The sequence below is a fragment of the Ranitomeya imitator genome, chromosome 7 (assembly GCF_032444005.1).
Source record: "Ranitomeya imitator isolate aRanImi1 chromosome 7, aRanImi1.pri, whole genome shotgun sequence".
NCBI lineage: Eukaryota > Metazoa > Chordata > Amphibia > Anura > Dendrobatidae > Ranitomeya > Ranitomeya imitator.
In genome coordinates this window covers 141,514,873-142,668,305 of record NC_091288.1, presented here as the reverse complement: position 1 = coordinate 142,668,305, position 1,153,433 = coordinate 141,514,873, and the positions used below count along the sequence as shown (strand labels likewise).

The 1,153,433-nt window shown below is 44.5% G+C and overlaps 6 protein-coding genes and 2 long non-coding RNA genes across 18 annotated transcripts in view; 3 read left to right on the top strand and 5 right to left on the bottom strand.

The window, feature by feature from the left end:
* MOB4 (MOB family member 4, phocein) overlaps positions 1-32,959 on the top strand; it is a 184,005-nt gene extending 151,046 nt beyond the window's left edge. The window contains exons 7-8 of the mRNA XM_069733869.1: positions 433-544; positions 30,789-32,959. Coding sequence (XP_069589970.1) covers positions 433-544; positions 30,789-30,920 — 244 coding nt within the window. The 3' untranslated portion in view covers positions 30,921-32,959. The remainder of the gene's footprint in view (positions 1-432; positions 545-30,788) is intronic.
* A 24,408-nt stretch (positions 32,960-57,367) lies between these two features.
* Positions 57,368-174,353, bottom strand: OSGEPL1 (O-sialoglycoprotein endopeptidase like 1). Of its 3 annotated transcripts, none has more exons than XM_069733868.1 (8): positions 174,298-174,353; positions 153,789-154,004; positions 146,953-147,340; positions 137,597-137,801; positions 106,608-106,756; positions 98,379-98,509; positions 73,327-73,398; positions 57,368-57,494 (listed from the first exon to the last, which is right to left on the bottom strand). In XM_069733868.1, exons 2-8 carry the CDS (start codon positions 153,986-153,988, stop codon positions 57,416-57,418), a joined length of 1,224 nt encoding a protein of 407 aa, XP_069589969.1. In that variant the 5' UTR covers positions 153,989-154,004; positions 174,298-174,353; the 3' UTR covers positions 57,368-57,415. The 3 variants fall into 3 exon arrangements, with proteins under 3 accessions (XP_069589969.1, XP_069589967.1, XP_069589968.1); XM_069733866.1 differs by having other exon boundaries at positions 174,272-174,350; XM_069733867.1 differs by having other exon boundaries at positions 174,121-174,303.
* LOC138644935 (uncharacterized) lies at positions 62,000-151,592 on the top strand. Its single transcript, XR_011314690.1, has 3 exons — positions 62,000-62,099; positions 137,104-137,209; positions 151,456-151,592. It is a non-coding gene; the product is annotated as an uncharacterized lncRNA (long non-coding RNA).
* A 10,649-nt stretch (positions 174,354-185,002) lies between the features above and the next one.
* Positions 185,003-262,794, bottom strand: ORMDL1 (ORMDL sphingolipid biosynthesis regulator 1). 2 transcript variants are annotated; one of them, XM_069733865.1, is made up of 4 exons: positions 262,622-262,794; positions 248,709-248,889; positions 219,754-219,905; positions 185,003-191,413 (listed from the first exon to the last, which is right to left on the bottom strand). In XM_069733865.1, the coding sequence occupies exons 2-4, from the start codon at positions 248,880-248,882 to the stop codon at positions 191,278-191,280; spliced, it is 462 nt and encodes a 153-aa protein (XP_069589966.1). In that variant the 5' UTR covers positions 248,883-248,889; positions 262,622-262,794; the 3' UTR covers positions 185,003-191,277. The 2 variants fall into 2 exon arrangements, with proteins under 2 accessions (XP_069589966.1, XP_069589965.1); XM_069733864.1 differs by having other exon boundaries at positions 262,634-262,761.
* PMS1 (PMS1 homolog 1, mismatch repair system component) lies at positions 262,754-702,359 on the top strand. Of its 8 annotated transcripts, XM_069733856.1 has the most exons (15): positions 262,754-262,932; positions 271,326-271,417; positions 343,211-343,296; positions 343,585-343,727; positions 353,431-353,613; positions 369,489-369,591; positions 378,914-379,077; positions 560,793-560,909; positions 576,188-576,310; positions 578,766-578,903; positions 585,100-585,911; positions 613,809-614,285; positions 625,088-625,218; positions 667,401-667,558; positions 702,077-702,358. In XM_069733856.1, exons 1-15 carry the CDS (start codon positions 262,888-262,890, stop codon positions 702,242-702,244), a joined length of 2,940 nt encoding a protein of 979 aa, XP_069589957.1. In that variant the 5' UTR covers positions 262,754-262,887; the 3' UTR covers positions 702,245-702,358. The 8 variants fall into 8 exon arrangements, 7 of the variants coding, with proteins under 7 accessions (XP_069589957.1, XP_069589962.1, XP_069589958.1 ...); XM_069733861.1 differs by lacking the exon at positions 613,809-614,285 and having other exon boundaries at positions 702,077-702,359; XM_069733857.1 differs by lacking the exon at positions 576,188-576,310.
* LOC138644933 (uncharacterized) lies at positions 696,682-699,697 on the bottom strand. The gene is made up of 4 exons (XR_011314689.1): positions 699,659-699,697; positions 699,406-699,468; positions 698,920-699,051; positions 696,682-697,476 (listed from the first exon to the last, which is right to left on the bottom strand). It is a non-coding gene; the product is annotated as an uncharacterized lncRNA (long non-coding RNA).
* A 106,864-nt stretch (positions 702,360-809,223) lies between the features above and the next one.
* Positions 809,224-1,052,803, bottom strand: LOC138644929 (growth/differentiation factor 8-like). Its single transcript, XM_069733855.1, has 3 exons — positions 1,052,337-1,052,803; positions 923,760-924,124; positions 809,224-812,366 (listed from the first exon to the last, which is right to left on the bottom strand). Exons 1-3 carry the CDS (start codon positions 1,052,689-1,052,691, stop codon positions 811,989-811,991), a joined length of 1,098 nt encoding a protein of 365 aa, XP_069589956.1. The 5' UTR covers positions 1,052,692-1,052,803; the 3' UTR covers positions 809,224-811,988.
* Positions 1,052,804-1,105,243: 52,440 nt separating this feature from the next.
* On the bottom strand, positions 1,105,244-1,125,992 carry LOC138644928 (growth/differentiation factor 8-like). Its single transcript, XM_069733854.1, has 3 exons — positions 1,125,568-1,125,992; positions 1,118,730-1,119,097; positions 1,105,244-1,109,584 (listed from the first exon to the last, which is right to left on the bottom strand). Exons 1-3 carry the CDS (start codon positions 1,125,926-1,125,928, stop codon positions 1,109,204-1,109,206), a joined length of 1,110 nt encoding a protein of 369 aa, XP_069589955.1. The 5' UTR covers positions 1,125,929-1,125,992; the 3' UTR covers positions 1,105,244-1,109,203.
* Between the last annotated feature and the right edge of the window lie 27,441 nt (positions 1,125,993-1,153,433).

Genomic DNA, 1,153,433 nt, shown 5'->3' with positions numbered 1-1,153,433 from the left:
CACTATAATGGGACTGTAAGGCAGGGAATTTATACAGAAATATACCGGTACAAATGCTGGTAGTTTGGGGGCATGGGTGACCTTGTCAGGTTCAATTTCAAGGTTTACATTTATTTTTCATCTATTTTACTCCATGAGCTTTAAAAATTACAAGACTTAAAAGGTAACACACTGAAAACTCACCCTCCCCAGGTCCAGTGGTCCTTATTGATTGGCTAAAGTGGTGACCTCATATTCACAACACTCATTACCTTCAGCTATGCACTGGGCTTAGTGGCTCGTGCAGTCTGTGTTGGCAGAGCCACTGAGGTCAGTGATTAACTGCAGACTATAGACATGTTACCGCTGCAGCAGATCATCAGAGGATATTGATATTCAATTTCTATCTGAATGTACCAATTCTTTATATTAATAATAGATATATTTTTACAGGGTTAGCATAAAGGAATCTTCTGTGGCTAAACTAGGATCCGTATGCCGTAGAATCTATAGGATATTTTCTCATGCATATTTCCATCATCGCCAAACATTTGATGAATATGAGGTATGTATAGTATTTTTAAAGTATTGCATGATGTAGAAGAAAGCATTTTGCTTATTTTGATAGTTTTCATTAACAGATTTTAGCAGGATTTTAATTTTTCTCCTGTCTTTGAGCTGATGTCTAAGCAAACATTTTATAGCGCTACTGCTTTATTTTTAAGTGAATTTTTTTTCCCCCCTTTAAAATCTGTTAATCACCACCATAAAAAAGTTTAATCGGGGATTAAGGGGCCTTATTCCTCAGTGCCGCTTTTTCACAGTACTAAAAATTATGTAAATAGCATTACCCCTTACTGGTGAAAATGTAGCTGTGTATGGTCGCTGATACCCTTCTGCATCGGTCCTAAACACAATTCATTACTAGAGATGAGCAGATCAATTTATGTGACTCTGGTCCAGATTCCAGGTCCGTGGCCCTGACAAACGAGAGGCCCGCAAATCTTACATTTCGGTATCCCTGGTGCACCTTTTGATTAACAAGGGCTGGTGCAAGGTCATCTGTGCACCAAACCAGACCTGACAAATCAAATGTCTTGCCAGGGGCACCAGAAGGTAAGAGATTCACTGCCAGGTGCCTCAGTACAAAAAATGTTATTGAAAGATATATTGGCAGCTCTCAAAGTGCTGGAGTATGCATCTATTTAATATAAAATAATTCATATAGTAACAACATATCTGTGGATTTAAAGGAAACCTGTCAACAGGATTGTGTGCCGAGTAGCCTACAGACACTGTCAGGTTGGCACCGTTATACGGATTAAAATGTTACCTTTGTTGATGAAATCTAAGTTAATGAGATTCTCGGGCTCTGGGGCAGGTCTGTTGGGGGAGTGGGGGGTCTTAATGTGATTCTCTGATTAGATATTCACCAGTATGGCTTCTGATAGGTCACGGATCCCTCATGCCCCATTTTACATAATGAATATTATATATAATTTATTGAAAAATAAAATCACCTTCAGTATATATATATATATATATATATATATATATATATATATATATATATATATATATATATAATTCATTATGTAAAATTAAGGGCAGGTCAGCGAGGGATCAGTGACCAGTCATAAGCCATACAGATGAGTATGTAAGCATTGCACCACATGAAGACCCCCCCACCCCGGGCCTGACCCAAAGCACGAGAATCTCATAAACTGAAAATTAAAGATTAAACAACCACAAGATGGTTTTCATCATCCAAGGTATCATTGTAATCAGTATAACGGCACCAACTTGACACTGTCTGTAGGTTACTGAGCACAATCCTGCTGACAGGTTCCCTTTATGCATGAATTAACCCCTTCATGACCCAGCCTATTTTGACCTTAAAGACCTTGCCGTTTTTTGCAATTCTGACCAGTGTCCCTTTATGAGGTAATAACTCAGGAACGCTTCAATGGATCCTAGCGGTTCTGAGATTGTTTTTTCGTGACATATTGGGCTTCATGTTAGTGGTAAATTTAGGTCAATAAATTCTGTGTTTATTTGTGATAAAAACGGAAATTTGGCGAAAATTTTGAAAATTTCGCAATTTTCACATTTTGAATTTTTATTCTGTTAAACCAGAGAGGTATGTGACACAAAATAGTTAATAAATAACATTTCCCACACGTCTACTTTACATCAGCACAATTTTGGAAACAAAATTTTTTTTTGCTAGGAAGTTATAAGGGTTAAAATTTGACCAGGGATTTCTCATTTTTACAACGAAATTTACAAAACCATTTTTTTTAGGGACCACCTCACATTTGAAGTCAGTTTGAGGGGTCTATATGGCTGAAAATACCCAAAAATGACACCATTCTAAAAACTGCACCCCTCAAGGTGCACAAAACCACATTCCAGAAGTTTATTAACCCTTCAGGTGCTTCACAGCAGCAGAAGCAACATGGAAGGAAAAAATGAACATTTAACTTTTTAGTCACAAAAATGATTTTTCAGCAACAATTTTTGTATTTTCCCAATGGTAAAAGGAGAAACTGAACCACGAAAGTTGTTGTCCAATTTGTCCTGAGTACGCTGATACCTCATATGTGGGGGTAAACCACTGTTTGGGCGCACGGCAGGGCTTGGAAGGGAAGGAGCGCCATTTGACTTTTTGAATGAAAAATTGGCTGCACTCTTTAGCGGACACCATGTCAAGTTTGGAGAGCCCCCGTGTGCCTAAAAATTGGAGCTCCCCCACAAGTGACCCCATTTTGGAAACTAGACGCCCCAAGGAACTTATCTAGATGCATAGTGAGCCCTTTAAACCCCCAGCTGCTTCACAAATTGATCCGTAAAAATGAAAAAGTACTATTTTTTCACAAAAAAAATTCTTTTAGCCTCAATTTTTTCATTTTCACATGGACAACAGGATAAAATGGATCCTAAAATTTGTTTGGCAATTTCTCCTGAGCACACCGATACCTCACATGTGGGGGTAAACCACTGTTTGGGCACATGGTAAAGCTCGGAAGGGAAGGCGCGCCTTTTGACTTTTTGAATGGAAAATTAGCTCCATTTGTTAGCGGACACCATGTCGCATTTGGAGAGCCCCTGTGTGCCTATGCAATGGAGCTCCCCCACAAGTGACCCCATTTTGGAAACTAGACCCCCCAAGGAACTTATCTAGATGCATACTGAGCACTTTAAACCCCCAGGTGCTTCACAGAAGTTTATAATGCAGGGCCATGAAAATAAAAAATAATTTTTCTTTTCTCAAAAATGATTTTTTAGCCTAGAATTTCCTATTTTGCCAATGGTAATAGGAGAAATTGGACCACAAATGTTGTTGTCCAGTTTGTCCTGAGTACGCAGATACCCCATATGTGGGGGTAAACCACTGTTTGGGTGCACAGCAGGGCTCAGAAGGGAAGGCACGCCATTTGGCTTTTTAAATGGAAAATTAGCTCCAATCATTAGCGGACACCATGTCGCGTTTGGAGAGCCCCTGTGTGCCTAAACATTAGAGATCCCCCACAAATGACCCCATTTTGGAAACTAGACCCCCAAAGGAACTAATCTAGATGTGTGTTGAGCACTTTGAACCCTCAAGTGCTTCACAGAAGTTTATAACGCAGAGCCATGAAAAAAAAAAAAAAAATTCTTTTCTCAAAAATGATTTTTTAGCCCGCAATTTTTTATTTTCCCAAGGGTAACAGGAGAAATTTGACTCCAAAAGTTGTTGTCCAGTTTCTCCTGAGTACGCTGATACCCCATATGTGGGGGTAAACCACTGTTTAGGCACATGCTGGGGCTCGGAAGTGAAGTAGTGACGTTTTGAAATGCAGACTTTGATGGAATGCTCTGCGGGCGTCACGTTGCGTTTGCAGAGCCCCTGATGTGGCTAAACAGTAGAAACCCCCCACAAGTGACCCCATTTTGGAAACTAGACCCCACGAGGAACTTATCTAGATATGTGGTGAGCACTTTGAACCCCCAAGTGCTTCACACACGTTTACAACGCAGAGCCGTGAAAATAAAAAATCATTTTTCTTTCCTCAAAAATGATGTTTTAGCAAGCAATTTTTTATTTTCTCAAGGGTAACAGGAGAAATTGGACCCCAGTAATTGTTGCGCAGTTTGTCCTGAGTATGCTGGTACCCCATATGTGGGGGTAAACCACTGTTTGGGCACACGTCGGGGCTCGGAAGTGAGGGAGCACCATTTGACTTTTTGAATACAAGATTGGCTGGAATCAATGGTGGCGCCATGTTGCGTTTGGAGACCCCCTGATGTGCCTAAACAGTGGAAACCCCTCAATTCTAACTCCAACACTAACCCCCCCACACCCCTAACCCTAATCCCAACTGTAGCCATAACCCTAATCACAACCCTAACCCCAACACACCCGTAACCCCAACACAACCCTAACCCTAACCACAACCCTAATTCCAACCCAACCCTAAGGCTATGTGCCAACGTTGCGGATTCGTATGAGATTTTTCAGCACCATTTTTGAAATATCCGCGGGTAAAAGGCACTGCGTTTTACCTGCGGATTTACCGCGGATTTCCAGTGTTTTTTGTCCGGATTTCACCTGCGGATTCCTATTGAGGAACAGGTGTAAAACGCTGCGGAATCCGCACAAAGAATTGACATGCTGCGGAAAATACAACACAGCGTTCCCGCGCGGTATTTTCCGCACCATGGGCACAGCGGATTTTGCTTTCCATATGTTTACATGGTACTGTAAACCTGATGGAACACTGCTGCGAATCCGCAGCGGCCAATCCGCACCGTGTGCACATAGCCTAATTCTAAAGGTATGTCCACACGCTGCGGAAAACGATGCGGATCCGCAGCAGTTTCCCATGAGTTTACAGTTCAATGCAAACCTATGGGAAACAAAAATCGCTGTACACATGCTGCAGAAAAACTGCACGGAAACGCAGCGGTTTACATTCCGCAGCATGTCGCTTCTTTCTGCGGATTCCGCAGCGGTTTTACAACTGCTCAAATAGAAAATCGCTGTTGTAAAACCGCATTGAAATGCGCAGAAAAAACATGGTAAATCCGCCATAAATCCGCAGCGGTTTAGCACTGCGGATTTATCAAATCCGCAGCGGAAAAATCCGCAGAGGACCAGAATACTGTGCACATCCCGAACCCCAACCCTAGCCCTAACCCTAGCCCTAACCCTACTCCTAACCCTACCCCTAACCCTACCCCTAACCCTAACCCTACCCCTAACCCTAACCCTTACCCTACCCCTAGTTCTTACCCCAACCTTAGTGGAAAAAAAATATATATTTTTTTTTTTTTATTGTCCCTACCTATGGGGGTGACAAAGGGGGGGGGGGTCATTTACTTTTTTTTTATTTTGATCACTGAGATAGGTTATATCTCAGTGATCAAAATTCACTCTGGAACGAATCTGCCGGCCGGCAGATTCGGCGGGCGCACTGCACATGCGCCCGCCATTTTGGAAGATGGCGGCGCCCAGGAAAGAAGACGGACGGTCCCCGGGAGGCCAGGTAAGTATAAGGGGGGGGGGGGGGGGGGAGATCAGGGCACGGGGGGGGGGGGGGGGGGGGGGGCGTCGGAGCACGGGGGGGTGGATCGGAACACGGGGGGGGGGGGGCGGTGGATGGAGTGGGGGATCGCTGTGCGGGCGGGTGGATCGGAGCACGGGGGAGGGGGGGATCGGAGTGCGGGGGGGGTTTGATTGGAGCACGGGGGGTGTGATTGGAGCACGGGGGAGCGGGCAGGAGGACGGGGGAGCGGAGCACAGGACCGAGGGGAGCGGACCACAGATCGGGGGATGGGGGGTCGATCGGAGGGGTGGGGTGGGTGCACATTAGTGTGTCCAGCCATGGCCGATGATATTGCAGCATCGGCCATGGCTGGATTGTAATATTTCACCATTTTTTTAGGTGAAATATTACAAATCGCTCTGATTGGCAGTTTCACTTTCAACAGCCAATCAGAGCGATCGTAGCCACGGGGGGGTGAAGCCACCCCCCCTGGGCTAAACTACCACTCCCCCTGTCCCTGCAGATCGGATGAAATGGGAGTTAACCCTTTCACCCGATCTGCAGGGACGCGATCGTTCCATGACGCATATGCTGCGTCATGGGTCGGAATGGCACCGACTTTCATGACGCAGCGTATGCGTCAAAGGTCGGGAAGGGGTTAAATAACAATGAAATTTAACACTAATACGAAGTCCTCTTAGGCCGGCATCACACTCAGTGTAGGGAAATATGGTCTGTATTTTACAGGCGTAATTCGCAGAAATGATCCCAAAACAGTGATTGGTATGTCATCCGTAGGCATGGTGTGGCTGCGTATTTTGCGCATGTAAACCTCCGTATGTAATCCGTATGGCATCCGTACCTTGAGATTTTCTCGCCGGCTTGCAAAGATAGGAAAAGCCGGCAATTGAATTACCGGCTATTTGCCATCTCCTTCCCAAACCCGACATGATATGAGACATGGTTTACATACAGTAAACCATCTCATATCCCTTTTTTTTGCATATTCCTCACTGCTAATGTTAGTAGAGTCTGTGTTCAAAATTTGGGCGCTCTAGCTGTTAAAATAAAGGGTTAATTCACGAAAAAAAAAAAAAAAACTGGCGTGGGCTCCCGCTCAATTTTCTCTGCCAGAGTGGTAAAGCCAGTGACTGAGGGCAGATATTAATAGTATTAATAGCCTAGAGAGGGACCATGGTTATTCCCCCCCCCCCTACTCCGGCTAAAAACATCTCCCCTCAGCCACCCCAGAAAAGGCACATCTGTAACACTATTGCTATTGTAAGGTGACGTTAAGCCAGGTTAATAATGGAGAGGTGTCAATAAGACACCTATCCATTATTAATCCAATAGTAGTAAATGGTTAATAAAACACACACAAATTAAGAATAATGTATTTTATTGAAATAAAGACACAGGGTGTTGTAATCTGAGGAACGAATTGAAAGCAGGGGAACCTAGCATCGTAGACTTGCGGTGCTGCGCCCCCTGCTGGTATGAACTCTAGTGTGAGAAAATACTCAGAAAAATTCCTACGCTAGAGTTCATATGAGTTCATATGAGTTTATACCAGCAGGGGGCGCAGCACCGCAAGTCTACGATAGAGATTGCTAGATATATATACACATTTATTTTATCTATTCCATTCTAACCTGTCAGTGTGATTTTACTGTACACCGCACTGAATTGCCGGCTTTTCTATAGAACACCGCTGCGTATTTCTCGCAAGTCGCACTGATGGTCCGTGTGTAATCCGTATTTTTCTCGCACCCATAGACTTTCACTAGCAGATTTTTTGCGCAATACGCTGACAAACGCAGCATGCTGCGATTTTCTCAGCCCATAAAATACGGCTGAGAAATATACGGCAGATAGGAGCTGCCTCATAGAGAATCATTGGTCCATGTGCAGTGCATAGTTTCTGCGTCTCTCATACGTCCGTAAAACTCTCTAGTGTGACGCCGGCCTTATTGTACGCTTTTTGGTGGGTCGCCAGGAATAGGAAAATATATCAACCAACATTTCACTGATGTACCATCTAAAATACTTTGATACCCCTGGTAGCGGTATTCCATTACTTTAATGTCCTGGTGAAACCGCTCGCCTTGTTCATCGCTTACATCCCCAAGATTTTGAGGGAAGAAATCTAAATGTGAATGGAAAAAGTGCATTTTCAGAGGCATGCAGCATCCAAGACACTGTATGCATTTAGCAGTTCCTCAACACCTTGAACATATTCTGGAGATTTTTGTTTTTCTAAGAATTTTTCACAGATCCACTTGAAGCTTTTCTAAGATCTCAATTCCTTACCATTTAGAGTTCCTTCAAACACATCATCTCTCATAAGCTCTCTGATCTGATGACCAACAAATACTCCTTCCTTCAGTTTTGCTGGTGAAATGCTGGAGAATTTCTGTGCAATGTACTAGAACCCTTGTGAATTTGTTTTTGCCATGGCTTTCACAAAGTTTTTAATCAATCCCAACTTCATATGTAGTGGAGGAAGAAAGATTTTTGTTGGATCAACTAGAGGATTATGCTGAATATTGTCTCTACCTGGAGCATAGATGTTTCTCTGTCCCCAATGACGACGAACATAATGCTCTACTGTTTTTCTACTGTCCATAAACAAGAAGCAACAATATTTTGTGAAATCCCATTGCATTCCCATTAGCAGACTAATCACTTTCAGATCTCCACAGATATTCCATTGATGATGCTTCTATTGTATAGCGTCCAAAACAACTGCCATATTTTCATAACTTTCATTTAGGTGACATGAGTGAGCAATAGGGATTGATGATTTCATATTTCCATTGTGAAGCAACACTGCTTTCAAATTTCTCTGGGATGAGTCAATAAACACTTGCCAATCTGCAACAAACTGCTCTTGATTCAGTTCTTCAAAGAGGCCACTCACATTGTTACAGTACACCATTGGTCCATCAACTGTGAAAAATTGTGTTAGTGTTACTTCTGTTTCGGTAATAACACACTTTGACATCATCATGAAGAAGATTCTTCTGTTTCAACCTAGATGCAAGAAGTTCAGCTTTATCTTTTGACAATAAAAGGTCTCTGATGAGATCATTTAATTCATGTTGAGTAAAGCATTCTGGCTGCTCCATCAGGTACATACTCATCTTGACTTGAGGTCTCCATGTCTTCGCCAGTAGCTTCAGCTCCATAGTCTCCATATTCTACTTCTTCATTTTCATCTTATCCAGACAACGGTGGTACAGGAACTGGCAAAGTACCATCGTGTGGAACTGGCCCAATCGCAGATTCAAGTTCAGGGTAATTAATCTTATGTTTGTTCTTTGTAGAAAAGCCCTTTTAGTTTCACAAAACAAAAGTAGCAGTCATCACTGATTTTTGGATTCTCTCCAAATCATGGGAACAGCAAATGGCATAGTCACTGTCCTCATATTCAACCAGTCATGTAGACTATTTGAACAACTTGAGCATATCACATGAAGGGCCCAGCTTTAGTCTTGATCATCAAGTGGACACTTAACCCCTTCCCGACCTGTGACGCCACGTAGGCGTCATGAAAGTCTGTGCCAATCCGACCTGTGACGCCTATGTGGCGTCATGGAGGGATCGCGTCCCTGCAGATCGGGTGAAAGGGTTAACTCCAATTTCACCCGATCTGCAGGGACAGGGGGAGTGGTACTTCAGCCCCCGTGGCTACGATCTCTCTAATTAGATGTTTCACTTTCAACAGCCAATCAGAGCGATTTGTAATACTTCACCTATGAAAACTGGTGAAATATTACAATCCAGCCATGGCCGATGCTGCAATATTATCGGCCATGGCTGGAAACCCTGATCTGGTTTTATCACTGTGATAGGTTTTATCACAGTGATCAAAATAAAAAATAATAGTAAATGAACCCCCCACTTTATCACTCCCATAGGTAGGGACAATAATAAAATAAAGAAAATATATTTACTTTTATTTTTCCACTAGGGTTAGGGTTAGAATTAAGGTTAGAACTAGGGTTAGCGCTTGTTTCCACTTGCGAGAAACACGTCCGTATCTCGCATGTGAAAACCAAGCTCTGGCGCCGGCACTTGGGAGCGGAGCGTGCGGCCGCATAGCATCACATGCAGCCGCACTCTCAGCTCCCAAGTGCCGGCGCCAGAGCTTGGTTTTCACATGCGAGATACGGACGTGTTTCTCGCAAGTGGAAACAAGCCCTTATGGTTAGAATTAGGCTACGGTGCGGATTTGGCTGCGGATCCGCAGCGGATTGGCCACTGCGGATTCGTAGCAGTGTTCCATCAGGTTTACAGTACCATGTAAACCTATGGAAAACCAAATCCGCTGTGCCCATGGTGCGGAAAATACAGCGCGGAAACACTGCATTATATTTTCCGCAGCTTGTCAATTCTTTGTGCGGATTCCGCAGCCTTTTACACCTGTTCTTCAATAGGAATCCGCAGGTCAAATCCGCACAAAAAACACTGGAAATCCACGGTAAATCCGCAGGTAAAACAGTGCCTTTTACCTGCGGATTTTTCAAAAATGGTGCGGAAAAATCTCACACGAATCTGCAACGTGGGCACATAGCCTTAGGATTGGAATTAGCGATAGAGTTGGAAATAGGGTTAAAATTAGGCTTGTGGTTAGGGTTATGGTTAGGGATGTGTTGGGGTTAAAGTTGTGGTTAGGGTTGGGATTAGGGTTGGGAATAGGGTTCGGGATGTGTTGGGGTTAGGGTTGTGGTTAGGGGTGTGTTGGGGTTAGGGTTGTTATTAGGGTTATGGTCGAGTTGGGATTAGGGTTAGGGGTGTGTTGGGGTTAGTGTTGGAGTTAGAATTGAGGGGTTTCCACTGTGTAGGCACATCAGGGGTCTCCAAACGCAACATGGCGCCACCATTGATTCCAGCCAATCTTGCGTTCAAAAAGTCAAATGGGGCTCCCTCCCTTCCGAGCCCTTACGTGCGCCCAAACAGTGGTTTACTCCCACATATGGGGTACCAACATACTCAGGACAAACTGGGCAACAACTATTGGGGTCCAATTTCTCATGTTACCCTTGCGAAAATAAAAAAAATTGCTTGCTAAAACATAATTTTTGAGGAAAGAAAAATGATTTATTATTGTCACTGCTCTGCGTTGTAAACTTCTGTAAAGCACTTGGGGGTTCAAAGTGCTCACCACACAACTAGATAAGTTCCTTGGGGGGGTCTAGTTTCCAAAATGGGGTCACTTGTGGGGGGGGGGGTTTCTACTGTTTAGGCACATCAGGGGCTCTGCAAATGCAACGTGACGCCCGCAGACCATTCCATCAAAGTCTGCATTTCAAAACATCACTACTTCCCTTCTGAGCCCCGATGTGTGCCCAATCAGTGGTTTACCCCCACATATGGGGTATCAGCGTACTCAGGACAAACTGGGCAACAAATATTGGGGTCTACTTCTCCTGTTACCCTTGTGAAAATAAAAAAAATTGCTTACTAAAACATAGTTTTTGAGGAAAGAAAAATGATTTTTTATTTTCACAGCTCTGCGTTGTAAACTTCTGTGAAGCACTTGGGGGTGTAAAGTGGTTACCACACATCTAGATTAGTTCCATGGGAGGGCTAGTTTCCAAAATGGGGTCACATGTGAGGGAGCTCCAATGTTTAGGCACACAGGGGCTCTCCAAACACGACATGGTGTCCGATAACGATTGGAGCTAATTTTTCATTCAAAAAGTCAAATGGCGCTTCTTCCCTTCCACACCCTGCCGTGTGCCCAAACAGTGGTTTACCCCCACATGTCAGCTATCAGTGTACTCAGGAGAAATTGCCCAATACATTTTAGGATCCATTTTATCTTGCTGCCCATGTGGAAATGAACAAATTGAGGCTAAAAGAAATTTTTTGTGAAGAAAAAAAAAAGTACTTTTTCATTTTTACGGATCAAATTGTGAAGCACCTGGGGGTTCAAAGTGCTCACTATTCATCTAGATAAGTTCCTGGGGGGGGGGGTCTAGTTTCTAAAATGGGGTCACTCGTGGGGGAGCTCCAATGTTTAGGCACACAGGGGCTCTCCAAACGCGACATGATGTCCGCTAACGATTGGAGCTAATTTTTCATTCAAAAGTCAAATGGCGCTCCTTCCCTTCCGAGCCTTGCCGTGTGCACAAACAGTGGTTTGTTACCACATATGAGGTATCGGTGTACTCAGGAGAAATTGCCCAACACATTTTAGGATCCATTTTATCCTGTTGCCCATGTGAAAATGAAAAAATTGAAGCTAAAAGAAATTTTTTGTGAAAAAAAAAAAAAGGACTTTTTCATTTTTACGGATCAATTAGTGAAGCACCTGGGAGTTCAAAGTGCTCACTATGCATCTAGATAAGCTCCTTGGGGGGGTCTAGTTTCCAAAACGGGGTCACTTGTAGTGGAGCTCCAATGTTTAGGTACACAGGGGCTCTCCAAACGCGACATGGTGTTCTCTAAAGATTGGAGCCAATTTTTCATTGAAAAAGTCAAATGGCGCTCCTTCCCTTCCCCTGTCGTGCGCCCAAACAGTGGTTCCCCCCACATATAGGGTATCTGCATACTCAGGACAAATTGTACAATAATTTTCGGGGTCCAGTTACTCATTTTACCTTTGGGAAAATAAAAAAAATTGTTGCTAAAAGATCATTTTTGTGACTAAAAAGTTAAATGTTCATTTTTTCCTTCCATGTTGCTTCTGCTGCTGTGAAGCACCTGAAGGGTTAATAAACTTCTTGAATGTGGTTTTGTGCACCTTGAGGCGTGCAGTTTTTAGAATGTGTCACTTTTGGGTATTTTCAACCATATAGACCCCTCAAACTGACTTCAAATGTGAGGTGGTGTCTAAAAAAATGGTTTTGTAAATTTCATTGTAAAAATGAGAAATCACTGGTCAAATTTTAACCCTTATAACTTCCTAGTAAAAAAAAAATTTGTTTCCAAAATTGTGCTGATGTAAAGTAGACATGTGGCAAATGTTATTTATTAACTATTTTGTGTCACATAACTCTCTCGTTTAACAGAATAAAAATTCAAAATGTGAAAATTGCCAAATTTTCTTTTTTTTCGCAAATAAACGCAAAAGTTATCGACCTAAATTTACCCCTAACATGAAGCCCAATATGTCACGAAAAAACAATCTCAGAACCGCTAGGATCCGTTGAAGCGTTCCTGAGTTATTACCTCATAAAGGGACACTGGTCAGAATTGCAAACAACGGCCAGGTCATTAAGGTCAAAATTGGCTGGGTTATGAAGGGGTTAAAGTACATCTGGTACATCTTTTTTAATATTATGATTGATTGAACGTACTTGGCCTTTTGATGTAAAAGAACCACTCACGTAGCAGAATCTGTTCGGATGATTGATACACTGTCGGGGCATTTTTCTCCTTTAAATCAGATCAAACAGTAAAGTTCAGTTCATTGATGGTGACAAACTAAAAATAAAATGCGATGAGCTGACCGACTAAATGTAGATATTTCCCCAGAGATGAGAGGTAGCTTGTACTTAGAACTGATTTTACTGGAGGCAATCTGGTGGATACCTATATACAGTTGTGAGGTAAACAGGTCAGCCTGTTCCTTACAGAGGAACATTTGCACACAGGCAGTTTCTCACTGTGATATTTGCTGCTTTCAGATTCTCTCTCTGTGGAGACCCTCACTCAGTTACACCTCAGTGGCTGAGCTGTTTTCTTCCCTCTGAGGCGACTTGCCCTCCCAGAAAGCAGTGAAAATCCTCTCACAATGGCGGCTGTCCGCTGCCTACCTATCTCCCTGTGACAGGGCTCAGATCCCTGTAGAGGCATCTCTCCTGTCAGAGTCTCACGTACCAGTCCTTGCTGCCATCACCATCCTTTTCTGACTGACTCATATCTTACCGCCTCATAAGTTAGCCCCTCTTCATAACATCTGACTTTCCGAGAAGCAGTCATTGGTTGACTGCACTGTCAATACTCCTTCCCTTAGAACTTATTAAAACCTTTACTGATGTTGTCCCTGTAAGAAAATTCACAATTTAGTAAGAAAATCAAAGAAATGGGAACAACATAGGAAAAACACTTACATTGGAAATGCAGAAATAATGTAATAACAAAAAAAACTTCTATCTCAGAAACTTTATGTAATAGAGCAAAACTAAGCATATTTTTGGAATTGGCACATCAAGCTCAATAAAACAGACATATTACCTTTGCTGATGATTTTTTTTTTGTGTTGACCAGTGTAATGAGAACTTGGAAAAGATGGGCTTGTTTAACTTAGAAAAAAATAAGTAAATAGCTTTGTGGCCAATACATCGGACCGGCACATGATCTATTCCTTCCAAAGATCTTACAAAAGATCGGGGGGCACTCATAACGAGTGAAAGAAAGGTACAGCACCATGGAATCAATGGTGCTATATAAATAAATAATAATAATAATAAAGGTGATTCCGGCAGCTAAATAGGAAAAGGTTCTTTATACTTAGAGCAGTTAGACTCTGGAATGACCTTCCTCCCGCAAGAAGTAGTAATGGCAGATATAACCACATTTAACCCCTTAGTCACTGAGCTAATTTTGACCACCATGACCAAGGCAAATTTTTGAATTCTGACCAGAGTCACTTTATGTGGTTATAACTCTGGAACGCTTCAACGGATCCCACTGATTCAGAGATTGGGATGTACTTCATGATAGTGCTAATATTTCTTCGATGTAACTTGGCATTTATTTGTAAAAATATTGGAGATTTGGCAACAAATTTGAAAACTTTGCAAATGTTTTAACTTTTAATTCCTAGGCTCTTAAATCCGTTATTAGTGTTTGAAGAAGGAGAAAAAAAAGTTCAATAGGGTCTTATCCCAGACTAAGGATAGTATATTTCAATAAAACTGCTCACCTTGTTGGTGAGAAACACACGCTCAAATTGTCGGCTGCTGCAGATCCACGGGACGGTAACTGGCCGTATATTAAAATTTATTGGAGGTGTGTGGATATTTTCTGGGCTGCCGCAACAATATAATGTCATGACTTGATGAGGTAGTGATGGTGGTTTATTCAACGCGTTTCAGGGTCTCGATGACCCCTTCTTCAGGAAATGCCACACAGGAACCTCCAATACATCTTAAATCAGTTATGTCACACAAAATAGTTAATAAACAACATTTCCCACATGTCTACTATATATCAGCATAATTTTTGAAACACAATTTTTTTTTGTTTTGTTAGGAAGTTATAAGGGTTTTGTAGGGACCACATCACTTTCAAAGTGACTGGGGTACCTGTGTAACAGCACATACCCAAAAGTGACACCATTCTAAAAAGTGGAAACGTCCCCCCCTCCACACCCCCACCCTCAAAACCACATTCAATAAGTTTATTAACCCTCCTGGTGCTTTACAAGAGCTAAAGCAATGTGGAAGGAAAAAATGAACATTTAACTTTATTTCACAAAAATGTTACTTTAGCTCCAGATTTATTTTCACAAAGGTAATAGGTGAAAAGGGACCCTAAAATATGTTGTGCATTTTCTCCCGAGTACGCCAATACCCCACATGTGGGGGAAGTCCACTGTTTCAGAACACGGCAGGGCTTGGAAGGGAAGTAGCATCTTTGACTTTTTGAACGTAAAAACATCTGGAATCGAGAGCAGACGCCATTACGTGTTTGGAAAGCTCCTGATGTGTTTCCACAGTGTAACCCCCCACAAGTGACCTTATTTTGGAAACTAGACCACTTAAGGAACTTGTCTAGATGTGTCATAAGCACCTGGAACCCCCAAGTGCTTCACTTTCATAAGGTAGAGCTGTGAAAATTAAAATCACATTTTCCCACAAAAATGTATATTTAGCCCAAATTTTTTCTATTTTCACGAGGGTAACAGGAGAAACTGGACACAAAAATTTGTTTTGCAATTTCTCCTGAGTTCGCTGGTACCCCATATGTGGCGGAAAACCACTGTTTAGGCACAGGGCTAGGAAAGGAAGGAGGGTTTTGGAACCTGGACTTTGATGGACTGGTCTGCTGATGTTATGTCACGTTTGGAGAACCCCTGAAGGATTTTATCCAGGGGTGCAGTGAGCATTTTGAGCCCTTAGGTACTACAAAGAATGTGATACCATTAGGTAGTCATATTGAAATATTTTCTTTTTTTTTCTTCAAAAAATGTTGTTTTAGCCCCAAATTTCTAATTTTCAAAATGGATACTAGGAGAAAACTGACTCCAAAATTTGTTGCACAATTTGTCCCAAACTTTACTATACCCCATATGTGGTCAAAAACTTCTGTTTGGGCACATGGCAAGCTCGGAAAGGAAAGTGCGCTATTTGCGATAGATTGTGAATGCTATATCGCATTTGAAGAGCCCCTGGCATGTGAAAATAGCAGAACCCCCCACCCCACAAGTGACCCTATATTGGAAACTAGACCCCTCAAGGAATTCATCTAGTGGTGCAGTGAGTATTTTGAACCAATAGGTGCCTCACAGAATTTTGACATTGAGACTTGGAAATATGAGATTTTAGTCGTAAAAATGTAATTTTTGTATTTTTAAATTTGCTGGGTACACAAGGGTTAATATGTTAAACTAGACCCCGCAATTTCTCCCTAAAGTGGTGCTGCCCCATATGTTGTCAGAAATTACTGTTAGGCCACATGTCAGGGTAGAGAAGAAGGAAGCGCTATTTTGCTTTTGGAGCACAGATTTTGCTGAATATTTGTGGGAAGAGTTGCAGTTTTTTTGGTTCCTTTTGGGGTGCATAATGTTTGATTGCCTTTTATTAAAAATTTTCAGACACCGAATGAACAAAAAACAGCAATAACGTTATTTTTATTTTTTTTGCGCTGCTCACCGTGCAGTAAAAGTGATAACACATTTTTGTTCATTGGGTTGGTATGATTACAGCGATACCAGTTTTATATATACCGTATATTTTTTTACGATTTGCTATTTTTACACACTAAACAATTTTAGAAAAATGAATTTGTTTTTGCATTGTCCTATTCTAGAGCTGTAACTTTTTTGCTGATTAAGCCATATTAGTGCTTTTTTTTGCAGGATGGCTTAGTGTTTTCATTTGTATCATTTTTTTTGTATATGACTTTTTGATTGTTTTTTATTCATTTTTTTGTGAGTCACTGATGAAAAGTGACACTTTTGGCGTGTTTTCAGCATTTGCCAAACTGGATAAATAACGTGCCAGTTTTTTTTTTTTGTTTTTTTTTTAGAGCGGGTCGTTACGGACGTGGCTATATCAATTATGTGTCCTTTTTTTTGTTCATTAATATTTTATCAGAAACGCCGCTTTGTGAGTGGCAAAACAGATTTTAGTGAAAACAAAAGTGCACACATCACTGACAGCCTGTACGACCCAGCTTATTGCTGGTTCTCGCAGACCACCGTATCCAGGGGTCATCACATGACCTTGGGGTACCATGGTAACCATCAGGACCTACGATTTTCATTGTGGGGGTCTGATGGTTACTAAGGGGGTCTTGTAACAACTTAAATACCGCTGTCGCGATTGTCAGCGGTATTTAAGGTGTTAATCAGCCCCAATCGGTCTCAATATCGGTCAGGTCCAATATTGCAGGGTGTCAGCTGTCATGTACAGCTGACACCAGCGGGAATGTCGCTATTCTCTTATTAGTCAGCTCCGTAAAAAAGCGGCGCTGAGGAATAAGGCCCCTTCGTGACCTCCATTAAAAGGCATATCGGTGGTCATTAAGGGGTCAAGAAAGAGCTGGATGCTTTTCTCACAACAAACGGCATTGTGGGTCGAAATAATCTAGTGATGAAGGAAGGTTGAAATTTATGGACTTGTCTTTTTTTTTTTTTTTTATCTACATAGCTCTGTAACTCAATCCCTTTCTCAATGATTGTAATAAAAACTGGAAAGATAATGAGCACAATAGGGTTTTATCTGGGTTAAAATGGGGAAAAGAGGTAGCGAAGAATGCTCACCTGAACAAATTGTGATGGTCACAAGCCCTGCGTTGGCTTGAAAAGCTTTACTTCTGCAGGTCTACAAAGCGTATATCATATGGAAACTGGAGAAAGGTGGAGGTAAATCCACCCTGCCAAAGGTATAAGATCCCGTAAGAGACCATAGAAATGTAAATGCGTTTTTTATATATCAGTGCTTTTCGAAGTACACCTGCTTCATGGTTGCCGAACGCCTTCTCAGAAGCAACATGCTGAGACTCAACAGGGTGATCATGAAGCTTTTTAAAAAAAAAAAAAAAAAAAAGTCCGTTCATAATTAACCCTTCCCAACACTCTTTAGGAGCTGCATTCACGCAAAGAGAAGTATATATATGGCGCGGTTATTTCATGGTCACCACGCTGCATCACAGCAGGCCACGTTTTCTAAACAAACTTTTTGTACATCTGATTTTTCTATCCAGTTTTTTCTACTAAGTGTTTCCTCTAAATGTTAACTTTTTATCTTTTTCCTCAACTTTTTATAGTAAATAGTACCCTTTACATAAGCCCCACACAGTACATATGTAAAAGCACCATTTGTACTCCCATCCCCAGTGTTTTGAAAAATAAATTAAAATGGTCCATTTAGCAACTAGACGCTGTTCACCAGAGGAGGTATGCGCTTTCCTTTGACACTGATTCATCCGGTGAGGAAGATCCCACATTCCTCTATTATTCCTCTTTCTCATCTACTATATAATTGTCTAAGGGTCACTTCCGTCTTTCTGTCACGGTTATTCATTTGCTGATTGGTCTCGCCAGCTGCCTGTCATGGCTGCCGGGACCAATCAGCGACGGGCACAGTCCGGAAGAAAATGGCCGCTCCTTACTCCCCGCAGTCAGTGCCTGTCACCCGCATAGTCTCCTCCATCACAGCTAACAAAGGGTTAATGCCGGCTGTAACGGACCGCGTTATGCCACGGGTAACGCGCTCCGTTACCGCCGCAATTAACCCCGTGTGTCCCCAACTTTTTACTATTGACGCTGCCTATGCGGCATCAATAGTAAAAAATGTAATGTTAAAAATAATAATAAAAAAAAAAACCTGCTATACTCACCATCGGTAGTCCGCTGAGCCGCTCCCGCCATCTTCCGCTGCACTTTCCGGTGGCAAAGATGGTATGGCAGAAGGACCTGCCATGACGTCACGGTCATGTGACCGCTACGTCATCACAGGCCCTGCACGCCTGCGCTAAAAAGACCTGCCATGACGTCACGGTCATGTGACCGCGATGTCATCACAGGTCCTGCGCCCATACCAACGCTGGGACCGGAAGCTGCCGTGGACTACAAGGGGCCTTCGGAAAGGTGAGCATATGTTTCTTTTTTATTTTTTCACCTGTGACAAACCTGGCTGTACAATATACTACATAGCTGGGCAATATACTACGTGACTGGCCAATATACTACGTGGCTCTGTGCTGTATACTACTTCGCTGTGCAATATACTACGTGGCTCTGTGCTGTATACTACGTCACTGGGCAATATACTACGTGGCTCTGTGCTGTCTACTATGTTGCTGTGCGATCTACTACGTCACTGGGCAATATATTACATGTCTGGGCAATATACTACGTGTCTGGGCAATATACTACATCACTAGGCAATATATTACGTGTCTGGGCAATATACTAGATCAATGCGCAATATACTACGTGGCTGGACAATATACTACATCACTAGGCAATATATTACGTGGCTGGGCAATATACTACATAGCTGGGCAATATACTACGTCACTAGGCAATATACTACGTGACTGGGCAATATACTATGTGGCTGGACAATATACTACATCACTGGGCAATATACTACGTGGCTGGGAAATATACTATGTCACTGGGCACTATACTACGTGGCTAGGCAATATACTACGTGTGTGACTGGGTGTACGGCAGAGCAAGAAGGGGCAACAGGCCAAGGGATGATTCCACAGATTTATTATCAAGAACGCTGGAACAACACATGCAGGTAGATCTACAGAGTCCACAATTAGTCCAACGGAACAGGTTCGGGGCACCTCCCGATAATCCTTGTGCCAGCTAACAAAGCAATAGTCCACACGAGTCCAAAGGATCCCAAAACAATCTCACGAACGACGAGATATGTCCTCAGCTCAAGTCTCGCCATGTTCGCTTCCACAGTCCCAGATGGGCGTGGGGTCTTGCCTCAGCTAAGAATCCCCACTCCTTCTCCTTCAAGGATCAACTCACATCTGATCTCAAAATAAGAATGGATTGTCTGAGCTCCTGGGATCCGCCCATGAAGGGGGGTAGGGGTCACACCTTCTATTCAATGGTTGGGTCCACCAGAAGATTCTAGACTGGTGGGCTCCAAGTAGTCTATGTAGTATGTACATATGACTAGCCACCTGCTGTGAGGAAGAATGGCTATTCTTTCACTAGTGATGTTCACAAAGCTTAATTACATTATAGCTTAGGGCTGCAAGTATTGGGGGAAGGAGACATATTGTTACAGGTGAACTCCCAGCACGAGAAAATACATAAATTACAGCTAATAGAAACCAGAGAACAGTTACATACATCAAATGGCATATTATTCAAATACAGGACAGGGCAAAAGTACATATCATGACAATCCCTTCCCCTCTCAATTTGTGTACGTACTAGGGACCTCTACAGGTCGCTGGTTAAGTACACACAGGCAGAGCGTAACTTACATGTGGCTTCATGCAGCCACGAATTGGCATCGTAGCTCTCCCACATCATTGCCCAGGAGAACATCTGCAGGCAGACCACCCATCACCCCAACCACACATCGCCTGACCCCAAAACCAAAGTTCAGATCCACAGTGGCTGTGGGAATAGTCCTCCATTGTCCACCAGCCAGTTCAATGACAATCCCAGGTCCTCGATGGATTGCCTCAGGCCGAACCACTCGGGGATCAGCCAGTGTGAGGAAAGCCCCTGAGTCACAAAATCCAATAAGTCTCTGTCCATCCAGCATGACCTCCTGGAAGTGCTTACCTCTATGAGCAGAAGTCGTCATAGCTGCGGGTCGCACACCATAAACTCCTAGTGGTGCAACATGGGTGGGTGAGGCACTAGGCCAGTCCTCACGTAGTGGTGACACATCGTCTTCCATGGCACTTGGCTGTACATAATTAATAATACGACTGGGTACAGGATCAATCCTCATTTGAACAGCTGGGCAGGAGGCTTGCAGATGCCCCGGCTGCCCACATCGATAGCATCTGTGCTGGGTCTCACTCCATCCAAGGCGTCCTCTTGGGCGAGGGGTAAGGGAACCTGGAGGCCGGCCCCCACCTGAAGGTGCTGTAGGGTTTTGAGGACGACTCCTCCATGGGCTGGCTGGGCATGAGGCCTGCAGATGCCCCGGATGCCCACAACCATAACACCTGCGCTATGCTACTTCCTCTCCTCGTCGTATTCCAGAAAACGCATTAGAAGCAACTGGAGGCACATTTACACGGGTATCAGCATGAGGTGGTGGCTTAGAGGAACAGGGAACAATAGGGACAGAAGAACAGGGGCCACCGGTGTTGTGGAGCTGGTAGGCCTCTCTCCATCCTCAACAGAACCCTCCACTGAGGCTTGATGGTGAGAGCCTTATCAGCTAGAGCTGCAGCTTCCTCCACAGTGGCTGGTCTCCTCTCACGCACCCATTCCCGGATCTCAGCAGGGCACTTGAAGTAAAAGTGCTCTTTTAGGATAACCTGGAGGAAGGTCTCCCAGGTTAAGGCCTCCTCTCCCTCCAGCCAGCGATGACATATTTCTTTGAGTCTGTGGGCATACATCTTGAAAGACACTTCCTCATCACAGGCTAAAGTACGGAACTGAGTCCTGTAAGTGTCTGGGGTAACAGCATAATGTTCTATAATAGTCCGTTTAATCTCCGCATACTCACAGTTCCCCTGAGGGTCCATAGCTCTATAGGCTGCGACCGCTCCACCCTCTAAGAGCTCCACCAGATGTCGGACTCTGTCCCTTTCCGGGACTTCCATTAATCGACACTGATGCTCAAAGTCCTGGAAGAAGCCCTCAATGTCGCCTGCAGCCTCATTAAAGGGCTTGAAGTCTTTGCGGGACACTCTGGGGAGTTCCCTCATGGTGGGTGCTGGGGTTAGAGTCTGTCTGGATCTTCTAGCTGCTTCCAAAGCGATCTGCCTCTCCAGCAATGCCATCTCCTGAGCTCTGTCCTCGGCTCTGTGAATGGCCTCCCTCTCCTCGGCTCTGTGAATAGCCTCCCTCTCCCTCTCCTGAGCTCTGTGAATGGCCTCCCTCTTATCGTCTATGGTGGCCTCTTCTCCCAGCAATGCCAACTCCTCCTCGTACCACACAACCCACTGACTTTTTTGGGTATTTACCTCCGGCTGCAGTCTTTCCTCCATTTGTTGTGAGGATCCTTCCTCAGCGTCATCTTGCAGGCGAACTCCTTCCAAAGCCTCAATAAGCTGCTCCTTGGAGAGTCCCATAAAACGGATTCCTACTTCACGGGCCTTTGATTGTAGGCTCCCCAAAGTCCAGTTCTTGTACTCTGCGGTGTTGGTTCCCGATGTTGGGCCATTGTCCTCCATTCCTTCTGCTCTGATCCCACTGCTGCCACCAGTTTGTGATGGGGTGTACGGCAGAGCAAGAAGGGACAACAGGCCGAGGGATGATTCAACAGATTTATTATCAAGAACGCTGGAACAACACATGCAGGTAGATCTACAGAGTCCACAATTAGTCCAACGGAACAGATTCGGGGGCACCTCCCGATAATCCTTGTGCCAGCTAACAAAGCAATAGTCCACACGAGTCCAAGGGATCCCAAAACAATCTCGCGAACGACGAGATATGTCCTCGGCTCAAGTCTCGCCCCGTTCGCTTCCGCAGTCCCAGATGGGCGTGGGGTCTTGCCTCAGCTAAGAATCCCCACTCCTTCTCCTTCAAGGATCAACTCACATCTGATCTCAAAATAAGAATGGATTGTCTGAGCTCCTGGGATCTGCCCATGAAGGGGGGTAGGGGTCACACCTTCTATTCAATGGTTGGGTACACTACAAGATTCTAGACTGGTGGGCTCCAAGTAGTCTATGTAGTATGTACATATGACTAGCCACCTGCTGTGAGGAAGAATGGCTATTCTTTCACTAGTGATGTTCACAAAGCTTAATTACATTATAGCTTAGGGCTGCAAGTATTGGGGGAAGGAGACATATTGTTACAGGTGAACTCCCAGCACAAGAAAATACATAAATTACAGCTAATAGAAACCAGAGAACCGTTACATACATCAAATGGCATATTATTCAAATACAGGACAGGGCAAAAGTACATATCATGACAACGTGGACATGCACATTCTAGAATACCCGATGCGTTAGAATCGGGCCACCATCTAGTTAAATATACTTTGTCACGAAAAAACAATCTCAAAATCACTGGAATTTGTTGAAGTATTCCAGAGTTATTACCACATAAAGTGAGACTGGTCAGTTTTTTCAAAATTTGGCTCTGTCACTCCTCCAGACGTAGAGGATGCCCCCTTGTCCCTGTCTCAGGTCTATGATTGAAAAGATCATCAGAAAGGTCTTTGTACTGTCCCCTCATATACATTCAGATAAGATCACCCCTTAGCCTTCGTTTTTCCAAACTAAATAGCCCCAAGTGTAATAACCTATCTTGGTATTGCAGACCCCCCAGTCCTCTAATAACCTTGGTCGCTCTTCTCTGCACCCGCTCTAGTTCAGCTATGTCTTTCTTATACACCGGAGACCAGAACTGTGCACAGTATTCTAAGTGTGGTAGAACTAGTGACTTGTATAGAGGTAAAATTATGTTCTCCTCATGAGCATCTATGCCTCTCTTAATGCATCCCATTATTTTATTTGCCTTTGTAGCAGCTGCCTGACACTGGCCACTAAATGTGAGTTTGTCATCCACCCATATACCCAGGCCTTTTTCATTGACGGTTTTGCCCAGAGTTTTAGAATTAAGCACAGTTATACATCTTATTACTTCTACCCAAGTGCATGACCTTACATTTATCCCCATTAAAGCTCATTTGCCATTTATAATAATAATAATCTTTATTTTTATATAGCGCTAACATATTCCGCAGCGCTTTACAGGTTGCACACATTATCGTCGCTGTCCCTGATGGGGCTCACAATCTAAATTCCCTATCAGTATGTCTTTGGAATGTGGGAGGAAACCGGAGTACCCGGAGGAAACCCACGCAAACACGGAGAGAACATACAAACTCTTTGCAGATGTTGTCCAGGGTGGGATTAGAACCCAGGACTCCAGCGCTGCAAGGCTGCTGTGCTAACCACTGCGCCACCGTGCTCAGCCCAAGCTTCTAGTTTACATAAATCATCCTGTAATATAAAATTGTCCTTCTCTGTTTTGATTACCCTGCAGGGTTTAGTGTCATCTGCAAATATTGAAATTCTGCTCTGTATGCCCCCTACAAGGTCATTAATAAATATTAAAAAGAGGGCCCAATACTGACCCCTGTGGTACCCTACTGCTAACTGCGACCCAGTCAGAGTGTGCTCCATTAATAACCACCCTTTGTTTCCTATCCCTGAGCCAGCTCTCAACCCACTTACACATATTTTCCCTATCCCCATTATTCTTACGGAAAAGTCCATATACACTACGTCCACTGGGTTCCCTTGGTCCAATCCTAAACTCACCTCTTCATAGAAATTGATCAGATTAGTCTGACAGGAACGGTGCCTAGTAAACCCATGTTGATATTGGGTCATGAGGTTATTCCTCTTCAGATACTCCAGTATAGCATCCCTTAGAATACACTCCAGGATTTTACCCACAGTAGAGGTTAAGCTTGCTGGTTCACAATATGAACCAAGCACAGGAGAAATGCATGTTCTATCAAAGGGACTAACATTCTGTCCTACAAAACAGCTTGATAGGGCTCAGTTTTGTAGTGATATCGAGGAATTCTTCCGCAGATTGCGACACAAAGAATTCTTTCATAACCATGCAGATATCACATCACAAGACAATGTGACCGACAAAGCAAAAAGAAAAAGAGGACAAACTGGACCCCCCAACCTGGGCACAACCAAACGCTGGATCACTACATTGACTGTTTCCGTAAAAAAGTTAAATCTGACGTTTTGGACAGACACCATAAAGTACCACAAAATATCACTATGGAGGAAAGAAAAGCCATACAAGCCTTAAGAGACAATAACAATATCGTCATCAAACAGCTGACAAATGAGGAGCTGTAGTCATCATGAATACAACAGAGTACATCCAGTAAGCAAACAGACGACTCTTGGATATAAAATACTACACTCCACTTCAGTGAGATCCGACCAAAAAATACACAGAGGAACCAACACATATCATCAATGGATTTGATTCCACTTCATCCTCACTGCTGGAATTAATACAAGACAATCCCCAAACAGGTACCTTCTACATGTTGCCTAAAATACAAAAATAAGGTAATCCTGGGAGGCCTATCATCTCTGGTATTGAGACTTTAACTGAGAATATCTCAGGTTGGGTGGAGAACATTCTGAAACCCTTGGTGAGGCGCACACCCAGCTATATCCAGGACACCACGGATATTCTTTGCAAATTGTCAGCGCTGGGCCCACTTCCAGTGGACACAATACTAGCCACCATGTATGTAGAGTCTCTCTATTCCAACATTCCTCATGAGGATGGAATTGCAGCATGCAAATATTTCTTTCAAAAGAACAATCCAGCCACAGAACCAACACTGCAATTTATCAGGTTTGTGCTCCATCACAATTATTTTTCTTTTGGGAACATTTTATACCAACAGTGTATGGGCAGCGCCATGGGAAGCAAAATGTCCCCACATATGGGTATGTGTCCACGTTCAGGATTGCATCAGGATTTGGTCAGGATTTTATGTCAGTATTTGTAAGCCAAAACCAGGAGTGGAACAATTAGAGGAAAAGTATAATAGAAACATATGCACCACTTCTGTATTTATCAGCCATTCCTGGTTTTGTCTTACAAATACTGACATCAAATCCTGACCAAATCCTGATGCAATCCTGAACGTGGACACATACCCTTATTCTGTTAAACCTTTTGCATACTTCTGCTACATTGATGATCTGCTAATAATATGGACAGGCTCAAAAGATGATCTACTCACCTTCCACAATAACTTCAACAAGTACCACCCAATTATCAAGCTCTCCCTCAACGTTTCAAAGACCCAAATACATTTTCTGGACATGACCATGTACATCAAGGACAATGCCATACAGACATCCATTTACCACAAGCCCACCGGACGTCCAGCTCATCTTAGATGGAACAGCTTTCATCCAATACACACAAAAAATCCATCATCTACAGTCAAGTTCTGAGGTATATATTCGGATCTGTTCAGACAGCAAAGACAGGGAACTACAGCTGCGATCACTGAGGAATACATTCCTACAACAAGGATACCATCCACTGGTAATAGATGAGCAGATCCACATGGCTACAAGGATCCCAAGAAACAGCCTCCTGGATTACAAACTGGGAGAGGATAACAACAGAGTAGCTCTTGTGGTCACATTCAACCTCCACATGAGCATCCTAAGGGAAATTGGTGCTGATCTCCAACCTATATTCCATAGAGATCACAAATTGAAAGACATATTCCCAGAACTACCACTTCTCTCCTATAAACAGCCCCCTAACTTAAGGAATCTGCTTGTCAGAAGTGTCCTCTCGTCACCATCAGTGACTGGCACATTCCCCTGTAACAATAAAACATGCAAAACGTGTACCCACATATTACCAACAGATATAGTCCGTGTACCAAACACAAATCAGGACTATAAGGTCATCGGCTCCTTTTCTTGTACATCCTCCAACGTGGTGTACATGATACAATGTACAAGGTGCCCTGGAGGTATCTATATTGGGGAAACTATGAAAAGACTACAAACTAGGATGAATCTACACAGACACACAATCAGGAATGAAATGGACACACCGGTGGGAAAACATTTCTCTGGACCTGGACACAGTATGACAGATTTAAAAGTCTTAATACTAAAAGGTAATTTTAAGGACCACAGGGAAAGAAAAATTTGGGAATACAAACTAATGAATATGTTTAATTCGTTGACACTAGGACTCAATTCAACACCTGGATTTATGAGTCACTACATGGATACAATTCACCCCTCCACCTGACGGACTCCAGATAACTTAAGGTACTGTCACACTAGACGATATCGCTAGCGATCCGTGACGTTGCAGCGTCCTCGCTAGCGATATCGTCCAGTGTGACAGGCAGCAACGATCAGGCCCCTGCTGTGCTGTCGCTGGTCGGGGAAGAAAGTCCAGAACTTTATTTGGTCGCTGGACTCCCCGCAGACATCGCTGAATCGGCGTGTGTGACACCGATTCAGCGATGTCTTCACTGGTAACCAGGGTAAACATCGGGTAACTAAGCGCAGGGCCGCGCTTAGTAACCCGATGTTTACCCTGGTTACCAGCGTAAAAAAACAAACAGTACATACTTACATTCAGCTGTCTGTCCCTTGCCGTCTGGTTCCTGCACTGACTGCTGGCCGTAAAGTGAAAGCAGAGCACAGCCACAGCGGTGAGTCACCGCTGTGTGACTCACTGCTGTGCTGTGCTGTGCTTTCACTTTCACTTTACGGCCAGCAGTCAGTGCAGGAACCAGACGGCAAGGGACAGACAGCTGAATGTAAGTATGTACTGTTTGTTTTTTTACGCTGGTAACCAGGGTAAACATCGGGTTACTAAGCGCGGCCCTACGCTTAGTTACCCGATGTTTACCCTGGTTACCGGGGACCTCGGGATCGTTGGTCGCTGGAGAGCGGTCTGTGTGACAGCTCTCCAGCGACCAAACAGCGACGCTGCAGCGATCCGGATCGTTGTCGGTATCGCTGCAGCGTCGCTAAGTGTGAAGGTACCTTAAGAACATTATTCCCACTGCCTCTCCATTTGTAAGAAAATGCCCAATTTGATTACCTTGGCTAATCTGTGGACTCATCAAACTTCCCACCCCCTAACAAATGTCCTGCTGTACTATTCTTTAAATGTGCTTTTTTCTTATTAATCTATCTGTAATCTTGCCTGAAGAAGGAGCCACTGTGCTCTGAAAGCTTGCAAACATATTATTTTCTGGTTAGCCAATAAAGGTATCACTCCTAGAATACTTCTGTCATCATTGGGCAGAAAAATATTCACAAAATTTTTCTGGCTAACACGGTACCACAATACAATTTGTACATCATGAAGGATACATGAAAACTTATTATTTTCTGATCACTATTCCCCAAGTGACCCCCAACCCTTATATTTCATATGCGGTCTGGCCTGTTGTTTAATATTAGGTCTAGCAGTGCCCCCCTTCTTGTCGGGTCCTGAACTAGAATCTGGTTAACCCTTCTAACTTCCTAACAAAAAAAAAGTGTCAAAAATTGTGCTGATTTCGTGTGATCACTCCCTGATTTAAGGGCATACAAATGAAAAGTTAGAAAATTGTGACATTTTCAAAGTCTTCGCCAAATTTCTGATATTTTCACAAATGGAAATTGTATTGAACAAATTTTACTACTGTAATGAAGTACAGTATGTCACGAGAAAGCAGTCTCCGAATCTGTGGGATCCGTTGAAGCGACACTGGTCAGAATTGAAAAAGTAGGACTTGGTCAAGAAGGTGAAAATAGGCTTTGGGGTAAAGGGGTTAAAAACGGTATTTAAATCTCTATGGTCTCCCACTGCTTCTTATATTTTTGGCAGTGCACATTTACCTCCACCTTTCTCCAGGTTCCATGTAATTCTTTTCTCAATGGCATAGGGAAAAGGGATTGATTGACATTGGATTATCCTGCCTGAACTACTGTAACGCTCTATTAAACGTCCTCCCCCTCCCTCGATTTTTCCCTCTTCAGTCTATCCTTTAATGCAGCAGCCAGGGTCATCCATCTGGCTAATCTGTACTCTGACACGTCCGCTCTTCGCCAGTCATTACACTGGCTGCCCATTCATTATAAGATCCAATTCATACTGCTTGTTCTCACCCACAAAGCTCTCCACAGTATGGCACCCCCCTACATCTCCTCCCTCATTTCTGTTTATCGGCCTAACCGCTCGTTATGCTCTGCAAACTATTTTTGACAAACCTCTGCACTAATCTCGCTCCAAGACTTTTCCCGCGTTGCGCCAATCCTCTGGAATGCCCTACCCAAAGAATTAGGACTTTCCACAATTTGCACAGTTGTAGGCGCTACCTCAAAACACATCTGTGCAGAGCGGCCTATCATGTTCCCTAATCAGTCATTTTATGTGTAAGGCATTGAAATACTTGCAGCCGCACGCCCCATTCCTGAGTGCCGGCGGCAGTGCCGGGACTTGATGTTAGACTCGCATTGAACTCGCAAGTGTGACCTTGGCCTAAGTGTGTATATAACCCATTCAATATCTGAGAATAACCCTCCATCAAACTCCACCGCACCCAATAGCACCACAAATACTGGCTGGTGAGCAGCTCATGCAGCCTTTATCTATCCCCCACTCCCTCAAGATGGCTGGACCATCATTGTAAATACTCACCTGTACTTTGTGTCTCCCCCACCTCATTGTAGATTGTAAGCTCTTATGAGCAGGGTTGTCTTGTTTTGCTTTAACTATTGTATTAACTCTTATTGTTACTTATGACTGTTATGTATGAACTGTTAAACTGTAAAGAACTGCGGAATATAATAAAGATTTATTATTATTTATATCAAGATCTACAAAAAACAAGTTTCAGGTCTCCCAAAATGTAAAAAATAAATACATATTAGCCATTTAAAATGTAAAAAGAACCTACATATTCTATCCGAAACCCCATAATTATACTGACCTGGAGAATCCTGTTGAATGTTGTAAAAACGAAACCCAAAAGTGGCCGAATTTTTTTTTATTTTACACCACCAATTTTTTTTTTAATGTGTACTGTATATACTAGAGTATAAGCCGACCCCCCTAATTTTGCAACAAAAAACTGGGAAAACTTATTGACTCGAGTATAAGCCTAGGGTGGAAAATGCAGCAGCTACCGGTAAATGTCAAAAATAAAAATAGGTACCAATAAAAGTAAAATTAATTGAGACATCAGTAGGTTAAGTGTTTTTGAATATCTATATTGAATCAGGAACCCCATATAATGCTCCATACTGTTCATTATGGCCCCATAAGATGCTCCATACAAAATAGGCCCCATATAATGCTCCACACAGTTCGTTATGGCCCCATAAGATGCTCCATATACTAATATGCCCCATATAATGCTCCTTTCTGTTCTTTATGGCCCCATAGATGCTCCATGCAGTTCTTTATGGCCCCATAGATGCTCCATATAATGCTCCATGCATTTCTTTATGGCCCCATAGAAGCTCCATATAATGCTCCATGCAGTTCTTTATGGCCCCATAGACGCTCCATATAGCATTGTGCCACATGTAATGCTGCTGCTGCACTAAAAAAAAAAAAAATGACATACTCGCCTCTCGTCGCTGCCCGCTGCTCCTCAGCGTCCCGTCTCTCCGCACTGACTGTTCAGGCAGAGGGCGGCGCGCACACTCACTAATATGTCATCGCGCCCTCTGACCTGAACAGTCACTGCAGAGGACGCGGAAGACGGGGCGGCAGTGGAACGCGGAAAGGTGAATATGACATACTCGCCTGCTCCCAGCGCTCCTGACGCCATCCCTGCATGTCCCACATCTCCGGGAGCGGCAGCTTCTTCTTATAGTGAGCGGTCACGTGGTACCGCTCATTCATTACAGTAATGGGAGTGGAGTCCATATTCATAACTTTAATGAGCGGTACCAGTGACCGCTGAACAGGGGAAGAAGCTGCAGCGCCCAAAGACCGTGGGACATGCGGGGACCGCACCAGGAGCAGGTGAGTATTTGACAGGCGTCGCTCCCCCTCACCTGCCGACCCCCCCCCCCTGCCTTCCATGACTCGAGTATAAGCCGAGAGGGGCACTTAAAGCCCATTTTTTGGGGCTGAAAATCTCGGTTTATACTCGAGTATATACGGTAATTCATACTGTTCCCACAAAAATAAATCTTTATATGGCTACTTTTGCATTATCAATTAGCAGCTTTACTTTACAAAATGCAGAGACCGAGGACAGAGACATTTTGAAATTTTGAACTGGGCAGTACTGAATTGAAGTCAAAATATAATGCTCGATCGAGCAATTACCTACATATAACATTGAGTTAAATTGAACTGTGATGTTTTATTTTTTTATTATTTTTAAAGCATGATATTCTAATGGTTTTGCTCTTTTTATTTTTTTGCAGAATGAAACTTTCTTGTGCCATCGTTTCACCAAATTTGTTATGAAGTACAATTTGATGTCCAAAGATAATCTAATTGTTCCCATCTTGGAGGAAGAAGTTCAAAGACTGGTTGCTGGAGAAAGTGAAGCATAATTCCATGTGTAATATTCATTATGATTTTCTACATTTTGAAAATTAAATGGTTTTATTTTATAGAGGTTGTCTCATGAACAAAAGTGTTGTATAATTAAAAATGAAGATTTTCACAATTGGGTGTTTCTTTTTTTAAATGTTGCTTTTCAGATATAAACTAATAATGTTGCCACTGTTGTATCCTGTGTAAGGCTTGTCTGATCTTGTAGAGGTGCTTTATCTGCTGGTCAGCACATTTTTTGTATTATTCCATCACAATGAGCGAGGAAAGGTAAGTGAATTTTCCCTACTGATGCTGCTGGCAGGGGACATGTTTTTTTGCTCCTCTCTGCCTGTTCCTTTCATCTAAGTAGTGATGGTATTGTATGTGTTAGGCTACGTTCACACTAGCGTTGTGCGCCGCTGCGTCGGCGACGCGACGCACAACGCACCGAAAAACGCGTGCAAACGCACGCAAAAACGCTGCGTTTTTCGACGCGTGCGTCGTTTTTTGACAAATCGGACGCAAGAAAAATGCAACTTGTTGCGTTTTCTTGGTCCGACGCTAGCGTCAAAAAAGACGCACGTGTCGGAAAATGCAACAAGCAAAAACGCATGCGTCCCCCATGTTAAACATAGGGGCGCATGACGCGTGCGTCGCCGCTGCGTCGCCCGACGCTAGCGCGACGCACACTAGCCGAACGCTAGTGTGAATGTAGCCTTATAGCCAAGGACCTCTGGACTCTGCTCCATAAACTACACAAGTGCATAAGTACATATAACCTGTTTTAGTTTGTGATTGTCTACTGAGCTCTCCTGCTGGGTTTGACTTATGGAAGCCAGTTTAAAGGTCCTCTGATGTCTGATAATGTAGATGAGCAGGAAGGATTAAAAGGGAAAAAAAGAGTTTAGTACTGTTAGCCAGGTAAAAAAAAATGCTCGCAGTGTGAAAAACAAGATATCCTCGTAGTTATGATAACTTTTTAATGGCTAACAAAAATAAAATAATCTTTAGAGACATCTTAGTTCTCTTCCCCAGACATGGTATAACAAAGTTTCTGCAGAAACACAAATATATGCACAAAATAAAAAAAAAACAGGCATGATATAATAAATACACATTTAAATAAACAAATTGAGCTCATAGAATGAATTCTTAATTGGATTAGATTAGTGGTGTGAAAGTTTTATGGTCCCAATATCCAGTTAAGATCAGAGGCCTGTGCCCTCACTGTCTCTGCAGCACATTTCTCAGATTCTGCAATAAGGCATAAAGCAGGAAGGAGTAACAAATAGAATATCCTGTGCCAGCATCATCAGTACACAATATTCACTTGCGTCAGATCAATTCACACAGTACGAGCCGGCTAGTAGCTAAAGGGCCTATACGTGACCAGACGCAAGTCTTACACAAAATACAGTAGGGGCAGCATTATCCGTTTATCTGCACAGCAACACTTTATTAATGTATCCAATTGTCAAAGCGCCTAATTTTCCATTATTTATTGGACAGTGCTTTTGTACATGTGACAATCTCTTTAATGCAGAGGAAATTAGTTTTGGGAAAACTTGGCTTCAAATTACAAAGATTTGATTGCATTTTAGACCTTTAGCATGTATGGCTATAATAGCTCATTTTGTTCAATATAGTGTTTGTATATATTGTGCACAACCAATTTTAGATGCAGATCTCTTAATTGTGTTACCCACGGAGTAGAACAAATATTTTCATCTACTTAGCCAATGCAATAAAACTTAATCCAGAGTGATAGCCTGTGTAAAAGGCTATTAAATGTACCTCAAGGCACAGGTTCTAAAAGCATACCTAGATTAGGTTCTTATAGCAATCAAGTAAGTTTTTAATGATTGTATTGATCTGTGTTGCTGTTAAGTTTTGGGGATACTTTACATTCTCTTTTAAATTACACAAAGTAGATTTGTATTTGCATTACATGGTTGTATAACAATTGTGCATTATATGCAACACAATTTGAGTTTGCTGTTGTAAAATTTTATGAAAAGTTGAAAACTTCTCCATTAAAGTATTTCATTGCAAGAAATTTGTTAAATTGAATTTTTAATTTAATATATCTAATGAAGTTTAATTATACATTTATGACTTATTTTTCTAAGGAAGGGTTCAGATCAGTATATTTTTGGTTAGTGTGTAGTATGATTAGTGGTAGTTAATGCTGGTTCATATGAGCAATTTTCCATATTCTTTATAGAAAAATTGGCAGATTTTAGTGTAAATTTTTTTATTTTCGTGGATAAGTGTTGGCCTTACAGGCGCTGTCTGCAGATGTAATGTGTGCCCACGATTAGGAAGTAGCAGTGTTTTAGATGCAGTGTATTTTCGCTGCCTCCAAAACGTTGCATTCTCTTCACGCAGGTGAATCCGCATGTGTGCACTGAACCATGCGGATTTACATCCAATAAATTCTATTGTGAAAACTTCTGTTGCTAGCGTCTCCGCAAGACAAATTGTCATACTGCGGTTCTGAAAGACGCACCACATGTCAGTGTCCTTGGGTGATCCACAGTTGCACATGGACGCATAATGGACATGGGATTTGTAGAAACCCCATCCACTATGCCATAACATCTGTCCGCTGCGTAAATACACTGCGTCAAAACCGCAAATCCTGAACGCGAGACAGTATCCCAACCATCCTTAATTTGCATGAGCACATAAGCTAACCTCAACCAGAGAACTTGGTGAAGTATTTTACATCGGTATTTATAAGCCAAAATCAGGAACAATCAGAGGAAATGTAAAATAGAAACACGTCACCACTTCTGTATTTTATATTGACTCCTGGTTTTGGCTTACAAATACTGAGGTAGAAAAATTAGCAAATGAACTTGTCCATGTGGCCTAACACCTTCACTTCCATGTTTCATTACTAATAGTTACAAATAGATTCTTTTTAAAACTATTTACTATCTTCATGTTTTCTGTATATAAACTGTATCTAACATGTTCAGCTTCCTTTTAAAGGGAACCTGACACATACTGCCCAATTCATGGGCAGCCCGTATCAGACACTGGCTGCATAATTTCAGCCATATATGTTTAACTCCTGACATACTGCAAATTTTCAGAGAAAAACCGTTTAATAGTTGCCAAGGACTGAGCCACATGGGAGAATAGTCGTACAAGTAGGTCCCCGGTTGCTTTTGGAGTGACAAGTCTCGCTGAGTGTGTGTATTGGCAGAGACCAGTCGCACAGTGGGCGGTGAGAAGCCTCCAGAGACACACCTGTCCGAGTAGTCTCCCTTTTGGGTCTGTTTCCAGCGGCTATTTTCATGGTGGTCCCTGCGTTTTAACATGTCTTGCTGTGACACTCTGACACTTTCCAGTGACACATTCCATAGTAAAAACTGTCACTGAAACCCCAACTATCCATGTCCTGGGGGTACTTTTGAAGATAGAGAGGCATGAGTCTCCATCCTTACTATGCACTTGTTATACCCTGATTTGTCCCCTCCCGCATTTCCTCAGGCATGGGACAGAAATGTAATGTAAACAAGATGCAAAGACAAAACAGTGATAAAAAAAGTACTAACCAACTGTAAGGAGGAGGATCGGGACAGGGAAGAATAAACTAAATGGAACAGGGACCAAGAGACAAACAAACACACACATTACAGGAATACTTCTGCAACAACTCTACTCCAAAACACTTAGCTTTAGCACACAGCACAGGAAGACAAATTTTTCCCTGACAGGAACAAGAAGATCTGACCAGTTTATATAGGAAGAGATAATGACCAGCTCAGAATCAGCTGAAATGGAGCTGCATGTTTCTGTCCAGTATAGAAAGGGCCATTAACCTGTTCAGCACCAGAAGAAACAAAATCATTTTAATATGGGACACAAATAGCACCATCTCTAAAGAAGACCTGCAATTCATAACCTAACCATCTAACTCCAGGTCTTCCAGAGGGATTTGACATCCTTGTGACAGTAGCCCCACCCCCCTTCTACAAGGGACCACTGGATCCTTGGGACCAGGTTTATCCCAGATCTAGATTCTAGATGGACCGTGTGGAAGGACCGAATCCGTTTACTGGCATTAACCTCAGATGCTGGTACTCACATCCTCTCCTCAGGACCATACCCCTACCAGTGCACCAAGTATTGTAAAAGAGCGATGAACTATACAAGAATCCAAAATTCTTGCCAGCTGAAACTCCAAATTACCATCCACCATTATAAATGACGGCTCCACATATTTTTTGAGCAATGAATGACCTGTGGAAAACATTGTGGATTTTAAGAGTTGGAGAAAGCTCAAGGCAAAAAGCTACAGAGTTAATTACAGTGACCACTTTGTTTGGACCAATGTTCACTCATGGATCTAATTTCCAGGAATGAATTTTTCAGTTTAATATTTCTGGTAGACAACCCATACTAAATCATTCACACCCAGGTTCGGGCCTGACAACAGTTTATCAGCCTTGCGATTGTATCTGTCCCCCATGATCTTTAAGGTGTTCTGAACCCCTTGCCATAGAGATGAGTAATGAAAAGAATCGTTCCTCCCCAGGAAACCCTGGAGATCCCTACTTACTGAAGGTACAGAACTGAGGATGGAAGCCAAAAAATGACGATTTACTAGTGAACTCACTGCGATGATTGTTTAAGGCAAACTCAGTTAATGGTAGAAAAGATGACCAATCCCCCTGGTTACTGACACAAAACACCTGGGGTATGTCTCCAGACTTTGGTTAAGACATCCAGTCCGACCATTAGTATGAGGTTGAAACACTGAAGAAAATGATAAATGTATCCCTAGGGGAGCACAAAATGTCCTCCAGAATTTAGACACAAACTGTGTCCCCCGATCTGATACCACATAGAAGCTTCACGATCTTGTTGACAAACACCTGAGCCAGGAACTTAGCGTTAGGGAGAGCAGGTAAAGCAATGAAGTGCGCCATTTTACTGAACATATCCACCACAAATATTATAAGTCTTTCCAGAGGAGGAAGGAAGATCTGTGATAAAATCCATGGATAAATGTGTCCATGGCCAGTTTGGGATGGTTAATGGTAGAAGTGCCCCAGACAGACGAGTTTGCGGGGTCTTAGAATGAGCACAGACATTACAGGAAGACACAAAGTTGACTGCATCCTGATGCAACCTTGGCTATCAAAAACGACGAGAAAGGTCCAATGTTGCTTTACTACTTGGATGATTGGCGAGAGACAAGCTATGCTGTACCCCTAAAACTTTGAGACGCAGATGCAATGGTACAAATAATTTACTTGTAGGACAAGTAGGGGCATCCCCCTGAGCCTTCAATACCTCTCCCTCCAGCTCTGAACACACAGCACAGACGACCACCCCTTCCTGTAAAATAGGGACAAAGTCTTCCAAAAAAACCACCTCCACGGAAACTTCGAGACAAAGCATCAGCTTTAACGTTCTTAATTCCAGGATGGTAAGTGACAATAAAATTAAACCTTGTGAAAAACAAAGACCATCTAGCTTGTCTAGGATTAAGACGTTTAGTGGATTCGAGGTACAACAGATTTTTATGATCAATAATGACAGTGACAGGGTGGACTGCCCCTTCCAAAAAGTGACATTACTCCTCAAAAACCAACTTAAAGGGACACTGTCACCTGAATTTGGAGGGAACAATCTTCAGCCATGGAGGCGGGGTTTTGGGGTTTTTGATTCACCCTTTCCTTACCCGCTGGCTGCATGCTGGCTGCATCATTGGATTGAAGTTCATTCTCTGTCCTCCGTAGTACATGCCTGCACAAGGCAATCTTGCCTTGCGCAGGCGTGTACTATGGAGGACAGAGAATGAACTTCAATTCAATATTGCAGCCAGCGGGTAAGGAAAGGGTGAATCAAACACCCAAAAACCCCACCTCCATGGCTGAAGATTGTTCCCTCCAAATTCAGGTGACAGTGTCCCTTTAATTGCTAAAAGTTCTCTATTGCATACATCATAGTTCCTTTCAGCCGACGATAAATTTTTAGAGAAGGCACATTGATGCTGCTTACCAGGGGATGATCCTTGAGACAACACAGCCCCAACCCCCACCTCAGAAGCATTAGCCTCAAGAATAAATGGTTGGGAAACATTGAGTAGAATGAATAAAGGAGCAATGGAAAAGCATTTCTTCAAAGAAGAAAATGCTTGACTGGCACAGTCAGACCATTTTGAGAATTCCGTACCTTTCTTTGTCATGTTAGGCTGGTTTCACACTTGCGTTTCAAAACGCATGCGTTTAAAAAAAAAAACGCATGGTGAAAAAACGCATGTAAATGCTGCGTTTTTTTGACGCATGCGTTTTTGCATGTGGTGAAAAAAACGCGGCGTTTTGACGCGTTTACATACGTTTTTTCATGCGTTTGCATTTTTTAAACGCATGCTGAGAAATGTGTGACAGCTGCCAATCATCAAAATAAAGTAAAAAACCCACTATAAACAGAAATAGTTAGAGTTAGGGGTAGGGATCATAACCCTAACCCTAAAGGGATCCTAACCCTACCCCTAACCTTAAGCCTAAAGGGATCCTAACCCTAAAGGGATTAGGGGTAGGGTTAGGATCCCTTTAGGGTTAGGATCCCTTTAGGGGTAGGGTTAAGGTTAGGATCCCTTTAGGGTTAGGGTTAGGATCCCTTTATCACCTTTATCGTGGGGGGTGGCATACTAGTGTGTTTTCTGTTTTTTTTTTTAAATAAAAACGCATGCGTTTTTAACGCAAACAAACGCATGTGCTTAAAAACGCATGCGTTTACATAGACATCAATAGGTTTTTTTGCCGCGAAAAACGCATGCGTTTTTTTGCGGCAAAGAAAACGCCGCAAAAATTACTACATGTTGCATTTCTGCAAATGAACGCATTCAGAAAAAAACGCATGCGTTCATAAACGCGACCAAACGCGTATACAGAAAAATTTAATGTTAAAGATAGGGAAAAAAACGCATGCGTTTTTTTGCGGTAAAAACGCTGCAGATGAAAACGCAAGTGTGAAACCAGCCTTAGTGAGGAGTTTGACAATCGAAGATAAGATTTTAATAAACTTACGATAGTAGTTAGCAAACCCCCAAAAATGTTGCAACGATTTAAGATATTCTGGCAAATCCCATTCCAGAACTGCACGGACCTTATGCCGCAGACACTAGGAAACCCAGGAACTGAACCATATTGTCCAGCGAATACACATTTTCCTAATTTGGGGTACAGTTTATTATCCTGTAAAGGTACCGTCACATTAAGCGACGCTGCAGCGATCTAGACAATGATGCCGATCGCTGCAGCGTCGCTGTTTGGTCGCTGGAGAGCTGTCACACAGACAGCTCTCCAGCGACCAACGATCCCGAAGTCCCCAGGTAACCAGGGTAAACATCGGGTTACTAAGCGCAGGGCCGCTCTTGGTAACCCGATGTTTACCCTGGTTACCATTGTAAAACTAAAAAAAAAAAAACACTACATACTTACATTCCTGTCACGTCCCCGACGTCCGCTTCCCTGCACTGTGTAAGCGCTGGCCGGAAAGCAGAGCGGTGACGTCACCGCTGTGCTTTGCTTTACGGCTGGCCGGCGCTGACACTGGAGGACGCAGGGAAGCTGACGCTGAGGAACGTGACAGGAATGTAAGTACGTATGTAGTGTATTTTTTTTTTACTTTTACAATGGTAACCAGGGCAAACATCGGGTTACTAAGCGCAGCCCTGCGCTTAGTAACCCGATGTTTACCCTGGTTACCAGTGAAGACATCGCTGAATCGGCATCACACACGCCGATTCAGCGATGTCAGCGGGCGATCCAGCGACAAAATAAAGTTCTGGACTTTCCCCAGCGACCAACGATCTCCCAGCAGGGGCCTGATCGTTGGTCGCTGTCACGCATAATGATTTAGTTAACGATATCGTTGCTACGTCACAAAAAGCAACGATATCGTTAACGATATCGTTATGTGTGACGGTACCTTAATACCTACCACATGTGTTCCTGTAGAGATTTGAGATCAGATGAGTATTTTAAAATATGATCAAGATATGCCACTACAAATCTACCAACAAGGTGACTGAAAAGGTCGTTAACAAAATGTTGGAAACCGGGGGAGTTAGTCAAACCAAAGGGCCTGACAAGGTTTTTATAATGCCCTTCAGGATTGTTAAAAGCCGTCTTCCATTCATCCCAGAGGCGTATGTGGGGGAAGGCAGCCGGGGCATGTGCCTGGACACAGCCGGCAGGGGGTGCATTCTGCTGCCCCCAGACTGAGATTCAGCAATTCTCTGAGCTGGCTGTCAAGCTGACAGCCGGCACAGGTACTGCAGCACGCTGGCTCCCTGTGATCAATTGTACTTGCGTATTACAGATGTGCATACAATTGAAGCTCTGACCGCTGGTCAGCATGTTAGTTAGTGGAGCTGAAGACACCGAACATGGGGGGGGGGGGGGGGGGAATGATTTAAGGTACCGTCACACATAGCGACGCTGCAGCGATACCGACAACGATCCGGATCGCTGCAGCGTCGCTGTTTGGTCGCTGGAGAGCTGTCACACAGACAGCTCTCCAGCGACCAACGATCCCGAGGTCCCCGGTAACCAGGGTAAACATCGGGTAACTAAGCGCAGGGCCGCGCTTAGTAACCCGATGTTTACCCTGGTTACCATCCTAAAAAGTAAAAAAACAAACGCTACATACTTACCTACAGCCGTCTGTCCTCGGCGCTCTGCTTCTCTGGTCTGGCTGTGAGCGCCGGGCAGCCAGAAAGCAGAGCGGTGACGTCACCGCTCTGCATTCCGGCTGACCGACGCTCACAGCCAGAGCAGGAGGAGAGCAGAGCACAGCGCTGGAGGACAGACGGCTGTAGGTAAGTATGTAGTGTTTGTTTTTTTACTTTTAGGATGGTAACCAGGGTAAACATCGGGTTACTAAGCGCGGCCCTGCGCTTAGTTACCCGATGTTTACCCTGGTTACCAGCGAAGACATCGCTGAATCGGTGTCACACACGCCGATTCAGCGATGTCTACGGGGAGTCCAGCGACGAAATAAAGTTCTGGACTTTCTTCCCCGACCAGCGATCTCCTAGCAGGGGCCTTATCGCTGCTGCCTGTCACACTGGACGATATCGCTAGCGAGGACGCTGCAACGTCACGGATCGCTAGCGATATCGTCTAGTGTGACAGTACCTTTAAGGACAAGTTTGGGAGCAAGGAAAGGACAGATGCAGACATAATATGGGGAGTGGGAGAAATTTGAAGACACAATGTGAAGAGAAAAGTACGAGATGGGGATGAGTGCAGACAGTATTAGGAGTGAGGGGAAAATGTATGTGGTCATAGTATAAGGAGCAAGGGTCAGAGGAAGTCTGGCGACACAGTATGGGAAGTTGGAGGGATGTGAGAGGTTAAATGTATGAGGAGGGAGGATGAAACGTGGAGTCTATTGAGGGGAATAGTGCAAGGAGACAGTATGAGTATTTTCGGATGTTCCTTTGCACCCACGGGGACTTGCCAGTAGACGCTGGTCAGAACAAGGGTCGAGAAATACTTAGCTGTTCCTAACGCAGACAGGGATTCTTCAATCCTTGAGAGGGAGCTTGGTACAGGCATTCAGTCGTCGATAGTCCACAGAGAACCTCAACATCCCATCCATCCTGCGTACTAGTACAATGGGCGCAGCCCAGGGTCTTTGACTTTCCCATGTCACCCCATTTGCAAGTGTGACAGCAAATCTGATATATGTCAGGCGGGACCTGTAGATACCTTTCTCAGATGGGTGCTGTAGTTCCCGTAGGGATCTCGAGTTGAATGGCTGCAATGTGCTCAAAGTCGTTGTTGTGCTGAGTGAACACTCCTAGATACCGCAGTAATAGGTTATCAACCTGTCTCGCTTGTTCCGGAGTGAATTCTCTGTGGTTTGCTTCCATTTGTTCCAAAAAGTCGCTGCCAGTCTGGGCTCCACACCTATCTTCCCTCGTGTTGAGTGACGCTGATAGAATCCACAGATTTCTTTTCACAGGTGTCAGTTCAATGACATTGGACTTTGTGAGATCTTCTAGCAACACATACACTTGTTCTAGCTCTCTCCAGGGAGATAATTGTAAACCTGTCCCACTCAGGTTAATGCAGCGCATGTGTACTGTCAGGGATCTAACAGGGGCGTCGACTTCGCTCATCTGGGGGAGGGGAGAGAAGGGCCCAGCAGGGGTCGGCTCTCTGGCGCCACCACTTGCCCTCAGGTCAGTCAGGGAACTGCACCGAGGGCAAATAGTCGCCGGAAAGGCTTCCCTTATAGGTAAGAGTTAGTGAGGCGCTCCCAATGAGGGGGAATATATATCACCAGTTCAGGCTGGGGATATATAACTAAACCTCCTAGCCGTCACTGCCAGAGTTCCTCACTAAAACAATACGGTATTCTGCCACCAGTTCCTCATTTAAAATAAGCCCCGTCCGACAGCCGGCTTAGATCTGGTCAGGAATCAACCCTGGGGTAGCGCAGGCTCGGACTGGCCCATAGGGTAACAGGGGAATCCCCCGGTGGGCACCTGTGCAGAGCTGGGCTCCCAACCCCACTGTATGAGCAGAACTTAGCATAATTCAATTGATTCTGTACAGAAAAAGCAACATCTCATCATTCATTAATCAAACTACACAGTTTATTATTACATAGAGATATTGGTAAAGTTGTGAACGAGGGTAGTGTAATATTTGTATGCAGGTGGGCCTCCAAAGTCAGTGTTACAGGTGGGCCCTTGGCATCCCAGTCCGACTCTGGGGTAGCGTATGATATAACCAATGGACCGTACGGAAGTGGGGTGTTCGTGGATCGAGATAAAAGAGCAGCCCAAGATTAATTTTATATTTAATCGCCGAAGAGGCGCACTAGAAAATACAGCTATACATGCAAGAGCAAATATTTACAGTCAGGAGAGTAGTACAATGATAGGGTATAGATAGGTTGCAATTACCGTGTTATATATAAATTACCTAACAAGGTATGAAGTGACACATAAGAAAGTGAATATAAAATTTTTTTCTTTATTGAAACAATGTATTTTAAAAAACAAGAAACATAAAAAGACATGAAGATGGAAAAAACTGGGACCTCCAAAAAAATCAGGTTGTGACTCAAAAAGAGTAAGAATTTTTTAAGGATTTTTCCCCCTTTTTCATCCAATATGTCTGCACATATAAAGTATCCCGATAGGAAGGTTATATGGGCTTGCTAATATGGGTGGACACAAAAAAGTGTCTCCTTAGTCCCCTTTGCAGCCCTATCTCCTAACAGGGTAGAATTAACACAACAGAATGTAATTATTCCCTTTACATCAGAATATATATTTATAGGAACAACTTGAAAAATGGCACTTGTTCATATGCAAAAGAAAGGAAATCAATGCTATGGAATTCAAAAAATTATATATGTGCAGACATATTGGATGAAAAAGGGGGAAAAAATCCTTAAAAAATTCTTACTCTTTTTGTGTCACATCCGGATTTTTTTGGAGGTCCCAATTTTTTCCATCTTCTTGTCTTTTTATGTTTCATGTTTTTTTTAAAATACATTGTTTCAATAAAGAAAAAATTTTTATATTCACTTTATGTGTCACTTCGTACCTTGTTAGGTAATTTATATATGCATATATGACTGAAGTGCTAATTAGCTGCCTATTTAACTTTGGATTATGGGATTTATAATTACTGTGTTATGTAGCATGTGACCACAGGGAGGTGCTGATGGATCACAGGTCCAAATCTTAGTTACAGGCTTTCTGGGCTGCGTCAGCAGACGTAACCTCCGGCCATCAGAAAGCCACTGACCAAAATGAGGGGCTGCCTTATATCTCCTAGGCTGCTACCTCACACATCTGCTCCCACCCCCTGGGTGGTGCAGTCTCTCTCCACCCATGTTTGAGAATATTATTTTCTGCCTAGAACAATGTCTGGCCCATATCTTGGCGCCCGAAGCTTTGAATGGGGTGGTTGTACTGCCACTGGATTCTGCTGGATTTTATCTGCGCATGGAGACTAAATATGACTACCATATGTAATTACTGCTAGCTATGCTTTATATCTCCATGATCCAGAGTGCTACAGGTGGCTAATATGTGCACATGGGAAAAGGGATGCTGATTCAGAATATGTGCTTGGTTCATCACAGGCATATTGCATTATGTTATTATAGTAATTTCCCATATTCAATACCCCCTAGCTTTCCTTTCCCATGTGCTTGATCAGACAGAGGTTCAGGTTTCCACAGCTGCACAAAAGTTTGCACCCCCTTGTGTTAACAACTTCAAAAGAGCTTGTCCTAGCTTGTTTAATTAAAAGAAAACAAAGAGCCTGGGGAATCCCAAAGGTTCACATTTCAGGAGTGGAGGAGGGACCTAAAATCCAAAATGGATTCTCCCTTGTCCCTCACAGGTATGCATCATTGCTGGACTGCAGCTAAAGTACAGGTGATTAGCAATCCCAGAATAATTTCTTCCCTTTCTGTGGGCTCAATTTGCACTACTCCTTCCAACAACACATGGACCCGCACCGACATGGCGAGTATGGTTTATCCCACAAGTAGGATCAGCTTCTGGGGGTAGCATCACCTTTCCGAGGCACTGACAAGCGGTTTGTAGCTTTTAAATCTAACCAGTACTAACTGATGGAACACTTTTGCTTGCATAATGTCGGGTTACTCGTGCCCTGTTATTTCTGTGACTTCCATCAGCCAAGAATTCCCTTACTTCTTTCAGGACATTCAGGCCACAATGGGTCGTCGTCCTCCTGACCCTTTCACTAAAATGATTCCTTTTCTGCCCAGATCTTTTCTGCACACTCATATGGTAATCCACACTATTCCAACCAGCGGGATGGGCAACTAGTTGACATTCACCAATTGGATGGTTAGTTCTCTTCCAGAGTGAGCAACATCTGGGAAGTGGACTCAAAAGTATTTTTTTTGGCATAGTTGTCACGTGGGACCTGGTGTCCATCAAGCAGCTGATATGTTGTTCATTAAACTCAGCCCAATTAACAGGTCTTTCATGAACAATATCTTCAGAGCTGTCATTCCCTTTTTTCTGGGGTGTGGAGCCCCACAGTGCACTCCTCAACCATGGGGCATGCTAGTTTTATGGATGTCCTCTCCTTTCCTGATTTGGATAATTCCAGGAGATATGTCCTCATCCGCTGCGAGTCCAGCATGTTACACCATTCTCCTCTGATGGGTGGCGAGTTCTGAGCGGCTGAGTGCGGGGCGGAAGGTATTCCAGCTTCGATCTCTCTTCGTACCAGATCACAGGGCCAGACGTTGTGTTGCCAGTAGGGCTACCCCTATTATAACGTAGTTCTTCTCTGATATGACGAATCTCTTGTCGTAACTCATGGGCCCAATGAGGTTTCAAATTTGTTGATCCAAGGGCAATCACTACATGGTTTCGGAGCATTCTTGTGAGGACAGGGGCCTCTTGTCCTCGGATCCTTGCCTCTGCCCTGACCTTCTGGAAGCTCATATTGAGGTTAGAGTGCAGGCATTCTTTCAGAGCCTGCCAAAAGTAAGGGTCTCTCAGGCCGGCCACTAGCTGATCTTGTAGCACCTCATTTAATGGACCGAGCCCTTGGTATTCTTCCTGTGTCTTCTTGGTGATATGGGCCATCACTGCCTGCAGCGCGTTTGCATACTGGGCCACAGTCTCACCCTCCCCTTGGACCAGACGGATAGGCACATGTGTAGGATACCAAGGTCTATGGTATCACCGTGCATGTCTGTTAAGATTTTTATCACTATCTAGTGTCACAGTCCCTTGGCTGTCGATTCATCACGGTCTATCTCGCCTCTCCATCCAACGTCAATAGAACCAGCTTTGCCTTCAAGGCTGGGACCATGGGGTACATGCATAACATGCTCCTAAGTAGCCCCACCCAGTTCAACAATAGCAAATTGCTCCCTGTAAACTTAGGGAGGTTACTGAGCATAGGCCCCAGGGGAATGCTGTCCCTGGTTACTTACTGATCCCCCATTTCTGTGCTGGAATGTTGCATCCTGCTGATTATTTGATAAATGCAAACAAGTCACGGCATGTAACACGCATATATGAGCGAGTCCGGGATTTCGGCCTCAGCGTCCCCCTACACACGCGTCCTGCATGTCTTACTGGTTGGCGTCAAATTACTTCCACCTTGCCGCTCTGGCCTCTTATATCAGGGAATTGCATCATCAAGGCCACATGACCCGGTTCTCCATCTAGACTCTTCTTTCCTGAAACTCTTCCTGTTAGTTCTGCAGGGTTCTGATCGGGCAGTAGGTGGCAGCCTCTGGACATAAATGCAGTATAGCACTGACGAATGTCATTCCTTGCAGCACGCCATTTAACACTTGGATTGAGACAGGGATCTGGAGTCCTACACCTGCTTTTCTCCTATTGTGACTTGGGTCTTGAATGACAAGCCCTTATTCCGGTGATACTGCTCCTTGTTCACCAGTGCCAGCCTTTCCTATTTGTATAGTAGGGACATAGGTGGCTGTAGCATCAGTTGCTTGGCATGTGAGGCTTCTGTTACTCCCCTCTTACTTCACTCCATTGCCTGTTACCGAACACTACAGCAAGGAGTCACAAGAGCGGAATTCAGGTTTGCCCTACCAGTTAATGAAGGATGGAGAGTCATTTGGCATTCAGGTTATATGCAAATTGTCTCTTCAGAGAGGAAGAGGACTAGAACTCTAGTACCACCTATTGGAATTAGCAATCCTAACAGTCAATGTCGACCCTTTAACGAGCCTTGTCACATGACTTAGGATAATAGCCAAACCAAAATCTCAATTTGCAGACACTGTGTTTCGGGGTACTGCCCCTCATCAGTGCAAAGTGGAGATCTGGTTTGGCTGATTGAGAGCCAAGAAGTATTGTTTCTCCTTGCGGAGAGTGACATGATAAGCATGTCGAGGTGAGGAGACTTAAAGCCGCAATGCTCCTCTGGGAAATATGCAAATTGTCTCTTCAGAGAGGAAGAGGACTAGAATTCTAGTGCCACCTATTGGTTCAGGTTATATTAATTCTGAACTTATTTTGTGCGTGGTGCTGTGGTGTCATCTTGTAATGAATGTGAAAGTTGCAGCATTGCTATATTATAACACAGACTTGACCGTCTGAGATAACCTCAAGTACATTCACAAACTGTGGACACTTACATCAGTTCCAGTGACAATATGTTCTTATAACCAATACAATAATCCAAGGAAAGGGAATCAATAATTCTGAACTTAATTTGTTGCATAGTGCTCTGCTGCCATCTTGTGGTTACTTTCAAAATTGCTGCATTATCATGTAATACAGATTTTCTCCCACAGATAACAAGCACATTCACAAACTGTGGACACCTACATCAGTGCCAGTGACAATATGTTCTAATTACCATTACAATAATTAAAGCAAAGGGAGTCATTAATTCTGAACTTAAAGGGAATCTGTCACCCCAAAATTCGCCTATAAGCTAAGGCCACCGGCATCATGGGCTTATCTACAGCATTCTGTAATGCATTCTGTAAGGCTGTAGATAAGCCCCAGATGTAACCTGAAAGATAAGAAAAACAAGTTAGATTATACTCACCCAGGGGCGGTACCGATGCGGTCCGATCCCATGAGCGTCGCGGACCGGGTCCAGCGCCCCCCATCTTCATACGATGACGTCTTCTTCTTTGCTTCCTGCCGCGGCTCCTGTGCAGGCGTACTTTATCTGCCCTGTTAAGGGCAGAACAAAGTACTGCAGTGCGCAGGCGCCGGGAAAGGTCAGAGAGGCCCAGCGTACTTAAAGGGAACCTGTCACCTGAATTTGGCGGGACTGGTTTTGGGTCATATGGGCGGAGTTTTCGGGTGTTTGATTCACCCTTTCCTTACCCGCTGGCTGCATGCTGGCTGCAATATTGGATTGAAGTTCATTCTCTGTCCTCCATAGTACACGCCTGCGCAAGGCAAGATTGCTTTGCGCAGGCGTGTACTATGGAGGACAGAGAATGAACTTCAATCCAATATTGCAGCCAGCATGCAGCCAGCGGGTAAGGAAAGGGTGAATCAAACACCCGAAAACTCCGCCCATATGACCCAAAACCAGTCCCACCAAATTCAGGTGACAGAGTCCCTTTAACTTGTTCATAGGCTCTGCTGCCATCTTGTGGTAGTTGGGAAAATGTCAGCATTACCATCACATAATACAGATTTGCCCCACAGATAACCTCAAGTAGATTCACAAACAGTGGGCAACTAAATCAATGCCAGTGACATTATTTAGTGATGCGTGAGCGTGTTTTTCGAGCAAGCTCATGTTCGAATCAAGTATCTTCCGTGTGCTCCAAAAAAATGCTTGAGTTGCCGTGGCTGCATGTCTTGTGGCTGTTCGACAGCCGCAACACATGCAGTGATTGCCTAACAAACAGGCAATCACTCTGAATATTCAGAGTGGCACTGTAACCGCTCCCCTAGCTATGACTGGCAGCCGGCAGCAATGTACAGACAGTGTCAGTTTGTATACTCAGAGCGGTGACTGTACCAGCGCTGGTGACACCCCCATAACTCAATAATGAATGCTGGAGGGGAGAATAAAGATCATTTTCTCCCTGCTGGATTCGGTTGCGTGCAGGCGCCGGACAGCATAATAACGCTGTTAACCTGCAGATTAACCCCATATCTGCAGGTTAACAGCGTTATTCCTGGCGACAGGTTCCCTTTATTTTGCGCATTGTGCCCTGCTACCATCTTAGGTTGGTTTCACACGTCAGTGCCTCCAATACGTGTAGTGACAGTTTTTCACACGTACATGTCAGCATGTTTTCACGGACCATGTGTCCGTGTGCGAAACACGCAGAGCACTCACAAATACCCGGAGGACACCCGAGCGTGCTGAGGAAAACTCGAGCAACGAGTATACTCGCTCATCACTAGTGTCTAGACATGGCTTGACCCAAACTTTGAGGAAGTCTGGAGAGCATATTTGGTATGAGTTGAAGTTGGAGTGATATCACATTGGTGGCGTCTTTCAAGTGTGGTGATTTTGGACTATATTATGGCCCCCCGTGTGGACACAGAACGACTAGTAAGTCTTGTGGAGCAACATCCCGAACTTTGGGACACTTGATCCGAAGGATACCATGACAGGCTGGCGATAGAATGTGGTTGGTTGGCAGCAGAACAGCTCTACCCAAAACCTGGTTGGACCACATATTCACCTGCAAAGCAGGCAAAGTTTGGTAAATTACCCCATAGATGTTCCATTGGAAAAGTAAAATAGAAATAATTAAAAAAAAAAAAATAGTTTCCATTATGCTTTATATCTGTCATTTACGTGTCTAACCAACACACACATCTGATGTGTAGTTAGCCCTTGTAGGTCAAACCACATTATCATACACTGCTCAAAAAATAAAGGGAACACTAAAAACCCACATTCTAGATATCACTGAACAAAATATTCCAGTTGTAAATCTTTATTCAGTACATAGTGGAAAGTGTTGAGAATAAAACCTAAAATGATTAACGTAAATCACAACTAATATCCCACGGAGGTCTGGAGTTGGAATGATGCTCAAAATCAAAGTGGAAAATGAAGTTACAGGCTGATCCAACTTCAGTGGAAATGCCTCAAGACAAGGAAATGATGCTTAGTAGTGTGTGTGGCCTCCATGTGTCTGTATGACCTCCCTAAACGCCTGAGCATGCTCCTGCTCCTGATGAGGCGGCGGATGGTCTCCTGAGGGATCTCTTCCCAGACCTGGACTAAAGCATCCGCCAGCTCCTGGACAGTCTGTGGTGCAACTTGACATTGGTGGATGGTGCGAGACATGATGTCTCAGATGTGTTCAATCAGATTCAGGTCTGGGGAACACGTGGGCCAGTCCATAGCTTCAATGCCTTCATCTTGCAGGAACTGCTGACACACTCCAGCCACATGAGGTCTGGCATTGTCCTGCATTAGGAGGAACCCAGGGCCAACCGCACCAGCATATGGCTTCACAAGGGGTCTGAGGATCTCATCTCGGTACCTAATGGCAGTCAGGCTACCTCTGGCGAGCACTCGGAGGGCTGTGGGGCCCTCCAAAGAAATTCCATCCCACACCATTACTGACCCACTACCAAACCGGTCATTCTGAAGGATGTTGCAGGCAGCAGATCACTCTCCACGGCGTCTCCAGAATCTGTCACATGTGCTCAGTGTGAACCTGCTTTCATCTGTAATGAGCGCAGGGCACCAGTGGCAAATTTGCCAATCCTGGTGTTCTGTGGCAAATGCCAAGTGTCCTACATGGTGTTGGGCTGTGAGCACAACCCCCATCTGTGGGCGTCGGGCACTCAGACCATCCTCATGGAGTCGGTTTCTAACAGTTTGTGCAGACTCATGCACATTTGTGGCCTGCTGAAGGTCATTTTGCAGGGCTCTAGCAGTGCTCCTCCTGTTCCTCCTTGCACAAAGGCTGAGGTAGCAGTCCTGTTGCTGGGTTGTTGTCCTCCTATGGCCCCCCTCCACGTCTTCTGGTGCACTGACCTGTCTCCTGGTAGCGCCTCCAGCCTCTGGACACTACGCTGACAGACACAGCAAACCTTCTTGCCACAGCTCGCATTGATGTGCCATCCTGGATGAGCTGCACTACCTGAGCCACTTGTGTGGGTTGTAGAGTCCATCTCATGCTACGACGAGTGTGAAAGCACAACCAACATTCAAAAGTGACCAAAACATCAGCCAGAAACCATTGGTACTGAAATGTGGTCTGTGGTCTCCACCTGCAGGACCACTCCTTTATTGAGTGTGTCTTGATAATTGCCAATAATTTCCATCTGTTGTCTATTCCATTTGCACAACAGCATGTGAAATTGATTGTCAAACAGTGTTGCTTCCTGAGTGGACAGTCTGATTTCACAGAAGTTTGATATACTTGGAGTTATATTCTGTTGTTTAAGTGTTCCCTTTATTTTTTTGAGTAGTATATATATATATATATATATATATATATATATATATATATATATATATATATATATATATATACAGGTCCTTCTCAAAAAATTAGCATATAGTGTTAAATTTCATTATTTACCATAATGTAATGATTACAATTAAACTTTCATATATTATAGATTCATTATCCACCAACTGAAATTTGTCAGGTCTTTTATTGTTTTAATACTGATGATTTTGGCATACAACTCCTGATAACCCAAAAAACCTGTCTCAATAAATTAGCATATTTCACCCATCCAATCAAATAAAAGTGTTTTTTAATAACAAACAAAAAAACCAACAAATAATAATGTTCAGTTATGCACTCAATACTTGGTCGGGAATCCTTTGGCAGAAATGACTGCTTCAATGCGGCGTGGCATGGAGGCAATCAGCCTGTGACACTGCTGAGATGTTATGGAGGCCCAGGATGCTTCAATAGCGGCCTTAAGCTCATCCAGAGTGTTGGGTCTTGCGTCTCTCAACTTTCTCTTCACAATATCCCACAGATTCTCTATGGGGTTCAGGTCAGGAGAGTTGGCAGGCCAATTGAGCACAGTAATACCATGGTCAGTAAACCATTTACCAGTGGTTTTGGCACTGTGAGCAGGTGCCAGGTCGTGCTGAAAAATGAAATCTTCATCTCCATAATGCATTTCAGCCGATGGAAGCATGAAGTGCTCCAAAATCTCCTGATAGCTAGCTGCATTGACCCTGCCCTTGATGAAACACAGTGGACCAACACCAGCAGCTGACATGGCACCCCACACCATCACTGATTGTGGGTACTTGACACTGGACTTCAGGCATTTTGGCATTTCCTTCTCCCCAGTCTTCCTCCAGACTCTGGCACCTTGATTTCCGAATGACATGCAAAATTTGCTTTCATCAGAAAAAAGTACTTGGGACCACTTAGCAACAGTCCAGTGCTGCTTCTCTGTAGCCCAGGTCAGGCGCCTCTGCCGCTGTTTATGGTTCAAAAGTGGCTTTACCTGGGGAATGCGGCACCTGTAGCCCATTTCCTGCACACGCCTGTGCACGGTGGCTCTGGATGTTTCCACACCAGACTCAGTCCACTACTTCCTCAGGTTCCCCAAGGTCTGGAATCGGTCCTTCTCCACAATCTTCCTCAGGGTCCGGTCTCCTCTTCTCGTTGTACAGCGTTTTCTGCCACATTGTTTCCTTCCAACAGACTTACCATTGAGGTGCCTTGATACAGCACTCTGGGAACAGCCTATTTGTTGAGAAATTTCTTTCTGGGTCTTACCCTCTTGCTTGAGGGTGTCAATGATGGCCTTCTTGACATCTGTCAGGTCGCTAGTCTTACCCATGATGGGGGTTTTGAGTAATGAACCAGGCAGGGAGTTTATAAAAGCCTCAGGTATCTTTTGCATGTGTTTAGAGTTAATTAGTTGATTCAGAAGATTAGGGTAATAGGTCGTTTAGAGAACCTTTTCTTGATATGCTAATTTATTGAGACAGGTTTTTTGGGTTATCAGGAGTTGTATGCCAAAATCATCAGTATTAAAACAATAAAAGACCTGACAAATTTCAGTTGGTGGATAATGAATCTATAATATATGAAAGTTTAATTGTAATCATTACATTATGGTAAATAATGAAATTTAACACTATATGCTAATTTTTTGAGAAGGACCTGTATATAGCAAAAACTGTAGAAAAGAGTGGGCACTCGCCATCTGCTAATATTCAGTCTTTATTGTGCCAAATGCAGAAATAGCAGGGAGAAGCGTGATATAAAAAGACGATGATCATTTCGCGCTGCTGCGCTTCCTTGGGTCTTGATCAAGACCCGAGGAAGCGCAGCAGCGCGAAACGATCATCGTCTTTTTATATCACGCTTCTCCCTGCTATTTCTGCATTTGGCACAATAAAGACTGAATATTAGCAGATGGTGAGTGCCCACTTTTTTCTACAGTTTTTGCTATTTCATGGATTATATTTCTGTGGCAGCACCCAAGTTCTGCAAGTGGCATATACGCTGGATATCTGACACACACATGTACAGGTGTTTTCACTAGCGGTTGGTGCGGCAATCTGTTTTTCTTTTTGCTTTGAATATACATATATATAGTATATAACAAATACAAGTATTAAAAAAAATCTAGATGCCGCCTAGAAAACAGAACAGATGATGAGCTTTTCTTTATTTAACACATATTATATCGGTAATTTTCTATTGAAATAAAGAAGCCCTCCCAATAGATTTTAGATTAGCTTAACCTGTGTAAAGTAGTGTAAGGTTGTTTTCCCCTTCACGCCGCGCCCTTTTCCGTTTTTGCATTTCCGTTTTTCACTCGCCTTCTTCCCAGAGCCATAACTTTTTTATTTTTCCGTCAATATGGCCATGTGAGGGCTTGTTTTTTGCAGAACAAGTTGTACTTTTGAACAACAGCATTGATTGTACCATACTGTGTACTAGAAAACAGGAAAAAAAATTCCAAGTGCAGTGAAATTGCAAAAAAGTACAGTTCCACAACGGTTTTTTGGATTTTTTTTTTACCATGCTCACCAAATGCTAAAACTGACCTGCCATTATGATTCCCCAATCATTACGAGTTTGTTGATACAAAACATAGGTTCTTTTTTATTTAAGTGGTGAAAAAAATCCAACATGTGTTAAAAATAAAAATAAAAAAAATTGTCATTTTCTGATACCTGTAGTGTTTCCATTTTTTGTGATCTGGAGAGCTAACGTTTTTAATAATACCATTTTGGTGTGGATACGATCTTTTGCCCGTTAATGCATTTTAACGCAATGTTGTGGCGCTCACAAACATACCTAATTCTGGCTTTTTGACTTTTTTCGCTACACCATTTACTGATCAGATTAATTATTTTCATATCTTGATAGATCGGGCGATTCTGTACACGGCAATACCAAATATGTGTATTTTTTATTTTATTTTGAATGGGGATAATGGGGGGTGATTTAAACTTTTAGATTTTTTTACATTTTTTAAATCTTTTTAAAAACATTTTTTTTTTACTTTTCACTTGCCTCGATAGTCTCCATGGGAGACTAGAAGCTGCGATAATCTGATCACATCTCTGCTATACACAGGCGATGATCAGATAGTGAGTGATATTTCACCGAGCATAGATATAAAGTGTCACAAAACTCAATTACCGACAAAAAGCACTACAGGTCCTTCTCAAAAAATTAGCATATAGTGTTAAATTTCATTATTTACCATAATGTAATGATTACAATTAAACTTTCATATATTATAGATTCATTATCCACCAACTGAAATTTGTCAGGTCTTTTATTGTTTTAATACTGATGATTTTGGCATACAACTCCTGATAACCCAAAAAACCTGTCTCAATAAATTAGCATATTTCACCCATCCAATCAAATAAAAGTGTTTTTTAATAACAAACAAAAAACCATCAAATAATAATGTTCAGTTATGCACTCAATACTTGGTCGGGAATCCTTTGGCAGAAATGACTGCTTCAATGCGGCGTGGCATGGAGGCAATCAGCCTGTGACACTGCTGAGATGTTATGGAGGCCCAGGATGCTTCAATAGCGGCCTTAAGCTCATCCAGAGTGTTGGGTCTTGCGTCTCTCAACTTTCTCTTCACAATATCCCACAGATTCTCTATGGGGTTCAGGTCAGGAGAGTTGGCAGGCCAATTGAGCACAGTAATACCATGGTCAGTAAACCATTTACCAGTGGTTTTGGCACTGTGAGCAGGTGCCAGGTCGTGCTGAAAAATGAAATCTTCATCTCCATAAAGCATTTCAGCCGATGGAAGCATGAAGTGCTCCAAAATCTCCTGATAGCTAGCTGCATTGACCCTGCCCTTGATGAAACACAGTGGACCAACACCAGCAGCTGACATGGCACCCCACACCATCACTGACTGTGGGTACTTGACACTGGACTTCAGGCATTTTGGCATTTCCTTCTCCCCAGTCTTCCTCCAGACTCTGGCACCTTGATTTCCGAATGACATGCAAAATTTGCTTTCATCAGAAAAAAGTACTTGTGACCACTTAGCAACAGTCCAGTGCTGCTTCTCTGTAGCCCAGGTCAGGCGCCTCTGCCGCTGTTTATGGTTCAAAAGTGGCTTTACCTGGGGAATGCGGCACCTGTAGCCCATTTCCTGCACACGCCTGTGCACGGTGGCTCTGGATGTTTCCACACCAGACTCAGTCCACTGCTTCCTCAGGTTCCCCAAGGTCTGGAATCGGTCCTTCTCCACAATCTTCATCAGGGTCCGGTCTCCTCTTCTCGTTGTACAGCGTTTTCTGCCACATTGTTTCCTTCCAACAGACTTACCATTGAGGTGCCTTGATACAGCACTCTGGGAACAGCCTATTTGTTGAGAAATTTCTTTCTGGGTCTTACCCTCTTGCTTGAGGGTGTCAATGATGGCCTTCTTGACATCTGTCAGGTCGCTAGTCTTACCCATGATGGGGGTTTTGAGTAATGAACCAGGCAGGGAGTTTATAAAAGCCTCAGGTATCTTTTGCATGTGTTTAGAGTTAATTAGTTGATTCAGAAGATTAGGGTAATAGGTCGTTTAGAGAACCTTTTCTTGATATGCTAATTTATTGAGACAGGTTTTTTGGGTTATCAGGAGTTGTATGCCAAAATCATCAGTATTAAAACAATAAAAGACCTGACAAATTTCAGTTGGTGGATAATGAATCTATAATATATGAAAGTTTAATTGTAATCGTTACATTATGGTAAATAATGAAATTTAACACTATATGCTAATTTTTTGAGAAGGACCTGTATATACAAAAGGTAAACTTAATAAACTTAATAAAAGTCAACTTTTAATATATTATATGATAAAAAGACAACAAACACTTCACACATACGGCCATAAAACAATATCCATTGTTTGGCTGAAAGATACAGGGTGCACAATATCCCTGGCTTGTAAACTATTTGTACCCTACGTTGCTGCAGAGGTTGGCACCCTAAAACCTGCGCAGTGGCGCCCCCGCTCAATGTAGGCTCTCCCTAATTCGTCCTATTGGGCCCTGTCGTGAAAGAGAAGACAGAAATTCAAACAACAGACCATACAATTCAGACAGATACAATAAGTAGAATTGTCCACAATAGAAAGACAGCCGAACAATAATAATCAATATCATGTGCTCAGATATATTGCACACTTCCCATATTATTGCACATATTCCCATAAATATTATAATAATACACAATTGGGAATACAGCTGAATATAAATACATTGTTCCTAGGTTTGCTCTACCTGACTGAAGAGGTTGGCACCCTATGAACCTACGCAAATGGCGCCCCCGCTCGTCGTTGTCTTACCCCAATACGCCCTATAAGGCCCTAGTTTAGGGAAGAGCTCAGGGACATAAAAAAACGCATCAATGCAATATGCCCTGTGTCAAATATTAACACAAGTAGATATTAATATATCAAATCAGGTACCACCCGGTCAGGATTCACAGTGCAAGTGAATAGATTTACAGTGCAAATGAATAACAAATATTATGACAATTCCCTTATACAATACATGATATATCTTAGTTGGCATAAAGAGATATATAGGTCACAGCCATAAATTATTAAGCATGTTTATCTTGACGCGTTTCCCCCGAGGTCGGTTTATCAGGAGACATACTCAATATCAATTGAAAATCAGGCTGTTGGAGGTTTGCAGCTCTGGATGGATATCGTTCCCCACTGTAATCCAGGGCACACTCCTCTATTCCAGTGTGACCATCACCCTTCTGATTCATGATTCAGATAAGTCTTTTTTCAATTGATATTGAGTATGTCTCCTCAGGGAAATGTGTAGAGATAAACATGCTCAATAATTTATGGCTGTGACCTATATATCTCTTTATGCCAACTAAGATATATCATGTATTATATAAGGGAATTGTCATAATATTTGTTAATTATTCGTTTGCACTGTAAATCTATTCACTAGCACTGTGAATCCTGACCGGGTGGTATCTGATTTGATATATTAATATCTACTTGTGTTAATATTTGACACAGGGCATATTGCATTGATGCGTTTTTTTAATGTCCCTGAGCTCTTCCCTAAACTAGGACCTTATAGGGCGTATTTGTGTAAGACGCCGAGGAGCGGGGGCGCCATTTGCGTAGGTTCATAGGGTGCCAACCTCTTCAGTCAGGTAGAGCAAACTTATGAACAGTGTATTTGTATTCCCCATTGTGTATTATAATCTTTATGGGAATATGTGCAATAATATGGGAAGTGTGCAATATATCTGAGCACATGATATTGATTATTATTGTTCGGCTGTCTTTCTATTGTGGACAATTCTACTTATTATATCTGTCTGAATTGTATGGTCTGTTGTTTGAATGTCTGTCTTCTCTTTCACGACAGGGCCCAATAGGGTGAATTAGGGAGAGCCTACGTTGAGCGGGGGCGCCACTGCGCAGGTTTTAGGGTGCCAACCTCTGCGGCACCCTGTATCTATCAGTCAAACAATGAATATTGTTTTATGGCGGTATGTGTGATGTGTTTGTTGTCTTTTTACCATATATTAAAAGTTAATAAACGTAATAAAAATTAAGTTTACTTTTTGTGTATAGTGCTTTTTGTCGGTGATTATCACAGTGAGTGCTACCACAACCGTGAAGTCAGGGGGCCCACCAATGCCAGCCCCACTTACAGTCAAACGTGCTATTTTGGATACTCGTTTAGCTGAAATGTTTTGTGGCACCATGGAACCACCAGCTTCCAGTGCCGCAACAGCTATAGTGGCTGCCAGCCAGGCAGGCAGCTGAAGTCGGCGTGCCCATCGTGGGTGACACATGACGTTACTGCCAATCGCCACCTGGGCACCATATGGAGGAGGAAGATGACACTTCTTGCCACAGGAGCGAGGAAGGGTAAGAAGAATTGTTTATTTTCTTGTGCTTAAATGCGTTTTGTAGAATGCCAGGAAGGACAATATTATTACAGGAAGGGGCCCAAGACGGGGACATTATTAAAGGATAGGAACTAGAGTGGCGGACATCACTATAGGAGGTGGTCACTATATAAGGATAGGGTCCAGGAAAGGAGCTATTAATGTAAAATGGGTCCAGAATGCTGGGCATTATTACAGATAGGTCCCAGGATGAAAGACATTACAGGACATAGGACATTTCTACAGGATAGGGTGCATTACAGACTGGGGGCCAGGAAGAACTACATAATTAAAGAGGCCTACAGATCTGACCAACATGCTGGTGGGGGCCCATAGGACTCCAGTTACGCCACTGGACCTCTGCATGAGGCTGCAAGTCAGAATAGAAGTCACGTGTTCCAGAAGAGGACTGAAGCAGAGTTGGGAACTAAAGAATATATTGATTATATCACATCACGCACACATCTACACAGGTTTAGATAATAAAAATATTATTGGGGGTGCATCTATAAGAAAAACGTAAAAGTACAGTTGGATTGTTGCATTCACTGAAGAACTACATTTCTTGCTGACCAATTCAAATGGAACAAAATTGTTTTGATTTTTTATTTTGCCAATCAAAATGAACAATGATTAACATTTACTTCATATTTTTAAGAGAAGGCAACTTGATTGCAGCTTTCCGAACTTGTTCCGAGATGTCTTTTCCAAGCAAAGCTCTAAAAGAAAAAAAATATTTGGCCTTCATTAACATGCTTAAGATCAAATAATGAATGCGCTACACAGACATTTTTTTTGAGTGATGGCTTTTATAACACATCACAAGTAGAGATGGGTGGACCCCTGGATATTCAGATCCGGAGTGTTCGGCCAAAGTTATAAAAAAGTTTGGGTTTGCGTACCAGAACAGTATCCAGACCCCATTCACTTGAATCCCCTGAACATCAAGTGTTTGACACGCTGTCATTTGCATGACAGCTGTGGTTCCCATGCTGTGAAATGATAGCGTGAGCCGCAGCTGTGATCACTGGCGTTGGGCTGATTGGGACTGTGTGTGCAGATGTGTGTGTAGAGCACCCAATGTGTCTAAACTGTGGAAATCCCCCACAAGTGACCCCATTTTGGAAACCACACCACTGAAGGAATTTGTCTAGAGCAGTGGTCCCCAACCTTTCTGGCCTTGAGAGCCACATTCAGCTTAGAGAGAGGGTCGCGTGCCACATTCAGCACTGAGAGAGGGTCGCGAGCCACATCTAGCTCCCACCCCCTTCATAGTAGTGTCAACCAAAGCCCCCATTACAGGTATAATGATAACCAAAGCTTTTCCACAGAAATCACTCCAGAGCAGTACACTGAGATTCAGGGGTTCCCACAATACCCCCATTCAGTATTCTCCCAACACACTGTCACATCCAGCTTTGAGCACCTCCTCTAACAGGTAGTACAAACCTCCAGCGTACCATACCTAAAACATCCCTAAACCTTCAAGACCAGTAAATGTGCATCCAGATCTGCAATTCTGTGCAGGGCTACTCAAAGAACTCACCATTTTGAGATGTGGTCTTCATACCTGTTTGATAGACCTGGACCTAATGCATCAAGCTGGCAGACAGTCGCGAGCCACAATTCATGGGGCCACGAGCCACATGTGGCTCCCGAGCTACGGGTTGGGGAGCCCTGGTCTAGAGGCATAGTTTTATAGTAATGATTATGTTTTTAGTTTTACTGGTGTGTGAATTTATAATGTGGTGATATGTGTAAGATCTGCAGGTTACATCAGATTATAAAAGTGTGTTGTGTCAACAGGGTATAAACTAACTTATGGATGTGTGGTATGCTTTGAAGCAAACCTTAATGCAAAGAACAGATTTCTCAGGGCAGGTTTCACAATGGTAAATTGTGTCCTTTCGGATTCCCCTCTTGGAACATACTCTGTGATCGTCCTGTCCTCGCTGTTTGGGGAACCTGTCCTGGGAAATGTTGACCTGGGACAATATGGGCACTATCAGATTCAGAAGTACTGGGACCCTCACCTCCCCGAGTGCCAAACATTAGGGCCTTGATGACTTCCTCCTGAAAATGAAGGAAGGTCCCCCCGGTATTGCCTGCAGATCGGAACAGCACGAAAGCATTGTACATTGCCATCTGTACAATGTGCACGGACAATTTTTTGTACCATACGTAAGCTTTTCGCATGGCACTGTATGGTTTAAGGACTTGATCTGAGAGATCCACCCCCCCATGTACCGATTGTAATCCAAGATACAATCTGGCTTTCGGACTTGTGCTGTGGTCCCACGAACAGTGACAAGGGTGCTGTTGTCACGGTGTATGGTGGTCAGGATAAGGACATCCCTTTTGTCCTTATACTTGACCACCAGCATGTTGTCGCTGCTTTGGGCTCTGCTTTCCCCTTTTCTCAGCATTTGCCCAATTAGCGGCTTAGGGAGGCCTCGCTGATTTTTTCGCACGGTGCCACATGCAGCTGTACCTCTGGCAGAGAGGGTCTTGAAGAACGGGATGCTGGTGTAAAAGTTATCAATGTAGAGGTGATAACCCTTATCCAGCAGTGGGTGCAGCAATTCCCACATAATTTTCCCACTCATCCCCATGTCGGGGGGCGGGGGTTTATCAAGGGATTTATCTGGGTGCCCTTACTCTTGTAGACCATAAATCTCTGGGTGTACCCTGAGGTACTCTCGCACAGTTTGTACAGTTTTATTCCATACCTGGACCTCTTACTGGGCAGGTATTGTCGGAATTTTAGCCTCCCTTAGAAATGAACCAGAGATTCATCTATAGCGATGTCCCTCTGGGGTATGTATGCCTCAGCAAATTTTCTGCTGAAGTGTTCAACCACTGCCGTAATTTTATATAGACTATCAAAGTTTGGATTGTCTCGGGGAGGACACTGCGCATTATCACTATAAAGCAAAAATCTTTGGATCCCTTCAAATTGTGTCCTTTTCATGGCCATGATAAATACCGGTGTACTGTAGAGCAGGGGTGTCAAACTGCATTCCTCGAGGGCTGCAAACAGGTCTTGTTTTCAGGATTTCCTTGTACTGCACAGGTGATAATTTAATCACCAACTCATTATTTGTGTAGGTGATTAAATTATCACCTGTGCAGTACAAGTAAATCCTGAAAACATGACCTGTTCGCAGGTCTCGAGGAATGCAGTTTGACACCCCTGCTGTAGAGAATGTCAGTACTCCAGTATTGCCGAAGCTTTGGCTTTTTGATTATGCCCATATGCAGCACAATGCCCCAAAATGTCATAATCTCTGCTGCATTTACGGGGGTCCATCTAGCATATGATGACGAGGGATTTTGGGTGAAAAATTGCTGGGCATACAGGTTTGTCTGAGCCATCATAAGATTTATTATTTCATCACTGAAAAAGAATTTGAAGAAGTCAATTCCAGTGAGGCCAGCGGTGTCAAACTGGATTCCTGAGCTGCTGCTGAAATCCGGAATGTCGGGCTGAAAAGTTTCAGGGGGTGCAATCCATATAGGATCGATTGCTGCAGGAGTTGCCTGGGTCCTACAGCGCCTTGTTGGGGGTCCTTCCTCACCAGATGAGGAGGAGGAGGAGGAGGAATAGAGGAATGTGGGATCTTCCTCACTGCCTGAATCCTTGTTGGAGGCAAGGAAGGCATATGCCTCCTCTGGTGAATAGCATCTTCTTGACAAATGGGCATTTTTATCTCCAAACCCCGGGGATGTGTGTGTAAGGCTGCCGTCACACTAGCAGTATTTGGTCAGTATTTTACATCAGTATTTGTAGCCAAAACCAGGAGTGGAACAAATAGAGGAAAAGTATAACAGAAACATAAGCACCACTTCTGCATTTATCACCCACTCCTGGTTTTGGCTTACAAATACTGATGTAAAATACTGACCAAATACTGCTAGTGTGACGGCAGCCTAAGTGGTGCTTTTACACGTAATGTGTGAGGCTTGTGTATAGGGTACTATTTAGTATAAACAACAGAAAAAAGTAGAGAGATAAAATGTAGAAGAAAAATATGAAAAGAAAAATCAGATGTAAAAAAATAAGTTTGTATAAAAAAAAAAAATAGACGTTCACTACACTAATGCCCTCCATATAAATTTACCCAATGCAAATAATATCTATATTTTTTTTTTACAAAAGAAAAACTAACGTGACCAACAATGTGACGTACGGTCCCCTAAAGCACTCGCTAAAAATTTACTAGAAGCAACAAATTTTATTTTGCAAAAGAAAAACTAACGTCACCAACAATGTGACGTACGCTCTTATAATGCACTAGAAATTACCCGGCAATAGCAATTTTTTTTAAATAAAAAAAAACAACAAAACTACGCTACCTATAAAACTACGCTGTACAATTTTTTTTTCTTAGGGTTTGTTTTCACTTGCGAGGAACACGTCCGTGTCTCGCATGTGGAAACGAAGCTCTGGTGCCGGCACTCCAGAGCGGAGCGTGCAGCTCCATGTGTTGCTATGCAGCCGCACGCTCCGCTCCACAGTGCCGGCGCCAGAGCTTCGTTTCCACATGCGAGACACGGACGTGTTCCTCGAAAGTGAAAACAAGCCCTTAAAGTTGATCGGTCGTCACTAGCACTGTGACGCCGGCTATACTAACACTTTACTTCGCTACCACTAAAACTACGCTGTACAATTTTTTTACTCTAAAATAAGATCGGTCGTTACTAACACTGTGGCACTGGCTATACTAACACTCTACCTAGCTACCACTAAAACTACGCTGTACAATTTTTTTTTCTCTTAAACAAGATCGGTCCTCACTAATACTGTAACGTCAGCTACGCTACCTTGCTACCTCTAAAACTACGCTGTACTAACTAATATTAATTAATAGTAAATAATTTTATTATAATTTTATTAATATTTTAATAATAATTTTATTTACATAAAATCGGACGTCGCTTACAATGCGACGTCCGCTACGCTAACTAGCTAAAAAAGAAAAAGACCGGTGCCGCAGTCTCTGAACAGCAGCGATACTGATCAGAGCGCAGCGGACACAGGAAGAGCATGAATGCTCTGAGCAGGATGCCACGCACATGGAAAAAAGCACAAAAAAGTGCACTAAAAATTCAATTGGAAGGGGAGAGGAGGGGGCTACTGGAACAGGGATTGGGGGGACTGGGACAGGGAGGTGCTGCTGCTGTGATCACTGATGAGTCACACAGCAGACAGCACACAGCAGAGCACAGATTCATGCAGGATCTCAGCAGAGAAGGAAGCTGGAGCCGGAGGCAGGAGATCGCAGGGGGGGGATCACACTGGCCACCAATGAATCTTTTCTCAGGTAACACGGGGGGGTCTCACAATCGCTTTCAGAGACAAAGATGGTGTGCAGGGCGGTGAACGCTATTTTACATTAACCCCTTTGGTGCTGATTGGCTGAACAATAGTTTCTGGCCAATCAACACCAAAGGGGTTAATCAGGTGAGGTGATGTCGCGATCACCCCACCCATTGTGACGGCTGTGATTGGTGCTGTGTCACACAGCACTGATGACAGTGTGTCACACATGCTTCTTTTTTTTTTCCACTAATGTTATTGTCACATTGCTGTGATTGGCTGGTCAGAGTTCACCAGCCAATCACAGCAATCGGCGGGGGGGGGGGGGGGGGATAGCGGTGCAGCCCCCGTGGCGACGTGCAGTGATAGTCTGCTGTCCGGGATGCAGCGCGGTGATCGGAAATAGCAGTGCCGTACTAGTACTGTGGTTTGCGGGAAGGGGTTAAAGGTGCTATACTTGTTTATGTCTGAACCTATTTATTTATTGAGGGACACTGTGTGGATTAGCAACAATGCCTGTTTACCCTATCTATTAAATATGTTTAAGGAACTTCGGTTTGTTTGGTTTTGGAGGCATGTGGTGTTGTTTGTCAAGAATATGTACTGTACAAATGTTTAATGCATCTATTAACCGTACAGCTATCATTTAAGTCTTCCCCTCTTTATTTCTATTGGGGCTAATGCATCATTTAATACCCTCAACAATGATTATCACATGTAGCCATTTATATGTATTTCCATTGAGTCATCAAGTGTATTTCCCATTTATCAAGTGTTCAGTGTCAAATACTGACTATAAGGTGACTATTGCTTATTTTTGAGTTGGTCGAGGACTTAACCCCTTAGTGACGGAGCCAAATTTTTGAAATCTGATCAGTCTCTTTATGTGGTAATAACTCTGCAACGCTTCAACAAATCCCAGTGATTTTGAGATTGTTTTTCGTGACACATTATACTTTATGATAATGGTAAATTTAGGTCGATATGTTTTGTGTTTATTTATAAAAAATATCAGAAATTTGAGAAAAATGTAAAAAAATTAGCAATTTTCAGACTTATCCCTTTAATCCAGATAGTCATACCACAGCAAAACATTAATAAATAACATTTCCCACATGTCGGCTTTACATCAGCACAATTTCTAAAATGTTCTTTATTTCTTTTTTTAGCATTTTAGGAGGTTTAAAAATGTAGCAGTAATTTTTCATTTTTTCAAGGAAATTTACAAAATTTACTTTTTTAGGGACCTATCCATGTTTGAAGTGACTTTAGGGGTCCCATATATTGAGAAACCCCCAAAAGTTATACCATTTTAAAAACAGCACCCCCAGACATATTGAAAACTGCAGTCAGATAGTTTATTAACCCTTTAGCTGATTTTCAGGAATAAATGCAAAGTGGCATGATAGGAATGAAAATGTGTATTTTTACCACCTAAATGTCGCTAACTTCTGAACAGATTACTACAGTCGTCCGACTCTAAGGCCGCTATTTGGTCGTGATTTGCCATGGCAAACATCAGGACCACACAATCATGATCTGATGGCATAATTTGGAATAAAGAGGAAGCCCCCACACTCTGTTAACCATTTATATGATGTAGTCACTATTGACAGCAGCATCTAAGGGGTTAAACAGACTTGAACGGTGCAAACACTGATCATGGCAGATACAGCAAGTTGTCAGCTATAGTGTACAGCCGACAGCTGCTGGATTGTCACCTGTATGGGGAGGCTATTCTCTTATATCTCAGGCCAGTTAAAAGGCGTATTGGCGGTCATTAAGGGGTTAACATGTGTTTCTTAGGGGAACAGACATGATTATTGACCCTTTCTTTAGGTTATATTTTATTAGTAGTGCTTCATCACAGACTAGAGAATCCTATGGCTTTCATTAGGGACAGGTGAATGTGAGCGGGGAGCACCCTATACACAGGATGATGCCCCCATATCACTCTATACACAGTAGGATACCACCATATCAACCCAAGCACAGTGTGATGCCACCATAGCACTCTATACATAGTATGTTGGCTAGCCATACACAGTATACACAGTCCCCTATAAGGAGTATGATGCCCCCATACACAGTATGATCACCCATAGGCCCTCTATATGCAGTATGACGACCTATAGCCCCTTTATATACAGTATTATGCTCCACAGCACAATATACACAGTATGATGACACACATACACAGTATGACTGACAAAGATTATATTCACCTACTCCTGGTTCACCATCCACCACTCCATATAGTCTTGCGACTTGTCTAGCAATAGACTCCTACAGACTGTAGGCTGGAATTGACCTGCAGCATGCCGTATTAAGTGGTGGAGGAGGAAGCTGATGGCTTTCTGTTCTGATACAGCTGTTAACAGTTCACCAATATCAGATCAGTGGAGATCCAACACACAACACCCCCACCAATTATTGGTTCTTGGTGCTGTCCAGATGTTAGCAGTTCTGTTAGCTCTGTAGTGGAATCAAACGGGTACTGCAGGTCTACGCCCATTCATTTGGATATGGGCGGATGTGAAGTAGTCAAGGCCACTACATAGTAGACAGAGCTGTACTGTTGAGCTGCGCTACTGCCAACATTTGGGAGCTGCTGGCACCAAGAACAGATGCATGTCAACATAATTTTCAACTTATGCATACAAATGCATTTTTTTTCTCAAATGCATTTGTCTCATCAGCCACACATTTTTATTTTTCTGTCGAAGTAGCCATATGAGGGCTTGTTTTCGCAGGACGAGTTGCATTTTCAAATGTGATGAAATTGGCTAAAAAAAACCTTGCATTTTTTAAAATTTTTCTTTTACGAAATTCTTTGTGGAGCAAGAACGATATGGCAACATGAATCTTCAAATCAATACAAACATAGCAATTATATACAATTATAATAAATCAAACGTTTTTTTATTTCTCAGATATTATGGCGGTATCAGCTTGTAAAGTGTAGGTTTCAATTTCCCCTTCAACTAAGAGGTCCTTAATAGAGATTTGTCTCTTGAGGATTGTATTTTTTCCCTTACATGATGTTACCTACTCATAGGCTGGAAGCATCATGCAGGGAAAAATAAAAGATAACACTAGCTCCTCAACACCAGTCCACTAATGGAGCCCCGCATAAGGAGACTTCTACCACCATGTTTCACTGTGGGCACCATGTCACGGAGCCATATTTTATTGATGGCATAATGAATTCACAGATGTAGTGCTCTGTATTTAAAGAGAAGGTGTGCCCTTGGTAGAGGTGCACATTTCCAACTTTGCAATGATCAAAAAGACACATCTGTTGCATTCCCGAAGAATGGGGTGAAAGTGATTCAGTAACCAGGTATGTCTCCTGATCTGAACCCAGCCAAAACACCTATGGGGAATCCTGGAGACAAGTTGAGTATCACTATTCATAAAGCATACCGGCTCTAAAATAGGTCATTCCAGGCATAGAAGACTTGGTGGTGTTGTTACAAATCATAGAGGTCATATTAAATACTAGATGTAATAGTTTCTTTATGTGATGTGTATTTATTTTTCAATTACGGTAACTAATTTGAGTAAAACTGAAGGTTTTGTAAGGAAAGTTATATTATTAACCTGACTTTGATCTTGTGGGCTAAAAAATGTTCTATGAAACACAGTCTTGTCAAAATTTTGGAAATTGCTTCTGTATTCAGTGAGATATTAATATTCATAGGGCTTGTAATAATTTAAGCAGAGTACTGTATGTCATTACTTGTTAACCCCTTCACGCCGAAGCCCTATTTAGTTTTTCGCTCCCCTCCTTCCCAGAGCCATATCTTTTTTATTTTTCTGTCAATATGGCCATGTGAGGGATTATTTTTGCGGGAAGAGTTGTACTTTTGAACAACATCATTGGTTTTACCATGTCTTGAACTAGAAAACAGGAAAAAAATTCTAAGTGTGGTGAAATAGCAAAAAAAAGTGCAATCTCACACTTGTTTTTTGTTTGGCTTTTTTGCTAGGTTCACTAAATGCTGAAACTGACCTGCCACCATGATTCTCCAGGTCATTACGAGTTCATTGACACCAAAAATGTCCAGGTTATTTTTTTATATAAAATGTGAAAAAAAATTCCAAACTTTGCTAAAAAAAAAAAAAAAAAAAAAAATTGCGCAAATTTCCGATACCCGTAGCGTTTCCATTTTTCATGATCTGGGGTCAGGTGAGGGCTTATTTTTTGCATGCCGAGCTGACGTTTTTAATGATACCATTGTGGTGCAGATATGATCTTTTGATCGCCTGTTATTGCATTTTAATGCAATGTCACAGCGACCAAAAAAATGTAATTCTGGCATTTAGAATTTTTTTTCGCTACGCCGTTTAGCGATCAGGTTAATCCTTTTTTTTATTGATAGATCGGGCGATTCTGAACGCGGCGATACCAAATATGTGTATGTTTGATTTTTTTTGTTTTATTTTGAATGGGGCGAAGGGGGGTGATTTAAACTTTTATATATCTTTTATTTTTTTTTCATATTTTTTAAAACTTTTTTTTTAACTTTTGCCATGCTTGAATAGCCTCCATGGGAGGCTAGAAGCTGGCATAACCTGATTGGCTCAGCTACATAGGAGCGATGCTCAGATCGCTCCTATGTAGCTGAATTACTGCATTGCTATGAGCGCCGACCACAGGGTGGCGCTCACAGCAATCCGGCATCAACAACCATAGAGGTCTTTAAGAGACCTCTGGTTGTCATGCCGACGCATCGCTGACACCCGATCACGTGACGGGGTCAGCGATGCGCGCATTTCCGACCCGATGGCCGGAAGCGCTAGTTAAATGCCGCTGTCAGAGTTTGACAGCGGCATTTAACTAGTTAATAGCGGCGGGTGGATTGTGATTCCACTCGCCGCTATTGCGGGCACATATCAGCTGTACAAAACAGCTGTTGCGGCTTTGATGTGGGCTCAGCGCTGGAGCCCACATCAAAGGGGGAGACACGACATGCGCCGTACTAGTATGGCGCATGTCGTGAAGGTGTTAAACTGTTAAATTTCTCCTAAAACAATGATTTAATATATTTGTTCTAAATCAGATTTAGCTCTATTCTATTCTGGACCTGGTGGCAAATTTCTTCTAAAATATTCTTATCCATAGGTATGTTAGCTTTTAACTCATCTTACAGTCCCTACTTTAAAAATACAACACAGACCAAAAGTTTGGACACACCTTCTCATTTAAAGATTTTTCTGTATTTTCATGACTATGAAAATTGTACATTCACACTGAAGGCATCAAAACTATGAATTAACACATGTGGAACTATATACTTAGCAAAAAAGTGTGAAACAACTGACAATATGTCTTACATTCTAGGTTCTTCAAAGTAGCCACCTTTTGCTTTTATGACTGCTTTGCACACTCTTGGCATTCTCTTGATGAGCTTGAAGAGGTAGTCACCGGAAATGGTCTTCCAACAATCTTGACGGAGTTCCCAGAGATTCTTAGCACTTGTTGGCCCTTTTGCCTTCGCTCTGCGGTCCAGCTCACCCCAAACCATCTTGATTGGGTTCAGGTCCGATGACTGTGGAGGCCAGGTCATCTGGCGTAGCATCCCATTACTCTCCTTCTTGGTCAAATAGCCCTTACACCGCCTGTAGGTGTGTTTGGGTTCATTGTCCTGTTGAAAAATAAATGATGGTCCAACTAAACGCAAACCGCATGCAATAGCATGCCGCTGCAAGATGCTGTGGTAGCCATGCTGGTTCAGTATGCCTTCGATTTTGAATAAATCCCCAACAGTGTCGCCAGCAAAGCACCCCCAGACCATCACACTTCCTCCTCCGTGCTTCACGGTGGGAACCAGGCATGTAGAGTCCATCCGTTCACCTTTTCTGTGTCACAAAAAGACACGGTGGTTGGAAGCAAACATCTCAAATTTGGACTTATCAGACCAAAGCACAGATTTCCACTGGTCTAATGTCCATTCCTTGTGTTCTTTAGCCCAAACAAGTCTCTTCTGCTTGTTGCCTGTCCTTAGCAGTGGTTTCCTAGCAGCTATTTTACCATGAAGGCCTGCTGCACAAAGTCTTCTCTTAACACTTGTTGTAGAGATGTGTCTGCTGCTAGAACTCTGTGTGGCATTGACCTGGTCTCTAATCTGAGCTGCTGTTAATCTGCGATTTCTGAGGCTGGTGACTCGGATAAACTTATCCTCAGAAGCAGAGGTCACTCTTGGTCTTCCTTTCCTGGGGCGGTCCTCATGTGAGCCAGTTTCTTTGTAGCGCTTGATGGTTTTTGCCACTGCACTTGGGGACACTTTCAAAGTTTGCCCAATTTTTCGGACTGACTGACCTTCATTTCTTAAAATAATGATGGCCACTCGTTTTTCTTTACTTAGCTGCTTTTTTCTTGCCATAATACTAATTCTAACAGTCTATTCAGTAGGACTATCAGCTGTGTATCCACCAGACTTCTGCACAACACAACTGATGGTCCCAACACCATTTATAAAGCAAGAAATCACACTTCTTAAACCTGACAGGGCACACCTGTGAAGTGAAAACCATTTCTGGTGACTACCTCTTGAAGCTCATCAAGAGAATGCCAAGAGTGTGCAAAGCCGTCATCAAAGCAAAAGGTGGCTACTTTGAAGAACCTAAAATATAAGACATATTTTCAGTTGTTTCACTTTTTTGTTAAGTATATAATTCCACATGTGTTAATTCATAGTTTTGATGCCTTCAGTGTGAATTTACAATTTTCATAGTTATGAAAATACAGAATAATAATAAATAATAATAATCTTTAATTTTATATAGCGCTAACATATTCCGCAGCGCTTTACAGTTTGCACACATTATCATCACTGTCCCCGATGGGGCTCACAATCTAAATTCCCTATCAGTATGTCATTTTGCAGAAAAATCTTTAAATGAGAAGGTGTGTCCAAACTTTTGGTCTGTACGGTATATATATTGGAAATAATATGAATGTGTATTTTTTACTTTAAAAACTGTTAGTTTTTTTTATATCTCAAAAGTGTGAACATTTTTCTCGGTTAGATAAACAAGCAAAATATTCCGAAACTCCTGGCAGTGAAATGGTTAAATCACTTTAACAACTGTAGCTATTTTTTGTTATAATTCACTGTGCCTTTAACTTTTGTTTTTTTTTTCTGATTAGATGTGTTTTTTTCTTTGTATGTTTGCATTCTGTGCAAGCCGGGGTGTGGCCTCTCTCTACTGAGCTGGAAATTACATTTAAAGGCTTCCCTAGACTGGTGTCCACTGGTTGGGACCGGGTCCTTTCGTCCACCCTTATTCACACACTGAGGTCAACTCTGACACATGGTAAGGTTTTTAACACTAGTTAGTGCAGGACCGTTCCGAACAATGTCACCTTGTCGATGGTGGGATGACGTTTATGCTATTTTGATCAAAAACAGTATTACCAAGAACTCTGTGTTATTAAATGCACTTGTTTTTTTCTTATTTACTTACAGCAGGGTTTTTGCTCATTTTGTTTCTTGTAGGTATTCTATAGTTGGTAAATTGAAGTGAGAAAAATATAGGTAAAAATAAAATTAATGGGCTAAAATATAAAAATTGTCATGTGCATAAGCAAGAGGCACCACTAACCAAACAACACAATGAGGACCAAGGAGATCACCAAACAAGTCAGGGACAAAGTTGTTGAGAAGTACAAGTCAGGGTTGGATTATTAAAAAATAACCCCATGTCTGATGATGCCCCAAAGCAACATCAAATCTATTATCATCAAACGGAAAAAAACATGGCACCACAAGAAACCTGCCAAGAAAGGACTGCCCACCAAAACACTCAGCCCCGGCAAGAAGGGCATTAATCAGAGAGGCAGTGCAGAGGCCAAAGGAAACCCTAAAGGAGCTGCAGAGTTCTCAAGCAGTGACTGTATATGTCCATGCAACCACAATAAGTTGTACACTCCATAGAGGTGGCCTTTATGGAAGAGTGGCTAGAAAAAAGCCTTTACTTAAACATAAAAACTGTAAGGCTCGTTTTGAATTTGCCAAAAGACATGTGGGACATTACCCAAATGTATGGAGAATGGTGCTGTGGTCAGATGAAACCAAATTTGAACTTTTTGGCTACCAAGAAAAACCCTATGTCTGGCGCCAAACCAACACAGCTCATCACCCCAAGAACACCATTCCCACAGTGAAACGTGGTGGTGGCCGCATCATGCTGTGGGGAAGTTTTTCGGCAGCAGGGACAAAGAAAATGGTTTGAGTAGAGGGGAAGATGGATGGTGCAAAATACAGGGATATTCTTGAGAAAAACCTGTTTCAGTCTGTCAGTGATTTGAGACTGGGACTGAGGTTCACCTTCCAACAAAATAATGACCCAAAACATACTGCTAAAGCAACACTCAAGTGGTTTAAAGGGAAACGTGTCAATATTTTGGAATGGCTTAGACAAAGCGCAAAGCTCAATTCAATTGAGAATCTATACTCCGACTTCTAGATTGCTGCTCACCAGAGGAAACTAAATAACTTGAAGGATCTGGAGCAGTTTTGCCTTGAGGAATAAGCGAAAATCCTAGTGGAAGATGTATTATGTTCATAGAAACTTATCCAAAGTGAGTTGCAGCTGTTATTGCCGTAAAAGGAGGCTCTACAAAGTACTGACTTTAAGGGGGTGAATAGTTATGCACACTGAAATTTTCAGTTTTGTCCAATACGTTGTTTGCTCCACACAAAAAAGAAAACCAAATTTTCACTGTTGTAGGCATGTTATTTAGGTGAACTGATGCAAACCCTCAAAATAAAACCAGTGAAATTCCAGGTTTTGAGGTAGCAAAACATGAAAAATACCAAGGTATGAATACTTTCACAAGCTGTTGTAACCAATCCAGACTAAAAAAAACAGAATAATGAAAGAAGGGGAAGAGTGGCACCACTCGTTTTTGCAAAGGGAGCTACACTGGGTACGGAAAGTATTCAGACCCTTTTTCATTTTTCATTCTTTGTTTCATTGCAGCCATTTGGTAAATTTAAAAAAGTTATTTTTTTCTCATTAATGTACACTCTGCACCCCATCTTGATAAAAAAAAAACAGAAATGTAGTAATTTTTGCAAATTTATTAAAAAAGAAAAACTGAAATATCTGAATACTTTCCGTACCCACTGTAAATGGCACTAGAGATGTTGCTTCTCCACATACCTACCAGAACGAGTGCACAATCACCAGGTACAATGCAGCTGTCTAATATAATACTGCTGGACAAGTGCAGTATTTGTATTGTTGGAATCATTGGTACCATTCATTTCTCAAATTGAAAGTGAGTGGCACTATACAAACAATTTAACAGGGCTAAAGCAACGGCTTTTTGGTTCAGCAAAAGAAAAATTATAAGACAGATTTTTTTCCTTCAAATTTGAGAGTAAAATATGGAGGTGCATCTTATAATCCAAAGTGAGCTTACAGTGGGGTAGGGGGGCGGTGGTGGAATGGGGTGACAGAAGGCAGCAGCGGCAGGAGTGCGGCAATGCTGTGGTGCCTGGGCACTCATTAGATGTCAGCACTGGTGAGTGGAATCTCCTTTCCCATTCAGTTTTCTGCGGTGGTCTTTGGGAAAATGGAAGACGGAGGCGGTGCATACGCAGACTGAGATCTCGTGAGGCCGCCTCCCAGGTAAGCTATCATTATAATGGATTACAAGAAGCACCACCATTTTCTTTAAAACCATTTGTTTTCCTATTTTACACCCCAAATTTGTTATGCGTCTTATAATCTGCAAAATTCGGTACTTTAAAGTGCAATACGTTTGTAGAAAACAATACAAGAAATAAAATAAACACAATGAGCAAACAGCAGCTGGTGTATTTCTATGTTAGGCTATGTGCCCACGTTGCAGAGATGCTGCGGAATTGTCCGCAGCATTTCCACAACTCCCTGCCTCGGGTAGAACACATGCAGAATTCGCATGCGTTTTCCCACAAAGCACAAGCGTTTTTAGCTTGCAGAATGCTTGCGTTTTCCAAGTGATTGGAGGATCACTTGGAAAAGTGCTTGACAAGTGTGACCAACGTTTTACTATTGATGATGCCTATGCAGCATCAATAGTAAAAGATATAATGTGAAAAATAATAAAAAAAATAATAAATATGGTTATTCTCACCTTTCCGACGGCCCCCGATCTCCTCAGCAGCGCTCCCGGTACATTCCGCTCCCAGGGATGCTTTGCGCGAAGGACCTTTGAGACGTCACAGTTGAGTGACCGCGACATAATCGCAGTTGATTCGCGCAATGCGTCCCTGGGATCCGAAGCCGCCACGTGCACCGCTGAGAGGTGGGAGGACTCCGGGGGCCATCAGAAGGTAAGTATATCCCTATTTTAATTTTAATTTTTTTTTTTTACAGAAATATGGTACCCAAGGGCCTTGAGGAGAGTCTCCTCTCCTCCAGAACGGGGTACCATCCGCACATGAAGCGCTCACTTTACGCATGGTGGGCATAGCCACATGCGTAAAATGAGCATTTCAATGCAATCCTATGGCTGTGGAATCACTGTGATTCCGCAAAAATAATGAACATACTGCGGATTTTACCGCTATGCGAATCCGCAGCGGGAAAATCCACAGCATGGGCACAGCAACTGCGGAGTCCCATAGGATTGCATGGGAATGCGGTTTTTAAGCGTTTTTATGCCTTTTTCCGATGCGGCAAAACACACGGCAGAAACGCATAAAAAACGCAACGTGGGCACACAGCCTTATAGTTTGGGCACAGTACTTCATTTAAGTCCACAGGCTTATAGGTATTAGTGATTTTATTTTATGTTTAATAATCCTGCAAGGTTAGACATCAAACAACAGCCTTGTCCCATTGATAATAGATCTTAATTTGACACTGGAATTATTTGACTATTAACCAGAATTAACAAAGTAATAAGGAACAATTAACTTTGGTGTTAAAACTAAGCACACATTATGAAAAATAATACATTTGTTAATTAACAGAAAAGCTAATAATTAAAAGAGTCCTCAGTAGATGGTGCCTTTCAATGGCTAATGGAAAGCATGATGACTACTAACAACAAGCTTTGGAGACAACTTTGGTTTCTTCATGTCATAAAAAGACCAAAGTATCATCAGAAGATTGCTATGTGTCATTGTCTTTTGGGGCAGCCATTAAAAGTATCAACTACTGAGTACACTAAGTTTTTATCTTTTCTATATACGGGTTTACACAAACAAGTATAAGATTGGGATCATTACCTTGGTTCATAACGTATGTCATCTGTATTTTCACACACTCCAGCACCAATGCGCAGCCTCTCAATACCATTCCTAAGAAATAATGGTTTGTAAACTGTAGTAACAAAATTATTTTCAGTGCATTACCATATACAAGATCCCTGTGATCACGATAGAAAGGCTAAAATGATAAAGAGTAGGTATAAAATTGGATTTTAAAATGTGAAGCCTCGTCCAAGGTCTCAGTCACACATCTGTCTTTCCACGTTCGTGTCCTGTATTCTTCACAGATAGAACACATACCCATTATAATCTATGGTGCTAGTTACATGTCCAGGTTTTCTTACGAACCTTGTGTACATAAAAGCAATCATTGAGAAGTGTCAGTTATTGATCCTTGTAGGGGATCAAAATCACCCATGCATGTCTATGAAGGACCGCACGCGGATGGCAGCAATGTACAATCTATGTGCGTCCGCGAATAACATTGCATGTATAGAAGCTTGGTAATTTATTTATTTTTTGTAAAGGAAAATTACTAATGAAGCTGATGGTAAAAACTGACAGTGACCAAACTCTGATGGAACTCAGATCCAAAATACTGATGAACACAAGTGATGTGAAAACAGATGAGGAGAAATCACTGACGTCTGAATAAGGCCTAAGGGCCAAGGCTAATTTGGCCTTAAAGGGGTATTTCTAGCTCCTAGATTCTATTCCTTTATTAGTAAGTGTAAATGTGGAAAACAGAGCGCCCAATAGGGTGACATCCTATGGAGGGAGAGGAGGACAGTGCTGGTTATGCTCACCTGGTGGGGTTGTGAAAGGTGTGAAGATAAATAGCTGCTGCCCCGCGGCTGCGGAATCGGTCCTCCAGGAGATACTGGATCCAGTTGGATAAACACGCAGATGGGCTGCGCTGCTGGAGTGAATCAATTCTTCAGAAAGGATGATGAGGAAAAGGCTTTTTATTCACAACGCATTTCAACCCCGTACCAGCGTTTTTTTCTAGTGAACAAAACAAATGTCAACCAAATCAAACTGGTTTCTTTCTCTTGAAAGAGACGCCGGTATGGGGTTGAAATACGTTGTGAATTAAAGGCATTTTCCTCATCATCCTTTCCAAAGAATTGATTCACTCCAGCAGCGCAGCCCACCCACGTGGTTATCCAACTGGATCCAATATGTAGTAGGTGTAATAATAATAATATTAGCAAATACCACCAATTAGAAATGTAGAATAGTTCTCCTGATTTGCTATGTCGCTTACCACTAAAAGCTAATTAACTGTCACTATACGAGTGGTTGTAACCATGTATACATAAGCTACAGCAATGCCCTGCACATGGGGTAAGCGATATAACTAATCAGAAGAACTATACCTCATTTCTAATTGGAGGTATTGTTATTTTTATTAATAATAAACCTACTACATGTTTGGACAGGATCTTAGATATGGGAATACCCTTAGTGATCTTTTTTTTGTTTTTCATTGTTGCATTCCAGCAGGAGTTGAATTTTAGTGGCACTAAGGGTACCGTCACACAGTGGCATTTTGATCGCTACGACGGCACGATCCGTGACGCTCCAGCATCGTAACAACATCGCTCCAGCGTCGTAGACTGCTGTCACACTTTGCAATGCACGACGCTGGAGCGATAATTTCATGACGTATGTGCGATGTAGAAGCCGTTGGTTACTATGCGCACATCGTATACAATATCGTGCACACCTTTGTTACACCATGCGATCATGCCGCCACAGCGGGACACTAGACGACGAAAGAAAGTTTCAAACGATCTGCTACGACGTATGATTCTCAGCGGGGTCCCTGATCGCAGGAGCGTGTCAGACACAGCGAGATCGCTGGAACGTCACGGATATATCGCTGGAACGTCACGGATCGTGCCGTCGTAGCGATCAAAATGCCACTATGTGACGGTACCCTAACTTATTAGGAGGGGGGTGAGCTCTGCTTCTAGCTTCTCCCTCCTTTTGGCTACGTAGAATTGTATCCATAGCCATTGACATTTCCTACCTCAGTAATGGGAACCTCTGTCCTCACCGAATACACATTTATCTCAGAATTCAGAACTTTGATAATGACCGATCAATTCTGCCAGAGAAAGAAGCAATTTTCTCTGATAAGGTATATTACAAGGTTGCATATTTTCCTGTTTCCTATTGATTTATAAAATAAACATTAAAGCCATTGTTACTTTTTAAGGCAGCAGCAACAACTGAAGCCAACTGTAGTAAATTCCTGGCAAAGCATCAGAAAGAAGGAAACCCAGTGTTTGGTGCCACCCATGGCTTCCAGTGACCAGGCAGTCATTATCTGCAAAGGATTCTCTACAAAATATTACACATGAACATTTTATTTATGGTACATTAGTTACATTAGTCCAATTACTTTTGAGCCCATGAAATGAGGAGGCTTTGTAGAAAATGTAAAAAGGTGAATTCCAGTGAGAAGGTAGGGAAAATCCACAATTTATTAGTACAATTAAAAGTGAAGTATGTTCACAAAATCTAGTGGCACAATACCAATCAACGCATGTCAGCTTTGGAAAGCCTTTCCTTCCTTCACAGGAATTTCTTTTCTTTGTGGTTGAGACACTTCTCCCGTGAAATGATGGGCTGGTACAATATGCGCACCTTCAGTTCCAGAAGTACTGCGGCCCGCTCCTTCCTGATCTCCAAACATTATGGACTTGACCACTACCTTCTGGAACTGAAGGTATGTACCAGTCTGGCCTGCACAACGCAATAGCACGAAAGCGTTGTGTATTGCCATCTATATGATGTGCACAGCCAGCTTTTTGTACCACTCCTTGGCATTTCTCATGGCGCTGTACGACTGGAGGACTTGATTGGAGAGATCAACTACCTCATGTACTTGTTTTACCCCAGTACACAGTGTGGTTTGGGGGGCCTGTGTAGAGATACCCCATACTGTGCTTGGGGTTGCTGCCGTCACCATGTATGGTGGTGAAGAGAATGACATCCCTCTTGTCCTTATACTTAATCACCAGCATGTTGTCGCTACATTGGGCTCTGCTCTTAACCTTCCTGAGCAGCTGCCCAAATAGCGCCTTAGGGAGGCCTATCTGATTTTGCACACAGTGCGACAGTTGTTGCGCAGAGAAGTACTTGAAGATTGGGATGCTGCTATAAAAGTTATCTACGTAGAGATGACAACCTTGATCCAGCAGTGGGTGCACCAAATCCTATACAATTTATCCACTCACTCCCAGGACAGGGAGGCATTCAGAGGGTTCAATCCCGGAGTCCTTCCCTTCATAAACCTTAAACTTGCTGGTGTACCCCAAGGTACTCTCACACTGTTTGTACAGCTTAATTCCATAGCTAGCCCTCTTACTGGGCAGTACTGTTGGAATTTGAGCCTCGCCTCGAAATTTATTAAGGACTCATCATGCAGATGTCCCTTTGGGGCACGTACACCTCAGCAAACTTGTTGGTGAAGTGCTCAATGATCGGGCAAACTTGGAAAAGACAGTCAAAGTTGGGGTGATCTTGGGGAGGACACTGTGCATTATCATTATATTGTAAGATTTTTTGGGTGGCCTCAAAACATTTACGGGTCATTGCCATGCGGAACACTGGAGTGTTATACAAAACATCAACCCTCCAATGTTGCTGAAGTTCTGGTTTCTTCAGTATCAATTTAGTAAAAAATACAATTACAATGGTATATTTTAATTCTTTACTAACCCAATTCAGTAAAAAATAATGTAGTGGATGATGACTACCACAGTATACCTTTACTGTCCTTAATCTAATCATATCAACGAATCCAAATTATTATTTTTTATTCATTTTTCACAACAAAAAAAACAACACCCAGAGGCCGGTCAGTGATGTTCGCCACAAACCAGCAATCGACGGATGTAGAACGCACACACGGAGGTGGTGTAAGAAGGGGAAAAAAAAATTGGAAAAAAATTGCCAAAAAAGGAGCATGAGTGCTAATCAGTGGTGTACATCTGATAAACGGCTCGGCGGTGCAACGGAAGAGGGGTGGGGGAAATAGTAGCTGGAATTTTAATGCTAGCATTAACCCCTTAACCCCCAAGTTTGCATGCTAATGACTGGGCCAATTTTTACAATTCTGACCACTGTACCTTTATGAGGTTATAACTCTGGAACGCTTGCATGGATCCCGGTGATTCTGACACTGTTTTCTTGTGACATATTGTACTTCATGTTAGTGGTAAAATTTCATTGACATTACTTGTGTTTATTTTGTGAAAAAAACCACGGAAATTTGGCGAAAATGTAGAAAATTTTGCAATTTTCCAACATTGAATTTTCATGTCCTTAAATTATAGAGATATGTCACACAAAATACTTAATAAGTAACATTTCTCACATGTTTACTTTACATCAGCTCAATTTTGGAACCAACATTTTTTTTGTTAGGGAGTTATAAGGGTTAAAATTGACCAGCAATTTCTCATTTTTACACCACCATTTTTATTAGGGACCACATCACATTTCAAATCATTTTGAGGGGTCTATATAATAGAAAATAACCAAGTATGACACCATTCTAAAAACTGCACCCCTCAAGGTGCTCAAAATCAAATTCAACAAATTTATTAACCCTTCAGGTGTTTCACAGGAATTTTTGTAATGTTTAAAAAAAATTATTAACATTTAACTTTTTTTCACAAAAAATTTACTTCAGATCCAATTTGTTTTATTTTACCAAGGGTAACAGGAGAAATTGGACTCCAAAGTTGTTGTACAATTTGTCCTGAGTATGCCGATACCCCATATGTGGGGGTAAACCACTGTTTGAGCACATGGCAAAGCTCGGAAGGGAAGGAGTGCCGTTTGACTTTCCAATGCAAAATTGACTGGAATTGAGATAGGACGCCATGTCGCGTTTGGAGAGACTCTGATGTGCCTAAACAGTGAAACCCCCCACAAGTGATACCATTTTGGAAAGTAGACTCCATAAGTAACTTATCTAGATGTGTATTGAGCACTTTGAACCCCCAAGTGTTTCACTACAGTTTATAATGCAGAGCCATGAAAATAAAAAATCTCTTTTTTTCCACAAAAAATATATTTTAGCCCCCAGTTTTGTATTTTCCCAAGGGTAATAGGAGAAATTGGACCCCAAAAGTTGTTGTCCAATTTGTCCTGAGTACGCTGATACCCCACATGTGGGGGGAAATCACCGTTTGGGCGCACGGCAGAGCTCGGAAGGGAAGGAGTGCCGTTTGGAATGCAGAATTATATGGAATGGTCTGCGGGCATCACATTGCGTTTGCAGAGCCCCTGATGTACCTAAACAGTAGAAACCCCACAAGTGACCTCATATTGGAAACTAGACCCCCCAAAGGAACTTATATAGATGTGTTGTGAGAACTTTGAACCCTCAAGTGTTTCACTACAGTTTGTAACGCAGAGCCGTGAAAATAAATCATTTTCCCACAAAAATGATTTTTTTAGACCCTCACATTTTTATTTTCCCAAGGGTAACAAGAAAAATTGGACCCAAAAAGTTGTTATCCAATTTGTCCTGAGTTCGCTGATACCCCACATTTTGGGGTAAACCCCTGTTTCGGCGCACGGGGGAGCTCAAAAGGGAAGGAGCACTGTTTTACTTTTTCAACGCAGAATTGGCTGGAATTGAGATTGGAAGCCATGTCGCATTTGGAGAGCCCCTGATGTGCCAAAACAGTGAAATTCTAACACCAACCCTAATCCCAACACACCCCTTACCCTAATCCCAACCCTAACCATAACCCTAACCACACCCCTAACCCTAGTCCCAACCCTAACCACAAGCCTAACCCCAACACACCTCTAACCCTAATCCCAATCCTAACCACACCCCTAACCCCAACACGCCCCTAACCCTGACACACCCCTAACCCTAATCCTAACAGTAAATGTAATCCAAACCCTAACTTTAGTCCTAAACCTAACTGTAGCCCTAACCCTAATGGGAAAATAGAAATAAACACATTTTTTATTTTATCATTTTTTCCTAACTAAGGCGGTGATAAAGTGGGGTTTGATTTACTATTTATAGCGGGTTTTTATAGCGGGTTTTTATGTTTGGCAGCTGTCACACACTAAAAGACGCTTTTTATTGCAAAAAAGTTTTTGCATTGCCACTTTTTGAGAGCTATAATTTTTGCATATTTTGGTCCACAGAGTCATGTGAGGTCTTGGTTTTTGCGGGACGAGTTGACGTTTTTATTGGTACCATTTTTGGGCACATGACATTTTTTGATCGATTTTTATTCCAATTTTTGTTAGGCAGAATGAACAAAAACAAAACCAGCAATTCATGAATTTCATTGGGGGGGGTGGGGGTTTGTACCGTTCCACGTTTTGTAAAATTGATAAAGAAGTTTTATTCTTCGAGTCAGTATGATTACCTCATTTATATCTTTTTTATATTTTGGCGGTTTTATACAATAAAAACTATTTTATAGAAAAAATAATTATTTTTGCATCACTTTATTCTGAGGGCTATAACTCTTATTTTTTCTCTGATGACGCTGTATAGCGGCTCTTTTTTTGCGGGACAAGATGACGTTTTTAGCGGTACCATGTATATTTTTATCCGTCTTTGTGATCGCGTGTTATTCCACTTTTTGTTCGGCGGTATGATGATAAAGCATTGTTTGCCCTTTTTTTTTTTACAGTGTTCACTAAAGGGGTTAAATGGTTAAATAGTGGGACAGTTTTATAGGTCGGGTCGCTACGGACGCGGCGATACTAAATATGTGTACTTTTATTTATATATTTTTATTTACATAAAGAAATGTACAGTGCCTTGCAAAAGTATTCGGCCCCCTGGAACTTTTCAACCTTTTCCCACATATCATGCTTCAAACATAAAGATACCAAATGTAAATTTTTGGTGAAGAATCAACAACAAGTGGAACACAATTGTGAAGTTGAACGAAAGTAGTTATATTAAATTTTTGTGGAAATTCAAAAACTGAAAAGTGGGGCGTGCAATTCTATTCGGCCCCTTTAACTTAATACTTTGTTGCGCCACCTTTTGCTGCATTTACAGCTGCAAGTCGCTTGGGGTATGTCTCTATCAGTTTTGTACATCGAGAGACTGAAATTCTTGCCCATTCTTCCTTGGCAAACAGCTCGAGCTCAGTGAGGTTTGATGGAGATCGTTTGTGAACAGCAGTTTTCAGCTCTTTCCAGATTCTCGATTGGATTGTGGTCTGGACTTTGACTTGGCCATTCTAATTCCTGGATGTTTGTTTGTGAACCATTCCATGGTAGATTTTGCTTTACATTTGGGATCATTGTCTTGTTGGAAGACAAATCTTCATCCCAGTCTCAGGTCTTTTGTAGACTCCAACAGGTGTTCTTCAAGAATGGTCCTGTATTTGGCTCCATCCATCTTCCCATCAATTTTAGCCATCTTCCCTGTCCCTGATGAAGAAAAGCAGGCCCAAACCATGATGCTGCCACCACCATGTTTGACAGTGGGGATGGTGTGTTCAGGGTGATGAGCTGTGTTGCCTTTAGGCCAAACATATCATTTGGCATTGTTGCCAAAAACTTCGATTTTGGTTTCATCTGACCAGAACACCTTCTTCCACATGTTTGGCGTGTCTCCCATGTAGCTTGTTGCAAACTTTAAACAACACTTTTTATGGATATCTTTGAGAAATGGCTTTCTTCTTGCCACTCTTCCATAAAGGCCAGATTTGTGCAGTGTACGACTGATTGTTGTCCTATGGACAGACTGTCCCACCTCAGCTGTAGATCTCTGCAGTTCATCCAGAGTGATCATGGGCCTCTTGGCTGCATCTCTGATCAGTCTTCTCCTTGTTTGAGATGAAAGTTTAGAGGGATGACCTGTTGAGTTCCTTGGTCTTCATGATGCTCTTTGTGCTTTAAACAGAACCCTGAGATTATCACAGAGCAGGTGCATTTATACGGAGACTAAATTACACACAGGTGGATTATATTTATCATCATTAGGCTTTTAGGACAACATTGGATCACTCAGAGATCCACAATGAACTTCTGGATTGAGTTTGCTGCGCTGAAAGTAAATGGGCCGCCCCACTTTTCAGTCTTTGAATTTCCACAAAAATTTAAAATAACCAATAAATTTCGTTCAACTTCACAATTGTGTTCCACTTGTTGTTGAGTGTTCACCAAAAATTTACATTTGGTATCTTTATGTTTGAAGCATGGTATGTGGGAAAAGGTTGAAAAGTTCCAGGGGGCCGAATACTTTTGCAAGGCACTGTATTTATTAGAACAATATATTTTTTTCTTTATTTAGGATTTTTTTTTTTTACACATGTTAATATTTTTTTTTTTTACTTTGTCCCAGGGTGGAACATCATTGTATAGTGTCAGATCGCTGATCTGACACTTTGCAAAGCAATGTGAGATCAGCAATCTGACAGAGTGCAAGAGGCTTGTCGGAGCCTGCTCTCAGCAGGCACTTGCAAGCCACCTCCCTGCAGGACCCGGAAGGACCTCCGCGACCATCTTGGATCCGGGGCCTTCAGGGAGGAGGATGGATGAGATTCTCGGAACAACGCGATCACATCACGTTGTTCCGAGGGTCTCAGGGAAGCACTCAGGGAGCCCCCTCCCTGCGCGATGCTTCCCTATGCCACCGGAATGCTGCGATCATGTTTGATCGCAGTGTTCTGGGGGTTATAGTGCCAGATGTCAGCTGTAATAATCAGCTGACACCCGGCTGCGATCAGCCGCTTTCCCCCCCGTGAGTGCGGCTGATTGCCTAAGACGTACTATCCCGTCCCTGGGAATTAAGTTCCAGGTCACCTCGACGAGATAGTACGTCAGATGGCAGAAAGGGGTTAAAGATACGTCTAAGGTCATAAAAGGTTAATTAAACCTTAAAGTTTACAATTCAATTCGCACTGACGAGGGCCAACAGCCCGAAACACCGTGTCTGCGAATTGAGATATTGATTTGGCTTTTATCCTAAGTCATATTGCACGACTCGTTAAAGGGTTGATTGTGACTTGTAGGATCGCTACTTCCAACAGGTGGCGCTATAGAGTTTAAGTCCTCTTTTTCTCAGAAGAGGCAATTTGTATAATTCAATTGTACACCAGTTGTTTCATTTTAAATTAAAAAATAGTGGCATGCAGAGTCCAAATCCCAAAGATCACTGTCCAATATTTCTGGAGCTAACTGATAAATAGGGGGGTGAAATCCTGCTGACAGGTTCCCGATAAAATCTATAAAAATACAAATACCATATTTTTTGACTATAAGATGCAAAGAACCATAAGACGCACCTAGGTTTTAGCAAAGGAAAATAAATAAATAATTTGAAGGGAAAATTGTGGTTATGACTCATTTGTAAGGGGGGGAACCGGGGCTGCTGACACTGTTATGGGGGTAATGTTCCCCCAACCTGGGCCTCATCCTGGTATATATGTCTCCCATCCTGATACATATATGTGGCCCATCCTGATATATATGTCCCCCCATCATGGACCGATCCTGGTATATTTTTTCCCTGTCCTGATATATATGTCCCCCATTATGGACCCATCCTGGTATATATGTCCCCCCATCATGGTATATTTTTTCCCTGTCGTGATATATATGTCCCCCATTATGGGCCCATCCTGGTATATATGCCTCCCGTTATGCCGCACATAAAAAAAAAAAAATTATGCTACTCACCTTCCCTCTGCTCTTCAGGAGCGTGCGTCCTCTTCTGATGCCAGCAATTGAGTTTCGTGTGTAAGTGATGGGCAGCGCATGACATCACTGCCATGTGCCCCCAGTCACAACGAAAGCAGGAGCAGGGTTGCCGCTGCAAGTACACGGCTGTGGCAACCACAGTGAATATTCACTGCTCCCACAGCCATAATCCCACCCACCTCTCGGCACCAGCATTAAAGGGAACCTGTCACCCCGTTTTTTGAGATTGAGCTATAACTACTGTTAAATAGGGCCTGCGCTGTGCGTTACTATAGTGTATGTAGTGTACCCTGATTCCCCATGTATGCTGAGAAATACATTACCAAAGTCGCCGTTTTCGCCTGTCAATCAGGCTGGTCTGGTCAGGTGGGCGTGTTCACAGCGCTCTTTTCTTCCCCAGCTTTCCGTTGGTGGCGTAGTGGTGTGCACTCGGCTTTGGGAAAATGGCCGCCGCGATCTCTAATGCGCACGCGCGGCATCCCGCGGCCATTTTCCTGAAGCCCCGTGCAGCAGAGCACTCCATCTGCGCACGCGCGGCCCCAGGAAGATGGCCGCCCCCACCGATGCAAGGGATTACAGCGCAGATCGCGCGCTGTGTCTTCACGTGGACGCAGGGAAGTCGGAACTCTGGACATGCGCACACCACTACGCCACCAACGGAAAGCTGGGGAAGAAAAGAGCGCTGTGAACACGCCCACCTGACCAGACCAGCCTGATTGACAGGCGAAAACGGCGACTTTGGTAATGTATTTCTCAGCATACATGGGGAATCAGGGTACACTACATACACTATAGTAACGCACAGCGCAGGCCCTATTTAACAGTATTTATAGCTCAATCTCAAAAAACGGGGTGACAGGTTCCCTTTAATGATAGTTAATGACTGTGAAGAATTTTGCGATCACTGACCTCGGTGCTGACAGGTAGGCGGGATTAAGGGTTTGGGGAGTAGTAAATATTAATTTTCTTTAATAGCGGACACATGTGATCGTCCAAGCCACCTGCCTCCTGCAGTACTGACCCTGCTCCTGCTTCCTGTGACCTCGCTCTGCTGCCGACCCCCACAGAGAGCCAGGTATATTCGGACTATGAGATGCACCCCCATTTTCCTCCAAAGATTTTTTAGGGAAAAAGTGCATATTATAGTCCGAAAAATACGTCAATTTTATCTCATTATTAAAACTATGTGGAGCTAGAACATTTAAATCAAATATTAATTTGGTCTCTGTTTTGGACATTCAGAAGCTATTTACGTGTGTTGACAGACATTCTTATCATGCAGCTGCGTAATTAGGTAATACTGGTTTAGTTACTGGTTTAACCCCTTCAAGACCCAGCCTATTTTGACCTTAAAGACCTTGCCGTTTTTTGCAATTCTGACCAGTGTCCCTTTATGAGGTAATAACTCAGGAACGCTTCAACGGATCCTAGCGGTTCTGAGATTGTTTTTTCGTGACATATTGGGCTTCATGTTAGTGGTAAATTTAGGTCAATAAATTCTGCATTTATTTGTGATAAACACGGAAATTTGGCGAAAATTTTGAAAATTTCGCAATTTTCACATTTTGAATTTTTATTCTGTTAAACCAGAGAGATATGTGACACAAAATAGTTAATAAATAACATTTCCCACATGTTTACTTTACATCAGCACAATTTTGGAAACAAAATTTTTTTTTGTTAGGAAGTTATAAGGGTTAAAATTCGACCAGCGATTTGTCATTTTTACAACGAAATTTACAAAACCATTTTTTTTAGGGACCACCTCACATTTGAAGTCAGTTTGAGGGGTCTATATGGCTGAAAATACCCAAAAGTGACACCATTCTAAAAACTGCACCCCTCAAGGTACTCAAAACCACATTCAAGAAGTTTATTAACCCTTCAGGTGCTTCACAGCAGCAGAAGCAACATGGAAGGAAAAAATGAACATTTAACTTTTTAGTCACAAAAATTATCTTTTAGCAACAATTCTTTTATTTTCCCAATGGTAAAAGGAGAAACTGAACCACGAAAGTTGTTGTCCAATTTGTCCTGAGTACGCTGATACCTCATATGTGGGGGTAAACCACTGTTTTGGCGCACGGCAGGGCTTGGAAGGGAAGGAGCGCCATTTGACTTTTTGAATCAAAAATTGGCTCCACTCTTTAGCGGACACCATGTCACGTTTGGAGAGCCCCCGTGTGCCTAAAAATTGGAGCTCCCCCACAAGTGACCCCATTTTGGAAACTAGACGCCCCAAGGAACTTATCTAGATGCATAGTGAGCACTTTGAACCCCCAGGTGCTTCACAAATTGATCCGTAAAAATGAAAAAGTACTTTTTTTTCACAAAAAAATTCTTTTAGCCTCAATTTTTTCATTTTCACATGGGCAACAGGATAAAATGGATCCTAAAATGTGTTGGGCAATTTCTCCTGAGTACACCAATACCTCACATGTGGAGGTAAACCACTGTTTGGGCACATGGTAAGGCTCGGAAGGGAAGGAGCGCCATTTGACTTTTTGAATGAAAAATTATTTCCATCGTTAGCGGACACCATGTCGCGTTTGGATAGCTCCTGTGTGCCTAAACATTGGCGCTCCCCCACAAGTGACCCCATTTTGGAAACTAGACCCCCCAAGGAACTAATTTAGATGCCTAGTGAGCACTTTAAACCCTCAGGTGCTTCACAAATTGATCTGTAAAAATGAAAAAGTAATTTTTTTTCACAAAAAAATTCTTTTCGCCTCAATTTTTTCATTTTCACATGGGCAGTAGGATAAAATGGATCATAAAATTTGTTGGGCAATTTCTCCCGAGTACGCCGATGCCTCATATGTGGGGGTAAACCACTGTTTGGGCACTCGGCAGGGCTCGGAAGAGAAGGCGCGCCATTTGACTTTTTGAATGGAAAATTAGCTCCAATTGTTAGCGGACACCATGTCGCGTTTGGAGAGCCCCTGTGTGCCTAAACATTGGAGCTCCCGCACAAGTGACCCCATTTTGGAAACTAGACCCCCCAAGGAACTTATCTAGATGCATATTGAGCACTTTAAACCCCCAGGTGCTTCACAGAAGTTTATAACGCAGAGCCATGAAAATAAAAAATAATTTTTCTTTCCTCAAAAATGATTTTTTAGCCTGGAATTTCCTATTTTGCCAAGGATAATAGGAGAAATTGGACCCCAAATATTGTTGTCCAGTTTGTCCTGAGTACGCTGATACCCCATATGTGGGGGTAAACCACTGTTTGGGCGCACGGCAGGGCTCGGAAGGGATGGCACGCCATTTGGCTTTTTAAATGGAAAATTAGCTCCAATCATTAGCGGACACCATGTCACGTTTGGAGAGCCCCTGTGTGCCTAAACATTGGAGATCCCCCAGAAATGACACCATTTTAGAAACTAGACCCCCAAAGGAACTAATCTAGATGTGTGGTGAGGACTTTGAACCCCCAAGTGCTTCACAGAAGTTTATAACGCAGAGCCATGAAAATAAAAAAAAAAATTATTTTCTCAAAAATGATCTTTTAGCCTGCAATTTTTTATTTTCCCAAGGGTAACAGGAGAAATTTGACCCCAAAAGTTGTTGTCCAGTTTCTCCTGAGTACGCTGATACCCCATATGTGGGGGTAAATCACTGTTTGGGCACATGCCGGGGCTCGGAAGTGAAGTAGTGACGTTTTGAAATGCAGACTTTGATGGAATGCTCTGTGGGCGTCACGTTGCGTTTGCAGAGCCCCTGATGTGGCTTAACAGTAGAAACCCCCCACAAGTGACCCCATTTTGGAAACTAGACCCCCAAAGGAACTTATCTAGATGTGTGGTGAGCACTTTGAACCCCCAAGTGCTTCATAGAAGTTTATAATGCAGAGCCGTGAAAATAATAAATACGTTTTCTTTCCTCAAAAATAATTATTTAGCCCAGAATTTTTTAATTTTCCCAAGGGTAACAGGAGAAATTTGACCCCAATATTTGTTGTCCAGTTTCTCCTGAGTACGGTGATACCCCATATGTGGGGGTAAACTACTGTTTGGGCACATGCCGGGGCTCAGAAGGGAAGTAGTGACTTTTGAAATGCAGACTTTGATGGAATGGTCTGCGGGTGTCACGTTGTGTTTGCAGAGCCCCTGGTGTGCCTAAACAGTAGAAACCCCCCACAAGTGACCCCATTTTAGAAACTAGACCCCCCAAGGAACTTATCTAGATATGTGGTGAGCACTTTGAACCCCCCAAGTGCTTCACAGACGTTTACAACGCAGAGCCGTGAAAATAAAAAATCATTTTTCTTTCCTCAAAAATTATGTTTTAGCAAGCATTTTTTTTAGATTCACAAGGGTAACAGGAGAAATTGGACCCCAGTAATTGTTGCGCAGTTTGTCCTGAGTATGCTGGTACCCCATATGTGGGGGTAAACCACTGTTTGGGCACACGTCAGGGCTCGGAAGTGAGGGAGCACCATTTGACTTTTTGAATACGAGATTGGCTGGAATCAATGGTGGCGCCATGTTGCGTTTGGAGACCCCTGATGTGCCTAAACAGTGGTAACCCCTCAATTCTAACTCCAACACTAACCCCAACACACCCCTAACCCTAATCCCAACTGTAGCCATAATCCTAATCACAACCCTAACCCCAACACACCCCTAACCACAACACTAACCCCAACACACTACTAACCCTAACCACAACCCTAATTCCAACCCTAACCCTAAGGCTATGTGCCCACGTTGCGGATTCGTGTGAGATATTTCCGCACCATTTTTGAAAAATCTGCGGGTAAAAGGCACTGTGTTTTACCTGCGGATTTTCCGCGGATTTCCAGTGTTTTTTGTGCGGATTTCACCTGCGGATTCCTATTGAGGAACAGGTGTAAAACGCTGCGGAATCCGCACAAAGAATTGACATGCTGCGGAAAATACAACGCAGCGTTCCCGCGCGGTATTTTCCGCACCATGGGCACAGCGGATTTGGTTTTTCATATGTTTACATGGTACTGTAAACCTGATGGAACACTGCTGCGGATCCGCAGCCAAATCCGCACCGTGTGCACATAGCCTAATTCTAAAGGTATGTGCACACGCTGCGGAAAACGCTGCGGATCCGCAGCAGTTTCCCATGAGTTTACAGTTCAATGCAAACCTATGGGAAACAAAAATCGCTGTACACATGCTGCGGAAAAACTGCACGGAAACGCAGCGGTTTACATTCCGCAGCATGTCACTTCTTTGTGCGGATTCCGCAGCGGTTTTACAACTGCTCCAATAGAAAATCGCAATTGTAAAACCGCAGTGAAATGCGCAGAAAAAAACGCGGTAAATCCGCCATAAATCCGCAGCGGTTTAGCACTGCGGATTTATCAAATCCGCAGCGGAAAAATCCGCAGAGGACCAGAATACGTGTGCACATTCCTAACCCTAACCCTAACCCTAGCCCTAACCCTAGCCCTAACCCTACCCCTACCCCTAGCCCTAACCCTACCCCTAACCCTACCCCTAACCCTAGCCCTACCCCTAACCCTACCCCTAACCCTAACCCTACCCCTAACCCTAACCCTATTCTAACATTAGTGGAAAAAAAAAATTTCTTTATTTTTTTATTGTCCCTACCTATGGGGGTGACAAAGGGGGGGGGGGTCATTTATTATTTTTTTTATTTTGATCACTGAGATAGATTATATCTCAGTGATCAAAATGCACTTTGGAACGAATCTGCCGGCCGGCAGATTCGGCGGGCGCACTGCGTATGCGCCCGCCATTTTGGAAGATGGCGGCGCCCGGGAGAAGACGGACGGGACCACGGCTGGATCGGTAAGTATGATAGGGTGGGGGGGGGACCACGGGGGGGGGGAATCGGAGCACGGGGGGGGAATCGGAGCGCGGGAGGGGTGGAACGGAGCGCGGGGGGCGTGGAACGGAGCACGGGGGGGCTGGAATGGAGCACGGGGGGGTGGAACGGAGCACGGGGGGGTGGATCGGAGTGCAGGGGGGGTGATTGGAGCACGGGGGGGTGATTGGAGCACGGGGGGAGCGGACACGAGCACGGGGGGGAGCGAGCACTGGACGGAGGGGAGCCGGAGCAGTGTACCGGCCAGATCGGGGGGGTGGGGGGGCGATCGGAGGGGTGGGGTGGGGGCACACTAGTATTTCCAGCCATGGCCGATGATATTTCAGCATCGGCCATGGCTGGATTGTAATATTTCACCCGTTATAATGGGTGAAATATTACAAATCGCTCTGATTGGCAGTTTCACTTTCAACAGCCAATCAGAGCGATCGTAGCCACGAGGGGGTGAAGCCACCCCCCCTGGGCTAAACTACCACTCCCCCTGTCCCTGCAGATCGGGTGAAATGGGAGTTAACCCTTTCACCCGGTCTGCAGGGACGCGATCTTTCCATGACGCCGCATAGGCGTCATGGGTCGGATTGGCACCGACTTTCATGACGCCTACGTGGCGTCAAAGGTCGGGAAGGGGTTAAGCATTAAGCTTCATGTGCACACCTCTAGGATTTGCAGCAAACAATTTTGCTGCAAAAAATTATTTTTCTTTTGTGGATTTTTCCAAACTCATTAGTATGGGTGAAATCTGCAATAAAAACGCTAGAAGAATTGACTTGACATGCTGCAAATTTAAATCTGCAAAGAAAAAGAAGAATTCAGGAATCGCTTTCACTTTACTTGTACTAGGAAATCCTTCAGGCTTTCTAACAAAACTGAGCAGATAAAAAGGAAAACGTACACATACTCTTACATGTCACAATTTTTGCAACATATAGGACCTGCGTTATACTGTAACAAGGACTATGGGGAATACATTACACTATATGAGGGGGGCTGCATTATATTGTATGATGGGGCTACATTATCTTCCATGGGGGGTGGCTGCATTATACTTTGTGAGGGTGCTACATAACATTCTATGGGGGACTGCATTATTCTATATGAGGAGGGCTGCATTATATTGTATGGTGGGGCTACATTATATTCCATGGGGGGTGACTGCATTATACTTTGTAAGGGGGCTATATTATATTCTATGAGGGTACTGTATTATACTCTATTAGGGGACTACATTATAATCTATGGGGGGCCTGCATTATACAATATGCGGGGGATGCATTATATTCTATGGGGGCTGCATTATGCTATATTTGGGGGGCTGCATTATACTCTGTGAGGGGGGCTACATTATATTCTATAGGGGTCTGCATTATACCCTATGATGAGGCTGCATTATACTATATGAGGGGGGCTGCATTATAATCTATCGGACTATGGGCAGTGCATTATACTATATGTACTACATGGGACCTGCGTTATACTGTATTAAGGACAATGGGGAATACTTTATACTATATGAAGAACTGTGGGGTGCATTTTACTGTGGGAAATAAATTGTACTTCATGGAGTACTATGGGGGTGCATTATACTATATGGTGGACTGAGGAGAGTATTTTAATATATGGAGGACTATGAGGAGTGTATTATACTATATGGAGGACTATGGGGACTGTATTATACTATATGGAGGACTATGGAGCACATTATATTAAATGGTGGACTATGGGGAACATTATATTAGATGGAGGACTATGGGTGTGCATTATACAATATGGAGGACTGTGGTGCACATTATACTATATGGAGGACTGTGTGGTGCATTATACTATGTGGAGGACTATGAGGTATATTATACTAAACAAACAAAATGCTGCCTATTCTTCGAGAGATTGAATTGTTTATGCCGGAACAAAAATCATTGTTCTCAGTAGCACATGGCCTGGTGAAAACTTCAGATATGCTGCTGATCATATGATAACATGATACTGTATGGGGACAGATTGATCTAATAGTGATTGTTCTGTCTCCATTATTCGTCCTCAGCCGGTGGAAAGAGGCCAGGAAACAAGCGTCAAACGACTTCAATATTGTCGATCACACTTAGCGGCCTGAGCTCAGTCTATGTAAATACAACCGAAAATGTTTCTGCTTGATGTGCAATATGTCAGCATTTGGGGTCCCATTTTAAACTTTTGACCTGGGTCCCACTTTGCCTAAAAGAGACCGTGGTTTTGTCTAATATTTATTGTAAATGTAATCATGTAATCTGCAATATAAATATACAGCTCTGGCAACAATTAAGAGACCACTGCAAAATTTTAAGATTGACTGATTTTTCTCTTTATAGGTATATTTTTAAGTAAAATGTAAATTGTTCTTTTATTCGATAAACTACTGACAACAGGTCTCCGAAGCTCCAACAATACATTTTTTATTTATTTTCTGAAAATGAGAAATGGTCAAAATAACAAAAAAATGTACTGCTTGCAGACCTCAAATAATGCAAAAAAAAACCCCAAACAAGTTCATAATCATTCAGAAACAACAATAGTAATGTTTTAACTCAGGAAGGGTTCAGAAATCAATATTTTGTGGAATAACCATGATTTTTAAATCACAGCTTTCATGCATCTTGGCATGCTTTCCACCAGTCTTTCAAACTGCTTTTGGGTGACATGCTACTCCTGGTACAAAAATGTAAGCAGTTCTTCTTTATTTGATGGCTTATGACTGTCCTGCCCATTAATGTGCAGCAAGTTAATCATAATGTAGTATCAGTTGTCACCATTAGAGGTCATTAGGTACACATTTATCCTGTTCCTGTATTCAGGAGCGTTTCGCTTTAAGTCTGTCTTCTGACTAGAACCGCCCCCCCTGGTTTCCTGGGCAAGAGTAGCCATTTCCCCGGACCTTGAGTCTTACACACATGTTATTGGCTCTCTCTTCCTGCAGATCATTGCTCTTGATAAGCGGATTCCGGTGAGGCACAAATGTACTTACATGTGTGTGTTATGTTAGAACAGTTATGCAGCCACTGTGTGGCAGAGTGTGTAGTTAGGCATGTTGTGCTTTATTTCATATTGCTATTTCTCTGTATGCAGATAGATGTTGGCATTATATTACTTTATACGGGCAGACAGCCTGAACCTGCCGTAAGATAGCCATGATAACTGTGTATCTGCCTTATCCTGTGTTCAGTGTTAGCTCTCTAATCTCTGTTATTCATGTTATTGGATCCTGTAACATGCTGTAATGTGCCAAGTACTGATGCACTGTTAATTCCTTTGTAGTTTTTACCTGATCATCCATTATATCGAATATCTCACAATATCATCTACTATTGTTGTTCATCGTTCACCATCTCAATAAATATAGACTTAACCCCTTCATGACCCAGCCTATTTTGACCTTAATGACCTGGCCGTTTTTTGCAATTCTGACCAGTGTCCCTTTATGAGGTAATAACTCAGGAACGCTTCAACGGATCCTAGCGGTTCTGAGATTGTTTTTTCGTGACATATTGGGCTTCATGTTAGTGGTAAATTTAGGTCAATAAAGTCTGCGTTTATTTGTGATAAAAACGGAAATTTGGCGAAAATTTTTAAAATTTCACAATTTTCACATTTTGAATTTTTATTCTGTTAAACCAGAGAGTTATGTGACACAAAATAGTTAATAAATAACATTTCCCACATGTCTACTTTACATCAGCACAATTTTGGAAACAAAATTTTTTTTTGCTAGGAAGTTATAAGGGTTAAAATTTGACCAGCGATTTCTCATTTTTACAACGAAATTTACAAAACCATTTTTTTTAGGGACCACCTCACATTTGAAGTCAGTTTGAGGGGTCTATATGGCTGAAAATACCCAAAAGTGACACCATTCTAAAAAAACTGCACCCCTCAAGGTGCACAAAACCACATTCAAGAAGTTTATTAACCCTTCAGGTGCTTCACAGCAGCAGAAGCAACATGAAGGAAAAAATGAACATTTAACTTTTTAGTCACAAAAATGATCTTTTAGCAACAATTTTTTTATTTTCCCAATGGTAAAAGGAGAAACTGAACCACGAACGTTGTTGTCCAATTTGTCCTGAGTACGCTGATACCTCATATGTGGGGGTAAACCACTGTTTGGGCGCACGGCAGGGCTTGGAAGGGAAGGAGCGCCATTTGACTTTTCGAATGAAAAATTGGCTGCACTCTTTAGCGGACACTATGTCGTGTTTGGAGAGCCCCCGTGTGCCTAAAAATTGGAGCTCCCCCAAAAGTGACCCCATTTTGGAAACTAGATGCCCCAAGGAACTTATCTAGATGCATAGTGAGCACTTTAAACCCTCAGGTGCTTCACAAATTGATCCGTAAAAATGAAAAAGTACTTTTTTTTCACAAAAAATTTATTTTTGCCTTACTTTTTTCATTTTCACATAGACAATAGGATAAAATGGATCATAAAATTTGTTGGGCAATTTCTCCTGAGTACGCCGATACCTCACATGTGGGGGTAAACCACTGTTTGGGCACACGGCAGGGCTCGGAAGGGAAGGCGTGCCATTTGACTTTTTGAATGGAAAATTAACTCCAATTGCTAGCGGACACCATGTCGCGTTTGGAGAGCCCCTGTGTGCTTAAACATTGGAGCTCCCCCACAAGTGACCCCATTTTGGAAACAAGACCCCCCAAGGAGATTATCTAGATGCATATTGAGCACTTTAAACCCCCAGGTGCTTCACAGAAGTTTATAACGCAGAGCCATGAAAATAAAAAATAATTTTTCTTTCCTCAAAAATAATGTTTTAGCCTGGAATTTCCTATTTTGCCAAGGGTAATTGGAGAAATTGGACCCCAAATGTTGTTATCCAGTTTGTCCTGAGTACGCTGATACCCCATATGTGGGGGTAAACCACTGTTTTGGCGCACGGCAGGGCTCGGAAGGGAAGGCACGCCATTTGGCTTTTTAAATGGAAAATTAGTTCCAAATCATTAGCGGACACCATGTTGCGTTTGGAGAGCCCCTGTGTGCCTAAACATTGCAGATCCCCACAAATGATCCCATTTTGGAAACTAGACCCCCAAAGGAACTAATCTAGATGTGTGGTGAGCACTTTGAACCCCCAAGTGCTTCACAGAAGTTTATAACGCAGAACCATGAAAAAAAAAAAAAAAAAGTTATTTTCTCAAAAATGATTTTTTAGCCCGCAATTTTTTATTTTCCCAAGGGTAACAGGAGAAATTTGACCCCAAAAGTTGTTGTCCAGTTTCTCCTGAGTACGCTGATACCCCATATGTGGGGGTAAACCACTGTTTGGGCACACGTCGGGGTTTGGAAGGGAAGTAGTGATGTTTTGAAATGCAGACTTTGATGGAATGCTCTGTGGGCATCACGTTGCGTTTGCAGAGACCCTGATGTTGCTAAACAGTAGAAACCCCCCACAAGTGACCCCATTTTAGAAACTAGACCCCGAAAGGAACTTATCTAGATATGTGGTGAGCACTTTGAACCCCCAAGTGCTTCACAGATAATGCAGAGCCGTGAAAATAATAAATACGTTTTCTTTCCTCAAAAATAATTATTTAGCCCAGAATTTTTTATTTTCCCAAGGGTTATAGGAGATATTGGACCCCAAAAGTTGTTGTCCAGTTTCTCCTGAGTACGCTGATACCCCATGTGTGGGGGTAAACCACTGTTTGGGCACACGTCGGGGCTCAGAAGGGAAGTAGTGACTTTTGAAATGCAGACTTTGATGGAATGGTCTGCGGGCGTCACGTTGCGTTTGCAGAGCCCCTGGTGTGCCTAAACAGTAGAAACCCCCCCACAAGTGACTCCATTTTGGAAACTAGACCCCCCAAGGAACTTATCTAGATATGTGGTGAGCACTTTGAACCCCCAAGTGCTTCACAGACGTTTACAACGCAGAGCCGTGAAAATAAAAAATCATTTTTCTTTCCTCAAAAATTATGTTTTAGCAAGCAATTTTTTATTTTCACAAGGGTAACAGGAGAAATTGGACCCCAATAATTGTTGCGCAGTTTATCCTGAGTATGCTGGTACCCCATATGTGGGGGTAAACCACTGTTTGGGCACACGTCGGGGCTCGAAAGTCAGGGAGCACCATTTGACTTTTTGAATACAAGATTGGCTGGAATCAATGGTGGCGCCATGTTGCGTTTGGAGACCCCTGATGTGCCTAAACAGTGGAAACCCCTCAATTCTACCTCCAACACTAACCCCAACACACCCCTAACCCTAATCCCAACTGTAGCCATAACCCTAATCACAACCCTAACCACAACCCTAATTCCAACCCTAACCCTAAGACTATGTGCCCACGTTGCAGATTCGTGTGAGATTTTTCCGCACCATTATTGAAAAATCCGCAGATAAAAGGCGCTGCGTTTTACCTGTGGATTTACCGCGGATTTCCAGTGTTTTTTGTGCGGATTTCACCTGTGGATTCCTATTGAGGAACAGGTGTAAAACGCCGCGGAATCCGCACAAAGAATTGACATGCTAATACAACGCAGCGTTTCCGCGCAGTATTTTCCGCACCATGGGCACAGCGGATTTGGTTTTCCATAGGTTTACTTGGTACTGTAAACCTGATGGAACTCTGCTGCGAATCCGCAGCAGCCAATCCGCTGCGGATCCGCAGCCAAATCCGCACCGTGTGCACATAGCCTAATTCTAAAGGTATGTGCACACACTGCGGAAAACGCTGCGAATCCGCAGCAGTTTTCCATGAGTTTACAGTTCAATGTAAACCTATGGGAAACAAAAATCGCTGTACACATGCTGCGGAAAACCTGCACGGAAACGCAGGGGTTTACATTCCGCAGCATGTCACTTCTTTCTGCGGATTCCGCAGCGGTTTTACAACTGCTCCAATAGTAAACCGCAGTTGTAAAACCGCAGTGAAATGCGCAGAAAAACCGCGGTAAATCCGCGATAAATCCGCAGCGGTTTAGCACTGCGGATTTATCAAATCCGCTGCGGAAAAATCCGCAGAGGACCAGAATACGTGTGCACATACCGAAACCCTAACCCGGCCTAATCCCAACCTTAGTGGAAGAAAAAAAAAATTTCTTTATTTTATTATTGTCCCTACCTATGGGGGTGACAAAGATGGGGGGGGGGGTCATTTAGTTTTTTTTTTAATTTTGATCACTGTGAGGTTTTATCACAGTGATCAAAATGCACTTGAAACGAATCTGCCGGCCAGCAGATTCGGCGGCGCACTGCGCATGCGCCCGCCATTTTGGAAGATGTCGGCGCCCAGGAAAGAAGACGGACGGACCCCAGGAGGCTCGGTAAGTATGATGGGGTGGGGGGGGGAAACACGGGGGGGTGGATCGGAGCATGGGGTGTGGATCGCAGTGCGGGGGGGGTGGATCGCAGTGCGGAAGGGTGGATCGGAGTGCGGGGAGGTGGATCGGAGTGCGGGGAGGTGGATCGGAGTGCAGGGGGGTGGGATTGGAGCACGGGGGGAGCGGACAGGAGGACGGGGGAGCGGAGCACAGGACGGAAGGGAGGGGACCACAGATCGGAGGGCTGGGGGGGGCGATCGGTGGGGTGGGGGCACATCAGTGTTTCCAGCCATGGCCGATGATATTGCAGCATCGGCCATGGCTGGATTGTAATATTTCACCAGTTTTTTAGGTGAATTATTACAAATCGCTCTGATTGGCAGTTTCACTTTCAACAGCCAATCAGAGCGATCGTAGCCACGGGGGGAAGGGGTGGGGGAGGGGTTGGGGGGATTGGGTGAAGCCACCCCCCCTGGGTTAAAGTAGAACTCCTCCTGTCCCTGCAGGCCGGGTGAAATTGGAGTTAACCCTTTCACCCGGCCTGCAGGAGCCCAATCCGGTTATGACGCATATGCTACGTCACAGGTCGGAATGGCACAGGTTTTCATGACGCATACGGTGCGTCAAAGGTCGGGAAGGGGTTAAGAACCTATACAGTCTGTTTACTGAGGCAATGGATGAAGGTTTAGCCATATGCTAGAATCCACACAGCATCATACGTGGAGGAAGGCAGAACAGTGACTATCCATCTTCCTCTTGATTACATTCCAGAGGTTTTCAATGGGGTTCAGGTCTGGAGATTGGGCTGCCCATGACAGGAATTTCATGTGGTGGTCCTTCATCCACACCTTGACTGACCTAGCTGTGTGGCATGGCGCATTGTCCTGCTGGAAAAAAATAGTCCTCAGAGTTGGGGAACATTGCCTGAGCAAAAGGAATCAACAGTTTTTCCAGGATAACCTTGTATGCGGCTTGATTCATACGTCCTTCGCAAAGATTAAGGCTGGTTTCACACTTGCATAGGGCAGAGCTGCGGGCGGCTGCGGAGTTCCTCCGTCAAGCCCCGCCCACTGCCACACCTCTTCCATTCAGCTCCGCCTATGTCAGCATGCGTCCTGCGTACCTATCTTTAACATTGGGTACGCAGGGCATGTGAAAGTATATGTGGATGCCTCCGCATGCGTTGTTTTACCCACTGCGCCGACCGCAACAAAATGCAACATGTTGCGTTCGACGCAGTTCGATGCCATGTCAAAACAACTTTTCTTTTCAACTCCTTTGGCATGGTTAAAAGTTATTTTTTCATTCCTATTACTTTTGGGATATTACCAGCACTTGTTTTGCCATCCAGCTTGTTCTATTACAAGAGGATTGTGAACACCACAGCAGTGATTTTTATACTTTCCTTCGTTAAATAAGATTTGGTTCAGGTGATCACCTAATCAGAAGCACATTAAGTAGAATGAGGTGTACTCTGGTTGGAATTCTACTGACACTGGAATGGAATGGTTGTCAGACATGTAGAGAAGCTGATTTTTTATAAAACTGTACAGTGGTCTCTTAATTTTTGCCAGAGCTGTAGCTTTATTCTATGAATCATTGTTTCTGCATAATTAACATTTTTTTTATAGTTTACCATTTTAAAACAATATTAGTTTTAATTAATCAAATAATTATTTATTTTTGTAAGTGATTTTTTATACGTAGCTGTGAACGGCGGTACAGAAAACTAATTGGCGGATATGACTGACAAAGTGTGCAACTTGTGGTCATTTGCACAGTGGATGTGCAGGAGTTGCCTTCTATAGCATGCAGTAGACCAGAGAGTGCGTGAAATGATTTTTTTCCCCATTAGCCAGCAAGTAAACTGTTTATTAAGTAATTACTGGCCAGTGAGCTCCTCTGTACGATTCCTAGTAGGTAAAAACCCTGTAACAGAACTGTGTACCTTTGTCAAGCTGAAGCCACCAGGGTTCTCCATCAGCACCCTGTGACTGCTGACAGAGGCATCTAAGAAGTCAAACAACCAGCACTGGACCCTTCTTGAATGTCAATTGCTATATTGGGGTGTAGCTGGGCAACACTGATGCCCTTCTGTGAGTAAATCTAGATGGATCATGTGTGTCTAAACCTACCGTGCTTTTATATGTACTTGTACATCCAGATGTGGTTAGGTAGATGGTTAGGTAAATACATGAACATTTCCAACCCTGTTACCTTACCATGCAATCATAACACCGTTGTCTGTGCAGAGGTTTGGTGGAGGACACAACAAAGACATATCCAGATCATCTGTTAAATTTTGTAGAACTTTGCAAATATATTTATTGCTGGCAACCCCTCCAGATACAACCTAAAATAGGAACATACAGACAGTTATATAGCCTTACACTTTGGACAGCGATGAATATCAACTCAATCTATTTTAATTTATCTTTATTTCATCAGAAATGTATTTTCAAAAATTTCACTGGTTAGGATCAGCATGGCAGCTCGAAATGCACAAATGTAAAGTGTAATAATTTGATAAGATTTTAACTTGATAAAGTCTGGAAAATAATTGGTTTAGTCAAGCGCAGAATAATTTATTGGGTCAGTTCATACATGATTAGTTGACAGCATTTGTTTTATTGGATCTTATAATGACAATAGCCTGGGGATCACTGACCATAGTATAATCACTTTTCAGATGCAAGACGCATGAGTCAGCCATATATGAGCATTGCATTTGAAGACAGATAACCTTCCAAAGCTAAGAGCATCTCTACAGTGTATAGACTAGAGCTTCCTGTTCATAAATAAGAAACGTGAATTATTCACATGGATTACAACTAGAAACAGTAATCCATTTATTCCTATGGGGAGCAAAAACAAAAAAAAAATCTTAAGACAAATTAAAAAATGAACAATTTAAAAATGATAACCTAAAGATTGCTTACAACAAAAGGTAAAAAGCAAATTAAATGGAAAAAATAAAGAATTTGACCCTGATGTCACAGTCTACTTTGAACTTCAGGATGGAGCATTAGTTTTCAAATATTACTTGTGTCTGTTTGTGTAGTAAACAGAGATAACGAATTTGTTCAAAAAACGATCGTCAAACAAATTTGGCATGAATATGGCACATTCAGATTCGTGATTGGAAACATAAGCAAAATTTTATAAAAATTGGGGGAAAAAAAATCAGTAACAATTGGTAAAAAGCGCGGGAAAATATTTGCTTTGCCACAAAAGTATTTTCAGCATTTTGGCTCCAATAATGGTGGAGTATATTGAGCGTGTGGCACGTGTTTGATGAATGGAGGGGTTTGCAGAGTTCAGTGGCGCGGTGTGCTTGTAAACTGTAATTTCTTTTTTTTCAAACTTTATGTGTGCACATTGCGGCTAACCGATCAGGGCACAGGAAACGTCCACATTGTCCTGACACAACGGCTTATGTCACTGGCTGCTGAAATCACATGTCCCTCTCCATATAAAGAGCGGACATCTTGTTTTAGCACCATTTTGACACTAAGAGAGGCTGCTCCTGACACTAGCACTGTTAGCAGATAGATTAAGCATGCTTGAATTTGCTGTGTATATTGGCCAAAACTCGCCAATGCAAGTCAATGGATGCGAGAAAAAAAAAAAAATCACACAGCACTCATAGTTTTAGTTATTGGTTACTATTATCAATCCTATTTGACTGATCTGCTACTCACAGCGCTTACATTATAAACCCAGGTTTTTTGGGGGTTTCTTATATTTACCCCAATTGTAGGGATGCCGTATGCTGGTCCCCCAACACTGAGCTTTTTCCTCCTGATTTGGTCCCTTTTTAGGGCATACTAGGAATCGTCCAAATTTTGACATGTTCTGATTATTGATATCCCAGGGTGCATTGGATAAATATCTATTAGGTGCTATATTGCCTCAGGGTTATAAGATTTCATTGCACTTATTGTATGTATTGTATATGTATTACAGTGGGTTTGAGTGGTTGTTCTCACATGTTTTTACTTGTGTTTTAGGTTTTCTGTTTCTGTAATTATGGGTCAATAAAACTATTATATTTTATTATTTTGGGGTAGTGTGCATGCCTTACAGTAGTGCTTTTCTTCTTTTTGGCATCATTATTTGTTTTTACTACTGACTTTTGCATCTCCCTTGATTATCTTTGTATAGCAGTGCGCCTGGTTCCCTTATTAAAGGTAAAAGTTATAAGACTATCTCCAAGCAGCTTGATGTTCCTGTGACTTCACTTGCACATATTATTCAGAAATTCAAGATCCATGGGACTGTAACAAACCTCCCTGGACGTGGCCGCATGAGGAAAATTGATGACAAATCAAAGAGACGGATAATATGAATGTTAACAAAAGAGCCCAGAAAAACTTCAAAACAGATTAAAGGTGAACTTCAAGCTCAAGGAACATCAGTGTCAGATCGCACCACCCGTTGTTTTATGAGCCAAAGTGGACTTCATGGGAGACGACCAAGGAGGACACCATTGTTGAAAAAAAATAAAAAACCCAGACTGGAATTTGGCAAACTACATGTTGACAAGCCACAAAGCTTCTGAGAGAATGTCCTATGGACAGATGAGACAAAAATTGAACTTTTTGGCAAGGCACATCAGCTTTATGTTCACAGATGGAAAAATTAAGCATATCAAGAAAAGAACACTGTCCCTTCCTTGAAACATGGAGGAGGCTCTGTTATGCTCTGGGGCTGCTTTGCTGCATCTGGCACAGGGTGTCTAGAATCTGTGGAGGGTACAATGAAATCTCAAGACTATAAAGGGATTCTAGAGAGAAATGTGCTGTCCAGTGACAGAAAGCTTGGTCTCAGCCACAGGTCATGGGTCTTGCAACAGGATAATGACATAAAACGCACAGCTAAAAACACCCAAGAATGGCTAAGAGGAAAACATTGGACTATTCTGAAGTGGCCTTCTATGAGCCCTGACCTAAATCCTATTGAGCATCTTTGGAAAGAGCTGAAACATGCCGTCTGGAAAAGGCAACCTTCAAACACAAGACAACTGGAGCAGTTTGCTCTTGAGGAGTGGGCCAAAATAACTGTCGAGAGATGAAGAAGTCTCATTGACAGTTACATGAATCGCTTGATTGCAGTGATTGCCTCAAAAGGTTGTGCATCAAAATATTAAGTTATGGATACCATCATTTCTGTCCAGGCTTATTTCATGAATTTTTTATTTTTAAAAAAATTCTGTGGAAGCATGGTTGAAAAGCAATGTTTTGACTTTCATTTATTAATCTTCATAGATCTTTTCTTAATTATAACTTTTGTCAGATTCAAGTTATTTCTGTGACCATTGTGGGTTTTTCTGTCATTACACGAGGGGTACCAAGAATTTTGACCACTTGTGTATTTTTCTGGACTGTCTTCAACATAACTGTCATGCACCTGGATTCAAACCCTTGAGCCTGTGCTTTGTGGTCGGCTCCTGCGTCCACCGAGCCACAACAGATACACCTATTCTTTGCGTGTTTAGTTTTTCTTATCCTTACATCACCTTTTGTCTGCCCTATTTTCTGCTGGTGATTATTTGGCTGTACAGCGGTACTACTGTAGTTTAAGCCAGTCAGTGAAAGATCAGCTGCGGTTTATCTCTCCGCTGTTTTTGTTCTTTACCCTGCACCTATCTTCTATTTCTTCTAAGGAAGTAAGCGGCATATTCTCTAAAGGTACCTTCACACATAACGATATTGTTAACGATATCGTTGCTATTTGTGACGTAGCAACGATATCGTTAATGAAATCGTTCTGTGTGACAGCGACCAACGATCAGGCCCCTGCTGGGAGATCGTTGGTCGCTGAATAAAGTCCAGAACTTTATTTCGTCGCTGGACTCCCTGGAGACATCGCTGGATCGGCGTGTGTGACACCGATCCAGCGATGTCTTCACTGGTAACCAGGGTAAACATCGGGTAACTAAGCGCAGGGCCGCGCTTAGTAACCCGATGTTTACCCTGGTTACCATGCTAAAAGTAAAAAAAAACAAACACTAGATACTTACCTACCGCTGTCTGTCCTCCAGCGCTGTGCTCTGCTCTCCTCCTGTACTGTCTGTGAGCCGGAAAGCAGAGCGGTGACGTCACCGCTCTGCTTTCCGGCTCACAGCCAGTACAGGAGGAGAGCAGAGATGCAGAGCGCAGCGCTGGAGGACAGACAGCGGTAGGTAAGTATCTAGTGTTTGTTTTTTTTAACTTTAAGCATGGTATCCAGGGTAAACATCGGGTTACTAAGCGCGGCCCTGCGCTTAGTTACCCGATGTTTACCCTGGTTACCGGCATCGTTGGTCGCTGGAGAGCGGTCTGTGTGACAGCTCTCCAGCGACCAAACAGCGACGCTGCAGCGATCCGGATCGTTGTCGGTATCGCTGCAGCGTCGCTTAATGTGAAGGGGCCTTAACAGTACGTACTTAATCTTTTATTTTTTTATTTCATGGTTTGTTTTACTCACTCTGGTATCTCTATTTCAGTACACTTTCTCTTCTGTAGACAATTTGCTCCCTGCCAACCCTTTGGTTCTTTAGGAGGAACATGAAACATTCAACGGCATTTCAGGCAGCATAGGTCAGAGTTACCATCATCTAGTCTGTGGTTAGCGCTCTCTCTGCTTGACCAGGAACCACTAGGGACTGCACGGTGAGGATCTCTAGTGTGTACGGGAACCGGCAGGGTCAGCTGTAGATTTTCAGAGTGAGATTCTACACTATCATAACAGTAACTTTGCCACAAAAGCCCGTTCACATATTAGAGGTACTGGTGATTGTTTGGATAAAATTAGGGATGTTCACATGACTAAATACACCATTTTGGCTTCATTTGATGTAGTTTCTCTGTAAATAAGTACTCTCCAGGTCGGACATGGCTACTGAGTATACCTGACTTGCTTGAGTTTATATTGAGGAGGAAATATTTTCTCTTCAGTGATGATTACCTCCTGCAGCATCGGGGTTCTGCCATTGGGTCCAATGTGGCCCACACTTATGCTAACATCTACATGCTGGTATTCGAGGACAGGTATGTGTACAGTTCCTTCTTTGGCGTTATGTTCTGAGCTGGTGGCGCTATATTGACGACATCTTTTCTTGAAGGTACAAATTAATTACTTGCCTTTCAGGATGAAATTAATCATGTATTTTCAGAGCTACAGTTTACCCTGCCAAACTCTACGATGGAATTATAATTTCTGGACACTCTGGTCTATAAAGATGATGGTACTTTAAGCACTGATCTTTTTGTGAATCATACAGACTGAAATAGTTGTCTACATTTTAATGGTAATTACCCAAGTAGAATGGCTGAATCACTTAATGGAATCAAGTAGTGTTAAAAGGATAGCCTCATGTGATTTGAAGGTGGAAAAAGATTGGATGGTGTGTCAAAAATTTGTTTATAGGGGCTATCCTGCTTCTAAGATATCTGATCACAAAATAAGGGCACTGGAACTGAAACGAGAAGATCTCCTTATGGAAGTACATGTTAACTCCTTGTTTTTCTGTTTTTGGCTCCCCTTTCCAGAGACATAACTTTTTTATTTTTCTTTCAATATGGCCATGTGAGTGCTTGTTTTTTGAGGGACAAATTGTACTTTTTTAACAACACCATTGGTTTTGCCATATCGTGTACTGGAAAACAGGAAAAAAATTCAAAGTGCGATGAAATTGGAAAAAAAAGAGCAATTCCACAATTGTTTTTTTTATTTGCTTTTTTTAATAATGTTCCCTAAATGCTAAAACTGACCTGCCATTCTGATTATCCAGGTCATTACGAGTTTGTACATACTAAACATGTATAGGTTCTTTTTTATTTAAGTGGTAAAAAAAAAATTCCAAAGTTTCTAAAAAAAAAAAAGTCGCCATTTTCCGAGACCCGAAGCGTCTCCATTTTTCTTGATCTGGGGCTGGGTGAGGGATAAATTTTTGCACCCGAGCTGATGTTTTTATTGATACCATTTTGGTGCAGACTCAATGTTTTGATGACCCGTTATTACATTTTAATGCAATGTTGCGGTGACCAAAAAAAGTAGTTCTGGCATTTTGACTATTTTTCTTGTTACGTCGTTTACCGATCTGATTAATTATTTTTATATATTGATAGATCGGGTGATTCTGAACGCTGCAATACCATATATGTATATTTTTTCTTTATTTTTAATTTTATTTTGAATGGGGTGATTTAAACTTATTTTTTTTTTTTTATATTTTTTGTATTTTTAAAAACTTTTTTTTTACTTTTGACATGCTTCAATAGTCTCCATGGGAGAGTAGAAGCTGCTCTATGCATCAGAAATGCTCACTTGCTATGAGCGCCGACAGCTGGGCAGCGCTCATAGCAATCCAGCAATAACCACAGGAGTCTGCTGCAGAACCCGGGTTGTCATGCCAACCCTTTGGCGACCCGCGGTCATGTGACACAGGCACCAATGGGAGAGATTAGTGACGCACTTCCAGCACGATCACGTTAAATGCCGCTGTCAGAGATGGAAAGCGGCATTTAACATGTTAACAGCTGCGGGTGGATCACAATTTTACCCGTGGCTGTTAGGGGCACATGTCAGCTGTCCAAATCAGCTGATATGTGCTGGTAAAGTTGCAGGCTCAGTGCCGGAGCCAGCAACAAACTGGGGGATCCCACCTTGGACGTACCTATACATCCAAGGTGGTAAAGGGGTTAAAGAGGTGAACAAAAGGATCCCTTTTGTCTCCATTTATTGTCGCACTAATGAGTGGAAAGGAAGGATCTTGAAAAGACACTGGTTCTTGCTACATAGAGGAAATCATGTCTCCTATCATACAAACGAGGCAAAAATTTGAAAGACCAGTTGGTCGGACTTTGGATCTTCTACGGTGTCCACACAAACCTAACCTTAGCACCCCTAGGTTGGGAAATTTCCCATGTCTAGGGAATGCTTACTGAGGAAAATATGCTTACAGGGAAGCGTTATATTAACCCCTTTTACCCAAAGTCTGTTTTAAACTTCCTTCCTAACAATGCCAAATTTTTCAATTCTGATCAGTGTCACTTTATGTGGTAATAACTCTGGAATGATTGAACGGATCCCATTGATTCTGAATCCCACCATTGCTTTATAGGCCAATGGTGCCTTATGATGCTTACATACTGCAAGTCCTTTTGGTGATGGGCAGGAGTTCACACAGAGCTACCTGCTATGTACTCCGACTTCTGAAAACTTTCTATCAAATGCAGAAATAACATTTTCCATTTTCAGCTAATTGTACCACACTAGCTAGTCATCATTCTCCAAGTGCATCAATCAGCCTTGGATGTCTATGATATAGTTACTGGTTCACCCGTCCTTCCTTGGTGGGTACTAACCAGTGCATCCTGGGACTTTTCCCATCTCCAGGCATTTAGCTATTTCAATTTAGATCTTGTCAAAGTTAAGATTGTACACGTTTCCTGCTTTTACCTATTCAACCTCAAAAACTAAATGTTTCTGCCTAATATTTCTCAACCCTTAAGGCTACTTTCACATTTCCGTCGGTAGTCGCCCGTCACTAAGCGTCGGCGTGACGTACCGACGGAAGTGTGTGCTTTCACATTTCCGTCTGCAGTCCCTGGCAGGAAAGAGACAGAGAGTGAGATTTCCTGCCGGGCATGCGCAGATGGAAATACAGGATGCAACGCACAGAAAAACGTTCCCTTGAACGTTTTTCCTGACGACGGGCCACCAAAATCCGACGCAACCAGTGGACAACGGACGCAACGTGTGGCCATACGTCGCGATCTGTCGGCAATACAAGTGTATGGGGAAAAAAACGCATCCTGCGAGCAAATTTGCTGGATGCGTTTTCTTCCCAAAACGACACATTGTGACGGATACAAAACAACGGAGATGTGAAAGTAGTCTAAATGGTGCCATTGTAGTATTAGAAATTGTGTGTTGCTGATATAAATATTAGGATTAAAGAAAGATTTTGATGGAGTTTAGAATCTTTTGGACACTAAAGTTGGTGGCTGTCCTGCTCATCATAGACATCTAAACAAACAGCATCATAACATATATTATCGCCCACAGATGACAGTTCTAATGGTCCAAGATGCACAATAAACAATTCAGCAATAAAATGTAATGTAATGTTTAGGAATTTATGTCCAAAATAAATCTGTAGCATAAGTTATGCAAATAGAGTACAGACATCCCATAGATTCCTATGGAGTCTGTCAGGGTTCTATTAGGAGTTTGCTTTTACAATAGACAAAAATGTCCTGCAAAGTGTGCCCTTTTTTCCATTCTAAAATCGGACACTTAGTGGAACATAGATGGGTCACATAATACTCAATGATTCAGTTTACATCAGTTATGTAATAAAACTGTTTTAGACATGAATTACATCCTATAAGTGTCCATGGTAGATATAAACCTTTAGCATCACCATTTTGTTTGGTATACCCCAAAATAAAGAGAATTCTCACCAATGAAGCTTTTGAAGATGGTAAAAGTCTTTCTTGCTTGCAGAACAAAATAGCTCGTTGGGTACGCTTCACCAAGTGATGTGCAACAGAATGCTGAGCCGAAGCTGCAATGTCAGCTGCATTAGCAAGCAATGTTCCTTTTTGTATACCTGATGAATATTATTAATGAAAAAGAATATCAAAAGTGCTATTAAAAAATACAAATGCAGTAAATCATTTAGAATAAAAGGAAACACTCAGAAATGCATTATTACTTCAGTAATTGAACTACTCTACATTATTAAATGTCTGACCTTAGCAGTCACGTTCCTTAAGTTTTTTTTGTTTGTTTTCTTTTAAGCCTGGAATAAATCTTTGATACATTGCGTAGCAGACACAATTGATATACCGGGTTGTGAAGATTCAGCATAATTAGTATTTTAGTAATTTAATCTCTGCTCATTCTGGGCTCAGGAAACCACTTGGCGGTCTCACCCAATGACAGACAAGGATTTGACAGCTCTGTCAGAACCCCATCAAAGAGAATATCTAATATATAATTGCCTAGAATACTACTTCCTGCAATTTGTGCCAACGTCCGTGGCTTTGTCCGGAGCTAATGTCCGGAGCTAATGTCCGGAGCTAATGTCCGGAGATAAGTGACGTCAACAGTGTCCAGTGTCTGATTGGTTGCCGCCTGCTGCGAGCGACCAATCAGAAACGTGCCGTACTGTGACACACTCCGCCCGCCATTTTGGTGTGATTTTTGAATTTTTACCTCACAGCAAGTTTCTACTGCGTGGAGGCGGGCCCAGTGACGTTGCTCTTCAAGCTCCTGCCGAATTTCGTCAAAAAAATGATAATACCATTTGCCAAAACTATATATATTTAGTTGTGAAGTGGTTCAGTGACATTTTCACACCAATTTTGAACTTTTGTTTGGTGTTTTCTCCATATACTGCCTATTATTTTTGTTCTTTCTTACTATTATTTATTAATTGTATTATTCTTACATTTGAATAAATAAAGTATATATGGATTCTAGACTCCCGATTCTTTAGAATCGGGCTGCCATCTAGTTTAGATATATTTACATATGACAGATTTTATGGAGAAATGTCTGACACTTTCATATTCATTTGAATAATGTCTGCAAAAATGTATGCACATGCTGGAAATATCAGGTGCTAACATTTCTGCAATAAATTTGTCTTTTGTGCTTAGATCTAAACCTGTAGATGTACAATACATACAATATATCTTATAGCTGCCAATGCTATGTGAAAACAAATTGTAAGTATTCATGGTTGCCACATATTGGGTATCAGCTTACTCAGGAAAATGCCATTTATTAACTATTTTGTGTGACAGTCAGTGGCTTTGTTTTGAGCATGCAACGGTAAGTGATGTGAAACCGGATTGTTTTTGTGTTTCCAGCACATTAGGTGCTGAGAGGCTGGTACAGAGTTTAATGGGCCGGTTTTATGCAAGCACCCGCAGTGCGGGTAGGAGGGTGCTCACCGAACCCCTTTCCCTGCAGCTGTACGAGAACCTGCGGTGTGGTCATGATCATGTGACCAGTACATGTGATATATACCTGGACCTGTGGTTCAGTCTGGGTGTGTCGTGGGAGAGGAAGCACTCCCATGTAGCTCCAAATAGGAGCTGAGGACAGTGTGTGGTGTCTGCAGGTTGTAACCTGCAGAGAAAGGACTCCTTTGAACTTTGTTTGTTTTGTTTTACCTTTTTTTGTCATAAAGGCTTTGTTTGTTTTCATGAACACTGCGAAGGTTTATACTGTCTAAAATAAAGCAGCAGGTAAATATCTACTTGGACGGTTCCTGTGTCTACCTTTGTGAAGCAGCAGAGTAAGTCAACCCCTCACACATGATTCTCAGATTTAAGGGTATACAAATTAAGTCATAGCAAAGAAATTCTACCATTATCATGAAATACAAATTGCCATGAAAAAACAATCTCAGAATCAATGGGATCTGTGTCCAGAAGCATGAGCTAGTCACTACAACGTACTGGTCACTACAAAGACAGTTTACAATTTTCATTCAGCAACATCCACTGCTGCTCGTTCCTGAAAAACACCCATGGGGTCAAAATAGTTACTACACCTGTAGATAAATTCCCAAAGGGGTATAATTTCCAAAATGGGGTCTCTTGAGTGTAGCATTTGGATCTGGGAGTGCAGAGATTGCTGAATTTATTTTTTTTTTGTGGGGGGGGGGGGGGGGGAGAAGCAATTTCAATTGAGTTGAAGCTTTTATTGGAACAGTTTACATAACATTTAGGATAGCATTCATCCGGGGTTCTGCACTGAACACTTATTTTGGCGTTTGATTCTAAATCTCAGAGTGACGTGACAGATGAAACCACCGATGGATCCATTCACTATAATGTGGCAGCGGAGTTACTCTCGACTCTGTTCCTTCTATTCAGAAGTGCAGAAAAATAGGTTGACCATGCTTTTATGCATGCCTAAAAAGACAGACATTGCCGGATGACAGGTCCTACAGAGTCCACAGTGCCTCCATCTGCCTCATTATATGGAATCTTCCAACTGGGGTTCTGTCTGAATCATGTATTTCAGAGATTTACAAGAAAACCCAGGTGTAAGCGCTCAGCACAGAGCACAGGATGAATGTGAGCTGAGCCTTAGTGTAGTGATGAGCGAGTGTACTCGTTGCTCGGGTTTTCCCGAGCACGCTCGGGTGATCTGAATATTTATGACTGCTCAGAGATTAAGTTTTCATCGCCTCAGCAGCATGATTTACAGCTATTAGCCAGCTTGATTACATGTGGGGATTACCTAGCAACCAGGCAACCCCCACATGTACTCAGCCTGGCTAATAGCTGTAAATCATTCAGCTGCCGTGATGAAAACTTACTCTCCAAACACTAACAAATACTCGGAGGTCACCCGAGCAACGAGTACACTCGCTCATCACTACCTTAGTGCAATCTTTGGGAGGCAGAATGAACAAATCAACATCAGGTGAAGAATTGCTTTTACAAATTTTTACGCCATTCCTTGTGTGCTATAAGTGATTAGATTACTTTATTCTTCAGGTCGGTGCAATTACATTGATACCAGATTAATATCAGATTTTTGTTTGGCAGCTACCACACATTAAAATATGCTTTTTATTGCAAAAACTAGTATTGGTAACCCCATATTTAGGCAGCTATCATTTTTCCATATTTTGGCAGACAGAGTCACGTGACATCTTTTTGTAGGATGAGTTGACGTTTTTATTGACACCATTTTCGGGCGCATGATACTTTGATTGCTTTCTAGAAAAAATTTTGGGAGGCAGAATGAACAAAAAACAGCAATTCTGGAATTGTTTTTTTTTCTTTATGCCATTCTGTGTGTGGTAAAATTGATAAGGCAGCTTTATTCTTCAGGGCCCTACAATTACAGCGATACCAAATTATATAAAATTGTTTTTATGTTTTGGCACTTTTACACAATAAAAACTACCGTATTTTATAGAAAAAAATAATTATTTTTGCATTGCTTCTTTCTGAGAGCTATAACATTGTTATTTTTCTACTGATGGAGCTGTATGGTGGCTTGTTTTTTGCGGGACAAGATGTCTTTTCAGAGGTACTATTTTTATTTACATTCGTCTTTTTAATCGCATATTATTGCACTTTTTGTTAGGTGGTTTGATGATAAAGCATAGTTTATTCGGACTCCCATGACAGCACCATGAGAGAGGGGATCCACCCTTCAGGAACAGGAAACCTATAGATACAAAAGGGCGGCACCTCTCCCACGTATCTGTTGGTTTCCTGTTCCTGATGGGACGAAATCCTACAGATGAAGAGTCTCATGGATCCCAGGCCAGCCGGCCGGTTCAGGTAGGGGGGGTCTCCTACCTCGGCCAGTGCAGAGTTCCTGGAGACGCCACGGTGGTCCTGGCTGGGCTGCATGGCGGTGGCGTTCGCAGCAGGGAGCGGAGTCCGGAGGATGTCCGTCTCCATAGAAGCCAGCGCTGGGTAAGTATTCCCCCTGGTTCTTCTGCTCCGGCGGTGCACTGGTGCCAGAGGTGATGTGTGCGTAGCCGGGGCGTGATGGTGGGTGATGTCCGGGGCGCCACTGGCAGGCCGGGCATCCCGCGCTGCTCTGGACGCAAAGCATAGATGGGCCGCGGTGAAGTCGGAGCCAGCATGCACTTCTGTGTCACTGGGGTTGCTGCGCATGCGCAGTAAATCCAAGATGGCGGCGCCCGCCGAAATAGGACGCCGGACACTTGCACGCGTCCCTCTGGCCGGTCGGTGCACCTGTAGCGGCGGAGAGCCAAGTGGGGGAGGGGCGAGGCTGATCTTCTGACCAGAGGAGGGGATGTAACCAGGCTCCAGGGAAGGACCCATGCTTCTGGTCTCATTTTCTGTGCACAATGGAGAGTGATCAAGAGCAGCAGCCTCAGCTGCTGGAAGATGTGCGGAAGCCTAAGGAACAAGATGACAGACGGAGTGACCAGTCCTGTCGTAAGAGCTCTTCCAGACAGGGGTCAGGAGCATAGACTCTGAAACCCCCCCTCATATTCCAGTACCTATTTGCTGCAGGCAATGGTAAGTGATCTACGTGAATGTTCACTCAGTGATACGGTTCATCCTTATATTTTTTTTATCTAGGGGAAGAAGTGCACGGGTAAGGCTAGACACAAGGAATGCGCCCTGTGTGTTGTCCCCTTACCAGGTTCATGCCTGAAAAAATTATGTACCCCTTGTATCTAGCAGACGGTGAGGTCTCAGGAAGGGGAAGGGGTGGAGTGGCATTACATCTAGATAGACTATGTTGCTTTTACTATCCTCCCCCAGGGAGCAGAAGAATCTCCTAATATTACTGCAAGCCCGAAAGATATAGTCAGGGCAGAAGTAAGGGAATCTCTGAAGTCCCTGTCTCAAGATACAAAGACTCTGCTCGTTTTGCTTGCCCCTAGACTGAGTAGATAAACTGGTAAAAACGGTCAGGGGTACGATGGGCATAGCGGAACCCAAAATGCAGCTATCCATGCTGGATGTCATGTTTAGTGGGCTGGAACAGAGGAAGCGAAGGTCTTTCCCTTTAAATGAAAAGATCCAGGAGCTAATTTGCTGGGAATGGAAAGAGCCAAAGAAGAGGGGCTCTTTACCACTGGCTCTTAAGCGTAGATATCCTTTCAAGGATCCGGCAGTCAATACCTGGGACAAAGCCCTAAATTAGATGTAGCAGTAGCCAAAGCATCAAAAAGGGCCTCACTAACTTTTGAAGACATGGGGACCCTTAAAGATCCCCTAGACAGAAAGGCAGAGGCCTTCCTTAAGGGAACCTGGGAGATGGCCGGTTCCCTAAGACCATTGGTAGCAGCAACTTGTACGGCCACATCCATGATGGTCTGGCTGGACCAATTAGAGTCTCAGCTAAAAGAAGGGGCTACTAGAGATACAATTCTAGGTGGCCTGCCAGTGATTCAAGAAGCTGCAACTTTCCTATTGGATGCCTCAATTGACTCTGTTAGAATGGCGGCCAGAGAAGCAGGACTTTTCAACGCGGCCCGCAGAGCCTTGTTGCTTAAATGCTGGCCAGGGGACATCCAAACAAGATCAGAGCTCTGTACTATCCCGTGCAAAGGGGAGTATCTATTGATCCAACCCTGGATGAGTTGCTGGGGCAGGGGATGATAAGAAAAAGTTTCCAAATTTATCGTGTACGTCCTGCCGACGTCCTTTCAATAGAAGGAGGTTTGGTCAGGGAAGAAGATGCACATCATCACCCGCTAGAGACCATTTCAGATGGGAAGATAAACAAAGGAGAGGTACGGGCTTTATGTTCAGTCGCTCTTCAAGAAAGTGTAAGAAGCCCGACAAATGACTGGCAATTCCCGTGGGGGGAAGATTGTCGGCATCCCTTCTAGCATGGTTAGAGATCACAAATAGTAACTGGGTGCAAAACATAATAGCTAATGGACTCAAGCTTGAGTTCAGTTTTATTCCGAGGAATAGCTTTAAATTAACTCCTTTGCGCTCTTCCCCTCTTGAACAGACGGCATTGGAAACAGAGGTTTTGAATTTATGCCTTTAAAGCGCCCTGGTGGAGGTTCCGGAATCTGAGAGTGGTACAGGATTCTACTCTCCTCTGTTCCTCATTCAGAAACCTGATAGATCATTTAGAACCATTATTAATCTTCGTTCCCTAAATGAGTTTCTAATCAATTGAACCTTTAAGATGGAATCAGTTAGTTCATCAATAAAGATGTTGTTTGAAAATTGTTTCATGGCGGTCATGGATTTGAGAGACGCGTACTATCAAGTGCCTATCCATACAGATTTCCAGCAATTCCTAAGGGAGGCGGTGTCCATGAGGGGGTTAGTCCGCCATTTTCAGTTCACGGCGCTTCCCTTCGGTTTATCGGCTGCCCCTCGGGTATTCACAAAATTAGTTGCCGAAGTCATGGCTCATCTGCGGGAGTCAAATATTCTTATTGTCCCTTACTTAGATGATTTCCTGAGGTAATTCAGTAGATCATTGCCTGTCACAAACAGAAAAAACTAGGCCCAGGCTAGAGCATTTAGGCTGTATAATAAATTATGAGGAATCCCGATTGCAGCCTTTAAAAGTCCAGAATTTTCTAGGCCTACTGTTAGATTCTGAAACCCAACAATGTCGTCTACCGCCAGACATGTTAAATGACCCTCAGGCAGGCCATGTCCCTGTTAGGGTCCCTGACGTTATGTATCGCAGCCATCAGGTGGGCTCAGTTTCACACTAGACCACTACAGAAGGATGTCTTAGTTAATAATGGAGCCTTTGGGGGGTTCCAGCAGAGCCAAATATCATTGAGCCCGTTAACCATCACGTCTCTTAGGTGGTGGCTGGACAAGAACAAATTATCTTCAGGAGTTCCCTGGGTAACCCACAAAACCCGTGTAATAACCACGGATGCAAGCTCCTCGGGATGGGGGGGCCATATGGGTGACTTCGTGGTCCAAGGACAATGGGACTCCCGGGTGGGATCCTCGTCCAACCAGAGGGAGTTGTTGGCAATAGAAATGATCAGTTAAAAAGCTCCTCATATATCTACAGGGTCACCATGTCAAGATTCTTTCGGACAACCAAGTGGCGGTAGCCGATGTCAACCACCAAGGTGGAACACGTTCCGAGGCTCTGATGCAAGTAGCAGATCGCCTATTTCAAACAGCCGAAAAACATTTTCAATCTTTGACAGCGCTTCATATCAGTGGAAAGGAAAACATAAGAGCAGACTTTCTAAGCCACAATTCCCTAAGACAGGGAGAGTGGTCTTTGAACAGGGACATCTTCAATCAAACTGTCCGCAAATGGGGTCAACTGGAGGTAAACCTCTTTGCCAACAGGAGATTCTGTTCCCTGAATCCCAGGGAGAATCATCTGGTAGTGGAAGCATTCCTAACAAAATTGGACTTCTTCCTGGCTTACGCATTCCCACCATTAGCCCTGTTACCTCTAGTGGTGAGAAAAATCAGGGAAGACTGGGCAGGGGTCATACTAATTGCCCCATTTTGGCCCAAGAGGACCTGGCTCGTATGGCTCAGGACTATGTAGGCATGCGATCCCTGGGTACTTCCAGACCTTCCGGATCTGCTCTGCCAGGGGCCGATCAACCATCCACAAGTGACGGGACTTCATTTAACGGCGTGGAGTCTGAAAGGTAATTGTGGACAAATAGAGGCTTCTCCCCGAATTTAGTGGAAACCCTTCTGAAGAGTAGAAAACAAATCACAGCAAAGATCTATATTAGAACCTGGAGGTGATTCCTAGCCTCTTCTGAGTTTAGTGTTGAAGACGGGGTACCGATGCGACAGATCTTAGAATTTCTTCAGAAGGGTTTGGAATTAGGCCTTTCCACGAGTACACTAAAAGTGCAGGTCTCAGCCCTGGGGGCCTTATTTTCCTGTAATATTGCCAATATCTATTGGATTTCTAGATTTATTAAGGCCGCTGGGAGAGGCAAGTTGTATTTTAGAGGATTATTTTTATTATTGAACAACAACTATGTTCTCAATCAACCCAAAAGACTCAAAAATATCAAAGCTTAATATTTTTGGAAGTTGGAGTGTTTTTTTTTTTAAGATTTGTCTATCTTAGGAGGATATCTGTTTGTGCAGGTAACTATTACTGTGCAGAATTATTAGGCAACTTAAAAAAAACAAATGACATACTGTACTTTATGATAGATGTAAAATTTCTTTGATATGACTTGAGTTTATTTGTGAAAAAAAAAATGAAAATTTGGCAGAAATTTGGCAATTTTCAACCTTTTAATTTTTATGCCCTTAAATCAGAGAGTCATATCGCACAAAATAATTAATAAATAACATTTCCCACATGTCTACTTTACATCAGAACAATTTTGGAAACCTAACTTCTTAGGAAGTTATAAGGGATAAAAGTTGACCAGCGATTTCTCATTTTTACAACAAAATTTGCAAAACCATTTTTTATGGGACCATCGCACATTTGAAGTGACTTTGAGGGGTGTACATGACAGAAAATACCCCAAAATGACACCATTCTAAAAACTGCACCCCTCAAGGTACTCAAACCCACATTCAAGGAGTTTATTAACCCTGCAGGTGCTTCACAGGAATTTTTGGAATGTGGAAGAAAAAAAACAAACATTTACTTTTGTTTCACAAAAATTTTGCTTTAGACCTATTTTTTTTTTTTTTTACTTTCGCAAGGGTAACAGGAGAAAGTGGACCACACCTTTGTTGTGTAATTTCTCCTGAGCATGCTGATTTCCCCATATGTGGGGGGGATTTACTGTTCGGGCACACAGCAGGGCTCGGAAGGAAAGGAGCGCCATTTGACTTTTTGAAGGTAAAATATGCTGGAATAATTGGCGGATGCCCTGTTGCGTTTGGAGAGGTCCTGATGTGCCTAAACAGTGGAAACCCCCACAATTGACAACATTTTGCAAACCAGACCCCTTTGGGACCTTATCTAGATGTGTATTGAGCACCTTCAACCCCTAGATGCTTCACAGTTTATAATGTAGAGCCATGGAAATAAAAAAAAAATCACATTTTTCCCAAATAAATCTTTTTTAGCTCCATATTTTGCATTTTTCATAAGGGTAACAGGAGAAATTGCAACATACAATTTGTTGTGCAATTTCTCCTGAGTACTCTGATACCCCATATGTGGGTGAATACTACTGTTTGAGCATACGGCAAAGCTTGGAAGGGAAGGAGCGCAATTTGACTTTTTGAATGCAAAATTTGATGCAATAATTAGATGTCATGTCGCATTTGGAGAGCCCCTGATGTGTCTAAACAGTGAAAACCCACACAAATTGCACCATTTATAAAGTTTATAACGTTAAACTGTGAAAATAATTAAAAAAAAAATCATATTTTTCCCACAAAAATCTTTTCGCTACCAATTTTCTATTTTCACATGGGCAAAGGGAGAAAATGGACCCCAAAGTTTGGTGTGCAATTTCTCCTGAGTTCACCGATAGCCCATATGTGGTTGAAAACTACTTTTGAGGCACAGTGCAAAGCTCAGAAGGGAAGAAGCGCATTTTACAAATTAAACCGCTCAATGAATTCATCTTGGGGTGCAGTGATTATATTGACAGGTGTGTCACAGACTTTTATACCATTGGACAGTGAAGAAAAAATAATTTACATTTTTACCACCAAGATTGTGTGCTAGCCCCAAGTTTTATATTTTCACACTGGGAAATAAGGTAAAAATGGCACCAGAAATTATCCCACAATTTCTGCTGAATGTAGAAATACCCCATATGTGGCTGTACAGTACTGCTTAGCTATACGGAGTGACTCAGGAGGGACGGAGCGCTATTTGACTCCTGGAGCACAGACTAGTTTGCAGATTCCATATAAAGAGCCCCTAAGTACTAGAAAAGCAGAATCCCCCCTCAAGTAAACACATTTTGGAAATTATAACCCTTTGGGAATTTATCTACAGATGTAGTGACTATTTTGACCCCATGAGTGTTTTCAAGAAACAGGCAGCAGTGGATGTTGCAGAGTGAAAATTGCAAACTGTCGTTGTAGTTACCAGTAGACTGTAGTGACCAGTACGTTGCAGTCACCATTACATTATGCCCAGCTCATGCTTCTGGAGACACGCACCCGTAAATTAGGGGGGCTCTCATCAATACAGAAATGCCAAACATGTGGGCGATAAATGAGGTGTAGGCACACTGGGGCTCAGAAGGGAGGGGTGCATTTGGATTAGGGAGCAGAGAATTTGCTGAATTTCTTTTGGGGAGTGAGGAGCCATTTAGCTTTTCAAGAGCCTTTGTGCTACTAGTAACGTGGAAGCCTCCTATATTTCCAATAACAGATGACGGACCTGAGTGGGGACTTGCTTTTTTTTAAATTGAGTTGAAGCTTTTATTGGGAACATTTTACATAACGTTTGAGATCACATTTACCCAGCCCTCTACGCTGAACTCTTACTTTGGGGTTTCCATCTAAATCTCTGAGTGACATGATCGATGATACCCCTAAGGGATCCATTCACTATAATGAGGCAGCAGATTTACTCTGGACTCAGTCTGGCTTCTCTTCAGCGGTGTGGCGACGGCACTTTTATGCAATCCTAAAAAGGATCATCGGTCCTATGGCGTCCACAGTGCCTCCATCTGTCTCATTATAGGGGTTCTGTCTGAATCACTTATTTCAGAGATTTACATGGAAACCCTGGTGTAAGTACTCAGCGCAAAGCGCAGGAAAAATGTGTGTCAAGCCTTACTGTGACCTTTGGGAGGCAGAATGAAAAATCAACAGCATGTGAGGAATTGGTTTTATTTATTTTTTACGCCGTTCCTCGTGCGCTATAAGTGATTAGATGACATTCTTCGGGTCGGTGCGATTACAGCTATACCAGATATATATCGGGTTTTTATATTTGGCTGCTGTCACACACTAAAAGACGCTTTTTATTGCGAAAACTAGTTTTTGCATCACCATATTTTGAGAGCTATAGTTTTTTCATATTTCAGGCGACAGTCATGTGAGAGCTTGTTTATTGTGGGACGAGCTGATGTTTCTATTGGTACCATTTTCGGGCACATGACATTTTTTAATCACTTTCTGATTTTTGGGAGACAGAATGAACAAAAACCAGCAATTCAGAAATTGCTTTTTGGTTGTTTTTTATTATGCCGTTTTGCGTGTAGCAAAATTGGTAAGATCACTTTATTCTTCGGGTCAGTACGATTACAGCGATACCTCATTTATATTGGTTTTTTTATGCTTTGCGCTTTTACACAATAAAAGCTATTTTATAGAAAAAAAAAATTATTTTTGCATCGCTTCTTTCTGAGAGCTATACTTTTGTTATTTTTCTGCTGATGGAGCGGTATGGCAGCTTGTTTTTTTGTGGGACAGGATGACGTTTTTAGCGGTACTATTTTTATTTACATTTGTCTTTTTGATCGTGTTTTATTGCACTTTTTGTTCGCCGGTATGATAGAGCATTGCTTTTTGCCTCGTTTTATATTTATTTTTTATGGTGTTCATTGAAGGGGTTAACTAGTGGGACAGTTTTATAGAGCGGGTGGTTACGGATGTGGTGATACCAAATATGTGTACTTTTATTGTTTATACTTTTATTTACATAAATAAACGTATTTATTGGAAAAACATGTTTTTAAAATATTTGTACACTTTGTAATATTTTTTTTAACTTTTTTACATTGTCCCAGGATGGGACATTACTATATTACCTCAGATCGGTGATCTGACACTCTGCAGTGCAGAGTATCGGATCAGGATCTGACAGGCAGGGAAGGAGGCATGCCAGTGTCAGCTCTCATCAGGGACTCATAAGCCACCTTCCCCGCAGGATCCAGAAGGACCCCGTGGCGATCTTGGGACCGGGGGTCTCCATGGAGACCATCAGGACAATCCGATTGCATCTAAGTCGCTGTCACTACATTATATGCCTGCAATCGGTGTCTGCACCGATCGTGAACGTTGCTGCGGGGTGTCAGCTGTCGAATACAACTGACACCTGCACCCAATCACCACGGCGCTCAGTGTGAGGCTGCACGATCGGTGCGCCATATTAGTATTGCTGTTTGCGGGAACACATGGCCCGCAGAGCAGTACTAGTACGGCACATGTCGGGAAGGGCTAATCATATGAAATTAGAATTTCATAGATAGATTTGCTAGTTGTTATTCTTCCTAACTGAATACCTTACCATAAGAGATGGCATGACATAGTCATTTAAAAAAGCAATTTGCATGGATTGCTTTAAAGGGAATCCGTCACCCCCAGGACGTACAGTACAGTCCAAAAGTTTGGACACACTTTCTCATTTAAAGATTTTTCTGTATTTCCATGACTATGAAAATTGTAAATTCACACTGAAGGCATCAAAACTATGAAGTAACACATGTGTAATTATATACTTAACAAAAAAGTGTCAAAGAACTGAAAATATGTCTTATATTCTAGGTTCTTCAAAGTTTGCTTTGATGACTGCTTTGCACACTCTTGGCATTCTCTTGATGAGCTTCAAGAGGCAGTCACCGGGAATGGTTTTCACCTCACAAGTGTGCCCTGTCAGGTTTAATAAGTGGGATTTCTTGCCTTATAAATGGGGTTGGGACCATCAGTTGTGTTGTGCAGAAGTCTGGTTGATACACAGCTGATAGTCCTACTGAATAGACTGTTAGAATTTGTATTATGGCAAGAAAAAAGCAGCTAAGAAAAACGAGTGGCTATCATTACTTTAAGAAATGAAGGTCAGCCAGTCTGAAAAATTTGGAAAACTTTAAAAGTGTCCCCAAGTGCATTTGCAAAACCCATCATGCGCTACAAAGAAACTGGCTCACATGAGGACCGCCCCAGGAAAGGAAGACCAAGAGTCACCTCTGCTTCTGAGGATAAGTTTATCCGAGTCACCAGCCTCAGAAATCGCAGGTTAACAGCAGCTCAGATTAGAGACAATGTCAATGCCACACAGAGTTCTAGCAGCAGACACATCTCTACAACAACTGTTAAGAGTAGAGTTGAGCGACCTTGACCTTTTTAGAGTCGAGCAGGGTTTCGCGAAACCCGACTATCTCAAAAGTCGGGTCGAGTGAAATCGGCCGATTATGACGTAAAGTCGGGATCGACCGAAACACGAAACCCAATGCAAGTCAATGGGGCAGCATAGTCGGCAGTGAGTGGGGGCCAGGAAAACACCTAGAGTGCCCATTTTAATGTCAAAACCATCCATTCTTCTTAATGAAGCTTGTCAAGCGTAATTTACCTTATAATAATTGGAAGGCATTTGAAATTGGGGGTCATTTGGCTAAAGTTGTGGTGGGTAGGGCTGGTTCAAGTAATTAGTGGGCCCAGGAAATCTGGACCACGTCACGGCAGTGGAGCAGGGAGAGGTAAGTATTTCAACTTTGCAAGTGCTGTGAACCTGAGCAAGCAGGGGGGGCCCACTCGTTGGCATTGGCACTGGCACAGGGCCCCTCAAAGTACAGCGGTGTGTTTGCACGGCGGGGGCGCCTCCCACCGGCAGCAACACTTTTGCGTACTATGAGAGGCCCTGTGCCAGTGACGTCGCCAACTAGTATTCCTCCCCCCACCTGATGAAGGAACCTGCACTTTCATCTGCACCTTCCTCTTTGTCCCCGTGTAAGGTGGTATGGTATGCGGGAAGAGCAACCTGACTTTCAGCAGGGTCACAATGTTGTTGTGTAGCGTGCACGGGGAATGTTGCGTTATGAGTCAATGTACCAGCAGACTCATCTATCACTGGCTGGGCAATGGGCAGGATGAGGAGGAAACACAGATATAGGCCCAAAGAATAAAGGTGGCTAAATGCAGTTCAAAATTGGTAACACAGGAATAACCAGGGGGCATTGCAGTGGAGGACAACTGGAATGAGAGGCTGACACAGAGAGTAGGCCCAAATCAGTAAGTAGTCGAAATGCAGTTCAAAATTGGCAACCGTAGTAAACAGGCGGCACAGCTTTGTTCAGTGGAGGAGAACAGCAAGGAGTGGCAGCCACCGATAGTAGGCCCCAACCCAGCTAGTAGGCCAAATGCAGTCTAACATTAACAACTACTTAACGAGCGCCTGAAAACGGAATTTCAGGACAGGAAACCAGGAGAACAGCAAGGAGTGGCAGACACCGATAGTAGGCCCCAAACCAACTAGTACGCCAAATGCAGTTGTTCCGTTTAACCACAATTTAATGAGAGCCTGAAGATAGAAGTTCAGGAAAGGCAACCTGGAGAACACCTTGGAGTGGAACACACCATCTCTCTACACCCCATACCCAATTTGTAGGCCTAATGCAGTGTAGTTTCCAACAACTACTAAACAAGAGCATGAAGATCGAAGCATTGGCGAGGAAACCTGGGGAACACCTTGGAGTGGAACACACCATCTCTCTACACCCCATACCCAATTTGTAGGCCTAATGCAGTGTAGTTTCCAAGAACTACTAAACGAGAGCCGGAAGATCGAAGCTCAGGAAAGGCAACCTGGAGAACACCTTGGAGTGGAACACACCATCTCTCTCCACCCGATACCCATTTTGTAGGCCTAATGCAGTGTAGTTTTCTACAACTACTAAACGAGAGTCGGAAGACCGAAGCAATGGCAAGGAAACCTGGGGAACACCTTGGAGTGTAACACACCATCTCTCTCCACCCGATACCCATTTTGTAGGCCTAATGCAGTGTAGTTTTCTACAACTACTAAACGAGAGTCGGAAGACCGAAGCAATGGCAAGGAAACCTGGGGAACACCTTGGAGTGTAACACACCATCTCTCTACACCCCATACCCAATTTGTAGGCCTAATGCAGCCTACTTTCCGACAACTACTAAACGAGAGCATGAAGATCGAAGCTCAGGAAAGGCAACCTGGGGAACACCTTGGAGTGTAACAAACCCTCTCTCTACACCACGGAAGGGCTGATTCTTAGGAAGGAAGGCTGTCGGAAAGAAGCAGGGCGCGTCCGAGGGTGATTATATTCTTATTAGGTATATACTCACCCTCGGACGCGCCCTGCTTCTTTATTTTTAATGAATGTTTATTTGCAATGTGGTTTTGACTTACTCTATTTTTTTGTAAATAATGATTTTATTATTTTCATTGTTTTGCATCTTCTTGGCAATAATATAAAGAAGACGCGACAGGACAACACTCGGTGGATGCCATATCTGTGTTTTAAATTGAAAAAAACTTTCAGTTAACTACTTGCAGGAGAAAGTTATTGTAGCTGGTGGCCATTTTTAGTACTGTACCAGATTTTTGTTGTATGTGTTTGTTTTTAATGTTAAAATGTCTGCATTTGATATCTCTCCAGTATTTTATTTTTTATAAGCAAAATACTTATTTTTATATTTTCTGATGTTGGTTCAAGGGGTACACGTTCTCATACACTTTATGCAGTATTAGCCCTCTGTGTGGGTATCATGTTCTCATACACTTTATGCAGTATTAGCCCTCTGTGTCTGTACTGCTACATACTTAGGCAGTTAACTGGTTCATGCAGCTTTACATGAACACCTGAGCCTTACACTATAGCTGGTCCGAATAACTAAAGCAATTGTTACCATCCACCTCTCGTGTCTCCCCTTTTCCCCATAGTTTGTAAGCTTGCGAGCAGGGCCCTCATTCCTCCTGGTATCTGTTTTGAACTGTATTTCTGTTATGCTGTAATGTCAATTGTCTGTACAAGTCCCGTTTTGAACTGTATTTCTGTTATGCTGTAATGTCTATTGTCTGTACAAGTCCCCTCTATAATTTGTAAAGCGCTGCGGAATATGTTGGCGCTATATAAATAAAAATTATTATTATTATTATTATTACACGGGCAGCAGTAGACAGGTCAGTGGAGGCCTAGTGGAAGGAGGGACCGCAGACAGGCTTCGAAGCCCTAACATAATAAATTGGGCTGGCTGTAGGCAATTTAAAATTGGTTCCAGGGGAACACGGGCGGCAGTAGACAGGTCAGTGGAGGCCTAGTGGAAGGAGGGACCGCAGACAGGCTTCGAAGCCCTAACATAATAAATTGGGCTAGCTGTAGGCAATTTAAAATTGGTTCCAGGGGAACACGGGCGGCAGTAGACCGGTCAGTGGAGGCCTAGTGGAAGGAGGGACCGCAGACAGGCTTCGAAGCCCTAACATAATAAATTGGGCTGGCTGTAGGCAATTTAAAATTGGTTCCAGGGGAACACGGGCGGCAGTAGACAGGCCAGTGGAGGCCTAGTGGAAGGAGGAACCGCAGACAGGCTTCGAAGCCCTAACATAATAAATTGGGCTGGCTGTAGGCAATTTAAAATTGGTTCCAGGGGAACACGGGCAGCAGTAGACAGGTCAGTGGAGGCCTAGTGGAAGGAGTGACCGCAGACAGGCTTCGAAGGCCTAACATAAGAAAAATGTCAATACAATGGTATTGACAGTGCCAGGCATTGAAGGATGTCAGCGCATAGACTAAAAATTGGTGGAGCTGTGAGAGAAAATTTTGCAAGTCGTAGAGCACTGTTTGACCTGGGGGGGGGGAGACTGTCTTGTGGCCGGCGGTACAGGCCCAGGGCCCCTCATATTACAACGGTGTGTCTGACGTTGGGTGCGCACCACCACCGCCAGACACTTTATTGTACTATGAGGGACCTAGTGGCAGTGCCGTCGACCAAAAGCGGGCACACCCACCTCTTCAGACAAACAGTACTCTCACGGGTGCTGGCGCCAAGTGGCGATACCACGGCCCCGTGTGGGGACTTTGGCCATTTAGGGAGGTGTTAACATGTTGGATGCTGGACAATCAGGTGCTGCAAATTACGAGATTGGAAAAGTCGTTCAGAATAGTCCACAGGCAAGACCTTTACATAGGAAAGCTAGGTGTCAGCCGGGCAAGGTGGGGCAAAAGATTTCGAAATCCAGTTGTGGTTCATTTTAATGAAGGTTAGATCATCTACATTTTGGGTAGCCAGACGAGTCCTTTTTTCTGTTAGTATTGAACCTGTAGCACTGAATACTCTTTCTGATAGGACACTAGCTGCCGGGCAAGCAAGCTCCTGCAATGCATATTCTGCCAATTCTGGCCAGGTGTCTAATTTTGATGCCCAGTAATCAAATGGGAATGACGGTTGAGGGAGAACATCGATAAGGGATGAAAAATAGTTTGTAACCATACTGGACAAATGTTGTCTCCTGTCACTTTGAATTGATGCTGCAGTACCTGTCCCGTCTGCGGTCATAGCAAAATCACTTCACAACCTGGTCAGAAAACCCCTCTGGCCAACGCCACTTCTGATTTCTGCCCCTCTAACTCCTCTGGTCTGCTGGCCCCTGCAGCTCGTGTGAGAACGATCACGGGCGCTGTGTGCAGGGAATGCCAGAAGCAAACGGTCAACAAGAGTTGATTGTTTGGTTGCTAATATTAGTTCCAAGTTCTCATGTGGCATTATATTTTGCAATTTGCCTTTATAGCGAGGATCAAGGAGGCAGGCCAACCAGTAATCGTCATCGTTCATCATTTTAGTTATGCGTGTGTCCCTTTTGAGGATACGTAAGGCATAATCCGCCATGTGGGCCAAAGTTCCAGTTCTCAAATCTCCGGTTGTGCTTGGTTGAGGGGCAGTTTCAGGCAAATCCACGTCACTTGTGTCCCTCCAAAAACCAGAACCCGGCCTTGCCGCGCCACCAATTTCCAGTGGCCCCGGAAAAGCTTCCTCATTAAAAATATAATCATCCCCATCATCCTCCTCCTCCTCTTCGCCCGCTAACTCGTCCTGTACACTGCCCTGGCCAGACAATGGCTGACTGTCATCAAGGCTTTCCTCTTCCTCAGCTGCAGACGCCTGATCCTTTATGTGCGTCAAACTTTGCATCAGCAGACGCATTAGGGGGATGCTCATGCTTATTATGGCGTTGTCTGCACTAACCAGCCGTGTGCATTCCTCAAAACACTGAAGGACTTGACACATGTCTTGAATCTTCGACCACTGCACACCTGACAACTCCATGTCTGCCATCCTACTGCCTGCCCGTGTATGTGTATCCTCCCACAAAAACATAACAGCCCGCCTCTGTTCGCACAGTCTCTGAAGCATGTGCAGTGTTGAGTTCCACCTTGTTGCAACGTCTATGATTAGGCGATGCTGGGGAAGGTTCAAAGAACGCTGATAGGTCTGCATACGGCTGGAGTGTACGGGCGAACGGCGGATATGTGAGCAAAGTCCACGCACTTTGAGGAGCAGGTCGGATAACCCCGGATAACTTTTCAGGAAGCACTGCACCACCAGGTTTAAGGTGTGAGCCAGGCAAGGAATGTGTTTCAGTTGGGAAAGAGAGATGGCAGCCATGAAATTCCTTCCGTTATCACTCACTACCTTGCCTGCCTCAAGATCTACAGTGCCCAGCCACGACTGCGTTTCTTTCTGCAAGAACTCGGACAGAACTTCCGCGGTGTGTCTGTTGTCGCCCAAACACTTCATAGCCAATACAGCCTGCTGACGTTTGCCAGTAGCTGCCCCATAATGGGAGACCTGGTGTGCAACAGTGGCAGCTGCGGATGGAGTGGTTGTGCGACTGCGGTCTGTGGACGAGCTCTCGCTTCTGCAGGAGGACGAAGAGGAGGAGGAGGGGGTGCGAACGGCTACAGCCAACTGTTTCCTAGACCGTGAGCTAGGCAGAACTGTCCCAAACTTGCTGTCCCCTGTGGACCCTGCATCCACCACATTTACCCAGTGTGCCGTGATGGACACGTAACGTCCCTGGCCATGCCTACTGGTCCATGCATCTGTTGTCAGGTGCACCTTTGTGCTCACAGATTGCCTGAGTGCATGGACGATGCGCTCTTTAACATGCTGGTGGAGGGCTGGGATGGCTTTTCTGGAAAAAAAGTGTCGACTGGGTAGCTCATAGCGTGGTACAGCGTAGTCCATCAGGGCTTTGAAAGCTTCGCTTTCAACTAACCGGTAGGGCATCATCTCTAACGAGATTAGTCTAGCTATGTGGGCGTTCAAACGCTGTGTACGCGGATGCGAGGCTAAGTACTTCCTTTTTCTAACCATAGTCTCATGTAGGGTGAGCTGGACTGGAGAGCTGGAGATCGTGGAACTAGCGGGGGTGCCGGTGGACATGGCAGACTGAGAGACGGTGGGAGATGGTATTGTTGCCGCCGGTGCCCTAGATGCAGTGTTTCCTACTACGAAACTGGTGATTCCCTGACCCTGACTGCTTTGGCCTGGCAAAGAAACCTGCACAGATACTGCAGGTGGTGCGGTGTTGTGAATTCTGTGGCTGAGTTCACTTCTGTGGTCACAAGTGGTATTGCAGTCTCTGGGCTTCCTCCCTCAGGTGTTTTGGTGAGCTCGTTGGCTGCCTTGCTATTTAGCTCCACCTGAGTCTGTCTTCCTTGCTCCTTGTCAATGTTCCAGTGTTGGATCTGAGCTACTGCATCTTTCCTTGGGCCTGCTGCTCTGCTAGATAAGTGCTTCTAGTTTGTTTTCTGTTTTTTCTGTCCAGCTTGCTATTGTCTTTTGCTGGAAGCTCTGAGAAGCAGAGGGGTGCACCGCCGTGCTGTTAGTTCGGCACGGTGGGTCTTTTTGCCCCTTTGCGTGGTTTTCGTTTTAGGGTTTTTTGTAGACTGCATAGTTCTCTTTGCTATCCTCGCTCTGTCTAGAATATCGGGCCTCACTTTGCTGAATCTATTTCATTCCTACGTTTGTCTTTTCATCTTGCTAACAGTCATTATATGTGGGGGGCTGCCTATTCCTTTGGGGTATTTCTCTGAGGTAAGTCAGGCTTGTATTTCTATCTTCAGGCTAGTCAGCTCCTCAGGCAGTGCCGAGTTGCATAGGTAGTTGTTAGGCGCAATCCACTGCTGCTTATAGTTGTGTGAGGATAGATCAGGTACTGCAGTCTACAGAGATTCCACGTCTCAGAGCTCGTCCTATTGTTTTTGGTTATTGCCAGATTTCTGTATGTGCGCTGATTACTGCACGCTGTGTTGCCTGATTGCCAGCCATAACAGTGCGGAAAATGGTGGCCCTACACTGCCGGAAGGGATGTTGCGTTGCTGACTAGCTTCATTGGCCGAGGGTGCTACAACCTTAAGGGACGTTTGGTAGTTAGTCCAGGCTTGCAAATGCATGGTGGTTAAATGTCTATGCATGCAACTTGTATTGAGACTTTTCAGATTCTGTCCTCTGCTTAAGGTAGTTGAACATTTTTGACAGATGACTTTGCGCTGATCAATTGGATGTGCCAGACTGCACTCTTTCTAGCATCGGATACCTTTTCAGGCATTGCAGACTGAGCTTTAACCGGATGGCCACGCTGTCCTCCAACAGGTTTTGGCTTTGCCACGCGTTTTGGGCAAGATACGGGCCCGGCAGATGGAACCTGTTGCGATGTTGATGCCTGCTGCGGCCCCTCCTCCTCCGCTTCAGAACTGTTGCCGCCTGCACCCTGTTCCCCCAATGGCTGCCAATCGGGGTCAAGAACTGGGTCATCTATTACCTCTTCTTGTAGCTCGTGTGCAACTTCGTCTGTGTCACCGTGTCGGTCGGTGGTATAGCGTTCGTGATGGGGCAACATAGTCTCATCAGGGTCTGATTCTTGATCATTACCCTGCGAGGGCAATGTTGTGGTCTGAGTCAAAGGACCAGCATAGTAGTCTGGCTGTGGCTGTGCATCAGTGCACTCCATGTCAGATTCAACTTGTAATGGGCATGGACTGTTAACTGCTTCACTTTCTAAGCCAGGGACGGTATGTGTAAAGAGCTCCATGGAGTAACCCGTTGTGTCGCCTGCTGCATTCTTCTCTGTTGTTGTTTTTGCTGAAGAGGACAAGGAAGCGACTTGTCCCTGACCGTGAACATCCACTAACGACGCGCTGCTTTGACATTTACCAGTTTCACGAGAGGAGGCAAAAGAGCTAGAGGCTGAGTCAGCAAGATAAGCCAAAACTTGCTCTTGCTGCTCCGGCTTTAAAAGCGGTTTTCCTACTCCCAGAAAAGGGAGCGTTCGAGGCCTTGTGTAGCCAGACGACGAACCTGGCTCCACAGCTCCAGACTTAGGTGCAATATTTTTTTTCCCACGACCAGCTGATGCTCCACCACTACCACTACCCTCATTACCAGCTGACAATGAACGCCCCCGGCCACGACCTCTTCCACCAGACTTCCTCATTGTTTTAAAAACGTAAACAAACTAACGGTATTTGTTGCTGTCACACAAATTACACGGTGAGCTATAACTTCAGTATGATTTAGCTACCCCTTTACAGGTGAGACCACAACGAAAATCAGGCACAATGTTACACACTCTGTTGTTGGTGGCAACAAATGAGAGAGATGCCACACACGCAGGACTGTCACTGAAGCACAAATGTAAATATTAATCTCCCACTGATTTGATTTTTTTTTTTTTTTTCAGGGAGACTTTAGGAAAAAAAAATAATAGAATAAAATGATTTTTTCAGGAAGAATTTAGAAACCAAATAAAATAAAATGATTTTTTCAGGGAGAATTTAGAAAACAAATAAAACAAAAAAAGGCTTTCTATGGCCCACTGAGTGAGAGATGACGCACACAGGAGTCAGGAGTGGCACACAAGCCCAGAGGCCAATATTTATCTCCCACTGATTGATGTAGTGATTTTTTCAGGTAGATTTTGGAACCCAAATCAAGCTAAAAAAATAATAGGCTTTCTATGGCCCACAATTGGAGAGAGAGAGAGAGAGAGATGGCACACCCAGGAGTCAAGACTGGCACACAAGCAGAAAGGGCAATATTAATCTCCCACTGATTTTTTTTTTTTTTTTTTTTCAGGGAGACTTTAGGAAAAAAAAATAATAGAATAAAATGATTTTTTCAGGAAGAATTTAGAAACCAAATAAAATAAAATGATTTTTTCAGGGAGAATTTAGAAAACAAATAAAACAAAAAAAGGCTTTCTATGGCCCACTGAGTGAGAGATGACGCACACAGGAGTCAGGAGTGGCACACAAGCCCAGAGGCCAATATTTATCTCCCACTGATTGATGTAGTGATTTTTTCAGGTAGATTTTGGAACCCAAATCAAGCTGTAAAAATAATAGGCTTTCTATGGCCCACAATTGGAGAGAGAGAGAGATGGCACACCCAGGAGTCAAGACTGGCACACAAGCAGAAAGGGCAATATTAATCTCCCACTGATTTGTTTTTTTTTTTTTTTTCAGGGAGACTTTAGGAAAAAAAAATAATAGAATAAAATGATTTTTTCAGGAAGAATTTAGAAACCAAATAAAATAAAATGATTTTTTCAGGGAGAATTTAGAAAACAAATAAAACAAAAAAAGGCTTTCTATGGCCCACTGAGTGAGAGATGACGCACACAGGAGTCAGGAGTGGCACACAAGCCCAGAGGCCAATATTTATCTCCCACTGATTGATGTAGTGATTTTTTCAGGTAGATTTTGGAACCCAAATCAAGCTAAAAAAATAATAGGCTTTCTATGGCCCACAATTGGAGAGAGAGAGAGAGAGAGATGGCACACCCAGGAGTCAAGACTGGCACACAAGCAGAAAGGGCAATATTAATCTCCCACTGATTTTTTTTTTTTTTTTTTTCAGGGAGACTTTAGGAAAAAAAAATAATAGAATAAAATGATTTTTTCAGGAAGAATTTAGAAACCAAATAAAATAAAATGATTTTTTCAGGGAGAATTTAGAAAACAATTAAAACAAAAAAAGGCTTTCTATGGCCCACTGAGTGAGAGATGACGCACACAGGAGTCAGGAGTGGCACACAAGCCCAGAGGCCAATATTTATCTCCCACTTTTTTTTTTTTGTTCCAGGAAAAATTTATAAACCCAATAAAAAAAATAATAAATAGGCTTTCTATGGCCCACTATCTGAGAGAGAGAGAGAGATGGCACGCTTAGGACTGGCACACAAGCCCAAAGGCCAATATTAATCTCCCCTTTTTTTTTCAGGGAGAATTTATAAAACCAAAAAAAAATAAATAAATAGGCTTTCTATGGCCCACTATTTGTGAGAGAGATGGCACGCTCAGGACTGGCACACAAGCCCAGAGGCCAATATTAATCTCCCACTTTTTTTTTTTTTGTTCCAGGGAAAATTTATAAACCCAATAAAAAAAATAATAAATAGGCTTTCTATGGCCCACTATCTGAGAGAGAGAGATGGCACGCTTAGGACTGGCACACAAGCCCAAAGGCCAAAATGAATCTCCCACTGATTGATTTATTGATTTTTTCAGGTAGAATTTAGAACCCAAATAAAGCAAAAAAAAAAAAAAAAAGGGCTTTCTATGGCCCACTGAGTGAGTGATGATGCACACAGGAGTCAGGAGTGGCACACAAGCCCTGAGGCCAATATTTTTCTCCCACTGATTGATGTAGTGATTTTTTCAGGTAGATTTTAGAACCAAAATCAAGCAAAAAAATAAATAGGCTTTCTATGGCCCACTGACTGAGAGATGGCACACACAGGAGTCAAGAGTGGCACACAAGCCCTGAGGCCAATATTTTTCTCCCACTGATTGATGTAGTGATTTTTTCAGGTAGATTTTATAACCCAAATCAAGCAAAAAAATAAATAGGCTTTCTATGGTCCACTGAGTGAGAGATGGCACACACAGGGATGGCACTCTAGCAGAAATGTCAATCTTAACCCCTCTGTGACCTTAGACGTACTATCCCGTCGAGGTGCCCTGGGCTTATCTGACCCTGGACGGGATAGTACGTCATAGCCGATCGGCCGCGCTCACGGGGGGAGCGCGGCCGATCGCGGCCGGGTGTCAGCTGCTTATCGCAGCTGACATCCGGCACTATGTGCCAGGAGCAGTCACGGACCGCCCCCGGCACATTAACCCCTGGCACACCGCGATCAAAGATGATCGCGATGTGCCGGCGGTGCAGGGAAGCACCGCGCAGGGAGGGGGCTCCCTGCGGGCTTCCCTGAGCCCCCCGCAGCAACGCGATGTGATCGCGTTGCTGCGAGGGTCTCCTCACCTCCCTCCCTGCTCAAGCCCCGGATCCAAGATGGCCGCGGATCCGGGTCCTGCAGGGAGGGAGGTGGCTTCACAGAGCCTGCTTAGAGCAGGCACTGTGAAGGCTGCAGCGCTGCATGTCAGATCAGTGATCTGACAGAGTGCTGTGCAAACTGTCAGATCACTGATCTGTGATGTCCCCCCCTGGGACAAAGTAAAAAAGTTAAAAAAAAAATTTCCAAATGTGTAAAAAAAATAAAAAAAAATATTCCAAAATAATGAAAAAAAAAAAAAATATTATTCCCATAAATACATTTCTTCATCTAAATAAAAAAAAAAAACAATAAAAGTACACATATTTAGTATCGCCGCGTCCGTAACGACCCGACCTATAAAACTGTCCCACTAGTTAACCCCTTCAGTAAACACCGTAAGAAAAAAAAAAAAACGAGGCAAAAAACAACGCTTTATTATCATACCGCCGAACAAAAAGTGGAATAACACGCGATCAAAAGGACAGATATAAATAACCATGGTACCGCTGAAAGCGTCATATTGTCCCGCAAAAAAAGAGCCACCATACAGCATCATCAGCAAAAAAATAAAAAAGTTATAGTCCTGAGAATAAAGCGATGCAAAAATAATTATTTTTTCTGTAAAATAGTTTTTATCGTATAAAAGCACCAAACCATAAAAAAATGATATAAATGAGGTATCGCTGTAATCGTACTGACCCGAAGAATAAAACTGATTTATCAATTTTACCAAACGCGGAACGGTATAAACGCCTCCCCCAATAGAAATTCATGAATAGCTGGCTTTTGGTCATTCTTCCTCACAAAAATCGGAATAAAAAGCGATAAAAAAATGTCACGTGCCCAAAAATGTTTTCAATAAAAACGTCAACTCGTCCCGCAAAAAACAAGACCTCACATGACTCTGTGGACCAAAATATGGAAAAATTATAGCTCTCAAAATGTGGTATTGCAAAAAATATTTTTTGCAATAAAAAGGGTCTTTCAGTGTGTGACGGCTGCCAATCATAAAAATCCGCTAAAAAACTCGCTATAAAAGTAAATCAAACCCCCCTTCATCACCCCCTTAGTTAGGGAAAAATAAAAAAAAATGTATTTATTTCCATTTTCCCATTAGGGCTAGGGTTAGGGCTAGGGTTAGGGCTAGGGCTAGGGCTAGGGTTAGTGCTAGGGTTAGGGCTAGGGTTAGGGCTAGGGTTAGGGCTAGGGTTAGGGCTAGGGTTAGGGTTAGGGTTAGGGCTAGGGTTAGGGCTAGGGTTAGGGCTAGGGTTAGGGCTAGGGCTAGGGTTAGGGCTAGGGTTAGGGTTAGGGCTAGGGCTAGGGTTAGGGCTAGGGTTAGGGTTAGGGTTGGGGCTACAGTTAGGGTTGGGGCTAAAGTTAGGGTTAGGGTTTAGATTACATTTACAGTTGGGAATAGGGTTGGGATTAGGGGTGTGTCAGGGTTAGAGGTGTGGTTAGGGTTACCGTTGGAATTAGGGTTAGGGGTGTGTTTAGATTAGGGTTTCAGTTATAATTGGGGGGTTTCCACTGTTTCGGCACATCAGGGGCTCTCCAAACACGACATGGCGTCCGATCTCAATTCCAGCCAATTCTGCGTTGAAAAAGTAAAACAGTGCTTCTTCCCTTCCGAGCTCTCCTGTGTGCCCAAACAGGGGTTTACCCCAACATATGGGGTATCAGCGTACTCAGGACAAATTGGACAACAACTTTTGTGGACCAATTTCTCCTGTTACCCTTGGGAAAATACAAAACTGGGGGCTAAAAAATAATTTTTGTGGGAAAACAAAAAGATTTTTTATTTTCACGGCTCTGCGTTATAAACTGTAGTGAAACACTTGGGGGTTCAAAGTTCTCACAACACATCTAGATAAGTTCATTGAGGGGTCTAGTTTCCAATATGGGGTCACTTGTGGGGGGTTTCTACTGTTTAGGTACATTAGGGGCTCTGCAAACGCAATGTGACGCCTGCAGACCAATCCATCTAAGTCTGCATTCCAAATGATGCTCCTTCCCTTCCGAGCCCTCCCATGCGCCCAAACGGTGGTTCCCCCCCACATATCGGGTATCAGCGTACTCAGGACAAATTGGACAACAACATTTAGGGTCCAATTTCTCCTGCTAACCTTGGAAAAATACAAAACTGGGGGCTAAAATATAATTTTTGTGGAAAAAAAAATATTTTTTATTTGCATGGCTCTGCGTTATAAACTGTAGTGAAATACTTGGGGGTTCAAAGCTCTCACAACACATCAAGATGAGTTCCTTAGGGGGTCTACTTTCCAAAATGGTGTCATTTGTGGGGGGTTTCTACTGTTTAGGTACATTAGGGGCTCTGCAAACGCAATGTGACGCCTGCAGACCATTCCATCTAAGTCTGCATTCCAAATGGCGCTCCTTCCCTTCCGAACCCTCCCATGCGCCCAAACGGTGGTTCCCCCCCACATATGGGGTATCAGCGTACTCAGGACAAATTGGACAACAACCAATTTCTCCTGTTACCCTAGGGAAAATACAAAACTGGGGGCTAAAAAATAATTTTTGTGGGAAAAAAATTTTGTTTTATTTTTATGGCTCTGCATTATAAACTTCTGTGAAGCCCTTGGTGGGTCAAAGTGCTCACCACACATCCAGATAAGTTCCTTAGGGGGTCTACTTTCCAAAATGGTGTCACTTGTGGGGGGTTTCAATGTTTAGGCACATCAGTGGCTCTCCAAACGCAACATGGCGTCCCATCTCAATTCCTGTCAATTTTGCATTGAAAAGTCAAACGGCGCTCCTTCCCTTCCGAGCTCTCCCATGCGCCCAAACAGTGGTTTACTGCCACATATGGGGTATCAGCGTACTCGGGACAAATTGGACAACAACTTTTGAGGTCCAATTTCTTTTCTTACCCTTGGAAAAATAAAAAATTGGGGGCAAAAATATAATTTTTGTGAAAAAATATGATTTTTTATTTTTACGGTTCTGCATTATAAACTTCTGTGAAGCACTTGGTGGGTCAAAGTGCTCACCACACCTCTAAATAAGTTCCTTAGGGGGTCTACTTTCCAAAATGGTGTCACTTGTGGGGGGTTTCAATGTTTAGGCACATCAGTGGCTCTCCAAACGCAACATGGCGTCCCATCTCAATTTCTGTCAATTTTGCATTGAAAAGTCAAACTGCGCTCCTTCCCTTCCGAGCTCTCCCATGCGCCCAAACAGTGGTTTACTGCCACATATCGGGTATCAGCGTACTCAGGACAAATTGGACAACAACTTTTGAGGTCCAATTTCTTCTCTTACCCTTGGAAAAATAAAAAATTGGGGGCAAAAATATAATTTTTGTGAAAAAATATGATTTTTTATTTTTACGGTTCTGCATTATAAACTTCTGTGAAGCACTTGGTGCGTCAAAGTGCTCACCACACATCCAGATAAGTTCCTTAGGGGGTCTACTTTCCAAAATGGTGTCACTTGTGGGGGGTTTCAATGTTTAGGCACATCAGTGGCTCTCCAAACGCAACATGGCGTCCCATCTCAATTCCTGTCAATTTTGCATTGAAAAGTCAAATAGCGCTCCTTCCCTTCCGAGCTCTCCCATGCGCCCAAACAGTGGTTTACTGCCACATATGGGGTATCAGCGTACTCAGGACAAATTGGACAAAAACTTTTTGGGTCCAATTTCTCCTGTTACCCTTGGTAAAATAAAACAAATTGGAGCTGAAGTAAATTTTTTGTGTAAAAAAGTTAAATGTTCATTTTTATTTAAACATTCCAAAAATTCCTATTAAACACCTGAAGGGTTAATAAACTTCTTGAATGTGGTTTTGAGCACCTTGAGGGGTGCAGTTTTTAGAATGGTGTCACACTTGGGCATTTTCTATCATATAGACCCCTCAAAATGACTTCAAATGAGACGTGGTCCCTAAAAAAAAATGGTGTTGTAAAAATGAGAAATTGCTGGTCAACTTATAACTCCCTAACAAAAAAAAAAATTGGTTCCAAAATTATGCTGATGTAAAGGAGACATGTGGGAAATGTTACTTATTAAGTATTTTGTGTGACATATCTCTGTGATTTAATTGCATAAAAATTCAAAGTTTGAAAATTGCGAAATTTTCAAAATTTTCGCCAAATTTCCGTTTTTTTCACAAATAAACGCAGGTACTATCAAAGAAATTTTACCACTATCATGAAGTACAATATGTCATGAGAAAACAATGTCAGAATCACCAGGATCCGTTGAAGCGTTTCGGAGTTATAACCTCATAAAGGGACAGTGGTCAGAATTGTAAAAATTGGCCTGGTCATTAACGTGCAAACCACCCTTGGGGGTAAAGGGGTTAATCTCCCACAAAAAAAAAAAAAAAAAAAACAGGGAGTGTCCTTCAATTACTATCTCCCTGCAGTAATCTCAGCCAGGTATGGCAGGCAGCAATAAGGAGTGGACTGATGCACAAATTAAATAAAAAGTGTGTACAAACAAAAAAGATAGCTGTGCAGAAAGGAAGGAACAAGAGGATTTGTGCTTTGAAAAAAGCAGTTGGTTTGCACAGCGGCGTACACACAGCAATGCAGCTATCAGGGAGCCTTCTAGGGCAGCCCAATGAGCTACAGCGCTGAGGGGAAAAAAAAAAAAAAATGTAGCTTCCACTGTCCCTGCACACCGAAGGTGGTGTTGGGCAGTGGAAATCGCTACAGCACAAGCGGTTTGGTGGTTAATGGACCCTGCCTAACGCTATCCCTGCTTCTGACGAAGCGGCAGCAACCTCTCCCTAAGCTCAGATCAGCAGCAGTAACATGGCGGTCGGCGGGAACGCCCCTTTATAGCCCCTGTGACGCCGCAGACAGCAAGCCAATCACTGCAATGCCCTTCTCTAAGATGGTGGGGACCAGGACCTATGTCATCACGCTGCCCACACTCTGCGTTTACCTTCATTGGCTGAGAAATGGCGCTTTTCGCGTCATTGAAACGCAACTTTGGCGCGAAAGTCGCGTACCGCATGGCCGACCCCGCACAGGGGTCGGATCGGGTTTCATGAAACCCGACTTTGCCAAAAGTCGGCGACTTTTGAAAATGAACGACCCGTTTCGCTCAACCCTAGTTAAGAGGAGACTTTTTGCAGCAGGCCTTCATGGTAAAATAGCTGCTAGGAAACCACTGCTAAGGACAGGCAACAAGCAGAAGAGACTTGTTTGGGCTAAAGAACACAAGGAATGGACATTAGACCAGTGGAAATCTGTGCTTTGGTCTGATGAGTCCAAATTTGAGATCTTTGGTTCCAACCACCGTGTCTTTGTGCGACATAGAAAAGGTGAACGGATGGACTCTACATGCCTGGTTCCCACCGTGAAGCATGGAGGAGGAGGTGTGATGGTGTGGGGGTGCTTTGCTGGTGACACTGTTGGGGATTTATTCAAAATTGAAGGCATACTGAACCAGCATGCCTACCACAGCATCTTGCAGTGGCATGCTATTAGTTGGACCATCATTTATTTTTCAACAGGACAATGACCCCAAACACACCTCCAGGCTGTGTAAGGGCTATTTCAGCAAGAAGGAGAGTGATGTGGTGCTACGCCAGATGACCTGGCCTCCACAGTCACCAGACCTGAACCCAATCGAGATGGTTTGGGGTGAGCTGGACCGCAGAGTGAAGGCAAAAGGGCCAACAAGTGCTAAGCATCTCTGGGAACTCCTTCAAGATTGTTGGAAGACCATTTACGGTGACTACCTCTTGAAGCTCATCAAGAGAATGCCAAGAGTGTGCAAAGCAGTCATCAAAGTAAAAGGTGGCTACTTTGAAGTACCTAAAACATAAGACATATTGTCAGTTGTTTCACACTTTTTGTTAAGTATAAGTTAAGTATATAATTCCACATGTGTTAATTCATAGTTTTGATGCCTACAGTGTGAATTTACAATTTTCATAGTCAAGAAAATACAGAAAAATCTTTTAAATGAGAAGGTGTGTCTAAACTTTTGGTCTGTACAGTATATGACCTATTAATATGCATTCTCCAGTGTGATTGAGAGCTTTGGCGAACTGCTTCATCAATCCAAGTTTTATGTGTAAAGGGAGGAAAGACCATGTCCTTCCTATCCACAAGAGGATCATGGATGACATTCTTATCGCCAGATGCCAAACTCTGTCGATGAGGCCATTCAGTTTTCACCCAATGCTCTGCTGTAGCTCTACTGTCCAGTAGCACAGAAAACAAGGGTGTTATCATAACAAATGGGAATTATGCATGCTCAAAGAAAACAAAGATATTCTCACATTAATTGGGAGACTAAATGAAAACTAAATTTACCTTAGTGAACCATATAAACTGGCACTTTTCATACACTACTTATATTTATCATGGAATTCTTGAAGATCGGCTATATACCTGTAGCGCAAAAACGTGATGTGATAGAGAAATTATAAGATCAGATTTGAATTCAGCACCCTCAAATTAGTCTAAAACTGTTCTTAAAGTCCATGCCAGAAATTTTTTTTTTTTTTGCAGACCGGTATAATCTTATCAGCGTGCACACCGAAAGTCACTAGAGCGGAAGTCGCCGACACCTGCGCAAAAGATCGAAGAATGCAGCGACCGTAGAAGGGAAGATTAGGTATGCATTTCTGTAGGGTGCAGCCGATGGATTCCAGGGCCATAACGGACGTGCATGGGGGGGGGGGGGAGCGGGGTAGTATTATAATGAAGACCGAAGGCAGAGATTTCTAACAGCACAGCACGCCTCGGAGCCTGGAAGAAATCATTAACAAAGAAAGAATATAACATTTCTCAGCAACAATTCCATTAATATGAGGCATACAGGTAGCACTAGTGTAACATTTCTATTACCTGTATGCCCATATTAATAGTCATATACATCCCGGGGGGGTCACAGATTCCCTTTTAACTAGACAATTGAAACTGCTTAGGCACATTTGATATGGATTGGAACAAATGGGAGAAAAAAAACAAAACACAAAAATAAACACAAAACCAAATATACCTTCCTGATCCTCTAGTTTTTTAATAAGGTGATTATAATGGTTGCGCAATCCAGCAAAAGAAAAGCTGCAGTCTTGGTAATGTGCCATTGGAGGATTGTGGTTGATAAATCTCTTTTCGCCAAACTGAGCCAAGTACTCTATGGACTGTCCGCCACTCAATGAGGAACATTCAGCAAGTTGGGACAATGAGAGTCTTCTGGCCACCTAAAGAGAAATGGTACATAGATGTCAAAAGACATTTTTGTATTATTTCCACATAATTAAAGTTCAGGTCACATATGTCATTGTACTATACTATATTATTTAAATAAAATACAGCAGTAACAATTTAATGGACCACTCCAAAGTTTTGTTTTTATTGACTTTTCTGTTACCTAAAAGTGATGTGTATAAAATGTGTGCATTAAGTTGCTTACCCGTCGCTGTCCTCTACCATTTGCAGTTTCGCTCTGATTGTCTCCTGCATCAAGTGTCAACAATTGAGACATTTCAGCTCACTCTGCGTCTTTTGTGTTGGCAAGATGTTACTTTCTCAATGCAAGTCTGTGAAACTTAGAACAAGGCTTTCATAGGAAATGAAATAATGGCCAAAACCCTGAGCTGTGGTCAAATGATGCAGCACAGGACCAAAACAGCGTTGGAAATGGCAAAAGACAGTGACTATACACTACGCACATAGTACTGATTGGTATCAGTGGGGCAGTAAAATAAAACAAAAAATGCTGAAATGGTTCCTTTAAGTGGTTTTACCATAACAGTAAATACATTATGTGCAAAAGGTCTTGGAATAACAAACTTTTAAAATACAATTAATATTCAAAACTACATTTTTTCTATTGTAGGCTCTACTATATAGCCTGATTATTTTCTTATTATTTGCTGCTAATAGTCTATCAAGTAGCAGGGTTCTCCTGCACTGGTCGAGAATGCACAGATGTTTTCTGCAATATGGGTGCTACCTGGTTTGCTCACACAGGGTATTTTTTTTAACAGAAAACACCTTTGCATGTGTAAATGGGGTGGGAACGCGAATATGTTGTTCATCAATGCTCTACGACACTCGCGACCAAATATCGCCATCTGCTGACCACACCGAGTAAGGTGGAACTAGAAGATGGAGGAAGCGTTTTTGGAGAGATGAACTTGAAAGGGACACCAGGTCAGGTGGTAGCTGTGGCACAGTTATTTAAAAAAAAAAAAAAGTTCTGAGTGAGATGGCAGGTGGCACTAGAGTTGAGCGAATTTTTCAAAATTCTGTTGCGATTATAATCGGCGGCGAATATTGTTTTTGCAATATTCGCTGAAGGAAGCCGAATGTCATTGGAGTCAGTGGGAGTAAAAATGAACGAATATGTTCTGAAGCGATCATCAAACGTAAATTTGGCAAGAATGAGGTACGAATGTGGCAAGAATATGGCAAATTTAGATTCGGCGACCAATTCCAAACATACTCGCTCAACTCTAGTTGGCACCAACCAGTGAAAGAGGGAGGATGTGTGAGCGGTGGAACGCAGAAGCAGAGCGGCCGAAGAGTGGTTGGGGACTGAGACAAGCGGAACATCGTGGCTCCAGCACCGATGTCCAGACTACGACGATCAATACCAGGAGACAACAGTGTACTGGGCTGTTACTTTCAGCATAGACTACGGTACAGGGCACGGGTCTAGTTACAGGCACAGACAGAGTATTAACTGACTTTTTGCTGAGGACTTGCTGCCTAGCGGGAAATACCAGTAAATCCCGCTAGTGCCAGTATAGTAATCAGAGACAGGCATAACATAGTGAAAGACGCCCATGGAGTTAAACCCTACTAATATAAAATGTTGCTCACTCAAGAGATAGACAGAATAAGACACTGAACATGTTGAATGTTGTTATCACCGTTATTGCCAATATTGTGTGATTTGTTATCCTGTACCCGAACAACTGCCGGTTTCTGAGTGTTTCATCTCCGTGACTTTTTCACACATGCTTGACCTGTTCACACATGCTATCAGCATGCAACTACACAAACTATAGCTTTAGAAGAAAATAAGAAGGCAAGCAGTCAGGCTATATAGTCAGTAGCTTAGGAGTGTATTATGAGGTCCTGCAGCTGAGAGGCAATATGAGGTTCTGCAGCAGCTTAAGTGTGTATTAAAGGGAACCTCTCACCAGCAAAAACGCCATTAACTTGCAGATATGGGCTTAATCTGCAGGTTAATAGCGTTACTGACCTTCCTGGCGCCTGCACATAGCTGAACGTTGCGGGGAGAAAATTAACTTTATTTTCCCCTACAGCATTCAGTTTCAGTCACAGAGTCGGCACCAGCGCTGGTGCAGTCACGGCTCTGAGTATACAGAGCAGCAGCTGTAACTGCGCCCCCAAGCCCTGACTGACAGCCGGGTCTAATGTAGAGACAGGAGACAGTGTCAAATTGCAGTCGTGGCTTACTATACTCAGAGCGGTGACTGACCAGACTCCACCCCCAAGACTGAAACCAAATTCTGCCGGGGAGAATAAAGTACATTTTCTCACCACAGTGTTTGGCTACGTGCAGGCGCTGGGCAGTTTAGTAAGACTTTGAACCTGCAGATTAAACCCATATATGAAGGTAAATAGCGTTTTTGCTGGTGACAGGTTAAACTCCTTTCTGACATTGGGCATAATAGTACGCACATTTCAGACTCCCCGTTTTGTGTGGGCTCCAGCCCATGGCACAAGTATGAATCATGAAACAAGCCTACAACCTGCAGTAACCACCGATCGACCAAACCGCTGCATGACCAGCTCTACCCTCACCTACTGTATCCTCACCCATCCCTTGAAGATTGTGAGCCTTCGCGGGTAGTGTCCTCTCTCCTCCTGTACCAGTTATGACTTGTATTGTTTAAGATTATTGTACTTGTTATTATGTATACCCCTCCTTACATGTAAAGCGCCATGGAAAAAATGGCGCTATAACAATAAATAATAATAATAATAATGAAACATGTGAATCCGTCCTTTCTGCCATAAAATGACCCCACCCACATGTAGTAAACTATACACTACTGCAAATCTGTGGTCAGGAATCTGAACCTAAAATTGCAATCAAAACCTTAAATATCATTAAACTCCTATCTCCTTTTATTTTTTTTTTATTTCTCCTCATCTTGTTTTAGACCTTTCCCATCTATCCTGTTCCCTTCTTACCCACATTTTTTATTCCTGTACCTAACCTTAGATTTCTTTCCCTTCCTGACTTGTCCTTGCCTTGTTTCTTTATTGCTGTAAAAGTTATTTATCTCATAATGTTTAAAACATTTAAGCATGAAAAGGTTAGAGTAGCTTATTGCTGTGTATCCATAATGAATATAGCGCCTACAAATATGATACACAGCCAGATGTACGAAAAACAATATGTTAATTTATTAAATACATAATTAAAACACACAATTGCAAAATAATATGAAAAAACGGAAAAAGGGGTAAAAGAACCTCATGGAATGCATAAGCAGGGGTAGTTAAAAGTCAAGGTCAGCAAATGTCAAAGTGACTTTAGTGAAGCACAATGTGTGCACATGATAAATACATGATACATAATATATTGCTCAAATAAAATGCAAATACAGTAGTTTACATACAGTAGGTGTTAATTAAAGTGTTTATTAATGGGTCCAAAATGCCCACTAGTAAATATACACAATTGTTTGCACTAAAGCATATAAGAGCATCAGATAAATTGGCAAAGAGTGACCAAGGTAAGAAGATAAATACAACAGATGGTAACTGAGTGGAAGTGTACTGACCCACTGCTATTGCACCTGCCCAATGCGTGTTTCACTGATGGCTCAGTTCCCCGTTGCAGCCATCGATGAAACTCAAAAGGGCAGGTGTAATAGCAGTGGGTCAGTACACTTCCACACACTTACCATCTGTTGCATTTATCTTCTTATCTTGGTCACTCTTTGCCAATTTATCTGATGCTCTTATATGCTTTGGTGCAAACAATTGTGTATATTAACTCATGGCCATTTTGGCCCATTAGTCCCTTTACCACCGAGAGTGGTTTGCATGTTAATGACCGAGACAATTTTTACAATTCTGACCACTGGCCCTTTATGAGGTAATAACTCTGGAAAGCTTCAACAGATCCTGGTGATTCTGAGACTGTTTTTTTTGTGACATATTGTACTTAGTGGTAAAATTTCTTCAATATAACTTGTGTTTATTTGTGAAAAAACTGAAATTTGGTGAAAATTTGGAAAATTTTGCAATTTTCAAACTTTTAATTTGTATGCCCTTAAGTCAGAGAAATATGTCACACAAAACAGCTCATAAATAACATTTCCCACAAGTCTACTTTACCACAGCACATTTTTTTAAACATTTTCTTTTCTTTAGGAAGTTATAAGGGTTAAAAGTTGACCAGCGTGTTCTCATTTTTATAACAAATTTTACAAAACCATCTTTTTAGGGACCACACATCACATTTGAAGTCACTTTGAGGGGTTTATATGGCAGAAAATACCCAAACGTGACACCACTCTAAAAACTGCACCCCTCAAGCTGATTAAAGGGCCACTGTCACCCCCTCCAGCCGTTGTAAACTAAAAGAGCCACCTTGTGCAGCAGTAATGCTGCATTCTAACAAGGTGGCTCTTTTAGTTTTAGGTTCAAGTATACCCCATATAAAGCGTTTTTATACTTAGCCACAATTCCTGTCTCTAGCCAGGGAGGCGGGTCCTCACTCCCCAGCTCTAACCGCTCCTCTGCCGTCACTCCAATCTTCCTGCGCTGCCCCCTCAGCGCTGTGTACGTTTCAAAACCGGCGCCTGCACAGTGTACTGCTGTGCTGCGCAGACGCAGTAAGCTCTGGCCGTCTGACGTCCCAGCCAGGCTTGCAGACTGCGCCTGCGCGGGCATTGCGGCCAGCCACCTTTGGAATCCCCGCCCCACACTGTGCATAATGCATAACACAGTACGGGGCGGGGATTCCAAAGGTGGCTGGCCGCAATGCCCGCGCAGGCGCAGTCTGCAAGCCTGGCTGGGACGTCAGACGGCCAGAGCTTACTGCGTCTGCGCAGCACAGCAGTACACTGTGCAGGCACTGGTTTTGAAACGCACACAGCGCTGAGGGAGCGGCGCCGAAAGCGCAGGAAGATTGGAGTGACGGCACAGGAGCGGTTAGAGCTGGGGAGTGAGGACCCGCCTCCCTGGCTAGAGACAGGAATTGTGGCTAAGTATAAAAATGCTTTATTTGGGGTATACTTGAACCTAAAACTAAAAGAGCCACCTTGTTAGAATGCAGCATTACTGCTGCACAAGGTGGCTCTTTTAGTTTATAACAGCTGGAGGGGGGTGACAGTGGCCCTTTAAAACCACATTCAAGAAGTTTATTAGCCCCTCAGGTACTTCACAGGAATTAATGGAATGTGAAAAAAAAACATTTAACTTTTTTCACTAAAATGTAAATTTAGACTAATTTTTTTTATTTTCACAATTTTAACAGGAAAAAATAAACCCCAAAATTTGTAAAGCAATTTCTCCTGAACATGCCGATACCCAATATATGGGGAAAAACCCCTGTTTAGGCACACGGCAGAGCTCGGAAGAAAAGGAGCACCATTTGACATTTTCAACACAAAATTGGCTGGAACTGATGTCTGCCATGTCGCGTTTGGAGAGCCCCTGATATGCCTAAACAGTGGAAACCCCCCACAAGTGTCCCCATTTTGGAAACTAGACCCCCCAAGGAACTTATCTAGATGTGTGGTGAGCAGTTTGATCCCCCAAGTGTTTCACTAAAGTTTATAACGTAGAGCCGTGAAAAAAAAAAAACAACATAATTTTTCCACAAAAATGATTTTTTAGCCCCCAATTTTTTATTTTCCCAAGGGTAACTGGAGAAATTAGACCCCAACGTTGTTGTGCAATTTGTCCTGAGTACGCCGATATCCCATATGTGGGGGGACCCACTTTATGGGTGCATGGCAGAGCTCAGAAGTGAAGTAGTGACGTTTTGGAATGCAGACTTTGATGGAATGGTCTGCGGATGTCATGTCGCGTTAGCAGAGCCACAAATGTGCCTAAGCAGTAGAACCCCCCACAAGTGACCCAATTTTGGAAACTAGACCCCCCAAGGAACTTATTTAGATGTGCGTTAACAGTGGCAATGTCCAACAAGTGCCCCCTTTTTGGAGCAAATCTACTGTTTCCTGGTATGCAAATTATATATTGTAGTGGCATACGTGAGTTGTGCAAGTCAAAAATGAATTTAGTAGTGCATGGAGGTGTGGTACAGTCTGAAGCATTCTTCCATACACAGGTCAGGTTTATTGAGGCAGGTGTCGCATTGATAAATGGTGTCCTTGCGTACTCCCCTTTTGTAACACACTCCTTTTGCGACTTTCCTTTTTTCCACTTTGAGGGACCTTCCCCGGGAAATGTTGACCTGGTAAGATACGAGCATCTTCAGTTCTGGAAGTACTGCGGCCCACTCCTTCCTGATCTCCAAAGATTAAGGTCTTGATCACTCCCTCCTGGAACTGAAGGTACGACGTATCGGTCTGGCCTGCACATCGTGACAGCAGGAAAGCGTTGAGCATTGTCATCTGTACGATGTGCACAGCCAGCTTCTTGTACTACACCTTGGCCTTTCTCAAAGCACTGAACAGCTGGAGGAGTTGATCAAAGAGATGAACGCCCCCCATGTTTTTGTTGTATCCCAGTACACAGTCCAGTTTGCAGACCTGTGCAGAGGTACCTCGTACAGTGCCGAGGGTGCTACCATCACCATGTATTGTGGTCAAGAAGACATCTCTCTTGTCCTTGTACTTGACCACCAGAAGGTGGTGTCTACATTTGAAGAGTGGGATGCTGGAATAAAAGTTATCCGTGTAGAGGTGATAACCTCTATCCAGCATTGGGTGCACCAAATCACACACAATTTTCCCACTCACCCCCACAACAGGGGGCATTTAAGGGGTGCTGGCTTCTTCAGGATTCCCATGTGAGAAGGACCAGGCCCCAAAACTGCATCATTTCAACTGCGTCTACAAGAGACCAGTTAGAAAATGATGAATCGCGGTTTTGTGCCAAAAATTGATGGGCGTACAAATTAGTTTGGCCCACCATGATGCTAACAAAATCCTCAGAAAAAGACTTTGAAAAAGTCTATTTCTTTGAGGCCAGTGGTGTTAAACTTGATTCCTGATTGTGTCACAAAATCAGGAATCAGTGGTTCATAATTTTTTGGGGGCCAACATCCATACGGGGTCAGTAATGGGGGGTACTGGTTCATCTTCTGTCCTGGGACGTCTGCATGGCGGTTCAGCAGCACCTAAGAAGGAAGAGAACGACGAGGAAGAATCTGAAAAATAAAGAAATGTGGGATCCACTCCCTCGCTATCAGTGTTGGAGGCAAGGAAAGCATTTACCTCCTCCACTAAATAACGTTTTTGGGACGAACGGGACGCCTTTTTTATTTATGTGGTGATTGTGTCAGTACTTTATTTAGTTGTGTGTGTGTGTGACATAGTACTTGGTGTAAACTTTTTTGTTTGAAAAGATAAAGCTAAAAAAGCAGCAACCAGGGAGAAAAAAAGTCAGTGAAAAGAAAAGTGAAACAGCAGACACAAGCTTTGATGAATGAACTCTGCACTAATCAAAGCTCGACGGCTGCTGGATGTGCGCATGGAGGTGGCAAAAACGAAAAGTATGTAAAACAGCAGACACAAGCTCTGATGAGTGAACTACATCACTAATCAAAGCTCAGCAGCTGCTGGATGTGCATACAGAGGTGGCGAAAAGGGGGGTGAAAAAGAAAAGTATAAAACAGCAAGCACAGGTGCTGATCGGTGAATTGTGTCACCAATCAATGCTCAGCGGCTGTTGGATGTGCGCACGGAGGTGGCACAAAGGATGGGGGGATTGGGGTGGATGAGGTGAGATCAGGCAGGGATCAAAACACTAAGGGTGCGTGTCCACGGTCCGGATTGTCGGCACTTTAGACGGACCGGAAAACCTGCTCCGCTTAAATGCCGCAAGATAAACAGACATGCTACTATCTAAAAAGACATGCCGCATGTCTGTAAACACAGGGCAGCCGGATGTGTGTTCGCACGCAAAGTGGAGACGAGATTTCATAAAATCCTCTCCACTATGCTGTAACATCTGGGCGCTGCGGGTTGAACCCTGCGGCTGTACGCAGACTTCAATCCGCAGCTAATTCGGATGTAATCTGGCCAGTGGACACATACCCTTATAATTGTTGTCTCTCTTCTTTCTTGTCTTCTTTTTTCTATGTTCTTTGTTCTTCTTTCTTCAGCAGTGAGGGATTGTGGTGTCACAGGCTTCTGTGGTACCACAAGGCTCAGCACAGTGCAGATCGTGTAGCATGACCTCTCTGCAGAAATCCTCAGCTACTGTGAGGACCTGCAGTTCGGTCACAGAACGGTCACACCGCTGCTGTGCCCTGTCATTTTTGCAATCGATGATATCAATCACACCAATCAGAGCTGGCCCTGGGGACGCTGGCGATGCCAGGCACCAGCCTAGGATCAGAGTTCTTACAGCTCCGATCCTAGGAAGGTCACAGCCAAGTCACAGTGCGGTCTCACCGCGGCTGTGCCCTGAGATTGGCGCGATCGATGTAATCGTTGATTGTGGCAATAGAGTGGGTCCAGGCCATGCCTGGCGTTGCTAGGCAGCAGCCTATGATCGGTGCTTCTGGAGCACCGATCCTAGGCTAGCACATCAGTGTTTCAGGCAATCTGATTGCCTGAAATACTGAGAAATGCTGCGATTGGCTGTTCAGAATTGAGCAGCCAATCACAGAGATCATGGTTACGGGAGGGGGGCGACACCCCCCAGGATGATGACACCATCTACCAGGAGGTAAGATGGCACCAGAATTTTAATGCATTCACCGCGATTTCGGTCGCAGTATAACATTAAAAAAAATGACGTAATATTCCGTCCATAGTCAAATAGGCCCAGGTCACATGGACAAAACATTACGTCCAATATCACAAAGGGGTTAATAAGCACTTTAAAAAACACCTATGTAAACTATTTGCATTTTATTTGAGCAATACATTATGTATCATGTATTTATAATGTGCACGCATTGTGCTTCACCATAGTCACTTTGACATTTAATTACCCCTGCTTATGCACACCATGAGGTTCTTTTTAGTCCTTTTTCCGTTTTTTCATATTACCGTACTTTGTAATTGCATGTTTTAATTATGTATTTAATAAATTAATATATTGTTTTTCATACATTTGGCTGTGTATCATATTTGTAGGCTCTGTGTTTAAAACATTTGTCATCTGGAAACATTTAATAAAAAAATATTTGTAAGGTAAAATGAAAACAAATAAGAATACCTTGTCCAATACTTCACCTGGTGATTCATCCTGTGACTGTCCAAGTAACAAAAAGTCTGAAATACCATTAGCTACGGACAAGATGCAATGGCCTCCCGAAATTAAAAGCACCAAGAAAGGAAATTCCACTTGGTGCAATAATCGAATTGTTAATGCATGAGCTTCCATATGGTGGATTGGAATAAAGGGCTTGCTATAACGTTTCACCAAATTTAGGCTGTATGAAAGACCAACGCCAAGGCTTAACGCAAGGCCAGGCTTCACTGTTGTTGCAATGGCTGAAACCTCAGGTAGAGAGATGCCACTGGACAGAATGGCTTCATTAACAACTCTGTCAATATTATCTTTGTGAAGTTGCTGTGCCACACTTGGTATGATTCCACCAGTTCTGCAAAAGAGTTGTAATGACAAAAATAAAACACTTACAGAACAGAGAAACTTTATAAAAATGTATTTTCAGTAATACTAATTATGTAACAAGGTTTATCTACTTTATGACAATCTGTTTAATAAAAACATTACTAAAGGGTTAACCATACTTTCAAGTAACTTTTCCAAATTTTAGCTGACCTGTGTCTACATGATGAATAATACATTTTCTGGTGGCTATTTGGTATATCCTGCATTTTCATCATCAACATTATGTCCTTTATCTAAAACTGAATCTGTCAAAAACTGAACTCATGTTTCCTCCCTCCATTAACCTACCTACACTAAATATTGCCATTTCCGTGTGTGGTTCCGCCATTACTCCCCAGCAGCATGCCCGCTGTCTTGGGGACATATTTGATTCAGAGATTTCATTCACCACCTACATCCGATCACTTGCTCAGGTCACCTACACCTCAAAAACATCTCTGGAATTCAACCTTTTCTTACCTTTGACTCTACAAAAATGCTAATAGCTGCTATTATTCATTCTCATCTGGACTATTGCAGATGATGACAATGTATGTAAAGCAGCAGTGATGATAATGTATGTAAAGGGACAGTGATAATAATGCATGTAAAGCGCTGCGGAATAAGATAGCGTTAGATAAGCAAACCATAATAAATGATAAATTAAAAAAATTAAGCACGTTGAAGATGAAATGATCTCTAAAAGTGCTAAAGTTAACGATGGCACATTTCCTTTGTATTTTAAGCAAAGATATATTGTCACTACATTTGAAAAATTCCAAAAAGGAAAATGGGTCGATGCAAAGTTTGGGCACCCTGAGAGATGTGTGTGTCAGATAACTTTGACCAAGGTTTCAGACTTTAATTGGCCTGATAGGGTTCAGGCTTGTTCACTATCATTGTTAGGAATGGCCATGTGATGCAAATTTCCCAGCTTTATGAAAACCCAGCATCCTCTAAAAGTCTGCCAAAGAACAGCAGCCATGGGTTCTTCTAAACAGCTGCCCAGCACTCTGAAAATGAAAATGGTGCTGGCCCACAAAGAAGGGAAAGACTCTAAGGCAGGAGTGGGCAATTAATTTTGCCATGGGGCCGCATGAGAAATTGGGATGGTTTTAGATGGCCAGACTAATATAATTACCGTATTTTTCGGACTATAAGACGCACCCCAAATTTAAGGTGAAAATTGCAGAAAAAAAGATTTTTTATAAGATGGGGGTCCGTCTTATTGTCCGAATTTACAGTATCTTACCTGAGGGCTGGCGGTGGCAGAGCAGGGTCACAGGAGGCATGGTGTTGGCAGAGGTGGGGTGATGCGGTGTGGCGTGCACCTGAGCAGGGTCCCTTCCTGCTTAGGTGGGCGATGCCACGGCCTGATGTCCATGGGGGGTTGCAGCAGTGGTGTGCCGACGGCAGAGGTGCGGCGGCAGAGGTGCGGTATGGCGTGCGCAGGGTCCCTTCCACCGGTGAGGTGATGCAGCGGCCCGGAATGCAATGTGAGCAGCAGAGCCAGGTTGAATATGGGTGGCGGCGGCCATCTTCCCGAGGCCGCACATGCGCAGATGGAGTGCTCTGCTTCAAGGGGCTTCAGGAAAATGGTCGCGGGAGACCGCGCATGCGCAGATGGAGATCGTGGCGGCCATTTTCCTGAAGCCGAGATTTAAATCTGCAAACTCGGCTTCAGGAAAATGGCTGCCGCGATCTCCATCTGCGCACGTGCGGCCTACCGCGGCCATTTTCCTGAAGCCCCGTGAAGCAGAGCACTCCATTTGCGCACGCGAGGCCTTGGGAAGATGGCCGCCGCCACCGATAAACAGGTGATCAACCCAGTTCTGCTGCTCACATTGCACGTGACGTACAGGGCCGATGCGTATGAGCACGGGGACTTCACTCCAGCCGCCAGTGGTCCTCCTCAGAAGCGTCTGGCTGAGTGGTGCCGGGGGCCGCTGTCAGAAGTGACAGCTAGCTGGCGGGCCGTTTAAAATCATCAGGCGGGCCGCATCTTGCCCAGGTCTGCTCTAAGGAGATAGCAAAGCATTTTCAAGTTGCCCTTTCCACAGTTTGAAATGTAATTAAGAAATGACAGTTAACAGGAACAGCGGAGGTCAAGATAAGGTCTGGAAGACCAAACACAATTTCAATGAGACCTGCTCGTTGGATTGCTAGAAAGGCAATTCAGAATCCCAGCTTGACTGCAAAAGACCTTCAGAAATATTTAGCAGACTTTTGAGTTGTGGTACATTGATCTACTGTTCAGAGACACCTGCGCAAGTATGGCCTTCATTGAAGAATCATCAGAAGAAGGCCTCCCCTGTACTCTCACCATAAAATGCAGAATCAGAAGCATGCAAAAGAACATCTAAACAAGCCAGATGCATTTTGGAAACAAGTCCTGTGCACCAATGAAGTTAAAATAGAACTCTTTGGCCACAATGATCAAAGGTATGTGTGGAGAAAAATAAGGGAACAGAATTTTAGGAAAAAGAACATCTTGACAACCATTAAGAATAGGGGTGGATCAATCATGCTTTGGGGTTGGGTTGCAGCCAAGAGCACTGGGAACATTTCACGCGTAGAGCAAAGAATGGATTCAATGAAATTTCAACAAATTCTTGATTAAAACATAACACCATCAGTAAAAAAGCTGAAGTTGAAAAAGGATGGGTTCTACAAATGGATAATGATCCTAAATACATATCAAAATCCACAATACACTACCTCAAAAAGAGAAAGCTGAAAGTTTAACAATGGCCCTAAGAGTCCCCAGACCTGAACATCACTGAAAATCTGTGGCTGGAACAAAATAGCAGTGCATACAATAAGACCCAAGATTCTCACAGAATTGGAAGAATTTTCCAAGGAAGAATGGATGAAAATCCCTCAAACAAGAATTGAAAGACTCTTCTCTGGCTACTAAAAAAGTCTACATGCTGTGATAATTGCACAAGGCTGTGGTAGTTCGGCTCACTTGGCTGCACATGGAGGTAGTCACGGGAACACTGCAGCTTTAAACATGCACTTGGTTTATTAGACAAGGCATAAACCAAGTTGAAGCACAAAGTACACACGCCCTCTGGGCAAAACAGCAAAACCAAACAAATTGGTAGCACTAAATTTAGTTCCTGCATTAGTGGAGATCAGCCCATTCAGGGTTAGCAAGACACATGGTTCAGGCATAAACAAATACACAAACCACTTCTCTGGAGTGTTCCTCTCCAGCCACTCACACACTCCTCCTGCATTGGGGGCCAGCTACTTAAGCCCCAGACCATGTGACTCCTCCGCCCATATGATTGATCACATGACTGTGACACCACAGAGGTCCTGTCAGCAAACTGAAGGACGGTGCTGGCTCTGCAGGTGGAGCTATGGTGGACATCCTCCCACCCACTCTATGGATGTCTACATAAAACCAGCACATTATGCAACTTAGCTTAATCCTCACAGCACGTAGTGTTCTGGAGGAAAATACTCTGGGCTTTACATCACTGACGCCATTAAGGCTAGTGACACAAATCTCCCCTCCAGTACCTTACCAGTGACTTTGTCACAAGGCGTACTAACTTGCTACTAGGTATTAACCATGCAGGGTGCCCAAACTTTTCCATTGGCCCATTTTCCTTTTTTTGTAATTTTTAAAACTTAAAAAAATGATTTTGTCTAAAATATATAGGAAACTTGTCATTTTTAACTTTACCCCTTTAAGAGATCATTTCATCTTCAACTTGCTTATTGTTCACAATAACAAGGGGTGCCCAAAGTTTTACATGCCACTGTATAACTATTCCCATTTTGCCTTTACAACATTTTCTTCCAAATCTGGTCCCTTGTATCATCGGCTTACACCCCCCCATGCACTTAATACCCCTCTGTATCTGTACTGTACACCTACTGGCTGGTGACCAGTTCATGCAGTGCTAGGTGAATACCCTATTTATTATATTGATGGCTGGACCATACACGACAAGCATTTTTTATCATATACCTTTAGTATCTCCACTATTTCCTTATATTGTAAGCTTGTGAGCAGGGCTCTCACTTCTCTTGGTATCTGTTTAATGTGTTACTTTGTAATGTCTTTATTGTCTGTACATGTCTCCTCAGAAAGGAAAAGTGGTGTGAAATCATGAAATCACAGATGCACTGCTCTATATTGGAAGTGAAGATGCTACCATTACTCCACGTGTTTGGAAAACATGCACTTTTCCCAACATGACTATGATTCAAAACCCTCATCTAAGGCCACTGTGGCATTTCTGAAGAAGAAAAGGTGAAAGTGACTCAATGACCAAGTATGGTCGGAACTCAATATAACACCTATGAGGAAAACTGAAAAGATAAGTTGGGCATCACTCTCCATCCTGCATCCAGGAAATAAAATACGTTTTTCTTGAAGAATGCAAAAGATAAATGTTGCAATATATATCGCCAACTTGTTCATTCAATGCCTGGAAAACTTGGTGTTCTCCTTTAAAATTATAAATCTGGAATGCTTCAACGGATCCCACTGATATTGAGACAGTTTTTTATATACTGTACTTCATAATAGTGGTGTTATTTGTTTGATATGACTTGCGTTTCTTTGTGAAAATATCGGAAATTTGGTGAAAATGTAGAAAATTTTGCAATTTTCAAACTTTTAATTAAGAATTAAAATTAAAAAAAAAAAAAAAATAAAAAATTAATTTCAAGAATTAAATTAGAAAGTTAAGTTACACAAAATAGTTAATAAATAAAATTTCCAACGTTTAATTTACATCTGCAGAATTTTTCTTAACACTTTTTTTTTTTTGCTCAGAAGTTACAAGAGTTAAAATTTGGTCAGACATTTCTAATTTTTCCAACAAAATTTACTAAATCATTTTTTTAGGGGTCACATTACGATGGAAGCTGGTATAGATAACTGTATGCACTACTATATAGGGGTGCCTGGGTAGTATCCCACACTATAGGTATATAATAAGGAAACTTTGTATTACCCAGATTATTCTCATCATGTATGTCACACTGTTAGCCTAGTGGCTTGTATCATATTTGATTGCCTTATTTATAATACGGTTGAATCACCTCAGGTTTTCCTCGATGTATAACTATACTGTCTGACCACGCTTCCCCCGTCCCTATACATAATTGTTATTAACTTTTAGGGGTGTTACTTTCACCAATATAACTTGTCCTTTTCTCTTCTCCTCTAGAGTCAAATGTACTAATAATAAGGACATACTTCATCCTATATGGTTTCTCCACCCCCGGTACACTGTAATCTGTACCACAGGATCACATCTTCAAATATTTGTACGTGCGCTAGTTATCATCCGCTGCACCCATGGACCGCACTCTGTTACCCTGGATCTTATATCGCTATTTTGTCTGCCTCTGCCGTTATTGCCAGTATATGGTTCACGCCCCTTCTCACTGAACTGCATACACTATTTCCTCCGCTCCTGTGATAGCACCGCCCAGTATGGATCACAGACCACATGATCATCCACGTCACACAGCCTGCTGGAACGCACCTCCTGGAACGCACATCCATTAGCTTCCTGACCACCCGTTTGTGTATCCCCATTGGCTACCACAGGTACCCTTAGTCCCACCTCTTCCCCTTTTCTTTTTGCATGCAGCGCCTTTCTCTCCACAGACTAGCGGTGGACACCGTGTTCGCTAGCGTCACTGCTCTACACAGCGCTCTGCCTGACAACAGGTTAGTTCAATCACGGCCACTATGGACTTTATTTATCGCTATCCGGACTTTGCCTTAATTCTGTGCATCCATTTCTGCAGGCTCTAACACCGCCATACCTCACCTCTTATAAAAGTTTCTGGTATGTTACCTTTGATTGTCTCAGGTGTATAATAGTTATGAATATCTTAGACTTAACCCCATCATTTCCTTTTATAATAGATCTAGTGATCGTACTGAATACCACTGACGATTTTCAGCAGAGTTGATTTACCCTACACTGGTACGTGCTGCCGTATACTGTCGATTCATGACGTGTGCACATACCCTCAATGCACAAGCGTGGGATTTACTGGACGATTGCTGTGACATTGGGCAGTCCTAGCAATCAATCAGGCTGCGATGGGCATGAATAATTTGAAGTAGACCATGACTGGAAGATTAGAAAGGCCATCCGTTTGACTGAAAGACAAGGTGATGCAATTGCCTGAGAATAAAAAGTGTTTTTCACATTGCATCACTAACAAGACATTGGAGGCAGTTTAATATCGAAAAAGGATGTGACTGGTTCCTTATGAAGAACTCTTGTCCTTTACATTGTAAGCCCTCAAAGGCAGGACCTATATTCTTTTCTACCAGCTCATCACTCAGTAAACCTGTAATTACTGTACTCATTTTATATTATTAGGTATTTTACATTACCAAGAAGATATTTTCTATTCATTGTGTATATCATCTTTCCACATTTACTCACTTTAGATGGACTTCTTTCTGAGAGTGAACAGCCTCTCCCAGTATTTTACCATTTTCATCAACAACAGCGGCTCCAGTATCATCACAGCTTGTTTCTATTCCTAGAACCACTCTTTGGTAGTTCACTAAAGACAGAACAGAAAATGTTCGTTTTTTAAGCGTCCAATAGTTTTTGCAGAAATTGCAGAATGTTCTACTCATCTTTCAAAGTAAGATTCTGAAATAAAAAAAAACACATAAAACACTTTTTAGGTGGACAGTTTGTCTCAAACAGCAAGTTGCCAGCACTAAAGGAGCTAAAACTACCATTCCCTTGTTTCGGAGTATGCCTCGCCTGCACTAAATTGAGAGCCCGTCTCTGTTATATCTGTATACCTTTTGACAGACTGAAGCCGGGAAACAGAGCCAAAAAACCAACTTCAATTCCTGTAAAGTGTCTTAAAGGGAACCTGTAACATCTTAACAAACTATCAACCTGCAGATATTGGGGTTGATTCATCAAAGCTTTTCCATCAAAAACTGGTGTAAAATGGAAGCTGAGCAAACTATTGGCGACTTTTTGGCATTTTCACGTTAGCATGAATCCGCTCTGTTAAAATGGGCAGAGCTCAAATTCATCCAAAGATACTGGGTTTTGTACTCCAAAAATACTGCTCCACATTTCTGGCACAGTCACATGCCACCCAGAACACGCGCTGAATTCATTAAGTGGCATGTACTTCTTATTGAACTCGGCATCTTCTACTTCAGAAAGATTGGCGTAGTGCAAATATGCACTATTCCAGTCTTAAAAGGGTTCTCAAGGAATGTAATTAAATGGCCCAGTCACATCATTGAAATGTCGTCCTAGTTATCTGTCAGGACAGGCTACAGTCTGAATAAACACAACTTGCAAGACCTGTGTGGCAACTGACAGATTCATTGATCCATCTGTGAGCTGACGAGAAATGTGATAGAAGATTAAATATATCTTTTAGGCTGACTGAGCACAATTTTTTATCCCGGCTCACTCCTCTGCGCCTAGTAACAAGATATATTTCTTCTCCTGTCACACACTAATCCTCAGCTAACAGAGGTATGTGTGCTTACAATACAGCTCCTGCCAGTTGAGACACAGGACAGGAGCAGTGTTGCTTTAAACTACAGCCCATTCTGACATGGGCTGCTGTTTGAATTAGGTGACAGAGGCTATTTTATTAATTTCTTGAAAAACCCTGTTAATGAATCAATCCTATAGACTTAATCATCAGGTTAACAGCATTAGAAAGGATTTTGATCGCTTTACTGAGAACTTGGCTCCCAGAAGAAAAAGAACATGCTGCGGCACTTTGACCGACAGTTAGCTCTGCACTGATGCACTGCAGAGCTTACTGTTGCATCCACTGCTCACAGTGTTCGGAGTAGTGACTGCAGCTGTGCCAGCATGGTTGAATGACTTACAGGTGTTGCCCCATGAAAAAAGTACACTTTAGTCATTAGATCTTGGAATAATAATGACTTCCACAACTGGATGTGTTAAAAAAAAGTTTCTGTGCTGAGATAATCTTATACAGTGCCTTGCGAAAGTATTTGGCCCCCTGGAACTTTTCAACCTTTTCCCACATATCATGCTTCAAACAAAGATACCAAATGTAATTTTTTGGTGAAGAATCAACAAGTGGCACACAATTGTGAAGTTGAACAAAATTTATTGGTTATTTTAAATTTTTGTGGAAATTCAAAAACTGAAAAGTGGGGCGTGCAATATTATTCGGCCCTTAAACTTAATACTTTGTTGTGCCACCTTTTGCTGCGATTACAGCTGCAAGTCGCTTGGGGTATGTCTCCATCAGTTTTGTACATCAAGAGACTGAAATTCTTGCCCATTCTTCCTTGGCAAACAGCTCGAGCTCAGTGAGGTTTGATAGAGATCATTTGTGAACAGCAGTTTTCAGCTCTTTCCACAGATTCTCGATTGGATTGAGGTCTGGACTTTGACTTGGCCATTCTAACATCTGGATATGTTTGTGAACCATTCCATTGTAGATTTTGCTTTATGTTTGGGATCATTGTCTTGTTGGAAGACAAATCTCCGTCCCAGTCTCAGGTCTTTTGCAGACTCCAACAGGTTTTCTTCAAGATTGGTCCTTCCCATCAATTTTAACCATCTTCCTTGTCCCTGCTGAAGAAAAGCAGGCCCAAACTATGATGCTGCCACCACTATGTTTGACAGTGGGGATGGTGTGTTGAGGGTGATGAGCTGTGTTGCTTTTACGCTAAATATATCCTTTTGGCATTGTTACCAAAAAGTTCGATTTTGGTTTCATCTGACCAGAGCACCTTTTTCCACATGGTTGGTGTGTCTCCCAGGTGGCTTGTTGCAAACTTTAAACGGTAATTTTTATGGATACCTTTGAGAAATGGCTTTCTTCTTGCCACTCTTCCATAAAGGCCAGATTTGTGCAGTGTACGACTGATTGTTGTCCTATGGACAGACTGTCCTACCTCAGCTGTAGATCTCTGCAGTTCATCCAAAGTGATCATGGGCCTCTTGGCTGCATCTCTGATCAGTCTTCTCCTTGAGATGAAAGTTTAGAGGGACGGCCGGGTCTTGGTAGATTTGCAGTGGTATGATACTCCATTTCAGTATATACATAGTTATTAAGGTCGAAGGAAGACTATAAGTCCATCTAGTTCAACCCATAGCCTAACCTAACATGCCCTAACATGTTGATCCAGAGGAAGGCAAAAAAAACCCATGTGGCAAAGAGTAAGCTCCACATTGGGGAAAAAAATTCCTTCCCGACTCCACATACGGCAATCAGACTAGTTCCCTGGATCAACGCCCTATCAAGGAATCTAGTGTATATACCCTGTAACATTATACTTTTCCAGACAGGTATCCAGTCCCCTCTTAAATTTAAGTAATGAATCACTCATTACATCATACGGCAGAGAGTTCCATAGTCTCACTGCTCTTACAGTAAAGAATCCACGTCTGTTATTATGCTTAAACCTTTTTTCCTCCAAACGCAGAGGATGCCCCCTTGTCCCTGTTTCAGGTCTATGATTAAAAAGATCATCAGAAAGGTCTTTGTACTGTCCCCTCATATATTTATACATTAAAATAAGATCACCCCTTAGTCTTCGTTTTTCCAAACTAAATAGCCCCAAGTGTAATAACCTATCTTGGTATTGCAGACCCCCCAGTCCTCTAATAACCTTGGTCGCTCTTCTCTGCACCCGCTCTAGTTCAGCTATGTCGTTCTTATACACCGGAGACCAGAACTGTGCACAGTATTCTAAGTGTGGTCGAACTAGTGACTTGTATAGAGGTAAAATTATGTTCTCCTCATGAGCATCTATGCCTCTTTTAATGCATCCCATTATTTTATTTGCCTTTGCAGCAGCTGCCTGACACTGGCCACTGAATATGAGTTTGTCATCCACCCATACACCCAGGTCTTTTTCATTGACGGTTTTGCCCAGAGTTTTAGAATTAAGCACATAATTATACATCTTATTACTTCTACCCAAGTGCATAACCTTACATTTATCCCCATTAAAGCTCATTTGCCATTTATCAGCCCAAGCTTCTAGTTTACATAAATCATCCTGTAATTTAAAATTGTCCTCCTCTGTATTGATTACCCTGCAGAGTTTAGTGTCATCTGCAAATATTGAAATTCTACTCTGAATGCCCCCTACAAGGTCATTAATAAATATGTTAAAAAGAAGAGGGCCCAATACTGACCCCTGGTACCCCACTGCTAACCGCGACCCAGTCCGAGTGTGCTCCATTAATAACCACCCTTTGTTTCCTATCCCTGAGCCAGCTCTCAACCCACTTACACATATTTTCCCCTATCCCCATTATTCTCATTTTATGTATCAACCTTTTGTGTGGCACCGTATCAAAAGCTTTTGAAAAGTCCATATACACTACATCCACTGGGTTCCCTTGGTCCAATCCGAAACTTACCTCTTCATAGAAACTGATCAAATTAGTCTGACATGAACAGTCCCTAGTAAACCCGTGCTGATACTGGGTCATGAGGTTATTCCTCTTCAGATACTCCAGTATAGCATCCCTTAGAATGCCCTCCAGGATTTTACCCACAGTAGAGGTTAAGCTTACTGGCCGATAATTTCCGAGTTCAGTTTTTGTCCCCTTTTTGAATATTGGCACCACATTTGCTATACGCCAGTCCTGTGGTACAGACCCTGTTATTATGGAGTCTCTAAAGATTAAAAATAATGGTCTATCAATAACTGTACTTAATTCCTGCAGTACTCGAGGGTGTATACCATCCGGGCCCGGAGATTTGTCAATTTTAGTGATTTTTAGACGCCGCCGCACTTCCTGCTGGGTTAAGCCGTTGACATTTAATTGGGAATTTTTATCACTAGTTATTTTGTCTGACATGGGATTTTCTTGTGTAAATACTGATGAAAAAAAGTCATTTAGCATATTGGCTTTTTCCTCATCCTCATCCACCATTTCACCCAGACTATTTTAAGGGGGCCAACACTATAATTTTTTAGTTTCTTACTATTTATGTTAAAGAATATTTTAGGATTATTTTTACTCTCTCTGGCAATGAGTCTCTCTGTCTCAATCTTTGCTGCCTTGATTTGCTTTTTACAGAATTTATTTAATTTTTTGTATTTATTTAATGCCTCATCACTACCTACTTCCTTTAATTCTCTAAATGCTTTCTTTTTGTCACTTATTGCGCTCCTTACAGCTCTATTTAGCCATATTGGTTTCCTCCTATTTCTAGTATGTTTATTCCCATATGGTATATACTGTGCACAGGTCCTATCCAGGATGCTAATAAATGTCTCCCATTTTCTTTGTGTATTTTTGTGTCTCAGGATATCGTCCCAGTTAATTGCACCAAGATCATCTCTCATCCGTTGGAAATTTGCCCTCCTAAAATTTAGTGTCCTTGTAAGCCCTCTACCACAATTTTTATTAAAGGATACATGAAAACTTATTATTTTGTGATCACTATTCCCCAAGTGACCCCCAACCCTTATATTTGATATGCGGTCTGGCCTGTTGGTTAATATTAGGTCTAGCAGTGCCCCCCTTCTTGTTGGGTCCTGAACCAGTTGTGAAAGGTAATTGTCTCTCATAGTTGTCAAAAACCGATTACCTTTGCTGGAACTGCAGGTTTCTGTTCCCCAATCTATTTCAGGGTAGTTGAAGTCCCCCATAATAATGACTTCTCCTTGAGTTGCAGCTTCATCTATTTGCTTTACGAGGATATTCTCCATTGCTTCCATTATTTTTGGAGATTTATAACAAACCCCTATCAGTAATTTATTATTTTTTCCCCCTCCCCTTATCTCCACCCACAGGGATTCTACATTTTCATTAAATTCACCTATATTATCAGGCAGGATGGGTTTTTAGGACGATTTTACATACAGACACACCCCTCCCCCTCGCTTATCTGTACGGTCATTTCTGAACAGACTATAGCCCTGCAATTTAACAGCCCAGTCATGGCTCTCATCCAGCCACGTTTCGGATATCCCCACCATGTCATAATTATGCTCCAACAACATTAGTTCTAATTCGTCCATTTTGTTGGCGAGGCTTCTGGCATTAGTATACATGCACTTGATGTTCCTCTCTGTACCTCTATTCATTCTTAAATTATTAACTGTTCTAACCCCACCCCCCATGCCACCGCCACCCCCAACTTCCTTATTTGTGCCCAGGTCTCTGTCTGCACTGTCTTCCCCTCCTATAAATTGAATACCCTCCTGTTGTGAATTCTGTGGCCAAGCTCCCTCCTGTGGTCGTGAGTGGTACTGCGGCTGGTTCTGTCTATAAGCTTCCTTTGGTGGATGAGCGTGGTACTGCGGCTTCTGAGTTTCCTTCCTCAGGTGATGAGGTTAAGTCGTTAGGTGCTGCTCTATTTAACTCCACCTGGTGCTTTGATCCTGGCCTCCAGTCAATGTTCTAGTATTGGTCTTGCTTCCTCCTGGATCGTTCCTGTGGCCTGTCTATCCTGCATAAGCTAAGTTCTGCTTATGTTATTTTTGTTTGCTATATTTTCTGTCCAGCTTGCTATATTGGTTTTTCTTGCTTGCTGGAAGCTCTGAGACGCAGAGGGAGCACCTCCGTACCGTTAGTCGGTGCGGAGGGTCTTTTTGCCCCTCTGCGTGGTTGTTTGTAGGGTTTTGTGTTGACCGCAAAGATATCTTTCCTATCCTCGGTCTATTCAGTAAGTCGGGCCTCACTTTGCTAAATCTATTTAATCTCTGTGTTTGTATTTCATCTTTACTCACAGTCATTATATGTGGGGAGCTGCCTTTTCCTTTGGGGAATTTCTCTGAGGCAAGGTAGGCTTATTTTTCTATCTTCAGGGCTAGTTAGTTTCTCAGGCTGTGCCGAGTTGCATAGGGAGCGTTAGGCGCAATCCACGGCTACCTCTAGTGTGGTGTGATAGGATTAGGGATTGCGGTCAGCAAAGTTTCCACGTCTCAGAGCTCGTCCTATGTTTTTGGTAAATGTCAGGTCACTTTGTGTGCTCTGAACTTCAATGTCCATTGTGGTTCTGAATTACCTGTTCATAACAGTACTGGAGGCCCAAAGTACTAATGCTTCTCAATAGAGGGAAAAGAGAAGTTCTGAGACCATTTTTTTTTCTTTGCACTGTGTTCTGTCTTTCTTTTCCCCTATACATCAGGGTGGTTCAGAACACAGGTGTGGACATGGACATTCAGGGTCTGTCCTCTTTGATGGATAATCTCACTATAAGAGTACAGAACATTCAAGATTTAGTGGTTCCGAATCCTATGTTAGAACCTAAAATTCCTATTCCTGAGTTATTTTTTGGAGATAGAGCTAAGTTTTTGAATTTTAAAAATAATTGTAAACTATTTCTGGCTTTGAAACCCCGCTCCTCTGGTGACCCAGTTCAACAAGTTAAAATTATTATTTCTTTATTACGTGGCGACCCTCAAGACTGGGCATTTTCCCTTGCGCCAGGAGATCCTGCATTATGTAATATTGATGCTTTTTTTCTGGCGCTCGGATTGCTGTACGACGAACCTAATTCAGTGGATCAGGCAGAGAAAAATTTGCTGGCTCTGTGTCAGGGTCAGGATGAGATAGAGATTTATTGTCAGAAGTTTAGAAAGTGGTCCGTGCTCACTCAATGGAATGAATGTGCGCTGGCAGCTATTTTCAGAAAGGGTCTCTCTGAAGCCCTTAAGGATGTCATGGTGGGATTTCCTATGCCTGCTGGTCTGAATGAGTCTATGTCTTTGGCCATTCAGATCGGTCGACGCTTGCGCGAGCTTAAATCTGTGCACCATTTGGCGGTATTATCTGAGCATAAACCTGAGCCTATGCAGTGCGATAGGACTTTAACCAGAGCTGAAAGGCAAGAACACAGACGTCAGAATGGGCTGTGTTTCTACTGTGGTGATTCCACTCATGCTATCTCCGATTGTCCTAAGCGCACTAAGCGGTTCGCTAGGTCTGCCACCATTGGTACGGTACAGTCGAAATTTCTTTTGTCCGTTACTTTGATCTGCTCTTTGTCTTCCTATTCTGTCATGGCATTTGTGGATTCAGGCGCTGCCCTGAATTTAATGGACTTGGAGTATGCTAGGCGCTGTGGGTTTGTCTTGGAGCCCTTGCAGTGTCTTATTCCATTGAGAGAAATTGATGCTACGCCTTTGGCCAAGAATAAGCCTCAGTATTGGACCCAGCTGACCATGTGCATGGCTCCTGCGCACCAGGAGGATATTCACTTTCTGGTGTTGCATAATCTGCATGATGTGGTCGTGTTGGGGTTGCCATGGCTACAAGTCCATAACCCAGTATTAGATTGGAAATCAATGTCTGTGTCCAGCTGGGGTTGTCAGGGGGTACATGGTGATGTTCCATTTCTGTCTATCTCATCATCCACCCCTTCTGAGGTCCCAGAGTTCTTGTCTGATTACCGGGATGTATTCGATGAGCCCAAGTCCAATGCCCTACCTCCGCATAGGGATTGTGATTGTGCTATCGATTTGATTCCTGGTAGTAAGTTTCCTAAGGGTTGACTGTTTAATTTATCTGTACCTGAGCACGCCGCTATGCGGAGTTACGTGAAGGAGTCTTTGGAGAAGGGTCATATTCGCCCGCCATCGTCGCCATTGGGAGCGGGGTTCATTTTTGTGGCCAAGAAGGATGGTTCGCTGAGACCTTGTATTGATTACCGCCTTCTAAATAAAATTACGGTCAAATTTCAGTACCCCTTGCCGCTGCTGTCTGATTTGTTTGCTCGGATTAAGGGGGCTAGTTGGTTCACCAAGATAGATCTTCGTGGTGCGTATAATCTTGTGCGTATTAAACGGGGCGATGAATGGAAAACAGCATTTAATACGCCCGAAGGCCATTTTGAGTACCTGGTTATGCCATTCGGACTTTCTAATGCTCCATCAGTGTTTCAGTCCTTTATGCATGACATCTTCCGAGAGTACCTGGATAAATTCCTGATTGTATACTTGGATGATATTTTGGTCTTCTCGGATGATTGGGAGTCTCATGTGAAGCAGGTCAGAATGGTGTTCCAGGTCCTGCGTACAAATTCTTGTTTGTGAAGGGGTCAAAGTGTCTCTTTGGTGTTCAGAAGATTTCATTTTTGGGGTTCATTTTTTCTCCTTCTACTATCGAGATGGACCCTGTTAAAGTTCAGGCCATTTATGATTGGACTCAGCCTACATCTCTGAAAAGTCTGCAGAAGTTCCTGGGCTTTGCTAATTTTTATCATCGCTTCATCGCTAATTTTTCTAGCATTGCTAAACCATTGACTGATTTAACCAAGAAGGGTGCTGATGTGGTCAATTGGTCTTCTGCTGCTGTGGAAGCTTTTCAGGAGTTGAAGCGTCGTTTTTCTTCTGCCCCTGTGTTGTGCCAACCAGATGTTTCGCTTCCGTTCCAGGTCAAGGTTGATGCTTTCGAAATTGGAGCAGGGGCTGTTTTGTCGCAGAGAAGTTCTGATTGCTCGGTGATGAAACCATGCGCCTTCTTTTCCAGGAAATTTTCGCCTGCTGAGCGAAATTATGATGTTGGCAATCGAGAGTTGCTAGCCATGAAGTGGGCATTCGAGGAGTGGCGTCATTGGCTTGAAGGAGCTAAGCATCGCGTGGTGGTCTTGACTGATCACAAGAACTTGACTTATCTAGAGTCTGCCAAACGGTTGAATCCTAGACAGGCTTGTTGGTCGCTGTTTTTCTCCTGTTTTGACTTTGTGGTTTCGTACCTTCCGGGCTCTAAAAATGTGAAGGCGGATGCCCTGTCTAGGAGTTTTGTGCCCGATTCTCCGTGTTTGTCTGAGCCGGCGGGTATTCTCAAAGAGGGGGTAATTTTGTCTGCCATCTCCCCTGATTTGCGGCGGGTGCTGCAAAAATTTCAGGCTAATAGACCTGACCGTTGCCCAGCGGAGAAACTGTTTGTCCCTGATAAATGGACGAGTACAGTTATCTCTGAGGTTCATTGTTCGGTGTTGGCTGGTCATCCTGGAATCTTTGGTACCAGAGATTTGGTGGCTAGATCCTTTTGGTGGCCGTCTCTGTCACGGGATGTGCGTTCTTTTGTGCAGTCCTGTGGGATTTGTGCTCGGGCTAAGCCCTGCTGTTCTCGTGCCAGTAGGTTGCTTTTGCCCTTGCCGGTCCCGAAGAGGCCTTGGACACATATCTCTATGGATTTTATTTCGGATCTCACCATCTCTCAAAGAATGTCGGTCATTTGGGTGGTTTGTGATTGCTTCTCTAAGATGGTCCATTTGGTGCCCTTGTCTAAATTGCCTTCCTCCTCTGATTTGGTGCCATTGTTTTTCCAGCATGTGGTTCGTTTACATGGCATTCCAGAGAACATCGTTTCTGACAGAGGTTCCCAGTTTGTTTCGAGGTTTTGGCGAGCCTTTTGTGCTAGGATGGGCATTGATTTGTCTTTTTCCTCGGCTTTCCATCCTCAGACAAATGGCCAGACTGAACGAACCAATCAGACCTTGGAAACATATCTGAGATGTTTTGTTTCTGCTGATCAGGATGATTGGGTGTCCTTTTTGCCTTTGGCTGAGTTCGCCCTTAATAATCGGGCCAGCTCGGCTACTTTGGTTTCGCCATTTTTCTGCAATTCTGGGTTCCACCCTCGTTTCTCTTCAGGGCAGGTTGAGTCTTCGGACTGTCCTGGTGTGGATACTGTGGTGGATAGGTTGCAGCAGATTTGGACTCATGTAGTGGACAATCTGACTTTGTCCCAGGAGAAGGCTCAACGTTTCGCTAACCGCAGGCGCTGTGTGGGTCCCCGACTTTGTGTTGGGGATTTGGTTTGGTTGTCATCTCGTTATATTCTTATGAAGGTTTCCTCTCCTAAATTTAAGCCTCGTTTCATTGGTCCATATAGGATTTCTGAGGTTCTTAATCCTGTGTCTTTTCGTTTGACTCTTCCAGCTTCTTTTTCCATCCATAACGTGTTCCATAGGTCATTGTTGCGGAGATACGTGGCACCTGTGGTTCCATCTATTGATCCTCCTGCTCCGGTTTTGGTTGAAGGGGAATTGGAGTATATTGTGGAGAAGATTTTGGATTCTCGTGTTTCGAGACGGAAACTCCAGTATTTGGTTAAGTGGAAGGGTTATGGTCAGGAAGATAATTCCTGGGTCTTTGCCTCTGATGTCCATGCTGCCGATCTGGTTCGTGCCTTTCATGTGGCTCATCCTGGTCGGCCTGGGGGCTCTGGTGAGGGTTCGGTGACCCCTCCTCAAGGGGGGGGTACTGTTGTGAATTCTGTGGCCAAGCTCCCTCCTGTGGTCGTGAGTGGTACTGCGGCTGGTTCTGTCTATAAGCTTCCTTTGGTGGATGAGAGTGGTACTGCGGCTTCTGAGTTTCCTTCCTCAGGTGATGAGGTTAAGTCGTTAGGTGCTGCTCTATTTAACTCCACCTGGTGCTTTGATCCTGGCCTCCAGTCAATGTTCTAGTATTGGTCTTGCTTCCTCCTGGATCGTTCCTGTGGCCTGTCTATCCTGCATAAGCTAAGTTCTGCTTATGTTATTTTTGTTTGCTATATTTTCTGTCCAGCTTGCTATATTGGTTTTTCTTGCTTGCTGGAAGCTCTGAGACGCAGAGGGAGCACCTCCGTATCGTTAGTCGGTGCGGAGGAGGGTCTTTTTGCCCCTCTGCGTGGTTGTTTGTAGGTTTTTGTGTTGACCGCAAAGATATCTTTCCTATCCTCGGTCTATTCAGTAAGTCGGGCCTCACTTTGCTAAATCTATTTAATCTCTGTGTTTGTATTTCATCTTTACTCACAGTCATTATATGTGGGGGGCTGCCTTTTCCTTTGGGGAATTTCTCTGAGGCAAGGTATGCTTATTTTTCTATCTTCAGGGCTAGTTAGTTTCTCAGGCTGTGCCGAGTTGCATAGGGAGCGTTAGGCGCAATCCACGGCTACCTCTAGTGTGGTGTGATAGGATTAGGGATTGCGGTCAGCAGAGTTTCCACGTCTCAGAGCTCGTCTTATGTTTTTGGTAAATGTCAGGTCACTTTCACTTTGTGTGCTCTGAACTTCAATGTCCATTGTGGTTCTGAATTACCTGTTCATAACACTCTCCCCCCCAATTCCTAGTTTAAACACTCCTCCAACCTTCTAGCCATTTTCTCCCCCAACACAGCTGCACCTTCCCCATTGAGGTGCAGCCCGTCCCTAGCGTAGAGCCTGTAGCCAACTGAGAAGTCGGCCCAGTTCTGCAGGAACCCAAACCCCTCCTTCCTACACCAATTCTTGAGCCACTTATTAACCTCCCTAATCTCCCGTTGCCTCTCTGGCGTGGCACGTGGTACAGGCAGTATTTCGGAAAATACCACGTTGGAGGTCCTTGCTTTCAGCTTGCAGCCTAATTCCCTGAAATCATCTTTAAGGACCTTCCACCTACCTCTAACTTTGTCATTTGTGCCAATGTGCAGCATGACCGCTGGGTCCTCACCAGCCCCTCCCAGTAATCTGTCCACCCGATCAGCGATGTGTCAGACTCGAGCGCCAGGTAGGCAGCACACTGTTCGACGATCCCGGTCTTTGTGACAGATATGATCGCTTTCACAGTGCTCCTTGGGATGTTTTAAGTTTTGGAAATCATTTTGTATCCAAATCCGGCTTTAAACTTCTACACAACAGTATCTCGGACCTGCCTGTTATGTTCCTTGGTCTTCATGATGCTCTATGTGCTTCAAACAGAACCCTGAGACTATCACAGAGCAGGTGCATTTATACGGAGACTTGATTACACACAGGTGGATTATATTTATCATCATTAGGCATTTAGGACAACATTGGATCATTCAGAGATCCACAATGAACTTCTGGAGTGAGTTTGCTGCACTGAAAGTAAAGGGGCCGAATAATATTGCACGCCCCACTTTTCACTGTTTGAATTTTCACAAAAATTTAAAATAACCAATAAACTTCATTCAACTTCACAATTGTGTTCTACTTGTTGATTCTTCACCAAAAATTTACATGTCGTATCTTTATGTTTGAAGCATGATATGTGGGAAAAGGTTGAAAAGTTCCAGGGAGCCGAATACATTCCCAAGGCACTGTAAATGTGCTCCTGCTGTGTACAATGTAATGGCTGTGTCTGACTGTATAGAAACATTTTTTTAAACATTCAATTGTGGTAGTTATTAATCCAAGACGTATTGATGAAAAAATAAAGCTGGGGACTCCTATAAGGTATAGAGTTCATTTTCTCTTGGAATCTGCCCTTCCAGTACGGGATCCAGGCACCAATCTAATAATCTGCAAATTAACCCTATATCTGTAAGTTAATAGCGTTATGTGACACGACAGGATACCTTTAAAAGGAACCTGTCACCCCCCAGGCATTTTTAATTAAAAGAGCAACCTTGTGCAGCACTAATGCTGCATTCTGTCAAGGTGGCTCTTTTAGTTCGGGTCCCTGCAAACGCTGAAATAATCGCTTTTTTAATTTGTCCCTGATATCTTGAAATAGACCTGGGGGCATGTCTTTTCCCCCCGGACAGAAACGCCTCCGAGCCGTCACTCAATACTCTGCGTGCCGGGCTCCGCCTCCTCTGCCTTCAAGGTGTCTCTTTTAGTTAAAAACGCCTGGGGGGGGGGTGACAGGTTCCCTTTAATATCTTCGCTGTTAGAGATGGATTACATTTGATAACAGGTGTTGGACCGATGATTAGGCAGAATAAAGACACTTTAGATTGGCTGAAGTGCTCACGTGATGCAGCAGAGTGATAAAAGAGGCAGAAGACCCTGAGCCAACATTCCAGGAGCGCAACTGTACAAGAGGCGAGTACCAGCTCTTCTCAGGCATTTGAGATCTCTACAATATAACGAATCGCCCTTCACTAGTATACTGCATTAGTTTTAAAACAGTCTTTGAATTGTGTAGAAGATTTTAAAAGCATCACATAAAAATAATAATAAAGATAGAGATTTCCCAAGCATTTCCTAGCAGTCAGTGAAAACGTTTACTATATTATCAATGTATTAACCTTTATTTTTTTTTTTAAACTAACCAATTCACTTGAATGGAAAAGTTATTTCCGCAAAATGGACCAGCATAGGACGACTTTTGTTTTGTAGGCCATTGACCAACAAAAAAAAGCCCAACAGTAACTTGTCCCATAGAATGTGGGAAATTATGATCTGTGTGACCAGGACGTGGCTTTTACATTGTAAGTCAATGCTACGTCAGAACAATGCTTGACTTCCCGAATACAAAGCGCAGTGTGATCCAGAGAGTCTAAATCACTGTCATTTGACTCATGTCTAACCCCAAGTCCTATCCCTCCAGGGCAGCAGGAGGGGAGAAGATGCCAGGGACCGTGCAGAGTGGTAGAGTATACAGCCCAAGACCGGTGCTTCCAGGGCAGAGGGAAGCTACAGGTAACCGTGCAGAGCGGTAGAGTATACAGCAGCAGAAGGGAAGAAGCTACTGGGCACCATGCAGTGCGGTAGAGTATATACCCTAGACCTATCACTCCAGGGCAGCAGAAGGGAAGAAGCTGCTGGGGACCACGCAGTGCGGTAGAGAATACAGCACAAGACCAGTCATCCAGCACTGTGGGAGGGGAGAAAATGCCGGGTACTGTGCAGAGCGGTAGAGCATACAGCCTAAGACCAATCATTCTAGTGCTGCGGCAGGGGAGAAGATGCCGGGGACTGTGCAGAGCGGTATAGCACACAGCCCAAGATCTGTCCATCCAGGGCAGCAAGCGGGCAGAAACTTGGGGACCGTGCAGAGCGGTAGAGTATATACCCTAGACCTATCACTCCAGGGCAGTAGGAGGGAAGAAGCTGCTGGGGACCACGCAGTGCGGTAGAGAATACAGCACAAGACCAGTCATTCCAGCACTGCAGGAGGGGAGAAAATGCCGAGTACTGTGCAGAGCGGTAGAGCATACAGCCCAAGATCTGTCCATCCAGGGCAGCAAGCGGTCAGAAACTTGGGGACCGTGCAGAGCATATACCCTAGACCTATCACTCCAGGGCAGTAGGAGAAGGAGGAGGAGGCCGAGCGGAGAGGTAGAGTATACAGCCAAAGACCTGTCCCTCCAGCACAAAGGGAGGGGAGAAGATGCCTGGGACAGTGCAGAGCGGTAAAGCATACAGCCCAAGACATGTCCCTCTAGGGCAGCAGGAGGGAAGATGCCAGGGACAGTGCAGAGCGGTAGAGTATACAGCGCAAGATCTGTCCCTCCAGCGCAGAAGCTCTTGGGGACTGTGCAGAGCAGTAGAGTATACAGCCCAAGACCTGTTACTCCAATGGAGCGGGAGGGGAGAAGCTGTTGTGGACCGTGCAGAGCGGTCGAGTATACAGTCCAAGATCTTTCAATTCAAGGCAGCAGTAGGGGAGAAGATGACAGGGACCATGTAAAGTGGTAGAGTATACAGCCCAAGACCTGTCACTCCAGGGCAGCAGGAGGGGAGAAGATGTCGGGGACCGAGCAGAGTATACAGCCCAAGACATGTCACTCCAGGGCAGCGGGAGGGGAGAAGATGCCGGGGACAGCGCAGAGTATACAGCCTAAGTCCTGTCACTCCAGGGCAGCGGGAGGGGAGAAGATGCCGGGGACAGCGAAGAGTATACAGCCCAAGACCTGTCACTCCAGGGCAGCAGGAGGGGAGAAGATGCCGGGGACAGCGCAGAGTATACAGCCCAAGACCTGTCACTCCAGGGCAGCGGGAGGGGAGAAGATGCCGGGGACAGCGCAGAGTATACAGCCCAAGACCTGTCACTCCAAGGCAGCGGGAGGGGAGAAGATGCCGGGGACAGAGCAGAGTATACAGCCCAAGACCTGTCACTCCAGGGCAGCGGGAGGGGAGATGTCGGGGACAGCGCAGAGCATACAGCCTAAGACCTGTCACTCCAGGGCAGCGGGAGGGGAGAAGATGCCGGGGACAGCGCAGAGTATACAGCCCAAGACCTGTCACTCCAGGGCAGCGGGAGGGGAGAAGATGCCGGGGACAGTGCAGAGTATACAGCCCAAGACCTGTCACTCCAGGGCAGCGGGAGGGGAGAAGATGCCGGGGACAGCGCAGAGTATACAGCCTAAGACCTGTCACTCCAGGGCAGCGGGAGGGGAGATGTCGGGGACAGCGCAGAGTATACAGCCCAAGACCTGTCACTCCAGGGCAGCGGGAGGGGAGAAGATGCCGGGGACAGCGCAGAGTATACAGCCCAAAACCTGTCACTCCAGGGCAGTGGGAGGGGAGAAGATGTCGGGGACAGCGCAGAATATACAGCCCAAGACCTGTCACTCCAGGGCAGTGGGGAGAAGATGTCGGGGACAGCGCAGAGTATACAGCCCAAGACCTGTCACTCCAGGGCAGCAGGAGGGGAGAAGATGCCGGGGACAGCGCAGAGTATACAGCCCAAGACCTGTCACTCCAGGGCAGCAGGAGGGGAGAAGATGCCGGGGACAGCGCAGAGTATACAGCCCAAGACCTGTCACTCCAGGGCAGCGGGAGGGGAGAAGATGTCGGGGACAGCGCAGAGTATACAGCCCAAGACCTGTCACTCCAGGGCAGCGGGAGGGGAGAAGATGCCGGGGACAGCGCAGAGTATACAGCCCAAGACCTGTCACTCCAGGGCAGCGGGAGGGGAGAAGATGCCGGGGACAGCGCAGAGTATACAGCCCAAGACCTGTCACTCCAGGGCAGCGGGAGGGGAGAAGATGCCAGGGACAGCGCAGAGTATACAGCCCAAGACCTGTCACTCCAGGGCAGCGGGAGGGGAGATGTCGGGGACAGCGCAGAGTATACAGCCCAAGACCTGTCACTCCAGGGCAGCGGGAGGGGAGAGGATGCCGGGGACAGCGCAGAGTATACAGCCCAAGACCTGTCACTCCAGGGCAGTGGGAGGGGAGAAGATGTCGGAGACAGCGCAGAATATACAGCCCAAGACCTGTCACTCCAGGGCAGCGGGAGGGGAGAAGATGCCGGGGACAGCGCAGAGTATACAGCCCAAGACCTGTCACTCCAGGGCAGCTGGAGGGGAGAACATGCCGGGGACAGCGCAGAGTATACAGCCCAAGACCTGTCACTCCAGGGCAGCGGGAGGGGATAAGATGCCGGGGACAGCGCAGAGTATACAGCCCAAGACCTGTCACTCCAGGGCAGCAGGAGGGGACAAGATGCCGGGGACAGCGCAGAGTATACAGCCCAAGACCTGTCACTCCAGGGCAGTGGGAGGGGAGAAGATGTCGGGGACAGCGCAGAATATACAGCCCAAGACCTGTCACTCCAGGGCAGTGGGAGGGGATAAGATTCTGGAGACAGCGCAGAGTATACAGCCCAAGACCTGTCACTCCAGGGCAGAGGGAGGGGAGAAGATGTCGGGGACAGCGCAGAGTATACAGCCCAAGACTCCGCAGTGTATCAGAGTCATTCAGGCTCGGACTGGCCCATAGGGGTAACAGGGGAATCTCCCGGTGGGCACCTGTGCAGATCTGGGCTCCCAAACCCACTGTATGGGGCTGTACTTGGCATAATTATACCTGACTGAGTTCCTGGATTGGCCGCACGCATCTCACTGTGAGGTTTCCTATAAATTCTAGTTACCTGCAGATTAACCCTGTATGTGCAGGTAAATAGCGCTCCTGGAGGTGACGGATTCTGCGCAGCACCCTACCGCCTCCCCAGATGTGATCTCAGAACTCCCTTGACCTAGCAGAAGTCACAGCACCCCTCCCACTAATCACAGCACCCCTCCCACTAATCACAGCACCCCTCCCACTAATCACAGCTCTCCCACTAATCACAGCACCCCTCCCACTAATCACAGCACCCCTCCCACTAATCACAGCCCTCCCACTAATCACAGCTCTCCCACTAATCACAGCACCCCTCCCACTAATCACAGCACCCCTCCCACTAATCACAGCACCCCTCCCACTAATCACAGCACCCCTCCCACTAATCACAGCACCCCTCCCACTAATCACAGCTCTCCCACTAATCACAGCACCCCTCCCACTAATCACAGCACCCCTCCCACTAATCACAGCACCCCTCCCACTAATCACAGCTCTTCCACTAATCACAGCTCTCCCACTAATCACAGCACCCCTCCCACTAATCACAGCACCCCTCCCACTAATCACAGCTCTCCTCCCACTAATCACAGCTCTTCCACTAATCACAGCACCCCTCCCACTAATCACAGCACCCCTCCCACTAATCACAGCACCCCTCCCACTAATCACAGCACCCCTCCCACTAATCACAGCTCTTCCACTAATCACAGCTCTCCCACTAATCACAGCACCCCTCCCACTAATCACAGCACCCCTCCCACTAATCACAGCACCCCTCCCACTAATCACAGCTCTCCCACTAATCACAGCACCCCTCCCACTAATCACAGCTCTTCCACTAATCACAGCACCCCTCTCACTAATCACAGCACCCCTCCCACTAATCACAGCACCCCTCCCACTAATCACAGCACCCCTCCCACTAATCACAGCACCCCTCCCACTAATCACAGCTCTCCCACTAATCACAGCACCCCTCCCACTAATCACAGCACCCCTCCCACTAATCACAGCACCCCTCCCACTAATCACAGCACCCCTCCCACTAATCACAGCACCCCTCCCACTAATCACAGCTCTCCCACTAATCACAGCACCCCTCCCACTAATCACAGCACCCCTCCCACTAATCACAGCACCCCTCCCACTAATCACAGCTCTTCCACTAATCACAGCTCTCCCACTAATCACAGCACCCCTCCCACTAATCACAGCACCCCTCCCACTAATCACAGCTCTCCTCCCACTAATCACAGCTCTTCCACTAATCACAGCACCCCTCCCACTAATCACAGCACCCCTCCCACTAATCACAGCACCCCTCCCACTAATCACAGCACCCCTCCCACTAATCACAGCTCTTCCACTAATCACAGCTCTCCCACTAATCACAGCACCCCTCCCACTAATCACAGCACCCCTCCCACTAATCACAGCTCTCCTCCCACTAATCACAGCTCTTCCACTAATCACAGCACCCCTCCCACTAATCACAGCACCCCTCCCACTAATCACAGCACCCCTCCCACTAATCACAGCACCCCTCCCACTAATCACAGCACCCCTCCCACTAATCACAGCTCTTCCACTAATCACAGCACCCCTCCCACTAATCACAGCTCTCCCACTAATCACAGCACCCCTCCCACTAATCACAGCACCCCTCCCACTAATCACAGCACCCCTCCCACTAATCACAGCTCTCCCACTAATCACAGCACCCCTCCCACTAATCACAGCTCTTCCACTAATCACAGCACCCCTCTCACTAATCACAGCACCCCTCCCACTAATCACAGCACCCCTCCCACTAATCACAGCACCCCTCCCACTAATCACAGCACCCCTCCCACTAATCACAGCACCCCTCCCACTAATCACAGCTCTCCCACTAATCACAGCACCCCTCCCACTAATCACAGCACCCCTCCCACTAATCACAGCACCCCTCCCACTAATCACAGCACCCCTCCCACTAATCACAGCACCCCTCCCACTAATCACAGCTCTCCCACTAATCACAGCACCCCTCCCACTAATCACAGCACCCCTCCCACTAATCACAGCACCCCTCCCACTAATCACAGCTCTTCCACTAATCACAGCTCTCCCACTAATCACAGCACCCCTCCCACTAATCACAGCACCCCTCCCACTAATCACAGCACCCCTCCCACTAATCACAGCTCTCCTCCCACTAATCACAGCTCTTCCACTAATCACAGCACCCCTCCCACTAATCACAGCACCCCTCCCACTAATCACAGCTCTTCCACTAATCACAGCACCCCTCCCACTAATCACAGCTCTTCCACTAATCACAGCACCCCTCTCACTAATCACAGCACCCCTCCCACTAATCACAGCCCTCCCACTAATCACAGCACCCCTCTCACTAATCACAGCTCTCCCACTAATCACAGCACCCCTACCACTAATCACAGCACCCCTCTCACTAATCACAGCACCCCTCCCACTAATCACAGCTCTCCTCTCACTAATCACAGCACCCCTCCCACTAATCACAGCTCTCCTCTCACTAATCACAGCACCCCTCCCACTAATCACAGCTCTCCTCTCACTAATCACAGCTCTTCCACTAATCACAGCACCCCTCCCACTAATCACAGCTCTTCCACTAATCACAGCACCCCTCTCACTAATCACAGCACCCCTCCCACTAATCACAGCCCTCCCACTAATCACAGCACCCCTCTCACTAATCACAGCTCTCCCACTAATCACAGCACCCCTCCCACTAATCACAGCACCCCTCTCACTAATCACAACACCCCTCCCACTAATCACAGCTCTCCTCTCACTAATCACAGCACCCCTCCCACTAATCACAGCTCTCCTCTCACTAATCACAGCACCCCTCCCACTAATCACAGCACCCCTCCCACTAATCACAGCACCCCTCCCACTAATCACAGCTCTCCCACTAATCACAGCACCCCTCCCACTAATCACAGCACCCCTCCCACTAATCACAGCACCCCTCTCACTAATCACAGCACCCCTCCCACTAATCACAGCTCTCCCACTAATCACAGCACCCCTCCCACTAATCACAGCACCCCTCCCACTAATCACAGCACCCCTCCCACTAATCACAGCACCCCTCCCACTAATCACAGCTCTTCCACTAATCACAGCACCCCTCCCACTAATCACAGCACCCCTCCCACTAATCACAGCTCTCCCATGTGCACTTGCGCCCCCTGCCGGCAGTTCTGCCGTGCAGCGCCAAGCTCGGCCTCTGCTACCTCATGCCATTGGTTGCGGACAGGTCCGGTGCGGTACTTCCACCTAGCCCACGTGACACACTACTCTGCCACTCGCCGGTGCAGCGTCTTCGTCCTGGAACGCTAACATCCCAGTGACATTTATTAAAACGCTACTGAAAGTTACACGCACGTTCTATGCACGTTACGGTCCTGCACCTTGGCGTCGCTTCCCAGGATGTTGCACTTGCTAGTTCCTTCGAGCATGCGCATATCATACACTAGTCTCAGGAACAGAGCACGTCACCGTGCCTGCAGAACGCATGCGCATTACAGATGCCTATGACGTGAACGTGACGCTTGATGCCCTTAGAAGATGGTCGCTGTAGGACGCTCCAGCACTCGTATGGACAGGTTTATCGGAGCAGAACCAGCTGCCCCGTGTGACTGTGAGCACGAGCGCGCATGACCGAGCACAGTCCCGTCTGTGACATCACGGCCCCGCCTCCTGGGTTTGCACGGGGCTGCTTATTCCACAATTTATTATTTGCAACATATTTTTTTTACATCTATAATATAACGTTGGGAGCGTCACTCTGTCCGAAGCCTTTATAGCCGGCGCAGTCTGGGCCTCACAGAGTGGCGCTCCCAGGAGATCGCGGTATGCGTAAGCACTGAACGCACACCGCGGTCTCCACCGGAGAAGCAGGGACCGCCAGGAGGGTTAGGCGGTGTGTCCACGTGCAAACACGCAGCGTCCAGATGTTACAGCATAGTGGAGGGGATTTAATGAAATCCCGTCTCCACTATGCGTGGTAACACGCACGCGGCGGCCCTGCGACTACGGACATGCGGCGCATCTTTTAAGATCGCAGCATGTCCGTATATCTTGCGGCTGCACCACCGCAAGATATAGCACAGGGCCCCATGCGTGGGGTGCGATGATGCCGGATGTGTGCTATGAACACATCCGGCATCATCGCGTCCCAGATGGGGGCAGGGCTTACCGCAGAGCGGGATTGCCGCTCCGACTAAACCGCCGGCCATCCTGATCGTGGATACGCAGCCTAAGTATAAGCTACATTCACCTGTCCCTCGTTCCAGTGCTGCGTGCGGCTCCGTGTTCCGGGTCCTCTGACTGAACAGTCACAGCCAGAGGACCCGGAAGAAGCGGCACGCAGCGCTGGATCAGGGCCAGGTGAATATAGCAAGTGCTGGGGGGCCTGAGCTAGCGGCGACTCTGGCACCTGACCCCCACAGCGCGCCAGTGTCCCCGCCTGCTCAGGCCCCCCAGCACTCTGCGCCCAGAGACGATAGGGGAGTATGTTATTTTTTTTTTTTATATATCGCAGCAGCATACGGGGCATATATAATGGAGCATCTTATGGGGGCCATCAACATTTATGGAGCAGTGTACGGGGGCATATACTATGGAGCATCTTATGGGGGCCATCAACATTTATGGAGCAGTGTACGGGGGCATATATTATGGAGCATCTTATGGGGGCCATCAACATTTATGGAGCAGTATATGGGGCATATACTATGGAGCATCTTTTGGGGGCCATAAACCTTTATGGAGCAGTGTACGGGGCATATGGATGGGAGCAGCAAACTACAGAACGGTGGCGCAGGATGGGAGCAGCACATGACAGGATGTAGGCGCAGGATGGGACCAGCGCATGTCAGAATGGAGGCGCAGGATGGGACCAGCGCATGTCAGAATGGGGGCGCAGGATGGGAGCAGCACATGACAGAATGGGGGCGTAGGATGGGACCAGCGCATGTCAGAATGGGGGCGCAGGATGGGAGCAGCACATGACAGAATGGAGGCGCAGGATGGGACCAGCGCATGTCAGAATGGGGGCGCAGGATGGGAGCAGCACATGACAGAATGGGGGCGTAGGGTGGGTGCAGGACATGACAGGATGGGGACGCAGGATGGAGCAGCTCATGACAGGATGGGGAGGCAGGATGGGTGCAGCACATGACAGGATGGGGACGCAGGATGGAGCAGCACATGACAGGATGGGGACGCAGGATGGAGCAGCACATGACAGGATGGGGACGCAGGATGGAGCAGCACATGACAGGATGGGGACGCAGGATGGAGCAGCACATGACAGGATGGAGACCATATACCAAAATAAATGCTCGCCACCCGGGCGTAGAATGGGTTCAATAGCTATTCTACTATATAATTGTCTAAGGGTCACTTCTGTCTGTCTGTCCTTCTGTCTGTCACGGTTATTCATTCGCTGATTGGTCTCGCCAGCTGCCTGTCATGGCTGCTGCGACCAATCAGTGATGGGCACAGTCCGGAAGAAAATGGCCACTCCTTACTTCCCGCAGTCAGTGCCTGTACGTGGCTGGGCAATATACTACGTGACAGGGCAATATACTACGTGACAGGGCAATATACTACGTGGCAGGGCAATATACTACATCAATGGGCAATATACTAAGTGGCTGGGCAATATACTACGTGACAGGGCAATATACTACGTGGCAGGGCAATATACTACATCAATGGGCAATATACTAAGTGGCTGGGCAATATACTACGTGGACATGCATATTCTAGAATACCCGATGCGTTAGAATCGGGCCACCATCTAGTATAAATAATAATAATAAAGCAGAAATGATGACGGTGAGAAGATGCAGAGCGGGGCCTGGTGTGTAAACAGGTTGTTATTTCATCACTGGAGTGGTGCCAGTAACGTAAGCTCCTTACACTGACCACCCGCCGACGTAAGCTCCCCGCGCCTAAGCCTACACTGACCACCCACCGACGTAAGCTCACCGCGCCTAAGCCTACACTGACCACCCGCCGACGTAAGCTCCCCGCGCCTAAGCCTACACTGACCACCCGCCGACGTAAGCTCCCCGTGCCTAAGCCTACACTGACCACCCGCCGACGTAAGCTCCCAGCGCCTAAGTCTACACTGACCACCCGCCGACGTAAGCTCCCCGCGCCTAAGCCTACACTGACCACCCGCCATTCTCTGCTCTTCCTAGCGCCGCTCCGATCCTGCACCGCCATCTTGTGACCGCAACTTGTGACAGTGAGTCAGAGCTAACAGTCACAAGCAGGGCCCAGGGCTGCCACCAGGCATTTCAGGGCCCATACTGGCAAAACTTTTGTGCCCCCTTGGGACTCCACCCAGGCTACACTCCAGCTCCGCCTCCACAGCTCAAACCTTCCACAGTCCCACTACCCACTCTTGGAAAAACACTAATCAATAGTGATGAGCGAATATACTCGTTACTCGAGATTTCCCGAGCACACTCGGGTGTCCTCCGAGTATTTGTAAGTGCTCGGAGATTTCGTTTTCCTTGCAGCAGCTAAATGATTTACAGCTACTAGCCAGCTTGATTACATGTGGGGATTCCCTAGCAACCAGCCAACCCCCACATGTACTTATGCTGGCAGCTGTGGCGAAGAAAACAATCTCCGAGCACTAAAAAATACCCGGAGGACACCCGAGCGTGCTCGTGAAATCTCGAGTAACGAGTATATTCGCTCATCACTACTAATCACACATTGACACTTCCCATCAAACACCAGATCGCATACATAGGCATAGCCAGCAGCTTTTGTTTTGGTCATCAGATTTTTTTTTTTTAAATGCACAACAAGGTAGACTCTTTTGGGTAGGTCCTCCTCTACTGTAACCTATTAAAAACTTGTTAAAATATCCAATACTCTTTTTAGGTTTATTTTTCTTTATGGGAATGTGTCACATACATTTTTTTTTAAAATGACCAATATTATCACATGCAAGGGACAAATACCAGCACACCATGGCCAGACCACAGTGACTGAATAATTCCACATGCAAGGAACAAATACCGCCACACCATGACCAGACCACATATTACCACCACATAGAAACAGAATAATACCACATACAAGGAACAAATACCACCAGACCACATACTACCACCTCATAGTGACCAAATAATATCACATACAAGGGAGAAATACCGCCACACCATGACCAGATCACATTACCACCATGTAGTGACCTAATAATGCCACATGCAAGGCACAAATACCGCCCACACCATGACCAGATCACATATTACCACCACATAGTGACTGAACAATACCTTGTACAAGTGAGAAATAACCCCAGTGATCAGACCACATATTACTACCACAGTGACCGAATAATGCCACATACAAGAAACAAATACCACCAAACCGTGACCTGATCACATATTGCCACCCCATAATGACCAAATAATACCACATGCAAGGAACAAATACTGCTACACCATAACCAGACCACATATTACCACCACAGTGACTGAATAATACCACATACAAGAAACATACCACCAGACCACATACTACCACCTCAGAGTGACCAAATAATATCACATAGGAGAAATACCGCCACACCATGACGAGATCACATTACCACATGCAAGGCACAAATACCGCCCACACCATGACCAGATCGCATATTACCACGACAGTGACTCAATAATACCTTGTAAAAGTGAGAAATAACTCCACAGTAATCAGACCACATATTACTACCATAGTGACTGAATAATGCCACATACAAGAAACATACCACCACACCGTGACCAGACCACATATTGCCACCCCATAATGACCAAATAATAACACATACAAGGAACAAATACCGCCACACCATGACCTGACCACATATTACCACCCCATAATGACCGAATGATACCACATACAAGGAACAAATACCACCACACCGTGACCAGGCCACATAGTCACCCCATAATGACCAAATATCACATACAAGGAACAAATACCACCACACCATAAACAGATAATATATTACCACCACTTAGTGACTGAATAATACCACATACAAGCAAGAAATACCCTCACACCATGACCAGACCGCATATTACCACCACAGTGACCGAATACAATACTAATAATTAAAAAAACACAATATCAATACTACCGTAAGTGCCATTATACACAGGATCTATGTACATAGTATACAATGTATAGTGTAAGTGTACAAGTAATACATGGACTCACCAGTGACTTTATACACATGAACTCTGTATACAGATTGTGTATGTATATATGAGTTGTGTTCAAAAGATTATACTCCAGCAGAATTTTTGCTTTCTCTGTCTTTTTTCAGAGACTATGAATAACACCAAAACTTTTTCTCCACTCATGGTTAGTGCGTGGGTGAAGCCATTTATTGTCAAACTACTGTGTTTTCTCTTTGTAAATCATAATGACAACCTAAAACATGCAAATGACCCTGATCAAAAGTTCACATACCCTGGTGATTTTGGCCTGATAACATGCACATAAGTTGACACAAATGGGTTTGAAAGGCTACTAAAGGTAACATCCTCACCTGTGACCTGTTTGCTTGTAATCAGTGTGTGTGCATAAAAGATGAGAGTTTCTGGGATCCAGACAGACTCTTGCATCTTTCATCTAGCCACTGACATTTCTGGATTGTGAGTCATGGGGAAAGCAAAAGAATTGTCAACGGATCTACCCGAAAAGGTAGTTGAACTGTATATATGGATGGAAATGGATAAAAAAAATATATCCAACATTGCCCTCATGTGCTCGAAATTTTTTTTTCATGAAGCAGAGGGCCGGAGGATGGAGCAGGAGGGCCCTGGGGATGACAGAGGTACCGGGATGGGGGGGTTCATCATCATTTCTCTCAACTCTGACATGTAAATCATGTCAGGAGAGGGAGAATATTTTAATTGCGGACACACTTTTTTTTATTTCATTGCCGTTACTCATTGAACATTGGCATTCACATGATCAGGTAGCTGAAACCCCGTAGATTTTCAAACTCTGGGGGGTACCATACCCATATTCCTGATCACCATTTTAAAACTAAAATAAGAAAATAAGGCCTGTTAGCAGGCGCCATTTTAATGCGTATCAGCGGTCGTTAAGGGTTCACTCACACTGGCATATGTTCTCTCATTATGACAACTCAAACTCTGCAGAGTGTGATCGCATGAGAATTACAATACAGGTGAAGAGAAGATGAACGTTATTTGTAGGTCTTCTCCATTGTATGAGTGTATATTGGACTGTAATCATTGACAGTCTTGTATACGTACATGCGATCCAAATATCGGGGCAGTGCAGACCTGCAAATGTTTCCTCTTGCTCAATCGGCACGAGAAAATCACAGATTTTCCCTGCACTATAGAACACTGAGCCTACCGTGATGATGTTAAATGCCAGTTTCTCTTTTGTGTCTGCTGTAACATGATTTGTGAAAATTACCGAAGCTTTATACCAAATTTAATGCTTGATCACATTGACGAAAACATAATAGAATATTTAACCCCTTAGTGACAGAGCCAATTTGGTACTTAATGACCGAGCCAATTTTTGCAATTCTGACCACTGTCACTTTGAGGTTATAACTCTGGAACGCTTCAACGGATCCCGCTGATTCTGAGATTGTTTTTTCGTGACATATTGTACTTCATGTTAGTGGTAACATTTCTTCGATATTACTTGCGATTATTTATGAAAAAAACGGAAATATGGCGAAAATTTTTAAAATTTTGCAATTTTCAAACTTTGTATTTTTATGCCCTTAAATCAGAGAGATATGTCACGAAAAATAGTTAATAAATAACATTTCCCACATGTCTACTTTACATCAGCACAATTTTGGAAACAAAATTTTTTTTTGTTAGGGAGTTATAAGGGTTAAAAGTTGACCAGCAATTTCTCATTTTTACAACACCATTTTTTTTTAGGGACCACATCACATTTGAAGTCATTTTGAGGGGTCTATATGATAGAAAATAATGAAGTGTGACACCATTCTAAAAACTGCACCCCTCAAGGTTCTCAAAACCACATTCAAGAAGTTTATTAACCCTTTACGTGCTTCACAGGAACTGAAACAATGTGGAAGGAAAAAATGAACATTTAACTTTTTTTTGCAAACATCTTAATTCAGAACCATTTTTTTTTATTTTCACAAGTGTAAAAACAGAAATGTAACCATAAATTTTGTTATGCAATTTCTCCTGAATACGCCAATACCCCATATGTGGGGGTAAACCACTTTTTGGGCGCACCGCAGAACTTGGAAGTGAAGGAGCACCGTTTGACTTTTTCAATGCAGAATTGGCTGGAATTGAGATCGGACGCCATGTCACGTTTAGAGAGCCCCTGATGTGCCTAAACAGTGGAAACTCCCCACAAGTGACACCATTATGGAAACTAGACCCCTTAAGGAACTTATCTAGATGTGTGGTGAGCACTTTGAACCCCCAAGTGCTTCACAGAAGTTTATAACGTAGAGCCGTGAAAATAAAAAATCGCTTTTGTTTACACAAAAATGATCTTTTTGCCCACAAATTCTTATTTTCACAAGGTAACAGGAGAAATTAGACCACAAAAGTTGTTGTGCAATTTCTCCTGACTACGCTGATACCCAATATGTGGGGGTAAACCACTGTTAGGGCGCACCGCAGAGCTTGGAAGAGAAGGAGTGCCGTTTTACTTTTTCAATGTAGAATTCGCTGGAATTGAGATCGGACGCCATGTCGCGTTTGGAGAGCCCCTGATGTGCCTAAACAGTAGAAATCCCCCACAAGCGACCCCATTTTGGAAACTAGACCCCCCATGGAACTTATCTAGATGTGTGGTGAGAACCTTGAATGCCCAAGTGCTTCACAGAAGTTTATAATGCAGAGCCGTGAAAATAAAAAATATTTTTTTTTCCACAAAAAAGATTTTTTAGCCCCCAAGTTTTTATTTTCACAAGGGTAACAGGAGAAATTGGACTGCAATAGTTGTCCAATTTATCCCGAGTACGCTGATGCACCATATGTGGGGGTAAACCACTGTTTGGGTGCACGGCAGAGCGCGGAAGGGAAGGAGCGACTTTTTGGAATGCAGACTTTGATAGAATGGTCTGTGGGCATTATGTTGCGATTGCAGAGCCCCTGATGTACCTAAACTGTAGTAACCCCCCACAAGTGACCCCATTTTGGAAACTAGACCCCCCAAGGAACTTATCTAGATGTGTGGTGAGAACTTTGAATGCCCAAGTGCTTCACAGAAGTTTAGAATGCAGAGTCGTGAAAATAAAAAATATTTTTTTTTCACAAAAAAGATATTGTAGCCCCCAAGTTTTTATTTTCACAAGGGTAACAAGAGAAATTGGACCCCAGAAGTTGTTGTCCAATTTATCCCGAGTACGCTGATGCCCCATATGTGGGGGTAACCCACTGTTTGGGCGCACGGCAGAGCTCAGAAGGGAGGGAGCACCATTTGACTTTTTGAGCGCAAAATTGGCTGTCGTGTTTGGAGACCCCCTGATGTACCTAAACAGTGGAAACCCCCCAATTCTAGCTCCAACCCTAACCCCAACACACCCCTAATCCCAACCTGATCCATAATCCTAATCACTAACCCTAACCATAATCACAACCCTTACCCCAATACAACCCTAATGTCAACCCTAACCATAACCCTAATCAAAACCCTAAATCCAACACACCCCTAATCCTAATCTCAACCCTAACCTCAAACCTAACCCTAATCCCAATACACCCCTAATCACAACCCTAACCTTAACCCTAATCCCAAACCTAACCCTAATCCCAAGCGTAACCCTAATGCCAACCCTAACCCTAATACCAACCCTAATCCAAACCCTAACCCTAATCCCAGCTCTAACCCTAACTTTAGCCCCAACCCTAACCCTTAGGCTACTTTCACACTTGCGTCGTTTGGCATTCCGTCGCAATCCGTCGTTTTGGACAAGAAACGGATCCTGCAAATGTGCCCACAGGATGCGTTTTTTGCCCATAGACTTGTATTGCCGACGGATCGTGACGGATGGCCACACGTCGCGTCCGTCGTGCACTGGATCAGTTGTGTTTTGGCGGACCGTCGGCAAAAAAAAAACGTTCAATGAAACTTTTTTTGTACGTCGCATCCGCCATTTCTGACCGCGCATGCGTGGCCGTAACTCCGCCCCCTCCTCCCCAGGACATAGATTGGGCAGCGGATGCGTTGAAAAACTACAGCTGCTGCCCACGTTGTGCACAATTTTCACAACGTGCGTCGGTATGTCGGGCCGACGCATTGCGACGGCCCCGTACCGACGTAAGTGTGAAAGAAGCCTAACCCTAAATTTAGCCCCAACCCTAACCCTAAATTTAGCCCCAACCCTAGCCCTAACCCTAATTTAACCCTACCCCTAACCTAACCCTACCCCTAATTTTAGCCCCAACTGCTGTTCTCCTGCCGGCCGGCAGATGGAGACAGATGGCGGGCGCACTGGGCATGCGTCCGCCATGTTCTTCTGCCGGCGGCCAGGAGGAGCAGCAAGAGGATCCAGGGACACAGGTGAGTATTGTAGGGTCCCCGAATCCCCCTATTTCTCTGTCCTCTGATGTGCGATCATATCAGAGGACAGAGAATTACACTTTTTTTTTTTTTTTTTTTTTGCGGTCGCCGGTAAACAGTTAATTACCGGCGATCGCAAAACAGGGGTCGGTAAAACCGACCCCGATCATGCTCTTTGGGGTCTCGGCTACCCCCAGCAGCCGAGACCCCAAAGAGTCTACCGGTGCCGGCCGGCGGGCGCACTGCGCATGCACCCGCCATTTTGAAGATGGCGGCGCCCACTGGGAGACACGAGGAGCATCGGGGGAGCTAGGTGAGTATTGGGGGGCCACCTGGGAACCCTTTTCTCTGTCCTCCGATGTGCGATCACATCGGAGGACAGAGAAATTAAAAAGATCGCGTTTTTTTTTTTTTTGCGATCGCCGGTAAACGGTTAATTACCGGCGATCGCAAATGCGGGGTGGGTTAAAAAACCCCCGAATCATGTTCTCTGGGGTCTCGGCTACCCCCGGCAGCTGAGACCCCGGAGAAAATCGGCCTCTGGGGGGGCGCTATTGACTTTTTCCACAGCGCCGTTAATTAACGGCGCTGTGGTTTAAGTACCCTTAGCGGCCGCCGTTAAAAGGCGTATCGGCGGTCGCTAAGGGGTTAAAAGAAAAAAAGATAGTGTCTTCATTTAGCAAAAAATAAACCTGTTGCTGCTCCTCAAATGGGTAATTTTTGAACTACCACTTGTCAAATACTCATTTTCAAAAGCTTCTTCGGAGTTCAATGCCTATGCTATAACACTGGCATTTGGGAAGGATGTGTTCCAAGTATGGTAAATCTGGCTTTTCCCCTAACCCTTCTATATTTATAGACTCCCATTGGAAGCAATTTCTTACTTATGGGCCATAACTCAATAAATGGACAAATGCCAGTTGAAGATGTCCTGCATATTCTCCTTTAGGACCTGGGTCTTTCACACTGTTTTTCTTGTTCTCATATACCCAATGAAGATGTTTTTGTAATTGAAATATTGCTTATTTTAAAAATATATATGCCAAATCACTTCGCACTAAATTAGTGTGGGGTTTCACTGCTGTACTTTGTGCGTATTCTCAGTTTTCTTCTCATACACAAAAAAACAGACAGAATTTCATCAATGTTGGATTTGATTTTCATCAGCTTTTCTTCTGTGTCTTTTTTTCTTTTACTATTGGTCTCATTTTTGTGAAGAAAACAAAAATTGTAGGTTTTCTAAAAACTTTTCTACCAATCTGTCAGAGAAGAATAACGTGTACTGTTTTTTTTCAGACCTATTCACTTGAAAGGGTATCTTTGGTCCACAAATCTGACCAAATCAGGACATCTTTTACTTTTTCATTTTATGAAAACCATTGATCTGCAAAAATGAATAAAAACATATCGCCATGTTAATAGACAATGTGACATCAATAAAATAATCGGACGTGTGAATGGAGCCTTAGGCTGCAAATGAAAAGATGTCAGGTTTTCAATAGAGTCAATGACAAATACTGCAGATTGTAAGAAAACATAACATTAGCCTTCAAGTTGAATATTTTATTTGGTAAACTGAAAGGCAACGGAGAGAATGACTATATATAAAACTATCTGCTTAAAACAGTAATAATTAAAACATGATTTATGTCTACAAGTTGTGCAAATACAGTTTTCAAACAACTTCATTCTAGAAAAGGATATGTTAGAGGTTTCTCTAGAATTCTAAAAAAAATAAAAGGTTCATTCGTAAACAAAACAGGTCCAGAAGAATAGAAGGAGATCAACAATGCCTTCATGGCACAGATGATCCTCTTCGCTAATTAAGCCTTCTTTAAGGGCGATGGCAGACTCGGTGGCTTGCTGCACCAGTCCGACACTTTGCCAACGTGATGCTCAGTGACTACATCATTTGGTTAAAAAATTGTGCAGCCAATGTGCATCATGGTGGGAAGAGTTTCAGAGGCTTACAGCAGGTAATCTAACCCCCCTAATCTACCCAACCTTCAGCGTAAACTGTAAGGTCACATCAACATTTTAATTTTTAAACCCATCAAAATTAAAACGTGTCAGCAGCTGAAAAACGTCATCTTACGAGGCATTTCTATTGCTACAGCTGGTCATAAACTGCAGCAATGTGCAGGCAATTCAAAGACAACCTACCCTACAATCCGGTTACAAGAGATGTCTACATAAGCTTTCAATGGATGAGTACAGTTAAACTATTTTATTCTAAGTGACCAAATTACGACGTTATGGAATAAGACACAGATTGTCTGTACCGGCTTGTAGAGCGTACTCTTCGTTTTTATTGTGCTAATGTGTCCCGGTGTAAATCTACCCAAAACATTAATTGCCTGCGAAATGCAAGTTACAGCAACATAATTGCCAGGTCTAAACAGTATAACGAAGGACAGATAACTTGGTCATGTTTTATATAGACCTTGCGTTAACTAGTACCGTGTGTATGCAATAAAACTGTTGGCTTGATGGTATTTCCTATAAAGATGTTCGGGTATTATAACACAAGCAGCCATAGCTTTAAGTCAAGTTCTCACATGCATTTGTGTTGCCCACTCTATTGACAGCATGAAGCAGAGACTGGCTTACACTGAAAACCTTCAGCATTTTAGAGAAAAATATGGTTGAAAACAAGGGTACTCGTCACAGAGGCACGAGACCCTGCAAGGTTCTTCTCTCCGCTTGCTCAGCCTGACCAACAGCGGGCAGGGAGATGATTGCCGGGACAGCGTAAACGTATTCTAATGCAGGAGCTGATCTCCGATTTATGCTGCCCGTGGTTAGTGCAGCGTGAATCATCACAGGTTATCGAACTTATCACCACACTTTTTTCTACTGCAAATGGGGAAATTTGAAAGTAGCACACAGACCCAAATGTCAACAGCTGAAAATTGTGGCTATCCTTCCTACAATGAGAAACCAATATAAACCTACATACACACAGCTGGTAAACTAAGTATAGAACACGTCACCAATTTTCTGAGGAAATATATTTCTAAAAGATGCTATTGACATGAAATTCTCACTAGATATTGGTAACAACCCATCCAGCCCACACAGGCAAAGAAATCAAACCATGGATGTTTACTAAATTACACAGGGAAAAAGTACTGAACACAAAGAAAGAGGGGTGCAAAAAGCCATGGAAAGTCATGACACAGCTGAAATCTATGAGTAATTAAAAACGCAAACATGCCATTTAGAGAAAAATAATATCACCTGGTTCAACGGATGGCTTATAAGATGTCTTATCACGGTGCCACACAAGAAACATTTCATGATGATAGGTAAAATCAGTGAGCTGTCTCAAGAGCTTTACAACCTTATTGTTTCAGAACATACTGATACCATTGCTTACAGAAGAATTTCTAAACTACAGAAGCTTCAACTAAGAACTGTTGGAGCCATAGTCCAGAAGCGAAAGATCATTTCACCATAAACTGGCCAAGAAAAGGTGCGCAGCCCAACATTTTTAAGACAGAGGAGTGAAAAGAATTATCAGAAGGGTTGTCCATAAGCCAAGAACAACCTGTGGAGAGAGTCAGATAGACCTGGAATCAGCAGATACAATTGTTTCAAAGAAAACTAAGTAATGCACTCAACCTCTATGGCCTGTTTGCACGCTCATTCTGTCAGACTCCATTGCTGAAAAAAGCGTGTTTAAAGTTTGCTCAACAACATTTAGACAAGTATGTGAAATACTGGGAAAATATAGTTTGTCAGATGAGCCCAAAATTGAACTATTTGGATGCTGTAATACACACCATATTTGGACAAATGTACAGAAACATTCTTGATAAAAATCTGCCATCTACCAGGATGAAGATGAAATGAGGGTGGACATTTCAGCAAGACAATGATCCCAAACATAATTTCATAGAAGAACCATACTTCAGGATTTGAAGACAGTTTGTGTGTAAGAATGGGCAAAATCACACTTGAGCAATGCATGTAACTAGTTTCTCCATACACGAGGAGGAGTCTTGGAGCTGTCATCACCAACAAAGGCTTTTGTACAAAAAAGAAATTTCAGTTTAATACTTTTATACTTTTTCCTGGTGTCAGTTTTCAGTATTACACATACGGTAACTCAATTTATTGACACCTATTGTTTGATTAACTTGCTTTTGTGGAGCGGCAGAAGTGGTGGCTGTCACATCATACCTTCTCCCGGCGCGGTCTCTGCACAGGTGTGGAGCGCATATTCATTACATTAACACTAGAAGTCCTAGAGAGGGGTCATTTAACATTTCTACCTTTGGAACTCGAAATTTCTGGGACTTCTAGTGTTAATGAGCAGTACCATGTGAGCGCTGAACACAGGAACAAGCTGCCGATGCGCGCCGGAGATGATCGGAGAAGCAGGGACGTGCAGAGACCGTGTCAGGAGGGGGCGAGTATGACGGGGGAGGGTGAGCCATGCGATATTCATCTGTCCCCGTTCCACTGCCGGGCTGTCTTCTGCGTCCTCTGGCTGTGACGATCAGGCAGAGAGCGCGATGACGTGTTTAGTGCGTGCCGTCTGCCTGAACAGTCACAGCAAGAGGACCCGGAAGACACAGTGGTGCACAGCGGTGGAACGGGGCAGGTGAATGTCGCAAGTGCCATCGGACTGAGCCAGCGGCGACACCGGCATCTGGCCCCCATAGTGCGCCGGTGTCACCACCTGCTCAGGACACAGGCACCTGGCGCCCAGCGACGAGAGGTGAGTATCATTTTGTTTAATCGCAGCAGCATATATTCTATGGAGCATCTTATGGGGCCATTAACCTTTATGGAGCAGCATATGGGGCATATTATTCTATGGAGCATCTTATGGGGCCATCAACCTTTTATGGAGCATTATATGGGGCATATTATTCTATGGAGCATCTTATGGGGCCATTATTAACATTTGTGCAGCATTATATGAGGCATATTTTTTGTATGGAGCATCTTATGGGGCCCATCATGAACTTTATGGAGCATTATATGGGGTGTATTTTGTATTGAGCATCTTATGGGGCTCCTGATTCAATATGGATATTCAAAAACATTTAATCTACTGATGTCACAATTAATTTTACTTTTATTAGTATCTATTTTTATTTTTTAAATTTACAAGTAGCTGCTGCATTTCCCACCCTGGGCTTATACTTGAGTCATTAAGTTTTCCCAATTTTTTTTTGTGGCAAAATTAGGGGTTTCTGCTTATACTCGAGTACATATACATACACACCTATACCCTCGATTTATTTAAATCAAGACAAAGAGCATATTAAGAAAAAATCTTTAAGTAACATATGCTTTGCTTTATGGCTAAAAACCATCTTTAGATTAATCCATCCAATATTAGTAATACCAGTATAAAATATCCATTCATTTTAACCTGCAGCATGCACGTCCAGGAACCCACCACAGCCGACGCTCATTTCACAATAAAATACTTCGTCAACCGTTTTGAATATTTTTCTTGTTACATTATATTGATAGATTGGCCGATTCTGAATGCGGCAATAGAAAACGTGTATATTTGATTTTTTTTATGGTTTTATTTTGAATGGGGTGAAAGTGGGGTGATTTGATCTTTTATATTTTTAAAAAAAGTTTTTTTATACTTTTTTTTTCATCCTTTAATAGTCTCCATGGGAGACTAGAAGCTGCAGTACTTTCATCTCCTCTGCTACATACAGGCGATGATCAGATCGTCTATGTAGCAGAAATGCTCACTTGCTATGAGCGCTGACCACCGGGCGGCGCTAAGAGCAATTCGGCAATGACAACCATAGAGGTCTGCTGGAGATGGGATTTACAACGTGCTTCTGGTAAGCGCGACATAAATGCTGCTGTCAGAAATTGACAGCAGTATTTAACTAGTTAACAGCCGTGAGTGGATCACGGTTCCTCCCACAGCTGTTGTGAGCATATGTCAGTTGTATATATCAGCTGACATGTGCCCGGAAAGGTGCAGGCTCCGGGGATGAGGGAGTCCTATACCGTCGTACTATTACCCCCGATGTCGGAAAGGGGTTAAGGGGTACTCCATATAGCTGTATACTAGTGATGAGTGAATGCGGATAATGTGTTATCCGAGCATGCTCGGGTGTTCGGGAGTATCTTCAGCGTGCTCGGATAATATGTTCTAGCCCCTGCGACTGTATGATGAGCAATTCCCGCATGTGTTGCAGGCATCTAACAGACTCAAATCATGTAGCCGCACGGACTCGGACACATTATTCAAGAACACTGAAGATACTCGGATAACACCTTATCAGAGCATGTTTGCTCATCACTACTATATACATGTTGTGCTACATGGTCTACTACAATGATGTATAGGGATAGATTACCTCCTACCGCGATGGAGAGGTATATTAACAGCTCCCTTTACTATCAGTACCACACCTCTTGGATCACATTCATAAACATGTTAATGCGTACTATGTATATATATTTTCATATGTTATATTAATCTAGGGATTGGTCCTTGTAAACCAGTTTTATGTCTTTTTTTATTTGACATACTTGCATAGTGTCTATCGGTAATTTATGATACCATTTTCCAGGTATACCCACCCCTTTTTCCTATTTTTTACCTTTAAATATATGTATATGTACTTTTTTTACATTAATAATGATGTTCTTTTTAGCTATAAGGAAAAGCCTCTTTTCTTAGAGACTTGTATACATGAAGATACATAAAATATGTATATCACTCACACACTTCACTCCAGTTGGGAGAAAATCCGTCAGATGTTTTTCAATCAGTCTAATTTGTGACTGTCAGGAGTTATTTCTCTCATGATATACTAGTAAATAACTGATGCAATCCCATAGCATTGTTCATGCAGTACGCCTCGGAGTTGGGGTAGTACATGAAAAATGCAAGTAACGCTTACTTGTTTTTTTTTCTTAAAGGCAAGCTGACAAGATGGGAGACGACTACTTATTGCTACTCTTGATCAGGTTATTTTTTACAAATGCATCATGAATCAGACTCGTTTTGTACCGATTGCATTTCATCCTAATGATCACATCTTGTGGAACACTGGCTAGTAACATTATTGATTCAAAGCCAGTAGTGACACTATAAAATATTAAATAAAATAACACCGCACTTCCACATTCTTCATATAACAAGATACTATTGAAATTATGCCACTCGTTGTAGAACTATTCAATGCACTGTATGTGGATTCACAAATACAGAAAAATTAGCAAGCAAACTTACATTAAATTAAATTATAGTAGCACATAATCAAATACTCTGAAAACTGCAGAATGTCCTACAATGATTATGTATGCCAGCAGATGACTACAGAGGATACATGACAGCTGAAAGTATCAGCCACCAGGTAAAATAAAAACAAACAAAACCCCCCTCTAGTGCATATCGTTCCCAACACAGCATGCAGCCGACCACTATGTCAGCGAGTGAATGCTGTCGCTGGTTGCAAAATGGATCACGATACGTGTTCATTTATTATCATATGGCGCATGGTTTGTTCTTAACCATTGGCGTTTGCCGGATAATCATCCATTCTCAGGGTGCGATTACTTTCCACCTTTCTTGTCAGTCTTGTTTGTGCATTTCCAAACTTCGGGTCATAGCTGGGCCAGCCCAGCATGTAAAGGTTAATCTTTACGGAAGCCCGCCGGCGCTCACAGGATTCTGGGAGACGCTCCTTCTTTACCACAAGAAGAGTCAGAATTGTACTGTATAAATTGTAAAAATGGCTTCGCTGGCTATTCTTTCTTCCACCAGAAAGAGCCACAGCCAAGGATTTGTGCGCTCAAAATGACAGATTGTGCCGGGTTCCTGTTCAGTATTTATTGATGCCGAAGATCCGGACTCCATGCAGCTGCGGTAACTTGGGAATCAGGACACTGAGAAGGGACGCAGTATTGATGAAGAAATGTGTGGGATCATACTTTGTATAGAAACTCGTTAGGAAGTACCTGCAGTAAGAAAGAAGAAAAAAAATAGAAATTTAACAGGAAAACCTCGACATGGATAGCATAGATACTAGACTAGATTAATAGCCACTGGGGGGCCAAACGTCACAGACTGTACGGGCACCAGCGTAAAGGGAACTGATCTGGGTACAGTCACTAAAATGTTACCAAATGAGGGCTAACACCGACACCCCCGCTAAAAGGGGTGAACTGGGCCTTATTCTGATTTTAAGAGGTAGAGTGAACAGATGGATGAGTACAAGAATTACATTTATTTTATTTTTTTAAGCTTGAAGTATAAGTACTAAGATGGCTTTATTCCTCTAGTCAGTGCAATTATAGCAATACCACATTTTCTTTTATATTATGCTACATTTACAAATTATTTTTTTGCAATATTTTAACAGTCATAACTTTATTTTTCAAGCCAAAAGAACGGTACGAGTGCTTGTTTTTATGTAGGACAAGGTGATATTTTTGAACTTTTTACTTATCCCATTTTTTTGCATTTCAGTAAGAAGATCAAGCTACATGCTTGAAGATTTTATTTTTTTTTTAAGGTGTTCGCTATAAGGCTACGTTCACATTAGCGTTTTGCGTCGGGCGACGCAGCGGCGACGCATGCGTCATGCGCCCCTATATTTAACATGGGGGACGCATGGACATGCGTTGTGCAACGCATGCGTTTTTTTTGCCGCAAGCATCGGGGGCAGAAAACGCAACAAGTTGCATTTTTCTTGCGTCCAATTTTCGGCAAAAAAGGACGCATGCGTCGCAAAACGCAGCGTTTTTGCGTGCGTTTTTATTTGCGTTGTGTCACCGACGCAGCGGCGCACAACGCAAATGTGAACATAGCCTAAGCGATAGATCTTTTCCTCTCCCCTCTGTACCAGTTTGTCATTGTAAATTTGTTTACTGTAAACGATATCTATAACTCTGTACGTCACCCCTTCTCATGTACAGCACCATGGAATTAATGGTGCTATATAAATAAATAATAAGAAGAATTTTGTTAAAGTTTTATAGTTCGGATTGTTACAGTTACGATTATGTTCACATGTGTACTTTTTTGTTTTTACATAAATGCTGTAATAACATCGACAAAACATTGTGATATACCGTATATACTCGAGCATAAGCCGAGATTTTCAGCCCAAATTTTTGGGCTGAAAGTGCCCCTCTCGGCTTATACTCGAGTCAAGGTGGGTGGCAGGGTCGGCGGGTGAGGGGGAGAGGGCGCTGAGGTATACTTACCTAGTCCCAGCGATCCTGGCCCTGTCCCTGCCGTCCCACGGTCTTCGGTGCTGCAGTTCTTCCCCTCTTCAGCGGTCACGTGGGACCGCTCATTAGAAAAATGAATAGGCGGCTCCACCTCCCATAGGGGTGGAGCCGCATATTCATTTCTATAATCAGCGGTGCCGGTGACCGCTGATAGAGAAAGAGGCTGCGGCACCGAAGACCAGCTGTGACAGGCAGAGGGAGCGTCAGGATCGCTGGGACCAGGTAAGTATTTTATATTCACCTGTCCGCGTTCCAGCCGCCGGGCGTCGCTCCATCTTCCCGGCGTCTGCGCTCTGACTGTTCAGGTCAGAGGGCGCGATGACGCATATAGTGTGCGCGGCGCCCTCTGCCTGATCAGTCAGAGCAGAGACGCCGGGAAGATGGAGGCGCCGGGACCGGACACTGGGAGCTGCAAGCAAGAGAGGTGAGTATGTGTTTTTTTTTTTTATTGCAGCAGCAGCGGCGGCACAGATTTATGTGGAGCATCTATGGGACAAAATGAACGGTGCAGAGCATATATGGGGCACAGATATGGGGCAATGAACGGTGCAGAGCATATATGGGGCAAAGATATGGGGCAATAATGAACGGTGCAGAGCATATATGGGGCACAGATATGGGGCAATAATGAACGGTGCAGAGCATATATGGGGCAATAATGAACGGTGCAGAGCATATATGGGACACAGATATGGGGCAATAATGAACGGTGCAGAGCATATATGGGGCACAGATATGGGGCAATAATGAACGGTGCAGAGCATATATGGGGCACAGATATGGGGCAATAATGAACGGTGCAGAGCATATATGGGGCACAGATATGGGGCAATAATGAACGGTGCAGAGCATATATGGGGCACAGATATGGGGCAATAATGAACGGTGCAGAGCATATATGGGACACATATGGGGCAATAATGAACGGTGCAGAGCATATATGGGGCACAGATATGGGGCAATAATGAACGGTGCAGAGCATATATGGGGCACAGATATGGGGCAATAATGAACGGTGCAGAGCATATATGGGGCACAGCTATGGGACAAAATGAACGGTGCAGAGCACTATATGGGGCACAGCTATGGGACAAAATGAACGGTGCAGAGCACTATATGGCACAGCTATGGGGAAATAATGATCTATTTTTATTTTTGAAATTCACCGGTAAATGCTGCATTTCCACCCTAGGCTTATACTCGAGTCAATAAGTTTTCCCAGTTTTTTGTGGCAAAATTAGGGGGGTCGGCTTATACTCGGGTCGGCTTTTACTCGAGTATATACGGTATGTATATACGGTATATATATATATATATATATATATATATATATATATATATATATATATATATATATATATAATATATCTACTATATAATTGTCTAAGGGTCACTTCCGTCTGTCTGCCTTTCTGTCACAGATATTCATTGGTCACGGCCTCTGTCTGTCATGGAAATCCAAGTCGCTGATTGGTCGCGGCAAAACAGCCACGACCAATCAGCGTCGGGCACAGTCCGGCGGAAAAATGGCCGCTTCTTCCTCCCTGCAGTCAGTGCCCGGCGCCCGAATACTCCCCTCCAGTCACCGCTCACATAGGGTTAATGCCGGCGGTAACGGACCGCGTTATGCCGCGGATAACGCACTCCGTTACCGCTGCTATTAACTCGGTGTGTCCCCAACTTTTTACTATTGATGCTGCTTATGCGGCATCAATAGTAAAAAGATCTAATGTTAAAAATAATTTAAAAAAAAAAACAAAAAAACCTGCTATTCTCACCCTCCGTAGTCCAACGATGCGCTCGCGCCTGCCACCAGCTTCAGTTCCCAGAGATGCATTGCGAAATTACCCAGAAGACTTAGTGGTCTCATGAGACCGCTAAGTCATCTGCATAATTTCGCAATGCATCATGGGAACGGAAGATGGCGGCAGCCGCGCGCGCATATCGCTGGAGCTTCGCTGGATCCCAGGGGGTGTGTATATAACTATTTTTTATTTATTTATTTTTTAACAGGGATATGGTGCCCACACTGCTGTATACTACGTGGGCTGTGTTAGATACCGTTTGGCTGCTATATACTACATGGCCAGTGTTATACACTATGTGGGCTGTGTTCTATACTGCGTGGGCTGCATTATGTACTACATGGCTGCTATATACTACATGGGCAGTGTTATGTACTGCGTGGGCTGTGCTATATATTACGTGGCCAGTGTTATATACTGCGTGGGCTGTGTTATATACTGTTTGGGCTGTGTTATATACTGTTTGGCCACATATATTGCATGGCCTGTATTTACGCATCGGTTATTCTACAATATGTATATATCAGCCACATAGTATATAACACAGGCCACGTAGTATTTGTCTGCTATATACTACGTGGCTCCTATATCCTACGTGGCCTGTGCTATATACTATGTGGCTGCTATATGCATACATATTCTAGAACACCCGATGCGTTAGAATCGGGCCACCATCTAATTTTATTATATATATATATATATATATATATATATATATATATATATATATATATATATATATATCTCTATCTCACTGGTCTCCTGTACTGCAGCACATGTGAAACAGTACACTGCAGTGTAGGAGAGCTGTTAACTTTTACACTGACAATTGCACTGTCCTCCTTGCGTCAGGACCTAACAGGACACCGTAACTGTTGGACCTTGAGGCAATTACGTGACCTCATGGTTGCCAGGGAACCTTTCAGGACCCCTCAATTATGGGATAATGTGGTTAGCCATGTAGATGCCGATATTGCTACTGACAGCAGCATCTAGGAGTTTTAAAGGCCACAATAAGTGACAATACAAATCGTGACACACCTGAGAGCCGGCTCAGATCTTCTTAGTGACATCACTGTGAATATCAGAGCCAGAAAAGAAGGCTAATGCAGCCTGATTCCATGTAATTGGTACCGAGCGGGGATCACGGTGATTGGTTGGTCAGTTAGTCCAGGCGGCTAGCTGCGTGTCTCTGGTGTCCGGTACAGCAGTTTGCATTAAACTGCCTGTCACGATCCATGTTTGGATCTGTGGCAGATCTGGTTTCCTTCATATTAAAACCTTTTTTCCTTTCAGGTCATCAGGGGTTAATGCAGTTTTTCCCCGGTGGCCGCTGGTGTAATTGCATTGCAGCTTGCTCTGCTGTTGTGGGTGGTGACCACTCCCACCTTCCTTTAAAAGGTCACCTGGTGCATCAGCTGACTGTTGGTTATACAGGTCCTTTGGATACCAACCTTGCTGGAATAGGAGCTTGCTGACTGCTGTTGTTCTACAGCTGAATACTTATTCCTGGTGCCTTACTCTGCTGTGCGGTGCATTGCAGCAGAGAAAGCTAAGTGTGGTGTTATTGTTTCTTTGTCCCTTTGTTGTTTGTAACTTTCCCAGTGTTGTATTAGTGCAGCGGTGGGACCAGTGCTCTCACCTGCCAGTTCCCTACATAGGGATTAGAGCAGGGCAAGTGAGGGACTAGGTATCCTGGTCGGCGACGGGTTGAAAGAACCCGTATAGGGATGGTAGCAAGATCAGGGCACAGCCTCAGGTGAGTGCAGGAGGTGCCCATTCCCCGTTCCCTACCAACAGGGCCCACCGTTGTTAAAGTGTTCCCGGTGTACCCTTGTGTGTTTCGTCGTTTTGTGACCGACCACTTGCCAGGTCGTGTCGCACCAGGACAGTCACATCGTGACATTATAACCAACCCATTTTTTTTCTGGTGAGCTATGGCTCAAATGCAGGCCTTTGCCCAACTGCTTCAGACCCTCACTGACAAGTTTAAGGTGCTGCGTGGTGAGGTGGTGCAGCAGCTGCAGCAGTTGGTGGGGTTTTGGGCTTCGGCCCAGGTTCATGCTCAAACAGAGCCCAAGATATCTCTTCCTGACAGGTTCTCTGATGGGAGAGATACATTTTTGGTTTTTCAGGAAGCCTGTAAGCTATACTTTAGGCTCCGCCCTCGTTCATCAGGGAGTGAGGAACAGCGTGTGGGGATTATACTCTCCCTTCTTGAGGGTGATCCTCAATCCTGGGCTCTCCCTGCTGGCCGGTTCTCCATCTTTACGGTCGGTGGATGAGTTTTTTGCGGCTTTGGCGCTTGTGTATGGGGATCCTGATGGCGTCTCCCTGGCAGAATTGCGACTGCATAAAATCAAGCAGGGGGCTCGGCCGGCTGAGGAGTACTGCTCGGAGTTCAGGAGGTGGGCCACTGACACACAGTGGAATGACCCTGCCCTTAGGAGCCATTTTAGGCAGGGTCTGTCTTCAAGGTTGCAGGATACTCTTGTGCAGTATGTCGCCCCCAGGTCGTTGGAGGCCACCATGCCCCTTGCCATCCGGGTAGAGACGCTTGAGGGAGAGACATACACCTAATGTGCCTCCGGTAGTCCTTGCTAGGGAGGGGGACACACCTGAGCAGGTGGATGAACCCATGCAAGTGGGAGGAGTTGTTTCCCAAATGGGGTTGCCTGCGGTTCACCGTAGTGTGGGGGCATGTTTTTACTGTGGGCAGACTGGTCATTTTATCGGTGTCTGCCCAGCTCGCGCCAAAATACCTGTACCACCTAAGAAGCCGCGTCCCCCTGGTTGTGTGAGGGAGGCGACCAGGGAGTGTATATTTCCTCCATATCTTCTCCTCAGTGTAACCTGTCAGCTGAAGTAGTGGTTGGCGGGGTAACTGAGTGTATGGCGGGGTAACTGAGTGTATACCGGTGCTTGTGGAGCAGGTGTCAATCTGGTGGATGCTCATTTTGTCCAGACCCATGGCCTGAGGTGTAGAACACTAACTAAACCCCTTAGTGTCCAGGCCATTGACTCCGTACCACTCAGCCAGGGGTGGGTGACCCAAGTCGTGGATGATATACACCTGCGTATAGGGACTCGTCAGGAGTTCCTGTCGTGGTACGTCTTGGGGGGGAATGCCAACACCCATCGTTTTATGACTCACTTGGTTGAAAAAAAACAACCCGGTCATAGATTGGCGGTCAAGGGAAGTGGTCAGCTGGGATAAGTCGTATGAGGGCTGCTGCCCAGGGGCAACTGTCTCTGCCGTCCTTCTACAACCTACCCCTTCCTCTCCAGTGGGGCAGCAGAGATGCTGCCAGAGAGTAGGGGCAAGACTCTACCCTCACTACATACTAACCCGGTGTGTCAGAGACCTCTTAGGAGGAGGGGTCCGAGGAGGGTGGTGGATCCCTCTGAGCATAATGGGGGTGTGAGTTTGGTGACACAGGGGGATGCCTCTGTTGTCAAGTCCTTTAACCCCTTACCGGCATCGGACGTACTATACCGTCCGATGCCGGCTCCCCTGCTTTGATGCAGGGCTCCGCGGTGAGCCCGCACCAAAGCCGGGACATGTCAGCTGTTTTGAACAGCTGACATGTGCCCGTAATAGGTGCGGGCAGAATCGCGATCTGCCCGCACCTATTAACTAGTTAAATGCCGCTGTCAAACGCAGACAGCGGCATTTAACTACCGCTTCCGGCCGGGCGGCCGGAAATGACGTCATCGCCGACCCCCGTCACATGATCGGGGGTCGGCGATGCGTCTGGATGGTAACCATAGAGGTCCTAGAGACCTCTATGGTTACTGATCGCCCGTCGCTGTGAGCGCCACCCTGTGGTCGGCGCTCACAGCACACGTGCAAGTCTGCTACATAGCAGCGATCAGCAGATCGCTGCTATGTAGCAGAGGCGATCGTGCTGTGCCTGCTTCTAGCCTCCCATGGAGGCTATTGAAGCATGGCAAAAGTTAAAAAAAAAAGTTTAAAAAAATGTGAAAAAAATAAAAAAAACGTAAAAGTTTAAATCACCCCCCTTTCGCCCCAATCAAAATAAATCAATAAAAAAAATATCAAATCTACGCATATTTGGTATCGCCGCGCTCAGAATCGCCCGATCTATCAATTAAAAAAAAGTATTAACCTGATCGCTAAACAGCGTAGCGGGAAAAAAATTCGAAACGCCAGAATTACGTTTTTTTGGTCGCCGCGACATTGCATTAAAATGCAATAACGGGCGATCAAAAGAACGTATCTGCACCGAAATGCTATCATTAAAAACGTCATCTCGGCATGCAAAAAATAAGCCCTCAACCGACCCCAGATCATGAAAAATGGAGACGCTACGAGTATCGGAAAATGGCGCAATTTATTTATTTATTTATTTATTTTTAGCAAAGTTTGGAATTTTTTTTCACCACTTAGATACAAAATAACCTAGTCATGTTTGGTGTCTATGAACTCGTACTGACCTGGAGAATCATAATGGCAGGTCATTTTTAGCATTTAGTGAACCTAGCAAAAAAGCCAAACAAAAAACAAGTGTGTGATTGCACTTTTTTTGCAATTTCACCGCACTTGGAATTTTTTTCCCGTTTTCTAGTACACGACATGCTAAAACCAATGATGTCGTTCAAAAGTACAACTCGTCCCGCAAAAAATAAGCCCTCACATGGCCAAATTGACAGAAAAATAAAAAAGTTATGGCTCTGGGAAGGAGGGGAGCGAAAAATGAACACGGAAAAACGAAAAATCCCCCGGTCATGAAGGGGTTAAGAATTCACCATCTTGTGGCAGACGCATGCATGAAAACGTTCAGGTCCGAACCTGTGTGTAAATGAGTATGTATGGGTTTCCACCAAAGTCATCAGGTGGCAGTGTGCAACGGGGTCCTGGAGTTCCAGGGTGATTGGGCCATATCGGGTATCAGCCATTCTCAGCCCAGGGACTTATCAGTTGGAGTTACCCCCAGTTATGCATGTACACAACTCATTCCCCAGGTCGGCCCTCTGGAGGTTTGTGGCGCCTCCGGAGTCTTCGTTGGTGGCATTTTTCATCAGGCCACGTTTGCCATAAACCTGAGAGCCAGGTGACTGCCGAGGTGAACTTTGGTGGATCAAGGCATCCTCACCATAGGTTGTTATGTGGTGAGGTCCGGTGTTGAGTGTCCAGAGGCCGCTCATTAAAAGGGGGGTACTTTCACGATCCATGTTTGGATCTGTGGCAGATCTGGTTTCCTTCAGATTAAAACCTTTTTTCCTTTCAGGTCATCGGGGGTGCTACTTTCACACTAGCGTCGGAATCTCACCGTCGCAATGCGTCGGGGAGAGATTCCGACGCTAGCGTTTAACGCACTGCACAACGGAGGCAGCGGATGCATTTCTCCGGCGCATCCGCTGCCCCATTGTAAGGTGCGGGGAGGTGGGGGCGGAGTTCCGGCCGCGCATGCGCGGTCGGAAAAAGCGGTCCGTCAGGAGCAAAAAACGTTACATGTAGCGTTTTTTGCTCCCGACGGTCCGCCAAAGCACGACGCATCCGTCGCATAACGGATGCGACGTGTGGCAATCCGTCGCAATGCGTCGTCAATACAAGTCTATGGGGAAAAAACGCATCCTGCAAGCACTTTTGCAGGATGCGTTTTTTCTGCAAAACGACGCATTGTGACGGATTGCAGTTAACGCTAGTGTGAAAGTAGCCTTAATGCAGTTTTTCCCCGGTGGCCGCTGGTGTAATTGCATTGCAGCTTGTTCTGCTGATGTGGGTGGTGACCACTCCCACCTTCCTTTAAAAGGTCACCTGGTGCATCAGCTGACTGTTGGTTATACAGGTCCTTTGGATACCAACCTTGCTGGAATAGGAGCTTGCTGAGTGCTGTTCTACAGCTGAATACTTATTCCTGGTGCCTTACTCTGCTGTGCGGTGCATTGCAGCAGAGAAAGCTAAGTGTGGTGTTATTGTTTCTTTGTCCCTTTGTTGTTTGTAACTTTCCCAGTGTTGTATTAATGCAGTCGTGGGACCAGTGCTCGCACCTGCCAGCTCCCTACATAGGGATTAGAGCAGGGCAAGTGAGGGACTAGGTATCCTGGTCGGCGACGGGTTGAAAGAACCCGTATAGGGACGGTAGCAAGATCAGGGCACAGCCTCAGGTGAGTGCAGGAGGTGCCCATTCACCGTTCCCTACAGACAGAGCCCACCGTTGTTAAAGTGTCTCCGGTGTACCCTTGTGTGTTTCGCCGTTTTGTAACCAACCACTTGCCAGGTCGTGTCACACCAGGACAGTCACATCGTGAAACTGCCACTGTGCGTTTTCATGCGGGGATCATTTAAAGCAATCACAATCATGTATGTGATTTTGCATTAAGGAGTTAAAAAGAACATGGAGTTTTGGAAATGATAACATGGCTCACAGAGAGCCCTGATCACAGTATCGAATAAGTGTGGGATTACGTAAAGGAAAAAAAAAAAAAAAGGATGTGTACAAGCCTACATCCACAGAAGATCTGTCGTTAGTAGAGATGGGCGAACTCGAACAGTAAAGTTCGGGGTCCATACCGAACACCTACTATTCGGGCATGTCCACAGAAAACGGACTTCTCCAGGAAGTCCGTGTTACTGTTTGGGTTCGGCTGCCCAAACACCGGGTGTTTGTCGGGCTGTCATTTGCTTGGCAGCATGGCAAACATCGCTTCTCATCGGCGGTGAAATCATCCCCGCCGGTCAGAGAGCCGCGGTTTCCACGCTCTCAAATGACAGCGAGCGCGCTCAGCTGTGATTGGAGGTATATAGTTTAACTCCAGTCACTTGTTTCAGCTGTGGGTCACCATCCAACACCCACTGCCACTAATAACAGCGAGAACAGGAGCGGCTAAAGGGTGTATTCATTAGCCGCTCCTGCGCTGTAAATAAATAATAATAAAACAAACGCCGTGGGTTCCCCTGTTTTGATTAACAGCCAGGCAAAACTCACAGCTGGTGGCTGAAACCCTCTGCTGTCAGCTTCAAAAAGGCTGGTTATCAAGAGTAGAGGGGTCCCCATGCCATTTTTTTTTAAATATTTATTTACAGCGCAGGAGTGGCTAATGAATACACCCTTCAGCCGCTCCTGTTCTCGCTGTTATTAGAGGATTAGTAATGGATAGGTGTCTTATAGACGCCTTTCCATTACTAAGCCGTGGGCTTGATGTCACCTGACAATACAAAGGTGACATCAACCCCACAAATATGAACCCCACTTGCCACCGCTACAGGGCAAGTGGGAAGAGTCTAGCAAAGCGCCAGAATTGGATCATTTAATAGATGTGCCTTTTCTGGGCAGTTGCAGGCTGCTATTTTTAGGCTGGAGGGGGGGCCAATACCCATGGCCCCTTACCAGCCTGAGAATAAAAGCCCCCAGCTGTCTGCTTTAGTAAGGCTGGTTGTCAAAAATGAGGGGGACCCCACAAAGCTTTTTTTTTAAATTATTTAAATAATTAAAAAAACACAGCATGGGGACCCCTCTATTCTTGATAACCATCTTTGTTGAAGCTGAAGCTACTGAAGCTGACAGCTAAGGGTTGCAGCCCAAAGGAGTGAGTTTTGTCTGGCGGGCTATCATGTATTTTTTTTAAATTATTTATTTACAGCGCAGGAGCGGCTGTTGAATACACCCATCCTCCATTCCTGCTCTCATTGTTATTAGCGTAAGCAGATGTCGGATGATGCAATCAGTAGTCCCATCCGCTGACACCAGTGACTGGAGGTAAACTTTATACCTCCGATTACAACTGAGCGCTCACGCTATCTTTTGACAGTGTGGGAATCGCGGGTCTCTGACCGGCGGGGATGATTTCTCCGCTTATCAGAAGCGTTGTTGGCCGCACTGTCATGCATATGACATCGCGGCAAAAACTGGATGTTTGGGCCCCCATTCAAGTGAAAGGGGTCTGCGTACTGTTCTGGTACCCGAACAGCTTGTAACTGTTCGGCCGAACCCGATGGACCCAAACATCGAGAGGTCCGCCCATCTCTAGTGGTTAGTTCTTCAAGATGTTTTGAACAACCTTCCTACTGAGTGCAACTGTATGCAAGTGTACCTAGACGAATTGATGCTTTGATGCAATTTTGAAGGAAAAAGGGTGGACAGAAAATATTGATTTGATTTAAATTAATTTTTTGTTTATTCACTTTGCATTTTGTTAACCCCTTACGACCTTAGATATACCCAGTACATCATCGTTGATAAGTGCTCCCTGGGCTATGATGTACTGGTATGTAATGACAATTTTGTGCTCACAGCAGCTGTGTGCGCGATCTCCACCGGGTGTTCAGCTGACATCAAAGCTAACACCCGACTCTCACTGAAAGGAATGGAGCCAGCATTGCTCCAGGCAGTTAAACCCCATAAATTATGTGACTGATAACGATCAAAGCATTTAGAAGGCAGCAGAGGGAGGGAGCGAGCCTCATCTGCCCTCCAATTGGTGCCCCTGCAACAACATAGCAGGGGCCCGATCATTGCCATGGAGACCCAATGTCGTCAAATCCAGGTCAACAGGCTACGGCAAGCTCTTTAGACCGTGCGCAGAGCACGGTCTAATGCTAAGTTCACATTAGCGTTGCGCCGCTGTTGCGTCGGCGACGCAGCGGCGACGCGCCCCTATGTTTAACATAGGGGACGCGTGCGTCTTTTTGGTTGCGTTTTTCGCCACGTGCGTCGTTTCCGACGCTGGCGTCGGACGCACGAAAACGCTACAAGTTGCATTTTCTGTGCGTCCGATTTTGGTCAAAAACGACGCACGCGTCGCAAAACGCGCGCGTTTGCGCGCGTTTTTCGATGCGTCGCGCGTTGCGTCGCCGACGCAGGGCGGCGCAACGCTAGTGTGAACGTACCCTAAGGGGCTTGTGTCAGAGTAGAACAGACAGTTATAAGTCATTGCAATGCTCTAAATTAATTTTTTAAATATATATATATATATTATATATATATATATATATATATATATATATATATATATATATATATATATATATATATATATATATATATATAATATATATGTAATATATCAATGTATACCTCCTAACAACAAATCAAAAAGACATATAAATAAAAATGGTATCTCTGAAAATGTCATTTTGTCCAGCAAAAAACAAGCCGCCTTACAGCTCCATCAGCAAAAAAATAAAGTTATAGCTCTCGGAATAAAGCGGTGCAAAATTTATTATTTTTCTATAAAAGTGTATATTGTGTAAAAGCGCCAAAACATAAAAAAACATATACCCGAGTATAAGCCGACCCCCCTAATTTTGCCACAAAAAACTGGGAAAACTTATTGACTCGAGTATAAGCCTGGAGTAGGAAATGCAGCAGCTACCGGTGAATTTCAAAAATAAAAATAGATGCTCCATACCGTTCATTATTGCCCCATAGATGCTCCACATAAAGCTGTGCCATAAAGAATGCTCTGCACCGTTCATTATGGCTCCATAGATGCTCCATATAAAACTGTGCCATATAGAATGCTCTGCACCGTTTATATGGAGCATCTAGGGGCCATAATGAAGCTGTGCCATATATAATGCTCTGCTCCGTTCATTATTGCCCCTTAGATGCTCCACATAAAGCTGTGCCATATATAATTCTCTGCACCGTTCAGTATGGCCCCATAGATGCTCCTTATAAAGCTGTGCCATATATATTGCTCTGCACCATTGATTATAGCCCCATAGATGCTCCATATAAAGCTGTGCCATATATATTGCTCTGCACCGTTCATTATGGCCCCATAGATGCTCCATATAAAGCTGTGCCATATTTGCTCTGCACCGTTCATTATGGCCCCATAGATGCTCCTTATAAAGCTGTGCCATATAGAATGCTGCTGCTGCAATTAAAAAAAAAAAAAAAAAATCACATACTCACCTCTCTTCGCTCAGGACGCCGGCGATTTCAAGATTTACCTACTCCTCGTGCGGCTCCGCCAAAGGACGCTGGAGACGGAGCGGCGCCGGAGCGAGGAGCAGGTAAATATCGCACAGCGCTCCCCTCCCCGTATACTTACCTGCTCCCGGCGCGGTCCCTGCAGTCCCTGCTTCTCCCGGCGCTGCATCTTCTTCCTGTATTGAGCGGTCACAGTTACCGCTCATTTTCAGTCATGAATATGTGGCTCCACCCCTATGGGAGGTGGAGCCGCATATTCATGACTGTAATGAGCGGTACAATGTGACCGCTCAATACAGGAAGAAGATGCAGCGGTGGAAGAAGCAGGGACCGCGCCGGAGCAGGTAAGTAAGTATAACTAGACAGCCCCCGCTCCCCCTCCCCTGCCGACCCCCGGGCATGACTCAAGTGTAAGCCGAGAGGGGGACTTTCAGCCCCAAAAAATGGGCTGAAAATCTCGGCTTATACTCGAGTATATACGGTAAATGTGTTGTCGCTGTAATCGTACTGACGCAAAGAATAAAGCTGCCCTATAAATTTTATCATACGCAAAACTGCATAAAAAAACGAATTTCTGAATTGCCGTTTTTTGTTACTTCTGCGTCAAAAAAAATCGGAATCGAATGGGATGAAAAAAAGTCTTGTGCCCGAAAATGGTACCAATAAAAATTTCAACTCATCCCATAAAAAAAAAAACAAGCCCTCACAAGAACTCAGTGGGCCAAAATGTGAAAAAATTATACCTCTCAAAATGTTGCGATGTAAAAAAGTTTTTACACTAAAGACTCTTAGGCTACGTTCACATTTGCGTTGTGCGGTGTTGCGTCGGCGACGCAACGCACAACGCAAACAAAAACGCATGCAAAACGCATTGTTTTGTGACGCATGTGTCCTTTTTTGGCATGATTTTGGACGCAAAAAAATGCAACTTGCTGCGTCCTCTGCGCCCTGACGCTTGCGCCAAAAAAGACGCATGCGTCACAAAACGCAAGACAACGCATGTCCATGCGCCCCCATGTTAAATATAGGGGTGCGTGACGCATGCGTCGCCGCGGCTGCGCCCGACGCATCCCCGCAAAACGCTAATGTGAACGTAGCCTTAGTGTGTGACAGCAGCCAAACATAAAAACCCAATATAAATCTGGTATTTATGTAATTACACAGACCCAATGGAATAAAGTCGCCTAATCACTAAGGCTACTCTCACACTTGCGTCGGTACGGGCCTGTCGCTATGCGTCGGGCCGACGCACGTTGTGAAAATGAACAACGGGGGCAGCGGATGCAGTTTTTCAACGCATCCGATGCCCCATTGTAATGTCCGGGGAGGAGGGGGCGGAGTTTCGGCCGTGCATGCGCGGTCGAAAATGGCGGACGCGATGCACAAAAAAACGTTACATGTAACTTTTTTTGTGCCGACAATCCGCCAAAACACGACATCCGTCGCACAACGAATGCGACGTGTGGCCATAACGTCGCAATGCGTCGCTAATGCAAGGCTATGGAGAAAAAACGCATCCTGCGGGCAACTTTCCCCCAAAACGATGCACAAGTGTGAAAGTAGCCTTATACCGCATTAGGAACGGTGTAAAAAATAAATAAAACCAATTCTTCACCTGCTGGTTTTTCATTCTGCCTCTCAAAGATCACAGTCAGGCTCGGCTCACATGTATCCTGCGCTGAGCGCTTACACCGGGGTTTCCTTGTAAATCTCTGAAATACAGTGGGTACGGAAAGTATTTAGACCCCTTAATTTTTTTACTTTGTTTCATTGCGGCTATTTCGTAAATTCAATGAAGTTCATTTTGTCTCATTAATGTGCACTCTGCACCCCATCTTGACTGAAAAACAGAAATGTAGAAATGTTTGCAAATTATTAAAAAAGAAAAACTGAAATATCACATGGTCATAAGTATTCAGACGCTTTGCTCAGTATTGAGCAGAAGCACCCTTTTGAGCTAGTACAGTCATGAGTCTTCTTGGGAATGATGCAACAAGTTTTTCACACCTGGATCTGGGGATCCTCTGCCATTCTTCCTTGCAGATCCTCTCCAGTTCCGTCAGGTTGGATGGTGAACGCTGGTGGACAGCCATTTTCAGGTCTCTCCAGAGATGCTCAATTGGGTTTAGGTCAGGGCTCTGGCTGGACCAGTCAAGAATGGTAACAGAGTTGTTCTGAAGCCATTCCTTTGTTATTTTAGCTGTGCAGTTAGGGTCATTGTCTTGTTGGAAGATGAACCTTCAGCCAAGGTCCAGAGCACTATGGAAGAGGTTTTCATCCAGGATATCTCTATCCTTGGCTGCATTCAGGTTTCCTTCAATGGCAACCAGTCGTTCTGTCCCTGCAGCTGAAAAATACCCCCATAGCATGATGCTGCCACTCTATGTGGGTTTTAATATGTCTTGCACTGAGGAGAGGCTTCCGTTGGGCCAATGCAGTAAGGCTAGGGTCACATTGCGTTAGCGCTAGCGCTAAACGGATTGCACTAACGCAATGTTTTTAAAGGGCCGCGTTTCGGGGTCGCGTTAACGTCCCCGCTCTCGCAGATCCCCGATCTGCGAGAGCGGGGAACGGACCTCGGGCGCGCCGCGGACGCTGCAAGCAGCGTCTGAGGCGCGCTACAAAAGACCGGCGCGTCGCTAGCGCGTGCCGAAAATGACACGCGCTAGCAATGCGCTGGTACATTGCGGGCAATGGGAGCGCTAACGGACCCGTTGCATGGCGTTAATTTCGCCGTGCAACGCTGTCCGTTAGCGCTCTGACCAAAACGCAATGTGACCCCAGCCTAAGAGTTGACTTTGTGGAACTTTCTCCCATTTCCCTACTGCATATCAGGAGCTCAGCCACAGTGATCTTGGGGTTCTTCTTTACCTCTCTCACCAAGGCTCTTCTCCCATTATTGCTCAGTTTGGCTGGATGGCCAGGTCTAGGAAGACTTCTGGTGGTCTTAAACTTCTTCCATTTAAGGATTATGGAGGCAACTGTGCTCTTAGGAACCTTGAGTACTGCAGAAATTATTTTGTAATCTTGGCCAGATCTGTGCCTTGCCATAATTCTGTCTCTGAGCTCCTTGGCCAGTTCCTTTGATCTCATGATTTCTCATTTGATCTGACATGCACTGTGAGCTGTGAGGTCTTATATAAACAGGCTTCCAAATCAAGCCCAAATCAAGTCCTATCAGTTTAATTAAACACAGCTGGACTGAAATGAAGGAGTAGAACCATCTCAAAGAGGATCACAAGGAAATGGACAGCATGTGACTTAAATATAAGTGTCTGAGCAAAGGGTCTGAACACTCATGACCATGTGATATTTCAGTTTTTCTTTTTTAATAAATATACAAAAATTTCAACATTTCTGGATTTTTTTCAGTCAAGATGGGGTGCAGAGTGTACATTAATGAGAAAAAATGAACTTTTTTGAATTTACCAAATGGCTGCAATGAAACAAAGAGTGAAAAATTTAAAGGGGTCTGAATACCTTCTGTACCCACTGTACGTGATTTAGAAGGAATCCTCAGTGGAAGATTCCTTTTAATGAGGCAGATGGAGGCACTGTGGATGCTGTCTGGCCTATGATCCGGCTGTCTCAGTCTTTTTAGGCATGCATAGAAGTGGGGTCCACCACAGTTTTGTGCACTTTTGAAAAGGGCAGCAATGCTAAACACAGACCAGATGGAGTCCAGAGTAACTCTGCTGCCTCATAGTGAGTGACTCCATCGGGGGTTTCATCTGTCACATCACTCGGAGATTTATATAGAAAATTCAAAGTAAATGCTCAGCGTAGAGGGCAGAATAAATGTGATCCAAAATGTTTTTGTAAAATCAGAAAAAAGCAAGTCTCCACTCAGGCCCATTATCTGTTAAAAGAAATATAGGGGGCTTCCACGTTTGTGAGTACAATGGCTCTGGAAAATTGAAATAGCTCCTTGCCCCCTAAAAGAAATTCTGAAAATTCTGCACTCCCAAATACAAAATGACCCCACCTTCCTTCTGAGCCATGGAGGATTCTGTTCTTCCAGCACTTGGGGCATTTGGAGTCCGCAAACTATTCTAGGAAAATCTGCGCTCCATCCATCCTGAGTCTCGCCATTTGGCTAAGCAGTACTGTACAGCCACATATGTGTGACAAATTTTGGTGTGATTTTTACCCACTTTTGTGAGAATGTAAAATCTTGGGTGAAACCAAATTTTGGGTGGTAAAAGTGTAATTATTTTTTCTTTACTGTCCAATGGTATAAAATTCTGGAACAAACCTGTGGTGTCAATATGATCACTGCACCTGCATCTTAATTGCTGTTCTGCCCCCTCAGCAGCTCTCCCATTGTGTCATGGCACCCGCAAACCATAACAGCAAAATTTGCACTTTACTATTGTGCTCCTTCTCTTCTGAGTTCTGCACTGTGCCTGAAAAGTATTTCCCGATTACACGTAGGGTATTGGCGTACTTAAGAGAAATGTTTAAAATAGACTATGGTCCAATTTTTCCTATTAGCCCTTAGAATAAATAAAAACTTGGGGCTAAAACAACATTTTAGTGTTAAAAAGTGTTATTTTTTTCCTTCACCACCCAATGTTATGAAATTATGTGGTGTCAAAAAGTTAAACGGTGTTCCTTCCCTACTGACTCCTGCTGTGCATCCAAACAGAAGCTTTTCTCCCACATATGGGATATTGGTGTGCTAAGGAAAAATTGCACAACAGATTTTGAGGTCCATTTTTTCCCGGTTACTATTGTGAAAATAAAAAAAAAATGTGTCTAAAGTAAAAATGTTTGTGAAATAAAGTTAAATATTCATTTTTTTTCCTTCCACATTGCTTCAGTTCCTGTGCAGCACCTGAAGGGTTACTAAACTTCTTGAATGTGGTTTTGGGCACCTTGAAGGGTGCAGTTTTTAGAATGGTGACTATATGGGATATTTTCGATTATATAGACCCCTCAAAGTCAATTCAAATGTGATGTGGTCCCTATAAAAATAGTTTTGGAAATTTTGTTAGAAAAATGAGAAATCGCTGGTCAACTTTTAACCCTTCTAACTTCCTAACAAAAAAAATAATGTCCAAAAAATTGTGCTGATGTAAAGTATATGTGAGAAATGTTATTTATTAACTATGTTGTGTGATAACTCTTTGGTGTAAGTGCAAAAAATTGAAAGTTTGAAAATTGCAAACTTCTGATTTTTTCACATATAACACACAAGTCATATTGAACACATTTTAAAATTTGACCACTATCATGAAGTACAATATGTAATGAGAAAATCTCAGAATCACTTGGATCGATTCAAGCTTTACAGAGTTATTACCTCAAAGTGACACTGGTCAGAATTGTACAATTTGGCCTGGTCAGAATTGTACAATTTGGCCTGGTCATAAAGGTGAAAACAGGTATGGGTATAAAGAGGATCATTGAAAAAAATAAAACTTTTAAAGGGAACCTGTCACCCCCAAAATGGAAAGTGAGCTAAGCCCACTGGCATTAGGGGCTTATCTACAGCATTCTGTAAGGCTGTAGATAAGCCCCCGATGTTTTCTGAAAGATAAGAAAAAGAGGTTAGATTATACTCACCCAGGGGTGGTCCCGCTGCGGTCCGGGTCCGATGGGCATTGTGATCCGATCCCTTCCATCTTCATAGGATGATGTCCTCTTCTTGTCTTCACGCTCCGGCGCAGGCGTACTTTGTCTGTCCTGTTGAGGGCAGAGCAAAGTACTGCAGTGCGCAGGCTCTGGGCCTCTCTGACCTTTCCCGGCGCCTGCACACTGCAGTACTTTGCTCTACCCTCAACAGGACAGACAAAGTACGCCGGAGCCGCGGCATGAAGACAAGAAGAGGACATGATCGTAAGAAGATGGGAGGCCCCGGACCGCGACGCCCACCGCAGCGGGACCGCCCCGGGTGAGTATAATCTAACCTCTTTTTCTCATCTTTCAGGTTACATCAGGGGCTTATCTACAGCATTACAGAATGTTGTAGATAAGCCCCTGATGCCGGTGGGCTTAGCTCAACTTCCATTTTGGGGGTGACAGGTTCCCTTTAACAAGTCTGTTTGTGAATGCATTCTTACTTTGCAGCATTTCTAAAACAAACCTTTTGTACAGTACTGTAGCCATATTACTATATTTTATGTAGAAAAATATTTAGAATTGAGAGTCCTCAGTGGTTGATACATTCTCATTTTCAATACAAAGCTTTTTTTCCCCCCTTCAAACATTCCCCTTCAATCCCACCCCCCCCCCCCAACCCCACCCAACAAAGCAGCTCACCTTGCTTAGCACTTCCATCATTAGACAAATATACTATCTAATCCCTCGGCCAATAATATAAGCCACATTTAACATTACCATTAATTAGGAACCTTAATTAACTCTCCCTCTATAATACCCCTATCCCATAGCAATCCACGGAGACCACATTTTATTGAACATTTCGATTTTCCCTCTTTTTTTTTTTATAAAACCCCTTTTCCAGTGTCAGGCCCTGCTTCACATACTGGAGGAACTCTCCTCTTGACGGCGGTTCTTCCCTAATCCAATTTCGAGCTATCACCTTCCTAGCCATGTATAACAATCTGGCTATAGCTATCTTCAGGTTGTTATCCACTCCAATCTCATCCACACATCCCAACAAGCAGACAACTGGATCCCTTGGCACCTTACATCCATACGCACCTTCCATACGACTCAAAACTACCACCCAAAAAGCAGCCAGTCTCGGACACGTCCACATCATATGGAGTATATCAGCATCTGCAGTTTTACACCTCGGGCATTCAGAATCATCACGCAAACCAGCCTTATATAGCACCATCGGTGACTTATAAACCCTGTGTATCACATAGAGCTGTGACAGTCTATACGGTTCGCTCAGTGACTATCGTGGGACCCATTCTAGCACCGACTCCCAAGTCTCATTCTCCATTGGACCCAGATCCCTTTCCCACTTAGCTCTCGCCATTATTGGAAACCCCAATAGGAAAGTGTGCAACAGATCTTTATACAAAGTAGATATGACTCCCCCAGTAGTCCCTTCATTACACACATACTCCAGTACTATATCCCTCTGAATTCCAATACCTCCGTTTCTACTCTGAGCTCCAAAAGCATGGCTCATCTGCAAATACTGATACTCCCCTGCAGTTCCAAGACCAAATTCCGCCTGTAATTGGCAAAATGATTTCAATTCACCTCGCTCAATTATTTGATACACGTACTGAATCCCTTTGACCTGCCATTCTGTCAGTACCCCCAGTGCCTCAAACTCCTGTAAGTTGCTGTTATGCCATAGCGGCGAGAATCTAGTCAAATCCGTGACCCCCCGTATATGTCTCAGCCTACCCCACAGCCTGCGTATCAACAACAGTCGGGTATAATTTCCCCAGAGCCCCCAGGGATCCATCCTCCAAACATTGTACCACTGGCCTTCTTTTTGTCACCACTTCCATCAGCCGCTGTACCGCCCCAGATGACCCTTCATGCGCCCAGCCTTTTTAAATGCTGACTCTGGGCTGCAAGAAAATATATTTCAGGGTTAGGCAATGCCAATCCCCCATCTTCCTTGGGTCGCTGAAGTGTCTCCAGTTTGATACGCGGATGCTGTCTCCCCCATATCAAATTCCTGAACAGAGAGTTAATCTGTCTAAATCTCCCGCGTGGTATCCAAACTGGCGCATTATGAAGAATATACAGTATTTTTGGCATCAAAATCAGTTTAATAAGATTCACCCTACCTACCACAGATAAATGCAGTTTAAGCCAAGCATCTGCTTTCGCTTTAAGAACACCTAAGATTGGAGTCAGATTTCTATGTATATAGTCAGTAACAGGCATAGATACCCATATTCCAAGGTACTTAAATTGGCTAGTCACCTCCAGTCGCCCATCCTCCAGTGGCTCCCCACCATCATCATCCACCTTAAACAAGACAGACTTACTCCAGTTTATCCTAAGTCCCGACACCGATCCGAAACGCTCAATAATCCCAATGGCTCCCTCCAAGGACGTACCCGGGTCAGCCAGAAATAGCAGAATGTCATCCGCATACAACGCCACCCTTTCTTCAATCATCCCATATTTAAACCCAGTCACCTCATCAGACCGTCGAAGCTTAGCAGCCAGTGGTTCCACAGCCAGAGCAAACAAAAGAGGAGAGAGCGGACACCCCTGTCTCGTCCCTCTAGCCAGTTGTATGGTCCGTGATAACTCCCCATTTACCCTAACCCTAGCCATCGGCATCGAGTACATCAGTCGAATCCAGGATATGAACTGTGGTCCAAACCCCATACTCCGGAGCACCTGCCAGAGATATCCCCACTCCACACTATCAAACGCCTTATGAGCATCTAAAGATGCAATAACTCTCTGGCCACAGTTGTCGGATCTGAGTTGCAAATTCATATACAGCCTTCGTAAGTTGATCGCAGTGGGCCGATCAGGCATAAAGCCGGACTGGTCTGAGTGCACCAGGCCGGAAATAACACTTGTCAACCTCATCGCCAACACCTTAGCCAGAAGTTTAACGTCTGTAGTAAGCAAGGAGATTGGCCGATATGAATCCGGCTGTGTCGGATCCTTCCCCTCCTTAGGAATCACCACTATTATGGCCTCCCGCATAGATGCCGGTAGACGACCACCACTCCTAGCCTCCTCCAGAAGTACCCTTAATTTAGGGATCAACACTTCCCCAAAGTTTTTATAAATTTCAGCAGGAAATCCATCTACGCCAGGTGCCTTCCCATTAGCCATAGACTGCAGTGCCCGACCCAATTCCTCCTCCGTAATGGGAGCTTCCAAATCTTCTCTATCTATGTCCCTCAGCCTTGGGAGCTCCAATTCCTCAAGGAACGCCACCGTGTCCTCCACCGACCCATCTACCTGAGAGGAATATAGGTCCGCATAAAAATCCGCAAAAATGTCCAAAATCTCTGAAGTCTCAGAGACAACCACACCGCTCCCCGATACCAAAGAATGAACAAAGGAAGTGTTTCTCTGGGCAGAAGCCACCATCGATAGCAAATGACCCACAGATTCGCCCTCCTGGTAAAAAGCCAGATTCATGAATTCCCTCTTCCTTTCAGCCTTACCGAGCAATACCTCCTCCAACTGACTCTGAGCTGCCTTTAGCCTCCTACCAGCTTCCGGAGTACCCGCTATTACCATCTCATCCTCGGCTATCCTCAGCCCTTCAACCGCCAACCTCTCTGTCTCTCTCGATTTCCTCTTACACCTGCTAATATCCCTGAACAGCAGTCCCCTCAAGTATGCCTTCATGGCTTCCCACACAGTAAGAACATCTACACTTCCCTCGTTGATCTCAAAAAATTCCACCAACTCCTTCTTTATCTTTTCCAAGTCCATACTGTGTAGCCAATTAGGGTGAATCTTCCACTCCTTCCTGCTCCCGATCCGTGTCCCCACCGGCCGAAATTCCACCTCAACTGGACTATGGTCTGAAAGAGCCCTAGGCAAATATCTCACCTCCCCTACCATCGTGTCCAGTAAACAGTTACCCAGCGCCAAGTCAATCCTAGACAAAGTACCATGAGCTGGCGAGTAGCATGAGTACGTCCTTTCCCCAATATGTCTAACTCTCCATAAATCAATCATACCTACTTCCCGGACATAGGTCCCAAACGTAGTGATATGTCCCCCTGTTCTATTCTGGGGATTTTTGTTTTTGTCCCAAAAGTCATCACAGATATTATTAAGATCGCCAATAATTAGAGATGGTAACGGTCCCCAACGCTCTACCCTCTCCAGCACCTCTCTTATCATCTTACTCGAGTATGGGGGCGGAATATACATTGCCGCTATACACATCAACACTCCATTTATTTTACATTTCACCACCACATACTGACCATCTACATCCTCTTTTACCATTACCTCCTCATACTGCACCCCCGCAGGTATTAACACAGACACACCCCTAGAGTACGTCGAGAAAGTAGAATGATACGCCCTCTGTATCCAGCGTCTATTCAATACGTTCACCCTCTCCTGCACTAAATGTGTCTCCAGCAGAAATATCATTGAGACCTTCTGTTCTCGGACAAGCAAATTCCTTAGTTGATGTAGAAAGACATAAATCCATGTGTGTCAAAGGTTGTCTAGAGTTTATACTCCCAGATCCTTCTGTCTCTATAAGATTTGAAGTTACCTTTTAAAACCAGTAATTTAATGTCCATGATGCTGCGATCAGGGATACAAAAATGTTTGGCCACAGGTACATCCATTCTTTTTTGCTTTTATTGTGTGGCGATGAGAATTCATCCTTGTTCTAAGCTTTTGCCCCCGTCTCCCCTACAGACCCCCAGCTGGATATTTGGTACATATAATTAAGTACACCGCATTAGATGTGGATTCTCAACTCTAAATATTTTTCTTTCTACTGGCTAACACAGTACAAAAATATATATCTTTCCTGTATATTTCTTGTAGCATCTTATGATAAGAAAGGAATTGAGAGCAAAGGTTATCTTTTCACTGGAGATAGCGAGCTGAAGGGATGGGTAGGAAAATATTGGTGAAATGTCACTGTGAGCATAACATGGTAGGAGATCTGGTGTTTGGGCCATACTAGAGCCATCAATTTAACCCCTTCCCGACCTGTGACAGCGTATGCAACATGAAAGTCGGTGCCAATCCGACCTGTGACGTCCCTGCAGATCGGGTGAAAGGGTTAACTCCAATTTCACCCGATCTGCAGGGACAGGGGGAGTGGTACTTCAGCCCAGGGGTGGTGGCTTCGCCCACCGCCGTGGCTATTATCGCTCTGATTGGCTGTTGAAAGTGACGTTTCACTTTTAATCAGAGCAAACGTAATATTTCACCAATTAAAATTGGTGAAATATTACAATCCAGCCATGGCCGATGCTGCAATATCATCGACCATGGCTGGAAACCACGATCTGCCCCGCCACCAATCCACCGCCCCCGTCCTGTGCTCCGCTCCCCGCAGTCCGGTCTCACCCCCCCCCCCCGCTGTCCGATCCCACCCCCGCATACTTACCGACCTCCGGTGTCCCTCCCGATGTCCGTCCGTCTTCTGCATGGGCGCCGCCATCTTCCAAAATGGCGGGCGCATGCCCAGTGCACCCGCCGAATCTGCCGGCCGATTCATTCTAGGTACATTTTGATCGCTGTGATAGAACCTATCACAGCGATCAAAATAAAAAAAATTATAAATCAACCTCCCCCTTTATCACCCCCATAGGTAGGGACAATAATAAAAGAAAATATATTTACTTTTATTTTCCACTAGGGTTAGAACTAGGGTTAGGGCTAGAACTAGGGTTAGGGCTAGAACTAGGGTTAGGGCTAGAACTAGGGTTAGGGCTAGAACTAGGGTTAGGGTTAGAACTAGGGTTAGGGTTAGAACTAGGGTTAGGGCTAGAACTAGGGTTAGGGCTAGAACTAGGGTTAGGGCTAGAACTAGGGTTAGGGCTAGAACTAGGGTTAGGGTTAAAACTAGAGTTAGAACTAGTGTTAGGGTTAGAACTAGGGTTAGAACTAGGGTTAGGGTTAGAGCTAGGGTTAGAACTAGGGTTAGGGTTAGAACTAGGGTTAGAACTAGGGTTAGGGTTAGAACTAGGGTTAGGGTTAGAACTAGGGTTAGAATTAGGCTATGTTCACACGGTGCGGATTTGGGTGCGGATCCTCAGCAGATTGGCTGCTACGGATTCATAGCAGTTTTCCATCTCGCTTACAGTACCATGTAAACGTATGGAACACCAAATCCGCTGTGCCCATGGTGCGGAAAATACCGCGCGGAAACACTGCGTTGTATTTTCCGCAGCATGTCAATTCTTTGTGCGGATTCCGCAGCATTTTACACCTGTTCCTCAATAGGAATCCGTAGGTAAAATCCACACAAAAAACAATGGAAATCCACATTAAATGGATGGATTTTTCAAAAACTGTGCGGAAAAATCCTCACACGAATCCGCAACATGGGCACATAGCCTTAGGGTTGGAATTAGAGTTAGGGTTGGAAATAGGGTTAAGATTAGGGTTAGGGGTGTGTTGGGGTTAGGCTTGTGGTTAGGGTTATGGTCGGGATTAGAGGTGTGTTGGGGTTAGGGTTGTGGTTAGGGGTGTGTTGGGGTTAGGGATGTGATTAGGGTTATGGCTAGAGTTGGGATTAGGGTAGGGGTGTGTTGGGGTTAGTGTTGGAGTTAGAATTGAGGGGTTTCCACTGTTTAGGCACATCAGGGGTCTCCAAACGCAACATGGCGCCACCATTTTTTCTAGCAAATCTTGCGTTCAAAAAGTCAAATGGTGCTCCCTCCCTTCCGAGCCCCGACGTGTGCCCAAACAGTGGATTACCCAAACACATGGGGCATACGCGTGCTCAGGAAACATTACACAACAACTTTGGGAGTCTAATTTCTCCTGTTACCCTTGGGAAAATAACTACCGTATATACTCGAGTATAAGCCGACCCGAGTATAAGCAGACCCCCCCCCTCCTAATTTTGCCACAAAAAACTGGGAAAACTTATTGACTCGAGTATAAGCCTAGGGTAGGAAATGCAGCAGCTACCGGTGAATTTCAAAAATAAAAATAGATGCTCCATACCGTTCATTATTGCCCCATAAGATGCTCCATTCAAAGCTGTGCCACATATAATTCTCCATATCGTTCATTGTTGCCCCATAGATGCTCCATATAAAGCTGTGCCACATATAATGCTCTGCACCGTTCATTATGGCCCCATAGATGCTCCATATAAAGCTGTGCCATATATAATGCTCTGCACCGTTGATTATAGCCCCATAGATGCTCCATAGAAAGCTGTGCCCCATATAGAATGCTCTGCACCGTTCATTATGGCCCCATAGATGCTCCATGGAAAGCTGTGCCATATATAATGCTCTGCACCGTTGATTATAGCCCCATAGATGCTCCATAGAAAGCTGTGCCCCATATAGAATGCTCCCCGGCGCTGCATCTTATTCCTGTATTGAGCGGTCACAGATACCGCTCATTTACAGCAATGAATATGCGGCTCCACCCCTATGGGAGGTGGAGCCGCATATTCATTTCTGCAATGAGCGGTGCCATGTGACCACTCAGTACAGGAAGAAGCTGCAGGGCCGGGGAAGCCAGGGACTGCAGGGACCGCGCTGCAGCAGGTAAGTATAACTACACAGCCCCCGCTCCCCTGCCGACCTCCCGGTATATGACTCGAGTATAAGCCGAGAGGGGGACTTTCAGCCCAAAAAAATGGGCTGAAAATGTTGGCTTATACTCGAGTATATACGGTAAATGGGGGCTAAAAACGTATTTTTGTGCGAAAAAATGATTTTGTATTTGCACAGCTCTGCGTTATAAACTTCTCTGAAGCACTTTGGGGTTCAAAGTGCTCACCACACATCTAGATAAGTTCCTTGGGGGGTCTAGTTTCCCAAATGGGTTCTCTTGTGGGGGGTTCCTACTGTTTAGGCACATCAGGGGCTCTGCAAACACAACGTGACGCCTGCAGACCATTCCATCAAAGTCTGCATTCCAAAACGTCACTACTTCCCTTCCGAGCCCCGACATGTGCCCAAACAGTGGTTCCCCCCACATATAGGGTATCAGCGTACTCAGGACAAACTGGACAACAACTTTTGGGGTCCAATTTCTCCTGTTACCCTTGTAAAAATAAAAAATTGCGGGCTAAAAAATAATTTTTGAGGAAAGAAAAATTATTTTTTATTTTCACGGCTCTGCGTTATAAACTTCTGTGAAGCACTTGGGGGTTCAAAGTGCTCATCGCACATCTAGATTAGTTCCTTGGGAGGTCTAGTTTCCAAAATGGGGTCACTTGTGGGGGAGCTCAAATGTTTAGGCACACAGGGGCTTCTCCAAAGGCAACATGGTGACCGCTAACGATTGGAGCTAATTTTTCATTCAAAAAGTTAAATGGCGCTCCTTTCGTTCCGAGCCCTGCCGTGCGCCCAAACAGTGGTTTACCCCCCACATGTGAGGTATCAGTCTACTCAGGAGAAATTGCCAAACAAATTTTAGGATCCATTTTATCCTGTTGCCCAAGGGAAAATGAAAAAATTGAGGCTAAAAAAAAATTGTGTGTGAAAAAAAAGTACTTTTTCATTTTTTACAGATCAATTTATGAAGCTCCTGGGGGTTCAAAGTGCTCACTATGCATCTAGATAAACTCCTTGGGGGGGGGGGGGGGGTCTAGTTTCCAAAATGGGGTCACTTGTGGGGGAGCTCCAATATTTAGGCACACAGGGGCTCTCCAAACGCGACATGGTGTCCGCTAAAGATCGGAGCTAATTTTTCATTCAAATAGTCAAATGACGCTCCTTCCCTTCCGAGCCCTGCCGTGCCCCTAAACAGTTGCCCCCCCCCCCCCCCCACATATGGGGTATCGGCGTACTCAGGACAAATTGTACAATAACTTTTGGGGTCCAACTTCTCCTTTTACCCTTGGGCAAATAAAAAAATTGTTGCTAAAAGATCATTTTTGTGACTAAAAAGTGAAATGTTCATTTTTTTCCTTCCATGTTGCTTCTGCTGGTGTGAAGCACCTGAAGGGTTAATACATTTCTTGTATGTGGTTTTGAGCACCTTGAGGGGTGTAGTTTTTAGAATGGTGTCACTTTGTGGTATTTTCAGCCATATAGACCCCTCAAACTGACTTCAAATGTGAGGTGGTCCCTAAAAAAATGGTTTTGTAAATTTTGTTGTAAAAATGAGAAATCGCTGGTCAAATTTTAACCCTTATAACTTCCGAGCAAAAAAAAAAAATTGTTTCCAAAATTGTGCTGATGTAAAGTTAACATGTGGGTAATGTTATTTATTAACTATTTTATGTCATATAACTCTCTGGTTTAACAGAATAAAAATTCAAAATTTGAAAATAGCGAAATTTTCAACATGTGCCAAATTTCCATTTTTTTCACAAAAACACAAAAATTATCGACCGAAATTTACTACTAACATGAAACCCAATATGTCACAAAAAACAATATCAGAATCCCTAGGATCCTTTGAAGCGTTCCTGAGTTATTACCTCATAAAGGGACACTGGTCAGAATTGCAAAAAATAGCCAGGTCCTTAAGGTCAAAATAGGCTGGGTCATGCAGGGGTTAAATAATATAGGGAATGAAGTATGTGCTCTATTCTTGTATTCAGTCATTACAAAACTCCCATAAAAGTGAATGGGGGAAGTTGCATATGTGGGATCATCTCTGTATACAGTCATACGAACTTAAATTGGATAAAGTCAACAATATACGTATTTACAGCAAGGATGGGCAGTTAGCCGTAGATATACACTTCAACACAAAGAGTCCACACCAATACCTTCTAAAGACCCAGACTTCTTAAAAACACATAACTTACAGAATAATTGGAGATATTGTGAAGAATTTCCGTGATGCAGTGAATTGCACCCCATAATCTAGCTGTTCCCAGTGAGTTAGTAGCCGTGCTTTGCCCTGGTCTGGCGTTTCAAACGGTGTGCCTTTTACTGCATGTAAAAACACATACATTCCCTGTTAACGAAATAAGAGAGATGTTACAAATGCAATCAGGCAGTGAACAAATCAATAGAAAACACCTCAATGTGTGACATTATCACAAGTCTAACTAATCAAAACTCTTCCTACATGGTAATTCACTTGTAAAGATTTATCTATGTACAGTCATGGCCAAAGTTTTCGAGGCCGACACAAATTTTGGTTTTCATAAGAGTTTGCCCTATAGCAGACGTTGGCAAAGTGCGGCCCGCTGCCCGAGTCAGCCGTGGGGCTGGAAAAGAGGCCACAGGCTGCACCGTGCCTGCCCACTATCTGTCTCCATCTGCGCTGACTTCATTGGTGGAGTAGGGTCCTCCGGCCACTTCCTCTGCGAATCAGCGTGTGAAAAAGCTTCCTAACACCCGGCCCAGGGTCCTCTAGTCTCTGCCCTTGGTAAGTGCTTGTCTGAACGCATGGTGTTCTATTTTTGACCCAAGTTATTCTACATTTATACAGTTTTTGGGGGAGGCAAGCCAGACGGTGCTATACCTTATTGCACAAGCACTTTAGCGAAGGATCGATTCGTAGGCACAATTGGGCAGGTGCAATTAGTGGTTCCCTGGTATCCCTGTTCCCTTTCTGCATATGTCTCACTTTATATGCGTCTTTTCTGATGATTTGTGTATACAATGTTTATTTTTGTGAACTTTCAATAAAATATGGTCTTTTATTCATTGTACCTAAAAGCTCTAGTTTCTCCTTGCATATATACTTTATAGAGTGGGTAAACTTTTTGTGTATTTGAATGGGCTAACTATAGCCCTAGTTGCTGACAATAACATGTCAATGAGGTTTTTGTGGTTACAAGGCAGGAATAGCAGACTGTGACTGACACTAACCTGCACAGGAGCTGGTCTCCGGGTCACTTACAGGTGCTACACTTCTAACATCATTTGTCCCAAAAGATTACCATAGGAAGTTTTGGCACTATTAGTGGACAGATGGAGGTATGGGAATATATAAATGAAAACTAAAAAGATTGTAAATACCTGGATGGTTTGCAGATTAGCGCAGCAACAACACAGATGCTTCAAAAAAAATTTTTGTTTGCATTTATATATACTTCCAACCCCGATGCAAAGATATCCCATAGTAACTGGTTTGGGATGCTCATTAGCTCAGGGACACAAGTGCACAGTAAATAAAGAAGCCTTGGAAAAAATTATTAATTTATATATTTTATTGTATATCTGTAATTTATGTGATATGATTGGGCATCTTTGCAATATACACACAAATAGACATATACCGATTTTATCACACACTATATATAATACTGACGTAAGGTGTTCAAATATGAGATATGTGCACACATATACAAAAGACTTGTAACGATACATACGCTGGTAAATAATCCATTATAAAATAGCCATATTCATAATAATTATACTAAGTAGAGACTTATACATTTAAATATTAAAAAATTACAAACACAGAGTGGATGAAATAAGTATTGAACACGTCACTAATTTCTAAAATGTGCTATGGACAATAAATTCTCACCAGATGTCAGTAACAACCCATCGAGTCCACACAGCCAAAGAAATCAAACCATAGATTTCATAAACTTAGTTTTGCATAATATTGAGAAATGACACCGGGAAAAAGTATTAGACTGAAATTTCTTTAATACTTTGTACAAAAGCCTTTGTTGGTGATGACAGATTCAAGGCTCTTCCTGTATGGAGAAACTAGTCGCATGCATTGCTCAGGTGTGATTTTGGCCTATTCTTCCACACAAACAGACTTCAAATCCTGAAGGTCCTGTGGGCTCTTTATATGAACTATGAGATTCAGTTCCTTCAAAAAAAATTTCTATTGAATTAAGGTCAGGTGTTGTGAATTCTGTTGTCGGGCTCCCTCCTGTGGTCGTGAATGGTACTTCGGCTGGTTCTGTCCATGGACTTCCTCTGGTGGCTGTGGGTGTTTCTGAGTTTCCTTCCACAGGTGACGAGGCTAAGTCGTTAGTGGGCTGCTCTATTTAACTCCACTTAGATCTTTGCCCCATGCCAGCTGTCAATGTTGTACTATTGGTCTAGTTCGCTCCTGGATCGTTCTGTTACCTGTTTACTCCAGCAGAAGCTAAGTTCCTCTTTGCTATTTTCCTGTTTGCTATTTTTTCTGTCCAGCTTGCTATTGTGAATATTGCCTTGCTTGCTGGAAGCTCTGGGACGCAGAGGGGCGCCTCCGCACCGTGAGTCGGTGCGGAAGGTTTTTTTCCCTGCACTCTCTGCGTGGCTTTTTGTAGGTTTTTGTGCTGACCGCAAAGTGAGCTTTTCTATCCTCTGTCTGCCCAGTAAGTCGGGCCTCTCTTTGCTAAATCTATTTCATCTCTATGTTTGTGATTTCATCTTAACTCACAGTCATCATATGTGGGGGGCTGCCTTTTCCTTTGGGGAATTTCTCTGAGGCAAGGTAGGCTTTATTTTCCTTTCTTAGGGCTAGCTAGTTCTGAGGCTGTGACGAGTTGCATAGGGAGCGTTAGGAGCAATCCACGGCTATTTCTAGTGTGTGTGATAGGATTAGGGATTGCAGTCAGCAGAGTTTCCACTTCCCAGAGCTTGTCCCGTGTTTTTGTAGCTATCAGATCTTTCCGGGTGCTCTTGATCATCAGGTCCATTATTGTCCTAACCACCAGGTCATAACAGTCAGGTGATTGGAATGGCCATTCAAGCAGCTTTATTTTTTTTTCTGAAACCAATTGAGAGTTTCCTTGGCTGTGTGTTTGGGATCATTGTCTTGCTGAAATGTCCACCCTCGTTTCATCTTCATCATCTGATGGCAGCAGATTGTAAGGCTAGGTTCACACTAGCGTTGCGCCGCCCTGCGTCGGCGACGCAACGCGCGACGCACGTAAAAACGCGCACAAACGCGCGCAAAAACGCGCGCGTTTTGCGACGCGTGCGTCGTTTTTGACGAAAATCGGACGCACAGAAAATGCTACAATGTAGCGTTTTCTTGCGTCCGACGCTAGCGTCGGAAACGACGCACGTGGCGAAAAACGCCACCAAAACAACGCACGCGTCCCCTATGTTAAACATAGGGGCGCGTCGCCGCTGCGTCGCCGGCGCAACAGCGACGCACATTGGCGGAACGCCAATGTGAACGTAGCCTTATAAAGAATGTCTTGGTACAGTCGTCCATTCATCCTTCCTTCAATTATATGAAGTTTACCAGTGCCGTATGGTGAAAAACAGCCTCACACCATGATGTTCCCACATCCAAACATTACTGTTGGTTAGTTTTTTGGGGTGATATGCAGTGGTCTTTGGCCTCCAAACATGGTGTGTATTATGGCATCTTTAGAGTTTATTTTGGTCTCATCTGACAGACGATATTTTCCCAGTATTTCACAGGCTTGTCTAAATGCTGTTTAGCAAACGCACTTGAACATGCTTTTTATTCAGCAATGAATTCTTGCATGGTGAGCGTGCGTGCAGGCCATGGAGGTTAAGCGCATTATTTATAGTTTTCATTGAAACAATTGTATCTGATGATTCAAGGTCTTTCTACAGCTCTCCACAGGTGGCCATTGGCTCTTGTACAACTCTTCTGATAATTCTTTTTCCTCTGTCTGAAATCTTGTGGGGACCACCTGGTCTTGGCAGGTTTATGGTGAAATGATGTTCTTTCCACTTCTAGATTATGACCCCAACACTGCTCACCATCAGTATGTTTTGCAACAATAAGGTTAAGGTTGCTAAGATCTTGAGACAGCTCATTGGTTTTACCGATAATCAGATGTTTATTGTGTGGCACCTTGGTAATGAGACACCAGTTGAACCAGCTGATATTTTTCACTAAGGGGCAGGATTGCCTTCGAATTACTAATAAAATTTCAGCTGGTGTCATGACTTTCCAAGGCTTTTTTGCACCTCTTCATTGTTCAATACTTTTTCCCTGTGTTATTTCTCATTATTACACATAATTTATAGTTATATATGGTTTGATTTCCTTGCCTGTGTGGATTGGAAGGGTTGTTATCAACATCTGGTGAGAATTTCGTGTCAATAGCACCATTACAAATATAGTTACTTAGAAATTTGGTGACTTGTTCAATTCTAATGTCACTGGCTGAGTCTTGGAAAATGGCAACAAAGTTCTGAATAAGTGACTGAAAGGGTAGGTGCAGACAACCAACCACATGTTCTCCCTCTGGGAAAAAAAACAAACAAGGTGTTTTGGACTGCAAAAGCATGATTTTTGTTTTGAGGGTCAAGCTGTATTTTTCAGTGGCATCATTTTTAAGTGATTATTACATTTTATGAACTGATCTAGGTAGAAGGGCAGGAATTATAAAAATAAGTAATTGCGCTTTTTTGACACTTAATATTTTGCAACGTTTAATGTCCAATACAAATGAAATGTAAGACTTCTTTTGAGAGCCAGTGCGAATATGGCAATACAAATTGTCTCTCTCTTTTATCTTCTACAACATTTGCATAACAGATAATTAAAAAATGTGTTTATGTAGCCATATTCTGAGAACCATAACTTGTTTATTTTTTTCTTTATAAAAATATAGGGTTAACCCCTTAGCGACCGCCGATACGCCTTTTAACGGCGGCCGCTAAGGGTACTTAAACCACAGCACCGTTAATTAACGGCGCTGTGGAAAAAGTCAATAGCGCCCCCCAGAGGCCGATTTTCTCTGGGGTCTCGGCTGCCGAGGGTATCTGCCGGCCGGCAGGAGAACAGCAGTTGGGGCTAAAATTAGGGTTAGGGGTAGGGTTAGGGCTAGGGTTGGGGCTAAATTTAGGGTTAGGGTTGGGGCTAAATTTAGGGTTAGGGTTGGGGCTAAATTTAGGGTTAGGCTTCTTTCACACTTACGTCGGTACGGGGCCGTCGCAATGCGTCGGCCCGACATACCGACGCACGTTGTGAAAATTGTGCACAACGTGGGCAGCAGCTGTAGTTTTTCAACGCATCCGCTGCCCAATCTATGTCCTGGGGAGGAGGGGGCGGAGTTACGGCCACGCATGCGCGGTCAGAAATGGCGGATGCGACGTACAAAAAAACGTTTCATTGAACGTTTTTTTCTGCGGTTATTATGGTTAGGGTTAGTGATTAGGACTATGGATCAGGTTGGGATTAGGGTTAGGGGTGTGTTGGGGTTAGGGTTGGAGCTAGAATTGGGGGGTTTCCACTGTTTAGGTACATCAGGGGGTCTCCAAACACGACAGCCAATTTTGCGCTCAAAAAGTCAAATGGTGCTCCCTCCCTTCTGAGCTCTGCCGTGCGCCCAAACAGTGGGTTACCCCCACATATGGGGCATCAGCGTACTCGGGATAAATTGGACAACAACTTCTGGGGTCCAATTTCTCTTGTTACCCTTGTGAAAATAAAAACTTGGGGGCTACAAAATCTTTTATGTGAAAAAAAAAAAATATTTTTTATTTTCACGACTCTGCATTCTAAACTTCTGTGAAGCACTTGGGCATTCAAAGTTCTCACCACACATCTATATAAGTTCCTTGGGGGGTATAGTTTCCAAAATGGGGTCACTTGTGGGGGGTTACTACAGTTTAGGTACATCAGGGGCTCTGCAATCGCAACATAATGCCCACAGACCATTCTATCAAAGTCTGCATTCCAAAAAGGCGCTCCTTCCCTTCCGAGCTCTGCCGTGCGCCCAAACAGTGGTTTACCCCCACATATGGCGCATCAGCGTACTTGGGATAAATTGGACAACAACTTTTGGGGTCCAATTTCTCTTGTTACCCTTGTGAAAATAAAAACTTGGGGGCTAAAAAATCTTTGTGGAAAAAAAAAATATTTTTTATTTTCACGGCTCTGCATTATAAACTTCTGTGAAGCACTTGGGCATTCAAGGTTCTCACCACACATCTAGATAAGTTCCATGGGGGGGGTCTAGTTTCCAAAATGGGGTCACTTGTGGGGATTTCTACTGTTTAGGCACATCAGGGGCTCTCCAAACGCGACATGGCATCCGATCTCAATTCCAGCCAATTCTACATTGAAAAAGTAAAACGGCACTCCTTCTCTTCCAAGCTCTGCGGTGCACCCTAACAGTGGTTTACCCCCACATATTGGGTATCAGCGTACTCAGGAGAAATTGCACAACAACTTTGGTGGTCTAATTTCTCCTGTTACCCTTGTGAAAATAAAAATTTGTGGGCAAAAAGATCATTTTTGTAGAAAAAATGCGATTTTTTTTTTTTTTTTTTTTTCACGGCTCTACGTTATAAACTTCTGTGAAGCACATGGGGGTTCAAAGTGCTCGCCACACATCTAGAGAAGTTCCTTAAGGGGTCTAGTTTCCAAAATGGTGTCACTTGTGGGGGGTTTCCACTGTTTAGGCACATCAGGGGCTCTCCAAACGCGACATGGCGTCCAATCTCAATTCCAGCCAATTCTGCATTGAAAAAGTCAAACGGCGCTCCTTCACTTCTAAGTTCTGCGGTGCGCCCTAACAGTGGTTTACCCCCACATATGGGGTATTGGCGTATTCAGGAGAAATTGCATAACAAAATTTATGGTTACATTTCTGTTTTTACACTTGTGAAAATAAAAAAAATGGTTCTGAATTAAGATGTTTGCAAAAAAAAGTTAAATGTTCATTTTTTCCTTCCACATTGTTTCAGTTCCTGTGAAGCACGTAAAGGGTTAATAAACTTCTTGAATGTGGTTTTGAGAACCTTGAGGGGTGTAGTTTTTAGAATGGTGTCACACTTCATTATTTTCTATCATATAGACCCCTCAAAATGACTTCAAATGTGATGTGGTCCCTAAAAAAAAATGGTGTTGTAAAAATGAGAAATTGCTGGTCAACTTTTAACCCTTATAACTCCCTAACAAAAAAAAATTTTGTTTCCAAAATTGTGCTAATGTAAAGTAGACATGTGGGAAATGTTATTTATTAACTATTTTTCGTGACATATCTCTCTGATTTAAGGGCATAAAAATACAAAGTTTGAAAATTGCAAAATTTTAAAAATTTTCGCCATATTTCCGTTTTTTTCATAAATAATCGCAAGTAATATCGAAGATATGTTACCACTAACATGAAGTACAATATGTCACGAAAAAACAATCTCAGAATCAGCGGGATCCGTTGAAGCGTTCCAGAGTTATAACCTCATAAAGTGACAGTGGTCAGAATTGCAAAAATTGGCTCGGTCATTAAGTACCAAATTGGCTCTGTCACTAAGGGGTTAAGTTCCCATGATAAGTTTATGACACTGCTTATTTTCTCAGCAAAAAACGCAGCATCTAACAATTTGCAGAAAAGTGGAAGGTTTTAATACAAATCTCATGTTTGCAGTGTTTTTTTTTGTTTTTTTAAACGCAGAGTAAACTAATCTGCGGAGCGTGTATGAAGTCCACTTGTGACATGAGATGCGGAAATTTTGCAATTAAAAAAAAAAAACAAACACATGTAATCCGCACATGATTGTATCTGTGAAAAAAAATTAGCTTTATTTAAAACCTAGAGATTTATGTCCACTTCTGCGCTAAAGAAGATAAACTATAATAGAAAAGATGGCGGAAGTAAAGGCCATTTGTGGTGCCAATAACTAGAGAGTGTGTACATAAGAGCAGCTTCTCACCAACACAAAGTATTTGTTTGTGCTAAGTGTAGGCGCTATACTCGTAATAATACAGGTCTGTGGTGTTATTCCCACGATGAGGTAAAAATTAAAACAGAGGTAAAGAAGCAACATAAAAATAAGTGTGGCTATAAGTCAGGCTAATCTAAACAATCCTAGTTTATAGAACCTCCGCATAGCCAGTTCTGTTTTCTCTACCAGCAGCTATATATCCCCTAAACCTCTATCTCCCACACTTACGCGTAAGGCTACTTTCTCACTTGTGTTGTGTGACGTACGTCGCAATGTGTCGTTTTGGGGAAAAAACACATCCTGCAAAGTTGCCTGCAGGATGCGTTTTTTCACCATAGACTTGCATTAGCGACGTATGGCCACACGTTGCATCAGTCGTGCGATGGATGCGTCATGTTTTGGCGGACCGTCGGCACAAAAAAAGTTACATGTAACTTTTTTTGTGCTTCGCGTCCGCCATTTTTGACTGCGTATGCATGGCAGAAACTCCGCCCCCTCCTCCCCAGACATTACAATGGGGCAGCGGATGCGTTGAAAAACTGCATCCGCTGCCCCCGTTGTTCATTTTCACAACCTGCTCCGGTACGTCGGCCCGACGCATAGCGACAGGCCCGTACCGACGCAAGTGTGAAAGTAGCCTTAGTGGTCTTACCTATATTTTTATTTTTAGCACATGACATACCAAAAAGAGAAAACCTACAGCGTCAAAAGTGCGATAAAAACGCAAGTAATGAAAACCCCGCACTCAAACGTAATAAAACAAACAAAAAAACTAAAATGGCAAGTAACCCAATTTACATAATAGGTGCAGAAATACTCATCATAGAAAAGTAGCATTAGAGGGCTTGTTTTTTTTTTGTTTTTTTTATCATAAGACATTTTCCACTGGTATTTTGGTGAACTTAAAACCGTATACTTGAGTATAAGCCGAGATTTTCAGCCCATTTTTTTAGGCTGAAAGTGCCCCTCTCAGCTTATACTTGAGTCATTGTCCCAGGGGGTCAGCAGGGGAGAGGAAGGAGTCGGCGGCTGTCACATCATACTCACCCCCTCCTGGCACGGACTCTGCACTTCCCTGCTTCTCAGATGGTCTCCGGCGCCTGCAGCTATTCCTGTGTTCAGCTGTCACATGGTACCACTCAACGTAATGAATATACACGCGACTCCACTCCCATAGGCGTGGAGCGCATATTCATGGTGACCGCTCAGCACTGGAAGGAGCTACCGCCCTGAGACAACAGAGAAGTAGGGAAGTGCAGAGACTGCGCCAGGAGGGCGAGTCATGCGATATTCACCTGTCCCCGTTCCACCGCTGGGCTCTGTCTTCCGTGTCCTCCGGCTGTGATGTTCAGGTCAGAAGGAGTGATGACTTGTTTAGAGCACACCCTCTGCCTGAACAGTCACTGCAGAGAGACGGAAGACCCAGCAGAGGTGGAACGGGGACAGGTGAATATCGCAAGTCCTAGGGGCCTGAGCCAGCAGCGACACCGGCACCTGGCCCCCATAGTGCGCCAGTGTCCCTGCCTGCTCAGGACACCGGCACCTGGCCCCCAGCAACAAGAGGCGAGTATTTTATTTATTTTTTTTTAAATCGCAGCAGCATTATATGGAGCATATTATTCTATGGAGCATCTTATGGGGCCATCACTAACCTTTTGTGCAGCATTATATGCGGCATATTTTAATATGGAGCATCTTATGGGGCCATCATTAACCTTTGTGCAGAATTATATGGGGCGTATTTTGTATGGAGCATCTTATGGGGCCTCATCATGAACTGTATGCAGCATTATATGGGGCTCCTGATTCAATATGGATATTCAAAAACTTAACCTACTGATGTCTCAATTAATTTTACTTTTATTGGTATCTTATTTTTATTTTGGAAATTCACCGGTAGCTGCTGCATTTCCCACCCTGGGCGTATACTCGAGTCAATAAGTTTTCCCATCTTTTTGTGGCAAAATCAGGGGCCTCGGCTTATACTATATACGGTATACCAAGTATATACGGTATGTTTTTTTCATTAGGTTTTATTGGATGCAAAAAATTTACATTTTTCCCTAAACTCCAGTATATTTCTAAAGCTGTAGCAAAATGGTTTAAGGACAGCAAAGTGAAGGAGTGGTCATCCTAAAGCCCTGCCCTATAACCAATAAAAAAAAAATAAAAATGTATAGGCAGAAACAGAAAAGCATGCACAATCAAAACCTACAAACCTGACTCAGTTACACCAATTTTATCAAGAGAAATGGGTCAAAATTCCAGTAACTTACTGTGAAAAACTTGTGGATGGCTAGCTGAAAAATGTACCGTATATACTCGAGTATAGGCCGAGATTTTCAGCCCACTTTTTTGGGCTGAAAATCCCCCTCTCGGCTTATACTCGAGTCATACCCAGGGGTCGGCAGGGGAGGGGGAGCTGTCTAATTATACTCACCTGCTCCTGGCGCGGTCCCTGCTTCCCCGGCGCTGCAGCTTCTTCCTATAGTGAGCGGTCACACGGTACCGCTCATTATAGTAATGACTATGCGGCTCCACCTCCCATAGGGCGCCGGGGAACAGACGTGCAGTGACGGCGCCAGGAACAGGTGAGTATGATGGGGGCAGTGCGCGATATTCACCTGCTCCTCGTTCCACTGTCGGCGCTGCTGTGTCTTCCGCAGTGACGCTCAGGTCAGAGGGCGCGGTGACGCGATTAGTGCACGCCGCCCTCTTCCTGAACGTCGGTGCAGAGGATGAGGAAGACACAGCGGCGGTCGGCGGTGAAACGCGGAGCAGGTGACTATAGCAAGTGTCGGGGGCCGGAAAGGTGAGTATGTAATTTTTTTAATCGCAGCAACAGCATATGGGGCAAATATCTGTATAGGGCATCTGTATGTGGCCATGTGCAGCATGATTTGGGGGCAAATATCTGTATGGAGCATCTTATGGGGCCATAATCCACATTTGTGGAGCATTATACAGGGCAAATATCTGTATGGAGCATCTTATGGGGCAAATATCTGTATGGAGCATCTTATGGGGCCATGTGCAGCATTAAATGGGGCAATTATCTGTATGGAGCATCTTATTGGGCCATAATCCACATTTGTGGAGAATTATACGGGGCAAATGTCTGTATGGAGCATCTTATGGGGCCATAACCAGCATTTGTGCAGCATTATATGGGGCAAATTTTAATATGAAGAATCTTATGGGGCCCATCAAACTGTATGGGGCGTATTTTGTATGGAGCATCTTATGGAGCCCATCAAACTGTATGGGGCGTATTTTGTATGGAGCATCTTATGGAGCCCATCATAAACTGTATGGAGCATTATATGGGGCTCCTGATTCAATATGGATATTCAAAAACAGTTAAACTAAAGAAGTCTAAATTAATGTTCCTTTTATTGGTACCTATTTTTATTTTTGAAATTTACCAGTAGCTGCTGCATTTTCCACCCTAGGCTTACACTCGAGTCATTAAGTTTTCCCAGTTTTTTTGTGGTAAAATTAGGGGGGGGGGGTCAGCTTATACTCGAGTATATACGGTAATACCTAGAAATCCCTATTCATAAAGTGATTAAAAAAAAGGTTTACTCCGTTTTGTATTAATTGTTTATTTGCACACAATTTTTTAGAGACATTTAGAAACATACAATCTGCACACAAGAGATTAAAATACATAAAATAAATCAAAGAGGAGCAATCAAATTACAGACATGTTCTAACACACAAGTAAGAATGTTTTGTGTTTTGTGTTATGAACACGAAAACAGCAATTGAGAAACTTATGACCGGGTATAAGGAGTAAACACTATGACCCCAATGTATCTAAGTGTTTTCACCAGAAATCTGTCATAAACACTGATGAGTTGCAAAAGTTTTGCGACTTTTGGCATCTTCACACCAGATAAACCCAGGTCTGCCAAAATGGACATAGCTGGGGCAGGATGGGGGCATTAAGCCATAGCTCATCTAATTTATGGCAAGCTGCAGCATACCTTACAACAGATAACTTACTCCAGTCTCTGACTGAAGTAAGATTAGTGGTGAAGCACATGCCACGTTTCAGAGGAGCCTGATTTATTATGAGAAATATGGGTCATTCCATGTCAAGTTAACCAATGATTTTTACAACTATATTTTTAATTCTTTTGAAATTTTGTTATTTGGTAATAGTGTGTCAGAGAATGCAAAATGTGATGAAAAAAAGATTCTAGATTTTTTTTTTTTTATTGATTTTCAAAGTTCGGAAAAAGTGCGAATTTCGGTCTTGCCTGCCTTTATATTTCTCCCCATAACTCAGGCTAGAAAAAAAGATAGAGAAATAAAATAAACATCATTCTACTCAGAACTGTACAGGCTTTCACCAGATATGTCACAAGAGTATCTTTGATAATTTACCTATGCAAACGCAAGCGCAAAACTTTAAAACGCATTTCCAAAAAAAAACGTTTCCGTAATTTAAAAATTTCAAAAACTGCACATGTGCCTGCTATGCTCCTATCCACATCTGTACCAAAATACAAGTTGGGATCATATTTAAAAAAAATAAAAAAATTAAACTATAAGGCTACTTTCACACTAGCGTCGGAATCTCCCCGTCGCAATGCGTCGGGAAGAGATTCCGACGCTAGCGTTTAGCGCATTGCACAATGGGTGCAGCGGATGCATTTTTCCGGCGCATCCGCTGCCCCATTGTAAGGTGCGGGGAGGTGGGGGCGGAGTTCCGGCAGCGCATGCGCGGTGGGAAAAAGCGGTCCGTCAGGAGAAAAAAACGTTACATGTAGGGTTTTTTTCTCCAGACGGTCCGCAGAAGCACGACGCATCTGTCGCAAGACGGATGCGTAGTGTGGCAATCCGTCGCAAATGCGTCGTCAATAGAAGTCTATGGGGAAAAAACGCATCCTGCAAGCACTTTTGCAGGATGCGTTTTTTCTGCAAAACGACGCATTGTGACGGATTTAAAAAAACGCTAGTGTGAAAGTAGCCTTACTGTGCCAATTTGAAAATCTCGCATTCAGATCTGTTCAGCCTGTGGTCTAACAGTGTGGGGTCTGTATTTACCAAATAATCCATGATTGCTAGATATTACTGTATTATTTTATTATGTTACAGCTTAGAAGCAGAAGAGGACAGAGGAGAAGCTTTATTAGGGCTGAGAATGACCAGGGGTAGACGGTGACTGCAGAGCAGATGAACGGCCAGGAGCTCGAGCCTCCAGAGGCCGTATTCACACCAAATCTTATCACCCAGGAAACTCCTCAAATGGAGGGAGAAAAATATTCTTAACATCCAGTTCATGTATTGTACAAACCAGGACTACGAAGAGGAGGAGTTTGTGAAAACCTCGGTTACAGGAAGCAGAACCCATCACAAGGACTCAGCAATACCGGACTGTCATCCCATGTAGTGAAACAGAAATAAAAACAAGGGTTTTTTCATTCAGCAAAGAGGGTGACATCCATGACGTGGTAGAAGGCGGCACAAGATCAGCAATGGATGGCATAACTGGTGATGTGACCTGTGAATACGATTGGCACTGGTGGCGGCTACTGGACTCTCCAAAGATTGTGAAAATGAAGCAGTAGAAGTGACTTTTCTGCACTTTCTGGTCCAGCGCCGTCCTTTGTGTATCCAAGAAAACCAGACATTGTAAAAGTTAACAAAAATCAGATATTGACTCAGGTGGAGCCGAGCACCATGACAGGCCGCACATACTCTGAGACAGAAGGAAGCGGCCATTGCTAGTGAGCGCTGACATTTCACCCTCTAGAAGGGACACAGATGATAAAAGGCCAGTGTAAAAACCTACTATAAAACGAGGATTTAACTACTGGACTATTCTTCTTAAACACTTCATAAATGACATGTCTAGTGATATAATGGAAAAAAAAATTGTTCCATGTATAAATAGGTGGTAAAAATATTGGTTCTTTTAATCTGGTCTATATACATAATTGTCTAAGGGTCACTTCCGTCTGTCTGTCCTTCTGTCAGGGTTATTCATTCGCTGATTGGTCTCAGCAGCTGCCTGTCATGGCGAAGCCACAGTCCGATCAGTCCCTCCCCTACTCCCCTGCACTCACTGCCCGGCGCCCGCTCCATAATCCCCTCCACTCACCGCTCACACAGGGTTAATGGCAGCGGTAACTGCCCGCGGTGTAACGCATTCAGTTACCGCTGCCATTAACCCTGTGTGTCCCCAACTATTTACTATTGATGCTGCCTATGCAGCATCAATAGTAAAAATATGTCATGTTAAAAATAATTTTAAAAAAACCAAACCTGCTATACTCACCCTCCGCCGCCTTTCTTGCTCCTCGCCACGCTCCCGGGACCGCTCCATTGCAAGCACCAGCTTCCGGTCCCAGGGCTGGTGTGCGACAAGGACCTGCCCTGACGTCACGGTCATGTGACCGCGACGTCATCACAGGTCCTGCTCACACCAGCCCTGGGACCGGAAGCTGACGCTTGCAATGGAGCGGTCCCGGGAGCGTGGCGAGGAGCAAGAAAGGCGGCGGATGGTAAGTATAGCAGGACTTCAATGGGCCTTCGGAAGGTGAGTATATGTTTTTTTTTTTTAAGTCTCTATACAACGTGGCTCTGTGCTGGCCAATATACTACATGACTGGGCAATATACTACGTGGCTGGGCAATATACTACGTGGCTGGGCAATATACTATGTCAAGGGTGTCAAACTGCTTTCCTCGAGGGCTGCAAACAGGTCATGTTTTCAGGATTTCCTTGTACTGCACAGGTGATAATTTAATCACCTACACAAATAATGAGTTTGCTGCTATGTAACAGAGCCGATCGTGCTGCGCCTGCTTCTAGCCTCCATGGAGGCTATTGAAGCATGGCAAAAGTAAAAAAAAAAAAAAGTTAAAAAAAATGTGAAAAAAATAAAAAAAATAAAAGTTTAAATCACCCCCCTTTCGCCCCAATCAAAATAAATCAATTAAAAAAAAAAAAAAAAAAAAAAAAAAATCAAATCTACACATATTTGGTATCGCCGCGTTCAGAATCGCCCGATCTATCAATTAAAAAAAGCATTAACCTGATCGCTAAACGGCGTAGCGAGAAAAAATTTGAAACGCCAGAATTACGTTTTTTTGGTCGCCGCGACATTACATTAAAATGCAATAACGGGTGATCAAAAGAACGTATCTGCACCAAAATGCTATCATTAAAAACGTCATCTCGGCACGCAAAAAATAAGCCCTCCACCGACCCCAGATCACGAAAAATGGAGACGCTACGAGTATCGGAAAATTGGCGCAATTTTTTTTTTTTTAAGCAAAGTTTGGAATTTTTTTTCACCACTTAGACACCTAACATGACTAGGTTATTTTTTACCTATGAACTCGTACTGACCTGGAGAATCATAATGGCAGGTCAGTTTTAGCATTTAGTGAACCTAGCAAAAAAGCCAAACAAAAAACAAGTGTGGGACTGCACTTTTTTTGCAATTTCACCGCACTTGGAATTTTTTTTTCCAGTTTTCTAGTACACGACATGCTAAAACCAATGATGTCGTTCAAAAGTACAACTTGTCCCGCAAAAAACAAGCCCTCACATGGCCAAATTGACGGAAAAATAAAAAAAAATTATGGCTCTGGGAAGGAGGGGAGTGAAAAACGAACACGGAAAAATGAAAAATCCCAACGTCATAAAGGGGTTAATGCTAGCCCAAGATATGTTAAAAAAAATGTAAAGACATACCAGGCCAAAATCAGCACTTTCAAAACTTTAAAAAATCTGTAAAAAATTAACTTTTCATTTGTAATTAACTAAAGTTGTACTTCATAAAAACAAAAAAAAAAAATCTAAAGACGTCAGGTTTAAAAAATATTCATATTTGGATCACTTGATATGGAATGACCCATATGCCCCTTTACGAATCAGCAGTGTCTGACTTCAAATTGCCCCCTCATTAAAACTGGTGTGAACATCGACAGTCTTGATGACACCGGACCATTGACTTTTATTATTCGCTTCAGGCATTAAGGGTATGTGCACACGCTGCGGATTTTGCTGCGGATCCGCAGCGTTTCCGCAGCAGTTTCCCATGCATTTACAGTACCATGTAAAGCAATGGGAAATGAAATCCGCAGTGCATATGCTGCAGAAAAAACCACGCGGAAACGCAGCGGTTTATTTCCCGCAGTATGTCAATTCTTTGTACGGATTCCGCTGCGGGTTTGCACCTGCTTCAATAGAAATCTGCAGGTGAAAACCCGCAGAGGAAACCGCAAAAGAAACCGCGGTAAATCCGCAGCGGTTTTTCACTGCGGATTTAGCAAATCCGCTGCGGAAAATTACGCAATGGAAACGTGTGTGCACTTAGCCTAACAATTCTCAACCCAACTGTAACTGATAGGAAAATAGGCTTACAAAAATTAAATGGAAATGGGTAAACAAAAATCCTTCTGATAAGTGTTCTAAAAAAAAATTAAATAAAAAAAAATAAAATTCACAAAACTGCTCCAATTAGGGATGAAAACTATCTACCGTATATACTCAAGTATAAGCCGACCCGAGTATAAGCCGACCCCCCTAATTTTGCCACAAAAACGAATGACTCGAGAATAAGCCCTAGTATGGGAAATGCAGCAGCTACTAGTAAATTTCAAAAATAAAAATAGATACCAATAAAAGTAAAATTAATTGAGACATCAGTAGGTTACGTGTTTTTGAATATCCATATTGAATCAGGAGCCCCATATAATGCTCCATACAGTTTATGATGGGCTCCATAAGATGCTCCATATTAAAATATGCCCCATATAATGCTGCACAAATGCTGATTATGACCCCATAAAATGCTCCATACAGACATTTGCCCCATACAATGCTGCATAAATGTTGATTATGGACCCATAAGATGCTCCATACAGACATTTGCCCCATATAATGCTCCACAAATGCTGATTATGGCCCCATAAGATGCTCCATAGAGATATTTGCCCCATATAATGCTGCACATGGCCCCATAAGATACTCCATACAGATATTTGCCCCATAGGCTGTTGCTCAGATTTAAAAAACAAAAAACAAAACAAGATCACATACTCACCTCTCAGGCCCCCGGCACTTGCTATATTCACCGGTCCACTTTCCGACAGCCGCTGCTGTTTCTTCCCCATCCTCTGCACTGACGTTCAGGCAGAGGGTGGCGCACATACTAATCGCGTCACCGCGGCCTCTGACCTGAGCCTTAGTGAGACACAGCGGGGGCCATCGGTGGAACGGGGAGCAGGTGAATATCGCGCACTGCGTTATACTCGCCTGCTCCTGGCGCGGCGCAGTCCCGCCACTATGTCCCGAATATGCAGCTCCACCATAGGGGTGGAGCCGCATATTCATTACTGTAATGAGCGGTACCATGTAACCGCTCAAAACAGGAAGGACATGCCAGCACCTGGAGAACCAGGGATGTGCATGGAACGGGCCAGGAGCAGGTGAGTATTATTACACAGCTGCCCCTCCCCCTCCCCTGTCGACCCCTGGGTATGACTCGACGAGAAGCCGAGAGGGGCAATTTCAGCCTAAAAAAAATGGGCTGAAATTCTCGGCTTATACTCGAGCATATACGGTATCTATATGAACACATACTTGCACAGACCCTCCCAAAAAAGGAATAGAAAAATACATTATATTAGACATAACAGATGTCCGTACAACCAAAGTAATTACTGTAAATATAAGCAAAATATGTAAAGATAGTGTGAATCCAGTGTCAAATAACTATATAAACTTTTTCCTTCAGATATGGAATTAAAAAATGTATATTTAATATTTATAAAGGTGGAACAAAAAAAGAAAACGGGAAAATATGGTGGTAGGTATAATGAATAATAACCCATAAAATGTGGGATTAGAAAGACTCAAATGATACACAATATAGTGGTTACTGTTAGAAGGCAATAATATTGTATGATGGATGCAAGCCACGGATATATAGTGACAAAGAGGGAAGGGTTACTGACCCAAATTCATGCAAAAATAATTATTTTGTCTATAAAATAGTTTATATTGTGTGAAAGTGTCAAAACATAAAAAAAATATAAACTGCCTTATCAATTTTACCACACGGAACATAACATGGTGGCACCGTGGATGCCGTCTGACCTGTGATCCGGCGGTTTCCGTCTTTTTAAGATTGCATAAAAGTGCCATTGGCCACAGTTTTGTGCCCTTCTCAAAAAGAAGGACACCGCTGAACAAAGGCCAGACGCAGTTCAAACTAACTCTGCTGCCTCATTATAGTGAATGGATGCCTCGGTGATACATCAGAATCACGTCACTCAGAGATTTAGATGGAAGCCCCAAAGTAAGTGGTCAGAGTAGAGCGACAAATAAATGTGATCCCAAATGTTATGTAAAATGTTCCCTATAAAAGCTTCAACTCAATCCAAAAAAAAAGCAAGTCCTCACTTAGGTCTGTCATCTGTTAAGAGAAATATAAGGGGCTTCCTGGTAGTACAAAGGCTCTGGAAAAGTGAAATGGCTCCTCACCCTACAAAAGAAATTCAGCAAATTCTGCGCTCCCAAATCCAAATGCACCCTCCTGAGTAGAGTTGAGTGAATTTTTCAAAATTCGGTTCCAATAATGATCGGCGGCAAATATTGTTTTTGCAATATTCGCCGAACATCATTGGATTCAATGCAAGTTGAAATGAACCAGTATGTTTGGAACCGATCAAACAAAAATTCAGCACAAATCGGGTACCAATATAGCACAAATGTGTCAAATTAAGATTCTGCGAACGATTCTGAACATATTCGTTCAACTCTACTTCTGAACCCCACAGTGTACCTAAACCAAATATAGCATCCAAGTTTGGCATTGCTGAAGCAATGAGAGCCCGCCTAACTTACGGGTGCGTGTCTGCAACAGCACGGGCTGGGCATAACGTATTGGTCACTGCAACGTACTGGTCACTAAAGCGTGCTGGTCACTACAACGGCAGTTTGCAATTTACACTCGCCTACATTCATTGCTGCTTGTTTCTGGACAATACCCATGGAGTCAAAATAGTCACTACACCTGCAGACTATACCCCTTTGGGAATTTATTTCCAAAATGGGGCCACTGGAGAGGAGATTCTGCTCTCCTAGCAATTAAGAGCTCTGTATATCGAGACCAAAAACGGTGCTTTGAAAATCTGCGCTCCAGGAGTCAAATAGAGCTCTGTTACTCCCGAGTCACTCCTTACGGCCAAGTAGTACTGTACAGCCACAAATGGGGTATTGCCACGTTCAACAGAAATTGTGGGACAAATTAATTAAGGTGCCATTTTTACCCACTTATTGTAAAGTCTAGGGCTAAAACAAAATTTTGGTGGTAAAAATTTACTTATTTTTTCTTCACTTCCCAATGGTATAACATTCTGTGGTGTCAATATTATCACTGCACCCCTAGATGAACTCATTGAGTGGTGTAGTTTGTAAAATGGGGTCACTTATCGGGGGTTCTGCTGTTCTGGCACCTCATGGGCTCTCCCAGTGGGTCATGGCACCTGCAAATCATAACAGAAACTCTGGCCCTTCTTGCCTTCTGAGCTTTGCACTGTACCTGAAAAATATTTCCTGATTACATGTAGGGTATTGGCACACTCAGTTAAAAATGGACCTCTGTTGTCAAAAAACAATCTCTATTAGCCTTAGAAAAATTAAAAACTTGGGGCTCAAACAACATTTTAGTGATAAAAATGTAATTTATTTTTTCTTCACTGCTCAAAAGCATAAAATTCTGTGTAACACCTGTGGTGTTAAAGGGAATCTGTCTCCCCAAAATTCGCTTATAAGCTAAGGCCACCAGCATCAGAAGCTTTTCTACAGCATTCTGTAATGCTGTAGATAAGCCCCTGATATATCCTGAAAGATAAGAAATACAAGTTAATTATACTCCCCCAGGGGCGGTCCCGCTGCGGTCCGGTCCGATGGGCGTCGCAGTCCGGGTCCAGTGCCTCACATCTTCATACGATGACATCCTCTTCTTTGCTTCCTGCCGCGGCTCCTGTGCAGGCATACCTTTTCTGCCCTGTTGAGGGCAGAGCAAAGTACTGCAGTGCGCAGGCGCTGGGCCTCTCTGACCTTTCCCGGCGCCTGCACACTGCAGTACTTTGCTACACCTGCGCAGGAGCCGAGGCAGGAAGAAAAGAAAAGGACGTCATCGTATGAAGATGGGAGGTGCTGGAACCAGACCGCGATGCCCATCAGACTGGGCCGCACCGGGACCGCCCCTGGGTGAGTATAATCTGACTTGTTTTTCTTATCTTTCAGGTTACATCGGGGGCTTATTTACAGCATTACAGAAGGTGAATTTTGGGGTGACATTCCCTTTAATATGATCACTGCACCCCTAGATGAATTCATTGGGGAGGGTAGTTTGTAAAATAAGTTCACATATAGGGGGTTTCTGTTCTGGCACCTCAGGGGCTCTGCCAACGTGACATGGCACCATCAAACCATTCTGGGAAAATTTGGGGTCAAAATAACATTTTTGTGGGGAAAATGTGATTTTTTTTTTTTTTTTATTTTCACGGCTCAACGGTATAACTTTCTGTGAAGCATCTGGGAGTTCAAGGTGCTCACCACACATCTAAATACATTCCTTAAGGGATCTAGTTTCCAAAATGGAGCTACTTGTGGGCGATTTTCCATGTTTTGACACATCAGAAGCTCTCAAAACACGACATGGTGTCTGCCAATTGTTCCAGCAAATTTTGCATTCAAAAAGTCAAATGACGCTCCTTCCCTTCCAAGCTCTGTCGTGTGGTCAAACAGTGTTTTTTCCCTCATATGGAGTATTGGCATGCTCAAGAGAAATTACACAACAAATTTCGGGCTCCATTTTTTTTTTTACTGTTACCCTTGTCAAAATTTAATTTTTTTTTTTTTATCTTAAGTAAAATTTTTGTTAAAAAAAGTTAAACGTTCATTTCTTTTTCCACATTCCAAAAATTCCTGTGAATCACCTGAAAGGTTAATAAACTTCTTGAATGTGGTTTTTAGAATGGTGTCACTTGTGGATATCTTCTATCATAACGACCCCTCAAAGTGACTTCAAATGTGAGGTTGTTACCCCTCCCAAAAAAAAGTAAAAAAATATATGGAGTTGTGAAAATGGAGAAATCGCTGTTTAACTTTTAACCCTTATAACTTCCTAAAAATTTTTTAAAAATTGCTTCCGAAATTGTGCTGATGTAAAGTACACATGTGGGAAATGTTACTTAAGTATTTTGTGTGACATATCTCTGATTTAAGGGCATGAAAATTCAAATTTGGAAAATTGCGAAATTTTCAAAATTGTCGCCAAATTTCCATTTCTTCCTGGAAAACACAGGGACTGATGCGGATTCTGTGGTCAAACTTATGAAATTCATCCTCACCCACAATTACTTTGAATTTGACAACAAGATCTAACTACAGGAGACTGGCACAGCAATGAGAAGTAAAATTGCTCCACAGTATGCAAATATTTTCATGGACAAGCTTGAAAGTGACTTTTTTTCCTCATGTCCCATCAGGCCTTTGGCCTACCACCGCTACATTGATGACATTTTAATCATCTGGACGGAGTCTGAGCAACAGCTAAAGACGTTCCATGAACAGTTTAATCAATTTTATCCCACCATCAACTTGACACTCAACTACTCCTGTACTGAAATTAACTTTTTTGACACCATCATTAGGCTGCAGAACAATAAAATAGAGACATCTCTGTATCACAAGCCAATCGACTGTCCAACATACCTTAAATGGGACAGTTTCCATCCAAAACACATAAAAAAACTCCATTGTCTACAGCCAAGCCATCAGATACAATCGTATATGTTCCAACCCAATGGATAGGGATGAACACCTTGGTCGCCTCAGAAAGACCTTTTTGAACCAGGGCTACCATCCAAGAACAATTGAAAACCAGATTACAAGAGCCACCAGAATATCAAAGAATCACCTGCTACATTACAAAGCTAAAGAAGAAAATAACCGGGTATCTCTAGTAGTTACCTACAATCCAAATCTGGAGGTACTAAGGGGAGCTGCACAGAAATTACAACCTTTACTACAAAAAGATGTCGGCTTACAATCCATTTTCCCAGACCCTCCACCAGGGCTGTGGAGTCGGTAAGCCACAGTTGCGACTCCGACTCCTGGATTTGATCAGGTTCCGGCTCAGATTGCGGCTCCTTCATAAATGGCCAATTCGTAACAATTTACTGTTATCAAATATTAACATCGTGCTTATTCAGTTTCTCACCATCATATAAGTAATCAGACCACTTAGAGCAAAAACTATATTTATTAGAATACAATTAGAATATAGCAAATAACTTTTATAAACTTTTCTAAACTTTTATAAGTAAATATGCAATAAACACCATTATGCAGTTAAGAAGAAATCTATAAATTTGTCCTCAGAAAAAGTATTGCCTCTGTCAGATCCTCCTTCATGGATGCCCTCAAATCTGATCTAATTATTTTGAGGGCAGAGAACAACCTCTCTACACTAACTTGGTTTGGTGGCAAAGCAGTAACCACTCGGGCAACATCTCTGACAATGTCCGGATACAGAGGAATCGCTTGTTGCACTGTTATTTTTGATGAACGGTCAAATTTCTCAATTTCTTTTAGTGCACATGAAAAATTCTGCTGAAATGTACTGACTGTGTTCTTTGATGGGGATGACTCTTCTATGTGGGAACGCTTTGCACGGTCCTTGTGATCCAAATATTTTTCGAAATTAAATTCTTCATCAGTTGATGAGGGTGATGATGTGGCAGGATGACATCTTGTTCCTCCTGACTGTTCTGCAACCCTTTCATCCTTACTGCTATTTCAAACAGAGCTTCTTTTCCTTTAGTTAGCTGTTGATCATCTAGAAGAATCCGATGCATTGGGTCTACATAAACAGCTGCCAAAAGAATGTTATTTTGTAATAGTAGCTCCTCTCTCCGTTTCATTGATGTAGCAATGCCACTTGCAATTAACCCTCCTCTTTGGGACAGGCGAAACATCAGGTTCTTCCACTCCTTTAAAGGGAACCTGTCACCCCGAAAATCGCAGGTGAGGTAAGCCCACCGGCATCAGGGACTTATCTACAGCATTCTGTAATGCTGTAGATAAGCCCCCGATGTTACCTGAAAGAGGAGAAAAAGACATTAGATTATACTCACCCAGGGGCGGTCCCACTGCTGGTCCGGTCGGATGGGTGTCTCTGGTCCGCTGCGGCACCTCCCATCTTAATTCCAAGACGTCCTCTTCTGATCTTCAGCCACGGCTCCGTTGTACTTTGTCTGCCCTGTTGAGGGCAGAGCAAAGTACTGCAGTGCACAGGCGCCGGGCCTCTCTGACCTTTCCGGCGCCTGCGCACTGCAGTACTTTGCTCTGCCCTCAACAGGGCAGACAAAGTACGCCTGCGCTGAAGCTGAAGATCAGAAGAGGTAGTCTTGGAATGAAGATGGGAGGCGACGCAGCGGACAAGAGACACCCATCCGACCGGACCAGCAGCGGGACCGCCCCTGGGTGAGTATAATCTAACGTCTTTTTCTCCTCTTTCAGGTAACATCGGGGGCTTATCTACAGCATTACAGAATGCTGTAGACAAGCCCCTAATGCCGGTGGGCTTACCTCACCCGCGATTTTCGGGGTGACAGGTTCCCTTTAAGAAAATACCTGTAGTTAAGTCCTCTGCTTGTAATTTTTTAGTCACTGTAAATGGGTGCTCTAGCAATTTTTCCAGCTCAGTCACCTGATTCCACTGACTTTCATTTAGCGTCAGTTGAGGGTTAGTCATGTCTACAAGAAAGGTTTTCAGTTCAACCAAGCGCTGAATCATTAAGTACTGCCCCATTGTGCTTGATCAATAATTGCCCCTTTTCCAGCACGTCTCTTCAAAATTGAGTCAACTTTAGGGGTTCTGGCAACAGTAGCCAATTTTCTCACCTTGCCAATCAGTGCAGCAGCATGTCCTTCTTGCAGACTGTCTCTTATAGCCAGCTGTAGCGTATGCACAACACAGCGCATGTGATGAATGAAAGAACGTATTGACAGTTTCAACAAGATCATCTAAACCATCATGTTGCTGTTCATCTGAAGCAACTTCAGTATGCTCCTCAGTTACAATACTGTGTTCCTCTATTTCAAACATTTCTGTGTCTGTGGACCCAGAATGTTCTTCTAGCTGCTGGTCACCATCATTACTCTCATTCATTAGCTTAATAGTACTTATATTTGAAGCATTGTCAGTTACGACAGAAAGAACTTGCTCTTTTTTAAGTTCATAGTCTTTCAGAACCTTTTCCACCAAGACCTGGAGAAACTCACTGGTGTGATGAGCTTTGGCCAATGTCTTGGTAACTATTTCATTTTTGTCACAATCAACTCGGACATTGATGGCAAAATAGTTCATTCTGATGTGCAGGCATCCATTTTAAGAAACAGAAAGTGTCCCTTGAGAGTTTTTTTTAGTTCTTCCTTTTGTTTAAAAGCTTCTTCGATTACTAATTTTCTAATACTCTCTCTCCAGAGAAACACCAAGCTTGCGGGCCATTTCCCCATTCAGACACATAAAAGCTGGTCGTGAAAATAATGAAATAGGCACACTATCCTTTACAACAAGCTCTATGATCTGTTTTTTAAATGTATCTACGGTCATTGTCACAGTAACTTTGTCACTGACAAAATATCTTGCAACTGATGGCTGCAAAGTTCTCTGCTCCTTTGTTTGGCTGGAAGAGCTGGGCACTAGTTCATTGGTTTGGATGCCGTCTCTCTCATCCACTGCTTTCAGTACTTCTGGATGAAAGCGCTGTAAATGTCTCTTTAGATTAGAAGCTCTGGTAGGAGAATTTTAATCTTTGCCTGAATATGCACTGATCTTGGCTTCACAGCATGTTTTTATCTGGATCATTTGTCATACACTGACAGACAATGTTTTCCATCTTGAGTGATGGTGAAATTATCAAATACAGCTGATTTAATGTGACACTTCTTTGACATTCTCAGGTTTTTAATTCTGCATTCACAATCCAAATGACAATTGTTTTTCCTAAAAACAATTGTACAAAATTATTGCCAGGTTGTACAACTGATATAGTGGTCAGTAATACTGTTATTCCTCATGTACTCACAGTTAACTGATGCAAAGTTTGTTGAAAGGATAATACTTCTTAAGGCCCCTTCACATTAAGCGACGCTGCAGCGATACCGACAACGATCCGGATCGCTGCAGAATCGCTGTTTGGTCGCTGGAGAGCTGTCACACAGACAGCTCTCCAGCGACCAACGATCCCGAAGTCCCCGGGTAACCAGGGTAAACATCGGGTTACTAAGCGCACGGCCGCGCTTAGTAACCCGATGTTTACCCTGGTTACCAGCGTAAAAGTAAAAAAAAAAACAAACACTACATACTTACCTACCGCTGTCTGTCCCCGGCGCTCTGCTTCTCTGCACTCCTCCTGCACTGACTGAGCACAGCGGCCAGAAAGCAAAGCTGCTTTCCGGCTGACCGACGCTCACAGCCAGTACAGGAGGAGTGCAGAGAAGCTAAGCGCCGGGGACAGACAGCAGTAGGTAAATATGTACTGTTTGTTTTTTTTTACTTTTACGCTGGTAACCAGGGTAAACATCGGGTTACTAAGCAGGGGCCTGATCGTTGGTCGCTGTCACACATAACGATTTCCTTAACGATATCGTTGCTACGTCACAAAAAGCAACGATATCGTTAACGATATCGTTATGTGTGAAGGTACCTTTACAGTCTTCCTCTTCTGAGTAGCAGCTGTGAGATGCTTGGAAGACGCACACCAAACATCTAGTCTAGAGGAGGAGCTTTACTACTAAGAATTTGCAACACATTTTCACTTTCAGTTTCATACATTGTAAGTAGGGGGGTTAGGGCAGCATGAGGTTAACCAAGTGTAAAATTAGATAAGGGCAGTGGAGAACAGTGACACACAAGAAGTAAGAAATGTCTTTATCTCCAGCGGAAAAAAACGCATCATGTGCACAAAACATGCGGAATTCATTCTAAATGATGGGATGCTTATTGTATGCGTTTTTATAGCGTTTTTATCAGGAAAAACCGCAACGTGTGCACACAGCCTTAGTCTATGCCTGATGAAGTTGCCTGAGTAGTCTTGAAAGCTTGCAATTTGTTACCATCCTTTCAGTTAGCCATTAAAAAGGTATCAACCACTGAGGACTCAATTCTAAATTTTTTTTAGGCCACAACAGTCACTCTAGACTAGACCTCCCCTATCTCAAATGATCTGTTGAGATAGCAAAACTGGCTGCTCCATAGATCAAGGGTGTCAAACTGCATTCCTCGAGGGACTCAGACCATGCGTGTTTTCAAGATTTCCTTTGCATTACACAAGGTGCTGGAATCATTCTGTGCAGGTGATTAAATTATCACCTGTGCAATACAAGGAAATCCTGAAAACATGACCTGTTTGCCGCCCTCGAGGAATGGAGTTTGACACCCCTGCCATAGATGGTTTTCTTTGGTCAAGCCATTCTCCAGTGTATGGAGTACTTTGGGTCTGGTGGAGACTTAAATGACCAGCTCTGAAAAAGAGGAGTTGTACTTGGTGGATGTTCAGGAATTCATCTTGCCCTTTCTATGAGCCAGACAATGATTGGCATAAGAATCTGCCTCCAAAGCATATTTTAAATAAAGGGATCATTACCAACGTGAGACATATAATGACTGACAGTCTGCTGTCCTGAGCTACATGTCTCACACTGGTAATGCCCCCAATTATCTTAACAATCTCTGGAGTCAGATTCAAGTCTGGCCCATAGATCTTAACAGCCCAGTTACATATTAAGAAAAACATGAATTTCTCTAGAATATCAAGGTATCATTTTATTCAACTTTCTATGGCCTGCATGCTCATATAGACGGCTGAAGAGAGGTGATTCTGCTGACGGATTCCCTTTAACATACATGTACCAAACACAGCATAATGTTTAAAGGAAAAAGCACCCAGTAAGAAATGTGTAAGGCTGTGTGCACACGTTGCAGATTTTTCGCTATAAAAACGCGAAAAAAAACGCATACATTATGCATCCTATCATTTAGAATGCATTCCGCAGTTTTTGTGCACATGATGCGTTTTTTCCGTGAAAAAAAACACATCGCGGTAAAAAACGCAGCATGATCATTAATTTTGCGGATTTCCAACTATTTCATTGCCTTGGGAAATTTCTGGAAAAATCCGCAAAAAAAACACATGCGGATTTCTTGCAGAAAATGTTCTGTTTTGCTCAGGAAATTTCTGCAAGAAATCCTGAACGTGTGCACATAGCCTAACTAATGAGTTACAATGCATATTCATTAGGCATTGATTAAAAGGGGTTGTCCACTAATGGACAACCTATTTTTAAATGCTAATGTTTTCTAGATACAATAGAAACAGTCCCCTCTTAGATCTTCTCTGTTCCAGCAATGTCAGTGCTGTCTCTCCAGGCCGGCGGTAATGTGACATCATAATGTTAAGTGTCAGTTTTAGCCAATCAGTGGTTGAGCATTGGCTACAGTCTTTATACTTTCTTCAGATGTAACGGTTACAACATCTGCTGAATGGCTGTAAAGCTCATGTGTACTAAGGATGTCACCGCCAGGTGAAATGGCGCCGATATCACCCATCTGGGAGCCATGTATATGTAAAAATGCACCCAATTTATTAAGCTTGCCAATGCTGATGGATACATTAACTTTTTGGCAATGAGCTGCGTACTTTAGACCCATTATAATATACAGTCATTAGCTGTATAATGTGGAACTACTGAGGGGGCATATTCAGTTTGGGGTACAACAATTGGCAATTAAAAGGAATCTGTCACTCCCTTGGACATTTGTAACCTATTAATATGGGCATACATGCTATAGAATGGTTAAATTAGTCATGCCTGTATGCCCATATCTGCGGTCTTGTTGTGGAGAAATCGTCTTTTGTTTATGATAATGAGCCATTAAGTGAGGAGAGCACCATATCACTGCCCATGCCGGAGGTCACTGGAGAAGAGGCAGCAGTTAACTTAAAGGGGCGGAAACATCAAGAGCAATTGCAACATTGCAGGGCGCAGAATTCCAGGGCCACCACTACATGTCACAGGGCACTGTGATGCTGATAGGATGGTGCTGGTACACTAATGAAGACCGGAGGAAGGGATTTCTTCCAGACAAGAAATGCCCAAGAGCCTGGAAGAACTCATTACCATAAACGAATAAAAGGGGATTTCTCCACAAGACAGCAGATATGGGCATACAGAAATGACTATTTTAACCATTGCATGACCTGTATGACCATATTAATAGGTTACTTACGCCCAAGGGGGTGACAGTCAGATTCCCTTTAAATCTTTATTTACTACTAGCTATTGAACCCGTTCTATGCCCGGGTGGCGAGCATCTATATTGGTATATGGTCTCCATCCTGTCATGTGCTGCTCCATCCTGCGTCCCCATCCTGTCATGAGCTGCTGCCATCCTGTGCCCCCGTTCTGTCATGTGATGCTCCCATCCTGCGCCCCCGTTCTGTCATGTGCTGCTACCATCCTGCGCCACCATTGTATTATATGCCCCCCATAAGATGCTCCATTATATATGCCCCATACTCACCTGTCTATCCCGTTCCAGCGCTGCGCGCCGCCATCTTCCGGCTCCTCTGGCTGTGACTGTTCAGTCAGAGGGCGGCGCCGGCGCGCATTAAGCGCGTCATCGCGCCCTCTGAACTGGGAACGTCACAGCAGAGGAGCCGGGAGACGGAGCCGCACGCAGCGCTGGAACGGGGGACAGGTGAATATACTTACCCTCCTGGCGGTCCCTGACTCTCCGGTGGAGATCGTGGTGTGCGTTCAGTGTTTACGCATACCGCGATCTCCTGGGAGCGTCACTCTATGAGGCCCAGACTGCGCTGGCGCTTGCGCAGTCTAAAGAGGCTTCGGACAGAGTGACGCTCCCAGCGTTATATTATATATAGATACTGAACAATGATGATGATTACTGCTAAGTCTCATCTTGGGTTCCAAGTTTTAACATAATTTCTCAGGCTTCTTTGTGCACATGCCATGGTTATTTTTTGGGAGTTTGTAATGTGTCTTACTTGTGTCTGCACACGACACACGGAAGATCTCGGACTGAGAATTTTAAGAGAAATGGTCCAAACAAACGTATCAAGAACTCACCAAGTTGTGAATGACATTAGTCAAAGTCCAAGCAACGGGCACACTAAAGAAAGGAATGCTGAGGAGGACGATGTGTAGCATACCGACTCCCAGGGCGTACGTCAGCCACATTCCACGACTATTCATTACCCTCGTATTTGGGTTCACCTCACTGTGCGCTACACCCACATTCATTTTTGCTCTGTAAAAAAGGGGAGTCAAAAGAAAATTGGTAAATGTTCATGTTTTGTTATATAAGCACAATCATGCTATAACTGTGAAGATTTAGATTACTCAAATGTTCAAAAAGGATTAGTCCTCTTTTTCTCAGAAGAGGCAATTTGCATATTTAATTTCCCAGAGGAGCATTGCATGGCAAATAAGCCTCCTTACCTTGACAAGCCAGCTGGTATGTCCCTCTCCATAAGGGGAAACGTTACCCCTTAGACCCCAGTCCAGAGCCTCTCACCTAGCCAAATTAGTTCTCATGCTTCGCACTGACGAGGGCCAACAGCCCGAAACACCGTGTCTGTGAATTGAGATACTGATTTGGCTTTTATCCTAAGTCATATTGCACGACTCGTTAAAGAGTTGATTGTGACTTGTAGGATCACTACTTCCAACAGGTGGCGCTATAGAGTTAAGTCCTCTTTTTCTCAGAAGAGGCAATTTGCATATAAAAAGGATTATAGAGCCATTTTGACAGTTTTAAAGGGAACCTGTCACCCCGAAAATCCCGGGTGAGGTAAGCCCACCGGCATCAGGGGCTTATCTACAGCATTCTGTAATGCTGTAGATAAGCCCCCGATGTAACCTTAAAAAGGGAGAAAAAGACGTTAGATTATACTCACCCAGGGGCGGTCCCGCTGCTGGTCCGGTCGGATGGGTGTCTCTTGTCCGCTGCGGCGCCTCCTATCTTCTTTCCATGACGTCCTCTTCTGATCTTCAGCCACGGCTCCGGAGCAGGCGTACTTTGCTCTGCCCTGTTGAGGGCAGAGGATAGTACTGCAGTACGGAAAGGTCATAGGCCCGACGCCTGCGCACTGCAGTACTTTGTCTGCCCTCAACAGGGCAGAGCAAAGTACGCCTGCGCCGGAGCCGTGGCTGAAGATCAGAAGAGGACGTCATGGAAAGAAGATAGAAGGCGCCGCAGCGGACCGGAGACGCCCATCTGACCTGACCAGCAGCGGGACCGCCCCTGGGTGAGTATAAAATAACGTCTTTTTCTCCTTTTTCAGGTAACATCGGGGGCTTATCTACAGCATTACAGAATGCTGTAGATAAGCCCCTGATGCCGGTGGGCTTACCTCACCCACGATTTTCGGGGTGACAGGTGCCCTTTAAGTACTCCAATCTCATCAGATCTAGGGCCCATTTCATAATGCATGCAGTTTGTGTTCTGAAATCTGATTACAGATCACCTTTGATTTCTGTATAGAAAGCATTTTGTTCTCTTTATAAGGCCGGGTTCAGATGTGCGTTTTTCATGGTCCATATACAGATTGCAATGCACGAACTGACTTCAGGTCTCCAGACCCAAATGTACAGCCTCAAAGGACACAAGTGAGGCTGTAAGCAGAGCTGGAGACGCAACCCCTCCCCCCCCCCACCCCGAGCTGCGTTGGAGACGCCCCACAGGATCTGGGGAGGGGGCAGTAAAGCACAATTTCTTTTCTTAACTGCGTCTGGGGCCAAGAGCTTTCTGAATTCTGGTGAATTCCTGTAGAATCTCATGAGACCAGGGCATGCCACAGCTGCGATACCACTGAAGTAGAGTGGGCCCTGTTCTTGAGACAACTGCAGGCCTCACAGGCGAGATCGACAGACATTTATGGCATACTAGATGGTGGCCCGATTCTAACGCATCGGGTATTCTAGAATATGCATGTCCACGTAGTATATTGCCCAGCCACGTAGTATATTGCCCAGCCACGTAATATATTGCCCAGTTACCGTATATACTCGAGCATAAGCCGAGATTTTCAGCCCAAAATTTTGGGCTGAAAGTGCCCCTCTCGGCTTATACTCGAGTCACGGTGGGCGGCAGGGTCGGCGGGTGAGGGGGAGAGGGCGCTGAGGCATACTTACCTAGTCCCGGCGATCCTGGCGCTCCCCCTGCCCGTCACACGGTCTTCGGTGCTGCAGCTCTTCTCCTCTTCAGCGGTCACGTGGGACCGCTCATTAGAGAAATGAATACGCGGCTCCACCTCCCATAGGGGTGGAGCCGCATATTCATTTCTCTAATCAGCGGAGCCGGTGACCGCTGATAGAGGAAGAGGCTGCGGCACCGAAGACCGTGTGACAGGCAGAGGGAGCGGGACGCCGGGAGCAGGTAAGAATGTAATATTCACCTGTCCGCGTTCCACACGCCGGGTGCCGCTCCGTCTTCCCGGCGCCGCTCCATCTTCCCGGCGTCGCTCCACTCTGACTGTTCAGGTCAGAGGGCGCGATGACGCATATAGTGTGTGCGGCGCCCTCTGCCTGATCAGTCAGAGCGGAGAGACGCCGGGACCGGACGCCGGGAGCTGCAAGCAAGAGAGGTGAGTATGGCTTTTTATTATTTTTTATTGCAGCAGCAGCAATGGCAGAGCTTTCTATGGCACAGCTGTGGGGCAATACTGAACGGTGCAGAGTACTATATGGCACAGCTATGGGGCAATACTGAACGGTGCAGAGTACTATATGGCACAGCTATGGGGCAATACTGAACGGCGCAGAGCACTATATGGCAGCTATGGGGCAATAATGAACGGTGCAGAGCACTGTATGGCACATCTATGGGGCAATACGGAATAGCGCAGAGCACTATATGGCTCAGCTTTATATGGCACATCTATGGGGCAATAATGAACAGTATGGAGCATTATATGTGGCACAGCTTTATATGGAGCATCTTATGGGGCAATAATGAACGGTATGGAGCATCTATTTTTATTTTTGAAATTCACCGGTAGCTGCTGCATTTCCTACCCTAGGCTTATACTCAAGTCAATAAGTTTTCCCAGTTTTTTGTGGCAAAATTAGGGGGGGTCGGCTTATACTCGGGTCGGCTTATACTCGAGTATATACGGTATGTAGTATATTGCCCAGCGACGTAGTATATTGCCCAGTCACATAGTATACAGCACAGAGCCACGTAGTATATTGCCCAGCCACGTAATATATTGCCCAGTGACGTAGCATACAGCACAGAGCCACGTAGTATATTGCACAGTAACGTAGTATACAGCCCAGAGCCACGTAGTATACAGCACAGACACGTAGTATATTGCCCAGCCACGTATGTAACAGGTTAAAAAATAAAAAGAAACATATACTCACCAGCCGAGGGCCCGTTGTAGTTCCGGCGCTTGTGTATGGTGCACCCGGCAGCTTCCGGTCACAGGATTGGTATGAGCGCAGGACCTGTGATGACGTCGCGGTCACATGACCGTGACGTCATGGAAGGTCCTTCTCGCATAGCATCTTTGGAACCAGAACCTGCCGCTTGCAGTGCCGAGGAGAGGGCGCGATGGCGGAGGGTGAGAATAAGGTTTTTTTATTATTATTTTTAACATTAGATCGTTTTACTCTTGATGCTGCATACGCAGCATCAATAGTAAAAAGTTGGTCACACAGGGTTAATAGCTGCGTAACCGGAGTGCGTTACACCGCGGTCTGGTAACGCTGGCATTAACCCTGTGTGAGGGCTGACTGGAGGGGAGTATGGGGCGGGCACTGAGTGACTGCAGGGAGGAAAGAGCGGCCATATTGCCGCCGTCGCTGATTGGTCGTGGGCGTTTTGCCACGACCAATCAGCGACTTAGATTCCATGACGGACAGAGGCTGCGACCAATGAATATCCGTGACAGACAGAAGGAGACAGACAGACGGAAGTGACCCATAGACAATTATATAGTAGATTCTGTAGATCGAGATAGTTCTATAGTTAGAATGAGAATGTAAAGACTTGAAGAGTAAAGGTACCGTTACACTAAACGACTTACCAACGATCACGACCAGCGATATGACCTGGCCGTGATTGTTGGTAAGTCGTTGTGTGGTCGCTGGGGAGCTGTCACACAGACAGCTTTCTCCAGTGACCAATGATCCGGGGAAAGACTTCGGCATCGTTGAAACTGTCTTCAACGATGCCGAAGTCCCCGGGTAACCAGGGTAAACATCGGGTTACTAAGCGAAGGGCCGCGCTTAGTAACCCGATATTTACCCTGGTTACCATTGTAAAAGTTAAAAAAAAAAAAAAAAAACACTACATACTTACATTCCGATGTCTGTCACGTCCCCCGCCGTCAGCTTCCCGCACTGACACTGTCAGCGCCGGCCGTAAAGCATAGCACAGCGGTGACGTCACCGCTATGCTCTGCTTTACGGCCAGCGGCGGTGACAGTCAGTGCAGGGAAGCTGACGGCAGGGGACGTGACAGACATCGGAATGTACCGTATATACTCGAGTATAAGCCGACCCGAGTATAAGCCGACCCCCTAATTTTGCCACAAAAAACTGGGAAAACTTATTGACTCGAGTATAAGCCTAGGGTAGGAAATGCAGCAGCTACTGGTAAATTTCAAAAATAAAAATAGATGCTCTGTACCGTTCATTATTGCCCCATAAGATGCTCCATATAAAGCTGTGCCATATATAATGCTCCATACTGTTCATTATTGCCCCATAGATGTGCCATAGAAAGCTCTGCCATATAGTGCTCTGCACCGTTCATTATTGCCCCATAGCTGCCATAAAGTGCTGTGTGCCGTTCAGTACTGCCCCATAGCTGCCATATAGTGCTGTGTGCCGTTCAGTACTGCCCCATAGCTGCCATATACTGCTGTGTGCCGTTCAGTACTGCCCCATAGCTGCCATATACTGCTGTGTGCCGTTCAGTACTGCCCCTGTTGTGAATTCTGTGGTCAAGCTCCCTCCTGTGGTCATGAGTGGTACTTCGGCTGGTTCTGTCTATGAGCTTCCTCTGGTGGATGCGAGTGGGGCTGCGGCTTCTGAGTTTCCTTCCTCAGGTGACGAGGTTAAGTCGTTAGGTGCTGCTCTATTTAACTCCACCTAGTTCTTTGTTCCTGGCCTCCAGTCAATGTTCCAGTATTGGTCTTGCTCTCTCCTGGATCGTTCTTGTGGCCTGTCTGCCCTGCATAAGCTAAGTTTTGCTTGTGTTACTTTACTTTTGTTTGCTATATTTTCTGTCCAGCTTGCTATATTGGTTTTTCTTGCTTGCTGGAAGCTCTGAGACGCAGAGGGAGCACCTCCGTACCGTTAGTCGGTGCGAAGGGTCTTTTTGCCCCCTCTGCGTGGTTGTTTGTAGGTTTTTGTGCTGACCGCAAAGCTATCTTTCCTATCCTCGGTCTATTCAGTAAGTCGGGCCTCACTTTGCTAAAATCTATTTCATCTCTGTGTTTGTATTTTCATCTTTACTCACAGTCATTATATGTGGGGGGCTGCCTTTTCCTTTGGGGAATTTCTCTGATGCAAGGTAGGCTTATTTTTCTATCTTCGGGGCTAGCTAGTTTCTCAGGCTGTGCCCGAGGCGCCTAGGTCTGGTCAGGAGCGCTCCACGGCTACCTCTAGTGTGGTGTGATAGGATTAGGGATTGCGGTCAGCAGAGTTCCCACATCTCAGAGCTCGTCCTATGTTAGTAACTATCAGGTCACTTTGTGTGCTCTTAACCACCAGGTCCATTGTGGTTCTGAATCACCAGTTCATAACATGCCCCATAGCTGTGCCATAGAAAGCTGTGTGCCGTTCAGTACTGCCCCATAGCTGCCATATAGTGCTGTGTGCCGTTCAGTACTGCCCCATAGCTGCCATATAGTGCTGTGTGCCGTTCAGTACTGCCCCATAGCTGCCATATACTGCTGTGTGCCGTTCAGTACTGCCCCATAGCTGTGCCATAGAAAGCTCTGCCATTGCTGCTGCAATAAAAAAAAAAAAATGCCATACTCACCTCTCTTGATTGCAGCTCCCGGCGTCCGGTCCCGGCATCTCTGCGCACTGACTGATCAGGCAGAGGGCGCCGCACACTATATGCGTCATCGCGCCCTCTGACCTGAACAGTCAGAGCGGAGCGACGCCGGGAAGATGGAGCGGCGCCCGGCGTGTGGAACGCGGACAGGTGAATATTACATTCTTTTACCTGCTCCCGGCGTCCCGCTCCCTCTGCCTGTCACACGGTCTTCGGTGCCGCAGCCTCTTCCTCTATCAGCGGTCACCGACACCGCTGATTAGAGAAATGAATAGGCGGCTCCACCCCTATGGGAGGTGGAGCCGCCTATTCATTTTTCTAATGAGCGGTCCCACGTGACCGCTGAAGAGGGGAAGAAGCTGCAGCACAGAAGACCGTGGGACGGCAGGGGGAGCGCCAGGATCGCTGGGACTAGGTAAGTATACCTCAGCGCCCTCTCCCCCTCACCCGCCGACCCCACCGCTACCGCGACTCGAGTATAAGCCGAGAGGGGCACTTTCAGCCCAAAATCTTGGGCTGAAAATCTCGGCTTATACTCGAGTATATACGGTAAGTATGTAGTGGTTTTTTTTTTTTACTTTTACAATGGTAACCATGGTAAATATCGGGTTACTAAGCGCGGCCCTGCGCTTAGTAACCCCATGTTTACCCTGGTTACAAGTGAACACAACGCTGGGTCGGCGTCACACACGCCGATCCAGCGATGACAGCGGGTGATCAGCGACCAAAAAAAAGGTCCTGATCATTCCCCACGACCAACGATCTCCCAGCAGGGGCCTGATCGTTGGTCGCTGTCACACATAAGGAGATCGTTAGCGAGATCGTTGCTACGTCACAAAAAAAGCGTGATGTTGCAACAATATCGTTAACGATAGCGTGTGAAGGTCAGTGCAGGAACCAGACGGCAAGGGACAGACAGCTGAATGTAAGTATGTACTGTTTGTTTTTTTACGCTGGTAACCAGGGTAAACATCGGGTTACTAAGCGCGGCCCTGCGCTTAGTTACCCGATGTTTACCCTGGTTACCGGGGACCTCGGGATCGTTGGTCGCTGGAGAGCGGTCTGTGTGACAGCTCTCCAGCGACCAAACAGCGACGCTGCAGCGATCCGGATCGTTGTCGGTATCGCTGCAGCGTCGCTAAGTGTGACGGTACCTTTACTTCTATAAATCAGCAATGCGAGCCTAGATCGTAAACTTTGCAATTCTAGTTACTTATGTAATCTGATTACTGAAAATGCTTCTTATCAGATGGCACTTTACCCTTCTCTTGCCTCATGCAAGGACTAAAGGTGAATTTAGAATAGATGAGGAACCTTGAAAAGTGTTCAAAAGAATGCTCATTGCCAATTATTAGCATGTGTAAACATGACAGCAATCACGTAACCGCTCATTCATTGGGTGATTGGATCATTTATGCAGGCAGGAAAAAAAAATAAATCAAAAAACGAACACTTATCGGCAGCTCATCAGTCCATGTAAACAGGGGAAGTACTGCTGCTTACACAATGTCATACTAACGATTGTGCTATGCCTTTCAGTACTAGACAGTCTGTACAAGCAGGCGGGCGATTGAGTGCAGCTCCACATGTATATAGTTTATCAGCACTCGTAAAATAGACGACCCAACTTTAAAAGTTCTCCTCAATCCACAGGACAGGGAATAAACCTAAAATTGCTGGGGGTCTGTCGGCCGGGGCCCCCACCACTGTCAAGAACTGGGGCTCCAACCAGCCTGAACTGAATGTAGCAGAGGTCAATCATGGGCACTACCACATCATTCATTCTTAGGGTATGTTCACACGTTCCTGATTTCCATCCTTTTTTTTTCAGGACTGTTTTTTAAAAAACTGCAGCTCTTGGCAGAAAACACAGGTCCTTTTTTGATGCGTTTTTTGATCCGTTTTTTATGCAGTTTTTTATGCAGAGACTGTGTTTCCTAGGAAGCTTTTTAGGGCTAAAATGGCTGAAAATACCCTAACCCTACCCCTAACCCTATTCTAACCTTAGTGAAAAAAAAAAAAAAAAAAATTCTTAATTTTTTTATCGTCCCTACCAATGGGGGTGACAAAGGGGGGGGGTGTGTCATTTACTATTTTTTTATTTTGATCACTGAGATATAACCTATCTCAGTGATCAAAATGCACTTTGGAGCGAATCTGCCAGCCGGCAGATTCGGCGGGCGCACTGCGCATGCGCCCGCCATTTTGCAAGATGGCGGCGCCCAGGGAGAAGACGGCCGGACGGACACCGGGAGGCCGGGTAAGTATAAGGGGGGGGGGGGGAGATTAGGGCACGGGGGGGGGGGGGGGGGAGCATGGGGGGGTGGGATCGGGGCAGCCACACTCCACCCACGCACTTCCGCCCGCTTCCCCGCACTTCCTGCTGCAGCGGTTCTGCACCACGAACCGCAATAAAACCCGCAGATCTATTTTTGATCTGCGGGTTTTACTGCGGGTTTGACCTCACAATGGAGGTCTATGGGTGCAGAACCGCTGCGGCTCCGAAAAAAGAAGTGACACGGTACTTCTTTTTTCCCGCAGCTATTCAGCGCGGCTTTTTTTTTTAAATTCAGGATCATGTGCACAGTGGTTCCTGTTTCCTGTTTTCCATAGGGTACATTGTACTGTACCCTGCATGGAAAACAGCTGCGGAACCGCAGCAGCAAAAACGCTGCGGTTCCGCAGTAAAAAACGCACTGTGTGAACATGGCCTTAATGTGAGCGCTGGGAATTGCTAGTCATTTTGATACATTCATTTTCATGGAGGAAAAACTGCAAAAAAAGCTGAAAAAAATTGACATCCTGCAGATTTAAAAGACGCATTGATTGTAAAAAATAAAATAAATAAATAACGCACCATTTAGAAAAAAAGTTGAGTCCTCAGTGGTTGATACCTTGCCCCGCAGACTATGTGGGGTCATCACAACAGAACCAGACCCCAATCAGAGGACAATAAAACATTCCTTATCCAAGAACTGATCCACTATTTATGGACCTAGCTGTTTATCACTCAGAGTAATTCTGCTTCATGTCACCTGTCTTATCCATGTTTTTTTTTTTTCTCTGCTATGTAGTGCATAAATACGGTATGTGATTCTCCAGAATTTCTTTTAGTCTTTGCCTGATGAAGAGACCTGTGTAGTCTCGAAAGCTTGCAATTTGTTACCATCTTTTCAGTTAGCCATTAAAAGGTATCAACCACTGAGGACTCTCAATTCTAAATATTTTTCTATCTACTGCCTAACACGGTACCAAGATATATATCTTTCCTGTATCAAACTCTAAGGGTACCGTCACACTAAAACGACGCTGCAGAGATACGACAACGATGTCGATCGCTGCAGCGTCGCTGCTTGGTCGCTGGAGAGCTGTCACACAGACAGCTCTCCAGCGACCAACGATCCCGAAGTCCCCTGGTAACCAGGGTAAACATCGGGTTACTAAGCGCAGGGCCACGCTTAGTAACCCGATGTTTATCCGGGTTACCAGCGTAAACGTAAAAAACAAACACACACTACATACTTACATTCCTGTCGCGTCCCCCGGCACTGTGCTTCTCTGCATTGACAGTGAGCGCCGGAAAGCAGAGCGGTGACGTCACCGCTGTACTTTACGGCTGGCCGGCGCTCACAGTCAGTGCAGGAAGCTGAAGGCGAGGGACATGACCAGACACCGGGAAGGTAAGTATGTAGTGTTTTTTTTTACATTTACACTGGTAACCAGGGTAAATATCGGGTTACTAAGCGCGGCCCAGCGCTTAGTAACCCGATGTTTACCCTGGTTACCAGTGAAGACATCGCTGAATCGGCATCACACACGCCGATTCAGCGATGTCAGCGGGAGATCCAGCGACGAAATAAAGTTTCAAACGATCTGCTACGACGTACAATTCTCAGCGGGGTCCCTGATCGCAGTAGCGTGTCAGACACAGCGAGATCGTAAGGATATCGCTGGAACGTCACGGATCGTGCCGTCCTAGCGATCAAAGTGCCACTGTGTGACGGTACCCTTAGATGCTGTGTTATTTGCACAGTAGCTGTACAGGGAGGAGAGGAGGGCATGTTCTTTTCTCCTCTGCTTGATGCTTGCTGTCTACGAATGGCCAACAGAAGTGCACACTCAGAGAAAGAAACTCTGGTCTTGCTCTCTTGGACTTCATATAAATGCAGGGTCCCATCAGCTCACAGCAGGGTCAGCGCTACAGCAGGATCATCCATGGTGTGCAGGGTCCCGTCACCTCACAGCAGGGTCAGCGCCACAGCAGGATCATCCATGGTGTGCAGGGTCCCGTCACCTCACAGCAGGGTCAGCGCCACAGCAGGATCATCCATGGTGTGCAGGGTCCCGTCACCTCACAGCAGGGTCAGCGCCACAGCAGGATCATCCATGGTGTGCAGGGTCCCGTCACCTCACAGCAGGGTCAGCGCCACAGCAGGATCATCCATGATGTGCAGGGTCCCGTCACCTCACAGCAGGGTCAGTGCCACAGCAGGAGCGTCCATGGTGTGCAGGGTCCCATCAGCTCACAGCAGGGTCAGAGCTACAGCAGGAGCGTCCGCAGAGTGCAGGGTCCCATCACCTCACAGGCGGTCAGAGCTACAGCAGGAGTGTCCGCAGAGTGCAGGGTCCCATCACCTGACAGCCGGTCAGCGCTACAGCAGGAGCGTCCGCAGAGTGCAGGGTCCCATCACCTCACAGGCGGTCAGCGCTACAGCAGGAGTGTCCGCAGAGTCTCATCACCTCACAGGCGGTCAGCGCTACAGCAGGAGCGTCTGCAGGGTCCCATCACCTCACAGGCGGTCAGCGCTACAGCAGGAGTGTCCGCAGAGTCTCATCACCTCACAGGCGGTCAGCGCTACAGCAGGAGCGTCTGCAGGGTCCCATCACCTCACAGGCGGTCAGCGCTACAGCAGGAGTGTCCGCAGAGTGCAGGGTCCCATCACCTCACAGGCGGTCAGCGCTACAGCAGGAGCGTCCGCAGAGTATCATCACCTCACAGGCGGTCAGCGCTACAGCAGGAGCGTCTGCAGGGTCCCATCACCTCACAAACGGTCAGCGCTACAGCAGGAGCGTCCGCAGGGTGCAGGGTCCCATCACCTCACAGGCGGTCAGCGTTACAGCAGGAGTGTCTGCAGGGTCTCATCACCTCACAGCCAGTCAGCGCTACAGCAGGAGTGTCCGCAGGGTCTCATCACCTCACAGCCGGTCAGCGCTACAGCAGGAGCGTCCGCAGGGTGCAGGGTCCCATCACCTCACAGGCGGTCAGCGATACAGCAGGAGCGTCCTCAGGGTGCAGGGTCCCATCACCTCACAGGCGGTCAGCGCTACAGCAGGAGCGTCCGCAGGGTGCAGGGTCCCATCACCTCACAGGCGGTCAGCGCTACAGCAGGAGTGTCTGCAGGGTCCCATCACCTCACAGGCGGTCAGCGCTACAGCAGGAGCGTCCGCAGGGTGCAGGGTCCCATCACCTCACAGGCGGTCAGCGATACAGCAGGAGCGTCCGCAGGGTGCAGGGTCCCATCACCTCACAGGCAGTCAGCGATACAGCAGGAGTGTCCGCAGGGTGCAGGGTCCCATCACCTCACAGGCGGTCAGCGATACAGCAGGAGTGTCCGCAGGGTGCAGGGTCCCATCACCTCACAGGCGGTCAGCGCTACAGCAGGAGCGTCCGCAGGGTGCAGGGTCCCATCACCTCACAGCCGGTCAGCGATACAGCAGGAGTGTCCGCAGGGTGCAGGGTCCCATCACCTCACAGCCGGTCAGCGCTACAGCAGGAGCGTCCGCAGGGTCTCATCACCTCACAGGCGGTCAGCGCTACAGCAGGAGCGTCCGCAGGGTCTCATCACCTCACAGGCGGTCAGCGATACAGCAGGAGCGTCCGCAGGGTGCAGGGTCCCATCACCTCACAGGCGGTCAGCGCTACAGCAGGAGCGTCCGCAGGGTGCAGGGTCTCATCACCTCACAGGCGGTCAGCGCTACAGCAGGAGCGTCCGCAGGGTGCAGGGTCTCATCACCTCACAGGCGGTCAGCGCTACAGCAGGAGCGTCCGCAGAGTCTCATCACCTCACAGGCGGTCAGCGCTACAGCAGGAGTGTCCGCAGGGTCCCATCACCTCACAGGCGGTCAGCGCTACAGCAGGAGCGTCCGCAGGGTCCCATCACCTCACAGGCGGTCAGCGCTACAGCAGGAGCGTCCGCAGGGTCCCATCACCTCACAGGCGGTCAGCGCTACAGCAGGAGCGTCCGCAGGGTCTCATCACCTCACAGGCGGTCAGCGCTACAGCAGGAGCGTCCGCAGGGTCTCATCACCTCACAGGCGGTCAGCGATACAGCAGGAGCGTCCGCAGGGTCTCATCACCTCACAGGCGGTCAGCGCTACAGCAGGAGCGTCCGCAGGGTCCCATCACCTCACAGGCGGTCAGCGCTACAGCAGGAGCGTCCGCAGGGTGCAGGGTCCCATCACCTCACAGGCGGTCAGCGCTACAGCAGGAGTGTCTGCAGGGTCCCATCACCTCACAGGCGGTCAGCGCTACAGCAGGAGCGTCCGCAGGGTGCAGGGTCCCATCACCTCACAGGCGGTCAGCGATACAGCAGGAGCGTCCGCAGGGTGCAGGGTCCCATCACCTCACAGGCAGTCAGCGATACAGCAGGAGTGTCCGCAGGGTGCAGGGTCCCATCACCTCACAGGCGGTCAGCGATACAGCAGGAGTGTCCGCAGGGTGCAGGGTCCCATCACCTCACAGGCGGTCAGCGCTACAGCAGGAGCGTCCGCAGGGTGCAGGGTCCCATCACCTCACAGCCGGTCAGCGATACAGCAGGAGTGTCCGCAGGGTGCAGGGTCCCATCACCTCACAGCCGGTCAGCGCTACAGCAGGAGCGTCCGCAGGGTCTCATCACCTCACAGGCGGTCAGCGCTACAGCAGGAGCGTCCGCAGGGTCTCATCACCTCACAGGCGGTCAGCGATACAGCAGGAGCGTCCGCAGGGTGCAGGGTCCCATCACCTCACAGGCGGTCAGCGCTACAGCAGGAGCGTCCGCAGGGTGCAGGGTCTCATCACCTCACAGGCGGTCAGCGCTACAGCAGGAGCGTCCGCAGGGTGCAGGGTCTCATCACCTCACAGGCGGTCAGCGCTACAGCAGGAGCGTCCGCAGAGTCTCATCACCTCACAGGCGGTCAGCGCTACAGCAGGAGTGTCCGCAGGGTCCCATCACCTCACAGGCGGTCAGCGCTACAGCAGGAGCGTCCGCAGGGTCCAATCACCTCACAGGCGGTCAGCGCTACAGCAGGAGCGTCCGCAGGGTCCCATCACCTCACAGGCGGTCAGCGCTACAGCAGGAGCGTCCGCAGGGTCTCATCACCTCACAGGCGGTCAGCGCTACAGCAGGAGCGTCCGCAGGGTCTCATCACCTCACAGGCGGTCAGCGATACAGCAGGAGCGTCCGCAGGGTCTCATCACCTCACAGGCGGTCAGCGCTACAGCAGGAGCGTCCGCAGGGTCTCATCACCTCACAGGCGGTCAGCGATACAGCAGGAGCGTCCGCAGGGTCTCATCACCTCACAGGCGGTCAGCGCTACAGCAGGAGCGTCCGCAGGGTCTCATCACCTCACAGTGACTCTGTAGCCGGTGAGGAGAGACACAGGAGGCTCTGCAGGGAACGTTGTGGCTGCTGACAGGGTTGGGGGAAAAGCCCGGTGTCCGGGGACCAGGAGCGGTCTCGTGAGTCTCCACTCTGCGTGCGCAACAGAAACTTCCCGGGGCCGTGACTGTGACCTGCAGGAACACACGAGGCCACGACACTCACGTCCACCCACAGGACGCGCAGCTCGGGGTAAACACCAGCTGTTTGCACCAGTTGATTGCGCAGTGACTGCAATGCTCCTGTCCCCACGAAATTTAACCCCTCCACTCCCACAGCAGTCAGCCACGAAGCTTTGGCCATTTTGTGATCAGCACGACGCACGTTACCTATGTCCTTACCGACTGTGATCTGCACCGCTCCGTGTGCCGCCGGTCACCGGCTCGTCTGGTGATCAACACCGGGTTCTGGCGAGGCTGGAACCGGAATATCCCTCACAGAGGTTCTAGAACATTGGCCACTATTCGCTTGGAACGCACAGAACGGAAGAAACGACGCGTCTGATTGACGCAGGGCGCATCCACTGGGACTGCGGGGACGGCCGAGTGACGTCATTGGGGCGGGGCTTCCGCTCTCGTGTTACAGACCTCAGTGGATGCATGGGAAAGTTGCGCTGTGTTTGGCGAGGAGAGTACAACAGGTACATGTGACTGAGCAGCGGACAACTGTGCACACTGAGCGTTATGTGAGAGGCAGGAGGCGCAGCTGCTTACTACCAGTGCTGCCAATAGGAGCTGCCCCCTGCTGTGCCGTACATGACTGTACCCGGGAGCTGCCCCCTGCTGTGCCGTACATGACTGTACCCGGGAGCTGCCCCCTGCTGTGCTGTACATGACTGTACCCGGGAGCTGCCCCCTGCTGTGCCGTACATGACTGTACCCGGGAGCTGCCCCCCGCTGTGCCGTACATGACTGTACCCGGGAGCTGCCCCCTGCTGTGCCGTACATGACTGTACCCGGGAGCTGCCCCCTCCTGGGCCGTACATGACTGTACCCGGGAGCTGCCCCCCTGCTGTGCTGTACATGACTGTACCCGGGAGCTGCCCCCCGCTGTGCCGTACATGACTGTACCCGGGAGCTGCCCCCTGCTGTGCCGTACATGACTGTACCCGGGAGCTGCCCCCTCCTGGGCCGTACATGACTGTACCCGGGAGCTGCCCCCCTGCTGTGCTGTACATGACTGTACCCGGGAGCTGCCCCCCGCTGTGCCGTACATGACTGTACCCGGGAGCTGCCCCCTGCTGTGCCGTACATGACTGTACCCGGGAGCTGCCCCCTCCTGTGCCGTACATGACTGTACCCGGGAGCTGCCCCCTGCTGTGCCGTACATGACTGTACCCGGGAGCTGCCCCCTCCTGTGCCGTACATGACTGTACCCGGGAGCTGCCCCCTGCTGTGCCGTACATGACTGTACCCGGGAGCTGCCCCCTGCTGTGCCGTACATGACTGTACCCGGGAGCTGCCCCCTGCTGTGCCGTACATGACTGTACCCGGGAGCTGCCCCCTGCTGTGCCGTACATGACTGTACCCGGGAGCTGCCCCCTGCTGTGCCGTACATGACTGTACCCGGGAGCTGCCCCCTGCTGTGCCGTACATGACTGTACCCGGGAGCTGCCCCCTGCTGTGCCGTACATGACTGTACCCGGGAGCTGCCCCCTGCTGTGCTGTACATGACTGTACCCGGGATCTGCCCCCCGCTGTGCCGTACATGACTGTACCCGGGAGCTGCCCCCTGCTGTGCCGTACATGACTGTACCCGGGAGCTGCCCCCTGCTGTGCCGTACATGACTGTACCCGGGAGCTGCCCCCTGCTGTGCCGTACATGACTGTACCCGGGAGCTGCCCCCTGCTGTGCCGTACATGACTGTACCCGGGAGCTGCCCCCTGCTGTGCTGTACATGACTGTACCCGGGAGCTGCCCCCTGCTGTGCCGTACATGACTGTACCCGGGATCTGCCCCCCGCTGGGCCGTACATGACTGTACCCGGGAGCCGCCCCCTCCTGTGCTGTACATGACTGTACCCGGGATCTGCCCCCCGCTGGGCCGTACATGACTGTACCCGGGAGCTGCCCCCTGCTGTGCTCTACATGACTGTACCCGGGAGCTGCCCCCTGCTGTGCTCTACATGACTGTACCCGGGAGCTGCCCTCTGCTGTGCTGTACATGACTGTACCCGGGAGCTGCCCCCTGCTGTGCCGTACATGACTGTACCCGGGAGCTGCCCCCTGCTGTGCCGTACATGACTGTACCCGGGAGCTGCCCCCTCCTGTGCCGTACATGACTGTACCCGGGAGCTGCCCCCCTGCTGTGCCGTACATGACTGTACCCGGGAGCTGCCCCCTGCTGTGCCGTACATGACTGTACCCGGGAGCTGCCCCCTGCTGTGCCGTACATGACTGTACCCGGGAGCTGCCCCCTGCTGTGCCGTACATGACTGTACCCGGGAGCTGCCCCCTGCTGTGCCGTACATGACTGTACCCGGGAGCTGCCCCCTGCTGTGCCGTACATGACTGTACCCGGGAGCTGCCCCCTGCTGTGCCGTACATGACTGTACCCGGGAGCTGCCCCCTGCTGTGCCGTACATGACTGTACCCGGGAGCTGCCCCCTGCTGTGCCGTACATGACTGTACCCGGGAGCTGCCCCCTGCTGTGCTGTACATGACTGTACCCGGGAGCTGCCCCCTGCTGTGCCGTACATGACTGTACCCGGGATCTGCCCCCCGCTGGGCCGTACATGACTGTACCCGGGAGCCGCCCCCTCCTGTGCTGTACATGACTGTACCCGGGATCTGCCCCCCGCTGGGCCGTACATGACTGTACCCGGGAGCTGCCCCCTGCTGTGCTCTACATGACTGTACCCGGGAGCTGCCCCCTGCTGTGCTCTACATGACTGTACCCGGGAGCTGCCCTCTGCTGTGCTGTACATGACTGTACCCGGGAGCTGCCCCCTGCTGTGCCGTACATGACTGTACCCGGGAGCTGCCCCCTGCTGTGCCGTACATGACTGTACCCGGGAGCTGCCCCCTCCTGTGCCGTACATGACTGTACCCGGGAGCTGCCCCCCTGCTGTGCCGTACATGACTGTACCCGGGAGCTGCCCCCTGCTGTGCCGTACATGACTGTACCCGGGAGCTGCCCCCTGCTGTGCCGTACATGACTGTACCCGGGAGCTGCCCCCTGCTGTGCCGTACATGACTGTACCCGGGAGCTGCCCCCTGCTGTGCCGTACATGACTGTACCCGGGAGCTGCCCCCTGCTGTGCCGTACATGACTGTACCCGGGAGCTGCCCCCTGCTGTGCCGTACATGACTGTACCCGGGAGCTGCCCCCTGCTGTGCCGTACATGACTGTACCCGGGAGCTGCCCCCTGCTGTGCCGTACATGACTGTACCCGGGAGCTGCCCCCTGCTGTGCCGTACATGACTGTACCCGGGAGCTGCCCCCTGCTGTGCCGTACATGACTGTACCTGGGAGCTGCTCCCTGCTGTGCTGTACATGACTGTACCCGGGAGCTGCCCCCTGCTGGGCCGTACATGACTGTACCCGGGAGCTGCCCCCTGCTGTGCCGTACATGACTGTACCTGGGAGCTGCTCCCTGCTGTGCTGTACATGACTGTACCCGGGAGCTGCCCCCTGCTGGGCCGTACATGACTGTACCCGGGAGCTGCCCCCTGCTGTGCCGTACATGACTGTACCCGAGAGCTGCTCCCTGCTGTGCCGTACATGACTGTACCTGGGAGCTGCTCCCTGCTGTGCTGTACATGACTGTACCCGGGAGCTGCCCCCTGCTGGGCCGTACATGACTGTACCCGGGAGCTGCCCCCTGCTGTGCCGTACATGACTGTACCCGGGAGCTGCCCCCTGCTGTGCCGTACATGACTGTACCCGGGAGCTGCCCCCTGCTGTGCCGTACATGACTGTACCTGGGAGCTGCTCCCTGCTGTGCTGTACATGACTGTACCCGGGAGCTGCCCCCTGCTGGGCCGTACATGACTGTACCCGGGAGCTGCCCCCTGCTGTGCCGTACATGACTGTACCCGAGAGCTGCTCCCTGCTGTGCCGTACATGACTGTACCTGGGAGCTGCTCCCTGCTGTGCTGTACATGACTGTACCCGGGAGCTGCCCCCTGCTGGGCCGTACATGACTGTACCCGGGAGCTGTCCCCTGCTGCGCCGTACATGACTGTACCCGGGAGCTGCCCCCTGCTGTGCCGTACATGACTGTACCCGGGAGCTGCCCCCTGCTGTGCCGTACATGACTGTACCCGGGAGCTGCCCCCTGCTGTGCCGTACATGACTGTACCCGGGAGCTGCCCCCTGCTGTGCCGTACATGACTGTACCCGGGAGCTGCCCCCTGCTGTGCCGTACATGACTGTACCCGGGAGCTGCCCCCTGCTGTGCCGTACATGACTGTACCCGGGAGCTGCCCCCTGCTGTGCCGTACATGACTGTACCCGGGAGCTGCCCCCTGCTGTGCCGTACATGACTGTACCCGGGAGCTGCCCCCTGCTGTGCCGTACATGACTGTACCCGGGAGCTGCCCCCTGCTGTGCCGTACATGACTGTACCCGGGAGCTGCCCCCTGCTGTGCCGTACATGACTGTACCCGGGAGCTGCCCTCTGCTGTGCCGTACATGACTGTACCCGGGAGCTGCCCCCTGCTGTGCTCTACATGACTGTACCCGGGAGCTGCCCCCTGCTGTGCTCTACATGACTGTACCCGGGAGCTGCCCCCTGCTGTGCCGTACATGACTGTACCCGGGAGCTGCTCCCTGCTGTGCCGTACATGACTGTACCCGGGAGCTGCCCCCTGCTGTGCCGTACATGACTGTACCCGGGAGCTGCCCCCTGCTGTGCCGTACATGACTGTACCCGGGAGCTGCCCCCTGCTGCGCTGTACATGACTGTACCCGGGAGCTGCCCCCTGCTGTGCCGTACATGACTGTACCCGGGAGCTGCCCCCTGCTGTGCCGTACATGACTGTACCCGGGAGCTGCCCCCTGCTGTGCTCTACATGACTGTACCCGGGAGCTGCCCCCTGCTGTGCTCTACATGACTGTACCCGGGAGCTGCCCTCTGCTGTGCTGTACATGACTGTACCCGGGAGCTGCCCTCTGCTGGGCCGTACATGACTGTACCCGGGAGCTGCTCCCTGCTGTGCCGTACATGACTGTACCCGGGAGCTGCCCCCTGCTGTGCCGTACATGACTGTACCCGGGAGCTGCCCCCTGCTGTGCCGTACATGACTGTACCCGGGAGCTGCCCCCTGCTGCGCTGTACATGACTGTACCCGGGAGCTGCCCCCTGCTGCGCCGTACATGACTGTACCCGGGAGCTGCCCCCTGCTGTGCCGTACATGACTGTACCCGGGAGCTGCCCCCTCCTGTGCCGTACATGACTGTACCCGGGAGCTGCCCCCTGCTGTGCCGTACATGACTGTACCCGGGAGCTGCCCCCTGCTGTGGCGTACATGACTGTACCCGAGAGCTGCTCCCTGCTGTGCTGTACATGACTGTACCCGAGAGCTGCTCCCTGCTGTGCTGTACATGACTGTACCCGGGAGCTGTCCCCTGCTGCGCCGTACATGACTGTACCCGGGAGCTGCCCCCTGCTGTGCCGTACATGACTGTACCCGGGAGCTGCCCCCTGCTGTGCCGTACATGACTGTACCCGGGAGCTGCCCCCTGCTGTGCCGTACATGACTGTACCCGGGAGCTGCCCCCTGCTGTGCCGTACATGACTGTACCCGGGAGCTGCCCCCTGCTGTGCCGTACATGACTGTACCCGGGAGCTGCCCCCTGCTGTGCCGTACATGACTGTACCCGGGAGCTGCCCCCTGCTGTGCCGTACATGACTGTACCCGGGAGCTGCCCCCTGCTGTGCCGTACATGACTGTACCCGGGAGCTGCCCCCTGCTGTGCCGTACATGACTGTACCCGGGAGCTGCCCCCTGCTGTGCCGTACATGACTGTACCCGGGAGCTGCCCCCTGCTGTGCCGTACATGACTGTACCCGGGAGCTGCCCCCTGCTGTGCCGTACATGACTGTACCCGGGAGCTGCCCCCTGCTGTGCCGTACATGACTGTACCCGGGAGCTGCCCCCTGCTGTGCCGTACATGACTGTACCCGGGAGCTGCCCCCTGCTGTGCCGTACATGACTGTACCCGGGAGCTGCCCCCTGCTGTGCCGTACATGACTGTACCCGGGAGCTGCCCCCTGCTGTGCCGTACATGACTGTACCCGGGAGCTGCCCCCTGCTGTGCCGTACATGACTGTACCCGGGAGCTGCCCTCTGCTGTGCCGTACATGACTGTACCCGGGAGCTGCCCCCTGCTGTGCTCTACATGACTGTACCCGGGAGCTGCCCCCTGCTGTGCTCTACATGACTGTACCCGGGAGCTGCCCCCTGCTGTGCCGTACATGACTGTACCCGGGAGCTGCCCCCTGCTGTGCCGTACATGACTGTACCCGGGAGCTGCCCCCTGCTGTGCCGTACATGACTGTACCCGGGAGCTGCCCCCTGCTGTGCCGTACATGACTGTACCCGGGAGCTGCCCTCTGCTGTGCCGTACATGACTGTACCCGGGAGCTGCCCCCTGCTGTGCCGTACATGACTGTACCTGGGAGCCGCCCCCTGCTGTGCCGTACATGACTGTACCCGGGAGCCGCCCCCTCCTGTGCCGTACATGACTGTACCCGGGAGCTGCCCCCTGCTGTGCCGTACATGACTGTACCCGGGAGATGCCCTCTGCTGTGCCGTACATGACTGTACCCGGGAGCTGCCCCCTGCTGTGCCGTACATGACTGTACCCGGGAGATGCCCTCTGCTGTGCTGTACATGACTGTACCCGGGAGCTGACTGTACCTGGGAGCTGCCCTCTGCTGTGCCGTACATGACTGTACCCGGGAGCTGCCCCCTCCTGTGCCGTACATGACTGTACCCGGGAGATGCCCTCTGCTGTGCCGTACATGACTGTACCCGGGAGCTGCCCCCTGCTGGGCCGTACATGACTGTACCCGGGAGCTGCCCCCTGCTGCGCCGTACATGACTGTACCCGGGAGCTGCCCCCTCCTGTGCCGTACATGACTGTACCCGGGAGCTGCCCCCTGCTGTGCCGTACATGACTGTACCCGGGAGCTGCCCCCTGCTGTGCCGTACATGACTGTACCCGGGAGCTGCCCCCTGCTGTGCCGTACATGACTGTACCCGGGAGCTGCCCTCTGCTGTGCCGTACATGACTGTACCCGGGAGCTGCCCCCTGCTGTGCCGTACATGACTGTACCCGGGAGCTGCCCCCTGCTGTGCCGTACATGACTGTACCCGGGAGCTGTCCCCTGCTGCGCCGTACATGACTGTACCCGGGAGCTGCCCCCTCCTGTGCCGTACATGACTGTACCCGGGAGCTGCCCCCTGCTGTGCCGTACATGACTGTACCCGGGAGATGCCCTCTGCTGTGCCGTACATGACTGTACCCGGGAAATGCCCCCTGCTGTGCCGTACATGACTGTACCCGGGAGATGCCACCTGCTGTGCCGTACATGACTGTACCCGGGAGCTGCCCCCTGCTGTGCCGTACATGACTGTACCCGGGAGCTGCCCCCTGCTGTGCCGTACATGACTGTACCCGGGAGATGCCCTCTGCTGTGCCGTACATGACTGTACCCGGGAGCTGCCCCCTGCTGTGCCGTACATGACTGTACCCGGGAGCTGCCCCCTGCTGTGCCGTACATGACTGTACCCGGGAGCTGCCCCCTGCTGTGCCGTACATGACTGTACCTGGGAGCTGCCCCCTGCTGTGCCGTACATGACTGTACCCGGGAGCTGCCCCCTGCTGTGCCGTACATGACTGTACCCGGGAGCTGCCCCCTGCTGTGCCGTACATGACTGTACCCGGGAGCTGCCCCCTGCTGTGGCGTACATGACTGTACCCGAGAGCTGCTCCCTGCTGTGCTGTACATGACTGTACCTGGGAGCTGCTCCCTGCTGTGCTGTACATGACTGTACCTGGGAGCTGCCCCCTGCTGTGCAGTAAATGGGGGTGCTGCCTTATATTACAGGGTCTGCCTATAGTGGTGCTGCCTTATTCTACAGGGTCTGCCTATAGGGATGCTGCCTTGTACTACAGGATCTGCCTATAGGGATGCTGTCTTATACTACAGGGTCTGCCTATGGGGGTGCTGCTTTATACTACAGGATCTACCTATGGGGTGCTGCCTGATACTACAGAGTCTGCTTATGGGTGCTGCCTTGTGCAATAGAGTCTGCCTATGTGGGTAGCATTATACAATATATAGTAGGCCTATGGGTAGTGTATTATACTATATGGAGGCTTATGGGGAGTGCATGATACTATATGGAGGCCTATGGTTAATGCATTATACTACATTTAGGACTATCCGGTGCATTATAGTATATAGAGGCTATCTAGGGGGCTTCATACAGTGTGGAGATTACAGTAAGGGGGCCATCGTACAGTGTGGAGATTACAGTGGGGGCCATCATACAGTCTTGGAGCCATCAAACAATTTGGGGGCTATTAAGGGGTCAGTATACTGTGTGGGTGGTACTATACAGTGAGGGGCATTATACTGTGTATAAGAGAGCATCATACTGTGTATAGGGGAGCTGTACAGGGGGGAGACTTGGGACATTATTAAATATAAAGTGGGCACTTATTGTTATAGGGGAACTCAGGTTACTGTTACTGTCAAAGGGGCACATGGCATTATTACTTTCTAGGGGGCAAAATATGGGCTCTTTTCTAGGGCACTTGCACCCAGCATTACTATATTATAGAGGGGTGCTTTAGAATTTAGAAGGCACAGAGAATCACATAGCAGGTGCAGTAATAGGGACACATACGGCAGCAGCGGCTCAGTATTGGGGTATCAGGGGCCGCAATAGGGACACACGACAGCAGTGGCTCAGTATTGGGGTATCAGCAGGATGAGGAGTTTGTGCAGGTTGGGAATAGATGGTGATGGGGCTGGAATATGAGAAGTGAAACGTGTCTTTGTTGTATTCTCTGCAGACGAGTGCTGGGTGGAAGAAGTTGTCACGTCGGTCTGGGCCAGATGGAAAAGACGTGAGACGTGAACGATTCCATCAGAAAGGACGTCAGCGGTAAGACATTATCTGTAACTGTGCTGTGATCTCTTATATGTTTTGTAGGGCTGGCATCTACCACTGACCATATGGCGGTATTATCCATGTTGGTCTTTATATAGAGATTACCTTCAGTAACAGCGCGGTCATCTGCTGAGGTTCTCCTCCACTATTGGGGTGGATCACCCCCCCCCGAGCCAAAACCCTAGCTACACCTCTGCCCCTGCTGTAATGTCAGTATTATCTTTTGCTTCTTTCCCTGCCCATGTGGTATGCAGTTGACGCAGTCAATTTTTAAAATGAACTTTCGTTCATGGGAAAATGCCTTTAATGTGACCGGCTTCCTCTGCCTGTAGACACGTCGCGCATCTGCCGCCGGGATCAGCCGAATGATTCACTGCACCTGCGCGGAATTCACTCAGGCGCAGTAAATCAGACCGCCACCATCTTTGTGCAGACAGATAGCGGCGGTCACTTTAATCTGCGTATGCACTCCTGTACAAAGATGGGAGCTGTCAGTGAGTCATTCAGCTGATCCCAGAGGCGGTGTGTTTGCGACGGTGTTCCGCTGGTGCTACCGCACAAGAGGCTGCGTGAGTGTGTGTGTGGTGCAACGGTGTTCCGCTGGTGGTACAGAGCAATAGGTTGATACCAGCAGCAGTTTCCATATTGAAACACCCATCACTTGGGTGTCCCAATACGGCGGTCGGTGAACTTCCTCCGCTTGGAATTCTGGGATACGGTGACATCTGGACAGAACAGGAAATGAAAACATTACAAGGCAATTATACAAATAGATACATAATATAATGGACCCCATATAATGCTCCATACAGAATGGGCCCCATATATTGTTCCATACAGTATAATGTGCCACATATAATGCTCTATATAGTATATGATGGGCACCATATAATGCCCCATTATATGATGGGCCCATATAATGCTCCATATATAATTGGCCCCTTAAGATACTCCATATATAATGGGCCCCATATACTGTCCATATGTAATTGGCCCAATAAGATGCTCCATAGATAATTGACACCATATACTGCTACATATGTAATTGGCCCCATATACTGCTCCATATGTACAGTGGGGGAAAAAAATATTTAGTCCTTCGACAGCTCTTTGGTCTTCACCATAGTGGAGTTTGGAGTGTGACTGTTTGAGATTGTGGACTGGTGTCTTTTATACTGATAACACATTCAAACAGGTGCCATTAGTACAAGTAATGAGTGGAGGACAGAGGAGCCTCCTAAAGAAGAAGTTACCGGTCTGTGAGAGCCAGAAATCTTTCATGTTTTTACGTGACAAAATACTTATTTTCCACCATAATTTGCAAAATAAAGCTTGCCAAATCAGAGAAGGTGATTTTCTGGATTTGTTTTCTCATTTTGACTCTCATAGCTGTGGTCTACCTATGATGTCAATTACAGGCCTCAGCTTATCTTTTTAAGAAGGAGAACTAGTACAATTGGTGGCTGACTAAATACTTTTTTCCCCACTGTAATTGGCCCTATATATTGCTCCAAACATTGAAAAAAAATGAAATATTTACCTCTCGTCGCTGGCTGCTGTTTGGCTCCAGACTCCTCGGCGTCTTCCGGCTCTCTGCATTGGGTTCCCTGAAAATTGCCCACACGGAAAATTGCCCACATGGAAAATTGCCAATTGCAGCATCACAAAGTTTCACATCTATGATATTTGAGGTGAAAGGTGAGGATGTTCACATGATGTGTGATCAACTTGTGATTTACAGCTGACCTATAATAATAATAATAATAATCTTTATTTTTATATAGCGCTAACATATTCCGCAGCGCTTTACAGTTTTGCACACATTATCATCGCTGTCCCCGATGGGGCTCACAATCTAGAATTCCTAACAGTATGTCTTTGGAATGTGGGAGGAAACCGGAGTGCCCGGAGGAAACCCACGCAAACACGGAGAGAACATACAAACTCTTTGCAGATGTTGTCCTGGGTGGGATTAGAACCCAGGACCCCAGCGCTGCAAGGCTGCAGTGCTAACCACTGCGCCACCATGCTGCCCATGCTGACCTAGTGCAAAACTGCAAACGTGCTGAAGATCGGTGGTCTGGAGCAGTCTGTCATTATCAGCAATAGATAGATCTAGTCTGCTCTCATCTCACTGATTCTGCCTTACTCCTCCCACCAGCCCAGAACAGCAGCACAGGCAGAACCAGCAGCAGTGTGATCCAGAGGAGCCATCACTGCTATCAGTACCCACAAAAGAATCACTGTATTATCTGTGGAGTTACATGGGACTGCAGGTCAGATCTAATACATTATCATCTCAGTGGGTGCCCACCAAAAGCAGGGTGCTGCTGGCTGAGATAGATGGTCCTGGAAGCCCAGAAGGCACTGCAGAAAGGTGAGATTCTGTCAGAATCTGTCGCAGGAGCGGAAGTGCCATAGCAGCGCCACTCTCCCATTGACTCCAGTGGCAGTGAATCTGGCACCTGCACTTCCTTCCCTGGCCACTTATGACTACCAAGAGTAAGAGTGAACAGACCCTACCTAGTTATGTATCATACACATATACTGCAGGTGCAGGCAGGCATAGGATGGAAGGAAATGCAGAGTGGATTTGAATAAGGGTCTCTAGGCCCAGACACACCACAATGAGAGTGGAATTATTGTTAGCACAGTGGAATGACAAGAACAGAATCCGTACTCTGGGACTAGGGATGAGTGAACTGGACCTGGAGAAGTAAACTGGGCCCAGAGACCTTTGTTGAAATCTATTCTGCATTTTCTTTGCTGCCTGTGTTGTGCTGTATTGTATTTTAATGGAGCCCATGGAAGTCAAGGACAATCACCCGGCAGCTAATTATTTGCAGGTGTGCAATGATTGTTTATTGTTGTTATTAGACCTCCTTAATAAATTGTTCTTAATAAACTTGTCTGTAGTTTTTTATGTGAGCAATTTTTGCAGACATTCTTCTGTGCTGCAGAGCTTCTCACCTATAATTATATACTATTCTCTGTTCTGCAGAGCATCTCACGTATACCTGCATACTATCCCCCTGTCCTGCAGAGCATTTAACCTCTATCTCTTTGGTATTCTCTGTTCTGCAGAGCATCTCACCTATAATTCTGTATTATTCTTCTGCCCTGCAGAGCATCTCACGTATACCTGCATACTATCCCCCTGTCATGCAGAGCATTTAACCTATATCTCTTTTCTATTCTCTGTCCTGCAGAGCATCTCGCCTATAATTCTATATTCTTCTGCCCTGCAGAGCATCTCGCGTATACCTGAATACTATCCTCCTGTCCTGCAGAGCATTTAACCTATATCTCTTTGCTATTCTCTGTCCTGCAGAGCATCTCACCTATAATTATTTATTATTATTCTGCCCTGCAGAGCATCTCATGTATACATGCATATACTATCCCCCTGTCCTACAGAGCATTTAACCTATAATTCAGCCTATGGGCAACTTTCTGTGGGCATTCTTCACCTTGCACCTCAAATATCATGGATCTGAAACATTGTGATGCTGCAATTAGCAATTTTCCGTGTGGGCAATTTTCCGTGTTGGCAATTTTCCGTGTGGGCAATTTTCTGGTCACCCACTAACAAATACACAGAGACCACCCAAGCATGCTCGGAGAAACCCGAGCAGCAAGCATACTCGCTCATCACTAGTACCAACCTCTTCAATGAAAACATTTTACAGAGGCTGTGTAATATTTATATACGTTGCAGCAATGTTACATTTTATACAATCTGTTGTGACTTTTAATTCTTAGTACATTATTTCTAACCACACGTGATCTTTCAGTAAACCGATTGGCACCCTTTCTGTTTTTTAATGTAATGCATTACTACCTCTGCTGTGTAACTCCTCTGATAAAGGCTCCAATCTCGCAGCTAAAATGTGTTATGATCTACAATACTATATTTTAACTAATAAACTACCGTATATACTCGAGTATAAGCCGACCCCCCTAATTTGGCCACAAAAAACTGGGAAAACTTAATGACTCGAGTATAAGCCTAGGGTGGGAAATGCAGCAGCTACCGGTAAATGTCAAAAGTAAAAATAGATACCAATAAAAGTAAAATTAATTGAGACATCAGTAGGTTAAGGATTTTTGAATATCCATATTGAATCAGGAGCCCCATATAATGCTCCATAAAGTTTGATGGCCCCATAAGATGCTCCATATTAAAATATGCCCCATATAATCCTGCATAAAGGTTAATAATGGCCCCATAAGATGCTCCATAGACATACAGTTAGGGCCAGAAATATTTGGACAGTGACACAAGTTTTGTCATTTTAGCTGTTTACAAAAACATGTTCAGAAATACAATTATATATATATAATATGGGCTGAAAGTGCACACTCCCAGCTGCAATATGATAGTTTCCACATCCAAATCGGAGAAAGGGTTTAGGAATCATAGCTCTGTAATGCATAGCGTCCTCTTTTTCAAGGGACCAAAAGTAATTGGACAATGGACTCTAAGGGCTGCAATTAACTCTGAAGGCGTCTCCCTCGTTAACCTGTAATCAATGAAGTAGTTAAAAGGTCAGGGGTGGATTCCAGGTGTGTGGTTTTGCATTTGGAAGCTGTTGCTGTGAGCAGACAACATGCGCTCAAAGGAACTCTCAATTGAGGTGAAGCAGAACATCCTGAGGCTGAAAAAAAAGAAAAAATCCATCAGAGAGATAGCAGACATGCTTGGAGTAGCAAAATCAACAGTTGGGTACATTCTGAGAAAAAAGGAATTGACTGGTGAGCTTGGGAACTCAAAAAGGCCTGGGCGTCCACGGATGACAACAGTGGTGGATGATCGCCGCATACTTAATTTGGTGAAGAGGAACCCGTTCACAACATCAACTGAAGTCCAGAACACTCTCAGTGAAGTTGGTGTATCTGTCTCTAAGTCAACAGTAAAGAGAAGACTCCATGACAGTAAATACAAAGGGTTCACATCTAGATGCAAACCATTCATCAATACCAAAAATAGACAGGCCAGAGTTAAATTTGCAGAAAAACACATCAAGAAGCCAGCTCAGTTCTGGAAAAGTATTCTATGGACAGATGAGACAAAGATCAACCTGTACCAGAATGATGGGAAGAAAAAAGTTTGGAGAAGAAAGGGAACGGCACATGATCCAAGGCACACCACATCCTCTGTAAAACATGGTGGAGGCAACGTGATGGCATGGGCATGCATGGCTTTCAATGGCACTGGGTCACTTGTGTTTATTGATGACATAAGAGCAGACAAGAGTAGCCGGATGAATTCTGAAGTGTACCGGGATATACTTTCAGCCCAGATTCAGCCAAATGCTGCAAAGTTGATTGGACGGCGCTTCATAGTACAGATGGACAATGACCCCAAGCATACAGCCAAAGCTACCCAGGAGTTCATGAGTGCCAAAAAGTGGAACATTCTGCAATGGCCAAGTCAATCTCCAGATCTAAACCCAATTGAGCATGCATTTCACTTGCTCAAATCCAGACTTAAGACGGAAAGACCCACAAACAAGCAAGACCTGAAGGCTGCGGCTGTAAAGGCCTGGCAAAGCATTAAGAAGGAGGAAACCCAGCGTTTGGTGATGTCCATGGGTTCCAGACTTAAGGCAGTGATTGCCTCCAAAGGATTTGCAACAAAATATTGAAAATAAAAATATTTTGTTTGGGTTATGTTTATTTGTCCAATTACTTTTGACCTCCTAAAATGTGGAGTGTTTGTAAAGAAATGTGTACAATTCCTACATTTTCTATCAGATATTTTTGTTCAACCCTTCAAATTAAACGTTACAATCTGCACTTGAATTCTGTTGTAGAGGTGTCATTTCAAATCCAATGTGGTGGCATGCAGAGCCCAACTCGCGAAAATTGTGTCACTGTCCAAATATTTCTGGCCCTAACTGTATTTGCCCCATATAGTGCTGCACAAACGTTATGGCCCCATAAGATGCTCCATACAGACACTTGCCCCATATAGTGCTGCACAAATGTTATGGCCCCATATAGTGCTGCATAAACGTTATGGCCCCATATAGACACTTGCCCCATATAGTACTGCACAAACGTTATGGCCCCATATAGACACTTGCCCCATACAGTGCTGCACAAACGTTATGGCCCCATACAGACACTTGCCCCATATAGTGCTGCACAAATGTTATGGCCCCATACAGACACTTGCCCCATATAGTGCTGCACAAATGTTATGGCCCCATATAGACACTTGCCCCATAGAGTGCTGCACAAACGTTATGGCCCCATACAGACACTTGCCCCATATAGTGCTGCACAAATGTTATGGCCCCATACAGACACTTGCCCCATATAGTGCTGCACAATAGTTATGGCCCCATATAGTACTGCATAAATGTTATGGCCCCATACAGACACTTGCCCCATATAGTGCTGGACAAATGTTATGGCCCCATATAGTGCTGCACAAATGTTATGGCCCCATATAGTGCTGCACAAATGTTATGGCCCCATACAGACACTTGCCCCATATAGTGCTGCACAAATGTTATGGCCCCATACAGACACTTGCCCCATATAGTGCTGCACAAACGTTATGGCCCCATATAGTGCTGCACAAACGTTATGGCCCCATATAGTGCTGCACAAATGTTATGGCCCCATATAGTGCTGCACAAACGTTATGGCCCCATATAGGGCTGCACAAACGTTATGGCCCCATATAGGGCTGCACAAACGTTATGGCCCCATATAGTGCTGCACAAACGTTATGGCCCCATATAGGGCTGCACAAACGTTATGGCCCCATATAGTGCTGTACAAACCTTATGGTCCCATAGATGCTCCATACAGACACTTGCCCCATTTGCTGTGATAAAAGAAAAAAATCACATACTCACCTCTCCGTCGCTCAGGCCCCCGGCACTTTCAATATTCACGTGCTCCTCGTTCCTGCGCCGCTCCATCTTCAGCACTGACATTCAGGCTGAGGGCGCGCACTAACCACGTCACCGCACCCTCTGACCTGAGCGCCACTGCTGAAGATGGAGCGGCGCTCCCCTCCCCGTTATACTTGCCTGCTCCTGGCGCTGTGCAGTCCCTGCTTCCCCGACGCTGCAGCTGCTTCCCCGACGCTGCAGCTTCTTCCTGTATTGAGCGGTCACCCTTACCGCTCATTACAGTAATGAATATGCGGCTCCACCTCTATAGGAGGTGGAGCCGCATATTCATTACTGTAATGAGCGGTACCATGTGACCGCTCAGTACGGGAAGAAGCTGGGGCGCCAGTGAAGCAGGGACCTGCAGGGACCGCGCCAGGAGCAGGTGAGTATAATTAGAAAGCCCCCGCTCCCCCTCACCTGCCGATCCCTGCGTATGACTCGAGTATAAGCTGAGAGGGGGACTTTCAGCCCAAAAAAGTGGGTTGAAAATCTCGGCTTATACTCGAATATATACGGTAGATTCAGCAGTAAACTATTCACGGTAATTTAACCCCTTCACATACGGCGCATGTCGGGTATTCCCCTTTGATGTGAGCTCCGGAGCTGAGCTCACTTCTTTCCGGCATATGACAGCAGATTGTATCGCAATCCACCCACGGCCGTTAACAGGTTCAAACTCTGACAGTGGCATTCAACCGGATCGCGCCGAAAGCTTGTCACATGACGGCAAGTCGCTGATGGAATGGCCTGACAACCCGGGGTCTGCAGAAGACCTCGGTGGTTGTCAATGCCGGATAGCTATGAGCGCTGTCCAGCGGTCGGCGCTGATAGCAAGTGAGCATTTTAGCTATATAAAGCAGTGCTGAAACCTTGCTCTATGTTAGCACAAGTGATAAGAAGATCACGCTTCTAGTCTCCCATGGAGACTATTGAAGCTAGTAAAAAGTAAAGAAAAACAAGGAAAGTAAAAAAAAAAAAAGTTTAAATCGCCCCCCCATTCAAAATACAGCAAAAAACCCCAAAACACATATCTTGCTTTGCTGGGTGCAAAATCGCCCGATCTATCAATATATAAAAATAACTATTCCGATAAGTAAACGGCATAAGGAAAACTAAAGTCAAAGTGCCAGAATTGCATTTTTTTTGGTCACCGCAACATTGCATTAAAATGCAATAACTGGACAATCAAAAGTTCGTATCTTCACTAAAATGCTATCAATAAAAACGTCAGCTCGGTAGACAAAAAATAAGCCCTCACCCAACCCGAGATCACGAAAACCTTTTTTTTAGGGACCATCTCACATTTTAAATGACTTTAAGGGGCCTATATGACAGCAAATACCCAAAAGTGACACCATTCTAAAAACTGCACCCAACAAGGTGCTCAAAACCACATTCAAGAAGTTTATTAACCCTTCTGGTGCTTCATAGGAGTTTTTGGAATGAGAAAGAAAAAAATTAACGTAACTTTTTTTCAAATTTTTTTTACTTTAGACCCAATTTTTTTAATTTTTGCCAGGGTAACAGGAAAAAGAAGGACCCCAAAACTGGGCGCACGGCAGGGCTTGGAAGGGAAGGAGCGCCATTTGACTTTGAATGCAAAACTTGCTGGAATAATTAGCATTAGCCATGTCGCCTTTGGAGAGCCCCTGATACGACTAAACCGTGGAAACCATTAAACACCAACTCGGTATACCAGGGTCTGAGTCAAAAAGAAAAGCAATTTGAAAAAAACAAAACTCCTAAAAATTAACTTTTAATAATATATTAAAAAGTATCAATTTGACCAAAAATACCAAATGGGTCTCCTGACTGGAAAGGAGTAATGGTGGGTCTGGTAATGATCAATACAAACAAGTCCTTATATAACAATTACCCATAAATCGTGGGCTGTACTTCATTGACATAAATTATACATTTAATTTTTGTATGCCTCCGATTAGAGGAACAAAAAAAATAATTGAAGTAACAAAATTATTTTTAAAATGTTGAAATTTATTAATTCAATACTGAAAGAAACAGGAAAAGATGGTACTGGGAAAAAAGGAGGTTGTAAATAAAGTCCACAATTAGCTTATGACAACATATCTGTCAAGGAAAAACGCGTGCACTAATACTAGGTGGTGCAGCAAGGTAGGTTCCCACACCTTAACGTAAATCAAAAAATAAACCTTTGCACTCAACTTATAATGCTCAGATGCTAGTTTATTGTAGTACTAGAAACGTTTTGGTCCGCTACAAATGGGACCTTCATCAGTAACGTACTAGTGGAAATAGTTGGGAGCAAGCAATATTTCAAATAGTTTCCGGGGCACAATGCAGGCAGTGCCTGAATGGATAACAGGGAAGCGCGCCAACTAGGCTGCGGGATAGGAGTGAAGTGCTCACGGGTGTGACAAGCGGGGATTCCGCGTCTGACCCGTGAGCACTTCACTCCTATCCCGCAGCCTAGTTGGCGCGCTTCCCTGTTATCCATTCAGGCACTGCCTGCATTGTGCCCCGGAAACTATTTGAAATATTGCTTGCTCCCAACTATTTCCACTAGTACGTTACTGATGAAGGTCCCATTTGTAGCGGACCGAAACGTTTCTAGTACTACAATAAACTAGCATCTGAGCATTATAAGTTGAGTGCAAAGGTTTATTTTTTGATTAACATATCTGTCAAAACTCAAATTCACAGCAAGATAATATTTTCAGAATCACAACACAAAACTTTATATAATGCCAATAAAGTGCTTATGGGCTATAATCATTCTCCAATTTAAATAAAAAAACAAATTTCAAAGTGCATAGTGCCAAGGAAAATACTATTCCGCACAAAGATTAGAAATAGATAAAGTAAAAATTGAAGAATAAAGAACAATTGCTCTTATCTGAATCGGCCACCAGATGATGCTAAAGCTTTCAAATACAATATCTCATGACTGCATAGACTTTCCTATGTTCATAAAATGCAAACACTTAGGGCTCCTTTTCACTTGCGAGAAATACGTGCGAGTCTCGCAGGTTAAAACCAAGCTCTGGTGCTAGCACTCTAGAGCGGAGCGTGCAGCTCCATGTGTTGCTATGCAGCCGCACGCTCCGCTCTGGAGTGCCGGCGCCACAGCTCGGTTTTAACCTGCGAGACTCGGACGTATTTCTCGCAAGTGAAAAGGAGCCCTTAGAAAGCAGGCACCATTTCCAGAACATATTCATATTAGACCTGCCATATATCCATCAAAGAGAGCACTACTTTACCACTTAGGTATCTGTATTGCCTTTTGTACTAGCGGAAAAAATGTCAGCAAGAAATTAATAAGGACGATGTCCAGCATGCGTGTGCAGTGTTTTTGAACATGTCAAATACAAGTAAATACCTGTATGCCGTGAGTGTATAAAAAGTGCTACTGTCAGGACTTTACAACCTCTTGCCCCGACGCGCGCATTTCACCCAGCTTCTTCGGGGGGCATGGTGCCCCATACCAACAAAAAAGCAGTGTTCCATTCTCTGAGGCTGCCCCTGGGTTACCATAACCTTTCCCCTGATGAACCCCTGTTTGTACCTACAATAGGGGAAAAATGTGTTGGGATGGGGCACCAGCACCTTTGAGATAAGTAAATAAACTCAAAAGAAATATTCATCAAAAAAAGGTATCCAATAATTACACCACTGCCCTGCACACACCACTCCAACGCCTGTTTCACTTCCATTTCGTCAGGGATAGTGAAATTTAATATATAATCTACATATTTTTTTTTTATTCCTTTTGGTTTTAATTTGTTTTAATAAAAGTCTCTTGTTTTTAATATGATTTTTTTGTGCTATCATTTTTTAATATAAATAAAGTAATAATTGTTGGATACCTTCTTTTGACGAATATTTCTTTTGGGTTTATATATTGATACTTGATATCCATATCATATATTGATTAGTTATATTTTGGTATTTCTTTTCTATATACGATTTTGTCTACCTTTTGAGATAAGTGTCTACTGTATTATGGGCATGTTCTTCTGATACACCTATATTTTTCTCCATACTGTTTTGGCCATTTATATGCATTTAGAGTTTGGGGTATCAGCCCCTCCATAATAAGCGTGTTGTTATACATTGTATTGCAGAGGTGTCAAACTGCTTTCCTCGAGGGCTGCAAACAGGTCATGTTTCCAGGATTTCCTTGTATTGCACAGGTGATAATTTAATCACCTACACACATAATGATTACAGCACTTTGTGCAAAGCTAAGGAAATCTTGAAAACACGTATGGTTTGCGGCCCTCGAGGAATGCAGTTTGACACCCCTGTTGTATTGTATTGCTGTATATATAAAAATCTATTGTGCGGTGCTTTATAAACTATCTATTGTGCTATTTACTATATGTGATTATTAGGTCTACAATATCTATATGTTTTGTCTCTGACCAGTGATATACTGTAATTTTCTCTTTACACCACTACAAGATACTAGACATAAGGAGCGTTTATGCATGTCAATCCATCTCTGTAACGTTCAGCCATATCACTGTACGGCTCAGTACAGATTAAGCACAGTAGTATTTGTATCATCTGCACTATTAGCACTTTATTTTTCATATACGGTAGGTGTTTGGTGGTGGCTTTTGTTAAGGAGTCCTGTTCAGGGTCAATAAGGGTCAGTCGTCGTCGAGTCGGGGACGCCAAATCAATACCCAGGGTGCCAATCTCCACTGTAAGGAAGGGATATCGTCCCTAGATAATTCCATATAATTGTTATTTGATAAACGAGCATGTCATGCTTTTGTATCGTGACTATTTAAACCGACTGATACTACTATTACCAGACCCTCCATTACTCCTTTCAAGTCAACAGAACCGTTTGGTATTTTTGGTAAAATTGATACTTTTTAATTTATTATTAAAAGTAAATTGTTAGAGTTTTTGTTTTTTCCAATTGTTTTTTTTTAAACAGTGGAAACCCCCCACAAGTGACACCATTTTGGAAACCAGACCCCTCAGGGAACTTGTTTATATGTAAGCTAAGCACCTTGAATCACCAGGTGCTTCACAAAAGTTTATAATGTAGAGCCGTGAACCTGGTGACAGGTTCCCTTTTATTTGTTTCAGATCTTCAATACAACAAATGAAACTCATATATTGTATGTAGTCATTACAAACAGAGTGATCTATTTCAAGTGTTTATTTATTGGGACTCGCATGACAGCACCACGAGAGAGGGGATCCGCCCATTAGGAACAGGAAACCTACAGATACAAAAGAGCGGCACCTCTCTCACGTATCAGTTGGTTTTCTGTTCCTAAAGGGACTGAATCCTACAGAATTTTCAAGGATCCCAGGCCGGCAGACTCAGGTAGCGTGGGCGTCACGGTGGTCCTGGCAGGGCTGCACGGCGGTGACGTTCACAGCAGGGAGTAGTCGCCGCTTGTGTTCTGTCTCCGGGCCAGCGCAAGGCGAGTATATTCCCCTGGTGTTTCCTCCTTCCGAGCGGGCTGGTGCTGCAGGCTTTGTATTGTGCGGCGGCATTATGGTGGCGCCACCCGGTGTATCGCTGGCTAGCCGGGCGTCCCGAGCTGCTCTAATCGCTGATAGGAAGCGCTGCGGGCCGGGGTGACGTCTGGGGGCGGAGCCGGCGTCTACTTCCGAATCTCGGGGTTCCGCGCATGCGCAGTGTCTCCAACATGGCAGCACCCACCGGGATTTGCACGCCGCTCACTCACAGACCCCCGGCCGATCTCCTGCACCTGGGGGGCAAACAGCGAATCAGGGTGGAGCGCTTGGCGAGTCTGCTGACCAGAGGAGGGGTATTTAAACGAGCTCCAGATCTGGTCCTTTGCTTCTGGCTTCAAATCCGTGAGGTATGGAGAGTGGTCGTGAACAGCAGCCTCAGCTGCTGGATGAGGTATGTCAGAAGCCCAAAGGGAAGGAACATGACAGGAGGAGTGATGAGTCTGGCTGCAAAAGCTCCTCCAGACAGGGATCAGGAGCATCAGCCAGGAAAGATCCCCCTCATATTCCGGTATCTTTCTTTTTTGGCAACCACTGGTAAGTGATCTATGAGAATGTTCACTCAGTGACGTGATTCCCCTCATATTCTTTATTTTAGGGGGAAAAATGCATCGGTAAGGCTAAACATAAAGAATGTACCATCTGCGGAGTTCCCTTACCCGATTTGTGCCCTAAAAAACTGTGTGCCCCCTGTATCCAGCAGACAGTGAGGTCTCAAGGAAGGGGAAAGGGTGGAGGGCATTAGATCTTCATAGACTAGATTGCCTTACTTGCCCCCTCAAGTAGCGGAGGAATCCTTTAGTGTGGCAGCAAGCCTGAAAGAGATGGTCAGGGCGGAAGTTAAACAGTCCATTAAGTTCTGTCTCAAGCAGGAAGCTCTAAATACAAAGCTCCTCTGGTCTTTGATTCTTCGGTGGATGAGGATAGAGATGAAGTTTCCTGCGTTTCGGCTTCATCGTCCTCTTCAGATGAAGACACTGCATGCTTTTGACTACCACTTGAAAGGATAGATAAATTAGTTAAGGCTGTTAGAGGGACTATGGGCATAACAGAACCCAAACCTCAGCTATCCAGAAAAGAGATTATGTTTAGTGGATTGGAGCAAAAGAAGCGTAGAGCTTTTCCGCTAAACTAAAAGATTCAGGAGCTTATTAATAGAGAATGGAAGAAACCTGAGAAAAAAGGTTCCTTGCCACCAGCACAGAAACGCAGATATCCCTTTGATGACCCGGCAGTCAGCAGTTGGGAGAAAGCCCCTAAACTAGATGCGGCAGTAGCCAAAGTGGCAAAACGGGCTTCTCTTCACTTTGAGGATATGGGAACCCTTAAGGACCCCTTTGACAGGAAGGCCGACACCTTTCTTAAAGGTACCTGGGAAACGGCAGCCGGTTCCTTAAGACCTGCGGTAGCATTAATTTGTACAGCCAGGTCAATGATGGTTTGGCTGGACCAACTAGAATCCCAGTTAAAGGAGGGGGCCTGAAGAGACTCTATTTTAACTGCTCTGCCGGTGATTCAGGAGGCAACTGCCTTCTTATCGGACGCTTCTATTGACTCAGTTAAGATGGCGGCTAGAGCGGCAGGACTCTCTAATGCAGCTAGAAGAGCCTTGTGGTTAAAATGCTGGCCGGGAGATATACAGACAAGGTCGAAACTCTGCACCATTCCTTGCAAGGGAGAATATTTGTTTGGTTGGACTTGGGATTTTCCTCAGATCTCACTTTCGGGTTAAGGGGTGCTACAGGTTATAGTCCCTCCCTAAGGTGGCTTACATCTCTGTAAATCTCTCGTGGTGCTGTCATGGGAGTCCGAATAAAGCATTAAACTACTTACCGGTAGCTTCATTTTTCGGAGGCCCATGACCGCACCCTTAGTTCCCTCCGCACTTCCTTAACCCCTTCCCGACCTTTGACGCCACGTAGGCGTCATGAAAGTCGGTGCCAATCCGACCCATGACGCCTATGCGGCGTCATGGAAAGATCGCGTCCCTGCAGATCGGGTGAAAGGGTTAACTCCCATTTCACCCGATCTGCAGGGACAGGGGGAGTGGTAGTTTAGCCCAGGGGGGGTGGCTTCACCCCCTCGTGGCTACGATCGCTCTGATTGGCTGTTGAAAGTGAAACTGCCAATCAGAGCGATTTGTAATATTTCACCCATTATAACGGGTGAAATATTACAATCCAGCCATGGCCGATGCTGAAATATCATCGGCCATGGCTGGAAATACTAGTGTGCCCCCACCCCACCCCTCCGATCGCCCCCCCACCCCCCCGATCTGGCCGGTACACTGCTCCGGCTCCCCTCCGCCCTGTGCTCCGCTCCCCCCCGTACTCGTGTCCGCTCCCCCCGTGCTCCAATCACCCCCCCGTGCTCCAATCACCCCCCCTGCACTCCGATCCACCCCCCCCCGTGCTCCGTTCCACCCCCCCGTGCTCCGTTCCAGCCCCCCCGTGCTCCGTTCCACGCCCCCCGCGCTCCGTTCCACCCCTCCCGCGCTCCGATTCCCCCCCCCGTGCTCCGATCCCCCCCCCCGTGGTCCCCCCCCACCCTATCATACTTACCGATCCAGCCGTGGTCCCGTCCGTCTTCTCCCGGGCGCCGCCATCTTCCAAAATGGCGGGCGCATGTGCAGTGCGCCCGCCGAATCTGCCGGCCGGCAGATTCGTTCCAAAGTGCATTTTGATCACTGAGATATAATCTATCTCAGTGATCAAAATAAAAAAAATAATAAATGACCCCCCCCCCCTTTGTCACCCCCATAGGTAGGGACAATAAAAAAATAAAGAAATTTTTTTTTTTCCACTAATGTTAGAATAGGGTTAGGGTTAGGGGTAGGGTTAGGGGTAGGGGTAGGGTTAGGGTTAGGGTTAGGGGTAGGGGTAGGGTTAGGGTTAGGGGTAGGGGTAGGGTTAGGGGTAGGGCTAGGGTTAGGGCTAGGGTTAGGGTTAGGAATGTGCACACGTATTCTGGTCCTCTGCGGATTTTTCCGCTGCGGATTTGATAAATCCGCAGTGCTAAACCGCTGCGGATTTATGGCGGATTTACCGCGTTTTTTTCTGCGCATTTCACTGCGGTTTTACAATTGCGATTTTCTATTGGAGCAGTTGTAAAACCGCTGCGGAATCCGCACAAAGAAGTGACATGCTGCGGAATGTAAACCGCTGCATTTCCGTGCAGTTTTTCCGCAGCATGTGTACAGCGATTTTTGTTTCCCATAGGTTTACATTGAACTGTACACTCATGGGAAACTGCTGCGGATCCGCAGCGTTTTCCGCAGCGTGTGCACATACCTTTAGAATTAGGCTATGTGCACACGGTGCGGATTTGGCTGCGGATTCGCAGCAGTGTTCCATCAGGTTTACAGTACCATGTAAACATATGAAAAACCAAATCCGCTGTGCCCGTGATGCGGAAAATACCGCGCGGGAACGCTGCGTTGTATTTTCCGCAGCATGTGAATTCTTTGTGCGGATTCCGCAGCGTTTTACACCTGTTCCTCAATAGGAATCCGCAGGTGAAATCTGCACAAAAAACACTGGAAATCCGCGGAAAATCCGCAGGTAAAACACAGTGCCTTTTACCCGCAGATTTTTCAAAAATGGTGCGGAAATATCTCACACGAATCCGCAACGTGGGCACATAGCCTTAGGGTTAGGGTTGGAATTAGTGTTGTGGTTAGGGGTGTGTTGGGGTTAGGGTTGTGATTAGGATTATGGCTACAGTTGGGAATAGGGTTAGGGGTATGTTGGGGTTAGGGGTGTGTTGTGGTTAGGGTTGTGATTAGGATTATGGCTACAGTTGGGATTAGGGTTAGGGGTGTGTTGGGGTTAGTGTTGGAGTTAGAATTGAGGGGTTACCACTGTTTAGGCACATCAGGGGTCTCCAAACGCAACATGGCGCCACCATTGATTCCAGCCAATCTCGTATTCAAAAATTCAAATGGTGCTCCCTCACTTCCGAGCCCCGACGTGCGCCCAAACAGTGGTTTACCCCCACATATGGGGTACCAGCATACTCAGGACAAACTGCGCAACAATTACTGGGGTCCAATTTCTCCTGTTACCCTTGTGAATCTAAAAAAATGCTTGCTAAAACATAATTTTTGAGGAAAGAAAAATGATTTTTTATTTTCACGGCTCTGTGTTGTAAACGTCTGTGAAGCACTTGGGGGTTCAAAGTGCTCACCACATATCTAGATAAGTTCCTTGGGGGGTCTAGTTTCCAAAATGGGGTCACTTGTGGGGGGTTTCTACTGTTTAGGCACACCAGGGGCTCTGCAAACGCAACGTGACGCCCGCAGACCATTCCATCAAAGTCTGCATTTCAAAAGTCACTACTTCCCTTCTGAGCCCCGACGTGTGCCCAAACAGTGGTTTACCCCCACATATGGGGTATCAGCGTACTCAGGAGAAACTGGACAACAACTTTTGGGGTCCAATTTCTCCTGTAACCCTTGGGAAAATAAAAAATTCTGGGCTAAATAATTATTTTTGAGGAAAGAAAACGTATTTATTATTTTCACGGCTCTGCATTATAAACTTCTATGAAGCACTTGGGGGTTCAAAGTGCTCACCACACATCTAGATAAGTTCCTTTCAGGGTCTAGTTTCCAAAATGGGGTCACTTGTGGGGGGTTTCTACTGTTTAGGCACATCAGGGGCTCTGCAAACGCAACGTGACGCCCGCAGAGCATTCCATCAAAGTCTGCATTTCAAAACGTCACTACTTCAATTCCAAGCCCCGGCATGTGCCCAAACAGTAGTTTACCCCCACATATGGGGTATCACCGTACTCAGGAGAAACTGGACAACAAATATTGGGGTCAAATTTCTCCTGTTACCCTTGGGAAAATTAAAAAACTCTGGGCTAAATAATTATTTTTGAGGAAAGAAAACGTATTTATTATTTTCACGGCTCTGCATTATAAACTTCTATGAAGCACTTGGGGGTTCAAAGTGCTCACCACACATCTAGATAAGTTCCTTTGGGGGTCTAGTTTCCAAAATGGGGTCACTTGTGGGGGGTTTCTACTGTTAAGCCACATCAGGGGCTCTGCAAACGCAACGTGACGCCCACAGAGCATTCCATCAAAGTCTGCATTTCAAAACGTCACTACTTCACTTCCGAGCCCCGGCATGTGCCCAAACAGTGATTTACCCCCACATATGGGGTATCAGCGTACTCAGGAGAAACTGGACAACAACTTTTGGGGTCAAATTTCTCCTGTTACCCTTGGGAAAATAAAAAATTGCAGGCTAAAAGATCATTTTTGAGAAAATAATTTTTTTTTTTTTTTCATGGCTCTGCGTTATAAACTTCTGTGAAGCACTTGGGGGTTCAAAGTCCTCACCACACATCTAGATTAGTTCCTTTGGGGGTCTAGTTTCTAAAATGGTGTCATTTCTGGGGGATCTCCAATGTTTAGGCACACAGGGGCTCTCCAAACGTGACATGGTGTCCGCTAATGATTGGAGCTAATTTTCCATTTAAAAAGCCAAATGGCGTGCCATCCCTTCCGAGCCCTGCCGTGCGCCCAAACAGTGGTTTACCCCCACATATGGGGTATCAGCGTACTCAGGACAAACTGGACAACAATATTTGGGGTCCAATTTCTCCTATTATCCTTGGCAAAATAGGAAATTCCAGGCTAAAAAATCATTTTTGAGGAAAGAAAAATTATTTTTTATTTTCATGGCTCTGCGTTATAAACTTCTGTGAAGCACCTGGGGGTTTAAAGTGCTCAATATGCATCTAGATAAGTTCCTTGGGGGGTCTAGTTTCCAAAATGGGGTCACTTGTGCGGGAGCTCCAATGTTTAGGCACACAGGGGCTCTCCAAACGCGACATGGTGTCCGCTAACAATTGGAGCTAATTTTCCATTCAAAAAGTCAAATGGCGCGCCTTCTCTTCCGAGCCCTGCCGAGTGCCCAAACAGTGGTTTACCCCCACATATGAGGTATCGGCGTACTCAGGAGAAATTGCCCAACAAATTTTATGATCCATTTTATCCTACTGCCCATGTGAAAATGAAAAAATTGAGGCGAAAAGAATTTTTTTGTGAAAAAAAAGTACTTTTTCATTTTTACAGATCAATTTGTGAAGCACCTGAGGGTTTAAAGTGCTCACTAGGCATCTAAATTAGTTCCTTGGGGGGTCTAGTTTCCAAAATGGGGTCACTTGTGGGGGAGCGCCAATGTTTAGGCACACAGGAGCTATCCAAACGCGACATGGTGTCCGCTAACGATGGAAATAATTTTTCATTCAAAAAGTCAAATGGCGCTCCTTCCCTTCCGAGCCTTACCATGTGCCCAAACAGTGGTTTACCTCCACATGTGAGGTATTGGTGTACTCAGGAGAAATTGCCCAACACATTTTAGGATCCATTTTATCCTGTTGCCCATGTGAAAATGAAAAAATTGAGGCTAAAAGAATTTTTTTGTGAAAAAAAAGTACTTTTTCATTTTTACGGATCAATTTGTGAAGCACCTGGGGGTTCAAAGTGCTCACTATGCATCTAGATAAGTTCCTTGGGGCGTCTAGTTTCCAAAATGGGGTCACTTGTGGGGGAGCTCCAATTTTTAGGCACACGGGGGCTCTCCAAACGTGACATGGTGTCCGCTAAAGAGTGGAGCCAATTTTTGATTCAAAAAGTCAAATGGCGCTCCTTCCCTTCCAAGCCCTGCCGTGCGCCAAAACAGTGGTTTACCCCCACATATGAGGTATCAGCGTACTCAGGACAAATTGGACAACAACTTTCGTGGTTCAGTTTCTCCTTTTACCATTGGGAAAATAAAAAAATTGTTGCTAAAAGATAATTTTTGTGACTAAAAAGTTAAATGTTCATTTTTTCCTTCCATGTTGCTTCTGCTGCTGTGAAGCACCTGAAGGGTTAATAAACTTCTTGAATGTGGTTTTGAGTACCTTGAGGGGTGCAGTTTTTAGAATGGTGTCACTTTTGGGTATTTTCAGCCATATAGACCCCTCAAACTGACTTCAAATGTGAGGTGGTCCCTAAAAAAAATGGTTTTGTAAATTTCGTTGTAAAAATGACAAATCGCTGGTCGAATTTTAACCCTTATAACTTCCTAACAAAAAAAAATTTTGTTTCCAAAATTGTGCTGATGTAAAGTAAACATGTGGGAAATGTTATTTATTAACTATTTTGTGTCACATATCTCTCTGGTTTAACAGAATAAAAATTCAAAATGTGAAAATTGCGAAATTTTCAAAATTTTCGCCAAATTTCCGTGTTTATCACAAATAAATGCAGAATTTATTGACCTAAATTTACCACTAACATGAAGCCCAATATGTCACGAAAAAACAATCTCAGAACCGCTAGGATCCGTTGAAGCGTTCCTGAGTTATTACCTCATAAAGGGACACTGGTCAGAATTGCAAAAAACGGCAAGGTCTTTAAGGTCAAAATAGGCTGGGTCTTGAAGGGGTTAAAATTAAAAAAAAAAAAAAAAAGTTTTTTTTCACGTGAGATATCTGGATTGCAGTTTTTATTGAGATATTGTATATGATTGTTTATATTTGTATGCTATTAACCACGGTAGTCCTCCCAGGCTCTGTAATACAACTGATACGTGGGAGAGGTGCCGCACTTTTGTATCTGTAGGTTTCCTGTTCCTAATGGGCGGATCCCTTCTCTCGTGGTGCTGTCATGGGCCTCCGAAAAATGCCGCTACCGGTAAGTAGCTTAATGCTTTCTGTTAATGTTGATGATTATGGCTTACAGCCAATGAAAACCCAAAAGTCATTATCACAGTAAACCGAATACTTTATAACATCAGCTTGAAAAATGATTTTAAAATCCGAAATGTTGGCCTACTGAAATTGAGGCAATCAGTCTGTGGCACTGCTGATGTGTTTTGGAAGCCCAGGTTGCTTTGATGGCCTACAGCTCGTCTGCATTGTTGGGTCTTGAGTCTCTCATCTTCCTCTTGACACTACCCCATAGATTCTCTATGGGGTTAAGGTCAGGCGAGTTTGCTGGCCAGTCAAGCACATTGATACTGTTGTTTTTAAACCAGGTATTGGTATTGCTGGAGAATGAAATGTCCATCTCCTAAAAGCTTGTCGGTAGAGGGAAGCATGAAGTGCTCTAAAATTTCCTGGTTGACGGCTGAGCTGACTTTGGGCATGATAAAACACAGTGGACCTACACCAGCAGATGATGTGGCTCCCCAAACCATCACTGTTTGTGGAAACTTCACACAAGACCTCAAGCAGCTTGGATTGTCTGTCTCTCCACTCTTCCTCCAGACTCTGGGACCTTGATTTCCAAATGAAATGCAAAATTTACTTTCATCTGAAAACAACACCTTGGACCACGGAGCAACAGTCCAGTTCTCTTTCTCCTTGGCCCAGGTAAGATGCTTCTGGAGTTGTTTATTGGTCATGAATGGCTTGACACAAGGAATGCGACACTTGTAGCCCATCTGTGTGTGGTGCCTTTTCTTAACAATACTTTCAAGGCTGCGGTTATCCCAGTTGCTTGTGCATCTGTCACGATCAGCTGCAGCCACAGATGCGGCCCAGCCCATAGACGAAATACGGACCCTTTAAACCGCAAAGGGGGAGCCGGGCCTACCTGAACTAGGGGAGGGCAGAGACCGGGGTTCTGTGGCAGCTGGGCATGTGGACAAGGAAAGAGACACGTAGGACTATATTACACCGCACAACTTCAGGTATAGAGAAAGTGAAGTTTACTAAAGTAAAGTCACACAGTACAGTCATGGCCAAAAGTATTAACACCCCTGCAATTCTGTCAGATAATACTAAAGGCCCCTTCACATTAAGCGACACTGCAGCGATACCGACAACGATCCGGATCGCTGCAGCGTCGCTGTTTGGTCGCTGGAGAGCTGTCACACAGACCGCTCTCCAGCGACCAACGATGCCGGTAACCAGGGTAAACATCGGGTAACTAAGCGCAGGGCCGCGCTTAGTAACCCGATGTTTACCCTGGATACCATGCAAAAAGTAAAAAAAAAAAAACACTAGATACTTACCTACCGCTGTCTGTCCTCCAGCGCTGCGCTCTGCTTCTCTGCTCTCCTCCTGTACTGGCTGTGAGCCGGAAAGCAGAGCGGTGACGTCACAGCCAGTGCAGGAGGAGAGCAGAGCACAGCGCCGGGGACAGACGGCTGTAGGTAAGTATGTAGTGTTTGTTTTTTTTTTACTTTTAGCATGGTAACCAGGGTAAACATCGGGTTACTAAGCACGGCCCTGCGCTTAGTTACCCGATGTTTACCCTGGTTACCAGTGAAGACATCGCTGGATCGGTGTCACACACGCCGATCCAGCGATGTCTCCAGGGAGTCCAGCGACGAAATAAAGTTCTGGACTTTGTTCAGCGACCAACGATCTCCCAGCAGGGGCCTGATCGTTGGTCGCTGTCACACATAACGATTTCATTAACGATATCGTTGCTACGTCACAAATAGCAACGATATCGTTAACAATATCGTTATGTGTGAAGGTACCTTAAGTTTCTTCCTGAAAATGATTGCAATCACAAATTCTTTGGTATTATTATCTTCATTTAATTTGTCTTAAATGAAAAAACACAAAAGAGAATGAAGCAAAAAGCAAAACATTGATCATTTCACACAAAACTCCAAAAATGGGCCAGACAAAAGTATTGGCACCCTCAGCCTAATACTTGGTTGCACAACCTTTAGCCAAAATAACTGCGACCAACCGCTTCGGGTAACCATCAATGAGTTTCTTACATTGCTCTGCTGGAATTTTAGACCATTATTCTTTGGCAAACTGCTCCAGGTCCCTGATATTTGAAGGGTGCCTTCTCCAAACTGCCATTTTTAGATCACTCCACAGGTGTTCTATGGGATTCAGGTCTGGACTCATTGCTGGCCACCTGAGAAGTCTCCAGTGCTTTCTCTCAAACCATTTTCTAGTGCTTTTTGAAGTGTGTTTTGGGTCATTGTCCTGCTGGAAGACCCATGACCTCTGAGGGAGACCCAGCTTTCTCACACTGGGCGTTACATTATGCTGCAAAATTTGTTGGTAGTCTTCAGACTTCATTATGCCTTGTACACGGTCAAGCAGTCCAGTGCCAGAGGCAGCAAAGCAACCCCAAAACATCAGGGAACCTCCGCCATGTTTGACTGTAGGGACCTTGTTCTTTTCTTTGAATGCCTCGTTTTTTCTCCTGTAAACTCTATGCTGATGCCTTTGCCCAAAAAGCTCTACTTTTGTCTTATCTGACCAGAGAACATTCTTCCAAAACGTTTTAGGCTTTTTCAGGTAAGTTTTGGCAAACTCAAGCCTGGCTTTTTTATGTCTCGGGGTAAGAAGTGGGGTCTTCCTGGGTCTCCTACCATACAGTCCCTTTTCATTCAGACGCCGACGGATAGTATGGGTTGACACTGTTGTACTCTTGGACTGCAGGGCAGCTTGAACTTGTTTGGATGTTAGTCGAGGTTCTTTATCCAACATCCACACAATCTTGCGTTGAAATCTCTTGTCAATTTTTCTTTTCAATCCACATCTAGGGAGGTTAGCCACAGTGCCATGGGCTTTAAACTTCTTGATGACACTGCGCACGGTAGACACAGGAACATTCAGGTCTTTGGAGATTGACTTGTAGCCTTGAGATTGCTCATGCTTCCTCAATTTGGTTTCTCAAGTCCTCAGACAGTTCTTTGGTCTTCTTTCTTTTCTCCATGCTCAATGTGGTACACACAAGGACACAGGACAGAGGTTGAGTCAACTTTAATCCATGTCAACTGGCTGCAAGTGTGATTTAGTTATTGCCAACACCTGTTAGGTGCCACAGGTAAGTTACAGGTGCTTTTAATTACACAAATTAGGGAAGCATCACATGGTTTTTTCGAAGGGTGCTAATACTTTTGTCCACCCCCTTTTTTATGTTTGGTGTGGAATTATATCCAATTTGGCTTTAGGACAATTCTTTTTGTGTTTCTTCATTTAAGACAAGTTAAATGAAGATAATAATACCAAAGAATTTGTGTTTGCAATCATTTTCCGGACGAAACTGAGTATTATCTGACAGAATTGCAGGGGTGTTAATACTTTTGGCCATGACTGTACATAAAACATGAGGATGTCAGGCTCCCGATTCCACACCTCCAGAAGGGTACCACCCAGTGGACCCCAAGTCACCAACGGATCACCGAGGCACACATAGGCGGGACATCAGAACCCAGGCAGGACATCAGGGTACACGAGGACATCAGGGCGCAGGCAAGACATCAGGATACAGACAGGACATCTGGACTCAGGAAAGATCTCAGGACACAGGCAGGACATCAGGACACAGGAATACTGGATAGACATCTGGGACACTGGTATGGCAGCCCAGGTCATTAGCTGGGACACTGGCGTGGCAGCCCAGATCATCAGTTACATCAGGACATCGAACACAGGAAGGACATCAGGGAACACGAGGTCATCAGGATGCAGGTAAGACATCAGGGTCCATGAGGTCATCAGGACACAGGCAGGGTTACAGGGTACAGACAGGACATCTGGACCCAAGATCACCGGCAGACATCAGACACGAGTTGTTCGGTTCCGGACATCCGACACGACCTACAGGCACCATCAGTCATCAGGCTCCAGGCAGCGGTCATCAGGTTCCAGACTGCGGTCGTCAGGCTCCGGGCATCGGAGCTAAGAAGGAACTCAAGCGTGATGGTGCAAGCACCGCCGTACTGGATGTGAGCCAGACGGGGTTAACACCGCATGGTAGTCAGAGCACAGAGTAGTAGATGCTCAGCAGAAACACCGGTTTCAAGAGATTCAGTCACTGGGAGTGAGGCTCCAGATGCAGGGGGATTCCAGGAACATAATCACAGCAGACACAGTTCAAACAGGTTCAGGTACAGGATCAATGATTCAGGCCTGGATATACCGCCTCCAGGACAGGTGCCAAAACAGGAATCAAGGCAAGGACTTTGGTACCAAAACATAGACAGGAGAGGTGCAGGAACACACATAGCAAAGTTCAGGAGCTTTGTGAGTAGCTCAGGCCCCCGCTCATAGGGCAGGGGAACTTTATATAGGAGCTACCCCTCAGCAATTGGCTGGGGACAGCATTTCAAGTACACACCCTGACCCTGATAAAAGCAGGGGAGGTGTGGCCGCGCACGCTCTAAGCACAAACAGAAACCATTACAGCACGGGGCGTGGCCTGACTGCACTACACACCAGTTGCACTAACCAGGAGCTCCTGCACTGCAGTGATTTTACTAGGCTATTCCTGCCATAGAAGTGCCAACCTTTGGCCCCTGTGCAGAGAGCCCACTACACTTCATATTAGAGAGACTTCTCCGCATTGTGGGAGCCCGTTCCATCTCCCAGGACTTGTGATCTGGCCAAGAAGAAAGGACAGTGGTGTGAGGAAGCGCCATCTTAGATCCAGCCTTGCTGCCAGAGAAGGCTGCTTCATGGTGGTACCACCGCTAAATGCCGCTTCCGCCCCCTGCATCGGCTCACTACCTGTGCGTACCTGTCTCCTGTTGTTCCAGACCTGGACCGGAGACTTGCGGGGACTCTTCGCTGCAGTGACCTGCGGTATCTCACAGCTCCCGCCTCTGGGCATGGAGGCACCGGTGAGGAGGGAAACTCGCGGATGGGCGCGCTGGGGATCCGGCTGCCTTTCTGGCTGCTGCGCTCTGCGGCTCTCCTGTCCCGGCGGTGGATCACACCGTGGGTGCTTCTGTGGGGACGCGACGGAGATTTTCCCGCCTATTCCAGCGCCATCTTGGATTCTCTCTTGTGGCTGAGACTCTGCACTTGCGGCCTGTGAGGTGTAGCGGCCTGATTCCCCGCTGACATCCTTGGCCCGACATTTACCTCCTGCTCTCTCCTGCTGCCCCATACCCAGCGACAACGGTGCCTACAACTAGGGACATAAAAACTATACAGGCGGTGCGCTGCAGCAATTGCCATAACATTAATCAAACAGAGAGGTGTTCCACTGCAACCTCTCAATACCTCCCAGACTGCCTCTCCTATTGCTAAATCTCTCTTTTTTGGCAGAATTTAAACAATATTACAGTTTAAACATTCTTATTCATTCCATGCAAATTGTCTCTTCAGAGAGGAAGAAGACTAGAACTCTAGTGCCACCTATTGGAAGTAGCAATCCTAACAGTCAATGTCGACCCTTTAACGAGCCTTGTCACATGACTTGGGATAATAGCCATACCAGAATCTGAGGGGCAGTACCCCGAAACAGTGTCTGCAAATTGAGATTCTGGTATGGCTATTATCCTAAGTCATGTGACAAGGCTCGTTAAAGGGTCGACTTTGACTGTTAGGATTGCTACTTCCAATAGTTGGCACTAGAGTTCTAGTCTTCTTCCTCTCTGAAGTGACCAAGACAATTTGCATATTTCCCAGAGAAGCATTGCGGCTTTGTCTCCTCACCTCGACATGCTTATCATGTCACTCTCCGCAAGGAGAAACGATACTTCTTGGATCCCTTATTCATTCCATAAAAGACATGGAAAGTGCTCCGCAGTCATTTTTCTCTCATTAATGTTCGTACAGCGACACCTAGTGTCCATTCCTTATAATTTGTGCTAACTTCAGAAATATGTGCAAATAAACTCTCCTTCCTTTGTCCAAGTTGTGAACACAGCAATTCACGCTTTTAAGAAGCTTCATCATGGTTAAATCACAAAAAGAGCGTGAAAAACTAGTTAGTAAAACTATTATAGACGAACAGAAAAAGAACTCCCATGGAGATCTTGACAAATATCTAAAAAAAGAAAACTGACTCTTCTCACACTCCGGCAAAACGTGCCATTAAAAAATATATCTCTCTTGAAAATATGGACGACTCGGATCTAAGCGGAGCTGACTCTGATAGGCACTGCATCTTCCAGGGTGGAGTCGCTATCTCCAGAGCCTTTTTGAGGAAACTAATGGCCCAGAATATGAAAACTCTTATGGAGGAACTGTCTGGTATGCGTTCAGATCTTCAACAATTGGGGCAAAGGGTGGAGGTGCTGGAAACGACTACCACAGAGACAGTTGATGCTTTATCCTGTATCCAAGACCAGGTCCTTAAGCAACAGCACCATCTTAATGTCGCACTGCTGGCAGCGGAGGATCAGGAAAACAGGAGCAGGAGGAAAAACATTTGCATAAGAGGCATCCCGGAGTCCTATGCACGAGAAGCCTTAGAGAAAGTTACCAGAGATATTTTTGCCAATCTCTTAGGTCAAGAAAGAGCATCCACAATAACAATTGAAAGAGTTCACCGAGCGCTGAGACCTAAGCCAAAAACCGAAGAGCCACCCAGAGATGTCATTTGTGGCATTCTCAGCTATGTTGATATAGCAGCTGTTCTAGCAAGTGCCAGAGAACAAGAAAAGATCATTTACGATAATTCCCAAATTCAACTGTTCCAAGACCTGGCTTCTTCCGCCTTAGCGAAGAGACGGATCCTGCGCCCCCTTCTCTCAGCCTTAAAAGCCAAGAACTTGGGCTATAAATGGCTTTTTCCTTTCAGTCTGGCAGTTAACGCAAGAGGTCGTGATATTGTTGTTCGCACTCCAGAGAACCTGACAAATCTTTGGGAGGCACTTGATATTTCGCCCATTGAGTTCCCCTCTTGGATGCCGGTGGACACCAGTTGGAGACTTCCTTCACTTACCAAACAGCAAGAATCGTCTCTAAAGAAGAAGCATACATCGCCGAAAGTCAAGAAATATGACCCCAAGAAACATCCTCCATGAAGAAACAGTCTTCTTGACCTCACTCCACCTAACTTGTTCTCCTCGTCCTTTTTCTCTTTTGATGTCCTTGGTCCCCTATGGATCACGTTTTCATTAAGCTGTTCGATTTAACAATGTCTAGTTTTTTGATTCGTCTTTCCCACTTTTTGGTTCACAACTTGGACGACTTCGCCTATGTTTGGGTATAATAACCCCTCCTGTGGTAGGCGAGCTAATGTTTGTAAAAAGTTTGATGGTTTTACTGTTCTTTTCTTTTTTCAGGTATCCGGTTGAGATAGATTTCTTTAAAAGATGTGTCGAGTATGAGTAGACAGGTAAATTCCTGGTCCATCACTGTGGCTTCTTTTAATGTTAGAGGGCTTAATTCCCCTGCTAAGCAAAATCAAATCCTTACGCTTTTAAAAAAACAACACTCACAAATTGTTTTTCTTCAAGAAACCCATTTCAAAATTGGTAGAGTACCTAACACATCCTTTTCCTCCTTCCCCATATGGTTTAATAGTTGTGACACATCCTCCTCCAAAGGGGTTAGTATAGCCTTAAGGAAGGGTCTTCCATTCTCACTCAAGGATAGCTTAAGTGATCAAGAGGGTAGATATATATATATATATATATATATATATATATATATATATATATATATATATATATATATATATATATATATATTTAGGCAAAAAAGAGGCAGCACTCCATGTAGTCAGTATTTAACCTTGCAGGATTTAATCAACCCACTGTTCAGGGCGACGTTTCGGCTCAGACTGAGCCTTTCTCAAGCTAATACTATAGTAACTTTTGCTAACTTATATGCTCCTAACAATCACCAGGTCCACTGGATTTCCAAAACACTCGAAGTATTGCACTTATTTAACCCCTTTACCCCCAAGGGTGGTTTGCACGTTAATGATCGGGCCAATTTTTACAATTCTGACAACTGTCCCTTTGTGAGGTTATAACTCTGGAACGCTTCAACGGATCCCAGTGATTCTGACTTTGTTTTCTCGTGACATATTGTACTTCATGACAATGGTAAAAATTCTTTGATAGTACCTGCGTTTATTTGTGAAAAAACGGAAATTTGGCGAAAATTATGAAAATTTCGCAATTTTCCAACTTTGAATTTTTATGCAATTAAATCACAGAGATATGTCACACAAAATACTTAATATGTAACATTTCCCACATGTCTACTTTACATCAGCACAATTTTGGAACCAAAATTTTTTTTTGTTAGGGAGTTATAAGGGTTAAAAGTTGACCAGCAATTTCTCATTTCTACAACACCATTTTTTTTAGGGACCACATCTCATTTGAAGTCATTTTGAGGGGTCTATATGATAGAAAATACCCAAGTGTGACAGCATTCTAAAAACTACACCCCTCAAGGTGCTCAAAACCATATTCAAGAAGTTTATTAACCCTTCTGGTGCTTCACAGGAATTTTTTGAATGTTTAAATAAAAATGAACATTTAACTTTTTTTCACAAAAAATTTAATTCAGCTCCAATTTGTTTTATTTTACCAAGGGTAACAGGAGAAAATGGACCCCAAACATTGTTGTACAATTTGTCCTGAGTACGACAATACCCCACATGTGGGGGTAAACCACTGTTTGGGCGCATGGCAGAGCTCGGAAGCGAAGGAGCGCCATTTGACTTTTCAATGCAAAATTGACTGGAATTGAGATGGTACGCCATGTTTCGTTTGGAGAGCCCCTGATGTGCCTAAACATTGAAACCCCCCACAAGTGACACCATTTTGGAAAGTAGACCCCCTAAGGAACTTATCTAGAGGTGTGGTGAGCACTTTGACCCACCAAGTGCTTCACAGAAATTTATAATGTAGAACCGTAAAAATAAAAAATCATATTTTTTCACAAAAATTAAATTTCTGCCCCCAATTTTTTATTTTCCCAAGGGTAAGAGAAGAAATTGGACCCCAAAAGTTGTTGTACAATTTGTCCTGAGTACGCTGATACCCCATATGTGGGGGTAAACCACTGTTTGGGCGGATGGGAGAGCTCGGAAGGGAAGGAGCGCCGTTTGACTTTTCAAAGCAAAATTGACAGGAATTGAGATGGGACGCCATGTTGCGTTTGGAGAGCCACTGATGTGCCTAAACATTGAAACCCCCCCCACAAGTGACACCATTTTGGAAAGTAGACCCCCTAAGGAACTTATCTACCTGTGTCGTGAGCACTTTGACCCACCAAGGGCTTCACAGAAGTTTATAATGCAGAGCCGTAAAAATAAAACAAAAAATTTTTCCCACAAAAATTATTTTTTTAGCCCCCAGTTTTGTATTTTCCAGAGGGTAACAGGAGAAAGTGGACCCCAAAATTTGTTGCCCAATTTGTCCTGAGTGCGATGATACACCATATGTGGGGGGAACCACTGTTTGGGCGCATGGGAGGGTTCGGAAGGGAAGGAGTGCCATTTGAATGCAGACTTAGATGGAATGGTCTGCAGGTGTCACATTGCGTTTGCAGAGCCCCTAATGTACCTAAACAGTAGAAACCCCCCACAAGTGACACCATTTTGGAAACTAGACCCCCTAAGGAACTCATCTAGATGTGTTGTGAGAGCTTTGAACCCCCAAGTGTTTCACTACAGTTTGTAACGCAGAGCCGTGAAAATTAAAAAAAAAAACTTTCCCCCCAAAATTATTTTTTAGCCCCCAGTTTTGTATTTTCCCGAGGGTAAGAGGAGAAATTTGACCCCAAAAGTTGTTGTCCAATTTGTCCTGAGTACGCTGATACCCCATATGTTGGGGGGAACCACCGTTTAAGCGCATGGGAGGGCTCGGAAGGGAAGGAGTGCCATTTGGAATGCAGACTTAGATGGAATGGTCTGCAGGCGTCACATTGCGTTTGCAGAACCCCTAATGTACCTAAACAGTAGAAATCCCCCACAAGTGACCCCATATTGGAAACTAGACCCCCCATGGAACTTATCTAGATGTGTTGTGAGAACTTTGAACCCCCAAGTGTTTCACTACAGTTTATAACGCAGAGCCGTGAAAATAAAAAATCTTTTTTTTCCCACAAAAATTATTTTTTAGCCCCCAGTTTTGTATTTTCCCAAGGGTAACAGGAGAAATTGGACCCCAAAAGTTGTTTTCCTATTTGTCCTGAGTACACTGATACCCCATATGTTGGGGTAAACCCCTGTTTGGGCACACGGAAGAGCTCGGAAGGGAAGAAGCACTGTTTTACTTTTTCAACGCAGAATTGGCTGGAATTGAGATCGGACGCCATGTCGCGTTTGGAGAGCCCCTGATGTGCCTAAACAGTTGAAACCCCTCAATTATAACTGAAACCCTAATCCAAACACACCCCTAACCCTAATCCCAACAGTAACCCTAACCACACCTCTAACCCTGACACACCCCTAATCCCAACCCTATTCCCAACTGTAAATGTAATCTAAACCCTAACCGTAACTTTAGCCCCAACCCTAACTGTAGCCTTAACCCTAGCCCTAACCCTAGCCCTAACCCTAGCCGTGACCCTAGCCCTAACCCTAGCCCTAATGGAAAAATGGAAATAAATACATTTTTTTAATTTTTCCCTAACTAAGGGGGTGATGAAGGGGGGTTTGATTTACTTTTATAGCGGGTTTTTTAGCGGATTTTTATGATTGGCAGCCGTCACACACTGAAAGACGCTTTTTGCAAAAAATATTTTTTGCGTTACCACATTTTGAGAGCTATAATTTTTCCATATTTTGGTTCACAGAGTCATGTGAGGTCTTGTTTTTTGCGGGACGAGTTGACGTTTTTATTGGTAACATTTTCGGGCACGTTACATTTTTTGATCGCTTTTTATTCCGATTTTTGTGAGGCAGAATGACCAAAAACCAGCTATTCATTAATTTCTTTTGGGGGAGGCGTTTATACCGTTCCGCATTTGGTAAAATTGATAAATCAGTTTCATTCTTCGGGTCAGTACGATTACAGCGACACCTCATTTATATCATTTTTTTATGTTTTGGCGCTTTTATACGATAAAAACTATTTTATAGAAAAAATAATTATTTTTGCATCGCTTTATTCTCAGGACTATAACTTTTTTTTTTTTTTGCTGATAAGGCTTTATGGCAGCTCGTTTTTTGCGGGACAAGATGACGCTTTCAGCGGTATCATGGTTATTTATATCTGTCTTTTTGATCGCGTGTTATTCCACTTTTTGTTCGGCGGTATGATAATAAAGCGTTGTTTTTTGCCTCGTTTTTTTTTTTTTTCTTTCGGTGTTTACTGAAGGGGTTAACTAGTGGGCCAGTTTTATAGGTCGGGCCGTTACGGACGTGGCGATACTAAATATGTGTACTTTTATTGTTTTTTTTTTTTATTTAGATAAAGAAATGTATTTAGGGGAATAATATATATATATTTTTTCATTATTTAGGAATATTTTTTTTTATTTTTTTTTTTTACACATTTTGAAATTTTTTTTTAAACTTTTTTACATTGTCCCAGGGGGTGACATCACAGATCAGTGATCTGACAGTGTGCACAGCACTCTGTCAGATCACCGATCTGAGAGCAGTGCAGGCTGCTTCACAGTGCCTGCTCTGAGCAGGCTCTGTGAAGCCACCTCCCTCCCTGCAGGACCCGGATCCGCGGCCATCTTGGATCCGGGCCTGGAACAAGCAGGGAGGGAGGTAAGACCCTCGCAGCAACGCGATCACATCGCGTTGCTGCGGGGGGCTCAGGGAAGTCCGCAGTGAGCCCCCTCCCTGCGCGATGCTTCCCTGCACCGCCGGCACATCGCGATCATGTTTGATCGCGGTGTGCCGGGGGTTAATGTGCCGGGGGCGGTCCGTGACCGCTCCTGGCACATAGTGCCGGATGTCAGCTGCGATAGGCAGCTGACACCCGGCCGCGCTCCCCCCGTGAGCGCCGCCGATCGCGCTGGACGTACTATCCCGTCCGTGGTCATGGGGGCCCACCCCACCTCGACGGGATAGTACGTCCGATGTCAGAAAGGGGTTAAGGAGGGACTACTGATTGTGTGAGGTGACCTCAATTTAACTCTCAACCCCGAATTAGACTCATCTAGCGGCTCATCACCTATTTCCCAAGGTCTAAGAAAAAGCTCCTGCATAATCTGAATTCCTTACACCTTATAGATTCCTGGCGTATTCTCCATCCCACCACAAAGGACTATACATTCTTTTCCCCCCCACTCTTATCACCGAATTGACCTCCTCCTAATTCAGTCCCAATCTTTGCGTTTATTAAGTCTGCCAATATAGGATCGATTACTATCTCTGACCATGCCCCAATTTTTATCGATATCATCATAAATACATTACCCCGCCCTGCAATGTCCTGGAGATTAAATGCATATTGGACACCCCACAGAACATCGAAAAAATAAAGGCTATCATCTCCCACTATTTTGAAGAGAATATCACAGAGGGCATTCTCACACCCAATTTTTGGGAAGCGCATAAGGCTGTGCTTAGAGGTGAACTCATCTCTATTGGTTTATAGCAATAGAAGACACGGCACTCAGGGCTTCTTGGAGGTGCACAAGTTAGGTATCCAACCCGTCAAATATAAGCAATAAATTACTTGGCACTCAGGAGATAGTAATGCAATTTGAGAAGTTCATTTATTCAGTGCATCCAGTTCAAAATTACCGTATATACTCGAGTATAAGCCGAGATTTTCAGCCCAAATTTTTGGGCTGAAAGTGCCCCTCTCGGCTTATACTCGAGTCACGGTAGCGGTGGGGTCGGCGGGTGAGGGCGCTGAGGCATACTTACCTAGTCCCAGCGATCCTGGCGCTCCCCCTGCCGTCCCACGGTGTTCTGTGCTGCAGCTTCTTCCCCTCTTCAGCGGTCACGTGGGACCGCTCATTAAAGAAATGAATAAGCGGCTCCACCTCCCATAGGGGTGGAGCCGCCTATTCATTTCTCTAATCAGCGGTAACGGTGACCGCTGATAGAGGAAGAGGCTGCGGCACAGAAGACCGTGGGACGGCAGGGGGAGCCGGACGTCGGGACCAGGTAAGTATGTAATATTCACCTGTCCGCGTTCCAGCTGCCGGGCGACGCTCCATCTTCCCGGCGTCTATCTGCGCTCTGACTGTTCAGGTCAGAGGGTGCGATGACGCATATAGTGTGCGCGGCGCCCTCTGCCTGATCAGTCAGAGCGGGGAGACGCCGGGACCGGACGCTGGGAGCTGCAATCAAGAAAGGTGAGTATGTGTTTTTTTTTTTTTATTGCAGCAGCAGCAGCGGCGGCACAGATTTATACCGAGCATCTATGGGGCAGTATGAACGGTGCAGAGCACTATATGGGGCAGATATGGGGCAATATTAACAGTGCAGAGCACTATATGGGGCAATATGAACAGTGCAGAGCACTATATGGGGCAGATATGGGGCAATATGAACAGTGCAGAGCACTATATGGGGCAGATATGGGGCAATATGAACAATGCAGAGCACTATATGGGGCAGATATGGGGCAATATGAACAGTGCAGAGCACTATATGGGGCAGATATGGGGCAATATGAACAGTGCAGAGCACTATATGGGGCAGATATGGGGCAATATGAACAGTGCAGAGCACTATATGGGGCAGATATGGGGCAATATGAACAGTGCAGAGCACTATATGGGTCAGATATGGGGCAATATGAACAGTGCAGAGCACTATATGGGGCAATATGAACAGTGCAGAGCACAATATGGGTCAGATATGGGGCAATATGAACAGTGCAGAGCACTATATGGGGCAGATATGGGGCAATATGAACAGTGCAGAGCACTATATGGGGCAATATGAACAGTGCAGAGCACTATATGGGGCAGATATGGGGCAATATGAACAGTGCAGAGCACTATATGGGGCAATATGAACGGTGCAGAGCACTATATGGGGCAGATATGGGGCAATATGAACGGTGCAGAGCACTATATGGGGCAGATATGGGGCAATATGAACGGTGCAGAGCACTATATGGGGCAATATGAACGGTGCAGAGCACTACATGGCAGAGCTATGGGGAAATATGAACGGTGCAGAGCACTATATGGCAGAGCTATGGGGAAATATGAACGGTGCAGAGCACTATATGGCAGAGCTATGGGGAAATATGAACGGTGCAGAGCACTATATGGCACAGCTATGGGGAAATATGAACGGTGCAGAGCACTATATGGCACAGCTATGGGGCAATATGAACGGTGCAGAGCACTATATGGCACAGCTATGGGGCAATAATGATCTATTTTTATTTTTGAAATTCACCGGTAAATGCTGCATTTCCACCCCAGGCTTATACTCGAGTCAATAAGTTTTCCCAGTTTTTTGTGGCAAAATTAGGGGGGTCGGCTTATACTCGAGTCGGCTTATACTCGAGTATATACGGTAAACGTTTTCGGTCTAATCACAAGACCTTCATCAGAATCAGTTTTGAATACTGAAACACATATGCAAAAGAACAAAAAGAGTTTTTTAGACAAAATACCTGATGCACAGTATAAATATACGTATAGTACATTCTGCTCAACAGAAAAGAAAAACTACACTTGTTAAGTGGCAAACAACAATAGTGGCGGTCTAGGTGGATCCAACCTGGTGTACCGTGAGGCGTGGGTCTCGTTCAGGAGATGCTAAGGACTGTGAACTTGTAAAGGAAAATTGTTGTGAAGTGAACGAACCGAGTCTTGCCGAAGGACTAACAAAATGAGATGCCGACTGACTGACCACCCCAAAAGGATACAGAGACTGAGGTGACCTCCCAAGACGCGGGGTCTTATGGCTAAGGTGCAGGGTGAGCTGCCTAAAACATAAATATGAATACATACAATAATGCCGTAGTGTATGGTACAGAGCGACTGGGCATAAAATCCTGTTGAACATGCCATAATAGAAAACCACCCCTTGTGTGACCACCAGGAGCCTGTGTATAGATGTGTGGGTATAACCACAGGGTGCAATGCATATAACTGGGGTAATATGCCCCCCAAGGTCCTAAACAATACCTGGAATCCACAAGAAATATAAATGTGTCAGCCCGCAAGATGCTAACTTCAGATGGCGTCCGGGTGAAAAAGGCGCCTGAGGAACATAACAGGATAGAGGTATGACATCTTACATAGCACTGGCTCCGTAACCCGAGATGGGAAAACACCCCTAATGTAATTGTCGTAATTAAAAAAAAAAAAAGTTTAACTCCCCAAGAAGTTCTACTGTCGCTCCCCACAAACTCTTATAACCCTAAGAAATATGACTTGCTCCCCCTGTTGGTAGCCGCAGCTAGGAACCTGATTTCATTGCATTGGAGACAAACATCCCCTCCTTCTTTGAGTGAATGGATTGCTAAAGTCAATGAAATACATAGGATGGAAGAATTGTCCAGTTGGGACTCACGTACACATGACCAATTCCTAACAATATGGCTTTCCTGGGATCGCTTTTCATCTTCTCCCACATAACTCTTACGCTCCTCTCCCAGTAATCCATTATTTCACGTCATTTTGTGTAGCCCTAAAGCCCCAGTGACTGGACCCGAACTTTTAGACTAATTAGGCCTTCTCAGCCTAGCCTACATTTTACTTTATTACTCGCCACGTACCTCACCTGGATTTCACTGCCTTAATGTTTTTTGTCTCAACCCTGTTAAAACTCAGGATATCGAGCTCCTGCTCAACAGAGCTGCTGTTCCAAGACTATTCGCACCATGCTATATACCTGAATGTTTGTTGTTTAGTTAGACATATACTGACTTATATCTGTGACTTTTCAACCCCGTTGCTCCATTATCGTGATTTATGCAAGATATACGTTTTTGTTTGTTTATTTTCTTTGTAACTTTGAAAACTCTAAATAAAGAATTAAAAAAATTAAAAAAAAAACCATTACAGCACAATCAGTGCAGGATCTGAGGCTCAGGGCACCTGACTGAAACTGCATGCACTGACCCACGTGGAAAGTCATGCACCAGCTGCAAATGACCTCACAACCCGCGGACAGCTTCACAGCAGCAACCAGGGACCGCACATGCGGATGGTCCTACAGCAGAATAGACCTAACCACCATGTACGGCAGCGCAGCAGAGCAGGGAACTGAAAAGGCTCCATCCAGGTAACAGCTAACAGTATCCCAGCTCAAATTAGGGGGAAAAGAGTAAAGGGTTAAAGCAAACATATGCATTGTCATGCCGAAAACCAGAAACAGAACGGCATGACAGCATCTTTTTCTGCCACACATTTTCCTTCCACTCAACTTTCCATTAAGTTTTTATTGTACTCACCCGGGGGCTTGGGAGGGGGCGGGGCGATCTGGTCCGATGGTTGTTGCAGGTCCTGGTCTGGCGCCTCCCATCTTCTTGCGATGTCGCCCTCCTGCTTGCTTCATGGCTCCCCGGCATCGCGCTCCTGCACAGGCGTACTTATCTGCCCTGTTGAGGGCAGACAAAATACTTTAGTGCGCAGGCGCCGGGAAAAGTCCGAGAGACCCAGCACCTGCGCACTGCAGTACTTTGCTCTGCTCTCAACAAGGCAGATAAGTACGCTTGTGCAGGAGTGCAATGCCAGGGAGTGATGAAGAAGCAGGAGGGCAACATCGCCAGAAGATGGGAGGCGCCAGACCCAGACCTGCAACACCCATCGGACCGGACTGCCTCCAGGTGAGTATAATAAAACTTATTTTTCTTCTCTTGCAGGTTGGATCGGGGCTTATCTACAGCATTATAGAATGCTGTAGATAAGCCCTGAAAGGCGGTGGCTGTAACTCGTACCGGCCAAACCTGGTGACAGGTTCACTTTAATATGCTTGGATACAATGCTCTGTGAACAGGTAGCTTCTTTATCAATGAACTTTTGTGACTTACTCTCCTTGTGGAGTGTGTCAGTGACTGCCTTTTGGACATCTGACAAGTCAGCAGTCTTTCCCATGATTGTGGAGCCTGCTGAAACAGACTAAGGGACATTTTTAAACACATAAGAAGCCTTTGCGTGTGTTTTTTGTTAATTATTTTAATTTACTGAGATAATGACTTTTGGGTTTTCATTGGCTGTAAGCCATAATCAACAATATTAACAGAAATAAACACTTGAAAATAGATCACTCAGGTTGTAATGACTATATAATATATGCTTTTCACTTTTTGTATTGAAGAACAGAAATAAATTAACTTTTTAATGCTATTCTAATTTTGTGAGAACCACCTGTATTATTATTATTATTATTATTTTGTGTTTTTTTTCACTTACCGCATATACTCGAGTATAAGCCGACCCCCCCTAATTTTGACACAAAAAACTGGTAAAACTTAATGACTCGAGTATAAGACTAGGGTGGAAAATGCAGCAGCTACCGGTAAAAATAGATACCAATAAAAGTAAAATTAATTGAGACATCAGTGTTTTTGAATATCCATATTGAATCAGGAGCCCCATGTAATGCTCCATACAGTTTATGATGGGCTCCATAAGATGCTCCATATTAAAATATGCCCCATATAATCCTGCATAAAGGTTAATAATGGCCCCATAAGATGCTCCATATTAAAATATGCCCCATATAATGCTGCACAAATGCTGATTATGGCCCCATAAGTTGCTCCATACAGACATTTGCCCCGTATAATGCTCGACAAATGTGGATTATGGCCCCATAAGATGCTCCATACAGATAATTGCCCCATATAATGCTGCACATGGCCCCATAAGATGCTCCATACAGATAACTGCCCCATATAATACTGCACATGGCCGCATAAGATGCCCCATACAGATATTTGCCCCGTATAATGCTCCACAAATGTGGATTATGGCCCCATAAGATGCTCCATACAGATATTTGCCCCCATATAATGCTGCACATGGCCCCATACAGATGCCCCATACAGATATTTGCCCCCATATCATGCTGCACATGGCCACATAAGATGCCCCATACAGATATTTGCTCCATATAATGCTGCACATGGCCACATAAGATGCTCCATACAGATATTTGCCCCTATATCATGCTGCACATGGCCCCATACAGATGCCCCATACAGATATTTGCCCCGATATCATGCTGCACATGGCCACATAAGATGCCCCATACAGATATTTGCCCCCATATAATGCTGCACATGGCCGGATAAGATGCCCCATACAGATATTTGCCCCCATATCATGCTGCACATGGCCACATAAGATGCCCCATACAGATATTTGCCCCCATATCATGCTGCACATGGCCACATAAGATGCCCCATACAGATATTTGCCCCATATAACGCACATGGCCACATAAGATGCTCCATACAGATATTTGCCCCATATGTTGTTGCTGCGAATAAAAAATTACATACTCACCTCTCCGGCTCCCGGCACTTGCTATAGTCACCTGCTCCAAGTTCCACCGTTGACCGCCACTGTTTTTTCCCCATCCTCTGCACCGACGTTCAGGAAGAGGGCAGGGCACACATTAATCGCGTCACCGCGCCCTCTGACCTGAGCGTCACTGCGGAAGACACAGCGGCACCGACGGTGGAACGAGGAGCAGGTGAATATTGCGCACTGCCACCATCATACTCATTTGTTCCTGGCGCCGTCGCTGCACGTCTATTCCCCAGCGCCGCATTTTCTTCCTCTAGTGAGCGGTCACCGTTACCGCTCATTACAGTAATTAATATGCGGCTCCACCCCTATGGGAGGTGAAGCCGCATATTCATTACTGTAATGAGCGGTACCATGTGACCGCTCAGTACAGGGAGAAGCTGCAGCGCCAGGGAAGCAGGGACCGCGCCAGGAATAGGTGAGTATAATTAGACAGCCCCCGCTGCCCCTCGCCTGCCGACCCCTGGGTATGACTCGAGTATAAGCCGAGAGGGGGACTTTCAGCCCAAAAAAGTGGGCTGAATATCTCGGCTTATACTCGAGTATATACGGTAGTCCCACTATGGGACTTTCACTTTCTGCAGTCTGATTGCAGTTCTAATGCATTGTAATGCAGGAGCATTGCAATGCATTAGAACTAATAGTCTGCTCTCATACGCTTGTTAGCTTATCCACTGAGCAGGATCTAACATGTTTAGTAGAGCCTGGTTACCCAGATGTCATGATGACATTAGGTCACCATGGCAGCGATCGGACCCCACGATGACATTGCAGGGGTGGTGATCGAAGGGCAGAGGGATCTTGCAGGAAGCAACTGGTCGTGGCTGTTTTATGGTGAAACTATATGCTTTCCACTTCAGGATTATTGCCACAATATTACTAACCTTCAGTAGTTTAGAAATTTTTCTTTCTATGGCATCAGTATGTATTGCAACAATTAGGTAGCGTAGGTCTTGAGACATCTTACTGGTTTTACCCATCATGAGATGTTTCTTATGTGGCACCTTGGTAATGAGACACTTATTATAGGCCATCAGTTGAACCAGCTGATATTATTTTTCACTGTGGCAGGAATGCTTTCTAATTACTGATAGCTTTCAGCCGGTGTCATTACTTTCTATGACTTTCTGCACCCCCCTCGTCATGTGTTCAATACTTTCCCTGTGTCATTTCTCATTATTAGTTAGAAACACGTGTGCACAACCGTATGAGGTGCACGGGTAGGTTCCCAAACCGTAATCAGCAAATAATACAAAACCCGGCACTCAACTTTGTGGTGTGAAGAAACGAAAGATTTATTATCCCAAATCAGAAAACGTTTCGGTCCCACAACTGGACCTTCATCAGTAACGTTTACTGGGACAATATATAGATTCAAGTGGCTATATGGCCTGCCCGGAGGTAGCTACCAATATAGTATTGGATATCCAGAGAGAAAAGTTACAGCCTATATGGGTGCTGTCATCGCGGAGTCCACCGCTGAATAGCAAGTAATAAAGTGACTTGCTATTCAGCGGTGGACTCCGCGATGACAGCACCCATATAGGCTGTAACTTTTCTCTCTGGATATCCAATACTATATTGGTAGCTACCTCCGGGCAGGCCATATAGCCACTTGAATCTATATATTGTCCCAGTAAACGTTACTGATGAAGGTCCAGTTGTGGGACCGAAACGTTTTCTGATTTGGGATAATAAATCTTTCGTTTCTTCACACCACAAAGTTGAGTGCCGGGTTTTGTATTATTTGCTAATATCTCATTATTACACATAAACTAGCTTAATTTATGGACATCTATGGTTTGATTTATTTGCCTGTGTGGTTTGGATGGGTTGTTACCGACTTCTGGTGAAAATTTCATGTCAAGAGCACATTTAGAAATATATTTACGGTACTTAGAAAATTAGTGACATCTACTATATAATTGTCTAAGGGTCACTTCCGTCTTTCTGTCCTTCTTTCTTTCTTTCTTTCTGTCATGGTTATTCATTCGCTGATTGGTCTCGGCAGCTGCCTGTCATAGCTGCCGCGACCAATCAGCGACGGCCACAGTCCGGAAGAAAATGGCCGCTCCTTCCTCCCCGCAGTCAGTGCCCGGCGTCCGCATACTCCCTTCCGGTCAGCGCTCACACAGGGTTTATGGCAGCGTTGACCACGGTGTAACGCACTCGGTTAACGCTGCTATTAACCCTGTGTGACCACCTTTTTACTATTCATGCTGCCTATGCAGCATGAATAGTAAAAATATCTAATGTTAAAAATAATAAAAAAATAAAAAATAGTTACATACTCGCCCTCCGGTGGCCCCCCCGGATCAGGAACCGGCTTTTCCCGCTCCGCGTGACGTGGCTCTGCTGTATACTACGTGGCTCTGTGCTGTATACTACGTGGCTCTGTGCTGTATACTACGTGGCTCTGTGCTGTATACTACGTGGCTCTGTGCTGTATACTACGTGACTGTGCTGTATAATATGTGTCTGGGCAATATACTATGTGGCTCTGTGCTGTATACTACGTGACTGCTGTATACTACGTGGCTGGGCAATATACTATGTGGCTGGGCAAGCTGGGCAATATACTACGTGAACTACGTGGCTGGGCAATATACTACGTGGTACGTCGCTGGGCAATATACTATGTGACTGGGCAATATACTATGTGACTGGGCAATATACTACGTGACTGGGCAATATACTACGTGGCTCTGTGCTGTATACTACGTGGCTCTGTGCTGTATACTACGTGGCTCTGTGCTGTATACTACGTGGCTCTGTGCTGTATACTACGTGGCTCTGTGCTGTATACTACGTGACTCTGTGCTGTATAATATGTGTCTGGGCAATATACTATGTGGCTCTGCTGTATACTACGTGACTCTGCTGTATACTACGTGGCTCGGCAATATACTATGTGGCTGGGCAAGCTGGGCAATATACTACGTGAACTACGTGGCTGGGCAATATACTACGTGGTACGTCGCTGGGCAATATACTATGTGACTGGGCAATATACTATGTGACTGGGCAATATACTATGTGACTGGGCAATATACTACGTGACTGGTCAATATACTACGTGGCTCTGTGCTGTATACTACGTAGCTGGGCAATATACTACCTTGGCTGGGCAATATACTACGTGGCTGGGCAATATACTACGTCGCTGGGCAATATACTATGTGACTGGGCAATATACTATGTGGCTGGGCAATATACTATGTTACTGGGCAATATACTACGTGACTGGGCAATATACTACGTCGCTGGGCAATATTCTACGTGGCTGGGCAATATACTACGTGACTGGGCAATATACTACGTGGTTGGGCAATATACTACGTGGGCTGTGCAATATACTATGTGGCTGGGCAATATACTACGTGACTGGGCAATATACTACGTGGGCTGTGCAATATACAGTCATGGCCAAAAGTTTTGAGAATGAGACAAATAATAATTTTTCCAAAGTCTACTGCTTCATTTTTTCTAATGGCAATTTGCATATACTCCTGAATGTCAGAGTGATCAGCTTAACAGCAATTACTGTACTTGCAAAGTCAATATTTGCCCAGAAAATGAACTTTAACCCCCAAAACACATTTCAACATCATTGCAGTTCTGCCTTAAAAGGAGCAGCTAACATCGTTTTAGTGATTGATCCATTAACACAGGTGTGGGTGTTTGTGAGGAAAATGTATATCATAAGTTAGTTTTCTTGCTAGCCTGCGTGGGCTAAGCCCCCCTTCTTGGAGTGATACTGCAAATTTCTGGCTTTCCTTCTCAGAGAGTGTGGGGGTTAGGAGAGCCAAAAGGAATTTACGACCGGCATTTCCTGTGTAATAATAATAATAATAATAATTTTTATTTATATAGCGCCAACATATTCCGCAGCGCTTTACAAATTATAGAGGGGACTTGTACATACAATAGACATTACAGCATAACAGAAATACAGTTCAAAACAGATACCAAGAGGAGTGAGGGCCCTGCTCGTAAGCTTACAAACTATGAGGAAAAGGGGAGACACGAGAGGTGGATGGTAACAATTGCTATAGTTATTCGGACCAGCCATAGTGTAAGGCTTGGGTGTTCATGTAAAGCTGCATGAACCAGTTAATTATTTTTTTTTTTTTTTTTAATATAGGCCACACAGGGATCGTTAGGTTAATGCATTGAGGCGGTAGGCCAGTCTGAACAAATGAGTTTTTAGGGCACGCTTAAAACTGTGGGGATTGGGGATTAATCGTATTATCCTAGGTAGTGCATTCCAAAGAATCGGCGCAGCACGTGTAAAGTCTTGGAGACGGGAGTGGGAGGTTCTGATTATTGAGGATGCTAACCTGAGGTCATTAGCGGAGCGGAGGGCACGGGTAGGGTGGTAGACTGATACCAGGGAGGAGATGTAGGGTGGTGCTGAGCCATGGAGTGCTTTGTGGATGAGGGTAGTAGTTTTGTACTGGATTCTTGAGTGGATGGGTAACCAGTGTAATGACTGGCACAAGGTAGAGGCATCGGTGTAACGGTTGGTGAGGAATATGATCCTGGCAGCAGCATTCAGGACAGATTGGAGCGGGGAGAGTTTGGTAAGAGGGAGGCCGATTAGTAGAGAGTTACAATAGTCCAGACGAGAATGAATAAGTGAAACAGTAAGAGTTTTTGCAGAGTCGAAAGTAAGAAAAGGGCGAATTCTAGAAATGTTTTTGAGATGCAGGTAAGAAGAGCGAGCCAGTGATCGGATGTGGGGGGTGAATGAAAGGTCAGAATCAAGGATGACCCCAAGGCAGCGGGCATGTTGCTTTGGAGTAATGGTGGAACCGCAAACGGAGATGGCAATGTCAGGCAAAGGTAGGTTAGTAGAGGGAGAAAACACGAGGAGTTCAGTTTTTGACAGGTTTAGTTTCAGAAAGAGGGAGGACATGATGCTAGAGACAGCGGTAAGACAATCACTGGTGTTTTCTAATAAGGCAGGCGTGAGATCAGGAGAAGAAGTGTATAGTTGGGTGTCGTCAGCATAGAGATGGTACTGGAAGCCAAATCTACTGATTGTTTGTCCAATAGGGGCAGTATACAAAGAGAAGAGGAGGGGGCCTAGGACTGATCCTTGAGGAACCCCAACAGTAAGGGGAAGGTGAGAGGAGGAGGAACCAGCGAAACATACAGTGAAGGATCGGTCAGAGAGATAGGAGGAGAACCAGGAGAGAACGGTGTCCTTGAGGCCGATGGAGCGGAGCATAGTGAGGAGGAGCTGATGATCCACAGTATCAAATGCTGCAGAGAGATCCAAGAGAATTAGCATGGAGTAGTGACCATTAGATTTAGCTGTTAGTAGGTCATTAGAGACTTTAGTGAGGGCAGTTTCAGTAGAGTGTAAAGAGCGGAAACCAGATTGAAGAGGGTCGAGAAGAGAGTTATCTGAGAGATAGCGGGTAAGACGGGAGTGGACCAGGCGTTCGAGGAGTTTAGAGATGAAGGGAAGATTAGAGACAGGTCTATAATTAGCGGCACAGTTTTGGTCGAGGGATGGTTTTTTAAGTAATGGATGTATGATGGCATGCTTAAATGAGGAGGGAAAAATACCGGAAGTGAGGGAAAGGTTGAATATTTTTGTTAGGTGAGAGGTGACAGCCGGGGAAAGGGACTGGAGGAAATGTGACGGAATGGGGTCACTGGTGCAAGTGGTCGGGCGAGAAGATGCAAGGAGCCTGCTTACTTCTTCTTCTGTAACTGGTTCAAAGTCAGAGAGTGAACTAGATGCAGTGGGGGAGGGAGGACAGTGCATGGTATGAAGAGATTGGGAGATGATTTCCTGTCGAATATGGTCAATTTTTTCTTTGAAGTAATTGGCCAGATTGTCAGCACGGAGATCCGTGGTTGGGGCCTGCGCTCTTGGGTTGAGTAGGGACTGGAACGTGTCAAAGAGACGTTTAGGGTTATTGGACAGGGAGGTGATGAGGGTGTTGAAGTAGGTTTGTTTGGAGAGGTGAAGGGCAGAATTGTATGTCTTTAGCATGAACTTATAATGGATGAAATCTTCGGGTAGATTAGATTTTCTCCACAGACGTTCTGCGCACCTGGAGCACCGCTGCAGGAAACGTGTTTGCAGCGTGTGCCACGGTTGTTGCCGTCTGTGCCGAGTTGTTTTATGTATAGGAGGAGCAGCTTCATCCAGGGCACTTTGCAGGGTTTCATTGTAATGCTTCAGAGCAGAATCAGGACATGAGATGGAGGCGATTGGGGCCAATGAGGACTGCAAGTTCTTCATAAGTTCCTGGGTGTTAATGGCCTGTATGTTTCTATAAGTGTGGAAAGTGGGGGTGACCTGAGCGGGATGGCAGTTCTTGATAGAGAATGAAAGAAGGTGGTGGTCAGAGAGTGGGAGAGGGGAGTTTGTGAAATCATCCACTGAGCAAAGCCGGGAGAAGACCAAGTCAAGGGAGTTTCCATCTTCATGTGTTGGCGAGTTAGTATGCTGCGAGAGGCCGAAAGAGGAGGTTAGAGCCAAAAGGTGAGAAGCAGATGGGGAGAGGGGAGAGGCAATAGGGATGTTGAAATCACCCATGATAAGGGTGGGGGTGTCACAGGAAAGAAAGTGTGGAAGCCAGGTGGCAAAGTGATCCAGGAACTGATGAGAGGGGCCGGGAGGACGATACACCACCACCACTCGCATGGAGAAGGGGACGTAGAGTCTGACCACATGGACCTCAAAGGAAGGGAAGACAAGTGAGGGTACTTGGGGGATAACTTGGAAAGTACATTTTGGTGAAAGGAGCAGACCAACGCCTCCACCTGCTCTGTTGTCCGATCTTGGGGTATGAGAAAAGTGTAGTGCACCATATGAAAGAGCAGCAGCAGCGGTGGTGTCTGACTGCTGGATCCAGGTTTCAGTAAGAGCCAGGAGATTAAGAGAATTAGAAAGGAAGAAGTCATGGATGAAGGAGAGTTTATTACACACAGAGCGAGAATTCCAAAGGGCACAATTCAAAGAGACAGAAGGCATGCAGGGAATATTAATAAGGTTAGAGGGGTTTCTGGGTGTAGCAATTGGGAGGTTTGACTGGCTATAACATGGGGGGCCGGGGTTTGGAGAGATGTCTCCAGCAACTAGGAGGAGGAGGATCGAAAGAGTGAGCAGATGGTTAAGTGATTTGTGAGAGCGTCTCTTGTGTTGGATGGTGGGACTGAATGGATCTGCGCTGCTAAGCAATGTGAACAGAGCATGAGTGCTATACATAGGAGAGGCAAGGACAGAGGGGCCGATATGGATGGAGTGTAGAGAGTTAATGCAAGGGCGGTGAATGTGAGTGAATGCAGCAGCCAGGATATAGAATATGCAAATAAATATGGTGAGTATTTGTGTTGTTTCAAGTGAATAGGGAATAGATTTAGATTGTCATACCTGTCTCCTGCCCTGTCTAACTGCCATGTTATAACTGCCGAGTACTTAGAAAAAAAAGTACTTTGAATAAAAAATACACGAATAACAGTGCACGAATGCACCCCTGCATGAATGCTTCCCCAAGCTAAGTCTACATTTATAGAAGGCTAGCCCTTAGATCTTCCTATTTTTTTTTTTTTTTTTTGTGTTAAAGCTCGTTAGCAATCAATCAAACTCAGTTGAGACAACAGGACACAATAAATGTAGTGATCAGATAAACAAATGTCCAGGTCTACATGGATCATAGACCACTTTGAAACAGTTATGTGATCTCGCTGAGTAAGGACATGCAAAGTCAGATTAAATATCTATAAACACAAAAAATGCATAATAGGATGACTAACATATATAGATATATGCAGGATTCAATGCCGAAGATGGAATGACTCAGATACCATTCAAGCTGCTTGCTGTCAGGGACTGGAGCAATAGACATGCAGGATATTTCAGCTCAGAGAATGAATGATCTGTTTACCATTCAAGCTGCTTGCTGTCAGGGACTGGAGCAATAGACATGCAGGATATTTCAGCTCAGAGAATGAATGATCTGTTTACCATTCAAGCTGCTTGCTGTCAGGGACTGGAGCAATAGACATGCAGGATATTTCAGCTCAGAGAATGAATGATCTGTTTACCATTCAAGCTGCTTGCTGTCAGGGACTGGAGCAATAGACATGCAGGATATTTCAGCTCAGAGAATGAATGATCTGTTTACCATTCAAGCTGCTTGCTGTCAGGGACTGGAGCAATAGACATGCAGGATATTTCAGCTCAGAGAATGAATGATCTGTTTACCATTCAAGCTGCTTGCTGTCAGGGACTGGAGCAATAGACATGCAGGATATTTCAGCTCAGAGAATGAATGATCTGTTTACCATTCAAGCTGCTTGCTGTCAGGGACTGGAGCAATAGACATGCAGGATATTTCAGCTCAGAGAATGAATGATCTGTTTACCATTCAAGCTGCTTGCTGTCAGGGACTGGAGCAATAGACATGCAGGATATTTCAGCTCAGAGAATGAATGATCTGTTTACCATTCAAGCTGCTTGCTGTCAGGGACTGGAGCAATAGACATGCAGGATATTTCAGCTCAGAGAATGAATGATCTGTTTACCATTCAAGCTGCTTGCTGTCAGGGACTGGAGCAATAGACATGCAGGATATTTCAGCTCAGAGAATGAATGATCTGTTTACCATTCAAGCTGCTTGCTGTCAGGGACTGGAGCAATAGACATGCAGGATATTTCAGCTCAGAGAATGAATGATCTGTTTACCATTCAAGCTGCTTGCTGTCAGGGACTGGAGCAATAGACATGCAGGATATTTCAGCTCAGAGAATGAATGATCTGTTTACCATTCAAGCTGCTTGCTGTCAGGGACTGGAGCAATAGACATGCAGGATATTTCAGCTCAGAGAATGAATGATCTGTTTACCATTCAAGCTGCTTGCTGTCAGGGACTGGAGCAATAGACATGCAGGATATTTCAGCTCAGAGAATGAATGATCTGTTTACCATTCAAGCTGCTTGCTGTCAGGGACTGGAGCAATAGACATGCAGGATATTTCAGCTCAGAGAATGAATGATCTGTTTACCATTCAAGCTGCTTGCTGTCAGGGACTGGAGCAATAGACATGCAGGATATTTCAGCTCAGAGAATGAATGATCTGTTTACCATTCAAGCTGCTTGCTGTCAGGGACTGGAGCAATAGACATGCAGGATATTTCAGCTCAGAGAATGAATGATCTGTTTACCATTCAAGCTGCTTGCTGTCAGGGACTGGAGCAATAGACATGCAGGATATTTCAGCTCAGAGAATGAATGATCTGTTTACCATTCAAGCTGCTTGCTGTCAGGGACTGGAGCAATAGACATGCAGGATATTTCAGCTCAGAGAATGAATGATCTGTTTACCATTCAAGCTGCTTGCTGTCAGGGACTGGAGCAATAGACATGCAGGATATTTCAGCTCAGAGAATGAATGATCTGTTTACCATTCAAGCTGCTTGCTGTCAGGGACTGGAGCAATAGACATGCAGGATATTTCAGCTCAGAGAATGAATGATCTGTTTACCATTCAAGCTGCTTGCTGTCAGGGACTGGAGCAATAGACATGCAGGATATTTCAGCTCAGAGAATGAATGATCTGTTTACCATTCAAGCTGCTTGCTGTCAGGGACTGGAGCAATAGACATGCAGGATATTTCAGCTCAGAGAATGAATGATCTGTTTACCATTCAAGCTGCTTGCTGTCAGGGACTGGAGCAATAGACATGCAGGATATTTCAGCTCAGAGAATGAATGATCTGTTTACCATTCAAGCTGCTTGCTGTCAGGGACTGGAGCAATAGACATGCAGGATATTTCAGCTCAGAGAATGAATGATCTGTTTACCATTCAAGCTGCTTGCTGTCAGGGACTGGAGCAATAGACATGCAGGATATTTCAGCTCAGAGAATGAATGATCTGTTTACCATTCAAGCTGCTTGCTGTCAGGGACTGGAGCAATAGACATGCAGGATATTTCAGCTCAGAGAATGAATGATCTGTTTACCATTCAAGCTGCTTGCTGTCAGGGACTGGAGCAATAGACATGCAGGATATTTCAGCTCAGAGAATGAATGATCTGTTTACCTGTATGAAGAGAGAAGAGATGCTTGATTATATTCTGCCATGTTATAACTGCCGAGTACTTAGAAAAAAAAGTACTTTGAATAAAAAATACACGAATAACAGTGCACGAATGCACCCCTGCATGAAGCTCTTGTTCAGCTATAAGTGAAGTAGAAACTGCGAGGATCCATGAAAGATTCTTTGTTTAGTTTTTGTTAGATATTAGGCAAACGATTTAAGCTAGACCTACGAAAATATATATTCTTATTCTCACTCGGTGTACCTACCCATCCCTTGAAACTCGGGCTTCTAACTCCGTCTGGTAAAGAAGTAGGGTTTTCTCTGTAAATATGTATCCCAGATAGGACATATTTGATCTCATTAGAATGCTCACGTTAATCCGAGATGATTGATGGGTTTGTTAGAACTATGACGTGTTTTGTAGTGAAGTTATAGAAATTAGAGAAAATAGTTTAAAGTTTAGGCAGAATGTAGAGAGAGGAGGGTCTGGATAAGCCAGCCTTTCTGTGATGTCACAGCCTTAATGTTTTAAGTGCCTGGCAGGCTCTGAGGAGTCACTTTCTGCTTGATTTCTTGTCTTCTCCTGGAACAGCCCTGCACATGTCCAAATGAGCTGGGACGTATGGTTGCCTGTCATGCTTTAAACATGTGAGTGTTGCTTTTTCTCATTTATTCCCTTTATGTTATAATTACCCTTGTACATATTTGCAATTGTCTCATTTGTAACATCTTTGTAAAATATTTTGATAAAACACTGCCTGAAACTTTTGATGGGGTATATTATTTCATACCAGTTCTTTCTCCTGTTCTAAACCGTACCCTAAGTCTCTTGAAGGGAAAATACGCTACTGTTGTGTTGGGTTAGCTTCGGACCCGTTTAATCGAAGCTGGTGGCAGCGAGAGTGTGCTGACTTTTGGGGTTATGCTGAAGCGACTGCGGCGTTGCTAATTATTGTTCCTGCCTGAGTGGGAGTAGTTATCGCGTCGCTGCAGCGTGCCCAATAGCCAGTACATAGCAGGCAGCCTTTCTGGCGACTACTTACCCAGGGTGCAGTACCTAATCTGACCTGAGAGTAAGGGGGCGCCAGAGAGCTGCAAGTGTTAAGTGGAACTGTAAGCGGGATATACATAAATCTCTGCAGTTTGTGGTATATAGAAAAGCAGTGGGATACCTAGAATAAGCCCCTGCTGTAAACTAAGAGGTCAATAGCCTTGTGTGTGGTTTTTCATCACATCGTGGAGTGGAGGGATAACTAAGATAAGCCCCCCTGCACATGTGATAGCCGTCTGTTGGCCTAAAGTCACCTCAATCCGTGACGTAGGGGTGACGGTCACGGTGGGAATCCTGACCAATTGGTGACAGCGGTCAGGGGAATCGTGACAATTGGTGGCAAGGCGGTGGGATATCTTAGAGCATTAGTAATTTGGTTTGAGTAATCATTCCTCTCACTAAAAACTTGCAGAAAGTTCTTGCGAGGACTCTGCGCAAATAAGTTTGGAGAACGAACTCAGTGTTTTATTAGTCTTGAGACAATTGTGTACGGGTAATTATCCCCTCCCTTTCTCTTTGTTTTTCTATCCTATCTTTTATTTGGCAACCATCGTTGTGCGGGGAGAAACCTTCTATGAGCAGCAGACGAGAGACACCCATGTTGCCTTATGTAAGTCACAGCACATTGACTTTGCGGGCAAAAACAAAGCCCAACTGGTCGCAGTTCTGGTGCAATGGGAAGCCGACCAAGCCAGGCCACAGAGCCCAGAGGCCGCAGAAGCCAGCACCAGCGAACGTGGTGCTGCAGCAGAGGTCCAACCACTGAATGCTGGCCCTGTTAGCAATCCGGGCGAATTGGACCCCCACCTGCAGGCGGCCTTGAAAGAATTCCCCACTGACGACCATGAGGGACGTCGGCAGCTGATTCAGCAATACCGGCAGGAGGCCCAGGCCCAGCAAGCCGAGAGAGAGGCCCGAGCTGAGCGAGAGGCCCAGGCCCAGCGAGCTGAGCGAGAGGCCCAGGCCCAGCGAGCCGAGCGGGAGGCTGAGAGAGCCGAGCGCCAAGCCCAGCGAGAACATGAACTGGAGATGCTCCGGCAGGGGGGATGCCCTCCACCGCCCAGAGATGTGAGCCCAGCAGCGCTCAGATACCTAAGCCCCGGCCCGATCACTTTCCTGTTATGGAGAAGGACGGAGACTTGGACACTTTTCTGCGGGCCTTTGAGAAAGCCTGCAGACAGTACCGGCTGCCTACAGATGAATGGGCACGATACCTGACACCAGGGCTGAGAGGTAAAGCTCTGGAGGCGTTTGCTGCCCTCCCTCAAGAACAAGATGGTGACTATGAGGCCATCAAGCAGGCTCTGATAGCCAAGTACCAGCTTACACCCGAGGTGTACCGTAGAAAGTTCCGGACCCTCCAACGTAGCCCACACGACAGTTACAGTGATGTGGTGCATGGACTGGGGACCCACTTTGACCAGTGGACCCAAGGACTGTCAGTAACCACCTTTGCACAGCTGCGAGACCTGATGATCAAAGACCAGTTCTTTCATCTTTGCCCAGCTGAGGTGCGACAGTTCGTGATGGACAGAGAACCCAAAGACGTGACGAAAGCAGCGCAGATTGCCGATGCCTATGAGGCCAACCGTAGATCGGAAGTGCGGAAGCCAGTCACCACCAGCTGGAGAGGGGGTAAGCCTGCATCCAACGCCAGTACCCCTGCCAGCCAACACACCAGAGGTCCTGGCCCTGTGGCCAACAACACCAGACCTACCACCGAACCTCGCCAGTGTTACTACTGCAAGCGGACTGGGCATATCAGTACCTTCTGTCCAGACAGGCCGAAGAACCCCTCAGCCAAGGCCCCAGGGCCTAATGCAGCGGTTCTTTTGGTGGGTGGTGTGGTTGGGAGGGTGTGTGACAACGTACAGGCCGTCACTGTGGGGGGCCTTGTTGCTACAGGCCTCAAAGACACCGGGGCTGAACGAACCCTCATCCGACCCGAACTGGCGGCCCCTGAAGAAATCATTCCGGGGAAAACCCTAACTGTCACTGGGATTGGGGGCATCAGCTGTCCCTTACCGATGGCCCGGGTTTTTATTGATTGGGGTGCCGGGAGCGGGGTGAAGGAAGTGGGGCTGTCTGATAATTTGCCCACTGATGTTTTGTTGGGGACTGATTTGGGGAGGTTGGTTGCCCACTACGTCACTGATACCCCTCCCCAATATACTAATAAGGGTAACGTTAACCCTGATGATGATGATGATGATGGGAGATCGCATGTGTTACCTGACCATGCTTTATCTTGTAATGATGCATCTATTAACCATTTTTTTCCTAGGATTGATGGTGAAAATGTTGTACCTGTGCCAGCTGAACCTGATAATGATTTTTCTGTGAAGGTTAATGTGTCCATAGGTACAGGCGTGCCCAGCCACGTCGCTCTGCGGAGTGAGACGGCTGAGGAACCCCTAACAGGGGCAAGTGTCGGTGCTACAGGAAATGGGGAGATGCATGGGAACCGTGAGGAAGGTGATGCCATGAAAGTGACCAGTGCCACCGAGGAAGTTAACTGGCCCATAAGTAGCACTGCCCCTGGAGTGTTGGGGGTGGATGGGGAGGTAGAGCCCATAGCAGCGCCGGCTGATGGGTCTGTAGAAACCCCCGGGGAGACAGCCTACGTAGCTGCTGTCACCCGCAGTCAGAGTGCCCGGAACGCAGATAACTGTCTGCCTTCCGGACCCTCCTCAGTCATTACTGTGACTGAACCAGAGGTGGACCCAGAGCAGGTCCAAGAGGGTTCCCGTGGGGAAGGGACCCTGACGTCGCTTTTGGCTTCCCCTAGCCAGGAGTTTCAGGCTGCTCTGCACACAGATGCGAGCCTAGAGAGTTTGAGACAACTTGCCGGGACGCTCTTCTCCGAGACTGATAAGGAGAAAGGGTTCTGGGAATGAGGAAGGTTGTACCGGGAGACAGTACCCGGAGAATCACAAAAGGAGTGGTTGAGGGAAAGACAGCTGGTCGTCCCGCAGCAATTCCGGGGTGAGTTGTTGCGGATTGCCCATGAGATCCCGCTAGCTGGACACTTGCGGATCAGCAAAACTAAGGCCCGGCTGTCTCAACACTTCTATTGGCCTAAGATGGGGACAGATGTGTCAAACTACTGCCGCTCCGGTGTCCCCTGTCAAAGAGTGGGGAAGGCGGGGCCTGCTCTTAAGGCTCCCCTGATCCCTTTGGCAGTGATAGAGGAGCCTTTCCAGAGGATCGCGGTGGACATTGTGGGCCCGCTGGCCGTCCCCAGCAGCTCTGGAAAGCAATACATCCTTACTGTGGTAGACTATGCTACCCGGTACCCAGAGGCAGTAGCTCTGTCGTCAACTAGGGCAGATAAGGTGGCGGATGCCCTGTTGGCCATCTTTTCACGTGTAGGATTTCCCAGGGAAATGCTTACTGATCAAGGGACCCAATTTATGTCTCGCCTAATGGAGGCTCTCTGTAAGAGAATGCAGGTGAAGCACCTGATATCGAGTGCGTATTACCCACAGACCAATGGCCTGTGTGAACACTTCAATGGTACCCTCAAACAGATGCTACGCATGCTGGTTGAGACTCAAGGGCGCGACTGGGAGCGGTACCTCCCACACCTGCTGTTCGCTTACCGAGAGGTTCCGCAGGCCTCGACGGGGTTCTCCCCCTTCGAGCTCCTGTACGGCAGGCGAGTCCGGGGACCCCTAGGGTTGGTAAGAGAATCCTGGGAAGAGGAGCCGAACCCTTCTGAAGTGTCCATAGTGGAGTATGTCATGCGCTTCCGTGACAAGATGCAGACCTTGACGCAGTTGGTGCATGACAACATGACGCAGGCTCAGGCTGATCAGAAGCACTGGTACGACCAGAACGCCCGGGAGCGGACCTACCACGTGGGTCAAAAGGTGTGGGTACTGGTCCCCGTACCAACGGATAAGCTTCAGGCAGCCTGGGAGGGCCCGTACGTCGTCCACCAACAGCTCAACCCGGTCACGTACGTGGTCACGCTTGACCACGCTCGGGGTAGGCGAAAGGCCTTTCACGTCAACATGATGAAGGCTCATCACGAACGTGAACCTTTCGTCCTACCGGTCTGCAGCTTGCCCGAAGACGGTGAGGAAGACACCCTCCTGGACATGCTGGCCCAAGCCAAGGCCAATGGGTCCATCGAGGACGTGGAGGTAAGCGCCTCGTTAACTGAATCCCAGCGGTTGCAGTTGCAAACCACACTGGAACCCTTCCGGGTCGTGTTCTCCAACCGACCTGGGAGGACTGAGTTAGCCGTCCATGAGGTGGACACCGGGAATCACGCCCCACTACGGCGAACACCCTATCGAATCTCTGACCAGGTGCAGCAGATTATGCGCCAAGAGATCGATGAGATGTTACAGCTGGGGGTGATTTGACGGTCAAAGAGCGCGTGGGCATCACCTGTAGTTCTCGTGCCAAAGAAGGACCGGACCACCCGGTTCTGCGTGGACTACAGGGGGCTCAACGCCATCACAGCCTCGGATGCGCACCCAATGCCGCGCATCGAGGAGCTGCTTGAGAAGTTAGCTGGCGCAGATTACCTAACAATAATGGATCTGAGTCGAGGATACTGGCAGATTCCCCTGAGCCCCGAGGCGCAGGAGAAGTCCGCCTTTATCACACCCTTTGGACTGTACGAGTCCACGGTCATGCCCTTCGGCATGAAGAATGCCCCTGCCAGTTTCCAGCGGATGGTCAACCTCCTGCTTCAGGGACTGGAGGAGTACGCAGTGGAGTACTTGGATGACATTGCCATCTTCAATTCCTCCTGGGAGGAACACCTGCAGCATCTCGAGGAGGTGCTCAGGCGAATTCACCAAGCAGGACTGACTATCAAGCCGGGAAAGTGTCAGATGGGCATGAGGGAGGTTCACTACCTGGGGCACCGGGTAGGCGGAGGCACCATGGAGCCAGAGCATGGCAATGGTGATGGGTTGGCCCACCAGGGTGAACCTGCTGAGGTGCGCATGGAGGAGAACCATCAGGTCCTGCCTCCCTAGCGCACACCTGAAGGGGGAGGTTGTTGTGAGTTCTGTTTTTGGGCTCCCTCTGGTGGTTACTGATGGTACTGGGTGATTTGTGTTCTGCTGTCTCTGGTGTCCACCTGTTCTATTAGGATTTGGGAGTTTCCTATTTAACCGGGCTTTCTTGTCATTTCCCCGCCGGCTATCAAGGTTATCAGAGTGTTTTGTTACCTCAGCTTCTGGCTTCAGTAATCTTCAGGACAAGCTAAGTTTTTGATTTTCTTGTTCCACGTTTTGCTTTATTTTTGTCTTGTCCAGCTTGCATATAATTGTTTCTTTGCTGCTGGTTGCTCTAGTGGGCTGTAATTGCTCCTCATGTTCCATGAGTTGGAACATGAGTTCAAGTAATTGCAGGATGGTTTTTTGAAGGGGTATTTCTCTGGAGGCAAGAGAGGTCTGTGTTTCTTCTAATAGGGGAAGTTAGATCTTCGGCTGGTGCGAGACGTCTAGGATCAACGTAGGCACGTTCCCCGGCTATTGTTATTTGTGTGTTCAGGTTTAGGGTCGCGGTCAGCTCAGGTTCCATCACCCTAGAGCTCGTTGGTGCTTGTCCTTTTGTGATTCCCTGCCATTGGAATCATGACAGTATAGCTGGCCAAAATGTTTGGGCTGAAGTAGGAGGAAAAGTAGTCTGAGGAAGTTTTTTTTTTTTCTCTCTCCTCTGAGGTTGCTGCCTAGCCTTAATTGCAGCCTGGCTGATTTTTTTTTTTTTTTTTTCCTCTTAATCCTTGAATGGCTCTGACCTTAGCTGTTTATCATGGACGTCCAGAGTTTAGCTTCCAGCTTGAATAATCTTGCTGCTAAGGTTCAAAATATACAAGATTTTGTTGTACATGCTCCTATGTCTGAACCTAGAATTCCTATTCCAGAGTTCTTTGCTGGAGATAGATCTATTTTTCTGAATTTTAGGAACAATTGCAAGCTGTTCCTTTCTTTGAAATCTCGCTCTTCTGGAGACCCTGCTCAGCAGGTTAAGATTATTATATCTTTCCTGCGGGGTGACCCTCAAAATTGGGCATTTGCATTGGCACCAGGGGATCCTGCGTTGCTTAATGTGGATGCGTTTTTTCTGGCATTGGGTTTGCTCTATGAGGAACCTAACCAGGAGATTCAGGCTGAAAAAGCTTTATTAGCTCTCTCTCAGGGGCAAGATGAAGCAGAAATATATTGTCAAAAATTTCGGAAATGGTCAGTGCTTACTCAGTGGAATGAGTGCGCCCTGGCTGCAAAGTTCAGAGATGGCCTTTCTGAGGCCATTAAAGATGTTATGGTGGGGTTCCCTGCGCCTACGAGTCTGAATGAGTCTATGACTATGGCTATTCAGATTGATCGGCTTTTACGGGAGCGCAAACCTGTGCACCATTTGGCGGTGTCTTCTGAACAGGCACTTGAGACAATGCAATGTGATAGAGTTCAGTCTAGAAGTGAACGGCAAAACTATAGGCGGAAAAATGGGTTGTGCTTTTATTGTGGTGATTCAGCTCATGTTATATCAGCATGCTCTAAACGCACAAAAAAGGTTGATAAGTCTGTTGCCATTAGTACGTTACAGTCTAAGTTCATTCTGTCTGTGACTCTGATTTGCTCATTATCATCCATTTCCGTCGATGCCTATGTAGATTCAGGCGCTGCCCTGAGTCTTATGGATTGGTCATTTGCCAAGCGATGTGGGTTTAGTCTTGAGCCTCTGGAAGTCCCTATTCCTTTGAAGGGAATTGACTCTACACCTTTAGCTATGAATAAACCTCAGTACTGGACACAAGTGACCATGCGTATGACTCCCGTTCATCAGGAGGTGATTCGCTTCCTGGTATTGTATAATTTACATGATGTTCTAGTACTTGGTCTGCCATGGTTTACAAACTCATAATCCAGTCCTTGACTGGAAAACAATGTCTGTGTTAAGCTGGGGATGTCAGGGGGTTCATGATGATGCACCTCCGATTTCTATCGCTTCATCTACTCCTTCTGAGGTTCCTGTATTTTTGTCTGATTATCGGGATGTTTTTGAGGAGCCTAAGCTCAGTTCGCTTCCTCCTCACAGGGATTGCGATTGTGCTATAGATTTAATTCCTGGTAGTAAATTTCCTAAAGGTCGTTTGTTCAATCTGTCAGTGCCAGAGCATACTGCTATGCGGGATTATGTTAAGGAGTCCTTGGAAAAGGGACATATCCGTCCATCTTCGTCCCCTTTGGGAGCAGGTTTTTTTTTCGTGGCCAAAAAAGATGGGTCCTTGAGGCCTTGTATAGATTATCGTCTTTTGAATAAGATTACCGTAAAATATCAGTATCCTTTGCCTTTGTTGACTGATTTGTTTGCTCACATTAAGGGGGCTAAATGGTTCACTAAGATTGATCTTCGGGGTGCGTATAATCTTATACGAATAAAGCAAGGTGATGAGTGGAAAACCGCATTTAATACGCCTGAGGGCCATTTTGAGTATTTGGTAATGCCTTTCGGACTTTCTAATGCTCCTTCAGTCTTCCAGTCCTTTATGCACGATATTTTCCGTGAATATCTGGATAAATTTATGATTGTGTATTTGGATGATATTTTGGTTTTTTCTGATGACTGGGAGTCTCATGTTCAGCAGGTCAGGAAGGTGTTTCAGGTCCTGCGGGCTAATTCCTTGTTTGTAAAGGGCTCAAAGTGTCTCTTTGGAGTCCAGAAGATTTCTTTCTTGGGGTATATTTTTTCCCCTTCTACTATTGAGATGGATCCCGTCAAGGTTCGGGCTATTTGTGACTGGACGCAGCCTGCATCTCTTAAGAGTCTGCAGAAGTTCTTGGGCTTTGCTAATTTCTATCGTCGTTTTATAACTAATTTTTCTAGTGTTGTTAAGCCTTTGACGGATTTGACTAAGAAGGGTGCTGATGTTGCTGATTGGTCTCCTGCGGCTGTGGAGGCCTTTCAGGAACTTAAACGCCGGTTTTCTTCTGCTCCTGTGTTGCGTCAGCCTGATGTTTCGCTTCCTTTCCAAGTTGAGGTTGATGCTTCCGAGATTGGAGCGGGGGCGGTTTTGTCACAGAGAAGCTCCGATTGCTCGGTGATGAAGCCATGTGCGTTCTTTTCTAGAAAATTTTCGCCCGCTGAGCGGAATTATGATGTGGGTAATCGGGAACTTTTGGCCATGAAGTGGGCATTTGAGGAGTGGCGTCATTGGCTGGAGGGTGCTAGACATCGTGTGGTGGTCTTGACTGATCACAAAAATCTGATTTACCTTGAGTCTGCCAGGCGTCTGAATCCTAGACAGGCTCGTTGGTCACTGTTTTTCTCTCGTTTCAATTTTGTGGTTTCATACCTGCCAGGTTCAAAGAATGTGAAGGCGGATGCTCTTTCTAGGAGTTTTGTGCCTGACTCCCCTGGAAATTCTGAGCCCACTGGTATCCTTAGGGATGGGGTGATTTTGTCGGCCGTCTTCCCAGACTTGCGACGTGCTTTGCAGGAGTTTTAGGCGGGTAAACCTGATCGTTGTCCGCCTGAGAGACTGTTTGTTCCGGATAGTTGGACCAGTAGAGTCATCTCCGAGGTCCATTCTTCTGCGTTGGCAGGTCATCCTGGAATATTTGGTACTAGAGACTTGGTGGCCAGGTCTTTTTGGTGGCCTTCCTTGTCGAGGGATGTGCGTTCTTTTGTGCAGTCTTGTGAGGTTTGGGCTCGGGCTAAGCCTTGCTGTTCTCGAGCCAGTGGATTGTTGTCACCTTTGCCTATCCCGAAGAGGCCTTGGACGCACATTTCCATGGACTTTATTTCGGATCTCCCTGTCTCTCAGGGAATGTCTGTCATCTGGGTTGTGTGTGACCGTTTTTCTAAAATGGTTCATCTTGTACCCTTGCCTAAGTTGCCTTCCTCCTCTGAGTTGGTCCCTCTGTTTTTCCAGAACGTGGTTCGTTTGCATGGGATTCCGGAGAACATCGTTTCTGACAGGGGATCCCAGTTTGTGTCTAGATTTTGGCGGACGTTCTGTGCTAAGATGGGCATTGATTTGTCCTTTTCGTCTGCATTCCATCCTCAGACGAATGGCCAGACGGAGCGAACTAATCAGACCTTGGAAACTTATTTGAGGTGTTTTGTTTCTGCTGATCAGGATGACTGGGTTACCTTTTTGCCGCTGGCCGAGTTTGCCCTTAATAATCGGGCTAGTTCTGCTACCTTGGTTTCTCCTTTCTTTTGTAATTCGGGGTTTCATCCTCGTTTTTCCTCTGGTCAGGTGGAGCCTTCTGATTGTCCTGGAGTGGACATGGTGGTGGATGGGTTGCATCGGATTTGGAGTCATGTGGTGGACAATTTGAAGTTGTCCCAGGAGAAGGCTCAGCAGTTTGCTAATCGCCGTCGCCGCGTGGGTCCTCGACTTCGTGTTGGGGACTTGGTGTGGTTGTCTTCTCGTTTTGTTCCTATGAAGGTCTCTTCTCCTAAGTTCAAGCCTCGGTTCATCGGTCCTTATAGGATCTTGGAAATTCTTAACCCTGTGTCGTTTCGTTTGGATCTCCCAGCATCGTTTGCTATTCATAATGTGTTCCATCGGTCGTTGTTGCGGAGGTATGAGGTACCTGTTGTTCCTTCGCTTGAGCCTCCTGCTCCGGTGCTGGTGGAGGGAGAATTGGAGTATGTTGTGGAGAAGATCTTGGATTCTCGTGTTTCCAGACGGAGACTCCAATATTTGGTCAAGTGGAAGGGTTATGGTCAGGAGGATAATTCTTGGGTGGTTGCCTCTGATGTTCATGCTGATGATTTGGTCCGCGCTTTTCATAGGGCTCATCCTGGTCGCCCTGGTGGTTCTCGTGAGGGTTCGGTGACCCCTCCTCAAGGGGGGGGTACTGTTGTGAGTTCTGTTTTTGGGCTCCCTCTGGTGGTTACTGATGGTACTGGGTGATTTGTGTTCTGCTGTCTCTGGTGTCCACCTGTTCTATTAGGATTTGGGAGTTTCCTATTTAACCGGGCTTTCTTGTCATTTCCCCGCCGGCTATCAAGGTTATCAGAGTGTTTTGTTACCTCAGCTTCTGGCTTCAGTAATCTTCAGGACAAGCTAAGTTTTTGATTTTCTTGTTCCACGTTTTGCTTTATTTTTGTCTTGTCCAGCTTGCATATAATTGTTTCTTTGCTGCTGGTTGCTCTAGTGGGCTGTAATTGCTCCTCATGTTCCATGAGTTGGAACATGAGTTCAAGTAATTGCAGGATGGTTTTTTGAAGGGGTATTTCTCTGGAGGCCTGTGTTTCTTCTAATAGGGGAAGTTAGATCTTCGGCTGGTGCGAGACGTCTAGGATCAACGTAGGCACGTTCCCCGGCTATTGTTATTTGTGTGTTCAGGTTTAGGGTTGCGGTCAGCTCAGGTTCCATCACCCTAGAGCTCGTTGGTGCTTGTCCTTTTGTGATTCCCTGCCATTGGAATCATGACAGGAGGTGTCAGGAAAATGTATATCATAAGTTAGGTTTCTTGCTAGCCTGCGTGGGCTAAGCCCCCCTTCTTGGAGGGATACTGCAAATTCCTGGCTTTCCTTCTCAGAGAGTGTGGGGGTTAGGAGAGCCAAAAGGAATTTACGACCGGCATTTCCTGTGTAAGCTCTTGTTCAGCTATAAGTGAAGTAGAAACTGCGAGGATCCATGAAAATTCTTTGTTTAGTTTTTGTTAGATATTAGGCAAACGATTTAAGCTAGACCTACGAAAATATATATTCTTATTCTCACTCGGTGTACCTAACCATCCCTTGAAACTCGGGCTTCTAACTCCGTCTGGTAAAGAAGTAGGGTTTTCTCTGTAAATATGTATCCCAGATAGGACATATTTGATCTCATTAGAATGCTCACGTTAATCCGAGATGATTGATGGGTTTGTTAGAACTATGACGTGTTTTGTAGTGAAGTTATAGAAATTAGAGAAAATAGTTTAAAGTTTAGGCAGAATGTAGAGAGAGGAGGGTCTGGATAAGCCAGCCTTTCTGTGATGTCACAGCCTTAATGTTTTAAGTGTCTGGCAGGCTCTGAGGAGTCACTTTCTGCTTGATTTCTTGTCTTCTCCTGGAAGAGCCCTGCACACGTCCAAATGAGCTGGGACGTATGGTTGCCTGTCATGCTTTAAACATGTGAGTGTTGCTTTTTCTCATTTATTCCCTTTATGTTATAATTACCCTTGTACATATTTGCAATTGTCTCATTTGTAACATCTTTGTAAAATATTTTGATAAAACACTGCCTGAAACTTTTGATGGGGTATATTATTTCATACCAGTTCTTTCTCCTGTTCTAAACCGTACCCTAAGTCTCTTGAAGGGAAAATACGCTACTGGTGTGTTGGGTTAGCTTCGGACCCGTTTAATCGAAGCTGGTGGCAGCGAGAGTGTGCTGACTTTTGGGGTTATGCTGAAGCGACTGCGGCGTTGCTAATTATTGTTCCTGCCTGAGTGGGAGTAGTTATCGCGTTGCTGCAGCTTGCCCAATAGCCAGTACATAGCAGGCAGCCTTTCTGGCGACTACTTACCCAGGGTGCAGTACCTAATCTGACCTGAGAGTAAGGGGGCGCCAGAGAGCTGCAAGTGTTAAGTGGAACTGTAAGCGGGATATACATAAATCCCTGCAGTTTGTGGTATATAGAAAAGCAGTGGGATACCTAGAATAAGCCCCTGCTGTAAACTAAGAGGTCAATAGCCTTGTGTGTGGTTTTTCATCACATCGTGGAGTGGAGGGATAACTGTTGTGATAGGCAATTCAGTATCACAATGGACATAGCGGTCAGAGCACATACAGTGATCTGACAATAACCCAAAATAATAGAACGAGCTCTGAGACGTGGGAACTCTGCAGACCGCAATCCCTAATCCTCTCCAAACAACACTAGAGGCAGCCGTGGATTGCGCCTAACTCTGCCTATGCAACTCGGCACAGCCTGAGAAACTAACTAGCCTGAAGATAGAAAATAAGCCTACCTTGCCTCAGAGAAATACCCCAAAGGAAAAGGCTGCCCCCCACATATAATGACTGTGAGTAAAGATGAAAAGACAAACGTAGGGATGAAATAGATTCAGCAAAGTGAGGCCCGACTTTCTTAACAGAGCGAGGATAGGAAAGATAACTTTGCGGTCTACACAAAACCCTAAAGAAAACCACGCAAAGGGGGCAAAAAGACACTCCGTACCGAACTAACGGCACGGAGGTACACCCTTTGCGTCCCAGAGCTTCCAGCAAAACAATTAGACAAGCTGGACAGAAAAAAATAGCAAACAAATAGCAAAGAAGCACTTAGCTATGCAGAGCAGCAGGCCACAGGAATGATCCAGGGAAAAACAAGTCCAACACTGGAACATTGACAGGAAGCCAGGATCAAAGCATTAGGTGGAGTTAAGTAGAGAAGCACCTAACGACCTCACCAGATCACCTGAGGGAGGAAACTCAGAAGCCGCAGTACCACTTTCCTCCACAAACGGAAGCTCCCAGAGAGAATCAGCCGAAGTACCACTTGTGACCACAGGAGGGAGCTCTGCCACAGAATTCACAACAGTACCCCCCCCCCCCCCCTTGAGGAGGGGTCACCGAACCCTCACCAGAGCCCCCAGGCCGACCAGGATGAGCCACATGAAAGGCACGAACAAGATCGGGAGCATGGACATCAGAGGCAAAAACTCAGGAATTATCTTCCTGAGCATAACCCTTCCATTTAACCAGATACTGGAGTTTCCGTCTTGAAACACGAGAATCCAAAATCTTCTCCACAATATACTCCAACTCCCCCTCCACCAAAACCGGGGCAGGAGGGTCAACAGATGGAACCATAGGTGCCACGTATCTCCGCAACAATGACCTATGGAATACGTTATGTATGGAAAAAGAATCTGGAAGGGTCAGACGAAAAGACACAGGATTAAGAACCTCAGAAATCCTATACGGACCAATGAAACGAGGTTTAAACTTAGGAGAGGACACCGTCATAGGAATATGACGAGAAGATAACCAAACCAGATCCCCAACACGAAGTCGGGGACCCACACGGCGTCTGCGATTAGCGAAACGTTGAGCCTTCTCCTGGGACAAGGTCAAATTGTCCACTACATGAGTCCAAATCTGCTGCAACCTGTCCACCACAGTATCCACACCAGGACAGTCCGAAGACTCAACCTGTCCCGAAGAGAAACGAGGATGGAACCCAGAATTGCAGAAAAATGGCGAAACTAAGGTAGCCGAGCTGGCCCCATTATTAAGGGCGAACTCAGCCAAAGGCAAAAAGGACACCCAGTCATCCTGATCGGCAGAAACAAAGCATCTCAGATATGTTTCCAAGGTCTGATTGGTTCGTTCGGTCTGGCCATTAGTCTGAGGATGGAAAGCCGAGGAAAAAGACAAGTCAATGCCCATCCTACCACAAAAGGCTCGCCAAAACCTCGAAACAAACTGGGAACCTCTGTCAGAAGCGATATTCTCTGGAATGCCATGTAAACGAACCACATGCTGGAAGAACAATGGCACCAAATCAGAGGAGGAAGGCAATTTAGACAAGGGTACCAGATGGACCATCTTAGAAAAGCGATCACAGACCACCCAAATGACTGACATCTTTTGAGAAACGGGAAGATCTGAAATAAAATCCATAGAGATATGTGTCCAAGGCCTCTTCGGGACCGGCAAGGGCAAAAGCAACCCACTGGCACGAGAACAGCAGGGCTTAGCCCGAGCACAAATCCCACAGGACTGCACAAAAGTACGCACATCCCGCGACAGAGATGGCCACCAAAAGGATCTAGCCACTAACTCTCTAGTACCAAAGATTCCAGGATGACCAGCCAACACCGAACAATGAACCTCAGAGATAACTTTATTCGTCCACCTATCAGGGACAAACAGTCTCTCCGCAGGACAACGATCAGGTTTATTAGCCTGAAATTTTTGCTGCACCCGCCGCAAATCAGGGGAGATGGCAGACACAATTACTCCTTCCTTGAGTATACCCGCCGGCTCAGACAAACCCGGAGAGTCGGGCACAAAACTCCTAGACAGAGCATCCGCCTTCACATTTTTAGAGCCCGGAAGGTACGAAATCACAAAGTCAAAACAGGCAAAAAACAGCGACCAACGAGCCTGTCTAGGATTCAACCGCTTAGCAGACTCGAGATAAGTCAAGTTCTTATGATCAGTCAATACCACCACGCGATGCTTAGCTCCTTCAAGCCAATGACGCCACTCCTCGAATGCCCACTTCATGGCCAGCAACTCTTGGTTGCCCACATCATAATTTCGCTCAGCAGGCGAAAACTTCCTGGAAAAAAAAAGCGCATGGTTTCATCACTGAGCAATCAGAACCTCTCTGCGACAAAACAGCCCCTGCTCCAATCTCAGAAGCATCAACCTCGACCTGGAACGGAAGAGAAACATCTGGTTGACACAACACAGGGGCAGAAGAAAAACGACGCTTCAACTCCTGAAAAGCCTCCACAGCAGCAGAAGACCAATTGACCACATCAGCACCCTTCTTGGTCAAATCGGTCAATGGTTTGGCAATACTAGAAAAATTGCAGATGAAGCGACGATAAAAATTAGCAAAGCCCAGGAACTTTTGCAGACTTTTCAGAGATGTCGGCTGAGTCCAATCATGGATGGCTTGGACCTTAACAGGATCCATCTCGATAGTAGAAGGGGAAAAGATGAACCCCAAAAATGAAACCTTCTGCACACCAAAGAGACACTTTGATCCCTTCACAAACAAAGAATTAGCACGCAGGACCTGAAAAACCGTTCTGACCTGCTTCACATGAGACTCCCAATCATCCGAGAAGATCAAAATGTCATCCAAGTACACAATCAGGAATTTATCCAGGTACTCTCGGAAGATGTCATGCATAAAAGACTGAAACACTGATGGAGCATTGGCAAGTCCGAATGGCATCACTAGATACTCAAAATGACCCTCGGGCGTATTAAATGCAGTTTTCCATTCATCGCCTCGCCTGATTCGCACCAGATTATACGCACCACGAAGATCTATCTTGGTGAACCAACTAGCCCCCTTAATCCGAGCAAACAAATCAGATAACAATGGCAAGGGGTACTGAAATTTAACCGTGATCTTATTAAGAAGGCGGTAATGTATACAAGGTCTCAGCGAACCATCCTTTTTGGCTACAAAAAAGAACCCTGCTCCTAATGGCGACGATGACGGGCGAATATGCCCCTTCTCCAGGGATTCCTTCACATAACTGCGCATAGCGGTGTGCTCAGGCACGGATAAATTAAACAGTCGACCTTTTGGGAATTTACTACCAGGAATCAAATTGATAGCACAATCACAATCCCTATGCGGAGGTAGGGTATCGGACTTGGGCTCATCAAATACATCCCGGTAATCAGACAAGAACTCTGGAACCTCAGAAGGGGTGGATGACGAAATTGACAGAAATGGAACATCACCATGTACCCCCTGACAACCCCAGCTGGACACCGACATGGATTTCCAATCCAATACTGGATTATGGGCTTGTAGCCATGGCAACCCCAACACGACCACATCATGCAGATTATGCAACACCAGAAAGCGAATAACCTCCTGATGTGCAGGAGCCATGCACATGGTCAGCTGGGTCCAGTATTGAGGCTTATTCTTGGCCAAAGGCGTAGCATCAATTCCTCTCAATGGAATAGGACACTGCAAGGACTCCAAGAAAAACCCACAACGCTTATCATATTCCAAGTCCATCAAATTCAGGGCAGCGCCTGAATCCACAAACGCCATCACAGAATACGATGACAAAGAGCAGATCAAGGTAACGGACAGAAGAAATTTTGACCGTACTGTACCAATGGTGGCAGAACTAGCGAACCGCTTAGTGCGCTTAGGACAATCAGAGATAGCATGAGTGGAATCACCACAGTAGAAACACAGCCCATTCAGATGTCTGTGTTCTTGACGTTCAACTCTGGTCAAAGTCCTATTGCACTGCATAGGCTCAGGTTTAAGCTCAGGTAATACCGCCAAATGGTGCACAGATTTACGCTCATGCAAGCGTCGACCGATCTGAATGGCCAAAGACATAGACTCATTCAAACCAGCAGGCATAGGAAATCCCACCATGACATCCTTAAGGGCTTCAGAGAGACCCTTTCTGAATATAGCTGCCAGCGCAGATTCATTCCATTGAGTGAGCACGGACCACTTTCTAAATTTCTGACAATATACCTCTATCTCATCCTGAGCCTGACAAAGAGCCAGAAATTTTTTTTCTGCCTGATCCACTGAATTAGGCTCATCGTACAGCAATCCAAGCGCCAGGAAAAACACATCGATATTTCTTAATGCAGGATCTCCTGACGCAAGAGAAAATGCCCAGTCCTGAGGGTCGCCACGCAAAAAAGAAATGACGATCCTAACCTGTTGAACTGGGTCACCAGAGGAGCGAGGTTTCAAAGCCAGAAATAGTTTACAATTATTTTTGAAACTCAGAAATTTAGTTCTATCTCCAATAAACAAATCTGGAATAGGAATTCTCGGTTCTAACAAAGAATTCTGAACCACAAAATCTTGAATATTTTGAACTCTTGCCGTGAGCTGATCCACACATGAAGACAGACCTTTAATGTCCATTGCTACACCTGTGTCCTGAACCACCCAAATGTCTAGGGGGAAAAAAAGGCAAAACACAGTGCAAAGAAAAAAAAAATGGTCTCAGAACTTCTTTTTTCCCTCTATTGAGAATCATTAGCACTTTTGGCTTCCTGTAGTGTTGTGATAGGCAATTCAGTATCACAATGGACATAGCGGTCAGAGCACATACAGTGATCTGACAATAACCCAAAATAATAGAACGAGCTCTGAGACGTGGGAACTCTGCAGACCGCAATCCCTAATCCTCTCCAAACAACACTAGAGGCAGCCGTGGATTGCGCCTAACTCTGCCTATGCAACTCGGCACAGCCTGAGAAACTAACTAGCCTGAAGATAGAAAATAAGCCTACCTTGCCTCAGAGAAATACCCCAAAGGAAAAGGCAGCCCCCCACATATGACTGTGAGTAAAGATGAAAAGACAAACGTAGGGATGAAATAGATTCAGCAAAGTGAGGCCCGACTTTCTTAACAGAGCGAGGATAGGAAAGATAACTTTGCGGTCTACACAAAACCCTAAAGAAAACCACGCAAAGGGGGCAAAAAGACACTCCGTACCGAACTAACGGCACGGAGGTACACCCTTTGCGTCCCAGAGCTTCCAGCAAAACAATTAGACAAGCTGGACAGAAAAAATAGCAAACAAATAGCAAAGAAGCACTTAGCTATGCAGAGCAGCAGGCCACAGGAATGATCCAGGGAAAAACAAGTCCAACACTGGAACATTGACAGGAAGCCAGGATCAAAGCATTAGGTGGAGTTAAGTAGAGAAGCACCTAACGACCTCATCAGATCACCTGAGGGAGGAAACTCAGAAGCCGCAGTACCACTTTCCTCCACAAACGTAAGCTCCCAGAGAGAATCAGCCGAAGTACCACTTGTAACCACAGGAGGGAGCTCTGCCACAGAATTCACAACAGATAACTAAGATAAGCCCCCCTGCACATGTGATAGCCGTCTGTTGGCCTAAAGTCACCTCAATCCGTGACGTAGGGGTGACGGTCACGGTGGGAATCCTGACCAATTGGTGACAGCGGTCAGGGGAATCGTGACAGTGTTGATGAGGACAGGGCCGGCGATCAATCAGTCATGATTAGGTAAGAATGACATCACTGGACACTTTAAAAGGAGGCTGGTGCTTGGTATCATTGTTTCTCTTCAGTTAACCATGGTTATCTCTAAAGAAACACGTGCAGCCATCATTGCACTGCACAAAAATGGCCTAACAGGGAAGAGTATCGCAGCTAGAAAGATTGCACCTCAGTCAACAATCTATCGCATCATCAAGAACTTCAAGGAGAGAGCTTCCATTGTTGTCAAAAAGGCTCCAGGGCGCCCAAGAAAGACCAGCAAGTGCCAGGACCGTATCTTAAAACTGTTTCAGCTGCGGGATCGGACTACCAGCAGTGCTAAGCTTGCTTAGGAATGGCAGCAGGCTGGTGTGAGTGCTTCTGCACGCACTGTGAGGCGGAGACTCTTTGAGCAAGGCCTGGTTTCAAGGAGGGCAGCAAAGAAGCCACTTCTCTCCAGAAAAAACATCAGGGACCAACTGATATTCTGCAAAAGGTACAGGGAGTGGACTGCTGAGGACTGGGGCAAAGTCATTTTCTCTGATGAATCCCCTTTTCGATTGTTTGGGACATCTGGAAAACAGCTTATTCGGAGAAGAAGAGGTGAGCGCTACCACCAGTCTTGTCTCATGCCAACTGTAAAGCATCCTGAAACCATTCATGTGTGGGGTTGCTTCTCAGCCAAGGGAATCGGCTCACTCACAGTCTTGCCTAAAAACACAGCCATGAATAAAGAATGGTACCAGAATGTCCTCCAAGAGCAACTTCTCCCAACCGTCCAAGAGCAGTTTGGCGCCCAACAATGCCTTTTCCAGCATGATGGATCACCTTGCCATAAAGCCAGGGGCGTAACAACTGCGGTCGCAGGGGTCGCGACTGCGACGGGGCCCACAGTGTTTTCAGGGCCCGCCCAGTCCAGCAAACAAGTAGCAGGGGAAGGAGACAAGTCACGCACGCATCCTGCTGGCCACGCCCACAGCTTCCCCAGACTTTCAGCAGTGTGCGGAGAGTGGGCGTGTCCGTGAAGGACATGTGACCTAGCAGAAGGGCTGTGCGTGTCACTGACTGAAGCTGGAGAGATGGCAGGCATTAGCTGGTGAGTGATGTGCTGCTTACACCTGACACACACACACACACACCTGTTCTGTGCGCACAGGACCTGTGATGAGGTCACAGGAGGGGAGGAGTCAGGGGTCACATGATCAGTGTCCTCAGTGTATGCACTATGCAGGACTCTGCTGTGCTTGATTGTCATGGTGCTGAATGAGGGGATGTTTATGTAACAGAGCCGTGTGTGTACAAGGTGTACAGAGCGGAGCCGTGTATGTGTGTAGTGGAGCAATGTGTACGGAGCGGAGTCAGGTGTGTACGAGGTGTACAAAGCTGAGCCGTGGGTGAAAGAGGTGAGCGGATTCGTGTATGTATGGGGTGTATGGAGTGGTGCTGCGTGTTTAAGAGGTGTATGGAGCGGAGCCGCGTGTGTAAGAGGTGTATGGAGCGGAGCCGCGTGTGTACAAGGTGTAAGGAGTGGAGCCGCGTGTGTACAAGGTGTAAGGAGCGGAGCCGCGTGTGTACAAGGTGTATGGAGCAGAGCCGTGTGTGAACAAGGTGTAAAGAGCGGAGCCGCATGTGTACAAGGTGTAGGGAGCGGAGCCGCGTGTGTACGAGGTGTAGGGAGCGGAGCCGCGTGTGTACAAGGTGTAGGGAGCGGAGCCGCGTGTGTACAAGGTGTACGAAGTTCTCGGAGCGAAGCCGTGTGTACAAGGTGTACGGAGCGGAGCCGCGTGTGTACAAGGTGTACGGAGCGGAGCCGTGTGTGTACGGGTTCTCGGAGCGAAGCCGTGTGTGTACGGGCTGTACACGGCTGTGGGCAGAGCCCAGCATGTGCACTGTGGGGGAGTATAGCGTGTGCTTGCCAGTGTCAGAATGTGCAGTGCGTATGCTCCAGAGCCAACCAGTACACCCAATACACCCCCACACTGCACAGGTCTGGAAATGACGCACTGCAGCGTCATACCAGGAAGAAACAGCACACAGATTTCAAACGCCGGGAGTGCGCTTGGAATTAGAGCGAGGGAGGACATATTACTATAGGGACATGTTAGTTATAAAATCATTTTTCTCAGCGAGTACAGGGCAGTATTAGGTCAGACTACACAACATTGCAACACAACTATAGTGTGCGAAATGAATAGGGAAAATGTGAATTTCGGTGGGAAATATTTTGGCGCGGGGGGGCCCCATTTGAAAGTTCGCATCGGGGCCCCTCACTTTGTAGTTACGCCACTGCATAAAGCAAAGGTGATAACTAAATGGCTCATGGAACAAAACATAGAGATTTTGGGTCCATGGCCTGGAAACTCACCAGATCTTAATCCCATTGAGAACTTGTGGTCAATCATCAAGAGACGGGTGGGCAAACAAAAACCAACAAATTCTGGCAAAATGCAAGCATTGATTATGCAAGAATGACTGCTATCAGTCAGGATTTGGTCCAGAAGTTGATTGAGAGCATGCCAGGGAGAATTGCAGAGGTCTTGAAGAAGAAGGGTCAACACAGCAAATATTGACTTGCTGCATTAACTCATTCTAACTGTCAATATAACCTATTGGTACTCATAATATGATTGCGATTATATTTCTGTATGTGATATAAACATCAGACAAACACTAATAAAAACCAGAGGGCAGCAGATCATGTGAAAATATAATTTTGGTGTCATTCTCAAAACTTCTGGCCATGACTGTACTATGTGGCTGGGCAATGTACTACGTGCACATACATATTCTAGAATACCCGATGCGTTAGAATCGGGCCACCATCTAGTATTCTATACTTACTTCACCTGCTGTATATGGTTTAACTTTGTAGGGGTTTGTGTTGATATTAAAGTTGGCTAAATAGCTTGGTAAAACATGTTGAATCTGTGATGCAAATTTTTTAAATTAATTCCAATAGATTAGTAGTCCTAATCTGCCTTGTAGATGTATGTACCGTTCGTTATACTTCTTTTTTTCTTTTTTTTTTAATAAAATTTTTTAAATGTGAAGCATTTAAGATATTCATCCCTTAATAATTTATTCTTCAGGAATGCACCGCTCTCCTGCCTCCTGGTTTCCCGCTTTCCAGGCCACAGGGCACTCTTGATGATCCACTCGACCAATGGCTTTACCTGTGCACTCTCTGATGCTGCAAGCAGAGACCCAGAAGCTGGCTGTATCCAGCCATCTTCCCTGCTTCAGTATTGCTTATTAGCTCTATAGCAGTGAGCTTGTAAGCACTGCACTCATTACGCTAAATATTACCAACCCCAGATAGATGGCAGAAGTGACAGTAACCGAGGCAACTCGTAGTAATTTCGTATAGAGAATATATCAGTGGCGCTTGCTACACTACTTCCTTGCAGCAGATATTGTCACAGTACCACTTATCTGTGTCGTATACTAAAAGTAATGTAAATAATTATATATCCGCGCTAGGAATACTCCCCTTTAATTTATATAGAACAGTAGACCGAGGAACAGCCCTTTATATCCTAATTACCACTTAGTCCCACTTCTATCTATGGTTGTACCTTTTAGACGCAGTGAAGACCTTCCGTTTTTGTTCAGTTTTACCCACTGGGCGCTTTTCAATGTAGATTTCGTCAAAGTTTGGATACTATAATGTAGAAATACTTTAATATTATGAGGGCACACAAATCCTACCAAACGGATACGTAAAATCTATATATAAAAGGAACACATAAAACTGCATAAAAGAACCAATACAGTTGCGCTGAAGATACTGTCCAGGACGGAATTACCTCCTATAATGCGGTTGATTTTTCTCTCTTTCGTCGCTTGGAGAAGTCCTCCTGATGTGACCTGACATTCAGGTAAACTCACCAACTTCGGCGGGTGGTGAGCGCTGCTCCGGCCGGTAGCAACGCTCTAACACAGCCGCTGTTTCTGCTTTAGCAGCGTGGGGTGGCTGCGCGCTGTAGAAATACTTTAATATTATGAGGGCGCACAAATCCTACCAAACGGATACGTAGAAGAAGGAATACGTTTATTCCGAAACGCGTCGGTTTTTGGTCCATCGCGCTATCCGTAGCCAGTCACGTGTGTGAACACGTGACTGTGACGTCACGCTAGGTCCTGTACTGTCGGGAGACCGAGCGGCTAACTTTTACAGCGCGCAGCCACCCCACGCTGCTAAAGCAGAAACAGCGGCTGTGTTAGAGCGTTGCTACCGGCCGGAGCAGCGCTCACCACCCGCCGAAGTTGGTGAGTTTACCTGAATGTCAGGTCACATCAGGAGGACTTCTCCAAGCGACGAAAGAGAGAAAAATCAACCGCATTATAGGAGGTAATTCCGTCCTGGACAGTATCTTCAGCGCAACTGTATTGGTTCTTTTATGCAGTTTTATGTGTTCCTTTTATATATAGATTTTACGTATCCGTTTGGTAGGATTTGTGCGCCCTCATAATATTAAAGTATTTCTACATTATAGTATCCAAACTTTGACGAAATCTACATTGAAAAGCGCCCAGTGGGTAAAACTGAACAAAAACGGAAGGTCTTCACTGCGTCTAAAAGGTACAACCATAGATAGAAGTGGGACTAAGTGGTAATTAGGATATAAAGGGCTGTTCCTCGGTCTACTGTTCTATATAAATTAAAGGGGAGTATTCCTAGCGCGGATATATAATTATTTACATAACTCGTAGTAATTACCATTTAAAATCTGTCTGTATTGAGAACAGAGAAGACTTTTCATAAGATGTAAATTGCAAAATCGCTGGTTTTTACCTATGGCATTTGTCTTTAATCTACTATGATATTTTTCAGTGTATTATTGGCTAACTGTATGTTTTTGCTTTTTAGCTCTTCTCAATATGCACCAGCTATCTTCGTCCACGGTCCGTCTGCTATCTAGCTCCCAAGTGATAACTGCAGTGGTCAGTGTCGTAAAAGAACTTGTAGAGAATGCATTAGATGCACTTGCTACAAATGTTGAGGTGAAACTGGTATGTTGTTTTCTTTTTGTTTTGTTCTTGCATGAAAAGAGCTAATATTCCGATGTTTATACCTTCACACTGAAGAAATCTACAGCATCTCATAATGGACACACTATGTGTCAGACCATTACCTTTAATTGGGTCCACTAGTGGAAATCTGTGAACATGCTTTCACACCCCAAACTATTTATATGTGCATGTAGCTCTTTCAAAAACAAGTCCAGCAATACCTTTACATGGCCAGTCTGCTCCTGCTCCTCTGTTTCTGATAAATCAGCGTTTGTATTGATATGCAAATGAGGCTGAAGCCTTTGTCACTCCAGCTCTACTACAGGAGGAGGGAGTGCTGGGTGTGGAATAGAGGTGGAGCGACAGAGGTTTCAGACCTACAGCCTCATTTGCATATCAAGTCAGACGCTTATTTGTCCGGAATGGACTGTAAAGGGATTGGTGGACTTACCTTTAAAAGAGCTATACACTGTGTGCAGAATTATTAGGCAAGTTGTATTTTAGAGGATTATTTCTATTATTGATCAACAAGTATGTTCTCAATCAACCCAAAAGACTCATAAATATCAAAGCTTAATATTTTTGGAAGTTGGAGTGGGTTTTTTTTTTTTAGATTTGGCTATGTTAGGAGGATATCTGTTTGTGCAGGTAACTATTACTGTGCAGAATTGTTAGGCAACTTAATAAAAACCAAATATATTCCCATCTCACCAGGTAAACCAATATAACTGCACAAAATTTAGAAATAAACATTTATGACATGCAAAAACAAAAACCCCAAAAATGACTGACCGATATAGCCACCTTTCTTTATGATGACACTCAACAGCCTTCCGTCCATAGATTCTGTCAGTTGCTTGATCTGTTTACGATCAACATTGCATGCAACAGCCACCACAGCCACCCAGACACTGTTCCGAGAGGTGTACTGTTTTCCCTCCCTGTAGATCTCACATTTTATGAGGAACCACAGCTTCTCAATGGGGTTCAGATCAGGTGAACAAGGGGGCCATGTCATTATTTTTTCTTCCTTGAGACCTTTACTGGCCAGCGACGCTGTGGAGTAGTTGGAGGCATGTGATGGAGCATTGTCCTGTATGAAATTCATGTTTTTCTTGAACGATACCGACTTCTTCCTGTACCACTGCTTGAAGAAGTTGTCTTCCAGAAACTGGCAGTAGGTCTGGGAGTTGTGCTTTACTCCATCCTCAACCTGAAAAGGTCTCACAAGTTCATCTTTGATGACACCAGTCCATACCAGTACCCCACCTTGCTGGCGTCTGAGTCGGAGTGGAGCTCTCTGCCCTGTACTGATCCAGCCTCTGGCCCATCCATCTGGCCCATCAAGAGTCACTCTCATTTCATCAGTCTATGAAACCTTTGAAAAGTCAGTCTTAAGATATTTCTTGGCCGAGTCTTGACGTTTTATCTTATGTTTCTTGTTCCAAGGTGTTCGTTTTTCAGCCTTCCTTACCTTGGCCATGTCCCTGAGTATCGCACACCTTGTGCTTTTTGTTACTCCAGTAACGCTGCAGCTCTGAAATATGGCAAAACTGGTGGCAAATGGCATCTTGGAAGCTTCACGCTTGATTTTCCTCAATTCATTGGCAGTTATTTTGCGCCTTTTTTGCCCAATACACTTCTTGCGACCCTGTTGGCTTTTTGCCATGAAACACTTGATTGTTCGGTGATCACGCTTCAAAAGTTTGGCAATTTCAAGGCTGCTGCATCCCTCTGCAAGACCTCTCACAATTTTGGACTTTTCAGAGCCCGTCAAATCTCTCTTCTTACCCATTTTGCCAAAGCAAAGGAAGTTGGCTAATAATTACGCACACCTTATATTGGGTTTTGATGTCATTAGACAACACCCCTCCTCATTACAGAGATGCACATCACCCGATTTACTTAATTGGTAGTTGGCTCTCAAGCCTGAACAGCTTGGAGTAGGACAACATGTATAAAAAGTATCATGTGATCAAAATACAAGCACACAGTGCATGTGAATATAAATAGTTTGCTGGTGAGATCCTGCTGACAAGTTCCCTTTAATTGCTTTTAGACCGCCCAAAGACTTTAAACGTCCTGGCGATCTGGCACCTTCTCTGCATTGACGTTGTAAAACTTTACTGCATAGGAGCGCAGCTGCATGTGATTGGAAGCGGTGATCCAACTGTTACAGACACACCGAAGTCTCCATAGAGAAGGCACAGATAGTATGTTACTACCGGTGCCTTCTCCATTACTGTATGCACAGCACTAAAGAAGCGCTGTGTACACAGTAATAGGAGGCGCTGATAGTGCCTCCTCCGCCAAATACAGCGGTCACATGGTTGCTGTGTATAGTGAGGGAGCAGTGAGACCTACTACCTCCACTGAAGCCTTGGAATAAATTTATGGCCTGAGGAGAAGAATCTGAGACCTAATCCTCCCTCTGTCTCCAGCACCAACAGCAGATCACTACCAGACACAGCAAGACCTTGCTGGAAAAAAAGGAGCAAGTGAGTCCCCGGAGAGAGGAAGAAAGAAGACATATGTCGGGGGAAAGCTGGAATGCCCTCCTACCTACTTCACACCGCCATCTTTGGGGCTGCCATGCTCTTAGAGAATGTTTTCCCCTGTCGCCACATTTCTGTGATCTCTGCATGTGAGAGAACCTATTGAGATGCCACCTCACATTTTAAGTTCTCTGGTTCATTGTAGCTTGGCATCATTTTGGATCCCTGTGGAGGTTTTGCCCAATCTGGGAAAATGGAGATAGCCAATTCCACTTTTTTTTACCGTTGTGAACAGACCTCTGTTTAAAGTAGAAGAATAAGAAAAGAGAGAGAAGGAGTGGAGAAGAAGAGAAAGGGAGGAAAAAAGGAAAAGTGAGCTTAAAGAAAAAAATAAGAGAAATGAAGGAAAGCGAAGACCGAGGGAGAAAGAGGATGTAGACAGAGAAAAGGAGATATAGGGGGGAGAGGAAGAAAAGAAAAGAGATAGACAGCGAAAAGGGAAGATGAAGAGGTGGAGTAGGAAATGGGCAAAAAGGAGGAAGCTGAGAGGAGTGAGAGTAGGAAAAGAAAGACTGACAAAAACCCTGAAATATAATGACCTAGACATTCTGATATCTATCTCCATTATCTACAGTACAACATGCCCAGTCGATCTGGCCATTAAAATAGAAGCTTAATTTTCTAACAATATAAAAATACATATTTCTATTAATACTATAAGCGTCGCCTATAACCAGAGCATTGCAGCCATCTAATGTCTTAAAAGAGAATTACAACGATATATCTTGAATAAAGGAGACTTTCCTCTTTTCAGAGGTGAACTTTAAAAATGTACCTTAACAACAAATAAATCAACTTCTTCCTCTCCTGAAACATATTATTTATGTATATAAATTCAGCTCATCTACATTTCACCCGTTCCTGACATATGACGTACAGATATGTCATATGTCAGGTACTTGATTTTGATGTGGGTTCGCAAGCCGAGTCAGAATCTTTCCCAGCAGATGGTGGCTGAATTTTTCATCCATTATTTCCATCTAACAGCTGTTGGTGGACCTGAGCTCCACCCATTGTTGTTATCCTGTTAAAGGGAATCTGTCAGCAGGTATTTGCTGCCTCATGTGAAAGCAGAATGATATAGTAACATAGTAACATAGTAACATAGTTAGTAAGGCCGAAAAAAGACATTTGTCCATCCAGTTCAGCCTATATTCCATCATAATAAATACCCAGATCTACGTCCTTCTACAGAACCTAATAATTGTATGATACAATATTGTTCTGCTCCAGGAAGACATCCAGGCCTCTCTTGAACCCCTCGACTGAGTTCGCCATCACCACCTCCTCAGGCAAGCAATTCCAGATTCTCACTGCCCTAACAGTAAAGAATCCTCTTCTATGTTGGTGGAAAAACCTTCTCTCCTCCAGACGCAAAGAATGCCCCCTTGTGCCCGTCACCTTCCTTGGTATAAACAGATCCTCAGCGAGATATTTGTATTGTCCCCTTATATACTTATACATGGTTATTAGATCGCCCCTCAGTCGTCTTTTTTCTAGACTAAATAATCCTAATTTCGCTAATCTATCTGGGTATTGTAGTTCTCCCATCCCCTTTATTAATTTTGTTGCCCTCCTTTGTACTCTCTCTAGTTCCATTATATCCTTCCTGAGCACCGGTGCCCAAAACTGGACACAGTACTCCATGTGCGGTCTAACTAGGGATTTGTACAGAGGCAGTATAATGCTCTCATCATGTGTATCCAGACCTCTTTTAATGCACCCCATGATCCTGTTTGCCTTGGCAGCTGCTGCCTGGCACTGGCTGCTCCAGGTAAGTTTATCATTAACTAGGATCCCAAAGTCCTTCTCCCTGTCAGATTTACCCAGTGGTTTCCCGTTCAGTGTGTAATGGTGATATTGATTCCCTCTTCCCATGTGTATAACCTTACATTTATCATTGTTAAACCTCATCTGCCACCTTTCAGCCCAAGTTTCCAACTTATCCAGATCCATCTGTAGCAGAATACTATCTTCTCTTGTATTAACTGCTTTACATAGTTTTGTATCATCTGCAAATATCGATATTTTACTGTGTAAACCTTCTACCAGATCATTAATGAATATGTTGAAGAGAACAGGTCCCAATACCGACCCCTGCGGTACCCCACTGGTCACAGCGACCCAGTTAGAGACTATACCATTTATAACCACCCTCTGCTTTCTATCACTAAGCCAGTTACTAACCCATTTACACACATTTTCCCCCAGACCAAGCATTCTCATTTTGTGTACCAACCTCTTGTGCGGCACGGTATCAAACGCTTTGGAAAAATCGAGATATACCACGTCCAATGACTCACCGTGGTCCAGCCTATAGCTTACCTCTTCATAAAAACTGATTAGATTGGTTTGACAGGAGCGATTTCTCATAAACCCATGCTGATATGGAGTTAAACAGTTATTCTCATTGAGATAATCCAGAATAACATCCCTCAGAAACCCTTCAAATATTTTACCAACAATAGAGGTTAGACTTACTGGCCTATAATTTCCAGGTTCACTTTTAGAGCCCTTTTTGAATATTGGCACCACATTTGCTATGCGCCAGTCCTGCGGAACAGACCCTGTCGCTATAGAGTCACTAAAAATAAGAAATAATGGTTTATCTATTACATTACTTAGTTCTCTTAGTACTCGTGGGTGTATGCCATCCGGACCCGGAGATTTATCTATTTTAATCTTATTTAGCCGGTTTCGCACCTCTTCTTGGGTTAGATTGGTGACCCTTAATATAGGGTTTTCATTGTTTCTTGGGATTTCACCTAGCATTTCATTTTCCACCGTGAATACCGTGGAGAAGAAGGTGTTTAATATGTTAGCTTTTTCCTCGTCATCTACAACCATTCTTTCCTCACTATTTTTTAAGGGGCCTACATTTTCAGTTTTTATTCTTTTACTATTGATATAGTTGAAGAACAGTTTGGGATTAGTTTTACTCTCCTTAGCAATGTGCTTCTCTGTTTCCTTTTTGGCAGCTTTAATTAGTTTTTTAGATAAAGTATTTTTCTCCCTATAGTTTTTTAGAGCTTCAATGGTGCCATCCTGCTTTAGTAGTGCAAATGCTTTCTTTTTACTGTTAATTGCCTGTCTTACTTCTTTGTTTAGCCACATTGGGTTTTTCCTATTTCTAGTCCTTTTATTCCCACAAGGTATAAACCGCTTACACTGCCTATTTAGGATGTTCTTAAACATTTCCCATTTATTATCTGTATTCTTATTTCTGAGGATATTGTCCCAGTCTACCAGATTAAGGGCATCTCTAAGCTGTTCAAACTTTGCCTTCCTAAAGTTCAATGTTTTTGTGACTCCCTGACAAGTCCCCCTAGTGAACGACAGGTGAAACTGCACAATATTGTGGTCGCTATTTCCTAAATGCCCAACCACCTGCAGATTTGCTATTCTGTCAGGTCTATTAGATAGTATTAGGTCTAAAAGTGCTGCTCCTCTGGTTGGATTCTGCACCAATTGTGAAAGATAATTTTTCTTGGTTATTAGCAGAAACCTGTTGCCTTTATGGGTTTCACAGGTTTCTGTTTCCCAGTTAATATCCGGGTAGTTAAAGTCCCCCATAACCAGGACCTCATTATGGGTTGCAGCTTCATCTATCTGCTTTAGAAGTAGACTTTCCATGGTTTCTGTTATATTTGGGGGTTTGTAACAGACCCCAATGAGAATTTTGTTACCATTTTTCCCTCCATGAATTTCAACCCATATGGACTCGACATCCTCATTCCCTTCGCTAATATCCTCCCTTAAAGTGGACTTTAGACAAGACTTTACATAGAGACAAACCCCTCCTCCTCTCCGATTTTTACGATCCTTTCTAAACAGACTGTAACCCTGTAAGTTAACTGCCCAGTCATAGCTTTCATCTAACCATGTCTCGGTTATTCCCACTATGTCAAAGTTACCTGTAGATATTTCTGCTTCTAGTTCTTCCATCTTGTTTGTCAGGCTTCTGGCGTTTGCGAGCATGCAGTTTAGAGGATTTTGTTTTGTTCCAATCTCCTCACTGTGGATTGTTTTAGAAATGTTCTTACCTCCCTTCTGAGTATGTTTTCCTGGGTCGTCTTTGTTCGAGTCTAATGTTTTTCTTCCCGTCCCCTCTTCTTCTAGTTTAACGCCCTCCTGATGAGTGTAGCGAGTCTTCTGGCGAATGTGTGTTTCCCAGGTTTGTTGAGGTGTAGTCCGTCTCTGGCGAGGAGTCCATCATACCAGTGATTCACACCGTGGTCCAGGAATCCAAATCCTTGTTGTCTGCACCATCGTCTTAGCCAGTTGTTTGCATCAAGGATCCTGTTCCATCTCCTGGTGCCATGCCCGTCTACTGGAAGGATAGAAGAAAAAACTACCTGTGCATCCAGTTCCTTTACTTTCTTCCCCAACTCTTCAAAGTCCTTGCAGATTGTCGGTAGGTCCTTCCTTGCCGTGTCATTGGTGCCAACATGTATCAGAAGAAATGGGTGGACGTCCTTGGAGCTGAAGAGCTTTGGTATCCTATCGGTCACATCCTTGATCATCGCACCTGGAAGGCAGCATACTTCTCTTGCAGTTATGTCCGGTCTGCAGATGGCTGCTTCGGTGCCTCTCAGTAGTGAGTCTCCCACCACCACCACTCTTCGTTGCTTCTTGGCTGTACTTTTTGCTGTCACTTGTTGCTGTGTGCCCTTTTCTTTTTTGCTTGCTGGTATTGCTTCATTCTTAGGTGTGCCATCTTCATCCTCTACAAAGATTTGATATCGGTTCTTCAGTTGTGTGGTTGGTGATTTCTCCATGGTCTTCTTGCTTCTTTTGGTCACATGCTTCCACTCATCTGCTTTTGGAGGTTCTCTGACACTTTTTGCACCTTCTGTGACCAGTAGAGATGCTTCTGTTCTGTCTAGAAAGTCTTCATTCTCTTTGATGAGTTTCAAAGTTGCTATTCTTTCTTCCAGACCCCGCACCTTTTCTTCTAAAAGGGCCACTAGTCTACACTTCTGACAGGTGAAATTGGATTCTTCTTCTGGTCGATCTGTGAACATGTAGCACATGCTGCAGCTCACCATGTAGGTTGTCACATCTGCCATGTTGCTCCTAGATCCTGCTGACTTGCTGTGTGTTTTCCTTCTTGTGTAATCTACTCAGCCAAGCTCTCTTGCAATAATGTCCTACAGGCAAAAATTCGCGGTTTGGTGATGCTTTCGAAGCAGCTGGTCCCGGCTGTACCCAACGATCTTCTAGCTTAGGGAGACTTCGCTTCTCCCAGAAGGCACCTGGAATATGCAAATTAGCCTCCTAAAGCTTGAATCCCTGGTTTGGTGATGCTTTCGAAGCAGCTGGTTCCGGCTGTACCCAACGATCTTCTAGCTTAGGGAGACTTCGCTTCTCCCAGAAGGCACCTGGAATATGCAAATTAGCCTACTAAAGCTTGAATCCCTGGTTTGGTGATGCTTTCGAAGCAGCTGGTCCCGGCTGTACCCAACGATCTTCTAGCTTAGGGAGACTTCGCTTCTCCCAGAAGGCACCTGGAATATGCAAATTAGCCTCCTAAAGCTTGAATCCCTGGTTTGGCAAAGAGACCCTGAATCCAACCATGTATCCCTTAGTTTATTGGGTGCAACGGTTTTGACAACAGAGTTTTTAGATTTAGCAATGCAGCAAACCGTAGAAAGCTGCCCCCACCCACCCCAGACTCTGTGTACATACTCTATTGAAATTGGGCTTCTTGTCACAGGAGGGGCGGAGTTGAACTAGAATGCATGCGATGCTTTTGTCCAGACCATGATAATCACCAGTTGATAAAACCTTAGTTGTAAGCAGGCAGCACACAGCCTAACATGTGATACATCATTGAAATCTGTGTTTTTAACCCTTACCTGCTGACAGATTCCCTTCCAACACCGCTGTCATTGTTTAATGCATGCCAGCAGAGTGGCACATCGTTGTATGTGCTGTAATCGCAAACTCCCATCCTGCTGATATCCCAATACTGAGCCGCTGCTGACGTATGGGTCCCTGTTACTGCACCTACTGTGTGGTACACAAACAATGTTCATCTTGGTGCCCCACATAGTATTGCCACAACTGTGTTTCTTATAAAGTAAAACGTATTCTTTATGCCTTCTAGATTATAAAAACAGACTGCTAGAATGTAGTAATTCCCTGTGCAAGTGCCCTTGAAAACAATGCCCACATTTTAAGCAGGAAGTGTCATCTTAACACTAATAATGTCCCCTGAGACTTCCCCTGTACACAGTGTCACCACAACTCCCTTATACACAGTATGATGTCCCTACAGTTCCCCTCTGTACAGTATGATATCCCCACATTTCCGCTCTATACAGTATGATGTCCTACAGTTCCCCTCTTTACATTATGATGTCCCTACAGTTCCCCTCTATACATTATGATGTCCCTACAGTTCCCCTCTGTACAGTATGATGTCCCTACAGGTCCCCTCTATACAGTATGATGTCCCTACAGGTCCCCTCTATACAGTATGATGTTCCTACAGTTCCCCCTGTATACAGTATGATGTCCAGTTCTCCTCTATACAGTATGATGTCCCTACAGTTCCCCTCTATACATTATGATGTCCCTACAGTTCCCCTCTATACATTATGATGTCCCTACAGTTCCCCTCTGTAGAGTATGATGTCCCTATAGGGCCACTCTGTACAGTATGATGTCCCTACAGGTCCCCTCTATACAGTATGATGTCCCTACAGGTCCCCTCTATACAGTATGATGTCCCTACAGGTCCCCTCTGTACAGTATGATGTTCCTACAGTTCCCCCTGTATACAGTATGATGTCCAGTTCTCCTCTATACAGTGTGATGTTCCTACAGTTCCCCTGTATACAGTATGATGTCCAGTTCTCCTCTATACAGTGTGATGTCCCTACAGTTCCCCTCTATACAGTACGATGTCCCTACAGTTTCAATCCACGGCCTACATAACAGAGATCAGCAGTGCAGGGAGAATTTTGTCCCTGCTCCGCTCCAGAGTTTAACTGTTTCGACACACTTTGATTTTCTGAATCGTGGACTCTAACCACACAGCTTTCGGTGACTTTTATTATTAAACATGAGATACGATTTGGTGTTTGTTTTCTGACAAGCGTCTCTGAGTAAACCCTCTGGCATTTTCTGTTTGTAATTTTTAGGAAAACTTTGGCTTTGATAAAATTGAGGTCAGAGATAATGGAATTGGAATTAAAGCAGCAGACACATCTGTTATGGGCATCAAGCATTATACGTCTAAAATATCTAGCTATGAAGATTTAGAAACCTTGCAAACATATGGGTTTCGTGGGGAAGCCCTGGGTTCAATCTGCTCAATTGCTGAGGTAAGTTGTGGAAATTAGTTGTAAAAAAGTTTGTCTCAATATGGTTTTCAATTGTCGGACTGTAGGAGTCAGCTGCTGTGTATCTGCCAATACACAAAATGTTTATCAATCACTAAAGGGATATTCTCAACAGAAGAAATTGCTTAAATTAGTTGGTTAGCATGAAAATAAGCAAAATTACAATTTACCGTATATACTCGAGTATAAGCCGACCCGAGTATAAGCCGACCCCCCTAATTTTGCCACAAAAAACTGGGAAAACTTATTGACTCGAGTATAAGCCTAGGGTGGAAATGCAGCAACTACCGGTGAATTTCAAAAATAAAAATAGATCATTATTTCCCCATAGCTGTGCCATATAGTGCTCTACACCATTCATATTTCCCCATAGCTGTGCCCCATATAGTGCTCTGCACCGTTCACTGTGCCCCCTAGCTGTGCCATATACAGTGCTCTGCACCGTTCACTGTGCCCCATAGCTGTGCCATATACGGTGCTCTGCACCGTTCATTGTGCCCCCTAGCTGTGCCATATACGGTGCTCTGCACCGTTCACTGTGCCCCCTAGCTGTGCCTTATACGGTGCTCTGCACCGTTCATTGTGCCCCCTAGCTGTGCCATATACGGTGCTCTGCACCGTTCATTGTGCCCCCTAGCTGTGCCTTATACGGTGCTCTGCACCGTTCATTGTGCCCCCTAGCTGTGCCTTATACGGTGCTCTGCACCGTTCATTGTGCCCCCTAGCTGTGCCTTATACGGTGCTCTGCACCGTTCATTGTGCCCCCTAGCTGTGCCTTATACGGTGCTCTGCACCGTTCATTGTGCCCCCTAGCTGTGCCTTATACGGTGCTCTGCACCGTTCATTGTGCCCCCTAGCTGTGCCTTATACGGTGCTCTGCACCGTTCATTGTGCCCCCTAGCTGTGCCTTATACGGTGCTCTGCACCGTTCACTGTGCCCCATAGATGCTCCACATTAATCTGTGCTGCCGCTGCTACTGCTGCAATAAAAAAAAAAAAACACATACTCACCTCCCTTGATTGCAGCTCCCAGCGTCCGGTCCCGGCGCCTCCATCTTCCCGGCGTCTCTGCTCTGACTGATCAGGCAGAGGGCGCCGCGCACACTATATGCGTCATCGCGCCCTCTGCCTGATCAGTCAGAGAGCGCAGACGCCGGGAAGATGGAGGCGCCGGCCGGGAAGATGGATCGGCGCCCGGCGGCTGGAACGAGGACAGGTGAATATGCTATACTCACCTAGTCCTGGCGATCCTCGCGCTGTCCCCTCCTGTCTTCGGCGCTGCAGCTTCTTTCTCTATCAGCGGTCACCGGCACCGCTGATTAGAGAAATGAATAAGCGGCTCCGCCCCTATGGGAGGTGGAGCCGCTTATTCATTTCTGTAATGAGCGGTCCCACGTGACCGCTGAAGAGAGGAAGAAGCTGCAGCGCCGAAGCCCGTGGGACGGCAGGGACAGCGCGAGGATCGCTGGGACTAGGTAAGTATACCTCAGCACCCTCACCCCCTCACCTGCCGACCCCACCGCTACCGTGACTCGAGTATAAGCCGAGGGGGGCACTTTCAGCCCTAAAATTTGGGCTGAAAATCTCGGCTTATACTCGAGTATATACGGTACTTGCTCTTTTTGTCTGTTGTCATTTTCCTGCAGTGATAGCTTTTGACTTTCATAGTGTACAGCTGGTTTCCACGGAGCTCGGTCACTCGTGCCTTCCCAGACTGTGGCAGAGAGTACATAGTGGTTGCATGCCTGGAGAGGAGTTCACTCCTTATATACCGGCTATCTCTCTCCAACCCGCTGATTTGCATGCTCACGTCCCTCTAGCTCCCCTACCTTTCAGCTTCTGACAAGCTGCTCTTATAAATCTTGCAAAATCACCAGCCCCCAAAATAGTCTCCTTCCAGAGTAGTTCTCCTTATCACAGCTCTCACTTTCTGGAGCTGTGTGCATGTTCAAATGCCATATTATCTCTGTGTAAATACAGATTCTTAAAATTCCACTAAGGCTACGTGCACACGTTCAGTATTTGGACAGTATTTTACATCAGTATTAATGAGCTAAAATCAGAAGTGGAATAATCAGAGGAAAAGCATAATTCAAACACGTCACCACTTCTGGATTTATCACCCACTCCTGGTTTTGGCTTACAAATACTGATGTAAAATACTGACCAAATACTGAACGTGGCCTAATACTACAACTCTACTTCCCAGAACTGTCACTCAAGGAGGAGTGCATTGCGTTGAGCTACTCAAGAGACAACTTGAGAATACCCATTTTCCTTAATGCTATCAAATCAATGAAATGCCATATTTTATGTGCCATCTGGTGTTATATCCCAACGCATCAGTGACTATAACATGATATCCTTAAAAATTGATGTGCAAGCCGGTGGTGTAATTCACTTGCGCGGCTGATAAGGCTACTTTCACACTAGCATTTTCTGCAATCCGTCACAATGCGTCGTTTTGCAGAAAAAACGCATCCTACAAAAGTGCTTGCAGGATGCGTTTTTTCCCCATAGACTTGCATTGACGACGCATTTGCGACGGATTGCCACACGTCGCATCCGTTGACCGACGGATGTGTCGTGCTTTTGCAGACCGTCGGGAGCAAAAAACGCTATATGTAACGTTTTTTTGCTCCTGACGGACCGCTTTTTCCGACCGCGCATGCGCGGCCGGAACTCCGCCCCCACCTCCCCGCACCTTACAATGGGGCAGCGGATGTGCCGGAGAAATGCATCCGCTGCCTCCATTGTGCAGTACGTTAAACGCTAGCGTCGGAATCTCTCCCCGACGCATTGCAACGGGGAGATTCCGACGCTAGTGTGAAAGTAGCCTAACACTCAAGGCAGAAGTAAAATCGAAGGAGTTTAATATTACAAGTTTTTAAAAGTCAACGCGTTTCAAGATTCTACATGAGCTCTTCAACATTTGGTTTTTGTCCGGATGAAGAGGTCATGTAGAACCTTGAAACGCGTTGACTTTTAAAAACCTGTAATATTAAACTCCTTTGATTTTACTTCTGCCTTGAGTGTTATCAGCAGCGCAAGTGAATTACACCATCGGCTTGCACATCAATTTCTCTGGTCTGTATTTGATCGGTGTCTTGCGGCAGCTCTACATATACCTGTTTCATGTTGCTGGCTTGGAACTATACCAGGTGAGTGGTTCCACATCTCTTATTTATCTTTACCATTGGATAAGACCCTATTGCGCTTCTTGTCTCCTAGTTTTCTCTCTAATAATATCCTTAAAGGGGTTTTCCCACAAGCAAAGTTAATTTTAATCAATAGATCTTGGAATAATAATAATTTCCACAACTTGATATGATTAATAAAATGTTCTTGTGCTGAGATAATCTTATAAATGTACTGTGTAATGGCTGTGTCTGACCGTGCAGGAACATGGATCCCCGTGCAGGGGATCACAGCAGATTCATACTGTGAGGTAAAACACTTCCCTTCCTGTTTTATCACATGAGCCAGTCCCCCTGAGCTCATAATAAATCAAGTTAAGTTACCGTCACACTGAACGATATCGCTAGCGATCCGTGACGTTGCAGCGTCCTGGCTAGCGATATCGTTCAGTTTGACACGCAGCAGCGATCAGGATCCTGCTGTGATGTCGTTGGTCGCTGCAGAAAGTCCAGCACTTTATTTCGTCGCTGGACTCCCTGCAGACATCGCTGAATCGGCGTGTGTGACGCCGATTCAGCGATGTCTTCACTGGTAACCAGGGTTAACATCGGGTTACTAAGCGCAGGGCTGCGCTTAGTAACCCGATGTTTACCCTGGTTACCAGCGTAAAATTAAAAAAACAAACAAACAGTACATACTTACCTTCCGCTGTCTGTCCCCCGCTGTGCTTCTCTGCACTGGCTGTGAGCGCCGGCCAGCCGGAAAGCACAGTGGTGACGTCACCGCTCTGCTTTCCGGCCGCTGTGCTCACAGTCAGTGCAGGAAAGCACAGCGCCGAGGACAGACAGCGGAAGGTAAGTATGTAGTGTTTGTTTTTTTTACTTTTACGATGGTAACCAGGGTAAACATCGGGTTACTAATGTGACGCCCAAGAGACCGGGGTACCCAGCACCGGACCAATGGGGTCTGTCTCTTGAGGGGGGTGTCACGGGTGGCTTGACCCGGTGCTGTGGCCTCAGGCAATGCACAGTGTAAAGGGTATCGTGAGGGAACAGGCACTTACTTGATCAGCAGCAGGTTCTCCCAGCGGTGATGATCCCAATCCTGGATAGATGGCTATTGTCCAAATGAAAGACTGAGGCACTGAAACGTTTAACCAGTTTACTTTAACAAAAAAGGATTTACAACCAGTCCTGTCACCGGAGTCTGTATGGGAACTCTGAGTTACTTTGACCCTGCCGGGGTCTTCGCCTCTTATTGTGCGCAATTTCTGTGTGGCCCTGCTGCTGTATGTGAACTGGCTGCCGGCCCAATCTGTCCCCTCCGGGTCCTGGTTCGACGGGCAACCCGAGTCCTTTTATCGGCTTACCCCCTCCAGGAGTACCGCTGAACTCTGTGTCTGTTGCTGCGTCCGACCCTAGTGAAGCTGATATCACCTCACGTATTTCCGGTTGCTGTATTATATGTAATGAATACAGCCACGGATCCGGTATCCGTCTTTGCGCCTGTTCTGGGTAGTGATTAATGCTACCCGGTTCTCACAATGTCCTTTTTCCCTATCCCTCTTCTCCTCAGGCCGGTGATTTAGGCCTGGTAACAGTCACAGGGCTGTTAGAGATTCAACTGTATGACCTCTCACTATCAGCTCCTTAGCCCAACTGCCAGTTCTTCTCTCAGACCAGAATGGATCAAGGGGAGTCTCTGGAGCTCCCCCTTCTGGCCGGAGGTGGTAGTGCAGTCTTGCTATTTTAGTATTTGCATTTACTGTCAGTAACTATTTTTGTGGCAAATACCCCTAGGGGTGCCACACTAAGCGCGGCCCTGCGCTTAGTAACCCGATGTTTACCCTGGTTACCGGCATCGTTGGTCGCTGGAAAGCTGTCTGTGTGACAGCTCTCCAGCGACCAAACAGCGACGCTGCAGCGATCGACATCGTTGTCGGTATCGCTGCAGCGTCGCTGAGTGTGAAGGTACCTTAAGTGAGGTGGGAGCTCCTGCTGAGCTTCTATGTCACTAACTTGATTTATCAGGAACTCAAAGTGCTGGAGAAACAATTGCTCAAGTGATAAAATAAGCAGCTGGGCTTGATTTAGCATATGTACCTACTACTCAGGAGATCTCTAGTGATTAGGTATGTTGTCCAGCTTGGAACAGATAATTAACCTCTGTTTACTCCTTATGTGCCATTGCAAATTTCTGACAAGTGGCATTTACATTTGTGTGAAAAAGTGTTTGTCCCCTTCTTGATATCCTATTCTTTTACATGTTTATCATGCTTAAATGTTTCAGATCACCAAACATATTTAAATATTATTCAAAGATAACACAAGTAAATACAAAATTCAGTTTTTCAATGATGGTCTTTATTATTAAGGTAAAAAGAAATCCAAACCTACAGGGCCCTGTGTGAAAAAAGTGATTGCCCCCTAAACCTAATAACTGGTTGGTCCACCCTTAGCTGCAACAACTGCATTCAAGCATTTGCGATAACTCACAAATAAGTCTTTTACAACGCTCTGTAGGAAGTTTGGCACACTCATCTTTGCAGAATTGTAATAATTCAGCCACATTGGAGGGTTTCCGAGCATGAACTGCTAAGTGCGCTTCAGCTTGAGGTCACAACCAGTTGGCCGGACATTCTCATTCAAGACTTTTTGGTAAACCGCAGCATTCATGGTTCCATTTACCAGAACAAGTTTTCCAGGTTCTGAAACAGCAAAACAGTCCCAGACATCACCATATTTTACTATAGGTATGATGTTCCTTTTCTGAAATTATGTGTTACTTCTACCCCAAATGTATTGGGACATACACCTTCCATAATGTTCAACTTTTGCCTTGTTAGTCCACACAGTAGTCTCCCAAAAGTCTTGGGGATCATCAAGATGTTTTCTGGCAAAACTGAGAGGAGCCTTTATGTTCTTATTGCTCAGCAGTGGTTTTAGTTTTGGAACTCTGCCATTAAGGCCATTTCTGCCCAGTCTCTTTCTTATGGTGGAGTCATGAACACTGAACTTAACTTAGGAAAGTGAGGCCTGCAATTTTTTGAATATTGTTGTGGGGTCTTTTGTGACCTCTTGATGAGTCGTCGCTGCTCTCTTGGGGTAATTTTGGTTGGCCGGCCAATCCTGGGAAGGTTCATCACTGTTCCATGTTTTTGCCATTTGTGGATAATGGCTCTCACCATGATTCACTGGACTCCCAAAGCTTAAAAAATGGCTTTATAACCTTTTCCAGACTGATAGATCTCCGGTATTGAAGATGTTTTGGTCTACTTAATTTTGTCAGGCAAACCCCAATTTGAGTGATTTCTTGATTGAGAACAGGTGTGGCAGTAATCAGACCTGTGTGTGGCTAGGGAATTTGAACTCCGTTTCCCAAAATTGTGATAAATCATAGTTAAAGGGATTGTCCGTAGTGATGTGCGATTATACTCGTTACTCGAAATTTCTCGAGCATGCTCGGGGGTCCTCCGAATATTTTTTAGTGCTCGGAGTTTTAGTTTTTCTTGCCGCAGCTGAATGATTTACATCTGTTAGCCAGCATAAGTACATGTGGGGGTTGCCTGGTTGCTACTTATGCTGGCTAAGAGATCTAAATCACTAAATCACTCAGCTGCGGCAATAATTATTATTATTTATTGTTATAGCACCATTTATTCCATGGTGCTTTACATGTAAGGAGGGGTACACATAATAAAATCAAGTACAATAATCTTAAACAATACAATACAATAAAAACTAAATCTCCGAGCACTAAAAAATACTCGGAAGACACCCGTGCGTGCTCGGGAAATCTCGAGTAATGAGTATATTCGCTCATCACTAATTGTCCGCTACTAGGACAACCCCTTTTTGAACTAAATATTTGGCCTGATAGAAATAAAAAACCTTATACTCGTCTACCATGCTGACACCATTCCCACTGTATCTGCACTCAGTGCTGGGATCACCTGTCACAACGCGGCTCGAAAGCCCCAGGTAGACTGAGTCAGCGCTGGCGTCACTGTCCTCGCCTATGTACCGAATTGAACATGAAGAGGACGTCAAGAGTCAGCTACAGCCCGGACTTTCTATTCTTGTTCAAAACGTACCTAGGTGGGAACAGTGACGCCAGTGCTGATTGGGCGCAGGGGTCACGTGTCACAACTTCGCACGAGAGCTGACACCGTGGGAACTGCACTGGCACGATAGGTGAGTATAAGCTTTTTTTATTTTATTATAGTCAAATATTTAGTTCAAGAAGGCGTTGTCTGTTATGAACAGGTAATTCAGAACCACAATGGACATTGAAGTTCAGAGCACACAAAGTGACCTGACAATTACCAAAAACAAAGGACGAGCTCTGAGACGTGGGAAATCTGCTGACCGCAATCCCTAATCCTAACACACCACACTAGAGGTAGCCGTGGATTGTGCCTAACGCTCCCTATGCAACTCAGCACAGCCTGAGAAACTAACTAGCCCTGAAGATAGAAAAATAAGCCTACCTTGCCTCAGAGAAATTCCCCAAAGGAAAAGGCAGCCCCCCACATATAATGACTGTGAGTAAGATGAAATACAAACACAGAGATGAAATAGATTTAGCAAAGTGAGGCCCGACTTACTGAATAGACCGAGGATAGGAAAGATAGCTTTGCGGTCAACACAAAAACCTACAAACAGCCACGCAGAGGGGCAAAAAGACCCTCCGCACCGACTAACGGTACGGAGGTGCTCCCTCTGCGTCTCAGAGCTTCCAGCAAGCAAGAAAAACCAATATAGCAAGCTGGACAGAAAAAATAGCAAACAAAAAATAACACAAGCAAAACTTAGCTTATGCAGGATAGACAGGCCACAGGAACGATCCAGGAGGAAGCAAGACCAATACTAGAACATTGACTGGAGGCCAGGATCAAAGCACCAGGTGGAGTTAAATAGAGCAGCACCTAACGACTTAACCTCATCACCTGAGGAAGGAAACTCAGAAGCCGCAGTACCACTATCATCCACCAAAGGAAGCTCATAGACAGAACCAGCCGAAGTACCACTCTCGACCACAGGAGGGAGCTTGGCCACAGAATTCACAACAGTATCCCCCCTTGAGGAGGGGTCATCGAACCCTCACCAGAGCCCCCAGGCCGACCAGGATGAGCCACATGAAAGGCACGAACCAGATCGGCAGCATGGACATCAGAGGCAAAGACCCAGGAATTATCTTCCTGACCATAACCCTTCCACTTAACCAGATACTGGAGTTTCCGTCTCGAAACACGAGAATCCAAAATCTTCTCCACTATATACTCCAATTCCCCTTCAACCAGAACCGGAGCAGGAGGATCAATAGATGGAACCACAGGTGCCACGTATCTCCGCAACAATGACCTATGGAACACATTATGGATGGAAAAAGAAGCTGGAAGAGTCAAACGAAAAGACACAGGATTAAGAACCTCAGAAATCCTATATGGACCAATGAAACGAGGCTTAAATTTAGGAGAGGAAACCTTCATAGGAATATAACGAGATGACAACCAAACCAAATCCCCAACACGAAGTCGGGGACCCACACAGCGCCTGCGGTTAGCGAAACGTTGAGCCTTCTCCTGGGACAAAGTCAGATTGTCCACTACATATAATGACTGTGAGTAAGATGAAATACAAACACAGAGATTAAATAGATTTAGCAAAGTGAGGCCCGACTTACTGAATAGACCGAGGATAGGAAAGATAGCTTTGCGGTCAACACAAAAACCTACAAACAACCACGCAGAGGGGCAAAAAGACCCTCCGCACCGACTAACGGTACGGAGGTGCTCCCTCTGCGTCTCAGAGCTTCCAGCAAGCAAGAAAAACCAATATAGCAAGCTGGACAGAAAAAATAGCAAACAAAAAATAACACAAGCAAAACTTAGCTTATGCAGGATAGACAGGCCACAGGAACGATCCAGGAGGAAGCAAGACCAATACTAGAACATTGACTGGAGGCCAGGATCAAAGCACCAGGTGGAGTTAAATAGAGCAGCACCTAACGACTTAACCTCATCACCTGAGGAAGGAAACTCAGAAGCCGCAGTGCCACTCTCATCCACCAAAGGAAGCTCATAGACAGAACCAGCCGAAGTACCACTCTCGACCACAGGAGGGAGCTTGGCCACAGAATTCACAACAGTTGTCGTAGTAGTGACCAGTCCCAGCAGTTTGTTTTAAGGGGGGTATGCAATCACTTTTTCACACAGGACTTTGTAGGTTTGTGTTTCCTTTTCCCTTAATAATAAAGACCTTCATGTGAAAACTGATTTGTGTTTACTTGTCTTCTCTTTGTCTAATATTTAAATTTGTTTGGATTTCTGAAACAGTTAACTGTGACAAACATGCAAAAGAACAGGAAATCAGGAAGGGGGCAGACTCTTTTCACCCAACTGTATAGCCCACAAATCGATGGCTGCGCAATTCCACGCTGCCATCGGTACCTCTGTGATGCGATTGAGGGTTATCGATGGGTTATTTTTGCAGCCAGGAGCTTGATGAAGGACTTCCTGCCTTAACTCTGCTGCTGTAATTTATCATGCTGTACACTGGTCAAACAATTGCTGGTCCAATTCTCTTTAGAGGCCTAATAAATAAAGGGAACAAGTTTTTAAAAATATATAAAAATTTGAATCTTCCCCTTTGTTCACAATTAAAAGTAAAGAAATAAAAGCAAAATTGAACAGAAAAAAACACATGTGGTATTGATGCTTCCATAAAAGTCTAATATGTCAAAACCTCAAATTAACCCAAACGAAAAAAGTGATAAAGACAAAAAACACAAAACATCATCATAATTGTTTTATTTTTTTGGTCGCCGCAACACTGCAAAAAGAAAAGAGAATTAATGGAATAAGAAGCATTCAAAACGTGTGTAGCCTAACATAGTATGACTAAAAAATGTCAGTTCACCATGCAAAAAAAGGACTCACACACTTCTCTACATGTAAAAATTACAGGTTTTGGAAAATGATGACAAATTGTAAACAAGAAAGTTTTCCCATTTTATTTCACCACTTTAACAAACAAACAAAAAAAACTTTGCAAGTTTGATATTGCCACAGTTGTATTGACCCAGTGAATATTACTGCAATGTCATTTTTGTAGCAAAATTATCTTTGTAAAAAAAACATTAGAAAACTATGGCAGAATTGCATTTTTTTGCGCAATTTCACTATACTGTATTTTGTTCCCCCGTGCGTTGAATGGTGAAATGAATGGTGTTATTCAAAACCACAACTTCTCCTGCAAAAAAAAACCAAGCCCTCATAAGGCCATGGCTGTGGAGGTGAAAAATGAAAAAGCTCTGGCTCTTACAAGAAGGGGAGGAAAAAGCTGAAGTGCAAAAATGAAAACCTCCCAGTCGGGAAAGGCTTTAGGAGTATCCCCTCCCCCCCCCCCCCCCAATTCTTCAATGAATCTTTGTTTTTTCAATAGCTCTATGTGCAGAAATCCACACACGGACACCTGCTTGGCTGCTATCAGTGAGGTTGTTAATGGTTGTCTGAGAAAAATTCTGCAGCACTAAATGCCCTTAGGCATGTAAAACATCAAGATCCGCTGCAGGCAGATCCCTCTCCAGTTGCTGTCCAAGACACACCAGCTGTGCTTGATGGAAGGCTCACGCCTACTAGACCGGTTCTGCCCAGGAGTGTGCATATCTGACAGCCATTGCCAGGGCAGAGAACGGCGAATCCTAGACGGGTCCTGCCAAGGAGTAAGCATATCGCATACCTGACTGCCATTCCCGGGGCAGAAAATGGCAAATGGTCGCAGCGCACAGTGCCAGCACTCGGAGCATTCACAAGTCTGCAGTCACTCAGAGTGACTACAGACTTTTTATTTTAGACCGGACATCTGCCTTGTGTATGTGCACACAAGGCAGATTTGCCTGCTGAATTTTCTGCACAGAATCTGCACGTTTTGGCAGAAAATGCATTTAAAAATCTGTTGCTGATGTGGATTTGATGTGTTTTTTCATGCGAATTTGTATGCGTTTTTGTAACCTAAATAAAGATCTATTATTTAAAAAAAAAAAAGAATTGTGATGTAATTTCTTTGTCCAACTCCATGGAAGAATAATGTTTGCACACACACACAGACAGATAGATAGATAGATAGAGAGATAGAAAAAAATGGTACATAAATATTTAAAGACATACACACAAAATCTGCATGCAGTATCTTAAAAAAAAAAAAAGTTGTTGGCTCCCGCGCAATTTTCTGCGCCAGAGAGGGAAAGCCGGGGGCCAATATTTCTAGCCTGGGAAGGGAGAAATACACATGGCGCTTCCCAGGCTATGAATATCAGCCTGCAGCTGTATATTTAGCCTTTACTGGCTATTAAAATAGGGGGACCCCAAAAAATTTACGTGGGGCCCCCCTATAATTTATAACCAGAAATGCTATACAGACCGCTGCGGGCTGATATTCATAGCCTAGAAAGGGGCCATGGTTATTGGCCCCCCTGGCTAAAAATACCAGCACCCAGACACCCCAGAATTGGCGCATCTGTACGATGTGCCAATTCTAGCACTTAGCCTCTCTCTTCCCACTACTGTTGCATATGGGATAATAAGGGGTTTATGTCACTTTTGATTGTAAGACGACATTAAGCCTGGTTAATAATGGAGAGGTGTCAATAAGACACCTATCCATTATTAATCCTATAGTTATTAATGGGTTAAAAAAAGACACAGCCAGAAAAAAGTATTTTAATGAAATAAAACACTACACACTTTTTCATAATTGTTATTCCATGCCTAATCCAATCGAAGCCATTGATTACCTGCAAAAAATTTTTAAAAAAACAAACACAAATACTACTTGTTCCAACGTAGTCCCTCTTTAATAACGAGTGTCCCACGACGATCTCCCATATAGAGTGGTCACATCAGCAGATGTGACCACTGTATAGGGCCTCCAATGACACACTGACTGGAAATAACCCTACCACAGTGTATCGTCAAAATAACAAAATAACATTGAGGCCAGCATATTATAAACTCAGATAATGGTAGAGTAAAGCGAAAGTACCATATGTAAAATATGCCGAATGGATAATAAAGGGGCCAACTGCCAATAGGAATATACTAAAGAAAAAAAGAAGAGAACAGGCAGCCATATGGTCCCATAAAAAATAACACTTTATTGAAAAACATTAAAATAACACCATACACAGAACAGGGGTACAGTAGGGGATACAGAGGCACCCAAATGGCAAATGCACAAAAAAACAGACCAAAACCAGGTCCAAGGACCGTGCTGCTATGTTATTATAGCATTACATACCATCTCCCCGCATGAAAATGTAAACAGTACATAGTCCAGCAGATCTAGGGCAAGTGCCCTCATAAGGGGGATACACAGTAGGAGTTACGCATCTATCAGCATATGCATAGCGGATGACATACCTCCAAAAAACAGCACAGGTACAAGGAGCGGCGGGCCTGACCCCGACGCGCGTTTCGGAGCGCGCAGCTCCTTCATCAGGGGGTAGCCATACACAGTATGGCACACATATATATGTGCCGCCGACAGGAAGTCAATATAGCGTGCAAAAACGCCCCCATAAGCACAGCCAGGCACCGGGCGGCGCGCGCCACCTCCAACATGGCCGCCGGCACCGGAAACACGTGGGGCCCCACGTGACCGGCGCCGGACGGCAGAAGCAGGCGCGCGCACCAACCCAGACCCCGGCGCGTGCGCACACGAAACCGGGCATCGCGCCGCCATCTAGAAATAGGTATGGAAGGGCGGAAGTGCAGAGTACAATACATATATGATACTGCACAAATTCCCCACAGATAAATGCCATAGAGGGAAATAGATACAGGATCAGTGTACTAATAAACAAGCCATAGAAAACATAAGGAAACAAAAATATGCAAAAAATAAATAATAATTAAATAAGTACACATAACTACAAAATGGACATAAGGCTAGTATTAACAGCCCGAACAACAATCCCTCTTATTCGCGTATAGAACACAACCATATGGGCAATATACAGTTACAAAACGTGCATATAAATACTAAACAAACAAATAAGATAAATGGGCGGAAGCAACAAGCATAAGCATATAAATATATGTATATATACACACAAACAAGCGTGTTAAATATAATACAACAACTATACAAGATAACATTGTAGATGATAACAGGCTCCAAATTTTGACACGCAGACGAACACTGTCAGCAGCATCCTATATATATGATTGCAAACCATCACCACTACATAAACAAAAGATAAAAACGGAATTAAAATCAAATATAAAAGAAAGAACATTCGCCATGGATGACAAAATGATGGAAAATGCACAAGCAAATGTGGATCACAGGAATGGGGCAAAAGAAATATTTTCATTTAACCCGTCAGGGTAAATCGTACGCAGTGTCCAGATCCACCTTGACTCAAGTTGAGCAAGGCGTTTGGACAACCCACCGCCACGAATATTAATGTTGAGTAAATCTATGCCACGCACCCTCAACGACGCTGCATCGCAGGAGTGGAAGTCTCTAAAATGTCTTGGTAGTGTTTTGAGAGTGGTAACATCAAGACATGTGGTTGCCGCCTGAATACCGAGCACATGTTCTCTAACTCTGACCTTTAACTGCCTCGTGGTCAAACCAACATATATAAGACCACAAGGGCAGGTGGCATAATATATAACGTATCTAGATGTACAAGTAATACGTTTTTTGATGATGTAATTCTTACTACCGTCAGAGCTAGAGAAAGATGAACAACGCTCAACATTAGGGCAGGCAACACACTTACCACATGGAGAACAACCACTCCGCGCAGCAGCGCCGTCGAGGAACGTTGGCACAGTCTGGCCAACATAGTGGCTATGGGTGAGCTGATCCCTCAAGTTTCTAGCACGCCGAAACGTCATAAGAGGATATTTAGGGAGAAACTTCTTGATTATAGGGTCAGCCTGCAAGATTGGCCAAGCTCTCTTCATTGCCAGTCGCATATCAGCATGCCTAGAATGGTAAGATGTAATAAACCTAATTTGATTACCGCCACTCCGATTGCCAGAATTATCTCCGTAAAGGAGACCATCCCGATCCGAGTGTTTAGCCCGATGATAGGCTTTCTTGAGAACACGCCTGCTGTATCCCCTCGCCAGGAAACGAGACGTGAGTTCACCTGCCCGACTAATGAAATCTGGTTCATTAGAGCAGATGCGCCTCAAACGCAAGAACTGACCCACAGGGATTGCCTTGATCATATGTGGAGGATGACACGATGAGGCATGCAGGAGGGTATTAGTGGCAGTTGGTTTACGGAAAATATCCGTTTGTAGCCTACCCTCCGCATCCCTTTTAATCGTGACATCCAAGTGTATCGTCGCAGTTTACTTTACAGAACTACAGCCATGAGAAAATTCTCACTCTGTAATGCCGTAAGTGACAGGTGACCTCAGGTGACCTGTCGGCGGTGGAGTGATACAGTGCAGAGGATTATTTCAGTCATTGATCTCCGGAGCCCCTGGAGAGCGGTCACATCTGCTGATGTGACAGCTCTCCACCGGAGATCGTAGTGAGACAATCGTTATTAATTGGATTACGTTGGACACAGCGAGTATATTGTTTGTTTATTATTTTAATTTTATTTGCAGATGATCGATGGCTTCAGAGATTAGGTGTATATGGTAAGTATGTACTATATTTGTACTGTATGTTTTGTTTGTTTTTTTTTTAACATTCAACACATTAGCCGGATGATGGGACTACTTTCCCATCATTGGCTAATGGTGTCACTGTAGCAGGGATAACCGGATGGGATTAGTAGTCCCATCGAACGATGCCTGCCTAGACACAGACACAGATTCAAGCAGATCCCTGCACACAGGTACACACACACACAGCTCCGCCCACAAACTTCCCTCCTCCCAATCTGCAGCGTTTCTCGTGCCTGACTCAATGGAAGTCAATGGGTGCAGAAACGCTGCAGATCCGCAAAAAGAAAAAGAATTGACATGCTGTGGAAAATAAAACACTGCAAATCTGCGAAAATTTTTCTGCAGCATGTGCACAGCAAATCTCCATTTCCCATTGATTAACATTGGCTGTGCACTACATTGCGGATTTGATGACAATCCGTGCGGCCAAAAATGCTGCTGATCCTCATCTAAATCTGCATCGTGTGCATATAGCTTTAAGCTAGAAGCACCATTGAAAAACTGTTACTGGAGTAGGTGAGGGTAAGTAAATCTCCGATTTGTAATTTTCACCCATGGGGGTCCTATGAGATAAAAAGCCCTTAATAGTGGAAAACTTCTTTTGAATGATACCTTTAGAAATATAAATCTTCCCTTAAAAAAACAAGTCCCATATGTCTGTGTTGACATAGAAAATGAAAAGTAATGGATCTTAATAGGTGGCGGGTATAAAAAAAAAAATAAAGACGAAAACCAAAATCTGGTTGTAAGATCAATAAGTTAATAGTTGAATTAATCTTTCTTCTGCTCATTGCAATAGAAAGTTGTACTTTATTTTTTTCATCACTATTTTTCAAAAGTGACAATGGAAAATGGCTTCCACTTCATTTCCTCAATTGTTTTCATCAGCATTTCTAAGAATCCTGTTTAGAAATATTGTGATTAAGTTTCACTGTTACTAGTTTGTAATGATTTTAACAGTAGGGTGCAGTGACTAAAAGGGTTTGTTTTTAAAATGTTTGTTTCCACACAATTTTAGGTACATATTACCACAAAGACCGCTACTGAGCCATTTAGCACTGAATATTATTTGGACAATAATGGACATGTTGTATCCCAGAAACCTTCACACCTTGGACAAGGTAATTGCACTGACCTCATTAGTCATGCTTAGCTAATACATAAGTCTGAGAACCGGTTTATAAAGAAGTAAATATAAAATTATCACGCGGCACTCCAATTTCAGTGTCCCGTTACAGCCCGATATCACATTTACTGGAACCTGTCAGCAGGATTGTGCACAGTAACCTACACACAGTGTCAGGTCGGCTCCGTTATACTGATTCCAATGATACCTTGGTTGAAGGAATCTGTCTTGTGGTTGTTGTTTAATCTGTGTTTGTAGTTTTCAGTTAATGAGATTCTTGTGGTTTGGGGCGGCCATATTCATGTGGTGCTCTGCTTACATATTCATCTGTATGGCTTATGACCGGTCACTGATCCCTCACTGACCTGCCCCCTATTTTACATACTGAATATAATATGGTTTGAAAAAGAAAATAACAAAATCACATTCATCAGGCAGGGAGCCGCGCCTGCATTGTAGCATGATTGTATCTATAACATCAATTTTATTATTTTATTTAGTGAAATAAATTTGTTCAGAAAAAAAAGATTCCTCCTCAAAATGGTGTCGGCCACACCTGTGCAGTTGTATCTATCAGCGATCGTGTTATTCTTCGGGTCAGAACGATTACAGCAATACTGCATTTATATAGTATTGTTTTCATGTTTTGGCACTTTTACTTAATAAAAACTATTTTATAGAAAAAATAATTATTTTTGCATCAGTTTACTGGGGTTTACTAGAGGGACAATTTTATAGAGCGGGTCATATCCGGTGGTACAAAATATGTGTACTTTTTTTTTTACACAAATTAATGTATTTTTTGGATTAATCTTTTTCTTTGTTTTTTGTTATTTGGGGATTTTTTTGTTTTTACATTTTTTTAAATATTTTGTATTTATTTATTTTTTGCTTTTTTACATTGCTTCAGGATGGGACATTACTGTATAGGATCATATCGCTGATCAGATGTTCTGCACTGCAGAGCATCGGAGCAGCATCTGACATGCAGGGCAGGAGGCATCTCAACTCCTGCTCTGAGCAGGCACTTAGAAGCCACGTTCCTTGAAGGACCCCTTGGCCATCTTGCGGCCGGGGGTCACCATGGAGACCATCAGCATCAGCACAACACCATCCCATCGCATTGTGCTGATGGAAGCACACAGGGAGCCCATTCCTTGTGCAATGCTCCCCGATGTCGCTGTCACTACTTACTGCGGCATCACAGGGTGTAAATGCTTGCAATTGGTGCTAGCACGGATCGCGGGTGTTGCTGCGGGGTGTCAGCTCTCACATAGAGCTAACACCAGCACCCGATTGTGGCGACGTACATGTACTGCGGTTTGTGGGAGCACTGCTCCTGCAGCACGACGCATGTTGGGAAGGGGTTAATCCAACAAAATGTGCATAGAGTTCGGATTTTTACAAACGCAGTGATACTAAATATATGTACCAATACTTTATTTTTGTATTTTTTTTTAATGAGGCAAAAGGGGGATGATTTGAAATAGTTTTTTCATATTATTGAAACCTTTTTTTTCCCACTTTTTACTGTATTTAGTAGTCCACTTAGGAAAGTTGAAGCTGCGATCGTTTGCTCGCTTGTGCTATAAATAACAGTGCGTTAGCACTTCTATGTTTAGAGAAAACCATGATCTCCTATGGACGCCAGCTATAGGCTGGCTTTCATAAGAGTACCGTAATGACAGGCATGGGAGTCTTCAAAGACCCTCGGCTGTCATAGCAACCTATTGGCACCTCACGATCCTGTCAGGGGCGTGACTTTGGGAATGTGGAATGACTCCCCCTGCCAGGGCTTGTTTACTGCCAATGTCAGAGATTTATGGTGACATTTACCAGGTCAACAGCCATAGGTTGAGCGTAGCTTCTCCTGTGGATGCTAAGGGCACATGATGGCTGATTAAATTAGTCACCATCTGCCGGGAAAAGAGCGAGCTCAGCTTGCAAGCCCGCATCCAAGCTAGGAAGTTAGCATATGACATAGCAATGTATCATATTTCGGTAAGGGGTAAAGAGAGTCACTAGAACTCTGGCTTGGTATGAATCAGGTTTTCCACAGTCCTCAATATGATCCATGGTGTGGAAGGAGGAAACTCCCATTAGGTACATTGGGGAAAAACGTATTTAGTTAGCCACCAATTATGCAAGTTCTCCCACTTAAAAAGATGAGAGAGGCCTGTAATTGACATCATAGGTAGACCACAACTATGAGAGTCAAAATTGAGAAAACAAATCCAGATAATCACCTTGTCTAATTTGGCAAGATTTATTTTTCAAATTATGGTGGAAAATACGTATTTGGTCATTAACAAAAGTTAATCTCAATATTTTGTTATATATCCTTTGTTGGCAATTACAGAGGTCAAACGTTTTCTGTAAGTCTTCACAAGGTTGGCACACACTGTTGGTGGTATGTTGGCCCATTCCTCCATGCAGATTTCCTCTAGAACAGTGATGTTTTGGGTCTGTCGCTGGGCAAAACGGACTTTCAACTCCCTCCAAAGGTTTTCTATGGGGTTGAGATCTGGAGACTGGTTAGGCCACTCCACGACCTTCATATTCTTCTTACGAAGCCACTTCTTCATTGCCCTGGCGGTGTGCTTGGGATAATTATCATGCTGAGAGACCCATCCACGTTTCATCTTCAATGCCCTTGCTGATGGAGGAAGTTTGCACTCAAAAATTCACAATGCATGGCCCCATTCATTCTTTCATGTACACCGATCAGTCGTCCTGGTCACTTTGCAGAGAAACGCTCTCATTTTTCATATTTCTAGTGCAGTAATGCAGTTCAATTTTCATGTTTGCATGTTTTAGCGCTGAAGTGTGCTGCCTTATTTACTTGACTATATATGAGTTGGCGACTCAAGGTTCAGCACCTGTTCACACTTAGTCTATGTTTGGATGTGACGGTCAGTTTTTTTAAATGTGTTCTTTAGCCTTCTGATCGAGCACTCCGCCTCCGAGCCACAGGTGTTTTAATTACAGCAGGTCCAGTACCCCTCCACAGAGAGAGAGAATTTTAGTCTAAGAAGAGGTTTCACACGTACCCATTCAGATGGAGACGTTTATTCTCAGCGAGGAAAGGCAAGTTTAGGACCTGGTATAAGAGAGATGCCGTAAAGTGGCCATTTTTATGTGCTAAACGCTCTCATTTTTCATATTTCTAGTGCAGTAATGCAGTTCAGTTTTCATGTTTGCATGTTTTAGCGCTGCAGTGTGCTGCCTTATTTACTTGACTATATACGAGTTGGCGACTCAAGGTTCAGCACCTGCTCACACTTAGTCTATGTTTGGATGTGACGGTCAGTTTTTTGAAATGTATTCTTTAGCCTTCTGATCGAGCACTCCGCCTCCGAGCCACAGGTGTTTTAATTACAGCAGGTCCACTACCCCTCTACAGAGAGAGAGAATTTTATTCTAAGAAGAGGTTTCACACGTACCCATTCAGATGGAGACGTTTATTCTCAGCGAGGAAAGGCAAGTTTAGGTCAGGACCTGGTTTAGGACCTGGTATAAGAGAGATGCCGTAAAGTGGCTATCAGGTACACATAAAATTGGCCATTTTTATGCGCTAAACGCTTTCATTTTTCATATTTCTAGTGCAGTAATGCAGTTCAATTTTCATGTTTGCTTGTTTTAGCGCTGCAGTGTGCTGCCTTATTTACTTGACTATATACAAGTTGGCGACTCAAGGTTCAGCACCTGTTCACACTTAGTGTATGTTTGGATGTGACAGTCAGTTTTTTTAAATGTTTGTGGTTGTGGACAGGTGTCTTTAATACTGATAACACGTTCAAACAGGTGCCATTAGTACAGGTAATAAGGAGGACAGAGGAGCCTCTTAAAGCAGAAGTTACAAGTCTGTGAGAGCCAGAAATCTTGCATGTTTTTAGGCAACCAAATACTTATTTTCCACCATAATATGGAAAATAAATCTTGCCAAATCAAACAAGGCGATTTTCTGGATTTGTTTTCTCAATTTTGACTCTCATAGTTGGGGTCTAACTATGATGTCAATTGCAGGCCTCTCTCATCTTTTTAAATGGGAGAACTTTCACAATTGGTGGCTACTTTTTCCCAACTGTATATATATACAGGTGCATCTCACAAAATTAGAATATCATTCAAAAGTTAATTTATTTCAGTTCTTCAATACAAAAAGTGAAACTCATATTATATAGAGTTATTACAAACAGAGTGATCTATTTAAAGTGTTTATTTCTGTTAATGTTGATGATTATGGCTTACTGCCAATGAAAACCCAAAAATCATTATCTCAGTAAATTAGAATACTTTATTACACCAGCTTCAAAAATTATTTTAAAATCTGAAATGTTGGCCTACTGAAATGTATGTTCAGAAAATGCAATACTTGAATAAGTTATGGGCAAATCAAGTCACAAGGTCTTCAAATGAAGAAACATTTCACTGGCAACGAAGACACGCTTCTACGTGGCTTGGTCTTGTCTGTGGTAACATATGGATGCGAAAGTCGGGACGATAATGAAGCAAGACTAAGCAGAATCGACGCCTTTGAAATGTGGTGCTGGAGAAGGATGTTATCAATGGATGGCAAGAAGAACACATTAAATCAATGTAGGAACAAACCAGGCCAGACATGTCACTCAAGACCAGAATCACTAAGCTGCGACTTGCCTTCTTTAGACTCATCATACGAATAGTGCAGTTTCTTGAGAAGAAAATTATTTTCGGGTGAATAGAAGTAATAAGGCGAAGAGGAAGACCAGCAATCCGATGGCTTGATATTATTAAGATACCAATGGAGAAGACCCTGATGGACCTATCTAGACTTGCTCAAGTTCAATTTTACTACAGATTGTTCATCCATCAAGTCGCCATTGCTCGAGATCGAGTCGAAGGCCATTCAAAATAAACGAAAGAAAAATGTTTGGTTGAATGATATTGAAACTTACCATATTATGGTCATTACGGCCCAAATCCTCCCGGACCTATAGATCAGAAATTGTGTTTGGTCTATTTGACCGTACCAGATCCAGCAAATTATTTCCTCTGGTTGGTTCATCTATCAACTTAGAGAAATTGTCTTCAATTGTAGTGAAGAACTTACAGCTTTCGTCACAACCAGAATACTCTTCTGTCCCATTGAATGTCTTGACAGTTTAAATCCTCATTAATAAGGAGCCTATTATTATTTGCTATATTCTGTAAAAACCATCTGGTGCTCCTAAATAAATATCTAATTGCTGCACAATAACATACACAGATCCCCAAATATGTAAATATTGTATATTACTAATAGAACATCTATATGTACTTAGTTATTATCCCCGCATATGGAATATAAATTGCTTAAGATAAAACATTGTCTAACCTTAATGGGAGTTCAGCCCAATAATATCCAAGTGCTGAGGTAGATGAAGATAACTCCCATTCAGCGTGGAATGCTCTTTAATGAGACTTCCTATAGGCTAAGTGAGATCCTCCACTGATTCAGAGTACAGCCAAATAGTGTCCAACTTCTGAGGTACCATTGTTTGGACAGACAAAGAGAACCCCTACCTGGTGTAGAACAAACAAACTAATAGGAAGCACAGTGCGTCTTGTCCTGAGGGCATGGTCTTGGTAATTAGATCAGAGTGAAACTTCCCTCACTAGTCTCAGGTTAGGGTACCGTCACACAGTGGCAATTTGGTCGCTAGGACGGCACGATCCGTGACGTTCCAGCGATATCCTTACGATCTCGCTGTGTCTGACACGCTCCTGCGATCAGGGACCCCGCTGAGAATCGTACGTCGTAGCAGATCGTTTGAAACTTTATTTCGTCGCTGGACTTCCCGCTGACATCGCTGAATCGGCGTGTGTGACGCCGATTCAGCGATGTCTTCACTGGTAACCAGGGTAAACATCGGGTTACTAAGCACAGGGCCACGCTTAGTAACCCGATATTTACCCTGGTTACCAGTGTAAATGTAAAAAAAAAAAACACTACATACTTACATTCCCAGTGTCTGGTCATGTCCCTCGCCTTCAGCTTCCCGCACTGACTGGTGAGCATCGGCCAGCCGTAAAGTACAGCAGTGACGTCACCGCTCTGCTTTCCGGCTGTCCGGCGCTCACTGTCAGTGCAGATAAGCACAGCGCCGGGGGACGCGACAGGAATGTAATTATGTAGTGTTTTTTTTTTGTTTACGTTTACGCTGGTAACCAGGGTAAACATCGGGTTACTAAGCGCGGCCCTGCGCTTAGTAACCCGATGTTTACCTTGGTTACCGGGGACTTCGGGATCGTTGGTCGCTGGAGAGCGGTCTGTGTGACAGCTCTCCAGCGACCAAACAGCGACGCTGCAGCGATCGACATCGTTGTCGTATCGCTGCAGCGTCGTTTTAGTGTGACGGTACCCTTAGTGATAAAACTTTTTTGTGTGGAAAGCACCTCATATCTCGTCTTTTATTCACACATAATCCAAGGACTGTAGCCTTTTCAATCATTTTTTTTTAAATTTTTCCATTCAAATTATGGTAGATTTAGGCAAGAAACACCATAATGCTTGCTTTATGACTTAAAGAGTAACTGTCATTTTTTATTTTAATTTCATAAATCAATATTACACATGAAAATAAGAAACTTTGTTATATATTGTATCAGAGAAATTTGCTTCTTTCTCTGGCAGAATTAATCAGTCATTATCAAAATTCTTAGTTCTGAGGTAAAATGTGTATTCAATGAGGACAGAATTTCCCATTACTGGTAAGATACTGTATATTACAATGTTTCTTATGTTCATGAGTAATATTAATTTAACAATGAAAAAGTAAAACAACGGTAAGTATTTAAGTAAAAAATACCTACAATGATCCACCGAGCTGCTGAGGGGGAGAGAAGGGAGAAATCTTAGAATATACAGCACCACCAAATCCAGTCATTTCTCAATCATTAATAGCCATCAATATGTAGTAGGTAAGAATTAGCTCTAAAGCCCAGGGGCATATAGCGACCGGGCCTCTAAAATGGTCATCGTCGTTTCAACAAGCATTGCATAAAATTATAGTAATAGTGAATATATGAAAATATCTTGGAGGACAGAGGTTTCCCAAACTTCTCCTCGGAACCAGTTAGTGAACAAAGTTCTGCACACTTATGAGGTTGGGTATGTCATTTTCATATTTCCTCTGCACCACATGCGTAATGTTAACACATTTAGGGAGAAATTTTAACTGTAGAATTAATGTCTAAAACCAGATACTTAAACATATCCTAAAAGAAATAACATTCCAATTAAAGTGTTCAGTGCTTTCCTTTGCCTATATGTACAGTAGATGGCACTAGTCACTAATGAAATGTAACGTGCAATGTACACAATGCACGGTTATTCGGGATACACTAATAAAACAAATTGCTTAAAAGAAACCTGTCACTGTAAAAATGCAATCCAATCTGTGGGCGCCGTGTTTTAGAGCAGGGGAAGCAGAGCAGATATACCATACATAATAAATAAATATATATATATGTAATCTCTGCTCTGTATCTGCTTGAGAAAGGTTCCTGTTGGGACCGAAACGTCGCTTTCTGAGCTGATTTCAATAAGCTCTTTTTCACTACAAACGGTGTGCTACTTTCATCTTTTCTTTTTTATAATTGAGGTTTGGTATCTGCCTGGGGGGCTCTGCACCCGCACTTTTTCTTTGTGCTGTTCTAATTCTCTTTTTTCTTACATCTGCTCTGTATATATAATTTTGTGTGAAAAGACTCAGTGTAACCTGTGTTTTATTCATATATACCTCTGCTTTTTTCTAGGATTTTGGGTCCAGTGGGCGGTCCCATCAGGGGCTGACAGCTCTCTGTATGCACAGTTATACATAGACAGCTGTCAGGCATGGGTAGGACCGCCCACTGGACAGAAAATCCTAGAAAGAGCAGAGGACTAAATTGTGAAAATACAGGTTATGCTGCATCATTTCTCACAAAACCTTATATCATTGCTCAGGTCCTCCTATTCTTCATCATGATGCCAACAAATTAGACTGCTTTTTCATAATGATAGGTTGCCTTTAAAAATGCACTCCCAAATATTGTTTTATTCCCCCAAATTAGCTAAATATGTACATTATGTAATTGTAAATGCATTAATATCCTTACTGATCACCATCTTCCCTGGTCTCCAGCGTTGTTCCAGTCATCTTCTTGCGCTCACTCAAATTTCGCCTTGCTGGATCACACTGGGATGTGTGTATGAGCCTAAGTTGTTTTTAGAATGTAAGTCTATGTCACGTCAGAACGAGACTCTAGACTACATTGTAATCGCTACTCCCAGTTCACACATAAACCATCATGTGATTAGTGAGAATAGGATTGGAGTGGTGCTGGAATCCGGGAATGCCTGAGTATATTAAGGTACTATATTACATACACATTTACACAGGATTAGGGATTATTCCCTATGTAGTGCAGCGGGGTTGGTGCAGTGTGACAGGTAGGCAGGGACCACAGAAAGTTCAACATAAACAGTTCAGACTCACATACAGGAGTGATATCTTCAGATCACAACCAAGTTTCCACAAATACAGTCTGTGTTCAAAACCCGTTTGCCGTGGTCAGTGGCACTGCCGTGTCTCTTGGGTGCGTCAGCCGCCTTGATGTCCCTGGCTCTGTGTTAACTCCACACACTACTGGGTTGCACAGAGCCTTCTGCTCTGCAGCTTGCAAACTCCAAACGGACACACCCAAGGCAAAACTGACAGATTTAAATGGAATCGTGGCCATAGAGCCACTTCCAAAACCCGGAGTAGAGAGAGGGAATCGCCCCATTACCAAACCTGCAAATCGCCCAAAAAATAAAAGCTCTTGACGGGTTTTCCTAAAAATATGACTGGGTCAACTACATAGACCCAATCCACTCTTACTTTTGTTTTGCCTTGTGATTCACACGCGTTCTGCTGTGAACACAAGACTCTCCAGCAGGTTTAATAAGTCTCTATCCGCATCCTGGGGGACACATATCGACCCTCACACATAAAATAAAATAATTCTTGGGAGTTCTCATTTAAGTGGTAATTTAAGTCTGAGAGAATAAAGCAGCAAAGATATATTCAAAGATGTATTAAAAAATATAGGAATCATTTTGTATTCAGCCATAGCTATAGCTGTAGCTCAAAACATCTGCGGTGCTTGCAACAAAGTAATATCAAGTTCACACTTTATAGTTATTTAACCATAACTTATGCACTAACCCTAAAACGATGTTCAAATGTTAGTGGTGGGTTAAATGCTTTTAATAATCAATGTTTGAACAGTGTGATTTCCTTCTCATTAAGCTATCCTTTTGTCTGCTTTAGGCACTACAGTCACTGCAATGAAATTATTTAAAAATGTCCCTGTTAGAAAGCAGTATTATGCCACCGAAAAGAAATGCAAAGAAGAGCTCAGAAAGGTTCAGGATCTACTTATTTCCTATGGACTTATTAAACCAGATGTCAGGATTGTACTTGTGCACAATAAGGTATTTCTGCACATTTTTTTCAATAGTATATTAATTACCGATGAATAACAGCTACGCTTTTTTCCTCTTTAGAAAGATTAATGTATTTATACAAACAAAATATTAGAAAAACCTAGTTTTTTTTTTCACTATATACACTACTCACAAAAAATTAGGCATAAAATATTTGGCTTTTGAGTAAAATTTATGGAAACCGTAAAAAGTTCACACTACTGTGATATTTTATCATGAAAGTAGGGTATTTAAGTTGAAGCATACAATGGTGATTTTCTCATCTCAAAAAATGCATTGAAACAAATGTCATTAACCCCTTTCATGACCTTGGGATTTTTCATTTTTCCGTGTTCGTTTTTCACTCCCCTCCTTCCCAGAGCCATAACTTTTTTATTTTTCCGTCAATTTGGCCATGTGAGGGCTTATTTTTTGCGGGACGAGTTGTACTTTTGAACGACATCATTGGTTTTAGCATGTCGTGTACTAGAAAGCGGGAAAAAAAATCCAAGTGCGGTGAAATTGCAAAAAAAGTGCAATCCCACACTTGTTTTTTGTTTGGCTTTTTTGCTAGGTTCACTAAATGCTAAAACTGACCTGCCATTATGATTCTCCAGGTCAGTACGAGTTCGTAGACACCTAACATGACTAGGTTATTTTTTACCTAAGTGACGAAAAAAAATTCCAAACTTTGCTAAAAAAAAAAAAATTGTGCCTTTTTCCGATACTCGTAGCGTCTCCATTTTTCATGATCTGGGGTCGGTTGAGAGCTTATTTTTTGCGTGCCGAGATAACGTTTTTAATGATAGCATTTTGGTGCAGATACGTTCTTTTGATCGCCCGTTATTGCATTTTAATGCAATGTCGCGGCAACCAAAAAAACGTAATTCTGGCGTTTCAAATTTTTTTCCCGCTACGCTGTTTAGCGATCACGTTAATGTTTTTTTTTAATTGATCGGGTGATTCTGAGCGCGGCGATACCAAATATGTGTAGATTTGTTATTTTTTTATTGATTTATTTTGATTGGGGCGAAAGGGGGGTGATTTAAACTTTTATATTTTTTTTATTTTTTTCATATTTTTTTTAACTTTTGCCAAGCTTCAATAGCCTCCATGGGAGGCTAGAAGCTGGCACAGCACGATCGGCTCTGCTACATAGCAGCGATCTGCTGTTCGCCGCTATGTAGCAGAATTGCAGGTGTGCTGTGAGCGCCGACCACAGGGTGGCGCTCACAGCTACCGGCGATCAGTAACCATAGAGGTCTCAAGGATCTCTATGGTTACAATGGAGAAGCATCGCCGACCTCTGATCATGTGAGGGGGGTCGCCGATGCCGTCATTTCCGGCCGCCCGGCCGGATGCGGTAGTTAAATGCCGCTGTCTGCGTTTGACAGCGGCATTTAACTAGTTAATAGGCGCGGGCAGATCGCAATTCTGCTCGCGCCTATTACGGGCACATGTCAGCTGTTCAAAACAGCTGACATGTCCCGACTTTGGTGCGGGCTCACCGCCGGAGCCCGCATCAAAGAGGGGCTTCTGACCTCGGACTTACTATCCCGTCCGAGTTCAAAAAGGGGTTAAAAGTGGTGGGTATTACCCCCCAAAATTTGTCAATATCTTAATAACTTGTGTTGTGGCCTTGAGCATTAATTACAGCTTTAGAATACGGTCTCATGATGTTCACAAGTCAAGCTATTGCCTACTGAGACATGGCATCCCACTCTTCTTGAAAGGCGGCCCTCAGGTCATTGACTCAGATGATCCCATAGGTTTTCTTTGGGATTTGGGTCTGTAGAAAATGCAGGCCACTCCATTTAAGGTATCCCAGTTTCCAGCAGCCATTCCTTAATGATGCGACCTCGATGAGCTGGATCCTAGTCGTCCATAGAGATGAAATTAGGCCTGTGTTGTTTGTGCTGAGTCACAATTACTGAATTGATGATGTTATTCAAGTAGTAGGGACTTGTCACTGTACCATTCACAAATTGGAGGTCAGTTCTGTATTGACTAGACATACCTGCCCACACTGTAACATCACCACCATCCAAGGCTTCGCTGGTGACAACAGTGGCTGATGCATAGCGCTTTCCTTGAGGTCTCCAATATTGTTAGCGGCCATCATTTCTACGCAGCGTCAATCAACTTTCAGCAGTGAATAGCACTGAGGCCACTTGCTCTGTCATCCAGTGTAGATGCTCTCTGCCCCACACAAGTCAATTAAGCCTGTTCCTGGTGGTGTGGTCAGGCACCCTTGCAGGTCATCTAGCACGCAGACGACACTGATGTAAACGGGTTTGAATGGTCTGATGTGACTCTTGGGTGCCTCTCACCTTCGTAATTGTGCTTTGAGTTGTGTGCCATTCATCTTCCGGTTCTAAAGGGCAATGTTCACAGTGAAGCGGTCATCAGTGTGGCCAAAGGATGGCCAGTTCTCTACTTTTCTATGACTTTTACAGTCACTCTGTATCTCTGTTGCTCTCTGCTAATGACACTCTGTGACACTCAAAGCTTAGTGGCCACTTCCGTATGATAACATGCTGCTTGAAGCCTCACAATGGCGAGGTATTGTTGATAAGCTGTTATGTGCCGTCTTGGTCTCATGATGTAAAAATGTGAACAGCATAATAGGGACTATTTAATACCAATTCTAATCAGACCCCGAAATGTATTGGGCGATTCATGGATCAAACACCGTTTGTGAATTTTTCCATTAACCCCTTAGTGACAGAGCCAATTTGGTACTTAATGACCGAGCCAATTTTTGCAATTCTGACCACTGTCACTTTATGAGGTTATAACTCTGGAACGCTTCAACGGATCCCGCTGATTCTGAGATTGTTTTTTCGTGACATATTGTACTTCATGTTAGTGGTAACATTTCTTCGATATTACTTGCGATTATTTATGAAAAAAACGGAAATATGGCGAAAATTTTTAAAATTTTGCAATTTTCAAACTTTGTATTTTTATGCCCTTAAATCAGAGAGATATGTCACGAAAAATAGTTAATAAATAACATTTCCCACATGTCTACTTTACATCAGCACAATTTTGGAAACAAAATTTTTTTTTGTTAGGGAGTTATAAGGGTTAAAAGTTGACCAGCAATTTCTCATTTTTACAACACCATTTTTTATTAGGGACCACATCACATTTGAAGTCATTTTGAGGGGTCTATATGATAGAAAATAATGAAGTGTGACACCATTCTAAAAACTACACCCCTCAAGGTTCTCAAAACCACATTCAAGAAGTTTGTTAACCCTTTACGTGCTTCACAGGAACTGAAACAATGTGGAAGGAAAAAATGAACATTTAACTTTTTTTTGCAAACATCTTAATTCAGAACCATTTTTTTTATTTTCACAAGTGTAAAAACAGAAATGTAACCATAAATTTTGTTATGCAATTTCTCCTGAATACGCCAATACCCCATATGTGGGGGTAAACCACTGTTAGGGCGCACCGCAGAACTTAGAAGTGAAGGAGCGCCGTTTTACTTTTTCAATGTTGAATTGGCTGGAATTGAGATTGGATGCCATGTCGCGTTTGGAGAGCCCCTGATGTGCCTAAACAGTGGAAACCCCCCACAAGTGACACCATTTTGGAAACTAGACCCCTTAAGGAACTTATCTAGATGTGTGGTGAGCACTTTGAACCCCCAAGTGCTTCACAGAAGTTTATAACGTAGAGCCGTGAAAATAAAAAAATCGCTTTTGTTTACACAAAAATGATCTTTTTGCCCACAAATTCTTATTTTCACAAGGGTAACAGGAGAAATTAGACCACAAAAGTTGTTGTGCGATTTCTCCTGAATACGTCGATACCCCATATGTGAGGGTAAACCACTGTTTGGGCGCACCGCAGAGCTTGGAAGTGAAGGAGCGCCGTTTTACTTTTTCAATGTAGAATTGGCTGGAATTGAGATCGGGTCTGCGGGTATTATGTTGCATTTGCAGAGCCCCTGATGTACCTAACCAGTAGAAACCCTCCACAAGTGACCCCATTTTGGAAACTAGACCCCCCAAGGAACTTATCTAGATGTGTGGTGAGAACTTTGAATGCCCAAGTGCTTCACAGAAGTTTAGAATGCAGAGTCGTGAAAATAAAAAATATTTTTTTTTTCACAAAAAAGATTTTGTAGCCCCCAAGTTTTTATTTTCACAAGGGTAACAGGAGAAATTGGACTGCAATAGTTGTTGTCCAATTTATCCCGAGTACGCTGATGTGCCATATGTGGGGGTAAACCACTGTTTGGGCGCACGGCAGAGCTCGGAAGGGAAGGAGCGCCTTTTTGGAATGCAGACTTTGATAGAATGGTCTGTGGGCATTATGTTGCGATTGCAGAGCCCCTGATATACCTAAACTGTAGTAACCCCCCACAAGTGACCCCATTTTGGAAACTAGACCCCCCAAGGAACTTATCTAGATGTGTGGTGAGAACTTTGAATGCCCAAGTGCTTCACAGAAGTTTAGAATGCAGAGTCGTGAAAATAAAAAATATTTTTTTTTTTCACAAAAAAGATTTTGTAGCCCCCAAGTTTTTATTTTCACAAGGGTAACAAGAGAAATTGGACCCCAGAAGTTGTTGTCCAATTTATCCCGAGTACGCTGATGCCCCATATGTGGGGGTAACCCACTGTTTGGGCGCACGGCAGAGCTCAGAAGGGAGGGAGCACCATTTGACTTTTTGAGCGCAAAATTGGCTGTCGTGTTTGGAGACCCCCTGATGTACCTAAACAGTGGAAACCCCCCAATTCTAGCTCCAACCCCTAACCCTAATCCCAACCTGATCCATAATCCTAATCACTAACCCTAACCATAATCACAACCCTTACCCCAAAACAACCCTAATGTCAACCCTAACCATAACCCTAATCAAAACCCTAAATCCAACACACCCCTAATCCTAATCTCAACCCTAACCTCAAACCTAACCCTAATCCCAATACACCCCTAATCACAACCCTAACCTTAACCCTAATCCCAAACCTAACCCTAATCCCAAGCGTAACCCTAATGCCAACCCTAACCCTAATACCAACCCTAATCCAAACCCTAAACCTAATCCCAGCTCTAACCCTAACTTTAGCCCCAACCCTAGCCCTAACTTTAGCCCAAACCCTAACCCTAGCCCTAAGGCTACTTTCACACTTGCGTTGTTTGGCATTCCGTCGCAATCCGTCGTTTTGGACAAGAAACGGATCCTGCAAATGTGCCCGCAAGATGCGTTTTTTGCCCATAGTATTGCCGACGGATCGTGACGGATGGCCACACGTCGCGTCCGTCGTGCACTGGATCAGTTGTGTTTTGGCGGAGCGTCGGCACAAAAAAACGTTCAATGAAACGTTTTTTTGTACGTCGCATCCGCCATTTCTGACCGCGCATGCGTGGCCGTAACTCCGCCCCCTCCTCCCCAGGACATAGATTGGGCAGCGGATGCGTTGAAAAACTACAGCTGCTGCCCACGTTGTGCACAATTTTCACAACGTGCGTCGGTATGTCGGGCCGACGCATTGCGACGGCCCCGTACCGACGTAAGTGTGAAAGAAGCCTAACCCTAAATTTAGCCCCAACCCTAACCCTAAATTTAGCCCCAACCCTAACCCTAAATTTAGCCCCAACCTAGCCCTAACCCTAGCCCTAACCCTACCCCTAACCCTAGCCCTACCCCTAACCTAACCCTACCCCTAACCTAACCCTACCCCTAACCCTACCCCTAACCCTACCCCTAACCCTACCCCTAACCTAACCCTAGCCGTAACCCTACCACTAACCCTAACCTAACCCTACCCCTAACCTAACCCTAGCCGTAACCCTACCCCTAACCTAACCCTACCCCTACCCTAACCCTACCCCTACCCCTAACCCTAACCCTACCCCTAACCCTACCCCTACCCTACCCCTAACCCTAACCCTACCCCTAACCCTACCCCTAACCCTACCCCTAACCCTAACCCTAATTTTAGCCCTAACCGCTGTTCTCCTGCCGGCCGGCAGATGGAGACAGATGGCGGGCGCACTGGGCATGCGTCCGCCATGTTCTTCTGCCGGCGGCCAGGAGGAGCAGCAAGAGGATCCAGGGACCTAGGTGAGTATGCTAGGGTCCCCGAATCCCCCTATTTCTCTGTCCTCTGATGTGCGATCACATCAGAGGACAGAGAATTACACTTTACTTTTTTTTTTTTTTTTTTTTTGCGGTCGCCGGTAAACAGTTAATTACCGGCGATCGCAAAACCGACCCCCGATCATGCTCTTTGGGGTCTCGGCTACCCCAGGCAGCCGAGACCCCAAAGATTCTCCCGGTGCCGGCCGGCGGGCGCACTGCGCATGCGCCCGCCATTTTGAAGATGGCGGCGCCCACCGGGAGACACGAGGAGCATCGGGGGAGCTAGGTGAGTATTGGGGGGCCACCTGGGACCCCTTTTCTCTGTCCTCCGATGTGCGATCACATCGGAGGACAGAGAAATTAAAAAGAGATCGCTTTTTTTTTTTTTTTTTTTTTTTGCGATCGCCGGTAAACGGTTAATTACCGGCGATCGCAAATGCGGGGAGGGTTAAAAACCCCCCGAATCATGTTCTCTGGGGTCTCGGCTACCCTCGGCAGCCGAGACCCCGGAGAAAATCGGCCTGTGGGGGGCGCTATACACTTTTTCCACAGCGCCGTTAATTAACGGCGCTGTGGTTTAAGTACCCTTAGCGGCCGCCGTTAAAAGGCGTATCGGCGGTCGCTAAGGGGTTAAAGAAGTTGTCCACTACATTCTATAATCCCCCACTGATTTAATCCTTGTAAAGAAGTATTTTTTGTAAATACCTCTTATTGTCATCTGTGCCTGTGAGCATTGCTATCGCTGACTGCTGACTCAGCGTCACGTGACCCCAACTGCAGTCACCGCTAATATAAAGTTCCAGAATCTGTTGCATCTCCTGCGCGCGATCCATCCAGATTCACTGGACTGGGGGCGGTGTTTCACTGTTCTTCTCAGTCCAGTATCCAGTGTGTGCTTGCAGCTAATTAAACCAGAGGAGAGAGGGAAAGTGTGCGCTGGATACCAGTAGGCAGACTTTAGATGGCTCACCTGTTTATAGACTGAAAAACATGTAATTCTGTAACCCTAGAGTATTTTGCACAGTGTTTTGGATTATAGTAATACAGTTGCAACCTAAATTATTTAACCCCTATTTCAAATTCTGGTTTACTATTAAAATATACTATTTCTCTGACGCCCATGACGGCACCACGGAAAGAGGGGATCCGCCCACCAAGGACAGGAAACCTACAGATAAAAAGGCAGTACCTCTCTCCCGCATCAGTTGGTTTCCTGTTCTTGATGGGAGACCTACAGAAGTCCTTTCCTACAGAGGACGAATGTCGTGGGAGTCCGGGGCCAATCGGTCCGATTCAGGCAGCGGGGGTCCCCCTGCCTCGGCTGGTGTGGTGACCCGAGGCACCACACCTGTGGCTGGTAGGCCTCTAGGGTGCGCGAGGGGAGGTGGCAAGGAGTTCGCGGCTACCTCTCCAGGTAAGAAACCACAGCAGCAGCATCCAAGGGGGGTCCCTCTGTGGATGGGGGAAGCAGCGCGTTTCTCCCTCCTAAGCATCAGTCTGCCGGCTGAGAAACCTGGGGGTACCGGGATTCAGCGTACCCGCATGTGATGCACAGCGCCATTGTGGGGGGCGGAGTCTCCATCTGCGCATGTGTGGGATTAGGGCGCGATTCTTGCGCTATAATGATGGAGATTGGCCACTGCGCATGCGCGGGATCGGACGTGTGGTCTCAAGTGCGGGCAGCGTTACTGCGCATGCGCAGGTTTGAAATAGGCGGCGGGAATCACCGCTATAAAAGGGGGAAACGTAATTCAGGTCTGCGCCTCCATGGAGCTTAATTGGCGTTCCCCTAACATGAGCGACCTAGAAGCATCACCCCTATCTAGATCACCACCGCCGTCTGTAAGACACAGACAGCCTCATTAAAGCGGTTAGGAGCACTATGGGGCTGGTGGACCCTCACCCAAAAAGATCAGTACAGGACATTATGTTCGGGGGTCTTGAGCAAAAAAAGAGGAGAGCCTTTCCTCTTAACGAGAGAATATCAGCATTGATTAAAAAAAGAGTGGAAAGAGCCTATAAGAAAAGTGTTACTAACGCCAAAAAGAAAATACCCTTTTGATGACAAATCTTGCTCCTTCTGGGAAAAAGCCCCTAAACTAGTTGTTGCCATAGCTAAGGCATCGAAAAAATATGCCCTTCCATTTGAGGACATGGGGGTCCTGAAAGATCCCATGGACAAATAGGCAGACGCTTTCCTCAAAAGTTCTTGGGAAGCAGCTGGAGAAGGGCTAAAACCGGCGGTTGCTGCCGCATATACATCCCGTTCATTAATGGTCTGGTTAGACTAATTGGAAATCCAGCTAAAAAAACAAATCATCTCGAGACTCACTATTAAACACCTTACTGGTGATGCGGGGAGTTGCCGTTTTCTTAGCAGATGCCTCCACTAATTCAATCAGGCTAGCTGCTAGGTCAGCGGTTATCTCTAATGCGGCTAGGCGAGCCCTTTGGTTTAAATGTTGGCCAGGGGATTTCCAGACAAAATCTAAATTATGTTAAATCATGATGAGAGCATTATACTGCCTTTGTACAAATCCCTAGTTAGACCGCACATGGAGTACTGTGTCCAGTTTTGGGCACCGGTGCTCAGGAAGGATATAATGGAACTAGAGAGAGTACAAAGGAGGGCAACAAAATTAATAAAGGGGATGGGAGAACTACAATACCCAGATAGATTAGCGAAATTAGGATTATTTAGTCTAGAAAAAAGACGAATGAGGGGCGATCTAATAACCATGTATAAGTATATAAGGGGTCAATACAAATATCTCGCTGAGGATCTGTTTATACCAAGAAAGGTGACGGGCACAAGAGGGCATTCTTTGCGTCTGGAGGAGAGAAGATTTTTCCACCAACATAGAAGAGGATTCTTTACTGTTAGGGTAGTGAGAATCTGGAATTGCTTGCCTGAGGAGGTGGTGATGGCGAACTCAGTCAAGGGTTTCAAGAGAGGCCTGGATGTCTTCCTGGAGCAGAACAATATTGTAACATACAATTATTAGGTTCTGTAGAAGGACGTAGATCTGGGGATTTATTATGATGGAATATAGGCTGAACTGGATGGACAAATGTCTTTTTTCGGCCTTACTAACTATGTTACTATGTTACTATGTACCATCCCCTGTGAAGGCGAATTCTTATTCGGCCCCACTTTAGACAACATCTTAGCAAAGGCAGGGATAAAAATAAATCATTCCCCTCCCTCGGTTTCCCTTCCTACAGAAGGCCCTTTCGGAGCAAGAGGTTCTTCCGAAGGAAGCCGGGGAAAGACCAAGACAAGTGGGAAGATGTTATGTAGGCAATCCAGTGACACAGTGTGCCAGCAATCAGAGCACATACAGTGATCTGACAATAACCCAAAAACAATAGAACGAGCTCTGAGACGTGGAATCTCTATAGACCGCAATACCTGAACCTATCCTAAACACAACTAAAGGCAGCTGTGGATTGCGCCTGACAATACCTATGCAACTCGGCACAGCCTGAGGAGCTGACTAGCCTGAAGATAGAAAAACAAGCCTGACTTGCCTCAGAGAAATACCCCAAAGGAAAAGGCAGCCCCCCACATATGACTGTTAGCAAGATGAAAAGACAAACGTAGGGATGAAATAGATTCAGCAAAGTGAGGCCCGATATTCTAGATAGAGCGAGGATAGCAAAGAGAACTTTGCAGTCTACAAAAAACCCTAAAGCAAAAAACCACGCAAAGGGGGCAAAAAGACCCACCGTGCCGAACTAACGGCACGGCGGTACACCCTTTGCGTCTCAGAGCTACCAGCAAAACGAATTGACAAGCTGGACAGAAAAAGTAGCAACAAAAGCAAAGAAGCACTTATCTAAGCAGAGCAGCAGGCCACAGGAAAGATCCAGAAGCTCAGATCCAACACTGGAACATTGACAAGGAGCAAGGAAGACAGAATCAGGCGGAGTTAAATAACAAAGCAGCCAACGAGCTCACCAGAACACCTGAGGGAGGAAGCTCAGAAGCTGCAGTACCACTTGTGACCACAGGAGTGAATTCAGCCACAGAATTCACAACAGTACCCCCCCCTTGAGGAGGGGTCACCGAACCCTCACCAGAGCCCCCAGGCCGACCAGGATGAGCCACATGAAAGGCACGAACAAGATCTGGAGCATGGACATCAGAGGCAAAAACCCAGGAATTATCTTCCTGAGCATAACCCTTCCATTTAACCAGATACTGGAGTTTCCGTCTAGAAACACGAGAATCCAAAATTTTCTCCACAATATACTCCAATTCCCCCTCCACCAAAACCGGGGCAGGAGGCTCAACAGATGGAACCATAGGTGCCACGTATCTCCGCAACAACGACCTATGGAATACATTATGTATGGAAAAGGAGTCTGGGAGGGTCAGACGAAAAGACACAGGATTGAGAATCTCAGAAATCCTATACGGACCAATAAAACGAGGTTTAAATTTAGGAGAGGAAACCTTCATAGGAATATGACGAGAAGATAACCAAACCAGATCCCCAACACGAAGTCGGGGACCCACACGGCGTCTGCGATTAGCGAAAAGTTGAGCCTTCTCCTGGGACAAGGTCAAATTGTCCACTACCTGAGTCCAGATCTGCTGCAACCTGTCCACCACATAATCCACACCAGGACAGTCCGAAGACTCAACCTGTCCTGAAGAGAAACGAGGATGGAACCCAGAATTGCAGAAAAATGGAGAGACCAAGGTAGCCGAGCTGGCCCGATTATTAATTGCGAACTCAGCCAACGGCAAAAAGGACACCCAATCATCCTGGTCTGCAGAAACAAAACATCTCAGATATGTTTCCAAGGTCTGATTGGTTCGTTTGGTCTGGCCATTAGTCTGAGGATGGAAAGCCGAGGAAAAAGATAGGTCAATGCCCATCCTACCACAAAAGGCTCGCCAAAACCTTGAAACAAACTGGGAACCTCTGTCAGAAAGAATATTCTCAGGAATGCCATGCAAACGAACCACATGCTGGAAGAACAAAGGCACCAAAACAGAGGAGGAAGGCAATTTAACCAAGGGCACCAGATGGACCATTTTAGAAAAGCGATCACAGACCACCCAAATGACTGACATCTTTTGAGAAACGGGAAGGTCAGAAATGAAATCCATCGAAATATGTGTCCAAGGCCTCTTTGGGACCGGCAAGGGCAAAAGCAACCCACTGGCACGTGAACAGCAGGGCTTAGCCCTAGCACAAATCCCACAGGACTGCACAAAAGCACGTACATCCCGCGACAGAGATGGCCACCAGAAGGATCTAGCCACTAACTCTCTGGTCCCAAAGATTCCAGGATGACCAGCCAACACCGAACAATGAAGTTCAGAAATAACTTTACTAGTCCACCTATCAGGGACGAACAGTTTCTCCGCCGGACAACGATCAGGTTTATTCGCCTGAAATTTCTGCAACACTCGCCGCAAATCAGGGGAGATGGCAGACACAATGACTCCTTCCTTGAGGATACTCGCCGGCTCAGATGAACCCGGAGAGTCGGGCACAAAACTCCTAGACAGAGCATCCGCCTTCACATTTTTTGAGCCCGGAAGGTACGAAATCACAAAATCGAAGCGGGCAAAAAATAACGACCAACGGGCCTGTATAGGATTCAAGCGCTTGGCAGACTCGAGATAAGTAAGGTTCTTATGATCAGTCAATACCACCACGCGATGCTTAGCTCCTTCAAGCCAATGACGCCATTCCTCGAATGCCCACTTCATGGCCAGCAACTCTCGGTTGCCCACATCATAATTACGCTCAGCACCCGAAAACTTCCTGGAAAAGAAAGCACATGGTTTCAACACTGAGCAACCAGAACCTCTCTGTGACAAAACCGCCCCTGCTCCAATCTCAGAAGCATCAACCTCGACCTGGAACGGAAGAGAAACATCTGGTTGACACAACACAGGGGCAGAACAAAAACGATGCTTCAACTCCTGAAAAGCTTCCACAGCAGCAGAAGACCAATTAACCAAATCAGCACCCTTCTTGGTCAAATCGGTCAATGGTTTGGCAATGCTAGAAAAATTACAGATGAAGCGACGATAAAAATTAGCAAAGCCCAGGAATTTTTGCAGACTTTTCAGAGATGTCGGCTGAGTCCAATCCTGGATGGCTTGGACCTTAACCGGATCCATCTCGATATTAGAAGGGGAAAAGATGAACCCCAAAAATGAAACTTTCTGCACACCGAAGAGACATTTTGATCCCTTCACAAACAAGGAATTAGCACGCAGGACCTGGAAAACCATTCTGACCTGCTTCACATGAGTCCCAATCATCTGAGAAGATCAAAATGTCATCCAAGTAAACAATCAGGAATTTATCCAGATACTCACGGAAGATGTCATGCATAAAAGACTGAAACACAGATGGAGCATTGGCAAGTCCGAACGGCATCACTAGATACTCAAAATGACCCTCGGGCGTATTAAATGCAGTTTTCCATTCATCTCCTTGCCTGATTCTCACCAGATTATACGCACCACGAAGATCTATCTTAGTGAACCAACTAGCCCCCTTAATCCGAGCAAACAAGTCAGATAACAATGGCAAGGGATACTGAAATTTAACAGTGATCTTATTAAGAAGGCGGTAATCAATACACGGTCTCAGCGAACCATCCTTCTTGGCTACAAAAAAGAACCCTGCTCCCAGTGGTGATGACGATGGGCGAATATCTCCCTTCTCCAGGGATTCCTTCACATAACTGCGCATAGCGGCGTGTTCAGGCACGGATAAATTAAATAATCGACCTTTAGGGAATTTACTACCAGGAATCAAATTGATAGCACAATCACAATCCCTATGCGGAGGTAGGGCATCGGACTTGGGCTCTTCAAATACATCCTGATAATCAGACAAGAACTCTGAGACCTCAGAAGGAGTGGATGACGAAATGGACAAAAATGGAACATCACCATGTACCCCCTGACAACCCCAGCTGGATACCAACATAGAGTTCCAATCCAATACTGGATTATGGGTTTGCAGCCATGGCAACCCCAACACGACCACATCATGCAGATTATGTAGCACCAGAAAGCGAATAACTTCCTGATGTGCAGGAGCCATGCACATGGTCAGCTGGGTCCAGTACTGAGGTTTATTCTTGGCCAAAGGTGTAGCATCAATTCCTCTCAACGGAATAGGACACCGCAAAGGCTCCAAGAAAAACCCACAACGTTTAGCATAATCCAAATCCATCAGATTCAGGGCAGCGCCTGAATCCACAAACGCCATGACAGAATACGATGACAAAGAGCATATCAAGGTAATGGACAGAAGGAATTTGGATTGTACAGTACCAATGACGGCAGACCTATCGAACTGCTTAGTGCGCTTAGGACAATCAGAAATAGCATGAGTGGAATCACCACAGTAGAAACACAGCCCATTCAGACGTCTCTGTTCTTGCCGTTCAACTCTGGTCATAGTCCTATCGCACTGCATAGGCTCAGGTTTAATCTTAGACAATACCGCCAAATGGTGCACAGATTTACGCTCGCGCAAGCGTCGACCGATCTGAATGGCCAAAGACATAGACTCATTCAAACCAGCAGGCATAGGAAAACCCACCATGACATCCTTAAGAGCCTCAGAGAGACCCTTTCTGAACAAAGCTGCCAGCGCAGATTCATTCCACAGAGTGAGTACTGACCACTTCCTAAATTTCTGACAATATACTTCTATATCATCCTGACCCTGGCACAAAGCCAGCAAATTTTTCTCAGCCTGATCCACTGAATTAGGCTCATCGTAAAGTAATCCGAGCGCCAGGAAAAACGCATTGACATTACTCAATGCAGGGTCTCCTGGCGCAAGAGAAAATGCCCAGTCCTGAGGGTCGCCGCGCAAAAAAGAAATAATAATCAAAACCTGTTGAATAGGATTACCAGAAGAATGAGGTTTCAAGGCCAGAAATAGCTTACAATTATTTTTGAAATTAAGAAACTTAGTTCTATCACCAAAAAACAAATCAGGAATAGGAATTCTTGGTTCTAACATAGATTTCTGATCAATAGTATCTTGAATCCTTTGTACATTTGTAACGAGATTATCCATTGAAGAGCACAGACCCTGAATATCCATGTCCACACCTGTGTCCTGAAACACCCAAATGTCTAGGGGAAAAAAAAGACTGAACACAGAGCTGAGAAAAAAAAATGATGTCAGAACTTCTTTTTTCCCTCTATTGAGAATCATTAGGTTGGCTCCTTGTACTGTTATGTAGGCAATCCAGTGACACAGTGTGCCAGCAATCAGAGCACATACAGTGATCTGACAATAACCCAAAAACAATAGAACGAGCTCTGAGACGTGGAATCTCTATAGACCGCAATACCTGAACCTATCCTAAACACAACTAAAGGCAGCTGTGGATTGCGCCTGACAATACCTATGCAACTCGGCACAGCCTGAGGAGCTGACTAGCCTGAAGATAGAAAAACAAGCCTGACTTGCCTCAGAGAAATACCCCAAAGGAAAAGGCAGCCCCCCACATATAATGACTGTTAGCAAGATGAAAAGACAAACGTAGGGATGAAATAGATTCAGCAAAGTGAGGCCCGATATTCTAGATAGAGCGAGGATAGCAAAGAGAACTTTGCAGTCTACAAAAAACCCTAAAGCAAAAAACCACGCAAAGGGGGCAAAAAGACCCACCGTGCCGAACTAACGGCACGGCGGTACACCCTTTGCGTCTCAGAGCTACCAGCAAAATGAATTGACAAGCTGGACAGAAAAAGTAGCAACAAAAGCAAAGAAGCACTTATCTAAGCAGAGCAGCAGGCCACAGGAAAGATCCAGAAGCTCAGATCCAACACTGGAACATTGACAAGGAGCAAGGAAGACAGAATCAGGCGGAGTTAAATAACAAAGCAGCCAACGAGCTCACCAGAACACCTGAGGGAGGAAGCTCAGAAGCTGCAGTACCACTTGTGACCACAGGAGTGAATTCAGCCACAGAATTCACAACAGGAAGATAAGAGAAACAAGAACAAAGGATTTATGTTCAATAAGAGCCCCAATGACAACAAAAAGCCCACCCCATGAATGTTTGCCCCAGGTGGAGGGAAGACTGTCCCTCTTTCTCTCGGCCTGGGAGAAAATTACCAGCAGTCCATGGATTTTGAGCATAATAACATCAGGACTAAAGCTAAAATTTCTCAAGCTTCCTCGTCCCTCCTTTATGATGACATGAGGTCTTCGGGGGAGGAGCAACTAGCATTAGAAAAAGAAGTCATGGGACTAGTGGGCACAGGGGTTCTCCTGGAAGTTCCCCCACACGAAAAAGGGCAAGGATATTACTCCCCTCTGTTCCTGAGGAAAAAACCAGATGGGTCATACAGGAATATTATAAACTTGAAAAGTCTAAACAAATATCTAGAAGTCCAGTCGTTCAAAATGGAAACAATAAAATCGTCAATAAAAATGCTGTTTTCACTGTGTTTCATGGCAGTACTGGATCTGAAGGACACCTACTATCATGTCCCTATCCACAAAGATCACCAAAAATTCCTCAGGTTAGCAGTCTACATCAGGGGGTGATATACCATTTTCAATTCTCAGCGCTCCCCTTCGGGCTGGCCATAGCCTCGCGAGTCTTCACCAAACTAGTTGCAGAGGTAATGGCTCACCTGAGGGAACAAGACACCCTGATAGTGCCATACCTCGACCACTTCTTGATAATCTGCACCTCTCCCCAACACTGCGGAAGGCAGCTAGAGACAATCATGCACTCATTAGAAAACCTGGGCTGGTTAGTGAACTTTAAAAAAATCTAGGTTTTTACCGTGCCAAATCCAGGAATATCTGTGTCTTACTTTGGATTCTATAAAACAAGAATGCCGCCTTCCAGCAGAAAAAATGCAAACCATTATGGGGCTAGTATCCAGAATGCGAGATCTCCCCTCCATAACCCTCCGCCAAGCTACAATTGTGGCCAAAAGTATTGACACCACTGCAATCAATTCTGTCAGATAATTCTCAGTTTCTTCCCGAAAGTTATTGCCAACACAAATTCTTTGTTATTATTATCTTCATTTAATTTGTCTTGAGTGAAAAAAACACAAAAAGAATTGTCCTAAAGCCAAATTGGATATAATTCCACACCAAAGATAAAAAAGGGGGTGGACAAAAGTATTGGCACTGTTCAAAAAATCATGTGATGCTTCTCTAATTTGTGTAATTAACAGCACCTGTAACTTACCTGTGGCACCTAACACGTGTTGGCAATAACTAAATCACAATTGCATCCAGTTGACATGGATTAAAGTTGACTCAACCTCTGTCCTGTGTCCTTGTGTGTACCACATTGAGCATGGAGAAAAGAAAGAAGACCAAAGAACTGTCTGAGGACTTGAGAAACCTAATTGTGAGGGAGCATGAATAATCTCAAGGCTACAAGTCCATCTCCAAAGACCTGAATGCTCCTGTGTCTACCGTGCGGTGTCATCAAGAAGTTTGAAGCCCATGGCAATGTGGCTAACCTCCCTAGATGTGGATGGAAAAGAAAAATTGACAAGAGATTTCAACGCAAGATTGTACGGATGTTGAATAAAGAACCTCAACTAACATCCAAACAAGTTCAATCTGCCCTGCAGTCCGAGGGTACATCAGTGTCAACCCGTACTATCCGTCGGCGTCTGATTGAAAAGGGACTGCATGGTAGGAGACCCAGGAAGACCCCACTTCTTACCCCGAGACATAAAAAAGCCAGGCTGGAGTTTGCCAAAACTTACCTGAAAATACCTAAAACGTTTTGGAAGAATGTTCTCTGGTCAGATGAGACAAAAGTAGAGCGTTTTGGGCAAAGGCATCAACATAGAGTTTACTGGAGAAAAAAAGAAGCATTCAAAGAAAAAAACACGGTCCCTACAGTCAAACATGGCGGAAGTTCCCTGATGTTTTGGGGTTGCTTTGCTGCCTCTGGCACTGGACTGCTTGACTGTGTGCATGACATTATGAAGTCTGAAGACTACCAACAAATTTTGCAGCATAATGTAGGGCCCAGTGTGAGAAAGCTGGGTCTCCCTCAGAGGTCACGGGTCTTCCAGCAGGACAGTGACCCAAAACACACTTCAAAAAGCACTAGAAAATGGTTTGAGAGAAAGCACTGGAGACGTCTAAGGTGGCCAGCAATGAGTCCAGACCTGAATCCCATAGAACACCTGTGGAGAGATCTAAAAATGGCAGTTTGGAGAAGGCACCCTTCAAATATCAGGGACCCGGAGCAGTTTACCAAAGAAGAATGGTAATAACACCAGAATGTGAGCAATGGATGAACAAGGGACACAGTCAAGCAAGTAGGTGATGTTTAAAATTTAAAGTTTTATTTTAATGAAGACATGGTAATCAATAATCCACAAGAATAAAAAAATATATAATATTAATATAAATATATACCACATATATAATACACAAACTACGCATGTATACTGGACCGAAAAAAACGTGCCAACTACATAAGTATATATAGGCAGAATTTTAATACAGGAAAACCCCTGGAAAAATGGTAAATATAATATAGTTCATAAAAAATTCATATGCTGTGTAAAAACGAAGGATGGAGGAGGGCAAGGAAAAAAGAGTGTGTATAAAAGGGTTTATTTCCACATATAGGAAGGTGAGGGCTAAAAAATATATATAAGTAAAAAAATCATAAGCCTCACAAAGTGCACAGTGTCAGATATTTAGCAACCCACTAGCGCGGGAACAGCAAGGCTTGGCCCGGGCGCAAGTCCCACAGGACTGCACAAAAGCACGCACATCGCGAGACAAGGAAGGCCACCAAAAGGACCTAGCAACCAAATCTCTGGTACCAAAAATCCCAGGATGACCAGCCAACACTGAACAATGAACCTCAGAAATTACCTTACTTGTCCATCTATCAGGAACAAACATCTTCCCCACAGGACAGCGGTCAGGCCTATCAGCCTGAAATTCCTGAAGCACCCGCCGCAAATCAGGGGAGTTAGGAGAAAGAATCACCCCCTCCTTAAGAATGCCAACCGGCTCCAGGACTCCAGGAGAATCAGGCGAAAAACTCCTAGAGAGGGCATCAGCCTTAACATTCTTAGATCCCGGAAGATACGAGACCACAAAATCAAAACGGGAGAAAAACAGGGACCATCGAGCCTGTCTAGGATTCAGCCGCTTGGCCGACTCGAGGTAAATCAGATTCTTATGATCGGTCAGGACCACAACACGGTGTTTAGCTCTCTCAAGCCAATGTCACCACTCCTCAAACGCCCACTTCATAGCCAACAACTCCCGATTGCCGACATCATAATTGCGTTCCGCAGGCGAAAACTTTCTGGAAAAAAAAGCACACGGTTTCATCAAAGAACCATCAGATTCCCTCTGAGACAAAACGGCCCCTGCCCCAATCTCAGAAGCGTCGACCTCAACCTGAAAAGGAAGAGAAACATCCGGTTGACGCAACACAGGGGCAGAAGTAAATCGGCGTTTAAGCTCCTGAAAGGCCTCAACAGCCTCAGAGGACCAATTCGTCACATCAGCGCCTTTCTTCGTCAAATCAGTAAGGGGCTTAACCACACTGGAAAAGTTGGCAATGAAACGGCGATAGAAATTAGCAAAGCCGAAAAATTTTTTGAAGTCCCTTCACAGATGTGGGTTGGATCCAGTCATGAATAGCTTGGACCTTAACAGGATCCATTTCTATAGACGAGGGAGAAAAAATAAAACCCAAAAAAGAGACCTTCTGAACTCCGAATAGGCACTTGGACCCCTTCACAAATAAAGCATTATCACGAAGGATCTGGAACACCATCCTGACCTGCTTCACTTCATTGGAAAAAATCTAAATACCATCCAAATACACGACCATGAATTTATCAAGATAATTGCGGAAAATATCATGCATGAAAGACTGGAACACAGATGGAGCATTAGAGAGCCAAAATGGCATCACAAGGTATTCAAAATGGCCTTCGGGTGTATTAAATGCAGTTTTCCATTCGTCACCCTGTTTAATACGAACAAGATTATATGCGCCTCGGAGGTCAATCTTAGTAAACCAACTAGCCCCCTTAATCTGAGCAAACAAATCAGTAAGCAGAGGCAAGGGGTATTGGAATTTAACGGTGATCTTATTAAGAAGACGATAATCAATACAGGGTCTCAAGGAGCCATCCTTCTTAGCAACAATAAAGAAACCCGCTCCCAATGGTGACGAAGAGGGCCGAATATGCCCTTTCTCCAAAGATTCCTTAACATAGCTCCGCATGGCGGCATGCTCTGACAATGTCAATTCCACTTCACTGATCTCCGACGTAAATTTAAGGCCCACGTTATTCACATTAAGGTGTCCCATAAATGCTCTGAACTCCTCTTTGATACCTGTCCATACCATAAAAACGTCGTCAATATATCTATATCATATAGATTTATGTTCATGCCACCACTTTTCCTCCCCTCCGAAGACTATGGTTTCCTCCCACCAGCCCAGGAACAAATTAGCATACGATGGGGCGCAGGGACAACCCATCGCTGTGCCCCTGAGCTGGTGGAACTACTTCCCGTCAAATGTAAATGCATTATGGATAAGGATGTATTCGAGTAAAGTCAACACAAAATTATTATGCTCCCTACACCTAACTGATCTTTGTTGTAGGAAATGACTAACTCCTTCAATCCCTGCTTGGTGCGGGATACTGCTGTATAGTGCTTCTATATCAATAGAAGTCAACCACACATTTTGCCCCAGTGTTATGAACAGGTAATTCAGAACCACAATGGACCTTGAAGTACAGAGCACAAAAAGTGACCTGACAATTACCAAAAACATAGGACGAGCTCTGAGACGTGGGAACTCTGCTGACCGCAATCCCTAATCCTATCCAACCACACTAGAGGTAGCCGTGGAGCGCTCCTGACCAGTCCTATGCGCCTCGAGCACAGCCTGAGAAACTAGCTAGCCCTAAGAAAGAAAAATAAGCCTACCTTGCCTCAGAGAAATACCCCAAAGGAAAAGGCAGCCCCCCACATATAATGACTGTGAGTTGAGATGAAAATACAAACGCAGAGATGAAATAGATTTAGCAAAGTGAGGCCCAACTTACTGAACAGACCGAGGATAGGAAAGATTGCTTTGTGGTCCACACAAAACCCTACAAACAACCACGCAGAGGGGGCAAAAAGACCCTCCGCACCGACTAACGGTACGGAGGTGCTCCCTCTGCGTCCCAGAGCTTCCAGCAAGCAAGAAAAACCAATATAGCAAGCTGGACAGAAAAAATAGCAAACAAAAAATAACACAAGCAAAACTTAGCTTATGCAGGAAGACAGGCCACAGGAACGATCCAGGAGGAAGCAAGACCAATACTAGAACATTGACTGGAGGCCAGGATCAAAGCACCAGGTGGAGTTAAATAGAGCAGCACCTAACGACTTAACCTCATCACCTGAGAAAGGAAACTCAGAAGCCGCAGTACCACTCTCATCCACCAAAGGAAGCTCATAGACAGAACCAGCCGAAGTACCACTCACGACCACAGGAGGGAGCTTGGCCACAGAATTCACAACAGTACCCCCCCCTTGAGGAGGGGTCACCGAACCCTCACCAGAGCCCCCAGGCCGACCAGGATGAGCCACATGAAAGGCACGAACCAGATCGGCAGCATGGACATCAGAGGCAAAGACCCAGGAATTATCTTCCTGACCATAACCTTTCCACTTAACCAGATACTGGAGTTTCCGTCTCGAAACACGAGAATCCAAAATCTTCTCCACTATATACTCCAACGCCCCTTCAACCAAAACCGGAGCAGGAGGATCAATAGATGGAACCACAGGTGCCACGTATCTCCGCAACAATGACCTATGGAACACGTTATGGATAGAAAAAGAAGCTGGAAGAGTCAAACGAAAAGACACAGGATTAAGAACCTCAGAAATCCTATATGGACCAATGAAACGAGGCTTAAATTTAGGAGAGGAAACCTTCATAGGAATATAACGAGATGACAACCAAACCAAATCCCCAGCACGAAGTCGGGGACCCACACAGCGCCTGCGGTTAGTGAAACGTTGAGCCTTCTCCTGGGACAAAGTCAAATTGTCCACTACATGAGTCCAAATCTGCTGCAACCTATCCACAACAGTATCCACACCAGGACAGTCCGAAGACTCAACCTGCCCTGAAGAGAAACGAGGGTGGAACCCAGAATTGCAGAAAAACGGCGAAACCAAAGTAGCCGAGCTGGCCCGATTATTAAGGGCGAACTCAGCCAAAGGCAAAAAGGACACCCAATCATCCTGATCAGCAGAAACAAAACATCTCAGATATGTTTCCAAGGTCTGATTGGTTCGTTCAGTCTGGCCATTTGTCTGAGGATGGAAAGCCGAGGAAAAAGACAATTCAATGCCCATCCTAGCACAAAAGGCTCGCCAAAACCTCGAAACAAACTGGGAACCTCTGTCAGAAACGATGTTCTCTGGAATGCCATGTAAACGAACCACATGCTGGAAAAACAATGGCACCAAATCAGAGGAGGAAGGCAATTTAGACAAGGGCACCAAATGGACCATCTTAGAGAAGCGATCACAAACCACCCATATGACCGACATTCTTTGAGAAACGGGGAGATCCGAAATAAATTCCATAGAGATATGTGTCCAAGGCCTCTTCGGGACCGGCAAGGGCAAAAGCAACCCACTGGCACAAGAACAGCAGGGCTTAGCCCGAGCACAAATCCCACAGGACTGCACAAAAGAACGCACATCCCGCGACAGAGACGGCCACCAAAAGGATCTAGCCACCAAATCTCTGGTACCAAAGATTCCAGGAGGACCAGCCAACACCGAACAATGAACCTCAGAGATAACTTTATTCGTCCACCTATCAGGGACAAACAGTTTCTCTGCTGGGCAACGGTCAGGTCTATTAGCCTGAAATTTTTGCAGCACCCGCCGCAAATCAGGGGAGATGGCAGACAAAATTACCCCCTCTTTGAGAATACCCGCCGGCTCAGGCAAACCCGGAGAATCGGGCACAAAACTCCTAGACAGGGCATCCGCCTTCACATTTTTAGAGCCCGGAAGGTACGAAACCACAAAGTCAAAACGGGAGAAAAACAGCGACCAACGAGCCTGTCTAGGATTCAACCGTTTGGCAGACTCGAGATAAGTCAAGTTCTTGTGATCAGTCAATACCACCACGCGATGCTTAGCTCCTTCAAGCCAATGACGCCACTCCTCGAATGCCCACTTCATGGCTAGCAACTCTCGATTGCCAACATCATAATTTCGCTCAGCAGGCGAAAATTTCCTGGAAAAGAAGGCGCATGGTTTCATCACCGAGCAATCAGAACTTCTCTGCGACAAAACAGCCCCTGCTCCAATTTCAGAAGCATCAACCTCGACCTGGAACGGAAGCGAAACATCTGGTTGGCACAACACAGGGGCAGAAGAAAAACGACGCTTCAACTCCTGAAAAGCTTCCACAGCAGCAGAAGACCAATTGACCACATCAGCACCCTTCTTGGTTAAATCAGTCAACGGTTTAGCAATACTAGAAAAATTATTGATGAAGCGACGATAAAAATTAGCAAAGCCCAGGAACTTCTGCAGACTCTTCAGAGATGTTGGCTGAGTCCAATCATAAATGGCCTGAACTTTAACAGGGTCCATCTCGATAGTAGAAGGGGAAAAAATGAAACCTTCTGAACACCAAAGAGACACTTTGACCCTTTCACAAACAAAGAATTAGCACGCAGGACCTGGAACACCATTCTGACCTGCCTCACATGAGACTCCCAATCATCCGAGAAGACCAAAATATCATCCAAGTATACAATCAGGAATTTATCCAGGTACTCTCGGAAGATGTCATGCATAAAGGACTGAAACACAGATGGAGCATTAGAAAGCCCGAATGGCATAACCAGGTACTCAAAATAGCCTTCGGGCGTATTAAATGCTGTTTTCCATTCATCGCCCCGTTTAATACGCACAAGATTATATGCACCACGAAGATCTATCTTGGTAAACCAACTAGCCCCCTTAATCCGAGCAAACAAATCAGACAGCAGCGGCAAGGGGTACTGAAATTTGACCGTAATTTTATTTAGAAGGCGGTAATCAATACAAGGTCTCAGCGAACCATCCTTCTTGGCCACAGAAAAGAACCCCGCTCCCAATGGCGACGATGACGGGCGAATATGACCCTTCTCCAAAAACTCCTTCACGTAACTCCGCATAGCGGCGTGCTCAGGTACAGATAAATTAAACAGTCGACCCTTAGGAAACTTACTACCAGGAATCAAATCGATAGCACAATCACAATCCCTATGCGGAGGTAGGGCATTGGACTTGGGCTCATCGAATACATCCCGGTAATCAGACAAGAACTCTGGGACCTCAGAAGGGGACAGAAATGGAACATCACCATGTACCCCCTGACAACCCCAGCTGGACACAGACATTGATTTCCAATCTAATACTGGGTTATGGACTTGTAGCCATGGCAACCCCAACACGACCACATCATGCAGATTATGCAACACCAGAAAGCGAATATCCTCCTGGTGCGCAGGAGCCATGCACATGGTCAGCTGGGTCCAATACTGAGGCTTATTCTTGGCCAAAGGCGTAGCATCAATTCCTCTCAATGGAATAGGACACTGCAAGGGCTCCAAGACAAACCCATAGCGCCTAGCAAACTCCAAGTCCATCAAATTCAGGGCAGCGCCTGAATCCACAAATGCCATTACAGAATAGGATGACAGAGAGCAAATCAGAGTAACGGACAAAAGAAATTTCGACTGTACCGTACCAATGGTGGCAGACCTAGCGAACCGCTTAGTGCGCTTAGTACAATCGGAGATGGCATGAGTGGAATCACCACAGTAGAAACACAGCCCATTCTGACGTCTGTGTTCTTGCCTTTCAGCTCTGGTCAAAGTCCTATCGCACTGCATTGGCTCAGGTTTATGCTCAGATAATACCGCCAAATGGTGCACAGATTTACGCTCACGCAAGCGTCGACCGATCTGAATGGCCAAAGACATAGACTCATTCAGACCAGCAGGCATAGGAAATCCCACCATGACATCCTTAAGGGCTTCAGAGAGACCCTTTCTGAAAATAGCTGCCAGCGCACATTCATTCCATTGAGTGAGCATGGACCACTTTCTAAACTTCAGACAATAAATCTCTATCTCATCCTGACCCTGACACAGAGCCAGCAAATTTTTCTCTGCCTGATCCACTGAATTAGGCTCATCGTACCGCAATCTGAGCACCAGAAAAAACGCATCAATATTACATAATGCAGGATCTCCTGACGCAAGGGAAAATGCCCAGTCTTGAGGGTCGCCACGTAATAAAGAAATAATGATCTTAACTTGTTGAACTGGGTCACCAGAGGAGCGGGGTTTCAAAGCCAGAAATAGTTTACAATTATTTTTAAAATTCAAAAACTTAGCTCTATCTCCAGAAAATAACTCAGGAATAGGAATTTTAAGTTCTAACATAGGATTCTGAACCACTAAATCTTGAATATTCTGTACATTTATAGCGAGATTATCCATCAAAGAGGACAGACCTTGAATGTCCATGTCCACACCTGTGTTCTGAACCACCCTGATGTAAAGGGGAAAAGAAAGACAGAACACAGTGCAAAGAAAAAAAAATGGTCTCAGAACTTCTCTTTTCCCTCTATTGAGAAGCATTAGTACTTTGGGCCTCCAGTACTGTTATGAACAGGTAATTCAGAACCACAATGGACCTGGAAGTACAGAGCACACAAAGTGACCTGACAATTACCAAAAACATAGGCGAGCTCTGAGACGTGGGAACTCTGCTGACCGCAATCCCTAATCCTATCCAACCACACTAGAGGTAGCCGTGGAGCGCTCCTGACCAGTCCTATGCGCCTCGAGCACAGCCTGAGAAACTAGCTAGCCCTAAGAAAGAAAAATAAGCCTACCTTGCCTCAGAGAAATACCCCAAAGGAAAAGGCAGCCCCCCACATATAATGACTGTGAGTTGAGATGAAAATACAAACGCAGAGATGAAATAGATTTAGCAAAGTGAGGCCCAACTTACTGAACAGACCGAGGATAGGAAAGATTGCTTTGCGGTCAACACAAAACCCTACAAACAACCACGCAGAGGGGGCAAAAAGACCCTCCGCACCGACTAACGGTACGGAGGTGCTCCCTCTGCGTCCCAGAGCTTCCAGCAAGCAAGAAAAACCAATATAGCAAGCTGGACAGAAAAAATAGCAAACAAAAAATAACACAAGCAAAACTTAGCTTATGCAGGAAGACAGGCCACAGGAACGATCCAGGAGGAAGCAAGACCAATACTAGAACATTGACTGGAGGCCAGGATCAAAGCACCAGGTGGAGTTAAATAGAGCAGCACCTAACGACTTAACCTCATCACCTGATGAAGGAAACTCAGAAGCCGCAGTACCACTCTCATCCACCAAAGGAAGCTCATAGACAGAACCAGCCGAAGTACCACTCACGACCACAGGAGGGAGCTTGGCCACAGAATTCACAACACCCCAGATGCACTCCTTCCAACTTGAGTAACAGATCCGATGTGTCCCTCAAGTAGGACGGGATAGATGTAACAAAAGAGCGGAGGACCTGATCTATGTACAACCCGCAATTCTGTGTTAAGGAGTCCACCCCAGACACGATAGGTGGTCCTCTCAAGGGGTGGCACCCCTTATGCACCTTCGGAAGTGCATAGAAGGTTGCAGTTAAATTAAATTTTGGTAGCATAAAGTCAAATTCACTCCGTGAAATAAGTAGATGCGACAGAGCCTCCTCCCCTGCCCCAAAGACTACATAGGGAAAACAAAGAGGGAGTTTAGGAGGAGAGTGGGGGTGCATATGGGTGATATTCGTAACAAGGATACCCCACTGGCAAAACATATGCATACTCACCACAGGGGGGATCCAACGGAAGTAAGATTCACTGTCGTAGAGGTGGTCAGGGTGAAACCGAGAGGTGGTAATCTTGATAAGATGATCCTCAGACGTGAATGTGAAAGGATCTTTCGGATGGAGTCTCTGGAACCAAAGGGAATTAACGAGCAAATATCGTATGCATGCTTTCTGTAGGCATCTGATAACAGTCTGAGACACCCCTGATATATATATCATATGTGTACATCGCTATAGAAGGTATTCTTTTTGCATATTCCACAGATGGTTAGGCGCATTATGGATACATGTGTTATGTTTACCTGGGACCCTTTATGATGACCTGTGTCTCCCATACCTTGATAGTATATGGAAGTTACGGTGATCCTAAGCTTGCATACCTATTATGGTTCTCTCTACGTGTGTGGAACCTATATGACATGATATTATATTAAATAGTATGTCTAGGGAGATCACACTTGAAATATTACACAGGGGAGGGTTTAGCTGGAGGTCCAGCATGCAAGTACGGTGGATGGGTGATGTAACTGTGCGGTACTGCTTTCTGATACCCCTTAAGCTGGGGAGAGGAGGAATAAGGCTAGCACCGAGAGAGGTATGGTTAAGGGTGCAGTGCCTTTTGTCATGGATGTGCGGCGGATTAGAGGCTGTTTGTCCACGTCATAGCATTACCATTGATAAATATCAAAGAGGGCGTCACTTGTTTGCTCCGGTAGGGGCATGAGAGGCAGAGTTATGGGATTGCCTTATCTTTGGATGGGTACAATCCGCCGACAGGCGAGCCAAAGTGAACGAGCCCCTCCTCTTACTAATGTTCCCAGGGGCTGTAGCTAGCGGTCACCAAAGGGGGCGGAGCTAACATGAGTGCGCCTCCCTCCAGGGCTTTACACCAGAACGGAGGTAGGCTACGTCACTGTGACTCACCTACGTCAGGAGGGTTTTTTTCCCTCTGCGTCCCATTTTTTGGGGGGGCATGCGCTGTGGAGCTACAGAAGGGCCCGATCTCGGGCATACGCAGTAGCACCTGGCGCTCTAGATAGGTTATGCGCAGGAGCTTGATATATGTGTTCCCTCTGCGCACGGCTGTGCGAACATGCGCTGTAAGCTCCAAGAGACGCCACAGGAAGTGGAGAGGAGGTGCCTGGGCTGGAGTATACCGGCGGCAATTATAAAAGTACTAGATTGTGGCCCGATTCTAACGCATCGGGTATTCTAGAATATGCATGTCCCCATAGTATATGGACAATGATGATTCCAGAATTCGCGGCAGACTGTGCCCGTCGCTGATTGGTCGAGGCAACCTTTATGACATCATCATCGCCATGGCAACCATTATGACATCTACATCGATACTGTGCCCGTCGCTGAATCAGAAACGTGGGATTTCTACATCCTCTATGACATCATCGTCGCTGTGCCCGTTACAGATTGGTCGAGGCCGCCAGGCGATGGTGTCATAATAGGTTGCCATGGCGATGATGATGTCATAATGGTTGCCATGGCGATGATGATGTCATAGTTGTTGCCATGGCGATGATGATGTCAAAGTTGTTGCCATGGCGATGATGTCATAATAGTTGCCATCTTGACGGTTGCAATGGTAGCGGTTATGTCATAAAGGTTGCCATGGCGATGAAGATGTCATAATAGGTTGCCATGGTGATGATGATGTCATAATGGTTGCCATGGCGATGATGATGTCATAATGGTTGCCAAGGCGTTGATGATGTCATAATAGGTTGCAATGGTGACAGTTATGTCATAATGGTTGCCATGTCGATAATGTCAATGGTTGCCATGGCGATGATGTTATAATGGTTGCCATGGTGATGATGATGGCATAATGGTTGCCATGGTGATGATGTCATGATTGCCATGGTGATGATGTCATATTGGTTGCCATGGTGATGATGTCATAATGGTTGCCATGGCGATGGTGTCACAATAGGTTGCCATGGCGACGATGTCATAATGGTTGCATTTGATGATTGTGTCATAATGGTTGCCATGGCGATGATGATGTCATAATGGTTGTCATGGCGATGATCTCACAATGGTTGCCATGGTGCTGATGATGTCATAATGGTTGCCATGGCGATGATGATGTCATCACGGTTGCCATGGTGATGATGATGTCATAATGGTTGCCATGGTAACATAGTAACATAGTAACATAGTTAGTAAGGCCGAAAAAAGACATTTGTCCATCCAGTTCAGCCTATATTCCATCATAATAAATACCCAGATCTACGTCCTTCTACAGAACCTAATAATTGTATGATACAATATTGTTCTGCTCCAGGAAGACATCCAAGCCTCTCTTGAACCCCTCGACTGAGTTCGCCATCACCACCTCCTCAGGCAAGCAATTCCAGATTCTCACTGCCCTAACAGTAAAGAATCCTCTTCTATGTTGGTGGAAAAACCTTCTCTCTTCCAGACGCAAAGAATGCCCCCTTGTGCCCGTCACCTTCCTTGGTATAAACAGATCCTCAGCGAGATATTTGTATTGTCCCCTTATATACTTATAGATGGTTATTAGATCGCCCCTCAGTCGTCTTTTTTCTAGACTAAATAATCCTAATTTCGCTAATCTATCTGGGTATTGTAGTTCTCCCATCCCCTTTATTAATTTTGTTGCCCTCCTTTGTACTCTCTCTAGTTCCATTATATCCTTCCTGAGCACCGGTGCCCAAAACTGGACACAGTACTCCATGTGCGGTCTAACTAGGGATTTGTACAGAGGCAGTATAATGCTCTCATCATGTGTATCCAGACCTCTTTTAATGCACCCCATGATCCTGTTTGCCTTGGCAGCTGCTGCCTGGCACTGGCTGCTCCAGGTAAGTTTATCATTAACTAGGATCCCCAAGATCCACCAAGATCATGGTGACGATGGCCTCGACCAATCAGAGACGCGGGATTTCCAGGACAGACAGACAGACAGACAGAAAGACAGACAGACGGAAAAACCCTTAGACAATTATATATATAGAAGTGATTTGGCATTCAGCTATCCACTATCTTATGTGACACACGTTATCACTTCATCTGGCCTCCTGATGAGCCTACACAGGCGAAACGCGTTGAGGCGTGTATTTTAGATGGCGTTTGATGAAACACAGTGGCACAGATGAGTATCTATGGCTCTAATATATTGCTTTCTGTGGGAAATTATCAATACTGCTGAGGCTTTATATGAAAACCAGATCATGACAGCAGGGACACATGATTGGTGTGGTAGACCATGCAAAGAATAGAGTCGATCTGGCTTGATTTATCTAGATTTTTACCCATACTGTGTTAAAAATATTCGGTTCACTGTGAATAACTATCCAGTTGACATATTTATCGCCATATGTGTTCATTTATAGCTTGTTTCTTTTGGGGAACTAGGTCATCCCTAGTATAGTAGCTATCTGTATAGTGCTAGAGGATCCTCTAGTGTTTGGGTAGTGGCTCTCATTAGTGGCTGCAGGGCACATCAGGGCCCACAGGGACAGTCATCGTGGAGCGGGGGCGCCACAACGCTCCCCCCTAGGGCGTCTACCTCCGCAGCCAGGCAGGGGCAGTATAGGTGCCTCAATTAGGGTGTTATAGATTTCCCCATTAGTTTCATTTACATTGGTTTGAGCACATTTGCTTTGTTGGTTTTGTTTTTCTGTTGATCACTATAGGTGGGGTTGGTTGCCTTGTTTTTAATAAATAAAAAGTAATTTTAATGTTGAGGTTTTTCATATGATTTTGAAGGTAAACACCTCGTGCCAATTTGAATTTAGTGAGATTAACCCCTTCATGACCCAGCCTATTTTGACCTTAAAGACCTTGCCGTTTTTTGCAATTCTGACCAGTGTCCCTTTATGAGGTAATAACTCAGGAACGCTTCAACGGACCTTAGCGGTTCTGAGATTGTTTTTTCGTGACATATTGGGCTTCATGTTAGTGGTAAATTTAGGTCAATAAATTATGCGTTTATTTGTGATAAAAATGGAAATTTGGCGAAAATTTTGAAAATTTCGCAATTTTCACATTTTGAATTTTTATTCTGTTAAACCAGAGAGTTATGTGACACTAAATAGTTAATAAATAACATTTCCCACATGTATACTTTACATCAGCACAATTTTGAAAACAAATTTTTTTTTTGCTAGGAAGTTATAAGGGTTAAAATTTGACCAGCGATTTCTCATTTTTACAACGAAATTTACAACACCATTTTTTTTAGGGACCACCTCACATTTGAAGTCAGTTTACGGGATCTATATGGCTGAAAATACCCAAAAGTGACACCATTCTAAAAACTGCACCCCTCAAGGTGCACAAAACCACATTCAAGAAGTTTATTAACCCTTCAGGTGCTTCACAGCAGCAGAAGCAACATGGAAGGAAAAAATGAACATTTAACTTTTTAGTCACAAAAATTATCTTTTAGCAACAATTTTTTTGATTTCACAATGGTAAACGGAGAAACTGAACCACGAAAGTTGTTGTCCAATTTGTCCTGAGTATGCTGATACCTCATATGTAGGGGTAAACCACTGTTTGGGCGCACGGCAGGGCTTGGAAGGGAAGGAGCGCCATTTGACTTTTTTGAATGAAAAATTGGCTCCACTCTTTAGCGGACACCATGTCACGTTTGGAGAGCCCCCGTGTGCCTAAAAATTGGAGCTCCCCCACAAGTGACCCCATTTTGGAAACTAGACACCCCAAGGAACTTATCTAGATGCATAGTGAGCACTTTGAACCCCCAGGTGCTTCACAAATTGATCCGTAAAAATGAAAAAGTACTTTTTTTTCACAAAAAAATTCTTTTAGCCTCATTTTTTTCATTTTCACATGGGCAACAGGATAAAATGGATCCTAACATTTGTTGGGCAATTTCTCCTGAGTACACCGATACCTCACATGTGGGGGTAAACCACTGTTTGGGCACATGGTAAGGCTCGGAAGGGAAGGAGCGCCATTTGACTTTTTGAATGAAAAATTATCTCCATCGTTAGCGGACACCATGTCACGTTTGGAGAGCCCCTGTGTGCCTAAACATTGGAGCTCCCCCACAAGTGACCCCATTTTGGAAACTAGACCCCCCAAGGAACTTATCTAGATGCCTAGTGAGCACTTTAAACCCTCAGGTGCTTCACAAATTGATCTGTAAAAATGAAAAAGTACTTTTTTTTCTTTTCGCCTCAATTTTTTCATTTTCACATGGGCAATAGGATAAAATGGATCCTAAAATTTGTTGGGCAATTTCTCCTGAGTACGCAGATACTTTATATGTGGGGGTAAACCACTGTTTGGGCACACGGCAGGGCTCGGAAGGGAAGGCGCGCCATTTGACTTTTTGAATGGAAAATTAGCTCCAATTGTTAGCGGACACCATGTCACGTTTGGAGAGGCCCTGTGTGCCTAAACATTGGAGCTCCCCCACAAGTGACCCCATTTTGGACACTAGACCCCCCAAGGAACTTATCTAGATGCATATTGAGCACTTTAAACCCCCAGCTGCTTCACAGAAGTTTATAACGCAGAGCCAAGAAAATAAAAAATAACTTTTCTTTCCTCAAAAATGATTTTTTAGCCTGGATTTTCCTATTTTGCCAAGGGTATTAGGTGAAATTGGACCCCAAATGTTATTGTCCAGTTTGTCCTGAGTACGCTGATAACCCATATGTGGGGGTAAACCACTGTTTGGGCGCACGGCAGGGCTCGGAAGGGAAGGCACGCCATTTGGCTTTTTAAATGGAAAATTAGCTCCAATCATTAGCGGACACCATGTTACGTTTGGAGAGCCCTTGTGTGTCTAAACATTGGAGATCCCCCACAAATGACCCCATTTTGGAAACTAGACCCCCAAAGGAACTAATCTAGATGTGTGGTGAGGACTTTGAGCCATGAAAATAAAATAAAAAATTATTTTCTCAAAAATGATCTTTTAGCCTGCAATTTTTTATTTTCCCAAGTGTAACAGGAGAAATTTGACCCCAAAAGTTGTTGTCCAGTTTCTCCTGAGTACGGTGATACCCCATATGTGGGGGTAAACTACTGTTTGGGCACATGCCGGGGCTCGGAAGTGAAGTAGTGACGTTTTGAAATGCAGATTTTAACCCCTTTACCCCCAAGGGTGGTTTGCACGTTATGGACCGGGCCAATTTTTACAATTCTGACCACTGTCCCTTTATGAGGTTATAACTCTGGAACGCTTCAACGGATCCCGGTGATTCTGACATTGTTTTCTTGTGACATATTGTACTTCATGATAGTGGTAAAATTTCTTTGATATTACTTGCGATTATTTGTGAAAAAAACGGAAATATGGCGAAAATTTTGAAAATTTTGCAATTTTCCAACTTTGAATATTTATGCAATTAAATCACAGAGATATGTCACACAAAATACTTAATAAGTAACATTTCCCACATGTCTACTTTACATCAGCACAATTTTGGAACCAAAATTTTTTTTTGTTAGGGAGTTATAAGGGTCAAAAGTTGACCAGCAATTTCTCATTTTTACAACGCCATTTTATTTTAGGGGCCACGTCTCATTTGAAGTCATTTTGAGGGGTCTATATGATAGAAAATACCCAAGTGTGACACCATTCTAAAAACTGCACCCCTCAAGGTTCTCAAAACCACATTCAAGAAGTTTATTAACCCTTCAGGTGTTTCACAGGAATTTTTGGAATGTTTAAATAAAAATTACCATTTTACTTTTTTTCACAAAAAATTTACTTCAGCTCCAATTTGTTTTATTTTGCCAAGAGTTACAGGAGAAAATGGACCCCAAACCTTGTTGTACAATTTGTCCTGAGTACGCTGATACCACATAAGTGGAGTTAAACCACTGTTTGGGCGCATGACAGAGCTTGGAAGCGAAGGAGCGCCATTTGACTTTTTAATGCAAAATTGACTGGAATTGAGATGGGACGCCATGTTGCGTTTGGAGAGCCACTGATGTGCCTAAACATTGAAACCCCCCACAAGTGACACCATTTTGGAAAGTAGACCCCCTAAGGAACTTATCTAGAGGTGTGGTGAGCACTTTGACCCACCAAGTGATTCACAGACGTTTATAATGCAGAACCGTAAAAATAAAAAATATTTTTTGTAAAAAAAATGATCTTTTCGCCCCCAATTTTTTATTTTCCCAATGGTAAGAGAAGAATTTGGAACCAAAAAGTTGTTGCACAATTTGTCCTGAGTACTCTGATACCCCATATGTGGGGGTAAACCACTGTTTGGGCGCATGGGAGACCTCGGAAGGGAAGGAGTGCCGTTTGACTTTTCAATGCAAAATTCACAGGAATTGAGATGAGACGCCATGTTGTGTTTGGAGAGCCACTGATGTGCCTAAACATTGAAACCCCCCACAAGTGACACCATTTTGGAAAGTAGATTCCCTAAGGAACTTATCTAGATGTGTTGTGAGCACTTTGACCCACCAAGAGCTTCACAGAAGTTATAATGCAGAGCCGTAAAAATAAAACAAATTTTTTTTCCCACAAATATTATTTTTTAGCCCCCAGTTTTGTATTTTCCCGAGGGGAACAGGAGAAATTGGACCCCAAAATTTGTTGTGCAATTTGTCCTGAGTGCGCTGATACCCCATATGTGGGGGGGAACCACCGTTTGGGCGCATGGGAAGGCTCGGAAGGGAAGGAGCGCCATTTGAAATACAGACTTAGATGGAATGGTCTGCAGGCGTGACATTGCGTTTGCAGAGCCCCTAATGTACCTAAACAATAGAAACCCCCCACAAGTGACCCCATATTGGAAACTAGACCCCCCAAGGAACTTATCTAGATGTGTTGTGAGAACTTTGAGCCCCCAAGTGTTTCACTACAGTTTCTAACGCAGAGCCGTGAAAATAAAAAGAAAAATTCCCTCCAAAATTATTTTTTAGCCCCCAGTTTTGTATTTTCTCGAGGGTAACAGGAGAAATTGGACCCCAAAATTTGTTGTCCAATTTGTCCTGAGTGCGCTGATGCCCCATATGTGGAGGGGAACCACCGTTTGGGCGCATGGGAGGGCTCGGAAGGGAAGGAGCGCCATTTGGAATGCAGACTTAGATGGAATGGTCTGCAGGCGTCACATTGCGTTTGCAGAGCCCCTGATGTACCTAAACAGTAGAAACCCCCAACAAGTGACCCCATATTGGAAACTAGACCCCCCCATGAACTTATCTAGATGTGTTGTGAGAACTTTGAGCCCACACGTATTTCACTACAGTTTATAACGCAGAGCCGTGAAAATTAAAAAAATCTTTTTTTTCCCACAAAACTTTTCTTTTAGCCCCCAGTTTTGTATTTTCCCAAGGGTAACAGGAGAACTTGGACCCTAAAAGTTGTTGTCCTATTTGTCCTGAGTACGCTGATACCCCATATATTGGGGAAAGCTCCTGTTTGGGCACACGGGAGAGCTCGGAAGGGAAGGAGAACTGTTTTACTTTTTCAACGCAGAATTGGCTGGAATTGAGATCGGACGCCATGTTGCGTTTGGAGAGCCCCTGATGTGTCTAAACAGTGGAAACCCCCCAATTATAACTGAAACCCTAATCCAAACACACCCCTAACTCTAATTCCAACGGTAACCCTAACCACACCTCTAACCCTGACACACCCCTAACCCTAACCCCAACCCTATTCCCAACCGCAAATGTAATCCAAACCCTAACCCTAACTTTAGCCCCAACCCTAACTGTAGCCTTAACCCTAACTGTAGCCTTAACCCTAACTGTAGCCTTAACCCTAACTGTAGCCTTAACCCTAACTGTAGCCTTAACCCTAACTGTAGCCTTAACCCTAACTGTAGCCTTAACCCTAGCCCTAGCCCTAACCCTAACCCTAACCTCAGCCCTAACCCTAGCCCTAGCCCTAACCCTAACCCTAACCCTAATGGGAAAATGGAAATAAATACATTTTTTTAATTTTTTTTTACTTTTCCCTAACTAAGGGGGTAATGAAGGGGGGTTTGATTTACTTTTATAGCAGGTTTTTTAGCGGATTTTTATGATTGGCAGCCGTCACTCACTGAAAGACGCTTTCTATTGCAAAAAATATTTTTTGCGTTACCACATTTTGAGAGCTATAATTTTTCCATATTTGAGTCCACAGAGTCATGTGAGGTCTTGTTGTTTGCGGGACGAGTTGACGTTTTTATTGGTAACACTTTCGGGCATGTGACATTTTTTGATCGCCTTTTATTCCGATTTTTGTGAGGCAGAATTACCAAAAACCAGCTATTCATGAATTTCTTTTGGGGGAGGCGTTTATACCGTTCCGCGTTTGGTAAAATTGATAAAGCCGTTTTATTCTTCGGGTCAGTACGATTACAGTGACACCTCATTTATATCATTTTTTATGTTTTGGCGCTTTTATACGATAAAAACTATTTTATAGAAAAAATAATTATTTTTGCATCGCTTTATTCTGAGGACTATAACTTTTTTATTTTTTTGCTGATGTTGCTGTATGGCGGCTCATTTTTTGCGGGACAAGATGACGCTTTCAGCGGTACCCTGGTTATTTATATCTGTCTTTTTGATCGCGTGTTATTCCACTTTTTGTTCGGCGGTATGATAATAAAGCGTTGTTTTTTGCCTCGTTTTTTTTTTTTTCTTACGGTGTTTACTGAAGGGGTTAACTAGTGGGCCAGTTTTATAGGTCGGGTCGTTACGGACGCGGCGATACTAAATATGTGTACTTTCATTGGTTTTTTTTTTTTATTTAGATAAAGAAATGTATTTATGGGAATAATATATATATATTTTTTTTCATTATTTAGGATTTTTTTTTTTTTTTTTACACACTTGTAAAAAATTTTTTTTTTACTTTTTTACTTTGTCCCAGGGGGGGACAATACAGATCGGTGATCTGCCAGTTTGCACAGCACTCTGACAGATCACCGATCTGTCTGAGAGCAGTGCAGCGTTACCAAGTGCCTGCTCTGAGCAGGCACTTGGTAAGCCACCTCCCTCCCTGCAGGACCCGGATCCGCGGCCATATTGGATCCGGGACTTGATGCAGGGAGGGAGGTAGGAGACCCCCGGAGCAACGCGATCACATCGCGTTGCTGCGGGGGTCTCAGGGAAGCCCGCAGGGAGCCCCCTCCCTGCGCGATGCTTCCCTGCACCGCCGACACATCGCGATCATGTTTGATCGCGGTGTGCCGGGGGTTAATGTGTCGGGGGCGGTCCGTGACCGCTCCTGGCACATAGTGCCGGATGTCAGCTGCGATAAGCATCTGACACCCGGCCGTGATCGGCCGCGCTCCCCCTGTGAGCGTTGCCGATCGGCTATGACGTACTATTCCGTCCTTGGGAAGTAAAGCCCACCCCACATGGACGGAATAGTGCGTCTAATGGCAGAAAGGGGTTAATGGAATGCTCTGCGGGCGTCACGTTGCGTTTGTAGAGCCCTTGATGTGGCTAAACAGTAGAAACCCCCCACAAGTGACCCCATTTTGGAAACTAGACCCCGAAAGAAACTTATCTAGATGTGTGGTGAGCACTTTGAACCCCCAAGTGCTTCACAGAAGTTTATAACGCAGAGCCGTGAAAATAATAAATGTTTTTTTTCCTCAAAAATAATTATTTAACCCAGAATTTTTAATTTTCCCAAGGGTAACAGGAGAAATTTGACCCCAATATTTGTTGTCCAGTTTCTCCTGAGTACGGTGATATCCCATATGTGGGGGTAAACCACGTTTTGGGCACACGTTGGGGCTCGGAAGTGAAGTAGTGACGTTTTGAAATGCAGACTTTGATGGAATGCTCTGCGGGCGTCACGTTGCGTTTGCAGAGCCCTTGATGTGGCTAAACAGTAGAAACCCCCCACAAGTGACCCCATTTTGGAAACTAGACCCCGAAAGGAACTTATCTAGATGTGTGGTGAGCACTTTGAACCCCCAAGTGCTTCACAGAAGTTTATAACGCAGAGCCGTGAAAATAATAAATACGTTTTCTTTCCTCCAAAATAATTATTTAGCCCAGAATTTTTTATTGTCCCAAGGGTTACAGGAGAAATTGGACCCCAATATTTGTTGTCCAGTTTCTCCTGAGTACGCTGATACCCCATGTGTGGGGGTAAACCACTGTTTGGGCACACGTCGGGGCTCAGAAGTGAAGTAGTGACTTTTGAAATGCAGACTTTGATGGAATGGTCTGCGGGCGTCACGTTGCGTTTGCAGAGCCCCTGGTGTGCCTAAACAGTAGAAACCCCCCACAAGTGACCCATTTTAGAAACTAGACCCCCCAAGGAACTTATCTAGATATGTGGTGAGCACTTTGAACCCCCAAGTGCTTCACAGACGTTTACAACGCAGAGCCGTGAAAATAAAAAATCATTTTTCTTTCCTCAAAAATGATGTTTTAGCAAGCATTTTTTTATTTTCACAAGGGTAACAGGAGAAATTGGACCCCAGTAATTGTTGCGCAGTTTGTCCTGAGTATGCTGGTACCCCATATGTGGGGGTAAACCACTGTTTGGGCACACGTCGGGGCTCGGAAGTGAGGGTGCACCATTTGACTTTTTGAATACAAGATTGGCTGGAATCAATGGTGGCGCCATGTTGCATTTGGAGACCCCTGATGTGCCTAAACAGTGATAACCCCTCAATTCTACCTCCAACACTAACCCCCCCACACCCCTAACCCTAATCCCAACTGTAGCCATAACCCTAATCACAACCCTAACCGCAACACAACCCTAACCCCAACACACCCCTAACCACAACCCTAATTCCAACCCAACCCTAACCCTAAGGCTATGTGCCCACATTGCGGATTCGTGTGAGATTTTTCAGCATCATTTTTGAAAAATCCGCGGGTAAAAGGCACTGCGTTTTACCTGCGGATTTACTGTGGATTTCCAGTGTTTTTTGTGCGGATTTCACCTGTGGATTCCTATTGAGGAACAGGTGTAAAACGCCGCGGAATCCGCACAAAGAATTGACATGCTGCGGAAAATACAACGCAGCGTTTCCGCGTGGTATTTTCCGCACCATGGGCACAGCGGATTTGGTTTTCCATAGGTTTACATGGTACTGTAAACCTGATGGAACACTGCTGCGGATCCGCAGCCAAATCCGCACCGTGTGCACATGGCCTAATTCTAAAGGTATGTGCACACGCTGCGGAAAACGCTGCGGATCCGCAGCAGCTTCCCATGAGTTTACAGTTCAATGTAAACCTATGGAAAACAAAAATCGCTGTACACATGCTGCAGAAAAACTGCACGGAAACGCAGCGGTTTACATTCCGCAGCATGTCGCTTCTTTCTGCGGATTCCGCAGCGGTTTTACAACTGCTACAATAGAAAATCGCAGTTGTAAAACCGCAGTGAAATGCGCAGAAAAAACGCGGTAAATCTGCCATCAATGTTTCCAGCCATGGCCGATGATATTGCAGCATCGGCCATGGCTGGATTGTAATATTTCACCAGTTATAATAGGTGAAATATTACAAATCGCTGTAATTGGCAGTTTCACTTTCAACAGCCAATCAGAGCGATCGTAGCCACGGGGGGGTGAAGCCACCCCCCCTGGGCTAAACTACCACTCCCCCTGTCCCTGCAGATCGGGTGAAATGGGAGTTAACCCTTTCACCGGATCTGCAGGGACGTGATCATTCTGTGACACAGCATATGCGTCACAGGTCGGATTGGCACCGACTTTCATGACGCATACGCTGTGTCACAGGTCGGGAAGGGGTTAATTGTGTCAATACTTTTGCCCACAACTGTATGTCCCTCTTGGGATCCATGACGGCCTGCATCCCTGCAGTCCAATGGGCTCAGCTCCATTCGAGGGACCTTCAATGGCAAATTTTGTCAGAAGAAGTCTCTCTAAAAGGGAATTTAGAAGATCAGTTCAGTTTATCTCCAGACACAATTCTGTCACTAGATTGGTGGACATCGCAAAGCAATCTTTCCCGAGGAGTCCCGTGGGTAAATCTGGTCTTAAAAATAGTATCTACAGACGCAAGCCCCAGCGGGTGGGGGGCACACCTGAATAACCTATTAACTCGGGGTACTTGGCCGCCGAATCTAGTATAGATATCTTCCAACATAAAAGAACTCTTGGCAGTCAAGTTTGCACTATTGGAGTTCCTAGGTCACCTTCACTCCCACCATGTCAGAATTGTCAGACAACAGAGTAGTGATGGCGTACCTGAATCACCAAGGGGGTACCCGTTCTCAGAGTCTGATGGAGGTAACCAAATCGATCTTTCGTATAGCCGAGGGCAACCTTCAATCTCTGTCAGGCCTTCATATAAAGGGGGTGGACAATTACAGAGTGGATTTCCTGAGTCGTTCCAGTCTAAAGCAAGGGGAATGGGAGTTAAATCAAACAGTGTTCATCCAGATCTCAGAAAAGTGAGGGGTACCGAGCATAGACCTCTTCACAAACAATCTGAACAAAAAAGTGGACACCTTTTGCTCCATAACACCATTGGGGAGCCCTGTATCATTAGATGCGTTCCTGATTCCTTGGCACTATCAACTAGCATATGCCTTTCCCCCAATTGCTCTGATTCTTGCAGTGCTGAGGAAGATTCAGAAGGACGGGGCTCATGTAATCTTAATAGCCCCGTTCTGGCCGAAGAGGCCTTGGTTTTCTTGGATGATGATAATGTCCATCTCTGACCCTTGGGTACTCCCGGACCTCCCAAACCACCTCTCCCAGGGCCCAGTTCATCATCCGCAGGTTGCAAGTTTACGCTTGACAGCCTGGCATTTGAAAGGGAGCTACTAGAAACAGAGGATTTTCTCCGTGGCTGGTATCTATGCGACTACAAAGTAGGAAACCAATTACAACCAAACAATACGGGAAAATATGGAAAAAATTCCTATCATCCTCGAACATCAAAATAGATGAGGGTGTCCCTCTTAAAGCCATACTAGAATTCCTGCAAAATGGGTTAGAGATTAGTCTGGCCACAAGTAGCCTGAAAGTCCTTGTAGCAGCTTTCTTTGGGAGCTCTATTCAACTATGATTTGGTGGGGAGTCGGTGGGTTTCCAGGTTCATCAGGGCAGCCAGTATATCAAGACCTCTTCCTGTAAGGATTACCCCTCAGTGGGATTTAAATTTAGTCCTTAAAGCTCTGACTAAACCTCCCTTTGAACCCTTAGCGGAGGTCCCATTAAAAATCTTATTCCTCAAAACATTCCTGCTGGTCACTCTCACCTCTGCACGTAGAGTAAGCGACATAAAGGCTCTATCTGCTAACCCCCTTTCACTCAATTCCTGGATGATCGGGTTGTTCTCAAAACAGACCCAGCGTATCTCCCAAAAGTAGCATCCCGATTCCATAGGACACAAGAGATATCTCTTCCCTCCTTTTGTCCTAACCCCAAAAACAAGGAGGAAGAGTCCTTACATACATTGGATGTTAGGAGATGCCTGATGCATTACATAGAAGCCACCAGGGAGAGTAGGGAGAACGGCTCTCTTTTTGTGTGCTTTCAGGGTTCCCGGAAGGGGAAAAAAGCCTCCAAAAGCACTTTGGCAAGATGGATCATGGACGCTATCAGGCTATCATACTCATCAAGCGGGGTACCCGTCCCGGGAAATATCAGGGCTCACTCAACGAGAGCAGTTGCAACCTCATGGGCGGAGAAGGCCTGAGCCTCAATCGATCAGATATGTAGAGCTGCTACCTGGTCTTCACCATCTACATTCTATAAGCACTGTAGATTGGACCTTATCTCCTCTTCGGACCTTACCTTCGGTAAAAGGGTTCTGGAAGCGGTGGTCCCTCCCTAAATGTACAATCTATGCAATTTTCTCCGTGGTGCCGTCATGGGCGTCAGAGAAAAATATAGCTCTTACCGATAACGGTATTTTTCTGAGCCCATGACTGCACCCGTACATTCCCTCCCTTCACTTATGGGTGTGCACATTAATATAGTGCCCTATGCCAATTATCTAAGTAAAAGAATGGGGAGACAAAGAGCGCAATAGGGTCTTATCCACGTTACACAGAGGAGAATATATACCAAAATATGCTCACCTGGTTAGGATGAGATTAGAGCATATAGATGGTGTGGTATTTCCTGATGAAGGGGGCATGAGACCCCTGAAACGCGTTGAATAAAACCACTGTGAATCAACTTTACTCTCCTGAAATTCATCTTAGCGGCAGCGCAGAATTTTAACTACAAATCTCCTTTTGAAGAAATTATCTAAGTAGTCACACGGTATCTCAATTAAGTTTCAAGCAATGCTAAAATCAAGACTCTATTCCTTAGTCTCCCATCATTCTCTAGTAAACAACTGATGTGGGAGAGAGGTACCGCCTTTTTATCTGTAGGTTTCCTGTCCTTGGTGGGCAAATCCCCTCTCTCCGTGGTGCCGTCATGGGCTCAGAGAAATACCGTTAACTTATCAGTAAGAACTATATTTTTTTTCTCCTTTTTGGATTAAATAAATCAAACAGCTACAATTTAAATACCGCATTTTTCTGATTGAGAAGCACTTTTGTTCCTCCCAAATTGTGGGGGAAAGTGAGGGGTGCTTCTTATAATCTGAATTTGTGTGCTGTGCTGTAGAGGAGGGGGGGCGGCTCTGGAGTAGTGTCAGGGGGCTGGAGTGGGCTGGCTGCGGGCTGCAGAGACAGCGGGAGGTCACATGCTCCCGCTCATTAGCCTCATGTAATATTCACTGCACCCGCTGTCCAATCACCTCTGTGCTGAAGCCGCGCCAAGTTGGTTGACAGGGGAGCGGCACATATTGCATGTGTCTGCACTCTCCCCCCTCCAATCATGGATATGCCCCCTGGTCACTCTATATGCCCCCTGCTGACACACATGGCCCCCCGCTCACTCTATATGCCCCCTGCTTGCATGCACATGGCCCCCACCCGGTCACTATGTGCCCCCCGTGCTGCTGGCAGGCACATGCCCCCCCAGACACTATATGCCCCTGTGTTGCTGACACTCACATGGCCCTTGCCCCCGGTCACTATATGCCGCCCTGCTGGCAGGCACATAAGATAACAAACACTTAACTCACCTTCCGATGATGGCTCCGTGCTCCCAGTTCCCCGTGGCTCTTCCTGTGTCGGTGCCGACATCCGATCATGTGATCGGCACAGCACAGTGATGTCATCACTGTGTGCCCAGGTCACATAATTCGATGCTTGGGAAACAGGAAGCACAACCGAAGAGTTGGAAGCACAACCGAGGAGCTGGGAGCAGGGAGTCATCATCGGAAGGTGAGTTAAGTGTTTGTTATCTTATGTGCCTGCCAGCAGGGCGGCATATAGTGACCGGGGGCGGGGGCCATGTGCGTGCCTGCAGCACAGGGGGGCATATAGTGACCGGGGGACCATGTGCCTGCCAGCAGCACAATGGGGCATATAGTGACCTGGGGGCCATCTGCCTGCCAGCAGCACAGTGGGGCATATAGTGACCGGGGGGCCATGTGCCTGCCAGCAGCACAAGGGGGCCGTGTGCCAGCACAAGGATGGGGGTTATATAGATACCAGGATGAGGGACATATTTATGATTTGTAAGACAGACACTGGCATTATAAGACAGACCCCCATTTAATATAAAAAAAATTTTTTCTGTTTTTCTTCACCAAATTTGGAGGTGCGTCTCATAATCAGGTGCGTCTTATAAAGCAAAAAATATGGTACCTCATTGCGACTAATTCTAACAAATGTATTCTGCAATTCAGCACTAAATACCACATTTACTGAGCTTTGTAGTCTCCACATCATGCAATCTTTTCATAACAAGCAGTAGCGTACATAGAAATCATTGGGCCCCATAGCCGAAGTTTTATTTGCCCTTCCTCCAAAAAACAAAACCATAATATTTAGTGGGTGTCACAGAAGACCATATGTCACAACTTTGCAGCCCTTAAAAAGTCATTTACATCCTATTTAGTTCTCTATACAATATTATGGGCACCACATAGTGCTCCATACAGTACTATGGGCACCACATATTCCTCCATGCACTACTATGGGCCCCATACAGTGCTTCATACAGTATAATGGGCACCGCATAGTCCTCCATACAGTATATTGGGCCGCATATCATGCACCATACAGTATACTTGGACCCATATATGTCTCCATTCAGTATAACAGGCCCCATGTACTGCTCCTTACATAAAAAATACCGCTCCCCGCTCCTCCAGTTTTCGCAATGCATCTTCTAACCCTCTGCACTGCTCAGCACAGAGGGCATGCTGTAGTGAAGTCATCACAGAGCTCAGCCGCAGATAATGACAGCTGATCTCTGCCATCCTTGTTTTCAAGTGTATTAGCATCCATTATTTCGGTTGAAACCCGGGGCCGGCACTGGCGCTGGGCCCCCCGACTCACCGGTCCAATAGTGGTTACGTGACCTGCCGCCATTAGTGGTATGCCACTGATGACAAGCATCCTTATTACTTAGTAAAGCACCTTCGGTGGTTATGACCTGCGGCAGACTCTACGCATTGCCCGTTACCAGCTCCAGGCAGCGTTTCTAAGGAATTTTTACCCATTTTGTTTTATCAATTTTCTCCAGTTCATAGGCATAAGTGGCCTACATGGGAAATAAAAAAAGATATACATATATTATCAAAGTGTTTTTTAAAAAAAATTACTATAACTATAAAAACTTGATTTTAAGTTTTAGGTTATTTTTTGAGGAGACACTCTTTATCAGAGGTATTCTCCCAGCAACCTGTCTGTTTGTACTGAGTATTGTATTGATGTTACAGGATCTTGTTATATCACGTGATCTCACATGCAGAGTGTCTGGGGAACTTAATGGGAATCTGTCACCAGGTCTCCCTATATAAACTATATCCACCACCTTTACGTCATCTTTAAAAGCAATCCTGCAACATCTTCATAAAGAGGCCCCACATACCCAAAGAAATGCCACTTCTCATCGTTCCACTCCATAGTGGAGACATTGGATGTCTCCAACGTCATCCACTGAGTCTTTTTAATTCTCACTTGTGCACACAAGGTAGCAGAGCCTGCATAGGATGAGGGGATGACGTCAATTGAGGCAGGAGAGACCTCAATTATGGGGACTGAGGAGACGCCGAGCAAAGTCTGAAGACATCCATGGGACCGCACTGCAGCAATTAGCACATTGAGAGGGACAGTTACCAAAGGCATTTTCTTGGGTATATGGTGCACCCGGCTCTTAAGAAGAAGTTGCAGGATTGCTTTTAAAAACGATTGAAAGGTGGTGGATGTAGTTTATATAGGAAAAACCTTGTCACTTTTTATTCTTCCCAACATTGGAAGTACTTGTATTGTGTGTTCTATTTGTTAAGGTATTCCTGCTAATGAATTGACCAGTACGTCATGGTGATTGTGCAGGCAAAGGAGCTGTGCCGGACGGGATTCCCGCAGGAGCTCCACTTAGCTGACAGCCGAGCACCTTCATCTACAGCCAGGGTCCGTGCCAGCACTGATCCTGGCTGTTTAAAGGCAACCTGTCAGCAGAAAAAATGCTATAAAAGACCAAGAAAAAGAAATCTGCAAGCAAGTCTATTTTTTAAGTTTAGAACGGAGTATAAATGAAAGAAATGTAATACATTTACTCAGAATATTTGTTATATTTAGGGATTACAAGAAGTTGATGAGTTCAGTTTTGTATTTTCATAGCACATAAATATTGTTACAGGTGGAAGTATGAAAAAGGATAACTGAATAATCTGTAATGTGTATGTTGGCAGAAGTACTCGGGAATGAATCGGATATTAGTCACATAAATCATATGCTAACTTCAGGCACTCTAGAAATGGAGCTGCTGTGTGGGATAATTGTGCCAGCACGCTGAATGAGCACAAAGTTCAGCAGCGGGTTTCTATTCCATCTGGGGCATAGGAATCTTGATTGGGAAGTTGGCAGCTCTGTATCAGGTCAGCATTTGCTTGAAGATTGAATATAGTGTCAGCAGGTCATAGCTCCAGAGATAAGCTGCCCTGGATTTATGTAAGACAGGATTATGATTCCATTTCAGGGTACAGGTACGTGCGGTTTAGCACTACACACTGAATATATGATGTGAATTACTAAATGGGGAGTCATAGATACATTTCTACACACTACATAATGTCTGTTCCAAAATTGAAATACTCCTATAAGGACATTTATTATTATTATTATTATTTTATTTTTTTTCAAGCCCTTATACAAGTAGGTAAATATAGAAAGTTATGGCTGTTTGGTATTTGTGATGAAAAAGAGAGAAACAATCACCAAATGTAGGGTGGTTCTGTAAGAGTGATGATAATAAAATGATGTTCTTGTCCATTTGACAAATGTTGGATTTATGAAGCATACTATCCTTAAAGGGAGCCTGACAAATAATTCATGCTGCCTTAACTACAGGCAGCAATAATTAGAGATTGGCTCTAATTCCAGTCATGTATGTTTCATGCTTTGGTATTTCAGAAAACAAAATCCAGGGATCATGCAACCCCAATGACGAGTTCAGGAGGCTGGTCCCCAGCAGCGTTCCCCAGCACCTCTTCCCGAATCAGACAGGTCTCTCCTTGTACAAACACATAAAGATATACCTGGCATTCTAGGCGAGAGGGGAAGCTGCCGAGGACCTGCCTCTTGCACTAGTCATCTGATACACATAGTCCCCAGCTACCTTTTCAAGCAGGAACAGGCACAGTAATTCAGACTAAAACATACGCGGCTGCAATAATAAAGTCGGTGTCTGGTTCAGGCAGCATGAATCTCTTGTCAGGTTTGCTTTGAAGGGCCTGTGTCAGCACAGAATGACTGTTCAAACCAAGTACAGGCACTCTGTTCTCCATGGCAGGGCCAGTCTGTAGCACTACTGCCAGCGCCCCTGAATGGTGCCCACTTCTTCTTCCATACAGGGATGCTGGCTTGCTCACTGCCCCAGTGCGGTCCCCAACGTGCTCCTGCTCCCTGTCACTTGCTGGTCATGTGTGCTCGCCAGTAGCGACATGAACACCTGTAGAGGGATTTTAAAATTGCTGTTGGGAGAAGGCTTCCTTCAAATATGAGAGACCTGGAGCATTTTACAAAAGAGTGGTGAGAATTAGCAGAAGATTGCAAGGACTCAATCCCCAAATAATCTCATATTTCCCAAACTCACAAAAAATCAATATATAAAATAGCCTGGTGAGAATAAATAAAGCTTTAGCTTTTAATAATTATAGCAATATAAAATATGAAAAATGCCTTCCTAATATAACAATTAGGCCATGTTCACACAGTGCGTTTTTTACTGCGGAACCGCAGCGTTTTTGCCGCTGCGGTTCCGCAGCTGTTTCCCATGCAGGGTACAGTACAATGTACCCTATGGAAAACAGGAACCGCTGTGCACATGTTCCTGAATTTAAAAAAAAAAAGCCGCGCTGAATAGCTGCGGGAAAAAAGAAGTACCATGTCACTTCTTTTTTCGGAGCCGCAGCGGTTCTGCACCCATAGACCTCCATTGTGAGGTCAAACCCGCAGTAAAACCCGCAGATCAAAAATATATCTGCGGGTTTTATTGCGGTTTGTGGTGCCGAACCGCTGCAGCAGGAAGTGCGGGGAAGCGGGCGGAAGTGCGTGGGCGGAGTGTGGCTGCCCCGATCCCACCCCCCCATGCTCCGATGCCCCCCCCATGCTCCGATGCCCCTCCCCCGTGCTCCGATGCCCCCCCGTGCTCCGATGCCCCCCCCCGTGCCCTAATCTCCCCCCCTTATACTTACCCGGCCTCCCGATGTCCATCCGGCCGTCTTCTCCCTGGGCGCCGCCATCTTGCAAAATGGCGGGCGCATGCGCAGTGCGCCCGCCGAATCTGCCGGCTGGCAGATTCGTTCCAAAGTGCATTTTGATCACTGAGATATAACCTATCTCAGTGATCAAAATAAAAAAATAGTAAATGACACCCCCCCCCCCTTTGTCACCCCCATAGGTAGGGACAATAAAAAAATTAAGAATTTTTTTTTTTTTTCCACTAAGGTTAGAATAGGGTTAGGGGTAGGGGTAGGGTTAGGGTATTTTCAGCCATTTTAACCCTAAAAAACTTCCTAGAAAACACACAGACTCTGCATAGAAAACTGCATAAAAAAAAGGATCAAAAAACGCACCAAAAAAGCACAAAAAAAGGACCAAAAAAAGGACCTGCGTTTTCTGCCAAGAGCTGCGGTTTCAGTCCTGAAAAAAAAAGGATGGAAATCAGGAACGTGTGAACATACCCTTAAAGTTCTACAATACAGTCATGGACAAAAATTTTGAGAACGAGACAAATATTAATTTTTCCAAAGTCTACTGCTTCATTTTTTCTAATGGATATTTGCATATACTCCTGAATGTCAGAGTGATCTGCTTAACAGCAATTACTGTACTTGCAAAGTCAATATTTGCCCAGAAAATGAACTTTAACCCCCAAAACACATTTCAACATCATTGCAGTCCTGCCTTAGGGTACCGTCACACAGTGGCACTTTGATCGCTAGGACGGCACGATCCGTGACGTTCCAGCGATATCGTTACGATCTCGCTGTGTCTGACACGCTACTGCGATCAGGGACCCCGCTGAGAATCATACGTCGTAGCAGATCGTCTGAAACTTTATTTCATCTCTGGATCTCCCGCTGACATCGCTGAATCGGCGTGTGTGACGCCGATTCAGCGATGTCTTCACTGGTAACCAGGGTAAACATTGAGTTACTAAGCGCAGGGCCGCGCTTAGTAACCCGATGTTTACCCTGGTTACCAGCGTAAACGTAAAAAAACAAACATTACATACTTACCTTCAGCTGTCTGTCCTCTGGCGCTCTGCTTCTCTGCACTCCTCCTGCATCCTGTGTCAGCGCCGGCCAGCCAGAAAGCACAGCGGTGACGTCACCGCTCTGCTTTACGGCTGACCGGCGCTGACAGTGCAGAGGAGAGCAAAGCGCCGGAGGACAGACACGGAATGTAAGTATGTAATGTTTGTTTCTCTATCCCCATGATGGCACCACGGAGAGAGGGGTCCGCCCCCAGGGACAGGAAACCTACAGATGAAAAAGGGCGTACCTCTCTCCCACATCAGTTGGTTTCCTGTCCCTGACGGGGAACCTACAGCACGTACCTGAAGGATTCTTCGTGGGATTCCAGGGAGCTGACCGGTCGGTTCCTGACAGGGGGCGCCCTGTCACGGCTGGGTCCAGCAGGTTTTTGCCCCCCTTTTCATCCAACTCTGAAGCACCACCACGGGGGTCGGCGGGCCCTATGGGTGAGTGTTGCTGGGGGAGGCAGTGAAGAGGATCGAGCCTGCCTTCCCCAGGGAAAAAAAAAAAAAAAAAGGGGGGAGGAGAGAGGCAGGTGACGGCGGTCACCGATACAGCCTCTGTACCGCTATTCGGTACATGGAGGTAGCGGCGGCTACGCTACCATAGCAGGCGCGCTAGATCGCGCAAAAGCGCCTCATGTCACCGCCGCCCAAACCGGAAGTGCGGGCCAGGGCGGAACGATAGAACGCGCGCACAGGCGTCCCCGATAATATCTTCCCTATAGGGCGCCTGTGCCGCGAACCGGAAGTGACGCGCGCGCATGCGCAGATGACCGCTTCTGCCGGCGGCAAGTTTAAAAATCAGCGTTCTCTAAGGAGGAAGCGTGGGAAACCCTCTCTTTGCGGAAACCACTATGAGCGATAAAGAGCAGCAAGAGGCACAGGAATGTGCACAATCATCACCTGAGCAAGTACTGCGTTCACAGCATCAGCGCAAGGGAAACGCTTCCTCCCAGCAGCGCAGCAGCAGCGGACGCTCAGGGTCACAACGCAGCCGAGTCTCTGGGAAAAGTACGCGGCCGGCGACGAATCCAGTGGATATAGTCCCGAGGCCAGAGACGGTATCTCTTAGTCGTAAGGGGTGAGTGATCTGCGTGAAAGTAATAATGTAATACGAGATTACTTTTTTCTCCTAGGGAAAAAAATGTACAGGCAAATCAAAGCACAAACAGTGTGCGATATGTTCGGAAGAACTACCGTCCTCATGGGAAAAAAAGCTATGCGGGTCCTGCATAGAAAAAACCATTCAGGAGGAATCTCCGGCGTTCGCATCAGACCTGAAAACACTAATAAAGAATCAAGTTGAGAGTGCCCTCAAAGGCATTAAAATTCCGAGGAAAAAACATAGATCCGGTCATAAGTCTCCCGAATCCAGTGTAGAAGAATCAGAAAATGAAACATCTGACTCTAATGACTCATCGACATCCGAGACCTCTTCACTATCATCAGAGGGGGGACGCAGTTGCTTCCCCATCGAGGAGACAGACGCACTGGTAAAGGCCATCAGAACAACTATGGGTCTGGTAGACGAACGTCCTAAAAGAACAGCACAAGACATAATGTTCAGCGGACTAGAACAAAAGAAAAGAAGAGTATTTCCAATAAATGAGAAAATTCATTCTTTGATCAAAAAAGAATGGAAGAGACCGGATAAAAAAGTTCTCTTGACCCCCAAAAGGAAGTACCCGTTCGATGACCCAGCCTGCTCATCCTGGAGCAAGGCACCCAAACTGGATGTGGCCATAGCAAAGGCCTCTAAAAAATTCGCCCTGCCCTTCGAGGACATGGGCACACTAAAGGATCCAATGGACAAAAAGGCAGACACCTTTTTAAAAAACTCCTGGGAAGCAGCAGGAGGGGGTCTAAAACCAGCCATCGCAGCCACCTGCACGGCCCGTGCTCTAATGGTATGGCTTGAGCATTTGGATTCGCAACTAAAAGAGAAAGTCCCAAGAGAGACAATACAAAAGTCAGTGTCCATGATGAAAGGGGCAGCAGCTTTTCTGGCGGACGCTTCGGTGGACTCAGCAAGATTATCAGCCAGGTCGGCTTCTTTCTCAAACGCCGCAAGACGCGCTCTGTGGCTAAAGTGCTGGCCGGGGGACCTGCAGACAAAGACCAAGCTTTGCTCAATACCTTGCGAAGGTGAATTCCTGTTTGGGTCAACGTTGGATGACATCCTCGACAAAGCAGGAGATAAAAAGAAATCTTTTCCCGGGTTCCCCAACCAGTCATATAGGCGCTCCTTTCGGAACAGAAAGTTCATGCGCAGAAGACCTCCAAAAGGAAATAAAGACGGATGGGAAGACAGAAGAAACAAAAACAGGGGCTTCTTGTTCAACAAACCCCCCCTCAAGATAATAAAAAATCCCAATGAAGGTACTCCCCGGGTCGGAGGGAGACTAGCCGAGTTTCTTCCAGCCTGGGAAAGAATTTCAAACAGTCCTTGGATTCTAGGTATTATACGAGAAGGCCTCAAATTCAAATTTCGTGTTCCTCCCGGCAACTCCTTCATGGTAACGCCTCAAAAACAATCACTCGAACAGTCAGCTCTCCAGAAGGAGATTCTGAGCCTAATCCAGAAAGATGTATTGCAAGAAGTTCCATACCAGGAAAGAGGCACGGGTTTCTATTCTCCTCTCTTCCTCCGCAAAAAACCGGACGGATCGTACAGAACGATCATAAATCTCAAAAAACTAAACAGTTTCCTGGAGATACAACATTTCAAAATGGAGACAATAAAATCTTGCGTGAGAATACTCTTTCCTTTGTGTTTCATGACTGTTCTAGATTTACGAGACGCATATTACCATGTGCCCATCCACAGAGATTACCAAAAATATCTCAGACTGGCAGTGAATATCCAGGGGGAAGTAAAACACTTCCAATTCCGGGCTCTCCCCTTCGGGATAGCTATCGCTCCTCGGGTATTCACGAAAATAATGTCAGAGGTAATGGCCCACATACGGGAACAGAATATCCTGATAGTTCCCTATCTGGACGACCTCCTCGTGGTAGGGAACTCATTTCAACACTGCGAACAACAGTTGAATCTGGTCATTGCTTCTCTGTCGAGTCTAGGGTGGCTGCTAAACATACCCAAGTCCAAAATGGTTCCATCCCGGGTACAGGAGTATTTGGGGATAGTCCTAGACTCGATCACGCAGACATGCTATCTTCCTCAGGAGAAGGTACAAAAAATGACACAGGCAGTGTTACAGCTGACGGTATCCCCAGTCACCACTCTGAGGAGAGCAATGTCCCTCCTGGGCTCTATGACTGCCTGCATTCCGGCAGTTCAGTGGGCACAACTTCACTCCCGGGATCTACAATGGGAGACTTTAAATTTAGGCATATCTCTGCACGGAAATTTAGACGGGCAGTTAGGTAGTTCTCCAAACACGATACACTCCCTAGCATGGTGGGCAGACCCAGGGAATCTAACCAAAGGGGTTCCTTGGGCGCTACCGACGGAGAAGATTCTAACGACGGATGCAAGCCCCTGGGGCTGGGGAGCACATATAGGCGATCAAGTGGCACAGGGGAGTTGGAACAAAAGTCAAGAGCTAGACTCTTCCAACATGAAAGAACTGCTAGCGGTAAAACTGGCCCTAACACACTTCCTATATCTCCTTCACGGTCATCATGTAAAAGTCTTTTCGGACAACCAGGTAGTGGTTGCATATCTAAACCACCAAGGGGGAACCAGGTGTCGAGCTCTGATGGAGGTAACCCAATCCATCTTCCACATAGCGGAACACAGTCTAAAGTCCTTGACAGCTCTCCATTTAAAAGGCTCAGAAAGCCAGACTGCAGACTTCCTGAGCAGAACATGCTTAAAGCAGGGAGAGTGGGAGCTAAACCAATCGGTCTTCGATCAAATCGTGAATCTCTGGGGCCTACCGGTAATAGACCTATTCGCGAACAGTCAAAACCGCAAAGTAAAAACATTCTGCTCAATCGATCCCCGGGGGAACCCTGTAGCTCTAGACGCATTGACAATTCCTTGGAACTATCACCTTGCCTATGCGGTCCCTCCAATGTCACTCATCCCCTTAGTGCTGAGGAAAATTCGGGAGGAGGGGACTACAGTGATACTAATAGCGCCATTCTGGCCCCGCAGAATATGGTTTTCTTGGCTAAGAAAAATGTCCATATCAAGTCCATGGGTTCTACCAGACACGCCGAAACTTCTGTCCCAGGGTCCAGTATTTCACCCCAATGTAAAAAATTTACACATGACAGCGTGGCTTTTGAAAGGAGGTTGCTAAGGGACAAAGGGTTCTCTCCTAACTTGGTGTCCACTCTATTACAGAGTAGAAAACCCGTAACCACTAGAATATATGGGAAAGTGTGGAAAAAATTCATGTCAGTATCAGGGGCAGACCCGTCTGGGGAAATTCCTATAGGGAAAGTCCTTGAATTTTTACAGAAAGGCCTGGAAAGAGGTTTGGCTACAAGCACCCTAAAGGTTCAGGTAGCAGCCTTGGCAGCACTGTATAATTATGATCTGGCCAGAAATCGTTGGGTCATGCGATTTATTAAAGCCTCATCTAGGTCCAGACCCATTCCCCTCCACAACTCTCCCCCATGGGATCTAAACCTCGTACTAAACGCTCTAACCAAACCTCCCTTTGAGCCCCTGACAGAAATTCCTTTAAAGATCTTATCTCTAAAAACCACACTCCTAGTGGCCCTAACCTCAGCTCGTCGTGTCAGCGATATACAAGCATTATCTTCATGCCCGCCCTTTACTCAAATACTTGATGACAGAGTCATTCTAAAAACTGACCCGGCTTATCTCCCGAAAATAGCGTCACAGTTTCATAGAACGCAAGAAATTTCTTTACCCTCCTTTTGTCCCAACCCAAAAAATGAGGGGGAAAAGACACTGCATACCTTAGATGTAAAAAGATGTCTGGTCCTATATCTATCAGCCACTAGGGAGTGCAGGAAGGATAGGGCTCTGTTTGTCTGCTTCCAGGGTCCTCGGAAGGGACAAAAAGCATCGAAAGCCACCTTAGCGAGATGGATAAGAGACGCCATCGCCCTATCTTACTCATCCTGTGGGACAGCCATCCCAGAGAATATAAAGGCTCATTCGACCAGAGCAGTGGCATCATCCTGGGCGGAGAGAGCTGGCGCTTCAATACAACAGATATGTAGAGCGGCCACTTGGTCTTCCCAGTCTACATTTTTCAAGCATTACCGCTTAGACTTGACCTCCTCTGATCCTACCTTTGGGCGAAGGGTTCTAGAGGCAGTGGTCCCTCCCTAATAGCTCTATCTATTCAAATCTCTCCGTGGTGCCATCATGGGGATAGAGAAAATGGTAGTTACCTGCCGATAACGGTATTTCTCTGATCCCATGATGGCACCCGTATATTCCCTCCCTTTTCACACACAGGTGTGCACATTATAATGTACTAGTAATTAATTTTAGTCACGGTGCCTCTGTTAAGTTAGATTGGTTAAGTTTAATTTGTGCAAATATTGAGTTGCAGCTGAAGTTCTGTATAAGGCTCTGTAATCCAACTGATGTGGGAGAGAGGTACGCCCTTTTTCATCTGTAGGTTTCCTGTCCCTGGGGGCGGACCCCTCTCTCCGTGGTGCCATCATGGGATCAGAGAAATACCGTTATCGGCAGGTAACTACCATTTTTTTTTACGTTTACGCTGGTAACCAGGGTAAACATCAGGTTACTAAGCGCGGCCCTGCGCTTAGTAACCCGATGTTTACCCTGGTTACCAGGGGACTTCGGGATCATTGGTCGCTGGAGAGCTGTCTGTGTGACAGCTCTCCAGCGACCAAACAGCGACACTGCTGCGATCGACATCGTTGTCGTATCGCTGCAGCGTCGTTTCAGTGTGACGGTACCCTTAAAAGGAGCAGCTAACATCGTTTTATTGATTGATCCATTAACACAGGTGTGGGTGTTGATGAGGACAGGGCTGGCGATCAATCAGTCATGATTAAGTAAGAATGACATCACTGGACACTTTAAAAGGAGGCTGGTGCTTGGTATCATTGTTTCTCTTCAGTTAACCATGGTTATCTCTAAAGAAACACATGCAGCCATCATTGCACTGCACAAAAATGGCCTAACAGGGAAGAGTATCGCAGCTACAAAGATTGCACCCAGTCAACAATCTATCGCATCATCAAGAACTTCAAGGAGAGAGCTTCCATTGTTGTCAAAAAGGCTCCAGGGCGCCCAAGAAAGACCAGCAAGCGCCAGGACCGTATCTTAAAACTGTTTCAGCTGCGGGATTGGACTACCAGCAGTGCCGAGCTTGCTCAGGAATGGCAGCAGGCTGGTGTGAGTGCTTCTGCACGCACTGTGAGGCGGAGACTCTTTGAGCAAGGCCTGGTTTCAAGGTGGGCAGCAAAGAAGCCACTTCTCTCCAGAAAAAACATCAGGGACCGACTGATATTCTGCAAAAGGTACAGGGAGTGGACTGCTGAGGACTGGGGCAAAGTCATTTTCTCTGATGAATCCCCTTTTCGATTGTTTGGGACATCTGGAAAACAGCTTATTCGGAGAAGAAGAGGTGAGCGATACCACCAGTCTTGTCTCATGCCAACTGTAAAGCAACCTGAAACCATTCATGTGTGGGGTTGCTTCTCAGCCAAGGGAATCGGCTCACTCACAGTCTTGCCTAAAAACACAGCCATGAATAAAGAATGGTACCAGAATGTCCTCCAAGAGCAACTTCTCCCAACCGTCCAAGAGCAGTTTGGCGCCCAACAATGCCTTTTCCAGCATCATGGAGCACCTTGCCATAAAGCAAAGGTGATAACTAAATGGCTCATGGAACAAAACATAGAGATTTTGGGTCCATGGCCTGGAAACTCCCCAGATCTTAATCCCATTGAGAACTTGTGGTCAATCATCAAGAGACGGGTGGACAAACAAAAACCAACAAATTCTGGCAAAATGCAAGCATTGATTATGCAAGAATGGACTGCTATCAGTCAGGATTTAGTCGAGAAGTTGATTGAGAGCATGCCAGGGAGAATTGCAGAGGTCTTGAATATGAAGGGTCAACACTGCAAATATTGACTTGCTGCATTAACTCATTCTGTCAATATAACCGATTGGTACTCATAATATGATTGCAATTATATTTCTGTATGTGATATAAACATCAGACAAACACTAATAAAAACCAGAGGGCAGCAGATCATGTGAAAATATAATTTTGGTGTCATTCTCAAAACTTTTGGCCATGACTGTACATCCACAGTGGTGGACTACTGTATACATATAGAGAATAGACCAATAAATTTGACACAGGTGAAACCGAGGCATATGGGATTCCCAACCCGGTATTTATATGGATTGGATTAGTTATCTCACTGCCGTTTCACTTTTTGACAAACAGTAGGGTTGACAGTGGACACTCAGCCTTGATCTAAAGCATGCACATGTTCTCCCCGATGACCCAAGAGGAGAAACTCCTCGGGGACACGCAGGGCTGTCTAGGGCTAGTCCAGCTAGGGGAGAGCTGTGGACTGCCCTTGGAAGGGCGAGAGTTATGGAGTGTTCAGGGCCATGTATACTGACCCATTGGGCCTTATAGGGCTAATGCTCCTGTTTCTACCCTATTTAGACCTGATGAGGACTTTTTCTCTTGATGCAGCGGATGATTAGGGTTCTCTTTTTGGTCATCCTGTGAACTACAGCATTGGGTGAGAGATTTCCATTTTCTTCATCTAAAAGTGTACCAGTTGTCTTTGGATAGTTCCTCATGCACTTCATATATGTTGTATATGACCATTGTCGTTTCCAGGAATTCATTGTAAAGTATCGATTAATGCCTCTCTATTCCAGACCTGTATGCGACCACTGTCTTCTCCAGATGTTTTTTGTGGAGTACTGATTGATAGGTCTATTCTCTATATGTTTACAGTAGTCCACCACTGTGGCTGTAGTAGTCATTTAATCCTTATTTTAGGAAGGCATTTTCATATTTTATATTGCTATTATTATTAAAAGTTGAATTTATTCTCACAAGGCTATTTTATATAAGAGTGGTCCAGAATGCCAGTTGGGAAGTATAAGAAGCTTGTTGATGATTGTTTGCAGTTATTTATTCCAAAAGGTGTGCACATAAATATTAAGTTAATGGTGCCAACAATTTTGTCCAGACCATTTTGAAGGCTTTGTGTGAAATTATGTCCAATTTGCCTTTTTCCCCCTCTGTTTTTGTTTTGTTCCGATACACACAAAGCAAATAAACATGTGTATAACATAACAAAACATGCAATTGCTATAATTTTCTTAATTTTCTGAGAAATACTTCATTTTCGGGAACAATTTCAAGAGTGCCAACACTTTTGTTCATGACTGTATGTGTCAGTGACTAATATAGCCACCCTTCTTTTCAATAACAGTCATACGCCTCCCATCCATGGAGTCTGTCAGTTTTTTAATCTGTTGACAGTAAACGTTTTGGGCAGCACCAACTACAGCCTCCCAGACACTATTCAGAGAGGTGACTGTTTTCCTTCACCATAAATCTCCCATTTTAAAAATTGTCTAAAAGTTCTCAGTAGGGTTAATTTTGAGTCCATCTTCAAACGAACCTTCCAACTAGCTCACGTTTAATAATTCCAACCGAAAGCAGTATGCTACCTCCACCTTGCTGGCATCTGAGTTGAAGTGGAGTTCTGTGTCAATTACTGACCCAGCCACGGGCCCATATATCTGGTGTGTCAAGAGTCACTGCATCTCATAAGTGGACAAAACCTTTGAAATTCTTCAGATTTCTGGATCCAGTGTTGATGTTTCTCCTTCTGTGTCTTCTTCAGTGGTGGTTGGGTTTCAGCCTACTTACTTCGGCCATGTCTCTGATCACTGAACATCTTGTACTTCTGGGCACCAGGGAGGTCGTAGTTCTGGAACATGACAGCATTGGAGGATAATGGGCTCCTGGTCACTTCATGTTTGATTCTTCTCAAATCTTTGGCAGTTATTGTGTCTTATTTGTCAACATGTTTTCTCAAGCCTGTTGATTATTTTCAACAAAACTTTTTTTTAGTTTCTGTGATCATGCCCCAATTTCTCAGTAATCTACCGGATTGTTACATTCTTCTATAAGACTTTAATTTTTTTGACTTGAATCAGAGGCAGTTAAATCTTTTTTTTTTCACCCATTTTGCCTGAGGAAACAAACTGCCTAAGGATCCTGCACACCTTGATAAAGAGAGGTGATATCCTGAAGCCTCACCACCTCATTACACCAATACACATCACATGATCTGCTTCATCCAATAAGCAATTAAGGTTACACAACTTGTAGCTGGTTAAATCTGCATAAAAATTGTGGTCAAAATTCTCTTGCCTAATTATTGTGCACACAGTGTAATGTTTCTTATGAATGTAAGATAAGGTAGCTGAGAAGTTGGCCATATAATCATTGACAAGTTTCCTATTCAAATTACGTGTAGAAATTGATTTTTGCACCACAACCAATAAGTCTGTTTCTAGACCTACTACCTACTCAGACGCAGAAAATCTTTTTAAAATTTTGTTTATTTATTTAGTTATCTGGATTGTAGAATGAAACCAGGTAATGTTAAATTTCCCTTGGCTGGCTAATAAATATCTAAAAAATCCTTTATCCAATCCTTCCATATTATTTCAAAACACGCTTTTTCAGTGATTACTTGGTATCTCCATTCACACTGCACCCACACACACAAATGATACACCGTTTGAAAGGTAAACTTGCTCCCTTCAGCATGAAAATAGCCAAACAAACCACACATCCATGATGTTATCACAAAATACATTTTAAACATTAATTTTCATAAACCTGCAGTAAGGAAAAATGACCTGCAGGTGGCACCACACTACCCCAAAGCATACTACCACAAATCTGAAATAAATCCTAACATTTGGCTTGGAGGCTTTCCAGCTTGCCGAGCTCCTTGCCCAGCCGATTTCAGGCAGGTACATATAAAATATTTGCTACATATGTGGAAGTAGAATAAAAGTAAAACTTTACCTGTTTAAGACTTTAGCTTTAAAACTGAAGATATAAATGAATGCAGCCTAAAAGGGACCGGACAGGTTCTGAACCATCATATTTTCCGTAGAATTGGACAGTCATTGAAAAGTCTATCTTCCTTCTAAGGTTGCAGCTTATTGGTGACCTGGAGTCACCTCTGGTTCCAAGTAAAACACTGCAGCATTGACATAACTCAGACTGTACATTGTTTACCGATGGGAGAGATTGGTGGAAACAACCTTGCAAAAAAAAAAAATCCAACCGTAGGGGAAAAAAGGTAAAATAATCTGCAGATATTTTTTTTTTTAAAAGGATATTCTCAATTATTATACAATGATGTAAATAATGCTGTACAGGGAGCTGCTCCGTCCACATACATAGGGCTGTGCTGCTCTTCCCTACATTGCCGATAGATGGAAGTGCTGCTGTGGAGGGGAAACAAATGCTGCTGTCCCTGTTCTTTTGCAAGGTCCTGACAATCAGACCCCTTCTTATCAGTAAGTAAAATACCATTATGTTTAATGTTGGGGGATCTCCTTTAGGCTGGAGTCACACACAACGTATAAAAAGTTGGCCCGTTTTACACGGACAAGAATTGCAGAAACGTTCCCTGAACAATGATCCGTATGTCATCCGTGTGCAGTGCGAGGATGCGATTCTCTCATATGTAAGCAACCGTATGACATCCGTATGGCGAGATTTTCTTGCCGGCTTGCAAAATGGACATATAATGGATCCATGTGCTCAAATATTCGTGAAAACATATATATATATATATATATATATATATATATATATACATACATATATATATATATGTGCCAGTGACACACATACAGTATATCTATGTGTTCATCATCTCATTAAATACATTTACATTTCACCAGCTTAATTTTCCGGAAATTGCCTGCGTCCCCGAGAACTAATGTGCGAAAATTTTGCACGGGCCAACAAGTCCATATAATAGTAGCACTTTTAAAATCGATCTGAACTATGTTGGCTACCTTTTCCAGATGCAGCGGACAGTTAGCAACCATGTCATCATAATTTCCTGCCATCTGCTTCTTCTGGCTGCCTGGATTCTGCGAAGTGTGTCAACGAGGATGATAAAGTATGATGTTAATACTGATTAGAATTTCTCTATTTTAGTTGGTAGTTTTGAGGGATACATTTACATATGTTTGCCATTTTGCTACTACGTGCTTCTGGACATTTTACATCTCTTTTATAGCTGAAATGATTTCCATTCTGCTGACACACATTTCTAATTTAACCTAAAAAAAGTCATATTTCACTAAAACTAGGGATAATGCAAGCCCCAAGGAATTAATTCTTCCCCAGCAGGGGCTGGCTGGCACTTTTCAGCCTGGGGGGCAATCGCAAGGCGGTGGCCCTCCATTTCCCTGCTTATATCTGGCCACTGCATTAAAGTAGCAGAGATAACAGGCTTTAAAAACAGGCTGGTACACAGATATGGGAACAGAACGGAGCTTGCTGCATAGATATGGTAGCAGAACCAAGCTTACTCCAGAGATATGGGAGCAGAACAGAGCTTACTACAGAGATATGGGAGCAGAACCGAGCTTACTACAGAGATATGGGAGCAGAACCGAGCTTACTACAGAGATAAGGGAACAGAACAGAGCTTACTACGGAGATATGGGAACAGAACCGAGCTTACTACAGAGAAATGGGAGCAGAACCAAGCTTACTACAGAGATATGGGAGCAGAACCGAGCTTACTTCAGAGATATGGGAGCAGAACCAAGCTTACTGCAGAGATATGGGAGCAGAACAGAGCTTACTACAGAGATATGGGATCAGAACCGAGCTTACTACAGAGATATGGGAGCAGAACCGAGCTTACTACAGAGATAAGGGAACAGAACAGAGCTTACTACGGAGATATGGGAACAGAACCGAGCTTACTACAGAGAAATAGGAGCAGAACCAAGCTTACTACAGAGATATGGGAGCAGAACCGAGCTTACTACAGAGATATGGGAGCAGAACCAAGCTTACTACAGAGATATGGGATCAGAACCGAGCTTACTACAGAGATAAGGGAGCAGAACCGAGCTTACTACAGAGATATGGGAGCAGAACCGAGCTTACTACAGAGATATGGGAGCAGAACCGAGGTTACTGCAGAGATATGGGAGCAGAACAGAGCTTACTGCAGAGATATGGGAGCAGAACAGAGCTTACTACAGAGATATGGGAGCAGAACCGAGCTTACTACAGAGATATGGGAGCAGAACCGAGCTTACTGCAGAGATATGGGAGCAGAACCGAGCTTACTGCAGAGATATGGGAGCAGAACCGAGGTTACTGCAGAGATATGGGAGCAGAACCGAGCTTACTGCAGAGATATGGGAGCAGAACCGAGCTTACTACTGAGATATGGGAGCAGAACCGAGTTTACTACAGACATAAGGGAGCAGAACCGAGCTTAATAAGTCTACTACATGGAACCAAGCCTGCTACATAGAAAGTGGAGCAGAACCGAGATTACGACATACATACAGTACCATAATCTAGATTACTACATTGATACAGTACCAGAACCAAGCTTACTTAGATCTGGTACCATAACAAAGCTTACTTACAAACATACATACAACAATACAGCTGCACAGTGCCTAGTACTATCACCACTACACAGCGAATACATAATATTATAATGTCACCATTACCTCTACATGAAACTACACTCTATACAAAGAGCAATGATGCCACCATACACTCCCTGACAGAAGTTATGTCGCTTATCCATGCTATGTAAATAAAAGCTTATAACCTGACGTTAAGTTCATCCATTGGTTGCATAAATTATTCTTTTGAAAGCTGAAACTGTCCAAAATGTGGTTTAGGTTAAGAAAATAAATTGTCATCAATGCAGAAATATTGATCAGTTAATGGACACAGAATGGTCAAATTTTGTCAAGACAAAAGTTTTGACGTCCACAGAAAGTAATGTGATATTCAAACAATTAACTTAAAATACAAATATATGTTGCATAACATTGGTGAATGAAGTTGTGGTGCTATTAGAGTCATATTTAATATTTTATTTGACTTCCATGAGCTTGAACGACTGCATCCATGCGGTTCAACAATGATTAATATAATTTATTAATGAAGTCATCAAGAATAGCACAGAATGCCATATTCCATGCCTCCCAGAGTTCTTCTAGATTCTGTGGTTTTGTCTTCCAAGCTTCCTCTTTCATCCTACCCCAACCATGCTCAATGATGTTCATGTCTGGTGACTGGGCTGGCCAGTCTTTGAGCACCTTGATCTTTTTTGCCTGGAGGAACTTTGTTGTAGTCTGAGATGGATGTATGAGATGGAGCACCGTCCTGCTGCAGAATTTGACCCCTTTCATGATTTGGAATATAAGAGGTAGCTAATACTTCTTGATATTTTAGGCTATTGATATTGCCTTCCACCTTGCAAACGTTTCGCACACAAACATACTGAATGTAACCCCGGACCATGATCTTTCCACCACCAAATTTAACTGTTTTCAGGGTGTATTTTGGATCCATACGGGCTCCAGTAGGTCTCCTGCAGTATTTGCGGCTGCTGTCGTGTAATTCTACTGAAAATTCATCAGAGAAATCCACCTTCTGCCTCTTTTCCAGCGTCCATCTGTTTAGCAGGCTGTGGGACTTTTGTTTAGTGCTGGCTTCTGGGCACTGATTCGACCATGGAGGCCATTTCGAGACAGAATCCTACAAACTGTTCTAGTTGACACAGGGACTTGAGGTGACCAGACCTGTTGGAGCTCTGCTGCAGTGGAAGAGGGGCTTGCTTTGGATTTTCTAACCAACAAACGTTCCTCCTGAGAAGTTGTCTTGTGGGGTCTGCCGGACCTGGGCTTGTCAAACACATCTCCAGTCTCTTCAAATCTTTTTTTAATTCTTTGTACTTGACGCTGAGACACATTAAAGGTGCCCGCCACCTCTGCAGTGGACCTGGTCTCTTGATAATCCAGGCTTTGGTCGCAGGGTGGATTTTTGGCATGTTGTCAGAGCCTAAGTTGCAGTCCAAGGGAAGGTCTGGGGTGCTGGGTTTCTTTTCATGCACACACACTAACTGACCGATCCTTTACTGAGCACAGGTGAGGATGTAAACTAGGATTGGGTGCATTATATGACCAGGCGACAAAACTTTTGTCTTGCTAAAATCTGACCATTCTGTGTCCATTAACTGATCAATATTTCTGCATTGATAATAATTTATTTTCTTAACCTAAACCACATTTTGGACAGTTTCAGCTTTCAAAAGAATAATTTATACAACCAATGGATGAATTTAACGTCGGGTTATAACCTTTTATTTACATAACATGGATAAGCGACATAACTTCTGTCAGGGAGTGTACACCTTTTACAACTTGTATACTACAATACTGATCATTAATTTAAAAAAGCACAACACTAAGTGCCATTGTATACAGGAACTCTGTATTTACTGTCAGTGTAAAGTTAATACAGTGATCACTGGTGACATTATACACAGGAGATCTGTATAAGGTGTCGGTGTACAGGTAATACAGTGATCACCACTGCCAGTGACATTATACACAGGAGCTTTTTTATATAATATACAGTGTATAGTGTCAGTGTATAGGTAATACATTGACTCACTAGTGATGTCTCTAGCTGAAGTCCTTCATCTTTACTTTTCATTTTCATCCAGCACAGACCGCCGTCACTTCTTCCAGCCAGGACTCGTCTCTGCACAAAATAACAGTTACCTAGAGCACGGCTTCCAGAACACATTCCCCACTTTTTCCCTTTCTTCTACACTACACATCTGAATACAGAGGTGCACCCACAATCAATATATAATTGGTTATTATGCAACCTCATAGATTGTAAGCTTGCGAGAAGGGCCCTCATTCCTTTTGGTATCTGTTGATCTATGTGTTTATTGTTATGCTTAATGTCCATTGTCTGTACAAGTCCCCTCTAAAATGTAAAATGTTGCAGAAAATGTTGGCACTGTAGAAATATATTATTATTATTATTGTTAACCCACCATTCCAAATATAAATTATAATCCACCACTGTGCACCCACTAACCATAAATAGCCACTTTCCCCATCTATAACATAAGGCTGGGAGCGTTACTCTGTCCAAAGCCTTTATAGACTGCGCAAATGCCGGCGCAGTCTGGACCCCACAGAGTGATGCAGCCCAGGAGATCGCGGTATGCGTAAGCACTGAACGCACACTGCGATCTCCAACGGAGAAGCAGGGACGTGGCAGGAGGGTGAGTATAAGCTATATTCACCTGTCCCGTTCCAGCGCTGTGCGCCACTCCATCTTCCGGGTCCTCTGCCTGTGACGTTCACAGTTCAGAGGGCGCGATGACGCGCTTAATGTGCACCGCCCTCTGACTGAACAGTCACAGCCAGAGGACCCGGAACACGGAGCGACACGCAGCGCTGGATCAGGGCCAGGTGAATATTGCAAGTGTCGGGGGCCTGAGCTAGTAGCGACTCCGGCACCTGACCCCCACAGCGCGCCGTTGTCCCCGCCTGCTCAGGCCCCCGAGCACTCGGCGCCCAGCGACGATAGGCGAGTATGTTATTTTTTTTTATATATATATATATTGCAGCAGCATACGGGCCATATAATACTATGGAGCATCTTATGGGGGCCATAAACCTTTATGGAGCAGTGTACGGGGCATATACTATGCAGCATCTTATGGGGGCCATACACCTTTATGGAGCAGTGTACGGGGCATATACTATGGAGCATCTTATGAGGGCCATAAACCTTTATGGAGCAGCATATGAGGCATATACTATGGAGCATCTTATGGGGGCCATACACCTTTATGGAGCAGTGTACGGGGCATATACTATGGAGCATCTTATGGGGCCATAAACCTTTATGGAGCAGCATATGAGGCATATACTATGGAGCATCTTATGGGGGCCATCGACAATAATGGAGCAGCATATGAGGCATATACTATGGAGCATCTTATGGGGGCCATCAACCATAATGGAGCAGTGTACGGGGCATATACTATGGAGCATGTTATGGGGGTCATCAACCATAATGGAGCAGTGTACGGGGCATATACTATGGAGCATCTTATGGGGGCCATACACCTTTATGGAGCAGTGTACGGGGCATATACTATGGAGCATCTTATGGGGCCATAAACCTTTATGGAGCAGCATATGAGGCATATACTATGGAGCATCTTATGGGGGCCATCAACCATAATGGAGCAGCTTATGAGGCATATATTATGGAGCATCTTATGGGGGCCATCAACCATAATGGAGCAGCATATGAGGCATATACTATGGAGCATCTTATGGGGGCCATCAACCATAATGCAGCAGCATACGGGGCATATACTATGGAGCATCTTATGGGGACCATCAACCTTTATGGAGCAGCGTATGGGGCATATGGATGGGAGCAGCAAATTACAGAAAGGTGGCGCAGGATGGGAGCAGCACATGACAGAATGGGGGCGCAGGATGGGAGCAGCACATGACAGAATAGGGCAGCACATGACAGAACGGGGTTGCAGGATGGCAGCAGCACATGACAGAACGGGGGTGCAGAATGGAAGCAGCACATGACAGGATGGGGGCGCAGGATGGGAGCAGCAAATGACAGAATGGAGGCGCAGGATGGGTGCAGCACATGACAGGATGGGGACGCAGGATGGAGCAGCACATACCAGGATGGAGACCATATACCAATATAAATGCTCGCCACCCAGGCATAGAACGGGTTCATTAGCTAGTCTAATATATAAATTAATTAGCACCTGTACTCTTTCCCCCAATTTCTTTACCAGTCACTTCATCCTCAACGCCCCCCACTATGTACCTACCACTCTAACCCTAACCCTGATTCATTATAGTTACATGTCCCCATTACCCCCCACTTCATGTGCAGTCCCCTTTAACCCCCAATTCATCATATGCAGTCCCCCTTACCCCCCACTTCATGTGCAGCCCCATTCTCCCTTCATCATGCGCAATCTTCCTTACCCCCACATCATGTGCAGCCCCATTCCACAATGTACAGCCCCACTCTCCCCACTTCATCATGTGCAGTCCCCCTTAACCCCCAATTCATCATATGCAGTCCCCTTTACCCCCCACTTCATCATGTGCAGCCCCACTCCCCCATTTCATCATGTGCAGTCCCCCTTACTCCCCACTTCATGTGCAGCCCCACTCTCCCTTCATCATGCGCAATCCCCCTTACCCCCACATCATCATGTGCGGCCCCATTCCACAATGTCCAGCCCCACTCCCCCTTCATCATGTGCAGCCCCACTTACCCCCTCACTCCATCATGTGCAGTCTCCTTTAACCCCCAAATTCCATCATGTGCAGTCTCCTTACACCTCCCCACTTAAAGGGACACTGTCACCTGAATTTGGAGGGAACAATCTTCAGCCATAGAGGCGGGTTTTCAGGTGTTTGATCCACCTTTTCCATACCCGCTGGCAGCATGCTGGCTGCAATATTGGATTGAAGTTCATTCTCTGTCCTCCATAGTACACGCCTGCGCAAGGCAAGATTGCCTTGTGCAGGCATGTACTACGGAGGACAGAGAATGAACTTCAATCCAATATTGCAGCCAGCATGCAGCCAGCGGGTAAGGAAAGGGTGGATCAAACACCCGAAAACCCCGCCTCTATGGCTGAAGATTGTTCCCTCCAAATTCAGGTGACAGTGTCCCTTTAATCATTTGCAGTTACCCACCATTAAATTTATTTTATAAAGAAAACAAAAAAGTTTTTCATGCTTACCTCACCAGTCGCTTCCCTGCAGCGCCTCTCTGCTTCTAGCATTCGGGACATGTCGGCGCATGCGTGAGGATGCCATCGCGCATGCCCGACACCTAACCTGGAAGTATGAAGGGAGCAGAAGCTGTGCAGCTGTCAAGGTGACAGCCAAGCATAGCTCCCGCCCCAGCGCAGACGTGTGCGCTAACTGTGATGCGGCTGTGTCTGCTGCCGGCCACGTCACAGTACAGCGGACATGGCTGCGCACAATTTGCTGTGTGGCTGTAGCCACCACCATGCAGCCGGCCCTGAACAGCTGCTGGGGAAGTGGCCCGGGGGGCATTTGCCTCTTTGCCACCTGGGCCAGTCAGCCCCTGTTCCCCAGTTAAAGGTTATCTTATTCGTAGATTCAAAGCACCGATCAAAATAATCTGGGGCATTTGCCCTGGATGCTTAGAATTAGTGACTCCACAGCCCTCACTCATATATGCAAAAACTAAGTTTGGTTATTAGCCAAGCAGATACTTTATTCACAAGTATTAATTGTCAAGGGATGCCACTTCACTTCCTCCTATCATCCGGATAATTGTGCAAATGACTGACAAATGATGATCGCTGCTGCGGCTGCTTCCACTGCTAGGCCAGTTATTGGGGATCTCACAGTAAGTGTATGGTATATACACCTCCAAATCCAATATATGAAATATATATATATCGGAACAGTCACTGTCAGCTCCACAATAACAAAAGACCTACAAGCTGCTGCCAGCAATCGTATACAGGCCGATTGGACACCAGTTACAGGTAGCGTATGACTTCAGAGGTGCAGTTTACAAAGTAAGAGTTAGCCAGTGTTTATAAAAAAAAATATGCAAAGATAATACAAAATGGGAAGAAAAAAAATATATTCAAAGATGATACAAAATGGGAAGAAAACAACACAATATTTACAACTCCATTAGTTAAAAAGGAATAAAAAAAGAGTAGTGTTACTCCTGATGTGTCAGGAATGGCTCTTGCCTTTATTGATGGAAGCAATCCGATTAGACAAACGGAACACTTTCACAGCGAACTATGTCTTGCAGAATGAACAATGACAGACACTCAGACTCTCACTTTTATTAGCTCAAGGTTACGCTCAGATACCTCCCCTTGATGTGCTCATATGGGGGCTTTTTGTGAGATGTGCTAGGTCTTTTAGCAGATAAGATCCTGAATTTACAGGATATCTTCGCCCCTGGTGGTCCTAGGTGGTAGATATTGTCATGTTTTCTAGTGCAATTTTATCTTTCTATACAGCTGAAACATAGTGTGGATAGCATCACTGATATTGAGTTGGAGGGGATAGAATAGCTTTACGGTGATGTGAGTTAATGCGTTATGTTCGTCCTTTCACTATGACGCAGAAAATATATCTCCCATAAATATTGGATAGATGCAAATCCCAATATTCATCACTGACTACTGGCTCCAAAAAGTCTTTGGACCCATGCTTTGAACAGAGGAAGCTCTTTTCTTGTAAGTGTAGTTTTCTGCCTTTGCGTAAATGAATCACTGTCTGGGTGGCTGGTTCCCATAGCAAATTTCCTGTTGTAATGACCTGATCACTGCAGGAAGTCGCTAATTCAATGGAGGTTGAAGTGTCAGCTCTTTTTCAGTTCCCCAGTTGCAATTAATCCCATATGTTCAATGTGATGGTGATATGTCCCCTCTCTGGAGATGTCTTTATGGATTTTTATTTTCCTCTACGGCAATAATAATTTCTCACTGCCGGAGCCCACCTCAAAGGGAGGGGGGGGGGGGGGAGGTTCTGCCATCGGATGTACTATTTTGTCCGTTGGCAGAAAGAGGTTAGATATGATAGAAGTGCACTGAGTATCTCATCTTGAGGGCCGGGACAGTACAATTTTTTTCATCTCCCCGGAGTACCCCCCTTAAGCCTTGCGTAAGATGGCCACCAGACAAGTCCTCAAGGGGAGATGTGTACCATCGAGGCAGGTAGTCCCTGTGATGTAAGCGCTAAAAATCAGGCTCCAGCACGCACAGTGCTAAGACAGGTAATAGCTAGTGTCCAAGTTTATGAGCAATCAATGTGATGGGTGGGACTGGCTGCTCACATATCCCCACCATGGGGCGTGTGTACAGCAGATGAAAATGAGACCAATTGTCTCATTCATTGTCTGTGTGTGTGGAGGTGTGCAGACCTCCAGTGTTGTTTGTGTTTGATAAGGACTAAATAGCTGGACACTTACCCAAGCTGGCAAACCCGCACACCTGTATGGACTATTTACTTTCTGTTTTCATTTTGTTCTTGAAAAGGCTGTTTTTGTAACTGAAAAAGTATTAAACACACTAAAATTGAATTACTACTTTGTTCAAAAGCCAACACAGGAGGATAAACAGTGTGACTATACTTTAATGAACCACAAAATAGGCAAATAACACACAAAACAAACCCAGCAAAGTACCAAAGATGGTGCAAAATTACAGAGTCTCACCCCTCCCCAGACTCGCTGGGATAAGAGCAGTTGTGAATTCAGATATTCAGATCTTCCAAGGCCGACTACCCCATCTGTTTCTGCACAGAGAGGAGGTAACGACAAGCATAGGAAGCTGACAGTCCATTAAATTACAAGGCCAGTTGACTGGAGGGTCACAACTTGGCTTCTCCAAACATCTCCATGAAGCCAGGTGACCGATAGGCTCCATTCCTGGTTTTCCCAAATGCGGCCTGTGGATCCAAATCCTGACTACCCCAAACATATTCATGGTTTAGTGATGCCCAGGGGAGCAGATCTTTAATCTTTCAGCCACAGTTTAGTTTAAATCTAGCTTCACACCAGCGTTCTGGAGAGCTGTGTACTTCCTCCGTGAAGCCCCGCCTACTGCCGCCCATCTTCCTTCAGCTCTGCCTACGTCTGCATGCATTCTGCGTATCCTATCGTTAACATTCGGTATGCAGGCCATGCGGATGCCTTCGCATGCTTCGTTTTGAAGCTGCACCGACTGCAACAAAACCGTAATATGTTGTGTTTGACGCAGGTCAGCGTCAAGAGGACGCTTGCAGAGGTTCCACATACATCCGCATGACCTGCGTACCCAATGTTAAACATAGTGTACGCAGAATGCATGCAGACGTAGGCATAGCTTAAGTAAGAGGTGCTGCAGTGGGCGGGACTTCACGGAGGAAGAAGGGAACTGCAGCCCTGCTGAACGCTAGTTTGAAGCCTGCCTTAGCTGGCATCTTGTAGAATGTTAAATCAACTTGCATTGTTTGATTAGTTTATCCTTCAGTGTTTGCAAATCAACATACTGGCTGGCCTGGACAATGTATAATCAACATAGCAGCAAACATCATCGTTCAATTATCCTGCTTCTCTAGTCATCCAGGATAATAACACAATATGTTACAACAAATTTTCAACTTACAAGTCAATATTACGAACAAAACGAACAAAAGTCTGTGTGTGATCTTGACCAACCATAAAGAAACGCATACATTCAAAAGTCAACATAAGTCTATTCCTTCTGGCTTGCTGATAATAGACATCTGGTTAATTGATAAAATGCTGTGTCGCCACACCTTTGTTGGTGATGACAACTTTAGTATGCTGTCCTGTATGAAGAAACTAGTCTCATGCATTGCTCAGGTGTGTTTTTGACCCATTCTTCCACACAAATACTCTTCAAATCCTGAAGGTTCCAGGGGCTCCTTCTATGAACACTTGAGTTTAGTCCCTTTCAAAAATGTTCTATTATACTGAGGGCAGTTGATTGGCTGGGCCATTCTAGCAGTTTTATTTTCTTTCTCTGAAACCAATTGAGAAAATATCCATCCCCATTTCATGTTCATCATCCTGGTAGATGACAGCAGATTTTTATCAGGAATATCTCTGCAGATTTGTTCATTCATCCTTCCTTCAGTTACAGTGGGTACGGAAAGTATTCAGACCCCTTTAAACTTTTTCAATCTTTGTACCATTGCATTCATTTGGTAAATTCAAAAAAGTTCATTTTTTTCTCATTAATGTAAACTCTATACGCAATCTTGAATGAAAAAAACAAAACAAATGTAGACATTTTTGCAAATTTATTAAAAAAGAAAACCTGAAATATCACATGGTCATAAGTATTCAGATCCTTTGCTCAGTATTGAGTACAAGCAACCTTTTGAGCTTGTACAGCCATGAGTCTTTATGGGAATGATGCAACAAGTTTTTCACAACTGGATTGGGGGATCCTCTGCCATTCTTCCTTGCAGATTCTCTCCAGTTTCATCAGGTTGGATGGTGAACGATGGTGGACAGCCATTTTCAGGTCTCTACAGAAATGCTCCATTGGGTTTAGGTCAGTGCTCTGGCTGGGCCAGTCAAGAATGGTCATAGAGTTGTTCTGAAGCCACTGCTTTGTTATTTTAGCTGCGTTCTTAGGGTCATTGTCTTGATGGAACGTGAACCTTCAGCCAAGTCTGAGTTCCAGAGCAAAATAATATCTCTGTATTTTGCTGCATTCATGTTTCCTTCAATGGCAACCAGTCGTCCTGTCCCTGCAACTGAAAAACAACCCCATGATGCTGCCACCACCATGTTTGACTGTTGGGATTGTGTTGGGCAGGTGATGAGCAGTGCCTGGTTTTCTCCACACATACCGCTTAGAATTATCTAAGTTCTAGCTTCGTCTCATCAGACCAGAGAATCTTATTTTTCATAGTCTCGGAGTCCTCCATATGTTTTTGTTAGCAAACTCTATGCAGACTTTCATGTCTCTTGCACTGAGAAGAGGTTTCTGTTGGGCCACCCTGCCATAAAGGCCCGACTGGTGGAGGGCTGCAGTGACTTTGTGGAACTTTCTCCTATCTCCCTACTGCATCTCTGGAGCTCAGCCGCAGTGATTTTGGGGTTCTTCTTTACCTCTCTCACCAAGGCTCTTCTCCCATGATTGCTCAGTTTGGGTGGATGGCCAGGTCTAGGAAGACTTCTGGTGGTCCCATCCTTCTTCCATTTAATGATTGCGGAGGCACCTGTGCTCTTAGGAACCTTGAGTACTGCAGATATTCTTTTGTGACCTTGGCCAGTTCTGTGCCTTGCCACAATTCTTTGTCTGAGCTCCTTGGACCGTTCATTTGACCTCATGATTTTCATTTAGTCTGACATGCACGGTGAGCTGTGAGGTCTTATATAGACAGGCGTGTGCCTTTCCAAATCAAGTCCTATCAATTTAATTAAATATAGCTGGACTCCAATGAAGGAGTAGAACCATCTCAAGGAGGATCACAAGGAAATGGACAGCATGTGACTTAAATATGAGGGTCTGAGCAAAGGGTCTGAATACTTATGACCATGTGATATTTCCGTTTTTCTTTTTTAATAAATTTGCAAAAATTTCTACATTTGTTTTTTTTTTTGTTTTTTTTTTAGAGAAGATGGAGTGCACAGTGTACATTAATGAGAAAAAAATGAACTTTTTTGGATTTACCAAATGGCTGCCATAGCAATGAAACAGTGAAAAATTTAAAGGGATCTGAAAACTTTACATACCCACTGTATATGACGTTTGTTAGTGCTGTATATTGAAAAGCAGCCCCACAACATGATGTTCTCACCTTCAAACTTCACTTTTGGCTTACAAACTTTGAGTGTATACTGACATCCAAAGAGTTTAATTTTGGTCTCATCTGACCAGACTATATTCTCCTAGTATTCCATTGGCTTAATACGCAGAAATAATGAACATGCTGCAGATTTTACCACTATGCGATTCTGCAGCGGAAAAATCCGCAGCATGGGCACAGCAACTGCGGAATTCCATAGGATTGCATGGGAATACGTTTTTAAGCGTTTCCGCTGCGGCAAGAAACGCGGCGGAAACACATAAAAAACGCAACGTGGGCACACAGCCTAAAGGTGTATCACTGATATCAGGAATGGCTTTTGTCCCCATGTCATCTATGTATCCACAATTTCCTCTCTGTCACATATGGAATAGAGAGAGAAAATGTTTTACTGATCTGTGAGGTCCGCAATGTTTCTTGGAGATGGTTAGTTTTACATTTAATAATAACTCATTACATATACAATACATACCTTTAATTCTGGACCTTGTGTCTATTCCATTATGTTTTGCTGTTTTGCATTCTACTGTGTGAAGATTTAATCTTTATTTTACAATATCCGTGTTGTCGTTTCCGCATTCTTGGCAGGAATTAGAGAAGACATGCTGAATAGCAGTAACTTAACATGTGGATTTGTCACAGAGATTTTCAGCGGATTTCACGGTATAGTCTAAGTTAAATGTGCAGTTCATGGCAAGGTCATAGGTCATCCTTGCATGTGCAGAAAACACCTGCCTTTTACTGGGATAGGAAGTAACACTCATATTTAATTTTATTGACAGAGTGGGATTTGTTCAATGCAGTTTAGGTGTTGATTACTTGATGTACATGCTTTCTCACTAGTTTTAATCCTTTGCACTTAAAATATATATGCAATGTTTTTGTGTGTGTCTATAGATATATAAAATTATATAATATTTATTTAGCGTAAGTGCAGCTGCTGGAACGACATATGAATGGCACTAAAGCGTCATATTTTACACTAGCATCCAGGGTGTGAGCAGCAGCGGAGGAGGCATTTTCCAATGGTGGACCAATCCATACTTGCTTTCTCTAGTGAATAGCGTTCACGCTGTACAGAGCTTGGCTGTGTTCAGTTTCCACTACAGGATGTTGAGCCTTCACAATGCCACCTTCTCGGAATCTAGTTCTGGAGGGCATTTTGAAATGCTGGTAGTGCTCCTCCTTTTCCTTCTTTCACAAAGATGCAGCTATAGGTCCTGCTGCTGAGATATTATTCTACAGTAATTTCAGGGAACTATTTGGAGAAGGTCCGTTTTGGTTCCAGCACGATTGTATGCATGTGCCAAAAGCAATGTTCGTGAAGGCATAGTTGAGTGAGATTGGAAAGAACTAGACCGACCTGTACAGAGACCTGACTTCAACCCAATCAAACAACTTTGGGATGAACTAGAGTGGAGATTGCGAGTAAGGCCCTCTCATCCAACATCAGTGTATGGCATCACAAATTCTCTCCTAGATAAATGGTCAAAAATTCTCAAGACACATTAAAAAGATATTAAAATGTTAGCATCCTCAGTGGTTCATACCTTTTAATGTCTAACTATAAAGATGTTAATAAATAGCAAGCTTTCGAGACTACTCAGGTGTCTTCAGCAGAAAAAAACAGATGGAAAGCGCTCCTTGAGAACCTCAACAAGTAATTCTGAGTAGAGCTAAGTGTCTTCTACTCACCTGGATAGGTTGTGCAGCAACAGGCACAACACTGTTAATTGCGGATTAATCCTCCACAACTGCAGCTATTCCCTCTGAACCTCCATGAGAGATCCAGAATGGAATTCGGATAAGAAAAACAAAAAATGGGCTTTCAGGAGCGCTGCAAAGGATCCAAGGAAACAATTCTAATGTTTAAAACGTTAAAATGTATTGAGCTACGCGTTACAGAGCCGGCCCAGCTCCTTCATCAGGCTCACACAGACTGAATAATACATGGCATCGTTTATACCATCCCTATAGACTTCACAATTTTGGTGATTGGTTAGCATCACAATTCTGATTAATTCACCTGTATTGAACATTTACATCAAATGATGATGCATACCTGTTGTGCAGCCCTGCAGACATATATAAATTCAATACATTCCAATAGCAATTGTATGTCCATGCAAGCATTATATCCATAAAAATTATTTTAGTATGGTTACAGACAACGAAAATTTGAAATGAATATTGAATCCTTTATAGGGAATATTTCATTGTCTGTAGCCATACTAAAATCTTTTATTGGTATAATGCTGTGAAAATATAAAAAAAATCACATTTTTTCAACAAAAATGTTTTTTTTTTAGCCCCAAATGTTGTATTTTCACAAGGGCAACGAGAAAATGGACACCAAAATGTGTTGTGCAATTTTTCCAATACCTTACAGGTGGTCGAAAACTGCTTTTGAGGAACAGTGCAAAGCTCAGAAGGGAAGGATCACCATATGGTTTGAGGGTGTCATGTCACATTGGCAGAGCCCCTGAGGTGCCAGAACAGCAGAACACCCCCAAAAGTGACCCCATTTTACAAACTACACCTCTCAATGAATTCATCTAGGGGTGCAGTGATCATCTTGACACAACATTTATTTCACAGAGTTTTGTACCATTAGGCAGTGAAGAAAAAATAATTACATTTTTACCACCAAAATTTTGTTTTAGCCTCAGATTTTACATTTTCACACAAGAAGTGAGTAAAAATTTCACCACAATATGTCCCACAATTTCTACTGAACATGGCAATACCCCATATATGGCTGTACTACTTAGCCACACATCGAGACACAGGAGGGACAGAGTGCTATATCCCTCCTGGACCACATATTTTCCTAGAATAGTTTGCGTTCTACATATACAGAGACCCTAAGTGCTAGAAAAGCAGAATCCCCCCTCAAGTGACCCCGTTTTGGAAATTATACCACTTTGGGAATTTATCTACAGGTGTAGTGATGATTTTCACTTCATGGGTGTTTTCCAGAAACAAGCAGCAGTGGATGTTGCTTAGTGAAAATTGCAAACTGCCATTGTAGTGACCAGTATGTTATGGCCAGCTTATGCTTCTGGAGATATGCACTTGTTAATTAGGCGGGTTCTCATCACTACAGAAATGCTAAACGTGGGTGCTAACTGTGGTTTAGACACAATGGGGCTCAAAAGGGAGGGGCATTTGAATTTGGGAGCATAGAATTTGCTGAATTTCTTTTGAGTGGCGAGGAGCAATTTTGCTTTTCCAGAGCCATTGTGCTATCAGTAACGTGGAAGCTCGCTATATTTCCGTTAACAGATGACAGACCTGAGTGTGGACTTGCTTTTGTTTTGTGGATTGTGCTGAAGCTTTTGTTAGGAACATTTTACATAACATTTAGGATCTCATTTATCCTGCGCTCTACACTGAGCACTTACATAAGGTTTTACATCTAAAGGAGTGACGTGGCATGACAGATTTAACCCCCGAGGAAACCATTCATTATAATGAGGCAGCAGATTTAATCTGGACTGGCACCACCGGATCACAGGCCAGACGGGTCCACAGTGCCTCCATCTGCCTCATTATAGAGAATCTTCCACTGGAGTTCGTCTGAATCACGTATTTCAGAGATTTAAACGGAAACCCTGCTGTAATCGCTCAGCGCTGGATAAATGTGCGCCGAACCTTGCTGCAATCTTTGGGAGGCAGAAATAAAAAATCAGCAGCAGGTGAAGAATTGGTTTTATTTATTTTTCACGCCATTCCTCGGGCGGAATAAGTGATATGGCGACTTTATTTTTTGGGTTGGTGCAAGTAGACCGATACCAGATTTACCAGTAGTTTGACAATAAATGGCTTCATCCAACTGCTAACCATGAGTGGAGAAAAAGTTTTGGTGTTATCATTCATATTCTCTGAAAGAAGGCCAAGAAAGCAAAAATTCTGCCGGGGTATGTAATCTTTTGAGCACAACTATATATGCTCTATTAAATGCATTGACCTGTTCCCTAAGGAGACTGATTTAACCCCTTAACGACCGCCGATACACCTTTTAACGGCGGCAGTTAAGGGTACTTAAACCACAGCGCCGTTAATTAATGGTGAAAAAGTGAATAGCGCCCCCCATAGTCGGATTTTCTCTGGGGTCTCAGTTGCCGGGGGTAGCCGAGACCCCAGAGAACATGATTCAGGGTTTTTTTACCGACCCCCGGTTGCGATTGCCGGTAATTAACCGTTTACAGGCGATCGCAAAAAAACCCAACTTGATTTCCCATTTAATTTTTCTGTCCTCCGATGTGATCGCACATCAGAGAACAGAGAAATGGGGTCCCCGATAGCCCCCCGATACCTGTCTCCCCCGGTGCTCCTCATGGCTCCCGATGGGCACCGCCATCTTGTTCTGGCCCTAAAATGGCGGGCGCATGCGCAGTGCGCCCGCCGGCCAGCATCCTAAAGATCTTTGGGGTCTCGGCTGCCGGCGGTAGCCAAGACCGCAAAGAACATGATCGGGTCGCTAGTAACTGTTTACCGGCGGCCGTAAAAAAAGAAAAAAAAAAAAGCGATGTGTAATTCTCTGTCCACTGATGTGATCGCACATGAGAGGACAGAGAAATAGGGGGATTCGGGGACCCTATCATACTTACCGGTGTCCCTGGGTCCTCCTGCATCCCCTCCTGCCCGCCAGCTTCTTCATCCAGAAAGAAAATGTTGGGCGCATGCGCAGTGCGCCCGCCATCTGCCGGCCGGCAGCTAGAGGAGTTGGGGCTAAATTTAGGGTTCGGGTTGGGGCTAAATTTAGGGTAAGGGTTGGGGCTAAATTTAGGGTTGGGGCTAAATTTAGGGTTAGGGATGGGGCTAAATTTAGGGTTAGGCTTCTTTCACACTTGCGTCGGCCCGACGTACTGACGCACGTTGTGAAAATTGTGCACAACGTGGGCAGCAGATGCAGTTTTTCAACGCATCCGCTGCCCAGTCTATGTCTTGGGGAGGGGGCGGAGTTACGGCCATGCATGCGCGGTCGGAAATGGCGGACGCAACGTACAAAAAAACGTTACATTGAACTTTTTTTGTGACGAAGGTCCACCAAAACACAACGGATCCAGTGCACGACGAACGCGACATGTGGCCATCCATTGCGATCCATCGGCAATACAAGTCTATGGGCAAAAAATGCATCATGCGGGCACATTTGCAGGATCCGTTTTTTGTCCAAAACGACAGATGCCACACGACGCAAGTGTGAAAGTAGCCTTAGGGTTAGGGTTGGGGCTAAAGTTAGGGCTAGGGTTGCGGCTAAAGTTAGGGTTAGAGTTGGGATTAGGGTTAGGGTTTGGGTTAGGGTTGGTATTAGGGTTAGGGTTGGCATTAGGGTTACGTTTGGAATTAGGGTTAGGTTTGGGATTAGGGTTAAGGTTAGGGTTGAGATTAGGGTTAGGGGTGTATTGGGATTAGGGTTAGGTTTGAGGTTAGGGTTGAGATTAGGATTAGGGGTGTGTTGGATTTAGGGTTTTGATTAGGGTTGTTTTGGGGTTAGGGTTGTGATTATCGTTAGAGATGTGATTAGGATTATGGGTTGGGATTAGGGTTAGGGGTGTGTTGGGGTTTTGTTTGGAGTTAGAATTGGGGGGTTTACATTGTTTAGGTACATCAGGCGGTCTCCAAACACGACAGCCAATTTTGCGCTCAAAAAGTCAAATGGTGCTCCCTCCCTTTTGAGCTCTGCCGTGTGCCCAAACAGTGGTTTACCCCCACATATGGGGCATCAGCGTACTCGGGATAAATTGGACAACAACTTTTGGTGTCCAATTTCTCCTGTTATCCTTGTGAAAATAAAAACTTGGGGGCTAAAAAATCTTTTTTGTGGAAAAAAAAATATTTTTTATTTTCACGACTCTGCATTATAAACTTCTGTGAAGCATTTGGGCATTCAAAGTTCTCATCACACATCTGGATAAGTTCCTTGGGGGGTCTAGTTTCCAAAATGGGGTCACTTGTGGGGGGTTTCTACTGTTTAGGTACATTAGGGGCTCTGCAAACGCAACATAAAGCCTGCAGACCATTCTATCAAAGTCTGCATTCCAAATGGCGCTCCTTCCCTTCCGAGCTCTGCCATGCACCCGAACAGTGGTCCCCCCCCCCCCCCACATATGGGGTATCAGCATAAATTGCACAATACATTTTGGGGTTCAATTTCTCCTGTTACCCTTGTGAAAGTAAAAATTTGGTGATGAAAAGATCATTTTTGTGGAAAAAATATGATTTTTTTATTTTCATGGCTCTACATTACAAACTTCTGTGAAGCAGTTGGGGGTTCATAGTGCTCACCACACATCTAGATAAGCTCTTTGGGGGGTCTAGTTTCCAAAATGGGGTCACTTGAGGGGGGTTTCTACTGTTTAGGTACATCAGGAGCTCTGCAAATGCAACATGACGCCTGCAGACCATCCCATCAAAGTCTGCATTCCAAGCGGCGCTCGTTCCCTTCCGAGCCCCGATGGGTGCCTAAACAGTGCCCCCCCCACATATGGGGTATCGGCATACTCAGGACAAACTGGTCAACAGATTTTGGGGTCCAATGTCTCCTGTTACCCTTGAGAAAATAAAAAATTGCAGGCTGAAAAATCATTTTTGAGGGGAAAAAAAAGGATTTTTTATTTTCACGGCTCTACGTTATAAACTTCTGTAAAGCAACTGGGGGTTTAAAGTGCTCACCACACATCTAGATAAGTTCCTTAAGGGGGTCTAGTTTCCAAAATGGTGTCACTTGTGGACGGTTTCCACTGTTTAGGCACATTAGGGGCTCTCCAAACGCGACATATCGTCCGATCTCAATTCCAGCCAATTCTGCATTGAAAAAGTAAAACTGCACTCCTTCTCTTCCAAGCTCTGCGGTGCGCCCAAACAGTGGTTTACCCTCACATATGGGGTATCTACGTACTCAGAAGTAATTGCACAACAACTTTTGTGGTCTAATTTCTCCTGTTACTCTTGTGAAAATAAAAATTTGGGCGCAAAAAGATCATTTTTGTGTAAACAGGTGCGATTTTTTTATTTTCACGGCTCTACGTTATAATCTTCTGTGAAGCACTTGGGGATTCAAAGTTCTCACCACACATCTAGATACGTTCCTTAAGGGGTCTAGTTTCCAAAATGGTGTCACTTGTGGAACGTTTCCACTGTTTAGGCACATCAGGGGCTCTCCAAACGCGACATGGCATCCAATCTCAATTCCAGCCAATTCTGCATTGAAAAAGTCAAATGGTGCTCCATCTTTTTCAAGCTCTACGGTGCGCCCAAACAGTGGTTTACCCCCACATATGGGGTATTGGCGTATTCAGGAGAAATTGCGCAATAAAATTTATGGTTAAATTTCTGTTTTTACACTTGTGAAAATAAAAAAAAAGGTTCTGAAGTAAAATGTTTGCAAAAAAAAGTTAATGTTCATTTTTTCCTTCCACATTTTCAGTTCCTGTGAAGCACGTAAAGGGTTAATAAACTTCTTGAATGTAGTTTTGAGCACCTTGAGGGGTGCAGTTTTTAGAATGGTGTATTTTCTAACATATAGACCCCTCAAAATGACTTCAAATGTGATGTGGTCCCTAAAAAAAAAATGGTGTTGTAAAAATGAGAAATTGCTGGTCAAATTTTAACCCTTATAACTCCCTAACAAAAAAAATGTTGTTTCCAAAACTGTGCTGATGTAAAGTAGACATGTGGGAAATGTTATTTATTAACTATTTTGTGTGACATTTCTCTCTGATTTAAGGGCATAAAAATACAAAGTTTTAAAATTGCAAAATTTTAAAAAATTTTCGCCATATTTCCGTTTTTTTCATAAATAATCACAAGTAATATTGAAGAAATGTTACCACTAACATGAAGTACAATATGTCATGAAAAAACAGTCTCTGAATCAGCGGGATCCGTTTAAGCGTTCCAGAGTTATAACCTCATAAAGTGACAGTGGTCAGAATTGTAAAAATTGGCTCTGTCACTAAGGGGTTAAAATGTTCCCTGAACCTTATAAAATGGGGTCTTAGGCTATGTGCACATGTTGCAGATTAGGCTTAGGAATTTCTGGTGCGGATTCTGCCTTTCCTGGCAGAAAACGCACCTGCAGTTTTGTCGCGTTTTTTTGTGCGGTTTTCTTGCGGATTTTCTGCGTTTTTTACCCCTGCGGTTTTCTATAATGGAATGGGTACAAAAACGCTGCAGATTCACAAAAAAGAAGTGACATGCTACTTCTTTTAAACCGCAGCGTTTCCGCAGCGGATTTTCCGCAAAGTGTGCACAGCATTTTTTTTTCTCATTGATTTACATTGTACTGTAAATCAATTGCAGATCTGTAGCGTTTCTGCACCTCAAAAAACGCTGCGGATCAGCAGAGAATCCGCAATGTGTGCACATACTCTAATAGTTTTTCCTATATAGAACCTATTACGTGGGCAAAAGATGACATAAGCAACAAACTTCATTTTACAGGAAATAAATTGATTGACATATGATATTCCACCTATGGAACTGGGATTTGTTTTTAAACCCTTCCCGACCTGTGACACAGCGTATGCGTCATGAAAGTCGGTGCCAATCCGACCTGTGGTGCATATGCTGTGTCACAGAATGATCGCGCTCCTGCAGGTCGGGTGAAAGGGTTAACTCCAATTTCACCTGACCTGCAGGGCCAGGGGGAGTGGTACTTGAGCCCAGGAGGGGGGGCTTTGCCACCCCGTGGCAACGATCGCTCTGATTGGCTCTTCACTTTCAATCAGAGCAATCGTAATATTTCACCAATGAAAATTGGTGAAATATTACAATCCAGCCATGGCCGATGCTGCAATATCACTGGCCATGGCTGGAGATCGCGATCTGCCTCCGCCACTGATCTCCTCCCCTCTGTCCTCCACTCCCCTCCGTCCTCCTGTCCGCTCCACCGTGCTCTGGTCCCACCCCACCGTGCTCTGGTCCCACCCCCCATGCTCCTATCCCACCCCCCATACTTACCGAGCTCCGGTGTCCCTCCCGATGTCCGTCCGTCTCCTCCATGGGCGCCGCCATCTTCCAAAATGGCGGGCGCAGTGCGCCCGCCGAATCTGCCGGCAGATTTGTTCCAGGTACATTTTGATTGCTGTGTGATAGGTTCTATCACAGTGATCAAAATAAAAAAATAATAAATAAACCCCCCTTTATCACCCCCATAGGTAGGGACAATAATAAAATAAAGAAAATATATTTACTTTTATTTTCCCACTAGGGTTAGGGTTAGAATTAGGGTTAGAACTAGGGTTAGGGTTAGAACTAGGGTTAGGGTTAGAATTAGGGTTAGGTTTGCAATTAGGGTTAGGGTTAGAATTAGGGTTAGGTTTGCAATTAGGGTTAGAATTAGGGTTAGGACACTCAGGGTTAATAGCAGCGGTAACGGAGTGCATTACCCGCTGAATAACGCGGTCCATTACTGCTGGCATTAACCCTGTGTGAGCGGTGACTGGAGGGGAGTATGCGGGCGCCAGGCACTGACTGCGGGGAGTAAGGCGCTGCTATTTCTCCACCGGACTGTGCCTGTCGCTGATTGGTCGTGGCTAGAGTTGAGCGACCTTGACCTTTTTAGAGTCGAGCCGGGTTTTGCGAAACCCGACTATGTCCAAAGTCGGGTCGAGTGAAATCGGCCGATTATGACGTAAAGTCGGGATCGACCGAAACACGAAACCCAATGCAAGTCAATGGGGCAGCATAGTCGGCAGTGAGTGGGGGCCAGGAAAACACCTAGAGTGGCCATTTTAATGTCAAAACCATCCATTCTTCTTAATGAAGCTTGTCAAGCGTAATTTACCTTATAATAATTGGAAGGCATTTGAAATTGGGGGTCATTTGGCTAAAGTTGTGGGGGGTAGGGCTGGTTCAAGTAATTAGTGGGCCCAGGAAATCTGGACCACGTCACGGCAGTGGAGCAGGGAGAGGTAAGTATTTCAACTTTGCAAGTGCTGTGAACCTGAGCAAGCAGGGGGGGCCCACTCGTTGGCATTGGCACTGGCACAGGGCCCCTCAAAGTACAGCGGTGTGTTTGCACGGCGGGGGCGCCTCCCACCGGCAGCAACACTTTTGCGTACTATGAGAGGCCCTGTGCCAGTGACGTCGCCAACTAGTATTCCTCCCCCCACCTGATGAAGGAACCTGCACTTTCATCTGCACCTTCCTCTTTGTCCCCGTGTAAGGTGGTATGGTATGCGGGAAGAGCAACCTGACTTTCAGCAGGGTCACAATGTTGTTGTGTAGCGTGCACGGGGAATGTTGCGTTATGGGTCAATGTACCAGCAGACTCATCTATCACTGGCTGGGCAATGGGCACGATGAAGTGGAAACACAGATATAGGCCCAAAGAAGAAAGTGGGCTAAATGCAGTTCAAAATTGGTAACACAGGAATAACCAGGGGGCATTGCAGTGGAGGACAACTGGAATGAGAGGCTGACACAGAGAGTAGGGCCAAATCAGTAAGTAGTCGAAATGCAGTTCAAAATTGGCAACCGTAGTAAACAGGCGGCACAGCTTTGTTCAGTGGAGGAGAACAGCAAGGAGTGGCAGACACCGATAGTAGGCCCCAAACCAACTAGTACGCCAAATGCAGTTGTTCCATTTAACCACAATTTAATGAGAGCCTGAAGATAGAAGCTCAGGAAAGGCAACCTGGGGAACACCTTGGAGTGTAACACACCATCTCTCTCCACCCCATACCCATTTTGTATGGCCTAATGCAGTGTACTTTTCTACAACTACTAAACGAGAGTCGGAAGACCGAAGCAATGGCAAGGAAACCTGGGGAACACCTTAGAGTGTAACACACCCTCTCTCTACACCCCATACCCAATTTGAAGGCCTAATGCAGTGTAGTTTCCAAGAACTACTAAACGAGAGCCGGAAGATCGAAGCTCAGGAAAGGCAACCTGGGGAACACCTTGGAGTGTAACACACCCTCTCGCTACACCCCATACCCAATTTGAAGGCCTAATGCAGCGTAGTTTCCAACAACTACTAAACGAGAGCCGGAAGATCGAAGCTCAGGAAAGGCAACCTGGGGAACACCTTGGAGTGTAACACACCCTCTCTCTACACCCCATACCCAATTTGAAGGCCTAATGCAGTGTAGTTTCCAAGAACTACTAAACGAGAGCCGGAAGATCGAAGCTCAGGAAAGGCAACCTGGGGAACACCTTGGAGTGTAACACACCCTCTCGCTACACCCCATACCCAATTTGAAGGCCTAATGCAGCGTAGTTTCCAACAACTACTAAACGAGAGCCGGAAGATCGAAGCTCAGGAAAGGCAACCTGGGGAACACCTTGGAGTGGAACACACCATCTCTCTACACCCCATACCCAATTTGAAGGCCTAATGCAGAGTAGTTTCCAAGAACTACTAAACGAGAGCCGGAAGATCGAAGCTCAGGAAAGGCAACCTGGGGAACACCTTGGAGTGTAACACAACGTCTCTCTACACGACGGAAGGGCTGATTCTTAGGAAGGAAGGCTGTTGGAAATAAGCATTGCGCGTCCGAGGGTGATTATATTCTTATTAGGTATATACTCACCCTCGGACGCGCCCTGCTTCTTTATTTGGAATGAATGTTTATTTGCAATGTGGTGTTGACTTTCTCTATTATTTTGGTAATTAATGATTTTATTATTTTCATTATTTTGCATCTTCTCGGCAATAATATAAAGAAGACGCGACAGGACAACACTCGGTGGATGCCATATGTGTGTTTTCAATTTAAAAAAACTTTCAGTTAACTACTTGCAGGAGAAAGTAATTGTAGCTGGTGGCCATTTTTAGTACTGTACCAGATTAGAGTTGTGTGTTTGTTTTTAATGTTAAAATGTCTGCATTTGATATCTCACCAGTATTTTCTTTTTTATAAGCAAAATACTTATTTTTATATTTTCTGATGTTGGTTCCAGGGGTACACGGCCAGCAGTGCCCTGGTCAGTGTAGTAGTAGTTGAAAGAATGGACCGCAGACAGGCATCGAAGGCCTAAAATAAAAAAATTGGGCTGGCTGTAGGCAATTTTAAATTGGTTCCAGGGGTACACGGGCAGCAGTGACCTGGTCAGTGTAGTAGTAGTTGAAAGAATGGACCGCAGACAGGCATCGAAGGCCTAAAATAAAAAAATTGGGCTGGCTGTAGGCAATTTTAAATTGGTTCCAGGGGTACACGGGCAGCAGTGGTGTGGTCAGTGGAGGCCTAGTGGAAGGAGTGACCGCAGACAGGCATCGAAGGCCTAACATAACAAACTTGGGCTGGCTGTAGGCACTTTTAAATTGGTTCCAGGGGTACACGGGCAGCAGTGGTCTGGTCAGTGGAAGTCTAGTGGAAGGAGTGACCGCAGACAGGCATCGAAGGCCTAAAATAATAACACATGGCTGTAGGCAATTTTAAATTGGTTCCAGGGGTACACGGACAGCAGTGGTGTGGTCAGTGGAGGCCTAGTGGAAGGAGTGACCGCAGACAGGCATCGAAGGCCTAAAATAATAACACATGGCTGTAGGCAATTTTAAATTGGTTCCAGGGGTACACGGACAGCAGTGGTGTGGTCAGTGGAGGCCTAGTGGAAGGAGTGACCGCAGACAGGCATCGAAGGCCTAAAATAATAACACATGGCTGTAGGCAATTTTAAATTGGTTCCAGGGGTACACGGGCAGCAGTGACCTGGTCAGTGTAGTAGTAGTTGAAAGAATGGACCGCAGACAGGCATCGAAGGCCTAAAATAAAAAAATTGGGCTGGCTGTAGGCAATTTTAAATTGGTTCCAGGGGTACACGGGCAGCAGTGACCTGGTCAGTGTAGTAGTAGTTGAAAGAATGGACCGCAGACAGGCATCGAAGGCCTAAAATAAAAAAATTGGGCTGGCTGTAGGCAATTTTAAATTGGTTCCAGGGGTACACGGGCAGCAGTGGTGTGGTCAGTGGAGGCCTAGTGGAAGGAGTGACCGCAGACAGGCATCGAAGGCCTAAAATAATAACACATGGCTGTAGGCAATTTTAAATTGGTTCCAGGGGTACACGGGCAGCAGTGACCTGGTCAGTGTAGTAGTAGTTGAAAGAATGGACCGCAGACAGGCATCGAAGGCCTAAAATAAAAAAATTGGGCTGGCTGTAGGCAATTTTAAATTGGTTCCAGGGGTACACGGGCAGCAGTGACCTGGTCAGTGTAGTAGTAGTTGAAAGAATGGACCGCAGACAGGCATCGAAGGCCTAAAATAAAAAAATTGGGCTGGCTGTAGGCAATTTTAAATTGGTTCCAGGGGTACACGGGCAGCAGTGGTGTGGTCAGTGGAGGCCTAGTGGAAGGAGTGACCGCAGACAGGCATCGAAGGCCTAACATAACAAACTTGGGCTGGCTGTAGGCACTTTTAAATTGGTTCCAGGGGTACACGGGCAGCAGTGGTCTGGTCAGTGGAAGTCTAGTGGAAGGAGTGACCGCAGACAGGCATCGAAGGCCTAAAATAATAACACATGGCTGTAGGCAATTTTAAATTGGTTCCAGGGGTACACGGACAGCAGTGGTGTGGTCAGTGGAGGCCTAGTGGAAGGAGTGACCGCAGACAGGCATCGAAGGCCTAAAATAATAACACATGGCTGTAGGCAATTTTAAATTGGTTCCAGGGGTACACGGACAGCAGTGGTGTGGTCAGTGGAGGCCTAGTGGAAGGAGTGACCGCAGACAGGCATCGAAGGCCTAAAATAATAACACATGGCTGTAGGCAATTTTAAATTGGTTCCAGGGGTACACGGGCAGCAGTGACCTGGTCAGTGTAGTAGTAGTTGAAAGAATGGACCGCAGACAGGCATCGAAGGCCTAAAATAAAAAAATTGGGCTGGCTGTAGGCAATTTTAAATTGGTTCCAGGGGTACACGGGCAGCAGTGACCTGGTCAGTGTAGTAGTAGTTGAAAGAATGGACCGCAGACAGGCATCGAAGGCCTAAAATAAAAAAATTGGGCTGGCTGTAGGCAATTTTAAATTGGTTCCAGGGGTACACGGGCAGCAGTGGTGTGGTCAGTGGAGGCCTAGTGGAAGGAGTGACCGCAGACAGGCATCGAAGGCCTAAAATAATAACACATGGCTGTAGGCAATTTTAAATTGGTTCCAGGGGTACACGGGCAGCAGTGACCTGGTCAGTGTAGTAGTAGTTGAAAGAATGGACCGCAGACAGGCATCGAAGGCCTAAAATAAAAAAATTGGGCTGGCTGTAGGCAATTTTAAATTGGTTCCAGGGGTACACGGGCAGCAGTGGTGTGGTCAGTGGAGGCCTAGTGGAAGGAGTGACCGCAGACAGGCATCGAAGGCCTAAAATAATAACACATGGCTGTAGGCAATTTTAAATTGGTTCCAGGGGTACACGGGCAGCAGTGACCTGGTCAGTGTAGTAGTAGTTGAAAGAATGGACCGCAGACAGGCATCGAAGGCCTAAAATAAAAAAATTGGGCTGGCTGTAGGCAATTTTAAATTGGTTCCAGGGGTACACGGGCAGCAGTGACCTGGTCAGTGTAGTAGTAGTTGAAAGAATGGACCGCAGACAGGCATCGAAGGCCTAACATAACAAACTTGGGCTGGCTGTAGGCACTTTTAAATTGGTTCCAGGGGTACACGGGCAGCAGTGGTCTGGTCAGTGGAAGTCTAGTGGAAGGAGTGACCGCAGACAGGCATCGAAGGCCTAAAATAATAACACATGGCTGTAGGCAATTTTAAATTGGTTCCAGGGGTACACGGACAGCAGTGGTGTGGTCAGTGGAGGCCTAGTGGAAGGAGTGACCGCAGACAGGCATCGAAGGCCTAAAATAATAACACATGGCTGTAGGCAATTTTAAATTGGTTCCAGGGGTACACGGGCAGCAGTGACCTGGTCAGTGTAGTAGTAGTTGAAAGAATGGACCGCAGACAGGCATCGAAGGCCTAAAATAAAAAAATTGGGCTGGCTGTAGGCAATTTTAAATTGGTTCCAGGGGTACACGGGCAGCAGTGACCTGGTCAGTGTAGTAGTAGTTGAAAGAATGGACCGCAGACAGGCATCGAAGGCCTAAAATAAAAAAATTGGGCTGGCTGTAGGCAATTTTAAATTGGTTCCAGGGGTACACGGGCAGCAGTGACCTGGTCAGTGTAGTAGTAGTTGAAAGAATGGACCGCAGACAGGCATCGAAGGCCTAAAATAAAAAAATTGGGCTGGCTGTAGGCAATTTTAAATTGGTTCCAGGGGTACACGGGCAGCAGTGACCTGGTCAGTGTAGTAGTAGTTGAAAGAATGGACCGCAGACAGGCATCGAAGGCCTAAAATAAAAAAATTGGGCTGGCTGTAGGCAATTTTAAATTGGTTCCAGGGGTACACGGGCAGCAGTGGTGTGGTCAGTGGAGGCCTAGTGGAAGGAGTGACCGCAGACAGGCATCGAAGGCCTAAAATAATAACACATGGCTGTAGGCACTTTTAAATTGGTTCCAGGGGTACACGGGCAGCAGTGGTCTGGTCAGTGGAAGTCTAGTGGAAGGAGTGACCGCAGACAGGCTTCGAAGGCCTAACATAACAAAATTGGGCTGGCTGTAGGCACTTTAAATTGGTTCCAGGGGTACATGGGCAGCAGTGTATGGTCAGTGGAAGTCTAGTGGAAGGAGTGACGGCAGACAGTCTTCGAAGGCCTAACATAACAAAATTGGGCTGACTGTAGGCACTTTTAAATTGGTTCCAGGGTAACACGGCCAGCAGTGGCCTGGTCAGTGTAGTAGTTGTAGAAAGAAGGGACCGCAGACAGGCTTCGAAGGCCTAACATAACAAAAATGTCAAAACAATGGTATTGTCAGTGCCAGGCATTGAAGGATGTCAGCGGCTAGACTACACATTGGTGAAGCTGTGAGAGATAATTTTGCTAGTGGTAGAGCACTGTTTGAGCTGGGGGGGGGAACTGTCTTGTGGCCGGCGGTACAGGCACAGGGCCCCTCATATTACAACGGTGTGTCTGACGTTGGGTGCGCACCACCACCGCCAGAGACACTTTATTGTACTATGAGGGACCCAGTGGCAGTGCCGTCGACCAAAAGCGGCCACACCCACCTCTTCAGACAAACAGCACTCTCAAGGGTCCAAGCGCAAAGTGGCGATAGCACGGCCCCGTGTGGGGAGTTTGGCCATTTCGTGAGGTGGAAACATGTCGTATGCTGGACAATCAGGTGAAGAAAATTACGAGATTGGAAAAGTCATTCAGAATAGTCCACAGGCAAGACCTTTTCATAGGAAAGCTAGGTGTCAGCCGGGCAGGGTGGGGCAAAAGATTTTGAAATCCAGTTGTGGTTCATTTTAATGAAGGTTAGATCATCTACATTTTGGGTAGCCAGACGAGTCCTTTTTTCTGTTAGTATTGAACCTGCAGCACTGAATACTCTTTCTGATAGGACACTAGCTGCCGGGCAAGCAAGCTCCTGCAATGCATATTCTGCCAATTCTGGCCAGGTGTCTAATTTGGATGCCCAGTAATCAAATGGGAATGACGGTTGAGGGAGAACGTCGATAAGGGATGAAAAATAGTTTGTAACCATACTGGACAAATGTTGTCTCCTGTCACTTTGAATTGATGCTGCAGTACCTGTCCTGTCTGCGGTCATAGAAAAATCACTCCACAACCTGGTCAGAAAACCCCTCTGTCCAACGCCACTTCTGATTTCTGCCCCTCTAACACCTCTGGTCTGCTGGCCCCTGGAGCTCGTGTGAGAACGATCACGGGCGCTGTGTGCAGGGAATGCCAGAAGCAAACGGTCAACAAGAGTTGATTGTTTTGTTGCTAATATTAGTTCCAAGTTCTCATGTGGCATAATATTTTGCAATTTGCCTTTATAGCGAGGATCAAGGAGGCAGGCCAACCAGTAATCGTCATCGTTCATCATTTTTGTAATGCGTGTGTCCCTTTTGAGGATACGCAAGGCATAATCCGCCATGTGGGCCAAAGTTCCCGTTGTCAAATCTGCGGTTGTGCTTGGTTGAGGGGCAGTTGCAGGCAAATCTACGTCACTTGTGTCCCTCAAAAAACCAGAACCCGGCCTTGCCACGCCACCAATTTCCCGTGCCCCCGGGAAAGCTTCCTCATTAAAAATATACTCATCCCCATCATCCTCCTCATCCTCCACCTCCTCTTCGCCCGGTACCTCGTCATGTACACTGCCCTGACCAGACAATCGCTGACTGTCATCAAGGCTTTCCTCTTCCTCTGGTGCAGACGCCTGATCCTTTATGTGCGTCAAACTTTGCATCAGCAGACGCATTAGGGGGATGCTCATGCTTATTATGGCGTTGTCTGCACTAACCAGCCGTGTGCATTCCTCAAAACACTGAAGGACTTGACACATGTCTTGAATCTTCGACCACTGCACACCTGACAACTCCATGTCTGCCATCCTACTGCCTGCCCGTGTATGTGTATCCTCCCACAAAAACATAACAGCCCGCCTCTGTTCGCACAGTCTCTGAAGCATGTGCAGTGTTGAGTTCCACCTTGTTGCAACGTCTATGATTAGGCGATGCTGGGGAAGGTTCAAAGAACGCTGATAGGTCTGCATACGGCTGGAGTGTACAGGCGAACGGCGGATATGTGCGCAAAGTCCACGCACTTTGAGGAGCAGGTCGGATAACCCCGGATAACTTTTCAGGAAGCACTGCACCACCAGGTTTAAGGTGTGAGCCAGGCAAGGAATGTGTTTCAGTTGGGAAAGGGAGATGGCAGCCATGAAATTCCTTCCGTTATCACTCACTACCTTGCCTGCCTCAAGATCTACAGTGCCCAGCCACGACTGCGTTTCTTGCTGCAAGAACTCGGACAGAACTTCCGCGGTGTGTCTATTGTCGCCCAAACACTTCATAGCCAATACAGCCTGCTGACGTATGCCAGTAGCTGCCCCATAATGGGAGACCTGGTGTGCAACAGTGGCAGGTGCGGATGGAGTGTTTGTGCGACTGCGGTCTGTGGACGAGCTCTTGCTTCTGCAGGAGGACGAGGAGGAGGAGGAGGAGGGGGTGCGAACGGCTACAGACAACTGTTTACTAGACCGTGGGCTAGGCAGAACTGTCCCAAACTTGCTGTCCCCTGTGGACCCTGAATCCACCACATTTACCCAGTGTGCCGTGATGGACACGTAACGTCCCTGGCCATGCCTACTGGTCCATGCATCTGTTGTCAGGTGCACCTTTGTGCTCACAGATTGCCTGAGTGCATGGACGATGCGCTCTTTAACATGCTGGTGGAGGGCTGGGATGGCTTTTCTGGAAAAAAAGTGTCGACTGGGTAGCTCGTAGCGTGGTACAGCGTAGTCCATCAGGTCTTTGAAAGCTTCGCTTTCAACTAACCGGTAGGGCATCATCTCTAACGAGATTAGTCTAGCTATGTGGGCGTTCAAACCCTGTGTACGCGGATGCGAGGCTAAGTATTTCCTTTTTCTAACCATAGTCTCATGTAGGGTGAGCTGGACTGGAGAGCTGGAGATCGTGGAACTAGCGGGGGTGCCGGTGGACATGGCAGACTGAGAGACGGTGGGAGATGGTATTGTTGCCGCCGGTGCCCTAGATGCAGTGTTTCCTACTACGAAACTGGTGATTCCCTGACCCTGACTGCTTTGGCCTGGCAAAGATACCTGCACAGATACAGCAGGTGGTGCGCTAAATGGTGGTCCTACACTGCCGGAAGGGATGTTGCGTTGATGACTAGCTTCATTGGCCGAGGGTGCAACAACCTTAAGGGACGTTTGGTAGTTAGTCCAAGCTTTCAAATGCATGGTGGTTAAATGTCTATGCATGCAACTAGTATTGAGACTTTTCAGATTCTGACCTCTGCTTAAGGAAGTAGAACATTTTTGACAGATGACTTTGCGCTGATCAATTGGATGTTGTTTAAAAAAATGCCAGACTGCACTCTTTCTAGCATCGGATACCTTTTCAGGCATTGCAGACTGAGCTTTAACCGGATGGCCACGCTGTCCTCCACCAGGTTTTGGCTTTGCCACGCGTTTTGGGCAAGATACGGGCCCGGCAGATGGAACCTGTGGCGATGTTGATGCCTGCTGCGGCCCCTCCTCCTCCTCTGCTTCAGAACTGCTGCCGCCTGCACCCTGTTCCCCCAATGGCTGCCAATCGGGGTCAAGAACTGGGTCATCTAATAACTCTTCTTGTACCTCCTGCGCAACTTCGTCTGTGTCACCGTGTCGTTCGGTGGTATAGCGTTCGTGATGGGGCAACATAGTCTCATCAGGGTCTGATTCTTGATCAGCACCCTGCGAGGGCAATGTTGTGGTCTGAGTCAAAGGACCAGCATAGTAGTCTGGCTGTGGCTGTGCGTCAGTGCACTCCATGTCAGATTCAATTTGTAATGGGCATGGACTGTTAACTGCTTCACTTTCTAAGCCAGGGACGGTATGTGTAAAGAGCTCCATGGAGTAACCCGTTGTGTCGCCTGCTGCATTCTTCTCTGTTGTTGTTTTTGCTGAAGAGGACAAGGAAGTGACTTGTCCCTGACCGTGAACATCCACTAACGACGCGCTGCTTTTACTTTTACCAGTTTCACGAGATGAGGCAAAAGAGCTAGAGGCTGAGTCAGCAAGATAAGCCAAAACTTGCTCTTGCTGCTCCGGCTTTAAAAGCGGTTTTCCTAATCCCAGAAAAGGGAGCGTTCGAGGCCTTGTGTAGCCGGACGACGAACCTGGCTCCACAGCTCCAGACTTAGGTGCAATATTTTTTCCCCCACGACCACCTGATGCTCCACCACTACCACTACCCTCATTACCAGCTGACAATGAACGCCCCCGGCCACGACCTCTTCCACTAGACTTCCTCATTGTTTTAAAAACGTAACCAAACTAACGTTATTTGTTGCAGTCACACAACTTACACGGTGAGCTATAACTTCTGTATGATTTAGCTACCCCTTTACAGGTTGGTGAGACCACAGCGAAAATCAGGCCCAATGTTACACACTCTTTTTTTGGTGGCTGCAAATTAGAGAGATGCCCCACACGCAGGACTGTCACTGAAGCACAAATGTTAATATTAATGTCACACTATTATTTTTTTTTTATTTTTATTTTTTTCAGGAACACTTTAGAAACCCCCCAAAAAAAAAAAAATAGATTTTTGCAGGGAGAATTTAGAAAACAAATGTAACAAACTATATGCTTTCTATGGGCCACTGAGTGAGAGATGACGCACACAGGAATCAGGAGTGGCACACAAGCCCAGAGGCCAATATTTTTCTACCAATGATTGATGGAGTTATTTTCTCTGGTAGATTTTGGAACCCAAATCAAGGAAAAAAAATGTAGGCTTTCTATGGACCACAATTGGAGAGAGAGAGAGAGAGAGATGGCACACCCAGGAGTCAAGACTGGCACACAAGCAGAAAGGCCAATATTAATCTCCCACTGTTTTTTTTGGTTGTTTTTTTTTTTTTTTTTTTCAGGGAGACTTTAGAAAAAAAAATAATAAAAAAAATATGATTTTATCAGGAAGAATTTAGAAACCAAATAAAATAAAATGATTTTTTCAGGGAGAATTTAGAAAACAAATAAAACCAAAAATAGGCGTTCTATGGCCCACTGACTGAGAGATGACGCACCCAGGAGTCAAGACTGGCACACAAGCAGAAAGGCCAATATTAATCTCCCACTGTTTTTTTTGGTTGTTTTTTTTTTTTTTTTTTTCAGGGAGACTTTAGAAAAAAAAATAATAAAAAAAATATGATTTTATCAGGAAGAATTTAGAAACCAAATAAAATAAAATGATTTTTTCAGGGAGAATTTAGAAAACAAATAAAACCAAAAATAGGCGTTCTATGGCCCACTGACTGAGAGATGACGCACCCAGGAGTCAAGACTGGCACACAAGCAGAAAGGCCAATATTAATCTCCCACTGTTTTTTTGGTTGTTTTTTTTTTTTTTTTTTCAGGGAGACTTTAGAAAAAAAAATAATAAAAAAAATATGATTTTATCAGGAAGAATTTAGAAACCAAATAAAATAAAATGATTTTTTCAGGGAGAATTTATAAAACAAATAAAACCAAAAATAGGCGTTCTATGGCCCACTGACTGAGAGATGACGCACCCAGGAGTCAAGACTGGCACACAAGCAGAAAGGCCAATATTAATCTCCCACTGTTTTTTTTGGTTGTTTTTTTTTTTTTTTTTTTCAGGGAGACTTTAGAAAAAAAAATAATAAAAAAAATATGATTTTATCAGGAAGAATTTAGAAACCAAATAAAATAAAATGATTTTTTCAGGGAGAATTTAGAAAACAAATAAAACCAAAAATAGGCGTTCTATGGCCCACTGACTGAGAGATGACGCACCCAGGAGTCAAGACTGGCACACAAGCAGAAAGGCCAATATTAATCTCCCACTGTTTTTTTTGGTTGTTTTTTTTTTTTTTTTTTCAGGGAGACTTTAGAAAAAAAAATAATAAAAAAAATATGATTTTATCAGGAAGAATTTAGAAACCAAATAAAATAAAATGATTTTTTCAGGGAGAATTTATAAAACAAATAAAACCAAAAATAGGCGTTCTATGGCCCACTGACTGAGAGATGACGCACCCAGGAGTCAAGACTGGCACACAAGCAGAAAGGCCAATATTAATCTCCCACTGTTTTTTTTTTTTTTTTTCAGGGAGACTTTAGAAAAAAAAATAATAAAAAAAATATGATTTTATCAGGAAGAATTTAGAAACCAAATAAAATAAAATAATTTTTTCAGGGAGAATTTAGAAAACAAATAAAACCAAAAATAGGCGTTCTATGGCCCACTGACTGAGAGATGACGCACACAGGAGTCAGGAGTGGCACACAAACCCAGAGGCCAATATTTTTCTACCAATGATTGATGTAGTTATTTTCTCTGGTAGATTTTAGAACCCAAATCAAGGAAAAAAAATATAGGCTTTCTATGGACCACAATTGGAGAGAGAGAGAGAGAGAGAGAGAGAGAGAGAGAGAGATGGCACACCCAGGAGTCAAGACTGGCACACAAGCAGAAAGGCCAATATTAATCTCCCACTGTTTTTTTGGTTGTTTTTTTTTTTTTTTTTTTTCAGGGAGACTTTAGAAATAAAAATAATAAAAAAAATATGATTTTATCAGGAAGAATTTAGAAACCAAATAAAATAAAATGATTTTTTCAGGGAGAATTTAGAAAACAAATAAAACCAAAAATATGCGTTCTATGGCCCACTGACTGAGAGAGAGAGAGAGATGGAACGCTTAGTACTGGCACACAAGCCCAAAGGGCAATATTAATCTCCCTTTTTTTTTCCAGGGAGAATTTCTGAAACCCAAAAAAAAAATAAAATAGGCTTTCTATGGCCCACTATTTGTGAGAGAGATGGGACGCTCAGGACTGGCACAGATGGCACGCTCAGGACTGGCACAGAAGCCCAGAGGCCAATATTAATCTCCCTTTTTTTCTGGGAGAATTTATAAAACCAAAAAAATATTTAAATAGGCTTTCTATGGCCCACTATTTGTGAGAGAGATGGCACGCTCAGGACTGGCACAGATGGCACGCTCACAACTGGCACAGAAGCCCAGAGGCCAATATTAATCTCCCTTTTTTTCTGGGAGAATTTATAAAACCAAAAAAATATTTAAATAGGCTTTCTATGGCCCACTATTTGTGAGAGAGATGGCACGCTCAGGACTGGCACAGATGGCACGCTCACAACTGGCACACAAGCCCAGAGGCCAATATTAATCTCCCTTTTTTCAGGGAAAATTTATAAAACCAAAAAAAAAATTAAATAGGCTTTCTATGGCCCACTATTTGTGAGAGAGATGGCACGCTCAGGACTGGCACAGATGGCACGCTCACAACTGGCACACAAGCCCAGAGGCCAATATTAATCTCCCTTTTTTCAGGGAAAATTTATAAAACCAAAAAAAAAATTAAATAGGCTTTCTATGGCCCACTATTTGTGAGAGAGATGGGACGCTCAGGACTGGCACAGATGGCACGCTCAGGACTGGCACAGAAGCCCAGAGGCCAATATTAATCTCCCTTTTTTTCAGGGAGAATTTATAAAACCCAAAAAAAAATAAAATAGGCTTTCTATGGCCCACTATTTGTGAGAGAGATGGCACACTCAGGACTGGCACACAAGCCCAAAGGCCAATATTAATCTCCCACTGTATTTTTATCAGGGAGAATTTATACACCCCACAAAAAAAAATACAGAAAAATGAAAAGGCTTTCTATGGCCCACTATGTGAGAGAGATGGCACACACAGGGATGGCACTCTAGCAGAAATGCCAAATTGCCAATCTTAATCTCCCACCAAAAAAAAAAAAAAAAAAAAAACAGGGAATGTCCTACAATTACTATCTCCCTGCCTGCAGTAATCTCAGCCAGGTATGGCAGGCAGCTACTATCTCCCTGCCTGCAGTAATCTCAGCCAGGTATGGCAGGCAGCAATAAGGAGTGGACTGATGCACAAATGAAATAAAAAGTGTGGACAAACAAAAAAGATAGCTGTGCAGAAAGGAAGGAACAAGAGGATTTGTGCTTTGAAAAAAGCAGTTGGTTTGCACAGCGGCGTACACACAGCAATGCAGCTATCAGGGAGCCTTCTAGGGCAGCCCAATGAGCTACAGCGCTGAGGGGAAAAAAAAAAAAAAAAAAAATTCCACTGTCCCTGCACACCGAGGGTGGTGTTGGACAGTGCAAATCGCTGCAGCACAAGCGGTTTTGTGGTTAATGGACCCTGCCTAACGCTATCCCTGCTTCTGACAAAGCGGCAGCAACCTCTCCCTAAGCTCAGATCAGCAGCAGTAAGATGGCGGTCGGCGGGAACGCCTCTTTATAGCCCCTGTGACGTCGCAGACAGCAAGCCAATCACTGCAATGCCCTTCTCTAAGATGGTGGGGACCAGGACCTATGTCATCACGCTGCCCACACTCTGCGTTTACCTTCATTGGCTGAGAAATGGCGCTTTTCGCGTCATTGAAACGCGACTTTGGCGCGAAAGTCGCGTACCGCATGGCCGACCCCGCACAGGGGTCGGATCGGGTTTCATGAAACCCCGACTTAGCCAAAAGTCGGCGACTTTTGAAAATGTTCGACCCGTTTCGCTCAACCCTAGTCGTGGCTGTTTTGCCGCGGCCAATCAGCGACTTGGATTTCCATGACAGACAGGGGCCGCGGCCAATGAATATCTGTGACAGAAAGACAGACAGAAGGACAGACAGATGGAAGTGACCCTTAGACAATTATATAGTAGATAAAGTGTCACAGGTCAGAATTGTAAAAATTGGCCTGGTCATTAACAAGCAAACCACCTTGGGGGAAAGGCGTAAAGATAACACTGGGGAACACAATTTTTTAAGAGTTCGGTCAGACAACTGTTCTTAATTAATTTTTGGATGCTGAATCCAGAAATGATCTCAGTTTTTCTCTATCACGTCAAGTTTTTGAACTATAGGATTTTTGTCTTCTCAAAACTATGTAAACTACTGTACCTAAAAAGTGTTTTTTTTAAATAGTACAAATATGAACACAAAATGAAATATATAAGAAATAGGCATGACAAAGTTGTGACTACTCTTACAAGTTGCCACGTAGCTCTATATGAGTCGAATTGTAATCAGATAACAAGCCTTATTACCCAGTATCAACATGGGTTTACTAGGGACCGTTCATGTCAGACTAATTTGATCAGTTTCTATGAAGAGGTAAGTTCCGGATTGGACCAAGGGAACCCAGTGGATGTAGTGTATATGGACTTTTCAAAAGCTTTTGATACGGTGCCAAAAGGTTGATACATAAAATGAGAATTGTGGGGATAGGGGAAAATATGTGCAAGTGGGTTGAGAGCTGGCTCAGGGATAGGAAACAAAGGGTGTTTATTAATGGAGCACACTCGGACTGGGTAGCGGTTAGCAGTGGTGTACCATAGTGGTCAGTATTGGGCCCTCTTCTTTTTAACATATTTATTAACCCCTTAATCCCATATGACGTACTATCCCGTCCAGGTGACCTGGGACTTAATTCCCATGGACGGGATAGTACGTCATATGCGATCGGCCGCGCTCACGGGGGGAGCGCGGCCGATCGCGGCCGGGTGTCAGCTGCCTATCGCAGCTGACATCCGGCACTATGTGCCAGGAGCGGTCACGGACCGCTCCCGGCACATTAACCCCCGGCACACCGCGATCAAAGATGATCGCGGTGTGCCGGCGGTGCAGGGAAGCATCGCGCAGGGAGGGGGCTCCCTGCGGGCTTCCCTGAGACGATCGGTACACGGTGATGTGCTCACCGTGTACCGAGCGTCTTCTCCCTGCAGTCCCCGGATCCAAAATGGCCGCCGGGCTGCATCCGGGTCCTGCAGGGAGCACTTCCGGGTCAGGATCAGGCTGCAGCTGCAGCTCTAATCCTGCCCGGCTGTATGTCAGATCACCGATCTGACAGAGTGCTGTGCACACTGTCAGATCGGTGATCTGTGATGTCCCCCCCTGGGACAAAGTGAAAAAGTAAAAAAAAAAATTTCCACACTTGTAAAAAAAAATAAAAAAAAAATTCCTAAATAAAGCAGAAAAAAAAAAATATTATTCCCATAAATACATTTCTTTACATAAAAAAAAAACAAAAAAAACAATAAAAGTACACATATTTAGTATCGCCGCGTCCGTAACGACCCGACCTATAAAACTGGCCCACTAGTTAACCCCTTCAGTGAACACCGTAAGAAAAAAAAAAATAAAACGAGCCAAAAAACAACGCTTTATTATCATAACGCTGAACAAAAAGTGGAATAACACGCGATCAAAAAGACGGATATAAATAACCATGGTACCTCTGAAAACGTCATCTTGTCCCGCAAAAAACGAGCCGCCATATAGCATCATAACCAAAAAAATAAAAAAGTTATAGTCCTGAGAATAAAGCGATGCCAAAATAATTATTTTTTCTATAAAATAGCTTTTATCGTATAAAAGCGCCAAAACATAAAAAAAATGATATAAATGAGGTATCGCTGTAATCGTACTGACCCGAAGAATAAAACTGCTTCATCAATTTTACCAAACGCGGAACGGTATAAACGCCTCCCCCAAAAGAAATTCATGAATAGCTGGTTTTTGGTCATTCTGCCTCACAAAAAATCGGAATAAAAAGCGATCAAAAACTGTCACATGTCCGAAAATGTAACCGATAAAAACGTCAACTCGTCCCGCAAAAAACAAGACCTCACATGACTCTGTGGACCAAAATATGGAAAAATTATAGGTCTCAAAATGTGGAGACGCAAAAACTTTTTTGCTATAAAAAGCGTCTTTTAGTGTGTGACGGCTGCCAATCATAAAAATCCGATATAAAAAACTCGCTATAAAAGTAAATCAAACCCCCCTTCATCACCCCCTTAGTTAGGCTAGGTTCACATTGCGTTAATGGGTTAACGCTAATGGACAGCGTTGCACGGCGAAAATGTCACAATTAACGCCGTGCAACGGGTCCGTTAGCACAACCATTGACAGCAATGTGATTTTCGGGTGTAGCGCATCGCTAGAGCGTGCCATTTTCGGCTCGCGCTAGCAAGGTGCCGTTCTTTTGTGGCGCGCCTCAGACGCTGCTTGCAGCGTCCGCGGCGCGCCCGAGGTCCGATCCCCGATCTTCCAGAGCGGGGACGTTAACGCGACCACTAAACACGACACCTAAAAAGACATTGCGTTAGCGCAATCCGCTAGTGCTAAACGGATTTCCCTAATGCAATGTGAACCTAGCCTTAGGGAAAAATAATAAAATTAAAAAAAATGTATTTATTTCCATTTTCCCATTAGGGTTAGGGTTAGGGCTAGGGTTAGGGTTAGGGCTAGGGTTAGGGTTAGGGTTTGTATTACATTTACGGTTGGGATTAGGGTTGGGATTAGAATTAGGGGTGTGTCAGGGTTAGGTGTGTGGTTAGGGTTACAGTTGGGATTAGGGTTAGGGGTGCGTTTGGATTAGGGTTTCAGTTATAATTGGGGGTTTCCACTGTTTAGACACATCAGGGGCTCTCCAAACACGACATGGCGTCCAATCTCAATTCCAGCCAATTCTGCATTGAAAAAGTAAAACAGTGCTCCTTCACTTCCGAGCTCTCCCGTGCGCCCAAACAGGGGTTTACCCCAACATATGGGGTATCATCGTACTCGAGACAAATTGGACAACAACTTTTTGGGTCCAAGTTCTCTTGTTATCCTTGGGAAAATAAAAATTTGGGGGGCTAAAAATCATTTTTGTGGGAAAAAAAAGGATTTTTTATTTTCACGGCTCTGCGTTGTAAACTGTAGTGAAACACTTGGGGGTTCAAAGTTTTCACAACACATCTAGATAAGTTCCATGGGAGGTCTAGTTTCAATATGGGGTCACTTGTGGGTGGTTTCTACTGTTTGGGTACATCAGGGGCTCTGCAAATGCAACGTGACGCCTGCAGACCAATCCATCTAAGTCTGCATTCCAAATGGCGCTCCTTCCCTTCTGAGCTCTGCCATGCGCCCAAACAGTGGTTCCCCCCCACATACGGGGTATCAGCGTACTCAGGACAAATTGAACAACAACTTTTGGGGTCCAATTTATTCTGTTACCCTTGTAAAAATACAAAGCTGGGGGCTAAAAAATCATTTTTGTGAAAAAAAAAAAGAATTTTTATTTTCACGGCTCTGCGTTATAAACTGTAGTGAAACACTTAGGGGTTCAAAGTTCTCACAACACATCTAGATAAGTTCCTTGGGAGGTCTAGTTTCTAATATGGGGTCACTTGTGGGGGGTTTGTACTGTTTGGGTACATCAGGGGCTCTGCAAATGCAACGTGACTCCTGCAGACCAATCCATCTAAGTCTGCATTCCAAATGGCGCTCCTTCCCTTCCGAGCTCTGCCATGCGCCCAAACAGTGGTTCCCCCCCACATATGGGGTATCAGCGTACTCAGGACAAATTGGACAACAACTTTTGGGGTCCAATTTATTATGTTACCCTTGTGAAAATACAAAACTGGGGGCTAAAAAATAATTTTTGCGAAAAAAAAAAAAAAAATTATTTTAACGGCTCTGCGTTATAAACTGTAGTGAAACATTTGGGGGTTCAAAGCTCTCAAAACACATCTAGATAAGTTCCTTATGGGGTCTAGTTTCCAAAATGGTGTCACTTGTGGGGGGTTTTAATGTTTAGGCACATCAGGGGCTCTCCAAACCAACATGGCGTCCCAACTTAATTCCAGTCAATTTTGCATTGAAAAGTCAAATGGCGCTCCTTCCCTTCCGAGCTCTGCTATGCACCCAAAAAGTGGTTTACCCCCACATATGGGGTATCGTCGCACTCAGGACAAATTGCACAACAACTTTTGTGGTCTAATTTCTTCTCTTACCCTTGGGAAAATAAAAAATTGGGGGCGAAAAGATCATTTTTGTGAAAAAATAAGATTTTTTATTTTTACGGCTCTGCATTATAAACTTCTGTGAAGCACTTGTTGGGTCAAAGTGCTCACCACACATCTAGATAAGTTCCTTAAGGGGTCTACTTTTCAAAATGGTGTCACTTGTGAGGGGTTCCAATGTTTAGGCACATCAGGGGCTCTCCAAACGCAACATGGCGTCCCATCTCAATTCCAGTCAATTTTGCATTGAAAAGTCAAATGGCGCTCCTTCCCTTCCGAGCTCTGCCATACGCCCAAACAATGGTTTACACCCATATATGGGGTATCAGCGTACTCAGGACAAATTGGCCAACAATTTTTGAGGTCCAATTTCTTCTCTTACTCTTGGGAAAATAAAAAATTGGGGGCGAAAAGATCATTTTTGTGAAAAAATATGATTTTTTTATTTTTACGGCTCTGCATTATAAACTTCTGTGAAGCAATTGGTGGGTCAAAGTGGTCACCACACATCTAGATAAGTTCCTTAGGGTGTCTACTTTCCAAAATGGTGTCACTTGTGGGGGGGTTTCAATGTTTAGGCACATCAGTGGCTCTCCAAACGCAACATGGTGTCCCATCTCAATTCCTGTCAATTTTGCATTTAAAAGTCAAATGGCGCTCCTTCCCTTCCGAGCTCTGCCATGCGCCCAAACAGTGGTTTACTCCCACATATGGGCTATCAGCGTACTCAGTACAGATTGTACAACAATGTTTGGCATCCATTTTATCCTGTTACCCTTGGTAAAATAAAACAAATTGGAGCTGAAATAAATTTTGTGTGAAAAAAAGTTAAATATTCATTCTTATTTAAACATTCCAAAAATTCCTGTGAAACCCCTGAAGGGTTAATAAACTTCTTGAATGTGGTTTTGAGCACCTTGAGGGGTGCAGTTTTTAGAATGGTCTCACACTTGGGTATTTTCTATCATATAGACCCCTCAAAATGACATCAAATGAGATGTGGTCCCTAAAAAAAAATGGTGTTGTAAAAATGAGAAATTGCTGGTCAACTTTTAACCCTTATAACTCCCTAACAAAAAAAAATTTTGGTTCCAAAATTGTGCTGATGTAAAGTAGACATGTGGGAAATGTTACTTATTAAGTATTTTGCGTGAGATATCTCTGTGATTTAAGGGCATAAAAATTTAAAGTTGGAAAATTGCGAAACTTTCTAAATTTTCGCCAAATTTCCGTTTTTTTCACAAATAAACGCAAGTTATATCGAATAAATGTTACTACTAAAATGAAGTACAATATGTCACGAGAAAACAATGTCAGAATCGCCAAGATCCGTTGAAGCGTTCCAGAGTTATAACCTCATAAAGGGACAGTGGTCAGAATTGTAAAAATTGGCCCGGTCATTAACGTGCAAACCACCCTCGGGGCTTAAGGGGTTAATGACCTTGTAGGGGGCATTCAGAGTAGAATTTCAATATTTGCAGATGACACTAAACTCTGCAGGGTAATCAATACAGAGGAGGACAATTTTATATTACAGGATGATTTATGTAAACTAGAAGCTTGGGCTGATAAATGGCAAATGAGCTTTAATGGGGATAAATGTAAGGTCATGCACTTGGGTAGAAGTAATAAGATGTATAATTATGTGCTTAATTCTAAAACTCTGGGCAAAACCGTCAATGAAAAAGACCTGGGTGTATGGGTGGATGACAAACTCATATTCCGTGGCCAGTGTCAGGCAGCTGCTACAAAGGCAAATAAAATAATGGGATGCATTAAAAGAGGCATAGATGCTCGTGAGGAGAACATAATTTTACCTCTATACAAGTCACTAGTTCGACCACACTTAGAATACTGTGCACAGTTCTGGTCTCCGCTGTATAAGAAAGACATAGCTGAACTAGAGCGGGTGCAGAGAAGAGCGACCAAGGTTATTAGAGGACTGGGGGGTCTGCAATACCAAGATAGGTTATTACACTTGGGGATATTTAGTTTGGAAAAACGAAGACTAAGGGGTGATCTTATTTTAATGTATAAGTATATGAGGGGACAGTACAAAGACCTTTCTGATGATCTATTTAATCATAGACCTGAAACAGGGACAAGGGGGCATCCTCTGCGTTTGGAGGAAAAAAGGTTTAAGCATAATAACAGACGCGGATTCTTTACTGTAAGAGCAGTGAGACTATGGAACTCTCTGCGGTATGATGTTGTAATGAGTGATTCATTACTTAAATTTAAGAGGGGACTGGATGCCTTTCTTGAAAAGTATAATGTTACAGGGTATATACACTAGATTCCTTGATAGGGCGTTGATCCAGGGAACTAGTCTGATTGCCGTATATGGAGTCGGGAAGGACTTTTTTCCCCCAATGTGGAGCTTACTCTTGCCACATGGGTTTTTTTTTTGCCTTCCTCTGGATCAACATGTTAGGGAATGTTAGGTTAGGCTATGGGTTGAACTAGATGGACTTATAGTCTTCTTTCAACCTTAATAACTATGTAACTATGTAAGATATCAGTGCAATTGTGCTTCTCTGGCAGGTAAGTTGTGTAGGAAAAACTTGACATGCTAGAAAAAAAACTGACTACATTTTTGGAATCAGCATGCCAATATTAGTATAAATCAGCTCAAAAACCTAACTCAACAGAATTTTTTTTTCAAATTGTTCCCCTGTGGAATAAGAAGAAGAATATTAATAAGCCAAACATTTTGGGGAAAAAAATTCATGAGATACAGCAACCATATTTAACCCCTTCATGACCTTGCGATTCTCTTTTTTTTTGCAATTTTATTTTTTCCTCCCTTTCTTTCAAGAGCCATAGCTTTTTATTTTTTTGTCAATTTATCTATGTAAGGGCTTGTTTTTTGCAGAATGAGTTATACTTTTTGAATGGCTCCATTTATTTTGCGATATAATGCACTGGAAAATGGGAAAAAAAATTCCAAGTCCTGTGGAATTGCAAACAAAAGTGTCGTTCCACATTTTTTTTATTTTTTTATTTACCATGTTCATTACATGGTAAAACTGACCTGTCAATATGATTTCCCTTGTCAGTACAAGTACACAGATACCAAACATATATAGGTTTTTATTATTTCAGTGGTGAAATTGTTTTTCAAAATTTGTTAGAAAACCAAATTTTGCTGATGTCGCTATTTTTCGGGATCTGAGGCTGGGTGAGGGCTTATTTTCTGCGGCTTGAGCTGACATTTTTAGTGATACCATTATGGCTATAGATATGATCATCGCCTCTTATTACATTTTAGTGCAACGTTACAGTGGCCAAATAACGTAATTCTGGCACTTTGAATTTTGTTCTCATTATGCCATTTACCAATCGGATTAATTGTTATATCTTGATATGACATTTCTGAATGCGGCGATACCAAATATGTTTATTTTTTTCTATTGTTTTATTTTCAATGTGGCAAAAGGGGATAGATTTGAACGTTTGTGGGGGGGGTAAGGGGGGCTTTTTTTTTTTCACAATTTTCACTGACCCGATATTCCCCTTAGGAGACTTAAAGCTGCGACCATCCGATTGCCTGGGCTATACATAGCAATGGTGATGTACTGCTGTGTGAATAGAGATGTGTTATGCTCATCTGTGTTTCCTTGGGAAAGGAGGATTTGTCACTTAAAATCTGTCTTGCTTACAAACAGCACAGTGTTTGCTGTTTTGTTGTAACAGGAAAGCTGCAGCTGTGCGGCAGCTGCTTCCTTACGTGACATTTTCATTTACAAAAGTTAAGAAAAGGTGTTGTTTTTCAGCCTTTTATTTTAATAATATAAAGCAGCAGTAACCCTAACTAAGGCTACTTTCACACTAGCGTCGGGCTCGGCCCGTCGCAGTGCGTTGGGCCGAGGTTACCGACGCTAGTGTTGTTTGCGCCGCACAACGGGTGCAGCGGATGCAGATTTTCATCACATCCACTGCCCCATTGTGAGGTGCGGGGAGGTGGGGGAGGAGTTCCGGCCGCGCATGCGCGGTTGGAAAAAGCGGTCTGTCGGCAGCAAAAAACGTTACATGTATCGTATTTTGCTCCCGACGGTCCGCCAAAGCACGACGCATCCGTCGCACGACGGATGCGACGTGTGGCACTCCGTCGCAATGCGTCGTCAATACAAGTCTATGGGGAAAAACCGCATCCTGCAAGCACTTTTGCAGGATGCGTTTTTTCTGCAAAACGACGCATTGTGACGGATTGCAGTTAACGCTAGTGTGAAAGTAGCCTAACCTATCCAACTCATAGGTAGTGTGAAAAACAGCTCACCAGTACCCATATACCGAGGACTGGTTTTAGACAAAGTGTGGCCCCAAATGCTTACAGATTGCACCATCACACAGGAACATTTGGGTTGGATTTACTCAAGTTGAGTTCAGATCGTTACATGAGCGAGATCGATTATTGAAGTTGTTTATCACTTGTTGATCGACCTAATTAAACAGGCTGATGAATGATGGGGACTGGATGATCTCCATTATATCCTTGTGTCTCTATATCATCAGTTGTCACCGGGCGATGTGCTGCTGAGAACAATGATTTTTGGTCCACTATAAACAAATCAATCACTCGATGAATGAGAAACATTTTGCTTGTTTGTTGGATAATTTCTGACATGTTTACACACAGGACCTCTCATCTGTGCTGCCAGTGTATGTACTGTATTTTTTGGATTATAAAATGCTCCGGATTATAAAACGCACCACAAATTTTGAGGAGAAAAATAGGATTTGTTTTTTAATAAAATGGTGATCCTTCTTACAATCCATGCGCCTTATTGCTTACTGGGAGTGGTGGCTGCATTAAAGCGGAGTCCCTGGGTTGCTGCTGGAGGAGGCAGGAGTGGGGTGATGCCCTGCAGGCTGGGAAGAGGGGGTGGTCCGATGTGCGGCGCGCCACTTCGGGTGTCTGGTGCTGCAGGGGTCTCCGGTGCTGCTGCGAGGGGCTCTGCCAACATTTTGTGAAAGGCCAGAGCTGTTGCAGTTCCATGGTTTCCTATGCGGTGAACTCCGGGAAAATGGCCTCCAGGGGGCAGCACATGCGCAGATGGAGATCTCAGGAGATGACATTTTCCTTTTATTTGAACAACCCCAAAAAACTCAGAGAGAACAAGGGAAATTGTGGGCCTCATTTTCTTTACCAAAAGGCTCTATGTTAGTCTCATCTGTCCACGGGACGCTTTCCCAGAATCATTTTGGCTTACTCACGTAGATTTTGATAAACTTTAGTCTACCTTTTTATGTGTCCTTGTCAGCAGCGGGATCCTCCTGGTTCTCCTGCTGTAGCATTTAATTTCATTCAAATGTTGACAGATAGTTTGCTCTGACACTGATGCACCCTGAGCTTGCAGGACAGCTTAAATTTCTTTGGAACTTGATTGGGGCTGCTTATCCACCATCCAAACTATCTTGAGTGGCAACCTTTCATCAACTTTTCTCTGCAGTCCATGTCCAGGGAGATTAGCTACAGTGACATGGGTTGTAAGCGTTTTGATTATGTTGCGCACCATGGACAAAGGAACATCAAGATCTCTGGAGATGGACTTGTAACCTTGAGATTTTTATCTGGTTTAAGGTGTGATTTTCATATTGCCCACACCTGTTCTTGCCATATGCTTTAAACAAAGTTATATACCCACAATTCTGTAAAGGTAGCAACAATTTTGTCCAGCCCATTTTTGTAGTTTTGTGTCAAATTATGTCCAATTTGCCTTTTTCTCTTCTATTTTTGTGTTGTTACAATACACACAAGGGAAACAAACATATGGATAACTAAACATGTGTAATCATAACAATTTTCTGGGAGAAGTACTTTATTTTCTGGAACAATTTCAAGGGGGCCAACACTTTAATTGTTGACTGTATGTATGCACACATTGTGGGTACACACACATGTATATGCAGAGCACAGAATGCTGTAGATAAGCCCCTGATGCCGGTGGGCTTACCTCACCCGCGATTTTCGGGCTGACAGGTTCCCTTTAAGCGATTCTGTCTGTGAATGGACAGCCGAACCACGTTAATGGCTAACTGAAAAGATGGTAAGAAATTGAAAGCTTTCAGTACTACTCGGGTCTCTTCATCAGGCATAGACTAAAAGAAATTCTGGAGAATCACATATTTATGCACAACACATCACAGAAAAAAAACATGGATAAGACAGGTGACGTGAAGCAGAATTACCATGAGTGATAAACCGTTATGTCCATAAACCTCTTCCTAGACTCAAATTCTCTCTCTCTATGGAGGGGTATTGGACCTGCTGTAATTAAAACACCTGTGGCTAGGAGGCGGAGTGCACGATCAGAAGGCTAAAGAATACATTTCAAAAACCTGACCGGCACATCCAAACATAGACTAAGTGTGAACAGGTGCTGAACCTAGAGTCGCCAACTCGTATGTAGTTAAGTAAATAAGGCAGCACACTGCAGCGCTAGAACATAGAAACTTGAAATACGAAATTTGAACTGCATTACTGCCCTAGAAATATGAAAAATGAGAGCGTTTAGCGCATAAAAATGGCCAATTTTATGTGTACCTGGTAGCCCCTTAAGGTTTTTGAAATGTATTCTTTAGCCTTCTGATCGTGCACTCCGCCTCCTAGCCACAGGTGTTTTAATTACAGCAGGTCCAATACCCCTCCATAGAGAGAGAGAATTTGAGTCTAGGAAGAGGTTTCACATGTACCCATTCAGATGGAGATGTTTATTCTCAGTGAGGTAAGGCAAGTGTAGGACCTGGTATAAGAGAGATGCCGTAAAGGGGCTACCAGGTACACATAAAATTGGCCATTTTTATGCGCTAAACGCTCTCATTTTTCATATTTCTAGGGCAGTAATGCAGTTCAAATTTCGTATTTCAAGTTTCTATGTTCTAGCGCTGCAGTGTGCTGCCTTATTTACTTAACTATATACGAGTTGGCGACTCTAGGTTCAGCACCTGTTCACACTTAGTCTATGTTTGGATGTGCCGGTCAGGTTTTTGAAACAGTTCTTAGATAAGGAATGTTTTATTGTACTCTGATTGGGATCTGGTTCTGTTGTGATGACCCCACATGGTCTGAGGGGCAAATTCCTCAAAGAGACAGAAGAGTTTGGGAATATAATCTGATGATGATCTTTCACACTCTTAGTGCAGGAATGAATGTGTTGCATGGATTTATGTCTTTTTACATCAACTAAGGAGCTAAGGAATTTGCCCCTCAGACCATGTGGGGTCATCACAACAGAACCAGACCCCAATCAGAGGACAAGAAAACATTCCTTATCTAAGAACTGGTCCAATATTTATGGACATAACTGTTTATCACTCATGGTAATTGTGCTTCATGTCACTTGTCTTATCTATGTTTTTTTGTTTTTTTTCTCTGTGATGTGTTGTGCATAAATATGTGATTCTCCAGAATTTCTTTTAGTCTATGCCTGATGAAGAGACCTGAGTAGTCTCAAAAGCTTGCAATTTGTTACCATCTTTTCAGTTAGCCATTAAAAGGTATTTCTATCTACTGGCTAACACGGTACCAAGATGTGTATCTTTCCTGTATACAGACAATAGATATTATTCCTTCTAGTACAGACCATTTGCTAAACCCCCTCTCAGCTCAGAATTCAGGCGCTAAGGTGCCAGGATTGACACCTAAGTCCATATAAGACACCCTTTGCGCACCCCTTAAATGTAACTGTACTGCTGTTATAGTTTCCTTTATTGATACTTTTACTTCACAGGTATGTAATCTTCAAACATAACTTTTATTCTGTATGCTAATAATATAGTGTGTTACACTCATTACTTAGAAGACACAGTATGAGAATGAACTACCGTATATACTCGAGTATAAGCCGCCCCCCCCCCCCCCCCCCTACCCTAATTTTGCCACAAAAAACTGGGAAAATTTAATGACTTGAGTATAAGCCTAGGGTGGGAAATGCAGCAGCTACCGGTAAATGTCAAAAGTAAAAATAGATACCAATAAAAGTAAAATTAATTGAGACATCAGTAGGTTGTGTTTTTGAATATCCATATTGAATCAGGAGCCCCATATAATGCTCCATACAGTTTGATGGGCCCCATAAGATGCTCCATATTAAAATATGCCCCATATAATCCTGCATAAAGGTTAATAATGGCCCCATAAGATGCTCCATAGACACATTTGCCCAATATAATGCTGCACAAATGCTGATTATGACCCCATAAGATGCTCCATAAAGATATTTGCCCCATATAGTGCTGCACAAACCTTGATTATGGCCCTATAAGATGCTCCATACAGACACTTGCCCCATATACTGTAATGCTCCACAAACGTTAATTATGGCCCCATACAGACACTTGCCCCATATAGTGCAGCACAATCGTTATGGCCCCATATAGTGCTGCACAAATGTTATGGCCCCATATAGTGCTGCACAAACGTTATGGCCCCTTAGTGCTGCACAAACTTTGTGGTCCCATATGGTGCTGCACAAACGTTATGGCCCCATATAGTGCTGCACAAATGTTATGGCCCCATATAGTGCTGCACAAATGTTGTGGCCCCGTATAGTGCTGCACAAATGTTATGGCCCCATATAGTGCTGCACAAACCTTATGGCCCCATAGATGCTCCATACAGACACTTGCCCCATTTGCTGTTGCTGCGATAAAAAAAAAAAAATCACATACCTCTCCGTCGCTCAGGCCCCCGGCACTTTCAATAGTTACCTGCTCCTTGTTCCGGGTGGCGCTCTGTCTTCAGGACTGACGTTCAGCAGAGGGCGCGCACTGACTACATCACCGCGCCCTCTGACCTGAGCGTCACAGCTGAAGACAGAGTGACGCCTGGAACGAGGAAAGGTGACTATCGCGCAGCGCTCCCCCTCCCCGTATACTCACCTGGTCCTGGCGCTATGCAGTCTCTGCTTCCCCGACACCACAGCTTCATCCTGTACTGAGCGGTCACAGTTACCGCTCATTACAGTAATGAATATGCGGCTCCACCTCTATGGGAGGTGGAGCCTCATATTCATTACTGTAATGAGCGGTACCATGTGACCGCTCAGTACAGGAAGAATTTGCTGCTGCCGGCGCCAGGGAAGCCAGGAACCTGCAGGGACCGCGCCTGGAGTAGGCAAGTATAATTTCACAGCCCCCGCTCCCCCTCCCCTGCCGACCCCCGGGTATGACTCGAGTATAAGCCGAGAGGGGGACTTTCAGCCCAAAAAAGTAGGCTGAAAATCTCGGCTTATACTCGAGTATATACGGTATATGATTAGTTCTAAAAGATTATTGAGAACTAACAAAAGATGGAATACATGTCTCCTCAACAGGAGGCGAGTGACCAGTTGAGGGAGATGAAACTAAGAGTCCTCCAGTTTGTTTTGATCTATCGGTCAACTGCAGACACACATCTCCCTGTCAAGTAGATCTGACTAAATAAATAGGTTTTCGGTTATTACACCCTAGATCTAATTATAATATGCAATCAGAGTATCTACAATAATGCTAAGGGTGAGTCCCAAAATCCAGTCATAAAAACAGTCAAGAATTAAACACACAGATGACAATGGTCATACTGTGTGTTATTAACTTAAACGGACATATTTATAATAACCACAGTAGTGGATTTAATAACCACAGTAGTGGATTTGCAAAAATTATTAATACAGAAAAATTCTAACGTCTTTACCCATGTATGGTTGGTTATTGGTGGGCAGACATTGGGTTCATCTCAGGTGGTACTGTGCAGACATCCAAGGAGAGGCATCAGGTCCTGCCCACATGGATATCTATGTTAGCTGCACTGTTCTAGTACCCCCGATAAGGGCAGGGCACAGTTATACTCTATATCAGTTGGCTTCACACTGTCTGTTTATGCCCCCCGTGTGTCTGGATGCGTTTCTTCCAGTGGAGTCATCAGGGTACCTTTACACGTGGTGCAATAGGAGTCTACACTGTGGTGCAAGCTATGAGAGCCACTCTTGTCTCCACCATGTATAGGTTAGACTCCTTTTGCACGATGTGTACAGGTCCCCTGATGATTTATCTGGAAGTAACACGTCCGGACACACAGGAGGCATAAAATCCAGATGTAAACTCCAATGTAAGTGCTCAGCGTAGAGAGCTGGATAAATGAGATCCTAAATGTAATCTAAAATGTTTCCAATAAAAACTTCTACTCGGTTTACAAAAAGCAAGTGTATAGGGGGCTTCCTCGTCACTGATAACACAGAGTCTCTGGAAAAGAACTACCATATATACTCGAGTATAAGCGGAAATTTTCAGCCCACTTTTTTGGGCTGAAAGTCCCCCTCTCGGCTTATACTGGAGTCATACATCCGGGGGTCGGCGGGGAGCGGGGGCTGTGTAGTTATACTTACCTGCTGCGGCGCGGTCCCTGCAGTCCCTGGCTTCCCCGGCGCTGCAGATTCTTCCTGTACTGAGTGGTCACATGGCACCGCTCATTACAGAAATGAATAGGCGGCTCCACCTCCCATAGGGGAGGAGCCGCATATTCATTGCTGTAAATGATCGGTAACTGTAACCGCTCAATTACAGGAAGAAGCTGCAGCGCCGGGGAAGCAGGGACTGCAGGGACCGCGCCAGGAGCAGGTAAGGGGAGCGCAGCGCTGCGTGATATTTACCTGCTCCTCGCTCCGGTGCGGCTCCGTCTCCAGCGTCCTCTAGCAGTGACGCTCAGGTTAGAAGGCGCGGTGACGTAGTCAGTGCGCGCCCTCTGCTGAGCGTCAGTGCTGGAGACGGAGTCGCACGAGGAGCAGGTAATTATTGAAAGCGCCGGCACCCTGAGCAAGAGAGGTGAGTATGTGATTTTTTTTTTTTTTATGGCAGCACCAGCAGCATTATATAAGGAGCATCTATGGGGCCATAAAGAACGGTGCAGAGCATTATATATGGCACAGCATTATATAAGGAGCATCTATGGGGCCAAAAAGTACGGTGCAGAACATTATATATGGCACAGCATTATATAAGGAGCATCTATGGGGCCAAAAAGTACGGTGCAGAGCATTATATATGGCACAGCTTTATATGGCACATCTATGGGGCCATAAAGTACGGTGCAGAGCATTATATATGGCACAGCTTTCTATGGAGCATCTATGGGGAAATAACGGTGCAGAGCAATATACCGTATATGGGGCACAGCTTTATAAGGAGCATCTATGGGGCCATAATCAACGGTGCAGAGCAATATATATATGGGGCACAGCTTTATAAGGAGCATCTATGGGGCCATAATCAACGGTGCAGAGCAATATATATATGGGGCACAGCTTTATAAGGAACATCTATGAGGCCATAATGAACGGTGCAGAACATTATATGTGGCACAGCTTTATATGGAGCATCTATGGGGCCATAATGAAAGGTGCAGAGCATTCTATATAGCACAGTTGTATATGGAGCATCTATGGGGCCATAAAGTACGGTGCAGAGCATTATATATTGCACAGCTTTATAAGGAGCATCTATGGGGAAATAATGAACGGTGCAGAGCAATATACCGTATATGGGGCACAGCTTTATAAGGAGCATCTATGGGGCCATAATCAACCGTGCAGAGCAATATATATATGGCACAGCTTTATAAGGAACATCTATGAGGCCATAATGAACGGTGCAGAGCATTATATGTGGCACAGCTTTATATGGAGCATCTATGGGGCCATAATGAAAGGTGCAGAGCATTATATGTGGGGCACAGCTTTATATGGAGCATCTATGGGGCCATAATGAACGGTATAGAGCATTCTATATAGCACAGTTGTATATGGAGCATCTATGGGGCAATAATGAACGGTATGGAGCATCTATTATTATTTTTGAAATTTACGAGTAGATACTGCATTTTCCACCCTAGGCTTATACTCGAGTCAATAAGTTTTCCCAGTTTTTTGTGGCAAAATTAGGGGGGTCGGCTTATACTCGGGTCGGCTTATGCTCGAGTATATACGGTATGTCTCCTCGCCTCCCAAAAGAAATCAATTGAATTTTTGCACTTCAAAATCCCCTCCCTTCTGAGCCTCATTGTGCCTAAGGCTAGGTTCACATTGCGTTAGGGTGATCCATTTAACCGATCCGTTACTTAGCGGCACTAACGTAATGTAACGGATCCATGAACGCGCCCATAGACTTACATTATCATAACGCATCCTAGCGCATGTCAAAATTGGCATGCATTAGCGATGATGCGTTACTTTGGGATGCACCCTAGAACGCGGTTTACTGCATTTTTGGGTACGTTAGGTCTAACGCACAGTGAACGTACCTGTGTATAGACCTCTATTGCTAACGCATGCCAACGCAATGGTACCATGTGTTAGCGCAATTGTAGCAAAAAAGCGATTTTGGGCATCAGCGTTAGCGCATCCATTTAACAGATGGCACTAACGCAGTGTGAACCTAGCCTAAACCACATTTAGCATCCACATGTTTGGAATTTCTGTAGCAATGAGAGCCTGCTTAATTTTCTGGTGCGTGTCTCTAGCACGAGCTGGGCTTAAAGTACTGGGCACTACAACGTATTGTGCACTACAGTGTATGGGTACTGCAATGGCAGATTTGCAATTTTTACTTTGCAGCATCCATTGCTACTTGTTTCTGGAAAACACCCATGGAGTAAAAACCCTGGCATTTAGGGGCTCTCTGTATGTGGAATCCGCAAACTCTTCTAGGAAACTCTTTGCTCCATGAGTCAAATAGCGATCCTTCCGAGCCCTGCCATATAGGTAAGCACTACTGTAAAGCCACATATTGGGTATTTTCACTTTCAGCAGAAATTGTGTGATAAATTTTGGTGCCATCTTACACCATTTGTGAATTTAAAATCTGGAGCTAATACAAAATATTTGTGGTAACATGTAATTATTTTTTCTTCATTGCCCAATGGTATACATTTTTTTGACACACCCATGGTGTCAATATAGTCGCTACTCCATTGAATGATTTACTGAGAGATGTAATTTGTAAAATGGGGTCACTTATGGAGGTGTTCTGCTGTTTTTGCATCTTTTGCTGTTCCAGTGGGTCATGGCGCTTGCTATCCATAACAGCAAAATTTGCTCTACGATGTGGTTTTCCTTTACCTCTAAGTTTTCCACTGTGCCTGAAAAGTATTTCCTGATTACATGTAGGTTATTGGCGCACTTAGGAGAAATTGCACATGAAACTGTGATGTCTATTTTTTCCTATAAGCCCTTCTAAACATTTGGGACTTAAACGACATTTCAATGGTAAAAATGTAATTATTCTTTCTTCACTGCCCAATGGTATAAAATTCTGTGAGGCACATATGGTGTTAACATGCTCATTGCACCCCTAGATGAATTAATTGGTGGTGTAGTTTGTAAAATTGGGTCATTTATGGGGAGTTCTGCTGTTCTGGCCCGTCAGGGTCTCTGGCAATGTGACATTGCACTCTCAAACTATTTCAGGAAATCTGAACTCCAATATGGCACCTTTTTCCTTCTGAGCTTTGTACTGTACCTCAAAAGTAGTTTTTAATCACATATGGGATATTGGCGTACTCCAGAGAAATTGCATAACATGATGTAATGTGGTTGAAAATGCTCATTAGGGGTGTTTGGATTAAGTTGTATTTTAGCAAATAACCATGGCAGGTCCTCTCGTGCTCTGCAATACACCTGATACGTGGGAGAGGTGGCGCCCTTTTCAGTCTTTAGGTTTCCTGTACTTGAAGGTTGGATCCCTCTCTCGTGGTGCTGTCATGGACTCCGAAATTTCTTTTTACTGGTAAGTAACTATGACTTTTTGGATAATTTTTTGGAACTTTGGACTCCATCTGGCCTCTGCTCAGCGGAGTCCTTTCCAGAGGAGCACAAAATCATAGGCCAGGCGGCGACCATAGTGTCCCCATCTGCCTCATTTATAGGGAACTTTTTGCTTGGGGCTCTGTCTAAAACATGCATTTTTTACAGATTTACACGGAGGCCCTCTCAACACAGAGAGCAGGATAAATGTTGTGCTGTATTGCAGCACAACTTGAAGAAGCTCTGCTTGTGGCACATGACAGGAGCAGTGAGTGAGCGGAGAAGAAGACTGTGTTAGGCTAAGTTCACATTAGCGTTGTGCGGGGCAGTGTCTGGCGCAGCCGCGGCGACGCATGCATCATGCGCCCCTATATTTAACATGGGGGGCGCATGGACATGCGTTGTCTTGCGTTTTGTGACACATGCGTCATTTTGGTGCAACTGTCAGGGCGCAGAAAACGCTGCATGATGCAGTTTTTTCTGTGCCAAAATCATGCAAAAATGAACGCATGCGTCACAAAAAGCTGTGTTGTGCATGCGTTGTGCGTTGCGTCGTTGATGCAGCACCGCACAACGCAAATGTGAACGTAGCCTTAGGCTAGTTTCACATTTGGGTCTATGTGCGCAGCATATTATCCGCATCAGCAAACGCATGCGAACGCAGCGTTTTTTTATCCGCATCAGCTTACACATGACGGCAAAAAACGCACCGTTTGCATGCGATTTTGCATTCGTTAGCGCTTTTTATGTGCATGCGATCGATAGGAAAATGCTTTTCCAGGCAAATTTCCTTGACGCAAGCCACGCCTAATTGGCGTGTCTCATGGAAATTCTGTATATAGATGAAATTATGTATATAGACCCTTGTACAAATGAAATTCTATATATAGACCCTTGTACAGATGAAATTCTCATCGTTTGCTGCTGTATCCAGTGTCAAGATGGATCTTCGCATGGAGAGTTTCTTTCGGAATCTGGATTTGGATGTCAACTTGTTTCTTGCCTTTGCATTTGCCTGTGAGCAAGAAAGGAAAAGACAAAGATGGAGAAAAAGTCCTCATCGATTTTGGCAACACCCCATTGTTGAAGTCAGAGAGCCGTGGAGCCTACCACTCCTTATTCAGTGATCTCTGTGAAAACCCAGGGAAATATTTTGAGTTCACAAGGATGTCTCAAGAGAGCTTCAGGGATTTGCTGCTTCGTGTACGAGGAGCCATCAGCAGGCAGGACACACAGCTACTTAGAGCGATTCCTGCTGAGGAACGTCTGCTGGTGACACTAAGGTATGCAATATTTCAAAAGAAACGCCTGTCATAAATATTATTGTTCTGCCATGTACTTATTTTTTTTTCCTTTTTCTGTTTGAGCCAAACACCTGTCATAAATATTATTGTTGTAAAAGCCATGTACTTAATGTTTTTTTCCTTTCTCTTTTCGGCAGATTCCTGGCTACCGGAGAGAGCTTTTCATCACTCCAATTCCAGATTGGAATTTCAACACTTTCTGGGATTGTTGCAGACACCTACCGGGCTTTGTGGGACATTCTGTGTGAGGAAGTTATCCCCCTACCCATTCCTGAAATCTGGCAGGAAAATGCTGAAAAATACTGGCAAATTTGTAATTTACCGAACTGTTTAGGAGCTGTGGATGGAAAACATATTAGAATTACCAAACCGGCTGGAACTGGATCTGACTACTTTTAATTATAAAAAATACTTTTCTATAGTGCTCATGGCAATTGCAGCTGTAGACTGTAGATTTGTCGCCGTGGACATTGGATCTTTTGGACGAGGTAATGACTCGCAGACATTTAAAAACTCGGACATGGGCAAACGCTTGTATGGGAACAATTTCAATTTCCCACTGCCACAACCTCTTCCCAACAGTGAAGGCCCTCCAGTGCCATTTGTTGTGTTTGGGGATGAGGCCTTTCAGATGTGTGCAAACTTCCTTAAACCAAACTCCAATCGGGACTTGAACCACACAAAAAGATTTTTTAACTACCGACTGACAAGGGAATGCAGAACTGTTGAGTCTGCCTTTGGTTTGCTGGTATCGAAATGGCGCATTTTGGGAACAGCAATTAATCTCAAAATTGGTACAATCGATGAGGTAGTCAAAGTGTGTGTGGTTCTGCACAACTACATCATGGCTAAAGAGCGACCTAATGTAGAACTTGATGAACCTGTTTCTAACCCATTGCCAGATTACCATCATCACCCTCCGAGGACAACAAGTTGCCAAAATGAGGAATACATTTGATGTCTACTTTGTTTCTGATATTGGACGTGTGGCATAGTAAGATGAAATGGTTTATTAAGATGTTTATGTAATGTTATGTACCTGGAATGTTAAAATGTACCTTCAATGTTTGCTAACACTAAAACACCTCTAGTGAAACACCTGTTCCAAGTGCCCTCTACATTACAATACTTAGTTTTATAAGGTGGTCCCCAGGTCACATCTACAGTCTTTCTTCCACTCCCTGTCTCATGCAGATTGGTTATAATCCACTCCCTGTCTCATGCAGATTGGGTTATGTCACCCATGCTTTACACTACACCTCTTCTCTCTGTCCATGCTATGGTAGGTGACGTTGGATTAGCTCCATCGTCTCTTCAGTCTGCATTAATCTATAGTCCAATAGATTAATGCAGACTGAAGAGACGATGGAGCTAATCCACCTCATATATTTACTCACCTGCCCGTGTGTCAGAACTAGTGCACTTAGGATGCATAAAACCCTTATAGTAAACATGGCGTCAACACAGTGTAGGGATTAGCTCAGGTGAGCAATGGCAGGGCCGCAGTAATGAGGCAACACGCAGGCTTCCAGTCAAAACTTCAGTGGTTTATTGTCTCTTTAAACAGTCCGAGACAGAAAGTAAGAAAAAAACCAAACATACTCCAGCTTGGAGAACCACTGGTCTCAGACTCACCCTTACACGGGACGGGCTTAACTAAGCGGCTGCCAGGTCAGCGGCTTCCGCCAGGTGCCATTCCCAGGGCTGCTAAGAGTCGTGTCACCAACCTTTGTGACATGTGTGGGAGCGAAAACAGTTCAGGCTCCTTCCAGCCTAGTTCCATCTCCAGAATAACATGTGCCAAACAAAAGAAACTCCATTACATAGTCTATAGCCACACCCACAGGTGAAGTATACATCACATGGGCTGATGACATGATCGTGACATCACTGCAGGTCCTCAACTTTAGGGAAATAACAGGCCAAAACTGGCTGGGAGCAACATATCTTCCGTCCAGCACTACACCTTTTAGTGCACCACAACAGGTGCCAAAGACTGATGACACAACCGCTCATAGTCTGCCAATTCATGGAGGTGTGATTGCTCAGTATCGTTCTGAGCAGTGGTCTCCTCTGTGTTTTTCAACCATCTTTAATTCATGGGTTTGCTGCATCCTGACTGCACTAGTGCTGACACCTGGGCAGGTGAGCATTGCTGACCCCTGACTTTTGTGCTGTTAATTTATTTTTTTTGGAGGATTTTAAGTCCTCTCTATGTTTTTGCCAACTCATTTCTTCATGACAGACACAATAAGCAAAGTTGCAGTGTAAAGCAAAGAAAAAAAGGAGGAGCAGATTGTCATGAAGCTATGAGTTGGCAAAAACACAAAGCTTTACACTGCAGCTTTGCTTCTTGAGTGAATACTTCTATAGCGGGGACAGTGCAGTGTGTGTTGACGGCGACGTGTGTGTTGACTGCGCGCGGTGTGTGTTGACAGTGATTAGGAGTGGAAGCATGGGACGGGAGAGACACATTGAAAGGGAGAGAAAAACTGGACAACAGAGACACATTGATAGGTGAGGGTGGAGGTAGTTGTACAGTTCTCGTGCCATGACTCTTTTTTGATTTCTGTCCCATCTTAGGCAGCTGCTTTTTTATGTCTCCTTGGGAGGGTGGGAGTGGTGATTTCAACAGGGCGTGCAGGATCTGGACCCGGCCTGGTGGTGGTGGTGGACAGCCGTGCAGGATCTGGACATGGCATGGTGGTGGAGGTAGACGGGCGGGCAGGAGCAGGACTCGGTATGGTGGTGGTGGTGGGCTGGCATTCAGCAGGACCCGCCATAGTGGTGCCGGTATAGTGGTGTGGGCATGATGGTGGCCGTACAGTGGTATGCAGCAGAACTCTGTGAAGAACTGAAGCGCGTTAGTGGTGGCACAGGCGGAAATGCCACATGTGGCTGCTGGAAGTGCAGAGTCTGCTGCATAGCCTGAACGTAAGCAGCATGGCAGGCCTGCATCACATTAAAGGGAACCTGTCACCTGAATTTGGCGGGACTGGTTTTGGGTCATATGGGCGGAGTTTTCGGGTGTTTGATTCACCCTTTCCTTACCTGCTGGCTGCATGCTGGCTGCAATATTGGATTGAAGTTCATTCTCTGTCCTCCATAGTACACGCCTGCGCAAAGCAATCTTGCCTTGCGCAGGCGTGTACTACAGAGGACAGAGAATGAACTTCAATCCAATATTGCAGCCAGCATGCAGCCAGCAGGTAAGGAAAGGGTGAATCAAACACCCGAAAACTCCGCCCATATGACCCAAAACCAGTCCCGCCAAATTCAGGTGACAGAGTCCCTTTAAGCTGGACTAAAGGCGTAAGGTGCCCCAACATGCCCCGCTCTATCGCATTAAAAAAAAATGTTGTGCCGGTCTCTGAAGGTTGCCTTCCAGGTGGTCAAGGCGTCGGTTGACATAGGCAAAACCACTTTCCAGTCTATCCATTCTGGAAGACCGAGCTCAAGTGAACAAACTCGGGCATGAGTGACCTGTCCAAGGCCTTCTGCCGCTGGCGGGAAGACCCTAAAAAAACAGTGGCAGAGGACTAGGACAAGGGAACATCTGAAGGACCAGCTACCTGTTCTCCAACCTGTGATGCGTGCCCACTTGCTGCATCGCTGGTGGATGGCTGGGACTGTTCCGTTGCTATTCGATGAGGGGCCGCTCCTTAGGGCGATCCAGGTTCAGCGGTGCTGCTCCAGGTTCAGTGTTGTAAAGAAATGAAAAACATTAATACAAAAAAATTACAATTGTAAAAGTGCCAACATATCCTGTGGAATAAAAAAATTCAGATTAGGGAATACAAAACAATGGAATGCAACACAAAATTACTTACGTTCTCTGAGCAAGGACAGGCCTCAGGATAGACAGCCTCCTTTGGTACTTGTATTTCCTGATCCTTGCTGCAGCACCACTGCAAATTTGGTTCTCCTTTCTTAGGTCCTTATTGAAGTAATCCTTCATCGAACGCCAACGGGTTCTGACTTTGGTCACTGTGAAAGGGGCAAAAAAACGAAATTGTTAAACAATGCACTTTAGGATGGGATCACATAACCATGTGTGATGCGAGAAACTCCTGCGAGTTTCTCGCATCACGCACGGTTTTTTGATCACGGCCTACAGGTTCACTGCCGCATCAGACCACATTGCAATACTTACAAAAAGCCTTTCGGACTTGTGGCGTTGTCCCAGTCATCCATCATCAATTGGACCACTTCATTCTACAGCCACCGAATCACCACAGCGTCCGAGTGCTACTGATCCCGGGTGTCCCACAACATAACTCACTCCTGCACCGATGTGATGAGGAGGCCATTGTCAATGAATTCTTCATCCCATTGTGGAATATAGAAATGAAAAAAAGACATGTTGTAAAGATAAAACACTTAAAGCAAAAACAAGAACAAAAAACAGTCAACAATAACTAAAAACAGACAAGAATACTTACACGCCGTCCTTCCAAGCTTTGCAACTTGGGTCTGAGTCTGCTGCTCCTGCTCGGCTGCACTGGAATGGTTCTGTAAAGAAAAAACACTATTTTGCCTCTTCTGTAAAGAAAAAACACTATTTTGCCTCATGTGTAAAGTGACAGTAAATACTTGCCAATCAGAAGCAAATGTACTCACTTAAGTCTCCTGTCCACTCTGTGAGGTCTGCTCTTCACTGGAGGTAAGAAAAACCGTATGCACCACCAGGGGTGGTGCCAAAGTAGGGTCCAAAACCAAATAGTGAGAGATAAACTAAGGCACTCAACTTATGTAGTTTTTGAAATTTATTGTAGTCATCAAATAAACTTTTCGGCCCAAATATACAGCCTTCTTCAGTAACTACATGAGAAAGAATGTGTGTTTATACAAATAAACAAACAGTTGGTCATCCAACAATAAGTGAAATAATATAACAATATGTGAGCTAATATATACTGCCAGGGGGAGGGCTTCGTTTCGACTGGGGATTTATCAGGCTGACAATTTAGCTTACAAATACCGAGGTAAAAATACTGACTAAATAACGTGTGAACGAGGTCTTATACAGGAGGAGATGACACACAGGTATATACTATATATAGGAGGAGATGACATACAGGTATACATACAGGTATATACTATATACAGGAGGAGATGACACACAGGTATATACTATATACAGGAGGAGATGGCATACAGGTATATACAATATAATAGAGATGACATACAGCAGGTATATACTATAAACAGGGGAGATGACATACAGGTACATACAATATATAGGAGATGACATACAGGTAAATACTATATAGGAGGAGATGACATACAGGTATATACTATATACAGGACGAGATGACATACAGCAGGTATATACTATTTACAGGGTAGATGACATACAGGTATATACTATATACAGGGGAGATGACATACAGGTATATAATATATAAAGGAGATGACATACAGGTATACACTATATATAAGGTAGATGACAAACATGTACAGTTAGGGCCAGAAATATTTGGACAGTGACACAGTTTTCTCTAGTCACCTTCCACGACGGCATATGGAGGTTGTCTCTTTGCCCTAATGGGGAACAGGAAACACAAGAGAGGTTAAAAGCACCTCCCACCTCCCATTCACCAGTGTCTTTCCTGTTCCCCATGGGACAGGGAGAGGTTCCATATGCTGTAGTGGCCGGTGGCTACAGTCATTTTTCCAGGTCTTACCTGTATTTCAGCCGGGCAGCTGGGGTCGCCTTGTGCCTCTCCGTGGGCTGCTCCCGTCGTCCTGCTTGGCAGGTACCTCGGGACCCTTCCCGGCCTTCCTGCGCCCCCGTGAGGGTAAAGCAGGCCGGGATCCCCAGCCGGGATCCTCTCCGTAGCTTCCCGGCTTCCTCCCTCCATGCTGCTTGGTCGGCGTTCCGGAAGTGACGTCAGTGGGCATGCATGGCTTTCAATGGCACTGGGTCACTTGTGTTTATTGATGACATAAGAGCAGACAAGAGTAGCCGGATGAATTCTGAAGTGCACCCGGATATACTTTCAGCCCAGATTCAGCCAAATGCTGCAAAGTTGATTGGACGGCGCTTTATAGTACAGATGGACAATGACCCCAAGCATACAGCCAAAGCTACCCAGGAGTTCATGAGTGCCAAAAAGTGGAACATTCTGCAATGGCCAAGTCAATCTCCAGATCTAAACCCAATTGAGCATGCATTTCACTTGCTCAAATCCAGACTTAAGACGGAAAGACCCACAAACAAGCAAGACCTGAAGGCTGCGGCTGTAAAGGCCTGGCAAAGCATTAAGAAGGAGGAAACCCAGCGTTTGGTGATGTCCATGGGTTCCAGACTTAAGGCAGTGATTGCCTCCAAAGGATTTGCAACAAAATATTGAAAATAAAAATATTTTGTTTGGGTTATGTTTATTTGTCCAATTACTTTTGACCTCCTAAAATGTGGAGTGTTTGTAAAGAAATGTGTACAATTCCTACATTTTCTATCAGATATTTTTGTTCAACCCTTCAAATTAAACGTTACAATCTGCACTTGAATTCTGTTGTAGAGGTTTCATTTCAAATCCAATGTGGTGGCATGCAGAACCCAACTCGCAAAAATAGAATTATTCTTACCGTTAATTCGGTTTCTAGGAACCTTCCACGACGGCATATGGAGGTTGTCTCTTTGCCCTAATGGGGAACAGGAAACACAAGAGAGGTTAAAAGCACCTCCCACCTCCCATTCACCAGTGTCTTTCCTGTTCCCCATGGGACAGGGAGAGGTTCCATATGCTGTAGTGGCCGGTGGCTACAGTCATTTTTCCAGGTCTTACCTGTATTTCAGCCGGGCAGCTGGGGTCGCCTTGTGCCTCTCCGTGGGCTGCTCCCGTCGTCCTGCTTGGCAGGTACCTCGGGACCCTTCCCGGCCTTCCTGCGCCCCCGTGAGGGTAAAGCAGGCCGGGATCCCCAGCCGGGATCCTCTCCGTAGCTTCCCGGCTTCCTCCCTCCATGCTGCTTGGTCGGCGTTCCGGAAGTGACGTCAGTGGGCATGCATGGCTTTCAATGGCACTGGGTCACTTGTGTTTATTGATGACATAAGAGCAGACAAGAGTAGCCGGATGAATTCTGAAGTGCACCCGGATATACTTTCAGCCCAGATTCAGCCAAATGCTGCAAAGTTGATTGGACGGCGCTTTATAGTACAGATGGACAATGACCCCAAGCATACAGCCAAAGCTACCCAGGAGTTCATGAGTGCCAAAAAGTGGAACATTCTGCAATGGCCAAGTCAATCTCCAGATCTAAACCCAATTGAGCATGCATTTCACTTGCTCAAATCCAGACTTAAGACGGAAAGACCCACAAACAAGCAAGACCTGAAGGCTGCGGCTGTAAAGGCCTGGCAAAGCATTAAGAAGGAGGAAACCCAGCGTTTGGTGATGTCCATGGGTTCCAGACTTAAGGCAGTGATTGCCTCCAAAGGATTTGCAACAAAATATTGAAAATAAAAATATTTTGTTTGGGTTATGTTTATTTGTCCAATTACTTTTGACCTCCTAAAATGTGGAGTGTTTGTAAAGAAATGTGTACAATTCCTACATTTTCTATCAGATATTTTTGTTCAACCCTTCAAATTAAACGTTACAATCTGCACTTGAATTCTGTTGTAGAGGTTTCATTTCAAATCCAATGTGGTGGCATGCAGAACCCAACTCGCAAAAATAGAATTATTCTTACCGTTAATTCGGTTTCTAGGAACCTTCCACGACGGCATATGGAGGTTGTCTCTTTGCCCTAATGGGGAACAGGAAACACAAGAGAGGTTAAAAGCACCTCCCACCTCCCATTCACCAGTGTCTTTCCTGTTCCCCATGGGACAGGGAGAGGTTCCATATGCTGTAGTGGCCGGTGGCTACAGTCATTTTTCCAGGTCTTACCTGTATTTCAGCCGGGCAGCTGGGGTCGCCTTGTGCCTCTCCGTGGGCTGCTCCCGTCGTCCTGCTTGGCAGGTACCTCGGGACCCTTCCCGGCCTTCCTGCGCCCCCGTGAGGGTAAAGCAGGCCGGGATCCCCAGCCGGGATCCTCTCCGTAGCTTCCCGGCTTCCTCCCTCCATGCTGCTTGGTCGGCGTTCCGGAAGTGACGTCAGTGGGCATGCATGGCTTTCAATGGCACTGGGTCACTTGTGTTTATTGATGACATAAGAGCAGACAAGAGTAGCCGGATGAATTCTGAAGTGCACCCGGATATACTTTCAGCCCAGATTCAGCCAAATGCTGCAAAGTTGATTGGACGGCGCTTTATAGTACAGATGGACAATGACCCCAAGCATACAGCCAAAGCTACCCAGGAGTTCATGAGTGCCAAAAAGTGGAACATTCTGCAATGGCCAAGTCAATCTCCAGATCTAAACCCAATTGAGCATGCATTTCACTTGCTCAAATCCAGACTTAAGACGGAAAGACCCACAAACAAGCAAGACCTGAAGGCTGCGGCTGTAAAGGCCTGGCAAAGCATTAAGAAGGAGGAAACCCAGCGTTTGGTGATGTCCATGGGTTCCAGACTTAAGGCAGTGATTGCCTCCAAAGGATTTGCAACAAAATATTGAAAATAAAAATATTTTGTTTGGGTTATGTTTATTTGTCCAATTACTTTTGACCTCCTAAAATGTGGAGTGTTTGTAAAGAAATGTGTACAATTCCTACATTTTCTATCAGATATTTTTGTTCAACCCTTCAAATTAAACGTTACAATCTGCACTTGAATTCTGTTGTAGAGGTTTCATTTCAAATCCAATGTGGTGGCATGCAGAACCCAACTCGCAAAAATAGAATTATTCTTACCGTTAATTCGGTTTCTAGGAACCTTCCACGACGGCATATGGAGGTTGTCTCTTTGCCCTAATGGGGAACAGGAAACACAAGAGAGGTTAAAAGCACCTCCCACCTCCCATTCACCAGTGTCTTTCCTGTTCCCCATGGGACAGGGAGAGGTTCCATATGCTGTAGTGGCCGGTGGCTACAGTCATTTTTCCAGGTCTTACCTGTATTTCAGCCGGGCAGCTGGGGTCGCCTTGTGCCTCTCCGTGGGCTGCTCCCGTCGTCCTGCTTGGCAGGTACCTCGGGACCCTTCCCGGCCTTCCTGCGCCCCCGTGAGGGTAAAGCAGGCCGGGATCCCCAGCCGGGATCCTCTCCGTAGCTTCCCGGCTTCCTCCCTCCATGCTGCTTGGTCGGCGTTCCGGAAGTGACGTCAGCGGTCGCGCGCGCGTCACTTCCGGTTTTCGTATCACCCTGAAGCCGGCTCTTCCGGGTTTCACCGGCGGCGGTGTCGGTGCAATGGCGTCCCACACGTGGATCCTGGAGGAGGAGGAGGGGAAATTCTACCGCTGGAGGCAGGTGCTAGGAGAGTTACTCCATAAAAGCCTGCTGAACCACCACTGAGGTAAGACTATAATCTCTTCAGTATGGATGGTTCTTTGTGCCCTGCATCTGCAGAGCCCAGCACTGCCCCTGCTACTGTGAGTATGCAGGGTCTGGATCCGGGAGGTAGTTTTTTCTTAGGGGTAGCTCCTCATTCTTCTCTCCCTCTCTGTTTCAGGGAGAAAAGTCTGCCCCTAGAGCTACTATTAGGAAGAAGTGTCCGGTCTGTTCTGCAAAGCTCCCTCCTACCTGGGATAAAAAACTCTGCCAGCCATGCACTGACAGGATAGTTAAAGCAGAGCAACCATCTCTTCTAGATGAGATACGCTCTCTTGTTAAACAGGAGGTACAATCTTCCTTAGCAGCCTTCACTCCTCCACCCCCACCTCCGCCACCACATTCCCCAGCTAAGAAGAGGAAGATTCAGGTCGTAGAATCGGATTCGTATTCAGACCACTCTTTTTCTTCATCTGCTGGCTGGGAAGATCCAGCATCCCCTAAGGCTGAGGTCAGGAAATACCTCTTCTCCTCGGATTATATTGAGGACCTGGTGTCTGCTGTTCGTAACACCATGGGGCTTGAAGAGGAACCTGTACCACAGTCCATACAGGATCATATGTTTGGTGGGCTCAGATCGGAGAAAAAGGCAGGATTCCCCGTTCATGCAAATGTGCTTAATATGATTGAGCAAGAGTGGGAACTCCCTGAGAAGCGCCTTAGTATGTCTTCAGAGATGAAACATAGATTTCCTCTAGAAGGCGACCTTGTTAAACTTGACATTCCCAAGGTGGATGTGCAGGTGGCCAGAGTCGCCAAAAGAACTGCACTCCCCTTTGAGGATGCGTCACAGTTAAAAGACCCTATGGACAGGAAGATTGAGAGTCTCCTGAAGAAATCCTGGGAGTCGTCTTCTTCTGTTCTCAAAGCTAATATTGCCTCTACCTGTGTAGCGAGGACCCTTTCCTGCTGGCTGGAGAAATTAGAATCGCACATTTCTCAGGGTACCTCCAGAAGTGAGATGTTGGATTCCCTCCCTATCTTACACACGGCTACTGGGTTTCTGGCGGATGCTTCTCTGGAATCCGTTAGAATTGCTGCCAGATCTTTAGTGCTCTCTAACTCTGCCAGAAGAGCCCTCTGGCTTAAATTATGGAGTGGTGACATCACGTCTAAGGCCAAGTTATGTGCCATCCCCTTTAAGGGAGACTATGTGTTTGGTCCAGCTTTAGACGACATTTTGGATAAAGCGACCGACAAGAAAAAGGCACTCCCGGAGCAAAAACAACCAAGAAAACAGTTTTTTCGTGTCCCACTGTCTCAGCCCTCTCAGCCGAGGGGTAAAGGCAAGACCGGCAGGTGGAGCTATGCTAAAGGCAGAGGGAAAAATATCTTCGTCCCTCAACAACAGCAGCAGCAGCAACAGTCATTTCAGCAAGATAAACAATGACTCCGACCCGGTGGGGGGAAGACTCTCAAATTATGTGGATCAGTGGGAAAACATCACCAGCTCCCACTGGGTCCTCGATGTTATCAAGGAGGGCCTATTGATCGAGTTAACTTCTCCCCCCCCCCCCCTCAGGGTCTAAAGATTACCACCCCCTCAATAAGGGATCACAAACTGCTAACACTGGGTCTCAGAGACGTTTTAAGATCAAATGTGATCTCCCCAGTTCCACAATCAGAATGAGGTCTGGGACATTATTCCCATTTATTCATGGTACCAAAACCATCAGGGGAAGTACGTATCATCATAAATCTAAAAGGTCTGAATCAACATGTAAAATATCGAAGATTCAAGATGGAGTCTGTAAAATCAGCCATTCCTTTAATACATCAGCACGCCTTTATGGCGACAATTGACCTGAAAGATGCGTATTTTCATATCCCTATTCACCCGAGACACAAAATATCTCAGGTTTGCGATTCAGGGAGATCATCAGGTGGAGCACTATCAGTTTGGAGTCCTTCCCTTCAGCATCTCATCAGCTCCGAGAGTGTTCTCCAAAGTAATGGCGGAAGCTGTGTCATTCATTCGGAGACAAGGGGTTTGTATAGTGCCTTATCTGGACGATCTGCTGATAGTGGCTCCCACCAAAATGACACTGGTATCTCATGTATCAACCACATTAGAGATATTGAAGTCTCTGGGTTGGATACCGAACATAAAGAAATCCCAGCTTCAACCCTCAAAAACCAGAAAGTTTTTGGGAGTAATTCTGGACTCGGAAAAACAGATGTCCTTCCTTCCAGAAGATCACAGACTACCATTAGTAGTAAAGGTCAAGAAATACAAGGAGATGAGATCTCCCACACTCCGGGAAGGAATGTCGCTATTAGGCTCCATGACAGCCTGCATTCAGTCGGTGGCTTGGGCTCAAGCTCACTCAAGAATTCTCCAGACTCATTTGCTAGACAATTGGGATGGTCGTCCTGGCTCTTTAAACAAGAGGATTCACGCTCCAGGTCGAGTGAAAGCATCCTTAACGTGGTGGATGAAGTCCGAAAACCTTCGCAGGGGTGTGAGTTGGATTCAATTCCCGTTAACCACGATCAAAACAGATGCCAGCAAGAAAGGCTGGGGAGCCATGATAAATCATGTTCCTTATCAGGGTCTTTGGGACACGTCAATCAGAGAGAGATCGTCAAACTTCTGAGAACTCAAGGCTGTGGAAGAAGCTCTCCTTGCAACAAATCATCAACTCTCTGGACAATATGTCCAGATATACTCGGACAACATGACCACGGTGGCTCACATCAGGCATCAGGGCAGTACAAGATTCACCAGTCTAAAAAATATCTCTGCCCGAATCTTTGCCTGGGCCGAGAAACACCTACTGTCCCTGACGGCAACTCACCTAAAAGGTACTGCCAATTTTCAGGCAGATTATTTGAGCCGACAGGATATTCACCCAGGCGAATGGAGTCTGGATCGGCAAACTTTCAACTTACTGGTAAACAGATGGGGTCTCCCGGAGGTCGACCTCTTTGCTTCTCACCAGAACGCGAAAGTAGAAATATTTTTTTCCCTGGATCCAAGAGGAAATCCCAGAGCAATAGATGCCTTGGTTCAAGATTGGCAATTTCATCTGGCGTACGCTTTTCCGCCCATTCCGATTCTTGCAAAAGTGCTACGGAAGATTCGGATAGAAAAGACTCCAACTATTTTGGTTGCTCCATTTTGGCCCAAGAGAAGTTGGTTCAACCTGATTATTCAACTTCAGGTGGACGGACCGATAATGTTACCGATGAAGGCCAATCTCCTTTCCCAGGGCCCAGTTCTTCACTCGGATCCTCAGAGGTGGAATTTAGCGGCGTGGTTTCTGAAGCCAATGTCCTGAGAGCGAAAGGGCTATCAAACCCTGTTATAGCTACTCTACAAAAATCCAGAAAACCGGTAACAAATGCTATTTATAATAAAATCTGGAAAAAATTTTCATCTTTTTGTCTGCCTAACCCTCCAGACCCTCTCAGGCCAGATATACCTAAGATATTGGACTTTTTACAAAGAGGCCTAGAAATTGGTCTGAAACCCAGTACTCTGAAGGTCCAGGTCTCTGCGCTTAGTTCCATCTTTGATCAAGATCTAGCAGGACATCGCTGGATTAAAAGGTTCATGACCTCAGCAAACAGAATGAACCCTAGGAAGCAAGTTATAGTTCCTCCATGGGATCTCAATATTGTGCTTCAAGGCCTTACAGGTCCACCGTTCGAACCTTTGTCTACCTGTTCCCCACAAAATCTCGCCTACAAGACTGTTTTCTTGGTAGCTATAACTTCAGCTAGAAGAGTAGGTGAATTACAGGCCTTATCAATAAGAGAACCTTATCTACTGGTTAGAGAGGACTCAATAGTACTCCGTCTTGATCCTTCTTTCCTCCCAAAAGTGGTCTCTGAATTTCATCGTTCTCAAGAGATAGTGTTACCAACTTTTTGCAATAATCCTGCAAACTCTGAGGAAAGAAAATTTAATATTCTCGATGTTAGACGTATCCTGCTACATTATTTGGATCAAACCAGTGCTCTTAGAGTTGATCACAACCTTTTTGTCCACTCTTCAGGACAAAATAAGGGGAAGAAGGTAGCCAAGAGTACCATCGCTACATGGATTAAAAAAGCCATAACAGAAGCTTACCTTGCTCATAATAAACTACCTCCAGTAGGAATCAAGGCCCATTCAACTAGATCTACGTCGGTCTCCTGGGCAGAGAGAGCAGGTGCAACTCCAGAGCAGATCTGCAGGGCAGCTACGTGGTCGTCACTCCATACCTTCTCCAAACATTATAGGTTGGATGTATTATCCAACAGAGATTTAGTCTTCGGCCGCAAGGTTCTTCAGGCCGTTGTCCCTCCCTAGTGCCAATTAGTTGGTATTCCTCCATATGCCGTCGTGGAAGGTGACTAGAGAAAATAGAATTATTCTTACCGTTAATTCGGTTTCTAGTAACCTTCCACGACGGCACTAATTTCCCACCCTCTATATTTCCTGGATTAATTCTGGGACTCAGAAGGTAAACCGGTGCTATGGTTTCAGTTATAAGTCACTGGTGAATGGGAGGTGGGAGGTGCTTTTAACCTCTCTTGTGTTTCCTGTTCCCCATTAGGGCAAAGAGACAACCTCCATATGCCGTCGTGGAAGGTTCCTAGAAACCGAATTAACGGTAAGAATAATTCTATTTTTGCGAGTTGGGTTCTGCATGCCACCACATTGGATTTGAAATGAAACCTCTACAACAGAATTCAAGTGCAGATTGTAACGTTTAATTTGAAGGGTTGAACAAAAATATCTGATAGAAAATGTAGGAATTGTACACATTTCTTTACAAACACTCCACATTTTAGGAGGTCAAAAGTAATTGGACAAATAAACATAACCCAAACAAAATATTTTTATTTTCAATATTTTGTTGCAAATCCTTTGGAGGCAATCACTGCCTTAAGTCTGGAACCCATGGACATCACCAAACGCTGGGTTTCCTCCTTCTTAATGCTTTGCCAGGCCTTTACAGCCGCAGCCTTCAGGTCTTGCTTGTTTGTGGGTCTTTCCGTCTTAAGTCTGGATTTGAGCAAGTGAAATGCATGCTCAATTGGGTTTAGATCTGGAGATTGACTTGGCCATTGCAGAATGTTCCACTTTTTGGCACTCATGAACTCCTGGGTAGCTTTGGCTGTATGCTTGGGGTCATTGTCCATCTGTACTATAAAGCGCCGTCCAATCAACTTTGCAGCATTTGGCTGAATCTGGGCTGAAAGTATATCCGGGTACACTTCAGAATTCATCCGGCTACTCTTGTCTGCTCTTATGTCATCAATAAACACAAGTGACCCAGTGCCATTGAAAGCCATGCATGCCCATGCCATCACGTTGCCTCCACCATGTTTTACAGAGGATGTGGTGTGCCTTGGATCATGTGCCGTTCCCTTTCTTCTCCAAACTTTTTTCTTCCCATCATTCTGGTACAGGTTGATCTTTGTCTCATCTGTCCATAGAATACTTTTCCAGAACTGAGCTGGCTTCTTGAGGTGTTTTTCTGCAAATTTAACTCTGGCCTGTCTATTTTTGGTATTGATGAATGGTTTGCATCTAGATGTGAACCCTTTGTATTTACTGTCATGGAGTCTTCTCTTTACTGTTGACTTAGAGACAGATACACCTACTTCACTGAGAGTGTTCTAGACTTCAGTTGATGTTGTGAACGGGTTCTTCTTCACCAAATTAAGTATGCGGCGATCATCGACCACTGTTGTCATCCGTGGACGCCCAGGCCTTTTTGAGTTCCCAAGCTCACCAGTCAATTCCTTTTTTCTCAGAATGTACCCAACTGTTGATTTTGCTACTCCAAGCATGTCTGCTATCTCTCTGATGGATTTTTTCTTTTTTTTCAGCCTCAGGATGTTCTGCTTCACCTCAATTGAGAGTTCCTTTGACCGCATGTTGTCTGCTCACAGCAACAGCTTCCAAATGCAAAACCACACACCTGGAATCCACCCCTGACCTTTTAACTACTTCATTGATTACAGGTTAACGAGGGAGACGCCTTCAGAGTTAATTGCAGCCCTTAGAGTCCATTGTCCAATTACTTTTGGTCCCTTGAAAAAGAGGACGCTATGCATTACAGAGCTATGATTCCTAAACCCTTTCTCCGATTTGGATGTGGAAACTATCATATTGCAGCTGGGAGTGTGCACTTTCAGCCCATATTATATATATAATTGTATTTCTGAACATGTTTTTGTAAACAGGTAAAATAACAAAACTTGTGTCACTGTCCAAATATTTCTGGCCCTAACTGTATATACTGAGGGGAAAATGAGAGGTGTGAGATGAAAATGAGGTGTGAGGAGAAAATGAAAAGGTGTGAGTGCAAAAAATAAGAGGAGTGAGGGAAAATAGTGGAGTGATCAGAAAATGACAAATGTGAGGTCGAAATGACAAGTGTTAGGGGGGAATGAGAGGAGTGAGGGGGAAAATGAGAGAAGTGAGGTGCTAAATGAGGGGGTGATGGGAAAATAAGGCTGGGTTCCCATTGCGTTATGGGACCGCATTTAACGGACAGCGTTGCATGGCGAAATTAACGCCGTGCAACGCGTCCGTTAACGCGCCCATTGAAGGCAATGGGAACGCGCTTCACTAGCGCGTGCCATGTTCGGCACGCGCTAGCGATGCGCCGGTGATTCCTGGCGCGCCGCGGACGCTGCTTGCAGCGTCCGAGGCGCGCCCGCGGTCCGTTCCCCGCTCTCGCTGATCGGGGATCTGCGAGAGCGGGGACGTTACCGCGACCCCGACCGCAGCCCCATAGAAAACATTGCGTTAGCGCAATCCGCTAGCGCTAAACGGATTGCACTAACGCAATGTGACCCTAGCCTAAGAGAAGTGAGGTGCTATAACTAACCACAGATATTTACTATGCCCAGGCAACGCCGGGCTCTTCAGCTAGTTGTATATAAATTTGGTAATAGTCCTTTTTAACAGCAGAGCAATGGGACTGAGATGTATTGCATAGATGAGAAATGACGGGATAAAAAGTGTCCAGTGTTCCATTGTTTTATTTCATATCAAGAAGCATAAAATCATCATTAACTGGGACGGAAATTGTGACGAGATGACTGCCATTTTTTATTCTGTAATATTTTGTGTGTCTAATCACATAGGATATTGTCATGTTACTATTTGCGTTCCCGATTAACACCCTCTAGTGATATTTCAAAGTAACATACAAAACATATTGTGCTATGGTATTTTGTACAAGTAGGACCACAGTGTCAGGAGGAATTATACATATTTATACATAAATAGTGGCAGAGTAGAGGAACACTCATTTGTAGGCAGGTTACACTCTTATGTCAGTGCAGTCGTGAAGTCCTAGATTAACTAGGGCTCCCGTACACTATCTCATTTCACTTCTTTTTTTCAGAAGCAGTTTGGCATGATACCCTCCTGTCTATGTGGTGAACTCCATATACCTGTGAAATTCCAGTTGCTGGAATGGCCATGGGCGAATTTGTGCCTGAGAGATCAATTTTACATGCTGAATAAATCTCACATTTATTGGGAACTAGCTGAAGAGCCCGGCGTTGCCTGGGCATAGTAAATATCTGTGGTTAGTTATAGCACCTCACTTCTCTTATTTTCCCATCACGCCTCTCATTTTCCCCCTCACACCTCTCATTTTCCCCCTCACACCTCTCATTTTCCCCCTCACTCCTCTCATTCTCCCCTCACTCCTCTCATTCCCCCCTAACACTTGTCATTTCGACCTCACATCTGTCATTTTCCAATCACTCCACTATTTTCCCTCACTGCTCTCATTTTGCACTCACACCTTTTTATTTTCACCTCACACCTCTTATTTTCCCCTAAGTATATACATGTTTGTCATCTCTGTTGTGAATTCTGTGGCAGAGCTCCCTTCTGTGGTTACAAGTGGTACTTCGGCTGATTCTCTCTGTGAGCTTCTGTTGGTGGAGGGAAGTGGTACTGCGGCTTCTGAGTTTCCTCCCTCAGGTGATCTGGTGAGGTCGTTAGGTGCTTCTCTACTTAACTCCACCTAATGCTTTGATCCTGGCTTCCTGTCAATGTTCCAGTGTTGGACTTGCTTTTTCCTGGATCATTCCTGTGGCCTGCTGCTCTGCATAGCCAAGTTCTTCTTTGCTATTTGTTTGCTATTTTTTCTGTCCAGCTTGTCTATTTTGTTGCTGGAAGCTCTGGGACGCAAAGGGTGTACCTCCGTGCCGTTGGTTTGGTACGGAGGGTTTTTTTGCCCCCTTTGCGTGGTTTTCTTTAGGGTTTTGTGTAGACCGCAAAGTTACCTTTTCTATCCTCGATCTGTTAAGAAAGTCGGGCCTTACTTTGCTGAATCTATTTCATCTCTACGTTTGTCTTTTCATCTTAACTCAGTCATTATATGTGGGGGGCTGCCTTTTCCTTTGGGGTATTTCTCTGAGGCAAGGTAGGCTTATTTTCTATCTTCAGGCTAGTTAGTTTCTCAGGCTGTGCCGAGTTGCTTAGGCAGAGTTAGGCGCAATCCACGGCTGCCTCTAGTGTTGTTTGGAGAGGATTAGGGATTGCGGTCTGCAGAGTTCCCACGTCTCAGAGCTCGTTCTATGATTTTGGGTTATTGTCAGATCACTGTATGTGCTCTGACCGCTATGTCCATTGTAGTACTGAATTGCCTTTCATAACAGTACAGGAAGCCCAAAGTACTAATGATTCTCAATAGAGGGAAAAAAGAAGTTCTGAGACCATTTTTTTTTCTTTGCACTGTGTTTTGCCTTTTTTTTCCCCTAGACATTTGGGTGGTTCAGTACACAGGTGTAGCGATGGACATTAGAAGTCTGTCTTCATCTGTGGATCAGCTCTCGGCAAGAGTACAAAAGATTCAAGACACTATTGATCAGAAAGCTATGTTGGAACCAAGAATTCCTATTCCTGATTTGTTTTTTGGAGATAGAACGAAGTTTCTGAGTTTCAAAAATAATTGTAAATTATTTCTGGCCTTGAAACCTCGCTCCTCTGGTGATCCAGTTCAACAGGTTTTGATTGTTATTTCTTTTTTGCGCGGCGACCCTCAGGACTGGGCATTTTCTCTTGCGCCAAGAGATCCTGCATTGAGTAATATCGATGCGTTTTTCCTGGCGCTCGGATTGCTGTACGATGAACCTAATTCAGTGGATCAGGCAGAGAAAAATTTGCTGGCTCTTTGTCAGGGTCAGGATGAGATAGAGGTATATTGTCAGAAATTTAGAAAGTGGTCCGTGCTCACTCAATGGAATGAATCTGCGCTGGCAGCTATGTTCAGAAAGGGTCTCTCTGAAGCCCTTAAGGATGTCATGGTGGGATTTCCTATGCCTGCTGGTTTGAATGAGTCTATGTCTTTGGCCATTCAGATCGGTCGACGCTTGCTTGAGCGTAAATCTGTGCACCATTTGGCGGTATTACCTGAGCTTAAACCTGAGCCTATGCAGTGCGATAGGACTTTGACCAGAGTTAAACGGCAAGAACACAGACGTCTGAATGGGCTGTGTTTCTACTGTGGTGATTCCACTCATGCTATCTCTGATTGTCCTAAGCGCACTAAGCGGTTCGCTAGGTCTGCCACCATTGGTACGGTACAGTCAAAATTTCTTCTGTCCGTTACCTTGATCTGCTCTTTGTCATCGTATTCTGTCATGGCATTTGTGGATTCAGGCGCTGCCCTGAATTTGATGGACTTGGAGTATGCTAAACGTTGTGGGTTTCTCTTAGAGCCCTTGCAGTGTCCTATTTCATTGAGAGGAATTGATGCTACGCCTTTGGCCAAGAATAAGCCTCAGTACTGGACCCAGCTGACCATGTGCATGGCTCCTGCACATCAGGAGGTTATTCGCTTTCTGGTGTTGCATAATCTGCATGATGTGGTCGTGTTGGGGTTGCCATGGCTACAAGCCCATAATCCAGTATTAGATTGGAAATCCATGTCGGTGTCCAGCTGGGGTTGTCAGGGGGTACATGGTGATGTTCCATTTCTGTCAATTTCGTCATCCACCCCTTCTGAGGTTCCAGAGTTCTTGTCTGATTACCGGGATGTATTTGATGAGCCCAAGTCCGATGCCCTACCTCCGCATAGGGATTGTGATTGTGCTATCAATTTGATTCCTGGTAGTAAATTCCCAAAAGGTCGACTGTTTAATTTATCTGTGCCTGAGCACGCCGCTATGCGCAGTTATTTGAAGGAATCCCTGGAGAAGGGGCATATTCGCCCGTCATCGTCACCATTAGGAGCAGGGTTCTTTTTTGTAGCCAAGAAGGATGGTTCGCTGAGACCTTGTATAGATTACCGCCTTCTAAATAAGATCACGGTTAAATTTCAGTACCCCTTGCCATTGTTATCTGATTTGTTTGCTCGGATTAAGGGGGCTAGTTGGTTCACCAAGATAGATCTTCGTGGTGCGTATAATCTGGTGCGAATCAGGCGAGGAGATGAATGGAAAACTGCATTTAATACGCCCGAGGGTCATTTTGACTATCTAGTGATGCAATTCGGACTTGCCAATGCTCCATCAGTGTTTCAGTCCTTTATGCATGACATCTTCCGAGAGTACCTGGATAAATTCCTGATTGTGTACTTGGATGACATTTTGATCTTCTCGGATGATTGGGAGTCTCATGTGAAGCAGGTCAGAACAGTTTTTCAGGTCCTGCGTGCTAATTCTTTGTTTGTGAAGGGATCAAAGTGTCTCTTTGGTGTGCAGAAGGTTTCATTTTTGGGGTTCATCTTTTCCCCTTCTACTATCGAGATGGATCCTGTTAAGGTCCAAGCCATCCATGATTGGACTCAGCCGACATCTCTGAAAAGTCTGCAAATGTTCCTGGGCTTTGCTAATTTTTATCGTCGCTTCATCTGCAATTTTTCTAGTATTGCCAAACCATTGACCGATTTGACCAAGAAGGGTGCTGATTTGGTCAATTGGTCTTCTGCTGCTGTGGAAGCTTTTCAAGACTTGAAGCGTCGTTTTTCTTCTGCCCCTGTGTTGTGTCAACCAGATGTTTCTCTTCCGTTCCAGGTCGAGGTTGATGCTTCTGAGATTGGAGCAGGGGCTGTTTTGTCGCAGAGAGGTTCTGATTGCTCAGTGATGAAACCATGCGCTTTTTTTTCCAGGAAGTTTTCGCCTGCTGAGCGAAATTATGATGTGGGCAGCCGAGAGTTGCTGGCCATGAAGTGGGCATTCGAGGAGTGGCGTCATTGGCTTGAAGGAGCTAAGCATCGCGTGGTGGTATTGACTGATCATAAGAACTTGACTTATCTTGAGTCTGCTAAGCGGTTGAATCCTAGACAGGCTCGTTGGTCGCTGTTTTTTGCCCGTTTTGACTTTGTGATTTCGTACCTTCCGGGCTCTAAAAATGTGAAGGCGGATGCTCTGTCTAGGAGTTTTGTGCCCGACTCTCCGGGTTTGTCTGAGCCGGCGGGTATCCTCAAGGAAGGAGTAATTGTGTTTGCCATCTCCCCTGATTTGCGGCGGGTGCTGCAAAAATTTCAGGCTAATAAACCTGATCGTTGTCCAGCGGAGAGACTGTTTGTCCCTGATAGGTGGACCAATAAAGTTATCTCTGAGGTTCATTGTTCGGTGTTGGCTGGTCATCCTGGAATCTTTGGTACCAGAGAGTTGGTGGCTAGATCCTATTGGTGGCCGTCTCTGTCGCGGGATGTGCGTGTTTTTGTGCAGTCCTGTGGGATTTGTGCTCGGGCTAAGCCCTGCTGTTCTCGTGCCAGTGGGTTGCTTTTGCCCTTGCCGGTCCCGAAGAGGCCTTGGACACATATCTCTATGGATTTTATTTCTGATCTTCCCGTTTCTCAAAAGATGTCAGTCATTTGGGTGGTCTGTGATCGCTTTTCCAAGGTGGTCCATCTGGTACCCTTGTCTAAATTGCCTTCCTCCTCTGATTTGGTGCCATTGTTCTTCCAGCATGTGGTTCGTTTACATGGCATTCCAGAGAATATCGTTTCTGACAGAGGTTCCCAGTTTGTTTCAAGGTTTTGGCGAGCCTTTTGTGGTAGGATGGGCATTGACTTGTCTTTTTCCTCGGCTTTCCATCCTCAGACTAATGGCCAGACCGAACGAACCAATCAGACCTTGGAAACATATCTGAGATGCTTTGTTTCTGCCGATCAGGATGACTGGGTGTCCTTTTTGCCTTTGGCTGAGTTCGCCCTTAATAATCGGGCCAGCTCGGCTACCTTGGTTTCGCCATTTTTCTGCAATTCTGGGTTCCATCCTCGTTTCTCTTCAGGACAGGTTGAGTCTTCGGACTGTCCTGGTGTGGATACTGTGGTGGACAGGTTGCAGCAGATTTGGACTCATGTAGTGGACAATTTGACCTTGTCCCAGGAGAAGGCTCAACGTTTCGCTAATCGCAGACGCCGTGTGGGTCCCCGACTTCGTGTTGGGGATCTGGTTTGGTTATCTTCTCGTCATATTCCTATGAAGGTTTCCTCTCCTAAGTTTAAACCTCGTTTCATTGGTCCGTATAGGATTTCTGAGGTTCTTAATCCTGTGTCTTTTCGTCTGACCCTTCCAGATTCTTTTTCCATACATAACGTATTCCATAGGTCATTGTTGCGGAGATACGTGGCACCTATGGTTCCATCTGTTGATCCTCCTGCCCCGGTGTTGGTGGAGGGGGAATAGGAGTATTTTGTGGAGAAGATTTTGGATTCTCGTGTTTCTAGACGGAAACTCAAGTATCTGGTTAAATGGAAGGGTTATGCTCAGGAAGATAATTCCTGGGTTTTTGCCTCTGATGTCCATGCTCCCGATCTTGTTCGTGCCTTTCATGTGGCTCATCCTGGTCGGCCTGGGGGCTCTGGTGAGGGTTCGGTGACACCTCCTCAAGGGGGGGGTACTGTTGTGAATTCTGTGGCAGAGCCCCCTCCTGTGTTTACAAGTGGTACTTCGGCTGATTCTCTCTGTGATCTTCTGTTGGTGGAGGGAAGTGGTACTGCGGCTTCTGAGTTTCCTCCCTCAGGTGATCTGATGAGGTCGTTAGGTGCTTCTCTACTTAACTCCACCTAATGCTTTGATCCTGGCTTCCTGTCAATGTTCCAGTGTTGGACTTGCTTTTTCCTGGATCATTCCTGTGGCCTGCTGCTCTGCATAGCCAAGTTCTTCTTTGCTATTTGTTTGCTATTTTTTCTGTCCAGCTTGTCTATTTTGTTGCTGGAAGCTCTGGGACGCAAAGGGTGTACCTCCGTGCCGTTAGTTCGGTACGGAGGGTCTTTTTGCCTTCTTTGCGTGGTTTTCTTTAGGGTTTTGTGTAGACCGCAAAGTTACCTTTTCTATCCTCGATCTGTTAAGAAAGTCGGGCCTCACTTTGCTGAATCTATTTCATCTCTACGTTTGTCTTTTCATCTTAACTCACAGTCATTATATGTGGGGGGCTGCCTTTTCCTTTGGGGTATTTCTCTGAGGCAAGGTAGGCTTATTTTCTATCTTCAGGCTAGTTAGTTTCTCAGGCTGTGCCGAGTTGCCTAGTCAGAGTTAGGCGCAATCCACGGCTGCCTCTAGTGTTGTTTGGAGAGGATTAGGGATTGCGGTCTGCAGAGTTCCCACGTCTCAGAGCTCGTTCTATGATTTTGGGTTATTGTCAGATCACTGTATGTGCTCTGACCGCTATGTCCATTGTAGTACTGAATTGCCTTTCATAACACATCTCCCTTATATATAGTATTCACCTGTATGTCATCTCCTGTATATAGTATATACCTGTATGTTCTCTCCTGTAAATAGTATATACCTACTGTATGTCATCTCCTCCTGTATATTGTATATATCTGTGTCATCTTCCCTGTATATACCTGTATGTCATCTGTATATAGTATATACCTGTATGTCATCTCCCCTGTATATAGTATATACCTGCTGTATGTCATCTCCTCTTTTATATAGTATATACCTGTATGTCATCTCCTCCTGTATATAGTATATACGTGTGTCATCTCTTTTATATAGTATATACCTATGTCATCTCCTCCTGTATATAGTATATACGTGTGTCATCTCCTCCTGTATATAGTATATACTTGTATGTCATCTCCTATATATAGTATATACCTGTATGTCATCTCCTCCTGTATATACGTGTGTCATCTGCTCCTGTATATAGTATATACCTGTGTGTCATCTATCCTGTATTTAGTATATATCTGTGTGTCATCTCCTACTGTATTAGACCGCGTTCACACGTTATTTGGTCAGTATTTTTACCTCCGTATTTGTAAGCTAAATTGGCAGCCTGATAAATCCCCAGCCAACAGGAAGCCCTCCCCCTTATATGGCATTATAAATTAGCTCACACATACACATAGTAGACAGGTCATGTGACTGACAGCTGCTGTATTTCCTATATGGTACAGTTGTTGCTCTTGTAGTTTGTCTGCTTATTAATCAGATTTTTATTTTTGAAGGATAATACCAGACTTGTTTGTGTTTTAGGGTGAGTTTCATGTGTCAAGTTGTGTGTGTTGAGTTGCGTGTGGCGACATGCATGTAGCGACTTTTGTGAGATGAGTTTTGTGTGGCGACATGCGTGTAGCAACTTTTTGTGTGTCAAGTTGCATCTCACAGGTTAGTGTAGTAAGTTGTGTGCAGCAAGTTTTGCGCATGGTGAGTTTTATGTGTGGTGCATTTTGAGTATGTGCAACGTTTGTGTGAGGCAATTTTTGCATGTGTTGCAACTTTTGTGCAAGTGGCAATTTTTCCGCATGTGCAACTTTTGTGTGTGTCGAGTTTTCCATGAGGTGAGTTTTGAATGTGTGGCTAGTTTTGCATGTGTGGCTAGTTTTGCGTGAGCCTAGTTTTGCATGTGGTGAATTTTTCACATGGCGAGTTTTGAGCGGTGACTTTTGTGTTTCGAATTTTATATGGCGAGGTTGGTGTATGTGTGGTGAAATGTGTGCTGAGGGTGGTATATGTGTTCAAGCACGTGGTAGTGTGTGGCGCATTTTGTGTGTGTGTTCATATCCCCGTGTGTGGTGAGTATCCCATGTCGGGGCCCCACCTTAGCAACTGTACAGTATATACTCTTTGGCGCCATCGCTCTCACTCTTTAAGTCCCCCTTGTTCACATCTGGCAGCTGTCAATTTGCCTCCAACACTTTTCCTTTCACTTTTTCCCCATTATGTAGATAGGGGCAAAATTGTTTGGTGAATTCGAAAGCGCGGGGTTAAAATTTCGCCTCACAACATAGCCTATGACGCTCTTGGGGTCCAGACGTGTGACTGTGCAAAATTTTGTGGCTGTAGCTGCGACGGTGCAGATGCCAATCACACACACACACACACACACACACACACACACACACATTCAGCTTTATATATTAGATATTGATTTACTGTACCAATGTGATGGCTATCAAGGGCCACATAACATAACTTGTTCTGCAATTTATAATGTCATAATGTGTGTGGAACTCTCCTTTCTTTAAAAAAATTACTACAACCTTTGCAGTGGCCACACTGGTAATTAACTTCCAAGGTCATTTTTCCAAACATTTATTGCGAGGTTTCTCCGGCCATTGTTTTTTATTTTTACCAGGGTATCTGCCAAATATGCCTAGGACCAAATTCCCGATTATGTGTGGGCTGGCAGCAGTCTTCTGATTCAGGTTCAACAGCCTCATAGGCACACATGTGATTGTTGTGTTTAGCTGTTGGTCTGGAAATCACAGTCTGTACACAGACCAAGTCTCATGGACATCTGAATTCAGCCTGAATGTGATAATGGGATTTGTTCGGGAAACGTACTTTCATTGCTTTAATCCTTCTCTAATGGACAAACTTCTCGTAAAGGACTGTTTTTTGGTTTCAAAGAGGTGAAAAAGCTCAATATGTAACAGTACATTTATGGCTGTAGGTTTTCTTCTAAGCTTCTGTCGTGTGTTTTCTTTGACTCATCTGAGAATCAGTGGAGTTCTGCTATATGTTAATCCCCTCATTTATTGGTGTCCATTGCACTTGCTTCTCATCATATCTTACCATGCCAGAAATGGTGGTAATTAAAACCCATGCATTTTCCGTCCTCTCAACTTACATTACACCTCTGATACACATTAGGAGCTCGGTTTCCATACAGAGGGAAAAACCGTGTTTATAATTCAACATGTTTGAAAATTATCATCGGTATCCACTATCACAAAGTTTGCATTTAAGATGTCCTCATGTTTCGCAGCTTTCTAAAAAGCTGTTTGCTAAAGTGATCTCTTTACAGTTCAGTATATCAGCTACTCGGGAGGTCAAGCCGTGTAATAACATCCTTGCATTAATCAGCAACCCAGATTTATTACTGTACCTGTGCTTCTGCTGTAACGCACTCTTAAATAAACAACATCATGTGTATTAAGTTGACTTCATGGAAACGCTGCGCATTGCATTCATGTCACATAACTGTTATTTTAGGTGATTTCATTCTTTATGGTCACAGTAAACAGTTAGCTTTCCATATATTCATTGTGCATATCAGTATCTCGGTCTGACACTTGGGTAGGCATTTAACACATTTGCCTGTGATTCTGTTAAAGAATGAGTTTATGATCTCATACTATGTCCCAGCTCTAAAAGTAATAGCCATTCTGGTTCAGTTTTCACATGCACACATTTCTCTATAACATGAGATATACCACCTGCAGCTGCTACTTGTGCTATATGCAGTTTCAGCCGTAGGATCCCATCAATCAATACAAGGGGTATCATGTGGAATCCAGGCATGACCAATGACAGGCATGACCTTCCATCAGATGAGAGGTAAAAATCAGCCACCTACAGTAAAAGACAGTCCCTGAACAAATGCCAAAAAGAATGAGTGAGAATTTGCACAAAATTATACAGATCTCATGAATATAGAGGGCTAGATGTCCACGAGTCTAATTCTAGTCCTCTAGTGATAATCTTCTGGTAAAACTGTGATTTTATCAAAGCTTCAGCAATAAACCCAATATGTGTCGTGTCGCTGGAATCGGTCTATGTCTCTACATCCTGCTGCGCACAAATACCTGATAACAGATTCCCGTTATTAAACAACATTTCTCAAATGTCTACTTTACGTCAGCATCATTTTCTAAACGCCCCGTTATTTTGTTAGGATATTAGAAAGGATGGAATTTATCAGCAGTCTCTCATTTGTTTCAAGGAAATTTACGAATCCTATTTCTTACGGACCTAGTTAGTTTTGAAGTGACATTCAGGGGTCTATATATTGACAATCCCCCTGAAGCGATACCATTTTAAAAATTGCACTTTTCAAGTTATTCTTCACTATCAGGAGACCTGTAACCTTTCTAAAATTACTGCAAAGTGGAAGAAAAAAATGACAAAGTATGAGCCCCATAACTTGTTGGTCACTTTCGCTCTTATGTTAGTGATGCCTCATATTTGGATAAAAGATCATGTTTGAAGACATTGCAAAACTAGAAAAGAGCAATGTTTGATTTTGGAGTGCAAATTTGCCTGAAACCACCCACAATTGACCTCATTTTGGAAGCTAGATCCCTCAGCGAATTAATTTTGTGTGTGTGTGCGTGTGTGTGTGTGTGTGTGTGTGGGGGGGGGGTGTTGAAAATTTTTAACCCACCAATGCTTCACAAAGCTTTATAAGTTTTTAACTTCAGTGTGAAAATAAAATATGTTTTTTCCAGAAAAATTTCATTTTAGTTCAAAGTTTGTAATATTTGCAAGGAGTTATAGGATAAAATGGACTCCAGAACTTTTTACTCAATTTCTCCTGAATGTGGTGATACTCTATATGTGGTCTGACACGAACATTTGGGCACATGGCAGGCTTGGAAAGATAAGAGAGCTAGTTGACTTTGGAATGCAAATTTGTACTCCATGTTGCATTTGCAGAGGGCCTTAGGTTCTAAAAAAGCAGAAACCCCACAATCGCCCAATTTTGGAAAATAATCCCTACAAGGATGTGGTGAGCATTTTTATCCCACATAAATCATAGTATTTTATAACATTTGACCATGGAAATACATTCCATTTTTATAAATGAATTGCTGATTAGCTGTAATCTCCTACTGCAGCAGTGACTATTCTGGCCCCACAGTTGTTTTTGCTCTGCAACATCTACTCCATGTTTTTTTCTGGAGAATTGCAAATATGTCAGTTTTTTACCCATAAATTGTGCCCAGCTTGTGCTTCCGGAGACGCACTGCTCCCCACTGCAGCAGTGACAAACATGTGGCTATTAACTGTGGTTTAGGCACACTCTAGGGCTCAAAAAGGGGGGAGGATATTTGGACTTTGCAGAAAAGATTTCACTGGATTTTATTTAGGGGGGGGTGGGGGGTGATGTGAGCCATGTCATTTTTCCAGAACCTTTATGCTTCCGATAACATGGAAACCCCTATATTTCCATTGACCAGAAAGGCAACTTGTTTTTTTTCCGGGATAAGCTGAAGTTTTTGGCAATATTTTGGGGTGCATAACATTTTTTTTATTGCTTTCAGTAGAAGACTATATTTACATTTATTATGTGCTCTTTGCTGAACACATATGATTGGGTTTCCTTGTAAATCCCCAAAAATGTGATTCAAATGAAATCTTTGATGGATCTTCTCACTGTAATGATGCGGATGGAATCACGTTGGATAGCAGTTGGCTTCTTTTCCTGCAGTGTCAGTTTTCTTTTACAATACAGCCCGGACAGAGAGCAAAGTGACTCCATCTGATTCATTATAGTAAGCGGCTCTGTCGGGGTTGCATTTGAATCATGTTCTTTGGGGATTTACAGAGAAATGCCGATGCAAGTGTTCAGCGGAGAGCACAGGATAAAGATAAATATCAATTGAGCCTAAGGGTATGTGCTCCCAATGAGCTTTGCTTCAAGAAATTGGCCACTGAGCTGCTTTCCCGCAAACCGCTACACACACACACACACACACACACACACACACACATATTCACTACCGTTCCAAAGTTTAGGGTCACTTAGAAATTTCCTTATTTTTGAAAGAAAAGCACAGTTTTTTTCCAATGAAGCTAACATTACATGATTCCGAAATACACTCTATACTTTGTTAATGTGGTAAATGACTATTCTAGCTGCAAACGTCTGGTTTGTAATGCCATATCTTTATAAGCCCATTTCCAGCAACCATCACTTTGGTGTTCTTATGGTACTTTGTGTTTGCTAACTGTGTAAGAAGGCTATTGGATGGTTAGAATACCCTTGAAAACCCTTGTGCAAGTATGTTAGCACAGCTGAAAATAGTTTGGCTGATTAGAGAACCTATAAACCAGACCTTCCTTTGACCTAGTTGAGAATCTGGAGCATTACATTTGTTGGTTTTATTAAACTCTCAAAATGGCCAGAAAAAAAGAACTTTCGTGTGAAACTCGACAGTCTATTCTTGTTCTTAGAAATGAAGGCTATTCCATGTGAGAAATTGCCAAGAAATTGAAGATTTTTGTACAACGGCGTGTACTACTCCCTTCAGAGGAGAGCACAGACAGGCTCTAACCAGAGTAGAAAGAGAAGTGGGAGGCCCCGCTGCACAACTGAGCAACAAGACAAGTACATTAGAGTCTGTAGTTTGAAAAATCGACACCTCACATGTCCTCAACTGGCAGCTTCATTAAATAGTACACGCAAAACGCCAGTGTCAACTTCTACAGTGAATAGGCGACTTCGGGATGGTGGCCTACAGGGCAGAGTGGCAAAGAAAAAGCCATATCTGAGACTGACTAATAAAAGGAAAAGATTAATATGAGCAAAAGAATACAGACAATGGACAGAGGAATATTGGAAAAAAGTGTTATGGACAGACAAATCCAAGTTTGAGGTGTTTGGATCACACAGAAGAACATTTCTGAAACGCAGAACACCTGAAAAGATGCTGGAAGAGGGCCTGACGCTATCTGTCAAGCATGGTGGAGGTAATGTGATGATCTGGGGTTACTTTGGTTCTGGTAAAGTGGGACATTTGTACAAGTTAAAAGTGATTTTGAATAAGGAAGGCTATCATTCCATTTTGCAACGCCATGCCATACCTTGTGGACAACGCTTGATTGGAGCCAATTTCATCCTACAACAGGACAATGACCCAAAGCACATCTCCAAATTATGCAAGAGCTATTTAGGGAAGAAGCAGGCATCTGGTATTCTATCTGTAATGGAGTGGCCAGCGCAGTCACCAGATCTCAACCCCATTGAGCTGTTGTGGGAGCAGCTTGACTGTATGGTATGCAAAAAGTGCCCATCAAGCCAAACCAACTTGTGGGAGGGGCTTCTGGAAGCATGGGGTGAAATTTCTCCAGATTACCTCAGCAAACTAACTGCTAGAATGCCAAAGGTCGGCAATACTGCAATTGCTGCAAAGGGAGCATTCTTTGACAAAAGCAAAGTTTGAAGGAGAAAATTATTATTTCAAATAAAAATCTTTTTTTCGAACCTTGTCAATGTCTGGACTAGATTTTCAATTCATTTGGCAACTCATTTGATTAATAAAAGTATGAGTTTTCATGAAAAGCACAACATTGTCTGGGTGACCCTTGACCTTTGAATGGTAGTGTATATATGCATACATGCATACATACATACATACATACATACACACACAGGGCTTCAAGCTGAGCACTGCAGAGATTGAGTGCGGTTGTCAGCCCTATGTGAGAGCTGACACCCTGCAGCATCGCCCATGATCAGTGCTAGCACATATCGTGGACATTTAACCCCTCTGATGCCGTTGTCAGTAGTGACAGCGATATTGAGGAGCATTGCAAAGAGAATGAGCTCCCTCTGTACTTTCGTCAGCACAACGTGATGCGATCGCATTGTGCCGATGGTCTCCATGGTGATTCGGGGACGTAAGATGGCCCTAGGGTCCTTCAGGGAAGGTGGCCTGTGAGCGCCTACTAAGAGCTGACACGCCTCCTCCCTGCCTGTCAGACACTGCACCTATGCCCTGCAGTGCAGAAGCATTGCAGAGTATCAGATAAGTGATCTGTCAATGGAAGGTGATGTCCCATAGTGGGACAATGTACAAAAGTTGAAAAACAAAAAGTTATTAAAAATTGTAAAAATATTTTTAAAAAATCCCCAAAGAAAGAACAAAAAAAATGAAAAAAAAAATAATCCAATAAATACATTTATTTATTTAAAAAAAGAAAAGTATGCATATTTGGTATTTCAGCATCCGGAACGACCCGACCTATAAAACTTTTACACTATTTAACCCCTTCAGTGTACGCTGCAATAAAACTTGATAAAAACTAATATAAATAATAATAATGTTTTCTCTGAAAACGCCAACTTGTCCTTCAAAAAACAAGCCACCATACATCTCCATCAGAAGAAAAATAAAAAAGTAATAGCTTTCAGAATAAAGCAATGCAAAAATAATTTTTTCTATAAAATTGTTTTTATTATGTAAAAGCACCAAAACAAAGCATGATATAACTGTGATATTGCTGTAATTGTACTCACCCGAAGAATAAAGCTGCCTTATCAATTTTACCACATGAGCACAGTATAAACCCCCCAAAAAACAATTCCTGTTCTTTTTCACTCTGCCTCCCAAAAATCGGAATAGAAAGTGATCAAAAAATGTTGTGTGCCCGAAAATGGTACCAATAAAAACGTAAACTCGTCTCGCAAAAAAAAAAAAAGCTGTCTCATGACTCTGTGTGCCAAATACTGAAAAAATATAGCTGTCTAAATATGGGGATGCAAAAAACTTGTTTTTTCAATAAAAATCGTCTTTTATTGTGTGATAACAGCCAAACATAGAAACCTGATATGAACCTGGTATCGCTGTAATCTCACTGACCCGAAGAATAGTCATCTAATCACTTTTACCATACGAAGAACTGCGTAAAAAATAAATGAAAATTCTTCACCTGCTGTATGGCTCAGCTCACATTTATCCTGCGCTCTGCACTGAGTGCTTGTCACGGGGGTACTGGGTAGACTACAGCTGATTACCCGGGCCCCTGCGATATCCCTAAGACTAGGGAAAACCCTGTTTGTCCCTCTCCCAGAATTTACACTGATGGTGTGCTTGTCTGGGCCGCCAGGCCTGACCCTGACTCCTGTTTCAGCTCTATGTTTCACCCAGTGATAAGACCACACACCAACCTCCACAGAAAGCACAGACAGGGAAAACTAAAAAACGCACCACGCCGCAGACACACAGGAAAACACTATAATGTGCACAGCGCAAAACAAACATAAATATAGGAAGGAGAAATATGACAAAGGATAATACACCACCAGATACGATACTTCAACTCCTAGACCACCACTCCAGACCGAGATCACCAGGCACAAGACGCAAGCTATAATCGGCGACGCCCGAAAGTCCAGAATGACTATTTAAAGGCCACAGGCGTGACCCATCCTCCAACCAGATTACCAGCTAGATTAACCCCAGATAACCTGGATAAAATCTAGCCGGCGCCACTGAGCGTATAGTGGACAAGTGTGGAATTACCGCTGTCTGTCGGACGCCCTAGTGTGAATAGCGTCTGACATGACAGTACCCCGCCTTCTACGAGGGACCCCAGGGCCCTCACGACTTATAGGACCCGGCTTGTCCCGATGGCGGCGGTGAAACATACTGACCAGCCGGTCCGCATGTATGTCCAAAGCTGGTACCCAAGACCTCTCCTCCGATCCATAACCACGCCAGTGTACCAGGTACTGTAATGTGCGGCGCACTATACGAGAGTCAACAACCTCGGAGACTTCAAACTTCAAATTGCCATCCACCACGACTGGAGGTGGCATCGGCGCCGCGTTCAAGGAACCCACCACCTTCTTTAAAAGAGATCTGTGAAACGCGTTGTGTATTTTATATACCGTAGGAAGCTCCAATCGGTAGGCTACCGGGTTAATGATGGTTAATGACCCTAAATGGACCAATAAACCTTGGACCCAATTTCAGGGATGGTACTTTGAGTTTTATGTTTTTGTGGACAACCACACCCAGTCACCCACACTCAGGTCCGGACCTGGCACACGTCTACTGTCAGCCACTCGTTTGTACCTTTTGCTCCCACGCTCAGCAAGCCTTGTTTCACTCTCCTCCAAACGGATGACAGTTGTGCTCCTAGCTGGTCCTCCTCCGGAACGCCAGCAGAGCCACCCTGACGCAGAGTACAAAATTGAGGATGGTGCCTGTAAACACAAAAGAACGGGGACTCCCCAGACGATTCCTGGCGGTGATTATTAATGGCAAACTCAGCCAAAGGAAGGAACGTCGACCACTCCTCCTGGTTGTCAGAAACAAAACAGCGTAAGTACTGCTCCAAATTCTGGTTCATTCGGTCGGTCTGACCATTTGACTGAGGATGAAACGCCGCAGAATGCGACAACTTGATCCCCAGCCGTGAGCAAAATGCTTTCCAAAACTTTGCCACAAACTGAGTACCCCTATCAGACACTATGTCAGACGGGACACTGAAATCTGACCACCTCCTGCACAAAAACCTGAGCGAGAGTCTTCGTGTTAGGCAACGAAGGCAAGGACACAAAGTGCGACATCTCTGAGAACCGATCAACAACCACCAAGATGACCGTGTTCCCAGCTGAGGAGGGTAGGTTTCTAATAAAATCCATGGAGATCTCCGTCCATGGCCTACTGGGTACCCCTAGAGGATGTAATGAACCAGCAGGACGGGAGCGAGGCGTCTTAGCCCAAGCACACGTGGTACATGCTGATACGTACGAGACCATGTCCTGTCGGATTTTGGGCCACCAAAACCGACGCGACACCAACTCCAAGGTACCCCTGACACCTGGATGGCCAGCCAGAACAGCATCATGATGCTCACCCAACACCTTTAGGCGAAGATGGAGCGGTACAAATGATTTGTTAATGGGAAGCTCTGGTGGTACTTCCTCCTGAGCCTCGGCAATCTCAGGCTCGGCAATCTCAGCCTCAACCCCTGTCGTGAGAGCCGAGACCACTACACCCTTTTGGAGGATGGGTACCGGATCTTCCCAAGGTTCTCCCCGTGGAAAACACCTGGATAAAGCATCTGCCTTAATGTTCTTAGACCCCGGACAGTACGTGACAAAAAAGTTGAATCGCGTGAAAAACAATGCCCAGCGAGCCTGCCTGGGGGACAGATGCCTGGCTGACTCTAAATAAAGCAGATTTTTATGGTCGGTGATAACAGTAACCTGGTGAACCGACCCCTCCAAGAAGTGTCGCCATTCCTCAAAAGCCAACTTCATAGCCAACAACTCCCTGTTGCCGATATCGTAGTTACGTTCGGCGGGCGACAGCTTCTTGGAAAAGTAGGCGCATGGACGCAACTCGCCCAAGGATGAGCCTTGTGACAGCACCGCCCCCACTCCAACCTCAGACGCATCAACTTCCATGGTAAATGGTTTTGATACGTTCGGTTGCACCAGAATGGGGGCCGAAGCAAAACTGTTCTTCAGAAATTCGAATGCGCGCACAGCAGCCTCATGCCAGGCGGAGAAATTGGTACCCTTTTTCGTCATGTCAGTAAGTGGTTTAGCAATGGTAGAAAAATCTTTGATAAATTTTCTATAATAATTAGAAAATCCAAGGAACCGCTGGAGTGCTTTTAGGTTATTAGGCTGTTCCCAATGCAGCACCGCTTGCACCTTAGCGGCGTCCATTTTAAACCCTGAAGCAGACACAATATAACCCAAGAAAGGCAACTCCTGAACCGAAAATACTCATTTCTCAAGTTTTGCATGGAGCTTATTTTCTCTGAGTAGCTGTAACACCTGCCTCACATGCTCTAAATGAGTATCACGGTCGCATGAATAAATGGGAATGTCATCTAGGTACACAATAACGAATTTCCCCAGTACATGCGAGAACACATCATTTATGAAATGTTGAAATACAGCAGGCGCGTTTGTCAACCCAAATGACATCACCAAATTTTCAAAAAGACCCTCAGGAGTATTAAAAGCCGTCTTCCACTCATCACCTTGATGGACTCTTATGAGGTTGTACGCCCCCCTGAGGTCAAGCTTGGAAAACCACTTAGCACCAGCCACCTGGTTGAACAGATCAGGTATCAGTGGCATAGGGTAGGGTATGGATCACGAACCGTAACCTGGTTTAACTCCCTAAAATCCTGACACTGGCGTAGTCCGCCATCTTTCTTCTTAACGAAGAAGAACCCCGCTGCCACCAGCAAGGACGAAGGCCTGATGTGCCCTTTGCTCAAACTCTCAGCAATGCAGTCTTTTAAAGCTTGCCTCTGAGGACCAGAGATGATAAACATCCTAGCTTTCGGCAATTTGGCCCCTGGTTTAAACCTAATAGTACAGTCATAGGGTCGATGTTGTGGCAATTCTGAGCAACCCTTCTCAGAGAACACATCTGTGAAATCCAGCAGTGACTCAGGAATGCTAGGAGTCACAGCGGACACACATGTGGCCAGGCAATTCTCCTGGCAGAATCCGCTCCACTGAATTATATCCTGAGTTTTCCAGCCAATCACCGGGTTGTGCATAGACAACCATGGAAAACCCAGAACCATTTGCAGGAAGATTACTGAGCACCCTATATGTAACTTGCTCAGAATGTAGGACCCCAATGTGGAGTTTAACCTCAGCCACAAACTCAGTAATCTCCCCCTGTGGGAGTGGAGTAGCATTGATGGTGACCACCCGGATAGGATGAGGCAGTTTATCGACCGTGAACCCGGCCGTGCGCGCAAACTCCTCATCAATGAGATTTGTGGCCGACCCACTATCCACAAAAACAGTGATTGGCAGCTCTCTGCCAGTGACCATAACTCTGGCAGGGAGCATACATTGAGAGACCCCCATGGAGGATATGCATAAGCTCAGATTGGCCTCCTCCACACCCTCTGAGCTTAGAAGTTTTCCGCCGTTGCGCTTTTCTTAGAAAACAGAGAACAAGCATTTACATAATACCCTTTTTTACCATAGCAAAAACAGGCTCTCTGCTTCCTGAGTGAGGAGGCTAGATGATGTGACACCCCTGCGATTTGCATAGGCTTCATGGGCTCACCTGCAGCAACCTCACGTGCACCTACGCCCTCCCCCATAAGCGGCGTCTCTTGCACCCCCTGACGCAAACGGCGATCAATGCGGACAACAAGACTCATGGCAGACTCTAGGGAAGCAGGATTCTCATACTCTCATACATCAGTAGGGCTTGGTTAACCCTTCTCGAAACCACATGTACAAACTGACTCCGCAGCGGAGGGTCATTCCATTGTGTGTCCACCGCCCAACGGCGAAATTCAGAACAGTAATCCTCCGCCATTCGCTCCCCCTGGCGGAGAGCGCGTATTTTAGATTCTGCTAGAGCCATTCTGTCAGGATCATCATATATGAGTCCAAGAGCAGAAAAAAAGTCTCCACTGAGTTAAATGCAGCTGAATCAGATGGTAATGAAAATGCCCATGCTTGGGGGTCTCCGTTCAGTAATGACAATACCAGGCCCACACGCTGAGCCTCATTACCTGAGGAACCCAGGCGCATACGAAAATATAATTTGCAAGCTTCACGAAAAACAACAAATTTACTGCGTTCCCCAGCAAACCTCTCAGGTAAAGGGATCTTTGGCTCTGCAACTCTACCTGCAGTTTCAGCTTACACATTAGATACTACAAGACCCTGTTGCTGAACTGCCCCCTTCAACTCAGTGACCTGTAAGGACAGCGCCTCCAACTGGCGGGTTATGGAAGTCATGGGATCCATGGCATCCAAAATTTATTTAGGCCGATTATAATGTCACGGGGGTACTGGGTAGACTACAGCTGATTACCCGGGCCCCTGCAATATCCCTCAGACTAGGGAAAACCCTGTCTGTCCCTCTCCCAGAATTTACACTGATGGTGTGCTTGTCTGGGCCGCCTTGCCTGACCCTGACTCCTGTTTCAGCCCTATGCTGAAACCTCCACCCGCCACCCAGTGATAAGACCACACACCAACCTCCACAGAAAGCACAGACAGGGATAACTAAAAAATGCACCACGCCGCAGACACACAGGAAAACAGTATACTGTGCACAGGGCAAAACAAACACAAATATAGGAAGGAGAAATATGACATAGGATAATACACCACCAGATACGATATTTCTTCTCCTAGACCACCACTCCAGACCGAGATCACCAGGCACAAGACACAAGCTATAATCGGCGACGCCCAAAGTCCAGAATGACTATTTAAAGGCCACGGGCGAAGAAAGGCGCTGATGTGACGAATTGGTCCTCCGCGGCTGTTTCTGCCTTTCAGGAGCTTAAACGCCGATTTACTTCTGCCCCTGTGTTGCGTCAGCCAGATGTTTCTCTTCCATTTCAGGTTGAGGTTGACGCGTCTGAGATTGGGGCAGGGGCCGTTTTGTCTGAGAGGAATTCTGATGGTTCCTTGTTGAAACCGTGTGCCTTATTTTCTCGGAAGTTTTCGCCTGGGGAACACAATTATGATGTCGGCAATCGGGAGTTGTTGGCTATGAAGTGGGCATTTGAGGAGTGGCGACATTGGCTTGAGGGGGCCAAGCACCGTATTGTGGTCCTGACCGATCATAAGAATCTAATTTACCTCGAGTCTGCCAAACGGCTGAATCCTAGACAGGCTCGATGGTCCCTGTTTTTCTCCCGTTTTGATTTTGTGGTCTCGTACATTCCTGGTACTAAGAATGTTAAGGTGGACGCCCTCTCTAGGAGTTTTTTTCCTGATTCCCCTGGGGTTCTTGAGCTGGTCGGCATTCTGAAGGAAGGGGTGATTCTTTCTGCCATCTCCCCTGATTTACGACGGGTTCTTCAGGAATTTCAGGCTGATAAACCTGACCGCTGTCCAGTGGAGAAACTGTTTGATCCTGATAGATAGACTAGTAAAGTGATTTCTGAGGTTCATTGTTCTGTGTTGGCTGGCCATCCTGGGATTTTTGGTACGAGAGATTTGGTTGGTAGGTCCTTTTGGTGGCCTTCTTTGTCGTGGGATGTGCGTTCTTTTGTGCAGTCCTGTGGGATTTGTGCGCGGGCTAAGCCTTGCTGTTCCCGCGCTAGTGGGTTGCTTCTGCCTTTGCCGGTCCCTGAGAGACCTTGGACGCATATTTCTATGGATTTTATTTCAGAGCTTCCGGTTTCCCAGAGGATGTCTGTTATCAGGGTGGTGTGTGACCGGTTTTCTAAGATGGTTCATTTGGTACCTTTGCCTAAATTGCCTTCCTCTTCTGATTTGGTTCTGTTGTTTTTTCAGCATGTGGTTCGTTTGCATGGCATTCCGGAGAATATTGTGTCCGATAGAGGTTCCCAGTTTGTTTCTAGGTTTTGGCGGGCCTTTTGTGCTAGGCTGGGCATTGATTTGTCTTTTTCTTCCGCATTTCATCCTCAGATGGCCAAACCGAGCAAACTAATCAGACTTTGGAAACTTATTTGAGATGCTTTGTGTCTGCTGATCAGGATGATTGGGTGGCTTTCTTGCCATTGGCCGAGTTTGCCCTTAATAATCGGGCTAGTTCTGCTACCTTGGTTTCGCCTTTTTTTTGTAATTTTGGTTTTCATCCTCGTTTTTCTTCAGGGCAGGTTGAGCCTTCTGATTGTCCTGGTGTGGATTCTGTGTTTGACAGGCTGCAGCAGATTTGGGCTCATGTGGTGGACAGTTTGGTGTTGTCTCAGGAGGAGGCTCATCGTTTTGCTAACCGTCGTCGGTGTGTTGGTTCCCGGCTTCGGGTTGGGGAGTTGGTCTGGTTGTCTTCCCGTCATGTTCCTATGAAGGTTTCTTCCCCTAAGTTCAAGCCTCGGTTTATTGGTCCTTATTGGATTTCTGAGATTATCAATCCAGTGTCTTTTCGTTTGGCCCTTCCAGCCTCTTTTTCCATCCATAATGTTTTCCATAGATCTTTGTTGCGGAAGTATGTGGTGCCCGTTGTTCCCTCTGTTGATCCTCCGGCTCTGGTGTTGATTGATGGGGAGTTGGAGTATGTGGTTGAGAAGATTTTGGATTCTCGTTTTTCGAGGCGGCAGCTTCAGTATCTGGTCTTATTGAAGGGTTATGGCCAGGAGGATAATTCTTGGGTTGTTGCCTCCGATGTTCATGCTGATGATTTGGTTCGTGCCTTTCATTTGGCTCGTCCTGATCGGCCTGGGGGCTCTGGTGAGGGTTCGGTGACCCCTCCTCAAGGGGGGGGGGGGTTTGGTACTGTTGTGAATTCTGCTCTTGGGCTCCCTCCGGTGGTTATGAGTGGTAGTGCTGCTGTCTGTGGATCGCAGCATTTATCAGGTGTGTTCACATTTTGCAATTTGGACTCAGCTATTTAGTCCTGCTTGATCCTTTAGTCAGTGCCAGTTGTCCATTGTTTTTGGAGGATTCACATCCCTTTCTGGTCTCTCCTGTTTGCTGTGCTTTTCAACAAAGATAAGTCCTGGCTTTGTTTCTGCTGTCCACATGCTGTGGGCCTTATAGTTCAGTGCATTTTCATTTTTTGTCTTGTCTAGCTTGTCTGTGAAAGGATTTTTTGCAGCCAAGCGGTATCTCTGGAGATGCAGATATACCCTCCATGTCTTTAGTCAGATGTGGAGTTTTGTATTTTCTGTGGTGGATATTTTCTAGTGTTTTAATACTGACCGCATAGTTCTCTGTCCTATTCTTTCTTTTTAGCTAGTAAGGCCTCCTTTGCTAATCCTGATTTCAGTCTGCGTTTGTCATTTCCCTCTCCTCTCACAGTCAATATTTGTGGGGGGCTGTCTAAACTTTGGGGATTTCCTCTGAGGCAAGATAGTTTTCCGTTTCTATCTTTAGGGGAAGTTAGTCCTTAGTCGAGGTGTCTAGTGTTATGACCTGGTGGTTAGGAGCACCCGGAATGACCTGATAGTTAAACCTCATACATGACTAGCTCTGGAATGTGGGAGCTCTGCTGACCGCAAGCCCTAATCCTATCACACACACTAGAAATAGCCGTGGAGCGCTCCTGACCAGACCTAGGCGCCTCGTCACAGCCTAAGAACTATCTAGCCCTAGAGATAGAAAAATAAAGCCTACCTTGCCTCAGAGAAATTCCCCAAAGGTAAAGGAAGCCCCCCACATATATTGACTGTGAGTAAAGATGAAAGTCACAAACGCAGAAATTAAACAGGTTTCAGCAAAGGGAGGCCAGACTTACTAAATAGACAGAGGATAGGAAGGGTAACTTTGCGATCAGCACAAAAACCTACAAAAGACCACGCAGAGTGTGCAAAAAAGACCTCCGCACCGACTCACGGTGCGGAGGGGCCACTCTGCATCCCAGAGCTTCCAGCTAGCAAGACAAAATCATGAAAACCAGCTGGACAAGAAAACAGTGAACAAATAATGACTATCAGGAACTTAGCTTCTGCAGGAGAAGGCAGGTCACCAGAGAGATCCAGGAGCGAGCTGAACCAATGCAAAAACATTGGTAACTGGCATGGAGTAACGATCTGAGAGGAGTTAAATAGAGCAGTCAACCAAAGGATAAACCACGTCACCTGTGTAAGGAACCTCAGAAGCAGCAGCTTTACTCACAGCCACCAGAGGGAGCCGATAGGCAGAACTCACCGAAGTTCCATTCACGACCACAGGAGGGAGTTCGACAACAGAATTCACAACAGTCTAGGGAGTGTTAGGTACATCCCACGGCTATTTCTAGTTGCGCTGCTAAGTTCAGGGTTTGCGGTCAGTACAGGTACCACCTTCTCCAGAGTACGTCACATGCTGCTCCTAGGCCACCAGATCATAACAATGGAGCATCTTATGGGGAATAATGTATGGAGCATCTTATGGGGCCATAATGTATGGAATATCGTATGGGGCCATAATGTGTGGAGCATCTCATGGGGCATAATGTGTGGAGCATCTCATGGGGCATAATGTGTGGAGCATCTTCTTGGGCCATAATGTGTGGAGTATCTCATGGGGCATAATATGTGGAGCAACCTTATTGGGCCATAATGTGTGGAGCATCTCATGGGGCATAAGGTGTGTGGAGCATCTTATTGGGCCATAATGTGTGGAGTATCTCATGGGGCATAATGTATGGAGCATCTTATGGAGCATAATGTGTGGAGCATCTTATGGGGCATAATGTGTGGAGCATATTATGGGGCATAATGTGTGAAGCATCTTGTGGGGCATAATGTGTGGAGAATCTTATGGGGCATAATGTGTGGACCATCTTATTGGGCCATAATGTGTTGAGCATCTCATGGGGCATAATGTGTGGAGCATCTTATTAGGCCATAATGTGTTGAGCATCGTATGAGGCCATCAACCTTTATGCAGCATTGTATGGGGCAAATGTTTCTATGGAGCATCTCATGGGGCCATTATTAACATTTGTGCAGCATTATATGGGGCATATTTTAATATGGAGCATTATGTGGGGCATATTTTGTATGGAGCATCTTACGGGGCACATCATGAACTGTATGGCGCATTACATGGGGCTCCTGATTCAATATGGATATTCAAAAACACTTAACCTACTGATGTCTCAATTAATTTTACATTTATTGGTATCTATTTTTATTTTTGACATTTACCGGTAGCTGCTGCATTTCCCACCCTAGGCTTATACTCGAGTCAATAAGTTTTACCAGTTTTTTGTGGCAAAATTAGGGGGGTCGGCTTATACTCGAGTATATACAATATTTGTTACTCATACCTAAATATATTCCTTTGCTTCCTACATGGTAGCAAGTCTAACATGATGGATTAATGTATGTCTTTTGGATGTCCCCCGATTTTTTTTTTACCTGTGGTTTGTCCCAGTTTTTGTGAATGTTTTTAAACATGATAAAAATGTATCATGATTTTAACATTTTGCATTTTTCTAATTATTGGTTTTATTGCTTGTTTGTGCATTGAAGCCCCATTGCATGGATTGTAAATTTAGCTGTTTATCAGTATTTATAAACCAAAACCAGGAGTGACACAATTAGAGGAAAAGTATAATAGAAGCACGTCACCACTTCTGTATTTATCACCCACTCCTGGTTTTGTCCTAGAAATACTGATGTAAAAAACTGACCAAATACTGAAGGTGTGAACATGGCCTAAGAATCTCTTCCCTTGTATTACTGCTGTGGACCTCCTGTTGCAGTTTTATAGCACACATTTCATCTTTTGCATAACAAAACTTAAACACTGATGGCGTCATAAATTCACATGCTGCTTTAAGTCTGCTGTGCTGGTAATGTATACTGCGGATGTTTTTCACAGCATGTGCGTGACATTTCTTACAATCTTATGTACAACACTTTTGCTGTAAAATGCCGCAGATTTCTTGTCTTGAAAATCTCTAAAAATATTTTTCTAGTAGATTTTCTATTTGACAGTTACGCACTTGACTGCTCCTATTCAACCTGTACATCTCAGTGGTATCAGTGAAGACAACATTGCTCTTCTTGAGGACTAATTTAGGGCTATTTCTCCTTCACCTCAGTTTTATCTAATGATAGTTTCTGGCTCCTAATTGTCTCTATTTCCCTATATCAACCAGGTGTCATCTCCCAAGGCCAGATGTATCACCTCTGCTTCCAAATGTAGCCCTGCACTGCCACTATCAAATATCCCTCTTATCTTCCAGGTAGAATCCCCCTTAGGCCTTGTTCAAGTCAGGTTTTCTTTTTTTGCATCTGAGAGAAGCAGATCAATTTTGATCAGTGTTTTCATCTGATTTTCACCCACATGTGGCATCCTATTTTCTCATCTGCAAAAAAAAAGTTTCCAAGCTTTGTCTACCCATTAGGCGGCAAGAAAAAAAAAACCGAGAGCACTTAGAGACAGCACGGAAGGCATCGTTGTGCTATCCATTATTTTCACAGACTTGATAACGTGAATGGGTGTTTTTGATCTGCAAATGAGATCAAAATGGGACCTGTCCATTTTTATTTGCAAACTGATTGTCCTGAAAAAAGAGAAGTACAGTACATGTGAACAGATAATTTTTAGTTGTGTGCTATCTATACAATAGTCTGGATAGAGTCTGTACAACAAAGACCAATGACTGAATGGTGCCTTAGGCATCATCTCTTCCTCCTTTACCCAAGTATCACCTCCCCAGGTGTAACATCTTTCTTTAATTTTTGGTATCACGTCTCACTCCTTTCTTGACTTCCCCATGTAGAAGTTTTAATTTGGTTTACCTTGTATTTGATACAACTAATGAAAGTTAGATAATCCTGTAATTCTTTTGAGTAACATTTTTCAAATTATGGTCATGGCACCAGTTGCACCATAACCATTACAACCCAGAACAATGGTTTAAAGAAGATTAATAGAGCACTCTAGTTTTTGCTGTGGCCTACTAGAGAAGTCTGAATTAATAGAGGCGGTGCTTTATTGGGAACCTTAATGGTAACCTGTCACCTGAAAAAACGCTATTAACTTGCAGATATGGGGTTAATTTGCAGGATAATAACGTTGTGAACTTGCCTTAGCACTGACTGACAGCAGCTCAGCATTAGGGCCAGATGTCAGTCAGTCCCAGGGGTGCAGTTATAGGTGCCAAGCTCTGTACATAAAGCCATGATGAACCTGTGCCGGCTCCACCCTCGTGACTGAAACCAGAACGCTGCCGAGGGGAATAGAGTTAACTTCCTCCCAGCAGCATGGGTCCAAGTGCTGGCGCTGGGCGGTTTCACATTGTCATTATCCCACAGATTAACCCCATATCTGCGTTAATAGCTTTTTTTCACGTGACTGGTTCCCTTTAAGGATCCTCATGTCTCAACCAAAGTGGAGAGTGGTTACAGAGTCTCTTGCTTTAGAGGATCTACCCAGCATTACATAGATCATCACTGTATTTAATTTCTCCTGATGGACCTAAGTATGTAAACATGTATTCTTATTCAGCACAATATAGCTACACTACCTTATGTATTTCAATGTCAAAATGCAAATTATTTTTGCATGTTTGTACAAAATAAATGTCAGTCTTCCAAACCTAAGCCAGTTTTCTCTTATTTACAGATCTTGATGAGTGTGGTAAATGCACAATGTGAATGGTCAGGTAATGCTTCTATAGTAAATAGCAGCAACTGTATCGAGAGTCCAGTTCAATTAGAGTTGTCAGGGCATAGATAGAGTTCTATCCAGCAAGCTTCTAGAGCTGAAATCAAGACTCCAGCATGAGAACTGCTAAAACCTAACAGATGCTAGTGTTTATGAGCTTGCAATTTCAGATGTCCTTTCTGGTAAATACTTTACAAGCAATACATCAAGTTGACCCTACTAGTAATCTAATCAACCTGGTTATGTGTTTTGAGAGAGTATATTTAACCCTTTTGGGGCCATTAGATACATGATATTAACCCCTTCAACTCTAAGCCTGTTTTCACCTTCCTGACCAAGGCAATTTTTTCAATTCTGACCACTATCACTTTATGAGGTAACTAGATGGTGGCCCGATTCTAACGCATTGGGTATTCTAGAATATACATGTCCACGTAGTATATTGCCCAGTCACGTAGTATATTGCCCAGCCACATAGTATATTGCCCAGCCACGTAGTATATTGCCTAACCATGTAGTATATTGCCCAGCCACGTAGTATATTGGCCAGCACAGAGCAACATAGTATATTGCACAGCGACGGAGTATACAGCACAGAGCCACGTAGTATATTGCCCAGCCACGTAGTATATTGCCCAGCCACGTAGTATATTGCCCAGCCACATAGTATGTTGCCCAGTCACGTAGTATATTGCCCAGTCACGTAGTATATTGCCCAGCCACGTAGTATATTGCCCATCCACGTAGTATATTGCCCAGCCACGTAGTATATTGCCCAGCCACGTAGTATATTGCCCAGCCACGTAGTATATTGCCCAGCCACGTAGTATATTGCCCAACCACGTAGTATATTGCCCAGTCACGTAGTATATTGCCCAGCCACGTAGTATATTGCCCAGCCACGTAGTATATTGCCCAGCCACGTAGTATATTGCCCAGCCACGTAGTATATTGCCCAGCCACGTAGTATATTGCCCAGTCACGCATCAGCAGGCGCGAGACCAATCAGTGACATTGGCGTGGGATTTAAATCCCGCTTCGCTGATTGGTCGCGCCCAATCAGCAACATTGGCATGGGATTTAAATCCCGCTTCGCTGATTGGTAGCGCCCAGCCAGCGACATTGGCGCAGGATTTGAATCCCGCTTCGCTGATTGGTCACGCCCAGCTGGCACGCGCAACTAATCAGCGATATTGTTGCTGATTGGTCGTGCTCAGCCGGCGCGACTAATCAGTGAAGCAGGATTTAAATCCCACGCCAATGTCGCTGATTGGTCGCGCGCGCTTACTGGGCGCGAGCGATCAGCGAAGTGGGATTTAAATGCTGCGCCAATGTGGCTGCTCGTGACGCTCGGGTCCATGCATTGCAGTCTCGCGAGATGATGACGTAGTGGTCTCGCGAGACCGCCACGTCATCATCTCGCGAGACCACAATGCATGGACCCGAGCGTCGCGAGCAGCGGGATAGGCCTGGGCTGAATCCGGAAGGTGAGTATATAATGATTTTTTTTTAAATTATTTTTAACATTAGATTTTTTACTATTGATGCCGCATAGGCAGCATCAATAGTAAAAAGTTGGGGACACATAGGGTTAATAGCGGCGGTAACGGAGTGCGTTACCCGCGGCATAACGCGGTCCGTTACCGCCGGCATTAACCCTGTGTTAGCGGTGGCTGGAGGGGAGTATGCGGGCGCCGGGCAGTGACTGCGGGGAGTAAGGAGCGGCCATTTTTTTCTGGACTGTGCCCATCGCTGATTAGTCGCGGGAAAAAAGCCACGACCAATCAGCGACTTGGATTTCCTTGACAGACAGAGGCCGCGACCAATGAATATCCGTGACAGACAGAAGGACAGACAGACGAAAGTGACCCTTAGACAATTATATAGTAGATAACTCTGGAACGCTTCAACGGATCCCACTGATTACGAAATTGTTTTTCCTTGATATATTGTACTTCTTGTTAGTGGTAAAATTTATTCAATATAACTTTAAGTTTATTTGTTAAAAAATCGGAAATTTTGTGATAATTTAGAGAATGTAGCAATTTTCCAACTTTAAATCTTTATGCCCTTAAATCAGAGAGTTGTGTCACACAAAAAAGTTAATATAATTTGTCCCGTAATTTCTGCTGAATGTAGAAATACCCCATATGTGGCTGTACAGTACTGCTTAGCCGTACGGAGTGACTCGGGAGGGACGGAGCGCTATTTGCCTCCTGGAGGGCAGATTTTCTGTAATAGTTTGCGGACTCCATATACAGAGCAGCAGAAAAGCAGATTCTCTCTCTCAAGTGACCCCATTTTAGAAATGATACCTTTTTGGGAATTAATCTACAGGTGTAGTGATGGGTGTTTTTCAGAAACGAGTAGCAGTGGATGTTGCTGAGTGAAAATTGGTAATGTGATATTGTAGTCCCCATACATTGTAGTACCCAGTACATTATGCCAGCTCATACTTCCGGAGACACGTATCTGTAAATTAGGCAGCTCTCATCACTACAGAAATGACTGGAAACCACAGATGGATGCAGATAGAGACAGAGTTAATTCAATCCGGACCCACCTCCCCCTTATTGCCAACAAGGCAGGCGGCAATCCGGTTATGGAGACTGTTATCAATGATCAATATATGCCATTGAGCCCCATATTCCTTATTTAAACCTCCAACAATGGCGAGGGGCAGGTATACAAACTTTAGCAGATATAATGGAAAGCACTGGAGTAATCCCTTTTGATCAATTGGCTAATAAATATACTGGAATACGAAAATATTTTTATCAGTATTTACAAATTAGGAATTTTCTAAATAAAATTGTAATAGCAAGACACTCCGGTACTACGGGAGAGGGAAAGATGGGAAAACTTATAGTAACAGTAGGTCCAATTATAAAAGGAATATCAGTGTTTTATAGAGCTTTAGTTAATCCAGTGGAAGATATTAAACTGCCCTATATGAAAAAATGGGAATTAGAGTTAGGGGAGGTATTAGAATTGAAACTATGGGGAAATAGCATAAAGGAGGTTAAGAGAGTGTCAGCCTGTATACATCACGTGGAACAATTAAAGAAAACTCAAATGAGATGGTATCTATGCCCAGAGAGAATTGCAAAATTTAATCCGCAATCCTCCCATTTATGTTGGCGAGAATGTGGACTAGTAGGCAACCAGAGACATATCTGGTACTTGTGCCCGAAGCTTTTATCCTTCTGGGGTGATGTGTTGAAACTGATTATGGAGATTACGGGGGTAATGGTACAAATTACTCCATCAATGGCGATTTTACACATCGGTTTGGAAATATTTCCTAAACAAATTAGAGGGTTGATATCACATATATTGATAGCGGCTCAGATATTGTTGGCTAGAAAATGGAAGGAGACCTCTCCTCCAACCCTAAAAGAGCTGACCGAAAAGATGAATGTGAACTGTAAATATGAATTAATGTTGTCTCAGTCTCGTACTAGGAGAAAAAAGGTAGCAAAGATTTGGCAAACCTGGACTGTGAGTAAATATTATTTGTCTTAACATAGCTGTTAAATTTTTTTTTTTTCTCTCTCTTCTTTTGTGATGTAATTATAATTTGTAATGGAAATAATCTATGTTTTTGTTGTTATGTGTTACTTTGTGAAAATAAAATAAATATTAAAAGTAGAAATGTGGATGCTTAATATGGTGTAGACAGACTCAGAAAGGGAGAGGGGCATTTAAATTTGGGAGCGCAGAATTCACTGAATTTCTTTTGGGGGAGTGGTGCAATAGAGCTTTTTCAGAGCCTTTGTACTAACAGGAACGTGGATGCCCCCTATATTTTCATTAAAGGAAACTTGTCACTCCCCCCTGGCCTTTTAACTAAAAGAGCCACCTTGTGCAGCACTAACGCTGCCTTCTGTCAAGGTAGCTCTTTTAGTTGGGGTTCCCTGCCAACGCTGAACTATTCATTTTTATAATTTGCCCCTCTTACCTGTAGTTTGTCCGTGGGCATGTCTTTTCCCCCTGGACACAAACGCCTCCCAGCCATCATTCATGCCCTCCGGGCGCCGCCTCCACTTCCTTCGTTAACGTCCCCGGTGCCTGCGCTGTAAGTTCCCATCATGTGATGGGAGTCAAAGGGCAGCGCAAACTGCGTATGCCCGAAAAAAATCTTACAGCGCAGGCGCCGGGGACGTTAACGAAGGAAGTGGAGGCGGCGCGCGGAGGGCCTGAGTGATGGCTAGGAGGCATTTGTGCCTGGGGGGGGAGACATGCCCCCAGACAAACTACAGGTTTGAGGGGCAAATTATAAAAATGTGTAAGAGTCACCATGACAGAATGCAGCATTAGTGCTGCACAAAGTGGCTCTTTTAGTTTAAAAACACCAGGGGGTGACAGGTTCCCTTTAACCCCTTTCTGCCATCAGACGTACTATTCCGTCCATGTGGGGTGGGCTTTACTTCCCAAGGACGGAATAGTACGTCATGCCCTTTAATGCGACACTGCGACCTAAGTCGCAGTGATCGCATTAAAATTCCGACGCCATTTTACCTGCAGGAAGATGGTGTCGGCATCCTAGGGCCTGTCGCCGCCCCCCCGGCCTCCCGATCGCTGTGATTGGCTGCTCAATTCTGAGCAGCCAATCGCAGCCTTTCTCATTGTTTCAGCCAATCAATTTGGCTGAAACAGTGAGGTCCCAGCCTAGGATCGAGTACCGATGTACTCGATCCTAGGCCAGTGCCTGGCAATGCCAGGCATGGGCCCAAACCCCCCCAGGATTGGCGCGATCGAGATCGATCGATCGCGCCAATCGCAGGGCACAGCGGCGGTGTTACCGCTCTGTGCCCTGCCTGTCCCTGCGCGCTCTGCAGCCCCGGGCCATGGCTCCGGATCCCCTGCTATGGCTCCGGAGCATTCAACGCTGATTGGCGCGATCGACGATCACATCGATCGCGCCAATCGCAGGACACAGTGGCGGTGTTACCGCCGCTGTTACCGCCGCTGTGTCCTGCCTACCTGCGCGCTCTGCAGCCCCGTGTTCCCTGCCTCTGGATCGGCATCCTTCTAGTCTGATTGGCGCGATCGATGTGATCGTCGATCGCGCCAATCACAGGGCACAGCAGCGGTGTGACCGCGCTGTGCCCTGATGGTGACCTGCCGGTGACCTGCCGTTCACCTGCCTGTCACCTGCTGGTGACCTGCCTATGATCGGAGCTGTGAGCTCCGATCATAGGCTGGTGCATAGCAACACCAGCGTCACCAGGGCCTTCTTTGATTGGTGGGATCGATGTGATCATCGATCCCACCAATCACAGGTCACAGCAGCGGTGTGACCGCTCTGTGACCTGTCTCACCTGCCCCCGACCTGTGTAACTGCTCTGAAGGAATCCTCACACTTGGTGAGGATTCCTTCAGAGCAGTCACGCTGCGAGATCCCCTCCTGTGCTGAGACTTGTGGTGCCACAGTAGCCTGTGACACCACAATTCTTGCTAAAGAAAGAAGAGACAAGAAAGAAGAGAGAAGAAAGAAGAGAGACTACAAACCGTAAGTGTTGATACCCCGATCCCGGCCTGATCTCTATTCATCCCCCTTCTCCCATCCCCCCTTCTCCCATCCCCCTTTCCCCCATCCCCCCTCCTTGCGCCGTATCCGTGCCCAAATTTAGCAGCCGCCGAGCGTTGATTGGTGACGCAGTTCACCTATCAACACTCGTGCTCGCTTTTTTTTCACCCGCTTAGCGCCGCCGAGCGTTGATTGGTGACGCAGTTCACCTATCAACACTCGTGCTCACTTTTTTTTCCCCATCCCCGTGCGCTCCCCCAGCCGCCGCGTCTAATCCGTGCCTTTTCTTTTTTTTTCCCCATCCCCTTGCGCTCCCCCAGCCGCCGCGTGTAATCTGTGCCTTCCCTTTTCTTTTTTTTTTCCCCATCCCCGTGCGCTCCCCCAGCCGCTGCGTCTAATCCGTGCCTTTTCTTTTTTTTTTTCCCCCATCCCCTTGCGCTCCCCCAGCCGCCGCGTGTAATCTGTGCCTTCCCTTTTTTTTTCCCCCATCCCCGTGCGCTCCCCCAGCCGCTGCGTCTAATCCGTGCCTTTTCTTTTTTTTTTTCCCCCATCCCCTTGCGCTCCCCCAGCCGCCGCGTGTAATCTGTGCCTTCCCTTTTTTTTTTTTCCCCATCCCCGTGCGCTCCCCCAGCCGCTGCGTCTAATCCGTGCCTTTTCTTTTTTTTCCCCCCATCCCCTTGCGCTCCCCCAGCCGCCGTGTGTAATCTGTGCCTTCCCTTTTCTTTTTTTTTTTTCCCCATCCCCGTGTGCTCCCCCAGCCGCTGCGTCTAATCCGTGCCTTTTCTTTTTTTTTTTCCCATCCCCTTGCGCTCCCCCAGCCGCCGCGTGTAATCTGTGCCTTCCCTTTTTTTTTCCCCATCCCCGTGCGCTCCCCCAGCCGCTGCATCTAATCCGTGCCTTTTCTTTTTTTTTTCCCCATCCCCTTGCGCTCCCCCAGCCGCCGCGTGTAATCTGTGCCTTCCCTTTTTTTTTTTTTTTCCCCATCCCCGTGCGCTCCCCCAGCCGCTGCGTCTAATCCGTGCCTTTTCTTTTTTTTTGTTCCCCATCCCCTTGCGCTCCCCCAGCCGCCATGTGTAATCTGTGCCTTCCCTTTTTTTTTTTTCCCCATCCCCGTGCGCTCCCCCAGCCGCTGCGTCTAATCCGTGCCTTTTCTTTTTTCCCCCATCCCCTTGCGCTCCCCCAGCCGCCGCGTTTAATCTGTGCCTTCCCTTTTCTTTTTCTTTTTTTTTCCCATCCCCGTGCGCTCCCCCAGCCGCTGCGTCTAATCCGTGCCTTTTCTTTTTTTTTCCCCCATCCCCTTGCGCTCCCCCAGCCGCCGCGTGTAATCTGTGCCTTCCCTTTTCCTTTTTTTTCCCCCATCCCCTTGCGCTCCCCCAGCCGCCGCGTTTAATCTGTGCCTTCCCTTTTCTTTTTCTTTTTTTTTCCCATCCCCGTGCGCTCCCCCAGCCGCTGCGTCTAATCCGTGCCTTTTCTTTTTTTTCCCCCATCCCCTTGCGCTCCCCCAGCCGCCGCGTGTAATCTGTGCCTTCCCTTTTATTTTTTTTTTTCCCCATCTCCGTGCGCTCCTCCAGCCGCTGCGTCTAATCCGTGCCTTTTCTTTTTTTTTTCCCCATCCCCTTGCGCTCCCCCTGCCGCCGCGTTTAATCTGTGCCTTCCCTTTTCACATCCCCGTTCGCATACCCAGCAGCCGCCGAACTCTGATAAGTGAACCGTGTCACTTATCAGAGCTCTCGTGCCTGGAGTTTTTTCCACATCCCCGTTCGTACACCCAGCAGGCGCCGAAATTTGATAAGTGACGCGGTTCACTTATCAGAGCTAGGGCCTGCTGTTTTAGACTTTTCCTTTCACAGGTATTTTTTTCTCCCCTTTGCTTTTTTTTTTCCTTTAGCTTTTTCTTTTTAGAATAGTTTGCACCAAACACTATCCCCCCACACGTACACATAGTTACCAATAAAGTACACAAAAGCACCATACTGACAAAAAAATGTCCCGTTCGTCCCAACAGCGCTATTCAGCGGAGGAGGCATATGCTTTCCTTGCCTCCGACACTGATAGCGAGGGAGAGGATCCCACTTTTCTTTATTTTTCTGATTCTTCCTCATCCTCTTCCTCATCCTCTTCCCCCTCCTCATCTTCCTCCTCCGGCCCTGCGGAACCGCCACGCAGACGCTGCAGGACAGAAGAAGTGCCCATCATTCATGAAGATGAAGATGAGGCAGGGCCCACTCCTGAAGATGAACCAGCGCGCCCCTCTTCATATGGGGCTCCTGAAGAAGCCAGAAGTTCGGCAATATTGGAGTGTTGATATTTTATTCAACACTCCAGTGTTCCGAATGGTCATGGTCCGAACGCGTTTTGAGGCCATCCACAAGTTCCTGCATTATTCCGATAATGCACAGTGTCCCGCACGAGATGACCCCAACTTTGACCGTCTGTTCAAAGTTCGGCCTGTCATCGAACACTTCAACAAAAAGTTCGGTGAAGTGTACGTGCCCAAAAGGGACATCTGCGTGGATGAGTCCTTGGTTCATTTTAAGGGGCGGCTCGGATTCCGTCAATACCTGCCCAGCAAGAGGGCCAGGTACGGAATCAAACTCTACAAGCTGTGTGAGAGTACCTCAGGGTACACCTACAGCTTTAGAGTCTACGAGGGGAAGGACAGCAGGATTGAACCGCCTGAGTGTCCCCCTGTCCTGGGAGTGAGTGGGAAAATAGTGTGGGATTTGGTGCACCCACTGCTGGATAAAGGTTATCACCTCTACACTGATAACTTTTATTCCAGCATCCCACTCTACAAATCCCTCTCTGCGCGAGGTACCGCAGCCTGCGGTACTGTCCGCAAAAATCAGAGAGGCCTCCCAAAGACGCTACTTGGGCAGATGCTCAGAAAAGGTGAGAGCAGAGCCCAATGTAGCGACCACCTGCTGGTGGTCAAGTACAAGGACAAGAGGGATGTCCTTCTCTTGACCACCATACACGGTGATGGCAGTGCCCTCAGCACTGTACGGGGTACCTCTACACAGGTCTGCAAACCGGACTGTGTACTGGGGTACAACAAAAACATGTGGGGCGTTGATCTCTCCGATCAACTCCTCCAACCATACAGTGCTTTGAGGAAGGCCAAGGTGTGGTACAAAAAGCTGTCCGTGCACATCGTACAAATGGCAATGCTCAACGCTTTCCTGCTGTCACGATGTGCACGCCACAGCGATACGTCGTACCTTCAGTTCCAGGAGGTAGTGGTTAAGGCCCTGTTATTTGGCACGAGGGAAGGAGCTGGCCCCAGTACTTCCGGAACTGAAGGTGCTCGTATCGTACAAGGTCAGCATTTCCCGGGGGAGGTCCTGCAAACTGCAAAAAGAGGTAAGTCGCAAAAAAGGTGCCGAGTGTGTTACAAAAGGGGAATATGCAAGGACACCATTTATCAATGCGACACCTGCCCCGAAAAACCTGGCCTGTGTATGAAGGATTGCTTCAGAGTGTACCACACCTCCATGCACTACTAATTTACTTTACAGGAAACAGTAGATTAGTTCCAAAAAGGGGGCACATCTATGTAAGTTCATTGGGGGTCTAGTTTACAAAATGTCACTTGTGTTTTTTTTTTTACTGTTTGGGCACATCAGGGGCTCTGCAAACGGAACATGATGCCTGCAGACCATTCCATCAAAGTCTGCTTTCCAAAACGTCACCACATCCCTTCCGAGCCCCGACGTGTGCCCAAACAGTATTTTTTCCCACATGTGGGGTATCACCGTATTCAGGACAAATTGGACAACAACTTTTGGGGTCCAATTTCTCCTGTTACACTTGGGAAAATTAAAAATTGGGGACTAAATGATCATTTTTGTAGGAAAAAATAGGATATTTTATTTTCACGCCCGGGCGTTATAAATTTAAGTGAAACACTTGGGGGTTCAAAATTGTCACCACACACCTAGATAAGTTCCAAATTAGGTCTAGTTTCCAAAATGGGGTCACTTGTAGGGGATTTCTACTGTTCAGGCACATCAGGGGCTCTGCAAACAGAACATGATGTCCGCGTACCATTCCATCAAAGTCTGCTTTTCAAAACGTCACTACTTCCCTTCCGAGCCCCGAAGTGTACCCAAACAGTAGTTTTCTCCCACAAGTGGGGTATCAGCGTACTCAGGACAAATTGGACAACTTTTGGGGTCCAATTTCTCCTGTTACACTTGGGAAAATTAAAAATTGGGGACTAAATGATCATTTTTGTGGGAAAAAATAGGGTTTTTTTTTTCACGCCCGGGCATTATAAACTTTCGTGAAGCACTTGGGGGATGAGAGTGCTCATGACACATCTAGATAAGTTCCTTAGGGGGTCTAGTTTCCAAAATGGGGTCACTTGTGGTGGTTTTCCACTGTTTAGGCACATCAGGGGCTCGCCAAACGCGACATGGCGTCCGATCTCAATTCCAGCCGATTTTAGATTGAAAATGTCAAACGGCGCTCCTTTCCTTCTGAGCCCTGCCGTGCGCCCAAAATGTGGTTCCCCCTCACATGTGGGGTATCAGCGTACTCAGGACAAATTGGACAACAACTTTTGAGGTCCATTTCATCTTTTTACCCTTGGGAAATTAAAAGAATTATTGCTGAAAGATCATTTTTGTGACTAAAAAGTAAAATGTTAATTTTTTCCTTCCATGTTGCTTCTGCTGCTGTGAAACACCTGAAGGGTTATTCAACTTCTTGAATATGGTTTTGCGCACCTTGAGGGGTGCAGTTTTTAGAATGGTGTCACTTTTGGGTATTTTCTGCCATATAGACCCCTCAAAATGACTTCAAATGTGAGGTGGTCCCTAAAAAAATGGTTTTCTATATTTTGTTGTAAAAATGAGAAATTGCTGGTCAACTTTTAACCCTTATAACTCCCTAACAGAAAAAAATTTTGGTTCCAAAATTGTGCTGATGTAAAGTAGACATGTGGGAAATGTTACTTATTAAATATTCTGTGTGACATATCTCTGTGATTTAATTGCATAAAAATTCAAAGTTGGAAAATTGCGAAATTTTAAACATTTTCGCCATATTTCCATTTTTTTCACAAATAAACGCAGGTAATATCAAAGAAATTTTACCACTATCATGAAGTACAATATGTCACGAGAAAACAATGTCAGAATCACCGGGATCTGTTGAAGCGTTCCAGAGTTATAACCTCATAAAGGGACAGTGGTCAGAATTGTAAAAATTGGCCCGGTCCATAACGTGCAAACCACCCTTGGGGGTAAAGGGGTTAACAGATGATAGACCCGAGTGGGGACTTGCTTTTTTTGTGGATCGAGTTGAAGCTTTTATTGGCAACATTTTACATAACATTTGGGATCACATTTATCCGGCGATCTACGCTGACCACTTACTTTGGGGTTTCCATCTAAATCTCCAAGTGACGTGATTCAGATGAAACACCCGAGGGATCCATTCACTATAATGAGGCAGCAGAGTTACTCTGGACTCCATCTGGCCTCTGTTCAGCATTGTCCTGCTTTTCAGCAGTGCACAAAACTGTGTCAAGCGCACTTTTATGCACGCCTAATAAAAGGACTGACACCGCCATATCATGGGATAAAACATTTGTGAGTAGAGTTGAAGAAAAAATGTATATATACCCAAGTGAGTCGATCAGTATGCGCCAACTTTGGGAAAAGACCTGGTAACTGATTTTTGTCAAGACATGCTTGAATCGGATCGAAAGCATGCTCAAAAAAATTCAGGCAGTGATGAAAGCAAAAAGTGGATTTACAAAATAGTAACAAAATACTAAAAATGAAAATTTAGATTTTTAGGAACAAAACAGTAACAATGTGGTGACATGACAATAATCTGCATAACTAATCATATACTTAATACTTGCAAGTTAATTTTATGTATGAGATACCCAAGATGATTGTCTATACAATTATAGTAGTCTTACAAAGTGTCATGAATGGTGAGGTATGAAGCCTGAAATCTAAAGTTCAAAACATTGTTGCCCTTTTGCTCGCGTCAGTGTATGTTTCTGTGCTCACTCTGTGAAAAAACAAAGCACAATTCTGTATTTACTGACTGTTGCCTGCCATTTTATCTGGATTTCCATCCATGGTTAAAGTAATGAGGGTAGAGCAAATTAATTTGAATAGTAGAAGAATGAGGTCTTTTTTGGCAAAAAAATGTTAAAATTTAGCAGTTTTCAAACTTTTCATTTTTATACCTTTAAATCAAAGTGTTATGACACATAAAATAGTCAATAAATAACATTTCCCACATTTATACTTTACATCAGCACAACTTTTGAAACATATTTTTTTTGTTAGGAAGTTATAAGTGTTAAAAGTTGATTTCTCATTTTTCCAACAAAATTTACAAAACAATTTTTTTAGGGACAACATCAAATTTGAAGTGACTTTGAGAGACCTATTTGAAAGAAAATACCCAAAAGTGACACCATTCTGTACCCCTCGAGGTTCTCAAAATGAAGAAATTCAAGAAGTTTATTAACCCTTCAGATGCTTCACATAAACTGAAGCAATGCGCAAGGAAAAAAATGAACATTTAACTTTTTTTCACAAAAATGTTAATTTAAACATTTTTTATTATCACAAAGATAACAGGAGAAAATGGGCTCCAAAATTTGTTTTGCGATTTCTCCTGAATACACCGATACCCCATATGCGGCGGAAAAACAATGTTTGGGTCCACGGCAGGGCTCAAAAGGGATGGAGCACCATTTGACTTTTTGAACACTAAATTGCCTGGAATCAAGAGCGGACTCCATGTCATATTTGGAGAGCCCCAGATGTGCCTAAACAGTGGAAATCCCCCACAAGTAACACCATTTTAGAAACTAGACCCCTGAAGTTGAGATGCGAAGTCGGCTTAAGGAAAATGGCCGCCGCGATCTCCATCTGCGCACGCGCGGCATCCCGCGGCCATTTTCCTGAAGCCTCGGGCAGCAGAGGACTCCATATGCGCACGCGCGGCCTCAGGAAGATGGCCGCTCCCACAGATCACCAGGGAAATAGCGCCGATTGCGCGTTTTTTCTTCTCCTGCCCAGTGGATTTAGAAGATGGGCATGCGCAAACCACTACGCCACCAATGGAAATATATGCAAGATCTGGGGGAAGAAACAGCGATGTTGCCACGCCCATCTGACCTGACCAGCCTGATTGACAGGCGAAAACGGCGACTTTGGTAAGTTATTTCGGCAGCTTAGGGGTATAATCAGGGTACATAAAATACTCTATAGTAACGCACAGCTCAGGCCCTATTTAACAGTATTTTTATCTCGTACTGAAAAACCGGGGTGACAGGTTCCCTTTAAACAATCCTTAACCCCTTCCCGACCTGTGACACAGCGTATGCGTCATGAAAGTCGGTGCCAATCCGACCTGTGACGCATATGCTGTGTCACAGAAAGATCGCGTCCCTGCAGGCCGGGTGAAAGGGTTAACTCCCATTTCACCCGATCTGCAGGGACAGGGGGAGTGGTAGTTTAGCCCAGGGGGGGTGGCTTCACCCCCTCGTGGCTACGATCGCTCTGATTGGCTGTTGAAAGTGAAACTGCCAATCAGAGCGATTTGTAATATTTCACCTAAAAAAATGGTGAAATATTACAATCCAGCCATGGCCGATGCTGCAATATCATCGGCCATGGCTGGAAATACTAATGTGCCCCCACCCCACCCCACCGATCGCCCCCCCAGCCCCCCGATCTGTGGCCCGCTCCCCTCCGTCCTGTGCTCCGCTCCCCCGTCCTCCTGCCCGCTCCCCCCGTGCTCCAATCACACCCCCCCGTGCTCCAATCAAACCCCCCCGCACTCCGATCCCCCCCCGTGCTCCGAACCCCCCCCCCCCTGCACACCGATCCACCCCCCCTGCACACCGATCCACCCGCCCGCACACCGATCACTCTCCCCCATGCTCCGATCCCTCCCCCCCCGTGCTCCGACGCCCCCCCGTGCCCTGATCTCCCCCCCCTGTGCCCTGATCTCCCCCCTTATACTTACCGATCCTGGCGGGGTCCGTCCGTCTTCTTCCCCGAGCGCCGCCATGTTCCAAAATGGCGGGCGCATGCGCAGTGCGCCCGCCGAATCTGCCGGCCGGCAGATTCGTTCCAATGTGAATTTTGATCACTGTGATATAATCTATCACAGTGGTCAAAATAAAAAAACAGTAAATGACCCCCCCCATTTGTCCCCCATAGATAGGGACAATAATAAAATAAAGAATTTTTTTTTTTTTTCACTAAGGTTGGAGTTAGAACTAGGGTTAGGGTTAGGGGTAGGGTTAGGGGTAGGGGTAGGGTTAGGGGTAGGGTTAGGGGTAGGGGTAGGGTTAGGGGTAGGGTTAGGGGTAGGGTTAGGGTTTCGGTATGTGCACACGTATTCTGGTCCTCTGCGGATTTTTCCGCAGCGGATTTGATAAATCCGCAGTGCTAAACCGCTGCGGATTTATGGCAGATTTACCGCGGTTTTTCTGCGCATTTCACTGCGGTTTTACAACTGCGATTTTCTATTGGAGCAGTTGTAAAACCGCTGTGGAATCCGCAGAAAGAAGTGACATGCTGCGGAATGTAAACCGCTGCGTTTCCGTGCAGTTTTTCCGCAGCATGTGTACAGCGATTTTTGTTTCCCATAGGTTTACATTGAAATGTAAACTCATGGGAAACTGCTGCGGATCCGCAGCGTTTTCCGAAGCGTGTGCACATACCTTTAGAATTAGGCTATGTGCACACGGTGCGGATTTGGCTGCGGATCCGCAGCGGATTGGCCGCTGCGGATCCGCAGCAGTGTTCCATCAGGTTTACAGTACCATGTAAACCTATGGAAAACCAAATCCGCTGTGCCCATGGTGCGGAAAATACCGCACGGAAACGCTGCGTTGTATTTTCCGCAGCATGTCAATTCTTTGTGCGGATTCCGCAGCGTTTTACACCTGTTCCTCAATAGGAATCCGCAGGTGAAATCCGCAGTAAATCCGCAGGTAAAACGCAGTGCCTTTTACCCGCGGATTTTTCAAAAATGGTGCGGAAAAATCTCACACGAATCCGCAACGTGGGTACATAGCCTTAGGGTTAGGGTTGGGTTGGAATTAGGGTTGTGGTTAGGGTTAGGGGTGTGTTGGGGTTAGGGTTGTGGTTAGGGGTGTGTTGCGGTTAGGGTTGTGGTTAGGGTTACGGCTACAGTTGGGATAAGGGCTAGGGGTGTGTTGGCGTTAGAATTGAGGGGTTTCCACTGTTTAGGCACATCAGGGGGTCTCCAAACGCAACATGGCGCCACCATTGATTCCAGCCAATCTTTTATTCAAAAAGTCAAATGGTGCTCCTTCCCTTCCGAGCCCCGACGTGTGCCCAAACAGTGGTTTACCCCCACATATGGGGTATCAGTGTACTCAGGACAAACTGGGCAACAATTACTGGGGTCCAATTTCTCCTGTTACCCTTGAGAAAATAAAAAATTGCTTGCTAAAACATCATTTTTGAGGAAAGTAAAATGATTTTTTATTTTCACGGCTCTGCGTTGTAAACGTCTGTGAAGCACTTTGGGGTTCAAAGTGCTCACCACATATCTAGATAAGTTCCTTGGGGGGTCTAGTTTCCAAAATGGGGTCACTTGTGGGGGGTTTCTACTGTTTAGGCACACCAGGGGCTCTGCAAACGCAACGTGACGCCCGCAGACCATTCCATCAAAGTCTGCATTTCAAAACGTCACTACTTGACTTCCGAGCCCCGACATGTGCCCAAACAGTGGTTTAACCCCACATATGGGGTATCAGCGTACTCAGGACAAACTGGGCAACAATTACTGGGGTCCAATTTCTCCTGTTACCCTTGAGAAAATAAAAAATTGCTTGCTAAAACATCATTTTTGAGGAAAGAAAAATGATTTTTTATTTTCACGGCTCTGCGTTGTAAACGTCTGTGAAGCACTTGGGGGTTCAAAGTGCTCACCACATATCTAGATAAGTTCCTTGGGGGGTCTAGTTTCCAAAATGGGGTCACTTGTGGGGGGTTTCTACTGTTTAGGCACACCAGGGGCTCTGCAAACGCAACGTGACGCCCGCAGACCATTCCATCAAAGTCTGCATTTCAAAACGTCACTACTTGACTTCCGAGCCCCGACATGTGCCCAAACAGTGGTTTACCCCCACATATGGGGTATCAGCGTACTCAGGACAAACTGGGCAACAATTACTGGGGTCCAATTTCTCCTGTTACCCTTGAGAAAATAAAAAATTGCTTGCTAAAACATCATTTTTGAGGAAAGAAAAATGATTTTTTATTTTCACGGCTCTGCGTTGTAAACGTCTGTGAAGCACTTGGGGGTTCAAAGTGCTCACCACATATCTAGATAAGTTCCTTGGGGGGTCTAGTTTCCAAAATGGGGTCACTTGTGGGGGGTTTCTACTGTTTAGGCACACCAGGGGCTCTGCAAACGCAACGTGACGCCCGCAGACCATTCCATCAAAGTCTGCATTTCAAAAGTCACTACTTCCCTTCTGAGCCCCGACGTGTGCCCAAACAGTGGTTTACCCCCACATATGGGGTATCAGCGTACTCAGGAGAAACTGGACAACAACTTTTGGGGTCCAATTTCTCCTGTAACCCTTGGGAAAATAAAAAATTCTGGGCTAAAAAATTATTTTTGAGGAAAGAAAACGTATTTATTATTTTCACTGCTCTGTGTTATAAACTTCTGTGAAGCACTTGGGGGTTCAAAGTGCTCACCTCACATCTAGATAAGTTCCTTTCGGGGTCTAGTTTCTAAAATGGGGTCACTTGTGGGGGGTTTCTACTGTTTAGCCACATCAGGGGCTCTGCAAACGCAACGTAACGCCCGCAGAGCATTCCATCAAAGTCTGCATTTCAAAATGTCACTACTTGACTTCCGAGCCCCGACATGTGCCCAAACTGTGGTTTACCCCCACATATGGGGTATCAGCGTACTCAGGAGAAACTGTACAACAACTTTTGGGGTCAAATTTCTCCTTTTACCCTTGGGAAAATAATAAATTGCAGGCTAAAAAATCATTTTAGAGAAAATAAAATTTTTATTTTATTTTCATGGCTCTGCGTTATAAACTTCTGTGAAGCACTTGGAAGTTCAAAGTCCTCACCACACATCTAGATTAGTTCCTTTGGGGGTCTAGTTTCCAAAATGGGGTCATATGTGGGGGATCTCCAATGTTTAGGCACACAGGGGCTCTCCAAACGTGACATGGTGTCCGCTAATGATTGGAGCTAATTTTCCATTTAAAAAGCCAATTGGCGTGCCTTCCCTTCCGAGCCCTGCCATGCGCCCAAACAGTGGTTTACCCCCACATATGGGGTATCAGCGTACTCAGGACAAACTGGACAACAACATTTGCGGTCCAATTTCTCCTATTACCCTTGGCAAAATAGGAAATTCCAGGCTAAAAATCATTTTTGAGGAAAGAAAAATTATTTTTTATTTTCATGGCTCTGCATTATAAACTTCTGTGAAGCACCTGGGGGTTTAAAGTGCTCAATATGCATCTAGATAAGTTCCTTGGGGGGTCTAGTTTCCAAAATGGGGTCACTTGTGGGGGAGCTCCAATGCATAGGCACACAGGGGCTCTCTAAACGCGACATGGTGTCCGCTAACAATTGGAGCTAATTTTCCATTCAAAAAGTCAAATGGCGCGCCTTCCCTTCCGAGCCCTGCCGTGTGCCCAAACAGTGGTTTACCCCCACATATGAGGTATCGGCGTACTCGGGAGAAATTGCCCAACAAATTTTAGGATTCATTTTATCCTATTGCCCATGTGAAAATGAAAAACTGAGGCGAAAAGAATTTGTTTGTGAAAAAAAAGTACTTTTTCATTTTTACAGATCAATTTGTGAAGCACCTGAGGGTTTAAAGTGCTCAATATGCATCTAGATAAGTTCCTTGGGGGGTCTAGTTTCCAAAATGGGGTCATTTGTGGGGGAGCTCCAATGTTTAGGCACACGGGGGCTCTCCAAACACGACATGGTGTCCGCTAACGATGGAGATAATTTTTCATTCAAAAAGTCAAATGGCGCTCCTTCCCTTCCGAACCTTACCATGTGCCCAAACAGTGGTTTACCCCCACATGTGAGGTATCGGTGTACTCATGAGAAATTGCCCAACAAATTTTAGGATCCATTTTATCCTGTTACCCATGTGAAAATGAAAAAAATTGAGGCTAAAAGAATTATTTTGTGAAAAAAAAGTACTTTTTCATTTTTACGGATCAATTTGTGAAGCCCCCGGGGGTTCAAAGTTCTCACTATGCATCTAGATAAGTTCCTTGGGGCGTCTAGTTTCCAAAATGGGGTCACGTGTGGGGGAGCTCCAATTTTTAGGCACACGGGGGCTCTCCAAACGTGACATGGTGTCCGCTAAAGAGTGGAGCCAATTTTTCATTCAAAAAGTCAAATGGCGCTCCTTCCCTTCCAAGCCCTGCCGTGCGCCCAAACAGTGGTTTACCCCCACATATGAGGTATCAGCGTACTCAGGACAAATTGGACAACAACTTTCATGGTTCAGTTTCTCCTTGTACCATTGGGAAAATAAAAAAAATGTTGCTAAAAGATAATTTTTGTGACTAAAAAGTTAAATGTTCATTTTTTCCTTCCATGTTGCTTCTGCTGCTGTGAAGCACCTGAAGGGTTAATAAACTTCTTGAATGTGGTTTTGAGCACCTTGAGGGGTGCAGTTTTTAGAATGGTGTCACTTTTGGGTATTTTCAGCCATATAGACCCCTCAAACTGACTTCAAATGTGAGGTGGTCCCTAAAAAAAATGGTTTTGTAAATTTCGTTGTAAAAATGAGAAATCGCAGGTCAAATTTTAACTCTTATAACTTCCTAGCAAAAAAAAATTTTGTTTTCAAAATTGTGCTGGTGTAAAGTAGACATGTGGGAAATGTTATTTATTAACTATTTTGTGTCACATAACTCTCTGGTTTAACAGAATAAAAATTCAAAATGTGAAAATTGCGAAATTTTCAAAATTTTCGCCAAATTTCCGTTTTTATCACAAATAAACGCAGAATTTATTGACCTAAATTTACCACTAACATGAAGCCCAATATGTCACGAAAAAACAATCTCAGAACCGCTAGGATCCGTTGAAGCGTTCCTGAGTTATTACCTCATAAAGGGACACTGGTCAGAATTGCAAAAAACGGCCAGGTCATTAAGGTCAAAATAGGCTGGGTCATGAAGGGGTTAATGCAAAGGCCAGGTTTCTCAGGCAGGTTTCACAATGGTAAATTGTGTTTTTTCAATTCCCCTCTTGCCTACCCTGTACCTTTGTTTTTGCGTTCTTCCCTTCTTTGCTGTTTGGGGAACCTCTGCTGGAAAATGTTGACCTGGGACGATATGGGCACTATCCGTTTCAGAAGTACTGGGACCCTCAACTTAATGAGTGCCAAACATTAGTGCCTCGATGACTATGTGCTGAAACTGAAAGAAGGTCCCTGTATTGCCTGCAGATCGAAACAGCACAAAAGCATTGTACAGTGCCATCTGTACAATGTGCACGGCCATTTTTTTGTACCATATTTTAGCTTTTTACATGGCACTGTATGGTATGAGCACCTGATCTCAGAGATCTACACCCCCAATGTACTTAGTATAATCCAATAAACAATCTGAATTTGGGACTCGCTTTGTTGTACCTTGGACAGTGACAAGGGATCTGTTGTCACATTATATGGTGGTCAAGATAAGGACATCCTTCTTGTCCTTATACTTGAACACTAGCATGTTGTTGATGCATTGGGCACTGCTGTCATCTTGTTTCAGCAGCTGCCCAATTAGTGTTAGACAGACCTTTCTGGTTTTTTTCGCACGGTGCCACATGAAACTATCTCTGACATAAAGGGTCTTGAAGAGTGAGATGCTGTGTAAAAGTTATTTATGTATAACCTTTATCCAGCAGTGGGTGGAGCAATTCCCACACACTTTTTCCACTCACCCCCAGGACAGGGAGTATTCAGGGGGGTTAATCTGCGTGTCCTTCTCTTTGTAGACCCTAAATTTGTGAGTGTACCCTGAGGTACTCTCACACAGCTTGTATAGTTTAATTCCATACCTAGCCCTCTTAGTGGGCAGGTATTGATGGAATTTTAGCCTCCCTTTGAAAAGAACCAGAGATTCATCTATACAGATGTCCCTTTGTGGCTTGTACGCTCCAGCAAATATTCTGCTGAATTTTATATGGACAATCAAAGTTAGAATCGTCTTGGGAAGGACACTGCACATTATCACTATAATGCAAACATTTTTGGATTGCTTCAAATCGTGTCCCTGTCATGGTCATACGGAATGCCTGTGTGCTTTAGAGTATATAAGTACTCCAGTATTGCCAAAGCTCTGGTTTTCTGACTATGCAGCACAATGCCCCAAAATGTCATTATTTCTGACACATTTAAAGGTGTATTATGACTTGAGATTTTGGGTGCAAAATTGATGGGAATACAAATTTGACAACATCAATTTCAGTGAGGCCTGTAACATCTAATTGGATTTCTGAGTCCCTGAGCTGCCCATGAAATAACAGGCTGATAATTTTCGGGGGGTGGAGTCCATATGGGATCGATTGCTGTAGGGTTTGCCTGGGTCCTAGGACACCTATCTGAAGATGGTTTCTCCTCACTAGGTGAGGAGGAATAGAGGATTCAGGCTGAATCCATGTCGGAGTTGAGGAATAGCATCTTCATGACGAATGGGCCATTTTTATTTTATTCTTCAAAACACTACGGATGTGTGTGTAAGTGGTGCTTTTACACATGTATTGTGGGGGGCTTGTGTAAATGGTGCTATTATAAAAGTAGAGAAGAAAGAAGTAAAGAAAAAAATAAAGCTATAGAAGAAACACTTAGAAGAAAAAAAAAGGAAAAATCAGTAGATGTAAATACGGTAAATAAAAAAGTTCACTACACTAAAGACCTCCCTTATAAAGTTACTCGACGTGAACTATTCTTTTTTTTTTTTTTTTTTTTTTTTTTTTTAGCAAAAGGAAAACAGACGTATTTAACAATGCAACATACACTCCCCTGATCAGAGCGCTGCGGCATAGGACGCTGCGCACTCTAAAAAGGTGCAAAGAAATGCGCAAAAATAGAATTGGGAGTGGGGTGGATTGGGGAGAAGGGGAGGGATGGGAGAAGGGGAGGGATGGGGTAAGGGTGGGACTGGGGCAGGTATTGGGGAACAACTGCTGTGATCACAGATCATTCACACTGCAGCCAGCACACAGCACAGCAGGAGGCGCAGATCTCAAGAGGATTGGGACGGCCACCAATGATTCTGTCTCTGAGTAACACAGGGGGGTCTCACAACCACTCTGCATGCCAACTCTGAGGTAAAGATGGCGTGCAGAGTGGTGATCGCTATTTTAGATTAACCCCTTTGACGTTGATTGGTCAAAAACTGTTGTTCAGCCAAACAGCGCCAAAGGGATTAATTAAGCGAAGTGACGTCAAGATCACCCCACCCATTGTGACTGCTGTGATTGGTGCTGTCTCAGATGGCACCGATCACACCATGTCACATGTTTGTTTGTTTTTTTTTCCAAACTTTGACACATCACTGTGATTAGCTGGTCAGAATTGAACAGCCAATCACAAGGATTGCCAACACGGGGGGCGGTACAGACCCTTGGGGAGATGAGCAGGCATGGCCTGAAGTAGCGCATTGACCTTAAATAGTGGCGCCGTATATATATGGCACTTTGCGGGAGTGCAGGTCCCACTGCACCGTATTTATGCACCGTATAAATACGGTGCATGGCAGAAAGGGGTTAAAGCTGCACTCCAATCTACCTAACTGATTAGGATCCCATCCTTAGATCCTATTTTATAAGCTCTACAAGTTCTAATAAAACAAATAAAATGGGTTGCCAAGATGAGACACTTAAAAATGTAACTTAATTTCCAGTCTCCAGTGTCATTTGGCATTCTGGGTGAGAAGCTAATACATGCTGGACGGTAGTGTGTCCTATTCAGCTGTAGTATGCTCGGAAAGTAATGTGACTGAGTCATGGATCATCAGAAAAAACAAAGTGGTGTAATTGTCAAAATCTGTACAGCTCAGTTTTTGTGAAATTGAAGGAAGATTAATCTCATTATCATTGTTCTTGAAATTATACAAATATGCATTGTCAATCAAGCTGCTGCATCATATATGGTATTCTGAAGTTTTACTCCAGCATCCTGTTGTAATTTTACATCTTTTCAACAGAAATTGCCTCAGTAATTTTTATTAGATTTTCTAATGAAATGAGACATTTTGGTGCATGATACGTTATGTGGAATAACAATTATGTAGTTCTCTTTAAATCAAATGCTTATATTCCATCTTCCATTTCCTGAGACATTGCGTTTAAATTTGTTGTCCATAGAAAATGTAGAAAAGTCTACTGCAGGACGTATCACTCACACTTCCGTTACTATTAATCGGTTTTAGTTACACATTGCACCATTCCTGCCATTTCACTGCTGTGGAGAACTGTGCTATTGTCATAACAGTGAATCTTGTGTCACCGTAACTCACCGTAGAATCACCTCACAATGCTGTACTTCCTGTTTAACACTCACTTCTTTTACTTACCGTATATACTCGAGAGCCGAGATTTTCAGCCCATTTTTTTGGGCTGAAAGTCCCCCTCTTGGCTTATACTCGAGTCATACCCAGGGGTCGGCAGGGGAGGGGGAGCGGGGGCTATCTAGTTATACTCACCTACTTCTGGCACGGTCCCTGCACGTCCCTGCTTCTTCCAGCGCTGCAGCTTCTTTCTGTAGTGAGCGGTCACATGGTACCGCTCATTACAGTAATGAATATGCAGCTCCACCTCCCATAGAGGTGGAGCCGCATATTCATTACTGTAATGAGCGGTAACTGTGACCGCTCAATACAGGAAGAAGATGCAGTGCTGGAAGAAGCAGGGACGTGCAGGGACCGTGCCAGAAGTAGGTGAGTATACGGGGAAGGGAGCGCTGCGCTGCGCGATATTCACCGCTCCTCGTTCCGGTGCGGCTCCGTCTTCAGCGTCCTCTGGCTGTGATGCTCAGGTCAGAGGGCGCGGTGACGTGGTTAGTGCGCGCCCTCTGCGTGAACGTCAGTGCTGAAGACGGAGCCGCACCGGAACGAGGAGCGGTGAATATTGAAAATGTCGGGGGTCCTGAGCGACGAGAGGTGAGTATGTGATTTTTTTTTTTATCGCAGCAAAAGCATAAGGGGCAAGTGACTCTATGGAGTATCTTATGGGGCCATAACGCTTGTGCAGCACTATCAGGGGCAAGTGACTATATGGAGCATCTTATGGGGCCATAACGTTTGTGCAGCATTATAAGGGGCAAGTGTTTGTATAGAGCATCTTATGGGGCCATAACGCTTGTGCAGCACTATAAGGGGCAAGTCACTGTATGGAGCATCTTATGGGGCCATAACACTTGTGCAGCACTATAAGGGGCAAGTGACTGTATGGAGCATCTTATGGGGCCATAACGCTTGTGCAGCACTATAAGGGGCAAGTGACTGTATGGAGCATCTTATGGGGCCATAACGCTTGTGCAGCACTATATGGGGCAATTGTCTTTATGGATGATCTTATGGGGCCATAACGTTTGTGCAGCATTATAAGGGGCAAGTGTCTGTATGGAGCATCTTATGGGGCCATGTGCAGCATTATATGGGGCAATTATCTGTATGGAGCATTTTATGGGGCCATAACGTTTGTGCAGCACTGTATAGGGCAAATATCTCTATGGAGCATCTTCTGGGGCCCTTATTACCCTTTTTGCAGGATTTTATGGGGCATATTTTAATATGGAGCATCTAATGGGGCCCATCAAACTTTATGGAACATTATATTGGGCTCCTGATTCAATATGGATATTCAAAAACACTTAACCTACTGATGTCTCAATTAATTTTACTTTTATTGGTATCTATTTTTAATTTTGAAATTTACCGGTAGCTGCTGCATTTCCCACCCTACGCTTATACTTGAGTCATTAAGTTTTCCCAGTTTTTTGTGGCAAAATTAGGGGGTCGGCTTATACTCGAGTATATACGGTACTAACAAAATAGTTGAAAATATTGAAAACGTATATCTATATAGTGTATGTATTCAAATAACGATCTCAGTTTGAACATTTTGTGTCTTTGATATAGGTGATACTTTGGCAAAAAAATAAGGTATCTGACCAGAAAATGGCCCTCATTTCAGTTTTGGGAACTACAGTAATGAATGCAATGGCACATATTCAGCACCAATGTGAGAATCCAGAGGTATGCTACTACTGAACAAATAAATGCTTTTTTAAATCTAAATATTACCCATTTTATGCTCTTTTTTTAAAGAAATTTATTGATGTAGTTTTGCTTTCCCAGATGTGTTCCATCTAGCAGTAAGGGTAAGGACATGGAGGTAGAAACAATGGCGGCATGCAGCTACAATGCTACAGCTGTTACACCCGCAAAACTGTGAGGCCTATTGTAATAGTTTACAATTCATTTACAAATTTTCATGCCATGACTGTTTTAGGCTACATTGTAGCTGTGTCAATGCCATTCCATCTGGCCTTAACACAAAAAAAAACAAAAACAACATTTTCTTGTGTTTATATATGGTAATTTAAATGTAATTACCATTAACACTTTCAGAAAAAAATGCAATGAACACAGCAAAATTACAGGAAAATTGGGTGCTACTAGTCTGTGCAAAAAGTTAAATATGCAAAAAGAAAGACGAAAACTGCTGCACAGAAAAAATATAGTACACACCAAAGAATATGTATAAGAAGGATTATAAATTTTTATTAAATAACAATACAACACTGAGACAATTAAAAACTATTAAAATATACCAAAATGAACAGGTTTTATTAATTTTACCACACGCAGAACGACATACCCCCCCAAAAAAATTCGGAATTGCTGTTTTTTGTTCATTATACCTCCCAAAAATCAGAATAGAAAGTGATCAAAAAATGTCATGTGTCTGAAAATGGTACCAATAAAAATGTCAATTCGTCCCACAAAAGACAAGCCATAACATGACACTCTGGACCAAAATGTAGAAAATTTATAGCTCTCAAAATACGGCAATGCAAAAACTATTTTTGCAATAAAAAGCATCTTTTAGTGTGTGACAGCAGCCAAACATGAAAACCCATATAAATCTGGTATCGCTGTAATCGCACCGACCAGAAGAATAGTCGCTTAATCACTTATACCGCATGAGGAACAGCATAGAAAATAAATAAAACCAATTATTCACTTCTGTTGATTTTTTCATTCTGCCTCCCAAAGATCGCAGTAAGGCTCAGCACACAATTATCCTGCGCTCTGCACTGAACACTCGCACCGTGTTTTCCGTGTAAATCTCTGACATATGTGGTTTAGACGGATTCCCTATAATGAGGCAGATGTAGGCACTGTGGACGGCGTCTGACCTGTGATCCGGCGGTGTCCGTATTTCTAGGATTGCATAAAAGTGCCGTTGGCCACAGATTTGTGCACTTCTGAAAAGAAGGACAACGGTGAATAGAGGCCAGACGTAGTCCACAGTAACTCTGCTGCCTCATTATAGTGAATGGATCCCTTGAGGGGTTTCATCTGAATCGCGTCACTCAGAGATTTAGACAGTAACTCCAAAGTAAGTGCTCAGCGTAGAGCGCCGGATAAATGTGATCCCTAACATTATGTAAAATGTTCAAAATAAAAGCTTCAACTCAATCCACAAAAAAAACCAAATCCCCACTCAGGACTGTCATCTGTGTACGGAAATACAGGGGGCTTCCACGTTACCGGTAGTGCAAAGTCTCTGGAAAATTGAAATGTCTCCTCACCTGGCAAAAGAAATTCAGAAATTTCTGAAGTTTTGTAAAATGGTGTCACTGATGGGGGTTGTGCTGTTTTGGCACCCCATGGGTTCTCCCAGAGGTTCATGGCACCTGCATAACAGTAAAATCTGGCGCGCCTTGCCTTCTGAGCGTTGCAATTTTCATTATATTAATTTGGGTTCAGTAACAATATTTGTATTCACAGGAGCAAACAATTATAACCCATCTATGCAATGCACTCTATGCTACAGTGAACAACTTGAACTCTAGACTGATACATTGTAGCATGCAGAAATTCTGCAGTGTTCTCAGTCACTGACATCAAACTGACGTCCTTAAAGAGGTGGTCCACTACAATGTTTTGTTCACATCGATTTAAACCTTTCAAAAAAGTATTTTTTTCAAATACATTATGCTGACCTATTTGCCTCTGAGTGGCACTATTGCTGCCCGCTCAGTCCCGATCATGTGACTACCGGCTGCAGCCTCTGCTGACATTCGGTGAGGTCACTTCAACTTTCCGACTCTGGAAGTTGACCTTGCATCACCGAGGCATGACCCATTCTCATGCATTCCCCCTGTTTGACTGGGTTGTGGGCAGTGTTTCACCGCACGTCACAGTACAGTATCGAGTGCGCACTTGTGGGGTTCTGCCAATGAAGGCAGAGGAGAGAGAAAAGCTTCCACAGCGTATGCTGGATACTGGGCTGTGACGTGAAGTGAAACACCATCCACAGCCCAATCAGGGGGGTAGTACGTGAGACTGTTTCATGCCTTGTTTGCTGCAAGGTCAACTTCCAGAGTCCAGAAGTTAGTGTGACATTACCAGAAAGTGCCGCTCAGAAGCAAATATGTCAGCATAAGGTATTTGCAAAAAGACTTATTTGAAAGGTTTAAATTGATGTGCACAATGTACATTGTAATGGACCACCTCTTTAAGGGTGCCTGTCCTCTTATTCACGCTGCCTCAACCGTGGACAGCATGAATCGGACACAGGTGCTTTTCACAAATTTAGAATATCATTAAAAAGTTAATTTATTTCAGTTCTTCAGTACAAAAAGTGAAACTCATATATTATATAGAGTCATTACAAACAGAGTAATCTATTTCAAGTGTTTATTTCTGTTAATGTTCACGATTATGGCTTACAGCCAATGAAAACCCAAAAGTCATTATCTTAGTAAATTAGAATAATTAGCAAAAAACACCTGCAAAGGCTTACTAAGCATTTAAAAGGTCCCTTAGTCTGTTTAACTAGGCTCCACAATCATGGAGAAGACTGCTGACTTGACAGATGTCCAACAGGCAGTCACTGACACACTCCCAAGGAGGGTAAGCCACAAAAGGGCATTGCTAAAGAAGCTGGCTGTTCACAGAGTGCTGTATCCAATCATATAAATGGAATGTTGAGTGGAAGGAAAATGTGTGATAGAAAAAAGGTGCACAAGCACCAGGATAACCACAGCCTGAAAGGATTGTTAAGAAAAGGCCATTTAAAAATTTGGGTGAGATTCACAAGGAGTGGACTGCTGCTGGAGTCACTGACACAAAGACGTATCCCGGACATGGGCTACAAGTGTTGCATTCCTTGTGTCAAGCCACTCATGATCAATAGACAACGCCAGAAGCATCTTATCTGGGCTAAGGAGAAAAATAACTGGACTGTTGTTCAGTGGTCCAAGCCAGGTGTTGTTTCCGATGAAAGTAAATTTTGCATTTCAATTAGAAATCATGGTCCTGGAGTCTGGAGGAAGAGTGGAGAGGCCACAATCCAAGCTGCTTGAGGTCTAGTGTGAAGTTTCCACAATCAGTGATGGTTTAGAGAGCCATGTCATCTGCTGGTGTAGGTCCACTGTGTTTTATCAAGACCAAAGTCAGTGCAGCCATCTATCAGGAAATTTTAGAGCACTTCATGCTTCCCTCTGCGGACAAGCTTTTTGGAGATGGAAATTTCATTCTCCAGCAGGACTTGGCACATGTCCACACTGCCAAAAGTACCAATACCTGGTTTAAAAACAACAGTATCACTGTGCTTGATTGGCCATCAAAATCGCATGACCTTAACCCCATAGAGAATCTATGGGGTATTGTCAAGAGGAAGACGAGAGACACCAGACCCAACAATGCAGACGAGCTGAAGGCTGCTATCAAAGCAACCTGGGCTTCCATAATACCTCAGCAGTGCCACAGGCTGATCACCTCCATGCCACAACGCATTGATGCAGTAATTGATGCAAAAGGAGCCCCGACCAAGTATTGAGTGCATTTACTGAAAATACACTTCAGTGGGCCAATATTTAGAATTTTAAAATCATTTTTCAAGCTGTTGTTATAAAGTATCCTAATTTACTTAGATAATGACTTTTGGGATTTCATCGGCTGCAATCCATAGTCATCAAAATTAACAGAAATAAACACTTGAAATAGATCACTCTGTTTGTAATGATTCTATATAATATTTGAGTTTCACTTTTTTTATTGTGGAACTGAAATATTTTAACTTTTATGATATTCTAATTTTGTGAGAAGCACATGTATGTATTTATTGCACTGAAAAGTCACTAAATTGTGGGGAACACAGAGTTGCTCAAAAAAATTACTGATTTTTTTTTTTGTGGTTTCACACTAGTTTTACCCAGCTCCACCAAAATGGGCAGAGCTGAAGTGGGACAGAGAAGTGATGACACAGCTCGTCTAGTTCATGATGAGATATGACGTAGCTTGTGTCAGAAATATTGGTCGTCTGTGACTGGAGTAAGGGTATGTTTCCACGGTCAGGAAACCTTCAGGATTTGCTGCTAATTGGACGCTGCGTACAGCCTCAGCGTCCAATCCGCAGCGTCCAGATGTTACAGAATAGTGGAGGGAATTTTATGAAATCCCATTTCCACTATGAGTGCATCCGGCGGCCCTGCGTAACTGGACATGCGGCACGTCTTTCCAGACCGCAGCATGTTTATTTATCTTGCAGAGATAAATAACATAGTCTGTGAATGCAATGCAGTGATTCCGCATGTGTTCAATGAACACATCCGGGATTACCACACAAACAACAGCATCCCCTGCATCCAAAGCGCAGGGAATCCTGAACATTGAGACATAACCTAATGGTATGTTTCCACGGTCAGGAATGGCGCTGTATTTGCTCAGGATTTGACGCAGGTAAAAGTAAGGAATCAGAGGATAAGTGTCTTGGCTGACTAGTCCAGGGCCAGTTCCAAGCAGCTTCTCCCTGCCCCTATCCCCTGACAGACAAGTCTCTCAATATGCATATATATAGGAAGAGACCTGCTAGTCAAAGCGATTGGAGCAGGGAGAAGCTGACCTCGGACGAGACTGCCGATTTACATATGCACTGATTCATGAAGACAATCGAATTTCTGTCCTGCCTTAATGAGGGAGCATGGTGGAGTCAGATCCTTCTGATTCATGAAGAGGTGCATGCCTCTTAATGAATTAGGAGAGTCTGAGAAGTGGTGTTCTTCTTGCCACAAATCTTAAGCCAAACTGTAACGCCATAGTTTGTCGTGAATTATGTGAGCCATGGCATCAAGCCCCTGCTGGGTCCCTGACACACACTAGCTCTGCCCATTTTGGCACAACTGGGAGAAACTGGTGTAAAAAATGCCAAAAGCTGCAAAATTTTGTGCACCTGCGAGTTGCATCAAAGTTTTGCGACTTTTCAAAGCAATTTACTTAAGAATTTAGGCTAAATTGCTTTGATGAATCAGGGCCAAAGTCCTGAACCAGCATTTCAAAGCTATTTTTTTCTAAAACATTATGGCATTTAAGAGTAAAACCTACATGCTAGCAGTAACGCTGCCAGTGTCTAATTCATGAGTCCCTTTAAAAAACGTGAAGATTTTACACACAACGCATGTTCAAAGTTATATTACTCTTCATTTATACATGACTTAAGATTTATTCATAGAAAATAGAAATCCTTTTTAAAATTTTGCCTTATCACCTTTCAGAATACTGTTTTGTTCTTTTTTTGTGGAGAAACCAGTGCTTTCCTTTTTTAATATTGAAAATGTTATCTTGCTATTTTGCTGGTCATATCTTAAGAAAGATGGTCATAAGGAAAAATTAAATTTTTTTCATACACTCCTCAACATTAACATTGCAGCACTAGGAAGAAAAAGTTGTTGAGTTATGATAATCACTGGATCAATAGAAAGAAGTAGTCCACCACTTGTACAACTACTTGTTATAGCCCATGCTTGGCCCCGATAAAATAAAAAATGCTTATACTCACCTCCCATGCCGGTGGCGTTCCCGCAGTGTTGGCACTCACTCTCCCTGAAGACGTCGTGCTGTTGTGATATGTTACCCCTGCGTCCAATCAGCACTCGCGTCACTGAAGAGTAAGTCAGAGATCCGCTGCAGCCTGGACTTCCTCTTCATGTTCAATTCCACAGACGATGAGGACCGTGACGCCAACGCTGATTTGGCCACGGGCTCATGTGTCACAACAACCGCACGGGAGCCCCAGGGGGTGAGCATGTTCCAACACTGTGGGAATAGCGCTGTCACAGCTGGAGAGAATAAGCTTTTTTATTTTTGGGGGGCCAAATATTTAGAACCAACAGGGGTTGTCCTAGTTGTAAACAACCCCTTTAATGATACAAAAATAATGGAAAAAATTCAAACAAGTTTTTGAAAATGTCTCATTATATTCAGTATCACGTATGAGCACCCTGCAAAGGAATACATTGTCTTACATGCACTGGCATGATACTATCACTGGGGTTCATAATGGTTATCTTAGAAATGTTCTATCATGCTTTATGCACTATTCTTACAAATAATCAAGATCCGCTGCTAGTATCTTCTTTTGCAATTGCCATCCAACAATGTGCAAGATATACATGATGGAAGATAAGTCTGGAGACATTGCAAGCCATGCAAGCCAGACTAATCTCCAGTTATTATTTCATCTTAGACAAAAGTGGGACTCATTGCTGAAGAACATAGACCTCTATTCCAGCCTACATAGCTGTATTACTTTGCATTATGTATTAGGGTATGTTTCCACGTTCAGGAAACGCTGCGTGTTTGACGCTGCTTAGAGCCGTAGCGTCAAACATGCAGCGTCCAGATGTTACAGCATAGTGGAGGGGATTTCATGAAATCCCTTCCCCACTATGCGGTAAAACACGCAGGCGGCAGACCGGCCTAAACGGACATGCGGCGCGTCTTTTCAGAACGCAGCATGTCTGTTTACAATGCGGCGACGCTCTGTCGCCGCACCGTAAATTTACCATAGACTATTATTAACCCCTTCCCGACCTTTGACGCATACGCTGCGTCATGAAAGTCGGTGCCATTCCGACCCATGACGCAGCATATGCGTCATGGAAAGATCGCGTCCCTGCAGGCCGGGTGAAAGGGTTAACTCCCATTTCACCCGATCTGCAGGGACAGGGGGAGTGGTAGTTTAGCCCAGGGGGGGTGGCTTCACCCCCTCGTGGCTACGATCGCTCTGATTGGCTGTTGAAAGTGAAACTGCCAATCAGAGCGATTTGTAATATTTCACCTAAAAAAATGGTGAAATATTACAATCCAGCCATGGCCGATGCTGCAATATCATCGGCCATGGCTGGACACACTAATGTGCACCCACCCCACCCCTCCGATCGCCCTCCCAGCCCCCCGATCTGTGGTCCGCTCCCCTTGGTCCTGTGCTCCGCTCCCCCGTCCTCCTGCCCGCTCCCCCCGTGCTCCAATCACACCCCCCGTGCTCCAAACAAACCCCCCCGCACTCCGATCCCACCCCCCGCACAGAGATCCCCCCCGCACAGCGATCCACCCCCCCGTGCTCCGATCCACCCGCCCGCACAGCGATCCCCCACTCCGTGCTCCAATCCACCCCCCCGTGTTCCGATCCACCCCCCCGTGCTCCGACGCCCCCCCCCCGTGCCCTGATCTCCCCCCCTTATACTTACCTGGCCTCCCGGGGACCGTCCGTCTTCTTTCCTGGGCGCCGCCATCTTCCAAAATGGCGGGCGCATGTGCAGTGCGCCCGCCGAATCTGCCGGCCGGCAGATTCGTTCCAGAGTGAATTTTGATCACTGAGATATAACCTATCTCAGTGATCAAAATAAAAAAAAAAAGTAAATGACCCCCCCCCCCCCCCCTTTGTCACCCCCATAGGTAGGGACAATAAAAAAAATAATTTTTTTTTTCCACTAAGGTTGGGGTAAGAACTAGGGTTAGGGGTAGGGTTAGGGGTAGGGTTAGGGTTAGGGGTAGGGTTAGGGGTAGGGGTAGGGTTAGGGTTAGGGGTAGGGTTAGGAATGTGCACACATATTCTGGTCCTCTGCGGATTTTTCCGCTGCGGATTTGATAAATCCGCAGTGCTAAACCGCTGCGGATTTATGGCGGATTTACCATGTTTTTTCTGCGCATTTCAATGCGGTTTTACAACAGCGATTTTCTATTTGAGCAGTTGTAAAACCGCTGCGGAATCCGCAGAAAGAAGTGACATGCTGCGGAATGTAAACCGCTGCGATTCCGTGCAGTTTTTCTGCAGCATGTGTACAGCGATTTTTGTTTTCCATAGGTTTGCATTGAACTGTAAACTCATGGGAAACTGCTGCGCATCCGCAGCGTTTTCCGCAGCGTGTGCACATACCTTTAGAATTAGGCTATGTGCACACGGTGCGGATTTGGCTGCGGATCCGCAGCAGTGTTCCATCAGGTTTACAGTACCATGTAAACATATGGAAAGCCAAATCCGCTGTGCCTATGGTGCGGAAAATACCGCACGGGAACGCTGCGTTGTATTTTCCGCAGCATGTCAATTCTTTGTGCGGATTCCGCAGCGTTTTACACCTGTTCCTCAATAGGAATCCGCAGGTGAAATCCGGACAAAAAACACTGGCAATCCGCGGTAAATCCGCAGGTAAAACGCAGTGCCTTTTACCCGCGGATTTTTCAAAAATGGTGCTGAAAAATCTCATACGAATCCGCAACGTTGGCACATAGCCTTAGGGCTAGGGTTGGGTTGGAATTAGGGTTGTGGTTAGGGTTAGGGGTGTGTTGGGGTTACGGGTGTGTTGGGGTTAGGGTTGTGATTAGGGTTACGGCTACAGTTGGGATAAGGGTTAGGGGTGTGTTGGAGTTAGAATTGAGGGGTTTCCACTGTTTAGGCACATCAGGGGGTCTCCAAACGCAACATGGCGCCACCATTGATTCCAGCCAATCTTGTATTCAAAAAGTCAAATGGTGCTCCCTCACTTCCGAGCCCCGACGTGCACCCAAACAGTGGTTTACCCCCACATATGGGGTACCAGCATACTCAGGACAAACTGCGCAACAATTACTGGGGTCCAATTTCTCCTGTTACCCTTGTGAAAATAAAGAAATGCTTGCTAAAACATCATTTTTGAGGAAAGAAAAATGATTTTTTATTTTCACGGCTCTGCGTTGTAAACGTCTGTGAAGCACTTGGGGGTTCAAAGTGCTCACCACATATCTAGATAAGTTCCTTGGGGGATCTAGTTTCTAAAATGGGGTCACTTGTGGGGGGTTTCTACTGTTTAGGCACACCAGGGGCTCTGCAAACGCAATGTGACGCCTGCAGACCATTCCATCAAATTCTGCATTTCAAAAGTCACTACTTCCCTTCTGAGCCCCGACGTGTGCCCAAACAGTGGTTTACCCCCACACATGGGGTATCAGCGTACTCAGGAGAAACTGGACAACAACTTTTGGGGTCCAATTTCTCCTGTAACCCTTGGGAAAATAAAAACTTCTGGGCTAAATAATTATTTTTGAGGAAAGAAAACGTATTTATTATTTTCACGGCTCTGCATTATAAACTTCTATGAAGCATTTGGGGGTTCAAAGTGCTCACCACACATCTAGATAAGTTCCTTTCGGGGTCTAGTTTCCAAAATGGGGTCACTTGTGGGGGGTTTCTACTGTTAAGCCACATCAGGGGCTCTGCAAACGCAACTTGACGCTCACAGAGCATTCCATCAAAGTCTGCATTTCAAAATGTCACTACTTCACTTCCGAGCCCCGGCATGTGCCCAAACAGTGGTTTACCCCCAAATATGGGGTGTCAGCGTACTCAGGAGAAACTGGTCAACAACTTTTGGGGTCAAATTTCTCCTGTTACCCTTTGTAAAATAAAAAATTGCAGGCTAAAAGATCATTTTTGAGAAAATATTTTTTTTTTTTTATTTTCATGGCTCTGCGTTATAAACTTCTGTGAAGCACTCACCACACATCTAGATTAGTTCCTTTGGGGGTCTAGTTTCCAAAATGGGGTCATTTCTGGGGGATCTCCAATGTTTAGGCACACAGGGGCTCTCCAAACGTGACATGGTGTCCGCTAATGATTGGAGCTAATTTTCCATTTAAAAAGCCAAATGGCGTGCCATCCCTTCCGAGCCCTGCCGTGCGCCCAAACAGTGGTTTACCCCCACATATGGGGTATCAGCGTACTCAGGACAAACTGGACAACAATATTTGGGGTCCAATTTCTCCTATTATCCTTGGCAAAATAGGAAATTCCAGGCTAAAAAATCATTTTTGAGGAAAGAAAAATTATTTTTTATTTTCATGGCTCTGCGTTATAAACTTCTGTGAAGCACCTGGGGGTTTAAAGTGCTCAATATGCATCTAGATAAGTTCCTTGGGGGGTCTAGTTTCCAAAATGGGGTCACTTGTGGGGGAGCTCCAATGCATAGGCACACAGGGGCTCTCCAAACGCGACATGGTGTCCGCTAACAATTGGAGCTAATTTTCCATTCAAAAAGTCAAATGGCGCTCCTTCCCTTCCGAGCCTTACCATGTGCCCAAACAGTGGTTTACCCCCACATATGAGGTATCGGCGTACTCAGGAGAAATTGCCCAACACATTTTAGGATCCATTTTATCCTGTTGCCCATGTGAAAATGAAAAAATTGAGGCTAAAAGAATTTTTTTGTGAAAAAAAAGTACTTTTTCATTTTTACGGATCAATTTGTGAAGCACCTGGGGTTCCTTGGGGCGTCTAGTTTCCAAAATGGGGTCACTTGTGGGGGAGCTCCAATTTTTAGGCACACGGGGGCTCTCCAAACGTGACATGGTGTCCGCTAAAGAGTGCAGCCAATTTTTGATTCAAAAAGTCAAATGGCGCTCCTTCCCTTCCAAGCCCTGCCATGCGCCCAAACAGTGGTTTACCCCCACATATGAGGTATCAGCGTACTCAGGACAAATTGGACAACAACTTTCATGGTTCAGTTTCTCCTTTTACCATTGGGAAAATAAAAAAATTGTTGCTAAAAATAATTTTTGTGACTAAAAAGTTAAATGTTCATTTTTTCCTTCCATGTTGCTTCTGCTGCTGTGAAGCACCTGAAGGGTTAATAAACTTCTTGAATGTGGTTTTGAGTACCTTGAGGGGTGCAGTTTTTAGAATGGTGTCACTTTTGGGTATTTTCAGCCATATAGACCCCTCAAACTGACTTCAAATGTGAGGTGGTCCCTAAAAAAAATGGTTTTGTAAATTTCGTTGTAAAAATGACAAATCGCTGGTCAAATTTTAACCCTTATAACTTCCTAACAAAAAAAAAATTTGTTTCCAAAATTGTGCTGATGTAAAGTAAACATGTGGGAAATGTTATTTATTAACTATTTTGTGTCACATATCTCTCTGGTTTAACAGAATAAAAATTCAAAATGTGAAAATTGCTAAATTTTCAAAATTTTCGCCAAATTTCCGTTTTTATCACAAATAAACGCAGAATTTATTGACCTAAATTTACCACTAACATGAAGCCCAATATGTCACGAAAAAACAATCTCAGAACCGCTAGGATCCGTTGAAGCGTTCCTGAGTTATTACCTCATAAAGGGACACTGGTCAGAATTGCAAAAAACGGCAAGGTCTTTAAGGTCAAAATAGGCTGGGACATGAAGGGGTTAAATGTGGTAAAACCGCATCTAATGATTAGTCACATGCGTAATAACTGCGTAAACGCAGCTTACTACGCATGTCTACTAATTTTAATTCCGGCTCACCTGTCCCGCCGCTGGAAGTCCATCGTCCACTGCAGTTCTCGCGATAATGTATCGCGAGAACTGCCGTGCACATGACCGGGGGTTATATCCGGTCACTAGTCTGGTTCTCGCAAACAGCTGATCAGCTGATTGTGAGAACGCTGAAGTGTAGGTGATCGCTGGAGACTTATCTCCAGCGATCATTTAGAGGCTCTGCTACATCTAGATGTCAGGCATCCAGATGTAGCAGAGCCAGACTCGTCTATACTGTGTTCACATACAACACACAACATACACCATGCAACATGCGACATAGAACATGTAACATACACCATGCACCATGCGACATGCAACATGCGACATATAACATGCGACATACAACATGTGACATACAACATGCAACATACGACATATGACATACAACATGCACCATACGACATGCGACATACGATAGACAACATGCGATAGACAACATGTGACATACAACATGCACCATGCAACACACGACATGCGACATACAACATGTGACATACAACATGCACAATGCGATATGTGACATGCAACATGAGACATACAACATGCACCATACGACATGCACCATGCGACATACAACATGCACCATGCGACATACAACATGTGACATACATAGTAACATAGTTATTAAGGTTGAAGGAAGACGAAGTCCATCTAGTTCAACCCATAGCCTAACCTAACATGCCCTAACATGTTGATCCAGAGGAAGGCAAAAAAAAAAAAACGTGGCAAAGAGTAAGCTCCACCTTGGGGAAAAAAATTCCTTCCCGACTCCACATATGGCAATCAGACTTGTTCCCTGGATCAACGCCCTATCAAGGAATCTAATATATATATATAACATGTAACATTATACTTTTCAAGAAAGGCATCCAGTCCCCTCTTAAATTTAAGTAATGAATCACTCATTACAACATCATACGGCAGAGAGTTCCATAGTCTCACTGCTCTTACAGTAAAGAATCCACGTCTGTTATTATGCTTAAACTTTCTTTCCTCCAGACGTAGAGGATGCCCCCTTGTACCGGTCTCAGGTCTATGATTAAAAAGATCATCAGAAAGTTCTTTGTACTGTCCCCTCATATACTTATACATTAACATAAGATCACCCCTTAGTCTTCGTTCTTCCAAACTAAATAGCCCCAAGTATAATAGCCTATCTTGGTATTGCAGACCCCCCAGTCCTCTAATAACCTTGGTCGCTCTTCTCTGCACCCGCTCTAGTTCAGCTATGTCTTTCTTATACACCGGAGACCAGAACTGTGCACAGTATTCTAAGTGTGGTCGAACTAGTGACTTGTATAGAAGTAAAATTATGTTCTCCTCATGAGCATCTATGCCTCTTTTAATGCATCCCATTATTTTATTTGCCTTTGTAGCAGCTGCCTGACACTGGCCACTGAATATGAGTTTGTCATCCACCCATACACCCAGGTCTTTTTCATTGACGGTTTTGCCCAGAGTTTTAGAATTAAGCACATAGTTATACATCTTATTACTTCTACCCAAGTGCATGACTTTACATTTATCCCCATTAAAGCTCATTTGCCATTTATCAGCCCAAGCTTCTAGTTTACATAAATCATTGTGTAATATAAAATTGTCCTACTCTGTATTGATTACCCTGCAGAGTTTAGTGTCATCTGCAAATAATGAAATTCTGCTCTGTATACCCCCTACAAGGTCATTAATAAATATGTTAAAAAGAAGAGGGCCCAATACTGACCCCTGTGGTACCCCACTGCTAACCGCGACCCAGTCCGAGTGTGCTCCATTAATAACCACCCTTTGTTTCCTATCCCTGAGCCAGCTCTTAACCCACTTACACATATTTTCCCCTATCCCCATTATTTTCATTTTATGTATCAACCTGCAACATGCGACATACAACATGTGAAATGCAACATCCCACATACAACATGCGACATGCAACATGCACCATGTAACATGCAACATACGCCATGCAACATGCGACATACAACATATAACATGCGACATACGGCATGCACCATACGACATACAGCATGCGACATACGACATGCACCATGCAACATACAATGTGCAACATACAATGTGCAACATACAACATGCGACATACGACATGCGACATTCGACATACATGCACCATGCGACATGCAACATACACTACAAACAACATACATATAGACATACAGTACATATAACAGAGTACATACTAACAATGACCTTGTCATCTTGATCCCCGAAGCTATTGTCACCTGTAAGAAATATTAAAATAATAAACAAGCAATATACTCCCTTATCCGCAGAAATCCAATTAAAACGAGTGTCCCACGACGATCTCCCGTGGAGAGCAGCCACATCAGCTGATGTAACTGCTCTCCAGGGGCTCCAGGAATACAATAAGGAAGGTATCCTTCAGCAATGTATTCCTCCGCCTCTGTGAGAAATAGTCCCTACTCTCACTTGTGGCACTGCTGTGTAGGAAAATTCCCACGCAGCTTTGCCATAAAGTGAGACCCTGAACTCAGGTAACCTCTTCAGTGATGCACTGCAGGAACCATTGTCTCCTGTCAGTATGTCACTGGAGATCTATAGAGCAGTGACATCACCCAATGTCACTGTTCTATAGGGGAGATCGTCGTGGGACACTCGTTATTAATTGGACTATGGCGGAAAGGTAGTATACGGCTGGTTTATTATTTTTAATTTTTTGCAGGTTATAGAGTATGGTAAGTATGGTGAAATTAAGTATATTAAAATGCTTTTTTCGGGCTGTGTCTTTTAATTTTTAATTCTTTCACTACTATAGGATTAGTAATGGATAGGCGTATTATTGACGCCTTTCCATTATTAACCGGGCTTAATGTCACCTTACAATAGCAAGGTGACATTAACCCCTTATTACCCAATATCCCACTGCTACAGGAGAGTGGGATGAGAGGGGCTAAGTGCCGGAATTGGCGCATCTAACAGATGCGCCATTTCTGGGGCAGCTGTGGGCTGGTATTTGTAGCTGGGGGGGCCAATAACCATGGCCCCTCTCTAGGCTATGAATATCAGCCCGCAGCTGTCTGCGTAGCCTTTTTGGCTGTAAAATATAAGGGGACCTCACTTCATGTTTTTTGGGGTCTCCCTAATTTAATAGCCAGTAAAGGCTGCGCAGACAGCTGTGGGCTGATATTCATAACCTAGAGAGGGGCCATGGGTATTACCCCCTTCCCAGGCTACAAATATTGGCCCCCGGCCGTCGGCTTTCGCCTTTTGGCGCAGAAAATTGCACTGGAGCCCACGCCATTTTTTTCCCCTTTTTTTTTTTTAAATTAAACGTTCATTAATAAAAATCGGCCTTGCTATTACATAGCTACTAGATGGTGGCCTGATTCTAACGCATCGGGTATTCTAGAATATGTATGTAGTTTATTTACGAAGCGGTGTTTAAATCTGTCTACCTGTCTGTGTGTGTAAACATTATTCTTCAATGGAGTATGTAAATGAAGAGGTTGGACAAGAAAAAACGCACAAAAAACGCACTAAAAACGTGTAAAAAAAAAAAAAGCGTCAAAAACGCGGTAAAAACGCATGCGGATTTCTGGCAGAAATGTCCGGTTTTTGTCAGGAAAATTTCTGCAAGAAATCCTGACGTGTGCACATACCCTAAATATGAATGATTCTTTTAAACATCATGTGTTTTATTCTTATTGTAATAACAGATTGCTATCCATGGATTTTTTCCAAGACCAGATGCAGACCGCACACTAACTAGTGTTCATGGCCCAGATAAGAGCTTTATTTATATAAACCATCGCCCTGTTCATGCTAAAGACATATTAAAGGTAACATCAAAATCATCAACTAATTACTCATTATGAAATATATTTGCTGATCATCATTGACTGTTGTTTAATATGTTAATTTGTTTACAAAAAAAAATTGTGTGTTCATATACACTCATGGCTAAAAGTGTTGGCACCCTTGAAATTGTTCCAGAAAATGAAGTATTTCTCCCAAGACAATAAAATAATGGGATGCATTAAAAGAGGCATAGATGCTCATGAGGAGAACATCATTTTACCTCTATACAAGTCACTAGTTCGACCACACTTAGAATACTGTGCACAGTTCTGGTCTCCGGTGTATAAGACAGACATAGCTGAACTAGAGCGGGTGCAGAGAAGAGCGACCAAGGTTATTAGAGGACTGGGGGGTCTGCAGTACCAAGATAGGCTATTACACTTGGGGTTATTTAGTTTGGAAAAACGAAGACTAAGGGGTGATCTTATTTTAATGTATAAATATATGAGGGGACAGTACAAAGACCTTTCTGATGATCTTTTTAATCATAGACCTAAGACAGGGACAAGGGGGCATCCTCTACGTCTGGAGGAAAGAAGGTTTAAGCATAATAACAGACGCGGATTCTTTACTGTAAGAGCAGTGAGACTATGGAACTCACTGCTGTATGATGTTGTAATGAGTGATTCATTACTTAAATTTAAGAGGGGACTGGATACCTTTCTGGAAAAGTATAATGTTACAGGGTATATACATTAGATTCCTTGATAGGGCGTTGATCCAGGGAACTAGTCTGATTGCCATATGTGGAGTCGGGAAGGAATTTTTTCCCCAGTGTGGAGCTTACTCTTTGCCACGTTTTTTTTTATTTGCCTTCCTCTGGATCAACATGTTAGGGCATGTTAGGTTAGGATAAGGGTTGAACTAGATGGACTTCAGCCTAGTTGAAGTTGAAGTCTTCCTTCAACCTTAAAAACTATGTTAATATGTTACTATTGCAATTACTCATTGTTTTGTTATTCACATGTTGATTTCCTTTGTTTGTATTGGAACACAAAATAAAAACTGAAAAAAGGTAAATTGGAAATAATTTTACACAAAATCCCAAAAATTGACCTGAAAAAAATTGTCACCTTTCCAAATTGTGGGTTAACAAATTTGTTTCAAGCATGTGATTCTCGTTCAAACTCACCTGTGGCAAGTAACAGGTGTTGGCAATATGAAAATCACTCCTGAAACCAGATGAAAAGGGGAGAAGCTGTATAACAAAATGTATAATTGCAATAATTTTCTGTAAAAAATCATTTCTGGGGCAATTTCACGGGTACCAACACTTTCGACCATGACGTACGTGTGTATGTGTATGTATATTTATATATACATACATATATATATATATATATATATAAATATATATATATATATATATATATATATATATATATATATATATATATATACGTGTGTGTGTGTGTGTGTGTGTGTGTGTGTGTGTATGTACAGGGTGGGCCGTATATATGGATACACCTGAATAAAATGGGAATGGTCCACCAACGTCACTTTGCACCACTGACTGTCCAGGAATTGGCGGATGCTTTAGTCAATGTCTCGGAGGAGATCCTTTAGGACAGGGGTCCCCAACTCCAGTCCTCAAGGCCCACCAACAGGTCATGTTTTCAGGATTTCCTTAGTCTTGCCCAGGTAATAATTGCATCACCTGTGCAATGCAAAGGAAATCCTGAAAACATGACCTGTTGGTGGGCCTTGAGGACTGGAGTTGGGGACCCCTGCCTTAGGAGACCATCCGCCGCCTGATCAGGAGCATGCCCAGGTGTTGTAGGGAGGTCATCCAGGCATGTGGAGGCCACACACTACTGAGCATCATTTCTTTGTCTTCAGGCATTTCCACTGAAGTTGGATCAACCTGTAACTTCATTTTCCACTTTGATTTTGAGCATCATTCCAACTCCAGACCTCCGTGGGATATTAGTTGTGATTTACGCTGATCATTTTTAAGTTTTATTGTTCTCAACACATTCCACTATGTAATGAATAAAGATTTACAACTGGAAAATTTCATTCAGTGATATCTAGGATGTGGGATTTTAGTGTTTCCTTTATTTTTTTGAGCAGTGTATAATACTAGGGTCAGGGAGCTTAGATTAGTGAGACCATTCCAGGGGTAAAATAAAAAACTAACGCTGGAGTGATGCTTTTAGAAGTTTGTTATATCAAGATAGCATAAACGTTGGCTTTTGTTACATTTGTATCACAGGTTGATATTTTGCCTAATTAAATGACCTGCTCAAAAGTAAACGTTTGTTTTTTTTCCTTCTTCCTTTGTGTACCCATTTAATCCTTTTCTATTTTTCTATTTTGTCTTGATGTTTGCGCAGTTTGCTTGATTTCTGCATTGAGCTGAATATTAATAAAATATAATGTGTTTTCATTAATTACCATCTTAAGTAAAAAAAACTTCATATTTTTGAACTATAGATGGTTCGCATGCATTATAATCGAAACAAGGATTCTTCTCGCTTCTATCCAATATTCTTCATGAATATTCTTGTTCCACCCTCATCTGTGGATGTAAACTTAACACCAGATAAAACTCAAGTGTTACTACATAATAAGGTACAGTACATATAATATTTTGCTTTGTGGAAATAATATATCAAGTATAACCATTGGGATTGCCATGCCAAAATGGAGAAGTCGTGGAATTATGGAGATCACAAGATCAATAAATATGTTAGTTACAGTGGGTATGGAAAGTATTCAGACCCCTTTAAATTTTTCACTTTGTTTCATTGCAGCCATTTTGTAAATTCAAAAAAGTTATTTTTTTTCTCATTAATGTACACTCTGCACTGAAAAAACTGAAATGTCGAAATTTTTCCAAACTTATTAAAAAAGAAAAACTGAAATACCACGTGGTTATAAGTATTCAGACCCTTTGCTCAGCATTGAGTAGAAGCACCCTTTGAGCTAGTACAGTCATGAGTCTTCTTGGGAATGATGCAGCAAGTTATTCACACCTGGATTTGGGGATTCTCTGCCATTGTCCTTGCAGATCCTCTCCAGTTTCATCAGGTTGGATGGTGAACGTTGGTGGACAGCCATTTTCAGGTCTCTCCAGAGATGCTATATTAGGTTTAGGTCAGGGCTCAGGGTGGGCCAGTCAAGAATGGTCACAGAGTTGTTCTGAAGCCACTCCTTTGTTATTTTAGCTGTGTGCTTAGGGTCATTGTCTTGTCAGAAGGTGACCCATGGCCATGTCTGAGGTCCAGAGTGCTCTGGAAGAGGTTTTCATACAGGATATGTCTGTACTTGGCCACATTCATGTTTACTTCAATGTCAACTAGTCGTCCTGTCCCTGCAGCTGAAAAACACCCCTATAGCATGATGCTGCCACCACCATGTTTCACTGTTGGGATTGTATTGGGCTGGTGATAAGCAGTGTCTGGTTTTCTTCACACATACTGCTTAGAATTAACACCATAAAGGTCTATCTTCGTCTCATCAGACCAGAGAATCTTATTTCTCAGTGTTGTAGTCCTTCATGTGTTTTTTTTATCAAACTCTATCCAGGCTTTCATATGTCTTGCACTGAGGAGAGGCTTCCGTCAGGCCACTCTGTCATAAAGGCCCTCCTGGTGGAGGGCTGCAGTGATAGTTGGCTTTGTGGAGCTCACTCCCATCTCCCTACAGTGTCTCTGGAGCTCAGCCACATTGTTCTTGGTGTTCTTTTTTTACTCTACCACCAAGTCGCTTCTCCCACGATTGCTCAATTTGTCTGGACGGCCTGATATAGACTTCTGTTGATCCCAAACTTCTTCCACTTAGGGATTATGGAGGCCACTGTGCTCTTGGGAACCTGGAGTACTGCAAAAAGTATTTTGTACCCTTGGCCAGATCTGTGCCTTGCCACAATTCTGTCTCTGAGCTCCTTGGCCAGTTCCTTTGACCTCATGATTTTCATTTTGTCTGACATGCACTGTGAGCTGTGAGGTCTTATATAGATAGGTGTGTGCCTTTCCAAATCAAGTCCTATCAGTTTAATTAAACACAGCTGGACTCCAATGAAGGAGTAGAACCATCTCAAGGAGCATCACAAGGAAATGGACAGCATGTAACTTAATTATGAGTGTCTGAGCAAAGGGTCTAAGTACTTGTGACCATGTGATATTTCAGTTTTTCTTTTTTAATAAATTTGCAAAAATGTCTACATTTCTGTTTTTTTCAGTCAAGATGTGGTGCAGAGTGTACATTAATGTGGAAAACATGAACATGGTTAGTGCGCGCCATCTGCCTGAACGTCAGTGCAGAAGACGCTGAAGAAGATGGAGCGGCGGCCGGAACGAGGAAAGGTGAATATTGAAAGTGCCGGGGGCCTGAGCGACGGAGAGGTGAGTATGTGATTTTTTTTTTTAAATCGCAGCAACAGCAAATGTGTCTGTATGGAGCATCTTCTGGGGCCATAACGTTTGTGCAGCACTATAATGGGGCAAGTCACTGTATGGAGCATCTTATGGGGCCATAACGTTTATGCAGCACTATAACGGGGCAAGTTTCCGTATGGAGCATCTTATGGGGAAATAACGTTTGTGCAGCACTATAATGGGGCAAGTGTCTGCATGGAGCATCTATGGGGCCATAATGTTTGTGCTGCATTATATGGGGCAAATGTCTGTATGTAGCATCTTATGGGGCCATAACGTTTGTGCAGCACTATAATGGGGCATGTGTTTGTATGGAGCATCTTATGGGGCCATAACGTTTATGCAGCACTAGAACGGGGCAAGTGTCTGTATGGAGCATCTATGGGGCCATAAGTTTATGCAGCACTATAACGGGGCAAGTGTCTGTATGGAGCATCTTATGGGGCAATAACGTTTCTGCAGCATTATATGGGGCAAATGTCTGTATGGAGCATCTTATTGGGCTATAATTAATGTTTGTGCAGCACTATACAGGGCAAATGTCTCTATGGAGCATCTTATGGGGCCATAATCAACGTTTCTGCAGCACTATACGGGGCAAATGTCTCTATGGAGCATCTTAGGGGGCCATAATCAACGTTTCTGCAGCACTATATTGGGCAAATGTGTTTATGGAGCATCTTATGGGGCCATTATTAACCTTTATGCAGGATTATATGGTGCTCCTGATTCAATGTGGATATTCAAAAACACTTAACCTACTGATGTCTCAATTAATTTTACTTTTATTGCTATCTATTTTAACATTATGGGGATTCAGGAATGTGGTTGGCTTGGTCATACAGTTTCAATAGAGTTAAGGTTCCAATGGGGGTGGTTTGGGGGGCGCCAAACTGATTCTTTGCCCCGGGTGCAGGAAAAGGCTAGATACACCTCTGGCAGGGGGGGGGCGCCTGTCGCAACTGCCAACCCCCCCGCCACGGCTTTGAACTTTACCAGCGTCTGCCGGTAAAGTTCAAAGCAAATGATGGAGGAGAGAGCGTCACCTGATGCCCCCTCTCCCGTCATTCCCCACTCTGCCTCTGACACTGCCGGTGCGGGTGCGCGATGTCATTGCGCACTCGCTGTGTGGCAGGCAGTGCAGCGGCAGCTGCCAAGACCGAAGCAGGGAGGGAGTAGCGCGGCACGGGAACGTTGGGAGGTGAGTGTTTTTTTTTCTCTGTAACTAACAGTGAGTACTGGACTATGGGGCCATTCTTGGGGGCAGGGGGGCTGTGCTGTATACTACATGTCTGTGCTATATATACTACATGGCTGTTCTATATACTACGTGGGCTGTGTTATATACTACGTGGGCTGTTATATGCTACGTGGGCTGTGCTATATACTAGATGGCTGTTCTATAAACTCAGTGGGCCGTGTTATATACTATGTGGCTGTGCTATATACTATATGGGCTGTTATATGCTACGTGAGCTGTGTTATAATATACATAATCCCACCAACATGACAACAGTCTGGGAAGCAAAACCCTAAGAGACAGTTTATAGGGGCACCCAGACAAACTAGATCTCCTCCAAAATTATATAATATCCGGAGGACAGGGAGCCAAACATAGAATAAAATGTAAAATCTTTATTGATAAATACCAAATATTAAAATTCAAACAATCCATAACACATAAAGGTGAAGACGTAACCAGAAAACATATGAAGGAGAAAAATCCCCTCCCCCCAGCAATCCCTCATATATCATAAATAGCCACAAAAAGAAGAGGGCAATGTATAATGCGAGCCTAACAGGAACACCAGGTAGTAATGCCCATGTAAAGGGGATACACTGAGTACTGCATATAGTAAATCCCAAGTATCTAGGGGTAAACCAGTGTGCCCGGCAAACAAATGGGACCAAAAAATAGTAAAGGTGACCAGGTGGCTTACCGCGAGAGGGATGAGGAGGGAAGGGTGCAGCCAGAGAGCGACCCCCGACGCGCGTTTCGCGGCGCTGCACGCTGCTTTCCCTTGAGACGCTGGTAGCTCCTCTTGAAATTGACTTCCAATAACATCTTAGATGTGATAAATTGGAGACATGTGAGAAGAAGCTGCTGGCCATAGTAGCATGCTTACAAACAAAAAGGCAGCCACTGTAGTGCCATAGAATGTAAATATGAATTATGAAAACTGAATGGCAATACTGCATTAGAAATATGAAAACTATAAAAAATTTAAAAAATGAAATATGAAAAATTGAGAAAGTTTAGCGCATAAAATCATGTGTACCTGGAAGCCACGATAAGGCATTTCTCTTTTCCAGGACCTAGCAATGCCTTTCCTCCCTTAAAATAAAATCATCTGTATGGGAACATAAATCCTCTGTTAGACTAAAATCTATATCTCTGTAAAGGGATAGTGGTCCTGCCTGGATTAAAAACACGTGTGGTTATAAGGCGGAGTGCTCAATCAGAAGGCTAATGTGCTGCCTTTTGGTTTGAGAGTATATGAGTTGGTGACTCTAGGTTCAGCACCTGTTCACACTTAGTCTATGTTTGGATGTGACAGTCAGTTTTTTGAAGATAGTAGCATGCTTAGGCCACACAGACTACTCGCCATAAGAAGAGCAACATGCAGCCTGACATGGTGGAGTTGAAAAACAGCTCCTGAGACATTTTGGGGAAACTGGTCATGCCAATGGTCCCATGACAAAATCAGCTGTAAGTCTACCTACAATGAAGACTACTGTATACTGATTAATATTCAGTTTCATTGATATATTAACTCTTTTCTTCAGGACAATACCCAATGTATATAGTTATTTTCTTTCACAACTTTCACACAAAAAAAACATTTATTTATTTTCAATATTTGTAGACTTTTATCATTTTTTTAAATTTTTGTATAGAGTCGTGAGAGGTCTTATTTTCTGCAGGATATACTGAATTTTCACTGGTGCCATTTTTAGATATAAACAACATTTTGATCACTTTTTGTTTCTTTTTTTTTCTGTGGCTGGATGAGCAAAATACTTTAATACTGATATTTTTGTGTCTCTTACAGTGTGTATGGTGCTGGATAACTAATGGCACTGACTGACAGCAGGCCCCATTGCAGAGCCAGTGTCAGTCAGGGCCGGGGGACCCGGTTACTCGCTCTGTATACTCAGAGTGGTGACTGAACTGGTGGCTCCTCTGTAACTGAAACCGGATTGTTGCCAGGGAAAATAAAGTTAATTTTCTCTTGGTAGTGATCAGCTAAGGCTTCTTTCACACTTCCGAAATCTGCACAGGATCCGTCAAGACGTTGAAATGACGGATCCTGTGCATATTGTGGAAAACGTGTGCACTGGGCCTGTCTTTCTGAAGGACCCGTCGAGCCTATGTGCACCTGTTGTGTATGCGTCTTCGCAGCGGAAGCGAAAACGCATACACAACACAAACCAGGTTAAAAAAATAAAAAATCTCAGTATTCTCACCTACCGGCGTACCCGCGCAGCGTTACCGATGCTCCCGGCAACTAGCGTTCCTAGTAATATATTGCGAAATCTTGCAATATATTACTAAGAAGTAACGCTAGCTGCCTGGAGCATCAGTGACGCTGTGCGGGAACGCTGGTAGGTGTGAATCTTGCGATTTTTTTTTTTTTTTAATTATTTTTTTTTTATTTTTAACATTATATCTTGTTACTATTGATGCTGTATAGGCAGCATCAATAGTAGAAAGAGAGCGAGAGAGAATGTCCCTGACGGGAAATTCTTCCATGCATTGACCCGTCGCTGGATTCCTGCTTTTCACAGGCAGCGACGTATCCTGCACCCATAGGCTTCCATTGTAGCCAGTGACAGGCAGCGCAGGATGCGTCGCTGACCGATATTCCGACGTGCAGAAAAACGTTCCTCTGAATGTTTTCTCTGCCTGACGGACCGTTTTTTTATACAGGATCCAGTGAAAGACGGATGAAACGGGTGGCGATCCATCACAATCTGTCGCTAATACAAGTCTATGAGAAAATGCAGGATACTGCAAATTGTTTTGCAGGATCCTGCATTCTGAAAAAACGACGGATTGTGACGGGAGATGAAAGACGGAAGTGTGAAAGAGGCCTAAGTATGAAGATTGATGGGTTCCCTTTAAGCTCCTCCAGCTGGCTTTCTAATAAGCTTATTTGACCTGCTCCAAACTTGGGTGAATGGGGTGGGATCAACCATCATATCTATGGATATCTGAAATGTATAAGGCCATCACATTATTTCTTCTAATTGTAATCACAGGTCATTGACTGATGCCTATATACATATAAACTGAAATGTTATACCATTGTGTAATATCACAGACATTGTCCTCAATGGAATGACATATCCATAACTTAATGTCAATATCGTTTCCCTTCCTACAGGAATTTATTTTTGAAGCTGTGGAGAAGGTGTTAAAATCACTTTATCCTGACCTAGTAACTACATCAATTAGCAAAACAGAGACACCGTCCAAAGATAACAATATCAATCATATTGATTCTCCAAGTGAAGATCAGCATAAAATTAATATTGAAAATAAGAATATGGAAGAAGAAAATTTGTCCTTGTCTCCTATAAATAATAATGGTAAAAGTGAGATGCGACCATATTTGTATGTAAAAGATCAGTCCTCCAGCTGTGATCATACACGTGAACCTGACACGGAGCAGGCTGGTGGCAAAAAATACTCTGGTCCACATTCTACTAGTTCCTCATCAGATCAAGTAAACCAGAAAGATGCTGAATGTAGTTCTTATACTGATGCCCAGATTCAAGAGATACAAGCAGTAGGAAATACAACATCCAATAATGATCTTTTAATAACTGATGATACTTGGAGCAGAGGGAATGCTTTCAGAAGCAACGCTATAGACAATATACAGCCGGTAGCGGTAATGTGCCCTTCAGCTGTAAGCCACTGCGGTGAGAAGTCAAATGAAGCTGCTTTGAATAAGAGCCGTCATGAAAATACAGACAACAAAACAAAAAATATAATAACTGAGAAGCCTGGATTTATTACTGCCTATGATCTCATGAACAATCGAGTGACCAAGAGGCCTGTGTCGGCAATAGACATATTTACTCAGGAGCACAGAGCTTCGTTGCTCAATGACAGTCCAGAGGTTCCAGTTGATGAAATTGCTTCAGTTACTTTGGAGCTATGGGAAAAACTTAGTGAAGAAGAAAAGCTCAGGTAAGTTTCTTCACCACGTGATCGCAGCCCTATGAGAAAGAAACCCCATTTATTTTCTATTGCAGTACTACAATGTTTAGTATCCACATTATATGCAAATTGTATAAGTCGATTTGCTTTAATAAGGTAACTTCTGTAGATAATTTGCTTCACTCAGATATACCTCAGTTAGGCTCAGGCCTCTTTCATTTCATAACATGTAAAATCCAAATAATTTACGTTCTGTGTGCGAGCGCGTTGATTCAATGTAAATCGAATTAGTGTCAACTTTTAGGACCCTCATTGCACTGTCAAATTCAAACAATTTGCTATTCAGTTTGAAAAAATCACCACAAAACGCCAGCCACCATTTTACACAAAGCACAAGGCTGACATGGCCTTCCCCAGATGACTTTCCACTATCGCATGACATGTATAGCACAGCCAGTCAGGAGGGGCTATCATAGCCTGTATTGTAATGAAGTTGAGTCAAGAAACGCAGCATCCAAATTCGAATGCATCTGGATAGCATAGCTTACAGCTCCGCAATGAAGATATAATGAAGATATAGAAAGATTCAGTTGATAGAGACTGAGGCAGCAGTGCTAGTCTAATTGATCACACAACTATATATTTTTAAATGGCAGCCGTCCTCTTGCATTTGAGTGTAAATTGTTTCTAAAGGGGATCTGTCAGGTGATTTTTTTTATCACACTGCTAATGGTATCTTTCTCCGATTTTCTTGCTGTAAGCATCGGAGAATTTACAGCCGTGTGTCCTGCTGGTCAAGCATATATAAATTCAATAGGCTGTTGAGGACCTCTCAGGGAGAATGTTACACGCAGCAGGACGTTGAGGAAAAAGAGGTAGAGCTTCATATGGATGCGGAGAGGACATTGAACTATTCCAGATACTGGCAGGGGATGTGGCTAAGGCTACTTTCACACATCAGGTTTTTGGTTTCAGGCACCATCCGGCAAATTTGCTTAAAAATGGATCCGGTGTAAATAGTAAAAAAAGGATGCAAACTGATGCATCGGATCCGTTTTTTAGCTGGATTCGGTTCTATGTACTGCGCATTTTTTTTGGAGAGAAAGAGAGAGATAGAGAGAGACACAAAACAAAGCTTCTGGGCATGCTCAGTGTGGAAAAAGGGATTTGGTCGCTGGAAATGTTCTTTCACACATCAGTTCTGTGCGTTTATTGCTGGAAACGTCGCTTCAGGCTTTTTCGCTGGACACAAAAAACGTTGCAGGAGACGTTTTTTGTATCCAGCAAAAAAGCCTGAAGGGACGGATCCGGCACAAAACGGATGAAACGCATGTCCTTCAGGCACAATCCGGCAGTAATACAACTCTATGGGGAAAAAACGGATCAGGCATCAGAAAAAAACTGATCCAGATTGTGCCTGAAACTAAAAACCTGATGTGTGAAAGCAGCCTTATAGTCAGTATGAAATTAATGATCTACCATTGCATCATTGTAAAGCAGACCCAATATCCCTCTGCCTATGCTATCAATAGGGCTATGACAAGGAGCCAAAGCCACAGCAGCAGTGATTACAGTATATGTGTCATAATGGACCATATGTTTTCTCTGCCACAGCACCAACCTGATGCAATTAAGCAAAAAGAGCACTCCACCTCAACAGCCAGGCTTAGTCGCACATGGGCTGTGCAATTTCTCCAGATGATACACTGAGCCCTGACTCCTTTGACTTTTGGGTCAGCAGATTCGACCACTGACTAGGACTAACCTTGTTTTTCATGACCATATTGTCTTTTTCAACCTGCAAGGTATTGTCAGAAAAGGTTTCCGGCGGAGCGGGTTAATTTATCTCACCTGAGTAAAACAGATTTTCTTGGGGGTATAAAGATCATTTTTGTGGAAAAAATATGATTTTTTTTATTTTCATGTCTCTACATTATAAACTTCTGTGAAGCAGTTGGGGGTTCATAGTGCTCACCACACATCGAGATAAGCTCTTTGGGGGGTCTAGTTTCCAAAATGGGGTCACTTGTGGGGGGGGTCTACTTTCCAAAATGGGGTCACTTGTGGGGGTTTCCACTGTTTAGGCACATCAGGGGCTCTCCAAACGCGACATGGCGTCCGATCTCTATTCCAGCCAATTCTACATTGAAGAAGTAAAACGGCGCTCCTTCTCTTCCAAGCTCTGCGGTGCGCCCAAACAGTGGTTTACCCCCACATATTGGGTATCGACGTACTGAGGAGAAATTGCAGAACAACTTTTGTGGTCTAATTTCTCCTGTTACCCTTGTGAAAATAAGAATTTGTGGGCGAAAAGATCATTTTTGTGTAAACAAATGCGATTTTTTATTTTCACGGCTGTACGTTATAAACTTCTGTGAAGCACTTGGGGGTTCAAAGTGCTCACCACACATCTAGATAAGTTCCTTAAGGGGTCTAGTTTCCAAAATGGTGTCACTTGTGGAGCGTTTCCACTGATTAGGGACATCAGGGGCTCTCTAAACGTGACATGGCGTCCGATCTCAATTCCAGCCAATTCTGCATTGATAAAGTCAAACGGCGCTCCTTCGCTTCCAAGCTCTGCGGTGTGCCCAAACAGTGGTTTACCCCCACATCATATGGGGTATTGGCGTATTCAGTAGAAATTGCACAAAAAATTTATGGTTAAATTTCTGTTTTTACACTTGTGAAAATAAAAAAAAAATGGTTCTGAATTAAAATGTTTGCAAAAAAACTTAAATGTTCATTTTTTCCTTCCACATTGTTTCAGTTCCTGTGAAGCACGTAAAGGGTTAATAAACTTCTTGAATGTGGTTTTGAGCACCTTGAGATGTGCAGTTTTTAGAATGGTGTCACACTTGGCTATTTTCTCTCATATAGACCCCTCAAAATGACTTCAAATGTAATGTGGTCCTTACAAAAAAATGGTGTAGTAAAAATGAGAAATTGCTGGTCAACTTTTAACCCTTATAACTCCCTAACAAAAAAAAAATTGTTTCCAAAATTGTGCTGACATGTGGGAAATGTTATTTATTAACTGTTTTTTTTGTGACATATCTCTCTGATTTAAGCGCATAAAAATACAAACTTTGAAAATTGCAAAATTTTAATTTTTTTTGCCATATTTCCGTTTTTTTCATAAATAATCGCAAGTAATATCGAAGAAATGTTACCACTAACATGAAGTACAATATGTGACAAAAAAAACAATCTCAGAATCAGCGGGATCCGTTAAAGCATTCCAGAGTTATAACCTCATAAACTGACAGTGGTGAGAATTGTAAAAATTGGCTTGGTCATTAAGTACCAAATTGGCTCTGTCTCTAAGGGGTTAAACAAGTATAAACATACTATTAACTATTATTAAAGAAAAGACAATTATACCAACTTTATATCCTCCAATAATACACAATATATTTACTTCTATTTATGTTTCTAATTCTACTCTTAAAACAAATTCTTGTATTCCAAGCATACATTTCTTTTGCAATTGTTAATTCTCCTGTTTCAAAGGAGGGATCCTTGTCAACCACCCGAGGACTTCTCATATTGATGTTTTTCACTTTCTCATGCCTACTCTCCGGTGATTGGAGGGGACTAGGTGAATGGTGTTGTGAATTCTTTATTCCAGGGGGCTCAATTTTTTGAGTATTTGGGAAATCTATTGTGTCTTATGGTGTGGTTAAATTTGTACACATTATGTGTGTTATGATTCCTGGAGTGGACCCACTGGATCGTGGTGACGACCGTTCCCAGGCGAGCTGACTAGGTGGAACCGACCCCTATACAGAGACCTTTAGGGGCAAGCCTAGTAGGGGGACACACCGCGATAGCTTGTGCCAGAGGGGCGGCTCGAGGACAACGAATCAGGGTACTCACCGAGGACCAGATGGGTGGAGCAGCCACAGAGAGAACCCGGGACTCAGCACATGGCAGGGTTCACACAGAGGGTACCGGATACAGGGACAGAGCAGAGCACGCACTGGAAGCATACAGGGACTCAGCAGAGCATGCACGCACTCACTGGAAGCATAATGGGGCTGAGCAGAGCACGCACTGGAAGCGTGCAGGGACAGAGCAGAGCACGCACGCACTGGAAGCGTACAGGGACCTGACGTACTGAAACCTAAGTGGGCCTGATGGGAGCACAGAAGGGCACAATAATAATCAGGCGCTTCCTCTAGCAGGAAGTGACCTGATATACCCAGAGGCTGCTGTCCAGGTAGGACAGCACTACTGGGTCAGTACAACCCGGCATCATAAAGAACCCAGGAGTGCGCGCGACTGCGACCTAAGGCTGCCGTCACACTATCAGTATGTGATCAGTATTTTACATCAGTATTTGTAAGCCAAAACCAGGAGTGGAACAAATAGAGGAAAAATATAATAGAAACATATGCACCAGTTCTGCATTTATCACCCACTCCTGGTTTTAGCTTACAAATACTGATGTAAAATACTGAACAAATACTGCTAGTGTGACGGCAGCCTAAGCGTCCTAGCGCGCATGTACGGGGAATGGGATCCCCAGCGCGGCTGAGGACCCGGAAGTGGAGGAGGAGGAACGCGGCAAGGGACCCGAGAAGCTAGGTGAGTATCACAGTGTGCCGTAATAATGTGTAGCTATTCTTTCTATGATGTCCTCTATTTTTGGCGGGTCTTTCCTTTTCCAATGGGATGCAATTAAATGATTTGTTACTATAATTATATGTGAGACTATATAGATATTTTCTTTTGGTATATCATTTATCCCAATTGCTAGAGTTGTTAATTGTGGAGAGAGTCTTTTATATTATTGTATGTAATCTGTTGTATCAGTTGTTCCACTTTTTTCCATGTTTCTTTAATCGAGGTATATTCCCAAAAGATATGCTTGATGTCTCCCTTTTTCCCGCATTCCCTCTAGCACAATGGTGACTGTTCTGGGAAGATTTTATTAAGTCTAACTGGGGTAAAATATCATCTTTTGATCAGTTTCTAAAAAGTTTCATGCATTGTAGCGCATGTATTGGATTTATATACAATGTTGTTATTAAAAAGTTATTTATTTCATTATTGGGTTCCTTGATCAAAGTGATTATTGGTTTAGGTATTTGTAGTTGTTGTTATTTTATGTTTTAATGTCCAAGAATTTTACGAACTCTATATGATCTAATTTATATTTTTCTTGCAGTGTATAGAATGGTAACAGTTCTTCAGTTCATTCTTGAGATACAGTACAGACCAAAAGTTTGGACACACCTAATTTAAAGATTTCTGTATTTTCATGACTATGAAAATTGTACATTCACACTGATGGCATCAAAACTATGAATTAACACATATGGAATTATATACTTAACAAAAAAGAGTGTAACAACTGAAATTATGTCTTATATTCTAGGTTCTTCAAAGTAGCCACCTTTTGCTTTTGATGACTGCTTTGCACTCTTGTCATTCTCTTGATTAGCTTCAAGAGGTAGTCACTGGGAATGGTCTTCCAACAATCTTGAAGGAGTTCCCAGAGATGCTTAGCACTTGTTTGCCCTTTTGCCTTCACTCTGCAGTCCAGCTTGTTGTGAATTCCGCTCTTGGGCTCCCTCCGGTGGTTGTAAGTGGCACTTTTGTGAGTTCTGCTCTTGGGCTCCCTCTTGTGGTTTCAAGTGGTGTGGCTGCTCCTTGGAGTTAGCTGTCAGCAGCTGCCTCCACTGATCGTCTCTTCTGCTCGGCTATTTAGGCCTGGCTCTTTCCTTCAGCCAGTGCCACTTGTAAATGGTTCCTGGTTGGATTCACATCTCTTTGGATTTCCCTGTTATCCTGACCAGTTCAGCAAAGCTAAGTTTTTGCTTGCTCTTTTCTGTCCATAGATTGTGGACGTATCCGTTCTGTGCTTTCTATGTTTGTCCAGCTTATCAGTATGAATTAATTCTGTCTTGCTGGAAGCTCTGGTAAGCAGATTTACCCTCCACACCTTTAGTCAGGTGTGGAGATTTTTTGTAAACTCTGCGTGGATTTTTGTAGTGTTTAATACTGACCGCACAGTATTCCATCCTGTCCTATCTATTTAGCTAGACTGGCCTCCTGTGCTCATCCTGGTTTCATTCTGTGTATGTCTTTTCCCTCTCCACTCAGTCATTATTTGTGCGGGGCTAGTCTATCCTTTATGGATTTTCTCTGAGGCAAGATAGCTTTCCTGCTTCTATCTTTAGGGGTAGTTAGCTCTTAGGCTGTGACGAGGTGCCTAGGGAGAGTTAGGAGCATCCCACGGCTACTTCTAGTGTTGTGTTGAGCTTGGGGACTGCGGTCAGTACAGTTACCACTTCCTTCAGAGCTCGTTCCATGTTGCTCCTAGACCACCGTATCTTAACAGTACAAGTGGCCAAAAATGAATTAAATGCATCTCAAAAGAAGGAAAAGAAAGTTCTGAACCATTTTTTTTTCTGTGCTCTGGTTTGTCTTTTTTTTCCTCTTGATATCTGGGTGGTTCAGGATATATGCTTTGGCATGGATGTTCAGGGTTTGTTTTCTCGTGTGGATCAACTTGCTGCAAGAGTACAGAGTATCCAGGACTATGTTGTCCAGACTCCGGCTTTAGAGCCTAGAATTCCTACTCCTGATTTGTTTTTTGGGGACAGATCCAAGTTTTTGAACTTTAAAAATAACTGCAAATTGTTTTTTGCTTTGAAACCCCGTTCTTCTGGTGATCCCATTCAGCAAGTAAAAATCATCATATCCTTGCTGCGTGGTGACCCTCAAGACTGGGCTTTTTCTCTTGAAACAGGGGATCTGGCATTATTGAATGTAGATGCATTTTTTCAAGCGCTCGGATTATTGTATGACGAACCTAATTCTGTGGATCATGCAGAATAAACCCTGTTGGCCTTGTGTCAAGGTCAGGAAGCGGCAGAGTTATACTGCCAGAAATTTAGAAAATGGTCTGTGCTCACTAAATGGAATGAAGAGGCTCTGGCTGCTATTTTCAGAAAAGGTCTTTCTGAAGTCCTTAAAGATGTTATGGTGGGCTTTCCTACGCCTGCCGGTTTGAGCGAATCTATGTCTCTAGCCATTCAGATTGATCGGCGTCTGCGCGAGCGCAAAGCTGTGCACCATATGGCAGTATCCTCTGAGCAGAGTTCTGAACCTATGCAATGTGATAGGATTTTAACTAGAACAGAACGGCAGGAATTCAGACGTCAGAATAGGCTGTGTTTTTACTGTGGTGATTCTGCTCATGTTATCTCTGATTGCCCTAAGCGTACTAAGAGAGTCGCTAGGTCTGTTACCATTAGTACTATACAGCCTAAATTTCTCTGGTCTGTGACCCTGATTTGCTCATTGTTGTCCTTTTCTGTCATGGCATTTGTGGATTCAGGCGCTGCCCTGAACTTAATGGACTTAGAATTCGCCAGGCGCTGTGGTTTTTCCTTACAGCCTTTGCAGAGCCCTATTCCTTTGAGGGGTATTGATGCTACACCCTTGGCCAAGGATAAACCTCAGTACTGGACGCAGATGACTATGTACATGGCTCCAGCACATCAGGAAGATTGCCGTTTTCTGGTGTTGCATAACCTGCATGATGTTGTTGTACTGGGTTTTCCATGGTTACAGGAACATAATCCGGTGCTGGATTGGAAAACTATGTCGGTGACTAGTTGGGGTTGCCAAGGGGTACATAGTGACGTTCCTTTGATGTCAATTTCCTCTTCCCCCTCTTCTGAGGTCCCTGAGTTTTTGTCGGATTTCCAGGATGTATTTGATGAGCCCAAGTCCAGTTTCCTTCCTCCGCACAGGGACTGTGATTGTGCTATTAACTTGATTCCTGGTTGCAAGTTCCCTAAGGGCCGACTTTTCAATCTGTCTGTGCCAGAGCATGCCGCCATGTGGAGTTATGTTAAGGAGTCTTTGGAGAAGGGGCATATTCGGCCCTCTTCGTCACCATCGGGAGCGGGTTTCTTTTTTGTTGCTAAGAAGGATGGCTCCTTGAGACCCTGTATTGATTATCATCTTCTTAATAAGATCACGGTCAAATTCCAATACCCCTTGCCTTTGCTTACTGATTTGTTTGCTCAGATTAAGGGGGCTAGTTGGTTTACTAAGATTGACCTCCGAGGGGCATATAATCTTGTTCGTATTAAACAGGGTGACGAATGGAAAACTGCATATTAATACGCCCGAAGGCCATTTTGAATACCTTGTGATGCCATTTGGGCTCTCTAATGCTCCATCTGTGTTCCAGTCTTTCATGCATGATATTTTCCGCAATTATCTTGATAAATTCATGGTTGTATATTTGGATGATATTTTGATTTTTTCCGATGATTGGGAGTCTCATGTGAAGCAGGTCAGGGTGATGTTCCAGATCCTTTGTGATAATGCTTTGTTTGTGAAGGGGTCTAAGTGCCTATTCGGAGTTCAGAAGGTCTCTTTTTTGGGTTTTATTTTTTCTCCTTCGTCTATAGAAATGGATCCTGTTAAGGTCCAAGCTATTCATGACTGGATCCAACCCACATCTGTGAAGGGCCTTCAAAAATTTTTGGGCTTTGCTAATTTCTATCGCCGTTTCATTGCCAACTTTTCCAGTGTGGTTAAGCCCCTTACTGATTTGACGAAGAAAGGCGCTGATGTGACGAATTGGTTCTCTGAGGCTGTTGAGGCCTTTCAGGAGCTTAAACGCCGATTTACTTCTGCCCCTGTGTTGCGTCAGCCGGATGTTTCTCTTCCTTTTCAGGTTGAGGTCGACGCTTCTGAGATTGGGGCAGGGGCCGTTTTGTCTCAGAGGGAGTCTGATGGTTCTTTGATGAAACCGTGTGCTTTTTTTCCAGAAAGTTTTCGCCTGCGGAACGCAATTATGATGTCGGCAATCGGGAGTTGTTGGCTATTAAGTGGGCGTTTGAGGAGTGGCGACATTGGCTTGAGGGAGCTAAGCACCGCGTTGTGGTCCTGACCGATCATAAGAATCTGATTTACCTCGAGTCGGCCAAGCGGCTGAATCCTAGACAGGCTCGATGGTCCCTGTTTTTCTCCCGTTTTGATTTTGTGGTCTCGTATCTTCCAGGATCTAAGAATGTTAAGGCTGATGCCCTCTCTAGCAGTTTTTCGCCTGATTCTCCTGGAGTCCTTGAGCCGGTTGGCATTCTTAAGGAGGGGGTGATTCTTTCTGCTATCTCCCCTGATTTGCGGCGGGTGCTTCAGGAATTTCAGGCTGATAGGCCTGACCGCTGTCCAGTGGGGAAGCTGTTTGTTCCTGATAGATGGACAAGTAAGCTAATTTCTGAGGTTCATTGTTCAGTGTTGGCTGGTCATCCTGGAATTTTTGGTACCAGAGATTTGGTTGCTAGGTCCTTTTGGTGGCCTTCCTTTTCGCGCGATATGCGTGCTTTTGTGCAGTCCTGTGTGACTTGCGCCCGGGCCAAGCCTTGCTGTTCCCGCGCTAGTGGGTTGCTTTTGCCTTTGCCAACCCCTGAGAGGCCCTGGACGCATATTTCCATGGATTTTATTTTGGATCTTCCTGTTTCCCAGAAGATGTCTGTTATCTGGGTTGTTTGTGACCGGTTCTCTAAAATGGTCCATCTGGTACCTTTGCCTAAGTTGCCTTCCTCCTCAGATCTGGTTCCATTGTTTTTTCAGCATGTGGTTCGTTTGCATGGCATTTCGGAGAATATTGTGTCTGACAGATGTTCTCAGTTTGTCTCCAGGTTTTGGCGGGCCTTTTGTGCTAGGATGGGCATTGATTTGTCTTTTTCTTCGGCGTTTCATCCTCAGACTAATGGCCAAACTGAGTGAACTAATCAGACCTTGGAAACCTTTTTGAGATGCTTTGTGTCTGCTGATCAGGATGATTGGGTGTCTTTCTTGCCGTTGGCCGAGATTGCCCTTAATAATCGGGCTAGTTCGGCTACTTTGGTTTCACCTTTCTTTTGTAATTTTGGTTTTCATCCTCGTTTTTCTTCTGGGCAGGTTGAGCCTTCTGATTGTCCTGGTGTTGATTCTGTGGTGGACAGGCTGCAGCAGATTTGGACTCATGTGGTGGACAATTTGACATTGTCTCAGGAAAGGGCTCAACGTTTTGCTAACCGCCGTCGGTGTGTTGGTCCCCGGCTTCGTGTGGGGGATTTGGTTTGGTTGTCTTCTCGTCATGTTCCTATGAAGGTTTCTTCCCCTATGTTTAAGCCTCGGTTTATTGGTCCTTATAAAATTTCGGAAATTATTAATCCGGTGTCTTTTCGTTTGGCTCTTCCAGCCTCTTTTGCCATTCATAATGTTTTCCATAGATCTTTGTTGCGGAGATATGTGGTGCCCGTTGTTCCCTCGGTTGACCCTCCTGCCCCGGTGTTGGTTGAGGGAGAGTTGGAATATGAGGTTGAGAAGATTTTGGATTCTCGTTTTTCGAGACGGAGGCTTCAGTATCTTGTCAAGTGGAAGGGTTATGGCCAGGAGGATAATTCTTGGGTTGTTGCCTCCGATGTCCATGCCACCGATTTGGTTCGTGCTTTTCACTTGGCTCATCCTGATCGGCCTGGGGGCTCTGGTGAAGGTTCGGTGACCCCTCCTCAAGGGGGGGGTACTGTTGTGAATTCCGCTCTTGGGCTCCCTCCGGTGGTTGTAAGTGGCACTTTTGTGAGTTCTGCTCTTGGGCTCCCTCTTGTGGTTTCAAGTGGTATGGCTGCTCCTTGGAGTCTATTTGGCCGCGGGATGCCGCGCGTGCGCAGATGGAGATCGCGGTGGCCATTTTCCCAAAGCCGAGTTTGCATCTCGGCTTCAGGAAAATGGCACCGCGATCTTCATCTGCGCACGCGCGGCATCCCGCGGCCATTTTCCTGAAGCCCCGTGCAGCAGAGCACTCCATCTGCGCACGCGCGGCCTCAGGAAGATGGCCGACACCTCCGATGACAAGGGTAATAGCGCAGATCGCGCGCTTTTTCTTCACCTGCGCGCAGTGGATCCGGCACTTGGACATGCGCACACCACTACGCCACCAACGGAAAGCTGGGGAAGAAACAGCGATGTCACCACACCCACCTGACCTGACCAGCCTGATTGACAGGCGAAAACGGCGACTTTGGTAATGTATTTCGCAGCATAAGTGGGGAATCAGGGTACACTACATACACTATTGTAACGCACAGCGCATGCCCTATTTTTTTTTTTATTTAAATAGATTTTTATTAACAATAAACAGAAAAAGAGAAAACATCATTCTTTCATCCACATTTCAATATGTTAGATACATCTTTTCTTAATTTAAGAATCCCCACCATGCCCACAACAACCCCCCCCCCCCCCCCACAGGACAGCTCATCCCAAGTCTAAACTCCCCTGAGGCCACCAGTGCCTCAAGTAGTTCTCACCTATCTGAAGCCTATAGTACCCAACTTCTATTACCCCTCATCCCAACTCAAGCCATGGAGACCACATTTTATTAAACATCTCTATTTTCCCCCGTCTCTTGTAAACACCTTTTTCCAGCTATAGACCATGTTGTACATATTGAAGAAATTCCCTCCTCGCAGGTGGTTCTGCCTTTATCCAGTTCCGTGCTATCACTTTCCGAGCCATATACAGTAACCTAGCGATTGCAATCTTCCAGGTGTTGTCCACTCCTATTTCATCCACGTATCCCAACAAGCATATTATCGGATCTCTCAGGACTCTACATTTATACGCTCCTTCCACCCGACTCAAAACTACCACCCAAAAAGCGGCCAATCTAGGACACGTCCACATCATATGATAAATTCCTGCATTCTCACACCCACACCTCGGACACTCAGAATCAGCACGCAACCCCGCTTTATGTAGCACTTCCGGAGATTTATATACTCTGTGTATAATATAGAGCTGCGACAACCTATACGGCTCACTCAATGACAATCGCGGAACCCACTCCAGCACCGATTCCCATGTTTCCTTCTCCACCGGGCCCAAGTCCCTCTCCCACTTAGCTCTGGCCTTTATGGGGAAATCTAACAGATACGTGTGCATAAGGTCCTTATATAGGGTGGAAATAACTCCCTTTGTAGTCCCGTCACCACATACATACTCCAATACTATATCCTCCTGAATCCCAATGTCAGTACTCTTTTTTTGAGCTCCAAAAGCATGTCTCATCTGTGCATACTGATATTCTCCTGCGGGCCTCAGACCAAACTCTGCTTGCAATTGGGAAAAGGACTTCAACGCTCGTTGTTGGACTATTTGGTGTACAAAGCAAATTCCTTTAGTCTGCCACTCCATCAGACCTCCCAGAGCCGCAAATTCCTTTAAATTACTGTTAGACCATATTGGTGTAAATTTGGTTAACCCTGTAACCCCCCGAATCTGCCTCAATCTGTTCCATAATTTACGTATCAGGAACAGGGTTGGATATAGCTTTCCCAATGCTCCCAAGGAGCCATCCTCTAAGCATTGCATTACCGGGCGTCGGCCTGTCACCCCTTCCATCAGGTGTTGTACTGCACTGGATGACGCCTCCCGCGCCCAGCCCTTCAAATGCTGACTCTGGGCTGCAAGAAAGTATACTTCAGGGTTGGGCAAAGCCAAACCACCATCTTCCTTGGGTCGCTGAAGCGTCTCCAGGCTAATGCGTGGGTACTGTCTCCCCCATATCAAGCTTCTAAAGAGGGCATTAATCTGTCGGAATTTCCCCCGCGGGATCCAAATTGGCGCGTTATGTAAAACGTATAAAATTTTAGGCATCAGGACCATCTTAATGAGATTGATCCTTCCAACCACCGACAAATGTAACTTATTCCAAGCATCTACCTTTGCCTTGAGCACCCCCATAACAGGAGTCAGATTTCTATGCAGGAACTCCGCGACTGGAACCGAAATCCATATCCCAAGGTATTTAAAATGAGATACCACCTTAAGCCGCTCATCACCAACATTCACACTTGCATTCTCTCCTACTCCATCTACCTTAAACAGAACCGATTTGTCCCAATTAATTGTTAGTCCCGATACGGACCCGAATCTTTCAACAATTTCAATGGCCCCTCCCAGTGAATCAACCGGATCAGCCAAAAACAGCAACACGTCATCGGCATATAGCGCTATCTTTTCCTCAACTTCCCCATATCTAAACCCAGGGACCCATCAGATTGTCGAATCTTGGCGGCAAGTGGTTCCACAGCCAACGCAAACAAGAGAGGCGAAAGCGGACATCCCTGCCTAGTGCCTCTAGCCAACTTTATAGGTTGAGACAATTCCCCGTTCACCCTGATTCTAGCCGTCGGCAGCGAATACAACAGCTGAATCCAGGCCACAAACTGCGGACCAAAACCCATACTCTTCAACACCTGCCATAGATATCCCCACTCTACACTGTCAAACGCCTTATGGGCATCCAGTGACGCAATCACCCTCCGGCCACAATTGTCAGACTTCAGCTGTAAATTCACATATAACCTCCGCAGATTGATTGCCGTCGACCTATCAGGCATAAAGCCAGACTGATCCGGATGCACCAGGCCCGTAATGACACTAGACAGACGGGAAGCTAACACCTTGGCCAGAAGCTTGACATCAATAGTTAGCAAAGAGATTGGGCGATATGACTCAGGTTTCCCCAAATCCTTATCCTCCTTTGGAATAACCACTATTATGGCCTCCCTCATAGAAGCTGGTAAGCACCCCCGGGACCTAGCTTCCTCCAGAACCGTCTTTAATCTAGGAATTAACACTTCTCCCAAACTTTTATAGATCTCGGCGGGCAACCCATCGACCCCAGGCGCCTTCCCATTGGCCATGGACATCAATGCCCGACTCAGCTCCTCCTCTGTGATAGGGGCTTCCAAGCTCTCCCTATCCACCTCATTCAGTCTCGGCAGATCCAGACCCTCCAAGAAGGTCAATGTATCTCCGACCGACTCACCGACCTGGGAGGAATATAAGTCTGCATAAAAGTCCGCAAAAGTCCTCAAAATCTCCGGTGTTTCAGATACTCTGCTTCCACTTACAGGCTCCAATGAGTGTACATATGAAGTACCCCTCTGAGCAGCCACTACCAGCGACAGCATATGACCCACAGTTTCTCCCTCTTGGTAATACAACACTCTTTGAAATTCCTGCTTCCTATCAGCTTTTTCCAACAGTACTTTTTCCAGTTGATTTTGTGCATTTTTCAGCCTTTTCCCCGCCTCAGGAGTTCCCAGTGTCGCCATCCCATCCTCTGCATCCTTCAACTCATCAACTGCCGCCCTTTCTGCCTCTCTCGTCCTTCGCTTACACCTACTAATGTCTCTAAACAGTAGTCCTCTCAGATACGCCTTCATTGCATCCCAAATCGTAAGAGCGTCTGTACTCCCATCATTCAAAAAGAAGAACTCCGCCACCTCCCGTCCTATACCTTCCATCTCAATACTATGTAACCAACTAGGATGTATCTTCCATTCCCTCCCATTTACAGACTGTGTTCCCGCCAATTTAAACTCCACCTCAATTGGACTGTGGTCCGACAAGGCCCTTGGGAGATATCTCACCTCCCCAACTAGTGTGTCTAATAGCTTATTTCCCAGAGCCATGTCAATTCTAGAGAGCGTGGCATGCGCCGGCGAATAACATGAATACCCTCTCTCCCCAATATGTCTAACCCTTTAAAGGTCAATCATACCTATCTCATGTACATAGGTGCCAAATGTTGTTGTATGTCCCCCCCGACCTATTCTGGGTGTTTTTATTTTTATCCCAGAAGTCGTCACAGATGTTATTTAGGTCTCCAATAATCATCAGTGGTGTCGGCCCCCATCGTTCCACTCGCTCCAAAACTTCTCTAATCTTCCTGCTTGAGTAGGGAGGCGGAATATACATAGCTGCAATACACACTCTCACTCCATACACTATACACTGTATTAGTACGTACTGACCATCTGCATCTACACAAACTTTCACCTCCTCATACTGTACTCCCGCTGGGACCAAAATTGATACACCTCTCGCATACGTTGAGAAGGTAGAGTGATATCCCTTCTGAATCCAGCGTCTATTTAAGACATTCACTTTCTCCCTTACCAAGTGCGTCTCCAGCAAACATATCATTGAGGCCCATTGGTCTCTTGCATACTGCAAAGTCACGGCTCGTCTGGATTTCTCCGCCAGGCCTCTCACATTCCAGCTCAAAATCTTAAAACGGCCCCCCATCAATTGGCTCATCTTCTCTAACTATATCATTATTCTTGACCATGAGCTGTCTAACGTCCCTAACCCCCCCTATCCCAACTCCCTTTCCCACCCTTCCCCTCTCACAACTAACCATTCTGCCTCTTTTCAAGAGTGGGGCATCATCGCCCATAGCGAACACTCCGATTGGCAGTACCTTCCCAACCCTCCTCCCGCCACTGTACATAGCAGAATTCCATACATTCTTTAACATGTCACAAGATTTCAACATTGATTAACCTGCAAATACAAGAAACCTAAACAAATTTATAATACGCCGCTTACCCTTCCTCCCCCTACCCCAGCAGCCGTTATAGCATTCCCTTAACTGTAGCTGATTACAACCCAGCTCCACCCTTCAGCTTTCACATCCCATAACCCCTGAGTTGTTAATTACAAGTCTCTTTTCCAACTGACAGAGAAATAATCGCATTCAGAGTCCCCCCTCAGTTTCAGTCTCCTTTTCCTTTAAGCCTTTTAGCATTAATGTCAATCCACTGAGTAGCTTCCTCCGGCTTCTAAAAAAAAAGTGAATTTTGTCAAACGCCACCACCCTCAGTCTTGCTGGAAACATCATGGAGTACTGCACTCTCAACTCCCTCAGCCGTCTCTTGATACCCGTGAACATCATCCGTTGTTTCTGAACCAGGGCAGAATAGTCTGGGTAAATCGCAATTCTTTGGCCTTCAACTGTCAGATCGTCATATCTCTAGCCTTCCTCAGGATAATGTCTCTGTCTCTGTAATTTAGGATTTTGGCGAGCATGGTACGGGGATTCGCTCCAGGGACAGGTGGTTTCGGTGGGACCCTATGCGCTCTCTCCACCGCGAACACTTTTGTCAGCACCGTATCTCCAAAAGTCTCTAACAGCCATTTTTCAATATACTCAGTTGGATTCCTTCCTTCAGCTTTTTCAGGGATGCCCACTATGCGTATATTATTTTCTTCTGGACCTATTCTCAAGATCCTCATTTTTTGCCGCCAATTCAGCTAATGCTTGAGTGAACTTCTTCTCAGCCTTTTGCAGCTGCACTATATGATCTTCTGCAGTGCTCACTCTCTCCTCTACCTCCCCCACACGTTTGTCAATCTTCTGCATGGCTGCGTTTATCTGGGCTGTGTCCCCCTTAACCTCCTGTATCTGTTGGGTCAGAGACTGTTTACATGAAGAAACCAACGCAAAAACGTCTCTCAGGGTAGGCTCCGCTTCTGGCGCCCTGTCCTCAGATCCCCCTACTGCCACCGCCATATTGTTCTCCTGTCTCCCCTGTTGTACCTCATGCTCTCCTGCTGAGTTCTCTTCCTCCTCCTCTGTATCAGCTCCGGTTTCCTCCTCTGCAGCCTCCACTCTTACAAACTGCTGAAGCTTTGCCGCCACCTCCATGCGTTTCTTACATGCGGCGTTCTCTTTATCCGCCATCTCCCTTGCATCGGCGCCATCTTGGCTTGCGCCTGCATCCCCGGCTCCCGCGTCCTTCTGTCTTCTCCTAGTCATTCTCTCCGTTCACGGAGCTACCGCTCAGCACCGCCGAGCTCTCTGGGTCACCCCGCAGCCGGTAAGCCTCCCCTGGAGCCGTTCAGCGGCTGCTATACAGGATTTTATAATGCACAGCAGCGGGAGCTCTCTGCCGCACGTCCGCTCACATGGACACTACGCGCATGCCCTATTTAACAGTATTTTTATCTCAATCTGAAAAAAACGGGGTGACAGGTTCCCTTTAATCTGCAATTTCTGAGGCTGGTGACTCGGATAAATTTATCCTCAGAAGCAGAGGTGACTCTTGGTCTTCCTTTCCTGGGGGCGGTCCTCATGTGAGCCAGTTTCTTTGTAGCGCTTGATGGTTTTTGCCACTGCACTTGGGGACACTTTCAAAGTTTTCCCAATTTTTCGGACTGACTGACCTTCATTTCTTAAAGTAATGATGGCCACTCGTTTTTCTTTACTTAGCTGCTTTTTTTCTTGCCATAATACAAGTTCTAACAGTCTATTCAATAGGACTATCAGCTGTGTATCCACCAAACTTCTGCAAAACACAACTGATGGTCCCAACCCCATTTATAAGGCAAGAAATCCCACTTATTAAACCTGACAGGGCACACCTGTGAAGTGAAAACCATTCCCAGTGACTACCTCTTGAAGCTCATCAAGAGAATGCCAAGAGTGTGCAAAGCAGTCATCAAAGCAAAAGGTGGCTACTTTGAAGAACCTAGGATATAAGACATAATTACAGTTGTTTCACTTTGTTGTTAAGTATATAATTCCACATGTGTTAATTCATAGTTTTTATGCCTTCAGTGTGAATGTACAATTTTCATAGTCCTGAAAATACAGAAAAATCTTTAAATGAGATGGTGTGTCCAAACTTTTGGTCTGTACTGTATGTCATGTAAGTGATTGGCACCCTTTTGTCCCATTCCTCTAATGTTGCATATAGTAATGCCTATTCCAGAATCCTTAATGGAATATTTTTTATTTTATCCTGGATGAGATGGTCTATTAGTTTTCTGCTGAGTAGTTTCCATGACCTAATTGAAGCTTATAGGGTTGGAAATTGTTGCAGTTGAAGAGATGAATCTAAGATATGGGCTAAAATTGGAGATTTTAATGATTTGTTATCAATACTTTTTCAAGTAATACCCATCCTGTGTTATCATTACTGTTCATCCATTTTTGACTTTGCTTGATTCAGTTGGTTAGGTAGTAGTTCATGACATTTGGTACACTTAAGCCTCCATTTCTTTCCTGTTTTTGCAGTGTGACGTTAGCAACCCTTGGTCTTTTACCGCTTCAAATAAATCCAGAAACTTGGGTTTGTACTTTCTGTAGCCAGTTTTCAGAAACCTCAAGGGGGATGGTTCTAAATACATAAAGTATTTTAAGGAGACAAAACATCTTACATGTCAGTATTTTCCCAACCAAGATACAGTATGTCTTATTTGGCAAACTTTGTGATGTCAATCTTTATGTTGTTCTGAATTAAGGCCAGATTTGTATCTATTAAGTCTTTTGTTTTCCTAGTTATTTGAATTCCCAATTATAGTATAATGTCTTTTTCCCATACATACTTGAATTCTTTCTTAATACTCTACTTTTGCTCCTCATCCAAGCAGAAGTCCAAAATTTGTGATTTGTTCTGGTTGATTTTATGAAACGTGACCTTGGAAAATTCATCTATTGTTTTGGTTATCTCTTGAAGTGATTCTAAAGGATTAGTTAAGGTGAGCATTACATAGTCTGCAAATAAACTTATTTTATAGTTTCTGACTTTTGTTGGAATACCTTTAATTAGAAGATTTATTCAATTTTTTTCTGCAAATGGTTCCATTACTATTGCAAATAATATGGGGGAGAGAGGGCAACCTTGTCTCATTCCATTGGTGATGTTAAAAATTTCCAAAGCATAGTTCTTTGTTATTTCTTTATCCAATGGATTTTTATGCAGTGCCATTATTCCATTCATGATGGGACCACTAAAGCCAAATTTTTCAAGGGTGGAAGTGAGAAATCCCTAATGAATCCTATCAAATGCCTTCTCTGCATCCTCTACTTAGCTAATGAGGTTGCTATGCCTTCTGGTCGCATCAGAGGCCTGTCGACCATATATAAATCCTACTTGGTCATGGTGTATAATTTTGGGTAATATTTTTTTACTCTATTGGCAATAGCTTTTGAGTATATGTTGATGTCTGAATTTAATAGTGGCATGGGCCGGTAATGTTTTACTAATGTTTGGTCATTTTTGTTTTTTGATATGACTATTATACTTGCTTCTGCCATTCTTTTGGAATATTTCCTTCAATTAGAAAGGTGTTGAATAGTCTAGTTATATGGGGGGTTAGTTTGTTTGTGTATGCTATATAATATTCGCTACTGAACCCATATGGACCTGGAGCCTTATTGTTTTTTAGTTTACTGATAATTTCTTCTATTTCAGGTTCTGTAAATGGTTTGTTTAGATTATGTAGTTGTTCACAATCTAATTTTGGTAACTGAAGGTTCTTAATCGTCGTTTTTTAGATTATATAATGCCTCATAGTATTCTGCAAATGCTTTTGATATATCTTTTGGGTGTTTTTGTCTTTGTCCTTTATCATTTTTAATTAGTGCAATTCTTCATTTGGCGTTTTGCTCTTTGATCCTCCTTGTCATGAGTTTTGTTGGTTTATTATTAGAAAAATGGTGATCAATTTTCATATTCCTGATATATTTATCGTATTCGTCTGATAAATGGGCTTTCATTTCTATTCTTAACCCTATGATTTTTTTGTGAAGGTGTGGTAAGTTCTTGCTGGGCTTTTAATGCATTTTTTATTTGTTTTGCAATTTCCACAATTTTTTCCCTTTTTTTTCTTCTGATAGCTCGATGAAATCTGAATTAATATCCCTCTCATAACGGCCTTATGGGCGCTCCAAATTGTATGTGGTGATAAATTATTTGATGAGTTTTCTTAAAAATAGTTTTCTAATGCCTCTTCAGTTTCTTTTTTTATACTGAGGGAGTTAAATTATATAATTATTGCATTTTCATATTCTATAATTTTTAATAGTGTTTCTCGATTCGATATCAAATTTCAATGGGGAGTGATCTGACCAAGTGATTGTATCAATTTCTATATATTTATTTTTTGCAGCGTGTATATATTGGTAAGCGAGAGGTCAATCCTTGAAAAGCTTTTATGCTTATTAGAATAAAATGTATGCTCTTTGGATGTTAAGTTTAAACACCTAAAGGTGTCATAAAGGTCTTCTTTGTGTAGCCATTTATTTAAATTTTAAATCCCATAAAAAGAATAAGAAGACAGCGGCACGCACCAATTTGCTGATGCGCAGTATTTAATCCATATATAGATTAATACAGTCTCTTGCTAAGAAGTTACAGGGGTGCGGGGAGTGCAGGAGGACGACGGCCGTTTCGTGCGGATAGCACTTCTACGTGGTGTATGTGATTTACTGTCCATGTAATTATTTTTATGTCGGCAAGACAATTCGCCCCTATTTGTCAGGTTCAGAGAACATTACAATTCATTAAGGACAGGTAAGGGCTGCATGCGATTCATAAAGCATATGCAAGAGCAACATAATGGCAACCCTGAATTGCTGCAATTTGCTGGCCTGCAAATAGTTAAATTTCCACCTCAGGGTGGTAACCACAACAGGTTACTCCTGAGAGAGGAGGGGAGGTGGATTTTAAAAGCCAATGCTCAGGGCCCTTTAGGCCTTAACGATAAATTGGATATGGCCGTATTTTTATAAATTTCGTCAAAATTCCAATGAATACATGATAAAATATATAGTGATTGTTTTTGATACAATTTATGTATAAAAAGTCAGCAATGTGTTGTTTTTTCATTATTGATGCAACCTGTATAAAAGGAAATGACATCATTTTATTACACAAGGACCCATAGAAGTGCTATCCGCACGAAACGTCCGTCGTCCTCCTGCACTCCCCGCACCCCTGTAACTTCTTAGCAAGAGACTGTATTAATCTATATATGGATTAAATACTGCGCATCAGCAAATTGGTGAGTGCCGCTGTCTTCGTATTCTTTTTATGGGATTTCATATTGCATTACTCATATACAGCTGAGCACCAAAAACCGATTGCATACTTATGTTGGCACGTGAAGGAGAAATGTGATCGCTGGATTGCAAGTTTTCGTGCTGCTGAGTAGCTGGTCCGAGTGCCATTCCAATTCTGAAGATTTCTATGATTTATTTAAATTTGATTTAGGGTTTCTCATAGTCAAAGATGAGTCTATATTCTCATCTGTAACTGCATTGAAATTTCCAAATATTAATACTTCCCCATTTTGGATTTCTTTCATTTTTCCTATTACTTTGTTTAAGAATGTAATCTGACCTTTGTTAGGTGCATAAATATTGGTTATAGTGTACAATGTATTGTCAATTGTAAACACCAAAATTATGAACCTGTCTTCATTATCAATTATTTGGTCTATGATTTGAAAATTAATAGTATTTTTTCTATCAGCATGACTCCTGCTTTTTTTATGATTACACGATAATATAATATGTGGAGAGTATTTGTTTGTGAATTTTAGGTTTTTCCCTAGGCAAATTTAGTTTCTTGTAAGCCAATTATATCTACATTAGATTCTTTAATTTCTTTCCATAAAATGTCTTTTATTTGGACTATTCAAACCCTTTACATTTAATGATGAAAAAACTTACTTTGATTTTAATCCCTCTGGGTCCTCAGGTGGCTGGAATGTACTTCTAATTTGTACAAAAAATGGTTAATATAAAGCAAACCAAAACAGTATGTTTGCTACAGCGAAATTAAGTATTATGTATTGATATTATTATTATTATTATTATTATTATTATTATTTATTGTTATAGCGCCATTTATTCCATGGCGCTTTACATGTGAGGAGGGGTATACATAATGAAAACAAGTACAATAATCTTAAACAATACAAGTCATAACTGGTACAGGAGGAATGAGGACCCTGCCCGCGAGGGCTCACAATCTACAAGGGATGGGTGAGAATACAGTAGGTGAGGGTAGGTGAGGGTAGGTGATATTACTGATAGTAATAAAAAAAAGCTATTATACAACCACAATATATTCCTTGTTGGTATATAAGAGAAAAATAGTCTGTTAACACTATCTCTATTGACTCCAGGTGGTGCCAAAAGATTTTTAAAAAATCTGAAACTAAATGGCTAACAACCTCTGGGTGCACAGTTCTGGCATTATCCCTGGAAAAAGAATGTATGTTCAGTGAAGAAAATATAAATGATAATTGTTGGCTCCTGGATCCTTATAAATTTTCACCACTGGTTGGGTTTGTGAGACCCCAAATGTATATAAATCCTAAAGATTGGGCTTTATGATTCACCCTGTTGGAGGGTGAATTCTTCTGTCAGTTGAAGGTTGGTAGTTCTTTCCAATCCTTTTTAGTGTCTCTTTTGCATTTTTCTGGTCTGTGAATAGCGATGATTTTTCCCTGAAGAAGAATGAGGAGTTTTGTGGGAAAGCCCCACCTGTAGGGGATCTCTTCGCGTCTCAGAAAGGATGTGACATCACCAAATGCTCTTCTTCTTGCCAGTGTTTCTTTAGGAAAGTCTAAGAATATCTTAATCTTTTCAAAAGGAGCTGGGAGGTTGTCATTTTCCTTTATGTTTTCTGTGATCTTTTCTTTTGTCTGAAAGAAGTGAAAACGCATTATTACATCCCTTGGTTAGTCTGGGGAGATTCTTTTTGGTCTTGGCAGTCTATGAATTCTGTCCACCTTTGTGTCCACTTCTTTAAAGTCTGGAATGGTTTTCTTTATTAAATCCTGAGTGAAAGGTTGGAGTTTGGATTGTGTGATACTCTCCGGGATACCTCTCATCTTCAGATTATGTCTTCTGTTTTGGGTCCTCCAGATCTGCCATATTTGCTTTTAGATTTTTTATTTCCTTGCTCAGCTCTTTCGGGTCCTTATAAGTTGATTCTATGGCCTGGTCCATGTTATCTATCTTTCGTACACTTCCAGTTTTGTGTTAATATTTTCTATTGAGTTTTGGATAATATTAAATTGCTTTTCTATGCTTATTTGAATTGACTTGCCAAATGCTTTAAGGGCTTCAGTTATATATTCTTCTGTTGATAAATTCTTCCCCATTGGTCTAATATTCTCCCATGGGTCGCCTTGATTTTTTTCTGACGTGCTATGGTATGGTGAATGATGTTACATTAGGTGAGTCACTAAAATCCCTTCTTATTCTCTGCTTGTTTGGACTATTTGAGGGAGATGAGTTTTCAGAATCTTCTTCATCTTTTGTCAAAAACCTCCTCTGCTGCAGCTGCCCCTATAAGTAAGGCACTGCTTGATTCCAGTGTTTTTCTTTCAACACTTTGTTTTTGAGGGGTTTGTACTTCCATTTCTGTTCCCTCTGTCTATGCAAGCTGATATCTGCTACTGTCCTCACTTATGTGGGAGGCTTGTGTACATAAGAAGTCATCAGACACAGTCTGCCCAGACTGCTTGTAGCTGCTGTCCTCTACTTGCTGACTTGTGCTCCATGAGGATCTGCTTGCTGTCATCCCTTCCTATGCTTGCTGTAAAGTCCTGTGCCTTGTCTGCGGCTGGTATGGGGGAGCAGACTGTGCCTCTGACTTTAAAGTAAGTGGCTTAGCCCTTCTCCCTGACAGCACCTTTCTTTGCTTGATCGGTGTGACTGTGGGGATCACAGGTGTCTGAGAAGTGGGCTCAGGCATCTAAGTGCATCTTCTCCCCTCTGTTGCAGCACTCTCTGTGAGTGTGGGTGCTTTGATGTCCTATCTTTCCTTTTTTTCAGGCAGCTCTTTTTAGATGTTGGTAGCACTGGAAATGGTTCTTGGACAGGACCCTGGACAGAGGTTACAGCCTTCACTTTGTCCTGTGGGTCTCTCAGGCCACGTTGTACTTTACCCTCAGGCTGAGGAAGTTTGCTGTAGGCCGCAACTTTCTTGGGGGAATCTCTTTCTACTTTGGGGTCTTTGGGGCCCATAGGCGGCATCTTTATAGTCCAGGTGGGTTGATGAACCTGGACGGCCACTTATTTCCTTCAGTATTCTGCTTTGAAATAGCTTTTTTAGATTTTTCCCTGGGAGCTCAGTCTTACTGCTGCTGCATGGACTGGGTGCAGGCCACGCCTCCCCCAATTGTGTGTGATTTTATCCTGGACACAATATAGCATACACTGCAGAGGTATGGCATGCATGGGTGTCATCCATGAAGGCAGCCTCTCCTAAAGCCTTGGTCAAAAAAGCCTGCCTACAATTTGCCAGTGCCCATACTGAAAAAGTACACCTGCGCCGGAGCCGCAGCGTGAATAGAAGAGGACGTCATCTGATGAAGATAGGAGGTGCTGGACCAGACCGCGACACCCATGGGACCAGAACAGATCGGAACCACCCCTGGGTGAGTATAATCTAACCTCTTTTTCTCATCTTTTAGGATACATCGGGGGCTTATCTACAGCGTTACAGAATGTTGTAGATAAGCCCCTGATGCCGGTGGGCTTAGCTCACCTTCCATTTTGGGGGTGACAGGTTCCCTTTAACAAGTAACTAAACGTTTTGGCCCTTTTTTAAATTTATCTTTGATTTTTTGTTGCAAGCAGATCTATGGAGGTCCAGGTCCTGAGTAGAGTTGAGCAAATTTTTCAAAATTCGGTTCTGATTACGATTGGTGGCGAATATTGTTTTTGCAATATTTGCCGAGCAGAGCTGAACATTATTGGAGTCAATGGGAGAAGAAATTACTGAATATGTTCGGAACTGATCATCAAACATAAATTCAGCACAAATATGGCAAAATCAGATTTGGCGACCTATTCCGAACATATTTGCTCAACTCTGGTCCTGAGACCACCACTGATCTCCTAAATTTCCTTTTTCCTGAGTAGTACGCAGCTCGGGGCAGGATGAGAATAGCAACCGGTCTGAGAGCTTAAATGGAGTGGAGTACAAATACAATAGAAATTCTATAAGCACATTCTTTCTATTGTATTTATACTGTGCTGTGTATGTGGGTTTGGCCAGGAGCTGTGCACTTCTTGGGGAAGGAGGTTGTTTGAGCGATCGGTCGGCATCTCAGGACCCGACCCCTGATTTGCTAGGAGTTAGAGAGCCTACAAATATACAGAAAAAAGCACAATGGTTTATTTACTTTTTAAAGAAGACAGAAAATAGTGGAAATAAATGAATATTTTCAGTGCTGCCTCGTGTAAAACAAAACCTTATTCTATACATCAGTTTAGAACTACTAATTTCTTGGTCAGAGTAAAAATAGAAAACAGTGTTACCTGTATACAAGTCTATGTAGTAAATGCATTTTGATCCTGTACCAGGATCTTCATCAGATTCTAGACCACTTGGCCTCTTGGGACCCGTAATGCCATTCTGTGCATCCTCCCCCAACCATACCTATAGGTGAGAAGCTACACAGACAAAAGCGTAGGGGCAGCAGCTGAGGAGCAGAGACTGGCAGCTTGTAATGGTGCCTTGTATAGACATCCCTGGATGCTTCACACATCAGGAGTATTGAAACCAGTTTTGCACTTCAGAAAAGTGTGAATTAGACAGGTGGTCTTCCATGTCAGTGTAGTTTATGGGAGTTGTGAAATATTAGGCCGTGAGTACAAAACCCATATCCTATTGTAGAGAGCCATGAACATTCATGAACCCTTCCTCTTTAGAGTAAATTCATTTTTTACAAGGATCTAACAGTATATTTTACTGCAAAATCCAGCTTAAAAATTGTTTAAAATATTCTGAATATGTTTCCTATTGGTTTTACTGGTAAATGTTCAAAATAATGTGAAAATCATAGTATTGTGTGCACTCTGGGAGCTTTTCCCATTCAAATCATGCAGAAACTTGCTCAGAGTATGTGACTGTGATGTGGATTTAGGAGCACCATCTATTTCTAAATCCTCATAAAAACTTTGAATATACCATGAAATTGGTGGTCCTGATTGGTGGAGTCCTCTAAGTAGAATCTGCAACAGATCAGACATTTATGGTATATAATTTCAATGTGCCATAAATGTCACAGAAGGTAATACCACTTTAATTTTTAGTGCGGCCCCCTGATTGGTTCAGTATGACAATGTGGCCCTTGGACCAAAGTAAGTTGTGCTCCCCTCTCCTAGAAAAATATATTAGGTACATGATCCAAATGCATTTGTTTACAAAGACTTGCATACAATTACCGCTCTTTTTTAAATTAAGGATCACCGTATATACTCGAGTATAAGCCGTGATTTTCAGCCCACTTTTTTGGTCTGAAAGTCCCCCTCTCGGCTTATACTCGAGTCATACGCAGGGGCGGGGGAGCGGGGCCTGTGAAATTATACTCACCTGCTCCTGGCACGGTCCCTGCTTCCCCGGCGCCGGCAGCAGCAGATTCTTCCTGTACTGAGCGGTCACATGGTACCGCTCATTACAGTAATGAATATCCGGCTCCACCTCCATGGGAGGTGGAGCCGGATATTCATTACTGTAATGAGCGGTAACGGTGACCGCTCAGTACAGGATGAAGCTGCAGCGTCGGGGAAGCAGGGACTGCACCGTTCCAGGACCAGGTGAGTATACGGGGAGGGGGTGTGCTGCGCTGCGCGATATTCACCTTTCCTAGTTCCGGGCGTCGCTCTGTCTTCAGCAGTGACGCTCAGGTCAGAGGGCGTGGTGACGTGATTAGTGCGCGCCCTCTGCTGAACGTCAGTGCGGAAGATGGAGCTGCACCGGAACAAGGAACAGGTAACTATTGAAATTGTCGGGGGCCTGAGCGACGGAGAGGTGAGTATGTGATTTTTTTTTTTTTTATCGCAGCAAATGGGGCAAGTCTCTGTATGGAGCATCTATGGGGCCATAACATTTGTGCAGCACTATATGGGGCCATAACATTTGTGCAGCACTATATGGGGCCATAACATTTGTGCAGCACTATATGGGGCCATAACATTTGTGCAGCACTATATGGGGTCATAACATTTGTGCAGCACTATATGGGGCCATAATATTTGTGCAGCACTATATGGGGCCATAACATTTGTGCAGCACTATATGGGGCCATAACATTTGTGCAGCACTATATGGGGCCATAACATTTGTGCAGCACTATATGGGGCCATAACATTTGTGCAGCACTATATGGGGCCATAACATTTGTGCAGCACTATATGGGGCCATAACGTTTGTGCAGCACTATATGGGGCCATAACGTTTGTGCAGCACTATATGGGGCCATAAGGTTTGTGCAGCACTATATGGGGCCATAACATTTGTGCAGCACTATATGGGGCCATAACATTTGTGCAGCACTATAAGGGGCCATAACGTTTGTGCAGCACTATATGGGGCCATAACGTTTGTGCAGCACTATATGGGGCAAGTGTCTGTATGGGGCCATAATTAACGTTTGTGGAGCATTACGGTATATGGGGCAAGTGTCTGTATGGAGCATTTTATAGGGCCATAATCAAGGTTTGTGCAGCACTATATGGGGCAAATATCTTTATGGAGCATCTTATGGGGCCATAATCAGCATTTGTGCAGCATTATATTGGGCAAATGTGTCTATGGAGCATCTTATGGGGCCATTATTAACCTTTATGCAGGATTATATGGGGCATATTTTAATATGGAGCATCTTATGGGGCCCATCATAAACTGTATGGAGCATTATATGGGGCTCCTGATTCAATATGGATATTCAAAAACACTTAACCTACTGATGTCTCAATTAATTTTACTTTTATTGGTATCTATTTTTACTTTTGACATTTACCGGTAGCTGCTGCATTTTCCACCCTAGGCTTATACTCGAGTCATTAAGTTTTCCCAGTTTTTTGTGGCAAAATTAGGGGGTCGGCTTATACTCGAGTATATACGGTATATGGCTATTCTGACATGAATTTTGAAAGTAATTCCACCTGGCTCATTAGATCTAAGAGAACCATTTAAAAATGTATGCAGTTTGTATTGTGAAACCGTGTGACTGATCTTCAGCAAAGCTGTCTATAACTGACATGTGTCCCTGTACATTCTGTAAGCTTGAAACAAGAAAAGCTGTCGGTCATGGGAGGGAACCACTCCAACAACTTTCTACATAATACAAAATTGTGATTTTAGTGAGAGGTCACAGACACGTTTTGTTACACATCAGTAGCTATCCATGCAATTTCAAAGCTGCATACAATTTTTATGAAAAAAACTAAACCGAGTTAAAAATTAAATGTGTTTACAGTGAATTTATCTCCCCATTTATTTAACATAGCATTTTTATATGCAGATATGAAGAAAAAGCAGCTACAGACTTGCAAAGGTACAAGATGCAGACTGCAAAAGCTACAGGAGAAGCCATGCCTAAGACCGGAAAGCGACTGAAACAGATGCTGGCCAAAAGCCCTGCTCAAAAAGTTAAACTGAAAACTCCGATGTCAAATCAGCAAATTTTAGATAAGTTGTTTTATTCTCAAATGGAGAAGAAAAATGTGGTGCCTGCTATCAAAACTGTCAAAATATCTTTTAGTTTGTATAACTTAAAGCAAAAACTTTTCAAGCTTGGAAGAAAAGAAATGCTTGATTTTGAGGAAATTACCTTAATTACTAAACTTAATCTGCCTGGTGCTTGGATTGTGGCATCAAATAAGGATATCGCTTTACTGAACCCATACAGAGTGGAAGAAGCCTTGCTGTATAAACGACTTGCAGAAAACCATAAAATGTCCGTGGAAAAGTTGGAGTTGCCGATTATATTAAATGAAAGGTAGAATGCCTAATCAGTGCTTTTATTATTGTACAGGTCTAAGACTAAGCTTTTGAAACTTCTAATATCTGTTACATTTTCTTTTTTTCAGCCCTCTCACAGATAAAAATTGTGTAGATACATATAACCTTAACCCCTTGACGACCGCTGATACGCCTTTTAACGGCAGTTAAGGGTACTTTTAAGTACCCAGTGGCACTTTTTAATGGCACTGAGAAACAAGGTCATAACGCCCCCCAGCATCGGAAAATATCCAGGGTAGCGGCTACCGGAGGTATGATTGGGGTCGGTTTTTACTGACCCCAGTTTTGTGATCACTGTTAGTCTCGGAATAACGACAATCGTAAAGAAAAAAAAAGTCAAAAGTCAGATTTTGCATCATTTCTCTCTCCGCTGATATGATCTAGCATACCAGAGGAGAGAGAAATGGAGTCCCTCGAGCCCCCCACCGGTACCTCCGGTGTCCATTGACCCTCAGGCTCTGTCTACTGGCCCTCGTCATCTTCCAGGAAGAAAATGGCTGGCGCCCGCTGAGATCTGCCAGCCAACACCCGGCAACAATAGGAGATTTTTCCTAGTTCAGTTTGATCACTGTGATTACACACTATCACTGTGAAAAAAAAAAAATAGTAAATCAAACCCACCTTTATCACCTCCTTAGGTAAAAATAGTAAACTAAAGAAAGTTTATTTCCGTTAGGGTTGGGGTTAGAGCTAAGGGTAGGGTTGGGATTAGAGCTAGGGTTGGGGGTTTGGGTTAGGTTTGGGGTTGGGTCTTGAGTTAGGGTTGTGTTTGGGTTATGGTTGTGTTGGGGTTACGGTTGTGGTGTTGGGGTTAGGATTGTGTTGGGGTTAGGATTGTGTTGGGGTTAGGATTGTGTTGGGGTTAGAATTGTGTTAGGGTTACGACGGTAGGGGTGTTGGGGTTAGGGTGGTGTTGGAGTTGGATCTAAGGTTGTGGTTAGGGTAAGGGTTGGGATTAGGGATAAGGTCAGTATTAAGGTCAGGGGTAAGGCTGTGTTAGGGTTGAAGTTAGAATTGGGGGGTTTTCATTGTTTAGGTACATCAGGGGTCCCCAGCCATGACATGGCACCCACCATTGATTCCAGCCAATTTTGGGTTCAAAAAGTCAAATGGTGCTCCCTCCCTTCTGAGCCCTGCCATGCGCCTAAACAGTCGCTTTCCCCAGCATAAGGGATATTGGTGTACTCAGGAGAAATTGCACAACAAATTTTGTGGTTCATTTTCTCTTGTTAAGCTTGTGAAAATAAAAACATTTGGGTCTAAAGTAATTTTTTTGTGAAAAAAGTAACATGTTCATTTTTTCCTTCCACATTGCTTTAGTTCTCGTGAAGCACCTGAAGGGTTAATAAACTTCTTGAATGGGGTTTTGCGCACCTTGAGGGGTGCAGTTTTTAGAGTGGTGTCACTTTTGGGTATTTTTTGTTATATTGACCCCCCCCCCCCAAACTCACTTCAAATTTGAGGTGGTCCCTAAAAAAATGGTTTTGTAAATTTTGTTGGAAAAATTAGAAATCACTGGTCAACTTTTAACTCTTATAATGTCCTAACAAAACAAAATTATGTTTCCAAAAGTGTGCTGATGTAAAGTAGACATGTGGGAAATGTTATTTATTAACTGTTTTGTGTGATATGACTCTCTGATTTAAGGGTACAAAAATTAAAAGTTTGAAAGTTGCCACATTTTTGCCAAATTTCAATTTTTTTTATAAATAAGCGCAAGTCATATCAAAGAAATTTTACTACTAACATGAAGTACAATTTGTCACAGAAAAAGTGGGATCCATTGAAGCATTCCAGGGCTATAACCTCATAAAGTGACAGTGGTCAAAATTGTAAAAATTGGCTTGGTCAATAACGACAAAATTGACTCTGTCACTAAGGGGTTAAACTTTGCTGTTTGCCTCTAACTAAACTACTTCCCGTCAACTCACTTTCTTCTCATATACAAATGGAATCTTTTTGTGACTTCAACTTACAAAAAAATGTATGGCAGAATTATGTAAAAAAATATACATCCAGTAACACCAAAAACAAGCCTTCATAGGGCTAAGTCAACAGAAAAATGTAAAAGTTACAAAATCTCTGAAATTTTTATTTTCTATATTTAAAAAAATTGCAATTCTATGTCTGGCCATTGTTTTAGTAATTAAAGAACAATTAAAAAAATAAGTTACTTTAAAAAGGGCATCCCCAAATTGGAGATGGGTACTTTTTAAACTCTTGAATCTGTCTCCCACTGTCAGTTATAATTACTTCTTTATCTGGTCCACACCTCTGCTGTGCTCCTGCTGTTGTAGTGCTTATTGCTATTTCAGATCTCGACCCATTTACTGACTATTTGAATCATGATTTTGTCCCTTATCTGTACCTCCTCATTCTGATTTGGTTACCTGCCTTTTCTACCAGTCTGCTCCATCAGCCAGCAGCTACTTTGTGGACTCAACTTAAGGCCCATGTTTGAGTCCACATTTCTCTACAGGAGTTAAATTGTGAAGCTCAGGGGTTCTATGGAACTTTGACAGTAGCTAGACTATCCATTGAAACCCTACTTAGATCTGCCAGATGCCTACGTACATGACCACTTCATGGTTTAACTTGGCAGAATTTATGGATCACTCCTAAACAATGGTTAGTCAAATAGAGGGCCGATTCCAGTTGCTTTAGGACCTTGCAGTGCGATCTCACCATTATGAAACTAGTCAACCCATGCCACTGCAGCACCGCCCACTATTTCAAAACTGAAGGAGAATTTACTTGACCATTTTTTTGGTGGCCACATTTTTTTTTAATCTTTATTGAAAGTTGTCCACTGTATTTCAGACTACTGATAATGAACCGGAGCACTCTACTGAGTTTGCACCTCCACCTAGGGCTCACAGTGTATATCAGTAAGAGTGTTGTTGCTTACTGATGCATTACATTTTGTGTCCATTTCATTTTTTCATACCTTGAAAACCTGTCAGCATTTCTAGTCTTGAGCATGCCTTGGTTGGGTACACAATGTTATTGACTAGCATCATGGCGAAATTGTATTCTGGATTCCATAGTGTCATAATGTTCTTATCTTTAAATTTGTCTTAAGTCTTACCCAGAGGTTTTCCTGAAATATTTGGAAATTTTCTTGATGTTTTCTGTGTCTGAATCAAAAGAATTAACCTCTCACAGGATTTTATTATATTATTAGTATGTTACCGATCTCCTGCCTCCCCAAGGGTATATGATATAATCTTTATATCCAAAACGTCACGCTGTAAAAGAATATATAGCAGATGGTCTGTAAAAAAAAAAAAAAGATGTACCAGACCTACCACGTCACCTATTGGGGCAGTTTTCTTCTTTGTTGGTTAAAAAAGATGGTGTTTTAAGACCATTGACTACCGGTAGCAAAATTACTATAAAGAATCAGTATCCTCTGCCACTCATTCCTGATCTCTAAAACCAGCTATTTGAAGTCCATTAGTTCACCAGATTTGATCTCAGGGGAGTATTCACCTGATCCATACCAGGGACAAGTGGAACACAGCATTTAATACACCTGACGGTCACTATAAGTAACTTGGGATATCCTTCCGGACTAAGCAATGCTCGAGCTGTTTTTCCAAGTTTTGTTAATGGCATATTCTGAGATAAAAAGGGGCTTTATGTTGTTGTCAATCTATATGTCATCTTGGTTTAGTTGCCCAATTATGATTCAACATCTAACACGTATGTACTGTACTCCAAAGTCTCAGACCTAATTATTTGCAGAAGCTGAAAAAATTATTTCCTGAGGTATATTTTCTAAGCCATGTCTATTTTATGGCTTCAACCCGAAGCCACATTCCTGTACATAGGTTAAATAGTGAAAGCCAATGCTCCCATTGGAGCTGGGTACATATTCTTTTATTAAAATAAATCTATCACCAGGATTTTGCTACCCCATCTGAGTGAAGTAGAAGAAACTTTAATTTTGTCATTTACTGTGATGCTTGTTGTAGTTTTGATAAAATCACTAAAGCAAGCCTCCCAGTAAGTGACACATCAGTGTCTCTTGTTCAACAAAAGATTACAATATAGTAAAGCATTACCTGGTTTGTCAGGAAAGGGGACAAAAACAGCCTGTCATTTGCTCTCCCAAATTTTGGCCAAATGGATAGGTGGAAAATACATTGTACCTATAGATGACCACCTTAGAATATTTTACTTGAACAATACTGTCAGATGAAACTGTTTATGGAATGTTCAGGGGCTGCACTCCGATAACTCAAAATATTAGGCTTAAGGCTTGTATTCTAGAGTTGTCTTTTGAGCAGCTCAGAGCACTAGTCCTTGAGGGACAGTTATGATCAGAAGGTCCATCCTGCTACAACATATTAATGTTAGTGTTTCGTGTTTCGTCTACACTGTTATCACTATATTTACATATACAATCATGGCCAAAAGTGTTGGCACTCTTGGAATTGTTTCATAAAATAAAGTATTTCTCCCAGAAAATTATTGCAATTGCACATATTTTGTTATACACATGTCTATTTCTTTTGTGTGTATTGGAACAAAACAAAGAAACTGAAAAAAGGCAAATTGAGCATAATTTCACACAAAACCCTAAAGATGATCCAGACAAAATTGTTGGCACCCTCAACTTAACCCCTTCATGACCTTGGGATTTTCCATTTTTCTGTGTTCGTTTTTCACTCCTCTCCTTCCCAGAGCCATAACTTTTTTATTTTTCTGTCAATATGGCCATGTGAGGGCTTATTTTTTTGGAAAAACTTCCAAGTGCGGTGAAATTGCAAAAAAAAGTGCAATGCCACACTTGTTTTTTGTTTGGCTTTTTTGCTAGGTTCACTAAATGCTAAAACTGACCTGCTATTTTGATTCTCCAGGTCATTACGAGTTCATAGACACCAAACATGCCTAGGTTCTTTTTTATCTAAGTGGTGAAAAAAAATTCCAAACTTTGCTAAAAAAAATAAATACCGTATATACTCGAGTATAAGCCGACCCGAGTATAAGCCGACCCCCCTAATTTTGCCACAAAAAACTGGGAAAACTTATTGACTCGAGTATAAGCCTAGGGTGGAAATGCAGCATTTACCGGTGAATTTCAAAAATAAAAATAGATCATTATTTCCCCATAGCTGTGCCATATAGTGCTCTGCACCGTTCATATTTCCCCATAGGTGTGAACCATATAGTGCTCTGCACCGTTCATTGTGCCCCCTAGCTGTGCCATATACGGTGCTCTGCACCGTTCATTGTGCCCCATAGATGTGCCATATACGGTGCTCTGCACCGTTCACTGTGCCCCATAGCTGTGCCATATACGGTGCTCTGCACCGTTCATTGTGCCCCATAGATGTGCCATATACGGTGCTCTGCACCGTTCACTGTGCCCCATAGCTGTGCTGTGCCATATACGGTGCTCTGCACCGTTCACTGTGCCCCATAGCTGTGCCATATACGGTGCTCTGCACCGTTCACTGTGCCCCATAGCTGTGCTGTGCCATATACGGTGCTCTGCACCGTTCACTGTGCCCCATAGCTGGGCCATATACGGTGCTCTGCACCGTTCACTGTGCCCCATAGCTGTGCTGTGCCATATACGGTGCTCTGCACCGTTCACTGTACCCCATAGCTGTGCTGTGCCATATACGGTGCTCTGCACCGTTCACTGTACCCCATAGCTGTGCTGTGCCATATACGGTGCTCTGCACCGTTCACTGTGCCCCATAGCTGTGCTGTGCCATATACGGTGCTCTGCACCGTTCACTGTGCCCCATAGCTGTGCTGTGCCATATACGGTGCTCTGCACCGTTCACTGTGCCCCATAGCTGGGCCATATACGGTGCTCTGCACCGTTCACTGTGCCCCATAGCTGTGCTGTGCCATATACGGTGCTCTGCACCGTTCACTGTACCCCATAGCTGTGCTGTGCCATATACGGTGCTCTGCACCGTTCACTGTACCCCATAGCTGTGCTGTGCCATATACGGTGCTCTGCACCGTTCACTGTGCCCCATAGCTGTGCTGTGCCATATACGGTGCTCTGCACCGTTCACTGTGCCCCATAGCTGTGCTGTGCCATATACGGTGCTCTGCACCGTTCACTGTGCCCCATAGCTGTGCTGTGCCATATACGGTGCCCTGCACCGTTCACTGTGCCCCATACATAGCTGTGCTGTGCCATATACGGTGCTCTGCACCGTTCACTGTGCCCCATAGCTGTGCTGTGCCATATACGGTGCCCTGCACCGTTCACTGTGCCCCATACATAGCTGTGCTGTGCCATATACGGTGCTCTGCACCGTTCACTGTGCCCCATAGCTGTGCTGTGCCATATACGGTGCTCTGCACCGTTCACTGTGCCCCATACATAGCTGTGCTGTGCCATATACGGTGCTCTGCACCGTTCACTGTGCCCCATAGCTGTGCTGTGCCATATACGGTGCTCTGCACCGTTCACTGTGCCCCATACATAGCTGTGCTGTGCCATATACGGTGCTCTGCACCGTTCACTGTGCCCCATAGCTGTGCTGTGCCATATACGGTGCTCTGCACCGTTCACTGTGCCCCATACATAGCTGTGCTGTGCCATATACGGTGCTCTGCACCGTTCACTGTGCCCCATACATAGCTGTGCTGTGCCATATACGGTGCTCTGCACCGTTCATTGTGCCCCATAGCTGTGCTGTGCCATATACGGTGCTCTGCACCGTTCACTGTGCCCCATAGATGTTCCACATAAATTTGTGCCGCCGCTGCCGCAATAAAGAAAAAAAAACACATACTCACCTCCCTTGATTGCAGCTCCCGGCGTCTCGTTCCGGCGCCTCCATCTTCCCGGCGTCTCTGCTCTGACTGATCAGGCAGAGGGCGCCGCGCACACTGTATGCGTCATCGCGCCCTCTGCCTGAACAGTCAGAGAGCAGAGACGCAGGGAAGATGGAGGCGCCGGCCGGGAAGATGGATCGGCGCCCGGCGGCTGGAACGAGGACAGGTGAATATGCTATACTTACCTAGTCCTGGCGATCCTCGCGCTGTCCCCTCCTGTCTTCGGTGCCGCAGCTCTTCCTGTCAGCGGTCACCGGCACCGCTGATTAGAGGAATGAATAGGCGGCTCCGCCCCTATGGGAGGTGGAGCCGCTTATTCATTTCTGTAATGAGCGGTCCCACGTGACCGCTGAAGAGAGGAAGAAACTGCAGCGCCGAAGCCCGTGGGACGGCAGGGACAGCGCGAGGATCGCTGGGACTAGGTAAGTATGCCTCAGCGCCCTCACCCCCTCACCCGCCGACCCCACCGCTACCGTGACTCGAGTATAAGCCGAGGGGGGCACTTTCAGCCCAAAAATTTGGGCTGAAAATCTCGGCTTATACTCGAGTATATACGGTAAGTAAAAATTGCGCTATTTTCCGATACCCGTAGCGTCTCCATTTTTTCGTGATCTGGAGTTGGGTGAGGGCTTATTTTTTGCGTGCCGAGCTGATGTTTTTAATGATACCACTTTTGTGCAGATACGTTCTTTTGATCGCCCGTTATTGCATTTTAATGCAATGTCGTGGCGACCAAAAAAAGTATTTCTGATGTTTCTAATTTTTTCTCGCTACGCCATTCAGCGATCAGGTTAATCCTTTTTTTTATTGATCGGGCGATTCTGAATGCAGCGATACCAAATATGTGTACGTTTGATTTTTTTTTTATTGTTTTTATTTTGAATGGGGCAAAAGGGGGGTGATTTAAACTTTTATATTTTGTTTATTTTTTTCACATTTTTTTAAACTTTTTTTTTTTACTTTTGCCATGCTTCAACAGCCTCCATGGGAGGCTAGGAGCTGGCACAACTCGAACGGTTCAGCTACATAGCACCGATCATCAGATCGTTGCTATGCAGCTGAATTGCAGACTTGCTATGAGCGCCGACCACAGGGACCTCAAGGACCTCTATGGTTACTGTCCTGACGCATCCCTGACCCCGATCATGTGACGGGGTCGGCGATGCGCTCATTTCCTGCCCGATGGCCAGAAGCGCCAGTTAAATGCCGCTGTCAGTGTTTGACAGCGGCATTTAACTAGTTAAAAGCAGTGGATGGATCGCGATTCCACCCGTCGCTATTGCGGGCACATGTCAGCTGTTCAAAACAGCTGACATGTCCCGGCTTTGATGCGGACTCACCGCCGGAGCCCGCATCAAAGCGGGGGTTCTGACCTCGGACATACTATCCCGTTCAAGGTCAGAAAGGGGTTAATATTTAGTTGCACACCCTTTATAATTAATAAATGAAAACAATCACTTCTTATTACTATCAACAAGCTTTTTACACCTCTCAACTGGGATTTTCCACTGCTCTTCTTTTACAAACTGCTCTAGGTCTCTCTTATTTGAAGGGAGCCTTCTCTCAACAGTAATTTTAAGATCTTTCGCAGGTATTCAATGGGATTTAAAGGGACACTGTCACCTGAATTTGGAGGGAACAATCTTCAGCCATGGAGGCGGGGTTTTTGGGTGTTTGATTCATCCTTTCCTTACCCGCTGGCTGCATGCTGGCTGCAATATTGGATTGAAGTTCATTCTCTGTCCTCCGTAGTACATGCCATTGCCTTGTGCAGCTACTGTGCTCTTTACTTTGTAGACCTCACTCCTTTTTCTGTAAATATTAGAACGATGTGTTTTACCCAAAATTTTCTCCTGCCATATTGTTTCATTTCATTGAAATGTCGATGGATAATTCGTACTGGCACTGATATACTCTGAACCTAAAGGACAGCTTGAATTTCTTTGGAACTTGATTGGGGCTGCTTATTCAACATCCATACTATACTGCATTGCAACCTTTAATCAATTTTTATCTGCCATCCACGTGCAGGGAGATTAGCTACAGTGCCATGGGTTGTAAACTTTTCAATTTATGTTGTGCACCGTGGACAAAAGAACTTCCAGATCTCTGGACTTGTAACCTTGAGATTGTTGATATTTTTCAACAATTTTGGTTCTCAAGTTCTCAGACAGTTCTCATCTCCTCTTTCTGTTCTCCATGCGTAGTGGCGCACATACAGACACACAATGCAGAGATTGAGTCAGCTTCCTTTTGTTTTTTTGCTCATAAACGTACATATTTGAACACTAATACTCTGCTAGAGAGATTTCCCTTTGTATAACGACTAATTTTCCAATTATCTATATTTATTGTAACCCGCAGTTGTGCGAAAAAGTGTTTGCCCCTTCCTGATTTTTTATTCTTTTGCATGTTTGTCACACTTAAATTTTTCAGATCACCAAACAGATTTAAATATTAGACAAAGATAACACAAGTAAAAACAAAATGCAGTTTTTAAATGAAAGTCTTTATTATTAAGGGAAAAAGATATCCAAACCTACAGGGCCCTGTGTGAAACACTGCTTGCTCCCTAAACCTAATAACCTATTGGGCCACCCTTAGCAGCAACAAGGGTAATCAGGGGTTTGCAATAACTGCCAATGAGTCTTTTACAATACTCTGGAGGAATTTTGGCCCACTCATCTGTTCAGAATTGTTGTAATTCAGCCACATTGGAGGGTTTCCGCATATGAACCGCCTTTTTAAGGTCATGTCACAGCATGACAATCGGATTAAGGTCAGGACTTTGACTAAGCCACTCCGAAGTCTTAATTTTGTTTTTCTTAAGCCATTCAGAAGTGGAATGTCTGGTGTGTTTTGGATCATTGTCTTGCTGCATAACCCAAGTGCACTTCAGCCTGAGGTCACAAACAGATGGCCGAACATTCTCTTTCAGTATTATTTGGTAGACAGCAGAATTCATGGTTTCATTTACCACAGTAAGTGTTCCAGGTCCTGAAGCAGCAAAACAGCCCCAGACCATCACACTACTGCCACCATATTTTACTGTTGGTATGCTGTTTCTTTTTTGAAATGCTGTTTAACTTTTGCACCAGATGTAATGGGGCATATACCTTCCAAAAAGTTCAACTTTTGTCTTGTCAGTCCACAGAGTATTCTCCCAAAAGTCCTGGGGATCATCAAGATGTTTTCTGGCAAAACTGAGACAAGCCTTTATGATCTTATTGCTCAGCAGTGGTTTTCATCTTTGAGCTCTGTCACACAGGCGATTTGTGCCCAGCCTCTTATGGTGCAGTCATGAACACTAAACTTAGCTGAGGCAAGTGAGGCCTGCCGTTCTTTGGATGTTTTTGATGACCTCTTGGATAAGTTGTCGGTGCGCTCCTGGGTAGTTTTATTCGGCTGGCCACTCCTGGGAATTTTTACCACTGTTCCATGTTTTCGCCATTTGTAGATAATGGCTCTCACTGTGATTCGCTGAAGTACCAAAGATTGAGAAATAGATTTTTAAAATAGACTTTTTTTTAGACTGATAGATCTCAATTACTTTGTTTCTTATTTGTTCCAGAATTTATTTGGGTCATGGCATGATGTCTACCTTTTGAGGACCCTTTGGTCTACTTCTCTTTGATAAGCAGGTCCTATTTAAGTGATTTCTTGATTGAGAACACGTGTTGCAGTAATCAGGCTGAGGAATTTGAACTCGGCTTCCCAAACATGTGATCAACCACAGTTAATTTATGTTTTAAGGGGGGGGGAGCAATCACTTTTTCACACAGGGCCCTGAAGGTTTTGATTTCTTTTTCTCTTAATAATAAAGACCTTTATTTTAAAACTGAATTTTGTTTTTACTTTTGTTATCTTTGTCTAATATAGGAAATCAGGCAATCACTTTTTCACACAATTGTATATCAAACCCCTTATTTTATCCTAGCCCTCAAATATTTTGTGCTTCCGTTTTAGATTAATCGGTGGACCAGAATATTTCACAGCTCTACTAAGTATGCAAAAGGATAGTCCTAGACCAAATGGACATGTTTACTTCTCAGATTTAAGACTTGCATATAATGGATTTCTGATCAAAGTGATACCGGGTATGTATATCTGCATTCTGGCTTTTCAGTAAAAACATCTTCATCATGGGATCACAATTTTCTTAATAGCTGTTGGCTATTCTATGGAAAATCATCCACTAGAAAAATAGTGAATTGTTCGTTAATGAACACCTTAATGCAAAATGACATTTTCAGCATTTTTACACTAGTTTCCACTTCTGTCTTTTGATTTATCCAGATAGAGGCTTACAATATAAGTATTCTGCTGAAATACAACTGCAGTGGCATTTAGAATTATAATGGCTATATGTAACAATATATTTTGCTGGGCTGTTGTAACTTGAAACAATATTCAAGTGACAATGCAACAAGTAGTGCTGATCAGTCAGTATATGCTTTTCATCTGCAGAATGCTGGTTAATAAGTTTATCACATTGAGTGCTAATGGTTAATATTGTCTGATGCTTTAGTGGACCGCATACATTGTTTGCCTAGTGATGCCTCTCTGTAGTACATTACAGTGTTACATGTCTTGTACTGGGTGCCAGATTGCCTATCTGGCAACTCTGACAAATGGGTAGCAGTAATGGGCTGTTCAAGCACTCCACTGATCACTTCAGTAGTATAATATGTAGATCCCTACACTGCTGCTACTCAGGGATCAAGTCCTAACCCCTCTCCTTTGTGAACTCCTTTTTCTGCTACACACATTAGGCACGTAAATGAAGAAGAGGTAGTGTGAAAGGCATCAGCATAATCATTTGCTACTTACAGCCAGACAAGCGAGAGCAGGCGGAGGCAAACAGCTTTCAAAGTCTGAACTGTAGCAAGTTTACTGCACTTAAAGAGGTGGTCTACTTTTACATTGATGACCTATCCTCAGGATAGGTAATCAACGTCTGATCCGACACCTGGCACCCCCTCTGATCGACTATCATTGGTGGCGGTGGCCGCTGGCCGGAAGTACTCACTTGCCACGCTGCTCAGTCTTCTGGTAGTGGTCGAGGCTTGGTACTGTGCTGTCGACATCGATAACAGCTGATCAGTGGGGGTGCCGGGTGTCGGACCCCAGCCAATCAGATACTGATTTTATTTAAATTGTAATTTTTATTGAACATTTTTCAAATTTTACAAGAAAATAAAAAATATTTAGGCATTTTAGATTTTTCACTATCATTCATAGATTAGCAACCAATCTTATACTATAGTAATGATTAAATATTTTCAAGTGGATAAAAAGTAAAAGTTTAAAAACACACAGACTCAGACAAAAGGGAGGGGAGGAAATGATTTGGAATGTTATGACCTAGTTATATCCATCTTATTGAGGTCATATAGTTAAAGGGAACCTGTCACCCCGACCAGCATCAAGGGCTTATCTACAGCATTTTGGAATACTGTAGATAAGCCCCCACTGTAACCTGAAAGATGAGAAAAAAAGGTTAGATTATACTCACCCAGGGGTGGTCCCGGTACGATGGGCGTCGCGGTTCGGTCCCTCCCATCTTCTTACGATGACGTCCTTTTCTTGTATTCATGCTGCGGCTCCGGCGCAGGCGTACTTTGCTTGCAGTGCACAGGCGCCGGGCCTCTCTGACCTTTCCCGTACCTGCGCACTGCAGTACTTTGCTCTGCCCTCAACAGGTCAGACAAAGTACGCCTGCGCCGGAGCCGCAGCGTGAAGACAAAAAGAGGACGTCATCGTAAGAAGATGGGAGGCCCCGGACTGCAACGCCTATCGGACCTGACCGCAGCGGGACCGCCCCTGGGTGAGTATAATCTAACCTCTTTTTCTCATCTTTCAGGATACATCGGGGGCTTATCTACAGCATTCTAGAATGCTGTAGATAAGCCCCTGATGCTGGTGGGCTTAGCTCACCTTCGATTTTGGGGGTGACAGGTTCCCAAAAGGAATCCCAAGAAGACCAAACAAGGATAAATCTCTCTACTGTATTGTTATTAAGGGCTGCCTGGTATTCAAAGTTCCTTATATCTTTGATGCGGAAATATAGATCTAGTTGGGAAGGTGGAGAGGTTTGCTTCCAAGGGTAGGTAATCAACAGCTTGCTGCCGTTAACATATGCAAAAGCAGTCTAATGGATCTCTTTGATATGGATTCAGGGAAAATATTTAATAGAAAAAGCTGAGGAGTTATTGGGAGATCCACTACAAAAAATTGCTTAATGAAGAGTTGGACTATCACTCAAAACAGTTTAATCAGTGGACAGTCCCAAAAAATGTGAACTATAGAACCTCTAGACAGGATGCAACGCCAGCAAAGGAAAGGAATAGATGGGTCCATTTTATGTGAAAATTCAGGCATATGATAAAAGAGATGAAGGATTTTGCACTGATTTTCTTTGTATGAAATACAAGATGCAGTCTTGGCAGCATTGGTCCAAAATTTCTCCATTCTACTACGGTCAGTGTTTTACCCAGATATTTCTCCCATTTGAGCATGTAAGAGTGTCTAGTTAGGGAATCGGTGTCTGAAGCCTGTAGAATATTGTGAATACTAGATATTAAATCATTTGTTGTTGAACTATTCTTGCACAGTCTCTCAAAGGAGGTAGGAATAGAGGTCTGTAGACTGTGGAATAATGATGAGGCAAAGTTCCTAATTTTAATATATTGAAATAATGTAAGAGAATAGAGGGAGAATTTTGTTTTCAGCTCATCATAGGAATTTAGAATTCACGTTTTATAGTTAATTATCTCAGCAAAGTTAAACAAGCCACTTTGAGTCCCTGTAAATGAATGGGTTAAACTTTCAGGGAAATTCGGATGGAAAAGGAAGGAAGTACGAGCAGAATTTGTTGATGTCGGATTGATTTTTTAGAGCAGACCCTCCATATACCCAATAGGCCCATTGATGGGGGATAGTAAGTCCCATTTCAGATCAGGGATTTGGGATGAGCTAGGACTAACCATAATTTTTCAATCTCCATTCATTTTGTATAGGCAGGTTTAGAAGACCACGATGGGATCGTGCAAAGGTGCGATGCCCAATTATAATGAACAAAGTTAGGTGCTGCTAGGCCTTCCATCTTTTTATCAGCCAACATCATCGACTTTGGAATTCTGACGTCTTCCTGCCCATATGAAATTTAAAGTGACTGCTTGAAAAGCACATGCATTTCTGAATGGGACTGATATGGGTAAAGTCTCAAAAAGATATAACATTTTTGGGAGGGTAGTCATTTTTATTGCAAAAATGAGTCCAAATAGTGAGAGAGGGAGTGATTTCCATTTCTTTAATAAGGATCGCATTTCTGTATATAATGGAGGGAATTTGTTCTTGTTTAAAGTAAAATTCGAGGTTCATTGAGATTAATTCCTAGGTATTTGAGAGGGGTGGTGCACCAGTGATATTTAAAGTTACTCAGGAGGTGATCTAAATGGGAATCATTGATGTTACTCTGGAGGTGATCTAAATGGGAATCATTTATGTTAAGAGGAAGGGCTTCAGTTTTACTTGTATTTGTTTTATACCCTGATAATTGGCCAAATTTTAAAAGCAATGAATGGATGCTAGGGATGTGCAATGTGTGAGGCTTCGTGTATGTTAGGAGGATATTATCAGCAAAAAGGGATAATTTAAATTCTTCGCCTTTAAACTGAACTCCTTTAATGTCTGGTGATGCTCTAATGGCAGCAGCCAAAGGCTCAATACAAAGGACGAAAAGTAGAGGGGAAAGCGTTCCCACTGTTCTTGGCAACGCTGAGGTGCAAATCCGCTATTTTGTGTCTGCAACAAGTCAGAGGTAATGGTCACAAGCTAACAATGTAAGTCTATGAGAGCCTTGACCTGGCCTCGTTCTGGCTCTCATGGACTTGCATTGAGATGTGACCTCCAGCTCACCTTGCAAACACTAGAGAGGGCCACCAAGTCACATAGTGCGGAAGACCGACTGGAGTGGCCCTGATAATAGGTGCTTTGAAAGGTCCCTGTATTACATGAATGGCCAACTATCTAATCAGCTGCTTGAAATACTACATTTCATCTACCACAATTAATTATAGCCGACCCTTAGAGATGTAATTACATTGGCCGATTATCAAGACTGAGTATTCCTAGGAATGCTTATTTCCTGATAATCAACCAAAGTAGGCACTTACCTCATGAGCAAGCAAAACACCTGTTGAGGGAAATGACTGGTTATCTTGCTTAACCCCTTCATGACATTTGACATACCTATACGTCATGGCCGGTCAGGGACTCCTGAAGAATAATGTAAAGGTACGTCTTGACAATCATGCATGTTACAGGAGCTGTGCACAAGCAATCGCCACCGGTAGCTCGGCTTAAGTGATAAGCCGAGCTCCGGCTTTCACAGCCAGCCACAAGCGGTGCCCGCTTTGCCCCAGGCTGCTTACCCCCCTAAATACCGCTATTGATATCAATCACAACATTTAGGAAGCTAGGTGAGGGAGAGGGCTCTCTCTCCATTCCGATCGGCGTCCCTATGACGTCATAATGAGGGCACAAAGTTCATCATGGCAACCTGCGGTTGTCATTTGGAGATTTAGATGGAAACTCCAAAGTAAGTGCTCAGCTTAGAGCACATTATAAATGTGATCCAAAATGTTATGTAATATGTTCCCAATAAAGGCTTCAACTCAATCCACTAAAAAAAACAAGTCCCCGTCTTTCAATGGAAATTTACGGGTTTTCACATTACTGGTAGCACAAAAGCTCTGGAAAAGCGCTATGGCTGCTCATCCCCTCAAAAATCCAGTGAATTCTGCACTCCCAAATCCAAATGTCCACCTCCCTTCTGATGCTCAGAGTACCTTAACTACATTTAGCATCTAGATGTTTGGACTTTCTGTAGTGACGAGATCCCACTTAATTTAGGGGTACATGTCTCCAGAACCACGAGCTAGGCATAATGAATCAGCACTTCAATGTACTGGACACTACAATGGCAGATTGGCAATATTCACTCGACAACTTCCACTAATGCTTGTTTCTGGAAAACACCCGAAGATTCAAAATCGTCAATAAACCTGTAGATCAATTTCAAAAATAGGGTCACTTTAAGAGGGATTCTGCTCTCCTGGCACTTACAGGCTCTGCATATGAAGTCTGTAACGTATTTGCAGCGCCCCAGGGTCCTGGTCGTTGCAGTAATGTCATTCTTCCACCAGGGGGAGTGATGATACGTCTGATGGCAATAAAGGAGATCACCTTACCAGGTATCACAAACCACACAACACACTTCACACTCCAGGCCGCCAGGGGGAGCCATGCTCCCATCTATTAGGGCACTCCTAACAATTAGGTAAAACTGGAGGTCTGGATAGGAAGTTAGTCAGAAGCTGACTAGGCATCGACCTAGGCAGAAGCTGACTGGGCTTCTCACAGGCAGCACCTGTCAGGCAGACAGGGGAAAGGAGGAACATCAACCAGCTGCAGACAGAGAGGTCCCTGACAGGGGTGGGATCCTGTCAGAGGCCTAGCCAGAAGGGCACGGAGCTGCGCCTGCCCACGTGCGGCAGCATCCTAAGAAAGGACACGAAGGGAATTGCATTGCTGAGAGTCAGAAACGAAGTCATAGCAAAAGGAGAAGAAACAAGAGGGAGTTCTGCCCTGCAATAGGCTGCCTCCCTCTGCGGAGCAGAAGCCGGTAGCCGGAACACCGAGGGAGTCATCGTCTCCAAGCCTGGCTCCAGAGACCGGCAGGACAGCTAGTTCCATACTAGTTGCCCGACCTTATACCCAGGAGACACGGTGGCAACTGTGGGGGCTGGGGCGTGATAGAGTCCCTATAAAATGCCTCAGGCCATCAGTCATACGGGTTTGTCCTATCCTATTCATCAGGGGGACAGAGAGAGAAAGAGACATAACATCTAGAAAATCCACAACAGTTGTGAGGACCTTACCGAGACGCACAGCAGGGAGGTACTACAACACTCAGGTGCTAGAGGAAGGCTACTGATTTCCACCTGGATAAGGGGACTCTGGATTTGCCTTCAGACCGGCTGGACTCTGCCTACCCTGTGATCTGGTGCTCTGGACTGTGGACACTGAAGCCTTCAGTAAAGGTAAAGAGACTGCAACCTTGTGTCCTCGTTATTCACTGTGCCTCACACCATCCATCATCTACACACTGGGAAGCCCTGGGGACATACTTCACCTGTGGGAAGGTATACCATCTAGCTGCCATAACATCAACCCAGCGGACCCCTAAACAGCGCCAGTCACCCTGACCGAATACCACAGGTGGCGTCACGAACATTATCCCTTTAAATACCTTTCTCCCAATTACAACGGACGCCCCTAGGGCCACAGACCAGGTCAGCCACCGTGACATTCCCCTTGAGAACCGAAGGGCCCACTGCCCTACTGGGGGCGATCAAACTTCATGAAAATTTGTTCTCTGAAAGTCAAAAGCACGCCTTCCCTCCTGAATTTTGCCATGTGGCAAAGCAGTACTGTACAGCCACACATGGAGTATTGACACGTTTAGCAGAAATTTTGTGACAGAGTTTGGTGCCATTTTTACCCATTTCCACATGTAAAAAATCTGTGGCTAAAACAATTTTTTTTTGTGGTAAAAAATTAAATTATTTGTTCTCCACTGCCCAATAGTATAAAATTCAGTGACACATCTGTGGTGTCAATATGATCACTGCACCCCTAGATGAATTCATTGAGAGGTGTAATTTGTAAAATGGAGCAACTTATGGGGGGAGGCGACATCCTGCTGTTATGGCATTTTAGGGGCTCTTCTAGTTAGTTATGGTATCCACAAACCATAAAAATAAAATCTGCACTACAATATGTCGCTCCTTCCCTTCTGAGCTTTCCACTGTGCATGAACAGCATTTTCCTCCGTAGTTTCCCTTTTACATGTAGAGTATTGGCGCACTCAGGAGAAATTGCACAACAAACTGTGAGGTCCATTTTTTCCCTTTACCCTTGTGAAAATGAAACGTTTTGGAGCCAAAGAAACATTTTTGTGAAAGTAAAATGTCTTTTTTCATATTCACAGCTCAATGTTATAAAATTCAATGAAGAACCTGTGGGTTTAGGGTGCCAACCAAACTTCTATATAACTCCTTGAGTAGTTTCCAAAAGGGGGTTACTTATGGGGATTTCAACTGTTTAGGCACATCAGTGGCTCTACAAATGCGACATGACATCTGCTATCTATTCCAGCCAAGTTTGTGCTTCAAAAGTCAAAGGGTACTTCTTCCCTTACAAGCCTTGCTGGGCATCCAAACAGTAGTTTTCCACCACATATAGGGTATCCGCATACTTGGGAGAAATTGCACAACAAATTGCCTAAATAGACTATTACTGTTTTCATCTTCAAGACTGGGCCACATTTTACAATTCTGAGCAGTGTCACTTTATGTGATGAAAACTCTGGGACGTTTCAACAGATCCGACCTGGTACGAACTGGGGATGAAATTCAGCCCTGGCATGTGAAATCACACAGGCCCATGTTGTCCCCTTCCTCAAGAACCAGATGGGTTATATTACTAATATTACCCTGGATGAAGAAAGGGAAGATTTACTACAAGACCAACATTTCTAATGATACAAGTGGCATTCTGGGGTAAGTGATGGAGTCAGCAACTTTGTGCTCCGTTACAACTCTTAACAGTGTGGGTGTCTAGAGAACACCGATTCTGTTAATAACATAGCAGACAAGGCAGCCCATGACCAGACAGGCCCTTCTGGCATTTGCCAGGATGGCCAGTCCTGCCCTGGATCCCACTGATTCTGAGATTGTTTTCTCATGACATTTTGTTCTTCATGATAGTAGAAACATTTCTTCAATAGGACTTGCATTTAATTTTTGCAATTTTCAAACTTTTAATTTTTATGCCCTTAAATTAGTAAGTTATATCCCACAAAATAGTTAATAAATAACACTTCCCACATGTCAACTTTACACCAGCAAAAATTTTGAACCATATTATTTGTTAGGAAGTTATAAAGGTTAAAAGTTGATTTTTTTTTTTTTTACAAACCACATCACGTTTGATGGAGGGGCCTACATGGCTGAAAATACTCAAAAGTGACACCATTCTAAAAATTTCACTTCTCAAGGTTCTCAAAACCACATTTAAGAAGTTTATTAACCCTTCAGGTGCTTCACAGGAATTTTTGGAATGTGGAAAAAAAAAACATTTAACTCACAAAAAATTTACTTTAGGCCCATTTTTTTTTCAATTTTCGCAAGGGTAACAGGACAAATGGACCCCCAAATTTGCTGTGCAATTTCTCCTAAGCATACCAATACGCTATATATGGGGGAAAACGGCTGGGCTCATAAAGGAAGGAGCGCCATTTGACCTTTTTTAACCCCTTAATCCCCTGAGCTTTTTTTTTTTTTCCGTTTTTCACTCCCCTTCTTTCCAGAGCCATAACTTTTTTATTTTTAAATCAATATGGCCATGTGAGGGCTTACTTTCGAACAATACCATTGGTTTTACCATGTCGTGTAACAGAAAACGGGAAAAAAATTCCAAGTGCGATGAAATTGCACAAAAAGTGCAATCCCACACTAGTTTTTTTTTTTTTTTTTTTTTTTTTTTGCGATTATGATTCTCCAGGTCATTATGAGTTTATAGACACCAAACATGTCTAGGTTCTTTTTTTATCTAAGTGGTGAAAAAAAAATCCAAACTTTGCTAAAAAAAAAAAAAAATTGCGCCATTTTCCAATACCCGTAGCGTCTCCATTTTTCGTGATCTGGGGTTGGGTGAGGGCTTATTTTTTGCGTGCCGAGCTGACTTTTTAATGGTACCACGATTATGCAGATCTCTGTTTTTTTGAGCGCCCGTTATTGCATGTTAATGCAATGTTGCGGCGACCAAAAAAACTTAATTTTGGTGTTTTGATTTTTTTATCGCTACGCCATTTAGCAGTCAGGTTAATATTCTTTGTTATTGATAGATCGGGCGATTCTGAACGAGGCGATACCAAATATGTGTAGGTTTGATTTTTTTTATTGTTTTATTTTGATAAGGGCGAAAGGGGGGTGATTTCAACTTTTATATTTTTTTAATTTTTTTATATTTTTTAACACTTTTTTTTTTTGCATGCTTCAATACAAGCTGCCACTACACGATCGTCTCTGCTACATAGAGGTGAAGCACAGATCACCTCTATGTAGCAGAAATGCAGCATTGCTTTGAGCGCCGACCACAGGGTGGCGCTCAAAGCAATCTGCCATCAACAACAATAGAGGTCTCGAGGAGACCTCAGGTTGTTATGGCAATGGTGCGAGTGCTTCCGGCCGCGCGACTGGCGGTGCTTGTTAAATGCCACGGTCAGAGTTTGACAGTGGCATTTAACTAGTTAATGGGCGCGGGCAGATCGCGATTCCACTTGTGGCCACATGTCAGCTGTTAATAACAGCTGACATGTCGTGGCTTTGAGGTTGGCTCACCGCCGGAGCCCACCTCAAAGCGGGGGAGTCTGCCAGCTGACGTACTATCCCGTCAGCTGGCAGAAAGGGGTTACCGTAATATTTGCTGTATTAATTAGCGGATGCCATGCTACATTTGGAGAGCCCCTGATGGACCTAAACAGAGGAAATTCCCCACAATTGATACCATTTTGAAAACTATACCCCTCAGGGAACTTGTCTAGATGTGTGGTGAGCACCTTGAACCCCCAGGTGCTTTACAGAAATGTATACTATTGAGCCGTGAAAATTAAAAAAAAATCACATTTTCCCCACAAAAAGGATTTTTACCCCCAAATTTTGCATTTGCACAAGGGTAACAGAAGATATTGTACCTTACAGTTTGTAAGGTTGCAGTGAGGTTTTTCTTTGTCAAGATAAAACAGGGGGTTGCGCCCCTGCCTAGATTTTCACGAATTTACTGATCCCAGATCGTGATCTGGGATCAGTATCCTTTCCCTCTTATCCTGGACCTCTTTAAACTAGATTGTAGGATCAAAATGGTTTTCTAAACTGGTCCTCAGGGGTGCATATTATCTCTTTCGAATTAAGGAGGGGGATGAGTGGAGACAGCCTTCAATACACCTGAAGGACACTCTGAAAACCTTGTGATTCCATTTGGGTTGACTAATGCTCCTGCCATCTTTCAGCAGTTTGTTAGTGAAATCTTTATTCACCTGGCAGATAGATTTGATGTGATCTATCTTGATGACATATTGATTTATTCACCTGACCTTAATTCACATCAGGTACATCTCAAGCAGGTCTCACAGATACTCAGAGACAATAAATTATTTGTCAAACCAGAGAAATGTAAGTTCTTGGTTCATGAGATCCCTTTTTTGGCTTATTTCTTTTTGTCCACTGGTTTTGCATGGATCCGATGAAAGTCCAGACTGGATTGGGATCGTCCTGATCACTTAAAGGAGTCAGAAAGGTTTTTGTGTTTCGCCAACTACTACCGTAAGTTCATCAAAATCCTCAGACGGCATTTGATACCTTGAAAAAATGTTTTGCATCTGTGCCGATTCTTATACAGCCTGTCGTCTCTCTGTATTGTCGCAGGGTGCATCTCCTAGTAAATTACCTCCGTGTGCGTATTCTTCTAAGAAACTGTCGTCCACTCAGAAAAACTATAACATTGGTAATGGGGAATGTTGTGAATTCTGTGGTCAAGCTCCCTCCTGTGGTCATGAGTGGTACTTCGGCTGGTTCTGTCTATGAGCTTCCTCTGGTGGATGTGAGTGGGGCTGTGGCTTCTGAGTTTCCTTCCTCAGGTGACGAGGTTAAGTCGTTAGGTGCTGCTCTATTTAACTCCACCTAGTTCTTTGTTCCTGGCCTCCAGTCAATGTTCCAGTATTGGTCTTGCTTTCTCCTGGATCGTTCTTGTGCCTGTCTGCCCTGCATAAGCTAAGTTTTGCTTGTGTTACTTTTGTTTGCTTTATTTTCTGTCCAGCTTGCTATATTGGTTTTTCTTGCTTGCTGGAAGCTCTGAGACGCAGAGGGAGTACCTCCGTACCGTTAGTCGGTGCGGAGGGTCTTTTTACCCCCTCTGCGTGGTTGTTTGTAGGTTTTTGTGCTGACCGCAAAGCTATCTTTCCTATCCTCGGTCTATTCACTAAGTCGGGCCTCACTTTGCTAAAATCTATTTCATCTCTGTGTTTGTATTTTCATCTTAACTCACAGTCATTATATGTGGGGGGCTGCCTTTTCCTTTGGGAAATTTCTCTGAGGCAAGGTAGGCTTATTTTTCTATCTTCAGGGCTAGCTAGTTTCTCAGGCGGTGCCGAGTTGCATAGGGAGCGTTAGGCGCAATCCACGGCTGCCTCTAGTGTGGCATGATAGGATTAGGGATTGCAGTCAGCAGAGTTCCCACGTCTCAGAGCTCGTCCTATGTTAGTAGCTATCAAGTCACTTTGTGTGCTCTTAACCACTGGGTCCATTGTGGTTCTGAATCACCTGTTCATAACAGTACTGGAGGCCCAAAGTACTAATGCTTCTCAATAGAGGGAAAAGAGAAGTTCTGAGACCATTTTTTTTTCTCTGTACTGTGTTTTGTCTTTCTTTTCCCCTAGACATTTGGGTGGTTCAGGACACAGGTGTAGTGATGGACATTAAAGATCTGTCTTCTTGTGTGGATCATCTCACTGCAAGAGTACAAAATATTCAAGACTTTGTGGTTCAGAATTCTATGTTAGAACCAAGAATTCCTATTCCTGATTTGTTTTCTGGAGATAGAGCTAAGTTTCTGAGCTTTAAGAATAATTGTAAACTGTTTCTGGCTTTGAAACCCCGCTCCTCTGGTGACCCAGTTCAACAAGTTAAGATCATTATTTCTTTATTACGTGGCGACCCTCAAGACTGGGCATTTTCCCTTGCGCCAGGAGATCCTGCATTATGTAATATTGATGCGTTTTTTCTGGTGCTCGGATTGCTGTATGATGAACCTAATTCAGTGGATTAAGCAGAGAAAAATTTGCTGGCTCTGTGTCAGGGTCAGGATGAGGTAGAGATATATTGTCAGAAGTTTAGGAAGTGGTCTGTGCTCACTCAATGGAATGAATGTGCGCTGGCAGCAATTTTCAGAAAAGGTCTCTCTGAAGCCCTTAAGGATGTCATGGTGGGATTTCCTATGCCTGCTGGTCTGAATGAGTCTATGTCTTTGGCCATTCAGATCGGTCGACGCTTGCGTGAGCGTAAAACTGTGCACCATTTGGCGGTATTATCTGAGCATGGACCTGAGCCTATGCAGTGCGATAGGACTTTGACCAGAGCTGAACGGCAAGAACACAGACGTCAGAATGGGCTGTGTTTTTACTGTGGTGATTCCACTCATGCTATCTCCGATTGTCCTAAGCGCACTAAGCGGTTCGCTAGGTCTGCCACCATTGGTACGGTACAGTCGAAATTTCTTTTGTACGTTACTTTGATCTGCTCTTTGTCATCCTATTCTGTCATGGCATTTGTGGATTCAGGCGCTGCCCTGAATTTGATGGACTTGGAGTATGCTAGGCGCTGTGGGTTTTTCTTGGAGCCCTTGCAGTATCCTATTCCATTGAGAGGAATTGATGCTACGCCTTTGGCCAAGAATAAGCCTCAGTACTGGACCCAGCTGACCATGTGCATGGCTCCTGCGCATCAGGAGGATATTCGCTTTTTGGTGTTGCATAATCTGCATGATGTGGTCGTGTTGGGGTTGCCATGGCTACAAGTCCATAACCCAGTATTGGATTGGAAATCTATGTCTGTGTCCAGCTGGGGTTGTCAGGGGGTACATGGTGATGTTCCATTTCTGTCTATTTCATCATCCACCCCTTCTGAGGTCCCAGAGTTCTTGTCGGATTACCGGGATGCATTTGATGAGCCCAAGTCCAGTGCCCTACCTCCGCATAGGGATTGTGATTGTGCTATCGATTTGATTCCTGGTAGTAAGTTTCCTAAAGGTCGACTGTTTAATTTGTCTGTGCCTGAGCACGCCGCTATGCGGAGTTACGTAAAGGAATCCTTGGAGAAGGGTCATATTCGCCCGTCGTCGTCGCCATTGGGAGCAGGGTTCTTTTTTGTGGCCAAGAAGGATGGTTCGCTGAGACCTCGTATTGATTACCGCCTTCTAAATAAAATCACGGTCAAATTTCAGTACCCCTTGCCGCTGCTGTCTGATTTGTTTGCTCGGATTAAGGGGGCTAGTTGGTTCACCAAGATAGATCTTTGTGGTGCGTATAATCTTGTGCGTATTAAACAGGGCGATGAATGGAAAACAGCATTTAGTACGCCCGAGGGCCATTTTGAGTACCTGGTTATGCCATTCGGGCTTTCTAATGCTCCATCAGTGTTACAGTCCTTTATGCATGACATCTTCCGAGAGTACCTGGATAAATTCCTGATTGTATACTTGGATGATATTTTGGTCTTCTCGGATGATTGGGAGTCTCACGTGAAGCAGGTCAGAATGGTGTTCCAGGTCCTGCGTGCGAATTCTTTGTTTGTGAAGGGGTCAAAGTGTCTCTTTGGTGTTCAGAAGGTTTCATTTTTGGGTTTCATTTTTTCCCCTTCTACTATCGAGATGGACCCTGTTAAAATTCAGGCCATTTATGATTGGACTCAGCCGACGTCTCTGAAGAGTCTGCAAAAGTTCCTGGGCTTTGCTAATTTTTATCGTCGCTTCATCAATAATTTTTCTAGTATTGCTAAACCGTTGACTGATTTAACCAAGAAGGGTGCTGATGTGGTCAATTGGTCTTCTGCTGCTGTGGAAGCTTTTCAAGAGTTGAAGCGTCGTTTTTCTTCTGCCCCTGTGTTGTGCCAACCAGATGTTTCGCTCCCGTTCCAGGTCGAGGTTGATGCTTCTGAGATTGGAGCAGGGGCTGTTTTGTCGCAAAGAAGTTCTGATGGCTCGGTGATGAAACCATGCGCCTTCTTTTCCAGAAAGTTTTCGCCTGCTGAGCGTAATTATGATGTTGGCAATCGAGAGTTGCTGGCCATGAAGTGGGCATTCGAGGAGTGGCGTCATTGTCTTGAAGGAGCTAAGCATCGCGTGGTGGTCTTGACTGATCACAAGAACTTGACTTATCTCGAGTCTGCCAAACAGTTGAATCCTAGACAGGCTCGTTGGTCACTGTTTTTCTCCCGTTTTGACTTGTGAAGGCGGATGCCCTGTCTAGGAGTTTTGTGCCCGACTCTCCGGGTTTGCCTGAGCTGGCGGGTATTCTCAAAGAGGGGGTAATTTTGTCTGCCATCTCCCCTGATTTGCGGCGGGTGCTGCAAAAATTTCAGGCTAATAGACCTGACCGTTGCCCAGTGGAGAAACTGTTTGTTCCTGATAAATGGACGAGTAGAGTTATCTCTGAGGTTCATTGTTCGGTGTTGGCTGGTCATCCTGGAATCTTTGGTACCAGAGATTTGGTGGCTAGATCTTTTTGGTGGCAGTCTCTGTCACGGGATGTGCGTTCGTTTGTGCAGTCCTGTGGGATTTGTGCTCGGGCTAAGCCCTGCTGTTCTCGTGCCAGTGGGTTGCTTTTGCCCTTGCCAGTCCCGAAGAGGCCATGGACACATATCTCTATGGATTTTATTTCGGATCTCCCCGTCTCTCAAACAATGTCGGTCATTTGGGTTGTTTGTGATCGCTTCTCTAAGATGGTCCATTTGGTACCCTTGTCTAAATTGCCTTCCTGTTCTGATTTGGTTCCATTGTTCTTCCAGCATGTGGTTCGTTTACATGGCATTCCGGAGAACATCGTTTCTGACAGAGGTTCCCAGTTTGTTTCAAGGTTTTGGCGAGCCTTTTGTGCTAGGATGGGCATTGATTTGTCTTTTTCCTCGGCTTTCCATCCTCAGACAAATGGCCAGACTGAACGAACCAATCAGACCTTGGAAACATATCTGAGATGTTTTGTTTCTGCCGATCAGGATGATTGGGTGTCCTTTTTGCCTTTGGCTGAGTTCGCCCTCAATAATCGGGCCAGCTCGGCTACTTTGGTTTCGCCGTTTTTCTGCAATTCTGGTTTCCATCCTCGTTTCTCTTCAGGGCAGGTTGAGTCTTCTGACTGTCCTGGTGTGGATACTGTGGTGGATAGGTTGCAGCAGATTTGGACTCATGTGGTGGACAATTTGACATTGTCTCAGGAGAAGGCTCAATGTTTCGCTAACCGCAGGCGCTGTGTGGGTCCCCGACTTCGTGTTGGGGATTTGGTTTGGTTGTCATCTCGTTATATTCCTATGAAAGTTTCCTCTCCTAAGTTTAAGCCTCGTTTCATTGGTCCGTATAGGATTTCTGAGGTTCTTAATCCTGTGTCTTTTCGTTTGACCCTTCCTGCTTCTTTTTCCATCCATAACGTATTCCATAGGTCATTGTTGCGGAGATACGTGGCACCTGTGGTTCCATCCGTTGATCCTCCTGCCCCGGTTTTGGTTGAGGGGGAGTTGGAGTATATAGTGGAGAAGATTTTGGATTCTCGTATTTCGAGACGGAAACTCAAGTATCTGGTTAAGTGGAAGGGTTATGGTCAGGAAGATAATTCCTGGGTCTTTGCCTCTGATGTTCATGCTGCCGATCTGGTTCGTGCCTTTCATTTGGCTCATCCTGGTCGGCCTGGGGGCTCTGGTGAGGGTTCGGTGACCCCTCCTCAAGGGGGGGGTACTGTTGTGAATTCTGTGGTCAAGCTCCCTCCTGTGGTCATGAGTGGTACTTCGGCTGGTTCTGTCTATGAGCTTCCTCTGGTGGATGTGAGTGGGGCTGCGGCTTCTGAGTTTCCTTCCTCAGGTGACGAGGTTAAGTCGTTATGTGCTGCTCTATTTAACTCCACCTAGTTCTTTGTTCCTGGCCTCCAGTCAATGTTCCAGTATTGGTCTTGCTTTCTCCTGGATCGTTCTTGTGCCTGTCTGCCCTGCATAAGCTAAGTTTTGCTTGTGTTACTTTTGTTTGCTTTATTTTCTGTCCAGCTTGCTATATTGGTTTTTCTTGCTTGCGGGAAGCTCTGAGACGCAGAGGGAGTACCTCCGTACCGATAGTCGGTGCGGAGGGTCTTTTTGCCCCCTCTGCATGGTTGTTTGTAGGTTTTTGTGCTGACCGCAAAGCTATCTTTCCTATCCTCGGTCTATTCAGTAAGTCGGGCCTCACTTTGCTAAAATCTATTTCATCTCTGTGTTTGTATTTTCATCTTAACTCACAGTCATTATATGTGGAGGGCTGCCTTTTCCTTTGGGAAATTTCTCTGAGGCAAGGTAGGCTTATTTTTCTATCCTCAGGGCTAGCTAGTTTCTCAGGCTGTGCCGAGTTGCATAGGGAGCGTTAGGCGCAATCCACGGCTGCCTCTAGTGTGGTATGATAGGATTAGGGATTGCGGTCAGCAGTGTTCCCACGTCTCAGAGCTCGTCCTATGTTAGTAGCTATCAGGTCACTTTGTGTGCTCTTAACCACTAGGTCCATTGTGGTTCTGACTCACCTGTTCATAACAGGGGAACTCTTGACAAAGTGGGCAATGGAAGATTGGCGACATTTTCTGGAGAAGTGTAGTGCCAAGTTTTTACTACTAAGATTCTGATGCGGCTTTAAAGAAGGCTACTGCTTGCGATATAACGCAATTTTAATTCAAAGTACAAAATTAAAGGAATATATTTGCATACACTTTTGTTCTTTTTAACATACAATGGTTAAGTACAAATAAAGATTACATATGCTCACATTATCACCAAGGAGCTGTTTAAACATCATCCATTTGGAATATCTGAGAAGCAAGCACCAAGAGAAAGAACTCCTGGAAAATGCACAACACTGTATGGGCGTCCCCACTTATGCAGGTACTACAACACTGTACATGTATAAGTACAGGTACACAAAACTTCTGCTTCTGTCTTAGTCATGTTTCTCTGGCCTTATATAGTGATTTGCACTATGTATGTGTCTGGTTCAGCCATGCCCTCCACTTGCCAGCCTTTGGAATAAGATGAATCCGAGATGCAAGGCAAACATCAGAAAATGGGGCAATAAACCCACACAATTCAAAAGCTCCCAATGATAACATAAATCAACAGTAGACATAGGTTAAATAAATCTCCTTGTTTTACATTAAGAAGCAACAAACATAGAACTGTTTGTGAGGTAAAAACCATCAGACAATGGGATTTAATAGTTCTCAAGATTGTGACACTATGAACATTGTCTGTCTGTAAATGTATGACCAGTAATGCTGCTTTGTCATGGTTTGAATGCATTCTGTCTATTTCAATATGGACTCAAAATATCCATTTTTATGTTCCCACTACAAGAGGGCACTTTATGGTAATCATTGATCATAAAAATCTTTTATGTTTAGAATCTGCTAAGCGTCTGATTCCTAGACTAGTCATTGTTCTTCCCCAAATTCAACTTTTTTTGTGACATATAGGCCAGGGAATAAAAACCCTTAAAGCGGACGCGGACACCTTATCTCGTTGTTTTCCTTCAGAGGGTGGAGATAATTGTGGATCGGGTCACATAATACAGAAAGGGGTGGTTATTGCATCTATATGTTATGGTGTTGAGAAGGCGGTTGTAGAGGCTCAGGTGGACGCCCTTGCTCTTGTCCATTAAATAAACTGTTCGTACACGTGAATCTCTATTATCCCCTTTTCGACGTTGGGCGTAATAGTACGCCAACTTCGAAATCTCTCCCTTTTGATGTGGGCTCTGGCGCTGAGCCCACATCTTTCTGTGTACTTGTCAGCTGTTTTGAACGGCTGACATGTACCTTTAACAGCCGTGGGTGGAATCGCGATCCACCCGCTGCTGTTAACCTGTTAAATGCCACTGTCAATCTCTGACAGTGGCATTTAACTGGTGATTGCGGTATGCACGCCGGAAATTCTGCCCATTGGTGACCCCATCACGTGACTGTGGGTCACTGATGGGTTGACTTGACAATCAGAGGATTCCAGCAGACCTCTATGGTTGTCATAGCTGTATTGCTATGAGTGCCGCCTGGTGGTCAGTGCTCATAGCAAGTGATTTCTGCTATGATCAGATTGCCTGTATTATTAACACCTATAATAACGCCTTTAATCAAAATTAAGCCAAGTGATAATTATTACTAACACCAAGAATGAACACCAGGCCATAACATATGAGAAAATACAAACTTTATTTTGAACATATCTAAAACCATATACCACACATAAAATTATGGAGCAACCAAAATACAGAGACAACCGACAGGTATGACTGGAACAGTGGCAAAGAACTATATATACAGAGGGGCAAAAAAGTATTTAGTCAGTCAGCAATAGTGCAAGTTCCACCACTTAAAAAGATGAGGCGTCTGTAATTTACATCATAGGTAGACCTCAACTATGGGAGACAAACTGAGAAAAAAAAATCCAGAAAATCACATTGTCTGTATTTTTTAACAATTTATTTGCATATTATGGTGGAAAATAAGTATTTGGTCAGAAAAAAACAATCAAGATTTCTGGCTCTCACAGACCTGTAACTTCTTCTTTAAGAGTCTCCTCTTTCCTCCACTCATTACCTGTAGTAATGGCACCTGTTTAAACTTGTTATCAGTATAAAAAGACACCTGTGCACACCCTCAAACAGTCTGACTCCAAACTCCACTATGGTGAAGACCAAAGAGCTGTCAAACGATACCAGAAACAAAATTGTAGCCCTGCACCAGGCTGGGAAGACTGAATCTGCAATAGCCAACCAGCTTGGAGTGAAGAAATCAACAGTGGGAGCAATAATTAGAAAATGGAAGACATACAAGACCACTGATAATCTCCCTCGATCTGGGGCTCCACGCAAAATCCCACCCCGTGGGGTCAGAATGATCACAAGAACGATGAGCAAAAATCCCAGAACCACGCGGGGGGACCTAGTGAATGAACTGCAGAGAGCTGGGACCAATGTAACAAGGCCTACCATAAGTAACACACTACGCCACCATGGACTCAGATCCTGCAGTGCCAGACGTGTCCCACTGCTTAAGCCAGTACATGTCCGGGCCCGTCTGAAGTTTGCTAGAGAGCATTTGGATGATCCAGAGGAGTTTTGGGAGAATGTCCTATGGTCTGATGAAACCAAACTGGAACTGTTTGGTAGAAACACAACTTGTCGTGTTTGGAGGAAAAAGAATACTGAGTTGCATCCATCAAACACCATACCTACTGTAAAGCATGGTGGTGGAAACATCATGCTTTGGGGCTGTTTCTCTGCAAAGGGGCCAGGACGACTGACCCGGGTACATGAAAGAATGAATGGGGCCATGTATCGTGAGATTTTGAGTGCAAACCTCCTTCCATCAGCAAGGGCATTGAAGATGAAACATGGCTGGGTCTTTCAACATGACAATGATCCAAAGCACACCACCAGGGCAACGAAAGAGTGGCTTCGTAAGAAGTATTTCAAGGTCCTGGAGTGGCCTAGCCAGTCTCCAGATCTCAACCCTATAGAAAACCTTTGGAGGGAGTTGAAAGTCCGTGTTGCCAAGCGAAAAGCCAAAAACATCACTGCTCTAGAGGAGATCTGCATGGAGGAATGGGCCAACATACGAACAACAGTGTGTGGCAACCTTGTGAAGACTTACAGAAAACGTTTGACCTCTGTCATTGCCAACAAAGGATATATTACAAAGTATTGAGATGAAATTTTGTTTCTGACCAAATACTTATTTTCCACCATAATATGCAAATAAAATGTTAAAAAAACAGACAATGTGATTTTCTGGATTTTTTTTTCTCAGTTTGTCTCCCATAGTTGAGGTCTACCTATGATGTAAATTACAGACGCCTCTCATCTTTTTAAGTGGTGGAACTTGCACTGTTGCTGACTGACTAAATACTTTTTTGCCCCACTGTATATAAAAGGAGTAACCTTCCAATCAATCATATAGTACGTATATACACACTCGCATGAAAGAAAGAAAAAAAAAAATTCGATGAAACAAGAAAAGAAAACAATGCGGCACTCACCCTTTTTTGAAGCTGTGAAATCGTGCTCTTTATTGGAGAAAAATATATAAGACATCCATTAGGACATCAGGTCAGCGGGAGGGTGCGGAGGTGGAGTGTGGACGACGGCCGTTTCGCATGGTATGTGCTTCAACGGGTCCAGTTCACTGATTACTATACGTCATTTCCTTATAAAGGGTTTCCGACGTGTGAATACAATGACAACAGTGCATATTCACCTACACATGAACGAAGTGAAATTGTGCAGATAATATACATAAATAAACAGTAATCAAATTGCACTATTGCAACACTAAAAGTTGTTTCAGACTTGCTTAATTATTATATAGTAATAACATTTCCATATGTAATTAAATATTTTTTAAACATTATACTTTTTTCATTCATAAGCATAAAAAACCTCTTATACTAAAGAAATACCGACATGTCTAATTTGTCATTTAAGCCTATTGGCCCTTGCGCGTTAGTGTTTAGAATCCACCGGGCTTCTTTCTGCAATAATAATCTATTTTGATCTCCTCCCTGCGGGGGATATTTCACTATCTCTATACCAGCAAAACACAATAAATTAGGATTAGCGTTGTGCTTTTCTCTCATGTGTTGAATCAATCTCTGACAGCCTTTCCCTGTAGCAATTGAGTTATAATGTTCAGTAAATCTTTTTATCAGCGGTCTTATTGTTTTCCCGATATAGAAATACCGGCACGGGCAGAAGAGAACATACACGACAAATTTGCTCTTACAGGATATAAAATCCTGAATTTTATGTGTAATAGAGCCAATTTGGATGGGATTGTGTGTTACATGGAGATGACAAAACCTGCAGTTTCCGCATTTATGATTACCTACTGGTGCATTATTAGTTAACCAATTTTGATTCCATTCCATTCCTTCATATATAAAAGACTCAGGAGACTTAGTTCTGGCCCTAAAAGAAATAGATTGGCAACCTACTTTTTCATTGACATCTATTGATGTAGTAAATCTCTATACCCTTTTCCCAAAAGAAAAAGGTATACAGGCGATTCAAAAAATCTTACAAAATAGAAATTTAGATTCTAATATAATTTCTTTTATTCTGGAAAGTCTGGATTTCATTTTGTCCCATAATTCGTTTAAGTTTATGGATAAATGGTATAAACAATTGATGGGGACTGCCATGGGTACGCCCACTTCATGCACTTATGCAAATCTATTTTTGGCTGCCTTCGAAGATACTTATATCAATAATATCAATAATCCTTTTTTGAAGCATATCCGCTTCTATGTAAGATTTGTGGATGATATTATGATAATTTGGGACGGGGATAAAACAGTATTTAATGATTTTGTAAAATATCTTAACGTTTCTAATTCTGAAAATATGATGTTTACCTCTTGTTGTGGAGCTGATAGTTTAGAACAGGGGTCCCCAACTCCAGTCCTCAAGGCCCACCAACAGGTACTTGGATGTAAAAATAGAGATTGTGGACAGCGAAATAGTAACTAAAGTGTTCAGAAAACAAACCGCAACAAATAATATGCTCCATTTTGATAGTGATCATCCAGCCCATACAAAAAGAGGGTTGCCATACAGCCAAATGGTTAGATTGCGCAAAATTAATAGTACCGTAATAATAATATATTTGAGGAGCAGATTGATGAATTAAAATCTCGTTTCATTGATAGAGGTTATCCGAAACAAATATTAATAGAAGCAGAAAAACGCATTAAAGAATTCTCCCAAAAAGATTTTCTGAGTAAAAGGAGTGGAGTAAAACATTCTTTATCAAAAGGAATAATTGGTGCAGAAAAATTCCCCCCAGCTTTTCCTTTTTCTTTTAAACATACCAAATTGGATCAAGCTATTCAAGCCTCTATACGTAAAAATTGGCATGTTTTACAAACAAAGATCTGATGTCTATTAACCCCTTAGCGACCGCCGATACGCCTTTTAACGGCGGCCGCTAAGGGTACTTAAACCACAGCGCCGTTAATTAACGGCGCTGTGGAAAAAGTGTATAGCGCCCCCCACAGGCCGATTTTCTCCGGGGTCTCGGCTGCCGAGGGTAGCCGAGACCCCAGAGAACATGATTCGGGGGGTTTTTAACCCTCCCCGCATTTGCGATCGCCGGTAATTAACCGTTTACCGGCGATCGCAAAAAAAAAAAAAAAAAGCGATCTCTTTTTAATTTCTCCGTCCTCCGATGTGATCGCACATCGGAGGACAGAGAAAAGGGGTCCCAGGTGGCCCCCCAATACTCACCTAGCTCCCCCGATGCTCCTCGTGTCTCCCGGTGGGCGCCGCCATCTTCAAAATGGCGGGCGCATGCGCAGTGCGCCCGCCGGCCGGCACCGGGAGAATCTTTGGGGTCTCGGCTGCCTGGGGTAGCCGAGACCCCAAAGAGCATGATCGGGGGTCGGTTTTAGCGACCCCTGTTTTGCGATCGCCGGTAATTAACTGTTTACCGGCGACCGCAAAAAAAAAAAAAAGTAAAGTGTAATTCTCTGTCCTCTGATGTGATCGCACATCAGAGGACAGAGAAATAGGGGGATTCGGGGACCCTAGCATACTCACCTAGGTCCCTGGATCCTCTTGCTGCTCCTCCTGGCCGCCGGCAGCAGAACATGGCGGACGCATGCCCAGTGCGCCCGCCATCTGTCTCCATCTGCCGGCCGGCAGGAGAACAGCGGTTAGGGCTAAAATTAGGGGTAGGGTTAGGGGTAGGGTTAGGGGTAGGGTTAGGGTTAGGGGTAGGGTTAGGGGTAGGTTAGGGTTAGGGGTAGGGTTAGGGGTAGGGTTAGGGGTAGGGGTAGGGCTAGGGTTAGGGCTAGGGTTAGGTTAGGGGTAGGGTTAGGGGTAGGGTTAGGGTAGGGGTAGGGTTAGGGCTAGGGTTAGGTTAGGGGTAGGGTTACGGCTAGGGTTAGGTTAGGGGTAGGGTTAGGTTAGGGGTAGGGTTACGGCTAGGGTTAGGTTAGGGGTAGGGTTAGGTTAGGGTTAGGGGTAGGGTTAGGTTAGGGTTGGGTTGGGGCTAAATTTAGGGTTAGGGTTGGGGCTAAATTTAGGGTTAGGGTTGGGGCTAAATTTAGGGTTAGGCTTCTTTCACACTTACGTCGGTACGGGGCCGTCGCAATGCGTCGGCCCGACATACCGACGCACGTTGTGAAAATTGTGCACAACGTGGGCAGCAGCTGTAGTTTTTCAACGCATCCGCTGCCCAATCTATGTCCTGGGGAGGAGGGGGCGGAGTTACGGCCACGCATGCGCGGTCAGAAATGGCGGATGCGACGTACAAAAAAACGTTTCATTGAACGTTTTTTTGTGCCGACGCTCCGCCAAAACACAACTGATCCAGTGCACGACGGACGCGACGTGTGGCCATCCGTCACGATCCGTCGGCAATACTATGGGCAAAAAACGCATCCTGCGGGCACATTTGCAGGATCCGTTTCTTGTCCAAAACGACGGATTGCGACGGAATGCCAAACAACGCAAGTGTGAAAGTAGCCTTAGGGCTAGGGTTAGGGTTGGGGCTAAAGTTAGGGCTAGGGTTGGGGCTAAAGTTAGGGTTAGAGCTGGGATTAGGTTTAGGGTTTGGATTAGGGTTGGTATTAGGGTTAGGGTTGGCATTAGGGTTACGCTTGGGATTAGGGTTAGGTTTGGGATTAGGGTTAAGGTTAGGGTTGTGATTAGGGGTGTATTGGGATTAGGGTTAGGTTTGAGGTTAGGGTTGAGATTAGGATTAGGGGTGTGTTGGATTTAGGGTTTTGATTAGGGTTATGGTTAGGGTTGACATTAGGGTTGTTTTGGGGTAAGGGTTGTGATTATGGTTAGGGTTAGTGATTAGGATTATGGATCAGGTTGGGATTAGGGTTAGGGGTTGGAGCTAGAATTGGGGGGTTTCCACTGTTTAGGTACATCAGGGGGTCTCCAAACACGACAGCCAATTTTGCGCTCAAAAAGTCAAATGGTGCTCCCTCCCTTCTGAGCTCTGCCGTGCGCCCAAACAGTGGGTTACCCCCACATATGGGGCATCAGCGTACTCGGGATAAATTGGACAACAACTTCTGGGGTCCAATTTCTCTTGTTACCCTTGTGAAAATAAAAACTTGGGGGCTACAAAATCTTTTTTGTGAAAAAAAAAATATTTTTTATTTTCACGACTCTGCATTCTAAACTTCTGTGAAGCACTTGGGCATTCAAAGTTCTCACCACACATCTAGATAAGTTCCTTGGGGGGTCTAGTTTCCAAAATGGGGTCACTTGTGGGGGGTTACTACAGTTTAGGTATATCAGGGGCTCTGCAATCGCAACATAATGCCCACAGACCATTCTATCAAAGTCTGCATTCCAAAAAGGCGCTCCTTCCCTTCCGAGCTCTGCCGTGCGCCCAAACAGTGGTTTACCCCCACATATGGCACATCAGCGTACTCGGGATAAATTGGACAACAACTATTGCAGTCCAATTTCTCCTGTTACCCTTGTGAAAATAAAAACTTGGGGGCTACAAAATCTTTTTTGTGAAAAAAAAAATATTTTTTATTTTCACGACTCTGCATTCTAAACTTCTGTGAAGCACTTGGGCATTCAAAGTTCTCACCACACATCTAGATAAGTTCCATGGGGGGTCTAGTTTCCAAAATGGGGTCACTTGTGGAGGGTTTCTACTGGTTAGGTACATCAGGGGCTCTGCAAATGCAACATAATACCCGCAGACCATTCTATCAAAGTCTGCATTCCAAAACGGCGCTCCTTCCTTCCGAGCTCTGCCGTGCGCCCAAACAGTGGTTTACCCCCACATATGGGGTACCAGCATACTCAAGACAAATTGGACAACAACTTTTGGGGTCCAATTTCTCTTGTTACCCTTGTAAAAATAAAAACTTGGGGGCTACAATATCTTTTTTGTGGAAAAAAAAAATATTTTTTATTTTCACGGCTCTGCATTATAAACTTCTGTGAAGCACTTGGGCATTCAAGGTTCTCACCACACATCTAGATAAGTTCCATGGGGGGTCTAGTTTCCAAAATGGGGTCACTTGTGGGGGATTTCTACTGTTTAGGCACATCAGGGGCTCTCCAAACGCGACATGGCGTCCGATCTCAATTCCAGCCAATTCTACATTGAAAAAGTAAAACGGCACTCCTTCTCTTCCAAGCTCTGCGGTGCGCCCTAACAGTGGTTTACCCCCACATATTGGGTATCAGCGTACTCAGGAGAAATTGCACAACAACTTTTGTGGTCTAATTTCTCCTGTTACCCTTGTGAAAATAAAAATTTGTGGGCAAAAAGATCATTTTTGTAGAATAAATGCGATTTTTTTTTTTCACGGCTCTACGTTATAAACTTCTGTGAAGCACATGGGGGTTCAAAGTGCTCGCCACACATCTAGATAAGTTCCTTAAGGGGTCTAGTTTCCAAAATGGTGTCACTTGTGGGGGGTTTCCACTGTTTAGGCACATCAGGGGCTCTCCAAACGCGACATGGCGTCCAATCTCAATTCCAGCCAATTCTACATTGAAAAAGTAAAACGGCGCTCCTTCACTTCCAAGCTCTGCGGTGCGCCCAAACAGTGGTTTACCCTCACATATGGGGTATCGACGTATTCAGGAGAAATCGCACAACAACTTTTGTGGTCTAATTTCTCCTGTTACCCTTGTGAAAATAAGAATTTGTGGGCAAAAAGATCATTTTTGTGTAAACAAAAGCGAGTTTTTTATTTTCACGGCTCTACGTTATAAACTTCTGTGAAGCACTTGGGGGTTCAAAGTGCTCGCCACACATCTAGATAAGTTCCTTAAGGGGTCTAGTTTCCAAAATGGTGTCACTTGTGGGGGGTTTCCACTGTTTAGGCACATCAGGGGCTCTCTAAACGTGACATGGCGTCCGATCTCAATTCCAGCCAATTCTGCATTGAAAAAGTCAAACGGCGCTCCTTCACTTCTAAGTTCTGCGGTGCGCCCTAACAGTGGTTTACCCCCACATATGGGGTATTGGCGTATTCAGGAGAAATTGCATAACAAAATTTATGGTTACATTTCTGTTTTTACACTTGTGAAAATAAAAAAAATGGTTCTGAATTAAGATGTTTGCAAAAAAAAGTTAAATGTTCATTTTTTCCTTCCACATTGTTTCAGTTCCTGTGAAGCACGTAAAGGGTTAATAAACTTCTTGAATGTGGTTTTGAGAACCTTGAGGGCTGTAGTTTTTAGAATGGTGTCACACTTCATTATTTTCTATCATATAGACCCCTCAAAATGACTTCAAATGTGATGTGGTCCCTAAAAAAAAATGGTGTTGTAAAAATGAGAAATTGCTGGTCAACTTTTAACCCTAATAACTCCCTAACAAAAAAAAATTTTGTTTCCAAAATTGTGCTGATGTAAAGTAGACATGTGGGAAATGTTATTTATTAACTATTTTTCGTGACATATCTCTCTGATTTAAGGGCATAAAAATACAAAGTTTGAAAATTGCAAAATTTTAAAAATTTTCGCCATATTTCCGTTTTTTTCATAAATAATCGCAAGTAATATCGAAGAAATGTTACCACTAACATGAAGTACAATATGTCACGAAAAAACAATCTCAGAATCAGCGGGATCCGTTGAAGCGTTCCAGAGTTATAACCTCATAAAGTGACAGTGGTCAGAATTGCAAAAATTGGCCCGGTCATTAAGTACCAAATTGGCTCTGTCACTAAGGGGTTAATAGTCATGCTCCAAAATTCGTATATAAACGAGCACATAACTTATCTGATTTATTAGTACATAATAAAATCTTAGCCACTAAACAAAATTGGTTAACTAATAATGCACCAGTAGGTAATCATAAATGCGGAAACTGCAGGTTTTGTCATCTCCATGTAACACACAATCCCATCCAAATTGGCTCTATTACACATAAAATTCAGGATTTTATATCCTGTAAGAGCAAATTTGTCGTGTATGTTCTCTTCTGCCCGTGCTGGTATTTCTATATCGGGAAAACAATAAGACCGCTGATAAAAAGATTTACTGAACATTATAACTCAATTGCTACAGGGAAAGGCTGTCAGAGATTGATTCAACACATGAGAGAAAAGCACAACGCTAATCCTAATTTATTGTGTTTTGCTGGTATAGAGATAGTGAAATATCCCCCGCAGGGAGGAGATCAAAATAGATTATTATTGCAGAAAGAAGCCCGGTGGATTCTGAACACTAACGCGCAAGGGCCAATAGGCTTAAATGACAAATTAGACATGTCGGTATTTCTTTAGTATAAGAGGTTTTTTATGCTTATGAATGAAAAAAGTATAATGTTTAAAAAATATTTAAAAATATTTAATTACATATGGAAATGTTATTACTATATAATAATTAAGCAAGTCTGAAACAACTTTTAGTGTTGCAATAGTGCAATTTGATTACTGTTTATTTATGTATATTATCTGCACAATTTCACTTAGTTCATGTGTAGGTGAATATGCACTGTTGTCATTGTATTCACACGTCGGAAACCCTTTATAAGGAAATGACGTATAGTAATCAGTGAACTGGACCCGTTGAAGCACATACCGTGCGAAACGGCCGTCGTCCACACTCCACCTCCGCACCCTCCCGCTGACCTGAGGTCCTAATGGATGTCTTATATATTTTTCTCCAATAAAGAGCATGATTTCACAGCTTCAAAAAAGGGTGAGTGCCGCACTGTTTTCTTTTCTTGTTTCATCAAATTTACTGTGGATCGCTTATCAGTGCTGAGCACCGTATACCCAGAACATACGTGCCACCTGTGTATTTCTCCTTCGCCTCATTGGGGGACACAGACCGTGGGTGTATGCTGCTGCTGCCAATAGGAGGCTGACACTAAGTGATACAAAAAAAAGTTAGCTCCTCCCCTGCAGTATACACCCTCCTGCTGGCTCTCGGCTCCTCCCCTGCAGTATACACCCTCCTGCTGGCTCTCGGCTCCTCCCCTGCAGTATACACCCTCCTGCTGGCTCTCGGCTCCTCCCCTGCAGTATACACCCTCCTGCTGGCTCTCAGCTCCTCCCCTGCAGTATACACCCTCCTGCTGGCTCTCGGCTCCTCCCCTGCAGTATACACCCTCCTGCTGGCTCTCGGCTCCTCCCCTGCAGTATACACCCTCCTGCTGGCTCTCGGCTCCTCCCCTGCAGTATACACCCTCCTGCTGGCTCTCGGCTCCTCCCCTGCAGTATACACCCTCCTGCTGGCTCTCAGCTCCTCCCCTGCAGTATACACCCTCCTGCTGGCTCTCAGCTCCTCCCCTGCAGTATACACCCTCCTGCCGGCTCTCGGCTCCTCCCCTGCAGTATACACCCTCCTGCTGGCTCTCAGCTAACCAGTTCTTGCTTAGTGTCTGTAGGAGGCACATGGGTCTGTTTCAGACCCCAACATTTTTATTTTATTGTTTAATTTTCTGTAAATTTTTATTTTTTAATTAACGGAGTGAAGGGGGCGACGGTTCCTTTCAAGGTTCCCATCTTCCCCGAACCATCAACAGGCGAGCACGGCGAGTATACCTCCCCGTACCCTCTCCTGCGACGTGGGAAGCCATGCCTGAGCTCACTTCAGGGGCGACGGTTCCTTTCATGGTCCCGATCTCCCCACACCAGCAGCAGGCGACCACATGGAGTGTCGCCTCCATGTATCCTCTCCTGGAGCCAGGCCTAATGCCGGACAACTGGCCCTGTCCACCCGGACTGAACTCCGTGGCTGTACAGAGGCCCCTCTCTATGGCGTCCGAGCAGCCCCCACTGTCCCACCACTGTGAAAGCGGATGGCACAAGGAGGCGGACGGTTCCTCTCCACCTCCCTAACAAACGGATGAACAGCGCTGAAACCCACATGCGCGGCGGCTCCATGCCGGGACGCACACCGATGGTGAGTGGATCCATCTTCAGTGGGATATCCACATGCTGACAGGCAGCCTCAGCCACTTCCCTGTGGCCCACCTCTCTGAGGTAACGCTCTGGATGGCTGCAAAAATGTAGTCCCTGGCTTCGGCCGATTTGTAGGCCGCATCCTGGAAGTCTTGCCTAGAACGCCCCGCTGGTGTCGCCCGCCGGCTACAGAAATTTAGGCCCCGGCTTGGGCCTATTCAACATCGTGTCTGTGGCTCCGCCCCCCAAATTGGCGCTTCTCGCTCTCTGCGAGATTTTATCAACTCTGCAGCTCCCGGTGGCCATCTTGGTCCACCCGGCCAGCTCACACTGGGGTGACAGTATTTTTGCATTAAAGGGGCACATCGACTCTAGATCAGTACCCGGGTAAGGAAGTACCTGGCCTGGTCTTAAAGGCATATGGCCAGTATTCCTAGTCTTAAAGGCGCATGACCAGTATTCTCTGGTCTTAAAGGTGCATGACCAGTATTCCCTGGTCTTAAAGGCGCATGACCAGTATTCCCTGGTCTTAAAGGCGCATGACCAGTATTCCCTGGTCTTAAAGGCGCATGACCAGTATTCCCTGGTCTTAAAGGAGCACGAACAATATTCCCTGGTCTTAAAGGTGCACGACCAGTATTCTCTGGTCTTAAAGGTGCACGACCAGTATTCTCTGGTCTTAAAGGCGCATGACTACACCTCAACAAACCTGGGAAACACACATTCGCCAGAAGACTCGCTACACTCATCAGGAGGGCGTTAAACTAGAAGAAGAGGGGACGGGAAGAAAAACATTAGACTTGAACAAAGAAGACCCAGGAAAACATACTCAGAAGGGAGGTAAGAACATTTCTAAAACAATCCACAGCGAGGAGATTGGAACAAAACATAATCCTCTAAACTGCATGCTCGCAAACGCCAGAAGCCTGACAAACAAGATGGAAGCACTAGAAGCAGAAATATCTACAGGTAACTTTGACATAGTGGGAATAACCGAGACATGGTTAGATGAAAGCTATGACTGGGCAGTTAACTTACAGGGTTACAGTCTGTTTAGAAAGGATCGTAAAAATCGGAGAGGAGGAGGGGTTTGTCTCTATGTAAAGTCTTGTCTAAAGTCCACTTTAAGGGAGGATATTAGCGAAGGAAATGAGGATGTCGAGTCCATATGGGTCGAAATTCATGGAGGGAAAAATGGTAACAAAATTCTCATTGGGGTCTGTTACAAACCCCCAAATATAACAGAAACCATGGAAAGTCTACTTCTAAAGCAGATAGATGAAGCTGCAACCCATAATGAGGTCCTGGTTATGGGGGACTTTAACTACCCGGATATTAACTGGGAAACAGAAACCTGTGAAACCCATAAAGGCAACAGGTTTCTGCTAATAACCAAGAAAAATTATCTTTCACAATTGGTGCAGAATTCAAACAGAGGAGGAGCACTTTTAGACCTAATACTATCTAATAGACCTGACAGAATAACAAATCTGCAGGTGGTTGGGCATCTAGGAAATAGCGACCACAATATTGTACAGTTTCACCTGTCTTTCACTAGGGGGACTTGTCAGGGAGTCACAAAAACACTGAACTTTAGGAAGGCAAAGTTTGACCAGCTTAGAGATGCCCTTAATCTGGTAGACTGGGACAATATCCTCAGAAATAAGAATACAGATAATAAATGGGAAATGTTTAAGAACATCCTAAATAGGCAGTGTAAGCGGTTTATACCTTGTGGGAATAAAAGGACTAGAAATAGGAAAAACCCAATGTGGCTAAACAAAGAAGTAAGACAGGCAATTAACAGTAAAAAGAAAGCATTTGCACTACTAAAGCAGGATGCCACCGCTGAAGCTCTAAAAAACTATCGGGAGAAAAATTCTTTATCTAAAAAACTAATTAAAGCTGCCAAAAAGGAAACAGAGAAGCACATTGCTAAGGAGAGTAAAACTAATCCCAAACTGTTCTTCAACTATATCAATAGTAAAAGAATAAAAACTGAAAATGTAGGCCCCTTAAAAAATAGTGAGGAAAGAATGGTTGTAGATGACGAGGAAAAAGCTAACATATTAAACACCTTCTTCTCCACGGTATTCACGGTGGAAAATGAAATGCTAGGTGAAATCCCAAGAAACAATGAAAACCCTATATTAAGGGTCACCAATCTAACCCAAGAAGAGGTGCGAAACCGGCTAAATAAGATTAAAATAGATAAATCTCCGGGTCCGGATGGCATACACCCACGAGTACTAAGAGAACTAAGTAATGTAATAGATAAACCATTATTTCTTATTTTTAGGGACTCTACAGCGACAGGGTCTGTTCCGCAGGACTGGCGCATAGCAAATGTGGTGCCAATATTCAAAAAGGGCTCCAAAAGTGAACCTGGAAATTATAGGCCAGTAAGTCTAACCTCTATTGTTGGTAAAATATTTGAAGGGTTTCTGAGGGATGTTATTCTGGATTATCTCAATGAGAATAACTGTTTAACTCCATATCAGCATGGGTTTATGAGAAATCGCTCCTGTCAAACCAATCTAATCAGTTTTTATGAAGAGGTAAGCTATAGGCTGGACCACGGTGAGTCATTGGACGTGGTATATCTCGATTTTTCCAAAGCGTTTGATACCGTGCCGCACAAGAGGTTTCGGTATGTGCACACGTATTCTGGTCCTCTGCGGATTTTTCCGCTGCGGATTTGATAAATCCGCAGTGCTAAACCGCTGCGGATTTATGGCGGATTTACCATGTTTTTTTCTGCGCATTTCAATGCGGTTTTACAACAGCGATTTTCTATTTGAGCAGTTGTAAAACCGCTGCGGAATCCGCAGAAAGAAATGACATGCTGCGGAATGTAAACCGCTGCATTTCCGTGCAGTTTTTCCGCAGCATGTGTACAGCGATTTTTGTTTCCCATAGGTTTGCATTGAACTGTAAACTCATGGGAAACTGCTGCAGATCCGCAGCGTTTTCCGCAGCGTGTGCACATACCTTTAGAATTAGGCTTTGTGCACACGGTGCGGATTTGGCTGCGGATTCGCAGCAGTGTTCCATCAGGTTTACAGTACCATGTAAACATATGGAAAGCCAAATCCGCTGTGCCCATGGTGCGGAAAATACCGCGCGGGAACGCTGCGTTGTATTTTCCGCAGCATGTCAATTCTTTGTGCGGATTCCGCAGCGTTTTACACCTGTTCCTCAATAGGAATCCGCAGGTGAAATCCGGACAAAAAACACTGGAAATCCGCGGTAAATCCGCAGGTAAAACACAGTGCCTTTTACCCGCGGATTTTTCAAAAATGGTGCTGAAAAATCTCATACGAATCCGCAACGTTGGCACATAGCCTTAGGGCTAGGGTTGGGTTGGAATTAGGGTTGTGGTTAGGGTTAGGGGTGTGTTGGGGTTACGGGTGTGTTGGGGTTAGGGTTGTGATTAGGGTTATGGCTACAGTTGGGATAAGGGTTAGGGGTGTGTTGGAGTTAGAATTGAGGGGTTTCCACTGTTTAGGCACATCAGGGGGTCTCCAAACGCAACATGGCGCCACCATTAAATCCAGCCAATCTTGTATTCAAAAAGTCAAATGGTGCTCCCTCACTTCCGAGCCCCGACGTGCGCCCAAACAGTGGTTTACCCCCACATATGGGGTACGAGCATACTCAGGACAAACTGCGCAACAATTACTGGGGTCCAATTTCTCCTGTTACCCTTGTGAAAATAAAGAAATGCTTGCTAAAACATCATTTTTGAGGAAAGAAAAATGATTTTTTATTTTCACGGCTCTGCGTTGTAAACGTCTGTGAAGCACTTGGGGGTTCAAAGTGCTCACCACATATCTAGATAAGTTCCTTGGGGGGTCTAGTTTCTAAAATGGGGTCACTTGTGGGGGGTTTCTACTGTTTAGGCACACCAGGGGCTCTGCAAACGCAATGTGACGCCCGCAGACCATTCCATCAAAGTCTGCATTTCAAAAGTCACTACTTCCCTTCTGAGCCCCGACGTGTGCCCAAACAGTGGTTTACCCCCACACATGGGGTATCAGCGTACTCAGGAGAAACTGGACAACAACTTTTGGGGTCCAATTTCTCCTGTAACCCTTGGGAAAATAAAAAATTCTGGGCTAAATAATTATTTTTGAGGAAAGAAAACGTATTTATTATTTTCACGGCTCTGCATTATAAACTTCTATGAAGCACTTGGGGGTTCAAAGTGCTCACCACACATCTAGATAAGTTCCTTTCGGGGTCTAGTTTCCAAAATGGGGTCACTTGTGGGGGGTTTCTACTGTTTAGGCACATCAGGGGCTCTGCAAACGCAACGTGACGCCCGCAGAGCATTCCATCAAAGTCTGCATTTCAAAACGTTACTACTTCAATTCCGAGCCCCGGCATGTGCCGAAACAGTAGTTTACCCCCACATATGGGGTATCACCGTACTCAGGAGAAACTGGACAACAAATATTGGGGTCAAATTTCTCCTGTTACCCTTGGGAAAATTTAAAAATTCTGGGCTAAATAATTATTTTTGAGGAAAGAAAACGTATATTATTTTCACGGCTCTGCATTGTAAACTTCTATGAAGCACTTGGGGGTTCAAAGTGCTCACCACACATCTAGATAAGTTCCTTTCGGGGTCTAGTTTCCAAAATGGGGTCACTTGTGGGGGGTTTCTACTGTTAAGCCACATCAGGGGCTCTGCAAACGCAACGTGACGCCCACAGAGCATTCCATCAAAGTCTGCATTTCAAAATGTCACTACTTCACTTCCGAGCCCCGGCATGTGCCCAAACAGTGGTTTACCCCCACATATGGGGTATCAGCGTACTCAGGAGAAACTGGACAACAACTTTTGGGGTCAAATTTCTCCTGTTACCCTTGGGAAAATAAAAAATTGCAGGCTAAAAGATCATTTTTGAGAAAATAATTTTTTTATTTTATTTTCATGGCTCTGCGTTATAAACTTCTGTGAAGCACTTGGGGGTTCAAAGTCCTCACCACACATCTAGATTAGTTCCTTTGGGGGTCTAGTTTCCAAAATGGGGTCATTTCTGGGGGATCTCCAATGTTTAGGCACACAGGGGCTCTCCAAACGTGACATGGTGTCCGCTAATGATTGGAGCTAATTTTCCATTTAAAAAGCCAAATGGCGTGCCATCCCTTCCGAGCCCTGCCGTGCGCCCAAACAGTGGTTTACCCCCACATATGGGGTATCAGCGTACTCGGGACAAACTGGACAACAATATTTGGGGTCCAATTTCTCCTATTATCCTTGGCAAAATAGGAAATTCCAGGCTAAAAAATCATTTTTGAGGAAAGAAAAATTATTTTTTATTTTCATGATTCTGCGTTATAAACTTCTGTGAAGCACCTGGGGGGTTTAAAGTGCTCAATATGCATCTAGATAAGTTCCTTGGGGGGTCTAGTTTCCAAAATGGGGTCACTTGTGGGGGAGCTCCAATGCATAGGCACACAGGGGCTCTCCAAACGCGACATGGTGTCCGCTAACAATTGGAGCTAATTTTCCATTCAAAAAGTCAAATGGCGCGCCTTCCCTTCCGAGCCTTACCATGTGCCCAAACAGTGGTTTACCCCAACATATGAGGTATCGGCGTACTCAGGAGAAATTGCCCAACACATTTTAGGATCCATTTTATCCTGTTGCCCATGTGAAAATGAAAAAATTGAGGCTAAAAGAATTTTTTTGTGAAAAAAAAGTACTTTTTCATTTTTACAGATCAATTTGTGAAGCACCTGGGGGTTCAAAGTGCTCACTATGCATCTAGATAAGTTCCTTGGGGCGTCTAGTTTCCAAAATGGGGTCACTTGTGGGGGAGCTCCAATTTTTAGGCACACGGGGGCTCACCAAACGTGACATGGTGTCCGCTAAAGAGTGGAGCCAATTTTTGATTCAAAAAGTCAAATGGCGCTCCTTCCCTTCCAAGCCCTGCCGTGCGCCCCAAACAGTGGTTTACCCCCACATATGAGGTATCAGCGTACTCAGGACAAATTGCACAACAACTTTCGTGGTTCAGTTTCTCCTTTTACCATTGGGAAAATAAAAAAAATTGTTGCTAAAAGATAATTTTTGTGACTAAAAAGTTAAATGTTCATTTTTTCCTTCCATGTTGCTTCTGCTGCTGTGAAGCACCTGAAGGGTTAATAAACTTCTTGAATGTGGTTTTGAGTACCTTGAGGGGTGCAGTTTTTAGAATGGTGTCACTTTTGGGTATTTTCAGCCATATAGACCCCTCAAACTGACTTCAAATGTGAGGTGGTCCCTAAAAAAAATGGTTTTGTAAATTTCGTTGTAAAAATGACAAATCGCTGGTCAAATTTTAACCCTTATAACTTCCTAACAAAAAAAAATTTTGTTTCCAAAATTGTGCTGATGTAAAGTAGACGTGTGGGAAATGTTATTTATTAACTATTTTGTGTCACATATCTCTCTGGTTTAACAGAATAAAAATTCAAAATGTGAAAATTGCGAAATTTTCAAAATTTTCGCCAAATTTCCGTTTTTATCACAAATAAACGCAGAATTTATTGACCTAAATTTACCACTAACATGAAGCCCAATATGTCACGAAAAAACAATCTCAGAACCGCTAGGATCCGTTGAAGCGTTCCTGAGTTATTACCTCATGTAGGGACACTGGTCAGAATTGCAAAAAACGGCAAGGTCTTTAAGGTCAAAATAGGCTGTGTCATGAAGGGGTTAAAGGTGCATGACCAGTATTTCCTTGTTCTTAAAGGTGCATGACCAGTATGCTCTGGTCTTAAAGGCGCATGACCAGTATTCCCCGGTCTTAAAGGCGCATGGCCGGTATTCTCCGATCTTAAAGGCGCATTGCCGGTATTTCCTGGTCTTAAATGCGCATGACCAGTATTCTCTGTTCTTAAAGGCGCATAACCAGTATTCCCTGGTCTTAAAGGCGTATGACCAATATTTCCTGGTCTTAAAGGCGCTTGATCAGTCCGAGGAGCCCTCCGCCGCCGACCCCAGCTTTATCCTCTAGTTCCCCTCAGTGGTTCTCTGACCAAGAGATTGAATCCCTCTGTGTACCCTCTGTGTTTGGAGTGCTCGCAGGACCAATATACATGGTCCCTATCCTACATGGGAGCCGTCGGCTAGCAGGGGCCGCAAGTATTCTAGAAACGTGCAGGCGTCTAGAAACATACAGGCATCTAGAAAACGGAAGTTTTTCGTTTCCTGCTCCCTCACCAATGATTTGATGACAACAAGGCTCTGAATATGGATTGGATATTGCCTCAGCTTGCCAGAGCTTCAGAGACTAAACTCCCTCGAGAGCATTTGCCATTCAATTCGGATAAGCGATTCACTGGACAGAAGCCTCTACGTGGGATGCCATGCCTGGCCTGTTTTTTAAGGGCGACGGGTCCTTTAAAGGGCACCGATCTCCCCACACCATCAACAGACGAGCACACGGAGTGTCGTCTCCATGTTTCCTCTTCTGCATCCAGGCCTAACGCCAGACAACCTGTCCTGTCCACCTGGAGACCTGTACTCTGTGGACATATAGAGGCACCCTTTTTGGCGTACGAGCTCCCCCCTCTGCATCACCACTATTTAGTGGATGATGCAAGAAGGCGGACAATTCCTCTCCACTTCCCTGTTAAGAGGTTGATGGATCGAGGGTGCCTAATTTTTATCTCTGCACCGTGAAAAGAGGAGATGGCAAGAGACTATGACCTGCTGGATGCAGCCGCACATTCTGCCATGGGGCAGATTAACCGGGTAGAATCTCCTGTGGTATTCCTACCAGTACCCCTACCTGATGGGTCATCAATTAAAAATACCACGGACTGTCAGATAGCAAATCTGGTTCGTTCCATCTTGCGGCTTCGAGTCCAGCGCTCTATCCTCCCTAGCGGCCGCATGGATCGCTAGAGCAATGGTCTCCTGGCTGGAGACCTTAACTACCTTGATTCACACCAGCAACAACTGGCCAATCAAATCCTTTGAGCGGGAGACTGACAAAGGATTGTATAAGGATTGTCCCTGGACCTCAAACTTCTAACAACCTTTGACATGGTCCTCCTTCTTTGGATGGAGTTCCTCCGCTCAGCCATTACTTCAACAGAAAAAGGTGCAGTTTCCGGCATCCATCGACATTCGGGTTGCTTGCCCTCTGCAAAAATTCCTTCGCCATTCCATTCGTCAACAGCATTTTCATGTCACAACCTTGTCATTTGGCCTTGCTTCCGCACCCAGAGTGTTCGCTCGGGTCATGGCGGATGTCATGTTTCTCTTGCACTCTAGAGGCGTGCTCGTCCTGCCCTGTTTGGTCTGTCTAGCCGCCCTTCCAGGACTACGCTGAGTCGTCTATATCTCTTGCATACCTTCTCTCCTGGGCTGGCAGCTACACTTAGACAAGTTCTCCTCATTTCCAGCCCAGCAGATATCCTTTTTGAGGATGATCCTGCACACTTCTAGAAGGATGGTAATTCTTCCTCGAGACAAGGTCATGGCCCTTCAACAGGGAGCTCGCGCAAGGAGAGTTCTGAGGACTTGATTACTCACCCCTCATTTCATTCGATTTGCTAAGAGAGTTCTGAGCAAAAATGGTGACGACAATGGAAACGGTTTCCTTCGCTCCGCTCGTTTTCAGCAAGTCAAATAGACTTTCAGACAATAGTCTCTGAGCTCCTTCTTTATCCAGGGCCTTTCTCCCGGTTCAATGGTTATTAGTAACTACCAATGCCAGTCTTCTTCTCCCCATCATTGTTCTGGAGATCCGAACGGTAGTCTTACATCAGGTCCACTGCCTTCTGGCGGGTCACCCTATCCGAATTCAATTGGATAATGCCACGGCGGTGCCTTACGTCTGTCATCTAGCAGGTACCCACGATCAGGCGCCATGACCAAGGTACCTCACTTTCTCTGATGGGCCGAAGTCTATTATTCGGTGATCTCGGCAGTATATATCCCAGAAGTAGAACTCTGAACGGCAAACAAATTCAGCCGTCAGGGTTCCGCCTCAAGTCAGTGGGAACTTCACCCCGAAGTCTTCCATCAGATCTGTCCTTACTGGAGCTCTCCAGTTGTAGGTGGGATGACATCCAGACTGAAGGCCAATGTACTCGAGTTCGTGGCTCGGCCTCGAGATCCAAGAGCCATCGCTCCATGCTCTGGTTCTGCCGTGGTACCAGTTTCCATAACTCCTCTTCCACTGCTTCCAAAAGCCTTTCGGAAGCAGAAAGGGGCCCCAGTGATCCTCAGAGATCCGCACTGACCACGTCCGTTTTTTTTGTTTGCGGAGCTAGTATCTTCTCGCCTTATCGCAGCACAACTGCAAGTAGTGACTTTCTCACAGGGAGTTTTCACACGTAGTTCTTCCCTATCGCATACCGTTAGATCATTGGGACCTTATCATTCCTAGGAGCCTTACAGTAGGCTCCTTTTTCATCCGGGCAGACTTTACGATCAGGGAAAGTCGTCCCGTTCTCCTCTGCGATATTCTCACTCTGACGAGTCTTCGGAGCTAGCTTCTCTGCTCTTTCAGACTTTTTTCCCTTATTACCTTCGAGGCAAGGTTGTCCTCAGGCCATCTCCATCCCTTGTTACCAAGGTGGTACTGTATTACCACTGTTATGAGGGCATAGTTCTTCCCTCATCTCTTTTGGCTCCAGTCCACAAAATGGAATAAGATCCCCCATATTCTGGACGAAGTGAGTGCTCTGAGTAGGTACATCTTGAGGACAGCGTCCTTCTGAAGGTTGGACATTTTATTTGGGCTTCCTGACGGTAGAGGAAGGCTTCCTGTCATTTTCAGGAAGGGTTTAGCCGTTTCATCGACCATGATAACATGGTGAATTCTTTTCACCATCCAGGAGTCCTTCCGTGCTAGATGTCAGCCTATCTCCCTGTCTATCAAGGGTTTTAGGCACCAGACGTCAGCAAGGCACGCCTGCAAGCTTGCGGATTCATCCAGTCCGCATGCATTCTTGAAGCACTATAATTCCCACACTTCCACAGATGTGAGTCTGGGCAGGCGGACTCTGCAGGCCGCGGTGGCGCACTTGTAAGTAGCGGTTACACAGGGCCTGATCTATTGATGTCCCCACCCAGGGACTGCTTTGGGACGTCCCACGGTCTGTGTCCCCCAATGAGGCGAAGGAGAAATAGGGATTTTTGTGTACTCACCGTAAAATCCTTTTCTCCGAGCCATTCATTGGGGGACACAGCTCCCACCCTGTTATTAGCTTATGCTTGTTTTTTAGAATATGACATGCTATACGCTCATATATTGTTATTGATCTCCTACTGCTTTTGCACCGAACTGGTTAGCTGAGAGCCAGCAGGAGGGTATATACTGCAGGGGAGGAGCTAACTTTTTTTGTATCACTTAGTGTCAGCCTCCTATTGGCAGCAGCATACACCCACGGTCTGTGTCCCCCAATGAGGCGAAGGAGAAATACACAGGTGGCACGTATGAAAGCTTTGTCCTCAGCGAAATGCGCGTCGGGTGTCGTGGGTCCCTGACTGGTGGCTTACATTTGGTAACTATGGTCCTTCCTCTATATGTACTGTGAACATTTTGGTGACTGCACGGTGGTTGTCCATGATGCTGCGGCTGTCGGTGACATTGCACTTGTTACTAAGATATATTTATTCCCTATTAGTCTTTTAATATATTTAACATTAATACATACATATTTCTTATATTCTATTTAAATAATCTTTGGGCATTGTCGTCTATGACCGCTGCATTGGGGATACTACTGGCTACACCTGCAGGATTTTTTTTTTTTTCTTTCTTGCGGGTGTGTATATACGCACTATATGATTGATTGGAAGGTTACTCCTTTTATATATATATATAGTTCTTTGCCACTGTTCCAGTCATACCTGTCGGTTGTCTCTGTATTTTGGTTGCTCCATAATTTTATGTGTGGTATATGGTTTTAGATATGTTCAAAATAAAGTTTGTATTTTCTCATATGTTACAGATTGCCTGTATGTAGCAGAGCCGATCAGACAACTGCAGCTTCTAGTCTCCCATGGAGACTATTGAAGCATGCAGAAAGTAAAAAAAAAATATTAAAAAAATAAAAAATATATAAAAGTTCATATCACCCCCCTTATCCCCATTCAAAATAAAACAATAAAAAAAATCAGACATACACATATTTGGTATCACCGCATTCAGAATCGCCCAATCTATCAATATATAAAAAAATAATTAACCCGATCCGTAAATGGTGTAACAAGAAAAAATTCAAAATGCCAGAATTACGATTTTTTGGTCGCCGCTACATTGCAATAAAATGCAATTAAAAGATCGTACCTACATCAAAATGGTATGAATAAAAACGTCAGTTCGCAAAAAAATAAGCGCTCACGCAGCCCCAAATGACAAAAAATGGAGACGCTACAGGTCGCAGAAAATGGCCCCATTTTTTTTTTTATTTTTTTTTTTACCAAAGTTTGGATTTTTTTTTACCACTTAAATAAAAAAGAACCTAGACATGTTTGATGTCTATGAACTCGTAATGACCTGGAAAATCATAATGGCAGGTCAGTTTTAGCATTTAGTGAACATGGTAAAAAAAACTGTGGAATTGCACTTTTTTTGCAATTTCACTGCACTTAATTTATTTCCTGTTTTCCAGTACACGATATATTAAAACCAAAGGTGTCGTTCAAAAGATCAACTCTTCCTGCAAAAAAAAAAGCCCTCACATGGCCATTTTGACGAAAAAGTAAAAAAGTTATGGCTCTGGGAAGAAGGGGAACAAGAAACGAAAACACAAAAACAAAAGTCCGGTCATGAAGGGGTTAAAGTTTTAAGTGAACATCATGATTCGGTCTTGGCCAGACATCGTGTTAGTAAATCCACCACAGATCTTCTTACTCAGTATTTTTGGTGGTCTGTGATACGACAGGATGTTCTGTAGTACAGTATGTAGCTGCCTTCACTGTTTATGCGTTCTAAGACCCCTCATGCTGGTCTGTCTGGGTCTCTCCAACCATTGGCGATTTCCAGTAGACCTTGGTCTCATTTATCGGTAGATTTAATTACTGATCTACCCATATCTGCAGGTAATACAGCTATTTCGATGTTGATGGTCGATAGGTTCAGCAAGATCTCTCATTTCATTGCACTACCCGAAATCGTGAAATTATATGTGATTCCTACCAATATTGTTTCTGACAGGAAGGTGCAATTTATTTCCCAATTTTGGAAAGCGTTTTGTGCTCGTTTGGGATCCATCTGTAGTTTTCTTCAGCCTTTCATCCAAACTCTCATAGGCAAACTGAATGTGTTAACCAAAATCTTGAGATTTATCTTAGGTGTTATGTGTCTCAGAATCAGGAGGATTTGGTTATTTACTTACTTCTAGCTGAATTAGCTTTGAAAAGCCGTTGTCATGAGTCGGGGCATACAGGTTTCATCTCCATTCTGTTCGTTTAAAAAGAATCTTTCTTCAGGAATACCTGAAGAGAAATGGTTTTCATCACCTAGTCCATCTGTGTGGCAAGGGGTTCTGAATAATTTGAAGAAGATGAGGTCTAAATAGAAGTGTGTTGCTGATCGGAGACATTTGGTGGCTCCAGACCTGTGTGTTGGTGATTTGGTGTGGTTGTCCTTGGAAACTTGGTCCCAGGTTCATTGGTCCTTATAAGATTGTGGCCGTCGTCAATCCTGTAGCACTCCGCCTTGCTTTGCCACCAACTTTAAGGCTTCATAATGTGTTTCACCGGTCTCTACTCAAAAAATACATTTCGTCCTCAGAAGCATCACCACAACCTCCATCCTCGTTCATTGTTGATGGGAATTTGGAATTTTGTATAGCTAAAGATCATTGATTCTCGCTGGGTTCATCAGAATCTTCAGTATCTGGTACACTGGAAGAGTTACCATCCTGAAGAGAGAATGTGAGTACCAGCATCTGATCTTCATGCGATCAGGTTGATCTGGTCTTTTCATGCGGAACACCGATGGACAAAGCCCTGAGGTTCCGGAGGTCCCTCTTAGAAAAGGGGGTACTGTCATGGATATACTGTGACAGAGAGGGGCCAGAAGACCGCAGTGTCTGATTTCATGTCCCTATAAGGAAGGAACCCCTAGCCTCGGGACATCATGCAACAGTGCTGTGACACATATATTGTACTTTAACTTTAGATTCTATACGTTCTTTATAATTTGTACAACTGTCGTACCTGAAATGTGGAGTGTTACCAAGAACAATAATACTTCTTGATTGTTCAAATCAGGTTAATGATACGGAGCTGCAGTAAACCCATAATCAAGAGTGGTACTGTTTTTGGGAAAAAAAGAATACTTATTTATCTAATGCAGGACAATTCCTTTTATGTTATTGATTTCCTAAAGTTTTTTTCACCAGTGCCCCCTCATATTTAAGTTCTAAACTCTTTTATAACTTATAACTTTTAAACAATGGTAGGATAGATCCATGAAATTATCTAAAGTGAAGTTTGCTCTTTATTTGCTTTTTAGGCTCATCAAATATTATCGACCATGTTGAGATTGAGGGCATGACTGGCAGTTTACCTTTCTACGGAATATCTGATCTGAAAGAAGTATTAAGCTCTGTGATGAATGGAAATACAAATTTATGTGATTGTCGACCCCTGAAAGTTCTGAATTATTTAGAGGTGAGTACAATTACAAAAAATAAATTTGGAGGGAGGATGCCCCCCATGAGGTCTTAAAACACATTTTAACGTATTGATATTACTGCCGATTTTCTCTACGAATTTCATCCTCCTGCCTGCATATCAGAACTGTGTGGCTCTCCTAGGATCCAGCAGCTCCGGCTCTCTGCCTTCAGCCAGTGGTAACATTCACTGGGTCTGGAGAAGGGAGCAAGGTAAATTCTACTGCTTCCTAATCTGTATACACAGGCACTGGTTCATTGTGGTCTATACAGAGATTGAGAAGGTAAACTTAATAATAAAATGTGTATCTTCTTCCTGGGAATTCTGGCTGTGTTTGACAGGCAGCTTGCCACTCCCACAGCTTCATGATCTTGTGCAAGCTGGTTACACTACATTGAGTTTTAGAACATCAATGCAGGGTAAAGTGTGGATTGTCTGGACATAAGTCTACGGGCAGACTAGAAGAAGTTAATCTCTGATATGGTTTAAAGAAGCCCATCAAGTGTTGTTTAGTTTTTTTGTTGTACCAAATAAAGTATTGAATTTTTCAAGGTGATCCCTGTATATATGGCCTGTAGCTTTCTCTCTTGATATTCATAGTCTTGTGTCTTTACTGACAATAGGTGTATCCCTTTCCATCTTCTGTGGTGTTCTCCTGTATTATTATTTTTAATCTACTAAAATGTATTGGAAAATTGATCGAGAAAGGTTTAACTTAACAACTCGTCATGGCCAATTTCCATTTTTTTAATTTTCATTTTTTCCTTTCCTTCTTCCAAAAGCAATTTTTTTTCTGTTCACATAGATGAATGAACATTTTTTTTGCAGGAACAGTTGTACCTTTGAATGACAGCATTCATTTTACCATATAGTGTGCTGAAAAACGGGGATAAAAATTTTTACGTGCAATACACTTTTTTATTATTATTATTTTAATGGTGAAAAAAAATTATAATGTGTCTCCATTTTACGAGACCAATAACATGTTAATTTTTCCGTCGATGGAGTCATGTCATGGCTTATTTTTGTGGGACAACACATAGTTTTTATTGATAACATTTTATTATAGTTATGACATTTTGAACGATTGTTACAGCATTTGTTTCAGTATTGTGACACCAAAAAAATCACAATATTGGCTGTTAGAATTTTCTTGTTTTTCGGATTAGATTAATTATTTTTACATTTTGATAGATTGGACTTTTCTGGACACGGTCATATTACGTGTGTTTTATTATTATTATTATTATTAGGAGAAAATGGGGGTAATGCAAACTTGTATATATTTTATTTTTTTCAAATTTTTTTAAACTTTTTTTATTTTTAGTTTTTACTGCATTTATTGGTCCCTTTAGGCTATGTGCACAAGATGAGTTTTTGATGCGTTTCACAGCGTTTTTTATGCGGGTTAATGACTACAAAAACACAATGGAATGCTAAAGCAAGGTAATTCAATGACAATCCTGAAGTGCTGTGCACATGATCAGTAAAATTCCATCCTTATTTGCAGCATTTTATTTTCTGCAGCATGTCAATTCTTTTTACGTTTCTGCAGCATTTTTGACTCATTGACTTCAATTGAGTCAGTCAAATCTGCAGCAAAAACGCAGGTATAAAAAGGTTTGCATATTTGCTGCATATTCGCTGTAGATTTGCTGACAAAAACTTTGCGTATTGTCAGAAGGAAATCATGTCAGAAGGAGGAGGAGTGTGTGGGCGGAGAATGTGTGTGTGTCTATGTATGTGGGCAGAGAATATGTGTGTGTCTGTGTGTGTGTACCCATGTGACGAACAGCCTATAGTGATTGGACTTGGGCATCGTCTGATGGGACTTCTACTCCCATCCCGCTACGTCTTTTGTCTCATATAACAGAGACAGCATGAGCCGATGATGGGAGAATAGTCTCGTCATCCGACGCCTGTGTTCAATTTTAAATCAAAACATTTACATAATTGCATACATTTTCACATACACAATACATTCTCACTGAACGCCTGATGCCCGTGTCTCCTGCAAACAATCAAAAATGATAAACCATCAAATGCTCACCTTTCCGCCGTAGTCCGTTTAATATCGAGTGTCCCACATTGATCTCACCGGCCACCGGCAATACACTGACAGGAGGTAATCGCTCCCGCAGTGTATCACTGAGCCGCCGTGAGAGTTCACCGGTGTTCAACAAATGATCAGCTCCGATGCTCTCCCTTATGGCATCGCTGCGTGGGAAAATTCTCACACAGCGGTAGTGCTGTTAGTGAGAGCACCGAAGCTGATGAACTCCGGTGAACTCTCATGGCAGCTCAGTGATACACCGCTGGAGCGATTAACTCCAGTCAGTGTATCGCCGGAGGCCTGGGAGAGCGGTCACATCTTCCGATGTGACTGTTCTACATGTGAGATCGCCGTGGGACACTCGGTATTAAATGGACTACGTTGGACAGGATAGTATTATATGTTGGTTTTTTACTTTTTGATTGTTTGCAGGAAACAAGGGTGTCGTGGATTAGGCGTTCAGTAAGTATGGTAAATCTAGATTCAATAAAGGAGTCTGTGTGGTTATTTCAAATAAAGGACTTTATTCTGGCCATGTATTTATTTACCATGTAACTATAGAATTACTAATGGATAGGTGTCTTATAGACGCCTCTCCATTACTAACCTGTGGGCTTCATGTCACGTGACAATACAAAGGTGACATAAACCCCGCAAATATGAACCCCACTTGCCACTGCTACAGGCCAATTGGGAAGAGCGAGGCTAAGTGCCAGAATGACATTTCTGGGGCGGCTGACAGCTGATGTTTTTAGCCTGGGGGGACCTATATCGATGGCCCCTTCCCAGGCTATTAACCCCTTCACGACATGCGCCGTACTAGTTCGGCGCATGTCGTGTCTCCCCCTTTGATGTGGGCTCCGGCGGTGAGCCCACATCAAAGTCGCGACATGTCAGCTGTTTTGTACAGCTGACATGTGCGTGCAATAGCGGCGGGGGAAATCGCGATCACCCGCCGCTATTAACCTGTTAAATGCCGCTGTCAAACGGTGACAGCGGCATTTAACTACCGCTTGCGGCCGGAAATGAGCGCATCGCCGACCCCTGTCACATGATCGAGCGTGGGCAATGCATCAGGATGGTAACCATAGAGGTCCTTGAGACCGGCCTGCTGTGAGCGCCCCCCTGTGGTCGGCGCTCATAGCAAGCCTGCATTTCAGCTACGTAGCAGCGATCTGATGATCGCTGTTATGTAGCTGAGCTGATCGAGTGGTGCCAGCTTCTAGCCTCTCATGGAGGCTATTGAAGCATGGCAAAAGTTAAAAAAAAGTTTTAAAAAATGTGAAAAAAATAAAAGAAATATAAAAGTTTAAATAACCCCCCTCACAAAAAAGTCACCACACTTGGAATTTTTTTCCCATTTTCTAGTACAAGACATGGTAAAACCAATGGTGTCGTTCAAATGTACAACTCGTCCCGCAAAAAATAAGCCCTCACATGACAATATTGACCGAAAAATAAAAAAGTTATGGCTCTGGGAAGGAGGGGAGCGAAAAACGAAAACGCAAAAACGAAAAAGGGCCGCGGCGTGAAGGGGTTAATACTAGCCCGCAGCTGTCTGCCCAGCCTTTGCTGGTTCGATTTTATAAGGGGACCCTATGTCAATTTTTTTATGGGGTTCCCCTGTTAACTAGCCAGTACAGGCACAGCTGTGAGATATTAATAGCCTGGGAACCTTCGGCTATTGGCTCCTTCCTAGAATATTAACATCAGCCATCAGCTTTCCCTTTGCTGGTTATGAAAATTGTGCGGGAGCCCACACAATTAAAAAAATTTTTTTGAAAATAAGCATATTGCATTTCACGTAGATTTCTAACAGTTGCTGTTTTGTTACAGCATATGTAGGTTAATTATGTTAATGCTACTACATAGGCTTGTGACTGAGTGCGTGTGTTTTTATTTAATATTAATGAGGGTATCTGGCTGAAGAGGTTGAACAAGGAAATTACATCACACTTGTTTTCTTTTTTAATAATATATCTTTATTTAGCTCTATGGATTTACAAAAATGCATGCAAAAACGTACGTGTTTTGAGATGTGTTTTTCTGCCAAGATATGCAGAAACCTTGCAAAAATGTCTGCAAGCAAATACGCAATATGTGCACATAGCCTTAGTGGACTTGAACCAGTGATTGATTGATTTTGCTATATATAGCAATACCACAGTAATCAGTCTCCCTTGAAGCCCAGCCACAGGTTGAGTTTGAAAAGAGCTCCTTCATCAGCCCCCTGCCCTGTGATGACATCACAGGCAGGTCATTTGGTGCATAGAATAGCGCGCCCCCATGCCAGCATGTTATTAGTGCCACTGGCAGAGTTTAACAGTGGCAAATAACAGGTTAACATTCTCAGGCGGTGTTCCACTCCAACTGCGGCTGTTAGGGCTCCTTTTCACTTGCGAGACATACGGCCGTGTCTCGCAGGTTAAAACCCTCTTCTGGCGCAGGCACTTGGGAGCGGAGCGTGCAGCTCCATGTGTTGCTATGTGGCCGCACACTCCGCTCTGGAGTGCCGGCGCCAGAAGAGGGTTTTAACCTGCGAGACACGGACGTATGTCTCGCAAGTGAAAAGGAGCCCTTAGAGGCAGATCCTGGCAGTAGCATTCAGCCATTACCTGTCGGATATGGGGTAAGCTTGCCCTGTGAGCCCACTCCATACACCCGCTACCAACTTTGCACCGCACATATACGTTGATTGTCGGTTAAGGGTTAATAGGTTTCCCATATGTAATAATAAGCAAAAAAGTCATATATATGCATGCTTTATTTTGTGTTCTTAATATGTGACAGGGCATGCAACTTGTTAGTAAGTAAAAAAAAAGAGTGTAGGTGTTTTTAACCCCTTCATCCCCAAACCTGTTTTCACCTTCATAACTGAGCCAAATTTGACAATCCTGACCGGTGTCACTTTATATGGTAATAACTCTGGAAAACTTCAATGGATCCCAATGATTCTAAGACTGTTTTTCCATTACATATTGTACTTCATGATAATTTAAAGATTTGTTCACTATAACTTGCGGTTATTCGTGAAATATCAGTGATTTGGAGAACATTTTAAAAATTTAGCAATTTTCAAACTTTTAATTTTTATTCCCTTAAACCAGAGAGTTATGTCACATAAAATAGTTAATAGATAACATTTCCCACATGTCTACTTTACATAAGCACAATTTTTGAAACATAATTTTTTGGTTAGGAAGTTAGAAGGGTTAAAAGATGACCAGCAATTTCTAATTTTTCCAACAAAATTTACGAAACATTTTTCTTTACGGACCACATCACATTTGAAGTGACTTTGAGGGGCCTATATGGCAGAAAATACCTAAAAGTGACAGAATTCTGAAAACTGCACCCTTCAACGTGCTCAAAAACACCTTCAAGAAGTGTATTAGCCCTTCAAGTGCTTCAAGCAACTGAAGCAATATGAAAGGAAAAAAATGAACATTTAACTTTTTTTTTCACAAAAATTATATTTTTGGACCAATTTTATTTATTTTCACAAGTGTAACAGGAGAAAATAAACCCCAAAACTTATTGTACAATTTCTCCTGAGTGCGCTGATACCCCGTATGTGGGGGAAAACTATTGTTTGGGCGCATGGCAGGGCTCAGAAGGGAAGGAGTGCTGTTTAACTTTTTTGAACCCAAAATTGGTTGGTCTTTCACGGTTGGAAAGCCCCTGATGTTCCCATACAGTGGAAACCCCCGCAAGTGAACCTATTTTGAAAAATAAACCCCTCAAGGAATGTATCTAGATGTGTGGTGAGCATGTTGAATCCTCAGGTGCTTCTTAGAAGTTTATAGCGTAGAGACCAGGAAAATTAAAAAACACGTTTTTCCTGCAAAAATGTTCTTTCAACTCAAATTTTGTTTGAATGCAGATTGCACATTTTCTGTTAGTACAATAAACCTCATTTCAAGTCAGAAACATTAATGTGTTCAACAGTTATTAGATATATGAAACTGAAATAGCTGTTGCAAAAAAAACAATTTTTATAAAACATTAAGCTTAAGATTAATAGGGGTGCCCAAACTTTTTCATATAACTGTATGAATGAGGAGCAGGGAGAGAAAACAGGTAGAGGGAGACACAAAACCATGATGATGGTCTCCATATCAAGTCTTTGACTTCGCCTCAGAGCATGATTTATTTCATGAAAGCTCACTACTGCTGTATAATGTCCTCAATTATGCAGCTGCTACAGTGGGGAAAAAAGTATTTAGTCAGCCACCAATTGTGCAAGTTCTCCCACTTAAGAAGATGAGAGAGACTTGCAATTGACATCATAGGTAGACCAGAGCTATGAGAGTCAAAATGAGAAAACAAATCCAGAAAATCACCTTGTCTGATTTGGAAAGATTTATTTTGCAAATTATGGTGGAAAATAAGTATTTGGTCATTAACAAAAGTTCATCTCAATATTTTGTTATATATTCTTTGTTGGCAATGACAGAGGTCAAACGTTTTCTGTAAGTCTTCACAATGTTGGCACAAACTGTTGGTGTTATGTTGGCCCATTTCTCCATTCAGATCTCCTCTAGAGCAGTGATGTTTTGGGCCTGTCGCTGGGCAACACGGACTTTCAACTCCCTCTAAAGGTTTTCTATGTGGTTGAGATCTGGAGACTAACTAGGCTACTCCAGGACCTTCATATGCGTCTTATGAAGCCACTGCTCCTTTGCCCTGGCAGTGTGCATGGGATCATTATCATGCTGAAAGACCCATCCACGTTTCATCTTCAATACCCTTGCTGATGGAAGGAGGTTTGCACTCAAAATATCACGATACATGGCCCCACTCATTCTTTCATGTACACGGATCAGTCGTCCTGGTCCCTTTGCAGGGAAACAGGCCCACAGGATGAAGTTGCCACCCCATGCTTCACAGTAGGTATGGTGTTTTTTGGATTCAAGTCAGCATTCTGTCTCCTCCAAACACGATGAGTTTTGTTTCTACCAAACAGTTCTACTTTGGTTTCATTAGACCATATGACATTCTCCCAATACTCTTCTGGATAGTCCAAATGCTCTCTAGCAAACTTCAGACGAGCCCGGACATGTACTGGCTTAAGCAAGGGGACACATGTGGCACTGAAGGATGTGAGTCCCTGGCGGCGTAGTGTGTTACTGATGGTAGCATTTGTTACGGTGGTCCCAGCTCTATGCAGGTCATTCACTAGGTCCCCCATGTGGATCTGGGATTTTTGCTCACCATTCTTGTGATCATTTTGACCCCACGGTGTGAGATCTTGTGTGGAGCGCCAGATCAAGGGAGATTATCAGTGGTCTTGTATGTCTTCCATTTTCTTATTATTGCTCCCACAGTTGATTTCATCACACTAAGCTGCTTGCCTATTGCAGATTCAGCCTTCCCAGCCTGGTGCAAGGCTACAATTTTGTTTCTGGTGTCCTTCAACAGCTCTTTGGTCTTCACCATAGTAGAGTTTGGAGTGTGACTGTTTAAGGTTGTGGACAGGTGTCTTTTATACTGATAACAAGTTCAAACAGTTGCCATTACTACAGGTAAAGAGTGGAGGATAGAGGAGCATCTTAAAGAAGTTACAATTCTGTGAGAGCCAGAAATCTTGCATGTTTTTAGGTGACCAAATACTTATTTTCCACCATAATTTGCAAAATAAATCTTGCAAAATCAGACAAGGTGATTTTCTGGATTTGTTTTCTCATTTTGACTCTCAAACTCTACCTATGATGTCAATTACTGACCTCTCTTATCTTTTTAAGGCCTCTTTCACACTTCCGTTTTTACAATCTGCACAGGATCCGTCAAAATGTTGAAATGACGGATCCTGTGCAGATTGTAAAAAACAGGTGCACTGGGCTTGATTTTCTAACGGACCAGTCGAGGCTATATGCACCTGTTGTGTATGCACCTTCGCAGCGGTTTTCCGATGCGAAAACGCATACACAACCCAGGTTAAGAATAATTTTAAAAAATTGCAATATTCTTACCATCCAGCGTCCCGCGCAGCGTTACCGATGTTCGCGATGCTCCCGGCAGCTGGCATTCCCAGTAATACCTTGTGTGCAATGACCTCTGATGACGTAGCGGTCTCGAAAGACCACGACATCATCGGGTCATTTCGCAATGCATTACTGGGAACGCTAGCTGCCGGGAGCTTCATAAGCATCGGTAATGCTGCGCGGGATGCCGGAAGGTAAGAATATTGCGATTTTTTTATTTTTTTTTTACATTATATCTTGTTACTATTGATGCTGCATAGGCAGCATCAATAGTAAAAAGAGAGAGAGAGAGCAAGCGAGAGAGAATTTCCCTGACTGGAAATTCTTCCATGCGTGCTCAGTTTCAAAAGATGGAACCCGTCGCTGGATTCCTGCTTTTGACAGTCAGCGACGGATCCTGCGTCCATAGGCTTCCATTATAGCCAACGACGGGCAGCACAGGATCCGTCGCTGAGCGATTTTCCGACGTGCAGAAAAAACGTTCCTCTGTACGTTGTCTCCGCCCAACGGACAGCAATTTTCCTATGGATCCAGTGCACGACGGATGAAACGGATGGCTATCCGTCATAATCCGTCGCTAGTACAAGTCTATGGGAAAAAACAGGATCCAGCAGAAAAATTTGCTGGATCCTGTTTTTTCGGAAGTGTGAAAGAGGCCGGAGAACTTTCACAATTGGTGGCTGACTAAATACTTTTATCCCCACTGTATGAGTCTTTAACAGATTTTCTGTATTCCTTTATAAACACACTGCCTAACAAACCCTTTTATGCTGTTTGACATATTAACAGATCTTTAAAAAAAAAGTATTTTTAACCCCTTTCTGACATCCAACATACTATCTTGTCCATGTGGGTTGGGCCCGTATGACCATGGATGGGATAGTGCGTCATAGCCGATCAGCTGCGCACACGGGTGGTATGCGGCCGATCGGGGCCGGGTGTCAGCTGAGTCTGTCACTTTAACCCCCGGAACACTACGACCACACATGATTGCAGCGTTCTGGAGCTGGCAGAGGGGCTAATAGCCCCTCTCTGCCTTTGGATCGGAGACCCCGCGGCATCACGCGGGGTCCCAATCGCTGCCTTGAAGACCCGATGTCGTCATGACGACATCTTGGTCTCCAGAGCTGAGAGACTTCCTGTCATGTGCAGTGCATGTCAGGAAGTCTCTAAGGCCAGTGTATAGAAGCTGCAGCGCTGACAGCTTCTATAGCATGCAGATTTGCATGCTATAGAAGCGTTCAGCCTGCAAAAAATGAGTGTCCCATAGTGGGACAAAGTGTCAAAAATAAAAATGTATAAAAATTTTTTTTAAAGAAACATTTGAAAAAATATTTTAAAAAATAATAACAAAATCAATATTTATTCTCTCACTAAATAAATATTTAAATGAAAAGAAATCTAAACAATAAAAGTACACATATTTGGTATCCCCGCATCCGTAATGACCCGCCCTATAAAACTGTCCCAGTAGTTAACCTCTTTAGTCAACATCATAAAAAAAAAGGCAAAACACAATTCTTTATCATCATACCGCCGAACAAAAAGTGGAGTAACACACAGCCAAGAAAACGGATATACACTATGTGCGGAATTATTAGGCAAGTTACATTCTAGAGGATTATTTTTATTATTGATCAATAACTATGTTCTCAATCAACCCAAAAGACTCCTAAACATCAAAGATTAATATTTTTGGAAGTTGGAGTGGTATTTTTTTTTTTTTAGATCTGGCTATCTTAGGAGGATATCTGTTTGCGCAGATAACTATTACTGTGCAGAATTATTAGGTAACTTAAATAAAACCAAATATATTCCCATCTCACTTGTTTTTCACCAGGTAAACCAATATAACTGCACAAAATTTAGAAATAAACATTTCTGACATGCAAAAACAAAACCCTCAAAAATTAGTGACTAATATAGCCAGCTTTCTTTATGATGACACTAACAGCCTTCCATCCATAGATTCTGTCAGTTGCTTGATCTGTTTACGATCAACATTGCGCTCAGCAGCCATCACAGCCTCCCAGACACTGTCCCGAGAGGTGTACTGTTTTCCCTCCCTGTAGATCTCACATTTTATGAGGGACCACAGGTTCTCTATAGGGTTCAGATCAGGTGAACAAGGGGGCCATGTCATTATTTTTTCTTCTTTGAGACCTTTACTGGCCAGCCATGCTGTGGAGTAGTTGGTGGCATGTGATGGAGCATTGTCCTGCATGAAAATCATGTTTTTCATACCAGTACCCCACCTCCACCTTGCTGGCATCTGAGTCGGAGTGGAACTCTCTACCCTTTACTGATCCATCCATCAGGGGCCACTCAAGAGTCACTCTCAATTCATCAGTCCATAAATCCTTTTAAGAGTCAGTCTTAAGATATTTCTTGGCCCAGTCTTGACGTTTTATCTTGTGCAAAGGTGGTCGTTTTTCAGCCTTCCTTACCTTGGCCATGTCCCTGAGTATCGCACACTTTGTGTTTTTTGTTACTCCAGTAAAGTTGCAGCTCTGAAATATGGCAAAACTGATGGCATATGGCATCTTGGCAGCTTCACTCTTGATTTTCCTCAATTCATGGGCTGTTATTTTGCGCCTTTTTTGCCCAACATGCTTCTTGTAACCCTGTTGGCTATTTACCATGAAAGCTTGATTGTTCATTGATCACGCTTCAAAAGTTTGGCAATTTCAAGACTGCTCCATCCCTCTGCAAGATATCTCACAATTTTGGACTTTTCAAAGCCGTTAAATCTCTCTTCTAACCCATTTTGCCAAAGGAAAGGAAGTTGCCTATAATAATAATTTTTATTTATATAGCGCCAACATATTCCGCAGCACTTTACAATTAAGCGGGGACATGTACAGACAATAAATTCAGTACAAGTTAAGACAATTTAAACAGTGACATTAGGGGTGAGGTCCCTGCTTGCAAGCTTACAATCTACAAGGAAATGGGGGGACACAATAGGTGAAAAGTGCTTGTTATTTCAGGTCTGGCAATTATACTAAATGGGGATTTTCATATAAAGCTGCATGATCCGGTCATCAGCCCTTGTGTTTAAGTGCAATAGTCAAGTATCAAGTGCAGTTATCGCATGGAGGGTGTGGAGACAGATGAATAGTAGGGTGCAGATTCACATGCAGATAATATTTGGAAGGAGGGAACAGGACAAAGTTAGTTTACTGAGTAGTTGATGTGGGAGTAGTTGATGTGGTAGGCTTGTTTGAAGAGATGGGTTTTTAAAGCGCGCTTGAATAGGTCGGGGCTAGGTATCGGTCTGATCGTCTGGGGAAGTGTATTCCAGAGAGCTGGCGCAGCATGAGAGAAGTCTTGGAGACGGAGGTGCGAGGTTCGGATTACGGGGGATGTTAGTCTTATGTCATTTGTAGAATGGAGGGCACGTGTAGGGCGATAGGCGGTGGAGAACTGTGGAGAGCTTTGTGGGTGAGAGAGATGAGTTTATACTGGACCCTGTAGCGAATGGGTAGCCAGTGTAATGACTGGCACAAGATGGAGGCATCGGTGAAGCGGCTGGACAGAAATATGACCCTGGCTGCCGCATTCAAGATGGATTGGAGAGGAGAAAGTTTGGAAAGAGGGAGACCGATCAGAAGAGAGTTGCAGTAGTCCAGACGAGAATGAATAAGAGCAATATTAAGAGTCTTAGCAGTTTCACAGGTGAGAAAAGGTCGGATTCTGGAGATGTTTTTAAGATGCAGGTGACAGGAGCGAGTGAGTGATCGGATATAGGGAGTAAAGGAAAGTTCAGTATCGAATATGACCCCAAGACAGCGGGCATGCTGTTTGGGAGTTATGGTTGAACCCTCTAGGGTAATTTCGATGTTGGGTAGAGTAAGGTTAGTAGAAGGGAGAAACACAAGTAGTTCAGTTTTGGAGAAATTTAGTTTCAGATAGAGGGAGGACATGATGTTAGAGACAGCAGACAGACTCCTTGGTATTTTGAATTAGGATAGGGGTGATGTCGGGGGAAGAAGTTAATTGGGTGTCATCAGCATAGAGATGGTACTGGAACCCAAATCTGCTGATTGTTTGTCCAATAGGGGCAGTGTATAGAGAGAAGAGGTGGGGGCCCAGGACTGAGCCCTGCAGAACCCCGATAATAAGGGGACGAGGAGAGGAAGAGGAGCCGGCAAAAGATACAGTGAAGGAGCGGTCAGAGAGGTAGGAGGAGAACCAGGAGAGAGCTGTTTCCTTGAGGCCTATGGAGCGGAGCATGGTGATCCACAGTATCAAATGCGGCAGATAGATCCAGGAGAATCAGCAGAGAATAATGACCTTTGGATTTAGCTGTTATTAGATCATTAGAGACTTTAGTGAGGGCAGTTTCAGTGGAGTGTAAAGAACGAAAACCAGATTGTAAGGGGTCAAGAAGAGAGTTATCCGAGAGATAGCGGATTAGACTGGAGTGGACCAAGCGTTCCAGGAGTTTAGAGATGAAGGAAAGGTTGAGACAGGTCTGTAGTTAGCCATGCAGTTCTGGTCCAGAGATAGCTTTTTAAGTAAAGGGGTAATGATGGCATGTTTAAATGAGGAGGGAAAGATGCCTGAGGAAAGAGCGAGGTTAAATATTTTAGTCAGGTGAGTGGTGACCACTGGTGAGAGAGACTGCAGGAGAGGTGAAGGAATGGGGTCACTATTGCAGGTTGTAGGCCGAGCAGAAGTGAGGAGCTTGGAAACTTCTTCTTCTGAAACAGGCTCAAAGATGTCTAATGAGCTTGAGGTGCGGCGGGGAAGGGGATCCAGGCACTGATGAGATTGGGCTGAGATATCCTGATGGATGTAGTTGATTTTTTCTAGGAAATAAGTGGCCAGATCTTCACCACTGAGATTGGAGATGGGGGCCTGTACTTTAGGTTTCAGGAGGGAGTTTAAGGTTTCAAAAAGTCGTTTTGGGTTGTTGGACAGTGAGGTAATGAGGGTGGTGAAGTAGGATTGTTTGGCCAGAGAAAGGGCAGAGTTATAGGTTTTGAGCATGAACTTATAGTGGATGAAGTCTTCTGCTAAGAGAGATTTTCTCCACTGCCGCTCTGCACACCTTGAGCAGCGCGGAAGAAAGCGTGTTTGCATAGTGTGCCAGGGCTGCCGTTGTCTGTGTCGGGTCTTTCTGCGTGTAGAAGGTGCTGCTTCATCTAGGGCATTCTTCAGTGTATTATTGAAGTGTGACAATGCTAAGTCTGGACAGGAGAGGGAGGAGATGGGGGCTAAAGATGTGTGGAAATTGTCCATAAGCTGCTGGGTATTAATGGTACGTGTATTCCGATAAGTGTGGTAAGTGGGGGTGTCCCGGGTGAGGAGACAATTCTTGACAGAGAAGGAAAGAAGGTTGTGGTCCGAGAACGGCAGAGTGGACTTAGTAAAGTCGTGCAGCGATACGGGACGCGAGAAAACCAGGTCCAGAGTATTCCCGTCCTCATGCGTAGGAGAATTAGTAAACTGTGAGGTTGAATGAAGAAGTTAGAGAGAGAAGATGAGGCAGATTGGGAGAGGGGATCATTGATGGGGATGTTAAAGTCTCCCATGATAAGTGTGGGGATGTCACAGGATAGAAAGTGAGTAAGCCAGGTGGCAAAGTGGTCTAGAAACAGGCGGGAGGAGCCTGGAGAGCGATAAACAACCGCCACCGGCAAGGAGAAGGGCTTAAAGAGTCTGACGGCGTGGACTTCAAAGGAAGGAAATGTAAGTGAGGGAAACGGGGGAATGACCTGAAAAGCACATTGTGATGAAAGGAGTAAACCAACACCTCCACCCTGCCTGTTCTCAGGTCTGGTGGTATGTGAAAATTTCAGCCCACTAAACGAGAGAGCGGCAGCGGCGGTGGTGTCTGAATGTTGGATCCAGGTTTCTGTAATAGCCAGAAGGTTAAGGGAATTAGAGAGGAAAAGATCGTGAATGTAAGTTAGTTTGTTATACACAGACCGTGCATTCCAGAGAGCACAGTGGAAAGCAATAGGAGAAGGCATGCACTGAATGTCAATAAGATTAGTAGGGTTTCTATATGTAGCTGGAGGAGAGTAATGTATGCTGGTGGAGGAAGGTCCAGGGTTTGGGGAGATGTCACCTGCAACTAGTAGAAGGAGAAAAAACAGAAAGAGCAGGTGGTGGGATGATTTTTATGAATGTTTTGAGTGCTGCATGGCGGTAGTGGCTGGTTTGGAGTGGGTAAGAAATGTCAGTACAGCCTCAGAGTTATACATGGGAGAGGGGAGAGGGGAGATGGGAGGGGTGGATATAGAGAGAGTGCCCAGAATGTGTTAAAGGGCAAGCGAGTTGTGAGAAGGCAGAAGTTAAAACAAATAAGAAGCAGATTAATAATGCATAATGTAGTATGACTGACCAAGAAGCATGATTGTTTGAAAAACTTCTGCACCTTACCTGTTCCCTGCCCTGCCCTGCCTAATAATGAAGCACACCTTATATTGGGTTTTGATATCATTAGACAACACCCCTCCTCACATTACAGAGATGCACCTCACCTGATTTACCTAATTGGTAGTTGGTTCTCAAACCTCAACAGCTTAGAGTAGAACAACATGTATAAAAAGTATCATGTGATCAAAATACAACTTGCCTAATAATTCTGCACACAATGTAAATAATCATGGTACCGCTGAAAACGTCATCTTGTCCCACAAGAAAACAAGCCCCCATATAGCTCCATCAGTGGAAAAATCTAAATGTTATAGCTCTCAGAATAAAGCGATGTAAAATAATTTTTTTTTAATATAAAATAGTTTTTATTGAATAAATGCGCCAGCCAAAACATAAAAAAAATGATAAATGAGGTATCGCTGTAATCGTATTAACCTGAAGAATAAAACTGCTTTATCAGTTTTACCACACGTGGAACGGTATAAACGCCACCCCAAAGAAATTCATGATTTGCTGGTTTTTGTTCATTCTGCCTCCCAAAAATTGGAATAAAAAATGTCATGCTTCCGAAAATGGTACCAATAAAAATATCAACTCGTCCCGCAAAAAAAAAAGACCTCACATGACTCTGTGGGCCAAAGTATGGAAAAATTACAGCTCTCAAACTATAGTGATGCAAAAACAATTTTTTTTTAAATAAAAAGTGCCTTTTAGTGTGTGACAGCAGCAAAACCCGCTATAACGCCTCTTTCATAAGTCCTGATATTTCCGGTACTGAAGATGTCAGTGTCTGTGTGGGTAATACTTGTGCCACACATGTGGCACGCGTGTGCCACATCAGTACCACAAGCCGGGCACCAGGGAAGAAGCGCTACAGTAAGCGCTGTTTCCGGGCGCCAGGTGCTGAACACTGCTCTCATCATTCTCCCCTGCTCTACCGGCAATCGGCACAAGCAGGGGAGAATGACGGCTCCAATTTCTTCTATTACCCTTGGGAAAATAAAAAATTGGGGGCGACAAGATCATTTTTGTAGAAAAAATATGATTTTTTTTTAATTTTTACGGCTCTACGTTATAAACTTTTCTGAAGCCCTTGAGGGTTCAAAGTGCTCACCACACATCTAGATAAGCTCCTTGTGGGGTCTAGTTTCCAAAATAGTGTCATTTGTGGGGGGGTTTCCACTATTTAGGCACATCGGGGGCTCTCCAAATGCAACATGATGCCTGCAGACCATTCCATTAAAGGCTGCATTCCAAAACATCACTACTTCCCTTCCGAGCCCCGACATGTATCTATACAGTTGTTTTTTCCCACATATGGGGTATCAGCGTATTCAGGACAAATTGGACAACAACTTTTGGGGTCCAATTTCTCCTGTTACCGTTAGGAAAATAAAAAATTGGGATTCTTAGATCATGTTTTCGAAAAAAAATATGATTTTTTTTATTTTCACGCACAGGCATTATAAACTTTAGTGAAACACCTGGGGGTTCAAAGTTCTCACCACACATCTAGATAAGTTCCTTGGGGGGACTAGCATCCGATCTCAATTCCAGCCAATTTTGCGTTGAAAAAGTCAAACGGCGCTCCTTCCCTTCGAGCTCTGCCATGCGCCCAAACAGTGGTTTACCCCCATGTATTGGGTATCGGCATACTTTTCGTGGAAAAAATGTTTTTTTAATTTTATGGCTCTGCGTTATAAATTTCTGTGAAGCCCTTGGGGGTTCAAAGTGCTCACCACACATCTAGATAAGTTCCTTGGAGGGTCTAGTTTCCAAAATAATGTCATTTGTGGGGGATTTCCACTGTTTAGGCACATCAGGGGCTCTCCAAATGCGACATGGCGCCTGATCTGAATTCCAGCCAATTTTGCATTGAAAAGTCAAATGGCGCTCCCTCCCTTCCGAGCTCTGCCATTCGACCAAACAGTGGTTTATCCTCACACATGGGGTATCAGCGTAATCAGGACAAATTGCACAATAACATTTGGGGTCCAATTTCTCCTATTACCCTTGGGAAAATAAAAAAAAAATTGGATCTGAATTAATTTTTTTGTGAAAAAAAGTTAAATTTTCAAATTTTTTTTTAAACATTCCAAAAATTCCTGTGAAGCACCTGAAGGGTTAATAAACTTCTTGAATATGGTTTTGTGTACCTTGAGGGGTGTAGTTTTTATAATGGTGTCACTTTTCGGTGTTTTCTATCATATAGACCCCTCAAAGTGACTTGAAATGTGATGTGGTCCCTAAAAAAATGGTGTAAAAATGAGAAATCGCTGATCAACTTTTAACCCTTATGACTCCCTAAAAAAAATTTGGTTCCAAAATTATGCTGATGTAAAGTAGACATGTGGGAAATGTTACTTATTAAGTATTTTGTGTGACATATCTGTGTAATTTAAGGGCTTGAAAATTCAAAGTTGGAAAATTGCGAAATTTTCTAAATTTTTGCCAAATTTCCAATTTTTTTTTCACATATAAACGCAAGTCATATCAAAGAAATGTTACCATTGTCATGAAGTACAATATGTCACGAGAAAACAATGTCAGAATCACCTGGATCCATGGAAGTGTTCCAGAGTTATAACCTCGTGAAGGGACAGTGGTCAGAATTTTTAAAAATTGGCCTGTCATTAACATGCAGACCACCCTTAGGGGTAAAGGGGTTAAAGTCTGTTTGATGTGCACATTGAACCTTTTGGCTAGTCTATGGGACGTTTGTTTCCCCATTCTTGTCATCACATTCAGCATGTTGTCTAAGAGGTATCGTTTCTCCTTATGGAGAGTGACATACCATCTCTGGCTTGTCAAGGTAAGGAGGCTTATTTGCCGTACAATGCTCCTCTGGGAAATATAATATGCAAATTGCCTCTTCTGAGAAAAAGAGGACTTAAACTCTATAGCGCCACCTGTTGGAGGTAGCGATCCTACAAGTCACAATCAACTCTTTAATGAGTCATGCAATAAGACTTAGGATAAAAGCCAAATTAGTATCTCAATTCGCAGACACGGTGTTTCGAGCTGTTGGCCCTCGTCATTGCGAAGCATGAGAACTAATTTGGCTAGGTGAGAGGCTCTGGACTGGGGTCTAAGGGGTAAGGTTTCTCCATGTGGAGAGTGACATACCATCTCTGGCTTGTCAAGGTAAGGAGGCTTATTTGCCGTACAATGCTCCTCTAGGAAGCAGAGGCAATTTGCATATTCTATTTCCCAGAGGATCATTGTACGGCAAATAAGCCTCCTTACCTTGACAAGCCAGAGCCTCTCACCTAGCCAAATTAGTTCTCATGCTTTGCACTGACGAGGGCCAACAGCCCGAAACACCGTGTCTGCGAATTGAGATACTAATTTGGCTTTTATCCTAAGTCATATTGCATTACTCATTAAAGAGTTGATTGTGACTTGTAGGATCGCTACTTCCAACAGGTGGCGATATAGAGTTTAAGTCCTCTTTTTCTCAGAAGAGGCAATTTGCATATTCAGCATGTTATCATTTGTCATCGCCAGCTCTCTGCAAATCTTATGCATGTGTGCGACTTTCTTTCCCGAAGATCACTGAAGCCGGGTTTATTCTTCCCTGGCTTAAAGGCACACTGCGCATGTCTGGAAGAAAATAAGCTGGACATCAGCTGTGGAGCTGAAGATCAAGCTTCTTCTTTGCTTCCTGACATGCACGGTGCTCCTCTGTAGTCAGGAAACGAACACCCGGCTTCAGAGGCGCAATGACCCGTGGTAAAGTTGTGCGCATGCATGAGCTTTGCAGACAGCTGGTGATGACGCTAGTCAAAAAGTTTATCTGCATATTAAAAACGAACTATCAAAATACTTTTACTAAAGATCTCTTAAGATATCAAAACTAAAAAAGGATTTGTTAGTCAGGGTCGTTATAAAGGAAAGAGAAATGATGATATGTCAATCTGTCATTCTAGCCCTGCTGGTGTTTTTATCTTTGGAACAAGCTCAGGTTTGCCACAATACTATCATGATTTCTCCATTCAGTATGGTGAGTGGCAGCTCAGCCGTCTAATCTGGAGCAAGGGTATGCTGATCTGTCAGTGGAGTGAGTTTCAATCTAGCTGCCCAATCTGAGCTGAGGTGTCATGGATTTTCTGCAGGTGTCTCCTGGATTTTCTGCAGGTGTCTCCTGTTCGGAGTGTTTTCCAGGCTATTTTGCTAGTTGTCTGCCTCTTATCTCTGCCAATTGTAGCTCTGCTCAAGTGGTGTGTGTCTACTCTGTGCTTTAAGTTATAGTATTCTGATCTTTATTCCCCAACTTTGGATTTGCCTTTGACCATCTGTTTGCCTAGCCCCTTTGTCTTGATCTGCTACCTTCTTGGAATTTTAACCCCTGTACTGTGACTTGACTACGCCTTTGCCTCACCCGTCTGTTTATGATGTACCCTCCAGGTTTTTGACCTCGGATTTTTTGACTTCCCCACCTCACAGGTAGTCCGTGAGTAGTGACTAGCATCACAGAAACAAATTCTTTAATATTTTTAACATTTTTACAATGAATTTGCTGTTAGAGATTTTCCGTAATTCCTTGATGTCCTCTGTTATGCTGTGCTATCAGGCAACACAGTGTGCAGTAATCAGCGCACATACAGTGATATGGCAATAACCCAAAAAACAATAGAACAAGCTCTGAGATGTGGAATCTCTGCAGACTGCAATACCTGAACCTATCCTCACACAACTAAAAGCAGCAGTGGATTGCGCCTAACACTACCTATGCAACTCGGCACTGCCTGAGGAGCTGACTAGCCTGAAGATAGAAATACAAGCCTGACTTGCCTCAGAGAAATACCCCAAAGGAATAGGCAGCCCCCCACATATAATGACTGTTAGCAAGATGAAAAGACAAAACGTAGGAATGAAATAGATTCAGCAAAGTGAGGCCCGATATTCTAGACAGAGCGAGGATAGCAAAGAGAACTATGCAGTCTACAAAAAACCCTAAAGCAGAACCACGCAAAGGGGAGCAAAAAGACCCACCGTGCCGAACTAACGGCACGGCGGTGCACCCTTTGCGTCTCAGAGCTTCCAGCAAAAGAGAATAGCACAGCTGGACAGAAAAAACGGAAACAAAAACAAAGTAACACTTATCTAGCAGAGCAGCAGGCCACAGGAAAGATGCAGTAGCTCAGATCCAACACTGGAACATTGACAAGGAGCAAGGAAGACAGACTCAGGTGGAGTTAAATAGCAAGGCAGCCAACGAGCTCACCAAAACACCTGAGGGAGGAAGCTCCGAGGCTGCAATACCACTTGTGACCACAGGAGTGAATTCAGCCACAGAATTCACAACAGTACCCCCCCCTTGAGGAGGGGTCACTGAACCCTCACCAGAACCCCCAGGCCGACCAGGATGAGCCACATGAAAGGCACGAACAAGATCTGGGGCATGGACATCAGAGGCAAAAACCCAGGAATTATCCTCCTGAGCATAACCCTTCCATTTGACCAGATACTGGAGTTTCCGTCTAGAGACACGAGAATCCAAAATTTTCTCCACAATATACTCCAATTCCCCCTCCACCAAAACAGGGGCAGGAGGCTCCACAGATGGAACCATAGGTGCCACGTATCTTCTCAACAACAACCTATGGAATACATTATGTATGGAAAAGGAGTCTGGGAGGGTCAGACGAAAAGACACCGGATTGAGAATCTCAGAAATCCTATACGGACCAATAAAACGAGGTTTAAATTTAGGAGAGGAAACATTCATAGGAATATGACGAGAAGATAACCAAACCAGATCCCCAACACGAAGTCGGGGACCCACACGGCGTCTACGATTAGCGAAAAGCTGAGCCTTCTCCTGGGACAAGGTCAAATTGTCCACTACCTGAGTCCAGATCTGCTGCAACCTGTCCACCACAGAATCCACACCAGGACAGTCCGAAGACTCAACCTGTCCTGAAGAGAAACGAGGATGGAACCCAGAATTGCAGAAAAATGGAGAGACCAAGGTAGCCGAGCTGGCCCGATTATTAAGGGCGAACTCAGCCAACGGCAAAAATGACACCCAATCATCCTGGTCAGCAGAAACAAAACATCTCAGATATGTTTCCAAGGTCTGATTGGTTCGTTCGGTCTGGCCATTAGTCTGAGGATGGAAGGCCGAGGAAAAAGATAGGTCAATGCCCATCCTACCACAAAAGGCTCGCCAGAACCTCGAGACAAACTGGGAACCTCTGTCAGAAACAATATTCTCAGGAATGCCATGCAAATGAACCACATGCTGGAAGAACAAAGGCACCAAATCAGAGGAGGAAGGCAATTTAACCAAGGGCACCAGATGGACCATTTTAGAAAAGCGATCACAGACCACCCAAATGACCGACATCTTTTGAGAAACGGGAAGGTCAGAAATGAAATCCATCGAAATATGTGTCCAAGGCCTCTTCGGGACCGGCAAGGGCAAAAGCAACCCACTGGCACGTGAACAGCAGGGCTTAGCCCTAGCACAAATCCCACAGGACTGCACAAAAGCACGCACATCCCGTGACAGAGATGGCCACCAGAAGGATCTAGCCACTAACTCTCTGGTACCAAAGATTCCTGGATGACCAGCCAGCACCGAACAATGAAGTTCAGAGATAACTTTACTAGTCCACCTATCAGGGACGAATAGTTTCTCGGCCGGACAACGATCAGGTTTATTAGCCTGAAATTTCTGCAACACTCTCCGCAAATCAGGAGAGATGGCAGACACAATGACTCCTTCCTTGAGGATACTCGCCGGCTCAGATAACCCCGGAGAGTCGGGCACAAAACTCCTAGACAGAGCATCCGCCTTCACATTTTTAGAGCCCGGAAGGTACGAAATCACAAAATCAAAACGAGCAAAAAATAACGACCAACGGGCCTGTCTAGGATTCAAGCGCTTGGCAGACTCGAGATAAGTAAGATTCTTATGATCAGTCAATACCACCACGCGATGCTTAGCTCCCTCAAGCCAATGACGCCACTCCTCGAATGCCCACTTCATGGCCAGCAACTCTCGGTTGCCCACATCATAATTACGCTCAGCAGCAGAAAATTTCCTGGAAAAGAAAGCACATGGTTTCAACACTGAGCAACCAGAACCTCTCTGTGACAAAACCGCCCCTGCTCCAATCTCAGAAGCATCAACCTCGACCTGGAACGGAAGAGAAACATCTGGTTGACACAACACAGGGGCACAGCAAAAACGACGCTTCAACTCCTGAAAAGCTTCCACGGCAGCAGAAGACCAATTAACCAAATCAGCACCCTTCTTGGTCAAATCGGTCAATGGTCTGGCAATGCTAGAAAAATTACAGATGAAGCGACGATAAAAATTAGCAAAGCCCAGGAATTTCTGCAGACTTTTCAGAGATGTCGGCTGAGTCCAATCCTGGATGGCCTGGACCTTAACCGGATCCATCTCGATAGTAGAAGGGGAAAAGATGAACCCCAAAAATGAAACTTTCTGCACACCGAAGAGACACTTTGATCCCTTCACGAACAAGGAATTAGCACGCAGTACCTGGAAAACCATTCTGACTTGCTTCACATGAGACTCCCAATCATCAGAGAAGATCAAAATGTCATCCAAGTAAACAATCAGGAATTTATCCAGATACTCACGGAAAATGTCATGCATAAAAGACTGAAAAACAGATGGAGCATTGGCAAGTCCGAACGGCATCACCAGATACTCAAAATGACCCTCGGGCGTATTAAATGCCGTTTTCCATTCATCTCCCTGCCTGATTCTCACCAGATTATACGCACCACGAAGATCAATCTTAGTAAACCAACTAGCCCCCTTAATCCGAGCAAACAAGTCAGATATCAATAACAAGGGATACTGAAACTTAACAGTGATCTTATTAAGAAGGCGGTAATCAATACACGGTCTTAGCGAACCATCCTTTTTGGCTACAAAAAAGAACCCTGCTCCCAATGGTGATGACGATGGGCGAATATGTCCCTTCTCCAGGGATTCTTTCACATAACTGCGCATAGCGGTGTGTTCAGGCACGGACAAATTAAATAAACGACCCTTAGGGAATTTACTACCAGGAATCAAATTGATAGCACAATCACAATTCCTATGCGGAGGTAGGGCATCAGACTTGGGCTCTTCAAATACATCCTGAAAGTCAGACAAGAACTCTGGGATTTCAGAAGGAATGGATGACGAAATAGACAAAAATGGAACATCACCATGTACTCCCTGACAACCCCAGCTGGTTACCGACATAGAGTTCCAATCTAATACTGGATTATGGGTTTGTAGCCATGGCAACCCCAACACGACCACATCATGCAGATTATGCAGTACCAGAAAGCGAATAACTTCCTGATGTGCAGGAGCCATGCACATGGTCAGCTGGGCCCAGTACTGAGGCTTATTCTTGGCCAAAGGTGTAGCATCAATTCCTCTCAACGGAATAGGACACCGCAAAGGCTCCAAGAAAAATCCACAACGTTTAGCATAATCCAAATCCATCAGATTCAGGGCAGCGCCTGAATCCACAAACGCCATGACAGAATACGATGACAAAGAGCATATCAAGGTAATGGACAGAAGGAATTTGGACTGTACAGTACCAATGACGGCAGAGCTATCGAACCGCCTAGTGCACTTAGGACAATTAGAAATAGCATGAGTGGAATCACCACAGTAGAAACACAGCCTGTTCAGACGTCTGTGTTCTTGCCGTTCAACTTTAGTCATAGTCCTGTCGCACTGCATAGGCTCAGGTTTACTCTCAGACAATACCGCCAGATGGTGCACAGATTTACGCTCGCGCAAGCGACGACCGATCTGAATGGCCAAGGACATAGACTCATTCAAACCAGCAGGCATAGGAAATCCCACCATGACATCCTTAAGAGCTTCAGAGAGACCCTTTCTGAACCAAGCCGCCAGTGCAGATTCATTCCACAGAGTGAGTACTGACCACTTCCTAAATTTCTGACAATATACTTCTACATCATCCTGACCCTGGCATAAAGCCAGCAAATTTTTCTCAGCCTGATCCACTGAATTAGGCTCATCGTAAAGCAATCCAAGCGCCTGGAAAAACGCATCAACATTACTCAATGCAGGGTCTCCTGGCGCAAGAGAAAACGCCCAGTCCTGTGGGTCGCCGCGCAAAAAAGAAATAATAATCAAAACCTGTTGAATAGGATTACCAGAAGAATGAGGTTTCAAGGCCAGAAATAGCTTACAATTATTTTTGAAGCTCAGGAACTTAGTTCTGTCACCAAAAAACAAATCAGGAATAGGAATTCTTGGTTCTAGCATAGATTTCTGATCAATTGTATCTTGAATCTTTTGTACATTTATAACGAGATTATCCATTGAGGAGCACAGAGCCTGAATATCCATGTCCACAGCTGTGTCCTGAAGCACTCTAATGTCTAGGGGAAAAAAAAAAAAAAACTGAAGACAGAGCTGAGGAAAAAAAAATGATGTCAGGACTTCTTTTTTCCCTCTATTGAGAATCATTGGTTAGGCTCCTTGTACTGTTATGCTGTGCTATCAGGCAACACAGTGTGCAGTAATCAGCGCACGTACAGTGATATGGCAATAACCCAAAAAACAATAGAACAAGCTCTGAGACGTGGAATCTCTGCAGACTGCAATACCTGAACCTATCCTCACACAACTAAAAGCAGCAGTGGATTGCGCCTAACACTACCTATGCAACTCGGCACTGCCTGAGGAGCTGACTAGCCTGAAGATAGAAATACAAGCCTGACTTGCCTCAGAGAAATACCCCAAAGGAATAGGCAGCCCCCCACATATAATGACTGTTAGCAAGATGAAAAGACAAAACGTAGGAATGAAATAGATTCAGCAAAGTGAGGCCCGATATTCTAGACAGAGCGAGGATAGCAAAGAGAACTATGCAGTCTACAAAAAACCCTAAAGCAGAACCACGCAAAGGGGAGCAAAAAGACCCACCGTGCCGAACTAACGGCACGGCGGTGCACCCTTTGCGTCTCAGAGCTTCCAGCAAAAGAGAATAGCACAGCTGGACAGAAAAAACTGAAACAAAAACAAAGTAACACTTATCTAGCAGAGCAGCAGGCCACAGGAAAGATGCAGTAGCTCAGATCCAACACTGGAACATTGACAAGGAGCAAGGAAGACAGACTCAGGTGGAGTTAAATAGCAAGGCAGCCAACGAGCTCACCAAAACACCTGAGGGAGGAAGCCCCGAGGCTGCAATACCACTTGTGACCACAGGAGTGAATTCAGCCACAGAATTCACAACAGTCCTCATTTCTATTGCTACCCGTGGATATCTAAAAGAAAAGTCTAGGAAAATAGCTCAAGGTGTTTGACTTACATTTTGGAACTTCTTAAAAATCGCCTCCTGGAGAGGTCATACAGGAACCCATGCAAATTGGTTGGAAGAACTTGTCATTGGCTGAAAGATCCCACCACCTTATTGAAGGATCACCCTTGAATGTCCTAAACACAAGGACAAACAGGGAAAATTCAGGTCCAGTGAGAAAAACTGAGGGATTGCCTTGGTCCGCTAAAGAAAAGCTAGTTGTGCCAATGTCGATTATCTTTAATTCCTTTGAGTTTGCGGAGTAATCTTTTATTTATATCTGAGCAGTAGAGAACTATATTGACCTCTAAACAAGTGTGGTTGGAAAAATGAAAACTTACTTTACTGAATCTAAATAATAAAATGTCATGAGGCAGTGGAGACGTCATTGACGCATTTCGACCGTACAGTGAACTTAGTTTTAACATGCATGAGATAAAGAAACCTTCTTTTTAACATCTCAAACCATGACGATGAGAATAGCATCATGTCAGGTAAAAGCAAAAGATGGAGATATATACAAATAAAGCAATATAAGTACCGTATATACTCGAGTATAAGCCGACCCCCCTAATTTTGCCACAAAAAACTGGGAAAACGTAATGACTCGAGTATAAGCCTAGGGTGGAAAATGCAGCAGCTACCGGTAAATGTCAAAAGTAAAAATAGATACCAATAAAAGTAAAATTAATTGAGACATCAGTAGGTTAAGTGTTTTTGAATATTCATATTGAATCAGGAGCCCCATATAATGCTCCATAAAGTTTATGATGGCCCCATAAGATGCTCCATATTAAAATATGCCCCATATAATCCTGCATAAAGGTTAATAAAGGCCCCATAAGATGCTCCATAGATACATTTGCCCCATATAATGCTGCACAAATGCTGATTATGCCCACATAAGATGCTCTATAAAGATATTTGCCCCATATAGTGCTGCACAAACCTTGATTATGGCCCTATAAGATGCTCCATACAGACACTTGCCCCATATACCGTAATGCTCGACAAACGTTAATTATGACCCCATACAGACACTTGCCCCATATAGTGCTGCACAAATGTTATGGCCCCATATAGTGCTGCACAAATGTTATGGCCCCATATAGTGCTGCACAAACGTTATAGCCCCATATAATGCTGCAGAAACGTTATGGCCCCATATAGTGCTGCACAAACGTTATGGCCCATATAGTGCTGCACAAACGTTATGGCCCCATAGATGCTCCATACAGACACTTGCCCCATTTGCTTTTATTGCATTTTAATGGAATGTCGCAGCGACCAAAAAATGTAATTGTGGCATTTTGACTTTTATTCTCGCTACACCGTTTAGCGATCAGGTTAATCCTTTTTTTTTATTGATAGATCGGGCGATTCTGAATGCGGCGATACCAAATATGTGTAGGTTTGATTTTTTTTTTTTATTGTTTTATTTTGAATGGGGCGAAAGGGGGGTGATTTAAACTTATTTTAAAAATTTTTCATAGTTTTAAAACTTTTTTTTAACTTTTGGCATGCTTCAATAGTCACCGTGGGAGGTTAGAAGCTGCCATAACTCAATCGTGTTTGCTACATAGACGCGATGCTCAGATCGCCACTATGTAGTAGAATTACAGCATTGCTATGAGCTCTGACCACAGGGTGGCGCTCATAGCAATCCAGCATCAACAACCATAGAGGTTTCAAGGAGACCTCTGGTTGTCATGCCGATGCACCGATGACCCCCGATCATGTGATGGGAGTCACCGATGCGCACATTTCCGGCCGGATGCGCTTGTTAAATTCCGCTGTCAGAGTTGACAGCAGGATTTAACTAGTTAATAGGCGCGATTCCGCCCGCGCCTATTGCGGGCACATGTCAGCTGTTCTAAACTGCTGACATGTCCCGGCTTTGTTGCGGGCTCACTGCCGGAGCCCACATTAAAGTGGGGGTTCTGTCATCAGATGTCCTTTTCTGTCCGATGGCAGAAAGGGGTTAATCCGTAAAAACAGCATATAGTGCAATATTGTCTGCAGCAGATCCACTAGTCAGCCAGTGACCGTCAGACATCAATAGGTTAGAAGGGGTTTGTGGATAGTCTCTGCTCTGAATACACATATATACAAAAGTAAATATATAGCATGCATTTGATAAATATACTAAACCTACAACATAATGCACAACTCAAAAAATCATGATAAACGTAATTTTTATTAATCATAAAAGTATCACATAACATATATATAAGGGAAAACAAAAACCAGGTGGAAAAAAGTGCGGGGTATCACAAAGACCAATTATAATGTATAATGTGGCACCTAGAGTCAGATAGTAAGTAAGGGTATATCCCCAATAAACATTAAATCATGTGCACACAATAGATCCCATGTTAGCATCCACAAAATATATAAATACCCATCATGTCTGTAGAGAGGTTACCATGTATTAAAATTATATATTATATCACAAAAGTTGTTTATAGTGCCGCAAAGTGTTGCTCAGAATCTATCATTTTACTGAGTAAGCAATGCCAGGGTAATGTTCATTATATATAGTAAAATTAAAAATAAGAGAAATAAAGACAGAGTGTCAAAGTTTCAAACCGTGTGCACAGATCAGTAAAACAGCAAAATGCAATTACTTATATGGCAGTACACAAAGCAGCACACTGAGATTGTTTATATAGCAGCACAGTGCAAACAATGCCGTGCAAACAATGCATATCAAGTAGTATAGCAGCACAATGTGAACACCTAGAGCTCATAAGACAGACTGATAAAAAAGACTATATAATGAAATGGAATACTTAACCATGTAAGTGGTCCTGTGGTAACCCGCACCTGCCCGACGCGCGTTTTGCCTGAGCTTTAACGAGGGAATGAGCTAGTGACTGGTAGAGTCGTATTTAACTGACATGAAGCCAATCGGTGGTTGCGTGCATAATGAATAAGTGGTGAACAGCTGGTGGTAGGCGCGTGTGTCCTACCATGCATGGTATCCCCGGAGCTTAACTCCGCCCACATGACGCGTCTCCTAGGAGCACATCACGTGGGGGAGAGAAACAACAGCGTGCGCTCCACACTGGAGCGCATAGGGCACCGGCATAGTCCGTCAGAATACGGCAAGTAAGTGTGATGCAGTAGAGGTGTGGTGCGTACTCAGCACCGTCATTAAATCAAGTATGTGGCAAAATGAATGTATGAAGTGAAACAAATTATATACAATAATATATAAATTGGCAGAGCCGAGATTAAAAACTTTTTACAATGTGAATAACATCAATAAGGTGCATAGTACTAGTGCTCTAATAATTAGCAACACCGATATATACAGACAGTAAAATACAATTATATATAGCAATATATAGAATATAAATATAGCGAAAGATCTAAAAAAGAAAAACATAAGAAGAAAGGGGGAAACAGAAGAAAACAATAATTAGTACATAAGGAATCGTGATTACACAGAATAAATTAAAAGAACACACACATACACATATATATACACATATATACAAATAAATACACATGTATACATATATATGCATGCAGCAGGTTGGTCCAATATAAAATAGGGAAAGAAACCATGTATAAATATATACAATTTGGACATGTATTCGAACATACATATATATCTCTGCTATATACCCACATAGTCCGCAGTAATATCCACACATATGGGTACATGCAACCATTCATATCCCAATCGTCACATACATGAAAAATTATATTTTAAAATACCCATACATCTCTATATGGTAAAACACCTATATAACTCATACAATACACCACACACAATAATCCCAATTCACATATAAAGTCATCAAAAAAAAGCCATACAGTCACTTGTAAATCCAACACAGTGTATCATACAGTACATCACGTACACATAAGTACCACGTGTCCAGGTAAAATTGGACCAAAACCGAAGAGAATAATAAAAAAGAGGAAACAGACAAAAAAACAAACAAAAACACAACATATGTTATATAAAAGAAAAAGCAATAAACCAAGAATGAGGGAGAAATGTATCAGACAAATGGGACAAAACTCATGGTCTCATTGAGACCCTTTGATGCCATGGTATCTAAGACCGTAGTCCATCACAATTCTTTTTGAGCTAAGATTATTTTCCAATCACCACCACGGCTATCAATGATCACTTTATCTATGCCACTCACCTTAAAACTGGAAGGGTCAGAGTTGTGGTATAGTTTGTAATGCCTGGGAATAGTTTTCAGTTCATCAATATTGGTGGACTCCGCTGCTGCTTTGATGTCCAGGACGTGTTCACGGACTCTTCTACGTAGTTCACGTGATGTCAGTCCTATGTACAGCTTATTACAAGGACATTTGGCACTGTATATGACACCAAGGGTTTTGCACGAAATACTATGGGTAATTTTGTAATTTTTGGAATTGGAGGAGTTAGAGAAAGTTTTTTTAGTCTCAATATTTGGGCATGCAACACATGAACCACACGATTTGCATCCCCAGGGGGAGGCTCTTTCGATTCGAAAATATTTTTTACTCTTGGTTCAAAATTACTCCTAACGAGAATGTCCTTAATATTTTGAGATCTCCGGTAAGTGATTGTGGGATGTGACGCAATATGTCCAGATAGAGAAGCATCCAATTTCAGTAGATTCCAATATTTGTTCATAGCTGCCCACATTTCGCCACTCCTGGCATTGAATGTGGAGATGAATCTCACAATGTCATTCTCTTTGGGTGTTTTGCGCTGGTAAAGCAAGTCTGATCTTCTAGTAAATTTAGCTCGTCTATAACCTCTTTGTATCACCTTGTCTGTATAACCTCTGTTTAGAAATCGTTTCCTGAGATCACTGGCCTGTGTTTCATATTTAATATCATCAGAACAAATCCTCCGCATTCTAAGGAATAATAATAATAATAATAATCTTTATTTTTATATAGCGCTAACAAGGAATTGTCCTATTGGAATGCTATTAATCAAGTTTTTAGGGTGTGACGATTCCGCATGGAGTAGGGTATTCACAGAGGTCGGTTTCCGATGTACATCGGTAATAATCCAACCATGGTCATCCACATTGAATAAAACATCCAGAAACTCCATATTTTGTCTTCCTGCTTTATAAGTCAGTTTGATGTTAAATTGTTTAATGAGCCAATGAAAGTCTGAAGATCTTTTTCAGTGCCCTGCCACAGAAAAAATATGTCGTCTATGAATCTACTCCAAGACAAAACCTTATCATTAAGGGGTGTAGAATCAGATAGGAAGAGGTCCCTCTCCCACAGCCCCAGGAACAGGTTGGCATATGAGGGCGAACAGGACGCCCCCATAGCTGTTCCTTGGAGCTGCAGGAAGAAGGACCCCTTGAATAAGAAAAAATTATGGGTAAGTACAAATTGGAGTAGTTCAAGGACAAATGTGACCATCTCCGCCTCCATGTTAGATGTTTCTAAAAAAAATTTCACTGCTCTGCTGCCATCCTCATGCCTAATGGAGGTGTACAGTGATTCAACGTCGCACACCACAAGAAGTGTGTCCGAGTGAATTTGTACACCATCCATTCTGCGGAGGATGTCAGAAGTATCCTTCAGATAAGGCTGGTTTCACATTTGCGTTTTTTTTAGTGCGTTTTTGCGGTAAAAAACGCAAAAAAAGCATGGTGAAAAAACGCATGTAAACGCGTGCAAACGCTGCGTTTTTTTGACGCATGCGTTTTTGCATGTGGTGAAAAAAACGCGGCGTTTTGACACGTTTACATGCGTTTTTTCATGCGTTTGCGTTTTTTAAACGCATGCTGAGAAATGTGTGACAGCTGCCAATCATCAAAATAAAGTAAAAAACCCACTATAAACAGAAATAGTTAGGGTTAGGGGTAGGGATCATAACCCTAACCCTAAAGGGATCCTAACCCTACCGCTAACCCTAACCCTAAGGGATCCTAACCCTACCCCTAACCCTACCCTAATCCTAAGGGATCCTAACCCTACCCCTAACCCTAAGGGATCCTAACCCTACCTCTAACCCTAACCCTAAGGGATCCTAACCCTAACCCTAGAGGGTTTAGGGTTAGGGGTAGGGTTATGGTTAGGATCCCTTAGGGGTAGGGTTAGGATCCCTTAAGGGTAGGGTTAGGGTTAGGATCCCTTAGGGTTAGGGGTAAGGGTAGGGTTAGGGTCCCTTTATCACCTTTATGTTGGGGGGTGGCATATCAGTGTGTTTTCTGGTTTTTTAATAGAAAAACGCATGCGTTTTTAACGCAAAGAAACGCATGCACAAAAAAACGCATGCGCCCCCATTGACTCCAATGTATTTTTTGACCCAAAAAAAACGCATGCTTTTTTTTGGTCCAAAAAACGCCTCTCAAAAATACTACAAGTTGCATTTCTGAAAATGAATGCATGCAGTAAAAAAACGCATGCGTTCAAAAACGCATGCAAACGCGTACACCAAAAAACGCATGCGTTTTCAATGTTAAATATAGGAGAAAAAAACGCATGCGTTTTTTTTGCAAAAAAACGCTGCAGACAAAAACGCAAGTGTGAAACCACCCTAAGACGGCAGTTCTTCCACGAATGGTCTCAAAATGTGGTCAAGGAATCTACATACTGGTTCACACATGTTGTTAATACCTGAAATGATCGGTCTTCCAGGCGGACATTCCAAATGTTTGTGAACTTTTGGTAGAAAATATAGAGACGCAATCCTTGGGTTCTTCTTAAATAGACATTCCATTTCATTTTTGGTGATTATTCCTGACATTTCTGCAGAGGATAATATAGAAAATTGTTGGTCTTGATATTTAGATAATGGATTAAATGTTAGTTTTTTATATGTTATCACATCATATAAATGTCGTCTTGCTTCTCGTTCATACTGTACAGTTGGCCATACTACAGTATTGCCACCTTTATCGGATGGCTTGATAATGACATCCTCCATTTTTTTTAGCTGTATCAGAGCCACCCGTTCATTGCGTGTTAAATTGTTATATGGTAATGTGGGTGATATATGTTTAAATTCCTCACTAACCATTTTGACAAACAGTTCAATATTCTAATACATCGATATAGGTGGAAATTTTTTAGAGGTTGGAATAATTGATTTTGGTAACTTACCAGATTTAGGTGGTATCTGTTCATCCAAGAGACTTTGTAATATGTTCAACGTCTCCCGTTCTTCTGTAGTTAGAGACATACCATCATCAAAATTTTTGTTATAAATTTTTTTAAAAACCAATTTACGCGCAAAAAAGTGTAAGTCCTTTAGTGCGGTAAAGTAGTCAAATTTATTAGTGGGTGAAAAAGTCATCCCTCTCTCCAATACATCAATTTATGCATTAGTAAGGATTCTATCAGAAAGATTAATTACCTTGGACGTTGATGCCATATTACTGCTCTCCTCCGGGTGTTTGTCTCTATATGTGTTCTTCCTGAAGTTATATTTTCTAAAGCCGTTTTGTTCTGGTATCTGTCATATGTAGTAGATGAATCATTTGATTCATTCTCCGTGGAAGTGACTGACGACATAGAAGATTTCCGTACCTCCTTAGGTGTGGTATATTTCCATTTATAGATCCGATTATTCAGGTAATCGTGTTGATCCCGTTGGTACTTACTGACTTTTGTATTTTTGATCTGTTATTCCCAGGTGACAAAACACTCCTCCATTTCCTCATTGAATTTATCTATTTCAACCTGAGTAGTAATAGATTTCAGTAATTCTTGGAGTTTGTCAATATCCACATCTATTTCTTTCAATGTACTGCCAACAGGATTTAAAACATATATCCCAGTGTAATAAAATGATTGATTTATTTTTACGTGTTTCGAAGTACAAATCTACTTCTTCAGGAAAACCACATTTATAACAAGACAGCAGAGGAATCACTTACTGTATATACCGTAGGTTTAAATTTCAAAAGTGAGCTCCAAAAAGACTGAAAAACACATTGACAACAGGTCATAGTTCAAACAGGTCCCACATGATGTGACACATGACAAGATGTATTTTCAAAATAAAGGACAGACAGTGAAAAAATGAATAGGAAAAAGGCATACGTATGTATAACAAAATATGAACAAAAAAAGTTGCACTCTGTAGTGCTAAAGCATGTCAATATAAAATATGAGATATGAATAGCAATACTGCTTCTGGATACTAGGAAAACACTGAGACACTTAGCACATACTTTGGCCAATTCATTCATGCCCAGCAGCCAACGACAAGGCGGTCTCAGAACTGCTGGGTCCTACGTGTCTAGTGTGAATTCTTCTCTAATACTGAAGCATGAATTGGCCAAATTATGTGCTAAGTGTCTCAGTTTTTTCCTGGTATCCAGAAGCAGTATTGCTGTTCAGATTTCATATTGACATGCTTTATCACTACAGAGTGCAACTTTTTTTGCTTATTGTATATGGAGATGGCTGCTCCTAGAGTGCACCTGTTCACACTAGTTTGGAAGTGCCACTCAGTCTTTTGTCATTTGTATAACAAAATATGTCAGCTAAAGATTCTATATGAGATAGCTATAGCAATGAATTTATACATAACCAACCAAATATATAAATTATGTCAGCTAAAGATTCTATATGAGATAGCTATAGCAATGAATTTATACATAACCAACCAAATATATAAATTATACATAACCAACCAAATATTGCTCCAGAGTGCCACCTTCCCTCTGGATCAATCTCCAAGGAATAGAGAAAATGTACCTTTGACAGCTATACACACAATTCTAATATTGTAGTATATTTCATATTGCTCTGCATGTCCCAATCAGAAATCTGCGATGCCCATCAAATATGGACATCACTTATAATCAGTGAAAAGATATTGACACTTAATGTAGTCCTTATTTCATATTGTACTGCCTATCCCAATCAGAAAATTGCATATAGATGCCAAACAATATAGATGTCACAAATAAAACCAGTGAAAGAAATCGACACTTATCTTTGTCGTAGTCCCCAGCTGGCACTAAAAAAGTAGCAGCATTTTTAATCCGTATAATAGATTTTACACATGTAAACACCTTGTCATGGGGTTAACGCTACAGTGTGGAGCCAGAAGACCGCAGCGTATGATTGCTCCTACTTCGGCGCTGAGAAGAAGCACGTCTCCTTCATTTTAATGGTGTTTATTCCTTCTGGCAGAACAGGGGTTAATCGGCCATGTTGGAAATCTCCATGCTCACAGCTGAGCTCTGTTAGGCACTCCTTTCCCCTTTACAATCTCGGCTCTGTTGCAAATTCTTGTCAGAGCTAGCATTTCCTGTATGGCTAACGGAGGGAGAGGTGTTCCTATAAGAAGGAGAGTTGAAGGAGTTATCTGTGACTGTTGCTTGGTTTGTATGTGTGGTAATTCCCTATTCTTCTCTATTTTGGTTTATTCCCCACTCCTCGTTGCATTCCTCTGCTATATGTGAGTGAATATTTTGTATGCCTGCTTTTCTGTTAACCCTTGTTTATGTTGCCTTGTTTGTCAGGTTGGTGTACTATGGTGCACAGTAGCGCCCCTCTTCCCTGGGTGGGGGAAGAGAACAGACGGAGGACTGACTCAGGAGATAAGGCAAGGGTGGATGCCCTGTCATCTTCACCTTTAGAAGTATCCTGGGGAACAGGGCGAGCTAGTGTGCCCCCTAGTGTTAGGGATAGGGAAGAATCCCTTGGTCCCAGGTCACCCGACAACTGTGTCGTGACACACCTGTTAATATTTTTGAAAATGTAAAAACTTTAAAATATTACATAATGTTTTGAATTTTTATTTTTTTTTACTTTTCAGGGGGAAGCTGTAAGATTAGCTCGACAACTGACTTCAAACCTGTCTACAGTTGATATCCAGGACACTATGCATCGTATGAAACAACAGCTCAACAGTAACCAAACAGGATGTATCCATGGTCGGCCTTTTTTCCATCACCTCTTAGACATTCCTGAATCAGATATCTAACTTTTTTTTTAGTAATGCTTCCTTTTTTCCACGAATATTTATCTCTGTTTCTAAACGCTATTTAATAAAAACAGACCAGATGAGTCCAATTAAAAAGAGTCATGGCATTTGCATTACAATATAGTACCACTTACTGTAAAATCATGTATCTCCTCCTAATGGACTGAATGCTGTTGGATCAGCTTTCAAGGATCAGAGTCTCTACAGAAGGGTATCAATGTGCCTAAGAAGATTACTTCTGCAAGGAAGGTAAGAAAAGGCTATATTGTCAGCTGATAGAGGTGGAGGTAACCAGCCCTGCGGATTAAGAACCGTACTAAGGGAGATACATGGAGACAAAAAAATAAACATATTTCTGTATATTAAGCTAATTGTGCAAATTGTCTCTTCAGAGAGGAAGAGAACTAGAACTCTAGTACCACCTATTGGAAAGTAGCAATCCTGCAAGTCAATGTTGACCCTTTAACGAGCCTTGTCACATGACTTAGGATAATAGCCAAACCAGAATCTCAATTTGCAGACACTGTGTTTTGGGGTACTGCCCCTCGTCAATGCAAAGTGGAGATCTGGTTTGGCTGTGTGAGAGGCGTTCTACCGATATCCAAGAAGTATTGTTTCTCCTTGCGGAGATTGACATGGTAAGCATGCCGTGATGAGACTTAAAGCCGCAATGCTCCTCTGGGAAATATGCTAATTATGCAAATTGTCTGGCACTAGAGTTCCTCTCAGAAGAGACAATTTGCATAATTAGTATATTTCTCAGAGGAGCATTGAGGCTTTAAGTCTCCTCATCTCCGCATTCTTAGCATGTCAATCTCCGCAAGGAGAAACAATACTTCTTGGATTTCTGTATATTAGAAACATTGCAACATTAACCCCTTTCTGACCTCGGACGGGATAGTACGTCTGAGGTCAGAACCCCTACTTTGATGCGGGCTCCAGCGGTGAGCCCACATCAAAGCCGGGACATGACAGCTGAAGAAGACATGGCTGCTCTGGTACGACTTGGCTGGCTGGGCTCTGTAGCAGGAGAGCTGGCTGGGCTGTGTGGCAGGAGAGCTGGCTGGGCTGTGTGCCAGGAGAGCTGGCTGGGCTCTGTAGCAGGAGAGCTGGCTGGGCTCTGTGGCAGGTTATAGCTGGCTGTCTGGCCTCTGTGGCAGGCCCGTGGCTGGCTGGGCTCTGTAGCAGGAGAGCTGGCTGGGCTTTGTGACAGGTTATATCTGGCTGGCTGGCCTCTGTGGCAGGCCCGTGGCTGGCTGGGCTCTGTAGCAGGAGAGCTGGCTGGGCTCTGTGACAGGTTATAGCTGGCTGGCTGGCCTCTGTGGCAGGCCCGTGGCTGGCTGGGCTCTGTAGCAGGAGAGCTGGCTGGGCTCTGTGGCAGGTTATAGCTCCCTGGCCTCTGTGGCAGGCCCGTGGCTGGCTGGGCTCTGTAGCAGGAGAGCTGCCTGGGCTCTGTAGCAGGAGAGCTGGCTGAGCTCTGGCAGGTTTTAGCTGGCTGGCCTCTGTGGCAGGTTATAGCTGGCTGGTTGGGCTCTGTAGCAGGAGAGCTAGCTGGGCTCTGTGGCAGGTTATAGCTGGCTGGCTGGCCTCTGTGGCAGGTCTGTGGCTGGCTGGGCTCTGTAGCAGGAGAGCTGGCTGGGCTCTGTGGCAGGTTATAGCTGGCTGGCCTCTGTGGCAGGCCCGTGACTGGCTGGGCTCTGTAGCAGGAGAGCTGCCTGGGCTCTGTAGCAGGAGAGCTGGCTGAGCTCTGTGGCAGGTTTTAGCTGGCTGGCCTCTATGGCAGGTTATAGCTGGCTGGCTGGGCTCTGTAGCAGGAGAGCTGGCAGGAGAGCTGGCTGGGCTCTGTGGCAGGTTATAGCTGGCTGGCCTCTGTGGCAGGCCCGTGGCTGGATGGGCTCTGTAGCAAGAGAGCTGGCTGGGCTCTCTGGCAGGAGAGCTGGCTAGGCTCTGTGGCAGGTTATAGCTGGCTGGCCTCTGTGGCAGGCCCGTGGCTGGCTGGGCTCTGTAGCAGGAGAGCTGGCTGGGCTCTGTGGCAGGTTTAGTGACGATATGTACAGTTGGTGGAGAAAGGTTGAACTTGATGGACCTAGGTCTTTATTCAACCTACGTAACTATGTAACTATATATATAACCAGTTAACTATAACTATAACTGTAACTATATAACTCACCAGTTTAACCTTATAAATAAGAATATATTTTTGGCTTATTTATTTTATTTTGGGGGGGAAAATAACAGTTATATTTTAAGATTTTTATACACTAAGCAGGTTTTGACAATGAATTGAGTTTATTAATCCTATAAGGAACTATTTACCTCAGTTTTCAGTGAAGTTATCTGTCCAAGTTTCCACATTGACTCCTCCACCAGAAAGTCTGTCAATATTTAATATGGTTTTGTATTTTATGCCTTTTATTTTTTGCACTGTTTTTGCTTTGTGTGAATTATTTTTTTGTCTTTTGGTATCTTTGTAAGCACTGTACCTTTTTTTGTATACTGTATTTCATCGAAAATGTAATTAGTTTATTACTTACTGGTCTAAGCCTGCTGATAGTCTTGAAGAGAAAAAGTGTAGCCTGGTTGTATTGTCTGTTGTACTCCAGAATGCCAGCAGTGAACTTTTCAGGTGCTTGGGAATGCTAAATGTGCATGTGAACTGGTGTGTTACCCAGGACAGGAGTTATTTATTTATATAGCACCATTAATTTCATAGTACTGTACATGAGAAGGGGTTACATACAAAGTTATAGATATCATTTACAGTAAACAAATTTACGATGACAGACTGGTACAGAGGAGAGAGAACCCTGTCCTTGCAGACTTACATTCTACAGGACAATGGGGAAGAGACAGAAGGTCGGGGGTGCAGCAGCTCTGGTGGTGGTGAGGTGGCAGCTTGGGTGGTGGTTAAGTGGCAGAATGGTTATTGCAGGCTGTAAGCTTTCCTGAAAGATGGGTTTTCAGGTTCTGTCTGAAGGATCCGAGGGTGGTGGATCTGAGGACGTGTTGAGGCGTGGAATTCCAGAGGATGGGGGATATTCAGGAGAAAGCTTGGAGGCGGTTGTATGAGGAACGAATAAGAGGAGAGGAGAGTAGGAGGTCTTGGGAGGATCGAAGATTACGTGAGGGAAGATATTGGGAGATTAGTTCAGAGATATAAGGAGGGGACAGATTGTGGGTGGCTTTGTAGGTCAGTGTTAGTAGTTTGAACTGGATTCATTGGGGGAATTGGGAGCCAGTAAAGGGCTTTGCAGAGGGGAGAAACAGGGGAGTAGCGAGGAGAGAGGTGGATTAAGACAAAAAAAGGAAGTGCACTCTGCTCACTGGGCGGTGCAGGCTGTACTTGAGAAAACCTAAAATAATCAAATAAAGAAAAGCAGTCGCACTCTAACAAATTATGCTTTGCAGAAGTAGTAGTGCATTTATTCACATGGTCCCTTTAACGGTTTTGTATAGTACAGACACTAGCCCAGAAGCAGGGTACCCTACCACTGTACTATACGGAACCCTTAAAGGGATCATACCTACTTTTTACCTACACAACACTTCAGTGAAGTTTGAGAAAGACCCTAAGCTGGGTTGAAATGATACTTCGCTAATATTATCCTGCTGTATGATAAATTTTTCAACACATGTGAATAAATGCACTACTACTTCTGCAAAGCATAATTTGTTAGAGGTGGATTAGTCGGGCAGCAGAGTTGAGGACAGACTGGAGTGGTGCAAGAGAGTTAGTGGGGAGGCCACAGAGGAGAGTGTTGCAGTAATCAAGGCGGGAGATGATGAGGGCATGCACAAAAGTTTTAGTAGATTGAGGGCTAAGGAAGGGATGGATTCTGGAAATATTTTTGAGTTGGAGGTAACAGGAGGTGGCAAGAGGTTGGACGTGCAGTTTGAGGGACAGGGCAGAGTCAAGAGTTACTCCGAGGCAGCAGATTTTAGGTGCGGGAGAGAGAGTGATGCAGTTTACCATAATAGGTCGGGTAGGGGAGATACGCGAGATGGAGGAAAGATGATGAGTTTGGTTTTGTCTACATTGAGTTTTAGGAAGCGAGAGGTGAAGAAGGAGAATATGGCTGATAGACACTCCAGGATTCTGGACAGCAAATAGGTGACATCTGTGACCGAGAGGTAGATCTGAGTGTCGTCTGCATACAGGTGGTACTAGAAGCCATGGGACTTTATGAGTTGTCCTAGGCCAAGGGTATAGATGGAAAAGAGTAGGGGCCCCAGGACAGAGCCTTGAGGGACTCCAACAGAGAGAGGGTGGGATGAGGAGGTCACGTGGGAGTGGGAAACGCTAAATGTGTGGTCGGAAAGGTATGAGGCAATCCAGGACAGAGCAAGGTCTTTGATACCAAGGGAAGAGAGAAACTGTAGCAGTAGGCAGTGGTCGACTGTGTCGAAGGCAGAGGACAGGTCGAGAAGGAGGAGGATGAAGAACTGTCTGTTAGCTTTGGCTGTGAGTAAGTCATTAGTAATTTTGGTCAGGGCAGTTTCGGTAGAGTGGTGTTGGCGGAAGCCAGATTGGAGGTTGTCAAGGAGAGAGTTAGATGAGAGGTGGGAGGAAGGTTGAGCATGGACATGCTGCTCAAGGAGTTTGGAAGCAAACGGGAGCAGTGATATGGGGCGATAGCTTGGCATAGCAGTTGGGTCAAGGTTAGTGTTTTTGAGGATGGGTGTGATGGTGGCATGTTTGAAGGCAGAGGGGAAGGTACCAGAAGATAGCAATAGGTTGAAGAGATGCGTTAGGGCTGGAATGAGCGTGTTAGTGGGATTGAGGAGCAGGTGGGAAAGGATGGGGTCAAGTGCACAGGTGGTGAGGTGTTATTTGGAAATGAGGTGAGTAAGCTCTCCTTCAGTGATGTTAGAGAGGGAGGTTATTAGGGAAAGGCAGAGGTCTGGTATATGGAGTGTTTGAGGTGTTGGAGCAGTAAAGGTTTGCCTTGTTTGGTCGATCTTACTTTTGAAGTAGGTGGCAAAGTCCTTGGCAGAGATTAGGGGAGTTGGAGGAGGCAGTGGTCGGCGGAGGAGAGAGTTGAATCTGCTGAACAGTTGTTTTGGGTTGTAGGATAATGAAGATACAAGGTTTGTGAAATATGTCTGTTTAGCAGATGTGAGGGATAATTTGAAGGCAAGTGTAGCTTGTTTGAAAGCGGATAAGTGGTCCGGCGAAGCCGAGTTTTGCTGGGATAACAAAATGGCAAGTGTTGAAAGTGTAAGTGTGGATGTGTGAATTGTCTGTGAAGTCAGCGTATTGCGATAGGTGAATAGTGAGAAAGTGTGACCAGTGGAGTCTCTTTACAGTCACATCTAAGTCACGAGTGCTGCAAGTAGGCAGTGTTCATGACAGATACATAAAATTTTGCCTTTCATGTAATACTTGAAAACAAAGGCTAGCCCCTTTCTCCAAGTCTTAATTAGGTAGCAAGCATGCCCTACTGTGATAAGTACTTTCCATCATGCCATCCACTCAAATCCTAGAAAATCCAGAACAAACGAGAAGGCACAAAAGGTGTATTCTTAAAAGGAGTCTGTCAGCAGGAAATTAAGTGTCCAAGCCAAGCACAGCTCCTTGCAAAGGACATACCCCTAATAAAAATTGTACCTTTAATATTTAGTCCAATATGGCATTTACCTGAAATCCTCCTTTCTTTAAATATATTCATTATCTGCTTGGTGTACTATTTGCATGGCTGAGTAGTACCTTCCCACCTACTTGTCATACATGTAGAATTTACGAGAGACAGTGTTGTCAATCAAGAAATATAAGGGTGGAGATAGATGGAAGACAAGTAGGTGAGAAGGTGCACCAAACTGTTTGTCCATGCCAAAAATTCTGGCAAACGCAGCTACAGTATGCTAAAGGTATAATTTTGATTAGGGGTATGATTTTCTCTATGAGGTGCTATGTTCAGTTTAGATGCTCATTTTGCATTGACAAACTCCCTTTGAATTGTGAGGTTCCCTAAAACTTCACTTTTAATCAGAGATAAAACTATAAAACTGTGCAATAAGTACATTTCTGCTCATATAAAGTAATGAGCACTTCGCCCATTAGCCTATGGAAGCTTTAATCACAGCAGGATCCTTCCTACGCAATTAAATGCAGGATATCAGCCCAGGAGAGGATTCCCATTAGGTTTAATTTCCCGGTGAAGAGGATCGCCTTGTTGTTTGCTGCTGGGCAGACATGAATTGCCCAATTTATGTGCTAAGTATCTTCATTTTAGTCTATTATCTAGGGCAGTAATGCAATTCCAATTTCATATATTTCGTGTTTGCATTGCAGAGTGCAGCTTCATTTGTTAGTTATACAGTGACAAGCAAACAGGTAAATAACAATGTTTAGAACATTTGACTTTCAGGCTCCATATCTCACCATCCACCACTGCTTTGCTAGAACCATCATTTTATAGACTATCGTCTTTGCTATCTCTTACATAAATTTAACATGCATCTATTTAGCATATGTTTCACAAGTCATTTTGGGTTCGGGGCAGCTCGGGCTCTGCTATAATTTAAATGTAGCTTTTTCCTTTCAGACCAGCTAGGGTTAAATGTCAGTTTCCTTGGTGGCAGCTGCATTGATTGCTAGTCAGCTGATGTGAGTGGTGACCACTTCCACCATCCTTTAAAAAGCCACATGACGCATCAGCTGACTGTCGGTGATAGAGCAATCTATGTTGACCAAGCCTTGAGTAAGGAGCTCTCTGGTTGCAGTGATGAATCTGCTGGTTTCGTGGAGTTTGTGGTCCTGGTGCCTTTGCTCTGCTGTACAGCAGAGACAGTTGTTAAGCTAAGTTCCCCTTTTACTGTCTGTCTTGTTGTTGTCCCTCTCCCTGTGTTGTTCACCATCTGCAGTGGTGAGGCTAGCATCCTTGCAGGCCAGGGAATAGCGAGGAGACTAACAGGGTTTAGGCACGAGACGGCGGGGGGAGGAAGGACCCCCTTAGGGTGTTAGGGGAGTTTAGGGACAGGCACAGGTTGAAGATCAGGAGGTGGCCCATCCCTTGTTCCCTACGGCGAAGGCCTTCCTCTCCCCATTCCATCCTGTTGTTTGGTGCACATTGTGTTGTCCGCTGGACTTAACCATATCAGTTTGTGACAATATGATTAGTTATGCAGATTATTCTCATATCACTCCATTGTTACTGTTTTGCTCCTGGTGGTGGAAAAATCTTTTTCTTCCTTAATACTGCAAAAAAAACATTTTCATAGCTCAGTGTGTTAATAGATTGATTCCCAAGCGAAAGGTCACTGGTTCGAATTGAGAAGAAGCCATGAAGAAAATTTGCCAAGAAAAGAGAAACCGCATCGTGCAGCTCATCAATAGTGGTCTCTCGGCCAAGAAAATTGCCAAACAGCATCAAGTAATTGCCAATACAGTTGACAGAATCCGAAATAAAGTCCATTCATCCATTCAAAAGCCAAGAGGTGGACTTCCAAGCAAAACATATCACAAGGTTTATCAGTTCTGGCAAACATGGCAGTGGAGGTGACTCATATGATTTGTAATATTGCGATCACAGACGTCCATGCAAGCACCATACAGCACATCTTACACAAGTCTGGAAAGGTGGCTCGAAAAAAGTTGAAGAAGCCTCTATTTCAATATCGTCATAAGCAGCATTGGCTCGAGTTTGCAAAAAAGTCTGAAAAGTGGAGAGTAGAAGTTTAGAAATGGGTGGTTTAGAGCAATGAGACAAAAGTCAATAGATTAGGCTCTGATGGGTGCAATATTATAACACTCCTACTACATTACATGGACATACATAGACATTTAACCCCTTAAGCCCCAAAGGTGGTTTGCACGTTAATGACCGGGCCAAATTTTACAATTCTGACCACTGTCCCTTTATGAGGTTATAACTCTGGAACGCTTCAACGGATCCCAGTGAATCTGACAGTTTTTTCGTGACATATTGGGCTTCATGATTGTGGTAAAATGTCTTTGATATTACCTGCGTTTATTTGTGAAAAAAAACAGAAATTTGGCGAAAACTTTGAAAATTTTGCAATTTTCCAAATTTGAATTTTTATGCCCTTAAATAACAGAGATATGTCACACAAAATACTTAATAAGTAACATTTCCCACATGTCTACTTTACAACAGCACAATTTTGGAACCAAAATTTTTTTTGTTAGGGCATTATAAGGGTTAAAAGTTGACCAGCAATTTCTCATTTTTAGAACACCATTTTTTTTAGGGACCACATCACATTTGAAGTAATTTTGAGGGGTCTATATGATAGAATATAACCAAGTGTGACACCATTCTAAAAACTGCACCCTTCAAGGTGCTCAAAACCACATACAAGAAGTTTATTAACCCTTCAGGTGTTTCACAGGAATTTTTGAAATGTTTAAATAAAAATGAACATTTAACTTTTTTTCACAAAAAAATTATTTCAGCTCCAATTTGTTTTATTTTACCAAGGGTAACAGGAGAAAATGGACCCAAAAAGTTGTTGTACAATTGGTCCTGAGTTCGCCGATGCCCCATATGTGGGGGTAAACCACTGTTTGGGCGCATGGCAGAGCTCGGAAGGGAAGGAGCGCCGTTTGATTTTTCAATGAAAAATTGACTGGAATTGAGATGGGACGCCATGTTGCGTTTGGAGAGACACTGATGTGCCTAAACATTGAAATCCCCCACAAGTGACACCATTTTGGAAAGTAGACCCCCTAAGGAACTTATCTAGATGTGTGGTGAGCATTTTGACCCACCAAGTGCTTCACAGAAAGTTTATAATGCAGAGCCGTAAAAATAAAAAATCATATTTTTTCACAGAAATTATCTTTTCACCCACAATTTTTTATTTTCCCAAGGGTAAGAGAAGAAATTGGACCCCAAAAGTTGTTGTGCAATTTGTCCTGAGTACGCTGATACCCCATATGTGGGAGTAAACCACTGTTTGGGCGCATGGCAGAGCTCGGAAGGGAAGGAGCGCCATTTGGAATGCAGACTTAGATGGATTGGTCTGCAGGTGTCACATTGAATTTTCAGACCCCTGATGTTTATAAACAGTAGAAACTCCCCACAAGTGACCCCATATTGGAAACTAGACCCCCCAAGGAACTTATCTAGATGTGTTGTGAGAACTTTGAACCCCCAAGTGTTTCACTACAGTTTATAACGCAGAGCCGTGAAAATAAAAAATCATTTTTTTCCCACAAGTGTTTTTTTAGCCCCCCAAATTTTTATTTTCCCAAGGGTACCAAGAGAAATTGGACCCCAAAACTTGTCCAATTTGTCCTGAGTACGTTGATACCCCATATGTTGGGGTAAACCAGTTTGGGCGCACGGGGAGCTCGGAAGGGAAGGGGCGTTTGGAGAGCCCTGATGTGCCTAAACAGTGGAAACCCCCAATTGTAACTGAAACCCTAACCCAAACACATCCCTAATCCCAACCACACCCCTAACCCCAACCACACCCCTAACCCCAACACACCCCTTACCCTAATCCCAACCAAAACCACACCCCTAACTCCAACACACCTGTAACCCTAATCCCAACCATAACCCTAACCACACCCTTAACCATGACACACCCCTAACCCTATCCCAACCATAAATGTAATCCAAACCCTAACTTTAGCCCCAACCCTATTTGTAGCCCTAACCCTAACTTTAGCCCGAACCCTACCTTTAGCCCTAACCCTAACTTTAGCCCCAACCCTAAGCCTAACTTTAGCCCAACCCTAACTGTAGCCCTAACCCTAACTTTAGCCCCAACCCTAACTGTAGCCCTAGCCCCAACCCTAACCCCAGCCCCAACCCTAATCCCAACCCTAACCCCAGCCCTGACCCTAGCACGAGCCCTAACCCTAGTCTCCACATTTTGAAAGCTATAATTTTTCCTTATTTTGATCCACAGAGTCATGTGAGGTCTTGTTTTTTTTGGGATGAGTTGATGTTTTTATTGGTAACATTTTCGGGCATGTGACATTTTTTGATCACTTTTTTTCTGATTTTTGTGATGCAGAATGACTAAAAGCCAGCTATTCATGAATTTCTTTTGTGGGGGGCGTTTATACCGTTCCATGTTTGTTAAAATTGATAAAGAAGTTTTATTCTTCGGGTCAGTACGATTACAGCGATACCTCATTTATATCTTTTTTTGTGTGTGTTTTGGCGCTTTTATACGATAAAAACTATTTTATAGAAAAAATAATTATTATTTCATCGCTTTATTCTGAGGACTATAACATTTTTATTTTTTCGCTGTTGATGCTGTATAGCGGCTCGTTTTTTGCAGGACAAGAAGACGTTTTCAGCGGTACCATAGTTATTTATCTCCATCTTTTTGATTGTGTGTTATTTCACTTTATGTTCGGTGGTATTATAATAAAGCGCTGTTTTTTGCCTCGTTTTTTTTTTTTTTTTTTTTTTACGGTGTTCACTAGTGGGACAGTTTTATAGGTCGGGTCGTTACGGACGCGACGATACTAAATATGTGTAGTTTTATTTTTTTTTTATTTAGATAAAGAAATTTATTTATGTGAACAATATTTTTTTTCTTTATTTAGGAATTATTCATTTATTTTTTTACACATGTAAATATTTTTTTTTTAACATTATCACATTGTCCCGGGGGGGACATCACTATATAGTGACAGATCGCTGATCTGACACTTTGTAGAGCACTGTGTCAGATCAGCAATCTGACGTGCACTGCTCCAGGCTTACAGGCGCCTGCTCTGAGCAGGCGTTTGTAAGCCACCTCCCTGCAGGACCCAGAAGTAGCCTGCCGCCATTTTGGATCCGGGGTCTGCAGGGTGGAGATGCTCGGTACAAGGTGAGCACATCGCCTTGTACCAAGGGTCTCGGGGAAGCCCGCAGGGAGCCCCAACCCTGCGTGATGCTTCCCTATGCCCCCGGAATGCTGCGATCATGTTTGATCGCAGTGTTCCGGGGTTAATGTGCGAGGAGTGGTCCGTGACTGCTCCTGGCACATAGTGCCGGATGTCAGCTGTGATAGTCAGCTGACACCCAGCCAATTGTGGCTCCCCCGTGAGCACGGCTGATTGCATCTGATGTACTATCCCGTCACTGGGAATTAAGTCCCAGGTCACCTCGACGGGGATAGTACGTCATATGGGATTAAGGGGTTAAACAATATAAATGTTAGTGGGATTGCTTATTTAACACCTTCATGACCGGAGGCATTTTTGTTTTTGCGTTTTCGTTTTTTGCTACCATTTTTCCCGGAGCCATAACTTTTTTTATTTTTTGTCAATATGGCCATGTGAGGGCTTGTTTTTTGTGGAACAAGTTTTACTTTTGAACGACCCCATTGGTTTTAACATATCATGTCCTGAAAACCAGAAAAAAAATGTCAACGTGTGGTGAAATTGCAAAAAAAGTGCAATTCCACAGTGGTTTTTATTTTTGGTCTTTTACTAGGTTCACTAAATTCTAAAACTGACCTACCATTTTGGTTCTCCAGGTCATTACGAGTTCACAGACACCAAACATGTCAAGGTTCTTTTTTCTCTAAGTGGAGAAAAAAATTCCAAACTTTAAAAAAATAAAATAAAATTGCACCATTTTCCGATACCTGTAGTGTCTCCATTTTTTGTGATCTTGGGTTGGATGAGGGCTTATTTTTTGTTTGCCGAACTGACGTTTTTAATGATACCATTTTGGTGCAGATATGATCTTTTGACCGCCCATTATTGCATTTTAATGCAATATTACGGTGACCAAAAAATGTAATTCTGGCGGTTTTACTTTTTTTCTCACTACGCCGTTTAGCGATCAGGTTAATCCTTTTTTTTATTGATAGATTGGGCGATTCTGAATGCAGCGTTATCAAATATGTTTGATTTTTTTATTGTTTTATTTTGAATAGAGCGAAACGGGGGTGATTTGAACTTTTATATTTTTTTATATTTTTAAAAACTTTTTTTTCACTTTTGGCATGCTTCAGTAATTTCCATGGGAGGCTAGGAGCTGTCATAACCCGATCTTCTCTGCTACATACAGGCGATAATCAGATCGCCTGTATGTAGCAGAATACCTCACTTGGGCACCGACCACCTGGTGGCACTCAGAGCCATCTGGCAGTGACAGCCATAGAGGTCTCCAGGAGACCTCTGGTTGTCATGCCAACCCATTGGTGACCCACGATCACGTGACGGGGTCACTGATTGGCGGATTTCTGGAGCGATTGCCGGAAATGCATGTTAAATGCTTCTGTCAGCATTTGACAGCGACATTTAATGGGTTAATATCTGTGGGTGGATCGCAATTCCACCCTCGGCTGTTGCGAGCACATGTCAGCTGTTCAAAACAGCTCAGTTCAGTTATGAGCTGATGGCACTACTGGACAACTTCAGATTTCAAAGGAGATTAAGCATGATGTGGCATGATGCATGTGCTCAGTGGTGTTACTAGAATCCGATGGACCCTGGTGCAAAATCTGGACATGGCCCCCCACATGTCGGTAATGTCGGACATGGCCCCCCACATAAGCTCCTTCAGTGTTCTAATTTCTATAAGGACATACGAGTTGCCCCCCCATTTCCGCATTATGTAGTAATGCCCACCATCATGGTTCCCTTCCTGGTGTATGTTCCCCATCCTGGTATTTGTTTCCCCACCCTAGTATATGTTCCCCTATCCTGGAACATGTACCCCATCTTGGTCTACTGTATGTCTCCCCTCTTGATACTGTATATGCCCCTCATCCTGATATTTGTTCCCTCATCCTCGTAATGGCAGGCACAGTACTGATAAAGGAAGGTGCCTCTGACTGCGGAGCACATAGGGTTAAAGCTAGAAGTAAACTCTGCGCAGTGCCCAATTCCCCTCTCCCACTACTCCTCAGGTGACGCCATAATTGGGACGCCCAACTGACCAACGGGAAGAAAGAGGAAGGAGCATCAGGCCACACCCTCGAGGGTTAAATTCAGGTGCTGGGGTCAGTGCTTCCCTCTTTCTCCCCGGCTGACAATGGAAGCGGTTGTCCCACATTCTGCCAGCGCTGCTTTTGTTAAATGCATATTAAAAAAATATTAAACCATTATACTTAACTTTCCTCTACTCACTCGCCACGTCTTTTCCTGAAGCAGGCAGCTGACTTCAGCATCCAAACAACAGGAATGCATGATGTCACTGCCACGCACCCCCAGTCACGTGCATGCCAATGTTAGCTACTGGCCTCTGATTGGCTAGCAGCGTGTATTGCCGAGAACAAACATGACAAGTTCAGGCGCTGCAATATACTTGATCTGGATGTGCTTCCTACACATTCAGCTGAAGCAGGGGCTGATGTTGGCGGGACCCTCACCCTCATGAGTCTTGTCATGGCGGTGATTGTGCGACCTCAGTCAATAAGCCTCTGATTGTGCTGTTACAAAGGGTACCGTCACACTATACGATTTACCTACGATCACGACCAGCGATATGACCTGGCCGTGATCGTAGGTAAATCGTAGTGTGGTCACTGGGGAGCTGTCACACAGACAGCTCTCCAGCGACCAACAATGCCGAGGTCCCTGGGTAACCAGGGTAAATATCGGGTAACTAAGCGCAGGACCGCGCTTAGTAACCCGATGTTTACCCTGGTTACAAGCATAAAACTAAAAAAAAACAAACAGCACATACTTACATCTGGTGTCCGTCAGGTCCCTTGCCGTCTGCTTCCCGCACTGTGACTGCCGGCCGTAAAGTGAAAGTGAAAGCACGTCACCGCTGTGCTCTGCTTTCACTTTACGGCCGGCAGTCACAGTGCGGGAAGCAGACGGCAAGGGACCTGACGGACACCAGAATGTAAGTATGTGCTGTTTGTTTTTTTTTAGTTTTACGCTTGTAACCAGGGTAAACATTGGGTTACTAAGCGCGGTCCTGCGCTTAGTTACCCGATGTTTACCCAGGTTACAAGCGAACGCATTGCTGGATCGCATCGCTAGATCGCTAGATCGGTGTCACACACACCGATCTAGCGATGACAGCGGGAGATCCAGCGATGAAAGAAAGTTCTAAACGATCTGCTATGACGTACGATTCTCAGCAGGATCCCTGATCGCTGCTGCGTGTCAGACACAGCGATATCGTAACGATATCGCTGGAACGTCACGAATCGTACCGTCGTAGCGATCGAAATGGTATAGTGTGACGGTACCCTAAGTTTCCTTTGCATATCACTGTGTCTACAGTTGTCAAAGTTGTCCATTATTTGGTGTCCTCAGTGCTAAGAAATATATGCAGATACTTATTCGCCATGCAATCCACTAAGTGAGGTAACTGATTAGCTAAAAGATATTCTGTAGCAGTGCAACAACAACATGCAGCCCATGTCATTAACCCCTGTTTTCACTTCCATGACCATGACATGTTATAGCTCTATCTAGTGTCATTTTATGTGGTAAAACTGTAAACCTTCAAAAGATCCCACTGATTCTGAGTTTTTTTTTGTGACACATTGTATTTCATGATAGTGGTAAAATTTATTCAAAATGACTTGCATTTATTTGTGAAAAAATCTTAATAATTTGGCAACAGTTTAGAAAATCTAGCAATTTTCAAACTTTTTTATGCCCTTAAATCAGAGAGGTATGTCACACAAAATAGTTAATAAATAACATTTCCGGCATGTCTACTTTACATCAGCACAGTTTTTGAAACCTTTCTTTTGAAATGTTGATCATCGATTTCTTATTTTTTCAACAAAATGTACAAAACCATTTTTTTAGGGACCACATCGCATTTGAAGTGACCTTGAAGGGCCTACAGTGCCTTGAGAAAGTATTCGGCCCCCTGGAACTTTTCAACCTTTTCTCACATATCATGCTTCAAACATAAACATGCCAAATGTAAATTTTTGGTGAAGAATCAACAAGTGGAACACAATTGTGAAGTTGAACAAAATTTATTGGTTATTTTACATTTTTCTGGAAATTCAAAAACTGAAAAGTGGGGCGTGCAATATTATTCGGCCCCTTTAACTTAATACTTTCTTGCACCACCTTTTGCTGTGATTACAGCTGCAAGTCGTTTGGGGTATATCTCTATCAGTTTTGTACATCGAGAGCCATATTGTTTGGCATTGTTGCCAAAAAGTTCGATTTTGGTTTAATGTGACCAGAGCACCTTCTTCCACATGCTTGGCGTGTCTCCCAGGTGGCTTGTTGCAAACTTTAAACAATACTTTTTATGGATATTTTTGAGAAATGGCTTTCTTCTTGCCACTCTTCCATAAAGGCCAGATTTGTGCAGTGTACGACTGATTGTTGTCCTATGGACAGACTGTCCCACCTCAGCTGTAGATCTCTGCAGTTCATCCAGAGTGATCATGGGCCTCTTGGCTGCATCTCTGATCAGTCTTCTCCTTGTTTGAGATGAAAGTTTAGAGGGACGGCATGGTCTTGGTAGATTTGCAGTGATATGATACTCCTTCCATTTCAATATGATCGCTTTCACAGTGCTCCTTGGGATGTTTAAAGTTTTGGAAATCATTTTGTTTCCAAATCCGGCTTTAACCCCTTAATGACCGCCAATACGTCTTTTAACTGACCTGAGATATAAGAGAATAGCCTCCCCATACAGATGACAATGCAGCATCTGTTGGTTGTACACTATAGCTGACAACTTGCTGTATCAGCCACGATCAGTATCTGCGCCTTCTAAATCTGTTTAACCCCTTAGATGCTGCTGTCAATGGTGACTACATCATTATAAATGGTTAACAGAGTGTGGGGGCTTCTTCTTTATCCCAATTGGTGCCCTCAGATCATGATTTTGTTGTCCTGATGTTTGCGATGGCAATTCATGACCAAATAGCGGCCTTAGAGTCTGACTGCTATAGTAATCTGTTTAGAAGTTAGCAACATTTAGGTGGTAAAAATACATATTTTCATTTCTGCCATGCCATTTTGCATTAATTCCTGTAAAGCACCTGAAGGGTTAATAAACTACCTGACAGCAGTTTTCAATATGTTTAGGGGTGCTGTTTTTAAAATGGTATCACGTTTGGGGGTTTCCCAATATATGGGACCCCTAAAGTCACTTTAAACATGGATAAGTCCCTAAAAAAATAAATGTGGTAAATTTCTTTGAAAAAATGAAAAATTGCTGCTACATTTTTAAACCTCCTAAAATGCTAACAAAATAAAATAACATTTTCCAAATGGTGCTGATGTATAGCCGGCATATGGGAAATGTTATTTATTAATGGTTTGCTGTTGTATGACTATCTGGATTAAAGGGATAATCATTCAAATTTAGAAAATTGCTAATTTTTTAACATTTTTCTCAAATTTTTTATATTTTTTATAAATAAACACAAAAAATGTTGAACTAAATTTACCATTATCATAAAGTATAATGTGTCACGAAAAAACAATCTCAAAATCACTGGGATTTGTTGAAGCGTTGCAGAGTTATTACCACATAAAGTGACACTGGTCAGATTTAAAAAATTTGGCTCGGTCACTAAGGGGTTAAACTTCTCCACGACAGTATCACGGACCTTCGTGTTGTGTTCCTTGGTCTTCATGATGCTCTCTGTGCTTCAAACAGAACCCTGAGACTATCACCGAGCAGGTGCATTTATACAGAGGCTTGATTACACACAGGTGGATTATATTTATCATCATTAGGCATTTAGGACAACATTGGATCATGCAGAGATCCACAATGAACTTCTGGAGTGAGTTTGCTGCACTGAAAGTAAAGGGGCCGAATAATATTGCACGCTCCACTTTTCAGTTTTTGAATTTCCACAAAAATTTAAAATAACCAATAAATTTTGTTCAACTTCACAATTGTGTTCCACTTGTTTTTGATTCTTCACCAAAAATTTACATTTGGTATCTTTATGTTTGAAGCATGATATGTGGAAAAAGGTTGAAAAGTTCCAGGGGGACTTTCGCAAGGCACAGTATATGACAGAAAATACCCAAAAGTGACCCCATTCTAGACTACATTCAAGAAGTTTTTTAACCCTTCAGGGTCTCACAGGAATTAATAAAGTGTGAAAGGAAAAATGATCATTTCACATTTTCTCACAAAAAATTTAATTTGGACCCCAATTTTTTTATTTTTGCAAGAGTAACAGAGAAAATGGACCCCGAAATGTGTTATGCAATTTCTACTAAGCATGCACATATGTGTGAAAAATTAACTATTTGGGCACACGTCAGAGCTTGGAATGGAAGGCGCGCCATTTCACTTTTTGAATGTAAAATTTGCTGGAATAATTAGACGATGACATACAGCATTTGGAAAGCCCCTAATGTGTCTAAACAATAGAAAATCCCACAAGTGACACCATTTTGGAAACAAGATCAATCAGGCAACCTATCTAGATGTGTAGTGAGCACTTTGAACCCGAGGCTCTTCACAGACGTTTATAACGTTGAGCCATGAAAATCTAAAAAAAAAATCACATTTTTCCCACAAAAACATTTTTTTAGTCCCAAAGTCACAAGTATAACAGGAGAAATTGCATCATACAAATATGAGCCGATTCTTACTGCGATCTCTGGAAGGAAGAATAAAAAATCAGCAGCAGGTGAAGAATTGATTTTATTCATTTTTTTTCCATCATTCCTCACGCGGTATAAGTTATTAGCCAACTTTATAATTTGGGTCAGTGCGATTACAGCAATACTAAATTTACTGAGTTTTTTATGTTTGGCAGCTGTCACACACTAAAAGACGCTTTTTTTGCAAAAACTAGTTTTTACATTTCCATATTTTGAGAGCTATAATTTTTCCATATTTCTGCCAACAGAGTCATGTGAGGATTTGTTTTTTGCTGGACAAGTTGATGTTTTTATTGGTACCATTTACGGGCACATGACATTTGTTGATTGCTTTCTATTCCGATTTTTGGGAGAGAAGAACTATCAATTCAGAAATAGTTGTTTTTTTTCATTCCACATCTGGTAAAATTGATAAAACAGTTTTATTCTTCGGGTCAGTGCGATTACTGCAATACCACATTTACATAGTTTTTTTGTGCTTTGATGCAAAAAAGCTATTTTATGAAAAAAATTATTATTTTTGCATTTCTTTATTCTGAGAGCAATAACTTATTTATTTTTCCACTGATGGAGCTGTATGGTGCCTTTTAACTTTTTTGCTTTGTCCCTCTATGAGACTTTCACTTTCTGTACTGTGATCTCAGTTCTAATGCATTGCATAACTTCCCACCTCTGCTTGCTGTCCCATCTGCTGCAATAGACTCTTATGGAATAACTTCCCACCTCTGCTTGCTGTCTGCTGTCTGTCATCTGCTGCTTTACCATCTAGAAACATAATTTAATGTGTTTGCTAATTTATCGGTATAATTCATTTGGTCAATTGTACTTAAAACTCACTGTTGCATATCCATGACTGGGATCAGTGTAGATCTTATCTGGTGGAAGGATGGTGTTAAAGTAGATGTTACCAGGCTTGAATGTCTTTGATCATCTAAAAAAAAAAAAAAAAAAAAGCCCTTGGTGTGCTGGCCCCAGCTGCCAAATTATCCTCAACCAGTTCCCACAATCCATCTCTTCTGACCCAGCAGTCTGGACAATAAATTTGGAACCATCCTTAGGGGTGCACGCATGTGGGGGTGCACGCGTCCCAGAAGCAAAGCGTCACGGAGCTAAGCGTCGTGATACAGCAGTTATTCCATGGCAGTTAGTCAGGGCAGGAGTCAGGTAACCTACACTCTGTTCTCCCTTTTATCCATGTGCTATATTCCTATCCTCCTATGCTCCCTTGCAATCCACATTCACCGCCCAATCCCCCTCCATCACGACTCATATACATCAACTCCTCACTCCTTCCCTCTCCCATGTACAGCTCCCATGTACTTCTCACCTTCTTGAAAAACCTCAGTCCATCTTACTGCAGCGCCCCAGAGACCTGGTCGTTGCAGTATGGCCCCAAGGCGAGTAGCGGTACGTCCGATGACACTAAAGAGTTCTCCTGACCAGGTATCACCAGAACACATTACACTTCACACTCCGGCCACTAGGGGGAGAAAAAGGCTTTATTTATTGGGCCACTCCTCACACTGGTAAAACTAGGGGCTGGGGAGGAAGTTAGGGAGAAGCTGACTGGGTTGGAACCAGGCAACATCCCGTGGCAGGGGGTGTTGCAGGGAGAAGGCACAGGGGGGTCCCTGTCAGGCGTGGGAACCTGGCAGGCGCCTAGCGAACAGAACGTAATGGAACCGCGCCTGCACACATTGCGGCGGTATCCTAAGAAAGAGACAAGAGGGGAAGAATATTGTGGAACAGTGTAAACGAGTTCAGCACAAAGGAGAGCCTGTAAGAGTCGTGCCGAGAGAGGAAGGCAACATCTTACTGAGGCGCGTAGTCGGTGGCCGTATCACCGTATGAGTAACTGACTTCAGGCCTTACTTCAAATTCCGCTGGACAGTTGATTATAGGTTGGCTGTCTACCTTTTACACCTACGAAGACATAGGGGGCAACATTGGGAGAGGGGCGTCTCTAGGGTCCCGGAAGACCTCCAAGCCTTCCCGTCAAACGGGTGGTGTCCTAGCCATAACATATCTGGGGGACGTTAGAAACTAGCAACATCTGGAACCAAAAAACGAGAGAGAGAGAAAGCTGTAGAGAACGAACGAAGGAGAACAGCTGTTGTGAGGACTATTCCGAATGCTCAACAGGGTAGGACTACAACACACAGGTGCTTTTGGTAGGCAACAATTTCCATCTGCGAGGGAAACTCTGGATGTGCCTATCGGACCGGCCGGTCTCTGATAGCCTGGTTGAACGTGCTCTGGACTGAGTGTACTGAAGCCTTCAGTAAAAGGTAAAGAGACTGCAACCCTGTGTCCTCGTTATTGCCTGCACCTCACACCATCTCCATCCACACTACTGGGAAGCCCTGGGGATTTACTTCACCTGTGGGAAGGTATACCATCCGGCTGCTATTCCATCACCCCAGCGGACCCCACAGCAGCGTCGGTCATCCTGACCGAACACCACAGGTGGCGTCACGAACCCCTGACAGACTGTGCTACCACTTTCATTGGACGCCCCTTAGCAGGGTCACGACCGGGTCCAGCCACCGTGACAACCGCATAACTGAGCAGAAAGGACCGGTACCGAGTGACTAGTGGCCCTGTGTCTGGGGGCGCTCCATTACCCAAACACACTGCACAAAAAAACTTCATACAATTCCAAAAACTACTTGCTCTTTATCTTCCTGCTCCTACTGATTTCAGGGGACATCTCCCCCAACCCCGGTCCACCATCCACCAACCTCAACCCCTACCCTACCTCACATAAAAACCTTAATAATCTTACTAATATTATTTGCACTCCTTCATCTCCATTTAATTGTGCCCTTTGGAATCCACGGTCTGTATGCAACAAGCTTCCTTTCCTTCACAATTACTTTCTGAAAAACTCTCTGAATCTGTTGGCCCTCACGGAAACCTGGATTCAGGATTCTGACACGGTCTCTCCTGCTTCCATTTCCCATGGTGGCTTACAATTCTCCTATTCCCCGAGACTCACAAACAGACCTGGTGGTGGAGTCGGCATACTCCTGTCCCCACAATGCACTTTCCAGGTCATCCCCCCAGTTCCATCGCTCTCATTCCCTTCTTTTAAAGTCCACACCATCAGGCTCTCCCTCAGAGTAGCAGTCCCCTCTCCCTCAGAGTAGCAGTCATATACCCGCCCCTAGGCTCAACCACCCACTTCCTGGACCATTTCTCTGCCTGGCTGCCGCACTTCATGTCCTCAGAACTACCAACCCTTATCCAGGAGACTTCAACATCCCCATTAACAGCCCCACTTCCACATCTGCATCCCAACTTCTATCACTAACCACTTCTCTAGGCCTCTCACAGCTCTCAACCTCTGAAACACACAAAGACGCTAACACCCTGGACCTGGTTTTCGCCCGGCTCTGCTCAATCTTCTACCTAGATAACTCACCGCTTCCCCTCTCTGACCACAACATTCTATCCTTCACACTCACAAATCCTCGCTCATCCCAGCACCCTCCTATCTACCATTCAGTCAGAAATCTACATGCCGTTAACCCTCATACACTCTCAGACTCCCTACACTCATCATTGTCCCCAATCTTTTTCCTGTCCTGATCTGGCTGTACATCACTTCAATGACACTCTTAGAAGCACCCTTGACCAAGTAGCTCCCCTCTCCCTCAGAACCTCCAAATTCAGTGAAACAGCCCTGGCTCACATCGCAAACCCGATTTCTTCAGCGATGCTCTAGGTGTGCTGAACGCTTATGGAGGAAAACACGCACACCAGAAGACTTCATACACTTCAAATTTATGTTAAGGAACTATAATTCTGCACTTCACCTCGCCAAACAGACCTACTTCACCACCCTGATCTCCTCACTATCCAACAACCCCAAGAAACTTTTTGACACCTTTCACTCCCTCCTCAGGCCAAAAGCACAAGCCCCTATCACAGACATTTGTGCTGATGACCTGGCCTCCCACTTTATAGAGAAAATAGACAATATCCATCAGGAAATCCTCTCCCAATCACCAAGTTCAGTGACTCCCATCCCTCCCTCCATTTCCCCTGGCTCACTCTCCACATTCGATCCCATCACAGAAGAAGAAGTCTCCAGGCTCTTCTCCACTTCTCGTCCGACTACATGCACCACCGACCCCATTCCCTCACATCTCCTCCAGTCTCTCTCTCCAGTCGTCACAACTCACCTAACTACAATCTTTAATCTTTCCCTCTCCTCTGGCATTTTCCCCTCCTCCTTCAAACACTATTATTACTCCATTACTAAAGAAACCCACCCTCGACCCATCCTGTACAAACAACTACAGACCAGTCTCCAATCTTCCCTTCATCTCTAAACTCTTGGAGCGCCTGATATACTCCCGCCTTACCCGTTACCTCTCCACTCACTCCCTCCTAGACCCTTCACAGTCCGGTTTCCGCCCCCTACAATCGACAGAAACTGCACTCATCAAAGTGACCAACGACCTTCTGACAGCAAAACGTAACGGTGACCACTCTCTGCTCATTCTTCTCAACCTTTCTGCAGCTTTCAACACTGTTGACCACCCTCTCCTACTCTCTAGGCTCCAGTCACTAGGCATTAAGGACACTGCTCTCTCCTGGTTCTCTTCCTACCTTTCTGACCGCTCCTTCAGTGTTCTGTTCTCTGGCTCCACTTCATCTCCTCTTCCTCTCACTGTTGGGGTACCTCAGGGCTCAGTCCTTGGCCTCCTTCTCTTCTCCCTCTGCACGGCCCCAATTGGACAGACCATCAGCAGATTTGGCTTTCAGTACCATCTTTATGCCGATGACACACAACTATACACATCCTCCCCTGTCCTTACCCCCACTGTACTACAGAACGCCACTGACTGTCTGCAGTCTCCAACATCATGTCTGCTCTCTATCTGAAACTCAACCTCTCCAAAACTGAACTTCTTCTGCTCTCGCCATCTACTAACCTCCCTAAATCTGAAATTTCCCTCTCTGTGGGTGGCATCATAATAACACCCCGGCAGCAGGCGCGCTGTCTGGCTGTTATGTTTGACTCCGATCTCTCCTTCACCTCCCATATACAATCTCTTGCCCGCTCGTGCCGCTTACACCTAAAGAACATCTCTAGAATCCGCCCTTTTCTCACCATGGAAACAACAAAACCCTCACTGTCGCCCTGCTCCACTCCCGCCTAGACTACTGTAATGCTCTACTAATTGGCCTCCCCCTTACTCGACTTTCCCCTCTCCAGTCTATCCTTAATGCAGCAGCCAGGGTCGTCCATCTGGCTAGTCATTACTCAGACGCGTCCGCTCTTCGCCAGTCGTTACACTGGCTTCCCATTCATTACAGGATACAATTCAAAGTACTTGATCTCACCCAGAAAGCTCTCCACAGTGCGGCACTCCCGTACATCTCTTCCCTCATTTCAGTCTATCGACCTAGCCGACCGCTGCACTCTGCAAATGACTTTCAACTAACCTCTGCACTAATCCGTACCTCCCACTCCCGACTCCAAGACTTCTCCCGCGCTGCGCCAATCCTCTGGAATGCTCTACCCCAAGATATTAGGACCATCCACAATTTGCATAGTTTTAGGCGCTTGCTCAAAACACATTTGTTCAGAGCGGCCTATCACATTCAGTAATCAAAGTCATGTTATGTTTGTGTGTGTGTGTAGCCCATTCACTATCTCCATCTATCCCCCACCCCCTGAAGATGGCTAGGCCATCATTGCAAATACATCATTGTAAATACACACCTGTGCTTTGAATCTCCCCCACCTCATTGTAGATTGTAAGCTCTCACGAGCAGAGTCGTCTTATTTTGCTTTAATTATTGTATTGTTAACCTTTTTACTTATTACTGTTGTGTTTGAAACTGTTAAACTGTAAAGCGCTGCGGAATATGTTGGTGCTATATAAATAAAGATTATTATTATTATTGCAATGCACCAACATTCCAATGCATTAGAACTGTCAGCCTGCTGTCACACAAGCTTGTTAGATCATGCAATGAGCATGATCTAACAAATTTGCTAGAGCCTGGTAACCTGGATGTCATCGTCAACATCAGGTCACCATGACAATGATCGGGCTTCATCACGGGGATGTTAGCTGTCAGAATCACAGAGCCTCTTGTGCGCGGGTGATCGCCATGACGTATATATATATACTGCATTGGTCGGGAAGGCTGTCCCGATCATGACGTATACATACTGCAAATGTTGTGAAGAGGTTAAGAACTGTTTTCAGACTACAGAAGATCAAGGAGTCATCGAAGTAATGATAGGATCCCCACAGAACCCCAATCTTAACATCATCGACTCTGTGTGGGATTAGATGAAGAGACAGAAGAATTTGCACAAGACTACATTCACAGAAGATCTGTGGTTAGTTCTCCAACCTACTTGCACATTTTTTTCAAAAAGTGTTTGCAAGTGTACCTAGAAGAATTGATGCTGTTTAGAAGGCAAATGATGATTTCTCTTTTGGTTCACTTTGCATTTTGTTAATTGATAAAAGTGAACTATTAACTTTTTTTTTAAAAGCATTTTTACTTTGGAGCATTTTTTCTTAAAACTTTGCACTGGAAAAAATGTCTATCTATTGAGTTTTTAATTTACTTTTTACTGGGTTTAGTTATGTGCACGAGCAGTAACTGTTGCCTAAAGTATTTTTTATAAGTCTGTACTTTCTGAGCAAAAAATATATTTCAATTTCTTCTTAAAGTTTACATAGGGAAATTTCTATTTTAGCTTTTTTGTCCTCAAAATGCCTGAAAATGATTTTAAACAACTCTTAAATTGCATGACCTATTGATACCTCCTCTATTTGAGATGCATGAGTAATTCCATACAAAGCATTTCCGATTCTGAAACAGAGTTATGTAAGCTAATTAATCGGGCATAAAAAGTGTCCCAGATTTCATAATAATCATGTTGTGTAATGGTAAGAAAGGCTCTTGGAAGCTAAAAGAATTTAGCTTGTAGGAAGATGTGGGAAATGCTAAAAAAGAACAATAAATATTCACGTTTTGAATAACATGATGTAATGCAGGTCATTTCAGATTCTGAGATGTCAATGTCATTATGTATGTCTATTTAATTTATAATTCCCTATTTAAACAGTTGACACTTTGAATTCACCACATAAGTGGCATGCTGAATATTTTAATTGTGTACAAAGAAGCCCTAGGGTGCTAACAACATAAAGACAGTTTCACGATCTTAACCATTGTTCACCAATGATGTGATCTTCACTGCAGATTATTATGGTTTGATGATGCCCAGAAAAAAATCTTTAGACATTTTCTTAATGTGTGTTTTTATGTGTTTCTCAATATGTATTTTTTATCCTTTAAGGTCTCGTACAAATGGGAAACTCATGTACATGGAGGATGTACGGTGGCATAGGGGTAGACATACCAAATGTGCGACCATAGGGGCCCAAAAGACTAAGGGGCCCACTGCCACCTTCAAAGTAGTGTCCCACTCCCACAGCCTATTAGATGGCACTTAAGGTATCTAAGAAATGATTTATAAGGAACTATTAGGGTATGTTTCCATGGGCAGAAACCGGCAGTGCTTTGGACGCAGCACATGTCCGCTGCATCCAAAGCTCTGCCGGCTTTTGACCGCCGGTGATTCCGCATGTGTTCGTTGAACCATGCGGAATCACCGCATCCTATACATTGGACGGTGATATTTATCTTGTGGAGACGGATCGTCTACGCAAGATAAATAGACATGTTGCGGTCTGGAAAGACCCACTGCATGTCCATTTACACAGGGAAGCCAGAGGTGTCCCTGCACCATATAAACCCTTTTTTTCTATTCTATTTTTTGTTTAAGTTTTGGGTCCGTCTATTTAAGTCCATCCCAGCTGGGCACGCCAGCCCTTTTCCCTCAGCTCCTGTTATCTCTAAGCTGCTCTCCCACACTTAAGGTACCGTCACATTTACCGACGCTCCAGCGATATAGACAACGATCCGACCTAAACTAGATCGCTGGAGCGTCACTGTTAGGTCGCTGTAGAGATGTCAAACACAGCAACTCCAGAACGATGCAGGAGCGATCCAGTGACATACTTATCGTTCTCGCTGGTTGTTAGCTCTGTGAAAAAACATTGCAGGCATCGTTGCTTTTGCTGTCAAACATGACGAATCACGCCGACCTGACGAGCAAATAAAGTTCTGGACTTTCAGCTACGACCAGCGATGTCACAGCAGGATCCTGATCGCTGCTGCGTGTCAAACACAACGAGATCGCTATCCAGGACGCTGCAACGTCACGGATCGTTGTCGTTCTCATTGTAAAGTTGTTCAGTGTGAAGGTACATTTACGCTAAGAGGCTACCAGATTGTCGTTTACATGCCTAGCTTCCCTAGCCACCGCCACACATGCGCAGTCGAGTCCCTTTAGCTTGACAGCGGGACTTCTGGGTCGGATGACGCACTTCCGGTCCAATGTTACCGCTGTCATTTAAGCTTGCCATCACCACAGGTGCAGCACGACTCCAACAGCAGGGCACGGGAGCGCTGCTTACAAGCACATGGCCGCACAGGTAACCACTTCCTCCCCTCTCATCGCTATAGGCATACATAGATACGATGGACTTCTAGCGCCATAGTTCTATCTGCTAATATGAGCACATGCTGTGACCTTTCCTCAAATGCTGGCAAATTAACCCTTGCCTCTGACTCATTACAGGTCCCCTATTTATTTGGATACCTATAAACTTTTCAAACACTAAACTCTCCATGAAGCAGGTATTCCTTGATATAAATCACATAAGAACCGGGTCTTCAACTGTGACATATTATACCTCTATTATTCTCTACAGCAATCTATATATTCCCTGTAGAACCTTAGCTCTTCATAGTATATCTGTTCTATGGTAATCTCAAATCTTCCTCTTTTTTTTAAATATATTCCACCTTATTTCCTTGGACTCCTTTTCTTTTGACACCTACATGTACTTTTAGTATTCTTTATTTCTCATGCATCTGGTTCCATGATCCTTTTCTTTACACTTCAATGTACAATTGGTTCTTGTTAGGTTCTATGTTTGTTTTGTGCCACATTGTAACTAGCTTATGGGCTTTTTATTTTATTTTGTATGTTTCTGTAACCTGTTTTCAAATACACATGTATATATTTGGTGATGACATTTATATTTATTTCTGTTTTGTCTTTTAACGACTTTATGAGAAAGACTCGGGAGAGTCTAATTGCCATATTATTCCTGGTCGCTTATAACTTGTTTTGCTCCCTTTGATGTTGTTTCAATAAATATAATTTCTTGCATATAATCACTAGAGTGTGCGGTATATCCTAAGCTACTTATACTAGAGACTTAAATAGTCTATTATACCAGCACCTCGCCAGTATAGACTGAGTGCACACCAATCTATTTTATTTATTCCACTTTGATTGTCAGCAGAGAGCATTGCAGAACACAGAGAAGCGGGATGGTGATGCTAATTATGGCATCATCGCCGCTCACCATCTTGGAGTCCTAAAAGTTTTGGAGGATGGTACATTTGTCTGACCGCCATGTCCACTCCTGAGGTCTTATGTGTGGAGTCTGAACTGAATAACGACAACCTTGTTGATGCTGGTAGTCAACAACTGCCCTCTTCTGCTCACAAATCCTTTCCAACATCTGCAGTGTAGAGATCCAACGCATGGGGACATCACACACCAATCAGTTAGCCAGAAGCTGCAGACGGTGCTGAGGCATGGCAAGGACGGTGGAAGCTGTAGCTGACTTTCCAAAATGGGCACACAGGCGGAACACTTTGACAAGCAGATCCAGCAGCTCCAGGTAGGTTTTGAGAAACCGCTGAACCACGAGGTTAAGCAAATGGGCCAGGCATGGTATATGTGTGAGCTCGCCTCAGAGCCATCACCAGGTTCAGGCCATTGTCACACATGACCATGTCTGGTTGTATGTCCAGCGATCCACAGATCTGCTTGCTCTTTCAGAGCTGTCCACAACTCTTTAGCATTGTGCGGTTTGTCAACTAAGCATATTAGCTCCAGCACATCCTGTTGCCTCTTGGCTGAGGCAGTGCTGCAGTGCTTCCAGCCTGTGACTGATGTGGTCATTTCTGAGATGAAGGCTGAAGAGGAGGGTGAGGTGCATGAGCTGTAGACTGTGGGGGAAACCCTGATTGACCTAGGGCCCGGCATCGGGAGGACATGTTCCGTCCCAAAGTCTGACTGGGTCCTGGCTTCCACTATGTTAACTCAGTGTGCCATCAGTGAGATGTACCATCCCTGCCCACTAGCACTTTTCCACGTGTCCGTGGTTAGGTGGACTTTTCCAGTAACTGCATTGCTGAGGGCACAGCTAATGCTGTGGGACATGTGCTTATGTAATGCGGGGATGGCACACCTGGAGAAATAGTGGTGGCTGAGGACCAAGTACCGAGGGATGGCCACCGCCATCAGGTTGTGGAAAGCTTCCATCTCCACGAGCCTAAATGGCTTCATTTTGAGAGCAAGCAGTCACAAAGTATGGGAATTTAGTAGTGTGCGTCTGTGTGGCGTTAACTGCATATTTGCGCTTGCATTCCAAGGACTGGAGTATGGAAAACTGAATGCCGCGCTGGGACAAGGACGTGGACGTGCTTTCAGATGGTGCTAGTTAAGTGTGTGCAACAACAGGTGCAGGGCAGGAGGCATCTTTGCATGCATCATTGACAGAGGATTGGCTTGCACACACAACAGCAGAAGAAGCAGTGGTGTCACCCACAGACACTGTTCCTGGACCCTGGGGTTTAGCACACAAAGTCGTGTGCTTTGCTGTGAATGATGATGCTGGTGGTGGTCAGGCTGGTAGTTTTGCTGCCCTTGCTGATGATGGCCTGGCAGGTGGTGCAAATAGCCTTTTTGAGGTTATCATCAGAGTCTCTAAAAAACAACCAGACTTGGGAAGTCCTAACAGTTGGAATGGCAACTTTCATCGTGTTGGTGTTGCGGGGAACGGTTGCCCACCTTCTGTCTGCGTCTACCACACTGCTTTTTCTGCCTGTTGGGGTGCTATGCCTCCCTTCCCCTGTTTTCTGCTGTCCTCGCCCTGCATGTCCTCCTGCCAGATTGGGTCAGTTACTATATCATCCACCACCTCGTCTTCCACATCTGGCAATTGTGGCTCATCATCGTCCACCTCTTGTTACACTTTCCCACCGTGGCTGCTCAAATATTTGGGCATCGCTACATGCGATCTCCTCTTGCCCCACTTCAAGTTGACCAGGCGAGAGGCCCGAATCTATAAATGGAAAAGTGAATATCTCTTCAGAGTGTCCAAGTGTGGGATCAGTTGTCTCTGGGCACTCGGCATGGTGGGAGGAAGGAGGATCAGGGTGAGGAATATGTGGTTCAGACTCACGGCTACTGAGACTTGACCATGTGCAAGACAGGGTATTGGTGGTGGCAAAGTGACTGGAAGCATTATCCGCTATCCAACCCACAACCTTTTGTCACTACTCTGGGTTCAATAGTGGTGTGCTGCGGTCTGCTAGTAATTGGGACAGGAAGGTAGGGTGAGAAGATGTGGGTGTTTGTTGTGGCACAATTTCAGCTTTCCCTCGGCCTCTGCATGCACCATCACCATTAGCATCACATCCAGTTCCCTGTCCCTTGCCACGCACCTTGCCCATTTTAAATGGAGGACAATATTTTCCACGTTCACTACGTGAATATTTCCACGTTTGAATTTAGAGCAAACTTATATGTGATCCGTGTGACGGAAAACCACAGTTTTAAATTGCTGGCCTGTAGGTAACTATTTTTAATAGCAAACTGGTGTCTATAAGTTCGCCAGCATACTGCAAGAAAATTTAAATTGAGGCCAGAAATGGCAGAATTTTGAGTGCAATTATATGTGATCCGTGTGACGGAAAACCACAGTTTTAAATAGCTGGCCTGTAGGTAACTATTTTTAACAGCAAACTGGTGTCAATAAGTTCGTTAACACACTGCAACAAAATTTAAATGGAGGCCAGAAATGGCATAATTTTGATCTATGTTAATTTTTAATCTATGTGACGGACAAACCACAATTTTTTTAATAGATGGATTTTTAGTGCTGTAATATGAAAAGGATCTTGCTGTATTCTGCAGTGCTAACAAGCAAATGGAGAAAAAACAGAGTTCTCTGGATTGCTTTTTAAATATATTTAAACATATTCCTGGCCCCTGATACCTGGGGCTATGTATAGAAATATCGCAGCAGCAGCACACAGAACTGGAATGGACCCTCTTGCTATGTGCACTGCAGTCTGCCACATACAGTACACTGCTTGCCTATCCCTGATATCTATGCAGCTGGATTAGTCCTGAGAAGGACTGTTAGTTGAGATGGATATGTGTCTAATATATTGTGGTATACCTACACTAACTAAGACACAAGCAAATCTCTCCCTAGCTCAGCAGCAACTCTCCCTACACTGCCTGATTCCGGAGTAGACTGTGACAAGCATGGCGGTGCCAGGTCTGATATGTACTTGATGACACTGTGCAGCCTGACAATCACTGTAATGCCACAACCAATATGGCTGTGGCATTACAGTGTGTGGCAGACAATCCCTGCATGTTCATTGGCTCTCTAAAGAGTGCTAAACATGCAGGGCGGGGACCAGAGCTCCTGCCAAGCAACCCCAGAAATACTCGGTGAGCTCCGAGCTTCTCGAGTAGTGAAATGCTCGGGCAAGCACCGAGTAGTGGCGAGCATGCTCACTCATCACTAGTTGTAATCTGTGTAATCTGGAGGTGTATATGCCGCATGCTCCCTATTAGTTTTTTGAGAACTAATTATTATGAATAGCCTGCAGCCTGTTGATTGATGCCCAATCGTGTAATTGTCTGGACGATAGGGGCCAGCTGAGAGCTTTTCACTCCAAAGATCACAGCAGGTAGTCCTGCGTAACTTCCAACCTGTGATCTTTGTGATAATTGGATGGCCAATCCAATCTCTTGGCCACTGAAATGCAGCCTTTCTGTCTTGTGGATGCAGATGTGTCTGAAAGCTGATGGCAGTCACAGTCCCCCAGTACCAGTTGCCCAGTAGCCATTACTTCTCTGGTGTTCTTTCTGCGCTACACAAGCATGTCGCAGACATCACCAATTCCTTGAAAAAAACGATTTGTGGCAGGGTGTACAGTGCCTTGAGAAAATATTCGGCCCCCTGGAACTTTTCAACCTTTTCCCACATATCATGCTTCAAACATAAAGATACCAAATGTAAATTTTTGGTGAAGAATCAACAACAAGTGGAACACAATTGTGAAGTTGAACAAAATGTATTGGTTATTTTACATTTTTGTGGAAATTCAAAAAGTGAAAAGTGGGGCGTGCAATATTATTCGGCCCCTTTACTTTCAGTGCAGCAAACTCACTCTAGAAGTGCATTGTGGATCTCTGCATGATCCAATGTTGTCCTAAATGTCTAATCATGATAAATATAATCCACCTGTGTGTAATCAAGCCTCCGTATAAATGCACCTGCTCTGTGATAGTCTCAGGGTTCTGTTTGAAGCACAGAGAGCATCATGAAGATCAAGGAACACAACAGGCAGGTCCGTGAAACTATTGTGAACAAGGTTAAAGCCGGATTTGGATACAAAATGATTTCCAAAACGTTAAACATCCCAAGGAGCACTGTGCAAGTGATCATATTGAAATGGAAGGAGTATCATACCACTGCAAATCTACTAAGATCCGGCCGTTCCTCTAAACTTTCATCTCAAACAAGGAGAAGACTGATCAGAGATGTGGCAAGAGGCCCATGATCACTCTGGATGAACTGCAGAGATCTATAGCTGAGGTGGGACAGTCTGTCCATAGGACAACAATCAGTTGTACACTGCACAAATTTGGCCTTTATGGAAGAGTGGCAAGAATAAAGCCATTTCTCAAAGATATCCATAAAAAGTGGCGCTTCACGTTTGCAACAAGCCACCTGGGAGACACAGCAAACATGTGAAAAAAGGTGCTCTGGTCAAATGAAACCAAAATCGAACTTTTTGGCACAATGCCAAACGATATGTTTGGAGTAACGGTAACACAGCTCATCACCTTGAACACACCATCCCCACTGTCAAACATGGTGGTGACAGCATCATGGTTTGGGCCTGCTTTTCTTCAGCAGGGACAGACACGATGTGTAAAATTGATGGGAAGATGAATGGAACCAAATACAGGACAATTCTTGAAGAAAACCTGTTGGAGTCTGCAAAAGACTGAGACTAGGATGGAGATTTGTCTTCCAACAAGACAAGAATCCCAAACATAAAGCAAATTCTACAATGAAATGGTTCACAAATAAACGTATCCAGGTGTTAGAATGGCCAAGTCAAAGTCCAGACCTCAATCCAATCGAGAATCTGTGGAAAGAGCTGAAAACTGCTGTTCACAAACGATCTCCATCAAACCTCACTGAGCTCGAGCTGTTTGCCAAGGAAGAATGGGCAAGAATTTCAGTCTCTCGATGTACAAAACTGATAGAGACATACCCCAAGCGACTTGCAGCTGTAAATTCCACAAAAATTTAAAATAACCAATAAATTTCGTTCAACTTCACAATTGTGTTCCACTTGTTGTTGATTCTTCACCAAAAATTTACATTTGGTATCTTTGTGTTTGAAGCATGATATGTGGAAAAAGTTGAAAAGTTCCAGTGCCTTGTGAATACTTTCACAAGGCACTGTATTTCAACACAGACACCTGGACGAGCAAGCATGGACAGGGGCATTACATCTTGCTGTCTGGGCACTGGGTGACAATGGTGGCTATGGGGGAAAGCAGGGAAGGGGCTGCTCCACAAGCCTTGGGAACCCCAAGGCTTGCATGGTGCTTGGCGAGGGAGAAGTAAACCACTACACACCATAAGAAGGAGAACAAAACTACTAGACAACAGTGCTTGGCAAAATAAATTACTAAATACCTAATGTTGGATAACTAAACCACTATACCTCAGAAGATGGAGAACTAAACTACTAGACAACAGGGCTTGGATAAATAAAGTACTAAACACCTAAAGTTGGATAACTAAAACAATACACTCCAGAAGATTGTGACCTAAACTACTAGACAGCAGGGGTTGGAGAACTAAACTACTAAACACATAGTTTTGGAGAACTAAACCACTACACACCACGGAATGGTAAACTAAAACACTAGACACCAAGGTGTCACTAGACAGCCTATCTTGGAATCCCCAAGGCTTGCTGGACAAACCTCTGTATGCAACTCTTCCTCCACTGCTTCTGCCTCCTCCACCTCTTGTCGGTACTCCACCTGTTCCCTCAACCTCTCCGTTAATGAAACACACTTTCCAAATGTGCAGAGAATATCCACCCACCACTGTAGTGCACAGCCAAGGAAAACTGCAATCAGGCAGTTTTTAAATTCGTATGCCTTGGAGAATGCAGTCACACAGCTAAAGCATTGTGGACAGCTATTCAGGCTGAGCTAGAGCAATGGCTGTCTCCACTGAACCTGGAGTCAGTGAAGGCTGTGTGCGATAACGGTGCGAACCTGGTGGCAGACCGACGTCAGGCAATCTCACACACGTGCCTTGCGCAGCTCACATCTTCAACCTGGTCGTACAGCAATTTCAACACCACTATCCAAGCCTGGATGAGCTGCTGCAGAAAGGCCAGCTTCTGTGTGCTCATTTCTAGTGTTGACACCACTCGTGGTCATCGACTTATATTGCTACAGAGGTTTTTAGGGCTAACGGTTTACAGGTTGATATGCGCTGTGATGACACTGGGTAATTACACTGTGTACTTGTTAAATCAACTGTGGCAGCAGTAATGACCTCTGGTAAAGTATAAAATTTTGCATAGTCTGACCCAACACAGAATGAACATGTAACAAATCAAGCTTGCAGAGTGGGCACAGATGAATGACCTCTGCACCCTTTTGCACAGTTTCGAAATGACTACTAATATGGTTACCGCTGATATTGCCATCAGCATCACTATTCTGGTCATCTACATGCTGAGCATATTTTGAATAGTCTACAGGAGTAGGTGCTTGCAGAGGAAGAGGAGGATGCACAGGAGGATGCAGAAGTGATAACAATATCTGTAACTTTTGGACTATTATCGCACAGGCGGGTGCCATGGGAGTTTGGATTATAGCAATTGAGAGGGGCTCAAGGTACCAGACAAACTGTTAGTAAAGGTGTTGGAGCCAAGGAACAAATGGAGGAGGACGAGGATGAATACGAACAGATGATGGGCATGCAACAGTCAGGAGATGAAAAGGATAATGAATACATCTCTATTGTCCATGGTTGGCGGGAAATGATGGAGGAAGCAAGCTTAAGTCTTTCCCCACCACCAATACAGCCATGTACTTTGACCTCATGGAAGCAGCCAATACATGAGCGCCTTCTTGTTGCACTATCTGCAACATGATTGTTGACTGTATTGTTAGAATTAGAAATAGTGCTGATTTCTGAGCTGCCACTCTGTTAGATCCACGAGACGAGTAAATTTAGCTAGATGCTTCATGCCCTCGAAATGGACGCACGCATGCTGGAGTATCGAAATATGCTTGTAGACAATCTTAAGAGTGATTTTTTTATAAGACAGCAGTGAGGCACACAGTGTGCAATGCAGTTATACACTTCTAACCATGGTAATGTTGAGTCCTCAACGCAAAACATTAGAGCAGCTGAGTTAGGCCGGGGACACACACAACGTTTAAAAAAACGGTCCGTTTTTGACGGACGAGAATCGCACCAATGTTACCAAAACAGTGATCCGTGTGCAGTGCGAGGATGCGATTTTCTCGCATAAAATGATCCGTGTGACATCCGTATGGCATCCGTATGGCGAGATTTTCTCGCAGGCTTGCAAAATGGACATATAACGGATTTTACACCGGAAAACATTTAAATCATCACCAAGGACATTATTTAAAGGCCCTAAAACAGGTGTCACCCACCAATCTATGCAGTAGAGTCCCTGCTTGTGTTGGTGCACTTCGGATTGATGAGCAACATGTCTGATCTACTCACTTTTAACACCACAGAGCGTGTGCTTTACAACTGGGTACTTTTCCAACGTTTTGGCCAGCCATACCCAGTTATTGTAGATCCGAGTAGGCGGAGATGGATGTGGGTACATCCACTTCTAAAGCAACGGATCAATAAAGGCCATTTCAGCCGTCTGTATGCTGCTCTGAGGACTAATCCGGACAAGTTCTTCAACTATTGTCGGATGAGGATTCAAACCTTTGACATTTTGTTGGAGATTTTGCGTCCAGGGATCACGAAGAAGGACACCAGGATGCGCAAATCTATTTCAGCTGAGGAGCGCCTTATCCTTACCTTGCGGTATGCCTTAATAATAATTGTCCCAATTTTCTAATCAATTTTTGGTCGAGCCCCCTTATTCAAATTAGATAATTAAATGGTTAAGTAACTTCAACATCATTTTGCCTTCTTTTCTAACATTTAATTTTGCCAAAGATCAAAGCCATAGGATGTCCTTAATGTTTTAGGAATCATGTGTTTTGTTTTTTTTTTGGTTTTGGCCCATATAACCCTGTATTGTGATCATTTAATATTTTAAAACAATATTCTTTTGTCTTTTAGCTTTCTTGCCACTGGCCTATCATATGCGGCCCTGCATTTAGAGTTTTTACTGGGCAAATCTACAATTTCTGGGATTGTGCGGGATACATGCAAGGAAATCTGGGGAAGACTCCATCAAGAGGTGATGCCTGAACCCAAAATGGCAGACTGGTTACGTATTGCTCAAGGATTTCAGGACACATGCCAGTTTCCGCACTGTATTGGGGCACTTGACGGAAATCACATCCGTGTGCGTAAGCCGCCAGGTTCAGGGACCCAATTCTATAATTATAAACAGTTTTTCTCTGTAGTGCTGTTGGCCCTAGTCGACAGCAACTACAGGTTATAATTGTAGATATTGGGGCCTATGGGAGAACTGGAGACTCTAGAGTCTTCAGTTCTTCCATTATGGGTCGGCGGCTGCGCAACAATGAATTGGATCTCCCACCCCCAAGTCACATACCAGGGGCTAATTTGGATGCGGTGCCTTACATGATGGTAGCAGATGAGGCGTTTCAATTATCAAGGAACGTCATGAGGCCCTATCCACGGAGAGGCCTAGACTACCGGCGCAGAATCTTTCATTTTCGTCTTTCCCGTGCCCGCCGTCTGGTCGAGTGTTCATTCGGCATTCTCAGTGCAAAATGGCGGGTACTTCCGTCTGCAATCCAACTGAGTGAAGGCAATGTAAATGGGGTGATTAAAGCATGTGTTGTTCTTTACAACTTTACAAGAGACCATGATTGCCCATCATCTGCTGCAGATGACATTGATTATGCAAATACTGTCTTGACAACTACACGAGTTCGTCCTTCACGTCGTCAGCCCTCTGGCCTAAAAGTTCGTGATATTTTAACCAATTTTTTTGTGTCACCAGAGGGATCTACGGTTTGGCAAGACAATGCTGTTTTGCCTTAATTTTTAGTTATATTCTAAGTTAATAAATCACATAATTTGCTTCATAAATTTGTGTATTATGTATCTGATTCAGAAATTATGTAAGTGTGTAAAGTTGACAAATCATGTATGTAGTTGGACCAATACATAACACTCTGATTTCTGAACAAATTTTTACTGCTCAGCGCATATATATATGTATTCAAAAAACATAGTTTCATTCTCATATGTAATTTGAGCCAAATAAACAACACCGTTTAACATGCCAAGGTAACAAAAAACTTAGGCCACAAAAAAGCCCAAATGACAGGCCAAAAATAAAAACAAAAACATTACAGGTTATGGTAGGTTGGGGGTGGTGATGGTGATGGCGGGTGTCCAGCATGTGCGGAACTTTGCCTGGGTGGTTGACCAACCACACTGTCAACCTGTGCTATTGCAGATCTAAATTGAGGGTGTTGTGGCAAGTTGCGATCATGTGTATGAGATAACACTTGATGTGGAGGGTAGAAGGGCATCAAGTCCTGGGTACTGGATTGACCCAGTTGGTCAGACCCCCCAATATGGCCATGTCGAGCAGACACATGTTGGGACCAGCCTCCAAACATGTGTCTGTTCAAGTGGTCATATTGGACATTTGCTGAAAAATCATAAATTGCCCTGTTTTGGGGTTGTTGTGTGCTTTGTGCAGGCTGTTGTTGGAGAGCTATAGGTTGCGGGGGTGGTGCTGACACAGTTTGTGATTGGTCCTGTGGAAGGTCTTGCACCGCCAGAAGGTTGGTAGCTGACATTTGCCACCGTTCAAGATAATTAAAAATATTAGTGGGGTTGTTTGGGGGTGTGGCCGCATCTATCAAAATTTGTATGCAACCTCTGGCCCGCAGCCTTTGCGAGCGTGGAATGGGCCGTAAATAGCGGGCAAGACTGCAGAAGTATGCTTCCTCCCCATCGTCATGGGCAGCTCGTGATAAATAGTCCAACACCCCTGTATCCACTTGCCTCCTGGTGCCAATGTTCGAAGCCACCCTTCTGCGCCGACCACGGTTTGGTCTTGTAGTAGGCTGTGGTGATGTATCCAGAGCCAAGGTTGGACTGCTGCTCTGGGCTCCTTCATCAACCTCAGGATTTGCCTCCTGTGTAGCAGAAGACGCTGCTGCTGGTTGTGGTGGTGGTTGGTTGCTGCCTGTTGCTTGCCCAGATGGTCCAGCCATTTCTGCATCTTCACCAACAGGGTCAATCACCAACTCTGAGTCAGATCCAGTCTCCCTTTCTGTCAGATTGGACTCTGTTCTGTATTTCACAAAATATTATTTATATTAAAACATACATACATATTCACGTAATAAGATGTCTACAATATTTGGAGACATGCATGCACTTACGGTCGAAGCTCCATCACCGGTGCAAGAAAATTAAGCCGATCATAATAAAGGTATTTCCTTTTTGGGGGGGCTGCATCACCACTCCGCCCATGAACTTGACGCTCACGCCGGTATTGGTCCCGGCAACTCTGCCAGCGTCTAGTGACATCATTTACTGCAAATATACAAAATATTGGATATAAATATCACACACATAACTCAAACCGTTACAGTGTTTGCAAGAACACATGGGCCCAGGAGGCTAGGGGGACATAAAATTCCTTTGGCCCTATATTAACGGACTATAGCTAATACATTTCATCCATATTTGTGTGTCTTGGTAATGTTTTTGCATCTTCAACCAAGAGCATGGATCATTTACTCCCATCATAAACACAACACATATGATGGGTTCATGCTTATTTTTATCATGAACCCACTATTAAACCACATTTTTTGGTGAAGAATGGTACTTACATATTTCTTGCTGAACCTCTTGAGGTCGCTCATCAAAATCGGGGAACATGTGGCGACAGATTGACCTCCATGCTGCGTCTTTACGTGCACGGTCCGCATAATGTGCGTCGCGTTGGTCCCATAATTCTGGTCTATCATGGACCAGAGCAATCAGCATCTCCACATTTATATGCCTGGCCATGCTGCTATAACAGTACACTCCGTGGAGGCGTGCTTCCTGGTTTGCAATCCAGCGTGGGCCAGAAATTAGCATGCCAAAGCTTCCTGATAATGGATGATTCAATTTCCTCTCACCTGGAGAAGTCTTCCGTATTTCTCGCAATGCACACGCATGGTCCGTATGTAATCCGATTTTTTCTCGCACCCATAGACTTTCATTGGCGATTCTCGGCCGAGATACGCTGACAATCGCAGCATGCTGCGATTTCACTCGGATCCTGAATACGGCCGAGAAAATATCAGATGATGGGAGCTGCCCCATAGATTAACATTGGGGCTAGTGCTATGCGATTTTTTTATCGCATTGCACTCGTCCGTATTACGGTCTAGTGTGACCCCGGCCTAAGTGGCAGAGGCAGCATGGTGGCTTAGTGGTGAGCATTGCAGGCTTGCAGCACTGGGATCATGGATAAAAACCCCTCCAAGGACAATATCTGCAAGGAGTTTGTGTGTTCTCCCCATGTTAGTGTGGGTTTCTTCTGGTTGCTCTGGATTTCTCCCACACTCCAAAATATACTGATACGAAATTTAGATTGTGAGCCTCAATGGGGACACAATGCCAAAAATGTCTATGAAGTGGCGTGTAATTAATGGTGCTATATAAGTGAGTAAAATAACTAAAAATTAAATTAAGCCATTTCCGTGATTCGTTTCACACATTTTGTAGACCAGCCAGTGCACCAGCAGAGCAGAGGAAAAGTTTGACACATAAGAACGACTGTAGAAGATGGTGCTGGAGCATTTCACTCAATATCGATGCCATCAGGACGGGGTTGAACCCATTGCATTTTAGTCTTCAAAAATGTTTTGTCATGCCTGGCAGATAGCGTTCTCTCAGAACGTGTCTTCATCGCTGCTGCTGGTGTCCTGACGGATAAGCGCATCTGCCTGTCCGCTGAAAGTGTAGATTGCCTAACTTTCATCAAGATGAACTAGTCATGGACCTCCAATGACTTTTGCAACTCAGTCCCAGACTTGGCAGACTAGGCGATGGTATCGTTTTTATTGTGCTCCATTGATCTCACATTATTTCAGTCTCTGACACCTTTGTCGTGGCTTCTGTGCCTGCTGTTGCTACTGCTGCTGATGTTACAAAGAATTTTATGAAATGTGGAGACTCCAAATTGGATCTCAATGTGGTGGGCTGCCTGTAGTGGAAGGGGTGTCAGAGTCCCATTTTACTATTTCTACTCTGACGAAATTGATAATGTCTGTAAAGCGCTGTGGAATTAATAATGTTATATACAGTGGGGAAAAAATAGTTAGTCAGCCACCAATTGTGCAAGTTCTCCCACCTAAAAAGATAAGAGGGGCCTTTAATTGACATCATAGGTATACCGAAACTATGAGAGTCAAAATTGAGAAAACAAATCCAGAAAATCACCTTGTCTGATTTGGCAATTGGTGGTTGACTAAATACTTTTTTCCCCACTGTAAGTGAGTAAAATAAGTAAAATAAATTGATGCCACTTTAGTGGTGTCTGCCCCTAATTTTTTTAAATGTTTGTACTCCTAGTTGGGTCTCCTTCATTTGCCTTGCCTGAATTTGGCAGGGCTCTCAGACCACCAGGCCTACACCTGTCACTCATCCACCTATTACTGATCAATGTTTAAGCTACAAATACTGCTCTAAGCTCTGTCTCAGACTCTGTCCCAGGCCCTGTCCCATGCTGAAATGTAAAATGTGGCTTGCTGGCTGCAGCGCACAATTAGCACAAAGGATTTCTATACTGAAATGTAGCCTGCTTTCAGTAGCAAGCTATTAGTCAAAACAATTTAGATTAAAAAATGTGGACTTATAGCTAGAGAAAAAATAGTAGTGCTAAATATTTATATACTTGTTTCAGGACCATGCTATTAGCACTAACAATTTTTTTTTTCAAATGTGGACTCATGCATGGCAAAAAAATATTACCATCACAAAGTATTTTTTTCTGGAGAAATGTGCCTTACTTCTGGACCACAATATTACCACAAAGAATTTATATTTTGAAATACAAATTGCCTCTTCAGAGAAAAAGAGGACTTAAAGGGAAGCTGTCACCCCGTTTTTTCAAGAAGAGCTAAAAATAGCGTTAAATAGGGGCAGAGCTGGGCTTTACATTTGTGTATTTTGGAGCCTTTATTCCCCACCTATGCTGCCGAAATACCTTTGTAAAGTCGCCGTTTTGGGCTGTCACTCACGCTGGTCAGGTCATATGGGTGTGGTGACAGCGCTGTTTCTCCCCCAGATCTCCGTTGGTGGCGTAGTGGTGTGCGCATGTCCAAGTGGCGAATCCACTGCGCAGCTTCAAGGAAAATAGCTCGATCTGCGCTATTCAGCCGTTTATCGGTGGGCGCGGCCATCTTTGTGAGGCCGCGCGTGCGCAGATGGTTCTTCTCGGCTTCCCAGGGCTTCAGGAAAATGGCCGCGGGATGCCGCGCGTGCGCAGATGGAGATCGCGGCGGCCATTTTCCTGCAGCCAAGATGCGAACTTGGCTTCAAACGATTATATGCGCTTTATTAATCACAATAAGCATGCTTCCCTGTTCTAGCTTCATATATGGGATGGCTTTAACCCCTTACCGGCATCGGACGTACTATACCGTCCGATGCCGGCTCCCCTGCTTTGATGCAGGGCTCCGCGGTGAGCCCGCACCAAAGCCGGGACATGTCAGCTGTTTTGAACAGCTGACATGTGCCCGTAATAGGTGCGGGCAGAATCGCGATCTGCCCGCACCTATTAACTAGTTAAATGCCGCTGTCAAACGCAGACAGCGGCATTTAACTACCGCTTCCGGCCGGGCGGCCGGAAATGACGTCATCGCCGACCCCCGTCACATGATCGGGGGTCGGCGATGCTTGTGAATGGTAACCATAGAGGTCCTTGAGACCTCTATGGTTACTGATTGCCCGTCGCTGTGAGCGCCACCCTGTGGTCGGCGCTCACAGCACACGTGCAATTCTACTACATAGCAGCGATCAGCAGATCGCTGCTATGTAGCAGAGCCGATCGTGCTATGCCTGCTTCTAGCCTCTCATGGAGGCTATTGAAGCAGGGCAAAAGTTAAAAAAAAAAAGTTTAAAAAAATGTGAAAAAAATAAAAAAAACATAAAAGTTTAAATCACCCCCCTTTCGCCCCAATCAAAATAAATCAATAAAAAAAATATCAAATCTACGCATATTTGGTATCGCCGCGCTCAGAATCGCCCGATCTATGAATTAAAAAAAAGTATTAACGTGATCGCTAAACAGCGTAGTGGGAAAAAAATTCGAAACGCCAGAATTACGTTTTTTTGGTCGCCGCGACATTGCATTAAAATGCAATAACGGGCGATCAAAAGAACGTATCTGCACCGAAATGCTATCATTAAAAACGTCATCTCGGCACGCAAAAAATAAGCCCTAAACCGACCCCAGATGATGAAAAATGGAGACGCTACGAGTATCGGAAAATGGCGCAATTTTTTTTTTTTTTTTAGCAAAGTTTGGAATTTTTTTTCACCACTTAGGTAAAAAATAACCTAGTCATGTTTGGTGTCTATGAACTCGTAATGACCTGGAGAATCATAATGGCAGGTCAGTTTTAGCATTTAGTGAACCTAGCAAAAAAGCCAAACAAAAAAACAATGTGGGATTGCACTTTTTTTGCAATTTCACCGCACTTGGAATTTTTTTCCCGTTTTCTAGTACACGACATGCTAAAACCAATGATGTCGTTCAAAAGTACAACTCGTCCCGCAAAAAATAAGCCCTCACATGGCCAAATTGACGGAAAAATAAAAAAGTTATGGCTCTGGGAAGGAGGGAAGCGAAAAACGAACACGGAAAAACGAAAAATCCCCTGGTCATGAAGGGGTTAATATTATGCATTTTAGTTTCTCCACATATGTATATATGGTTATTGTTTTCATATATATGTTAATCACCATTATTTCTTTTCAGGTTTTTCATTACATTTTTTCATTTTTATCTTTTTTTTTTTTTTTATATTCATTTTTATTTTTTATTTCTTATTTTTTTCTTTCTCTTTTTATATTTATATTTATACTGCCAATCTATTTATATACCTTTTACATTGGCTGATTTGTATACTTAAGCTAGTGGGGGGCGCAGGTTCTAGGGTTGGAGTAATAGATGATCCAGTAATCGGTCCACTTTAAAAGCAATAAAAAAACATTAAAACCAAATAACAACATAAAATTACAAAAAAGGGGCATAGCTCAGGATTTCATTGAGACCCTTAGGACGTACCGTCTGTAGTCTCCATATCCAATTGGACTCCAATGGAGCATCTACTTAACGTCTCCTCCTCGATGGTCCATCATAACACAATCAATTCCAATCACTTTCAGGTCCTTGGGATTGCAGTCATGAATAGTTTTAAAATGCCTTGTAATAGGTTTCAAAGACGACACATCTTCAATCTTCTCGGCATTACCAATGTCCAAAACGTGTTCACGAATCCTCAGGCGCAATTTCCTGGTGGTCGAACCTACATAAATAAGATTGCAGGAACACATGGCATCAGGGCCAGCATCAGCACCCGGTGTACCGGGGCAAGTGCCGGGGCCCTGAACAAATGGGGGGTCCACTCGTGGCCGGGATACCAGGGGGCCCGCGCCGCTCCCCCAGCAGCTTCGGCACTACTTGAGCTCAGCCGTCACTTAAACAAGCAGCGATGTCTGCTAGTAATGACGCAGCCGGGCCGACACACAAGCAAAGTTAAAGGCACAGTGTCTGCCTGACCACATCATTAGCAGCAGACACAGCTGCAGAGTGCACTGTGGGTGGCCATGTCTGTTTAAGTGACAGCCATCAAGCAGCGCTCCCTCCATAGCCACATGCCAGAGGAGCCTGATGGGCGACAAGCCTGGGGGGGGGTGAGTGAGGCTTGTGTCTGTCTGTATGTCTGTGTATGCCTGTATGATGTGCATATCTGTGTATATCAGTGTTTATGACTGCATATATTTATGTATTTTTGTGAATTTGTCTACAAATATATGTATGTAAATATCTGCGTGTTGTATGCGTGCATGTCTGTGTATTGTACTGTATGTGTGTGCATGCCTGCGTATTCTATGTGTGTGCATGTCTGCATACTGTATGTGAATGTCTGCGTATTGTGTGTGTGCATGTCTAAGTACTGTATGTGTGTGCATGTCTGGGTACCGTATGTGTATGTCTGCGTATTGTGTGTGTGCATGTCTGTGTACTGTATGTGTATGTTGCGTATTGTGTGTGTGCATGTCTGCGTATTGTGTGTGTGTGCATGTCTGCGCATTGTGTTTGTGCATGTCTGCGTACTGTATGTGTATATCTGGGTATTGTGTGTGTGCATGTCTGCGTATTGTGTGTGTGTGCATGTCTGCGCATTGTGTGTGCTTGTCTGAGTACTGTATGTGTGCATGTCTGCATACTGTATGTGTGTGTATATCTGCATACTGTAGATGCGTGTATATCTGCGTATTGTATGTGTGTGTGTGCATGTCTGCGTACTGTAGATGTGTGTATGTCTGCGTACTGTAGATGTGTATATGTCTGCGTATTGTGTGTGTGCATGTCTGCGTATTGTGTGTGTGCATATCTGCCTATGTGAAGGATGAGGGGGAAGGCTAGACCCTATGTAGTATATCTTTATTTCTCCGTCGTATCTGTGCATCAAGAATTATGGTATGTGGGCCCACTGAGACTCTTTTGCCCGGGGCTCACAAAAACCTGGAGCAGGCCCTGCGTGGCAAATCACGCCTTCTGTGTTACATGTAATATGATGAGTTATTTGGAACTTTTTCCCTTCACAGTCATGGATAGTTTTAAAATGCCTTGTAATAGGTTTCAAAGACGACACATCTTCAATCTTCTCGGCATTACCAATGTCCAAAACGTGTTCACGAATCCTCAGGCGCAATTTCCTGGTGGTCAAACCCACATAAATAAGATTTCAGGAACACGTGGCATGATAAATCACGCCTTCTGTGTTACATGTAATATGATGGGTTATTTGGAACTTTTTACCTTCACTGGAATAGAATTCAGAATCCCGCCTCATATTTGGACACGCAATACAAGTGCCGCAAAGGGAAAATCCCGCACTTGATCCAAAGATACTTTTTGGTGGAGCTGCCGCATAGTTGCTTTTTATCAGGTGATCTTTCAAGTTCTTCGCTCTTCGATAGGTGATAGATGGTTGATTAGCAATATATGCACCTTCTAACTTGCGGGGTTGAAGTAGATCTTTTCTAGATGTGGTAATAGCTTTTTGAAGTCTCTGCGAACCTTTATGTAAGTTTCTAGATTGGCATTTGAAACCCTTGGTTAAGGACTTACCTTCATACTTAAGGGATTTCACTGACTGCATCAAAAGATTTGATAATGGTGGCTAACACTTCCGGTTGAATGCGGACGGCGGCGTTTCACAGGTGACACGATGTTTGGAGTATGAGGTTGGTATAAATGGATGATCTTTTAGGTTGTGTCATTATGCACTCCTTCTGAGGAAGAAACTTTCAAAACGCACGTCAGGGGGTACGTTGTGGCAGTCTGGACTCTGGGTAACTGTGCATTCACTAGCTTTATACCTATTGTGGATTATTGTTTACTTTATGCTTCACTTTTGGCTGAGTTATTCTGCAGGGGGTAACCACAGACCATTTTTCTGTTTTCTTCCTTTTTGGCGGCTGTTTTGGTCACTTTTGCATTTTGTCATTGCTCTCACCCTTAGCGGTGCTGTACAGTAGCATGACGTGGTGTTTACAACCTAAAGGAGTTGCTCAAGTAGTGCATCTCATCCAGGTTGGCATATCAATGCAAGCTGTGGCAAGAATGGTAGCTGTTTGTCAGCACAGTGTCCAGAGCATGGGGCAGATACCAAGAGATAGGCCAGTACACCAGGAGAAGTGGAAGGGGCCGTAGGAGGGCAACAAACCAGCAGCAGGACCTCTATGTCCTCCTTTGTGCTAGGAGGAACAGGAGGAGCAATGCCAGAGCCCTGCAAAATATCCTTCAGCAGGCCACTAACATCCATGGGTCTGCTCAAACTGTCAAGTACAGACTCCATGAGGGTGGTATGAGTGCCCGACATCTACAAGTGGGTGTTGTGCTTACAGCCCAACACCATTCATGGCAATTAGCATTTGCCAGAGAACACCAAGATTGACAGATTCTACATTGGCGCCCTGTGCTCTTCACGGATAAGAACAGGTTCATACTGAGCATATGTGACAGACATGACAGAGCCTGGAGACGCCATAGAGAACGTTCTGCTGCCTGCAACATCCAACGTCACTGGTTTGGCAGTGGGTCAGTAATGGTGTGGGGAGGCATTTCTTTGGAAGGTCAGACAGCCCTCCATGTGTTAGTCCGAGGTACCCTGACTGCCATTAGGTACTGGTATGGAATCCTGAGACCCATTGTGAGACCCATTTGGCATAGGTGGTTTTCCTTTTTGGATGCTGCCCTTCCCGTGGTTGTTCCTTCCCAGTGAAAAATCTGGCTATTTATTGCTTGCGTTGAGAAACACGTGATGGTGTCTCCACGGCTTTGGACAACCACCAGATGTATATAAGTGGACAAATGATCCTCTTGGGAGAAGAGGATCATTTGTCCACTTATATACATCTGGTGGTTGTCCATAGCAGGGCCCATTTGGGGCCTGTCCTTGTTAGGACAGGAGTTACACAGGGGGTACAGGGTAGACAGGACTGGTGTATCCTTACTTACTGTGCTTTTCCCTGGACCATTACTCCTCATAGCCTCATTGGCTGAATTATCGATTATACTCATGTGTCCGTCCTGAGTGGTGAGACCGTTCAATTTTTTACTTTGAGCACTGGTTATTTTGAGCACTTTTCACTTGTTCATGTGTTTTTTTGTTGGGTTCTAATGTTTTTTATATATGGTTATTAAAAGTTAAGTTTTAACATTGGTATCCCTCCATAGCTGCAGTCATCCGTTTTCCCCAGAGGGTGTTGTATAGTGTGGATTGATTTCCACACGGCTACTGGTTTCACACCCTCTGCGTCCCAGAGCTTCCAGCAAGCAGAAAAAAAACAAATTGACAAGCTGGACAGAAAAAAACAGCAAACAAAAAGCAAAGAGTAACTTAGCTATGCAGAGCAGCAGGCCACAGGAACGATCCAGGAGGAAACAGGTCCAATACTAGAACATTGACTGGAGGCCAGGATCAAAGCACTAGGTGGAGTTAAATAGAGCAGCACCTAACGACTTCACCACATCACCTGAGGAAGGAAACTCAGAAGCCACAGTACCACTTTCCTCCACCAACGGAAGCTCACAGAGAGAACCAGCCGAAGTACCACTTGTGACCACAGGAGGGAGCTCTGCCACAGAATTCACAACAGCCCACCATATCCCACGTTGTCATTTAGTGGGGTGAAATTAAGGTGCCTGCAGAGCTTATGCAGATTAAATTTTCTTTTAATTTCTGTTTCAAACGTGAAACAGCAGGCTGGATCTGAGTTTGAAATTGTTCGATTTTTTTTATATATTGGATTGTATATAAGCCTTATCCACAGTTAAAAAATACATTCTTCTGTTAGTAATGTTATTTAGCAGGCTAGATATCAGTTTTAAATTTGTGGGTGCTGATATTGTTCTCCATACAGGGGTACACATTATAAAATCAAAATTAGTTTTCTTACTATCGTGCTACCAAAAGCAGGCTACATTTCCTCTTTTAATTCTTTGGTGCATATATTGTTCTCCATACTGGGGTACACATGATATAAAAATTTCTTCTATTACTACCATGCTCCAAACATTTGCCCACATCTGAGGTTGTTATTCTTTTGTGCTCAGATTCTGCTGTGTCCAAGGCTCGTCCACAGTAACAAATCTATTTTTTTTCTGTTGCTCTCATGCTACATAAAGCAGGCCACATTTTATCTTTTAATTATTTTGGGCTGGAATTAATTAATTTATTTATTATGCTTTGCTTATATAGCGCTATCTTATTCTGCAGCACTTTACATACATTATCATCGCTGTCCCCAATGAAGCTCACAATCTGAACTCCCGGTCGAGCTGGCTGGCGTGAATCCTGGTCAGATCCAGACTGTAGTCTGAGGAGGAAGGAAAGAAGGACACGGAGCTGCGCCTGCAACCCATGCGGCAGCCTCCTAAGAAAGGACACGAAAGGAATTGTGCTGTAGTGAGTGAGCACAGAAGTCATAGCAACAGGAGTGAAACATAGGGGGGAGACCAGCTAGAAGCAGGCTGCCTCCATGTGAAGCGCAGATCCGGTGGCCGGAACACCGAGCGAGTAATAGACTCTACGCTTTACTTCAGAGACCGGCAGGGCAGTCAATTCCAAGTTGGCTGTCCGACCTAAACACCTAAGCAGGCAAGGTGGCAATGTGGAGGAGGGGCGACACTAGGGTCCCTATAAAATAGCTTCAGGCCACCACCGTCATACGGGTATGTCCTATCCATCTGGGGGGCAGAGAGAGAGAAGTAACAAGAGTGAGGACCTTATGGTAGCTAATGCAAGTAGGGACCTACTATGTTACTGTGCGCAAGGGGAAGGCTACTGATTTCCACCTGGATAAGGGGACTCTGGAATTGCCATCACACCAGCCGGACTCTGCCTACCCTGTTATCTGGTACTCTGGACTGTGGATGCTGAAGCCTTCAGTAAACGTAAAGAGACTGCACCCATTGTGTCCTCATTATTCACCGCACCTTGCACCATCCACCATCATCATCTACACTTCTGGGAAGCCCTGGGGACATACTTCACCTGTGGGAAGGTATACCATCTAGCTGCCATTCCATCAGCCCAGCGGACCCCTAAGCAGCATCGGTCACCCTGACCGAATACCACAGGTGGCGTCACGAACACTACCGTTATCTATTGACTTTGCCTATTATTGGGCGCCCCTCATAGGGCCACGGTCCGGGTCGGGCCACCGTGACATCCCCGTCGAGGGAACTGAAGGACCCGGTACCGAGTACCCCATTGCCCTTACGTGGGGGCGATCCATATATCAGCCATACCAGTCCGCACCTGCCTGTGTCTGCTTGCATCAGCTTTTCTTTCACTCTGCACCATTCCCGCTGCCCTTACCTTGGGGGTCAGCTGTCATGCATCTGTGGTGTGTCCTGGAGTAGCACCTGGTGTCCATCGGGAGCCAAGCCTAACCCCACCATTGGAGGCTCTAGTGAAAAGTGAGCACATCTAGTCACATACCTCCAGGCTCTTCTCGGACCACGGTAGTGAAAAGTCAGGTGCTCACCTAGTCACATACCTCCAGGCTCTTCTCGGACCATGGATTAGTGGTTCCACCACTCTCGTTATGCAAGCCATTGAAAATGTTTGCTGCGTCATGATAGCTATTGTGATTGTCCTGATGAATAAGTTGTAAACATTGAAATCCAACAGCAAAGAAAAAGAAAAGTCAGCACTCACCGATCCTTCCGAGACAGGTATCTTTATTTATTCACAATAAAATCTTCACGGCTGGGGGTGCGGATATTCAGAGTGCGGCAAGCCTCACGATGGCCGTTTTGCGCCTGACTGGCGCTTCTAGGCTTGCCGCACTCTGAATATCCGCACCCCCGGCCGTGAAGATTTTATTGTGAATAAATAAAGATACCTGTCTCGGAAGGATCGGTGAGTGCTGCCTTTTCTTTGCTGTTGGATTTGTTGGCATGTTGTTTTGGCTGAAGCACCCGAGATCCGGTGACCACACTCCCATCGCAGGTGAGCAGGCTCAGCAACTTTCTTAAGCAGTGGTGCGGTCAGCTGTGCCCTCTCATGGATTGACGTAAACATTGAAATGCTTTGACGAATAAACCACTTATTCTCAGATTGGCATCCCTCATCGTTTTTTCCATGGCAGCGCAGAATTAACCCATTTGTTTCTCCACTACTTACCCTTTTTTGACAAACATCATTTAATACTGCCGTTTTTTACCCCACTTTTTTTGGGAAAAATATTCTGGTATTAAATAAATCAATCAAAACTATGACATGCAGTAAAACAGCCTCTTTCTTTTAACATTTATTTTTGCATTTCTTCCAAATGCAGCAAATGCAGCATGATCTAGATAGGGCTTATTTTCTCGTAGGCTTCTAATTAGTAAAAAATATATGTGTGAGCAACAGAAAAAAAATCATATTATATACCTTGAGAAAGATGGATGGGTCCCTCGAAACACGTTAGGATTGGACCCTGGAAGTGTCCGTCAACATGGACAGGTGACGGACGTCACCGCTAAACTATGACCCCCGCTCGTTAAGCTACTACACGGCAGCGCCATGAGCCGAGGCTGACCGCTGATCGCCACAGCTACGAGCATGCAGGGGATTCTTACCTATGGGAGGACGCTCCCTCTTTATTGGTCTGCAAGTGCCGTTTTTTTCCTCAGTGGCACGGACTGCAGTATTGCAATAGGAGCAACCACTCCAGGCACGTGTCAGTTTCACTTCTGACACATCAGCCACATCACATGGAGGTATTTAAATACTTATCTTTCAGTATCAGTTTCCATCCATCACCTAGCGCGGCATCTTAATTGGGTTTTTTTGTGATCACTATTTAGGTTGGCAGGGCTGCACACATTACCTGCCAAGGTGCCAGCAGCTTTTGTAATAGGAGTTCAGTTTAGCGCCAGTGTGTTCTTGTGTTAAAAAATCATGCTAACATATATGACAAAAAGGTTTGTGAAAAATACCGTATATGAAATATATTATGGTTTTTTTTTTACAAGCTGATAGAAAAAGTGCAAAAAAAATTGCAGGAAACTAGAATGTATGGTATATGCTGTTTTTTTTATAAGCTAATAGAAAAACACTGAAAAAAAGTGTGACAAAAGCGTGAATGTGCTTTGCGTTATGATAGAGATTAACAACCCAAAATGTTTCCCAAAAATGAATGTTAATCCTAGATGGATAGTATCAGACTTATAGATACATTCATCTTTGCAGTTATTCGAGGTCATGTAATGTGTAGGCTGTGTTGTAGAAATAAACTGCTGTTAAAGATAATTCAGTTACAGCATCCAGTTTCTTTGCTGTCATATTACCCCAGTACAATGTGCTGTATGATTGATAGCAGATATGTAGAGATCATCTATCTCCTGTTAATGTTCTTAAATTAACTACATGACCACAAATAATTTGGGTGACTAATTTAAAGTAAATATGCAATTTCAAGCTCAATTTTAGTTTGGTACTTAAGCTAAATTGTTGAACACTCTGGCAGTGAATGCGATACACTAACTTAAAATTATCCAGCTTGTAAATCTGATATTGAACAGTTGCTGAATTGTCTGTCTTAACAGATTTTGGAAGACATCTGCAATAATTATCTCAAGATGTGGAAAATCTGATTCATTTGCTTAATTTTCGACAAAAGCGTGTTCCAGGTTTTGAAAAGACACTCTGAGAAAGAGAATCCAAATGTATTGAGAAGGGAGAATGGAGGCAGGAGGTGCAGCATTAAAATACATTAAGTATTTATGGAGCGCAGAAATCCTTTAAAAAGCCGTGTAAAGTTTAGCATTCAGCGTGAATAGTTGCCACCTGTTAGTCTCATGGTCAGTGCAGCTGCTTTTTTATTGTGAATAAACAGATGCAGAAAGTACAAGAATGTCACAATCCAATCTGCTAATCCAGTCTGCCACAAGAAAATATTCTCACAATACACTGTGCTGTAAGCACTGCCTGCATGATAACCTTAACAGCTGCTGTTCAGAGGTATTAAACACATTTTATTTGTATTTTCTCAAGAATTATTACCTAGAGTATGTGTGTTTCTTTAGAAGATGGAATTCAATTTCAATTTTTCAACATAGATGGAATAAATGTGAATAGGTATTTCAAGATCCCATTATCAGGGAGCCCAGAATGTAATCGTCATATCTATATTCACAGTCATTGCTAATAAATATGTGCCAGAATCTGATCTATCTCTATATTCCATAGATTATGAACTGCATCTCTTAATAATGTCCACCACACAGTCAATAGAGATGTACTGTTCTGTTCACAGTTCACATCTTGCTGCCGGCAGAGCTGCAAACTGTATATTGGGAGGGGTGTCAGGTGTCGGACCACTACCTATTTTATATTGATGACCTATCCTGAGAATAGATCATTCAAGTAATAAGCCTGGAATTTGGTTTAATAGGGCAGATTGATAATATAATGGTCAACATGTTGTAGTTGATATGTCGTTATTTAATCAGATTATTAATATCATTCCACATATAATGATTAAGACTAATAATAGCAGAGTCCTGCCTATATTATTTGTATTAGTTAGGACCAATTACACTACCTTCTGATAATAGCTAATTATAATATAGTCCCTCCTATCCTAGAGCAATAGTTGCCAAATACTGTATCTAGTCTTCATTTGCCAATTATCCAAATGAGATTAAACAGTAAACAGCAGTCCATATATTAGAATAGGACTGATACGAAACATTCTTTCCTATAATGAGCGATCAAATAGAACTATCCTGTAGTAGATGATCAATTAGCAGGATCGTAACTAAAAGCGATTGATTACTTTATAGATAATCAATAACTAACTTGCTGGTAGGAGTGCTAACTAATACCCTGGGAGATAAGGCCAGCCATTCATCACTGCCCTGAGACATCATGGGCTAGCAGTGTACCGATAAGGTGCGTAAGGTGCATGATGATTTGTGATAACATTTCTGCATGATTGATGGCTGTGTTCTGTGGCTAAACCAATATCCTTATATACAGTATGCTGATAGCCCGTTCCATCCTTTATTGTATGCCTAAAAAGCATCTTATGGTGTTTTCATGCGTGTATTCAATCATAAAATTAAACATGCACCACAAAAATCGTTTTCAAATTATACAATTTTGTTTATTTAAAACTGCTTCTAACTTTGAATACATTTATCCATCATACAGTTCCGGACATTTCTACATAACTAAGGCAAAGGACAATTAGCTTATTCAAGAGTCTGTCTTGGTGTTCATGGGAAAGACTTATGGTGTTACTTTTCATGCATCTTGTCTTAGGACGTTCTGCCTCAAAGAACTTTCCTACAGAGAGTAAACATTTATGTTTATATTAGTTTTAATAATTTAGTGATGAGCGAAAATGCTCAGATAAGGTGTTATTGAGTGTGCTCGTGTGCAGCTGCAGAATGTCCACCATAGGCCATTTTTATACCTCCCTAAATGGGCTGACTCACCCCCACAGGGCCGTGGTCGCCACCTGGCGCAAGCACCTATGTGAGTGCCGTTTTCCTGGACAGGTGGGTGCGCCCACTCTTGGGCGACGGCACTGGCACAGGGTCCCTCATAGTACAATGAAGTGTCTCTGACGGTGGTGGTGCACAACCAACGTCAGACACACCGTCGTAATATGAGGGGCCTTGTGCCAGTACCGCCGCCCACGAGAGAGTGTTCCCCCCAGCTCGAACAGTGCTCTACCACTTGCAATACTTACCTCTCCCTGCTCCACCACTGTGCTGTCTGTGCTGTTAAATCCTTCAATGGCACTGCCGATACAAATTTGTTGAAATGATACATGATAGTTAAAATATACAGGGGCCCTGTCCTCCATTTAGACCAGTTAATACTTTGCACCTACTACCACTGTCTGCTACTCAGCAGAGGAGCCCACCCCTGTACCTAACTATGCCACCTGTTTATTTATCAACTATTTTTTGGCAGACATTTAGCCCACTTTATTATTTGGGCCTACCAACTGTGTCTGCCACTCATTACAGTTGTCCTCCACTGAACAAAGAAATGCTGCCTGTTTAGTCCTGTTACCAATTTTGAACTGCATTTAGCCTACTTTATCATTTGGGCCTACCAACTGTGTCTGTGTGTCTGCCACTCATTACAGTTGTCCTCCACTGAACAAAGCAATGCCGCCTGTTTAGTCCTGTTACCAATTTTGAACTGCATTTAGCCTACTTTATAATTTGGGCCTACTAACTGTGTCTGTGTGTCTGCCACTCATTACAGTTGTCCTCCACTGAACAAAGCAATGATGCCTGTTTAGTCCTGTTACCAATTTTTAACTGCATTTAGCCTACTTTATAATTTAGGCCTACTAACTGTGTCTGTGTGTCTGCCACTCATTATAGTTGTCCTCCACTGAACAAAGCAATGCTGCCTGTTTAGTCCTGTTACCAATTTTGACCTGCATTTAGCCTACTTTATCATTTGGGCCTACTAACTGTGTCTGTGTGTCTGCCACTCTTTACAGTTGTCATCCACTGAACAAAGCAATGCCGCCTGTTTAGTCCTGTTACCAATTTTGAACTGCATTTAGCCTACTTTATTATTTGGGCCTATATCTGTGGTTCCTCCTCATCCTGCCCATTGGCCAGCCACTGCTAGATGAGTCTGTTGGTACATTGACCCATAACACAACATTCCCCGTGCATGCTACAAAGCCAGAATCTGACCCTGCTGAAAGTCACGTTCCCCTTCCCGCATACTATACCACCTTACACGGGGACAAAGAGGAAGGTGCAGATGAAAGTGCAGGTTCCTTCATCAGGTGGGGGGGCATACTCGTTGGCACAGGGCCCCTCATAGTATGCAAAAGTGTCTCTGGCAGTGGGAGGCGCCACCCGCTGTCAAATACACCGCCGTACTATGAGGGGCCCTGTGCCAGTGCCAACGAGTGGGCCCTCCCTGCTTGCTCAGGATCACAGCACTTGCAAAGTTGAAATACTTACCTCTCCCTGCTCCATCGCCGTGACGTATTCCGCATTTCCTGGGCCCACGAAAATCTTGAGCAAGCCCTACCCCCCCACAACTTTAGCCAAATGACCCCCAGTTTTCAATGCCTAACTATTATTATAAAGTAAATTAAGATTGATAAGCTTAAGTAATAAGAATTGATGTTTTGGGCATTAAAATGGGCACTGTAGGTGTTTTCCTGTCCTCCACTCACTGCCGACTTTGATTCCCCATTGACTTGCATTGGGTTTCGTGTTTCAGTTGGCCACCGACTTTTCGCAATAATCGGCCGATTTCACCCGACCCGACTTTTGACAAAGTCGGGTTTCGCGAAACCCGACCCGATCCAAAAAAGTAAAAGTCGCTCAACTCTACCGTATATAATTTCAGTAACACACAGTAAAAAAAGTGGTCCTCCTACAATGACCAAACTTGGAGCACACAGATATATGAGGGCTCTCACGGAAATACCACACTGGCAAATATGTGGCCTGTTTAAATTATTGTATGCTAAATAGTGCTGTATAAAATTTCAGTTAACACACAGCAAAAAAGGGGTCCTCTGGACTACAGTGACCAAACTTGGAGCACACAGATATATGAGGGCTCTCATGGAAATACCACACTGGCAAATATGTGGCCTTTTTATATTATTGTATGCTAAATAGTGCTGTATATAATTTCAGTAACACACGGCAAAAAGTGGTCCTCCGGCCTACAATGACCAAACTTTGAGCACACAGATGTATGAGGGCTCTCACAGAAATACCACACTGGCAAATATGTGGCCTTAGAATTTTTTTTATGCTAATTAGTGCTGTATAGAATTTGAGTATCAGACAGCCCCAAAAAAAGTATATTTGCCTACAATGCCCAAACTTGGAGCACAGAGATATATGAGGCCTTTTTCGGTGAATTTAAAACACCAAAAAAAAAAAGTGGCACAAGGGTATCACACACAACTATGCTACGTATGCCAGACAAACGATGAGTTTTCAACAGCCCCCTCAGTCTGACAGAACAAACTGTATATATTTTGGGGGGAGGGTGAATTTTTTGAAAAAAAAAAGTAGGTATATAGTAAATAAGCTGCAGTAGCAGCAGGCAGTTATGGAGCTTTGGGAAGGATGCAGTGGGAGCAATGGATGCACATAGAGTGCCTGCAGGCCTTGCACTGATGTGGATATGCCGTGCCATGCCTACCTAGCGCTGCAATATCGGGACCCACGAATTAGCCCTAAAAAAGACTTTTGGTTTCTGAGGAGTTGTGGATGTAAGAGTTGCAGACCTACACTAATTCTAAAAACCACAATTCTGACCCTATCTCGGCAGCAGCTCTCCCTTCTCTCGCTGAAACAGGAACAGAATGTGGCGAGCAGGGCGGCGCCAGGTCTCTTATACTCGGGGTCATGCTGTGCGGCCAAGCCAGTGACTGCATGACCACAACAAAGATGGCTGCGGCGTTTCATGGCCCGGCAGACAATCTCTGCACTGTGATTGGGTCTCTAAAGTCCACCAAAAATGCTGAGTGGAGACAACAGTTACCGCCAAATAATCCCAGAAATGCTCGCTGCTCGGCGAGTACCCCGATACTCGGGCGAGTAACGAGCAGTGGCGAGCACGTTCGCTCATCACTAGTAATTAGCTGTTTTATATGGCTTTGAACCTGTCTGCATATTTTGTTTCATTATAATAATCATATGGTTTTGAACGGTTGCGAGGTAGTCGCATGAATTGGCTTTTGGGTATGTTTAATAGCCAACTAGGGAGGTGGCACCTGTCAATGGAAATAAAATTGTTGCTATCCATTGGTTTAGTGAATGTGCAGGTATGAATGGTTGAATTTTCGATAAAAAAATTTAGGTCTAAAAAATTAATCGTTTCATTACTGGTTGTAGCTGTAAAGTTTAAAAATAAATCATTTTTATTAATGTCTTGTAAAAATAGGTTGAGGGATTCAGGTCCCCTTGACCAAATAAAAATTACATCATCTATAAAGCGCTGCCAGAGGACCAGGTCCCCCCACAGCACGCCCTCCAGGTAGATGGTGTCTTATTCCCATCGACCCATGTAGAGGTTGTCGTAACTGGGCACAAAGCTAGTCCCCATGGCAGTACCCCACTTCTGGGTATAGTAGTGCATCTCGTATTTAAAATAATTGTGAGTTAAAATAAATAGCATACAGTCCCTGAGAAAGTCTATTTGTTCCTTAGGCAAAGAGGAAAATGTATTTTAAAAGTAGGTGGCTGAATCACAGCCCTTCTTATGCTCGATAACAGTACTGTATATAAAGATGTTATAACCAAGGTGCCAAGGATGAAATGGTCGGTTTCTCAGCGCGAGTCCACTTTAACTATTTATATTATTCCTGATCCCTTTGTGGTAGGTTTCTTGACTTGCAGCAGTTATAAACCTGTATACACCAGCACCACTATATTTTATACCGGATATATATACAGTACAGACCATATGCTTGAACACACCTTCTCATTTAAAGATTTTTCTGTATTTTCATGACTATGAAAATTGTACAGTCACACTGAAGGCATCAAAACTATGAATTAACACATGTCTAATTATATGCTTAACAAAAAAGTGTGAAACAACTGAAAATATGTCTTATATTCTTGGTTCTTCAAAGTAGCCACCTTTTGCTTTGATGACTGCTTTGCACACTCTTGGTATTCTCTTGATGAGCTTCAAGAGGTAGTCACCGGGAATGGTTTTCACTTCACTAGTGTGCCCTGTCAGGCTTAATAAGTGGGATCTCTTGTATTATAAATGGGGTTGGGACCATCAGTTGTGTTGTGCAGAAGTCTGGTGGATACACAGCTGATAGTCCAACTGAATAGACTGTTAGAATTTGTATTATGGCAAGAAAAAAGCAGCTAAGTAAAGAAAAATGAGTGGCCATCATTACTTTAAGAAAAGAAGGTCAGTCAGTCTGAAAAATTGGGAAAACTTTGAAAGTGTCCCCAAGTGCAGTGGCAAAAACCATCAAGCGCTACAAAGAAACTGGCTCACATGAGGACCGCCCAAGGAAAGGAAGACCAAGAGTCACCTCTGCTTCTGAGGATAAGTGTATCCGAGTCACCAGCCTCAGAAATCGCAGGTTAACAGCCTCTCAGATTAGAGACCAGGTCAATACCACACAGAGTTCTAGCAGCAGACACATCTCTACAACAACTGGTAAGAGGAGACTTTGTGCAGCAGGCCTTCATGGCAAAATAGCTGCTAGAAAACCACTGCAAATGACAGGCAACAAGCAGAAGATACTTGTTTTAGCTAAAGAACACAAGGAATGGACATTAGACCAATGGAAATCTGTGCTTTGGTCTGATGAGTCAAAATTTGAGATCTTTGGTTCTAACCACTGCGTCTTTGTGCGACGCAGAAAAGGTGAACGGATGGACTCTACATGCCTGGTTCCCTCCGTGAAGCATGGAGGAGTAGGTGTGATGTGTGGGGATTTATTCAAAATTGAAGGCATACTGAACCAGCATGGCTACCACAGCGTCTTGCAGCGGCATGCTATTCCATCCGGTTTGCGTTTGGTTGGACCATCATTTATTTTTCAACAGGACAATGACCCAAAACACACCTCCAGGCTGTGTAAGAGCTATTTGACTAAGAAGGAGAGTGATAGGGTGCTACGCCAGATGGCTTGGCCTCCAGTCACCAGACCTGAAGCCAATCGAGATGGTTTGGGGTGAGCTGGACTGCAGAGTGAAGGCAAACGGGCCAACAAGCATCTCTGGGAACTCCTTCAAGATTGTTGGAAGACCATCTAGTGGTCTGCACTGTATACATATATAAATCTCAAGAAACTTCACACCCCAAAAAATAGGACTTTGCTGGTATATGTATATATCAGTGCAGTCCTATTGTTGTGGGTGTGAAGTTTTCACAAGCAACCAGGTGAAAGTCTTCAAATATAGAATGGCAGCAGCACTACGATAGAAATAAGTGAGAAAGGTGGACTTTAGTCACCCAGGTCACATGAGTGAGTAAAGTAAAGTTGACCTTATTTCCACTGAAGCGCTGCAGCTATGCTATTATAGACATATACATAGACACACTTGCTCCGAGTTTGGCCAGTAGATATAAATGTGAATTTTTATTAGCTGATATGGGTAACTTTTTTCTGGCTCCACATTTTATTATTATTATTATTATTCATTTTTATAGCGCCATTTATTCCATGGCGCTTTACAAGTGAACAGGGCAAATATAAACAAGTACAGTAAACATGAGTAAAACAAGGCACGCATAAGTACAGGAGGAGAGAGGTTATACATAGTATGTGTGTGTACAGTGCCTTGCGAAAGTATTCAGCCCCCTGGAACTTTTCAACCTTTTTCCACATATCATACTTCAAACATAAAGATACCAGATGTAAATTTTTGGTGAAGAATCAACAACAAGTGGAATACAATTGTGAAGTTGAACAAAATTTATTGGTTATTTTAAATTTTTGTGGAAATTCAAAAACTGAAAAGTGGGGCGTGCAATATTATTTGTCCCTTTAACCTAATACTTTGTTCCACCACTTTTTGCAGCGATTACAGCTGCAAGTCGCTTGGGGAATGTCTCTATCAGTTTTGTGCATTAAGAGACTGAATTTCATGCCCATTCTTCCTTGGCAAACAGCTCGAGCTCACTGAGGTTTGATGGAGATCGTTTATGAACAGCAGTTTTCAGCTCTTTCCACAGATTCTCGATTGGATTGAGGTCTGGACTTTGACTTGGCCATTCTAACACCTGGATATGTTTATTTGTGAACCATTCCATTGTAGATTTTGCTTTATGTTTGGGATCATTGTCTTGTTGGAAGACAAATCTCTTTCCCAGTCTCAGGTCTTTTGCAGACTCCAACAGGTTCTCTTCAAGAATGGTTCTGTATTTGGCTCCATCCATCTTCCCATCAATTTTAACCATCTTCCCTGTCCGTGCTGAAGAAACGCAGGCTTAAACCATGATGCTGCCACCACCATGTTTGACAGTGGGGATGGTGTGTTCAGGGTGATGAGCTGTGTTGCCTTGACGCCAAACATATCGTTTGGCATTACTGCCAAAAAGTTTGATTTTGGTTTTATCTGACCAGAGCACCTTCTTCCACATGTTTGGTCTGTGTCCCAGGTGGCTTGTTGCAAACTTTAAACAACACTTTTTATGGCTATCTTTGCGAAATGGCTTTCTTCTTGCCACTCTTTCATAAAGGCCAGATTTGTGCAGTGTACAACTGATTGTTGTCCTATGGACAGACTGTCCCACCTCAGCTGTAGATCTCTGCAGTTCATCCAAAGTGATCATGGACCTCTTGGCTGCATCTCTGATCAGTCTTCTCCTTGTTTGAGATGAAAGTTTAGAGGGATGGCCGGGTCTTGGTAGATTTGCAGTGGTATGATACTCCTTCCATTTCAATATGATCGCTTGCACAGTGCTCCTTGGGATGTTTAAAGTTTTGGAAATCATTTTGTATCCAAATCCAGCTTTAAACTTCTCCACAACAGTATCACGGACCTGCCTGTTGTGTTCCTTGGTCTTCATGATGCTCTCTGTGCTTCAAACAGAACCTTGAGACTATCACAGAGCAGGTACATTTATACGGAGACTTGATTACACACAGGTGGATTACATTTATCATCATTAGACATTTACGACAACATTGGATCATTCAGAGATCCACAATGAACTTCTGGAGTCAGTTTGCTGCACTGAAAGTAAAGGGGCCGAAAAATATTGCACGCTCCACTTTTCAGTTTTTGAATTTCCACAAAAATTTTAAATAACCAATAAATTTCTTTCAACTTCACAATTGTTTTCCACTTGCTGTTGATTCTTCACTAAAAATTTACATTTGGTATCTTTATGTTTGAAGCATGAAATGTGGGAAAAGGTTGAAAAGTTCCAGGGAGCCGAATACTTTTGCAAGGCACTGTATGTGTGAATATATTGTATTTTTCAGATAAGACACACCTTTTTTTCCACCAAATTTTGGAGGAAAATGGGTGCATCTTATAATCCAAATATAGCTTACCAGGGGGCGTGGCTGCATTGCAACAGGGTCTCAGTAGGAAGGGTCATCTCGTCTCCCAAGGTCTCGGTGCAGTGATCTGAATATTGCGCATTCACAGTCTTCGATGACCATTTTCCCGAAGTCCACAACATTGAAAACCATGAAAGTGCGAGGGCTTTGATGACATTTTGTGAAAGCCCAGGGCCCTGCCGCGCCCTAGCACTGCCAGAGACACCCTGTTTTCCCTTCATGGGGGCCACAGCATCTCCTAAGCTTCCTGCAGCAGCAATCCTACCTCTTGGGAGGCCGCTCCACCACTGTGCTCTGAGGTAACCTATCGTAAAAGCAGACTCTAAGACGCTCCACCATTTTATTAAAACATTGTTTCCTATTTTCCTCCCCAAAATATGGGGTTATCTTATAATCCGCAAAACATTATGTATGTACACAAAAATCCCCACTGTATTAACTTTCCGTGTTTCTATAATGGTACAAATTGATAAATGAGCTCTTAAGGTTACTACACTGCTGTTGGACAGAGGCGCTGCCTAGCATCCAACCTGGAATGTGTGGAGGTGTGTCTCATTAGAACACAGCATGCTTTGCTGCCAATCCCAAGATGGCAGCTGCCTTAACTGTGGTTCTGTCATGACATAATTCATGTAATTATGGTTATTATTCTTGAGATGTGTAAAGGTGACAGATCCTCTTTCATAATATTAGAGCATGGGTGACAGATCAACAGGGAAAGGTTCCATTGTGTCTAGCTTTAAGGAACTGTTGTTTAGTGAGTTTTTTCAAACTTCCTATATTTGCTCATGCTAAATAATTTCTCATGTTTTGAGGTCATTTAAGACACATCAGAATCAGGTTATGATAAGTCTCAATTTCCGAATAGGCCTTATTAAGTAGCGGCCAATATAATTTTATGATCTGTTGAATTTTAGGAATAAATGGGTGGTACACATGTACCAATGGTAATTGATTGATATTATCAGTATTGGGTCTAGGTTGTTTCAAGGATGAGATGTGTTGTAACCCCTTAGATAGCCCCTCTCCAAAAATGTATTGGACAGTGTCCAGGCATTGGTTATGTAGAAGTGGGTCCTAGACTATTCAGGACACCTGGTAAAATATGGACTTGGGTAAAGACTCCTTCATAGCGCAAGGATTACAACTTGGGAATTGTAGGAGGCTATTCCGATCCGTAGGTTTAGTGAACATATCTGTATATAACGTGCATTCACTATTTTTGATGACCAGTGTATCAAGAAACCAAATCTGTTTGGAGTTACAGTTAAGAGTAAATTGAAATTATAGTTTAAACCCATTCATATAGGAAAAGAAATGATGTAGAGTCTCAATAGGCCAGTTACAAATACAAAAAACATCATCAAGAAATTTATAAAAGCATATAACATACTGTTGAAATAATGGGTTAGCATACACACGATCATACTTTAAACAAGACATATATCTATTAGCATAAGGAGGCGCTACATTTGACCCCATTGCAGTCCGACAGGTCTGTTCATAGAAGTCATCCTCAAACATAAAGAAGTTCTCATATAGATCCAGGTGTGACAAATCAAGACACAGTGATATGGAATTTGCAGACAGTTATGGCATCATGATGCACAGTGTGATGCCATTAATTCACAAAGTACATTGTCCTTTGCAGGTGTTGGACAGCATGCGTTATGACGTCATAAGATTGATTGCTCTTAGTAGACAGCAATCAATCTTTTTTTAACTGGCTAACAATGTTTCAAAATCATCTATTTATTTTTTTACGTACTGACATCATATTGTGCTGCATGAGGTTTATTTGGCATTGAAAACCCAAATATCATCCATGAAGTATGGAAGAATATATGAAGACAAGCACCGAATGGCATGCTGTGGTGGTGGAACAGCTGATTTGCATGGTTAGTACTATTTCTCCTTTGCTTCTTCATAATAATGAACATTCACTTTGCATTGAGAAACTTCTCAAATTGCTGAATTCAAATGTTGGCTGATTTACTCATTATTAATCATTTATATGAAGAATAAATGTCTTATTAAAACTCTTAGTGAGTACAGGGCTATAGTAGTCATTAATGGATTCAAATGCATTCCTTTACATTCATGTTTCCATTGACACCCTCTACAATTCTGCCTATGTTAGTCATTTCCAAATATAAGTATTTTAACCATCTGCAAATATTAGTATCCCATCTTCCGAGAATGCTAATAGTAATTTAAAACTAAGGCATGCAGATCCTTTAAGAACCCAGCTGTGTAGGTCATTTCCACATACAAGTTAAAAGTATTGATTGAGCCCTTTTATTAGACCCCATGCTTTCCATACTATATTCTAAATTACAGGAACATTTCAAATCAAAATGATTTTGACAAATTTTTAGGGGCAAACTAAAAATGATCTCCTTGGCCTTACAACTTGTATTACTTTTTAATATAATTGAGATAAACAAAAAGGTACCCAATAGTGGTCTGCGACTTTTAATGGAACTGCAATATGATCCAAGTTTAATGTTGTGCTGTTTATTCAGTGCAGAAAGATGTCTTGACATTCAATGGTCCTTTGTGGCAAGTATTAGAAAAGATTGTTGAAAAAGTTATGGTTTTACACTCAAACAAGCTAGCTAAATATTTAGGGGTATGTTTCTACTGGGTTTATATGCAGTGAATTTAAATGTCACAAAACCCACTGCATATTACAAGATCATTGCAGTTGAGATTCCATAGAATCTCATGAAAGTGTTACTCAACCTTTGTTTTACTCTAGCACTGACATGCTAGCATGGCATCGGGTTACTATAATAACACAGCACATACCACCATGGCCATTACTCATTACTAGTCTAAAGGCCCCTTCACATTAAGCGACGCTGCAGCGATACCGACAACGATCCGGATCGCTGCAGCGTCGCTGTTTGGTCACTGGATTGCTGTCACACAGACCGCTCTCCAGCGACCAATGATGCCGGTAACCAGGGTAAACATCGGGTAACTAAGCGCAGGGCCGCGCTTAGTAACCCGATGTTTACCCTGGTTACCATCCTAAAAGTAAAAAAAACAAACAGTACATACTTACCTACCGCTGTCTGTCCCCGGCGCTCTGCTTCTCTGCACTCCTCCTGTACTGGCTGTGAGCACAGCGGCCGGAAAGCAGAGCGGTGACGTCACCGCTCTGCTTTCCGGCTGACCGACTATCACAGCCAGTACAGGAGGAGTGCAGAGCACAGCGCCGGGGACAGACAGCGGTAGGTAAGTATGTACTGTTTGTTTTTTTTACTTTTAGGATGGTAACCAGGGTAAACATCGGGTTACTAAGCGCGGCCCTGCGCTTAGTTACCCGATGTTTACCCTGGTTACCAGTGAAGACATCGCTGGATCGGTGTCACACACGCCGATCCAGCGATGTCCACGGGAGATCCAGCGACGAAATAAAGTTCTGGACTTTGTTCAGCGACCAACGATGGCACAGCAGGGGCCTGATAGTTGGTCGCTGTCACACATAGCGATTTCCTTAACGATATCGTTGCAACGTCACCAAAAGCAACGATATCGTTAACAATATCGTTATGTGTAAAGGTACCTTAAGCCTTAAAGGGAATCTGTCAGTAGGACCAACTCTCCTAAGCTTTTAATAAGGGCAAGCAGGTCATAGAAAACTTAATAAAGTGATACTTTGATATCATAATCGGATGTCTAATTCCAAAGAAATCCATGTGTTACTTATATGTAAATGAGCTGTTCAGGCATATGGGCTGGGCACTAATATGCATGAAATTCTGCCTCCAGAGATTCTTTTCATGAGAGTGGAGTACTAGAGTGATGTGTAATGGCTGCTTTCCTGATCTCGCTGCAGATCCATGTGTGATTATAATGGACACATCTCCAGTTTCCACTGCATCCACTTTACTTGGACTATTAGGCCGTGCTCACATGTAGAGTAAATGCTCTTGTGTTCTTTTTCCTCTATACAGGTTAATGGAGAGCCTGAAAAAAAAAAACACATTAGAAACATTGCTTAAAATCTGTGAGACTGGTGTATATGCATCACATAGGAGTCACCAAGGTTGGACTATATACATCACAAGAGACATGAGTGATGTGGTGTAGACACCACAGGAGACATGGAAATGTAATATAAACATCACAGGAGACATGGGGCTGTGGCATAGACATCTCAGAAGACATGGGGCTGCAGCTGCACCGGGGCTAGCAGGTGGAGGGGGCCCTGCAGGGCGGCTGACTCTGGGAGAAATCTGGCCTGAGGGGCCCCTGGCCAGATTGCCCTCATCTGTGATGTGCAGGGAGTGATATCTGCAGCTCCACAGCCTACCAAATGGCAGCGGAGCAGAGCTGCAAGGATCTGTCCTGCTTTCTGCCCACACTTCTTGTCTGATACAGCAGCATGGCTGGATGACATCAGCATTCAGCGTGCAGCTGTGCCAGAAAGAAAGCTGCCGGCGAGAAAGATGCTGCGGCTGCCGGGAACGTACGGAGAGGTCAGTGCTGCTGTGTGTGTGTCTGTATGTGTGTCTGTCTGTGTCTGTTTGTATGGCTGCAGGGAACGTGCAGAGAGGTGACTGGTGTATGTATGTATGTTTGTATGTATGTGTGTAGAGGACAATGCTGAGGTGATGAAAAGGATGTGTGTGTGTAGAGGGCAATGATGGGTGATGGAGAGGAGGCAATGATGGTGGTGGAAAGAACAATGATGAGGGTGGAGGGGGTGGAAGCAATGATGAAGGTGGTGGAAAGGGCAATGATGGGGATGGTGAGGAAGAAGCAATGATGAAGGTGGTGGAAAGGGCAATGGTGGGGGTGGTGGGGGAGAAAGCAATGATGATGGTGGTGGAATGGACAATGATGGGGCTTGTGGGGGAGAAGGCAATGAAGGTGGTGGTTGACAGTGTAGTGATGGAGGTGGTTCAGAGAACAATGATAGAGGTGATCAGGGAGGGCAATGATTGGGGTGGTGCAGAGGGCAAAGATTGGGGTGGTGTAGAGGGCAATGATTTGGATGGTGCAGAGGGCAATGATGGAAGTGGTGGAGAGGGCAATGATGGGGTGGTGGAGATGGCAATGGGGAAGGTGGGGGGAGGACAATGATGGGATGCGGGGGGAGGAGGACAATGAGTTGTGTGGGGGATTGGGATGGAAGGAAGTGGACTTACTGTATAATGGACTTACGGACGGGGAAGTGGGGGAAAACATTAGATATGGATGTAAATTAATTGGGTGGAGGACGAGGGTGCCAAGCCCCTGATAGCGTCGTCCCCTATCTCACAATTCATTGTGATGCCATCGGGAACTGAAAATGTATTGGGAAATGGAAGAGGAGGCGATAAGGTGCATAGGACACTTTCTAATGAACTGAAAGGTGAGAGAAGACGCTGTCAGGGACTTCTAATGAATTGGGAGGTGCTGGAGGATGCTCAGTACCTGATAGTGTCCTCTCACACCCTCTAATTCATCATGATGCTATCAAAGACTTATAATGAATGTTGGGGACACAGAAGAGGGACTAAGGCTATGTGAACACGTTCAGCATTTGCCAGAGAAAATTCTGGTGCATGTCCTAATGTGTTGGCAGGAAGAAAGTTGTGTAAAATGCATTTATTTTTTTCCACGTTTTTGCCATGCTTTTGTTACGTATTTTCCACACTCATTAGTATGGTTGAAATACTTTACAAGAATTGACATTATGCAGATTTTAATCTGCTGCAACTCTGCAAGGAAAAAATAAGCAGCGTGCACATGAGAGTTCAGGGTTCTCATTCACTTTGCATGTACTGTAAAACCTTGCATACTTTTCGTGTGCACATAGCTGAGCAGGTAATTGGGGAGAGTCACAGACTCATTAATTTACATTATTGGGTGGGAGACATTATAGGTAATGGGGACACACTGCTGCTTATCACTTTATATTTAGTGCGTGGCTAATAGTATATTAATGGTGGGGCACATATCTGTATTCAGGAGGGAGACACATATACTGTATATGTATACAATGTATATGGCCTAGTTATTTTCAGGGTTGTGAAGATCATCGTGACAAGACGAGTCGTGGCTGGGAGATGTCAACATGAAGGTCTGACCAGATGGAGGAGAAACAGAAAGCGGCTCTAATCAGACTAGACGTCAGCAGTAAGTGCCTGGATGTAGATATTATTCTGTATCTGCACTGTGTGACGTGGAGTGATAATGTTATCTGTAAAATCTCTTATTCTACATTCTCACATTGGTGTGAAATATCTGTGTGCTTCTAGGTTTTTTTTTATCTGATGGCACATGGGCTTGTAGAGTTTTATAGGTTTATTCACACATACATGAAAATCACAGATCTAAGAATGAGATCCATGAGGGTCAGAGAATGTTCTGTTCTGATCTGATTTTGAGGGTCAGAATAGGACATGCTCAATGGGTCTGTAAAAGCAGGCAGCACACCAACACTCCACACAGATACAGGGATGTAGCCATATTATGTATAGCACAGTCCCTTAGTATATAGTGTACTCACTTATTATGTATAGCACAGTCCCTTAGTATATAGTGTACTCACTTATGTATAACACAGTCCCTTAGTATATAGTGTACTCACTTATGTATAACACAGTCCCTTAGTATATAGTGTACTCACTTATGTATAGCACAGTCCCTTAGTATATAGTGTACTCAATATGTATAGCACAGTCCCTTAGTATACAAAATAAAATCCTGCAAAGATGTTGTGCAATAAAGACCGAATACTAAAATATATTTAAAATTACATTTATTCAAAATATATAATACATAATACAATTTTAATAAACAGCTGAAAAATAGTGGAGCACGTTTAATGAATATTTCCAATATAAAGCCAAATGGACCAAAAATATTCAGTAAAGAAGCCAAAATGCAAAAAAAAAATATATATATATATATACTCTATATAATGCTGGGAGCGTCACTCTGTCCCAAGCCTTTATAGACTGCGCAAGCGCCGGCGCAGTCTGGACCCCACAGAGTGACAGAGCCCAGAGGAGATCGCGGTATGCATAAGCACTGAACGCACACCGCGATCTCCGACGGGGAAGCAGGGACGTGCCAGGAGGGGGTGAGTATGCTATATTCACCTGTCCCCGTTCCACCGTTGCACGCAGCTCCGTCTTCCGCATTCTCTGCCTGTGACGTTCAGGTCAGAGGGCTCGATGACTCAATTAGTGCGTGCCAGAACAGTCAGAGCCAAAGCACCCGGTATACGAGGGCGGCGCACAACGGTGGATCGGGGACAGGTGACTATAGCAAGTTTCGGGGGCCTGAACCAGCGGCGACTCCGGCACCTGACCCCCATAGCGCGCTGGTGTCCCCGCCTGCTCACGCCCCCAGCGACGATAGGTGAGTATGTCATTTTTTTTATCGCAGCAGCTTACGGGGCATATAATACTACGGAGCATCTTATGGGGGCCATCAACTTTTATAGGGCAGCAAATGGGGCATATTATACAATGGAGCATCTTATGGGGGCCAACAACTTTTATGGAGCAGCAACGGGGCATATAATACTATAGAGCAGCTTATGGGGGCCATCAACTTTTATGGAGCAGCATACGGGGCATATGCTATGGAGAATCTTATGGGGGCCAACAACCTTTATGGAGCAGCGTAAGGGGCATATGGATGGGAGCAGCACATGACAGAATGGGGGCACAGGATGGGAGCAGCACATGACATCATGCGGTCGCAGGATGGGAGCAGCACATGACAGCATGGGGGCGCAGGATGGGAGCAGCACATGACAGAACAGGGGCGCAGGATGGGAGCAGCACATTACAGAATGGGGGCGCAGGGTGGGAGCAGCACGTGACAGAACGGTTGTGCAGGATGGGAGCAGCACATGACAGAACAGGGGCGCAGGATGGGAGCAGCACATGACAGAGCAGGGGCCTTTATCGCAGCAGCATACGGGGCATATAATACTATGGAGCATCTTATGGGGGCCATTAACTTTTATGGAGCAGCATACGGGGCATATTATTCTATGGAGCATCTTATGGGGGCCATCAACCTTTATGGAGCAGCATACGGGGCATATTATTCTATGGAGCATCTTATGGGGGCCATCAACTTTTATGGAGCAGCATACGGGGCATATAATACTATGGAGCATCCTATGGGACCATCAACCTTTATGGAGCAGCATACGAGGCATATAATATGGAACATCTTATGGGGGCCATCAGGCAGAGTGCTGCCTTATTTATTTGATTGAATATCAGTTGGTGACTATGTTCAGCACCTGTTCACACTTAGTCTATGTTTGGATGTGGCGGTCAGTTTTTTGAAATTTGTAGGCAGAAACTATAACTGACACTACCTGCAGGATGCAGCAGAGCTAAATAGCAAACTTGAACCCAGAATGAGGCAGAGAAGAGTTAACCATTGACATGATCAGACCAGGAAAGAGAAATGATACAAAATCCAGCCTGGATCATGACAAAAGGGTGTGTGACTTTCACAATCCCCGCGTGAGCAAATCCCATTTTCCTTTTTTCTGGAATCCGGATAAGACCCTATTGTGCTATTTGTGTTTCCAGTTTTTATATAAGCACGTACCTGCACAAATATGGCCTTCATAGCTGAATCATCAGAAGAAAATCTCTCCTGCGTCCTCGCTGTAAAATGAATTGTCAGAAGAATGCAAAATAACAAGCCTGATACAGTTTGGAAACAAGTTCTGTGGGCGTTCTCAAATGTAATTGGCAACTATTTTGGGTCTTTAACCCCTTCCTAACCTATGATGTACCTAGTGCATCATGGAAGGGAAGGATATTTTGCGCAAACAGGTGCTATATCCGTTGGTGATCGCAGCTGGGTGTTGAGCTAACATCATAGCTGACACTCGGCACTCACTGCCAGAAGTGGTGCCTGCATCACTCCAGCATTTTACCCTCTAATGTTGCTATCAATATCAATTGCAGCATCAAGAATGCAAGGAGAGCATAGTCAAACAAGCTTATGTGTGTTAGAGGTCGAGTTCCCGCCTCTGCACAGGGGGAATCTCGAGCCATCTCCTCTGCAGTCTCCCATTCTTCTCTAGCCGCAGTGGAGCCTGCTCAGCAGAGACATTGGTCCCAGCATCTGGCTCAGCCTGATACTGTGCAGATGGTTTCTGCTGCTTTCCCAGGCTCAGCCTTTGCAGCAAGTACTGGTCAGCGGCGAGCAGACGTCTTTGGGACTAAGTCCTGCTTTTTCCCTTCTGAGCATGCCCAAGGTAAGACCTCTCATTGGATGTCAGGGGTCACATGCTCAGGTACTACTGCAGCTCCCAATGGTCCTCTAGGAAGGTCCTGAAGTTGCTCTGGTATTGTAGCAGCTTCCATTGGTCCTCTAGAAAGGTCCTAAAGCTGCTGCAGCTATAAAAGGTTTGCTTGTATCACTTCATGCTATGAGCTTGCTATTTGTGGTCGCGCCTGTATGTGGATAAGGTTTGGCTGAAATAAGCCCCTAGAATACCGGCACCTCCGGTGAGGAGTTTGTATGTATGCTTCTCTGTGCGCGTGATTACTGACTGCCATCACCTCAGCAGTCAGCTGTGTTGCTCTGTCACGCTAACAGGGCACAGCGTGTTCTTTTCAGTGCAACTCAGTGAAGTAACTGAGTTCACTTATACCGCCATATAGTGCCGTCATCTTCTAGCAGCAGGTTCTCTCCTGCATGGTGGACCCCAAGCTGCGAACGCACCAATTATAACATCTATATTAACTCGGTGCGTTCCGCCAGTCCAAACATAATACTAGCGCCAGGGTCTGGCTAGAAAATGGTGGACGATCAGCATATACAGTGGTACATCCAGCAGCTGGAGGGTAGGTTGGCGGTTCTTGAGTGCACAACCTCAGCTGTGGATGTAACCACAGTCGCTGTTCAGGCTACTAGTGTAGCTGCAGCCAGTTTGTCCTCTGCCACCCCTGCTCCAACTTTATCCCGTCTCCCGCTACCAGACAAGTGTGCTGGTGGCAGTAAGATATGTCGGGGATTCATGAGCCAGTGCACCATACATCTAGAGCTTCTTGCTGCACGTTTTCCTATGGAACAGGCTAAGGTGGGATTTATCATATCCCTTTTATCGCGCAGGGCATTGGAATGGGCTATGCCGCTGTGGGAGCATGATGATCGTGTGGTGCAGAGTGCTCCTCGCTTCCTGGACACTTTGAAACAGGTCTTATTAGGACCTCGTGTCACCCACGATACGGCACTCCAACTGTTGGCAATTACAAAGGGTTCGTCCATGGTCAGCCAGTTCACCGTCCAATTCCAGACTCTGGCATCAGAGTTGGAGTGGCCGGATAAAGTCCTTATTCCGGTGTTCTGGAAAGAACTGGCAGACCATGTGAAAGATGCCTTGGCCATCAGGGAGATTCCTGCCACATTGGAGGAGCTCATTACAATCTCTACCCGCATCGACCTCCGTTTTAACAAGCGGAGGTTAGAGCGGACCCAGTGTAGGCAGAGGTTCTGGCTGGCTCCTACCTTTGACAGCCCTCTGGAATCTCCTGTTCAGGCGTCCAACGCCCATGAGGCCATGGAGGTTTCTCGAGCGGGACCTAAGTCCCGGGCCGCTTGAGTACCTGTGGTTTGTAATATTTGCCAACAGTTAGAACATTATGCCAATAAATGTCCTCAGCGGTCGGGAAACGATCGCGTCTAGTAACCATTGGAGGAGGTTCACTAGACACAGCGGCATTTTCCTCCAAGTTGTCCTTTAAAGGGACAATCTCTTTAGGCTCGTCCACTCTAAAGGTACTGTCTCACAGTGGCACTTTGGTCGCTCGATTATGGTTCCAGTGTCGTAGACTGCGATCACACTTCGCAATGCACGGCGCTGGAGCGATAATTTCATGACGTATTTGCGATGTAGAAGTCGTATGGGACAGTCGTACGGTCATGTCACACAGGGGGTGCTCCTCACAATTCAGAGCACATTTTGCATAATCTGTGCGTGACGTTGTTCATGAGGGGCGTGTTGTGCTGAACAAGGGCGTGTTTGTGCTGCTAGCTAACTACACCTGTAGTGTTCTGATAGGCCATTGGTTACTGTGCACACATTGGTTGGAAAAATTGTCACCTGAGCGCTATTGTTCCCGACGCCACCTCAGCTTTCAAAATAAACCTTCTTCACTTTGTACTTGGACACTTGGTGGACCTGGACGTCGGATTTTGTATTTCCAAGACTATTCCACGATTTGCACCGCTGCTTCGAAGTATGTAAAAACGCTTGGGCGTGGTGGATGGAAACGATATATGGTCGGCCTGAGCGCTTCATGCCACCGCTGAAGCGTAGCGGATGGTGCGCTGTTGTGGGTTATGGTGAGCTAGGGCGTAGTGGATGGAACGATGTGTGGTCGGCATGAGCGCTTCGTGCCGCCGCTGAAGCGAAGCGGATGGTACGCCATTTTGGGTTATGGTGGGCTAGGGCGTGGTAGATGGAACGATGTATGGTCGGCATGAGTGCTTTGTGCCGCTGCTGTAGTGAAGCGTGTGGTATGCCGCTTTTGGGTTATGGTGGGCTAGGGCGTGGCAGATGGAACGATGTATGGTCGGCATGAGTGCTTTGTGTCGCCACTGTAGTGAAGCGTGTGGTACGCCGCTTTTGGGTTATGGTGGGCTAGGGCGTGGCAGATGGAACGATGTATGGTCGGCATGAGTGCTTTGTGCCGCCGCTGTAGTGAGGCGGGTGGTACGCTGTTTTGGGTTATGGTTGGCGTAGGGCGTGGCAGATGGAACGATGTATGGTCGGCATGAGTGCTTTGTGTCGCCGCTGTAGTGAAGCGTGTGGTACGCCGCTTTTGGGTTATGGTGGGCTAGGGCGTGGCAGATGGAATGATGTATGGTCGGCATGAGTGCTTTGTGCCGCCGCTGTAGTGAGGCGGGTGGTACGCTGTTTTGGGTTATGGTTGGCGTAGGGCGTGGCAGATGGAACGATGTATGGGGCGTGGCGGATAGAACGCTGACTGCTGTTTTTGGAGTGGCGTTTGCACCTATGTGAACCTTTTTTTAAATTTTTCGTTTTTGTCCCCCTTTCGCTGTTGCTGTTTTAAAGTACTCTTTGTGAAACGCCTAACTTTTTTTTGTTATTTTTCAGATGTCAAATCGTGTGGAGTTTATCCGCGATTTCATTGACATATACCAGTCTTTTCCCTGCCTCTGGAAGATTAAATCTCCAGAGTATTGCAACAGGGAAAAGAGGAAGGAGGGATATTTGAAGCTAATAGAATTTTACCATCTACATGCACCTGAAGAGCAAGCCAACGAAGCAGTTGTTAAGAAGAAAATTCAGGCGCTGCGCACGGTGTGGAGGAAGGAGCTTAATAAGGTCCTGCACACTTCCAGGTCCGGGGCTTCTACGGAAGAGGTGTACGTGCCCAGGCTCTGGTACTTCGTGCATCTGAATTTTCTTCGGGACCAAGAGGTGCCACGGACATCTACGTGTTTTCGCTCGCTCACACCTGTGGAACCTACATTAGCAGAGAACCTTGATGAGCTGGACTCTCAAGGGCAACAAGTAAGTACCTCTTTGCACCACTGGTTCACCAATGTGTCCTATAGTTATATATAATTTATAAGCATTTTCTGTTTTATCAATCAGATTATACCATCAATTAGAAGTTATAACATTTTCCTGTACAGAAAAGTAACCCTGTCACAGAAAAGTATTAAATGGCGACCTTCATAACCCATACCATGTAAACTAATTGAAAATAGTATCGCTTCCAGCTACAGATAAGTATTCTTGGTGAAACTATTTCGACCCTAAATTGATAATCAGGTTCCCCTAGTAGTCTGAACAGTGGAGTGCACAGTAGTAATTAAATGGGAAGTTTAAATAATATTACTAATATAATAATATATTACAACATTTTCGCATGTATACGGATATATAGTTTGAATGCGGTTAGGGTGGTGTAAATCTTTTTTTTCTGTTTAATAACTTCATTTTTTATTCTCCCCAGGAGGACAGTGCACAGGACAGTGCACAGGACTGTTCGGCGAGTCAAAGTCAAATAGTGGAGGCTGCACCTGCCCGGACTCAATGGAGGCAAGGTTCAAGGAAGCGTAAAGCCACCTCTGACGTCTCCCTTGAACTATTGAGCCTGGCCAAACAGGCGTTAACGAACAATGTCAGCCCTGCGTTGCAGGGCTTTGGACAGTACATAGTAAACAAACTTTCAAAGCTGGACGAGAGGCAAAGAACTCTGACGGAGCGTCTAATTATCGATGCTGTAAATAAGGGTTCGGATGGCACTTTGGATGAGCACACGCGCTTAGTTTGTTCCCGGCCAATGGAGCGCCCAGAGTCAGCATATTTTGGTTGGCCACAGACACCAATACGCCCCAATGTCCCCGTGTCCCACTTCGGCCCGCCCCCCCTAACTCCTACACGACCATTCCGTCTCACATTGCTTCGCCCATCAGGCACCATAATGTTAGACATGAAGATTCGGCGTATCACGAATTGTGATACTTAGCTTATTTACTGTTATGTATTTTTGGTCTTGTTAATAATGTGTTTGTAATAAAACCTTTTTCTAGAACTTCTATCTCGACAGCTTGATTGGTGGGTCTCGATCACAGAGACAAAATGGGTCCACAGCACAGTATAACGGCAGAAATTAACTTAACAAAGAGATGTACTTTTCAAAAAACAAAACATTGAAAATGGAAGAAAAGTATATATATATTTTTTATTTTACAACATAAACTTTACGAACAGAGAATAGTTATTATTTTTGCCCCGCCTCCAACAGTTGGCACATGTCCCTAAGCTTCTGCAGCTCCCCCATTGCCACATTCTGCTGCTCCTGAATCCGCGCCAGAGTGTCTAACAGCCTTTCAATTCCGGCTCCTAGATCCTTCATGGTCACACTGCCGGCTGCTGTTGGTCAAAAAGCATAACATTAATAACACAGTCGTCTCCCGATACTGGGCTGGGATGACATCCCCATACTAGTGTTTTGGATGAAGGAAACCTCTCTGTGGCGGGGGAGTCTCAGAAACTGCCCTTGCTGTCCCGGGTTACATAGAGAGAGGCAGTAAGTGACAATCTTAAGCATGTTTGAAAATACTTACGTGGCAAGACCTCTTCTGGGGACATATTTTCAGAGTCTGGGGTGGTTCCACAGGGACTCCCATCATGCCTCCGTCCGTGACTGTGCAGCTATAACATGAAGATTTTAAAAAATTATTATTATTTTTATTTCTTATGTTATTCTTGACATTTGAAATGTTGTTAAAAAAACTTATCATGACCAATACAATTAACACGGCAAACATACTAGGATGTTGAGGCATTGACCCGGAGGGCACATCTGTATCAGAGGCGGTGTGGGATGCCTCGTGGTGGCGGCGGCGCTGTGTCTTTGCCTCTTTGAAGGAAAAAAAAAAACAGGTGCTGTCAGCATATATGGCAACAGTGACTGCGTGGGGGCGTACCTGCAACTAAAATCCAAATCACATTATTGTGGGAACCTACTTGATTGTTGAGGCATTGACCCGGAGGGCACATCTGGATCAGAGGCGGTGTGGGATGCCTCGTGGTGGCGGCAGCGCTGTGTCTTTGCCTCTTTGAAAGAAAAAAAAAAAAAAAACAGGTGCTGTCAGCATGTATGGCAACAGTGACTGCGTGGGGGCGTACCTGCAACTAAAATCCAAATCACATTATTGTGGGAACCTACAGTATTGTACCGCCCAATCAGCACACAGGAGGTGGAGATTTGGGCGCTCCTACGTATCCAGCTCCTCCACCCATTACATCGTATACAATATCGTGCACACCTATGTTGCACGATGCGATCATGCCGCCACAGCGGGACACTTGACGACAAAAGAAAGTTTCAAACGATGTGCTACGACGTACGATTCTCTGCGGGGTCCCTGATCGCTGCTGCGTGTCAGACACAGCGAGATCGTAAGTATGTCGCTGGAACGTCACGGATCGTGCCGTCGTAGCGATCAAAATGCCACTGTGTGACGGTACCCTAACAGTTGAGCTTTGTGTGGACTCTGGAGCAGAGGGGAATTTCATGTCCTCTGCCTTCGCTCAGCGCCACGCAATACCCCTGGTGATGCTCGCCATACCGGTGACTGTTCGAGTGGTGAATGGGTCGACACTGCCCTCACAAATCACACATCAGACCATCCCTTTCTCATTATCTATGTCCCCTTCCCATCCGGAGATTATCTCCCTTCTTGTCATTCCCGAGGGAATAGACGAGATTCTGCTAGGAATACCTTGGCTCCGTTTCCACTCCCCACATATTGAGTGGACCACAGGAAGGATATTGGGTTGGAGTGAATCTTGCAAGGGCAGATGTGTGAGGGAGTCCATTCAGGTTTCCACTTCAGAAATACCTGTATATCTTATTTCCCTTCCCAAGTGTTATTGGTCCTATGCAGACGTGTTTTCCAAGAAGGCTGCCGAGACCCTTCTGCCTCACCACCCATATACAGCCTGATACTGTGCAGATGGTTTCTGCTGCCTTCCCAGGCTTAGCCATTGTAGCAAGTACTGGTCAGTGGCGAGCAGACGTCTCTGGGACTAAGTCCTGCTTTTTCCCTTCTGAGCATGCCCAAGGTAAGACCTCTCATTGGAGGTCAGGGGTCACATGCTCAGGTAATACTGCAGCTCCTATTGGCCCTCTAGGAAGGTCCTGAAGTTGCTTTGGTATTGTAGCAGCTTATATTGGTCCTCTAGGAAGGTCCTGAAGCTGCTGCAGCTATAAAAGGTTTGCATGACCGCACGGCCATGCGCTAGTATCACTTCATGTTATGAGCTTGCTATTTGTGGTCGCGCCTGTATGTGGATAGGGTTTGGCTGAAATAAGCCCCTAGAATACTGGCACCTCCGGTGAGGAGTTTGTATGTATGGTTCTCTGTGTGTTAGGGTTGGCAGAACGCACCAAATATTTATATTTATTAGTAATAGGTGCGTTCGCAACCCGGGATCCACCGTGCAGGAAAGAACCTGCTGCTAGATATGGCGGTATAATTTAGTAGTATAAACAAACTCTGTTACTTCACAGAGTCTGTTAGCAAAGAGAACGCTATGCCCTGTTTAGCTCACAGAGGAACACAGCTACGTAGTAGAGCAGTTAGTGGTCATGCAGTCAAATGCAAACACGCAACTCCTCTCCGGTTGCGCCGGAATTCTAATGGCTATATGCCAGCCCTGAATCCACTCACATGAAACTCCTCGCCGGAGGTGCCAGCATTCTAGGGGCTTATTTCAGCCGGGTCCCTGACTGCATTCAAACACGACCACACTGGCGCTGAGCTTACATAAATTGACACCAGCGCATGGCCGTGCGGTCATGCAAACCTTTTATAGCTGCAGCATGTACAGGACCTTCCCAGGAGGACCAAAGGGAAGCTGCCACAGAAGTTGAGCACCTTCAGGACCTTCCTGGAGGACCAATGGGAATTGCTGCAGTATCTGAGCATGTGACCCTTGATCTCCAATGAGAGATCTTGCCCTGGGCATGCTCAGAAGGGGAAAAGCAGGACTTAGTCCCAAAAGCGTCTGCTCGCCTCTGTCCAGCACTGGCTTCAATGGCAGAAGCTGGAAAAGCAGCAGCAACCCTTTGCACAGAGTGAGACTGAGCAAGACACTGGGACCGATGTCTCCGCTGAGCAGGCTCCAATGTGGCAGAATAAGAATGGGAGACCGCAGCGGAGATGGCCCGAGATTCCCCCCTGTGCAGAGGCGGGAACTCGACCCCTAACACTGTGTGAGTGACCACTGACTGCCATCAGCTCATCAGTTAGCTGTGTTCCTTTGTAACGCTAGCAGGGCACAGCGTGTTCTTTTCAGTGCAACTCATTGAAGTAACTGAGTTCACTTATACCGCCATATAGTGCTGTCATCTTCTAGCAACAGGTTCTCTCCTGCACGGTGGACCCTGGGCTGCGAACACACCAATTATAACATTTATATTAACTCGGTGCGTTCCGCCAGTCCTAACAGTGTGTCAGTACAGAATTGACAGCTTAAAATAGTTGTAAAAGTATTTTTTTTAAATGTCCAAATAATCAAAATGAATTGTACACATGAATTTGCATTTTTATGTTTTATAAAAAGTAGACGTTTGGTATCGCTGCATCTGGAATGACCCACCCCAAAAAACTATCACACTAGTTAATCTCTTCAGTGAACATAGTAAAGAAATAACTAAAAAACGGGACAAAAAAAACTATGCTTTTTCATCATACTGCTGGATAAACAGTGGAATAAAACACAATCAAAAAGACAAATGTAAATAAAAATATCATTAAAAATGTAATCTTGTCCCGCAAAAAAACAAGCTGCCATACAGCTCCATCAGCGTAAAAATAAAAAAGCAATAGTTCTGAGAATAAAACTATGCAAAAATAATTATTTTTTCTATAAAAACTGTTTTATTGTGTAAGAGCCCCCAAACAAAAAAAATGATATAAATGTGGTATTGCTTTAATTGTATTGACCCAAAGAATAAGCTGCATCATCAATTTTACCACACGCAGAATGGCATAAAAAATCCCCAAAAAAAAATCAAAAAGTCAATTCTGATTTGCTGGTTTATGTTTATTCTGCCTCCCAAAAATCAGAATAGAAAGTGATAAAATAATATGTACCAAAAAATATTACCAATAAAAACATCAAGTCATCTAGCAAAAAACAAGCCTTCACATGACTGTCCACAGAAATATGGAAACATTATAGCTCTCAAAATATGGAGATGGAAAAACTTGTTATTGCAATTAAAGAGTTTTTTGTGTGTGACAGCAGCCAAACATAAAAAGTGATATAAATATGGTATCACCGTAATCGCACAGACCCAAAGAAAAAAGTAATCTAATCACTTATATCTCATGAGGAACGGCATAAAAAAACAAAACCAAGTCTTCAGCTGCTGTTAATTTTTTCATTCTGCTTCCTAAAGATTGCAGTATGTCTCGGTTCACATTTATTCTCCGCTCTATGCTGAGCGCTTACATCTGCGTTTCCGTGTAAATCTCTGAAATAAATGATTCAGATGGAACACCCGGGGTAAGATTCCCTATAATAAGGCAGATTGGGAAGCTGTGGACGCTGCCTGTCCTATGATTCAGTGGTGTCCGTTTTGTTAAGCATGCATTAAAGTGAGGTTGACCAAAGTTTTGTACACTTTTGAAAAGAAGGACCTGGATCTGCATTTTAAATACTAATATTCATATGCTCCCTGCAGCAAACGCTGCTGCAGGGAACATACGAATCGCAGCTTCAGCACCAGATGCTGGTACGTGTGGTACCCAGCACCGTGCGTGTGGTACCCAGTGGGCACACGGGTGGCACACGTGTACCGCACGTGTGCCATACTGATGTACCACAGAAACGTAGGGCACACGGACACGGATAATTCCGGTACCGATTTTTTCCGGTACTGGAATTATCTGGACGTGTGGGACTGCCCTAACAACGAGTGTCCACCTAATTTACAGGTGAATGTCTCTAGCAGCGTATACTGGGCAATAAAACGTACTGGGCACTACAACATGCTGGGTACTACAACATGCTGTGTACTACAATGGAATTTTGCAATTTTTACTCAACAACATCTACTGATGCTCATTTCTGGAAAAACTCATGGAGTCAAAATCATTACTACATCTGTAGATAAATTCCCAAAGGGAAGTCATTTTCAAAATGGGGTCACTTGAGAGGGGATTCTGCTGTGCTATAACTTAGGGGCTATTGTTGGAAAATATGAGCTCCAGGAGGCAAATAGAACTCCATTCCTTCCAAGTCTTGCCATATGGCTAAGCACTACCATACAGGCACATATAGGGTATTTCCACGTTCAGAAGAAATTGTGGGACAAATTTTGGTACCATGTTTACCAATTTCCATGTGAAAATGTAAAATCTGAGGCTAAAACTAAATTTTGGTGGTAAAAATGTAATTATTTTTTCTTCACTGCCCAATGGTATAAAATTCTGTGACACAACCGTGTTGTTAATATGATCTCTGCACCCTAAGATTACTTCATTGAGAGATGCAGTTTGTAAACTGGAGTCACTTATGGGGGTTTCTACTGTTTTGGCACCTCAGGGGCTCTCCCAGTGGGTCATTTTCGCAGTTCAACGTAAAATTCTGTGAAATACCTGTAGGTTCAAGGTTCTCCACCATGTCTAGATACGTTTCTTGTTGTGGTCTAGCTGCCCAGTGCTAACTATAATGCATCCTGTGTGAACAGAGGCGCTGTGTCCGCTGCAATTGTATTGAGGCCCATTTAGACAGGTAAGCATCTCTGCCTGTTTTTGTTTTTTTCTTTAATATTGGAGGAATTTTTTCCTCTTTTGTGGTTTTCATGTTAGAGTAGGACTGGCAATACGTAAGGACCCTTCAATAACAAAAAAGGAAGGGAGCACTACTATAGGGCATGTCTAAATAAGGACTAATATGAATGGGGCTGCTGCCTCGTGCACGGAGAGGCTAAACATGTGGAGAGGAGGAGAAAAAGATCCGTGCATAAAAGGCGCACACCCAAAATCACAAGACAGTGTTGAAATTATGTGCAATATGAGTAGACATAAAACCATTAAAAGACAAAACACATAAACAGAAGTCCCATATGACTATGACATATCAATACAATGTCAAGGCAAAGTGCAGCATATATATGTGTGCACACATGGTACACCAATGCAAAAAAATATACTCTGTATGTGACAATGTTCACACAAGGAATGCAGAGCATCTGGTTCGCAGCCTATTAATGGCGCACTATGGCGGGCTGTCCAGTGCTAACTATAATGCATCCTGTGTGAACAGAGCCCACAGTTTACAGAACCATTTGGGCCCAACTGCACCCCGAAAAAAATATAACGTGCAAATAAACATATCAACATATGTAAGGTATTGGTTGATATTCTGGCGATAATATGTAAGCTGGCAACCCACGTCAAGGGTCCTTACAAGACAATGTTGAAATTATGTGCAATATTTATTAGTAGACATAATAAAACCATTACAAGACAAAACACATAGCCAGAAGTCTCATATGACTATGACATATCAATACAATGTCAAGGCAAAGTGCAGCATATATAGGTGTGCACACATGGATAATTAGCCCTGGAAAACAATATCAATGCCAATAAATCTTAAATCACATGAAGTCTCACACCGGTCATCCCCAGGGAGACAGAAGAAAAAGGAACTTAATGCAAGATCACAATAAATCCTGATATAGAACTATAAACCCCTCTTAGCAAGTAGAAAAGTGAGCAGTTCCCTGGTTGTGTAAGAAATGGAGGAACGCTGAAAACCATTGCAAAAAGAGAGGGGAAAAGAGAGAAAAGAAAAGAGGACGTCCAGGATGAGAAAGCCATCCGATTTACCAGATGAATCAGTGAAATGGGCGTCAGGGCATGAAGTCCTGGGGTCAATAGCCAAGGGACGGAGGCAATGTGGGGAGCCCCATGCGTATCGCTGCAACCAGCAGCTTCGTCAGGGGACGTGTGCTGGGGAAGGGGATCAACCAACCTTAAAGGGAACCTGTCACTTGAATTTGGCGGGACCAGTTTTGGGTCATATGGGCGGAGTTTTCGGGTGTTTGGTTCACCCCTTCCTTACCTGCTGGCTGCATGCTGGCCGAAATATTGGATTGAAGTTCATTCTCTGTCCTCCATAGTACACGCCTGTGCAAGGTAAGATTACTTTGCGCAGGTGTGTACTACGGAGGACAGAGAATGAACTTCAATCCAATATTAAGTAATAAACCGGAAACCACATAAAACTATAGGGGCACATATTAGTATGATGTCTATCAGATATGTAAAAAATAACCCATAGTCTATTTTTGGACATATACGGACACACTGAAGTTCATAGAACAAACACCACCAGAGAAAAAAATCAGTGTACAAACGTCCACAAACTAATATTGAGGTCACAATACAAAAAGTTTATTAAATACATAGACCAAAAGACAGTACAGATAATAAAAAGGTAACGGATCTTCCCACATAAGAAATAGGCGGAAAAGGGCCATATGTGAAAACACCTGGGAGACAGCATAAAGTCATAAGTGTACATACAAGCAGGGCATCCTGCACCATGAGCATGTCTCACATCACATACCTGTAAATACAGCAGGGTCACATAGAGGCACTCCCGCCACTTGGGGAGGGCGGGAGTGCCTCTATGTGACCCTGCTGTATTTACAGGTATGTGATGTGAGACATGCTCATGGTGCAGGATGCCCTGCTTGTATGTACACTTATGACTTTATGCTGTCTCCCAGGTGTTTTCACATATGGCCCTTTTCCGCCTATTTCTTATGTGGGAAGATCCGTTACCTTTTTATTATCTGTACTGTCTTTTGGTCTATGTATTTAATAAACTTTTTGTATTGTGACCTCAATATTAGTTTGTGGATGTTTGTACACTGATTTTTTTCTCTGGTGGTGTTTGTTCTATGAACTTCAGTGTGTCCGTATATGTCCAAAAATAGACTATGGGTTATTTTTTACATATCTGATAGACATCATACTAATATGTGCCCCTATAGTTTTATGTGGTTTCCGGTTTATTACTTAATATTGGATTGAAGTTCATTCTCTGTCCTCCGTAGTACACACCTGCGCAAAGTAATCTTACCTTGCACAGGCGTGTACTATGGAGGACAGAGAATGAACTTCAATCCAATATTTCGGCCAGCATGCAGCCAGCAGGTAAGGAAGGGGTGAACCAAACACCCGAAAACTCCGCCCATATGACCCAAAACTGGTCCCGCCAAATTCAAGTGACAGGTTCCCTTTAAGGTTGGTTGATCCCCTTCCCCAGCACACGTCCCCTGACGAAGCTGCTGGTTGCAGCGATACGCATGGGGCTCCCCACATTGCCTCCGTCCCTTGGCTATTGACCCCAGGACTTCATGCCCTGACGCCCATTTCACTGATTCATCTGGTAAATCGGATGGCTTTCTCATCCTGGACGTCCTCTTTTCTTTTCTCTCTTTTCCCCTCTCTTTTTGCAATGGTTTTCAGCGTTCCTCCATTTCTTACACAACCAGGGAACTGCTCACTTTTCTACTTGCTAAGAGGGGTTTATAGTTCTATATCAGGATTTATTGTGATCTTGCATTAAATTCCTTTTTCTTCTGTCTCCCTGGGGATGACCGGTGTGAGACTTCATGTGATTTAAGATTTATTGGCATTGATATTGTTTTCCAGGGCTAATTATCCATGTGTGCACACCTATATATGCTGCACTTTGCCTTGACATTGTATTGATATGTCATAGTCATATGAGACTTCTGGCTATGTGTTTTGTCTTATAATGGTTTTATTATGTCTACTAATAAATATTGCACATAATTTCAACATTGTCTTGTAAGGACCTTTGGCGCGGGTTGCCAGCTTACATATTATCGCCAGAATATCAACCAATACCTTACATATGTTGATATGTTTATTTGCACGTTATATTTTTTCGGGGTGCAGTTGGGCCCAAATGGTTCTGTAAACTGTGGGCTCTGTTCACACAGGATGCATTATAGTTAGCACTGGACAGCCCGCCATAGTGCGCCATTAATAGGCTGCGAACCAGATGCTCTGCATTCCTTGTGTGAACATTGTCACATACAGAGTATATTTTTTTGCATTGGTGTACCACATGGCCAATCCCTGATTGAAGGCTGGCTGTCTCATTTGGTATTGCACCAGTGCATTTGGCATTTTACTTGGGTCTGCTGCACCCTGTTAGTGCAATTGTATTGAGGCCCAGTTAGACAGGTAAGCATCTCTGCCTGTTTTTGTTTTTTACTGCTCTCCAAAGTTACATGGTCTCTGCTCTTGATTCCAGTCATTACTGTGTTCAAAAAGTCAAGCGGTGCTTTTTTTCCTTCCACATTGCATTAATTCATGTGAAGCGCTTGAAGCATTAGCAAAGTTTGTGAATGTGGTTTTGATTACCGTACTTTGAGTTGTGCTGGTTTTAGAATGTTGTCACTTTTGGGTATTTTTCATCATATATGACCCCAAAGTCACTTCAAATGTCATGTGGCTCCTAAAAATATGGCTTTGTAAATTTTTTAGGAAAAATAAGAAATTGCTGATCAACTTTTAAGGGTATGTTCACACGTTCCTGATTTCCATCCTTTTTTTTTCAGGACTGTTTTTTAAAAAACTGCAGCTCTTGGCAGAAAACGCAGGTCCTTTTTTTGGTCCTTTTTTTGTCCTTTTTTGATGCGTTTTTTGATGCGTTTTTTGATCCTTTTTTTTATCCTTTTTTTATGCAGTTTTCTATGCAGAGTCTGTGTGTTTTCTAGGAAGTTTTTTTAAAATGGCTGAAAATACCCTAACCCTATTCTAACCTTAGTGGAAAAAAAAAAATTCTTAATTTTTTTTTTATTGTCCCTACCTATGGGGGTGACAAAGGGGGGGGGTGTCATTTACTATTTTTTTTTATTTTGATCACTGAGATATAACCTATCTCAGTGATCAAAATGCACTTTGGAACGAATCTGCCGGCCGGCAGATTCGGCGGGCGCACTGCGCATGCGCCCGCCATTTTGCAAGATGGCGGCGCCCAGGGAGAAGACGGCCGGACGGACACCGGGATGCCGGGTAAGTATAAGGGGGGGAGATTAGGGCACGGGGGGGCATCGGAGCACTGGGGGGGGCATCGGAGCACGGGGCGGTGGGATTGGAGCACGGGGGGCGGAATCGGAGCACGGGGGGGCAGCCACACTCCGCCCACGCACTTCCGCCCGCTTCCCCACACTTCCTGCTGCAGCGGTTCTGCACCACAAACCGCAGTAAAACCCGCAGATATTTTTTTCATCTGCGGATTTTACTGCGGGTTTGACCTCACAATGGAGGTCAATGGGTGCAGAACCGCTGCGGCTCCGAAAAAAGAAGTGACATGGTACTTCTTTTTTCCCGCAGCTATTCAGCGCGGCTTTTTTTTTTATTTTCCGCATTGTGGGCACAGCAGTTCCTGTTTTCCATAGGGTACAATGTAATGTACCCTGCATGGAAAACAGCTGCGGACCCGCAGCGGGAAAATCGCGGCAATTCCGCATGAAAAAAAGGATCGTGTGAACATGGCCTAACCCTTCTAACTTCACAATACAAAAAACTGTCCAAAAAATGATGTTTATGTAAAGTAGACGTGTTAAATTACTAAATTTTCAAACTTTTCCCCAAGTTTCCGATATTTTCAGAAATAAACTCAAATCATATAGAACAAATTTTACCACTATCATGAAGTTCAATATGTCATGAAAAAACAGTCTCAGAATCACTGGTGTTCCAGGGTTATTATTACATAAAGTGATACTGGTAGGAATTGTAGAATTTGGCCTGGTCATGAAGGTGAAAACAGGCTTGGTGGGTAAAGGGCTTAAAAACCCATCTGTTGTCATGTATTGTGAATTTGTTTTTATCACTTGAAAAAGATGGCGGTATGACATTGGAATGCGTTGTGAATAAAAAAGTCTTATTATCATCATTGTTGAACAGTTTACTCCAGCAGCACAGCCTGTCTAACATATTCTATCTAACTGAATCCAAACTTTTGGAATTGCCTAGACAGCCCCGACATAAATTCAATTGAAATTTGTATTTTGACCTATGAGATAACTGTACACAGGAGGTACTCTTGCAATCGGACTGATTTGGGGCAATACTGCAAGGAAGAGATAGGCTCCTACCCGAAATGACTGAATCCTGTCATAAATTCACAGTGTACATCAACAAAGTATTAGTTTAAGGGCTCCTTTCTACTTGCGAGAAACACGTCCGTGTCTCGCATGTGAAAACCAAGCTCTGGCGCCGGCACTTGGGAGCGGAGCGTGCAGCTCCTTGTGTTGCTATGCGGCCGCACGCTCCGCTCTGGAGTGCCGATGCCAGAGCTTGGTTTTCACATGCGAGACACGGACGTGTTTCTCGCAAGTGGAAAGGAGCCCTTAGGGTATGCATACAGTATTCATGCAACCACATTATTTTAGCTCTTTATTTTTCTTCATACACCCAAAAAGATTTCAGTCTATTTTTCAATTGAATCGTACAATTGTAGGTGGAATAAAAGGTGGAAAAAGTTCTAAGTTCATTCATCTCGGTTTACTTTGTTTTTTTTTTAATATAAAATCTGGCATTTTAGCAGGAATATTTAGACATTTTATGTGTATTTTACTCCTAGTGTTCAGCATGCAGGAGTAGAATTCCACTCCGTAATAAGCAAATATATAGAACTCAGAACTTCACTGTTTGTAATAGGAGAAAAAATATTTTTTCGAAATTGTTACTTTTTGGTCTATAGTCCAGATCGTCATCAGACAAAGACTTCATCATGAAATCATGTAAAAGAAAAAAAAAACATGAGTAATTATAGACACAAGATCATAAAGCTTTTAACCATAAAATACATTACATAAAAAGTGGGAAAGGTGGATTTGTACCTTACGGAGGCTAGTCATTTCAAAGTATATGAGTAAATCCATATAGCCAATCTATAATATTACACATTTTTTTGCCCATCATCCCATCCAAATCCTGCTCATCTGGGACTTATGCGTATCCAGTTCATCATACAGCCCCTGTCCATCATCCAGTGCTAATTCCGAAGAACTAGAATTTAAACAGATAAAGTCTATCATGCGAAGTTTCATTTGCATGATGCATACAAATCAATCTAGCCACATTGGGATTTCATACACTCCCTGTCCACCAACCAGTCAGTTCGCTACTAGTGATGAGCGAGAACTAAATTGCTCGTTGCTCGGGTCGAGCAGATTGGAATACTCAGTTACTCAACCAGAACAACGAGCCCAATGTAAGTCTATGGGAGACCCGAGTATTTTTACCGCAATCCCCCCATGGGTCCTTTTAAGGTCTAAAAACGTCTGAAAATGATGGAAAAACTGCTCAAATGACACAGGAGCATCATAGGGATCGCCCTTGGAAGCATTCCTGACTCCTAGTTCACAGCTTTAAACCTTTTTCCGAGATTCATGCCATTTTTCCTGGTGCCATAAAAAACACACTACAACGAAACCAAAATGGATTTTGCTGGGAAATATGTTAAGGTCCATCCTTTGCAGGTTAATGTAAGGCCAAATTATTAACCCCAGAATGAAAATTTCCTCCCCACTTAGGCTTAGTTCAGACGCAGCGCTTTTCAACTTTAACATTGCTTTCAACTGGGAAATGCGTTCACTGGGAAATGTCATTGTAACATTTAACAACCCTAGCTGGCCATGTGGTGTGTGCCCAATTCCCCAATGTGGGGTCCTTTTTTTACAAATAAAAATACTGCCATCACAGCCCCCTTGCCCAAAATGCACCGTACAGAGCACGTTCACCTCCAAGGCATAGACAGCCAGTTCATGCCATGTGTCCAGCTTGGATACCCAATAATTCAAAGGCACAGAGGAATCACGGAGGACATTTGTACGATCTGCAAGGTACTCCCTTACCATCTTCCTAAACATTTCACTTCTTGTGACAGCACCCCTTGCCTCTGTGCCATCACGATGGGAGGGTCTGAGAAAACTTTCCCAGAACTTTGCCATTGTTCCCCTGCCTGAGCTGAATTGCACTTCTGTCTCTCTCATTTGGACTCCTTGGTTGTACAACAAACTCTGACATCTGCTGCCAGCGTTCTCTCATGGGAATTTTCTAAGTAACTCTGCTACAAGGGCCCTCTGGTGCTGCAACGTTTTAGTACACCTCTCTGCCTCTGGCATAAGAGATTGAAAGTTCTCCTTGTAGCGTGGGTCTAGAAGTGTCACCAACCAGTAATGAGTGTCACCCAAAATTTTTATAATGCGAGGGTCACTTGAAACGCAGCACAACATAAAGTCAGCCATGCGTGTCAGACTGCTAACAGTCAAGACTCCCGTGTCCTCACCAATATGATGACTGACCATTTTGTCCTCCTCCTCCTCACTGTCCTCAGGCCATCCCTGCTGAACAGACGGTATGACAGCTGTGTGTCATGCCGCTGCCGCTCCCCGCGCCCTGTCATACTTACCTGTCCTCGGCGTCCTGGAGTGTCTTCTCTCCAGCACTCGTTCCCGGCTTCTGCAGCTCGTCGGGTGTGCGCGCACGCCGCATTCAGCTCTGCGCATACGCACCTCTAATTCTCCTGTTGGTGCTCCTTCCTGTCCTATCTGTCATCCTGGGGGACTGTAACCCAGAAGTGTCTCCCACGCTGGTATGTAAACCGCTTCCTGCCGCTCCTCAGTGCCTGATGTTCTTTTGTGCAAACAAGTGCTTCTGGCCGCCCGTGGTCTCTGTGCGTCCCTTGCCCTCTGACCTTGGGTTTCTTCTTTTCTCTACAGTGCCTTGCCTGTCTCCTGTGTTCCTGCCTTGCTCCCGTCAGCCTCTGTGTCTCCATAATGTTCCCGCCAGTCTCTGTGTCACCGTAGTGTTTCTATCAGCTCCCTCGTCTCTGTGGTACCTTGCCATTCCCTGTGTCTCTTCCCTGTTCCCCTTGGTCTGTGAGAAATTGGCCTTTTATGTTTTACCTTCTTTGTCTCATTCTTTCCTTTTGGGTCTTCTCTGGTTAAGGAATCACGAACCCACTCTGGACTGGCGTACTGGAGACGTTTTACGTTGGGGACAGTCTTGTCTGAATAGGTGCCTGCTCCCTGTCAAGCCTGCAAATTCCTCTCGGTCTGCTCCGAAATTCGTGGGAATTCCTCCAGCCTATTGCGCTTTTTTGGACGTTTTTAACAAGAAGGAAGCGGAGATCTTGCCGTCGCACCGCTCTTATGACTGTCCGATAGACCTAGTTCCTGGCTCTACTCCACATAGATGTCGTATTTACCATCTGTCTCCTACCGAGACTCAAGCCATGTCCGAATATGTCCAAAAGAATCTGGCCAGGAGCTTTATTCGAAAGTCTTTCTCACCTGCAGGAGCTGGTTTTTTCTTCATTGAGAAGAAGGATGGTTCTCTTCGTCCATGTATTGACTATCGGGGCCTCAATACTATCACGATCAAAAACAAGTACCCAATTCCTCTCATTCCGGAACTCTTTGATCATCTGCGTGGAGCACCAAATTAGATCTCAGAGGAGCTTATGATTTGGTTCGTATTCGTTCTGGTGACGAGTGGAAGACTGCGTTTAATTATGAATATTTGGTTATGCCCTTCGGCTTATGCAATGCACCCGCAGTCTTCCAGGAGTTTGTAAATTATGTTTTTCGGGATCTACTTCACACCTGTGTAGTGGTGTACTTGGACGATATCTTTGTGTTTTCACCAGACCCGTGTACTCACAGAAGGGATGTACAGCAAGTACTTCTGCGTTTGAGAGAGAATCGGCTGTACGCAAAACTTGAAAAATGTCTTCGAATAGTCGTTTCTACCTTTCTTGGGTTTCATCATTTCTGATGCTGGTTTGCATATGGATCCAGGAAAAGTTTCAGCCATGCTCAGCTGGCTGTGTCCACTTGGAGTGAAAGCGATTCAGCAATATCTTGGATTTGCTAACTACTACCGGCAGTTTATCCCTCACTTTTCCTCTCTATCGGCTCCAATCTCCTCCATGATTCGGAAGGGTGCCAACCCTCATCAGTGGCCGGCTGAGGCCGAAGAGGCTTTCCGATCCATCAAGCAAGCCTTTGCCTCCGCTCCTGTACTTCACCCTCCTGTGGCCAATAAACCCTTCATCCTCGAAGTGGATGCTTCTGCTATTGGAGCTGTAGCTGTGCTCTCTCAAAAATCCTCTTCTGGTTGTCTTGTGCCCTGTGTTTTTTTTTCCAAGATCTTCTCCTCCTCAGAAAAGAATTATTCCATCGGGGATAAGGAACTTTTGGCAATCAGGTTGACATTAGAAGAGTGGTGGTATCTCTTAGAGGGGGCCTTCCATCGTTTTGTAATCTACACGGATCACAAGAATCTGGCGTATATTAGTTCTGCGCATAGACTTAATCCTCGGCAGGCCAGGTGGGCCTTGTTTTTCACCAGGTTCGACTTTGAACTTCGCTTCATGCCTGGAAATAAAAACTCCAGAGCCAACGCTCTGTCTAGGTCATTCCAGGCAGTGGATATTGAGGAAGAGCCTGCGCACATCATCTTTCCTGCCAGAGTCATCACGGTCGCTCCAGTCTCTCTCACCTCTTTGCCTCCGGGTAAGACCTTTGTTGCTGAGGAGAACAGAGAACGCGTCTTACTTTGGGGTCATGCCTCCAAACTTGCTCGACATATTGGTTTAAAAAAAACCTTCCGTTTGATCTCTCGCTATTACTGGTGGCCAACGTTGTCTAAGGATGTCCAAAGTTTTGTTGCCTCTTGTCCTTCCTGTGCCAAGAATAAGATTCCCAGGCAACTACCTTCTGGGCTTTTACATCCTTTACCGGTACCTTCCACTCCGTGGCAACATTTATCAATGGATTTCATCACTGACCTGCCTCGTTCTAGTGGTTGTACCGTCATCTTCGTGGTCATGGATCGTTTCTCCAAGATTGCTCATTTCATCGCTCTACCAGGTTTACCTTCGGCTCCCGAATTGGCAAAGATTTTTGTTCACCATATTTTTCATCTTCATGGTCTTCCCTTACATATTGTTTCTGACCGAGGTGTCCAGTTCACCGCCCGCTTCTGGAGATCTCTCTGTAAATCTATGGACATCTTGCTTGATTTTTCTTCGGCCTACCATCCTCAGTCCAACGGCCAAGTGGAACGTACTAATCAGACTTTGGTATCCTATCTTCCTCATTTTTCCAATGCCCATCAGAATGATTGGTCAGACTTACTACCGTGGGTTGAGTTTTCCTACAATAACCATCCCAGCGAAGCTACCAACAAGTCTCCATTTTTCATCATCTACGGTCTACATCCTGGTCTTCCTCTACCGTTTCCTCCTGTCTCTACTGTACCAGCAGCTGATCTTCTGTCTAGAGAGTTCTCCAGGGTTTGGCAGGAGACCAAGTCCTCTCTCGAGTTGGCTCAAGTTAGGATGAAGAGACATGCGGATAAAAGACGTCTCGATACTCCTATATTCCATCCTGGGGACAAGGTCTGGGTTTCTTCCAAATTTATCCGTCTCAAAATCCCTTCACATAAGCTGGGTCCTCGCTATATCAGTCCATTCGAGGTTTTGTCTCGTATAAATGATGTTTCTTACAAACTTAAGTTACCTGCCTCTCTTCGTATACCTAATTCGTTTCATGTGTCTCTCCTTAAGCCAGTCATTTTCAATCAGTTTCATGCTTCTTCCCTTTGTTCTCCTTCGCCTATTTCCGAGGATGATGTCTTTGAAGTTAAGGACATTTTAGCCATGAAAAAACTTAGAGGGAGAACTTTGTTTTTGGTTGACTGGAAGGGTTTTGGTTCTTAGGAGAGGTCCTGGGAGCCCTGAGAGAGCATTCAAGCTCCTCGTATTTTGTCCAGGTTTCTTTCCAGTCTTTAAAAGAAGGGGCGTAAAGACAGGGGTACTGTCATGCTGCTGCCGCTCCCCGTGCCCTGTCATACTTACCTGTCCTTGGCGTCCCGGAGCGGCTCCTCTGCTGAAGTGTCTTCTCTCCAGCGCTCGCTCCTGGCTTCTGCAGCTCATTGGGTGTTTCTATCAGCTCCCTCGTCTCTGTGGTACCTTGCCATTCCCTGTATCTCTTCCCTGCTCCCCTCGGTCCCTGTGTGGCTGCAGTGTTCCCGCCAGGCCTTTGTCTCCGTCATACCCACCAGTTCTTAGACTCTGCAGTTCCCAGCCATCCTGAGTTCATGCCGTCATCGTCTGTCCGTTATTTCCCCCTTTTTCTGTCTTGATCCTCCAGCTTCCGTGGTGATAGTCCCTCACAGGCCTGCCCCTAACTCTCCCTGTATAGGGGGTGGTCCATCTGGTCAGCTGGTCCGTGAGGGGTTCGTCGTCATGGTCCAGAGGGTCCACTTCCCGTTTTTTATCTACGAATTGTCACACTGTGTTGGTAGTACAGTCGATAGCACATGAAAGTAGCTCCTGTTCTTCCTTCTCCTCATTGCCTACCAATCCACGTTGAAAAGACATGAGGCTGGGCTGAGTATAATCCCCCTGTATGGTTCCTTGCTCCATGTCCTCGTGCTCTGCCTGCAGTGTATCCTCTTTAATTGTGAGCAGAGAGGTTTTCAGAATGCTGAGAAGCGGGATGGTGATGCTAATTATGGCTTCATTGCGGCTCACTATCTTGGTGCAGTCCTCAAAGTTTTGGAGGATGGTACATATGTCGGACATCCATGTCCACTCCTGAGGTCTCATCTGTGTAGTCTGAACTGAATATCAACGGCCTTGTTGATGTTGTTAGGCAACAACTGCCCTCTTCTGCTCACAAATCCTTTCCAACATCTGCAGCGTAGAGTTCTAGCACATTGGGACATCAAACACCAGCAAACGCTGCTGAAGCACTGCAAGGTAGCTGACTTTCTAAAATGGGACAGACGGCATACTTTAACTATCAGATCCGGCAGCTCCGGGTTAGCTTTTCAGAAAATGTTGAACCACGAGGTTAAGCACATGGGCCAAGCAAGGTACGTGTGTGAGCTCACCTTGCCTCAGAGCTGCCACCTGGTTAAAGCCATTGTCACACACGACCATGCCTGGCTGTAGGATCAGCGGTGTCATCCAAACATCTGACTGCTCTTTCAGTGCTGTCCACAACTCTTCAGCATTGTGCAGTTTGTCACTTATGCAGATTAGCTTCAGCACAGCCTGTTGCCGCTTGGCTGAGGCAGTGCTTCCAGCGTCTGACTGATGTGTTGATTTCAGACATGGAGGATGAAGAGGAGGAGGTGGTGCAGGAGCTGTCGACTGTGGGGCAACCCTGCCAGCAATTCTCGGTGTGGGAAGGATGTGTTCCATCCCAAGGCCCAACTGGGTCCCAGCTTCCACTATGTTAACTCAGTGTGCTGTCAGTGAGATATACAGTCCCTGCCCACAAGCACTTGTCCACGTGTCCGTGGTTAGATGGACTTTCTCTGTAACAGCATTGATGAGGGCATGGGTAATGTTGTGGGACACATGCTGGTGTAATGCCGGTATGGCACACCAGGAGAAATAGTGGTAACTGGGGACTGAGTACCTTGGGACGGCCGCCGCCATCAAGTTGCGTAAAGCTTCCATCTCAATGAGCCTAAAAGGCAGCATTTCTAGCGCAAGCAGAAGAGAAATATTAGAATTTAGGACTGTGGCCTGTGGGCCGTTGGCTGGGTATTTCTGCTTGCGTTCCAAAGTCTGGGCTATAGACAACTGAAGGCTGTGCTGGGACAAGGATGTGGACGGGCTTGATGTTGGTGCTGCTTGACTGTGGGCCAGGTGCAGGGCTAGAGGTATCTAACCATGCACGGTGTACTGGGGATTGGCTTCTATGCAAAACAGTGGAAGAAGCAGTGGTGTGACCTGCAGACAGTGGTCCTGGAGCCTGGGGTTCAGCCCACAAAGTTGGGTGCATTGCTGCCAAGTGCCTGATCATGCTGGTGGTGGTCAGGCTGGTTGATTTGCTACCCCTGCTGATGCGGGCATGGCAGGTGCTACAAATGGCCTGTTTGGGGTTATCGGCAAATAAAAAATAACCAGACTCGGGAAGATCTAACAGTTGGAATGGCAACTTCCCTTATGTTGGTGTTACGGGGAACGGATGCACGCCTTCTGTCTGTGGCCACCACACTGCTTCTTCCTGCCTGTTGGGGTGATATGCCTCCTTCCCCATATGTGCTGCTGCCCTCGCTCTGCATGTCCTCCTGCCAGGTTGGGTCAGTCACATAGTCATCAGCCAACTCGTCTCCCACCTCTGCACCCTGCTCCTCCTCCTGACTTTCTGGCAATTGTCTCATCATCGTCCACCTCTTGTGACACTTTCCCACCATCGCCTTCGTGTGACTGGGCTGATCAAAGCTTTGGGCATCTCTAGATGCGATCTCATCTGTCCCCACTTCAAGTTGACTGGCCGAGAGTTCTGAATCTTGAAATGGAAACCTGAACAGCTCTTCAGAGTGTCCAAGTATGGGATCAGTTGTATCAGGGCACTTGGCATGGTGGGAGGAAGGAGGATGAAGGTGAGCAATATCCGGGCCACACTCACGGCTACTCAGACTTGACCGCGTGGAAGACATGGTGGTGGTGGAGATGGCTAAGTGACTGGAAGCATTATCCACTATCCAACAACCGTTTCACACTGCTCTGGCTTCAATAGTGGTGTGCTGCGGTCCCCTAGAAACTGGAACAGGAAGGTCGAGTGAGAAGATGTGGGTATTTCTTGTTGCCCACTTTCACCTTGGCCACAGCTTCGTCCTCTGCATGCACCATCATCATCACGTCCACTTCTCTGTCCCTTGCCCCTTGCCTTGCCCATTTTAAATGGACTACTGCACTATTTCAAATGCTCAACACAAAAATATATTTATTAGTAGCAAATTAATATCTGATCAGTATGGCTGCAAATCTACAATTTTTTAAACCCAAACACCAGGCAGGCCTCAGCCTGACATAACATACTGTACTCTATTTTGGGGAGTTTTTTGTGAAGTTAATTTATGCAAAATAGTGCTGTATATAAGTAGAGTAACAGACAGCAAAAAAGTGGTACACCGGCCTACAATGCCCAAACTTGGAGCACGCAGATATGAGGCCTGTGACTGTCACGGAAATACCACACTGCCAAATATGTGGCCTGTATTTTTTTAAATGAAAAATAGTGCTGTATATAAGTTGAGTCACAGACAGCAAAAACAGTAGAAAACCGCCCTAAAATGCCCAAACTTGGAGCACGCAGGTTTGAGGCCTTTTTTGTTTTTTGGTGAATTTAAAACAAAGGCTACCACACAGAACTATGCTACTGCGGAAATTTTATTTTTCAAAAACAGATACACCAGGAATCAGTCTGACTTAACAGACTGCATTAACCCCTTCCCGACCTGTGACACAGCGCATGTGTCATGAAAGTCAGTGCCAATCTGACCTGTGACGCATATGCTGTGTCACAGAATGATCGCGTCCCTGCAGATTGGGTGAAAGGGTTAACTCCAATTTCACCCGATCTACAGGGACAGGGGGAGTGGTACTTTACCTCGGGGGCTTGGCTTTGTCCCCCGTGGCTACGATAGCTCTGATTGGCTGTTGAAAGTGCAACAGCCAATCAGAGTAATTTGTAATATTTCACCTGTAAAAAGTGGTGAAATATATTACAGTCCAGCCATGGCCGATGCTGCAATATCACCGGCCATGGCTGGAAACACTGATCTGCCCCCCCCCCACCGCCACCGATCTCCTCCCCAGTACTCCATTCTGTCTTGTACACTGCTTCGCTCCCCTCCATCCTCCTGTCCGCCCCCTGTCCTCCTGTCTGCTCCCCCCATGCTCCGATCCCACCCCCTCGTACTCCGATCCACCCCCCCCGTGCTCCGATCCAACCCCCCGTGCTCCGATCCCACCCCCGTGCTCCGATCCCACGCCCGTGCTCTGATCCATCCCCCTGTGCTCCGATCCAACCTCCGTGCAATGATCCAACCCCCTTGTGCTCCAATCCACCCCCCTGTGCTCCGATCCACCCCCGTACTCCGATCCATCTCCCCCGGGCTCCGATCCACCTCCCCCCGGGCTCCAATCAACCCCCTGGGCTCCGATCTACCCCCCCGTGCTCCCCCCACCCCCTAATACTTACCGAGCCTCCCGGTGTCCGTCCGTCTTCTCCATGGGCGCCACCATCTTCCAAAATGGCGGGCGCATGCCCAGTGCGCCCACCGAATCTGCCAGCCGGCAGATTCGTTCCAGGTACATTTTGATCACTGTGATAAAACCTATCACAGTGATCAAAATAAAAAAAATAGTAAATGAACCCCCCCTTTATCACCCCCATAGGTAGGGAAAATAATAAAATAAAGAAAATATATCTTTTTTTCCACTAGGATTAGGGTTAGGGCTAGGGTTAGGGTTAGGGTTAGGGCTAGGGTTAGGGTTAGGGTTAGGGCTAGGGTTAGGGTTAGTGCTAGGGTAAGGATTTTTCCACGGCGGATTTGATAAATCCGCAGTGCAAAACCGCTGCGGATTTATCGCGTTTTTTCTGCGGATTTCACTGTGGTTTTACAACTGCGGTTTTCTATTGGAGCAGTTGTAAAACCGCTGCAGAATCCGCAGAAAGAAGTGACATGCTGCGGAATGTAAACCGCTGCGTTTCTGCGCAGTTTTTTCCGCAGCATGTGCGCAGCGTTTTTTGTTTCCCATAGGTTTACATTGAACTGTAAACTCATGGGAAACTGCTGCGGACCCGCAGCTGCCGAAACGCTGTGGATCCGCAGCGCTTTCCGCAGCGTGTGCACATACCCTTAGAATTAGGCTATGTGCACACGGTGCAGATTTGGCTGCGGTTTGGTCGCTGGGGATTCGTAGCAGTTTTCCATCAGGTTTACAGTTCCATGTAAACCTATGGAAAACCAAATCCGCTGTGCCCATGGTGCGGAAAATACCACGCGGAAACGCTGCGTTATATTTTCCGCAGCATGTCAATTCTTTGTGCGGATTCCGCAGCGTTTTACACCTGTTCCTCAATAGGAATCCGCAGGTGAAATCCGCACAAAAAACACTGGAAATCCGCAGTAAATCCGCAGGTAAAACGCAGTGCCTTTTACCTGCGGATTTTTCAAAAATGGTGCGGAAAAATCTCACACGAATCCGCAACGTGGACACATAGCCTTAGGGTTGGAATTAGAGTTAGGGTTGGAAATAGGGCCAGGGTTGGAAATAGGGTTAAGATTAGGCTTGTGGTTAGGGTTATGGTTAGGGGTGTGTTGGGGTTAGGGGTGTGTTGGGGTTAGGGTTGTGGTTAGGGTTGGGATTAGGGTTAGGATTAGGGTTAGGGGTGTGTTGGGGTTAGTGTTGGAGTTAGAATTGAGGGGTTTACACTGTTTAGGCACATGAGGGGTCTCCAAATGCAACATGGCGCCACCATTGATTCCAGCCAATCTTGCGTTCAAAAAGTCAAATGGTGTTCCCTCCCTTCCAAGCCCTGACGTGCACCCAAACAGTGGTTTACCCCCCATATGGGGTACCAGCATACTCGGGACAAACTGGGCAACAACTACTGGGGTCCAATTTCTCCTGTTACCCTTGCGAAAATAAAAAATTGCTTGCTAAAACATAATTTTTGAGGAAAGAAAAATGATTTTTTTATTTTCACGGCTCTGCGTTGTAAACTTCTGTGAAGCACTTGGGGGTTCAAAGTGCTCACCACATATCTAGATAAGTTCCATGTGGGGTCTAGTTTCCAAATTGGGGTCACTTGTGGGGGGTTTCTACTGTTTAGGCACATCAGGGGCTCTGCAAACGTAACATGATGCCCGCAGACCATTCCATCAAAGTCTGCATTCCAAAAACGTCACTACTTCCCTTCCGAGCCCCGACGTGTGCCCAAACTGTAGTTCCCTCCCACATATGGGGTATCAGCATACTCAGGACAAACTGGACAACAACTTTTGGGGTCCAATTTCTCCTGTTACTCTTGTGAAAAGAAATAATTGCGGGCTAAAAAATAATTTTTGAGGAAAGAAAAATAATTTTTTATTTTCACGGCTCTGCGTTATAAACTTCTGTGAAGCACTTGGGGGTTTAAAGTGGTCACCGCACATCTACATTAGTTTCATGGGAGGTCTAGTTTCCAAAATGGGGTCACATGTGGGGGAGGTCAAATGTTTAGGCACACAGGGGCTGTCCAAATGCAACATGGTGTCTGCTAACGACTGGAGCTAATTTTTCATTCAAAAAGTCAAATGGCGCTCCTTCCCTTCCGAGCCCTGCCGTGTGCCCAAACAGTGGTTTACTCGCACATGTGAGGTATCAGTGTACTTAAGAGAAATTGCCCAATAAATTTTAGGATCCGTTTTATTCTGTTGCCCATGTGGAAATGAACAAATTGAGGCTAAATGAAATTTTTTGTGAAAAAAAAGTAGTTTTTCATTTTTACGGATCAATTTGTGAAGCACCAGGGGGTTCAAAGTGCTCACTATGCATCTAGATAAGTTCTGTGGGGGGTATAGTTTCCAAAATGGGGTCGCATGTGGGGGAGCTCCAATGTTTAGGCACACGGGGGCTCTCCAAATGCGACATGGTGTCCGCTAACGATTGGAGCAAATTTTTCATTCAAAAGTCAAATGGCGCTCCTTCTCTTCCGAGCCTTGCCGTGTGCACAAACAGTGGTTTGTGACCACATATGAGGTATCGGTGTACTCAGAAGAACTTGCCCAACACATTTTAGGATCCATTTTATTCTGTTGCCCATGTGGAAATGAACAAATTGAGGCTAAAAGAAATTTTTTGTGAAAAAAATGTACTTTTTCATTTTTACGGATCAATTTGTGAAGCACCTGGGGGTTCAAGTGCTCACTATGCATCTAGATAAGTTCCTTGGGGGGTCTCGTTTCCAAAATGGGGTCACTTGTGGGGGAGCTCCAATGTTTAGGCACACAGGGGCTCTCCAAACGCGACATGGTGTCCGCTAAGGATTGGAGCCAATTTTTCATTGAAAAAGTCAAGTGGCACTCCTTCCCTTCTGAGCCCTGTCATGCGCCCAAACTGTGGTCACCCCCCACATATGGGGTATCGGCATACTCAGGACAAATTGTGCAATATCTTTTGGGGTCCAGTTTCTCTTTTTACCCTTGGAAAAATAAAAAAATTGTTGCTAAAACATTATTTTTGTGACTAAAAAGTTACATGTTCATTTTTTCCTTCCATGTTGCTTCTGCTGCTGTGAAGCACCTGAAGGGTTAATAAACTTCTTGAATGTGGTTTTGAGTACCTTGAGGGGTGCAGTTTTAGAATGGTGTCACTTTTGAGTATTTTCAGCCATATAGACCCCTCAAACTGACTTCAAATGTGAGGTGGTCCCTAAAAAAATGGTTTTGTAAATTTTGCTGTAAAAATGAGAAATCGCTGGTCAAATTTTAACCTTTATAACTTCCTAGCAAAAAAAATTTTGTTTCCAAAATTGTGCTGATGTAAAGTAGACATGTGGGTAATGTTATTTATTAACTATTTTGTGTCACATAACTCTCTCGTTAAACAGAATAAAAATTCAAAATATGAAAATTGCAAAATTTTCAAAATTTTAGCCAAATTTCCTTTTTTTCACAAATAAACGCAAAAGTTATTGACCTAAATTTACCACTACCGTGAAGCCCAATATGTCACGAAAAAACAATCTCAGAATTGCTAGGATTCGTTGAAGCATTCCTGAGTTATCTCATAAATGGACACTGGTCAGAATTGCAAATAACGGCCAGGTCATTAAGGTCAAAATAGGCTGGGCCATGAAGGGGTTAATGTGTCTTTTGCTTTTTCGTGAATGTAAACCCAAAAAATTTGACCAAGGCTAGCACACAGAACTATGCTACGTATGCCTGTGGAAATACGTTTTTTCAAAAACAGATACACCGGGACTCAGCCTGGCATAACAGACTGTATTAATTTTTGGGGGGCTTTTGGATGCATTAAAAAAAACAGTGGCACAAGACTAGCACACACAACTACGCAGGGCCGGCTCCATGTTTTTGAGGGCCCCAGGCAAATGAGTCTCAGTGGGCCCCCCCTTTAACACATACCATGATTCATGTTGCACAGATACAGCTGAGAAATATATGTATAGTACAATGCCAGATTTCACTTCTTACATGAGTAATAGCTATTGTAAATTCTACAATACCATACAGCAGAGTGGCTTTATATAATTCAACCCCTTATATGCCAATTTTTGTGATCTACTCCTTCTTCCTCAGTTACCAGTAGGCATTTTATTGTTAGCTGAACTTGCTGCGAATAAAAAACTGCATACATTGAATATGACAATTTTTTAATGGAAAACTTTTTAAAATAAACATTAGAAAGTATTAACGTAGAACATTTGTAAAACTGCAAAATGGGTTGCAGCATCACAAAACATCAGTATTCGTTGTCCCATTGTTTTGAATTCACTGTCGATTTGTAGTGCTGATGACTGACCCCAATAAGTGACATGTGCAAAAATGCACCTTAAGAGCTATAAAACAAGAAAACAAAAAAATAAAGCAGTAGTGCAATTTGGTGGCAAACCAAAGATTTGATTTGAAAATTGCTACCACCACAGTGAGCGAATAATATCACATACAAGGAACAAATACCACAACACCATGACCAGACCACATATTATCACCACAAAGTGACCAAATAGCACATACAAGGGACAAATACCTCAACTCCATGTCCAGACTGTTAGGACTGGCGGAACGCACCAAATAATAATATTAGAGAATATGATGTGCGTTCGCAGTCCGGGGTCCACCGTGCAGAGATGACACCTGCAGCTGAGTAATGGCTGATGGATGCTTACACACACGTGGGTTAGACCTCACCCAGTGTGAATGGAAGCAAACTCTGTTGCTTCACAGAGTCGCCATAAATACGCTGCGTCCTGTTAGCAGTCACAGGGTGCAGCTGAAAGACACCAGTGGGATCCCTATGAATCACCCCCACTAAACTGGTGATTGGACTTGCTCTGACCCTCGGTGGCTTTTGAGCCCTCGCCTGAGGACGCCATGAGTCAGATGCTGAGTCCAAGCGGGAGTTCCCACCCTACACTGACCGGCTGTCAGTAAAGCGCACTGATTGCACATGGTGCCGTACAGGTGGGCAATGCGAATAGATGCAGAAACGTGTGCTAAGTGTGCAGGTAGCACTGTCGGGTAGCTTCCACCATTCGCGAGCAGTCATCATCACTAGGAATGGGAATGATTAAGGAGCTTTCATCCATTAACAGGCATTCAGCTACACACACACATTATCAAGTTTATACTAGCGCATGGCCGCGCGGCCATGCAAACCTTTTATAGCTGTAGCTCTCCAGGACCTTCCTAGTGGACCAATAGGAGCTGCTACAGGACCTGAGCGTGTGACCCCCGTCCTCCAATGAGAGGTCTTCCTTTGGGCATACTCAGAAGGAGAAAAGCAGGACTTAGTCCCAGGGACTCCTGCTCGCCGCTGAACAGTGCTGGTTATAATGGCTGAATCTAAAAGGCCAGCAGTAACCAATCGTGCAGTATCTGTCTGAGCCAGGCTCTGGGACCGACATCTCCGCTGAGCAGGCTCCACTGCGGCTGGAGGAGAATGAGAGACTGCAGCAGAGGTGGTTCGAGATTCCCCCTGTGCACTGGCGGGAACTCGACACCTAACACAGACCACATATTACCACCACATAGTGACTGAATACTATAATACTGATCAGTAATAAAAAAAAAACCACAATACTAATATCACCATAAGGGCAATTATACATAGGAGGTCTGACCTTAGTATGCAGTGTTTGTGTACAGGTAATACAGTGATCACTGGTGACATTATGACCTCTGTATATAGTGTGAGTGTATGGGTAACACACTGACTCACCAGTGATGTCTCTAGGTGAAGTCCTTCATCTTTGTTTTTCATCTTTCATCCAGCACAGACTGCCATCACTTCTTCCAGCCAGGGCTCATCTCTGCAGGAAATAACACAGTTATTTTGAGCTCCGCTTGCAGAACACATTACTTAATTTTTCCCAACTTCTACATTACACCACATGAAGAAAAAAAGGCAACATAGTATCACTGTGTACAGTAACAGGACGCCCCCCCATTTAAAACAATATACTCAAAAAATAAAATAAATACATCACTGCAGTAATAATATCCCTTGATTAGCCCCTATGGTAATAATATTCCCCATCCTGGCCCCCGTGTGTCTCATTCCTGACTTCAGCCATATGCTCGCCCATCCTGCCTTCATGAGTATCCATTCTGCCCCATATGATCTCCCCATCCTGCCACATATGTCTCCATCGAATCCATCCTGCCCCATGATCCTGCATGATCTGTCTCCAACCCTGCCCCATCTGTCTCCAATCCTGCCCCCAGTGTCTCCAATCATGCCATGTCTTTCATCCTGCCCCCTGTCTCCAATCATGCCCCGTATCTCCATTCAGCCCCATGTCTCCAATCATGCCCGTATCTCCATTCCTGCCCCATCTGTGCCCAACCCTGCCCCCAGTGTCTCCAGTCATGCCCCCATGTCATTCGTCCTGCCCCATGTCTCCAATCCTGCCCTGTATCTCCATTCTGCTCCTCGTGTCCAGCATTCTGTCGCCTGTGTCCAGCATTCTGCCGTCCCGTGTCCAGCATTCTGTCTCCCGTAGTATATAACACAGCCACGTAGTATATTGCAGTGTGGGCACCATATCCCTGTTAAAAAAAGAATTACAATAAAAAATAGTCATATACTCACCTTCTGGCGGCCCCAGGATCAAGCACAGGCCTTAGCGATGCTTCCGCCAGCTCCCGTTCCCCGTGATGCTTTGCGACAATAACCTGTGGTGATGTAGCGGTCTCCCGTGATCCTACGTCATCTGGGTTCAGTTTGCAAGGCATCACTGGGAACGGGAGCTGCTGTGGGCATCACTAATATCGGGAAGGCTGTGGGGGGGGGGGGGGGGGGGGGGGGGGGGGGCACAGGAAGGTCAGAATAGCATGATTTTTTTTATTTTTTAAATTATTTTTAACATTATATCTTTTTACTATTGATGCTGCATTGATGCCTGACAAACTATGATTTTTAAACAGGCATCAGTCTGACAGAACACATTGTATTTTTTTTTTGGGGGGGGTGAATTTTAGGTGTATAGCAAATAAGCAGCAGCAGCAGACCGTTATGGAGCTTTGGGAGGGATGCAGTGGGAGCAATGTATGCACATACAGTGCCTGCAGGCCTTGCACTGATGGGTATATGCTGTGCCCTGCCTACCTAGCGCTGCAATATTGGGACCCACGAATTAGCCCTAAAAAAGACTTTTGGTTTCTGAGGAGTTGTGGAATTAACAGTTGCAGAGCTACACTAACTATTAAAAACACGATTCTCACCCTATCCCGGCAGCAGCTCTCCCTACTCTTGTTGAATCCAGAACTGAATGCAGCGAGCAGGGCGGCACCAGGTCTCTTATACTTAGGATGATGGTGTGCGGCCAAGCCAATCACTGCACGACCACAACAAAGATGGCTGCGGCGTTTCATGGCCTGGCAGACAATCCCTGCAGCGTGATTGGGTCTCTAAAGTCCGCCAAAAATGCTGGGTGGAGACACCAGTTACTGCCGAATAATCCCGGAAATGCTCAGTGCTCGCCGAGTACACTGATACTCGGGCGAGTATCGAGTAGTGGCGAGAACGTTCGCTCATCACTATTCGCTACCTCACTTCTGGTACCGAAACCTGAAACATGTGATTTGTCTTGGAGTTATAGTGCAGCCTGCATGCGGAACAGAATATGTAAAAAAGGGAAAAAATCTTCAGCTCACCCAAATGGAGTCCAAATTCCAAGAAGAAATCCGAGCAAGGATCAAGCGTGCAGCCAACAACGTCATGGATACAAAAGAAACGAGGGAGATCCAGCTCCAGGAAAGAGAAATAGTCTCTGATAAAATCCAAAATGGCTTTATTGTCATGAAAAAATTTAAAATGTGGACTCCAATCAGTGAGGACTAAGAACACAGCTGTGTTCGAAACGCGTTCAGTGCAGTGAGAGCTACTATGTGATTCCTTTGTTATACCACTTGTCATTGGAGTCCACATTTAAAATTTTTTCATGACAATAAAGCTTTTTTCGTTTCTTTTGTATCCATGCGGAACAGAATGCCACAACCTCATCATGAGTTAGGTGAGCTGTGGCATCATACCCCAGCCACACCACATCGCATCGCACCCTAGATCTGCCCATTGTGAAGAAACTGATGTGAAAACTATAAACTTCACAACATTTAAGCACAAAAGCTTTGATGAATCAGTCCCTTGTTTTGATTAATACTTACATAGTAACATAGTAACATAGTTAGTAAGGCCGAAAAAAGACATTTGTCCATCCAGTTCAGCCTGTATTCCATCATAATAAATCCCCAGATCTACGTCCTTCTACAGAACCTAATTGTATGATACAATATTGTTCTGCTCCAGGAAGACATCCAGGCCTCTCTTGAACCCCTCGACTGAGTTCGCCATCACCACCTCCTCAGGCAAGCAATTCCAGATTCTCACTGCCCTAACAGTAAAGAATCCTCTTCTATGTTGGTGGAAAAACCTTCTCTCCTCCAGACGCAAAGAATGCCCCCTTGTGCCCGTCACCTTCCTTGGTATAAACAGATCCTCAGCGAGATATTTGTATTGTCCCCTTATATACTTATACATGGTTATTAGATCGCCCCTCAGTCGTCTTTTTTCTAGACTAAATAATCCTAATTTCGCTAATCTATCTGGGTATTGTAGTTCTCCCATCCCCTTTATTAATTTTGTTGCCCTCCTTTGTACTCTCTCTAGTTCCATTATATCCTTCCTAAGCACCGGTGCCCAAAACTGGACACAGTACTCCATGTGCGGTCTAACTAGGGATTTGTACAGAGGCAGTATAATGCTCTCATCATGTGTATCCAGACCTCTTTTAATGCACCCCATGATCCTGTTTGCCTTGGCAGCTGCTGCCTGGCACTGGCTGCTCCAGGTAAGTTTATCATTAACTAGGATCCCCAAGTCCTTCTCCCTGTCAGATTTACCCAGTGGTTTCCCATTCAGTGTGTAATGGTGATATTGATTCCTTTTTTCCATGTGTATAACCTTACATTTATCATTGTTAAACCTCATCTGCCACCTTTCAGCCCAAGTTTCCAACTTATCCAGATCCATCTGTAGCAGAATACTATCTTCTCTTGTATTAACTGCTTTACATAGTTTTGTATCATCTGCAAATATCGATATTTTACTGTGTAAACCTTCTACCAGATCATTAATAAATATGTTGAAGATACTTATATATTTTTTTTAATATTTTGTGGTATAGAATTTGCTAAATGGACTGTGGACTAATGTATGTTCTGGTTTGCGCATGAGTAAATTGTTTCACTTATTAGGGTATGTGCAGATGATCAGTAAATGCTGCGGTTGGACACCGCGTACTTGTGCAGCGTCCAGCCCGCAGTGTCCAGATGTTGCAGCATAGTGGGTGGGATGTTTTGAAATCCCATGCCCACTCTGCGTTCACAGATGCCTGCGGCTCATCCGCGGAGACGGACATGTGATGCGTCTCTCCAGACTGTCTACATCTCCACAAGAGAAATTTCACCCATAGAATATATTGGATGCCGTGAATCCGCACGGTTCAGTGAACACATGCGGATTCACCTGCGTTCAATAGATGGCAGCACTTTGGACACACATGCGCTGCATCCAAAGTGCTGCCAATTCCTGATGGTGTGCACATACCCTTATACATGGAGTGTCGAGTTCTTTATCTTCACTTGATATGCTGCATACTAATGATTTAAACAAAGCTACTTTCTTTAGCTAACAAGCACGTTTATTCCTTAATACATATACATATAGAAACCGCAATGAAAAAATACATCGATTTAAAAATGTTCTGCTAAATATCGGCAACATGTTAAATGTTTTTAATTTCACACTTAGAAAATATCCAGTCTTACAAAACATAGAAACAGCATTGCCATTTTTGATGACTGATAACCTAAACCTTTATCTTGCTGCTTAGTTTTTTAATTTCTTACTTAGTACACATATACACAGTAGAATAGCATACACAGAAAAATCTTAAATTGATTACATTGGTTATATTGTTATAATAGAAAAGAAAAACATTTATTTAGACCAAACTGTGAAAGGCCTTCCTGAAAAATTAAAAATTAAAAAAATTAGAATAACCTACAAAGAGATACCAGGAGTAAAACACCCACAAATAAAATTCAGTAAGCTTTACAGAAAACGTACAAAAAAACAAATATATTAGACATAATTAAAAGGAGATGTTAAAACAGAGGTAGATTTTACAAAGGGAGGCAATATTCCAAAATCATAATTGCTATAAGCTAATTTTGATATATGCAAGAGCTATGTTTCACAATCAAGTATAAACAATAGAGTAATATCACTCAGTTGGTAGATCAATGTTAGACATAAAGCTATGTGCACACGTTGAATAAATGAATGCAGAAATTTCTGTAAAATTTCTGCATCTCTTGGCAGGAAAAACGCAGCTGCTTTTTTATTTAGCTTTTGCCATGCATTTTTGCCTGATTTCAGCGAAGTCAAAGGTGAAAAACAATTGACATGCTGCAGATTATTTTCTGGACGAAATATGCAAGTCAAAAATACTCAACGTGTACATGACACTTCAAGTCTCTTACTTCACTTTTCAGGCATAAGGATTGCTTCAGGTTTTGCCAGCAAATCTGCAAGGAAAAAATGCACCAAAAATGCACACAACCTGCAACATATGCAAAAGCCCTAAAGTGAAAATATTGGGAAGCAGATTAAATAATGTATATACATAAATTCTCGCATCACACTATTATTGTTGAACTCAAAGTTAAATATAGCAGGATAATTCCTGATTAATTCTAAGAGGACAGAATTTTATATCCCAATAGGATGTGAACCAGGTCCCATGAATAAGAGAGTCGCAGACTCAAAACCAGGGACTTGAGTCCAAGTAAATCATATGAGACACGCCATTTGTCAGGCATAATGCATATACAGTACAGACCAAAAGTTTGGACACACCTACTCATTTAAAGATTTTTGTGTATTTCCATGACTATGAAAATTGTACATTCACACTGAAGGCATCAAAACTATGAATTAACTAACATGTGGAATTATATGCTTAACAAAAAAGTGTGAAACAACTGAAAATATGTCTTATATTCTAGGTTCTTCAAAGTAGCCACCTTTTGCTTTGATGACTGCTTTGCACACTCTTGGCATTCTCTTGATGAGCTTCAAGAGGTAGTCACCGGGAATGGTTTTCACTTCACAGGTGTGCCCTGTCAGGTTTAATAAGCAGGATTTCTTGCCTTATAAATGGGATTGGGGACCATCAGTTGTGTTGTGCAGAAGTCTGGTGGATACACAGCTGGTAGTCCTACTGGATAGACTGAATTGTATTATGGCACGAAAAAAGCAGCGAAGTAAAGAAAAACAAGTGGCCATCATTACTTTAAGAAATGAAGGTCAGTCAGTCCGAAAAATTGGGAAAACTTTGAAAGTGCCCCCAAGTGCAGTGGCAAAAACTATCAAGCGATACAAAGAAACTGGCTCACATGAGGACCGCCCCAGGAAAGGAAGACCAAGAGTCACCTCTGCTTCTGAGGATAAGTTTATCCGAGTCACCAGCCTCAGAAATCGAAGGTTAATAGCAGCTCAGATTAGAGACCAGGTCAATGCCACACATAGTTCTAGCAGCAGACACATCTCTACAACAACTGTTAAGAGGAGACATTGTGCAGTAGGCCTTCATGGTAAAATAGCTGCTAGGAAACCACTGCTAAGGACAGGCAACAAGCAGAAGAGAATTTTTTTTTGCTAAAGAACCCAAGGAATGGACATTAGACCAGTGGAAATCTGTGCTCTGGTCTGATGAGTCCAAATTTGAGATCTTTGGTTCCAACCACCGTGTCTTTGTGCGACGTAGAAAAGGTGAACGGATGGACTCTACATGCCTGGTTCCCCCTGTGAAGCATGGAGGAGGAGGTGTGATGGTGTGGGGGTGCTTTGCTGGTGACACTGTTGGGGATTTATTCAAAATTGAAGGCATATTGAACCAGCTTGGCTACCACAGCATCTTGCAGCGGCATGCTATTCCATCCAGTTTGCGTTTAGTTGGACCATCATTTATTTTTCTACAGGACAATGACCCCAAACACATCTCAAGGTTGTGTAAGGGCTATGTGACCAAGAAGGAGAGTGATGGGGTGCTACGCCAGATGTCCTGGCCTCCACAGTCACCAGACCTGAACCCAATCGAGATGGTTTGGGGTGAGCTGGACCGCAGAGTGAAGGCAAAAGGGCCAACAAGTGCTAAGCATCTCTGGGAACTCCTTCAAAATTGTTGGAAGACCATTCCCGGTGACTAACTCTTGAAGCTCATCAAGAGAATGCCAAGAGTGTGCAAAGCAGTCATCAAAGCAAAAGGTGGCTACTTTGAAGAACCTAGAATATAAGACATAATTCCAGTTGTTTCACACTTTTTTGTTAAGTATATAATTCCACATGTGTTAACTCATAGTTTTGGTGCCTTCAGTGTGAATGTACAATTGTCATAGTCATGAAAATACAGAAAAATCTTTAAATGAGAAGGTGTGTCCAAACTTTTGGTCTGTACTTTTTCATTTTGAACATCTGGACAGATGAGATATATGCAACTTGTTATGCTCAGATTGGATTTTTTGATACTTGAATCCCAATAAGGACATTTAAACGTAAAGAAACTATTTTAATATCCTCTCAACCTTATTATTTTCTTATTTTTTGTTTCTTTTTCTCATTTTTTTTATAATTTTTTTTTAGCAATTTTGCTTGTTTTGTTTTCTTATGTTTTTTTTCTGGGCTATGGGTGTATTGGGATACAGTTCTTTATTGCCATAGGGATTTGTAGGGATATTCGGGCAAGTTGCAGTTGAGTGGGGGCGCCTACCGCAGAAACTTAGGGTGCCAACCTCCACAGTCAGGTGGGGCCACTATAGTGGACCCACAGGGCTCAATAGGGCACACTGAATTTCTTTTTTCTCCCTATTGTAACCCATGTGTTGTAGTGTTTTTCAAATTTGGAATAGCTGTTTTTAACTTTACTTATTAAAAGTTATATTTTAGGGATCCTTGTTTTTCTGGTTTTCTGAGGAGGCAAATCCTCCCAGGGCATAATAGTGGAGCCAATCCTACCATAAAATGACCACAGTGGGGTAATCATAGAGTAAATCAAAGCATTCATATAGATCAAAGTATCCCTTCAGTCAAGCATTAGCTATAGCTATAAGGCATAATAAACAAAAGAGGCAAACCCAAGGTGATGGTCAAGCCAGAGAATAACACCCCTTACTCGTGTTTTGCGTATGACTTCTCCTGAGAGGTCAAGGAAAAACGCTTCCCCTTCCCCTCCCATAGTTCTTACATATGTGAAATTAAGTCATGTCAATTAAGATTCTGAAATATTGACACCCTTTGTAAAGGCAACCTCTGTTTTAACATCTCCTTTTAATTATGTCTTATATGTTATGTTTGTTTATGGGTTTTCAATAAAGCTTACTGCATTGTATTTGTGGCTGCATTACTACTGATGTTTCTTTGGAGGTTTGTAAAAAAGAAAAATCGCACCCTAGTTTAAAATCAATAGTCGTTCCAGTTTTGGTATTTCAATTGACTATATTAACCAACTAGAAGATTGGAGAATATTTTTGATGAACTCCTAATAAAATATCTTAAAGGGAATCTGCTCTAGTGAACAGTAATGATGGCTATTTCCCAATAACACCCATTCTGGCTTTCTTGAAGTCTCACATGCATAATCACAAGCCATTCTCAATCCTCTTCTAACAGGATCCTGGTTTCAGAGGCATGATAAGGTAGCTAATTAGGCAGAGCAAGTACTGTACATCAAGTTAGAATTTGACAACACATACTGTACCATGATTTGGAACTACTTGTGATACTGTCAATGGGCTTCAATCAGAACGGGCATTATTAGGGAGTAATAATCACAGTGACTGTTGACTGAAGCACTTTCACCTTTCTGACTCAAATATTTTTTGCTTAGATTGCATGCATGGGTTCTTTACAAGAATGCAGGTAGTGATTATACATATAAGGATCTTTGTAGATGGCTATTAATATACACTCTAAGCCTGAGTTGGTGTTTTGAGGTTCCTTTCAATATAAATATTCATATTTTAATAACATGTAAGAAGCAAGGAATGACCAAACTGCCTAAATATAGCAATGCTGCTGAGCCTTTCCATTTCACCTTTATGAACAGAAATATGGATATAACACAGGTAAGCAAAATGCTACAAGAGAATGCTGAATAAATGATGCAGCCCCATATTATGCCTCTGTACAATCTTCAAGCCTTAAAGAGGTATAGCATAATACTCATAGAAAACAGATGGGATGGCCCCTTTAATGGGAATCTGTCAGTAGGTTTTTGCTACCTCATCTGAGAGCAGCCTAATGTAGGCAAAGAGAAGCTGCCTCTATCAATGCATCACATAGATTACTGGGTGCAGCCGTTCCCACATAATCAGAGCTTTTTGATTTAGCAATAAAGCAGAGCTGAGAAAGCAAGCCCCGCCCCCAGCAGGCCCTGTATATACAATCTCCATAGACAGTGAGCTGCCTATCACAGGAGGGGGCGTTGTCAGGCCAGGGCTCACATGACCAGCTAGTCAGAGCAACAGTAAGCTACTGATGCTAAATCATTGTAAGCAAAGAAAACCTGTGCTTTAATCTCTATCTCTTGCTCTCTTCAGATAACATAGCAAAAACCCTAAGACAAATTCCCTTAAGGGAATATATTGATAATTGTACAAGCAAGAAGACATATGCCCACTAGGTTCAAGAGACAATGTATTGCTGCTTGAAATTACTTTAGAAAGGTAAATATCAATAAACTTTGCAAAATGTTAGACACATACAACATGGCACATGACAATATTGCGTCAGACTGGACAATAATGTATGAATATAAAGAGACTTAATATTTTCATTGTACTGAATTAGCTAGTGAAATTAACTTAATAAAAATGTACATTTACTCTAATATCGCTCACTGATTGTTTTGTGAACTGGTGCTGAAAGACAGCAACAATGTAACTTTCTGTAAACATCTATACATCCAGCTCTTGGCATTATATAACACATACTCAAGTTTTTAATACATTTTCACTAGTTCGCCTGAAAATATACCGAGTTTGCTCATACCAAACATGAATATTTAAAAATATAAGATTTTTTTTTAATGAATCTTTCAAATTGTTTCACATTTTATGTTACAGTCTATGAAGTGCTTTCATGGTAATAAAGAATTATTGCCATATTCTTTATATTATTGCCATACGTTTTACATGCACATTATAATATTAGCTATAATATTTGTCCAGATGTCACGATGGCACCAGAAAATGCTCTCAGCATCGCTTATACACACCCACAACGGTCAACTACCATTCCTGGAATTTTACCTTGAATAACTTCTGCATCTTCATTGAAATAAAGCATATTAATAGAAGACAATTTATTTGGAGAGCAGCACGGTCCAGTAGGACCCTTCTGGTTTGCCTGATTAATAACATGGCTGTGGGGATATTTTTGCAGAAATTGTAGTCCACATTCTCCTCTACAATAGTTTGCCTTATATTTCTTGGGTGCAATAACCCAGTCCCAACCTAAATCTTCAAAGTCTACTATAAATGGATAACGGCAGCACACAGATCCAGATGAATCATCACAGTCAATACCAGACTCTCTTCTAAATCGTTTTGGCATGTCTATCACTCTCACTTCAATAAAAGGCATCTGTTGAAAAATAGAAATAGAAAACAGGTGAGGAAATATGATATTGTGCTACATTCATACAAATTGCAAATTATCTACCTTTCAAATTTTGTCCTTGCTATGTATTTGCTTTTTTACAAACAAAAATATTTCCGGAACAATAAGATGGGAGGTGCCCCCCCTTTCATTTTTCATTACTTATTTTGGTAAACTATAGGTGTATCTGGTATGTTATCTTTTGTAAAACATAATTATCCATGTAGAATAATGCAAAGCACATAATCATCCGTGTGCTATCAAATAGTCCTCAAAAATCTCCAATTATGGCACTTCCAATTAATATCCTACCAATTGCGGACTTACATTATCTTGGCCGCATGAAGAGACCAATATGAATATGTTTAAAAGTTAATTCTTTATTTAACATCAAAATTAAAAAATTTTTCAACAAGACCAAACATAAACAAACAAACAATATGTCCATGGAATGGATAGGATAGGCAAAGACCTATGTATAATATTGATATTTAGTCCAAATTGGATCCATGCAAATATCACTGCCCACTGTGGTATAATTAATAGTGTCCTTTAGAAATCTCTAGTTGTGATGAATCACACATATATTAGAGGACAATATATATCATATAGCATATAGCAATGCCGCATATACAACCGCATGCACCATTTATGCCGCCTTTCCATTGGTCTATTTTGATCTTGTCATGCGTCACATGCTGCGTCTCCATGACTACTTAAGGTCCTTGTCCACACGAATTCAGTATACCCCTTGAAGAAGTGTCCAGCGTGGACACGAAACGCGCGTCGGGCTTCTCCCCATCCAGAGAGGGTCTTTTGTGCACTCAGCGGTAAGCGTTGCGGACATTATTCCAGTACTCTCCTTATGCTATTTTGCATGTAGGATCTGTTATGCAGGGCCCTGCAATATAGCACAGTGTGTATTCACCTTACACCCACTTGGGCTGCACCCGGCTATTTGCTGGATCTCACCTGCTGCTCCTGCCGTTTTTTGCAGGTTATAGTCATAAATATAAATATACGGTACTTAAATTCTCTATCAGCGTTTTTACACATAACTGCCATGGCATAATATTGTGTTGCATGTATGGTTACCTGGGCGAGGCTCTATATTACTGCATGATATGCACTTACGGTACACTCATTAGAGCCTTGTTTGGCTATCTGTTACATTGCCTCTACTGTTTATAATGGGCCGAAGCTATATTTATAACTATATCTACATCTAACTGATATATAACTACTGTAAAAGTTTTGTTATTTGCTTGCTGTGTTCACATTACTATATACTGTATATCCTGAAATCTTATCATATCCTATGCGTTTTAAAAAATGTTTGTCTAAATAAATTTATACTCTTTTCTATATATTGTGATTCAAGTTACTCCTTTGCTTTGCTCCTGATTTCCATAATCATCCATGTAGTATAATGCACAACCTATTGTCATCCATGATGTAGTATAATGCAAAGCCCATAGTCATACATGTAGTGCAGGGCTCCCCAACCTGTAGCTCGGGAGCCACATGTGGCTCGCGGCCCAATGAATTGTGGCTCGCGACTGTCTGCCAGCTTGATGCATTAGGTCCAGGTCTAGCAAACAGGTATGAAGACCACATCTCACAATGGTGAATTTTGTGAGTAGCCCTGCACAGAATTGCAGATATGGATGCACATTTACTGGTCTTAGGGGTTTAGGGATGTTTTAGGTATGGTACGCTGGAGATTAGTACTACCTGTTAGAGGAGGTGTTCAAAGCTGGATGTAACAGTGTGTTGGGAGAATACTGAATGGGGGTATTGTGGGAACCCCTGGATCTCAATGTACTGCTCTGGAGTGATTTCTGTGGAAAAGCTTTGGTTATCATTATATCTGTAATGGGGTCTTTGGTTGACACTACTTTTGAAGGGTGTGGGAGCTGAATGTGGCTTGCGACCCTCTCTCTAAGCTTAATGTGGCTCTCAAGGTCATAAAGGTTGGGGACCACTGATTTAGTGTAATGCACAGCCCATAGTCATACATGTACTATTATGCACAGCCCATAGTCATTCATTTAGTATAATGAACAGCCCATAGTAATCCATGTAGTAGTATGGCCACCATATACATACTGAATTAAGAAAAAAAATACTCCTCTTCTCTCTGCTCCCCAGTCATGTGGCGTCCTCTCCTGAATCTGGCAGCTGGCTTTACCATGCAAGTGACGGGAGCACATGACGTCACTGCCATTAACCCCTGATGACGTGCACGCTGACATTAACTGCTGTCCTATAATTGGCTGCCAGCTGAATATACAGTGCCTTGCAAAATTATTTGGTCCCCTAGAACTTTTCAACCTTTTCCCACATAAAGATACCAAATGTAAATTTTTGGTGAAGAATCAACAACAAGTGGAACACAATTGTGAAGTTGAATAAAATTTATTGGTCATTTTACATTTTTGTGGAAATCCAAAAACTGAAAAGTGGGGTGGGCAATATTGTTCGGCCACTTTACTTTCAGTGCAGCAAACTCACTCCAGAAGTTCATTGTGGATCTCTGAAAGATCTAATGTTGTCCTAAATGCCTAATGATAATAAATATAATCCATAAATGCACCTGCTCTGTGATAGCCTCAGGGTTCTGTTTGAAGTAAAGAGAACATCATGAAGACCAAGGAACACAACAGGCTGGTCCTTGGTACTGTTGTGTAGAAGTTTAAAGCCGGATTTGGATACAAAATGATTTCCAAAACTTTAAACATCCCAAGGAGCACTGTGCAAGTGATCATATTGAAATGGAAGGAGTTTCAAAGCACTGCAAATCTACCAAGATTCGTCTGTCCCTCTAAACTTTCATCTCAAACAAGGAGAAGACTGATCATAAATGCAGCCAAGAGGCCCATGATCACTCTGGATATACTGCAGAGATCTACAGCTGAGGTGGGACAGTCTGTCCATAGGACAACAATCAGTCGTACACTGCACAAATCTGGCCTTTATGGAAGAGTGGCAAGAAAAAAGCCTTTTCTCAAAGATATCCATAAAAAGTGTCATTTAAAGTTTGCATCAAGCCACCTGGGAGACACACCACCTTTTGGCAACAATGCCAACCGAAATGTTTGGCGTAAAGGCAACACAGCTCATCACCCTGAACACACCATTCCCACTGTCAAACATGGTGGTGGCAGCATCATGGTTTGGGCCTGCTTTTCTTCAGCAGGGACAGGGAAGATGGTTAAAATTGATAGGAAGATGGATGGAACCAAATACAGGACCATTCTTGAAGAGAACCTGTTGGAGTCTGCAAAAGACCTGAGACTGGGACAGAGATTTGTCTTCCAACAAGACAATGATCCCAAGCATAAAGCAAAATCTACAATGGAATGGTTCACAAATAAACATATCCAGGTATTAGAATGGCCAAGTCAAAGTCCAGACCACAATCCAATCGAGAATCTGTGGAAAGAGCTGAAAACTGCTGTTCACAAATGATCTCCATCAAACCTCACTGAGCTCGAGCTGTTTGCCAAGGAAGAATGGGCAAGAATTTCAGCCTCTCGATGTACAAAACTGATAGAGACATCCCCAAGCGCCTTGCAGCTGTAATCACAGCAAAATGTGGCGCAACACAGTATTAAGTTAAAGGGGCCAAATAATATTGCAGGCCCCACTTTTCAGTTTTTGAATTTCCACAAAAATTTAAAATAAGCAATAAATTTCATTCAACTTCACAATTGTTTTCCACTTGTTGTTGATTCTTCACCAAAAATTTACATTTGGTATCTTTGTGTTTGAAGCATTGTATGTGGGAAAAGTTTGAAAAGTTCCAGGGGGCCGAATACTTTTGCAAGGCACTGTAGCCTCTGTAGGCTCTGTTGTGGCAAGTGGGGTAATAGTTTGGCGTTTAATGTCACCTTTGTATTGTAAGGTGACATCAAGCCCGGCTTAGTAATGGATAGGTGTCAATAAGACACCTATCCATTGCTAATCCTATAGTTGTAATAGGTTAAATAAAGACACAGCCAGAATAAAGTCTTTTAATGAAATAAAACACTAAACACAGTTTGCCATCTTTATTAAACACCTAATCCATGCAACGCCCTCAATCTACTGTAATAGAAACAAAATAATAAACCAATACAAATACTCCCTGTTCCGATGTAATCCATTTAATATCGACTGTCCCATGACGATCGCCCGTGGAGAGCTGTCACATCAGGAGATATGACCATTCTACATGGGCCTCCGATAACACACTGACTGGAAATAATACTCCGGTCAGTGTGCCTCTCTCACTTTACGGCACTACCGCTGCATGAGAATTTTCTCACGCAGCAGTACGGCAAGTGACAGGACGAACTCCGGTGACCTCTAGGCAGGCAGAGTGATACAGTGTGGGAGGATTGCCTCTGGTCACTGTATCACTGGAGCCCCTGTAGAAAGGTTACATCTCCCGATGTGACAGCTCTACATGGGAGATCATTGTGGCACACTCATTATTAAATGGATTACATTGGAACAGGGAGTATACTGTTGATTTATTATTTTATTTTTTTGCAAGCGATCAAGAGCATCAGGGATTAGGTGTTTGGTGAGTATGTACTGTATGTGTATATGTATATACTGTATGTGTATATGTATGCACTGTTTGTGTGTGTTTTTTTTACTATTCAACACAGTAGATGGATGATGGGACTACTACTGTCCCATCATTGGCTAGTGCTGTCACTGTTCTATGCGACAGCAGACATAGCCGGATGGGACTAGTAGTCCCATTGGATGATGCCTGCCTACACACAGACCCGAACACACACACAGCCGTGCACACACCCACAGACACACGCACACAGACACGCACATCTTTTCCGCTCACACATAGTCTCTGCCCACACACATAGTCTCCGCCAGCACACATAGTCTCTGCCCACACACTCTTCCTCCTCCCTATCTGCATCATTTTTTGCACAGAACTCAGTAGCAAAACCGCAAATCTTTTTATACTTGTGGTTTTGCTGTGGATTTGACTGACTCAATGGAAGTCAATGGTGCAGAAACGCTGCAGATCTGCAAAAAGAATTGACATGCAGGGGAAAATAAAATGCTGCGAATCCACGCAAATTTTCCACAGCATGTGCACTCCAATTCTGTAATTCCCATTGACTAACATTGGTTGTGCACTACACTGTGGATTTGATGCAATTCTGCGCATCCAAAAACGCTGCGTATCCGCATCAAAATCCGCAATGTGTGCACATAGCCTACTGCGTAATGTATTACCAATGGTTTTCCTGGTGACCATGATCCCAGCTGCCTTGATATCATTAACAAGTTCCCCCTGTGTAGTTTTAGGCTGATCTCTCACCTTCCTCATGATCAAGGATATCCCACGAGGTGAGATTTTGCATGGTGCCCCAGATTGTCGATTGACAGTCATTTTGCATTTCTTCCATTTTTTTACTATTGCACCAACAGTTGTCTCCTTCTCACCCAGCATCTTACTTATGGCTTTGTAGGCCATTCCAGATTTGCACAGGTCTATGATCCTGTCCCTGACATCCTTATAAAGCTCTTGGGTCTTGCCCATGTTGTAGAGGTTAGAGTCTGACTGATTGAGTCTGTGGACAGGAGTCTTTTATAAATGTGAAAAATCAGCAAGGGATCAGATACCGTATATACTCGAGTATAAGCCGAGATTTTCAGCCCAAAATTTTGGGCTGAAAGTGCCCCTCTCGGCTTATACTCGAGTCAAGGTGGGTGGCAGGGTCGGCGGGTGAGGGGGAGAGGGCGCTGAGGCATACTTACCTAGTCCCAGCGATCCTCGCGCTGTCCCTGCCGTCCCACGGTCTTCTGTGCTGCAGCTTCTTCCTCTCTTCAGCAGTCACGTGGGACCGCTCATTACAGAAATGAATAAGCGGCTCCACCTCCCATAGGGGTGGAGCCGCCTATTCATTCCTCTAATCAGCGGTGCCGGTGACCGCTGATAGAGAAAGAAGCTGCGGCACCGAAGACCAGGCAGAGGGACAGCGCGAGGATCGCCAGGACTAGGTAAGTATAGCATATTCACCTGTCCGCGTTCCAGCCGCCGAGCGTCGCTCCATCTTCCCGGCCGGCGCCTCCATCTTCCCGGCGTCTGCGCTCTGACTGTTCAGGCAGAGGGCGCGATGACGCATATAGTGTGCGCGGCGCCCTCTGCCTGATCAGTCAGAGCAGAGACGCCGGGAAGATGGAGGCGCCGGAACGAGACGCTGGGAGCTGCAATCAAGGGAGGTGAGTATGTGTTGTTTTTTTTTTTATTGCAGCAGCAGCGGCGGCGGCGGCAGAGATTTATGTGGAGCATCTATGGGGCACAGTGAACGGTGCAGAGCACCGTATATGGGCACAGCTATGGGGCACAATAAACGGTGCAGAGCACCATATATGGTCACAGCTATGGGGCACAATGAACGGTGCAGAGCACCGTATATGGGCACAGCTCTGGGGCACAATGAACGGTGCAGAGCACCGTATATGGGCACAGCTCTGGGGCACAATGAACGGTGCAGAGCACCGTATATGGGCACATCTATGGGGCACAGTGAACGGTGCAGAGCACCGTATATGGCACATCTATGGGGCACAGTGAACGGTGCAGAGCACCGTATATGGCACATCTATGGGGCACAGTGAACGGTGCAGAGCACCGTATATGGCACATCTATGGGGCACAATGAACGGTGCAGAGCACAGTGAACGGTGCAGGGCACCGTATATGGCACATCTATGGGGCACAGTGAACGGTGCAGGGCACCGTATATGGCACATCTATGGGGCACAGTGAACGGTGCAGAGCACCGTATATGGCACATCTATGGGGCACAGTGAACGGTGCAGGGCACAGTGAACGGTGCAGGGCACCGTATATGGCACATCTATGGGGCACAGTGAACGGTGCAGAGCACCGTATATAGCACATCTATGGGGCACAGTGAACGGTGCAGAGCACCGTATATGGCACATCTATGGGGCACAGTGAACGGTGCAGAGCACCGTATATGGCACATCTATGGGGCACAGTGAACGGTGCAGAGCACCGTATATGGCACATCTATGGGGCACAGTGAACGGTGCAGAGCACCGTATATGGGCACAGCTCTGGGGCACAATGAACGGTGCAGAGCACCGTATATGGCACATCTATGGGGCACAGTGAACGGTGCAGAGCACCGTATATGGGCACATCTATGGGGCACAGTGAACGGTGCAGAGCACCGTATATGGGCACAGCTCTGGGGCACAATGAACGGTGCAGAGCACCGTATATGGCACATCTATGGGGCACAGTGAACGGTGCAGAGCACCGTATATGGGCACATCTATGGGGCACAGTGAACGGTGCAGAGCACCGTATATGGCACATCTATGGGGCACAGTGAACGGTGCAGAGCACCGTATATGGCACATCTATGGAGCACAGTGAACGGTGCAGAGCACCGTATATGGCACATCTATGGGGCACAGTGAACGGTGCAGAGCACCGTATATGGCACATCTATGGGGCACAGTGAACGGTGCGGAGCACCGTATATGGCACATCTATGGGGCACAGTGAACGGTGCGGAGCACCGTATATGGCACATCTATGGGGCACAGTGAACGGTGCAGAGCACCGTATATGGCACATCTATGGGGCACAGTGAACGGTGCAGAGCACCGTATATGGCACATCTATGGGGCACAGTGAACGGTGCAGGGCACAGTGAACGGTGCAGGGCACCGTATATGGCACATCTATGGGGCACAGTGAACGGTGCAGAGCACCGTATATAGCACCTCTATGGGGCACAGTGAACGGTGCAGAGCACCGTATATGGCACAGCTATGGGGCACAGTGAACGGTGCAGAGCACCGTATATGGCACATCTATGGGGCACAGTGAACGGTGCAGAGCACCGTATATGGCACAGCTATGGGGCACAGTGAACGGTGCAGAGCACCGTATATGGCACATCTATGGGGCACAGTGAACGGTGCAGAGCACCATATATGGGCACATCTATGGGGCACAGTGAACGGTGCAGAGCACCGTATATGGCACATCTATGGGGCACAGTGAACGGTGCAGAGCACCGTATATGGCACATCTATGGAGCACAGTGAACGGTGCAGAGCACCGTATATGGCACATCTATGGGGCACAGTGAACGGTGCTGAGCACCGTATATGGCACATCTATGGGGCACAGTGAACGGTGCGGAGCACCGTATATGGCACATCTATGGGGCACAGTGAACGGTGCGGAGCACCGTATATGACACATCTATGGGGCACAGTGAACGGTGCAGAGCACCGTATATGGCACATCTATGGGGCACAGTGAACGGTGCAGAGCACCGTATATGGCACATCTATGGGGCACAGTGAACGGTGCGGAGCACCGTATATGGCACATCTATGGGGCACAGTGAACGGTGCGGAGCACCGTATATGGCACATCTATGGGGCACAGTGAACGGTGCGGAGCACCGTATATGGCACATCTATGGGGCACAGTGAACGGTGCGGAGCACCGTATATGGCACATCTATGGGGCACAGTGAACGGTGCGGAGCACCGTATATGGCACATCTATGGGGCACAGTGAACGGTGCGGAGCACCGTATATGGCACATCTATGGGGCACAGTGAACGGTGCGGAGCACCGTATATGGCACATCTATGGGGCACAGTGAACGGTGCGGAGCACCGTATATGGCACATCTATGGGGCACAGTGAACGGTGCGGAGCACCGTATATGGCACATCTATGGGGCACAGTGAACGGTGCGGAGCACCGTATATGGCACATCTATGGGGCACAGTGAACGGTGCGGAGCACCGTATATGGCACATCTATGGGGCACAGTGAACGGTGCGGAGCACCGTATATGGCACATCTATGGGGCACAGTGAACGGTGCGGAGCACCGTATATGGCACATCTATGGGGCACAGTGAACGGTGCGGAGCACCGTATATGGCACATCTATGGGGCACAGTGAACGGTGCGGAGCACCGTATATGGCACATCTATGGGGCACAGTGAACGGTGCGGAGCACCGTATATGGCACATCTATGGGGCACAGTGAACGGTGCGGAGCACCGTATATGGCACATCTATGGGGCACAGTGAACGGTGCGGAGCACCGTATATGGCACATCTATGGGGCACAGTGAACGGTGCGGAGCACCGTATATGGCACATCTATGGGGCACAGTGAACGGTGCGGAGCACCGTATATGGCACATCTATGGGGCACAGTGAACGGTGCAGAGCACCGTATATGGCACATCTATGGGGCACAGTGAACGGTGCAGAGCACCGTATATGGCACATCTATGGGGCACAGTGAACGGTGCAGAGCACCGTATATGGCACATCTATGGGGCACAGTGAACGGTGCAGAGCACCGTATATGGCACATCTATGGGGCACAGTGAACGGTGCAGAGCACCGTATATGGCACATCTATGGGGCACAGTGAACGGTGCAGAGCACCGTATATGGCACATCTATGGGGCACAATGAACGGTGCAGAGCACCGTATATGGCACAGCTATGGGGAAATAATGATCTATTTTTATTTTTGAAGTTCACCGGTAAATGCTGCATTTCCACCCTAGGCTTATACTCGAGTCAATAAGTTTTCCCAGTTTTTTGTGGCAAAATTAGGGGGGTCGGCTTATACTCGGGTCGGCTTATACTCGAGTATATACGGTACTTATTTCCCCCACTGTACCTTACACATAGAACATTTATAAAAGTAGGTTATGCAACTGTAATTAGAAATAGAGATGAGCGAACCTTTCAAGGTTCAGTTGTTAGATTTGTTAGAGTTGTTAGTTTTGAGGAACGTTTAGACATTCGCCAAATGTTCACAAACCACATGAAATTCAATGGGAGGCCAAACCAAATGTATACACAACATCTTAAGGGGATACAAAAGCTTCCCAAACAGCTAAAATTAGGGGCAGACACCACAGTAAAAATTTGCTCTTGGTGCAGCAACAGTCAGCCATGGGCCATACATGAGGTATCAGGGTCTGGGCCAGCATTTACAGCTTTGAATTGAAGTTTCAATGAGAGCCTCATAGTTACGAGAGTGGTGTAAGCCTTTTTTGCTGGAAGCCCTGATACCTCATGCAACAGATACATTTTTTTTTCACAGCAACACTCAGATGGCACAAACATCAGTTTCATACAGTTCTATTGGTAGAAAATTGTAATGAAAGTAACACAGGTTGTTGACTGATCAATTGACCCACAGTAGAACCTTTTATAATGACACAGAAGAAATCAGCCATGGATCATTCATGAGGTATCAGGGACTGGGTAATCATTTACAGCTTTGAATTGAAGTTTCCATGGGGACCTGATGGTTAAGGGAGTAGTGAAAGCATTCTTAGCTGGGAGCCCAGATAACTCATTCAACACCTCGAAATTTTGTTTCCAGCCACATTCAGATGACGCAAACATCAATTTCATACAGTACTTGTGAAGATAGTCACTACTCACGGACCATGAGGAGGAAGAGTCAGATGTTCCGGGGGTAATGCCAACAGAGTACGTAGATAACCAAGGGAAAAGACAAAGGCATAAGTCAGGCCACAGTCCAGGTCAATAACAAGAGATAGTAGATCAAAAGCTAAAGGACAAGACAAAGGGATTGTCAGAACACGGTCCAAAGGGTCAGGCAGCAGAAGATCAGAATTCAGAGCAACAGAATCAGGCTAACATTCACCATGAAGCAAAAACTACATCTGGCAGGAATCGGGGGCAAACAGCTCAGGTAAGTAGCGGGCACATTGAGCACCTGTAGAAAGTCCCGCACCTCCCAGTCACAGATTGGACAGCGGAGCAGTAAATCAAAGCATTGCCAGTGTTAGAATCTGTTTAGTTTGTGACTATCCACCATTTTCTTGTGGAGTTCTGGCTTCTGGTCTTTTTCCTCTTGTGCTGGGTTTGTCTTGGGTCAGGTGTTTGTTTCTCTCTTTATTAACCAGCACCTGCCTCCCAGTCCTTGCTGGACAACAGTGTTTATCTATTTGAGCTCTAGCTTGGTGTTTTGCTTTGTCTTCTGTGTGTGTTATTTGTGCAGTGCTGGTACCTCTGGTTCTGCTTGCCTTAGTTTCTGTTTTCTATTGGTTTCTGTAGCCTTCTGTTTGTTTTCTATTAGGAGGTGATCCGTTTTTGTACCCAGTCCTTAGTTCTTTTAGGGAACCCCTTCCCCTTATCTATAGGTCTTCGCTTGAGATTAACCTAGGATCGTCAGTGGGTCTATTTGCAAGTAATGGGTCACCCACTCCATCGTAGGGTTTCAGCCTAGTCATAGTGCAGGTTCAGTTTTTCTCCTTCTACCTTTGTCCTGTGTTGCAGATTCGTAACAGTTTGTCCAGCCAGAGAGATGTATATAAAAAAAAACACCCCTCCCGGATTTCTGCAATATGAACCGCGTTCAAGATCTTGCTCAGCGTCTGCAAGGGTTAACGTTGGAAGTTGCCAGCTTACAACAGCATGTGAGTAATTGTCCTGGAATCTGCTCTGAAGAACCTAAGGTGGTTTGTCTGAATGTTTTTCTGGTAAACGGCAGGAATTTTTTTTGTTTAAAAATGCATGTTTACTTTATTTTCGGCTAAGACCCAGGTCTTCAGGGGCTGAATTACAGTGTGTGGGGATTATTATGTCTTTATTGCGAGGTGAGCCGCAAGTTTGGGCATTTTCATTGCGTCCGGATGACCCTTGTTTGATGTCAGTAGAAGCGTTTTTTTCTGCTATGGGGGTATTATATGATGATCCTGATTGGGTCACTACAGCTGAGGCAGAACTCAAGCGGCTGAAACAGGGTTCTGGTGATGCTGAGAGATATTGTACCCAGTTCAGACGATGGTCTGCAGAGGTCAGCTGGAATGATCCAGCACTCAAGAGTCAGTTTTTAGCAGGTTTTAATGACAGGGTTAAAGATTTGCTCATTGCATATCCTGCACCTGCTATGCTTGAGGCTGCTATGCAATTAGCTATCCAGGTGGATAGAAGATTGAGAGGTAGACAGAATGAGGAGAAGGTTTCAATTTTGCTGGAGAGCCCCGTTGACTGTGGGGAGCCTATGCAACTTGGGGCGATGTCCTCTCGTTTCCAGGAAAGGCAGAGAAGATTCTCTGAGGGGCTATGCCTTTATTGTGGTAAGGCTGACCATTTTATTAAGCAATGTGAAGGACGCATAAAAAAGGAAAAGGGAAAAAAAGGTCAATCAGAATAGCCCTCCCTTTCGCATTGCATTTTTACGGTCGGCAGGAGTTTCTTTTTCTGGTAGTTCTACCTGTCGTGGTCATTCGATTGATTTTCAAGTGATGGTGGACTGTGGTTCTGCAGTTAATTTGATTGATCAACAATTTCTAGACAAGTATAAGATTGATTCTGCACCTTTTTCATGCCCTTTTCCTGTAGTGGCGATTGATTACGCTCCTCTAAAGCATGGGTGCATTTCTCGAAAGGTCACCGGGTTTCCACTCACTGTGAATATGGAACACCAGGAATCTTTAGATTTGTTTGTACTTGATAAATTACCTTTTCCAGTTGTCCTTGGGTTACCCTGGTTAAAAATGCACAATCCTGTACTAGAGTGGTCGTCAAGTACGATAAGATTCTGGGGTCAGGAGTGTTATGGGAAATGTTGTGATGCACACATTGCTGCTGTTGTGAAAAATGAGCTACCTGAAGCCATTCAGGAATTCTAGAAAGTAATTTCAGAAGTGGAGTCACAAGCTCTACCACCTCATAGAGATTATGATTGCGCTATTGAGTTCATCCCAGGTGCTACTCTCCCTAAGAGTCATTTATTTAATCTGACGATCCCCGAGAGGGAGGACTTAAAGGAATACCTGCAGACTTGTCTTGCTGCAGGTCATATAAAACCCTCTAAGTCCCCTGTGGCTGTGGGGTTCTTTTTTGTCAAAAAGAAAGATGGAGGTCGTAGGCCGTGTCTGAATTTCAGGGAGATTAATAAGATCACTGTGCGCAATCCTTATCCCTTGCCGCTAATTCCAGATTTATTTAACCAATTAGTTGGAGCCAAGTGGTGAGTTAAAGAAGGCAATGAATGGAAGACAGCCTTTAATACCCCGGAAGGTCATTTTGAGTGTCTAGTTATGCCTTTCCGGCGTTCTTTCAAAATTTCATTAACGACATTCTTAGGCCGTTGATCGGTAGGAGTGTGATTGTTTATTTGGATGATATTTTGATCTATTCGCCCGATCTGGAGTCACATTGGCAGAGAGTCCGTGGAGTTCTGCAGATTCTGAGAGAAAACACACTCTTTGCTAAACTGGAGAAATGCGAGTTTGCGGTACAGAAAATTAGTTCTTTGGGGTACTTTGTTTCCAGTGATGGTTTTGAGATGGACCCAGTGAAGGTTCAGGTGGTGTTGGAGTGGCCTAGACCTGAATGCTTGAAGTCGATTCAGAGATTCTTGGGGTTTGCTAATTATTATTGAAAATTCATAAAGAATTTTTCTGTTATCGCAAAACCCCTTACTAATCTTACTAACAAGGGTTCCAATACTGTCCAATGGCTGTTAAGGCTATTGATCATCTCAAGGAGAGGTTTAGCTCTGCTCCTGTTTTGATCCAGACAGATGAGACTAAGCCCTTTCTGGTAGAGGTGGACGCCTCATCAGTAGGAGTGGGGGCTCTTCTGTCCCAGGAGGGAGAGGATGGGGTGCATCTCTGTGCTTTCTTTTCTAAGAAATTTTCAGAGGCGGAGCTCAACTACGATGTTGGGAACCAAGAATTGTTGGCTATTAAGCTTGCGTTTGCGCATTGGCGACATTTTTTGGAGGGCGCTAGACATCCTATACAAGGCTTTACTGATCATAAGAACCTGATCTATCTGGATGCTGCTAAATGTTTGAAAGCCCATCAAGCTAGGTGGACATTGTTTTTTGCCCGGTTCCATTTCTCTGTGACATATATCCCTGGGACAAAATTTTTTAAAACTGATGCTTTGTCTCGAAGTTTCTCCCCAGCGGTTAATACTGAAAAAGAAGAATCTATTCTGCAGAGAGGGGTGGTGGTGGCAGCATTAGGTTCTGAATTGGAAAATAGCATTCTTAAATCCTAGGATGCGGCACCAACTAACACTCCGTATGGGAAATTATTTGTGTCTAAAGCCCTGAGGAGAGCTTTGTTTATGGAATGCCTTGTTTGGCGGGTCATCCAGGGATTGCTGAAACAAGAAAGTAGATCAGGCAGAGTTTCTGGTGGCCGGAATGGCTAAAAGAAATTGTCAAGTGGGTGCATCAGTGTACCGTGTGTGCTAGGTCTAAGGTTTCTCATGCTCTGGCGGCAGGGTTGCTTTGCCCGTTAGAGGTTCCTAGTTCTCCATGGACGCATCTTGCAATGGATTTTATCACCGACCTGCTGGTCTCACGGGTTTTCTGTTATCTGGGTTGTTGTGGACTGATTTAGTAAGATGTGTCATCTGGTCCCGTTCAATTAATTACCCTGTGCTAAGACACTTGCCAGGGCATTTGTGAAAGAGATTGTCAGACTCTATGGTGTTCCCACGGACATTGTCTCTGATAGGGGACCACAGTTTGTGGATCGCTTTTGGCGTGCCTTTTGTGACAGACTTAAGGTTCATTTGTCATTTTCATCGGGCTATCATCCACAGTCCTATGGTCAGACAGAGAGGAAGAACCAGGATTGTTGAACAGTTTTTGAGATGTTTTGTAGAGGACAATCAGGAGATGTGGTCGGAATATCTACCATTAGCTGAGTTTGCTCTCAATAATCATATGTCTTCTTCGGCTGGGTGTTCTCCTTTCTTTTGTTATACTGGGAAGAATCCATCTTTCGGTCCTTTTTCTTGGATTGGGGCGGTGGTGCCTGAGGAGGAGAGTTTTTCTGGAAATTTGGAAAGGGTTTGGACCAGTGTGCGCCATAATCTTAAACAGGCTAACAGGAGGTCTAAGACATTTTTTGACAAGACAAGAAGGGAGGCGAGGTTTGGTGTTGGGGACCTGGTTTGGTTGTCCTCTAGGAATCTGCATTTGAAGATCCCTTCTAAAAAGTTGGGGCCAAAATTTGTAGGACCTTTCAAAGTGGTTCACATTGTCAACTTGGCAGTGTTGAGATTAGACATTCCTTCGTCCTCGAAAATTAATTCAGTTATTCATATATTTTTGCTGAAGAAGGTTGACACGCCAGATAAGGTGGCTATGCTCCTCCAATTGATGAGGACTGCGAGTTTGAGATTTCACGCATTCTTTATTCCAGGTGGCATAGAGGAGGGTTACAGTATCTTGTGTTCTAGAAGGGTTTCGGTCCCGAGGACAATTCCTGAGTGAAAGCTGTGGACGTCTCAGCCTAAAGGTTAATTAAGGCTTTTCACAGGAGATTTCCGAATAAGGCCCGGCCTAGAGGATCCCGGGGATCCTCGTTAAAGGGGAGGTACTGTTAGAATGGGTTTAGTTTGTGACTATCCACCATTTTCTTGTGGAGTTCTGGCTGCTGGTCTTTTTCCTTTGCTGCTGAGTTTGTCTTGGGTCAGGTGTTTGTTTCATTCTTTATTAATCAGCACCTGCTGATGATCAGCATTTATAGCTCGAGCAGGGACCGGACCTCTCTCTTCCAGACCATAACCTCTCCAATGAATGCAGTACTGAGGTAATTACAGACTTTCCAGGAATCAACAATCTTTTGAACTTCAAAATCTGAACTGTCATTGACAGAAACCAGTGGAGGTGGAGATGAAGGAGACAAAATGGAAGGGGCAAACTCTTTTAGCAGTGATTTATGGAATACATTTGGAATGCGAAAAGATGGAAAGATATTTGATCTGAAAGCCACTTGGTTAACTACCTCGAAAATTTCATATGGACCAACTTAGGTCCCAACTTCACTGATGGCACATATCACCAACCTTGAATATGGGACCACCTGAATGTTTCCTAATGGCCTTCCATTTCTGGTGATGCTGGGCCACCCCAATATTCCTCTGAACTATAATCCTCAGTGGTGCGGGAGGAATATTGGGGTTGGCCCAGCGTCTCCAGAAATGGAAGGCCAACAGAAAACGTTTAGGTATTTCCATATTCAAAGTTGGTGATAAGATCCGTGACCAGGTAATGAATCTGACCCAGATGGTTTAGGATCAGGTCAGGGATCACAGAGGCTAGAATCATCACAGTCCCAGCTGCAGTGTCAGTTTAGTACTCTGGGTGCTTGCCAAAGCTCTCTGCTTTACTGTAAGTAAAGGATTTAACTACTCACTCTAATTACAGAACCTCTAAATTATCATGGATGGCTATTTTGTCTTGCAATATCAACTGCTGGCTCAGTTGAGAAGTGGTTAATTTGCTTGACTGCTGCCTTCCTTGGATGTACTACATGTTTATCAGGCTGCCTCTCTGGAATAGAACCCTGATTCTCCGTTACTCGTGTGTACTCTGCAATCCCGCATGTGGGTTGTTTGAGATTGGATGGCTGAGAGTGCCTACAGTTCCTTCACTTTATGCTCCACCTGGTCCCCTCTCATTTATTTTTGCCAGTTCGAACAAACAAGAAGATAGAAGCAGAGTACAATTCTATTTCCTTTGTTGAAGTATTCAGGAGTGGTTCCCTCCTTTGAACAATAATTTTTTCAAGGGAAACACTTTGGGCTCCCAGGACCCTAAGGCAACAGCATTGAGAAGGCATCCCAAGACAAAGGGGCTGCGACTAGCGTTATCAAGTCTCATGGCGGACCAACAGCAGTATCCATAATCAAACTACATGCTTTTTATCTGCGGCTCCTCTACTGTACACTACTGAAGATAAAAGTTTGGCTCTGTGGGTGAAATATGTAAGCTTCTTCTGTATTGGTACTCTGCCCCATGTTCTGTGGGTGAAATTCTTAACAGGACTGCCGTTAGCAAGCCTCACGGTGGACTGCCAGCTCGATCTAAGATCATACTTCCAGCTTTTCATCGGTGGCATTTGTAATGTACACAACTGGAGCTCAAATTTTGGAGCTGTGGGGGAAATGTGAAAACATGCTCTGTCAGTAAAATTTTTAAGAAGATTTTGGGGGCTACTCTTTCCTATGCTCTTTGGGTGGAATTTTTTATACGATTCTGTGTGGGTACTCTTCCCCATGCTCTGTGGATAAAATTTGTAATAAAACCCTGTAGGGGTATTCTGCCCCATGCTCTGTGGATGATATTTTTAACTGGACTGCTGGTAGAAAGCCTCGCGGCAGACCCCCAGCTCGATTCAAGATCATACTATCAGATTTTTGTATACGGCTGCTTGTACCCTACTGGAATTGAAATTGTAAAGCTCGAGGGAAATGTGAAAACATTCTCTATGGGTGAAATTTTTAATAAGATTTTGTAGGGTTACCATACCCCATGCTCTGTGGGGGAAATTTGTAAGCTTCTAATGTAGTAGGACTCTGCCCCATGCTCTGTGTGTGAAATTTGTATGCTGCTTCTGTGGGGGTGCTCTGCCTCATGATCTGTGGATTAAATCTTTTACTGGACTGGCAGTAGCAAGCCTCAGTCTCTGTGAGGGCACTGTTAACATTTTTATGTTATTCATTTACTTCCTATTTGACCATGATTGCTATGGTGATAGAACCTCTGTTAGTCATTTTCCTATCCACATTTATTTGCAGGGTAATTGTCCTGCTCTTACCCCCCATTTTGCTTCCTTCTGCAGCCCCCTAGCCTTTACTTTGACCATTTTACAGCACTGAAGTTGGGGTCCCCATTGACTTGAATGGATTTCTGAGTCCAGAGTCAAGTTCGAGTCCTGAACCGGACTTTTGAAAAAGTCTACCTGAATCTGGCGAACCCGAACATCCACTCGTTCGCTGATCATTAGTAATGTGACACAAAGCATTTTAAGGAAAATTGAATCGTGTTTCAGAGAATTGCACACTTTGTGAAAGTAGGAAAAGTATGCTATTTGTTGCAAAATTGCCACCAACAAATTGAGGTGAAGAACAGATTACTAGGTAAAGCTACTGAGACAACTTTATTTGAGCAAGGGAACAGCAAGAAACCTGAACTACCACACTTAACAATATTTGGAAGTAAAATTTTAGTACACATTCCCAAAGAAAAACGTACCAAGTGGGAATCTCACGCAAAAGAGGGTATCCTGGTGGGCTACAGTGAAATTCAGAAAGGATATAGAATCCTGCACCCAGAAACAAACAAAGACCCAATAAGCAGAGGTGTAACGATTGATGAGAACTTCCTGTTGCTTGAGTTTCATGACTTCATACCAGCAGAAGCAACAACAGTCTTTGAAGCAGGAATGCTTGTCCTTAATAGCTTTTTATTACATGATCCTATCAGCTGACATCTGGCATGTGATTGTCACATGATCTATCCTCACTTCCTGATAACTGGGATGTGACAAGACAGACACAGATTTCTGCTTTGTTCATTATTGGGCAGCATGGTGGCGCAGTGGTTAGCACAGCAGCCTTGCAGCGCTGGAGTCCTGGGCTCTAATCCCACATTGGACAACATCTGCAAAGAGTTTGTATGTTCTCTCCGTGTTTGCGTGGGTTTCCTCCGGGCACTCCGGTTTCCTCCCACATTCCAAAGACATACTGATAGGGAATTTAGATTGTGAGCCCCATCGGGGACAGCGATGATAATGTGTGTGTAAACTGTAAAGCGCTGCATAATGTTAGCGCTATATGAAAATAAAGATTATTATTATTATTGCTTACTATTTATACTTGTGCTTGCACACTTGTGGGAAGTGTAGCGCCCCATGGGCCTGGTCGTCACAGTGGTATTGCTTTCTTCCAGGGGAGAGTGATGCTATGTTTGGAGGCAAGAAAGGATAATGCATCCAGGTATCACAAACATGCAACACATTCACACTCCAGGCCACCAGGGGGAGCTTTTACTCATATTTATTAGGTCACTCCCCACATATATATAACTGGTAGTCTGTAGGGAAAGTTAGTGAGTCAGAAAGTTCCAGGCAGTAGTCTGAGGAGGACAGAGGGTCACCGGAGCTGTGCATGCCCTCAGAGCTGCAGCTCCCAGAAAGAGACATTGAAAAGCAGAATTGTATTGCAGCGAGCATGAAGAAAGTCGAAGCAAAGGAGAGGATACCAGAAGGGGACCAGCCCCAAACAGGCTGCCTCCTTCTGAGGCGCAGAATCCCGGTAGCCGGAACACCGAGGGAGTAAGGACCTCTACTTATTTCAGAGACCGGCAGGACAGCTAATTGCAGGTTACCTGTCTGCACCTACACCCAGGAGGCACCGTGACACCCACAGAGCCGGGTTATCTAAGAGACCCTATAAACAGGCTCAACTCACCAGTCATACGGGTTTTGTCCTATCCTATACGGGGGACAGAGAGCGAAACATTGCATCTGTGAGACCCTTATGTGAAGCCATAGGCAGTAAGGGACTACATTACTGCAGCGCAAGGGAAGGCTACTGATTTCCACCTGGACAAGGGGACTCTGGACTTGCCTCTAAACCGACTGGGCTCTGCCTACCCTGTAGTCTGGTGCTCTGGACTGTGGATGCTGAAGTCTTCAGAAAAGGTAAAGAGACTGCAACCTTGTGTCCTTGTTCCTCACTGTGCCATTCACCATTCACCATCTACACACTGGGAAGCCCTGGGGATATACTTCGCCTGTGGGAAGGTATACCATCTAGCTGCCATAACATCACCTCAGCGGACACCTTAAAGCAGCGTCGGTCACCCTGACCGAATACCACAGGTGGCATCACGAACATAAACTCTATCCCTTTAAGGACCTTTCCCTTTTATACGGACATCCCAGGGCCATGGACTGGGTCAGCCACCGTGACAATCCTCCTGTGAACCGCATGACCCGGTACCGAGTACCGCACGGCCCCTGGGGGCGCTCCAGAAACAGCGATACTATTGCACAGCACCAATATGCGTGGAGCTCTCCCTCTGCCCTGATTATTCAACAACCTTTCACTATGGCTATGTCTTTCCTTTGGCACATTTTTTGAATCCGGTGTATTTTCTCCCTGTATTGTTATCCACCTATCTACCGTCATAGGATCATGGGATCAAGTACAGTTTCTATGATCTTGGTATCCTGAAACCAGGGCCGCCATTAGGGCATTATTGTACTTACTGGGGTATGGGGCCCGCTGAGCCGAGGGGGCCCGGACCTCTCTTCTGCTCACTGGGCGTCTGTGGCAGAACTCTGCCAGTTCAGTAACTGAACATGTTTCCTCAAACACACATTCAGTGTCTATATTGCCATGCATGAAAAGCTTCCCGCATGGCAACAGTTAACAGCCGCCAGCCAATCACATCCAAACATCCAGGGGTTCGTCCATCACTACTTCTGATATGTGCTTGTACCTCAAATTTCATTGATTGCCAGCATCTATGGTTTTCTCTACTATTATACTTTTTTATTGTCATCTTAGTCCTGGGAAAACCTTTATTATGGAATATATGTGTCATTAGATACTGCACAATTGACATTCTAGTCTCTTTTTTAATGCTAATGTTGTTCTTTGCAATATTAACAACATTTGCAACAAAAACAAAAATAAAAAAATCTATATACAGTATAATCTATTTCTAAATAAATATTTAATTGAAAAAAAAAATATAAACTATAAAAGTACAAATGTTTGGTATCACCGCAACCGCAACGACCTGAACTATACCTTTAGTGAACACCATAAAAAATTGATAAAAAGTAAGGCAAAAAACAATGGTTTATCATCATACTGCTGAACAAAAATTTTAAATAACACACAATCAAAAAGACAGATATAAATAAACATGGTACCATTGAAAACATCATCTTATCCTGCAAAAAACAAACTTCCATATAGCTCCAATAAAGTGTTGCAAAAATAATTATTTTTCCTATAAAATAGCTTTTATTGTATAAAAGTGCCAAAACATAAAAAAAATATAAATGAGGTATCGCTGTTATCATACTGACCCGAAGAATAAAACTGCTTTATCAATTTTACCACACATGGAACGGCATAAACCACCCCAAAAAGAAATTCATGAATTGATGATTTTTGTCCATCCTGCCACCCAAACATTGGAATAGAAAGCGATGAAAACATGTCATGTTCCCAAAAATAGTACCACTAAAAACATCAACTCATCCCGCAATAAACAAGACGTCACATGACTCTGTGAGCCACAATATGTTAAAATTATAGCTCTCAAAATGTGGTTATTCAAAAATTCTTTTTTGCAATAAAAAGCGTCTTTTAGGCCAGTCTCACACGTCTAGATAATTCCGGTACCGGAAAAATCGTTACCGGAATTATCTTGGTCCGTGTGTCGGTGCGTTTCTGTGGCACAACAGTGTGGCACACGTGATTACCTGGATCTGCATTTTACACACTATTATTCATATCTTCTCTACAGCAAACGCTGCTGCAGGGAAGATATGAATGGCGGATTCAGCACCAGTGGGGGGGACAGCGCTTAATGTAGCGCTGTCTCCTGCACGACACACAGACTGCACACGGACAACGTCCGTGTGCGGTACGTGTTTTACATGGACCCATTGACTTTAATGGGTCCATGTAATCCGTGCGCTCCAACGAACACTGACATGTCTCCGTGTTTGGCACACAGAGACACGGTCCGCAAAAAATCAATGACATCTGAAAAGATGCATTGATTTTAATGTGTCTACGTGTGTCAGTGGCTCCGGTATGTGAGGAAACTGACACCTCACGTACCGGAGCCACTGACGTGTGAAACCGGCCTTAGTGTGTGACAGCAGCCGAACCTAAAAACCCGCTATAAGGCTTCTTTCACAAATCCTGATATTTCCGGCACCGGAGATGTCAGTGTCCGTGTGTGCAATACTTGCAGCACACGTGTGGCATGCGTGTCCTGCATCAGTACCACATGGACAGGCGCCAGGGAAGAAGCGTTACAGTAGCAGAGGTTCCCTGGTGCCAGGTGCTGAGCACGGCTGGTTGTCAAAAATGGGGGGAACCCATGCTGTTCTTTTCAGTTATTTAAAAAACAGCATGGGGACCCCTCTATTCTTGATAACCAAGCTTGCCGAAGCTGACATCTGTAGGTTGCAGCACCCAGCTGTGAGTTTTGCTTGGCTGGTTGTAAAAAACAGGGGAACCCACACCATTTTTTTCATTTATTTATTTATAGTGCAGGTGGCAGCTGATGAATACCCCCATCAGCTGCTCCTGCTGTCAATGTTAATAGCGGCAGCAGGGGTATTCTGATGGGAGTAATAGTCCCATCAGCCATCACCTGCTGTCTCTTTTATCACTTAAATATAACTCTCATCATTCCCCCATGCTCGCGCTGATCACCGGCAGAGCTGGGGAGAATGATGAGAGCCGTGTTCAGCACCCAGTGCTGGGGAACAGTGCTTACTGTAATGTTTCTTCCCCGGCGCCAATGCGTGTCACACAGATGACATCCATATGTGTTATCCATGTGCACGTGTACGGAACATTTTGCGGCCCGTGCTGACATTAAAAAACTGACATGTAGGCGTGTTTTGCACATGGACACACGATCCATGGAAAAACACTGACGTGCTTTGTTTGTACGTGTCTCCGGTACTTGTGAAAACTGTCACCACAGTGTGAGAGAGGACTAAATCTCTTATCGCTGTAATCGCAGCAAACCAAAGAATAAAGTCAACTAATTACTTATACCATACGAGGAACAGCATTAAAAATAAATAAAACCAATTCTTCACATGCTGTTTATTTCTTCATTGTGCTTCCCAAAGATCGCAGTAAGGCTCGGCGCACATACTGTATATCCTGTGCTGAGCACTTGCACCAGGATTTCCGTGTAAATCTCTGAAATACGTGATTCAGATGGAACCTCTGACGGAAGGTTCTCAATATTTTGGCAGATGGAAGTGTAATGACCAGGCCGAACGTTCCCTGCCATCCACCCCCACACGGTGTCCGCAGCCAAAGGAATTATGACACACACCGGTCTCAGGGATAACAGTTACTTTTACTTCAACAGGAACGGGAATTATAACTTTGAACAAATAAGGAAGGAACAGTCTCTCATGGGTAGTCCACGCAATTACAGTTCACACTTAGATGCTGAGATGTGATTGGGGTCTGGAGCTTTAAAGGGACACTGTCACCTGAATTTGGAGGGAACAATCTTCAGCCATGGAGGCGGGGTTTTGGGGTTTTTGATTCACCCTTTCCTTACCCGCTGGCTGCATGCTGGCTGCAATATTGGATTGAAGTTCATTCTCTGTCCTCCGTAGTACATGCCTGCACAGGCCAATAGGACATCGAATTCACATATCAGATGTTACGATCAGCTGCAGCCGCAGATGCGGCCCAGCCCATAGACACCCCCAAGCCGACCAACCTCAGAAGGCGTGGGGCGTGTGTCCGGGGGGACAAAATACAGATCCTTTAAACCGCAGAGGGGGACCCGGGCCTAACCAAACTAGGGGAGGGCAGAGACCGGAGTTCTGTGGCAGCTGAGCATGTGGACAAGGAAAGAGACACGTAGGACTATATTACACCGCACAACTTCAGGTATAGAGAAAGTAAGCTTTACTAAAGTAAAGTCACACAGTACATAAACAAAACATGACGATGTCAGGCTCCCGATTCCACACCTCCAGAAGGGTACCACCCAGTGGACCCCAGGGCACCAACGGATCACTGAGGCACACATAGGCGGGACATCAGGACCCAGGCAGGACATCAGGGTACATGAGGACATCAGGGCACAGGCAAGACATCAGGATACAGACAGGACATTTGGACTCAGGAAAGACCTCAGGATATCAGGACACAGGCAGGGAATCAGGACACAGGAATACTGGATAGACATTGGGGACACTGGCGTGGCAGCCCAGGTCATCAGCTGGGACACCGGCGTGGAAGCCCAGGTTACATCAGGACAGCAAACACAGGAAGGACATCAGGGTCCATGAGGTCATCAGGACACAGGCAGGACATCAGGGTACAGACAGGACATCAGTGTCCATGAGGTCATCAGGACACAGGCAGGACACCAGGGCAAAGACAGGACATCAGGACATCTGGACCCAGGGTCACCGGCAGACATCAGACTGGAGTCGTTCGGTTCCGGACATCCGACACGATCTACAGGCACTACCAGTCATCAGGCTCCAAGCTCCAGGCAGCAGTCATCAGGTTCCAGACTGCGGTCATCAGGCTCCAGGCATCGGACCTAGGAAGGAACTCAAGCTTGATGGTGCAAGCACCGCCGTACTGGACGTGAGCCAGACGGGGTTAACACCACATGGTAGTCAGAGCACAGAGTAGTAGATCCTCAGCAGAAACACCGGTTTCAAGAGACTCAAAGTAACTGAGAGTGGGGCTCCAGATGCAGAGGGATTACAGGAACATAATCACAGCAGACACAGTTCAGACAGGTTCAGGTACAGGACAGGAAAAGGATCAAGGATTCGGGCCTGGATAAACCATCTCCAGGACAGGCGCCAGAACAGGACAAAACAGGAATCAAGGCAAGGACTTTGGTACAAAAACATAGACAGGAGAGGTGCAGGAACACAAACACAAATAGGGCAGGGGAACTTTATATAGGAGCTGCACCTCAGCAATTGGCTGGGGACAGCATTTCAAGTACTCACCCTAAGCCTGATAAAAGCAGGGGAGGTGGGGCTGTGCATACCCTAAGCACAAACAGAAACCATTACAGCACAATCAGTGCAGGAACTGAGGCTAAGGGCACCTGGCTGTGACTGCAAGCACTGACCCACGTGGAAAGTCATGCACCAGCTGCAAATGACCTCACAACCCGCGGACAACTTCCACAGTGGCAACCAGGGACCATACATGAGAAAGGTATGCAGCAGGGCAAAGACCTAAACACCCATGTATGGCTGTGCAGCAGAGCAGGGAACCGAGAAGGCTCCATCCAGGTAACAGCCAACAGTATCCCAGCTCAAATTAGGAGGAAAAGAGTAAAGGGTTAAAGCAAACATATGCATTGTCACACCGAAAACCAGATGCAGACAGAACGGCGTGACATCAGATCCTTGCAAAACAATAATTATGAGTCATTGTACACTTTCAGCATTAGATGGCACCAGAACAAAGCAAATGAGAAATGCATTGCATCTAAAATGGAGGTGTCTAGAAATGGATAATACAGCTCACAAATGCAGGGGATAATGTAGAGAGGCAGTTACAGAGTGAGCTGTAGTGTACAGAAGCTACTCACAATCCAGGATTACTTAAAGGGAAGAACACACTTGGCCTGAGTCACTTCATAGGCACTGTGAATGCCACCTGACCTGTGATCCAGCGGTGTTCGTCTTTTACAATTGCATAAAAGTGTCATCGACCACAGTTTTGTGCACTTCTGAAAAGAAGGACAACGCTGAACAGAGGCCAGACGAATCCAGAGTAACTCTGCTGCCTCATTATAGTGAATGGATCCCTCGGAGGTTTAATCTGAATCATGTCACTTAGAGATTTAAATGGAAACCTCAAAGTAAGTGCTCAGTGTAGAGCTCCGGATAAATGTGATCCCAAACATTATGTAAAATGTTTCCAATAAAAGCTTCAACTCAATCCACAAAAAAAGCAAGCCCTCACTCAGGTCCGTCATCTGTTAGGGGAAATATGGGGGGCTTCTAGTAGCACAAAGGCTCTGAAAATGCGAAATGGCTCCTCACCCACCAAAAGAAATTCAGAAAATTCTCTGCTCCCAAATCCAAATGCCTCCCTCCCTCATGCTCTCTCCCATTGGGTCATGGCACCTGCAAACCATAACAGTAAAATCTTGCCCCTTGCCTTCTGAGCTTTGAACTGTGCCTGAAAAATATTTTCCAATTACATGTAGGGTATTGGCGCACTCAGGAAAAAAAGGACCTGTTTGTTGTAAAAAAAATTCCTATTAGTCTTTAGAATATTAGAAAACTGGGGCTAAAACAACATTTTAGTGGTAAAAATGTAATTTATTCTTTCTTCACTGCTGAGTGGTATAAAATTCTGTGAGGCACATGTGGTATCAATATGATCACTGCATCCCTAGATTAATTCATTGGGGATTGTAGTTTGTAAAATGAGTTCACATACAGGGAGTTTATGTTGTTTCTTTCACCCCAGGGGTTCTGCCAATGTGACATGGCACCCTCAAACCATTCCAGCAAAATCTGAACTCCAATATGGCGCCTCTTCCCTTCTGAGCTTTGCACTGTGCCTCAAAAGTAGTATTCCCCTACAGATGGGATATCGGTGTACTCAAGAGAAATTGCATCACAAACTGTATGGTGCAATTTCTCATGTTTCCCTTACGAAAATGCAAATATTGGCACTAAACTAACATTTTTGTGAGGAAAATGTGATTTTATCATTTTCACGGCTCAACGTTCTAAACGGCTTTGAAGCTCCTGGGGGTTCAAAGTGCTCACCACACATCTAGATAAGTTACTTAGGGGGTCTAGTTTCCAAAATGTGGTCAGTTATGAGGGATTTCAACTGTTTAGGCAACTCAGGGGCGTCCGATCTCAATTCCAGCCAATTTTGCGTTGAAAAAGTAAAATGGCGCTCCTTCCCTTCCAAGCTCTGCCATGTCCCCAGTCATTTAACCCAACATATGGGGTATCAACGTAGTCAGGACAAATTGCACAACAAATTTTGTGGTCCAGTTTCTCCTGTTATCCTTGGGAAATTAAAAAAATTGGGGGAGAAAAGATTTTTGGGGAAAAAATATGATTTTTTATTTTCACCGCTCTACGTTATAAAATTATGTGAAGCACCTGGGGGTTCAAAGTGCTCACCACACATCTAGATAAGTTCCTGGGGGTATAGTTTTCAAAATGGGGTGACTTGTGGGGGGTTTCAACTGTTTAGGCACATCAGGGGGTCTACAACGTGACATGGTGTCCGATCTCAATTCCAGCCAATTTTGCGTTGAAAAAGTCAAACGGCGTTCTTTCCTTTCTGAGCTCTGCCAATCGTCCAAACAGGTAAAAGCACTACTAAAAAGAACCCAGAATAATATAAACCTAAACGGAAAAATATTGAGGACAAATATGTAAAAAATAAGCCTTTATTATAATAATTTTGGCAGTAGCACTAACAATGTGCCTGTATATGGAGTTAAAAAACATATATATATTTGTACATAATGTATATATCATAAATAAAAAAGATATATATGAATAAAAAATATACTGGGGCAGCACGGTGGCGCAGTGGTTAGCACTGCAGCCTTGCAGCGCTGGGGTCCTGGGTTCTAATCCCACTCAGGACAACATCTGCAAAGAGTTTATGCAGAAAAAATCAAAGAAAAAAAGTCAGACGCACAATCAGCTCCGACACACCTGTGCTCCACCTCCAGATAGCTGAGCGCTGTATTTGCCACCACAGACTTGGGTGCTCGTAGAAAACAGAAAAAGATATCTCCAATAGTGCAATAAACAAGAAAACGAGCACTCACCATCTGTGCAAAAAGTCTGTCCTTTATTGAGGCTTCATGTTAAAAAAGCAGGATACAGCAGGGAGAACCTGCGGTTCCTATGACGACGATCGTTTCGCTCTAGTGAGCTTCTACGGATCTCTCAATAAAGGACAGACTTTTTGCACAGATGGTGAGTGCTCGTTTTGTTGTTTATTGCACTTCTGCAAACAGTTTGTATGTTCTCTCCGTGTTTGCGTGGGTTTCTTCCCATATTCCAAAGACATACTGATAGGGAATTTAGATTGTGAGCCCAATCGGGGACAGTGATGATGATGTGTGCAGACTGTAAAGCGCTGCGGAATATGTTAGCGCTATATAAAAATAAAGATTATTATTATACTAAATAGTTGCAGAACCCAATGTGACTAATACCAGAGACACCCTGGATATAGTCTATATGTCTATATATACAGCTATTTCAGACCAGTGCATATTACAACAGCAATAGGCAAGCAATAATAATAATAAAGATAAAATAAAAAATAAACCAGTGAAAAAATAGAAAATGAAAATAAAAATAAAATGTATATATATGTGTGTGGAGGCCTAATTAAGTGAAAAATCCCCCCAAAAATTTTTGTGTGCTGAAAAAAATATATGCAAAAAAATATTAATAATAATTATAATGAAAATAAGTGACTGAAAAAATATTAATTGTTTGTGTGCACTAATAAAATATAATGGTGCGTTTATTTAAGGAAAGGTAGATTGATTTGTATAAAGGTGCACTCAAATATATATAGGGAAAAAGGTGAAATTATTGATGCACTAGCTGGTTATGCACGGGAGCATTATATGGCAGGATGTATCCGATAGCATATAGTACTATTAGAGAATATATATCAATATAAAACAGTTAGTATATTGACTGATTTCCACATGGGTGCACTATAGGGCAGAGTATACCCAACGGCTAGGAGGTGTACACTAAAGCACTTGATGTTACTGCAAGGCACGGACGCAGTATCAGCGTCACCGTAACCAAAGATAAAGAAATGGGGAAGACCCAGCGCACAAAGGGTGAGACTAGTTAGTAACAGAAATAAATACCTAGTTAGGTCCGTTCCTCCAATATACAGGACACCCCGATGCGCGTTTCGGACGCTAATCCTTCGTCACCCCCTGCCCTATAGTGCAGGGGGTAGTGTATCAAATACTTATTTTCCCCACTGTATTTCCGCTTTTAATTCAACATAGGAAATTCAGGTAACTGATTATATTCTCTGCTATGCGATTTTCTACAAGGGTGAGTTATAAGATTGAAATATATAGCACCCTATGTTTAGCTTAACTTCCTATTGTTAATAGAACAGCTATTGATTATATTTTTGTTAGGCTATAGTAGCATCCCTTCCATGTTAGCTTTAGGGTATGTGTCCACCTTCAGGATGGCCGGCGGTTTAGTCGGAGCGGCTTTGCCCCTCTGCGCTAAGCTCCGCCCCTTCTAGGGACGCAATGATGCCGGATGTGTTCATAGCACACATCCGGGATCATCGCACCCATCACATAGGGCCCTGTGCTATATCTTGCGGCGCCGCAGCGTCGCCGCAAGATATACGGACATGCTGCGATCTGAAAAGACGCGCAGCATGTCCGGAGTCGCAGGGCCGCCGCGTGCGTGTTACCACGCATAGTGGAGACGGGATTTCATGATATCCCCTCCACTATGGTGTAACATCTGGACGCAGCGTGTTTGACGCTTTGTCCCTATGCAGCGTCAAACACGCAGCGTTTACTGCACGTGGACACATACCCTTATTGTTCTGATTTCAGTGTTATTAACCCCTTTACCCCACGAGAGTGGTTTGCACATTGATGACCGACCAATTTTTACAATTCTGATCATTGTCATTTTATGAGGTAATAACTCTGTAACGCTCCAGCGCATCCCAGTGATTCATTACAAATAGAGTGATGTATTTCAAGTGTTTATTTCTGTTAATATTGATGATTATGGCTTGCAGCCAATGAAAACCCAAAAGGCATTATCTCAGTAAATTAGAATACTTCAAAACAGCAGCTTGAAAAAATGATTTTAACATCCAAAATGTTGGCCTACTGAAATGTATTTTCAGTAAATGCACTGAATACTTTGTCGGGGCTCCTATTGCATCAATTACTGAATCAATGCGGCATGGCAAGGAGGCGATCAGTCTGTGGCACTGCTAAGGTGTTATGGAAGCTCAGGTTGCTTTGATAGCACCCTTCCGCTCATCTGAATTGTTGGGTCTGGTGTCTCTGATCTTCCTCTTGACAATAACCCCTTGGATTCTCTACGAGGTTAAGGTCAGATGAGTTTGCTGGCCAATCAAGCACAGTGATACTGTTGTTTTTAAACCAGGTATTGGCACTTTTGGCAGTGTGGGCAGGTACCAAGTCCTGCTGGAGAATTAAATTTCCATCTTCAAAAAGCTTGTCGGCAGAGGGGGCCATGAAGTGCTCTAAAATTTCCTTGTAGACGGCTGTGCTAACTTTGGTCTTGATAAAACAAAGTGGACCTACACCAGCAGATGACATGGCTTCCAAAACCATCATTGATTGTGGATGCTTCACACTAGACCTTGGAAATCGAGGTCCCAGAGTCTGGAGGAAGAGTGGAGAGACAGTCAATCCAAGCTGCTTGAGGTTTAGTGTGAAGTTTCCCTCAAAGTGCACAATACCACATTCAAAAAGTTTATTAACACTTTAGGTGTTTTACAGGAATTTTTTTCTTAAAAAAAAAAACATTTAACTTTTTTCACAAAAAATTGACTTCAGATCCAAATTTTTTCATTTTGACAATGGTAACAGGAAAAAATGGACCCTAAAATTTGTTGTGTAACTTCTCCTGAGCATGCCGATACCCCACATAAGGGGGAAAACCACTGTTTGGGTACAGGGCAGAGCTCAGAAGGGAAGGAGCGCCATTTGACTTTTTGAATGCCAAATTTGCTGGAAAAATTGTCTTGTTTGGAGAGGCCCTGATGTGCCTAAACAATAAAAATCCCCCACAAGTGACACTATATTGGAAATTAGACCCCTCAGGGAACTGATCTAGATGTGTGGTGAGCACATTGAACCCTCAGGTGCTTCACAGAAGTTTATAACGTTGATCCATAAAAATAAAAAAAAAATCTAATTTTCCCCGCAAATGTTTTTAGCACAAAATATTGCATTTTCATAAGAGTAACAAGAGAAATTGCACCATACAATTTGTTGTACAATTTCTCCTGAGTACATCAGTACCCAATATGAGGGAGAAAACTACTGTTTGGGTGCACGGCAGGGTTTGGAAGGGAAGGAGTGTCATTCAACTTTTTGCATGCAAAATTTCCTGGAATCATTAGAGGATGTCATATCCCATTTGGCGAGCCCCTGATGGGCCTAAACAGTGGAAACCCCCCACAATTGACCACATTTTGGAAACTAGACCCCGCAAGGAATGTATTTGAAACGTGGAGAGATCATTGAACCCTCAGGTGCTTCACAGACTTTTATAACGTTGAGCTGTGAAAATAATAAAATCACATTTTCCTCACAAAAATGATATTTTAGCCTCTAATGTTGCCTTTTTATAAGTGTTACAGGAGACATTGCACCATACAATTTGTAGTGCAATTCCTGCTGAGTGCGCGGATACCCCATATGAGGGAGAAAACTACTGTGTGGGTGCATAGCAAGGCTCACAAGGGAAGGAGCGTCATTTGATTTTTTGAATGTAAAATTTCCTTTAATCATTAGCGGACATCATATCCCATTTGGTGAGCCCCTGTTGTGCCTAATCAGTGGAAATCCCCTACAAGTGACCCCATTTTGGAAACTAGACTCCTCAAGGAATTTACTTAGATGCGTAGTCAGCACCATGAACCCCCTAGTGCTTCACAGAAGTTTATAACATTGAGCTGCGAAAATAAAAAATCACATTTTCCCCACAAATATGTTATTTTGGCCCCAAATTTTGCATTTTCATAAGGATAACAGTTGACATTGCACCATACATTGCACATTGTTGTGAAATTCCTACTGAGTATGCCGATACCCCATATGTGGGGGAATACTACTTTTGGGAACAGTGCAAAGCTCAGAAGGGAAAAGGCACCATATTGAAGTTCAGATTTTGCTGGAATGGTTTGAGGGTGCCATGTCACATTGGCAGAGCCCCTGAGGTGCCATAACAACAGAATCCCCCTATATTTGAACTCATTTCACAAACTACACTCCCCAATGAATACATGTAGTGGTGCAGTGATCATATTGACACCACGTGTGTCACAGAATTTTATACCACTGAGCAGTGAAGAAAGAATAAATTACATTTTTTACCACTAAAATATTGTTTTAGTCCCAAGTTTTTAATTTTTCTAAGGGTTAATAGGAATTGTTTTTACATGAAATTGAGGTCCATTTTTATATTTCTGAGTGCGCCAATACCCTACATGTAATCGGGAAATATCTTTCAGGCACAATGCAAAGCTCAGAAGGCAAGGCGCGCCAAATTTTACTGTTATGGTTTGCAGGTGTCATGACCCACTGGGAGAGCCCATAAGGTGCCTGAACAGCAGAACTCCCCAAATATGACCCCATTTTACAAACTACACCTCTCAATGATTTCATCTTGGGTACAGTGATCATATTGACACCATAGGTGTGTTACAGAATTTTATACCATTAGGCAGTGAAGAAAACATAACTACATTTTTACCACTAAAATTTTGTTTTAGCCCTGGATTTTACATTTTCACACAAGAAGAGGGTAAAAATGGCACCAAAATTTGTCCCACAATTTCTACTGAATGTGGCCATACCTCATATGTGGCTGTACAGTACTATTTAATCATATGGAGAGAATGGAGCGATATTTGCCTCCTGAAGCGCAGATTTTCCTAGAACAGTTTATGGACTCCATATACAGAGCCCTTAATTTCTAGAAGAACAGAATCCCCCCTCAAGTTACCCCATTTTGGAAAGAAAAAACCCGTTGGAGTTTGGAGAATTTATCTACAGGTGTAGTGATGATTTTAACTCCATGGGTATTTTCCAGAAACAAGTGGAGCGCCCCCAGTCGCAGGGCCGCGGGTACTCGGTACCGGTCCTCTCTGGCTCAGTTCTGGGGATGTCATGGTGGCTGGACCCGGTCCGTGACCCTGCTAAGGGGCGTCCAATAAAAGGTGAAAGGAGTCTGTCAAGGTTTTGTGACACCACCTGTGGTGTTCGGTCAGGGTGACCGAAGCTGCTTGGGCTCCACTGGGGTGATGTGATGGCAACTAGATGGTATACCTTCCCACAGATGAAGTATGTCCCCAGGGCTTCCCAGTAAGGTGGATGGTGATGTTGTGAGGTGCAGACAATAACGAGGACACGGGGTTGCAGTCTCTTTACCTTTTTACTGAAGACTTCAGGATCCTCAATCCAGAGCACAGTTAACAGGGCTGTCCGAGACCGGCTGGTCTGATGGCACATCCAGAGTTCCCTTTACAGGTGGAAATCGTTGCCTACCAATAGCGCCTGTGTGTTGTAGTGCTACCCTGCTGAGCATTCGGAATAGTCCTCACAACTTCTGTTCTAGTTCGTTCGTTCTAGTTCTTTCTCTTTCTTTCTATTTCATTCCAGATGTTTCTAGTTTCTCGTCCCCCAGGTATGTTATGGCTATGATGCACCCGTTTGACAGGAAGACTCGGAGCTCTTCCAGGACCCTAGAGATGCCCCTCTCCACGCATTGCCCCCTATGTCTGCGTAGGTAATTTAAGAAAGAACAACCACAGCCAATATAGGATAGTCCAAGAGAAACTACCAAGCAGAGATAAGATAAAAAATGCCTTTATTTATATATATAGTTGGCAAATATTAAATAAAAATAGTATAACAACAAATGTGCGCACAACAGGACAATATCTGTGATTAATAAAATAGATATAAATAATGGTACAGGCTGACCCACGAAAGATATTTTAAAAAATATATATAAATGACAGGCTCTTACAATCACCTAAAAGGGCATATATAAATAACTGGAATGATATATAGCACAGGAATTGCATATGTCCAAAAAATACACCTCTTGGTATAATATGTGCAAAGTGTAGCATAAATGATAATCATATGTGCAAAACCTGCAATAAAAAAGTGCAAAAAGAGGAATTCTGTATATATAAAAAGTGGCTAATATAATCTGCTGAAATCAGAGACAAGTGCAATGTGCAAAAAATAAAAAATATAAAAAAAAATATATAAATATATATAAAAAAACGTGGGAACAATAGTATCCACAACAAGTGCATAGGTGCCTATAGGAAAATCAGTCCTGGTTGGGCAATGTGCAAATATATAGTACCAAGATTAGAGTGTAATAAACATAAGTTGTCACTATATAATCCAGATCTAAATGCAGCCTTGTTGTCACTATGTGGTCCGAATGTAGCCTTGATCCACAAATGTGGGCCAGATACCAGTCTATCCAATATGGCACAATGCAGGGGGGATGTAAACAATGTTTTAATATACCTGAAAAAATAGGGTCAGCCAGGTCCCGATAAGGCGCACCCCAACGCGCGTTTCGGATCGCTATCCTTCGTCCTTCGAAGCCTATCCTATATTGGCTGTGGTTGTTCTTTCTTGGTATGGTGGTGGGGTCCACATTTTTCTCCACAGGACGCTAGTCACTGGCACCTATATTCAAGTTTTATCTTTTATCAATTTTATTAATTATTGGCATATAGTGATTGGTGGATCTGTGGTTGCTGCTTAATGTAGGTAATTTAAGGTAGACAGCCAACCTATAATTAACTGTCCTGCGGAGTTTGAAGTAAGGCATAGAGTCAGTTACTTCCTCGGTGTTCCGGTCACCGGCTACGCGCCTCAGTAGGATGTTGCCGTTCTCAGGGCACGACTCCTACTGGCTCTCCTTTGTGCTTGATCTCGTTTCTCACTGTTCCACAATATCCTTCACTTTGTGTCTCTTTCTCAGGATTGGTTGTGCAGGCGCGGTTCCGTAACGTTCTGTTCTGTTCGCTAGGTACCTGCCAGGTTCCCACGCCTGACAGGGACCCCCCTGAATCTTCTCCCTGCAGCACCCCCTGCCACGGGATGCTGCCTGAATCCAACCCAGTCAGCTTCTGATCTAACTTCCTATCCAACCCCCAGTTTTACCAGTGTGAGGAGTGGCTGTTATGAAAGGTAATTCAGTACCACAATGGACATAGAGGTCAGCGCACATACAGTGACCTGACAATAACCCAAAAAACCAGAACGAGCTCTGAGACGTGGGAACTCTGTTGACCGCAATCCCTAATCCTCTCCAACCACACTAAGGCAGCCGTGAATTGCGCCTAACGCTCCCTATGCAACTCGGCACGGCCTGAGAAACTAGCTAGCCTGAAGATAGAAAATAAGCCTACCTTGCCTCAGAGAAATACCCCAAAGGAAAAGGCAGCCCCCACATATAATGACTGTGAGTTAAGATGAAAAGACAAACGTAGAGATGAAATAGATTTAGCAAAGTGAGGCCCAACTTTCTGAACAGAGCGAGGATAGGAAAGGTAACTTTGTGGTCAACACAAAACCCTACAAAAACCATGCAAAGGGGGCAAAAAGACCCTCCGTACCGAACTAACGGCACGGAGGTACACCCTCTGCGTCCCAGAGCTTCCAGCAAGCAGTAAAAAACAAATTGACAAGCTGGACAGAAAAAAACAGCAAACAAATAGCAAAGAGGAACTTAGCTATGCAGAGCAGCAGGCCACAGGAACGATCCAGGAGGAAACAGGTTCAATACTAGAACATTGACTGGAGGCCAGGATCAAAGCACTAGATGGAGTTAAATAGAGCAGCACCTAACGACTTCACCACATCACCTGAGGAAGGAAACTCAGAAGCCGCAGTACCACTTTCCTCCACCAACGGAAGCTCACAGAGAGAACCAGCCAAAGTACCACTTGGGACCACAGGAGGGAGCTCTGTCACAGAATTCACAACAGTACCCCCCCCTTGAGGAGGGGTCACCGAACCCTCACCAGAGATCCCGGGACGACCAGGATGAGCCATATGAAAGGCACGAACAAGATCGGGAGCATGGACATCAGAGGCAAAGACCCAGGAATTATCTTCCTGAGCATAACCCTTCCACTTAACCAGATACTGGAGTTTCCGCCTTGAAACACGAGAATCCAAAATCTTCTCCACAATATACTCCAACTCCCCCTCCACCAAAACCGGGGCAGGAGGATCAACAGATGGAACCATAGGTGCCACGTATCTCCGCAACAATGACCTATGGAATACGTTATGTATGGAAAAAGAATCTGGAAGGGTCAGACGAAAAGACACAGGATTAAGAACCTCAGAAATCCTATACGGACCAATAAAACGAGGTTTAAACTTAGGAGAGGAAACCTTCATAGGAATATGACGAGAAGATAACCAAACCAAGTCCCCAACCCGAAGTCGGACCCACACAGCGTCTGCGATTAGCGAAACGTTGAGCCTTCTCCTGGGACAAAGTCAAATTGTCCACTACATGAGTCCAAATCTGCTGCAACCTGTCCACCACAGTATCCACACCAGGACAGTCCGAAGACTCAACCTGCCCTGAAGAGAAACGAGGATGGAACCCAGAGTTGCAGAAAAACGGTGAAACCAAGGTAGCCGAGCTGGCCCGATTATTAAGGGCGAACTCAGCCAAAGGCAAAAAGGACACCTAGTCATCCTGATCAGCAGAAACAAAGCATCTCAGATATGTTTCCAAGGTCTGATTGGTTCGTTCGGTCTGGCCATTAGTCTGAGGATGGAAAGCCGAGGAAAAAGACAAGTCAATGCCCATCCTACCACAAATGGCTCGCCAAAACCTCGAAACAAACTGGGAACCTCTGTCAGAAACTATATTCTCTGGAATGCCATGCAAACGAACCACATGCTGGAAAAACAATGGCACCAAATCAGAGGAGGAAGGCAATTTAGACAAGGGTACCAAATGGACCATCTTAGAGAAGCGATCACAGACCACCCAAATGACTGACATCTTTTGAGAGACGGGAAGATCTGAAATAAAATCCATAGAGATATGTGTCCAAGGCCTCTTCGGGACCGGCAAGGGCAAAAGCAACCCACTGGCACGAGAACAGCAGGGCTTAGCCCGAGCACAAATCCCACAGGACTGCACAAAAGTACGCACATCCCGCGACAGAGATGGCCACCAAAAGGATCTAGCCACTAACTCTCTGGTACCAAAGATTCCAGGATGACCAGCCAACACTGAACAATGAACCTCAGAGATAACTTTATTCGTCCACCTATCAGGGACAAACAGTTTCTCCGCTGGTCAACGATCAGGTTTATTAGCCTGAAATTTTTGCAGCACCCGCCGCAAATCAGGGGAGATGGCAGACACAATTACTCCCTCTTTGAGGATACCCGCCGGCTCAGATACACCCGGAGAGTCGGGCACAAAACTCCTAGACAGAGCATCCGCCTTCACATTTTTAGAGCCCGGAAGGTATGAAATCACAAAGTCAAAACGGGCAAAAAACAATGACCAACGAGCTTGTCTAGGATTCAACCGCTTGGCGGACTCGAGATAAGTCAAGTTCTTATGATCAGTCAAGACCACCACGCGATGCTTAGCTCCTTCAAGCCAATGACGCCACTCCTCGAATGCCCACTTCATGGCCAGCAACTCTCGATTGCCCACATCATAATTTCGCTCAGCAGGCGAAAACTTCCTGGAAAAGAAGGCACATGGTTTCATCACCGAGCAATCAGAACTTCTCTGCGACAAAACAGCCCCTGCTCCAATCTCAGAAGCATCAACCTCGACCTGGAACGGAAGCGAAACATCTGGTTGACACAACACAGGGGCAGAAGAAAAACGACGCTTCAACTCTTGAAAAGCTTCCACCGCAGCAGAAGACCAATTGACCACATCAGCACCTTTCTTGGTCAAATCGGTCAATGGTTTAGCAATACTAGAAAAATTGCAGATGAAGCGACGATAAAAATTAGCAAAGCCCAGGAACTTTTGCAGACTTTTCAGAGATGTCGGCTGAGTCCAATTATGAATGGCTTGGACCTTAACAGGGTCCATCTCGATAGTAGAAGGGGAAAAGATGAACCCCAAAAATGAAACCTTCTGAACACGAAAGAGACACTTTGATCCCTTCACAAACAAAGAATTAGCATGCAGGACCTGAAACACCGTTCTGACCTGCTTCACATGAGACTCCCAATCATCCGAGAAGATCAAAATGTCATCCAAGTACACAATCAGGAATTTATCCAGGTACTCTCGGAAGATGTCATGCATAAAGGACTGAAACACTGATGGAGCATTGGCAAGTCCGAATGGCATTACTCGATACTCAAAATGGCGCTCAGGCGTATTAAATGCAGTTTTCCACTCATCGCCTCGCTTAATACGCACAAGATTATACGCACCACGAAGATCTATCTTGGTGAACCAACCAGCCCCCTTAATCCGAGCAAACAAATCAGATAACAATGGCAAGGGGTACTGAAATTTAACCGTGATCTTATTTAGAAGGCGGTAATCTATACAAGGTCTCAGTGAACCATCCTTCTTGGCTACAAAAAAGAACCCTGCTCCTAATGGCGACGATGACGGGCGAATATGCCCCTTCTCCAAAGACTCCTTCACATAACTCCGCATAGCGGCGTGCTCAGGCACAGATAAATTAAACAGTCGACCTTTTGGGAATTTACTACCAGGAATCAAATCGATAGCACAATCACAATCCCTATGCGGAGGTAGGGTATCGGACTCGGGCTCATCAAATAAATCCCGGTAATCAGACAAGAACTCAGGAACCTCAGAAGGGGTGGATGACGAAATAGTCAGAAATGGGACATCACCATGTATCCCCTGACAACCCCAGCTGGACACAGACATGGATTTCGAATCTAATACTGGATTATGGACTTGTAGCCATGGCAACCCCAACATGACCACATCATGCAGATTATGCAACACCAGAAAGCGAATAACCTCCTGATGTGCAGGAGCCATGCACATGGTCAGCTGGGTCCAGTACTGAGGCTTATTCTTGGCCAAAGGCGTAGCTTCAATTCCTCTCAATGGAATAGGACACTGCAAGGGCTCCAAGAAAAACCCACAACGCCTAGCATACTCCAAGTCCATCAAATTCAGAGCAGCGCCTGAGTCCACAAATGCCATGACAGAATATGATGACAAAGAGCAGATCAAGGTAACAGACAGAAGAAATTTTGACTGTACCATACCAATGGTGGCAGACCTAGCGAACCGCTTAGTGCGCTTAGGACAATCAGAGATAGCATGAGTGGAATCACCACAGTAGAAACACAGCCCATTCAGACGTCTGTGTTCTTGCCGTTCAACTCTGGTCAAAGTCCTATCGCACTGCATAGGCTCAGGTTTAAGCTCAGGTAATACCGCCAAATGGTGCACAGATTTACGCTCGCGCAAGTGTCGACCGATCTGAATGGCCAAAGACATAGACCCATTCAGACCAGCAGGCATAGGAAATCCCACCATGACATCCTTAAGGGCTTCAGAGAGACCTTTTCTGAAAATAGCTGCGAGCGCACCTTCATTCCACTGAGTGAGTACGGACCACTTTCTAAATTTCTGACAATATACCTCTATTTCATCCTGACCCTGACACAGAGCCAGCAAATTCTTCTCTGCCTGATCCACAGAATTAGGCTCATCGTACAGCAATCCGAGTGCCAGGAAAAATGCATCAATATTACTTAATGCAGGATCTCCTGACGCAAGAGAAAATGCCCAGTCCTGAGGGTCGCCACGCAAAAAAGAAATAACGATCCTAACTTGTTGAACTGGGTCACCAGAGGAGCGAGGTTTCAAAGCCAGAAATAGTTTAAAATTATTTTTGAAACTCAGAAATTTAGTTCTATCTCCAAAAAACAAATCAGGAATAGGAATTCTCGGTTCTAACATAGAATTCTGAACCACAAAGTCTTGAATACTTTGTACTCTTGCCGTGAGCTGATCCACACATGAAGACAGACCTTTAATGTCCATTGCTACACCTGTGTCCTGAACCACCCAAATGTCTAGGGGAAAAAAAAGGCAAAACACAGTGCAGAGAAAAAAAAATGGTCTCAGAACTTCTTTTTTCCCTCTATTGAGAATCATTAGTACTTTTGGCCTCCAGTACTGTTATGAAAGGTAATTCAGTACCACAATGGACATAGAGGTCAGCGCACATACAGTGACCTGACAATAACCCAAAAAACCAGAACGAGCTCTGAGACGTGGGAACTCTGTTGACCGCAATCCCTAATCCTCTCCAACCACACTAAAGGCAGCCGTGGATTGCGCCTAACGCTCCCTATGCAACTCGGCACGGCCTGAGAAACTAGCTAGCCTGAAGATAGAAAATAAGCCTACCTTGCCTCAGAGAAATACCCCAAAGGAAAAGGCAGCCCCCACATATAATGACTGTGAGTTAAGATGAAAAGACAAACGTATAGATGAAATAGATTTAGCAAAGTGAGGCCCAACTTTCTGAACAGAGCGAGGATAGGAAAGGTAACTTTGCGGTCAACACAAAACCCTACAAAAACCACGCAAAGGGGGCAAAAAGACCCTCCGTACCGAACTAACGGCACGGAGGTACACCCTCTGCGTCCCAGAGCTTCCAGCAAGCAGTAAAAAACAAATTGACAAGCTGGACAGAAAAAAACAGCAAACAAATAGCAAAGAGGAACTTAGCTATGCAGAGCAGCAGGCCACAGGAACGATCCAGGAGGAAACAGGTCCAATACTAGAACATTGACTGGAGGCCAAGATCAAAGCACTAGGTGGAGTTAAATAGAGCAGCACCTAACGACTTCACCACATCACCTGAGGAAGGAAACTCAGAAGCCGCAGTACCACTTTCCTCCACCAACGGAAGCTCACAGAGAGAACTGTTGTGGTTTCTGTTTTTGGGCTCCCTCTGGTGGTTACAGATGGTACTGGGTGACTTGTGTTCTCTGCGGTCTCTGGTATCCACCTGTTCTATCAGGATATGGGAGTTTCCTATTTAACCTGGCTTTCTTGTCATTTCCTCGCCGGCTATCAATGTAATCAGTGTGTCTTGTTACCTCTGCTTCCCGCTTCTGTATTCTTCAGGACAAGCTAAGTTTTTGATTTTCCTGTTCCACGTTTTGCTTAATTTTTGTCTTAGTCCAGCTTGCAGATATGTGATTCCTTTTTGCTGGTTGCTCTAGTGGGCTGATATTACTCCTCATGTTCCATGAGTTGGAACATGAGTTCAAGTAATTTCAGGATGGTTTTTTGTAGGGTTTTTCGCTGACCGCGCAGTTCACTTTTGTATCCTCTGCTATCTAGCTTTAGCGGGCCTCATTTTGCTGAATCTGTTTTCATAACTACGTATGTGCTTTCCTCTCATTTCACCGTCATTACATGTGGGGGGCTGCTATTTCTGTGGGGTGTTTCTCTGGAGGCAAGAGAGGTCTGTGTTTCTTCTAATAGGGAAAGTTAGTTCTTCGGCTGGCGCGAGACGTCTAGAATCATCGTAGGCACGTTCCCCGGCTACAGCTAGTTGTGTGTTGAGGTTCAGGATCGCGGTCAGCTCAGTTTCCATCACCCTAGAGCTTGTTTTCATTTTTGTGCTTGTCCTTTTGTGATTCCCTGCCATTGGGATCATGACAGTATAGCCGGCCCAAAAGTGGTAATCGTATTAGCTGAAGTAGGAGGAAAAGTAGTCTGAGGAAGTTTTTTTTTTTTTCCCCCTCAGAGTTTGCTGCATAGCCTTAATTGCAGCCTGGCTGCGTCTTACCTCCTCTTAATCCTTGAATGGCTCTGACCTCAGCTGTTTATCATGGACGTCCAGAGTTTGGCTTCCAGCCTGAATAATCTTGCTGCTAAGGTTCAAAATATACAAGATTTTGTTGTACATGCTCCTATGTCTGAACCTAGAATTCCGATCCCAGAGTTTTTTTCTGGAGATAGATCTAGTTTTCTGAATTTTAGGAACAATTGCAAGTTGTTTCTTTCTTTGAAATCTCGCTCTTCTGGAGACCCTGCTCAGCAAGTCAAGATTGTTATATCTTTCCTGCGGGGTGACCCTCAGAATTGGGCATTTGCATTGGCACCAGGGGATCCTGCGTTGCTCAATGTGGATGCGTTTTTTCTGGCATTGGGTTTGCTCTATGAGGAACCTAACCTAGAGATTCAGGCTGAAAAAGCTTTATTGGCTCTCTCTCAGGGGCAAGAGGAAGCAGAAATATATTGTCAGAAATTTCGGAAATGGTCGGTGCTTACTCAGTGGAATGAGTGCGCCCTGGCTGCAAGATTCAGAGATGGCCTTTCTGAGGCCATTAAAGATGTCATGGTGGGGTTCCCTGCGCCTACAGGTCTGAATGAGTCTATGACTATGGCTATTCAGATTGATCGGCGTTTACGGGAGTGCAAACCTGTGCACCATTTGGCGGTGTCTCCTGAACAGGCACCTGAGACAATGCAATGTGATAGAATTCAGTCCAGAAGTGAACGGCAAAACTATAGGCGGAAAAATGGGTTGTGTTTTTATTGTGGTGATTCAGCTCATGTTATATCAGCATGCTCTAAACGCACAAAAAAGGTTGATAAGTCTGTTGCCATTAGTACTTTACAGTCTAAGTTCATTCTGTCTGTGACTCTGATTTGTTCATTATCAGCCATTTCCGTCGATGCCTATGTGGATTCAGGCGCTGCCCTGAGTCTTATGGATTGGTCATTTGCCAACCGCTGTGGGTTTAGTCTGGAGCCTCTGGAAGTCCCTATTCCTTTGAAAGGAATTGACTCTACACCTTTGGCTATGAATAAACCTCAGTACTGGACACAAGTGACCATGCGTATGACTCCCGTTCATCAGGAGGTGATTCGCTTCTTGGTACTGTATAATTTACATGATGTCTTAGTGCTTGGTCTGCCATGGTTACAAACTCATAACCCAGTCTTGGACTGGAAAACGATGTCTGTGTTAAGCTGGGGATGTCAGGGGGTTCATGATGATGCACCTCCGATTTCTATCGCTTCATCTACTCCTTCTGAGGTTCCGGTATTTTTGTCTGATTATCGGGATGTTTTTGAGGAGCCGAAGCTCAATTCGCTTCCTCCTCACAGGGATTGCGATTGTGCTATAGATTTGATTCCTGGCAGTAAATTTCCTAAAGGTCGTTTGTTCAATCTGTCAGTGCCAGAGCATACTGCTATGCGGGATTATGTTAAGGAGTCCTTGGAAAAGGGACATATCCGTCCATCTTCGTCCCCTTTGGGAGCAGGTTTTTTTTTTGTGGCCAAAAAAGATGGTTCCTTGAGGCCTTGTATAGATTACCGTCTTTTGAATAAGATTACAGTTAAATATCAGTATCCTTTGCCATTGTTGACTGATTTGTTCGCTCGCATTAAGGGGGCTAAATGGTTCACTAAGATTGATCTTCGGGGTGCGTATAATCTTGTGCGGATAAAGCAGGGTGATGAGTGGAAAACCACATTTAATACGCCTGAGGGCCATTTTGAGTATTTGGTGATGCCTTTTGGACTTTCTAATGCTCCTTCTGTCTTCCAGTCCTTTATGCACGATATTTTCCGTGAATATCTGGATAAATTTATGATTGTGTATTTGGATGATGTTTTGGTTTTTTCGGATGACTGGGAGTCCCATGTTCAGCAGGTCAGGAAGGTGTTTCAGGTCCTGCGGGCCAATTCTTTGTTTGTAAAAGGTTCAAAGTGTCTCTTTGGAGTCCAGAAGATTTCTTTTTTGGGGTATATTTTTTCCCCTTCTACTATTGAGATGGATCCCGTCAAGGTTCAAGCTATTTGTTACTGGACGCAGCCTACAACTCTTAAGAGTCTACAGAAGTTCTTGGGCTTTGCTAATTTTTATCGTCGTTTCATAACTAATTTTTCTAGTGTTGTTAAGCCTTTGACGGATTTGACTAAGAAGGGTGCTGATGTTGCTGATTGGTCTCTTGCGGCTGTGGAGGCCTTTCAGGAACTTAAGCGCCGGTTTTCTTCTGCTCCTGTGTTGCGTCAGCCAGATGTTTCGCTTCCTTTTCAGGTTGAGGTTGATGCTTCCGAGATTGGAGCGGGGGCGGTTTTGTCACAGAGAAGCTCCGATTGCTCAGTGATGAAGCCATGTGCGTTCTTTTCTAGAAAGTTTTCGCCCACTGAGCAGAATTATGATGTTGGTAATCGGGAGCTTTTGGCCATGAAGTGGGCATTTGAGGAGTGGCGTCATTGGCTTGAGGGTGCTAGACATCGTGTGGTGGTCTTGACTGATCACAAAAATCTGATTTACCTTGAGTCTGCCAAGCGTCTGAATCCTAGACAGGCTCGTTGGTCACTGTTTTTCTCCCGTTTCGATTTTGTGGTTTCATACCTGCCAGGTTCAAAGAATGTGAAGGTGGATGCTCTTTCTAGGAGTTTTGTGCCTGACTCCCCTGGAAATTCTGAGCCCACTGGTATCCTTAGGGATGGGGTGATTTTGTCGGCTGTCTCCCCAGACTTGCGACGTGCTTTGCAGGAGTTTCAGGCGGATAAACCTGATCGTCGCCCGCCTGAAAGACTGTTTGTTCCGGATAATTGGACCAGTAGAGTCATCTCCGAGGTCCATTCTTCTGCGTTGGCAGAATTATCCTGGAATATTTGGTACTAGAGACTTGGTGGCCAGGTCTTTTTGGTGGCCTTCCTTGTCGAGGGATGTGCGTTCTTTTGTGCAGTCTTGTGAAGTTTGCGCTCGGGCTAAGCTTTGCTGTTCTCGGGCCAGTGGATTGTTGTCACCTTTGCCTATTCCGAAGAGGCCTTGGACGCACATTTCCATGGACTTTATTTCGGATCTCCCTGTCTCTCAAAAAATGTCCGTCATCTGGGTTGTGTGTGACCGCTTTTCTAAGATGGTTCATCTGGTACCCTTGCCTAAGTTGCCTTCCTCCTCTGAGTTGGTCCCTCTTTTTTTTCAGAACGTGGTTCGTTTGCATGGGATTCCGGAGAACATCGTTTCTGACAGGGGATCCCAGTTTGTGTCTAGATTTTGGCGGACGTTCTGTGCTAAGATGGGCATTGATTTGTCCTTTTCGTCTGCATTCCATCCTCAGACGAATGGCCAGACGGAACGAACTAATCAGACCTTGGAAACTTATTTAAGGTGTGTTGTTTCTGCTGATCAAGATGACTGGGTTACCTTTTTGCCGCTTGCCGAATTTGCCCTTAATAATCGGGCTAGTTCTGCTACCTTGGTTTCTCCTTTCTTTTGTAATTCGGGGTTTCATCCTCGTTTTTCCTCTGGTCAGGTGGAGCCTTCTGATTGTCCTGGAGTGGACATGGTGGTGGATAGGTTGCATCAGATTTGGAGTCATGTGGTGGACAATTTGAAGTTGTCCCAGGAGAGGGCTCAGCAGTTTGCTAATCGCCGTCGCCGCGTGGGTCCTCGACTTCGTGTTGGGGACTTGGTGTGGTTGTCTTCTCGTTTTGTTCCTATGAAGGTCTCTTCTCCTAAGTTCAAGCCTCGGTTCATCGGTCCCTATAGGATCTTGGAAATTCTTAACCCTGTGTCGTTTCGTTTGGATCTCCCGGCATCGTTTGCTATTCATAATGTGTTCCATCGGTCGTTGTTGCGGAAGTATGAGGTACCTGTTGTTCCTTCGCTTGAGCCTCCTGCTCCGGTGCTGGTGGAGGGAGAATTGGAGTATGTTGTGGAGAAGATCTTGGATTCTCGTGTTTCCAGACGGAAACTCCAATATTTGGTCAAGTGGAAGGGTTATGGTCAGGAGGATAATTCTTGGGTGGTTGCCTCTGATGTTCATGCTGCTGATTTGGTCCGTGCATTTCATAGGGCTCATCCTGGTCCCCTGGTGGTTCTCGTGAGGGTTCGGTGACCCCTCCTCAAGGGGGGGGGGTACTGTTGTGGATTCTGTTTTTGGGCTCCCTCTGGTGGTTACAGATGGTACTGGGTGACTTGTGTTCTCTGCGGTCTCTGGTGTCCACCTGTTCTATCAGGATATGGGAGTTTCCTATTTAACCTGGCTTTCTTGTCATTTCCTCGCCGGCTATCAATGTAATCAGTGTGTCTTGTTACCTCTGCTTCCCGCTTCTGTATTCTTCAGGACAAGCTAAGTTTTTGATTTTCCTGTTCCACGTTTTGTGATTCCTTTTTGCTGGTTGCTCTAGTGGGCTGATATTACTCCTCATGTTCCATGAGTTGGAACATGAGTTCAAGTAATTTCAGGATGGTTTTTTGTAGGGTTTTTCGCTGACCGCGCAGTTCACTTTTGTATCCTCTGCTATCTAGCTTTAGCGGGCCTCATTTTGCTGAATCTGTTTTCATAACTACGTATGTGCTTTCCTCTCATTTCACCGTCATTACATGTGGGGGGCTGCTATTTCTGTGGGGTGTTTCTCTGGAGGCAAGAGAGGTCTGTGTTTCTTCTAATAGGGAAAGTTAGTTCCTCGGCTGGCGCGAGACGTCTAGAATCATCGTAGGCACGTTCCCCGGCTACAGCTAGTTGTGTGTTGAGGTTCAGGATCGCGGTCAGCTCAGTTTCCATCACCCTAGAGCTTGCTTTCTTTTTTGTGCTTGTCCTTTTGTGATTCCCTGCCATTGGGATCATGACAGAGAACCAGCCGAAGTACCACTTGTGACCACAGGAGGGAGCTCTGCCACAGAATTCACAACAAGTGGCCCAATAAATAAAGCCTTTTTCTCCCCCTAGTGGCCGGAGTGTGAAGTGGAATGTGTGCTGGTGATACCTGGACGGTAGAACTCCTTTAGTGCCATCAGACTTACCATCACTCCCCTTAGTGGCAGAGCGACGTTACTGCAACGACCAGATCTCTGGGGCGCTGCACAAGCAGCAATGAATGTTGTTGAGTGAAAATCTGACCAGTACGCTGTAGTGACCAGTACGTTGCAGTAACCAGTACGTTAAGCCCAGTCCGTGCTTCTGGATGAATGCACCTGTAAATTAGTCTGGCTGTCATCACTTCGAAAAGGCAAACTTGAATGCAATATGTGGTTTAGGTACACTGTGGGGCTCATAAGGGGGGTGCATTTGGATTTGAGAGCGGAAAATTCTCTGAATTTCTTTTGGCAGGTAAGGAGCCATTTCACTTTTCTAGAGCCTTTGTACTACCAGTGGAAGCCCCCTATATTTCCATTAACAGATGAGAGACCTGAGTGGGGATTTGCTTTTTTTGTGGATGAGTTGAAGCTTTTATTGGAAACATTTTACATAATGTTTTGGATCACAGTTATCCAGTGCTTATGCTGAGCACTTATTTTGAGTGACGTGATTCAGATGAAATCCCTGAGGGATCCATTCACTATAATGAGGCAGCAGTTACTCTAGACTCCTCTGGCCTCTGTTCTTTTCAGAAGTGCACAAAACTATGGCTGATGACACTTTTATGCTATCCTAAAAAGACGGACACCAACGGATCACAGGTCAGATGGCATCCACAGTGCCTCCATTTGCCTCATTATAGGGAAGCTTCGGCCAGAGGTCCAGTCTAAATCACGTGTATTAGAGATTTGCCCAGAACCCCAATTCAAGCGATCAGCACAGACCGCAGAATAAATGTGCACCAAGCCTTACTGTGATCTCTGGAAGACAGAATGAAAAAATCAACAGCAGTTGAAGAATTGGTTTTATTTCTTTTTTTACACCTTTCCTTGTGCGGTATAAGTGACTAGACGACTTCATTATTCAGGTTGGTGCGATTACAGCAATACCAGATTTGTATCTGGTTTTTATGTTTGGCTGCTGTCACACACTAAAAGATGTTTTTTATTGCAAAAAATAGTTTTTGCATCACCATATTTTAAAAGAAATAATTTTTCCATATTTTGTCCCACAGTCATGCGATGGCTTGTATTTTGCGAGACAAGTTGATGTTTTTAGTGGTACCATTATCGGGTATATGACATTATTTGATCGCTTACTATTCCAGTTTTTGGGAGGCAGAATGACCAAAAAACAGCAATTCACAGGGTTAAAGGTAAAACAATGTGGCAATACTTTATTGAACCACAACACACAATAGCAAACAGAACAATCTCAGCAATTACCCTAACATAGTGCACATGACAGGGTCTTACTCTTACGTTGTCAGAGCTCCCAGGGCCGCTATTCCATCTGTGATATACACACACAGAAGAGATATCGACAAGCATAGGAAGATGACAGAACAGTCCATAGAGTCCGTACGAGGTCAAAAGCCAGTTGACATGATGTCAGAGCTCCCAGGGTTGCTATTCCACTTGCGATACACACACAGAGAAGAGGTAATGACAAGCGTAGGGAGATGACCAAGAACTGTCCATAGAGTCCATACAAGGTCCAAAGCCAGTTGACACTAGAGTTCACCACTTTGCTTATCTGACCATCTCCATGGAACCAGGCGGCCAGCGGGTCCCAAACCTGGCGTTCTCCAAATATATCTATGGTTCAGAGATGGTCACTGGATCAGATCTGTGTCCTTCCAACCGGAGCCGAAAACTCCTAGGTTGTTTCCCATAGAATCATAGATCAGTGTCCCTCGTGATGGTGCCATGATAAATTGGCTGCAGTCCTTTCTCTTGTCTGTTGGGTGGTTTACAGAATGTCTGGTAGATCTGTGTTACTTCAGTCTCCCATGATGTGATCTCTGAGTTTTTTTATACCCAAGGCATGTAAGCTATTTTTAGAATTACCCAGGGACCTTCAATCCAACATCAAGATAAGGTAAACAATGGTGATGGGATCAAGTAGCACTATTAGCATATCAGCACACATCAATAAACAAAGATTTATACACCCTATGTACAGTCACTATTACAGACTAATGCTACGTTCACATTTGCGTTGTGTGGTGCTGCGTCAGCGACACAACGCATGCAAAAACGCATGCAAAACGCAGCTTTTTGTGACGCATGCGTTAATTTTTGCATGATTTTTGGCGCAGAAAAAACTGCATTATGCAGTGTCCTCTGCACCCTGACGCTTGCGCCAAAATGATGCATGCGTCACAAAACGCAAGACAACGCATGTCCATGCGCCCCCCATGTTAAATATAGGGGCGCATGACGCATGCGTCGCCGCAGCTGCGCCCGACGCAGCACAGCACAACGCTAATGTGAACGTAGCCTTACACAGTATGTTAGATAGTATATCAGTTGGCAAGTCTGCCTTCTTGATAAATCAGACATAAACACTTACATTCACAAGCCAATATACAGATAAAAAGCCAGTTCTTTTGGTTTGCAAAAACATGGTTGTCTGGGAAATTAAGATGCAATCTGGTTTCTTCACATTGTTCACTAAAGGGGTTAACTGGTTGGACAGTTTTATAGGTCTGGTTGTTGTGGATGCGGCGATAACAAATATGTGTATTTTTATTTTTTATAATTTTTTAATTCAAATATTTATTTACAGATACAATATCTTTTGATTTTTTTAGTATTATTTTTAATTGAAAAAAAATATTTTTACAATCATTTAAAACATGTTTTAAATTTTTTGTTTTACTTTTTTACTTAGTTCCTACTATGGCACTATCATTTTTTGCAGGCTGATCGCTTCTACAGGATAGGGATGCAGCAGCATCCCCATGCTATAGAAGCTGTTAGCTCTTCACTGACAGAGAAACTTGATGATCATGCACAGCGCATGATCAGCAAGTTTCCTAGCTCTAGTGACCCAGATGTCATCATGATGTGAAGACATCGGGTTACCATGACAATAATCGGGACTCCACATCACTCCACAGGGTCTCCGATCCTAAGGCAGAGGTGCTTTCACAGTTTTGTTTACAAAGTTGTTAAGAATTTTTGGGGGCAAGTAAATTAACACATTGATAGGAAAATGTGTCCTGCTTAAAGGGACACTGTCACCTGAATTTGGAGGGAACAATCTTCAGCCATGGAGGCGGGGTTTTTGTGTTTTTGATTCACCCTTTCCTTACCCGCTGGCTGCATGCTGGCTGCAATATTGGATTGAAGTTCATTCTCTGTCCTCCATAGTACACGCCTGTGCAAGGCAAGATTGCACCTTGTGCAGGCATGTACTACGGAGGACAGAGAATGAACTTCAATCCAATATTGCAGCCAGCATGCAGCCTGCGGGTAAGGAAAGGGTGAATCAAAAACACAAAAACCCCGCCTCCATGGCTGAAGATTGTTCCCTCCAAATTCAGGTGACAGTGTCCCTTTAATCAGTGAAGTTTTTGCACAATTGCCAATCACAAGTGGGTCAAGGCATCAGCAACACCAATTACAACTGCACTGTTTCCTTTTACTAGCAGATATCCACAGGTCCAATTCTATGGACTTCTGGGTCATCAGATTTTAACAGTGGCAAGTAGGGTTGAGCGAAATGGATCGGACAAATTGAAAAATCACCGACATTCGGCAAAGTCGGGTTTCGTGAAATCCAACCCGATCCTAGTGTGGGATTCGAATATGAGGTAGGCGATCAGCGCACCAAAGTTGTGTTTCGTACGACGTTTTCAGCACCATTTTTCATCCAATGAAGGAGGATGCAGAGTGTGGGCAGCGTGATGACATAGGTCTCGGTCCACACCATCTAAGAGAAGGGCATGACAGTGATTGGCTTGCTTTCTGCGGCATCACAGGGGCTATAAAGGGGCGTGCACGCCGACCACCATCTTACTTCTGCCAATCTTAGCATAGGGAGAGGTTGCTGCAGCTGCATCAGAAGAAGGGATATAGTTAGGGAGGGAAGATTAAGCCCCGAAACTGCTTGTGCTGTAGCGATTCCCACTGTCCAACACCACCTTTGCTTTGCAGGGACAGTGGAGTTTATATTTTTGTGCATCAGCTCTGTAGCTTATTAGGCTGCCTTATAAGACTCCCTGATAGCTGCATTGCTGTTTGTACGCACTGTGCAAACCAACTGCTTTTTTAAAAGCAAAAATCCTGTTGCTCCTTTCTGCACAGTTATATTGTTTATTTGTCCACACTTTTGTGTGCAGCAGTCCTTTTTATTGCTGCCATACTTTTTGAGATCATTGTAGGGAGATTGAAATTGTACTACAGTCCTTGTATTTTTTGATATATCTTCCAGCCACGTTCTGCCACTTACATTGTGTTGTGTAATACACTGGGCCTGATTTTTGTTGCAGTCTTCCCCCCAAAAAAGGGAGATTTAAATTGGCACTAAGTGGATTCTACGTCAGTTCTGTTAGTTTGTCATATATCTTCCAGGCACGTTCTGCTACTTACATTGTGTAGTGTAATACACTGGGCCTGAGTTTTGGTGCAGTCTCCCCCCCCCCAATAAAGGGAGATTTTAAGTGGCACTAAGTGGATCTACGTTAGTTCTGTTAGCTTGTCGTATATCAGTCAGCCACTTTTTGCCACTTACATTGTGTTGTGTAATACACTGGGCCTGAGTTTTGTTGCAGTCTCCCCCCAAAAAAGGGAGATTTAAATTGGCACTAAGTGGATCTACGTCAGTTCTGTTAGTTTGTCGTATATCTTCCAGCCACGTTCTGCCACTTACATTGTGTAGTGTAATACACTGGGCCTGAGTTTTGTTGCAGTCTCCCCCCAACAAAAAGGAGATTTAAATTGGCACTAAGTGGATCTACGTCAGTTCTGTTAGTTTGTTGTATATCTTCCAGCCACGTCTTGCCACTTACATTGTGTAGTGTAATACACTGGGCCTGAGTTTTGGTGCAGTCTCCTCCCCAAAAAAGGGAGATTTAAATTGGCAGTAAGTGGATCTACGTCAGTTCTATTTGTCGTATATCTTCCAGCCACGTTCTGCCACTTACATTGTGTAGCGTACTAGTATACGCCTGAGTTTTGGTGCAGTCTTCCCCCCAAAAAAGGGAGATTTTAATTGGCACTAAGTGGATCTACATCAGTTCTGTTTGTCGTATATTTTCCAGCCATGTTGTGCCACTTACATTGTGTTGTGTAATACACTGGGCCTGAGTTTTGTTTCAGTCTCCCCCCCAAAAAAGGGAGATTTAAATTGGCACTAAGTGGATCTACGTCAGTTCTGTTAGTTTGTCGTATATCTTCCAGCCACGTTCTGCCACTTACGTTGTGAAGTGTAATACACTGGGCCTGAGTTTTGGTGCAGTCTCCTCCCCAAAAAAGGGAGATTTAAATTGGCACTAAGTGGATCTAACTCAGTTCTGTTTGTCGTATATCTTCCAGCCATGTTGTGCCACTTACATTGTGTAGTGTAATACACTGGGCCTGAGTTTTGGTGCAGTCTCCTCAAAAAAAGGGAGATTTAAATTGGCACTAAGTGGATCTAACTCAGTTCTGTTAGTTTGTCGTATATCAGCTAGCCACGTTTTGCCACTTACATTGTGTAGTGTAATACACTGGGCCTGAGTCTTGTTGCAGTCTCCCCCCAAAAAAGGGAGGTTTAAATTGGCACTAAGTGGATCTACGTCAGTTCTGTTAGTTTGCCGGATATCTTCCAGCCACGTTCTGCCACTTACATTGTGTAGTGCAATACACTGGGCCTGAGTTTTGCTGCAGTCTCCCCCACAAAAAAAGGAGATTTAAATTGGCACTAAGTGGATCTACGTCAGTTCTGTTAGTTTGCCGGATATCTTCCAGCCACGTTCTGCCACTTACATTGTGTAGTGCAATACACTGGGCCTGAGTTTTGCTGCAGTCTCCCCCACAAAAAAAGGAGATTTAAATTGGCACTAAGTGGATCTACGTCAGTTCTGTTTGTCGTATATCTTCTAGCCATGTTTTGCCACTTATATTGTGTAGTGTAATTCACTGGACCTGAGTTTTGTTTCAGTCTCCCCCCCCAAAAAAGGGATAATTAAATTCTCAACAAGTTTATATACACCTTCTACCTTGTTTTACAGTACCATATAACGGTTGTTATTTTTGTTAGATTTTTCCAAAAAGGAAGAAGTCTGGTGGAAGAGGCCGTGGGCGGTCGTTGCCAGCTGGTACTGATGGTGGTGGTGGTGGAGCATCTGGTGGTAGTGGGAACAGCAAAATAGTACCAAAGGCTCGAGGTGTTGAGCCAGCGTCATTGTCTGGCTACACAAGGCCTCGAAGGCTCCCTTATCTGGGAGTAGGAAAACCGCTTTTAAAGCCGGAGCAGCAGGAAAAAGTTTTTGCTTTCCTTGCTGACACAGCCTCTAGCTCTTTCGCCTCCTCTTCAGAAGGTTCGAAATATAATAGCAGCGAGTCATCAGTGGATGCTCCCGGTCAGGAACAAGTCGTTCCTTGTGTCCTTCACCCAAACCAAAAGTGAAGGATGCGGCAGGCGACACTACAGTTTACTCCATGGAGCTCTTTACACATGCCGTGCCTGGGTTAGAGAGGGAAATTGTTAAAAGCCCATTACAAGATGAATCGGACATGGAGTGCACAGATGCACAGCCACAGCTGGATTATTACGCTGTTCCATTGACTCAGATCACTACATTGCCCTCGCAGTGTACTGAGCCAGAATCTGACCCTGATGAGACTTTGGTGCCCTGTCACGAACGCTATAGCACCTTACACGGTGACACAGAGGAAGGTGCACATGACATTGAAGAGGAGGTGATAGATGACACAGTTGTTGACCCAGATTGGCAGCCATTGGGGGAAGAGGGTGCCGCTGCCAGTAGCTTGGAAGCGGAGGAGGATGATCCGCAGCAGCCATCTACATCGCAACAGCTTTCATCTGGCAGGCCTGTATCTGGCCAAAAATGTTTGTCAAAACCAAAAACAGTTTTAGGACAGCGTGGCCATCCGGTGAAAGTAGCACAGCGTGCAATGCCTGAAAAGGTATTCCATAGTAGGAAGAGTTCAGTGTGGGAATTTTTTAACCAAGATCTGAATGATCAGTGCAAAGTTATCTGTAAGAAGTACTCAAAGACCTTTAGCAGAGGGAAGAATCTCCTAAATTTAAAGACAATGTACATGCATAGACATTTAACCAGCATGCACTTGCAAGCCTGGACTAACTACCAAACGTCCCGTACCATTGGTGCAATGCTATATTGCTTCCCTCACTGTAAGCCCACCAGTTAGGACACCACAAGCAGCAAATGTGGAGGTATCGTCGCAAGGCCAAAGCAGTCAGGGAATCACGAGGTTCTTGGTAGGAAACACTGTAGGTAGGCCAACATCAAGAATACCAAGAATACCATCATCAGTAGGTGCAGGAGTCCTGTTAGGGGCTATATGTCTGTAGCGTCAGGCGCCTGACGCTACAGACATATAGCCCCTAACGGGACTCCTGCACCTCTTCTGGGATTAAGCCCTCTTCTCACTCCCTCTACTATAAGTAAGGTTTGAAAAAGACCCCGGGGGTTGAAACGTTACCTTACAACACTGCGGTGAATTGTTCTATGTACTTTGTTTGTGTTTTGCAAAATAAAAATACACTTGTTTGGCAAAAACTCTGAGGATACTTTTGAGTGTGACTGTTTATGCTTGATACTATACCACCTTACACGGGGACAAAGAGGAAGGTGCAGATGAAAGTGCAGGTTCCTTCATCAGGTGGGGGGGCATACTTGTTGGCACTGGCACAGGGCCCCTCATAGTACGCAAAAGTGTCTCTGGCAGTGGGAGGCGCCACCCGCCATCAAACACACCGCCGTACTATGAGGGGCCCTGTGCCAGTGCCAACTAGTGGCCCCAACTGCTTGCTCAGGATCACAGCACTTGCAAAGTTGAAATACTTACTTCTCCATGCTCCACCGCCGTGACGTATTCCGCGTTTCCTGGGCCCACGAAAATCTTGAGCCAGCCCTACCACCCCACAACTTTAGCCAAATGAGCCCCTGTTTTCAATGCCCAACTATTATTATAAAGTAAATTAAGATTGACAAGCTTAAGAAAAATTGACGTTTTTGGCATTAAAATGGGCACTGTAGGTGTTTTCCTGTCCTCCACTCACTGCCGACTTTGATTCCTCATTGACTTGCATTAGGTTTCATATTTCGGTCGGCCCCCGACTTTTTGCAATAATCGGCCGATTTCACCCGACTTTTGAGAAAGTCGGGTTTTGCGAAACCCAACTCGATCCTAAAAAAGTAAAAGTCGCTCAACTCTAGTGGCAAGAACTTGCCCAGTTTACTATCGGTATCCTGTAATGTCCAGTCTCTTGTGTAATGTTAGAGAGCGTATTCAGCATAGAGAGACTTTGTGAAACTCAAGCAAAGCATATTATCCACAACTGCTACCCATTTGCTTTCCTGTCCCATCCTAACTTTTGTAATACTGGTCCTGCACAGATTACTTGACTGCCCACTGGGTTTCATGTGCAAGACTGTACAACTAATGTCAAGATTTCCATTGCCCTAAAGTTCCAGACATCCCCTTGATTGCCTTGTATTAACTCTGTATCATCATGCTCCTACCACAGTGATTTCACAACCACACCAACCACATATCTCCTAGCTGCCCCCTGTGTTTCATAGTGCTAGACTGTACTTCTGCTACCTGGTCTGTCATTGCTGGCCTTAAACTGCCACACATATTCTTGCCAGTACCATCCTAACTCTCTACCATGCTGTTCCAGTTGCAATCACTGCACAGCCATTCCAGCCACGCTTCTCCTGGCTGCCCATTGTGTTTTATAATGCAAGATGGTACTGATGCTGTGAAATTTTCATATTTGAAGGTACAAAAATAGAGCACGGCTTCCAAAATAGGGCTGATTTTTTAAATGAAAAAAAAAAAAGAAAAAGAAAAAAGTGGTTAGCACTCACCAAACCCGATGCTGTAAAAAAGTCTTTATTTGGACATGGACGTGGACAGGGAGAACATGATGTCTGGAGGATGACAGCTGTTTCGCGCTACATGCGCTTCCACAGATCCTGATCAGGATAGGCATGTTAACTAATGACATGGCTGTGATTGGCTGCTGAAATGATGTCATGATGCACTATAAAATCCGCCGCCACCATTTTGGGCTCACGCTGCTGTGAATTTACTTAGGGACAGGATGCTGCTGTTCTGACTCTGAGTGACAGTTTGAGCTAGTGATTTGCTTTATTGTGCTTTACCCAGGCTACTTTAGCAACCGCTGTGTGAGAAGCTTTCTTTTGCCTTGCAGCGCTGTTCACGGCTGTCTGCGAGGTCTCTGTGGGTGAGTGCAGCTCACGCTGTAGTGTGTTCTGCAGCCACCTCCGGTTGTAGTCCGCTCAGCGTGCGTCACTGCCTCATACATTGTCCTTTTTTGCATTAGTGCTGCTCATTTTTCCTGATTTCTCCTATTAGTGTGGTTCCATCCATATCCAGCTAGATTGCTTGAAAACACTTTTTCATGGCCAAGCTTGAAAGCGACTTTTTATCCTCATGTCCCATCATGCCTCGGGCGTACTAATGCTACATTGATGACATTTTAATCATCTGGATGGAGTCTGAACCACAGCCAAAGTCGTTCCATAAACAGTTTAATCAATTTCATCCTACCATCAAATTGACACTCAACTACTCCTGTACTGAAATTAACTTTTTGGACACCATCATTAAGCTGCAGAACAATAAAATAGAGACATCCCTGTATCAGAAGCCAATCGACCGTCCAACATACCTTAAATGGGACAGTTTCCATCCAAAACACATAAAAAACTCCATTGTCTACAGCCAAGCCATCAGATACAATCGTATATGTTCCAACCCAATGGATAGGGATGAACACCTTGGTCGCCTCAGAAAGACCTTTTTGAATCAGGGATACCATCCAAGAACAATTGAAAACCAGATTACAAGAGCAACCAGAATATCAAGGAATCACCTGCTACATTACAAAGCTAAAGAAGAAAATAACCGGGTACCTCTAGTAGTTACCTGTTGTGAATTCCGCTCTTGGGCTCCCTCCGGTGGTTGTAAGTGGCACTTTTGTGAGTTCTGCTCTTGGGCTCCCTCTTGTGGTTTCTAGTGGTATGGCTGCTCCTTGGAGTTAGCTGTCATGAGCTGCCTCCACTTATCGTCTCTTCTGCTCGGCTATTTAGGCCTGGCTCTTTCTTCAGCCAGTGCCACTTGAAAATGGTTCCTGGTTGGATTCACATATCTTTGGATTTCCCTGTTATCCTGACCAGTTCAGCAAAGCTAAGTTTTTGCTTGCTCTTTTCTGTCCATAGTATTAATTAATTCTGTCTTGCTGGAAGCTCTGGGAAGCAGATTTACCCTCCACACCTTTAGTCAGGTGTGGAGATTTTTTGTAAACTCTGCGTGGATTTTTTGTAGTGTTTTATACTGACCGCACAGTATTCCATCCTGTCCTATCTATTTAGCTAGACTGGCCTCCTGTGCTCATCCTGGTTTCATTCTGTGTATGTCTTTTCCCTCTCCACTCACAGTCAATATTTGTGGGGGGCTAATCTATCCTTTGGGGATATTCTCTGAGGCACGATAGCTTTCCTGCTTCTATCTTTAGGGGTAGTTAGCTCTTAGGCTGTGACGAGGTGCATAGGGAGAGTAAGGAGCATCCCACGGCTACTTGTAGTGTTGTGTTGAGCTTAGGGACTGCGGTCAGTACAGTTACCACTTCCTTCAGAGCTCATTCCATGTTGCTCCTAGACTACTGTATCCTAACATTTACCTACAATCCAAATCTGGAGGTGCTAAGGGAAGTTGCACGGAAATTACAACCTTTACTTCAAAAAGATGCCCGATTACAATCCATTTTTCCAGACTCCCCACTACTGTGTTTTAGGCAGCCCCCAAATCTAAGAAGCATCATTGTCAATAGCTCCCTGTCCTCTCCAACAGTTGGAGGTACCTTTCCTTGTAATGAGAAAAAATGTAAAACCTGTCCATTTATAATGACCACGGACAAGATAAAGATCCCCAATTCACATCAGGAGTACAAGATGCCAGGTACTTTCAGCTTTGACACTTCTAATGTGGTTTACTTAATTATTTGTTCTAAATGTACAACTGGGGGTCTGTATGTGGGGGAGACAGGGCAAAAGCTCAGAACAAGAATGAATTCTCACCACCACACAATAAGAGAAAAAAGAATGGATTTACTTGTGGCAATATATTTTTGCCTCCCAAATCATAACATTATAGACATGAAATTACTTGTGTTAAAAGGTAGCTTCAAATCTCAGAGAGACAGAAGAGTCTGGGAATATAAACTGATGACAACCTTTGACAGTCTTAATGCAGGAATGAATGTGTCGCATGGATTTATGTCTGTTTACATCAACTAAGGAACTTGCCCCTCAGACTATGAGGGGTCATCACAACAGAACCAGACCTCAATCAAAGGACAATATAACATTCCTTATCTAAGAACTGGTCCAACATTTATGGACATAACTGTTTATCACTCATGGTAATTCTGCTTCATGTCTCCTGTCTCATCCATGGTTTTTTTTCTGTGCTATGATGTGCATAAATATGTGATTCTTCAGAATTTCTTTTAGTCTTTGCCTGATGAAGAGACCTGTGTAGTCTTGAAAGCTTGCAATTTGTTAATCTTTTCAGTTAGCCATTAAAAGGTATCAACCACTGAGGACTCTCAATTCTAAATATTTTTCTATATAGGAGTAGATAGAGGAGCTCTTCTGCAGCCTTGCAGCACTGTTAACAGCTGTCTGTGAGGTCTCTGTGTGTGAGTGCAGCTCACGCTGTAGTGTGTTCTGCAGCCACCTCCGGATGTAGTCCGCTCAGCGTGCATCACTGCCTCATACATTGTCCTTTTTTGCATTAGTGCTGCTCATTTTTCCTGATTTCTCCTATTAGTGTGGTTCCATCCGTATCCAGCTAGATTGCTTGAAAACACTATATAGGAGTAGATAGAGGAGCCTTTCTGCTGGCTTGTGCCCTGCAGCCCCAGCCAGATTAGTATTAGCCTATTTTTTGGAGCCTCATCTATTGCATTGTAGGTTACCTTCCTGCATTGTAATAGCTACAAAAGTTTGTGATACTATCGGTTTTACATCTTTGGGCACATCCAGTGTCTTTTTGTGAAAAAAAAAGTTAATAAAGTTCACCAAACACTCCACTTTACAGTTGTGTAGGCCACATTAGCTCATATTAAACTCTAGGCCACACTTTATAAAATTAGTGTTTCTTATACCTGTTAGCAACTGTTCAGGAATAAGCACACTAAGCCCTTAGTACTTTTCTGTCTATCTTTATCAGTCTACCAAGATGAAGAAGGCAGGGAGTAAGGCACGTGGTCGTGGGCATGGAGTTTCTGCAGGGAGAGGACATGGGGATTCTGTGCCTGCTGCGTGCACCAGTGACTCAGCATCCCCCAGTTTTACCAGGGAACAGTCCTTTATGCGCAGCTTTGTAGGAGCTCGCTGTACCCCACTGCTGCGGGACGAACAAATTGAAGCTGTTGTCGGATGGATGGCAGCTAACGCATCGACTTCAATTAGTTCCAGATCCTCTCAGGTCCAGAACACTGAAGAGCACCCATCTGTCTCTTCACCACCTGCCAAATTGCCCAGGCAGTCAGAGAGCCCTGGACAGGAGCTATCTCTACTTCTGTTCTCTGAATCTTTTAGCTTAGAAAGAGGGGGCCAGCCAAGCAGCATTCGAGAATTTCAAGAAGAGGTAGTATGCATAGTATGCAGTGATGCACAACAGCTTTGTCTCTCTGAATCTGAAGAGGCAGGTGGGCCAGTGCCTATGGTCAGCACACCTCAGTACGCATCTGATGATGAGACTCAGGTGCCACTTTCTGGTGCGTACTGTGCTGTCGAGACTACCCAGAAGAAGCAGTCATTTGAAGAGGGTAGTGTAGATGATGAGGTCCTTGACCTATCATGGCGTGAGGTACAGGAAGGTGGTGGGAGCAGTTCTGAGGAAGAGATTCCCCGAACGGCCAAAAAAGGAGAGAGAGGGAGAGGGCAGACTCGGTTGACTGTAGCCTCCACTTCGGCATCCAGTAGGAGCATGCCTTTTCCAAAACCCAAAACAGGCGCTCCCAAGACTTGCAGTGCCTGGTCCTTTTTTGACACAGTTGAAGATGACATTTGCTTTGTCAAATGTAAGCTGTGTAATCACAAAGTGAAAAGAGGGAAAAGTGTCAGCAACCTCAATACCACAAATATGTGGAAACATGTGTGGACCAAGCACGTGGTGGAGTTACAAAGACACACTGAAGACCTAGGCCAACCTACAGCGCCACCTACCACCTCTTCAGTTCGTGTTGTAGCCTCTTCCTCCAGCTCACACACAGCTGGTTTGGCTTCTTCACAGGATCGCCAAGGAAGAACCTCTGGCACTGTTGTACAGAGACACAGTGTCATTCCACCCACAGCACCATGTTCCCTGTCATCCTCACACTCCCAGGCCAGTCTACAGCCATCAGTAGCACAGGCATGGGAGAAAAGGCACCCATACTCGGAAAACCACCCCCAAGCACAGGCTCTGAATGCTGGCATTGCAAAACTAATGTCCCTTGAAATGCTCTCATTCAGGCTGGTGGAGACTGACACCTTACATAACTTCATGGCATTGGCAGTCCCACAATACAACATGCCCAACCACTTTTATTTCAGCAGTCAAGCCGTCCCTGCCCTGCAAAAGCATGTGGAGGGAAAAATTAAACATGCGCTACTAAACGCCATCAGTAGCAAGGTCCACCTAACCACCAATGCGTTGACCAGTAACCATGGACAGTGTTATGGACCTGGTGGTTAGGAGCACCCGGCACGACTTGATAGTTAAACTCACACAGGACAAGCTCTGGGATGTGGGAGCTCTGCTGACCGCAAGCCCTAATCCTATCACAACAACTAGAAATAGCCGTGGAGCGTTCCTGACTCTCCCTAGACGCCTCTTCACAGCCTAAGAGCTAGCTAGCCCTAGAGATAGAGAATAAAGCCTACCTTGCCTCAGAGAAATTCCCCAAAGGAAAAGGCAGCCCCCCACATATATTGACTGTGAGTAAAGATGAAAGTCACAAACGCAGAAATGAAACAGGTTTCAGCAAAGGTAGGCCAGACTTACTAAACAGACAGAGGATAGGAAAGGTATCTTTGCGGTCAGCACAAAAACTACAAAAGACCACGCAGAGTGTGCAAAAAGACCTCAGCACCGACTCACGGTGCGGAGGTGCCACTCTGCATCCCAGAGCTTCCAGCTAGCAAGACAAAATCATGAAAACCAGCTGGACAAGGAAACAATGAACAAATAATAACTATCAGGAACTTAGCTTCTGCTGGAGAAGACAGGTCACCAGAAAGATCCAAGAGCGAACTGAACCAATGCAGGAACATTGACAGCTGGCATGGAGTAACGATCTGAGTGGAGTTAAATAGAGCAGCCAACCAAAGGATAAACCACGTCACCTGTGTAAGGAACCTCAGAAGCAGCAGCTTCACTCACAGCCACCAGAGGGAGTCCATGGACAGAACTCGCCGAAGTACCATTCACGACCACAGGAGGTAGCTCGACAACAGAATTCACAACAGGACAGGGATGATATCTTTCCCTCACTGCCCATTGGGTAAATGTTGTGGAGCCGGGTACAGATCTTGAGAGTGGCACCCTACATGTTCTGCCACCTCCAAGGATGGCCGGAATCCATTCTGTACACATTGACTCCTCCTCATACTCTAGTTCCTCTGAATCAGCGCTGCAGGAGCCATCACAGTCTTCCTCCACATGGACCCGTAAACGCTTACCTGTTACGACCGATATGAGCACAGCCATGGCCAAACGTCAACAGGCCGTATTGAAATTAATTTCTTTGGGGAATTGAAGCCACACAGCGCAGGAGCTCTGGAATGCCATCAAGCAGCACAGCGACATGTGTTTTGTGCCAGCGAATCTCCAGCCAAGCATGGTAGTGTGTGACAACGGTCGAAATCTGGTGGCAGCTCTGGGCCTAAGCAACCTCACTCACATCCCATGTCTGGCACACGTGCTCAACTTGGTCATGCAGAGTTTTTTGAAGGACTATCCGGATCTTGATGCACTGCTGCACAAGGTCCGCATAGAGTGCGCTCACTTGCGGCGTTCCAGCTTGGCAATATCGCGCATTGCAGCTCTGCAGCGCCGATTCCGCCTTCCGGAACATCGCATCATATGTGACCTACCCATCAGGTGGAATTCAATGTTACATATGTTGGAGAGGTTGTGTGAGCAGCAGGTAGCAGTAATGGAGTACCAGCTGCATCAGGCGCAAACAAGTCGAACTGTGCGCCGTTCACTCTTCACCACCACTGAGTGGGCCTCTATGAAGGACATCTGCCACGTTTTGTGTGCCTTCGATGATTCCATGCGGATGGCGAGTGCAGTTGATGCACTAGTCAGCATTACTATCCCCCTTAACTGCCTGCTTGAAAAAACACTGCAAGCGCTAAGGGAGGAGGTTGTGGAAGAGGTGGAGGATGAGGAGTCTCAAATGCCATCTGCTTCTGGACAGTCTGTGCAATGTGGTTCCTCACAAAGGCCTAGGCAGGGGACACTTTGTGAGTAGGATGAGGAGGAGTCAATGGGGGAGGAAGACATCTGTCCAGAGGAGGGAGGTACACAATGCTCTAGTGGTCAGTATGTAGAGCGAGGATGGGGTGATGCAGAGCAGGCAGAGATGACACCTCAAGCAGGGGACAGCATTTCTTGGCCAGTTGGCAGTCTGCAGCACATGGTTGATTTCATGCTGCAGTGCCTGAGAAACGACCGCCGCATCACCCACATTCTTATCATGGCTGACTATTGGGTGTACACCCTCCTAGTGCTGCTAGTGCTTTACAAAGCAGCTCAGTGCGTTGAGGCAGTGGAGGAAGCCCTGCACAAAGAGGAAGCAGAAGTAGTGCCTCAGCACAAGGCAAGACCAGTATGGCCCAAATGTGGCAACGTTTTGTGTCCCCACCACAAATGTCTACACCATCACAGATGGCTCCAGTCAGCAGGAAGCAACATTTCCGTCAGATGGTGACAGACTACATGTCTTGCCCTCTCAGTGTTCTCCCACACGGCTCTTCCCCCTTCAAGTTTTGGGTCTCTAAACTGGATACATGGCCAGAGCTTCGCCAGTATGCATTGGAGGTGCTGTCTTGCCCTGCTGCTAGTGTATTATCGGGATGCGTCTTTAGTGCTGCAGGTGGTGTACTAACAGACCGTCGCATGCGACTATCCTCCGATAACGTTGACTGGCTTACTTTTCTGAAAATGAACAAGGTCTGGATCTCACAGGAATTTGCCAGTCCTCTTCCAGATTAAACAATTGGTTGGCAACAGTATCCAGGTCTCCTGTTGTGTTCATGTTTCTACCACCTGAAATGTAATCCCTGGGCTCCAACACTGCCAGTTGCTGCTCAGAAGTGCTGTCTGCACAGTCAACACATGCTCCAGAGTTATTGGGGTTCAGTAACGTCAGCTGATCCCCTGCTGTGTGTGCGGCAATTTCTCCTGCCCTGTCCACATTCACATTACTACAGATTTTAAACTTGCTCCAATTAGGCCTCTGGCTACACTCTGCTTCTACTGTAATCCCTGGGCTCCAAAACCACCAGTTGCTGCTCAGAAGTGCTGTTTGCACAGTCAACACATGCTCCAGTGTTATTGGGGTTCAGTAACGTCAGCTGATCCCCTGCTGTGTGTGCGGCAATTTTTCCTGCTCTGTCCACATTCACACTACAACAGATTTTAAACTTGCTCCAATTAGGCCTCTGGCTACACTCTGTTTCTACTGTAATCCCTGGGCTCCAACACTGCCAGTTGCTGCTCAGAAGTGCTGTCTGCACAGTCAACACATGCTCCAGTGTTATTGGGGTTCAGTAACGTCAGATGATCCCCTGCTGTGGGTGTGGCAATTTCTCCTGCTCTGTCCACATTCACACTGCTACAGATTTTAAACTTGCTCCAATTAGGCCTCTGGCTACACTGTTTCTACTATTTACCCTGGGCTCCAACACTGACAGTTGCTGCTCAGAAGTGCTGTCTGCACAGTCAACACATGCTCGAGTGTTATTGGGGTTCAGTAACGTCAGCTGATCCCCTGCTGTGTGTCCCGCAATTTCGCCTGCTCTGTCCACATTCACACTACTACAGATTTTAAACTTGCTCCAATTAGGCCTCTGGCTACACACTGTTTCTACTGTAATCCCTTGACTCCAACACTGCCAGTTGCTGCTCAGATGTGTCTTTGGCATGGGTACTCCCTCCTGCCCAGCCTGGTTCCAACACGCCAGCTGTTTCCGGGTAGTGTCAACGTCACTTTGCCTCCAATACGTTGTCCTTTCGTGTTGCGGTCAGGTTAGCCGACTCTATGGTGCCTGCAGTTTGGGTGCTTCCTATGTGGGCAAGCTTCCCTGTAGGACTGTGGGTATTGGTAACTCCAGCCAGCTCGCGGCCTTGCAACTTTTTTTTTCATGTGTACCTTCTGCTGCCTATCTGAGTTCCAGTACCATTAACTGGTTCTTTGGAAGTTAATCTTGAATATGTCCTCCTGGGTTCCAGTAACGTCAGCTGGTTCCAGGCAGAGCCTTTGGCTTAGTTGCCTCCTTCTCGGTATCCGATTTCCACCAACGTCTGCTGGTCCTTGGTAGTGTTTTCTGGCACAGGTACCTCCTGCTTAGTAACCGGGTTCCAGTACCATCAGCTGGTCCTCGGTAGTTCCATTGGCTCTTGTACCTTCTGCTACCCATCCGGGTTCCAGTACCGTCAGCTGGTTCTCGGCAGTTCCTCAGCCTTCTTGTCCCTTCTGCTACATTTCCAAGTTCAAGCTTTTTGAAATGGTTTTTGTTAATCACTCTGGATCTCCCTGACGACGACCCTGAAGACAACGACCCTGAAGACCACCCCGAAGAAGACGATGACCCCGAAGAAGACGACCCTGTAGACGATGACCCTGAAGACCACCCCGAAGAAGATGACGACCCTGAAGACCACCCCGAAGAAGACGATGTCTCCGAAGATGACTACCCTGAAGACCACCCCGAAGAAGACCAAGAAGATAACCCTGAAGAAGATGACCAAGAGGACCAAGAACAAAAAGACAACCACCAAGATACAGAAGAACAAGAGACAGAAGACCAAGAAGCAGAAGAACAAGAAGCTGCAGAACAAAAAGCAGAAGAACATTAAGCATAAGATTAAAAATCAGAGCAAAAGATATAATCTAAATTATAAGCAGAAGAAGATTAAGCAGTGTATGGGGGTGAGTCCGTTCCTCCTCGTGGTGCCCCTGGAAAATACCTGCTGCTGCAGGCAAAACTGAAGGCGGACAAATCCTGTTGTAAATCTTTTGTGACAGGCAGACGGAAGGTGTAATCTTCAAATTTTTATAGATAACAACTACAGGAATGCTTGTCAAAAATAAGAATATGATGAAGAAGAAGAATATGAAGAAGATGAAGAAGTAGAATATGAAGAAGAATAATAGTTGAAAAAGAAGAATATGAAGAATGTAAAAAAAAGAATAATAGAAAGAAGGTGAAGAAGAAGATGAATGAGGTGAAGAAGAAGTTGATGAAAAAGATGCTGCTGCTGAGGAAGATGAAGGAGAAATTGTGGGAGAAGTAAAAAAGAAGGTGAAGAGCATAGAAGTAGTGAAACATACAGTACAGACCAAAAGTTTGAACACACCTTCTCATTTAAAGATGTTTCTGTATTTTCATGACTATGAAAATTGTACATTCTCACTGAAGGCATCAAAACTATGAATTAACACATGTGGAATTATATACTTAACAAAAAAGTGTGAAACAACTGAAATTATGTCTTATATTCTAGGTTCTTCAAAGTATCCATCTTTTGCTTTGATGACTGCTTTTTACACTCTTGGCATTCTCTTGATGAGTTTCAAGAGGTAGTCACCGGAAACGGTCTTCCAATAATCTTGAAGGAGTTACCAGAGATGCTTAGCACTTGTTGGCCCTTTTGTCTTCATTCTGCGGTCCAGCTCACCCCAAACCATCTCGATTGGGTTCAGATCTGGTGTCTGTGGAGGCCAGGTCATCTGGCCTAGCACCCCATCACTCTCCTTCTTGGTCAAATAGCCCTTACACAGCCTGGAGGTGTGTTTGGGGTCATTGTCCTGTTGAAAAATAAATGATGGTCCAACTAAACGCAAACCGGATGGAATAGCATAAATCCCCAACAGTGTCACCAGCAAAGCACCCCCACATCATCACACCTCCTCCTCCATGCTTCAAGGTGGGAACCAGGCATGTAGAGTCCATCCGTTCACCTTTTCTGCTTCACACAAAGACACGGTGGTTGGAACCAAAGATCTCAAATTTGGACTCATCAGACCAAAGCACAGATTTCCAATGGTCTAATGGTCTAATGTCCATTCCTTGTGTTCTTTAGCCCAAACAAGTCTCTTCTGCTTGTTGCCTGTCCTTAGCAGTGGTTTCCTAGCAGCTATTTTACCATGAAGACCTGCTGCACAAAGTCTCCTTCTAACAGTTGTTGTAGAGATGTGTCTGCTGCTAGAACTCTGTGTGGCATTGCTGCTAGAACTCTGTGTGGCATTGCTGCTAGAACTCTGTGTGGCATTGACCTGGTTTGAGCGACTTTTAGTTTTTTAGGGTCGAGTCGGGTTTCGCAAAACCCGACTATCTCAAAAGTCGAGTCGAGTGGAATCGGCCGATTATCGCGAAAAGTCGGGGATCGACCGAAACACGAAACCCAATGCAAGTCAACGGGGGAGCATAGTCGGCAGTGAGTGGAGGCCAGGAAAACATGTACAGTGCCCATTTTAATGGCAAAAACATACATTCTTGTTACTGAAGCTTGTCAATCTTAATTTACCTTATAATAATAGTAAGGCATTGGAAATTGGGGGTCATTTGGCTAAAGTTGTGGAGGGTAGTGCTGGTTTAAGTATTTAGTGGGCCCAGGAAATCTGGACCACGTCACGGCAGTGGAGCAGGGAGAGGTAAGTATTTCAACTTTGCAAGTACTGTGATCCTGAGCAAGCAGGGGGGCCCATTCGTTGGCATTGGCACTGGCACAGGGCCCCTCAAAGTACGGCGGTGTGTTTGCACGGCAGGGGCGCCTCCCACCGGCAGCGACACTTTTGCGTACTATGAGGGGCCCTGTGCCAGTGACATCGCTAATGAGTATTCCTCCCCCCACCTGATAAAGGAACCTGCACTTTCATCTGCACCTTCCTCTTTGTCCCCGTGTAAGGTGGTATGGTATGTGGGAAGGGGAACCTGACATTCAGCAGGGTCACAATCTTGTTGTGTAGCGTGCACGGGGAATGTTGCATTATGGGTCAATGTACGAGCAGACTCATCTATCACTGGCTGGGCAATGGGCAGGATGAGGAGGAAACACAGATATAGGCCCAAAGAATAAAGTGGGCTAAATGCAGTTCAAAATTGGTAACAGGACTAACCAGAGGGCATTGCTTTGTTCAGTGGAGTACAACTGTAATGAGAGGCTGACACAGTGAGTAGGCCCAAATCAGTAAGTAGGCTAAATGCAGTTCAAAATTGGTAACAGAAGTAAACAGGCGGCACTGGTTTGTCCAGTGGAGGAGAACATCAAGGAGCGGTAGACACCGATAGTAGGCCCCAACCCAACTAGTAGGCCAAATGCAGTTGTTCCATTTAACAACTATTTAACAAGAGCCTGAAGATAGAAGCTCAGGAAAGGCAACCAGGAGAACACCTTGGAGCGGCAGACACTGTTAGTAGGCCCCAACCAAACTAGTAAAATTCCGATAGGCTGAAAACCTGATAATTGCAGGTCATTTTTTTAAAGAGGACAGCTGTATTGAGTGGCGCAGCCAGACACTGCAAGTAGGCCTTACACCACAAAGTTGGCTTGACACAGGTTTAAAAAAGGTTACATGGGTACACAGTCTTCATTGGTGTGCTCAGTGGAGGACAATTGGAAGGAGGGACCGCAGAAAGACTTAGTAGGCCTAAAATTACAAAATAGGCTTTATGCAGCTTCGATTATGTGGCAACCTGGAGAACACCTTGGAGCGGGAGACACCGTCTCTACAAGCCAGACCCAACTTGTAGGCCTAATGCAGTTTTGTTTCAATGACTACTTAACGAGAGCTAGAAGATAGAAGCTATGGAGAGGCAACCTGGAGAACACCATGGAGAGGCAACCTGGAGAACACCTTGAAGCGGCAGACACGTCTCTACAACCCAGACCCAACTTGTAGGCCTAATGCAGTGTTGTTTCAACAACTACTTAACAAGAGCATGATGATTGAAGCTATGGAGAGGCAACCTGGAGAACACCTTGGAGCGGGAGACACCGTCTCTACAACCCAGACCCAACATGTAGGCCTAATGCAGTGTTGTTTCAACAACTACTTAACAAGAGCATGAGGATTGAACCTATGGAGAGGCAACCTGGAGAACACCTTGGAGCGGGAGACACCGTCTCTACAACCCAGACCCAAGTTGTAGGCCTAATGCAGTGTTGTTTCAACAACTACTTAACAAGAGCATGAAGATTGAAGCTATGGAGAGGCAACCTGGAGAACACCTTGGAGCGGCAGACATCGTCTCTACAACCCAGACCCAACTTGTAGGCCTAATGCAGTGTTGTTTCAACAACTACTTAACAAGAGCTTCAAGATAGAAGTGAAGGAGAGGCAACAGAGAGAACACCTTGGAGCAGAAGACTCAGTATGTAGACCACAACGAAATTTGTGGCCCCAATGCAGTTTTATAATTCTGACAAGCTGAAAATCCGCCATTTCTTTTTTTTAGAGGAGGACAGCTGTATTAAGTGGCGCAGACAGACACTGCTAGCAGGCCTTACACCACAAAGTAGGCTCACTGCAGGATGACAAAAAGTTACATGGGTACACGGTCGGCATTGGTGTGCTCAGCGGAGGACAAATGGAAGGAGGGACCGCAGACAGACTTAGTAGGCCTAAAATAAAAATAAAAAAAATTAGCCTCAAAGCAGTTTCAATTATCTTGCAGGGGTACACAGGCAGCATTGGTGTGTTCAGCGGAGGACAATTGGAAGGAGGGACCGCAGACAGACTTAGTAGGCCTAAAATAAAAAAATTAGGCTCAAGGCAGTTTCAATTATCTTGCAGAGGTACACAGGCAGCATTGGTGTGGTCAGAGGAGGACGATTGGAAGGAGTGTCTGACACAGTTAGTACTCCCAAAAAATAAATAGATGTTAATGTCTCGCAAAACAACAAAACCAAAAAACAAAAGGGTGGCATACTTAGGTACAGGGGTGGGCTCCTCTGCTGAGTTTCAAACATAGTAATTTGGCGCTAAGTATTTACTGGTGTCAATATAGGACACTGACCCTGACTATTTTAACTAGCATCATACAGGTCAACAAATTGGTATTGTCAGTGCCAGGCATTGAAGGATGTTAGCGCATAGACTAAACATTGGTGGATCTGTGAGAGATAATTTTGCAAGTGGTAGAGCACTCTTTGAGCTGGGGGGTGAACTCTCTTGTGGCCGGCGGTACAGGCCCAGGGCCCATCATGTTACAATGGTGTGTCTGACGTTGGGTGCGCACCACCACCGCCAGAGACACTTTATTGTACTAGGAGGGACCCAGTTGCAGTGCCGTTGACCAAAAGCGGGCACACCCACCTCTTCAGACAAACGGCACTCTCACGGGTGCTTGCGCCAAGTGGCGCGATCACGGCCCAGTGGGGGGAGTTAGCCCATTTAGGGAGGTGTAAACATGTTGTATGCTGGACAAACAGCTGCTGCAAATTAAGAGATTGGAACAGGCAGTAAGACGAGTCCACAAGCAAGACCTTTTTATAGGAAAGCTAGGTGTCAGCCGGGAAAGGTGGGGCAAAATAATTCGAAATCCATGAGTGGTTCATTTTAATGAAGGTTAGATCATCAACATTTTGGGTAGCCAGACGAGTCCTTTTTTCAGTCAATATTTAACCAGCAGCACTGAATACTCTTTCTGATAGCACACTAGCTGCTGGGCAAGCAAGCTCCTGCAATGCATATTCTGCCAATTCAGGCCAGGTGTCTATTTTTGATGCCCAGTAATCAAATGGGAATGACGGTTGAGGGAGAACATCGATAAGGGATGAAAAATAGTTAGTAACCATACTGGACAAATGTTGTCTCCTGTCACTTTGAATTGATGCTGCAGTACCTGTCTTGTCTGCGGTCATTGCGAAATCACTCCACAACCTGGTCAGAAAACCCCTCTGTCCAACGCCACTTCTGATTTGTGCAACTCTAACACCTCTGCCCTGTTGCCCCCTGCAGCTAGTGTGAGAACCATCACCGGCGCTGTGTGCTGGGAATGCCTGAATCAAATGGTCTACAAGAGTTGCTTGTTTGGTTGCTAATATTTGTTCGAGGTTCTCATGTGGCATGATATTTTGCAATTTGCCTTTATAGCGAGGATCAAGGAGGCAGGCCAACCAGTAATAGTCATCGGTCATCATTTTAATAATGCGTGGGTCCCTTTTGAGGATACGTAAGGCATAATCCGCCATGTGGGCCAAAGTTCCAGTTGGCAAATCTGCGGTTGTGCTGGGTTGAGGGGCAGTTTCAGGCAAATCTACGTCACTTGTCTCCCTAAAAAACCCTGAACCCGACCTTGCAACGCCACCAGTTGCTATTGGCCCCGGAGAAGCTTCCTCATACAAAAAATACTCATCCCCATCATCCCCCTCATCCTCTTCCTCTTCGCCCGCTACCTCGTCCTGTAGACTGCCCTGACCAGACAATGGCTGACTGTCATCAAGGCTTTCCTCTTCCTCTGCTGCAGACGCCTGCTCCTTTATGTGCTTCAAACTTTGCATCAGCAGACGCTTTAGGGGGATGCTCATGCTTATTATGGCGTTGTCTGCACTAACCAGCCGTGTGCATTCCTCAAAACACTGAAGGACTTGACACAGGTCTTGTACCACTGCACACCTGACAACTCCATGTCTGCCATCCAACTGCCTGCCCGTGTATGTGTATCCTCCCACAAATACATAACAGCACGCCTCTGTTCGCACAGTCTCTGAAGCATGTGCAATGTGGAGTTCCACCTTGTTGCAACGTCGATGATTAGGCGATGCTGGGGAAGGTTCAAAGACCGCTGATGGTTCTGCATACGGCTGGAGTGCACGGGCGAATGGCGGATATGCGAGCAAAGTCTGCGCACTTGGAGGAGCAGGTCGGGTAACCCCGGATAACTTTTCAGGAAGCACTGCACCACCAGGTTTAAGGTTTGAGCCAGGCAAGGAATGTGTTTCAGTTGTGAAAGGGCTATGGCAGCCATAAAATTCCTTCTGTTATCACTCACTACCTTGCCTGCCTCAAGATGTACAGTGCCCAGCCATGACTGAGTTTCTTTCTGCAAGAACTCGGACAGAACTTCCGCGGTGTGTCTGTTGTCACCCAAACACTTCATTGACTATACAGCATGCTGACGCTTGCCACTAGGTGTCCCATAATGGGACACCTCGTGTGCAACAGTGGCAGCTGCGGATGGAGTGCTTGTGCGACTGCGGTCTGTGGACGAGCTCTTGCTTCTGCAGGAGGAAGAGGAGGAGGAGGAGGGGGGGGCGAACGCCTACTGCCAACTGTTTCCTAGACCGTGGGCTAGGCAGAACTGTCCCAATATTGCTGTCCCCTGTGGACCCTGCATCCACCACATTAACCCAGCGTGCCGTGATGGACACATAATGTCCCTGGCCATGCCTACTGGTCCATGCATCTGTTGTCAGGTGCACCTTTGTACTCACAGATTGCCTGAGTGCATGGACGATGCGGTCTTTGACATGCTGGTGGAGGGCTGGGATGGCTTTTCTTGAAAAGAAGTGTCGACTGGGTAGCTCGTAGCGTGGTTCTGCATAGTCCATCAGGGCTTTCAAAGCTTTGCTTTCAACTAACCGGTAGGGCATCATCTCTAATGAGATTAGTCTAGCAATGTGGGCGTTCAAACCCTGTGTACCCGGATGTGAGGATGAGTACTTCCTTTTCCTAACGAGAGTCTCATGTAGGGTGAGCAGGACTGGAGAGCTGCAGATCGTGGAACTAGCGGGGGTGCCGGTGGACATGGCAGACTGAGAGAGGGTTGGAGATGGTATTCTTGCTGGTGTCCTACATGCAGTGTTTCCTACTACGAAACTGGTGATTCTCTGACTGCTTTGGCCTGGCGACGAAATCTGCACATTTGCTGCAGGTGGTGCGGGAAATGGTGGGCTTACAGTGAGGGAAGGGATGTAGCGTTGCTGACTAGCTTCATTGGCCGAGGGTGCTACAACCTTAAGGGACGTTTGGTAGTGAGTCCAGGCTTGCAAATGCACGGTGGTTAAATGTCTACGCATGCAACTTGTATTTAGACTTTTAAGATTCTGACCACTGCTTAAGGTAGTTGAACATTTTTGACAGATGACTTTGCGCTGATCATTTGGATGTTGTTTAAAAAAATGCCAGACTGCACTCTTTCTACTATCGGATACCTTTTCAGGATGTCCACGCTGTCCTACAACTGGTTTTGCCACGCGTTTTTGGCCAGATACGGGCCTGGCAGATGGAACCTGTTGCGATGCTGATGCCTACTGCGGCTCCTCCTCCTCCGCTTTAGAGCTACTGCCGCCTGCACCCTGTTCCCCCAATGGCTGCCAATCGGGGTCAACAACTGGGTCATCGATGACCACCTCTTCTATCTCGTGTGCAACTTCATCTGTGTCACCGTGTAAGCCGGTGGTATAGCGTTCGTGACGGGGCACCATAGTCTCATCAGGGTCTGATTCTGGATCAGTACACTGCGAGGGCAATGTTGTGGTCTGAGTCAAAGGAACAGCATAGTAATCTGGCTGTGGCTGTGCATCTGTGCACTCCATGTCCGATTCAACTTGTAATGGGCATGGCCTGTTAACTGTTTCACTTTCTAACCCAGGAACGGTATGTGTAAAGAGCTCCATGGAGTAACCCGTTGTGTCGCCTGACGCATCCTTCACTGTTGTTCTTGGTGAAGAAGACAAGGAAGCGACTTGTCCCTGACCGTGAACATCCACTAACGACGCGCTGCTTTTACATTTAGCAGTTTCAGAAGAGGAGGCGAAAGAGCTAGAGGCTGAGTCAGCAAGGAAAGCCAAAACTTGTTCTTGCTGCTTCGGCTTTAAAAGCGGGTTTCCTACTCCCAGAAAAGGGAGCGTTCGAGGCCTTATGTAGCCAGATGACGAACCTGGCTCAACAACTCGAGACTTAGGTGCTATATTGCTTTTCCCACGTCCACCTGATGCTCCACCACCACTACCATCATTACCAGCTGGCAATGACCGCCCATGGCCACAACCTCCTCCACCAGACTTCCGCAATGTTTGAAAAATGTAACCAAACTAACGGTATTTGTTACTGTAAAACCAGTTACAAGGTGAACTCAAACTTCTGTTGGATTTATATATCCCTTTATAGGTGGGTCAGACTGCAGGGAAAATCAGGCCCAATGTATAACAGTACACAGCTTCAGTGGCAGACAGATATGCCACTAACAGGAATGACGCTGATGCAGACACTAACAATTCAAATCTCCCCCTTTTTATTTTTTCTGGGAGAATATTGAAGAAATGTGGTCCACTCTCATACAGTATATGTTCTGTGGCACAAAATTTGAGACAGGTGGCACACACAGGAGTGGCACTGAAGCAGAAATGCCAATCTTAATCTCCCACTATTTTTTTTTTCAGGGAGAATTTAAAAGAAATCTGACCCAGTATTACACACTAGGTTTAATGTGGCACACAATTTGAGACAGGTGGCACACACAGGAGTGGCACTGAAGCAGAAATGCCAATCTTAATCTCCCACTATTTTTTTTTCAGGGAGAATTTAAAAGAATTCTGACACCGTATTACACACTAGGTTTAATGTGGCACACAATTTGAGACAGGTGGCACACAAAGGAGTGGCACTGAAGCAGAAATGCCAATCTTAATCTCCCACTATTTTTTTTTTTTCAGGGAGAATTTAAAAGAAATCTGACCCAGTATTACACACTAGGTTTAATGTGGCACACAATTTGAGACAGGTGGCACACACAGGAGTGGCTCTGAAGCAGAAATGCCAATCTTAATCTCCCACTATTTTTTTTTTCAGGGAGAATTTAAAAGAAATCTGACCCAGTATTACACACTAGGTTTAATGTGGCACACAATTTGAGACAGGTGGCACACAAAGGAGTGGCACTGAAGCAGAAATGCCAATCTTAATCTCCCACTATTTTTTTTTCAGGGAGAATTTAAAAGAAATCTGACCCAGTATTACACACTAGGTTTAATGTGGCACACAATTTGAGACAGGTGGCACACACAGGAGTGGCACTGAAGCAGAAATGCCAATCTTAATCTCCCACTATTTTTTTTTTCAGGGAGAATTTAAAAGAAATCTGACCCAGTATTACACACTAGGTTTAATGTGGCACACAATTTGAGACAGGTGGCACACACAGGAGTGGCACTGAAGCAGAAATGCCAATCTTAATCTCCCACAATTTTTTTTTTTCAGGGAGAATTTAAAAGAAATCTGACCCAGTATTACACACTAGGTTTAATGTGGCACACAATTTGAGACAGGTGCCACACACAGGACTGCCACTGATACAGATTTGCCAATTTTAATCTGCACTCTTTTCTTCTTCAGGGAGACTAGTGAATAAATCTGGGCTACTGTATTAGAGTATATTTTCTGTGGCAGAAAGGCGCTTGAAGAGATATAACGAAACAAAAAAAAAAGGGACTCTCCTACAATTACTATCTCCCTGCAGTAATCTCAGCAATGTATGGCAGGCAGCAATAACAAGGAGTGGACTGCTGCACAAAAAAAGTCAACAGTGTGGACAAACAAACAAGGAAGCTGTGCAGAAAGAAAGGAGCAACAGGACTTGTGCTTTGAAAAAAGCAGTTGGTTTGCACAGCGGTGTGCAAACAGCAATGCAGCTATCAGGGAGCCTTCTAGGGCAGCCCAATGAGCTACAGCGCTGAGGAAAAAAAAAATGTAGCCTCCACTGTCCCTGCAAACAAAAGGTGGTGTTGGACAGTGGAAATCGCTACAGCACAAGTATTTTGGGGGGTTAATGTACCCTGCCTAATGCTATCCCTGCTTCTGACGAAGCGGCAGCAACTAGAGTTGAGCGACCTTGACCTTTTTAGAGTCGAGCCGGGTTTCGCGAAACCCGACTATCTCAAAAGTCGGGTCGAGTGAAATCGGCCGATTATGACGTAAAATCGGGATCGACCGAAACACGTAACCCAATGCAAGTCAATGGGGCAGCATAGTCGGCAGTGAGTGGGGGCCAGGAAAACACCTAGAGTGCCCATTTTAATGTCAAAACCATCCATTCTTCTTAATGAAGCTTGTCAAGCGTAATTTACCTTATAATAATTGGAAGGCATTTGAAATTGGGGGTCATTTGGCTAAAGTTGTGGTGGGTAGGGCTGGTTCAAGTAATTAGTGGGCCCAGGAAATCTGGACCACGTCACGGCAGTGGAGCAGGGAGAGGTAAGTATTTCAACTTTGCAAGTGCTGTGAACCTGAGCAAGCAGGGGGGGCCCACTCGTTGGCATTGGCACTGGCACAGGGCCCCTCAAAGTACAGCGGTGTGTTTGCACGGCGGGGGCGCCTCCCACCGGCAGCAACACTTTTGCGTACCATGAGAGGCCCTGTGCCAGTGACGTCGCCAACTAGTATTCCTCCCCCCACCTGATGAAGGAACCTGCACTTTCATCTGCACCTTCCTGTTTGTCCCCGTGTAAGGTGGTATGGTATGCGGGAAGGGGGACCTGACTTTCAGCAGGGTCACAATCTTGCAGTGTAGCGTGCACGGGAAATGTTGCGTTATGGGTCAATGTACCAGCAGACTCATCTATCACTGGCTGGGCAATGGGCAGGATGAGGAGGAAACACAGATATAGGCCCAAAGAATAAAGTGGGCTAAATGCAGTTCAAAATTGGTAACACAGGATTAACCAGGGGGCATTGCAGTGGAGGACAACTGGAATGAGAGGCTGACACAGAGAGTAGGCCCAAATCAGTAAGTAGTCGAAATGCAGTTCAAAATTGGCAACAGTAGTAAACAGGCGGCACAGCTTTGTTCAGTGGAGGAGAACAGCAAGGAGTGGCAGACACCGATAGTAGGCCCCAACCCAACTAGTAGGTCAAATGCAGTCTAACATTAACAACTACTTAACGAGAGCCTGAAAATGGAATTTCAGGACAGGAAACCAGGAGAACAGCAAGGAGCGGCAGACACTGTTAGTAGGCCCCAAACCAACTAGTACGCCAAATGCAGTTGTTCCATTTAACAACTATTTAACAAGAGCCTGAAGATAGAAGCTCAGGAAAGGCAACCTGGAGAACACCTTGGAGCGGAAGACACCGTCTCTACAACCCAGACCCAACTTGTAGGCCTAATGCAGTGTTGTTTCAGCAACTACTTAACGAGAGCTAGAAGACCGAAGCAATGGCGAGGAAACCTGGGGAACACCTTGGAGTGGAACACACCGTCTCTACACCCCATAACCAATTTGTAGGCCTAATGCAGTGTAGTTTGCAACAACTACTAAACGAGAGTCGGAAGACCGAAGCAATGGTGAGGAAACCTGGGGAACACCTTGAAGTGGGACACACCGTCTCTACACCCCATACCAAATTTGTAGGCCTAATGCAGTGTAGTTTCCAACAACTACTAAACGAGAGCCGGAAGATCGAAGCAATGGAGAGGAAACCTGGGGAACACCTTGGAGTGTGGCAGGATGAGGAGGAAACACAGATATAGGCCCAAAGAATAAAGTGGGCTAAATGCAGTTCAAAATTGGTAACACAGGACTAATCAGGGGGCATTGCAGTGGAGGACAACTGGAATGAGAGGCTGACACAGAGAGTAGGCCCAAATCAGTAAGTAGTCGAAATGCAGTTCAAAATTGGCAACAGTAGTAAACAGGCGGCACAGCTTTGTTCAGTGGAGGAGAACAGCAAGGAGTGGCAGACACCGATAGTAGGCCCCAAACCAACTAGTACGCCAAATGCAGTTGTTCCGTTTAACCACAATTTAATGAGAGCCTGAAGATAGAAGTTCAGGAAAGGCAACCTGGAGAACACCTTGGAGTGGAACACACCATCTCTCTACACCCCATACCCAATTTGTAGGTCTAATGCAGCGTAGTTTCCAACAACTACTAAACGAGAGCATGATGATCGAAGCATTGGCGAGGAAACCTGGGGAACACCTTGGAGTGGAACACACCATCTCTCTACACCCCATACCCAATTTGTAGGCCTAATGCAGCGTAGTTTCCAACAACTACTAAACGAGAGCATGATGATCGAAGCATTGGCGAGGAAACCTGGGGAACACCTTGGAGTGGAACACACCATCTCTCTACAGTGGAACACACCATCTCTATACACCCCATACCCAATTTGTAGGCCTAATGCAGCGTAGTTTCCAACAACTACTAAACGAGAGCCGGAAGATCGAAGCTCAGGAAAGGCAACCTGGAGAACACCTTGGAGTGGAACACACCATCTCTCTACACCCCATACCCAATTTGTAGGCCCAATGCAGCGTAGTTTCCAACAACTACTAAACGAGAGCCGGAAGATCGAAGCAATGGAGAGGAAACCTGGGGAACACCTTGGAGTGTAACACACCATCTCTCTACACCCCATACCCAATTTGTAGGCCTAATGCAGCGTAGTTTCCAACAACTACTAAACGAGAGCCGGAACATCGAAGCAATGGAGAGGAAACCTGGGGAACACCTTGGAGTGTAACACACCATCTCTCTACACCCCATACCCAATTTGTAGGCCTAATGCAGCGTAGTTTCCAACAACTACTAAACGAGAGCCGGAAGATCGAAGCAATGGAGAGGAAACCTGGGGAACACCTTGGAGTGTAACACACCATCTCTCTACACCCCATACCCAATTTGTAGGCCTAATGCAGCGTAGTTTCCAACAACTACTAAACGAGAGCATGAAGATCGAAGCAATGGAGAGGAAACCTGGGGAACACCTTGGAGTGGAACACACCATCTCTCTACACCCCATACCCAATTTGTAGGCCTAATGCAGCGTAGTTTCCAACAACTACTAAACGAGAGCATGATGATCGAAGCATTGGCGAGGAAACCTGGGGAACACCTTGGAGTGGAACACACCATCTCTCTACAGTGGAACCCACCATCTCTCTACACCCCATACCCAATTTGTAGGCCTAATGCAGCGTAGTTTCCAACAACTACTAAACGAGAGCCGGAAGATCGAAGCTCAGGAAAGGCAACCTGGGGAACACCTTGGAGTGGAACACACCATCTCTCTACACCCCATACCCAATTTGTAGGCCTAATGCAGCGTAGTTTCCAACAACTACTAAACGAGAGCCGGAAGATCGAAGCAATGGAGAGGAAACCTGGGGAACACCTTGGAGTGTAACACACCATCTTTCTACACCCCATACCCAATTTGTAGGCCTAATGCAGCGTAGTTTCCAACAACTACTAAACGAGAGCCGGAAGATCGAAGCAATGGAGAGGAAACCTGGGGAACACCTTGGAGTGTAACACACCATCTCTCTACACCCCATACCCAATTTGTAGGCCTAATGCAGCGTAGTTTCCAACAACTACTAAACGAGAGCCGGAAGATCGAAGCAATGGAGAGGAAACCTGGGGAACACCTTGGAGTGTAACACACCATCTCTCTACACCCCATACCCAATTTGTAGGCCTAATGCAGCGTAGTTTCCAACAACTACTAAACGAGAGCCGGAAGATCGAAGCAATGGAGAGGAAACCTGGGGAACACCTTGGAGTGTAACACACCATCTCTCTACACCCCATACCCAATTTGTAGGCCTAATGCAGCGTAGTTTCCAACAACTACTAAACGAGAGCATGAAGATCGAAGCAATGGAGAGGAAACCTGGGGAACACCTTGGAGTGGAACCCACCATCTCTCTACACCCCATACCCAATTTGTAGGCCTAATGCAGCGTAGTTTCCAACAACTACTAAACGAGAGCATGATGATCGAAGCATTGGCGAGGAAACCTGGGGAACACCTTGGAGTGGAACACACCATCTCTCTACAGTGGAACACACCATCTCTCTACACCCCATACCCAATTTGTAGGCCTAATGCAGCGTAGTTTCCAACAACTACTAAACGAGAGCCGGAAGATCGAAGCTCAGGAAAGGCAACCTGGGGAACACCTTGGAGTGGAACACACCATCTCTCTACACCCCATACCCAATTTGTAGGCCCAATGCAGCGTAGTTTCCAACAACTACTAAACGAGAGTCGGAAGATCGAAGCTCAGGAAAGGCAACCTGGGGAACACCTTGGAGTGTAACAAACCCTCTCTCTACACCACGGAAGGGCTGATTCTTAGGAAGGAAGGCTGTCGGAAAGAAGCAGGGCGCGTCCGAGGGTGATTATATTCTTATTAGGTATATACTCACCCTCGGACGCGCCCTGCTTCTTTATTTGTAATGAATGTTTATTTGCAATGTGGTTTTGACTTACTCTATTTTTTTGGTAAATAATGATTTTATTATTTTCATTGTTTTGCATCTTCTTGGCAATAATATAAAGAAGACGTGACAGGACAACACTCGGTGGATGCCATATCTGTGTTTAAAATTGAAAAAACCTTTCAGTTAACTACTTGCAGGAGAAAGTTATTGTAGCTGGTGGCCATTTTTAGTACTGTACCAGATTTTTGTTGTATGTGTTTGTTTTTAATGTTAAAATGTCTGCATTTGATATCTCTCCAGTATTTTCTTTTTTATAAGCAAAATACTTATTTTTATATTTTCTGATGTTGGTTCCAGGGGTACACGGGCAGCAGTGGTGTGGTCAGTGGAGGCCTAGTGGAAGGAGTGACCGCAGACAGGCATCGAAGGCCTAAAATAATAACACATGGCTGTAGGCAATTTTAAATTGGTTCCAGGGGTACACGGGCAGCAGTGGTGTGGTCAGTGGAGGCCTAGTGGAAGGAGTGACCGCAGACAGGCATCGAAGGCCTAAAATAATAACACATGGCTGTAGGCAATTTTAAATTGGTTCCAGGGGTACACGGGCAGCAGTGGTGTGGTCAGTGGAGGCCTAGTGGAAGGAGTCACCGCAGACAGGCATCGAAGGCCTAAAATAATAACACATGGCTGTAGGCAATTTTAAATTGGTTCCAGGGGTACACGGGCAGCAGTGGTGTGGTCAGTGGAGGCCTAGTGGAAGGAGTGACCGCAGACAGGCATCGAAGGCCTAAAATAATAACACATGGCTGTAGGCAATTTTAAATTGGTTCCAGGGGTACACGGGCAGCAGTGGTGTGGTCAGTGGAGGCCTAGTGGAAGGAGTGACCGCAGACAGGCATCGAAGGCCTAAAATAATAACACAAGGCTGTAGGCAATTTTAAATTGGTTCCAGGGGTACACGGGCAGCAGTGGTGTGGTCAGTGGAGGCCTAGTGGAAGGAGTCACCGCAGACAGGCATCGAAGGCCTAAAATAATAACACATGGCTGTAGGCAATTTTAAATTGGTTACAGGGGTACACGGGCAGCAGTGGTGTGGTCAGTGGAGGCCTAATGGAAGGAGTCACCGCAGACAAGCATCGAAGGCCTAAAATAATAACACATGGCTGTAGGCAATTTTAAATTGGTTCCAGGGGTACACGGGCAGCATTGGTGTGGTCAGTGGAGGCCTAGTGGAAGGAGTGACCGCAGACAGGCATCGAAGGCCTAAAATATTTAAATTGGTTCCAGGGGTACACGGGCAGCAGTGGTGTGGTCAGTGGAGGCCTAGTGGAAGGAGTGACCGCAGACAGGCATCGAAGGCCTAAAATAATAACACATGGCTGTAGGCAATTTTAAATTGGTTACAGGGGTACACGGGCAGCAGTGGTGTGGTCAGTGGAGGCCTAGTGGAAGGAGTGACCACAGACAGGCATCGAAGGCCTAACATAACAAAAATGTCAATACAATGGTATTGTCAGTGGCAGGCATTGAAGGATGTCAGCGCATAGACTAAACATTGGTGGAGCTGTGAGATAATTCTGCAAGTGGTAGAGCACTGTTTGAGCTGGGGTGGGGGGAAACTGTCTTGTGGCCGGCGGTACAGGCCCAGGGCCCCTCATATTACAACGGTGTGTCTGACAATGGGTGCGCACCACCACCGCCAGAGACACTTTATTGTACTAGGAGGGACCCAGTGGCAGTGCCGTCGACCAAAAGCGGGCTCACCCACCTCTTCAGACAAACTGCACTCTCATGGGTGCTGTCGCCTAGTGTCGATACCACGGCCCCGTGTGGGGAGTTTGGCCATTTAGTGAGGTGTAAACATGTCGTATGCTGGACAATCAGGTGCAGAAAATTACGAGATTGGAAAAGGCATTCAGAATAGTCCACAGGCAAGACTTTTTCATAGGAAAGCTAGGTGTCAGCCGGGCAAGGTGGGGCAAAAGATTTCGAAATCCAGTTGTGGTTCATTTTAATGAAGGTTAGATCATCTACATTTTGGGTAGCCAGACGAGTCCTTTTTTCTGTTAGTATTGAACCTGCAGCACTGAATACTCTTTCTGATAGGACACTAGCTGCCGGGCAAGCAAGCTCCTGCAATGCATATTCTGCCAATTCTGGCCAGGTGTCTAATTTTGATGCCCAGTAATCAAATGGGAATGACGGTTGAGGGAGAACATCGATAAGGGATGAAAAATAGTTTGTAACCATACTGGACAAATGTTGTCTCCTGTCACTTTGAATTGATGCTGCAGTACCTGTCCTGTCTGCGGTCATAGCAAAATCACTCCACAACCTGGTCAGAAAACCCCTCTGGCCAACGCCACTTCTGATTTCTGCCCCTCTAACTCCTCTGGTCTGCTGGCCCCTGCAGCTCGTGTGAGAACGATCACGGGCGCTGTGTGCAGGGAATGCCAGAAGCAAACGGTCAACAAGAGTTGATTGTTTGGTTGCTAATATTAGTTCCAAGTTCTCATGTGGCATTATATTTTGCAATTTGCCTTTATAGCGAGGATCAAGGAGGCAGGCCAACCAGTAATCGTCATCATTCATCATTTTAGTTATGCGTGTGTCCCTTTTGAGGATACGTAAGGCATAATCCGCCATGTGGGCCAAAGTTCCAGTTCTCAAATCTGCGGTTGTGCTTGGTTGAGGGGCAGTTTCAGGCAAATCCACGTCACTTGTGTCCCTCAAAAAACCAGAACCCGGCCTTGCCGCGCCACCAATTTCCAGTGGCCCCGGAAAAGCTTCCTCATTAAAAATATAATCATCCCCATCATCCTCCTCGTCCTCCTCCTCCTCTTCGCCCGCTACCTCGTCCTGTACACTGCCCTGGCCAGACAATGGCTGACTGTCATCAAGGCTTTCCTCTTCCTCAGCTGCAGACGCCTGATCCTTTATGTGCGTCAAACTTTGCATCAGCAGACGCATTAGGGGGATGCTCATGCTTATTATGGCATTGTCTGCACTAACCAGCCGTGTGCATTCCTCAAAACACTGAAGGACTTGACACATGTCTTGAATCTTCGACCACTGCACACCTGACAACTCCATGTCTGCCATCCTACTGCCTGCCCGTGTATGTGTATCCTCCCACAAAAACATAACAGCCCGCCTCTGTTCACACAGTCTCTGAAGCATGTGCAGTGTTGAGTTCCACCTTGTTGCAACGTCTATGATTAGGCGATGCTGGGGAAGGTTCAAAGAACGCTGATAGGTCTGCATACGGCTGGAGTGTACGGGCGAACGGCGGATATGTGAGCAAAGTCCACGCACTTTGAGGAGCAGGTCGGATAACCCCGGATAACTTTTCAGGAAGCACTGCACCACCAGGTTTAAGGTGTGAGCCAGGCAAGGAATGTGTTTCAGTTGGGAAAGGGAGATGGCAGCCATGAAATTCCTTCCGTTATCACTCACTACCTTGCCTGCCTCAAGATCTACAGTGCCCAGCCACGACTGCGTTTCTTTCTGCAAGAACTCGGACAGAACTTCCGCGGTGTGTCTGTTGTCGCCCAAACACTTCATAGCCAATACAGCCTGCTGACGTTTGCCAGTAGCTGCCCCATAATGGGAGACCTGGTGTGCAACAGTGGCAGCTGCGGATGGAGTGGTTGTGCGACTGCGGTCTGTGGATGAGCTCTCGCTTCTGCTGGAGGACGAAGAGGAGGAGGAGGGGGTGCGAACGGCTACAGCCAATGGTTTCCTAGACCGTGGGCTAGGCAGAACTGTCCCAAACCTGCTGTCCCCTGTGGACCCTGCATCCACCACATTTACCCAGTGTGCCGTGATGGACACGTAACGTCCCTGGCCATGCCTACTGGTCCATGCATCTGTTGTCAGGTGCACCTTTGTGCTCACAGATTGCCTGAGTGCATGGACGATGCGCTCTTTAACATGCTGGTGGAGGGCTGGGATGGCTTTTCTGGAAAAAAAGTGTCGACTGGGTAGCTCGTAGCGTGGTACAGCGTAGTCCATCAGGGCTTTGAAAGCTTCGCTTTCAACTAACCGGTAGGGCATCATCTCTAACGAGATTAGTCTAGCTATGTGTGCGTTCAAACCCTGTGTACGCGGATGCGAGGCTAAGTACTTCCTTTTTCTAACCATAGTCTCATGTAGGGTGAGCTGGACTGGAGAGCTGGAGATCGTGGAACTAGCGGGGGTGCCGGTGGACATGGCAGACTGAGAGACGGTGGGAGATGGTATTGTTGCCACCGGTGCCCTAGATGCAGTGTTTCCTACTACGAAACTGGTGATTCCCTGACCCTGACTGCTTTGGCCTGGCAAAGAAACCTGCACAGATACTGCAGGTGGTGCGGAAAATGGTGGCCCTACACTGCCGGAAGGGATGTTGCGTTGCTGACTAGCTTCATTGGCCGAGGGTGCTACAACCTTAAGGGACGTTTGGTAGTTAGTCCAGGCTTGCAAATGCATGGTGGTTAAATGTCTATGCATGCAACTTGTATTGAGACTTTTCAGATTCTGTCCTCTGCTTAAGGTAGTTGAACATTTTTGACAGATGACTTTGCGCTGATCAATTGGATGTTGTTTAAAAAAATGCCAGACTGCACTCTTTCTAGCATCGGATACCTTTTCAGGCATTGCAGACTGATCTTTAACCGGATGGCCACGCTGTCCTCCAACAGGTTTTGGCTTTGCCACGCGTTTTGGGCAAGATACGGGCCCGGCAGATGGAACCTGTTGCGATGTTGATGCCTGCTGCGGCCCCTCCTCCTCCGCTTCAGAACTGCTGCCGCCTGCACCCTGTTCCCCCAATGGCTGCCAATCGGGGTCAAGAACTGGGTCATCTATTACCTCTTCTTGTAGCTCGTGTGCAACTTCGTCTGTGTCACCGTGTCGGTCGGTGGTATAGCGTTCGTGATGGGGCAACATAGTCTCATCAGGGTCTGATTCTTGATCAGCACCCTGCGAGGGCAATGTTGTGGTCTGAGTCAAAGGACCAGCATAGTAGTCTGGCTGTGGCTGTGCATCAGTGCCTTCCATGTCAGATTCAACTTGTAATGGGCATGGACTGTTAACTGCTTCACTTTCTAAGCCAGGGACGGTATGTGTAAAGAGCTCCATGGAGTAACCCGTTGTGTCGCCTGCTGCATTCTTCTCTGTTGTTGTTTTTGCTGAAGAGGACAAGGAAGCGACTTGTCCCTGACCGTGAACATCCACTAACGACGCGCTGCTTTGACATTTACCAGTTTCACGAGAGGAGGCAAAAGAGCTAGAGGCTGAGTCAGCAAGATAAGCCAAAACTTGCTCTTGCTGCTCCGGCTTTAAAAGCGGTTTTCCTACTCCCAGAAAAGGGAGCGTTCGAGGCCTTGTGTAGCCAGACGACGAACCTGGCTCCACAGCTCCAGACTTAGGTGCAATATTTTTTTTCCCACGACCAGCTGATGTTCCACCACTACCACTACCCTCATTACCAGCTGACAATGAACGCCCCCGGCCACGACCTCTTCCACCATACTTCCTCATTGTTTTAAAAACGTAAACAAACTAACGGTATTTGTTGCTGTCACACAAATTACACGGTGAGCTATAACTTCAGTATGATTTAGCTACTCCTTTACAGGTGAGTGAGACCACAACGAAAATCAGGCACAATGTTACACACTCTGTTGTTGGTGGCAACAAATGAGAGAGATGCCACACACGCAGGACTGTCACTGAAGCACAAATGTAAATATTAATCTCCCACTGATTTGATTTTTTTTTTTTTTTAAGGGAGACTTTAGGAAAAAAAAATAATAGAATAAAATGATTTTTTCAGGAAGAATTTAGAAACCAAATAAAATAAAATGATTTTTTCAGGGAGAATTTAGAAAACAAATAAAACAAAAAAAGGCTTTCTATGGCCCACTGAGTGAGAGATGACGCACACAGGAGTCAGGAGTGGCACACAAGCCCAAAGGCCAATATTTATCTCCCACTGATTGATGTAGTGATTTTTTCAGGTAGATTTTGGAACCCAAATCAAGCTAAAAAAATAATAGGCTTTCTATGGCCCACAATTGGAGAGAGAGAGAGATGGCACACCCAGGAGTCAAGACTGGCACACAAGCAGAAAGGGCAATATTAATCTCCCACTGATTTGTTTTTTTGTTTTTTTTTTTCAGGGAGACTTTAGGAAAAAAAAAAAAATAGAATAAAATGATTTTTTCAGGAAGAATTTAGAAACCAAAGAAAATAAAATGATTTTTTCAGGGAGAATTTAGAAAACAAATAAAACAAAAAAAGGCTTTCTATGGCCCACTGAGTGAGAGATGACGCACACAGGAGTCAGGAGTGGCACACAAGCCCAGAGGCCAATATTTATCTCCCACTGATTGATGTAGTGATTTTTTCAGGTAGATTTTGGAACCCAAATCAAGCTAAAAAAATAATAGGCTTTCTATGGCCCACAATTGGAGAGAGAGAGAGAGATGGCACACCCAGGAGTCAAGACTGGCACACAAGCAGAAAGGGCAATATTAATCTCCCACTGATTTGTTTTTTTTTGTTTTTGTTTTTTTCAGGGAGACTTTAGGAAAAAAAAAAATAGAATAAAATGATTTTTTCAGGAAGAATTTAGAAACCAAAGAAAATAAAATGATTTTTTTCAGGGAGAATTTAGAAAACAAATAAAACAAAAAAAGGCTTTCTATGGCCCACTGAGTGAGAGATGACGCACACAGGAGTCAGGAGTGGCACACAAGCCCAGAGGCCAATATTTATCTCCCACTTTTTTTTTTTTGTTCCAGGGAAAATTTATAAACCCAATAAAAAAAATAATAAATAGGCTTTCTATGGCCCACTATCTGAGAGACAGAGAGAGATGGCACGCTTAGGACTGGCACACAAGCCCAAAGGCCAATATTAATCTCCCTTTTTTTTTTAAGGGAGAATTTATAAAACCAAAAAAAAATAAATAAATAGGCTTTCTATGGCCCACTATTTGTGAGAGAGATGGCACGCTCAGGACTGGCACACAAGCCCAAAGGCCAATATTAATCTCCCACTGATTGATTTATTGATTTTTTCAGGTAGAATTTAGAACCCAAATAAAGCAAAAAAAAAAAAAAAAAATGGGCTTTCTATGGCCCACTGAGTGAGTGATGATGCACACAGGAGTCAGGAGTGGCACACAAGCCCTGAGGCCAATATTTTTCTCCCACTGATTGATGTAGTGATTTTTTCAGGTAGATTTTAGAACCAAAATCAAGCAAAAAAATAAATAGGCTTTCTATGGCCCACTGAGTGAGTGATGATGCACACAGGAGTCAAGAGTGGCACACAAGCCCTGAGGCCAATATTTTTCTCCCACTGATTGATGTAGTGATTTTTTCAGGTAGATTTTATAACCCAAATCAAGCAAAAAAATAAATAGGCTTTCTATGGCCCACTGAGTGAGAGATGACACACACAGGGATGGCACTCTAGCAGAAATGTCAATCTTAATCTCCCACAAAAAAAAAAAAAAAAAACAGGGAGTGTCCTTCAATTACTATCTCCCTGCAGTAATCTCAGCCAGGTATGGCAGGCAGCAATAAGGAGTGGACTGATGCACAAATTAAATAAAAAGTGTGTACAAACCAAAAAGATAGCTGTGCAGAAAGGAAGGAACAAGAGGATTTGTGCTTTGAAAAAAGCAGTTGGTTTGCACAGCGGCGTACACACAGCAATGCAGCTATCAGGGAGCCTTCTAGGGCAGCCCAATGAGCTACACCGCTGAGGGGGAAAAAAAAAAAAATGTAGCTTCCACTGTCCCTGCACACCGAAGGTGGTGTTGGGCAGTGGAAATCGCTACAGCACAAGCGGTTTGGTGGTTAATGGACCCTGCCTAACGCTATCCCTGCTTCTGACGAAGCGGCAGCAACCTCTCCCTAAGCTCAGATCAGCAGCAGTAACATGGCGGTCGGCGGGAACTCCCCTTTATAGCCCCTGTGACGCCGCAGACAGCAAGCCAATCACTGCAATGCCCTTCTCTAAGATGGTGGGGACCAGGACCTATGTCATCACGCTGCCCACACTCTGCGTTTACCTTCATTGGCTGAGAAATGGCGCTTTTCGCGTCATTGAAACGCGACTTTGGCGCGAAAGTCGCGTACCGCATGGCCGACCCCGCACAGGGGTCGGATCGGGTTTCATGAAACCCGACTTTGCCAAAAGTCGGCGACTTTTGAAAATGAACGACCCGTTTCGCTCAACCCTAGCAGCAACCTCTCTCTGTGCTCAGATCAGCAGCAGTAAGATGGCGGTCGGCGGGAATGCCCCTTTATAGCCCCTGTGACGCCGCAGAAAGCAAGCCAATCACTGCAATGCCCTTCTCTAAGATGGTGGGGACTGAGACCTATGTCATCATGCTGCCCACACTCTGCGTCCACCTTCATTGGCTGAGAAATGGCGCTTTTTGCGTCATTGAAACGCGACTTTGGCGCAAAAGTCGCGTACCGCATGGCCGACCCCACATAGGGATCGGGTCGGGTTTCATGAAACCCGACTTTGCCAAAAGTCGGCGACTTATGAAAATGACCGACCCGTTTCGCTCAACCCCAGTGAAAACCATTCCTGGTGACTACCTCTTGAAGCTCATCAAGAGAATGCCAAGAGTGTGCAAAGCAGTCATCAAAGCAAAAGGTGGCTACTTTGAAGAACCTAGAATATAAGACATAATTTCAGTTGTTTCACACTTTTTTTTTTAAGTATATAATTCCACATGTGTTAATTCATAGTTTTGATGCCTTCAGTGTGAATGTACAATTTTGATAGTCCTGAAAATACAGAAAAATCTTTAAATGAGAAGGTGTATCCAAACTTTTGGTCTGTCCTGTAAATATCTGACAAAATATAAAAAAGCTTAACATAGTCAATATCTTTGTAACTCTAAAAAAAAATTAATTCCTGCTATTCCATTTGAATGGACTAAACCTCTTTGCCTTTAATGTCTCATTCACCTCCCCCAATACATTTTACATTATTCTTAGTTGCTTTCCTTGATGTAGAATTAACCTACAAGGAAAGTAAGGGTTTATTTTCATTCTGATATTTATGTCCCATTGACTTGCATTGGTTTCCGGTATCGGAATCGGCGATATCCGATAATTTTTGGGTATCGGTCCGATCCAATCCGATCTGATATTTCCCGATATCTGAAGGTATCGCTCAACACTAGTAAACAACAGTAATGCCTTCACCTGCCCCAAAAGGGGTAAGTTTAAGACTGGTTATACAGTTTAAGTAGTTTACAATGTCTGAAACTGCTGTGTGCGCTTAAATAGGCTTCTGGTTACCACCAATCGTTTTCCTTCGGCCAGATAGGTTCAGGTCACTTGGACATTAAAAAGGCTGAGTTTGCACTGCAGAGCTCAAAATGAGTTCAATAGACTCCAAGTGGAATACAAATTGTTATACACATATTTTCCAGCCTATGAAAGGATTTTTAGCTCTCTGATTGAAATTCTTAAGAAAAAGTTTATACAGGAAAGAAATATATCTTGGTACCGTGTTAGCCAGTAGATAATGGAATGAATGTGTTGCACGGATTTATGTCTTTTTACATCAACTAAGGAACTTGCCCCTCAGACCATGTGGGGTCATCACAACAGAGACCCTAATCACAGGACAATAAAACATTCCTTATCTAAGAATTGGCCCAATATTTATGGACGTAACTGTTTATCACCCATGGTAATTCTGCTTCATGTCACCTGGCTTATCCATGGTTTTTCCCTTTTTTTTTCTATACTATGTTGTGCATAAATATGTGATTCCTCAGAATTTGTTTTAGTCTTTGCCTGATGAAGAGACCTGTGTAGTCTCGAAAGCTTGCAATTTATTACCATCTTTTCAGTTAGCCATTAAAAGGTATCAACCACTGTGGACTGTCAATTCTAAGAAAAAGTTGTCAGTGACTGAATCTTCGGATTTGAAAATAAATCTATATTTTATATTTTTAATATACATTTTGGGTGACTGACTACACATTTTGTATATAAGGACCACTTTAAGCAGATGAGTATTAAAGAAACCTGCTCACTTGCCTCCAATTCCCCACTGCTGCCTGCCTTTTGTCACTGACAAACAGGTCACACATGTTTCAGTGACCTGTCAGTCAGAGAAAGGAGGCAGACAGTGAGAAAAAACTGAGAAATAGGTGAGCTGTAAGTGCAGAGCGCACACACCTGATGACAGGTTCTCTTTACAGTAAATTAAAACCCCAGCTTGATGGACCCATGTATTTTTTAATCTATAATAAATATATCAAAAGAATATGAGAATGAGCATGACGAACTGGGACCTGGAAATCTTTGGTACTTAGAAATCAGAACTGACTTGATACTGTGAGGACATGGAAAATGTCATTGTGTTCTCAATGATGCAGCAGTGCAATGATACTGCTTTTGGTACCATGGCTTTACTTTCCAAAAGCATGTTGTTCTGCCCTTATCTAAAAGGTATTAAATTGTAAAAAGAAAATGGATATTTGGCATGCCTACACTATTCAAGTGCACTTTTATATTTTGTGATATTTCGTGATAAATTTGCTCACTCGGCTGCACATAGAGGTAGACACAGAAACGCTGTGTTAGGGCTGGCGAAACGCACCAAATAATTATAAGGATGGTATAAGGTGCATTCGCAGCCCGGGGTCCACCGTGCAGAGATGACACCTACTGCTCAGTAATGGCGGACAGCATATGGCGGTATAGTGTGAACACACATGGGTTAGCTTCACCCGGTATGTAAGGAAGCGAACCCTGTTGCGTCACAGGGTCGCAATACCGCAGAGTGAACGCTAGTATTGGGTCACAGGACTCTGCCCCAAGGACACAGGGCTAGAGTCCCTCTAGACAACTAGCGCTCGGGGCCGCAACTGCGGTGCCAGGGAAAAACCGAAATAATAATTTACCGCACTGAATGCGTGCAGTGCCGCTCTGGCGAACACCACTAACCGCCCTAACTAGGAACACTGGTTGCGCACGGTGCCGCACTGGCTAACGCTGCTGTTAGACGCTATAGATTGTGCCTTGTGTTGGATGGCACTAGCTGGCGCTTGACAGCTCGAACATTCACGAGCATTCATCCACACTAGGGATGGGAATGATTCGAAGCTTTCACCAGAACAGGCACACATCCACACACACACAATAATTGATTTATACTAGTGCATGGCCGAGCGGCCATGCAAACCTTTTATATCTGTAGCCTTCCAGGACCTTCCTAGTGCTCCAATCGGAGCCGCTACATGACCTGAGCATGTGACCCCCGACCACCAATGAGAGGTAGTCCCGTGGGCATGCTCAGTAGAAGAAAAGCAGGACTTAGTCCCTGGAATGTCTGCTCGCTTTTGATCAATGCTGGTTACAAATACTGAGCCTGGAATGGCAGCTGTAACCAAAAGCACAGTATCTGTTTGAGCCAGATGCTGGGACCGACGTCTCTGTTGAGCAGGCTCCACTGTGGCTGAAGGAGAATGGCAGATCGCAGCGGACATGGTTCGAGATTCCCCCTGTGCAGCGGTGGGAATTCGACACCTAACATGCTGTCTCTTTAAATCTCCTACTGGTTTATTAAAGGTACTGCATAAACAAGTGAAGAGTTAACAAAATAAACAAGGGTGTGAAGAAACCAGATTATATCTTAATTACCCAGACAGCTATGTTTTTGCAAACCATAACGCATATGAAAATGCAAAAAGTAACAATTTTATTAAATATATATCAATACAAATCAATAAACATAATATGGACAAGGTACACGCAGAGCATATGTACGTAGGACCGACGACACTAAAAATTCCACACGGGTAATAAGATATAGCCGAGGTCTATCACCTCTAAATACTAAACAGGGACGACTGTTCTGGCATCTGAAAGTGCATAGTGCCTAGCTCAATACTGCCAGTATAAGGTGCAACTCTACCATTAGCCCAAATGGGCACAAAAACAATCAATAACCCATGTCTTTCTTACCCATAAGTATGTGCCAGTGTCCGTCCAGCTAGCCCCGACACGCGTTTCGCGTTGGCTTCCTCGGGGGGCGTAGGTTTGTGTGTAAACTAGGCTGTCATATATAGGATGTAATCAGCTGTGACTACTTAGCGGCGACTCTAATGGCGCATGCGCGCCGCCAAAATGGGGATGCCTAATACATGCCTGCTGGCCCTCCTAGTGCGCGGAGCGGGGAGAGGAAAATCCTCAAGACGTCATTTCCCGCTCCGTCACTTCCGGATGCCAGAGAAGAATGATCGGCAAATACCCCACTGTGGCGCGCATGCGCACGCGCCGAAAACGCCATGATGTTTAAGGGAAAGACTGTGGGCAGTAAGTATATAATATGATTCTCAGGAAAACTCCAGATAAGAGTCAAATATTGTGATGAAACAGTGAAATATGTGAACGCTGATTAATGCGGTGATATAATATCAACAAACAGTGAAATAAGAACCGCTGATAACGCAGGGGCATATAAAGTGAAAACATTATAGAAAGCGCCAATATTAGCGCATCCCAAATTGCAGACACACATACTATACAATGTGAAATGGTCCTGTGCTTAGTACAGGTAAATATGGACCTCTATATTCTACAACATATATACCATGTGAAAAATACCCCCCACATAAGAAGAATATATACATATCACAATAAACACAAACTATAAAAAAAAAACATACAAAACAGTGAAGCTGATAAAATATACATCAGATATAAAATCTATTAAACATATACTTAAAGCCCATAATATACTGTATTTCCTTTGCAGGATGGACTTTCTTAACTCTTCCATGTGATCATATCCATGGGAGGTAGACTCTGTTTATATTTGATCTTTGTCTTCTCAGCCGATACATAGTCCAAATATCTCATGGATGCCCAGAAACAAACAGATGGAAATAGATACGTGTAAGGGAAATTCTAAAATAACATAAAAAACACACAAAACATTAAAATCTAGAACACAAAAAATCCAAAACAGACCTGAGAAAATAAATCTATAAAAAAGACGCAAAGCTCAGTTGTTCATTTAGCCCTTGTGGAGCCATAGTTCCCAACACCGCTATCCAGCGGCATTCTATTTGCGCAAGTTTTTTCCTTACATCACCACCTCTTATACCACTCCTAACATGATCAATACCGTAGATTTTAAGGTCCTTAGGGTTACACGCATGATATTGTTTAAAATGACGCGGTAACCTTTTTAAAGTTGTACAATCATTCACGTCTTTAGCTGCCATGATATCTCGAATATGTTCCCGGGTTCTAATCCTCAACTCCCGTGAAGTCAGTCCGACATATGATAGACCACAACTGCAGCTAGCCATGTATATCACACATGTAGTGCTACATGATATGTAGTCGGTGATTTTAAATTCTCTTGTCCCATCAGCGGAAACAAAGGATAATGCTCTTACATGGTTACGGCAGGCCAAACAGTCTCCGCATGGATAGAATCCCCATCTCCTTTTCCCAGTCCCAAAAATTGTTGGAGTCTTGGCCACATAATGACTCTTGACCAAGATGTCTCTCAGGTTTTTAGATCTCCTGGCTGTCATGAGGGGTACCTCTGGGAGACATTTGGCCAAAGTAAGATCTGTTTTCAAAATCGGCCAGTGTCTCCTCAGGATGTCCCTCATCGTCCCCCACTGATGATTGAATGTGGAGATATACCTAATTTTATCTCCTTCTTTTTTCTTAGTTTTTGGTGGATACGACAAAAGATCACATCTCCTTTGTTTCTTGGCCTGAGCATAGCCTCTTTTGATGCTTCTGTTGCTGTATCCACGTGACCGGAATCTCTCCCCAAGGTCCACATACTGTCTCTCAAATGCCTCCTCCGTGGAACATATCCTCCTCATCCTTAAAAATTGCCCAATAGGAATAGCTCTAATAGTAGAGCTATTATGGGATGAGGAGGCGTGGAGGAGTGCATTCACTGAGGTCTCTTTTCTAAATACATCAGTGTTAATAGATCCGTCACCTTGGATCTGCAGCATGATATCAAGGAAAGAAATACTTTCATGGCTGTAATTATAGGTGAGCCTGATGTTGAGGCTGTTACGGTTCAAATCCTGCATGAAAAGATGTAACTGTTCCACAGACCCCTGCCATATAAAAAAAATATCGTCTATGTACTGATACCACCCCGGCCCTTGTCCATGTTATGTTTATTGATTTGTATTGATATATATTTAATAAAATTGTTACTTTTTGCATTTTCATATGCGTTATGGGTTGTTACTACTCCTTTTAGTTGTAGGATATATCTGGTAGTGGAGTTGCTCCCTTTTACTGATGTCCATTCCTAGGGCGTATCCCTATGTGAGATTCTTGTGTGGTATGCATCAGTGGTATTTATATATAGGATTTTTCTGTGTGTTCACAGCTTGTGTCGCTGGTGATATGGACTTTAAAGCACGCAAAAAGACGTGGCTGTTACAACTCGACAAGGTGTTTAGCAGTAGCACGTGTACGGTTTTAGACTCTAGATCCAAGGATCTGACAGACCTGACGAATAAATTTAAGGATCTTTTACAGAAAAAAACCCGCCTATGGTGGAATAAATCGTTTTTAGAACGTTACATTGCCTGCGGTCTTATCCCAAGGGGGTTACGTGTCCAAGTGTTCCCATCATTCAATATTGATGATGATTCTTTCAAAAATGAGTGGGAGGAGGTCTCAGCAACATGTTCCAAAGGGTTTATGTCTCTCCTGATAAAGAATAATGAGAAAACCATTGACAAACTTGATAAAGATTTGGAGGTTATCCAGGAAGAAATTAATAAAACTCTTACTCCTGAAACAAATATCTTGTTTAAAAATGAGATTGACTTGGATATCCAGAAATGGGAAAAAGAAATAGTAGCCCTGAAAACGAAAAAATATCAACGTGATGTTTCTGACACTCAGAACAACTGAGTATACAGATGGAGAAATAATCAGACTAATAGGAGATCGATACCAAGAGGTAGATCTGTGTCGTTCTCATCTGTATCATCTGCTGATGAGAAAACAAGCACAACAGATAAGGGAAATCTGGGACTGGAGAGAACTGATATATACAAAGATCGGTGGCAGAAGGTGACGAGATTCGGTAATAATAAAAAAAGAAAAGCTCCCACATCCCCTCAGAAAGACAAGAGACCCAAGAACACGACATTGGAGGTAATAAATCTATCACACCATACTCTTACTGAGATGCAATGTGAGGTTCTGGGTCTCGGTCTTTCCTTCTCTCCATGCAATAATTATGATTACTTTACAGCACTAAAAGATTTGAACCTCTTTTCACGGAAACTCGTCTTGAAGAAACTACACTCTCGCTCTTCATCAGAGGGAGCAGAGATTACTGAACAGGAGGCTATTTCCATCCTGGAGGAACTGGAAAACGAATCTACAAATCCCCCCACAGGTATACCTCCCCCAGCTATTTTTGCCAAGTCAACCACGTTCCCCCCATTGTCATTATGTCCCCAAGTGGAAATTTTTACCAACTTAGTAGCGGCTGATCTTAAAAAGATCAGTAACAGAAAAAAGAGGGACAACCTCACATGGTGTTAGAGAAAAGCACTGCAGGAAATTCGTGCAATGGAAGATGTGGTTATTAAACCGTCTGATAAGGGGGGGAACGTGGTTGTTTGGCCAATAGAGAAGTACGAGAGGGAGGCATTCATACAGTTACGTAACAAAGAAACGTATACCCTACTCCCTCATAATCCCCTACCCAAGTTTTGTGCCGAACTAACTGAGATTTTGGAGGAATCCCTCTATCAGGGAATTATCAATAAAAAAACATTTGATGGTCTTATGGTAGAGTGTCCTGTAGTCCCCACGTTCTATCTTCTCCCCAAGGTCCACAAAGACTCTGTTAATCCCCCAGGGCGTCCGATTGTCTCTGGCATAGGAGGGCTTTGCGATTCTGTGTGTAAATACATTGACATTACTTACGATCGCAAGTGGAAACCTTACCCTCCTATGTCAGGGACACTACGGACGTCCTGAGGCGACTGGATGGCTTGATATTAGAGCCGGATATGTTGCTGGTTACAGCGGATATCGAAACATTATATACCTCAATTAACCATGATGATGGTATGGAGGCGGCATCTTTTTTCCTTGGATCTAGCAGCATTGATTCAGATGTGGTGGGCCTGGTGTTGAGGCTCTTGCGGTTCATCCTTACACACAATTGTTTTACTTTTAGGGACCGATACTACCTCCAGAGCCGTGGGACTGCGATGGGGGCGGCGTGTGCGCCTTCGTATGCTAATTTGTTTCTTGGATACTGGGAGAGGACTCTCTTCCAGGAGGGCGTACACGCCGCTCCCCAAGTGCTTGGGTGGTATCGGTACATAGACGATATTTTGTTTATATGGCAGGGGTCTGTGCAACAGTTACATCTTTTCATGCAGGATTTGAACCGTAACAGCCTCAACATCAGGCTCACCTATAATTACAGCCATGAAAGTATTTCTTTCCTTGATATCATGCTGCAGATCCAAGGTGACGGATCTATTAACACTGATGTATTTAGAAAAGAGACCTCAGTGAATGCACTCCTCCACGCCTCCTCATCCCATAATAGCTCTACTATTAGAGCTATTCCTATTGGGCAATTTTTAAGGATGAGGAGGATATGTTCCACGGAGGAGGCATTTGAGAGACAGTCTGTGGACCTTGGGGAGAGATTCCGGTCACGTGGATACAGCAACAGAAGCATCAAAAGAGGCTATGCTCAGGCCAAGAAACAAAGGAGATGTGATCTTTTGTCGTATCCACCAAAAACTAAGAAAAAAGAAGGAGATAAAATTAGGTATATCTCCACATTCAATCATCAGTGGGGGACTATGAGGGACATCCTGAGGAGACACTGGCCGATTTTGAAAACAGATCTTACTTTGGCCAAATGTCTCCCAGAGGTACCCCTCATGACAGCCAGGAGATCTAAAAACCTGAGAGACATCTTGGTCAAGAGTCATTATGTGGCCAAGACTCCAACAATTTTTGGGACTGGGAAAAGGAGATGGGGATTCTATCCATGCGGAGACTGTTTGGCCTGCCGTAACCATGTAAGAGCATTATCCTTTGTTTCCGCTGATGGGACAAGAGAATTTAAAATCACCGACTACATATCATGTAGCACTACATGTGTGATATACATGGCTAGCTGCAGTTGTGGTCTATCATATGTCGGACTGACTTCACGGGAGTTGAGGATTAGAACCCGGGAACATATTCGAGATATCATGGCAGCTAAAGACGTGAATGATTGTACAACTTTAAAAACGTTACCGCGTCATTTTAAACAATATCATGTGTGTAACCCTAAGGACCTTAAAATCTACGGTATTGATCATGTTAGGAGTGGTATAAGAGGTGGTGATGTAAGGAAAAAACTTGCGCAAATAGAATGCCGCTGGATAGCGGTGTTGGGAACTATGGCTCCACAAGGGCTAAATGAACAACTGAGCTTTGCGTCTTTTTTATAGATTTATTCTCTCAGGTCTGTTTTGGATTTTTTGTGTTCTAGATTTTAATGTTTTGTGTGTTTTTTATGTTATTTTAGAATTTCCCTTACACGTATCTATTTCCATCTGTTTGTTTCTGGGCATCCATGAGATATTTGGACTATGTATCGGCTGAGAAGACAAAGATCAAATATAAACAGAGTCTACCTCCCATGGATATGATCACATGGAAGAGTTAAGAAAGTCCATCCTGCAAAGGAAATACAGTATATTATGGGCTTTAAGTATATGTTTAATAGATTTTATATCTGATGTATATTTTATCAGCTTCACTGTTTTGTATGTTTTTTTTTTATAGTTTGTGTTTATTGTGATATGTATATATTCTTCTTATGTGGGGGGTATTTTTCACATGGTATATATGTTGTAGAATATAGAGGTCCATATTTACCTGTACTAAGCACAGGACCATTTCACATTGTATAGTATGTGTGTCTGCAATTTGGGATGCGCTAATATTGGTGCTTTCTATAATGTTTTCACTTTATATGCCCCTGCGTTATCAGCGGTTCTTATTTCACTGTTTGTTGATATTATATCACCGCATTAATCAGCGTTCACATATTTCACAGTTTCATCACAATATTTGACTCTTATCTGGAGTTTTCCTGAGAATCATATTATATACTTACTGCCCACAGTCTTTCCCTTAAACATCATGGCGTTTTCGGCGCGTGCGCATGCGCGCCACAGTGGGGTATTTGCCGATCATTCTTCTCTGGCATCCGGAAGTGACGGAGCGGGAAATGACGTCTTGAGGATTTTCCTCTCCCCGCTCCGCGCACTAGGAGGGCCAGCAGGCATGTATTAGGCATCCCCATTTTGGCGGCGCGCATGCGCCATTAGAGTCGCCGCTAAGTAGTCACAGCTGATTACATCCTATATATGACAGCCTAGTTTACACACAAACATACGCCCCCCGAGGAAGCCAACGCGAAACGCGCGTCGGGGCTAGCTGGACGGACACTGACACATATTTATGGGTAAGAAAGACATGGGTTATTGATTGTTTTTGTGCCCATTTGGGCTAATGGTAGAGTTGCACCTTATACTGGCAGTATTGAGCTAGGCACTATGCACTTTCAGATGCCAGAACAGTCGTCCCTGTTTAGTATTTAGAGGTGATAGACCTCGGCTATATCTTATTACCCGTGTGGAATTTTTAGTGTCGTCGGTCCTACGTACATATGCTCTGCGTGTACCTTGTCCATGTTATGTTTATTGATTTGTATTGATATATATTTAATAAAATTGTTACTTTTTGCATTTTCATATGCGTTATGGGTTGTTACTACTCCTTTTAGTTGTACGATATATCTGGTAGTGGAGTTGCTCCCTGTTACTGATGTCCATTCCTAGGGCGTATCCCTATGTGAGATTCTTGTGTGGTATGCATCAGTGGTATTTATATATAGTTTTTGCAAACCAGTAAGAACTGACATTTTATCTGTATATTGGCTTGTGAATTTAAGTGTTTATGTCCATCTCTGAACCATGGATATGTTTGGAGAAATCCAGGTTTGGGACCCGCTGGTCGCCTTGTTCCATGGAGATGGTCAGATAAGCCAGGTGGTGACTCTTGTGTCAACTGGCTTTGGACCTTGTATGGACTCTATGGACGGTTCTTGGTCATCTCCCTACGCTTGTCGTTACCTCTTCTCTGTGTGTGTATCACAGGTGGAATAGCAACCCTGGGAGCTCTGACGTCATATCAACTGGTTTTTGACCTTGTACGGAGTCTATGGACTGTTCACTGTCATCTTCCTATGCTTGTGGATATCTCGTCTCTGTGTGTATATCACAGGTGGAATAGCGACCCTGGGAGCTCTGACATAACATTTACCATTATCCCGACGAGACAACGGAAGAGTAAGACCCTGTCATGTGCACTTTGTTGGAGTAATTGCTGAGATTGTATTGTTTGCTATTGTGTGTTGTGGTTCAATAAAGTATTGCCACACTGTTTTACCTTAATTCTGTGTTGTCTGTGTAGTGTATTGCCCACAGGGATCTGCCCACTCGGGAATAAACATAAAAAAGTTCAACTTTCCTCATGCAGTCTTGCTATAGACAGCCAGGCCAGCGGACGAGAGCACTCACTGACCCCATTCCTCCACAATTGGTGGCAGCAGTGGGACACAGCCTGGCAGAACCGGGGAGCTTCAGGGGACTCGTGTTCTCACACACCATCCAGGGCTCCACAACCAGGAAGGTATACAGACAGACCCAGCAGACCATTGATGAGGCATGCACAGCAGGTTTCGGATGCCACCATATCCAACTCACCAAATAGGCCTTGGGAAGAGGACCAGAGCGGCTATATGACCTCAGCAAGAAACAGAAACTACAGGAGATGTTCCAGCTTCAACGTATTGAATAGAATTTAATGCAGGAGCTACGGAATGAGGAAGCCATGCGTGGACCCAATGGATACTAGTTGTTACTCTTCAAATACGTATGGAGTTTGTTTTCGTAAGGAGCATATAGAATATGCTCTAAGGAAACTGGATGATCGTAAGACTATCATGTCTGCTTAATTAAGATGGGGGAGCAATGTGAAGAAACCAGAGTATATCTTAAATACTCAGACAGCTATGTTTTTGCAAACTAATAAGAACTGACTTTTTATCTGTATATTGGCTTGTGAATTTAAGTGTTTATGTCTGGTGGGTCAAGAAGACAGACTTGCCAACTGATATACTATCTAACATACTGTGTAAAGGTATCGTCACACTAAGCGACGCTGCAGCGATATAGACAACGAGCCGATCACTGCAGCGTCGCTGTTTAGGTTGCTGTAGAGACGTCAAACACAGCAACTCCAGAACGATGCAGGAGCGATCCAGTGACGTAACAGCGACTCACTTATCGTTCTCGCTGGTTGTTAGCTCCATGTAAAACGTTGCTGGCATCGTTGCTTTTGATGTCAAACATGACGATACACGCCGACCTGACGACGAAATAAAGTTCTGGACTTCTAGCTCCGACCAGCGATGGCACAGAGGGATCCAGATAGCTGCTGCATGTCAAACACAATGAGAACGCTATCCAGGACGCTGCAACGTCACGGATCATTGTCGTTCTCATTGCAAAGTTGCTGAGTGTGACGGTACCATAAGTCTGTAATAGTGACTGTACATAGGGTGTGTTAAGCTTTGTTTATTGATGTGTGCTGATATGCTAATAGTGCTTCTTGATCCCATCACCATTGCTTACCTTATCTTGATGATGGACTGAAGGACCCTGGGTAATTCTAAAAATAGCTTACATGTCTTGGGTATAAAAGACACAGAGATCACACCATGACAGACTGAAGTAACACAGAGCTACCAGCCGGACATTCTGCAAACCACCCAACAGACAAGAGAAAGGACTGCAGCCAATTCATCATGGCACCATCACGAGGACACTGATCTATGATTCTATAGGAAACAACCTAGGTGTGTCGGCTCTGGTTGGAAGGACACAAATCTGATCCAGTGACCATCTCTGAACCATGGATATGTTTGGAGAAAGGCAGGTTTGGGACCCGCTGGCTGCCTGGTTCCATGGAGATGGTCAGATAAGCCAGTTGGTGACTCCCGTGTCAACTGGCTTTGGACCTTGTATGGACTCATAGTTCTTGGTCATCTCCCTACGCTTGTCGTTACCTCTTCTCTGTATGTGTATCACAGGTGGAATAGCGACCCTGGGAGCTCTGACGTCAAGTCAACTGGTTTTTGACCTTGTACGGAGTCTATGGACTGTTCTCTGTCATCTTCCTATGCTTGTCGATATCTCTTCTCTGTGTGTATATCACAGGTGGAATAGCGACCCTGGGAGCTCTGACATAACATCTACCTGGCGAGACAAATGAAAAGTAAGACCCTGTCATGTGCACTATGTTGGGGTAATTGCTGAGATTGTTCTGTTTGCTATTGTGTGTTGTGGTTCAATAAAGTATTGCCACACTGTTTTACCTTAACCCTGTGTTGTCTGTGTAGTGTATTGCCCACAGGAAGATAGAGCGGGCGTTCAGTGGTATGAGCCCTGGTCCATGCAGTCTTGCTATAGACAGCTGGGCCAGCGGACGAGAGCACTCACTGACCCCGTTCCTCCACAATGGGCTTTCTGGCCTATCGGGGAAACAAAAAAAACATAGCATGTGACATAGTCCATGTTGCTGCAGGGATCTGCCCACTCGGGAATAAACATAAAAAAGTTCAACTTTCCTCATCATGAGCAAACACATCTCTGGAGCTCTGCTCTCCAGGCACACCCAACACCCAACACCCAACATAGAACAAGTCTGTATAGACTTCAGTCTGCAGTGTGATTCCTATAAGTGTGTCCTAGAAGTGTGAAGATTATGTAGAATTAAAACCATTATTATGTAGAATTAAAACCAGATAAATGTATACAGACTGTGCCCTGCTACCTGCCACCATCGCACTCTAACAAGCATTTCTATTCTTCTGACAGGTATGTTCATCCACCCAGCTCTCCTGCTCTCCTGCTGTCTGTCTATGAAGTGCACATAGTACATCACCCAGCTTTGCACATAGACTTTCCTCTGCACCTAGCATTCACATGGTATGTTCATCCACCCAGCTTTCCTGCTCTCCTGCTGTCTGTCTATGAAGTGCACATAGTACATCACCCAGCTTTGCACATAGACTTTCCTCTGCACCTAGCATTCACATGGTATGCCTTTCAGTTAACCCCAGCTTACCCTGTGTTATTTATGACCTTGTTTACTTTAGCTTGATTGTATGCATCTGTTCCACCCCTAATTCTCTGACCAAGATGAGCAGAGACCACTCCTCTCTGCTTCACACCTGAATGCACTTAGTTGTATATATATTGCATAGCTCAAGTCTGCATAGACTTCAGTGTGCAATGTGATTCCTATAAGTGTGTCCTAGAAGTGTGAAGATTATGTAGAATTAAAACCAGAATTGAACCAGAAGGGAACTGAAGGTAACTGGCCAGTCACTGTAAACAATGTTTCTGTTTGTTTTCACTTTCACCCCTATAATCCTTCAGTTTCTGCTAACTCCCCTGATCCCTACACCAAGTAAGGAACTGTTCATCTGTTCTTCAATCCTCCCCATCCACCTCACCTCCTTCGCAAAACTGTTCCATAACATACAATCCTCTGTCTCCAAACACAGACAGCCCCCTCATGCCCTCTCCTGCTCCCACCTGCTAACACTTTCTCTGCTCCTTCTCACTACTGGTGATATCTCTCCAAATCCTGTGTCACGTCCGCTGTCTCGTCCGCACATACTTACCTGGCTTCTTCCGTCCCTCGGCGCGCTCGCGGTCCTGTCTCTCGCCGCTCTGCCTCCTCCTTCGCTGGTTCGCGGCGTCCGGGGTCTTTGCGCATGCGCGGTCGCATCTCCTCCGTCGCTGAGCCCTCTGGGAGGTCGCGACCCGATGGCTCCTCCCCAACATGGCGGCGCCCATCGGGTATTTCTTCCCGGCGTCTTTCCAGGTAAGACGCCTTTGCTTCGTAGGTGCACTGTCTGCCGTCAGCGTTCCTATGCCCTAGGCTCCCCAGTATTTGTATCTCTTCCCTGCCTGGTTCTCTCTGTGTCTCAGTTCCCGTGTTCCTGCTGTGTCCTGCTTAGTTCCCTGTTCCTGCCGTGTCTTGCCAAGTTCCGTGTTCCTGCCGTGTCCTGCCAAGTTCCGTGTCCTGCCGTGTCCTGCCAAGTTCCGTGTTCCTGCCGTGTCCTGCCAAGTCCTGTGTTCCTGCCGTGTCCTGCCAAGATCTGTGTTCCTGCCGTGTCCTGCCAAGTTCCGTGTTCCTGCTGTGTCTTGCCAAGTTCCGTGTTCCTGCCGTGTCCTGCCAAGTCCTGTGTTCCTGCCATGTCCTGCCCAGTCCTGAGTCCTGCCTCGTCTCGTGTTCCTGTCGTATTCAGCTAAGTCCTGTTTTCCTATTGTTCCTCGCCATTCCTTTAGCTCTGTGGTCTCTTTCTTTCTCTCGGGTCGTCCCTTTGGCTTTAGCTGTTGTGTCTCCATTCCCCCGAGGTCCTGCTCCTAACACTCCCTGTATAGGGGGTGGTTCCATCTGGTCCGCTCGACCTAGGGGGCTCTAGAGTCTCGACCCAGAGGGTCCACTCTCGGATTTCTGTCCGAATCCCTACAGTAAGCAAAGGCCATGGACCCAGCTGGGGCCTCTGCTGCGCAAAAAGAGCTACTCTTTTTGTGGGAGAATCAGTCCCGTATTATGTCCTTTATGAAGGCTATGGATTCTCGCCTGGCTACGCTCCAGCCCTCTGATCCTGGCAACGCTACTGTACTCGTTGGCTTACAGCAAGAGTTAGCTCAGCAGCGTGACACCCAGGCTCATATCCTCAGTTACATGTCTTCGATAGACGATCGGTTGCTTTCTATTCAGACAGCTGCTTCTACCTCTGCTTCTGCTTCTCACCCTCCGCCCCACTTGGCTAAACCACCTCGGTACAATGGGGATCCAAAATTCTGCCGAGGATTTCTTAACTAATGCCGTCTTCACTTTGAGCTTCTGCCCCAGCATTACCCAACTGATCGGGCTAAGATAGCTTTTTTGATTTCCCATCTGGAGGGTGACGCCTTGGCATGGGTAAATCCTCTCTGGGAGCGAGACGATCCCCTAGTCTCTCGGTTGTCTGAATTTTTGGAGACCTTCCGTCTTGTTTTTGACGAACCTGGACATCTGGCATCTACGACTGAGGCTCTATAGTCTCTCCATCAGGGATCTTTATCCGTGGGCCAATACGCTATTCAGTTCCGCACCCTCTCCTCCGACTTAGGCTGGAACAATGAGGCGTTAGTGGGTGCTTTCTGGCGGGGCCTCTCTGGGCGCATAAAAGATGAGTTGGCTGGTCGGGACACCCCTACGGTTTTGGAGGATTAAATTTGTTTAGCTACCCGTATTGACCTTCGGTTCCAAGAACGCGCCCGGGAGCGGAGATCTCTTCGTCCTTCCCCTGCCACCCGTAAGCCACTCAGCCCACGGCCTAGGACTTCCTCTCTGGCGTCCGCACCTGAGCATATGCAAGTGGACCGTCTAAAGATGTCCGAACAGCGACGTAAAGAGAGGCGTACTCAGGGTTTATGTTTCTACTGCGGGAGTGCTTCTCATCTATTGCGGTCTTGCCCTGAACGTCCGGAAAACTTCTCTGCCTAGGTCAGGTAAGAGAGGCCTCCCTAGGTGTGTGTGATTCCTCTCAACCCTCACTTTGTCTGTCCTTTTGCATATTTCTGGCAAGGGCATTTCTTTGGATGCCTATGTGGATTCTGGCGCAGCAGGGAATTTTATCAGGTTGGAAGAGGTTTTGAAATTCTCCGTTCCAGTCAAAACCTTAGAGGCTCCTGTGATTCTTGCGTCTGTAGATGGTAAACCTTTACAGGAGACCATTACTCAAGTAACACTTGAGGTGTAACTTTTTCCCACCTTACCCTGTGTCTACAGTTCTTTCTCTGTCTTGTCTTCAACAAGAAGGAGGCTGAGGGTCTACCCCCTCACCGTCTTTATGATTGTCCCATAGATCTCGTGCCTGGTACTACCCCGCCTAGGGGAAGAATCTACCCTCTCTCCCCTGCTGAGACACAAGCTATGTCTGAGTATATTCAAGAAAATCTTGCTAAGGGATTCGTTCGCAAGTCTTCATCTCCTGCCGGAGCAGGCTTCTTTTTCGTGAAGAAGAAAGATGGCTCACTTTGTCCCTGCATTGATTATCGAGGCCTAAACAACATCACGGTGAAGAACAAATATCCTCTGCCACTCATTCCGGAACTCTTCGATCGTCTCCGAGGAGCGCAAATTTTTACCAAATTGGATTTGCGTGGCGCATACAATCTGGTTCGAATTCGTGCAGGTGATGAGTGGAAGACCGCCTTCAATACTCGTGACGGTCACTATGAATACTTGGTTATGCCGTTTGGTCTCTGCAACGCTCCTGCGGTTTTCCAGGAATTTGTGAACGATGTATTTCGGGATCTTCTCTACTCCTCTGTAGTAGTCTACCTTGACGACATTCTCATCTTTTCTCCAGATCTTTCCACTCATAGATGAGATGTCCGCCGTGTTCTGCAACGGCTAAGGGAGAATCATCTGTTCGCTAAGATTGAGAAATGCGTCTTTGAGCAATCCTCACTTCCCTTCCTTGGATATATCGTCTCAAAGTCTGGCCTCGAGATGGATCCAGAGAAGGTTTCTGCTGTCCTGAATTGGCCTCGTCCTCTTGGAACAAAAGCAATCCAACGTTTTCTTGGCTTTGCCAACTACTATAGACAATTTATTCCTCATTTTTCTTCAATTACCAAGCCTATCTCTGCCCTAGTTCACAAAGGAGTCAACTCCAGTCTTTGGACCCCTGAGGCTGAAGAGGCCTTTTAGTCCCTTAAACAAAGTTTCGCTACAGCTCCTGTGCTTCACCGTCCTGATGCAAACAAACCGTTTGTCCTTGAAGTCGACGCATCTTCTGTCGGGGCCGGAGCTATACTTTTGCAAAGATCTTCGTCCGGACATTTGGTGACCTGTGGTTTTTTTTCTAAAGCCTTTTCTGCCCCAGAGCGGAACTACTCCATTGGAGATAAAGAACTATTGGCTATCAAGCTAGCCTTAGAAGAGTGGCATTATCTCCTTGAGGGGTCTCTTCATCCATTCACCATTTACATAGACCACAAGAATTTGGCCTATGTTCAGTCTGCTCAAAGACTAAATCCACGACAAGCTAGATGGTCTTTATTCTTTGAATTTGAACTTCATTTCCGACCCGGAAATAAGAACGTCAAAGCGGATGCTCTTTCAAGATCCTTTCAGCCTCAGGACATTGAGGACTCTCCGGCTCACATCATTGATCCAGCGAAGATCGTCACTCTTGCTCCTCTAAGAGTGATTTCAGCTCCTCCTGGCAAGACTCTTGTGTCTAATCAAGACAAGGAGAGAGTTTTACGCTGGGGTCATTCCTCCAAGATTGCGGGACATGTAGGAGTCAAGAAGACACTTTCCCTTATCTCTCGGCACTACTGGTGGCCATCTCTCTGACAAGACGTCACCGAATTCATTGCTTCTTGTGCCAAAAATAAAGTCCCTAGGCAGCTTCCTTCCGGTCTCCTGCATCCTCTGCCTGTGCCTTCCGTCCCTTGGAGCCATATTGCTATGGACTTCATCACCGATCTACCTTGTTCCTCGAATTGCTCTGTCATCCTAGTTGTTGTGGATCGGTTCTCTAAGATGGCTCACTTCATCGCGTTGCCTAGTCTGCCTTCCGCTCCTGAGTTGGCAAAAATCTTTTTACACCAAGTCTTCCGTCTTCATGGTTTTCCACATCATATTGTCTCAGACCGTGGAGTACAATTTACCTCACGTTTTTGGAGAGCTCTCTGCAGTCTATTGACGATTAACCTGGACTTCTCTTCCGCTTATCACCCTCATTCCAACGGTCAAGTGGAGCGAGTTAATCAAGTCCTGACTACATACTTGCGACATTTTTCCAATGCACATCAAGATGACTGGGTCTCCCTTCTCTCCTGGGCTGAGTTCTCATATAACAATCTTCCCAGTGAGTCTTCCTCCAAATCTCCCTTTTTTGTAGTCTATGGTCAACATCCGAACATTGCTCTTCCTGTTTCTCTCTCCTCTGGGGTACCGGCAGCGGATTTCTTGTCCCGGGAATTCTCTAAGATTTGGAATGAGACCAAAGAGGCTCTTGAGAAAGCTAGCCATAATATGAAAAGATTTGCTGATAAGAAGCGTTTGGATGCTCCTCCATATTCTCCGGGTGATAGAGTTTGGCTCTCCTCTCGCTATATCAAGCTTAAAATTCCCTCTTTCAAACTGGGTCCTCGCTATATTGGCCCTTTTCCTATCTTGAGTCGCATTTATGATGTTTCCTACAAATTGAAGCTACCTGCCTCTTTACGCATTCCCAATGCCTTTCATGTATCTCTTCTCAAGCCTGCAGTCTTTAATCGTTTTCACTCCGCTACCTCTCTCTCTCCTCAGCTCTGTACTTCTGATGGAATCTTTAATGTTAAAGATATTCTTGCCAAAAAGGTAGTTAGGGGTAAAACCTATTTTTTGATTGATTGGGAGGGATTTGGTCCTGAGGAGAGGTCCTGGGAGCCCCGAAAGAACATCAATGCTCCTCTTATCATGAAAAGATTCCTTTCTAGCCTTAAAAAAAGGGGGACTAAGGAGGGGGGTACTGTCACGTCCGCTGTCTCGTCCGCACATACTTACCTGGCTTCTTCCATCCCTCGGCGCGCTCGCGGTCCTGTCCCTCGCCGCTCTGCCTCCTCCTTTGCTGGTTCGCGGCGTCCGGGGTCTTTGCGCATGCGCGGTCGCGTCTCCTCCGTCGCTGAGCCCTCTGGGAGGTCGCGACCCGATGGCTCCTCCCCAACATGGCGGCGCCCATCGGGTATTTCTTCCCGGCGTCTTTCCAGGTAAGACGCCTTTGCTTCGTAGGTGCACTGTCTGCCGTCAGCGTTCCTATGCCCTAGGCTCCCCAGTATTTGTATCTCTTCCCTGCCTGGTTCTCTCTGTGTCTCAGTTCCCGTGTTCCTGCTGTGTCCTGCCTAGTTCCCTGTTCCTGCCGTGTCCTGCCAAGTTCCGTGTCCTGCCGTGTCCTGCCAAGTCCTGTGTTCCTGCCGTGTCCTGCCAAGTTCTGTGTTCCTGCCGTGTCCTGCCAAGTTCCGTGTTCCTGCTGTGTCTTGCCAAGTTCCGTGTTCCTGCCGTGTCCTGCCAAGTCCTGTGTTCCTGCCATGTCCTGCCCAGTCCTGAGTTCCTGCCGTGTCCTGCCTCGTCTCGTGTTCCTGTCGTATTCAGCTAAGTCCTGTTTTCCTATTGTTCCTCGCCATTCCTTTAGCTCTGTGGTCTCTTTCTTTCTCTCGGGTCGTCCCTTTGGCACTCCCTGTATAGGGGGTGGTTCCATCTGGTCCCCTCGACCCCGGGGGCTCTAGAGTCACGACCCAGAGGGTCCACTCTAGGATTTCTGTCCGAATCCCTACATCCTGGTCCTCCTCACCACATTCCCACAGTCATTTCTACCTCCCATCCATGCTCTATCACAACCTTCCATAACGTCTCTAACCTTATCCCCAGTCCCACTAACAGGAGCTCTGTGGAACGCTCGCTCTGTCTGCAAACAAGCTTTCCTACATCCATGATCTTTTTGTTACTACCAAACTTTCCTTCCTCGCCATCACCGAAACCTGGCTCACCCCTCCTCAAACAGCCTCTCCTGCTGCACATTCGTATGGTGGCTTCCACCTTTCTCACACCCCCTGCCCCAGCAGCAAACATGGCGGAGGAGTTGGTTTTCTCCTGTCAGATACCTTCTCCTTCACCCCAATCCCACTGCCACCCTCTGTTACCCTCCCTTCCTTGAGGTGCACTCTGTGCGCATCTACTCCTCCTCCAACCTCCAACTGGCTGTCATCTACCGCCTCCCAGGGCCAGCCACCACCTTCCTTGAGCACTTCACCAACTGGCTACTTCATTTCCTTTCTGCAGACATCCCTACCATCATCATGGGCGACTTCAACATCCCCATTGACACTTCCCTCTCAGCTGCCACTAAACTTATATCTCTCACTTCCTCCTTCGGTCTCACTCAATAGTCTTCTACAGCCACGCACAAAGATGGCCACACACTGGACCTCATCTTCACCCGCCTCTGCTCCCTATCTAACCTCTCTAACTCACCTCTTCCTTTCTCTGACCACAACCTTTTCACATTCTCTTCCCTCTCCACTCCATGTCTACAATCCCCACCCCACAAACTTTCACACCCTCGCCGAAATCTTAAACACCTTGACCTACACTCATTCTCTGAATCCCTCCGCCCTCTCACAGATATAAGCTCCTTACACAATGAGGATGACGCTGCTGCTCTATATAACACCACAATAGCTGTAGCTTTGGAATCTGCTGCCCCACTTACACATACCAAAGCCCGCAAAATCAACAGACAGCCCTGGCACACCAGCCTGACCAAAGAACTGAGGCGAGCTTCCAGGGCTGCTGAGCGCAGATGGAAAAGATCCCACTCCAACGAGCACTTCATCGCATTCAAACAGTCCCTCACTACTTTCAAGATCACACTCCCCACATCTAAACAAACCTACTTCTCATCTCTCATATCCTCCCTTTCTCACAACCCTAAACAGTTATTCAACACCTTCAATTCTCTCCTCTGTCCCCCAGCACCTCCTCCCTCCCTACTCATCTCAGCGAAGACTTTGCCTCATTTTTCAAGCAGAAGATTGATAACATCAGAGACAGTTTTGGTCAACAACCCCCAGAGCCCTTCCTCCCGACTTCCCAGCCCTCCACCTCCAACACCAACTTCTCCACCATTACAGAAGATCGACTCTCCACTCTACTCTCAAGATCACATCTCACCACCTGTGCACTTGACCCGATCCCATCCCACTTAATCCCAAACCTCACCACAGTCTTCATCCCAACCCTAACCCATCTCTTCAACCTATCACTAACAACTGGTGTTTTCCCCTCAAGCTTTAAACATGCCTCAATCACATCTATCCTCAAAAAGCCCTCTCTTGACCCATCCTCTGTATCTAGCTATCGCTCTATATCACTTCTCCCCTATGCCTCCAAGCTACTGGAACAACACGTCTACCTTGAACTGTCCTCCCATCTCTCTCCTTGCTCCCTCTTCGACCGCTTACAATCTGGCTTTTGGTCACACCACTCCACTGAAACTGCCCTAACTAAGGTCACCAATGACCTCTTAACCGTCAAGAGCAAGCGACACTACTCTGTCCTCCTCCTCCTGGACCTGTCGGCTGCCTTTGATACAGTGGACCATTCCCTATTATTACAGACCCTCTCATCCCTTGGCATCACAGACTTGGCCCTATCCTGGATCTCATCAAACCTAACGGACCGGATATTCAGCGTCTCCCACTCACACACCACCTCCTCACCTCGCCCTCTATCTGTCAGAGTCCCACAAGGTTCAGTCCTAGGGCCCCTGCTCTTCTCCATTTACACCTTTGGCCTGTGACAGCTCATAGAATCTCATGGCTTTCAGTATCATCTCTATGCTGATGACACACAGATCTACATCTCTGGACCAGATATCACCTCCCTACTAACCAGAATCCCTCAATGTCTGTCCACTATTTCATCCTTCTTCTCCGCTAGATTTCTGAAACTTAACATGGACAAAACAGAATTCATAATCTTTCCCCATCTCATGTGACCCCCCCAACGAACCTATCCATTACAGTAAATGGCTGCCCACTCTCCCCAGTCCCACAAGCTCGCTGCCTCGGGGTAATCCTTGACGCTGATCTCTCCTTCAAACCACATATCCAAGCCCTTTCCACTCCCTGCCGACTTCAACTCAAAAATATTTCACGAGTCCGTTCATTCCTCAACCAAGAATCTGCAAAAACCCTAGTCCATGCCCTCATCATCTCTCGCCTTGACTACTGCAACCTCCTCTCTGTGGCCTCCCCTCTAACACTCTCGCACCCCTCAAATCTATTCTAAACTCTGCTGCCCAACTAACCCACCTGTCCCCCCGCTATTCCCAAGCTTCTCCCCTCTGTCAATCCCTTCACTGGCTTCCCATTGCCCAGAGACTCCAGTACAAAAGCCTAACCATGATATACAAAGCCATCCACAACCTGTCTCCTCCATACATCTTTGACCTCGTCTGCCGGTACTTACCTACACGCAACCTCCGATCCTCACAAGATCTGCTTCTCTACTCCCCTCTTATCTCCTCTTCCCACAATCGTATACAAGATTTCTTTCGTGTATCACCCCTACTCTGGAACCCTCTACCACAACACATCAGACTCTCGCCTACCATCGAAACCTTCAAAAAGAGTCTGAAGACCCACTTCTTCCGACAAGCCTATAACCTGCAGTAACCACCGATCGACCAAACCGCTGCATAACCAGCTCTACCCTCGCCTACTGTATTCTCACCCATCCCTTGTAGATTGGAGCCTTCGCGGGCAGGGTCCTCTCTCCTCCTGTACCAGTTATGACTTGTATTGTTTAAGATTATTGTACTTGTTTTTATTATGTATACCCCTCCTTACATGTAAAGTGCCATGGAATAAATGGCGCTATAACAATAAATAATAATAATAATAATAATAATAACACTGATTTAGGCAGAAGGCTATGTATTTACCCTCTGAACTCCACTCTGGCGTGGAGATATGGTGAACAGTCTCCCACCTACTCTTCAGCTGTTCATGAAACTTAGCCCTTATCATGGCCGATTAACCTCTTTCAACACTTAGTATGCTGGAGCATTTTCCTAGGTCCATATCTCTGAAGCTAATAATCTTTGTGACACATGTCTCCTCTCTAATACTTTGCCAATGACTTTGTCACAATTTGTGACTTGATAGTTATTATTCCTTACAAGAGGAATTGTCATTACTTGTCCCGGTTGGACTTTTTTCTGATTACTAAACTGTATCTCACTACTGTTATCTAACTTTCTTCGTTTTCCCTCAAATGTATCAAAAGTTTATGCTGTGCACTCTTTACACTGCAATTTGCACCAGACTTGAACTGCTGTTACTTAAAGAATCATATGACATAAAGGATATTTCTAAATGGAAAATGTCATACACTATTTACCATAAAAAAGTGAAAATGTTTATAAACTGTCTGATAAAACCAAATTTTGAATAGGCAAAACAGTTTGTTCATCTCAGGAAGGCTTTTTTAATTTTGAGAGCGGGGAGGTGGTGGTGACCTATCTTGTTCTCTGTGTATGAAATCTGGCAATAGGACATCTGGAGTGTGGTATTTCAAGGTCATTATAGCGATATGAGACTAATAAAGTTCTTCCTAGATGAGTAACATAATCAAACCTTCACTAATGTAATCCTATATAAGAATCTGCAAAAACAGTACCTAAGTTAATTTGTTTCTAATGTTTACATTTTATAATGTTGCAAGTAAGACATATGATGTAGAGGTGCATTTGTTTTCTTCTGATTTGTATTCAGTCATATTGGTTCAAATTACCAGAATTTACTGAAATTGACTTAAAACTACTAAACATATAATGTAACTAAAAATCTAAATTATAAAATTTACCAGCCCATTTTCATTGTTGGTAACTGCTAGGTCTTCTTCATTCCCATCAAATGCTTTAATTTCAATGCCAAGATTGGATTCAGGATTCTTCAGCCAGTTTTGAAGCACAGTTTTCACATCTATACTTTGCCAAGATCCAGGTCCTGGATTCATCTCAAGTTTTAATGCTCGGATTCCATTATGTCTTGAACCATCTTTCAAAGGCTTAATGAGTCTTAAGATTTGCACCACAACTGTTGTAGACCTTTGGACAGGCTTTAGATAAATCCATAACTGGGCCTTTGAAATTTTATTTAGCTGAATTTTGGAGCTCACTTTAAAATAACAGCATTTTGGTTTTTCAGCAACATCAGCTACAAAATCAGCTGTAAAGTAAAAATGTTTATAAATCACATTAAAGTTCTTTTAACAGTTACCATTCAATGTTTTATTAAAAATTATTTTTTTTTCTTTAGCTACACTATAACATTATTTTATAATTAAAGCCATTTAATACAGAAATACAGGTGCTTCTCACAAAATTACAATATCAAGAAAAAGTTAATTTATTACAGTTTTTCAATACAAAAAGTGAATCTCATATATTAAGAGTCATTACAAACAGAGTGATCTATTTCAAGTGTTTATTTCCGTTAATGTTGATGATTATGGCTTATATTATGGTTATAAGATCAAATTTTTGTAGATAATATTTTTATATTATTTGCAACAATGGACTGTAAATGTGAGATTGCTTAAAATATCTTACAGACTAAAGAAAATAGTCAAATCAATTGCATTACAACAAAACATAGTTTTTCTTTAGCCTATATATTTTTATTTTACTTTGTTACATTTTTATCTTGAAAAATAATAAAAAAAGGTACAAACTGTAATATAAAAATATTGAATTCACTTTGCTATGTGCCTTAATCCCTTAGTGACAGAACCAATTTTGTACTTAATGACCAAGCCAATTTTTACAATTCTGACCACTGTGACATTATGAGGTTATAGCTCAGGAATGCTTCAACGTATCCCACTGATTCTGAGAATTTTTTTTTCGACATATTATACTTCATGTTAGTGGTAACATTTCTTCAATATGACTTGTTTATTTATGAAAAAATGGAAGTTTTGCAATTTTAAAACTTTTAACTTTCGTGCCCTTAAATCAGAGTCATATCGCACAAAATGGTCAATAAATAACATTTCTCACATGTCTACTTTATATCAGCACAATTTTGGAAACATAAGTTTGTTTTGTTAGGAAGTTATAAGGGTTAAAAGTTGACCAGCGATTTCTCATATTTCCAACAAAATTTATAAAACCTTTTTTTAGGGACCACCTCACATTTGAAGTGAGTTTGAGGGGTCAATATAACAGAAAATACCCAAAAGTGACACCGTTCTAAAAACTGCACCCCTCAAGTTGCCCAAAACCACATGAAAGTAGTTTATTAACCCTTCAGGGGCTTCACGATAACTAAAGCAATATGAAAGGAAACAATTTTACTTTCACAAAAAAATATTTTGGAACCAAACATTTTTATTTTCACAAGGGTATCAGTAGAAAATTGACCACAAATTTTGTTGTGCAATTTCTCTTGAGTACTTTGATACCCTGTATGTGGGGAAACACCACTGTTTGGGCGCATGGCAGGGCTCAGAAGGAGGGAACCGTTTGACATTTTAAATGCAAAATTGGCTGGAATCAATGGCGGGCACTATGTCGCGTTTGGAGACCCCCTGATGTACGTAAACAGTGGAAACCTCCCAATTTTAACTCCAACCCTAGGACAGTCCTAACTCCAACTCTAATCTCAACACACCCCATACCCTAATTCCAACCCCAACCATAACCCTAACCACAGTCTTAACTGCAACACCACAACCCAAACCCTAACACAACCTTAGCTCCAACACAACCCTTAGGCCGTCGTCACACTCAGCGTAGGGAAATACGGTCTGTATTTTACATGCATAATACGCAGAAATTATCCCAAAACAGTGATCCGTATGTCATCCGTAGGCAGGGTGTGGCAGTGTATTTTACACATGTCATCCTCCATATGTAATCCGTATGGCATCCGTATAGCGAGAGTTTCTCGCCGGCTTGCAAAATGGACATAGAATGGATCCATGAGCTCAAATATTCATGAAAACATACATACAGTCTATATATATATATATATATATATATATATATATGTCTGTGAGACACATATATACTGTATATACATATATGTATATTTCATACAGCGCTAGATAGCAGAAAAGCCGGTAATTCAATTGCTATCTAGCGCTGTATGAAATATACATATATATATATGTGTCTCACTGACATATATAACCTCGAGTACATGCCAAACCCAGAGGGAGTGAGCCAAGCAGCAAAGGACCTCAATAATATATTCTACGCAATGGCCTGTTAGGAGTCGAGTTTCCTCTGCTGCACAGGGGGAATCTCAATCCGTCTCCGCTGCGGTCTCCCATTCTCCTCCAGCTGCAGTGGAGTCTGCTCAGCAGGGACGTCGATCCCAGCGTCTCGCTCAGTCTGACTCTGTGCGAAGAGTTACTGCTGCTTTTCCTGCTTCTGCCATTGAAGCCAGTGCTGCCAGCAGCGGCGACTGGACGTTTCTGGATCTAAGTCCTTATTTGCACACACTGAGCATGCCCAGGGCAAGATCTCCTGTTGGAGATCGAGGGTCACATGCTCAGGTACTGCAGCACATCCCATTGGTCCTTTTGGCAGGTCCTGAAAGGGCAAAACTTCTGTAGCTGTTTCCGGTGCTGCAGCTATTTAAACTGCGCATGACTGCACGGCCATGCGCTAGTATTGTCTTGTAAATATGTGTGTGTGTTGTGAGTGAAAGTCGCTCTTTAAAATACCCTCCCTATTGAATGTCTGTTCGCGGAAGGTGTATGTTTGCTATCTAGCGCCCGACTTATCCAACAGCACGTAACACACATTACAGCTACCAGTTGCTGTGTCCGCCTGTACGGCGCCGTGCGCTTGCTCTGCGCTTTCCTGACCCAAGCCTGGGTGGTTAGTGGCGTTCGTCTGTGCGGCACCGCACGCACTCTTGTGCCATTATATTATTATTTAGTTTCCTTACACACCCAGTTGCGGTGTTGTGCCAGCAAGTGTCTAATCGGACTTCAATCCTAGTTGGGGTTGAGTTCGCTGACTTATTGCTCGTGCTCTATGTGCGGTACCGCGGTCCTGTGACGCAACAGGATCGCTTCCTTCACGCAGGGTGCAGTTAATCCGTGCGTGTATACTTGTAGTACCGCCATATAGTCCGTCTTACTAGCAGCAGGGTTTTTACCTGCACGGTGGACCTCGGACTGCAAACGCACCTAGTTCCATTTCTTCTTGTACATGGTGCGTTCCGCCAGTCCTAACATGGCCAGACTGTCCGACCTTAAAAAAGTCGACTACAAGAGACCAAAAGAAACACAGGTCAATGGCTGGTTTGACAGAAAATGTAAAGCTGTACGGAAGACCCTGAAAACAGCCTCCAACAAGAAACACAGAGACCCCAACCACCTGGGTCTGAGGGAAGCCTATGACTCCATACAAAAGCAGTACAAAACCATCATCAGGAGGAAGAAGCAGAGTTACATCTCTACCAAGCTCAACCAACTCCAAGATGCCCTCCAAGACAACTCCTTCTGGGAACTATGGAACCACATGGGCACCAAAGACAAGAAAAACAACAACCATATCCAAAATGGCAACCTCTGGCTCCAATACTTCAGAGACCTCTATAAAGACATTCCAAAGGAAGGACTAAGCCAAGAACAGGAAAACATAATGGCGAAACTAAAAGCAATGGAGGAAAAAAATCAAAAACTTCCAAAACCCGGTGGATACACCTATAACACTACAGGAAGTAACCGAGAGACTCTCCTCCATAAGATGTAGAAAAGCCGGTGGCCTGGATGGAATCCTACCAGAATTGCTGAAGTACAGCCCACCAGAAATACAGGCTGCAATGGTTAAACTCTTCAATATTGTACTGAGTGCCGGCTACTTCCCTCGTACCTGGAACCAAGGCCTCATCACACCCATCCACAAGAGTGGGGACAGGTATGACCCAGCCAACTACAGAGGCATATGCGTCAGCAGCAACCTGGGAAAACTGTTCAACAGTATCCTGAACAAGAGGATCCTCACCTTCCTAACTGAGCACAACGTCCTCAGCAAGAGCCAAGCAGGGTTCATGCCGAACCACCGCACCACTGACCACATCTATACTCTGCACAGCCTCATTGAGAGACACGTCTACAATACAAAGAATGGGAAGATATACGCCTGCTTTGTGGACTTTAAAAAGGCCTTTGATTCAGTGTGGCACCTGGGCTTATTCCTGAAACTGCTGGAGAGCGGAATAGGAGGAAAGACCTACGATGTCATCAAAAGCTCCTACACCGAGAACCGCTGCAGCGTGAGTGTGAACGGCAAAAGAACAGCTTACTTCCAGCAGAGCCGCGGAGTCAGACAAGGCTGCAGCCTAAGTCCAACGCTCTTCAACATCTACATCAACGAGCTGGCTACCGCCCTGGAATCCTCCTCAGCACCAGGTCTCACCCTCCACGACGTTCAGGTGAAATTCCTGCTGTATGCAGATGACCTGCTGCTGCTGTCACCCACCGAGAAAGGCCTCCAGGACAACCTGAAAATCCTAGAGAAATTCAGCTCCACCTGGGCTCTACCGGTCAACCTAAAGAAAACCAACACCATGGTGTTCCAGAGGAGAAAGAGAAGATCAGACCAACACCCATCATTTATCCTCAACAACTGCGACCTCACAGGAACAGACAAATATACCTACCTGGGCCTAGAGATTCACCGGTCAGGGAGCTTCAAACAAGCCATAGAGACCCTGAAAGACAAGGCCTGCAAAACCTTCTATGCCATCCGAAGGAAACTCTACCATCTGAAGCCACCAGTGAGGGTCTGGCTAAAAATCTTCGACTCCATCATCGCCCCAATCCTCCTGTATGGCAGCGAAGTCTGGGGTCCTCACACCTACCCAGACTGGTCAAAGTGGGATTCCAGTCCAACAGAAATATTCCACCTGGAATTCTGCAAGCACCTTCTCCAGGTCAATCGGAGCACCTCCAACAGTGCCTGTCGGGCCGAGCTGGGCAGATTCCCTCTACACCTAACAGTTCTAAAGAGGGCGCTGTCATTCCGGGCTCACCTGCATAGGAGCAATCCAAGCTCCCATCACCATAAAGCCCTGATACATGTAGGTGAAACAGAAAAACCAGAACCCTCGGAACAGCCCAGCCAAACCCAACCGGACCAGAACACCAATCACAACAACCTGACAAAAGCTGGAATTAGGAAGATGGCAGACGAAGGCCAGGAGAGGTATGTCAGTGACTGGAAGAATGATATCATCAGCTCACAGAAACTGACCATGTACCAGAGCCTACAGAGAGAATACAGACTGGCCCCATATCTGGAGAAACTCCCGGACCCCAGAGACCGCCAGATCCTGAGCCGATATAGACTCAGCGCCCACAGTCTGGCCATCGAATGTGGCCGACACAGGCAGAGCTACAAGCCCAGGGAGGAAAGACTGTGCCAACACTGTGACCAGGAGGCCATAGAGGACGAAACCCACTTCCTGCTACACTGCTCCAAATACTCAGCAGTGAGGGACACTCACTTCAGGAGACTCTCACATCTCTTCCCGGACTTCATCACCATGAAGGAGGAAGAGAAAACATATATCCTGCTGGGAGAAGAAGAGAGAGCGGTGGAGATAGCAGCGCGGTATGTGAGCGAATGTCATAGACTGCGAGAAAGAGAACTATGATGCCATGGACTATAGCCCCCACAATGGATCTGCCCCATCCACCTCCCCTATGCCATGGACTATAGCCCCCACCCTGGATCTGCCCCCATCCACCTCCCCTATGCCATGGACTATAACCCTCACAATGGATCTGCCCCATCCACCTCCCCTATGCCATGGACTATAGCCCCCACAATGGATCTGCCCCATCCACCTCCCCTATGCCGTGGACTATAACCCCCACAATGGATCTGCCCCCATCCACCTTCCCTACAGCTCCTACCCAACATCCCCACAGTCCCTATCCCTATTGCCTTTATACACTTGCTTTGGCAAAACTGATGTGTATTTGGTCCTGCCAATAAAGCTTCTTTGAATCTTGAATCTATATATATCTATAATATAACGCTGGGAGCGTCACTCTGTCCGAAGCCTTTATAGACTGCGCAGGCGCAAGCGCCGGCGCAGTCTGGGCCTCACAGCGTGACGCTCCCGGGAGATCGCGGTGTGCGTTCACACTGAACGCACACCGCGATCTCCAACAGAGAAGCAGGGACCGCCAGGAGGGTGAGTATCGCCTATATTCACCTGTCCTGCGTTCCATCGCTGAGCGCCGCCATCTTCCCGGTCTTCGGCCTGTGACCTTCAGTTCAGAGGGCGCGATGACGCGCTTAATGCGCGCCGGCGCCGCCCTCTGACTGAACAGTCACGGCCAGGAGACCGGGAAGATGGCGGCGCTCAGCGATGGAACGCAGGACAGGTGAATATAGTAAGTGCTGGGGAACCTGAGCTGGCGGCGATACCGGCACCTGACCCCCACAGCGTGCCGGTGTCCCCGCCTGCTCAGGCCCCCCAGCACTCGGCGCCGAGCGGGTCAGAGGCAGTATGGGGACGCAGGATGCAGCAGCACATAAGGATGGGGACGCAGGATGGAGCAGCACATAAGGATGGGGACGCAGGATGCAGCAGCACATAAGGATGGGGACGCAGGATGGAGCAGCACATAAGGATGGGGACGCAGGATGGAGCAGCACATAAGGATGGGGACGCAGGATGGAGCAGCACATAAGGATGGGGACGCAGGATGGAGCAGCACATAAGGATGGGGACGCAGGATGGAGCAGCACATAAGGGTGGGGACGCAGGATGCAGCAGCACATAAGGATGGGGACGCAGGATGCAGCAGCACATAAGGATGGGGACGCAGGATGGAGCAGCACATAAGGATGGGGACGCAGGATGCAGCAGCACATAAGGATGGGGACGCAGGATGCAGCAGCACATAAGGATGGGGACGCAGGATGCAGCAGCACATAAGGATGGGGACGCAGGATGGAGCAGCACATAACAGGATGGGGACGCAGGATGGAGCAGCACATAAGGATGGGGACGCAGGATGGGAGCAGCACATAAGGATGGGGACGCAGGATGGGAGCAGCACATAAGGATGGGGACGCAGGATGGGAGCAGCACATAACAGGATGGGGACGCAGGATGGAGCAGCACATGAAAGGATGGGGACGCAGGATGGAGCTGCACATAAGGATGGGGACGCAGGATGCAGCAGCACATAAGGATGGGGACGCAGGATGGAGCAGCACATAACAGGATGGGGACGCAGGATGGAGCAGCACATAAGGATGGGGACGCAGGATGCAGCAGCACATAAGGATGGGGACGCAGGATGGAGCAGCACATAACAGGATGGGGACGCAGGATGGAGCAGCACATAAGGATGGGGACGCAGGATGGGAGCAGCACATAAGGATGGGGACGCAGGATGGGAGCAGCACATAACAGGATGGGGACGCAGGATGGGAGCAGCACATAACAGGATGGGGACGCAGGATGGAGCAGCACATAAGGATGGGGACGCAGGATGGAGCAGCACATGACAGGATGGGGACGCAGGATGGAGCAGCACATGATAGGATGGGGACGCAGGATGGGAGCAGCGCATGACAGGATGGGGACGCAGGATGGGAGCAGCACATGACAGGATTGGGACGCAGGACGGAGCAGCACATAAGGATGGGGACGCAGGATGGGTGCAGCGCATGACAGGATGGGGACGCAGGATGGGAGTAGCGCATGACAGGATGGGGACGCAGGATGGGAGCAGCGCATGACAGGATGGGGACGCAGGATGGGAGCAGCGCATGACAGGATGGTGACGCAGGATGGGAGCAGCACATGACAGGATGGGGACGCAGGATGGAGCAGCACATGACAGGATGGGGACGCAGGATGGAGCAGCACATGACAGGATGGGGACGCAGGATGGAGCAGCACATGACAGGATGGGGACGCAGGATGGGAGCAGCGCATCACAGGATGGGAGCAGCGCATGACAGGATGGGGACGCAGGATGGGAGCAGCACATGACAGGATGGGGACGCAGGATGGAGCAGCACATGACAGGATGGGGACGCAGGATGGAGCAGCACATGACAAGATGGGGACGCAGGATGGAGCAGGACATGACAGGATGGGGACGCAGGATGGGAGCAGCGCATCACAGGATGGGAGCAGCGCATCACAGGATGGGGACGCAGGATGGGAGCAGCGCATGACAGGATGGGGACGCAGGATGGGAGCAGCACATGACAGGATGGGGACGCAGGATGGAGCAGCACATGACAGGATGGGGACGCAGGATGGAGCAGCACATGACACGATGGGGACGCAGGATGGAGCAGCACATGACAGGATGGGGACGCAGGATGGGAGCAGCGCATCACAGGATGGGAGCAGCGCATCACAGGATGGGGACGCAGGATGGGAGCAGCACATGACAGGATGGGGACGCAGGATGGAGCAGCGCATGACAGGATGGGGACGCAGGATGGGAGCAGCACATGACAGAATGGAGGAGCAGGATGGAGCAGCACATGACAGGATGGGGACGCAGGATGGGAGCAGCGCATGACAGGATGGGGACGCAGGATGGGAGCAGCACATGACAGAATGGAGGCGCACGATGGAGCAGCGCATGACAGGATGGGGACGCAGGATGGAGCAGCACATGACAGGATGGGGACGCAGGATGGAGCAGCACATGACAGGATGGGGACGCAGGATGAGAGCAGCACATCACAGGATGGGGACGCAGGATGGGAGCAGCGCATGACAGGATGGGGACGCAGGATGGGAGCAGCGCATGACAGGATGGGGACGCAGGATGGAGCAGCACATGACAGGATGGGGACGCAGGATGGAGCAGCGCATGACAGGATGGGGACGCAGGATGGAGCAGCACATGACAGGATGGGGACGCAGGATGGAGCAGCGCATGACAGGATGGGGACGCAGGATGGAGCAGCACATGACAGGATGGGGACGCAGGATGGAGCAGCACATACCAGGATGGAGACCATATACCAATATAAATGCTCGCCACCCGGGCGTAGAACAGGTTCAATAGCTAGTATATATATATATATATATATATATATCCCTATAATATGAGTAGACATTCATTTTATCTGTTCTATTCTAACCTGTCAGTGTGATTTTACTGTACACCGCACTGTATTACCGGCTTTCCTCTAGAACACCCGTGCGTATTTCTCGCAAGTCACACTGATGGTTCATATGTAATCCGTATTTTTCTCGCCCCCATAGACCTTCATTGGCTGATTTTTTGCGCAATACGCTGACAAACGCAGCATGCTGTGATTTTCTATGCCCTTAAATTAGAGTTGAGAAATATACGGAAGATAGGAGCTGCCCCATAGAGAATCATTGGTCTGTGTGCAATGCATAGTTTTTGCGCCTCTCATACGTCCGTAAAACTCGCTAGTGTGATGCCGGCCTAACCCTAGCCCCAATACTAACACTAGCCGCAAACCTAACCCTGGCCCAACCCTAACCCTAGCTCTAACCCAGCCCCAAACCTAACCCTAGCCCAACCCTAACCCTAATAGCCCCAACCCTAACCGTAGCTCTTACCCCAACCCTAGCCCAACCCTAACTCTAGTCTCAACCCTAACCCTAGCTCTAACCCTAACATTAACCCTAGCCCAACCATAACTCTAATGGAAAAATGGAAATACTTTTCATTTTATTATTTTTACCTAACTAAAGGAGTTATAAAGAGGGCTTTGATTTACTTATTTTATTTTGAGCTCCTATTGATGCCGGGTGCCAGCTGGCAGATCTTGTTGGGTAAACTGCTCATGCACCGTCCATTTTATAGCCAGAAGCAGACACCGAGGGTCGGGGAACAGTGCTGGAAGTAGCGGGGGCCTCAGGGGACCCCATTTCTCTCTACTTTGATATGCTAGATCATATCAAATGAGAGAGAAATAAATGGGAAATCTGTCTTTTGTTGGTGGTTGCTATTATTTGGTGAATAACGGTGATCGCAACACTGGGGACCGTAAAGACTGACCTAAATCATGTTTTGTAAGATACACAGTACACCCAATAATCGTGAGGATACTAATAATAACTTATTATAATTTAAAATAACACGGTAACCACAACTATCAGGGTGCGCTATGAGAAAGTGCAGTGGACGAAGGAAAGAACACACGTTCCGAAACGCGCGTCGGGTAGCGCGCACACTGGCAGAACCACGTCAGGTATATAGCGACTATTAGTGTGGCACCATTTAGTCTCTGATGAGCACCATGGTAGTTTAACCATTACATTGCACAGGCACACTTTACTTTTATCACCATTACAACTCCGGTTGGAGTTTTTCCACCCACAGTTTTTTATATTCCCTGGGATAGATACTGATTTAGCATAGTAGAAGGAATTTGGTTTTAGATTTGTTGGCTCTTTCTCTCTTTTTTTGTATTGCACTTGGTCACTTTAGTTGGTAGATTTTGCACATCACATTGTGTGGCATATATATAGTATTTGGTTTTTTATATATATAGATTTTTAGCCAATAATCTAATTCTAATTATTCCTCTCTGATATAATAAGTTATTTAGTTGGCAGATTTTGCACATCACATTGTGTGGCATATATATAGTATTTGGTTTTTTATATATAGATTTTTAGCCAATAATCTAATTCTACGTGGTATTTTGGTTGCACTTGTCACTTTATTTACTATATTCACACAGTTGTGTACACAATCATACATTCCCTTCCTTTCTCCCCATATATATTATCACATAAAATACTGTGCCTATTCCTTTTTATTATATTTTTTTACATATTTTTCTTTATTAAACTTCTGGTGCAGCTATAAAATATTTATTTCTAGAGACGTATATTTTACCCTGTTGGTGGTTCCAGTACTATAAAGAGATACATATATAGTCTGTCAGTGTACGCATTTTATTAATTATTTTGTATTTTTTATGTAATTTTTGCTTGTACAATGGATTGATTAAAATTTTCTTATTGATATGTAATCATAGGCACCCTAGTAATAAAGCCATATATCTTTCATATTCCCCGCCTCGGTCTGATTTAGCTTTAATTTGTTCCATGGTGTGATACGTTGGTTGTTGGTTCTAAATCATGTTTTGTGGAGTTTCAGCTACCCCTGGTAGCTGAGGCCCCAGAGATTTTTCGACGCCGGGAGCGCTATAACCTTATTTCTCAGCGCTGTTTAAAACCGGCACTGAGGAATAAGTACACTTCACTGCCGCCATTAAAAGGTGAATCGGCGGTCATTAAGGGGTTAAAAAACACATGCATGATGTCATGCAGTAATACATATAATTAAATGTTAGAAATTTGTTTAACCATGATTCTTAGCTACAAGATGTTATAATCGATTTATTGCAAATTCAGGTTACATTTTAAGAAATTTGCTGGACTTAATTTGTAATTCAACTAGCGTGAATTGAAAAAAAGTACACCACCACATTACACAAATTGGATGATTGTGTCGTCGAGAGAATGCTAACCTCAAGCACGCCTGTGTGTGTTTCCCAATAATGCCTTGCAGCTATCATATGGAATTGTATAGCACTTTTAATAGGGAGGTACTATAGTAGCTTGTATAAAAGCCAAGCCAGAGAAAGGATCAGCCATTTTAGGGAGAATCTGGAAAAGTAAGGTTATATCAGAGTGCACTGTCAAGCAACAGTTAATGAGAGGAAGTAATAAAGCATTGGATAAAGCTAAAGTGTGCATTGTAAAACTGAAGCAGTAAAGAAGATGCTATCTGCTAAAGTTGATGGTATTGCTTGTAACAGGGGTGGTGGAACCATTGTGTCGTGATCCGAGGAGAGCCTGGAGGGGAGTGATTGGGCGAATACCTGAGTTTTCACCAGAGCCCCTGATGGTGAGGTTAGACATGGCTCTAGATGGACTCCAGGAGCTGCTCCAGGATAGACTTCGAATGCACTGTAGCTGACAATCAAAGGGGCAGACAGATGAAATGGCCTAGACTAGATGAACTTGATAAGTACAGGCAGACATGACAGGAATGCTGGGAAATATGGCAAGTGTAGACAGGTACGACTGGTATACAGACTGGCATGGCAGGTATGGCTGGTATACAGAGTCGCACGGCAGGAGCAGGCAGATACAGCTGCTATACAGACTGGCATGGCAGGTGCAGGCTGGTATGGTTGATATTCAGGCAGGCTGGTGCAGGTGGGCACCGCTGATGTTCCGACAGGCAGATGCTGGAATACAGGGACACAAAGCAAGTATGGGAAGATAGGTACAAGACAAGTAAAATGACTGGTAGGTACTGGAGACCTGACAACTAGCAAGCGTGCAGACATCTGACTTGCTCAGGCACCTCTATTCAGGTGGAGGTGCATTAAATAATAATTATCTCCCAGCCATTGGCTGGGGATACTTTAGAATGGCATGCACTCTCCCTTTATGAAGTAGAGAAGGAGCGCATGTCTGTGCGCAGACCCTGGGCAGCAGTCAGAAGAGGGGGAAGTGTGGGGCAGGAGCCACATCGGTAGGTCGGTGTCCCTGCTGGGGGAGGCGAGAAGCACGCAAGGACATCGGCGCTAAAGTGCTGTTGATCTATACCACTTTGCAGATTTCAATCCCTTTTGAGAAATCATGGCATGTACTCACACTCTATGAAAGTTACCCAGCCATTTATTGCAGAATGCTGTGCCCATTTGGTGCTGTCACATGCAGGAAAGTGCGGGCCACTCTCTAGACTTGGCAGTGAGCTCGAAATTCCCTTGCACCATTGGCACATAGGGTAGCAGTTATGAACAGTTTCATCACACAGTGTCTCAATGTGTTCAAATGCAGCAATTGACCACTGCAACCAAAACCACTCCTTCATATCCTTCTCAATATACATGACCGTGCACAGTTGCACGAGTTGCTCTTCTTCATCAAGCATAGTTTACTGCAATTGGGCATTTGTTGTAACAGACACTGTCTGAAACTGTCAAACTGTGCTATGTTTACGTTTTTTTTTTCAAATTAACTCATAGTTGTGTGCCTCTTAAAGGAAATCTGTCAGCAGGATCAACATTCCTAAGATGTCTATTTGGCCATTCAGGTCATAGAAAATTGAATTCAATTTTATCCTGATATATCTGCAACCTGATGTATTATTCGTGAAAAATTCATGTTTTTCTTTATATGTAAATGGACTGTTAAGATCTATGGGTTGGACACAGATTTCCCTGAGAATCTGCCTCCAGAGCTTTTATTATTGTAACTGAAAGGGGGTTACCAGTGTGAAACATGTAGAGCAATAGAGCAGACTGTCAGTCTTTACATGTTTTACACTGGTAATTGTTGTAATAATGCTTATTATTGCGTATATTGCATCAACTACAATTTCTACTGTTTAACCCCTTCACCCCAGGCTATTTTTCTTTTTTTCGTTTTTGTTTTTCACTACCCTTCTTCCCAGAGCCATAACTGTTTTACTTTTCTATCAATATGTCTGAGTGAAGGCTTGTTTTTTGCAAGATAAGTTGTACTTTTGAACTACACCATTGATTTTACCATGTAGTGTACTGGAAAATGAGGGAAAAAATCCAAGTGCAGTGAAATTGTTGAAAAGTGCAATTCCACAATTGGTTTTATTTATTTATTTTGTTTTTTATCATGTGCATTATATGCTAAAACTAACCTGCCATTATGATTTTCCAAGTCATTACGCGATTGCAGGTATCAAACAATTATTCAAGTGTTAAAAAAAAATATCCAAAGTTTGTGAAAAAAAATTGGCGCCATATTCCGAGAACCGTAGCATCTTCATTTTTCAGGATCTGAAGCTGGGTAAGGGCTTATTTTTGCATGCCAAGCTGACATCTTTACTAATACTATTTTAGGCTAAATACAATATTGTGATTGACATTTATTGCAATGTTGTGATGACAAAAAAAATAAATTCTGTGGTTTACCGTTTAATGTTCGGATGAATTATATTTAATATTTTGATAAATTGGGCTTTTCTGAATGCAACAATACCAAATATGCGTATTTTTGATTGTTTTATTTTTAATGTGCAAAAGGGGTGTTATTTGAACTTTCATATTTTTAAAATTTTTAAAATATTTTTGTAAACTTTTTTTTTCTACTTTTTACTTGCTTCAAAAGTTTCCTTAGGAGAATTAAAGCTGGAATCTTCTGATCGCTTGTGATACACATGGCAAGGCTTCATCCCTGCAGAACTGCTCATCTGCTATGAATGCCAGCCACTGGGTGGCACTCATAGCAGATCGGCAATGACAAGCACGAGGGTCTTCTGCAGACCCCCGTGTGTAATGCCAACCCATTGCCACCCAGTGATCATATGACAGGGGAGCTGATGGGGGGTTAGTGACGTGCTTCCAGTTTGAGCATGTTAAATGCCGCTGTCAGAGATTGATAGCGGCATTTAACATGTTAACAGCCGTGGGTGGATCACGATTCCACAAAACCAGCTGTCATGTGCTGTAAAAGATACAGGCTCAGTAACGGAGCCCGCATCAAAGAGGGATACATGACATATGACGAACCTATAGTGTATGCGTTTCTTTCTCCAGCAGTAGTGTTACATTGCAAGCAAAGCACTGTTAAAAAAAAGATTCTGGAAATTTCGGTTCACTGTGTGTGTAACTAGAGCGCATTTTACTTTCACTTTGCAAGCTGACAGACAAAATGCTAAGATATCAAGCTATAAGAAATACCAGTTGTAAACTGTGTTTTCTTTGTTCCTGAATAAATACAGTATATTTTCAATGTTGAACGGCTGGACTGTACAGAAATTACCTGACAACAGGTTATGGGTTCAGAGATCCAGGGATTCAGAAACCCAAAGAAACAGTTAACCGTCCAGAGGAGAGAAAACAAAAATGTACTAAGAAGAAACAAAGATGGCCAACAGCAACAACTCTGTGAAGTTCACAGTGTAAAATCTGACTAACCAGAACTACATTTACTGGAAATTCAAGAAAAAAGATGCTGCTGATAAGAGATGGTATGTGGAAATACACACAGGAGTCTAAACCCGAACCACTATTAGAAGACTGGGTAGAGAAGGATCAAAAAGTACAAAGTACTATCTTCCTCAGTATAGATGATGATCAGATTGTGAATGTATGTAAATGTGAAACTACAAAAGAAATGTGGGAACAGCTGCAGAAAGTGCATGAAAGGATAAATCTCAGTATTTAATGAGAAAGCTGTATCAGTCTAAGCTAAAGAAGGGCCAAACTATTCAGGAGTACATAAGAAATACTCTACAAATTGTAGAGCACCTGAGATGCATTGGGGAAAAAATAAAAGAATTTCCATGTTGCTGCACTACTTCTAAGCGGCCTACAAAAAGCTATTACACACACTTGTAACTGTATTAGATGCGTTTCCAGATTATGAGCTTACATAGGAGTATATCAGAGGAAAACTTGTAGATGAGTTTCAGCAAAATACAAAAGGGGCAAGCAGCAGTGGAATAGCCAAAGCATAGTTTGCTTTAAAAACCAAAGATCTACCCAAAAATAAAAGTCATTGAAGGACACAACTGAGTGTTTTTTTCTGCAGTAAATTAGGGCACCTAAAGGCTGACTGTAAAGTTTGGAAACCTATAATGACAAACACTAGCAGAAGATGAGTTGTACCAGCTGAAATGCGAAGAATGTGTACACACTGCTAAACATGAACAGCACAAGAATTGTATTCATGTATGGCACAGGTGTCTTGCACATAGAGCTGAACCCAAACCCAGACTCCATTCACTTGAATGGGGGACCCAAACTTCCAGTATTTGCCACGCTGTCATGTGCATGATAGCGCTGCAAACACTGCTTCTGATCGGCGCTAAAATCATTACCGCCAGTCAGACAGACACGGCTCCCACGCTGTCAAATGACAGAGTGAGCCCGCAGCTGTAATCAGAGGTAAAAAGTTTACATCCGGTCACTAGCGCAGGCTGATGGGACTACTACTGCTCCTATCAGACTATGCCTTGTGCTGCTAATAACAATGAGAGCAGGCGGTGGCTGATGGGAGTATTCATCAGCGGGCACCTGTGCTCTAAATAAATATTTTTTTTTTTAGATGGCAGTGGTTCACTTGCATTTTTGATAACCAGCCAGGCAAAATTGACAGCTGGGGGCTACAACCTTCAGCTGTCAGCATAAGCAAGGGTGGTAATCAAGAATAGAGTGGTCCCCACGCTGTTTTTTTAATTATTTAAATAAATAATAAAAAACAGCATGGGGTCCCCCCATTTTTGACAACCAGCCATGCTAAAGCAGACAGCTGGGAGCTGGTATTCTCAGGCTGTTAAAGGGTCATGGATATTTGCACCCCCCAGTCTAAAAATAGCAGCCAGCAGCCACCCAGAAAAAGCACATCTATTAGATGCACCAATTGTGGCGCTTTGCCAGACTCATCCGACTTGCCCTGTGGCAATGGCAAGTGGGGTTAATAGTTGTGGGGTTGATGTCACCTTTGTATTGTCTGATGACATCAAGCCCACTGATTAGTAATGGATAGATGTCTAAAAGATGCCTATCCATTACTAATCTTATAGTATTGTAAATAAAGACACAGCAAGTATAAAGTCTTTTATTTGAAATAAAGACAAAACACACACTTCCTTATTTTATTAAAAAACAACAAACACAGTTATACTTAATGCCCTTTCCATTAAATCCATTGTCTCCTGTGATAAAACAAAACTAAAAACAATAATATCCCTCACCTGTCAGACATTCTGTCCCACTGTTTACTGTTGTATTGCCCTTAAAGCACTGTTAAAAAAAAGAACCAGGAAGTTCATGTTCACTGTGTGTGTAACATTTTACTTTCACTTTGCAAGCTGACAGACAAGATGCTAAGATCCTAAGCCATTCTTACATGACTAAGAACAGTGCCGGCGTCAGCACCCGGCGCACCCGGGCAAGTGTCGGGGCCCTGGCTGTTGTGAATTCTGTGGCAGAGCTCCCTCCTGTGGTCACAAGTGGTACTTCGGCTGATTCTCTCTGTGAGCTTCTGTTGGTGGAGGGAAGTGGTACTGCGGCTTCTGAGTTTCCTCCCTCAGGTGATCTGGTGAGGTCGTTGGGTGCTTCTCTACTTGGCTCCACCTAGTGCTTTGATCCTGGCTTCCTGTCAATGTTCCAGTGTTGGACTTGCTTTTCCCTGGATCATTCCTGTGGCCTGCTGCTCTGCATACTAAGTTCTTCTTTGCTATTTGTTTGCTATTTTTTCTGTCCAGCTTGTATAATTTGTTGCTGGAAGCTTTGGGACGCAAAGGGTGTACCTCCGTGCCGTTAGTTCGGTACGGAGGGTCTTTTTGCCCCCTTTGCGTGGTTTTCTTTAGGGTTTTGTGTAGACCGCAAAGTTACCTTTTCTATCCTCGCTCTGTTGAGAAAGTCGGGCCTCACTTTGCTGAATCTGTTTCATCTCTACGTTTGTCTTTTCATCTTAACTCACAGTCATTATATGTGGGGGGCTGCCTTTTCCTTTGGGGTATTTCTCTGAGGCAAGGTAGGCTTATTTTCTATCTTCAGGCTAGTTAGTTTCTCAGGCTGTGCCGAGTTGCATAGGCAGAGTTAGGCGCAATCCACGGCTGCCTCTAGTGTTGTTTGGAGAGGATTAGGGATTGCGGTCTGCAGAGTTCCCACGTCTCAGAGCTCGTTCTATGATTTTGGGTTATTGTCAGATCACTGTATGTGCTCTGACCGCTATGTCCATTGTGGTACTGAATTGCCTTTCATATCAGTACAGGAAGCCAAAAGTACTAATGAATCTCAATAGAGGGAAAAAAGAAGTTCTGAGACCATTTTTTTTTCTTTGCACTGTGTTTTGCCTTTTTTTTCCCCTAGACATTTGGGTGGTTCAGTACACAGGTGTAGCGATGGACATTAGAAGTCTGTCTTCATTTGTGGATCAGCTCTCGGCAAGAGTACAAAAGATTCAAGACACTATTGATCAGAAATCTATGTTAGAACCAAGAATTCCTATTCCTGATTTGTTTTTTGGAGATAGAACTAAGTTTCTGAGTTTCAAAAATATTTGTAAATTATTTCTGGCCTTGAAACCTCGCTCCTCTGGTGATCCAGTTCAACAGGTTTTGATTGTTATTTCTTTTTTGCGCGGCGACCCTCAGGACTGGGCATTTTCTATTGCGCCAGGAGATCCTGCATTGAGTAATATCGATGCGTTTTTCCTGGCGCTCGGATTGCTGTACGATGAACCTAATTCAGTGGATCAGGCAGAGAAAAATTTGCTGGCTCTTTGTCAGGGTCAGGATGAGATAGAGGTATATTGTCAGAAATTTAGAAAGTGGTCTGTGCTCACTCAATGGAATGAATCTGCGCTGGCAGCTATGTTCAGAAAGGGTCTCTCTGAAGCCCTTAAGGATGTCATGGTGGGATTTCCTATGCCTGCTGGTTTGAATGAGTCTATGTCTTTGGCCATTCAGATCGGTCGACGCTTGCGTGAGCGTAAATCTGTGCACCATTTGGCGGTATTACCTGAGCTTAAACCTGAGCCTATGCAGTGCGATAGGACTTTGACCAGAGTTGAACGGCAAGAACACAGACGTCTGAATGGGCTGTGTTTCTACTGTGGTGATTCCACTCATACTATCTCTGATTGTCCTAAGCGCACTAAGTGGTTCGCTAGGTCTGCCACCATTGGTACGGTACAGTCAAAATTTCTTCTGTCCGTTGCCTTGATCTGTTCTTTGTCATCGTATTCTGTCATGGCATTTGTGGATTCAGGCGCTGCCCTGAATTTGATGGACTTGGAGTATGCTAAGCGTTGTGGGTTTCTCTTAGAGCCCTTGCAGTGTCCTATTCCATTGAGAGGAATTGATGCCACGCCTTTGGCCAAGAATAAGCCTCAATACTGGACCCAGCTGACCATGTGTATGGCTCCTGCACATCAGGAGGTTATTCGCTTTCTGGTGTTGCATAATCTGCATGATGTGGTCGTGTTGGGGTTGCCATGGCTACAAGCCCATAATCCAGTATTAGATTGCAAATCCATGTCGGTGTCCAGCTGGGGTTGTCAGGGGGTACATGGTGATGTTCCATTTCTATCAATTTCGTCATCCACCCCTTCTGAGGTTCCAGAGTTCTTGTCTGATTACCGGGATGTATTTGATGAGCCCAAGTCCGATGCCCTACCTCCGCATAGGGATTGTGATTGTGCTATCAATTTGATTCCTGGTAGTAAATTCCCAAAAGGTCGACTGTTTAATTTATCCGTGCCTGAGCACGCCGCTATGTGCAGTTATGTGAAGGAATCCCTGGAGAAGGGGCATATTCGCCCGTCATCGTCACCATTAGGAGCAGGGTTCTTTTTTGTAGCCAAGAAGGATGGTTCGCTGACACATTGTATAGATTACCGCCTTCTAAATAAGATCACGGTTAAATTTCAGTACCCCTTGCCATTGTTATCAGATTTGTTTGCTCGGATTACGGGGCTAGTTGGTTCACCAAGATAGATCTTCGTGGTGCGTATAATCTGGTGCGAATCAGGCGAGGAGATGAATGGAAAACTGCATTTAATACGCCCGAGGGTCATTTTGAGTATCTAGTGATGCCATTCGGACTTGCCAATGCTCCATCAGTGTTTCAGTCCTTTATGCATGACATCTTCCGAGAGTACCTGGATAAATTCCTGATTGTGTACTTGGATGACATTTTGATCTTCTCGGATGATTGGGAGTCTCATGTGAAGCAGGTCAGAACAGTTTTTCAGGTCCTGCGTGCTAATTCTTTGTTTGTGAAGGGATCAAAGTGTCTCTTTGGTGTGCAGAAGGTTTCATTTTTGGGGTTCATCTTTTCCCCTTCTACTATCGAGATGGATCCTGTTAAGGTCCAAGCCATCCATGATTGGACTCAGCCGACATCTCTGAAAAGTCTGCAAAAGTTCCTGGGCTTTGCTAATTTTTATCGTCGCTTCATCTGCAATTTTTCTAGTATTGCCAAACCATTGACCGATTTGACCAAGAAGGGTGCTGATTTGGTCAATTGGTCTTCTGCTGCTGTGGAAGCTTTTCAAGAGTTGAAGCGTCGTTTTTCTTCTGCCCCTGTGTTGTGTCAACCAGATGTTTCTCTTCAGTTCCAGGTCGAGGTTGATGCTTCTGAGATTGGAGCATGGGCTGTTTTGTCGCAGAGAGGTTCTGATTGCTCAGTGATGAAACCATGCGTTTTTTTTTCCAGGAAGTTTTCGCCTGCTGAGCGAAATTATGATGTGGGCAACCGAGAGTTGCTGGCCATGAAGTGGGCATTCGAGGAGTGGCGTCATTGGCTTGAAGAGCTAAGCATCGCGTGGTGGTATTGACTGATCATAAGAACTTGACTTATCTTGAGTCTGCTAAGCGGTTGAATCCTAGACAGGCTCATTGGTCGCTGTTTTTTGCCCGTTTTGACTTTGTGATTTCGTACCTTCCGGGCTCTAAAAATGTGAAGGCGGATGCTCTGTCTAGGAGTTTTGTGCCCAACTTTCCGGGTTTGTCTGAGCCGGCGGGTATCCTCAAGGAAGGAGTAATTGTGTCTGCCATCTCCCCTGATTTGCAGCGGGTGCTGCAAAAATTTCAGGCTAATAAACCTGATCGTTGTCCAGCGGAGAGACTGTTTGTCCCTGATAGGTGGACCAATAAAGTTATCTCTGAGGTTCATTGTTCGGTGTTGGCTGGTCATCCTGGAATCTTTGGTACCAGAGAGTTAGTGGCTAGATCCTTTTGGTGGCCGTCTCTGTCGCGGGATGTGCGTACTTTTGTGCAGTCCTGTGGGATTTGTGCTCGGGCTAAGCCCTGCTGTTCTCGTGCCAGTGGGTTGCTTTTGCCCTTGCCGGTCCCGAAGAGGCCTTGGACACATATCTCTATGGATTTTATTTCTGATCTTCCCGTTTCTCAAAAGATGTCAGTCATTTGGGTGGTCTGTGATCGCTTTTCTAAGATGGTCCATCTGGTACCCTTGTCTAAATTGCCTTCCTCCTCTGATTTGGTGCCATTGTTCTTCCAGCATGTGGTTCGTTTACATGGCATTCCAGAGAATATCGTTTCTGACAGAGGTTCCCAGTTTGTTTCAAGGTTTTGGCGAGCCTTTTGTGGTAGGATGGGCATTGACTTGTCTTTTTCCTCGGCTTTCCATCCTCAGACTAATGGCCAGACCGAACGAACCAATCAGACCTTGGAAACCTATCTGAGATACTTTGTTTCTGCCGATCAGGATGACTGGGTGTCCTTTTTGCCTTTGGTTGAGTTCGCCCTTAATAATCGGGCCAGCTCGGCTACCTTGGTTTCGCCATTTTTCTGCAATTCTGGGTTCCATCCTCGTTTCTCTTCAGGGCAGGTTGAGTCTTCGGACTGTCCTGGTGTGGATACTGTGGTGGACAGGTTGCAGCAGATTTGGACTCATGTAGTGGACAATTTGACCTTGTACCAGGAGAAGGTTCAACGTTTCGCTAATCGCAGACGCCGTGTGGGTCCCCGACTTCGTGTTTGGGATCTGGTTTGGTTATCTTCTCGTCATATTCCTATGAAGGTTTCCTCTCCTAAGTTTAAACCTCGTTTCATTGGTCTTTTCATCTGACCCTTCCAGATTCTTTTTCCATACATAACGTATTCCATAGGTCATTGTTGCAGAGATACGTGGCACCTATGGTTCCATCTGTTGATCCTCCTGCCCCGGTTTTGGTGGAGGGGGAATTGGAGTATATTGTGGAGAAGATTTTGGATTCTCGTGTTTCTAGATGGAAACTCCAGTATCTGGTTAAATGGAAGGGTTATGCTCAGGAAGATAATTCCTGGGTTTTTGCCTCTGATGTCCATGCTCCCGATCTTGTTCGTGCCTTTCATGTGGCTCATCCTGGTCGGCCTGGGGGCTCTGGTGAGGGTTTGGTGACCCCTCCTCAAGGGGGGGGTACTGTTGTGAATTCTGTGGCAGAGCTCCCTCCTGTGGTCACAAGTGGTACTTCGGCTGATTCTCTCTGTGAGCTTCTGTTGGTGGAGGGAAGTGGTACTGCGGCTTCTGAGTTTCCTCCCTCAGGTGATCTGGTGAGGTCGTTGGGTGCTTCTCTACTTAACTCCACCTAATGTTTTGATCCTGGCTTCCTGTCAATGTTCCAGTGTTGGACTTGCTTTTTCCTGGATCATTCCTGTGGCCTGCTGCTCTGCATAGCATAGCTAAGTTCTTCTTTGCTATTTGTTTGCTATTTTTTCTGTCCAGCTTGTATAATTTGTTGCTGGAAGCTCTGGGACGCAAAGGGTGTACCTCCGTGCCGTTAGTTCGGTACGGAGGGTCTTTTTGCCCCCTTTGCGTGGTTTTCTTTAGGGTTTTGTGTAGACCGCAAAGTTACCTTTTCTATCCTCGCTCTGTTGAGAAAGTCGGGCCTCACTTTGCTGAATCTGTTTCATCTCTACGTTTGTCTTTTCATCTTAACTCACAGTCATTATATGTGGGGGGCTGCCTTTTCCTTTGGGGTATTTCTCTGAGGCAAGGTAGGCTTATTTTCTATCTTCAGGCTAGTTAGTTTCTCAGGCTGTGCCGAGTTGCATAGGCAGAGTTAGGCGCAATCCACGGCTGCCTCTAGTGTTGTTTGGAGAGGATTAGGGATTGCGGTCTGCAGAGTTCCCACGTCTCAGAGCTCGTTCTATGATTTTGGGTTATTGTCAGATCACTGTATGTGCTCTGACCGCTATGTCCATTGTGGTACTGAATTGCCTTTCATAACACCTGGCGAGACAGGGGGGCCCAGTAACGGTACAAGTACTGTACATACACATGGGCAACTGGGGGTCCCGCAACCGGACTACATCCCTGCTGTGTGTGACTCAGTCATTCAAATCCCTCTACCAGCCATCAGCCATGACTCGGAGCCTGGCGGAGCACATCCATCAATCATCCCGGCCGCAGGAGGCACAGAGCTCTCTGAGGGTTTTGCTGGCGCTGCGCAGCTGCAATACTCACCTCTGCCGTCACCATGGAAACGAAGAGAGTCAGTTCCGGGCCGGCGGTCATCTGTCCTGTTACTTCCGGTCAGGTGAGAGCTCGTCATCCTAAGAGGCAAGAGAGCTCAGAGAAGATCCTGATCATCCATTCCATGTCCACACCGTCCAGGACAGGTCCAATGGCAGCGCCAAGCAGAAGACGAGGAGCAGCTGCAGTCAGGTGCACGGTCGGTGCCCCGTGTGAGCACCACCTCATTTGCAATGTTAAAGTTTAATGTTGCATATGTTCGAACATCTATAGTGTAAAGTGATAGCTGATTATATCAGGCAAACTGGGGCTTGGATTATTGTAAGTTACCATTGGCAGCTAATGAAGGAGGTGTGTAACCTACTGAGACCCTGACATTAATCAATTTCTCAGTAGGAACAGTTGTGGCATCAATATTGTTATGCTCCTTATATATTTATTGCAAAAATCATGCACCAGGATGCAATAGGAGATAGAAGAAGAACAGCAATTTGTATATGTTCATCACCGCCTTAGGGTTTTGGGGACACTCAAGGATAATGTTACATACAGCAGAATGTGATGGAGAGGGAGGGCAAGAGCTGAAGGAGGAAAAGTAGGTGTTTGTGGAAGCTGACATTGAGTTATGTTAGGCAAAGATGTTAACAAAGAGGAGGCTGGCCATGGTTAGCAATCATTGCAGTGGGATACAGAAATTAAACCAGTCAGCCCTCAGTCAAGCTAGTTAGCATAGCAAGCACATGAATTTTTTTAATGATTTATGAAAGATAGTGAAATTGGCATATTACCAGGGACAGTTGTGTTCACTGCTTGGCAAAGCATTTGCTGAGAGATGCCTGCCAACCACACATCCAACCAGGAGACCCCTCTCAGCTCCCCGAAGAGACAATGCTTCCCCACTTGTGCTGATGCTAGTGCCAGTAGTGTAGCTGACTCGACAGGGTTCATCTGGAGAGACTTGTACCCTTAACTGTATTGGAGTGTTCAGCATGCTGATACAGTTAAACTTTGCGGAAGAGCCAGGAGCATGTCTCCCTACACTAGTACTCCCTGCTCTGTAAGCCGCAGAACTCTTAAGGCCTGCATCCTGCAGAATGGCAGATTCTTGCCAGAGTGATGTGATGATATCATCGTACAGATCACTGTCTCAGCATGATGACATCACCATGTTGGTCTGCCCAGGATTTGCTAATGTCTGCCACTGAACTTACCAGTGTTAGGTGAACATATGATGTGTTTTTATTTTATTTTATGTGATGGTCAATATGTATCGGTCCTACTAAGTGGGCCCTCATACATAGTGGGGGACTAGTAAGGGGGCCCTCATACACTGTGGAAGATACTACTGGAGACTACTAATTGGGCTATGATACTGTCGAGGGGATACTAATTGGGTCATGATACAGCATGAAGGCTACCATGACCATACAGCCTCGTGGCTACAAAGGGGGCCATGATACTGTGTGGGGGCTGCTAAGGGGGCCATCACACAGAGAGGGGTTTACTAAGTGGACCCTCTTACAGAGTGACAACTACTATGAGTGCCCTCATACAGAGTGGGGGCTAGAAATGGGGACATCATACAGAGTAGAAGCAACTAAGGGGACTATGGTACAGTTTGGTGACCACTTTGGGGGCCATCACACAGTGAAGGGGCCATGATACAGTATGAAGCTAATGTGGAGACATTGTACAGTTTGGGGACATGATGCAGTGCAAAAACTACTGTGGGGTCATCATACACTGATGGCTAATGTTGGGCCATTCTACAATGTGAGGACCATAAAATAGTATTGGGTCTGCTAAGGAGCTAAAATAGAGTGTGGGGCTACTGAGGGGTGTAGTGCAGCAGTGTCCACACTATGCAGTGATGAGACACTGACCCAAGAAAGTTCAAAGTAAAATGTAGTTTTAATGTCTAAACTTACAAACAAAGCACAACGTTATCCTCCGGATCGCAGCCGGGAAACAAGACACTCCGTAAATGTGCCCAGTTGCCGAGGATGACTGCACCAGTGGATTATGCTGCAGACCCAACTGCTCTGCAACTTGCAAACTCCACCATGACACACCCAGGGCCGCCATCACGGCATTACAGCCATGACTGGCGAATGGGCCCCGGTGGGCAGAGGGGGCCCGCATTGGGCCCCGTCTCATCTGCTTACCGGGCCCCCCCTGCAGGCGCTGCGGCACACTATTGACATGCGGGCCCGTGACCGCACGTCAATAGTTAACAGCCGCCGTGTTGTGAATTCTGCTTTTGTGCTCCCTCCGGTGGTTGTAGGTGGTAATGCAGTTGTCCCTGGGCTGCAGTCCTGGACAGGTGTATCTGCTGATTGCAATTCTGACTAGGGTATTTAGGTTTGCAGGACTCATTAGTCCTTGCCAGTTGTCAATGTTTCTTGGGAAGTGTTGGACCTCTGTCTGGCTTCTCCTGCTTAGCTGCCAATTCAGCAAAGATAAGTGTCTGTTTCTTTTTCTATGGCACACAAGCTGTGTGCTTGTTTTTTGATTGTATTCCTGCTCTGAGTGTAGGAGTCTCTGGAGTTGCAGATATATGTTCCACGTCTTTAGTTAGATGGAGGAATTTTTTGTATAATCTGCTGTGGATATTTTTGGAAGGGTTTTAATAGTGACCGCACAGTACTCTGTCCTATCCTTTCCTATTTTAGCTAGAGTGGCCTCTTGTGCTAAATCCTGTTTTCTGCCTGTGTGTGTCTTTCCTCTCCTACTCACAGCCAATATTTGTGGGGGCTGCCTATCCTTTGGGGTTCTGCTCTGAGGCAAGGTAGAATTCCTATTTCCATCTATAGGGGTATTTAGTCCTCCGCCTGTGACGAGGTGTCTAGAGTTTGTTAGGTACACCCCACGGTTACTTCTAGTTGCTGTGTTAAGATCAGGATTTGCGGTCAGTATAGTTACCACCTATTCCAGTGAAAGTTTTCATGCTGCTCCAAGGTCACCGGATCATAACACCACCGCCAGCCAGTCGGAGGCTGGCAGCTGACTTCAGCAGCCGCAGTGCGCAGTCGCACTTCACCGGTGTCTGACGTCATTGTCAGCCGCCGGCGAGTGCGTTCTTCACCTGCATGGAGGAAGTGAGCTTCGCCCGCCACAGGAGCACGGCCAGGTAAGAACTCTTTTTTTTTGGAGAGTGGCGATCCGGGGTGGGGGCCTGGGGCAGAATGCTGGACACAGGGGAAGAATGCTGGACAAAGGGGCAGAAAGCTGGACACAGGGGCATTATGCTGGATACGCTGGGGCAGAGATGCTGGACACATGGACAGAATGCTGGACAAAGGGGCAGAAAGCTGGACACAGGGTCAAAATGCTGGACAGGGGCAGTATGCTGGACACAGGGGCATTATGCTGGACACAGGGGCATTATGCTGGACACGGGCATTATGCTGGACACAGGGGCAGAATTCTGGACACAGGGCCAGAGATGCTGGACACAGGGGCAGAAAGCTGGACACGGGCAGAATGCTAGACAAAGGGGCAGAGATGCTGGACACAGGGGCAGAATGCTGGACACAGGGGCAGAATGCCAGACAGGGGCAGTATGCTGGACACAGGGGCATTATTGTTGTGAATTCTGTTGTTAAGCTCCCTCCTGTGGTCATGAATGGTACTTCGGCTGGTTCTGTCCATGGGCTTCCTCTGGTGGTTGTGAGTGGGGCTGCGGCTTTTGAGGTTCCTTCCACAGGTGACGAGGTTAATTCGTTAGCTGGCTGCTCTATTTAACTCCACCTAGATCATTGCTCCATGCCACCTGTCAATGTTCCAGTATTGGTCTACTTCGCTCCTGGATCGTTCTTGTGACCTGTCTTCCCAGCAGAAGCTAAGTTCCTGCTTGTTTTTCTCTGTTTGCTATTTTTTCTGTCCAGCTTGCTATTTTGATTTTTGTCTTGCTTGCTGGAAGCTCTGGGACGCAGAGGGAGCGCCCAAAATACAATCAGAGGCAGGAGTACTCAAAAAAGATAAGCAGTAAACGTGGTCAGAAAGCAAGCCAGGAGATTCAGCAGCAGTCAGAAGCAGATAAGACAAAGTCAGAAAACAGAAGCGAGCCCGAATACGAGCCAAGTCAGGAACCAGAGAATCAAGCAGATAAGCAGAAAAACGATGGGAAAAGGGCAGACAGAGGGAGTAAACAGACACGGGACAAGGCAGGGATCACTGCAGGACAAATCAAAAGTTGCCAGAGTCAGGTTCACACGCCGAAGACAGAACTATAGCTGACACCAACAGCAAGCAAACATACCTGAGCCCAGAATGAGGCAGAGCAAAGTTAACCCTTGACATAATCTGCCCAGAAAAAGCAGACAGGACTAAACCCTGTAACGGATCATGACACCGTGACAGGGCATCTGCATTTCCCTGTGACTTCCTCGCCCGATCTTCCACTGAGAACCTAAAGTTTTGTAGGGACAGGAACCATCTGGTGACTCGAGCATTACTCTCTTTTGCATAGCTCATCGAGATGAGGGGAGAATGGTCTGTTATCAGCTGAAACGGACGTCCGAGGAAATAGAAGCATAGGAACGCCAAGGCCCACTTAATCGTCAAGCACTCCTTCTCCACTATGCTATAATTTTTCTCCACCAGGGTCAGTTTCCTGCTCAACTAGGAATGCAAGGGAGCTGGACCCGAGCAACAAGCCTAACGTAAGTCTATGGGAAACTTGAGCATTTTTGACGCGACCCCCCGAAGGTCTTTTCAGGGTCTAAAAACTGAGGAAATCGATGGGAAAACTGCTCAAATGACACATGAATTGCATGGGAAAGACAACTGGATGCATTTCTGATTCCGAGGTCACTGCTGTGAACAATGCTGTGTTTTGAAATTTAGTGGAGAATATGTGTGTCTGTCTGTGGCTGTCTGTGTGTATGCAACTGTCTGTGTGTGTGTGGGTGTCTGCAGCTGTGTGCCGGTGTCTGTGTGTGTTGTGCGGGTGTCTGAGGGTGTCTGTGTGTGCGGTAACGCTACCACCGGTACTGTCGGTCACAGCGCTGCGTGGTCATGCTGGCAGATGTCAGTGTGATTCCGCTGATGTGACCCGCAGCGGTGATGCAGGCTTGGCCTGATGAGACTATTGCTCTCATCTGTCTATGTCTGGTGTCACTGATAACAGTGACATCAGGTGCCGCTGTTGGGAGAGTAGTAGTGTAGGATGGGGCCAAGGCTTTAGTCATGGCCTACAGTAATCCCTGTATCACCCGCTGGCCCCTTCCCTTCTGAGTACCTCGGTACTGCTCCCCTACGCCATTTGGGTTCTCCCGTTACAGGGTAATTTCCTCTGCAGACGGTTTCACAAATAAAGAGTCACAGTCTGGCTTCACTTTAGCTTCAACTCTTTTACTCAGCACAACATCATCCGGGGCACAATCAATCACAGCAATTGGCATCGCTTTCCCTTGCCTCTTCTATCTGACTCTAAGCCAGTCCCCGGGATGGACCGTATCCTTCGGTCCCTCAGTGTTCTCAATGTCCAGACTTTCTGCTTTTCATGGGGGTATTCTCTGCTGTTTCGCCCCGGTGCTAAGAATAGTGGCCCACTCAAAAATCTGCCACATCTTGGATTACTTGCTCTCGTTCTGCATAGCCTTTTTCCTCAGTGATAAAGCCCCAGTCACTCTGAGTGGGCTATCTCTGCTGCGGCTGTACTCTCTTCTGTGATCTTCTTATGTGATCTTCTGTGCTCTGGCTTCCTGAATACTAGATGCTGGGTCCACTCTTCTAGAACGTTACGTAGCACGGTGTAGCCCGGGGCTAGCCAGCCCTAGTGAGCTACACGGGCGCCACGGTCCCAACTGACTCAAACTGGGAAGACCTCTCTATCTTAGCCCACCGTGCCCCTCCTACAATAATTATTTCCTATCCTAACTACCTCTAAGCTATAAGACTAGCCCTGCAATGCCCCATCTAGTGGCCAATTTGAGGTACTACTCCCCTTAGCACTATTCCTTCAACTAGTGACCGAACCAGGGTGCTAACTTTCCTTAACATGTATTAAATGTGGAAAACATATTATACATCAGAACATTAATGGTAATACTGATTATTAGTGTAGCAGTACCAAAAATACAGTAATGATAATACACCAAATAGTGTATCAGTATCACATTAAATGAACATGTCAAAGGCATAAATCATATCCATATCACACCCCCTACAGTATCATCTGTCGGCGCCTGGGCCGATGAGACTGCTGCTGCCATCAGGCTATCTCTGGTGTCACTGATAACAGTGACAACGGGTGCCACTGATGGAAGAGTAGTATCATCTGCCGGTACCTGTGCTCACTATTAAAAAAAAGTAAAATACATACATATTCATTATTCACATAATACATACTGTTCATATTCACATAGAAATAAAAGCACATTATACTAACCGCCACACCAAATCCCTGACGCCCCCGTCTTCTAGAAATAACATAAAATAATAAACCAACATATACTCCCTGTCCCCTATAGTCCAAGGTAATCCAGATTTTCTCAAGGTGATCTCACGTGTAGAACAGTCACACCGGGAGATGTGACCGCTCTACCCAACCAGCGATACACTGACAGGAGCTAATTGCTCTCTCGGTGTATCAGCTGATTAGCTCCGGAGCTGTCACTTATGGCACCTCTGCATGGGAAAGTTCTCACACAATGGTACGGCCGTAAAGTGAGAGCATCGGAGTGATGAACTCACTGCACCCCCGTGATACACTGCAGGAGATATTAGCTCCTGTCAGTGAACCACCGGAGCCCGGGTAGAGCAGTCACATCTCCCAATGTGACTGTTCTACACATGAGATCATCGTGGGACAGTTGGTAAATGGACTACAGCGGACAGGGAGTATTATATGTTGGTTTATTATTTTATTTTTGTTGCAGGAGATCAAGGGAGTCGGGGATTAGGCGATGCAGTAAGTATGGTTAATTAAGATTAATAAAGGATTTTATTCTGTCTGTGTCTTTATTGCCCATATAACTATAGTATTAGTAATGGATAGGTGTCTCTTAGATGCTTCTTCATTGCTAAGCCGTGGGCTTGATGTTACTGGACAATACAAAGGTGACATCAACCACACAAATATTACCCCACTTGCCACCGTTACAGGGCAAGTGGAAAGAGCAAAGCTCAGTGCCAGAATTTGCGCATATATATGATGCGCCATTTCTGGGGCAGCTGAGAGCTGATGTTTTTAGCCTTAGGGGGCAATATCCATGGCCCTTCCCAGGCTATTAATATCAGCACAAACAAGATACCAGACAACCACATTGTAATTATACCATGCGTAAAGTTACGCAGCGAAGAACAAAATTACCCAACTCCATGTATGAACATAGAAAATCGGAGGAAAAGTGAGTGTTTAGGGTTAAAAATATATACTTTATTATAAACACATCAAGTGACATAAATATACTACAGAAAATTTAATTAAAAAGGATGATGTGCCAGATCACCAGCGCCACCTATCCCCCAATAGTGCACAAAACATCTGAAGAAAGTAGAGGCATGCTCTAAATACAGGCATGGGGGAAGTGGCACCGGATTTCATCCAAGAGCACCCCAACGCACGTTTCGCCTGTTGGGGTTACAGCTTTATCAATGGGACTTCCCCCATTAACTCTATACTGGTAAGCGCTGCTCCTGACATGCTTTTGTAGATTTAGACCACTTGGTCATAACAAGCATATATTGTATTTGGAGCATGCCTCTACTTTCTTCAGATGTTTTGTGTACTATTGGGGGATAGGTGGTGCTGGTGATCTGGCACATCATGCTTTTTAATAAAATTTTCTGTAGTATATTTATGTCACTTGATGTGTTTATAATAAAGTATATATTTTTTAACCCTAAACTTTTCCTCCGATTTAAAATAGCCACTAGAGGTTAAGCAAATATCTGTGAGCTGATATTAATAACCTGGGAACCTTTATGGCTATTGGCTCCTTCCCAGAATATTAACATCAGCCCTCAGGCGTCGGCTTTCCCTCTGCTGGTTATGAAAATTGCTGCATGCGGATTTGAAAGCTAGATAAAGATATATTATGTAAAAAAACATTGTGATTTCCTTGTTCAACCTCTTCTTTCATTCACCATTGAAGACCATAATATCATTACATACCATGTTGAAATATAATGTTTACACACTCAAAACAAATATACAGTGCCTTGCAAAAGTATTCGGCTCCCTGGAACTTTTCACCCTTTTCCCACATATCATGCTTCAAACATAAAGATACCAAATGTAAATATTTGGTGAAGAATCAACAAGTGGAACACAATTGTGAAGTTATTATTATTTATTTATATAGCACTATTAATTCCATGGTGCTGTACATGTGAAATGGAGTTACATACAGGGTTATAGATATCGTTAACAGTAAACAAATTTACAATGACAGACTGGTGCAGAGGGGATAGGACCCTGTCCTTGCGGACTTACATTCTTCTGGATAATGGGGAAGAGACAGGAGGTCGGGGTGCTGCAGCACTGGTGGTAGTGAGGCGGCAGTTCTGGTGGTGATGAGGCGGCAGCTCTGGTGGTGGTGACGCGGCAGCTCAGGTGGTTGGTGACGTGGCAGCAGCTCGGGTGGATGGTGGGGCGGCAGCTCGGGTGGTTGGTGAGGCTGTAGCTCGGGTGGTTGGTGAGGCGGCAGCCAGGGTGGTTGGTGAGGCGGCAGCTTGGGTGGTTGGTGAGGCAGCAGCTAGGGTGGTTGGTGAGGTGGCAGAATGGTTATTGCAGGCTGTAGGCTTTCCTGAAGAGATGGGTTTTCAGGTTCCATCTGAAGGATCTGAGGGTGGTGGATAATCGGAAGTGTTGAGGCATAGAAGTCCAGAGGAAGGGAATGTTCGGGAGAAATCTTGGAGGCGGTTGTGTGAGGAACGAATAAGTGAGGAGGAGAGTAGGAGGTCTTGGGAGGATCGAAAATTATGTAAGGGAAGATAGTGGGAGATTAGTTCAGAGATATAGGGAGGGGACATGTTGTGGATGGCTTTGTAGATAAGTGTTAGTAGTTCGAACTGAATTTGTTAGGGAATTGTGAGACAGTGGAGGGATTTGCAGAGGGGAGAAGCAGGAGAGTAGCAAGGAGAGAGGTGGATTAGCCGAGCAGCAGAGTTGAGGACAGACTGGAGTGGTGCAAGGGAATTAACGGGGAGGCCACAGAGGAGGGTGTTTCAGTAATAGAGGCAGGAGATGATGAGGGCATGCACAAGAGTTTTAGTAGATTGTGGGCTGAGGAAAGGGCAGATTCTGGCAATATTTTTGAGTTGGAGGTGACAGGAGGTGGCAGGAGTTTTGACGTGCAGTTTGAAGGACAGCGCAGAGTCGAGAGTTACCCCGAGGCAGCGGATTTCAGGTGTGGGAGAGAGCGTGATGAAATTTACCATAATAGCTAGATCAGGTAGGGGGGATACGTGAGATGGGGGAAAGATGATGAGTTCGGTTTTGTCTACATTGAGTTTTAGGAAGCGAGAGTTGAAGAAGGAGGATATGGCTGACAGACACTCTGGGATTCTGGCCAGCGAAGAAGATCTGAGTGTCGTCTGCATATAGTTGGTAGTGGAAGCCATGGGACTTTATGAGTTGTCCTAGGCCAAGGGTATAGATGGAAAAAAGTAGGGGCCCCAGGACAGAGCCTTGAGGGACTCCAACAGAGAGAGGGCGGGGTGAGGAGCTAGTGTGGGAGTGGGAAACGCTAAATGTGCAGTTGGAAAGGTATGAGGCAATCCTGGACAGGGCAAAGCCTTTGATGTCGGGGGAAGAAAGAATCTGTAGCAGTAGGCAGTGGTCGACTGTGTCGAAAGCAGAGGACAGGTCGAGAAGGAGGAGGATGGAGAACTGTCTGTTACCTTTGGCTGTGAATCAGTCATTTGTAATTTTGGTCAGAGCAGTTTCGCTGGAGTAGTGGGGGCGGACGCCAGATTGAAGGTTGTCAAGGAGAGAGTTAGATGAGAGGTGGGAGGAAAGTTGGCCATGGACATGCTGCTCAAGGAGTTTGGAAGCAAATGGGAGCAGTGATATGGGGTGATAGCTGGGCATAGCAGTTGTGTCAAGGTTACCTTTTTTGAGGATGGGTGTGATGGTGGCATGTTTGAAGGCAGAGGGGAAAGTGCCAGAAGATAGCGATAGGTTGAAGAGATGGGTTAGGGCTGGAATGAGCATGTTAGTGAGGCTGGGGAGCAGGTGGGAAGGGATGGGGTCAAGTGCACAGGTGGTGAGGTGTGATTTGGAAAGGAGGCGAGTAAGTTCTCCTTCAGTGATGTTGGAGAGGGAAGTTATTGGGGAAGGGCAAAGGTCTGGTATATGGAGTGGTTGGGATGGTGGAACAGTAAAGGTTTGCCTTGCTTGGTTGATCTTGTTTTTGAGGAAGGTGGCAAAGTCCTCAGAAGAAATGAGGGGAGTTGGAGGTGGCAGTGGCGAGTGGAGGAGAGAGTTAAATGTGCTGAAAAGTTGTTTTGGGTTGTAGGATAGTGAAGATACAAGGTTAGTGAAATAGGTCTGTTTAGCAGAAGTGAGTGCTAGTTTGAAGGCAAGTGTAGCTTGTTTGAAAGCAGTGAAGTCGTCTGGCAGGCGTGTTTTTTTCATACGCCGCTCCGAGATCCTGGATGCTTGTCGGAGTTTTATGGTGAGGTTGTTATGTCAGGGTTGCCTATTGATTTGTCGCACTTTGCCATGCATGAGAGTGGTGACTGAGTCTATGGCTGATGTGAGGGTGAAGTTATAGAGAGCTGTGGAATTAACCGTGTCATGGAGTGAAGATATGGAGGACAGGGGTAGAAGAGAGTCTGAAAGTCTGTCAATGTCTAGGTGTGCGAGGATGTGGTAGTGGCTGGACATGGGGGGGGGGCGGGTGAGGAGGACAAGGATGAGAAGATGAGTAGATGGTGGTCAGATAGGGGGAAGGGAGAGGTTGTGAGATTAGATAAGGAACAGAGGCGGTGAAGGTCTAGTGTATGTCCGTCTGTGTGGGTGGCTGTGGAGGACCACTGAGTAAGTCCAAAGGATGAAGTAAGGGACAGGAGCTTGGAGGCTGCTGGCTGGCGGGTGTTGGTTGGGATATTAAAGTCACCCATTATGATGGTGGGGATGTAAGCAGAGAGAAAGTGAAGAGGCTAGATGGAGAAATGAAGGCAGTGGCTGAGCCCGGTGGTCGGTATATGACAGCCATTTGGAGTTGAATGAAATGTATTGGTTATTTTAAATTTTTGTGGAAAATCAAAAACTGAAAAGTGGGATGTGCACTATTATTCGGCCCCTTTAACTTAATACTTTGTTGTGCCACCTTTTGCTGCGATTACAGCTGCAAGTCGCTTAGGGTATGTCTCTATCAGTTTTGTACATCGAGAGACTGAAATTCTTGCTCATTCTTCCTTGGCAAACAGCTCAAGCTCAGTTAGGTTTGATGGGGATCGTTTGTGAACAGTAGTTTTCAGCTCTTTTCACAGATTATCATTTGGATTGAGGTCTGGACTTTGACTTGGCCATTCTAACACCTGGATGTTTATTTGTGAACCATTCCATTGTAGATTTTGCTTTATGTTTGGGATCATTGTCTTGTTGGAAGACAAATCTCCGTCACCCAGTCTCAGGTCAGACTCCAACAGGTTTTCTTCAAGAATGGTCCTGTATTTGGCTCCATCCATCTTCCCATCAATTTTAACCATCTTTGCTGTCTCTGCTGAAGAAAAGCAGGCCCAAATCATGATGCTGCCACCACCATGTTTGACAGTGGGGATAGAGTGTTCAAGGTGATGAGCTGTGTTGCCTTTTCGCCCAACATATCATTTGGCATTGTTGCCAGAAAGTTCGATTTTGGTTTCATCTGACCAGAGCACCTTCTTCCACATGTTTGGTGTGTCTCTCAGGCAGGGCTGCCAATAGAAATTTCGGGGGCCTATACTGGCAACATTTTCAGGGCCCCCTTGAGACTCCGCCCAGGATCCACCCCAGCCCCACCTCCATCCCTCAAACTGTCCACAGTCTCACCGCTCTCTCTTGGAAAAACTACACTTCTCACCTATCACACATTAAAGGGAACCTGTCACCCCCCAAATTGACGATTAGCTAAGCTCACCAGCATCAGGGGCTTATCTACAACATTCTGTAATGCTGTAGATAAGCCCCCGATGTAACCTGAAAGATAAGAAAAAGAGGTTAGATTATACTCACCCAGGGGCGGTCCCGCTGCGGTGGGCGTTGCGGTCCGGTCTGGGGTCTCCCATCTTCTTACAATGACGTCCTCTTCTTGTCTTCAACGCTGTGGCTCCGGCGCAGGTGTACTTTGTCTGCCCTGTTGAGTGCAGAGCAAAGTATTGCAGTGCGCAGGTGTCAGGCCTCTCTGACCTTTCCCATGCCTGCGCACTACAGTACTTTGCTCTGCCCTCAATGGGGCAGACAAAGTATGCCTGCACTGGAGCCGCAGAGTGAAGACAAGAAGAGGATGTCATCATAAGAAGATGGGAGGCCCCGGATCGGACTGTGACGCCCATCGGACCAGACCGCAGTGGGAACGACACTGGGTGAGTATAATATAACCTCTTTTTCTCATCTTTCAGGATACATCGGGGTTTAGCTACAGCATTACAGAATGCTGTAGATAAGCCCCTGATGCCGGTGGGCTTAGCTCATCGTCGATTTTGGGAGTGACAGGTTCCCTTTAACAGTTCCCATCACCAGATCACACATATAGCCGGCAGCTTTTGTTTTGGCCAAATGATTTTTTAAGCCGCCACCATAAGACGGTAGACACTTTTGGCCAGGCCCTACTCTACTGTAACCTATTAAATATTTGTTAAAATATGCAATACAATTTAGATATATTTTTTATTTATTTTTCAATTTTTAAAATGACCAATAATATCACATACAAGGAGCAAATACTGCTCCACCATGTCCAGACCACATATTACCACAAGTGACCGAATAATATCACATACAAGGAACAAATACCACCGCACCATGACCAGACCACCTATTACCACCACATAGCGACTGAACACTACAATACTGATCAGTAATAAAAAAAACCCCACAATACTATCACCATAAGTGCCATTATACACAGGAGATATGTACTTAGTATTCAGTGTTTGTGTACAGGTAATACAGTGATCACTGGTGATATTATACACAGGAGCTCTGTATATAATGTATGGGTAAGACAGTGATCACTGGTGACATTACATACAGGACTTCTGTATATAGTAGACAGTGTATAGTGTCAGTGTATAGGTAACACACTGACTCACCAGTGACGTCTCTAGGTGAAGTCCTTCATCTTTGTTTTTCATCTTTCATCCAGCACAGACCGCCGTCACTTCTTCCAGCGAGGGCTCGTCTCTGCAGGAAATAACACAGTTATCTTGAGCTCCGCTTGCAGAACACATTACTTAATTTTTCCCAACTTCTACATTACACCACATGAAGAAAAAAAGGCGACATAGTATCACTCTACACAGCAACAGTACCGCCCCCCATTTAAAACAGTAAACTCACAAAATGAAATAAATTCATCACTGCAGTAATAATATCCCTTAATTAGCCCCTATGGTAATAGTATTCCCCATCCTAGCCCCCGTGTATCTCACTCCTGGGTTCAGCCATATGTTCTCCCATCCTGCCCTCATAAGTATCCATTCTGCCCCATATGATCTCCCCATCCTGCCCTATCTGTCTCCATTGTATCTATCCTGCCCCATGACCCTGCACGATCTGTCTCCTACCCTGCCCCAGTGTCTACAATCATATCCCTGCCTCCATTCTGCCCCCTATGTTTCCAATCATGCCCCCATGTCTGCAATCCTGCCCTGTGTCTCCAATCATGCCCCGTTTGTCTCCATTGTATCCATCCTTCCCCATGATCCTGCATGATCTGTCTTCAACCCTGCCCCATCTGTCTCCAATCATGCCCCCATGTCTTTCATCCTGCACCGTGTCTCCAATCCTGCCCTGTATCTCCATTCTGCCCCATGTTTCCAATCATGCCCATATCTCCATTCTGCCCACTATGTCTCCAATCATGCCCACATGTCTGCAATTCTGAACTGTATCTCCATTCTTCCCCGTGTCACCAATCATGCTCTGTGTCTCCATTCTGCCCCATCTGTCTCCAATCCTGCCCCCAGTGTCTCCAATCCTGCCCCCATTGTCTCCAGTCATCCCCCCAGTGTCTCCAGTCATGCCCTCAGTGTTTCCAGTCATGCCCCCATGTCTTTCATCCTGCCCTGTGTCTCCAATCATGCCCTGTATCTCCATTCTGCCACCATGTCCAGCTTTCCTCCCCCTGTATCCAGCATTCTGTCATTCTGCCCCCGTGTCTCACAGTCTGCCCCCTGTGTCCAGCATTCTGCCCGTATCCAGCATTCTGCCCCCCCGTGTCCAGCATTCTGCCCCGTGTCCAGCATTCTGCCCCGTGTCCAGCATTCTGCCCCCTGTGTCCAGCATTCTGCCCCCCGTGTCCAGCATTCTGCCCCCCGTGTCCAGCATTCTGCCCCCCATGTCCAGCATTCTGCCCCCCGTGTCCAGCATTCTGCCCCCGTGTCCAGCATTCTGCCCTCGTATCCAGTATTCTGCCCCCGTGTCTCAAAGTCTGCCCCCCATGTCCAGCATTCTACCCCTGTGTCCAGCATTCTGCCCCTGTGTCCAGCATTCTGCCTCCATGTCTCACAGTCTGCCCTGGGCCCCCCGGATTGCTGCTCTCAATATAAAAAAAAAGTTCTTCTTATCTGGTCGCGCTCCTGCGGCGAAGCTCCCTCCACGCAGCTGAAGCGCGCACTCGCCGGCAACTGACAATGACGTCAGATGCCGGCGACGTGCGTGCTGCGGTTGTTGTAAGCTGCCAGCCTCCAATTGGCTGGCAGCTGTTGACTATTGACGTGCAGGTGCGGGCCCGCACCGCACGTCAATAGTGTTAAACTGCTGCAGCTCCACTAAGGGCCCGGGTTTAGCCTGCCAGTAAGGGCCCGGTGAGCACATGAGACAGGGCCTGATGCGGGCCCCCTCGGCCCACCGGGCCCTATATGCCAGTCAGGGCAGTAATGCCCTGATGGCGGCCCTGCTCCCAGGTGGCTGTGTTGCAAACTTTAAACAACACTTTTTATGGATATCTTTGAGAAATGGCTTTCTTCTTGCCACTCTTTCATAAAGGCCAGATTTGTGCAGTGTACGACTGATTGTTGTGCTATGGACAGACTGTCCCACCTCAGCTGTAGATCTCTGCAGTTCATCCAAAGTGATCATGGGCCTCTTGGCTGCATCTCTGATCAGTCTTCTCCTTGTTTGAGATGAAAGTTTAGAGGGACGACTGGTTCATGGTATATTTGCAGTGATATGATACTCCTTCCATTTCAATATGATCGCTTTCACAGTGCTCCTTGGGAAGTTTAAAGTTTTGGAAATCATTTTGTATCCAAATCAAGCTTTAAACTTCTCCACAACAGTATCACGGACCTGCCTGTTGTGTTCCTTGGTCTTTATGATGCTGTCTGTGCTTCAAACAGAACCCTGAGACTATGACAGAGCAGGTTAATTTATTTATTTATAATTTATTTATCATCATTAGGCATTTAGGACAACATTGGATCATTCAGAGATCCACAATGAACTTCTGGAGTGAGTTTGCTGCACTGAAAGTAAAGGGGCCAAATAATATTGCACGCCCCACTTTTCAGTTTTTGAATTTCCACCAAAATTTAAAATAACCAATACATTTCGTTCAACTTCACAACTGTGTTCCATTTGTTGTTGATTCTTCACCAAAAATTTACATTTGGTATCTTTATGTTTAAAGAATGTTATGTGGGAAAAGGTTGAAAAGTTCCAGGAGGCCGAATACTTTCGCAAAGCACTGTATATATATATATACAGTTAGGGCCAGAAATATTTGGACAGTGACACAAGTTTTGTTATTTTAGCTGTTTACAAAAGCATGTTCAGAAATACAATTATATATATAATATGGGCTGAAAGTGCACACTCCCAGCTGCAATATGATAGTTTCCACATCCAAATCGGAGAAAGGGTTTAGGAATCATAGCTCTATAATGCATAGCGTCCTCTTTTTCAAGGGACCAAAAGTAATTGGACAATGGACTCTAAGGGCTGCAATTAACTCTGAAGGCGTCTCCCTCGTTAACCTGTAATCAATGAAGTAGTTAAAAGGTCAGGGGTGGATTCCAGGTGTGTGGTTTTGCATTTGGAAGCTGTTGCTGTGAGCAGACAACATGCGGTCAAAGGAACTCTCAATTGAGGTGAAGCAGAACATCCTGAGGCTGAAAAAAAAGAAAAAATCCATCAGAGAAATAGCAGACATGCTTGGAGTAGCAAAATCAACAGTTGGGTACATTCTGAGAAAAAAGGAATTGACTGGTGAGCTTGGGAACTCAAAAAGGCCTGGGCGTCCACGGATGACAACAGTGGTGGATGATCGCCGCATACTTAATTGTGGGAAGAAGAACCCGTTCACAACATCAACTGAAGTCCAGAACACTCTCAGTGAAGTAGGTGTATCTGTCTCTAAGTCAACAGTAAAGAGAAGACTCCATGACAGTAAATACAATGGGTTCACATCTAGATGCAAACCATTCATCAATACCAAAAATAGACAGGCCAGAGTTAAATTTGCAGAAAAACACCTCAAGAAGCCAGCTCAGTTCTGGAAAAGTATTCTATGGACAGATGAGACAAAGATCAACCTGTACCAGAATGATGGGAAGAAAAAAGTTTGGAGAAGAAAGGGAACGGCACATGATCCAAGGCACACCACATCCTCTGCAAAACATGGTGGAGGCAACGTGATGGCATGGGCATGCATGGCTTTCAATGGCACTGGGTCACTTGTGTTTATTGATGACATAAGAGCAGACAAGAGTAGACGGATGAATTCTGAAGTGTACCGGGATATACTTTCAGCCCAGATTCAGCCAAATGCTGCAAAGTTGATTGGACGGCGCTTCATAGTACAGATGGACAATGACCCCAAGCATACAGCCAAAGCTATCCAGGAGTTCATGAGTGCCAAAAAGTGGAACATTCTGCAATGGCCAAGTCAATCTCCAGATCTAAACCCAATTGAGCATGCATTTCACTTGCTCAAATCCAGACTTAAGACGGAAAGACCCACAAACAAGCAAGACCTGAAGGCTGCGGCTGTAAAGGCCTGGCAAAGCATTAAGAAGGAGGAAACCCAGCGTTTGGTGATGTCCATGGGTTCCAGACTTAAGGCAGTGATTGCCTCCAAAGGATTTGCAACAAAATATTGAAAATAAAAATATTTTGTTTGGGTTATGTTTATTTGTCCAATTACTTTTGACCTCCTAAAATGTGGAGTGTTTGTAAAGAAATGTGTACAATTCCTACATTTTCTATCAGATATTTTTGTTCAACCCTTCAAATTAAACGTTACAATCTGCACTTGAATTCTGTTGTAGAGGTTTCATTTCAAATCCAATGTGGTGGCATGCAGAGCCCAACTTGCGAAAATTGTGTCACTGTCCAAATATTTCTGGCCCTAACTGTATATATATATATATATATATATATATATATATATATATAGGGGGGAGGAAGATAGATGCACATACAGGGGTGCAGGATGGATACATATGGGGGCAGAATGAAGATATGGAGGGACAGAACAAGGAGCCGGATGGATACATATGGGGGGCCGGGATGGATATATGGGGGGCAGGAGAAGGAACCAGGATGGATACATATGGGGGGCAAGGATGGATATATGGGGCTGGCAGGATGTATATTTATGGGGGGGCAGATCAAGGGACCAGGATGCATATATATATGGGGGCCAGGATGCATATATCGGGTGGCTAGGATGGATATATGAGGGGCAGGATGGATATATGAGGTTCAGGATGGATATATGGAGGGGGGCAGGATGGTTATATATGAGGGGCCAGAATGCATATATGGGGACCAGGATGGATATATGGGAGAAAGGCAGGACAAGGGACCAGGATGGATATATGGTACAGCCAGGATGCATATATATATGGGGGGCCAAGATGGATTTATGGTGGAGGGGGGCCGGACAAGGGACTAGGATTCATATATATGGGGGGGGGGAGGGCAGGATGGAGATATGGGGGGACATGATGGATATATATGGGGGAGCCAGGTTGCATATATGTGGGGCCAGGATGGATATATGGGGGTCCAGGAGAGATATATAGTGGGGCAGGACAAGGGACATATGAGGGCCAGTAAGTATAGCTGGGGAAGCCAGATGGATATCTGGGGGCCAGGCTGGACAAGGGACATAGGGGTCCAGACTGGGGCATATTATAAAATAAAGGGGGCAGGCTGGGGCCTATTATAAAATATAGGAGGCCAGGCTTGGTGATATTATTAAATAAAGGGGGCCAGGATGATGAACTTAATTACTGTTTAAGGGCCAGAATGAGAAACATGCTATATTAGTTTATGGTGACACGTGGGGAACATAATATCTTTAGGGTCCAATTAGGGACATTATTACTACTGTAATATAATTTACGTTTTAGGAAACGGTTTTCCATGGAGTGAACAAAATGGGGGTCCTGTTACTGTGCAGGGCTGCACTACGTTGCTTTTCTTCATCTGATGTATTGTAAAAGTCAGGGAAAAAGTGGGGAAAGTGCTCTGGAAGCGATAACCTATTGATGACTGTGTGTTATTTTTTGCAGAGACGAGTCCTGGCTGAAAGAAGTGATGGCGGTCTGTGCTGGTTGAAAAGGAAAAGCGAAGATGAAGGACTTCAACTACAGACGTCACTGGTGAGTCAGTGTATTACATGTACACGCACACTGTATACTATGTGCAGAGCTCCTTTGTATAATGTCACCGGTGATCACTGTATTACCTGTACACTGACACTATATACAGATCTCCTGTGTATAATGTCACTGTGACCCCTGTATTATCTGTACACTGACACTACAGTACACTGACACTATACACAGAGTGCATGTGTATAACGTCACTGGTGAACACTGTATTATTTATACACTGAAACTATATACAGAGCTCCTGTGTATATCACTGGTGATCCCTGTAATACTTGTACACTGACATTATACACAGAGCTCCAGTGTATATCACTGTATTACTTGTACACTGACACTATATACAGATCTCCTATGTATAATGTCACTGGTGATCCCTGTGTTACCTGTACACTGACACTATATACAGAGCTCATGTGTATAATATCACTGGTGTTCACTGTACTACCTGTACACTGACACTATATACAGAGCTCCTGTGTATAACGTCACTAGTGATCACTGTATTATCTGTACACTGACACTATATACAGAGCTCTTGTGTATAAAGTCACGAATGATCACTGTATTAGCTGTACACTGACACTATATACAGAGCTCCTGTGTATAATGCCGCCGGTGATCACTGTATTACATATACACTGACACTATATACATAGCTCCTGTGTATAATGTCACTGATGATCACTGTATCACCTGTACACTAACACTATATACAGAGGTACTGTGTATAATGTCACTGGTGGTAATAACAGTATTGTTAGTATTGTGGTTTGCATTCATATTTAGTGTTGTAGTATTTGGTCACTATGTGGTGGTAATTTGTGGTCTGGTCATGGTGTAGCAGAATTTCTCCTTGTATGTGGTATTAATTGGTCCCTATATGCTGGTAATATGTCATATTATTCGGTCACTATGTGGTGGTAATATGTGGTCTGGTCATGGCGTGGCAGTATTTGTCCCTTGTATGTAATATTATTCGGTCACTTTGTGGTCTGGTCATAGTGTGGTGGTATTTGTTCATTGTGTGTGGTATTATTTGGTCACTATGTGGTCTGGTCATGGTGTGGTGGTATTTCTTCCTGTTTGTGGTGGTATTGGTCTTGGCATTAGGCATTGTGTTGAGTATGGCAGTCATTTGTTCTTGCTGATATTAATTAGAAGATTCTTTATTTCCATTAGAGATTAAATACTTTGTACACAGCAGCAGAGATGCACTTACAGGGGTTCTCCTGTGAAAAAAAGTAATCACACCTCCACAGGATAAGTGAACCCATTCAGCAAAATGTGGAACTTTTTATCCCCATTAGACTGGAGTGGCATGTCCGACTTTACCACTGAATTATTCATTCCCTCAGTGGCTGCACTTGTTTTCTTATAGAAGCCCCAAAAAGTATGAATGGAGCTGCTGTCAGATATCCCTCCTACCACTCCATTTTAAAATTGGGATAAGTGTCCTATCAACGAAAAAACTTCCTCATTCTTCCGATCGGTGCAGTTTCTAATGGTCAGACCTAATCGATCATCTATCCTGTGGAGCCCATGGATTGGTGATAAGTTGTGTTAGCCAAAGAACCCCATTAATGTAAACTACCGTAATTATACATCCTCGTTGTGGGGGTGCACAGTAGAAGTGCAGAAGCTGCCTGTGTTTAACAGCCGATGTTCCAATATAATCGGGATAATGACTGACAGATATTTGCATATAGCTGTAGGGTGGGCCCCTAGGGTCCATTCCCCTGGTGGGCCCCAGACACCCCAGTCCAATTCTGCTACAAAGATTTGCTCATTCCTTGTGACCATGAGAAAATGCAAAAATAAATCGTCTATTTGTTATTTGCATAACAGCACATATTTTTTGATACAAGTTCCATAAAATAATTTATCAAGTCTATAATTGGTAGTGAAACTGAGAAGGCATGGGACATTGGATCACTTACATTGCTGGCTCGTACAGTTACCTGTTTCTAAGAACCACACATAGTTCAGTGCATTAAGGAACAGAGTTTAAATTCACAAGTACTTTATATTGCAGCTGTCACTGCCTATCCTGCCTATAAAATCATAAAAAGAATTTCGACCATAAACTTCTGCAAATTAAAAATTGCTGACACATGTCGTGCTACAGGATCACGATGTTTTAGATGCTTTGGATAGAAAAGCATTATCACTTCCACTTGTATTATACATAAGCTGCTGCTTCTCCTGCCAAAATAACAGTTACATTCCATTTGTAAGACTGTTACCCAACAAGATATGATTTAAAGCTACTTCCATTTCTTAAGGCTGTAATAGCATAGTCAGATGTTCAAATAATCTGCACCAAGATAGATACATAGATAAATAGATAGGTAGGTAAAACTAATAAAATATTCAAACTGCTCTTTTATTCCATGAATATATTAGTAGTTTGTAATAATTTTGTCCCTTTTCAGCACCTTGTGTAGTATCTGCATTGTTGGAGTAGGGTTCATTGGGTCCAACAGGGATTTCTTTTTCTAAAGTCACTTTACAGTTATACAAAAATTAGTATTGCAGATAGAGTTGAAGAAACCAGAAGAATACAACTACATGTACTCCTCTAAGAACTGATTATTACCTTAAAGGGCATCTGCCAGGTACAGAGCTCCATACTCAGCAGATGCTGCCTGTGTTATATAGCCAGCATCTGTCATTAGCAGCAGTCGAGGCTGATGTTAACCTCTTCCCAACCATCAACTGTAGATAAATGACGTCGTCGCTTGCTGGAATTTGTGCAGTGCTGATGTTTGTCTATGGTTGGTGGTCAGTGCACGAGCATGGCTGCTGCGGCTCTCACTCGTGCGCGTGGCTGCCGCCCTTGTCAGAGCGGGCAAACAGAAGACCGCACATGCAAGTTAGAAATTTGAAAAGGCCGCAGTGCGCATAAGGCTCCTCTATCTGTGTTTGACGCTGGCCAGGGTTTTGATGTGGCGGTCTCTTAATTTTTGCCAGAGCTGTATATATACATCTATATATATAACTGTCTAATTGTCCATCTGTCTGTCTGTTAGTTTTTATAATTAGTATAAACAGGGTACCAGACAACCACATAATGCTTTAGATATTGCGTACAGTTACGCCATAGGGAACAAAGTTACCCCACTCTATATAAACATAGAAGATCGGAGGAAACAGGAGTATTTAGGGTTAAAAAATAGTAAGCTTTATTACAAAAACATATCAAGTCATATAAATATATTCCAAAAAGTGATACTAAAACCAGATGATGTGCCAGATCAATAGCGCCACCTATGCCCCAATAGTACATAATACATAGTGAGAGGTAAAGGGGAAAGTATGTTCCAAAAAAAAAAAAAAAATCTATGTTCTGACCAAGTGGTCAAAAATGTGCAAATATGCAGGAGGAACAACACTCTCCAAAGGATAGATGGGGAAGTGGCACTAGATCGCATCCAAGAGCGCCCCAACGTACGTTTCGCTTTTAAGTATGTTAGCTTTATCAAGGGGATAGCTCTATATCCCTGCAAGGACCTTTTATATCCCATTGGTGGTGATTGTGGGGCCGGTCACATGTTGTGAACCGGCCAATCACTCCAGCGTAGGCGGCGCCTGCGCACTGTGAGCCGCAGGTCCTGCACCGGCCGTCTGCGTCTGGCGTAACTGCGCACACGCAGGAATAGTAATTCACTGCGCAGCTGCAGAAAGCCTAAAGACGCCGAGGCAGGGGAAGGAGTCAACAGCGCGCATGCGCACGGCTGGGTAAGATTAACCCATACAGCTCCCCACAGCATGTAACCGCCGATACAGAGTATGTGCACATAAACGCATATAAAAAAAAAAGTCCATCGTTCTTATTCTGTTTGCGGTCAAGGGAAGATCCCCTGTTCATCAGATGTTGCGTGCATCTTAATGGAAGTAGAGATGCCTTTGTATCAGGCGCTTGCATTGGAGACTTTAGGGTCCGAGTGGAGGCACGTGAGGAAGTATCTGGGATATGTTGATCCATGCATAAATTCATAAAAACTAAAGAAATAGTGAAAAAATAAACGTTAAAACCATAACAAGCAATACTAGGATCCTATTGTATGATCCAGGGGGTGCATAATGATGTCAAAAGAGGGGGCGAACAGATGAGCCCCAGAATACGGTCACTTATATTATAAAAAGGACGAAAAACTTAGTGCCTCATTGAGCCCATTGGGTACCATAGTATTGAGGCGGACAATCCAGTTCGCCTCACGTTGGACTAAGAGTTTTTTATAGTTTCCACCCCTCACCCCAAGGTGAAGACTTTCGATCCCTCTGACCCAAAGAGACCCCGCGTCACAATTGTGAAAGGTCCTAAAGTGACGCGGGATAGTCTTCAGCTCAGAGGGATCGACCACTGTCCCAGCCGCGCGAATGTCTCGAACGTGCTCACGCACCCTAATTCTGAGCTCCCTAGATGTTAGGCCTATATATATACGGGGACAGGCACATGTGGCGTAATATACAACATTTCTTGTGCCACACGTGATGTGCTGTCTGCTCTGAAATTGTTTTAGACCATCTGATGTATCAAAAGTAGAGATGCGTTCGACATTCGCGCAGGCCAGGCAGTGGCCACACTGAAAACACCCCAGAAGGGGACCTCGGGTGCCAAAAATATTTTGAATTGGTGGAACATAATGACTCCTAACCAGGAGGTTACCTAAATTAGGTGCTCTCCTGGCGGTCATGGCGGGAAAATCTCCCAAACTGGTCCCCAGGGCAGGCTCTGTCTTCAAAATGGACCAGTGTTTTTTCAGGATGCCCCTAATGTTTTACCATTTGTGATTATATGTACTGTTATGATCAGGTGGCCTTGGAGCAGCATGAAATGAAATGGACAGGTGTTTCTGCTAATTGCAATTCAGACTGGGGTATTTACCTGTGCAGGACTCATTAGTCCTTGCCAGTAGTCAATGTTTCTTTGGAAGTGTTGGTCCTCTGCCTGGCCCTTGTGCTGATCTTGTTTCTATTTTGTTCCTGCTAGACTGTGCCTGATGTTTTTCTCAGTCTAGTGGGATTCGCTGGAGTCGCAGATATACTCTCCACATCTTTAGTTAGGTGGTGGAGTTTTTGTATTTTTCTGCTGTGGATATTTTGTAATGTTTTATGCTGACCGCATAGTATCCTGTACTATCCTTTCCTATCTAGGTAGAAGTGCCTCCTTTGCTTAGGCAAGACAGTTTTCCTATTTCCATCTTTAGGGATATTTATTCCTTAGGCTGTGTCGAGGTGTCTAGGTCTGGTTAGGCACACCCCACGGCTACTTCTAGTCGCGATGATAGGATCAGGGTTTGCGGTCAGTAAACCGAACCGAACCCTCACCAGAGCCCCCAGGCCAGTAGTACTGTTATGATCAGGTGGCCTTGGAGCAGCATGAAATGACGTTCGCTGGAGCAGTGGTAACTTTACTGACCACAAACCCTGATCCTATCACTGCAACTAGAAGTAGCCAAGGGGTGTGCCTAACCAGACCTAGACATCTCGACACAGCCTAAGGACTAAATATCCCTAAAGATGGAAATAGGAAAACTCTCTTGCCTCAGAGAAGACCACCTGATCATAACAGTACTACTGGCCTGGGGGCTCTGGTGAGGGTTCGGTGACCCCTCCTCAAAGGGGGTTACTGTTATGATCAGGTGGCCTTGGAGCAGCATGAAATGACCTTCGCTGGGGCAGTGGTAACTTTACTGACTGCAAACCCTGATCCTATCATCGCAACTAGAAGTAGCCAAGGGGTGTGCCTAACCAGACCTAGACACCTCGACACAGCCTAAGGACTAAATATCCCTAAAGATGGAAATAGGAAAACTCTCTTGCCTCAGAGTAGAGCCCCAAAGGATAGATAGCCCCCCCACAAATAATGACTGTGAGTAGGAGAGGAAAAGACACATGCAGACAGAAAACAGGGATAAGCAAAGGAGGCACTTCTACCTAGATAGGAAAGGATAGTACAGGATACTATGCGGTCAGCATAAAACACTACAAAATATCCACAGCAGAAAAATACAAAAACTCCACCACCTAACTAAAGATGTGGAGAGTATATCTGCAACTCCAGCGAATCCCACTAGACTGAGAAAAACATCAGGCACAGTCTAGCAGGAACAAAATAGAAACAAGATCAGCACAAAAAATAAACACACAGCCGTGTGTCTAAAAAATGAAGCAAACATTTATCTTTGCTGAGATGGCAGCAAGCAGAAGGGCCAGGCAGAGGACCAACACTTCCAAAGGAACATTGACTACTGGCAAGGACTAATGAGTCCTGCACAGCTAAATACCCCAGTCCAAATTGCAATTAGCAGAAACACCTGTCCAAGACTGCTACTCAGGAATAACTGCATTACCATCAACAACCACCGGAGGGAGCCCAAGAGAAGAATTCACAACAATGTACCAATGAATCTAATAGTATCATCATTGGTATTTGCCTTTTTTCTCTTGGTTGTGTACAGCAGGTCACTGCGCCGAGTTTTTCTAGCCCTGTCAAAGCCCCGCTTAATACTCCTGCGGCTGTAGCCACGTGCCAGAAAGCGGGACTGCAGATCTACGGCTTGATTGTGAAATTTCTGGTCGGATGAGCAGATCCGTCTCATCCTCAGGAACTGTCCGACCGGGACAGCTCTGATGGTGGCAGGGTTATGTGCTGAGTCTGCACGAATCAGGGCATTAACAGAAGCAGGTTTGCGAAAGACGTCAGTCTGGATGTTTCGAGCAGCGTCGACCTCCAGAGTGACGTCTAGAAAGTCAATCTACCACTGGTAGGATGATACTGGTAAGTCAACCTGATATTAAACGGATTCGTGTTCAGTTGAAACATAAAATATTCGAGCTGCCGCGGTGTCCCCGCCCACATGAAAAAAATATCATCTATATACCGAAGCCAGCACAGCACATGGTCAGCGGCCCCCGCGCCCTCGTCGCCAAAAAGGAATCTCTCCCAAAAGCCAAGGAAAAGATTAGCGTACGAGGGTGCGCAGGCGGCACCCATGGCTGTGCCGCGCTTCTGCAGGTAAAAAACATCTTTAAAAACAAAAAAATTGTGTTTGAGGACAAAACGCAGGAGCTCGAGGATTAAATCACACACAGAGCTGTCCAGGTCGGAGGTCACCAGGAAGAAACGGACCGCATCCAGACCATGAGTATGGTCAATACATGTGTACAGTGTTTGAATGTCGGCGGTGACCAGCAGTACTGTTATGATCTGGTGGCCTTGGAGCAGCATGAGACGTACTCTGGAGAAGGTGGTCCCTGTACTGACCGCAAACCCTGAACCTAGCAGCGCAACTAAAAGTAGCCGTGGGGGGTACCTAACGCTCCCTAGACCCCTCGACACAGCCTAAGATCTAACTAACCCTAAAGACAGAAACAGGAAACCTATCTTGCCTCAGAGAAAATCCCGATAGATAGCCCCCCACAAATATTGACTGTGAGAGGAGAGGGAAATAACATACGTAGATATGAAATCAGATTTTAGCATAGGAGGCCATACTAGCTAAAAAGAAAGAATAGAACAGAGTACTATGCGGTCAGTATAAAAACACTAGAAAATATCCCCCGCCGAAAATACGGATCACCACATCTGACTAAAGACATGGGGGGTATATCTGCATCTCCAGAGAAATAGCTAGGCTGCAAAAAATCCTTCACTGGACAAGACAAAAACATGAAAATGCACAGAACTATAAGCAAACACAAAGCCAGGACTTATCTTTGTAGAAAAACACAGCAAACTGGAGAGACCAGCAGGGAAGTGAATCCTTCAAGAACAATGGACAACTGGCACTGACTAAAGTATCCAGCAAAGCTATATACCCCAGTCAGTTTTGCAATTAGTAGATACACCTGTCCACTCCTGCGGTCCAGGCACAACTGTATTACCCTCTACAACCACCGGAGGGAGCCCAAAAGCTGAATTCACAACAGTACCCCCTCCATGAGGAGGGGTCACCAAACCCTCACCAGAGCCCCCAGGCCGATCAGGATGAGCCCGATGAAAGGCACGAACCAAATCAACGTCATGGACATCAGAGGCAGAAACCCAAGAATTTTCCTCCTGGCCATAACCCTTCCACTTGACAAGGCACTGAAGCTTCCGCCTCGAAAAACGGGAATCCAAAATCTTCTCAACAACATATTCCAACTCCCCATCGACCAATACAGGGCCCGGAGGATCAACAGAGGGAACAACGGGCTCCACATATTTCCGCAACAAAGATCTATGGAAGACATTATGAATAGAAAAAGAGGCCGGAAGCGCCAGGCGAAAGGATACCGGATTAATAATCTTAGAAATCCTATAAGGACCAATAAATCGAGGCTTAAACTTAGGGGAAGAAACCTTCATAGGAACATGACGGGAAGATAACCAAACCAGATCACCAACCCGAAGCCGGGAACCAACACACCGACGACGGTTAGCAAAACGCTGAGCCTCCTCCTGAGACAGCACCAAATTGTCCACCACACAAGCCCAAATCTGCTGCAACCTGTCGACCACAGAATCCACACCAGGAAGGTCAGAAGGCTCAACCTGCCCAGAAGAAAAACGAGGATGAAAACCAAAATTACAAAAAAAAGGCGAAACCAAAGTAGCCGAACTAGCCCGATTATTAAGGGCAAACTCGGCCAATGGCAAAAAAGCCACCCAATCATCCTGATCAGCAGACACAAAGCATCTCAAATAGGTCTCCAAGGTCTGATTAGTTCGCTCAGTCTGGCCATTTGTCTGAGGATGAAATGCAGAGCAAAAAGACAAATCAATGCCCAGCTTGGCACAAAAGGCCCGCCAAAACCTGGAAACAAACTGGGAACCTCTGTCGGACACAATATTCTCCGGAATACCATGCAAACGGACCACATGCTGAAAAAACAATGGAACCAAATCAGAAGAAGAAGGCAATTTAGGCAAAGGCACCAAATGAACCATCTTAGAAAATCGGTCACAGACAATCCAGATAACCGACATTCTTTGGGAAACAGGAAGATCGGAAATAAAATCCATAGAAATATATGTCCAAGGTCTCTCAGGGACCGGCAATGGCAAAAGCAACCCACTAGCGCGGGAACAGCAAGGCTTAGCCTGTGCACAAATCCCACAGGACTGCACAAAAGAACGCACATCCTGTGACAAAGAAGGCCACCAAAAGGACCTACCAACCAAATCTCTGGTACCAAAAATCCCAGGATTGCCAGCCAACACAGAACAATGAACCTCAGAAATCACTTTACTAGTCCATCTATCAGGAACAAACAGTTTCCCCACAGGACAGCGGTCAGGCTTATCAGCCTGAAATTCCTGAAGAACCCGTCGCAAATCAGGGAAGAAGAATCACCCCTTCCTTCAAAATGCCGACCGGCTCAAGAACCCCAGGGAAATCAGAAAAAAAACTCCTAGAGAGGGCATCCGCCTTAACATTCTTAGTACCAGGAATGTACGAGACCACAACATCAAAACAGGAGAAAAACAGGGACCATCGAGCCTTTCTAGGATTCAGCCGTTTGGCAGACTCGAGGTAAATCAGATTCTTATGATCGGTCAGGACCACAATACGGTGCTTGGCCCCCTCAAGCCAATGTCACCACCCCTCAAATGCCCACTTCATAGCCAACAACTCCCGATTGCCGACATCATAATTGCGTTCCACAGGCGAAAACTTCCGAGAAAAGAAGGCACACGGTTTCATCAAGGAACCATCAGAATTCCTCTGAGACAAAACGGCCCCTGCCCCAATTTCAGACGCGTCAACCTCAACCTGAAATGGAAGAGAAACATCTGGCTGATGCAACACAGGGGCAGAAATAAATCGGCGTTTAAGCTCCTGAAAGGCAGAAACAGCCGCGGAGGACCAATTCGTCACATCAGCGCCTTTCTTGGTCAAATCGATTAGAGGTTTAACCACACTGGAGAAGTTGGCAATGAAACGACGATAAAAATTAGCAAAGCCCAAGAATTTCTGAAGGCTCTTCACAGATGTGGGCTGAATCCAATCATGAATGGCCTGAACCTTAACCGGATCCATTTCTATAGATGAGGGAGAAAAAATGAAACCCAAAAAAGAAACCTTCTGCACTCCAAAGAGGCACTTTGACCTCTTCACAAACAAAGCATTATTACGGAGGATCTGAAATACCATCCTGACCTGTTTCACATGAGACTCCCAATCATTGGAAAAAATCAAAATATCATCCAAATATACAACCATGAATTTATCAAGATAACTCCGAAAGATATCATGCATGAAGGATTGGAACACAGATGGGGCATTGGAGAGTCCGAATGGCATCACAAGGTATTCAAAATGGCCTTCGGGCATATTAAATGCAGTTTTCCATTCGTCACCCTTCTTGATACGAATAAGATTATATGCCCCTCGAAGGTCAATCTTAGTAAACCAGCTAGCCCCCTTAATCCTAGCAAACAAATCAGTAAGCAAAGGCAAGGGGTATTGAAATTTAACCATGATCTTATTCAAGAGGCGATAATCAATACAGGGTCTCAAGGAGCCATCCTTCTTGGCAACAAAAATGAACCCCGCTCCCAACGGTGAAGAAGATGGCCGAATATGCCCTTTCTCCAAAGACTCCTTAATATAGCTCCGCATGGCGGTATGTTCAGGCACAGACAGGTTGAAAAGTCGGCCCTTAGGGAACTTACAACCTGGAATCAAATCAATAGCACAATCACAGTCCCTATGCGGTGGAAGGGAACTGGATTTGGGCTCATCGAATACATCCTGGAAGTCAGACAAAAACTCAGGAACTTCAGAAGAGGGGGAAGAGGAGATTGACATCAAAGGAACCTGATCATGAAGCCCCTGACAACCCCAACTAGTCACAGACATGGATTTCCAATCTAACACCGGATTATGTAGCTGCAACCATGGAAAACCCAGCACAATATCATCATGCAAATTATGCAACACCAGAAAACGACAATCTTCCTGATGGGCTGGTGCCATGCGCATGGTCAGCTGTGTCCAAAACTGAGGTTTATTTTTAGCCAACGGTGTAGCATCAATGCCCCTCAAAAGAATAGGGTTCTTCAAAGGCTGCAAGGGAAAACCGCAACGTCTGGCAAATTCTAAGTCCATTAAGTTCAGAGCGGCGCCAGAATCCACAAATGCCATGACAGAAAATGATGATAATGAGCAGATCAAGGTCACAGATAACAGAAATTTAGGTTGTATAGTACTGATGGCAACAGAACTAGTGATTCTCTTAGTACGCCTAGGGCAATCAGAAATAACATGAGCAGAATCGCCGCAGTAAAAACACAACCTATTCTGACGCCTGAATGTTTGACGTTCAGCTCTAGACAAAATCCTATCACACTGCATAGGTTCAGGGCTCCGCTCAGAGGACAACGCCACAGTGTGCACAATTCTGCGCTCACGCAAGCGCCGATCAATCTGAATGGCCAGAGACATAGAATCACTCAGACCAGCAGGCGTGGGGAACCCCACCATAACATCTTTAACGGATTCAGAAAGACCCTTTCTGAAAATTGCCGCCAAGGCATCCTCATTCCATTTAGTCAGTACAGACCATTTTCTAAATTTCTGGCAATACAATTCTGCCGCTTCTTGACCTTGACACAGGTCTAACAAGATTTTCTCAGCCTGATCCACAGAATTAGGCTCATCATACAACAACCCCAATGCCTGAAAGAACGAATCAACATTAAGCAAAGCAGGATTGCCAGATTCCAGGGAAAATGCCCAATCCTGTGGGTCACCACGCAGCAGAGATATGATGATTTTAACCTGCTGAATAGGATCACCAGAAGACCGGGGTCTTAATGCAAAAAACAGTTTACAGTTATTTTTGAAACTCAAAAATTTGGATCTGTCACCAAAGAATAAATCAGGAGTGGGAATCTTAGGCTCTAAGGCATGGGTCTGAACAATGAAATCTGAAATACCCTGTACCCTAGCAGCAAGCTGATCCACCCGAGAAACTAACTCCTGGACATTCATATTAATACTAGACTCCGTAGCCATCCAGAGGTAAAGAGGGAGGAACAGACCAAACAGGCTAAGGAAAAAAAAATGGCTCAAAATCTTTCCACCCTTCTTCTGAGATGCAATTAACTCATTGGATGTCCAGTTGTACTGTTATGATCTGGTGGCCTTGGAGCAGCATGAGACGTACTCTGGAGAAGGTGGTCCCTGTACTGACCGCAAACCCTAAACCTAGCAGCGCAACTAAAAGTAGCCGTGGGGGGTACCTAACGCTCCCTAGACCCCTCGACACAGCCTAAGATCTAACTACCCCTAAAGACAGAAACAGGAAACCTATCTTGCCTCAGAGAAAATCCCCAAAGGATAGATAGCCCCCCACAAATATTGACTGTGAGAGGAGAGGGAAATAACATACGTAGATATGAAATCAGATTTTAGCATAGGAGGCCATACTAGCTAAAAAGAAAGACTAGAACAGAGTACTATGCGGTCAGTATAAAAACACTAGAAAATATCCACCGCAGAAAATACGGATCACCACATCTGACTAAAGACATGGGGGGTATATCTGCATCTCCAGAGAAATAGCTAGGCTGCAAAAAATCCTTCACAAACCAAGCTGGACAAGACAAAAACATGAAAATGCACAGAACTATAAGGTCCTCTGCAGGTGGACAGCAAAAACAAAGCCAGGACTTATCTTTGTAGAAAAACACAGCAAACTGGAGAGACCAGCAGGGAAGTGAATCCTTCAAGAACAATGGACAACTGGCACTGACTAAAGGATCCAGCAAAGCTATATACCCCAGTCAGTTTTGCAATTAGTAGATACACCTGTCCATTCCTGCGGTCCAGGCACAACTGCATTACCCTCTACAACCACCGGAGGGAGCCCAAAAGCTGAATTCACAACACACTTGATCCACTAAGACATCGTCGACCCTTGTGAGGACGTCCGTAGTGTCACGTACATAAGATGGTAGATTTTCTACCAAAGGTTTCAAGAAGTAATCTATGAATTTGCATATCGGGTCAGATAGACCATCAATGCCAGACACTATCAGACGCCCAGGAGGGTCGACGGCGTCCTTGTGGATTTTCGGCAAGAGATAAAAAGTTGGCGTCTTGGGGGACCTGACCGTCAACCCCTCCAACATCCTTTTATTAATGATACCTCCCTCATGGGCCTTAATGAGGATTCACTGTAACTGAGATGAAAAAGAGGCAACCGGGTTATATGACAATTTCGAATAGGTGTTATCATCCCTCAACTGTCGAAATGCTTCCTTCTCATATTTATGACATGGCCAGACCACGATGTTTCCCCCCTTGTCAGCCGGCTTGTATACTACATCTTTATATGATTGTAATTCTTTGATGGCTTGCCGTTGTTGTTGTATGAGATTATCAAACCGGCGTCTGGTGGACAATTCTTTGAGATCTTCTGATACCAGCTTTGTAAAGATCTCAACGGCTGGACATAATGAGAAGGGGGAAACCTCGTGGACCTGGGCATGACAGCTGATGGGAACCTACCTGGATGAAAGGTAGTTTGTTCATCAAGGAGGTCTTGTAGATTCCGTAGTGCCTCTGTTTCCATCTCAGTCAGTGTCTCAGTTGGAGATGATTCTTTGTGATGTAATTTTTTTAAAATAAGTGTCCGAGAGAAGAGGTGTTATGGACCTGGTGGTTAGGAGCACCCGGCACAACCTGATAGTTAAACTCACACAGGACAAGCTCTGGGATGTGGGAGCTCTGCTGACCGCAAGCCCTAATCCTATCACAACAACTAGAAATAGCCGTGGAGCATTCCTGACACTCCCTAGATGCCTCTTCACAGCCTAAGAGCTAGCTAGCCCTAGAGATAGAAAATATAGCCTACCTTGCCTCAGAGAAATTCCCCAAAGGAAAAGTCAGCCTCTCACATATATTGACTGTGAGTAAAGATGAAAGTCACAAACGCAGAAATGAAACAGGTTTCAGCAAAGGGAGGCCAGACTTACTAAACAGACAGAGGATAGGAAAGGTATCTTTGCAGTCAGCACAAAAACTACAAAAGACCATGCAGAGTGTGCAAAAAGACCTCCGCACCGACTCACGGTGCGGAGGTGCCACTCTGCATGCCAGAGCTTCCAGCTAGCAAGACAAAATCATGAAAGCCAACTGGACAAGGAAACAATGAACAAATAATAACTATCAGGAACTTAGTTTCTGCTGGAGAAGACAGGTCACCAGAAAGATCCTAGAGCGAACTGAACCAATGCAGGAACATTGACAGCTGGCATGGAGTAACGATCTGAGTGGAGTTAAATAGAGCAGCCAACCAAAGGATAAACCACGTCACCTGTGTAAGGAACCTCAGAAGCAGCAGCTTCACTCACAGCCACCAGAGGGAGTCCATGGACCGAACTCGCCGAAGTACCATTCACGACTGCAGGAGGGAGTTCGACAACAGAATTCACAACAGTACCCCCCCTTGAGGAGGGGTCACCGAACTCTCACCAGAGCCCCCAGGCCGATCAGGATGAGCCAAATGAAAGGCACAAACTAGATTGGCAGCATGAACGTCAGAGGCAAAAACCCAGGAATTATCTTCCTGACCATAACCCTTCCACTTGACCAGGTACTGGAGTTTCCGTCTCGAAACACGAGAATCCAAAATCTTCTCCACCACATACTCCAACTCCTCCTCGACCAACACCAGGAGGATCAACGGAGGGAACCATAGGCGCCACGTATCTCCGCAACAACGACCTATGGAACACATTATGGATGGCAAAAGAAGCTGGAAGGTCCAAACGAAATGACACAGGATTAAGAACTTCAGAAATCTTATATGGCCCAATGAAACGAGGCTTAAACTTAGGAGAGGAAACCTTCATAGGAACATGACGAGATGACAACCAAACCAAATCCCCAATACGAAATCGGGGACCAACACAGCGCCGGCGGTTAGCGAAACATTGAGCCTTCTCCTGGGACAATGTCAAATTGTCCACCACATGAGTCCAAATCTGCTGCAACCTGTCCACCACCGTATCCACACCAGGACAGTCCGAAGGCTCAACCTGCCCTGAAGAGAAACGAGGATTACAGAAAAAAGGAGAAACTAAAGTAGCCGAGCTGGCCCGATTATTAAGGGCGAACTCAGCCTTCACATTCTTAGATCCCGGAAGGTATGAAACCACAAAATCAAAACGGGAGAAAAAGAGCGACCATCGAGCCTGTCTAGGATTCAACCGTTTGGCAGACTCGAGATAAGTCAAATTCTTGTGATCCGTCAAGACCACCACGCGATGTTTAGCTCCTTCAAGCCAATGTCGCCACTCCTGGAATGCCCACTTCATGGCCCACAACTCTCGATTGCCAACATCATAATTGCGCTCAGCAGGCGAGAATTTTCTAGAAAAGAAGGCACATGGTTTCATCACCGAGCCATCAGAACTTCTTTGTGACAAAACAGCCCCTGCTCCAATCTCAGAAGCATCAACCTCGACCTGAAACGGGAGCGAAACATCTGGCTGGCACAACACAGGAGCAGAAGAAAAACGACGCTTCAACTCCTGAAAAGCCTCTACAGCCGCAGAGGACCAATTGACCACATCAGCACCTTTCTTGGTCAAATCAGTCAACGGTTTAGCAATACTAGAAAAATTAGCGATGAAGCGACGGTAAAAATTAGCAAAGCCCAGGAACTTCTGCAGGCTCTTCACAGATGTCGGCTGAGTCCAATCATAAATGGCCTGAACTTTAACAGGGTCCATCTCGATAGTAGAAGGGGAAAAAATGAACCCCAAAAATGAAACCTTCTGAACTCCAAAGAGACACTTTGACCCGTTGACAAACAAGGAATTCGCACGAAGGACCTGGAACACCATTCTGACCTGCTTCACATGAGACTCCCAATCATCCGAAAAGACCAAAATGTCATCCAAATATACAATCATGAATCTATCCAGGTACTCTCGGAAGATGTCATGCAAAAAGGACTGAAACACAGATGGAGCATTAGAAAGCCCGAATGGCATAACCAGGTACTCAAAATGGCACTCGGGCGTATTAAATGCTGTTTTCCATTCATCGCCCTGTTTAATTCGCACAAGATTATACGCCCCTCGAAGATCTATCTTGGTGAACCAACTAGCCCCCTTAATCCGAGCAAACAAATCAGACAGCAGCGGCAGAGGATACTGAAATTTGACTGTGATCTTATTAAGAAGGCGGTAATCAATACAAGGTCTCAAAGAGCCATCCTTCTTGGCCACAAAAAAGAACCCTGCTCCCAATGGTGACGACGACGGGCGAATATGACCCTTCTCCAAGGATTCCTTTACATAACTCCGCATAGCGGCGTGCTCTGGCACAGATAAATAAAACAGACGGCCCTTAGGAAACTTACTACCAGGAATCAAATTAATAGCACAATCGCAATCCCTATGAGGAGGTAGGGCACCGGATTTGGGCTCTTCAAATACATCCCGGTAATCTGATAAAAGCTCAGGGACTTCAGAAGGAGTGGAAGGCGAAATTGACAACAATGGAACATCACCATGTACCCCCTGACAACCCCAGCCGGACACAGACATAGATTTCCAATCCAACACTGGACTATGGACCTGTAGCCATGGCAACCCCAAAACGACCACATCATGCAGATTATGCAAGACCAAAAAGCGAATATCCTCCTGATGTGCAGGAGCCATGCACATGGTCAATTGAGTCCAGTACTGAGGCTTATTCTTGGCCAAAGGCGTAGCATCAATTCCTCTCAATGGAATAGGTTACTGCAAGGGCTCCAAGAAAAAACCACAGCGCCTGGCAAACTCCAAGTCCATCAAATTCAGGGCAGCGCCTGAATCCACAAATGCCATAACAGAATAGGACGACTGAGCAAATCAGAGTAACGGACAAAGGAAATTTAGACTGTACGGTACCAATGGTGGCAGACCTAGCGAGCCGCTTAGTGCGCTTAGGACAATCGGAGATAGCATGAGTGGATTCACCACAGTAAAAACAAAGCCCATTCCGACGTCTGTGTTCTTGCTGTTCAGCTCTGGTCAGAGTCCTATCACACTGCATAGGCTCAGGCCTATGCTCAGAGAATACCGCCAGATGATGCACAGCTTTGCGCTCACGCAAGCGCCGATCGATCTGAATGGCCAAGGACATAGACTCATTCAGACCAGCAGGCGTGGGAAATCCCACCATGACATCCTTAAGGGCTTCAGAAAGACCCTTTCTGAAAATTGCCGCCAGGGCACACTCATTCCACTGAGTAAGCACAGACCACTTTCTAAACTTCTGACAGTACACCTCCGCTTCATCCTGACCCTGACACAAAGCCAGCAAGATTTTCTCTGCCTGATCCACTGAATTTGGTTCATCATAAAGCAATCCAAGCGCCAGAAAAAATGCATCAACATCACGCAATGCAGGATCTCCTGGCACAAGGGAAAATACCCAGTCTTGAGGGTCACCACGCAACAAAGAAATAATGATTTTTACTTGTTGAACGGGGTCACCAGAGGAGAGGGGTTTCAAAGCTATAAACAGTTTACAATTATTTTTGAAATTCAAGAACTTAGATCTATCCCCAGAAAATAAATCAGGAATAGGAATTCTAGGCTCTAACATAGGATTCTGAACCACAAAATCTTGAATGTTTTGTACCCTTGCAGTGAGATGATCCACACAAGAGGACAGACCTTGAATGTCCATATCTACACCTGTGTCCTGAACCACCCAAAGATTTAGGGGAAAAGAAAGACAAAACACAGTGCAAAGAAAAAAAAATGGTCTCAGAACTTCTCTTATCCCTCTATTGAGATGCATTAATACTTTGGGCCAGCTGTACTGTTATGGACCTGGTGGTTAGGAGCACCCGGCACGACCTGATAGTTAAACTCACACAGGACAAGCTCTGGGATGTGGGAGCTCTGCTGACCGCAAGCCCTAATCCTATCACAACAACTAGAAATAGCCGTGGAGCGTTCCTCACACTCCCTAGACGCCTCTTCACAGCCTAGGAGCTAGCTAGCCCTAGAGATAGAAAATATAGCCTACCTTGCCTCAGAGAAATTCCCCAAAGGAAAAGGCAGCCCCCCACATATATTGGCTGTGAGTAAAGATGAAAGTCACAAACGCAGAAATGAAACAGGTTTCAGCAAAGGGAGGCCAGACTTACTAAACAGACAGAGGATAGGAAAGGTATCTTTGCGGTCAGCACAAAAACTACAAAAGACCACGCAGAGTGTGCAAAAAGACCTCCGCACCGACTCACGGTGCGGAGGTGCCACTCTGCATCCCAGAGCTTCCAGCTAGCAAGACAAAGTCATGAAAGCCAACTGGACAAGGAAACAATGAACAAATAATAACTATCAGGAACTTAGCTTCTGCTGGAGAAGACAGGTCACCAGAAAGATCCAAGAGCGAACTGAACCAATGCAGGAACATTGACAGCTGGCATGGAGTAACGATCTGAGAGGAGTTAAATAGAGCAGCCAACCAAAGGATAAACCACATCACCTGTGTAAGGAACCTCAGAAGCAGCAGCTTCACTCACAGCCACTAGAGGGAGTCCATGGACAGAACTCGCCGAAGTACCATTCACGACCACAGGAGGGAGTTCAACAACAGAATTCACAACAAAGAGGTGCAAGTCTTTCAATGCTGAAAAATAATCGAAGGAGTTAGTGGGGGAGAAGGTCAGGCCCCTCCCAAGAACATCCAACTGGGCATCCGAAAAAACACGCGATGACAGATTATGTACCTGTAGCCCACCCTGGGGTCCAGATATAGGCCGTCTTCCCTGAGGGCCCTTGTGTTTGGCGGCTTGTCAGGTAACAACCCCCCTGGCAGGTGGGACAGATGTGGTTGTCTCACCGGAGGCTTGTGGGTGGTTGGTGGATTTCTCATATGCTGTATAAGACCTCCTGGAATTAGATCTTGATCGAGAGTGAGAAAAGGGTCTGTCTCGAGGGCGGGATCTATCATTAGACCCCCGCCATCTATAGACATTACCAGTCAGTCTATCATTTGTATCCCTTTTAAACTTTTTAGTAGCCTGTATCTCGTTGACCCATTTTTTGCAATTCAGCGTCAATTTCATCATTAAATTGTTTAAGAGCATCTAAATTCATGTCTCTTTTGAGAGCAAGTTGTAATGTTTCCATTTCAACCTCAATATCCAAATTCTTAGAGTCAATTTCTTTTAGCAGTTCCATATGGCCCTTAGTTTGTATAATTGTCTAATTGTCCATCTGTCTGTCTGTTTGTCTGTCTATAATTGAAATCCCGCATCGCTGATTGGTCACGGCCAATGGGCATAGCTATTTACTACGTGGCCTGTGTTATATACTGCGTGGCTGCTCTATACTATGTAGGCAGTGTTATATACTGCGTGGGCTGTGTTATATACTGCGTGGGCTGTGCTATATATTATGTGGGCTATGTTATATACTGTGTGGCTGCTATATACTACGTGGGCAGTGTTATATACTACGTGAGCAGTGTTATATACTGCGTGGGCTGTGTTATATACTGTGTGGCCACTGTTATATACTGCGTGGCCACTGTTATATACTGCGTGGCCACTGTTATATACTGAGTGGCCTGTGTTATGTACTGCGTGACCTGTGTTATATACTGCATGGCCTGTGTGATATACTGCGTGGGCTGTGTTATATACTGCATGCGCTGTGTTACATACTGCATGGGCTGTGTTATATACTGCATGGCTTTGTTATATATTGTGTGGCCTGTGCTATATATTACGTGGGCTGTGTTATATATTGCATGGGCTGTGTTATATACTGCGTGGGCTTTGTTATATACTGCATGGGCTGTGTTATATACTGCGCGGGCTGTGTTATATACTACGTGGCTGTGTTATATACTGCGTGGCTGCTATATACTATGTGGCTCCTATATACTATGCGGCCTGTGCTATATACTATGTGGCTGCTATGTACATACATACATACTGTACATATTCTAGAATACCCGATGCATTAGAATCAGGCCACCATCTAGTATATATATATATATATATATATATATATATATATATATATATATATATATAGTACAGCCCAAAGGTTTGCACACACCTTCTCATTTAAATATTTTTCCAAATTTTCATGACTATGAAAATTGTACATTCACACTGAAGGCATCAAAATTATGAATTAACACATATGGAATTATATACTTAACAAGAAAGTGTGAAACAACTGAAAATATGTCTTATTTTCTAGATTCTTCAAATTAGCCACCTTTTGCATTGATGACTGCTTTGCACACTCTTGGCATTCTCTTGATGGGCTTCAAGAGGTAGTCACCGGGAATGGTTTTAACTTCACAGGTGTGCCCTGTCAGGTTTAATAAGTGGGATTTCTTGCCCTATAAATGGGGTTGGGACCATCAGTTGTGTTGTGCAGAAGTCTGGTGGATACACAGCTGATAGTCCTACTGAATAGACTGTTAGAATTTGTATTATGGCAAGAAAAAAGCAGCTAAGTAAAGAAAAGCAAGTGGCCATCATTACTTTAAGAAATGAAGGACAGTCAGTCCAAAAAATTGCGAAAACTTTGAAAGTGTCCCCAAGTGCAGTGGTAAAAACCATCAAGCGCTACAAAGAAACTGTCTCACATGAGGACCGCCCTAGTAAAGGAAGACCAAGAGTCACCTCTGCTTCTGAGGACAGGCTTATCCAAGTCACCAGCCTCAGAAATCGCAGGTAACAGCAGCTCAGATTAGAAACCAGGTCAATGCCACACAGAGTTCTAGCAGCAGACACATCTCTACAACAACTGTTAGAAGGAGACTTTGTGGAGCAGGTCTTCATGGTAACATAGCTGCTAGGAAACCACTGCTAAGGACAGGCAACAAGCAGAAGAGACTTGTTTGGGCTAAAGAACACAAGGAATGGACATTAGACCATTAGAAATCTGTACTTTGGTCTGATGAGTCCAAATTTGAGATCTTTGGTTCCAACCACCGTGAAAAGGTGAACGGATGGACTCTACATGCCTGGTTCCCACCGTGAAGCATGGAGAGGAGGTGTGATTGTGTGGGGGTGCATTGCTGGTGACTCTTTTGGGGATTTATTCAAAATTGAAGGCATACTGAACCAGCATGGCTACCACAGCATCTTGCAGCGGCATGCTATTCCCTCTGGTTTGCGTTTAGTTGGGACCATCATTTATTTTTCAACAGGACAATGACCCCAAACACACCTCCAGGCTGTGTAAGGGCTATTTGACCAAGAAGGAGAGTGATGGGGTGCAACGCCAGATGGCCTGGCCACCACAGTCACCAGATCTGAACCCAATCGAGATGGTTTGGGGTGAGCTGGACCGCAGAGTGAAGGCAAAAGGGCCAACAAGTGCTAAGCATCTTTGGGAACTCCTTCAAGATTGTTGGAAGACCATTCCCGGTGACTATCTCTTGAAGATCATCAAGAGAATGCCAAGAGTGTGCAAAGCAGTCATCAAAGCAAAAGGTGGCTACTTTGAAGAACCTAGAATATAAGACATATTTTCAGTTGTTTCACACTTTTTTGTTAAGTATATAACTCCACATGTGTTAATTCATAGTTTTGCTGCCTTCAATGTGAATGTACAATTTTCATACTCATGAAAATTCAGAAAAATCTTCAAATGAAAGGTGTGTCCAAACCTTTGGTCTGTACTGTATGTATATATATATATATATATATATATATAATATATATATATATATATATATATATATATTATATATATATATATATTATATATATACAGGTCCTTCTCAAAAAATTAGCATATAGTGTTAAATTTCATTATTTACCATAATGTAATGATTACAATTAAACTTTCATATATTATAGATTCATTATCCACCAACTGAAATTTGTCAGGTCTTTTATTGTTTTAATACTGATGATTTTGGCATACAACTCCTGATAACCCAAAAAACCTGTCTCAATAAATTAGCATATTTCACCCATCCAATCAAATAAAAGTGTTTTTTAATAACAAACAAAAAAACTATCAAATAATAATGTTCAGTTATGCACTCAATACTTGGTCGGGAATCCTTTGGCAGAAATGACTGCTTCAATGCGGCGTGGCATGGAGGCAATCAGCCTGTGACACTGCTGAGATGTTATTGAGGCCCAGGATGCTTCAATAGCGGCCTTAAGCTCAACCAGAGTGTTGGGTCTTGCGTCTCTCAACTTTCTCTTCACAATATCCCACAGATTCTCTATGGGGTTCAGGTCAGGAGAGTTGGCAGGCCAATTGAGCACAGTAATACCATGGTCAGTAAACCATTTACCAGTGGTTTTGGCACTGTGAGCAGGTGCCAGGTCGTGCTGAAAAATGAAATCTTCATCACCATAAAGCATTTCAGCTGCATTGACCCTGCCCTTGATGAAACACAGTGGACCAACACTAGCAGCTGACATGGCACCCCACACCATCACTGACTGTGGGTACTTGACACTGGACTTCAGGCATTTTGGCATTTCCTTCTCCCCAGTCTTCCTCCAGACTCTGGCACCTTGATTTCCGAATGACATGCAAAATTTGCTTTCATCAGAAAAAAGTACTTGGGACCACTTAGCAACAGTCCAGTGCTGCTTCTCTGTAGCCCAGGTCAGGCGCTTCTGCCGCTGTTTATGGTTCAAAAGTGGCTTTACCTGGGGAATGCGGCACCTGTAGCCCATTTCCTGCACACGCCTGTGCACGGTGGCTCTGGATGTTTCCACACCAGACTCAGTCCACTGCTTCCTCAGGTTCCCCAAGGTCTGGAATCGGTCCTTCTCCACAATCTTCCTCAGGGTCCGGTCTCCTCTTCTCGTTGTACAGCGTTTTCTGCCACATTGTTTCCTTCCAACAGACTTACCATTGAGGTGCCTTGATACAGCACTCTGGGAACAGCCTATTTGTTGAGAAATTTCTTTCTGGGTCTTACCCTCTTGCTTGAGGGTGTCAATGATGGCCTTCTTGACATCTGTCAGGTCGCTAGTCTTACCCATGATGGGGGTTTTGAGTAATGAACCAGGCAGGGAGTTTATATAAGCCTCAGGTATCTTTTGCATGTGTTTAGAGTTAATTAGTTGATTCAGAAGATTAGGGTAATAGGTCGTTTAGAGAACCTTTTCTTGATATGCTAATTTATTGAGACAGGTTTTTTGGGTTATCAGGAGTTGTATGCCAAAATCATCAGTATTAAAACAATAAAAGACCTGACAAATTTCAGTTGGTGGATAATGAATCTATAATATATGAAAGTTTAATTGTAATCATTACATTATGGTAAATAATGAAATTTAACACTATATGCTAATTTTTTGAGAAGGACCTGTATATACACACACAGCAGTATTACCTGTATAATGTATAGACTGCTGTATATACATTATATAGGTAATACTGCTGTGCATAGTCACAGTACACACACACGGTGTGTGTGTGTATATATACTGCAGCTATATACAGCAGTATCATCTATATAACGTATATACAGCAGTCTATATACATCATATAGGCGATACTGCTACTGATGTGTGTATCTGTTATATAGGTGATACTGCTATGTATATATGTATAAATATAAATACAGTGGCTACGGAAATACTTATGACCATGTGATATTTCAGTTTTTCTTTTTTAATAAATTTGCAAAAATTACTAAATTTGTGTTTTTTTCTGTCAAGATGGGGTGCAGAGTGTACAATAATGAAAAAAAATGAACTTTTTTGAATTTACCAATTGGCTGCAATGAAAGAAAAAATGAAAAACTTAAGGGGTCTGAATACTTTCCGTACCCACTGTGTATATATATATCCTTGCCAAAGAGCTGAAGGACATTGTACTGAACAGGGACCTTAGGGTACCGTCACACAGTGGCACTTTGGTCGCTAGGACGGCACGATCCGTGACGTTCCAGCGATATAATTACGATCTCGCTGTGTCTGACACGCTACTGCGATCAGGGACCCCGCTGAGAATCGTACGTCGTAGCAGATCGTTTGAAGCTTTATTTCGTCGCTGGATCTCCCGCTGACATCGCTGAATCGGTGTGTGTGACGCCGATTCAGCGATGTTTTCACTGGTAACCAGGGTAAATATCGGGTTACTAAGCGCAGGGCCGCGCTTAGTACCCCGATATTTACCCTGGTTACCAGTGTAAATGTAAAAACAAAACAAAACACTACATACTTACATTCCCGGTGTCTGGTCATGTCCCTCGCCTTCAGCTTCCCGCACTGACTGGTGAGCGCCGGCCAGCCGTAAAGTACAGCGGTGACGTCACCGCTGTGCTTTCCGGCTGTCCGGCGCTCACTGTCAGTGCAGAGAAGCACAGCGCCGGGGGACAGACATGGAATGTAAGTATGTAGTGTTTTTTTTTTTTACGTTTACGCTGGTAACCAGGGTAAACATCGGGTTACTAAGCGCGGCCCTGCGCTTAGTAACCCGATGTTTACCCTGGTTACTAGGGGACTTTGGGATCGTTGGTCACAGGAGAGCGGTCTGTGTGACAGCTCTCTAGCGACCAAACAGCAACGCTGCAGCGATCGACATCGTTGTCGTATCGCTGCAGCGTCGTTTTAGTATGACGGTACCCTTAGGCCTGAATCCAACCCCAACCAGAGTCCCATGGAAAGACCTCCAACAATGAAAACAAATGGAAAACAACACCCCCACTCAAAATCAGAGGAGGAGACCGCCATGGAGGAAACCTCACACAGAGACATTCAAAATGGAGTTATCCAGAGCAGAGATAAACAGAGCAGAGATATGGAGGAGATAATGACTCTGCTCAACACATTGTGCAGGAAACTAATGTGACTGGATAGAATCAACATGATTACTAAACCAGTCAGAGATCCAGTGTGTCCTACACAGTCACACTCATTACAAGGTATACACACAAATGATATAAAAAAATGACTTCACCTAAAATTAGCAGCTGGAACATCCAAGGCCTGAACACGTCGGTGTTTGGATGTAAAACAAATGACCCAGATTTTATACAAAGGCTGAAAATCATAGACATTCAGATTCTCCTAGAAACATGGACCAGGACCGAAAATGAATCCCTGGTGCCCATTGGATACAGGGAAATCTGTGTCCCTGCCCTGAAAAATAAGAACATTTAACAGGGCCACTGGTCAGGAGGAATATTGATCTGGCATAAAGAAGAGCTCCACCAGTACATCAAACCGGTGAAGAGAGGAGACAGCCACATATGGTTTAGAATCAGCAGCTTCATCCTCACCTCTCAGTCTGATTTCTATGTCTGCGCCATCTATATACCACCACCAGAGTCACCCTACTTCAATCCAGAGAGCTCTGAGATCTTACAAGGAGAAGCTGCCCATTTTCAGGCCCTGGGTAAAGTTCTCATCATCGGAGATCTCAACCGAAGAACTGGGAGAGAAAAAGACTTTCTGACCACCGATGGAAACATCTACATACTTGAAGCAGAGGCTGACAGCCATGACTTAGTACACATGGAGAGAAACAGCTACGACAGTACAGTCAACAAAAGTGGCAAAAAGATCCTGAACCTATGTAGAAGTTTAGGACTTCATATTCTTAATGGCTGTATCAAGGGAGACTCCCTTGGAAGATATACATTAAACTCCCATGTAGGAAGGAGTGTAGTAGACTACGCCATTACAGATATGGACATGGAAAATATCGGCGTCACCCTACAAATGCATCTGTCAGATCACAGCCAACTTCTTCTGTACATAAAATCTACAGAGAAACCATCGGCATAAAAGCCTCAGTAGAGCGGCCTGTTCAACCTGCCTCCATCCTATAAATGGTCCAAGATGTCAGCAATAAAATATCAAGAGGCTCCCAGCAGACCCAAAATACAGGAGATGCTCCACCACTTCTACAACTATGAGTACAAGCCTAACCCAGAAGGAGTGAACCAAACTACAAAAGACCTCAATGATATATTCTACACCATGGCCGAACTGTCCGACCTTAAAAAAGTCAACTCTAAAATGCCAAAAGAAAAACAGACCAATATTTGGTTTGAAAGAGAATGTAAAGCCATATGGAAGACCCTGAGAACAGCCTCAAACAAGAAACACAGAGACCCCAACCATCCGGGTCTATGACACCATACAAAGGCAATACAAAACCATCCTCAAGAGGAAGAAGCAGAATTACATCTCCACCAAACTTAACACACTTCAAGATGCCCTCCAAGACAACTCCTTCTGGGAACTATGGAACCACATGGGCAGAAAAAGCAAGAAAAACAACATCCATATCCAAAATGGCAATATCTGGCTTCAGTACTTCAAAGACCTCTACAAAGACATCTGTGATGCAGCGATGTCCTTGCTGTGCAGTGAATAGGCAGTGACCCATAAAAAGTTCAAATAAAGTCTTGTTTATTTTGTAGCATACTCATAAACCAAAAACATAAGCAACAAGTCCTTCAGTATGCAACCGGGAAAAGTAAAGACAGTCCACAATCCGTTGCCGTGGACGTATTACACCACTGTGTACGCTGGGGTGTCAGGCTTTTAGGCTCTGCCTGACCCGTGTTGCTCCACACGGAAGGAGCTCCTCATAAGCCTCCTGCTAGGTCTGACTCCCAGACCAGACTGACACACCCCAACTCTCTTGCAGGGTTTTTTTTTCTTTCCTCCAGATTCTATGGCCATGGACCACTATAAGATCTGGGCTGGAGGAAACGGACCGGCCCCACTACCTTCCTGCAGTCCGTTTCAAAATAAAAGCCCATACCGGGTTTTCCTGAATAATTTCTGGGACAAATAACTTGACCCAGTTCACACTCACTTTTATTCTTCCCTGTGTCTCACAGGCAACCTGCTGTGAGCATAGGGCACTCCAGCGGATCTAATATGCTTCTAAGCACATCCTGGGGGATACATAGTGTGACGCCCGAGAGACCGGGGTACCCAGCACCGGACCAATGGGGTCTGTCTCTTGAGGGGGATGTCACGGGTGGCTTGACCCGGTGCTGTGGCCTCAGGCAATGCACAGTGTAAAGGGTATCGTGAGGGAACAGGCACTTACTTGATCAGCAGCAGGTTCTCCCAGCGGTGATGATCCCAATCCTGGATAGATGGCTATTGTCCAAATGAAAGACTGAGGCACTGAAACGTTTAACCAGTTTACTTTAACAAAAAAGGATTTACAACCAGTCCTGTCACCGGAGTCTGTATGGGAACTCTGAGTTACTTTGACCCTGCCGGCGTCTTCTCCTCTTATTGTACGCAATATCTGTGTGGCCCTGCTGCTGTATGTGAACTGGCTGCCGGCCCAATCTGTCCCATCCGGGTCCTGGTTCGACGGCCAACCCGAGTCTTTTTATCGGCTTACCCCCTCCGGGAGTACCGCTGAACTCTGTGTCTGTTGCTGCGTCCGACCCTAGTGAAGCTGATATCACCTCACGTTTTTCCGGTTGCTGTATTATATATAATGAATACAGCCACGGATCCGGTATCCGTCTTTGCGCCTGTTCTGGGTAGTGATTAATGCTACCCGGTTCTCACAATGTCCTTTTTCTCTATCCCTCTTCTCCTCAGGCCAGTGATTTGGGCCTGGAAACCGTCATAGGGCTGTTAGAAATTCAGCTGTATGACCTCTCACTTTCAGCTCCTTAGCCCAACTGCCAGTTCTTCTCTCAGACCAGAATGGATCAAGGGGAGTCTCTGGAGCTCCCCCTTCTGGCCGGAGGAGGTAGTGCAGTCTTGCTATTTTAGTATTTGTATTCAGTGTCAGTAACTATATTTGTGGCAAATACCTCTAGGGGTGCCACATTCCCCCTTAGTTAAGAACAGTACTCCGGGACTGTGGGACGATAACATTTTGAAATAACAATTAATATGTACAGAGTCTTAAAAATGAAAAGTTACAAAAACCACTCAAGGAAACAAAAATAGAGTTCTGTAAAAAGTCACTTCAAATAGCGTCCATTAATACAGTTCTATCCTTGAAGGTACTAGGAAAGGCACTGCACTTTGTGTCCAAGAATTTAGTTCCATTTTTCCAACGGAGTTATCAATATAACGTCTAAAGAAAGTTCAAAAAGAGCAAAAAGCAAAGTTCAAAAAGCAGTCTTTCCGGAGCTTTGATTTAGTGCCTCCGGGCTGATAAAAAGTTCAAGAATATGCAAAAAGTTCATACAGACAAGTCTCTGTAGGTACTGGGCTTAAACGTTGCAGAATGATAACAATGACTATAGTTTTATAGTTGGTAATCTGCATACCTGGCCGGTAATTGACCCTGGGTACTACGCTGTGATCTACGTAACAGCGGTATCTCTCCATGTGGTGTACTACTGTCTACTGCGGATATAGTATCTGCCCGCTCTGCTAAAGATAATTCCACGACTATGGAGTTGGCAAGTCCACCGTGAATGGGTTGAATAACTTCTGGTTCTGGCTGGACAACTTCTGTCTCTTTCAATGCTTCCGGACATAATTTAAGATTGTCTCTTGACACTAGTACAGATGATAAGCCCCCGTTTTTGCTAATGAGACACATTTTAGGATTATCCATTCTTGTTGGTAAAACTGTGTAGGGTACGGCTTCCCACTGATTGTCTAGTTTATTGGATCGACGATTTCTCTTGAGCACTTGGTCACCCGGTCTTAATGGGGTCGCTAGAGCATTCTGGTTGAAAGTTCGCTCTTGTCTTTCTCTAGTTTGCTGAAGGCTTCTTTCCACACTCTCTTGCACTTGGCGATACTTCTTTTGCCGTATGATATCCCAATTGGAGTCTTGGACTTCTGCGTCTGGTTTCAGAATTCCCATTTCTAGATCGATTGGTAATTGGCCGGGTCTTGCACGCATAAGGTAAGCTGGGGTGCAATTGGTGGAACTCACCGGGACATGATTATACAGATCCACCAAGTCAGGCAATTTCTCTGGCCATTGATTCCTTTCTGCCTCAGGTAAAGTCTTTAGTAGTTATATTACAATATGGTTCATCTTCTCGCATAAGCCGTTTGTTTGTGGATGATAGGCCGCCGTCCGGATCTTTTTGCAACCATACATATTACAGAATTCTCTGAAGATCTCTGATTCAAAGGCTGTACCTTGGTCGGTGAGAACCTGTTCCGGATATCCATGGGGTCTACAAAAGTACGTTTTGAACGCTTTGGCTGCTGTTTTTGCTGTCAGATCTTTTACGGGTACTACTACCAAGAAGCGTGAATAATGGTCCACGATGGTCAAGGCATAGACATAGCCGGACCGGCTTGGTGTCAACTTCACGTGGTCCATGGCTACAAGTTCAAGTGGTTGTTTGGTGATTATGGGCTGCAGTGGTGCTCTTTGGTTCTTTTGATCGTTTCTTCTGAGGTTGCACGGGCCACAATTTCTGCACCACTGTTCGATTGATTTTCTCATCCCGACCCAATAAAATCTTTCTCTTAGAAGTACTTCTAACTTTTTCCAACCGAAGTGACCAGCACCATTATGGTAAGCTTCGAGGACCATCTTGACATCTTGTTTAGGCACGATAATCTGCCAAACCAATTCATGTGTTTTCGGATTGGTGTACCTTCTACAGAGCTTCCCTTGATACAGGAACATTTTGCCTCTCTCTTTCCAGAGTTGATGCGTCTCTTCTGGGGCATCCTCATCGGGATATGCACTTTGCTCAGTTAACAGTTCCTTCACCAACTTCACAGCCGGATTGCTGTCTTGGGTGTCAGCCCATCTATGGTGTGCTAACGGATTAAAATTCACCTCTTGTTGTTTCTGATAGGTACTTGACTGATGATGTTTTGCCTTGGGATGATGGAAGGCTGGTAGTTCAATTTCTTCAAGCTCCCCCGTGTTTCTTCTTCTACATCTCTCAAGTGTGGCATCCGGGATAGGGCATCGGCATTTCCATTCTTGCGACCTGCTCGATACTTGATCTTGAAGTTGTAATTAGATAACCGGGCTATCCATCGCTGTTCTAACGCACCTAATTTGGCTGTGTCCAGGTGGGTCAACGGATTGTTGTCAGTATAGACAATAAATTCTGCAGCAGCCAGATAGTGTTTGAAACGTTCAGTCACAGCCCAAACTACTGCCAGTAGTTCCAATTTGAAGGAGCTATAATTTTCTGGATTTCTTTCAGTAGGCCGGAGCTTTCTACTTGCAAAGGCGATGACTTTCTCCCGACCTTCTTGCTTTTGTGACAGCACCGCTCCTAGTCCCACATTACTGGCATCGGTGTAGAGGATGAAAGGTTGATGGTAATCTGGGTATGCCAGAACCTCTTCTCCGGTTAGTGCCTTCTTTAGTTGTTCAAAGGAGTCTTCCCTTTCATCGTTCCACTGAAAAGGAGGGTTTCGGTTTGAAGGTTTCTTTGTCTGCCCTACCAAGGCGTCTTGCAAGGGTGCTGCCAATTTGGTAAATCCTTTTATAAATCTGCGATAGTAACCCACCAATCCCAGGAATTGCCTCACTTCTTTTGCGTTGGTAGGTCTTGGCCAATCCCTTATGGCGCTTATTTTCTCGGGATCCGGTGCTACTCCCTCCGAACTCACGATGTGTCCCAGGTACTGTACCTTTGGCTTGAGAAGGTGACATTTGGATGGCTTGATTTTCATGCCATACCTGGATAAGGCTTCGAACACTTCTGCCAGGTCTATTAAGTGTTGTTCGTAAGTCTTTGAGTAGACGATCACATCATCTAGGTACAGGAGGACGGTCTCGAAGTTCTTGTGTCCGAGGCAGCATTCCATCAGCCGCTGGAAGGTACCGGATGCGTTGCAGAGTCCGAATGGCATGCGATTAAATTCACATAGACCCATTGGTGTGGTGAATGCCGTCTTTTCCTTATCTCTCTCAGCCACAGGGACTTGCCAATACCCGCTTGTTAAGTCTAAGGTGGAAAAATAATTAGCAGATTTCAAAGCAGTCAAGGACTCTTCTATCCTAGGCAAGGGGTAGGCGTCTTTATGGGTGATGTTATTAATCTACGGTAGTCTACGCACATTCTCATGGTTCTGTCCTTTTTTTTGACAAGCACTAGAGGGGCCGCCCAGGGGCTACAGCTATCTCTTATTACCCCGGCCTGTTTCATCTCCCTCAGCATATCTTTTGCACATTGATAGTGAGCGGGCGGTATGGGTCTATATCTTTCTTTTATTGGGGGATGGTCACTGGTGGGGATTGTGTGTTCTACCCCTTCTATCCGTCCGAAGTCCAATGGGTGTTTACTGAAGACTTGTTCATATTCCGTCACTAGCCTATACACCCCTTGTTTTTGATGGGTAGGTGTTGAATTTATGCCCACGTGTAGCTGTTGACACCAATCCTCCAATTCTCCGTCTGAGCCGTTGCCTTCCACCTGACAGGTTGGTTCTAAGGGCTCAATGGTTGTGATGGCATTGTTGTCAACAGTATATAGCTTTGCCACTGTAGCATACCTTGGCAAAGTGACCTCTTCCTCTCCACAGTTCAAAAGTCGTACCGGCACTCGTCCCCGGTGTACCTCGACTACCCCTCGTGCTGTGAGTATAGTGGGCCTGCTGTCGGTGTACACTGGTTCTATTAAGGCTTGATAATCTCGTCCCTTAGTACCAATGGCTGCTCTACACCATACCAGCATTTCTGTTTTTGGTGGGATTACAATAGATGTTGGATCACTTACTCTCACACTGCCGATTTCTCCACCTGCAACTTCTACCTGTTGCCTTAACATCAATACTTTTATTTCCCTTTGGAGAACTCTCTGCTGGCAGGATTGGGCAGTTTCAGCAATTTGCTGTAAGACAGAAATAACTTCGGAAAAGCAGTTCTCTAACACATTCATTCCTATCAATACAGTTGGTTCACAGTTCCGCCGGTCAACATCAACAACAATTATACCCTGTTTCTTCAATTCTACTTTACCAATCTTTATGGTCATCTCCCTGAATCCTAGTTTCGGTACCAACTTACCATTACTGGCCCATATATCTAGTTCAACATCAGAGGGCCCTTTATCAATATCTGCATCAGCCCAGTACCTCTTATAAAGGATATACGGTATAGATGAAATCTGGGAACCTGTGTCCAGCAAAGCGTTGAGGGGAATTCCGTCCAGCACGATAGGGATAATGGGTCGTCCTCCGATGTACCTGTCGTGCCAGGGTGTTGGGCCTTGAAAGTTCATTCCTGAGAAGCGGCCCGCATTCACAGGGGATTCCCGTTTAAATCACAATCTCGTGCAAAGTGGCCTGGCTGCTGGCAACGGCGGCAAATGGGCTGTCCATCCGGTTGGTAGCGGTCGCGGGGTCGTCCTCTCCATGTCGGGTATCTCCGGGGTCTCATCCATGGAACATCCTCTCTACGGTTTGCGAACTCTATCTTGGGTCCTCTCATCTCCTGCATGGTTTTAGCCATTGAAGCAAAAACATCAGTTAAAGAGTCAAGCTTTTGTTGAAGAGCCTCATTAGTACTGGGCCCCAGGGGCTTAGCAATGGCCCCGGACATAGCTGATGTCACTGGTTGCGCAGGATCCTGATCCCGAGGTGCCTCTGCCAGCTGGAGACGTATAGCGCTCTCCTTTAATTGAGCAAATGTCAATTCAGGGTTCTTAAAAACAAGCATGCTCACATGCCCCCGGTGAGAAGGGGTGTAGAGTCCCTCCATAAATTGATCTCTTAGCAGTTTATCCGCTCCGGTGTTAAAAATGGGTTCAGCCAGTGTAAGTGATTTAAGGGCTTCCTGCAGGTTTAAGGCAAAGTCTCTCACGCCCTCATTAACTTTTTGTTTGCAATTAAAGAATCGTATTTTAGCTTTGCTGCTGGCAGTGGTTTCAAATGTAGCTTTTAATCCAGCAAATATGCGTTCAACAGTGCCTTTTAGATCAGCTGCCCATGCTGTGACTTCTCGCTTAGCATGGCCACTTAACTGCATCATCAGGAGACTAACACGCTGAACTTCACCCACGGGGAACATGTTAAAATGGGCCAGCATCTTTTCTCTGAAATCGTCAAGGGTATTAGGCTCACCTTCATACATTGGAAGCCACGGGCCACCTGGGGTATATGGCATCAGCACCGGCATGATGGGCGCCACTCCTTGCACCGCTGCGCTACCAGACGCTCTATCGACACTCTGTCTTTCAGCTGCATTAGCGCCGCCGGGTGCTGCGGCGTCTCCGTGCTGCGACATACTGTGCCCCCTTAGTTAATCCGGACCCTTCCAGTTCTCCGCTTCCGTCGGGATAGTGTAGATTCGTTCTGCTGTGCAGCAGGATTGGTTTTCCCCTTGCTCTGACGTCAGAGCGCTCAGCTTGGTGCCGCCCACAATGACACGCCCCCTGCTGCTCCCGCCCGCCGCTCGCTCTGTAATGGCAGATTCTGAAGTTTTTCAGTTAGACTGGGGCTCAGGTAATGGCATAGCTCAATTAACAGTCTCGCGCCTAACGGTTATGAGGTGATTACCTCAGGGGATGGCGGCCATCTTTACTCCATTATAACCAATGGGGAAAAGTCACTCTCAATAGTTTTTAATGGGAAATGGAATTTTCTTTAATAAAGTCAATTTTCACGATTTTTCATCCAAGTTTTCAAAGTTTTGGGCTCCAATCATGGCACACAATACCCGGTATACGTGCTGGCTAGATCCTGTTCGTGACGCCAATTGTGACGCCCGAGAGACCGGGGTACCCAGCACCGGACCAATGGGGTCTGTCTCTTGAGGGGGATGTCACGGGTGGCTTGACCCGGTGCTGTGGCCTCAGGCAATGCACAATGTAAAGGGTATCGTGAGGGAACAGGCACTTACTTGATCAGCAGCAGGTTCTCCCAGCGGTGATGATCCCAATCCTGGATAGATGACTATTGTCCAAATGAAAGACTGAGGCACTGAAACGTTTAACCAGTTTACTTTAACAAAAAAGGATTTACAACCAGTCCTGTCACCGGAGTCTGTATGGGAACTCTGAGTTACTTTGACCCTGCCGGGGTCTTCGCCTCTTATTGTACGCAATATCTGTGTGGCCCTGCTGCTGTATGTGAACTGGCTGCCGGCCCAATCTGTCCCCTCCGGGTCCTGGTTCGACGGGCAACCCGAGTCCTTTTATCGGCTTACCCCCTCCGGGAGTACCGCTGAACTCTGTGTCTTTTGCTGCGTCCGACCCTAGTGAAGCTGATATCACCTCACGTTTTTCCTGTTGCTGTATTATATGTAATGAATACAGCCACGGATCCGGTATCCGTCTTTGCGCCTGTTCTGGGTAGTGATTAATGCTACCCGGTTCTCACAATGTCCTTTTTCTCTATCCCTCTTCTCCTCAGGCCAGTGATTTGGGCCTGGAAACCGTCATAGGGCTGTTAGAAATTCAGCTGTATGACCTCTCACTTTCAGCTCCTTAGCCCAACTGCCCAACTGCCAGTTCTTCTCTCAGACCAGAATGGATCAAGGGGAGTCTCTGGAGCTCCCCCTTCTGGCCGGAGGAGGTAGTGCAGTCTTGCTATTTTAGTATTTGTATTCAGTGTCAGTAACTATATTTGTGGCAAATACCTCTAGGGGTGCCACATTAGCGACCCTCGCGTATGACACCGGTCACTGCCTCACACATCCCAAAGGAAGAACTAAACCAAGAACAGAAAAACATAACGGAAAAACTAAAAACAATGGAGGAAAAAGTCAAACATTTGGAAAACCCAGTGGATACAACAATCACACTACAGGAAGTTACAGAGAGAATCTCTTTCATAAGGTATAGAAAAGCCAGTGGCCCGGATGGAATCCCACCAGAAATGCTGAAATACTGCCCACCGGAAATACAGGCAGCAATGGTTAAACTGTTCAATATTGCGCTGAGTGCTGGCTACTCATCTCACCGATTCACAAGAGTGGGGACAGGTACGACCCTGCCAACTACAGAGGAATATGTGTCAGCAGCAACCTGGGGAAACTGTTCAATAGCATCCTGAACAAAAGGATCCTTAATTTCCTCATCGAGCTTAATGTCCTCAGCAAAAGCCAAGCAGGGTTCATGCCAAACCACTGCACTACCGACCACATCTACACTCTGCACAGCCTCATTCAGAGCCACATCCGCAACACAAAGCATGGGAAGATGTACGCTTGTTTTGTGGATTTCAGAAAGGCTTTTGACTCAGTGTGGCACCCGGACCTGTTACTGAAACTGCTGGAGAGCGGAACAGGAGAAAAGACCTACGATGTAATCAAAAGCTCCTACACCGAGAACCGCTGCAGTGTGAGCGTGAACGGTAGAAGAACGGCTGATTTCCAGCAGAGCCACGGAGTCAGACAGGGCTGCACCCTAAGCCCAACGCTCTTCAATATTTACATCAATGAGCTGGCCACCACTCTGGAATCTTCCACGGCATCAGATCTCACACTCCATGACACCCAGGTGAAATTCTTGCTGTATGCAGATGACCTACTGCTGCTGTCACCAACTGAGAAAGGTCTCCAAGAAAACCTGAAAATCTTGGAAATTCAGCTCCACGTGAGCACTACCGATCAATGCAAAGAAAACCAACATCATGGTGTTCCAGAAGGGAAAGCCAAGACCGAACTAGCACCTTCTATTCATGCTAAACAACTGTGCTCTTACAAAAATGGACAACTATACCTACCTGGGCCTGCAAATTCATCAGTCAGGGAGCTTCAAACAAGCCATAGAGACCCTGAAGGACAAGGCCTGCAAAACCTTCTATGCCATCCGAAGGAAGCTCTACCATCTGAAGCCACCAGTGAGGGTCCACCAGTGAGGGTCTAGCTAAAAATCTTTGATGCCATAATCACCACAATCCTCCTGTATGGCAGTGAAGTCTGGGGCCCTCACACATACCCAGACTGGTCAAAGTGGGATTTCAGTCCAACAGAAATATTCCACCTGGAATTCTGTAAACACCTTCTCCAGGTCCATCGGATCACCACTAACAATTCCTGATGGGCTGAACTAAGCAGATTCCCACTGCACCTAGCAGTCCTGAAGAGGGTGCTGTCCTTCCAGGCTCACCTACAGAGTAGCAACCCAAGCTCCCATCACCATAAAGCCATGCTACATATAGGTGGTCCCCACAAACCAGGACCCCTAGAACAGCTCACCCAAACCCAACCTGACCGAACTGTCAACCAAAACAATCTGACAAAAGCCGCAATCAGGAAGATGGTAGAGGAGGGGCAGAAGAGGTACGTCAGTGTCTGGCGTAATGAGATCAGCAGCTCACAGAAACTGACCGTGTACCAGAGTCTACAGAGACTACAGACTGGCTCCATATCTGGAGAAACTTTCGGACCCCAGAGACCACCAGATCCTGAGCAGGTATAGACCCAGCGCCCACAATCCGGCCATCGAGGTTGGCCAGCACATGCCTACACTGTGACCTGGAGGCCCTGGAGAATGAGACCCTCTTCCTGCTACTCTGCACCAAATACTCAGCAGTGAGGGACACTCACTTCAGGAGACTCTCCGATCTTTTCCTGGATTTCAGCACCATGAAGGAGGAAGAGAAAACTTATATCCTGCTGGGCGAAGAAGAGAGCGCAGTGGAGATAGCAGCGCAGTATGTGAGCGCGTGCCTTAGACTACGAGAAAGACATCCATGATATGCCATCGACTTCCTTAACCCCTACCCTGTACCCCATCCATCATTCCCACATTCCCCACCCATTATCCCCACAGTCCCTACTCCCTATTCCTTACTGTACACGTACATTGGCAAAACTAATGTTTATTTGGTCCTGCCAATAAAGCTTCTTTGAATTTGAATTTGATATACAGCATTTGGTATCACCTGTATAATGTATTGACTACTGTATATACGTTATATAGGTGATACTGCTGTGTATGGCTGTATATGTATACACAGCAGTATCACCTATATGACGTATATACAGTAGTCCATACACCAGTGGCGTAACTTAAAACTCATGGGCCCTGATGAGAAACCTCCAACGGGGCCCCCAAATATTTTAAATCATTAATAGCAATAGTCTTTTTATATAGGCCAAAGGGAATTTTAGGGCCCCCTAGGCTCCAGGGCCCGGGTGCGATTGCAACCCCTGCACCTGTTGTAGTTACGCCCCTGCTATACACTATACAGATGATACTGCAAATGCTGTATACATATTGTATAGGCGATACTGCTATATATACACATATATATATGTATATATATATAAACTATACACAGCAATCACAGTATAACATTCTGCGACTGCTGTATATACAATATGTATGTTATGCAGTGATTTGTGTATATAGTATATATATATATATATATATATCATACCATATATATGTGTGTATATATAGCAGTGTTGCCTATATAATATGTACAGTGTATACTCGAGTATAAGCCGACCCGAGTATAAGCCGACCCCCCTAATTTTGCCCCCAAAAAACTGGGAAAACTTAATGACTCAAGTATAAGCCTGGGGTGGAAAATGCAGCAGCTACTGGTAAATTTCAAAAATAAAAATAGATAGCAATAAAAGTAAAATTAATTGAGACATCAGTAGGTTAAGTGTTTTTGAATATCCATATTGAATCAGGAGCTCCATATACTTCTCCATACAGTTCATGATGGGCCCCATAAGATGATCCATATAAAATACGCCCCATAAGATGCTCCATATTAAAATATGCCCCATATAATCCTGCGTAAAGGTTAATAATGGCCCCATAAGATGCTCCATAGAAACATTTGCCCCATACAATGCATAAAGGTTGATGGCCCCATAAGATGCTCCAGAGATTATGCCTCGTAAGATTCTCCATAGATTATGCCCCATAAGATGCTCCATACATTATGCCCCATAAAATGCTCCATATATTATGCCCCATAAGATGCTGCATAGATTATGCCCAATAAGATGCTCCATAGATTATGCCCCATAAGATCCTACATACATTACGCCCCATAAAATGCTCCATAGATTATGCCCCATAAGATGCTCCACACATTATGCCCCATAAGATGCTCCACACATTATGCCCCATAAGATGCTCCACGCATTATACCCCATAAGATGCTCCATACATTATGCCCCATAAAATGCTCCATAGATTATGCCCCATAAGATGCTCCATACATTATGCCCCATAAGATGCTCCACATATTATGCCCCATAAGATGCTCCACACATTATGCCCCATAAAATGCTCCACACGTTATGCCCCATAGGATGCTCCACACATTATACCCCATAAGATGCTCAATACATTATGCCCCATAAAATGCTCCATACATTATGCCCCATATGCTGTTGCTGCGATTAAAATAAAAACCTCATATACTCACCTCTTGTCGCTCAGGCCCCCGCCACTTGAGATATTCACCTCTCCGCGTTCCACCGCTGCGATCCACTCTGTCTGCCATCCTCCGCAGTGACTGCTCAGGCAGAGGGCGGCATGCAAATTAACTACGTAATTGAGCCCTCTGACCTGAACAGTCACAGCCAGAGGATGGAAGACAGAGCGGCGTGCAGCGGTGGATGTTGTGAATTCTGCTTTTGAGCTCCCTCTGGTGGTAGCAGATGGTAATGCAGTTGTTCCTGGGCTGCAGTCTTGGACAGGTGCATCTGCTAATTGCAGTTCTGACTGGGGTATGTAGGCTTGCAGGACTCATTAGTCCTTGCCAGTTGTCATTGTTTTTGGGATATGATGGCTCTCTTTCTGGCTTCTCCTGCTTGGCTGCCATTTCAGCAAAGATAAGTGTCTGTTTCTTTTTCTGTGGCACTCAGGCTGTGTGCTTGTTTTTTATTGTTTTCCTGCTCTGATTGTAGGATTCGCTGGAGTTGCAGATATACGTTCCACGTCTTTAGTTAGATGGAGGAAGTTTTTGTATATTCTGCTGTGGATATTTTTGAAGGGTTTTAATACTGACCGCACAGAACTCTGTCCTATCCTGTCCTATTTTAGCTAGAGGGGCCTCTTGTGCTAAATCCTGTTTTTCTGCCTGTGTATGTTTTTTCCTCTCCGACTCACCGCCAATATTTGTGGGGGGCTGTCTATCCTTTGAGGTTCTGCTATGAGGCAAGATAGTATTCCTATTTCCATCTTTAGGAGTATTTAGTCTTCCGGCTGTGACGAGGTGTCTAGGATTGTTAGGTACACTCCACGGCTACTTCTAGTTGCAGTGTTAAGATCAGGATTGCGGTCAGTATAGTGACCACCTACTTCAGTGAAAGTTTTCATGTTGCTCCAAGGTCACCGAATCATAACAGGTGGAACAGGGAGAGGTGAATATCACACAATGCTCACGCTCCCCCGATATACTCACCTGCTCCTGGCATGGTCCCTGGCAGTGTCTCACTGTCAGATGGTGTCCGGGAGCCAGGGGCATATTCCTATGTTCAGCGGTCACGTACCGCTCATTAAAGTAATGAATATGCGTCCATATTCATTACTTTAATGAGCGGTACCACGTGACCGCTGAACACAGGAAGAGCTGCCCGGAGACCATTGGACATGCAGGGACCGTGCCAGGAGCAGGTGAGTATGTAACAGCCGCCAGTCCCCCTCCCCCACCAACCCCCTGGGACAACGACTTGAGTATAAGCTGAGAGGGGCACTTTCAACCCAAAAATATCGGCTGAAAATCTCGGCTTATACTCGAGTATATACGGTATACAGCATTTGCAGTATCACCTGTATAGTGTATAGACTACTGTATATCTATATATATAAGAAGCATCCTGGCTACTCGCTAATCCTGCCCCTGCACAGTAGTTCCGTCTCTCACCACATCACCACACACAATCCCGCCCCTCACCACATCACCACACATAATCCCGCCCCCCACCACATCACCGCACATAATCCCGTCCCCAAACACATCACCACACATAATCCCACCCCTCACCACATCACCACACATAATCCCGCCCCCCACCACATCACCACACATAATCCTGCCCCCCACCCCATTACCACACATAATCCCGCCGCCCACCACATCACCACACATAATCCCACCTCATTACCACACAATCCCGCCCCCCCACCCGATCACCACACACAATCCCACCACCCCATTACCACACATAATCCCACCCCATTACCACACACAATTACGCCCCCCCACCCCATCACCACACACAATCCCGCCCCATTACCACACATAATCCCACCCCATTACCACACACAATTACGCCCCCCCACCCCATCACCACACACAATCCCGCCCCCCCACCCCATCACCACACATAATCCCACCCTATTACCACACATAATCCCACCCCATTACCACACACAATCCCCCCACCCCATCACCACACACAATCCCGGCCCCCCACCCCATCACCACACATAATCCCACCCCCCACCACATCACCACACATAATCCCACCCCATTACCACACACAATCCCGCCCCCCACCCTATCACCACACACAATCCCACCCCATTACCACACATAATCCCACCCCATCACCACACACAATGCCGCCCCCCACCCCATCACCACCCATAATCCCCCCCACCCAATCACCACCCATAATCCCGGCCCCTCACCCATCACCACCCATAATCCTGCCCCCCCACCCCATCACCACCCATAATCCTGCCCCCCCACCCCATCACCACCCATAATCCCGCCCCCCAGCCCATCACCACCCATAATCTCGCCCCCCCACCCCATCACCACACATAATCCCACCCTATTACCACACATAATCCCACCCCATTACCACACACAATCCCCCCACCCCATTACCACACACAATCCCGCCCCCCACCCTATCACCACACACAATCCCACCCCATTACCACACATAATCCCACCCCATCACCACACACAATGCCGCCCCCCACCCCATCACCACCCATAATCCCGCCCCCAACCCCATCACCACCCATAATCCGGCCCCCCCACCCCATCACCACCCATAATCCTGCCCCCCACCCCATCACCACCCATAATCTCACCCCCTACCCCATCAATACCCATAATCCCGCACCCACCCCAATACCACCCATAATCCCACGCCCCCACCCCATCATTACCCATAATCCCGAACACTGCTTAGAGGTGGCCAAATAGTAGGTTTATGCACCACAGCAAGCCTTTGAAGGATCCTACACCTTGAGGTTCGAGGGACTCCAGAGGAACCAGCAGCTTCAAATAACTAAAACTAAGGATAAAGCACTAGGCGCTTACCACCAAGGGGATGGGGAAACTGGTTCAGAAGCTGCTGGCGATTAAAACAGGTTCTGTGTAAAGACCTGTTAAAAAATGGGTATGCTAGTAAGAATTAATGTATAATCGCCGCGCTAACCGAACTAGAGTAAGAAAACAGTGCCAATAATAAATATGGATAAAATTTGTTAGACTAGGTACTCACTTGGTTGTAGAGGTAGCATACAAATATATGGGTCAGAACAGGGGCTTTTTGTCCAGACTGATGCAACTGTTCAGTGGGTTATAAAAAATGATATTGTGTTTTATAAAACAGCATGTACTAATGGTGCAATAGGGTTGATCAGTTTTGTGAGTAGATTGGTCCGCTGCACATGCGATAGTAGGTGCAGAAATCCACTTACTTGTGGTACTGGTGCAATACTGCGTGCACTGCAGGCCTTGAAAGGGCGGTAAGCAGGTAGCTGCTAGGTCAGGGTTTCGGCGTTGCGGGATAACTGCCGTTTGCGGAGGAGTGTTGCCGCTTTGAGCGGCGAGGTGAAAAGCCTCTGGAGTACAGAGGAGCGCCGACAGCCTGCGTGCTCCGGCCGTGAGCGACGCTAGGATGCGGCGCGTGGGGTGAACGGAGCTATGTGTGACGTCACAGATATGCGAGGACGGAAGCTGTTGTGAATTCGGTTGTCGGGCTCCCTCCTGTGGTCATGAATGGTACTTCGGCTGGTTCTGTCCATGGACTTCCTCTGGTGGGTGTTTCTGAGTTTCACAGGTGACTAGGTTAATTCGTTAGCTGCTGCTCTATTTAACTCCACTTAGATCTTTGCTCCATGCCACCTGTCAATGTTCCAGTATTGGTCTAGTTCACTCCTGGATCGTTCTTGTGACCTGTCTTCCCATCAGAAGCTAAGTTCCAGCTTGTATTTCTTTGGTTTGCTATTTTTCTGTCCAGCTTGCTATTTAATTTGTTGTCTTGCTTGCTGGAAGCTCTGGGACGCAGAGGGAGCGCCTCCGCACCGTGAGTCGGTGCGGAGGGTCTTTTTGCGCCCTCTGTGTGGTCTTTTTGTAGGTTTTTGTGCTGACCGCAAAGTAACCTTTCCTATCCTCGGTCTGTTCAGTAAGTCGGGCCTCACTTTGCTAAATCTATTTCATCTCTGTGTTTGTATTTTCATCTTACTCACAGTCATTATATGTGGGGGGCTGCCTTTTCCATTGGGGAATTTCTCTGAGGCAAGGTAGGCTTTATTTTTCTATCTTCAGGGCTAGCTAGTTTCTTAGGCTGTGCCGAGTTGCATAGGGAGCATTAGGCGCAATCCACGGCTATTTCTAGTGTGTTTGATAGGTTTAGGGATTGCGGTCAGCAGAGTTCCCACGTCCCAGAGCTCATCCTTATTATCAGTAACTATCAGGTCATTCCGTGTGCTCTTAACTAGAGTTGAGCGACCTTGACCTTTTTAGAGTCGAGCCGGGTTTCGCGAAACCCGACTATCTCAAAAGTCGGGTCGAGTGAAATCGGCCAATTATGACGTAAAGTCGGGATCGACCGAAACACGAAACCCAATGCAAGTCAATGGGGCAGCATAGTCGGCAGTGAGTGGGGGCCAGGAAAACACCTAGAGTGCCCATTTTAATGTCAAAACCATCCATTCTTCTTAATGAAGCTTGTCAAGCGTAATTTACCTTATAATAATTGGAAGGCATTTGAAATTGGGGGTCATTTGGCTAAAGTTGTGGTGGGTAGGGTTGGTTCAAGTAATTAGTGGGCCCAGGAAATCTGGACCACGTCACGGCAGTGGAGCAGGGAGAGGTAAGTATTTCAACTTTGCAAGTGCTGTGAACCTGAGCAAGCAGGGGGGGCCCACTCGTTGGCATTGGCACTGGCACAGGGCCCCTCAAAGTACAGCGGTGTGTTTGCACGGCGGGGGCGCCTCCCACCGGCAGCAACACTTTTGCGTACTATGAGAGGCCCTGTGCCAGTGACGTCGCCAACTAGTATTCCTCCCCCCACCTGATGAAGGAACCTGCACTTTCATCTGCACCTTCCTCTTTGTCCCCGTGTAAGGTGGTATGGTATGCGGGAAGAGCAACCTGACTTTCAGCAGGGTCACAATGTTATTGTGTAGCGTGCACGGGGAATGTTGCGTTATGGGTCAATGTACCAGCAGACTCATCTATCACTGGCTGGGCAATGGGCAGGATGAGGAGGAAACACAGATATAGGCCCAAATAATAAAGTAGGCTAAATGCAGTTCAAAATTGGTAACACAGGAATAACCAGGGGGCATTGCAGTGGAGGACAACTGGAATGAGAGGCTGACACAGAGAGTAGGCCCAAATCAGTAAGTAGTCGAAATGCAGTTCAAAATTGGCAACCGTAGTAAACAGGCGGCACAGCTTTGTTCAGTGGAGGAGAACAGCAAGGAGTGGCAGACACCGATAGTAGGCCCCAACCCAACTAGTAGGCCAAATGCAGTCTAACATTAACAACTACTTAACGAGCGCCTGAAAACGGAATTTCAGGACAGGAAACCAGGAGAACAGCAAGGAGCGGCAGACACTGTTAGTAGGCCCCAAACCAACTAGTACGCCAAATGCAGTTGTTCCATTTAACCACAATTTAACGAGAGCCTGAAGATAGAAGCTCAGGAAAGGCAACCTGGAGAACACCTTGGAGTGGAACACACCATCTCTCTCCACCCCATACCCATTTTGTAGGCCTAATGCTGTGTAGTTTTCTACAACTACTAAACGAGAGTCGGAAGACCGAAGCAATGGCAAGGCAACCTGGGGAACACCTTGGAGTGTAACACACCATCTCTCTCCACCCGATACCCATTTTGTAGGCCTAATGCAGTGTTGTTTTCTACAACTACTAAACGAGAGTCGGAAGATCGAAGCAATGGCGAGGAAACCTGGAGAACACCTTGGAGTGTAACACACCATCTCTCTCCACCCCATACCCATTTTGTAGGCCTAATGCTGTGTAGTTTTCTACAACTACTAAACGAGAGTCGGAAGACCGAAGCAATGGCAAGGCAACCTGGGGAACACCTTGGAGTGTAACACACCATCTCTCTCCACCCGATACCCATTTTGTAGGCCTAATGCAGTGTAGTTTTCTACAACTACTAAACGAGAGTCGGAAGACCGAAGCAATGGCAAGGCAACCTGGGGAACACCTTGGAGTGTAACACACCATCTCTCTCCACCCGATACCCATTTTGTAGGCCTAATGCAGTGTAGTTTTCTACAACTACTAAACGAGAGTCGGAAGATCGAAGCAATGGCGAGGAAACCTGGAGAACACCTTGGAGTGTAACACACCATCTCTCTCCACCCGATACCCATTTTGTAGGCCTAATGCAGTGTAGTTTTCTACAACTACTAAACGAGAGTCGGAAGACCGAAGCAATGGCAAGGCAACCTGTGGAACACCTTGGAGTGTAACACACCATCTCTCTCCACCCGATACCCATTTTGTAGGCCTAATGCAGTGTAGTTTTCTACAACTACTAAACGAGAGTCGGAAGATCGAAGCAATGGCGAGGAAACCTGGAGAACACCTTGGAGTGTAACACACCATCTCTCTCCACCCCATACCCATTTTGTAGGCCTAATGCTGTGTAGTTTTCTACAACTACTAAACGAGAGTCGGAAGACCGAGGCAATGGTAAGGCAACCTGGGGAACACCTTGGAGTGTAACACACCATCTCTCTCCACCCGATACCCATTTTGTAGGCCTAGTGCAGTGTAGTTTTCTACAACTACTAAACGAGAGTCGGAAGACCGAAGCAATGGCAAGGCAACCTGGGGAACACCTTGGAGTGTAACACACCATCTCTCTCCACCCGATACCCATTTTGTAGGCCTAATGCAGTGTAGTTTTCTACAACTACTAAACGAGAGTCGGAAGATCGAAGCAATGGCGAGGAAACCTGGAGAACACCTTGGAGTGTAACACACCATCTCTCTCCACCCGATACCCATTTTGTAGGCCTAATGCAGTGTAGTTTTCTACAACTACTAAACGAGAGTCGGAAGACCGAAGCAATGGCAAGGCAACCTGGGGAACACCTTGGAGTGTAACACACCATCTCTCTCCACCCGATACCCATTTTGTAGGCCTAATGCAGTGTAGTTTTCTACAACTACTAAACGAGAGTCGGAAGATCGAAGCAATGGCGAGGAAACCTGGAGAACACCTTGGAGTGTAACACACCATCTCTCTCCACCCCATACCCATTTTGTAGGCCTAATGCTGTGTAGTTTTCTACAACTACTAAACGAGAGTCGGAAGACCGAAGCAATGGCAAGGCAACCTGGGGAACACCTTGGAGTGTAACACACCATCTCTCTCCACCCGATACCCATTTTGTAGGCCTAATGCAGTGTAGTTTTCTACAACTACTAAACGAGAGTCGGAAGACCGAAGCAATGGCAAGGCAACCTGGGGAACACCTTGGAGTGTAACACACCATCTCTCTCCACCCGATACCCATTTTGTAGGCCTAATGCAGTGTAGTTTTCTACAACTACTAAACGAGAGTCGGAAGACCGAAGCAATGGCAAGGCAACCTGGGGAACACCTTGGAGTGTAACACACCATCTCTCTCCACCCGATACCCATTTTGTAGGCCTAATGCAGTGTAGTTTTCTACAACTACTAAACGAGAGTCGGAAGATCGAAGCAATGGCGAGGAAACCTGGAGAACACCTTGGAGTGTAACACACCATCTCTCTCCACCCCATACCCATTTTGTAGGCCTAATGCTGTGTAGTTTTCTACAACTACTAAACGAGAGTCGGAAGATCGAAGCAATGGCGAGGAAACCTGGGGAACACCTTGGAGTGTAACACACCATCTCTCTTCACCCGATACCCATTTTGTAGGCCTAATGCAGTGTAGTTTTCTACAACTACTAAACGAGAGTCGGAAGACCGAAGCAATGGCAAGGCAACCTGGGGAACACCTTGGAGTGTAACACACCATCTCTCTCCACCCGATACCCATTTTGTAGGCCTAATGCAGTGTAGTTTTCTACAACTACTAAACGAGAGTCGGAAGACCGAAGCAATGGCAAGGCAACCTGGGGAACACCTTGGAGTGTAACACACCATCTCTCTCCACCCGATACCCATTTTGTAGGCCTAATGCAGTGTAGCTTTCTACAACTACTAAACGAGAGTCGGAAGATCGAAGCAATGGCGAGGAAACCTGGAGAACACCTTGGAGTGTAACACACCATCTCTCTCCACCCGATACCCATTTTGTAGGCCTAATGCAGCCTACTTTCCGACAACTACTAAACGAGAGTATGAAGATCGAAGCTCAGGAAAGGCAACCTGGGGAACACCTTGAAGTGTAACACACCCTCTCTCTACACCACGGAAGGGCTGATTCTTAGGAAGGAAGGCTGTCGGAAAGAAGCAGGGCGCGTCCGAGGGTGATTATATTCTTATTAGGTATATACTCACCCTCGGACGCGCCCTGCTTCTTTATTTGTAATGAATGTTTATTTGCAATGTGGTTTTGACTTACTCTATTTTTTTGGTAAATAATGATTTTATTATTTTCATTGTTTTGCATCTTCTTGGCAATAGTATAAAGAAGACGCGACAGGACAACACTCGGTGGATGCCATATCTGTGTTTTAAATTGAAAAAAACTTTCAGTTAACTACTTGCAGGAGAAAGTTATTGTAGCTGGTGGCCATTTTTAGTACTGTACCAGATTTTTGTTGTATGTGTTTGTTTTTAATGTTAAAATGTCTGCATTTGATATCTCTCCAGTATTTTCTTTTTTATAAGCAAAATACTTATTTTTATATTTTCTGATGTTGGTTCAAGGGGTACACGGGCAGCAGTAGACAGGTCAGTGGAGGCCTAGTGGAAGGAGGGACCGCAGACAGGCTTCGAAGCCCTAACATAATAAATTGGGCTGGCTGTAGGCAATTTAAAATTGGTTCCAGGGGAACCCGGGCAGCAGTAGACAGGTCAGTGGAGGCCTAGTGGAAGGAGGGACCGCAGACAGGCTTCGAAGCCCTAACATAATAAATTGGGCTGGCTGTAGGCAATTTAAAATTGGTTCCAGGGGAACCCGGGCAGCAGTAGACAGGTCAGTGGAGGCCTAGTGGAAGGAGGGACCGCAGACAGGCTTCGAAGCCCTAACATAATAAATTGGGCTGGCTGTAGGCAATTTAAAATTGGTTCCAGGGGAACACGGGCAGCAGTGGCCTGGTCAGTGTAGTAGTAGTGGAAAAACGGGCCGCAGACAGGCTTCGAAGGTCTAACATAACAAAAATTGGGATGTAGGCAATTTACAATTGGTTCCAGGGGAACACGGGCAGCAGTAGACAGGTCAGTGGAGGCCTAGTGGAAGGAGGGACCGCAGACAGGCTTCGAAGCCCTAACATAATAAATTGGCCTGGCTGTAGGCAATTTACAATTGGTTCCAGGGGAACACGGGCGGCAGTAGACAGGTCAGTGGAGGCCTAGTGGAAGAAGGGACCGCAGACAGGCTTCGAAGCCCTAACATAATAAATTGGGCTGGCTGTAAGCAATTTAAAATTGGTTCCAGGGGAACCCGGGCAGCAGTAGACAGGTCAGTGGAGGCCTAGTGGAAGGAGGGACCGCAGACAGGCTTCGAAGCCCTAACATAATAAATTGGGCTGGCTGTAGGCAATTTAAAATTGGTTCCAGGGGAACCCGGGCAGCAGTAGACAGGTCAGTGGAGGCCTAGTGGAAGGAGGGACCGCAGACAGGGTTCGAAGCCCTAACATAATAAATTGGGCTGGCTGTAGGCAATTTAAAATTGGTTCCAGGGGAACCCGGGCAGCAGTAGACAGGTCAGTGGAGGCCTAGTGGAAGGAGGGACCGCAGACAGGCTTCGAAGCCCTAACATAATAAATTGGGCTGGCTGTAGGCAATTTAAAATTGGTTCCAGGGGAACCCGGGCGGCAGTAGACAGGTTAGTGGAGGCCTAGTGGAAGGAGGGACCGCAGACAGGCTTCGAAGCCCTAACATAATAAATTGGCCTGGCTGTAGGCAATTTAAAATTGGTTCCAGGGGAACCCGGGCAGCAATAGACAGGTCAGTGGAGGCCTAGAGGAAGGAGGGACCGCAGACAGGCTTCGAAGCCCTAACATAATAAATTGGGCTGGCTGTAGGCAATTTAAAATTGGTTCCAGGGGAACCCGGGCAGCAGTAGACAGGTCAGTGGAGGCCTAGTGGAAGGAGTGACCGCAGACAGGCTTCGAAGGCCTAACATAAGAAAAATGTCAATACAATGGTATTGACAGTGCCAGGCATTGAAGGATGTCAGCGCATAGACTAAACATTGGTGGAGCTGTGAGAGAAAATTTTGCAAGTGGTAGAGCACTGTTTGACCTGGGGGGGGGGACTGTCTTGTGGCCGGCGGTACAGGCCCAGGGCCCCTCATATTACAACGGTGTGTCTGACGTTGGGTGCGCACCACCACCGCCAGACACTTTATTGTACTATGAGGGACCTAGTGGCAGTGCCATCGACCAAAAGCGGGCACACCCACCTCTTCAGACAAACAGTACTCTCACGGGTGCTGGCGCCAAGTGGCGATACCACGGCCCCGTGTGGGGACTTTGGCCATTTAGGGAGGTGTTAACATGTCGGATGCTGGACAATCAGGTGCTGCAAATTACGAGATTGGAAAAGTCGTTCAGAATAGTCCACAGGCAAGACCTTTACATAGGAAAGCTAGGTGTCAGCCGGGCAAGGTGGGGCAAAAGATTTCGAAATCCAGTTGTGGTTCATTTTAATGACAGTTAGATCATCTACATTTTGGGTAGCCAGACGAGTCCTTTTTTCTGTTAGTATTGAACCTGCAGCACTGAATACTCTTTCTGATAGGACACTAGCTGCCGGGCAAGCAAGCTCCTGCAATGCATATTCTGCCAATTCTGGCCAGGTGTCTAATTTTGATGCCCAGTAATCAAATGGGAATGACGGTTGAGGGAGAACGTCGATAAGGGATGAAAAATAGTTAGTAACCATACTGGACAAATGTTGTCTCCTGTCACTTTGAATTGATGCTGCAGTACCTGTACTGTCTGCGGTCATAGCAAAATCACTCCACAACCTGGTCAGAAAACCCCTCTGGCCAACGACACTTCTGATTTCTGCCCCTCTAACACCTCTGGTCTGCTGGCCCCTGCAGCTCGTGTTAGAACGATCACGGGCGCTGTGTGCAGGGAATGCCAGAAGCAAACGGTCAACAAGAGTTGATTGTTTGGTTGCTAATATTAGTTCCAAGTTCTCATGTGGCATTATATTTTGCAATTTGCCTTTATAGCGAGGATCAAGGAGGCAGGCCAACCAGTAATCGTCATCGTTCATCATTTTTGTTATGCGTGTGTCCCTTTTGAGGATACGTAAGGCATAATCCGCCATGTGGGCCAAAGTTCCAGTTCTCAAATCTGTGGTTGTGCTTGGTTGAGGGGCAGTTTCAGGCAAATCCACGTCACTTGTGTCCCTCCAAAAACCAGAACCCGGCCTTGCCGCGCCAACAATTTCCACTGGCCCCGGAAAAGCTTCCTCATTAAAAATATAATCATCCCCATCATCCTCCTCGTCCTCCTCCTCCTCTTCGCCCGCTACCTCGTCCTGTACACTGCCCTGGCCAGACAATGGCTGACTGTCATCAAGGCTTTCCTCTTCCTCAGCTGCAGACGCCTGATCCTTTATGTGCGTCAAACTTTGCATCAGCAGACGCATTAGGGGGATGCTCATGCTTATTATGGCGTTGTCTGCACTAACCAGCCGTGTGCATTCCTCAAAACACTGAAGGACTTGACACATGTCTTGAATCTTCGACCACTGCACACCTGACAACTCCATGTCTGCCATCCTACTGCCTGCCCGTGTATGTGTATCCTCCCACAAAAACATAACAGCCCGCCTCTGTTCACACAGTCTCTGAAGCATGTGCAGTGTTGAGTTCCACCTTGTTGCAATGTCTATGATTAGGCGATGCTGGGGAAGGTTCAAAGAACGCTGATAGGTCTGCATACGGCTGGAGTGTACGGGCGAACGGCGGATATGTGAGCAAAGTCCACGCACTTTGAGGAGCAGGTCGGATAACCCCGGATAACTTTTCAGGAAGCACTGCACCACCAGGTTTAAGGTGTGAGCCAGGCAAGGAATGTGTTTCAGTTGGGAAATGTAGATGGCAGCCATGAAATTCCTTCCGTTATCACTCACTACCTTGCCTGCCTCAAGATCTACAGTGCCCAGCCACAACTGCGTTTCTTTCTGCAAGAACTCGGACAGAACTTCAGCGGTGTGTCTGTTGTCGCCCAAACACTTCATAGCCAATACAGCCTGCTGACGTTTGCCAGTAGCTGCCCCATAATGGGAGACCTGGTGTGCAACAGTGGCAGCTGCGGATGGAGTGGTTGTGCGACTGCGGTCTGTGGACGAGGTCTCGCTTCTGCAGGAGGACGAGGAGGAGGAGGAGGGGGTGCGAATGGCTACAGCCAACTGTTTCCTAGACCGTGGGCTAGGCAGAACTGTCCCAAACTTGCTGTCCCCTGTGGACCCTGCATCCACCACATTTACCCAGTGTGCCGTGATGGACACGTAACGTCCCTGGCCATGCCTACTGGTCCATGCATCTGTTGTCAGGTGCACCTTTGTGCTCACAGATTGCCTGAGTGCATGGACGATGCGCTCTTTAACATGCTGGTGGAGGGCTGGGATGGCTTTTCTGGAAAAAAAGTGTCGACTGGGTAGCTCGTAGCGTGGTACAGCGTAGTCCATCAGGGCTTTGAAAGCTTCGCTTTCAACTAACCGGTAGGGCATCATCTCTAACGAGATTAGTCTAGCTATGTGGGCGTTCAAACCCTGTGTACGCGGATGCGAGGCTAAGTACTTCCTTTTTCTAACCATAGTCTCATGTAGGGTGAGCTGGACTGGAGAGCTGGAGATCGTGGAACTAGCGGGGGTGCCGGTGGACATGGCAGACTGAGAGACGGTGGGAGATGGTATTGTTGCCGCCGGTGCCCTAGATGCAGTGTTTCCTACTACGAAACTGGTGATTCCCTGACCCTGACTTCTTTGGCCTGGCAAAGAAACCTGCACAGATACTGCAGGTGGTGCGGAAAATGGTGGCCCTACACTGCCGGAAGGGATGTTGCGTTGATGACTAGCTTCATTGGCCGAGGGTGCTACAACCTTAAGGGACGTTTGGTAGTTAGTCCAAGCTTGCAAATGCATGGTGGTTAAATGTCTATGCATGCAACTTGTATTGAGACTTTTCAGATTCTGCCCTCTGCTTAAGGTAGTTGAACATTTTTGACAGATGACTTTGCGCTGATCAATTGGATGTTGTTTAAAAAAATGCCAGACTGCACTCTTTCTAGCATCGGATACCTTTTCAGGCATTGCAGACTGAGCTTTAACCGGATGGCCACGCTGTCCTCCAACAGGTTTTGACTTTGCCACGCGTTTTGGGCAAGATACGGGCCCGGCAGATGGAACCTGTTGCGATGTTGATGCCTGCTGCGGCCCCTCCTCCTCCGCTTCAGAACTGCTGCCGCCTGCACCCTGTTCCCCCAATGGCTGCCAATCGGGGTCAAGAACTGGGTCATCTATTACCTCTTCTTGTAGCTCGTGTGCAACTTCGTCTGTGTCACCTTGTCAGTCGGTGGTATAGCGTTCGTGATGGGGCAACATAGTCTCATCAGGGTCTGATTCTTGATCAGCACCCTGCGAGGGCAATGTTGTGGTCTGAGTCAAAGGACCAGCATAGTAGTCTGGCTGTGGCTGTGCATCAGTGCACTCCATGTCAGATTCAACTTGTAATGGGCATGGACTGTTAACTGCTTCACTTTCTAAGCCAGGGACGGTATGTGTAAAGAGCTCCATGGAGTAACCCGTTGTGTCGCCTGCTGCATTCTTCTCTGTTGTTGTTTTTGCTGAAGAGGACAAGGAAGCGACTTGTCCCTGACCGTGAACATCCACTAACGACGCGCTGCTTTGACATTTACCAGTTTCACGAGAGGAGGCAAAAGAGCTAGAGGCTGAGTCAGCAAGATAAGCCAAAACTTGCTCTTGCTGCTCCGGCTTTAAAAGCGGTTTTCCTACTCCCAGAAAAGGGAGCGTTCGAGGCCTTGTGTAGCCAGACGACGAACCTGGCTCCACAGCTCCAGACTTAGGTGCAATATTTTTTTTCCCACGACCACCTGATGCTCCACCACTACCACTACCCTCATTACCAGCTGACAATGAACGCCCCCGGCCACGACCTCTTCCACCAGACTTCCTCATTGTTTTAAAAACGTAAACAAACTAACGGTATTTGTTGCTGTCACACAAATTACATGGTGAGCTATAACTTCAGTATGATTTAGCTACCCCTTTACAGGTGGGTGAGACCACAACGAAAATCAGGCACAATGTTACACACTCTGTTGTTGGTGGCAACAAATGAGAGAGATGCCACACACGCAGGACTGTCACTGAAGCGCAAATGTAAATATTAATCTCCCACTGATTTGTGTTTTTTTTTTTTTAAAAAAGGAGACTTTAGAAAAAAAAATAAAAATGATTTTTTAAGGAAGAATTTATAAACCAAATAAAATGAAATGATTTTTTCAGGGAGAATTTAGAAAACAAATAAAACAAAAAATAGGCTTTCTAGGGCCCACTGAGTGAGAGAGGACGCACACAGGAGTCAGGAGTGGCACACAAGCCCAGAGGCCAATATTTATCTCCCACTGATTGATTTAGTGATTTTTTCAGGTAGATTTTGGAACCCAAATCAAGCAACAAAATTAATAGGCTTTCTATGGCCCACAATTGGAGAGAGAGAGATGGCACACCCAGGAGTCAAGACTGAAACACAAGCAGAAAGGGCAATATTAATCTCCCACTGATTTTTTTTTTTTTTTTCAGGGAGACTTTAGAAAAAAAAAATACAAAAAAAATGATTTTTTTCAGGAATAATTTAGAAACCAAATAAAATAAAATGATTTTTTCAGGGAGAATTTAGAAAACAAATAAAACAAAAAATAGGCTTTCTAGGGCCCACTGAGTGAGAGAGGACGCACACAGGAGTCAGGAGTGGCACACAAGCCCAGAGGCCAATATTTATCTCCCACTGATTGATTTAGTGATTTTTTCAGGTAGATTTTGGAACCCAAATCAAGCAAAAAAATTAATAGGCTTTCTATGGCCCACAATTGGAGAGAGAGAGATGGCACACCCAGGAGTCAAGACTGGCACACAAGCAGAAAGGGCAATATTAATCTCCCACTGATTTGTTTTTTTTTTTTTTTTTCAGGGAGACTTTAGAAAAAAAAAATACAAAAAAATGATTTTTTTCAGGAATAATTTAGAAACCAAATAAAATAAAATGATTTTTTCAGGGAGAATTTAGAAAACAAATAAAACAAAAAATAGGCTTTCTAGGGCCCACTGAGTGAGAGAGGACGCACACAGGAGTCAGGAGTGGCACACAAGCCCAGAGGCCAATATTTATCTCCCACTGATTGATTTATTGATTTTTTCAGGTAGAATTTAGAACCCAAATCAACCAAAAAAATAAATAGGCTTTCTATGGCCCACTATTTGTGAGAGAGATGGCATGCTCAGGACTGGCACACAAGCCCAGAGGCCAATATTAATCTCCCACTTTTTTTTTTTTTCCAGGGAAAATTTATAAACCCAATAAAAAAAATAATAAATAGGCTTTCTATGGCCCACTATCTGAGAGAGAGAGATGGCACGCTTAGGACTGGCACACAAGCCCAAAGGCCAATATTAATCTCCCACTGATTGATTTATTGATTTTTTCAGGTAGATTTTGGAACCCAAATCAAGCAAAAAAATAAATAGGCTTTCTATGGCCCACTGAGAGATGGCACACACAGGAGTAAGGAGTGGCACACAAGCCCTGAGGCCAATATTTTTCTCCCACTGATTGATGTAGTGATTTTTTCAGGTAGATTTTAGAACCCAAATCAAGCAAAAAAAATAAATAGGCTTTCTATGGCCCACTGAGTGAGAGATGACACAGACAGGGATGGCACTCTAGCAGAAATGCCAATCTTAGTCTCCCACAAAAAAAAAAAAAAAAAGGAACTGTCCTTCAATTACTATCTCCCTGCAGTAATCTCAGCCAGGTATGGCAGGCAGCAATAAGAAGTGGACTGATGCACAAATTAAATAAAAAGTGTGGACAAACAAACAAGATAGCTGTGCAGAAAGGAAGGAACAAGAGGATTTGTGCTTTGAAAAAAGCAGTTGGTTTGCACAGCGGCGTACACACAGCAATGCAGCTATCAGGGAGCCTTCTAGGGCAGCCCAATGAGCTACAGCGCTGAGGGGAAAAAAAAAAAAAAAAGGAGCTTCCACTGTCCCTGCACACCGAAGGTGATGTTGGGCAGTGAAAATCGCTACAGCACAAGCGGTTTGGTGGTTAATGGACCCTGCCTAACGCTATCCCTGCTTCTGACGAAGCGGCAGCAACCTCTCCCTAGGCTCAGATCAGCAGCAGTAACATGGCGGTCGGCGGGAACGCCCCTTTATAGCCCCTGTGACGCCGCGGACAGCAAGCCAATCACTGCAATGCCCTTCTCTAAGATGGTGGGGACCAGGACCTATGTCATCACGCTGCCCACACTCTGCGTTTACCTTCATTGGCTGAGAAATGGCGCTTTTCGCGTCATTGAAACGCGACTTTGGCGCGAAAGAGCAAGAGCAAGAGCAAGAGCCATAGCCAGAGCCCATAGCGCGCTGAGGTGGAAGGATCCAAAAGTCAGCAACGTCAGGTGACAATACCCTGTCAACACCCTGAAAGGCTATCCATAAACCTATGTTCCCGAGCTCCCGCCCTTACAAGGGCAGTCCACAACTACCCCTGAACAACATCATGCCCTGCACTCTCCCTATTGATGTCCCAACGCGTTTCCTCGCAGGCTGTATCATCAGGGGACTGGCCTGCTTGGGGATTTAACCCAGCGCGCTATGGGCTCCACCTATCCGGGCTTCGGCAGTTGGTGAGATCGTTCTTATTTTATTATTGTTGAGTATTTATGACGTCTCACTTGCCTTACCTCCTCCCGCCCCCTTTAGTATTGGATACCTGCCAATATTTATACATACAAGGTCACGTGAATTAGCAATTGTTTTGTATTTTTGTATCATTGCTATTACTCTGTGAGTGGTACCTTGTTGTCGTGGGACATTATATGCTGCACGGCTGCGGCCATTCCCACTGATTTCCTATTGTGGTATCGCCCACAAGTGATGTGTTTTTTTCTTACAGGTTACATCATTCAGTACCACGATAGGCACTATTTTTGGGTGACATTATTTGTTTTTGTCTTTATCTATATATTTTTACCTTGTACATATTAAAGGTTACGTTTTATAATTCCTACTATAGCTATGTTCTTCTAAATTTGGTGGGATTCTGTTTATATTACTTATAGATCTATTTTTGATCGGCTTTTTTCACAAACCACTTGTATTCCAGAGAAGAAAATTCCTCAGCAGGATCGGTTATGTTCTTCACAAAAATGTTGTTACAATGGGTGTTCTTTATACCCCTTGCTGATATTATCCAGGTGGCAGCCCTGCCTGTATGTAGACAATTACTACACCAGCATAGCCCTATATAAAAGACTGGAGTTTCCATAATCATTGGTCAACAAAAAATTCCAAAATGGGCAGTCAGGGGAAGTACTGTACACAGTGGAGAGCTGCTTGTGCACAAGTATAAGGATAATGAAGATATTTTTCTCCCCAGCTCGGTCCACACAGATGCAACAAGGGCTATTATAGAATTAAAATCTACTACTCCAAAGCAAATCAATGAATCAGACATTGATTACAGCAAATACATGGGGGTTGTCTCGTTACGTATTGTGACCCAACGGGTGGTCAGTCAGCGGATGGCGCAACACACACACACACAACAGGATGGTATTGTGGAGAGGAAGGCCCTACAGATAGGGAAATGGGGGATGGTCACCACCTGAGCTCAAACCTGAGTCTATCCCTGCACTCCCCTAACACCATAAGTGGGTCCTTCCCCTCGCCGCCATTACAAATCTGTGTCCCTTGCTGTCACCTAATACTGCCCTGGCTAGTGCACTGGCCAGCAAGGAACCCTAGCCTCACCATTGCCGATAATGCAACACAGGGGACAGTGACAAACACTAAAGTGACAAGGTGAAAATACAGCACTTAGCTTCCAGACACTACTGCCAAGCTCCACACCGCAGATTGCACAGCGACAGGACTCCAAACACCAGAAGTGGCTGACACCAGAGAGCTGCTCCTGCTAGGCTGGTTTCCAAAGATAAACTCTATCACCAACAATCAGCTGATGCTTCAGGTGACCATTTAAAGGATGGTGGGAGTGGTCACCACCACATCAGCTGACCCAGCAACACTGCAGTTACACCAGATTGCCAGCGGGGGGGACTGACAATAACCCCTGATAGACTGAAAGAAAGAAAGCTACATTTAAGCAAAGTGGAACCAGAGCTGCTACAAATCCAATAATGGATCGTAACACCACCCCCCTTTCAATGAGGGGCCTCTGGACCCTCAGCACTGGATCTCACCAGGAAAACGACGTACGGTGAGGACGTCTCGATCTACCAGAGTAGGGGGCATGCTGAGCTGTCTGTGCTGTGACTGACAGCTCAGTTGTCCAGCCTGGTGCAGGGGCGTGCTGAGCTGTCTGTGCTGTGACTGACAGCTCAGTTGTCCAGCCTGGTGCAGGGGCGTGCTGAGCTGTCTGTGCTGTGACTGACAGCTCAGTTGTCCAGCCTGGTGCAGGGGCATGCTGAGCTGTCTGTGCAGTGACTGACAGCTCTGTCCGTGAGAAGTGACTCAGCATCACAATACGTAATTAGCACTGCTAAGCATACACATAAATAGTACCATTAGATTTTGTTTACATGTTCAGGATTCTAAAAGGTATTAATTTCATGTGGTAGATTCCTCTGACACTTAACAGGAAATGTATCTGAATGGGTTAATTTATACTCTGCTCACATGCAGCAGATAAAGTCTACACCAAAAAATGCGGCATATAATTTAAAATCCCAAGGATGTTTATTATCGTCTACATGGAGAAGATACAAATTACACATATTGAATTGCAATGGGGCTTATTTTTCTGTTAAAGCTTGGATTTCTGATTGCTATAAGACCTTAAGATATAAGTGGAGAGAGCCCTTTAGGCTATGTGCACACGTTGCGGATTAGCCTTAGGAATTTCTGGTGCGGATTCTGCCTCTCCTGGGAGAATACGCACCTGCGGACTTGTCGCGGTTTTTGTGCGTTTTTTTCTGCGGTTTTTTCTTGCGGATTTGCTGCGTTTTTCACCCCTGCGGTTTTCTATAACGGAATGGGTACAAATACGCTGCAGATTCGCAAAAAAGAAGTGACATGCAGCGGATTTTCTGCAAAGTGTGCACAGCATTTTTTTTTCTTATTGATTTACATTGTACTGTAAATCAATTGCGAATCTGCAGCGTTTCTGCACCGCAAAAACGCTGCGGATCCACAGAGAATCCGCAACGTGTGCACATACCCTTATAGTACATCTAAAAATAGTTCCATTTGAATATGTTATTACTGTTACACATACACATACATTGAGCCACTATACTATAAACTGCACCAACACAAATATACATACATATTAGACAATTATATATAGATTATACACACTAACACATACAGTACACATGTACACATGTAATCAACACAAAGAACTGGCACACGATTTATTCCTTTTAAACCTTAATTATGACTAGGGGACATTCACTATATAGGTGTAACATATGAGTTATGCACTTTTGTGGTTTTGCTGGCATTGATGCAGGGTGGCCTCTATTCTTGCAAATGGGTCTCTGATTTGTACCTGATTCTCGCAAATTAGAGCAGTGGTCAGGAGACAAGAGGGGGAGGGAAGAATCTGGAAAAGAAGTGAATGTGAAAGAGGAGTGAATGCTGCTGAGTATTTATTCCTGATCAGAGGAAGTCAATGCTTTCTCCTATGCTGGTAGAGCCTATTTGCAGATGAACCCAAGGACATCATTTCTTCTCTGTGTGGCCCTCCTGAATTGCTGCCACTGTCAGAGATGGTGTATGTCCTAATACATGTCTAAAGAGTGGAGACTCTGTTACAATCTCAGTGCCACATCCATCTTATTCTCATCCCCAACATAGCAAGATGACCTGCATGCAGCATGAGAGAAGATAAAAAGACCACAGCAGCAGTAGTGCTTGAACACTGCCCAAAAATGAAGCAGGAGTGCCTGTGAGTTTTAGATAAAACACGAAGATCTCTAGTTTGACTCAAAGTGAGTCTGGACTGTCTTTTCTCTTTGGGGAAGGGGATTAGGTGTCTTATTCTGATCCTTGTTTCATTATTGGCTTTAGCTTCAGTGGTATGATTTATTTAGCTCCTTCTTTGAGTTACTCCCCCCTCCTAGACACCTGCCACTGTCCCTTCCACACAGAGCTCTCCAGTATGTGCACTTAGTTGGTAAAGTCCCCACTTGTATTAACACCTTACTTCTGTAAGGGTACTGCAGTGAGCCAGCTGGCAGAATGGCTATCCCCTTTTAGGCTCCCTAGCTGTTGATGATAAGCAGTAGGCTGATTGGCTATCTGTTCTCACTAAGATTCCATTGAGCCCTGCACCACTTATTTCATGACTCAAAAAATGTGAACAGACCTAGTCTCTTGACTCAAGTGTCATTCTGACCAGCAGATTTGAATGTGACAGTAGTTCCCTTAGCAGCCACCCACTTGTGGAAACTAGTGATTGGCAGTCTGCAAATGCATGGCTGTATTTATATACAATGTGTTTGTTAGAGATGATCAAATCTGCAAGATTTGAATTTGCCAAATCATCTGGATTTTACAGGGAAATTTGATTCGCAGTGAAGTTGTTCTCTGTGAATTGAATGTTCCTTAGTATGCCCTGGGGGCCCTCCATACCTCGGAGCATGATGGATATAGGATGTAAAAAAATATATATAACATACTGTTGTGTTTCATGGACTCACTAGGCTGCAGACAGAGATAGGCACAGAAATGCTGTTTCCCTAAATCTCTCATTGGTTTATTAAGGATGATGCATAAACCAGTGCAGAGTTGCAAAAAAATAAACACAGCCTTTCTGGCTTAAGGAAAATCAAAACATAGCATATAGTACAGTCAGTATTGCTGCGGGGAACTCCACGCTCAGGAAAACATAAGTATAACTGTTCAGCTTTCCTTATTAGGACACACAGCTCTGGAGTTTGCATCTCCAGGCATGCCGAACACCAAATGAGTCTGAGGGCTGTGTATTTACCCTCTAGACCCCACCCTGGGGTTGAGATAGAGTAAACAGCCTCCCACCCACTCTTCAGCTGTCCACAAAAACCAAGCCCTTATCAAGGTTGAGTAACCCCTCTTGGCACATAAGATGCTGGCGCAAACTTCTAGGTTTCAAATCACTGTAGCTAGTAGCCTTAGTGAAACATATCTCCCCTCCAGTACTATGTCAGTGACTTTGTCGCATATTCCCCCCTCTGCCCAAAGCTCAGGGTTTTGGCACCTTCAGTCACCAAACAGTAAAGTTTAGAAGGGGCATCTGAATTACCATGCAGCTTCCCTGACCTGTGCTCCACATGAAATCCTGGAGTCCTAGAAACCACCTAGTCACCCGGGCATTCTTCCCATTCCTTTCTCTCATCCATCTCATGCATGATCTGACACTATCCTGAACGTTCGCCTAACAGGTAGTGCCTCAGGGTGTCAATTGCCCATTTGATGGCCAAGCACACTTTTTCAACAATGGCAGTTATTCTCACAGGCAAAGAGTTCTTTGATTAGATACAGGATGGGTTATTCCTCGAAATTTACTTCTTGGGACAACACGGCTCCCAACCCGACCTCTGAGACCTCTGTGGCATCAATCTGAACCACAAGCTCCTTACTGGAGTCAGGTGCGATCAAGACCAACTGATTACACAGGGTGAGCTTCAACTCTTGGAACTCTGTCTCTGGTTCAGAAGACCATTTGCCCATCGATGTCTTCATCCCTTTGAGAAGGTCAGTCAGGGGTGGGGCTATCAAGGTGAAATTTGGGATAAATCGACAACAGTATCCCCCTATTCACAGATACGCCCAACCTGTTTTTGGTGCCTGGTTGCAGCCAATTTTGGACTGCCTCCACCTTACTTACTTGTGGCTTTATTTCACCCCTACTGAAGATGTAGCCCTAGTATTTTGCCTCTTCTTATACCATGGCGTACTTCTTTGGGTTTATGGTAAACCCTGCCTTCCTTAGTGCATCGAGTACCGCCTGGACCTTCTGCAGATGACTTCCCATATCTGGGCTGAAGATCACAATGTTGGCCATCTAAGCTGCGGCATACCTTTTGTGAAAGGCTAGGATCCAGTCCATGGTCATCTGGAATGTAGCTGGGACTCTCTGCAGACCAAACAGACCAAACAGCATCCTGGTATACTGAAAGCACCTGTCTGGTGTAGAGAAGGTTGTCTTCTTCTTGGCACTTTGAGATACGAGAATTTACCAGTACCCTTTCGATAGGTCCAGGGTGGCAATCTATCTTGCTGACCGTAGCCTCTCAATTAGTTCATCGACCCGGGGCATTGCATATGCGTTGAATTTGGTCAACTCATTTAGCTTCCTGTAGTTGTATCAGAAACGCCACTCTCCATCCGGCTTGCGCACAAGAACAATGGTCCTGGACAAGCCGCTCTTTGACTCCTCGATGATGCCCAGGCTCAACATTCTCCTCCCCTCCTTTGAAATTACCTCATGGTGGGCATTTGGAATTCGATAGGGCATTTGGTTCTCCTGCACATGCGGTTCCGTCAACATTTCATGCTCAACAACCTTCTTATGCCTTGGCACCTCCAAAAAAAAGTCTCAGTTTCACTCAAGCAGTTCTCGACACTTGTTTTTTGGCCAGTGAGAGTGTCTCTAATACTGTGACATCCTCGACCTTGTCTTCAGGACTGGCCTCCAAGGCATGTGGCTTCCACCGGTTCCCTGTCTTGCCACAGTTTAAGCAGGTTGATGTAGAACACCTGGTATGGCTTTCTTCTCCCTAGCTTGTGGCTCTTGCCACTTGGCCAGATATATACTTTCATACATGGGAATCAACACCAACAACCTGTCTCCAGGGCTAAACTGTCTCAGTTTTACTGACCTATTGTAGTTCCCTGCCTTGGCCTCTTTTGCTTAAAGGAGGTCCTCCCCCACAATCGGTATCACCTTCGTGATCCTGTCCTTCGTCTGGTCCATATGTTCCATGATGCTCTGGGGGGGGGGTGTAACCTATTCTTCCCAGGTATCCTTTGCAAAGTCTAGAAGTCCCAGAGGGTGCCGTCCATATAGCAGCTTGAACGGTGAGAACCCTATAGAGACCTGTGGAACTTCTCTAATAGAGAATAAAAGGTACGGGAGTAGGCAATCTCAGGTTCGGCCATCCGTCTCCATAACCTTTTTAAGCTTGGACTTTAGGGTCTTGTTGAACCCCTCCACCAGGCCGTCCATCTGCGGACGGTACACCGATGTCCTGAGTTGTGTAATCTGGAAAGCCTTACATAACTCTCTCAATACTTTGAACATGCATGCCATTCCTTGGTCTGTCAGGATTTTCCTTGGCAGGCCCAACCGTGAGAAAATATGGACTATCTCTCGGGTTATACACTTAGCGGAGGAGTTTCTCAGTAGTACCTCCTCTGGGTACGGTATTGCATAGTCCATGACCACCAAGATGTATTGGTGCCCTCTGGCAGACTTAACAAGGGGCCCAACAAGGTCCATGGAAATACGGTTAATAGTACCTCTATAATGGATAATGGGGCTAAGGTGCTGTGGAAGTGGGAGACTGGAGCAGTTATTTGACATGTAGGGCAGGATCAGCAGAAATTAATAATCTCTCTGTGACAAACAGACCAGTAGAAACTTTGATGGACCCACTCTTGGTTTTTGTATATGCCTAGATGCCCACCTAAGACATGAGAATGGGCCAGGTCTAGTACCCTACACCTATAGGCTCCCAGTACTTACAGCTGCTCTAATACTTCCCCTCTCAGTTTAGCGACCCGATATACCAAATCCTCATTGACTGTGAAATAAGGAAACCTGGTGTCGCCCCTCAGCTCTGTGGCAACCCCAATAAACAAAGTAACATTGTTCCATGTTCCTTTTAACCTAAGGTTCTTCAATTGAGCAGTCCCAAAATTTCCACCAGAAACCCCCAACTAAGGAATCTCATCCCCACATGTCACCGGCTCGTGCTCATCGCCAGAAAGGGCACACAGGGGAACTCATCTACCTCCGACTGCAATGGGGATTCTTCATGGGTGAAATGGCTCATGTTTGAGTAAGTGGGCAACCCCTGCCTTTCGCCATGAGCGTCCGAGCAAGCTAAAGTCCTGCTTGATTATCACTGGGTGTAGCAATTCTTTAACTAGCTTGTCCTCATGGGACTTAGTGCCACTGTTCATTTTTACAGTAAATCTGGTGATGGGGTAGTCCTTCATAAATACAGCGGACACCCACAAACTTTCCGGGATCAACTTTTGGAGGTGAGGCCTTTACCACAGTCACAACACTCCCCGAGTCCAAGAGTCCAGCCACCAGTAACCCATTTATTGTCATAAGACATGCCTGCAGCAAATCACCAGGCTGATAGTACACACTGCTGGCTGGATAGGCATAATACGAACAGCGCTTCCCTATGCTGCAATCCATCTGTGTGGTAGACATAGGACAATAGACAGCTATGTGCCCATGGCTGTGACAACTCCAACAGATCAAGTGCTTACCAGTGGCCTTTGGAAACCCCTTGGGACTGTGGACTCCCCCCAGTTGTGGCTCTAGTACCCTTCTTTTGAGAGTTCAGCTCCTTCTGGGTACCCCAGTATGGGGATGCAGCACCTCCTGGTTTCCTTAAGGACTTCTTGACCACCTGGTACATTTCCACTTGGCCAACCAGGTCATCCGCATTCCGGAGGTTTCCCTGGGTAACCCAGGTCTGCACCTGCGTGGGTAAATCTGATCATGACAACCCGCTTGACCATCTGAGCTGGAGTGGAGGACTCCAACTGCAACCATTTCTGCAGGGCCGGCTCCAGGTTTTTTAGGGCCCCGGGTGAAAGAGTCTCAGTGGGTCCCCCCATTTAACACATACCACGATTTATGATGCACAGATACAGCAGAGAAATATAGCACAGCCACGTACTGTAGCATATAGCACAGCCCACGTAGTATATAACACAGCCCAAGTAGCATATAGCACAGCCACGTAGCATATAACACAGCCATGTAGCATACTGTATAACACTGCCATGTAGTATTTTGCACAGCCCACGTAGCATATAACACAGCCCACGTAGTATATAGCAGCCAAGTAGTATATAGCACAGCCACGTATTATATAACACAGCCCACATAGCATATAGCACAGCCACGTAGCATATAACACAGCCACATAGTATATAACACAGCCACGTAGTATATTGCACTGCCACGTAGTATATTGCACAGCCCACATAGCATATAACACAGCACACATAGTATATAGCACAGCCATGTAGTATATAGCACAGCCACATAGTATATCGCAAAGCCCACGTAATGTATAACACAGCCCACATAGTACATAGCACAGCCAAGGTAGTATGTAACACAGCCCATGTAGTATACAGCACAGTCCACATAGTATAGCACAGCCCCGTGACGTAGTAAATAACACCACCCTAGTAGTATATAAACACAGCCAGCCATTTAGTATATATTGTTATGTAGCACAAGTCCAAAAGAGTATTGTCTGTCTTGCAAGTTGCAGAGACCATGATCCACCCTGCACTCCCGCCGCCTGTACCTCGTACCTTGTCCTCGGAGTTGGCTGGCTCCCAGCCAGGCTCAGCAGGCTGCATCCCCCCGCCCCCACAATGCGTTGGGACCAAAGACTCACTCACTGCTTCACGCAGCGCCGTCGCCCCGTTGTGGACACAGGGACAGGGTGCACGCACCAACCGTGCACCTGACTGCAGCTGCTCCTCGTCTTCTGCTTGGCCCTGCCACTGGACCTGTCCTGGACGGTGTGGACGTGGAAAGGATGATCAGGATCTTCTCTGAGCTCTCTTGCCTCTTAGCATGACGAGCTCTCACCCGACCGGAAGTGACTGGACTGATGACCGCTGGCCCAGAAGTGACTCTCTTCGTTCCCATGGTGACGGCGGAGGTGAGTATGGCAGCTACGCAGCACCAGCAAAACCCTCAGAGAGCTCTGTGCCCCCTTCTGCCGGGGCGCCGCCGGCCGGGATGATTGATGGATGTTGTTATGATAAGGCAATTCAGTACCACAATGGACATAGAAGCCAGAGCACATGCAGTGACCTGACAATAACCCAAAAAACATAGAACGAGCTCTGAGACGTGGAAACTCTGCTGACCGCAATCCCTAATCCTCTCCAACACACACTAGAGGCAGCCGTGGATTGCGCCTAACGCTCCCTATGCAACTCGGCACAGCCTGAGAAACTAGCTAGCCTGAAGATAGAAAAAAAGCCTACCTTGCCTCAAAGAAATACCCCAAAGGAAAAGGCAGCCCCCACATATAATGACTGTGAGTTAAGATGAAAAGACAAACGTAGAGATGAAATAGATTTAGCAAAGTGAGGCCCGACTTTTTGAACAGAGCGAGGATAGGAAAGGTAACTTTGCGGTCAACACAAAACCCTACAAACAACCACGCAAAGGGGGCAAAAAGACCCTCCGTACCGAACTAACGGCACGGAGGTACACCCTCTGCGTCCCAGAGCTTCCAGCAAGCAAGAAAAAACAAATACACAAGCTGGACAGGAAAAAACAGCAAACAAAATAACAAAAGCGGAACTTAGCTATGCAGAGCAGCAGGCCACAGGAACGATCCAGGAGGAAGCAAGTCCTATACTAGAACATTGACTGGAGGCCAGGATCAAAGCACTAGGTGGAGTTAAATAGAGAAGCACCTAACGACTTCACCACATCACCTGAGGAAGGAAACTCAGAAGCTGCAGTACCACTCTCCTCCACCAACGGAAGCTCACAGACAGAATCAGCCGAAGTACCACTTGTGACCACAGGAGGGAGCTCTGCCACAGAATTCACAACAGTACCCCCCCCTTGAGGAGGGGTCACCGAACCCTCACCAGAGCCCCCAGGACGACCAGGATGAGCCATATGAAAGGCACGAACAAGATCGGGAGCATGGACATCAGAGGCAAAGACCCAGGAATTATCTTCCTGAGCATAACCCTTCCACTTAACCAGATACTGGAGTTTCCGTCTCGAAACACAAGAATCCAAAATCTTCTCCACAATATACTCCAACTCCCCCTCCACCAAACCCGGGGCAGGAGGATCAACAGATGGAACCATAGGTGCCACGTATCTCCGCAACAATGACCTATGGAAAACGTTATGGATGGAAAAAGAATCTGGAAGGGTCAAACGAAAAGACACAGGATTAAGAACCTCAGAAATCCTATACGGACCAATGAAACGAGGCTTAAATTTAGGAGAGGAAACCTTCATAGGAATATGACGAGATGACAACCAAACCAAATCCCCAACACGAAGTCGGGGACCCACACAGCGTCTGCGATTAGCAAAACGTTGAGCCTTCTCCTGGGACAATGTCAAATTGTCCACTACATGAGTCCAGATCTGCTGCAACCTGTCCACCACAGTATCCACACCAGGACAGTCCGAAGACTCAACCTGCCGTGAAGAGAAACGAGGATGGAACCCAGAGTTGCAGAAAAACGGCGAAACCAAGGTAGCTGAGCCAGCCCAATTATTAAGGGCGAACTCAGCCAAAGGCAAAAAGGACACCCAGTCATCCTGATCAGCAGAAACAAAGCATCTCAGATATGTTTCCAAGGTCTGATTGGTTCGTTCGGTCTGGCCATTAGTCTGAGGATGGAAAGCCGAGGAAAAAGACAAGTCAATGCCCATCCTAGCACAAAAGGCTCGCCAAAACCTTGAAACAAACTGGGAACCTCTGTCAGAAACGATATTCTCCGGAATGCCATGTAAACAAACCACATGCTGGAATAACAATGGCACCAAATCAGAGGAGGAAGGTAATTTAGACAAGGGTACCAAATGGACCATCTTAGAGAAGCGATCACAAACCACCCAAATGACTGACATTTTTTGAGAGACGGGAAGATCTGAAATAAAATCCATAGAGATATGTGTCCAAGGCCTCTTCGGGACCGGCAAAGGCAAAAGCAACCCACTGACACGAGAACAGCAGGGCTTAGCCCGAGCACAAATCCCACAGGACTGCACAAAAGAACGTACATCCCGTGACAGAGATGGCCACCAAAAGGATCTAGCCACTAACTCTCTGGTACCAAAGATTCCAGGATGACCAGCCAACACCGAACAATGAACCTCAGAGATAACTCTATTCGTCCACCTATCAGGGACAAACAGTTTCTCCGCTGGGCAACGATCAGGTGTATTAGCCTGAAATTTTTGCAGCACCCGCCGCAAATCAGGGGAGATGGCAGACACAATTACTCCCTCTTTGAGAATACCCGCTGGCTCAGATAAACCCGGAGAGTCGGGCACAAAACTCCTAGACAGGGCATCCGCCTTCACATTTTTAGAGCTAGGAAGGTACGAAACCACAAAGTCGAAACGGGAGAAAAATAGCGACCAGCGAGCCTGTCTAGGATTCAACCATTTGGCAGACTCGAGATAAGTCAAGTTCTTATGATCAGTCAAGACCACCACGCGATGCTTAGCTCCTTCAAGCCAATGACGCCACTCCTCGAATGCCCACTTCATGGCCAGCAACTCTCGATTGCCAACATCATAATTTCGCTCAGCAGGCGAAAACTTCCTGGAAAAGAAGGCGCATGGTTTCATCACCGAGCAATCAGAACTTCTCTGCGACAAAACAGCCCCCGCTCCAATTTCAGAAGCATCAACCTTGACCTGGAACGGAAGCGAAACATCTGGCTGACATAACACAGGGGCAGAAGAAAAACGACGCTTCAACTCTTGAAAAGCTTCCACAGCAGCAGAAGACCAATTGACCACATCAGCACCCTTCTTGGTCAAATCGGTCAATGGTTTAGCAATACTAGAAAAATTGCATATGAAGCGACGATAAAAATTAGCAAAGCCCAGGAACTTTTGCAGACTCTTCAGAGAAGTCGGCTGAGTCCAATCATGGATGGCTTGGACCTTAACAGGATCCATCTCGATAGTAGAAGGGGAAAAAATGAACCTCAAAAATGAAACCTTCTGAACACCAAAGAGACACTTTGACCCCTTCACAAACAAAGAATTAGCACGCAGGACCTGAAACACCATTCTGACCTGCTTCACATGAGACTCCCAATCATCCGAGAAGACCAAAATATCATCCAAGTACACAATCAGGAATTTATCCAGGTACTCTCGGAAGATGTCATGCATAAAGGACTGAAACACTGATGGAGCATTGGCAAGTCCGAATGGCATAACTAGGTATTCAAAATGGCCCTCGGGCGTATTAAATGCAGTTTTCCATTCATCGCCTCGCTTTATACGCACAAGATTATATGCACCACGAAGATCTATCTTGGTGAACCAACTAGCCCCCTTAATCCGAGCAAACAAATCAGATAACAGCGGCAAGGGGTACTGAAATTTGACCGTGATCTTATTTAGAAGGCGGTAATCTATACAAGGTCTCAGCGAACCATCCTTCTTGGCCACAAAAAAGAACCCCGCACCCAATGGCGACGATGACGGGCGAATGTGCCCCTTCTCTAAGGACTCCTTCACGTAACTCCGCATAGCGGCGTGCTCAGGTACAGATAAATTAAACAGTCGCCCTTTTGGAAATTTACTACCAGGAATCAAATCGATAGCACAATCACAATCCCTATGCGGAGGTAGGGCATCGGACTTGGGCTCATCAAATACATCCCGGTAATCAGACAAGAACTCTGGGACCTCAGAATGGGTGGATGATGAAATAGACAGGAATGGAACATCACCATGTACCCCCTGACAACCCCAGCTGGACACAGACATGGATTTCCAATCTAATACTGGATTATGGACCTGTAGCCATGGCAACCCCAACACGACCACATCATGCAGATTATGCAACACCAGAAAGCGAATATCCTCCTGATGTGCAGGAGCCATGAACATGGTCAGCTGGGTCCAATACTGAGGCTTATTCTTGGCCAAAGGCGTAGCATCAATTCCTCTCAGTGGAATAGGACACTGCAAGGGCTCCAAGAAAAACCCACAACGCCTGGCATACTCCAAGTCCATCAAATTCAGGGCAGCGCCTGAATCCACAAATGCCATGACAGAATAGGATGACAAAGAGCAGATCAAAGTAACGGACAAAAGAAATTTTGACTGTACTGTACCAATGGTGGCAGACCTAGCGAACCGCTTAGTGCGCTTAGGACAATCGGAGATAGCATGAGTGGAATCACCACAGTAAAAACATAGCCCATTCCGACGTCTGTGTTCTTGCCGTTCAACTCTGGTCAAAGTCCTATCGCACTGCATAGGCTCAGGTTTATGCTCAGATAATACCGCCAAATGGTGCACAGATTTACGCTCACGCAAGCGTCGACCGATCTGAATGGCCAGAGACATAGACTCATTTAGGCCCGCAGGCATAGGAAATCCCACCATGACATCCTTAAGGGCTTCAGAGAGACCCTTTCTGAAAATAGCTGCGAGCGCACCTTCATTCCATTGAGTGAGCACGGACCACCTTCTAAATTTCTCACAGTAAATCTCAATCTCATCCGGACCCTGACACAGATCCAGCAAATTTTTCTCTGCCTTATCCACCGAATTAGGTTCATCGTACAGCAATCCGAGCGCCAGGAAAAACGCATCAATATTACTTAATGCAGGATCTCCTGGCGCAAGGGAAAATGCCCAGTCTTGAGGGTCGCCGCGCAAAAAAGAAATAATAATTCTCACTTGTTGAACTGGGTCACCAGAGGAGCGAGGTTTCAAGGCCAGAAACAGTTTGCAATTATTTTTGAAATTCACAAACTTAGTTCTATCTCCAAAAAACAAATCAGGAATAGGAATTCTTGGTTCTAACATAGAATTCTGAACCACAAAGTCTTGAATATTTTGTACTCTTGCCGTGAGCTGATCCACACATGAAGACGGACCTTTAATGTCCATCGCTACACCTGTGTCCTGAACCACCCAAATGTCTAGGGGAAAAAAAAAGGCAAAACACAGTGCAGAGAAAAAAAAATGGTCTCAGAACTTCTTTTTTCCCTCTATTGAGAATCATTAGTACTTTGGGCCTCCAGTACTGTTATGATAAGGCAATTCAGTACCACAATGGACATAGAAGCCAGAGCACATGCAGTGACCTGACAATAACCCAAAAACATAGAACGAGCTCTGAGACGTGGAAACTCTGCTGACCGCAATCCCTAATCCTCTCCAACACACACTAGAGGCAGCCGTGGATTGCGCCTAACGCTCCCTATGCAACTCGGCACAGCCTGAGAAACTAGCTAGCCTGAAGATAGAAAAAAAGCCTACCTTGCCTCAAAGAAATACCCCAAATGAAACGGCAGCCGCCACAAATAATGACTGTGAGTTAAGATGAAAAGACAAACGTAGAGATGAAATAGATTTAGCAAAGTGAGGCCCGACTTTCTGAACAGAGCGAGGATAGGAAAGGTAACTTTGCGGTCAACACAAAACCCTACAAACAACCACGCAAAGGGGGCAAAAAGACCCTCCGTACCGAACTAACGGCACGGAGGTACACCCTCTGCGTCCCAGAGCTTCCAGCAAGCAAGAAAAAACAAATACGCAAGCTGGACAGGAAAAAACAGCAAACAAAATAACAAAAGCGGAACTTAGCTATGCAGAGCAGCAGGCCACAGGAACGATCCAGAAGGAAGCAAGTCCTATACTAGAACATTGACTGGAGGCCAGGATCAAAGCACTAGGTGGAGTTAAATAGAGAAGCACCTAACGACTTCACCACATCACCTGAGGAAGGAAACTCAGAAGCCGCAGTACCACTCTCCTCCACCAACGGAAGCTCACAGACAGAATCAGCCGAAGTACCACTTGTGACCACAGGAGGGAGCTCTGCCACAGAATTCACAATGGCTGATAGCTGGCAGAGGGATTTGAATGACTGAGTCACACACAGCCGGGATGTAGTCTGGCTGCGGGGCCCCCAGGTGCGCATGTGTGTGTACAGTACTTGTACCATTACTGGGCCCCCCCGTCTCACCAGGGCTCCGGCACTTGCCCGGGTGCACCGGGTGCTGACGCCGGCCCTGCATTTCTGTACAAGATGCAATAAGTTGAACATTTGGAGCAAGGGGGTTTGCCACCACAATATGACCAGTGGTGGACCCTTTGTGCTCTGACCTACATAGTCACTCCTGAGCATGCCAAAATCTCAGTTTTTAATTTGGCATTCTCCTGTGCGGCCTGTAGTGCCAGGTCATAATAAGACTTTTGGGGCTAACCAGTTAGATAGAAGGCTAGCACCCTTTGCCCAATGCTCTGGTGGCAGCTTCTACCACTCTGCTGTCAATTACAATAAAGTCATAAATGCCTCCACATCATCCCCTAGGATTGTCTTTTGCATGGCTCGTCTAACCGCTTTCTGGATGTATGAGTCATCACCTAGACTAGGGGGAGGGACTGCCGACCTCTCATAAATGGCCTCTGCGAGGAGTTCTACCTGGCACGTAAGCACCTCCTGTTGCTACTGCTTTTGCTAATGCTGTTGAAGCTGCTGTCCCAACAGTTTATTTGTTTCCTGCTGTGCCAGCTGCTGCTACTGTTGCACCTGCTGCTGCTGTCAATGCCACTGCTGTTGAACTTGGACAAAGTGTTTGATCAGCTCCTGCATGCTGTCTGATGTCGCTCCTGGCTTATGACCCTTTCACCCAGGACATGCAGTTTGTCTACAGCCATCTCACTTGCTCCCTGGTGACGTTGACTGCACTTCTAGCACCGACTGTGGTAGATCTGCTCACTCAGCTGCACACAGAGGTACACACATGAATGCTGTCTCTTTAAATTTCTTACTGGTTTATTAAGGAAGCTGCATAAACCAGTGCAGAGTTGGCAATAATAAACACAGCCTTTCTGGCCTATGGAAAAACAAGACATAACTAGTGTTGAGCGATACCTTCCGATATTCAGAAATATCGGTATCAGATAAGATCGGACGATATCCAATAATATCGGATATCGCCGATACCGATACCCGATACCAATGCAAGTCAATGGGACACAAATATCGGAATTAAAATGATCCCTTTCTGTCCTTGTACATCCTGTTCCAGAGGAGGGAAGAGTGTGGGCGGTGCGTGGGCGGAGACTGTGCGTGTCTGTGTGTGCGGGCGGGTCTGTACGGACCTCTCGGGGGTCTGTGTGGCCGGCCGGGGGTCTCTACGGGCCTCTCTGGGGTCTGTGCGGGCCTGCTGGCGGTCTGTACGGGCCTCTCGGGGGTCTGCGGCCTGCCGGGGGTCTCTATGGGCCTCTCTGGGGTCTGTGCGGCCTGCTGGGGGTCTGTGCTGGCCTCTTGGGGGGTCTGTGTGGCCTACCGGGGGTCTGTGCGGCCTGCCAGGGGTCTGTATGGGCCTCTCTGGGATCTGTACGGCCTGCCGGGGGTCTGTACAGGCCTCTCTGGGGTCTGTGCGGCCTGCCGGGGGTCTGTGCGGCCTGCCGGGGGTCTGTACGGGCCTCTCTGGGGTCTGTGCGGCCTGACGGGGGTCTGTGAGGGTGTGCAGGCATCGTCCGATGAGACTACAAGTCCCATCGGGCTATGCCTGCTACAATGGCAGTGATTGACACATTAGCCAATGATGAGACAGTAGTAGTCCCATCATCCGGCTAATGTGTTGAATGTAAAAAAAAAAAACATACATACTACATGCATACTACATACATACTACATACATACATAAGGCATACATAGTACATACATACATACATACAGTGGGGCAAAAAAGTATTTAGTCAGTCAGCAATAGTGCAAGTTTCACCACTTAAAAAGATGAGAGGCGTCTGTAATTTACATCATAGGTAGACCTCAACTATGGGAGACAAACTGAGAAAAAAAAATCCAGAAAATCACATTGTCTGTTTTTTTATCATTTTTTTTGCATATTATGGTGGAAAATAAGTATTTGGTCAGAAACAAAATTTCATCTCAATACTTTGTAATATATCCTTTGTTGGCAATGACAGAGGTCAAACGTTTTCTGTAAGTCTTCACAAGGTTGCCACACACTGTTGTCGGTATGTTGGCCCATTCCTCCATGCAGATCTCCTCTAGACCAGTAATGTTTTTGGCTTTTTGCTTGGCAACACGGACTTTCAACTCCCTCCAAAGGTTTTCTATAGGGTTGAGATCTGGAGACTGGCTAGGCCACTCCAGGACCTTGAAATGCTTCTTACGAAGCCACTCCTTCGTTGCCCTGGCGGTGTGCTTTGGATCATTGTCATGTTGAAAGACCCAGTCACGTTTCATCTTCAATGCCCTTGCTGATGGAAGGAGGTTTGCACTCAAAATCTCACGATACATGGCCCCATTCATTCTTTCATGTACCCGGATCAGTCGTCCTGGCCCCTTTGCAGAGAAACAGCCCCAAAGCATGATGTTTCCACCACCATGCTTTACAGTAGGTATGGTGTTTGATGGATGCAACTCAGTATTCTTTTTCCTCCAAACACGACAAGTTGTGTTTCTACCAAACAGTTCCAGTTTGGTTTCATCAGACCATAGGACATTCTCCCAAAACTCCTCTGGATCATCCAAATGCTCTCTAGCAAACTTCAGATGGGCCCGGACATGTACTGGCTTAAGCAGTGGGACACGTCTGGCACTGCAGGATCTGAGTCCATGGTGGCGTAGTGTGTTACTTATGGTAGGCCTTGTTACATTGGTCCCAGCTCTCTGCAGTTCATTCACTAGGTCCCCCCGCGTGGTTCTGGGATTTTTGCTCACTGCTCTTGTGATCATTCTGACCCCACGGGGTGGGATTTTGCGTGGAGCCCCAGATCGAGGGAGATTATCAGTGGTCTTGTATGTCTTCCATTTTCTAATTATTGCTCCCACTGTTGATTTCTTCACTCCAAGCTGGTTGGCTATTGCAGATTCAGTCTTCCCAGCCTGGTGCAGGGCTACAATTTTGTTTCTGGTGTCCTTTGACAGCTCTTTGGTCTTCACCATAGTGGAGTTTGGAGTCAGACTGTTTGAGGGTGTGCACAGGTGTCTTTTTATACTGATAACAAGTTTAAACAGGTGCCATTACTACAGGTAATGAGTGGAGGAAAGAGGAGACTCTTAAAGAAGAAGTTACAGGTCTGTGAGAGCCAGAAATCTTGATTGTTTGTTTCTGACCAAATACTTATTTTCCACCATAATATGCAAATAAAATGTTAAAAAAACAGACAATGTGATTTTCTGGATTTTTTTTTCTCAGTTTGTCTCCCATAGTTGAGGTCTACCTATGATGTAAATTACAGACGCCTCTCATCTTTTTAAGTGGTGAAACTTGCACTATTGCTGACTGACTAAATACTTTTTTGCCCCACTGTATACAACATGCATACATACATACTACATACAAACTACATACATATTACATTCATACTACATACATACTACATACATACATACAATACATTCATACATTACATACAATACATACATATAGACATACAATACATATAACATAGAGTACATATTCACCATCAGTTGTCACTTTGTTCCCGGAAGCCAGTGTCATCTGTAAAAAAGATTAAAATAACAAATAACCAATATACTCCCTGTCCGCAGAAATCCACGAGTGTCCCACGACGATCTCCCATGGAGAACGGCAGCATCAGCTGATGCGACCGCTCTAAGGGGGGTACAGGAACACAATGACGGGAGGAAGGTATCCTTCCGCATTGTATTCCTCTGCCGCTGTTTACAAAATAGTCCCTAGTCTCACTTTTGGCATTGCTGTGTGAGAATTATTCCCACGCAGCAATTGTCATAAACTGAGACTTTGAACTCTAGTAACCTCTCAGTGATGCACTGCAGGAGCCATTGTCTCCTGTCAGTGTGTCACTGAAGGTCCTATAGAGCAGTAACATCACCCGATGTCACTGTTCTATAGGGGAGATTGTCGTGGGCAACTCGTTATTAATTGGACTACGGTGGACATTTAGTATACAGTTTATCATTTTACGTTTTTTGCAGGCGCTGAAGTATGGTAAGTATGGTTAAGTGAAGAATATGAAAATACTTTTTTCCTAATGTGTGTGTGTTTTATTAACCCTTTACTAGTATTGGATTAATAATGGGTAGGCGTCTTATTGACACCTCTCTGTTATTAACCCGGCTTAATGTCACCTTACAGTAGCAAGGTGACATTAACCCCTTATTACCCCATATCCCACCGCCACACGGGAGTGAGAAGAGAGGGGCTAAGTGCTGGAATTGGCGCATCTTACAGATGTTCCATTTCTGGGGCGGCTGCGGACTGGTATTTGTAGCCGGGGGTGGGCAATATCCATGGCCCTTCTCTAGGCTATAAATATCAGCCCGCAGCTGTCTGCGTAGCCTTTCTGGCTAAAAAATATAGGGGGACCCCACGTCATTTTTTTAGGGGGTCCCCCTATTTTAATAGCCAGTAAAGGCTACGCAAACAGCTGCTGGCTGATATTCATAGCAGGCTACAAATATTGGCCCCCAGATGTCGGCTTTCCCCATCTGGCGCAGAAAGTTGTGCAGGAGCCCACACCGTTTTTTCCTTTTTTTTTCAAATTAAATGTTCATAAAGGCCTCTTTCATTCTTGCGTCGGTACGGGTCCGCCGTTATGCGACGCACGTTGTGAAATTTGTGAACGACGTGGATGCAGTTTTTCAATGCATCCGCTGCCCATTCTGAAGTCTGGGGAGGAGGGGGCGGACTTTCGGCCGTGCATGCGCGGTAGAAAATGGTGGACACGACTGACAAAAAAACATTCACTTGAATGTTTTTTCGTGCTGATGGTCCGCCAAAACATGATGGATCCGTTGCACGATAGACGCGACGTGTGGCCATCAATCACCATCCGTCGCTAATACAAGTCTATGGGTAAGAAACGTACCCTGCGAGCACATTTGCAGGATCTGTTTTTTTCCACCAAATCCGTTTTTTCTCATAGAGTTGTATTAGCGCCAGATTGCGCCTGATGGCCACACGTTTCATCCGTTTTTTTGACAGATGCGGCAAAAAACGGATGAAACGTGGGGTCATCAGGTGCAATTCGGCGCCAATATAACTCTATGAGAAAAAAACAGATCCGGCGGAAAAAACGGATCCTGCAAATGTGCTTGCAGGATGCGTTTTTTTCCGCCGGATCTGTTTTTTTCTCAGAGTTGTATTAGTGCTGGATTGCGCCTGATGGCCACACGTTTCATCCGTTTTTTGCCGGGTCCGTCGCTGTGCGATTTTTCACCAGACAGAAAAACCGTTCCTCTATGTGTTTGCCATCCGGTGGAAACAGCTTTTTTGATGGATCCGGCAAAAAACAGATGAAACGTGTGGCCATCAGGCGCAATCCGACGCTAATACAAATCTATGAGAAAAAAACGGATCCAACAGAAAAAAACAGATCGTTTTTTTTTTCAAATCTTTTGAAAAAAGCGATCCATATTTTTTCTGCTGGATCCGTTTTTTCTCATAGAGTTGTATTAGCGCCAGATTGTGCCTGACGTCCACACGTTTCATCCGTTTTTTGCCGGATCCGTCAAAAAAGCTTTTTCCGCTATATGGAAAACACATACAGATGAACGGTTTTTCTGTCCGGCAAAATAATGCACAGCGACGGATCCGGGAAAAAACGGATGAAACGTGTGGCCATCAGGCACAATCCGGCGCTAATACTTATCTATGAGAAAATAACGGATCCGGCGGAAAAAACAGATCCCGCAAATGTGCTCGCAGGATGCGTTTTTTACCCATAGACTTGAATTAGCGACGGATCGCGACAGATGGTCACACGTCGCGTCCATCGTGCAACGGATCCGTTGTGTTTTGGCAGACCATCGGCATGAAAAAACATTCAAGTGAACGTTTTTTGTCAGTCGCGTCCACCATTTTCTACCATGCATGCGCGGCCAAAACTCCGTCCCCTGCTCCCCGGACTTCAGGATGCGCAGCGGATGCATTGAAAAACTGCATCCACTGCTCACGTCGTGCACAAATTTCACAATGTGCGTCGGTACGTCGGCACGACGCATAGCGACGGACTGGTACCGATGCAAGTATGAAAGAGGCCTTAATGAGCGTTTAATAAAAAAAAACGGAAAAAAACGGCATGGGCTCCTGCGCAATTTTCTGCGCCAGAGGGGGAAAGCCGACAGCCGGGGGCCAATATTTGCAGCCTGCTATGAATATCAGCCCACAGCTGTCTGCGTAGCCTTTACTGGCTATTAAACTAGGGGGACTCCAAAAAAATGACGTGGGGTCCCCGTATATTTTATAGCCAGAAAGGCTACGCAGACAGCTGCGGGCTGATATTCATAGCCTAGAGAGGGGCCATGGATATTGGGTCCCCCCGGCTACAAGTATCAGTCCGCAGCCGCCCAAGAAATGGTGCATCAGTAAGATGCGCCAATTCCGGCACTTAGCCCCTCTCTTCCCACTCCCATGTAGCGGTGGGATATGGGTTAATAAGGGGTTAATGTCACCCTGCTATTGTAAGGTAAAATTAAGCTGGGTTAATAACGGAGAGGCGTCAATAAGACGTCTAATTATTATCAATCCAATACTAGTAAAGGGTTAATAAAACACACACACACATTAGGAAAAAAGTATTTTCATATTTTTCATTTAACCATACTTACCATACTTCAGCGCCTGCAAAAAAGTAAAATAATAAACCGTATACTACCTGTCCGCCGTAGTCCAATTAATAACGAGCATCCCACAACAATCTCCCCTATAGAACAGTGACATCGGGTGATGTCACTGCTCTATAGGACCTTCAGAGACACACTGACAGGAGACAATGGCTCCTGCAGTGCATCACTGATAGGTTACTAGAGTTCAAAGTCTTTTTTTATGGCAATTGCTGCATGGGAAAATTTCTCACACAGCACTGCCAAAAGTGAGTTTAGGGACTATTCTTTTACAGCGGTGGAGGAATACAATGCGGAAGGATACCTTCCTCCCGTCATTGTGTTCCTGGGGCCCCTAGATAGCGGTCACATCAGCTGATGCTGCTGTTCTCCACTGGTGATCGCCGTGGGACACTCGACGATTTCTGCGGATCAGGGAGTATATTGGTTGTTTGTTATTTTAATATTTTTTTTACAGATGACACTGGCTTCGGGGATCAAAATGACAAGTAATGGTGAGTATGTACTCTATGTTTTATGTACTGTATGTCTGTATGTATGTATTGTATGTAATGTATGAATGTATTGTATGTAGTATGTATGTATGTAGTATGTATGTATGTAGTATGCATGTATGTAGCATGTATGTAGTATGTATGTATGTAGTTTGTATGTATGTAGTATGTTGTATGTATGTATGTATGTATGTTGTATGTATGTAGTATATTGTATGTATGTATATTGTATGTATGTATGTAGTATGTTGTATGTATGCAGTATGTAGTGTTTTTTTTTACATTCAACACATTATCCGGATGATGGGACTACTATTGTCCCATCATTGGCTAATGTGTCAATCACTGTCATTGTAGTAGGCATAGACCGATGGGTCTTGTAGTCCCATCGGACGATGCCTGCACACCCACACAGACCCCCAGCAGGCCGCACAGACCCCCCCAAGAGGCCCATGCAGACCCTCGTCAGGCTGCACAGACCCCCGGCAGGCCACACAGACCCCCGAGAGGCCCGTACAGACCCCCCGGCAGGCCGCACAGACCCCCGGCAGGCCACACAGACCCCCGAGAGGCCCGTACAGACCCCCTGCCAGGCCACAGAGACCCCCAGCAGGCCGCACAGACCCCAGAGAGGCCCGCACAGACTCCTGGCAGGCTGCACAGACCCTTGGTAGGCCGCACAGACCCCCGAGAGGTCCATACAGACCCCCGGGAGGCCGCACAGACCCCCCGGCAGGCTCACACAGACCCCCCTACGGTCACGCACAGACCCCGCCCGCACACACAGATGCAGTCTCCGCCCACACACCACCCACACTCCATTATAGTGCATCATTGCACTATAGGAACTTCCGATTCCGGTATCCGATATCTTAAAAATATCGGAACTCAGTATCGGAAATCCGATACAGCGAACATCGGCCGATACCCGATATTTACAGTATCGGAATGCTCAACACTAGACATAACATGCAGCACAGTCCATTTTGCTGTGGGGATCCGTCCGCTCAGGAAGAAAACATATAACGGTTACAAATTTCCTGAGGAGGATACACAGCTTTGGAGTTTGAATTTCCAGGTATACCTATCACTGAATGAGTCTGAGGGCTGTGTAATTATCCTCTAGACCTCAACCTGGGGTATAGATATGGTGGATAGCCTCCCACCCACTTTTCAGCTGTCCTAAAAAACCCAGTCCTTAACATGGCCGATTAAACCCTCTCAGCACATAACATGTTGGAGCTAATTTCTGCAAGGGCAGAGGATAACGTGAGTGATGAGGTGAGTATTATTATTTTTCTTAAATCATCTGGCTGGCCCTCTATGATTCAGCATAACGCTGGCTGCCATTTTGCTGAATTCAGGCAAAGCAAACTGCAAAAAAATAGATCTGTGTTCGGGAGAATATGTATTTTTTGTAAAATTGTAGAATTCATTTCTACTCATAAATTTGCTCATCTCCAGTGTGTGTATGTATCATAAAAAGTTGTCTTACCAGCAAGATTGTAGCATCATATTTTTTTTAGCCATTAAAAGGTCTAATTTCTGAAACACTATAAGCTCTCTAAAGCTATGTGCACACATTGTGGATTTAGATGCATTTCCACGGCGTTTTTGGTCGCATGGATTCATAACAAATCCATAGTGTAGGGCAGAGCCAATGTTAGTCTATGTGTAATTGACATTTGTTGTGCACATGCTGCGGGAAAAAACGTGCAGAATCACATGTCAATTTTTTTGGCGGATCTGCAGCATTTTTGCACCCATTGACTTCCATTGTGTGAGGCACATTCACAGCAAACCCACAGATGTCAAAAAGATGTGCGGTTTAGCTGCAGATGAAACGCTGCAGATCGGAAGTAGGGAAGTGTGTGGGCAAAGCTGTGTGTGCATGTGTGTGTGCTGGTGTCTCCATGAATCTGTGCCTGTGTGCGGGTGTGTGTGTCCCTGTGTGTGCGTGTCAGTGTAGGCTGATGGGATTACTGCTCCCTTCCAGCAACGAATGCTCACAGTGACAGCATTGCCGATGATGGGAAAGTAGTCCCATCAGACAATGACTGTGTTCGGTAGTAAAAAAAAAAACATACAGATCATACAAAACAAAAAATACAGTACATACACATAACATACAACACATAACATAGAGTACATACTTACCAATCATCTAGTCCCTGAAGCCTTCAATTCTCTTGTAATAAAAATAACATAGTAAACCAACCTATACTTACCTTTCCATCATAGTTCAGTTAATAACGAGTGTCCCATGATGATCTCCAGTGTAGAACAGTGACATCGGGTGATGTCAGCGCGCTACAGGGGCCCCGCGATGAACTGACAGCGGGGGTAATCCTCCACGATTTACATCCCTCCACCTCTGCTGGGAGAGAGGTCACTTAAGTTAATTTTCCCATCAGCAATGCTGTGTGAGAAAATTCCCACACAGCAGTGCCATAAAGCGAGAGAATGAACTCAGGTAACTTCTTCAGCTATACACTTTTGGAGCCATTATCTCCTGTCAGTGCATCGTGGGAGGCCTATAGAGATGTGACATCTCCGGATGTCACTGTTCTATAAGGGAGATCGTCATGGGACACTCATTATTAATTGGACTACGCTAGACAGGGAGTATATGGCTGGTTTATTTTTTATTTTTTGCAGGTGATCGATGGCTTTGTGGAATTAGGCATGGTTGTAAGTATGGTAAAATTAAGAATATTAAAATACTTTTTTCTGGCTCTTTTTTAACTCTTTCACTAATATAGGATTAGTAATAGATATGTGTCTTATTGATACCTCTCCATTACTAACCAGGCTTGATGTCATCTTACAATACAAAGGTGAGATTAACCCCTTATTATCCCATATGTCACCGCTACAGGGCAGTGAGAAGAGAAAGACTAAGTGCCGGAATTGGCACATCTTACAGACGTGCCATTTCTGGGGCGGCTGGGAGCTGGTAATTGTAGTCGGGGGGGCCAATATCCATGGCCCCTCTCTAGGCTATGAATATCAGCCCGCAGCTGTCTGCATAGCCTTTCTGGCAATAAATTATAGGGGGACCCCACGTCATTTTTTTGGGGGGGTCCCCGTATTTTAATAGCCAGTAAAGGCTAAATATACAGTTTATCGCAAGTGTGACCCTGGCCAACCCAGATTGTGTGTTTGTGTCTTTATTTAACTCTTTAACTACCATTTTGTTATGTTTATTACTAAACATCGGGCTTGGTATTATCTATTTAGCTATTGATATATCTATCTATCTACAGTATAGATATACAGTATCTATCCATAGATAGATATATCAATTGATAGATGCATAGATATATCTATAGATAGAAAGATGCATAGCTATATCTATAGATAGATAGATATATGGATATATCTATAGATAGATAGATGGATATATCTATAGATTGATATATCTATAGATAGATAGATAGATCTATCTCGAGATCGTTCTATCTATCGATCTATCTATAGATATATCTATTAGGCTAGCTGTCTATCTATCGTTCTTTGTGTGTAAACATTATTCTTCAATGGAGTATTTAAATGAAGAGGTTGGACAAGAAATGACATTACAATTCTTTTTTTTTTGTTCAATTACACTGGTCTACAAAAAAAATACAATTTCTGGCATGGACTTTAAGAACAGTTTTAGACTAATTTGAGGGTGCTGAATTCAAATCTGATCTTATAATTTCTCTATCACATCACGTTTTTGCGCTACAGGTATATAGCCCATTTTCATGAATTCCATGAAAAATATAAGTAGTGTATGAAAAGTGCCGGTTTATACGGTTCACTAAGGTATATTTAGTTTTCATTTAGTCTCCCAATAAATGTGAGAATGTTTGTTTTCTTTGAACATGCATAATTCCCATTTCTTATGATAAGAAAGCAAATAAACAGTTTTCAACATACCCAACAGTCGTGAGCAGGTTATGTTTATCTATTGAAATTTTCAATGAATTTTGATATTTATTTTTTTTATCCTGCTGTTTTTCTGTTTTTTGTTTGTGAATCAATACCTAAGGTGTGTGTGTGTGTGTGGGGTGTACACAAATTCATTGAACAACTCAGGTAGCTAACAACTTTTATCTTGTATTTCTCTGCAGGATATGTTGCTGATCTAACAATGGCCTCTACATCTCGCAGAAGACAGTGCTCAAATGATCTAAATATTTTTTGTTACATCTGTGGAAACTTTACTGTGAAGACTCAGAGGCGCAACATTACTGACTTTGTTAAGAGGGTGTATTTTGCGTACTTCAAAGTAAAACTTGGAGACCAAGACAAGCATTGGGCTCCTCACAAAGTGTGCAAAACCTGTATTGAGAGCTTGAGATCATGTTCTCAAGGAAAGAATGCTAAACTTCAGTTTGGAGTTCCTATGGTTTGGAGAGAACCAAGCAATCATTTAGAAGACTGCTATTTCTGCCTTGTCGATGTAAAAGGTTTCAATAAGAAAAACAAGCAATATTTGCAATACTCGAGTATCCCTTCAGCTATTCGACCAGTTGCCCATAGTGAAGACATACCTGTTCCAAAATTTACTGCGCTTACTGATGAAGAAGACATGTGACGGGCCATGTGATGAAGATTGTGACAAACCAATTCTGTTTATTCAGTCTGCTTTGAATGATCTGGTTAGAGATCTTTATCTACCAAAAGAGTCTGCTGAACTATTGGCTTCAAGACTACAAGAGAATCGAATGTTGAAACCCGATACAAATGTCTCATTTTATCGTAACAGGGAAGTAGAACTGCGTAAGTACTTCCATTCAGATGGCCAGCTTGTCTATTGTACTGATGTTGAAGGGCTACTTCTCTTTATGGGACTTCCAGCATATGATTCAAGGGATTGGAGGCTTTTTATTGATCGTATCAAAAGAAGTTTAAAATGTGTTCTGTTACACAATGGAAATAAGTATGGCTCTGTACCAATAGGTCATTCTGTAAAACTTAAGGAAGAATATAAAAACATCAAGATTGTTCTAGAGAGGTTAAAATATAATGTTCATGGGTGGTTAATTTGTGTTGATTTGAAAATGGTTAACTTTTTTGGGGGTCTGCAAGGAGGGTACACAAACACCCATGTTTTCTGTGCTACTGGACAGTAGAGCTACAGCAGAGCATTGGGTGAAAACTGAATGACCTCAGCGACAGAGTTTGGCATCTGGCGATAAGAATATCATCCATGATCCTCTAGTGGATAGGAAGAACATTGTCTTTCCTCCCTTACACATAAAACTTGGATTGATGAAGCAGTTCATCAAACCTCTCAATCACAGTGGAGAATGCTTTAACTATATATGTTCAACTTTTCCTGGTCTTAGTGAAGAGAAGAAAAAGGCTGGAATATTTGATGGACCTCAAATAAGAACACTTATGAGAGACCCAAATTTTATGACGCCAATGAAAGAATGAAAGAAGAAAGAGCTTGGAATGCATTTTGTAATGTGGTGCAGAATTTTCTAGGGAATAAGAAAGCAGACAACTATGAAGAGATTGTGGAAGAGCTACTAATGGGTCCGCGAAATCTTGAATGTAGAATGAGTATCAAGATTCAATATTTACACAGCCATTTAGACTTTTTTCCAGAGAACCATTGGGGATGTGAGCGAGGAACAAGGGGAGCGTTTTCATCAGGACATTAAAACCATGGAAGAATGATATCAAGGCTGGTGGGACTCGCATATGATGGCTGACTATTGCTAGAGCTTGATGAGAGACAACCCAGAAGCTGTACATCACAGATCAGCCAAGAAAAGAAAGTTCAAATAACTGCCATTTGCCATTCATCTGTGTGCCATATATACCGTATATACTTGAGTATAAGCCGACCCGAGTATAAGCCGACCCCCCTAATTTTGCCACAAAAAACTGGAAAAACTTATTGACTCGAGTATAAGCCTAGGGCGGAAAATGCAGCAGCTACTGGTGAATTTCAAAAATAAAAATGGATGCTCCATACTGTTCATTATTGCCCCATAGATGCTCCATATAATGCTGTGCCATATATAATGCTCCATACCGTTCATTATTGCCCCATAAGATGCTCCATATAAAGCTGTGCCACATATAATGCTCCATACTGTTCATTATTGCCCCATAGATGCTCCATATAAAGCTGTGCCACATATAATGCTCCATACTGTTCATTATTGCCCCATAGATGCTCCATATAAAGCTATGCCACATATAATGCTCTGCATCATTCATTATGGCCCCATAGATGCTCCATAGAAAGCTGTGCCATATATAATGCTCTGCACCGTTCATTATGGCCCCATAGATGCTCCATATAAAGCTGTGCTATATAGAATGCTCTGCACCATTGATTGACCCATTAATGATCCATAGAAACCTGTGCTGTATAGAATGCTCTGCACCATTGATTATTGCCCCATTAATGATCCATAGAAAGCTGTGCTATATAGAATGCTCTGCACCGTTGATTATTGCCCCATTAATGATCCATAGAAAGCTGTGCTATATAGAATGCTCTGCACCGTTGATTATTGCCCCATTAATGATCCATAGAAAGCTGTGCTATATAGAATGCTCTGCACCGTTGACTATTGCCCCATTAATGATCCATAGAAAGCTGTGCTATATAGAATGCTCTGAACCGATGATTATTGCCCCAGTAATGATCCATAGAAAGCTGTGCTATATAGAATGCTCTGCACCGTTCATTATGGCCCCATAGATGCTCCATATAAAGCTGTGCCATATAGAAGCTCTGCACCGTTGATTATTGCCCCATTAATGATACATAGAAAGCTGTGCTATATAGAATGCTCTGCACCGTTGATTATTGCCCCAGTAATGATCCATAGAAAGCTGTGCTATATAGAATGCTCTGCACCATTGATTATTGCCCCATGAATGATCCATAGAAAGCTGTGCTATATAGAATGATCTGCACCGTTCATTATGGCCCCATAGATGCTCCATATAAAGCTGTGCCATATAGAAGCTCTGCACCGTTGATTATTGCCCCATTAATGATCCATAGAAAGCTGTGCTATATAGAATGCTCTGCACCATTGATTATTGCCCCATAGATGCTCCACATAAAGCTGTGCCATGTAGAATGCTGCTGCAATAAAAAAAAGACATACTCACCTCTCTTGCTTGCAACTCCTCAGCGTCCCGTCTCGGCGTCTCTCCGCACTGACTGTTCAGGCAGAGGGTGGCGCGCACACTAGTACGTCATCGCGCCCTCTGACCTGAACAGTCAGAGCGGCGCCCCGGCGGGTGGAACGTGGACAGGTAAATATGTAATACTCACCTGCTCCCGGCGTCCCTGGCAGCTTCTCCATCTCCCGGACAGATGGTCTCCGGGCACTGCAGCCTCTTCCTCTGTCAGCGGTCACGTGGGACCGCTCATTACAGAAATGAATATGCGGCTCCACCCCTATGGGAGTGGAGTCCATATTCATTACTTTAATGAGCGGTCCCACATGACCGCTGAACAGGGGAAGAGCTGCGGCACCGAAGACCGTGAGACAGGCAGGGGGAGCGCCAGGAGTGCCGGGACTAGGTGAGTATATGACAGTCCTCTCTCCCCCTCACCCGCCGACCCCACCGCCGATCATGACTCGAGTATAAGCCGAGAGGGGCACTTTCAGCCTAAAAATTTGGGCTGAAAATCTCGGCTTATACTCGAGTATATACGGTATGTGTTTTTATATTTTGTAGTTTAATTCTGTAAGTATATTTGATTTGCTGTACATAGACTTTGTAATCTTTGTTATTTCTTGATTAAAAATATACAAAATCTGCTACTGAAAATCGTGTTTTTATCATAAATCATTAGATAGGAGTAATTTTCATCAAAAATTGAAAATACCTCGAAATCCTGATGTGATAGCCAAAAACGGAGTTCATATCAGCAGCAAAAATTGACTTAAAATATGTCTTAAAACCTTTTGCCAGAAAAATTGCGTTGACCAGTATAATAGATCTTTATTTAGCTTTCAAAAATGCATACAAATCTGCATCGGAAAAAAACGGATCAAAAACGCATCAAATGCGCGCCTGCGTTTTCTGGCAAGAGAGGAAGAATCTGCACAGAAAATTCCACAGGCAAATCTGCAACAGTATCATGTGATCATCCGATGATTAGAAGGTAATAGGAGTGCCAAGGTCATTATTTTACAATTAAAATGTTAATAAGTATTAAAAATGTTTCCTTGCTCTCTACTCTGTAAGCACTTAAATTTTGTTGGGTTACATTTTATGAAAAATATGACACAATTCTCCTCTTGAAGTTTAATATAATAATTAAGGTATATGTGACTCATTATCACAGTAACTATAATTTATTCCATGGAACCCAGAAACAAAATAGTTTATTCAGCTACAAGGTATTCCACTTACAGTAATAAATCTCTTTTAGACATCTGCTCTATACATATGCATGTAACAGTATTTAGAGCTATTAGCCATTTTTTGACCATAATAATATTATTAATAATCCATGGGCAGCATGTATCATGCACTGGCTGTATGATCTCCGTCAGGTGTGTTTGACTCTGAAACGCTTCATACTGTATAAGCCAGGAGACTAGTTGGACAGGTGGTCCCTGACAGGTTCACAATTCACGTGTATATTATTTTTCTGTATGTAGACTTAACAGTCGTTCCTTTTAGAATTCATTCTACATGCTCTGCAGAAACTTTGTAATTATCTTCCCAGAGCATGTACTCTTACAATTTTCCATATTCAATACAAGTCAATTGAATACAATAATTAATCAAATGTCAGATAAATTTCAATAACGAAAGAACAAAGTAAAACTCTATTTGAAATATTAAGAAATTATGAAATAAATAGTTTGAGCAAATATCCGTCATGAACAAAAATTATTTCATTATTTTTAACTTAAAATGGATGTGAACTTTAAAGACTGCAGTTTTTTCTATGACATGGATAATGGGTAACATGAATACAAGTGACTTGCTGCAGTTTGGAACTCATAAAAGAGTGTGTAAATATAAAAAGTGCATAAAAATGCCATACAAATTTCCATCGTAAAAGGATTTTTTATGTGCAATTTAATATAGCTTAAACGCATTATTTACAACTAGAACACACTAGAACTGAAAATATTTTTCTCTTTTTTTTTTACTTACGTTCAGTGGGCATAATGATGACTGTTTCAGTAATGGCATGATAATCGTCATCTTCTCGTGAGCCATCGCTGCCAGAATCTCTTTGAACATCATACTGGTCTATTATATCTTGTACAGGTGGGGCTTTTGGCAAACTGTGTTTCACATTCTTGCTGATGTTAGGTGCCTGCTCAAGTCGAAGTTTACTAAGTATCTGAAGTTTTATAGCTTCTAATCTTGACAATTTGGCGCTTTCCCTCCAGGTACATGCAGTGCATTGAGTGTCCTTATCATCTGCTTCGTTGCACTTGCTGAAATCCACGAAGGGACATACTACCAGAACACACATGTAAATATAGACAAATACCTGTGTCATCTTCTCATTTAGTCAAAGAGAAATATTTTATCTTTTTGTCTTAAGTAATAACTGAAATATCTAATAACTAAACTATTCTGTCAAGACTATTTGAAGAAGCTGTCATACTAATACAACTTGTTAAGACAACCTGTACTTTTATACTGCAACTTAAGTTTCACTTGCATCATCACAACCAATGATTGCTTGCCACATAAACAATTAATTCAGCTGGCAGAGACATTAAGCTGGATTAGTATGATGCCAGCTTTTTGAAAGCCACAAATTATTTTTTTCCATTGACACAGATTTTGACACCTGAATATAATAGTCATATGGAAGCTTTCATGCTTCAAATGAACCAAATAGTTGGAAGCTGTTTATTATTGTGAGTTAGCAAATATTCCTGGCTGCAGTAGGTACTATAAATCAATAACTTTTCTGGTGTCTCTCATCTTCCTCTTGACAATACCTCATAGATTCTCTATGGTGTTAAGGTCAGATGAGTTTGCTGACCAATCAAGCACAGTGATACTGTTATTTTTAAAAAGGGTATTGGTACTTTTGGCAGTGTGGACAGGTGCCAAGTCCACCTAGAGAATAAAATTTTCATCTCCAAAAAGCTTGTCGGCAGAGGGAATCATGAATTGCTCTAAAATGTCCTGGTAGACGGCCGCGCTGACTTTGGTCTTGATAAAACACAGTGGACCTACAGCAGCAGATGACATGGCTTTCAAAATCATCATTGATTGTGGAAACTTCAAACTAGACCTTGGAAATTGAGGTCTCAGAGTCTGGGGGAAGAGTGGAGGGACAGACCATTCAAGCTGTTGAGGTCTAGTGTGAAGTTTCCACAATCAGTAATGGTTTGGGGAGCCATATCATCTGCTGTTATATGTACACTGTGTTTTATCAAGACCAAAGTCAGCGCAGCCATCTACCAGAAAATTTTAGAGCACTTCATGCTTCCCTCTGCTGAAAAAGCTTTATGGAGGTGCAAATTTAATTCTCCAGCAGGACTTGGCACCTGTTCACACTGCCAAAAGTACCAATACATGGTTAAAAACAACAGTATCACTGTGGCTGATGGGTCAGCAAACTCGCCTGACTTTAGCCCCATAGAGAATCTATGGGGTATTGTCTAGAGAAAGATGAGAGACACCAGATCCAACAATGCAGATGAGCTGAAGGCTGCTATCAAAGCAACCTGGGCTTCCATAGCACCTCAGCAGTGCCACAGGCTGATTGCCTCCATGCCACGCCGCACTGATGCAGTAATTGATGCAAAAGGAGCCCCGACCAAGTATTGAGTGCATTTACTGAACATACATTTCAGTGGGCCAACATTTCGGTGTTAAAATCATTTTTAAGCTGATGTTATAAAGTATTCTAATTTACTGAGATAATGACTTTTGGGTTTTCATTGGCTGTAAGCCATAATCATCAACATTAACAAAAATAAACAGTTGAAATAGATTACTCTAATTGTAATGACTCTATATATGAGTTTCACTTTTTGTATTGAAGAACTGAAATAAATTAACTTTTTGATGATATTTTAATTTTGTGAGAACCACCTGTAGAGTCCCAATAGTGTAATCATATATAGACCCCCCCATAGTATAATCACAAATATAGGCCCTCCCCTGTAGTGTAATCACATATAGAGCCTCCCTCTCCTGTAGTTTAAGTATATATAGAGTGACAAAAGTATAATCACATATATAGGGCCTCCACCTGTAGTATAATCACATATCGAGCCCCTTACTGTCGTATAGTCACATATGGAAACCCTTCCTTCTGTGCACATATGTGCTGTGTATGGAGCATTAAACTCACTTAATATTAATTAATTAGCAATTAATATTCTTTATTGATATAGTGCCAACATACAGTATAAATCAGTGCTTTACAATTCAAAAGTTCATATACAACAGTCATAACAAAGTTAAAGATAAAGTTAACTTGCAAGCCAGAAGTCTTCGCTGTATCCACGTCCTTTGTTCCAGGACCAGCAGCACACTCATCAGGGGACACCCAGTTCATTTTAACAATGAACAGTTCAAGTACATCAGTCTTTTACAAGCATTATTGGGTACAGTACTCTTTGCCCTTTGCCCAGTACATTTCCATCATTTTTTTACTTTCAGCTAGGACTATCCCTACTTTAAGTTCCTGTCATCCCTAGGGATTTCCCGTTTGGTCCCTCAATATTATCGAGATCAACCACCTTTCCCAAAGGCAGTTCCACATCCATCTTCCTCTGTATGGAAAATTTGTCGGTGCTCTACATAGCCTTGAGCTCCAGACGTTGCAGGAATGTCCGCTGGTAGTCTTGTAAGGCTGAAAATTCAAAGTGCAACTACCAATAATAATAATAATGATAATAATTTTATTTCTATAGCGCCGACATATTCCGCAGCACTTTACATTTTAGAGGGGACTTGTACAGACAATAGACATTACAGCATAACAATAAACACATAGATCAAAACAGATACCAAGAGGAGTGAGGGCCCTGCTCGCAAGCTTACAATCTATGAGGAAAAGGGGAGACACAAAACGTGGATTGTAACAATTGCTTTCGTTGTTTGGACCAGCCATAGTGTAAGAATCGGGTGTTCATGTACTGCTGCATGAACCAGTTATCAGCCTAAGTATGTAACAATACGGACACAGAGGGCTGTTAAATGCATGAAGCATGTGAGAACATGATGCGAGGAACCTGGTTATGGTTAAAAAAATTTGAATGGGCCACACAGGGATAGTTAGGTTAATGCGTTGAGGCTGTAGGCCAATCTGTAGAAATGCATTTTTAGGGCATGCTTAAAACTGTGGGAATTAATCATATTAACCTGGGTAGTGCATTCCAAAGAATTGGCGCAGCACGTGAAAAGTCTTGGAGACGGGAGTGGGAGGTTCTGATTATTGGGGATGTTAACCTCAGGTCATTAGCAGAATGGAGGGCACGGGTAGGGTGGTAGACTGAGACCAGAGAGGAGATGTAGGGTGGTGCTGAGCCATGGAGTGCTTTGTGGGTGAGGGTAATAAGTTTGCACTGGATTCTGGAGTGAATGGGTAACCAGTGTAAAAACTGGCACAAGGCAGAGGCATCGGTGTAACGATTGGTGAGGAATATGATCCTGGCTGCAGCATTCAGCACAGATTGGAGAGGGGAGAGTTTGGTAAGAGGGAGACTGATTAGTAGAGAGTTACAATAGTCCAGACTAGAATGAATAAGAGAAACAGTAAGAGCTTTTGAAGAGTCAAAAATAAGAAAGTAAGAAAGGGTCGAATTCTAGAAATGTTTTTGAGGTGCAGATAACAAGAGTGAGCCAGTGATCGGTTGTGGGGGGTGAATGATAGCTCAGAATCAAGTATGACCTCAAGACAGCGGGCATGTAGCTGGGGAGTAATGGTGGAACCACACACGGAAATGGCAATGTCGGGGATAGGTACGATAGTAGAGGGAGGAAACACAAGGAGTTCAGTTTTTGACAGGTTTAGTTTCAGATAGAGGGAGGACATGATGTTAGAGACAGTGGTAAGACAATCACTGGTGTTTTCTTAAAAGGCAATCCCAGTTTAGTATACAGCAAGGTAGTGGTGAGATTAAAATTGAACTTTTATTAATCTTATTATAAAAAGACCCCAAGTCTCAATAAAATGACAAACACAACAAACAAGTAAACATGAATGAATTGGATAATAGAGCTTGGGTTAAGTGTAAGAGAGGCAAAGATTTTGTCTGCACTGAGGAGCCTTATACATCAATCACAAAGGAATCCTATCAAAATACGTACTTATATCCCATAATTGTATTAGAAAAGGATAAACTCATATGTATATCAGAGGATGATGAAATTTGTGTCGGATGTGGCTGTCACTGATGTAATGCAGTAGTCAAAAAATGTAAAGATATACAGTATAGGACATCATACATTAAGAGGCTATTCAAGCCAAAATACACGGCAGATCCCCATTGGTGTGGCAATTTACATCTCATGCATAGAATAAATAATGTAACAATCTCACCCAGTTATGTTCATAGATCAGCCAGGCTCTGTTCAAAAATTGTAGGAGGGTCCTGGTTGTTCTGAAGTGGGAAGGGAAAAACCTTTCACTGCTACACAATAACCCACCAGGAAGGCTTCCAGGTTGCCCTTGTCAGATACACCCCAGTGGACTTCCTATGCGTTTCATGTTTCAAATCATCTGGGGAGGTAAACCGAAAATAGAGGGGGTTTCTTTATGCTGAGATCCAGAAATCATGCATCTTCTATGCATCATATAATCTGGTCTGTGGTCTTGTAAAATGTCAATGTTTAGATAGACCACGGTTGTATCTGTCATTATATCACTTCCAGTGCATCCCTGAACTGCCAGCCTGCCGCACTAATCACTTCCGGTATATGTATGCATTCCAGTCTGGACCACATAACCCATAATGCCGTGTGTGCGCATTCATTCACACCCACCCTCCACTGATCTTCACATAGATCGCTTCATGTCAAGGTGATGACCTCACTTCCGATGTGATGTCCCCCACCGGAATATGTCAGCCTCCATCACCGTGGAATGCAATGCTGAGACGCATATGCGGTATCAGAGCTGATGCGTCACTTCAAGTGTGGCATTTACACTCCAGGAAACAGTCACATTGGAAGGAACTAATGGAACCCACAAGTCCCATGCCCAGCGGTCAGTTTCCATTCAACAGAATGGTACCAGAGAAACAAATGAACCACCATTTAATTCCTTAGTTAACCTAAAAAGGAGGTCAGGAAGGGGGAGAGGGCATGGGCGGTCTGGGGGCGGATATAACCTGTCAAATGGTCAAACAATAAAATTTCATAGGACAGTATGTGGACTGTCATTATGAATCAATTTAGCAATAAACTGTAATCAACCCACAAATGAAAGAGGAAGGGGGAGGATTTTCAGAGGGGCATTTTTGGTGGCTAAAAGGCACAAATCTCACAGACAACACAGACCCCAAGGCCCAGAACAGTCAATTGCAGATATGGATAAGGGAACACCGGAGATCAATGGGGACAAAATATAAAATTTTCTACATAAACCCTAAACTTATCGTACCTGTGGTCTGTCTAACTGTGGAGGTTGGTGCTCATGAGAGGTGGTGCCCCCTCTCCATGACGGCTGACCCACCAAAGCCCAAAATGACCCTAATATTCATATTGATAGACAAGAGGGGCTGCCAGAGAAAGATAGGTAGAATAGTGATTATGCAGGAGAAATAATGGAAAAACAAGGAAAAAAGGGAAAACCGAGACTGGCATGTCAAATGGTACTGTCAGTCTGTGCTCCTAATAGATCAACCTATTAGTTACCCTTCCCATCCAAGGGAAGTTGGCACCCTATGGGGAAACTAGAATGGTGCAGCAACTCTGCTACGGCTCACCCTATCTTACCCTATTCTAGGGGAGAGCCTATAAAAACCAACTAAAGGTAAGACCTGTTGGTGTCTGGTCTTCAGGCGATAAATCCACCTTGTTTCACACTGCCGGAACTTTTGATTCCAGTTCCCCACCCCCTTCTAGGAGCTTCAATTTTATCTATTTCCATAAATCCTAATTGGGAACTATCCCCATCATGGTAAGTACTAATATGCCTAGCCAGGGGGGTACATTTTTTAAGGGCAATGTCCCTTAGGTCTTCCTCCACTCTTCTCCTTAATTCCCTAATTGTCTTTCTTATATACTCAAGACCACAGATGCACGCTGCTCTATAAATGACTCCTTTTGTACAACAGTTGATAAAGTGGCGTATTTCAAATTCTTGGCCTAGGTCATTACTTCTGAAAAATTGTCTTGTTGCGATTACAGGGCAAGCAACACAACCACTGCATTCATGGCTCCCTTTAATGTTATGGGTAAGCCAAGTCTCCTTTCTGGGGGGAAAAATGACCAGGAACCAGTCTATCTCCTATTGATCTTTCCTTCTCGAAAGTGATTCTTGGAAAGGGTCCCACAAGATCCCGATGTCTCCATCCATATGCAATATTGGCCAATGTTTTTCCAAAATCAACCGAACTTGACGTGAACCATTATTGTAGGTTGCAATGAACCTGCAAGAGAGAGACTCTTCTCTCAATGAAGATTTTAACAGAAGTTGAGTCCTATGAATATTTTGGTCTCTTTATAGGACTTTTTAAGAACCCCATCTGGATACCCCCGTCACTAAATCGTGTACGTAGATCAACTGATTGCTCAGCAAAGTTGGCCTTCAAGGAGCAGTTGTGAAGTATCCACAAATACTGTCCCTTAGGAATGCCCTTCCTCAGTGGGGCAGGATGATGACTGTCCCACCGCAGGAGGTCATTCGTGGATGTTGGCTTGCGGTATATCTTGGTGGTTAACATCTCCTCAGGTGTTTTTTTGATAAGGAGATCCAGAAATGGATGCTCTGTTTTGGAATGTTCAAAGATAAAGAAAAGGTCCAACTGGTTCCTGTTAAGCTTGGCCACAATTTGGATAAACTTATCTTTGATAAAACTTTGATAAAGATCGTGGCAGCGATTGAAACGCGTAGCTCATGTCCTCTTGTGCATTGTCCATGGGGTTGTTTGTATTTTAAATGCATGAAATAAAGTCAAGTATTTTATTAAGAAGAGCTGGAACATTTTTTTTTTCATTTACTATTGGATCGTCTCATCAGGACGGGGGTTCCGTGCACCTTCTGAAGATCGGTGAGATGGCTTTTTCTTTCCTTTTTTCTTGTGAATATTTATCTCCAACCTAAGCACTAAACTATATCCTATTCTTTCCCTACACCTGAGCTGAGTGTATATTACTCGCAATAGACATTACCTTTACAATATTTACGCAGCAGTATTAGTACCTTACAACACTATACATTAGTTATTTTACATTACTGAAAGCAGCATGACACAGTTCACATTTGACATGGCACAATAAAACGCACTAAAAACGCACAACACTACTCTTATAATACAATGCTGTTTTCAGGAGCAGGGACAGGGCAGTCCACACCCTCACAAAGAAACCAGTCCTGTGTGGAAACGCATTGTCAAATAAAAAACGTTTCTTTATATATTGGATCAAGTATCACCATTTTGATTACAGCAGCTTAAAACGATGACTTTTCTTTTCCTTCAATCATCGTGGTGGAGTTTATCTCTAACCACAGGGCAGCAGCCACTGAGCTTTCACTGGCGTTATGCCTACACAACTCACTCAGGTGAATACATTACCTGGTTTTAATATATCTTTTTTATAAAGGTATCACTCTATGGTCTTGGGTGCTCTGTTTTCCTACAATGTTTATCTAATCCTAGTCCCTCAACATCCCTCTTGCTCTAGGATTACAGTCAATTACCCCTTTGCAATAATTACTTTCCTCCTTACAATAATAATTATACCCTCCTAATCACATACCCCACTGCTGTAGTCATCTCCTCCAATAGAAATATAATCTCATATCCAACAGCATAAATAATCAGTCACCCCCATGAGCATACCCCCACCTTTACAAAGGATCCAGAGCTATGCTGTCAGTGTGACCCAACAAGATGCCAAATGACAACAGCGCTCAACAACCCTGCCATGATGGATCTGTCCTCACCTGGGTCTAACGGCATTGCCGACGAGGCCCAATGACACACAAAGAGGCGTCTGCTTCGGCCTTTATCTACTTAGCAGGACAAAAGCACGTCTCTGGTGGATAAGAGAAAGGTGTGTCACATACTGTATAGCATGGTGCTGTATGGGCATGCTTTAGAGATTTTAATGCAGTGATTTGAAGGTACAGTACATCACCGATCTATCGCCCTGTGGTCAAGGTCATCAGGTGCTTTAGCTGTATCTTGCTTTCAATCACTTGTGGCAGCATCAAAATCTGGAGGATGCGCTACAGCCTTTCACAGATGATATTCTGTCTGCCTGTGATTTAAAGGCACAACATTCCTAACGCACCTGGCGGCAGTGAACGGTCACTTAGAGCAGGACAGGGTCAGTATTTCTGCAAAAATAGAGAAAGTATTAAATTCATAAAATATTGAGAATACATAACATAGTAACATAGTAACATAGTTATTAAGGTTGAAGGAAGACTTTAAGTCCATCTAGTTCAACCCAAAATTGAACTGGTATTGTATATAGTTGATGGGTTGTTTAAATGTAATGTTTTTTTTTTCCATATTCTTAATTTTCCTTTCTAAACACTAGTTTAAACTAATATAAAATATTGTACAAATAATATTTCTTTAACATGTGTATTTAAAACTTAAACTAAAGCTCAAGTAGCGGATAGATAAGATATTTTAGGATAACAATTTGTAACTATATACTGTGACTATTTTTTGCAAGCATAGCTAAAGTAAGTTACTTAGTGACTTTGAGAAGAGGGAAGCACATTGGCAGGAGTTGCAGTGTGAAAGACTGTTGACCTTGCAGATATTTGTATAACACTTAAATACATCAACAGCTAAGAAATACCAAGATGTTCTGTGCATGATAAAGAGATTCTGGAACTTGAATGAAGCAGAACATTAAATATTACACAAATCAGACATAAATTATGCTTGAAGAAATTTTTCATTGTAGGTTGTTAGTATTGTTATTATTATTATTTTCTTGTTTTATAGCATCATCATATTACCCAGCAAGTGTGCGACCATTAGCGTACATATACAGGGAAAACCACACAGTAACAACTAAATAATGTTTCAAACAAGAGGAGAGGGCCTGTCACTCAAAACAGAGGTGTATCTAGGCACCCTGGGCAAAAATTCAGCTTGGTGCCTCACCCCCCTAAGCACATGTGTGATTTGCACACTTACAGTCACATGCGGACTAGCTGCTCCCCCTAATTATCTCAATGTTCATTGAAAAACCAAGAGAAAAGCGCTTTGTGACATGAACGTAGGTGTGAAAATTGCACGAATGAGGTTGCCACGTGATGACTGCTGGAACCAGCAAGCAGAGGTGAATCCTGTCAGTATGTATAGAAGGGAAGAAAGTCAGCTCACCTAAATACATGCACCTTGTTGAAATAAAAATGCCCGGAGTTGTCCTAGTCAGGGACGTGAGTAGACAAATGCAAATGAGAGCAGGGTTTCTCCAGCATAGAATTACTTGAAAGTGTAGGTGAGTTATAACTTTTAATAGTCCAAGTATAAAAACAATAGATGGTGGCCCGATTCTAATGCATTGGGTATTCTAGAATATGTATGTATGTATGTACGTCGCGCTTAGCACAGCCACGTAGTGTATAGCACAGCCACGTAGTATATAGCACAGCCACGTAGTATATAGCACAGCCACGTAGTATATAGCACAGCCACGTAGTATATAGCAGCCACATAGTATATAGTAGCCACATAGTATATAGTAGCCACATAGTATATAGCACAGCCGCGTAGTGTATAGCACAGGCACGTAGTGCGGCCGGCCATGACCAATCAGTGAAGCCAGGGCCAGCTGCAGGTTTTTGAGGGCCCTGGGCGAAAGTGTCTCACAGCCTACGTAGCATATAACACAGCCCACGTAGTATATAGCACAGCCACATAGTATATAGCACAGGCACGTAGTATATAGCACAGCTATGTAGTATATAACACAGCCACGTAGTATAAAGCACAGCCATGTAGTATATAGCAGCCACATAGTATATAGCAGCCACGTAGTATATAGCACAGCCCACGCAGTATATAACACAGCCACGTAGTATATAGCACAGCCATGTAGTATATTGCACTGCCACATAGTATATAGCACAGGCACGTAGTATATAGCACAGCTACGTAGTATATAACACAGCCACGTAGTATATTGCAGAGCCACATAGTATATAGCACAGCCCACGCAGTATATAACACAGCCCACATAGTATATAGCACAGCCCACGTAGTATATAGCACAGCCCACGCTGTAGATAACACAGCCCATGCAGTATATAACACAGCCCACGTAGTATATAGCACAGCCCATGTAGTATATTGTACAGCCAAGTAGTATATAGCACAGCCCACATAGTGTAGAGCACAGTGACATAGTATATAACACAGCCCACACAGTATATAAGACAGCCCACACAGTATGTAACACAGCCCACGTAGTATATGACACAGCCCACATAGTATATAACAATGTGGGCACCATATCCCTGTTAAAAAAAGAATTAAAATAAAAAATAGTTATATACTCACCTTCCGGTTGCCCCCGGATCCAGCCCAGGCCTTTAGTGACGGTAATGCCTTGTGAGACCGCTATATCACCACGGGTCGTTGCTGCAATGCATTCTTGGGACCGTAGCGGCGCGAGGAGCGGGAAAGGCTGCCGCAGACGCCGGAAGGTGAGAATATAATGATTTTTTAATTTTTTTTATTTTTAACATTATATGTTTTTACTATTGATGCTGCATAGGCAGCATCAGTAGTAAAAAGTTGGTCACACAGGGTTAATGGCAGCATTAACAGACTGTGTTACACCGCGCTATGCCGCTGTGTAATGCAGTCCATTTAATGGACTGCTAAAATGCTATGTGGGTTCTGACTGGAGGGGAGTATGGAGGGGGCACTGACTGGAGGGGAGTACTGAGGGGTCAATTCGCGACCGGACTGTGCCAGTCGCTGATTGGTCACACCCAGCCAGCTGCGAACAATCAGCGACGCGGGATTTCCGTGACAGACAAACAGACAAAAGTGGAGCTTAGATGATTATATAGATAGATAAAGTGATATCTAGGTTGTTAATAATGGTTGGAGAATATGGTACATAAACACTAAATTAAAGGTGTTATTATTCATATAGGAAGCAAAATCCTTGGCTTCCAAAACAGGACTTTTCCAAATAATTATTACATTGTGTCAATATAGCGGCCTTAAAGCTCAATTTTATCATGAAACCTATTATTTTGGATGTCAAACAGGAAATTTTCCTTCCGTACTGCCACATCCAAATTGGCAAGAGAGGGGGAGAATTTTACTCCCATGCTCACTCCTTAGGTTTATAAAGAAGACATGAGAAAAAAAGAAGTGTGTAAACATGGCAAGGATAACCATTATAAATAAAATAAGTACATTTATTGAAATACAGATATACAAGCAAGACAAAAAAAACACATTTAAGAACAATTAAAAAGCCTAATGGCTAATGTAAAAACCAGCTGGAGGACCAAATAAGGACCAACCAGACTTCTCCAATGTGTGCACCTGGGGTATACTATACTCTAGATATTACACACCAGAAAAGTCCAGTGAAAAGAGGTGTTCAAGTAGCATAGCAATCAATCCAATACATAGTGACAAGCTATAGACATACTGTATATAAATGAGCTTGAAGTAGTCCTGAGCAAATAAGCCCCAAAGCAAAATATGAATCCCAAAGAGTAGTGAATGGGAAAAGAGGCAAGTCAGAGCGTGGCTTCCTCAGGGAAAAGTAACAAAGTAGCTCTGTGGCGATATGCGTGGGGCTCCTTCCTCCACACATCATGGTGTGACCGGGTGATCTTTACCTACCATATCCACCAATAGGTCTTATACAGACGCTTTTTCCTGGGACCCTCTTTGTCCTTCTTTAGCATGTATTTCCTTTATTTATAGGATACAACTTGACTTGCCTCTTTTCCCATTAACTACTCTTTGGTAGAGTTGAGCGACTTTTACTTTTTTCGGATCGAGTCGGGTTTCGCGAAACCCGACTTTATCAACAGTCGGGTCAGGTGAAATCGGCTGATTATTGCGAAAAGTCGGCGGCCGACTGAAACATGAAACCCAATGCAAGTCAATGGGGAATCAAAGTCGGCAGTGAGTGGAGGACAGGAAAACACCTACAGTGCCCATTTTAATGCCAAAAAAATCAATTCTTATTACTTAAGCTTGTCAATCTTAATTTACTTTATAATAATAGTTAGGCATTGAAAACTGCGGGTCATTTGGCTAAAGTTGTGGGGGGGTAGGGCTGGCTCAAGATTTTCGTGGGCCCAGGAAACGCGGAATACGTCACGGCGGTGGAGCAGGGAAAGGTAAGTATTTCAACTTTACAAGTGCTGTGATCCTGAGAAAGCAGGGGGCCCACTCATTAAAACTGGCACAGGGCCCCTCATAGTACGGCGGTGTGTTTGACGGCGGGTGGCGCCTCCCACTGGCAGAGACACTTTTGCATACTATGAGGGGTCCTGTGCCAGTGACTTCGCCAACGAGTATGCCCCCCCGCCTGATGAAGGAACCTGCACTTTTATCTGCACCTTCCTCTTTGTCCCCGTGTAAGGTGAACAATAGCGAATTCAGAGCAGCGGATAAACAAGGGACCCAGGCAAGAAAATAGGTGATTATAAATTAGATTTTATTATAATATAATATGGCAAACAACATTCCACAAGAAAAAAAGAAATATAAAAATACAAATGCGCACGTATGCTGGACCAAAAAACATGCCAAACATATATATATATAGGCAAGGAAATAAATTAAAAGGCCCCTATAGGTAAAATAAATACAATATAATCATAAAACCCCTGTACTGTGTTAGGAACAAAAGGGAGGGGGGAGGGTGGTGTGTGAAGTCTATAATAAAGGAAAATAAATATTCAAGTATTAGAAAATGAGGGCTGAATAAATATACAGCCTCAAAGGTGCAAAGTGCAAAGCAGCCAATCATCAATGCAGTATAAAGTGAAGGACCAATGGCCCCAAAATAAATCAGCGCACACTAAAATAGATTATAAGGTGAACAAGTGCATGTGGGAAAACAAGTTCATTTGCACAATACAATGTGTATATAAAAAACATATATAGTAATGTACCTTTGAGGAGTTAATAGGTCCAGTGATACGTGCGCCCCCGTGTAAGGTGGTATAGTTTGCGGGAAGGGGAACCTGACTTTCAGCAGGGTCAGATTCTGGCTGTGTAGAGTGCAAGGGGAATGTAGTGGTCTGGGTCAATGTACCAGCAGACTCATCTAGCAATGGCTAGGGAATGGGCAGGATGAGGAGGAAACACAGATATAGGCCCAAATAAAAAAGTAGGGTAAATGCAGTTCAAAATTGGTAACAGGACTACACAGGCGGCATTGCTTTGTTCAGTGGAGGAAAACTGTAATGAGTGGCAGACACAGTTAGTAGGCCTAAATAATAAAGTATGCTAAATGCAGTTCAAAATTGGTAACAGGACTAAACAGGCGGCATTGCTTTGTTCAGTGGATTGCCTTGTGCAGGCGTGTACTATGGAGGACAGAGAATGAACTTCAATCCAATATTGCGGCCAGCATGCAGCCAGCGGGTAAGGAAAGGGTGAATCAAACACCCGAAAACCCCGCCCATATGAACGAAAACCAGTCCTGCCAAATTCAGGTGACAGGTTCCCTTTAAAAAAGCAGTTGGTTTGCACAACGGCGTACAAACAGCATTGCAGCTATCAGGGAGCCTTATAAGGCAGCCTAATAAGCTACCTAGCTGATGCAGAAAAATATAGCCTCCACTGTCCCTGCAAAAAAATGCTGGTGTTGGACAGTGGAAATTGCTACAGCACAAGCAATTTGGGGGTTAATCTTCCCTCCCTAACTATATCCCTTCTTCTGATGAAGCTGTGGCAACCTCTCCCTATGCTACGATCGGCAGAAGTAAGATGGCAGTCCGCGTGCACACCCCTGTGACGCCGCAGAAAGCAAGCCAATCACTGTCATGCCCTTCTCTAAGATGGTGGAGACCGAGACCTATGTCATCACGTTGCCCACACTCTGCGTCCTCCTTCATTGGCTGGAAAATGGCGCTGAAAGTTTCATATGAAACGCGACTTTTGTGCACAGATCGGCGACCTCATGGCCGATCCCAAACTAGGATCGGGACAGGTTTCATGAAACCCAACTTTGCCGAAAGTCGGCGATTTTTTAATTTGTTCGATCCGTTTCGCTCAACCCTACTCTTTGGGATTATTTTTTTCTTTTGGTGCTTATTTGCTCAGTACTACTTCAAGCTCATTTATATATGTGTATAGCTTGTCACTATGTATTGGATTGATTGCTATGCTACTTGAACACCTCTTTTCCCAAGACTTTTTTGGTGTGTAATATCTAGAGTATAGTATACCCCAGGTGCACAGTGGAGGAGTCTGGTTGGTCCTTATTTGGTCCTCCAGCTAGTATTTACATTAGCCTTTATGGCTTTTTAATTGTTCTTAAATGTGTGCTTTTGTCTTGCTTGTATATCTGTATTTCAATAAATTTACTTATTTTATTTATAATGGTGTTTACACACTTCTTTTTTTCTTGTGTCTTCTGTGCTTCACTAAGTGTGTGGCTAGTGATCCTGTATATCACTCTGTAATGCCCTCAGTACTTTCTTTCATGCACTCTATTGGCTTGTAAAAAAAATTGGTATGCAAATGAATAATAGTTATGAGTTAACAAAAAAGAGATGGACAAAAGTAAAACAATCTATTTATGTTTTATATGTACTGTATATATGTTATAAATAGCAAGTAGTGTCGATCGATCAGAATGAAAATGGCAATCCCGCCTGTTCAACAGAGCAGATAGAAAAAGAAGCTGCTGCTCTGCTGACATGCCTGAAAGCTGTGAATCACAGGCAGGAGCCGTCGGTGAGTGCTCTATGCGGCGAAAATACCTGCCTGTTAGTGTAGGCACAATTTTTTTTAACAAAGTCCCAGATATTCCCTTTTTTAGAAAAGTTCTTGTCAGTCACTGACAGGGACAATTAGTGCGATAGGCGGTGCTTGTACTCATCAGCTCCCATCAGCCCAATGTGACACAGTTGTGGGTTGCTAATGGGGTGCCATGAGTTGCTGCCATTTTTATCATCCTAAGAAACCCAGCCAAGGAGCCTCTAGGAAGATGTCACAATCAAAGTGTTGGGAAGTAACTACAGCACGCTCACTTTGTAGTGAGTGCTGGCTAGCACAGCTCCTAAACTTAAATCTGCTCTCACCTCTGCTAAACAAGTCTACTTCACAAACCTCATATCTTCCCTATCCTACAACCCCAAACAGTTATTCAAAACATTTAACTCCCTCCTCCGCCCCCCACTGCCCCCTCCAACCTCCCTCATTTCTGCTGAGGACTTTGCCACACACTTTAAAAATATGATCAACCAGACAAGGCAAGTCTTCATTGTCCAACCACCACAACCCCTTTGTATACCAGACCAATGCCCAAACCAAATAACCTCCCTATCCAACATCACTGAAGGGGTGCTTAATTGTCTCCTCTCCAAATCGCACCTCACCACCTGTGCGCTCGACCCCATCCCATCCAACCTCCTCCCCAACCTCACCACCACACTTATCCCATCCCTAACCCACCTCTTCAACCTATCACTATCTTCTGGCACCTTCCCTTCTGCTTTCAAACATGCCACGATCACGCCTATCCTTAAAAAGCCAACCCTCGATCCAACTGCTATGTCCAGCTATCGCCCAATATCGCTGCTCCCATTCGCTTCCAAACTCCTGGAGCAGCACGTCCACTCTGAACTTTCCTCCCACCTCTCATCTAACTTGCTCTTTGACAATCTGCAATCTGGTTTCCGCCCCATCACTCAACTGAGATAGCCCTGACCAAAATCACTAATGACCTACTTACCGCCAAAGCTAATGGACAATACTCTGTACTCCTCCTTCTAGACCTGTCCTCTGCTTTGACACGGTTGACCACTGCCTCTTACTACAGATCCTCTCCTCCTTTGGCATCAAAGACCTTGCCCTATCCTGGATCTCCTCACACCTTTCCAACCGCACATTCAGTGTCTCCCACTCCCACTCTAACTCCTCATCCCACCCTCTCTCTGTTGGAGTCCCCCAAGGCTCTGTTCTAGGACCCCTACTCTTCTCAATCTATACACTTGGCTTGGGACAACTCATAAAGTCCCATGGATTCCAGTACCACCTCTATGCTGATGACACTCAGATCTACCTCTCTGGCCCAGACGTCACCGCTCTGCTGTTCAAAATCCCAGAGTGCCTATCAGCCATATCCTCCTTCTTCTCCTCTCGCTTCCTCAAACTCAATGTGGACAAATCTGAACTCATCATCTTTCCTCCATCCCATAGATCTTCCTTACCTGACCTATCTATCGCAATCAATGACATCATGCTTTCCCCCGTACCGGAAGTCCGCTGCCTCGGAGTAACCTTCGACTCTGCCCTGTCCTTTGTTGTGAATTCTGTGGCAGAGCTCCCTCCTGTGGTCACAAGTGGTACTTCGGCTGATTCTCTCTGTGAGCTTCTGTTGGTGGATGGAAGTGGTACTGCGGCTTCTGAGTTTCCTCCCTCAGGTGATCTGGTGAGGTCGTTAGGTGCTTCTCTACTTAACTCCACCTAATGCTTTGATCCTGGCTTCCTGTCAATGTTCCAGTGTTGGACTTGCTTTTCCCTGGATCATTCCTGTGGCCTGCTGCTCTGCATAGCTAAGTTCTTCTTTGCTATTTGTTTGCTATTTTTTCTGTCCAGCTTGTCTAATTTGTTGCTGGAAGCTCTGGGACGCAAAGGGTGTACCTCCGTGCCGTTAGTTCGGTACGGAGGGTCTTTTTGCCCCCTTTGCGTGGTTTTCTTTAGGGTTTTGTGTAGACCGCAAAGTTACCTTTTCTATCCTCGCTCTGTTAAGAAAGTCGGGCCTCACTTTGCTGAATCTATTTCATCTCTACGTTTGTCTTTTCATCTTAACTCACAGTCATTATATGTGGGGGGCTGCCTTTTCCTTTGGGGTATTTCTCTGAGGCAAGGTAGGCTTATTTTCTATCTTCAGGCTAGTTAGTTTCTCAGGCTGTGCCGAGTTGCATAGGCAGAGTTAGGCGCAATCCACGGCTGCCTCTAGTGTTGTTTGGAGAGGATTAGGGATTGCGGTCTGCAGAGTTCCCACGTCTCAGAGCTCGTTCTTTGATTTTGGGTTATTGTCAGATCACTGTATGTGCTCTGACCGCTATGTCCATTGTGGTACTGAATTGCCTTTCATAACAGTCCTTCAAACCGCACATCCAAGCTCTTTCCACCTCCTGTCGCCTCCAGCTCAAAAATATCTCCAGAATCCGTCCTTTCCTCAACCGTCAATCTACTAAAATGCTTGTGCACTCCCTCATCATCTCCCGCCTTGACTACTGCAACATCTTTTTCTGCGGCCTCCCTGCTAACACCCTTGCACCTCTCCAGTCCATCCTTAACTCTGCTGCCTGACTAATTCATCTCTTTCCTCGCTACTCCTCTGCTTCCCCCCTCTGCAAATCTCTTCACTGGCTCCAATTCCCTCAGCGTATCCAGTTCAAATTACTAATTATGACCTACAAAGCCATCCACAACCTGTCTCCTCCATATATCTCTGAACTAATCTCATGATATCTTCCCTCACGTGATCTCCGGTCCTCCCAAGACCTCCTTCTCTCCTCCACACTTGTTCGCTCCTCATCCAATCGCCTCCAAGACTTCTCCCGAATATCCCCCATCCTCTGGAATTCTTTGCCCCAACACGTCCGACTATCAAACACATTCGGATCCTTCAGACGGAACCTGAAAACCCATCTCTTCAGGAAAGCCTACAGCCTGCACTGACCCCGCTGCCTCCTCATCATTACCGAAGCTACCGCCTCACCAACACCGGAGCTCCTGCAACCCCCAACCTACTGTCTTCTTCCCCATAATCCTGTAGAATGTAAGCCCGCAAGGGCAGGGCCCTTGCCCCTCTGTATCAGTCTGTCATTGTTAGTTTGTTTACTGTAAGTGATATCTGTAACTTGTATGTAACCCCTTCTCATGTACAGCACCATGGAATCAATGGTGCTATATAAATAATAATAATAATAATAATAATAATAATAAACTACCACTATGACAGGAAGCGAGTGACGACAGGGAGAATAAAACATAATTTTCTACCTGCAGCCAACACTTTTCTAGTAAGTCGACTAACCAGGCATTAAACTCTATTTATCTGCAGACTGACCTTACATCTGAAGATAAATAGTATTTCTCAAGGTGACAAGTTAACTTTAAAGCTGTATCTAGAACATTTGTAGAACTACACTGACTTTTTAGACTGTGTAATGTACTGTTAGGATTTATCTTTTATAATCTCTCTGCACTCGTTACATCACCTCTCCATATTCAATTTTTATAGAGACAAGCCCTTTCTCTTCTGCTTCTCTCGTTGTTTCATTGTTCATTGCTCCCATATCTATGCAGTAAGCTTGGTTATGTTCCCATATGCATATAATTAGATCAGTTATGGTAGCATATCTAAGCAGTGGTTATGGTACCATATCTATCCAGTAATCTTGGGTCTGTTATCGTATCTATGTAGCAACCTGGATTCTGGTACCATATATATGCAGTAAGCTTGGTTCTGTTCCCATATCTATGTGGGAGGTTTGGTTCTGTTGCTGTATCCATGTAGTAGACTTACTAAGCATGTTTCTGTTCCCATATCTTTGCAGTAAGCTTGTTTCTGTTCTGTTCACGTATCTTTGTAGAAAGCTTGGTTCTGCTCCCATATCTCTGAAATAAGCTTGGTTCTGCTCCCTTATGTAACATTTCTGTTGATATCATTGCATGGCTTCTTATCAACCACCATGCAGCTACACTGATTTACCCACCACTCCAGGCCATGCAATGAATTCTGTCCTCTGTTTGCTGCATGCTGTAAGCTGCATGTCCTCTGCTTGCCATATGCATACTTCCTGGCTACATGCTTAGGATTGCCGCACCTGCCCTTGATTCTTAAAGAGACAGTGCATGCATTCCTAATGTATCTGCAGCCTATTCCTAAAAGACAGTTGGTACTTAAGGTCCCTGAGCAACATACTCTTTCAATCTGTGAGCAACTACTGAGTTGCCAGGTCCTGTCCTGTTTCTTATCTTGCCTGTTCTTGTTTCTGCCAACCTGTGGGCTGTATACCCAGGCCTGAATACTGAATCTGTACCTGTATCTGGCCTTACTTGAATTAGGACCTATCCCTGAACTCATTTATATCCAAGTGTGGATCTTTCCCCATGCTGCAGTGACTGCCCTTGTTTCTACTTCTTAAACCTGCAGTGTCTGAACCTGTTTCTATCTCAAAAGACCTGCAGTGTCTGTAACAATATATATCTAAAAAAACCTGCAGTATCTGAACCAGCACCTGTCTCTATTCTGTTGTCTCAGTACAACATTAGTGATCTTTGTGTAAACTTGTTACTTCATTGTAAGTACCGTGTGTGAATCTGGTCCTGTCTGTCCTGATTGTACCTCTCCTTGTATTGGTTTTGTGTGAACTTGATCCTGTCTGTCCTGTGTGTACTTTTCCTTGTTATTGTCCCATTCTTCACCACATCTGCGGCTCTCTGCTTGACCACATCTGTGGTTCCCTGCCTGACTGCATCTGTGGTTCTCTGCCTGACTGCATCTGTGGTTTCCTGCTTGACGGCGTCTGCCGCTCTGCACCTCTCCGCACCTGCGGCTCCTCTCATGTCAGCGCCTGTAGCTCTGCTTCTCAAAAATAAACAGAGGCTGACAGCACTCACTGCTCTGGGGCGCCCGTTCAATGTCCAGGGAACCTTCCCGGATACTTCCAAACCATCCAATACATAATGAACATGCTTGACAAAGACCAAGTTGTGGTCGAAACGTTGCTGCTGTACCATGGCTTAATAAAGCGTGTTTTGAAGATTTCTACACCTTGGTGCAGCTCTGCTTCTGTCTGTACCTGCGGCTCTGCCCTTTTCCGCACCTACAGCTCCTTGTCTGTCCAGTCTGAACTGGGTCCTATCTGTCCCTGTATTCCTGTCATACCTGCCTGTGTCCCAGTCCTTCCTGGAACTGCTTCTGTTCCGCTACTCTGAACTGACTCCTACCTCTGCAGGAGTATCAGCCGTGCCCACCTGCCTGCCAGAGTATCAACTGTGCCTGCCTGTCTGCCAGATTATCAGCCATTCCCACCTGCCTGCCAGAGTGTCAGACGTGCCCGCGTGCTTACCAGAGTATCAGCTGTGCCCACCTGCCTGCCAGGGTATCAGCCATGCCTGCCTACCAGCCAGGGTATCAGCCATGCCCGCCTGCCTGCCAGGGTGTCAGCCATGCTTGCCAGAGGATCAGTCGTGCCTGCAAAAGGATCAACCATGCCCGCCTGCCTGCTAGAGGATCAGCCGTACCCGCTTTCATCGACCTGTCTGCACTCCAACCATGGCTGCCAGTACTTGCCTGTTTATCAGCTGAGCCAGACAGTATATCTATAGTACTAACCTGCACCTGTCATTAAAGTTTCCTATTCTCTTGGGGGTCAGCTGCTACTGCCAGACACCTCCCTGGACGTACAAGCCTGTGCAAGACTGACCTCATCACTAGAGGCTCCAGTGAACACCAAGGTAGCCGCTTAGCTACACTACTCCAGGGTACATCTGGTTCGCTGCCCAGTGGGGCCACAATCCTCGCTCATGCCAACCAGTCTGGGCATGAGCGCTACTCCTTATCTCTGTAGTAAGCTTGGTTCTGTTCCCATATTTCTTTAGTTGGTGAAGACCCCATGAATAAATTTGCATAACTTGGGGCGAATCTAGTCCCCATCGCACAGCCCATAATCTGGCGATACATAGAACCTTTAAAAAAGAAGATATTTTTATTCAGAATGACTAAAATTACGGATTTCAAAAATTCTTTTTGTGTAGCAGACATTTGGTCATCAGACGATAAAAAATCATCAATGGCACCTAATCCTAAGTTATAAGCTTATGTCCCGGATAGATTGGGATTCGGGAAGCCTCAGAAACGGGGAAAGCTACCGGATATTCAAATTGGATACCCTGTCTCCAGGTAGATAATGCTGTTAGCTAATGAATTAGTTATATATATATATATATATATATATATATATATATATATATATATATACACATATATACAGTACAGACCAAAAGTTTGGACACACCTTCTCATTTAAAGATTTTTCTGTATTTTCATGACTATGAAAATTGTACATTCACACTGAAGGCATCAAAACTATGAATTAACACACGTGGAATTATATACTTAACAAAAAAGTGTGAAACAACTGAAGTTATGTCTTATATTCTAGGTTCTTCAAAGTAGCCACCTTTTGCTTTGATGACTGCTTTGCACACTCTTGGCATTCTCTTGATGAGCTTCAAGAAGTAGTCACCGGGAATGGTTTTCAATTCACAGGTGTGCCCTGTCAGGTTTATTAAGTGGGATTTCTTGCCTTATAAATGGGGTTGGGACTATCAGTTGTGTTGTGCAGAAGTCTGATGAATACATAGCCGATAGTCCTACTGAATAGACTATTAGAATTTAATAACGCAATAATGAAGCCCCAGAGTCACCCCTGCTTCTGATGATAAGTTTATCTGAGTCACCAGCCTCAGAAATCACAGCTTAACAGCAGCTCAGATTAGAGACCAGGTCAATGCCACACAGAGTTCTAGCAGCAGACACATCTCAACAACTGTTAAAAGGAGACTTTGTGCAGCAGGCCTCCATGGTAAAATAGCTGCTAGTAAACCACTGCTAAGGACAGGCAACAAGCAGAAGAGACTTGTTTGGGCTAAAGAACATAAGGAATAGACATTAGACCAGTGGAAATCTTTGCTTTGGTCTGATGAGTCCAAATTTGAGATCTTTGGTTCCAACCACCGTGTGTTTGTGTGATGCAGAAAAGGTGAACGGATGGACTCTACATGCCTGGTTCCCACCGTGAAGCATGGAGGAGGTGTGATGGTGTGGGGGTGCTTTGCTGGTGACAATGTTGGGGATTTATTCAAAATTGAAGGCATACTGAACCAGCATGGCTACCACAGCATCTTGCAGCGGCATGCTATTCCATCCGGTTTGCGTTTAGTTGGACCATCATTTATTTTTCAACAGGAAAATGACCCCAAACACACCTTCAGGCTGTGTAAGGGCTCTTTCACTAAGAAGGAGAGTGATGGAGGTGCTACGCCAGATGATCTGGCCTCCACAGTCACAAGGACTGAACCCAATCGAGATGGTTTGGGGTGAGCTGGACTGCAGAGTGAAGGCAAAAGGGCCAACAAGTGATACGCATCTCTGGGAACTCCTTCAAGATTGTTGGAAGACAATTCCCGGTGACTACCTCTTAAAGCTCATCAAGAGAATGCCAAGAGTGTACAAAGCAGTCATCAAAGCAAAAGGTGGCTACTTTGAGCAACCTAGAATATAAGACATATTTTCAGTTGTTTCACACTTTTTTGTTAAGTATATAATTTCACATGTGTTAATTCATAGTTTTGATGCCTTCTGGTCTGTACTGTATATATATATATATATATATATATATATATATATATATATATATATATATATATATATATATATATATACATATCATGTTGTTTTATTTATGTTTTTTTATTAAGCCCCTGCATTTTTAATGTATTGTTAATGTATTTTTTAACAATTCTTGTTAAACTTTGTTCATTTTTTTATACAATACTTTTTGGCACCTTAAGTGTGTCTCTGTGATTGCATTAATTGATTGCTCTCCTCCATTAGTGTATTTTCTTTTAAATATGTAATCAACTTCCCCCTCCCTTTGTATGCCACCTGATGAAGACAGCGAAGTGCTGTCGAAACGCGTTGTGGATAGTAGTGGATAATAAAGGTTTGTGCCTTTTAACTTATATTGCTTGGATCTAATCCCTGCCTTAGCGCTCCTCACAAGACCGTGCTGTTTTCTTTTCACCTTCACTTATCCCTCTCTGAGGGTGAACAGCAGGGGCTGCTCTGGGCGAGACTTTCCTGAAATCCTAACACTGACCATAGCCACAGGACCTGCGGTAGTGTGGTCACATATCTTCAGGACCGATCATCACGTTACTTCCAGTGTGCAACACACAAGGACCTTACCACGGCAGTGTGTCTCACCGCTGTGTCTCAAACAGACTGGACCACGCTTCACTCAGTGCCACAGCAGCCCTCTGCTCTTCACTGTCTACCGGTGTTATGCAGGGGTGCATAACCCTAGAAGGTTAGTGGCCTCTTGGCTCAGTTACTAGCGCTCTCCTTTATTTAAATGGTCCTCCTCATGTGCGCTCCCTTCTCTTGTTTTATTTTGCATATTTCTTTCATAAGCTCGGTTCTGTTCCCATATCTCTGTAGTAAGCTCAGTTCTGCTCCCATTTCTCTGTAGTAAACTCGGTTCTGCTCCCTTATCTCTGTAGTAACCTTGGCCCGGCTTCCATAACTCTGCAGTAACCTTGGTTCTGTTCCTATTTCTCTGTAGTAAGCTCAGTTCTGCTCCCTTATCTCTGCAGTAAGCTTGGTTCTGCTCCCTTATCTATGAAGTAAGCTTCTTTCCTTTCCAATATCTATATTGTAAGCTGGGTTCCATTTTCATGTCTATGTAGTCAGTTAATTCAGTTGCTCTGTTTATGTAATCAGCTTGATTCTGTTGCAGTATCTATGTAGGCAGTAAGTTCAGTTCTGCTCCTGTATGCATGCAGTAAACTCAGTTCTGTTCCCATACCTATGTACAAGCCTGTTATCTCTGCTACTTTAATGCAATGACCAGAGATAAACAGCCAAGGGTGTGCCACCGCAACTCCAGGGCCACTGCCTTGTGGTTCGCCACCATACTGAAATGTGAAAGCTAGCCCCTGCAGCTGACACACTGCAGCAATTCCCTATAATCAATGCTGGCACTGATTGCAGACATTTAAAGCATTGCAGAGTATTTGATCAGTGACCAGCACAGGGAAAGTTGATGTCCCATCCTGGAACAATGCAAAAAATGTAAAAAAAAATGTTATAAATTGTAAAAGTATAAAAAAAATAACAAAGCCAAAAAAAAAGAAAAAATACTACTCCAATAAAATGCAAATAAATACATTTATGTGAAAACAAAAATAAACAAAAAAAAGTACATATATTTGGTATCGCTACATAATGACCCTACCTATAAAACTGTCCCACTGCTTAACCCCTTCATTGAACGTCATAAGAAAAAAAAAAGGAAGCGAAAAACTATTCATCATCATACTGCATAACAAAAAGTGGAATAAAAAGCAATCAAAAGAACAAATAAAAATGTCATCTTGACCTGCAAAACAAGCTGCCATACAGCCTCGTCAGCAAAAAAAATAAAAAAAGTTATAGCTCTTACAATAAAGCAATGCAAAAATAATTATTTTTCTCTAAAATAGTTTTATTATGTAAAAGGGACAAAACATAAAAAACTATATAAATGTGGTATCGCCGTATTTGTACTGACCCAAAGAATAAAGTTGCCTTATCAATTTTACTACATGCGGAACGGCATAAAAAGCAATTCCTGAATTGCTGGTTTTTGTTCATTCTTCCTCCCAAAAATCACTATAGAAAGTGATCAAAAAATGTAATTTTTTGAAAATAGTACCAATGAAATGGCTCTGTCAGCAGAAATATGAAAAATGTATAGATATCTAAATATGAGGTTGAAAAAACTTGTTTTTGCAACAAAAAGTTTCTTTTAGAGTGTGATGGCAGCCAAATATAAACTATTTAAATCTGATATCGCTATAATCGCACCGGGCCAAAGGACAAAGTTGTTTATTCACTTTACAGCACGAGGAGCGGTGAAAAAATATAAATAAAATCAATTCTATCTTCACCAGCTGTTGATTTTTTCCATTCTGCCTCACAAAGATAACAGTGAGGCTCGGCTCCTATTTATCCTGCACTCTGCTCTGAGTGCTTACACAGGGGATTTACATGTAAATCTATTAAATACGTGATTCAGACCTCCCAATGGAAGATTCCCTATAATGAGCCAGATGAAGTCACTGTGGATGCTGTCTGACCTGTGATCTGGTGGTGTCCGTCTTTTTAATTGTGCATAAAAGTGCAGCACTTCAGAAAACAAGAACAAAGCTTAACAGAGGCCAGACATAGTCCAGAGTAACTCTGCTGGCTCATTCATCTGAATTACGTTACTTGGAGATTTAGATGAAAATTCTGATACAGGTGCTCAGCGTAGAGTGCCGGATAAATGTGATCCCAAACATTATGTAAAATGTTCCCAATAAAAGCGTCAACTCAGTTCACACTTATGTCATTCATCTGTTATCGGAAATATAGAGGGCTTCCACCTTACTGATAGGACAAAGGCTCTGTAAAATCGATATGGCTCCTTGCTCCCCAAAAGAAATTCAGAACTTTTTGTGCTCCAAAATCCAAATACCCCCTACCTTCTGAGCCCCACAGTGTGCCTAAACTACATTTAGCATCAACATGTTTGGCATTTCTGTAGCAATAATAGTCTGCCTAATTTACAGGTGCATGAATCCAAAAGCATGGGCTGGGCACTACAATATACTGGGCACTATAACGTATTTTTGACAACAACTTACTGGGCGCTACAATGGCAGTTTGTAATTTTCACTCAGCAATATCCGCTACTACTTGATTATTGAAAACACCCATGGTGTCAAAATCATCACTACACCGGTAGATAAATTCCCAAACAGGTATAATTTCCAAATGGGGTAACTTCTAGCACTGAGAGGCTCTGCATATGGAGTCCGCAAACTCTAGGAAATTCTGCTCTCCATAAGGCAAATAGCGCTCCGTGCCTCCCGAGTCTCACCGTGTTGCTGAGCAGCCACATATATGGTATTTCTATATTCAAAACAAATAGTGGGACACATTTTGGAGAATTTTTACCCATTTTCCTGTGTAAAAATGTAACATCTGGGGCTAAAACAAAGTTTTGGTGGTAAAAATAATTATTTTTCTTTCACTGCTGAATGGCATAAAATTTTGTGACACACCTATGGTGTCAATATGATTTTCACAGATCAACATTGTAAAATTCTTGTGAACAACCTGTGGGTTCAAGGTGCTCAACATGTATCTAGATAAATTCCATGCGGGGTCCAATTTCCAAAATAGGGCCACTTGTGGAGGGTTTTCACTGTTTAGGCACACCAGTGACTCTACAAATGTGACATGATACTAGCAGAACATTCCATCAAAATCTGTATTCCAAAACGTAACTTCATTAATTCTGAGCTCTACCATGGCATCTGCCAATGATTCCAGCAAATTTTGCATTCAAAAAGTCAAATAGTGCTCCTTTCCTTAAAAGTCCTGCTGTGCTCTTAAACAGTAGTTTTCCTCCATATATTGGGTATCGGAGTACTCAGGAGAAATTAAACAAAAAAATTCAATAATGATAATCAGGTTTTAGAAAAAAAACTAAGCTCACCAAAAGCTAATAACTTTAAAATAAACATTTTCATTTTTACCAATAAAAAATACACATCAAACAAACTAACTATAATACGCTTTACCAGGCCATACAGACCGGTCATTGTTATGATCCAGTGACCTTGGAGCCGCATGAATAACTTTCACTGGAGTAGGTGGTAACTGTACTGACCGCAAATCCTGATCTGACACCGCAACTAGAAGTAGCCGTGGGGTGTGCCTAACAAACCCTAGACACCTCGTCACAGCCGGAGGACTAAATATCCCTATAGATGGAAATAGGAATACTATCTTGTCTCAGAGCAGAACCCCAAAGGATAGGCAGCCCCCCACGAATATTGACTGTGAGTAGGAGAGGAAAGACACACGTAGGCAGAAAACAGGATTTAGCAAAAGAGGCCACTCTAGCTAAAATAGGAAAGGATAGGACAGAATTCTGTGCGGTCAGTATAAAACCCTTCCAAAAATATCCACAGCAGATTATATAAAAAATTCCTCCATCTAACTAAAGACGTGGAACGTATATCTGCAACTCCAGAGAAACCTACACACAGAACAGAAATACAATCAAAAATCCAGCACACAGCATGTGTGCCATAGAAAAAAAACCAGACACTTATCTTTGCTGAATTGGCAGCTAAGCAGGAGAAACCAGACAGAGGTCAAACACCTCCCAAGAACCATAGACAACTGGCAAGGACTAATGAATCCTGCAAACCTAAATACCCCAGTCAGAATTGCAATCAGCAGATACACCTGACAATGACTGCAGCCCTGGGACAACTGCATTACCACCTACAACCACCGGAGGGAGCCCAAAAGCAGAATTCACAACAGTACCCCCCCTTGAGGAGGGGTCACCGAACCCTCACCAGAGCCCCCAGGCCGATCAGGACGAGCCAGATGAAAGGCACGAACCAAATCAGCGGCATGGACATCAGAGGCAAAAACCCAAGAATTATCCTCTTGGCCATAACCCTTCCATTTGACAAGGTACTGAAGCCTCCGCCTCGAAAAATGGGAATCCAAAATCTTCTCAACAACATATTCCAACTCCCCATCAACCAACACAGGTGCCGGAGGATCAACAGAGGGAACAACGGGCTCCACATACTTCCGCAATAAAGATCTATGGAAGACATTATGGATCACAAAAGAGACCGGAAGCGCCAGTCGAAAAGACACCGGATTAATAATCTCAGAAATCCTGTAAGGACCAATAAACCGAGGCTTAAACTTAGGAGAAGAAACCTTCATAGGAACATGTCGGGAAGACAACCAGACCAGATCCCCAACCCGAAGCCGGGAACCAGCACACCGATGACGGTTAGCAAAACGTTGAGCCTCCTCCTGAGACAACACCAAATTGTCTACCAGATGAGCCCAAATCTGCTGCAACCTGTCAACCATAGAATCCACACCAGGGCAGTCAGAAGGCTCAACCTGCCCAGAAGAAAAACGAGGATGAAAACCAAAATTACAAAAGAAAGGCGAAACCAAAGTAGCCGAACTAGCCCGATTATTAGGGGAAACTCGGCCAATGGCAAGAAAGCCACCCAATCTATTGTGAATTCCGCTCTTGGGCTCCCTCCGGTGGTTTTAAGTGGAATGGCTGCTCCTTGGATTTAGCAGTCTGCAGCTGCTTCCACTGATTGTCTTTCTGCTCGGCTATTTATGCCTGGCTCTTCCCTTCAGCCAGTGCCACTTGTCAATGGTTCCTGGTTGGATTCACATCTCTCTTGGGTTTCCCTGATATCCTGACCAGTTCAGCAAAGATAAGTCCTTTCTTTGCTCTTTTCTGTCCACATGTTGTGGACTTATTCGTTATGTGCATTCTATGTTTTGTCCAGCTTGTCAGTATGGATTAATTCAGTTAAGCTGGAAGCTCTGGGAAGCAGATTTACCCTCCTCACCTTTAGTCAGGTGTGGAGATTTTTGTAAACTCTGTGTGGATTTTTGTAGTTTTTAATACTGACCGCACAGTATTCCGTCCTGTCCTATCTATCTAGCTAGACTGGCCTCCTGTGCTACATCCTGGTTTCATTCTACGTATGTCTTTTCCCTCTCCACTCACAGTCATTACTTGTGGGGGGACATCTATCCTTTGGGGATTTTCTCTGAGGCAAGATAGTTTTCCTGTTTCTATCTTTAGGGGTAGTTAGTTCTCAGGCTGTGACGAGGTGCCTAGGGAGTGACAGGAGCATCCCACGGCTACTTCTAGTGTTGTGTTGAGCTTAGGGACTGCGGTCAGTACAGGTACCACCTCCTTCAGAGCTCATCCCATGTTGCTCCTAAACCACCAGTTCATAACAGTACAAGTGGCCAAAAATGAATTAAATGCATCTCAAAAGAAGGAAAAAAAATTCTGAGCCATTTTTTTTTCTGTGCTCTGTTTTGTCTTTTTTTTCCTCTTGATCTCTGGGTGGTTCAGGATTTATGCTCTGGCATGGATGTTCAGGGTTTGTTTTCTCATGTGGATCAACTTGCTGCAAGAGTACAGAGTATCCAAGATTATGTTGTCCAGACTCCGGCTTTGGAGCCTAGAATTCCTACTCCTGATTTGTTTTTTGGGGACAGATCCAAGTTTTTGAACTTTAAAAATAACTGCAAATTGTTTTTTGCTTTGAAACCCCGTTCTTCTGGTGATCCCATTCAGCAAGTTAAAATCATCATATCCTTGCTGCGTGGTGACCCTCAGGACTGGGCATTCTCCCTTGAATCAGGGGATCCGGCATTGCTGAATGTAGACGCATTTTTTCAAGCGCTCGGATTATTGTATGACGAACCTAATTCTGTGGATCATGCAGAAAAAACCCTGTTGGCCCTGTGTCAAGGTCAGGAAGCGGCAGAATTATACTGCCAGAAATTTAGGAAATGGTCTGTGCTCACTAAATGGAATGAGGATGCTCTGGCTGCTATTTTCAGAAAAGGTCTTTCTGAAGCCTTTAAAGATGTTATGGTGGGCTTCCCTACGCCTGCTGGTTTGAGCGAATCTATGTCTCTAGCCATTCAGATTGATCGGCGCCTGCGCGAGCGCAAAGCTGTGCACCATATGGCAGTGTCCTCTGAGCAGAGTCCTGAGCCTATGCAATGTGATAGGATTTTGACTAGAACAGAATGGCAGGGATTCAGACGTCAGAATAGGCTGTGTTTTTACTGTGGTGATTCTGCTCATGTTATTTCCGATTGCCCTAAGCGTACTAGGAGGGTCACTAGGTCTGTTACCATCAGTACTGTACAGCCTAAATTTCTTTTATCTCTGACCCTGATTTGCTCATTGTTGTCCTTTTCTGTCATGGCATTTGTGGATTCAGGCGCTGCCCTGAACTTAATGGACTTAGAATTCGCCAGGCGCTGTGGTTTTTCCTTGCAGCCTTTGCAGAGCCCTATTCCTTTGAGGGGCATTGATGCTACACCATTGGCCAAGGATAAACCACAGTACTGGACGCAGATGACCATGTACATGGCTCCAGCACATCAGGAAGATTGTCGTTTTCTGGTGTTGCATAACCTGCATGATGTTGTTGTATTGGGTTTTCCATGGTTACAGGAACATAATCCGGTGCTGGATGGGAAAACTATGTCTGTGACTAGTTGCGGTTGTCAAGGGGTACATAGTGACGTTCCTTTGATGTCAATTTCCTCTTCCCCCTCTTCTGAGGTCCCTGAGTTTTTGTCGGATTTCCAGGATGTGTTTGATGAGCCCAAGTCCAGTTCCCTTCCTCCACATAGGGACGGTGCTTGTGTTATTAACTTGATTCCAGGTTGTAAGTTCCCTAAGGGCCGACTTTTCAATCTGTCTGTGCCAGAGCATGCCGCCATGCGGAGTTATGTTAAGGAATCTTTGGAGAAGGGGCATATTCGGCCGTCTTCGTCACCATTGGGAGCGGGTTTCTTTTTTGTTGCTAAGAAGGATGGCTCCTTGAGACCCTGTACAGATTATCGTCTTCTTATTAAGATCACGGTCAAATTCCAATACCCCTTGCCTTTGCTTTCTGATTTGTTTGCTCAGATTAAGGGGGCTAGTTGGTTTACTAAGATTGACCTTCGAGGGGCATATAATCTTGTTCGTATTAAACAGGGTGACGAATGGAAAACTGCATTTAATACGCCTGAAGGCCATTTTGAATACCTCGTGATGCCATTCGGGCTCTCTAATGCTCCATCTGTGTTCCAATCTTTCATGCATGATATTTTTCACAATTATCTTGATAAATTCATGGTTGTATATTTGGATGATATTTTGATTTTTTCCGATGATTGGGAGTCTCATGTGAAGCAGGTCAGGATGGTATTCCAGATCCTTGGTGATAATGCTTTATTTGTGAAGGGGTCTAAGTGCCTATTCGGAGTTCAGAAGGTCTCTTTTTTGGGTTTTATTTTTTCTCCCTCGTCTATGGAAATGGATCCTGTTAAGGTCCAAGCTATTCATGACTGGATTCAACCCACATCTGTGAAGAGCCTTCAAAATTTTTGGGCTTTACTAATTTCTATCGCCGTTTCATTGCCAACTTTTCCAGTGTGGTTAAGCCCCTTACTGATTTGACGAAGAAAGGCGCTGATGTGACGAATTGGTCCTCTGCGGCTGTTGAGGCCTTTCGGGAGCTTAAACGCCGATTTACTTCTGCCCCTGTGTTGCGTCAGCCGGATGTTTCTCTTCCTTTTCAGGTTGAGGTTGACGCTTCTGAGATTGGGGCAGGGGCCGTTTTGTCTCAGAGGGATTCTGATGGTTCTTTGATGAAACCGTGTGCTTTTTTTTCCAGAAAGTTTTCGCCTGCGGAACGCAATTATGATGTCGGCAATCGGGAGTTGTTGGCTATGAAGTGGGCATTTGAGGAGTGGCAACATTGGCTTGAGGGAGCTAAGCACCGTGTTGTGGTCTTGACTGATCATAAGAATCTGATTTACCTCGAGTCGGCCAAGCGGCTGAATCCTAGACAGGCTCGATGGTCCCTGTTTTTCTCCCATTTTGATTTTGTGGTCTTGTATCTTCCGGGATCTAAGAATGTTAAGGCTGATGCCCTCTCTAGGAGTTTTTTGCCTGATTCTCCTGGAGTCTTTGAGCCGGTTGGCATTCTTAAGGAAGGGGTGATTCTTTCTGCCATCTCCCCTGATTTGCGGCGGGTGCTTCGGGAATTTCAGGCTGATAAGCCTGACCGCTGTCCAGTGGGGAAGCTGTTTGTTCCTGATAGATGGACAAGAAAGGTAATTTCTGAGGTTCATTGTTCAGTGTTGGCTGGTCATCCTGGGATTTTTGGTACCAGAGATTTGGTTGCTAGGTCCTTTTGGTGGCCTTCTTTGTCGTGGGATGTGCATGCTTTTGTGCAGTCCTGTAGGACTTGCGCCCGGGCCAAGCCTTGCTGTTCCCGCGCTAGTGGGTTGCTTTTGCCTTTGCCGGTCCCTGAGAGGCCCTGGACGCATATTTCCATGGATTTTATTTCGGATCTTCCTGTTTCCCAGAAGATATCTGTTATCTGGGTTGTTTGTGACCGGTTCTCTAAAATGGTCCATCTGGCACCTTTGCCTAAGTTGCCTTCCTCCTCAGATTTGGTTCCATTGTTTTTTCAGCATGTGGTTCATTTGCATGGCATTCCGGAGAATATTGTGTCTGACAGAGGTTCCCAGTTTGTCTCTAGGTTTTGGCGGAACTTTTGTGCTAGGATGGGCATTGATTTGTCTATTTCTTCGGCGTTTCATCCTCAGACTAATGGCCAAACTGAGCGAACTAATCAGACCTTGGAAACCTATTTGAGATGCTTTGTGTCTGCTGATCAGGATGATTGGGTGGCTTTCTTGCTGTTGGTTGAGTTTTCCGTTAATAATCGGGCTAGTTCGGCTACTTTGGTTTCACCTTTCTTTTGTAATTTTGGTTTTCATCCTCGTTTTTCTTTGGGGCAGGTTGAGCCTTCTGATTGTCCTGGTGTGGATTCTGTGGTGGACAGGCTGCAGCAGATTTGGACTCATGTGGTGGACAATTTGACGTTGTCTCAGGAAAAGGCTCAATGTTTTGCTAACTGCCGTCGGTGTGTTGGTCCCCGGCTTCGTGTGGGGGATTTGGTTTGGTTGTCTTCTCGTCATGTTCCTATGAAGGTTTCTTCCCCTAAGTTTAAGCCTCGGTTTATTGGTCCTTATAAGATTTCTGAAATTATCAATCCAGTGTCTTTTCGTTTGGCTCTTCCAGCCTCTTTTGCCATTCATAATGTTTTCCATAGATCTTTGTTGCGGAGATATGTGGTGCCCGTTGTTCCCTCGGTTGATCCTCCTGCCCCGGTGTTGGTTGAGGGAGAGTTGGAATATGAGGTTGAGAAAATTTTGGATTCTCATTTTTTCGAGGCGGAGGCTTCAGTATCTTGTCAAGTGGAAGGGTTATGGCCAGGAGGATAATTCTTGGGTTGTTGCCTCCGATGTCCATGCCGCCGATTTGGTTCGTGCTTTTCACTTGGCTCGTCCTGATCGGCCTGGGGGCTCTGGTGAGGGTTCGGTGACCCCTCCTCAAGGGGGGTACTGTTGTGAATTCCGCTCTTGGGCTCCCTCCGGTGATTTTAAGTGGAATGGCTGCTCCTTGGATTTAGCAGTCTGCAGCTGCTTCCACTGATTGTCTTTCTGCTCGGCTATTTACAGTGGGGCAAGAAAGTATTTAGTCAGTCAGCAATAGTGCAAGTTCCACCACTTAAAAAGATGAGAGGTGTCTGTAATTTACATCATAGGTAGACCTCAACTATGGGAGACAAACTGAGAAAAAAAAATCCAGAAAATCACATTGTCTGTTTTTTTAACATTTTATTTGCATATTATGGTGGAAAATAAGTATTTGGTCAGAAACAAACAATCAAGATTTCTGGCTCTCACAGACCTGTAACTTCTTCTTTAAGAGTCTCCTCTTTCCTCCACTCATTACCTGTAGTAATGGCACCTGTTTAAACTTGTTATCAGTATAAAAAGACACCTGTGCACACCCTCAAACAGTCTGACTCCAAACTCCACTATGGTGAAGACCAAAGAGCTGTCAAAGGACACCAGAAACAAAATTGTAGCCCTGCACCAGGCTGGGAAGACTGAATCTGCAATAGCCAACCAGCTTGGAGTGAAGAAATCAACAGTGGGAGCAATAATTAGAAAATGGAAGACATACAAGACCACTGATAATCTCCCTCGATCTGGGGCTCCACGCAAAATCCCACCCCGTGGGGTCAGAATGATCACAAGAACGGTGAGCAAAAATCCCAGAACCACGCGGGGGGACCTAGTGAATGAACTGCAGAGAGCTGGGACCAATGTAACAAGGCCTACCATAAGTAACACACTACGCCACCATGGACTCAGATCCTGCAGTGCCAGACGTGTCCCACTGCTTAAGCCAGTACATGTCCGGGCCCGTCTGAAGTTTGCTAGAGAGCATTTGGATGATCCAGAGGAGTTTTGGGAGAATGTCCTAGGGTCTGATGAAACCAAACTGGAACTGTTTGGTAGAAACACAACTTGTCGTGTTTGGAGGAAAAATAATACTGAGTTGCATCCATCAAACACCATACCTACTGTAAAGCATGGTGGTGGAAACATCATGCTTTGGGGCTGTTTCTCTGCAAAGGGGCCAGGACGACTGATCCGGGTACATGAAAGAATGAATGGGGCCATGTATCGTGAGATTTTGAGTGCAAACCTCCTTCCATCAGCAAGGGCATTGAAGATGAAACGTGGCTGGGTCTTTCAACATGACAATGATCCAAAGCACACCGCCAGGGCAATGAAGGAGTGGCTTCGTAAGAATTATTTCAAGGTCCTGGAGTGGCCTAGCCAGTCTCCAGATCTCAACCCTATAGAAAACCTTTGGAGGGAGTTGAAAGTCTGTGTTGCCAAGCGAAAAGCCAAAAGCATCACTGCTCTAGAGGAGATCTGCATGGAGGAATGGGCCAACATACCAACAACAGTGTGTGGCAACCTTGTGAAGACTTACAGAAAACGTTTGACCTCTGTCATTGCCAACAAAGGATATATTACAAAGTATTGAGATGAAATTTTGTTTCTGACCAAATACTTATTTTCCACCATAATATGCAAATAAAATGTTAAAAAAAACAGACAATGTGATTTTCTGGATTTTTTTTTCTCAGTTTGTCTCCCATAGTTGAGGTCTACCTATGATGTAAATTACAGACGCCTCTCATCTTTTTAAGTGGTGGAACTTGCACTATTGCTGACAGACTAAATACTTTTTTGCCCCACTGTATGCCTGGCTCTTCCCTTCAGCCAGTGCCACTTGTCAATGGTTCCTGGTTGGATTCACATCTCTCTTGGATTTCCCTGATATCCTGACCAGTTCAGCAAAGATAAGTCCTTTCTTTGCTCTTTTCTGTCCACATGTTGTGGAATTATTCGTTCTGTGCATTCTATGTTTTGTCCAGCTTGTCAGTATGGATTAATTCAGTTAAGCTGGAAGCTCTGGGAAGCAGATTTACCCTCCACACCTTTAGTCAGGTGTGGAGATTTTTGTAAACTCTGTGTGGATTTTTGTAGTTTTTAATACTGACCGCACAGTATTCCGTCCTGTCCTATCTATCTAGCTAGACTGGCCTCCTGTGCTACATCCTGGTTTCATTCTACGTATGTCTTTTCACTCTCCACTCACAGTCATTACTTGTGGGGGGCTATCTATCCTTTGGGGATTTTCTCTGAGGCAAGATAGTTTTCCTGTTTCTATCTTTAGGGATAGTTAGTTCTCAGGCTGTGACGAGGTGCCTAGGGAGTGACAGGAGCATCCCATGGCTACTTCTAGTGTTGTGTTGAGCTTAGGGACTGTGGTCAGTACAGGTACCACCTCCTTCAGAGCTCGTCCCATGTTGCTCCTAAACCACCAGTTCATAACACCAATCATCCTGATCAGCAGACACAAAGCATCTCAAATAAGTCTCCAAAGTCTGATTAGTTCGCTCGGTCTGACCATTTGTCTGAGGATGAAACGCAGAAGAAAAAGACAAATCAATGCCCAGCCTAGCACAAAAGGCCCGCCAAAACCTAGAAACAAACTGGGAACCTCTGTCGAACACAATATTCTCCGGAATACCATGGAAACGAACCACATGCTGAAAAAACAACGGAACCAAATCCGAAGAGGAAGGCAATTTAGGCAAAGGCACCAAATGAACCATTTTAGAGAACCGGTCACAAACAACCCAGATAACTGACATCCTCTGGGAAACCGGAAGATCAGAAATAAAATCCATAGAAATATGCGTCCAGGGCCTGTCAAGGACCGGTAATGGCAAAAGCAACCCACTAGCACGGGAACAACAAGGCTTGGCCCGCGCACAAGTCCCACAGGACTGCACAAAAGAACGCGCATCACGCGATAAAGAAGGCCACCAAAAGGACCTACCAACCAAGTCTCTGGTACCAAAAATGCCAGGATGACCAGCCAACAGTGAACCTCAGAAATCACTCTACTAGTCCATCTGTCAGGAACAAACAGTTTCCCCACAGGACAGCGGTCAGGTCTGTCAGCCTGAAATTCCTGAAGAACCCGTCGTATATCAGGGGAAATGGCAAAAAGGACCACCCCTTCTTTCAGAATACCGACCGGTTCCAAGACCTCAGGAGAATCAGGCAAAAAACTCCTAGAGAGGGTATCAGCCTTAATGTTCTTAGAACCCGGAAGGTACGAGACCACGAAATCAAAACAGGAAGAAAACAAGTACCATCGAGCCTGTCTAGGATTCAGCCGTTTGGCAGACTCGAGGAAAATCCAATTCTTATGATTGGTCAAGACCACAATACGATGCTTAGCTCCCTCAAGCCAATGTCGCCACTCCTCAAACGTCCACTTCATAGCCAACAACTCCGGATTGCCGACATCATAATTGCGTTCAGCAGGCAAAAACTTACGGGAAAAGAAGGCACACGGTTTCATTAAGGAACCAACAGGATCCCTATGGGACAAAACGGCCCCTGCCCCAATCTCAGAAGCGTCAACCTCAACCTGAAACGGAAGAGAAACATTCGGTTGGCGCAACACCGGAGCAGAAGTAAAATGACGTTTAAGCTCCTGAAAGGCAGAGACACCCGAAGAGGACCAATTCGCCACATCAGCACCTTTCTTCGTCAAATCGGTCAAGGATTTAATCACGCTGGAAAAATTAGAAATGAAATGGCGATAAAAATTTGCAAAACCCCAAAATTTCTGAAGGCTCTTCACGGATGTGGGCTGAATCCAATCATGAATGGCCTGAACCTTAACCGGATCCATCTCTATAGACGAGGGAGAAAAAATGAAGCCCAAAAAAGAAACCTTCTGCACCCCAAAGAGACACTTAAACCCTTTCACAAACAGGGCATCGTCACGAAGGATCTGAAATACCATCCTGATCTGTTCCACATGAGACTCCCAATCATCGGAAAAAATCAAAATATCGTACAAATATACAATCAAGAACTTATCAATATAAGTCCGGAAGATATCATGCATGAAGGACTGAAAAACAGATGGAGCATTAGTGAGCCCGAATGGCATCACAAGGTATTCAAAATGGCCGTCGGGCGTGTTAAACACAGTTTTCCATTCATAACCCTGCTTAATACGAACAAGATTATATGCCCCCCGAAGGTCAATCTTCGTAAACCAACTAGCTCCCTTAATCCTAGCAAATAAATCGGTAAGCAAAGGTAAAGGGTATTGAAATTTGACCGTGATCTTATTCAAGAGGCGATAATCAATACAGGGTCTCAAGGAGCCATCTTTTTTAGCAACAAAAAAGAATCCCGCTCCCAACGGTGAAGAAGATGGCCGAATATGCCCTTTCTCCAAAGACTCCTTAATATAGCTCCGCATGGCAGTATGTTCAGGCACAGACAGGTTGAAAAGTCGACCCTTAGGAAACTTACAGCCTGGAATCAAGTCAATAGCACAATCGCAGTCCCTGTGCGGTGGAAGGAAGCTGGACTTGGGCTCATCGAATACATCCTGAAAATCAGACAAAAACTCTGGAATTTCAGAAGAGGAAGAAGAGGAGATTGACGTCAAAGGAACATCATTATGAACCCCCCGAACAACCCCAACTAGTCACAGACATAGACTTCCAATCCAACACAGGATTATGTACCTGCAACCATGGAAAACCCAGCACGATAGCATCATGCAAATTATGCAACACCAGAAATCGACAATCCTCCTGATGGGCTGGCGCCATGCGCATGGTCACCTGTGTCCAAAACTGGGAGTTATTTTTAGCCAAGGGTGTAGCATCAATGCCCCTTAAAGGAATAGGGTTCTGCAAAGGCTGCAAGGGAAAACCACAATGCCTGGCAAACTCAAAGTCCATTAAGTTCAAGGCGGCGCCTGAATCCACAAACGCCATGACAGAAAATGATGACAATGAGCAGATCAAGGACACAGATAACAGAAATTTAGGTTGTACAGTGCTGATGGTAAATGAACTAGCGATCCTCTTTGTCCGCTTAGGGCAGACTGAAATGACATGAGAAGCGTCGCCACAATAATAACACAACCTATTCTGATGTCTGAATCCTTGTCGTTCCGTTCTAGACAGAATCCTATCACACTGCATTGGCTCAGGGATCTGCTCTGAAAACAACGCCACTGCGCGCACAGTTCTGCGCTCCCGCAAGCGCCGATCAATCTGAATGGCCAGAGACATAGAATCACTCAGACCGAAAGGCATGGGAAACCCCACCATAACATCTTTAACGGATTCAGAAAGACCCTTTCTGAAAATTGCCGCCAAAGCATCATCATTCCATTTAGTCAACACAGACCATTTTCTAAATTTCTGACAATACAATTCTGCCGCCTCTTAATTCGGTTCATCATATACATAGTAACATAGTAACATAGTTAGTAAGGCCGAAAAAAGACATTTGTCCATCCAGTTCAGCCTATATTCCATCATAATAAATCCCCAGATCTACGTCCTTCTACAGAACCTAATTGTATGATACAATATTGTTCTGCTCCAGGAAGACATCCAGGCCTCTCTTGAACCCCTCGACTGAGTTCGCCATCACCACCTCCTCAGGCAAGCAATTCCAGATTCTCACTGCCCTAACAGTAAAGAATCCTCTTCTATGTTGGTGGAAAAACCTTCTCTCCTCCAGATGCAAAGAATGCCCCCTTGTGCCCGTCACCTTCCTTGGTATAAACAGATCCTCAGCGAGATATTTGTATTGTCCCCTTATATACTTATACATGGTTATTAGATCGCCCCTCAGTCGTCTTTTTTCTAGACTAAATAATCCTAATTTCGCTAATCTATCTGGGTATTGTAGTTCTCCCATCCCCTTTATTAATTTTGTTGCCCTCCTTTGTACTCTCTCTAGTTCCATTATATCCTTCCTGAGCACCGGTGCCCAAAACTGGACACAGTACTCCATGTGCGGTCTAACTAGGGATTTGTACAGAGGCAGTATAATGCTCTCATCATGTGTATCCAGACCTCTTTTAATGCACCCCATGATCCTGTTTGCCTTGGCAGCTGCTGCCTGGCACTGGCTGCTCCAGGTAAGTTTATCATTAACTAGGATCCCCAAGTCCTTCTCCCTGTCAGATTTACCCAGTGGTTTCCCATTCAGTGTGTAATGGTGACATTGATTCCTTCTTCCCATGTGTATAACCTTACATTTATCATTGTTAAACCTCATCTGCCACCTTTCAGCCCAAGTTTCCAACTTATCCAGATCCATCTGTAGCAGAATACTATCTTCTCTTGTATTAACTGCTTTACATAGTTTTGTATCATCTGCAAATATCGATATTTTACTGTGTAAACCTTCTACCAGATCATTAATGAATATGTTGAAGAGAACAGGTCCCAATACTGACCCCTGCGGTACCCCACTGGTCACAGCGACCCAGTTAGAGACTATGCCATTTATAACCACCCTCTGCTTTCTATCACTAAGCCAGTTACTAACCCATTTACACACAATTTCCCCCAGACCAAGCATTCTCATTTTGTGTACCAACCTCTTGTGCGGCACGGTATCAAACGCTTTGGAAAAATCGAGATATACCACGTCCAATGACTCACCGTGGTCCAGCCTATAGCTTACCTCTTCATAAAAACTGATTAGATTGGTTTGACAGGAGCGATTTCTCATAAACCCATGCTGATATGGAGTTAAACAGTTATTCTCATTGAGATAATCCAGAATAACATCCCTCAGAAACCCTTCAAATATTTTACCAACAATAGAGGTTAGACTTACTGGCCTATAATTTCCAGGTTCACTTTTAGAGCCCTTTTTGAATATTGGCACCACATTTGCTAAATCCTAAAGCCTGAAAAAAGGAGTCTATATTAAGCAATGCCGGATTCCCAGATTCCAGGAAAAATGCCCAATCCTGTGGATCGCCACGCAGCAGGGAGATGACGATTTTAACCTGCTGAATGGAATCACCAGAGGATCGAGGTCTCAGAGCAAAAAACAGTTTACAGTTGTTTTTAAAACTCAAAAATTTGGACCTGTCACCAAAAAACAAATCAGGAGTAGGAATCTTCGGCTCTAAAACAGGAGTTTGAACAATATAATCAGAAATATCCTGTACCCTAGCAGCAAGCTGGTCTACACGAGAAGCTAATTCCTGAACATTCATGCTAGCACAAGCCTCCTCAGCCACCCAGAGATATAGAGGGAAGAGAAAACAAAGCAGACTCAACACCTTTCTTCCCTTCTTCTGAGATGCATTTAACTCATTATGGGCCAGTTGTACTGTTATGATCCGGTGACCTTGGAGCCGCATGAATAACTTTCACTGGAGTAGGTGGTAACTGTACTGACCGCAAATCCTGATCTGGCACCGCAACTAGAAGTAGCCGTGGGGTGTGCCTAACAAACCCTAGACACCTCGTCACAGCCGGAGGACTAAATACCCCTATAGATGGAAATAGGAATACTATCTTGCCTCAGAGCAGAACCCCAAAGGATAGGCAGCCCCCCACGAATATTGACTGTGAGTAGGAGAGGAAAGACACACGTAGGCAGAAAACAGGATTTAGCAAAAAAGAGGCCACTCTAGCTAAAATAGGAAAGGATAGGACAGAATTCTGTGCGGTCAGTATAAAACCCTTCCAAAAATATCCACAGCAGATTATACAAAAAATTCCTCCATCTAACTAAAGACGTGGAACGTATATCTGCAACTCCAGAGAAACCTACACACAGAGCAGAAATACAATCAAAAATCCAGCACACAGCATGTGTGCCATAGAAAAAAAACCAGACACTTATCTTTGCTGAATTGGCAGCTAAGCAGGAGAAACCAGACAGAGGTCAAACACCTCCCAAGAACCATTGACAACTGGCAAGGACTAATGAATCCTGCAAACCTAAATACCCCAGTCAGAATTGCAATCAGCAGATACACCTGACCATGACTGCAGCCCTGGGACAACTGCATTACCACCTACAACCACCAGAGGGAGCCCAAAAGCAGAATTCACAACAGGTCATGAATCAATACAATGGTATTCTACAGAGACTCAGCAAAAAGGAAAAAAGATTGTTTCAGCTTCTGATAAAATATAAACTTTAATCCAACATGATTAAAATCAAAGTTGCTCCTGGGACATCACCATAACACTTGTGAGGAAAGCGACGTGTTTTGACCGACACAGCGGTCTTTGTCACAGCTGATCTACTTAGTAACACATCTAGTATATAAAAAAAACAAATAAAAATGAAATGGTGGAAAATTGTCACATGACCAGAAGATCCTGGTCAATAAAATAAACATATAAGACACATGGTGAGTAATACATACTAATGCATAAATACATGGCGAATAACCTGACAAATAAAGCTAATGCATATATAATTATTCAAAAGGTGATTGGAACTGCATCAAAATAATTGTAATTGATAATAGAACATCAATTTGTTCCTTTTATTGAGACCATCCAGAAATCTAGTGCCGAGATTGAATATCCAAAACCCCTCCCGTGTGAGCAGGGTTCTGTGAGTATCACCTCCACGTGGGGATTTTTTATATTTTCAATACCAGTAACTAGAGTTGAGCGACTTTTACTTTTTTAGGATCGGGTCGGGTTTTGCGAAACCAGACTTTGTCAAAAGTCGGGTCGGGTGAAATCGGCCGATTATTGCGAAAAGTCGGCGGCCGACTGAAACACGAAACCAATGCAAGTCGATGGGGAATCAAAGTGGGCAGTGAGTGGAGGACAGGAAAACACCTACAGTGCCCATTTTAATGCCAAAAACATCAGTTCTTATTACTTAAGCTTGTCAATCTTAATTTACTTTATAATAATAGTTAGGCATTGAAAACTGGGGGTCATTTGGCTAAAGTTGTGGGGGGGTAGGGCTGGCTCAAGATTTTCGTGGGCCCAGGAAATGTGGAATACGTCACGGTGGTGGAGCAGGGAGAGGTAAGTATTTCAACTTTACAAGTGCTGTGATCCTAAGCAAGAAGGGGGGCCCACTCGGCACTGGCAAAGGGCCCCTAATAGAACGGCAGTGTGTTTGACGGCAGATGGTGCCTCCCACTGCCAGAGACACTTTTGCATACTATGAGGGGCCCTGTGCAAGTGCCAACGAGTATGCCCCCTCACCTGATGAAGGAACCTGCACTTTCATCTGCATCTTCCACTTTGTCCCCGTGTAAGGTGGTATAGTATGTGGGAAGGGGAACCTGACTTTCAGCAGGGTCAGATTCTGGCTGTGTAGAGTGCAAGGGGAATGTAGTAGTCTGGGTCAATGTACCAGCAGACTCATCTAGCATTGGATGGGCAATGGGCAGGATGAGGAGGAAACACAGATATAGGCCCAAATAATGAAGTAGGCTAAATGCAGTTCAAAATTGGTAACAGGATTAAACAGGCGGCATTGCTTTGTTCAGTGGAGGACAACTGTAATGAGTGGCAGACAGTCAGACACAGTTAGTAGGCCCAAATGATAAAGTAGGCTAAATGCAGTTCAAAATTGGTAACAGGACTAAACAGGCGGCATTGCTTTGTTCAGTGGAGGACAACTGTAATGAGTGGCAGACACACAGACACAGTTAGTAGGCCCAAATGATAAAGTAGGCTAAATGCAGTTCAAAATTGATAGCAGAACTAAACAGGCGGCATTGCTTTGTTAAGTGGAGGACAACTGTAATGAGTGGCAGACACACAGACACAGTTAGTAGGCCCAAATGATAAAGTAGGCTAAATGCAGTTCAAAATTGCTAACAGGACTAAACAGGCGACATTGCTTTGTTCAGTGGAGGACAACTGTATTGAGTGGCAGACACAGTTGGTAGGCCCAAATAATGAAGTGGGCTAAATATCTGCCAAAAAATAGTTGATAAATAAACAGGTGGCATAGCCGACAGTGGTAGTAGGCGCAAAGTATTAACTGGTCTAAATGGAGGCCAGGGCCCCTGTATATTTTAACTATCATCTATCATTTCAAAAAATTTGTATTGGCAGTGCCATTGAATGATTTAACAGCACAGACTACACAGTGGTAGAGCAGGGAGAGGTAAGTATTGCAAGTGGTAGAGCACTGTTCGAGCTGGGGGGGAACACTCTCTCATGGGTGGCGGTACTGGAACAGGGCCCCTCATATTACGACGGTGTGTCTGACATTGGTTGTGCACCACCACTGTCAGAGACACTTCATTGTACTATGAGGGACCCTGTGCCAGTGCCGTCGCCCAAGAGTGGGCGCACCCACCTGTCCAGGCAAATGGCACTCGCAAGAGTGCTTGCGCCAGGTGGTGACCACGGTCCTGTGGGGGGGTGTCAGCCCATTTAGGTAGGTATAAAAATGGCCTATGGTGGACATTCAGCAGCTGCAAATGGAGGAATTGGAGAAATCAGTAAGAGGAGGCCAAAAGAAGGAAATTTTTCAGGCAAGCTACGTGTCAGCAGGGGAAGGTGGGGAAAAATAATTTGAAATCCATGATTGGTTCATTTTAATGAAGGTTAGATCATCAACATTCTGGGTAGCCAGACGTGTCCTTTTTTCGGTCAGTGTTGAACCTGTAACACTGAAGACTCTTTCTGATAGCACACTAGAAGCAGGGCAAGCAAGCTCCTGTATTGCATATTCTGCCAATTCAGGCCAGGTGTCTATTTTAGATGCCCAGTAATCAAAGGGATATGACCCGTGAGGGAGAACATTGAGGAAAAGTAGTTCGTAACCATACTGGACAAATGCTGTCTCCTGTCACTTTGAATCGATGCAGCAGTACCTGTCGTGTCAGCGGTCATTGAAAATCACTCCACAACCTGGTCATAAAACCCCTCTGTCCAACGCCACTTCGGATTTTTGCACCTCTAACACCTCTGCCATGTTGCCCCCTACGGCTCGTGTGATACGGCTCGTGTGAGAACAATCACTGCCGCTGTATGCTGGGAATGCCTGAACCAAACGGTCTAAGAGTTACTTGTTTGGTAGCCAATATTTGTTTAAGGTTCTCATGTGGCATGATATTTTGTAATTTTCCTTTATATCGTGGATCCAGGAGGCAGGCCAACCAGTAGTCGTCATCGTTCATCATTTTGATAATGCGGGGGTCCCTTTTTAGGATACGCAAGGCATACTCAGCCATGTGGACCAAAGTTCCAGGTGTCAATTTACTGCTTGTGCTGGGTTGAGGAGCACTTTCTTGCAAATCAACATCACTTGTATCCTGCAAAAGCCCTGTACCTGACCTTGCAACACCAACAGTTTCTATTGCCCCTGAGAAGCATCCTCCTCCCATAAATATTCATCCCCATCATCCTCCTCCTCCTCTTCGTCTGCCACCTCGTCCAGGAGAGTTCCCTCAGCAGACATTGGCTGACTGTCATCAAGGCTTCCCTTCTCCTCGGCTGCCGACTCCAGCTCCTTAATGTGCATCAAACTTTGCATCAGCAGACGCATTAGTGGGATGCTCATGCTTATGATGGCATCGTCTGCACTTACCAGCCGTGTGCATTCCTCAAAACACTGAAGGACTTGACAGAGGTCTTGTAGCTTTCACCACTGCACACCAGACAACTCCATGTCTGCCATCCAAGTGCCTGCCCCTGTATGTGTATCCTCCCACAAATTAATTACACCACGCCTCTGTTCGCACAGCCTCTGAACCATGTGCAGTGTGGAGTTCCACCTTGTTGCAACGTCGATTATCAGGCAGTGCTGGGGAAGATTCAGTGATCGCTGATGGTTCAGCATACAGCTGGAGTGTACGGGCGACCGGCGGACGTGCGAGCAAAGTCTTTGCACTTTCAGGAGCAGGGCTGGTAACTCTGGATAATTTTTGAGGAAGCCCTGCACCACCAGGTTCAACGTGTGAGCCAGGCAAGGTATGTGTTTAAGTTCTGAAAGGGCTATGGCAGCCATAAAATTTCTTCCGTTATCACTGACTACCTTGCCGACCTCAAGATGTACACTGCCCAGCCTTCACTGAGTTTGTTGCTGCAAGTACTGGGCCAGTACTTCCGCAGTGTGTCTGTTGTTGCCCAAATACTTCATTTGTAGCACAGCCTGCTTACGCTTACCACTAGCTGTTCGATAATGGGACACCTCGTGTGCAACACTGGCAGCTGCGGATGGAGTGATCGTGCAACTGCGCTCTGTGGATAAGCTTTCGCTTCTGGAGGAGGAGGAGGAGGGGTGGCGAATGCCTACAGCCAACTGTTTCCTAGACCGTGGGCTAGGCAGAACTGTCCCACTATGGCTGTCCCCTGTGGACCCTGCATCCACCACATTAACCCATTGCGCCGTGATGGACACGTAGAGTCCCTGGCCATGCCTACTGGTGCATGCATCTGTTGTGAGGTGCACCTTTCCACTGACTGATTGCCTCAGTGCATGGACAATGCGGTCTTTGACATGCTGGTGGAGGGCTGGGATGGCTTTTCTCGCAAAGAAATGCCGACTAGGAAGGTCATAGCGTGGTACTGCATAGACCATCAGGTCTTTGAAAGCTTTGCTTTCAACCAACCGGTAGGGCATCATCTCTAACGAGATTAGTCTAGCAATGTGGGCATTAAACCCTGTGTACGCGGATTAGAGGATGAGTACTTTCTTTTCCTAACGAGAGTCTCTTGTAGAGTGAGCTGGACTGGAGAGCTGCATATGGTGGAACTAGCGGTGGGGGTGGTGGACATGGAGGATTGAGAGAGGGTTGGTGATGGTATTCTTGATGTTGGCCTACATACAGTGTTTCCTACCAAAAACCTTGTGATTCCCTGACTGCTTTGGCCTTGCGACGATACCTCCACATTTGCTGCTGGTGGTGTCCTAACCGGTGGGCTTACAGTGAGTGAAGCAATGTAGCGTTGCCAGCTACCTTCATTCTGAGCCGGTGCACCAACGGTACGGGACGTTTGGTAGTTAGTCCAGGCTTGCAAGTGCATGCTGATTAAATGTCTAAGCATGCACGTTGTATTCAAATTTTGAAGATTATTCCCTCTGCTAAAGGTCTTTGAGCATTTCTTACAGATAACTTTTGACTGATCATTCGGATCTTGGTTAAAAAATTGCCACACTGCACTCTTCCTACTATGGAATACCTTTTCAGGCATTGCACGCTGTGCTGCTTTCACCGGATGGCCACACTGTTCTAAAACTGTTTTTGGCCTGATTCGGGCCTGCCAGATGACAGCTGTTGCGATGTAGATGGCTGCTGCGGATCATCCTCCTCTGCTTCAGAGCTACTGGCAGTGGCACCCTCTTCACCCAATGGCTGCCAATCTGGGTCAACAACTGGGTCATCTATCACCTCCTCTTCAATGTCATGTGCATCTTCCTCTGTGTCACCATGTAAGGTGCTATAGCATTCGGGACGGGGCACCATAGTCTCATCAGGGTCAGATTCTGGCTCAGTACACTGCGAGGGCAATGTAGTGATCTGAGTCAATGGAACAGCATTATAAACTAGCTGTGGCTGTGCATCAGTGCACTCCATGTCCGATTCATCTTGTAATGGGTAGTTAACAATTTCCCTTTCTAACCCAGGCACGGTATGTGTAAAGAGCACCATGGAGTAACCTGTAGTGTCGCCTGATGCATCCTTCACTTTTGGTTTGGGTGAAGGACACAAGGAAACGTCTTGTTCCTGACCAGGAGCATCCACTGACGACTTGCTGTTTTTATATTTGGAACTTTCGGAAGAGGAGGCGAAAGAGCTAGAGGATGAGTCAGCAATGAAAGCCAAAACTTTTTCCTGCTGCTCCGGCTTTAAAAGCCGTTTTCCTACTCTTGTATCACTCCACAACCAGGTCATAAAATGCCTCTGTCCAACGCCACTTTGGATTTGTGCACCTCTAACACCTCTGCCATGTTGCCCCCTACGGCTCGTGTGAGAACCATTACCGCCGCTGTGTGCTGGGAATGCCTGAACCAAACGGTCTACAAGAGTTGCTTGTTTGGTAGCCAATATTTGCTCAAGGTTCTCATGTGGCATGATATTTTGTAATTTTCCTTTATATCGTGGATCCAGGAGGCAGGCCAATCAGTGATCGTCATCGGTCATCATTTTGATAATGCGCGGGTCCCTTTTTAGGATACGCAAGGCATACTCAGCCATGTGGGCCAATGTTCCAGGTGTCAGTTCACTTCCTGTGCTGGGTTGAGGAGCACTTTCTTGCAAATCAAATCACTTGTGACCCACAAAAACTCTGTACCTGACCTTGCAACGCCACCAGTTTCTATTGCCCCCTGAGAAGCATCCTCCCATAAATATTCATCCCCATCATCCTCCCCCTCCTCCTCTGCCACCTCGTCCAGGAGAGTTCCCTCAGCAGACAATGACTGACTGTCATCAATGCTTCCCTCCTCCTCGGCTGCAGACGCCAGCTCCTTAATGTGTCAAACTTTGCATCAGCAGACGCATTTAGTGGGATGCTCATGCTTATGATGGCGTCGTCTGCACTTACCAGCCATGTGCATTCCTCAAAACACTGAAGGACTTGACGGAGGTCTTGGAGCTGCGACCACTGTACACTAGACAACTCCATGTCTGCCATCCAACTTCCTGCCCGTGTATATGTATCCTCCCACAAATTAATCACAGCACGCCTCTGTTCGCACAGCCTCTGAACCATGTGCACTGTGGAGTTCCACCTTGTTGCAACGTCGATTATTAGGTGGTGCTGGTGAAGATTCAGCTATCGCTGATGGTTCAGCATACAGCTGGAGTGTACGGGCAACTGGCGGATGTGCGAGCAAAGTCTTCGCACCTTCAGGAGCAGGGCTGGTAACTCCGGATAATTTTTGAGGAAGCACTGCACCACCAGGTTCATGGTGTGAGCCAGGCAAGGTATGTGTTTAAGTTCTGAAAGGGCTATGGCAGCCATAAAATTCCTTCCGTTATCACTGACTACCTTGCCGACCTCAAGATGTACACTGCCCAGCCATGACTGAGTTTGTTGCTGCAAATACTCGTCCAGTACTTCCGCGGTGTGTTTGTTGTCGCCCAAACACTTCATTTCTAACACAGCCTGCTTACGCTTACCACTAGCTGTTCGATAATGGGACACCTCGTGTGCAACACTGGCAGCTGCGGATGGAGTGGTCGTGCGACTGCACTCTGTGGATGAGCTTTTGCTTCTGGAGGAGGAGGAGGAGGCGTGGCGAATGCCTACAGCCAACTGTTTCCTAGACCGTGGGCTAGGCAGAACTGTCCCACTATGGCTGTCCCCTGTGGACCCTGCATCCACCACATTAACCCAGTGTGCCATGATGGACACGTAATGTCCCTGGCCATGCCTACTGGTCCATGCATCTGTTGTGAGGTGCATGTTTCTACTGACTGATTGCCTCAGTGCATGGACAATGCGGTCTTTGACATGCTGGTGGAGGGCTGGGATGGCTTTTCTTGCAAAGAAGTGTTGGCTGGGTAGGTCATAGTGTGGTACTGCGTAGGCCATCAGGGCTTTGAAAGCTTTGCTTTCAACCAACTGGTAGGGCATCATCTCTAACTAGATTAGTCTAGCAATGTGGGCGTTCAAACCCTGTGTACGCGGATTAGAGGATGAGTACTTTCTTTTCCTAATGAGAGTCTCTTGTAGGGTGAGCTGGACTGGAGAGGTGCATATGGTGGAACTAGCGGTGGTGGTGGTGGTGGACATGGCAGATTGAGAGAGGGTTGGTGAATGGCTGCACATGATAAGGTAATTATATTCGCTTCTCTTAATGTAAACAGACTTAATTCTCTGATCTCTAGACAACACACACTGGATAATCTTAAAAAACAGAAAGCAGACATATTATTGATCCAAGAAACTCACTTTAAACTCAATAAACTCCCCAACATTGAACGTAACTATTACGATACATGGTTCCATGCCACCACAACACAAGTAGGCTCGAGAGGTGTTTCAGTGGCAATAGCGAGAGGAATGCCCTTTCAAGCTCATAAAATGAAAGACCCTAGTGGTCGCTATGTTTTAGTTAAAGGCCTCCTAGCTGGAAACTTAATTACCATATGCAACCTTTACGCCCCTAACAAGAAACATTTAAAATGGCTACTGAGAACACTTAAGATAATAGAAGACTTCAGAGAAGGAACTCTTATCATAGGGGGGGACTTGAGCATTGCACTAGAACCTTTGTTAAACACCACAAAAAAGAGAAGTGCGATTTCCCTTAAAGATCTCAATAGGATTAAAATGCAACTTGGCTCTATGCAGATACTAGACATTTGATGATGCCTACACCCGACCGACCACGACTATACCTATTATTCCCATCCTCATGGAACCTACCATCGACTGGACTATATATTTATCCCTAGACAGCTCCTCCCTAATGCCCGAGTCTCCAACATACTTCCCAACATACATTCAGACCACTCCATAGTCACATTACAGATGACACTAGCGAAACCCTTCAACATTAACAGAACATGGCAACTAAATGAATCAATATTAGCTTGCCCAGAAATATGCGCTCGCATTACAAAAACTCTCACGCAATACTTCGACCATAATGATACTTGGGAATTAGCGACCCAGGTGTTATGGGAAGCACATAAATCAGTTATCAGAGGGGAACTAATCTCAATTACTTCATATTTAAACAAACAGAGACGACAGTAATTGACAGAGCTCTATAATGAAATGTTTTTCCAAGATAAATAACACAAAAAAACAGACAAATGCACAAGTGATGTCCACACTGACGGCAAAAAGGCAGAAATTGAAAGACATACTAAACAAAAAAAAAAATCAGCAAAATGGTACACCTCGTGGCGAACTAGGATGTTCGTGCACGGAGACAAGGCCTCCAAATTTATGCTCTCTAGAATAAGACGCCGTCAGGCCTGTACATACATACATGCAATTAAAAAGCCGAACGGACTGAGCACCCATAACTACCCACAAATAGAATCAGAGTTCCTAGCCTATTATAAGCAGTTATACAACTTACGCTTACGCCCAACAGAGTCAAACTCAGAAAACTCGAAAAGAAGACATAACATCAGTACCTTCCTTTCCCGCCTGAACCTTCCCCACTTGACAGAAATGCAGCAACATCAATTGACTAAACCTTTCCGAATGGAGGAGCTCCAGTCCACTCTGTCGAGGAGCCAGTCTGGAAAAACACCTGGACCGGATGGACTACCAGTAACCTACTACAAATCCTTCTCCTCTCTAATCCTCCCACATCTGCTAAATATGTGTAATGACATACAGGGTGGTGATTACTTTCCCACTCAGACGTTAGAAGCAAGAATCTCATTAATTTATAAAGAAGGTAAAGATCAGGCGCTATGTAGTAGCTATAGACCGATCTCACTACTAAATGTTGACCTGAAGCTGTTTGCGAGCATGCTAGCTCACAGAATAGCTGAGTCTCTACCGACGCTAATTTCTTTGAACCCAACAGGCTTTGTGGGGGGGAAGAGAGGGGAAAGACAACACGCATAAAATACTGCATCTTATGCACTATGCGGAAATGAATAAACTCCCCCTGATCCTCCTGGGGACAGATGCGGAGAAGGCCTTCGACAGAGTGGACTGGACCTACCTTGAGGAGGTAATGGGAGGATTCGGCTTCCCCCGCCAACTTCCACCATAATGAAGATGTATAAAGACCCAACAGCACGCATTAGAATTAATGGTTCATTAACGGACAGGTTCTTCATCAAAAATGGCACACGACAGGGTTGTCCACTGTCACCTTTGTTATTTGTGCTAACAATGGAACCTTTATTATCTGCTATACAATTCTGCCAGGAAATTGAAGGCATCAAAATTGGGGAAACACACCATAAAACAGCGGCTTTCGCCGACGACCTCTTGGTCATGATGACCAAGCCTCTTAGAAGCTTTCCCGCCCTTTTAAAGATCTTGGATGACTTTGGTGATATATCAAATTTTAAAGTAAACATGTCCAAATCCGAGGCATTGGATCTAAATATCCCCCAAAACACCCTTAAAAAAGCGAAAAATTTATACCCATTTGCATGGCCCAAACGCTACATTAACTACCTAGGGATTAAAGTAAGTAGAACTGATAAACAACTTGAAAACAACTACTACTCGCTATTTGAACAAGCTGCCGCAACCATTTGATCCTAGAGAGACCCATATCTTTCATGGACGGGAAGGAAAAACCTAATAAAAAGCCCGATACTACCCAAATTCACTTATATATTTCAAGCGCTACCCATACATATCCCAAGCACTTACCTAGCTAAAGTAAATTCCCTATTTTCTAAATATATCTAGAAAAGTGCAAAACCCCGCATAGCTTTCCGTACACTGACATTACCTAGAGGTGGAAGTGGAATGGGAGCCCCCGACAAAGAAATATTACTATCCCGGAGTGCTGTCTCGATCAGTAAACCTAATCCGACAATCCCAGGGAAGCCTAGCGATAGCAATAGAGAGACTTCACCTTTCCCTCTTAGGCCATTCTTAATGACCTATGTGAAGGGGCACCCACTTCCCTCCCATCCTAATCCACTCACCCGAACACTCATAAAAATATGGACAAAAATGCATAACATTCTAGTACCCCCTTCATCACCGCTGCTAACCCTCTCTGATATCCTAACCCATTCAATTAGGAGTCGTGCTAAAAATCTTCCAATAGACCAAATGATAGCAGAGGGAACACTTCTCACACTAGCAGAGCTGTGTGAAAAGCCTATTCTGACAAGCCTTAACTTTATACAATACTCAACACTTAAAGATACATTGAAAAGAATACAATATTATTCAGATATTGCACGTAACCCAACCTCATTCGAAACCATGTGCACCAAGTCATCCAGACCCTCAAAGGTACTATCTACAATCTATCAGGCTCTTTTGACAGAAGAATTAAGCCCCAAGAGAGCCTACATATTAGGATGGGAAAAGGATCTAGGATACACGTTTACGCAGGCACAAGTATCCCACATTTATAAATACTCACACGGTCCCACAAGTTGTGTTAAAATCCAGGAAAATTCTTATAAGATATTGTCCAGATGGTATATCTCACAAACACAACTTCAGACCTGGCGACTGAGCTCCCATGCTATATGCTGGAGATGCGAGTCAGAGGAAGGCGACTGCATCCACCTTTGGTGGTTATGCCCGGGAATTCGTGGCTTCTGGACAATGACGGAGCAACTGATTCAAGACATTACTGGGAAAAAGATACGGTTATCACCAGAAATAATGCTCTTGAACTTCCCTGTGTGGCCCAGGTGCGCACGGGCCACCATTTTAGCCCAAAACCTACTGTCTGCAGCCAAATTGCTAATTCCCGAACCACTGCACCACACAAGTTAGTCTACCCGGCTCCGGGATTTTAAATGCTATAGGTATATATGCCTGGACTTACGGGTGCTCACCCAAGAAAAAACATTGCCAAAAGTCCATACTATAGCGAAAGATGAGGGTGGCACTCATCATCCTGTAAAATCCATACTTTATTCAGACAATTAAAACATCTTCAGCAGGGGAGTAATGTGTGGGATACACAGACGAAGGCCGTTTCGCGCAATTGCGAACCAATGGTAGTGCAAGTGCACATGATGTCCTTGACTTGTGCATGCCCACTGAGTTTCTATAGAAGAAATGCTGGCGTCTTTTACAAACATCTTTGCCGCTGGCACTTTTTTTAGTTGTACTGAATAAACTAGTGAGTAGAAGCCGCCTAAGGAATGATCAAGTCATTTCTTTGGAAACATGAAGTGGTTAAAACAGGCTCCAAAGTTGTTTGTTCATTTTAATGTTTATTTAGCACTGTTTGTAGACAGGTTACAGCCCATAACTGCCTAAAACAGATAATAGGTGCACATACCCCTAATGTGGCATATTGCAAATGCACTAGAATAGTGGCTCAATTTGAGACATAATATTGGTGTATTTTAGTTAGTAAATTTGATTCTAAATGTGCTGCTGTGCAGCTGATTGGAAAACTGAACAAAGATTACAATACAAAAATATAATTTTAGTATGAATTCTTTTATTTACAAGGACAGCAAACATTGAAATGTATTTTGAAGTGTGAAACCTGTAAAGTTGTACTTTTGTTGTTTATAAATATTTAATTATTTCCACTCTACAGATTGCTGAAACCTCCATTACAAATACTACTTTCTAAAACAATATCTTCTAGATGATAGTCTATCTAACCTCGAGATTCTTCTCTACAGTATATAGTGTATTCCGCTTCAGATCAGACACTTCTTGAATTTATATTTCACTCTGCTTTCTCTTTCGGTGTGCTCCGCAGTCATTCCCATGATCCATCATCACAGTATTGCCTGGACAGCTGGAGCAGTACAATCTCTGTCTGCTGGGAGGGCAGTGTCATTTTTCTCCCTTTTTGCACTCCTAAGTAGGCTAAGAAACCAAAATGATACCATCAGACTGAACATACACCTTCTTCATTTCAAGCCTGTAAAAGGACCTGTCTGATCACCGTCATGAGTTTTGTTTCTATTGTTGAAGAAAAGGTATGTGATACACCATGCAATGTCATCATATAGAAAGTTCTGGTGTGACAGATCTCTATGCATGGACACAGACAGAAGAAGGCCCCTATGCAGTTAAATAATTGATCACAATGTACACCTTTATGTTTCTGTGACAGGTTATACCAATGGTGGGTCCGCTCTGGTCTGTATAGACTCAAATGTGCAATTGAAGTCTGATTCAGCCGGTTGCTGTGCAATCGTCCTAGTGTGATATTTAATGAGGCAAGCAGCAAAAATAGAACAGGTAAGAGATTGTTATACGGAGGTCTTTAATTAAACCCAATTGAAACTCTAGTTTTGGTTGGAGTTTCCATTTAAAGCTTTTCATATTGTAAAATATATCCTGTAAAAGCTTTTAAGATATTAATTTACATGGAAGTCATCTGTAGAAGACATAAGAAACATGATTTTTTCCTTCCGAAAGAAGACATTTTTGTGTATTTTTTTCAATTGTGCATAACCTAATCTTTTGTAAAATCTAAGATTTTGCTAAATCAGTATCCATGAGGCTTGAAACCAGCAGATCATAGCATGTATCACAAAATATATTATATTTTCCAGACTATAGGGCATACTGGGTGATAGGATGCACCCATAATTTGGATCATCATTTATTTTTTAATGTGGTGCGCATACAGTATGACAATACCAGCTGCTTGGCACCAACACAACACCGGGCACAGTAGCCCATAATATTGCAAACTATAGTGCCCTTAGCTTTTCCCTATGCACACTAAACTTTATAGGTGTTCAGGGGTTAATAGATCTGAATCTGCTCAATTAGCTCATATACACACAGCACATTAGATGTTTCCTCCATAGCACTGGACTGCTAGAACCTTATAATCATGCAGAGCTCGGAATACACTTATTCTGTAAACTGGTAGCTGCCTACATTCAGACTATTAGATTGATTTTTGCAGCCAATCTAATAGTTTTGAAAATATGAAACATCTTATATTTATTTTGACTGACTTAACGTCAGCTGATCTCAGTCCAAAATGGGATATGCAATGTGTTTCCAAAGGGCAAGGCATCTTTCTTAGTCAGAGGGAGATCTTTGAGGTTTTGCAGTGTCGTCTGCAGTTTGTTAATTATCTGTTCAAATAATCAAAATTGAAATAATACAAATTTAAGAAGTAATTCTTTTCTACTGACTAAAATGAGCTTAAACTAAAATAAATGTCCTGATGATGGCTAGCTGTATGCTTTTTTAACTTAAAATGCTCCAAAAGAAAGAGCCAAAGCTACCATTGTCAGGGCATTCTAAGAGCAAAAGTAGATGATCCATGCAACATCAGCTTCCTTAAACTAGGACTACCTTTTATCTTTTGAACCTTAATCTAATGCTCCAAATGCATGCATTGCCATTTAACATTCTTAAAACCTTTTTCGCAATCTGAACAGTAATCTTTGAATTTGAGGGTAATTATTCTTCCTTCTTCTTTGATTTAGAGTCAGTGAAGACGGTCACGAGGGAGCGCTGAGAAAACAGCCCAGGAAGGGAAAGATAAGGGGGGTTATCAAGCACCACAGCAGCTCCAGCCGAATACCTTTGAGGGAGGACAGGAGAAGGTACCAGGAAAAGATCGGTCCCAGGAGCGCTGAATGAGACTCAAACAACATGTGTAGTTTAACCACGACGCGTTTCGACGGGGAACACCGTCTTATTCCGAAACTCCCACCTGAAGAAGACGGTGTTCCCCGTCGAAACGCGCTGTGGTTAAACTATACACGTTTGATTTGTCTTAAACAACCTATATGTAGCTTTTTTCCCTTTAACTTGACAATGAGCGCTCCATAAATCATTACTGTGAACTGAGCCTTTGGCCGTAGTCAGATGAGCGTATGGTATCGGATGCAAGAGCATCGGATGCAATATGCTAATGAGCCTCAGCTCCTGATCTGCTGCGATTGGGAGCCGAGTGTCATGCGTCTGTGCTCCGAGCCTCTTGCACAGAGAGAATCAGAGCACAGCTGCGGAGGAGGCGGATAAATGAATTTCTCCATCTCCTCCATTGCCAGGGTCGGTGTATATCGCACAACACTCAGATGATATCCGAGTGATGTGCGTTGTTTCACTCGCACCCTTAGGCTAGGTTCCCATTGCGTTAGGGCAATCCGTTTAGCGCATAGCGCTAACGCAATGTATTTTTTGGGGTCGCGTTTAACGTCCCCACTAGCGCAGATCCCCGATCTGCGAGAGCGGGGAACAGACCTCGGGCGCGCCTCGGACGCTGCAAGCAGCGTCCGAGGCGTGTCACAAAAGAACGGCACATCACTAGCGCGTGCCGAAAATGGCATGCGCTAGCGATGCGCGTTAACATTGCTGCCAATGGGTGCGCTAACGGACGCGTTGCATGGCGTTAATTTTGCTGTTTTATCGCATAGCACTAGTCCGTATTCATCACTAGTGTGACCCTGGCCTTAGATTGATCTTACTTGCGATTTATCTGAACAGTGCACCATTCCTACTAGCCCTAAATTTTTTTATATAATTTTCCGCAATAATGGCCTTCCAAGCATCAATGTCTCGCTATTGTTTTCTCTTAGAACTCAACATTTCTGTCCAGATGGAATTGAATAATGAAAGACTGCTGATGAACAGCCCAATGTTATTTTTTTGTGGTGATCTCTGATATCAGAGCTCAAATCTGTCAAATGAAATAAGAGTGTAGCAGCAACTGATACTCCGTATATGGGAAATTCTGAATTTTACTGGATGTGGAGAGCAATGCCAATAAACCACTATGGCTGAAATAATGATGTGAATAATATGTCTGAAATTGTTATTTGAGCACTATGTCTGGTAATAATATATGGACAATATGATTATGTGTGTATCATGACTGCTAATTAGTTGAGATGGTATTATCTGAAATTCAATAATACAGCTGGCAGTGTTTTATTTCCACTATTTTGGTATTTCACTTGAGAACTGTATCATGTTGGTGTACTGTGTTGACAATGTATGTATACCATGATATATACATGGATAAAATTGTTGGCACTTTTCTGTTAAAGAAAGAAAACCCTACAATGGTCACTGGAATAGAAGCATAACAACCATTTTGCCTACGTCTGAGAGGAACATATCTCTATTTGCTTCTATGGGAGTTACAAAAATTGGAAACCATTCTAATTTTTCGATTTTTAACACTTCCATAAGAAAAGAGTGTAGAGAACTGTGCATGTGTGGCCTCCTTTCATTTCCTGGCTTTGGTTAAGGGTCTTGTCATCATTATAGTTGCAGGTCCAATGTGACCATGATTCAGATCTATCCTCTGGAAATACTATAAATGTCCCAGTTGGGAATAACCAATTAAACGCTATAACATCTTCACTGTTCCTGACATAATATATACATTTTTCACAGTTCTTCAGCTTTTGAAACAAAAAAAAGGTGCCTTGACTTATTGAATCAATAAAATACTCATGAACAACCACATCGATCTACCACCATTGCAGGAATTTTCCCATAGATAATTTGTTCATTTTCATTGAAATACAACATGTTAATTGGAGACATTTTTGTTGGCGTACAGCAGGGGCCTGCAGATCCCCTAGGGTTTACCTGCTGAACCAGATGTGTATGAGGGTATTTTTGCAAAAATACAACTCCACATTCCCCAGAGCAGTAATTAGCTTTATATCTTTTTGGTGCAATAATCCAGTCCCATCCGAAGGCTTCAAAATCTACCGTCAGTGGATATCGACAGCATCGTGACTCTGCAGAGTGCTCATCACAGTCTAGGCCAAAATCTCTGCGAGTTCTTTTTGGAGTATCCATGACCTTGACTTCAATGAACGGATTCTGATGGGGAATAGCAAAGATTACAATGTTAATTAAAATTTAGAGTATAGACAAAAATGTTTATAATGTAGGCATAGATTTTAAGATAATTGTTTATAACTTTGAAAAATACCGTAATTAAAGGGAATCTGTCAGCAGGTTTTTGTTTTGTAATTTGAGGACTGATCCCTGACGAAGCCGATTCGAAACGCGCATTGGGGCTGCACTGTGTGGACCCCTTGATAATGCGATATGGGTAAGGAACCCAGGGCTAGGTATTTACTTAGGATGATGAGACATTTATGATTGCGGATTTCTCTCTGGATTTATATGCTAGACATACTAACCACCCTGACCTGGTGTTTCCTTTTCCCCATCTACTTATAAAGCATGAAGCACTTTACTTTTTACATATGTAGCAGTGCTAGGAGGTCACATGGTCTTTGTTCTATCTTGCTTTTCTCGCTGAAAATGTATCAATTTTGTCGATTTGCTATGTAATTTTTGTCCTTTGATATAGTATTTAATAAACGTATATCTTTTTATCTTACTTTGGATATGTACTCCATTTTTCTCTGGGTATGACGATTTATATTTCGGAGTGTCCTCCTAGACTTTTGGTGTGGTCTCTATATCAGTAGCGCATCCACATGGTGTTGAGCATGAATGAGAAGGCTAATGGTGTGCTTTCCATTGTGGGCTGTATTTACTACTTTGACGACAGCATGAAGTAGAGGTTAAAACACAGAATTCAACAATGTGTCAGTTGATAGGCTTACCTACTATGACGGTTTTATCGCCTGGTGATTATCATTGTCAAGAATTCATGGCACACATTTGCTAGACCAACCGCACCCCCTCCTAATATATATATATATATTATATATATATATATATATATATATATATATATATATATATATATATATACATACACACACACAGTGGGGCAAAAAAGTATTTAGTCAGTCAGCAATAGTGCAAGTTCCACCACTTAAAAAGATGAGAGGCATCTGTAATTTACATCATAGGTAGACCTCAACTATGGGAGACAAACTGAGAAAAAATAATCCAGAAAATCACAGTCTGTTTTTTTAACATTTTATTTGCATATTATGGTGGAAAATAAGTATTTGGTCAGAAACAAAATTTCATCTCAATACTTTGTAATATATCCTTTGTTGGCAATGACAGAGGTCAAACGTTTTCTGTAAGTCTTCACAAGGTTGCCACACACTGTTGTTGGTATGTTGGCCCATTCCTCCATGCAGATCTCCTCTAGAGCAGTGATGTTTTTGGCTTTTCGCTTGGCAACACGGACTTTCAACTCCCTCCAAAGGTTTTCTATAGGATTGAGATCTGGAGACTGGCTAGGCCACTCCAGGACCTTGAAATGCTTCTTACGAAGCCACTCCTTCGTTGCCCTGGTGGTGTGCTTTGGATCATTGTCATGTTGAAAGACACAGCCACGTTTCATCTTCAATGCCCTTGCTGATGGAAGGAGGTTTGCACTCAAAATCTCACGATACATGGCCCCATTCATTCTTTCATGTACCCGGATCAGTCGTCCTGGCCCCTTTGCAGAGAAACAGCCCCAAAGCATGATGTTTCCACCACCATGCTTTACAGTAGGTATGGTGTTTGATGGATGCAACTCAGTATTCTTTTTCCTCCAAACACGACAAGTTGTGTTTCTACCAAACAGTTCCAGTTTGGTTTCATCAGACCATAGGACATTCTCCCAAAACTCCTCTGGATCATCCAAATGCTCTCTAGCAAACTTCAGACGGGCCCGGGCATGTACTGGCTTAAGCAGTGGGACACGTCTGGCACTGCAGGATCTGAGTCCATGGTGGCGTAGTGTGTTACTTATGGTAGGCCTTGTTACATTGGTCCCAGCTCTCTGCAGTTCATTCACTAGGTCCCCCCGCGTGGTTCTGGGATTTTTGCTCATCGTTCTTGTGATCATTCTGACCCCACGGGGTGGGATTTTGCGTGGAGCCCCAGATCGAGGGAGATTATCAGTGGTCTTGTATGTCTTCCATTTTCTAATTATTGCTCCCACTGTTGATTTCTTCACTCCAAGCTGGTTGGCTATTGCAGATTCAGTCTTCCCAGCCTGGTGCAGGGCTACAATTTTGTTTCTGGTGTCCTTTGACAGCTCTTTGGTCTTCACCATAGTGGAGTTTGGAGTCAGACTGTTTGAGGGTGTGCACAGGTGTCTTTTTATACTGATAACAAGTTTAAACAGGTGCCATTACTACAGGTAATGAGTGGAGGAAAGAGGAGACTCTTAAAGAAGAAGTTACAGGTCTGTGAGAGCCAGAAATCTTGATTGTTTGTTTCTGACCAAATACTTATTTTCCACCATAATATGCAAATAAAATGTTAAAAAAACAGACAATGTGATTTTCTGGATTTTTTTTTCTCAGTTTGTCTCCCATAGTTGAGGTCTACCTATGATGTAAATTACAGACACCTCTCATCTTTTTAAGTGGTGGAACTTGCACTATTGCTGACTGACGAAATACTTTTTTGCCCCACTGTATATATACATACATATACATACATACACACAGATCCAAAAAAAGAAAGGGTAAAAAAGAGTATATTAGCCATAAATAACTTCTTTATTGCAATTCATTAATAATTTACACATGATGTGACAAAAACGCATACCTTCTTCGGTGAAAATGAAAAAGTTGCCACAAAACGGGCTTTGGGGCGACAGGGATCAACCTCACTGACTTACTTGTGTTATTTACTTATTTAACCTTAAATGTGCTATTGATTAGCTCTAAGAGTAGCTACCTGCAGTACTCTGTCTTCACTAAAGAAGAACATCTCTGTATAGCAATCTAGTATTGTGCCATATTTTATTCTGTTCTTTGATCCCTGCAGTATTGCTAGACAGCCTCTGTTGGCATGCATTTTTGTCACATCATGTTTAAATTATTAATGAAATTAAATAAAGATGTTATTTATGGCTAATATGCAGTACTCCTTGTTTTTTTTACCCTTTCTTTTTTGGTCCAATATTATTTTGAGTTTGCGATATTCTAAATTTCCTATCTATATATACAGAGCCTGGTATGGGTGGGGCTGGCTTTCTCAACTCTGCAACATTCTAGGTCTAAGGCTGCCATCACACTAGCAGTATTTGGTCAGGATTTTTAATCAGTATTTGTAGCCAAAACCAGGAGTGGAACAATCAGAGGAAAAGTATAATAGAAACATATGCACCACTTCTGCATTTATCACCCACTCCTGGTTTTGGCTTACAAATACTGATGTAAAATACTGACCAAATACTGATAGTGTGACGCAGCCTTAAGAACTCCGATTGTTTCACAACTGCTGCATCCAGTAAACTTAAGGTACCATCACACTAAGCGACGCTGCAGCGATACCGACAACGATCCGGATCGCTGCAGCGTCGCTGTTTGGTCGCTGGAGAGCTGTCACACAGACAGCTCTCCAGCGACCAACGATGCCGGTAACCAGGGTAAACATCGGGTTACTAAGCGCAGGGCCGCGCTTAGTAACCCGATGTTTACCCTGGTTACCATCCTAAAAGTAAAAAAAACAAACGCTACATACTTACCCACCGCTGTCTGTCCCCGGCGCTCTGCTTCTCTGCTCTGGCTGTGAGCGCCGGGCAGCCGGAAAGCAGAGCGGTGACGTCACCGCTCTGCTTTCCGGCCGCTGTGCTCACAGCCAGAGCAGAGAAGCAGAGCGCCGGGGACAGACAGCGGTAGGTAAGTATGTAGTGTTTTTTTTTTTTACTTTAACGATGGTAACCAGGGTAAACATCGGGTTACTAAGCGCGGCCCTGCGCTTAGTAACCCGATGTTTACCCTGGTTACCAGCGAAGACATCGCTGAAACGGCGTCACACACGCCGATTCAGTGATGTCAGCGGGAGAGCCAGCGACGAAACAAAGTTCTGGACTTTCTTCCCCGACCAGCGACAGCACAGCAGGGGCCTGATCGCTGCTGCCTGTCACACTGGACGATATCGCTAGCCAGGACGCTGCAACGTCACAGATCGCTAGCGATATCGTCTAGTGTGTCGGTACCTTAAGCGATACATTGTTGCATACAGGATCTCTTTGACTACATCATGCTGCGGTCAGATGAGTTAGCGAAAACCTGCTGACAAATTCCTTTCAATGTTTGTTTATGTCATATAGAACATGCATACATTACAAAGCACATATACTGAAAAAAAATGTTTTAAAGTAGATTTTTTTGTATGATATATTGTGAAATATGTGATATAATTTTATGTGATTTACTGATGTGGTCTAGGTTTCAAAAAATGTAAATTGATACTAGATAGTTTTAGAACGTACCGAATTTATCAAAGCAGCTCTTGCTGAAAGATAGATTTGGCACATCTTTAGGTTGTCCACCAATTATTAGTTGTTTTACATTGGTTCACCAAGTTATGCCAAACTGGAGCACAATTTTAGCATATGGGTTCCCCATTTTTAGATGACCCATTTTTGAGTTTGTCAGAAAGCACATCTAAAATACATATACACACCTGGTCAAAATTGTTGGTACCCCTCGTTTAATGACAGAAAAACCCACAATGGTCACAGAAATAACTTGAATCTGACAAAAGTAATAATAAGTAAAAAATCTATGACAATGAACAAATGAAAGTCAGACATTGATTTTTAACTATCTTTCCACAGAATAAAAAAATAAAATAAAACTCATGAAATAGGCTTGGACAGAAATAATGGTACCCATGATAATAATGTGACAAATGGGACATGTTAAATCAAGGTGTGTCCACTAACTAGCATCACAGGTGTCTACTATCTTGTCAGTCAGTGGGCCTGTACATAGGGCTACAGGTAGTCACTGTGCTGTTTGGTGACATGGTGTGTATCACACTCAACATGGACCAGAGGAAGCGAAGGAAAGAGTTGTCTCAGGAGATTAGAAAGAGAATTATACAGAAACACGTTAGAGGTAAAATTTATAAGACCATCTCCAAGTAGCTTGATGTTCCTGTGACTAAAGTTGTGCATATTATTCAGAAATTTAAGATCCATGGGAATGTAGCCCTGTACGTGGCTGCAGGAGGAAAATTGATGACAAATCAAAGAGATGGATAATATGAATGGTAACAAAAGAGCCCAGAAAAACTTCTAAAAAGATTAAAGGTCAAGGAACATCAGTGTCAGATCGCACCATCTGTCGTTGTATGAGCCAAAGTGGACTTCAAGGGAGAAGACCAAGGAGGAAACCATTGTTAAAAAAAAAAAATAAGCCAGACTGGAATTTGCCAAACTACATATTGACAAGCCACAAAGCTTCTCGGAGAATGTCCTATGGACAGGTAAGACAAAAATGGAACTTTTTGGCAAGGCACATGCTCTATGTTCACAAACGGAAAAATTAAGCATATCAAGAAAAGAACACTGTCCCTACTGTGAAACATGGAGGAGGCTCTTATGTTCTGGGGCTGCATTGATGCATCTGGCACAGGGTGTCTTGAATCTGTGCAGAGTACAAATGAAATCTCAAGACTATTAAGGGATTCTAGAGAGAAATGTGCTGCCCAGTGTCAGAAAGCTTGGTCTCAGTATCAGGCCATGGGTCTTGCAACAGGATAATGGCCCAAAACACACAGCTAAAAACACCAAAGAATGGCTAAGAGGAAAACATTGGACTATTCTGAAGTGGCCTTCTATGAGCCCTGACCTAAATCCTATTGAGCACCTTTGGAAAGAGCTGAAGGTTGCCATATGGAAAAGGCAATCATCAAACACAAGACAACTGGAGCAGTTTGCTCTTGAGGAGTGGCCAGAATACCTGTCGAGAGGTGCAGAAGTCTCATTGACAGTTATAGGAATTGTATGATTCCAGTGTTTGCCTCAAAATGTTGTGCAACAAAATATTAAGTTAAGGGTACCATCATTTCTGCCCAGGCCTATTTCATGAGTTTTATTTATTTTATTTTATTTCTGTGACCATTGTGGATTTTTAGGCACAAACAATTTTGACCACGTGTGTAAATGTGGGGCAAGCATGTAAGTCAATCATCTATGTCAATTGCCTGTCTAAATTACACTATAATGGGCTATGCAAGTTGTTCACTTTGTCTTTATTTTAACGAATGTGCTTAGGACGCAATATTCTGAAACTTCCTAATATATCAATATTACAGATTTAGGCCAGAGTCACACTAAACATATGAAAAATCGGTCCAAGTCTCCCTGCTGAGAGTCGCACGAGTGTAGTGCAGGTGTCATGCAAGTTCAATCTGATTTTTCACAATTAGCATCCTATTTACATAGAGTGCAGTGCGATTGCTATCCAACTGCAATGCAAATTTAACATGAGCATTTACATAGAGCAATTCTCTGTCATTTACACATTGTTTTCAAAGGAAATCTTCGTCAAAACACACACACACACACATATATAGATAGATAGAATGAAAGCCGGCAATTCATTTGCCGTGAACAGTGATATCACAGAATGACAGGTTAGAGTAGAATGGATAGAATAGATATATACACACAGAATAGATGCATTTACATATGTCAGCGACACACACATATAAATATACTAGAAATAGGCCTGATGCTATCATATCGGGAGTGCGGTGAAATTATTTGTGTATGCTTAGTGGTGCTTACAGGAGCAGCAGACCGTTTGCGCTTTCCAACATATCTGTTCTATATCATCCCTCTGCATTTTTGGATTGTATGTGTTGGGTCGTTTGACCTCTTTCACCCCTTGGGCACTGTTTCGTCCTTGTTGTATGCTGTATTTTGGTATATTGTTATACAGTATGGGACTGTGTTGAATTTGCTGCTGGCTGAGGTAATTAAAATAACGTATATATTGGCGTGGTACTGGCTTTTTTTGTGCCGTATTGGTGATGAGACCAAATATTTTTAGTTATTTTTTATTCATTACAGTTAAAATGACGAATCCAGAAGCAGTGCCTCAGTGGTATGAACTATGTACATACCAGTAGCAGACAGTATTTTTGTATCTCAGATAGTAGACAAAATTGATACACAGTATGGGACTGTGGAGAAGTTTGTGCTGCATGAGCTAAACAAAAATCGTAAGTAAGCATGCACATTTACACCGTGCAGTTATGGCTGTTTCTGGGAACAGCGGTGACATATCTGTCACTTGCACAGGCGCAGTTCGTGGCCGTAAGGCTGTTACTGCAGCCTCACAAGTAAAACATAGACGTCACCGCTATTCCCCAAGCGGGCTCAGTAACAGCCGCATCGTTACTGTGCATGCGCTGGTAGAGAGGGTAGAGCGCACAGTTGTAGCTGTTACTGCGAATGCGCAGGAATAGCGGTAATGTGAATGTCACTTGCGCAGGCACAGTTCGTGGCCTTGCGGCAACGAACTGCGCCTGCGCAAGTGACATACATGTCACCGCTATTCCCATACATGCGTAGTAATGACGTGGCTGTTACTGCACCTGCATGGGAATAGCTGAGATGTGTATATCACTTGCTCAGGCGCAGTTTGTGGCCTTGCGGCCATGAAATGCACCTGTGCAAGAGACACTGCTGCGGTGCCTTATGGGATTTGGGGACAGCGGCCAGAAGTCCCAACTGGCGAATATATATATATATATATATATATATATATATATATATATATATATATATATATATATATATATATATATATATATATATATATATATATATATATATGGCTATATTTATAATACATAGATAGAAGAAAAACTGGTAATTCAGCAACCGTGTTCTGTAAAATTGCTGCAGGAGCTAACAGGATAGAAGAGATGGATTACATACAGTAAATACACAAATAATAGGTAGATATACAAATGTCAGTGACAAATACAATGAGTACAGTGTGTGCAGCTTACTGTACATGTATTTAATTAAAAGATTATTTTTCAGAAAAGAGGTAAAAAAGCAAACAACAATATTCCTCATCATGCAGCCTGCAATCTATATGTAGCAGAGCTGGAACCGTTGTGGGCCAAATGGATTAAAAGCATCTCTGTGGAAAGGTGAGGAATATTGTCGAGTTTTTTTTTTACCTCTTTTGCCGATGACCAGAGCATCGGGGAAATGGGCGAGGTCGTAAGTATGGTTTAGTTAAGATTATCAAAGGAGTTTGTGTCTTTCTTTCAGTTAAAGGACTTTTTTCTTGGTGTCTGTGTTTTCTTACAATGTGACTAAGGGGTCACGATTTTCCATGAACGCTAAATACGCTCGAGAAAATGACCAGTTGTGAGAGCTGCCCCATAGATTAACACTGGGCCGAGTGCTATGCAATGTTTTTTCGCATAGCACTCTCCCGTATTCTACGGTAGTGTGACACTGGCCTTAGTGTCATTCTCCTCCTTTTGACGCACAACCTGCTTTGTTAGTGCAACCTTCATCACAGACTGCATAGAACTCACACAACATTTGATGGAGTTGCATGTGACCAGACATGTTCATCGATCTCCTCCATCTGAAAGACACTCTATATGGGAAAGCTGTTTTTGAATTGGAGGAGGCTGATGGTCGGGGTTGGTCACACGATATTTTGTCACCTCCTATTTGCATATTTGACAACAGTGATACTGTGTAGTCAATGAGAAAAGCTGATGGCATTACACAAAGGAAGAATACAACACCAATAAATTAGTAAATGTTGCAAAATAATGGCACCAAAAATAAATTTTGTAAAAATATAGGACCCAGCATAGATTGAACATTGGAGAGCCCAATGTTTTTATGGTATATTCCAAAGCTGTTCCACATTTGATGCTCTGGTATGTGTGTCTCCTTTTGGCACTAGGAATCTGAGCAACAATTAATTTGGTCCTTACTTGACTCCAGTGGAGGCATTGATTTTCATGGCAGTGTTGAGGTTTAATACAGCACAGGAAGTACAGTAAGTATACAACTGGATTAGGGTTTCTGTCATTACTACTTCAAAAATGACTCTACCAGTTGTTTTCCGGGTGAGATAGCTTGACATTCTGATACACTCAATGATTTAGACTTCTGTCATCATTCAGATCACCTGCACAAGATCCTATGCATTAGGTGTGCTTTCTTGTTCTTTATCTACCCTATAGAATCATAATATGGTATATTTTGTGTACCATAAGAGACAAAGATTTTCCTTTTTCTATTACTTACCATACCACCATCACTTGAACCACGATAGCCAACTGGAATATCTCTTCCATTTTCATCAGTAGCTTTAATTTCAATACCAATATTGGATTCAAGTTGTTTAAGCCAGTTTTGGAGAGCATTTTTTACATCAATGTTTTTCCAAATCCCTGGCCCAGGGTTCATTTCAAGCTTAAGTGGCCGTATTCCAGTAGACCGTAAATTATCATTCAAATATCTTGGTGATCTGAAAGTCTGTATGAAAACTGTTGTGCGTTTTTGAACAGGTTTCAAATATATCCATAGTTGAGCCTTTGCGATTTTGTTGTATTGCATTATAGAGCTGAACTTGAAATAACAGCATTTTGGCTTTTCAGGTGTCAAAAAATCACCTGAAAAACAAGAGAGGAACAAATATTTATCAAAATATATTGATCCTACAATATCTGCATATGGTAATTGTTAGTAATATGATAACATCCCAATTTATTTATTACAGGTTTTATATACGTTTTCTAACTTTTTTTTAACATTTCTTTATACATGCAGAAGGATCAATTTTAATTTTCATCTAGTTAGTATTTATGAAAAGGGTTTTCCACTACTTAGAAAACCCGTTCTCAATCACTATATTTCCCCCATGTAAAATAATAGCAGCTATTATCTCCTGGGACTCGCGTGACATTGTAATGCCATCCGAGCTGTGCAGCTAATCAGCGACCACTTTGCTTTCACGTCCTTTTATTGTAGCTGACATCATGAGAGCGTCAGAAAGCATCAGCTCTTACTTCTTCCATGTGTAAGGCTTGTCCATAGGAAGTGAGTGAATGTGAAGCGCCAAATGATTGTTTGTAAGGCTCATGTGACATATCAATGTCACAAGAGCCCTGGGAAACCAGGCGCTGACATTGCTGAAATGGCGCCAGCACTGGAGGTGAGTAAAGCTGCTATTATTGTATATGGGGAAATATAGTGATTGGGAAGGGGTTGTCCAAGTAGTAGAAAACTCCTTTAACATATACTAACTAGATGAAAATTAAAATTATCCCTTTAATATTCATAAAAAAATGTAAAAAAAAGTGTTAGTCTCTTAAGGCCATGCTAACTTATGATTGTATGAAATCAGTGTTCCCCAAAGGGTCAGTTTTGTGTGTGATTTTCTTTTGACTCAGAGTATTAAGAATAATAAGGGTCCATCTTATATTTGTAAGAATATATTAATTTAGAAATATTTCATGTAGAGTGCAGCCTTAGTTTCGTTTTATGTCAGCTAAAGAGACTCATGGATGAAGTCCTACAAAGCTTTACTATTATTTTTGAGCAGCACTGTTGTGTATTGTAGTTTTTCAAGTAAATGGTTATTTTCAAGTTCTTATGTGAGGAAAAAGTGAAAAGTGATTGTAAAAATGTTATATGCAAATTGCCTCTTCTGAGAAAAAGAGGACTTAAACTCTATAGCGCCACCTGTTGGAAGTAGCGATCCTACAAGTCACAATCAACTCTTTAATGAGTCATGCAATATGACTTAGGATAAAAGCCAAATCAGTATCTCAATTCGCAGACACGGTGTTTCGGGCTGTTGGCCCTCGTCAGTGCGAAGCATGAGAACTGATTTGGCTAGGTGAGAGGCTCTGGACTGGGGTCTAAGGGGTATCGTTTCTCCTTATGGAGAGTGAAAAATGTTGTAATTTACTTGGTAATAAAAATATTGTCTGTTCTCAGGAATAGAGCAATTTTTAATGTTATTTTGTGTTGCTTGCTGCCTCTCAGTGGTAGCTGTCACCTAGGCAAAGAGCACCACACATGCAAGCTCTCGGCTACAGAGCTTGTAAGCGCTGTTCTGAAGCAGAGAGCATCACTGGAAAAGGCTAGTTTCAGTGTCACTTCACTCCATCAATGCTGAAGATTCAAAGCTTGAAGCACTGGAGGGAGCTCAGTTGGACCAACGGCTCAAATCATGCTGCAACTGAACTGTCAATAGAGCAGGCGTGCATCTGTTTCACAGGAAGTATTAAGGCAGGAGATGGGTGTGTTTCTGACATGTTGAGATAAGCCCTTTAAATGTAACCTGTAATGTTGAAAATGTATCTGATTTGCTGGCCAGATGTTATAGAACAAGAGGAGCTGATTGGATCAATACACATTTTTGAATGAAAAATTTCAGTAAAACTTACATTTTATGTATTGAAATCCTTGGAGTTTGTATGCATACAAGTCCAGTGGACAGTCCTAGTCAGTAGATGTATGTATAACATGGCAAGTTCCCTTTAAGGCTAAATTCACACTTATATTTGAATATTTCACTTTTTATTGTTCACAGAAAAGAGACTGTCCTTTCTAATAGCTCAAATAGGATCCCTGTGGTTGTCAGTGCTGGATTGCTAAAAGCGCCGCCCAGAGGTCGGCCGGAGCTCATAGTTAGGGCAGTCTCACACGTCCAGATAATTCTGGTACTGGAAAAATCGGTACCGGAATTATCCGTGTCCGTGTGCCCGTGCGTTTATGTGGCACATCAGTGTGGCACACGTGTGCCGCCCGTGTGCCGACTGGGTACCACACGGAGCGTGCAGGAGACAGCGCTAGAGATAAGCGCTGTCCCCTGCATCTGGTGCTGAAGCCACCATTCATATCTTCTCTCCAGCAGCGTTCGCTGGAGAGAAGATATGAAAAATCCTTTTTTTTTTTTCTTTTTTTGTGTTAAAAATAAAGATCCCTGTCCCCACCCTCCCTCCCACCCCCTGTGCACCCCCCCCGCTGTTAATACAAAACTCACCCGCTCCCTCGCAGCGTCCTCTCTGCGCCGCACCTTCTCCTGTATGAGCGGTCACGTGGGGCCGCCCATTACAGTAATGAATATGCGGCTCCACCCCTTTATTTTTAACATGAAAAAAGAAAAAAAAAAGGATTTTTCTTCTTCTCTCTAGCGAACGCTGCGGGAGAGAAGATATGAATGGCGGCTTCAGCACCACGTGGGGGGGACAGCGCTTACAGTAACGCTGTCTCCTGCACGGCACACGGACTGCACATGGACAGCGTCCGTGTGCGGTACGTGTTCTACACAGACCCATTGACTTTAATGGGTCCGTGTAATCCGTGCGCTCCCACGAACACTGACATGTCTCCGTGTTTTGCACACGGACACACGGTCCGTAAAAACACGCTGACATGTGCAGAGACACATTGATTTCAATGTGTCTACGTGAGTCAGTGTCTCCGGTACATGAGGAAACTGTCACCTCTCGTACCGGAGCCACTGACGTGTGAAACCGGTTTAAGTGAGCATTTCTGCTACACACAGGCGATCTGATTATGGCCTGTGTGTAGCAGAGGCGATCAGACAACTGTAGCTTCTAGTTTCCCATGGAGACTATTGAAGCATGCAAAAAAAAAAGGTTTTAAAAAAATGTTTTTAAAAATAAAAAAATAAATTTCAAATCACTTCCCATTTGCCCCATTCAAAATAAAATAATAATTAAAAAAAAAAACACATATTTGGTATCGCCACATTCAGAATCGCACAATCAATATAAAAAAAAATAATTAATCCAATTGGTAAACGACGTAGCAAAAAAAAAAAAAGTAAAAACGCCAGAATTAAGTTTTTTGGATTGCCGCGACATTGCATTAAAATGCAATAATGGGCGATCAAAAAATCATATCCACACCAAATTGGTATCATTAAAAACATAATCTTGGCACACAAAAAATAAGCCCTCACCCAACCCGTGATCATGAAAAGTGGACACTCTACGGATCATGGAAAATGGCACCATTTTTTTTTTTTTTAAACAAACTTTCAATTTTTTTTCATTAGTTAAATAAAAAACAACCTATACATGTTTGATATCTACAAACTCATAAAGACCTGGAGAATCATAATGGCAGGCCAGCTTTAGCATTTGGTTTTATTATGTATACCCCTCCTCACATGTAAAGCGCCATGGAATAAATGGCGCTATAATAATAAATAATAATAATAATAATAATAATTTGGTGAACATGGTTAAAAAAATAAAAAAAAACAGCTGTAGAATTACCCTTTTTTTACAATTTGACAGCACTTGGAATTATTTTCCTGTTTTCAAGTACATGATATAGTAAAACCAATGGTGTAATTCAAAAGTACAACTCGTCCTGCATAAAACAGGCTCTCATATGGCCATATTGATGAAAAAATAAAAATGTTATGGCTCTGGTAAGAAGGGGAGCGAAAAACAGAGGCAGAAACTAAAAAGGACTGCGACGTGAAGGGGTTACTTGCGTTTATTTGATGATCATTTCATTCAAGACTTTTCTTGGCTTAAGTTAAAGGACAAATAAAGAAAGTGGAACAACTCGAAAGCTATGTAAGGTATAGAAATTAAAAAAACATATTTGTATTGCTCTGTTTATAATAAATGTTTTCCATATAAAAGAAAAATACCGGGTGACTGGGTGTTAGAGATTCAATAAATAAAGAGGCCTTATTGTTAATACTAAAACTTAGGGTTATGATTTCCTAAAAGATAACTAAAAGATAAGATGATTATATTGATGCATGATAATGATGAGGATGTTAGTGTACCCTAAAGTAAATCAATGTAATGTAGGTCTACAGTTATAAACAGAACACAAGTGAGATATAAATATAGAAGTGCAGAAAGGTGAAAAAAGGTAAAGTTAACAAATAGCAAGTATTAACAGATCTGAAAATGACTCTGTATGAATCTTTCTGCATTTATACATTTTTGCATTATAATAATAATAATCTTTAATTTTATATAGCACTATCATATTCTGCAGCGCTTTACATTATCATTATCCAGTTGTATTGAACAGCATGGTTTAACGGCCTTTTCTATACAAGTTAAAATAAAATGGAGAAAAACTCTTTCAAACTAAGATTATACCCAACTCTTAATTAATTGTATTTTAAATGCACAATGTATCCTTAGCTGTAGCAATGTGACACATTTAAGGATGCAAGGTGCATCAGAAACAGTTCAGAGTTTGTGTCGACCCTCACGGTTGAATAAAATTTGTGACCCCATTATGTCCCAATAAAAAGAAGCTTTGTTACTCATAAATGCTGGATATTGCCATTTTCCTGCTTAGAAATATGCTCAGCCGGGACATGATCCATGCGCCAGAGCGAAGCTGTGAACTGCAGGCAGCTGGTTCATCGGCTTTTCATTAGTCTGTACTAATTCATCAGCATGCACAGCTACAGTATATGACTGGCAAAGGTTATCAGTTCAGTTGTACACTAGTGCTTGTTATTTTGCTACATCATTTATGTATACATATATTTAGTATATTATATTGATATTACAAGCATAAATTATACAGAAATGGCGCCTATACATTGACCACAAGAAAGGAGATTCATGAAATTGGTTTCTAATAATTTGCATTCACTGCTTGTGCCTGGACACTTAACTGATTAGCAATCTGCAGAATGGGAGCATATCATTTCTGTTCTCCAGGACACCTATTTTTTTCTTTCATATAACACTGGGGAACACAATTTTTTAAGAGGTAGGTCAGACAACTGTTCTTAATTAATTTTTGGATGCTGAATCCAGAAATGATATCAGTTTTTCTCTATCACGTCAAGTTTTTGAACTATAGGATTTTTGTCTTCTCAAAACTATGTAAACTACTGTACCTAAAAAGTGTTTTTTTTTTTTTTAAATAGTACAAATATGAACAAAAAATGAAATATATAAGAAATAGGCATGACAAAGTTGTGACTACTCTTACAAGTTGCCACGTAGCTCTATATGAGTCGAATTGTAATCAGATAACAAGTCTTATTACAGATATCAGTGCAATTGTGCTTCTCTGGCAGGTAAGTTGTGTAGGAAAAACTTGACGTGCTAGAAAAAAACTGACTACATTTTTGGAATCAGCATGCCAATTTTAGTATAAATCAGCTCAAAAACCTAACTCAACAGAAATTTTTTTTCAAATTGTTCCCCTGTGAATACATTTTCAGAGGGCTGGTTTCATGAGAATAGGACGTCCGAGCGACTATTGATCCTCTAACTGAATGTTACAATGACCACTTTCCTTCAGATAAAATTGCCTTCTTTTACATAACTGTCCATTTTCCTAGTGGTCTGCACATGTAATAGCAAATATTTGATGGCAAGACATATATAACAACTTTGCTTATAATATGCACCTTTGATCCAGCCACAGAACTCATTTACTATATTTATGCTGATACTACAATAGGCAAAAAACCTTCCATTGAGAGCGCTATGTTGCAAATATGACTTCAAACTTTCATCTATTCTGTCTTGAAATTACAGAAATATAGTCGAAATGTCCATTAAGTGGTAAAAGCTATAAATGTTATTGTAAAAAGCAGTGCTAAATCACAAAAAATTGCCTGAAATAAATGTTATTGCACAAGCTTCAATCCATTTCCATCCGAGACATAATCCATTCATAGAAAAAAAAGCGCACGCATTTTTTTTTTACAAATAAAAAACAGTTCTGCGCTTTTTTTAAATAGCACGGAAGTAAATGTATAAACTAAGCACAAAAGAGAATGACAGAACAGAAATGTCCGTGCGCACTATCTATTTTTTTCTAAATTGGCCAGCTGCTACAACCAAGAATAGTCTGTAACTTATGTATCACATCCCCTTACTTCTAAACCTTTTCCCATGTGATTCAATGATTTCACATGGGCACTTACAAGTTCCACATGTGTAATGCAATCCACAAAAATGTATTGCGTTCTCAACACTGTGAAAGGATGCAGTGCCAGGAAAGCAGCCTATTTGTATGTAGTGAGAAAATGTAGAGCATTAGTATTCTTGAACGGAAGAACTAGAAGTTTTCTTGCTAGTTATTGTTATCCTTTACTTACGCTCTGTGGACATAGTGATAATGGTCTCAGTTGTGGCGTGATAATCATCTTCCTCCAAAGATCCTTCACTGCTGTCATCACTTTGGACATCATACTGGTCAATTAGCTCTTCTAATGGTGGCGCTTTAGGCAAAAGATGCTTTATTGCATCCTTACTGATGTTGGGTGCTTGCTCCAGTCGCAGTTTACTTAGTATCTGCATTTTTATGGCTTCCAGCCTTGAAGATTTGCTGTTCTGCCTCCAGTTACAAGAACTGCAAAGGGTGTCGTCTGTTGCTTGATTGCTGCTGTTCAGACCCACTGAAGTAAGTGCTACAAAAACACCTAAGTAAATACAACTACAGACACGTACCTTTATCATGTTCTCTCTAAAATTAAAAAAAAAAAAATCTTTTTTCTATATTTTTAGTTTTTATATTATAAAAAAAAAATAAATGTTTTAAGAAAAATAAGAATTCAGCAAAATAAAAAAAAAACTGCAGTGTTGAATCATGCACTTCTCTAGGTGTACTTTTATACTCCAACTTGGGCTATGATTTTGTCATCAGAGTCAGTGATTGGCTACTGCATAGACAATGAATTTTATTGGCAAGAGATACATTCATGCTGTCAGAGGAAGGGTTTTCAAATCGCTCAGCTTTTCATGGAAAGTTTTTTTTTTTATAAATGTAAATTCATATTTAAATAAAGTCTCTTTAGTTTGCCATTATAACAACACTATTTCTTCGCACTTTAGAATGTTTTATTCATTTTTTTTCATTGCTAGCTTGGAAATACTTGTGTTCTTTATTAATCTAAAACTATTTTCCATTTAATACAAATTAATGGATTTGAGTTATGGATTGGGATTTGAAGTGTAATAGCTTTAACGTGTGAAAAATGTAATACTTATATTTAAAAGTAATGTCAAAACCTATTGCAATGTTTTTCTGGTAAAATGGCAGACACCGTCAATGAAAACTGATGGACCCCATTATTAGTGAAGTCCATTTGGCACCACTAGTGTCTGTCAAGTGAATGATCCATTCCTGCCATTTTTATTTGAGTTTTGAACTCAAACTCGCACGGGAACGGAGTAAAGCAATTTATTTATACTCGCAGTGCTCCCACAGACATGGGTAGAGAATAGAACATTTTTTTTATGCACGGTAGTCCCACAGACATGGGTGAAGATTAGAAAAATGTGTTTATACGCACACTACTCCCACATACACAGATGCAGAGTAAAAAAGAGTTGCTTAAAAACACACCGCTCCCACAGACATGGGTGCAGAGAAGAAAAATTAGTTTTTATGCCCAGTTTTATGCATACGTTTTTATCCTACATACAGTGCAAAGTAAAAAAAAAAGTGGCTTAAAGTCAAACTACTCCCACAGGGGCAGAATAGAATAGAAAAATGTGTTTTTACGCACAGTTCTCTGACAGAGATGAATGAAAAGTAAAGAAAGTGGCTTAAGGGTACACTACTCCCACAGAAATGAGTGCAGCATAGAAAAATTCATTTTTAAGCACAGTACTCCCACAAACACAAGTACAGAGAAAAAAAAAGTGGCTTAAGGGCACACTACCCCCAAAGATACAACTGCAGAGTAGAAAAATGTGTTTTTTGCACACAGTACTCGCACAGATACAAGAGCAGAGTAAAAAAAAAAGTGTCTGATAGCCACACTACCCCCACAGACACGGGTGCTGAGTAGAAAAATGTGTTTATATGCACAGTGCTCCCACATACACAGGTGCACAGTAAAAAACTTTACAGTTTGGGTTCAATCATCCCATGAAGGATTAATTGTGGCAAGTCTGGAGGAGGGATATAACTGACCCTCATCTTCATCTGTGGCGGCAGGGTTCTTCTTTGTGAAGAAAAAAGATGGTGGTCTATGTCCCTTCTTAGATTTCTGGGAATTAAATCAGATTACCATCCGAGATCCATGCCCTCTTCCTCTGATTTCAGATCTGTTCAACCAGGTTTTGGGAGCTAAGGTGTTTCCCAAGTTGGATTTAAGGGGGACCTAAAACCTGGTAGAATCAGAGGAGAGGATGAAAGGAAAACGGCTTTCAATACTCCTGAGGCTCATTTCAAGAGTCTGTTTATGCCTTTCTTGTCTGACCAATGCACCTGTGGTATTCCAACATTTCATTAATTATATTTTTTATCATTTGGTGGGCAGGATTGTGGTGCTCTATCTGAACGATATTTTGGTTTACTCACCTGATTTTGAGACACATCATGTTAAACAGGTGCTGCGAATATTAAGGGATGAAAAACTATTTGCCAAACTAGAAAAATGTGTTTTCACTGCAAATGAGGAGCAGTTTTTGTGGTATCTTTTGTCATTTTCGGGTTTTTGGATGGATAATTAGAAGGTTCCATGCTGTCCTTGATTGGGACTATCCCGAGAACCTGAAGACTCAACAACGTTTTTTGTCCTTTACTAGTGTGAGTGAGCACTAAAATGCTCAGGTGCTCGATGCTCGGGTTGAGCAAATTGGAATACTCGGGTACTCGACCCGAGCAACGAGCCCAATGTAAGTCTGTGGGAAAGCCGAGTATTTTTACAGCGATCCCCCGACGGTCCTTTTAAGGTTTAAAAACATCTGAAAATGATGAAAACACTGCTCAAATGATACAGGAACATCATGGGGATCACCTCCAGAAGAATTTCAGATTCCTAGGTCACAGCTGTAGGCAATGTAGTCAGAGTTTCACACCATTTTTACAGGTGCGCCCAAAAACATACAAAAAAAACCAAACAAATGGATTTTGCTGGGAAATATGTTAGGCCGGGGTCACACTCAGCATAGGGAAATACGGTCTGTATTTTACATGCGTAATATGCAGAAATATTCCCAAAATAGTGATCTGTATGTCATCCGTAGGCAGGGTGTGTCAGCGTATTTTGCGCATGTAAACCTCCGTATGCAATCCATATGGCATCCGTACAGTGAGATTTTCTTGCTGGCTTGCAAAACGGACATACAATGGATCCATGGGCTCAAATATTCATGAAAACATATATATAGTCTATATATATATATGTCAGTGAGACATATATATATATATATATTTATATTTAATACAGCGCTAGATAGCTTAAAAGCCGGTAATTCAGAACTAGAGCGTGAGAAAATATTCAGAAAAATTCCCACGCTCGAGTTCATCTGAGGTTATACCAGCAGGGGGCACAGCACCGCAAGTCTAGGTAGCTACGTTCCCCTTCTTCCCATTCATTCCCCAGTTTTTACAGGCAGGGGCGGCTGCATTAGCAGGCTCCTGCTTGTAAAATGATTTAACCCCTTCAGATGGATTTACAGCGTGGGACAAGACTGAATGATGGAAGGTATGGGATAGTGTTGATTTTTTATTTTAACTTTGTTTCAGGTGACAAGGGTCTTCAATTGGATTGAGAATATAATAAACTATTACAACACCCTGTGTCTTGATTTCAATAAAATACTTTTTTCCTAATGTGTGTGTGTTTTATTAACCATTTACTACTATTGGATTAATAATGGATAGGTGTTATTGACTCCTCTCCATTATTAACCTGGCTTAATGTCACCTTACAATAGCAAGGTGACATTAACCATTTATTACCCCATATCCCACCGCTACAGGGGAGTGGGAAGAGAGAGGCTAAGTGCCAGAATAGGCGCATCTTCCAGATGTGCCTTTTCTGGGGTGGCTGGGGGCAGATGTTTTTAGCCAGGGGGTCCTATAACCATGGTCCCTCTCTAGGTTATTAATATCTGCCCTCAGTCACTGGCTTTCCCACTCTGGCGGAGAAATATGCGCGGGAGCCCACACCAATTTTTTCCGTGATTTAACCCTTTATTTTAACAGCTAGAGCTCCAAAATTTTGCACACAGACACTTGGAACATTATTAGTGAGGAATATGTACAAAAATAAGTGATATGAAATGGTTTACTGTATGTAAACCATGTCTCATATCCTGTAGGGTTTGAGAAGGAGATAGCAAAAGTCGGCAATAGAATTACCGGCTTTTCTGCTATCTAGCGCTGTATGAAATATAAATATATATATATATATATATATGTCTCACTGTGGACACTGTGGAATGTGGACCTTTCTCAAGCAGTTATAAAGTGCAAATGCATACATATATATAGTGAATTGAACAAGCAAAGAAATGTATAACAATCAGTGAATAATATGAAATATGAAGCTAGTACAAGATTCACAGAAGAAAGATCAATCAAAAAAAGTGCAGCGAAAGTGCAATAGCAAGTACAAAGGACACATATAGTGTCTATTACAGTATAATACCAAATGACAAACAATTGCCAATAAAAATCAGCTGTGAATCATAAAATACTGGAGGCATGACTCACCCCACGTGTCTTAGGAAAAAGAAAAAAAAGCAGTATTCATGGTTCCTAGGAAAGCATTGCACATGTCAGGAATTTGTCATGCCATATAGTACATCACATCCTGTTCAGGGACAGATGGGAACTGTAGTTCACAGCACATCACCATCTTTAACCACTACAGTGCTGCTGATCGCAGTACAAGTGTGTGCGTCAAAGTAGGTGTCTGTCAGGAATATAATCTCTCGTATTGCACCCACTAGCACACAAGAACTAACTTATTTTGTATATACTGAAGCCACTTGGGAAAAATCATTCTTGTAGAAGACTGCATGTAAAGGGACTCAGTTAAAAGAGACCACTTTTGTGCTCAAGAAACAGGGGGCTATGGGACTAACCCAGTGGCGCTGGGAGCACCCCCCATTAGCTGGGAAAAGGTCCCCCTGGGCACCAATGGAAGGTGGGATAACCCCCCTGTGGAGAGGGAACTCAACCAACTACCAAGAAAAGGGTATGATCATCCCAAATAGAGCCGCTGTGAGCAAATGATGATACATCAAGAGAGGTGCTATCAAGTATTTTATTCATAATGCAACATTTAGGAGAATACCAAATAATAACCATGGCAAAAAATTGACAAAAAAAGGAAAACTGAAATGGCATGTGAAAAATCCAAAAATACAAGAAGGGTGAGTCATGCGTCCAGGTAATCGTAGTATTCATCCAATTTCTCTGGAAGAAAGAATAAAATATAATTAAAATTTGTGTGATGATATGTGACCATTCACACCATGAAGGATTTCAGAGAGTGACTACGGTAAGAATCAAAGAGGGAAAAACCAGTTACAGTGTTATACCAAGCTTATAATCTACGTTCAAGCCAAATGGTTTTAATGTGTTGAGCTTTTTGATCCATTTCAGTTCTTTTATTTTAAGTAATTTCTCCCTATCCCCACCCCTTCTGAGTGGTGAGACCTGATCAATGATAATAAACTTGAGGTCCCTCTCCCTGTGTTTGTTTTCAATAAAATGCTTAGGGACCGGAAGATCCAACCTACCTTCCTGATGGTATATCTGTGTTGGTTTAATCGTGTTGCACTACCAGAAAGTTAAAGGTGAGAATATCGGAGCATGTGAGGGATGTAGGCAGTACTAATGCTGGGAATCGCAATATATCAGCAGTTGCAAGACATTTTGTTACACACCATGCAGGAAATATGCCCAGTATGAGGATTCAGGGCATCGAACAGGTTAAAATGTTTCAGCGGGGAGGGGATGTTAACCCCTTAATCCCATATGACGTACTATCCCGTCCAGGTGACCTGGAACTTAATTCCCAGTGACGGGATAGTACGTCATATGCCATCGGCCGCGCTCACGGGGGGAGCGCGGCCGATCGCGGCCGGGTGTCAGCTGACTATCGCAGCTGACATCCGGCACTATGTGCCAGGAGCGGTCACGGACCGCTCCCGGCACATTAATCCCTGGCACACCGCGATCAAACATGATTGCGATGTGCCGGCGGTACAGGGAAGCATCGCGCAGGGAGGGGGCTCCCTGCGTGCTTCCCTGAGACGATCGGTACACGGTGATGTACTCACCGTGTACCGAGTGTCTTCTCCCTGCAGTCCCCGGATCCAAAATGGTGGCGGGGCTGCATCCGGGTCCTGCAGGGAGTACTTCCGGGTCGCCTGCAGGTGCTGGTAAGCCTGCAGCGATGTCAGTGAGATCGCCGATCTTACAGAGTGCTGTGCAAACTGTAAGATCAGCGATCTGTGATGTCCCCCCCTGGGACAAAGTAAAAAAGTAAAAAAAAAAATTTCCACATGTGTAAAAAAAAAATAAAAAATTACTAAATAAATAAATAAAAAAAAAATATTATTCCCATAAATACATTTCTTTATCTAAAAAAAAAACAAACTATAAATGTACACATATTTAGTATCGCCGCGTCCGTAACGACCCGACCTATAAAACTGTCCCACTAGTTAACCCCTTCAGTGAACACCGTAATAAATAAAAAAAAAACGAGCCAAAAAAACGCTTTATTATCATCCCGCCGAACAAAAAGTGGAATAACACGCAATCAAAAAGACGGATATAAATAACCATGATACCGCTGAAAACGTCATCTTGTCCCACAAAAAACGAGCCATGAAAAAGCATAATAAGCAAAAAAATAAAAAAGTTATAGTCCTGAGAATAAAGTGATGCCAAAATAATTATTTTTTCTATAAAATAGCTTTTATCGTATAAAAGCGCCAAAACATAAAAAAATGATATAAAGGAGGTATCGCTGTAATCGTACTGACCCGACGAATAAAACTGCTTCATCCACTTTACCAAACGCGGAACAGTATAAACGCCTCCCCCAAAAGAAATTCATGAACAGCTGGTTTTTGGTCATTCTGCCTCACAAAAATCGGAATAAAAAGTGATCAAAAACTGTCACGTGTCCAAAAATGTTACCAATAAAAACGTCAACTCGTCCCGCAAAAAACAAGACCTCACATGACTCTGTGGACCAAAATATGGAAAAATTATAGGTCTCAAAATCTGGAGACGCAAAAACCTTTTTGCTATAAAAAAAGCGTATTTTAGTGTGTGACGGCTGCCAATCATAAAAATCCGATATAAAAAACACTATAAAAGTAAATCAAACCCCCCTTCATCGCCCCCTTAGGTAGGGAAAAATAATAAAATTAAAAAAATGTATTTATTTCCATTTTCCCATCAGGACTAGTGCTAGGGTTAGGGCTAGGGTTAGGGTTGGGGCTAGGGTTAGGGCTAGGGTTAGGGCTAGGGTTGGGGCTAGGGTTGGGGCTAGGGTTGGGGTTAGGGTTAGGGCTAGGGCTAGGGTTAGGGCTAGGGTTAGGCTTAAGGCTAGGGTTAGGGTTGGGGTTAGGGTTGGAGCTAAAGTTAGGGTTAGGGTTGCGGCTAAAGTTAGGGTTAGGGTTGGGGCAAAAGTTAAGGTTAGGGTTTGGATTATATTTACGGTTGGGATTAGAATTAGGGGTGTGTCAGGGTTAGGGGTGTGGTTAGGGTTACTGTTGGGATTAGGGTTAGGGGTGTGTTAGGGTTAGGGTTTCAGGTAGAATTGGGGAGTTTCCACTGTTCAGGCACATCAGGGGCTCTCCAAACGCGACATGGCGTCCGATCTCAATTCCAGCCAATTCTGCATTGAAAAAGTAAAACAGTGCTCCTTCCCTTCCGAGCTCTCCGGTGCGCCCAAACAGGGGTTTACCCCAACATATGGTGTATCAGCGTACTCAGGACAAATTGGACAACAACTTTTGGGGTCCAAGTTCTCTTGTTATCCTTGGGAAAATAAAAATGTGGGGGGCTAAAAATCATTTTTGTGGGAAAAATAAGATTTTTTTTATTTTTGCGGCTCTGCGTTGTAAACTGCAGTGAAACACTTGGGGGTTCAAAGTTCTCACAACACATCTAGATAGGTTCCTTGGGAGGTCTAGTTTCCAATATGGGGTCACTTGTGGGGGGTTTGTACTGTTTGGGTACATCAGGGGCTCTGCAAATGCAACGTGATGCCTGCAGACAAATCCATCTAAGTCTGTATTCCAAATGGCGCTCCTTCCCTTCCGAGCTCTGCCATGCGCCAAAACAGTGCTTCCCCCCCACATATGGGGTATCAGCGTACACAGGACAAATTGGACAACAACTTTTGGGGTCCAATTTATCCTGTTACCCTTGTGAAAATACATAACTGGGGGCTAAAAAAATCATTTTTGTGAAAAAAAAAGAATTTTTATTTTCACGGCTCTGCGTTATAAACTGTAGTGAAACACTTGGGGGTTCAAAGTTCTCACAACACATCTAGATAAGTTCCTTGGGGGGTCTAGTTTCCAATATGGGGTCACTTGTGGGGGGTTTCTACTGTTTGGGTACATCAGGGGCTCTGCAAATGCAACGTGACGCCTGCAGACCTATCCATCTAAGTCTGTATTCCAAATGGCGCTCCTTCCCTTCCGAGCTCTGCCATGCGCCCAAACAGTGCTTCCCCCCCACATATGGGGTATCAGCTGTTGTGAGTTCTGTTTTTGGGCTCCCTCTGGTGGTTACTGATGGTACTGGGTGACTTGTGTTCTCTGCGGTCTCTGGTGTCCACCTGTTCCATCAGGTTATGGGAGTTTCCTATTTAACCTGGCTTTTTTGTCATTTCCTCGCCGGCTAGCAATGTAATCAGCGTGTATTTTTACCTCTGCTCCCTGCGTCTGTTATCTTCAGGACAAGCTAAGTTTTGATTTTCCTGTTCCACGTTTTGCTTAATTTTTGTCTTAGTCCAGCTTGCAGATATGTGATTCCTTGCTGCTGGTTGCTCTAGTGGGCTGAAATTACTCCTCATGTTCCATGAGTTGGCACATGAGTTCAAGTAATTTCAGGATGGTTTTTTGAAGGGTTTTTCGCTGACCGCGCAGTTCACTTTTGTATCCTCTGCTATCTAGCTTTAGCGGGCCTCATTTTTGCTGATTCTATTTTCATAACTACGTATGTGCTTTCCTCTCATTTCACCGTTATTACATGTGGGGGGCTGCTATTTCTGTGGGGTGTTTCTCTGGAGGCAAGTGAGGTCTGTGTTTCTTCTTATAGGGGAAGTTAATCCTTCGGCTGGCGCGAGACGTCTAGGAATCATCGTAGGCACGTTCCCCGGCTACTGCTAGTTGTGTGTTTAGGTTCAGGATCGCAGTCAGCTCAGGTTCCATCACCCTAGAGCTTGTTTTGTTTTTGTGCTTGTCCTTTTGTGATCCCCTGCCATTGGGATCATGACAGTATAGCCGGCCAAAAAAAGTTGGTCATCGTTTTGGCTGAAGTAGGAGGAAAAGTAGTCTGAGGAAGTTTTTTTTTTTTTTTTTTCCCCTCCTCAGTGTTTGCTGCCTAGCCTTAATTGCAGCTTGACTGCTTCTTTCCTCCTCTTAATCCTTGAATGGCTCTGACCTCAGCTGTTTATCATGGACGTCCAGAGTTTGGCTTCCAGCCTGAATAATCTTGCTGCTAAGGTTCAAAATATGCAAGATTTTGTTGTACATACGCCTATGTCTGAACCTAGAATTCCTGTCCCAGAGTTTTTTTCTGGAGATAGATCTAGTTTTCTGAATTTTAGGAACAATTGCAAGTTGTTTCTTTCCTTGAAATCTCGCTCCTCTGGAGACCCTGCTCAGCAGGTCAAGATTGTTATATCTTTCCTGCGGGGTGACCCTCAGAATTGGGCATTTGCATTGGCACCAGGGGATCCTGCGTTGCTCAATGTGGATGCGTTTTTTCTGGCATTGGGTTTGCTCTATGAGGAACCTAACCTAGAGATTCAGGCTGAAAAAGCTTTATTGGCTCTCTCTCAGGGGCAAGATGAAGCAGAAATATATTGTCAGAAATTTCGGAAATGGTCGGTGCTTACTCAGTGGAATGAGTCCATGACTATGGCTATTCAGATTGATCGGCGTTTACGGGAGCGCAAACCTGTGCACCATTTGGCGGTGTCTTCTGAACAGGCACCTGAGATAATGCAATGTGATAGAATTCAGTCCAGAAGTGAACGGCAAAATTATAGGCGGAAAAATGGATTGTGTTTTTATTGTGGTGATTCAGCTCATGTTATATCAGCATGCTCTAAACGCACAAAAAAGGTTGATAAGTCTGTTGCCATTGGTACTTTACAGTCTAAGTTCATTCTGTCTGTGACGCTGATTTGTTCATTATCATCCATTTCCGTCGATGCCTATGTGGATTCAGGCGCTGCCCTGAGTCTTATGGATTGGTCATTTGCCAATCGCTGTGGGTTTAGTCTGGAACCTCTGGAAGTTCCTATTCCTTTGAAAGGAATTGACTCTACACCTTTGGCTATGAATAAACCTCAGTACTGGACACAAGTGACCATGCGTATGACTCCCGTTCATCAGGAGGTGATTCGCTTCCTGGTACTGTATAATTTACATGATGTCTTAGTGCTTGGTCTGCCATGGTTACAAACTCATAACCCAGTCCTGGACTGGAAAACAATGTCTGTGTTAAGCTGGGGATGTCAGGGGGTTCATGATGATGCATCTCCGATTTCTATCGCTTCATCTACTCCTTCTGAGGTTCCGGTATTTTTGTCTGATTATCGGGAGGTTTTTGAGGAGCCTAAGCTCAGTTCGCTTCCTCCTCACAGGGATTGCGATTGTGCTATAGATTTGATTCCTGGCAGTAAATTCCCTAAAGGTCGTTTCTTCAATCTGTCAGTGCCAGAGCATACTGCTATGCGGAATTATGTTAAGGAGTCCTTGGAAAAGGGACATATCCGTCCATCTTCGTCCCCTTTGGGAGCAGGTTTTTTTTTTGTGGCCAAAAAAGATGGTTCCTTGAGGCCTTGCATAGATTATCGTCTTTTGAATAAGATTACAGTCAAATATCAGTATCTTTTGCCATTGTTGACTTATTTGTTCGCTCGCATTAAGGGGGCTAAATGGTTCACTAAGATTGATCTTCGGGGTGCGTATAATCTTGTGCGGATAAGGCAGGGTGATGAGTGGAAAACCGCATTTAATACGCCTGAGGGCCATTTCGAGTATTTGGTGATGCCTTTTGGACTTTCTAATGCTCCTTCTGTCTTCCAGTCTTTTATGCACGATATTTTCCGTGAATATCTGGATAAATTTATTATCGTGCATTTGGATGATGTTTTGGTTTTTTCTGATGACTGGGAGTCTCATGTTCAGCAGGTCAGGAAGGTGTTTCAGGTCCTGCGGGCCAATTCTTTGTTTGTAAAGGTTTCTAAACGTCTCTTTGGAGTCCAGAAGATTTCTTTTTTGGGGTATATTTTTTCCCCTTCTACTATTGAGATGGATCCTGTCAAGGTTCAGGCTATTTGTGACTGGACGCAGCCTACATCTCTTAAGAGTCTACAGAAGTTCTTGGGCTTTGCTAATTTTTATCGTCGCTTCATAACTAATTTTTTTAGTGTTGTTAAGCCTTTGACGGATTTGACTAAAAAGGGTGCTGATGTTACTGATTGGTCTCCTGCGGCTGTGGAGGCCTTTCAGGAACTTAAGCGCCGGTTTTCTTCTGCTCCTGTGTTGCGTCAGCCAGATACGTCGCTTCCTTTTCAGGTTGAGGTTGATGCTTCCGAGATCGGAGCGGGGGCGGTTTTGTCACAGAGAAGCTCCGATGGCTCAGTGATGAAGCCATGTGCGTTCTATTCTAGAAAATTTTCGCCCGCTGAACGGAATTATGATGTTGGTAATCGGGAGCTTTTGGCCATGAAGTGGGCATTTGAGGAGTGGCGTCATTGGCTTGAGGGTGCTAGACATCGTGTGGTGGTCTTGACTGATCACAAAAATCTGATGTACCTTGAGTCTGCCAAGCGTCTGAATCCTAGACAGGCTCGTTGGTCACTGTTTTTCTCCCGTTTCAATTTTGTGGTTTCATACCTGCCAGGTTCAAAGAATGTGAAGGCGGATGCTCTTTCTAGGAGTTTTGTGCCTGACTCCCCTGGAAATTCTGAGCCCACTGGTATCCTTAGGGATGGGGTGATTTTGTTGGCTGTCTCCCCAGACTTGCGACGTGCTTTGCAGGAGTTTCAGGCGGATAAACCTGATCGTTGTCCGCCGGAAAGACTGTTTGTTCCGGATAATTGGACCAGTAGAGTCATCTCCGAGGTCTATTCTTCTGTGTTGGCAGGTCATCCTGGAATATTTGGTACTAGAGACTTGGTGGCCAGGTCTTTTTGGTGGCCTTCCTTGTCGAGGGATGTGCGTTCTTTCGTGCAGTCTTGTGGAGTTTGCGCTCGGGCTAAACCTTGCTGTTCTCGGGCCAGTGGATTGTTGTTACCTTTGCCTATCCCGAAGAGGCCTTGGACGCACATTTCCATGGACTTTATTTCGGATCTCCCTGTCTCTCAAAAAATGTCTGTCATATGGGTTGTGTGTGACCGCTTTTCTAAGATGGTTCATCTGGTACTCTTGCCTAAGTTACCTTCCTCCTCTGAGTTGGTCCCTCTGTTTTTTCAAAGCGTGGTCCGTTTGCATGGCATTCCGGAGAACATCGTTTCTGACAGGGGATCCCAGTTTGTGTCTAGATTTTGGCGGACGTTCTGTGCTAAGATGGGCATTGATTTGTCCTTTTCGTCTGCATTCCATCCCCAGACAAATGACCAGACGGAACGAACTAATCAGACTTTAGAAACTTATTTAAGGTGTTTTGTTTCTGCTGATCAAGATGACTGGGTTTCCTTTTTGCCGCTTGCCGAGTTTGCCCTTAATAATCGGGCTAGTTCTGCTACCTTGGTTTCTCCTTTCTTTTGTAATTCGGGGTTTCATCCTCGTTTTTCCTCTGGTCAGGTGGAGCCTTCTGATTGTCCTGGAGTGGACATGGTGGTGGATAGGTTGCATCGGATTTGGAGTCATGTGGTGGACAATTTGAAGTTGTCCCAGGAGAGGGCTCAGCAGTTTGCTAATCGCCGTCGCCGCGTGGGTCCTCGACTTCTTGTTGGGGACTTGGTGTGGTTGTCTTCTCGTTTTGTTCCTATGAAGGTCTCTTCTCCTAAGTTCAAGCCTCGGTTCATCGGTCCCTATAGGATCTTGGAAATTCTTAACCCTGTGTCGTTTCGTTTGGATCTCCCGGCATCGTTTGCTATTCATAATGTGTTCCATCGGTCGTTGTTGCGGAAGTATGAGGTACCTGTCGTTCCTTCGCTTGAGCCTCCTGCTCCGGTGCTGGTGGAGGGTGAATTGGAGTATGTTGTGGAGAAGATCTTGGATTCTCGTGTTTCCAGATGGAAACTCCAGTATTTGGTCAAGTGGAAGGGTTATGGTCAGGAGGATAATTCTTGGGTGATTGCCTCTGATATTCATGCTGCCGATTTGGTCCGTGCTTTTCATAGGGCTCATCCTGGTCGCCCTGGTGGTTCTCATGAGGGTTCGGTGACCCCTCCTCAAGGGGGGGTACTGTTGTGAGTTCTGTTTTTGGGCTCCCTCTGGTGGTTACTGATGGTACTGGGTGACTTGTGTTCTCTGCGGTCTCTGGTGTCCACCTGTTCCATCAGGTTATGGGAGTTTCCTATTTAACCTGGCTTTTTTGTCATTTCCTCGCCGGCTAGCAATGTAATCAGCGTGTATTTTTACCTCTGCTCCCTGCGTCTGTTATCTTCAGGACAAGCTAAGTTTTGATTTTCCTGTTCCACGTTTTGCTTAATTTTTGTCTTAGTCCAGCTTGTAGATATGTGATTCCTTGCTGCTGGTTGCTCTAGTGGGCTGAAATTACTCCTCATGTTCCATGAGTTGGCACATGAGTTCAAGTAATTTCAGGATGGTTTTTTGAAGGGTTTTTCGCTGACCGCGCAGTTCACTTTTGTATCCTCTGCTATCTAGCTTTAGCGGGCCTCATTTTTGCTGATTCTATTTTCATAACTACGTATGTGCTTTCCTCTCATTTCACCGTTATTACATGTGGGGGGCTGCTATTTCTGTGGGGTGTTTCTCTGGAGGTAAGTGAGGTCTGTGTTTCTTCTTATAGGGGAAGTTAATCCTTCGGCTGGCGCGAGACGTCTAGGAATCATCGTAGGCACGTTCCCCGGCTACTGCTAGTTGTGTGTTTAGGTTCAGGATCGCGGTCAGCTCAGGTTCCATCACCCTAGAGCTTGTTTTGTTTTTGTGCTTGTCCTTTTGTGATCCCCTGCCATTGGGATCATGACAATCAGCGTACTCAGGACAAATTGGACAACAACTTTTGGGGTCCAATTTATCCTGTTACCCTTGTGAAAATACAAAACTGGGGACTAAAAAAATCATTTTTGTGAAAAAAAAAATAATTTTTATTTTCACGGCTCTGCGTTATAAACTGTAGGGAAACACTTGGGGGTTCAAAGCTCTCAAAACACATCTAGATAAGTTCCTTAGGTAGTCTACTTTCCAAAATGGTGTCACTTTTGGGTGGTTTCAATGTTTAGGCACATCAGGGGCTCTCCAAACGCAACATGGCATCCCATCTCAATTCCAGTCAATTCTGCATTGAAAAGTCAAATGGCACTCCTTCCCTTCCGAGCTCTGCCATGCGCCCAAACAATGGTTTACACCCACATATGGGGTATCAGCGTACTCAGGACAAATTGCACAACAAGTTTTGTGGTCTAATTTCTTCTCTTACCCTTGGGAAAATAAAAAATTGGGGGCAAAAATATCATTTTTGTGAAAAAATATGATTTTTTATTTTTACGGCTCTGCATTATAAACTTCTATGAAGCACTTGGTGGGTCAAAGTGCTCACCACACATCTAGATAAGTTCCTTAAGGGGTCTACTTTCCAAAATGGTGTCACTTGTGGGGGGTTTCAATGTTTAGGCACATCAGGGGCTCTCCAAACGCAACATGGCGTCCCATCTCAATTCCAGTCAATTTTGCATTGAAAAGTCAAATGGCGCTCCTTTCCTTCCGAGCTCTGCCATGTGCCCAAACAGTGGTTTATCCCCACATATGGGGTATCAACGTACTCAGGACAAATTGTACAACAACTTTTGGCATCCATTTTCTCCTGTTACCCTTGGTAAAATAAAACAAATTGGAGCTGAAATAAATTTTGTGTGAAAAAAAGTTAAATGTTCATTTTTATTTAAACATTCCAAAAATTCCTGTAAAACACCTGAAGGGTTAATAAACTTCTTGAATGTGGTTTTGAGCACCTTGAGGGGTGCAGTTTTTAGAATGGTGTCACACTTGGGTATTTTCCATCATATAGACATCTCAAAATGACTTCAAATGAGATGTGGTCCCTAAAAAAAAATGGTGTTGCAAAAATGAGAAATTGCTGGTCAACTTTTAACCCTTATAACTCCCTAACAAAAAAAAATGTTGGTTCCAAAATTGTGCTGATGTAAAGTAGACATGTGGGAAATGTTACTTATTAAGTATTTTGCATGACATATCTCTGTGATTTAAGGGTATAAAAATTCAAAGTTGGAAAATTGCAAAATTTTCAAAATTTTCGCCAAATTTCCGTTTTTTCACAAATAAACACAAGTTATATCGAATAAATTTTACCACTATCATGAAGTACAATACGTCAAGAGAAAACATTGTCAGAATCGTAAAGATCCGTTGAAGCGTTCCAGAGTTATATCCTCACAAAGGGACAGTGGTCAGAATTGTAAAAATTGGCCCGGTCATTAACGTGCAAACCACCCTCGGGGCTTAAGGGGTTAAAAGACGGCTTTTCACTAGACAAGCCTTTTGGATATACAACCTGCAAACCAGATAATCGTTTGGTCTCAACCGAAAAAATGAAATTATGTATCACTATTGTTAAAACACTCATCAATTGCATTATGTATTTATATTTTAATTTGTGTTATTCACTTTTTAGCATTGCTCATTGAAATGAAACGCTATGTACATATATATGTGAGGGGAGGACTTTCTGTTCAGGACCTGCGGCTCTAGTCAGATGACCTGAACCGCTTTCAGGATTGGTCCAGGAACATTAGAAAAGAAGGGTTGTGTCCCTCATTTAACTATGCATTGATTAAGATCGGTATCGATCAAAACGCATCGCATATTTCTCTGCACCTGGGCATTCGCATGTACGCAAGGATCTATTGAATTGGAAAATTTTTAAAAGATTAATAAAGAATCACGTTTTTATGGAGCTGGAACGCATTTCTTCTGTTGCTGCTGTTACTACTCATCCTGGTTTTCGATGAAGTTCCGAGCACCTGCGTCTGATCGGTGAGCTGGCTGTGGTTTTACAAACCACAATTTTTATTCACTGCTTAGTCCCATAGCCCCCTGTTTCTTGAGCACAAAGTGGTCTCTTTTAACTGAGTCCCTTTACATGCAGTCTTCTACAAGAATGATTTTTCCCAGGTGGCTTCAGTATATACAAAATAAGTTAGTTCTTGTGTGCTGGTGGGTGCAATACGAGAGATTATATTCCTGACAGACACCTACTTTGATGCACACACTTGTACTGCGATCAGCAGCACTGTAGTGGTTAAAGATGGCGATGTGCTGTGAACTACAGTTCCCATCTGTCCCTGAACAGGATGTGATGTACTATATGGCATGACAACTTCCTGACATGTGCAATGCTTTCCTAGGAACGCTGAATACTGCTTTTTTTTTCCTAAGACACGTGGGGTGAGTCATGCCTCCAGTATTTTATGATTCACAGCTGATTTTTATTGGCAATTGTTTGTCATTTGGTATTATACTGTAATAGACACTATATGTGTCCCTTGTACTTGCTATTGCACTTTCGCTGCACTTTTTTTGATTGATCTTTCTTCTGTGAATCTTGTACTAGCTTCATATTTCATATTATTCACTGATTGTTATAAATTTCTTTGCTTGTTCAATTCACTATATATATGTATGCATTTGCACTTTATAACTGCTTGAGAATGGTCCACACTAGAGTTGAGCGACCTTGACCTTTTTAGAGTCGAGCCGGGTTTCGCGAAACCCGACTATCTCAAAAGTCGGGTCGAGTGAAATCGGCCGATTATGACGTAAAGTCGGGATCGACCGAAACACGAAACCCAATGCAAGTCAATGGGGCAGCATAGTCGGCAGTGAGTGGGGGCCAGGAAAACACCTAGAGTGCCCATTTTAATGTCAAAACCATCCATTCTTCTTAATGAAGCTTGTCAAGCGTAATTTACCTTATAATAATTGGAAGGCATTTGAAATTGGGGGTCATTTGGCTAAAGTTGTGGTGGGTAGGGCTCGTTCAAGTAATTAGTGGGCCCAGGAAATCTGGACCACGTCACGGCAGTGGAGCAGGGAGAGGTAAGTATTTCAACTTTGCAAGTGCTGTGATCCTGAGCAAGCAGGGGGGGCCCACTCGTTGGCATTGGCACTGGCACAGGGCCCCTCAAAGTACAGCGGTGTGTTTGCACGGCGGGGGCGCCTCCCACCGGCAGCAACACTTTTGCGTACTATGAGAGGCCCTGTGCCAGTGACGTCGCCAACTAGTATTCCTCCCCCCACCTGATGAAGGAACCTGCACTTTCATCTGCACCTTCCTCTTTGTCCCCGTGTAAGGTGGTATGGTATGCGGGAAGAGCAACCTGACTTTCAGCAGGGTCACAATGTTGTTGTGTAGCGTGCACGGGGAATGTTGCGTTATGGGTCAATGTACCAGCAGACTCATCTATCACTGGCTGGGCAATGGGCAGGATGAGGAGGAAACACAGATATAGGCCCAAATAATAAAGTGGGCTAAATGCAGTTCAAAATTGGTAACACAGGAATAACCAGGGGGCATTGCAGTGGAGGACAACTGGAATGAGAGGCTGACACAGAGAGTAGGCCCAAATCAGTAAGTAGTCGAAATGCAGTTCAAAATTGGCAACAGTAGTAAACAGGCGGCACAGCTTTGTTCAGTGGAGGAGAACAGCAAGGAGTGGCAGACACCGATAGTAGGCCCCAACCCAACTAGTAGGCCAAATGCAGTCTAATATTAACAACTACTTAACGAGCGCCTGAAAACGGAATTTCAGGACAGGAAACCAGGAGAACAGCAAGGAGCGGCAGACACCGATAGTAGGCCCCAAACCAACTAGTACGCCAAATGCAGTTGTTCCGTTTAACCACAATTTAATGAGAGCCTGAAGATAGAAGTTCAGGAAAGGCAACCTGGAGAACACCTTGGAGTGGAACACACCATCTCTCTACACCCCATACCCAATTTGTAGGTCTAATGCAGCGTAGTTTCCAACAACTACTAAACGAGAGCATGATGATCGAAGCATTGGCGAGGAAACCTGGGGAACACCTTGGAGTGGAACACACCATCTCTCTACACCCCATACCCAATTTGTAGGCCTAATGCAGCGTAGTTTCCAACAATTACTAAACGAGAGCATGATGATCGAAGCATTGGCGAGGAAACCTGGGGAACACCTTGGAGCGGAACACACCATCTCTCTACAGTGGAACACACCATCTCTCTACACCCCATACCCAATTTGTAGGCCTAATGCAGCGTAGTTTCCAACAACTACTAAACGAGAGCCGGAAGATCGAAGCTCAGGAAAGGCAACCTGGAGAACACCTTGGAGTGGAACACACCATCTCTCTACACCCCATACCCAATTTGTAGGCCCAATGCAGCGTAGTTTCCAACAACTACTAAACGAGAGCATGATGATCGAAGCATTGGCGAGGAAACCTGGGGAACACCTTGGAGTGGAACACACCATCTCTCTACACCCCATACCCAATTCGTAGGCCTAATGCAGCGTAGTTTCCAACAACTACTAAACGAGAGCATGATGATCGAAGCATTGGTGAGGAAACCTGGTGGAACACCTTGGAGTGGAACACACCATCTCTCTACACCCCATACCCAATTTGTAGGCCTAATGCAGCGTAGTTTCCAACAACTACTAAACGAGAGCATGATGATCGAAGCATTGGCGAGGAAACCTGGGGAACACCTTGGAGTGGAACACACCATCTCTCTACAGTGGAACACACCATCTCTCTACACCCCATACCCAATTTGTAGGCCTAATGCAGCATAGTTTCCAACAACTACTAAACGAGAGCCGGAAGATCGAAGCTCAGGAAAGGCAACCTGGGGAACACCTTGGAGTGTAACAAACCCTCTCTCTACACCACGGAAGGGCTGATTCTTAGGAAGGAAGGCTGTCGGAAAGAAGCAGGGCGCGTCCGAGGGTGATTATATTCTTATTAGGTATATACTCACCCTCGGACGCGCCCTGCTTCTTTATTTGTAATGAATGTTTATTTGCAATGTGGTTTTGACTTACTCTATTTTTTTGGTAAATAATGATTTTATTATTTTCATTGTTTTGCATCTTCTTGGCAATAATATAAAGAAGACGCGACAGGACAACACTCGGTGGATGCCATATCTGTGTTTAAAATTGAAAAAACCTTTCAGTTAACTACTTGCAGGAGAAAGTTATTGTAGCTGGTGGCCATTTTTAGTACTGTACCAGATTTTTGTTGTATGTGTTTGTTTTTAATGTTAAAATGTCTGCATTTGATATCTCTCCAGTATTTTCTTTTTTATAAGCAAAATACTTATTTTTATATTTTCTGATGTTGGTTCCAGGGGTACACGGGCAGCAGTGGTGTGGTCAGTGGAGGCCTAGTGGAAGGAGTGACCGCAGACAGGCATCGAAGGCCTAAAATAATATCACATGGCTGTAGGCAATTTTAAATTGGTTCCAGGGGTACACGGGCAGCAGTGGTGTGGTCAGTGGAGGCCTAGTGGAAGGAGTGACCGCAGACAGGCATCGAAGGCCTAAAATAATAACACATGGCTGTAGGCAATTTTAAATTGGTTCCAGGGGTACACGGGCAGCAGTGGTGTGGTCAGTGGAGGCCTAGTGGAAGGAGTGACCACAGACAGGCATCGAAGGCCTAACATAACAAAAATGTCAATACAATGGTATTGTCAGTGGCAGGCATTGAAGGATGTCAGCGCATAGACTAAACATTGGTGGAGCTGTGAGATAATTTTGCAAGTGGTAGAGCACTGTTTGAGCTGAGGGGGGGGGAACTGTCTTGTGGCCGGCGGTACAGGCCCAGGGCCCCTCATATTACAACGGTGTGTCTGACGTTGGGTGCGCACCACCACCGCCAGAGACACTTTATTGTACTAGGAGGGAGCCAGTGGCAGTGCCGTCGACCAAAAGCGGGCTCACCCACCTCTTCAGACAAACTGCACTCTCACGGGTGCTGTCGCCAAGTGTCGATACCACGGCCCCGTGTGGGGAGTTTGGCCATTTAGTGAGGTGTAAACATGTCGTATGCTGGACAATCAGGTGCAGAAAATTACGAGATTGGAAAAGGCATTCAGAATAGTCCACAGGCAAGACCTTTTCATAGGAAAGCTAGGTGTCAGCCGGGCAAGGTGGGGCAAAAGATTTCGAAATCCAGTTGTGGTTCATTTTAATGAAGGTTAGATCATCTACATTTTGGGTAGCCAGACGAGTCCTTTTTTCTGTTAGTATTGAACCTGCAGCACTGAATACTCTTTCTGATAGGACACTAGCTGCCGGGCAAGCAAGCTCCTGCAATGCATATTCTGCCAATTCTGGCCAGGTGTCTAATTTTGATGCCCAGTAATCAAATGGGAATGACGGTTGAGGGAGAACATCGATAAGGGATGAAAAATAGTTTGTAACCATACTGGACAAATGTTGTCTCCTGTCATTTTGAATTGATGCTGCAGTACCTGTCCTGTCTGCGGTCATAGCAAAATCACTCCACAACCTGGTCAGAAAACCCCTCTGGCCAACGCCACTTCTGATTTCTGCCCCTCTAACTCCTCTGGTCTGCTGGCCCCTGCAGCTCGTGTGAGAACGATCACGGGCGCTGTGTGCAGGGAATGCCAGAAGCAAACGGTCAACAAGAGTTGATTGTTTGGTTGCTAATATTAGTTCCAAGTTCTCATGTGGCATTATATTTTGCAATTTGCCTTTATAGCGAGGATCAAGGAGGCAGGCCAACCAGTAATCGTCATCATTCATCATTTTAGTTATGCGTGTGTCCCTTTTGAGGATACGTAAGGCATAATCCGCCATGCGGGCCAAAGTTCCAGTTCTCAAATCTGCGGTTGTGCTTGGTTGAGGGGCAGTTTCAGGCAAATCCACGTCACTTGTGTCCCTCAAAAAACCAGAACCCGGCCTTGCCGCGCCACCAATTTCCAGTGGCCCCGGAAAAGCTTCCTCATTAAAAATATAATCATCCCCATCATCCTCCTCGTCCTCCTCCTCCTCTTCACCCGCTACCTCGTCCTGTACACTGCCCTGGCCAGACAATGGCTGACTGTCATCAAGGCTTTCCTCTTCCTCAGCTGCAGACGCCTGATCCTTTATGTGCGTCAAACTTTGCATCAGCAGACGCATTAGGGGGATGCTCATGCTTATTATGGCGTTGTCTGCACTAACCAGCCGTGTGCATTCCTCAAAACACTGAAGGACTTGACACATGTCTTGAATCTTCGACCACTGCACACCTGACAACTCCATGTCTGCCATCCTACTGCCTGCCCGTGTATGTGTATCCTCCCACAAAAACATAACAGCCCGCCTCTGTTCACACAGTCTCTGAAGCATGTGCAGTGTTGAGTTCCACCTTGTTGCAACGTCTATGATTAGGCGATGCTGGGGAAGGTTCAAAGAACGCTGATAGGTCTGCATACGGCTGGAGTGTACGGGCGAACGGCGGATATGTGAGCAAAGTCCACGCACTTTGAGGAGCAGGTCGGATAACCCCGGATAACTTTTCAGGAAGCACTGCACCACCAGGTTTAAGGTGTGAGCCAGGCAAGGAATGTGTTTCAGTTGGGAAAGGGAGATGGCAGCCATGAAATTCCTTCCGTTATCACTCACTACCTTGCCTGCCTCAAGATCTACAGTGCCCAGCCACGACTGCGTTTCTTTCTGCAAGAACTCGGACAGAACTTCCGCGGTGTGTCTGTTGTCGCCCAAACACTTCATAGCCAATACAGCCTGCTGACGTTTGCCAGTAGCTGCCCCATAATGGGAGACCTGGTGTGCAACAGTGGCAGCTGCGGATGGAGTGGTTGTGCGACTGCGGTCTGTGGACGAGCTCTCGCTTCTGCAGGAGGACGAAGAGGAGGAGGAGGGGTGCGAACGGCTACAGCCAATTGTTTCCTAGACCGTGGGCTAGGCAGAACTGTCCCAAACTTGCTGTCCCCTGTGGACCCTGCATCCACCACATTTACCCAGTGTGCCGTGATGGACACGTAACGTCCCTGGCCATGCCTACTGGTCCATGCATCTGTTGTCAGGTGCACCTTTGTGCTCACAGATTGCCTGAGTGCATGGACGATGCACTCTTTAACATGCTGGTGGAGGGCTGGGATGGTTTTTCTGGAAAAAAAGTGTCGACTGGGTAGCTCGTAGCGTGATACAGCGTAGTCCATCAGGGCTTTGAAAGCTTCGCTTTCAACTAACCGGTAGGGCATCATCTCTAACGAGATTAGTTTAGCTATGTGTGCGTTCAAACCCTGTGTACGCGGATGCGAGGCTAAGTACTTCCTTTTTCTAACCATAGTCTCATGTAGGGTGAGCTGGACTGGAGAGCTGGAGATCGTGGAACTAGCGAGGGTGCCGGTGGACATGGCAGACTGAGAGACGGTGGGAGATGGTATTGTTGCCGCCGGTGCCCTAGATGCAGTGTTTCCTACTACGAAACTGGTGATTCCCTGACCCTGACTGCTTTGGCCTGGCAAAGAAACCTGCACAGATACTGCAGGTGGTGCGGAAAATGGTGGCCCTACACTGCCGGAAGGGATGTTGCGTTGTTGACTAGCTTCATTGGCCGAGGGTGCTACAACCTTAAGAGACGTTTGGTAGTTAGTCCAGGCTTGCAAATGCATGGTGGTTAAATGTCTATGCATGCAACTTGTATTGAGACTTTTCAGATTCTGTCTTCTGCTTAAGGTAGTTGAACATTTTTGACAGATGACTTTGCGCTGATCAATTGGATGTTGTTTAAAAAAAATGCCAGACTGCACTCTTTCTAGCATCGGATACCTTTTCAGGCATTGCAGACTGAGCTTTAACCGGATGGCCACGCTGTCCTCCAACAGGTTTTGGCTTTGCCACGCGTTTTGGGCAAGATACGGGCCCGGCAGATGGAACCTGTTGCGATGTTGATGCCTGCTGCGGCCCCTCCTCCTCCGCTTCAGAACTGCTGCCGCCTGCACCCTGTTCCCCCAATGGCTGCCAATCGGGGTCAAGAACTGGGTCATCTATTACCTCTTCTTGTAGCTCGTGTGCAACTTCGTCTGTGTCACCGTGTCGGTCGGTGGTATAGCGTTCGTGATGGGGCAACATAGTCTCATCAGGGTCTGATTCTTCATCAGCACCCTGCGAGGGCAATGTTGTGGTCTGAGTCAAAGGACCAGCATAGTAGTCTGGCTGTGGCTGTGCATCAGTGCACTCCATGTCAGATTCAACTTGTAATGGGCATGGACTGTTAACTGCTTCACTTTCTAAGCCAGGGACGGCTTTAAAAGCGGTTTTCCTACTCCCAGAAAAGGGAGCGCTCGAGGCCTTGTGTAGCCTGACGACGAACCTGGCTCCACAGCTCCAGACTTAGGTGCAATATTTTTTTTCCCACGGCCAGCTGATGCTCCACCACTACCACTACCCTCATTACCAGCTGACAATGAACGCCCCCGGCCACGACCTCTTCCACCATACTTCCTCATTGTTTTAAAAACGTAAACAAACTAACGGTATTTGTTGCTGTCACACAAATTACACGGTGAGCTATAACTTCAGTATGATTTAGCTACCCCTTTACAGGTGAGTGAGACCACAACGAAAATCAGGCACAATGTTACACACTCTGTTGTTGGTGGCAACAAATGAGAGAGATGCCACACACGCAGGACTGTCACTGAAGCACAAATGTAAATATTAATCTCCCACTGATTTGATTTTTTTTTTTTTTTAAGGGAGACTTTAGGAAAAAAAAAAAAGTAGAATAAAATGATTTTTTCAGGAAGAATTTAGAAACCAAATAAAATAAAATGATTTTTTCAGGGAGAATTTAGAAAGCAAATAAAACAAAAAAAGGCTTTCTATGGCCCACTGAGTGAGAGATGACGCACACAGGAGTCAGGAGTGGCACACAAGCCCAGAGGCCAATATTTATCTCCCACTGATTGATGTAGTGATTTTTTCAGGTAGATTTTGGAACCCAAATCAAGCTAAAAAAATAATAGGCTTTCTATGGCCCACAATTGGAGAGAGAGAGAGAGATGGCACACCCAGGAGTCAAGACTGGCACACAAGCAGAAAGGGCAATATTAACCCCTTCATGACCGGGGGATTTTTCGTTTTTCCGTGTTCATTTTTCGCTCCCCTCCTTCCCAGAGCCATAACTTTTTTATTTTTCTGTCAATTTGGCCATGTGAGGGCTTATTTTTTGCGGGACGAGTTGTACTTTTGAACAACATCATTTGTTTTAGCATGTCGTGTACTAGAAAACGGGAAAAAAATTCCAAGTGCGGTGAAATTGCAAAAAAAGTGCAATCACACACTTGTTTTTTGTTTGGCTTTTTTGCTAGGTTCACTAAATGCTAAAACTGACCTGCCGTTATGATTCTCCAGGTCATTACGAGTTCATAGACACCAAACATGACTAGGTTATTTTTTATCTAAGTGGTGAAAAAAAATTCCAAACTTTGCTAAAAAAAAAAAAGAAAAATTGCGCCATTTTCCGATACTCGTAGCGTCTCCATTTTTCATGATCTGGGGTCGGTTGAGGGCTTATTTTTTGCGTGCCAAGATGACGTTTTTAATGATAGCATTTCGGTGCAGATACGTTCTTTTGATCGCCCGTTATTGCATTTTAATGCAATGTCGCGGCGACCAAAAAAACGTAATTCTGGCGTTTCGAATTTTTTTCCCGCTACGCTGTTTAGCGATCAGGTTAATACTTTTTTTTAATTGATAGATCGGGCGATTCTGAGCGCGGCGATACCAAATATGCGTAGATTTGATATTTTTTTTATTGATTTATTTTGATTGGGGCGAAAGGGGGGTGATTTAAACTTTTATGTTTTTTTTATTTTTTTCACATTTTTTTAAACTTTTTTTTTTAACTTTTGCCATGCTTCAATAGCCTCCATGGGAGGCTAGAAGCAGGCACAGCACGATCGCCTCTGCTACATAGCAGCGATCTGCTGATCGCTGCTATGTAGCAGAATTGCACGTGTGCTGTGAGCGCCGACCACAGGGTGGCGCTCACAGCGACGGGCGATCAGTAACCATAGAGGTCTCTAGGACCTCTATGGTTACCATCCAGACGCATCGCCGACCCCCGAACATGTGACGGGGGTCGGCGATTACGTCATTTCCGGCCGCCCGGCCGGAAGCGGTAGTTAAATGCCGCTGTCTGCGTTTGACAGCGGCATTTAACTAGTTAATAGGTGCGGGCAGATCGCGATTCTGCCCGCACCTATCACGGGCACATGTCAGCTGTTCAAAACAGCTGACATGTCCCGGCTTTGGTGCAGCTCACCGGAGCCCTGCATCAAAGCAGGGGAGCCGGCATCGGACGGTATAGTACGTCCGATGCCGGTAAGGGGTTAATCTCCCACTGATTTGTTTTTTTTTTTTTTTTTTTCAGGGAGACTTTAGGAAAAAAAAAATAGAATAAAATGATTTTTTCAGGAAGAATTTAGAAACCAAATAAAATAAAATGATTTTTTCAGGGAGAATTTAGAAAACAAATAAAACAAAAAATAGGCTTTCTAGGGCCCACTGAGTGAGAGAGGACGCACACAGGAGTCAGGAGTGGCACACAAGCCCAGAGGCCAATATTTATCTCCCACTGATTGATTTAGTGATTTTTTCAGGTAGATTTTGGAACCCAAATCAAGCAAAAAAATTAATAGGCTTTCTATGGCCCACTATTTGTGAGAGAGATGGCACGCTCAGGACTGGCACACAAGCCCAGAGGCCAATATTAATCTCCCACTTTTTTTTTTTTTTTCCAGGGAAAATTTATAAACCCAATAAAAAAAATAATAAATAGGCTTTCTATGGCCCACTATCTGAGAGAGAGAGATGGCACGCTTAGGACTGGCACACAAGCCCAAAGGCCAATATTAATCTCCCACTGATTGATTTATTGATTTTTTCAGGTAGATTTTGGAACCGAAATCAAGCAAAAAAATAAATAGGCTTTCTATGGCCCACTATTTGTGAGAGAGATGGCACGCTCAGGACTGGCACACAAGCCCAGAGGCCAATATTAATCTCCCACTTTTTTTTTTTTTTCCAGGGAAAATTTGATGATTCCAGAATTCGCGGCAGACTGTGTCCGTCGCTGATTGATCGAGGCAACCTTTATGACATCATCGTCGCCATGGCAACCATTATGACATCATCGTCGCTGTGCCCGTTGCTGATTGGTCGAGGCCTGGCGGCCTCGACCAATCAGAGAGGCGGGATTTCCAGGACAGACAGAAAGACAGACAGACAGACAGAAAGACAAACAGACGAAAAAACCCTTAGGCAATTATATATATAGATTCTAATAAAACCTGTCAGTGTGATTTTACTGTACACCGCACTGAATTGCTGGCTTTTCTATAGAACACTGCTGCGTATTTCTCGCAAGTCACACTGTTGGTCCGTGTGTAATCTGTATTTTTCTCACCCCCATTGACTTTCATTGGTGGATTTTTTGCGCAATACGCTGACAAACGCAGCATGCTGCGATTGTCTGCGGCCATACAAGACCGTAAAATACGGATGCGTAAAATACGCCAGATAGGAGCTGGGCCATAGAGAATCATTTTACCGTGTGCAATGCGTATTTTCTGCGCCTCTCATACGTCCATAAAACATGCTAGTGTGACCCCGGCCTTAAGATACATCCTTTCCAGGCTAATGACTTGTATGCAAGGCAAAATAATTTACCCCAGACCAAAATGTTCCTCCACCACTTGGGCTATGTTCACACGCATGATTTTTGATGTGTTTTTCAACGTTAACATTGCTTTCAACCAATACAAATGCATTCACTTGGAAAAATGTTGCATTGAATACAAGGCTTGCCCTACTATCAAGTCATATGCACCCCAAGAAGCCTTTGAACCACTGGTACTAGATGGCCACAGGAAAACCCACTTCACATTCTTCAGTTGGTCCTGCCATACTGTTTACTTATTACCTGCAAGGCCTGCCCTGTTACCAAGTCATATGCACCCCAATAAGCATTTGAACCCAGGTACTGGATGGCCACAGGAAAACCCACTTCACATTATTCAGTTGGTCCTGCCACACTGTTTTCTTATGCATTGAATGCAAGGGCAGCCTTGACCCAAATTCGCACTTACCCCAATCCCCCTTGGAACAAACATGGAGGAGTGACTCATAAAAAACTCCCATTACAAAAGAGCAGGTCTCCCAGACTCGCAATGCCCATACACTTAGTGTATGGGCTGACAAACATTTCCCCATGGGGAGTACATTTTTAAAAAATATTTTATGGGAATCACAGACACCCTTTGTTAGGACTGGCGGAGCGTACCAAGTATAAGATGAAATATTAATAGGTGCGTTTGCAGTCTGGGGTCCACCGTGCAGGAGAAAACCTGCTGCTAGTAAATGGCAGCGCTATATGGTGATGGAAGCGAACCCTGTAAAGCCACAGGTCCGCAATACCGCACTAAAGAGTGCAAGCAAGGAGTCAGCGAACTCAATCCCAAGACTAAGGGTTGAAGTCCGTTCAGACTACTTGCGCACAACACCGCAACTGGGTGTGTTAGGTAACTGATAGTTGGAGAACCGAAGTGCAAACTGTGCCGTGCTGGCAGACACCACTAAGCACCCAGACGTGGGTCCGGAAGCGCACTACTAGCGTGTGGCGCTGCACTGGCAGTCACAGCAATAGACGCTAATTTGTGTGTGACACGTTGAGTGGTTAGTCGGACGCTATAGATAGCAGCCATACACCTTACGCGAACAGTCATACAATAGGGTAGGGGTATTTAAAGAACGACTTGCACTCACAACAAACACAT

Excerpts from the sequence above, each read along its gene's own strand:
- LOC138644928 (XM_069733854.1), bottom strand. The coding sequence starts at position 1,125,928 with ATGATAAAGGTACGTGTCTGTAGTTGTATTTACTTAGGTGTTTTTGTA. Across the intron at positions 1,119,098-1,125,567 it reads TATCACTATGTCCACAGAGC|GTGATTTTTTGACACCTGAA; the intron begins GTAAGTAAAGGA and ends CTTGTTTTTCAG. Across the intron at positions 1,109,585-1,118,729 it reads GTTCAAGTGATGGTGGTATG|AATCCGTTCATTGAAGTCAA; the intron begins GTAAGTAATAGA and ends ATTCCCCATCAG.
- PMS1 (XM_069733856.1), top strand. The coding sequence starts at position 262,888 with ATGCATGGGAAAGTTGCGCTGTGTTTGGCGAGGAGAGTACAACAG. Across the intron at positions 343,297-343,584 it reads GTCTTCACTGCGTCTAAAAG|CTCTTCTCAATATGCACCAG; the intron begins GTACAACCATAG and ends TTTGCTTTTTAG. Across the intron at positions 369,592-378,913 it reads ACCTTCACACCTTGGACAAG|GCACTACAGTCACTGCAATG; the intron begins GTAATTGCACTG and ends TGTCTGCTTTAG.
- LOC138644929 (XM_069733855.1), bottom strand. The coding sequence starts at position 1,052,691 with ATGACACAGGTATTTGTCTATATTTACATGTGTGTTCTGGTAGTATGT. Across the intron at positions 924,125-1,052,336 it reads CATCATTATGCCCACTGAAC|CTGATTTTGTAGCTGATGTT; the intron begins GTAAGTAAAAAA and ends TTTACTTTACAG. Across the intron at positions 812,367-923,759 it reads CCAACAATGAAAATGGGCTG|ATGCCTTTTATTGAAGTGAG; the intron begins GTAAATTTTATA and ends ATTTTTCAACAG.
- ORMDL1 (XM_069733865.1), bottom strand. The coding sequence starts at position 248,882 with ATGAATGTGGGTGTAGCGCACAGTGAGGTGAACCCAAATACGAGGGTA. Across the intron at positions 219,906-248,708 it reads CTAATGTCATTCACAACTTG|GGAATGTATGTGTTTTTACA; the intron begins GTGAGTTCTTGA and ends TTTCGTTAACAG. Across the intron at positions 191,414-219,753 it reads ACAATATCTCCAATTATTCT|GTACTTCCTAACGAGTTTCT; the intron begins GTAAGTTATGTG and ends TTCTTACTGCAG.
- OSGEPL1 (XM_069733868.1), bottom strand. The coding sequence starts at position 153,988 with ATGAGTAGAACATTCTGCAATTTCTGCAAAAACTATTGGACGCTTAAA. Across the intron at positions 137,802-146,952 it reads CAGGTGAAGTATTGGACAAG|GTGGCCAGAAGACTCTCATT; the intron begins GTATTCTTATTT and ends ATTTCTCTTTAG. Across the intron at positions 106,757-137,596 it reads AAAACTAGAGGATCAGGAAG|GTATACAAAAAGGAACATTG; the intron begins GTATATTTGGTT and ends AATATTCATCAG.